Source organism: Scyliorhinus torazame, chromosome 20, assembly GCF_047496885.1.
Source record: "Scyliorhinus torazame isolate Kashiwa2021f chromosome 20, sScyTor2.1, whole genome shotgun sequence".
NCBI lineage: Eukaryota > Metazoa > Chordata > Chondrichthyes > Carcharhiniformes > Scyliorhinidae > Scyliorhinus > Scyliorhinus torazame.
Genome location: NC_092726.1, coordinates 56273660 through 57427092, shown reverse-complemented (window position 1 = coordinate 57427092; position 1153433 = coordinate 56273660). Strand labels below are relative to the sequence as shown.

The 1153433-nt window shown below is 50.1% G+C and overlaps 1 protein-coding gene across 1 annotated transcript; it reads right to left on the bottom strand.

The window, feature by feature from the left end:
• Window positions 1-383864: 383864 nt before the first annotated feature.
• Window positions 383865-389222, bottom strand: LOC140397093 (probable G-protein coupled receptor 139). The gene is made up of 3 exons (XM_072486128.1): window positions 389156-389222; window positions 384286-384742; window positions 383865-384081 (listed from the first exon to the last, which is right to left on the bottom strand). The coding sequence occupies exons 1-3, from the start codon at window positions 389220-389222 to the stop codon at window positions 383865-383867; spliced, it is 741 nt and encodes a 246-aa protein (XP_072342229.1).
• Between the last annotated feature and the right edge of the window lie 764211 nt (window positions 389223-1153433).

The window sequence follows — 1153433 nt, the reverse complement described above, 5'->3', positions numbered from 1 at the left end:
GAAAAAGAACGTGATGCTTTCTAACAATGTTGTGCAAACATGATGTCATCCTGCCTTCAACATTGGATTTCATAGATCATAGATCATAGAATTTATAGTGCAGAAGGCGGCCATTCGGCCCATCGAGTCTGCACCGGCTCTTGCAAAGAGCACCCTACCCAAGCCCACACCTCCACCCTATCCCCATAACCCAGTAACCCCATCTATCCTGAGAGCAATTTAGTGTGGCCATTCCACCTAACCTGCACATCTTTGGACTGTGGGAGACAATTAGATCACCCGGAGGAAACCCACGCAGACACGGGGAGAACGTGCAGACTCTGCACACACAGTGACCCAAGCGGGAATCGAACCTGGGACCCTGGCGCTGTGACGTCATAGTGGCACCACTATGCTACCGTGCTGCCCGATTTGCTCAGTTTTCTTTGGTAGAAACAGGCAGAGAGAATTCTCACACTATTCAGTCATGGCACAACTATGATTAATGAAATTAAATCCTGAGATATAATTGCTGGTATCATAGACATGGGAAATATTTCCCAATACATATTATTGTGGGAAGTTAAAAGATTTATTCATACCGTTAGTGATGAATGGATTACTCAGTATCTTGCCATGATAATTCTCTTGGAAAATGACCATCGGTTTAATGTCCTGTACCCGGTTCTCCGTCCCACCAGCCCCGTTATCCGGCGCTCTGCACCCCCCGCCACAACGGGAGTCTCCGTTCCCGCAGCCGGGCAATGAGGTTTCCCATTGTGACCACCCCACGCCATCGAGAAACCCGCCGACACGGGTGCGCTGCCGGCGGAATTGGAGGATGCTGCCGAGGGAGAATCCCATTGATTGGGATTGTGAGCTGAACAAATGCATTTTTAATTGATGCTACTACTGTTGTGTGGTCAGGAATTACAGATTCTATTCCACTGAATAACAATCTCAATTTGATTATGGTCTGAACAATAATTAGAAACCGCCTGTGATTATTGCAATGAACAATCCTTTGACAATCACAGTGAAAGATGCAATGAAATGTTTTCAGTTATTTGCTGTGTTTAATGGACTGGAAACGAATTTGGTATTTTCTATCAATGTTGCACAAATAACAATTAGTTGTGTAATGCTTGTTGGACTTTAACATGAGCTGTTCACTGATTTAATTCAACCTCGCAATGAATGAATAAGATAATTGTTTATTGGACCAAACAATCAATTCAAGTTCTCTCTGATTATTGGGATGAACGATGTTAACAGGTGATTAATCTTCCATAAAAAAATTATTAAATAATTCAATTAAAAAGCACCAGATCCGTCAGAACTTTACCAGTTTAAAGACATTTAATGTTGGGAAACTGGCAATCATTGATTAAAATATCTGAGCCATTTTAACAGCTAGTTCTTCCATATTCGCTTTGATTATTGGGTGTAATGATTAAAAGTTAGTTACTCTAACTCTTGGACTGAATCCAAGCAGTATAAAATGTGTTGGCCCTCAGGACAATCTCAACAAAAGGACATTTGTTGCAGTGACTGATGTCGTCTCCAAATCCCGCAGCCCACTCATCCCTCTCTGGGGTGGGGTGATATCTGGGCTTGGGTGATCTCTGGGGTTGGGTGATATCTGGGCTTGGGTGATCTCTGGGGTTGGTTGATCTCTGGGGTTGGTTGATCTCTGGGCTAGGGTGATCTCTGGGCTAGGGTGATCTCTGGGCTAGGGTGAGATCTGGGCTAGGGTGATCTCTGGGGTTGGGTGATCTCTGGGGTTGGGTGATCTCTGGCGTTGGGTGATATCTGGCGTTGGGTGATATCTGGCGTTGGGTGATATCAGGGGTTTGGTGATATCTGGGGTTGGATGATCTCTGGCGTTGGGTGATATCTGTGGTTGGGTGATATCTGGTGTTGGGTGATCTCTGGGGTTGGGTGAACATAGAACATAGAACAATACAGCGCAGTACAGGCCCTTCGGCCCACGATGTTGCACCGAAACAAAAGCCATCTAACCTACACTATGCCATTATCATCCATATGTTTATCCAATAAATTTTTAAATGCCCTCAATGTTGGCGAGTTCACTACTGTAGCAGGTAGGGCATTCCACGGCCTCACTACTCTTTGCGTAAAGAACCTACCTCTGACCTCTGTCCTATATCTATTACCCCTCAGTTTAAAGTTATGTCCCCTCGTGCCAGCCATATCCATCCGCGGGAGAAGGCTCTCACTGTCCATCCTATCCAACCCCCTGATCATTTTGTATGCCTCTATTAAGTCTCCTCTTAACCTTCTTCTCTCCAACGAAAACAACCTCAAGTCAATCAGCCTTTTCTCATAAGATTTTCCCTCCATACCAGGTAACATCCTGGTAAATCTCCTCTGCACCCGCTCCAAAGCCTCCACGTCCTTCCTATAATGCGGTGAACAGAACTGTACGCAATACTCCAAATGCGGCCGTACCAGGGTTCTGTACAGCTGCAACATGACCTCCCGACTCCGGAACTCAATCCCTCTACCAATAAAGGCCAACACTCCATAGGCCTTCTTCACAACCCTAGCAACCTGGGTGGCAACTTTCAGGGATCTATATATCCCTCTGTAACCTGCTACATCCTTCCACACTATCGACAACACCACCGACTTTAGTATCGTCTGCAAATTTACTCACCCACCCTTCTGCACATTCCTCTCGGTCATTGATAAGAATGACAAACAGCAACGGCCCCAGAACAGATCCTTGTGGTACTCAACTTGTGACTGTACTCTATTCTGAACATTTCCCATCAACCACCACCCTCTGTCTTCTTTCAGCTAACCAATTTCTGATCCAGATCTCTAAATCACCCTCGATCCCCAGCCTCCGTATTTTTTGCAATAGCCTACCGTGGGGAATCTTATCAAACGATTTGCTGAAATCCATATACACCACATCAATTGCTCTACCCTCGTCTACCTGTTCAGTCACCTTCTCAAAGAACTCAATAAGGTTTGTGAGGCATGACCTACCCTTCACAAAGCCATGCTGACTATCCCTGATCATATTATTCCTATCTAGATGATTATAAATCTTGTCTCTTATAATCCCCTCCAAGACTTTACCCACTACAGACGTGAGGCTCACCGGTCTATAGTTGCCGGGGTTGTCTCTGCTCCCCTTTTTGAACAAAGGGACCACATATGCTGTCCTCCAGTCCTCTGGCACTATTCCTGTAGCCAATGATGACATAAAAATCAAAGCCAAAGGTCAAGCAATCTCTTCCCTGGCCTCCCAGAGAATCCTAGGATAAATCCCATCAGGTCCCGGGGACTTATCTATTTTCAGCCTGTCCAGAATTGCCAACACCTATTCCCTACGTACCTCAATGCCATCTATTCTATTAGCCTGGGGCTCAGCATTCTCCTCCACAACATTATCTTTTTCCTGAGTGAATACTGACGAAAAATATTCATTTAGTATCTCGCCTATCTTTTCAGACTCCACACACAATTTCCCATCCCTGTCCTTGACTGGTCCTACTCTTTCCCTAGTCATTCGCTTATTCCTGACATACCTATAGAAAGCTTTGGGGTTTTCCTTGATCCTTCCTGCCAAATACTTCTCATGTCCCCTCCTTGCTCGTCTTAGCTCTCTCTTTAGATCCTTCCTCGCTGCCTTGTAACTATCCATCGCCCCAACCGAAACTTCACACTTCATCTACACATAGGCCTCCTTCTTCCTCTTAACAAGAGATTCCACTTCCTTGGTAAACCACGGTTCCCTCGCTCGACGCCTTCCTCCCTGTCTGACCTGTACATACTTATCAAGAACACGCAGTGGCTGATCCTTGAACAAGCCCCACTTATCCAGTGTGCCCAACACTTGCAGCCTACTTCTCTTCCTTATCCCCCCCCCCCCCAAGTCACGTCTAATGGCATCATAATTGCCCTTCCCCCAGCTATAACTCTTGCCCTGCGGTGTATACTTATCCCTTTCCATCATTAACGTAAACGTCACCGAATTGTGGTCACTATCCCCAAAGTGCTCTCCTACCTCCAAATCCAACACCTGGCCTGGTTCATTACCCAAAACCAAATCCAACGTGGCCTCGCCTCTTGTTGGCCTGTCAACGTATTGTTTCAGGAAACCCTCCTGCACACACTGTACAAAAAACGACCCATCTATTGTACTCAAACTATATCTTTTCCAGTCAATATTTGGAAAGTTAAAGTCTCCCATAATAACTACCCTGTTACTTTCACACATATCCAGATTCATCTTCGCCATCCTTTCCTCTACATCCCTAGAACTATTAGGAGGCCTATAAAAAACTCCCAACAGGGTGACCTCTCCTTTCCTGTTTCTAACTTCAGCCCATACTACCTCGGAAGAAGAGTCCCCATCTAGCATCCTCTCCGCCACCGTAATACTGCTCTTGACTAGCAGCGCCACACCTCCCCCTCTTTTGCCTCCTTCTCTGAGCTTACTAAAACACCTAAACCCCGGAACCTGCAACATGATTCCTGTCCCTGCTCTATCCATGTCTCCGAAATGGCCACAACATCGAAGTCCCAGGTACCAACCCATGCCGCCAGTTCCCCTACCTTGTTTCGTATACTCCTGGCATTGAAGTAGACACACTTCAAACCACCTACCTGAACACTGGCCCCCTCCTGCGACGTCAAATCTGTGCTCCTGACCTCTATACTCTCATTCTCCCTTAACCTAAAACTACAATCCAGGTTCCCATGCCCCTGCTGCATTAGTTTAACCCCCCCCCCCCCCCCAAAGAGCACTAACAAATCTCCCCCCTCAGGATATTTGTGCCCCTCAGGTTCAGATGTAGACCATCCTGTCTGTAGAGGTCCCACCTTCCCCAGAAAGAGCCCCAGTTATCCAGAAATCTGAATCCCTCCCGCCTGCACCATCCCTGTACCCACGTGTTTAAATGCTCTCTCTCCCTATTCCTCATCTCACTATCACGTGGCACGGGCAACAACCCAGAGATAACAACTCTGTTTGTTCTAGTTCTGAGCTTCCATCCTAGCTCCCTGAAAGCCTGCCTGACATCCTCGTCCCCTTTCCTACCTATGTCGTTAGTGCCAATGTGGACCACGACTTGGGGCTGCTCCCCCTCCCACTACGGACCCGGAAAACACGATCCGAGACATCACGTACCCTTGCACCTGGGAGGCAACATACCAAACGTGAGTCTCTCTCGCTCCCACAAAATCTCCTATCTGTGCCTCTGACTATCGAGTCCCCAATTACTAATGCTCTGCTCCTCTCCCCCTTCCCTTCTGAGCAACAGGGACAGACTCCGTGCCAGAGGCCCGTACCCCATGGCTTACCCCTGGTAAGTCACCCCCCCCCTCACAATTATCCAAAGCGGTATACTTGTTTCTCAGGGGAACGACCGCAGGGGATCCCTGCACTGACTGCTTTTTCCCATTCCCTCTTACAGTTACCCACCTATCTCCAATCTTTGGTGTAACTAATTCCCTGAAGCTACTATCTATGACCCCTTCTGCCTCCCGAATGATCCGAAGTTCTTCCAACTCCAGCTCCAGTTCCCTAACTCGGTCTTGGAGGAGCTGGAGATGGCAGCACTTCCTGCAGGTAAAATCAGCAGGGACACTAACTGCATCCCTCACCTCAAACATCCTGCAGGAGGAACATTGCACTCCCTTCCCTGCCATTCCTCTAACTTACTACCAAGATCTGGCTAACAACTAAATTAAATTTTTATAAAAAATAATAATAATATAATAAAATAGGTACTTACATCAGACCAATGGGTTTTATGATTAGGTTAGAGGAGGAGGGCGGGTGGGACACACTACACGTGTAGTGTCTCGGGTTTCCTCTCCACCAGAATTTATTGGTGATGGTCTTCCCAGACGTCCGCGGGTCGACTTCCTGTTCCCGCCTAAAAAACTAATTAAAAAAAAAGAAAAATTCTCAGCTCCTGCTGAAATTGACTAACCAGCTCCACTCCCGCCGAAATCGACTGGCCTGCCCCTGCAAAGACAAGTGCTTTTAAAGGACAGACTTACCTCCCAGCACCCACTTCCGCAATGCTCCCGCTGAAACTGACTCACCTGCTGTTCTCCCGCCGAAATCGACTGGCCTGCCCCTGCAAAGACAAGTGCTTTTAAAGGTTGACTTACCTCCCAGCAGCCACTTCCGCAATGCTCCCGCTGAAACTGACTCACCAGCTGTTCTCCCGCCGAAAACGACTGGCCTGCCCCTGCAAAGACAAGTGCTTTTAAAGGTTGACTTACCTCCCAGCAGCCACTTCCGCAATGCTCCCGCTGAAACTGACTCACCAGCTGTTCTCCCGCCGAAATCGACTGGCCTGCCCCTGCAAAGACAAGTGCTTTTAAAGGTTGACTTACCTCCCAGCAGCCACTTCCGCAATGCTCCCGCTGAAACTGACTCACCAGCTCCACTCCCGCCGAAATCGACTGACCTCTGGGATTGGGTGATCTCTGGGGTTGGGTGATATCTGGGGTTGGGTGATATCTGGGATTGGGTGATCTCTGGGGTTGGGTGCTATCTGGGGTTGGGTGAGCTCTGGGGTTTGGTGATATCTGTGGTTGGGTGATCTCTGGCGTTGGGTGATATCTGGGGTTGGGTGATATCTGGTGTTGGGTGATCTCTGGGGTTGGGTGACCTTTGGAATTGGGTGATATCTGGGGTTGGGTGATCTCTGGTGTTGGGTGATCTCTGGGGTTGGGTGACCTTTGGAATTGGGTGATATCTGGTGTTGGGTGATCTCTGGTGTTGTAAGATATCTGGGGTTGGGTGATACCTGGGATTGGGTGATCTCTGGGTTTGGTGATATTTGGGGTTGGGTGATATCAGGGTTTGGGTGATACTTGGGTTTGAGTGATATCTGGGGTTGGGTGACATCAGGGTTTGGGTGATATCAGGGTTTGCGTGATATCCGGGGTTGTGTGGTCTCTGAGGTTGGGTGATCTCTGGGGTCGGATGATATCTGGGGTTGGGTGATATCTGGGGTTGGGTGAGCTCTGGGGTTGGGTGGTATCTGGGGTTGTGTGATCTCTGGGTTGGGTGATCTCTGGGGTTGGGTGATATCTGGGGTTGGGTGATATCTGGCGTTGGGAGATATCTGCTGTTGGGTGATATCTGGTGTTGGGTGATATTTGGGGTTGGGTGATATCGCGGTTGGGTGATCTCTGGGGTTGGGTGATATCTGGCGTTGGGTGATATCTGGTGTTGGGTGATATCTGGTGTTGGGTGATATCTGGGGTTGGGTGATATCGCAGTTGTAGGTAGATATCCGTTCTGCGGTGATGTTTGGGGGGCATGAATTACAGGCTGGGTTCATATCGGAGGGGTGGAATGATATATTAAAATTAATAATCGATTAATGTCACAAGTATACTTCACTGAAGTCACTGTGAAAAGCCCCTAGTTGCCATATTACGGCGCTTGTTTGTGGAGACCGGCACTGGACGTGAACCCGCGCTGCTGGCATTGTTCTGCTTTGCAAGGCGGCTATTTAGCCCACTGTGCTAATCCGGCCCCTGTTGGGCTAGTTCGGGGGTTTGGGGTTGTCATCGGGCGGGATGATACCTGCCTGGGGACATCCGGGTGTTGTGGGTAATATCCGGAGGCTAATATCGAGGGTCGTTATAGCTAGGACTGATATACAGGGGGGGGGGGGCGGTGATATTTAGGGGTTGTGACATTTGGATGGGTGGGGTAACAATCGGCGGGCGGGGGTGATGTCCGGTTGGGACGGGTGACATTTGGCCGGCGGGGGTGATATCCGAGGGAGGGGCGGAGATGATATCCCAGACAAGTGACATCTGCCGGGGAGGGTTGGGGATTTGATGATATCGAGGGGCTGACCTGGGCGGGGGCGATACCTGGAGGGGGGTGGTTTGGGGGTGGGGCTGGATTTGTTGGGATCATAAAGTAGAATTATAGCATCAGCAGTGCAGAATGAGGCCATTCGGTCCATCACGTCTGCACCAGCCCTTGGAAAGAGTGTCTCACCGAAACCCACACCTCTGCCCCATCCCAGTAACCCAGTGACCTGCTAACTCCGAGGTAACAATATCAGAGAGGCGAATATCCGACGGGGGATGATGTTTGTGGGAGGATGATATGAAGGGGGTGATATCGGGGTGGGGGTGATATCAGGGAGGGGATATCGGGAGGGGGTGATGTCGTGAGGGTGTGATATCAGTTTGAGGGTGATATCCGGGAGGTGGCGATATCCGGGAGGTGGTGATATCGGGGAGGGGGTGATATTGCGGAGGGGGTGATATTGCGGAGGTGGTGATATCGGGGAGGGGGTGATATCGGGGTGGGGGTGATATCGGGGAGGGGGTGATATCAGGGTGATATCCGGGAGGTGGCGATATCGGGGAGGGGGTGATATCGGGGTGGGGCAGATTTCGGGGAGGGGGTGATATCGGGGAGGGGGTGATAACGGGGAGGGGGTGATATCGGGGAGGGGGTGATATCGGGGAGGGGGTGATATCGGGGCGGGGGTGATATCGGGAAAGGGTGACATCGGGGGAGGGGTGATATCGAGGAGGGGGTGATATCGGGAAGGGGTGATATCGGGGAGGGGGTGCTATCGGGGTGGGGGTGATATCGGGAAGGGGTAATATCGGGTGAGGGGGTGATATCGAGGAGGGGGTGATATCGGGGCGGGGGCATATCGGGGAGGGGGTGCTATCGGGGAGGTGGTGATATCTGGGAAGGGGAGATACCGCGGAGGGGGTGATATCGGGGTGGGAGTGGGATCGAAGTAGGGGTGATATTGGGGTGGGGTGATAGCGGGGTGAGGGTGATATCCGGGAGGTGGCGATATCCGGGAGGTGGCAATATCGGGGAGGGGTTGATATTGCGGAGGGGGTGATATCGGGGAGGGGGTAATATCGGGGTGGGGGTGATATCGAGGAGGGGGTGATATCAGGGTGAGGGTGATATCCGGGAGGTGGCGATATCGTGGAGGGGGTGATATCGGGGTGGGGGTGATTTCGGGGAGGGGGTGATATCGGGGAGGGGGTGATAAATTGAAGGGGTGATATCGGGGAGGGGGTGCTATTGGGTCGGGGTGATATCGGGAAGGGGTGATATCGGGGGAGGGGGTGATATCGAGGAAGGGGTGATATCGGGGAAGGGGGATATCGGGGAGGGGTGCTATCGGGATGGGAGTGAGATTGGAGTAGGGGTGATATTGGGGTGGGGTGATATCGAGGTGGGGGTGATATCGGGGAGGGGGTGATATCGGTGTGGGAGTGATATCGTGGAGGGGGTGATATCGCAGAGGGGGTGATATCGGGGAGGGGCTGATATCGGGGAGGGGGTGATATTGGGGAAGGGGTAATATCGGGGAGGGGGTGATATCGGGGAGGGGGTGATATCGGGGAGGGGGTGATATCGGGGAGGGAGTGATATCGGGGAGGGGTTGATATTGGGGAGGGGGTGATATTGGGGAGGGGGTGATATCGGGGAGGGGGTGATTTGGGGAAGGGGTGATTTCGGGGAGGGGGTGATATCGGGGAGGGAGTGATATCAGGGAGGCGGTGATATTGGGGAGGGGGTGATATTGGGGAGGGTGTGATATCGGGGTGGGGGTGATATCAGGGTGAGGGTGATATCCGGGAGGGGGCGATATCGGGGAGGGGGTGATATCGCGGAGGGGGTGATATCGGGGAGGGGTTGATATCGGGGAGGGGGTGATATCGGGGAGGGGGTAATATCGGGGAGGGGGTGATATCGGGGATGGGGTGATATCGGGGAGGGGGTGATATCGGGGAGGGAGTGAAATCGGGGAGGGGGTGATATTGGGGAGGGGGTGATATTGGGGAGGGTGTGATATCGGGGAGGTGGTGATATTGGGGAGGGGGTGATATCGGGGAGGGGGTGATATCTGGGAGGGAGTGATATCGGGGAAGGGGTGATATCGGGGAGGGGGTAATATCGGGCAGGGGGTGCTATCGGGGAGGGGGTGATATCGGGGAGGGGGTGATATCGGGGAGGGAGTGAAATCGGGGAGGGGGTGATATTGGGGAGGGGGTGATATTGGGGAGGGGGTGATATCGGGGAGGTGGTGATATTGGGGAGGGGGTGATGTTGGGGAGGGGGTGATATCGGGGAGTGGATGATATTGGGGAGGGGATATCCGGGGTGGGGGAGGGGCAATGCTGCGGTGTCTATTGAGACACAATAATCCTGACGACCCCCAATGGGGACAATGGGCATCAGAAGCCGCCACCTCGCCTGTGCCGCACCCATCCCAGCATGCCCTGCGTGCCGGCGGCGGTCATCTGTTGCCAGTAGGTCCTCCGGCAGCCAAATTGTTTTTCCTGGGGAGACTCCATGTGGTCATCTTGTGTTGCCAGGGGAGACTCCAGGTGACCATCTTGTGTTGCCAGGCGAGACTCCAGGTGGCCATATTGTGTTGCCAGGGGAGACGATGCCAGTCAGTGGGTGGCCCGCGCACTGCCTGCTGGGATAGTGACCCTTCCGCACATGCGCACGGACAGCTCTGTGTGAAGCCTCCATTGTCTGAAGCATTATTACTGGCATAAGCCCCAGAGTCCTCAACCGTTCCTCAAATGACAAGCCCGCCTCTGCCTCCAGACTCCGGCTTCACTCTCGGTGCTGAAACACCCATTCCCCTTTCCTTGGAGGGACAGCAGCTGGCGAGCAGTGAGGGCGGGTTGGGCTGAGTTTGTCGGTGTCTGTGTCTCTCTCTGTGTCTCTGTCTGTGTCTTAGGCTGTGTCTGGGCCTGTGTCTTTGTGTCTGTCCGTGTCTCTGTCTGTGTCTCTGTTTCTCTCTGTGTCTCTTACAGTGTCTCTGTCTGCATCGCTGTCTATATCTTTGTCTGTGCCTCTGTCTGTGCCGTTGCCTGTGCCCGTGTCTGTGCCCGTGTCTGTGCCGTTGCCTGTGCCCGTGTCTGCGCCCGTGTCTGTGCCGTTGCCTGTGCCCGTGTCTGTCCCCGTGTCTGTGCCCGTGTCTATGTCTGTGTCGCTGACTGTGTCACTGACTGTCTCTCAATTTGTGTCTTTGTCTCTGTCTGTGTCTCTGTCTCCGTCTGTGTCTCTGCCTGTACCTGTGTGTCTTTCTCTGTCTGTCTCTCTGTCTGTGATTCTATCTGTGTCTCTGTGTGTGCCTGTATATCTGTCTGTGTCTGTTACTCTGTCTGTGGCTCTGACTGTGCCTCAGTCTGTGTCTCTGCCTGTACCTGTGTCTCTGTCTATGCCTGTGCCTCTGTCTGTGTTTCTGCCTGTGTAATGTATCTAACTGTGTCTCGGTATCGGTCTATGTCTGTGTCCCTGTCTGTGTCTGTGTCTTCGTATCTGTCTCTACCTGTGCCCCGTGTCTCTGTCTGTGTCCCTGTCTCTTCTGTGTTTGTGTCTTTGTCTCTATCCGTGTCTCTGTCTTTGTCTGTGTTTCTGTCTGTGTCTGTGTTTGTGCCTCTGTCTGTAATTCTGACTCTTTCTCGCTCTGTGTCTCTGTCTATGTAAATGTCTCTGCATGTGTCTCGGTCTGTGTCTATGTCGGTGTCGCTGACTGTCTCTCTGTCTGTGTCTGCGTCTCTGTCTATATCTGTGTCTGTGTCTCTGTCTGTGTCTCTGCCTGTGCCTGTGTCTGTGCCTGTGTCTCTGTCTGTGTCTCTGACTGTGTCGCTCACTGTCTCTCAATCTGTGTCTGTCTCTGTGTGTGTCTCTGTCATGTCTCTGGCTGTGTCTCTGTCAGTGGCTCTGTCTTTGTTTCTGTCCGTGTCTTTGTCTGTGTCTGTTTTTATGTCCCTGTCTGTGATTCCGTCTCTTTCTCTGTCTGTGTCTCTGTCTGTGTCATTGTATCTGCCTGTGTCTCTGCCTGTAGCTGTGTCTCTCTCCCTGTCTGCCTCTTTGTTTGTGATTATGTCTGTGTTTATATCAGATTCTCTGTCTGTCTCTGTCTGTGTCTCTGTCTGCGTCTGTGCCTCCGTCTATGTCTCTGTCTGGGTCGGTGTCTGTATCTGTGTCTCTGTCTGTGTATGTGTCTGAGTCTGGGTCTCTGTATGAGACTGTGTCTCTGTCTGTGTCTCTGAATCGGTCAGCGGTTCTGTCTGTGTCTCTGCCTGTGTTTGTGTCTCTGTTTGTGTCTCAGTCTGTGTCTCCATCTGTGTCTGTGTTTGTCTGTGCCTGTGTCTGTGCCTGTGCCTTTGTATCTGTCTGTGTTGTGTCTGTTACTCTGTTTGTGTCTCTGTCTGTGTTTCTCACTGTGTCTGTGTCTCTGTCCCAACTCTATCTGTGCCTGTGTCTGTGCCTGTGTCTCTGTTTCTGTCTCTGCCTGTGTCACTGTATCTGTCTGTATCTCTGCCTGTATCTGTGTGACTCTCTCTCTGTCTGTCTCCCTGTCTGTGATTCAGTCTGTGTTTCTGTCAGATTCTCTGTCTCGGTCTGTGTCTCTGTCTGTGCCTGTGCCTGTCTGTACCTGTGTCTCTGTCTGTGCCTTTGTATCTGCCTGTGTCTCTGTCTCCGTCTGTTACTCTGTCTGTGTCTCTGTCTGTGTTTCTGTCTGTGTCTGTGTCTCTGTCACAACTCTATCTGTGCCTGTGTCTGTGCCTGTGTCTCTGTTTCTGTCTTTGCCTGTGTCACTGTATCTGTCTGTGTCTCTGCCTGTGTCTCTGTGTCTCTCTCTGTCTGTCTCCCTGTCTGTGATTCTGTCTGTGTTTCTGTCAGATTCTCTGCCTCTGTCTCTGCCTCTGCCTCTGCCTGCGTCTCTGCCACCGCCTGCGCCACTGCCTGTGCCTGTGCCTCTGCCAGCGTCTCTGCAACCGCCTGCGCCACTGCCTCTGCCTCTGCCTCTGCCTCTGCCAGCGTCTCTGCCACCGCCTGCGCCACTGCCTCTGCCTCTGCCAGCGACTCTGCCACCGCCTGCGCCACTGCCTCTGCCCCTGCCACCGCCTCCGCCTGCGCCACTGCCTCTGCCTCTGCCAGCATCTCTGCCACCGCCTGCGCCACTGCCTCTGCCTCTGCCTCTGCCACCGCCTGCGCCACTGCCTCTGCCTCTGCCAGCGTCTCTGCCACCGCCTGCGCCACTGCCTCTGCCTCTGCCTGCGTCTCTGCCACCGCCTGCGCCTCTGCCTCTGCCTCTGCCACCGCCACTGCCTCTGCCTCTGCCTGCGTCTCTGTCTCTGTCTCTGTCTCTGCCTCTGCCTCTGCCTCTGCCTGCGTCTCTGTCTCTGTCTCTGCCTCTGCCTCTGCCTGCGTCTCTGCCTCTGCCTGCGACGCTGCCTCTGCCTCTGCCTCTGCCTGCGTCTCTGTCTCTTCTCTCTGTCTCTGCCTCTACCTCTGCCTGTGTCTCTGCCTCTGCCTCTGCCTGCGTCTCTGCCTCTACCTCTGCCTCTGCCTCTACCTCTGCCTCTGCCTCTGCCTCTGCCTCTACCTCTGCCTCTGCCTGCGTCTCTGCCTCTGCCTCTGCCTCTGCCTCTGCATGCGTCTCTGCCTCTGCCTCTGCCTGCATCTCTGCCTCTGCCTCTGCCTGCGTCTCTGTCTCTGTCTTTGCCTCTGCCTCTGCCTGCGCCGCTGCCTCTGCCTCTGCCTCTGTCTCTGCCTCTATCTCTGCCTGTGTCTCTGCCTCTGCCTCTGCCTGCGTCTCTGCCTCTACCTCTGCCTCTGCCTCTACCTCTGCCTCTGCCTGCGTCTCTGCCTCTGCCTCTGCCTCTGCCAGCGTCTCGGTCTCTGCCTCCGCCTGCGTCTCTGCCTCTGCCTCTGCCTCTGCCTGCGCCTCTGCCTCTGCCTCTGCCTGCGTCTCTGCCACCGGATGTGCCACTGCCTCTGCCTCTGCCTCTGCCTCTGCCTCTGCCTGCGTCTCTGCCTCTACCTCTGCCTCTGCCTCTGCCTCTGCCTGCGTCTCTGCCTCCGCCTGCGCCACTGCCTCTGCCTCTGCCAGCGTCTCTGCCACCGCCTGCGCCACTGCCTCTGCCTCTGCCACCGCCTGCGCCACTGCATCTGCCTCTGCCAGCGTCTCTGCCACCGCCTGCGCCACTGCCTCTGCCTCTGCCTGCGCCCCTGCCACCGCCTCCGCCTGCGCCACTGCCTCTGCCTCTGCCTCTGCCACCGCCTGCGCCACTGCCTCTGCCTCTGTCTCTGCCTCTGCCACCGCCTGCGTCTCTGCCACCACCTGCGCCACTGCCTCTGCCTCTGCCTGCGTCTCTGCCACCGCCTCTGCCTCTACCTCTGCCTCTGCCTCTGCCTGCGTCTCTGCCTCTGCCTGCGTCTCTGCCTCTGCCTGCGTCTCTGCCTCTGCCTGCGTCTCTGCCTCTGCCTCTCCTGCGTCTCTGCCTCTGCCTCTGCCTGCGTCTCTGCCTCTGCCTCTCCTGCGTCTCTGCCTCTGCCTCTGCCTCTGCCTCTGCCTGCGTCTCTGCCTCTGCCTCTACCTCTGCCTCTGCCTATGCATGCGTCTCTGCCACCGCCTGCGCCACTGTCTCTGCCACCGCCTGCGTCTCTGCCACCGCCTGTGCCACTGCCTCTGCCTCTGCCTGCGTCTCTGCCACCGCCTGCGTCTCTGCCTCTGCCTCTGCCTCTGCCTCTGCCACCGCCTGCGCCACTGCCTCTGCCAACGCCACCGCCTGCGCCACTGCCTCTGCCTCTGCCTCTGCCTCTGCCTCTGCCTGCGCCACCGCCTCTGCCTCTGCCTCTGCCTATGCATGCGTCTCTGCCTCTGCCAGCGTCTCTGCCACCGCCTCTGCCAGCGTCTCTGCCACCGCCTGCGCCTCTGCCTCTGCATCTGCCTCTGCCTGCGTCTCTGCCTCTTCCTGCGTCTCTGCCACCGCCTGCGCCACTGCCTCTGCCTCTGCCACTGCCTGCGCCACTGCCTCTGCCTCTGCCTGCGCCTCTGCCATCGCCTCTGCCTCTACCTCTGCCTCTGCCTCTGCCTCTGCCTGCGTCTCTGCCTCTGCCTGCGTCTCTGCCTCTGCCTGCGTCTCTGCCTCTGCCTCTCCTGCGTCTCTGCCTCTGCCTCTGCCTCTGCCTCTGCCTCTGCTTGCGCCTCTGCCTCTGCCTCTCCTGCGTCTCTGCCTCTGCCTCTGCCTCTACCTCTGCCTCTGCCTATGCATGCGTCTCTGCCACCGCCTGCACCACTGTCTCTGCCACCGCCTGCGTCTCTGCCACCGCCTGCGCCACTGCCTCTGCCTCTGCCAGCATCTCTGCCACCGCCTGCGCCACTGCCTCTGCCTCTGCCACCGCCTGCGCCACTGCCTCTGCCACCGCCACCACCTGCGCCACTGCCTCTGCCTCTGCCTCTGCCTCTGCCTCTGCCTCTGCCTGCGTCTCTGCCACCGCCTGCGACACTGACTCTGCCTCTGCCTCTGCCAGCGTCTCTGCCACCGCCTGCGCCACTGCCTCTGCCACTGCCTCTGCCTCTGCCTCTGCCTGCGTCTCTGCCTCTGCCTCTGCCTCTGCCTGTGCCTGTGCCTCTGCCTCCGCCTGCGTCTCTGCCTCTGCCTCTGCCTCTGCCTGCGTCTCTGCCTCTGCCTCTGTCTCTGCCAGCGTCTCTGCCACCGCCTGCGACACTGACTCTACCTCTGCCTGCGTCTCTACCTCTGCCTCTGCCTCTGCCAGCCTCTCTGCCACCGCCTGCGCCACTGCCTCTGCCTCTGCCTCTGCCAGAGTCTCTGCCACCGCCTCCGCCACTGCCTCTGCCTCTGCCAGCGTCTCTGCCACCGCCTGCGCCTCTGCCTCTGCCACCGCCAGCGTCTCTGCCACCGCCTGCGCCACTGCCTCTGCCTCTGCCTCTGCCTCCGCCTGCGTCTCTGCCTCTGCCTGCGTCTCTGCCTCTGCCTCTGCCTCTGCCTGCGTCTCTGCCTCTGCCTCTGCCTCTGCCTGCGTCTCTGCCTCTGCCTCTGCCTCTAACTCTGCCTCTGCCTCTGCCTGCGTCTCTGCCTCTGCCTCTGCCTTTCCTGCGTCTCTGTCTCTGCCTCCGCCTGCGTCTCTGCCTCTGCCTCTGCCTGCGCCTCTGCCTCTGCCTGCGTCTCTGCCTCTGCCTCTGCCTGCGTCTCTGTCTCTGCCTCTGCCTCTGCCTCTGCCTGCGTCTCTGCCTCTGCCTCTGCCTCTGCCTGCGTCTCTGTCTCTGCCTGCGTCTCTGTCTCTGCCACCGCCTGCGAAACTGACTCTGCCTCTGCCTCTGCCTCTGCCTGCGCCACTGCCTGCGTCGCTGCCTGCGTCTCTGCCTCTGCCTCTGCCTCTGCCTGCGTCTCTGTCTCTGCCTGCGTCTCTGTCTCTGCCTCCGCCTGCGTCTCTGCCTCTGCCTCTGCCTCTGCCTCTGCCTGCGTCTCTGCCTCTGCCTCTGCCTCTGCCTGAGTCTCTTCCACCGCCTGCGCCACTGCCTCTGTCTCTGCCTCTGCCTCTGCCTGCGTCTCTGCCTCTGCCTCTGCCTGAGTCTCTGCCTCTGCCTCTCCTGCGTCTCTGCCTCTGCCTCTGACTCTGCCTGAGTCTCTTCCAACGCCTGCGCCACTGCCTCTGTCTCTGCCTCTGCCTCTGCCTGCGTCTTTGCCTATGCCTCTGCCTGCGTCTCTGCCTCTGCCTCTGCCTGCGTCTCTGCCTCTGCCTCTGCCACTGCCTCTGCCTCTGCCTCTGCCTCTGCCTCTGCCTCCGCCTGCGTCTCTGCCACCGCCTGCGCCACTGCCTCTGCCTCTGCCTGCGCCCCTGCCACCGCCTAGGCCTGCGCCACTGCCTCTGCCTCTGCCTCTGCCACCGCCTGCGCCACTGCCTCTGCCTCTGTCTCTGCCTCTGCCACCGCCTGCGTCTCTGCCACCACCTGCGCCACTGCCTCTGCCTCTGCCTGCGTCTCTGCCACCGCCTCTGCCTCTACCTCTGCCTCTGCCTCTGCCTCTGCCTGCGTCTCTGCCTCTGCCTGCGTCTCTGCCTCTGCCTGCGTCTCTGCCTCTGCCTGCGTCTCTGCCTCTGCCTCTCCTGCGTCTCTGCCTCTGCCTCTGCCTCTGCCTGCGTCTCTGCCTCTGCCTCTCCTGCGTCTCTGCCTCTGCCTCTGCCTCTGCCTCTGCCTGCGTCTCTGCCTCTGCCTCTGCCTCTACCTCTGCCTCTGCCTATGCATGCGTCTCTGCCACCGCCTGCGCCACTGTCTCTGCCACCGCCTGCGTCTCTGCCACCGCCTGCGCCACTGCCTCTGCCTCTGCCTGCGTCTCTGCCACCGCCTGCGTCTCTGCCTCTGCCTCTGCCTCTGCCACCGCCTGCGCCACTGCCTCTGCCACCGCCACCGCCTGCGCCACTGCCTCTGCCTCTGCCTCTGCCTCTGCCTGCGCCACCGCCTCTGCCTCTGCCTCTGCCTATGCATGCGTCTCTGCCTCTGCCAGCGTCTCTGCCACCGCCTCTGCCAGCGTCTCTGCCACCGCCTGCGCCTCTGCCTCTGCCTCTGCCTCTGCCTCTGCCTCTGCCTGCGTCTCTGCCTCTGCCTGCGTCTCTGCCACCGCCTGCGCCACTGCCTCTGCCTCTGCCACTGCCTGCGCCACTGCCTCTGCCTCTGCCTGCGTCTCTGCCACCGCCTCTGCCTCTACCTCTGCCTCTGCCTCTGCCTGCGTCTCTGCCTCTGCCTGCGTCTCTGCCTCTGCCTGCGTCTCTGCCTCTGCCTCTCCTGCGTCTCTGCCTCTGCCTCTGCCTCTGCTTGCGTCTCTGCCTCTGCCTCTCCTGCGTCTCTGCCTCTGCCTCTGCCTCTACCTCTGCCTCTGCGTATGCATGCGTCTCTGCCACCGCCTGCGCCACTGTCTCTGCCACCGCCTGCGTCTCTGCCACCGCCTGCGCCACTGCCTCTGCCTCTGCCAGCGTCTCTGCCACCGCCTGCGCCACTGCCTCTGCCTCTGCCACCGCCTGCGCCACTGTCTCTGCCACCGCCACCTCCTGCGCCACTGCCTCTGCCTCTGCCTCTGCCTCTGCCTCTGCCTGCGTCTCTGCCACCGCCTGCGACACTGACTCTGCCTCTGCCTCTGCCAGCGTCTCTGCCACCGCCTGCGCCACTGCCTCTGCCACTGCCTCTGCCTCTGCCTCTGCCTCTGCCTGCGTCTCTGCCTCTGCCTCTGCCTCTGCCTGTGCCTGTGCCTCTGCCTCCGCCTGCGTCTCTGCCTCTGCCTCTGCCTCTGCCTGCGTCTCTGCCTCTGCCTCTGTCTCTGCCAGCGTCTCTGCCACCGCCTGCGACACTGACTCTGCCTCTGCCTGCGTCTCTACCTCTGCCTCTGCCTCTGCCAGCGTCTCTGCCACCGCCTGCGCCACTGCCTCTGCCTCTGCCTCTGCCAGCGTCTCTGCCACCGCCTCCGCCACTGCCTCTGCCTCTGCCAGCGTCTCTGCCACCGCCTGCGCCTCTGCCTCTGCCACCGCCAGCGTCTCTGCCACCGCCTGCGCCACTGCCTCTGCCTCTGCCTCCGCCTGCGTCTCTGCCTCTGCCTGCGTCTCTGCCTCTGCCTCTGCCTCTGCCTGCGTATCTGCCTCTGCCTCTGCCTGCGTCTCTGCCTCTGCCTCTGCCTCTGCCTCTAACTCTGCCTCTGCCTCTGCCTGCGTCTCTGCCTCTGCCTCTGCCTTTCCTGCGTCTCTGACTCTGCCTCCGCCTGCGTCTCTGCCTCTGCCTCTGCCTGCGTCTCTGCCTCTGCCTGCGTCTCTGCCTCTGCCTCTGCCTGCGTCTCTGTCTCTGCCTCTGCCTCTGCCTGCGTCTCTGCCTCTGCCTCTGCCTGCGTTTCTGTCTCTGCCTGCGTCTCTGTCTCTGCCACCGCCTGCGAAACTGACTCTGCCTCTGCCTCTGCCTCTGCCTCTGCCTGCGCCACTGCCTGCGTCGCTGCCTGCGTCTCTGCCTCTGCCTCTGCCTCTGCCTGCGTCTCTGTCTCTGCCTGCGTCTCTGTCTCTGCCTCCGCCTGCGTCTCTGCCTCTGCCTCTGCCTCTGCCTCTGCCTGCGTCTCTGCCTCTGCCTCTGCCTCTGCCTGAGTCTCTTCCACCGCCTGCGCCACTGCCTCTGTCTCTGCCTCTGCCTCTGCCTGCGTCTCTGCCTCTGCCTCTGCCTGCGTCTCTGCCTCTGCCTCTCCTGCGTCTCTGCCTCTGCCTCTGACTCTGCCTCTGACTCTGCCTGAGTCTCTTCCAACGCCTGCGCCACTGCCTCTGTCTCTGCCTCTGCCTCTGCCTGCGTCTCTGCCTCTGCCTCTGCCTGCGTCTCTGCCTCTGCCTCTGCCTGCGTCTCTGCCTCTGCCTCTGCCTCTGCCTGCGCCTCTGCCTCTGCCTCCGCCTGCGTCTCTGCCACCCCCTGCGCCACTGCCTCTGCCTCTGCCTGCGTCTCTGCCAGCGCCTGCACCACTGCCTCTGCCTCTGCCTCTGCCTCTGCCACCGCCTGCGCCACTGCCTCTGCCAGCGTCTCTGCCACCGCCTGCGCCACTGCCTCGGCCTCTTCCTCTGCCACCGCCTGCGCCACTGCCTCTGCCTCTGCAAGCGTCTCTGCCACCGCCTGCGCCACTGCCTCTGCCTCTGCCTCTGCCTCTGCCACCGCCTGCGCCACTGCCTCTGCCTCTGCCAGCGTCTCTGCCACCGCCTGCGCCACTGCCTCTGCCACCGCCTGCGCCACTGGCACTGCCTCTGCCTCTGCCACCGCCTGCGCCACTGCCTCTGCCTCTGCCTCTGCCACCGCCTGCGCCACTGCCTCTGCCTCTGCCTCTGCCACCGCCTGCGTCTCTGCCACCGCCTGCGCCACTGCCTCTGCCTCTGCCTCTGCCTCTGCCAGCGTCTCTGCCACCGCCTGCGCCACTGCCTCTGCCTCTGCCTCTGCCTGCGTCTCTGCCACCGCCTCTGCCTCTACCTCTGCCTCTGCCTCTGCCTCTGCCTGCGTCTCTGCCTCTGACTCTCCTGCGTCTCTGCCTCTGCCTCTGCCTCTGCCTGCGTCTCTGCCTCTGCCTCTGCCTCTGCCTCTACCTCTGCCTCTGCCTATGCATGCGTCTCTGCCTCCGCCTGTGCCACTGCCTCTGCGTCTGCCAGCGTCTCTGCCACCGCCTGCACCACTGCCTCTGCGTCTGCCAGCGTCTCTGCCACCGCCTGCGTCTCTGCCACCGCCTGCGTCTCTGCCTCCGCCTGCGCCACTGCCTCTGCGTCTGCCAGCGTCTCTGCCACCGCCTGCGCCACTGCCTCTGCGTCTGGCAGCGTCTCTGCCACCGCCTGCGTCTCTGCCACCGCCTGCGTCTCTGCCACCGCCTCTGACTCTGCCTCTGCCACCGCCTGCGCCACTGCCTCTGCCACCGCCTGCGCCTCTGCCTCTGCCAACGTCTCTGCCACCGCCTGCGTCTCTGCCTCTGCTTGTGCCTGTGCCTCTGCCACTGCCTCTGCCTCTGCCAGCGTCTCTGCCACCGCCTGCGTCTCTGCCACCGCCTGCGCCACTGCCTCTGCCTGTGCCTCTGCCTCTGAATCTGCCTCTGCCAGCGTCTCTGCCACCGCCTGCGCCACTGCCTCTGCCTCTGCCTCTGCCTCCGCCTGCGTCGCTGCCACCGCCTGCGCCACTGCCTCTGCCTCTGCCTCTGCCTCCGCCTGCGTCTCTGCCACCGCCTGCGCCACTGCCTCTGCCTCTGCCAGCGTCTCTGCCACCGCCTGCGCCACTGCCTCTGCCTGTGCCTGTGCCTGTGCCTCTGCCTCTGCCTCTGCCTGCGCCACTGCCTCTGCTTCTTCCTCTGCCTCTGCCAGCGTCTCTGCCACCGCCTGCGCCACTGCCTCTGCCTCTGCCTGTGCCTCTGCCTCCGCCTGCGTCTCTGCTTCTGCCTGCGCCACTGCCTCTGCCTCTGCCTGCGCCACTGCCTCTGCCTCTGCCAGCGTCTCTGCCACCGCCTGCGCCACTGCCTCTGCCTCTGCCTGTGCCTCTGCCTCCGCCTGCGTCTCTGCTTCTGCCTGCGGCACTGCCTCTGCCTCTGCCTGCGCCACTGCCTCTACCTCTGCCAGCGTCTCTGCAACCGCCTGCGCCACTGCCTCTGCCTGTGCCTCTGCCTCTGCCTCTGCCAGCGTCTCTGCCACCGCCTGCGCCACTGCCTCTGCCTCCGCCTGCGTCTCTGCCTCTGCCTGCGCCACTGCCTCTGCCACTGCCTGCGCCACTGCCTCTGCCTCTGCCAGCGTCTCTGCCACCGCCTGCGCCACTGCCTCTGCCTGTGCCTCTGCCTCTGCCTCTGCCTCTGTCTCTGCCTGCGTCTCTGCCACCGCCTGCGCCACTGCCTCTGCCTCTGCCAGCGTCTCTGCCACCGCCTGCGCCACTGCCTCTGCCTCTGCGTCTGCCTCTGGCTCTGCCTGCGCCTCTGCCTCTGCCTCTGCCAGCGTCTCTGCCACCGCCTGCGCCACTGCCTCTGCCTCTGCCTCTGGCTCTGCCTGCGCCTCTGCCTCTGCCAGCGACTCTGCCACCGCCTGCGCCACTGCCTCTGCCTCTGCCTTTGCCTCTGCCAGCGTCTCTGCCACCGCCTGCGCCACTGCCTCTGCCTCTGCCTCTGCCTGCGTCTCTGCCACCGCCTGCGCCACTGCCTCTGCCTCTGCCTGCGTCTCTGCCACCGCCTGCACCTCTGCCTCTGCCTCTGCCTGCGTCTCTGCCACCGCCTGCGCCACTGCCTCTGCCTCTGCCAGCGTCTCTGCCACCGCCTGCGCCACTGCATCTGCCTTTGCTCTCTGCCAGCGTCTCTGCCACCGCCTGCGCCACTGCCTCTGCCTCTGCCTCTGCCACCGTCTGCCCCACTGCCTCTGCCAGCGTCTCTGCCACCGCCTGCGCCACTGGCTCTGCCTCTGCCTCTGCCACCGCCTGCGCTACTGCCTCTGCCTCTGCCAGCGTCTCTGCCACCGCCTGCGCCACTGCCTCTGCCTCTGCCTCTGCCACCGCCTGCGCTACTGCCTCTGCCTCTGCCAGCGTCTCTGCCACCGCCTGCGCTACTGCCTCTGCCTCCGCCTGCGTCTCTGCCTCTGCCTGCGCCACTGCCTGCGTCGCTGCCTGCGTCTCTGCCTCTGCCTCTGCCTCTGCCTCTGCCTCTGCCTGCGTCTCTGTATCTGCCTGCGTCTCTGTCTCTGCCTCCGCCTGCGTCTCTGCCTGCGTCTCTGCCTCTGCCTCTGCCTCTGCCTGCGTCTCTGCCACCGCCTGCGACACTGACTCTGCCTCTGCCTCTGCCAGCGTCTCTGCCACCGCCTGCGCCACTGCCTCTGCCACTGCCTCTGCCTCTGCCTCTGCCTGCGTCTCTGCCTCTGCCTCTGCCTCTGCCTGTGCCTCTACCTCTGCCTCCGCCTGCGTCTCTGCCTCTGCCTCTGCCTCTGCCTGCGTCTCTGCCTCTGCCTGTGCCTCTGCCTGTGCCTCTGCCTCTGCCTCCGCCTGCGTCTCTGCCTCTGCCTCTGCCTCTGTCTCTGCCAGCGTCTCTGCCACCGCCTGCGACACTGACTCTGCCTCTGCCTGCGTCTCTACCTCTGCCTCTGCCAGCGTTTCTGCCACCGCCTGCGCCACTGCCTCTGCCTCTGCCTCTGCCAGCGTCTCTGCCACCGCCTGCGCCATTGCCTCTGCCTCTGCCAGCGTCTCTGCCACCGCCTGCGCCACTGCCTCTGCCACCGCCTGCGCCTCTGCCTCTGCCTCTGCCTGCGTCTCTGCCACCGCCTGCGACACTGACTCTGCCTCTGCCTCTGCCAGCGTCTCTACCACCGCCAGCGCCACTGCCTCTGCCACTCCCTCTGCCTCTGCCTCTGCCTGCGTCTCTGCCTCTGCCTCTGCCTGTGCCTCTGCCTCCGCCTGCGTCTCTGCCTCTGCCTCTGCCTCTGCCTCTGCCTGCGTCTCTGCCTCTGCCTCTGCCTCTGCCTGTGCCTCTGCCTCTGCCTCCGCCTGCGTCTCTGCCTCTGCCTCTGCCTCTGTCTCTGACAGCGTCTCTGCCACCGCCTGCGACACTGACTCTGCCTCTGCCTGCGTCTCTACCTCTGCCTCTGCCAGCGTTTCTGCCACCGCCTGCGCCACTGCCTCTGCCTCTGCCAGCGTCTCTGCCACCGCCTGCGCCACTGCCTCTGCCTCTGCCAGCGTCTCTGCCACCGCCTGCGCCACTGCCTCTGCCACCGCCTGCGCCTCTGCCTCTACCTCTGCCTCTGCCTGCGTCTCTGCCTCTGCCTGCGTCTCTGCCTCTGCCTCTGCCTCCGCCTCTGCCTCTGCCACCGCCTGCGTCTCTGCCTCTGCCTCCGCCACTGCCTCTGCCTCTGCCTCTGCCTGCGTCTCTGTCTCTGTCTCTGTCTCTGCCTCTGCCTCTTCCTCTGCCTGCGCCTCTGCCTCTGCCTCTGCCTCTGCCAGCGTCTCTGCCACCGCCTGCGTCTCTGCCTCTGCCTCTGCCTCTGCCACTGCCTTTGCCTCTGCCAGCGTCTCTGCCACCGCCTGCGCCACTGCCTCTGCCTGTGCCTCTGCCTCTGCCTCTGCCTCTGCCTGCGTCTCTGCCACCGCCTGCGTCTCTGACACCGCCTGCGCCACTGCCTCTGCCTGTGCCTCTGCCTCTGCCTCTGCCAGCGTCTCTGCCACCGCCTGCGCCACTGCCTCTGCCTCTGCCTCTGCCTCCGCCTGCGTCTCTGCCACCCCCTGCGCCACTGCCTTTGCCTCTGCCTGCGTCTCTGCCAGCGCCTGCACCACTGCCTCTGCCTCTGCCTCTGCCTCTGCCACCGCCTGCGCCACTGCCTCTGCCTCTGCCAGCGTCTCTGCCACCGCCTGCGCCACTGCCTCTGCCTCTGCCTCTGCCACCGCCTGCGCCACTGCCTCTGCCTCTGCAAGCGTCTCTGCCACCGCCTGCGCCACTGCCTCTGCCTCTGCCTCTGCCTCTGCCACCGCCTGCGCCACTGCCTCTGCCTCTGCCAGCGTCTCTGCCACCGCCTGCGCCACTGCCTCTGCCACCGCCTGCGCCACTGCCACTGCCTCTGCCTCTGCCACCGCCTGCGCCACTGCCTCTGCCTCTGCCTCTGCCACCGCCTGCGCCACTGCCTCTGCCTCTGCCTCTGCCACCGCCTGCGTCTCTGCCACCGCCTGCGCCACTGCCTCTGCCTCTGCCTCTGCCTCTGCCAGCGTCTCTGCCACCGCCTGCGCCACTGCCTCTGCCTCTGCCTCTGCCTGTGTCTCTGCCACCGCCTCTGCCTCTACCTCTGCCTCTGCCTCTGCCTCTGCCTGCGTCTCTGCCTCTGCCTCTCCTGCGTCTCTGCCTCTGCCTCTGCCTCTGCCTGCGTCTCTGCCTCTGCCTCTGCCTCTGCCTCTACCTCTGCCTCTGCCTATGCATGCGTCTCTGCCTCCGCCTGCGCCACTGCCTCTGCGTCTGCCAGCGTCTCTGCCACCGCCTGCACCACTGCCTCTGCGTCTGCCAGCGTCTCTGCCAACGCCTGCGTCTCTGCCACCGCCTGCGTCTCTGCCTCCGCCTGCGCCACTGCCTCTGCGTCTGCCAGCGTCTCTGCCACCGCCTGCGCCACTGCCTCTGCGTCTGGCAGCGTCTCTGCCACCGCCTGCGTCTCTGCCACCGCCTGCGTCTCTGCCACCGCCTCTGACTCTGCCTCTGCCACCGCCTGCGCCTCTGCCTCTGCCAGCGTCTCTGCCACCGCCTGCGTCTCTGCCTGTGCCTGTGCCTGTGCCTCTGCCACTGCCTCTGCCTCTGCCAGCGTCTCTGCCACCGCCTGCGTCTCTGCCACCGCCTGCGCCACTGCCTCTGCCTCTGCCTCTGCCTCTGAATCTGCCTCTGCCAGCGTCTCTGCCACCGCCTGCGCCACTGCCTCTGCCTCTGCCTCTGCCTCCGCCTGCGTCTCTGCCACCGCCTGCGCCACTGCCTCTGCCTCTGCCTCTGCCTCCGCCTGCGTCTCTGCCACCGCCTGCGCCACTGCCTCTGCCTCTGCCTCTGCCAGCGTCTCTGCCACCGCCTGCGCCACTGCCTCTGCCTCTGCCAGCGTCTCTGCCACCGCCTGCGCCACTGCCTCTGCCTGTGCCTGTGCCTCTGCCTCTGCCTCTGCCTCTGCCTGCGCCACTGCCTCTGCTTCTTCCTCTGCCTCTGCCAGCGTCTCTGCCACCGCCTGCGCCACTGCCTCTGCCTCTGCCTGTGCCTCTGCCTCCGCCTGCGTCTCTGCTTCTGCCTGCGCCACTGCCTCTGCCTCTGCCTGCGCCACTGCCTCTGCCTCTGCCAGCGTCTCTGCCACCGCCTGCGCCACTGCCTCTGCCTCTGCCTGTGCCTCTGCCTCCGCCTGCGTCTCTGCTTCTGCCTGCGGCACTGCCTCTGCCTCTGCCTGCGCCACTGCCTCTGCCTCTGCCAGCGTCTCTGCCACCGCCTGCGCCACTGCCTCTGCCTGTGCCTCTGCCTCTGCCAGCGTCTCTGCCACCGCCTGCGCCACTGCCTCTGCCTCCGCCTGCGTCTCTGCCTCTGCCTGCGCCACTGCCTCTGCCTCTGCCTGCGCCACTGCCTCTGCCTCTGCCAGCGTCTCTGCCACCGCCTGCGCCACTGCCTCTGCCTGTGCCTCTGCCTCTGCCTCTGCCTCTGTCTCTGCCTGCGTCTCTGCCACCGCCTGCGCCACTGCCTCTGCCTCTGCCAGCGTCTCTGCCACCGCCTGCGCCACTGCCTCTGCCTCTGCCTCTGCCTCTGGCTCTGCCTGCGCCTCTGCCTCTGCCTCTGCCAGCGTCTCTGCCACCGCCTGCGCCACTGCCTCTGCCTCTGCCTCTGGCTCTGCCTGCGCCTCTGCCTCTGCCTCTGCCAGCGTCTCTGCCACCACCTGCGCCACTGCCTCTGCCTCTGCCTCTGCCTCTGCCAGCGTCTCTGCCACCGCCTGCGCCACTGCCTCTGCCTCTGCCTCTGCCTCTGCCTGCGTCACTGCCACCGCCTGCGCCACTGCCTCTGCCTCTGCCTGCGTCTCTGCCACCGCCTGCACCTCTGCCTCTGCCTCTGCCTGCGTCTCTGCCACCGCCTGCGCCACTGCCTCTGCCTCTGCCAGCGTCTCTGCCACCGCCTGCGCCACTGCATCTGCCTTTGCCTCTGCCAGCGTCTCTGCCACCGCCTGCGCCACTGCCTCTGCCTCTGCCTCTGCCACCGTCTGCATCACTGCCTCTGCCAGCGTCTCTGCCACCGCCTGCGCCACTGGCTCTGCCTCTGCCTCTGCCACCGCCTGCGCTACTGCCTCTGCCTCTGCCAGCGTCTCTGCCACCGCCTGCGCCACTGCCTCTGCCTCTGCCACCGCCTGCGCTACTGCCTCTGCCTCTGCCAGCGTCTCTGCCACCGCCTGCGCTACTGCCTCTGCCTCCGCCTGCGTCTCTGCCTCTGCCTGCGCCACTGCCTGCGTCGCTGCCTGCGTCTCTGCCTCTGCCTCTGCCTCTGCCTCTGCCTGCGTCTCTGTATCTGCCTGCGTCTCTGTCTCTGCCTCCGCCTGCGTCTCTGCCTGCGTCTCTGCCTCTGCCTCTGCCTCTGCCTGCGTCTCTGCCACCGCCTGCGACACTGACTCTGCCTCTGCCTCTGCCAGCGTCTCTCCCACCGCCTGCGCCACTGCCTCTGCCACTGCCTCTGCCTCTGCCTCTGCCTGCGTCTCTGCCTCTGCCTCTGCCTCTGCCTGTGCCTCTGCCTCTGCCTCCGCCTGCGTCTCTGCCTCTGCCTCTGCCTCTGCCTGCGTCTCTGCCTCTGCCTCTGCCTCTGCCTGTGCCTCTGCCTCTGCCTCCGCCTGCGTCTCTGCCTCTGCCTCTGCCTCTGTCTCTGCCAGCGTCTCTGCCACCGCCTGCGACACTGACTCTGCCTCTGCCTGCGTCTCTACCTCTGCCTCTGCCAGCGTTTCTGCTTCGCCTGCGCCACTGCCTCTGCCTCTGCCTCTGCCAGCGTCTCTGCCACCGCCTGCGCCACTGCCTCTGCCTCTGCCAGCGTCTCTGCCACCGCCTGCGCCACTGCCTCTGCCACCGACTGCGCCTCTGCCTCTGCCTCTGCCTCTGCCTGCGTCTCTGTCTCTGTCTGCGTCTCTGCCTCTGCCTCTGCCTCTGCCTCTGCCTGCGTCTCTGCCACCGCCTGCGACACTGACTCTGCCTCTGCCTCTGCCAGCGTCTCTACCACCGCCAGCGCCACTGCCTCTGCCACTCCCTCTGCCTCTGCCTCTGCCTGCGTCTCTGCCTCTGCCTCTGCCTGTGCCTCTGCCTCTGCCTCCGCCTGCGTCTCTGCCTCTGCCTCTGCCTCTGCCTGCGTCTCTGCCTCTGCCTCTGCCTCTGCCTGTGCCTCTGCCTCTGCCTCCGCCTGCGTCTCTGCCTCTGCCTCTGCCTCTGTCTCTGCCAGCGTCTCTGCCACCGCCTGCGACACTGACTCTGCCTCTGCCTGCGTCTCTACCTCTGCCTCTGCCAGCGTTTCTGCCACCGCCTGCGCCACTGCCTCTGCCTCTGCCAGCGTCTCTGCCACCGCCTGCGCCACTGCCTCTGCCTCTGCCAGCGTCTCTGCCATCGCCTGCGCCACTGCCTCTGCCACCGCCTGCGCCTCTGCCTCTACCTCTGCCTCTGCCTGCGTCTCTGCCTCTGCCTGCGTCTCTGCCTCTGCCACTGCCTCCGCCTCTGCCTCTGCCTCTGCCACCGCCTGCGTCTCTGCCTCTGCCTCCGCCACTGCCTCTGCCTCTGCCTCTGCCTGCGTCTCTGTCTCTGTCTCTGTCTCTGCCTCTGCCTCTGCCTCTGCCTGCGCCTCTGCCTCTGCCTCTGCCAGCGTCTCTGCCACCGCCTACGTCTCTGCCTCTGCCTGTGCCTGTGCCTCTGCCTGTGCCTCTGCCAGCGTCTCTGCCACCGCCTGCGTCTCTGCCTCTGCCTCTGCCTCTGCCACTGCCTCTGCCTCTGCCAGCGTCTCTGCCACCGCCTGCGCCACTGCCTCTGCCTGTGCCTCTGCCTCTGCCTCTGCCTCTGCATGCGTCTCTGCCACCGCCTGCGTCTCTGACACCGCCTGCGCCACTGCCTCTGCCTGTGCCTCTGCCTCTGCCTCTGCCAGCGTCTCTGCCACCGCCTGCGCCACTGCCTCTGCCTCTGCCTCTGCCTCCGCCTGCGTCTCTGCCACCGCCTGCGCCACTGACTCTGCCTCTGCCTGCGCCACTGCCTCTGCCTCTTCCTCTGCCTCTGCCAGCGTCTCTGCCACCGCCTGCGCCACTGCCTCTGCCTCTGCCTGTGCCACTGCCTCCGCCTGCGTCTCTGCTTCTGCCTGCGCCACTGCCTCTGCCTCTGCCTGCGCCACTGCCTCTGCCTCTGCCAGCGTCTCTGCCACCGCCTGCGCCACTGCCTCTGCCTCTGCCTGTGCCTCTGCCTCCGCCTGCGTCTCTGCTTCTGCCTGCGCCACTGCCTCTGCCTCTGCCTGCGCCACTGCCTCTGCCTCTGCCAGCGTCTCTGCCACCGCCTGCGCCACTGCCTCTGCCTGTGCCTGTGCCTCTGCCTCTGCCAGCGTCTCTGCCACCGCCTGCGCCACTGCCTCTGCCTCCGCCTGCGTCTCTGCCTCTGCCTGCGCCACTGCCTCTGCCTCTGCCTGCGCCACTGCCTCTGCCTCTGCCAGCGTCTCTGCCAGCGCCTGCGCCACTGCCTCTGCCTGTGCCTCTGCCTCTGCATCTGTCTCTGCCTGCGTCTCTGCCACCGCCTGCGCCACTGCCTCTGCCTCTGCCAGCGTCTCTGCCACCGCCTGCGCCACTGCCTCTGCCTCTGCCTCTGGCTCTGCCTGCGCCTCTGCCTCTGCCTCTGCCAGCGTCTCTGCCACCGCCTGCGCCACTGCATCTGACTCTGCCTCTGCCTCTGGCTCTGCCTGCGCCTCTGCCTCTGCCTCTGCCAGCGTCTCTGCCACCGCCTGCGCCACTGCCTCTGCCTCTGCCTCTGCCAGCGTCTCTGCCACCGCCTGCGCCACTGCCTCTGCCTCTGCCTCTGCCTCTGCCTGCGTCTCTGCCACCGCCTGCGCCACTGCCTCTGCCTCTGCCTGCGTCTCTGCCACCGCCTGCACCTCTGCCTCTGCCTCTGCCAGCGTCTCTGCCACCGCCTGCGCCACTGCCTCTGCCTGTGCCTGTGCCTCTGCCTCTGCCTCTGCCTCTGCCTGCGCCACTGCCTCTGCTTCTTCCTCTGCCTCTGCCAGCGTCTCTGCCACCGCCTGCGCCACTGCCTCTGCCTCTGCCTGTGCCTCTGCCTCCGCCTGCGTCTCTGCTTCTGCCTGCGCCACTGCCTCTACCTCTGCCTGCGCCACTGCCTCTGCCTCTGCCAGCGTCTCTGCCACCGCCTGCGCCACTGCCTCTGCCTCTGCCTGTGCCTCTGCCTCTGCCTGCGTCTCTGCTTCTGCCTGCGGCACTGCCTCTGCCTCTGCCTGCGCCACTGCCTCTGCCTCTGCCAGCGTCTCTGCCACCGCCTGTGCCACTGCCTCTGCCTGTGCCTCTGCCTCTGCCAGCGTCTCTGCCACCGCCTGCGCCACTGCCTCTGCCTCCGCCTACGTCTCTGCCTCTGCCTGCGCCACTGCCTCTGCCTCTGCCTGCGCCACTGCCTCTGCCTCTGCCAGCGTCTCTGCCACCGCCTGCGCCACTGCCTCTGCCTGTGCCTGTGCCTCTGCCTCTGCCTCTGTCTCTGCCTGCGTCTCTGCCACCGCCTGCGCCACTGCCTCTGCCTCTGCCAGCGTCTCTGCCACCGCCTGCGCCACTGCCTCTGCCTCTGCCTCTGCCTCTGGCTCTGCCTGCGCCTCTGCCTCTGCCTCTGCCAGCGTCTCTGCCACCGCCTGCGCCACTGCCTCTGCCTCTGCCTCTGGCTCTGCCTGCGCCTCTGCCTCTGCCTCTGCCAGCGTCTCTGCCACCGCCTGCGCCACTGCCTCTGCCTCTGCCTCTGCCTCTGCCAGCGTCTCTGCCACCGCCTGCGCCACTGCCTCTGCCTCTGCCTCTGCCTCTGCCTGCGTCTCTGCCACCGCCTGCGCCACTGCCTCTGCCTCTGCCTGCGTCTCTGCCACCGCCTGCACCTCTGCCTCTGCCTCTGCCTGCGTCTCTGCCACCGCCTGCGCCACTGCCTCTGCCTCTGCCAGCGTCTCTGCCACCGCCTGCGCCACTGCATCTGCCTTTGCCTCTGCCAGCGTCCCTGCCACCGCCTGCGCCACTGCCTCTGCCTCTGCCTCTGCCACCGTCTGCATCACTGCCTCTGCCAGCGTCTCTGCCACCGCCTGCGCCACTGGCTCTGCCTCTGCCTCTGCCTCTGCCACCGCCTGCGCTACTGCCTCTGCCTCTGCCAGCGTCTCTGCCACCGCCTGCGCCACTGCCTCTGCCTCTGCCTCTGCCACCGCCTGCGCTACTGCCTCTGCCTCTGCCAGCGTCTCTGCCACCGCCTGCGCTACTGCCTCTGCCTCCGCCTGCGTCTCTGCCTCTGCCTGCGCCACTGCCTGCGTCGCTGCCTGCGTCTCTGCCTCTGCCTCTGCCTCTGCCTCTGCCTGCGTCTCTGTATCTGCCTGCGTCTCTGTCTCTGCCTCCGCCTGCGTCTCTGCCTGCGTCTCTGCCTCTGCCTCTGCCTCTGCCTGCGTCTCTGCCACCGCCTGCGACACTGACTCTGCCTCTGCCTCTGCCAGCGTCTCTCCCACCGCCTGCGCCACTGCCTCTGCCACTGCCTCTGCCTCTGCCTCTGCCTGCGTCTCTGCCTCTGCCTCTGCCTCTGCCTGTGCCTCTGCCTCTGCCTCCGCCTGCGTCTCTGCCTCTGCCTCTGCCTGCGTCTCTGCCTCTGCCTCTGCCTCTGCCTGTGCCTCTGCCTCTGCCTCCGCCTGCGTCTCTGCCTCTGCCTCTGCCTCTGCCTCTGTCTCTGCCAGCGTCTCTGCCACCGCCTGCGACACTGACTCTGCCTCTGCCTGCGTCTCTACCTCTGCCTCTGCCAGCGTTTCTGCCACCGCCTGCGCCACTGCCTCTGCCTCTGCCTCTGCCAGCGTCTCTGCCACCGCCTGCGCCACTGCCTCTGCCTCTGCCAGCGTCTCTGCCACCGCCTGCGCCACTGCCTCTGCCACCGCCTGCGCCTCTGCCTCTGCCTCTGCCTCTGCCTGCGTCTCTGTCTCTGCCTGCGTCTCTGCCTCTGCCTCTGCCTCTGCCTGCGTCTCTGCCACCGCCTGCGACACTGACTCTGCCTCTGCCTTTGCCAGCGTCTCTACCACCGCCAGCGCCACTGCCTCTGCCACTCCCTCTGCCTCTGCCTCTGCCTGCGTCTCTGCCTCTGCCTCTGCCTCTGCCTGTGCCTCTGCCTCTGCCTCCGCCTGCGTCTCTGCCTCTGCCTCTGCCTCTGCCTGCGTCTCTGCCTCTGCCTCTGCCTCTGCCTGTGCCTCTGCCTCTGCCTCCGCCTGCGTCTCTGCCTCTGCCTCTGTCTCTGCCAGCGTCTCTGCCACCGCCTGCGACACTGACTCTGCCTCTGCCTGCGTCTCTACCTCTGCCTCTGCCAGCGTTTCTGCCACCGCCTGCGCCACTGCCTCTGCCTCTGCCAGCGTCTCTGCCACCGCCTGCGCCACTGCCTCTGCCTCTGCCAGCGTCTCTGCCACCGCCTGCGCCACTGCCTCTGCCACCGCCTGCGCCTCTGCCTCTGCCTCTGCCTTCGTCTCTGCCTCTGCCTGCGTCTCTGCCTCTGCCTCTGCCTCCGCCTCTGCCTCTGCCTCTGCCACCGCCTGCGTCTCTGCCTCTGCCTCCGCCACTGCCTCTGCCTCTGCCTCTGCCTGCGTCTCTGTCTCTGTCTCTGTCTCTGCCTCTGCCTCTGCCTCTGCCTGCGCCTCTGCCTCTGCCTCTGCCTCTGCCAGCGTCTCTGCCACCGCCTGCGTCTCTGCCTCTGCCTGTGCCTGTGCCTCTGCCTGTGCCTCTGCCAGCGTCTCTGCCACCGCCTGCGTCTCTGCCTCTGCCTCTGCCACTGCCTCTGCCTCTGCCAGCGTCTCTGCCACCGCCTGCGCCACTGCCTCTGCCTGTGCCTGTGCCTCTGCCTCTGCCTCTGCCTGCGTCTCTGCCACCGCCTGCGTCTCTGACACCGCCTGCGCCACTGCCTCTGCCTGTGCCTCTGCCTCTGCCTCTGCCAGCGTCTCTGCCACCGCCTGCGCCACTGCCTCTGCCTCTGCCTCTGCCTCCGCCTGCGTCTCTGCCACCGCCTGCGCCACTGCCTCTGCCTCTGCCTGCGCCACTGCCTCTGCCTCTTCCTCTGCCTCTGCCAGCGTCTCTGCCACCGCCTGCGCCACTGCCTCTGCCTCTGCCTGTGCCACTGCCTCCGCCTGCGTCTCTGCTTCTGCCTGCGCCACTGCCTCTGCCTCTGCCTGCGCCACTGCCTCTGCCTCTGCCAGCGTCTCTGCCACCGCCTGCGCCACTGCCTCTGCCTGTGCCTGTGCCTCTGCCTCTGCCTCTGCCTGCGTCTCTGCCACCGCCTGCGTCTCTGACACCGCCTGCGCCACTGCCTCTGCCTGTGCCTCTGCCTCTGCCTCTGCCAGCGTCTCTGCCACCGCCTGCGCCACTGCCTCTGCCTCTGCCTCTGCCTCCGCCTGCGTCTCTGCCACCGCCTGCGCCACTGCCTCTGCCTCTGCCTGCGCCACTGCCTCTGCCTCTTCCTCTGCCTCTGCCAGCGTCTCTGCCACCGCCTGCGCCACTGCCTCTGCCTCTGCCTGTGCCACTGCCTCCGCCTGCGTCTCTGCTTCTGCCTGCGCAACTGCCTCTGCCTCTGCCTGCGCCACTGCCTCTGCCTCTGCCAGCGCCTCTGCCTCCGCCTGCGTCTCTGCTTCTGCCTGCGCCACTGCCTCTGCCTCTGCCTGCGCCACTGCCTCTGCCTCTGCCAGCGTCTCTGCCACCGCCTGCGCCACTGCCTCTGCCTGTGCCTGTGCCTCTGCCTCTGCCAGCGTCTCTGACACCGCCTGCGCCACTGCCTCTGCCTCCGCCTGCGTCTCTGCCTCTGCCTGCGCCACTGCCTCTGCCTGCGCCACTGCCTCTGCCTCTGCCAGCGTCTCTGCCAGCGCCTGCGCCACTGCCTCTGCCTGTGCCTCTGCCTCTGCATCTGTCTCTGCCTGCGTCTCTGCCACCGCCTGCGCCACTGCCTCTGCCTCTGCCAGCGTCTCTGCCACCGCCTGCGCCACTGCCTCTGCCTCTGCCTCTGGCTCTGCCTGCGCCTCTGCCTCTGCCTCTGCCAGCGTCTCTGCCACCGCCTGCGCCACTGCCTCTGCCTCTGCCTCTGCCTCTGGCTCTGCCTGCGCCTCTGCCTCTGCCTCTGCCAGCGTCTCTGCCACCGCCTGCGCCACTGCCTCTGCCTCTGCCTCTGCCAGCGTCTCTGCCACCGCCTGCGCCACTGCCTCTGCCTCTGCCTCTGCCTCTGCCTGCGTCTCTGCCACCGCCTGCGCCACTGCCTCTGCCTCTGCCTGCGTCTCTGCCACCGCCTGCACCTCTGCCTCTGCCTCTGCCTGCGTCTCTGCCACCGCCTGCGCCACTGCCTCTGCCTCTGCCAGCGTCTCTGCAACCGCCTGCGCCACTGCCTCTGCCTCTGCCTCTGCCAGCGTCTCTGCCACCGCCTGCGCCACTGCCTCTGCCTCTGCCTCTGCCACCGCCTGCGCCACTGCCTCTGCCTCTGCCAGCGTCTCTGCCACCGCCTGCGCCACTGCCTCTGCCTCTGCCTCTGCCACCGCCTGCGCTACTGCCTCTGCCTCTGCCAGCGTCTCTGCCACCGCCTGCGCCACTGCCTCTGCCTCTGCCTCTGCCACCGCCTGCGCTACTGCCTCTGCCTCTGCCAGCGTCTCTGCCACCGCCTGCGCTACTGCCTCTGCCTCCGCCTGCGTCTCTGCCTCTGCCTGCGCCACTGCCTGCGTCGCTGCCTGCGTCTCTGCCTCTGCCTCTGCCTCTGCCTGCGTCTCTGTCTCTGCCTGCGTCTCTGTCTCTGCCTCCGCCTGCGTCTCTGCCTCTGCCTCTGCCTCTGCCTCTGCCTCTGCCTGCGTCTCTGCCACCGCCTGCGACACTGACTCTGCCTCTGCCTCTGCCAGCGTCTCTGCCACCGCCTGCGCCACTGCCTCTGCCTCTGCCTCTGCCTGCGTCTCTGCATCTGCCTCTGCCTCTGCCTGTGCCTCTGCCTCTGCCTCCGCCTGCGTCTCTGCCTCTGCCTCTGCCTCTGCCTGCGTCTCTGCCTCTGCCTCTGCCTGTGCCTCTGCCTCCGCCTGCGTCTCTGCCTCTGCCTCTGCCTCTGTCTCTGCCTCCGCCTGCGACACTGACTCTGCCTCTGCCTGCGTCTCTACGTCTGCCTCTGCCTCTGCCAGCGTTTCTGCCACCGCCTGCGCCACTGCCTCTGCCTCTGCCAGCGTCTCTGCCACCGCCTGCGCCACTGCCTCTGCCACCGCCTGCGTCTCTGCCTCTGCCTCTGCCTCCGCCTCTGCCTCTGCCTCTGCCACCGCCTGCGTCTCTGCCTCTGCCTCTGCCTCTGCCTCTGCCAGCGTCTCTGCCTCTGCCTCCGCCACTGCCTCTGCCTCTGCCTCTGCCTGCGTCTCTGTCTCTGTCTCTGCCTCTGCCTCTGCCTGCGTCTCTGCCTCTGCCTGCGCCGCTGCCTCTGCCTCTGCCTGCGTCTCTGTCTCTGTCTCTGTCTCTGCCTCTACCTCTGCCTGTGTCTCTGCCTCTGCCTCTGCCTGCGTCTCTGCCTCTGCCTCTGCCTGCGTCTCTGTCTCTGCCTCTGCCTCTGCCTGCGTCTCTGTCTCTGTCTCTGTCTCTGCCTCTGCCTCTGCCTGCGCCGCTGCCTCTGCCTCTGTCTTTGCCTCTACCTCTGCCTGTGTCTCTGCCTCTGCCTCTGCCTGCGTCTCTGCCTCTACCTCTGCCTCTGCCTCTACCTCTGCCTCTGCCTCTGCCTGCGTCTCTGCCTCGGCCTCTGCCTCTGCCAGCGTCTCTGTCTCTGCCTCCGCCTGCGTCTCTGCCTCTGCCTCTGCCTCTGCCTGCGTCTCTGCCACCGGATGTGCCACTGCCTCTTCCTCTGCCACGTCTCTGCCACCGCCTGCGCCACTGCCTCTGCCACCACCTCCGCCTGCGCCACTGCCTCTGCCTCTGCCACCGCCTGCGCCACTGCCTCTGCCAGCGTCTCTGCCACCGCCTGCGCCACTGCCTCTGCCTCTGCCAGCGTCTCTGTCTCTGCCTCCGCCTCTGCCTCTGCCTCTGCCTCTGCATGCGTCTCTGCCTACGCCTGCGCCACTGCCTCTGCGTCTGCCACCGCCTGCGCCACTGCCTCTGCCAGCGTCTCTGCCACCGCCTGCGCCACTGCCTCTGCCTCTGCCAGCGTCACTGTCTCTGCCTCCGCCTCTGCCTCTGCCTCTGCCTCTGCATGCGTCTCTGCCTCCGCCTGCGCCACTGTCTCTGCCTCTGCCACCGCCTGCGCCACTGCCTCTGCCTCTGCCAGCGTCTCTGCCACCGCCTGCGCCACTGCCTCTGCCTCTGCCTGCGCCCCTGCCACCGCCTCCGCCTGCGCCACTGCCTCTGCCTCTGCCACCGCCTAAGCCACTGCCTCTGCCTCTGTCTCTGCCCCTGCCACCGCCTGCGTCTCTGCCACCGCCTCTGCCTCAACCTCTGCCTCTGCCTCTGCCTCTGCCTGCGTCTCTGCCTCTGCCTGCGTCTCTGCCTCTGCCTCTCCTGCGTCTCTGCCTCTGCCTCTGCCTCTGCCTGCGTCTCTCCCTCTGCCTCTCCTGCGTCTCTGCCTCTGCCTCTGCCTCTGCCTCTGCCTGCGTCTCTGCCTCTGCCTCTGCCTCTACATCTGCCTCTGCCTATGCATGCGTCTCTGCCACCGCCTGCGCCACTGTCTCTGCCACCGCCTGCGTCTCTGCCACCGCCTGCGCCACTGCCTCTGCCTCTGCCAGCGTCTCTGCCACCGCCTGCGTCTCTGCCTCTGCCTCTGCCTCTGCCTCTGCCACCGCCTGCGCCACTGCCTCTGCCACCGCCACCGCCTGCGCCACTGCCTCTGCCTCTGCCTCTGCCTCTGCCTCTGCCTGCGCCACCGCCTCTGCCTCTGCCTCTGCCTCTGCCTCTGCCTGCGTCTCTGCCTCTACCTCTGCCTCTGCCTCTGTCTCTGCCTCTACCTCTGCCTCTGCCTGCGTCTCTGCCTCTGCCTCTGCCTCTGCCTCTGCCTGCGTCTCTGCCTCTGCCTCTGCCTGCGTCTCAGCCTCTGCCTCTGCCTCTGCCTGCGTCTCTGTCTCTGTCTCTGTCTCTGCCTCTGCCTCTGCCTGCGCCGCTGCCTCTGCCTCTGCCTCTGTCTCTGCCTCTACCTCTGCCTGTGTCTCTGCCTCTGCCTCTGCCTGCGTCTCTGCCTCTACCTCTGCCTCTGCCTCTACCTCTGCCTCTGCCTCTGCCTGCGTCTCTGCCTCTTTCTCTGCCTCTGCCAGCGTCTCTGTCTCTGCCTCCGCCTGCGTCTCTGCCTCTGCCTCTGCCTGCGTCTCTGCCACCGGATGTGCCACTGCCTCTGCCTCTGCCACGTCTCTGCCACCGCCTGCGCCACTGCCTCTGCCACCGCCTCCGCCTGCGCCACTGCCTCTGCCTCTGCCACCGCCTGCGCCACTGCCTCTGCCAGCGTCTCTGCCACCGCCTGCGCCACTGCCTCTGCCTCTGCCAGCGTCTCTGTCTCTGCCTCCGCCTCTGCCTCTGCCTCTGCCTCTGCCTATGCATGCGTCTCTCCCTCTGCCAGCGTCTCTGCCACTGCCTCTGCCAGCGTCTCTGCCACCGCCTGCGCCTCTGCCTCTGTCTCTGCCTCTGCATCTGCCTCTGCCTCTGCCTGCGTCTCTGCCTCTCCCTGCGTCTCTGCCACCGCCTGCGCCACTGCCTCTGCCTCTGCTTCTGCCTCTGCCTCTGCCTCTGCCTGCGTCTCTGCCTCTGCCTGCGTCTCTGCCACCGCCGGCGTCTCTGCCACCGCCTCTGCCTCTACCTCTGCCTCTGCCTCTGCCTCTGCCTGCGTCTCTGTCTCTGCCTGCGTCTCTGCCTCTGCCTCTCCTGCGTCTCTGCCTCTGCCTCTGCCTCTGCCTGCGTCTCTGCCTCTGCCTCTGCCTCTACCTCTGACTCTGCCGATGCATGCGTCTCTGCCAGCGCCTGCGCCACTGTCTCTGCCACCGCCTGCGTCTCTGCAACCGCCTGCGACACTGCCTCTGCCTCTGCCAGCGTCTCTGCCACCGCCTGCGCCACTGCCTCTGCCTCTGCCAGCGTCTCTGCCACCGCCTGCGCCACTGCCTCTGCATCTGCCACTGCCTGCGCCACTGCCTCTGCCACCGCCACCGCCTGCGCCACTGCCTCTGCCTCTGCGTCTGCCTCTGCCTCTGCCTCTGCCTCTGCCACCGCCTGCGCCTCTGCCTCTACCTCTGCCTCTGCCTGCGTCTCTGCCTCTGCCTGCGTCTCTGCCTCTGCCTCTGCCTCCGCCTCTGCCTCTGCCACCGCCTGCGTCTCTGCCTCTGCCTCTGCCTCTGCCTGCGTCTCTGCCTCTGCCTCCGCCACTGCCTCTGCCTCTGCCTCTGCCTCTGCCTGCGTCTCTGCCTCTGCCTGCGCCGCTGCCTCTGCCTCTGCCTCTGCCTGCGTCTCTGTCTCTGTCTCTGTCTCTGCCTCTACCTCTGCCTGTGTCTCTGCCTCTACCTCTGCCTCTGCCTCTGCCTCTGCCTCTGCCTCTGCCTGCGTCTCTGTCTCTGTCTCTGTCTCTGCCTCTGCCTCTGCCTGCGCCGCTGCCTCTGCCTCTGCCTCTGTCTCTGCCTCTACCTCTGCCTGTGTCTCTGCCTCTGCCTCTGCCTGCGTCTCTGCCTCTACCTCTGCCTCTGCCTCTACCTCTGCCTCTGCCTCTGCCTGCGCCTCTGCCTCTGCCTCTGCCTCTGCCAGCGTCTCTGCCTCTGCCTCTGCCTCTGCCTGCGTCTCTGCCACCGGATGAGCCACTGCCTCTGCCTCTGCCACGTCTCTGCCACCGCCTGCGCCACTGCATCTGCCACCGCCTCCGCCTGCGCCACTGCCTCTGCCTCTGCCACCGCCTGCGCCACTGCCTCTGCCAGCGTCTCTGCCACCGCCTGCGCCACTGCCTCTGCCTCTGCCAGCGTCTCTGTCTCTGCCTCCGCCTCTGCCTCTGCCTCTGCCTCTGCCTGCGTCTCTGCCTCTACCTCTGCCTCTGCCTCTGCATGCGTCTCTGCCTCCGCCTGCGCCACTGCCTCTGCCTCTGCCAGCGTCTCTGCCACCGCCTGCGCCACTGCCTCTGCCTCTGCCTCTGCCTCTGCCACCGCCTGCGCCACTGCCTCTGCCTCTGCCAGCGTCTCTGCCACCGCCTGCGCCACTGCCTCTGCCTGCGCCCCTGCCACCGCCTCCGCCTGCGCCACTGCCTCTGCCTCTGCCTCTGCCTCTGCCACCGCCTGCGCCACTGCCTCTGCCTCTGCCTGCGCCCCTGCCACCGCCTCCGCCTGCGCCACTGCCTCTGCCTCTGCCTCTGCCTCTGCCTGCGTCTCTGCCTCTGCCTCTGCCTCTGCCTCTGCCTCTGCCTGCGTCTCTGTCTCTGCCTCCGCCTGCGTCTCTGCCTGTGTCTCTGCCTCTGCCTCTGCCTGCGTCTCTGCCTCTACCTCTGCCTCTGCCTCTACCTCTGCCTCTGCCTCTGCCAGCGTCTCTGCCTCTGCCTCTGCCTCTGCCACCGCCTGCGCCACTGCCTCTGCCTCTGCCAGCGTCTCTGCCACCGCCTGCGCCACTGCCTCTGCCTCTGCCAGCGTCTCTGCCACCGCCTGCGCCACTGCCTCTGCCTCTGCCTGCGCCCCTGCCACCGCCTCCGCCTGCGCCACTGCCTCTGCCTCTGCATCTGCCTCTGCCACCGCCTGCGCCACTGCCTCTGCCTCTGTCTCTGCCTGCGTCTCTGCCTCTTCCTCTGCCTGTGTCTCTGCCTCTGCCTCTGCCTGTGTCTCTGCCTCTACCTCTGCCTCTGCCTCTACCTCTGCCTCTGCCTGCGTCTCTGCCTCTACCTCTGCCTCTGCCTCTGCATGCGTCTCTGCCTCCGCCTGCGCCACTGCCTCTGCCTCTGCCAGCGTCTCTGCCACCGCCTGCGCCACTGCCTATGCCTCTGCCTCTGCCTCTGCCACCGCCTGCGCCACTGCCTCTGCCTCTGCCAGCGTCTCTTCCACCGCCTGCGCCACTGCCTCTGCCTCTGCCTGCGCCCCTGCCACCGCCTCCGCCTGCGCCACTGCCTCTGCCTCTGCCTCTGCCTCTGCCACCGCCTGCGCCACTGCCTCTGCCTCTGCCTGCGCCCCTGCCACCGCCTCCGCCTGCGCCACTGCCTCTGCCTCTGCCTCTGCCTGCGTCTCTGCCTCTGCCTCTGCCTCTGCCTCTGCCACTGCCTCTGCCTCTGCCTGCGTCTCTGTCTCTGCCTCCGCCTGCGTCTCTGCCTCTACCTCTGCCTCTGCCTCTACCTCTGCCTCTGCCTCTGCCAGCGTCTCTGCCTCTGCCTCTGCCTCTGCCACCGCCTGCGCCACTGCCTCTGCCTCTGCCAGCGTCTCAGCCACCGCCTGCGCCACTGCCTCTGCCTCTGCCTGCGCCCCTGCCACCGCCTCCGCCTGCGCCACTGCCTCTGCCTCTGCATCTGCCTCTGCCACCGCCTGCGCCACTGCCTCTGCCTCTGCCTCTGTCTCTGCCTCTGCCTCTGCCGATGCATGCGTCTCTGCCAGCGCCTGCGCCACTGTCTCTGCCACCGCCTGCGTCTCTGCAACCGCCTGCGCCACTGCCTCTGCCTCTGCCAGCGTCTCTGCCACCGCCTGCGCCACTGCCTCTGCCTCTGCCAGCGTCTCTGCCACCGCCTGCGCCACTGCCTCTGCCTCTGCCACCGCCTGCGCCACTGCCTCTGCCACCGCCACCGCCTGCGCCACTGCCTCTGCCTCTGCCTCTGCCTCTGCCTCTGCCTCTGCCACCGCCTGCGCCTCTGCCTCTACCTCTGCCTCTGCCTGCGTCTCTGCCTCTGCCTGCGTCTCTGCCTCTGCCTCTGCCTCCGCCTCTGCCTCTGGCTCTGCCACCGCCTGCGTCTCTGCCTCTGCCTCTGCCTCTGCCTGCGTCTCTGCCTCTGCCTCCGCCACTGCCTCTGCCTCTGCCTCTGCCTCTGCCTGCGTCTCTGCCTCTGCCTGCGCCGCTGCCTCTGCCTCTGCCTCTGCCTGCGTCTCTGTCTCTGTCTCTGTCTCTGCCTCTACCTCTGCCTGTGTCTCTGCCTCTACCTCTGCCTCTGCCTCTGCCTCTGCCTCTGCCTCTGCCTCTGCCTGCGTCTCTGTCTCTGTCTCTGTCTCTGCCTCTGCCTCTGCCTGCGCCGCTGCCTCTGCCTCTGCCTCTGTCTCTGTCTCTACCTCTGCCTGTGTCTCTGCCTCTGCCTCTGCCTGCGTCTCTGCCTCTACCTCTGCCTCTGCCTCTACCTCTGCCTCTGCCTCTGCCTGCGTCTCTGCCTCTGCCTCTGCCTCTGCCAGCGTCTCTGCCTCTGCCTCTGCCTGCGTCTCTGCCACCGGATGCGCCACTGCCTCTGCCTCTGCCACCGCCTGCACCACTGCCTCTGCCAGCGTCTCTGCCACCGCCTGCGCCACTGCCTCTGCCTCTGCCAGCGTCTCTGTCTCTGCCTCCGCCTCTGCCTCTGCCTCTGCCTCTGCCTGCGTCTCTGCCTCTACCTCTGCCTCTGCCTCTGCATGCGTCTCTGCCTCCGCCTGCGCCACTGCCTCTGCCTCTGACAGCGTCTCTGCCACCGCCTGCGCCACTGCCTCTGCCTCTGCCTCTGCCTCTGCCACCGCCTGCGCCACTGCCTCTGCCTCTGCCAGCGTCTCTGCCACCGCCTGCGCCACTGCCTCTGCCTGCGCCCCTGCCACCGCCTCCGCCTGCGCCACTGCCTCTGCCTCTGCCTCTGCCTCTGCCACCGCCTGCGCCACTGCCTCTGCCTCTGTCTGCGCCCCTGCCACCGCCTCCGCCTGCGCCACTGCCTCTGCCTCTGCCTCTGCCTCTGCCTCTGCCTGCGTCTCTGCCTCTGCCTCTGCCTCTGCCTGCGTCTCTGTCTCTGCCTCCGCCTGCGTCTCTGCCTGTGTCTCTGCCTCTGCCTCTGCCTGCGTCTCTGCCTCTACCTCTGCCTCTGCCTCTACCTCTGCCTCTGCCTCTGCCAGCGTCTCTGCCTCTGCCTCTGCCTCTGCCACCGCCTGCGCCACTGCCTCTGCCTCTGCCAGCGTCTCTGCCACCGCCTGCGCCACTGCCTCTGCCTCTGCCTGCGCCCCTGCCACCGCCTCCGCCTGCGCCACTGCCTCTGCCTCTGCCTCTGCCTCTGCCACCGCCTGCGCCACTGCCTCTGCCTCTGCCTGCGCCCCTGCCACCGCCTCCGCCTGCGCCACTGCCTCTGCCTCTGCCTCTGCCTGCGTCTCTGCCTCTGCCTCTGCCTCTGCCTCTGCCTCTGCCTGCGTCTCTGTCTCTGCCTCCGCCAGCGTCTCTGCCTCTACCTCTGCCTCTGCCTCTACCTCTGCCTCTGCCTCTGCCAGCGTCTCTGCCTCTGCCTCTGCCACCGCCTGCGCCACTGCCTCTGCCTCTGCCAGCGTCTCTGCCACCGCCTGCGCCACTGCCTCTGCCTCTGCCTGCGCCCCTGCCACCGCCTCCGCCTGCGCCACTGCCTCTGCCTCTGCATCTGCCTCTGCCACCGCCTGCGCCACTGCCTCTGCCTCTGCCTCTGTCTCTGCCTCTGCCACCGCCTGCGTCTCTGCCACCACCTGCGCCACTGCCTCTGCCTCTGCCTGCGTCTCTGCCACCGCCTCTGCCTCTACCTCTGCCTCTGCCTCTGCCTCTGCCTGCGTCTCTGCCTCTGCCTGCGTCTCTGCCTCTGCCTCTCCTGCGTCTCTGCCTCTGCCTCTGCCTCTGCCTCTGCCTGCGTCTCTGCCTCTGCCTCTCCTGCGTCTCTGCCTCTGCCTCTGCCTCTACCTCTGCCTCTGCCTCTGCCTCTGCCTATGCATGCGTCTCTGCCACCGCCTGCGCCACTGTCTCTGCCACCGCCTGCGTCTCTGCCACCGCCTGCCCCACTGCCTCTGCCTCTGCCAGCGTCTCTGCCACCGCCTGCGTCTCTGCCTCTGCCTCTGCCTCTGCCACCGCGTGCGCCACTGCCTCTGCCACCGCCACCGCCTGCGCCACTGCCTCTGCCTCTGCCTCTGCCTCTGCCTCTGCCTATGCATGCGTCTCTGCCTCTGCCAGCGTCTCTGCCACCGCCTCTGCCAGCGTCTCTGCCACCGCCTGCGCCTCTGCCTCTGCCTCTGCCTCTGCCTCTGCCTCTGCCTGCGTCTCTGCCTCTGCCTGCGTCTCTGCCACCGCCTGCGCCACTGCCTCTGCCTCTGCCACCGCCTGCGCCACTGCCTCTGCCTCTGCCTGCGTCTCTGCCACCGCCTCTGCCTCTACCTCTGCCTCTGCCTCTGCCTCTGCCTGCGTCTCTGCCTCTGCCTGCGTCTCTGCCTCTGCCTGCGTCTCTGCCTCTGCCTCTGCCTGCGTCTCTGCCTCTGCCTCTGCCTCTACCTCTGCCTCTGCCTATGCATGCGTCTCTGCCACCGCCTACGCCACTGTCTCTGCCACCGTCTGCGTCTCTGCCCCCGCCTGCGCCACTGCCTCTGCCTCTGCCAGCGTCTCTGCCACCGCCTGCGCCACTGCCTCTGCCTCTGCCAGCGTCTCTGCCACCGCCTGCGCCACTGCCTCTGCCTCTGCCTCTGCCACCGCCTGCGCCACTGCCTCTGCCACCGCCACCGCTTGCGCTACTGCCTCTGCCTCTGCCTCTGCCTCTGCCTCTGCCTGCGCCACTGCCTCTGCCTCTGCCTCTGCCACCGCCTGCGTCTCTGCCACCGCCTGCGCCACTGCCTCTGCCTCTGCCTCTGCCTCTGCCTCTGCCTGCGCCACCGCCTCTGCCTCTGCCTCTGCCTCTGCCTGCGCCACCGCCTCTGCCTCTGCCTCTGCCTCTGCCTGCGCCACCGCCTCTGCCTCTGCCTCTGCCTATGCATGCGTCTCTGCCTCTGCCAGCATCTCTGCCACCGCCTGCGCCTCTGCCTCTGCCTCTGCCTCTGCCTATGCATGCGTCTCTGCCTATGCATGCGTCTCTGCCTCTGCCAGCGTCTCTGCCTCTGCCTCTGCCTATGCATGCGTCTCTGCCTATGCATGCGTCTCTGCCTCTGCCTATGCATGCGTCTCTGCCAGCGTCTCTGCCACCGCCTGCGCCTCTGCCTCTGCCTCTGCCTCTGCCTTTGCCTTTGCCTCTGCCTCTGCCTCTGCCTCTGCCTCTGCCTCTGCCTCTGCCTCCGCCTCCGCCTCTGCCTCTGCCTCCGCCTCCGCCTCTGCCTCCGCCTCCGCCTCCGCCTCCGCCTCTGCCACCGCCTGCGCCTCTGCCTCTGCCACCGCCTGCGCCACTGCCTCTGCCTCGGCCTCTGCCAGCGTCTCTGCCACCGCCTGCGCCTCTGCCTCTGCCACCGCCTGCGCCACTGCCTCTGCCTCTGCCAGCGTCTCTGCCACCGCCTGCGCCACTGCCTCTGGCTCTGCCACCGCCTGCGCCACTGCCTGCGCCACTGCCTCTGCCTCTGCCTCTGCCAGCGTCTCTGCCACCGCCTGCGCCACTGACTCTGCCTCTGCCAGCGTCTCTGCCACCGCCTGCGCCTCTGCCTCTGCCAGCGTCTCTGCCACCGCCTGCGCCACTGCCTCTGCCTCTGCCTCTGCCACCGCCTGCGCCACTGCCTCTGCCTCTGCCACCGCCTGCGTCTCTGCCACCGCCTGCGCCACTGCCTCTGCCTCTGCCTCTGCCAGCGTCTCGGCCACCGCCTGCGCCACTGCCTCTGCCTCTGCCTCTGCCACCGCCTGCGCCACTGCCTCTGCCTCTGCCTCTGCCACCGCCTGCGTCTCTGCCACCGCCTGCGCCACTGCCTCTGCCTGTGCCTCTGCCTCTGCCTCTGCCAGCGTCTCGGCCACCGCCTCTGCCTCTGCCTCTGCCTCTGCCTCTGCCACTGCCTGCGTCTCTGCCACCGCCTGCGCCACTGCCTCTGCCTCTGCCTCTGCCTCTGCCTCTTCCACCGACTGCGTCTCTGCCACCGCCTCTGCCACCGCCTGCGCCACTGCCTCTGCCTCTGCCTCTGCCTGCGTCTCTGCCTCTACCTCTGCCTCTACCTCTGCCTCTGCCTCTGCCTGCGTCTCTGCCTCTGCCTCAGCCTCTACCTCTGCCTCAGCCTCTACCTCTGCCTCAGCCTCTACCTCTGCCTCAGCCTCTACCTCTGCCTCAGCCTCAGCCTCTACCTCTGCCTCAGCCTCTACCTCTGCCTCAGCCTCTACCTCTGCCTCAGCCTCTACCTCTGCCTCAGCCTCAGCCTCTACCTCTGCCTCAGCCTCTACCTCTGCCTCAGCCTCTACCTCTGCCTCAGCCTCAGCCTCTACCTCTGGCTCAGCCTCTACCTCTGCCTCAGCCTCTACCTCTGCCTCAGCCTCTGCCTCTGCCTCTACCTCTGTCTCTGTCTCTGCCTCTGCCTCTGCCTCCGCCTCTGCCTCTGCCTCTGCCTCTGCCACCGCCTGCGCCTCTGCCTCTGCCTCTGCCTCTGCCTGCGCCGCTGCCTCTGCCTCTGCCTCTGCCTCCGCCTGCGTCTCTGCCTGCGTCTCTGCCTGCGCCTGCGTCTCTCTCTCTCTGCCTCTGCCTCTGCCTGTGCCTCCGTCTCTCTCTCTCTCTCTGCCTCTCTCTCTCTCTGCCTCTGCCTGCGCCTCCCTCTCTCACTGCCTTCCTCTCTCTCTTCCTCTCTCTCTCTCTGCCTCTCTCTGCCTGTCTCTCTCTCTGCCTCTCTCTCTCTCTCTCTGCCTCTCTCTCTCTCTGCCTCTTCCTCTCTCTGCCTCTCTCTCTCTGCTTGTCTCTCTCTTAGCCTCTCTCTCTCTCTCTGCCTCTCTCTCTCTCTGCCTCTTACTCTCTCTCTGCCTCTCTCTCTCTCTGCCTCTCTCTCTCTCTGCCTCTCTCTCTCTCTGCCTGTCTCTCTCTCTGCCTCTCTCTCTCTCTGCCTCTCTCTCTCTCTGCCTCTCTCTCTCTCTGCCTCTCTCTCTCTCTGCCTGTCTCTCTCTCTCTGCCTCTCTCTCTCTGCCTCTCCCTCTCTCTGCCTCTCTCTTTCTCTGCCTGTCTCTCTCTCTGCCTCTCTCTCTCTCTCTGCCTCTCTCTCTCTCTGCCTCTCTCTCTCTCTGCCTCTCTCTCTCTCTGCCTCTCTCTCTCTCTGCCTGTCTCTCTCTCTGCCTCTCTCTCTCTCTGCCTCTCTCTCTCTCTGCCTCTCTCTCTCTCTGCCTCTCTCTCTCTCTGCCTGTCTCTCTCTCTCTGCCTCTCTCTCTCTGCCTCTCTCTCTCTGCCTCTCTCTCTCTCTGCCTCTTTCTCTGCCTCTCTCTCTCTCTGCCTCTCTCTCTCTGCCTCTCTCTCTCTGCCTCTCTCTCTGCCTCGCTCTCTCTCTGCCTCTCTCTCTCTGCCTCTCTCTCTGCCTCTCTCTCTCTGCCTCTCTCTCTCTGCCTCTCTCTCTCTGCCTCTCTCTCTCTGCCTCTCTCTCTCTGCGCCTCTGTGTCTCTGTGTCTCTTTCTCTGTGTCTCTGTCTGTGTCTCTCTGTGTCTCTTTCTCTGTGTCTTAGTCTCTGTCTCTGTCTGGGACACATTCTGCTGCACAGACTGTGTTTAAGTGTGAGGCACACACCCAGCTGAACGGCAATGGTGGGAAGCCGCACACCCAGCTGATCGGCAATGGGGGAAGCACACACCCTGCTGAACGGCAATGCGGAAACCCGCACACCCAGCTGATCAGCCATGCAAGGGGAGCACACACTCAGCTGATTGGCCATGGGGGGTGTCACACCCACCCACCGATAGTCCCTCCTGGTAATACAGAATGGTAAATCAGGGTGAGGCTGGCTGGGGGTGGTCAGTTTTACCGGCAGTGTGAGGAGAGAGATGCCGTGTGGGTGGGGTTTCCTCTCAGGACTTAATGAATTGAAGAATTGAACTAAAGGGAACTTTCAGAACATTCTTCAACTGCTGCCTGAACTGAGTCTGTGTCACGGCGTAAATCGCAGTGTTTGTGCAGCAACTCAGGAGCTGCAGCATGAAGCCCAATTCCTGAACATAACCATCTAACGATACAGAGTCATACCCCAGAATGTACATCCGCCACCATATAGAATAAACCATTAACGTTGACCATAACAGGATGAAATTGGCGGAGATAATAAAGAGTAAAATGATGGATTTCCTCCGACTCTCCATCTCTGGGTCTTTGGGACTGTGCCCACTGCTGTGAGCCCGGAGTCTCCTGCGGGCCCTGCTGCTCAGGACAATGTGTCTGACGGTGAGAACATTGAGCAGCAGAATCAGGGCGAATGGAACACCCGGGGTTAGAATGTGGTGGAGGAACTCGATTGTTGTCCAGGCCGGAGAGTACTGAACATCATCTGTGACATAACAAAACCAGGGGAAGTTGTTCAGCCAATAAAAACCGCCCAACATAACCCCTCAGGAAATGTCCTTCAAACAGCTCAGCACAGCCACTGTTCCCAGAACCACAGCCGCCGTTTTCTCGCTGCAATATTTACTTTTCAGCTTCGGGCAACAAATGGCCACAAATCGATCAAAGGTGAAAGTGACGGTGAACCAGACAGAACAGTCAGTGGCTGCAAAAAGCAGGGCGGCGTGGATATTACACACGGGAATGTCCCACAGGAACAAAAAGTGTTCATCAAAAACAATGGGAATGTGTCTCAATATCAGGTCGAGAATAACGACCAGTAGATCCCCCACTGCCATGGCCAACAGGTAACAAGTCACACATTTGGACAGCCCACAGTTTCTTCTCTTCAGGATCACAATTGTGATGAGGTTCACTGTGAGGAAGGGAAATACACAATGAAATTATACATCAGCCTGGGAAAAACATCACAAGTATAGTCGACGTGGTGTTGAGGAAGTCAAATACAGATATACAAATAAACTCACACTCACACATACAGAGACAGTAAAACACACACACACACAGACACTAACACACTTACAGACACAAACAGAGACAGTAATACACACAGACAGTAACACACACTCACACAGACACTAACACACACACAGACACTAACACACTCACACACACAGACAATACACACTCACTCACATACAGACAGTAACACACACACACAGACAGTTCTACACTCACACTCGCACATACATTAACACACACACATAGACAGACAGTAATACACTCACACAGACACTAACACACACACAGACAGTAATACACTCACACTCGCACATACATTAACACACACTCACACCAACATACACAGACAGTAATACACACACACAGGCAGAGACAGTAATACACTCACACTCACACAGACAACACACACACTTATACACCGACAATAATACACTCACACGTACATTAACACACACACACAGACAGTAATACACTCACACATACACTAACACACACACACACATGCAGTAATACACTCACACAGACACTAACACACTTACACACACATACACAGACAGTAATACACTCATACACACACAGACACTGACACACACACACATACAGAAACAGTAATGTACTCACACTCACAAGCCACTGACACACACACACATACAGTAATACACACACACAGAGACAGTAATACACTCACACAGACACTAACACACTCACACAGACACATACAGAGACAGTAATGGACACACACAGACACTGACACACACACACACACACACACACACACATACAGATACAGTAATACACTCACACAGACACATAGAGAGACAGTAATACACACACACAGACACTAACACCCACTCACACACAGAGACAGTAATACACTCACACACACACGGACACTGATCCACACTCACAAACAGACATACAGAGTCAGTAATACACACACATACAGAGACAGTAATACCCTCATACTCACACAGACACTAGCACATACACACACACACTAATACACTCACACAAGCACAGACAGAGACAGTAATGCACTCCCACTCACACATACACTAACACACTCACACACATTTACAGAGACAATAATACACTCACACACACACTGATACACACTCACACACGTACAGCGACAGCAATGCACTCACACTCACATAGGCACTAACACACTCACACACACACATACAGAGACAGTAATGCACTCACACTCACATAGACACGAACACACTCACACACACACATACAGAGACAGTAATACACTCACACAGACACTAACACTCGCACACACACAGAGACAGTCATACACTCACGCACAAAGGCGCTAATACACACTCACAAAGGCACTAATGCACATACTCACACAACCCCCCCCCACACACACACACTACCCTCCCACACACACACACTAACCCCCCCACACACACAGACACTAACCCCCCCCCCACACACAGACACTAACCCCCCCACACACACACTAACGCCCGCCCACACACACACTAACCCCCCCCCCCACACACACACACTAACCGCCACCACACATACAAAATATACTCCCCAACACACACTAAAAACCCATCCCACTCACACACTAACCCCCCTCACACACAATAACACCCCCACACACACTAAACGCCCCAGACACACACTAAACCATCGCACACAAACTCCCCCCCCACACACACTAGCCCCTCCTACACACACAGACAAACTCACCACACACACACACACACACACAAACCCCTCCCCCCCACACACACACACTGCCCCTCCCATACACACACTGACACTAACACACTGACACACACACAGAGACAGTAACACACACACACAGACACTAACACGCTTACAGACACAGACTGAGACAGTAATACACACACGCTCACACACTGACACACACACACACACAGACAGTAACACACACTCACACAGTCACTAACACACACACACAGACACTAACACTCACACACAGACACTACACACTCACTCACACATTGACAGTAACACACACACAGACAGTAATACACTCACACTCGCACATACATTAACACAAACTCACACACACAGACACAGACAGTAATACACTCACATACAGACACTAACACACACACTCACTTAGACACACAGTAATACACACACACACACACACACAGACAGAGACAGTAATACACTCACACAGACACTAACCACTAACACACTCACACAGACACTAACACAAGCAACATACAGATACAGTAATACACTCACACATACACACACTGACACACTCTCACAAACACACATACAGAGACAGTAATACACTCATACTCACATAGACACTAACACACTCACACACACATACAGTAATATACTCTCACACACACAGACAGATACAGTAATACACTCACTCTCACACACAGACACTAGCACACACACACACAGTAATACACTCACACACACACAGACAGAGACAGTAATGTACTCACACTCACAGAGACACTAACACACTCACACACATATAGAGAAAGTAATACACACACACACTGATACACACTCACAGACATACAGAGACAGTAGTACACTCACACTCACGTAGACACTAACATACTCACACACACACATACAGAGACAGTAATACACTCACACAGACACTGACACTCGCACACACACACAGACAGTAATATATTCATGCACAAAGGCACTAATACACACTCACAAAGACACTAATGCACATACTCACACAACCCCCCCCCCACACACACACTAGCCCCCCACACACACACTAACCCCCACACACTAACCCCCCACGCACACACACTAACCCCCGCCCACACACACACACTATCTCCCCTCACACACACACTAACCGCCACCACACATACAAAATATACTCCCCCCCCCACACACACACTAACCCCTCCTACACACACTAACTCACCACACGCACACACACAATCACACTAACCTCTCCCACACAGACACACACACTGCCCCTCCCATACACACACTGACACCCCCAAACACATTGAACCCCCCCCCACACACACTAATCACACCAAACACACACTAAGACACCCCACACACGCACAAACCCACACACACACACTCACACTACCTCCGCCCCACACACATTAAACCCCGCCACATACACACATTAACCTCCCCACACACACACTAGCCTCCCCGCACTCACGTACCCCCCACACATATTAACACCCCCACACAAAGAAAAAAGAACAAAGAAATGTACAGCACAGGAACAGGCCCTTCGGCCCTCCAAGCCCGTGCCGACCATACTGCCCGACTAAACTACAATCTTCTGCACTTTCTGGGTCCGTATCTCTCTATTCCCATCATATTCATGTATTTGTCAAGACGCCCCTTAAATGTCACTGTCGTCCCTACTTCCACTACCTCCTCCGGTAGCGAGTTCCAGGCACCCACTACCCTCTGCGTAAAAAACTTGCCTCGTACATCTACTCTAAACCTTGCCCCTCTCACCTTAAACCTATGCCCCTAGTAATTAACCCCTCTACCCTGGGGAAAAGCCTCTGACTATCCACTCTGTCTCTGCCCCTCATAATTTTGTATACCTCTATCAGGTCGTCCCTCAACCTCCTTTGTTCCAGTGAGAAGAAACCGAGTTTATTCAACCGCTCCTCATAGCTAATGCCCTCCATACCAGGCAACATTCTGGTAAATCTCTTCTGCACCCTCTCTGAAGCCTCCACATCCTTCTGGTAGTGTGGCGGCTAGAATTGAACACTATACTCCAAGTGTGGCCTAACTAAGGTTCTATACAGCTGCAACATGACTTGCCAATTCTTATACTCAATGCCCCGGCCAATGAAGGCAACCATGCCGTATGCCTTCTTGACTACCTTCTCCACCTTTGTTGCCGCATTCAGTGACATTGGACCTGAACACCTAGATCTCTCTGTCTTTCAATACTCTTGAGGGTTCTACCATTCGCTGTATATTCCCTACCTGCATTATACCTTCCAAAATGCATTACGTCACATTTGTCCGGATTAAACTCCATCTGCCATCTCTCCCCCCAAGTCTCCAAACAATCTAAATCCTGCTGTATCCTCTGACAATCCTCATCGCTATTCGCAATTCCACTAACCTCTGTGTCGTCTGCAAACTTACTAATCGACCAGTTACATTTTCCTCCAAATTATTTATGTATACTACAAACAGCAAAGGTCCCAGCACTGATTCCTGCGGAACACCACTGGTCACAGCCCTCCAATTAGAAAGGCGTCCTTCCATTGCTACTCTCTGCCTTCTATGACTAGCCAGATCTGTATCCACCTTGCCAGCTCACCCCTGATCCCGTGTGACTTCACCTTGTGTACTAGTCTACCATGAGGGATCTTGTCAAAGGCCTTACTGATGTCCATATAGACAACATCCACTGCCCTACCTGCATCAATCATCTTTGTGACCTCCTCGAAAAACTCTATCGACTTTGTGAGACACGACCTCCGCTTCACAAAACCATGCTGCCTCTCACTAATACGTCCAATTGCTTCCAAATGGGAGTAGATCCTGTCTCTAAGAATTCTCTCCAGTAATTTCCCTACCACTGAAGTAAGGCTCACCGGCCTGTAGTTCCCTGGATTATCCTTGCTACCCTTCTTAAACAGAGGAACAACATTGTCTGTTCTGCAGCTCTCCGGGACATCCCCTGAAGACAGTCAGGATCCAAAGTTTTCTGTCAAGGCCTCAGCAATTTCCTCTCCAGCCTCCTTCAGTATTCTGGGGTAGATCCCATCAGGCCCTGGGGACTTAACTACCTTAATATTTTTTAAGAAGCCCAACACCTCGTCTTTTTGGATCTCAATGTGACCCAGGCTATCTGCACCCCCTTTCTCCAGACTCAACATCTACCAATTCCTTCTCTTTGGTGAATACGGATGCAAAGTATTCATTTATGATCTCTACCTATATAGCCCCAGTGCCTTCTGAGGTGTCCTCCCGTAGTACAGCTGTCATATTCTCCCGAACAAGTAGCGCAACTCCGCCTCCCCTTTTACATCCCCCTCTATCCCGCCTGAAACATCTAAATCCTGGAACGTTTAGCTGTCAATCCTGCCCTTCCCTCAACCAGGTATCTGTAATGGCAACAACATCATAGTTCCAAGTACTAATCCAAGCTCTAAGTTCATCTGCCTAACCCGTAATACTTCTTGCATTAAATCATATGCACTTCAGGTCACGAGACCCGCTGTGTTCAGCAACTTCTCCCTGTCTGCTTTGCCTCAGAGCCACACTGTTCCTAGTCCCTAGTTCTCCCTCAACGCTTTCACCTTCTGACCTATTGCTCCCGTGCCCACCACTAGTGCCATACTAGTTTAAAGCCTCCCGTGTGACACTAGCAAATATCGCGGCCAGGATATTTGTGCAACCCGTCCTTCTTATATAGGTCACACCTGCCCCGGAAGAGCTCCCAATGGTCCAGATAACGGAAACCCTCCATCCTACACCAGCTGTTCAGCCACGTGTTTAGCTGCTCTATCTTCCTATTTCTAGCCTCACTGGCACGTGGCACAGGGAGTAATCCCGAGATTACAAGCCTAGAGGTCCTGTCTTTTACCTTTCTGCCTAGCTCCCTGAACTCCTGCTGCAGGACCTCATGCCCCTTCCTGCCTATGTCGTTAGTACCAATATGTACAACGACCTCTGCCTGTTTGCCCTCCCCCTTCAGGAAGCCCTCTACCCGTTCAGTGACATCGTGAACCCTGGCACCAGGGAGGCAATATACCATCCTGGAGTCTCTTTCACGTCCACACAAGCGCCTATCTGTGCCCCTGACTATAGAGTCCCCTATTACTATTGCTCTTCTGCGCTTTGACCCTCCCTTCTGAACATCAGAGCCAGCCGTTGTGCCACTGCTCTGGCTGCTGCTGTTTTCCCCTGATAGGCTATTCCTCCCCCCCCCCCTCCGACAGTATCCAAAGGGGTATACCTGTTCGAGAGGTTGACAACCACAGGGGATTCCTGCACTGACTGCCTGCCCTTTCTGGTGGTCACCCATTTCTCTGCCTGCACCATGGATGTGACCACATCTATATAACGGTGATCTATGACGCTTTCCGCCACCTGCATGCTCCTAGGTGCATCCAATTGCTTCTCCAACCGAACCATGCGGTCTGTGAGGATCTCCAGGTGGGTGCACTTTCTGCAGATGAAGCCATCCGGGACGCTGGAAGCCTCCCGGACCTGCCACATCTCACAGTCAGAGCACAGTACCCCTCTAACTGACATTGCGTCAATTAATTAGCAAATTAAAGTTCTAAGTTAAAATTAAAAATTAAAAAAAGAACTGTTAACTATCTGTTTCCTAGCACTAGATTTCTACTATAAATGTGAAAGCTAAATATAGTACTCTCCGATCTCTGGCTTAGATACCCCTCGAAATTATAATTAAACAATTATGTTTAATTAGTAACCAATGCTTAATTTTTTAAATATAGTGTAGATTCCCAACCAGCCACTCAGGTCACAGCTTTTCACACACACGCACACTAACCTACGCCGCCCACACACACACTAACCCCCCTCCCACACACGCACACACTAACCCCCACACACACACTAACCCCCTCACACACACACACACACTAATCCCCCACACACACACTAAAACCCAACACATATATACACTAACCCCCTTACACACACACTAACACCCCCCGCACACACACTAACCCCCCACACACACACTAACACCCCCCACACACACTAACCCCCCCACACACACTAATCCCCCCCACACACACTAACCCCCCACACACACACTAACCCCCCACACACACTAATCCCCTGACACACACACTAACACCCCCCCACACACACACACTAATCCCCCACACACACACTAACACCCCCACACACACACACTAACCCCCCCCCCAAACACACACTAACCCCCCCACACATACACTAACCAACCCACATACACACTAACCCCCACACACACACTAACAACCCCCACACACACACAAACCCCCTTACACACACACTAACCCCCACACACACACTAACACCCCCCCACACACACTAACCCCCCTCACTCACACTAACCCACCTCACACTCACTAACCCCCCCACACACACTAGCACACACACACAGTAACTCCCCCCCACACTTTGTAACCCCACCCACACATACAATAACACACCCACCGCAGGCACTAATCCCTACAACACACACACTAACCGCCCTCACACACACAGACCCCGCCACACACACACTAATCCCCCATAGACACAGACTAAACCCCCACACAGACAAACTAACTCACCACACACATACTAACCCCCCCACACATACTAATCACCCCCCACACACACACTAACCCCCCCCACACACACTAACCCCCCTCCCACACACAAACTACCGCCCTCACACACTCACTAACTCACACACACACAGTAACTCCCCCACACACACTAACTCCCTCACACACACTAATCCCAGAAACAAACTAAACCCCCACCACAATCAAACCCCCCACACACACACTAACACCCCCCACACACACTAACCCCCCCACACACACTAATCCCCCACACACACACTAACCCCCCACACACACACTAACCCCCCACACACACTAATCCCCTGACACACACACTAACACCCCCCCCCCACACACACACACACTAATCCCCCACACACACACTAACACCCCCACACACACACACTAACCCCCCCCCAAACACACACTTAGCCCCCCACACATACACTAACCAACCCACATACACACTAACCCCCACACACACACTAACAACCCACACACACACACAAACCCCCTTACACACACACTAACCCCCACGCACACACTAACACCCCCCCACACACACTAACCCCCCTCACTCACACTAACCCACCTCACACTCACTAACCCCCCCACACACACTAGCACACACACACAGTAACTCCCCCCCACACTTTGTAACCCCACCCACACATACAATAACACACCCACCGCAGGCACTAATCCCTACAACACACACACTAACCGCCCTCACACACACAGACCCCGCCACACACACACTAATCCCCCATAGACACAGACTAAACCCCCACACAGACAAACTAACTCACCACACACATACTAACCCCCCCACACATACTAATCACCCCCCACACACACACTAACCCCCCCACACACACACTAACCCCCCTCCCACACACAAACTACCGCCCTCACACACTCACTAACTCACACACACACAGTAACTCCCCCACACACACTAACTCCCTCACACACACTAATCCCAGAAACAAACTAAACCCCCACCACAATCAACCCCCCCACGCACACACTAACCCCCCCCACACACACACATTATCCCCCCACACATACCAATCCCCCCACGCGCACTAACCCCTCCCACACACAATAACCTCCCCACACACGCTAAACACCCCCACACACGCTTAACGCATCCCACACAAACACTAACTCTCAGCAAACACACTAAACCCCCACACACACTAACCCCCCACACACACTAACCCCCCTCACACACTAACCCCCCTCAAACACACATTAACCCCCCCACACACACACTAACCCCCCACACACACATTATACCCCCCACACACACCAATCCCCCCACGCACACTAACCCCTCCCACACACAATAACCTCCCCACACACGCTAAACGCCCCCACACACGCTTAACGCCCCCACACAAACACTAACCCTCAACAAACACACTAAACCCCCACACACACTAACCCCCCACACACACTAACCCCCCTCACACACTAACCCCGCTCACACACACATTAACCACCCACACACACTAACACCCCACACACACTAACACCCCCCCACACACACACTAACCCCCCCCCACACTAACCTCCCCACACACACTTACCCCTCACACACACAATAACCCTCCACACACACACACTAACCGCCCCACACACACTAAACCCCCACACACACTAACCCCCCAAAGCACACTAACCCCCCAAACACACTAACCCCCCATCACACACGACCCCCTCACACACCGCCCCCCACACACACGAACCCCCCCACACACAGTAAACCCTCCACACAAACCAACCCCCCCCCACACACACTAAACCCCCACACACATTAAACCCCCACCACACACACTAACCCCCCAAACACACTAAACCCCCCTCACACACACACACCCCCACGCACACACTAACCCCCACACACACAATATCCCCCCCACATACAACAATCCCCCACCCCACACACTAAACCCCCCTCACACACAGCCCCACATTCACACACACTAACCGCCCTCACACCCACACTAACCCCCACCTCCCCACACAAACACTCACACTACACCCCCCCCACACACACAAACGCCGCCACACACACACTAACCCTCCATAGTCACAGGCTAGCCCCCCACACAGACACACTAACTCACCACACACACACTAACCCCCCACACACACTAACCCACCTCCCACACACAAACGAACCGCCCTGACACACTCACTAACTCACACACACACAGTAACTCCCCCACACACACTATCTCACTCACACACACTAACCCCAGAAACATACTAAACCCCCATCACACTCAACCCCCCCACGCACACACTAACCCCCCCACACACACTACCCCCCCCACACACACCAATCCCCCCACGCACACTAACCCCCCCCCCACACACACTAATCCCCCCACACACACTAACCTCCCCACACACGCTAAACGCCCCCACACACGCTAAACGCCCCCCCACACACACTAAGCCTCAGCAAACACACTAAACCCTCACACACACTAACCCCCAACACACACTAACCCCCCCTCACACACAACACCCCCACACACACATTACCCCCCCACACACACACTAACCCCCCACACACACCAACCCCTCCACACAAACTACACCCCCCCACACACTAACCCCCTCACACAAACCTCCCTACTCACACTTACCCCTCACACACACAATAACCCTCCACACACACACACTAACCGCCCCACACACACTAAACCCCCACACACACTAACCCCCCAAAGCACACTAACCCCCCCAAACACACTAACCCCCCATCACACACGACCCCCTCACACACCGCCCCCCACACACACGAACCCCCCCACACACAGTAAACCCTCCACACAAACCAACCCCCCCACACACACACTAAACCCCCACACACATTAAACCCCCACCACACACACTAACCCCCCAAACACACTAAACCCCCCTCACAGACACACACCCCCACGCACACACTAACCCCCACACACACAATATCCCCCCCACATACAACAATCCCCCACCCCACACACTAAACCCCCCTCACACACAACCCCACATTCACACACACTAACCGCCCTCACACCCACACTAACCCCCACCTCCCCACACAAACACTCACACTAGACCCCCCCCACACACACAAACGCCGCCACACACACACTAACCCTCCATAGTCACAGGCTAGCCCCCCTACACAGACACACTAACTCACCACACACACACTAACCCCCCACACACACTAACCCACCTCCCACACACAAACGAACCGCCCTGACACACTCACTAACTCACACACACACAGTAACTCCCCCACACACACTATCTCACTCACTCACACTAACCCCAGAAACATACTAAACCCCCATCACACTCAACCCCCCCACGCACACACTAACCCCCCCACACACACTATCCCCCCCACACACACCAATCCCCCCACGCACACTAACCCCCCCACACACACTAATCCCCCCACACACACTAACCTCCCCACACACGCTAAACGCCCCCACACACGCTAAACGCCCCCCCACACACACTAAGCCTCAGCAAACACACTAAACCCTCACACACACTAACCCCCAACACACACTAACCCCCATCACACACAACACCCCCACACACACATTACCCCCCCCACCCACACACTAACCCCCCACACACACCAACCCCTCCACACAAACTACACCCACCACACACTAACCCCCTCACACAAACCTCCCTACTCACACTTACCCCTCACACACACAATAACCCTCCACATACACAGACTAACCGCCCCACACACACTAAATCCCCACACACACACTAACCCCTCCAAAGCAGACTAACCCCCCCCAAACACACTAACTCCCATCACACACAACCCCCGTCACACACAACCCCAACACACACACGAACCCCCCCACACACACTAAACCCTCCACACACACCAAACCCCCCCCCACACACACTAAACCCCCCCCACACACTAAACATCCCCACACACACTAACCCCCCAAACACACTAGGCCTCACCTCACACAGAACCCCACCCCCACGCACACACTAACCCCCCACACACACTATCCCCCCCCACACACACCAAACCCTCACCCCACACACTAAACCCCCCTCACACACAACCCCCCCCCCCACGCACACAATATCCCCCCCACACACAATCCCCCACAAACACACTAATCCCCCCACACACACTAATCCCCCCACACACATTAACCTCCCCACGCACGCTGACCGCCCTCCCACACACACTAACCCCCCACACACACTAACCCTCAGCAAACACACTAAACCCCCACACAAACGAACCCCCCACACACACTAACCCCCCCTCACACACAACCCCCCCTCACACACATTAATCCCCACACACACACTAACCACCCACACACACCAACACCCCCCACACACACATTAACCCCCCACACACACTAACCCCCCCACACTAACCTCCCCACACACACTTACCCCTCATTCACACACTAACCCTCCTACACACACTAACCACCCCACGCACACTAACCCCCCCACACACATTAATCCCCATACACACAAACTCCCCCACACACACACTACCCCCCCACACACACACTAACCCATCCCCACACACACAAACACCCCACACATACACAAACACCCCACACACACACAAACACCCCACACACACAAACACACAACCCAAACACACACTAACCCATCCCCACACACACAGTAACCCCCCACACACACTAACCCCCCCCCCACACACTAACCCACCACACACACAGTAAATCCTCCACAAACACACTAACCCTGCCAGACACACTAACCACCCCCAAACACACACTAACACCCCCACAAACACACTAACCCCCCACACACACACTAACCCCCCCCACACACACTAACCCACCAACACACACACACTAACCCCCCCCCACAGACACTAACCCCCAACACACACACTAATCCCCCCCAAACACACTAACCCCCCACACACACTAACCCCCCACACACGTTAAAAGCCCCCACACACACACTAACCGCCCCCACACACACATTAACCCCCCACATACACTAAACCTCCCCACACACACTAAACGCCCACACACACTAAACCCCCAAACACACACTAACCGCCCCAAACACACACAACCCGCCGCTCACACAACCCCCCCACACACACTAACCCCACCACACACTTACCCCACACACACACTAACCTCACACACACACCAACACCCCCACGCACACTAACCCACACACACACTAACCTCCCCACACACACACTAACACCCCCCTCACACACACACTAACACCCCCCACACGCAAACCCTCCACACACTCAGTAACCCCCCTCACACACACACTAACCTCCGCCACACACACACTACCCCCCACACACACTAACCCTCCCCAAAAACAATAAACCCCCCACGCACTAACCCACCCCACACACACTAACCCACCCCTCAAACAAACACAACCCCTTCACACACAACCCCCCCACACACAACCCCCCACACACACAACCCTCCCCACACACACACTAACACCGCCACACACACTTTCCCCCTCACACACTAACCCCCCCACACACATTGACCCCCCCACACCAAACCTCCCCCTCACAATAACCCCGCCACACACACTATCCCCCCACACACACTAACCCCCCACACACACTTACCCCCTCCACACACGCTAACCCGCCCCACACACACACTAACCCCCAAACACTCGAACCCCAACACACACTAACCCCCCCCACACACATTAACCCCCCCACACACTAACCCCCCCCCCACACACACACACACTAACCCCCCCACACACACTAACCCATCCCCACACACACAAACACCCCACACATACGCAAACCCCCCACACACACAAACACACACCCCACACACACAAACACCCCCCCACACACACTAACCCCACCACATACACACTAACCCCCCACACACACACACTAACCCATCCCCACACAAACAGAAACCCCCCCACACACACTAACCACCCCCCCCCACACGCACTAACCCACCACACAAACAGTAAATCCTCCACAAACACATTAAGCCCTCCAGACACACTAACAACCCACACCCACACACACACTAACACCCCCACAAACACAGTAACCCCCCCACACACACACACTAACCCCCCCACACGCACTAACCTCCCTCACACACACTAACACTCCACACACACACTAACCCCCCCCACACATACACTCACCCCCCACACACACTAAACCACACACACACAGTAACCCCCCCACACACACACTAACCGCCCTCGCACACACTATCCCCCCACATACACTAACCCTCCCCACACACACTAAACCCCCACACACACTAACCCCCCCAAACACACATTAACAGCCCCAAACACACACAAGCCCCCTCTCACACAACCCCCCCCCACACACACTAACCCCCCCAGACACACACTAACCCCCCCCCCCCCACACACAGACTAACGCCCCCCACACACACTAAGGGATAGGGTTAGGGTTAGGCGATAGGGTTAGGGATAGGGATAGGGTTAGGGTTAGGGATAGGGTTAGGGTTAGGGTTAGGCGATAGGGTTAGGGTTAGGATTAGGGGTAGGGTTATTGGTAGGGTTAGGGAGTATCTGGGACGGGCAGAGCCTCCGCCGGCGGTCCCTCCCGGTCCCACACACCAACCCTCCACACACACACTAACCACCCCCACACAAACACTAACCCCCCTCACACACACTAACCCCCCCCCCACACACACACAAACCCCCACCCACACACACACTAACCCCCCCACACACACACACTAACCCCCCACACACACTAACCTCCCCCACACACACTATCCCTTCACACACACACATACTAAACCCCCCACACATACACTAACCCCCCCACACACACTAACCCCCCACACACACAACAACCCTCCACACACTCACTAACCCCCGACACACACACACTAACCCCCCCACACACACTAACCCCCCCCCACACACACTATCCCACCCACACACGCTAACCGCCCCCTCACACACACTATCCCCCACACACACTAACCCTCCCCAAAAACAATAACTCCTCCACGCACTAACACCCCCCACACACACTAACCCACCCCCTCAAACACACACAACTGCCTCACACACAACCCCCCCACACACACTAACCCTTCACACACACACACACACTAACCCCCCCACACATACACTAACCCCCCCACACACACACTAACCCCCACACACAAATCAACCCTCCACACACTCACTAACCCCCGACACACACACTAGCCCCCCTCACACACACTAACCCCCCCACACACACTAACCCCCCACACACACTATCCCACCCACACACACACACTAACACCCCCACACACACACTAACCCCCCACACACACTAACCTCCCCCACACACACTAACCCTTCACACACACACACACTAACCCCCCCACACATACACTAACCCCCCCCACACACACTAACCCCCCACGCACACACCAACCCTCCACACACTCACTAGCCCCCGACACACACAAACACTAACCCCCCTCCCACACACTAACACCCCCACACACACTAACCCCCCCCACACACACTATCCCACCCACACACGCTAACCGCCCCCTCACACACACTATCCCCCACACACACTAACCCTCCCCAAAAACAATAAACCCCCCACGCACTAACACCCCCCCCACACACACTAACCCACCCCCTCCAATACACACAACCCCCTCACACACAACCCCCCCCACACACAACCCCCCCACACACACATTAACAGCCCCAAACACACACAAGCCCCCTCTCACACAACCCCCCCCACACACACTAACCCCCCCAGACACACACTAACCCCCCCCCCCACACACACACTAACGCCCCCTACACACACTAAGGGATAGGGTTAGGGTTAGGCGATAGGGTTAGGGATAGGGTTAGGGTTAGGGATAGGGATAGGGTTAGGGTTAGGCGATAGGGTTAGGGTTAGGATTAGGGGTAGGGTTATTGGTAGGGTTAGGGTTAGGGTTAGGGTTAGGGTTAGGGTTAGGGTTAGGGTTAGGGTTAGGTTTAGGGTTAGGGTTAGGGTTAGGGTTAGGGTTAGGGTTAGGGTTAGGATTAGGGATAGGGTTATTGGTAGGGTTAGGGAGTATCTGGGACGGGCAGAGCCTCCGCCGGCGGTCCCTCCCGGTCCCACACACCAACCCTCCACACACACACTAACCCCCCCCCACACAAACACTAACCCCCCTCACACACACTAGCCCCCCCCCCACACACACACAAACCCCCACCCACACACACACTAACCCCCCCCCCCACACACACACACTAACCCCCTCACACACACTAACCCCCCCCACACACACCAACCCTCCACACACTCACTAACCCCCGACACACACACACTAACCCCCCTCACACACACTAACCCCCCCACACACACTATCCCACCCACACACGCTAACCACCCCCTCACACACAACCCCCCCACACACAACCCCCCCCCCCCACACACCACCCTCCCGACACACACACATTAACACCGCCATACACACTTTCCCCCCACACGCCATCCCCCCACACGCAACCTCCCCCACACAATAACCCCGCCACACACACTGTCCCCCCACACTAACCCCCAACACACACCAAACCCCGCCCCCACACACACTAATCACCCCAAACACACACTAACCCCCACACATGCACTAACACCCCAAACACACTAAACCACCCTCACACACAACCCACACCACACTCACACTAACCCCCACACACTCACACTAACCCCCACACACACACACTATCCCCCACAAACACAAAGACTAAGCCACCCTACACACACTAACCAACCACACACACACTATCCCCCCACACACACATACCATCCCCCCACACACACTAACCCCCCCACACACACTAACCCCCCCACGCACGCTAACCCTCTCCACACACACACTAACCCCAACACACACTAACCCACCCCCACACACATTAACCCCCATTCACACTAACCCAACCACACACACACAAACACCCCACACATACACAAACCCCCCACACACACAAACACACAACCCACACACGCAAACACCCCCAAACACACTAACCCCACCACACACACAGTAACCCCCCCCCCACACACTAACCCCCCCCCACGCACTAACCCACCACACACACAGTAAATCCTCCACAAACACACAAACCCCTCTAGACACACTCACCACCCACACACACACACTAACACCCCCACAAAAACACTAACCCTCCCACACACACTAACCCCCCCCACGCACACACTAACCCCCCCCCACACACACACTAACCCCCCCCCACACACTAACCCCCCCACACAGACTAACCCCTCCAGACACACTAACCCCCCACACACACTAACCCCCGCACACACGCTAACCGCCCCCACACACACAATAAACCCCCAGACGCACTAACTACCCCACACACACCAACCCCCCCAAACACACACAACCCCCCTCGCAAACAACCCCCCCCCACACACAACACCCCCACACCACACAATCCCCCCCACACACTAACTCCCCCCACACACAACACCCCCACAGTCACACTAACCCCCCCAAACACACTAAACCCCCTCACACACAACCCCTCCACACACACACTAACCCCCCACATACACTATCCCCCCACACACTAACCCCCCACACACTAACCCCCTCACACATTAACCCCCTCACACACACTATCCCCCCCACACACTAACCCCCCCACACACACTATCACCCCACACACACCAACCACCTCCACACACACTAACACGCCCACACACACTAATCCCCCCCACACTAACCTCCCACGCATGCTAACCGACCCCACACACACACTAACCCCCCTCCCACACACTAAGCCTCCCCAAACACACTAAACCCCCCTCACACACACAATAATACTCCATACACACACTATCTCCCCCCACACACACACTAACCCCCCCACACACACACTACCCCCCCACACACAAACACTAACCTCCCCACACACTAACCCTCCACACACACTAACCCCCCCACACATACACTAACCCCACACACACACACTAACCCCCCACACACACAGTAACACCCCCACACACACTAAACCCCCACACACACTAACCCCCCCCCAAAACACACACTAACCGCCCCAAACACACACAACCCCCCTCTCACACAACCCCCACACACACACTAACCCCACCACACACACCAACCCCCCCACACACACACGAACCCCCCCCACACACACACTAACCTCCCCCACACACATTAACCCTCCCACACACACTAAGCCCGCCACACACACAATCCCCCCACACTAACCCCCTCACACACACTAACCCCCCACACACACTAACCTCCCCCACACACACACTAACTCCCACACACACAACACCCCCCACACACACTAACCCCCTCAAACACACTAAACCCCCATCACACACAACCCCCCCACACACACACTACCCCCCCACACACACACTATCCCCCTCATACACTAACCCCCCCACACACACTAACCCCCCACACACACTAACCCATGCCCACAAACAAACCCATCACCACGCGCACTAACCCCCACACACACTAACCCTCCACACACACACTAACCCCCCACACACACGCACTAAACCCCCCACATACACGCACTAATCCCCCCACACGCACTAACCCCCCCCCCCCACACACTAACCCCCCACACACACTAACCCCCCCACGCACACACACTAACCCCGCTAAACACACAAACCCCAACACACAGTAATCCCCACACACAATAACCCCCACACACACTAACCCCCACACATACTAACCCCCACACACACTAACCCCTACACAGACTAACCCCCACACAAACTAACCCCCCCCCCACACATACACTAACCTCCCCACATACACTAACCCACCCCCCCCCCACACAAACACCCCACACACACACAGACCCATTACACACACACACACACACCACACACACACACACCCCCACAATCACTAACCCCCCCACACACACTAACCCATCCCCACACACACACTAACCCCCACACACACTAACCCCCCCATACTCACTACCCCCCACGTACTAACCCACCACACACAAACTAACCCATCCCCACACACACACTAACTCCTCCACAAACACACTAACACCTCCACACACATTAACCCCCCCACACACACACTAACCCATCCCCACACTATCCCACACACACACTAACACCCCCCTCACACTAACCCCCTACACACACTAACCCCTCCCACACACACTAAGCCCCTCACACACTAACACCCCCACACACACTAATCCCCCACACACACTAACCCCCCACACACACGAACACCCCACACACACGAACACCCCACACACACGAACACCCCACACACTAACCCCCCCACACACACTAAACCCCCCACACACACAGTAACACCCCCACACACACTAAACCCCCACACACACTAACCCCCCCAAACACACACTAACCGCCCCAAACACACACAACCCCCCTCTCACACAACCCCCACACACACACTAACCCCACCACACACACTATCCCCCCACACACTAAACCCACACACATACTAAACCCCCACACACACCAACACCCCCACACACACTAACCCCCACACACACTAACCCCCCCAAACACACACTAACCGCCCCAAACACACACAATCCCCCTCTCACACAACCCCCACACACACACTAACCCCACCACACCCACTATCCCCCCACACACTAAACCCACACACACACTAACCCACCACACACACCAACACCCCCACACACACTAACCCACACACACTATCCCCCCAAACACACACATTAATCCCCCCACACACACTAACCAACCACACACACACGAACCCATCCCCACACAACACAATAACCCCTCCACAAACACACTACCTCCTCCACATACACTAACCACCCCCACGCACACACACACTAATACCCCCCACACACACTAATCCCCCACACACACACGAACCCCCCCCACACACACTAACCTCCCCCACACACATTAACCCTCCCACACACACTAACCCTCCAAACACACACAACCCCCCACATGCACAACTCCCACACTCACACACTAAGCCCGCCACACACACAATCCCCCCACACTAACCCCCTCACACACACTAACCCCCCACACACACTAACCTCCCCCACACACACACTAACTCCCACACACACAACACCCCCCCCACACACACTAACCCCCTCAATCACACTAAACCCCCATCACACACAACCCCCCCCCCCCACACACACACTACCCCCCCACACACACACTATCCCCCTCATACACTAACCCCCCCACACACACTAACCCCCCACACACACTAACCCATGCCCACAAACAAACCCATCACCACGCGCACTAACCCCCACACACACTAACCCTCCACACACACACTAACCCCCCACACACACGCACTAAACCCCCCACATACACGCACTAATCCCCCCACACGCACTAACCCCCCCACACACACTAACCCCCCACACACACTAACCCCCCCACGCACACACACTAACCCCGCTAAACACACAAACCCCAACACACATTAATCCCCACACACAATAACCCCCACACACACTAACCCCCACACATACTAACTCCCACACACACTAACCCCTACACAGACAAACCCCCACTCAAACTAACCCCCCCACACACACACTAACCCCCCACACACACCAACACCCCCACACACACTAACCCACACACACACTATCCCCCCCAAACACACACATTAATCCCCCCACACACACTAACCAACCACACACACACGAACCCATCCCCACACAACACAATAACCCCTCCACAAACACACTACCTCCTCCACATACACTAACCACCCCCACGCACACACACACTAATACCCCCACACACACTAACCCCCCCCCCACACACACGAACCCCCCCCCACAGACACTAACCTCCCCCACACACATTAACCCTCCCACACACATTAACCCTCCAAACACACACAATCCCCCACATGCACAACTCCCACACTCACACACTAAGACCGCCACACACACAATCCCCCCACACTAACCCCCTCACACACACTAACCCCCCACAAACACTAACCTCCCCACACACACACTAACTCCCCCCCCCACACACACGAACCCCCCCCCACACACACTAACCTCCCCCACACACATTAACCCTCCCACACACACTAACCCTCCAAACACACACAACCCCCCACATGCACAACTCCCACACTCACACACTAAGCCCGCCACACACACAATCCCCCCACACTAACCCCCTCACACAACACCCCCCCACACACACTAACCCCCTCAAACACACTAAACCCCCATCACACACAACCCCCCACACACACACACTACCCCCTCACACACACACTATCCCCCTCATACACTAACCCCCCCACACACACTAACCCCCCACACACACTAACCCATGCCCACAAACAAACCCATCACCACGCGCACTAACCCCCACACACACTAACCCTCCACACACACACTAACCCCCCACACACACGCACTAAACCCCCCACATACACGCACTAATCCCCCACACGCACTAACCCCCCCACACACACTAACCCCCCACACACACTAACCCCCCACGCACACACACTAACCCCGCTAAACACACAAACCCCAACACACATTAATCCCCACACACAATAACCCCCACACACACTAACCCCCACACATACTAACCCCCACACACACTAACCCCTACACAGACAAACCCCCACTCAAACTAACCCCCCCCCACACATACACTAACCTCCCCACATACACTAACCCATCCCCCCACACACAAACACCCCACACACACACAGACCCATTACACACACACACACACCACACCCCCCCCACAATCACTAACCCCCCCACACACACACTAACCCATCCCCACACACACACTAACCCCCACACACACTAACCCCCCCATACTCACTACCCCCCCCCACGTACTAACCCACCACACACACACTAACCCATCCCCACACTATCCCACACACACACTAACACCCCCCTCACACTAACCCCTTACACACACTAACCCCCCCACACACACTAAGCCCCCCACACACTAACACCCCCACACACACTAACCCCCCCACACACTAACCCCTCACACACACTAACCCCCCACACACACTAACCCCCCACACACACTAACCCCCCACACACACGAACACCCCACACACTAACCCCCCCACATACACTAAACCCCCCACACACACTTACACCCCCACACACACTAACACCCATACACACACTAACCCCCCATACACACTAACACCCCACCACACACACACTAACCCCCCCACACACACTAACCCCCCACACACACAGTAACACCCCCACACACACTAAACCCCCACACACTAACCCCCCACACACACTAACCCCCCCAAACACACACTAACCGCCCCAAACACACACAACCTCCCTCTCACACAACCCCCACACACACACTAACCCCACCACACACACTATCCCCCCACACACTAAACCCACACACACACTAACCCCCCACACACACCAACACCCCCACACACACTAACCCCCACACACACTAACCCCCCCAAACACACACTAACCGCCCCAAACACACACAACCCCCCTCTCACACAACCCCCACACACACACTAACCCCACCACACCCACTATCCCCCCACACACTAAACCCACACACACACTAACCCCCCACACACACCAACACCCCCACACACACTAACCCACACACACACTATCCCCCCCAAACACACACATTAATCCCCCCACACACACTAACCAACCACACACACACGAACCCATCCCCACACAACACAATAACCCCTCCACAAACACACTACCTCCTCCACATACACTAACCACCCCCACGCACACACACACTAATACCCCCACACACACTAACCCCCCCCCACACACACGAACCCCCCCACAGACACTAACATCCCCCACACACATTAACCCTCCCACACACACTAACCCCCCACATACACTAACCTCCCACACACACTAAACCCCCCCACACACCAAACCCCCCAAACACAACCCCCCTCACACACGAACCCCCACACACACACGAACCCCCACACACACACACGAAACCCCCAACACAGACTAATCCCCCCACACAGACTACCCACCCCAGACACTATCCCCCCCACACACACTAAACCCCCCACACACTAACCCCCCCACACACTAACCCCCCCACACACACTAACCTTCCCACACACGATAACCCGTCCCACACACACGGTAACCCACCCACGCACAGTAACCCGCCCCACACACACTAACCCGCCCCACACAAACTAAGCCGCCCCACACACACTAACCCCCCACACACACTAACCCCCCACACACACTAACCCCCCCTCACACACACTCACCCCCCCCCCACATAAACTAACCGCCCCCACACACAGACTAACCCACCACACACACTAACCCTCCCCACACACACTAAACCCCCACACACACAACCACACTCACACAACTCCCACACACACACTAACACCACCACACACACTATCCCCTCCCCACACTAACCCCCCCAAACACTAACCCGCCACACACACCACCACCCCCACACACACTAACCCACACACACTAATACCCCCACACACACACTAACCCCCCACACACACACTAACCACCCCCAACACACACTACACCCCCTTCACACACAACCCAACCCACACTAACCCCCACACACACACTATCCCCCCCACACACACACACTATGCCCCCCCCAAACACACTAACCCCCCACACACACTAACCCCCCACACTCACTTACCCCCCACACTCACTTACCCCCCCCACACACACTACCTCCCCACACACACATACTAATCCCGCCAAACACACTAACCCCAACACACCCTAACCCCCACACACATTAACCCCCACACACACTAAACCCCACACACACTAAACACCGCACACACTAACCGCCCCACACACACACTAATCCCCCCACACACACTAACCCATCCCCCACACAAATCACCCCACACACACACAAACCCCACACACACAACCCCCCCACGCACACACACTAACCCCCACACACATTAACCCCCCCCACACACACTAACCCCCCACACACACACTAACCCATCCCCCACAGACAAATACCCCCCCACACACACACCCCGCACACACAACACCCCCAGACACACTAACATATCCCCACACACACGCTAACCCCACCCACACACACGAACCCACCCACACACACTAACCCCCCACGTACTAACCCACCACACACACACTAACCCATCCCCACATACACACACTAACCCCTCCACAAACACACGAACCCCTCCACACACACTGACCCACCACACATACACATTAACCGCCCACACACGCACTAACCCCTCCCCCACACACTAACCCGACCACAAACACTAACCCCCCACACACACTAACGCCCCACCACACACTTCCCCCCCCCACGCACTAACCCCCCCCCCCCACACACTAACCCACCCACACTCACTAACCCACCCACACACGCTAACCGGCCCCACACACAGACGATCCCCACCCACACTTTAACCCTCCCCAAACACAATAAACCCCCACACGCATTAACCCCCCCCCCACATACACTTACCCACCAAACAGACAATCCCGCTCACACACAACACCACCCACACACACAAACCCCCCACACACACAAACCCCCCCCCCCACACACACACTAACCGCGCCCACACACTTACCCCCCCCCACATACAACCCCCCCACACACACGCACTAAACCCCCCACACACACACTAACCCCCCAAACACACTAAACCCCACTCACACACAAACCCCCACACACACACTAACCCCCCACACACTCTATCACCCCCACACACTAACCACACCACACATACAACCCCTCTCACACACAACCCCCCCCCCAGACACAACCCCCCCACACACATCCCCCTCACACACACATACTATCCCGCCCCCACACACTAATCCGCCCCGCACACTAACCCCCCACACACTCTAGCCCCCCCCCACACACTAACCCACCCACACACACTAATCCCCCACACACACCAACCCCCCACAGACGCACTAACACACCACACACACTAACCCCCCAACACACACTAACCCTCCCCAAACACACTAAACCCCCTCACACACTAACCCCACACATACACTATCCCCCCCACACACACTAACCCCCCACACACACCAAACCCCCCACACACAAACGAACCACCCACACACACACAAACCCCCCTCACACACAAACACCCTCACACACAACCCGCCACACATACACGAACCCCCACACACACATGAACCCCCCACACAGACTAACACCCCCACACACTATCTCCCCACGCAGACTAACCCCCCCACACACTAACCCCCCTCCCCCACATACTAACCCCCGCACACACACTAACCCCCCACACACACACGAACACCCCCACACACATTAACCCCCCCACACACACTAACCCCCCACACACACTCACACCCCACACACTAACCCCCCACACACTCTAACACCCCCACACACACTTACATCCCCACACACACTAACACCCACACACACACTAACCCCACCACACACTAACCCCCTCTGCACACACCACCACCCCCACACACTAACCCCCAGACACACTAACACCCCCACACACACTAACCGCCCCAAAAAACACACAACCCCCCACACACACAACTCCCACACTCACCTACTACGCCCGCCACACACATTATCCCCCAACACACACTAACCCCACCCACACACACACACTAACCCCCCGCCACACACACATGCCAATCGCCCCCTCACACACACTGTACCCCCACACACCCAACCCTCTCCAAACACAATGAACCCCCACAAGCACTAACCCACCCCACACACACTAACCCCCACTCAAACACACACAACCCCCCTCACACACAACCCCCCACACACACAAAACCCCCCACCCACAACCCTCCCCCAAACACCCCCCCCACACACACTAACCCCGCCACACACACTACCCCCCCCCCCCACACAAACCCCCCCCACTCCAAACCCCGCCCCCACTCACACTAATCCCCCCACACACACATTAACCCCCAACACACACACTAACCACCCAAACACACTAAACCCCCCCTCACACACAACCCACCCACACACACACTAGCCCCCACACACACTAATCCCCCCCCACACACACACTAACCTGCCAAACACACACACTGACCTCCCAAACACACACTAACTCTCCACACACATACTAAACCCCCCACACACACTATCCCCCCCCACATACTAAACACACACTCACACTAACCCCACCACACACACTAACCCATCCCCACACACTAACCCATCCCCACACACTAACCCATCACCACACGCAATAACCCCCCACACACTAACCCTCCACACACACACTAACGCCCCCCCACACACTAAACCCCCCCACACACACAGTAACCCCCCACACACACTAACCCCCCAACACACACTTAACCCCCAAACACTAACCCTCCACACACACACTAACCCCCCCACACACAACCCCCCACACACACACTAACCCCCACACACAAACTAACCTCCAAACACACTAAACCCACCTCACACACAACCCCCCCACACACACACTAACCCCCCCCCACACACACTATCCCCCCACAAACTACCCCCCTCACACACTAACCCCTCACATACTCTATCCCCCCCACACACTAACCCCCCCCCCACAGACACTAACCCCCCATACACACTAAACCCCCCCACACACACTAGCACCCCCCGACACACACTAACCCCCCAACACGCACAAACCCCACCACACACACTAATCCATCCCCACACACACTAACCCCCCACACAACCCCCCACACACACACTAACCCCCACACACACACTATCCCGCCACAAACTACCCCCTCACACACTAACCCCTCACACACTCTTTCCCCCCGCACACTAACCCCCCCACAGACACTAAACCCCCACACACACCAACCCCACCACCACACACACTAACCCCCCGCACACACTATCACCGCCACACGCACTAACCTCCCACACACACCAAACGCCCCCACACACAAACGAACCACCCACACACACACTAACCCCCCCTCACACACCATCCCCCCACACATACGAACCCCCCCACACACGCGAACCGCCACACACACACGAACCGCCACACACACACACGAAACACCCCACACAGACTAATCCCCCCCCCACAAAGACTAAACACCCCACACACTTTCCCCACACACACACTAACCCATCCCCACACACTAACCCATCCCCACACACTAACCCATCACCACACGCAATAACCCCCCACACACTAACCCTCCACACACACACTAACGCCCCCCCACACACTAAACCCCCCCACACACACAGTAACCCCCCACACACACTAACCCCCCACACTAACCCACATTAATCCCCTCCACACACTAACCCCCCGCACACACACTAAGCCCCCCACACACTAACACCCCCACACACACTAACCCCCTCCCACACATACTAATCCCCCACACACACACTAACCCCCCCACACACACTAACCCCCCACACACACTCACACCCCACACACACTCACACTCCACACACTTACCCCCCCCACACTCACTAACCCCCCCACACACACTTACACCCCCACACAGACTAACGCCCACACACACACTAACACCACACACACGAAATCCCCTACACACACTAAACCACCCACACACACTAAATCCCCTACACACACGAAACCGCCCACACACACTAACCCCCCCCCACACACACTAACCCATCCCCACACACACTAACCCCATACAAACACACACTAATCCCCCACACACACTAACCCCCCCCACACTAACCCTCCACACACACACTAAACCCCCACACACAACCCCCCCCCACACACACTAAGCCCCACACACACACTAACCCCCCCCAAACACACTAAACCCACCTCACACACAACCCCCCACACACACACTATCCCCCCACAAACTAACCCCCTCACACACTAGCCCCTCACACACTTCATCCCCCCCACACTAACGCCCCCACAGACACTAAACCCCATACACACTAACCCCCCCCACACACACTAGCCCCCCCATACACACTAACCCCCCAACACGCACTAACCCCACCACACACACAAACCCATCCTCACACACAAACTAGCCTCCCCACCCACGCACTAAGCCTCCCACACACACTAACCCCACAACCACACTAACACCCCCCCCCCACACACACACACTAAACCCCCCCACACACTCCCCCCTCCCCCACACACTCACTAATACCCCCACATACACACTAAACCCCTCTCACTCACACTAACCACCCCCACACACTAAACGCCCCACACACACACTAACCCTCACACACACAGTACCCGCCTCACACACCCACAAACGCACCCACACACACAAACTAACCCCACCCCCACACACACTAACACCTACACACGCAAACCACCACCACACACTCACTAAACCCATTCCCACATGCTAACGACCCCACACAGTCACTAACCACCCGCACACACAAACCCCCCCCCACACACACACTAATCACCCCCACACACACTAACACTCCCGTGCTCACTAACACCCACAGGCACACACTAACACTCCCACCCACACACTAACACCCCCACACAGACAGTAACCCCATACAGAATCTAGCACTCACACACAGACTAACCCTCCCATACACACCCAACCCCCCACACACACTCTAACCCTCCCACACACACACTAACACCCCAAATACACACACAACACCCCCTAACACACACACTAACCCGAGACACACGCACTAAACCCCTCACACACACTAAGCGCCCCACAAAAACTAACACCCCTCACACACACGTTAACCCCACCACACACACTAACCCTTCCACACACACTCACACACACTAACCCCAACCCCACACACACTTATCCCCCCCAGACATACTAAATCCCCCCCACACACGAACCAACCACACACACACTGACGCCCCACATACGCTAACCTACCCCCCCACACACAGTAATCCCATACAGACACCAACACCCACACACACACTAACCCTCCCATAGGCACACGAACCCCCCCACACACATACTAACCCTCCCACGCACACACATTAACACCCCACCAACACACACAAAACCACCTCACACACACTAACCCCCGCACACACACTAACCCCCCTCACTCAGACAACCCCCCCCACACACACACTAACCACGCCAGGCACACACACACTAACCCCCCTCACACACACTAACTCCCCCACACACACTAACACCCCTCACACACACACTAGCCCCCCACACATACAACCCCACCCGCACACACTCACACACACTAACCCCACCCCCACACTCACTTACCCCTCTAGATATGCTAACCCCCGACACACTAACCAGCCCCACACACACTGAAGCCCACAGACACTAATCTACCCCCGCACACACTCATCCCCCTCAAACACACTAACCACTCTCACACACACACTAACTCCCCTGACACACACATTAACCGCCCACACACACACACTAACTCCCCTCACACTCACTGACCCCCCTCACACACACTAACCCCACACACACTAATACCCACCGACACACATTAACCTCCGCCCCATACACGCAATAACCCCCCTCCCGCACACACTAACCCCCTCACACACACTAACCCCCATCACACATTAATCCCCATGCACACACACGAAACCCCCCCACACACACTAACCCCCCCACACACATACTAACCCCCCACACGCGCACTAAACCCCCATACACCCACTGACCCCTCCCCGCACACACTCTGACCCCCAGCCACACACACACTAACAACCCACACACACACTAACTCCCCACCAACACACACACACACTAACCCCCGCCCCACACACTCACACACACTAACCCCACCACTGCACACACTGACCCCCCCAGAGACACTAACAACCCTCACACACACTACCCCCCCCCCCCCACACACGCACACTAACCCCGTCACATACACAATGACGCCCCTCAGACACTAACCTCCCCAAATTACACACACTAACCCCCCACACACACTAACCCCCTCACACATACTAACCCCCCTCACCAACCCAAAGAGCCCACACACACACTAACCCCCCAGACACACTAACCCCCGAACACACGTTGACTCCCCCACACACAATCACAGCCCCCACACACACTAACACCCCACATACGCTAACCACCACAACATACACACTAAACACTCCCCCACACACGTTAACCACTCCCACACACACACTAACCCCCCTCACACAGTAAACCCCATACGCACTCACTAACCCCCCCCCCCACACACACACACTAACCCCCCACACACAGTAATCCTCGACACACTCACTAACCCCCCACCCACACAAACCCACACACACAATAACATCCGACCCGCACACTAACCCCCCACACACACTCACTAACCCCACCCTCACACAAACACTAAGTCCCCCACACACGTTAACCACTCCCACACACACACTAACCCCCCTCACACAGTAAACCCCATACGCACTCACTAACCCCCCCCCCACACACACACACTAACCCCCCACACACAGTAATCCTCGACACACTCACTAACCCCCCACCCACACAAACCCACACACACAATAACATCCGACACGCACACTAACCCCCCACACACACTCACTAACCCCACCCTCACACAAACACTAAGTCCCCCACACACGTTAACCACTCCCACACACACACTAACCCCCCTCACACAGTAAACCCCACACACACTCACTAACCCCCCCCCCACACACACACTAACCCCCCACACACAGTAATCCTCGACACACTCACTAACCCCCCACCCACACAAACCCACACACACAATAACATCCGACACGCACACTAATCCCACACACACACACAATAACCCTCCACAGTTGAACACCCCCTACAAACACTAACCCCACACACGACTAACCCCCAAACATACGCACTAGCACCCCCCACACACTAACCCCCTACACACACTAACACACCCACACACAACTAACCCCCCCCACACACACGCACAAACCGCTCCACACACTCTAACCCCCGTCACACACACACTAAACACCCCCAATAACACTAACCCCCCACACACACTAAACCCCCTCCCACACACTAATCCACCCGCACACACACTAAACCCCCCACACACAAACTAGCCTCCCCACCCACGCACTAAGCCTCCCACACACACTAACCCCACAACCACACTAACACCCCCCCACACACACAATAATCCCCCCCACACACTCCCCCCTCCCCCACACACTCACTAATACCCCCACATACACACTAAACCCCTCTCACACACACTAACCACCCCCACACACTCAACGCCCCACACACACACTAACCCTCACACACACAGTACCCGCCTCACACACCCACAAACGCACCCACACACACAAACTAACCCCACCCCCACACACACTAACACCTACACACGCAAACCACCACCACACACTCACTAAACCCACTCCCACATGCTAACGACCCCACACAGTCACTAACCACCCGCACACACAAACCCCCCCCCCACACACACACTCACCGCCCTCACACACACACACACTAACACCCCCACTCACAGTAATCCCCACACACACACTAACCCCCCACACACACACTACCCCCACACACACAGTAAGCCCCCTCACACACTAACCCCCCCCCACATACACGCTAACCCCTCCACAAACACTAACCTCCCTCACACAAAAATAAACCCCCCCTCACACACCATAACCCCCCCACACCCACAAATGCACGCGCACACACTTTCGAACCCCACCCCCACCCACACATTAACCCCCCACACACGCTAACCACCAGCAAACACACACTAAACACACCGCACACACGCTAACCCCCACCACCCACACACTAACCTCCCACACACACACTAAGCCCTCCCCACACACACTAACCACCGCACAAACACACTAACCCCCCCATGCACACACTAACCACCCCACACACACTAAGACCCACCCACACACACTAAACGCCCCACACACACACTAACCCCCACACACACAGTACCCGCCTCACACACCCACAAACGCACCCACACACACTAACTAACCCCACCTCCACACGCACTAAGTCCTACACACGTTAACCACCACCACACACTCACCGCCCTCACACACACAAACACACACACACAGTAAGCCCCCACACACACTAACCCCCCCACACACACACTAACCGCTCCCCACACACACTAACCCCCGCACAAAACAGCCCCCCCCATGCACACACTAACCACCCCACACACTAACACCCCCCACACACACAAACCCCCCCACAAACACTAATCCCCCAACACATACACACTCATCCCCCCCACATACACTAACCCCCACCCCAACACTAACCACCCCCACACACATTAACCCCAACCCCATACAGACTCTAACCGATCCCCACACACACACAATAACACACCCCATACACACACTAACACCCACACACACACTAACCTCCCACACACACTAACACCGCCACACACACTAACCCCCATCCACTCACTAACCTTCCAAACACACACTAAGCCCTCCCCACACAGTAACCCCCCCCACAAACACACTAACCCCCCCACGCACACACTAACAACCCACACATACTGACCCACCCACACACACACACTAACCCCCCATAAACACTAAACCACCAACACATATACACTAATCCCCCCCCACGCACACTAACCCCACACACACTAACCACCCCCACACTCATTACCCCTACCCCGTACACACTCAAACCGCTCCCCCCACACACAATAACCCCCCACGCACACTAGCCCCCCACACACACTAAACCCCCATCACACACACTAACCACCCCCACACACAGTAACCCCACACACAACCACAAACGCACCCACACACAGTCACTGACCCCACCCCTACAAAAACACTAACTCCCCCACACACTAGACCCCCCACACAAAATAACCCCCCCCCACACTTTAACAACGCCTACACACACTAAGCCCACAAACAACTACCCCCCCACATACACACACGCATTAACACCCCCACACACTAACCCCCTACACACAATAAACCCCCGACACAGGCACTCAACCCCCACCCACACACATTAACCCCCACACACACTAACCCCCGACACACGCACTAAACCACACACACACACACACACACACACTAACCACCCCTCACACACACTAACCATCCAGACGCACACGCTAACCCCCCACACAACTACCCCCCGAACACGCACGAACCCACCCCACACACACTAACCCCCCTCACGCACACAGTAAACCCCCAACACACACTAACCACCCCCACGCACACTAACCCCCCACACACTGACCCCCTACACACACTAAACCCCCCACACACAACTAACCCCCTATACACAACTAACCAACCAACACACGCACTAACCCCCCCCCCCCACCACACGCACGCACTAACCCCTCTTCCCACACACAGAATAACCCCCCAACACAGACTACTCCCCCCACACACATTACCCCCCACACACATATACTTGCCCCCCACTCACACTAACACCCCCCCCCCACACACCCATAAACCACCCACACACACTAACCACCCCCCACACACACTACCCCCGCACACACATAGTAACCCCCTCACACACCCACAAACGCACCCACACACAGGAACTATCCCCCCACACACACACTAATCACCCCCGCACACACACTAACAACCCACACACGCTAACTACCCCCCCACACACACTAACCCCCCAAACACGCAGTAACCCCCCCTCACACACACACACACACTAATCACCCCACACTCACTAACCCCACCCAACACACACTAACCGCCCCACACACACACTAACCCTCCCACGCACACTAACTCCCCCCCCACACTAACCCCCCACACACACACTAGCCCCCACACACACAGTAAACCCCCACACACACACTAGCCCCCACACACACAGTAAACCCCCACACATACACTAACCCACAACCACACATACACTAACCCCCCTCACACACCATAACCCCCCCACACACACCCACACCCACAAACACACGCACACATACTCACTAACCCCACCCCCACAGACACACTAACTCCCCCACACACACTAAACCCCCCACATACACGCTAACCTCCCACACATACACTAACCCACAACCACACATACACTAACCCCCCCCCCACACACTAACCTCCCTCACACATATACTAAACCCCCCTCACACACCATAACCCCCCACACACACACCCACAAACACATACACACATACTCACTAACCCCACCCCCACAGACACGCTAACTCCCCCACACACTAGACCCACCCCACAAACACATTAACTCCCCACAAACACTTCCCTCCCCACACACACACGAACCACCGACCCCACACACTATCTCCCCACACACAACTAGCCCCCCATAGATACGAACTAACACCCCCCACACATCAACACCCACAAACACGCACTAAACCCTCACACACACTAAACACCTCCAATAACACTAACCCCCCACAGATAAACTACCCCCCCACCCACACACTAACCTCCCCCACACACTAAACCCCCCACACACACTAACCCCCCAAAAAACACACTAAGCCCCCCCACACACACTAACTCCCCACACACACTAACCCCCCACACACACTAACTCTCCCCCACACACACTAACCCCCCACACACACTAACCCCCCAAACACGCAGTAACCCCCCCCCACACACACACTAATCACCCCACACTCACTAACCCACACACACACTAACCGCCCCTCACACACACACAATAACCCCCCCCCACACACTAACCACCCAAACACGCAGTAACCCCTACCCCACACACACACACTAATCACCCCACACTCACTAACCCCCCACACACACTAACCGCCCCTCACACACACACAATAACCCCCACACACACACTAACCCCCCAAACACGCAGTAACCCCCCCCCCACACACACACACACTAATCACCCCACAATCACTAACCCCCCCAGACAGACTACCGCCCCTCACACACACACAATCACCTCCCACACACACTAACCCCCAAACACGCAGTAACCCCCCCCTTTCACACACACACACACACACACTAATCACCCCACACTCACTAACCCCCACACACACACTAACCGCCCTCACACACATATTAAACCAACCTCACACACCATAATCCCCCAAACACACACACGCAAACGCACCCACACACACTTTCTAACCCCACGCCCACCCACACATTAACCCCCCACACACGCTAACCACCACCACACACACACTGAACACACCACACACACTACCCCCCATCCACACACTAACCTCCCACACACACTAATCCCCCCCATCCAAACACTAATCTCCCACACACTAAGCCCTCCCCACACACACTAACCCCCGCACAAACATACTAACCCCCCATGCACACACTAACTACCCCACACACACTAAGACACCCCACACACACACTAAACGCCCCACACACACTAACTCCCACACACACACTAACCCCCACACACACAGCACCCGCCTCACACACCCACAAACGCACCTACAGACACTAACTAACCCCACCTCCACACACACTAACCCCTACACACGCTAACCAACACCACACACACACTAAACCCCCTCCCACATGCTAACGACCCCACACAGACACTAACACCCCCCACACACACACTAACACCCCCACACACACACATACCACCCACATACACTAACCCCCCCCCCCACATACACACTAACTCCCACCCCCACACACACACACTCACCGCCCTCACACACACACACTAACGTCCCCACACACAGTAATCCCCCCCACGCACACTAACCCCCACACACACAGTAAACCCCCACACACACTAACCCCCCCACATACACGCTAACCCCTCACAAACATACTAACCCACAACCACACACACACTAACCCCCCACACACACTAACCTCCCTCACACACATACTAAACCCCCCTCACACACCATAACCCCCCTCACACACACACACCCATAAACGTCCGCACACTTACTCACTAACCCCACCCCCACAGACACGCTAACTCCCCCACACACTAGACCTACCCCGCACACACATTAACTCCCCACAAACACTTACCCCCCTACACACACACGAACCACCGACCCCACACACTATCTCCCCACACACAACTACCCCCCCCACGTATACAAACTAACACCCCCCACACATCAACACCCACAAACACGCACTAACCTGTCACACACACACTAAACACCCCCAATAACACTAACCCCCCACAGATAAACTGCCCCCCCACCCACACACTAACCTCCCCCACACACTAACCCCCACACACACTAACCCCCCCACAAACACACTAACCCACCCACACACACACACATATTAACTCCCCCCCACATACACACTAAACCTCCCATACACACTAACTCTCCCCCACACACACTAACCCCCCACACACACTCACCCCCCAAACACGCAGTAACCCCACACACACACACTAATCACCCCACACTCACTAACCCCAGCAGACACACTAACCGCCCCTCACACACACACACAATAGCCCCCCACACACACTAACCCCCAAACACGCAGTAACCCCCCCCCCAAATACACACACACACTAATCACCCCACACTCACTAACCCCAGCACACACACTAACCGCCCCTCACACACACACACTAACCCTCCCACACACACTAATCCCCCCCACACACACTAACCCCCACCCCCACACTAACCACCCCCACACACATTAACCCCTACCCCATACAAACTCTAACCGATCCCCCCCACACACACTAACCCCCCCACACATTAAACCCCCATCACACACACTAACCGCCCCCACACACACACTCACCTCCCACACACACTAACACCGCCACACACACTACCCCCCATCCACTCACTAACCTCCCACACACACACTAAGCCCTCGCCACACACTAACCCCCCCCCCCACAAACACACTAACCCCCCCACGCACACACTAACAACCCACACATACTAACCCCCCCACAAACACTAAACCCCCAACACATATACACTAATCCCCCCACGCACACTAACCCCACACACACACTAACCACCCCCACACACATTAACCCCTACCCCGTATACACTCTAACCGCTCTCCCCACACACACAATAACCCCCCACACACACTAACCCCCCCCACACACACTAAACCCACATCACGCACACTAACCACCCCCACACACAGTAACCACCCCACACACCCACAAACGCACCTACACACACTCACTAACACCATCCCCACCCACACACCGTAACCCCCGACACACACACTGATCACCCACATTCACACTAACACCCCCCCGCACACACAAACCCACACCCACACACACACACTAACCCCCCCACAGACACTCACCCCCCTCACACACACACTCATCCCCCCACACACAGTAACCCCACACACAACCACAAACGCACCCACACACACTCACTAACCACACCCCCATAAAAACACTAACTCCCCCACACACTAGACACCCCCACACACAATAACCCCCCACACACTCTAACACCCCCTACACACACTAACCCCACACACAACTACCCCCCCACATACACACACGCACTAACACCCCCACACACTAACCTCCTACACACAATAAACCCCCTACACAGACACTAACCCCCCACCCACACACACATTAACCCCCACACACACTAACCCCCCGACACACGCACTAAACCACACACACTAACCACCCCTCACACACACTAACCATCCAGACGCACACACTAACCCCCACACAACTACCCCCCTAACACACACGAACCCACCCCACACACGCTAACCCCCCTCACGCACACAGTAAACCCCCAACACACACTAACCACCCCCAGGCGCACTAACCTCCCACACACTGACCCCCCTACACACACTAAACCCCCCACACACAACTATCCCCCTATACACAACTAACCAACCAACACACGCACTAAATCCCCCCCACCACACGCATGCACTAACCCCTCCTCCCACGCACACTACTCCCCCCACACACATTAACCCCCCCCACACACATATACTTACCCCCCACTCACGCTAACACCCCCCACACACCCACTAAACCACCCACACACACTAACCACCCCCACCACACTAACCCCCCCACACACACACTAAACCACCCACACACACTAACCACCCCCCACCACACTAACCCCCCCACACACATAGTAACCCCCTCACACACCCACAAACACACCCACACACACGAACTAACCCCCCTCACACACACTAACACCCCACACACGCTAAACACCACCACATACACACTAAACACCCCCCGCACACACGCTAACCACCGTCGACACACTCACTAACTCCCCCCACACACACACTAACCCCCGAACATAGTAACCCCCGACACACACACTAACCCCCCACACACACAAATCCATCCCATATACACACACTAACCCCCCCACACACACACATTAACTCCCCCACACACTCGACCCCCCCCCACACACAATAACCCCCACACTCTAACACCCCCAACACACACTAACCACCCCCACACACACTATCCCCCCCACACACTGACCCCTACACACAACTAATCCCTAACACACACACTAACCCCCAAACACGCTAACCACAACCACACACACACTAACCCCACAACACACACACAAACTCCCCCAGACACAAACTAACCCCCCCCACACACACAAACCCACCACACACACTACCCCCCACACACACACTAACCCCCACACATTGACCCCCGACACACACTAAATCCCCCACACACAACTAACCGCCCGACACACAACTAACCAACCAACACACGCACTAAACTCCCACACACACATTAACCCCCAACACACATATGCTAACCCCCCACACACACTAACCTCCCCACACACCCAGTAAACAACCCCCCACACACACACAAACCACCCCCACACACACAAACTCCCGCACACGCACACACTAACCCTCCCCACACACACTAACCACCCCACACATACTAACCCCCTTCACACACACTAACCCCCCCACACACACGCTAACACCCCCACACACAGTCTAAACCCCACACACACAGACAATCCCCCAAACACACACTAACCAAACCCCAGACACACTAACCCCACCCCACACACACACTAAGCCACCACACACACTCACCCCCCCCCCACACACACTCACAACACCGCCCACATAAACACTAAACCCCCCTCACACACACTAAACGCCCACCACACACACTAACCCCCCCACACACACACTAACTGCCCAACACACTAGACCCCCCCCCCACACCCACACGCAACGACCCCCCCACACACACACACGCACTATCACCCCCCACAGATTAACCCCACACACAACTAAACCCCCCCACACACACGCACTAACACCCCCACACACTAACCCCCTACACACATTAACTCCCCGCACACATATACTAACCCGCCACACACACTACCCCCCCCACACACCCACTGAACCACCCACACACACACACTAACCACCCCACACACACCAAACCCCCAGACGCACACACTAACCTCCCACACAACTACCCCCCAAGACACACTAACCACACCCCACACTCACACTAAACCCCCTCAGGCACACAGTAACCCCCAACACACACTAACCACCCCCCACACACACAGTAACCCCCCCACCCACACACACACGCTCACCGACCGCAGACCCTCACTAACCCCCCACACACACACTAACCACCCCCCACACACACAGTAACCCCCCCCCACCCACACACACACGCTCACCGCCCGCAGACCCTCACTAACCCCCCACACACACACACTAACCCCCCCCCACACACACACAGTAAGCCCCCAAACACACACTGCCCCCCACATACACACTAAGCCCCCCACACACTAACCCACAACCAGACACACACTAACCCTCCCATACACACAATAACCCCCCTCACACACACACTAACCCCCCACACACCCACAAACGCACCCACACTCACTCACTAACCCCACCCCCACAGACACACTTACTCCCCCACACACTAGACCAACCCCACACACACAGTAAACCCCCACACACTCACTAACCTCCCCCCCCACCACACTAACCCCATACTAACCCCTTCTCACACACTAATCTACTGCCATACACACACTAACCCCTTCCCTCCCCCACCCCCTTCCCACACACACACACACTAACCTCCACATGGACTGACTGATGCCCAATAACCACCCTGGAAATCTCTCTCTAACAGCACAGTGGGTCTACCTACACTACATGGACTGACGGATGTCCAATAACAATCCGGAACTCTCTCTAACTGCACTGTGCGTGTACCTACACCACATGGACTGACGGATGTCCAATAGCAATCCTGGCAATTTCTCTCTAACAGCACTGTGGGTGTACCTACATCACATGAACTGACTGTTGACCAATAAGAGTCCAGGTACTCCCTTCTTGGCGACACTGTGCATCTACCTACACAACATGGAGCAACTGATGTTCAAACGCAATCCTGGAACTCCCTCCCTAACAGCACTGCGTGTGTATCTACATAGAAACAGAGAAACAGAGAAAACCGGAGCAGGAGGGGCCCAGTCGTCCCTTCATACTGGCTATACCATTCAGGATGATCATGGATGACGATCCAACTCAATACTGAGTGCCTCCCCCCCTTTTCATTAGATCCACTTTGTCCCAAATGAAACATCTAACTGCTGCGAATAAAGGTGGTGTGGATGAGTAGTGAGATCTCGGTGTCCATGTACATAGATCCCTGAAAGGTGCCACCAAGGTTGAGAGGGTTGTTAAGAAGGCGTACAGTGTGTTAGCTTTTATTGGTCGAGGGGTTGAGTTTCAGAGCCATGAGGTCATGTTGCAGCTGTACAAAACTCTGTTGCGGCCGCATTTGGAGTATTGGGTGCAATTCTTGTCACCGCATTATAGGAAGGATGTGGAAGCATTGGAAAGGGTGCAGAGGAGATTTACCAGAATGTTGCCTGCTATGGAGGGAAGATCTTATGAGGAAAGGCTGAGGGACTTGAGGCTGTTTTCCTTAGAGAGAAGAAGGTTCAGAGGTGACTTAATTGAGGCATACAAGATGATCAGAGGATTGGGTAGGGAGCCTTTTTCCTCGGATGGTGATATCTAGCACGAGGGGACATAGCTTTAACTTGAGGGGTGATAGATATAAGACAGATTTCAGAGGTAGGTTCTTTACTCAGAGAGTAGTAAGGGTGTGGAATGCCCTGCCTGCAACAGTAGTGGACTCGCCAACACTAAGGGTATTCAAATGGTCATTGGATAGACATATGGACGATAAGGGAATAGTGTAGATGGGCTTTAGAGTGGTTGCACAGGTCGGCGCAACATCGAGGGCCGAAGGGCCTGTACTGTGCTGTAATGTTCTATGTTCTATGTTCTTTCCTCAACTACCTGCTGTGGAAACTAATTGCACAGGTTTTCCGCTCTCTGGGTGAAAACATCTCTCCTCATCTCTGTCGTAAATCGTCTCCCCCGCATCCTCAGCTTGTGACATCTGATTCTACAGACAGACCATCGGAGAGATCCTTCCTGTATCTACCCCGTGTCTTCCTGTTAGAATTCCCCGGGTTTCGTTGAAATTCCTCCTCATTCTTCTGAACTCCAGCGAATAGAACTCTAATCGATTCAACCTCTCCTCCTACGTCAGTCCTGCCATCCCAGGATTCAATCTGGTAAACATTGGCTGCACTCTGTCTGCAGCAAGAACATCCTTCCTCTGATGAGGAGTCCAGAACTGCACACAATCGTCCAGATGTGGCCTCACCAAGGCCCTGTATAATAGCCACAAGGCATGGCTGCTCCTGTATTCCAATCATCTCGTGCTGAAGGCAGAGAATTTGCCTCCTGTCCTGCCTGCTGCACCGGCCTGCTTACACCTTGCAGCGAATGGTGGACGGGGACACCCAGGTCTCGGTGCACATTCCCCTCTCCAAACATATGGCCATTCAGATCATCGTCTGCCTTCTCATCTTTCCCCCAAAGTGGATAATGTCGCATTGATACAAATGATAACGCATCTACCATTCATTTCCCCAGAAACTCAACTTCTCCAAAAGGCATTGCAGGATCAGTGCATCCTCCTCTCAGTTCAACCTCCCACCCACATTTCTATGATCTGCATATTTGGAGATATTACATTTTCATCCCTCATCTGAAGTCGGGTAAAACCTGCCCTCCTGACCTGACCTCCAAGTGAATTCAGACCCACAGCAATGTGGGTTACTGACAACTACCCTCTCAAATGGGCGAGCCGGCCATCCGATTCTGGGCAATGAGGGATGGAAAGAACATGCTTTTCTGATCAGTAACCACCAAATGCCGTGAATGAATCAGTAAAAGGCTGCTGTCTACCACTGGAGGTGATTGCAGATGGCCCTGGAGGAGCTCAGGCAGATGTGGACTTCACACTGTATCACATCAGCATGGGGGCGGGCAGTCTGGGCCGGCTGGATAACTGAGAGACAACAGCAAGGACAGTGACAGAGTGACAGTGGGAGCAGTCTGGGCCGGCTGGGTAACAGAGAGACAACAGCAAGGACAGTGACAGAGTGACAGTGGGAGCAGTCTGGGCCGGCTGGTTAAATTAGAGACAACAGCAAGGACACTGACAGAGTGACAGTCGTGGGAGCAGTTTGGCTGGCTGGTTAAATTAGAGACAACTGCAAGGACGCTGACAGAGTGACAGTGGGAGCAGTCTGGGCCGGCTGGGTAACTGAGAGACAACAGCAAGGACAGTGACAGAGTGACAGTGGGAGCAGTCTGGGCCGGCTGGGTAACAGAGAGACACCAGCAAGGACAGTGACAGAGTGACAGTGGGAGCAGTCTGGGCCGGCTGGTTAAATTAGAGACAACAGCAAGGACACTGACAGAGTGACAGTCGTGGGAGCAGTTTGGCTGGCTGGTTAAATTAGAGACAACTGCAAGGACACTGACAGAGTGACAGTGGACAGACCAGTCTGGGCAGACTTGTTAACAGAGAGACAAGAACTAGGACACTGACAGAGTGACAGTGGTGGCAGCAGTCTCGGTCGGCTGGCAAACTGAGTGACAACAGCAAGGACACTGACACAGTTACAGTGGGAGCAGTCTGGGCCGGCTGGGTAACTGAGATACAACAGCAAGGACAGTGGCAGAGTGACAGTGGGAGCAGTCTTGGGCGGCTGGTAACTGAGAGACAACAGCAAGGACACTGACAGAGTGACAGTGGGAGCAGTCTGGGGCGGCTGGGTAACTGAGAGACAACAGCAAGGACACTGACAGAGTGACAGTGGGAGCAGCCTGGGCCGGCTGGGTAACTGAGAGACAACAGCAAGGACACTGACAGAGTGACAGTGGGAGCAGTCGGGGCCGGCTGGGTAACGGAGAGACAACAGGAAGGACACTGACAGAGTGACAGTGGGAGCAGTCTGGGCCGGCTGGGTAACTGAGATACAACAGCAAGGACAGTGGCAGAGTGACAGTGGGAGCAGTCTGGGCCGGCTGGTAACTGAGAGACAACAGCAAGGACACTGACAGAGAGACAGTGGGAGCAGTCTGGGCCGGCTGGGTAACTGAGAGACAACAGCAAGGACACAGACAGAGTGACAGTGGGAGCAGTCTGGGTCGGATGGGTCACTGAGAAACAACAGCAAGGACACTGACAGAGTGACAGAGGCAACAGGCTGGGCCGGCTGTTTAACTGAGGGGCAACAGAAAAGTTGCGACAGGGTGATAGTGGGAGCAGTCTGTATCTACTAGGTAACTGAGGGACAACAGCAGGGACACTGACAGAATGAAAGTGAGAGCAGTCAGGGCTGTCTGGGTAACTGAAAGACAACAGCAAGGACACTGACAGAGGGACAGTGCTGGGAGCAGTCTGGGCCGGCTGGGTAACTGAGAGGCAACAGCAAGGACAGTGACAGAGTGACAGTGCGAGCAGTCTGAGCCGGATGGGTAACTGAGAGACAACAGCAAGGACACTGACAGAGTGACAGTGGGAGCAGTCTGGGCCGGCTGGGTAACTGAGAGACAACAGCAAGGGCAGTGGCAGAGTGACCGTGGGAGAAGTCTGGACCGGCTGGGTAACAGAGACAACAGCAAGGACACTGACAGAGTGACAGTGGGAGCAGTCTGGGCCGGCTGGATAACTGTAAGACAACAGCACGGTCGCTGACAGAGTGACAGTGGGAGCAGTCTGGGCCGGCTGGGTAACTGAGAGACAACAGCAAGGACAGTGACAGAGTGACAGTGGGTGTAGTCTGGGCTGGCTGGGTAACTGAGAGACAACAGCAAGGACACTGACAGAGTGACAGTGGGAGCAGTCTGGGCCGGCTGGGTAACTGAGAGACAACAGCAAAGACACTGACAGAGTGACAGTGGGAGCAGTCTGGGCCGGCTGGGTAACTGAGAGACAACAGCAAGGACACTGACAGAGTGACAGTGGGTGTAGTCTGTGCCGGCTGGGTAACTGAGAGACAACAGCAAGGACACTGACAGAGTGACAGTGGGAGCAGTCTGGGCCGGCTGGGTAACTGAGACACAACAGCAAGGACAGTGACAGAGTGACAGTGGGAGCAGTCTGGGCCGGCTGGGTAACTGAGATACAACAGGGAGGAGACTGACAGACTGACAGTGGGAGCAGTCTGGGCCGGCTGGGTAACTGAGAGACAACAGCAAGGACACTGACAGAGTGACAGTGGGAGCAGTCAGGGCCGGCTGGGTAACTGAGAGACAACAGCGAGGACAGTGACAGAGTGACAGTGGGAGCAGTCTGGGCCGGCTGGGTAACTGAGAGACAACAGCAAGGACACTGACAGAGTGACATTGGGAGCAGTCTGGGCATCTGGGTAACGGAGAGACAACAGCAAGGACACTGACAGAGTGACAGTGGGAGCAGTCTGGGCCGGCTGGGTAACGGAGAGACAACAGCAAGGACACTGACAGAGTGACAGTGGGAGCAGTCTGGGCCGGATGGGTAACTGAGATACAACAGCAAGGACACTGACAGAGTGACAGTGGGAGCAGTCTGGGCCGGCTGGGTAACTGAGAGACAACAGCAGGGACACTGACAGAGTGACAGTGGGAGCAGTCTGGGCCGGCTGGGTAACTGAGAGACAACAGCAAGGACACTGACAGATTCGATAGAGTCGATTTCAGCGTGAGCAGTGCGCAAGTGATTTCTGGATGGTAAGTTTCTCCTTTAAAAAGAAACACTTATTTTCTGCTTTATTTTTTTTCGACCCGCGGACTTCTGGCAAGAGCCCCCCCCCCCCCCCCCCACCCACCCCACCCCCCCCCCCCCCCCCCGCCTGCCAATAAATTCTGGTGGAGAGGAAACCCGAGACACTACACGTGTAGTGTCTCCCACCCACCCTCCTCCTCTAAATAAATAATAAGACCCATTGGTGTAAGGTAAGTGCCATATTATATTATTATTATTAGCATTATTATATTATATTATTCGCATTGCGCAGGTCAAGGAGACACAGCCGGAGTGAGAGAGATACAGACAGTGAGAATTTGCTAGTTTGGTGCAGTAAGGTAACCAGGAAAGGTAAGTGGTTAATCTAATTGTGTCGTTTTTCAGTTAAAAGTGCAGGGTAGTGTCTGATTGGCTGAAGCTGCCCCCACCATAAAATTAAATTAAATTAATTAATTAGTGATGGCTGGTCAGGTGATGTGCTTGAGCTGCTTGATGTGGGAGCTGGCAGATCCCATTGCGAGCTGCAGCGACCACATCTGCAGTAAGTGTTGGCTGCTCGAAGAACTCTGGCTCAGAGTTGATGAGCTGGAGTCTGAGATTCAAACACTGAGGCACATCCGGGAGGGGGAGACTTACCTGGACACTGTGTTTCAGGAGGCAGTCACACCTGTCAGAGTAAGTAGTTTAAATCCTGCCAGTGGCCAGGGACAGCAGGGTGTGACTGCAAGTCAGGCAGGTAAAGGGAACCAGCAGTCAGGAACTCAGGAGCCTCAGCCCTTGACTCTGTCCAACAGGTATGAGGCACTTGCTCCCTGTGTGAATGGCGAACAGGGCTGCAGGAAGTATGAGTCAGCTAACCAAGGCACCATGGTTCAGCAGGCCATTCAAGGGGAGGGAGTAAATAGGCAAGATGTAGTTGTAGGGGATTCTATTATCAGGATGATAGATAGTATCCATTGTGAGCAGGATAAAGAGTCCCGCATGCTATGTTGCATGCCCGGTGCTAGGGTGCGGGACATCTCTGACCGGCTTGAAAGGATACTGAAGAGGGAGGGGGAGGATCCAGTTGTTGTGGTCCATGTCGGTATCAACAACATAGGCAAGTCTAGGAAAGAGGACCTGTTTAGAGATTATAAAGAGCTAGGATTCAAATTAAAAAACAGGTCCTCAAGGGTCATAATCTCCGGATTACTGCCCGAGCCACGTGCAAATTGGCATAGGGAGGCAAGAATAAGGGAAGTTAACACGTGGCTGAAAGAGTGGTGTGGGAAAGAGGGGTTCCTTTTCATGGGACACTGGCATCAGTTTTGGGACAGGGAGGACCTATACCGTTGGCATGGTCTCCACCTGAACCGAGCTGGGACCAGTGTTCTGGCGAAAAGAGTAAATAGGGTGGTCAATAGGACTTTAAACTAAAGATTGGGCGGGGCGGGGGAGGAAAAGTCAGGGAACAAAGAGATGAAGTAATCAGTGGGAAGCGTAGCTGCTCAGGAATACAAAAAAGCACGAAAAGACAGAACTCAGGAGAGGTTACAATAGTCCCCATCCCACAAAATATGACACAGTGGATGGAAAGACTCAGTAAACCAAGGTCCACCCCACTAAGAAAACAAAAAGGGACGGTCAATAGAGAATTAAAGGTGCTACATTTAAATGCAAAGTGACAGTGGGAGCAGTCTGGGTCGGCAGGGTAACTGAGAGACAACAGCAAGGACACTGACAGAGTGACAGTGGGAGCAGTCTGGGCCGGCTGGGTAACTGAGAGACAACAGCAAGGACAGTGACAGAGTGACAGTGGGAGCAGTCTGGGCCGGCTGGGTAACTGACAGACAACAGCAAGGACACTGACAGAGTGACAGTGGAAGCAGTCTGGGCCGGCTCTGTAACTGAGAGACAACAGCAAGGACAGTGACAGAGTGACAGTGGGAGCAGTCTGGGCCGGCTGGGCAACTGAGATACAACAGTAAGGACACTGACAGAGTAACAGTGGGAGCAGTCTGGGCCGGCTGGGTAACTGAGAGACAACAGCAAGGACAGTGACAGAGTGACAGTGGGAGCAGTCTGGACCGGCTGGGTTACTGAGAGACAACAGCAAGGACACTGACAGAGTGACAGTGGGAACAGTCTGGGCCGGCTGGGTAACTGAGAGACAACAGCAAGGACACTGACAGAGGGACAGTGGGAGCAGGCTGGGCCGGCTGGGTAACTGAGAGACAACAGCAAGGACACTGACAGAGTGACAGTGGGAGCAGTCTGGGCCGGCTGGTAACTGAGAGACAACAGCAAGGGCACTGACAGAGTGACAGTAGGAGCAGTCTGGGCCGGCTGGGTAATTGAGAGACAACAGCAAGGACACTGACAGAGTGACAGTGGGAGCAGTCTGGGCCGTCTGGGCAAATGAGAGACAACAGCAAGGACAGTGACAGAGTGACAGTGGGAGCAGTCTGGGTCGGCAGGGTAACTGAGAAACAACAGCAAGGACACTGACAGAGTGACAGTGGGAGCAGTCTGGGTCGGCAGGGTAACTGAGAGACAACAGCAAGGACACTGACAGAGTGACAGTGGGAGCAGTCTGGGTCGGCAGGGTAACTGAGAGACAACAGCAAGGACACTGACAGAGTGACAGTGGGAGCAGTCTGGGCCGGCTGGGTAACCGAGTGACAACAGCAAGGTCACTGACAGAGTGACAGTGGGAGCAGTCTGGGCCGGCTGGGTAACTGAGAGACAACAGCAAGGACACTGACAGAGTGACAGCGGGAGCAGTAGGGGCCGGCTGGGTAACTGAGGGACAACAGCAAGGACAGTGACAGAGTGACAGTGGGAGCAGTCTGGGCCGGCTGGGTAACTGAGAGACAACAGCAAGGACACTGACAGAGTGACAGTGGGAGCAGTAGGGGCCGGCTGGGTAACTGAGAGACAACAGCAAGGACACTGACAGAGTGACAGCGGGAGCAGTAGGGGCCGGCTGGGTAACTGAGGGACAACAGCAAGGACACTGACAGACTGACATTGGGAGCAGTGAGGGCCGGCTGGGTAACTGAGGGACAACAGCAAGGACACTGACAGAGTGACAGTGGGAGCAGTCTGGGCTGGCTGGGTAACTGAGAGACTACAGCAAGGATACTGACAGAGTGACAGTGCGAGCAGTCTGGGCCTGCTGTGTAACTGAGAGACAACAGCAAGGACACTGACCGAGTGACAGTCGGAGCAGTCTGGGTCGGCAGGGTAACTGAGAGACAACAGCAAGGACACTGACAGAGTGACAGAGGGAGCAGTCTGGGTCGGCTGGGTAACTGAGAGACAACAGCAAGGACACTGACAGAGTGACAGTCGGAGCAGTATGGGTCGGCAGGGTAACTGAGAGACAACAGCAAGGACACTGACAGAGTGACAGAGGGAACAGTCTGGGCCGGCTGGGCAACTCAGAGACAACAGCAAGGACACAGACAGAGTGGCAGTGGGAGCAGTCTGGGCCGGCTGGGCAACTGAGAGACAACAGCAAGGACACTGACAGAGTGGCAGTGGGAGCAGTCTGGGCCGTCTGGCCAACTGAGAGACAACAGCAAGGACAGTGACAGAGTGACAGTGGGAGCAGTATGGGCCGGCTGGGTAACTGAGAGACAACAGCAAGGACACTGACAGAGTGACAGTGGGAGCAGTAGGGGCCGGCTGGTTAACTGAGAGACAACAGCAAGGACACTGACAGAGTGACAGCGGGAGCAGTAGGGGCCGGCTGGGTAACTGAGGGACAACAGCAAGGACTCTGACAGAGTGACAGTGAGAGCAGTCTGGGCCGGCCGGGTAACTGAGGGACAACAGCAAGGGCAGTGTCAGAGTGACAGTGGGAGCAGTCTGGGCCGGCTGGGTAACTGAGAGACAACAGCAAGGACACTGACAGAGTGACAGTGGGAGCAATCAGGGCCGGCTGGGTAACTGAGAGACAACAGCAAGGACACTGACAGAGTGACAGTGGGAGCAGTCTGGGCCGGCTGGATACCTGAGAGACAACAGCAAGGACACTGACAGAGTGACTGTGGGAGTAGTCTGGGCCGGCTGGTATCTGAGAGACAACAGCAAGGACAGTGACAGAGTGACAGTGGGAGCAGTCTGGGCCGGCTGGGTAACTGAGAGACTACAGCAAGGACAGTGACAGAGTGACAGTGGGAGCAGTCTGGGCCGGCTGGGTAACTGAGAGACAACAGCAAGGACACTGACAGAGTGACAGTGGGAGCAGTCTGGGTGGATGGGTAACTGAGAAACAACAGCAAGGACACTGACAGAGTGACAGTGGGAGCAGTCAGGGCCGGCTGGGTAACTGAGAGACAACAGCAAGGACACTGACAGAGTGACAGTGGGAGCAGTCTGGGCCGGCTGGATACCTGAGAGACAACAGCAAGGACACTGACAGAGTGACAGTGGGAGTAGTCTGGGCCGGCTGGTAACTGAGAGACAACAGCAAGGACAGTGACAGAGTGACAGTGGGAGCAGTCAGGGCCGGCTGGGTAACTGAGAGACTACAGCAAGGACAGTGACAGAGTGACAGTGGGAGCAGTCTGGGCCGGCTGGGTAACTGAGAGACAACAGCAAGGACACTGACAGAGTGACAGTGGGAGCAGTCTGGGTGGATGGGTAACTGAGAAACAACAGCAAGGACACTGACAGAGTGACAGTGGGAGCATTCTGGGCCGGCTGGATAACTGAGAGACAACAGCAAGGACACTGACAGAGTGACAGTGGGAACAGTCTGGGCCGGCTGGGTAACAGAGAGACAGCAGCAAAGACACTGACAGAGTGGCAGTGGGAGCAGTCTGGGCCGGCTGGGTAACTGAGAGACTACAGCAAGGACAGTGAAAGAGTGACAGTGGGAGCAGTCTGGGACGGCTGGGTAACTGAGGGACAACAGCAAGGTCACTGACAGAGTGAAAGTGGGAGCAGTCTGGGCCGGCTGGGTATCTGAGAGACTACAGCAAGGACAGTGACAGAGTGACAGTGGGAGCAGTCTGGTCCGGCTGGGTAACTGAGAGACAACAGCAAGGACAGTGACAGAGTGAAAGTGGGAGCAGTCTGGGCCGGCTGGGTAACTGAGAGACAACAGCAAGGACACTGACAGAGTGACAGTGGGAGCAGTCTGGGTGGATGGGTAACTGAGAAACAACAGCAAGGACACTGACAGAGTGACAGTGGGAGCAGTCTGGGCCGGATGGGCAACTGAGAGACAACAGCAAGGACACTGACAGAGTGACAGTGAGAGCAGTCTGGGCCGGCTGGGTAACTGAGAGACAACAGCAAGGGCACTGACAGAGTGACAGTGCGAGCAGTCTGGGCCGGCTGGGTTACTGAGAGACAACAGCGAGGACAGTGACAGAGTGACAGTGGGAGCAGTCTGGGCCTGCTGTGTAACTGAGAGACAACAGCAAGGACACTGACCGAGTGACAGTCGGAGCAGTCTGGGTCGGCAGGGTAACTGAGAGACAACAGCAAGGACACTGACAGAGTGACAGAGGGAGCAGTCTGGGTCGGCTGGGTAACTGAGAGACAACAGCAAGGACACTGACAGAGTGACAGTCGGAGCAGTATGGGTCGGCAGGGTAACTGAGAGACAACAGCAAGGACACTGACAGAGTGACAGAGGGAACAGTCTGGGCCGGCTGGGCAACTCAGAGACAACAGCAAGGACACAGACAGAGTGGCTGTGGGAGCAGTCTGGGCCGGCTGGGCAACTGAGAGACAACAGCAAGGACACTGACAGAGTGGCAGTGGGAGCAGTCTGGGCCGTCTGGGCAACTGAGAGACAACAGCAAGGACAGTGACAGAGTGACAGTGGGAGCAGTCTGGGCCGGCTGGGTAACTGAGAGACAACAGCAAGGACACTGACAGAGTGACAGTGGGAGCAGTGTGGGCCGGCTTGGTAACTGAGAGACAACAGCAAGGACACTGACAGAGTGACAGTGGGAGCAGTAGGGGCCGGCTGGGTAACTGAGAGACAACAGCAAGGACAGTGACAGAGTGACAGCGGGAGAAGTAGGGGCCGGCTGGGTAACTGAGGGACAACAGCAAGGACTCTGACAGAGTGACAGTGAGAGCAGTCTGGGCCGGCCGGGTAACTGAGGGACAACAGCAAGGGCAGTGACAGAGTGACAGTGGGAGCAGTCTGGGCCGGCTGGGTAACTGAGAGACAACAGCAAGGACACTGACAGAGTGACAGTGGGAGCAATCAGGGCCGGCTGGGTAACTGAGAGACAACAGCAAGGACACTGACAGAGTGACAGTGGGAGCAGTCTGGGCCGGCTGAATACCTGAGAGACAACAGCAAGGACACTGACAGAGTGACAGTGGGAGTAGTCTGGGCCGGCTGGTAACTGAGAGACAACAGCAAGGACAGTGACAGAGTGACAGTGGGAGCAGTCTGGGCCGGCTGGGTAACTGAGAGACTACAGCAAGGACAGTGACAGAGTGACAGTGGGAGCAGTCTGGGCCGGCTGGGTAACTGAGAGACAACAGCAAGGACACTGACAGAGTGACAGTGGGAGCAGTCTGGGTGGATGGGTAACTGAGAAACAACAGCAAGGACACTGACAGAGTGACAGTGGGAGCAGTCAGGGCCGGCTGGGTAACTGAGAGACAACAGCAAGGACACTGACAGAGTGACAGTGGGAGCAGTCTGGGCCGGCTGGATACCTGAGAGACAACAGCAAGGACACTGACAGAGTGACAGTGGGAGTAGTCTGGGCCGGCTGGTAACTGAGAGACAACAGCAAGGACAGTGACAGAGTGACAGTGGGAGCAGTCAGGGCCGGCTGGGTAACTGAGAGACTACAGCAAGGACAGTGACAGAGTGACAGTGGGAGCAGTCTGGACCGGCTGGGTAACTGAGAGACAACAGCAAGGACACTGACAGAGTGACAGTGGGAGCAGTCTGGGTGGATGGGTAACTGAGAAACAACAGCAAGGACACTGACAGAGTGACAGTGGGAGCAGTCTGGGCCGGCTGGATAACTGAGAGACAACAGCAAGGACACTGACAGAGTGACAGTGGGAACAGTCTGGGCCGGCTGGGTAACAGAGAGACAGCAGCAAGGACACTGACAGAGTGGCAGTGGGAGCAGTCTGGGCCGGCTGGGTAACTGAGAGACTACAGCAAGGACAGTGAAAGAGTGACAGTGGGAGCAGTCTGGGCCGGCTGGGTAACTGAGGGACAACAGCAAGGTCACTGACAGAGTGAAAGTGGGAGCAGTCTGGGCCGGCTGGGTATCTGAGAGACTACAGCAAGGACAGTGACAGAGTGACAGTGGGAGCAGTCTGGTCCGGCTGGGTAACTGAGAGACAACAGCAAGGACAGTGACAGAGTGAAAGTGGGAGCAGTCTGGGCCGGCTGGGTAACTGAGAGACAACAGCAAGGACACTGACAGAGTGACAGTGGGAGCAGTCTGGGTGGATGGGTAACTGAGAAACAACAGCATGGACACTGACAGAGTGACAGTGGGAGCAGTCTGGGCCGGATGGGCAACTGAGAGACAACAGCAAGGACACTGACAGAGTGACAGTGAGAGCAGTCTGGGCCGGCTGGGTAACTGAGAGACAACAGCAAGGGCACTGACAGAGTGACAGTGGGAGCAGTCTGGACCGGCTGGGTAACAGAGAGACACCAGCAAGGACATTGACTGAGTGACAGTGGGAGCAGTCTGGGCTGGCTGGGTAACTCAGCGAAAACCGCAAGGACACTGACAGCGTGACAGTGGGAGCAGTCTGGGCCGGCTGGGTAACTGAGAGACAACAGCAAGGACAGTGACAGAGTGACAGTGAGAGCAGTCTGGGCCGGCTGGGTAACTGAGAGACAACATGCAAGAACACTGACAGAGTGACAGTGGGAGCAGTCTGGGCCGGCTGGGTAACTGAGAGACAACAGCAAGGACAGTGACAGAGTGACAGTGGGAGCAGTCTGGGCCGGCTGGGTAACTGAGAGACAACATGCAAGAACACTGACAGAGTGACAGTGGGAGCAGTCTGGGCCGGCTGGGTAACTGAGAGACAACAGCAAGGACACTGACAGACTGACAGTGGGAGCAGTCTGAGCCGGATGGGTAACTGAGAGACAACAGCAAGGACAGTGACAGAGTGACAGTGGGAGCAGTCTGGACCGGCTGGGTAACTGAGAGACAACAGCAAGGACACTGACAGAGTGACAGTGGGAGCAGTCTGGGGCGGCTGGGTAACTGAGAGACAACAGCAAGGACACTGACAGAGTGACAATGGTGGGAGCAGTCTGGGCCGGCTGGGGAACTGAGAGACAACAGCAAGGACACTGACAGAGTGACAGTGGGAGTAGTCTGGACCGGCTGGGTAACTGAGAGACAACAGCAAGGACACTGACAGAGTGACAATGGTGGGAGCAGTCTGGGCCGGCTGGGGAACTGAGAGACAACAGCAAGGACACTGACAGAGTGACATTGGGAGTAGTCTGGGGCGGCTGGGTAACTGAGAGACAACAGCAAGGACACTGACAGGGTGACAGTGAGAGCAGTCTGGGCCGGCTGGGTAACTGAGAGACAACAGCAAGGACACTGACAGAGTGACAGCGGGAGCAGTCTGGGCCGGCTGGGTAACTGATAGACAACAGCAAGGACACTGACAGAGTGACAGTGGGAGCAGCATGGTCCGTCTGGATAACTGAGAGACAACAGCAAGGACACTGACAGAGTGACAGTGGGAGCAGTCTGGGACGGCTGGTTAACTGAGAGACAACAGCAAGGACGCTGACAGAGTGACAGTGGGAGCAGTCTTGGCCGGCTGGGTAACTTTGAGACAACAGTAACGACAGTGACAGAGTGACAGTGGGAGCAGTCTGGGCCGGCTGGGAAACTGAGAGACAACAGCAAGGACAGTGACAGAGTGACAGTGGGATCCTTCTGGCCCGGCTGGGTAACTGAGAGACAACAGCAAGGACACTGACAGAGTGACAGTGGGAGCAGTCTGGGCCGGCTGGGTGACTGAGAGACAACAGCAAGGACAGTGACAGAATGACAGTGGGAGCAGTCTGGGCCGGCTGGTTAACTGAGAGACAACAGCAAGGACGCTGACAGAGTGACAGTGGGAGCAATCCGGGCCGGCTGGGTAACTTTGAGACAACAGCAACGACAGTGACAGAGTGACAGTGGGAGCAGTCTGGGCCGGCTGGGAAACTGAGAGACAACAGCAAGGACACTGACAGAGTGACAGTGGGAGCAGACTGGGCCGGCTGGGTAACTGAGAGACAACAGCAAGGACACTGATAGAGTGACAGTGGGAGCAGTAGGGGCCGGCTGGGTAACTGAGAGACAACAGCAAGGACACTGACAGAGTGACAGTGGGAGCAGTCTGGGCCGGCTGGGCAACTGAAAGACAACAGCAAAGACAGTGACAGAGTGACAGCGGGAGCAGTAGGGGCCGGCTGGGTAACTGAGGGGCAACAGCAAGGACTCTGACAGAGTGACAGTGAGAGCAGTCTGGGCCGGCCGGGTAACTGAGAGACAACAGCAAGGGCAGTGACAGAGTGACAGTGGGAGCAACCTGGGCCGGCTGGGTAACTGAGAGACAACAGCAAGGACACTGACAGGGTGACAGTGGGAGCAGTCAGGGCCGGCTGGGTAACTGAGAGACAACAGCAAGGACACTGACAGAGTGACAGTGGGAGCAGTCTGGGCCGGCTGGGTATCTGAGAGACTACAGCAAGGACAGTGACAGAGTGACAGTGGGAGCAGTCTGGTCCGGCTGGGTAACTGAGAGACAACAGCAAGGACAGTGACAGAGTGAAAGTGGGAGCAGTCTGGGCCGGCTGGGTAACTGAGAGACAACAGCAAGGACACTGACAGAGTGACAGTGGGAGCAGTCTGGGTGGATGGGTAACTGAGAAACAACAGCAAGGACACTGACAGAGTGACAGTGGGAGCAGTCTGGGCCGGATGGGCAACTGAGAGACAACAGCAAGGACACTGACAGAGTGACAGTGAGAGCAGTCTGGGCCGGCTGGGTAACTGAGAGACAACAGCAAGGGCACTGACAGAGTGACAGTGCGAGCAGTCTGGGCCGGCTGGGTTACTGAGAGACAACAGCGAGGACAGTGACAGAGTGACAGTGGGAGCAGTCTGGGCCTGCTGTGTAACTGAGAGACAACAGCAAGGACACTGACCGAGTGACAGTCGGAGCAGTCTGGGTCGGCAGGGTAACTGAGAGACAACAGCAAGGACACTAACAGAGTGACAGAGGGAGCAGTCTGGGTCGGCTGGGTAACTGAGAGACAACAGCAAGGACACTGACAGAGTGACAGTCGGAGCAGTATGGGTCGGCAGGGTAACTGAGAGACAACAGCAAGGACACTGACAGAGTGACAGAGGGAACAGTCTGGGCCGGCTGGGCAACTCAGAGACAACAGCAAGGACACAGACAGAGTGGCTGTGGGAGCAGTCTGGGCCGGCTGGGCAACTGAGAGACAACAGCAAGGACACTGACAGAGTGGCAGTGGGAGCAGTCTGGGCCGTCTGGGCAACTGAGAGACAACAGCAAGGACAGTGACAGAGTGAGAGTGGGAGCAGTCTGGGCCGGCTGGGTAACTGAGAGACAACAGCAAGGACACTGACAGAGTGACAGTGGGAGCAGTGTGGGCCGGCTTGGTAACTGAGAGACAACAGCAAGGACACTGACAGAGTGACAGTGGGAGCAGTAGGGGCCGGCTGGGTAACTGAGAGACAACAGCAAGGACAGTGACAGAGTGACAGCGGGAGAAGTAGGGGCCGGCTGGGTAACTGAGGGACAACAGCAAGGACTCTGACAGAGTGACAGTGAGAGCAGTCTGGGCCGGCCGGGTAACTGAGGGACAACAGCAAGGGCAGTGACAGAGTGACAGTGGGAGCAGTCTGGGCCGGCTGGGTAACTGAGAGACAACAGCAAGGACACTGACAGAGTGACAGTGGGAGCAGTCTGGGCCGGCTGAATACCTGAGAGACAACAGCAAGGACACTGACAGAGTGACAGTGGGAGTCGTCTGGGCCGGCTGGTAACTGAGAGACAACAGCAAGGACAGTGACAGAGTGACAGTGGGAGCAGTCTGGGCCGGCTGGGTAACTGAGAGACTACAGCAAGGACAGTGACAGAGTGACAGTGGGAGCAGTCTGGGCCGGCTGGGTAACTGAGAGACAACAGCAAGGACACTAACAGAGTGACAGTGGGAGCAGTCTGGGTGGATGGGTAACTGAGAAACAACAGCAAGGACACTGACAGAGTGACAGTGGGAGCAGTCAGGGCCGGCTGGGTAACTGAGAGACAACAGCAAGGACACTGACAGAGTGACAGTGGGAGCAGTCTGGGCCGGCTGGATACCTGAGAGACAACAGCAAGGACACTGACAGAGTGACAGTGGGAGTAGTCTGGGCCGGCTGGTAACTGAGAGACAACAGCAAGGACAGTGACAGAGTGACAGTGGGAGCAGTCAGGGCCGGCTGGGTAACTGAGAGACTACAGCAAGGACAGTGACAGAGTGACAGTGGGAGCAGTCTGGACCGGCTGGGTAACTGAGAGACAACAGCAAGGACACTGACAGAGTGACAGTGGGAGCAGTCTGGGTGGATGGGTAACTGAGAAACAACAGCAAGGACACTGACAGAGTGACAGTGGGAGCAGTCTGGGCCGGCTGGATAACTGAGAGACAACAGCAAGGACACTGACAGAGTGACAGTGGGAACAGTCTGGGCCGGCTGGGTAACAGAGAGACAGCAGCAAGGACACTGACAGAGTGGCAGTGGGAGCAGTCTGGGCCGGCTGGGTAAATGAGAGACTACAGCAAGGACAGTGAAAGAGTGACAGTGGGAGCAATCAGGGCCGGCTGGGTAACTGAGAGACAACAGCAAGGACACTGACAGAGTGACAGTGGGAGCAGTCTGGGCCGGCTGAATACCTGAGAGACAACAGCAAGGACACTGACAGAGTGACAGTGGGAGTAGTCTGGGCCGGCTGGTAACTGAGAGACAACAGCAAGGACAGTGACAGAGTGACAGTGGGAGCAGTCTGGGCCGGCTGGGTAACTGAGAGACTACAGCAAGGACAGTGACAGAGTGACAGTGGGAGCAGTCTGGGCCGGCTGGGTAACTGAGAGACAACAGCAAGGACACTGACAGAGTGACAGTGGGAGCAGTCTGGGTGGATGGGTAACTGAGAAACAACAGCAAGGACACTGACAGAGTGACAGTGGGAGCAGTCAGGGCCGGCTGGGTAACTGAGAGACAACAGCAAGGACACTGACAGAGTGACAGTGGGAGCAGTCTGGGCCGGCTGGATACCTGAGAGACAACAGCAAGGACACTGACAGAGTGACAGTGGGAGTAGTCTGGGCCGGCTGGTAACTGAGAGACAACAGCAAGGACAGTGACAGAGTGACAGTGGGAGCAGTCAGGGCCGGCTGGGTAACTGAGAGACTACAGCAAGGACAGTGACAGAGTGACAGTGGGAGCAGTCTGGACCGGCTGGGTAACTGAGAGACAACAGCAAGGACACTGACAGAGTGACAGTGGGAGCAGTCTGGGTGGATGGGTAACTGAGAAACAACAGCAAGGACACTGACAGAGTGACAGTGGGAGCAGTCTGGGCCGGCTGGATAACTGAGAGACAACAGCAAGGACACTGACAGAGTGACAGTGGGAACAGTCTGGGCCGGCTGGGTAACAGAGAGACAGCAGCAAGGACACTGACAGAGTGGCAGTGGGAGCAGTCTGGGCCGGCTGGGTAACTGAGAGACTACAGCAAGGACAGTGAAAGAGTGACAGTGGGAGCAGTCTGGGCCGGCTGGGTAACTGAGGGACAACAGCAAGGTCACTGACAGAGTGAAAGTGGGAGCAGTCTGGGCCGGCTGGGTATCTGAGAGACTACAGCAAGGACAGTGACAGAGTGACAGTGGGAGCAGTCTGGTCCGGCTGGGTAACTGAGAGACAACAGCAAGGACAGTGACAGAGTGAAAGTGGGAGCAGTCTGGGCCGGCTGGGTAACTGAGAGACAACAGCAAGGACACTGACAGAGTGACAGTGGGAGCAGTCTGGGTGGATGGGTAACTGAGAAACAACAGCATGGACACTGACAGAGTGACAGTGGGAGCAGTCTGGGCCGGATGGGCAACTGAGAGACAACAGCAAGGACACTGACAGAGTGACAGTGAGAGCAGTCTGGGCCGGCTGGGTAACTGAGAGACAACAGCAAGGGCACTGACAGAGTGACAGTGGGAGCAGTCTGGACCGGCTGGGTAACAGAGAGACACCAGCAAGGACATTGACTGAGTGACAGTGGGAGCAGTCTGGGCTGGCTGGGTAACTCAGCGAAAACCGCAAGGACACTGACAGCGTGACAGTGGGAGCAGTCTGGGCCGGCTGGGTAACTGAGAGACAACAGCAAGGACAGTGACAGAGTGACAGTGAGAGCAGTCTGGGCCGGCTGGGTAACTGAGAGACAACATGCAAGAACACTGACAGAGTGACAGTGGGAGCAGTCTGGGCCGGCTGGGTAACTGAGAGACAACAGCAAGGACAGTGACAGAGTGACAGTGGGAGCAGTCTGGGCCGGCTGGGTAACTGAGAGACAACATGCAAGAACACTGACAGAGTGACAGTGGGAGCAGTCTGGGCCGGCTGGGTAACTGAGAGACAACAGCAAGGACACTGACAGACTGACAGTGGGAGCAGTCTGAGCCGGATGGGTAACTGAGAGACAACAGCAAGGACAGTGACAGAGTGACAGTGGGAGCAGTCTGGACCGGCTGGGTAACTGAGAGACAACAGCAAGGACACTGACAGAGTGACAGTGGGAGCAGTCTGGGGCGGCTGGGTAACTGAGAGACAACAGCAAGGACACTGACAGAGTGACAATGGTGGGAGCAGTCTGGGCCGGCTGGGGAACTGAGAGACAACAGCAAGGACACTGACAGAGTGACAGTGGGAGTAGTCTGGACCGGCTGGGTAACTGAGAGACAACAGCAAGGACACTGACAGAGTGACAATGGTGGGAGCAGTCTGGGCCGGCTGGGGAACTGAGAGACAACAGCAAGGACACTGACAGAGTGACATTGGGAGTAGTCTGGGGCGGCTGGGTAACTGAGAGACAACAGCAAGGACACTGACAGGGTGACAGTGAGAGCAGTCTGGGCCGGCTGGGTAACTGAGAGACAACAGCAAGGACACTGACAGAGTGACAGCGGGAGCAGTCTGGGCCGGCTGGGTAACTGATAGACAACAGCAAGGACACTGACAGAGTGACAGTGGGAGCAGCATGGTCCGTCTGGATAACTGAGAGACAACAGCAAGGACACTGACAGAGTGACAGTGGGAGCAGTCTGGGACGGCTGGTTAACTGAGAGACAACAGCAAGGACGCTGACAGAGTGACAGTGGGAGCAGTCTTGGCCGGCTGGGTAACTTTGAGACAACAGTAACGACAGTGACAGAGTGACAGTGGGAGCAGTCTGGGCCGGCTGGGAAACTGAGAGACAACAGCAAGGACAGTGACAGAGTGACAGTGGGATCCTTCTGGCCCGGCTGGGTAACTGAGAGACAACAGCAAGGACACTGACAGAGTGACAGTGGGAGCAGTCTGGGCCGGCTGGGTGACTGAGAGACAACAGCAAGGACAGTGACAGAATGACAGTGGGAGCAGTCTGGGCCGGCTGGTTAACTGAGAGACAACAGCAAGGACGCTGACAGAGTGACAGTGGGAGCAATCCGGGCCGGCTGGGTAACTTTGAGACAACAGCAACGACAGTGACAGAGTGACAGTGGGAGCAGTCTGGGCCGGCTGGGAAACTGAGAGACAACAGCAAGGACACTGACAGAGTGACAGTGGGAGCAGACTGGGCCGGCTGGGTGACTGAGAGACAACAGCAAGGACACTGACAGAATGACAGTGGGAGCAGTCTGGGCCGGCTGGTTAACTGAGAGACAACAGCAAGGACGCTGACAGAGTGACAGTGGGAGCAATCCGGGCCGGCTGGGTAACTTTGAGACAACAGCAACGACAGTGACAGAGTGACAGTGGGAGCAGTCTGGGCCGGCTGGGAAACTGAGAGACAACAGCAAGGACACTGACAGAGTGACAGCGGGAGCAGTCTGGGCCGGCTGGGTAACTGAGAGACAACAGCAAGGACACTGATAGAGTGACAGTGGGAGCAGTAGGGGCCGGCTGGGTAACTGAGAGACAACAGCAAGGACACTGACAGAGTGACAGTGGGAGCAGTCTGGGCCGGCTGGGCAACTGAAAGACAACAGCAAAGACAGTGACAGAGTGACAGCGGGAGCAGTAGGGGCCGGCTGGGTAACTGAGGGGCAACAGCAAGGACTCTGACAGAGTGACAGTGAGAGCAGTCTGGGCCGGCCGGGTAACTGAGAGACAACAGCAAGGGCAGTGACAGAGTGACAGTGGGAGCAACCTGGGCCGGCTGGGTAACTGAGAGACAACAGCAAGGACACTGACAGGGTGACAGTGGGAGCAGTCAGGGCCGGCTGGGTAACTGAGAGACAACAGCAAGGACACTGACAGAGTGACAGTGGGAGCAGTCTGGGCCGGCTGGGTATCTGAGAGACTACAGCAAGGACAGTGACAGAGTGACAGTGGGAGCAGTCTGGTCCGGCTGGGTAACTGAGAGACAACAGCAAGGACAGTGACAGAGTGAAAGTGGGAGCAGTCTGGGCCGGCTGGGTAACTGAGAGACAACAGCAAGGACACTGACAGAGTGACAGTGGGAGCAGTCTGGGTGGATGGGTAACTGAGAAACAACAGCAAGGACACTGACAGAGTGACAGTGGGAGCAGTCTGGGCCGGATGGGCAACTGAGAGACAACAGCAAGGACACTGACAGAGTGACAGTGAGAGCAGTCTGGGCCGGCTGGGTAACTGAGAGACAACAGCAAGGGCACTGACAGAGTGACAGTGCGAGCAGTCTGGGCCGGCTGGGTTACTGAGAGACAACAGCGAGGACAGTGACAGAGTGACAGTGGGAGCAGTCTGGGCCTGCTGTGTAACTGAGAGACAACAGCAAGGACACTGACCGAGTGACAGTCGGAGCAGTCTGGGTCGGCAGGGTAACTGAGAGACAACAGCAAGGACACTAACAGAGTGACAGAGGGAGCAGTCTGGGTCGGCTGGGTAACTGAGAGACAACAGCAAGGACACTGACAGAGTGACAGTCGGAGCAGTATGGGTCGGCAGGGTAACTGAGAGACAACAGCAAGGACACTGACAGAGTGACAGAGGGAACAGTCTGGGCCGGCTGGGCAACTCAGAGACAACAGCAAGGACACAGACAGAGTGGCTGTGGGAGCAGTCTGGGCCGGCTGGGCAACTGAGAGACAACAGCAAGGACACTGACAGAGTGGCAGTGGGAGCAGTCTGGGCCGTCTGGGCAACTGAGAGACAACAGCAAGGACAGTGACAGAGTGACAGTGGGAGCAGTCTGGGCCGGCTGGGTAACTGAGAGACAACAGCAAGGACACTGACAGAGTGACAGTGGGAGCAGTGTGGGGCGGCTTGGTAACTGAGAGACAACAGCAAGGACACTGACAGAGTGACAGTGGGAGCAGTAGGGGCCGGCTGGGTAACTGAGAGACAACAGCAAGGACAGTGACAGAGTGACAGCGGGAGAAGTAGGGGCCGGCTGGGTAACTGAGGGACAACAGCAAGGACTCTGACAGAGTGACAGTGAGAGCAGTCTGGGCCGGCCGGGTAACTGAGGGACAACAGCAAGGGCAGTGACAGAGTGACAGTGGGAGCAGTCTGGGCCGGCTGGGTAACTGAGAGACAACAGCAAGGACACTGACAGAGTGACAGTGGGAGCAGTCTGGGCCGGCTGAATACCTGAGAGACAACAGCAAGGACACTGACAGAGTGACAGTGGGAGTCGTCTGGGCCGGCTGGTAACTGAGAGACAACAGCAAGGACAGTGACAGAGTGACAGTGGGAGCAGTCTGGGCCGGCTGGGTAACTGAGAGACTACAGCAAGGACAGTGACAGAGTGACAGTGGGAGCAGTCTGGGCCGGCTGGGTAACTGAGAGACAACAGCAAGGACACTGACAGAGTGACAGTGGGAGCAGTCTGGGTGGATGGGTAACTGAGAAACAACAGCAAGGACACTGACAGAGTGACAGTGGGAGCAGTCAGGGCCGGCTGGGTAACTGAGAGACAACAGCAAGGACACTGACAGAGTGACAGTGGGAGCAGTCTGGGCCGGCTGGATACCTGAGAGACAACAGCAAGGACACTGACAGAGTGACAGTGGGAGTAGTCTGGGCCGGCTGGTAACTGAGAGACAACAGCAAGGACAGTGACAGAGTGACAGTGGGAGCAGTCAGGGCCGGCTGGGTAACTGAGAGACTACAGCAAGGACAGTGACAGAGTGACAGTGGGAGCAGTCTGGACCGGCTGGGTAACTGAGAGACAACAGCAAGGACACTGACAGAGTGACAGTGGGAGCAGTCTGGGTGGATGGGTAACTGAGAAACAACAGCAAGGACACTGACAGAGTGACAGTGGGAGCAGTCTGGGCCGGCTGGATAACTGAGAGACAACAGCAAGGACACTGACAGAGTGACAGTGGGAACAGTCTGGGCCGGCTGGGTAACAGAGAGACAGCAGCAAGGACACTGACAGAGTGGCAGTGGGAGCAGTCTGGGCCGGCTGGGTAACTGAGAGACTACAGCAAGGACAGTGAAAGAGTGACAGTGGGAGCAGTCTGGGCCGGCTGGGTAACTGAGGGACAACAGCAAGGTCACTGACAGAGTGAAAGTGGGAGCAGTCTGGGCCGGCTGGGTATCTGAGAGACTACAGCAAGGACAGTGACAGAGTGACAGTGGGAGCAGTCTGGTCCGGCTGGGTAACTGAGAGACAACAGCAAGGACAGTGACAGAGTGAAAGTGGGAGCAGTCTGGGCCGGCTGGGTAACTGAGAGACAACAGCAAGGACACTGACAGAGTGACAGTGGGAGCAGTCTGGGTGGATGGGTAACTGAGAAACAACAGCATGGACACTGACAGAGTGACAGTGGGAGCAGTCTGGGCCGGATGGGCAACTGAGAGACAACAGCAAGGACACTGACAGAGTGACAGTGAGAGCAGTCTGGGCCGGCTGGGTAACTGAGAGACAACAGCAAGGGCACTGACAGAGTGACAGTGGGAGCAGTCTGGACCGGCTGGGTAACAGAGAGACACCAGCAAGGACATTGACTGAGTGACAGTGGGAGCAGTCTGGGCTGGCTGGGTAACTCAGCGAAAACCGCAAGGACACTGACAGCGTGACAGTGGGAGCAGTCTGGGCCGGCTGGGTAACTGAGAGACAACAGCAAGGACAGTGACAGAGTGACAGTGAGAGCAGTCTGGGCCGGCTGGGTAACTGAGAGACAACATGCAAGAACACTGACAGAGTGACAGTGGGAGCAGTCTGGGCCGGCTGGGTAACTGAGAGACAACAGCAAGGACAGTGACAGAGTGACAGTGGGAGCAGTCTGGGCCGGCTGGGTAACTGAGAGACAACATGCAAGAACACTGACAGAGTGACAGTGGGAGCAGTCTGGGCCGGCTGGGTAACTGAGAGACAACAGCAAGGACACTGACAGACTGACAGTGGGAGCAGTCTGAGCCGGATGGGTAACTGAGAGACAACAGCAAGGACAGTGACAGAGTGACAGTGGGAGCAGTCTGGACCGGCTGGGTAACTGAGAGACAACAGCAAGGACACTGACAGAGTGACAGTGGGAGCAGTCTGGGGCGGCTGGGTAACTGAGAGACAACAGCAAGGACACTGACAGAGTGACAATGGTGGGAGCAGTCTGGGCCGGCTGGGGAACTGAGAGACAACAGCAAGGACACTGACAGAGTGACAGTGGGAGTAGTCTGGACCGGCTGGGTAACTGAGAGACAACAGCAAGGACACTGACAGAGTGACAATGGTGGGAGCAGTCTGGGCCGGCTGGGGAACTGAGAGACAACAGCAAGGACACTGACAGAGTGACATTGGGAGTAGTCTGGGGCGGCTGGGTAACTGAGAGACAACAGCAAGGACACTGACAGGGTGACAGTGAGAGCAGTCTGGGCCGGCTGGGTAACTGAGAGACAACAGCAAGGACACTGACAGAGTGACAGCGGGAGCAGTCTGGGCCGGCTGGGTAACTGATAGACAACAGCAAGGACACTGACAGAGTGACAGTGGGAGCAGCATGGTCCGTCTGGATAACTGAGAGACAACAGCAAGGACACTGACAGAGTGACAGTGGGAGCAGTCTGGGACGGCTGGGAAACTGAGAGACAACAGCAAGGACAGTGACAGAGTGACAGTGGGATCCTTCTGGCCCGGCTGGGTAACTGAGAGACAACAGCAAGGACACTGACAGAGTGACAGTGGGAGCAGTCTGGGCCGGCTGGGTGACTGAGAGACAACAGCAAGGACAGTGACAGAATGACAGTGGGAGCAGTCTGGGCCGGCTGATTAACTGAGAGACAACAGCAAGGACGCTGACAGAGTGACAGTGGGAGCAATCTGGGCCGGCTGGGTAACTTTGAGACAACAGCAACGACAGTGACAGAGTGACAGTGGGAGCAGTCTGGGCCGGCTGGGAAACTGAGAGACAACAGCAAGGACAGTGACAGAGTGAAAGTGGGATCCGCCTGGCCCGGCTGGGTAACTGAGAGACAACAGCAAGGACACTGACAGAGTGACAGTGGGAGCAGACTGGGCCGGCTGGGTAACTGAGAGACAACAGCAAGGACACTGATAGAGTGACAGTGGGAGCAGTAGGGGCCGGCTGGGTAACTGAAAGACAACAGCAAGGACACTGACAGAGTGACAGTGGGAGCAGTCTGGGCCGGCTGGGCAACTGAAAGACAACAGCAAAGACAGTGACAGAGTGACAGCGGGAGCAGTAGGGGCCGGCTGGGTAACTGAGGGGCAACAGCAAGGACTCTGACAGAGTGACAGTGAGAGCAGTCTGGGCCGGCCGGGTAACTGAGAGACAACAGCAAGGGCAGTGACAGAGTGACAGTGGGAGCAACCTGGGCCGGCTGGGTAACTGAGAGACAACAGCAAGGACACTGACAGGGTGACAGTGGGAGCAGTCAGGGCCGGCTGGGTAACTGAGAGACAACAGCAAGGACACTGACAGAGTGACAGTGGGAGCAGTCTGGGCCGGCTGGGTAACTGAGAGACAACAGCAAGGACACTGACAGAGTGACAGTGGGAGCAGTCTGGGCCGGCTGGATAACTGAGAGACAACAGCAAGGACACTGACAGAGTGACAGTGGGAGCAGTTTGGGCCGGCTGGGTAACAGAGAGACAGCAGCAAAGACACTGACAGAGTGACAGTGGGAGCAGTCTGGGCCGGCTGGGTAACTGAGAGACTACAGCAAGGACAGTGACAGAGTGACAGTGGGAACAGTCTGGGCCGTCTGGGCAACTGAGAGACAACAGCAAGGACAGTGACACAGTGACAGTGGGAGCAGTCTGGGCCGGCTGGGTAACTGAGAGACAACAGCAAGGACACTGACAGAGTGACAGTGGGAGCAGTCTGGGTGGATGGGTAACTGAGAAACAACAGCAAGGACACTGAAAGAGTGACAGTGGGAGCAGTCTGGGCCGGCTGGGTAACTGAGAGACAACAGCAAGGTCACTGACAGAGTGACAGTGGGAGCAGTCTGGGCCAGCTGGGTAACTGAGAGACAACAAGCAAGGACACTGACAGAGTGACAGTGGGAGCAGTGTGGGCCGGCTGGGTAACTGAGAGACAACAGCAAGGACACTGACAGAGTGACAGCGGGAGCAGTAGGGGCCGGCTGGGTAACTGAGAGACAACAGCAAGGACACTGACAGAGTGACAGCGGGAGCAGTAGGGGCCGGCTGGGTAACTGAGGGACAACAGCAAGGACACTGACAGACTGACATTGGGAGCAGTGAGGGCCGGCTGGGTAACTGAGGGACAACAGCAAGGACACTGACAGAGTGACAGTGGGAGCAGTCTGGGCTGGCTGGGTAACTGAGAGACTACAGCAAGGACACTGACAGAGTGACAGTGCGAGCAGTCTGGGCCGGCTGGGTTACTGAGAGACAACAGCGAGGACAGTGACAGTGGGAGCAGTCTGGGCCTGCTGTGTAACTGAGAGACAACAGCAAGGACACTGACCGAGTGACAGTCGGAGCAGTCTGGGACGGCAGGGTAACTGAGAGACAACAGCAAGGACACTGACAGAGTGACAGAGGGAGCAGTCTGGGTCGGCTGGGTAACTGAGAGACAACAGCAAGGACACTGACAGAGTGACAGTCGGAGCAGTCTGGGTCGGCAGGGTAACTGAGAGACAACAGCAAGGACACTGACAGAGTGACAGAGGGAACAGTCTGGGCCGGCTGGGCAACTCAGAGACAACAGCAAGGACACAGACAGAGTGACAGTGGGAGCAGTCTGGGTCGGCAGGGTAACTGAGAGACAACAGCAAGGACACTGACAGAGTGACAGTGGGAGCAGTCTGGGCCGGCTGGGCAACTGAGAGACAACAGCAAGGACACTGACAGAGTGACAGTGGGAGCAGTCTGGGCCGTCTGGGCAACTGAGAGACAACAGCAAGGACAGTGACAGAGTGACAGTGGGATCAGTCTGGGCCGTCTGGGCAACTGAGAGACAACAGCAAGGACAGTGACAGAGTGACAGTGGGAGCAGTCTGGGCCGGCTGGGAAACTGAGAGACAACAGCAAGGACAGTGACAGAGTGACAGTGGGAGCAGTCTGGGCCGGCTGGGTAACTGAGAGACAACAGCAAGGACACTGACAGAGTGACAGTGGGAGCAGTGTGGGCCGGCTGGGTAACTGAGAGACAACAGCAAGGACACTGACAGAGTGACAGTGGGAGCAGTAGGGGCCGGCTGGGTAACTGAGAGACAACAGCAAGGACAGTGACAGAGTGACAGCGGGAGCAGTAGGGGCCGGCTGGGTAACTGAGGGACAACAGCAAGGACTCTGACAGAGTGACAGTGAGAGCAGTCTGGGCCGGCCGGGTAACTGAGGGACAACAGCAAGGGCAGTGACTGAGTGACAGTGGGAGCAGTCTGGGCCGGCTGCGTAACTGAGAGACAACAGCAAGGACACTGACAGAGTGACAGTGGGAGCAGTCAGGGCCGGCTGGGTAACTGAGAGACAACAGCAAGGACACTGACAGAGTGACAGTGGGAGCAGTCTGGGCCGGCTGGATACCTGAGAGACAACAGCAAGGACACTGACAAAGTGACAGTGGGAGTAGTCTGGGCCGGCTGGTAACTGAGAGACAACAGCAAGGACAGTGACAGAGTGACAGTGGGAGCAGTCTGGGCCGGCTGGTTAACTGAGAGACTACAGCAAGGACAGTGACAGAGTGACAGTGGGAGCAGTCTGGGCCGGCTGGGTAACTGAGAGACAACAGCAAAGACACTGACAGAGTGACAGTGGGAGCAGTCTGGGTGGATGGGTAACTGAGAGACAACAGCAAGGACACTGACAGAGTGACAGTGGGAGCAGTCTGGGCCGGCTGGATAACTGAGAGACAACAGCAAGGACACTGACAGAGTGACAGTGGGAGCAGTCTGGGCCGGCTGGGTAACGTTGAGACAACAGCAACGACAGTGACAGAGTGACAGTGGGAGCAGTCTGGGCCGGCTGGGAAACTGAGAGACAACAGCAAGGACAGTGACAGAGTGACAGTGGGATCCTTCTGGCCCGGATTGGTAACTGAGAGACAACAGCAAGGACACTGACAGAGTGACAGTGGGAGCAGTCTGGGCCGGCTGGGTAACTGAGAGACAACAGCAAGGACAGTGACAGAGTGACAGTGGGAGCAGTCTGGGCCGGCTGGTTAACTGAGAGACAACAGCAAGGACGCTGACAGATTGACAGTGGGAGCAGTCTGGGCCGGCTGGGTAACTTTGAGACAACAGCAAAGACAGTGACAGAGTGACAGTGGGAGCAGTCTGGGCCGGCTGGGAAACTGAGAGACAACAGCAAGGACAGTGACAGAGTGAAAGTGGGATCCGTCTGGCCCGGCTGGGTAACTGAGAGACAACAGCAAGGACACTGACAGAGTGACAGTGGGAGCAGACTGGGCCGGCTGGGTAACTGAGAGACAACAGCAAGGACACTGATAGAGTGACAGTGGGAGCAGTAGGGGCCGGCTGGGTAACTGAGAGACAACAGCAAGGACACTGACAGAGTGACAGGGGGAGCAGTCTGGGCCGGCTGGGTAACTGAGAGACAACAGCAAAGACAGTGACAGAGTGACAGCGGGAGCAGTAGGGGCCGGCTGGGTAACTGAGGGGCAACAGCAAGGACTCTGACAGAGTGACAGTGAGAGCAGTCTGGGCCGGCCGGGTAACTGAGAGACAACAGCAAGGGCAGTGACAGAGTGACAGTGGGAGCAGCCTGGGCCGGCTGGGTAACTGAGAGACAACAGCAAGGACACTGACAGAGTGACAGTGGGAGCAGTCAGGGCCGGCTGGGTAACTGAGAGACAACAGCAAGGACACTGACAGAGTGACAGTGGGAGCAGTCTGGGCCGGCTGGGTAACTGAGAGACAACAGCAAGGACACTGACAGGGTGACAGTGGGAGCAGTCTGGGCCGGCTGGATAACTGAGAGACAACAGCAAGGACACTGACAGAGTGACAGTGGGAGCAGTCTGGGCCGGCTGGGTAACAGAGAGACAGCAGCAAAGACACTGACAGAGTGACAGTGGGAGCAGTCTGGGCCGGCTGGGTAACTGAGAGACTACAGCAAGGACAGTGACAGAGTGACAGTGGGAACAGTCTGGGCCGTCTGGGCAACTGAGAGACAACAGCAAGGACAGTGACAGAGTGACAGTGGGAGCAGTCTGGGCCGGCTGGGTAACTGAGAGACAACAGCAAGGACACTGACAGAGTGACAGTGGGAGCAGTCTGGGTGGATGGGTAACTGAGAAACAACAGCAAGGACACTGACAGAGTGACAGTGGGAGCAGCCTGGGCCGGCTGGGTAACTGAGAGACAACAGCAAGGTCACTGACAGAGTGACAGTGGGAGCAGTCTGGGCCGGCTGGGTAACTGAGAGACAACAGCAAGGACACTGACAGAGTGACAGCGGGAGCAGTAGGGGCCGGCTGGGTAACTGAGGGACAACAGCAAGGACAGTGACAGAGTGACAGTGGGAGCAGTCTGGGCCGGCTGGGTAACTGAGAGACAACAGCAAGGACACTGACAGAGTGACAGTGGGAGCAGTCTGGGCCGGCTGGGTAACTGAGAGACAACAGCAAGGACACTGACAGAGTGACAGCGGGAGCAGTAGGGGCCGGCTGGGTAACTGAGGGACAACAGCAAGGACACTGACAGACTGACATTGGGAGCAGTGAGGGCCGGCTGGGTAACTGAGGGACAACAGCAAGGACACTGACAGAGTGACAGTGGGAGCAGTCTGGGCTGGCTGGGTAACTGAGAGACTACAGCAAGGACACTGACAGAGTGACAGTGCGAGCAGTCTGGGCCGGCTGGGTTACTGAGAGACAACAGCGAGGACAGTGACAGAGTGACAGTGGGAGCAGTCTGGGCCTGCTGTGTAACTGAGAGACAACAGCAAGGACACTGACCGAGTGACAGTCGGAGCAGTCTGGGTCGGCAGGGTAACTAAGAGACAACAGCAAGGACTCTGACAGAGTGACAGAGGGAGCAGTCTGGGTCGGCTGGGTAACTGAGAGACAACAGCAAGGACACTGACAGAGTGACAGTCGGAGCAGTCTGGGTCGGCAGGGTAACTGAGAGACAACAGCAAGGACACTGACAGAGTGACAGAGGGAACAGTCTGGGCCGGCTGGGCAACTCAGAGACAACAGCAAGGACACAGACAGAGTGACAGTGGGAGCAGTCTGGGTCGGCAGGGTAACTGAGAGACAACAGCAAGGACACTGACAGAGTGACAGTGGGAGCAGTCTGGGCCGGTTGGGCAACTGAGAGACAACAGCAAGGACACTGACAGAGTGACAGTGGGAGCAGTCTGGGCCGTCTGGGCAACTGAGAGACAACAGCAAGGACAGTGACAGAGTGACAGTGGGAGCAGTCTGGGCCGTCTGGGCAACTGAGAGACAACAGCAAGGACAGTGACAGAGTGACAGTGGGAGCAGTCTGGGCCGGCTGGGAAACTGAGAGACAACAGCTAGGACAGTGACAGAGTGACAGTGGGAGCAGTGTGGGCCGGCTGGGTAACTGAGAGACAACAGCAAGGACACTGACAGAGTGACAGTGGGAGCAGTGTGGGGCGGCTGGGTAACTGAGAGACAACAGCAAGGACACTGACAGAGTGACAGTGGGAGCAGTAGGGGCCGGCTGGGTAACTGAGAGACAACAGCAAGGACAGTGACAGAGTGACAGCGGGAGCAGTAGGGGCCGGCTGGGTAACTGAGGGACAACAGCAAGGACTCTGACAGAGTGACAGTGAGAGCAGTCTGGGCCGGCCGGGTAACTGAGGGCCAACAGCAAGGGCAGAGACAGAGTGACAGTGGGAGCAGTCTGGGCCGGCTGGGTAACTGAGAGACAACAGCAAGGACACTGACAGAGTGACAGTGGGAGCAGTCAGGGCCGGCTGGGTAACTGAGAGACAACAGCAAGGACACTGACAGAGTGACAGTGGGAGCAGTCTGGGCCGGCTGGATACCTGAGAGACAACAGCAAGGACACTGACAGAGTGACAGTGGGAGTAGTCTGGGCCGGCTGGTAACTGAGAGACAACAGCAAGGACAGTGACAGTGGGAGCAGTCTGGGCCGGCTGGGTAACTGAGAGACAACAGCAAGGACGCTGACAGAGTGACAGTGGGAGCAGTCTGGGCCGGCTGGGTAACGTTGAGACAACAGCAACGACAGTGACAGAGTGACAGTGGGAGCAGTCTGGGCCGGCTGGGAAACTGAGAGACAACAGCAAGGACAGTGACAGAGTGACAGTGGGATCCTTCTGGCCCGGCTGGGTAACTGAGAGACAACAGCAAGGACACTGACAGAGTGACAGTGGGAGCAGTCTGGGCCGGCTGGGTAACTGAGAGACAACAGCAAGGACAGTGACAGAGTGACAGTGGGAGCAGTCTGGGCCGGCTGGTTAACTGAGAGACAACAGCAAGGACGCTGACAGATTGACAGTGGGAGCAGTCTGGGCCGGCTGGGTAACTTTGAGACAACAGCAACGACAGTGACAGAGTGACAGTGGGAGCAGTCTGGGCCGGCTGGGAAACTGAGAGACAACAGCAAGGACAGTGACAGAGTGAAAGTGGGATCCGTCTGGCCCGGCTGGGTAACTGAGAGACAACAGCAAGGACACTGACAGAGTGACAGTGGGAGCAGACTGGGCCGGCTGGGTAACTGAGAGACAACAGCAAGGACACTGATAGAGTGACAGTGGGAGCAGTAGGGGCCGGCTGGGTAACTGAGAGACAACAGCAAGGACACTGACAGAGTGACAGGGGGAGCAGTCTTGGCCGGCTGGGTAACTGAGAGACAACAGCAAAGACAGTGACAGAGTGACAGCGGGAGCAATAGGGGCCGGCTGGGTAACTGAGGGGCAACAGCAAGGACTCTGACAGAGTGACAGTGAGAGCAGTCTGGGCCGGCCGGGTAACTGAGAGACAACAGCAAGGGCAGTGACAGAGTGACAGTGGGAGCAGCCTGGGCCGGCTGGGTAACTGAGAGACAACAGCAAGGACAATGACAGAGTGACAGTGGGAGCAGTCAGGGCCGGCTGGGTAACTGAGAGACAACAGCAAGGACACTGACAGAGTGACATTGGGAGCAGTCTGGGCCGGCTGGGTAACTGAGAGACAACAGCAAGGACACTGACAGGGTGACAGTGGGAGCAGTCTGGGCCGGCTGGATAACTGAGAGACAACAGCAAGGACACTGACAGAGTGACAGTGGGAGCAGTCTGGGCCGGCTGGGTAACAGAGAGACAGCAGCAAAGACACTGACAGAGTGACAGTGGGAGCAGTCTGGGACGGCTGGGTAACTGAGAGACTACAGCAAGGACAGTGACAGAGTGACAGTGGGAACAGTCTGGGCCGTCTGGGCAACTGAGAGACAACAGCAAGGACAGTGACAGAGTGACAGTGGGAGCAGTCTGGGCCGGCTGGGTAACTGAGAGACAACAGCAAGGACACTGACAGAGTGACAGTGGGAGCAGTCTGGGTGGATGGGTAACTGAGAAACAACAGCAAGGACACTGACAGAGTGACAGTGGGAGCAGTCTGGGCCGGCTGGGTAACTGAGAGACAACAGCAAGGTCACTGACAGAGTGACAGTGGGAGCAGTCTGGGCCGGCTGGGTAACTGAGAGACAACAGCAAGGACACTGACAGAGTGACAGCGGGAGCAGTAGGGGCCGGCTGGGTAACTGAGGGACAACAGCAAGGACAGTGACAGAGTGACAGTGGGAGCAGTCTGGGCCGGCTGGGTAACTGAGAGACAACAGCAAGGACACTGACAGAGTGACAGTGGGAGCAGTCTGGGCCGGCTGGGTAACTGAGAGACAACAGCAAGGACACTGACAGAGTGACAGCGGGAGCAGTAGGGGCCGGCTGGGTAACTGAGGGACAACAGCAAGGACACTGACAGACTGACATTGGGAGCAGTGAGGGCCGGCTGGGTAACTGAGGGACAACAGCAAGGACACTGACAGAGTGACAGTGGGAGCAGTCTGGGCTGGCTGGGTAACTGAGAGACTACAGCAAGGACACTGACAGAGTGACAGTGCGAGCAGTCTGGGCCGGCTGGGTTACTGAGAGACAACAGCGAGGACAGTGACAGAGTGACAGTGGGAGCAGTCTGGGCCTGCTGTGTAACTGAGAGACAACAGCAAGGACACTGACCGAGTGACAGTCGGAGCAGTCTGGGTCGGCAGGGTAACTAAGAGACAACAGCAAGGACTCTGACAGAGTGACAGAGGGAGCAGTCTGGGTCGGCTGGGTAACTGAGAGACAACAGCAAGGACACTGACAGAGTGACAGTCGGAGCAGTCTGGGTCGGCAGGGTAACTGAGAGACAACAGCAAGGACACTGACAGAGTGACAGAGGGAACAGTCTGGGCCGGCTGGGCAACTCAGAGACAACAGCAAGGACACAGACAGAGTGACAGTGGGAGCAGTCTGGGTCGGCAGGGTAACTGAGAGACAACAGCAAGGACACTGACAGAGTGACAGTGGGAGCAGTCTGGGCCGGTTGGGCAACTGAGAGACAACAGCAAGGACACTGACAGAGTGACAGTGGGAGCAGTCTGGGCCGTCTGGGCAACTGAGAGACAACAGCAAGGACAGTGACAGAGTGACAGTGGGAGCAGTCTGGGCCGTCTGGGCAACTGAGAGACAACAGCAAGGACAGTGACAGAGTGACAGTGGGAGCAGTCTGGGCCGGCTGGGAAACTGAGAGACAACAGCAAGGACAGTGACAGAGTGACAGTGGGAGCAGTGTGGGCCGGCTGGGTAACTGAGAGACAACAGCAAGGACACTGACAGGGTGACAGTGGGAGCAGTCTGGGCCGGCTGGATAACTGAGAGACAACAGCAAGGACACTGACAGAGTGACAGTGGGAGCAGTCTGGGCCGGCTGGGTAACAGAGAGACAGCAGCAAAGACACTGACAGAGTGACAGTGGGAGCAGTCTGGGACGGCTGGGTAACTGAGAGACTACAGCAAGGACAGTGACAGAGTGACAGTGGGAACAGTCTGGGCCGTCTGGGCAACTGAGAGACAACAGCAAGGACAGTGACAGAGTGACAGTGGGAGCAGTCTGGGCCGGCTGGGTAACTGAGAGACAACAGCAAGGACACTGACAGAGTGACAGTGGGAGCAGTCTGGGTGGATGGGTAACTGAGAAACAACAGCAAGGACACTGACAGAGTGACAGTGGGAGCAGTCTGGGCCGGCTGGGTAACTGAGAGACAACAGCAAGGTCACTGACAGAGTGACAGTGGGAGCAGTCTGGGCCGGCTGGGTAACTGAGAGACAACAGCAAGGACACTGACAGAGTGACAGCGGGAGCAGTAGGGGCCGGCTGGGTAACTGAGGGACAACAGCAAGGACAGTGACAGAGTGACAGTGGGAGCAGTCTGGGCCGGCTGGGTAACTGAGAGACAACAGCAAGGACACTGACAGAGTGACAGTGGGAGCAGTCTGGGCCGGCTGGGTAACTGAGAGACAACAGCAAGGACACTGTCAGAGTGACAGCGGGAGCAGTAGGGGCCGGCTGGGTAACTGAGGGACAACAGCAAGGACACTGACAGACTGACATTGGGAGCAGTGAGGGCCGGCTGGGTAACTGAGGGACAACAGCAAGGACACTGACAGAGTGACAGTGGGAGCAGTCTGGGCTGGCTGGGTAACTGAGAGACTACAGCAAGGACACTGACAGAGTGACAGTGCGAGCAGTCTGGGCCGGCTGGGTTACTGAGAGACAACAGCGAGGACAGTGACAGAGTGACAGTGGGAGCAGTCTGGGCCTGCTGTGTAACTGAGAGACAACAGCAAGGACACTGACCGAGTGACAGTCGGAGCAGTCTGGGTCGGCAGGGTAACTAAGAGACAACAGCAAGGACTCTGACAGAGTGACAGAGGGAGCAGTCTGGGTCGGCTGGGTAACTGAGAGACAACAGCAAGGACACTGACAGAGTGACAGTCGGAGCAGTCTGGGTCGGCAGGGTAACTGAGAGACAACAGCAAGGACACTGACAGAGTGACAGAGGGAACAGTCTGGGCCGGCTGGGCAACTCAGAGACAACAGCAAGGACACAGACAGAGTGACAGTGGGAGCAGTCTGGGTCGGCAGGGTAACTGAGAGACAACAGCAAGGACACTGACAGAGTGACAGTGGGAGCAGTCTGGGCCGGTTGGGCAACTGAGAGACAACAGCAAGGACACTGACAGAGTGACAGTGGGAGCAGTCTGGGCCGTCTGGGCAACTGAGAGACAACAGCAAGGACAGTGACAGAGTGACAGTGGGAGCAGTCTGGGCCGTCTGGGCAACTGAGAGACAACAGCAAGGACAGTGACAGAGTGACAGTGGGAGCAGTCTGGGCCGGCTGGGAAACTGAGAGACAACAGCAAGGACAGTGACAGAGTGACAGTGGGAGCAGTGTGGGCCGGCTGGGTAACTGAGAGACAACAGCAAGGACACTGACAGAGTGACAGTGGGAGCAGTGTGGGGCGGCTGGGTAACTGAGAGACAACAGCAAGGACACTGACAGAGTGACAGTGGGAGCAGTAGGGGCCGGCTGGGTAACTGAGAGACAACAGCAAGGACAGTGACAGAGTGACAGCGGGAGCAGTAGGGGCCGGCTGGGTAACTGAGGGACAACAGCAAGGACTCTGACAGAGTGACAGTGAGAGCAGTCTGGGCCGGCCGGGTAACTGAGGGCCAACAGCAAGGGCAGAGACAGAGTGACAGTGGGAGCAGTCTGGGCCGGCTGGGTAACTGAGAGACAACAGCAAGGACACTGACAGAGTGACAGTGGGAGCAGTCAGGGCCGGCTGGGTAACTGAGAGACAACAGCAAGGACACTGACAGAGTGACAGTGGGAGCAGTCTGGGCCGGCTGGATACCTGAGAGACAACAGCAAGGACACTGACAGAGTGACAGTGGGATTAGTCTGGGCCGGCTGGTAACTGAGAGACAACAGCAAGGACAGTGACAGAGTGACAGTGGGAGCAGTCTGGGCCGGCTGGGTAACTGAGAGACTACAGCAAGGACAGTGACAGAGTGACAGTGGGAGCAGTCTGGGCCGGCTGGGTAACTGAGAGACAACAGCAAGGACACTGCCAGAGTGACAGTGGGAGCAATCTGGGTGGATGGGTAACTGAGAAACAACAGCAAGGACACTGACAGAGTGACAGTGGGAGCAGTCTGGGCCGGCTGGATAACTGAGAGACAACAGCAAGGACACTGACAGAGTGACAGTGGGAGCAGTCTGGGCCGGCTGTAACAGAGAGACAGCAGCAAAGACACTGACAGAGTGACAGTGGGAGCAGTCTGGGCCGGCTGGGTAACTGAGAGACTACAGCAAGGACAGTGAAAGAGTGACAGTGGGAGCAGTCTGGGCCGGCTGGGTAACTGAGAGACAACAGCAAGGACACTGACAGAGTGACAGTGGGAGCAGTAGGGGCCGGCTGGGTAACTGAGAGACAACAGCAAGGACACTGACAGACTGACAGTGGGAGCAGTCTGAGCCGGATGGGTAACTGAGAGACAACAGCAAGGACAGTGACAGAGTGACAGTGAGAGCAGTCTGGGCCGGCTGGGTAACTGAGAGACAACATGCAAGAACACTGACAGAGTGACAGTGGGAGCAGTCTGGGCCGGCTGGGTAACTGAGAGACAACAGCAAGGACAGTGACAGAGTGACAGTGGGAGCAGTCTGGGCCGGCTGGGTAACTGAGAGACAACATGCAAGAACACTGACAGAGTGACAGTGGGAGCAGTCTGGGCCGGCTGGGTAACTGAGAGACAACAGCAAGGACACTGACAGACTGACAGTGGGAGCAGTCTGAGCCGGATGGGTAACTGAGAGACAACAGCAAGGACAGTGACAGAGTGACAGTGGGAGCAGTCTGGACCGGCTGGGTAACTGAGAGACAACAGCAAGGACACTGACAGAGTGACAGTGGGAGCAGTCTGGGGCGGCTGGGTAACTGAGAGACAACAGCAAGGACACTGACAGAGTGACAATGGTGGGAGCAGTCTGGGCCGGCTGGGGAACTGAGAGACAACAGCAAGGACACTGACAGAGTGACAGTGGGAGTAGTCTGGACCGGCTGGGTAACTGAGAGACAACAGCAAGGACACTGACAGAGTGACAATGGTGGGAGCAGTCTGGGCCGGCTGGGGAACTGAGAGACAACAGCAAGGACACTGACAGAGTGACATTGGGAGTAGTCTGGGGCGGCTGGGTAACTGAGAGACAACAGCAAGGACACTGACAGGGTGACAGTGAGAGCAGTCTGGGCCGGCTGGGTAACTGAGAGACAACAGCAAGGACACTGACAGAGTGACAGCGGGAGCAGTCTGGGCCGGCTGGGTAACTGATAGACAACAGCAAGGACACTGACAGAGTGACAGTGGGAGCAGCATGGTCCGTCTGGATAACTGAGAGACAACAGCAAGGACACTGACAGAGTGACAGTGGGAGCAGTCTGGGACGGCTGGTTAACTGAGAGACAACAGCAAGGACGCTGACAGAGTGACAGTGGGAGCAGTCTTGGCCGGCTGGGTAACTTTGAGACAACAGTAACGACAGTGACAGAGTGACAGTGGGAGCAGTCTGGGCCGGCTGGGAAACTGAGAGACAACAGCAAGGACAGTGACAGAGTGACAGTGGGATCCTTCTGGCCCGGCTGGGTAACTGAGAGACAACAGCAAGGACAGTGACAGAATGACAGTGGGAGCAGTCTGGGCCGGCTGGTTAACTGAGAGACAACAGCAAGGACGCTGACAGAGTGACAGTGGGAGCAATCTGGGCCGGCTGGGTAACTTTGAGACAACAGCAACGACAGTGACAGAGTGACAGTGGGAGCAGTCTGGGCCGGCTGGGAAACTGAGAGACAACAGCAAGGACAGTGACAGAGTGAAAGTGGGATCCGCCTGGCCCGGCTGGGTAACTGAGAGACAACAGCAAGGACACTGACAGAGTGACAGTGGGAGCAGACTGGGCCGGCTGGGTAACTGAGAGACAACAGCAAGGACACTGATAGAGTGACAGTGGGAGCAGTAGGGGCCGGCTGGGTAACTGAAAGACAACAGCAAGGACACTGACAGAGTGACAGTGGGAGCAGTCTGGGCCGGCTGGGCAACTGAAAGACAACAGCAAAGACAGTGACAGAGTGACAGCGGGAGCAGTAGGGGCCGGCTGGGTAACTGAGGGGCAACAGCAAGGACTCTGACAGAGTGACAGTGAGAGCAGTCTGGGCCGGCCGGGTAACTGAGAGACAACAGCAAGGGCAGTGACAGAGTGACAGTGGGAGCAACCTGGGCCGGCTGGGTAACTGAGAGACAACAGCAAGGACACTGACAGGGTGACAGTGGGAGCAGTCAGGGCCGGCTGGGTAACTGAGAGACAACAGCAAGGACACTGACAGAGTGACAGTGGGAGCAGTCTGGGCCGGCTGGGTAACTGAGAGACTACAGCAAGGACACTGACAGAGTGACAGTGGGAGCAGTCTGGGCCGGCTGGATAACTGAGAGACAACAGCAAGGACACTGACAGAGTGACAGTGGGAGCAGTTTGGGCCGGCTGGGTAACAGAGAGACAGCAGCAAAGACACTGACAGAGTGACAGTGGGAGCAGTCTGGGCCGGCTGGGTAACTGAGAGACTACAGCAAGGACAGTGACAGAGTGACAGTGGGAACAGTCTGGGCCGTCTGGGCAACTGAGAGACAACAGCAAGGACAGTGACACAGTGACAGTGGGAGCAGTCTGGGCCGGCTGGGTAACTGAGAGACAACAGCAAGGACACTGACAGAGTGACAGTGGGAGCAGTCTGGGTGGATGGGTAACTGAGAAACAACAGCAAGGACACTGAAAGAGTGACAGTGGGAGCAGTCTGGGCCGGCTGGGTAACTGAGAGACAACAGCAAGGTCACTGACAGAGTGACAGTGGGAGCAGTCTGGGCCAGCTGGGTAACTGAGAGACAACAGCAAGGTCACTGACAGAGTGACAGTGGGAGCAGTCTGGGCCAGCTGGGTAACTGAGAGACAACAAGCAAGGACACTGACAGAGTGACAGTGGGAGCAGTGTGGGCCGGCTGGGTAACTGAGAGACAACAGCAAGGACACTGACAGAGTGACAGCGGGAGCAGTAGGGGCCGGCTGGGTAACTGAGAGACAACAGCAAGGACACTGACAGAGTGACAGCGGGAGCAGTAGGGGCCGGCTGGGTAACTGAGGGACAACAGCAAGGACACTGACAGACTGACATTGGGAGCAGTGAGGGCCGGCTGGGTAACTGAGGGACAACAGCAAGGACACTGACAGAGTGACAGTGGGAGCAGTCTGGGCTGGCTGGGTAACTGAGAGACTACAGCAAGGACACTGACAGAGTGACAGTGCGAGCAGTCTGGGCCGGCTGGGTTACTGAGAGACAACAGCGAGGACAGTGACAGAGTGACAGTGGGAGCAGTCTGGGCCTGCTGTGTAACTGAGAGACAACAGCAAGGACACTGACCGAGTGACAGTCGGAGCAGTCTGGGACGGCAGGGTAACTGAGAGACAACAGCAAGGACACTGACAGAGTGACAGAGGGAGCAGTCTGGGTCGGCTGGGTAACTGAGAGACAACAGCAAGGACACTGACAGAGTGACAGTCGGAGCAGTCTGGGTCGGCAGGGTAACTGAGAGACAACAGCAAGGACACTGACAGAGTGACAGAGGGAACAGTCTGGGCCGGCTGGGCAACTCAGAGACAACAGCAAGGACACAGACAGAGTGACAGTGGGAGCAGTATGGGTCGGCAGGGTAACTGAGAGACAACAGCAAGGACACTGACAGAGTGACAGTGGGAGCAGTCTGGGCCGGCTGGGCAACTGAGAGACAACAGCAAGGACACTGACAGAGTGACAGTGGGAGCAGTCTGGGCCGTCTGGGCAACTGAGAGACAACAGCAAGGACAGTGACAGAGTGACAGTGGGATCAGTCTGGGCCGTCTGGGCAACTGAGAGACAACAGCAAGGACAGTGACAGAGTGACAGTGGGAGCAGTCTGGGCCGGCTGGGAAACTGAGAGACAACAGCAAGGACAGTGACAGAGTGACAGTGGGAGCAGTCTGGGCCGGCTGGGTAACTGAGAGACAACAGCAAGGACACTGACAGACTGACAGTGGGAGCAGTCTGAGCCGGATGGTAACTGAGAGACAACAGCAAGGACAGTGACAGAGTGACAGTGGGAGCAGTCTGGACCGGCTGGGTAACTGAGAGACAACAGCAAGGACACTGACAGAGTGACAGTGGGAGCAGTAGGGGCCGGCTGGGTAACTGAGAGACAACAGCAAGGACACTGACAGACTGACAGTGGGAGCAGTCTGAGCCGGATGGGTAACTGAGAGACAACAGCAAGGACAGTGACAGAGTGACAGTGAGAGCAGTCTGGGCCGGCTGGGTAACTGAGAGACAACATGCAAGAACACTGACAGAGTGACAGTGGGAGCAGTCTGGGCCGGCTGGGTAACTGAGAGACAACAGCAAGGACAGTGACAGAGTGACAGTGGGAGCAGTCTGGGCCGGCTGGGTAACTGAGAGACAACATGCAAGAACACTGACAGAGTGACAGTGGGAGCAGTCTGGGCCGGCTGGGTAACTGAGAGACAACAGCAAGGACACTGACAGACTGACAGTGGGAGCAGTCTGAGCCGGATGGGTAACTGAGAGACAACAGCAAGGACAGTGACAGAGTGACAGTGGGAGCAGTCTGGACCGGCTGGGTAACTGAGAGACAACAGCAAGGACACTGACAGAGTGACAGTGGGAGCAGTCTGGGGCGGCTGGGTAACTGAGAGACAACAGCAAGGACACTGACAGAGTGACAATGGTGGGAGCAGTCTGGGCCGGCTGGGGAACTGAGAGACAACAGCAAGGACACTGACAGAGTGACAGTGGGAGTAGTCTGGACCGGCTGGGTAACTGAGAGACAACAGCAAGGACACTGACAGAGTGACAATGGTGGGAGCAGTCTGGGCCGGCTGGGGAACTGAGAGACAACAGCAAGGACACTGACAGAGTGACATTGGGAGTAGTCTGGGGCGGCTGGGTAACTGAGAGACAACAGCAAGGACACTGACAGGGTGACAGTGAGAGCAGTCTGGGCCGGCTGGGTAACTGAGAGACAACAGCAAGGACACTGACAGAGTGACAGCGGGAGCAGTCTGGGCCGGCTGGGTAACTGATAGACAACAGCAAGGACACTGACAGAGTGACAGTGGGAGCAGCATGGTCCGTCTGGATAACTGAGAGACAACAGCAAGGACACTGACAGAGTGACAGTGGGAGCAGTCTGGGACGGCTGGTTAACTGAGAGACAACAGCAAGGACGCTGACAGAGTGACAGTGGGAGCAGTCTTGGCCGGCTGGGTAACTTTGAGACAACAGTAACGACAGTGACAGAGTGACAGTGGGAGCAGTCTGGGCCGGCTGGGAAACTGAGAGACAACTGCAAGGACAGTGACAGAGTGACAGTGGGATCCTTCTGGCCCGGCTGGGTAACTGAGAGACAACAGCAAGGACACTGACAGAGTGACAGTGGGAGCAGTCTGGGCCGGCTGGGTGACTGAGAGACAACAGCAAGGACAGTGACAGAATGACAGTGGGAGCAGTCTGGGCCGGCTGGTTAACTGAGAGACAACAGCAAGGACGCTGACAGAGTGACAGTGGGAGCAATCTGGGCCGGCTGGGTAACTTTGAGACAACAGCAACGACAGTGACAGAGTGACAGTGGGAGCAGTCTGGGCCGGCTGGGAAACTGAGAGACAACAGCAAGGACAGTGACAGAGTGAAAGTGGGATCCGCCTGGCCCGGCTGGGTAACTGAGAGACAACAGCAAGGACACTGACAGAGTGACAGTGGGAGCAGACTGGGCCGGCTGGGTAACTGAGAGACAACAGCAAGGACACTGATAGAGTGACAGTGGGAGCAGTAGGGGCCGGCTGGGTAACTGAAAGACAACAGCAAGGACACTGACAGAGTGACAGTGGGAGCAGTCTGGGCCGGCTGGGCAACTGAAAGACAACAGCAAAGACAGTGACAGAGTGACAGCGGGAGCAGTAGGGGCCGGCTGGGTAACTGAGGGGCAACAGCAAGGACTCTGACAGAGTGACAGTGAGAGCAGTCTGGGCCGGCCGGGTAACTGAGAGACAACAGCAAGGGCAGTGACAGAGTGACAGTGGGAGCAACCTGGGCCGGCTGGGTAACTGAGAGACAACAGCAAGGACACTGACAGGGTGACAGTGGGAGCAGTCAGGGCCGGCTGGGTAACTGAGAGACAACAGCAAAGACACTGACAGAGTGACAGTGGGAGCAGTCTGGGCCGGCTGGGTAACTGAGAGACAACAGCAAGGACACTGACAGAGTGACAGTGGGAGCAGTCTGGGCCGGCTGGATAACTGAGAGACAACAGCAAGGACACTGACAGAGTGACAGTGGGAGCAGTTTGGGCCGGCTGGGTAACAGAGAGACAGCAGCAAAGACACTGACAGAGTGACAGTGGGAGCAGTCTGGGCCGGCTGGGTAACTGAGAGACTACAGCAAGGACAGTGACAGAGTGACAGTGGGAACAGTCTGGGCCGTCTGGGCAACTGAGAGACAACAGCAAGGACAGTGACACAGTGACAGTGGGAGCAGTCTGGGCCGGCTGGTAACTGAGAGACAACAGCAAGGACACTGACAGAGTGACAGTGGGAGCAGTCTGGGTGGATGGGTAACTGAGAAACAACAGCAAGGACACTGAAAGAGTGACAGTGGGAGCAGTCTGGGCCGGCTGGGTAACTGAGAGACAACAGCAAGGTCACTGACAGAGTGACAGTGGGAGCAGTCTGGGCCAGCTGGGTAACTGAGAGACAACAAGCAAGGACACTGACAGAGTGACAGTGGGAGCAGTGTGGGCCGGCTGGGTAACTGAGAGACAACAGCAAGGACACTGACAGAGTGACAGCGGGAGCAGTAGGGGCCGGCTGGGTAACTGAGAGACAACAGCAAGGACACTGACAGAGTGACAGCGGGAGCAGTAGGGGCCGGCTGGGTAACTGAGGGACAACAGCAAGGACACTGACAGACTGACATTGGGAGCAGTGAGGGCCGGCTGGGTAACTGAGGGACAACAGCAAGGACACTGACAGAGTGACAGTGGGAGCAGTCTGGGCTGGCTGGGTAACTGAGAGACTACAGCAAGGACACTGACAGAGTGACAGTGCGAGCAGTCTGGGCCGGCTGGGTTACTGAGAGACAACAGCGAGGACAGTGACAGAGTGACAGTGGGAGCAGTCTGGGCCTGCTGTGTAACTGAGAGACAACAGCAAGGACACTGACCGAGTGACAGTCGGAGCAGTCTGGGACGGCAGGGTAACTGAGAGACAACAGCAAGGACACTGACAGAGTGACAGAGGGAGCAGTCTGGGTCGGCTGGGTAACTGAGAGACAACAGCAAGGACACTGACAGAGTGACAGTCGGAGCAGTCTGGGTCGGCAGGGTAACTGAGAGACAACAGCAAGGACACTGACAGAGTGACAGAGGGAACAGTCTGGGCCGGCTGGGCAACTCAGAGACAACAGCAAGGACACAGACAGAGTGACAGTGGGAGCAGTCTGGGTCGGCAGGGTAACTGAGAGACAACAGCAAGGACACTGACAGAGTGACAGTGGGAGCAGTCTGGGCCGGCTGGGCAACTGAGAGACAACAGCAAGGACACTGACAGAGTGACAGTGGGAGCAGTCTGGGCCGTCTGGGCAACTGAGAGACAACAGCAAGGACAGTGACAGAGTGACATTGGGATCAGTCTGGGCCGTCTGGGCAACTGAGAGACAACAGCAAGGACAGTGACAGAGTGACAGTGGGAGCAGTCTGGGCCGGCTGGGAAACTGAGAGACAACAGCAAGGACAGTGACAGAGTGACATTGGGAGCAGTCTGGGCCGGCTGGGTAACTGAGAGACAACAGCAAGGACACTGACAGAGTGACAGTGGGAGCAGTGTGGGCCGGCTGGGTAACTGAGAGACAACAGCAAGGACACTGACAGAGTGACAGTGGGAGCAGTAGGGGCCGGCTGGGTAACTGAGAGACAACAGCAAGGACAGTGACAGAGTGACAGCGGGAGCAGTAGGGGCCGGCTGGGTAACTGAGGGACAACAGCAAGGACTCTGACAGAGTGACAGTGAGAGCAGTCTGGGCCGGCCGGGTAACTGAGGGACAACAGCAAGGGCAGTGACTGAGTGACAGTGGGAGCAGTCTGGGCCGGCTGCGTAACTGAGAGACAACAGCAAGGACACTGACAGAGTGACAGTGGGAGCAGTCAGGGCCGGCTGGGTAACTGAGAGACAACAGCAAGGACACTGACAGAGTGACAGTGGGAGCAGTCTGGGCCGGCTGGATACCTGAGAGACAACAGCAAGGACACTGACAAAGTGACAGTGGGAGCAGTCTGGGCCGGCTGGTAACTGAGAGACAACAGCAAGGACAGTGACAGAGTGACAGTGGGAGCAGTCTGGGCCGGCTGGTTAACTGAGAGACTACAGCAAGGACAGTGACACAGTGACAGTGGGAGCAGTCTGGGCCGGCTGGGTAACTGAGAGACAACAGCAAAGACACTGACAGAGTGACAGTGGGAGCAGTCTGGGTGGATGGGTAACTGAGAGACAACAGCAAGGACACTGACAGAGTGACAGTGGGAGCAGTCTGGGCCGGCTGGATAACTGAGAGACAACAGCAAGGACACTGACAGAGTGACAGTGGGAGCAGTCTGGGCCGGCTGGGTAACGTTGAGACAACAGCAACGACAGTGACAGAGTGACAGTGGGAGCAGTCTGGGCCGGCTGGGAAACTGAGAGACAACAGCAAGGACAGTGACAGAGTGACAGTGGGATCCTTCTGGCCCGGATTGGTAACTGAGAGACAACAGCAAGGACACTGACAGAGTGACAGTGGGAGCAGTCTGGGCCGGCTGGGTAACTGAGAGACAACAGCAAGGACAGTGACAGAGTGACAGTGGGAGCAGTCTGGGCCGGCTGGTTAACTGAGAGACAACAGCAAGGACGCTGACAGATTGACAGTGGGAGCAGTCTGGGCCGGCTGGGTAACTTTGAGACAACAGCAAAGACAGTGACAGAGTGACAGTGGGAGCAGTCTGGGCCGGCTGGGAAACTGAGAGACAACAGCAAGGACAGTGACAGAGTGAAAGTGGGATCCGTCTGGCCCGGCTGGGTAACTGAGAGACAACAGCAAGGACACTGACAGAGTGACAGTGGGAGCAGACTGGGCCGGCTGGGTAACTGAGAGACAACAGCAAGGACACTGATAGAGTGACAGTGGGAGCAGTAGGGGCCGGCTGGGTAACTGAGAGACAACAGCAAGGACACTGACAGAGTGACAGGGGGAGCAGTCTGGGCCGGCTGGGTAACTGAGAGACAACAGCAAAGACAGTGACAGAGTGACAGCGGGAGCAGTAGGGGCCGGCTGGGTAACTGAGGGGCAACAGCAAGGACTCTGACAGAGTGACAGTGAGAGCAGTCTGGGCCGGCCGGGTAACTGAGAGACAACAGCAAGGGCAGTGACAGAGTGACAGTGGGAGCAGCCTGGGCCGGCTGGGTAACTGAGAGACAACAGCAAGGACACTGACAGAGTGACAGTGGGAGCAGTCAGGGCCGGCTGGGTAACTGAGAGACAACAGCAAGGACACTGACAGAGTGACAGTGGGAGCAGTCTGGGCCGGCTGGGTAACTGAGAGACAACAGCAAGGACACTGACAGGGTGACAGTGGGAGCAGTCTGGGCCGGCTGGATAACTGAGAGACAACAGCAAGGACACTGACAGAGTGACAGTGGGAGCAGTCTGGGCCGGCTGGGTAACAGAGAGACAGCAGCAAAGACACTGACAGAGTGACAGTGGGAGCAGTCTGGGCCGGCTGGGTAACTGAGAGACTACAGCAAGGACAGTGACAGAGTGACAGTGGGAACAGTCTGGGCCGTCTGGGCAACTGAGAGACAACAGCAAGGACAGTGACAGAGTGACAGTGGGAGCAGTCTGGGCCGGCTGGGTAACTGAGAGACAACAGCAAGGACACTGACAGAGTGACAGTGGGAGCAGTCTGGGTGGATGGGTAACTGAGAAACAACAGCAAGGACACTGACAGAGTGACAGTGGGAGCAGTCTGGGCCGGCTGGGTAACTGAGAGACAACAGCAAGGTCACTGACAGAGTGACAGTGGGAGCAGTCTGGGCCGGCTGGGTAACTGAGAGACAACAGCAAGGACACTGACAGAGTGACAGCGGGAGCAGTAGGGGCCGGCTGGGTAACTGAGGGACAACAGCAAGGACAGTGACAGAGTGACAGTGGGAGCAGTCTGGGCCGGCTGGGTAACTGAGAGACAACAGCAAGGACACTGACAGAGTGACAGTGGGAGCAGTCTGGGCCGGCTGGGTAACTGAGAGACAACAGCAAGGACACTGACAGAGTGACAGCGGGAGCAGTAGGGGCCGGCTGGGTAACTGAGGGACAACAGCAAGGACACTGACAGACTGACATTGGGAGCAGTGAGGGCCGGCTGGGTAACTGAGGGACAACAGCAAGGACACTGACAGAGTGACAGTGGGAGCAGTCTGGGCTGGCTGGGTAACTGAGAGACTACAGCAAGGACACTGACAGAGTGACAGTGCGAGCAGTCTGGGCCGGCTGGGTTACTGAGAGACAACAGCGAGGACAGTGACAGAGTGACAGTGGGAGCAGTCTGGGCCTGCTGTGTAACTGAGAGACAACAGCAAGGACACTGACCGAGTGACAGTCGGAGCAGTCTGGGTCGGCAGGGTAACTAAGAGACAACAGCAAGGACTCTGACAGAGTGACAGAGGGAGCAGTCTGGGTCGGCTGGGTAACTGAGAGACAACAGCAAGGACACTGACAGAGTGACAGTCGGAGCAGTCTGGGTCGGCAGGGTAACTGAGAGACAACAGCAAGGACACTGACAGAGTGACAGAGGGAACAGTCTGGGCCGGCTGGGCAACTCAGAGACAACAGCAAGGACACAGACAGAGTGACAGTGGGAGCAGTCTGGGTCGGCAGGGTAACTGAGAGACAACAGCAAGGACACTGACAGAGTGACAGTGGGAGCAGTCTGGGCCGGTTGGGCAACTGAGAGACAACAGCAAGGACACTGACAGAGTGACAGTGGGAGCAGTCTGGGCCGTCTGGGCAACTGAGAGACAACAGCAAGGACAGTGACAGAGTGACAGTGGGAGCAGTCTGGGCCGTCTGGGCAACTGAGAGACAACAGCAAGGACAGTGACAGAGTGACAGTGGGAGCAGTCTGGGCCGGCTGGGAAACTGAGAGACAACAGCTAGGACAGTGACAGAGTGACAGTGGGAGCAGTGTGGGCCGGCTGGGTAACTGAGAGACAACAGCAAGGACACTGACAGAGTGACAGTGGGAGCAGTGTGGGGCGGCTGGGTAACTGAGAGACAACAGCAAGGACACTGACAGAGTGACAGTGGGAGCAGTAGGGGCCGGCTGGGTAACTGAGAGACAACAGCAAGGACAGTGACAGAGTGACAGCGGGAGCAGTAGGGGCCGGCTGGGTAACTGAGGGACAACAGCAAGGACTCTGACAGAGTGACAGTGAGAGCAGTCTGGGCCGGCCGGGTAACTGAGGGCCAACAGCAAGGGCAGAGACAGAGTGACAGTGGGAGCAGTCTGGGCCGGCTGGGTAACTGAGAGACAACAGCAAGGACACTGACAGAGTGACAGTGGGAGCAGTCAGGGCCGGCTGGGTAACTGAGAGACAACAGCAAGGACACTGACAGAGTGACAGTGGGAGCAGTCTGGGCCGGCTGGATACCTGAGAGACAACAGCAAGGACACTGACAGAGTGACAGTGGGAGTAGTCTGGGCCGGCTGGTAACTGAGAGACAACAGCAAGGACAGTGACAGAGTGACAGTGGGAGCAGTCTGGGCCGGCTGGGTAACTGAGAGACAACAGCAAGGACGCTGACAGAGTGACAGTGGGAGCAGTCTGGGCCGGCTGGGTAACGTTGAGACAACAGCAACGACAGTGACAGAGTGACAGTGGGAGCAGTCTGGGCCGGCTGGGAAACTGAGAGACAACAGCAAGGACAGTGACAGAGTGACAGTGGGATCCTTCTGGCCCGGCTGGGTAACTGAGAGACAACAGCAAGGACACTGACAGAGTGACAGTGGGAGCAGTCTGGGCCGGCTGGGTAACTGAGAGACAACAGCAAGGACAGTGACAGAGTGACAGTGGGAGCAGTCTGGGCCGGCTGGTTAACTGAGAGACAACAGCAAGGACGCTGACAGATTGACAGTGGGAGCAGTCTGGGCCGGCTGGGTAACTTTGAGACAACAGCAACGACAGTGACAGAGTGACAGTGGGAGCAGTCTGGGCCGGCTGGGAAACTGAGAGACAACAGCAAGGACAGTGACAGAGTGAAAGTGGGATCCGTCTGGCCCGGCTGGGTAACTGAGAGACAACAGCAAGGACACTGACAGAGTGACAGTGGGAGCAGACTGGGCCGGCTGGGTAACTGAGAGACAACAGCAAGGACACTGATAGAGTGACAGTGGGAGCAGTAGGGGCCGGCTGGGTAACTGAGAGACAACAGCAAGGACACTGACAGAGTGACAGGGGGAGCAGTCTGGGCCGGCTGGGTAACTGAGAGACAACAGCAAAGACAGTGACAGAGTGACAGCGGGAGCAGTAGGGGCCGGCTGGGTAACTGAGGGGCAACAGCAAGGACTCTGACAGAGTGACAGTGAGAGCAGTCTGGGCCGGCCGGGTAACTGAGAGACAACAGCAAGGGCAGTGACAGAGTGACAGTGGGAGCAGCCTGGGCCGGCTGGGTAACTGAGAGACAACAGCAAGGACACTGACAGAGTGACAGTGGGAGCAGTCAGGGCCGGCTGGGTAACTGAGAGACAACAGCAAGGACACTGACAGAGTGACAGTGGGAGCAGTCTGGGCCGGCTGGGTAACTGAGAGACAACAGCAAGGACACTGACAGGGTGACAGTGGGAGCAGTCTGGGCCGGCTGGATAACTGAGAGACAACAGCAAGGACACTGACAGAGTGACAGTGGGAGCAGTCTGGGCCGGCTGGGTAACAGAGAGACAGCAGCAAAGACACTGACAGAGTGACAGTGGGAGCAGTCTGGGCCGGCTGGGTAACTGAGAGACTACAGCAAGGACAGTGACAGAGTGACAGTGGGAACAGTCTGGGCCGTCTGGGCAACTGAGAGACAACAGCAAGGACAGTGACAGAGTGACAGTGGGAGCAGTCTGGGCCGGCTGGGTAACTGAGAGACAACAGCAAGGACACTGACAGAGTGACAGTGGGAGCAGTCTGGGTGGATGGGTAACTGAGAAACAACAGCAAGGACACTGACAGAGTGACAGTGGGAGCAGTCTGGGCCGGCTGGGTAACTGAGAGACAACAGCAAGGTCACTGACAGAGTGACAGTGGGAGCAGTCTGGGCCGGCTGGGTAACTGAGAGACAACAGCAAGGACACTGACAGAGTGACAGCGGGAGCAGTAGGGGCCGGCTGGGTAACTGAGGGACAACAGCAAGGACAGTGACAGAGTGACAGTGGGAGCAGTCTGGGCCGGCTGGGTAACTGAGAGACAACAGCAAGGACACTGACAGAGTGACAGTGGGAGCAGTCTGGGCCGGCTGGGTAACTGAGAGACAACAGCAAGGACACTGACAGAGTGACAGCGGGAGCAGTAGGGGCCGGCTGGGTAACTGAGGGACAACAGCAAGGACACTGACAGACTGACATTGGGAGCAGTGAGGGCCGGCTGGGTAACTGAGGGACAACAGCAAGGACACTGACAGAGTGACAGTGGGAGCAGTCTGGGCTGGCTGGGTAACTGAGAGACTACAGCAAGGACACTGACAGAGTGACAGTGCGAGCAGTCTGGGCCGGCTGGGTTACTGAGAGACAACAGCGAGGACAGTGACAGAGTGACAGTGGGAGCAGTCTGGGCCTGCTGTGTAACTGAGAGACAACAGCAAGGACACTGACCGAGTGACAGTCGGAGCAGTCTGGGTCGGCAGGGTAACTAAGAGACAACAGCAAGGACTCTGACAGAGTGACAGAGGGAGCAGTCTGGGTCGGCTGGGTAACTGAGAGACAACAGCAAGGACACTGACAGAGTGACAGTCGGAGCAGTCTGGGTCGGCAGGGTAACTGAGAGACAACAGCAAGGACACTGACAGAGTGACAGAGGGAACAGTCTGGGCCGGCTGGGCAACTCAGAGACAACAGCAAGGACACAGACAGAGTGACAGTGGGAGCAGTCTGGGTCGGCAGGGTAACTGAGAGACAACAGCAAGGACACTGACAGAGTGACAGTGGGAGCAGTCTGGGCCGGTTGGGCAACTGAGAGACAACAGCAAGGACACTGACAGAGTGACAGTGGGAGCAGTCTGGGCCGTCTGGGCAACTGAGAGACAACAGCAAGGACAGTGACAGAGTGACAGTGGGAGCAGTCTGGGCCGTCTGGGCAACTGAGAGACAACAGCAAGGACAGTGACAGAGTGACAGTGGGAGCAGTCTGGGCCGGCTGGGAAACTGAGAGACAACAGCTAGGACAGTGACAGAGTGACAGTGGGAGCAGTGTGGGCCGGCTGGGTAACTGAGAGACAACAGCAAGGACACTGACAGAGTGACAGTGGGAGCAGTGTGGGGCGGCTGGGTAACTGAGAGACAACAGCAAGGACACTGACAGAGTGACAGTGGGAGCAGTAGGGGCCGGCTGGGTAACTGAGAGACAACAGCAAGGACAGTGACAGAGTGACAGCGGGAGCAGTAGGGGCCGGCTGGGTAACTGAGGGACAACAGCAAGGACTCTGACAGAGTGACAGTGAGAGCAGTCTGGGCCGGCCGGGTAACTGAGGGCCAACAGCAAGGGCAGAGACAGAGTGACAGTGGGAGCAGTCTGGGCCGGCTGGGTAACTGAGAGACAACAGCAAGGACACTGACAGAGTGACAGTGGGAGCAGTCAGGGCCGGCTGGGTAACTGAGAGACAACAGCAAGGACACTGACAGAGTGACAGTGGGAGCAGTCTGGGCCGGCTGGATACCTGAGAGACAACAGCAAGGACACTGACAGAGTGACAGTGGGAGTAGTCTGGGCCGGCTGGTAACTGAGAGACAACAGCAAGGACAGTGACAGAGTGACAGTGGGAGCAGTCTGGGCCGGCTGGGTAACTGAGAGACAACAGCAAGGACGCTGACAGAGTGACAGTGGGAGCAGTCTGGGCCGGCTGGGTAACGTTGAGACAACAGCAACGACAGTGACAGAGTGACAGTGGGAGCAGTCTGGGCCGGCTGGGAAACTGAGAGACAACAGCAAGGACAGTGACAGAGTGACAGTGGGATCCTTCTGGCCCGGCTGGGTAACTGAGAGACAACAGCAAGGACACTGACAGAGTGACAGTGGGAGCAGTCTGGGCCGGCTGGGTAACTGAGAGACAACAGCAAGGACAGTGACAGAGTGACAGTGGGAGCAGTCTGGGCCGGCTGGTTAACTGAGAGACAACAGCAAGGACGCTGACAGATTGACAGTGGGAGCAGTCTGGGCCGGCTGGGTAACTTTGAGACAACAGCAACGACAGTGACAGAGTGACAGTGGGAGCAGTCTGGGCCGGCTGGGAAACTGAGAGACAACAGCAAGGACAGTGACAGAGTGAAAGTGGGATCCGTCTGGCCCGGCTGGGTAACTGAGAGACAACAGCAAGGACACTGACAGAGTGACAGTGGGAGCAGACTGGGCCGGCTGGGTAACTGAGAGACAACAGCAAGGACACTGATAGAGTGACAGTGGGAGCAGTAGGGGCCGGCTGGGTAACTGAGAGACAACAGCAAGGACACTGACAGAGTGACAGGGGGAGCAGTCTTGGCCGGCTGGGTAACTGAGAGACAACAGCAAAGACAGTGACAGAGTGACAGCGGGAGCAATAGGGGCCGGCTGGGTAACTGAGGGGCAACAGCAAGGACTCTGACAGAGTGACAGTGAGAGCAGTCTGGGCCGGCCGGGTAACTGAGAGACAACAGCAAGGGCAGTGACAGAGTGACAGTGGGAGCAGCCTGGGCCGGCTGGGTAACTGAGAGACAACAGCAAGGACAATGACAGAGTGACAGTGGGAGCAGTCAGGGCCGGCTGGGTAACTGAGAGACAACAGCAAGGACACTGACAGAGTGACATTGGGAGCAGTCTGGGCCGGCTGGGTAACTGAGAGACAACAGCAAGGACACTGACAGGGTGACAGTGGGAGCAGTCTGGGCCGGCTGGATAACTGAGAGACAACAGCAAGGACACTGACAGAGTGACAGTGGGAGCAGTCTGGGCCGGCTGGGTAACAGAGAGACAGCAGCAAAGACACTGACAGAGTGACAGTGGGAGCAGTCTGGGACGGCTGGGTAACTGAGAGACTACAGCAAGGACAGTGACAGAGTGACAGTGGGAACAGTCTGGGCCGTCTGGGCAACTGAGAGACAACAGCAAGGACAGTGACAGAGTGACAGTGGGAGCAGTCTGGGCCGGCTGGGTAACTGAGAGACAACAGCAAGGACACTGACAGAGTGACAGTGGGAGCAGTCTGGGTGGATGGGTAACTGAGAAACAACAGCAAGGACACTGACAGAGTGACAGTGGGAGCAGTCTGGGCCGGCTGGGTAACTGAGAGACAACAGCAAGGTCACTGACAGAGTGACAGTGGGAGCAGTCTGGGCCGGCTGGGTAACTGAGAGACAACAGCAAGGACACTGACAGAGTGACAGCGGGAGCAGTAGGGGCCGGCTGGGTAACTGAGGGACAACAGCAAGGACAGTGACAGAGTGACAGTGGGAGCAGTCTGGGCCGGCTGGGTAACTGAGAGACAACAGCAAGGACACTGACAGAGTGACAGTGGGAGCAGTCTGGGCCGGCTGGGTAACTGAGAGACAACAGCAAGGACACTGACAGAGTGACAGCGGGAGCAGTAGGGGCCGGCTGGGTAACTGAGGGACAACAGCAAGGACACTGACAGACTGACATTGGGAGCAGTGAGGGCCGGCTGGGTAACTGAGGGACAACAGCAAGGACACTGACAGAGTGACAGTGGGAGCAGTCTGGGCTGGCTGGGTAACTGAGAGACTACAGCAAGGACACTGACAGAGTGACAGTGCGAGCAGTCTGGGCCGGCTGGGTTACTGAGAGACAACAGCGAGGACAGTGACAGAGTGACAGTGGGAGCAGTCTGGGCCTGCTGTGTAACTGAGAGACAACAGCAAGGACACTGACCGAGTGACAGTCGGAGCAGTCTGGGTCGGCAGGGTAACTAAGAGACAACAGCAAGGACTCTGACAGAGTGACAGAGGGAGCAGTCTGGGTCGGCTGGGTAACTGAGAGACAACAGCAAGGACACTGACAGAGTGACAGTCGGAGCAGTCTGGGTCGGCAGGGTAACTGAGAGACAACAGCAAGGACACTGACAGAGTGACAGAGGGAACAGTCTGGGCCGGCTGGGCAACTCAGAGACAACAGCAAGGACACAGACAGAGTGACAGTGGGAGCAGTCTGGGTCGGCAGGGTAACTGAGAGACAACAGCAAGGACACTGACAGAGTGACAGTGGGAGCAGTCTGGGCCGGTTGGGCAACTGAGAGACAACAGCAAGGACACTGACAGAGTGACAGTGGGAGCAGTCTGGGCCGTCTGGGCAACTGAGAGACAACAGCAAGGACAGTGACAGAGTGACAGTGGGAGCAGTCTGGGCCGTCTGGGCAACTGAGAGACAACAGCAAGGACAGTGACAGAGTGACAGTGGGAGCAGTCTGGGCCGGCTGGGAAACTGAGAGACAACAGCTAGGACAGTGACAGAGTGACAGTGGGAGCAGTGTGGGCCGGCTGGGTAACTGAGAGACAACAGCAAGGACACTGACAGAGTGACAGTGGGAGCAGTGTGGGGCGGCTGGGTAACTGAGAGACAACAGCAAGGACACTGACAGAGTGACAGTGGGAGCAGTAGGGGCCGGCTGGGTAACTGAGAGACAACAGCAAGGACAGTGACAGAGTGACAGCGGGAGCAGTAGGGGCCGGCTGGGTAACTGAGGGACAACAGCAAGGACTCTGACAGAGTGACAGTGAGAGCAGTCTGGGCCGGCCGGGTAACTGAGGGCCAACAGCAAGGGCAGAGACAGAGTGACAGTGGGAGCAGTCTGGGCCGGCTGGGTAACTGAGAGACAACAGCAAGGACACTGACAGAGTGACAGTGGGAGCAGTCAGGGCCGGCTGGGTAACTGAGAGACAACAGCAAGGACACTGACAGAGTGACAGTGGGAGCAGTCTGGGCCGGCTGGATACCTGAGAGACAACAGCAAGGACACTGACAGAGTGACAGTGGGAGTAGTCTGGGCCGGCTGGTAACTGAGAGACAACAGCAAGGACAGTGACAGAGTGACAGTGGGAGCAGTCTGGGCCGGCTGGGTAACTGAGAGACAACAGCAAGGACGCTGACAGAGTGACAGTGGGAGCAGTCTGGGCCGGCTGGGTAACGTTGAGACAACAGCAACGACAGTGACAGAGTGACAGTGGGAGCAGTCTGGGCCGGCTGGGAAACTGAGAGACAACAGCAAGGACAGTGACAGAGTGACAGTGGGATCCTTCTGGCCCGGCTGGGTAACTGAGAGACAACAGCAAGGACACTGACAGAGTGACAGTGGGAGCAGTCTGGGCCGGCTGGGTAACTGAGAGACAACAGCAAGGACAGTGACAGAGTGACAGTGGGAGCAGTCTGGGCCGGCTGGTTAACTGAGAGACAACAGCAAGGACGCTGACAGATTGACAGTGGGAGCAGTCTGGGCCGGCTGGGTAACTTTGAGACAACAGCAACGACAGTGACAGAGTGACAGTGGGAGCAGTCTGGGCCGGCTGGGAAACTGAGAGACAACAGCAAGGACAGTGACAGAGTGAAAGTGGGATCCGTCTGGCCCGGCTGGGTAACTGAGAGACAACAGCAAGGACACTGACAGAGTGACAGTGGGAGCAGACTGGGCCGGCTGGGTAACTGAGAGACAACAGCAAGGACACTGATAGAGTGACAGTGGGAGCAGTAGGGGCCGGCTGGGTAACTGAGAGACAACAGCAAGGACACTGACAGAGTGACAGGGGGAGCAGTCTTGGCCGGCTGGGTAACTGAGAGACAACAGCAAAGACAGTGACAGAGTGACAGCGGGAGCAATAGGGGCCGGCTGGGTAACTGAGGGGCAACAGCAAGGACTCTGACAGAGTGACAGTGGGAGCAGCCTGGGCCGGCTGGGTAACTGAGAGACAACAGCAAGGACAATGACAGAGTGACAGTGGGAGCAGTCAGGGCCGGCTGGGTAACTGAGAGACAACAGCAAGGACACTGACAGAGTGACATTGGGAGCAGTCTGGGCCGGCTGGGTAACTGAGAGACAACAGCAAGGACACTGACAGGGTGACAGTGGGAGCAGTCTGGGCCGGCTGGATAACTGAGAGACAACAGCAAGGACACTGACAGAGTGACAGTGGGAGCAGTCTGGGCCGGCTGGGTAACAGAGAGACAGCAGCAAAGACACTGACAGAGTGACAGTGGGAGCAGTCTGGGACGGCTGGGCAACTGAGAGACTACAGCAAGGACAGTGACAGAGTGACAGTGGGAACAGTCTGGACCGTCTGGGCAACTGAGAGACAACAGCAAGGACAGTGACAGAGTGACAGTGGGAGCAGTCTGGGCCGGCTGGGTAACTGAGAGACAACAGCAAGGACACTGACAGAGTGACAGTGGGAGCAGTCTGGGTGGATGGGTAACTGAGAAACAACAGCAAGGACACTGACAGAGTGACAGTGGGAGCAGTCTGGGCCGGCTGGGTAACTGAGAGACAACAGCAAGGTCACTGACAGAGTGACAGTGGGAGCAGTCTGGGCCGGCTGGGTAACTGAGAGACAACAGCAAGGACACTGACAGAGTGACAGCGGGAGCAGTAGGGGCCGGCTGGGTAACTGAGGGACAACAGCACGGACAGTGACAGAGTGACAGTGGGAGCAGTCTGGGCCGGCTGGGTAACTGAGAGACAACAGCAAGGACACTGACAGAGTGACAGTGGGAGCAGTCTGGGCCGGCTGGGTAACTGAGAGACAACAGCAAGGACACTGACAGAGTGACAGCGGGAGCAGTAGGGGCCGGCTGGGTAACTGAGGGACAACAGCAAGGACACTGACAGACTGACATTGGGAGCAGTGAGGGCCGGCTGGGTAACTGAGGGACAACAGCAAGGACACTGACAGAGTGACAGTGGGAGCAGTCTGGGCTGGCTGGGTAACTGAGAGACTACAGCAAGGACACTGACAGAGTGACAGTGCGAGCAGTCTGGGCCGGCTGGGTTACTGAGAGACAACAGCGAGGACAGTGACAGAGTGACAGTGGGAGCAGTCTGGGCCTGCTGTGTAACTGAGAGACAACAGCAAGGACACTGACCGAGTGACAGTCGGAGCAGTCTGGGTCGGCAGGGTAACTAAGAGACAACAGCAAGAACTCTGACAGAGTGACAGAGGGAGCAGTCTGGGTCGGCTGGGTAACTGAGAGACAACAGCAAGGACACTGACAGAGTGACAGTCGGAGCAGTCTGGGTCGGCAGGGTAACTGAGAGACAACAGCAAGGACACTGACAGAGTGACAGAGGGAACAGTCTGGGCCGGCTGGGCAACTCAGAGACAACAGCAAGGACACAGACAGAGTGACAGTGGGAGCAGTCTGGGTCGGCAGGGTAACTGAGAGACAACAGCAAGGACACTGACAGAGTGACAGTGGGAGCAGTCTGGGCCGGTTGGGCAACTGAGAGACAACAGCAAGGACACTGACAGAGTGACAGTGGGAGCAGTCTGGGCCGTCTGGGCAACTGAGAGACAACAGCAAGGACAGTGACAGAGTGACAGTGGGAGCAGTCTGGGCCGTCTGGGCAACTGAGAGACAACAGCAAGGACAGTGACAGAGTGACAGTGGGAGCAGTCTGGGCCGGCTGGGAAACTGAGAGACAACAGCAAGGACAGTGACAGAGTGACAGTGGGAGCAGTGTGGGCCGGCTGCGTAACTGAGAGACAACAGCAAGGACACTGACAGAGTGACAGTGGGAGCAGTGTGGGGCGGCTGGGTAACTGAGAGACAACAGCAAGGACACTGACAGAGTGACAGTGGGAGCAGTAGGGGCCGGCTGGGTAACTGAGAGACAACAGCAAGGACAGTGACAGAGTGACAGCGGGAGCAGTAGGGGCCGGCTGGGTAACTGAGGGACAACAGCAAGGACTCTGACAGAGTGACAGTGAGAGCAGTCTGGGCTGGCCGGGTAACTGAGGGCCAACAGCAAGGGCAGAGACAGAGTGACAGTGGGAGCAGTCTGGGCCGGCTGGGTAACTGAGAGACAACAGCAAGGACACTGACAGAGTGACAGTGGGAGCAGTCAGGGCCGGCTGGGTAACTGAGAGACAACAGCAAGGACACTGACAGAGTGACAGTGGGAGCAGTCTGGGCCGGCTGGATACCTGAGAGACAACAGCAAGGACACTGACAGAGTGACAGTGGGAGTAGTCTGGGCCGGCTGGTAACTGAGAGACAACAGCAAGGACAGTGACAGAGTGACAGTGGGAGCAGTCTGGGCCGGCTGGGTAACTGAGAGACTACAGCAAGGACAGTGACAGAGTGACAGTGGGAGCAGTCTGGGCCGGCTGGGTAACTGAGAGACAACAGCAAGGACACTGCCAGAGTGACAGTGGGAGCAATCTGGGTGGATGGGTAACTGAGAAACAACAGCAAGGACACTGACAGAGTGACAGTGGGAGCAGTCTGGGCCGGCTGGATAACTGAGAGACAACAGCAAGGACACTGACAGAGTGACAGTGGGAGCAGTCTGGGCCGGCTGTAACAGAGAGACAGCAGCAAAGACACTGACAGAGTGACAGTGGGAGCAGTCTGGGCCGGCTGGGTAACTGAGAGACTACAGCAAGGACAGTGAAAGAGTGACAGTGGGAGCAGTCTGGGCCGGCTGGGTAACTGAGGGACAACAGCAAGGTCACTGACAGAGTGAAAGTGGGAGCAGTCTGGGCCGGCTGGGTAACTGAGAGACTACAGCAAGGACAGTGACAGAGTGACAGTGGGAGCAGTCTGGTCCGGCTGGGTAACTGAGAGACATCAGCAAGGACAGTGACAGAGTGAAAGTGGGAGCAGTCTGGGCCGGCTGGGTAACTGAGAGACAACAGCAAGGACACTGACAGAGTGACAGTGGGAGCAGTCTGGGTGGATGGGTAACTGAGAAACAACAGCAAGGACACTGACAGAGTGACAGTGGGAGCAGTCTGGGCCGGATGGGCAACTGAGAGACAACAGCAAGGACACTGACAGAGTGACAGTGGGAGCAGTATGGGCCGGCTGGGTAACTGAGAGACAACAGCAAGGACACTGACAGACTGACAGTGGGAGCAGTCTGGACCGGCTGGGTAACTGAGAGACAACAGCAAGGACACTGACAGACTGACAGTGGGAGCAGTCTGAGCCGGATGGGTAACTGAGAGACAACAGCAAGGACAGTGACAGAGTGACAGTGGGAGCAGTCTGGACCGGCTGGGTAACTGAGAGACAACAGCAAGGACACTGACAGAGTGAAAGTGGGAGCAGTCTGGGGCGGCTGGGTAACTGAGAGACAACAGCAAGGACACTGACAGAGTGACAATGGTGGGAGCAGTCTGGGACGGCTGGGGAACTGAGAGACAACAGCAAGGACACTGACAGAGTGACAGTGGGAGTAGTCTGGACCGGCTGGGTAACTGAGAGACAACAGCAAGGACACTGACAGAGTGACAATGGTGGGAGCAGTCTGGGCCGGCTGGGTAACTGATAGACAACAGCAAGGACACTGACAGAGTGACAGTGGGAGCAGCATGGTCCGTCTGGATAACTGAGAGACAACAGCAAGGACACTGACAGAGTGACAGTGGGAGCAGTCTGGGACGGCTGGTTAACTGAGAGACAACAGCAAGGACGCTGACAGAGTGACAGTGGGAGCAGTCTGGGCCGGCTGGGTAACTTTGAGACAACAGTAACGACAGTGACAGAGTGACAGTGGGAGCAGTCTGGGCCGGCTGGGAAACTGAGAGACAACAGCAAGGACAGTGACAGAGTGACAGTGGGATCCTTCTGGCCCGGCTGGGTAACTGGGAGACAACAGCAAGGACACTGACAGAGTGACAGTGGGAGCAGTCTGGGCCGGCTGGGTAACTGAGAGACAACAGCAAGGACAGTGACAGAATGACAGTGGGAGCAGTCTGGGCCGGCTGGTTAACTGAGAGACAACAGCAAGGACGCTGACAGAGTGACAGTGGGAGCAGTCTGGGCCGGCTGGGTAACTTTGAGACAACAGCAACGACAGTGACAGAGTGACAGTGGGAGCAGTCTGGGCCGGCTGGGAAACTGAGAGACAACAGCAAGGACAGTGACAGAGTGAAAGTGGGATCCGTCTGGCCCGGCTGGGTAACTGAGAGACAACAGCAAGGACACTGATAGAGTGACAGTGGGAGCTGTAGGGGCCGGCTGGGTAACTGAGAGACAACAGCAAGGACACTGACAGAGTGACAGTGGGAGCAGTCTGGGCCGGCTGGGTAACTGAGAGACAACAGCAAAGACAGTGACAGAGTGACAGCGGGAGCAGTAGGGGCCGGCTGGGTAACTGAGGGGCAACAGCAAGGACTCTGACAGAGTGACAGTGAGAGCAGTCTGGGCCGGCCGGGTAACTGAGAGACAACAGCAAGGGCAGTGACAGAGTGACAGTGGGAGCAGCCTGGGCCGGCTGGGGAACTGAGAGACAACAGCAAGGACACTGACAGAGTGACAGTGGGAGCAGTCAGGGCCGGCTGGGTAACTGAGAGACAACAGCAAGGACACTGACAGAGTGACAGTGGGAGCAGTCTGGGCCGGCTGGGTAACTGAGAGACAACAGCAAGGACACTGACAGAGTGACAGTGGGAGCAGTCTGGGCCGGCTGGATAACTGAGAGACAACAGCAAGGACACTGACAGAGTGACAGTGGGAGCAGTTTGGGCCGGCTGGGTAACAGAGAGACAGCAGCAAAGACACTGACAGAGTGACAGTGGGAGCAGTCTGGGCCGGCTGGGTAACTGAGAGACTACAGCAAGGACAGTGACAGAGTGACAGTGGGAACAGTCTGGGCCGTCTGGGCAACTGAGAGACAACAGCAAGGACAGTGACAGAGTGACAGTGGGAGCAGTCTGGGCCGGCTGGGTAACTGAGAGACAACAGCAAGGACACTGACAGAGTGACAGTGGGAGCAGTCTGGGTGGATGGGTAACTGAGAAACAACAGCAAGGACACTGACAGAGTGACAGTGGGAGCAGTCTGGGCCGGCTGGATAACTTGAGAGACAACAGCAAGGACACTGACAGAGTGACAGTGGGAGCAGTCTGGGCCGGCTGGGTAACTTTGAGACAACAGCAACGACAGTGACAGAGTGACAGTGGGAGCAGTCTGGGCCGGCTGGGAAACTGAGAGACAACAGCAAGGACAGTGACAGAGTGACAGTGGGATCCTTCTGGCCCGGCTGGGTAACTGAGAGACAACAGCAAGGACACTGACAGAGTGACAGTGGGAGCAGTCTGGGCCGGCTGGGTAACTGAGAGACAACAGCAAGGACACTGACAGACTGACAGTGGGAGCAGTCTGGACCGGCTGGGTAACTGAGAGACAACAGCAAGGACACTGACAGACTGACAGTGGGAGCAGTCTGAGCCGGATGGGTAACTGAGAGACAACAGCAAGGACAGTGACAGAGTGACAGTGGGAGCAGTCTGGACCGGCTGGGTAACTGAGAGACAACAGCAAGGACACTGACAGAGTGAAAGTGGGAGCAGTCTGGGGCGGCTGGGTAACTGAGAGACAACAGCAAGGACACTGACAGAGTGACAGTGGGAGCAGTCTGGGCCGGCTGGGTAACTGAGAGACTACAGCAAGGACAGTGAAAGAGTGACAGTGGGAGCAGTCTGGGCCGGCTGGGTAACTGAGGGACAACAGCAAGGTCACTGACAGAGTGAAAGTGGGAGCAGTCTGGGCCGGCTGGGTAACTGAGAGACTACAGCAAGGACAGTGACAGAGTGACAGTGGGAGCAGTCTGGTCCGGCTGGGTAACTGAGAGACATCAGCAAGGACAGTGACAGAGTGAAAGTGGGAGCAGTCTGGGCCGGCTGGGTAACTGAGAGACAACAGCAAGGACACTGACAGAGTGACAGTGGGAGCAGTCTGGGTGGATGGGTAACTGAGAAACAACAGCAAGGACACTGACAGAGTGACAGTGGGAGCAGTCTGGGCCGGATGGGCAACTGAGAGACAACAGCAAGGACACTGACAGAGTGACAGTGGGAGCAGTATGGGCCGGCTGGGTAACTGAGAGACAACAGCAAGGACACTGACAGACTGACAGTGGGAGCAGTCTGGACCGGCTGGGTAACTGAGAGACAACAGCAAGGACACTGACAGACTGACAGTGGGAGCAGTCTGAGCCGGATGGGTAACTGAGAGACAACAGCAAGGACAGTGACAGAGTGACAGTGGGAGCAGTCTGGACCGGCTGGGTAACTGAGAGACAACAGCAAGGACACTGACAGAGTGAAAGTGGGAGCAGTCTGGGGCGGCTGGGTAACTGAGAGACAACAGCAAGGACACTGACAGAGTGACAATGGTGGGAGCAGTCTGGGACGGCTGGGGAACTGAGAGACAACAGCAAGGACACTGACAGAGTGACAGTGGGAGTAGTCTGGACCGGCTGGGTAACTGAGAGACAACAGCAAGGACACTGACAGAGTGACAATGGTGGGAGCAGTCTGGGCCGGCTGGGTAACTGATAGACAACAGCAAGGACACTGACAGAGTGACAGTGGGAGCAGCATGGTCCGTCTGGATAACTGAGAGACAACAGCAAGGACACTGACAGAGTGACAGTGGGAGCAGTCTGGGACGGCTGGTTAACTGAGAGACAACAGCAAGGACGCTGACAGAGTGACAGTGGGAGCAGTCTGGGCCGGCTGGGTAACTTTGAGACAACAGTAACGACAGTGACAGAGTGACAGTGGGAGCAGTCTGGGCCGGCTGGGAAACTGAGAGACAACAGCAAGGACAGTGACAGAGTGACAGTGGGATCCTTCTGGCCCGGCTGGGTAACTGGGAGACAACAGCAAGGACACTGACAGAGTGACAGTGGGAGCAGTCTGGGCCGGCTGGGTAACTGAGAGACAACAGCAAGGACAGTGACAGAATGACAGTGGGAGCAGTCTGGGCCGGCTGGTTAACTGAGAGACAACAGCAAGGACGCTGACAGAGTGACAGTGGGAGCAGTCTGGGCCGGCTGGGTAACTTTGAGACAACAGCAACGACAGTGACAGAGTGACAGTGGGAGCAGTCTGGGCCGGCTGGGAAACTGAGAGACAACAGCAAGGACAGTGACAGAGTGAAAGTGGGATCCGTCTGGCCCGGCTGGGTAACTGAGAGACAACAGCAAGGACACTGATAGAGTGACAGTGGGAGCTGTAGGGGCCGGCTGGGTAACTGAGAGACAACAGCAAGGACACTGACAGAGTGACAGTGGGAGCAGTCTGGGCCGGCTGGGTAACTGAGAGACAACAGCAAAGACAGTGACAGAGTGACAGCGGGAGCAGTAGGGGCCGGCTGGGTAACTGAGGGGCAACAGCAAGGACTCTGACAGAGTGACAGTGAGAGCAGTCTGGGCCGGCCGGGTAACTGAGAGACAACAGCAAGGGCAGTGACAGAGTGACAGTGGGAGCAGCCTGGGCCGGCTGGGGAACTGAGAGACAACAGCAAGGACACTGACAGAGTGACAGTGGGAGCAGTCAGGGCCGGCTGGGTAACTGAGAGACAACAGCAAGGACACTGACAGAGTGACAGTGGGAGCAGTCTGGGCCGGCTGGGTAACTGAGAGACAACAGCAAGGACACTGACAGAGTGACAGTGGGAGCAGTCTGGGCCGGCTGGATAACTGAGAGACAACAGCAAGGACACTGACAGAGTGACAGTGGGAGCAGTTTGGGCCGGCTGGGTAACAGAGAGACAGCAGCAAAGACACTGACAGAGTGACAGTGGGAGCAGTCTGGGCCGGCTGGGTAACTGAGAGACTACAGCAAGGACAGTGACAGAGTGACAGTGGGAACAGTCTGGGCCGTCTGGGCAACTGAGAGACAACAGCAAGGACAGTGACAGAGTGACAGTGGGAGCAGTCTGGGCCGGCTGGGTAACTGAGAGACAACAGCAAGGACACTGACAGAGTGACAGTGGGAGCAGTCTGGGTGGATGGGTAACTGAGAAACAACAGCAAGGACACTGACAGAGTGACAGTGGGAGCAGTCTGGGCCGGCTGGATAACTTGAGAGACAACAGCAAGGACACTGACAGAGTGACAGTGGGAGCAGTCTGGGCCGGCTGGGTAACTTTGAGACAACAGCAACGACAGTGACAGAGTGACAGTGGGAGCAGTCTGGGCCGGCTGGGAAACTGAGAGACAACAGCAAGGACAGTGACAGAGTGACAGTGGGATCCTTCTGGCCCGGCTGGGTAACTGAGAGACAACAGCAAGGACACTGACAGAGTGACAGTGGGAGCAGTCTGGGCCGGCTGGGTAACTGAGAGACAACAGCAAGGACGCTGACAGATTGACAGTGGGAGCAGTCTGGGCCGGCTGGGTAACTGAGAGACAACAGCAAGGACACTGACAGAGTGACAGTGGGAGCAGTCTGGGCCGGCTGGGTAACTGAGAGACAACAGCAAGGACACTGACAGAGTGACAGCGGGAGCAGTAGGGGCCGGCTGGGTAACTGAGGGACAACAGCAAGGACACTGACAGACTGACATTGGGAGCAGTGAGGGCCGGCTGGGTAACTGAGGGACAACAGCAAGGACACTGACAGAGTGACAGTGGGAGCAGTCTGGGCTGGCTGGGTAACTGAGAGACTACAGCAAGGACACTGACAGAGTGACAGTGCGAGCAGTCTGGGCCGGCTGGGTTACTGAGAGACAACAGCGAGGACAGTGACAGAGTGACAGTGGGAGCAGTCTGGGCCTGCTGTGTAACTGAGAGACAACAGCAAGGACACTGACCGAGTGACAGTCGGAGCAGTCTGGGTCGGCAGGGTAACTAAGAGACAACAGCAAGGACTCTGACAGAGTGACAGAGGGAGCAGTCTGGGTCGGCTGGGTAACTGAGAGACAACAGCAAGGACACTGACAGAGTGACAGTCGGAGCAGTCTGGGTCGGCAGGGTAACTGAGAGACAACAGCAAGGACACTGACAGAGTGACAGAGGGAACAGTCTGGGCCGGCTGGGCAACTCAGAGACAACAGCAAGGACACAGACAGAGTGACAGTGGGAGCAGTCTGGGTCGGCAGGGTAACTGAGAGACAACAGCAAGGACACTGACAGAGTGACAGTGGGAGCAGTCTGGGCCGGATGGGCAACTGAGAGACAACAGCAAGGACACTGACAGAGTGACAGTGGGAGCAGTCTGGGCCGTCTGGGCAACTGAGAGACAACAGCAAGGACAGTGACAGAGTGACAGTGGGAGCAGTCTGGGCCGTCTGGGCAACTGAGAGACAACAGCAAGGACAGTGACAGAGTGACAGTGGGAGCAGTCTGGGCCGGCTGGGAAACTGAGAGACAACAGCAAGGACAGTGACAGAGTGACAGTGGGAGCAGTGTGGGCCGGCTGGGTAACTGAGAGACAACAGCAAGGACACTGACAGAGTGACAGTGGGAGCAGTGTGGGGCGGCTGGGTAACTGAGAGACAACAGCAAGGACACTGACAGAGTGACAGTGGGAGCAGTAGGGGCCGGCTGGGTAACTGAGAGACAACAGCAAAGACAGTGACAGAGTGACAGCGGGAGCAGTAGGGGCCGGCTGGGTAACTGAGGGGCAACAGCAAGGACTCTGACAGAGTGACAGTGAGAGCAGTCTGGGCCGGCCGGGTAACTGAGAGACAACAGCAAGGGCAGTGACAGAGTGACAGTGGGAGCAGCCTGGGCCGGCTGGGGAACTGAGAGACAACAGCAAGGACACTGACAGAGTGACAGTGGGAGCAGTCAGGGCCGGCTGGGTAACTGAGAGACAACAGCAAGGACACTGACAGAGTGACAGTGGGAGCAGTCTGGGCCGGCTGGGTAACTGAGAGACAACAGCAAGGACACTGACAGAGTGACAGTGGGAGCAGTCTGGGCCGGCTGGATAACTGAGAGACAACAGCAAGGACACTGACAGAGTGACAGTGGGAGCAGTTTGGGCCGGCTGGGTAACAGAGAGACAGCAGCAAAGACACTGACAGAGTGACAGTGGGAGCAGTCTGGGCCGGCTGGGTAACTGAGAGACTACAGCAAGGACAGTGACAGAGTGACAGTGGGAACAGTCTGGGCCGTCTGGGCAACTGAGAGACAACAGCAAGGACAGTGACAGAGTGACAGTGGGAGCAGTCTGGGCCGGCTGGGTAACTGAGAGACAACAGCAAGGACACTGACAGAGTGACAGTGGGAGCAGTCTGGGTGGATGGGTAACTGAGAAACAACAGCAAGGACACTGACAGAGTGACAGTGGGAGCAGTCTGGGCCGGCTGGATAACTTGAGAGACAACAGCAAGGACACTGACAGAGTGACAGTGGGAGCAGTCTGGGCCGGCTGGGTAACTTTGAGACAACAGCAACGACAGTGACAGAGTGACAGTGGGAGCAGTCTGGGCCGGCTGGGAAACTGAGAGACAACAGCAAGGACAGTGACAGAGTGACAGTGGGATCCTTCTGGCCCGGCTGGGTAACTGAGAGACAACAGCAAGGACACTGACAGAGTGACAGTGGGAGCAGTCTGGGCCGGCTGGGTAACTGAGAGACAACAGCAAGGACGCTGACAGATTGACAGTGGGAGCAGTCTGGGCCGGCTGGGTAACTGAGAGACAACAGCAAGGACACTGACAGAGTGACAGTGGGAGCAGTCTGGGCCGGCTGGGTAACTGAGAGACAACAGCAAGGACACTGACAGAGTGACAGCGGGAGCAGTAGGGGCCGGCTGGGTAACTGAGGGACAACAGCAAGGACACTGACAGACTGACATTGGGAGCAGTGAGGGCCGGCTGGGTAACTGAGGGACAACAGCAAGGACACTGACAGAGTGACAGTGGGAGCAGTCTGGGCTGGCTGGGTAACTGAGAGACTACAGCAAGGACACTGACAGAGTGACAGTGGGAGCAGTCTGGGCCTGCTGTGTAACTGAGAGACAACAGCAAGGACACTGACCGAGTGACAGTCGGAGCAGTCTGGGTCGGCAGGGTAACTAAGAGACAACAGCAAGGACTCTGACAGAGTGACAGAGGGAGCAGTCTGGGTCGGCTGGGTAACTGAGAGACAACAGCAAGGACACTGACAGAGTGACAGTCGGAGCAGTCTGGGTCGGCAGGGTAACTGAGAGACAACAGCAAGGACACTGACAGAGTGACAGAGGGAACAGTCTGGGCCGGCTGGGCAACTCAGAGACAACAGCAAGGACACAGACAGAGTGACAGTGGGAGCAGTCTGGGTCGGCAGGGTAACTGAGAGACAACAGCAAGGACACTGACAGAGTGACAGTGGGAGCAGTCTGGGCCGGATGGGCAACTGAGAGACAACAGCAAGGACACTGACAGAGTGACAGTGGGAGCAGTCTGGGCCGTCTGGGCAACTGAGAGACAACAGCAAGGACAGTGACAGAGTGACAGTGGGAGCAGTCTGGGCCGTCTGGGCAACTGAGAGACAACAGCAAGGACAGTGACAGAGTGACAGTGGGAGCAGTCTGGGCCGGCTGGGAAACTGAGAGACAACAGCAAGGACAGTGACAGAGTGACAGTGGGAGCAGTGTGGGCCGGCTGGGTAACTGAGAGACAACAGCAAGGACACTGACAGAGTGACAGTGGGAGCAGTGTGGGGCGGCTGGGTAACTGAGAGACAACAGCAAGGACACTGACAGAGTGACAGTGGGAGCAGTAGGGGCCGGCTGGGTAACTGAGAGACAACAGCAAGGACAGTGACAGAGTGACAGCGGGAGCAGTAGGGGCCGGCTGGGTAACTGAGGGACAACAGCAAGGACTCTGACAGAGTGACAGTGAGAGCAGTCTGGGCCGGCCGGGTAACTGAGGGCCAACAGCAAGGGCAGAGACAGAGTGACAGTGGGAGCAGTCTGGGCCGGCTGGGTAACTGAGAGACAACAGCAAGGACACTGACAGAGTGACAGTGGGAGCAGTCAGGGCCGGCTGGGTAACTGAGAGACAACAGCAAGGACACTGACAGAGTGACAGTGGGAGCAGTCTGGGCCGGCTGGATACCTGAGAGACAACAGCAAGGACACTGACAGAGTGACAGTGGGAGTAGTCTGGGCCGGCTGGTAACTGAGAGACAACAGCAAGGACAGTGACAGAGTGACAGTGGGAGCAGTCTGGGCCGGCTGGGTAACTGAGAGACTACAGCAAGGACAGTGACAGAGTGACAGTGGGAGCAGTCTGGGCCGGCTGGGTAACTGAGAGACAACAGCAAGGACACTGCCAGAGTGACAGTGGGAGCAGTCTGGGTGGATGGGTAACTGAGAAACAACAGCAAGGACACTGACAGAGTGACAGTGGGAGCAGTCTGGGCCGGCTGGGTAACTGAGAGACAACAGCAAGGACACTGACAGAGTGACAGTGGGAGCAGTCTGGGCCGGCTGTAACAGAGAGACAGCAGCAAAGACACTGACAGAGTGACAGTGGGAGCAGTCTGGGCCGGCTGGGTAACTGAGAGACTACAGCAAGGACAGTGAAAGAGTGACAGTGGGAGCAGTCTGGGCCGGCTGGGTAACTGAGGGACTACAGCAAGGACAGTGACAGAGTGACAGTGGGAACAGTCTGGGCCGTCTGGGCAACTGAGAGACAACAGCAAGGACAGTGACACAGTGACAGTGGGAGCAGTCTGGGCCGGCTGGGTAACTGAGAGACAACAGCAAGGACACTGACAGAGTGACAGTGGGAGCAGTCTGGGTGGATGGGTAACTGAGAAACAACAGCAAGGACACTGAAAGAGTGACAGTGGGAGCAGTCTGGGCCGGCTGGGTAACTGAGAGTCAACAGCAAGGTCACTGACAGAGTGACAGTGGGAGCAGTCTGGGCCGGCTGGGTAACTGAGAGACAACAAGCAAGGACACTGACAGAGTGACAGTGGGAGCAGTGTGGGCCGGCTGAGTAACTGAGAGACTACAGCAAGGACAGTGACAGAGTGACAGTGGGAACAGTCTGGGCCGTCTGGGCAACTGAGAGACAACAGCAAGGACAGTGACAGAGTGACAGTGGGAGCAGTCTGGGCCGGCTGGGTAACTGAGAGACAACAGCAAGGACACTGACAGAGTGACAGTGGGAGCAGTCTGGGTGGATGGGTAACTGAGAAACAACAGCAAGGACACTGAAAGAGTGACAGTGGGAGCAGTCTGGGCCGGCTGGGTAACTGAGAGACAACAGCAAGGTCACTGACAGAGTGACAGTGGGAGCAGTCTGGGCCAGCTGGGTAACTGAGAGACAACAAGCAAGGACACTGACAGAGTGACAGTGGGAGCAGTGTGGGCCGGCTGGGTAACTGAGAGACAACAGCAAGGACACTGACAGAGTGACAGCGGGAGCAGTAGGGGCCGGCTGGGTAACTGAGAGACAACAGCAAGGACACTGACAGAGTGACAGCGGGAGCAGTAGGGGCCGGCTGGGTAACTGAGGGACAACAGCAAGGACACTGACAGACTGACATTGGGAGCAGTGAGGGCCGGCTGGGTAACTGAGGGACAACAGCAAGGACACTGACAGAGTGACAGTGGGAGCAGTCTGGGCTGGCTGGGTAACTGAGAGACTACAGCAAGGACACTGACAGAGTGACAGTGCGAGCAGTCTGGGCCGGCTGGGTTACTGAGAGACAACAACGAGGACAGTGACAGAGTGACAGTGGGAGCAGTCTGGGCCTGCTGTGTAACTGAGAGACAACAGCAAGGACACTGACCGAGTGACAGTCGGAGCAGTCTGGGACGGCAGGGTAACTGAGAGACAACAGCAAGGACACTGACAGAGTGACAGAGGGAGCAGTCTGGGTCGGCTGGGTAACTGAGAGACAACAGCAAGGACACTGACAGAGTGACAGTCGGAGCAGTCTGGGTCGGCAGGGTAACTGAGAGACAACAGCAAGGACACTGACAGAGTGACAGAGGGAACAGTCTGGGCCGGCTGGGCAACTCAGAGACAACAGCAAGGACACAGACAGAGTGACAGTGGGAGCAGTCTGGGTCGGCAGTGTAACTGAGAGACAACAGCAAGGACACTGACAGAGTGACAGTGGGAGCAGTCTGGGCCGGCTGGGCAACTGAGAGACAACAGCAAGGACACTGACAGAGTGACAGTGGGAGCAGTCTGGGCCGTCTGGGCAACTGAGAGACAACAGCAAGGACAGTGACAGAGTGACAGTGGGATCAGTCTGGGCCGTCTGGGCAACTGAGAGACAACAGCAAGGACAGTGACAGAGTGACAGTGGGAGCAGTCTGGGCCGGCTGGGAAACTGAGAGACAACAGCAAGGACAGTGACAGAGTGACAGTGGGAGCAGTCTGGGCCGGCTGGGTAACTGAGAGACAACAGCAAGGACACTGACAGAGTGACAGTGGGAGCAGTGTGGGCCGGCTGGGTAACTGAGAGACAACAGCAAGGACACTGACAGAGTGACAGTGGGAGCAGTAGGGGCCGGCTGGGTAACTGAGAGACAACAGCAAGGACAGTGACAGAGTGACAGCGCGAGCAGTAGGGGCCGGCTGGGTAACTGAGGGACAACAGCAAGGACTCTGACAGAGTGACAGTGAGAGCAGTCTGGGCCGGCCGGGTAACTGAGGGACAACAGCAAGGGCAGTGACTGAGTGACAGTGGGAGCAGTCTGGGCCGGCTGGGTAACTGAGAGACAACAGCAAGGACACTGACAGAGTGACAGTGGGAGCAGTCAGGGCCGGCTGGGTAACTGAGAGACAACAGCAAGGACACTGACAGAGTGACAGTGGGAGCAGTCTGGGCCGGCTGGATACCTGAGAGACAACAGCAAGGACACTGACAGAGTGACAGTGGGAGTAGTCTGGGCCGGCTGGTAACTGAGAGACAACAGCAAGGACAGTGACAGAGTGACAGTGGGAGCAGTCTGGGCCGGCTGGTTAACTGAGAGACTACAGCAAGGACAGTGACAGAGTGACAGTGGGAGCAGTCTGGGCCGGCTGGGTAACTGAGAGACAACAGCAAAGACACTGACAGAGTGACAGTGGGAGCAGTCTGGGTGGATGGGTAACTGAGAGACAACAGCAAGGACACTGACAGAGTGACAGTGGGAGCAGTCTGGGCCGGCTGGATAACTGAGAGACAACAGCAAGGACACTGACAGAGTGACAGTGGGAGCAGTCTGGGCCGGCTGGGTAACGTTGAGACAACAGCAACGACAGTGACAGAGTGACAGTGGGAGCAGTCTGGGCCGGCTGGGAAACTGAGAGACAACAGCAAGGACAGTGACAGAGTGACAGTGGGATCCTTCTGGCCCGGCTGGGTAACTGAGAGACAACAGCAAGGACACTGACAGAGTGACAGTGGGAGCAGTCTGGGCCGGCTGGGTAACTGAGAGACAACAGCAAGGACAGTGACAGAGTGACAGTGGGAGCAGTCTGGGCCGGCTGGTTAACTGAGAGACAACAGCAAGGACGCTGACAGATTGACAGTGGGAGCAGTCTGGGCCGGCTGGGTAACTTTGAGACAACAGCAACGACAGTGACAGAGTGACAGTGGGAGCAGTCTGGGCCGGCTGGGAAACTGAGAGACAACAGCAAGGACAGTGACAGAGTGAAAGTGGGATCCGTCTGGCCCGGCTGGGTAACTGAGAGACAACAGCAAGGACACTGACAGAGTGACAGTGGGAGCAGACTGGGCCGGCTGGGTAACTGAGAGACAACAGCAAGGACACTGATAGAGTGACAGTGGGAGCAGTAGGGGCCGGCTGGGTAACTGAGAGACAACAGCAAGGACACTGACAGAGTGACAGGGGGAGCAGTCTGGGCCGGCTGGGTAACTGAGAGACAACAGCAAAGACAGTGACAGAGTGACAGCGGGAGCAGTAGGGGCCGGCTGGGTAACTGAGGGGCAACAGCAAGGACTCTGACAGAGTGACAGTGAGAGCAGTCTGGGCCGGCCGGGTAACTGAGAGACAACAGCAAGGGCAGTGACAGAGTGACAGTGGGAGCAGCCTGGGCCGGCTGGGTAACTGAGAGACAACAGCAAGGACACTGACAGAGTGACAGTGGGAGCAGTCAGGGCCGGCTGGGTAACTGAGAGACAACAGCAAGGACACTGACAGAGTGACAGTGGGAGCAGTCTGGGCCGGCTGGGTAACTGAGAGACAACAGCAAGGACACTGACAGGGTGACAGTGGGAGCAGTCTGGGCCGGCTGGATAACTGAGAGACAACAGCAAGGACACTGACAGAGTGACAGTGGGAGCAGTCTGGGCCGGCTGGGTAACAGAGAGGCAGCAGCAAAGACACTGACAGAGTGACAGTGGGAGCAGTCTGGGCCGGCTGGGTAACTGAGAGACTACAGCAAGGACAGTGACAGAGTGACAGTGGGAACAGTCTGGGCCGTCTGGGCAACTGAGAGACAACAGCAAGGACAGTGACAGAGTGACAGTGGGAGCAGTCTGGGCCGGCTGGGTAACTGAGAGACAACAGCAAGGACACTGACAGAGTGACAGTGGGAGCAGTCTGGGTGGATGGGTAACTGAGAAACAACAGCAAGGACACTGACAGAGTGACAGTGGGAGCAGTCTGGGCCGGCTGGGTAACTGAGAGACAACAGCAAGGTCACTGACAGAGTGACAGTGGGAGCAGTCTGGGCCGGCTGGGTAACTGAGAGACAACAGCAAGGACACTGACAGAGTGACAGCGGGAGCAGTAGGGGCCGGCTGGGTAACTGAGGGACAACAGCAAGGACAGTGACAGAGTGACAGTGGGAGCAGTCTGGGCCGGCTGGGTAACTGAGAGACAACAGCAAGGACACTGACAGAGTGACAGTGGGAGCAGTATGGGCCGGCTGGGTAACTGAGAGGCAACAGCAAGGACACTGACAGAGTGACAGCGGGAGCAGTAGGGGCCGGCTGGGTAACTGAGGGACAACAGCAAGGACACTGACAGACTGACATTGGGAGCAGTGAGGGCCGGCTGGGTAACTGAGGGACAACAGCAAGGACACTGACAGAGTGACAGTGGGAGCAGTCTGGGCTGGCTGGGTAACTGAGAGACTACAGCAAGGACACTGACAGAGTGACAGTGCGAGCAGTCTGGGCCGGCTGGGTTACTGAGAGACAACAGCGAGGACAGTGACAGAGTGACAGTGGGAGCAGTCTGGGCCTGCTGTGTAACTGAGAGACAACAGCAAGGACACTGACCGAGTGACAGTCGGAGCAGTCTGGGTCGGCAGGGTAACTAAGAGACAACAGCAAGGACTCTGACAGAGTGACAGAGGGAGCAGTCTGGGTCGGCTGGGTAACTGAGAGACAACAGCAAGGACACTGACAGAGTGACAGTCGGAGCAGTCTGGGTCGGCAGGGTAACTGAGAGACAACAGCAAGGACACTGACAGAGTGACAGAGGGAACAGTCTGGGCCGGCTGGGCAACTCAGAGACAACAGCAAGGACACAGACAGAGTGACAGTGGGAGCAGTCTGGGTCGGCAGGGTAACTGAGAGACAACAGCAAGGACACTGACAGAGTGACAGTGGGAGCAGTCTGGGCCGGTTGGGCAACTGAGAGACAACAGCAAGGACACTGACAGAGTGACAGTGGGAGCAGTCTGGGCCGTCTGGGCAACTGAGAGACAACAGCAAGGACAGTGACAGAGTGACAGTGGGAGCAGTCTGGGCCGTCTGGGCAACTGAGAGACAACAGCAAGGACAGTGACAGAGTGACAGTGGGAGCAGTCTGGGCCGGCTGGGAAACTGAGAGACAACAGCAAGGACAGTGACAGAGTGACAGTGGGAGCAGTGTGGGCCGGCTGGGTAACTGAGAGACAACAGCAAGGACACTGACAGAGTGACAGTGGGAGCAGTGTGGGGCGGCTGGGTAACTGAGAGACAACAGCAAGGTCACTGACAGAGTGACAGTGGGAGCAGTAGGGGCCGGCTGGGTAACTGAGAGACAACAGCAAGGACAGTGACAGAGTGACAGCGGGAGCAGTAGGGGCCGGCTGGGTAACTGAGGGACAACAGCAAGGACTCTGACAGAGTGACAGTGAGAGCAGTCTGGGCCGGCCGGGTAACTGAGGGCCAACAGCAAGGGCAGAGACAGAGTGACAGTGGGAGCAGTCTGGGCCGGCTGGGTAACTGAGAGACAACAGCAAGGACACTGACAGAGTGACAGTGGGAGCAGTCAGGGCCGGCTGGGTAACTGAGAGACAACAGCAAGGACACTGACAGAGTGACAGTGGGAGCAGTCTGGGCCGGCTGGATACCTGAGAGACAACAGCAAGGACACTGACAGAGTGACAGTGGGAGTAGTCTGGGCCGGCTGGTAACTGAGAGACAACAGCAAGGACAGTGACAGAGTGACAGTGGGAGCAGTCTGGGCCGGCTGGGTAACTGAGAGACAACAGCAAGGACGCTGACAGAGTGACAGTGGGAGCAGTCTGGGCCGGCTGGGTAACGTTGAGACAACAGCAACGACAGTGACAGAGTGACAGTGGGAGCAGTCTGGGCCGGCTGGGAAACTGAGAGACAACAGCAAGGACAGTGACAGAGTGACAGTGGGATCCTTCTGGCCCGGCTGGGTAACTGAGAGACAACAGCAAGGACACTGACAGAGTGACAGTGGGAGCAGTCTGGGCCGGCTGGGTAACTGAGAGACAACAGCAAGGACAGTGACAGAGTGACAGTGGGAGCAGTCTGGGCCGGCTGGTTAACTGAGAGACAACAGCAAGGACGCTGACAGATTGACAGTGGGAGCAGTCTGGGCCGGCTGGGTAACTTTGAGACAACAGCAACGACAGTGACAGAGTGACAGTGGGAGCAGTCTGGGCCGGCTGGGAAACTGAGAGACAACAGCAAGGACAGTGACAGAGTGAAAGTGGGATCCGTCTGGCCCGGCTGGGTAACTGAGAGACAACAGCAAGGACACTGACAGAGTGACAGTGGGAGCAGACTGGGCCGGCTGGGTAACTGAGAGACAACAGCAAGGACACTGATAGAGTGACAGTGGGAGCAGTAGGGGCCGGCTGGGTAACTGAGAGACAACAGCAAGGACACTGACAGAGTGACAGGGGGAGCAGTCTGGGCCGGCTGGGTAACTGAGAGACAACAGCAAAGACAGTGACAGAGTGACAGCGGGAGCAGTAGGGGCCGGCTGGGTAACTGAGGGGCAACAGCAAGGACTCTGACAGAGTGACAGTGAGAGCAGTCTGGGCCGGCCGGGTAACTGAGAGACAACAGCAAGGGCAGTGACAGAGTGACAGTGGGAGCAGCCTGGGCCGGCTGGGTAACTGAGAGACAACAGCAAGGACAATGACAGAGTGACAGTGGGAGCAGTCAGGGCCGGCTGGGTAACTGAGAGACAACAGCAAGGACACTGACAGAGTGACAGTGGGAGCAGTCTGGGCCGGCTGGGTAACTGAGAGACAACAGCAAGGACACTGACAGGGTGACAGTGGGAGCAGTCTGGGCCGGCTGGATAACTGAGAGACAACAGCAAGGACACTGACAGAGTGACAGTGGGAGCAGTCTGGGCCGGCTGGGTAACAGAGAGACAGCAGCAAAGACACTGACAGAGTGACAGTGGGAGCAGTCTGTGCCGGCTGGGTAACTGAGAGACTACAGCAAGGACAGTGACAGAGTGACAGTGGGAACAGTCTGGGCCGTCTGGGCAACTGAGAGACAACAGCAAGGACAGTGACAGAGTGACAGTGGGAGCAGTCTGGGCCGGCTGGGTAACTGAGAGACAACAGCAAGGACACTGACAGAGTGACAGTGGGAGCAGTCTGGGTGGATGGGTAACTGAGAAACAACAGCAAGGACACTGACAGAGTGACAGTGGGAGCAGTCTGGGCCGGCTGGGTAACTGAGAGACAACAGCAAGGTCACTGACAGAGTGACAGTGGGAGCAGTCTGGGCCGGCTGGGTAACTGAGAGACAACAGCAAGGACACTGACAGAGTGACAGCGGGAGCAGTAGGGGCCGGCTGGGTAACTGAGGGACAACAGCAAGGACAGTGACAGAGTGACAGTGGGAGCAGTCTGGGCCGGCTGGGTAACTGAGAGACAACAGCAAGGACACTGACAGAGTGACAGTGGGAGCAGTCTGGGCCGGCTGGGTAACTGAGAGACAACAGCAAGGACACTGACAGAGTGACAGCGGGAGCAGTAGGGGCCGGCTGGGTAACTGAGGGACAACAGCAAGGACACTGACAGACTGACATTGGGAGCAGTGAGGGCCGGCTGGGTAACTGAGGGACAACAGCAAGGACACTGACAGAGTAACAGTGGGAGCAGTCTGGGCTGGCTGGGTAACTGAGAGACTACAGCAAGGACACTGACAGAGTGACAGTGCGAGCAGTCTGGGCCGGCTGGGTTACTGAGAGACAACAGCGAGGACAGTGACAGAGTGACAGTGGGAGCAGTCTGGGCCTGCTGTGTAACTGAGAGACAACAGCAAGGACACTGACCGAGTGACAGTCGGAGCAGTCTGGGTCGGCAGGGTAACTAAGAGACAACAGCAAGGACTCTGACAGAGTGACAGAGGGAGCAGTCTGGGTCGGCTGGGTAACTGAGAGACAACAGCAAGGACACTGACAGAGTGACAGTCGGAGCAGTCTGGGTCGGCAGGGTAACTGAGAGACAACAGCAAGGACACTGACAGAGTGACAGAGGGAACAGTCTGGGCCGGCTGGGCAACTCAGAGACAACAGCAAGGACACAGACAGAGTGACAGTGGGAGCAGTCTGGGTCGGCAGGGTAACTGAGAGACAACAGCAAGGACACTGACAGAGTGACAGTGGGAGCAGTCTGGGCCGGTTGGGCAACTGAGAGACAACAGCAAGGACACTGACAGAGTGACAGTGGGAGCAGTCTGGGCCGTCTGGGCAACTGAGAGACAACAGCAAGGACAGTGACAGAGTGACAGTGGGAGCAGTCTGGGCCGTCTGGGCAACTGAGAGACAACAGCAAGGACAGTGACAGAGTGACAGTGGGAGCAGTCTGGGCCGGCTGGGAAACTGAGAGACAACAGCAAGGACAGTGACAGAGTGACAGTGGGAGCAGTGTGGGCCGGCTGGGTAACTGAGAGACAACAGCAAGGACACTGACAGAGTGACAGTGGGAGCAGTGTGGGGCGGCTGGGTAACTGAGAGACAACAGCAAGGACACTGACAGAGTGACAGTGGGAGCAGTAGGGGCCGGCTGGGTAACTGAGAGACAACAGCAAGGACAGTGACAGAGTGACAGCGGGAGCAGTAGGGGCCGGCTGGGTAACTGAGGGACAACAGCAAGGACTCTGACAGAGTGACAGTGAGAGCAGTCTGGGCCGGCCGGGTAACTGAGGGCCAACAGCAAGGGCAGAGACAGAGTGACAGTGGGAGCAGTCTGGGCCGGCTGGATAACTGAGAGACAACAGCAAGGACACTGACAGAGTGACAGTGGGAGCAGTCTGGGCCGGCTGTAACAGAGAGAAAGCAGCAAAGACACTGACAGAGTGACAGTGGGAGCAGTCTGGGCCGGCTGGGTAACTGAGAGACTACAGCAAGGACAGTGAAAGAGTGACAGTGGGAGCAGTCTGGGCCGGCTGGGTAACTGAGGGACAACAGCAAGGTCACTGACAGAGTGAAAGTGGGAGCAGTCTGGTCCGGCTGGGCAACTGAGAGACAACAGCAAGGACAGTGACAGAGTGAAAGTGGGAGCAGTCTGGGCCGGCTGGGTAACTGAGAGACAACAGCAAGGACACTGACAGAGTGACAGTGGGAGCAGTCTGGGTGGATGGGTAACTGAGAAACAACAGCAAGGACACTGACAGAGTGACAGTGGGAGCAGTCTGGGCCGGATGGGCAACTGAGAGACAACAGCAAGGACACTGACAGAGTGACAGTGGGAGCAGTCTGGGCCGGCTGGGTAACTGAGAGACAACAGCAAGGACACTGACAGACTGACAGTGGGAGCAGTCTGAGCCGGATGGGTAACTGAGAGACAACAGCAAGGACAGTGACAGAGTGACAGTGGGAGCAGTCTGGACCGGCTGGGTAACTGAGAGACAACAGCAAGGACACTGACAGACTGACAGTGGGAGCAGTCTGAGCCGGATGGGTAACTGAGAGACAAGAGCAAGGACAGTGACAGAGTGACAGTGGGAGCAGTCTGGACCGGCTGGGTAACTGAGAGACAACAGCAAGGACACTGACAGAGTGAAAGTGGGAGCAGTCTGGGGCGGCTGGGTAACTGAGAGACAACAGCAAGGACACTGACAGAGTGACAATGGTGGGAGCATTCTGGGACGGCTGGGGAACTGAGAGACAACAGCAAGGACACTGACAGAGTGACAGTGGGAGTAGTCTGGACCGGCTGGGTAACTGAGAGACAACAGCAAGGACACTGACAGAGTGACAATGGCGGGAGCAGTCTGGGCCGGCTGGGTAACTGATAGACAACAGCAAGGACACTGACAGAGTGACAGTGGGAGCAGCATGGTCCGTCTGGATAACTGAGAGACAACAGCAAGGACACTGACAGAGTGACAGTGGGAGCAGTCTGGGACGGCTGGTTAACTGAGAGACAACAGCAAGGACGCTGACAGAGTGACAGTGGGAGCAGTCTGGGCCGGCTGGGTAACTTTGAGACAACAGTAACGACAGTGACAGAGTGACAGTGGGAGCAGTCTGGGCCGGCTGGGAAACTGAGAGACAACAGCAAGGACAGTGACAGAGTGACAGTGGGATCCTTCTGGCCCGGCTGGGTAACTGGGAGACAACAGCAAGGACACTGACAGAGTGACAGTGGGAGCAGTCTGGGCCGGCTGGGTAACTGAGAGACAACAGCAAGGACAGTGACAGAATGACAGTGGGAGCAGTCTGGGCCGGCTGGGTAACTGAGAGACAACAGCAAGGACGCTGACAGAGTGACAGTGGGAGCAGTCTGGGCCGGCTGGGTAACTTTGAGACAACAGCAACGACAGTGACAGAGTGACAGTGGGAGCAGTCTGGGCCGGCTGGGAAACTGAGAGACAACAGCAAGGACAGTGACAGAGTGAAAGTGGGATCCGTCTGGCCCGGCTGGGTAACTGAGAGACAACAGCAAGGACACTGATAGAGTGACAGTGGGAGCAGTAGGGGCCGGCTGGGTAACTGAGAGACAACAGCAAGGACACTGACAGAGTGACAGTGGGAGCAGTCTGGGCCGGCTGGGTAACTGAGAGACAACAGCAAAGACAGTGACAGAGTGACAGCGGGAGCAGTAGGGGCCGGCTGGGTAACTGAGGGGCAACAGCAAGGACTCTGACAGAGTGACAGTGAGAGCAGTCTGGGCTGGCTGGGTAACTGAGAGACTACAGCAAGGACACTGACAGAGTGACAGTGCGAGCAGTCTGGGCCGGCTGGGTTACTGAGAGACAACAACGAGGACAGTGACAGAGTGACAGTGGGAGCAGTCTGGGCCTGCTGTGTAACTGAGAGACAACAGCAAGGACACTGACCGAGTGACAGTCGGAGCAGTCTGGGACGGCAGGGTAACTGAGAGACAACAGCAAGGACACTGACAGAGTGACAGAGGGAGCAGTCTGGGTCGGCTGGGTAACTGAGAGACAACAGCAAGGACACTGACAGAGTGACAGTCGGAGCAGTCTGGGTCGGCAGGGTAACTGAGAGACAACAGCAAGGACACTGACAGAGTGACAGAGGGAACAGTCTGGGCCGGCTGGGCAACTCAGAGACAACAGCAAGGACACAGACAGAGTGACAGTGGGAGCAGTCTGGGTCGGCAGTGTAACTGAGAGACAACAGCAAGGACACTGACAGAGTGACAGTGGGAGCAGTCTGGGCCGGCTGGGCAACTGAGAGACAACAGCAAGGACACTGACAGAGTGACAGTGGGAGCAGTCTGGGCCGTCTGGGCAACTGAGAGACAACAGCAAGGACAGTGACAGAGTGACAGTGGGATCAGTCTGGGCCGTCTGGGCAACTGAGAGACAACAGCAAGGACAGTGACAGAGTGACAGTGGGAGCAGTCTGGGCCGGCTGGGAAACTGAGAGACAACAGCAAGGACAGTGACAGAGTGACAGTGGGAGCAGTCTGGGCCGGCTGGGTAACTGAGAGACAACAGCAAGGACACTGACAGAGTGACAGTGGGAGCAGTGTGGGCCGGCTGGGTAACTGAGAGACAACAGCAAGGACACTGACAGAGTGACAGTGGGAGCAGTAGGGGCCGGCTGGGTAACTGAGAGACAACAGCAAGGACAGTGACAGAGTGACAGCGCGAGCAGTAGGGGCCGGCTGGGTAACTGAGGGACAACAGCAAGGACTCTGACAGAGTGACAGTGAGAGCAGTCTGGGCCGGCCGGGTAACTGAGGGACAACAGCAAGGGCAGTGACTGAGTGACAGTGGGAGCAGTCTGGGCCGGCTGGGTAACTGAGAGACAACAGCAAGGACACTGACAGAGTGACAGTGGGAGCAGTCAGGGCCGGCTGGGTAACTGAGAGACAACAGCAAGGACACTGACAGAGTGACAGTGGGAGCAGTCTGGGCCGGCTGGATACCTGAGAGACAACAGCAAGGACACTGACAGAGTGACAGTGGGAGTAGTCTGGGCCGGCTGGTAACTGAGAGACAACAGCAAGGACAGTGACAGAGTGACAGTGGGAGCAGTCTGGGCCGGCTGGTTAACTGAGAGACTACAGCAAGGACAGTGACAGAGTGACAGTGGGAGCAGTCTGGGCCGGCTGGGTAACTGAGAGACAACAGCAAAGACACTGACAGAGTGACAGTGGGAGCAGTCTGGGTGGATGGGTAACTGAGAGACAACAGCAAGGACACTGACAGAGTGACAGTGGGAGCAGTCTGGGCCGGCTGGATAACTGAGAGACAACAGCAAGGACACTGACAGAGTGACAGTGGGAGCAGTCTGGGCCGGCTGGGTAACGTTGAGACAACAGCAACGACAGTGACAGAGTGACAGTGGGAGCAGTCTGGGCCGGCTGGGAAACTGAGAGACAACAGCAAGGACAGTGACAGAGTGACAGTGGGATCCTTCTGGCCCGGCTGGGTAACTGAGAGACAACAGCAAGGACACTGACAGAGTGACAGTGGGAGCAGTCTGGGCCGGCTGGGTAACTGAGAGACAACAGCAAGGACAGTGACAGAGTGACAGTGGGAGCAGTCTGGGCCGGCTGGTTAACTGAGAGACAACAGCAAGGACGCTGACAGATTGACAGTGGGAGCAGTCTGGGCCGGCTGGGTAACTTTGAGACAACAGCAACGACAGTGACAGAGTGACAGTGGGAGCAGTCTGGGCCGGCTGGGAAACTGAGAGACAACAGCAAGGACAGTGACAGAGTGAAAGTGGGATCCGTCTGGCCCGGCTGGGTAACTGAGAGACAACAGCAAGGACACTGACAGAGTGACAGTGGGAGCAGACTGGGCCGGCTGGGTAACTGAGAGACAACAGCAAGGACACTGATAGAGTGACAGTGGGAGCAGTAGGGGCCGGCTGGGTAACTGAGAGACAACAGCAAGGACACTGACAGAGTGACAGGGGGAGCAGTCTGGGCCGGCTGGGTAACTGAGAGACAACAGCAAAGACAGTGACAGAGTGACAGCGGGAGCAGTAGGGGCCGGCTGGGTAACTGAGGGGCAACAGCAAGGACTCTGACAGAGTGACAGTGAGAGCAGTCTGGGCCGGCCGGGTAACTGAGAGACAACAGCAAGGGCAGTGACAGAGTGACAGTGGGAGCAGCCTGGGCCGGCTGGGTAACTGAGAGACAACAGCAAGGACACTGACAGAGTGACAGTGGGAGCAGTCAGGGCCGGCTGGGTAACTGAGAGACAACAGCAAGGACACTGACAGAGTGACAGTGGGAGCAGTCTGGGCCGGCTGGGTAACTGAGAGACAACAGCAAGGACACTGACAGGGTGACAGTGGGAGCAGTCTGGGCCGGCTGGATAACTGAGAGACAACAGCAAGGACACTGACAGAGTGACAGTGGGAGCAGTCTGGGCCGGCTGGGTAACAGAGAGGCAGCAGCAAAGACACTGACAGAGTGACAGTGGGAGCAGTCTGGGCCGGCTGGGTAACTGAGAGACTACAGCAAGGACAGTGACAGAGTGACAGTGGGAACAGTCTGGGCCGTCTGGGCAACTGAGAGACAACAGCAAGGACAGTGACAGAGTGACAGTGGGAGCAGTCTGGGCCGGCTGGGTAACTGAGAGACAACAGCAAGGACACTGACAGAGTGACAGTGGGAGCAGTCTGGGTGGATGGGTAACTGAGAAACAACAGCAAGGACACTGACAGAGTGACAGTGGGAGCAGTCTGGGCCGGCTGGGTAACTGAGAGACAACAGCAAGGTCACTGACAGAGTGACAGTGGGAGCAGTCTGGGCCGGCTGGGTAACTGAGAGACAACAGCAAGGACACTGACAGAGTGACAGCGGGAGCAGTAGGGGCCGGCTGGGTAACTGAGGGACAACAGCAAGGACAGTGACAGAGTGACAGTGGGAGCAGTCTGGGCCGGCTGGGTAACTGAGAGACAACAGCAAGGACACTGACAGAGTGACAGTGGGAGCAGTATGGGCCGGCTGGGTAACTGAGAGGCAACAGCAAGGACACTGACAGAGTGACAGCGGGAGCAGTAGGGGCCGGCTGGGTAACTGAGGGACAACAGCAAGGACACTGACAGACTGACATTGGGAGCAGTGAGGGCCGGCTGGGTAACTGAGGGACAACAGCAAGGACACTGACAGAGTGACAGTGGGAGCAGTCTGGGCTGGCTGGGTAACTGAGAGACTACAGCAAGGACACTGACAGAGTGACAGTGCGAGCAGTCTGGGCCGGCTGGGTTACTGAGAGACAACAGCGAGGACAGTGACAGAGTGACAGTGGGAGCAGTCTGGGCCTGCTGTGTAACTGAGAGACAACAGCAAGGACACTGACCGAGTGACAGTCGGAGCAGTCTGGGTCGGCAGGGTAACTAAGAGACAACAGCAAGGACTCTGACAGAGTGACAGAGGGAGCAGTCTGGGTCGGCTGGGTAACTGAGAGACAACAGCAAGGACACTGACAGAGTGACAGTCGGAGCAGTCTGGGTCGGCAGGGTAACTGAGAGACAACAGCAAGGACACTGACAGAGTGACAGAGGGAACAGTCTGGGCCGGCTGGGCAACTCAGAGACAACAGCAAGGACACAGACAGAGTGACAGTGGGAGCAGTCTGGGTCGGCAGGGTAACTGAGAGACAACAGCAAGGACACTGACAGAGTGACAGTGGGAGCAGTCTGGGCCGGTTGGGCAACTGAGAGACAACAGCAAGGACACTGACAGAGTGACAGTGGGAGCAGTCTGGGCCGTCTGGGCAACTGAGAGACAACAGCAAGGACAGTGACAGAGTGACAGTGGGAGCAGTCTGGGCCGTCTGGGCAACTGAGAGACAACAGCAAGGACAGTGACAGAGTGACAGTGGGAGCAGTCTGGGCCGGCTGGGAAACTGAGAGACAACAGCAAGGACAGTGACAGAGTGACAGTGGGAGCAGTGTGGGCCGGCTGGGTAACTGAGAGACAACAGCAAGGACACTGACAGAGTGACAGTGGGAGCAGTGTGGGGCGGCTGGGTAACTGAGAGACAACAGCAAGGTCACTGACAGAGTGACAGTGGGAGCAGTAGGGGCCGGCTGGGTAACTGAGAGACAACAGCAAGGACAGTGACAGAGTGACAGCGGGAGCAGTAGGGGCCGGCTGGGTAACTGAGGGACAACAGCAAGGACTCTGACAGAGTGACAGTGAGAGCAGTCTGGGCCGGCCGGGTAACTGAGGGCCAACAGCAAGGGCAGAGACAGAGTGACAGTGGGAGCAGTCTGGGCCGGCTGGGTAACTGAGAGACAACAGCAAGGACACTGACAGAGTGACAGTGGGAGCAGTCAGGGCCGGCTGGGTAACTGAGAGACAACAGCAAGGACACTGACAGAGTGACAGTGGGAGCAGTCTGGGCCGGCTGGATACCTGAGAGACAACAGCAAGGACACTGACAGAGTGACAGTGGGAGTAGTCTGGGCCGGCTGGTAACTGAGAGACAACAGCAAGGACAGTGACAGAGTGACAGTGGGAGCAGTCTGGGCCGGCTGGGTAACTGAGAGACAACAGCAAGGACGCTGACAGAGTGACAGTGGGAGCAGTCTGGGCCGGCTGGGTAACGTTGAGACAACAGCAACGACAGTGACAGAGTGACAGTGGGAGCAGTCTGGGCCGGCTGGGAAACTGAGAGACAACAGCAAGGACAGTGACAGAGTGACAGTGGGATCCTTCTGGCCCGGCTGGGTAACTGAGAGACAACAGCAAGGACACTGACAGAGTGACAGTGGGAGCAGTCTGGGCCGGCTGGGTAACTGAGAGACAACAGCAAGGACAGTGACAGAGTGACAGTGGGAGCAGTCTGGGCCGGCTGGTTAACTGAGAGACAACAGCAAGGACGCTGACAGATTGACAGTGGGAGCAGTCTGGGCCGGCTGGGTAACTTTGAGACAACAGCAACGACAGTGACAGAGTGACAGTGGGAGCAGTCTGGGCCGGCTGGGAAACTGAGAGACAACAGCAAGGACAGTGACAGAGTGAAAGTGGGATCCGTCTGGCCCGGCTGGGTAACTGAGAGACAACAGCAAGGACACTGACAGAGTGACAGTGGGAGCAGACTGGGCCGGCTGGGTAACTGAGAGACAACAGCAAGGACACTGATAGAGTGACAGTGGGAGCAGTAGGGGCCGGCTGGGTAACTGAGAGACAACAGCAAGGACACTGACAGAGTGACAGGGGGAGCAGTCTGGGCCGGCTGGGTAACTGAGAGACAACAGCAAAGACAGTGACAGAGTGACAGCGGGAGCAGTAGGGGCCGGCTGGGTAACTGAGGGGCAACAGCAAGGACTCTGACAGAGTGACAGTGAGAGCAGTCTGGGCCGGCCGGGTAACTGAGAGACAACAGCAAGGGCAGTGACAGAGTGACAGTGGGAGCAGCCTGGGCCGGCTGGGTAACTGAGAGACAACAGCAAGGACAATGACAGAGTGACAGTGGGAGCAGTCAGGGCCGGCTGGGTAACTGAGAGACAACAGCAAGGACACTGACAGAGTGACAGTGGGAGCAGTCTGGGCCGGCTGGGTAACTGAGAGACAACAGCAAGGACACTGACAGGGTGACAGTGGGAGCAGTCTGGGCCGGCTGGATAACTGAGAGACAACAGCAAGGACACTGACAGAGTGACAGTGGGAGCAGTCTGGGCCGGCTGGGTAACAGAGAGACAGCAGCAAAGACACTGACAGAGTGACAGTGGGAGCAGTCTGTGCCGGCTGGGTAACTGAGAGACTACAGCAAGGACAGTGACAGAGTGACAGTGGGAACAGTCTGGGCCGTCTGGGCAACTGAGAGACAACAGCAAGGACAGTGACAGAGTGACAGTGGGAGCAGTCTGGGCCGGCTGGGTAACTGAGAGACAACAGCAAGGACACTGACAGAGTGACAGTGGGAGCAGTCTGGGTGGATGGGTAACTGAGAAACAACAGCAAGGACACTGACAGAGTGACAGTGGGAGCAGTCTGGGCCGGCTGGGTAACTGAGAGACAACAGCAAGGTCACTGACAGAGTGACAGTGGGAGCAGTCTGGGCCGGCTGGGTAACTGAGAGACAACAGCAAGGACACTGACAGAGTGACAGCGGGAGCAGTAGGGGCCGGCTGGGTAACTGAGGGACAACAGCAAGGACAGTGACAGAGTGACAGTGGGAGCAGTCTGGGCCGGCTGGGTAACTGAGAGACAACAGCAAGGACACTGACAGAGTGACAGTGGGAGCAGTCTGGGCCGGCTGGGTAACTGAGAGACAACAGCAAGGACACTGACAGAGTGACAGCGGGAGCAGTAGGGGCCGGCTGGGTAACTGAGGGACAACAGCAAGGACACTGACAGACTGACATTGGGAGCAGTGAGGGCCGGCTGGCTAACTGAGGGACAACAGCAAGGACACTGACAGAGTAACAGTGGGAGCAGTCTGGGCTGGCTGGGTAACTGAGAGACTACAGCAAGGACACTGACAGAGTGACAGTGCGAGCAGTCTGGGCCGGCTGGGTTACTGAGAGACAACAGCGAGGACAGTGACAGAGTGACAGTGGGAGCAGTCTGGGCCTGCTGTGTAACTGAGAGACAACAGCAAGGACACTGACCGAGTGACAGTCGGAGCAGTCTGGGTCGGCAGGGTAACTAAGAGACAACAGCAAGGACTCTGACAGAGTGACAGAGGGAGCAGTCTGGGTCGGCTGGGTAACTGAGAGACAACAGCAAGGACACTGACAGAGTGACAGTCGGAGCAGTCTGGGTCGGCAGGGTAACTGAGAGACAACAGCAAGGACACTGACAGAGTGACAGAGGGAACAGTCTGGGCCGGCTGGGCAACTCAGAGACAACAGCAAGGACACAGACAGAGTGACAGTGGGAGCAGTCTGGGTCGGCAGGGTAACTGAGAGACAACAGCAAGGACACTGACAGAGTGACAGTGGGAGCAGTCTGGGCCGGTTGGGCAACTGAGAGACAACAGCAAGGACACTGACAGAGTGACAGTGGGAGCAGTCTGGGCCGTCTGGGCAACTGAGAGACAACAGCAAGGACAGTGACAGAGTGACAGTGGGAGCAGTCTGGGCCGTCTGGGCAACTGAGAGACAACAGCAAGGAGAGTGACAGAGTGACAGTGGGAGCAGTCTGGGCCGGCTGGGAAACTGAGAGACAACAGCAAGGACAGTGACAGAGTGACAGTGGGAGCAGTGTGGGCCGGCTGGGTAACTGAGAGACAACAGCAAGGACACTGACAGAGTGACAGTGGGAGCAGTGTGGGGCGGCTGGGTAACTGAGAGACAACAGCAAGGACACTGACAGAGTGACAGTGGGAGCAGTAGGGGCCGGCTGGGTAACTGAGAGACAACAGCAAGGACAGTGACAGAGTGACAGCGGGAGCAGTAGGGGCCGGCTGGGTAACTGAGGGACAACAGCAAGGACTCTGACAGAGTGACAGTGAGAGCAGTCTGGGCCGGCCGGGTAACTGAGGGCCAACAGCAAGGGCAGAGACAGAGTGACAGTGGGAGCAGTCTGGGCCGGCTGGATAACTGAGAGACAACAGCAAGGACACTGACAGAGTGACAGTGGGAGCAGTCTGGGCCGGCTGTAACAGAGAGAAAGCAGCAAAGACACTGACAGAGTGACAGTGGGAGCAGTCTGGGCCGGCTGGGTAACTGAGAGACTACAGCAAGGACAGTGAAAGAGTGACAGTGGGAGCAGTCTGGGCCGGCTGGGTAACTGAGGGACAACAGCAAGGTCACTGACAGAGTGAAAGTGGGAGCAGTCTGGTCCGGCTGGGCAACTGAGAGACAACAGCAAGGACAGTGACAGAGTGAAAGTGGGAGCAGTCTGGGCCGGCTGGGTAACTGAGAGACAACAGCAAGGACACTGACAGAGTGACAGTGGGAGCAGTCTGGGTGGATGGGTAACTGAGAAACAACAGCAAGGACACTGACAGAGTGACAGTGGGAGCAGTCTGGGCCGGATGGGCAACTGAGAGACAACAGCAAGGACACTGACAGAGTGACAGTGGGAGCAGTCTGGGCCGGCTGGGTAACTGAGAGACAACAGCAAGGACACTGACAGACTGACAGTGGGAGCAGTCTGAGCCGGATGGGTAACTGAGAGACAACAGCAAGGACAGTGACAGAGTGACAGTGGGAGCAGTCTGGACCGGCTGGGTAACTGAGAGACAACAGCAAGGACACTGACAGACTGACAGTGGGAGCAGTCTGAGCCGGATGGGTAACTGAGAGACAAGAGCAAGGACAGTGACAGAGTGACAGTGGGAGCAGTCTGGACCGGCTGGGTAACTGAGAGACAACAGCAAGGACACTGACAGAGTGAAAGTGGGAGCAGTCTGGGGCGGCTGGGTAACTGAGAGACAACAGCAAGGACACTGACAGAGTGACAATGGTGGGAGCATTCTGGGACGGCTGGGGAACTGAGAGACAACAGCAAGGACACTGACAGAGTGACAGTGGGAGTAGTCTGGACCGGCTGGGTAACTGAGAGACAACAGCAAGGACACTGACAGAGTGACAATGGCGGGAGCAGTCTGGGCCGGCTGGGTAACTGATAGACAACAGCAAGGACACTGACAGAGTGACAGTGGGAGCAGCATGGTCCGTCTGGATAACTGAGAGACAACAGCAAGGACACTGACAGAGTGACAGTGGGAGCAGTCTGGGACGGCTGGTTAACTGAGAGACAACAGCAAGGACGCTGACAGAGTGACAGTGGGAGCAGTCTGGGCCGGCTGGGTAACTTTGAGACAACAGTAACGACAGTGACAGAGTGACAGTGGGAGCAGTCTGGGCCGGCTGGGAAACTGAGAGACAACAGCAAGGACAGTGACAGAGTGACAGTGGGATCCTTCTGGCCCGGCTGGGTAACTGGGAGACAACAGCAAGGACACTGACAGAGTGACAGTGGGAGCAGTCTGGGCCGGCTGGGTAACTGAGAGACAACAGCAAGGACAGTGACAGAATGACAGTGGGAGCAGTCTGGGCCGGCTGGGTAACTGAGAGACAACAGCAAGGACGCTGACAGAGTGACAGTGGGAGCAGTCTGGGCCGGCTGGGTAACTTTGAGACAACAGCAACGACAGTGACAGAGTGACAGTGGGAGCAGTCTGGGCCGGCTGGGAAACTGAGAGACAACAGCAAGGACAGTGACAGAGTGAAAGTGGGATCCGTCTGGCCCGGCTGGGTAACTGAGAGACAACAGCAAGGACACTGATAGAGTGACAGTGGGAGCAGTAGGGGCCGGCTGGGTAACTGAGAGACAACAGCAAGGACACTGACAGAGTGACAGTGGGAGCAGTCTGGGCCGGCTGGGTAACTGAGAGACAACAGCAAAGACAGTGACAGAGTGACAGCGGGAGCAGTAGGGGCCGGCTGGGTAACTGAGGGGCAACAGCAAGGACTCTGACAGAGTGACAGTGAGAGCAGTCTGGGCCGGCCGGGTAACTGAGAGACAACAGCAAGGGCAGTGACAGAGTGACAGTGGGAGCAGCCTGGGCCGGCTGGGTAACTGAGAGACAACAGCAAGGACACTGACAGAGTGACAGTGGGAGCAGTCAGGGCCGGCTGGGTAACTGAGAGACAACAGCAAGGACACTGACAGAGTGACAGTGGGAGCAGTCTGGGCCGGCTGGGTAACTGAGAGACAACAGCAAGGACACTGACAGAGTGACAGTGGGAGCAGTCTGGGCCGGCTGGATAACTGAGAGACAACAGCAAGGACACTGACAGAGTGACAGTGGGAGCAGTTTGGGCCGGCTGGGTAACAGAGAGACAGCAGCAAAGACACTGACAGAGTGACAGTGGGAGCAGTCTGGGCCGGCTGGGTAACTGAGAGACTACAGCAAGGACAGTGACAGAGTGACAGTGGGAACAGTCTGGGCCGTCTGGGCAACTGAGAGACAACAGCAAGGGCAGTGACAGAGTGACAGTGGGAGCAGTCTGGGCCGGCTGGGTAACTGAGAGACAACAGCAAGGACACTGACAGAGTGACAGTGGGAGCAGTCTGGGTGGATGGGTAACTGAGAAACAACAGCAAGGACACTGACAGAGTGACAGTGGGAGCAGTCTGGGCCGGCTGGATAACTTGAGAGACAACAGCAAGGACACTGACAGAGTGACAGTGGGAGCAGTCTGGGCCGGCTGGGTAACTTTGAGACAACAGCAACGACAGTGACAGAGTGACAGTGGGAGCAGTCTGGGCCGGCTGGGAAACTGAGAGACAACAGCAAGGACAGTGACAGAGTGACAGTGGGATCCTTCTGGCCCGGCTGGGTAACTGAGAGACAACAGCAAGGACACTGACAGAGTGACAGTGGGAGCAGTCTGGGCCGGCTGGGTAACTGAGAGACAACAGCAAGGACGCTGACAGATTGACAGTGGGAGCAGTCTGGGCCGGCTGGGTAACTGAGAGACAACAGCAAGGACACTGACAGAGTGACAGTGGGAGCAGTCTGGGCCGGCTGGGTAACTGAGAGACAACAGCAAGGACACTGACAGAGTGACAGCGGGAGCAGTAGGGGCCGGCTGGGTAACTGAGGGACAACAGCAAGGACACTGACAGACTGACATTGGGAGCAGTGAGGGCCGGCTGGGTAACTGAGGGACAACAGCAAGGACACTGACAGAGTGACAGTGGGAGCAGTCTGGGCTGGCTGGGTAACTGAGAGACTACAGCAAGGACACTGACAGAGTGACAGTGCGAGCAGTCTGGGCCGGCTGGGTTACTGAGAGACAACAGCGAGGACAGTGACAGAGTGACAGTGGGAGCAGTCTGGGCCTGCTGTGTAACTGAGAGACAACAGCAAGGACACTGACCGAGTGACAGTCGGAGCAGTCTGGGTCGGCAGGGTAACTAAGAGACAACAGCAAGGACTCTGACAGAGTGACAGAGGGAGCAGTCTGGGTCGGCTGGGTAACTGAGAGACAACAGCAAGGACACTGACAGAGTGACAGTCGGAGCAGTCTGGGTCGGCAGGGTAACTGAGAGACAACAGCAAGGACACTGACAGAGTGACAGAGGGAACAGTCTGGGCCGGCTGGGCAACTCAGAGACAACAGCAAGGACACAGACAGAGTGACAGTGGGAGCAGTCTGGGTCGGCAGGGTAACTGAGAGACAACAGCAAGGACACTGACAGAGTGACAGTGGGAGCAGTCTGGGCCGGTTGGGCAACTGAGAGACAACAGCAAGGACACTGACAGAGTGACAGTGGGAGCAGTCTGGGCCGTCTGGGCAACTGAGAGACAACAGCAAGGACAGTGACAGAGTGACAGTGGGAGCAGTCTGGGCCGGCTGGGAAACTGAGAGACAACAGCAAGGACAGTGACAGAGTGACAGTGGGAGCAGTGTGGGCCGGCTGGGTAACTGAGAGACAACAGCAAGGACACTGACAGAGGGACAGTGGGAGCAGTGTGGGGCGGCTGGGTAACTGAGAGACAACAGCAAGGACACTGACAGAGTGACAGTGGGAGCAGTAGGGGCCGGCTGGGTAACTGAGAGACAACAGCAAGGACAGTGACAGAGTGACAGCGGGAGCAGTAGGGGCCGGCTGGGTAACTGAGGGACAACAGCAAGGACTCTGACAGAGTGACAGTGAGAGCAGTCTGGGCCGGCCGGGTAACTGAGGGCCAACAGCAAGGGCAGAGACAGAGTGACAGTGGGAGCAGTCTGGGCCGGCTGGGTAACTGAGAGACAACAGCAAGGACACTGACAGAGTGACAGTGGGAGCAGTCAGGGCCGGCTGGGTAACTGAGAGACAACAGCAAGGACACTGACAGAGTGACAGTGGGAGCAGTCTGGGCCGGCTGGATACCTGAGAGACAACAGCAAGGACACTGACAGAGTGACAGTGGGAGTAGTCTGGGCCGGCTGGTAACTGAGAGACAACAGCAAGGACAGTGACAGAGTGACAGTGGGAGCAGTCTGGGCCGGCTGGGTAACTGAGAGACTACAGCAAGGACAGTGACAGAGTGACAGTGGGAGCAGTCTGGGCCGGCTGGGTAACTGAGAGACAACAGCAAGGACACTGCCAGAGTGACAGTGGGAGCATCTGGGTGGATGGGTAACTGAGAAACAACAGCAAGGACACTGACAGAGTGACAGTGGGAGCAGTCTGGGCCGGCTGGATAACTGAGAGACAACAGCAAGGACACTGACAGAGTGACAGTGGGAGCAGTCTGGGCCGGCTGTAACAGAGAGACAGCAGCAAAGACACTGACAGAGTGACAGTGGGAGCAGTCTGGGCCGGCTGGGTAACTGAGAGACTACAGCAAGGACAGTGAAAGAGTGACAGTGGGAGCAGTCTGGGCCGGCTGGGTAACTGAGGGACAACAGCAAGGTCACTGACAGAGTGAAAGTGGGAGCAGTCTGGGCCGGCTGGGTAACTGAGAGACTACAGCAAGGACAGTGACAGAGTGACAGTGGGAGCAGTCTGGTCCGGCTGGGTAACTGAGAGACAACAGCAAGGACAGTGACAGAGTGAAAGTGGGAGCAGTCTGGGCCGGCTGGGTAACTGAGAGACAACAGCAAGGACACTGACAGAGTGACAGTGGGAGCAGTCTGGGTGGATGGGTAACTGAGAAACAACAGCAAGGACACTGACAGAGTGACAGTGGGAGCAGTCTGGGCCGGATGGGCAACTGAGAGACAACAGCAAGGACACTGACAGGGTGACAGTGGGAGCAGTCTGGGCCGGCTGGGTAACTGAGAGACAACAGCAAGGACACTGACAGACTGACAGTGGGAGCAGTCTGAGCCGGATGGGTAACTGAGAGACAACAGCAAGGACAGTGACAGAGTGACAGTGGGAGCAGTCTGGACCGGCTGCGTAACTGAGAGACAACAGCAAGGACACTGACAGACTGACAGTGGGAGCAGTCTGAGCCGGATGGGTAACTGAGAGACAACAGCAAGGACAGTGACAGAGTGACAGTGGGAGCAGTCTGGACCGGCTGGGTAACTGAGAGACAACAGCAAGGACACTGACAGAGTGAAAGTGGGAGCAGTCTGGGGCGGCTGGGTAACTGAGAGACAACAGCAAGGACACTGACAGAGTGACAATGGTGGGAGCAGTCTGGGACGGCTGGGGAACTGAGAGACAACAGCAAGGACACTGACAGAGTGACAGTGGGAGTAGTCTGGACCGGCTGGGTAACTGAGAGACAACAGCAAGGACACTGACAGAGTGACAATGGCGGGAGCAGTCTGGGCCGGCTGGGTAACTGATAGACAACAGCAAGGACACTGACAGAGTGACAGTGGGAGCAGCATGGTCCGTCTGGATAACTGAGAGACAACAGCAAGGACACTGACAGAGTGACAGTGGGAGCAGTCTGGGACGGCTGGTTAACTGAGAGACAACAGCAAGGACGCTGACAGAGTGACAGTGGGAGCAGTCTGGGCCGGCTGGGTAACTTTGAGACAACAGTAACGACAGTGACAGAGTGACAGTGGGAGCAGTCTGGGCCGGCTGGGAAACTGAGAGACAACAGCAAGGACAGTGACAGAGTGACAGTGGGATCCTTCTGGCCCGGCTGGGTAACTGGGAGACAACAGCAAGGACACTGACAGAGTGACAGTGGGAGTAGTCTGGGCCGGCTGGGTAACTGAGAGACAACAGCAAGGACAGTGACAGAATGACAGTGGGAGCAGTCTGGGCCGGCTGGTTAACTGAGAGACAACAGCAAGGACGCTGACAGAGTGACAGTGGGAGCAGTCTGGGCCGGCTGGGTAACTTTGAGACAACAGCAACGACAGTGACAGAGTGACAGTGGGAGCAGTCTGGGCCGGCTGGGAAACTGAGAGACAACAGCAAGGACAGTGACAGAGTGAAAGTGGGATCCGTCTGGCCCGGCTGGGTAACTGAGAGACAACAGCAAGGACACTGATAGAGTGACAGTGGGAGCAGTAGGGGCCGGCTGGGTAACTGAGAGACAACAGCAAGGACACTGACAGAGTGACAGTGGGAGCAGTCTGGGCCGGCTGGGTAACTGAGAGACAACAGCAAAGACAGTGACAGAGTGACAGCGGGAGCAGTAGGGGCCGGCTGGGTAACTGAGGGGCAACAGCAAGGACTCTGACAGAGTGACAGTGAGAGCAGTCTGGGCCGGCCGGGTAACTGAGAGACAACAGCAAGGGCAGTGACAGAGTGACAGTGGGAGCAGCCTGGGCCGGCTGGGTAACTGAGAGACAACAGCAAGGACACTGACAGAGTGACAGTGGGAGCAGTCAGGGCCGGCTGGGTAACTGAGAGACAACAGCAAGGACACTGACAGAGTGACAGTGGGAGCAGTCTGGGCCGGCTGGGTAACTGAGAGACAACAGCAAGGACACTGACAGAGTGACAGTGGGAGCAGTCTGGGCCGGCTGGATAACTGAGAGACAACAGCAAGGACACTGACAGAGTGACAGTGGGAGCAGTTTGGGCCGGCTGGGTAACAGAGAGACAGCAGCAAAGACACTGACAGAGTGACAGTGGGAGCAGTCTGGGCCGGCTGGGTAACTGAGAGACTACAGCAAGGACAGTGACAGAGTGACAGTGGGAACAGTCTGGGCCGTCTGGGCAACTGAGAGACAACAGCAAGGACAGTGACAGAGTGACAGTGGGAGCAGTCTGGGCCGGCTGGGTAACTGAGAGACAACAGCAAGGACACTGACAGAGTGACAGTGGGAGCAGTCTGGGTGGATGGGTAACTGAGAAACAACAGCAAGGACACTGACAGAGTAACAGTGGGAGCAGTCTGGGCCGGCTGGATAACTTGAGAGACAACAGCAAGGACACTGACAGAGTGACAGTGGGAGCAGTCTGGGCCGGCTGGGTAACTTTGAGACAACAGCAACGACAGTGACAGAGTGACAGTGGGAGCAGTCTGGGCCGGCTGGGAAACTGAGAGACAACAGCAAGGACAGTGACAGAGTGACAGTGGGATCCTTCTGGCCCGGCTGGGTAACTGAGAGACAACAGCAAGGACACTGACAGAGTGACAGTGGGAGCAGTCTGGGCCGGCTGGGTAACTGAGAGACAACAGCAAGGACGCTGACAGAGTGACAGTGGGAGCAGTCTGGGCCGGCTGGGAAACTGAGAGACAACAGCAAGGACAGTGACAGAGTGAAAGTGGGATCCGTCTGGCCCGGCTGGGTAACTGAGAGACAACAGCAAGGACACTGACAGAGTGACAGTGGGAGCAGACTGGGCCGGCTGGGTAACTGAGAGACAACAGCAAGGACACTGATAGAGTGACAGTGGGAGCAGTAGGGGCCGGCTGGGTAACTGAGAGACAACAGCAAGGACACTGACAGAGTGACAGGGGGAGCAGTCTGGGCCGGCTGGGTAACTGAGAGACAACAGCAAAGACAGTGACAGAGTGACAGCGGGAGCAGTAGGGGCCGGCTGGGTAACTGAGGGGCAACAGCAAGGACTCTGACAGAGTGACAGTGAGAGCAGTCTGGGCCGGCCGGGTAACTGAGAGACAACAGCAAGGGCAGTGACAGAGTGACAGTGGGAGCAGCCTGGGCCGGCTGGGTAACTGAGAGACAACAGCAAGGACACTGACAGAGTGACAGTGGCAGCAGTCAGGGCCGGCTGGGTAACTGAGAGACAACAGCAAGGACACTGACAGAGTGACAGTGGGAGCAGTCTGGGCCGGCTGGGTAACTGAGAGACAACAGCAAGGACACTGACAGGGTGACAGTGGGAGCAGTCTTGGCCGGCTGGATAACTGAGAGACAACAGCAAGGACACTGACAGAGTGACAGTGGGAGCAGTCTGGGCCGGCTGGGTAACAGAGAGACAGCAGCAAAGACACTGACAGAGTGACAGTGCGAGCAGTCTGGGCCGGCTGGGTAACTGAGAGACTACAGCAAGGACAGTGACAGAGTGACAGTGGGAACAGTCTGGGCCGTCTGGGCAACTGAGAGACAACAGCAAGGACAGTGACAGAGTGACAGTGGGAGCAGTCTGGGCCGGCTGGGTAACTGAGAGACAACAGCAAGGACACTGACAGAGTGACAGTGGGAGCAGTCTGGGTGGATGGGTAACTGAGAAACAACAGCAAGGACACTGACAGAGTGACAGTGGGAGCAGTCTGGGCCGGCTGGGTAACTGAGAGGCAACAGCAAGGTCACTGACAGAGTGACAGTGGGAGCAGTCTGGGCCGGCTGGGTAACTGAGAGACAACAGCAAGGACACTGACAGAGTGACAGCGGGAGCAGTAGGGGCCGGCTGGGTAACTGAGGGACAACAGCAAGGACAGTGACAGAGTGACAGTGGGAGCAGTCTGGGCCGGCTGGGTAACTGAGCGACAACAGCAAGGACACTGACAGAGTGACAGTGGGAGCAGTCTGGGCCGGCTGGGTAACTGAGAGACAACAGCAAGGACACTGACAGAGTGACAGCGGGAGCAGTAGGGGCCGGCTGGGTAACTGAGGGACAACAGCAAGGACACTGACAGGCTGACATTGGGAGCAGTGAGGGCCGGCTGGGTAACTGAGGGACAACAGCAAGGACACTGACAGAGTGACAGTGGGAGCAGTCTGGGCTGGCTGGGTAACTGAGAGACTACAGCAAGGACACTGACAGAGTGACAGTGCGAGCAGTCTGGGCCGGCTGGGTTACTGAGAGACAACAGCGAGGACAGTGACAGAGTGACAGTGGGAGCAGTCTGGGCCTGCTGTGTAACTGAGAGACAACAGCAAGGACACTGACCGAGTGACTGTCGGAGCAGTCTGGGTCGGCAGGGTAACTGAGAGACAACAGCAAGGACTCTGACAGAGTGACAGAGGGAGCAGTCTGGGTCGGCTGGGTAACTGAGAGACAACAGCAAGGACACTGATAGAGTGACAGTGGGAGCAGTAGGGGCCGGCTGGGTAACTGAGAGACAACAGCAAGGACACTGACAGAGTGACAGGGGGAGCAGTCTGGGCCGGCTGGGTAACTGAGAGACAACAGCAAAGACAGTGACAGAGTGACAGCGGGAGCAGTAGGGGCCGGCTGGGTAACTGAGGGGCAACAGCAAGGACTCTGACAGAGTGACAGTGAGAGCAGTCTGGGCCGGCCGGGTAACTGAGAGACAACAGCAAGGGTAGTGACAGAGTGACAGTGGGAGCAGCCTGGGCCGGCTGGGTAACTGAGAGACAACAGCAAGGACACTGACAGAGTGACAGTGGCAGCAGTCAGGGCCGGCTGGGTAACTGAGAGACAACAGCAAGGACACTGACAGAGTGACAGTGGGAGCAGTCTGGGCCGGCTGGGTAACTGAGAGACAACAGCAAGGACACTGACAGGGTGACAGTGGGAGCAGTCTGGGCCGGCTGGAGAACTGAGAGACAACAGCAAGGACACTGACAGAGTGACAGTGGGAGCAGTCTGGGCCGGCTGGGTAACAGAGAGACAGCAGCAAAGACACTGACAGAGTGACAGTGCGAGCAGTCTGGGCCGGCTGGGTAACTGAGAGACTACAGCAAGGACAGTGACAGAGTGACAGTGGGAACAGTCTGGGCCGTCTGGGCAACTGAGAGACAACAGCAAGGACAGTGACAGAGTGACAGTGGGAGCAGTCTGGGCCGGCTGGGTAACTGAGAGACAACAGCAATGACACTGACAGAGTGACAGTGGGAGCAGTCTGGGTGGATGGGTAACTGAGAAACAACAGCAAGGACACTGACAGAGTGACAGTGGGAGCAGTCTGGGCCGGCTGGGTAACTGAGAGACAACAGCAAGGTCACTGACAGAGTGACAGTGGGAGCAGTCTGGGCCGGCTGGGTAACTGAGAGACAACAGCAAGGACACTGACAGAGTGACAGCGGGAGCAGTAGGGGCCGGCTGGGTAACTGAGGGACAACAGCAAGGACAGTGACAGAGTGACAGTGGGAGCAGTCTGGGCCGGCTGGGTAACTGAGCGACAACAGCAAGGACACTGACAGAGTGTCAGTGGGAGCAGTCTGGGCCGGCTGGGTAACTGAGAGACAACAGCAAGGACACTGACAGAGTGACAGCGGGAGCAGTAGGGGCCGGCTGGGTAACTGAGGGACAACAGCAAGGACACTGACAGACTGACATTGGGAGCAGTGAGGGCCGGCTGGGTAACTGAGGGACAACAGCAAGGACACTGACAGAGTGACAGTGGGAGCAGTCTGGGCTGGCTGGGTAACTGAGAGACTACAGCAAGGACACTGACAGAGTGACAGTGCGAGCAGTCTGGGCCGGCTGGGTTACTGAGAGACAACAGCGAGGACAGTGACAGAGTGACAGTGGGAGCAGTCTGGGCCTGCTGTGTAACTGAGAGACAACAGCAAGGACACTGACCGAGTGACAGTCGGAGCAGTCTGGGTCGGCAGGGTAACTGAGAGACAACAGCAAGGACTCTGACAGAGTGACAGAGGGAGCAGTCTGGGTCGGCTGGGTAACTGAGAGACAACAGCAAGGACACTGACAGAGTGACAGTCGGAGCAGTCTGGGTCGGCAGGGTAACTGAGAGACAACAGCAAGGACACTGACAGAGTGACAGAGGGAACAGTCTGGGCCGGCTGGGCAACTCAGAGACAACAGCAGGGACACAGACAGAGTGACAGTGGGAGCAGTCTGGGTCGGCAGGGTAACTGAGAGACAACAGCAAGGACACTGACAGAGTGACAGTGGGAGCAGTCTGGGCCGGCTGGGCAACTGAGAGACAACAGCAAGGACACTGCCAGAGTGACAGTGGGAGCAGTCTGGGCCGTCTGGGCAACTGAGAAACAACAGCAAGGACAGTGACAGAGTGACAGTGGGAGCAGTCTGGGCAGTCTGGGCAACTGAGAGACAACAGCAAGGACAGTGACAGAGTAACAGTGGGAGCAGTCTGGGCCGGCTGGGAAACTGAGAGACAACAGCAAGGACAGTGACAGAGTGACAGTGGGAGCAGTGTGGGCCGGCTGGGTAACTGAGAGACAACAGCAAGGACACTGACAGAGTGACAGTGGGAGCAGTGTGGGCCGGCTGGGTAACTGAGAGACAACAGCAAGGACACTGACAGAGTGACAGTGGGAGCAGTAGGGGCCGGCTGGGTAACTGAGAGACAACAGCAAGGACTCTGACAGAGTGACAGTGAGAGCAGTCTGGGCCGGCCGGGTAACTGAGGGACAACAGCAAGGGCAGTGACAGAGTGACAGTGGGAGCAGTCTGGGCCGGCTGGGTAACTGAGAGACAACAGCAAGGACACTGACAGAGTGACAGTGGGAGCAGTAAGGGCCGGCTGGGTAACTGAGAGACAACAGCAAGGATACTGACAGAGTGACAGTGGGAGCAGTCTGGGCCGGCTGGATACCTGAGAGACAACAGCAAGGACACTGACAGAGTGACAGTGGGAGTAGTCTGGGCCGGCTGGTAACTAAGAGACAACAGCAAGGACAGTGACAGAGTGACAGTGGGAGCAGTCTGGGCCGGCTGGGTAACTGAGAGACTACAGCAAGGACAGTGACAGAGTGACAGTGGGAGCAGTCTGGGCCGGCTGGGTAACTGAGAGACAACAGCAAGGACACTGACAGAGTGACAGTGGGAGCAGTCTGGGTGGATGGGTAACTGAGAAACAACAGCAAGGACACTGACAGAGTGACAGTGGGAGCAGTCTGGGCCGGCTGGATAACTGAGAGACAACAGCAAGGACACTGACAGAGTGACAGTGGGAACAGTCTGGGCCGGCTGGGTAACAGAGAGACAGCAGCAAAGACACTGACAGAGTGACAGTGGGAGCAGTCTGGGCCGGCTGGGTAACTGAGAGACTACAGCAAGGACAGTGAAAGAGTGACAGTGGGAGCAGTCTGGGCCGGCTGGGTAACTGAGGGACAACAGCAAGGTCACTGACAGAGTGAAAGTGGGAGCAGTCTGGGCCGGCTGGGTAACTGAGAGACTACAGCAAGGACAGTGACAGAGTGACAGTGGGAGCAGTCTGGTCCAGCTGGGTAACTGAGAGACAACAGCAAGGACAGTGACAGAGTGAAAGTGGGAGCAGTCTGGGCCGGCTGGGTAACTGAGAGACAACAGCAAGGACACTGACAGAGTGACAGTGGGAGCAGTCTGGGTGGATGGGTAACTGAGAAACAACAGCAAGGACACTGACAGAGTGACAGTGGGAGCAGTCTGGGCCGGATGGGCAACTGAGAGACAACAGCAAGGACACTGACAGAGTGACAGTGAGAGCAGTCTGGGCCGGCTGGGTAACTGAGAGACAACAGCAAGGGCACTGACAGAGTTACAGTGGGAGCAGTCTGGACCGGCTGGGTAACAGAGAGACAACAGCAAGGACATTGACTGAGTGACAGTGGGAGCAGTCTGGGCTGGCTGGGTAACTCAGCGAAAACCGCAAGGACACTGACAGAGTGACAGTGGGAGCAGTCTGGGCCGGCTGGGTAACTGAGAGACAACAGCAAGGACAGTGACAGAGTGACAGTGAGAGCAGTCTGGGCCGGCTGGGTAACTGAGAGACAACATGCAAGAACACTGACAGAGTGACAGTGGGAGCAGTCTGGGCCGGCTGGGTAACTGAGAGACAACAGCAAGGACAGTGACAGAGTGACAGTGGGAGCAGTCTGGGCCGGCTGGGTAACTGAGAGAAAACATGCAAGAACACTGACAGAGTGACAGTGGGAGCAGTCTGGGCCGGCTGGGTAACTGAGAGACAACAGCAAGGACACTGACAGACTGACAGTGGGAGCAGTCTGAGCCGGATGGGTAACTGAGAGACAACAGCAAGGACAGTGACAGAGTGACAGTGGGAGCAGTCTGGACCGGCTGGGTAACTGAGAGACAACAGCAAGGACACTGACAGAGTGACAGTGGGAGCAGTCTGGGGCGGCTGGGTAACTGAGAGACAACAGCAAGGACACTGACAGAGTGACAATGGTGGGAGCAGTCTGGGCCGGCTGGGGAACTGAGAGACAACAGCAAGGACACTGACAGAGTGACAGTGGGAGTAGTCTGGACCGGCTGGGTAACTGAGAGACAACAGCAAGGACACTGACAGAGTGACAATGGTGGGAGCAGTCTGGGCCGGCTGGGGAACTGAGAGACAACAGCAAGGACACTGACAGAGTGACAGTGGGAGTAGTCTGGGGCGGCTGGGTAACTGAGAGACAACAGCAAGGACACTGACAGGGTGACAGTGAGAGCAGTCTGGGCCGGCTGGGTAACTGAGAGACAACAGCAAGGACACTGACAGAGTGACAGTGGGAGCAGTCTGGGCCGGCTGGGTAACTGATAGACAACAGCAAGGACACTGACAGAGTGACAGTGGGAGCAGCATGGTCCGTCTGGATAACTGAGAGACAACAGCAAGGACACTGACAGAGTGACAGTGGGAGCAGTCTGGGACGGCTGGTTAACTGAGAGACAACTGCAAGGACGCTGACAGAGTGACAGTGGGAGCAGTCTGGGCCGGCTGGGTAACTGAGAGACAACAGCAAGGACACTGACAGACTGACAGTGGGAGCAGTCTGAGCCGGATGGGTAACTGAGAGACAACAGCAAGGACAGTGACAGAGTGACAGTGGGAGCAGTCTGGACCGGCTGGGTAACTGAGAGACAACAGCAAGGACACTGACAGAGTGACAGTGGGAGCAGTCTGGGGCGGCTGGGTAACTGAGAGACAACAGCAAGGACACTGACAGAGTGACAATGGTGGGAGCAGTCTGGGCCGGCTGGGGAACTGAGAGACAACAGCAAGGACACTGACAGAGTGACAGTGGGAGTAGTCTGGACCGGCTGGGTAACTGAGAGACAACAGCAAGGACACTGACAGAGTGACAATGGTGGGAGCAGTCTGGGCCGGCTGGGGAACTGAGAGACAACAGCAAGGACACTGACAGAGTGACAGTGGGAGTAGTCTGGGGCGTCTGGGTAACTGAGAGACAACAGCAAGGACACTGACAGGGTGACAGTGAGAGCAGTCTGGGCCGGCTGGGTAACTGAGAGACAACAGCAAGGACACTGACAGAGTGACAGTGGGAGCAGTCTGGGCCGGCTGGGTAACTGATAGACAACAGCAAGGACACTGACAGAGTGACAGTGGGAGCAGCATGGTCCGTCTGGATAACTGAGAGACAACAGCAAGGACACTGACAGAGTGACAGTGGGAGCAGTCTGGGACGGCTGGTTAACTGAGAGACAACTGCAAGGACGCTGACAGAGTGACAGTGGGAGCAGTCTGGGCCGGCTGGGTAACTTTGAGACAACAGCAACGACAGTGACAGAGTGACAGTGGGAGCAGTCTGGGCCGGCTGGGAAACTGAGAGAAAACAGCAAGGACAGTGACAGAGTGACAGTGGGATCCTTCTGGCCCGGCTGGGTAACTGAGAGACAACAGCAAGGACACTGACAGAGTGACAGTGGGAGCAGTCTGGGCCGGCTGGGTAACTGAGAGACAACAGCAAGGACAGTGACAGAGTGACAGTGGGAGCAGTCTGGGCCGGCTGGTTAACTGAGAGACAACAGCAAGGATGCTGACAGAGTGACAGTGGGAGCAGTCTGGGCCGGCTGGGTAACTTTGAGACAACAGCAACGACAGTGACAGAGTGACAGTGGGAGCAGTCTGGGCCGGCTGGGAAACTGAGAGACAACAGCAAGGACAGTGACAGAGTGACAGTGGGAGCAGTCTGGGCCGGCTGGGTAACTGAGAGACAACAGCAAGGACACTGACAGAGTGACAGTGGGAGCAGACTGGGCCGGCTGGGTAACTGAGAGACAACAGCAAGGACACTGATAGAGTGACAGTGGGAGCAGTAGGGGCCGGCTGGGTAACTGAGAGACAACAGCAAGGACACTGACAGAGTGACAGTGGGAGCAGTCTGGGCCGGCTGGGTAACTGAGAGACAACAGCAAAGACAGTGACAGAGTGACAGCGGGAGCAGTAGGGGCCGGCTGGGTAACTGAGGGGCAACAGCAAGGACTCTGACAGAGTGACAGTGAGAGCAGTCTGGGCCGGCCGGGTAACTGAGAGACAGCAGCAAGGGCAGTGACAGAGTGACAGTGGGAGCAGCCTGGGCCGGCTGGGTAACTGAGAGACAACAGCAAGGACACTGACAGAGTGACAGTGGGAGCAGTCAGGGCCGGCTGGGTAACTGAGAGACAACAGCAAGGACACTGACAGAGTGACAGTGGGAGCAGTCTGGGCCGGCTGGGTAACTGAGAGACAACAGCAAGGACACTGACAGAGTGACAGTGGGAGCAGTCTGGGCCGGCTGGATAACTGAGAGACAACAGCAAGGACACTGACAGAGTGACAGTGGGAGCAGTCTGGGCCGGCTGGGTAACAGAGAGACAGCAGCAAAGACACTGACAGAGTGACAGTGGGAGCAGTCTGGGCCGGCTGGGTAACTGAGAGACTACAGCAAGGACAGTGACAGAGTGACAGTGGGAACAGTCTGGGCCGTCTGGGCAACTGAGAGACAACAGCAAGGACAGTGACAGAGTGACAGTGGGAGCAGTCTGGGCCGGCTGGGTAACTGAGAGACAACAGCAAGGACACTGACAGAGTGACAGTGGGAGCAGTCTGGGTGGATGGGTAACTGAGAAACAACAGCAAGGACACTGACAGAGTGACAGTGGGAGCAGTCTGGGCCGGCTGGATAACTGAGGCACAACAGCAAGGACACTGACAGAGTGACAGTGGGAGCAGTCTGGGCCGGCTGGGTAACAGAGAGACAGCAGCAAAGACACTGACAGAGTGACAGTGGGAGCAGTCTGGGCCGGCTGGGTAACTGAGAGACTACAGCAAGGACAGTGACAGAGTGACAGTGGGAGCAGTCTGGGCCGGCTGGGTAACTGAGGGACAACAGCAAGGCCACTGACAGAGTGAAAGTGGGAGCAGTCTGGGCCGGCTGGTTAACTGAGAGACTACAGCAAGGACAGTGACAGAGTGACAGTGGGAGCAGTCTGGTCCGGCTGGGTAACTGAGAGACAACAGCAAGGACAGTGACAGAGTGACAGTGGGAGCAGTCTGGGCCGGCTGGGTAACTGAGAGACAACAGCAAGGACACTGACAGAGTGACAGTGGGAGCAGTCTGGGTGGATGGGTAACTGAGAAACAACAGCAAGGACACTGACAGAGTGACAGTGGGAGCAGTCTGGGCCGGATGGGCAACTGAGAGACAACAGCAAGGACACTGACAGAGTGACAGTGAGAGCAGTCTGGGCCGGCTGGGTAACTGAGAGACAACAGCAAGGGCACTGACAGAGTGACAGTGGGAGCAGTCTGGACCGGCTGGGTAACAGAGAGACAACAGCAAGGACATTGACTGAGTGACAGTGGGAGCAGTCTGGGCTGGCTGGGTAACTCAGAGAAAACCGCAAGGACACTGACAGAGTGACAGTGGGAGCAGTCTGGGCCGGCTGGGTAACTGAGAGACAACAGCAAGGACAGTGACAGAGTGACAGTGAGAGCAGTGTGGGCCGGCTGGGTAACCGAGAGACAACATGCAAGAACACTGACAGAGTGACAGTGGGAGCAGTCTGGGCCGGCTGGGTAACTGAGAGACAACAGCAAGGACACTGACAGACTGACAGTGGGAGCAGTCTGAGCCGGATGGGTAACTGAGAGACAACAGCAAGGACACTGACAGAGTGACAGTGGGAGCAGCATGGTCCGTCTGGATAACTGAGAGACAACAGCAAGGACACTGACAGAGTGACAGTGGGAGCAGTCTGGGCCGGCTGGGTAACTTTGAGACAACAGCAAGGACACAGACAGAGTGATAGTGGGAGCAGTCTGGGACGGCTGGTTAACTGAGAGACAACAGCAAGGACGCTGACAGAGTGACAGTGGGAGCAGTCTGGGGCTGCTGGGTAACTTTGAGACAACAGCAACGACACTGACAGAGTGACAGTGGGGTGAGCAGTCTGGACCGGCTGGGTAACTGAGAAACAACACAAGGACACTGACAGAGTGACAGTGGGAGCAGCATGGTCCGTCTGGATAACTGAGAGACAACAGCAAGGACACTGACAGAGTGACAGTGGGAGCAGTCTGGGCCGGCTGTGTAACTGAGAGACAACAGCAAGGACACTGACATGGTGACAGTGGGAGCAGTCTGGGCCGGCTGGGTAACTGAGAGACAACAGCAAGGACAGTGACAGAGTGACAGTGGGATCCGTCTGGCCCGGCTGGGTAACTGAGAGACAACAGCAAGGACACTGACAGAGTGACAGTGGGAGCAGTCTGGGCCGGCTGGGTAACTGAGAGACAACAGCAAGGACACTGACAGAGTGACAGTGGGAGCAGTCTGGGCCGGCTGGATAACTGAGAGACAACAGCAAGGACACTGACAGAGTGACAGTGGGAGCAGTCTGGGCCGGCTGGGTAACAGAGAGACAGCAGCAAAGACACTGACAGAGTGACAGTGGGAGCAGTCTGGGCCGGCTGGGTAACTGAGAGACTACAGCAAGGACAGTGACAGAGTGACAGTGGGAACAGTCTGGGCCGTCTGGGCAACTGAGAGACAACAGCAAGGACAGTGACAGAGTGACAGTGGGAGCAGTCTGGGCCGGCTGGGTAACTGAGCGACAACAGCAAGGACACTGACAGAGTGACAGTGGGAGCAGTCTGGGTGGATGGGTAACTGAGAAACAACAGCAAGGACACTGACAGAGTGACAGTGGGAGCAGTCTGGGCCGGCTGGATAACTGAGGCACAACAGCAAGGACACTGACAGAGTGACAGTGGGAGCAGTCTGGGCCGGCTGGGTAACAGAGCGACAGCAGCAAAGACACTGACAGAGTGACAGTGGGAGCAGTCTGGGCCGGCTGGGTAACTGAGAGACTACAGCAAGGACAGTGACAGAGTGACAGTGGGAGCAGTCTGGGCCGGCTGGGTAACTGAGGGACAACAGCAAGGCCACTGACAGAGTGAAAGTGGGAGCAGTCTGGGCCGGCTGGTTAACTGAGAGACTACAGCAAGGACAGTGACAGAGTGACAGTGGGAGCAGTCTGGTCCGGCTGGGTAACTGAGAGACAACAGCAAGGACAGTGACAGAGTGACAGTGGGAGCAGTCTGGGCCGGCTGGGTAACTGAGAGACAACAGCAAGGACACTGACAGAGTGACAGTGGGAGCAGTCTGGGTGGATGGGTAACTGAGAAACAACAGCAAGGACACTGACAGAGTGACAGTGGGAGCAGTCTGGGCCGGATGGGCAACTGAGAGACAACAGCAAGGACACTGACAGAGTGACAGTGAGAGCAGTCTGGGCCGGCTGGGTAACTGAGAGACAACAGCAAGGGCACTGACAGAGTGACAGTGGGAGCAGTCTGGACCGGCTGGGTAACAGAGAGACAACAGCAAGGACATTGACTGAGTGACAGTGGGAGCAGTCTGGGCTGGCTGGGTAACTCAGAGAAAACCGCAAGGACACTGACAGAGAGACAGTGGGAGCAGTCTGGGCCGGCTGGGTAACTGAGAGACAACAGCAAGGACAGTGACAGAGTGACAGTGAGAGCAGTGTGGGCCGGCTGGGTAACCGAGAGACAACATGCAAGAACACTGACAGAGTGACAGTGGGAGCAGTCTGGGCCGGCTGGGTAACTGAGAGACAACAGCAAGGATACTGACAGACTGACAGTGGGAGCAGTCTGAGCCGGATGGGTAACTGAGAGACAACAGCAAGGACACTGACAGAGTGACAGTGGGAGCAGCATGGTCCGTCTGGATAACTGAGAGACAACAGCAAGGACACTGACAGAGTGACAGTGGGAGCAGTCTGGGCCGGCTGGGTAACTTTGAGACAACAGCAAGGACACAGACAGAGTGATAGTGGGAGCAGTCTGGGACGGCTGGTTAACTGAGAGACAACAGCAAGGACGCTGACAGAGTGACAGTGGGAGCAGTCTGGGGCTGCTGGGTAACTTTGAGACAACAGCAACGACACTGACAGAGTGACAGTGGGGTGAGCAGTCTGGACCGGCTGGGTAACTGAGAAACAACAGCAAGGTCACTGACAGAGTGACAGTGGGAGCAGCATGGTCCGTCTGGATAACTGAGAGACAACAGCAAGGACACTGACAGAGTGACAGTGGGAGCAGTCTGGGCCGGCTGTGTAACTGAGAGACAACAGCAAGGACACTGACATGGTGACAGTGGGAGCAGTCTGGGCCGGCTGGGTAACTGAGAGACAACAGCAAGGACAGTGACAGAGTGACAGTGGGATCCGTCTGGCCCGGCTGGGTAACTGAGAGACAACAGCAAGGACACTGACAGAGTGACAGTGGGAGCAGTCTGGGCCGGCTGGGTAACTGAGAGACAACAGCAAGGACACTGACAGAGTGACAGTGGGAGCAGTGTGGGCCGGTGGGTAACTGAGAGACAACAGCAAAGACAGTGACAGAGTGACAGTGGGTGCAGTCTGGGCCGGCTGGGTAACTGAGGGACAACAGCAAGGACTCTGACAGAGTGACAGTGAGAGCAGTCTGGGCCGGCTGGGTAACTGAGAGACAACAGCATGGACAGTGACAGAGTGACAGTGGGAGCAGTCTGGCCCGGCTGGGTAACTGAGAGACAACAGCAAGGACAGTGACAGAGTGACAGTGGGAGCAGTCTGGGCCGGCTGGGTAACTGAGAGACAACAGCAAGGACACTGACAGAGTGACAGTGGGAGCAGTCAGGGCCGGCTGGGTAACTGAGAGACAACAGCAAGGACACTGACAGAGTGACAGTGGGAGCAGTCTGGGCCGGCTGGGTAACTGAGAGACAACAGCAAGGACACTGACAGAGTGACAGTGGGAGCAGTCTGGGCTGGCTGGATAACTGAGAGACAACAGCGAGGACACTGACAGAGTGACAGTGGGAGCAGTCTGGGCCGGCTGGGTAACAGAGAGACAGCAGCAAAGACACTGACAGAGTGACAGTGGGAGCAGTCTGTGCCGGCTGGGTAACTGAGAGACTACAGCAAGGACAGTGACAGAGTGACAGTGGGAACAGTCTGGGCCGTCTGGGCAACTGAGAGACAACAGCAAGGACAGTGACAGAGTGACAGTGGGAGCAGTCTGGGCCGGCTGGGTAACTGAGAGACAACAGCAAGGACACTGACAGAGTGACAGTGGGAGCAGTCTGGGTGGATGGGTAACTGAGAAACAACAGCAAGGACAGTGACAGAGTGACAGTGGGAGCAGTCTGGGCCGGCTGGGTAACTGAGAGACAACAGCAAGGACATTGACAGAGTGACAGTGAGAGCAGTCTGGGCCGGCTGGGTAACTGAGAGACAACAGCAAGGGTACTGACAGAGTGACAGTGGGAGCAGTCTGGACCGGCTGGGTAACAGAGAGACAACAGCAAGGACATTGACTGAGTGACAGTGGGAGCAGCCTGGGCTGGCTGGGTAACTCAGAGAAAACCGCAAGGACACTGACAGAGTGACAGTGGGAGCAGTCTGGGCCGGCTGGGTAACAGAGAGACAGCAGCAAAGACACTGACAGAGTGACAGTGGGAGCAGTCTGGGCCGGCTGGGTAACTGAGAGACTACAGCAAGGACAGTGACAGAGTGACAGTGGGAACAGTCTGGGCCGTCTGGGCAACTGAGAGACAACAGCAAGGACAGTGACAGAGTGACAGTGGGAGCAGTCTGGGCCGGCTGGGTAACTGAGAGACAACAGCAAGGACACTGACAGAGTGACAGTGGGAGCAGTCTGGGTGGATGGGTAACTGAGAAACAACAGCAAGGACACTGACAGAGTGACAGTTGGAGCAGTCTGGGCCGGCTGGATAACTGAGGCCCAACAGCAAGGACACTGACAGAGTGACAGTGGGAGCAGTCTGGGCCGGCTGGGTAACAGAGAGACAGCAGCAAAGACACTGACAGAGTGACAGTGGGAGCAGTCTGGGCCGGCTGGGTAACTGAGAGACTACAGCAAGGACAGTGACAGAGTGACAGTGGGAGCAGTCTGGGCCGGCTGGGTAACTGAGGGACAACAGCAAGGCCACTGACAGAGTGAAAGTGGGAGCAGTCTGGGCCGGCTGGTTAACTGAGAGACTACAGCAAGGACAGTGACAGAGTGACAGTGGGAGCAGTCTGGTCCGGCTGGGTAACTGAGAGACAACAGCAAGGACAGTGACAGAGTGACAGTGGGAGCAGTCTGGGCCGGCTGGGTAACTGAGAGACAACAGCAAGGACACTGACAGAGTGACAGTGGGAGCAGTCTGGGTGGATGGGTAACTGAGAAACAACAGCAAGGACACTGACAGAGTGACAGTGGGAGCAGTCTGGGCCGGATGGGCAACTGAGAGACAACAGCAAGGACACTGACAGAGTGACAGTGAGAGCAGTCTGGGCCGGCTGGGTAACTGAGAGACAACAGCAAGGGCACTGACAGAGTGACAGTGGGAGCAGTCTGGACCGGCTGGGTAACAGAGAGACAACAGCAAGGACATTGACTGAGTGACAGTGGGAGCAGTCTGGGCTGGCTGGGTAACTCAGAGAAAACCGCAAGGACACTGACAGAGTGACAGTGGGAGCAGTCTGGGCCGGCTGGGTAACTGAGAGACAACAGCAAGGACAGTGACAGAGTGACAGTGAGAGCAGTGTGGGCCGGCTGGGTAACCGAGAGACAACATGCAAGAACACTGACAGAGTGACAGTGGGAGCAGTCTGGGCCGGCTGGGTAACTGAGAGACAACAGCAAGGATACTGACAGACTGACAGTGGGAGCAGTCTGAGCCGGATGGGTAACTGAGAGACAACAGCAAGGACACTGACAGAGTGACAGTGGGAGCAGCATGGTCCGTCTGGATAACTGAGAGACAACAGCAAGGACACTGACAGAGTGACAGTGGGAGCAGTCTGGGCCGGCTGGGTAACTTTGAGACAACAGCAAGGACACAGACAGAGTGATAGTGGGAGCAGTCTGGGACGGCTGGTTAACTGAGAGACAACAGCAAGGACGCTGACAGAGTGACAGTGGGAGCAGTCTGGGGCTGCTGGGTAACTTTGAGACAACAGCAACGACACTGACAGAGTGACAGTGGGGTGAGCAGTCTGGACCGGCTGGGTAACTGAGAAACAACAGCAAGGTCACTGACAGAGTGACAGTGGGAGCAGCATGGTCCGTCTGGATAACTGAGAGACAACAGCAAGGACACTGACAGAGTGACAGTGGGAGCAGTCTGGGCCGGCTGTGTAACTGAGAGACAACAGCAAGGACACTGACATGGTGACAGTGGGAGCAGTCTGGGCCGGCTGGGTAACTGAGAGACAACAGCAAGGACAGTGACAGAGTGACAGTGGGATCCGTCTGGCCCGGCTGGGTAACTGAGAGACAACAGCAAGGACACTGACAGAGTGACAGTGGGAGCAGTCTGGGCCGGCTGGGTAACTGAGAGACAACAGCAAGGACACTGACAGAGTGACAGTGGGAGCAGTGTGGGCCGGTGGGTAACTGAGAGACAACAGCAAAGACAGTGACAGAGTGACAGTGGGTGCAGTCTGGGCCGGCTGGGTAACTGAGGGACAACAGCAAGGACTCTGACAGAGTGACAGTGAGAGCAGTCTGGGCCGGCTGGGTAACTGAGAGACAACAGCATGGACAGTGACAGAGTGACAGTGGGGGCAGTCTGGCCCGGCTGGGTAACTGAGAGACAACAGCAAGGACAGTGACAGAGTGACAGTGGGAGCAGTCTGGGCCGGCTGGGTAACTGAGAGACAACAGCAAGGACACTGACAGAGTGACAGTGGGAGCAGTCAGGGCCGGCTGGGTAACTGAGAGACAACAGCAAGGACACTGACAGAGTGACAGTGGGAGCAGTCTGGGCCGGCTGGGTAACTGAGAGACAACAGCAAGGACACTGACAGAGTGACAGTGGGAGCAGTCTGGGCTGGCTGGATAACTGAGAGACAACAGCGAGGACACTGACAGAGTGACAGTGGGAGCAGTCTGGGCCGGCTGGGTAACAGAGAGACAGCAGCAAAGACACTGACAGAGTGACAGTGGGAGCAGTCTGTGCCGGCTGGGTAACTGAGAGACTACAGCAAGGACAGTGACAGAGTGACAGTGGGAACAGTCTGGGCCGTCTGGGCAACTGAGAGACAACAGCAAGGACAGTGACAGAGTGACAGTGGGAGCAGTCTGGGCCGGCTGGGTAACTGAGAGACAACAGCAAGGACACTGACAGAGTGACAGTGGGAGCAGTCTGGGTGGATGGGTAACTGAGAAACAACAGCAAGGACAGTGACAGAGTGACAGTGGGAGCAGTCTGGGCCGGCTGGGTAACTGAGAGACAACAGCAAGGACATTGACAGAGTGACAGTGAGAGCAGTCTGGGCCGGCTGGGTAACTGAGAGACAACAGCAAGGGTACTGACAGAGTGACAGTGGGAGCAGTCTGGACCGGCTGGGTAACAGAGAGACAACAGCAAGGACATTGACTGAGTGACAGTGGGAGCAGCCTGGGCTGGCTGGGTAACTCAGAGAAAACCGCAAGGACACTGACAGAGTGACAGTGGGAGCAGTCTGGGCCGGCTGGGTAACTGAGAGACAACAGCAAGGGCAGTGACAGAGTGACAGTGAGAGCAGTCTGGGCCGGCTGGGTAACTGAGAGACAACATGCAATGAACACTGACAGAGTGACAGTGGGAGCAGTCTGGGCCGGCTGGGTAACTGAGAGACAACAGCAAGGACACTGACAGACTGACAGTGGGAGCAGACTGAGCCGGATGGGTAACTGAGAGACAACAGCAAGGCCACTGACAGAGTGACAGTGGGAGCAGTCTGGACCGGCTGGGTAACTGAGAGACAACAGCAAGGACACTGAAAGAGTGACAGTGGGAGTAGTCTGGGGCGGCTGGGTAACTGAGAGACAACAGCAAGGGCACTGACAGAGTGACAGTGGGAGCAGTCTGGACCGGCTGGTTAACTGAGAGACAACAGCAAGGATACTGACAGAGTGACAGTGGGAGCATTCTGGGCCGGCTGGGTAACTGAGAGACAACAGCAAGGGTACTGACAGAGTGACAGTGGGAGCAGTCTGGACCGGCTGGGTAACAGAGAGACAACAGCAAGGACATTGACTGAGTGACAGTGGGAGCAGCCTGGGCTGGCTGGGTAACTCAGAGAAAACCGCAAGGACACTGACAGAGTGACAGTGGGAGCAGTCTGGGCCGGCTGGGTAACTGAGAGACAACAGCAAGGGCAGTGACAGAGTGACAGTGAGAGCAGTCTGGGCCGGCTGGGTAACTGAGAGACAACATGCAATGAACACTGACAGAGTGACAGTGGGAGCAGTCTGGGCCGGCTGGGTAACTGAGAGACAACAGCAAGGACACTGACAGACTGACAGTGGGAGCAGACTGAGCCGGATGGGTAACTGAGAGACAACAGCAAGGACACTGACAGAGTGACAGTGGGAGCAGTCTGGACCGGCTGGGTAACTGAGAGACAACAGCAAGGACACTGAAAGAGTGACAGTGGGAGTAGTCTGGGGCGGCTGGGTAACTGAGAGACAACAGCAAGGGCACTGACAGAGTGACAGTGGGAGCAGTCTGGACCGGCTGGTTAACAGAGAGACAACAGCAAGCATACTGACAGAGTGACAGTGAGAGCAGTCTGGGCCGGCTGCGTAACTGAGAGACAACAGCAAGGACACTGACAGAGTGACAGTGGGAGCAGCATGGTCCGGCTGGGAAACTGAGAGACAACAGCAAGGACAGTGACAGAGTGAAAGTGGGATCCGTCTGGCCCGGCTGGGTAACTGAGAGACAACAGCAAGGACACTGACAGAGTGACAGTGGGAGCAGACTGGGCCGGCTGGGTAACTGAGAGACAACAGCAAGGACACTGATAGAGTGACAGTGGGAGCAGTAGGGGCCGGCTGGGTAACTGAGAGACAACAGCAAGGACACTGACAGAGTGAAAGGGGAGCAGTCTGGGCCGGCTGGGTAACTGAGAGACAACAGCAAAGACAGTGACAGAGTGACAGCGGGAGCAGTAGGGGCCGGCTGGGTAACTGAGGGGCAACAGCAAGGACTCTGACAGAGTGACAGTGAGAGCAGTCTGGGCCGGCCGGGTAACTGAGAGACAACAGCAAGGGCAGTGACAGAGTGACAGTGGGAGCAGCCTGGGCCGGCTGGGTAACTGAGAGACAACAGCAAGGACACTGACAGAGTGACAGTGGCAGCAGTCAGGGCCGGCTGGGTAACTGAGAGACAACAGCAAGGACACTGACAGAGTGACAGTGGGAGCAGTCTGGGCCGGCTGGGTAACTGAGAGACAACAGCAAGGACACTGACAGGGTGACAGTGGGAGCAGTCTGGGCCGGCTGGATAACTGAGAGACAACAGCAAGGACACTGACAGAGTGACAGTGGGAGCAGTCTGGGCCGGCTGGGTAACAGAGAGACAGCAGCAAAGACACTGACAGAGTGACAGTGCGAGCAGTCTGGGCCGGCTGGGTAACTGAGAGACTACAGCAAGGACAGTGACAGAGTGACAGTGGGAACAGTCTGGGCCGTCTGTGCAACTGAGAGACAACAGCAAGGACAGTGACAGAGTGACAGTGGGAGCAGTCTGGGCCGGCTGGGTAACTGAGAGACAACAGCAAGGACACTGACAGAGTGACAGTGGGAGCAGTCTGGGTGGATGGGTAACTGAGAAACAACAGCAAGGACACTGACAGAGTGACAGTGGGAGCAGTCTGGGCCGGCTGGGTAACTGAGAGGCAACAGCAAGGTCACTGACAGAGTGACAGTGGGAGCAGTCTGGGCCGGCTGGGTAACTGAGAGACAACAGCAAGGACACTGACAGAGTGACAGCGGGAGCAGTAGGGGCCGGCTGGGTAACTGAGGGACAACAGCAAGGACAGTGACAGAGTGACAGTGGGAGCAGTCTGGGCCGGCTGGGTAACTGAGCGACAACAGCAAGGACACTGACAGAGTGACAGTGGGAGCAGTCTGGGCCGGCTGGGTAACTGAGAGACAACAGCAAGGACACTGACAGAGTGACAGCGGGAGCAGTAGGGGCCGGCTGGGTAACTGAGGGACAACAGCAAGGACACTGACAGACTGACATTGGGAGCAGTGAGGGCCGGCTGGGTAACTGAGGGACAACAGCAAGGACACTGACAGAGTGACAGTGGGAGCAGTCTGGGCTGGCTGGGTAACTGAGAGACTACAGCAAGGACACTGACAGAGTGACAGTGCGAGCAGTCTGGGCCGGCTGGGTTACTGAGAGACAACAGCGAGGACAGTGACAGAGTGACAGTGGGAGCAGTCTGGGCCTGCTGTGTAACTGAGAGACAACAGCAAGGACACTGACCGAGTGACTGTCGGAGCAGTCTGGGTCGGCAGGGTAACTGAGAGACAACAGCAAGGACTCTGACAGAGTGACAGAGGGAGCAGTCTGGGTCGGCTGGGTAACTGAGAGACAACAGCAAGGACACTGATAGAGTGACAGTGGGAGCAGTAGGGGCCGGCTGGGTAACTGAGAGACAACAGCAAGGACACTGACAGAGTGACAGGGGGAGCAGTCTGGGCCGGCTGGGTAACTGAGAGACAACAGCAAAGACAGTGACAGAGTGACAGCGGGAGCAGTAGGGGCCGGCTGGGTAACTGAGGGGCAACAGCAAGGACTCTGACAGAGTGACAGTGAGAGCAGTCTGGGCCGGCCGGGTAACTGAGAGACAACAGCAAGGGTAGTGACAGAGTGACAGTGGGAGCAGCCTGGGCCGGCTGGGTAACTGAGAGACAACAGCAAGGACACTGACAGAGTGACAGTGGCAGCAGTCAGGGCCGGCTGGGTAACTGAGAGACAACAGCAAGGACACTGACAGAGTGACAGTGGGAGCAGTCTGGGCCGGCTGGGTAACTGAGAGACAACAGCAAGGACACTGACAGGGTGACAGTGGGAGCAGTCTGGGCCGGCTGGATAACTGAGAGACAACAGCAAGGACACTGACAGAGTGACAGTGGGAGCAGTCTGGGCCGGCTGGGTAACAGAGAGACAGCAGCAAAGACACTGACAGAGTGACAGTGCGAGCAGTCTGGGCCGGCTGGGTAACTGAGAGACTACAGCAAGGACAGTGACAGAGTGACAGTGGGAACAGTCTGGGCCGTCTGGGCAACTGAGAGACAACAGCAAGGACAGTGACAGAGTGACAGTGGGAGCAGTCTGGGCCGGCTGGGTAACTGAGAGACAACAGCAAGGACACTGACAGAGTGACAGTGGGAGCAGTCTGGGTGGATGGGTAACTGAGAAACAACAGCAAGGACACTGACAGAGTGACAGTGGGAGCAGTCTGGGCCGGCTGGGTAACTGAGAGACAACAGCAAGGTCACTGACAGAGTGACAGTGGGAGCAGTCTGGGCCGGCTGGGTAACTGAGAGACAACAGCAAGGACACTGACAGAGTGACAGCGGGAGCAGTAGGGGCCGGCTGGGTAACTGAGGGACAACAGCAAGGACAGTGACAGAGTGACAGTGGGAGCAGTCTGGGCCGGCTGGGTAACTGAGCGACAACAGCAAGGACACTGACAGAGTGACAGTGGGAGCAGTCTGGGCCGGCTGGGTAACTGAGAGACAACAGCAAGGACACTGACAGAGTGACAGCGGGAGCAGTAGGGGCCGGCTGGGTAACTGAGGGACAACAGCAAGGACACTGACAGACTGACATTGGGAGCAGTGAGGGCCGGCTGGGTAACTGAGGGACAACAGCAAGGACACTGACAGAGTGACAGTGGGAGCAGTCTGGGCTGGCTGGGTAACTGAGAGACTACAGCAAGGACACTGACAGAGTGACAGTGCGAGCAGTCTGGGCCGGCTGGGTTACTGAGAGACAACAGCGAGGACAGTGACAGAGTGACAGTGGGAGCAGTCTGGGCCTGCTGTGTAACTGAGAGACAACAGCAAGGACACTGACCGAGTGACAGTCGGAGCAGTCTGGGTCGGCAGGGTAACTGAGAGACAACAGCAAGGACTCTGACAGAGTGACAGAGGGAGCAGTCTGGGTCGGCTGGGTAACTGAGAGACAACAGCAAGGACACTGACAGAGTGACAGTCGGAGCAGTCTGGGTCGGCAGGGTAACTGAGAGACAACAGCAAGGACACTGACAGAGTGACAGAGGGAACAGTCTGGGCCGGCTGGGCAACTCAGAGACAACAGCAAGGACACAGACAGAGTGACAGTGGGAGCAGTCTGGGTCGGCAGGGTAACTGAGAGACAACAGCAAGGACACTGACAGAGTGACAGTGGGAGCAGTCTGGGCCGGCTGGGCAACTGAGAGACAACAGCAAGGACACTGACAGAGTGACAGTGGGAGCAGTCTGGGCCGTCTGGGCAACTGAGAAACAACAGCAAGGACAGTGACAGAGTGACAGTGGGAGCAGTCTGGGCAGTCTGGGCAACTGAGAGACAACAGCAAGGACAGTGACAGAGTAACAGTGGGAGCAGTCTGGGCCGGCTGGGAAACTGAGAGACAACAGCAAGGACAGTGACAGAGTGACAGTGGGAGCAGTGTGGGCCGGCTGGGTAACTGAGAGACAACAGCAAGGACACTGACAGAGTGACAGTGGGAGCAGTGTGGGCCGGCTGGGTAACTGAGAGACAACAGCAAGGACACTGACAGAGTGACAGTGGGAGCAGTAGGGGCCGGCTGGGTAACTGAGAGACAACAGCAAGGACAGTGACAGAGTGACAGCGGGAGCAGTAGGGGCCGGCTGGGTAACTGAGGGACAACAGCAAGGACTCTGACAGAGTGACAGTGAGAGCAGTCTGGGCCGGCCGGGTAACTGAGGGACAACAGCAAGGGCAGTGACAGAGTGACAGTGGGAGCAGTCTGGGCCGGCTGGGTAACTGAGAGACAACAGCAAGGACACTGACAGAGTGACAGTGGGAGCAGTAAGGGCCGGCTGGGTAACTGAGAGACAACAGCAAGGATACTGACAGAGTGACAGTGGGAGCAGTCTGGGCCGGCTGGATACCTGAGAGACAACAGCAAGGACACTGACAGAGTGACAGTGGGAGTAGTCTGGGCCGGCTGGTAACTAAGAGACAACAGCAAGGACAGTGACAGAGTGACAGTGGGAGCAGTCTGGGCCGGCTGGGTAACTGAGAGACTACAGCAAGGACAGTGACAGAGTGACAGTGGGAGCAGTCTGGGCCGGCTGGGTAACTGAGAGACAACAGCAAGGACACTGAGAGAGTGACAGTGGGAGCAGTCTGGGTGGATGGGTAACTGAGAAACAACAGCAAGGACACTGACAGAGTGACAGTGGGAGCAGTCTGGGCCGGCTGGATAACTGAGAGACAACAGCAAGGACACTGACAGAGTGACAGTGGGAACAGTCTGGGCCGGCTGGGTAACAGAGAGACAGCAGCAAAGACACTGACAGAGTGACAGTGGGAGCAGTCTGGGCCGGCTGGGTAACTGAGAGACTACAGCAAGGACAGTGAAAGAGTGACAGTGGGAGCAGTCTGGGCCGGCTGGGTAACTGAGGGACAACAGCAAGGTCACTGACAGAGTGAAAGTGGGAGCAGTCTGGGCCGGCTGGGTAACTGAGAGACTACAGCAAGGACAGTGACAGAGTGACAGTGGGAGCAGTCTGGTCCAGCTGGGTAACTGAGAGACAACAGCAAGGACAGTGACAGAGTGAAAGTGGGAGCAGTCTGGGCCGGCTGGGTAACTGAGAGACAACAGCAAGGACACTGACAGAGTGACAGTGGGAGCAGTCTGGGTGGATGGGTAACTGAGAAACAACAGCAAGGACACTGACAGAGTGACAGTGGGAGCAGTCTGGGCCGGATGGGCAACTGAGAGACAACAGCAAGGACACTGACAGAGTGACAGTGAGAGCAGTCTGGGCCGGCTGGGTAACTGAGAGACAACAGCAAGGGCACTGACAGAGTTACAGTGGGAGCAGTCTGGACCGGCTGGGTAACAGAGAGACAACAGCAAGGACATTGACTGAGTGACAGTGGGAGCAGTCTGGGCTGGCTGGGTAACTCAGCGAAAACCGCAAGGACACTGACAGAGTGACAGTGGGAGCAGTCTGGGCCGGCTGGGTAACTGAGAGACAACAGCAAGGACAGTGACAGAGTGACAGTGAGAGCAGTCTGGGCCGGCTGGGTAACTGAGAGACAACATGCAAGAACACTGACAGAGTGACAGTGGGAGCAGTCTGGGCCGGCTGGGTAACTGAGAGACAACAGCAAGGACAGTGACAGAGTGACAGTGGGAGCAGTCTGGGCCGGCTGGGTAACTGAGAGAAAACATGCAAGAACACTGACAGAGTGACAGTGGGAGCAGTCTGGGCCGGCTGGGTAACTGAGAGACAACAGCAAGGACACTGACAGACTGACAGTGGGAGCAGTCTGAGCCGGATGGGTAACTGAGAGACAACAGCAAGGACAGTGACAGAGTGACAGTGGGAGCAGTCTGGACCGGCTGGGTAACTGAGAGACAACAGCAAGGACACTGATAGAGTGACAGTGGGAGCAGTCTGGGGCGGCTGGGTAACTGAGAGACAACAGCAAGGACACTGACAGAGTGACAATGGTGGGAGCAGTCTGGGCCGGCTGGGGAACTGAGAGACAACAGCAAGGACACTGACAGAGTGACAGTGGGAGTAGTCTGGACCGGCTGGGTAACTGAGAGACAACAGCAAGGACACTGACAGAGTGACAATGGTGGGAGCAGTCTGGGCCGGCTGGGGAACTGAGAGACAACAGCAAGGACACTGACAGAGTGACAGTGGGAGTAGTCTGGGGCGGCTGGGTAACTGAGAGACAACTGCAAGGACGCTGACAGAGTGACAGTGGGAGCAGTCTGGGCCGGCTGGGTAACTTTGAGACAACAGCAACGACAGTGACAGAGTGACAGTGGGAGCAGTCTGGGCCGGCTGGGAAACTGAGAGACAACAGCAAGGACAGTGACAGAGTGACAGTGGGATCCTTCTGGCCCGGCTGGGTAACTGAGAGACAACAGCAAGGACACTGACAGAGTGACAGTGGGAGCAGTCTGGGCCGGCTGGGTAACTGAGAGACAACAGCAAGGACAGTGACAGAGTGACAGTGGGAGCAGTCTGGGCCGGCTGGTTAACTGAGAGACAACAGCAAGGATGCTGACAGAGTGACAGTGGGAGCAGTCTGGGCCGGCTGGGTAACTTTGAGACAACAGCAACGACAGTGACAGAGTGACAGTGGGAGCAGTCTGGGCCGGCTGGGAAACTGAGAGACAACAGCAAGGACAGTGACAGAGTGACAGTGGGAGCAGTCTGGGCCGGCTGGGTAACTGAGAGACAACAGCAAGGACACTGACAGAGTGACAGTGGGAGCAGACTGGGCCGGCTGGGTAACTGAGAGACAACAGCAAGGACACTGATAGAGTGACAGTGGGAGCAGTAGGGGCCGGCTGGGTAACTGAGAGACAACAGCAAGGACACTGACAGAGTGACAGTGGGAGCAGTCTGGGCCGGCTGGGTAACTGAGAGACAACAGCAAAGACAGTGACAGAGTGACAGCGGGAGCAGTAGGGGCCGGCTGGGTAACTGAGGGGCAACAGCAAGGACTCTGACAGAGTGACAGTGAGAGCAGTCTGGGCCGGCCGGGTAACTGAGAGACAGCAGCAAGGGCAGTGACAGAGTGACAGTGGGAGCAGCCTGGGCCGGCTGGGTAACTGAGAGACAACAGCAAGGACACTGACAGAGTGACAGTGGGAGCAGTCAGGGCCGGCTGGGTAACTGAGAGACAACAGCAAGGACACTGACAGAGTGACAGTGGGAGCAGTCTGGGCCGGCTGGGTAACTGAGAGACAACAGCAAGGACACTGACAGAGTGACAGTGGGAGCAGTCTGGGCCGGCTGGATAACTGAGAGACAACAGCAAGGACACTGACAGAGTGACAGTGGGAGCAGTCTGGGCCGGCTGGGTAACAGAGAGACAGCAGCAAAGACACTGACAGAGTGACAGTGGGAGCAGTCTGGGCCGGCTGGGTAACTGAGAGACTACAGCAAGGACAGTGACAGAGTGACAGTGGGAACAGTCTGGGCCGTCTGGGCAACTGAGAGACAACAGCAAGGACAGTGACAGAGTGACAGTGGGAGCAGTCTGGGCCGGCTGGGTAACTGAGGGACAACAGCAAGGCCACTGACAGAGTGAAAGTGGGAGCAGTCTGGGCCGGCTGGTTAACTGAGAGACTACAGCAAGGACAGTGACAGAGTGACAGTGGGAGCAGTCTGGTCCGGCTGGGTAACTGAGAGACAACAGCAAGGACAGTGACAGAGTGACAGTGGGAGCAGTCTGGGCCGGCTGGGTAACTGAGAGACAACAGCAAGGACACTGACAGAGTGACAGTGGGAGCAGTCTGGGTGGATGGGTAACTGAGAAACAACAGCAAGGACACTGACAGAGTGACAGTGGGAGCAGTCTGGGCCGGATGGGCAACTGAGAGACAACAGCAAGGACACTGACAGAGTGACAGTGAGAGCAGTCTGGGCCGGCTGGGTAACTGAGAGACAACAGCAAGGGCACTGACAGAGTGACAGTGGGAGCAGTCTGGACCGGCTGGGTAACAGAGAGACAACAGCAAGGACATTGACTGAGTGACAGTGGGAGCAGTCTGGGCTGGCTGGGTAACTCAGAGAAAACCGCAAGGACACTGACAGAGTGACAGTGGGAGCAGTCTGGGCCGGCTGGGTAACTGAGAGACAACAGCAAGGACAGTGACAGAGTGACAGTGAGAGCAGTGTGGGCCGGCTGGGTAACCGAGAGACAACATGCAAGAACACTGACAGAGTGACAGTGGGAGCAGTCTGGGCCGGCTGGGTAACTGAGAGACAACAGCAAGGACACTGACAGACTGACAGTGGGAGCAGTCTGAGCCGGATGGGTAACTGAGAGACAACAGCAAGGACACTGACAGAGTGACAGTGGGAGCAGCATGGTCCGTCTGGATAACTGAGAGACAACAGCAAGGACACTGACAGAGTGACAGTGGGAGCAGTCTGGGCCGGCTGGGTAACTTTGAGACAACAGCAAGGACACAGACAGAGTGATAGTGGGAGCAGTCTGGGACGGCTGGTTAACTGAGAGACAACAGCAAGGACGCTGACAGAGTGACAGTGGGAGCAGTCTGGGGCTGCTGGGTAACTTTGAGACAACAGCAACGACACTGACAGAGTGACAGTGGGGTGAGCAGTCTGGACCGGCTGGGTAACTGAGAAACAACAGCAAGGACACTGACAGAGTGACAGTGGGAGCAGCATGGTCCGTCTGGATAACTGAGAGACAACAGCAAGGACACTGACAGAGTGACAGTGGGAGCAGTCTGGGCCGGCTGTGTAACTGAGAGACAACAGCAAGGACACTGACATGGTGACAGTGGGAGCAGTCTGGGCCGGCTGGGTAACTGAGAGACAACAGCAAGGACAGTGACAGAGTGACAGTGGGATCCGTCTGGCCCGGCTGGGTAACTGAGAGACAACAGCAAGGACACTGACAGAGTGACAGTGGGAGCAGTCTGGGCCGGCTGGGTAACTGAGAGACAACAGCAAGGACACTGACAGAGTGACAGTGGGAGCAGTCTGGGCCGGCTGGATAACTGAGAGACAACAGCAAGGACACTGACAGAGTGACAGTGGGAGCAGTCTGGGCCGGCTGGGTAACAGAGAGACAGCAGCAAAGACACTGACAGAGTGACAGTGGGAGCAGTCTGGGCCGGCTGGGTAACTGAGAGACTACAGCAAGGACAGTGACAGAGTGACAGTGGGAACAGTCTGGGCCGTCTGGGCAACTGAGAGACAACAGCAAGGACAGTGACAGAGTGACAGTGGGAGCAGTCTGGGCCGGCTGGGTAACTGAGAGACAACAGCAAGGACACTGACAGAGTGACAGTGGGAGCAGTCTGGGTGGATGGGTAACTGAGAAACAACAGCAAGGACACTGACAGAGTGACAGTGGGAGCAGTCTGGGCCGGCTGGATAACTGAGGCACAACAGCAAGGACACTGACAGAGTGACAGTGGGAGCAGTCTGGGCCGGCTGGGTAACAGAGAGACAGCAGCAAAGACACTGACAGAGTGACAGTGGGAGCAGTCTGGGCCGGCTGGGTAACTGAGAGACTACAGCAAGGACAGTGACAGAGTGACAGTGGGAGCAGTCTGAGCCGGCTGGGTAACTGAGGGACAACAGCAAGGCCACTGACAGAGTGAAAGTGGGAGCAGTCTGGGCCGGCTGGTTAACTGAGAGACTACAGCAAGGACAGTGACAGAGTGACAGTGGGAGCAGTCTGGTCCGGCTGGGTAACTGAGAGACAACAGCAAGGACAGTGACAGAGTGACAGTGGGAGCAGTCTGGGCCGGCTGGGTAACTGAGAGACAACAGCAAGGACACTGACAGAGTGACAGTGGGAGCAGTCTGGGTGGATGGGTAACTGAGAAACAACAGCAAGGACACTGACAGAGTGACAGTGGGAGCAGTCTGGGCCGGATGGGCAACTGAGAGACAACAGCAAGGACACTGACAGAGTGACAGTGAGAGCAGTCTGGGCCGGCTGGGTAACTGAGAGACAACAGCAAGGGCACTGACAGAGTGACAGTGGGAGCAGTCTGGACCGGCTGGGTAACAGAGAGACAACAGCAAGGACATTGACTGAGTGACAGTGGGAGCAGTCTGGGCTGGCTGGGTAACTCAGAGAAAACCGCAAGGACACTGACAGAGTGACAGTGGGAGCAGTCTGGGCCGGCTGGGTAACTGAGAGACAACAGCAAGGACAGTGACAGAGTGACAGTGAGAGCAGTGTGGGCCGGCTGGGTAACCGAGAGACAACATGCAAGAACACTGACAGAGTGACAGTGGGAGCAGTCTGGGCCGGCTGGGTAACTGAGAGACAACAGCAAGGACACTGACAGACTGACAGTGGGAGCAGTCTGAGCCGGATGGGTAACTGAGAGACAACAGCAAGGACACTGACAGAGTGACAGTGGGAGCAGCATGGTCCGTCTGGATAACTGAGAGACAACAGCAAGGACACTGACAGAGTGACAGTGGGAGCAGTCTGGGCCGGCTGGGTAACTTTGAGACAACAGCAAGGACACAGACAGAGTGATAGTGGGAGCAGTCTGGGACGGCTGGTTAACTGAGAGACAACAGCAAGGACGCTGACAGAGTGACAGTGGGAGCAGTCTGGGGCTGCTGGGTAACTTTGAGACAACAGCAACGACACTGACAGAGTGACAGTGGGGTGAGCAGTCTGGACCGGCTGGGTAACTGAGAAACAACAGCAAGGACACTGACAGAGTGACAGTGGGAGCAGCATGGTCCGTCTGGATAACTGAGAGACAACAGCAAGGACAGTGACAGAGTGACAGTGGGAGCAGTCTGGGCCGGCTGTGTAACTGAGAGACAACAGCAAGGACACTGACATGGTGACAGTGGGAGCAGTCTGGGCCGGCTGGGTAACTGAGAGACAACAGCAAGGACAGTGACAGAGTGACAGTGGGATCCGTCTGGCCCGGCTGGGTAACTGAGAGACAACAGCAAGGACACTGACAGAGTGACAGTGGGAGCAGTCTGGGCCGGCTGGGTAACTGAGAGACAACAGCAAGGACACTGACAGAGTGACAGTGGGAGCAGTGTGGGCCGGTGGGTAACTGAGAGACAACAGCAAAGACAGTGACAGAGTGACAGTGGGTGCAGTCTGGGCCGGCTGGGTAACTGAGGGACAACAGCAAGGACTCTGACAGAGTGACAGTGAGAGCAGTCTGGGCCGGCTGGGTAACTGAGAGACAACAGCATGGACAGTGACAGAGTGACAGTGGGAGCAGTCTGGCCCGGCTGGGTAACTGAGAGACAACAGCAAGGACAGTGACAGAGTGACAGTGGGAGCAGTCTGGGCCGGCTGGGTAACTGAGAGACAACAGCAAGGACACTGACAGAGTGACAGTGGGAGCAGTCAGGGCCGGCTGGGTAACTGAGAGACAACAGCAAGGACACTGACAGAGTGACAGTGGGAGCAGTCTGGGCCGGCTGGGTAACTGAGAGACAACAGCAAGGACACTGACAGAGTGACAGTGGGAGCAGTCTGGGCTGGCTGGATAACTGAGAGACAACAGCGAGGACACTGACAGAGTGACAGTGGGAGCAGTCTGGGCCGGCTGGGTAACAGAGAGACAGCAGCAAAGACACTGACAGAGTGACAGTGGGAGCAGTCTGTGCCGGCTGGGTAACTGAGAGACTACAGCAAGGACAGTGACAGAGTGACAGTGGGAACAGTCTGGGCCGTCTGGGCAACTGAGAGACAACAGCAAGGACAGTGACAGAGTGACAGTGGGAGCAGTCTGGGCCGGCTGGGTAACTGAGAGACAACAGCAAGGACACTGACAGAGTGACAGTGGGAGCAGTCTGGGTGGATGGGTAACTGAGAAACAACAGCAAGGACAGTGACAGAGTGACAGTGGGAGCAGTCTGGGCCGGCTGGGTAACTGAGAGACAACAGCAAGGACATTGACAGAGTGACAGTGAGAGCAGTCTGGGCCGGCTGGGTAACTGAGAGACAACAGCAAGGGTCCTGACAGAGTGACAGTGGGAGCAGTCTGGACCGGCTGGGTAACAGAGAGACAACAGCAAGGACATTGACTGAGTGACAGTGGGAGCAGCCTGGGCTGGCTGGGTAACTCAGAGAAAACCGCAAGGACACTGACAGAGTGACAGTGGGAGCAGTCTGGGCCGGCTGGGTAACTGAGAGACAACAGCAAGGGCAGTGACAGAGTGACAGTGAGAGCAGTCTGGGCCGGCTGGGTAACTGAGAGACAACATGCAATGAACACTGACAGAGTGACAGTGGGAGCAGTCTGGGCCGGCTGGGTAACTGAGAGACAACAGCAAGGACACTGACAGACTGACAGTGGGAGCAGACTGAGCCGGATGGGTAACTGAGAGACAACAGCAAGGACACTGACAGAGTGACAGTGGGAGCAGTCTGGACCGGCTGGGTAACTGAGAGACAACAGCAAGGACACTGAAAGAGTGACAGTGGGAGTAGTCTGGGGCGGCTGGGTAACTGAGAGACAACAGCAAGGGCACTGACAGAGTGACAGTGGGAGCAGTCTGTACCGGCTGGTTAACTGAGAGACAACAGCAAGGATACTGACAGAGTGACAGTGGGAGCATTCTGGGCCGGCTGGGTAACTGAGAGACAACAGCAAGGGTACTGACAGAGTGACAGTGGGAGCAGTCTGGACCGGCTGGGTAACAGAGAGACAACAGCAAGGACATTGACTGAGTGACAGTGGGAGCAGCCTGGGCTGGCTGGGTAACTCAGAGAAAACCGCAAGGACACTGACAGAGTGACAGTGGGAGCAGTCTGGGCCGGCTGGGTAACTGAGAGACAACAGCAAGGGCAGTGGCAGAGTGACAGTGAGAGCAGTCTGGGCCGGCTGGGTAACTGAGAGACAACATGCAATGAACACTGACAGAGTGACAGTGGGAGCAGTCTGGGCCGGCTGGGTAACTGAGAGACAACAGCAAGGACACTGACAGACTGACAGTGGGAGCAGACTGAGCCGGATGGGTAACTGAGAGACAACAGCAAGGACACTGACAGAGTGACAGTGGGAGCAGTCTGGACCGGCTGGGTAACTGAGAGACAACAGCAAGGACACTGAAAGAGTGACAGTGGGAGTAGTCTGGGGCGGCTGGGTAACTGAGAGACAACAGCAAGGGCACTGACAGAGTGACAGTGGGAGCAGTCTGGACCGGCTGGTTAACTGAGAGACAACAGCAAGGATACTGACAGAGTGACAGTGAGAGCAGTCTGGGCCGGCTGCGTAACTGAGAGACAACAGCAAGGACACTGACAGAGTGACAGTGGGAGCAGCATGGTCCGTCTGGATAACTGAGAGACAACAGCAAGGACACTGACAGAGTGACAGTGGGAGCAGTCTGGTTCGGCTGGGTAACTTTGAGACAACAGCAAGGACACAGACAGAGTGATAGTGGGAGCAGTCTGGGACGGCTGGTTAACTGAGAGACAACAGCAAGGACGCTGACAGAGTGACAGTGGGAGCAGTCTGGGACTGCTGGGTAACTTTGAGACAACAGCAACGACACTGACAGAGTGACAGTGGTGTGAGCAGTCTGGACCGGCTGGGTAACTGAGAAACAACAGCAAGGACACTGACAGATTGACAGTTGGAGCAGTCTGGGCCGGCTGGGAAACTGAGAGACAACAGCAAGGACAGTGACAGAGTGACAGTGGGATCCGTCTGGCCCGGCTGGGTAACTGAGAGACAACAGCAAGGACACTGACAGAGTGACAGTGGGAGCAGTCTGGGCCGGCTGGGTAACTGAGAGACAACAGCAAGGACACTGACAGAGTGACAGTGGGAGCAGTCTGGGCCGGCTGGGTAACTGAGAGACAACAGCAAGGACAGTGACAGAGTGACAGTTGGAGCAGTCTGGGCCGGCTGGGTAACTGAGAGACAACAGCAAGGACACTGACAGTGTGACAGTGGGAGCAGTCAGGGCCGGCTGGGTAACTGAGAGACAACAGCAAGGACACTGACAGAGTGACAGTGGGAGCAGTCTGGGCCGGCTGGGTAACTGAGAGACAACAGCAAGGACACTGACAGAGTGACAGTGGGAGCAGTCTGGGCCGGCTGGGTAACAGAGAGACAGCAGCAAAGACACTGACAGAGTGACAGTGGGAGCAGTCTGGGCCGGCTGGGTAACTGAGAGACTACAGCAAGGACAGTGGCAGAGTGACAGTGGGAACAGTCTGGGCCGTCTGGGCAACTGAGAGACAATCGCAAGGACAGTGACAGAGTGACAGAGGGAGCAGTCTGGGCCGGCTGGGTAACTGAGAGACATCAGCAAGGACACTGACAGAGTGACAGTGGGAGCAGTCTGTGTGGATGTGTAACTGAGAAACAATAGCAAGGACACTGACAGAGTGACAGTGGGAGCAGTCTGGGCCGGATGGATAACTGAGAGACAACAGCAAGGACACTGACAGAGTGACAGTGGGAGCAGTCTGGGCCGGCTGGGTAACAGAGAGACAGCAGTAAAGACACTGACAGAGTGACAGTGGGAGCAGTCTGGGCGGGCTGGCTAACTGAGAGACAACAGCAAGGACAGTGACAGAGTGACAGTGGGAGCAGTCTGGGCCGGCTGGGTAACTGAGGGACAACAGCAAGGTCACTGACAGAGTGAAAGTGGGAGCAGTCTGTGCCGGCTGGGTAAATGGGAGACTACAGCAAGGACAGTGACAGAGTGACAGTGGGAGCAGTCTGGTCCGGCTGGGTAACTGAGAGACAACAGCAAGGACAGTGACAGAGTGACAGTGGGAGCAGTCTGGGCCGGCTGGGTAACTGAGAGACAACAGCAAGGGCACTGACAGAGTGACAGTGGGAGCAGTCTGGACCGGCTGGGTAACAGAGAGACAACAGCAAGGACATTGACTGAGAGACAGTGGGAGCAGCCTGGGCTGGCTGGGTAACTCAGAGAAAACCGCAAGGACACTGACAGAGTGACAGTGGGAGCAGTCTGGGCCGGCTGGGTAACTGAGAGACAACAGCAAGGACAGTGACAGAGTGACAGTGAGAGCAGTCTGGGCCGGCTGGGTAACTGAGAGACAACATGCAAGAACACTGACAGAGTGACAGTGGGAGCAGTCTGGGCCGGCTGGGTAACTGAGAGACAACAGCAAGGACACTGACAGACTGACAGTGGGAGCAGTCTGAGCCGGATGGGTAACTGAGAGACAACAGCAAGGACACTGACAGAGTGACAGTGGGAGCAGTCTGGACCGGCTGGGTAACTGAGAGACAACAGCAAGGACACTGAAAGAGTGACTGTGGGAGTAGTCTGGGGCGGCTGGGTAACTGAGAGACAACAGCAAGGGCACTGACAGAGTGACAGTGGGAGCAGTCTGGACCGGCTGGTTAACTGAGAGACAACAGCAAGGATACTGACAGAGTGACAGTGAGAGCAGCATGGTCCGTCTGGATAACTGAGAGACAACAGCAAGGACACTGACAGAGTGACAGTGGGAGCAGTCTGGTTCGGCTGGGTAACTTTGAGACAACAGCAAGGACACAGACAGAGTGATAGTGGGAGCAGTCTGGGACGGCTGGTTAACTGAGAGTCAACAGCAAGGACGCTGACAGAGTGACAGTGGGAGCAGTCTGGGACTGCTGGGTAACTTTGAGACAACAGCAACGACACTGACAGAGTGACAGTGGTGTGAGCAGTCTGGACCGGCTGGGTAACTGAGAAACAACAGCAAGGACACTGACAGATTGACAGTTGGAGCAGTCTGGGCCGGCTGGGAAACTGAGAGACAACAGCAAGGACAGTGACAGAGTGACAGTGGGATCCGTCTGGCCCGGCTGGGTAACTGAGAGACAACAGCAAGGACACTGACAGAGTGACAGTGGGAGCAGTCTGGGCCGGCTGGGTAACTGAGAGACAACAGCAAGGACACTGACAGAGTGACAGTGGGAGCAGTGTGGGCCGGCTGGGTAACTGAGAGACAACAGCAAGGACAGTGACAGAGTGACAGTTGGAGCAGTCTGGGCCGGCTGGGTAACTGAGAGACAACAGCAAGGACACTGACAGTGTGACAGTGGGAGCAGTCAGGGCCGGCTGTGTAACTGAGAGACAACAGCAAGGACACTGACAGAGTGACAGTGGGAGCAGTCTGGGCCGGCTGGGTAACAGAGAGACAGCAGCAAAGACACTGACAGAGTGACAGTGGGAGCAGACTGGGCCGGCTGGGTAACTGAGAGACTACAGCAAGGACAGTGACAGAGTGACAGTGGGAACAGTCTGGGCCGTCTGGGCAACTGAGAGACAACAGCAAGGACACTGACAGAGTGACAGTGGGAGCAGTCAGGGCCGGCTGGGTAACAGAGAGACAGCAGCAAAGACACTGACAGAGTGACAGTGGGAGCAGTCTGGGCGGGCTGGCTAACTGAGAGACAACAGCAAGGACAGTGACAGAGTGACAGTGGGAGCAGTCTGGGCCGGCTGGGTAACTGAGGGACAACAGCAAGGTCACTGACAGAGTGAAAGTGGGAGCAGTCTGGGCCGGCTGGGTAACTGAGAGACTACAGCAAGGACAGTGACAGAGTGACAGTGGGAGCAGTCTGGTCCGGCTGGGTAACTGAGAGACAACAGCAAGGACAGTGACAGAGTGACAGTGGGAGCAGTCTGGGCCGGCTGGGTAACTGAGAGACAACAGCAAGGGCACTGACAGAGTGACAGTGGGAGCAGTCTGGACCGCCTGGGTAACAGAGAGACAACAGCAAGGACATTGACTGAGTGACAGTGGGAGCAGTCTGGGCTGGCTGGGTAACCCAGAGAAAACCGCAAGGACACTGACAGAGTGACAGTGGGAACAGTCTGGGCCGGCTGGGTAACTGAGAGACAACAGCAAGGACAGTGACAGAGTGACAGTGAGAGCAGTCTGGGCCGGCTGGGTAACTGAGAGACAACATGCAAGAACACTGACAGAGTGACAGTGGCAGCAGTCTGGACCGGCTGGGTAACTGAGAGGCAACAGCAAGAACAGTGACAGAGTGACAGTGGGAGCTGTCTGGACCGGCTGGGTAACTGAGAGACAACAGCAAGGACACTGACAAAGTGACAGTGGGAGCAGTCTGGACCGGCTGGGTAACTGAGAGACAACAGCAAGGACACTGACAGAGTGACAGTGGTGTGAGCAGTCTGGACCGGCTGGGTAACTGAGAAACAAAAGCAAGGACACTGACAGATTGACAGTGGGAGCAGTCTGGGCCGGCTGGGTAACTGAGAGACAACAGCAAGGACACTGACAGACTGACAGTGGGAGCAGTCTGGCTGGCAGGGTAACTGAGAGACAACAGCAAGGACACTGACAGAGTGACAGTGGGAGCAGTCTGGGCCGGCTGGGTAACTGAGAGAATCCAGCAAGGACAGTGACAGAGTGACAGTGGGAACAGTCTGGGCCGGCTGGGTAACTGAGAGACAACAGCAAGGACAGTGACAGAGTGACAGTGGGAGCAGTCTGGGCCGGCTGGATAACTGAGAGACAACAGCAAGGACAGTGACAGAGTGACATTGGGAGCAGTCTGGGCCGGCTGGGTAACTGAGAGACAACAGCAAGGACACTGACAGAGTGACAGTGGGAGCAGTCTGGGTGGATGGGTAACTGAGAAACAACAGCAAGGACACTGACAGAGTGACAGTGGGAGCAGTCTGGGCCGGCTGGATAACTGAGAGACAACAGCAAGGACACTGACAGAGTGACAGTGGGAGCAGTCTGGGCGGGCTGGCTAACTGAGAGACAACAGCAAGGACAGTGACAGATTGACAGTGGGAGCAGTCTGGGCGGGCTGGCTAACTGAGAGACAAAAGCAAGGACAGTGACAGAGTGACAGTGGGAGCAGTCTGGGCCGGCTGGGTAACTGAGGGACAACAGCAAGGTCACTGACAGAGTGAAAGTGGGAGCAGTCTGGGCCGGCTGGGTAACTGAGAGACTACAGCAAGGACAGTGACAGAGTGACAGTGGGAGCAGTCTGGTCCGGCTGGGTAACTGAGAGACAACAGCAAGGACAGTGACAGAGTGACAGTGGGAGCAGTCTGGGCCGGCTGGGTAACTGAGAGACAACAGCAAGGACACTGACAGAGTGACAGTGGGAGCAGTCTGGGTGGATGGGTAACTGAGAAACAACAGCAAGGACACTGACAGAGTGACAGTGGGAGCAGTCTGGGCCGGATGGGCAACTGAGAGACAACAGCAAGGACACTGACAGAGTGACAGTGAGAGCAGTCTGGGCCGGATGGGTAACTGAGAGACAACAGCAAGGGCACTGACAGAGTGACAGTGGGAGCAGTCTGGACCGGCTGGGTAACTGAGAGACAACAGCAAGGACACTGACAGATTGACAGTGGGAGCAATCTGGGCCGGCTGGGTAACTGAGAGACAACAGCAAGGACACTGACAGAGTGACAGTGGGAGCAGTCTGGACCGGCTGGGTAACTGAGAGACAACAGCAAGGACACTGACAGAGTGACAGTGGTGTGAGCAGTCTGGACCGGCTGGGTAACTGAGAAACAACAGCAAGGACACTGACAGATTGACAGTGGGAGCAGTCTGGGCCGGCTGGGTAACTGAGAGACAACAGCAAGGACACTGACAGTGTGACAGTGGTGTGAGCAGTCTGGACCGGCTGGGTAACTGAGAAACAACAGCAAGGACACTGACAGATTGACAGTGGGAACAGTCTGGACCGGCTGGGTAACTGAGAGACAACAGCAACGACACAGACAGAGTGACAGTGGGCGCAGTCTGGGCCGGATGGGCAACTGAGAAACAACAGCAAGGACAGTGACAGAGTGACAGTGGGAGCAGTCTGGACCGGCTGGGTAACTGAGAGACAACAGCAAGGACACTGGCAGAGTGACAGTGGGAGCAGTAGGGGCCGGCTGGGTAACTGAGAGACAACAGCAAGGACACTGACAGAGTGACAGTGCGAGCAGTCTGGGCCGGTTGGGTAACTGAGAGACAACAGTAAGAACACTGACAGAGTGACAGTGGGAGCAGCCTGGGTCGGCAGGGGACTGAGAGACAACAGCAAGGACACTGACAGAGTGACAGTGGGAGCAGTCTGGGCCGGCTGGGCAACTGAGAGACAACAGCAAGGACACTGACAGAGTGACAGTGGGAGCAGTCTGGGCCGGCTGGGTAACTGAGAGACAACAGCAAGGACACTGACAGAGTGACAGTGGGAGCAGTCTGGGCCGGCTGGGCAACTGAGAGACAACAGCAAGGACACTGACAGAGTGACAGTGGGAGCAGTCTGGGCCGGCTGGGTAACTGAGAGACAACAGCAAGGACACTGACAGAGTGACAGTGGGAGCAGTCTGGGCCGCTGGGCAACTGAGAGACAACAGCAAGGACACTGACAGAGTGACAGTGGGAGCAGTCTGGGCCGACTGTGTAACTGAGAGACAACAGCAAGGACAGTGACAGAGTGACAGTGGGAGCAGTGTGGGCCGGCTGGGTAACTGAGAGACAACAGCAAGAACACTGACAGAGTGACAGTGGGAGCAGTCTGGGCCGGCTGGGTAACTGTGAGACAACAGCAAGGACACTGACAGAGTGACAGTGGGAGCAGTCTCGGCCAGCTGGGTAACTGATAGACAACAGCAAGGACACTGACAGAGTAACAGTGGGAGCAGCATGGTCCGTCTGGATAACTGAGAGACAACAGCAAGGACACTGACAGAGTGACAGTGGGAGCAGTCTGGGCCGGCTGGGTAACTTTGAGACAACAGCAAGGACGCAGACAGAGTGATAGTGGGAGCAGTCTGGGACGGCTGGTTAACTGAGAGACAACAGCAAGGACGCTGACAGAGTTAAAGTGGGAGCAGTCTGGGGCTGCTGGGTAACTTTGAGACAACAGCAACGACACTGACGGAGTGACAGTGGTGTGAGCAGTCTGGACCGGCTGGGTAACTGAGAGACAACAGCAAGGACACTGACAGAGTGACAGTGGGAGCAGTCAGGGCCGGCTGGGTAACTGAGAGACAACAGCAAGGACAGTGACAGAGTGACAGTGGGAGAAGTCTGGGCCGGCTGGATAACTGAGATACAACAGCAAGGACACTGACAGAGTGACAGTGGGAGTAGTCTGGGCCGGCTGGTAACTGAGAGACAACAGCAAGGACAGTGACAGAGTGACAGTGGGAGCAGTCTGGGCCGGCTGGGTAACTGAGAGACTACAGCAAGGACAGTGACAGAGTGACAGTGGGAGCAGTCTGAGCCGGCTGGGTAACTGAGAGACAACAGCAAGGACACTGACAGAGTGACAGTGGGAGTAGTCTGGGCCGGCTGGTAACTGAGAGACAACAGCAAGGACAGTGACAGAGTGACAGTGGCAGCAGTCTGGGCCGGCTGGGTAACTGAGAGACTACAGCAAGGACAGTGACAGAGTGACAGTGGGAACAGTCTGAGCCGTCTAGGCAACTGAGAGACAACAGCAAGGACAGTGACAGAGTGATAGTGGGAGCAGTCTGGGCCGGCTGGGTAACTGAGAGACAACAGCAAGGACACTGACAGAGTGACAGTGGGAGCAGTCTGGGTGGATGGGTAACTGAGAAACAACAGCAAGGACACTGACAGAGTGACAGTGGGAGCAGTCTGGGCCAGCTGGATAACTGAGAGACAACACCAAGGACACTGACAGAGTGACAGTGGGAACAGTCTGGGCCGGCTGGGTAACAGAGAGACAGCAGCAAAGACACTGACAGAGTGACAGTGGGAGCAGTCTGGTCCGGCTGGGTAACTGAGAGACAACAGCAAGGACAGTGACAGAGTGAAAGTGGGAGCAGTCTGGGCCGGCTGGGTAACTGAGAGACAACAGCAAGGACACTGACAGAGTGACAGTGTGAGCAGTCTGGGTGGATGGGTAACTGAGAAACAACAGCAAGGACACTGACAGAGTGACAGTGGGAGCAGTCTGGGCCGGATGGGCAACTGAGAGACAACAGCAAGGACACTGACAGAGTGACAGTGAGAGCAGTCTGGGCCGGTTGGGTAACTGAGAGACAACAGCAAGGGCACTGACAGAGTGACAGTGGGAGCAGTCTGGATCGGCTGGGTAACAGAGAGACAACAGCAAGGACATTGACTGAGTGACAGTGGGAGCAGTCTGGGCTGGCTGGGTAACTCAGCGAAAACCGCAAGGACACTGACAGAGTGACAGTGGGAGCAATCTGGGCCGGCTGGGTAACTGAGAGACAAAAGCAAGGGCAGTGACAGAGTGACAGTGGGAGCAGTCTGGGCTGGCTGGGTAACTGAGAGACAACAGCAAGGACAGTGACAGAGTGACAGTGGGAGCAGTCTGGGCCGGCTGGGTAACTGAGAGACAACATGCAAGAACACTGACAGAGGGACAGTGGGAGCAGTCTGGGTCGGCTGGGTAACTGAGAGACAACAGCAAGGACACTGACAGACTGACAGTGGGTGCAGTCTGAGCCGTATGGGTAACTGAGAGACAACAGCAAGGACACTGACAGAGTGACAGTGGGAGCAGTCTGGACCGGCTGGGTAACTGAGAGACAACAGCAAGGACACTGACAGAGTGACAGTGGGAGCAGTCTGGGGCGGCTGGGTAACTGAGAGACAACAGCAAGGACACTGACAGAGTGACAATGGTGGGAGCAGTCTGGGCCGGCTGGGGAACTGAGAGACAACAGCAAGGACACTGACAGAGTGACAGTGGGAGTAGTCTGGGGCGGCTGGGTAAATGAGAGACAACAGCAAGGACACTGACAGAGTGACAGTGGGAGCAGTCTGGACCGGCTGGGTAACTGAGAGACAGCAGCAAGGACACTGACAGAGTGACAGTGAGAGCAGTCTGGGCCGGCTGGGTAACTGAGAGACAACAGCAAGGACACTGACAGAGTGACAGTGGGAGCAGTCTGGGCCGGCTGGGTAACTGATAGACAACAGCAAGGACACTGACAGAGTGACAGTGGGAGCAGCATGGTCCGTCTGGATAACTGAGAGACAACAGCAAGGACACTGACAGAGTGACAGTGGGAGCAGTCTGGGACGGCTGGTTAACTGAGAGACAACAGCAAGGACGCTGACAGAGTGACAGTGGGAGCAGTCTGGGCCGGCTGGGTAACTTTGAGACAACAGCAACGACACTGACAGAGTGACAGTGGTGTGAGCAGTCTGGACAGGCTGGGTAACTGAGAGACAACAGCAAGGACACTGACAGAGTGACAGTGGGAGCAGTCTGGGCCGGCTGGGTAACTGAGAGACAACAGCAAGGACACTGACAGAGTGACAGTGGGAGCAGTGTGGGCCGGCTGGGTAACTGAGAGACAACAGCAAGGACACTGACAGAGTGACAGTGCGAGCAGTAGGGGCCGGCTGGGTAACTGAGAGGCAACAGCAAGGACACTGACAGAGTGACAGTGGGAGCAGTCTGGGCCGGCTGGGTAACTGAGAGACAACAGCAAAGACAGTGACAGAGTGACAGCGGGAGCAGTAGGGGCCGGCTGGGTAACTGAGGGGCAACAGCAAGGACTCTGACAGAGTGACAGTGAGAGCAGTCTGGGACGGCTGGTTAACTGAGAGTCAACAGCAAGGACGCTGACAGAGTGACAGTGGGAGCAGTCTGGGACTGCTGGGTAACTTTGAGACAACAGCAACGACACTGACAGAGTGACAGTGGTGTGAGCAGTCTGGACCGGCTGGGTAACTGAGAAACAACAGCAAGGACACTGACAGATTGACAGTTGGAGCAGTCTGGGCCGGCTGGGAAACTGAGAGACAACAGCAAGGACAGTGACAGAGTGACAGTGGGATCCGTCTGGCCCGGCTGGGTAACTGAGAGACAACAGCAAGGACACTGACAGAGTGACAGTGGGAGCAGTCTGGGCCGGCTGGGTAACTGAGAGACAACAGCAAGGACACTGACAGAGTGACAGTGGGAGCAGTGTGGGCCGGCTGGGTAACTGAGAGACAACAGCAAGGACAGTGACAGAGTGACAGTTGGAGCAGTCTGGGCCGGCTGGGTAACTGAGAGACAACAGCAAGGACACTGACAGTGTGACAGTGGGAGCAGTCAGGGCCGGCTGTGTAACTGAGAGACAACAGCAAGGACACTGACAGAGTGACAGTGGGAGCAGTCTGGGCCGGCTGGGTAACAGAGAGACAGCAGCAAAGACACTGACAGAGTGACAGTGGGAGCAGACTGGGCCGGCTGGGTAACTGAGAGACTACAGCAAGGACAGTGACAGAGTGACAGTGGGAACAGTCTGGGCCGTCTGGGCAACTGAGAGACAACAGCAAGGACACTGACAGAGTGACAGTGGGAGCAGTCAGGGCCGGCTGGGTAACAGAGAGACAGCAGCAAAGACACTGACAGAGTGACAGTGGGAGCAGTCTGGGCGGGCTGGCTAACTGAGAGACAACAGCAAGGACAGTGACAGAGTGACAGTGGGAGCAGTCTGGGCCGGCTGGGTAACTGAGGGACAACAGCAAGGTCACTGACAGAGTGAAAGTGGGAGCAGTCTGGGCCGGCTGGGTAACTGAGAGACTACAGCAAGGACAGTGACAGAGTGACAGTGGGAGCAGTCTGGTCCGGCTGGGTAACTGAGAGACAACAGCAAGGACAGTGACAGAGTGACAGTGGGAGCAGTCTGGGCCGGCTGGGTAACTGAGAGACAACAGCAAGGGCACTGACAGAGTGACAGTGGGAGCAGTCTGGACCGCCTGGGTAACAGAGAGACAACAGCAAGGACATTGACTGAGTGACAGTGGGAGCAGTCTGGGCTGGCTGGGTAACCCAGAGAAAACCGCAAGGACACTGACAGAGTGACAGTGGGAACAGTCTGGGCCGGCTGGGTAACTGAGAGACAACAGCAAGGACAGTGACAGAGTGACAGTGAGAGCAGTCTGGGCCGGCTGGGTAACTGAGAGACAACATGCAAGAACACTGACAGAGTGACAGTGGCAGCAGTCTGGACCGGCTGGGTAACTGAGAGGCAACAGCAAGAACAGTGACAGAGTGACAGTGGGAGCTGTCTGGACCGGCTGGGTAACTGAGAGACAACAGCAAGGACACTGACAAAGTGACAGTGGGAGCAGTCTGGACCGGCTGGGTAACTGAGAGACAACAGCAAGGACACTGACAGAGTGACAGTGGTGTGAGCAGTCTGGACCGGCTGGGTAACTGAGAAACAAAAGCAAGGACACTGACAGATTGACAGTGGGAGCAGTCTGGCTGGCAGGGTAACTGAGAGACAACAGCAAGGACACTGACAGAGTGACAGTGGGAGCAGTCTGGGCCGGCTGGGTAACTGAGAGACAACAGCAAGGACACTGACAGACTGACAGTGGGAGCAGTCTGGGCCGGCTGGGTAACTGAGAGAATCCAGCAAGGACAGTGACAGAGTGACAGTGGGAACAGTCTGGGCCGGCTGGGTAACTGAGAGACAACAGCAAGGACAGTGACAGAGTGACAGTGGGAGCAGTCTGGGCCGGCTGGATAACTGAGAGACAACAGCAAGGACAGTGACAGAGTGACATTGGGAGCAGTCTGGGCCGGCTGGGTAACTGAGAGACAACAGCAAGGACACTGACAGAGTGACAGTGGGAGCAGTCTGGGTGGATGGGTAACTGAGAAACAACAGCAAGGACACTGACAGAGTGACAGTGGGAGCAGTCTGGGCCGGCTGGATAACTGAGAGACAACAGCAAGGACACTGACAGAGTGACAGTGGGAGCAGTCTGGGCGGGCTGGCTAACTGAGAGACAACAGCAAGGACAGTGACAGATTGACAGTGGGAGCAGTCTGGGCGGGCTGGCTAACTGAGAGACAAAAGCAAGGACAGTGACAGAGTGACAGTGGGAGCAGTCTGGGCCGGCTGGGTAACTGAGGGACAACAGCAAGGTCACTGACAGAGTGAAAGTGGGAGCAGTCTGGGCCGGCTGGGTAACTGAGAGACTACAGCAAGGACAGTGACAGAGTGACAGTGGGAGCAGTCTGGTCCGGCTGGGTAACTGAGAGACAACAGCAAGGACAGTGACAGAGTGACAGTGGGAGCAGTCTGGGCCGGCTGGGTAACTGAGAGACAACAGCAAGGACACTGACAGAGTGACAGTGGGAGCAGTCTGGGTGGATGGGTAACTGAGAAACAACAGCAAGGACACTGACAGAGTGACAGTGGGAGCAGTCTGGGCCGGATGGGCAACTGAGAGACAACAGCAAGGACACTGACAGAGTGACAGTGAGAGCAGTCTGGGCCGGATGGGTAACTGAGAGACAACAGCAAGGGCACTGACAGAGTGACAGTGGGAGCAGTCTGGACCGGCTGGGTAACTGAGAGACAACAGCAAGGACACTGACAGATTGACAGTGGGAGCAATCTGGGCCGGCTGGGTAACTGAGAGACAACAGCAAGGACACTGACAGAGTGACAGTGGGAGCAGTCTGGACCGGCTGGGTAACTGAGAGACAACAGCAAGGACACTGACAGAGTGACAGTGGTGTGAGCAGTCTGGACCGGCTGGGTAACTGAGAAACAACAGCAAGGACACTGACAGATTGACAGTGGGAGCAGTCTGGGCCGGCTGGGTAACTGAGAGACAACAGCAAGGACACTGACAGTGTGACAGTGGTGTGAGCAGTCTGGACCGGCTGGGTAACTGAGAAACAACAGCAAGGACACTGACAGATTGACAGTGGGAACAGTCTGGACCGGCTGGGTAACTGAGAGACAACAGCAACGACACAGACAGAGTGACAGTGGGCGCAGTCTGGGCCGGATGGGCAACTGAGAAACAACAGCAAGGACAGTGACAGAGTGACAGTGGGAGCAGTCTGGACCGGCTGGGTAACTGAGAGACAACAGCAAGGACACTGGCAGAGTGACAGTGGGAGCAGTAGGGGCCGGCTGGGTAACTGAGAGACAACAGCAAGGACACTGACAGAGTGACAGTGCGAGCAGTCTGGGCCGGTTGGGTAACTGAGAGACAACAGTAAGAACACTGACAGAGTGACAGTGGGAGCAGCCTGGGTCGGCAGGGGACTGAGAGACAACAGCAAGGACACTGACAGAGTGACAGTGGGAGCAGTCTGGGCCGGCTGGGCAACTGAGAGACAACAGCAAGGACACTGACAGAGTGACAGTGGGAGCAGTCTGGGCCGGCTGGGTAACTGAGAGACAACAGCAAGGACACTGACAGAGTGACAGTGGGAGCAGTCTGGGCCGGCTGGGCAACTGAGAGACAACAGCAAGGACACTGACAGAGTGACAGTGGGAGCAGTCTGGGCCGGCTGGGTAACTGAGAGACAACAGCAAGGACACTGACAGAGTGACAGTGGGAGCAGTCTGGGCCGCTGGGCAACTGAGAGACAACAGCAAGGACACTGACAGAGTGACAGTGGGAGCAGTCTGGGCCGACTGTGTAACTGAGAGACAACAGCAAGGACAGTGACAGAGTGACAGTGGGAGCAGTGTGGGCCGGCTGGGTAACTGAGAGACAACAGCAAGAACACTGACAGAGTGACAGTGGGAGCAGTCTGGGCCGGCTGGGTAACTGTGAGACAACAGCAAGGACACTGACAGAGTGACAGTGGGAGCAGTCTCGGCCAGCTGGGTAACTGAGAGACAACAGCAAGGACACTGACAGAGTAACAGTGGGAGCAGCATGGTCCGTCTGGATAACTGAGAGACAACAGCAAGGACACTGACAGAGTGACAGTGGGAGCAGTCTGGGCCGGCTGGGTAACTTTGAGACAACAGCAAGGACGCAGACAGAGTGATAGTGGGAGCAGTCTGGGACGGCTGGTTAACTGAGAGACAACAGCAAGGACGCTGACAGAGTTAAAGTGGGAGCAGTCTGGGGCTGCTGGGTAACTTTGAGACAACAGCAACGACACTGACGGAGTGACAGTGGTGTGAGCAGTCTGGACCGGCTGGGTAACTGAGAGACAACAGCAAGGACACTGACAGAGTGACAGTGGGAGCAGTCAGGGCCGGCTGGGTAACTGAGAGACAACAGCAAGGACAGTGACAGAGTGACAGTGGGAGAAGTCTGGGCCGGCTGGATAACTGAGATACAACAGCAAGGACACTGACAGAGGGACAGTGGGAGTAGTCTGGGCCGGCTGGTAACTGAGAGACAACAGCAAGGACAGTGACAGAGTGACAGTGGGAGCAGTCTGGGCCGGCTGGGTAACTGAGAGACTACAGCAAGGACAGTGACAGAGTGACAGTGGGAGCAGTCTGAGCCGGCTGGGTAACTGAGAGACAACAGCAAGGACACTGACAGAGTGACAGTGGGAGTAGTCTGGGCCGGCTGGTAACTGAGAGACAACAGCAAGGACAGTGACAGAGTGACAGTGGCAGCAGTCTGGGCCGGCTGGGTAACTGAGAGACTACAGCAAGGACAGTGACAGAGTGACAGTGGGAACAGTCTGAGCCGTCTAGGCAACTGAGAGACAACAGCAAGGACAGTGACAGAGTGATAGTGGGAGCAGTCTGGGCCGGCTGGGTAACTGAGAGACAACAGCAAGGACACTGACAGAGTGACAGTGGGAGCAGTCTGGGTGGATGGGTAACTGAGAAACAACAGCAAGGACACTGACAGAGTGACAGTGGGAGCAGTCTGGGCCAGCTGGATAACTGAGAGACAACACCAAGGACACTGACAGAGTGACAGTGGGAACAGTCTGGGCCGGCTGGGTAACAGAGAGACAGCAGCAAAGACACTGACAGAGTGACAGTGGGAGCAGTCTGGTCCGGCTGGGTAACTGAGAGACAACAGCAAGGACAGTGACAGAGTGAAAGTGGGAGCAGTCTGGGCCGGCTGGGTAACTGAGAGACAACAGCAAGGACACTGACAGAGTGACAGTGTGAGCAGTCTGGGTGGATGGGTAACTGAGAAACAACAGCAAGGACACTGACAGAGTGACAGTGGGAGCAGTCTGGGCCGGATGGGCAACTGAGAGACAACAGCAAGGACACTGACAGAGTGACAGTGAGAGCAGTCTGGGCCGGTTGGGTAACTGAGAGACAACAGCAAGGGCACTGACAGAGTGACAGTGGGAGCAGTCTGGATCGGCTGGGTAACAGAGAGACAACAGCAAGGACATTGACTGAGTGACAGTGGGAGCAGTCTGGGCTGGCTGGGTAACTCAGCGAAAACCGCAAGGACACTGACAGAGTGACAGTGGGAGCAATCTGGGCCGGCTGGGTAACTGAGAGACAAAAGCAAGGGCAGTGACAGAGTGACAGTGGGAGCAGTCTGGGCCGGCTGGGTAACTGAGAGACAACAGCAAGGACAGTGACAGAGTGACAGTGGGAGCAGTCTGGGCCGGCTGGGTAACTGAGAGACAACATGCAAGAACACTGACAGAGGGACAGTGGGAGCAGTCTGGGTCGGCTGGGTAACTGAGAGACAACAGCAAGGACACTGACAGACTGACAGTGGGTGCAGTCTGAGCCGTATGGGTAACTGAGAGACAACAGCAAGGACACTGACAGAGTGACAGTGGGAGCAGTCTGGACCGGCTGGGTAACTGAGAGACAACAGCAAGGACACTGACAGAGTGACAGTGGGAGCAGTCTGGGGCGGCTGGGTAACTGAGAGACAACAGCAAGGACACTGACAGAGTGACAATGGTGGGAGCAGTCTGGGCCGGCTGGGGAACTGAGAGACAACAGCAAGGACACTGACAGAGTGACAGTGGGAGTAGTCTGGGGCGGCTGGGTAAATGAGAGACAACAGCAAGGACACTGACAGAGTGACAGTGGGAGCAGTCTGGACCGGCTGGGTAACTGAGAGACAGCAGCAAGGACACTGACAGAGTGACAGTGAGAGCAGTCTGGGCCGGCTGGGTAACTGAGAGACAACAGCAAGGACACTGACAGAGTGACAGTGGGAGCAGTCTGGGCCGGCTGGGTAACTGATAGACAACAGCAAGGACACTGACAGAGTGACAGTGGGAGCAGCATGGTCCGTCTGGATAACTGAGAGACAACAGCAAGGACACTGACAGAGTGACAGTGGGAGCAGTCTGGGACGGCTGGTTAACTGAGAGACAACAGCAAGGACGCTGACAGAGTGACAGTGGGAGCAGTCTGGGCCGGCTGGGTAACTTTGAGACAACAGCAACGACACTGACAGAGTGACAGTGGTGTGAGCAGTCTGGACAGGCTGGGTAACTGAGAGACAACAGCAAGGACACTGACAGAGTGACAGTGGGAGCAGTCTGGGCCGGCTGGGTAACTGAGAGACAACAGCAAGGACACTGACAGAGTGACAGTGGGAGCAGTGTGGGCCGGCTGGGTAACTGAGAGACAACAGCAAGGACACTGACAGAGTGACAGTGCGAGCAGTAGGGGCCGGCTGGGTAACTGAGAGGCAACAGCAAGGACACTGACAGAGTGACAGTGGGAGCAGTCTGGGCCGGCTGGGTAACTGAGAGACAACAGCAAAGACAGTGACAGAGTGACAGCGGGAGCAGTAGGGGCCGGCTGGGTAACTGAGGGGCAACAGCAAGGACTCTGACAGAGTGACAGTGAGAGCAGTCTGGGCCGGCCGGGTAACTGAGAGACAACAGCAAGGGCAGTGACAGAGTGACAGTGGGAGCAGTCTGGGCCGGCTGGGTAACTGAGAGACAACAGCAAGGACACTGACAGAGTGACAGAGGGAGCAGTCAGGGCCGGCTGGGTAACTGAGAGACAACAGCAAGGACACTGACTGAGTGACAGTGGGAGCAGTCTGGGCCGGCTGGGTAACTGAGAGACAACAGCAAGGACACTGACAGAGTGACAGTGGGAGCAGTCTGGGCCGGCTGGATAACTGAGAGACAACAGCAAGGACACTGACAGAGTGACAGTGGGAGCAGTCTGGGCCGGCTGGGTAACAGAGAGACAGCAGCAAAGACACTGACAGAGTGACAGTGGGAGCAGTCTGGGCCGGCTGGGTAACTGAGAGACTACAGCAAGGACAGTGACAGAGTGACAGTGGGAACAGTCTGGGCCGTCTGGGCAACTGAGAGACAACAGCAAGGACAGTGACAGAGTGACAGTGGGAGCAGTCTGGGCCGGCTGGGTAACTGAGAGACAACAGCAAGGACACTGACAGATTGACAGTGGGAGCAGTCTGGGTGGATGGGTAACTGAGAAACAACAGCAAGGACACTGACAGAGTGACAGTGGGAGCAGTCTGGGCCGGCTGGATAACTGAGAAACAACAGCAAGGACACTGACAGTGTGACAGTGGGAGCAGTCTGGGCCGGCTGGGTAACAGAGAGACAGCAGCAAAGACACTGACAGAGTGACAGTGGGAGCAGTCTGGGCCGGCTGGGAAACTGAGAGACTACAGCAAGGACAGTGACAGAGTGACAGTGGGAGCAGTCTGGGCCGGCTGGGTAACTGAGGGACAACAGCAAGGTCACTGACAGAGTGAAAGTGGGAGCAGTCTGGGCCGGCTGGGTAACTGAGAGACTACAGCAAGGACAGTGACAGAGTGACAGTGGGAGCAGTCTGGTCCGGCTGGGTAACTGAGAGATAACAGCAAGGACAGTGACAGAGTGACAGTGGGAGCAGTCTGGGCCGGCTGGGTAACTGAGAGACAACAGCAAGGACACTGACAGAGTGACAGTGGGAGCAGTCTGGGTGGATGGGTAACTGAGAAACAACAGCAAGGACACTGACAGAGTGACAGTGGGAGCAGTCTGGGCCGGATGGGCAACTGAGAGACAACAGCAAGGACACTGACAGAGTGACAGTGAGAGCAGTCTGGGCCGGCTGGGTAACTGAGAGACAACAGCAAGGACACTGACAGAGTGACAATGGTGGGAGCAGTCTGGGCCGGCTGGGGAACTGAGAGACAACAGCAAGGACACTGACAGAGTGACAGTGGGAGTAGTCTGGGGCGGCTGGGTAACTGAGAGACAACAGCAAGGACACTGACAGAGTGACAGTGGGAGCAGTCTGGACCGGCTGGGTAACTGAGAGACAGCAGCAAGGACACTGACAGAGTGACAGTGAGAGCAGTCTGGGCCGGCTGGGTAACTGAGAGACAACAGCAAGGACACTGACAGAGTGACAGTGGGAGCAGTCTGGGCCGGCTGGGTAACTGATAGACAACAGCAAGGACACTGACAGAGTGACAGTGGGAGCAGCATGGTCCGTCTGGATAACTGAGAGACAACAGCAAGGACACTGACAGAGTGACAGTGGGAGCAGTCTGGGACGGCTGGTTAACTGAGAGACAACAGCAAGGACGCTGACAGAGTGACAGTGGGAGCAGTCTGGGCCGGCTGGGTAACTGAGAGACAACAGCAAGGACTCTGACAGAGGGACAGTGAGAGCAGTCTGGGCCGGCCGGGTAACTGAGAGACAACAGCAAGGACACTGACAGAGTGACAGTGGGAGCAGTCTGGGTGGATGGGTAACTGAGAAACAACAGCAAGGACACTGACAGAGTGACAGTGGGAGCAGTCTGGGCCGGCTGGATAACTGAGAAACAACAGCAAGGACACTGACAGTGTGACAGTGGGAGCAGTCTGGGCCGGCTGGGTAACAGAGAGACAGCAGCAAAGACACTGACAGAGTGACAGTGGGAGCAGTCTGGGCCGGCTGGGAAACTGAGAGACTACAGCAAGGACAGTGACAGAGTGACAGTGGGAGCAGTCTGGGCCGGCTGGGTAACTGAGGGACAACAGCAAGGTCACTGACAGAGTGAAAGTGGGAGCAGTCTGGGCCGGCTGGGTAACTGAGAGACTACAGCAAGGACAGTGACAGAGTGACAGTGGGAGCAGTCTGGTCCGGCTGGGTAACTGAGAGATAACAGCAAGGACAGTGACAGAGTGACAGTGGGAGCAGTCTGGGCCGGCTGGGTAACTGAGAGACAACAGCAAGGACACTGACAGAGTGACAGTGGGAGCAGTTTGGGTGGATGGGTAACTGAGAAACAACAGCAAGGACACTGACAGAGTGACAGTGGGAGCAGTCTGGGCCGGATGGGCAACTGAGAGACAACAGCAAGGACACTGACAGAGTGACAGTGAGAGCAGTCTGGGCCGGCTGGGTAACTGAGAGACAACAGCAAGGACACTGACAGAGTGACAATGGTGGGAGCAGTCTGGGCCGGCTGGGGAACTGAGAGACAACAGCAAGGACACTGACAGAGTGACAGTGGGAGTAGTCTGGGGCGGCTGGGTAACTGAGAGACAACAGCAAGGACACTGACAGAGTGACAGTGGGAGCAGTCTGGACCGGCTGGGTAACTGAGAGACAGCAGCAAGGACACTGACAGAGTGACAGTGAGAGCAGTCTGGGCCGGCTGGGTAACTGAGAGACAACAGCAAGGACACTGACAGAGTGACAGTGGGAGCAGTCTGGGCCGGCTGGGTAACTGATAGACAACAGCAAGGACACTGACAGAGTGACAGTGGGAGCAGCATGGTCCGTCTGGATAACTGAGAGACAACAGCAAGGACACTGACAGAGTGACAGTGGGAGCAGTCTGGGACGGCTGGTTAACTGAGAGACAACAGCAAGGACGCTGACAGAGTGACAGTGGGAGCAGTCTGGGCCGGCTGGGTAACTGAGAGACAACAGCAAGGACTCTGACAGAGGGACAGTGAGAGCAGTCTGGGCCGGCCGGGTAACTGAGAGACAACAGCAAGGACACTGACAGAGTGACAGTGGGAGCAGTCTGGGCCGGCTGGGTAACTGAGAGACAACAGCATGGACAGTGACAGAGTGACAGTGGGAGCAGTCTGGCCCGGCTGGGTAACTGAGAGACAACAGCAAGGACAGTGACAGAGTGACAGTGGGAGCAGTCTGGGCCGGCTGGGTAACTGAGAGACAACAGCAAGGACACTGACAGACTGACAGTGGGAGCTGTCTGGGCCGGCTGGGTAACTGAGAGACAACAGCAAGGACAGTGACAGAGTGACAGTGGGAGCAGTCTGGGCCGGCTGGGTAACTGAGAGACAACAGCAAGTACACTGACAGAGTGACAGTTGGAGCAGTCAGGGCCGGCTGGGTAACTGAGAGACAACAGCAAGGACACTGACAGAGTGACAGTGGGAGCAGTCTGGGCCGGCTGGGTAACTGAGAGACAACAGCAAGGACACTGACAGAGTGACAGTGGGAGCAGTCTGGGCCGGCTGGATAACTGAGGGACAACAGCAAGGACACTGACAGAGTGACAGTGGGAGCAGTCTGGGCCGGCTGGGTAACAGAGAGACAGCAGCAAAGACACTGACAGAGTGACAGTGGGAGCAGTCTGGGCCGGCTGGGTAACAGAGAGACTACAGCAAGGACAGTGACAGAGTGATAGTGGGAACAGTCTGGGCCGTCTGGGCAACTGAGAGACAACAGCAAGGACAGTGACAGAGTGACAGTGGGAGCAGTCTGGGCCGGCTGGGTAACTGAGAGACAACAGCAAGGACACTGACAGAGTGACAGTGGGAGCAGTCTGGGTGGATGGGTAACTGAGAAACAACAGCAAGGACAATGACAGAGTGACAGTGGGAGCAGTCTGGGCCGGCTGGATAACTGAGAGACAACAGCAAGGACACTGACAGAGTGACAGTGGGAGCAGTCTGGGCCGGCTGGGTAACAGAAAGACAGCAGCAAAGACACTGACAGAGTGACAGTGGGAGCAGTCTGGGCCGGCTGGGTAACTGAGAGACTACAGCAAGGACAGTGACAGAGTGACAGTGGGAGCAGTCTGGGCCGGCTGGGTAACTGAGGGACAACAGCAAGGACAGTGACAGAGTGACAGTGGGAGCAGTCTGGTCCGGCTGGGTAACTGAGAGACAACAGCAAGGACAGTGACAGAGTGACAGTGGGAGCAGTCTGGGCTGGCTGGGTAACTCAGAGAAAACCGCAAGGACACTGACAGAGTGACAGTGGGAGCAGCTGGGCCGGCTGGGTAACTGAGAGACAACAGCAAGGACACTGACAGACTGACAGTGGGAGCAGTCTGAGCCGGATGGGTAACTGAGAGACAACAGCAAGGACACTGACAGAGTGACAGTGGGAGCAGTCTGGACCGGCTGGGTAACTGAGAGACAACAGCAAGGACACTAAAAGAGTGACAGTGGTAGTCTGGGGCGGCTGGGTAACTGAGAGACAACAGCAAGGGCACTGACAGAGTGACAGTGGGAGCAGTCTGGGCCGGCTGGGTAACTTTGAGACAACAGCAAGGACACAGACAGAGTGATAGTGGGAGCAGTCTGGGACGGCTGGTTAACTGAGAGACAACAGCAAGGACGCTGACAGAGTGACAGTGGGAGCAGTCTGGGGCTGCTAGGTAACTTTGAGACAACAGCAACGACACTGACAGAGTGACAGTGGTGTGTGCAGTCTGGACCGGCTGGGTAACTGAGAAACAACAGCAAGGACACTGACAGATTGACAGTGGGATCCGTCTGGCCCGGCTGGGTAACTGAGAGACAACAGCAAGGACACTGACAGAGTGACAGTGGGAGCAGTCTGGGCCGGCTGGGTAACTGAGAGACAACAGCAAGGACACTGACAGAGTTTCAGTGGGAGCAGTGTGGGCCGGCTGGGTAACTGAGAGACAACAGCAAGGACACTGACAGAGTGACAGTGGGAGCAGTAGGGGCCGGCTGGGTAACTGAGAGACAACAGCAAGGACAGTGACAGAGTGACAGCGGGAGCAGTAGGGGCCGGCTGGGTAACTGAGGGACAACAGCAAGGACGCTGACAGCGTGACAGTGGGAGAAGTCAGGGCCGGCTGGCTTACTGAGAGACAACAGCAAGGACTCTGACAGAGTGACAGTGAGAGCAGTCTGGGCCGGCCGGGTAACTGAGAGACAACAGCAAGGGCAGTGACAGAGTGACAGTTGGAGCAGTCTGGGCCGGCTGGTTAACTGAGAGACAACAGCAAGGACACTGACAGAGTGACAGTGGGAGCAGTCAGGGCCGGCTGGGTAACTGAGAGACAACAGCAAGGACACTGACAGAGTGACAGTGGGAGCAGTCTGGGCCGGCTGGGTAACTGAGAGACTACAGCAAGGACAGTGACAGAGTGACAGTGGGAGCAGTCTGGGCCGGCTGGGTAACTGAGGGACAACAGCAAGGTCACTGACAGAGTGAAAGTGGGAGCAGTCTGGGCCGGCTGGGTAACCGAGAGACTACAGCAAGGACAGTGACAGAGTGACAGTGGGAGCAGTCTGGTCCGGCTGGGTAACTGAGAGACAACAGCAAGGACAGTGACAGAGTGACAGTGGGAGCAGTCTGGGCCGGCTGGGTAACTGAGAGGCACCAGCAAAGACACTGACAGAGTGACAGTGGGAGCAGTCTGGGTGGATGGGTAACTGAGAAACAACAGCAAGGACACTGACAGAGTGACAGTGGGAGCAGTCTGGGCCGGATGGGCAACTGAGAGACAACAGCAACGACACTGACAGAGTGACAGTGAGAGCAGTCTGGGCCGGCTGGGTAACTGAGAGGCAACAGCAAGGGCACTGACAGAGTGACAGTGGGAGCAGTCTGGACCGGCTGGGTAACAGAGAGACAACAGCAAGGACATTGACTGAGTGACAGTGGGAGCAGTCTGGGCTGGCTGGGTAACTCAGAGAAAACCGCAAGGACACTGACAGAGTGACAGTGGGAGCAGTCTGGGCCGGCTGGGTAACTGAGAGACAACAGCAAGGACAGTGACAGAGTGACAGTGAGAGCAGTCTGGGCCGGCTGGGTAACTGAGAGACAATATGCAAGAACACTGACAGAGTGACAGTGGGAGCAGTCTGGGCCGGCTGGGTAACTGAGAGACAACAGCAAGGACACTGACAGAGTGACAGTGGGAGCAGTCTGAGCCGACTGGGTAACTGAGAGACAACAGCAAGGACACTGACAGAGTGACAGTGGGAGCAGTCTGGGCCGGCTGGGTAACTGAGAGACAACAGCAAGGACACTGACAGAGTGACAGTGGGAGCAGTCTGGACCGGCTGGGTAACTGAGAGACAACAGCAAGGACACTGACAGATTGACAGTGGGAGCAATCTGGGCCGGCTGGGTAACTGAGAGACAACAGCAAGGACACTGACAGAGTGACAGTGGGAGCAGTCTGGACCGGCTGGGTAACTGAGAGACAACAGCAAGGACACTGACAGAGTGACAGTGGGAGCAGTCTGGACCGGCTGGGTAACTGAGAGACAACAGCAAGGACACTGACAGATTGACAGTGGGAGCAATCTGGGCCGGCTGGGTAACTGAGAGACAACAGCAAGGACACTGACAGAGTGACAGTGGGAGCAGTCTGGACCGGCTGGGTAACTGAGAGACAACAGCAAGGACACTGACAGAGTGACATTGAGAGCAGTCTGGACCGGCTGGGTAACTGAGAGACAACAGCAAGGAAACTGACAGAGTGACAGTGGTGTGAGCAGTCTGGACCGGCTGGGTAACTGAGAAACAACAGCAAGGACACTGACAGATTGACAGTGGGAGCAGTCTGGGCCGGCCGGGTAACTGAGAGACAACAGCAAGGACACTGACAGAGTGACTGTGGGAGCAGTCTGGGCCGACTGGGTAACTGAGAGACAACAGCAAGGACACTGACAGAGTGAAAGTGGGAGCAGTCTGGGCCGGCTGGGCAACTGAGAGACAACAGCAACGACACTGATAGAGTGACAGTGGGAGCAGTCTGGGCCGGCTGGGTAACTGAGAGACAACAGCAAGGACACTGACAGAGTGACAGTGGGAGCAGTCTGGACCGGCTGGGTAACTGAGAGACAACAGCAAGGACACTGACAGATTGACAGTGGGAGCAATCTGGGCCGGCTGGGTAACTGAGAGACAACAGCAAGGACACTGACAGAGTGACAGTGGGAGCAGTCTGGACCGGCTGGGTAACTGAGAGACAACAGCAAGGACACTGACAGAGTGACATTGAGAGCAGTCTGGACCGGCTGGGTAACTGAGAGACAACAGCAAGGAAACTGACAGAGTGACAGTGGTGTGAGCAGTCTGGACCGGCTGGGTAACTGAGAAACAACAGCAAGGACACTGACAGATTGACAGTGGGAGCAGTCTGGGCCGGCCGGGTAACTGAGAGACAACAGCAAGGACACTGACAGAGTGACTGTGGGAGCAGTCTGGGCCGACTGGGTAACTGAGAGACAACAGCAAGGACACTGACAGAGTGACAGTGGGAGCAGTCTGGGCCGGCTGGGCAACTGAGAGACAACAGCAACGACACTGATAGAGTGACAGTGAGAGCAGTCTGGGCCGGCTGGGTAAATGAGAGACTACAGCAAGGACACTGACAGAGTGACAGTGAGATCAGTCTGGGCCGGCTGGGTAACAGAGAGACAACAGCAAGGACATTGACTGAGTGACAGTGGGAGCAGTCTGGGCCGGCTGGGCAACTGAGAGACAACAGCAAGGCCATGACAGAGTGACAGTGGGAGCAGTCTGGGCCGGCTGGGTAACTGAGAGACAACAGCAAGGACACTGACAGAGTGACAGTGGGAGCAGCATGGTCCGTCTGGATAACTGAGAGACAACAGCAAGGACACTGACAGAGTGACAGTGGGAGCAGTCTGGGCCGGCTGGGCAACTGAGAGACAACAGCAATGACACTGACAGAGTGACAGTGGGAGCAGTCTGGGCCGGCTGTGTAACTGAGAGACAACAGCAAGGACAGTGACAGAGTGACAGTGGGAGCAGTCAGGGTCGGCAGGGGACTGAGAGACAACAGCAAGGACACTGACAGAGTGACAGTGGGAGCAGTCTGGGCCGGCTGGGCAACTGAGAGACAACAGCAAGGACACTGACAGAGTGACAGTGGGAGCAGTGTGGGCCGGCTGGGTAACTGAGAGACAACAGCAAGGACACTGACAGAGTGACAGTGGGAGCAGCATGGTCCGTCTGGATAACTGAGAGACAACAGCAAGGACACTGACAGAGTGACAGTGGGAGCAGTCTGGGCCGGCTGGGCAACTGAGAGACAACAGCAAGGACACTGACAGAGCGACAGTGGGAGCAGTGTGGGCCGGCTGGGTAACTGAGAGACAACAGCAAGAACACTGACAGAGTGACAGTGGGAGCAGTCTGGGCCGGCTGGGTAACTGAGAGACAACAGCAAGGACACTGACAGAGTGACAGTGGGAGCAGTCTGGGTAGGCTGGGTAACTTTGAGACAACAGCAAGGACGCAGACAGAGTGATAGTGGGAGCAGTCTGGGGCTGCTGGGTAACTTTGAGACAACAGCAACGACACTGACGGAGTGACAGTGGTGTGAGCAGTCTGGACCGGCTGGGTAACTGAGAAACAACAGCAAGGACACTGACAGATTGACAGTGGGAGCAGTCTGGGCCGGCTGGTAACCTGAGAGACAACAGCAAGGACAGTGACAGAGTGACAGTGGGATCCGTCTGGGCCGTCTGGGTAAGACAGAGTGACAGTGGGAGCAGTGTGGGCCGGCTGGGTAACTGAGAGACAACAGCAAGGACACTGACAGAGTGACAGTCGGAGCAGTCTGGGTCGGCAGGGGACTGAGAGACAACAGCAAGGACACTGACAGAGTGACAGTGGGAGCAGTCTGGGCCGGCTGTGTAACTGAGAGACAACAGCAAGGTCAGTGACAGAGTGACAGTGGGAGCAGTGTGGGCCGGCTGGGTAACTGAGAGACAACAGCAAGAACACTGACAGAGTGACAGTGGGAGCAGTCTGGGCCGGTTGGGTAACTGAGAGACAACAGCAAGGACACTGACAGAGTGACAGTGGGAGCAGCATGGTCCGTCTGGATAACTGAGAGACAACAGCAAGGACACTGACAGAGTGACAGTGCGAGCAGTCTGGGCCGGCTGGGTAACTTTGAGACAACAGCAAGGACACAGACAGAGTGATAGTGGGTGCAGCCTGGGCTGGCTGGGCAACTGAGAGACAACAGCAAGGACACTGACAGAGTGACAGTGGGAGCAGTCTGGGACGGCTGGGTAACTGAGAGACAACAGCAAGGACACTGACAGAGTGACAGTGGGAGCAGTCTGGGCCGGCTGGGTAACTGAGAGACAACAGCAAGGACACTGACAGAGTGACAGTGGGAGCAGTCTGGGCCGGCTGGGTAACTGAGAGACAACAGCAAGGACACTGACAGAGTGACAGTGGGAGCAGTCTGGGCCGGCTGGGTAACAGAGAGACAGCGGCAAAGACACTGACAGAGTGACAGTGGGAGCAGTCTGGGCCGGATGGGTAACTGAGAGACAACAGCAAGGACACTGACAGAGTGACAGTGGGAGCAGTCTGGGCCGGATGGGCAACTGAGAGACAACAGCAAGGACAGTGACAGAGTGACAGTGGGAGCAGTGTGGGCCGGATGGGTAACTGAGAGACAACAGCAAGGGCAGTGACAGTGGGAGCAGTCTGGAACGGCTGGGTAACAGAGAGACAACAGCAAGGACATTGACTGAGTGACAGTGGGAGCAGTCTGGGCTGGCTGGGTAACTCAGAGAAAACCGCAAGGACACTGACAGAGTGACAGTGGGAGCAGTCTGGGCCGGCAGGGTAACTGAGAGACAACAGCAAGGACAGTGACAGAGTGACAGTGAGAGCAGTCTGGGCCGGCTGGGTAACTGAGAGACAACATGCAAGAACACTGACAGAGTGACAGTGGGAGCAGTCTGGGCCGGCTGGATAACTGAGAGACAACAGCAAGGACACTGACAGAGTGACAGTGGGAGCAGGCTGGGCTGGCTGGGTAACTGAGAGACAACAGCAAGGGCACTGACAGAGTGACAGTGGGAGCAGTCTGGACCGGCTGGGTAACTTTGAGACAACAGCAAGGACACAGACAGAGTGATAGTGGGAGCAGTCTGGGACGGCTGGTTAACTGAGAGACAACAGCAAGGACACTGACAGAGTGACAGTGGGAGCAGTCTGGGGCTGCTGGGTAACTTTGAGACAACAGAAACGACACTGACGGAGTGACAGTGGTGTGAGCAGTCTGGACCGGCTGGGTAACTGAGAAACAACAGCAAGGACACTGACAGATTGACAGTGGGAGCAGTCTGGGCCGGCTGGGAACCTGAGAGACAACAGCAAGGACAGTGAGAGTGACAGTGGGATCCGTCTGGGCCGTCTGGGTAAGACAGAGTGACAGTGGGAGGAGTGTGGGCCGGCTGGGTAACTGAGAGACAACAGCAAGGCACTGACAGAGTGACAGTCGGAGCAGTCTTGGTCGGCAGGGGACTGAGAGACAACAACAAGGACACTGACAGAGTGACAGTGGGAGCAGTCTGGGCCGGCTGGGCAACTGAGAGACAACAGCAAGGACAGTGACAGAGTGACAGTGGGAGCAGTGTGGGCCGGCTGGGTAACTGAGAGACAACAGCAAGAACACTGACAGAGTGACAGTGGGAGCAGTCTGGGCCGGCTGGGTAACTGAGAGACAACAGCAAGGACACTGACAGAGTGACAGTGGGAGCAGCATGGTCCGTCTGGATAACTGAGAGACAACAGCAAGGACACTGACAGAGTGACAGTGGGAGCAGTCTGGGCCGGCTGGGTAACTTTGAGACAACAGCAAGGACACAGACAGAGTGATAGTGGGAGCAGTCTGGGACGGCTGGATAACTGAGAGACAACAGCAAGGACGCTGACAGAGTGACAGTGGGAGCAGTCTGGGGCTGCTGGGTTACTTTGAGACAACAGCAACGACACTGACGGAGTGACAGTGGTGTGAGCAGTCTGGACCGGCTGGGTAACTGAGAAACAACAGCAAGGACACTGACAGATTGACAGTGGGAGCAGTCTGGGCCGGCTGGAAACCTGAGAGAGAACAGCAAGGACAGTGACAGAGTGACAGTGGGATCCGTCTGGGCCGTCTGGGTAACTGAGAGACAACAGCAAGGACACTGACAGAGTGACAGTGGGAGCAGTCTGGGCCGGCTGGGTAACTGAGAGACAACAGCAAGGGCACTGACAGAGTGACAGTGGGAGCAGTCTGGGCCGGCTAGGTAACTGAGAGACAACAGCAAGGACACTGACAGAGTGACAGTGGGAGCAGTCTGGGCCGGCTAGGTAACTGAGAGACAACAGCAAGGACACTGATAGAGTGACAGTGGGAGCAGTCTGGTCCGGCTGCGTAACTGAGAGACAACAGCAAGGACACTGATAGAGTGACAGTCGGAGCAGTCTGGGTCGGCAGGGGACTGAGAGACAACAGCAAGGACACTGACAGAGTGACAGAGGGAGCAGTCTGGGCCGGCTGGGTCACTGAGAGACAACAGCAAGGACACTGACAGAGTGACAGTGGGAGCAGTCTGGGCCGGCTGGGTAACAGAGAGACAGCGGCAAAGACACTGACAGAGTGACAGTGGGAGCAGTCTGGGCCGGATGGGTAACTGAGAGACAACAGCAAGGACACTGACAGAGTGACAGTGGGAGCAGTCTGGGCCGGATGGGCAACTGAGAGACAACAGCAAGGACAGTGACAGAGTGACAGTGGGAGCAGTGTGGGCCGGATGGGTAACTGAGAGACAACAGCAAGGGCAGTGACAGTGGGAGCAGTCTGGAACGGCTGGGTAACAGAGAGACAACAGCAAGGACATTGACTGAGTGACAGTGGGAGCAGTCTGGGCTGGCTGGGTAACTCAGAGAAAACCGCAAGGACACTGACAGAGTGACAGTGGGAGCAGTCTGGGCCGGCAGGGTAACTGAGAGACAACAGCAAGGACAGTGACAGAGTGACAGTGAGAGCAGTCTGGGCCGGCTGGGTAACTGAGAGACAACATGCAAGAACACTGACAGAGTGACAGTGGGAGCAGTCTGGGCCGGCTGGATAACTGAGAGACAACAGCAAGGACACTGACAGAGTGACAGTGGGAGCAGGCTGGGCTGGCTGGGTAACTGAGAGACAACAGCAAGGGCACTGACAGAGTGACAGTGGGAGCAGTCTGGACCGGCTGGGTAACTTTGAGACAACAGCAAGGACACAGACAGAGTGATAGTGGGAGCAGTCTGGGACGGCTGGTTAACTGAGAGACAACAGCAAGGACACTGACAGAGTGACAGTGGGAGCAGTCTGGGGCTGCTGGGTAACTTTGAGACAACAGAAACGACACTGACGGAGTGACAGTGGTGTGAGCAGTCTGGACCGGCTGGGTAACTGAGAAACAACAGCAAGGACACTGACAGATTGACAGTGGGAGCAGTCTGGGCCGGCTGGGAACCTGAGAGACAACAGCAAGGACAGTGAGAGTGACAGTGGGATCCGTCTGGGCCGTCTGGGTAAGACAGAGTGACAGTGGGAGGAGTGTGGGCCGGCTGGGTAACTGAGAGACAACAGCAAGGCACTGACAGAGTGACAGTCGGAGCAGTCTGGGTCGGCAGGGGACTGAGAGACAACAACAAGGACACTGACAGAGTGACAGTGGGAGCAGTCTGGGCCGGCTGGGCAACTGAGAGACAACAGCAAGGACAGTGACAGAGTGACAGTGGGAGCAGTGTGGGCCGGCTGGGTAACTGAGAGACAACAGCAAGAACACTGACAGAGTGACAGTGGGAGCAGTCTGGGCCGGCTGGGTAACTGAGAGACAACAGCAAGGACACTGACAGAGTGACAGTGGGAGCAGCATGGTCCGTCTGGATAACTGAGAGACAACAGCAAGGACACTGACAGAGTGACAGTGGGAGCAGTCTGGGCCGGCTGGGTAACTTTGAGACAACAGCAAGGACACAGACAGAGTGATAGTGGGAGCAGTCTGGGACGGCTGGATAACTGAGAGACAACAGCAAGGACGCTGACAGAGTGACAGTGGGAGCAGTCTGGGGCTGCTGGGTTACTTTGAGACAACAGCAACGACACTGACGGAGTGACAGTGGTGTGAGCAGTCTGGACCGGCTGGGTAACTGAGAAACAACAGCAAGGACACTGACAGATTGACAGTGGGAGCAGTCTGGGCCGGCTGGAAACCTGAGAGACAACAGCAAGGACAGTGACAGAGTGACAGTGGGATCCGTCTGGGCCGTCTGGGTAACTGAGAGACAACAGCAAGGACACTGACAGAGTGACAGTGGGAGCAGTCTGGGCCGGCTGGGTAACTGAGAGACAACAGCAAGGGCACTGACAGAGTGACAGTGGGAGCAGTCTGGGCCGGCTAGGTAACTGAGAGACAACAGCAAGGACACTGACAGAGTGACAGTGGGAGCAGTCTGGGCCGGCTAGGTAACTGAGAGACAACAGCAAGGACACTGATAGAGTGACAGTGGGAGCAGTCTGGTCCGGCTGCGTAACTGAGAGACAACAGCAAGGACACTGATAGAGTGACAGTCGGAGCAGTCTGGGTCGGCAGGGGACTGAGAGACAACAGCAAGGACACTGACAGAGTGACAGAGGGAGCAGTCTGGGCCGGCTGGGTCACTGAGAGACAACAGCAAGGACACAGACAGAGTGACAGTGGGAGCTGTCTGTGCCGGCTGGGCATGAGAGACAACAGCAAGGACACTGACAGAGAGACAGTGGGAGCAGTCTGGGCCGGCATGGTAACTGAGAGACAACAGCAAGGACACTGACAGAGTGACAGTGGGAGCAGTCTGGGCCGGCTGGGTAACTGAGAGACAACAGCAACGACACAGACAGAGTGACAGTGGGAGCAGTCTGGGCCGGCTGGGTAACTGAGAGACAACAGCAAGGACAGTGACAGAGTGACAGTGGGAGCAGTCTGGGCCGGCTGGGTAACTGAGAGACAACAGCAAGGACAGTGACAGAGTGACAGTGGGAGCAGTGTGGGCCGGCTGTGTAACTGAGAGACAACAGCAAGGACAGTGACAGAATGACAGTGGGAGCAGTGTGGGCCGGCTGGGTAACTGAGAGACAACAGCAAGGACACTGACAGAGTGACAGTGGGAGCAGGCTGGGCCGGCTGAGTAACTGAGAGACAACAGCAAGGACACTGACAGTGTGACAGAGGCAACAGGCTGGGCCGGATGGGTAACTGAGAGACAACAGTAAGGACACTGACAGAATGACAGTGGGAGCAGTCTGGGCCGGCTGGATAACTGAGAAACAACAGCAAGGACATTGAGAGAGTGACAGTGGGATCCGTCTGGGCCGTCTGGGTAACTGAGAGACAACAGCAAGGACACTGACAGAGTGACAGTGGGAGCAGTCTGGGCCGGCTGGGATCCTGAGAGACAACAGCAAGGACAGGGACAGAGTGACAGTGGGATCCGTCTGGGCCGTCTGGTTAACTGAGAGACAACAGCAAGGACACTGACAGAGTGACAGTGGGAGCAGTGTGGGCCGGCTGGGTAACTGAGAGACAACAGCAAGGACACTGACAGAGTGACAGTGGGAGCAGTAGGGGCCGGCTGGGTAACTGAGAGACAACAGCAAGGACAGTGACAGAGTGACAGCGGGAGCAGTAGGGGCCGGCTGGGTAACTGAGAGGCAATATAAATGACTGTGACAGAGTGACAGTGGGATCTGTCTGTGCCGGCTGGATAACTGAGGTAAAACAGCAAGGACACTGACAGAGTGACAGTGGGAGCAGTCTGGACCGGCTGGGCAACTGAGAGACAACAGGAAGGACACTGACAGAGTGACAGTGGGAGCAGTCTTGGCCGGCTGGGTAACTGAGAGACAAAAGCAAGGACACTGACAGAGTGACAGTGGGAGCAGTCTGGGCCGGCTGGGTAACTGAGAGACAACAGCAAGGACACTGACAGAGTGACAGTGGGAGCAGTCTGGGCCGGCTGGATAACTGAGAGACAACAGCAAGGACACTGACAGAGTGACATTGGGAGCAGGCTGGGCTGGCTGGGTAACTGAGAGACAACAGCAAGGGCACTGACAGAGTGACAGTGGGAGCAGTCTGGGCCGGCTGGGTAACTTTGAGACAACAGAAACGACACTGACGGAGTGACAGTGGTGTGAGCAATCTGGACCGGCTGGGTAACTGAGAAACAACAGCAAGGACACTGACAGATTGACAGTGGGAGCAGTCTGGACCGGCTGGGAACCTGAGAGACAACAGCAAGGACAGTGACAGAGTGACAGTGGGATCCGTCTGGGCCGTCTGGGTAAGACAGAGTGACAGTGGGAACAGTGTGGGCCGGCTGGGTAACTGAGAGACAACAGCAAGGCACTGACAGAGTGACAGTCGGAGCAGTCTGGGTCGGCAGGGGACTGAGAGACAACAGCAAGGACACTGACAGAGTGACAGTGGGAGCAGTCTGGGCCGGCTGGGCAACTGAGAGACAACAGCAAGGACACTGACAGAGTGACAGTGGGAGCAGTCTGGGCCGGCTGTGTAACTGAGAGACAACAGCAAGGACAGTGACAGAGTGACAGTGGGAGCAGTGTGGGCCGGCTGGGTAACTGAGAGACAACAGCAAGAACACTGACAGAGTGACAGTGGGAGCAGTCTGGGCCGGCTGGGTAACTGAGAGACAACAGCAAGGACACTGACAGAGTGACAGTGGGAGCAGCATGGTCCGTCTGGATAACTGAGAGACAACAGCAAGGACACTGACAGAGTGACTGTGGGAGCAGTCTGGGCCGGCTGGGTAACTTTGAGACAACAGCAAGGACACAGACAGAGTGATAGTGGGAGCAGTCTGGGACGGCTGGTTAACTGAGAGACAACAGCAAGGACGCTGACAGAGTGACAGTGGGAGCAGTCTGGGGCTGCTGGGTTACTTTGAGACAACAGCAACGACACTGACGGAGTGACAGTGGTGTGAGCAGTCTGGACCGGCTGGGTAACTGAGGAACAACAGCAAGGACACTGACAGATTGACAGTGGGAGCAGTCTGGGCCGGCTGGGAACCTGAGAGACATCAGCAAGGACAGTGACAGAGTGACAGTGGGATCCGTCTGGGCCGTCTGGGTAACTGAGAGACACCAGCAAGGACACTGACAGAGTGACAGTGGGAGCAGTCTGGGCTGGCTGGGTAACTGAGAGACAACAGCAAGGGCACTGACAGAGTGACAGTGGGAGCAGTCTGGGCCGGCTAGGTAACTGAGAGACAACAGCAAGGACACTGACAGAGTGACAGTGGGAGCAGTCTGGGCCGGCTGGGTAACTGAGAGACAACAGCAAGGACACTGATAGAGTGACAGTGGGAGCAGTCTGGTCCGGCTGGGTAACTGAGAGACAACAGCAAGGACACTGACAGAGTGACAGTCGGAGCAGTCTGGGTCGGCAGGGGACTGAGAGACAACAGCAAGGACACTGACAGAGTGACAGAGGGAGGAGTCTGGGCCGGCTGGGTCACTGAGAGACAACAGCAAGGACACAGACAGAGTGACAGTGGGAGCAGTCTGTGCCGGCTGGGCAACTGAGAGACAACAGCAAGGACACTGACAGAGAGACAGTGGGAGCAGTCTGGGCCGGCATGGTAACTGAGAGACAACAGCAAGGACACTGACAGAGTGACAGTGGGAGCAGTCTGGGCCGGCTGGGTAACTGAGAGACAACAGCAAGGACACAGACAGAGTGACAGTGGGAGCAGTCTGGGCCGGCTGGGTAACTGAGAGACAACAGCAAGGACAGTGACAGAGTGACAGTGGGAGCAGTCTGGGTCGGCTGGGTAACTGAGAGACAACAGCAAGGACAGTGACAGAGTGACAGTGGGAGCAATGTGGGCCGGCTGTGTAACTGAGAGACAACAGCAAGGACAGTGACAGAGTGACAGTGGGAGCAGTCTGGGCCGGCATGGTAACTGAGAGACAACAGCAAGGACACTGATAGAGTGACAGTCGGAGCAGTCTGGGTCGGCAGGGGACTGAGAGACAACAGCAAGGACACTGACAGAGTGACAGAGGGAGCAGTCTGGGCCGGCTGGGTCACTGAGAGACAACAGCAAGGACACAGACAGAGTGACAGTGGGAGCTGTCTGTGCCGGCTGGGCATGAGAGACAACAGCAAGGACACTGACAGAGAGACAGTGGGAGCAGTCTGGGCCGGCATGGTAACTGAGAGACAACAGCAAGGACACTGACAGAGTGACAGTGGGAGCAGTCTGGGCCGGCTGGGTAACTGAGAGACAACAGCAACGACGCAGACAGAGTGACAGTGGGAGCAGTCTGGGCCGGCTGGGTAACTGAGAGACAACAGCAAGGACAGTGACAGAGTGACAGTGGGAGCAGTCTGGGCCGGCTGGGTAACTGAGAGACAACAGCAAGGACAGTGACAGAGTGACAGTGGGAGCAGTGTGGGCCGGCTGTGTAACTGAGAGACAACAGCAAGGACAGTGACAGAGTGACAGTGGGAGCAGTGTGGGCCGGCTGGGTAACTGAGAGACAACAGCAAGGACACTGACAGAGTGACAGTGGGAGCAGGCTGGGCCGGCTGAGTAACTGAGAGACAACAGCAAGGACACTGACAGTGTGACAGAGGCAACAGGCTGGGCCGGATGGGTAACTGAGAGACAACAGTAAGGACACTGACAGAATGACAGTGGGAGCAGTCTGGGCCGGCTGGATAACTGAGAAACAACAGCAAGGACATTGAGAGAGTGACAGTGGGATCCGTCTGGGCCGTCTGGGTAACTGAGAGACAACAGCAAGGACACTGACAGAGTGACAGTGGGAGCAGTCTGGGCCGGCTGGGAACCTGAGAGACAACAGCAAGGACAGGGACAGAGTGACAGTGGGATCCGTCTGGGCCGTCTGGTTAACTGAGAGACAACAGCAAGGACACTGACAGAGTGACAGTGGGAGCAGTGTGGGCCGGCTGGGTAACTGAGAGACAACAGCAAGGACACTGACAGAGTGACAGTGGGAGCAGTAGGGGCCGGCTGGGTAACTGAGAGACAACAGCAAGGACAGTGACAGAGTGACAGCGGGAGCAGTAGGGGCCGGCTGGGTAACTGAGAGGCAATATAAATGACTGTGACAGAGTGACAGTGGGATCTGTCTGTGCCGGCTGGATAACTGAGGTAAAACAGCAAGGACACTGACAGAGTGACAGTGGGAGCAGTCTGGACCGGCTGGGCAACTGAGAGACAACAGGAAGGACACTGACAGAGTGACAGTGGGAGCAGTCTGGGCCGGCTGGGTAACTGAGAGACAAAAGCAAGGACACTGACAGAGTGACAGTGGGAGCAGTCTGGGCCGGCTGGGTAACTGAGAGACAACAGCAAGGACACTGACAGAGTGACAGTGGGAGCAGTCTGGGCCGGCTGGATAACTGAGAGACAACAGCAAGGACACTGACAGAGTGACATTGGGAGCAGGCTGGGCTGGCTGGGTAACTGAGAGACAACAGCAAGGGCACTGACAGAGTGACAGTGGGAGCAGTCTGGGCCGGCTGGGTAACTTTGAGACAACAGAAACGACACTGACGGAGTGACAGTGGTGTGAGCAATCTGGACCGGCTGGGTAACTGAGAAACAACAGCAAGGACACTGACAGATTGACAGTGGGAGCAGTCTGGACCGGCTGGGAACCTGAGAGACAACAGCAAGGACAGTGACAGAGTGACAGTGGGATCCGTCTGGGCCGTCTGGGTAAGACAGAGTGACAGTGGGAACAGTGTGGGCCGGCTGGGTAACTGAGAGACAACAGCAAGGCACTGACAGAGTGACAGTCGGAGCAGTCTGGGTCGGCAGGGGACTGAGAGACAACAGCAAGGACACTGACAGAGTGACAGTGGGAGCAGTCTGGGCCGGCTGGGCAACTGAGAGACAACAGCAAGGACACTGACAGAGTGACAGTGGGAGCAGTCTGGGCCGGCTGTGTAACTGAGAGACAACAGCAAGGACAGTGACAGAGTGACAGTGGGAGCAGTGTGGGCCGGCTGGGTAACTGAGAGACAACAGCAAGAACACTGACAGAGTGACAGTGGGAGCAGTCTGGGCCGGCTGGGTAACTGAGAGACAACAGCAAGGACACTGACAGAGTGACAGTGGGAGCAGCATGGTCCGTCTGGATAACTGAGAGACAACAGCAAGGACACTGACAGAGTGACTGTGGGAGCAGTCTGGGCCGGCTGGGTAACTTTGAGACAACAGCAAGGACACAGACAGAGTGATAGTGGGAGCAGTCTGGGACGGCTGGTTAACTGAGAGACAACAGCAAGGACGCTGACAGAGTGACAGTGGGAGCAGTCTGGGGCTGCTGGGTTACTTTGAGACAACAGCAACGACACTGACGGAGTGACAGTGGTGTGAGCAGTCTGGACCGGCTGGGTAACTGAGAAACAACAGCAAGGACACTGACAGATTGACAGTGGGAGCAGTCTGGGCCGGCTGGGAACCTGAGAGACATCAGCAGGGACAGTGACAGAGTGACAGTGGGATCCGTCTGGGCCGTCTGGGTAACTGAGAGACAACAGCAAGGACACTGACAGAGTGACAGTGGGAGCAGTCTGGGCTGGCTGGGTAACTGAGAGACAACAGCAAGGGCACTGACAGAGTGACAGTGGGAGCAGTCTGGGCCGGCTAGGTAACTGAGAGACAACAGCAAGGACACTGACAGAGTGACAGTGGGAGCAGTCTGGGCCGGCTGGGTAACTGAGAGACAACAGCAAGGACACTGATAGAGTGACAGTGGGAGCAGTCTGGTCCGGCTGGGTAACTGAGAGACAACAGCAAGGACACTGACAGAGTGACAGTCGGAGCAGTCTGGGTCGGCAGGGGACTGAGAGACAACAGCAAGGACACTGACAGAGTGACAGAGGGAGGAGTCTGGGCCGGCTGGGTCACTGAGAGACAACAGCAAGGACACAGACAGAGTGACAGTGGGAGCAGTCTGTGCCGGCTGGGCAACTGAGAGACAACAGCAAGGACACTGACAGAGAGACAGTGGGAGCAGTCTGGGCCGGCATGGTAACTGAGAGACAACAGCAAGGACACTGACAGAGTGACAGTGGGAGCAGTCTGGGCCGGCTGGGTAACTGAGAGACAACAGCAAGGACACAGACAGAGTGACAGTGGGAGCAGTCTGGGCCGGCTGGGTAACTGAGAGACAACAGCAAGGACAGTGACAGAGTGACAGTGGGAGCAGTCTGGGTCGGCTGGGTAACTGAGAGACAACAGCAAGGACAGTGACAGAGTGACAGTGGGAGCAATGTGGGCCGGCTGTGTAACTGAGAGACAACAGCAAGGACAGTGACAGAGTGACAGTGGGAGCAGTGTGGGCCGGCTGGGTAACTGAGAGACAACAGCAAGGACACTGACAGAGTGACAGTGGGAGCAGTCTGGGCCGGCTGAGTAACTGAGAGACAACAGCAAGGACACTGACAGTGTGACAGAGGCAACAGGCTGGGCCGTATGGGTAACTGAGAGACAACAGTAAGGACACTGACAGAATGACAGTGGGAGCAGTCTGGGCCGGCTGGATAACTGAGAGACAACAGCAAGGACACTGACAGAGTGACAGTGGGAGCAGTCTGGGCCGGATGGGTAACTGAGAAACAACAGCAAGGACACTGACAGAGTGACAGTGGGAGCAGTCTGGGCCGGCTGGGTAACTGAGAGACAACAGCAACGACACAGACAGAGTGACAGTGGGAGCAGTCTGGGCCGGCTGGGTAACTGAGAGACAACAGCAAGGACAGTGACAGAGTGACAGTGGGAGCAGTCTGGGCCGGCTGGGTAACTGAGAGACAACAGCAAGGACAGTGACAGAGTGACAGTGGGAGCAGTGTGGGCCGGCTGTGTAACTGAGAGACAACAGCAAGGACAGTGACAGAGTGACAGTGGGAGCAGTGTGGGCCGGCTGGGTAACTGAGAGACAACAGCAAGGACACTGACAGAGTGACAGTGGGAGCAGGCTGGGCCGGCTGAGTAACTGAGAGACAACAGCAAGGACACTGACAGTGTGACAGAGGCAACAGGCTGGGCCGGATGGGTAACTGAGAGACAACAGTAAGGACACTGACAGAATGACAGTGGGAGCAGTCTGGGCCAGCTGGATAACTGAGAAACAACAGCAAGGACATTGAGAGAGTGACAGTGGGATCCGTCTGGGCCGTCTGGGTAACTGAGAGACAACAGCAAGGACACTGACAGAGTGACAGTGGGAGCAGTCTGGGCCGGCTGGGAACCTGAGAGACAACAGCAAGGACAGGGACAGAGTGACAGTGGGATCCGTCTGGGCCGTCTGGTTCACTGAGAGACAACAGCAAGGACACTGACAGAGTGACAGTGGGAGCAGTGTGGGCCGGCTGGGTAACTGAGAGACAACAGCAAGGACACTGACAGTGTGACAGTGGGAGCAGTAGGGGCCGGCTGGGTAACTGAGAGACAACAGCAAGGACAGTGACAGAGTGACAGCGGGAGCAGTAGGGGCCGACTGGGTAACTGAGAGGCAATATAAATGACTGTGACAGAGTGACAGTGGGAGCTGTCTGTGCCGGCTGGATAACTGAGGTAAAACAGCAAGGACACTGACAGAGTGACAGTGGGAGCAGTCTGGACCGGCTGGGCAACTGAGAGACAACAGCAAGGACACTGACAGAGTGACAGTGGGAGCAGTCTGGGCCGGCTGGGTAACTGAGAGACAACAGCAAGGACACTGACAGAGTGACAGTGGGAGCAGTCTGGGCCGGCTGGGTAACTGAGAGACAACAGCAAGGACACTGACAGAGTGACAGTGGGAGCAGTCTGGGCCGGCTGGATAACTGAGAGACAACAGCAAGGACACTGACAGAGTGACATTGGGAGCAGGCTGGGCTGGCTGGGTAACTGAGAGACAACAGCAAGGGCACTGACAGAGTGACAGTGGGAGCAGTCTGGGCCGGCTGGGTAACTTTGAGACAACAGCAAGGACACAGACAGAGTGATAGTGGGAGCAGTCTGGGACGGCTGGCTAACTGAGAGACAACAGCAAGGACGCTGACAGAGTGACAGTGGGAGCAGTCTGGGGCTGCTGGGTAACTTTGAGACAACAGAAACGACACTGACGGAGTGACAGTGGTGTGAGCAATCTGGACCGGCTGGGTAACTGAGAAACAACAGCAAGGACACTGACAGATTGACAGTGGGAGCAGTCTGGACCGGCTGGGAACCTGAGAGACAACAGCAAGGACAGTGACAGAGTGACAGTGGGATCCGTCTGGGCCGTCTGGGTAAGACAGAGTGACAGTGGGAACAGTGTGGGCCGGCTGGGTAACTGAGAGACAACAGCAAGGCACTGACAGAGTGACAGTCGGAGCAGTCTGGGTCGGCAGGGGACTGAGAGACAACAGCAAGGACACTGACAGAGTGACAGTGGGAGCAGTCTGGGCCGGCTGGGCAACTGAGAGACAACAGCAAGGACACTGACAGAGTGACAGTGGGAGCAGTCTGGGCCGGCTGTGTAACTGAGAGACAACAGCAAGGACAGTGACAGAGTGACAGTGGGAGCAGTGTGGGCCGGCTGGGTAACTGAGAGACAACAGCAAGAACACTGACAGAGTGACAGTGGGAGCAGTCTGGGCCGGCTGGGTAACTGAGAGACAACAGCAAGGACACTGACAGAGTGACAGTGGGAGCAGCATGGTCCGTCTGGATAACTGAGAGACAACAGCAAGGACACTGACAGAGTGACTGTGGGAGCAGTCTGGGCCGGCTGGGTAACTTTGAGACAACAGCAAGGACACAGACAGAGTGATAGTGGGAGCAGTCTGGGAATGCTGGTTAACTGAGAGACAACAGCAAGGACGCTGACAGAGTGACAGTGGGAGCAGTCTGGGGCTGCTGGGTTACTTTGAGACAACAGCAACGACACTGACGGAGTGACAGTGGTGTGAGCAGTCTGGACCGGCTGGGTAACTGAGAAACAACAGCAAGGACACTGACAGATTGACAGTGGGAGCAGTCTGGGCCGGCTGGGAACCTGAGAGACATCAGCAAGGACAGTGACAGAGTGACAGTGGGATCCGTCTGGGCCGTCTGACTAACTGAGAGACAACAGCAAGGACACTGACAGAGTGACAGTGGGAGCAGTCTGGGCTGGCTGGGTAACTGAGAGACAACAGCAAGGGCACTGACAGAGTGACAGTGGGAGCAGTCTGGGCCGGCTAGGTAACTGAGAGACAACAGCAAGGACACTGACAGAGTGACAGTGGGAGCAGTCTGGGCCGGCTGGGTAACTGAGAGACAACAGCAAGGACACTGATAGAGTGACAGTGGGAGCAGTCTGGTCCGGCTGGGTAACTGAGAGACAACAGCAAGGACACTGACAGAGTGACAGTCGGAGCAGTCTGGGTCGGCAGGGGACTGAGAGACAACAGCAAGGACACTGACAGAGTGACAGAGGGAGGAGTCTGGGCCGGCTGGGTCACTGAGAGACAACAGCAAGGACACAGACAGAGTGACAGTGGGAGCAGTCTGTGCCGGCTGGGCAACTGAGAGACAACAGCAAGGACACTGACAGAGAGACAGTGGGAGCAGTCTGGGCCGGCATGGTAACTGAGAGACAACAGCAAGGACACTGACAGAGTGACAGTGGGAGCAGTCTGGGCCGGCTGGGTAACTGAGAGACAACAGCAAGGACACAGACAGAGTGACAGTGGGAGCAGTCTGGGCCGGCTGGGTAACTGAGAGACAACAGCAAGGACAGTGACAGAGTGACAGTGGGAGCAGTCTGGGTCGGCTGGGTAACTGAGAGACAACAGCAAGGACAGTGACAGAGTGACAGTGGGAGCAATGTGGGCCGGCTGTGTAACTGAGAGACAACAGCAAGGACAGTGACAGAGTGACAGTGGGAGCAGTGTGGGCCGGCTGGGTAACTGAGAGACAACAGCAAGGACACTGACAGAGTGACAGTGGGAGCAGTCTGGGCCGGCTGAGTAACTGAGAGACAACAGCAAGGACACTGACAGTGTGACAGAGGCAACAGGCTGGGCCGTATGGGTAACTGAGAGACAACAGCAAGGACAGTGACAGAGTGACAGTGGGAGCAGTCTGGGCCGGCTGGATAACTGAGAGACAACAGCAAGGACACTGACAGAGTGACAGTGGGAGCAGTCTGGGCCGGATGGGTAACTGAGAAACAACAGCAAGGACACTGACAGAGTGACAGAGGCAACAGGCTGGGCCGGCTGTTTAACTGAGGGGCAACAGCAAAGATGCGACAGGGTGATAGTGGGAGCAGTCTGTATCGACTAGGTAACTGAGGGACAACAGCAGGCACACTGACAGAATGAATGTCAGAGCAGTCAGGGCTGTCTGGGTAACTGAAAGACAACAGCCATGACACTGACAGAGGGACAGTGCTGGGAGCAGTCTGGGCCGGCTGGATATATTAGAGAAAACAGCATAGTTACAGACAGAGTGACAGTGGGAGCAGTCTGGGCCGGCTGGGTAACTGAGAGACAACAGCAAGGACACTGACAGAGTGACAGTGGGAGCAGTCTGGGCCGGCCGGGTAACTGAGAGACAACAGCAAGGACACTGACAGAGTGACAGTGGGAGCAGTCTGAGCCGGATTGGTAACTGAGAGACAACAGCAAGGACAGTGACAGAGTGACAGTGGGAGCAGTCTGAGCCGGATTGGTAACTGAGAGACAACAGCAAGGACAGTGACAGAGTGACAGTGGGAGCAGTCTGGGCCGGCTGGGTAACTGAGACACAACAGCAAGGATACTGACAGAGTGACAGTGGGAGCAGTCTGGGCCGGCTGGGTAACTGAGAGACAACAGCAAGGACAGTGACAGAGTGACAGTGGGAGCAGTCTGAGCCGGATTGGTAACTGAGAGACAACAGCAAGGACAGTGACAGAGTGACAGTGGGAGCAGTCTGAGCCGGATTGGTAACTGAGAGACAACAGCAAGGACAGTGACAGAGTGACAGTGGGAGCAGTCTGAGCCGGATTGGTAACTGAGAGACAACAGCAAGGACAGTGACAGAGTGACAGTGGGAGCAGTCTGAGCCGGCAGGGTAACTGAGAGACAACAGCAAGGACACTGACTGAGTGACAGTGGGAGTAGTCTGGGCCGGCTGGGTAACTGAGAGACAACAGCAAGGACACTGACAGAGTTACAGTGGGAGCAGTCTGGACCGGCTGGGTAACTGAGAGACAACAGCAAGGACACTGACAGAGTGACAATGGTGGGAGCAGTCTGGGCCGGCTGGGTAACTGAGAGACAACAGCAAGGACACTGAAAGAGTGACAGTGGGAGCAGTCTGGGGCGGCTGGGTAACTGAGAGACAACAGCAAGGACAATGACAGAGTGACAGTGGGAGCAGTCTGGGGCGGCTGGGTAACTGAGAGACAACAGCAAAGATACTGACAGAGTGACAGTGGGAGCAGCATGGTCCGTCTGGATAACTGAGAGACAACAGCAAGGACACTGACAGAGTGACAGTGGGAGCAGTCTGGGCCGGCTGGGTAACTTTGAGACAACAGCAAGGACACAGACAGAGTGATAGTGGGATCAGTCTGGGACGGCTGGTTAACTGAGAGACAACAGCAAGGACGCTGACAGAGTGACAGTGGGAGCAGTCTGGGGCTGCTGGGTAACTTTGAGACAACAGCAACGACACTGACGGAGTGACAGTGGTGTGAGCAGTCTGGACCGGCTGGGTAACTGAGAAACAACAGCAAGGACACTGACAGATTGACAGTGGGAGCAGTCTGGGCCGGCTGGGAACCTGAGAGACAACAGCAAGGACAGTGACAGAGTGACAGTGGGATCCGTCTGGGCCGTCTGGGTAACTGAGAGACAACAGCAAGGACACTGACAGAGTGACAGTGGGAGCAGTCTGGGCCGGCTGGGAACCTGAGAGACAACAGCAAGGACAGTGACAGAGTGACAGTGGGATCCGTCTGGGCCGTCTGGTTAACTGAGGGACAACAGCAAGGACACTTACAGAGTGACAGTGGGAGCAGTGTGGGCCGGCTGGGTAACTGAGAGACAACAGCAAGGACACTGACAGAGTGACAGTGGGAGCAGTAGTGGCCGGCTGGGTAACTGAGAGACAACAGCAAGGACAGTGACAGAGTGACAGCGGGAGCAGTAGGGGCCGGCTGGGTAACTGAGAGACAATATAAATGACTGTGACAGAGTGACAGTGGGAGCTGTCTGGGCCGGCTGGGTAACTGAGAGACAACAGCAGGCACAGTGACAGAATGAATGTCTGAGCAGTCAGGGCTGTCTGGGTAACTGAAAGACAACAGCCATGACACTGACAGAGGGACAGTGCTGGGAGCAGTCTGGGCCGGCTGGATAAATTAGAGAAAACAGCATAGTCACTGACAGAGTGACAGTGGGAGCAGTCTGGGCCGGCTGGGTAACTGAGAGACAACAGCAAGGACACTGACAGAGTGACAGTGGGAGCAGTCTGGGCCGGATGTGTAACTGAGAGACAACAGCAAGGACACTGACAGAGTGACAGTGGGAGCAGTCTGGGCCGGCTGGGTAACTGAGAGACTACAGCAAGGACACTGACAGATTGACAGTGGGAGCAGTCTGGGCCGGCTGGGTAACTGAGGGACAACAGCAAGGACGCTGACAGAGTGACAGTGGGAGCAGTCTGGGCCGGCTGGGTAACTGAGAGACTACAGCAAGGACAGTGACTGAGTGACAGTGGGAGCAGTCTGGGCCGTCTGGGCAACTGAGAGACAACAGCAAGGACACTGACAGAGTGACAGTGGGAGCAGTCTGGTCCGGCTGGGTAACTCAGAGACAACAGCAAGGACAGTGACAGAGTGACAGTGGGAGCAGTCTGGGCCGGCTGGGTAACTGAGAGACAACAGCAAGGACACTGACAGAGTGACAGTGGGAGCAGTCTGGACCGGATGGGTAACTGAGAGACAACAGCAAGGACACTGACAGAGTGACAGTGGGAGCAGTCTGGGCCGGATGGGCAACTGAGAGACAACAGCTAGGACAGTGACAGAGTGACAGTGGGAGCAGTGTGGGCCGGATGGGTAACTGAGAGACAACAGCAAGGGCAGTGACAGAGTGACAGTGGGAGCAGTCTGGACCGGCTGGGTAACAGAGAGACAACAGCAAGGACATTGACTGAGTGACAGTGGGAGCAGTCTGGGCCGTCTAGGTAACTGAGAGACAACAGCAAGGACAGTGACAGAGTGACTGTGAGAGCAGTCTGGGCCGGCTGGGTAACTGAGAGACAACATGCAAGAACACTGACAGAGTGACAGTGAGAGCAGTCTGGGCCGGCTGGGTAACTGAGAGACAACAGCAAGGACAGTGACAGAGTGACAGTGAGAGCAGTCTGGGCCGGCTGGGTAACTGAGAGACAACATGCAAGAACACTGACGGAGTGACAGTGGGAGCAGTCTGGGCCGGCTGGGTAACTGAGAGACAACAGCAAGGACGCTGACAGAGTGACAGCGGGAGCAGTCTGGACCGGCTGGGTAACTGAGAGACAACAGCAAGGACACTGACAGAGTGACAGTGGGAGCAGTCTGGGCCGGCTGGGTAACTGAGAGACAACAGCAAGGACACTGACAGAGTGACAGTGGGAGCAGTCTGGTCCGGCTGGCTAACTGAGAGACAACAGCAAGGACACTGACAGAGTGACAGTGGGAGCAGTCTGGGCCGGCTGGGTAACTGAGAGACAACAGCAAGGACACTGACAGAGTGATTGTGGGAGCAGTCTGGGCCGGCTGGGTAACTGAGAGACAACAGCAAGGTCGCTGACAGAGTGACAGTGGGAGCAGTCTGGGCCGGCTGGGTAACTGAGAGACAACAGCAAGGACAGTGACAGAGTGACAGTGGGAGCAGTCTGGGCCGGCTGGGTAACTGAGAGACAACAGCAAGGACACTGACAGAGTGACAGTGGGAGCAGTCTGGGCCGGCTGGGTAACTGAGATACAACAGCAAGGACACTGACAGAGTGACAGTGGGAGCAGTCTGGGCCGGCTGGGTAACTGAGAGACAACAGCAAGGGCACTGACAGAGTGACAGTGGGAGCAGTCTGGGCCGGCTGGGTAACTGAGAGACAACAGCAAGGACACTGACAGAGTGACAGTCGGAGCAGTCTGGGTCGGCAGGGGACTGAGAGACAACAGCAAGGACACTGACAGAGTGACAGAGGGAGCAGTCTGGGCCGGCTGGGTCACTGAGAGACAACAGCAAGGACACAGACAGAGTGACAGTGGGAGCAGTCTGGACCGGCTGGGCAACTGAGAGACAACAGCAAGGACACTGACAGAGAGACAGTGGGAGCAGTCTGGGCCGGCTGTGTAACTGAGAGACAACGGCAAGGACAGTGACAGAGTGACAGTGGGAGCAGTGTGGGCCGGCTGGGCAACTGAGAGACAACAGCAAGGACACTGACAGAGTGACAGTGGGAGCAGTCTGGGCCGTCTGGGCAACTGAGAGACAACAGCAAGGACAGTGACAGAGTGACAGTGGGAGCAGTCTGGGCCGTCTGGGCAACTGAGAGACAACAGCAAGGACACTGACAGAGTGACAGTGGGAGCAGTCTGGGCCGGCTGAGTAACTGAGAGACAACAGCAAGGACACTGACAGTGTGACAGAGGCAACAGGCTGGGCCGGATGGGTAACTGAGAGACAACAGCAAGGCCACTTACAGAGTGACAGTGGGAGCAGTCTGGGCCGGCTGAGTAACTGAGAGACAACAGCAAGGACACTGACAGTGTGACAGAGGCAACAGGCTGGGCCGGATGGGTAACTGAGAGACAACAGTAAGGCCACTTACAGAGTGAGAGAGGCAACAGGCTGGGCCGGCTGTTTAACTGAGGGGCAACAGCAAAGATGCGACAGGGTGATAGTGGGAGCAGTCTGTATCGACTAGGTAACTGAGGGACAACAGCAGGCACAGTGACAGAATGAATGTCTGAGCAGTCAGGGCTGTCTGGGTAACTGAAAGACAACAGCCATGACACTGACAGAGGGACAGTGCTGGGAGCAGTCTGGGCCGGCTGGATAAATTAGAGAAAACAGCATAGTCACTGACAGAGTGACAGTGGGAGCAGTCTGGGCCGGCTGGGTAACTGAGAGACAACAGCAAGGACACTGACAGAGTGACAGTGGGAGCAGTCTGGGCCGGATGTGTAACTGAGAGACAACAGCAAGGACACTGACAGAGTGACAGTGCGAGCAGTCTGGGCCGGCTGGGTAACTGAGAGACAACAGCAAGGACACTAACAGAGTGACAGTGGGAGCAGTTTGGACCGGCTGGGTAACTGAGAGACAACAGCAAGGACAGTGACAGAGTGACAGTGGGAGCAGTCTGGACCGGCTGGGTAACTGAGAGACAACAGCATGGACAGTGACAGAGTGACAGTGGGAGCAGTCTGGGCCGGCTGGGTAACTGAGAGACAACAGCAAGGACACTGACAGAGTGACAGTGGGAGCAGTCTGGACCGGTTGGGTAACTGAGAGACAACAGCAAGGACACTGACAGAGTGACAGTGGGAGCATTGTGGGCCGGCTGGGTAACTGAGAGACAACAGCAAGGACACTGACAGAGTGACAGCGGGAGCAGTCTGGGCCGGCTGGGTAACTGAGAGACAACAGCAAGGACACTGACGGAGTGACAGTGGGAGCAGCCTGGGCCGGCTGGGTAACTTTGAGACAACAGCAACGACACTGACGGAGTGACAGTGGGAGCAGTCTGGACCGGCTGGGTAACTGAGAAACAACAGCAAGGACACTGACAGAGTGACAGTGGGAGCAGTCTGGGCCGGCTGGGAACCTGAGAGACAACAGCAAGGACACTGACAGAGTGACAGTGGGAGCAGTGTGGGCCGGCTGGGTAACTGAGAGACAACAGCAAGGACACTGACAGAGTGACAGTGGCAGCAGTAGGGGCCGGCTGGGTAACTGAGAGACAACAGCAAGGACACTGACAGAGTGTCAGCGGGAGCAGTAGGGGCCGGCTGGGTAACTGAGAGACAATATAAATGACTGTGACAGAGTGACAGTGGGAGCTGTCTGTGCCGGCTGGATAACTGAGGGAAAACAGCAAGGACACTGACAGAATGACAGTGGGAGCAGTCTGGGCCGGCTGGGCAACTGAGAGGCAATAGCAAGGACACTGACAGAGTGACAGTGAGAGCAGTCTGGGCCGGCTGGGTAACTGAGAGACAACAGCAAGGACACTGACAGATTGACAGTGGGAGCAGTCTGGGCCGGCTGGGTAACTGAGGGACAACAGCAAGGACGCTGACAGAGTGACAGTGGGAGCAGTCTGGGCCGGCTGGGTAACTGAGAGACTACAGCAAGGACAGTGACAGAGTGACAGTGGGAGCAGTCTGGGCCGTCTGGGCAACTGAGAGACAACAGCAAGGACACTGACAGAGTGACAGTGGGAGCAGTCTGGTCCGGCTAGGTAACTCAGAGACACCAGCAAGGACAGTGAGAGAGTGACAGTGGGAGCAGTCTGGGCCGGCTGGGTAACTGAGAGACAACAGCAAGGACACTGACAGAGTGACAGTGGGAGCAGTCTGGGCCGGATGGCTAACTGAGAGACAACAGCAAGGACACTGACAGAGTGACAGTGGGAGCAGTCTGTGCCGGATGGGCAACTGAGAGACAACAGCAAGGACAGTGACAGAGTGACAGTGGGAGCAGTGTGGGCCGGATGGGTAACTGAGAGAGAACAGCAAGGGCAGTGACAGAGTGACAGTGGGAGCAGTCTGGACCGGCTGGGTAACAGAGAGACAACAGCAAGGACATTGACTGAGTGACAGTGGGAGCAGTCTGGGCTGGCTGGGTAACTGAGAGACAACAGCAAGGACAGTGACAGAGTGACAGTGAGAGCAGTCTGGGCCGGCTGGGTAACTGAGAGACAACATGCAAGAACACTGACAGAGTGACAGTGAGAGCAGTCTGGGCCGGCTGGGTAACTGAGAGACAACAGCAAGGACAGTTACAGAGTGACAGTGAGAGCAGTCTGGGCCGGCTGGGTAACTGAGAGACAACATGCAAGAACACTGACAGAGTGACAGTGGGAGCAGTCTGGGCCGGCTGGGTATTTGAGAGACAACAGCAAGGACAGTGACAGAGTGACAGCGGGAGCAGTCTGGTCCGGCTGGGTAACTGAGAGACAACAGCAAGGACACTGACAGAGTGACAGTGGGAGCAGTCTGGTCCGGCTGGGTAACTGAGAGACAACAGCAAGGACACTGACAGAGTGACAGTGGGAGCAGTCTGGGCCGGCTGGGTAACTGAGAGACAACAGCAAGGACACTGACAGAGTGACTGTGGGAGCAGTCTGGGCCGGCTGGGTAACTGAGAGACAACAGCAAGGACACTGACAGAGTGACAGTGGGAGCAGTCTGGATCGGCTGGGTAACTGAGAGACAACAGCAAGGACACTGACAGAGTGACAGTGGGAGCAGTCTGGGCCAGCTGGGTAACTGAGAAACAACAGCAAGGACATTGACAGAGTGACAGTGGGAGCAGTCTGGGCCGGATGGGTAACTGAGAAACAACAGCAAGGACATTGACAGAGTGACAGAGGCAACAGGCTGGGCCGGCTGTTTAACTGAGAGACAACAGCAAGGACACTGACAGAGTGACAGTGGGAGCAGTCTGGGCCGGATGGGTAACTGAGAAACAACAGCAAGGACATTGACAGAGTGACAGAGGCAACAGGCTGGGCCGGCTGTTTAACTGAGAGACAACAGCAAGGACGGTGACAGAGTGACAGTGAGAGCAGTCTGGGCCGGCTGGGTAACTGAGAGACAACATGCAAGAACACTGACAGAGTGACAGTGGGAGCAGTCTGGGCCGGCTGGGTAACTGAGAGACTACAGCAAGGACAGTGACAGAGTGACAGTGGGAGCAGTCTGGGCCGTCTGGGCAACTGAGAGACAACAGCAAGGACACTGACAGAGTGACAGTGGGAGCAGTCTGGTCCGGCTGGGTAACTCAGAGACAACAGCAAGGACAGTGACAGAGTGACAGTGGGAGCAGTCTGGGCCGGCTGGGTAACTGAGAGACAACAGCAAGGACACTGACGGAGTGACAGTGGGAGCAGTCTGGGCCGGATGGGTAACTGAGAGACAACAGCAAGGACACTGACAGAGTGACAGTGGGAGCAGTCTGGGCCGGATGGGCAACTGAGAGACAACAGCTAGGACAGTGACAGAGTGACAGTGGGAGCAGTGTGGGCCGGATGGGCAACTGATAGGCAACAGCAAGGACAGTGACAGAGTGACAGTGGGAGCAGTCTGGGCCGTCTGGGCAACTGAGAGACAACAGCAAGGACACTGACAGAGTGACAGTGGGAGCAGTCTGGGCCAGCTGAGTAACTGAGAGACAACAGCAAGGACACTGACAGTGTGACAGAGGCAACAGGCTGGGCTGGATGGGTAACTGAGGGACAACAGCAAGGACACTTCCAGAGTGACAGTGGGAGCAGTCTGGGCCGGCTGTGTAACTGAGAGACAACAGCAAGGACACTGACAGAATGACAGTGGGAGCAGTCTGGGCCGGCTGGGTAACTGAGAGACAACAGCAAGGACACTGACAGAGTGACAGTGGGAGCAGTCTGGGCCGTCTAGGTAACTGAGAGACAACAGCAAGGACAGTGACAGAGTGACAGTGAGAGCAGTCTGGGCCGGCTGGGTAACTGTGAGACAACAAGCAAGAACACTGACAGAGTGATAGTGGGAGCAGTCTGGGCCGGCTGGGTAACTGAGAGACAACAGCAAGGACGCTGACAGAGTGACAGTGGGAGCAGTCTGGACCGGCTGGGTAACTGAGAGACAACAGCAAGGACACTGACAGAGTGACAGTGGGAGCAGTCTGGGCCGGCTGGGTAACTGAGAGACAACAGCAAGGACACTGACAGTGACAGTGGGAGCAGTCTGGTCCGGCTGGGTAACTGAGAGACAACAGCAAGGACACTGACAAAGTGACAGTGGGAGCAGTCTGGGCCGGCTGGGTAACTGAGAGACAACAGCAAGGACACTGACAGAGTGACTGTGGGAGCAGTCTGGGCCGGCTGGGTAACTGAGAGACAACAGCAAGGTCGCTGACAGAGTGACAGTGGGAGCAGTCTGGGCCGGCTGAAAAACTGAGAGACAACAGCAAGGACAGTGACAGAGTGACAGTGGGAGCAGTCTGGGCCGGCTGGGTAACTGAGGGGCAACAGCAAAGATGCGACAGGGTGATAGTGGGAGCAGTCTGTATCGACTAGGTAACTGAGGGACAACAGCAGGCACACTGACAGAATGAATGTCAGAGCAGTCAGGGCTGTCTGGGTAACTGAAAGACAACAGCCATGACACTGGCAGAGGGACAGTGCTGGGAGCAGTCTGGGCCGGCTGGATAAATTAGAGAAAACAGCATAGTCACTGACAGTGACAGTGGGAGCAGTTTGGACCGGCTGGGTAACTGAGAGACAACAGCAAGGACAGTGACAGAGTGACAGTGGGAGCAGTCTGGATCGGCTGGGTAACTGAGAGACAACAGCATGGACAGTGACAGAGTGACAGTGGGAGCAGTCTGGGCCGGCTGGGTAACTGAGAGACAACAGCAAGGACACTGACAGAGTGACAGTGGGTGCAGTCTGGACCGGCTGGGTAACTGAGAGACAACAGCAAGGACACTGACAGAGTGACAGTGGGAGCATTGTGGGCCGGCTGGGTAACTGAGAGACAACAGCAAGGACACTGACAGAGTGACAGCGGGAGCAGTCTGGGCCGGCTGGGTAACTGAGAGACAACAGCAAGGACACTGACAGAGTGACAGTGGGAGCAGTCTGGGCCGGCTGGGTAACTGAGAGACAACAGCAAGGGCACTGACAGAGGGACAGAGGGAGCAGTCTGGGCCGGCTGGGTCACTGAGAGACAACAGCAAGGACACAGACAGAGTGACAGTGGGAGCAGTCTGGACCGGCTGGGCAACTGAGAGACAACAGCAAGGACACTGACAGAGAGACAGTGGGAGCAGTCGGGGCCGGCTGTGTAACTGAGAGACAACAGCAAGGACAGTGACAGAGTGACAGTGGGAGCAGTGTGGGCCGGCTGGGTAACTGAGAGACAACAGCAAGGACACTGACAGAGTGACAGTTGGAGCAGTCTGGGCCGTCTGGGCAACTGATAGGCAACAGCAAGGACAGTGACAGAGTGACAGTGGGAGCAGTCTGGGCCGTCTGGGCAACTGAGAGACAACAGCAAGGACACTGACAGAGTGACAGTGGGAGCAGTCTGGGCCGGCTGAGTAACTGAGAGACAACAGCAAGGACACTGACAGTGTGACAGAGGCAACAGGCTGGGCCGGATGGGTAACTGAGAGACAACAGCAAGGACACTTACAGAGTGACAGTGGGAGCAGTCTGGGCCGGCTGTGTAACTGAGAGACAACAGCAAGGACACTGACAGAATGACAGTGGGAGCAGTCTGGGCCGGCTGGGTAACTGAGAGACAACAGCAAGGACACTAACAGAGTGACAGTGGGAGCAGTCTGGGCCGGATGGGTAACTGAGAAACAACAGCAAGGACATTGACAGAGTGACAGAGGCAACAGGCTGGGCCGGCTGTTTAACTGAGGGGCAACAGCAAAGATGCGACAGGGTGATAGTGGGAGCAGTCTGTATCGACTAGGTAACTGAGGGACAACAGCAGGCACACTGACAGAATGAATGTCAGAGCAGTCAGGGCTGTCTGGGTAACTGAAAGACAACAGCCATGACACTGGCAGAGGGACAGTGCTGGGAGCAGTCTGGGCCGGCTGGATAAATTAGAGAAAACAGCATAGTCACTGACAGTGACAGTGGGAGCAGTTTGGACCGGCTGGGTAACTGAGAGACAACAGCAAGGACAGTGACAGAGTGACAGTGGGAGCAGTCTGGATCGGCTGGGTAACTGAGAGACAACAGCATGGACAGTGACAGAGTGACAGTGGGAGCAGTCTGGGCCGGCTGGGTAACTGAGAGACAACAGCAAGGACACTGACAGAGTGACAGTGGGTGCAGTCTGGACCGGCTGGGTAACTGAGAGACAACAGCAAGGACACTGACAGAGTGACAGTGGGAGCATTGTGGGCCGGCTGGGTAACTGAGAGACAACAGCAAGGACACTGACAGAGTGACAGCGGGAGCAGTCTGGGCCGGCTGGGTAACTGAGAGACAACAGCAAGGACACTGACAGAGTGACAGTGGGAGCAGTCTGGGCCGGCTGGGTAACTGAGAGACAACAGCAAGGGCACTGACAGAGGGACAGAGGGAGCAGTCTGGGCCGGCTGGGTCACTGAGAGACAACAGCAAGGACACAGACAGAGTGACAGTGGGAGCAGTCTGGACCGGCTGGGCAACTGAGAGACAACAGCAAGGACACTGACAGAGAGACAGTGGGAGCAGTCGGGGCCGGCTGTGTAACTGAGAGACAACAGCAAGGACAGTGACAGAGTGACAGTGGGAGCAGTGTGGGCCGGCTGGGTAACTGAGAGACAACAGCAAGGACACTGACAGAGTGACAGTGGGAGCAGTCTGGGCCGTCTGGGCAACTGATAGGCAACAGCAAGGACAGTGACAGAGTGACAGTGGGAGCAGTCTGGGCCGTCTGGGCAACTGAGAGACAACAGCAAGGACACTGACAGAGTGACAGTGGGAGCAGTCTGGGCCGGCTGAGTAACTGAGAGACAACAGCAAGGACACTGACAGTGTGACAGAGGCAACAGGCTGGGCCGGATGGGTAACTGAGAGACAACAGCAAGGACACTTACAGAGTGACAGTGGGAGCAGTCTGGGCCGGCTGTGTAACTGAGAGACAACAGCAAGGACACTGACAGAATGACAGTGGGAGCAGTCTGGGCCGGCTGGGTAACTGAGAGACAACAGCAAGGACACTAACAGAGTGACAGTGGGATCAGTCTGGGCCGGATGGGTAACTGAGAAACAACAGCAAGGACATTGACAGAGTGACAGAGGCAACAGGCTGGGCCGGCTGTTTAACTGAGGGGCAACAGCAAAGATGCGACAGGGTGATAGTGGGAGCAGTCTGTATCGACTAGGTAACTGAGGGACAACAGCAGGCACACTGACAGAATGAATGTCAGAGCAGTCAGGGCTGTCTGGGTAACTGAAAGACAACAGCCATGACACTGGCAGAGGGACAGTGCTGGGAGCAGTCTGGGCCGGCTGGATAAATTAGAGAAAACAGCATAGTCACTGACAGTGACAGTGGGAGCAGTTTGGACCGGCTGGGTAACTGAGAGACAACAGCAAGGACAGTGACAGAGTGACAGTGGGAGCAGTCTGGATCGGCTGGGTAACTGAGAGACAACAGCATGGACAGTGACAGAGTGACAGTGGGAGCAGTCTGGGCCGGCTGGGTAACTGAGAGACAACAGCAAGGACACTGACAGAGTGACAGTGGGTGCAGTCTGGACCGGCTGGGTAACTGAGAGACAACAGCAAGGACACTGAAAGAGTGACAGTGGGAGCATTGTGGGCCGGCTGGGTAACTGAGAGACAACAGCAAGGACACTGACAGAGTGACAGCGGGAGCAGTCTGGGCCGGCTGGGTAACTGAGAGACAACAGCAAGGACACTGACAGAGTGACAGTGGGAGCAGCCTGGGCCGGCTGGGTAACTTTGAGACAACAGCAACGACACTGACGGAGTGACAGTAGGAGCAGTCTGGACCGGCTGGGTAACTGAGAAACAACAGCAAGGACACTGACAGAGTGACAGTGGGAGCAGTCTGGGCCGGCTGGGAACCTGAGAGACAACAGCAAGAACAGTGACAGAGTGACAGTGAGATCCGTCTGGGCCGTCTGGGTAACTGAGAGACAACAGCAAGGACACTGACAGAGTGACAGTGGGAGCAGTGTGGGCCGGCTGGGTAACTGAGAGACAACAGCAAGGACACTGACAGAGTGACAGTGGGAGCAGTAGGGGCCGGCTGGGTAACTGAGAGACAACAGCAAGGACACTGACAGAGTGACAGCGGGAGCAGTAGGGGCCGGCTGGGTAACTGAGAGACAATATAAATGACTGTGACGGAGTGACAGTGGGAGCTGTCTGTGCCGGCTGGATAACTGAGGGAAAACAGCAAGGACACTGACAGAGTGACAGTGGGAGCAGTCTGGGCCGGCTGGGCAACTGAGAGACAATAGCAAGGACACTGACAGAGTGACAGTGAGAGCAGTCTGGGCCGGCTGGGTAACTGAGAGACAACAGCAAGGACACTGACAGATTGACAGTGGGAGCAGTCTGGGCCGGCTGGGTAACTGAGGGACAACAGCAAGGACGCTGACAGAGTGACAGTGGGAGCAGTCTGGGCCGGCTGGGTAACTGAGAGACTACAGCAAGGACAGTGACAGAGTGACAGTGGGAGCAGTCTGGGCCGTCTGGGCAACTGAGAGACAACAGCAAGAACACTAACAGAGTGACAGTGGGAGCAGTCTGGTCCGGCTGGGTAACTCAGAGACACCAGCAAGGACAGTGAGAGAGTGACAGTGGGAGCAGTCTGGGCCGGCTGGTTAACTGAGAGACAACAGCAAGGACACTGACAGAGTGACAGTGGGAGCAGTCTGGGCCGGATGGCTAACTGAGAGACAACAGCAAGGACACTGACAGAGTGACAGTGGGAGCAGTCTGTGCCGGATGGGCAACTGAGAGACAACAGCAAGGACAGTGACAGAGTGACAGTGGGAGCAGTGTGGGCCGGATGGGTAACTGAGAGAGAACAGCAAGGGCAGTGACAGAGTGACAGTGGGAGCAGTCTGGACCGGCTGGGTAACAGAGAGACAACAGCAAGGACATTGACTGAGTGACAGTGGGAGCAGTCTGGGCTGGCTGGGTAACTCAGAGAAAACCGCAAGGACACTGACAGAGTGACAGTGGGAGCAGTCTGGGCCGGCTAGGTAACTGAGAGACAACAGCAAGGACAGTGACACAGTGACAGTGAGAGCAGTCTGGGCCGGCTGGGTAACTGAGAGACAACATGCAAGAACACTGACAGAGTGACAGTGAGAGCAGTCTGGGCCGGCTGGGTAACTGAGAGACAACAGCAAGGACCGTGACAGAGTGACAGTGAGAGCAGTCTGGGCCGGCTGGGTAACTGAGAGACAACATGCAAGAACACTGACAGAGTGACAGTGGGAGCAGTCTGGGCCGGCTGGGTAACTGAGAGACAACAGCAAGGATACTGACAGAGTGACAGTGGGAGCAGTCTGGTCCGGCTGGGTAACTGAGAGACAACAGCAAGGACACTGACAGAGTGACAGTGGGAGCAGTCTGGGCCGGCTGGGTAACTGAGAGACAACAGCAAGGACAGTGACAGAGTGACAGTGGGAGCAGTGTGGGCCGGATGGGTAACTGAGAGAGAACAGCAAGGGCAGTGACAGAGTGACAGTGGGAGCAGTCTGGACCGGCTGGGTAACAGAGAGACAACAGCAAGGACATTGACTGAGTGACAGTGGGAGCAGTCTGGGCTGGCTGGGTAACTCAGAGAAAACCGCAAGGACACTGACAGAGTGACAGTGGGAGCAGTCTGGGCCGGCTAGGTAACTGAGAGACAACAGCAAGGACAGTGACACAGTGACAGTGAGAGCAGTCTGGGCCGGCTGGGTAACTGAGAGACAACATGCAAGAACACTGACAGAGTGACAGTGAGAGCAGTCTGGGCCGGCTGGGTAACTGAGAGACAACAGCAAGGACCGTGACAGAGTGACAGTGAGAGCAGTCTGGGCCGGCTGGGTAACTGAGAGACAACATGCAAGAACACTGACAGAGTGACAGTGGGAGCAGTCTGGGCCGGCTGGGTAACTGAGAGACAACAGCAAGGATACTGACAGAGTGACAGTGGGAGCAGTCTGGTCCGGCTGGGTAACTGAGAGACAACAGCAAGGACACTGACAGAGTGACAGTGGGAGCAGTCTGGGCCGGCTGGGTAACTGAGAGACAACAGCAAGGACACTGACAGAGTGACTGTGGGAGCAGTCTGGGCCGGCTGGGTAACTGAGAGACAACAGCAAGGTCGCTGACAGAGTGACAGTGATAGCAGTCTGGGCCGGCTGGGTAACTGAGAGACAACAGCAAGGACACTGACAGAGTGACAGTGGGAGCAGGCTGGGCCGGCTGGGTAACTGAGAGACAACAGCAAGGACACTGACAGAGTGACAGTGGGAGCAGTCTGGGCCGGCTGGGTAACTGAGATACAACAGCAAGGACACTGACAGAGTGACAGTGGGAGCAGTCTGGGCCGGCTGGGTAACTGAGAGACAACAGCAAGGACACTGACAGATTCGATAGAGTTGATTTCAGCGTGAGCAGTGCGCAAGTGATTTCTGGGAGGTAAGTTTCTCCTTTAAAAAGAAACACTTATTTTCTGCTTTATTTTTTTTCGACCCGCGGACTTCTGGCAAGAGCCCCCCCCCGCCCGCCTGCCAATAAATTCTGGTGGAGAGGAAACCTGAGACACTACACGTGTAGTGTCTCCCACCCACCCTCCTCCTCTAAACAAGTAATAAGACCTATTGGTGAAGGCAAGTGCCATATTATATTATTATTATTAGCATTATTATATTATATTATTAGCATTGCGCAGGTCAAGGGACACAGCCTGAGTGAGAGAGATACAGACAGTGAGAATTTGGTAGTTTGGTGCAGTAAGGTAACCAGGAAAGGTAAGTGGTTAATCTAATTGTGTTGTTTTTCAGTTAAAAGTGCAGGGTAGTGTCTGATTGGCTGAATCTGCCCCCACCATAAAATTAAATTAAATTAATTAATTAGTGATGTCTGGTGAGGTGATGTGCTTGAGCTGCTTGATGTGGGAGCTGGCAGATCCCATTGCGAGCTGCACCGACCACATCTGCATTAAGTGTTGGCTGCTCGAAGAACTCTGGCTCAGAGTTGATGAGCTGGAGTCTGAAATTCATACACTGAGGCACATCCGGGAGGGGGAGACTTACCTGGACACTGTGTTTCAGGAGGCAGTCACACCTGTCAGAGTAAGTAGTTTAAATCCTGCTAGTGGCCAGGGACAGCAGGGTGTGACTGCAAGTCAGGCAGGTAAAGGGAACCAGCAGTCAGGAACTCAGGAGCCTCAGCCCTTGTCTCTGTCCAACAGGTATGAGGCACTTGCTCCCTGTGTGGATGGCGAACAGGGCTGCAGGAAGTATGAGTCAGCTGACCAAGGCACCATGGTTCAGCAGGCCATTCAAGGTGAGGGAGTAAATAGACAAGTTGTAGTTGTAGGGGATTCTATTATCTGGGGGATAGATAGTATCCTTTGTGAGCAGGATAAAGAGTCCCGCATGGTATGTTGCCTGCCTGGTGCTAGGGTGCGGGACATCTCTGACCGGCCTGAAAGGATACTGGAGAGGGAGGGGGAGGATCCAGTTGTTGTGGTCCATGTTGGTACCAACAACATAGGCAAGTCTAGGAAAGAGGACCTGTTTACAGATTATAAAGAGCTAGGCTTCAAATTAAAAAACAGGTCCTCAAGGGTCATAATCTCCGGATTACTGCTCGAGCCACGTGCAAATTGGCATAGGGAGGCAAGAATAAGGGAAGTTAACACGTGGCTGAAAGAGTGGTGTGGGAAAGAGGGGTTCCTTTTCATGGGACACTGGCATCAGTTTTGGGACAGGGGGGACCTATACCGTTCGGATGGTCTCCACCTGAACCGAGCTGGAACTAGTGTTCTGGCGAAAAGAGTAAATAGGGTGATCAATAGGACTTTAAACTAATGATTGGGGGGTTGGAGGGGGAAATCAGGGAATCAAGAGGTGAAATAATCAGTGGGAAGCGTAGCTGCTTAGGAATACAAAAAAGCACGAAAAGACAAAACTCAGGAGAGGTTACGATTGTCCCCATCCCACAAAATATGACAGTGTATGGAAAGGCTCAGTAAACCAAGGTCCACCCCACTAAGAAAACAAAAAGGGACGGTCAATAGAGGATTAAAGGTGCTATATTGAAATGCGCACAGTGTACGGAACAAGGTAGATGAGCTTGTGGCCCAGATTGTGACTGGCAGGCATGATGTGGTAGGCATTACAGAGACATCGTTGCAGGGGGTTCAGGACTGGCATTTAAACATCCAGGGATTCACAACCGATCGAAAAGACAGAGAGGTGGGCAGAGGGGGCGGGGTTGCTTGTTAATTAGGAATGAAATTAAATCACTAGCACTAAACGACATAGGGTCAGATGATGTGGAGTCTGTGTGGGTAGAGTTGAGGAATCACAAAGGCAAAAAAAACATAATGGGAGTTATGTACAGACCTCCTAACAGTGGTCAGGACAGGGGGCACAAAATGCACCACGAAATAGAAAGTGCATGTCAGAAAGGCAAGGTCACAGTGATCATGGGGGACTTCAATATGCAGGTGGACTGGGTAAATAATGCTGCCAGTGGACCCAAGTAAAGGGAATTCATTGAATGTTTACAGGAGGGCTTTTTGGGACAGCTTGTGATGGAGCCCAGTAGGGAACAGGCCATTCTGCACTTAGTGTTATGTAATGAGCCAGACTTGATTAAAGATCTTAAAGTAAGGGAGCACTTAGGAGGCAGTGATCATAATATGGTAGAATTCAATCTCCAATTTGAAAGAAAGAAGGTAGAATCAGATGTAAAGATGTTACAGTTAAAAATAGGTAACTACAGGGGCATGAGGGAGGAACTGACGAAAATCGACTGGGAGCAGAGCCTAGTGGGAAAGACAGTAGAACAGCAATGGCAGGAGTTTCTGGGAATAATTGAGGACACAATACAGAGGTTCATCCCAAAGAAAAGAAGGGTTAACAGAGGGGGGGATTAGGCAGCCATGGCTGACAAAGGAAGTTAGGGAATGCATCAAAGCAAAAGAGGAAGCCTATAATGTGGCAAAGAGTAGTGGGAAGTCAGAAGATTGGGAAGGCTACAAAAACAAACAGAGGATAACAAAGAGAGAAATAAGGAAAAATAGGACCAAATATGAAGATAGGCTAGCCAGTAACATTAGGAATGATAGTAAAATTTTCTTTAAATACTTTAAAAACAAACGGGAGGCAAAAGTTGACATTGGGTCGCTCCAAAATGACACTGGTAATTTTGTGATGGGAGGCAAGGAAATAGCTGAGGAACTGAATAAGTACTTTGCGTCAGTCTTCACAGTAGAAGACATGAGTAATATCCCAACAATTACGGAAAGTCAGGGGGCAGAGTTGAGTATGGTAGCCATCACAAAGGAGAAAGTGCTAGATAAACTAAGAGGTCTAAAAATTGATAAATCTCCGGGCCCAGATGGGCTACATCCCAGAGTTCTAAAGGAGACAGCCGAAGAAATAGTGGATGCGTTATTTATGATCTTTCCAAAGTCACTGGAGTCAGGGAAAGTCCCAGAGGATTGGAAAATCGCTGTTGTAACCCCCCTGTTCAAGAAGGGAACAAGGAAAAAGATGAAAAATTATAGGCCAATTAGCCTAACCTCGGTTGTTGGCAAGATTCTAGAATCCATTGTTAAGGATGAGATTTCTAAATTCTTGGAAGTGCAGGGTCGGATTAGGACAAGTCAACATGGATTTAGTAAGGGGACGTCGTGCCTGGCAAACCTGTTAGAGTTCTTTGAAGAGATAATAAATAGGTTAGACCAAGGAGAGCTAATGGATGTTATCTATCTTGACTTCTAAAAGGCCTTTGATAAGGTGCCCCACGGGAGACTGCTGAGTAAAATAAGGGCCCATGGTATTCGAGGCAAGGTACTAACATGGATTGACGATTGGCTGTCAGGCAGAAGGCAGAGAGTTGGGATAAAAGGTTCTTTTTCGGAATGGCAACCGGTGACGAGTGGTGCCCCGCAGGGTTCAGTGTTGGGGCCACAGCTGTCCTCTTTATATATTAACGATCTAGATGACGGGACTGGGGGCATTCTGGCTAAGTTTGCCGATGATACAAAGATAGGTGGAGGGGCAGGTAGTATGGGGGAGGTGGGGAGGCTGCAGAAAGATTTAGACAGTTTAAGAGAGTGGTCCAAGAAATGGCTGATGAAATTCAACGTGGGCAAGTGCGAGGTCTTGCACTTTGGAAAAAAGAATAGTGGCATGGACTATTTTCTAAACGGTGACAAAATTCATAATGCTGAAGTGCAAAGGGACTTGGGAGTCCTAGTCCAGGATTCTCTAATGGTAAACTTGCAGGTTGAGTCCGTAATTAAGAAAGCAAATGCAATGTTGTCATTCATCTCAAGAGGCTTGGAATATAAAAGCAGGGATGTACTTCTGAAGCTTTATAAAGCATTAGTTAGGCCCCATTTAGAATACTGTGAGCAATTTTGGGCCCCACACTCAGGAAGGACATACTGGCACTGGAGCGGGTCCAGCGGACATTCACACGGATGATCCCAGGAATGGTAGGCCTCACATACGATGAACGTCTGAGGATCCTGGGATCATATTCATTGGAGTTTTGGAGGTTGAGGGGAGATCTAATAGAAACTTACAAGATAATGAATGGCTTAGATAGGGTGGATGTAGGGAAGTTGTTTCCATTAGCAGGGGAGACTAGGACCCGGGGGCACAGCCTTAGAATAAAAGGGAGTCACTTTAGAACATAGATGAGGAGATATTTCTTCAGCCAGAGAGTGGTGGGTCTCTGGAATTCTTTGCCACAGAGGGCGGTGGAGGTTGAGATTCTTTAAGACAGAATTTGATAAATTCTTGGTTTCTCGAGGAATTAAGGGCTATGGAGAGAGAGCGGGTAAATGGAGTTGAAATCAGCCATGGTTGAATATGGAGTGGACTCGATGGGCCGAATGGCCTTACTTCCACTCCTATGTCTTATGGTCTTATGGGTGTGTGGTTTGCTGGTTGACTGACTGGGCTAAGGTACATTCAGCATGTGAGGGGTGTGTGGTTTACTGGGTGACTGACTGGGCTATGGTACATTGAGTGTGTGAGGGGTGTGGGTTGATTGAGTGACTGACTAGGATATGGTGCATTTCATATTTACGTAGAATTTACAGTGCAGAAGGAGGCCATTCGGCCCATCGAATCTGCTCCGGCTCTTCGAAAGAGCACCCTACACAAGGTCAACACCTCCACCCTATCTCCATAACCCAGTAACCCCAACCAACACTAAGGGCACTTTTGGACACTAAGGGCAGTTTATCATGGCCAATCCACCTAACCTGCACATCTTTGGACTGTGATAGAAACCGGAGCACAAGGAGAAAAAAACACGCACACAAGGGGAGGATGTGCAGACTCCGTACAAACAGTGACCCAATCCGGAATCGAATCTGGGACCCTGGAGCTTTGAAGCAATTCTGCTATCCACAATGCTACCGTGCTGCCCATGTGAGGGGAGTGTGGTGTATTGTGTGGCTGACTGGGCTATGGTACATTGCATATATGAGAGGTGTTGTGGTGATCTGGGTGACTGACTGGGCTGTGGTTCATTGTGTATGTGAGGGGTGTGTGGTGTAATGGGTGACAGATTGGGCAATCGTACATTGCGCATGTGATGGGTGTGTGGTTTGTTGGGTGACTAATTGGGCTATGGTTCATTGCATATGTGAGAGGTGCTGTGGTGTACAGGGTGATTGACTGGGCGATGGTACATTGTGTATGTGAGGGGTGTTTGGTTTTCGGGGTGACTGACTGGGCTATGGTACCATGTGTATGTGAGTAGTGTGTGTTGCATTGGGTGACTGACTGGGCTACGGTACAGTGCGTTTGTGAGGGGTGTGGTTTACTTGGTGACTGACTGGTCAATGGTATATTGGGTATGTCAGTTGTGTGTGGTGTATTGTGTGGTTAACCGGGATATGGTACATTGCGTATGTGAGGGGTGTGTGGTTTGCTGGATGGCTTAATGGGCGATGGTACATTGCGTATGTGACTGGTGTGCTTACTGGGTGGCTGACTGGGCTATTGCACATTGCCTGTGTGAGGGGTGTGTGGTTTGCAGATTGACTGATGGTGCTATCGTACGTTGCGTATGTGAGTGGTGTGTGTTTTGCTGGGTGGCTGACTCGGCTATGGTACATTACATTTGTGACAGGTGTTGTGGTGTACTGGTTACTGACTGGGCTATGGTACATTGCGTATGTGAGAATTGTTTTGGTGTACTGGTGACTGACTGAGCTATGGTACATTTCGTATGTGAGGGATATGTAATGTATTTTGTGGTTAACCTTGCTATGGTACATTGCGTGTCTGGGGGGTGTGTTGTTTACTGGGTGACTGACTGGGCTATGGTACATTGCGTTCTGATAGGTGTGTGGTGTTCTGAGTGACTTATTAGGCGATCGTACATTGCGTATGTGAGGGGTGTGTGGTGTATTGTGCGGCTAACTGGGCTATGGTACATTGCGTATGTGAGGGGCGTGTGGTTTACTGGGTGACTGACTGGGCTAGGGTACATTGCGGATGTGAGAGGAGTATGGTGTATTGTGTGACTGACTGGGCCCTGGCAAATTGCGTATGTGAAGGGTGTGTGGTGTATTGTGTGACTTACTGGCCTATGGTGCATTGCGTACGTGAGGGGTGCGTGGTTTGCAGATTGACTGACGGTGCTATGGTACTTTGCGTATGTGCGGTGTGTGTCTTTTGCTGGGTGGCTGACTGGGCTCTGGTACATTGCGTACCTGAGGGGTGAGTGGTTTACTGACTGCCTGACAAGGCTATGGTACATAGCGTGTGTGAGGGATGTGTGGTTTACTACGTGAATGCCTGGGCTATGTTACATTGCATATGTGAGGGTGAGTGGTTTACTAGGTGACTGTCTGGGCTATGGTACATTCCAGATGTGAGGGGTGTGTGGTGTATTGGGTGACTGATTGTGGGATTGTATATTTCGTATGCGTAGGGTGGGTGGTGTATTGTGTCTAACCGGGTTATGGTGCATTACGTGTGTGAGGTTGTGTGGTTTGCAGGGTGACTGACTGTGCTATGGTAAATTGCGTTAGTGAGGGGTTAGAGCTTTATTGTTTGACTGCCTGGGATATGGTACATTGCCTATGTGAGGGGAGTGTGATGTACAGTGTGACTAACTGGGTTATGGTACATTGCTTATGTTAGGGGTGTGTGGTGTACAGTGTGACTAACTGGGTTATGGTACATTGCTTATGTGAGGGGTGTGTGGTGTACTGTGTGGCTAACTGGGCTATGGTTCATTGCATATGTGATGTGTGCTGGGTTTATTGTGCGGCTTACTGGGCTCCGATACATTGCGCGTGTGAGGGGTTTGTGGTTTACTGAGTGACTGACTAGGCTATGGTACATTGTGTATGTGAGAGATGACTGGTTTACTGAGAGACTGACTATGCTATGGTACATTGCGCATTGAGGGCAGTGTGGTGTATTGTATGGCTGACATGACTATGGTACATTGCATATGTAAGAGGTGCACTGGGTGACTAATTGGGCGATCGTACATTGCGCATGTGAGGTGTGTGAGGTTTGTTGGGTGATTGAGTGGGCTATGGTTCATTCCATATGTGAGGGGTATGTGTTGTATTGTGTGGTTAACCGGGCTTTGGTAGATTGGGTTTGTGGGGGTGTGTGGTTTGCTGGGTGACTGCCTGGGCTATGGCACATTGCGTATGTGAGCGGTGTGTGGTTGACTGAGTGACTGGCTGAGCTATGGAACATTGCGTATGTGAGGACTGTGTGGTTTAGTGGGTGACTGACTGGGCTATGGTGTATTGCGTATGTAAGGGTTTTGTGGTGTTAATGGGTGACTGATTGGGCGATCGCACATTGCGTATGTGAGGGATGTATGGTTTGCCTGGTGAAGAAATTGGAAATGAGCAGTCACCTTGTTAGACGTTTTCTATAGCCCCCCCCCCCCCCCCCCCCCCCGCCCACCCCCCCAATAGTTAAAGAGATGTGGAGGAACAGATTGGGAAACAGATTTTGGAACGGTGCAGAAGTCATAGTATAGTAGACATGGGCGACTTTAACTTCCCAAATATTGAGTGGAAACTCTTTAGATGAAATAGTTTGGATGGGGTGGTGTTTGTGCAGTGTGTCCAGGAAGCTTTTCTAACACAGTATGTAGATTGTCCGACCAGAGGAGGGGCAATATTGGATTTAGTACTGGGTAATGAACCAGGGCAAGTGATAGATTTGTTACTGGGGGAGCATTTTGGAGATAGTGACCACAATTCTGTGACTTTCACTTTAGTAATGGAGAGGGATACGTACGTGCAACAGGGCAAGGGTTACAATTGGTGGAAGGGTAAATACGATGTTGTCAGACAAGAATTGAAGTGCATAAGTTGGGAACGCAGGCTGGCAGGGAAGGGCATAAGTGAAATGTGGAACTTGTTCAAGGAACAGGTGCTTCGTGTCCTTGATATGTATGTCCCTGTCAGGCAGGGAAGAGATGGTCGAGTGAGGGAACCATGGTTGACAAGAGAGGTTGAATGTCTTGTTAAGAGGAAAAAGGTGACTGATGCAAGGCTGAGGAAACACGGTTCAGACAGGGCATTGGAGGGATACAAGATAGCCAGGAGGGAACTGAAGAAAGGGATTAGGAGAGCTAAGAGAGGGCATGAACAATCTTTGGCGGGTAGGATCAAGGAAAACCCCAAGGCCTTTTACACATATGTGAGAAATATGAGAATGACTAGAGCGAGGGTAGGTCCGATCAAGGACAGTAGCGGGAGATTGTGTATTGAGTCTGAAGAGATAGGAGAGGTCTTGAACGAGTACTTTTCTTCTGTATTTACAAATGAGAGGGGCAATATTGTTGGAGAGGACAGTGTGAAACAGATTGGTAAGCTCGAGGAAATACTTGTTTGGAAGGAAGATGTGTTGGACATTTTGAAAAACTTGAGGATAGACAAGTCCCCCGGGCCTGACGGGATATATCAAAGGATTCTATGGGAAGCAAGAGATGAAATTGCAGAGCCGTTGGCAATGATCTTTTCGTCCTCACTGTCAACAGGGGTGGTACCAGGGGATTGGAGAGTGGCGAATGTCGTGCCCCTGTTCAAAAAAGGAACTAGGGATAACCCTGGGAATTACAGGCCAGTTAGTCTTACTTCGGTGGTAGGCAAAGTAATGGAAAGGTTACTGAAGGATAGGATTTCTGAGCATCTGGAAAGACACAGCTTGATTAGGGATAGTCAGCACGGATTTGTGAGGGGTAGGTCTTGCCTTACAAGTCTTATTGAATTCTTTGAGGAGGTGACCAAGCATGTGGATGAAGGTAAAGCAGTGGATATAGTGTACATGGATTTTAGTAAGGCATTTAATAAAGTTCCCCATGATAGGCTTATGCAGAATGTAAGGAGGCATGGGATAGTGGGAAATTTGGCCAGTTGAATAACGAACTGGCTAACTGATAGAAGTCAGAGAGTGGTGGTGGATGGCAAATATTCAGCCTGGATCCCAGTTACCAGTGGCGTACCGCAGGGATCAGTTCTGGGTCCTCTGCTGTTAGAGATTTTCATTAATGACTTGGATGAGGGAGTTGAAGGGTGGGTCAGTAAATTTGCAGCCGATACGAATATTGGTGGAATTGTGGATAGTAAGGAGGGCTGGTGTCGGCTGCAAAGAGACATAGATAGGATGCAGAGCTGGGCTGAGAAGTGGCAGATGGAGTTTAACCCTGAAAAGTGTGAGGTTGTCCATTTTGGAAGGACAAATATGAATGCGGAATACAGGGTTAACGGTAGAGTTCTTGGCAATGTGGAGGAGCAGAGAGATCTTGGGGTCTATGTCCATACATCTTTGAAAGTTGCCACTCAAGTGGATAGAGCTGTGAAGAAGGCCTATGGTGTGCTCGCGTTCATTAAAAGAGGGATTGAATTTAAGAGCCGGGAGGTGATGATGCAGCTGTACAAAACTTTGGTAAGGCCACATTTGGAGTACTGTGTACAGTTCTGGTCGCCTCATTTTAGGAAGGACGTGGAAGCTCTGGAAAAGGTGCAAAGCAGATTTACCAGGATGTTGCCTGGAATGGAGAGTAGGTCTTACGAGGAAAGGTTGAGGGCGCTAGGCCTTTTCTCATTAGAGCGGAGAAGGATGAGGAGCGACTTGATAGAGGTTTACAAGATGATCAGGGGAATAGATAGAGTAGAGAGTCAGAGACCTTTTCCCCGGGTGGAACAAACCATTACAAGGGGACATAAATTTAAGGTGAAAGGTGGAAGGTATAGGAGGGATATCAGAGGTAGGTTCTTTACCCAGAGAGTAGTGGGGGCATGGAATGCACTGCCTGTGGAAGTAGTTGAGTCGGAAACATTAGGGACCTTCAAGCAGCTATTGGATAGGTACATGGATTAAGTAAAATGATATAGTGTAGATTTATTTGTTCTTAAGGGCAGCACGGTAGCATTGTGGATAGCACAATTGCTTCACAGCTCCATGGTCCCAGGTTCGATTCCGGCTTGGGTCATTGTCTGTGCGGAGTCTGCACGTCCTCCCCGTGTCTGCGTGGGTTTCCTCCGGGTGCTCCGGTTTCCTCCCACAGTCCAAAGATGTGCGGGTTAGGTGAATTGGCCAAGGATAAATTGCCCTTAATGTCCAAATTGCCCTTGGTGTTGGGTGGAGGTGTTGAGTTTTGGTAGGGTGCTCTTTCCAAGAGCCGGTGCCGACTCAAAGGGCCGAATGGCCTCCTTCTGCACTGTAAATTCAATGATAATCTATGATTAATCTGGGACAAAGGTTCGGCACAACATCGTGGGCCGAAGGGCCTGTTCTGTGCTGTATTGTCTATGTTCTATGTTCTATGACTCACTGGGCTATTGTACAATGCGTATATGAAGGTGTGTTATACCAGGTGACTATCTGGGGTATTGTACATTGCGCATGTCAGGGGTGTGTGGTGAATTGTGTGGCTGACTGGGCTAAGGCACATTGCGTATGTAAGGGGTGTGTGGTTTACTGGGTGACTGAATGTGATATGGTACATTGCGTATGTGAGGGGTGTGTTGCGCTCTGGGTGACTGACTGGGCTATGGTACTTTGCGTATGTGAGAGGTGTGCAGTTTACTGGGTGACTGACTGGGCTATGGTCCATTGCGTAGGTGAGAGGTGTGTGGCTTAATGGGTGACTGACTGGGCTTTGGTACATTACGTATGTGAAGGGTGTGTACTCTATTGTGTAGCTGACTGGGCAATGGTACATTGAGTATGTGGCAGGTGTCTGGTTTGTTGGGTGTCTGCAGGGCCATGGTACTTTGAGTATGTGAGGGGTATGTGGTGTAATGTGTGGACAACTAGGCTATTGTATATAGCATATTTGAGGGGTGTGTGGTGTATTGTGTGCCTAAGGGCGAGGGTACGTTGCGTATGTGAGGGGTGTTGGTGTACTGGGTGACTGATTGGGCTATGGTACATTGCCTATGTGAGGGGTGTGTCGTTTACCGGGTGACTGGCTCGGATATGGTACATTGCGATGTTAGGGGTGCGTTGTTTACTGGGTGACTGACTGCGCAATGGTCCGTTGCGTATGTGAGGGGTATGTGGTTCATTGTATGACTGGTTGGGCTGTGGTACATTCCGTATGTGAAGGGTGTGTGGTTTACTGGGTGAGTGACTGGGCTATCGTACATTGCGTATGCGAGGCGTGTGAGGTGTATTGTGTGCCTAACTGTGCTATGGTACATTGCGCATGTGAGCGGTGTGTCGTGTAATGTGTGTCTGACTGGGCTATGGTTCATTGCGTATCTGACGGGTTTGTGGCTTCCTGGATGGCTGACTGGGCTATGGCTCATTGCGTAAGTGAGGGATGAGTGGTTTGCAGTGTGACTGACTGGGCTGTGGTAAGTTGCGTCTGTGAGGTGTGTGTGTTTTGCTGGGTGGCTGACTGGGCTTTGGTACATTGCGTATGTCAGGGGTGAGTGGTTTACTGGGTGACTGACTGGGCTGTGGTACATTGCGTATGTGAGAGGTGTGTGGTTTACTGGGTGAAAGACTGGGCTATGGTACATTGCGTGTGCTAGGTGTGTGAGGTTTAAACATAGAACATAGAACATTACAGCGCAGTACAGGCCCTTCGGCCCTCAATGTTGCGCCGACCTGTGAAACCACGCTAAAGCCCATCTACACTATTCCCTTATTGTCCATATTTCTATCCAATGACCGTTTGAATGCCCTTTGGTTTGGCGAGTCCACCTGTTTGGTCACCTTCTCAAAGAACTCTATAAGTTTTGTGAGGCACGACCTACCCTTCACAAAACCGTGTTGACTATCTCTAATCAAATTATTCCTTTCCAGATGATTATACATCCTATCTCTTATAAACCTTTCCAATATTTTTCCCACAACAGAAGTAAGGCTCACTGGTCTATAGTTACCGGGGTTATCTCTGCTCCCCTTCTTGAACGAGGGGACAACATTTGCTATCCTCCAGTCTTCTGGGACTATTTTTGTAGACAAAGATTAGTTAAAGATCAAGGCCAAAGGCTCAGCAATCTCCTACCTAGCATCCCAGAGAATCCTAGGATAAATCCCAACTGGCCCAGGTGACTTATCTATTGTCACACTTTCCAGAATTGCTAACACCTCCTCCTTATGAACCTCAAGTCCTTCTAGTCTAGTAGCCTGTATCTCGGTATTCTCCTCGACATCACTGTCTGTTTCCTGTGAGAATACTGACGAAAAATATTCATTTAGCACCTCTTCTATCTCCTCGGACTCCAAGCACAACTTCCCACTCCTGTCCTTGACTGGTCCTACTCTTACCCTTGTCATTCTTTTATTTCTCACATATCTATAGAAAGCTTTAGTGTTATCCTTGTTCCTACCTGCCAAAGACTTCTCATGTCCCCTCCTGGCTCTTCTTAGCTCTCTCTTTAGGTCCTTCCTAGCTAACTTGCAACACTCGAGCGCCCAAACTGCACCTTCATGTCTCATCTTTACATAAGTCTCCTTCTTCCTCTTGACAAGTGTTTCGACTGCTTTAGTAAACCACGGTTACCTCACTCGACCACTTCCTCCCTGCCTGACAGGTACATACTTATCAAGGACACTCAGTAGCTGTTCCTTGAACAAGCTCCACATTTCCATTGTGCCCATCTCCCGCAGTTTTCCTCTCCATCCGATGCATCCTACGTCTTGCCTCATCGCATCATAATTGCCTTTCCCCCAGATATAATTCTTGCCCGGCGGTATATACCTATCCCTTTCCATCACTAAAGTAAACGTAATCGAATTGTGGTCATTATCAGCAAAGTGCTCACCTACCTCCAAATCTAACACCTGTCCTGGTTCATTACCCAGTCCCAAATCCAATATGGCCTCGCCTCTCGTTGGCCTATCTACATACTGTGTGAGGAAACCCTCCTGCACACATTGGACAAAAACGGAACCATCTAATGTACTCGAAATATAGCCTTACTGCGCTATGGTACATTGCGTATGTGAGGGGTATGTGGTGTATCGGCTGAATAATTGTGGGATCGTACAATGCGTATGTGAGGGGTGTGTGGTGTATTGTGTAGTTAACCAGCCTATGGTCAATGTACATTGGGTATTAGAGGGGTGTGTGGTTTACTGGGTGACTGACTGGACTATGGTGCATTGCGTATGTGAGGGGTGTGCGGTGTACTGGCTGACTGACAGGGTAATGGTACATTGCGTATGTGAGGGGTGTGTGGTTTGCTGGGTGACTGACTGGGCTACGGTCCATTGCGTATGTGAGTGTTGTGTGGTTTACTGGGTGACTAACTGGGCTATGGTACATTGCGTATGTGAGGGGTATGTGGTTTGCTGGGTGACTGACGGGTCTTTGGCACATTGTGTATGTGAGGAGTGTGCGATTTACTGGGTGACGAACTGGGCTATGGTACACTATGTATATGAGGGGTGCGTGGTTTGCTGGGTGACTGACGGGGCTTTGGCACATTGTGTATGTGAGGAGTGTGCGGTTTACTGGATGACTGACTGGGCTTTGGTACATTTTGTATGTGTGGGGTGTGTGGTTTACTGGGTGACTGTCTGCGTTATGGTACATTGCGTATGTGAGGGGTATGTGGTGTATTGGCTGACTAAATGTGGGATCGTACAATGCGTATGTGATAGGTGTGTGGTGTATTGTGTGGTTAACCAGCCTATGGTCAATGGTAGATTGAGTATGTGAGGGGTGTGTGGTTTACTGGGTGACTGACTGGACTATGGTACATTGCATATATGAGGGGTGTGCGGTGTACTGGCTGACTGACAGGGCAATGGCACATTGCGTATGTGAGGGGTGTGTGGTTTACTGGGTGACTAATTGGGACATGGTACATTGCGAATATGAGGGGTGTGTGGTTTACTGGGTGACTGTCTGCGCTATGGTACATTGCGTATGTGAGGTGTATGTGGTGTATCGGCTGACTAATTGTGGGATCGTACAATGCGTATGTGAGGGGTGTGTGGTGTATTGTGTGACTGACTGGTCTATGGTCCATTGTGTATGTGAGGGGTGTGTGGCGTAATGGGTGACTAATTGGACGATCTTACATTGCGCATTTGATGGGGGGGGTGTACAGGATGACTGAATGGGCGATGATACATGGCGTATGTGAGTGGTGTGTGGTTTATTGTCTCTAACTGTGCAATCGTACATTGCGTAGGTGAGGGGTATGTGGTTTACTGGATGACTGACTGGGCAATGGTTCATTGCATATGTCAGGTGTGCTAGGTTTATTGTGTGGCTCGCTGGGCTCCGGTACATTGCGTATGTGAGGGGTGTGTACTTTCCTGGGTGACTGACTGTGCTATGGTACATTCCGTACGTGAGAGGTGAGTGGTTTACTGAGTGACTGATTGGGCGATCGTACATTGCGTCTGTCAGGGGTGTATGGTTTACTGGGTAACTGACTGGGCCAAGTACAATCAGTCTATGTGACTATCGTTCGTTGCGTGTGTGAGTGATTTACTGGGTGACTTACTGGGCTATGGTTCATTGCGTGTGTGAGGGGTCTGTGGTTTACTGGGTGACTGACAGGGCAATGGTACATTGCGTATGTGAGGGATGTGTGGTGTACTGGGTGACTGTCTGGGCTATGGTTCATGGCGTGTGTGAGGGGTTTGTGTTTTTTTCTGGCTGACAGACTGGGCTACAGTACATTGCGCATGCGAGGGGTGTGTGGTGTACCGGGTGACTGACTGGTCGATGTTCCATTGCTTATGTGAGGTGTGTGTGTGTATTGTGTGGCTAACTGGGCAATGGTACATTGCGTATGTAAGGGGTGTGTGGTTTTCTGGGTGACTGACTGGACAATGTTACATTATCATAACATTTACAACGCAGAAGGAGGCCATTCGTCCCATCGAGTCTGCACTGGCTCATGGAAAGAGCACCCAACCAAACGTCAACACCTCCGCCCTATCCCCATAACCCAGTAACCCCACCCAACACTAAGGGCAATTTTGGACACTAAGGGCAATTTATCATGGCCAATCCACCTAACCTGCACATCTTTGGACTGTGGGAGGAAACCGGAGCACCCGGAGGAAAGCCACGCACACACCGGGAGGATGTGCAGACTCCGCACAGACAGTGACCCAAGCAGGAATCGAACCTGGGACCCTGGTGCTGTGAAGCAATTGTGCTATTCCCAATGCTACCGTGCTGCCCTACACATTGCGTATGTGAGGGGTGTGTGGTGTACTAGGTGACTGACTGTGCTGAGGTACATTGCGTATGTGAGGGGTTTGTGGTTTCCAGGGTGACTGACTGGGCTGTGGTACACTGTGTATGTGAGGGGTGCGTGGTTTACTGGGTGACTGACTGGCCTTTGGTACATTGTCGATGTGAGGAGTGTGCGGTTTACTGGGTGAACGACTGGGCTATGGCACATTGCGTAAGTGAGGGGTGCGTGGTTTTCTGTGTGGCTGTCTGGGCTATGGTACATTGCTTATGTGAGGGGTGTGTGGTGTATTGTCTGGCTGACTGGGCAATGGCACATTGTGTATGTGAGGGTTGTGCGGTTTCCTAGGTTACTGACTGGCTGTGGTAAATTGCGTGCGTGAGGGGTGTGTGTGGTTTACTGGGTGACTGACTGCGCTATGGTACATTGCGTATGTGAGTGGTGTGTTGTTTTCTGTGTGTCTGTCTGGACTCCGGTACATTGCTTATGTGAGGGGAGTGTGGTTTACTGAGTGACTGACTGGGCAATGGGACTTTGCGTATGTGAGGGGTGTGTGCTGTATTTTGTGGCTACTGAGCTATGCTACATTGCGTATGTGAGGGGTGAGTGGTGTATTGTGTGGCTGACTGGGCTGTGGTATATTGCTTATGTGAGGGGTGTGTGATTTACTGAGTGATTGACTGGCACATTGCGTATGTGAAGGGTGTTTGGTTTGCTGGTTGGCTTCCTGGGCTATGGGACATTGAGCCTGTGAGGGCTTTTGTGGTTTTCTGGGTGGCTGCCTGGGCAATGGTACATTGCGTATGTGAAGGTTGTGTGGTTTACTGGGTGACTGACTGGGCTATGGTACATAGCATGTTTGTGTGGTGAGTGGTGTATTGTGTGGCTAACTGAGCGATGGTCATTGCATATGTGAGGGGTGTATGGTGTACTGGGTGACTGATTGGGCTTTCGTCCATTGCGTATGTGAGGGGTATGTGGTGTACTGGGTGACTGACTGGGGTATGGCACATTGCGTCCGTGAAGAGTGTGTAGTTTAATGAGTGACGGATTGGGATATGATACCTTGCGCATGTGAGGGGTGTATGGTATTGTGTGGCTAACTGAGCGATGGTACATTGCATATGCGAGGGGTGTGAGTTTTACTGGGTGACTGACTTGGCTATGGTATATAGCATGTGTGGGTGGTGTATGGTGTATTCTGTGGCTAACTGAGCGATGGTACATTGCGTGTGTGAGGGGTGTGTGGTTTGTTGGGTGTCTGACTGTGCTGCAGTACATTGCGTATGTGAGGGGTGTGTGGTTTACAGGGTGACTGACTCGATAAGGTACATTGTGTGTGTGAGGGGTGTGTGGTCTATTGTGTGGCTGACTGGGCTTTGGTTCATTGCGTCTGTAATGGGTGTGTGGTGAATTGTGTGGCTAACTGAACGATGGTACATTGCATATGTGATGGGTGTGTGGTTTACTGGGTGACTGACTGTGCTGCAGTACATTGCGTATGTGAGGGGTGCGTGGTTTACAGGGTGACTGACTCGATAAGGTACATTGTGTGTGTGAGGGGTGTGTGGTCTATTGTGTGGCTGACTGGGCTATGGTTCATTCCGTCTGTAATGGGTGTGTGGTGATTTGTGTGGCTAACTGAACGATGGTACATTGCATATGTGATGGGTGTGTGGTGTACTGGGTGACTGACTGGGCTGTGGCACATTGCGTGTGTGAGGGGTGTGTGGTGTACTGGGTGACTGACTGGGCTATGGTACATTGCGTATGTGAGGGGTGTGTGGTTTATGGGTGACTGACTGTGCTGTGGTACATTGCGTATTTGATGTGTGTGAGGTTTCCTGAGTGACTGACTGGGCAATGGGACTTTGCGTATGTGAGGGGTGTGTGCTGTATTGTGTGGCTTACTGAGCGATGGTACATTGCATATGTGAGGGGTGTGTGTTTTACTGGGTGACTGACTTGGCTATGGTTCATAGCATGTCTGGCTGGATTGTGGTGTATTGTGTGGCTAACTGAGCGATGGTACATTGCGTTTGTGAGGGGTGCGTGGTTTACAGGGTGACTGACTCAGTAAGGCACATTGCGTGTGTTAGGGGGGTGTGGTCTATTGTTTGGCTGACTGGGCTATGGTTCATTGCATCTGTCATGGTTGCGTGGTGAATTGTGTGCCTAACTGAGCGATGGTAAATTGCATATGTGAGTGGTGTGTGGTGTACTGGGTGACTGACTGGGCTGTGGTACATTGCGTGTGTGAGGGGTGTGTGGTTTACTGGGTGACTGACTGGGCTATGGTACATTGCGTATGTGAGGTATGTGTGGTTTGCTGGATGACTGACTGGGCTATGGTACATTGCGTATGTGAGTGGTGTGGTGGTTTCTGTGTGGCTGTCTTGGCTGCGGTACATTGCTTATGTGAGGGGAGTGTGGTTTACTGAGTGACTGACTGGGCAATGGGACTTTGCGTATGTGAGGGGTGTGTGCTGTATTGTGTGGCTTACTGGGCTATGGTACATTGCGTATGTGAGGGGTGTGTGGTGTATTGTGTGGCTGACTGGGCTGTATTATATTGCTTATGTGAGGGGTGTGTGATTTACTGAGTGACTGACTGGCACATTGCGTATGTGAAGGGTGTATGGTTTGCTGGTTGGCTTCCTGGGCTATGGTACATTGCGTATGTGAAGCGTGTGTGGTTTACTGGGTGACTGACGTGGCTATGTTACATAGCATGTGTGGCTGGTGTGTGGAGTATTGTGTGGCTAACTGAGCGATGGTACATTGCGTTTGTGAGGGGTGTTTGATGTGCTGGGTGACTGACTGTTCTGCAGTACATCGCGTATGTGAGGGGTGCGTGGTTTACAGGGTGACTGACTCGGTAAGGTACATTGCGTGTGTGAGGCGTGTGTGGTCAATGGTGTGGCTGAATGGGCTATGGTTCATTGCGTGTGTAATGGGTGTGTGGTGAATTGAGTGGCTAACTGAGTGATGGTACATTGCATATGTGAGGGGTGTGTGGTGTACTGGGTGACTGACTGGGCTGTGGCACATTGCGTGTGTAAGGGGGGTGTAGTTTACTGGGTGACTGATTGGGCTATGGTACATTGCGTGTGTGAGGGGTGTGTGATATACTGGGTGACTGACTAGGCTATGGCATATTGCGTGTGTGAGGTGTGTGTTGTTTACTGGGTACTGGGCTATGGTACATTGCGTATGTAAGGGGTGTGTGGGTTACTGAGTGACTGACTGGGCTGTGGTGCATTGCGTATGTGAGGTGTGTGCGGTTTGTTGGGTGACTGATTGGACTATGGTACATTGATTATGTGAAGGGTGTGTGGTGTATTGTCTGGCTGACTGGGCAATGGCACATTGCGTATGTGAGTGGTGTGTTGTTTTCTGTGTGGCTGTCTGGGGTGCATTACATTGCTTATGTGAGGGGTGTGTGATTTACTGAGTGACTGACTGGACATTGCGTATCTGAAGGGTGTATGGTTTGCTGGTTGGCTTCCAAGGCTATGGTACATTGAGCCTGTGAAAGCTGCTGTGGTTTTCTGGGTGGCTGCCTGGGCAATGGAACATTGCGTATGTGAAGGGTGTGTGGTTTACTGGGTGAATGGCTGGGCTATGGTACATTGCGTATGTGAGGGGTGTGTGGTTTGCTGGGTGACTGACTGGGATTTGGTACATTGTGTATGTGAGTGGTGTGTTGTTTACTGAGTGTGAGATGAGATGTGTCGATGATTTCGCTCACATTGACCACCCAACTGAAGTTATTTACCGCCTTGCCACACTGCCGCCATGTTCGCGAAGCCGTGCGCTGGACATTAATATCCCGCAGAATCGGAACCACTTCCCTTTGTAACGTCAGTACAAAGACTTCCTGTGTCCTCCTACTTAAACTGACATCTAAAGTGTAACATCTGAACCATACAGGGCTGCACGGTAGCACAGTGGTTAGCACAATTGCTTCACAGCTCCAGGGTCCCAAGTTCGATTCCGGCTTGGGTCACTGTCTGTGCGGAGTCTGCACATCCTCCCCGTGTGTGCGTGTGTTTCCTCCGGGTGCTCCGGTTTCCTCCCACAGTCCAAAGATGTGCCGGTTTGGTGGATTGGCCATGATAAATTGCCCCCAGTGTCCAGAATTGCCCTTAGTGTTGGGTGGGGCTACTGGGTTATGGGGATATGGTGGATGTGTTGACCTTGGGTAGGGTGCTCTTTCCAAGAGCAGGTGCAGACTCCATGGGCCGAATGCCCTCCTTCTGCACTGTAAATTCTATGATAATCTATGATTCTAAACATTTATAATGTTTGACCCTCCATGCCATTGCACACAGTCGGTGGTGTTGACAATATTGGATGAAGAACAGCTAACCAAGTCATACATACACACTGTGAAGCACAAAAATAATGATTGTACCCTCATGATGGTGGTGGTATGAAGGGGCATTACTGTGGGTATGGAGTCACACAGAGGTCAGACTGGGTAAGGATGGCAGACTTCCTTCCCTAAAGGACTTCAGTAAATTATATTGATGATTACAACAATCAATGATAGTTTCTGAGGCAATAGGGCTCCTGGAATCAGAGCCCGCTCACCTCTTCCATCAAGCATTGCGCCTTCCAATTCAATCGCAGAAGGTGTAACACCTGCCCCTGTAGCTCTTCCATGCTTAACATCCCAGGCCCAAAACACTCATTCCAGGTTAAGCACCGTTTCACTTGCATCTCTTCCAATTTGTTCTACTGCGTGCGCTGCTCCCAATGTGGTCTTCTCTCTCGGAGAGACGAAACGCAGACTGGGTGGTCGCTTTGCTGAGCACCTTCGATCTGTGCGCATTCAGGACCCTGACGTCTCTGTTGCTTGCCATTTTACAAGACCCTGCTCCCATGCACACATGTCTGTTCTTGGCGTACTGCAATGTTCCAGTGAAGCTCAACGCAAACTGGAGGAACAACATATTATCTTCCGGTTCGGCACGCTACAGCTTTCCGGTCTCAACATTGCATTCAACAACTTCAGATGATCAGCCCCACCTCGACCCATTTGTTTTCATTTCATTTTAACTGTCTTTTACCACTTCTTTCTTTCCTAATATTCATTTAATCCACCCCCCCCCCCCACCCACCAAATCTTATCCACCTTTCCTTCACCGTGTCCTCTTTGCTTCCCCGCCCCCCTCCCCCACATCTACAGTTCACCCTCTGATGTTAGTTTCCCCGCAGTTTGACCTTTCACACCTTTTGTTCTCTCTGGGGACGGCCATTAGCGCTCTTTCCCCTTGGTTTCTGTGGCCATTAGCACTCTTTCCCCTTGGTTTCTGTGGCCATTAGCACCCGGTTTCCCTGGGTTTCTGTGGCTATGACGCATCTTTCATTGTCACTCTACAGTATAGATACTTCTCACTTTCTCTGTCTGTTAGCTTTGACAAAGAGTCATCGGACTCAAAACGCTCCATCTTTTCTCTCCCGACAGATGCTGCCAGACTTGCTGAGATTTTCTAGCATTTTCTCTTTCGGCCCCTCACGGTCCACGTGACCAATTCGGGACCTATTGTATGTGAGCACGCGAATCACAACATAAGAACATAAGAACGAGGAGCAGGAGTAGGCCATCTGGCCCCTCGAGCCTGCTCCACCATTCAATGAGATCATGGCTGATCTTTTGTGGACTCAGCTCCACTCTCCGGCCCGAACACCTCCATAACCCTTAATCCCTTTATTCTTCAAAAAACTATCTATATCTTAAAAACATTTAATGAAGGAGCCTCAACTGCTTCACTGGGCAGGGAATTCCATAGATTCACAACCCTTTGGGTGAAGAAGTTCCTCCAAAACTCAGTCCTTAATCTACTTCCCCTTATTTTGAGGTTATGCCCCCCCCCCCCCCCCAAGTTCAACTTTCACCCGCCAGTGGAAAAAACCTGCCCGCATCTATCCTATCTATTCCCGACAACCAATGGGGGAAAAGCGCGGTTCGCTGGGAGCAGGAGGCGGGCAGTGGGGACCTGGGTGTTGCAGAATGAAAACGTGTTCCGTTTTCTGAGTGGGCAGTCCCCAACGTCCCTGTGTTGAAGCCTGATCACTTTGTCAGAATCTGTGGGCACAATAAGATTCGAATTAACCAGCTGCCCAAATTACAAAGTGTCCAATTCCCCAGACAAAAGATCTTTGTGCGGTGTTGGTGGTGGCCCTCAGGTTTACATAGTTTGTCTTAAGTCACGCTTCTTTACTATTGGAACAGGACGAGGATTCCGGGAATAATGATGCAATTAATACACACAACAGCCTTTTTAATCCTTCGGATTAACATTGGGAATCTGTTCGACCTGCGCAATGTTTCAAGGCACAATGGAAACACTGTTCCAACGCGTCCCAAAGGCTGTAGTCTACCTCGATGATGTTTCAGTGAGAGGAACAACACAGAAAAACACTTGGTCAATTCAGAAGAGACAGTAAGATGATTCAAAGATGCTGGCATCGGATTGAAGTGCGCAAAGTGTAGTTTCCAGGCCAGTGAGGTCACACACTTAGGATTCAAAGTAGCCTCAAAAGGCCTGCACAGTCTGAGGACAAGGAGAGGGACCGAAAGGAAGAGCTGCCACCCAATAATGTGTCGATGGTAGCCACGATGTGGAGATGCCGGCGTTGGACTGGGGTGAGCACTGTAAGAAGACTTACAACACCGGGTTAAAGTCCAACAGGTTTGTTTCGATGAATTCACCTGAGGAAGGAGCAGCGCTCCGAAAGCTAGTGACATCGAAACAAACCAGATGGACTTTAACCTGATGTTGTAAGACTTCTTACCAAATACTGTGGCATAAATAAAATGGTTTTAGGGATTGGAAACTGCTGTGTTCAGTTCATCCGCAATCTGACCCGCACATTGGCTGCCCGACAGCTCCTGTTGAATAAACACCAGTTCAGGCATTGGAAAGAACCACAAGAACATGATTTACACCACGTCAAGCAGGCCCGACAGTCACCAAGCCTGTATGTGCACTTTGATCCCAGTAAACTGATCAGCCTGTCCTGCGGCACTTCGCCTTATTGAATAGGTGTGGTCCTGTCTCATGGGATGGAGGATGACTCAGAGAGACCGAGTGCCTTTGTCCCCCGAACTGTCAGCGACTCCGAATGGAAGTGTGCACAGATTTACAGAAGACGGCCTCGCTGTAAATAATGCTGTGAATAAATTCCACCAGTACATGCAGGGCAGTGCTTTAACCATCCAGCAGACTCTCAGTCACTGCTGGGGCTCCTGGGTGAAGACAAGCCAATTCCCACAATTGCCTCAGTCAGGGTCCGGCGGTGGATTGGTGTTGGCGGCCTCCAGCTCCATTGCCCAGCAGCAGCCGGGGATGCAAATCACAAACACCGATGTCCAGAGTGGGCTCCAGCTCCCAAATGTTTGACATCCAAATCCGCCCAGTAGGAGATTGTCCGGCTGGGAGCCTATACAGCCACCCCCTGGTCTCGTTCGTCCAGATAAAGAACTGGACTCACCGCGATCCGGTCCTTTCCAGGGACAAGCGAATGATCCTCACCGGATGGCATCCAGACAATTCAGACCAGCTAAGGCCCCACCTCATCAGAAACCATGAACTGCGCTGTGAGGACAGAGTCTTCCTCTGGCCTGCCGGGAGGGGATTCAAACCCCAGCGAGGCAGCCACTGCTGCAGGGGGTATACAGTGCACAATCTGGCCACACAGGGATGGGAATGTTCACCAGGAGCTGCAGGGGTTATACAGAGCACACTCTGGCCACACAGAGATGGGAATGTTGACCAGGAGCTGCAGGGGTTATACAGAGCACACTCTGGCCACACAGAGATAAGAATGTTGACCAGGAGCAGGGGTTATACAGAGCACACCCTGGCCACACAGAGAAGGGAATGTTGACCAGGAGCTGCAGGGGTTATACAGAGCACACCCTGGCCACACAGAGATGGGAATGTTGGCCAGGAGCTGCAGGAGTTATTCAGAGCACACCCTGGCCACACAGAGATGGGAATTTGACCAGGATCTGCAATGAATTGCCAGGCACCCTGTACAGTTTTAGACATGGTGGAATTGCCAGACAGTCGGTCCCGTATCAGACATTGTGGAATTGCCAGGCAGACGGTCCAGTGTCAGACATGATCGAATTGCTAGGCAGACGGTCCAGTCTCAGACATGGTGGAATTACAAGGCAGACGGTACAGTGTCAGACATGGTGGAATTGCTCGGCAGATGGCCCAGTGTCAGACATGGTGGAATTGCCAGGCAGACGGTCCAATGTCAGACATGGTGGAATCACAAGGCAGGTGGTCCAGTGTCAGACATGGTGGAATCACAAGGCAGGCGGTCCAGTGTCAGACATGGTGCAATTGCCAGGCAGTCGGTCCAATGTCAGACATGGTGGAATTGCCACGGAGATGGTCCTGTGTCAGACATGGTGTAATTGCCAGGCAGACGGTCCAGTATCAGACATGGTGGAATTGCCAGGCAGACGGTCCTGTGTCAGACATGGTGGAATTGCCAGGCAGACGGTCCAGTGTCAGACATGGTGGAATTGCCAGGCAGACGGTCCTGTGTCAGACATGGTGGAATTGCCAGGCAGACGGTCCAGTGTCAGACATGGTGGAATTGCCAGGCAGAGGATCCAGTGTCAGACATGGTGAAATTGACAGGCGGACGGTGCAGTGTCAGACATGGTGGAATTGCCAGGCAGACGGTCCAGTGTCAGACATGGTGGAATTGTCAGGCAGACGGTCCAGTGTCAGCCATGTTGGAATTACGAGGCTAACGGTCCAGTCTCAGATATTGGGGATTTGCCAGGCAGACGGTTCAGTGTCAGACATGGTGGAATTGCCAGGCAGACGGTCCAGAGTGAGACATGACAGAGTTGCCAGGCAGACTGACCAGTGTCAAACATGGTGGAATTACAAGGAAGACGGTCCTGTATCAGACATGCTGCAATTGCCAGGCAGACGGTCCATCCTCAGAAATGGTTGAATTGCAGTTACCGTCCAGTGACAGCCATGGTGGAATTGCCCGGCAAATGGTCCAGTGTCGGACCTGGTGGAATTGCCAGGCAGACGGTCCAGTGTAAGACATGGTGGAATTGCCAGGGAGAAAGTCCAGTGTTAGAATAGCGGTATATCCAGGCAGACAGTGCAGCGTCAGACATGTTGGAATTGCCGGGCAGACTTTCCCGTGTCAGACATCGTGGAATTACAAGGCAGACGGTCCAGTGTCAGTATTGGTGGAATTGCCAGGCAGACTGTCCAGTATCTGACATGGTGGAATTGCCAGACAGACGGTCCAGTGTCAGACATGGTGGAATTGCCAGGCTGACGGTCCAGTGTCAGACATGGTGGAATACCAGGCAGACAGTCCAGTTTCAGACATGGTGGAATTGACAGGCAGACGGTCCTGTGCCAGACATGGTGGAATTACAAGGCAGACGGTCCAGTGTCTGACATGGTGGAATTGCCAGGCAGACGTCCAGTGTCAGACATGGCACAATTGTCAGGTAGACAGTCCAGTGTCAGACATTGTACAATTGTCAGGCAGAGAGTCCAGTTTCAGACATGGTGGAATTTCGAGGCAGACGGTCCAGTGTCAGACATGGTGGAATTACGAGGCAGACGGTCCAGTGTCAGACATGTTGGAATTGCCAGTCAGACGGTCCAGTGTCAGACATGGTGGAATTGCCAGGCAAGAGCCCAGTGACAGACATGGTGGAATTGACAGGCAGGCGGTCCATTGTCAGACATGGAGGAATTGACAGGCAGACGGTCCAGTGTCAGACATGGTGGAATTGCCAGGCAGACGGTCCAGTGTCAGACATGGTGGAATTGCCAGTCAGACGGTCCAGTGTCAGACATGGTGGAATTGCCAGGCAGAAGGTCCAGTGTCAGACATGGTGTAATGATAAGGTAACTGTCCAGTGTCAGACATGGTGGAATTGTCAGGCAGACGGTCCACTGTCCAACATGGTGGAATTACAAGACAGACGGTCCACTTTCAGACATGCTGGAATTGCGAGGCAGATGGTCCATAGTCAGACATGATGGAATTACAAGGCAGGCGGTCCAGTGTCAGACATTGTGGACTTGCCAGGCATACATTACAATCACTGACATGGTGGAATTGCCAGGCAGACGGTCCAGTGTCCGACATGGTGGAATTGCAAGACAGACGGCCCAGTGTCAGACATGGTGGAATTGCAAGACAGACGGCCCAGTGTCAGACATGGTAGAATTGTCAGGCAGACGGTTCAGTGTCAGACATGATGGAATTACAAGGCAGGCGGTCCAGTGTCAGACATGGTTGAATTGCCAGGCAGATGGTCCAGTGTCAGACATGGTGGAAAATGCCTGGCAGACGGTCCAGTGTGAGACATGGTGTAATTACAAGGCAGACGGTCCAGTGTCAGACATGTTGGAATTGCCGGGCAGACGGCCCAGTGTCAGACATTTTTGAATTACAAGGCAGTTGGTCTAGTGTCAGACTTGGAGGAATTCCCAGGCAGACTGTCCAGTGTCTGACACGGTGGAATTAGAAGGCAGACTGTCCAGTGCCAGATATGGTGGAATTGCCAGGAAAGAGCCCAGCGACAGGCATGGTGGAATTGACAGGCAGGCGGTCCAGAGTCAGAAATGGTGGAATTGTCAGGCAGAAGGTCCAGTGTCAGACACGGTGGAATTACAAGGCAGGCGGTCCAGTGTCAGACATGGTGGAATTACAAGGCAGACGGTCCAGTGTCAGACATGTTGGAATTGCCGGGTATACGGTCCAGTGTCAGACATTTTTGAAATACAAGGCAGTTGGTCCAGTTTCAGACTTGCAGGAATTACCAGGCAGAATGTCCAGTGTCTGACACGGTGGAATTGCCAGGCAGACGGCGCAGTGTCAGACATGGTGGAATTACAAGGCAGATGGTCCAGTGTCAGACGTGGTGGAATTGCCAGGCAGACGGTCCAGTGTCAGACATGGTGGAATTACAAGGCAGTTGGTCCAGTTTCAGACTTGGAGGAATTACCAGGCAGAATGTCCAGTGTCTGACACGGTGGAATTAGAAGGCAGACTGTCCAGTGTCAGATAGGGTGGAATTGCCAGGCAGACGGCGCAGTGTCAGACATGGTGGAATTACAAGGCAGATGGTCCAGTGTCAGACATGGTGGAATTGCCAGTCAGATGGTCCAGTGTCAGACATAGTGCAATTGCCACGCAGACGGTCCAGTGTCAGAAATGGTGGAATTGCCAGGCAGACAGTTCTGTGTCAGACATGGTGGAATTAGAAGACAGACGGTCCAGTGTCAGACAAGTTGGAATTGCCGGGTATACGGTCCAGTGTCAGACATTTTTGAACTACAAGGCAGTTGGTCCAGTTTCAGACTTGGAGGAATTACCAGGCAGAATGTCCAGTGTCTGACACGGTGGAATTAGAAGGCAGACTGTCCAGTGTTAGATACGGTGGAATGACAAGGCAGACGTTCCAGTGTCAGACATGGTGGAATTGCCAGGCAAGAGCCCAGTGACAGACATGGTGGAATTGACAGGCAGGCGGCGCAGTGTCAGACATGGTGGAATTACAAGGCAGATGGTCCAGTGTCAGACATGGTGGAATTGCCAGGCAGACGGTCCAGTGTCAGACATGGTGGAATTGACAGGCAGACGGTCCAGTGTCAGACATGGTGGAATTGCCAGTGTCAGTATCAGACATGGTGGAATTACAATGCAGACGTTCCAGTGTCAGACATGGTGGAAATGAAAGGCTGGCGGTCCAGTGTCAGACATGGTGGAATTGTCAGGCAGACGGCCCTCTGTGCAACATGGTGGAATTACAAGGCAGACGGTCCACTGTCAGACATGCTGAATTGCGAGGCATATGGTCCATAGTCAGACATGATGGAATTACAAGTCAGGCGGTCCAGTGTCAGAAATTGTGGACTTGCCAGGCAGACAGTCCAGTCACAGACATGGTGGAATTACAAGTCAGGCGGTCCAGTGTCAGACATTGTGGAATTACAAGGCAGGCGGTCCAGTGTCAGACATGGTTGAATTGCCAGGCAGACGGTCCAGTGTCAGACATTGTGGAATTGCCAGGCAGGCGGTCCAGTGTCAGACATGGTGGAATTGCCAGGCAGGCGGTCCAGTGTCAGACATGGTGGAATTGCCAGGCAGACGGTCCAGTGTCAGACATGGTGGAATTACTAGGCAGGCGGGCCAATGTCAGACATGGTGGAATTACCAGGCGGTCCAGTGTCAGACATGGTGGAATTACAAGGCCGAGGGTCCAGTGTCAGACATGGTGGAATTGCCAGTGTCAGTATCAGACATGGTGGAATTACAATGCAGACGGTCCAGTGTCAGACATGGTGGAATTGCCAGGCAGACGGTCCAGTTTCAGACATGGTGGAATTGCCAGGCGGACGGTCCATTCTCAGACATGGTGGAATTACAAGGCAGAGGGTCCAGTGTCAGACATGGTGGAATTGCCAGTGTCAGTATCAGACATGGTGGAATTACAATGCAGACGGTCCAGTGTCAGACATGGTGGAATTGCCAGGCAGACGGTCCAGTTTCAGACATGGTGGAATTGACAGGCAGACGGTCCAGTGTCAGGCATGGTGGAATTGCCAGCAGACAGTCCATCGTAAGAAATGGTTGAGTTGCCAGGATCCGTCGAGTGTCACACATGGTGGAATTGAAAAACAGACGGCCCAGTGTTAGACACGGTGCAATTAAAAGGCAGACTGTCCAGTGTCAGACATGGTGGAATTGTCAGTCAGACGGTCCAGTGTCAGACATGGTGGAATTACAAGGCAGGCGGTCCAGTGTCAGACATGTTGGAATTACTAGGCAGACGGTCCAGTGTCAGATATGGTGGAATTACAAGGCAGACGGACCAGTGTCAGACATGGTGGAATTGCCAGACAGGTGCCCAGTGAAAGACATGGTGGAATTGCCACGCAGACAGTCCAGTCACAGACATGGTGGGATTGCCAGGCAGACTGTCCATTGTCAGACATGGTGGAATTACAAGGCAGGCGGTCCAGTGTCAGACATGGTGGAATTGACAGGCAGACGGTCCAGTGTCAGACATGGTGGAATTGCCGGGTATACAGTCCATTGTCAGACATTTTTGAAATACAAGGCAGTTGGTCCAGTTTCAGACTTGGAGGAATTGCCAGGCAGAATGTCCAGTGTCAGACACGGTGGAATTAGAAGGCAGACTGTCCAGTGTCAGATATGATGGAATGACAAGGCAGATGTTCCAGTGTCAGACATGGTGGAATTGCCAGGCAAGAGCCCAGTGACAGACATGGTGGAATTGACAGGCAGACGGTCCAATGTCAGACATGGTGGAATTGACAGGCAGACGGTCCAGTGTCAGACATGGTGTATTGATAAGGTAACTGTCCAGTGTCAGACGTGGTGGAATTGTCAGGCAGACGGTCCACTGTCCAACATGGTGGAATTACAAGGCAGACGGTCCTCTGTCAGACATGCTGGAATTGCGAGGCAGATGGTCCACAGTCAGACATGGTGGAATTGACAGGCAGACGGTCCAGTGTCAGACATGGTGGAATTGTCTTTGCAGACGGTCCAGTGTCAGAAATGTTGGAATTGCCAGTCAGACGGTCCAATGTCAGACATGGTGTAATGATAAGGTAACTGTCCAGTGTCAGACATGGTGGAATTGTCAGGCAGACGGTCCACTGTCAGACATGCTGGAATTGCGAGGCAGATGGTCCATAGTCAGACATGATGGAATTACAAGTCAGGCGGTCCAGTGTCAGACATTGTGGAATTGCCAGGCAGACGGTCCAGTTTCAGACATGCTGGAAATACAAGGCAGGCGGTCCAATGTCAGACATGGTGGAATTACAAGGCAGGCGGTCCAGTGTCAGACATGGTGGAATTGCCAGTGTCCAGTATCAGACATGGTGGAATTACAAAGCAGGCGGTCCAGTGTCAGACATGGTGGAATTGACAGGCAGACGCTCCAGTGTCAGACATGTTGGAATTGCCAGCAGACAGTCCATCGTAAGAAATGGTTGAGTTGCCAGGATCCGTCGTGTGTCAGACATGGTGGAATTGAAAGACAGACGGCCCAGTGTTAGACATAGTGCAATGAAAAGGCAGACTGTCCAGTGTCAGACATGGTGGAATTGTCAGTCAGACGGTCCAGTGTCAGACATGGTGGAATTACAAGGCAGGCGGACCTGTGTCAGGCATGGTGGAATTGCCAGTGTTCAGTGTCAGACATGGTGCAATTACAATGCAGACGGTCCAGTGTCAGACATGGTGGAATTGCCAGGCAGACGGTCCAGTGTCAGATATGGTGGAATTACAAGGCAGACGGTCCAGTGTCAGACATGGTGGAATTGCCAACAGACGGCCCAGTGTCAGACATGGTGGAATTACAAGGCAGACGGTCCAGTGTCAGACATGGTGGAATTGACAGGCAGACTGTCCAGTGTCAGACATGGTGGAATTGACAGGCAGACGGTCCAGTGTCGGACATGGTGGAATTGTCAGGCAGACGGTCCACTGTGCAACATAGTGGAATTACAAGGCAGTCGGTCCACTGTCAGACATGCTGGAATTGCGAGGCAGATGGCCCATAGTCAGACAAGGTGGAATTACAAGGCAGGCGGTCCAGTGTCAGACATGGTGGAATTACAAGGCAGAGTGTCCAGTGCCAGACATGGTGGAATTGCCAGTGTCAGTATCAGACATGGTGGAATTACAATGCAGACGTTCCAGTGTCAGACATGGTGGAAATGACAGGCTGGCGGTCCAGTGTCAGACATGGTGGAATTGTCAGGCAGACGGTTCACTGTGCAACATCGTGGAATTACAAGGCAGACGGTCCACTGTCAGACATGCTGGAATTGCGAGGCAGATGGTCCATAGTCAGACATGATGGAATTACAAGTCAGGCGGTCCAGTGTCAGACACGGTTGAATTGCCAGGCAGACGGTCCAGTGTCAGACATTGTGGAATTACAAGGCAGACGGTCCAGTGTCAGACATGGTGGAATTGCCAGGCAGACGGTCCAGTGTCAGACATGGTGGAATTACAAGGCAGGCGGTCCAATGTCAGACATGGTGGAATTACCAGGCGGTCCAGTGTCAGACATGGTGGAATTACAAGGCAGAGGGTCCAGTGTCAGACATGGTGGAATTGCCAGGCAGACGGTCCAGTTTCAGACATGGTGGAATTGCCAGGCAGACGGTCCAGTTTCAGACATGGTGGAATTGCCAGGCAGACGGTCCATTCTCAGACATGGTGGAATTACAAGGCAGAGGGTCCAGTGTCAGACATGGTGGAATTGCCAGTGTCAGTATCAGACATGGTGGAATTACAATGCAGACGGTCCAGTGTCAGACATGGTGGAATTGCCAGGCAGACGGTCCAGTTTCAGACATGGTGGAATTGCCAGGCAGACGGTCCATTCTCAGACATGGTGGAATTACAAGGCAGAGGGTCCAGTGTCAGACATGGTGGAATTGCCAGTGTCAGTATCAGACATGGTGGAATTACAATGCAGACGGTCCAGTGTCAGACATGGTGGAATTGCCAGGCAGACGGTCCAGTATTTGACACGGTGGAATTAGAAGGCAGACGGTCCAGTTTCAGACATTTTTGAAATACAAGTCTGTTGGCCCATTGTCAGACTTGTTGGAATTCCCAGGCAGACGGTCCAGTGTCAGACATGGTGGAATTACCAGGCAGACGATCTAGTGTCAGACATGGTGGAATTGCCAGTGTCAGTATCAGACATGGTGGAATTACAATGCAGACGTTCCAGTGTCAGACATGGTGGAATTGCCAGGCAAGAGCCCAGCGTCAGACATGGTGGAATTGTCAGGCAGACGTTCCACTGTGCAACATGGTGGAATTGCAAGGCAGACGGTCCACTGTCAGACATGCTGGAATTGCGAGGCAGATGGTCCATAGTCAGAAATGTTGGAATTGCCAGTCAGACGGTCCAATGTCAGACATGGTGTAATGATAAGGTAACTGTCCAGTGTCAGACATGGTGGAATTGCCAGGCAGACGGTCCAGTGTCAGACATGGTGGAATTGACAGGCAGACGGTCCAGTGTCAGACATGGTGGAATTGACAGGCAGACGGTCCAGTGTCAGACATGGTGGAATTGACAGGCAGACGGTCCAGTGTCAGACATGGTGGAATTGTTTTTGCAGACGGTCCAGTGTCAGAAATGTTGGAATTGCCAGTCAGACGGTCCAATGTCAGACATGGTGTAATGATAAGTTAACTGTCCAGTGTCAGACATGGTGGAATTGTCAGGCAGACGGTCCACTGTGCAACATGGTGGAATTACAAGGCAGTCGGTCCACTGTCAGACATGCTGGAATTGCGAGGCAGATGGTCCATAGTCAGACAAGGTGGAATTACAAGGCAGGCGGTCCAGTGTCAGACATGGTGGAATTACAAGGCAGAGGGTCCAGTGTCAGACATGGTGGAATTGCCAGTGTCAGTATCAGACATGGTGGAATTACAATGCAGACGTTCCAGTGTCAGACATGGTGGAAATGAAAGGCTGGCGGTCCAGTGTCAGACATGGTGGAATTGTCAGGCAGACGGCCCACTGTGCAACATGGTGGAATTACAAGGCAGACGGTCCACTGTCAGACATGCTGAATTGCGAGGCAGATGGTCCATAGTCAGACATGATGGAATTACAAGTCAGGCGGTCCAGTGTCAGACATTGTGGACTTGCCAGGCAGACAGTCCAGTCACAGACATGGTGGAATTACAAGTCAGGCGGTCCAGTGTCAGACATTGTGGAATTGTCAGGCAGACGGTCCAGTGTCAGACATGGTGGAATTGCCAGGCAGACGGTCCAGTGTCAGACATGGTGGAATTGCCAGTCAGACGGTCCAGTGTCAGACATGGTGGAATTGCCAGGCAGAAGGTCCAGTGTCAGACATGGTGTAATGATAAGGTAACTGTCCAGTGTCAGACATGGTGGAATTGTCAGGCAGACGGTCCACTGTCCAACATGGTGGAATTACAAGACAGACGGTCCACTTTCAGACATGCTGGAATTGCGAGGCAGATGGTCCATAGTCAGACATGATGGAATTACAAGGCAGGCGGTCCAGTGTCAGACATTGTGGACTTGCCAGGCATACATTACAATCACTGACATGGTGGAATTGCCAGGCAGACGGTCCAGTGTCCGACATGGTGGAATTGCAAGACAGACGGCCCAGTGTCAGACATGGTGGAATTGCAAGACAGACGGCCCAGTGTCAGACATGGTAGAATTGTCAGGCAGACGGTTCAGTGTCATACATGATGGAATTACAAGGCAGGCGGTCCAGTGTCAGACATGGTTGAATTGCCAGGCAGATGGTCCAGTGTCAGACATGGTGGAAAATGCCTGGCAGACGGTCCAGTGTGAGACATGGTGTAATTACAAGGCAGACGGTCCAGTGTCAGACATGTTGGAATTGCCGGGCAGACGGCCCAGTGTCAGACATTTTTGAAATACAAGGCAGTTGGTCTAGTGTCAGACTTGGAGGAATTCCCAGGCAGACTGTCCAGTGTCTGACACGGTGGAATTAGAAGGCAGACTGTCCAGTGCCAGATATGGTGGAATTGCCAGGAAAGAGCCCAGCGACAGGCATGGTGGAATTGACAGGCAGGCGGTCCAGAGTCAGACATGGTGGAATTGTCAGGCAGAAGGTCCAGTGTCAGACACGGTGGAATTACAAGGCAGGCGGTCCAGTGTCAGACATGGTGGAATTACAAGGCAGACGGTCCAGTGTCAGACATGTTGGAATTGCCGGGTATACGGTCCAGTGTCAGACATTTTTGAAATACAAGGCAGTTGGTCCAGTTTCAGACTTGCAGGAATTACCAGGCAGAATGTCCAGTGTCTGACACGGTGGAATTGCCAGGCAGACGGCGCAGTGTCAGACATGGTGGAATTACAAGGCAGATGGTCCAGTGTCAGACGTGGTGGAATTGCCAGGCAGACGGTCCAGTGTCAGACATGGTGGAATTACAAGGCAGTTGGTCCAGTTCCAGACTTGGAGGAATTACCAGGCAGAATGTCCAGTGTCTGACACGGTGGAATTAGAAGGCAGACTGTCCAGTGTCAGATAGGGTGGAATTGCCAGGCAGACGGCGCAGTGTCAGACATGGTGGAATTGCCAGGCAGATGGTCCAGTGTCAGACATAGTGCAATTGCCACGCAGACGGTCCAGTGTCAGAAATGGTGGAATTGCCAGGCAGACAGTTCTGTGTCAGACGTGGTGGAATTAGAAGACAGACGGTCCAGTGTCAGACATGTTGGAATTGCCGGGTATACGGTCCAGTGTCAGACATTTTTGAACTACAAGGCAGTTGGTCCAGTTTCAGACTTGGAGGAATTACCAGGCAGAATGTCCAGTGTCTGACACGGTGGAATTAGAAGGCAGACTGTCCAGTGTTAGATACGGTGGAATGACAAGGCAGACGTTCCAGTGTCAGACATGGTGGAATTGCCAGGCAAGAGCCCAGTGACAGACATGGTGGAATTGACAGGCAGGCGGCGCAGTGTCAGACATGGTGGAATTACAAGGCAGATGGTCCAGTGTCAGACATGGTGGAATTGCCAGGCAGACGGTCCAGTGTCAGACATGGTGGAATTGACAGGCAGACGGTCCAGTGTCAGACATGGCGGAATTGACAGGCAGACGGTCCAGTGTCAGACATGGTGGAATTGACAGGCAGACGGTCCAGTGTCAGACATGGTGGAATTGTTTTTGCAGACGGTCCAGTGTCAGAAATGTTGGAATTGCCAGTCAGACGGTCCAATGTCAGACATGGTGTAATGATAAGGTAACTGTCCAGTGTCAGACATGGTGGAATTGTCAGGCAGACGGTCCACTGTGCAACATGGTGGAATTACAAGGCAGTCGGTCCACTGTCAGACATGCTGGAATTGCGAGGCAGATGGTCCATAGTCAGACAAGGTGGAATTACAAGGCAGGCGGTCCAGTGTCAGACATGGTGGAATTAGAAGGCAGACGGTCCAGTGTCAGACATGGTGGAATTGCCAGTGTCAGTATCAGACATGGTGGAATTACAATGCAGACGTTCCAGTGTCAGACGTGGTGGAAATGAAAGGCTGGCGGTCCAGTGTCAGACATGGTGGAATTGTCAGGCAGACGGTCCACTGTGCAACATGGTGGAATTACAAGGCAGACGGTCCACTGTCAGACATGCTGAATTGCGAGGCAGATGGTCCATAGTCAGACATGATGGAATTACAAGTCAGGCGGTCCAGTGTCAGACATTGTGGACTTGCCAGGCAGACAGTCCAGTCACAGACATGGTGGAATTACAAGTCAGGCGGTCCAGTGTCAGACATTGTGGAATTACAAGGCAGGCGGTCCAGTGTCAGACATGGTTGAATTGCCAGGCAGCCGGTCCAGTGTCAGACATTGTGGAATTACAAGGCAGGCGGTCCAGTGTCAGACATGGTGGAATTGCCAGGCAGACGGTCCAGTGTCAGACATGGTGGAATTACTAGGCAGGCGGGCCAATGTCAGACATGGTGGAATTACCAGGCGGTCCAGTGTCAGACATGGTGGAATTACAAGGCAGAGGGTCCAGTGTCAGACATGGTGGAATTGCCAGTGTCAGTATCAGACATGGTGGAATTACAATGCAGACGGTCCAGTGTCAGACATGGTGGAATTGCCAGGCAGACGGTCCAGTTTCAGACGTGGTGGAATTGCCAGGCGGACGGTCCATTCTCAGACATGGTGGAATTACAAGGCAGAGGGTCCAGTGTCAGACATGGTGGAATTGCCAGTGTCAGTATCAGACATGGTGGAATTACAATGCAGACGGTCCAGTGTCAGACATGGTGGAATTGCCAGGCAGACGGTCCAGTTTCAGACATGGTGGAATTGACAGGCAGACGGTCCAGTGTCAGGCATGGTGGAATTGCCAGCAGACAGTCCATCGTAAGAAATGGTTGAGTTGCCAGGATCCGTCGAGTGTCACACATGGTGGAATTGAAAGACAGACGGCCCAGTGTTAGACACGGTGCAATTAAAAGGCAGACTGTCCAGTGTCAGACATGGTGGAATTGTCAGTCAGACGGTCCAGTGTCAGACATGGTGGAATTACAAGGCAGGCGGTCCAGTGTCAGACATGTTGGAATTACTAGGCAGACGGTCCAGTGTCAGATATGGTGGAATTACAAGGCAGACGGACCAGTGTCAGACATGGTGGAATTGCCAGACAGGTGCCCAGTGAAAGACATGGTGGAATTGCCACGCAGACAGTCCAGTCACAGACATGGTGGGATTGCCAGGCAGACGGTCCATTGTCAGACATGGTGGAATTACAAGGCAGGCGGTCCAGTGTCAGACATGGTGGAATTGACAGGCAGACGGTCCAGTGTCAGACATGGTGGAATTGCCGGGTATACAGTCCATTGTCAGACATTTTTGAAATACAAGGCAGTTGGTCCAGTTTCAGACTTGGAGGAATTGCCAGGCAGAATGTCCAGTGTCAGACACGGTGGAATTAGAAGGCAGACTGTCCAGTGTCAGATATGATGGAATGACAAGGCAGATGTTCCAGTGTCAGACATGGTGGAATTGCCAGGCAAGAGCCCAGTGACAGACATGGTGGAATTGACAGGCAGACGGTCCAATGTCAGACATGGTGGAATTGACAGGCAGACGGTCCAGTGTCAGACATGGTGTATTGATAAGGTAACTGTCCAGTGTCAGACGTGGTGGAATTGTCAGGCAGACGGTCCACTGTCCAACATGGTGGAATTACAAGGCAGACGGTCCTCTGTCAGACATGCTGGAATTGCGAGGCAGATGGTCCACAGTCAGACATGGTGGAATTGACAGGCAGACGGTCCAGTGTCAGACATGGTGGAATTGTCTTTGCAGACGGTCCAGTGTCAGAAATGTTGGAATTGCCAGTCAGACGGTCCAATGTCAGACATGGTGTAATGATAAGGTAACTGTCCAGTGTCAGACATGGTGGAATTGTCAGGCAGACGGTCCACTGTCAGACATGCTGGAATTGCGAGGCAGATGGTCCATAGTCAGACATGATGGAATTACAAGTCAGGCGGTCCAGTGTCAGACATTGTGGAATTGCCAGGCAGACGGTCCAGTTTCAGACATGCTGGAAATACAAGGCAGGCGGTCCAATGTCAGACATGGTGGAATTACAAGGCAGGCGGTCCAGTGTCAGACATGGTGGAATTGCCAGTGTCCAGTATCAGACATGGTGGAATTACAAAGCAGGCGGTCCAGTGTCAGACATGGTGGAATTGACAGGCAGACGCTCCAGTGTCAGACATGTTGGAATTGCCAGCAGACAGTCCATCGTAAGAAATGGTTGAGTTGCCAGGATCCGTCGTGTGTCAGACATGGTGGAATTGAAAGACAGACGGCCCAGTGTTAGACATAGTGCAATGAAAAGGCAGACTGTCCAGTGTCAGACATGGTGGAATTGTCAGTCAGACGGTCCAGTGTCAGACATGGTGGAATTACAAGGCAGGCGGACCTGTGTCAGGCATGGTGGAATTGCCAGTGTTCAGTGTCAGACATGGTGCAATTACAATGCAGACGGTCCAGTGTCAGACATGGTGGAATTGCCAGGCAGACGGTCCAGTGTCAGATATGGTGGAATTACAAGGCAGACGGTCCAGTGTCAGACATGGTGGAATTGCCAACAGACGGCCCAGTGTCAGACATGGTGGAATTACAAGGCAGACGGTCCAGTGTCAGACATGGTGGAATTGACAGGCAGACGGTCCAGTGTCAGACATGGTGGAATTGACAGGCAGACGGTCCAGTGTCGGACATGGTGGAATTGTCAGGCAGACGGTCCACTGTGCAACATAGTGGAATTACAAGGCAGTCGGTCCACTGTCAGACATGCTGGAATTGCGAGGCAGATGGCCCATAGTCAGACAAGGTGGAATTACAAGGCAGGCGGTCCAGTGTCAGACATGGTGGAATTACAAGGCAGAGTGTCCAGTGCCAGACATGGTGGAATTGCCAGTGTCAGTATCAGACATGGTGGAATTACAATGCAGACGTTCCAGTGTCAGACATGGTGGAAATGACAGGCTGGCGGTCCAGTGTCAGACATGGTGGAATTGTCAGGCAGACGGTTCACTGTGCAACATCGTGGAATTACAAGGCAGACGGTCCACTGTCAGACATGCTGGAATTGCGAGGCAGATGGTCCATAGTCAGACATGATGGAATTACAAGTCAGGCGGTCCAGTGTCAGATATTGTGGAATTACAAGGCAGGCGGTCCAGTGTCAGACACGGTTGAATTGCCAGGCAGACGGTCCAGTGTCAGACATTGTGGAATTACAAGGCAGACGGTCCAGTGTCAGACATGGTGGAATTGCCAGGCAGACGGTCCAGTGTCAGACATGGTGGAATTACAAGGCAGGCGGTCCAATGTCAGACATGGTGGAATTACCAGGCGGTCCAGTGTCAGACATGGTGGAATTACAAGGCAGAGGGTCCAGTGTCAGACATGGTGGAATTGCCAGTGTCATTATCAGACATGGTGGAATTACAATGCAGACGGTCCAGTGTCAGACATGGTGGAATTGCCAGGCAGACGGTCCAGTTTCAGACATGGTGGAATTGCCAGGCAGACGGTCCATTCTCAGACATGGTGGAATTACAAGGCAGAGGGTCCAGTGTCAGACATGGTGGAATTGCCAGTGTCAGTATCAGACATGGTGGAATTACAATGCAGACGGTCCAGTGTCAGACATGGTGGAATTGCCAGGCAGACGGTCCAGTATTTGACACGGTGGAATTAGAAGGCAGACGGTCCAGTTTCAGACATTTTTGAAATACAAGTCTGTTGGCCCATTGTCAGACTTGTTGGAATTCCCAGGCAGACGGTCCAGTGTCAGACATGGTGGAATTACCAGGCAGACGATCTAGTGTCAGACATGGTGGAATTGCCAGTGTCAGTATCAGACATGGTGGAATTACAATGCAGACGTTCCAGTGTCAGACATGGTGGAATTGCCAGGCAAGAGCCCAGCGTCAGACATGGTGGAATTGTCAGGCAGACGTTCCACTGTGCAACATGGTGGAATTGCAAGGCAGACGGTCCACTGTCAGACATGCTGGAATTGCGAGGCAGATGGTCCATAGTCAGAAATGTTGGAATTGCCAGTCAGACGGTCCAATGTCAGACATGGTGTAATGATAAGGTAACTGTCCAGTGTCAGACATGGTGGAATTGCCAGGCAGACGGTCCAGTGTCAGACATGGTGGAATTGACAGGCAGACGGTCCAGTGTCAGACATGGTGGAATTGACAGGCAGACGGTCCAGTGTCAGACATGGTGGAATTGACAGGCAGACGGTCCAGTGTCAGACATGGTGGAATTGTTTTTGCAGACGGTCCAGTGTCAGAAATGTTGGAATTGCCAGTCAGACGGTCCAATGTCAGACATGGTGTAATGATAAGTTAACTGTCCAGTGTCAGACATGGTGGAATTGTCAGGCAGACGGTCCACTGTGCAACATGGTGGAATTACAAGGCAGTCGGTCCACTGTCAGACATGCTGGAATTGCGAGGCAGATGGTCCATAGTCAGACAAGGTGGAATTACAAGGCAGGCGGTCCAGTGTCAGACATGGTGGAATTACAAGGCAGAGGGTCCAGTGTCAGACATGGTGGAATTGCCAGTGTCAGTATCAGACATGGTGGAATTACAATGCAGACGTTCCAGTGTCAGACATGGTGGAAATGAAAGGCTGGCGGTCCAGTGTCAGACATGGTGGAATTGTCAGGCAGACGGTCCACTGTGCAACATGGTGGAATTACAAGGCAGACGGTCCACTGTCAGACATGCTGAATTGCGAGGCAGATGGTCCATAGTCAGACATGATGGAATTACAAGTCAGGCGGTCCAGTGTCAGACATTGTGGACTTGCCAGGCAGACAGTCCAGTCACAGACATGGTGGAATTACAAGTCAGGCGGTCCAGTGTCAGACATTGTGGAATTGTCAGGCAGACGGTCCAGTGTCAGACATGGTGGAATTGCCAGGCAGACGGTCCAGTGTCAGACATGGTGGAATTGCCAGTCAGACGGTCCAGTGTCAGACATGGTGGAATTGCCAGGCAGAAGGTCCAGTGTCAGACATGGTGTAATGATAAGGTAACTGTCCAGTGTCAGACATGGTGGAATTGTCAGGCAGACGGTCCACTGTCCAACATGGTGGAATTACAAGACAGACGGTCCACTTTCAGACATGCTGGAATTGCGAGGCAGATGGTCCATAGTCAGACATGATGGAATTACAAGGCAGGCGGTCCAGTGTCAGACATTGTGGACTTGCCAGGCATACATTACAATCACTGACATGGTGGAATTGCCAGGCAGACGGTCCAGTGTCCGACAAGGTGGAATTGCAAGACAGACGGCCCAGTGTCAGACATGGTGGAATTGCAAGACAGACGGCCCAGTGTCAGACATGGTAGAATTGTCAGGCAGACGGTTCAGTGTCATACATGATGGAATTACAAGGCAGGCGGTCCAGTGTCAGACATGGTTGAATTGCCAGGCAGATGGTCCAGTGTCAGACATGGTGGAAAATGCCTGGCAGACGGTCCAGTGTGAGACATGGTGTAATTACAAGGCAGACGGTCCAGTGTCAGACATGTTGGAATTGCCGGGCAGACGGCCCAGTGTCAGACATTTTTGAAATACAAGGCAGTTGGTCTAGTGTCAGACTTGGAGGAATTCCTAGGCAGACTGTCCAGTGTCTGACACGGTGGAATTAGAAGGCAGACTGTCCAGTGCCAGATATGGTGGAATTGCCAGGAAAGAGCCCAGCGACAGGCATGGTGGAATTGACAGGCAGGCGGTCCAGAGTCAGACATGGTGGAATTGTCAGGCAGAAGGTCCAGTGTCAGACACGGTGGAATTACAAGGCAGGCGGTCCAGTGTCAGACATGGTGGAATTACAAGGCAGACGGTCCAGTGTCAGACATGTTGGAATTGCCGGGTATACGGTCCAGTGTCAGACATTTTTGAAATACAAGGCAGTTGGTCCAGTTTCAGACTTGCAGGAATTACCAGGCAGAATGTCCAGTGTCTGACACGGTGGAATTGCCAGGCAGACGGCGCAGTGTCAGACATGGTGGAATTACAAGGCAGATGGTCCAGTGTCAGACGTGGTGGAATTGCCAGGCAGACGGTCCAGTGTCAGACATGGTGGAATTACAAGGCAGTTGGTCCAGTTCCAGACTTGGAGGAATTACCAGGCAGAATGTCCAGTGTCTGACACGGTGGAATTAGAAGGCAGACTGTCCAGTGTCAGATAGGGTGGAATTGCCAGGCAGACGGCGCAGTGTCAGACATGGTGGAATTACAAGGCAGATGGTCCAGTGTCAGACATGGTGGAATTGCCAGGCAGATGGTCCAGTGTCAGACATAGTGCAATTGCCACGCAGACGGTCCAGTGTCAGAAATGGTGGAATTGCCAGGCAGACAGTTCTGTGTCAGACGTGGTGGAATTAGAAGACAGACGGTCCAGTGTCAGACATGTTGGAATTGCCGGGTATACGGTCCAGTGTCAGACATTTTTGAACTACAAGGCAGTTGGTCCAGTTTCAGACTTGGAGGAATTACCAGGCAGAATGTCCAGTGTCTGACACGGTGGAATTAGAAGGCAGACTGTCCAGTGTTAGATACGGTGGAATGACAAGGCAGACGTTCCAGTGTCAGACATGGTGGAATTGCCAGGCAAGAGCCCAGTGACAGACATGGTGGAATTGACAGGCAGGCGGCGCAGTGTCAGACATGGTGGAATTACAAGGCAGATGGTCCAGTGTCAGACATGGTGGAATTGCCAGGCAGACGGTCCAGTGTCAGACATGGTGGAATTGACAGGCAGACGGTCCAGTGTCAGACATGGTGGAATTGTTTTTGCAGACGGTCCAGTGTCAGAAATGTTGGAATTGCCAGTCAGACGGTCCAATGTCAGACATGGTGTAATGATAAGGTAACTGTCCAGTGTCAGACATGGTGGAATTGTCAGGCAGACGGTCCACTGTGCAACATGGTGGAATTACAAGGCAGTCGGTCCACTGTCAGACATGCTGGAATTGCGAGGCAGATGGTCCATAGTCAGACAAGGTGGAATTACAAGGCAGGCGGTCCAGTGTCAGACATGGTGGAATTAGAAGGCAGACGGTCCAGTGTCAGACATGGTGGAATTGCCAGTGTCAGTATCAGACATGGTGGAATTACAATGCAGACGTTCCAGTGTCAGACGTGGTGGAAATGAAAGGCTGGCGGTCCAGTGTCAGACATGGTGGAATTGTCAGGCAGACGGTCCACTGTGCAACATGGTGGAATTACAAGGCAGACGGTCCACTGTCAGACATGCTGAATTGCGAGGCAGATGGTCCATAGTCAGACATGATGGAATTACAAGTCAGGCGGTCCAGTGTCAGACATTGTGGACTTGCCAGGCAGACAGTCCAGTCACAGACATGGTGGAATTACAAGTCAGGCGGTCCAGTGTCAGACATTGTGGAATTACAAGGCAGGCGGTCCAGTGTCAGACATGGTTGAATTGCCAGGCAGCCGGTCCAGTGTCAGACATTGTGGAATTACAAGGCAGGCGGTCCAGTGTCAGACATGGTGGAATTGCCAGGCAGACGGTCCAGTGTCAGACATGGTGGAATTACTAGGCAGGCGGGCCAATGTCAGACATGGTGGAATTACCAGGCGGTCCAGTGTCAGACATGGTGGAATTACAAGGCAGAGGGTCCAGTGTCAGACATGGTGGAATTGCCAGTGTCAGTATCAGACATGGTGGAATTACAATGCAGACGGTCCAGTGTCAGACATGGTGGAATTGCCAGGCAGACGGTCCAGTTTCAGACGTGGTGGAATTGCCAGGCGGACGGTCCATTCTCAGACATGGTGGAATTACAAGGCAGAGGGTCCAGTGTCAGACATGGTGGAATTGCCAGTGTCAGTATCAGACATGGTGGAATTACAATGCAGACGGTCCAGTGTCAGACATGGTGGAATTGCCAGGCAGACGGTCCAGTTTCAGACATGGTGGAATTGACAGGCAGACGGTCCAGTGTCAGGCATGGTGGAATTGCCAGCAGACAGTCCATCGTAAGAAATGGTTGAGTTGCCAGGATCCGTCGAGTGTCACACATGGTGGAATTGAAAGACAGACGGCCCAGTGTTAGACACGGTGCAATTAAAAGGCAGACTGTCCAGTGTCAGACATGGTGGAATTGTCAGTCAGACGGTCCAGTGTCAGACATGGTGGAATTACAAGGCAGGCGGTCCAGTGTCAGACATGTTGGAATTACTAGGCAGACGGTCCAGTGTCAGATATGGTGGAATTACAAGGCAGACGGACCAGTGTCAGACATGGTGGAATTGCCAGACAGGTGCCCAGTGAAAGACATGGTGGAATTGCCACGCAGACAGTCCAGTCACAGACATGGTGGGATTGCCAGGCAGACGGTCCATTGTCAGACATGGTGGAATTACAAGGCAGGCGGTCCAGTGTCAGACATGGTGGAATTGACAGGCAGACGGTCCAGTGTCAGACATGGTGGAATTGCCGGGTATACAGTCCATTGTCAGACATTTTTGAAATACAAGGCAGTTGGTCCAGTTTCAGACTTGGAGGAATTGCCAGGCAGAATGTCCAGTGTCAGACACGGTGGAATTAGAAGGCAGACTGTCCAGTGTCAGATATGATGGAATGACAAGGCAGATGTTCCAGTGTCAGACATGGTGGAATTGCCAGGCAAGAGCCCAGTGACAGACATGGTGGAATTGACAGGCAGACGGTCCAATGTCAGACATGGTGGAATTGACAGGCAGACGGTCCAGTGTCAGACATGGTGTATTGATAAGGTAACTGTCCAGTGTCAGACGTGGTGGAATTGTCAGGCAGACGGTCCACTGTCCAACATGGTGGAATTACAAGGCAGACGGTCCTCTGTCAGACATGCTGGAATTGCGAGGCAGATGGTCCACAGTCAGACATGGTGGAATTGACAGGCAGACGGTCCAGTGTCAGACATGTTGGAATTGTCTTTGCAGACGGTCCAGTGTCAGAAATGTTGGAATTGCCAGTCAGACGGTCCAATGTCAGACATGGTGTAATGATAAGGTAACTGTCCAGTGTCAGACATGGTGGAATTGTCAGGCAGACGGTCCACTGTCAGACATGCTGGAATTGCGAGGCAGATGGTCCATAGTCAGACATGATGGAATTACAAGTCAGGCGGTCCAGTGTCAGACATTGTGGAATTGCCAGGCAGACGGTCCAGTTTCAGACATGCTGGAAATACAAGGCAGGCGGTCCAATGTCAGACATGGTGGAATTACAAGGCAGGCGGTCCAGTGTCAGACATGGTGGAATTGCCAGTGTCCAGTATCAGACATGGTGGAATTACAAAGCAGGCGGTCCAGTGTCAGACATGGTGGAATTGACAGGCAGACGCTCCAGTGTCAGACATGTTGGAATTGCCGGCAGACAGTCCATCGTAAGAAATGGTTGAGTTGCCAGGATCCGTCGTGTGTCAGACATGGTGGAATTGAAAGACAGACGGCCCAGTGTTAGACATAGTGCAATGAAAAGGCAGACTGTCCAGTGTCAGACATGGTGGAATTGTCAGTCAGACGGTCCAGTGTCAGACATGATGGAATTACAAGGCAGGCGGACCTGTGTCAGGCATGGTGGAATTGCCAGTGTTCAGTGTCAGACATGGTGCAATTACAATGCAGACGGTCCAGTGTCAGACATGGTGGAATTGCCAGGCAGACGGTCCAGTGTCAGATATGGTGGAATTACAAGGCAGACGGTCCAGTGTCAGACATGGTGGAATTGCCAACAGACGGCCCAGTGTCAGACATGGTGGAATTACAAGGCAGACGGTCCAGTGTCAGACATGGTGGAATTGACAGGCAGACGGTCCAGTGTCAGACATGGTGGAATTGACAGGCAGACGGTCCAGTGTCAGACATGGTGGAATTGACAGGCAGATGGTCCAGTGTCGGAAATGGTGGAATTGTCACGCAGACGGTCCACTGTGCAACATAGTGGAATTACAAGGCAGTCGGTCCACTGTCAGACATGCTGGAATTGCGAGGCAGATGGCCCATAGTCAGACAAGGTGGAATTACAAGGCAGGCGGTCCAGTGTCAGACATGGTGGAATTACAAGGCAGAGTGTCCAGTGCCAGACATGGTGGAATTGCCAGTGTCAGTATCAGACATGGTGGAATTACAATGCAGACGTTCCAGTGTCAGACATGGTGGAAATGACAGGCTGGCGGTCCAGTGTCAGACATGGTGGAATTGTCAGGCAGACGGTCCACTGTGCAACATGGTGGAATTACAAGGCAGACGGTCCACTGTCAGACATGCTGGAATTGCGAGGCAGATGGTCCATAGTCAGACATGATGGAATTACAAGTCAGGCGGTCCAGTGTCAGACATTGTGGAATTACAAGGCAGGCGGTCCAGTGTCAGACACGGTTGAATTGCCAGGCAGACGGTCCAGTGTCAGACATTGTGGAATTACAAGGCAGACGGTCCAGTGTCAGACATGGTGGAATTGCCAGGCAGACGGTCCAGTGTCAGACATGGTGGAATAACAAGGCAGGCGGTCCAATGTCAGACATGGTGGAATTACCAGGCGGTCCAGTGTCAGACATGGTGGAATTACAAGGCAGAGGGTCCAGTGTCATTCATGGTGGAATTGCCAGTGTCAGTATCAGACATGGTGGAATTACAATGCAGACGGTCCAGTGTCAGACATGGTGGAATTGCCAGGCAGACGGTCCAGTTTCAGACATGGTGGAATTGCCAGGCAGACGGTCCATTCTCAGACATGGTGGAATTACAAGGCAGAGGGTCCAGTGTCAGACATGGTGGAATTGCCAGTGTCAGTATCAGACATGGTGGAATTACAATGCAGACGGTCCAGTGTCAGACAGGGTGGAATTGCCAGGCAGACGGTCCAGTATTTGACACGGTGGAATTAGAAGGCAGACGGTCCAGTTTCAGACATTTTTGAAATACAAGTCTGTTGGCCCATTGTCAGACTTGTTGGAATTCCCAGGCAGACGGTCCAGTGTCAGACATGGTGGAATTACCAGGCAGACGATCTAGTGTCAGACATGGTGGAATTGCCAGTGTCAGTATCAGACATGGTGGAATTACAATGCAGACGTTCCAGTGTCAGACATGGTGGAATTGCCAGGCAAGAGCCCAGCGTCAGACATGGTGGAATTGTCAGGCAGACGGTCCACTGTGCAACATGGTGGAATTGCAAGGCAGACGGTCCACTGTCAGACATGCTGGAATTGCGAGGCAGATGGTCCATAGTCAGACATGTTGGAATTGCCAGTCAGACGGTCCAATGTCAGACATGGTGTAATGATAAGGTAACTGTCCAGTGTCAGACATGGTGGAATTGCCAGGCAGACGGTCCAGTGTCAGACATGGTGGAATTGACAGGCAGACGGTCCAGTGTCAGACATGGTGGAATTGACAGGCAGACGGTCCAGTGTCAGACATGGTGGAATTGACAGGCAGACGGTCCAGTGTCAGACATGGTGGAATTGTTTTTGCAGACGGTCCAGTGTCAGAAATGTTGGAATTGCCAGTCAGACGGTCCAATGTCAGACATGGTGTAATGATAAGGTAACTGTCCAGTGTCAGACATGGTGGAATTGTCAGGCAGACGGTCCACTGTGCAACATGGTGGAATTACAAGGCAGTCGGTCCACTGTCAGACATGCTGGAATTGCGAGGCAGATGGTCCATAGTCAGACAAGGTGGAATTACAAGGCAGGCGGTCCAGTGTCAGACATGGTGGAATTACAAGGCAGAGGGTCCAGTGTCAGACATGGTGGAATTGCCAGTGTCAGTATCAGACATGGTGGAATTACAATGCAGACGTTCCAGTGTCAGACATGGTGGAAATGAAAGGCTGGCGGTCCAGTGTCAGACATGGTGGAATTGTCAGGCAGACGGTCCACTGTGCAACATGGTGGAATTACAAGGCAGACGGTCCACTGTCAGACATGCTGAATTGCGAGGCAGATGGTCCATAGTCAGACATGGTGGAATTACAAGTCAGGCGGTCCAGTGTCAGACATTGTGGACTTGCCAGGCAGACAGTCCAGTCACAGACATGGTGGAATTACAAGTCAGGCGGTCCAGTGTCAGACATTGTGGAATTACAAGGCAGGCGGTCCAGTGTCAGACATGGTTGAATTGCCAGGCAGACGGTCCAGTGTCAGACACTGTGGAATTACAAGGCAGGCGGTCCAGTGTCAGACATGGTGGAATTGCCAGGCAGACGGTCCAGTGTCAGACATGGTGGAATTACTAGGCAGGCGGTCCAATGTCAGACATGGTGGAATTACCAGGCGGTCCAGTGTCAGACATGGTGGAATTACAAGGCAGAGCGTCCAGTGCCAGACATGGTGGAATTGCCAGTGTCAGTATCAGACATGGTGGAATTACAATGCAGACGGTCCAGTGTCAGACATGGTGGAATTGCCAGGCAGACGGTCCAGTTTCAGACATGGTGGAATTGCCAGGCGGACGGTCCATTCTCAGACATGGTGGAATTACAAGGCAGAGGGTCCAGTGTCAGACATGGTGGAATTGCCAGTGTCAGTATCAGACATGGTGGAATTACAATGCAGACGGTCCAGTGTCAGACATGGTGGAATTGCCAGGCAGACGGTCCAGTTTCAGACATGGTGGAATTGACAGGCAGACGGTCCAGTGTCAGGCATGGTGGAATTGCCAGCAGACAGTCCATCGTAAGAAATGGTTGAGTTACCAGGATCCGTCGAGTGTCACACATGGTGGAATTGAAAGACAGACGGCCCAGTGTTAGACACGGTGCAATTAAAAGGCAGACTGTCCAGTGTCAGACATGGTGGAATTGTCAGTCAGACGGTCCAGTGTCAGACATGGTGGAATTACAAGGCAGGCGGTCCAGTGTCAGACATGTTGGAATTACCAGGCAGACGGTCCAGTGTCAGATATGGTGGAATTACAAGGCAGACGGACCAGTGTCAGACATGGTGGAATTGCCAGACAGGTGCCCAGTGAAAGACATGGTGGAATTGCCACGCAGACAGTCCAGTCACAGACATGGTGGGATTGCCAGGCAGACGGTCCTTTGTCAGACATGGTGGAATTACAAGGCAGGCGGTCCAGTGTCAGACATGGTGGAATTGACAGGCAGACGGTCCAGTGTCAGACATGGTGGAATTGCCGGGTATACAGTCCATTGTCAATCATTTTTGAAATACAAGGCAGTTGGTCCAGTTTCAGACTTGGAGGAATTGCCAGGCAGAATGTCCAGTGTCAGACACGGTGGAATTAGAAGGCAGACTGTCCAGTGTCAGATATGATGGAATGACAAGGCAGATGTTCCAGTGTCAGACATGGTGGAATTGCCAGGCAAGAGCCCAGTGACAGACATGGTGGAATTGACAGTCAGACGGTCCAATGTCAGACATGGTGGAATTGACAGGCAGACGGTCCAGTGTCAGACATGGTGTATTGATAAGGTAACTGTCCAGTGTCAGACGTGGTGGAATTGTCAGGCAGACGGTCCACTGTCCAACATGGTGGAATTACAAGGCAGACGGTCCTCTGTCAGACATGCTGGAATTGCGAGGCAGATGGTCCACAGTCAGACATGGTGGAATTGACAGGCAGACGGTCCAGTGTCAGACATGGTGGAATTGCCAGTCAGACGGTCCAATGTCAGACATGGTGTAATGATAAGGTAACTGTCCAGTGTCAGACATGGTGGAATTGTCAGGCAGACGGTCCACTGTCAGACATGCTGGAATTGTGAGGCAGATGGTCCATAGTCAGACATGATGGAATTACAAGTCAGGCGGTCCAGTGTCAGACATTGTGGAATTGCCAGGCAGACGGTCCAGTTTCAGACATGCTGGAAATACAAGGCAGGCGGTCCAGTGTCAGACATGGTGGAATTGCCAGTGTCCAGTATCAGACATGGTGGAATTACAAAGCAGGCGGTCCAGTGTCAGACATGGTGGAATTGACAGGCAGACGCTCCAGTGTCAGACATGTTGGAATTGCCAGCAGACAGTCCATCGTAAGAAATGGTTGAGTTGCCAGGATCCGTCGTGTGTCAGACATGGTGGAATTGAAAGACTGACGGCCCAGTGTTAGACATAGTGCAATGAAAAGGCAGACTGTCCAGTGTCAGACATGGTGGAATTGTCAGTCAGACGGTCCAGTGTCAGACATGGTGGAATTGTCAGTCAGACGGTCCAGTGTCAGACATGGTGGAATTACAAGGCAGGCGGACCTGTGTCAGACATGGTGGAATTGCCAGTGTTCAGTGTCAGACATGGTGCAATTACAATGCAGACGGTCCAGTGTCAGACATGGTGGAATTGCCAGGCAGACGGTCCAGTGTCAGATATGGTGGAATTACAAGGCAGACGGTCCAGTGTCAGACATGGTGGAATTGCCAACAGACGGCCCAGTGTCAGACATGGTGGAATTACAAGGCAGACGGTCCAGTGTCAGACATGGTGGAATTGACAGGCAGACGGTCCAGTGTCAGACATGGTGGAATTGACAGGCAGACGGTCCAGTGTCAGACATGGTGGAATTGACAGGCAGATGGTCCAGTGTCGGACATGGTGGAATTGTCAGGCAGACGGTCCACTGTGCAACATAGTGGAATTACAAGGCAGTCGGTCCACTGTCAGACATGCTGGAATTGCGAGGCAGATGGCCCATAGTCAGACAAGGTGGAATTACAAGGCAGGCGGTCCAGTGTCAGACATGGTGGAATTACAAGGCAGAGGGTCCAGTGTCAGACATGGTGGAATTGCCAGTGTGAGTATCAGACATGGTGGAATTACAATGCAGACGTTCCAGTGTCAGACATGGTGGAAATGACAGGCTGGCGGTCCAGTGTCAGACATGGTGGAATTGTCAGGCAGACGGTCCACTGTGCAACATGGTGGAATTACAAGGCAGACGGTCCACTGTCAGACATGCTGGAATTGCGAGGCAGATGGTCCATAGTCAGACATGATGGAATTACAAGTCAGGCGGTCCAGTGTCAGACATTGTGGAATTACAAGGCAGGCGGTCCAGTGTCAGACACGGTTGAATTGCCAGGCAGACGGTCCAGTGTCAGACATTGTGGAATTACAAGGCAGACGGTCCAGTGTCAGACATGGTGGAATTGCCAGGCAGACGGTCCAGTGTCAGACATGGTGGAATTACAAGGCAGGCGGTCCAATGTCAGACATGGTGGAATTACCAGGCGGTCCAGTGTCAGACATGGTGGAATTACAAGGCAGAGGGTCCAGTGTCAGACATGGTGGAATTGCCAGTGTCAGTATCAGACATGGTGGAATTACAATGCAGACGGTCCAGTGTCAGACATGGTGGAATTACCAGGCAGACGGTCCAGTTTCAGACATGGTGGAATTGCCAGGCAGACGGTCCATTCTCAGACATGGTGGAATTACAAGGCAGAGGGTCCAGTGTCAGACATGGTGGAATTGCCAGTGTCAGTATCAGACATGGTGGAATTACAATGCAGACGGTCCAGTGTCAGACATGGTGGAATTGCCAGGCAGACGGTCCAGTTTCAGACATGGTGGAATTGACAGGCAGACGGTCCAGTGTCAGGCATGGAGGAATTGCCAGCAGACAGTCCATCGTAAGAAATGGTTGAGTTGCCAGGATCCGTCGAGTGTCACACATGGTGGAATTGAAAGACAGACGGCCCAGTGTTAGACATGGTGCAATTAAAAGGCAGACTGTCCAGTGTCAGACATGGTGGAATTGTCAGTCAGACGGTCCAGTGTCAGACATGGTGGAATTACAAGGCAGACGGTCCAGTGTCAGACATGTTGGAATTACTAGGCAGACGGTCCAGTGTCAGATATGGTGGAATTACAAGGCAGACGGTCCAGTGTCAGACATGGTGGAATTGCCAGGCAGACGATCCAGTGTCAGACATGGTGGAATTGCCGGGTATACAGTCCATTGTCAGACATTTTTGAAATACAAGGCAGTTGGTCCAGTTTCAGACTTGGAGGAATTACCAGGCAGAATGTCCAGTGTCAGACACGGTGGAATTAGAAGGCAGACTGTCCAGTGTCAGACATGGTGTAATGATAAGGTAACTGTCCAGTGTCAGACATGGTGGAATTGTCAGGCAGACGGTCCACTGTGTAACATGGTGGAATGACAAGGCAGACGGTCCACTGTCAGACATGCTGGAATTGCCAGGCAGACGGCCCAGTGTCAGAAATGGTGGAATTACAAGGCAGACGGTCCAGTGTCAGACATGGTGGAATTGCCGGGCAGACGGTCCTGTGTCAGACATGGTGGAATTGCCATGCAGACTGTCCAGTATTTGACACGGTGGAATTAGAAGGCAGACGGTCCAGTTTCAGACATTTTTGAAATACAAGTCTGTTGGCCCATTGTCAGACTTGTTGGAATTCCCAGGCAGACGGTCCAGTGTCAGACATGGTGGAATTACCAGGCAGACGATCTAGTGTCAGACATGGTGGAATTGCCAGTGTCAGTATCAGACATGGTGGAATTACAATGCAGACGTTCCAGTGTCAGACATGGTGGAATTGGCAGGCAAGAGCCCAGCGTCAGACATGGTGGAATTGTCAGGCAGACGGTCCACTGTGCAACATGGTGGAATTGCAAGGCAGACGGTCCACTGTCAGACATGCTGGAATTGCGAGGCAGATGGTCCATAGTCAGACATGATGGAATTACAAGTCAGGCGGTCCAGTGTCAGACATTGTGGAATTGCCAGGCAGACGGTCCAGTGTCAGACATGGTGGAATTACAATGCAGGCGGTCCAATGTCAGACATGGTGAAATTACAAGGCAGGCGGTCCAGTGTCAGACATGGTGTAATTACAAGGCAGAGGGTCCAGTGTCAGACATGGTGGAATTGCCAGTGTCAGTATCAGACATGGTGGAATTACAATGCAGACGGTCCAGTGTCAGACATGGTGGAATTGCCAGGCAGACGGTCCATTGTCAGACAAGGTGGAATTGACAGGCAGACGGTCCAGTGTCAGACACGGTGGAATTGCCAGGCAGACGGTCCAGTTTCAGACATGGTGGAATTGACAGGCAGACGGTCCAGTGTCAGGCATGGTGGAATTGCCAGCAGACAGTCCATCGTAAGAAATGGTTGAGTTGCCAGGATCCGTCGAGTGTCAGACATGGTGGAATTGAAAATCAGACGGCCCAGTGTTAGACGTGGTGCAATTAAAAGGCAGACTGTCCAGTGTCAGACATGGTGGAATTTTCAGTCAGACGGTCCAGTATAAAGACATGTTGGAATTACAAGGCAGGCGGTCCAGTGTCAGACATGGTGGAATTGCCAGGCACACGGTACAGTTTCAGACATGGTGGAATTGCCAGGCAGACGGTCCATTCTCAGACATGGTGGAATTACAAGGCAGAGGGTCCAGTGTCAGACATGGTGGAATTGCCAGTGTCAGTATCAGACATGGTGGAATTACAATTCAGACGGTGCAGTGTCAGACATGGTGGAATTGCCAGGCAGACGGTCCAGTTTCAGACATGGTGGAATTGACAGGCAAACGGTCCAGTGTCAGGCATGGTGGAATTGCCAGCAGACAGTCCATCGTAAGAAATGGTTGAGTTGCCAGGAACCGTCGAGTGTCACACATGGTGGAATTGAAAGACAGACGGCCCAGTGTTAGACATGGTGCAATTAAAAGGCAGACTGTCCAGTGTCAGACATGGTGGAATTGTCAGTCAGACGGTCCAGTGTCAGACATGGTGGAATTACAAGGCAGACGGTCCAGTGTCAGACATGGTGGAATTGCCAGGCAGGTGCCCAGTGTCAGACATGGTGGAATTGCCACGCAGACAGTCCAGTCACAGACATGGTGGGATTGCCAGGCAGACGGTTCAGTGTCAGACATGGTGGAATTACAAGGCAGGCGGTCCAGTGTCAGACATGGTGGAATTGACAGGCAGACGGTCCAGTGTCAGACATGGTGGAATTGCCGGGTATACAGTCCATTGTCAGACATTTTTGAAATACAAGGCAGTTGGTCCAGTTTCAGACTTGGAGGAATTACCAGGCAGAATGTCCAGTGTCAGACACGGTGGAATTAGAAGGCAGACTGTCCAGTGTCAGATATGATGGAATGACAAGGCAGATGTTCCAGTGTCAGACATGGTGGAATTGCCAGGCAAGAGCCCAGTGACAGACATGGTGGAATTGACAGGCAGACGGTCCAGTGTCAGACATGGTGGAATTGACAGGCAGACGGTCCAGTGTCAGACATGGTGTATTGATAAGGTGACTGTCCAGTGTCAGACATGGTGGAACTGCCAGGCAGACGGTCCACTCTCCAACATGGTGGAATTACAAGGCAGACGGTCCTCTGTCAGACATGCTGGAATTGCGAGGCAGATGGTCCACAGTCAGACATGGTGGAATTGACAGGCAGACGGTCCAGTGTCAGACATGGTGAAATTGTCTTTGCAGACGGTCCAGTGTCAGAAATGTTGGAATTGCCAGTCAGACGGTCCAATGTCAGACATGGTGTAATGATAAGGTAACTGTCCAGTGTCAGACATGGTGGAATTGTCAGGCAGACGGTCCACTGTCAGACATGCTGGAATTGCGAGGCAGATGGTCCATATTCAGACATGATGGAATTACAAGTCAGGCGGTCCAGTGTCAGACATTGTGGAATTGCCAGGCAGACGGTCCAGTTTCAGACATGCTGGAATTACAAGGCAGGCGGTTCAATGTCAGACATGGTGGAATTACAAGGCAGGCGGTCCAGTGTCAGACATGGTGGAATTGCCAGTGTCCAGTATCAGACATGGTGGAATTACAAAGCAGACGGTCCAGTGTCAGACATGGTGGAATTGACAGGCAGACGGTCCAGTGTCAGACATGTTGGAATTGCCAGCAGACAGTCCATCGTAAGAAATGGTTGAGTTGCCAGGATCCGTTGAGTTTCAGACATGGTGGAATTACAAGGCAGAGGGTCCAGTGTCAGACATGGTGGAATTGCCAGTGTCAGTATCAGACATGGTGGAATTACAATGCAGACGGTCCAGTGTCAGACATGGTGGAATTGCCAGGCAGACGGTCCAGTTTCAGACATGGTGGAATTGACAGGCAGACGGTCCAGTGTCAGGCATGGAGGAATTGCCAGCAGACAGTCCATCGTAAGAAATGGTTGAGTTGCCAGGATCCGTCGAGTGTCACACATGGTGGAATTGAAAGACAGACGGCCCAGTGTTAGACATGGTGCAATTAAAAGGCAGACTGTCCAGTGTCAGACATGGTGGAATTGTCAGTCAGACGGTCCAGTGTCAGACATGGTGGAATTACAAGGCAGACGGTCCAGTGTCAGACATGTTGGAATTACTAGGCAGACGGTCCAGTGTCAGATATGGTGGAATTACAAGGCAGACGGTCCAGTGTCAGACATGGTGGAATTGCCAGGCAGACGATCCAGTGTCAGACATGGTGGAATTGCCGGGTATACAGTCCATTGTCAGACATTTTTGAAATACAAGGCAGTTGGTCCAGTTTCAGACTTGGAGGAATTACCAGGCAGAATGTCCAGTGTCAGACACGGTGGAATTAGAAGGCAGACTGTCCAGTGTCAGACATGGTGTAATGATAAGGTAACTGTCCAGTGTCAGACATGGTGGAATTGTCAGGCAGACGGTCCACTGTGTAACATGGTGGAATGACAAGGCAGACGGTCCACTGTCAGACATGCTGGAATTGCCAGGCAGACGGCCCAGTGTCAGAAATGGTGGAATTACAAGGCAGACGGTCCAGTGTCAGACATGGTGGAATTGCCGGGCAGACGGTCCTGTGTCAGACATGGTGGAATTGCCATGCAGACTGTCCAGTATTTGACACGGTGGAATTAGAAGGCAGACGGTCCAGTTTCAGACATTTTTGAAATACAAGTCTGTTGGCCCATTGTCAGACTTGTTGGAATTCCCAGGCAGACGGTCCAGTGTCAGACATGGTGGAATTACCAGGCAGACGATCTAGTGTCAGACATGGTGGAATTGCCAGTGTCAGTATCAGACATGGTGGAATTACAATGCAGACGTTCCAGTGTCAGACATGGTGGAATTGGCAGGCAAGAGCCCAGCGTCAGACATGGTGGAATTGTCAGGCAGACGGTCCACTGTGCAACATGGTGGAATTGCAAGGCAGACGGTCCACTGTCAGACATGCTGGAATTGCGAGGCAGATGGTCCATAGTCAGACATGATGGAATTACAAGTCAGGCGGTCCAGTGTCAGACATTGTGGAATTGCCAGGCAGACGGTCCAGTGTCAGACATGGTGGAATTACAATGCAGGCGGTCCAATGTCAGACATGGTGAAATTACAAGGCAGGCGGTCCAGTGTCAGACATGGTGTAATTACAAGGCAGAGGGTCCAGTGTCAGACATGGTGGAATTGCCAGTGTCAGTATCAGACATGGTGGAATTACAATGCAGACGGTCCAGTGTCAGACATGGTGGAATTGCCAGGCAGACGGTCCATTGTCAGACAAGGTGGAATTGACAGGCAGACGGTCCAGTGTCAGACACGGTGGAATTGCCAGGCAGACGGTCCAGTTTCAGACATGGTGGAATTGACAGGCAGACGGTCCAGTGTCAGGCATGGTGGAATTGCCAGCAGACAGTCCATCGTAAGAAATGGTTGAGTTGCCAGGATCCGTCGAGTGTCAGACATGGTGGAATTGAAAATCAGACGGCCCAGTGTTAGACGTGGTGCAATTAAAAGGCAGACTGTCCAGTGTCAGACATGGTGGAATTTTCAGTCAGACGGTCCAGTATAAAGACATGTTGGAATTACAAGGCAGGCGGTCCAGTGTCAGACATGGTGGAATTGCCAGGCACACGGTACAGTTTCAGACATGGTGGAATTGCCAGGCAGACGGTCCATTCTCAGACATGGTGGAATTACAAGGCAGAGGGTCCAGTGTCAGACATGGTGGAATTGCCAGTGTCAGTATCAGACATGGTGGAATTACAATTCAGACGGTGCAGTGTCAGACATGGTGGAATTGCCAGGCAGACGGTCCAGTTTCAGACATGGTGGAATTGACAGGCAAACGGTCCAGTGTCAGGCATGGTGGAATTGCCAGCAGACAGTCCATCGTAAGAAATGGTTGAGTTGCCAGGAACCGTCGAGTGTCACACATGGTGGAATTGAAAGACAGACGGCCCAGTGTTAGACATGGTGCAATTAAAAGGCAGACTGTCCAGTGTCAGACATGGTGGAATTGTCAGTCAGACGGTCCAGTGTCAGACATGGTGGAATTACAAGGCAGACGGTCCAGTGTCAGACATGGTGGAATTGCCAGGCAGGTGCCCAGTGTCAGACATGGTGGAATTGCCACGCAGACAGTCCAGTCACAGACATGGTGGGATTGCCAGGCAGACGGTTCAGTGTCAGACATGGTGGAATTACAAGGCAGGCGGTCCAGTGTCAGACATGGTGGAATTGACAGGCAGACGGTCCAGTGTCAGACATGGTGGAATTGCCGGGTATACAGTCCATTGTCAGACATTTTTGAAATACAAGGCAGTTGGTCCAGTTTCAGACTTGGAGGAATTACCAGGCAGAATGTCCAGTGTCAGACACGGTGGAATTAGAAGGCAGACTGTCCAGTGTCAGATATGATGGAATGACAAGGCAGATGTTCCAGTGTCAGACATGGTGGAATTGCCAGGCAAGAGCCCAGTGACAGACATGGTGGAATTGACAGGCAGACGGTCCAGTGTCAGACATGGTGGAATTGACAGGCAGACGGTCCAGTGTCAGACATGGTGTATTGATAAGGTGACTGTCCAGTGTCAGACATGGTGGAACTGCCAGGCAGACGGTCCACTCTCCAACATGGTGGAATTACAAGGCAGACGGTCCTCTGTCAGACATGCTGGAATTGCGAGGCAGATGGTCCACAGTCAGACATGGTGGAATTGACAGGCAGACGGTCCAGTGTCAGACATGGTGAAATTGTCTTTGCAGACGGTCCAGTGTCAGAAATGTTGGAATTGCCAGTCAGACGGTCCAATGTCAGACATGGTGTAATGATAAGGTAACTGTCCAGTGTCAGACATGGTGGAATTGTCAGGCAGACGGTCCACTGTCAGACATGCTGGAATTGCGAGGCAGATGGTCCATATTCAGACATGATGGAATTACAAGTCAGGCGGTCCAGTGTCAGACATTGTGGAATTGCCAGGCAGACGGTCCAGTTTCAGACATGCTGGAATTACAAGGCAGGCGGTTCAATGTCAGACATGGTGGAATTACAAGGCAGGCGGTCCAGTGTCAGACATGGTGGAATTGCCAGTGTCCAGTATCAGACATGGTGGAATTACAAAGCAGACGGTCCAGTGTCAGACATGGTGGAATTGACAGGCAGACGGTCCAGTGTCAGACATGTTGGAATTGCCAGCAGACAGTCCATCGTAAGAAATGGTTGAGTTGCCAGGATCCGTTGAGTTTCAGACATGGTGGAATTGAAAGACAGACGGCCCAGTGTTAGACATAGTGCAATTAAAAGGCAGACTGTCCAGTGTCAGACATGGTGGAATTGTCAGTCAGACGGTCCAGTGTCAGACATGGTGGAATTACAAGGCAGGCGGTCCAGTGTCAGACATGGTGGAATTACAAGGCAGGCGGTCCAGTGTCAGACATGGTGGAATTGCCAGGCAGACGATCCAGTGTCAGACTTGGTGGAATTACAAGGCAGGCGGTCCAGTGTCAGACATGGTGGAATTGCCAGGCAGACGGTCCAGTGTCAGACATGGTGGAATTACAAGGCAGGCGGTCCAGTGTCAGACATGGTGGAATTGCCAGGCAGACGGTCCAGTGTCAGACTTGGTGGAATTACAAGGCAGGCGGTCCAGTGTCAGACTTGGTGGAATTGCCAGTGTTCAGTGTCAGACATGGTGCAATTACAATACAGATGGTCCAGTGTCAGACATGGTGGAATTGCCAGGCAGACGGTCCAGTGTCAGATATATTGGAATTACAAGGCAGACGGTCCAGTGTCAGACATGGTGGAATTGCCAGGCAAACGGCTCAGTGTCAGACACGGTGGAATTGCCAGGCAGACGGTCCGGTCACAGACATGGTGGAATTGCCAGGCAAGAGCCCAGTGACAGACATGGTGGAATTGACAGGCAGACGGTCCAGTGTCAGACATGGTGGAATTGAAAGACAGACGGCCCAGTGTCAGACATTTTGCAATTAAAAGGCAGACTGTCCAGTGTCAGACATGGTGGAATTGACAGGCAGACGGTCCAGTGTCAGACATGGTGGAATTGACAAGCAGACGGTCCTGTGTCAGACATGGTGGAATTGCCATGCAGACGATCTAGTGTCAGACATGGTGGAATTGGCAGGCAAGAGCCCAGTGTCAGACATGGTGGAATTGCCAGTGTCAGTATCAGACATGGTGGAATTACAATGCAGACGTTCCAGTGCCAGACATGGTGGAATTGCCAGGCAAGAGCCCAGCGACAGACATGGTGGAATTGACAGGCAGGCGGTCCAGTGTCAGACATGGTGGAATGGTCAGGCAGACGGTCCACTGTGCAACATGGTGGAATTACAAGGCAGACGGTCCACTGTCAGACATGCTGGAATTGCGAGGCAGATGGTCCACAGTCAGACATGATGGAATTACAAGTCAGGCGGTCCAGTGTCAGACATTGTGGAATTGCCAGGCTGACGGTCCAGTGTCAGACATGGTGGAATTACAATGCAGGCGGTCCAATGTCAGACATGGTGGAATTACAAGGCAGAGTGTCCAGTGTCAGACATGGTGGAATTGCCAGTGTCAGTATCAGACATGGTGGAATTACAATGCAGACGGTCCAGTGTCAGACATGGAGGAATTGTCAGGCAGACGGTCCAGTGTCAGACACGGTGGAATTGACAGGCAGACGGTCCAGTGTCAGACACGGTGGAATTGCCAGGCAGACGGTCCAGTTTCAGACATGGTGGAATTGACAGGCAGACGGTCCAGTGTCAGGCATGGTGGAATTGCCAGCAGACAGTCCATCGTAAGAAATGGTTGAGTTGCCAGGATCCGTCGAGTGTCAGACATGGTGGAATTGAAAATCAGATGGCCCAGTGTTAGACGTGGTGCAATTAAAAGGCAGACTGTCCAGTGTCAGACATGGTGGAATTACAAGGCAGGCGGTCCAGGTTCAGACATGGTGGAATTACAATGCAGACGGTCCAGTGTCAGACATGGTGGACTTGCGAGGCAGACAGTCCAGTCACAGACATGGTGGAATTGCCAGGCAGAAGGGCCAGTGTCAGACATGTAGGAATTGCCGGGTATACGGTCCAGTGTCAGACATTTTTGAAATACAAGGCAGTTGGTCCAGTTTCAGACTTGGAGGAATTACCAGGCAGAATGTCCAGTGTCTGACACGGTGGAATTAGAAGGCAGACTGTCCAGTGTCAAATATGATGGAATGACAAGGCAGACGTTCCAGTGTCAGACATGGTGGAATTGCCAGGCAAGAGCCCAGTGACAGACATGGTGGAATTGAAAGGCAGACGGTCCAGTGTCAGACATGGTGGAATTGACAGGCAGACGGTCCAGTGTAAGACATGGTGTATTGATAAGGTAACTGTCCAGTGTCAGACGTGGTGGAATTGTCAGGCAGACGGTCCACTGTCCAACATGGTGGAATTACAAGGCAGACGGTCCTCTGTCAGACATGCTGGAATTGCGAGGCAGATGGTCCACAGTCAGACATGGTGGAATTGACAGGCAGACGGTCCAGTGTCAGACATGGTGGAATTGTCTTTGCAGACGGTCCAGTTTCAGAAATGTTGGAATTGCCAGTCAGACGGTCCAATGTCAGACATGGTGTAATGATAAGGTAACTGTCCAGTGTCAGACATGGTGGAATTGTCAGGCAGACGGTCCACTGTGCAACATGGCGGAATTACAAGGCAGACGGTCCACTGTCAGACATGCTGGAATTACGAGGCAGATGGTCCATATTCAGACATGATGGAATTACAAGTCAGGCGGCAGTGTCAGACATTGTGGAATTGCCAGGCAGACTGTCCAGTGTCAGACATGGTGGAATTACAAGGCAGGCGGTCCAGTGTCAGACATGGTGGAATTACAAGGCAGACGGTCCAGTGTCAGACATGGTGGAATTGCCAGTGTCCAGTATCAGACATGGTGGAATTTCAAAGCAGACGGTCCAGTGTCAGACATGGTGGAATTGCAAGGCAGGCGGTCCAGTGTCAGACATGGTGGATTGACAGGCAGACGGTCCAGTGTCAGACACGTGTATACAGTCCATTGTCAGACATTTTTGAAATACAAGGCAGTTGGTCCAGTTTCAGACTTGGAGAAATTACCAGGCAGAATTTCCAGTGTCAGACACGGTGGAATTAGAAGGCAGACTGTCCAGTGTCAGATATGATGGAATGACAAGGCAGATGTTCCAGTGTCAGACATGGTGGAATTGCCAGGCAAGAGCCCAGTGACAGACATGGTGGAATTGACAGGCAGACGGTCCAGTGTCAGACATGGTGGAATTGACAGGCAGACGGTCCAGTGTCAGCCATGGTGTAATGATAAGGTAACTGTCCAGTGTCAGACGTGGTGGAATTGTCAGGCAGACGGTCCACTCTCCAACATGGTGGAATTACAAGGCAGACGGTCCTCTGTCAGACATGCTGCAATTGTGAGGCAGATGGTCCACAGTCAGACATGGTGGAATTGTCTTTGCAGACGGTCCAGTGTCAGACATGCTGGAATTACAAGGCAGGCGGTCCAATGTCAGACATGGTGGAATTACAAGGCAGGCGGTCCAATGTCAGACTTGGTGGAATTACAAGGCAGGCGGTCCAGTGTCAGACATGGTGGAATTGCCAGTGTCCAGTATCAGACATGGTGGAATTACAAAGCAGACTGTCCAGTGTCAGACATGGTGGAATTGACAGGCAGACGGTCCAGTGTCAGACATGTTGGAATTGCCAGCAGACAGTCCATCGTAAGAAATGGTTGAGTTGCCAGGATCCGTCGAGTGTCAGACATGGTGCAATTGAAAGACAGACGGCCCAGTGTTAGACATAGTGCAATTAAAATGCAGACTGTCCAGTGTCAGACATGGTGGAATTGTCAGTCAGACGGTCCAGTGTCAGACATGGTGGAATTACAAGGCAGGCGGCCCAGTGTCAGACATGGTGGAATTACAAGGCAGGCAGTCCAGTGTCAGACATGGTGGAATTACCAGTGTTCAGTGTCAGACATGGTGCAATTACAATGCAGACGGTCCAGTGTCAGACATGGTGGAATTGCCAGGCAGACGGTCCAGTGTCAGACATGGTGTAATTACAAGGCAGGCGGTCCAGTGTCAGACATGGTGGAATTGCCAGTGTTCAGTGTCAGACATGATGCAATTACAATGCAGACGGTCCAGTGTCAGATATGGTGGAATTGCCAGGCAGACGGTCCAGTTTCAGATATGGTGGAATTACAAGGCAGACGGTCCAGTGTCAGACATGGTGGAATTGCCAGGCAGACGGCCCATTGTCAGACATGGTGGAATTACAAGGCAGACGGTCCAGTGTCAGACATGGTGGAATTGCCAGGCAGACGGCGCAGTGTCAGACATGGTGGAATTGCCAGGCAGACGGTCCAGTGTCAGATATGGTGGAATTACAAGGCAGACGGTCCAGTGTCAGACATGGTGGAATTGCCAGGCAGACGGCCCAGTGTCAGACATGGTGGAATTACAAGGCAGACGGTCCAGTGTCAGACATGGTGGAATTGCCAGGCAGACGGCCCAGTGTCAGACATGGTGGAATTGAAAGGCAGACGGTCCAGTGTCAGACATGGTGCAATTACAAGCCAGACGGTCCAGTCTCAGACATGGTGGAATTGCCAGGCAGACGGCTCAGTGTCAGACACGGTGGAATTGCCAGGCAGACGGTCCGGTCACAGACATGGTGGAATTGCCAGTCAGACGGTCCAGTGTCAGACATGGTGGAATTGCCAGGCAAGAGCCCAGTGACAGACATGTTGGAATTGACAGGCAGACGGTCCAGTGTCAGACATGGTGGAATTGACAGGCAGACGGTCCAGTTTCAGACATGGGGGAATTGAAAGACAGACGGCCCAGTGTCAGACATTTTGCAATTAAAAGGCAGACTGTCCAGTGCCAGACATGGTGGAATTGACAGGCAGACGGTCCAGTGACAGACATGTTGGAATTGACAAGCAGACGGTCCAGTGTCAGACATGGTGGAAAATGCGTGGCAGACGGCCCAGTGTCAGAAATGGTGGAATTACAAGGCAGACGGTCCAGTGTCAGACATGGTGGAATTGCCGGGCAGACGGTCCTGTGTCAGACATGGTGGAATTGCCATGCAGACTGTCCAGTATTTGACACAGTGGAATTAGAAGGCAGACGGTCCAGTGTCAGACGTGTTGGAATTGCCAGTCAGACGGTTCAGTGTCAGACATGGTGGAATTGCCAAGCAGACGGTCCAGTGTCAGACATGGTGTAATGATAAGGTAACTGTCCAGTGTCAGACATGGTGGAATTGTCAGGCAGACGGTCCACTGTCCAACATGGTGGAATTACAAGCCAGACGGTCCACTGTCAGGCATGGAGGAATTAACAGGCAGATGGTCCAGTGTCAGACATGGTGGAATTGCCAGGCAGACGGTCCAGTGTCAGACATGGTGGAATTGCCAGTCAGACGGTTCAGTGTCAGACATGGTGGAATTGCCAGGCAGACGGTCCAGTGTCAGACATGGTGTAATGATAAGGTAACTGTCCAGTGTCAGACATGGTGGAATTGACAGGCAGACGGTCCACTGTCCAACATGGTGGAATTACAAGCCAGACGGTCCACTGTCAGACATGCTGGAAATGCGAGGCAAATGGTCCATAGTCAGACATGATGGAATTACAAGTCAGGCGGTCCAGTGTCTGACATGGTTTAAATTGCAAGACAGACGGACCAGTGTCAGACATGGTGGAATAGTCAGGCAGACGGTTCAGTGTCAGACATGGTGGAATTGTCAGGCAGACAGTCCACTGTCAGACATGGTGGAATTGCCAGGCAGACGGTCCAGTGTCAGACATGGTTGAATTGCCAGGCAGATGGTCCAGTGTCAGACATGGTGGAAAATGACGGGCAGACGGTCCAGTGTCAGACATTTTTGAAGTACAAGGCAGTTGGTCTAGTGTCAGACTTGGAGGAATTGCCAGGCAGACTGTCCAGTGCCTGACACGGTGGAATTAGATGGCAGACGGTCCAGTGTCAGACATGGTGGAATTGCCAGGCAGACTGTCCAGTGTCAGACATGGTGGAATTGCCAGGCAGACGGTCCAGTGTCAGACATGGTGGAATTGCCGGGCAGACGACCCAGTGTCAGACATGGTGGAATTACAAGGCAGACGGTCCAGTGTCAGACATTGTGGAATTGCCAGGCAGACGACCCAGTGTCAGACATGGTGGAATTACAAGGCAGACGGTCCAGTGTCAGACATGGTGGAATTGCCTGGCAGATGGTCCAGTGTCAGACATGGTGGAATTGCCAGGCAGACGGTCCAGTGTCAGGCATGGTGAAATTGCCACGCAGACGGTCCTGTGTCAGAAATGGTGGAATAACAAGGCAGACGGTCCAGTGTCAGACATGGTGGAATTGCCAAGCAGGCGGTCCATTGTCATACATGGCGGAATTGCCAGGCAGACGGTCCAGTGTCAGACATGGTGGAATTGCCACGCAGACGGTCCAGTGTCAGAAATGGTGGAATTACAAGACAGACGGTCCAGTGTCAGACATGGTGGAATTACAAGGCAGACATTCCAGTGTCAGACATGGTGGAATTAGAAGACAGACGGTCCCGTGTCAGACATGGTGGAATTGCCAGGCAGGCGGTCCAGTGTCAGACATGGTGGAAAATGCCTGGCAGACTATCCAGTGTCAGACATGGTGGAATTGCCGGGTATACGGTCCAGTGTCAGACATGGTGGAATTGCCAGGTATACGGTCCAGTGTCAGACATTTTTGAACTACAAGGCAGTTGGTCCAGTTTCAGACTTGGAGGAATTACCAGGCAGAATGTCCAGTGTCAGACACGGTGGAATTATAAGGCAGACGGTCCAGTGTCAGAAATTGTGGAATTGACAGGCAGACGGTCCAGTGTCAGACATGGTGGAATTGACAGGCAGACGTTCCAGTGTCAGACATGGTGGAATTGACAGGCAGACGGTCCAGTGTCAGACATGGTGGAATTACAAGGCAGACGTTCCAGTGTCAGACAGGGTGGAATTGACAAGCAGACGGTCCAGTGTCAGACATGGTGGAATTACAAGGCAGACGGTCCAGTGTCAGACATGGTGGAATTACAAGGCAGACGGTCCCGTGACAGACATGTTGGAATTGCCGGCTATACGGTCCAGTGTCAGACATGGTGGAAATAGAATGCAGGCGGTCCAGTGTCAGACATGGTGGAATTGACAGGCAGACGGTCCAATGTCAGACATGGTGTATTGATAAGGTAACTGTCCAGTGTCAGACGTGGTGGAATTGTCAGGCAGACGGTCCACTGTCCAACATGGTGGAATTACAAGGCAGACGATCCTCTGTCAGACATGCTGGAATTGCAAGGCAGATGGTCCACAGTCATACATGGTGGAATTGACAGGCAGACGGTCCAGTGTCAGACATAGTGGAATTGTCTTTGCAGACGGTCCAGTGTCAGAAATGTTGGAATTGCCGGTCAGACGGTCCAATGTCAGACATGTGCAATGATAAGGTAACTGTCCAGTGTCAGACATGGTGGAATTATCAGGCAGACGGTCCACTGTGCAACATGGTGGAATTACAAGGCAGACGGTCCACTGTCAGACATGCTGGAATTGCGAGGCAGATGGTCCATAGTCAGACATGATGGAATTACATGTCAGGCGGTCCAGTGTCAGACATTGTGGAATTGCCAGGCAGACGGTCCAGTGTCAGACATGGTGGAATTACAAGGCAGGCGGTCCAGTGTCAGACATTGTGGAATTACAAGGCAGAGGGTCCAGTGTCAGACATGCTGGAATTGCCAGTGTCCAGTATCAGACATGGTGGAATTACAAAGCAGATGGTCCAGTGTCAGACATGGTGGAATTGCCAGCAGACAGTCCATCGTAAGAAATGGTTGAGTTGCCAGGATCCGTCGAGTGTCAGACATGCTGGAATTGAAAGACAGGCGGCCCAGTGTTAGACATGGTGCCATTAAAAGGCAGACTGTCCAGTGTCAGACATGGTGGAATTGTCAGGCAGACGGTCCAGTGTCAGACATGGTGGAATTACAAGGCAGGCGGTCCAGTGTCAGACATGGTGGAATTACAAGGCAGACGTTCCAGTTTCAGACATGGTGGAATTGCCAGGCAAACAGTCCAGTCACAGACATGGTGGGATTGCCAGGCAGACGGTCCAGTGTCAGACACGGTGGAGTTGCCAAGCAGACGGTCCAGTGTCAGACATGGTGGGATTGCCAGGCAGACGGTCCAGTGTCAGACATGGTGGAATTGCCAGGCAGACGGTCCAGTGTCAGACATGGTGGAATTGCCAGGCAGACGGTCCAGTGTCAGACATGGTGGAATTGCCGGACAGACGACCCAGTGTCAGACATGGTGGAATTACAAGGCAGACGGTCCAGTGTCAGACATGGTGGAATTCCCTGGCAGATGGTCCAGTGTCAGACATGGTGGAATTGCCAGGCAGACGGTCCAGTGTCAGGCATGGTGAAATTGCCACGCAGACGGTCCTGTGTCAGAAATGGTGGAATTACAAGGCAGACGGTCCAGTGTCAGACATGGTGGAATTGCCAAGCAGGCGGTCCAGTGTCAGACATGGTGGAATTGCCAGGCAGACTGTCCAGTGTCAAACATGGTGGAATTGCCACGCAGACGGTCCAGTGTCAGAAATGGTGGAATTACAAGACAGACGGTCCAGTGTCAGACATGGTGGAATTGCCAGGCAGACGGTCCAGTGTCAGACATGGTGGAATTAGAAGACAGACGGTCCCGTGTCAGACATGGTGGAATTGCCAGGCAGACGGTCCAGTGTCAGACATGGTGGAATTGCCACGCAGACGGTCCAGTGTCAGAAATGGTGGAATTACAAGACAGACGGTCTAGTGTCAGACATGGTGGAATTGCCAGGCAGGCGGTCCAGTGTCAGACATGGTGGAAAATGCCTGGCAGACTGTCCAGTGTCAGACATGGTGGAATTGCCGGGTATACGGTCCAGTGTCAGACATGGTGGAATTGCCGGGTATACGGTCCAGTGTCAGACATTTTTGAAATACAAGGCAGTTGGTCCAGTTTCAGACTTGGAGGAATTACCAGGCAGAATGTCCAGTGTCAGACACGGTGGAATTATAAGGCAGACGGTCCAGTGTCAGATATTGTGGATTTACAAGGCAGACGTTCCAGTGTCAGACAGGGTGGAATTGCCAGGCAAGAGCCCAGTGACAGACATGGTGGAATTGACAGGCAGGCGGTCCAGTGTCAGACATGGTGGAATTGACAGGCAGACGGTCCAGTGTCAGACATGGTGGAATTGACAGGCAGACGGTCCAGTGTCAGACATGGTGGAATTGACAGGCAGACGGTCCAGTGTCAGACATGGTGGAATTACAAGGCAGACGTTCCAGTGTCAGACATGGTGGAATTACAAGGCAGACGGTCCAGTGTCAGACATGGTGGAATTACAAGGCAGACGGTCCAGTGTCAGACATGTTGGAATTGCCGTGTATACGGTCCAATGTCAGACATGGTGGAAATAGAATGCAGGCGGTCCAGTGTCAGACATGGTGGAATTGACAGGCAGACTGTCCAATGTCAGACATGGTGTATTGATAAGGTAACTGTCCAGTGTCAGACGTGGTGGAATTGTCAGGCAGACGGTCCACTGTCCAACATGGTGGAATTACAAGGCAGACGATCCTCTGTCAGACATGCTGGAATTGCCAGGCAGATGGTCCACAGTCAGACATGGTGGAATTGACAGGCAGACGGTCCAGTGTCAGACATAGTGGAATTGTCTTTGCAGACGGTCCAGTGTCAGAAATGTTGGAATTGCCAGTCAGACGGTCCAATGTCAGACATGTGCAACGATAAGGTAACTGTCCAGTGTCAGACATGGTGGAATTGTCAGGCAGACGGTCCACTGTGCAACATGGTGGAATTACAAGGCAGACGGTCCACTGTCAGACATGCTGGAATTGCGAGGCAGATGGTCCATAGTCAGACATGATGGAATTACATGTCAGGCGGTCCAGTGTCAGACATTGTGGAATTGCCAGGCAGACGGTCCAGTGTCAGACATGGTGGAATTACAAGGCAGGCGGTCCAGTGTCAGACATTGTGGAATTACAAGGCAGACGGTCCAGTGTCAGACATGGTGGAATTGCCAGTGTCCAGTATCAGACATGGTGGAATTACAAAGCAGACGGTCCAGTGTCAGACATGGTGGAATTGCCGGGGAGACGGTCCAGTTTCAGACATGGTGGAATTGACAGGCAGACGGTCCAGTGTCAGGCATGGTGGAATTGCCAGCAGACAGTCCATCGTAAGAAATGGTTGAGTTGCCAGGATCCGTCGAGTGTCAGACATGGTGGAATTGAAAGGCAGGCAGCCCAGTGTTAGACATGGTGCCATTAAAAGGCAGACTGTCCAGTGTCAGACATGGTGGAATTGTCAGGCAGACGGTCCAATGTCAGACATGGTGGAATTACAAGGCAGGCGGTCCAGTGTCAGACATGTTGGAATTACAAGGCAGACGTACCAGTGTCAGACATGGTGGAATTGCCAGGCAAACAGTCCAGTCACAGACATGGTGGGATTGCCAGGCAGACGGTCCAGTGTCAGACACGGTGGAATTGCCAAGCAGACGGTCCAGTGACAGACATGGTGGGATTGCCAGGCAGACGGTCCAGTGTCAGACATGGTGGAATTGCCAGGCAGATGGTCCAGTTTCAGACATGGTGGAATTGCCAAGCAGACGGTCCAGTGTCAGACATGGTGGAATTACAATGCAGACGGTCCAGTGTCAGACATTGTGGAATTGCCAGGCAGACGGTCCAGTGTCAGACAGGGTGGAATTGCCAGGCAGATGGTCCAGTTTCAGACATGATGGAATTGCCAGGCAGATGGTCCAGTTTCAGACATGGTGGAATTGCCAGGCAGACGGTCCAGTGTCAGACATGGTGGAATTACAAGGCAGGCGGTCCATGTGTCAGACATGGTGGAATTACAAGGCAGACAGTCCAGTGTCAGACAGGGTGGAATTGCCAGGCAGATGGTCCAGTTTCAGACATGGTGGAATTGCCAGGCAGACGGTCCACTGTCAGACATTGTGGAATTGCCAGGCAGACGGTCCAGTGTCAGACAGGGTGGAATTGCCAGGCAGATGGTCCAGTTTCAGACATGGTGGAATTGCCAGGCAGACGGTCCAGTGACAGACACGGTGGAATTACAAGGCAGGCGGTCCATGTGTCAGACATGGTGGAATTGCCAGGCTGACGGCCCAGTGTCAGACATGGTGGAATTACAAGGCAGACGGTCCAGTGTCAGACATAGTGGAATTACAAGGCTGACGGTCCAGTGTCAGACATGGTGGAATTGACAAGCAGGCGGTCCACTGTCAGACATGGTGGAAAATGCGTGGCAGACGGTCCAGTGTGAGACATGGTGGAATTGCCGGGCAGACGGTCCTGTGTCAGACATGGTGGAATTTCAAGGCAGTTGGCCCAGTGACAGACTTGGTGGAATTGCCAGGCAGACTGTCCAGTATTTGACACGGTGGAATTAGAAGGCAGACGGTCCAGTTTCAGACATTTTTGAAATACCAGTCAGTTGGCCCAGTGTCAGACTTGTTGGAATTACCAGGCAGACGATCTAGTATCAGACATGGTCGAATTGACAGGCAGACGATCTAGTGTCAGACATGGTGGAATTGGCATGCAAGAGCCCAGTGTCAGACATGGTGGAATTGCCAGGCAGACGGCCCAATGTCAGACATGGTAGAATTACGAGGCAGACGGTCCAGTGTCAGAAATGGTGGAATTGCCATGCAGACTGTCCAGTGTCAGTCATAGTGGAATTTCCAGCCAGACGGTGCAGTGTCAGACATGGTGGAATTGCCAGGCAGACATTCCACTGTCAGACATGCTGGAATTGCGAGGCAGATGGTCCATAGTCAGACATGATGGAATTACAAGGCAGGCGGTCCAGTGTCAGACACGGTGAAATTTCTAGGCAGACGGCCCAGTGTCAGACATGGTGGAATTGCCAGTGTCCAGTATCAGACATGGTGGAATTACAATGCAGACGGTCCAGTGTCAGACATGTTGGAATTGCCAGGCAGACGGTCCAGTGTCAGACATGGTGGAATTGCTAGACAAACGGTCCACTGTCAGACATCGTAGAATTGCCAGGCAGACAGTCCAGTGTTAGACAGGGTGGAATTGCGAGACTAACAGTCCCGTGTCAGACATCGTGGAATTGCCAGGCGGACGGTCCAGTGTCAGACATGGTGGAATTGCCAGGCAGACGGCCCAGTGTCAGACACGGCGGAATTACTAGGCAGACGGTCCAGTCTCAGACATGGTGGTATTGACAGGCAGACGGTCCAGTGTCAGACATGGTGGAATTGACACGCAGACGCTCCAGTGTCAGGCATAGTGGAATTGACAGGCAGACGGTCCAGTGTCAAACATGGTTGAATTGCAAGGCTGACGGTCCAGTGTCAGACATGGTGGAATTACAAGGCAGACGGTCCAGTGTCTGACATGGTGGAATTGCCAGGCAGACGTCCAGTGTCAGGCATGGTACAATTGTCAGGCAGACAGTCCAGTTTCAGACATGGTGTAATTACGAGGCAGACGGGCCAGTTTCAGGCATGGTTGAATTGCCAAGCAGACGGTCCAGTGTCAGGCATAGTGGAATTTCCAGGCAGACGGTCCAGTTTCAGACATGGTGGAATTGCCAGGCAGACGGTGCAGTGTCAGACATAGTGGAATTTCCAGGCAGACGGTCCAGTTTCAGACATGGTGGAATTGCCAGGCAGACGGTCCAATGTCAGACATGGCGGAATTACTAGGCAGACGGTCCAGTCTCAGACATGGTGGAATTACAAGTTAGACGGTCCTGTTTCAGACATGGTGGAATTGCCAGGCAGACGGTCCAATGTCAGACATGGTGGAATTACTAAGCAGACGGTCCAGTCTCAGATATGGTGGAATTGCCAGGCAGACGGTCCAGTGTCAGACATTGTGGAATTGAAAGTCAGACGCTCCAGTGTCAGACATGGTGGAACTGACAGGCAGACGGTCCAGTGTCAGACATGATGGAATTACAAGGCAGACGGTCCAGTGTCTGACATGGTGGAATTGCCAGGCAGACGTCCAGTGTCAGACATGGTACAATTGTCAGGCCTACAGTCCATTGTCAGACATGGTACAATTGTCAGGCAGACAGTCCAGTTTCAGACATGGTGTAATTACGAGGCAGACGGTCTAGTTTCAGGCATGGTGGAATTGCCAGGCAGACAGTCCAGTGTCAGACATCGTGGAATTTCCAGACAGACGGTCCAGTGTCAGACATGGTGGAATTGCCAGGCAGACGGCCCAGTGTCAGACATGGTGGAATTACCAGACAGACGGTCCAGTGTCCGACATGGTGGAATTGCCAGGCAGATGGTCCACAGTCAGTCATGATGGAATTACAAGGCAGACGGTCCAGTGTCAGACATTGTGGACTTGCCAGGCAGACGGTCCAGTCACAGACATGGTGGAATTTTCAGGCAGACGGTCCAGTGTCAGTCATTGTGGACTTGCCAGGCAGACGGTCCAGTCACAGACATGGTTGAATTGTCAGGCAGACGGTCCAGTGTCTGACATGGTACAATTGTCAGGCAGACAGTCCAGTTTCAGACATGGTGTAATTACGAGGCAGACGGTCTAGTTTCAGGCATGGTGGAATTGCCAAGCAGACGGTCCAGTGTCAGACATGGTGCAATTACTAGGCAGGCGGTCCAGTGTCAGACATGGTGGAATTAGAAGGCAGGCGGTCCAGTGTCAGACATGGTGGAATTGCCAGTGTTCAGTGTCAGACATGGTGCAATTACAATGCAGACGGTCCAGTTTCAGACATGGTGGAATTGCCAGGCAGACAGTCCAGTGTTAGACATGGTGGAATTGCCAGACAGACAGTCCCGTGTCAGGCATCGTGGAATTGCCATGCGGACTGTCCAGTGTCAGACATGGTGGAATTGCTAGGCAGATGGTCCAGTCTCAGACATGGTGGAATTGCCAGGCGGACGGTCCAGTATCAAAAATGGTTGAATTGCTAGGCAGATGTCCAGTCTCAGACATGCTGGAATTACAAGGCTGACGGTCCAGTGTCAGACCTGGTGGAATTGCCAGGCAGACGGTCCAGTGTCAGACATGTTGGAATTGCCAGGCACATAGTCCAGTGTCAGACATGGTGGGTTTGCCAGGCAGACGGTCCAATGTCAGACATGGTGGAATTACAAGGCAGACGGTCCAGTGTCAGACATGGTGGAATTGCCAGGCAGACGGTCCAGTGTCAGACATGGTGGAATTCCCACGCAGACGGTCCTGTGTCAGAAATGGTGGAATTGCCAGGCAGACGGTCCAGTGTCAGGCATGGTGGAATTGCCAGGCAGACGGTCCAGTGTCAGACATGGTGGATTATCCACGCAGACGGTCCAGTGTCAGAAATGTTGGAATTGACAGGCAGACGGTCCAGTGTCAGACATGGTGGAATTCCCACGCAGACGGTCCTGTGTCAGAAATGGTGGAATTGCCAGGCAGACGGTCCAGTGGCAGGCATGGTGGAATTGCCAGGCAGACGGTCCAGTGTCAGACATGGTGGAATATCCACGCAGACGGTCCAGTGTCAGAAATGGTGGAATTGACAGGCAGACGGTCCAGTGTCAGACATGGTGGAATTGCCAAGCAGGCGGTCCAGTGTCAGACATGGTGGAATTGCCAGTGTCCAGTGTCAGACATGGTGCAATTACAATGCAGACGGTCCAGTTTCAGACATGGTGGAATTGCCAGGCAGAGAGTCCAGTGTTTGACATGGTGGAATTGCCAGGCGGACTGTCCAGTGTCAGACATGGTGGAATTGCCAGGCACATGGTCCAGTGTCAGACATGGTGGAATTGCCAGGCAGACGGTCCAATGTCAGACATGGTGGAATTACAAGGCAGACGGTCCAGTGTCAGACATGGTGGCATTGCCAGGCAGACGGCCCAGTTTCAGACATGGTGGAATTCCCACGCAGGCGGTCCTGTGTCAGAAATGGTGGAATTACAAGACAGATGGTCCAGTGTCAGGCATGGTGGAATTGCCAGGCAGACGGTTCAGTGTCAGACATGGTGGAATTGAGAGGCAGACGGTCCAGTGTCAGACATGGTGGAATTGCCAGGCAGACGGTCCAGTGTCTGACATGGTGGAATTGCCAGGCAGACGTCCAGTCAGACATGGTACAATTGTCAGGCAGGCAGTCCAGTGTCAGACATGGTGGAATTGCCAGGCAGAGGATCCAGTGTCAGACATGGTGAAATTGACAGGCGGACGGTGCAGTGTCAGACATGGTGGAATTGCCAGGCAGACGGTCCAGTGTCAGACATGGCGGAATTACAAGGCAGGCGGTCCAGTGTCAGACATGGTGGAATTGCCAGTGTCCAGTGTCAGACATGGTGCAATTACAATGCAGACGGTCCAGCTTCAGACATGGTGAAATTGCCAGGCAGAGAGTCCAGTGTTTGACATGGTGGAATTGCCAGGCTGACTGTCCAGTGTCAGACATGGTGGAATTGCCAGTGTCCAGTGTCAGACATGGTGCAATTACAATGCAGACGGTCCAGCTTCAGACATGGTGGAATTGCCAGGCAGAGAGTCCAGTGTTTGACATGGTGGAATTGCCAGGCGGACTGTCCAGTGTCAGACATGGTGGAATTGCCAGGCACATGGTCCAGTGTCAGACATGGTGGGATTGCCAGGCAGACGGTCCAATGTCAGACATGGTGGAATTACAAGGCAGACGGGACAGTGTCAGACATGGTGGCATTGCCAGGTAGGCGGTCCAGTTTCAGACATGGTGGAATTTCCAGGCAGACGGTCCAGTGTCAGACATGGTGGAGTTCCCACGCAGACGGTCCTGTGTCAGAAATGGTGGAATTACAAGGCAGACGGTCCAGTGTCAGGCATGGTGGAATTGCCAGGCAGACGGTCCAGTGTCAGACATGGTGGATTGTCCACGCAGACGGTCCAGTGTCAGAAATGGTGGAATTGACAGGCAGACGGTCCAGTGTCAGACATGGTGGAATTGCCAGGCAGACGGTCCAGTGTCAGACATCGTGGAATTGACAGGCAGACGCTCCAGTGTCAGACATGGTGGAATTGACAGGCAGACGGTCCAGTGTCAGACATGGTGGAATTACAAGGCAGACGGTCCAGTGTCTGACATGGTGGAATTGCCAGTCAGACGTCCAGTCAGACATGGTACAATTGTCAGGCAGACAGTCCAGTGTCAGATATGGTACAATTGTCAGTCAGACAGTCCAGTTTCAGACATGGTGTAATTACGAGGCAGACGGTCCAGTTTCAGGCATGGTGGTTGCCAAACAGCCGGTCCAGTGTCAGACATGGTGGAATTGCCATGCAGACAGTCCAGTGTTTGACATGGTGGAATTGCCAGGCGGACTGTCCAGTGTCAGACATGGTGGAATTGCCAGGCACATGGTCCAGTGTCAGACATGGTGGGATTGCCAGGCAGACGGTCCAATGTCAGACATGGTGGAATTACAAGGCAGACGGTCCAGTGTCAGACATGGTGGCATTGCCAGGTAGGCGGTCCAGTTTCAGACATGGTGGAATTTCCAGGCAGACGGTCCAGTGTCAGACATGGTGGAATTCCCACGCAGACAGTCCTGTGTCAGAAATGGTGGAATTACAAGGCAGACGGTCCAGTGTCAGGCATGGTGGAATTGCCAGGCAGACGGTCCAGTGTCAGACATGGTGGATTGTCCACGCAGACGGTCCAGTGTCAGAAATGGTGGAATTGACAGGCAGACGGTCCACTGTCAGACATGGTGGAATTGCCAGGCAGACGGTACAGTGTCTAGAAATGGTGGAATTGACAGGCAGACGCTCCAGTGTCAGACATGGTGGAATTGACAGGCAGACGGTCCAGTGTCAGACATGGTGGAATTACAAGGCAGACGGTCCAGTGTCTGACATGGTGGAATTGCCAGTCAGACGTCCAGTCAGACATGGTACAATTGTCAGGCAGACAGTCCAGTGTCAGACATGGTACAATTGTCAGGCAGACAGTCCAGTTTCAGACATGGTGTAATTACGAGGCAGACGGTCCAGTTTCAGGCATGGTGGTTGCCAAACAGCCGGTCCAGTGTCAGACATGGTGGAATTGCCATGCAGACAGTCCAGTGTAAGACATGGTGGAATTACAAGGCAGATGGTCCAGTGTCAGACATGGTGGAATTGCCAGACAGACGATCCAGTGTCAGACAGGGTGGAATTTCACGGCAGAGGAGTGAGGAAGTACGTTGACCATTTAAGAAGCAGGGAGGTCACACAGCCAATGTCTGAACAGTTGAAGCCAGCTTGCATCAACACTGCCACACGGCAGAACCGGAACCGAGGGACCCAGAGAGTTCTGCAGAGAATACCAAGACGTCTTTCAACACCAGGGTAAAGTCCACCAAGTTTTTTTTCGAGTCACTAGCTTTCGGAGCGCAGTTCCTTCCTCAGATCAATCCGGTGGAACTCAGCGTTGACTCCAATGGATCTGGAGACGGAGAGTCCCCGAAGTGGTGTAGAATCCTCGCGGCAACATCTTGCTGCTGACAACAACACCATCCCATTGGTGAAGGGGCCGGATAGGGTCCAGGGTGAGCCACCATGCCTCAGAGTACCCCTGTGAAGGACTGTTCTAATCTGTCCCTTTTCAATGTCTCCATCTTTCTTGTACACAGTTCACTGTAAATGACTCAAGTTGTTTATATGTTACTGAGGGACGTAAGGGGAGGAATCTGATGCCGCTGCATATTTCAGGGGTGATCCCATGTGGTCCACGTTACGCGCTCGGGGCCCATCGTGTGTGAGTGTGTCAATCCCGACTAATGGGGAATAATGCCTGGGAGCAGGAAACAGGCAGTGTGACCTCGGGAGCTCCCATTTAAAAAGCTGTTTCAGAGACCTCTGTGCTGCATATAGTTAACCATTTACTGCTCAATAATCCCTGGAAGCAGGGGACAGGCAGTGAGGCTTCGTAAGCCCCCAATTAAAAAGCTGTGCCAGAGACCTCTGTGCTGTATATAGTTAACCATTTACTGCTCAATAATCCCTGGGAGCAGGGGACAGGCAGTGTGGCTCCGGGAGCCCCAGTTAAAAAGCTGTGCCAGAGACCTCTGTGCTGTTTATAGTTAACCATTTACTGCTCAATAATCCCTGGGAGCAGGGGACAGGCAGTGTGGCCTCGGGAGCCCCCAATTAAAAAGCTGTTTCAGTGACCTCTGTGCTTTTATATAGTTCACCATTTACTTCTCTTTTTTTTAACCAGAGAGGATACAGCCAGAGTGAGACACCAAAGAGTGAGTTTGGGAATTTGAATCTAGATGGGAATTCGAAGCTGGGTGGGGAGGAGGTGCATTTTTCCCCTGGTAAGTGACTGGTACGTAGTTTTCTTTTTCATTGTCCAATTAATTGATTTGTTCTTTGGTTTTTCGGAATTGTAGTTGTGTACATTTACCTAAGGTGTAAGACATGGCACGAGATCTCAGACCCGTGGCATGCTCCTCGTGTGCGCTGTGGGAGCTCAGGGACACGTCCACTGTCCCTGGCACCTTCACGTGCAAGGCGTGTGTCCTGTTGCAGCTCCTGTTAGACCGCTTGACGGCTCTGGAGCTGCGGATGGACTCACGTTGGAGCACCCGCGATGCTGAGGACGTCGTGGATTACACGTTTAGTGAGTTGAACACACCGCAGGTGAAAGGTACTGAGGGAGACAGAGAATGGTTGACCAAGAGACAGCGCAAGAGTAGGAAGGCAGTGCAGGTGTCCCCTGCGGTCATCTCCCTGCAAAACAGATATACCGCTTTGGATACTGTTGAGGGAGATGGCTCACCAGGGGAAGGCAGCAGCTGCTAGGTTCATGGCACCGTGGCTGGCTCTGCTGCGCAGCTGGGCAGGAAGAAGAATGGCAGGGCTATAGTGATAGGGGACTCAATCGTAAGGAGAATATACAGGCGGTTCTGCGGACGCAATCGAGACTCCAGGATGGTATGTTGCCTCCCTGGTGCAAGGTTCAAAGATGTCTCGGAGCGGCTGCAGGACACTCTGGGGGGGGGGGCGGTGAACAGCCACCTGTCGTGGTGCACATAGGCATAAAAGATAGAGGTAAAATGCGGGACGAGGTCCTACAAGCTGAATTCAGGGAGTTAGGAGTTAAACTAAAACGTAGGACCTCAAAGTTAGTAATTTCAGGAATAGCTACCACGAGCTAGTCAGAGTAGGACTGTCAAGATAGATAGGATGAATGCGTGGTTCGACAGTTGGTGCAAGATGGAGGGATTCAAATTCCTGGGGCATTGGAACCGGTTCTGGGGGAGGTGGGACCAGTACAAACCGGAAGTCTGCACCTGGGCAGGACTGGAAGCGATGTCCTAGGGGGCGGGGTGGGGGGGGGCGGGGGGGTTGCTAGAGCTGGTGGGGAGAGTTTAAACTAATGTGGCAGGGGGATGCGAACCGATGTCGGAAGTTGGAAAGTAGGAAGACAGGGACAGAAACAAAAGGCAGTAAGGGGGAAAATGTGAGGCAGAGAAGCCATAGTCAAAAATCAAAAAGGGCGACAGTACAAGGTCCAGTGACTGAGGGGAGCTCAGTGAATAGGACCAGTAATACTAAAAGGAATAAAACGGTAAGTAAAAACATTAATGGTAAGCGACGCGGCAGGTTGTTACATGAAGTTATGGGTTCAACGACAAGGAAAATTAGGTGAAAAGTTAAGAGGAAATAGAACTTAGGAGAGGTTACTGATCGAGGTGTGAAGATTCAGAAGAGAGGTAAACAAGCCAACATAAGTGTACTTTACCTGAATGCTCGTAGTATTCGGAATAAGGTAAATGTGTTGATGGCGCAAATCATCGTGAATAACTATGATTTAGTGGCCATTACTGAAACATGGTTAAAGGATGGTCAAGGCTAGGAGTTAAATATCCAAGGGAATCAAACTATTCGTAAGGACAGAGTGGATGGTATGGGGGGTGGTGTAGCTCTGTTCTTTAAGGATGACATCCGGGCAACAGTAAGGGCTGACATCGGTGCAATGCAAGATAAGGTTGAATCCATTTGGGTGGAAATCAGGAATAGTAAGGCGAAAAAGTCACATATAGGAGTAGTCTGTAGGCCACCAAGTAGTAACATTTTGGCGGGGCAGGCTATAAACAAAGAAATAACGGATGCATGTAGAAATGGTACAGCAGTTATCATGGGGGATTTTAATCTACATGACGATTGGTTTAACCAGGTCGGTCAAGGCAGCCTTGAGGAGGAGTTTATCGAAGATATCCGCGATTGTTTCCAAAACAGTATGTAATGGAACCTACGAGGGAACAAGCGGTCCTAGATCTGGTCCTGTGTAATGAGACAGGATTGATTGATGATCTCATAGTTAGGGATCCTCTCGGAAGAAGCGATGACAATATGGTGGAATTTAAAATACAGATGGAGGATGAGAAGGTAAAATCAAACACTAGTGTTTTGTGCGTAAACACAGGAGATTACAATGGGATGAGAGAAGAACTAGCTAAGGTAGACTGGGAGCAAATACGTTCTAGTGAAACAGTTGAGGAACAGTGGATAAAATTCCAAGCGATTTTTCACACTGCTGAGAAAGATAGATTATGAGAGTAAACTTGCTCAGAATATGAAAACAGATAGTAAAAGATTCTACAAATAAATAAAACAAAAAAGAGTGACTAAGGTAAATATTGGTCCTTTAGAGGATGAGAAGGGAGATTTAATAATGGGAGAGGAGGAAATGGCTGAGGAACTGAACAGGTTCTTTGGGTCGGTCTTCACAGTGGAAGACACAAATAACATGCCAGTGACTGATGGAAATGAGGCTATGACTGGTGAGGACATTAGGAGAGGATTACCATCACTAAGGAGGTCGTGATGGGCAAGCTAATGGGCTAACGGTAGACAAGTCTCCTGGCCCTGTTAGAATGCATCCCAGAGTGCTAAAAGAGATGGCTAGGGAAATTGACAATGCACTAGTGATAATTTACCAAAATTCACTAGACTCTGGGGTGGTCCCGGCGAATTGGAAATTAGCAAACGTGACACCACCGTTTAAAAAAGGAGGGAGGCAGAAAGCGGGTAATTATAGGCCAGTGAGCTTAACTTCGGTGGTAGGGAAGATGCTGGAATCTATCATCAAGGAAGAAATAGCGAGGCATCTGGATGGAAATTGTCCCACTGCGCAGACGCGGCATGGGTTCATAAAGGGCAGGTCGTGCCTAACTAATTTAGTGGAATTTTTTAAGGACATTACCAGTGCGGTAGATAAAGGGGAGCCAATGGATGTGGTATATCTCGATTTCCAGAAAGCCTTTCTCAAGGTGCCACACAAAAGGTTGCTGCATAAGATAAAGATGCATGGCATTAAGGGGAAAGTAGGAGCATGAATAGAGGATTGGTTCATTAATTGAAAGCAAAGAGTGGGGATTAATGGGTGTTTCTCTGGTTGGCAATCAGTAGCTAGTGGTCTCCCTCAGGGATCAGTGTTGGGCCCACAGTTGTTCACAATTTACACAGATGATTTGGAGTTGGGGACCAAGGGCAATGTGTCCAAGTGTGCAGACGACACTAAGATGAGTGGCAAAACAAAACGTGCAGAGGATACTGCAAATCTACAGAGGGATTTGGATAGGTTCAGTGAATGGGCTGCAGTCTGGAAGATGGAATCCAATGTTGACAAATGTGAGGTTATCCATTTTGGTAGGAATAACAGCAAAAGGGATTATTATTTAAATGATGAAATATTAAAACATGCTGCTGTGCAGAGAGACCTGGGTGTGCTAATGCATAGTGGCAGCACGGTAGCCTTGTGGATAGCACAATTGCCTCACAGCTCCAGGGTCCCAGGTTCGATTCCGGCTTGGGTCACTGTCTGTGCGGAGTCAGTCACCCTGTAAACCACACACCCCTCACATACGCAATGTACTGCAGCACAGTCAGTCACCCAGTAAATCACACACCCCTCACAAACGCAATGTACCATCGCTCAATTAGCCACACAATACACCACACACCATCCACACATGCTATGTACCATAGCCAGGTCAGTCACCCAGTAAATCACACACCCCTCACATATGCAATGTACCATCGCTCAGTTAGCCATACAATCCCACAAAACCCGTCACATGCGCAATGTACCATATCCCAATCTGTCAGGCATTAAACTACACACTCTTCACAGACGCAATGTGCCGTACCCCAGTCAGTCACCCAGTACACCACACACCCCTCACATACTCAATGGACGATAGCCCAGTCAGTCACCCAGTACACCACACACCCCTCACATACGCAATGGACGATAGCCCAGTCAGTCACCCAGCAATCCACACATCCCTCACATACGCAAAGTACCATAGCCCAGTCAGTCACCCAGTAAACCGCACACTCCTCACATAGACAATGTACCAAAGCCCAGTCAGTCACCCAGTAAACCACGCACCCCTCACATACACCGTCTACCATAGCCCAGTCAGTCACCCTGAAAACCACAAACCCCTCACATACGCAATGTACCTCAGCACAGGCAGTCACCTAGTACACCACACACCCCTCACATACGCAATGTGTAGGGCAGCACGGTAGCACTGTGTATAGCACAATTGCTTCACAGCACTAGGGTCCCAGGTTCGATCCCTGCTTGGGTCACTGTCTGTGCGGAGTCTGCACATCCTCCCCATGTGTGCGTGGGTTTCCTCCGGGTGCTCCGGTTTCCTCCCACAGTCCAAAGATGTGCAGGTTAGGTGGATTGGCCATGATAAATTGCCCTTAGTGTCCAAAATTGCCCTTAGTGTTGGGTGGGGTGACTGGGTTATGGGGATAGGGTGGCGGTGTTGATCTTGGGTAGGGTTGCTCTTTCCAAGAGCCGGTGCAGACTCGATGGGCCGAATGGCCTCCTTCTGCACTGTAAATTCTATGATAATCTATGAGTCGCAAAAAGTTGGTTTACTGATGCAACAGGTGATTAAGAAGGCAAATGGAATTTTGTCCTTCATTGCTAGAGGGATGGAGTTTAAGACTAGGGCGGTTACTCTGCAATTGTATAAGGTGTTAGTGAGGCAACGCCTGGAGTATTGTGTTCAGTTTTGGTCTCCTTAGTTGAGAAAGGACGTAGTGGCACTGGAAGGTGTGCAGAGGAGATTCGCTAGGTTAATCCCAGAGCTGAAGGGGTTGGATTACGAGGAGAGGTTGAGTAGACTGGGACTGTACTCGTTGGAATTTAGAAGGATGAGGGTGGGATCTTATAGAAACATATAAGATTATGAAGGGAATAGATAGGATAGATGCGGGCAGATTGTTTCCACTGGCGGGTGACAGCAGAACTAGGGGGCATAGCCTCAAAATAAGGGGAAGATGATTTAGGACTGAGTTGAGGAGGAACTTCTTCACCCAAAGGGTTGTGAATCTATGGAATTCCTTGCCCAGTGAAGCAGATGAGGCTCCTTCATTAAATGTTTTTAAGATCAAGATAGATAGTTTTTTGAAGAATAAAGGGATTAAGGGTGATGGTATTCGGGCGGGACCGTGGAGCCGTTTCCACAAAAGATCAGCCAAGATCTCATTGAATGGCGGAGCAGGCTCGAGGGGCCAGATGGCCTACTCCTGCTCCTAGTTCTTATGTTCTTATGTTCTCAATAATCCATGGGAGCAGGGGACAGGCAGTGTGGCCTCGGGAGCCTCCATTAAAAAGCTGTTTCAGAGATTTATGTGCTGGACATAGTTAACCATTATCTTCTCAATAATCCCTGGGAGCAGGGGACAGGCTGTGTGGTCCGGGAGCCCCCAGTTAAAGTGCTGTTTCAGAGACCTCTGTAACTGTATATAGTTAACCATTTACTTCTTCTCAATTAACCCCATTCTTGTTATACAAGAAGCCCCTGCAGTGTTGCCACAACGACCACAGGTCTGTAACCAGCTCCTTGTTATATCAGATTTGATAGGACCATCCACAGCCTGGTGTCAGGCTCCAGGCCGTGCTGAAGGAGGCGCCACCGTTCTGTAACCAGCTCCTTCTTATATCAGATTTGACAGGACCATCAACATCCTGGTGTCAGGCTCCAGGACGTGCTGAAGGAGGCGACACCGTTCTGTAACCAGCACCTTGTTATGTCAGATTTGACAGGACCATCCACAGCCTGGTGTCAGGCTCCAGGCCGTGCTGAAGGAGGCGACACCGTTCTGTAACCAGCTCCTTGCTTTATCAGATTTGACAGGACCATCCACAGCCTGGTGTCAGGCTCCAGGCCGTGCTGAAGGAGGCGACACCGTTCTGTAACCAGCACCTTGTTATATCAGATTTGACAGGACCATCCACATCCTGGTGTCTGGCTCCAGGCCGTGCTGAAGGAGGCGATACCGTTCTGTAACCAGCTCCTTGTTATATCAGATTTGACAGGACCATCCACAGCCTGGCGTCAGGCTCCAGGCCGTGCTGAAGGAGGCGACACCGTTCTGTAACCAGCACCTTGTTATATCAGATTTGACAGGACCATACACATCCTGGTGTCAGGCTCCAGGCCGTGCTTAAGGAGGCGACACCGTTTTTTAACCAGCACCTTGTCATATCAGATTTGACAGGACCATCCACATCCTGGTGTGAGGCTTCAGGCCGTGCTGAAGGAGCCGACACCGTTCTGTAACCAGCTCCTTGTTATATCAGATTTGACAGGAGCATCCACAGCCTGGTGTCAGGCTCCAGGCCGTGCTGAAGGAGGCGACACCATTCTGTAACCAGCTCCTTGTTATATCAGATTTGACAGGACCATCCTCAGCCTGGTGTCAGGCTCCAGGCCGTGCTGAAGGAGCCGACACCGTTCTGTAACCAGCACCTTGTTATATCAGGTTTGACAGGACCATCCACAGCCTGGTGTCAGGCTCCAGGCCGTGCTGAAGGAGGCGACACCGTTCTGTAACCAGCTCCTTGTTATATCAGATTTGACAGGACAATCCACAGCCTGGCGTCAGGCTCCAGGCCGTGCTGAAGGAGGTGACACCGTTCTGTAACCAGCTCCTTGTTATATCTGATTTGACAGAACCATCCACAGCCTGGTGTCAGGCTCCAGGCCGTGCTGAAGGAAGTGACACCGTTCTGTAACCAGCTCCTTGTTATTTAAGATTTGACAGGGCCATCCACAGCCTGGTGTCAGGCTCCAGGCCGTGCTGAAGGAGGCGACACCGTTCTGTAACCAGCTCCTTGTTATATCAGATTTGACAGGACAATCCACAGCCTGGCGTCAGGCTCCAGGCCGTGCTGAAGGAGGTGACACCGTTCTGTAACCAGCTCCTTGTTATATCTGATTTGACAGAACCATCCACAGCCTGGTGTCAGGCTCCAGGCCGTGCTGAAGGAAGTGACACCGTTCTGTAACCAGCTCCTTGTTATTTAAGATTTGACAGGGCCATCCACAGCCTGGTGTCAGGCTCCAGGCCGTGCTGAAGGAGGCGACACCGTTCTGTAACCAGCTCCTTGTTATATCAGATTTGACAGGACAATCCACAGCCTGGCGTCAGGCTCCAGGCCGTGCTGAAGGAGGTGACACCGTTCTGTAACCAGCTCCTTGTTATATCTGATTTGACAGGACCATCCACAGCCTGGTGTCAGGCTCCAGGCCGTGCTCAAGGAAGTGACACCGTTCTGTAACCAGCTCCTTGTTATTTAAGATTTGACAGGGCCATCCACAGCCTGGTGTCAGGCTCCAGGCCGAGCTGAAGGAGGCGACACCGTTCTGTAACCAGCTCCTTGTTATATCAGATTGCCTCACACTTTGCTCCTGGGTTTGGAGTAGGTTGGTAAAGTGTTCTTGTAATTCCCCAAGATGCTGGTACAAAGACCATTCCCCTCTATCTGTTCGGCTCTTCCCTCTCTTCAGTCTTTGTTCCATTTGTTGGTCATGTTCCAGACCCAGAATCACGGTAACTACAGTCCCCAGACCTCGTTCAGAGCTGGGTGACCAAATTATCTGTTCTCCCTTAATGTCTGCAACAGCTCACAACACAACCTGCAGAAAACCATCCTCAACATCTCCACTCACCTCCCAATAACACAAACTGCAGAAACCCATCTTCCGCATCTTCACTCACCTCCCAATAACACAACCTGCAGAAACCCATCCTCAGCATCTCCACTCACCTCCCAATAACACAACCTGCAGAAACCAATCCTCAGCATCTCCACTCACCTCCCAATAACACAACCTGCAGAAACCCATCCTCAGCATCTTCACTCATCTCCCAATAACACAACCTGCAGAAACCCATCCTCAGCATCTCCACTCTCCTTCCCATAACACAACCTGCAGAAACCTATCCTCAGCATCTCCACTCACCTCCCAATAACACAACCTGCAGAAACCCATCCTCAGCATCTCGACTCACCTCCCAATAACACAACCTGCAGGAACCCATCCTCAGCATCTCCACTCACCTCCCAATAACACAACCTGCAGAAACCAATCCTCAGCATCTCCACTCACCTCCCAATAACACAACCTGCAGAAACCCATCCTCAGCATCTTCACTCATCTCCCAATAACACAACCTGCAGAAACCCATCCTCAGCATCTCCACTCTCCTTCCCATAACACAACCTGCAGAAACCTATCCTCAGCATCTCCACTCACCTCCCAATAACACAACCTGCAGAAACCCATCCTCAGCATCTCGACTCACCTCCCAATAACACAACCTGCAGGAACCCATCCTCAGCATCTCCACTCACCTCCCAATAACACAACCTGCATAAACCCATCCTCAGCATCTCCACTCACCTCCCAATAACACAACCTGCAGAAACCCATTCTCAGCATCTCCACTCACCTCCCAATAACACAACCTGCAGAAACCCATCCTCAGCATCTTCACTCACCTCCCAATAACATAACCTGCAGAAACCCATCCTCAGCATCTTCACTCACCTTCCAATAACACAACCTGCAGAAACCCATCCTCCGCATCTCCACTCATCTCCCAATAACACAACCTGCAGAAACCCATCCTCAGCATCTTCACTCACCTCCCAATAACACAACCTGCAGAAACCCATCCTGAGCATCTCCACTCACATTCCAACAACAGAATTGTAAAAGTAATAGATATAACTCATTTCCACGTTCATTGAAAATGGACATGGGCTTGGTCTAATATGATTGAGTGAGACTGTGGAGAATTCCAATCACTGAATGAGAATTCAGATAGTGAGGTGCTGCCAGGCTGGGAACCAATCTACATCAGTGAGCACGGGGATGACAGGTGACTGGGATTGGTTGAGGGTTAGGACCCAGACTGGCAACCAATCTACAGCAGTGAGCACAGGGATGATAGGGGACTGGGATTGGGTGAGGGTTAGAATATGGCAGCAGAGTTGGAGATCAGCTGCACTTCATTAAGATTTGTATCAGAAATTGTGTGACAGAATACCATTGGATTAGTCGAGTGTGGATTTAACAAAGACACAGATGATGATTTATTCTGCAGCTGAGATGAAGCAGAGTTGGCGATGGCAAGTGAACGGGATTGGGAATGGAGAGAGCGTCTGGCAATAATAATTTTACTGTCAAAGGGAGAGCAGGGATTGTGAACAGCCTCCGATATTAACCAGAGAGCGAGTGGAGCCACTGGATAGGGAATGACCTCAGTGACTGGAATCGATGTTGATATTTATAGCTAAAGGCACAGAGCTTCAAGGTAAGGAAGTGTTATTACCACTATTACAGATGTTGGTCAGACCGCACCTGGAGCATTGCACAGTTCTGGCCCCTGATTTGAGGAAAGATGGAGTGGCTTTAGAGGCAGTTCACAGGAGGTTGACTAGATTGATCGCAGAGATGAGGGCTTTGTCTTATCAAGAGAGTTGTAAAGAAGGATTAGAGATCAAATTGTGGTTCATAAAATGTTTAAAGGTGTGGGTAAAGTGGAAATGGAGCGAATGCTTTCTCTTGTGGGGCATTCTAGAACGAGAGGTCATAATCTCAGGATAACAGGAAGCAAATGTGAATCAGAGCTGAGGAGAATCTACTTCTCCCAATGGGATGTGAACCTGTGGAATTCGCTACCCCAGAGTGCGGTACATGCTGGGACAGTGAGTAAATTTAAGGAGCAGTTAGGTAGATGTTGAATTGGCAATGGGTTGAGAATATTGGATAATGGGCAGGACGGCGGCGTTTGGCCGAGGATGAGATCAGCCAAGACCGAATGACGGAGCAGACGCGAGAGGCCAAATGGCCTCATCTGCTCCTGGACCTGAAAACTTACAAACTTCTGAACTGAAGAACGTGGATTCAATCTTTCCAAGATGTAAATGAAGAGAGTAATATTACACTTAAAGTGGTTTATACAATAAATAACTGGACAGGGAGACTTACCAAGGACACCGACAACAGCCAGGAGGGGATAGTAACCCGCCTGAATTATCATCAGTGCGCCGTAGAGCCGGTATGGTAAAGACTGGTGAGACATATAGTAAATACCCCAGGATAAACTCCTGTCCATTGCTGTAACGTTCCTGTGGATATTTCCCAGATTCTGATCCATTGCTGTAACGCTCCTGTGGATAGTTCCCAGATTCTGATCCATTGCTGTAACGTTCCTGTGGGTAGTTCCCAGATTCTGATCCATTGCTGTAACGTTCCTGTGGGTAGTTCCCAGATTCTGCTCCCTCCTCTCGGTCTCTCTGGAGCCGCTGATCTCTGGCAGTGTTGGAGTTGACGCTCCCGCTGACTGTTTGGGATAACACAATGAAAGGAATCGCTTATTAATAGCAGAGACAAACCCTCCAGTGACACGGTTAGGATCCATAGAGACTGACATTAATCACAGTTACTAAACAAACAGGCTCAGTTAACCCCTTTCAATCCAATACTCTTTCTATCACAATGAAATAGAAGATTAGCCGGGTCTGGATTGGCTGTGTGACAATGACTGAGGAATGGAGTGTGGAAATAGTGCAAACACTGACCCTGATAATCAATCCTCATTGATATCTGAGTGGTTCCAGGGGACTGGGGCATTTTCAATGTCCATTCTGTTTATAAAAAAAGAGCGAGGGATAAACCCTGGAGTGACAGAGCAGTCAGTATAATGTTAGTCACCAGGACATTTCTAAAGGTCAGAATGGACAACAGGAATATTGCTCCTTCGGGAGGAAATGGTGTTATCTGACCAGAAACACGGCGACATTCGTGGGAAATCACATCGCATGTTGTTATTGCAGTTATATTTCAAAATAACTGGAGGATTAATGAGGGAACTGATATGAATTTATGTACTGGAACATATTGTGATCAAGTATCATTTATTAGAGTTGTTATCGAGTCCCAAAGCCGTGGATTAAAGGGTCTGTGACAGTGAGAATGTGATATTGGCTAAGAAACAGGAAGCACAGAGAAGCGGTGAATGATAGTTATTCAGACAGGAGGGGGGAGGCATTGATGTTCACTCGGGGTCCACATGAGGAAAATTGCTCTTCAAGATACAATTCACTGATATAGGCTTCAATGGAAAGAATTTCAACATTCACAAATGACAGACACTCAGCAATGAAACAGTGAGCAGGGTAGCAGCAATCTTCAGCAGGATGTTCCCAGATCTGTGAAAGGGAGAGTCACGGGGAAAGTAAATTCAAATCACTGTCGTGTATGTGATGCATGAGGGAGGAGGGCTGAGGACAGGAAATATAAACTAAACGGGACAAGTTTAAAAAGTGTCCAGGAAGGGAGCGGGTACATTTCCACACTTTGCACTGGAAGGTCATGGTGATAAGATTGGAAAAACCTCAGAAGATATTTAACTTGATCAATAGAGGCGGAGACTCCTAAAAGAAGGGTTAGGATCATAGAGTCATCGACGTCCAGAGCACAGAAAGTCCATTCGGCCAATCTGGACTGGGCTGGTCAAAAACATCCACCGGAGTATTTGAACCCCACTTTCTAATACTTTGCCAATAGCCTATAGAGTTAGAACTAGGTTTATAGATAGGACCATAGCTGAGGAATTGCTTCTTGTTCTGCCGCTAAATATACAAAAGGAGGTGAGGATCTTGGCGAGAAAACAAAGGATCTCATAGAATTTACAGGCCATCCGTCCCATCGGGTCTACACAGACTCTTGGAACGAGCACCCCACCCAAGGTCAACACCTCCACCCTATCTCCATAACCTAGTAACCCCATCCAACCTGAGGGCAATTTAGCATGTCCAATCCACCTAACCTGCACATCTTTGGGCTGTGGGAGGACACCGGAGTACCCGGAGGAAACCCACGCACACACGGGGAGAACGTGCAGACTCCGTACAGTCAGTGACCCGAGCCGGGAATCGAACCACGAACCCTGGAATCCTGGGGCTGTGAAGCAACAGTGCTAACCACCATGCTACCGTGCTGGATACTTAATGGAGTGTTGTCGGGGATGGAGGATTTCAGTTCAATATGGGGATTAGTGAACTGGAATTGTAATCTGTAGATCAGTTTAAGATAAAGAGCAATTTCACAGAGGACTCCAAATGAGGAAGGAGTTTCGAGAGAGTGAGCAGAAAGTGTTCCACTGGACCCAGCACCAGTAACAAGATTTACAATAATTCATCAAAGATGGTGTGAGCATATTGATAGGACATTTAATACAGAGCTGTTAGAATCTGGAATACACTGTCTGAAGACACGATGGGAGCAGCTTCTACTGAACGTTTCACAATGGAACTAGATACACACTGACAGGGGATGCTTATAATCTGGAATACACTGTCGGAAGAAACGATGGGAGCCCATTCAACAGTAAGTTTCACAATCGAACTGGATAAATCCTGCTAGGGGATTGTTATAATCGGGAATACACTGTCTGAAGACAGGCTGGGAGCAGTTTCAACAGTAAATTTCACAATGGAACTGGATAAATACTGACAGGGGATGGTTATAATCTGGAATACACTGTCTGAAGACAGGCTGGGAGCAGTTTCATAGAACATAGAACATTACAGCGCAGTACTGTTACAACAGTAAATTTCACAATGGAACTTGATAATCATCATACCGGGCTACAAAGCGAAGCTGAACAGAATGTCCAGCAGCAGCGCCCCCTCCCTGATGAGCTGAATGCATTATATGCTCGGTTCGTGCAGGACACCATCAAAGCGCTGCCGACTGTCCCAGCAGCCCCGGTCACACCAAACACAACGTCACACCTTCCTAAATCAGATCGGCGAACTTCGAAGTGAACCCTCGGAAGGCGACGGGCCCGGACGGGGTCCCTGGTCGTGCACTCAGATCCTGCGCGGACCAGCTGGCAGATTAGTTCAAGGACATCTTCAACCTCTGCATACTCTGCTCCGATATCCCCACCTGCTTCAAGAAGACCACCATCATTCCGGTGCCAAAGAAGAGCCAGGTAACGTGCCTCAAGGACAATAGTCCACTGGCCCTGACTTCGAAAGTAATAAAGCGCTTCGAGAGGTTTGTCACGAAACACATGAACACCATACTCCCAAAATGCCTACATCCACTGCATTTCGCCCATCACAGCAGCCGGTCCACAGCAGACACCATCTCCATGGCCCGACACTCATCCCTGGAGCATCTTGACAACAGGGACTCCTACATCAGACTCCTGTTCATTGACTACAGCTCCGCATTCAACACCATAATCACAGCCAAGCTCCTATCAAAGCTCCAAAACCTAGGACTTGGCTCCTCTCTCTGCAACTGGATCCTCGACTTTCTGACCCGCAGACCGCACTCAGGAAGAATAAAGAACACCTCCTCCACAATGTTTCTCAATACCGGGGCCCACAAGGCTGTGTACTTAGCCCACTACTATACTCCCTGCTCATACACGACTGCGAGGCAAAATTTGGCCCCAACTACATCTGAAAGTTTGCTGACGACACGACCATAGTGGGCCGGATCTCGAACAACGATGAGTCAGAAAACAGGAGGGCTATAGAGAATCTAGTGGAGTGGTGTAGCGACAACAATCTGTCCCTCAATGCCAGCAAAACTAAAGAGCTGATCATTGACTTCAGGAAGCAAAGTACTGTACACACCCCTGTCAGCATCAACGGGGCCGAGGTGGAGATGGTTGACAGTTTCAAATTCGTAGCTGTGAAATCAGCAACAATCTGTCCTGGTTCACCCACGTCGACGCAATGTCCAAGAAAGAACAACAGCGCCTATACTTACTCAGGGAACTAAGGAAATTCGGAATGTTCACATTAACCCTGACCAACTTTTACAGATGCACCATAGAAAGCATCCTATCGGGCTGCATCACAGCCTGGTATGGCAACTGCTCGGCCCAGGACCGCAAAAACTTGGGAGAGTCGTGAACACCGCCCAGTCCATCACACGAACCTGCCTGCCATCCATTGACTCCATCTGCACGTCCCGTTGCCTGGGGAAAGCGGGCAGCATAATCAAAGATCCCTCCCACCCTGCTTACTCATTCCTACAGATTCTTCCATTGGGCAGGAGATACAAGTCTGAGAACACTCACGAACAGGTCCAACACCAGCTCCTTCCCCGTTGTTACCTGTCTCCTAAACGGCCCTCTTATGGACTGATGGGGTTATAGACTGATCTTATTTCTTCAGACATCTTCTCTCCTGAGCTGTACTGCACTCTGTATGCTTCAGCCGAGGCCTGTGTCTCTGTATTTGCATTGCGTACCTTGTGTTTGCCCTATTGTGTATTTTATTTTTATGTGCGGAATGATCTGCCTGAGTTACACGTCGAACAATCCTTTTCACTGCTTCTCGGTACCCGTGACAATGGCGCAAACCAACAGGCCGCTGCGGAACTGCTGACCTTGCAGACAACACAGATTGAGTTCCCCCTGTCACATTAACGAGGGAGCTCGCACTCTGCAAGGGTCTTGGGAAAGACAATCATTCCCACCGCTAAGTCCAGTGGGTGTTGGGACATTATTGACAGGGGATTGTTAGATAGAAACATGGAACATGGGAGCAGGAACAGGCCATTCGGCCCTTTCAGTCTGCTCCACATGCATTGTGTACATCGCTGATCATCCGACTCACTAACATGCTCCTGCTTTCCTCCCTATCCTTGGATCCCGTTAGCCCCAAGTCCCATAACCAACTGTTCCTTGAAAATATGCAATGTTTCAGCTCCAACTACTTTCTGTGGTGGAGAATTCCACAGGCTCGCAGCTCTCTGTGTGAGGAAATGTCTCCTTCTATCAGTTTTAAATGGCCTGTCCGTATCCTCAGACTGTGCCCCTAGTTCCGGTCCCCTGTACCATCCGGAACATCATTCCTACATTCACCTTTTTCATAGGTTTCTATGGTCCAGCCCCTCTCATTATTCTGAACTGGAGAGAATATTGTTGCGACATCCTGGGCGAGCGTGCGGCCAGTTCCGGTCCCACAGACCCCGGAGTCCCAACAGGAGTGAATCAACCAATCATTAGCGTGTTTTCCAAAGGGTTTTAACCATTGACTGCTCCACTGAGCTACTGACACAAGATTGATAGTTAAAATATTAATACACTATTTATCAGCGTCTGAAGGAAATAATCTCCCTATTTGGGGAAAACCCCGTCCCACCCTCCACGCAGACACGCATCAGGCAGCCACACGGTGAAGAGGTTGGGGAGGAATCAGAATAATTGGAATTAAAGGGGAGGGTTCGAGATGAATCTGCGCTGTTCCGGTTATGGCATTTTTAGGCACTGGTTTTCTCTGAATGGCTCTGGGGAATGGATTCACACAGGTCAGTACAATTCTCACCTTCCAACATCAGATGGAGCCTTTACACAAGAGATTCAGGTCGGCGCAATTTAAAGACAAAATGTTTATTTTGATGTTTCAAGGAACAGTTACAGAATAGAAAAGAAAAAGAGTTTCTCACATTGAATATTAAACAACGATCAAAAAGAAAGCTACATATCTCACAACCTCCTGCCCTGAGCCCCCGCTGTCACCATGGCCGTGACTGGTCTCTGATGCCGGATATTACTGACAGTTTCACATTGCTGTTTATTTGTTTACCCTGGTTTATAGGGTTCCACTGGGGCCCCTGCCGCTTGGCGATGGTGGTTGTCCCCAGTTTCCCCCTCCTGTGTCTTGGCGCTCAGCGTTCCTCCCCTTGTTTGTCTGCAGACTTCTTTCTTTAAAAATAAAATAAATGGAGAGAACCGAATTAATTTCTCCAACCCACCTAACCTGCACATCCTCGGGTTGTGGGAGCGAAACCCACGCTAACACGGTCAGAGTGTGCAAACTCCACACAGGCAGTGACCCAGAGCCGGGATTGAACCTGGAACCTCGGCGCCCTGAGGCAGCAGTGCTAACCACTGCGCCACCCTGCTGCCTTTGTCCATTTCTTTCTAATAGTGGGGGAGGGGGTGATGAGGTTCCATTCCTCTCTTGGTTCACAGGTCTTCCAGGGAGGGTGGGTCTGCTTGTTACCCCGGTTTGTCCCCGTGTAGGGACCAGGGAGGGTGGGTCTGCTTGTTACCCGGGTTTCTCCCCGTGTAGGGTCCAGGGAGGGTGGGTCTGCTCGTTAACCCGGTTTCTCCCCGTGTAGGGCCCACGGAGGGTGGGTCTGCTTGTTACCCCGGTTTCTCTCCGTGTAGGGGAGGCCTGCCCTCCCTCCAATAAATGGCCTTCCCCCAGCCCCGACCCCGGTTGGCTGCTGGCTCCAAACAGGTCTGGGGATAGGCTTGTGAATTTGCCGCCTGTGCTGTGGAATCCCGGCTCAGACCCTCTTATTTCTAATGTTATTTTCTCCAGCCTCAGGAATTCGGCGAGATCTGAGAGTCATTCTGAGCCTCCGGGGGGGGGGGGGGCGCTGCCGTCTCCCCCCCCCCCCCCCACTCCTCCGGCAGGAGTCTCCGCCTGACGAACAGTGAGGCGAAGGCCAGGGCGTCTCCCTCTCTCCCTGACCAGAGGTCCAGCTGCTCTGGCACCCCGAAGGCCAGGGCGTCTCCCTCGCTCCCTGACCAGAGCTCTCTCTGCTCTGACACCCCGAATGCCAGGGCGTCCCCCTCACTCCCTGACCAGAGCTCCGGCTGCTATGACACCCCGAAGGCCAGGGCGTCCCCCTCTTTCCCTGACCAGGGCTCCGGCTGCTCTGACACCCCGAAGGCCAGGGCGTCTCCCTCTCTCCCTGACCAGAGCTCCGGCTGCTCTGACACCCCGAAGGCCAGGGCGTCTCCCTCTCTCCCTGACCAGAGCTCTCTCTGCTCTGACACACCGAAGGCCAGGGCGCTCCCCTCTCTCCCTGACCAGAGCTCCGGCTGCTCTGACAACCCGAAGACCAGGGCGTCTCCCTCTCTCCCTGACCAGAGCTCTCTCTGCTCTGACACCCCGAAGGCCATGGCCTCTCCCTCTCTCCCTGACCAGAGCTCTCTCTGCTCTGACAACCCGAAGACCAGGGCGTCTCCCTCTCTCCCTGACCAGAGCTCTCTCTGCTCTGACACCCCGAAGGCCAGGGCGTCTCCCTCTCTCCCTGACCAGAGCTCCGGCTGCTCTGACATCCCGAAGGCCAGGGCGCCTCCCTCTCTCCCTGACCAGAGCTCCGGCTGCTCTGACACCCCGAAGGCCAGGGCGTCCCCCTCTTTCCCTTACCAGAGCTCCGGATGCTCTGACACCCCCCAAGTCCACCAGTGTCGGGTATAACTCCATCCCGACTCCCACCACCTTGGACACAGCCTCGAAGGTGGCCGTGCAGAATTCCCTGAGTCTGGGGCAGGACCAGAACATGCGGGTGTGGTTGGCCGCCCTCCTCCCCCGGGAACCTCTCGCATTGTCCACCAGCTCCGGGAAGAACCCGCTCAGACGCGGCTTTGTGAGGTCGCTCTGTGCACTACCTTGAGCTGCATCAGGCTGAGCCCGGCGGAGGAGGAGGTGGAGTTGACTCTGTGCTGCGCCTCGATCCAGAGTCCTCTCCCTCTCTCTGTCCAGTTCCCCCCCCCCCCAATTTTGTCCTGTCCCCTCCAGTGGAGTCCTGACGTTTTCTACCTGTCTCCTGTATATGTGGCCGCATTTGCCGTCCCCTAACCAATCCAGTCGTCCCACCGTGTCCAGGAATGTGTGTGTTTCTGGGGGAAGGGTTTCCTTCTCCTTGTAGGGGAGGTTACACAGCTGCAGCAATCTGAGGTTGTTTCCTCGAGAGTTGGAGTTTCTCTGTGAGATTCCCAGAATCGACAGCCTGTCGTGTGCGGACATGTACACAACCGTCAGCATTCCTCTGTCACCCCCCCCCCTCCCCCCCCCCCCACATCCAAAATGTACCGTCCATCCCTGCCGGCCCGAACCTGTACTGTGCAGAGAGAAGGGCCCGCGGGCCTCTCGCCCAGTTCAATAATAATAATCACTTATTGTCACAAGTCGGCTTCAATGAAGTTACTGTGAAAAGCCCCAAGTCGCCACATTCTGGCGCCCCGCACAGGAATTGTTTCACGTCATAATGTGGCTCCTACCACTGTGCTCCTGAGTGTGTGTGTGGGCTGGCCGGGAGTGGCCTGGAGTGTGTGTGTGGGCTGGCCGGGAGTGGCCTGGAGTGTGTGTGTGGGCTGGCCGGGAGTGTGTGTGTGGGCTGGCCGGGAGTGGCCGGGAGTGTGTGTGGGGGCTGGCCGGGAGTGGTCTGGAGTGTGTGTGCGGGCTGGCCGGGAGTGGCCTGGAATGTGTGTGTAGGCTGGCCGGGAGTGGCCTGGAATGTGTGTGTGGGCTGGCCGGGTGTGGCCTGGAGCGTGTGTGTGTGGGCTGGCCGGGAATGGCCTGGATGTGTGTGTGGGCTGGCCGGGAGTGGGCTGGAGTGTGTGTGTGGGCTGGCCGGGACTGGCCTGGTGTGTGTGTGGGCTGGCCGGGAGAGCCTTGGAGATTGTGTGTGTGGGCTGGCCGGGAGTGGCCTGGCGTGGGTGTGTGGGCTGGCCGGGAGTGGCCTGGAGTGTGTGGGCGGGCTGGCGGGGCGTGGCCTGGAGTGTGTGTGGGGGCTGGCCGTGAGTGGCCTGGAGTGTGTGCGCGGGCTGGCGGGGAGAGGCCTGGAGTGTGTGTGTGGGCTGGCCGGGAGTGGCCTGGAGTGTGTGTGGGGGCTGGCCGGGAGAGGCCTGGAGTGTGTGTGTGGGTTGGCCGGGAGTGGCCTGGAGTGTGTGTGCGGGATTGCCGGGAGTGGCCTGGAGTGTGTGTGTGGGCTGGCCGGGAGTGGCCTGGAGTGTATGTGTGGGCTGCCCGGGATTGGCCTGGAGAGTGAGTGTGGGCTGGCTGGGAGTGGCCTGGAGTGTGTGTGTGGGCTGGCCGGGAGTGGCCTGGAGTGTGTGTGTGGGCTGGCCGGGAGTGGTCGGGAGTGTGTGTGTGGGCTGGCCGGGAGTGGTCGGGAGTGTGTGTGTGGGCTGTCCGGGAGTGGCCTGGAGTGTGTGTGTGACTGGCCGGGAGTGGCCGGGCATGGAGTGTGTGTGTGTGCTGGCCGGGAGTGGCCTGGAGTGTGTGTGTGGGCTGGCCGGGCGTGGCCTGGAGTGTGTGTGTGGGCTGACCGGGCGTGGCCTGGGGAGTGTGTGTGGGCTGGCCGGGAGTGGCCTGGCCTGGAGTGTGTGTGTGTGCTGGCCGGGAGTGGCCTGGAGTGTGTGTGTGGGCTGGTCGGGACTGGCCTGGCCTGGAGAGTGTGTGTGGGCTGTCCGGGAGTGGCCTGGCCTGGAGTGTGTGTGTGGGCTGGCCGGGAGTGGCCTGCAGTGTGTCCGGGTTGGTCGGGAGTGGCCTGGCCTGGAGTGAGTGGCTGGCCGGGAGTGGACTTGCATCCAGCGCTCAGAGTGAGTTACCCGTGCAGGTGGCCTCCTCCATTCAGACCCAGTCCACCTCCAGCTCCCTTAAACATCCCTTCACCCTCTCTGCGCTCGCTGCCCAGTGATACAACAGAATACTACTGGAACCACTGTAGAAAATGATATACCACCCAGGGACCACTATATACACCATAGAAAAATACAGCAGAGAAGAGGCCCTTCGGCCCACAATGTTGTGCCAAACGTTTGTCCCAGATTAATCATAGATTATCATTGAATTCACAGAGCAGAAGGAGGCCATTCGGCCCATTGAGTCTGCATCAGCTCTTGGAAAGAGCACCCTACCCAAGGTCAACACCTCCACCCAACACCAAGGGTAATTTTAGACACTAAGGGCAATTTATCATGGCCAATCCACCTAACCTACACATCACTGGACTGCGGGAGGAAACCGGAGCACCCAGAGGAAACCCACGCACACATGGGGAGGATGTGCAGACTCCGCACAGACAGTGGCCCAAGCCGGAGTCGAACCTGGGACCCTGGAGCTGTGAAGCAATTGTGCTATCCACAATGCTACCGTGCTGACCTTAAGAACAAAGTAATCTACACTATATCATTCTACCGTAATCCATGTATCTATCCAATAGCTGCTTGAAGGTCCCTAATGTTTCCGACTCAACTACTTCCACAGGCAGTGCACTCCATGCCCCCACTACTCTCTGGGTAAATAACCTACTTCTGACATCCCCCTTATATCTTCCACCATTCACTTTAAATTTATGTCACCTTGTAATGCTTTGTTACACCTGGGGAAAAAGTCTCTGACTGTCTACTCTATCTATTCCGCTGATCTTCATATAAATCTCTATCAAGTCGCCCCTCATCCTTCTCCGTTCTAATGAGAAAAGGCCTAGCACCCTCAACCTTTCCTCGAAAGACCTACTCTCCATCACAGGCAACATCCTGGTAAATTTCCTTTGCATCTTTTCCAAAGCTTCCACATCCTTCCTAAAATGAGGCGACCTGAACTGTACACAGTACTCCAAATGTGGCCTTACCAAAGTTTTGTACAGCTGCATCATCACCTCACGGCTCTTAAATTCAATCCCTCTGTTAATGAACGCTAGCACACCATAGGCCTTCTTCACAGCTCTATCCACTTGAGTGGCAACTTTCAAAGATGTATGAACATAGACCCCAAGATCTCTCTGCTCCTCCACATTGCCAAGATATGCTACCCTGGGACAACTGTAAAAAATGATATAATACTAAGGGACCACTGTAAAAAATGAAATACTATAAAAGAACCACTGTATTCCAGGGACAGGCCTCCAATGTGACCCCTTCGTTGTAGAATGGATTTGCGTTTTCTAGACACTCTCCCTACTTATTACAGTAGTCCCAGGGAAGAATTTCATAATTTACAGTGGTCCCTGGGTAGAAGATCATTATTACAGTGGCTTCGAGTAGTATATCATTATTTACAGTAGTCCATGGGAAGTATGTCATTATTTATAGTGACCTTGGCTAGGTAACATCATTTACAGTGGTCCCTGGGCAGTATATCACCATATAAAGTGGTCCCTGTGCAGTATATCATTACTTACACTGGTCCCTGTGCAGTATATCATTACTTACAGTGGTCCCTGTGTAGTATATCATTCCTTACAGTGGTCCCTGTGTAGTATTCCGTTATTTACCCTGGTTCCTGTGTTGCATTTCATTATTTACAATAGTCCCTGGGTAGTATCTCATTATTTATAATAGTCCCTGGGCAGGATTTCATTATTTACAGTGGTTCCTGTGTAGTATTTCATTATTTACAGTGGTCCCTGGATAATATCGCATTATTTACAGTGGTTGCTGGGTAGTATATCATTATTTCCAGAGTCCCCTAGGTAGTGTATAATCATTTACAGTGGGCCCTGGATAGTCCCTCATTATTAGTGCGTCACGATTTACAACGGTCCCAGGGTGGAATTTCATTATTTACAATGATCCCTGGATAGTATATCATAATGTACAGTGGCCCTTGGGTAGTATATCATTATTTACAGTAGAGTATCATTATTTGCAGTGGTCCCTGTGTCGTATTTCATTATTTACCGTGGGCCCTGGGTAGTAGATCATTATTTACAGTGGTTCTTGTATAGTATTTCATTATTTACAGTGGTCCCTGGGAAATATATCATTAATCACAGTGGTCTCTGGGTAGCATATCATTATTTACAGTTGTCCCTGGGGAATATGTCATTATGTACAGTGTTACTTGTATAGTACATCATTGTTTACAATGGACCCAGTGTGGGATTTCATTATTTACAGTGGTCCCTGGATAGTAGATCATTATTTACAGTGGTCCCTAGATATTATATCATCACTTACGGTGGCTCCTTGATAGTATACCATTATTTACAGTGGTCTCTGGATAGTACATCATAACTTACAACGGTCCCAGGCTGGAATTTCTTTTTTACAGTGGTCCCTGTGTAATACATCATTATTTACAACAGCCGCATGTTGGAATGTTGTTATTGACAGTGGTCCCTGGATTGTTTATCATTATTTACAGTTGTCCCTGGATATAACATCTTATTTGCAGTGGTCCCTGGACAGTATGTGATTATTTGCAGTGGTCACTGTGTAGTAAATCATTGTTTACAACGGTCCCATGGAGGAATGTCATTACTTACAGTGATCCCTGGATAGTGTATCATGATTTACAGTGTTCCCTGGGTATAATATCATTATTGACAATGGTCCATGGGTAGTTCATCATTATTCACAGTCGTCCCTGGGTAGTATGTCATTATTTACATTATTTCCCTGTGTAGTACATCATCATTTACAACGGTCCCGGAGTGGAATTTCATCAATTACAGTGGTCCCTGGATAGTATCTCATCATTTACAGTGCTCCCTGAGTAGTACATACATATTTACAGTGGTCCCTGGGTAGTATATCCTTATTTACAGTGGTCCCTGTGTAGTATGTCATTATTTACAGTACAAAGTCTTACAACACCAGGTTAAAGTCCAACAGGTTTGTTTCGATGTCACTAGCTTTCGGAGCGCTGTTCCTTCCTCAGGTGAATGAAGAGGTATGTTCCAGAAACAAATATATAGACAAATTCAAAGATGCCAGACAATGCTTGGAATGCGAGCGTTAGCAGGTGGTTAAATGTTTACAGATCCAAAAATGGGGTAACCTCAGGTTAAAGAGGTGTGAATTGTATCAAGCCAGGACAGTTGGTAGGATTTCGCAGGCCAGATGGTGGGGGATGAATGTAATGTGACATGAATCCCAGGTCCCGGAACTTGGCTATAAGTTTCTGCTCGGAGATTCTGCGTTGTCGCGCGTCCTGAAGGCCGCCTTGGAAACCGCTTACCCGGAGGCCAGAGGCTCAACCGGGTACTGTGAATATGATGTTATTGGTATTACTGAGACTTGGGGGGGATATGTGCTGATGCTCTTCGGGAGGGTTTAAACTAGTTCAGCAGGGGCTTGGGAACCTGAATTGTAGCTCCAGTATACAGGAGGTTGAGAGTAGTGAGGTCATGAGTAAGGTTTCAAAGTTGCAGGAGTATACCGGCAGGCAGGAAGGTGGTTTAAAGTGTGTCTTCTTCAATGCCAGGAGCATCCGGAATAAGGTGGGTGAACGTGCGGCATGGGTTGGTATCTGGGACTTCGATGTTGTGGCCATTTCGGAGACATGGATAGAGCAGGGACTGGAATGGTTGTTGCAGGTGCCGGGGTTTAGATATTTCAGTATGCGCAGGGAAGGTGGTAAAAGAGGGGGAGGGGTGGTATTGTTAGTCAAGGGCAGTTGTACGGTGGCAGGAAGCACGTTTGATGAGGACACGTCTACTGAGATACTATGGGCTGAGGTTAGAAACAAGAAAGGAGAGGTCACCCTGTTCGGGGTCTTCTTTAGGCCTCCGAAAAGTTCCAGAGATGTAGAGGAAAGGATTGCAAAGATGATTGTGAATAGGAGCGCAATCAACAGGGTAGTTGGGTTTTAACTTCCCAAACATTGAGTGGAAACGCTGTAGTTCGAGTACTTTAGATGGGTCCATTTTTGTGAAATGTGTGCAAGAGGGTTTCCTGTAGATAGGCCAACGAGAGGTGAGACCATATTGGATTTGGTACTGGGTAATGAACCAGGACAGGTGTTAGATTTGGAGGTAGGTGAGCACTTTGGTGATAGTGAAGGGATAGGTATATAGCGCAGGGCAAGAGTTGTATCTGGGGGAAAGGCAATTATGATGCGATGAGGCAAGGCGTAGGATGCATCAGATGGAGAGGAAAACTGCAGGGGATGGGCACAATGGAAATGTGCAGCTTGTTCAAGGAACAGCTACTGCGTGTCCTTGATAAGTATGTACCTGTTAGGCAGGGAGGAAGTGGTCGAGCAAGGGAACCGTGGTTTACTACGGCAGTCGAAACACTTGTCCAGAGGAATTAGGAGGCTTATGTAAAGATGAGACATGAAGGTTCAGTTAGGGCGCTCGAGAGTTAGAAGTTAGCTAGGAAGGACCTAAAGAGAGGGTTAAGAAGAGCCAGGAGGGGACATGAGAAGTCTTTGGCAGGTAGGATCAAGGATAACCATAAAGCTTTCTATATATATGTCAGGAATAAACGAATGACTAGGGTAAGAGTAGGGCCAGTCAAGGACAGTAGTGGGGAGTTGTGTTTGGACTCCGAGGAGATAGGAGAGGTGTTAAATGAATATTTTTCGTCAGTATTCACACAGGAAAAAGACAATGTTGTCGAGGACAATACTGAGATTCAGGCTACTAGACAAGAAGTGCTTGAGGTTCATAAGGAGGAGGTGTTAGCAATTCTGGAAAGTGTGAAAACAGATAAGTCCCCTGGGCCGGATGGGGTTTATCCGAGGATTCTTTGTGAAGCTACGGAGGAGATTGCTGAGCCTTTGGCTTTGACCTTTAAGTCATCTTTGTCGACAGGAATAGTGCCAGAAGACTGGAGGATAGCAAATATTGTCCCCTTGTTCAAGATTGGGAGTAGAGACAATCCCAGTAACTATGGACCAGTGAGCCTTACTTCTGTTGTGGTCAAAATCTTGGAAAGGTTTATAAGAGATAGGATGTATAATCATCTGTAAAGGAATAATTTGATTAGAGGTAGTCAACACGGTTTTGTGAAGGGTAGGTCGTGCCTCACAAACCTTATTGCGTTCTTTCAGAAGGTGACATAACAGGTGGATGAGGGTAAAGCAGTTTATGTGGTGTATATGGATTTCAGTAAAGCGTGTGATAAGGTTCCCCATGGTAGGCTATTGCAGAAAATACAGAGGCATGGGATTCAGTGTGATTTAGCAGTTTGGACCAGAAATTGGCTCGCTGGAAGGAGACAAAGGGTGGTGGTTGATGGGAAATGTTCAGACTGGAGTCCAGTTACTAGTGGTGTATCACAAGGATCTGTTTTGGGGCCACTGCTGTTTGTCATTTTTATAAATGACCTGGAGGTGGGTGTAGAATGATGGGTGAGTAAATTTGCAGATGACACTAAAGTCGGTGGAGTTGTGGAAAGTGCGGAAGTATGTTACAAGTTACAGAGGGACATAGATAAGCTGCAGCGCTGGGCTGAGAGGTGGCAAATGGAGTTTAATGCAGAAAAGTGTGAGGTGATTCATTTTGGAAGGAATAACTGGAAGACAGAGTACTGACCTAATGGTAAGATTCTTGGCAGTGTGGATGAGCAGAGAGATCTCGGTTTCCATGTACATAGATCCCTGAAAGCTGCCACCCAGGTTGAGAGGGTTGTTAAGAAGGCGTACGGTGTGTTAGCTTTTATTGGTCGAGGGATTGAGTTTCGGAGCCATGAGGTCATGTTGCAGCTGTACAAAACTCTGGTGCGGCCGCATTTGGAGTATTGCATGCAATTCTGGTCACCGCATTATAGGAAGGATGTGGAAGCATTGGAAAGGGTGCAGAGGAGATTTACCAGAATGTTGCCTGGTATGGAGGGAAGATCTAATGAGGAAAGGCTGAGGGACTTGAGGCTGTTTTCGTTAGAGAGAAGAAGGTTAAGAGGTGACTTAATTGAGGCACACAAGATGATCAGAGGATTGGATAGGGTGGACAGTGAGAGCCTTTTTCCTTGGATGGTGATGTCTAGCATGAGGGGACATAGCTTTAAGTTGAGGGGAGATAGATATAAGACAGATGTCAGAGGTAGCTTCTTTACTCAGAGAGTAGTAAGAGCGTGTAATTCCCTGCCTGCAACAGTCGTGGACTCGCCAACACTAAGGGCGTTCAAATGGTCATGCGATAGACATATGGACGATAAGGGAATAGTGTAAATGGGCTATAGAGTGGTTTCACAGGTCGGTGCAACATTGAGGGCCGAAGGGGCTGTACTGCGCTGTAATGTTCTATGTTTATGTTCTATGTTCTATTGGTTGAGGGAAGGGCAAGACTGGCAACTAAATATCCCAGGGTACAGATGCTTCAGGAGGGATAGAGAGGGAGGTAATGCATAATTGTTATACCACACCTGGAGACGAAGCTGTGTGCTTCAAAAATAACAAAACATTAAAAGAAGACGTTGGTTGAGCTCCATGATACATTTTGAGGTTCTGAAAACGCCGGTCCCATCACACAGGCGGGAGAGAGAGGGAGGTAAAAGGGGTTGAGGAGTTGCACGACTGGTCAGAGATGATCTTACCGCTGTGATTAAGGAGGGCGCTATAGCGGATTCGAGCACTGAGGCAATATGGGTAGAGCTAAGAAATAGGGAGGGGGCAGTAACATTGTTGGGATTTTGCGACAGGCCTCCCAAAAGCGAGCGTGAAGTAGAGGTACAAATATGTAGACAGATTATAGAAAAATGTAGGAGAAATAGGATGATCGTAATGGGAGATTTTAACTTCCCCAACATTGAATGGGACTCATGTAGTGTTGGAGGCGTAGATGGAGCAGAATTTGTAAGGAGCATCCAGGAGTGTTTTTTTTAGAGCAGAATGTAAATTGTCCAACTCTGGAAGGGGCCATACTGGGCCTGGTATTGGGGAATGATCCCGGACAGGTGGTTGAAGTTTCAGTCGGTGATTACTTTGGGAATAGCGATCACAATTCCATAAGTTTTAGAATATTCAGAGACAAAGACGAGAGTGTGAGGGGAGGGGGGTGGGCGGGGGGAGAGAGAAAGAGAAAAAGAGAGAGAGCGAGAGGGACAGAGAGCTTTCTGCCTCTTTCTCTTTCTGTCTCTCTCTGCCTCATTCTTTGTCTCTCTTTCTGTGGCTATGTCGATGTGTATATGTGTGTGTGTGAGAGAGAAGGGGAGGGTGGTAGAGAGAGCGAGAGAGAGGCAGTCTGTGTCTCTATGTGTGTGCCTGAAACAGTGCAAGAGTGAAGCAGGAACAGTCTATAACAGAGGCTGAGCGAGACATACCTGTCCAGAAAGAGTATGTGGCTGTGTCTGAGAGAGAGAGAGAACGGGAAAGAGAGAGAGAGAGAGAGAGAACGAGAGAGAGGAGGGAGAGGCAGAGAGAAATAGTGGGAGAGAGAAAGTGAGAGTGTCTGTGTTTGTATGTGCGCGTCGGAAGAGTGAGTGAGGCAGAAAGAGTCTGTATGTGTGTCTGATAGAGGGTTAGAAAATGAGACAGAGATGGTATGTTTCTGCATGCGTGTGTCTCATCCAGAGCGTGTAAGAGAATAATACAGAGAAAATCTTTGTCAGATGTGTGTGTCTGATAGAAAGAGTGAATGTGAGACAGAAATAGACTGTCAGTCTGTGTGTCTGATAGAACCAGAGTGAGACAGAGTCTGTGTCTGTGTGTGTGTGTCTGATAGAGAGTGTGGGTGAATCCTAGTTAGTCTTGTGTGTCATAATATTTGTGTGTGCGTGGCTGTTAGAGAGGAGCGAGTCAGAGAGAGAAAGAGAGAGAGATTAAGGCAGAGAGAGAACCAGGCCAGAAAGAGTCTGTGTGTGTGTCTGTGTCAGAGAGACAGGCAGAGTCTGTGTGTGTCTGTGTCAGAGAGACAAGCAGAGTCTGTGTGTGTGTCTGTGTCATAGAGACAGGCAGAGTCTGTGTGTGTCTGTGTCAGAGAGACAAGCAGAGTCTGTGTGTGTGTCTGTGTCATAGAGACAGGCAGAGTCTGTGTGTGTGTCTGTGTCAGAGAGACAGGCAGAGTCTGTGTGTGTCTCTGTGTCAGAGACGCAGGCAGAGTCAACTGACTTACGGGAGTGCTTAGGGGGGAGCAACGCAGCTAGGGGGGTCGTATAGGCCAATCTCTCTCCTCAACATGGACGCGAAGCTGCTAGCGAAAGTGTTGGCTACCTGAATTGAGGACTGTGTCCCGAGGGTGATTCACGAGGACCAGACGGGTGTTGTTAAGGGAAGGCAGCTGAATCCCAATGTGCGGAGGCTCCTTAACGTAATCATGATGCCTACAGTGGAGGGGGAGGCGGAGATTGTGTCGGCGATGGACACGGAGAAGGCCTTCGATAGGGTGAAGTGGGGGTACCTCTGCAAGTGTTGAGGAGGTTTGGCTTTGGGGAGAGGTTCATTAGTTGGGTTAGGCTACTTTACAAAGCCCCAGTGGCGGGTGTGGCCACGAATCGGAGGAGGTCGGAATACTTTCGGCTGTGCCGGGGGCCGAGGAAGGGGTGCCCCCTATCCCCCTTGCTATTTGCATTGGGAATTGAGCCTTTGGCTATGGCTCTTAGGGAGTGCAGGAACTGGAGGGGCTGGTCCGGGGGTAGGGGGGACCGGGTATCGTTGTATGCCGATGACCTGTTACTGTATGTGGCGGACCCAGTGGGGGGGGGGGGGGGGATACCGGAGGTGATGCGGTTCCTCAGGGAGTTTGGGGACTTTTCCGGATATAAGCTCAACGTGGGGAAGAGTGAGCTCTTCGTGATACACCCAGGGGACCAGGGAAGGGGGATAGATGAGCTTCCACTGAAGAGGGCGGAAAGGGGTTTTCGGTACCTGGGGATCCAGGTGGCCAGGTGCTGGGGGGCCCTACACAAGCTCAACTTGACGAGGCCGGTGGAGCAGATGGAGGAGGAATTTAAAAGGTGGGATATGCTGCCACTCTCCCTGGCGGGTAGGGTGCAGTCGGTGAAGGTGACGGTGCTCCCGAGGTTCCTTTTTATATTCCAGTGCCTCCCCATCCTGAACCCTCAGGCCTTTTTTAAGCGGGTCAGTAGGAGCATCATAGGATTCGTGTGGGCGAAAACAACCCCGAGGGTGAGAAGGGAGTTTCTGGAGTGGAGTAGGGACCGAGGAGGGTTAGCATTACCTAATCTGTGTGGGTATTACTGGGCTGCCAATGTGGCGATGATACACAAGTGGGTAATCGAGGGGGAGGGGACGGCGTGGAAGAGGCTGGAGATGGCATCCAGTGTGGGCACGAGTCTGGAAGCGCTGGTGACAGCACCGCTGCCGCTCCCACTGACTAGGTACACCATGAGTCCGGTGTTGGCGGCGACTTTGAAAATTTGGGGGTAGTGGAGGCGCCACAGGCTTGAGGTTGAGGCTTTGGTTTGGTTCCCGATCCGGGAGAACCATCGGTTTATCCCGGGGAGAATGGATGGAGGGTTCCTGAACTGGCACAGAGCAGGAATTAGAAGGATCGGGGACCTGTTTTTAGATGGGACGTTTGCGAGCCTTGGGGCGCTGGAGGAAACATTCGGGCTTGCCCCCGGAAATGCCTTCAGGTGCTTGCAGGTAAGGGCGTTTATAAGACGGCAGGTGAGGGAGTTCCCGCTGCTTCCAGCACGCTCGATCCAGGATGGGGTGCTCTCGAGGTTGTGGGTTGGAGAAGCCAAGGTCTCGGCGATCTACCAGGAGATGCAGGAGGAGGAGGAGACCTTGGTGGAGGAGCTAAAGGGTAAATGGGAGGAGGAGCTTGGGGAGGAGATAGATGAGGTGTAGCGCACAATGACTTACGAGAGAGACGAGTGGTGATGAAGTCGATGAGGCTTTATTAAGCGAGACTTGTCCCCAGCAGTTCAGCAACAGAATGAAGCGGCGGGGAGAAGCTTGGGTTCTTATCCTCCGCCTTCAGGGCGGAGCCAGGAGTCAACAGCCAACCAGGACCCGGGATCTGTCAGCCAATTGCATCACGGCTTCACAGCCCCACATGACCCCTAATACATACCACCACATTCACCCCTTGCTAAAAATGAACCCGGCGGGGTGGTGGTTCGTATGGTGGTAGGGGTTTACAAGGCTGGTCCTGTGAGGAAAATTTCGGGCATGTTTTTACAGTTTTAGCCCTACACTGGGCTATGTACAAGGTTTGTGGAACTATTTACAATATTCGTAAGAGAATTTTTTTTTGTTACAGTCCAACAACATTCTTGGTTTCACGCCGATGCCACAAGTCGAGCGGGCGGTCTGGTCTTCCTCGTCGATCGCCTCAGCCCCGGTGATGGTGCAGGTGCTTGTCCCGGCGTTGTCGTCTCCGGGAGCGTTTCGGTGTTTGTTCCTGTTTTACTCCTGGGCGGGCACGGGAGGAGGACCGATCCTCCCGGGAAGGGGGCGGCCGCGGGGTGCGCCGGTGGCAGGGAGGGGACGATCGGTGTCGGGGACGTGTGTGTGTTGCCGGCGGGCGCCAGGTCCCGCAGGGAGACCGTGTCCTGTCAGCCGTCGGGGTACGCCACGTAGGCGTACTGCGGGTTCGCGTGGAGAAGGTGAACCCTCTCGACCAACGGGTCCGACTTGTGCGCCCGCACATGTTTCCACAGCAAGATGGGTCCTGGGGCCGCCAGCCAAGTCGGCAGCGACGTTCCGGAGGAGGACTTCCTGGGGAAGACAAGGAGGCGCTCGTGAGGCGTTTGGTGAGTGGTGGTACACAGCAGCGACCGGATGGAGTGGAGAGCGTCCGGGAGGACCTCCTGCCACCGGGAAACTGGGAGATCCCTGGACCGTAGGGCCAGTAGGACGGTCTTCCAGACCGTGCCGTTCTCCCTCTGTACTTGCCGCTCCCCCGGGGGTTGTAGCTGGTCGTCCTGCTCGAGGCTATGCCCTTGCTGAGCAGGAACTGGCGCAGCTCGTCACTCATGAAGGAGGACCCCCTGTCGCTATGGATATATGCGGGGCAACCGAACAGTGTGAATATGGTGCCAAGGGCTTTAATAACTGTGGCCGCTGTCATGTCGGGGCAGGCGATGGCGAAGGGGAAATGGGGGTACTCGTCCACCACGTTCAGGAAGTATGTGTTGCGGTCGGTGGAGGGGAGGGGCCCTTTGAAATCCAGACTGAGGTGTTCAAAGGGAACGTGCGGGAAGCCTTGATCAGGTGCGCTCTATCCGGCCTCAAAAAGTGCGGTTTGCACTCCGCGCAGATGTGGCAGTTCCTGGTGACTGTACGGGCCTCCTCCACAGAGTAGGGGAGGTTGCGGGACTTTATAAAATGGTAGAACCGAGTGACCCCCTGGTGGCAGAGGTCCTCGTGGAGGGCTTGGAGATGGTCTATTTGTGCGTTGGCACATGTGCCGCGGGATAGGGCATTGGACGGCTCGTTCAGCTTTCCGGGACGGTACAAGATCTCGTAGTTGAAGGTGGAGAGCTCGATCCTCCACCTTAAGATCTTGTCATTTTTAATTTTGCCCCGCTGTGCATTATCGAACATGAAGGCTACCGACCGTTGGTCGGTGAGGAGAGTGAATCTCCTGCCGGCCAAGTAATGCCTCCAATGTCGCACAACTTCCACTATGGCTTGGGCTTCCTTTTCCACTGAGGAGTGGCGGATTTCGGAGGCGTGGAGGGTTCGGGAGAAAAAGGCCACGGGTCTGCCCGCTTGGTTAAGGGTGGCCGCCAGAGCTACGTCGGAGGCGTCGCTCTCGACCTGGAAGGGGAGGGACTCATCGATGGCGCGCATCGTGGCCTTTACGATATCCGCTTTGATGTGGCTGAAGGCCTGGCGAGCCTCTGTCGACAGGGGGAAGGTAGTGGTCTGTATTAGCGGGCGGGCCTTGTCTGCATACTGGGGGACCCACTGGGCGTAATATGAAAAGTACCCCAGGCAACGTTTCAGGGCTTTGGAGCAGTGGGGGAGGGGAAATACCATAACGGGGCGCATGCGTTCGGGGTCGGGGCCTATTATCCCATTGCGCACTACGTATCCCAGGATGGCCAACCGGTTTGTGCTAAAAACGCACTTTTCCTCGTTGTATGTGAGGTTCAAGGCGTTAGCGGTCTGGAGGAATTTTTGGAGGTTGGCGTCGTGGTCCTGCTGATCGTGGCCACAGATGGTTACGTTGTCGAGATACGGGAACGTGGCCTGCAACCCGTGCTGGTCAACCATTCAGTCCATCTCCCGTTGAAAGACCGAGACCCCGTTCGTGACACCAAATGGGACCCTTAGGAAGTGGTATACATGCCCATCTGCCTCGAAGGCTGTGTACTTGCGGTCACCTGGGCGGATGGGGAGCTGGTGGTAGGCGGACATGAGGTCCACGGTGGAGAAAACCTTATACTGGGCAATCCGATTTACCATGTCGGATATGCGGGGGAGAGGGTACGCATCTAGCTGTGTGTACCTGTTGATGGTCTGGCTATAGTCTATGACCATCCTTTGCTTCTCCCCGGTCTTTACTACTACCACCTGTGCTCTCCAGGGACTATTACTGACCTGCATTATGCCTTCCTTCAGCAACCGCTGGACTTCAGACCGAATAATCCGATCCTGGGCGCTGTACCGTCTGCTCCTAGTGGCAACGAGTTTGCAGTCCGGGGTGAGGTTTGCAAACAAGGACAGCGGTTCAACCTTGAGTGTTGCTAGTCCGCAGATAGTGAGTGGGGGTATTGCGCCGCCGAATTGAAATGTTAGGCTCTGCAGGTTACACTGGAAATCTAATCCCAGTAATGTGGGCGCGCAGAGTTGGGGAAGGACGTAGAGCCTGTAGTTTTCAAACTCCCTCCCTTGCACCGTTAGCTTCGCGATGCAGAACCCTTTGATCTCTAGGGAGTGGGATCCTGCAGCTAGGGAAGTCTTTTGCGTACTTGGATGGATGGTCAGAAAACAGCGTCTTACCGTGTCTGGGTGAATGAAACTTTCGGTGCTCCCGGAGTCGATCAGGCATTATGTCTCGTGTCCGTTGATCAGCACCGTTGTTGTCGTCGTCTGGAGCGTCCGGGGCCATGATTGATCCAGTGGTCGTAGTGTCTCGGCGTCTTCTTCGGACCCCGTGGAGCCGTCGATGCTGGGGACATTTGTTGTCATCCAAGATGGCGGCGTCCATGAATCGCACGCGGCCGGGGTTGGACAAAATGGCCGCCCCCATGGATAGCACGTGGTCGGGGGTGGACAAAATGGCCGCCCCCATGAATCGCACGTGGCTGGGGGGTCACAAGATGGCGGCGCCCATCCTCCCCTCGTGGTGCCCGGGACCCAAAATGGCGGCGCCCGCGGGTCACACATGGGGCGCTGGGGGGGGGGGGTTGGGGAGCGTTTGGGATGGGCTGGGCTCGTTCTTCTCCGGGGATTGCGGCGACCCCCCCGGGACCGGCACACAGCTACGTAATGGCCCTTCTTGCCGCAGCTTTTGCATATAGCTGCGCGAGCCGGGCAGCGCTGCCGGGGGTGTTTCACTTGCCCAGAGAACTAGCAGCGGACCTCCCTGGGATAGTCTGGCGATTTAACCGCGCAAGCCTGTGAGGGAGGGGAGGGGGTTGTCGCGACGGGGGTCCATGGAGACCAAGGGGCTGCCGCGCAGTCGGGGCCGTAGGCGCGGGCGTTTTGCGACTCTCTTTCAAAAGTCTTTGGCGGAGCTGGGGAGAGTTCATACCTGCCACAAACGCATCGCGAATTAGCATGTCCATGTGTTCGATCGCGTTCACCGGCGGGCAGCTGCAGCCCCGTCCCAAAATTAGCAGCGCAGCAGAGAATTCTTCTAACGATTCTACGGGACGTTGCTGTCTCGTTGCGAGTTGGTAGCGTGCGTAGACCTGGTTCACGGGGCGAACGTAGATGCTCTTCAGTGCTGCGAGCGCCGTCGGGAAATCCTCTGCGTCTTCTATGAGAGGGTAAATTTCCGGGCTTACCCTCGAATGCAGGACCTGCATTTTCTGGTCTTCTGTGATCCGGCCGGGGGCCGTTCGGAGGTAGCCTTCAAAACAAGCTTGCCAGTGTTTAAAAACTGCTGCCGAGTTCGCTGCGTGGGGGCTGATCCGCAGGCATTCCGGGGCGATCCGGAGCTACACAGTCCTTTAAGCTCGCTTAATAAATTGTAGCGCACAATGATTTACGAGAGAGACGAGTAGTGATGAAGTCGATGAGGCTTTATTAAGCGAGACTTGTCCCCAGCAGTTCAGCAACAGAATGAAGCGGCGGGGAGAAGCTCGGGATCTTATACTCCGCCTTCAGGGCGGAGCCAGGAGTCAACAGCCAACCAGGAACCGGGATCTGTCAGCCAATAGCATCCCGGCTTCACAGTCCCACATGACCCCTAATACATACCACCACAGAGGGTACGTGGGCGGACGCCCTGGTAGGGTTAATTCTTCCTCCTCTTGTGCCAGGCTTAGACTGATACTATTTATGGTTCTTCACAGAGCGCATATCACAGGGGCGAGGCTGAGCAGGTTCTTTGGGGTGGAAGACAGGTGTGGGAGGTGCTCGGGGAGCACAGCAAATCACACACACATGTTCTGGGCGTGCCCGGCGCTGGATGGGTTCTGGAGGGGTATTGCGAGGACAATGTCTAAGGTGGTGAACACCCAGTTTAAGCCGAGCTGGGGGTTAGAACTATTTGGGGTATCGGATGAGCCGGGAGTGCAGGAGGCGAAAGAGGCCGGCATTCTGGCCTTTGCATCCCTGGTAGCTCGGCGGAGGATTCTGCTACAGGGGAAAGATGCGAGGCCCCCGAGCGTGTAAGCCTGGATCAGCGACATTGCAGGGTTCATTAAATTGGAGAGGGTAAGATTTGCCTTGACAGGGTCTGTGCAAGGGTTCTTCAGGCGGTGACAACGGTTCCTAGACTTGCTAGCGGAGTGTTAGGAGGTGGTCAGCAGCAGCAAACCGGGGGGGGGTGAGGGTGAGGGGGAGGGGGGTAGGGTGGGGTACGAGGGGTGTAGGAGGGGGTAGGAGGGGGTAGGGGAGGGGGTAGGAGGGGGAAGTAGGAGGGGGGTGGGAGGGGTTGTACTTTGAGTTTACTACTGTGTTTATTATTACTTAATGGGGGATTTGTATATTGGGGGAATTCGTGATGTAGTGGTAAGATGTTTATTTATGTGATCTTTGTTTTTCTTTTGTCTGTAAGGGGGGGTTGTTGAAAATATGTAATCATTTGAATCAAAATATTTTAATAAATTTTACGGATGGAAATAATTTCCAATCATTTTTATTCCTCCTTCCTCAACAACACATTATTACTTCTCCTTCTATCTGCATATGCAATATACTTTGAATATTGACTCACTTTGTTCCTCAATCATTAACACGCGAAGTGAACACCGGTATGGAGCAATGTTCTTTTCGAAGAGGTTTCTTCCCATCTTGCTTCAGTGTTATGTATTGAATATTATGCCGAACGAGCTTCGTTATGGAATCAACAAAGAACAAAGAACAAAGAAATGTACAGCACAGGAACAGGCCCTTCGGCCCTCCAAGCCCGTGCAGACCATACTGCCCGACTAAACTACAATCTTCTACACTTCCTGGTTCCGTATCCTTCTATTCCCATCCTATTCATATATTTGTCAAGATGCCCCTTAAATGTCCCTATCGTCCCTGCCTCCACTACCTCCTCCGGTAGTGAGTTCCAGGCACCCACTACCCTCTGCGTAAAAAACTTGCCTCGTACATCTACTCTAAACTTTGCCCCTCTCACCTTAAACCTATGCCCCCTAGTAATTGACCCCTCTACCCTGGGGAAAAGCCTCTGACTATCCACTCTGTCTATGCCCCTCATAATTTTGTATACCTCTATCAGGTCGCCCCTCAACCTCCTTCGTTCCAGTGAGAACAAACAGAGTTTATTCAATCGCTCCTCATAGCTTATGCCCTCCATACCAGGCAACATTCTGGTAAATCTCTTCTGCACCCTCTCTAAAGCCTCCACATCCTTCTGGTAGTGTGGCGACCAGAATTGAACACTATACTCCAAGTGTGGCCTATCTAAGGTTCTATACAGCTGCAACATGACTTGCCAATTCTTATACTCAATGCCCCGGCCAATGAAGGCAAGCATGCCGTATGCCTTCTTGACTACCTTCTCCACCTGTGTAGCCCCTTTCAGTGATCTGTGGACCTGTACTCCTAGATCTCTTTGACTTTCAATACTCTTGAGGGTTCTACCATTCACTGTATATTCCCTACCTGCATTAGCCCTTCCAAAATGCATTACCTCACATTTGTCCAGGTTAAACTCCATCTGCCATCTCTCCGCCCAAGTCTCCAGACAATCTAAATCCTGCTGTATCCTCAGACAGTCCTCATCGCTATCCGCAATTCCACCAACCTTTGTGTCGTCTGCAAACTTACTAATCAGACCAGTTACATTTTCCTCCAAATCATTTATATATACTACAAAGAGCAAAGGTCCCAGCACTGATCCCTGTGGAACACCACTGGTCACAGCCCTCCAATTAGAAAAGCATCCCTCCATTGCTACTCTCTGCCTTCTATGGCCTAGCCAGTTCTGTATCCACCTTGCCAGTTCACCCCTGATCCCGTGTGACTTCACCTTTTGTACTAGTCTACCATGAGGGACCTTGTCAAAGGCCTTACTGAAGTCCATATAGACAACATCTACTGCCCGACCTGCATCAATCATCTTAGTGACCTCCTCGAAAAACTCTATCAAGTTAGTGAGACACGACCTCCCCTTCACAAAACCGTGCTGCCTCTCACTAATACGTCCATTTGCTTCCAAATGGGAGTAGATCCTGTCTCGAAGAATTCTCTCCAGTAATTTCCCTACCACTGAAGTAAGGCTCACCGGCCTGTAGTTCCCGGGATTATCCCTGCCACCCTTCTTAAACAGAGGAACAACATTGGCTATTCTCCAGTCCTCCGGGACATCCCCTGAAGACAGCGAGGATCCAAAGATTTCTGTCAAGGCCTCAGCAATTTCCTCTCCAGCCTCCTTCAGTATTCTGGGGTAGATCCCATCCGGCCCTGGGGACTTATCTACCTTAATATTTTTTAAGACACCCAACACCTCGTCTTTTTGGATCACAATGTGACCCAGGCTATCTACACCCCCTTCTCCAGACTCAACATCTACCAATTCCTTCTCTTTGGTGAATACTGATGCAAAGTATTCATTTAGTACCTCGCCCATTTCCTCTGGCTCCACACATAGATTCCCTTGCCTATCCTTCAGTGGGCCAACCCTTTCCCTGGCTACCCTCTTACTTTTTATGTAAGTGTAAAAAGCCTTGGGATTTTCCTTAACCCTATTTGCCAATGCCTTTTCATGACCCCTTCTAGCCCTCCTGACTCCTTGCTTAAGTTCCTTCCTACTTTCCTTATATGCCACACAGGCTTCGTCTGTTCCCAGCCTTTTAGCCCTGACAAATGCCTCCTTTTTCTTTTTGACGAGGCCTACAATATCACTCGTCATCCAAGGTTCCCGAAAATTGCCGTATTTATCTTTCTTCCTCACAGGAACATGCCTGTCCTGTATTCCTTTCAACTGACACTTGAAAGCCTCCCACATGTCAGATGTTGATTTGCCCTCAAACATCCGCCCCCAATCTATGTTCTTCAGTTCCCGCCTAATATTGTTATAATTAGCCTTCCCCCAATTTAGCACATTCATCCTCGGACCACTCTTATCCTTGTCCACCAGTACTTTAAAACTTACTGAATTGTGGTCACTGTTACCGAAATGCTCCCCTACTGAAACATCTACCACCTGGCCGGGCTCATTCCCCAATACCAGGTCCAGTACCGCCCCTTCCCTAGTTGGACTGTTTACATATTGTTTTAAGAAGCCCTCCTGGATGCTCCTTACAAACTCTGCCCCGTCTAAGCCCCTGGCACTAAGTGAGTCCCAGTCAATATTGGGGAAGTTGAAGTCTCCCATCACCACAACCCTGTTGTTTTTACTCTTTTCCAAAATCTGTCTACCTATCTGCTCCTCTATCTCCCGCTGGCTGTTGGGAGGCCTGTAGTATACCCCCAACATTGTGACTGCACCCTTCTTATTCCTGATCTCTACCCATATAGCCTCACTGCCCTCTGAGGTGTCCTCTCGCTGTATAGCTGTGATACTCTCCTGAACAAGTAGCGCAACTCCGCCTCCCCTTTTACATCCCCCTCTATCCCGCCTGAAACATCTAAATCCTGGAACGTTTAGCTGCCAATCCTGCCCTTCCCTCAACCAGGTCTCTGTAATGGCAACAACATCATAGTTCCAAGTAGTAATCCAAGCTCTAAGTTCATCTGCCTTACCCGTAATGCTCCTTGCATTAAAACATATGCACTTCAGGCCACCAGACCCGCTGTGTTCAGCAACTTCTCCCCGTCTGCGCTGCCTCAGAGCCACACTGTCCCTATTCCCTAGTTCTCCCTCAATGCTCTCACCTTCTGACCTATTGCTCCCGTGCCCACCCCCCTGCCATACTAGGGGGGGGGCAGAATCCTCATCCTGTTAATTCAATCGTCGGGGCTGGTTTAGCACACTGGGCTAAATCGTTGGCTTTGAAAGCAGACCAAGGCAGGCCAGCAGCACGGTTCAATTCCCGTACCAGCCTCCCCGAACAGGCGCCGGAATGTGGCGACTAGGGGCTTTTCACAGTAACTTCATTTGAAGCCGACTTGTGACAATAAGCCATTTTCATTTCTAACCAAAGTGACTCACCGCCGCAACGAATTAATAACATGTGCCAAGTGCCCTGTGGTCTTCGTGGGCTTGGCAACTTCATTTCAGATAACGAATTCTCAAGTATACTGCAAAGGATTTGACCGACTGGGAGCTAATGAATGTTGTACATGAGTCTTCGGAGAAATGTTCAATGTCAAACACTAATATATCAGCTGTTAAATTTGCAATTCTCCAGAACGATTTTGAAAACAAAAGGATGCAAGCCATGAAATTATTCTATATTCTTTCAACGAACTCAGTGTGAATACACACTAAAATCCAACTGGAAGGTTCATTTTGCATCAATAATCAATTTCGAAGTTAGCAGTTTGTGTTCCATTCCCATGTCTGACACCAAGCCGGTGATGAGCATTTTAATTATTGTTCAACTAACTATGTGCGATCGTTTAATTCGTTTATGTTTTTATGCTGTGTTGCAGTTTTATAGGCGGCATTATGCGCACATAATGTAATCTAAATGTATTTGTAGGAAAAGAATTCTGAAGGTCCAACATCCATCAGATCGTTCTTCAAACTCATCACCTCAACAAACGTTTCGATGCTAAATGCTATGTTGGAGGGTGGGGGAGGCAGTGATTTATTTAGTCCTTTTGTCGTTTATATTGATCGTGGTTCTGGTTGAATATCATAATTTTCTGTGACAATCACAGCTCTATCCCATCGTGGTGCATCAGCATTGTCGCATGTTACTGAACGTCATAATATATTTTCAACGTCTGCAAAAGCTGCACCAGTTGTCCTCATTCGAAGTAATGTTATTTCACGCAAATGGAGGATTAATATTATATGGTTTTGCAATATTCTACAGTTGTATCCCATTGTTCATTCTGGGCCTATTTTTGATATCGTTTATTCGGTGAGAAATTCCGTGGCATTTCTCAAAATAAGATCGCACAGGACTAAAGATTATCATGCCCAGTGTTGACATACAATCGTGGGCCAATTTTGATTTGGGTTTTCCGAATTTGGATTAGGTCTACTTTGGGAATAGAGCATTCAGATTTTGCATCATCAGAATTGAGAAGGCATATCGCCTTTGGAGACGACATTAATCAGATTACACGTAAATATCTAAAGTCTAATGGAGGAATCTTAGCTTTTGTTCCCCTGATTATAGACGGTTGAAGCATGATTTATCAGAGTTACTTTAATTGTTCTGATCGTGCAACGTTTGGGGATTGGAAAACTCACCTTTCAGTGGGATACAGAAGAAGAAGGGCATGTCTTCAAAAGTAGAACAGGCCACGTGGGAACACATCGAAATACGGTAGCTTCTGCCCAGCCGCAGAAGATAATGACCTAACACAGACATCAATATCTTTTTTTGGAAAGGGCTTATCGGGATTTGGCAGAGGAGTGAGGAAATGGATTCGAACTGAAAATCAGCCACAAGCAAATTCAATGAATAACATGATTTCAAAGATGTAATGTCCAAAACCATCTTCATGTGCAGCAAACATCATCGACACTTCTGAACTGAGTGTTATATTAATCTCGTGCAAATTTATAATGTGGCATAATCGCATTAATAGTTGTTATCTAAAATCAGGGAAGTTCTTTGCAATTAAGTGAAAATTAGTGAAAATACAAAACCAGACTCTGGATATTCCTGGTATCCCCCTCCTTGTGCTACCCATGGCCGTGATCTGTATTACTTCCCTTGAAGTCCTCCCCAGGTCTCGTATAATAATCTTTATTATTGTCACAAGTAGGCATACCTTAACACTGTAATGAAGTTACTTTGAAAATCCTCTTGTCGCACACGACTCAAACTAACAATATCCGATCGCCAGACTAAAGTAAAATGCATGGCACAATGCAGAGACTATTTCAAGTTAATTGTGTTGGTTAACGATCCCTGCAATTTGCAGCGTCCATGGCAGCACTGTGGCACGGGGTTAGCACCGTTGGCTCACAGGAAAAGCGAACAGATTTTAGTTCCCGCCTTGGATGACTTTCCATGTGGAGTTTGCACGTTTTCTGTGTAGGTTAGGTGGATTGTCTGTGGCAAATTTCCATTTGGTGTACAGGTATGTGCAGGTTAGGTGGGGTTACGATGATGGGGCTGCGGATTGGAATAGGTAGGGTGCTCTTTCAAAAGATCGTTGCAGACTTGATTGACCGAAGGGCCTCAGTCTGCAATGTTGGGATTCAGTGGGCATCTCAACATGCAGTAAGACCTGGATAACATTCAGGCTTGGGCTGAGAAGTGGCAACTGATGTCGACGTGTTTTCACACAAGTGCAAACTGTGACCAACTCCAAGAAGAGTGGATGATAGATCGACGCACACATATACACACACACACGACCCCCACCCCCTGGGAATTGTAGTACAGCTTTGAGTTTGCCGAGTGTATCCATGTTAAATCAGGTATGTTTCTGGGAGACAACAAGGCAGATAATGCATTTAATTAAGAAACTACGTCTGCAACGAATATGAATGGTAGCTGACAACAGTCAGTAGCTTCATTCGCCTGGAGGTCTCTCGGACATTACAGATTATCTTCCCCAACCACCTCTTCCCACCATCACCACCCTCAACCACAGCCCTGGGGGAAAGTATTAAAACTGTGAATCTGTTTTGCATCCAAAGTGTTGGTTTGTTTCTGTGGTGAGGAATCTGGTTGGGTTAAAGACTGTCACCCCAATGGGCTGATGGAAAGCGGAACTCGTTTACTTGGCAGGACCATATTCGAAGGAAAGACAGGTCGACGGATAAGTGGTATTGGCGTGTTGATGAAGGTGGCTCCTGGCACAATCCTTTGTGTGTGTCAGAGGTAAAGGACAAGGGGAGAGACCAATGCGATGGGGTTGCGACACGCTGACTCAGTGGTTAGTACTGCTGCCTCTCAGCGTCAGGGAGCTGGATTCCATTCCAGCCTTGGGTGACTGTGGAGCTTGCAAGTTCTCCCCGTGACTGGGTGGGTTCCCTGTTGGGTGACCCGGCTTCCTCTAACATTCGAACGATATGTAGGTTAGGTGGATTTGTCAAGGAAAATTTACACTTTGAGTCTAAATATGTGGATGTTACGTGGATTTACCATGGCCAACGCATGGGGATACGGAGATAGGATTTGGCTATGGGCCTGGGTAGACTGCAGGCATGATAGGTCGAAGATTCCCCTTCTGCACTGTATAAATTCCATGTTCAGTTATTGCAGGGGAGTATCGCCTTTTCAAGCAGAGGGTGTATGGAACTGGCCAAGATTGGGAGTGGTATCAGGGGACGGAAAGGGATTGGTGTTTATTCTGTACGAGGTAGGGGGATGAGGGACAATCTGCACGGACTAGAGGGAGGGGAGCGCCCATGGGAGGCAGAGGTGGAAAAATAATTCGAGGCAGTTCGCCTTTATTTTGAACCGATAAGTGAGACATGGTTCGGAGGCCGCAACACGCTCAAGGACTTTGAAGGTAAAGATAGGTTGAAATTCCAGGATATGGTGACTCCAAAACGAACACAGAAAACAATAAAAACAATCTGTAATAAGAAGGAATCCACATTAAAATATTGTCATCACGGCGAGCACGTTCTTTTCAGAAGAAGTTCGTCCATAGATCTCAGAAAATGAGGATCAAACAGCTGGGGAAATAGTGTGGCAGCTGTTTGAACACCTGTCCTCGTTCTTTCTCTCCTTCCCATTTATGGGGGATGCATCGGCTTTTTGCCTCAATAGTGCCCTGCTCTTGTTATTTGCTATTTGGGAGTCTGGCATCCATGTTCCATTATGGGACTGGAACACTGCTCTCACATGTTTGGTTTATTCACAAGTTGAATAACTTACGGAACGAGGAAGCTCAAAGCGGCCTTGATTTTTCCTCTGAACTTGGACTGAGTCGCCGCATAAATAAACGTGTTCGTGCAGCAACTTAAGTTCCGCAGCATAATCCCAACTTGCTGGAATATATATTCAGCGTCGGTGTAATCATTGGGATCTATTCCTGCAAGGTTGTAATATAAGAATTCTATAACATTTACCAGCCACAGAATTATGAAGCTGCCGGATATGGAGAAGAGTAAAATCAGAGACTTCCTTCTGCTCTCCATCTCTGGGTCACGGTGATTGTCTCCCTTGCTCTGACCCTTCAGTCCCTTTCGGACCCGACTGGCCACTAAAATGTGTCTGACCGTAAGGGCGTTGATCAACACAATTAAAGCAAATGGGAGCAAAGGGGTTAGAAATCTATCAAACCAATTGTACCTCACCCATCCGGTCTCAGAATAGAAGTCTGGCTTTTTATGACAGAACCACGGCACATTGTCAGTAATGCTTCCGGCTTCATAGGTGAAGTAGATGGGGATATTGGCGAAACACAGCAAAGTGCAGCATGTTGCTAGAACCACAGCCGCTGTTTTAGCTGTGCAATATTTGGCGTTAAGCTTCTGGCAACAAATAGCCACAAATCGATCAAAGGAGAAAGCGATAGTGAACCACACCGAGCAGTCTATGGCTGCCCCTCGCAGGACAGCATTACCGCTGCATATAGGGGTGATGTCTAGGAAACAGATTGGAAAATAGTAATGATTGATCTGCATAAGTATAACCTCAGTGATAATGACGAATAGATCTGACAGTGCCATGGCCAGCAGGTAACGAGTTGTACAGCTGGAGAGACCGCACTTTCCCCGGGACAGGATTAAAATGGCCAGCAAGTCAACTGTAAGAGAGAGAAGGGAAAATGCTGATAAAACATTCTCTGTGAGTGACACAGGAACGAAAGACTGGATCTTAACATGAAACAAGGTAGGACAGCGGTGATGAGAGGCAATAATTTAAAACAAATACCAGGACACTAACCTACCCCCAATCCAGACGAGCTCCAAGTTTAGTGGGCTAAGGATTGAGAAGAAACAACAACAAAGAATAAGACAGCTCAGGAACAGGTTTTTCGCTCCTCCAAGCAAGCTCCAATCACGTGCCTTATCTAGACCAACCGCCTGTATATTTCTGTACCCCGTCTCTTCATGTGCCTATCCAGATAATTCTTATAGGTCGCTAACGTATCTGCCACAACCACCTCAATTGGCAGTGCATTCCAGGCCACCACCATACTCTGTGTAAAAGAATTCCCCCGTACATCTCCACTGAACCTTTCCCCCCTCACCTTGAACTTGTGCGCCCTTATAAATTTTAATTCCGCCCTGAGAAAAAGCCTCCAATTGTTCACCCTATCTATACCGTTAATAATTTCCAAGTCGTTCTGGTAGTGCGGTGACCAGAATTCGACACAGCATGCCAGAAATGGCCTTAGAAAGGTTCCATGTAACTGCAACATAATCTTCGACCTTTTATAGTTGATACCCCGTCCTATGAAGGCAAGCATGCCATATGCTTTCTTTACTACCATTTCCACCTGTGTTGTCAATTTTAAGGCTGTGTGGTACTGCACGCTCAGATCTACCTGTGTCTCTATGCTTCTGATGGTTCTGCTAATTATTTTATAGATCCCACCTGAATTGGATCTACCAAAATGCATCACTTCGCATTCGTCCGGGATAAATTCCATCTACCATTTCTCCTCCCAATTTTGCAGTCTACCCCTCTCCTGTTGTATTCTCTGACAAGCTTCATCACTATCCGAAATGCCTGCAATCTATGTATCATCCGCACGCTTGCTAATCATACCCGCTAAGTTTTCTTCCAATCTATTTATATATATTGCAAAGCGCAGAGGTCGAAGTACTGACCCCTGTGGAACACCAGTAGTTACAGACCTCAACTCGTAAAAATACCGACAATTACTCTGACGGGATTTCTTGGCATTGTATACCTGTCCTCAGACTGAAGCTATCTGATTTAAGCCGTTCCACACGTTTATTACTGGTAACCCCTAATTTCCATGAGACCACACACCCATACAGAGACAGGATGGGCAAGCGAATCCGTCTGTCATAAAACACGTCATTTGCTTCTTCTTCACGATGTGATGCTTCTCAAGATCGGAACGTGCTCTGTCTCTATGCTTCTGATGGTTCTGCTAAATTCTGCAACCGACTTGTTCACCCTCCCGGACGTCAGTCCCAGCTCCTTGCACTTTTTTCAAACTCAAGCTCCATGAAAATGAAAAAACGTTCTTGTGTTCGCGCCGCCTGCTACCAGCAGCTTTATCCAAGCTGTGCGCATGGAGGAAATGCAGCTATTTATGATTTAAATATTCCCAGTTACTCTGCACAATGAAATCAACAAAGAGTGAGCACTCCCGCTCTTTACATCGGTCCCGGTTGTATCGAATCTATTGACAGAATTTCAGTCCATGTGCTCGACCCCGTAATGCCATACCTGCCATTGCCATGGGGGTACGCAAAGGATTTGATCACGGATGCGATGTCACAGAGAATGACGCGACCTCTCTGACATCTGACCTCCTTCCCAAAAACACTTTACAGCAGGAACACATCCCAGAGGTCCGAAATATTATAAAATCAAAATAAAATATTGGTGCAGCGTAGACGTACAGGATAGAGTTACGAATAGAGGAAAGAAAATCATACTTGAATATATGTTTTGAAGTATTTTAATAATTACATTGAATTGTAGAACAGTTTTGTAGGACAGGTACAACATCATTTTACTACACAAAAGCCTTGGTTAAGGTGCCGCTTAGCAAACTCGGCACTAACTTTGGAGCAAGTAGAAGTTATGGGGAAAAGTTGCAGAATGGAATGCAACAGAAAATCACCCAGAGAGTGGTCGACCTGATCAACTCGCAGCCCCAGAAATCAGTTGAAACCAAACACTATGTTTTCAAGGAGCAGTTAGATTTCGCACTTGGGGCGAAGAGGATGAAAGGCAACATCAGGCTATTGAGTTGCATGATCAGCCGTGATCATAAGATCATAATACCGGCGTTGGACTGGGGTGAGCACAGTAAGACGTCCTACAACACCAGGTTAAAGTCCAACAGGTAAGTTTCGAATCACTAGCTTTCGGAGCACTGCACCTTCCTCAGGTGAATGAAGAGGTGGGTTCCAGAAACATACATATCGACAAAGTCAATGATGGAAGACGATACGGGTATCGTCCTGCTCATACTCTCTATGTTTCTATAACACAAGGTGGAGACGTTGAAGCGATTTCTTCAGTTTATTGGAGCGTGGGAAGTGACATTCCACAAGAATGAGCGCCGGCATTTCAGCCCTTCATCAACAATGTGGAGTTGGGAAGCAGAATCACAAAGTCCAATTTTAATGGCAAATCCAACTTGAGAACATATTAATCACACAGGAAACAGGACCAGAACACGTGAGTATATTAATAATAATCACAGAACGTGCACAAGTGACATTCCAATGACAATTAATTCATTTCAACGTAGCTAAATGCCAGCTGATGTATTTTTGTTGAAGCAATACCTTTCCAAAACATTCCTCGTTTCACAAAATATTTGCAGCAGCATCAATCCTGAAGAAGAGTATATATATCAAAGGTGAATGGATTTTTTTAAAAATGGAGCTGGCACTAAACAGCTCACAGTTTGGTTTCGACTAGACTAAATTAGCTCTTTCTGTGCGTTCCCCCTCTTACATGAAATGCTGCACTGTATAGGGTGAAAATGATTATGATCAGAATGCTGATAGAACTGAGAGTTCTGAAATAAGATTTTCATCATCCAAAGCTCAACACATCCCTCCGACTAATCCCTGTGTTCGGAAAAAAATGTGGCGTATCTTCAGTTTCAGGTCCCCCTTCTCACTGGGGCACACGTCACAGATCTTGTACAGGTGACATATTTAAACTCTTTGAAACATTGATCAGAATTGATGATAAAAATAATAATCATTCCGAATTGAACGGTGAAATGCTCCCATTTGAATGGTGATCCCGAGTAATAGTCAGAAATTGGAATTGAGTACTCAAGGCCCACAGGTTCTCAGGAACCTTTGCCTGGGGAGGAGGGTATTTGAAATGAAAACAAATGGAATGTTTACAGAAACAATAGTCAGAGTTAGAATACGTTATTATCAAATGAATGTGGTTATGGTAACAGTGCCGCCGAACTGTTTAACTGCCGGTAACTAGAATATCCTTTATTATGGCTCGGAAAACAGAAAATAATGAAAGATCAGTGCAGAACGAGGAGATAATGCCATCGAGTGGCACGGTCCCTTCCAAGAAGTATGCGATCTAGACCAATTCCTCCACCCTATCCCCGTACCCGCACCGAACCTGCACAGTTTCTGACACCAAGGGGCAATTTAGCCAATGTACTCCACCTAAACTGCACATCTTTGGACTGTGGGAGCAAGCTGAAGCACCCGGAGGAAACCCACGCTGACCAAGCGAGGGTGTGCTAACTCTAAACAGTAACCCAAGGCGAGGATTGAACTCGAGTCCCTAGCACTGTGGGGCAACATTGCCAACCACTGTGCCACCGAATCGAAATAGACCATTGTACAGAACCATTCCAAAACGCCTTCAACCATTAGCGACATATATTCTATTGCCAATCTATTGGAAGTATGCCACACAAGGGCAGATTCAAACAACGGATCTTATTTCAATTAAATTCGTGATTCAGATTATACAGGCACAGATATGTGGCCACAGGAATAACATGCAACAAGCTGATTGGTAAGCGCCGGTCCATGAATTTTACACTGAAACATATTCCCAGTAATGGTTAGTCAGATAGTTTACTCTGGTCACTCACACACGTTCAATATAATTCACGTTGGGTAATTTTTCCAGGAGCATATTCTCACTCGAGTCATCTCACGCACGGCGTTGAGCGATTCCCACTTGATTTAATTTAAGTATGTCTCCCACTCATACCTTACTGAAAGAGTTGTCCTTCACTGTGCTGTCATACAACAGAGCGTGATATGCCACGGAATGCAAGGACATATTAACTTCGAGAAGCTGCGAGTTACAAACAATGATCTCCATGAGTGAGGTAATAAAACATTACCACAGCAATAAATCAAAACATTTGCATGTATCAATGGACATCACTATTCTGGTGCCTGTGGAGTGGTGACAAATATCCTGCTGGTGAAATTATAATTAGCAGAGTAAAATAAGTCTGATCACAATGACTATTGCCAGGAACATAATTGCTATAATCACGTACCTGGAATACCAATGGCAGGCTGGAATGTGTAGAAGATTTTATCTACACTGCTAAATGCGACAAGCATTTTCGGTGCTCAGCTCTCTGCCCCTTCGTGTGGCGGTTCGTCACTTTGGTGATACACTTTCAATCATTCAATATATATCTTGTGTGATCTCCATGGGGATATTGAACTTGCGACATCTTTCAAGATCTTTTCTTTTCAAACAACTGAACAACGGATTCCGACATCGAGTTGCGAAATAAATGTGGTCTTCGCCAATTGACTTGGAAAGTCCAATGATCTGCAGGATGTCTGGATTGGCCATGTCAAATTACCCTTCGTGTGCAAAGAAAAGGATAGGTGGGGTTACCTTGTTGCAGGGATGGGGTGAATGTGTGGGCTTGGGTAGTGCTCTTTCCAAGGGCCTGGGCAGTAACGAGGGGCCGAATGGCCTCCTTCTGCACTGTAAATTCTATGATCTACGATAGATGAAAGCAGTGGACATTTCTGATCACAATTATTAACCCCGAAAATCCCTCGTCGTCTTTTTTTCTCCTTTTCATTTTTCCTGAATGTCGGCTTCGCTGGCGAGTCTGGCATATGTTTCCCATCCCTAATTTCCCTTGAGATGCTGGTGGTGAGCTGCCTGCTTGAACTACTTCAGTCCCTGTGGTGTCAGAACATCCGCTATGCTTTTAGAAAGCGAGGTTCAAATTTACCACAGACACAGAGAAGAAACGACAATATATTTAGAAGGCAGGATGGTCGGCGAAACCTCCAGATGGTGGCGATTCCAGTTATCTACTGTCATAAGAACATAAGAACATAAGAACTAGGAGCAGGAGTAGGCCATCTGGCCTCTCGAGCCTGCTCCACCATTCAATGAGATTATGGCTGATCTTTTGTGGACTCAGCTCTACTTTCCGGCCCGAACACAATAACCCTTAATCCCTTTATTCGTCAAAAAACTATCTATCTTTATCTTAAAAACATTTAATGAAGGAGCCTCTACTGCTTCACTGGGTAAGGAATTCCATAGATTCACAACCCTTTGGGTGAAGAAGTTCCTCCTAAACTCAGTCCTAAATCTACTTCCCCTTATTTTGAGGTTATGCCCCCTAGTTCTGCTTTCATCCGCCAGTGGAAACAACCTGCCCGCATCTATCCTATCTATTCCCTTCATAATCTTATACGTTTCCATAAGATCCCCCCTCATCCTTCTAAATTCCAACGAGTACAGTCCCAGTCTACTCAACCTCTCCTCGTAATCCAACCCCTTCAGCTCTGGGATTAGCCTAATGAATCTCCTCTGCACACCCTCCAGTGCCAGTACGTCCTTTCTCAAGTAAGGAGACCAAAACTGAACACAATACTCCAGGTGTGGCCTCACTAAGACCTTATACAATTGCAGCAGAACCTCCCTAGTCTTAAACTCCATCCCTCTAGCAATGAATGACAAAATTCCATTTGCCTTCTTTATCACCTGTTGCACCTGAAAACCAACTTTTTGCGACTCATGCACTAGCACACCCAGGTCTCTCTGCACAGCAGCAAGTTTTAATATTTTATCATTTAAATAATAATCCCTTTTGCTGTTATTCCTACCAAAATGGATCACCTCACATTTGTCAACATTGTATTCCATCTGCCAGACCCTAGCCCATTCACTTAGCCTATCCAAATCCCTCTGCAGACTTCCAGTATCCTCTGCACTTTTTGCTTTACCACTTATCTTAGTGTCGTCTGCAAACTTGGACACATTGCCCTTGGTCCCCAACTCCAAATCATCTATGAAAATTGTGAACAGTTGTGGGCCCAACACTGATCCCTGAGGGACACCACTAGCTACTGATTGCCAACCAGAGAAACACCCATTAAACCAATGAAACACCTTGTCCTTCTAGATTCTACTGGTCGTGGGTTTGGGCGGTGCTGTTGAAGGGGTTTTGGTGCGTTTCTGCAGTGCATCTTGTAGATGGTACAGACGCCGCCCCTGTGTGTCGGTGGTGGTGGTGCTGCTTGTTTGTGGAAGGAGTGACAATCAGACAACCTGCTTTGTCGTGGATGGTGTCGAGATTCTTGAGTGCTGTTGGAGCTGTTCCAATTTAGGCCAGTCAGGGCTATGTCATCACACTGCTTAACTGTGCCTTATGGACATGCTTGCGGCCGGGTTGTGTATGTGGGTTGGGGGTGGGGCAGCAGTTGAGTTACTCTCCGCAGGATTCCCAGCCTCTGACCATCTCTTGTAGCTACATAATTTACATGGCTAGTCCACTTAAGTTTTTGGTCAAATCCGGAGTGCTAACTTGAAACATAAAAGATATCTCAACCAAATTCAGGGCTGCAAGTGAGTCGTCATTCCAATCCAAACGGTACCTCCAATTAATATACAACGTTTGGCTGCCGGTGGGTGAGTATTTAAGTTTAAATTCACTTACCTTGCAGGAGCAGCACTTGGAGTTTCGGCGAGAGCAGCGTGCGGGGGCTGCCAGTGGGTGAGTATTTAAGTTTGAAACAGTTACCTGGTCCCGTTTCTGTTCTTCTTTGCTGTTATATTTTTTATTTTTATTTTTTTATTTTTTTAAGACGGGAACCGGAAGTTCGACCCGAGGACTTCTGGGAAAGTCCCCCCACCCCCACCAATAAATTCTGGTGGAGAGGAAACCCTGGACACTACACGTGTAGTGTCTCCCACCCGTCCTCCTCCTCTAACCTAATAATAAAACCCATTGGTGTGAGGTAAGTGCCATATTATATTATTATTTTTTCTTTTTAAAAAAAATTATTTATTAGCCAGATCTTGGTTGAAAGTTAGAGGGATGGCAGGGAAGGGAGTGCAATGTTCCTCCTTAATGACCCTGTTAGTGTCCCTGCTGATTTTACCTGCAGAATGTGCAGCCATCTCCAGCTCCTCCAAGACCGATTTAGGGAACTGGAGCTGGAGTTGGATGAACTTCGGATCATTCGGGAGGCAGAGGGGGGTCATAGATAGCAGCTTCAGGGAATTAGTTACACCAAAGATTAGAGATAGAATGATAAGTGTAAGAGGGACTGGGAAGAAACAGTCAGTGCAGGGATCCCCTGCGGTCGTTCCCCTGAGTAACAAGTATACTGCTTTGGATACTTGTGTGGGGGGGGGGACTTACCAGGGGTAAGCCATGGGGTACGAGCCTCTGGCACGGAGTCTGTCCCTGTTGCTCAGAAGGGAAGGGGGGAGAGGAGCAGATCATTAGTAATTGGGGACACGATAGTCAGGGTCACAGATAGGAGATTTTGTGGGAGCGAGAGAGACTCACGGTTGGTATGTTGCCTCCCAGGTGCAAGGGTACGTGATGTCTCGGATCGTGTTTTTCGGGTCCTTAGGGGGGAGGGGGAGCAGCCCCAAGTCGTGGTCCACATTGGCACTGACGACATAGGTAGGAAAGGGGACAAGGATATCAGGCAGGCTTTCAGGGAGCTAGGATGGAAACTCAGAAAGAGAACAAACAGAGTTATTATCTCTGGGTTGTTGCCCGTGCCACGTGATAATGCGATGAGGAATAGGGAGAGAGAGCAATTAAACACGTGGCTACAGGGATGGTGCAGGCGGGGAAGGATTCAGATTTCTGGATAACTGGGGCTCTTTCTGGGGAAGGTGGGACCTCTACAGACAGGATGGTGTACATCTGAACCTGAGGGGCACAAATATCCTGGGGGGGGGGGAGGGAGATTTCTTAGTGCACTTTGGGGGGAGGGGTTAAACTAATGCAGCAGGGGCACGGGAACCGGGATTGTGGCTTTAGGGTACGGGAGAATGAGAGTATAGAGGTGAGGAGCACAGATTTGACGTCGCAGGAGGGGGCCAGTGTTCAGGTAGGTGGTTTGAAGTGTGTCTACTTCAATGCCAGGAGTATACGAAATAAGGTAGGGGAATTGGCAGCATGGGTTGGTGTCTGGGACTTCGATGTTGTGGCCATTTCGGAGACATGGATAGAGCAGGGACAGGAATGGATGTTGCAGGTTCCGGGGTTTAGGTGTTTTAGTAAGCTCAGAGAAGGAGGCAAAAGAGGGGGAGGTGTGGCGCTCCTAATCAAGAGCAGTATTACGGTGGCGGAGAGGATGCTAGATGGGTAATCTTCTTCCGAGGTAGTATTGGCTGAGGTTAGAAACAGGAAAGTAGAGGTCACCCTGTTGGGAGTTTTCTATAGGCCTCCAAATAGTTCTAGGGATGTAGAGGAAAGGATGGCGAAGATGATTCTGGATAAGAGCGAAAGTAGCAGGGTAGCTATTATGGGAGACTTTAACTTTCCAAGTATTGACTGGAAAATATATGGTTCGAGTACATTAGACGGGTCGTTTTTTGTACAATGTGTGCAGGAGGGTTTCCTGACACAATATGTTGACAGGCCAACAAGAGGCGAGGCCACTTTGGATTTGGTTTTGGGTAATGAAACAGGCCAGGTGTTGGATTTGGAGGTAGGAGAGCACTTTGGGGACAGTGACCACAATTCGGTGACGTTTACGTTAGTGATGGAAAGGAATAAGTATACACCGGAGTGCAAGAGTTATAGCTGGGGGAAGGGCAATTATGATGCCATTAGACGTGACTTGGGAGGAAATAAGGTGGAGAAGTAGGCTGCAAGTGTTGGGCACACTGGATAAGTGGAGCTTTTTCAAGGAACAGCTACTGCGTGTTCTTGATAAGTATGTACCGGTCAGGCAGGGAGGCGTCGAGCGAGGGAACCGTGGATTACCAAAGAAGTGGAATCTCTTGTTAAGAGGAAGAAGGAGGCCTATGTGAAGATGAGGTGTGAATGTTCAGTTGGGGCGATGGATAGTTACAAGGTAGCGAGGAAGGATCTAAAGAGAGAGCTAAGACGAGCAAGGAGGGGACATGAGAAGTATTTGGCAGGAAGGATCAAGGAAAACCCAAAAGCTTTCTATAGGTATGTCAGGAATAAAAGTATGACGAGGGTAAGAGTAGGGCCAGTCAAGGACAGGGATGGGAAGTTGTATGTGGAGTCTGAAGAGATAGGCGAGATACGAAATGAATATTTTTCGTCAGTATTCACTCAGGAAAAAGATAATGTTGTGGAGGAGAATGCTGAGACCCAGGCTATTAGAATAGATGGCATTGAGGTACTTAGGGAAGAGGTGTTGGCAATTCTGGAGAGGCGGAAAACAGATAAGGCCCCGGGGCCTGATGGGATTTATCCTAGGATTCTCTGGGAAGCCAGGGAAGAGATTGCTGGGCCATTGGCTTTGATTTTTATGTCATCATTGGCGACAGGAATAGTGCCAGAGGACTGGAGGATAGCAAATGTGGTCCCTTTGTTCAAAAAGGGGAGTAGAGACAACCCCGGCAACTATAGACGAGTGAGCCTCACGTCTGTTGTGGGTAAAGTCTTGGAGAGGATTGTAAGAGACAAGATTTATAATCATCTAGATAGGAATAATATGATCAGGGATAGTCAGCATGGCTTTGTGAAGGGTAGGTCATGCCTCACAAACCTTATCGAGTTCTTTGAGAAGGTGACTGAACAGGTAGACGAGGGTAGAGCAGTTGATGTGGTGTATATGCATTTCAGAAAAGCGTTTGATAAGGTTCCCCACGGTAGGCTATTGCAGAAAATACGGAGGCTGAGGATTGAGGGTGATTTAGAGATGTGGATCAGAAATTGGCTAGCTGAAAGAAAACAGAGGGTGGTGGTTGATGGGAAATGTTCTGAATGGTGTTCAGTTGCAAGTGGCGTACCACAAGGCTCTGTTCTGGGGCCGTTGCTGTTTGTCATTTTTATCAATGACCTAGGGGAGGGCGCAGAAGGGTGGGTGAGTAAATTTGCAGACAACACTAAAGTCGGTGGTGTTGTCGACAGTGCGGAAGGATGTAGCAGATTACAGAGGGACATAGATAAGCTGCAGAGCTGGGCTGAGAGGTGGCAAATGGAGTTTAATGTAGAGAAGTGTGAGGTGATTCACTTTGGAAGGAATAACAGGAATGCGGAATATTTGGCTAATGGTAAAGTTCTTGGAAGTGTGGATGAGCAGAGGGATCTAGGTGTCCATGTACATAGATCCCTGAAAGTTGCCAACCAGGTTGATAGGGTTGTAAAGAAGGCCTATGGAGTGTTGGCTATATTGGTAGAGGGATTGAGCTCCGGAGTCATGAGGTCATGTTGCAGCTGTACAAAACTCTGGTACGGCTGCATTTGGAGTATTGCGTACAGTTCTGGTCACCGCATTATAGGAAGGACGTGGAAGCTTTGGAGCGGGTGCAGAGGAGATTTACCAGGATGTTGCCTGGTATGGAGGGAAAATCTTGTGAGGAAAGGCTGATGTACTTGTGGTTGTTTTCGTGAGAGAGAATAAGGTTAAGAGGAGACTTAATAGAGGCATACAAAATGATCAGGGGGTTAGATAGGGTGGACAGTGAGAGCCTTCTCCCGCGGATGGAAATGGCTAGCACGAGGGGACATAGCTTTAAACTGAGGTGTAATAGATATAGGACAGAGGTCAGAGGTAGGTTCTTTACACAAAGAGTGGTGAGGCCGTGGAATGCCCTACCTGCTACAGTAGTGAACTCGCCAACATTGAGGGCATTTAACAGTTTATTGGCTAAGCATATGGATGATAATGGCATAGTGTAGGTTAGATGGCTTTTGTTTCGGTGCAACATCGTGGGCCGAAGGGCCTGTACTGCGCTGTATTGTTCTATGTTCTATGTTCCATGTTTCAGTATTTTGAACCTCCGATCGATAAGGACCCGTTAACTGATACAGAACACTCAATGGATACAATCGGCGGGATTATCCGTCGGCTGACGCCAGAATCGCGAAAAGATGCGTCAGGCTCCGAGTTCACGCCAAATCGCAATTCTCCGTCACTTCGACAGCGGCACCAATGCGGTCTGGAACGCACGTACAGTATGCACCGTTTGCATGTTATCAGTTGGCCTGACCGGACATCATCCATGGCCTTCGCTATTTGTTGCCTATGAGCCGAGGTTACAAAGATGATTGATGCAGGTAGGGCAGTGGATGTTGTCTATATGGACTTCAGTAAGACCTTTAACAAGGGCCCTTATGGCAGACTGGTACAAAAGGTGAAGTCACACGGGATCAGGTGGGAGCTTGCAAGGTGGATACAGAACTGGTTAGATCATAGAAGGCAGAGAGTAGCAATGGAAGGGTGCTTTTCTGATTGGAGGGCTGTGACTTGTGGTGTTCCGCAGGGATCAGTGCTGGGACCTTTGCTGTTCGTAGTATATATACATGATTTGGAGGAAAATGTAACTGGTCTGATTAGTAAGTTTGTGGACGAAACAAAGGTTGGTGGAATTGTGGCTAGCGATGAGAACTGTCAGACGATACAGCATGATTTAGATCGTTTCGAGAGTTGGTCGAAGATATGGCAGATGGAGTTCAATCCGGAAAAATGTAAAGGAACTGCATTTTGGAAGGTCTTATACAGGTAGAACCCTGAAGATTATTGAAAGTCAGAGAGATCTAGATGTGACAAATATAAATTTCTTTACCCGTCACTCTGGCCTCAATAAAAGTCGAGATGGATTTGCAGGTACAGCATTAGTTGTTTTATTTGACTTGCAAGCCTGATTCATTTCACAGAGGCACAGGACACAGGACTTGTCTCCTACACCCCGGGAAACGAATGAACAAGGAGACAAAGGGATTTCTGCAAATACATTCAAAAGGTATCAAGTTTCACATACACGATTCCCATAGGTCAGCCTATACCCCTCGTGACCTGGCCATGCATCCTTATTGGCTCACTTCTCATCCCTTCCTCTGGCCCCCTTATTACCCAGCATCCTTTTCTCCTCCTTTGCTGGACACACCTCCTTCTTGCTTTGCCATGCGGTCTGAAATCCTTTGTCTGTGAACTCACCAGAATGAGACTGGCCTATCTCTACATTACAGTAACTAATATCTCTAAAGTAACTATTTTATATCACATTCGTCATTCCCTCCTTTTATCATTCCATGATAACCGAACTATCCAATCCATAGCTACGGTCCCTCATCTAAAAAGATCCGTCGCTGCATTTCCAATTCCTGTAGTAGCCCCCCCCCCCCACCTCATCCGCTGCACCCTCATGGATTTTGACAGCAAATATTTTAGGGGCGTTGATCTGTTCCAGTGCACCCCGCATTCTACCCATCACATATTTAAGGATAGCTGGGCCCACAAAGATGCAGCCAATAGCCACTGCTAAATACATGGCCATATTTATCAACCAGTCCTTCCAACCTCCAAATTCCCAGTTACCCCAAGAGCCAAGATCCTGCATTCCGTCCAGGTGATCCCGTATGCGATCCATAAATTTAGTGATGTTAGCGGTTAAGTCTTGAACTCCCATGATACACTTGCCCTGTACTATGGCGCATGCCCCACCCTCACGGGCCAGAAGATAGTCAAGAGCATACCGGTTCTGAAGTGCAAACAACCACAGCTACAAGACGCTAAGGATTCCCCACCCAGCTGAGTGGCCCCGGTTGGGTGCGAGAACCTGAGGTTTTTTCCAGTTCTCGCAAAATTCAGCTGAGACTGCCCGGCGTGCTAACTGATTATGCAGCATCCACGCCGAGGGGCAGGGGACTGTGGTAGGGACTAGAGTCCCAATAGCAATTTGGCGGGGAAATGGGGGTGACAAAACAGTAGTTGCTGTACCAATTTTTTAAAAAAGTAGTATCCTTGTTCCGTGTTCCGTGTGCAGGCTAGCATCACAATCAGTATATCGGTTGCGTAAGGATCCCCCAGTAGCCCAGTTTATCCAGCTTTGGAACGCCCATTCGGGCCGCCCAGCAATGCGGAAAGCCCTAGTCCCAACAGTGATATGAGAGACATTCGCCCAGCCACAAAGGAACTGGAGGCCGGCGTTCAATGGAACGCAAGTGGTGTTGTAACAAACGCATTGGCCAGACGCCTGGGTGATATGACACCTCCTGTCCGTACAGGTGGGGAACAGACATGTTATATTCGTTTCCACCTCTACCAGCAAACAGCCGTATCCTTCACTGCTGAAATAATTCTCGTACGACCGGGAATCCCTATTGGGAGCCAAGTGGCTAGGTATGTACGCCCTCCACCGTTGCAGCCTATCATACTGTGAGTGGGAATTATCCCGAGGAAGGGGAAGGCAAATAGCCGGTGGTGCTGAACCCGGAGCGTAAGGAAGAGTGACGTGCTCGGGCAATGGCTCGGAACGCTGACAATGAACCACCGTTTGGGGAGTTCCCCAAAGCGGTGAAACAGAAAATAACCGAGACACCGCTGCGGGGTTTGGGTAGTAGACAACCCGTCCCTGGCCATACAAGCGGTGGTAAATCTGGTAGAAGTGATTCAGACTACCCGGGTTTTCCTCAGTTTTGCCTTTAACTAAATTAAGTGTATCTCCTGATAACCCACGTTCGAGTTGTACTTCCCTTCTCACACGCCCCGTCCTCTCTCTAGTCCCCCTCTCTCTCTCACAACCTCTTCCTACCCTCTCCTGACGGTCTGATGTTACCTTTATCGCACCAATCTTAACACATCCAACATCAAATTTCCATGTACTCCAAAAACAAGGCATTGTTCATGTAATGTTCGCTTCTCAGCGTCGGGACCGGTGCAATTGCTTCATGACTCCTGCATTTTCCGTTATCCTTATGACCTTCCATGAGTCGATACCATGTCCTCGTATATGGGGGCAGCAAAGAACATCACCTCTGCATAAACGAAATGTAGTTTGATTGGGGTTACAAATGTAGATAATATGTCCCTTTTCCATGTCCGTCCCCGATGTCACTCCAAGCGAGGTGAGGCCGTAGATCACACAGGCGGTGCGTAGCCACCCCATCATATTCCACACCTGTAAAATAGAACTGGGGAAGGGAGGCAGGTTAATAGAACATAGAACATACAGCACAGAACAGGCCCTTCGGCCCACGATCTTGTGCCGAACCTTTGTCCCAGATTAATCATAGATTATCATTGAATTTACAGTGCAGAAGGAGGCCATTCGGCCCCCTGAGTCTGCACCGGCTCTTGGAAAGAGCACCCCACCCAAACTCAACACCTCCACCCAACACCAAGGGCAATTTTGGACACTAAGGGCAATTTATCATGGCCAATCCACCTACCCTGCACATCTTTGGACTGTGGGAGGAAACCGGAGCACCCGGAGGAAACCCACGTAGACACGGGGAGAACGTGCAGACTCCGCACAGACAGTGACCCAAGCCGGAATCGAACCTGGGACCCTGGAGCTGTGAAGCAATTGTTCTATCCACAATGCTACCGTGCTGCCCTTAAGAACAAATAAATCTACACTATATAATTTTACCGTAATCCATGTACCTATCCAATAGCTGCTTGAAGGTCCCTAATGTTTCCGACTCAACTGCTTCTACAGGCAGTGCATTCCATGCCCCCACTACTCTCTGGGTAAAGAACCTACCTCTGATATCCCTCCTATATCTTCCACCTTTCACCTTAAATTTATGTCCCCTTGTAATGGTTTGTTCCACCCGGGGGAAAAGTCTCTGACTGTCTACTCTATCTATTCCCCTGATCATCTTATAAACCTCTATCAAGTCGCCCCTCATCCTTCTCCGTTCTAATGAGAAAAGGCCTAGCACCCTCAACCTTTCCTCGTAAGACCTACTCTCCATTCCAGGCAACATCCTGGTAAATCTTCTTTGCACCTTTTCCAAAGCTTCCACATCCTTCCTAAAATGAGGTGACCAGAACTGTACACAGTACTCCAAATGTGGCCTTACCAAAGTTTTGGTAACACCATATGTCACTCGATGTCACTCCAAGACATCGGGGACTTCTTCACAGCTCTATCCACTTGAGTGGCAACTTTCAAAGATCTATGAACGTAGACCCCAAGATCTCTCTGCTCCTCCACATTGCCAAGAACTCTACTGTTAACCGTGTATTCCGCATTCATATTTGTCCTTCCAAAATGGACAACCTCACACTTTTCAGGGTTAAACTCCATCTGCCACTTCTCAGCCCGGCTCTGCATCCTATCTATGTCTCTTTGCAGCCGACAACAGCCCTCCTTACTATCCACAAATCCACCAATCTTCGTATCGTCTGCAAATTTACTGACCCAACCTTGAACTCCCTCATCCAAGTCATTAATGAAAATCACAAACAGCAGAGGACCCAGAAATGATCCCTGCGGTACGCCACTGGTAACTGGGATCCAGGCTGAATATTTGCCATCCACCACCACTCTCTGACTTCTATCGGTTAGCCAGTTCGTTATCCAACTGGCCAAATTTCCCACTATACCATGCCTCCTTACTTTCTGCAGAAGCCTACCATGCGGAACCTTATCAAATGCATTACTAAAATCCATGTACACTACATCCACTGCTTTACCATCATCCACATGCTTGGTCACCTCCTCAAAGAATTCAATAAGATTTGTAAGGCAAGACCGACCCCTCACAAATCCGTGCTGACTATCCCTAATCAAGCAGTGTCTTTCCGAATGCTCAGAAATCCTATCCTTCAGTACCCTTTCCATTACTTTGCCGACCACTGAAGTAAGACAAACTGGCCTGTAATTCCCAGGGTTATCCCTAGTCCCTTTTTTGAACAGGGGCACGACATTAGCCACTCTCCAATCCCCTGGTACCACCCCTGTTGACAGTGAGGACGAAAAGATCATTGCCAACGGCTCTGCAATTTCATCTCTTGCTTCCCATAGAATCCTTGGATATATTCCGTCAGGCCCGGGGGACTTGTCTATCCTCAAGTTTTTCTAAATGCCCAACACATCTTCCTTCCTAACAAGTATTTCCTCGAGCTTACTCATCTGTTTCACACTGTCCTCTCCAACAATATCGCCCCTCTCATTTGTAAATACAGAAGAAAAGTGCTCGTTCAAGACCTCTCCTATCTCTTCAGACTCAATACACAATCTCCCGCTACTGTCCTTGATCGGACCTACCCTCGCTCTCGTCATTCTTATAATGCTCACATATGTGTAAAAGGCATTGGGGTTTTCCTTGATCCTACCTGCCAAAGATTGTTCATGCCCTCTCTTAGCTCTCCTAATCCCTTTCTTCAGTTCCCTCCTGGCTATCTTGTATCCCTTCAATGCCCTGTCTGAACCCTGTTTCCTCAGCCTTATATAAGTCTCCTTTTTCATCTTAACAAGACATTCAACCTCTCTTGTCAACCATGGTTCCCTCACTCGACCATCTCTTCCCTGCCTGACAGGGACATACATATCAAGGACACGTAGCACCTGTTCCTTGAACAAGTTCCACATTTCACTTGTGTCCTTCCCTGCTAGCCTATGTTCCCAACTTATGTACTTCAATTCTTGTCTGACAACATCGTGTTTACCCTTCCCCCCAATTGTAAACCTTGCCCTGTTGCACGTACCTATCCCTCTCCATTACTAAAGTGAAAGTCACAGAATTGTGGTCACTATCTCCAAAATGCTCCCCCACTAACAAAGCTATCACTTGCCCTGGTTCATTAACAAGTACTAAATCCAATATTGCCCCTCCTCTGGTCGGACAATCTACATACTGTGTTAAAAAAGCTTCCTGGCCACACGGCACAAACACCACCCCATCCAAACTATTTGATCTAAAGAGTTTCCACTCAATATTTGGGAAGTTAAAGTCGCCCATGACTACTACCCTATGACTTCTGCACCTTTCCAAAATCTGTTTCCCAATCTGTTCCTCCACATCTCTGCTACTATTGGGGGGCCTATAGAAAACTCCTAACAAGGTGACTGCTCCTTTCCTATTTCTGACTTCCACCCATACTACCTCAATAGGGTGATATTCCTCGAACTGCCTTTCTGCAGCTGTTATACTATCTCTAATTAATAATGCCACCCCCCCACCTCTTTTACCACCCTCCCTAATCTTAATGAAACATCTATAACCAGGGACCTCCAACAACCATTTCTGCCCCTCTTCTATCCAAGTTTCCGTGATGGCCACCACATCGTAGTCCCAAGTACCGATCCATGCCTTAAGTTCACCCACCTTATTCCTGATGCTTCTTGATGTACACACTTCAACCCATCTCCGTGCCTGCAAGTACTCTCCTTTGTCAGTGTTCCCTTCCCCACTGCCTCACTACACGCTTTGGCGTCCTGAATATCGGCTACCTTAGTTGCTGGACTACAAATCCGGTTCCCATTCCCCTGCCAAATTAGTTTAAACCCTCCCGAAGAGTACTAGAAAACCTCCCTCCAAGGATACTGGTGCCCCTCTGGTTCAGATGCAACCCGTCCTGTTTGTACAGGTCCCACCTTCCACAGAATGCGCTCCAATTATCCAAATACCTGAAGCCCTCCCTCCTACACCATTCCTGCAGCCACGTGTTCAACTGCACTCTCTCCCTATTCCTAGCCTCGCTATCACGTGGCACCGGCAACAAACCAGAGATGACAACTCTGTCTGTCCTGGCTTTTATCTTCCAACCTAACTCCCTAAACTTGTTTATTACCTCCACACCCCTTTTCCTACTTATGTCGTTGGTACCAATGTGCACCACGACTTCTGGCTGCTCCACCTCCCCCTTAAGGATCCTGAAGACACGATCCGAGACATCCCTGGCCCTGGCACCCGGGAGGCAACATACCTTCCGGGAGTCTCGCTCGCGACCACAGAATCTCCTATCTATTCCCCTAGCCATTGAATCTGCTACAACTATTGCTTTTCTATTCTCCCCCTTCCCTTCTGAGCCGCAGAGCCAGACTCAGTGCCAGAGACCTGGCCGCTAGGGCCTTCCCCCGGTAGTTCATCCCCCCCAACAGCATCCAAAACGGTACACTTTTTTTGAAGGGGTACGGCCACGAGGGATCCCTGCACTGTCTGCCTGTTTGTTTTTTTCCCCCTGACTGTTATCCAGCTATTCTTGTCCTGTACCTTGGGTGTGGTTACCTCCCTGTAACTCTTCTCAATCACCCCCTCTGCCTCCCGGATGATCCGAAGTTCATCCAGCTTCAGCTCCAGTTCCCTAACACGGTCTTTGAGGAGCTGAAGTTGGGTGCACTTCCCGCAGGTATAGTCAGTGGGGACACCAGTGGTATCCATCACCACCCACATCCTACAGGAGGAGCATGCAACTGGCTTAGCCTCCATCCCCTCTTACCTTACAGAATATAGCTGCCCTGTGGACTAACTAGATCTCCGCCCTCCGACTCTGCTCCCAGTCAGCTACACTTTCTGTAAATTCCTGGCTCTCTTCGCACTCTTTGCGGAAATGTCGGAAACAAAACGAAAGGAGCACCTTACTCCCTCCTCACCTAACTCCCTCGGTCACCAAACTCTTACTATCGCACTCAAAAAGCACCAAATTCAGCACTCAGTGCAAACAAAGTCTGCACTGTAGGGGATCACTTTTATACTGTGAATCTAGCCTCTGAAAACTGGCCTAAACCAATTAACTAATTAACAAGCTCCAGCTGCAAGTGCCTACAAGTAGAAGCCTGTTTAAAGCTGATTGAAAATTCACCTTCTTCTAAACCAAACAGCAACTTTTAAGTTAATTAACTAAATAAAAGAAAGACTAAACTTTAGATAAAAATGAAGCCTTATACTCCCTCGGTCACCAAACTCTTACCAAAGCACTCAAAAAGCACCAAATTCAGCAATCAGTGCTGAATACAGAGATACAGAGGTAGATACAGAGTGAGATACAGAGAGAGATAGAGAGAGAGAGATACAGAGAGCGATACAGAGAGAGATACAGAGGGAGATACAGAGAGAGATACAGAGGGAGATACAGAGAGAGATATAGAGGGAGATACAGAGGGTGATACAGGGAGAGTTACAGAGTGACAGATCGAGATACAGAGATAGTTACAGGGAGAGGTGTGGAGAGAGATACAGTGAGAGATAGAGAGAGAGATAGAAAGAGAGATACAGAGACAGAGGCAGAGAGATACAGAGAGAGAGACAGATAGAGATACAGTGAGAGAAATGCAGAGAGAGATACAGAGAGAGAGATACAGTGAGAGAGATACAAAGAGAGATACAGAGAGAGATGCAGAGAGAGAGATACAGAGAGCGAGGCAGCGAGAGATACAGAGTGAGATACAGAGAGAGAGAGATACAGAGAGAGATATACAGGGAGATACAGAGGGAGACACAGAGAGATACAGAATGAGATACAGAGAGAGATTCAGAGTGATAAACTGAGAGTCCTACAGAGGGAGATACAGAGAGAGAGAGATACAAAGGGAGATATAGAGGGAGATACAGAGAGAGATGCAGAGAGAGAAAGCGAGAGGGAGATACAGAGGGAGATCCAGAGAGAGATACAGAGAGAGAGACAGAGAGCGAGATACAGAGAGAGATACAGAGAGAGATACAGAGGGAGACAGAGGGAGACAGAGAGAGATACAGAGACAGATACAGAGATAGATACAGAGAGATACAGAGAACGAAACAGAATAAGATACAGAGACGTATAGACACAGCGACAGTGGGAAATATAGAGAGAGAGACAGAGAGAGCTACAGAGAGCGATACAGAGAGAGATATAGAGAGAGAGATCGAGAGAGATACAGAGAGAGAGACAGAGGGAGATACAGGGAGAGATACAGAGAGAGAGATACAGAGAGTGTACAGGCAGAGAGAAACAGAGAGAGATACAGGGAGAGAACAGAGAGAGTGATACAGAGGGAGAATAAGAGAGAGATACAGAGAGAGATAGAGAGCGAGAGAGACAGATGGAGATACAGAGCGAGATACAGAGTGAGATACAGAGAGAGATACAGAGGGAGATACATAGAGAGATGCAGAGAGTGATACAGTGATAGAGGTACAGAGGGAGATACAGAGGGAGATACAGAGGGCGACACAGAGAGCAATACAAAGTGAGATGCAGAGAGAGATACAGAGTGAGATACAGAGAGATAGAGAGAACAATACAGAGTAAGATACAGAGACAGAGAGACACAGCGACAGTGAGAAATACAGAGAGAGCTACAGAGAGAGCTACAGAGAGCGATACAGAGAGAGATACAGAGAGAGACAGCGAGAGAGACAGAGAGAGGTACAGAGAGAGATACAGAGAGAGAGAGACAGAGGGAGATACAGGGAGAGATACAGAGAGAGAGACAGAGAGACATACCGAGAGAGAGACAGAGAGAGTGCAGACAGAGAGAAACAGAGAGACATACAGAGAGAGTTACAGAGAGAGATACAGAGAGAGATACAGAGACAGAGGCAGAGAGATACAGAGAGGGAGAGAGAGAGAGAGAGATACAGAGAGAGATACACAGAGAGATGCACTGAGAGATACAGAGAGAGTTACAGAGAAAGATACAGAGAGAGATCCATAGAGATATACCAGAGAGAGATACAGAGAGAGATAGAGAACGAGAGAGATTCAACAGGAGAGGTATACAGGGTGGAATACAGAAATGAATACACAGAGGAACACAATGAGATCCAACGCGAGAGAGATACAGAGTGAGATACAGAGAGAGAACGAGAGAGAGATTCAGTGAGAGATACAGAGTGAAATACAGAGAGAGATACAGACTCAGATACAGAGAGGGATACAGAGAGAGATTCAGATAGAGATACACAGAGAGATACACAGCGAGATACACAGGGAGATAAACAGAGAGATACAGACTTAGATACAGAGAGAGATACAGACTCAGATACAGGGAGTGATACAGAGAGAGATTCAGATAGAGATACACAGAGAGATACACAGAGAGATCGACAGAGAGAGAGATACAGAGAGAGAGATACAGAGGGAGATACAGAGAGAGATACACAGAGAGATACAGGGAGAGATACAGAGAGAGATACAGAGAGAGAGATACAAAGGGAGATACAGAGAGAGAGAAACAGAGAGAGATAGAGAGAGACAGATACAGAGAGAGATACCGAGAGATAGATACAGAGGAACGTACAGGGAGCGTTACAGAGTGACAGAGCGAGATACAGAGATAGTTACAGGGAGAGGTGTGGAGAGAGATGCAGTGAGAGATAGAGAGAGAGATACCGAGAGAGATACAGAGACAAAGGCAGAGAGATAAAGAGAGAGAGACAGATAGTGATACAGAGAGAGAAATACAGATAGCGATGCAGCGAGACATACAGAGTGAGATAAAGAGAGAGAGAGATACAGAGAGAGATATACAGAGGGAGATACAGAGGGAGACACAGAGAGAGATACAGAGAGAGAGAGAACGATACAGAGTAAGATACAGAGAGACACAGCGACATTGGGAAATACAGAGGGAGATACAGAGGGAGATACAGAGAGAGATACACAGAGACAGAGAGAGAGATACAGAGAGAGATACAGAGACAGATACTGAGAGAGATACAGAGAGAGAGAGAGAGATACAAAGAGCGATACAGCGAGAGATACAGATCGAGAGAAACAGACGGAGATACAAAGCGATACAGTGCGAGATACAGAGAGAGATACAGAGTGAGATTCAGAGAGAGAGACACAGAGGAAGACACAGAGAGAGATACAGAGTGAGATACAGAGAGCGATACAGAGAGAGAGACAGAGGGAAATACAGGGAGAGGTACAGAGAGAGAGACAGAGAGAGGTACAGAGAGAGAGACAGAGAGAGTGCAGAGGGAGAGATACAAAGAGAGAGACAGAGTGAGTTACAATGAGAGGGATGGAGAGAGATACAGAGAGAGAGATTCAGAGAGATACAGAGAGAGAGAGATACAGAGGGAGATACAGAGAGAGATACAGAGTGAGATACAGAGAGAGATACAGAGGAAGACACAGAGGGAGATACAGAGTGAGATACAGAGAGCGATATAGAGAGAGAGACAGTGGGAAATACAGGGAGAGGTACAGAGAGAGAGACAGAGAGAGGTACAGAGAGAGAGACAGATAGAGTGCAGAGAGAGAGATACAAAGAGAGAGACAGAGTGAGTTACAGTGAGAGGGATGGAGAGAGATACAGAGAGAGAGATACAGAGGGAGATACAGAGAGAGATGCAGAGGGAGATACAGAGGGAGATAGAAAGTGAGATAAAGAGAGAAATACGGAGGGAGATACAGAGAGAGAGAGATACAGAGAGAGATACATAGAGAGAGATACAGAGTGAGATACAGAGAGAGATACAGAGAGATATACAGAGAGAGAGATACAGAGAGAGATACAGAGGGAGACTGAGAGAGATACAGAGAGAGATACCGAGAGACAGATACAGAGAGATATAGAGAGATATACAGAGAGATAGAGAGAACGATTCAGAGTAAGATGCAGAGACAGAGAAACACAGCGACTGTGAGAAATACAGAGAGAGATAGAGAGAGTGCTACAGAGAGCGATACAGAGAGAGATACAGATGGAGATACAGAGAGATACAGAGAGAGAGATACAGAGAGAGTTACAGAGAGAGAGATACAGAGAGAGATACAAAGAGAGATAAAGAGAGCGAGACAGAGAGAGATACAAAGACAGCGGCAGAGAGATACAGAGAGAGAAACAGAGAGAGATACAGAGAGAGATACAGAGAGAGATAAAGAGAGCGAGACAGAGAGGGATACAGAGAGAGAGATTCAGAGAGATACAGAGAGAGAATCACAGAGCGAGATACAGGGAGAGATACAGAGAGAGATACAGAGAGAGAGATACAGAGAGATATACAGAGAGAGATACAGCGAGAGATACAGAGCGAGAGAGACAGAGGGAGATATAGAGAGAGATACAGAGTGAGTTTCATAGAGAGATAAAGAGGGTGATACAGAGAGAGAGATTCGGAGAGATATACGGAGAGAGAGATACAGAGAGAGATACCGTGAGAGAGATACAGAAGGAGATACAGAGAGAGATACAGAGAGAGAGATACAGAGAGATATACAGAGAGAGATACAGCGAGAGATACAGAGCGAGAGAGACAGAGGGAGATACAGAGAGAGATACAGAGTGAGATACATAGAGAGATCAAGAGGGAGATACAGAGAGAGAGATTCGGAGAGAGATACGGAGAGAGAGATACAGAGAGAGATACCGTGAGAGAAATACAGAAGGAGATACAGAGAGAGATACAGAGAGAGAGAGATACAGAGAGATATACAGAGAGAGATACAGCGAGAGATACAGAGCGAGAGAGACAGAGGGAGATATAGAGAGAGATACAGTGTGAGTTTTAAAGAGAGATAAAGAGGGAGATACAGAGAGAGAGATTCGGAGAGAGATACGGAGAGAGAGATACAGAGATAGATACCGTAAGACAAATACAGAAGGAGATACAGAGAGAGATACAGATATAGATACATAGAGAGATACAGAGAGAGATGCACTGAGAGATACAGAGACAGAGGCAGAGAGATACAGAGAGAGATACAGAGAGAGATGCAAAGACAGGGGCAGAGAGATACAGAGAGAGATGCAGAGAGAGATACGGAGAGAGATACAGAGAGAGATAAAAAGATCGAGACAGAGAGAGATACAGAGAGAGAGATACGCACAGAGAGAAAAACAGAGAGAGATACAGGGAGTGATACAGAGAGAGATATAGAGAGAGAGATACAGAGAGATACAGAGAGATCTACAGAGATAGTGATACAGAGAGAGATACAGGGAGAGATAAAGAGGGAGATACAGAGAGAGAGATACGGAGAGAGATACGGAGAGAGAGATACAGAGGGATATACAGATGGAGATACAGAGAGAGAAAGAGAGAGAGATACAGAGAGAGTTACAGAGAGAGAGATACAGAGAGAGATACAAAGAGAGATAAAGAGAGCGAGACAGAGAGAGATACAAAGACAGGGGCAGAGAGATACAGAGAGAGAAACAGAGAGAGATACAGAGAGAGATACAGAGAGAGATAAAGAGAGCGAGACAGAGAGGGATACAGAGAGAGAGATTCAGAGAGATACAGAGAGAGAATCACAGAGCGAGATACAGGGAGAGATACAGAGAGAGATACAGAGAGAGAGATACAGAGAGATATACAGAGAGAGATACAGTGAGAGATACAGAGCGAGAGAGACAGAGGGAGATATAGAGAGAGATACAGAGTGAGTTTCATAGAGAGATAAAGAGGGAGATACAGAGAGAGATTCGGAGAGATATACGGAGAGAGAGATACAGAGAGAGATACCGTGAGAGAGATACAGAAGGAGATACAGAGAGAGATACAGAGAGAGAGATACAGAGAGATATACAGAGAGAGATACAGCGAGAGATACAGAGCGAGAGAGACAGAGGGAGATACAGAGAGAGATACAGAGTGAGATACATAGAGAGATCAAGAGGGAGATACAGAGAGAGAGATTCGGAGAGAGATACGGAGAGAGAGATACAGAGAGAGATACCGTGAGAGAAATACAGAAGGAGATACAGAGAGAGATACAGAGAGAGAGAGATACAGAGAGATATACAGAGAGAGATACAGCGAGAGATACAGAGCGAGAGAGACAGAGGGAGATATAGAGAGAGATACAGAGTGAGTTTTATAGAGAGATAAAGAGGGAGATACAGAGAGAGAGATTCGGAGAGAGATACGGAGAGAGAGATACAGAGAGAGATACCGTGAGACAAATACAGAAGGAGATACAGAGAGAGATACAGATATAGATACATAGAGAGATACAGAGAGAGATGCACTGAGAGAAACAGAGACAGAGGCAGAGAGATACAGAGAGAGATACAGAGAGAGATACAAAGACAGGGGCAGAGAGATACAGAGAGAGATGCAGAGAGAGATACGGAGAGAGATACAGAGAGAGATAAAAAGATCGAGACAGAGAGAGATACAGAGAGAGAGATACGCACAGAGAGAAAAACAGAGAGAGATACAGGGAGTGATACAGAGAGAGAAAGAGAGAGAGAGATACAGAGAGATCTACAGAGATAGTGATACAGGGAGAGATACAGGGAGAGATACAGTTCGAGAGAGACAGAGCGAGATACAGAGAGAGATACAGAGTGAGATATAGAGAGAAATAAAGAGGGAGATACAGAGAGAGAGATACGGAGAGAGATACGGAGAGAGAGATACAGAGGGATATACAGATGGAGATACAGAGAGAGAAAGAGAGAGAGATACAGAGAGAGATACAGCTGGAGATACAGAGAGAGACACAGAGTGAGATACAGAGGGAGATTCATATGGAGATACAGAGAGAGATAAAGAGAGACATACAGATGGAGATACAGATGGAGATACAGAGAGAGATACAGAGTGAGATACAGAGAGAGATAAAGAGTGAGATACAGTGAGAGATACAGAGGGAGATACAGAGAGAGAAATACTCAGGGAGATACAGAGTGAGAGACAGAGAGAGATACAGAAAGAGATACCGAGAGAGAGATACAGAAGGAGACACAGAGAGAGATACAGAGAGAAATTCAGAGAGCGGTACCGAGACAGAGAGATACAGAGAGAGATACAGAGATAGATAGAGAGACAGAGGCAGAGAGACACAGAGGGAGATACAGAGAGAGATACACAGAGAGATACAGAGATAGATACAGATATAGATACAGAGAGAGATACAGAGAGAGATACAGAGAGAGATACAGAGATAGATACAGATATAGATACAGAGAGAGAGACAGAGAGAGATAGAGAGACAGAGAGACACAGAGAGAGATACAGATAGAGATACACAGAGAGATACTGAGATAGATACAGATATAGATACAGAGAGAGATACAGAGACAGAGGCAGAGAGATACAGAGAGAGATACAGAGAGAGATGCACAGAGAGATACAGATATAGATACAGAGAGAGATACAGAGACAGAGGCAGAGAGATACAGAGAGAGATACAAAGACAGGGGCAGAGAGATACAGAGAGAGATACAGAGAGAGATGCATAGAGAGATACAGAGAGAGAGATACAGAGAGAGGTACAGAGAGAGAGATAGAGAGGGAGATACAAAGAGAGATACAGAGAGAGATACAGAGAGAGATGCATAGAGAGATACAGAGAGAGAGATACAGAGAGAGGTACAGAGAGAGAGATAGAGAGGGAGATACAAAGAGAGATACAGAGAGAGATACAGAGAGAGATACAGAGATAGATACAGAGGGAGATACAGGGAGATACAGAGAGAGATACAGTGTGAGATACAGAGAGAGATACAGAGTAAGATAGATAGAGAGAGATACAGAGAGAGTTTCAGAGAGAGAGATACAGAGGGAGATATAGAGGGAGACACAGAGAGAGATACAGAGTGAGATACCGAGAGCGACAAAGACTGAGAGACAGACAGTGATACAGAGGGAGATACAGATGGAGATACAAAGAGAGATACAGAGAGAGAAACAGATGGAGATACAGAGCGATATACAGAGAGAGAGAGACAGAGGGAGATACAGATGGAGATACAGAGAGAGATACAGAGTGAGGTACAGAGAGAGATACAGAGTGAGATACAGTGATAGATACAGAGGGAGATACATAGAGAGAAATACAGAGGGAGATACAGAGGGAGAGACAGAGAGAGATACAGAGAGAGATACCGAGAGAGAGATACAGAAAGAGACACAGAGAGAGATGGTGAGAGAAATTCAGAGAGCGGTACCGAGACAGAGAGATACAGAGCGAGATACAGATATAGATACAGAGGCAGAGGCAGAGAGACACAGAGGGAGAAACAGAGAGTGATACACAGAGAGATACACAGATAGATACTGATATAGATAAAGAGAGAGATACAGAGACAGAGGCAGAGAGATACAGAGAGAGATACAGAGTGAGATACAAAGACAGGGGCAGAGAGATACAGAGAGCGATACAGAGAGAGAGAGATGCATAGAGAGGTGCAGGTAGAGATACAGAGAGGTAGAGAGACAGGCGGAGATCCCGAGAAAGAGAGATACAGAGAGAGAGACAGAGAAAGGTACAGAGAGAGAGATAGAGAGGGAGATACAGAGATAGATACAGGGAGAGATAGAGAGAGAGATACAGTGAGAGATACAGGGAGAGATACAGAGATGGATACAGCGAGAGATACATAGCGAGACAGACAGAGGGAGATACAGAGAGAGATACAGTGTGAGATACAGAGAGAGATACAGAGTGAGATAGAGAGAGAGCGATACAGAGTGAGATACAGAGAGAGAGATACAGAGGGAGATACAGGGGAGACACAGAGAGAGATACGGAATGATATACAGAGAGAGATACAGAGAGAGAGATCGAGAGAGATACAGAGAGAGATACAGAGAGAGAGACAGAGGGAGATACAGGGAGAGATAGAGAGAGAGATACAGAGAGTGTACAGGCAGAGAGAAACAGAGAGAGATACAGGGAGAGGACAGAGAGAGTGATACAGAGGGAGAATAAGAGAGATATACAGCGAGAGATAGAGAGCGAGAGAGACAGATGGAGATACAGAGCGAGATACATAGTGAGATACAGACAGAGACACAGAGGGAGATACATAGAGAGATACAGAGAGTGATACAGTGAGAGAGATACAGAGGGAGATACAGAGGGAGACACAGAGAGCGATACAGAGTGAGATACAGAGAGAGATACAGACTGAGATACAGAGAGATAGAGAGATCAATACAGAGTAAGATACAGAGACAGAGAGACACAGCGACAGTGAGAAATACAGAGAGAGATACAGAGAGAGCTACAGAGAATCATACAGAGAGAGATACAGAGAGAGAGGGAGAGAGATACAGAGAGAGATACAGAGAGAGATAAAAAGACAGGGGCAGAGAGATACAGAGAGAGATACAGAGAGAGATGCATAGAGAGGTACAGATAGAGATACAGAGAGGGAGAGAGACAGGCGGAGATACCGAGAAAGAGAGATACAGAGAGAGAGACAGAGAAAGGTACAGAGAGAGAGATAGAGAGGGAGATACAGAGAGAGATGCAGGGAGAGAGATCGAGAGAGAAACAGAGAGAGATATAGAGATAGATACAGAGGGAGATACAGAGAGAGATACAGAGAGAGATACAGGGAGAGATACAGCGAGAGATACATAGCGAGACAGACAGAGGGAGATACAGAGAGACATACAGTGTGAGATACAGAGACAGATACAGAGTGAGATAGAGAGAGAGAGATACAGAGAGAGATACAGAGAGAGAGAGATACAGAGGGAGATACAGAGGGAGACACAGAGAGAGATACAGAGTGAGATACAGAGAGAGATACAGAGAGAGAGATCGAGAGAGATACAGAGAGAGAGATAGAGAGGGAGATACAGAGAGAGATACAGGGAGAGAGATCGAGAGAGATACAGAGAGAGATATAGAGATAGATACAGAGGGAGATACAGAGAGAGATACAGAGAGAGATACAGGGAGAGATACAGAGATAGATACAGCGAGAGATACATAGCGAGACAGATAGAGGGAGATACAGCGCGAGATACAGAGTGAGATACAGAGAGAGATACAGAGTGAGATCCAGAGAGATAGAGAGAACAATACAGAGTAAGATACAGAGACAGAGAGACACAGCGACAGCGAGAAATACAGAGAGAGATACAGAGAGAGCTACAGAAAATCATACAGAGAGAGACAGCGAGAGAGACAGAGTGAGTTACAGCGAGAGATACAGAGAGAGAGACAGAGGGAGATACAGGGAGAGAAACAGAGAGACATACAGAGAGAGTTACAGAGAGAGATACAGTGACAGAGGCAGAGAGATACAGAGAGGGAGAGAGAGAGAGATGCACAGAGAGATACAGAGAGAGTTACAGAGAGAGATGCAGAGAGAGATACACAGAGAGATGCACAGAGAGATACAGAGAGAGTTACAGAGAGAGATACAGAGAGAGATAGAGAGCGAGAGAGATTCAACGCGAGAGGTATACAGAGAGGAATACAGAGAGGAATACAGAGAGATACAACGCGAGAGAGATGCAGAGAGAGATACAGAGAGAGAGATCCAGAGAGAGAAACAGAGAGAGAAACAGAGAGAGATACAGAGACAGAGGCAGAGAGATACAGAGAGCGATACAGAGAGAGCTACAGAGAATCATACAGAGAGAGATACAGAGACAGACAGCGAGAGAGACAGATAGAGGTACAGTGATAGATACAGAGAGAGAGACAGAGGGAGATACAGGGAGAGATACAGAGAGAGAGACAGATAGAATGCAGACAGAGAGAAACAGAGAGACATACAGAGAGAGTTACTGAGAGAGATACAGAGAGAGATACAGTGACAGAGGCAGAGAGATACAGAGAGGGAGAGAGGGAGAGATACAGAGAGAGATACACAGAGAGATGCACAGAGAGATACAGAGAGAGTTACAGAGATAGATGCAGAGAGAGATACACAGAGAGATGCACAGAGAGATACAGAGAGAGTTACAGAGAGAGATACAGAGAGAGATAGAGAGCGAGAGAGATTCAACAGGAGAGGTCTACAGGGTGGAATACAGAAATGAATACACAGAGGAACACAATGAGATACAAGCGAGAGAGATACAGAGTGAGATACAGAGAGAGAACGAGAGAGAGATTCAGTGAGAGATACAGAGTGAGATAGAGAGCGAGAGAGATTCAACAGGAGAGGTATACAGGGTGGAATACAGAAATGAATACACAGAGGAACACAATGAGATACAACGCGAGAGAGATACAGAGAGAGAACGAGAGAGAGATTCAGTGAGAGATACAGAGTGAGATACAGAGAGAGATACAGACTCAGATACAGAGAGAGATTCAAATGGAGATACACAGAGAGATACACAGAGAGATACACAGGGAGATACACAGAGAGATACAGACTCAGACACAGAGAGATATACACAGAGAGATACAGAGGGAGATAGAGAGCGAGAGTGCTTCAACGCGAGAGGTATACAGAGAGGAATACAGAGAGATACAACGCGAGAGAGATGCAGAGAGAGATACAGAGAGAGAGATACAGAGAGAGAAACAGAGAGAGATACAGAGACAGAGGCAGAGAGATACAGAGAGCGATACAGGGGGTATACAGAGGGAGATTCAGAGAGAGATACAGAGGGAGATACAGAGAGAGATACAGAGAGAGATTTACAAAGAGAGGTACAGAGAGAGATACAAAGACAGGGGCAGAGAGATACAGAGAGAGATACAGAGAGAGATGCATAGAGAGGTACAGATAGAGATACAGAGAGGGAGAGAGACAGGCGGAGATACCGAGAAAGAGAGATACAGAGAGAGAGACAGAGAAAGGTACAGCGAGAGAGATAGAGAGGGAGATACAGAGAGAGATACAGGGAGAGATAGAGAGAGAGATACAGAGAGAGATACAGAGATAGATACAGAGGGAGATACAGAGAGAGATACAGAGAGAGATACAGGGAGAGATACAGAGATAGATACAGCGAGAGATACATAGCGAGACAGACAGAGGGAGATACAGAGAGAGATACAGTGTGAGATACAGAGAGAGATAGAGAGCGAGAGAGACAGATGGAGATACAGAGCGAGATACAGAGTGAGATACAGAGAGAGACACAGAGGGAGATACATAGAGAGATACAGAGAGTGAAACAGTGAGAGAGATACAGAGGGAGATACAGAGGGAGACACAGAGAGCGATACAGAGTGAGATACAGAGAGAGATACAGAGTGAGATACAGAGAGATAGAGAGAACAATACAGAGTAAGATACAGAGACAGAGAGACACAGCGACAGTGAAAAATACAGAGAGAGAAACAGAGAGAGCTACAGAGAATCATACAGAGAGAGATACAGAGAGAGACAGCGAGAGAGACAGCGTGAGGTACAGAGAGAGATACAGAGACAGAGGCAGAGAGATACAGAGAGAGATACAGAGAGAGATATAAAGACAGGGGCAGAGAGATACAGAGAGAGATACAGAGAGAGATGCATAGGGAGGTACAGATAGAGATACAGAGAGGGAGAGAGACAGGCGGAGATACCGAGAAAGAGAGATACAGAGAGAGAGACAGAGAAAGGTACAGAGAGAGAGATAGAGAGGGAGAGAACAGAGAGCGATACAGGGAGAGATAGAGAGAGAGATACAGAGAGAGATACAGCGATTGATACAGAGGGAGATACAGAGAGAGATACAGGGAGAAAACAGAGATAGATACAGCGAGAGATCCATAGCGAGACAGACAGAGGGAGATACAGAGAGAGATACAGTGTGAGATACAGAGAGATATACAGAGAGAGATACAGAGAGAGAGAGATACAGAGAGAGATACAGAGAGAGAGAGATACAGAGGGAGATACAGAGGGAGACACAGAGAGATACAGAGTGAGATACAGAGAGAGATAAAGAGAGAGAGATCGAGAGAGATACAGAGAGAGATACAGAGAGATAGACAGAGGGAGATACAGGGAGAGATAGAGAGAGAGAGATACAGAGAGTGTACAGGCAGAGAGAAACAGAGAGAGATACAGGGAGAGGACAGAGAGAGTGATACAGAGGGAGAATAAGAGAGATATACAGAGAGAGATAGAGAGCGAGAGAGACAGATGGAGATACAGAGCGAGATACAGAGTGAGATACAGAGAGAGATACAGAGGGAGATACATAGAGAGATACAGAGAGTGATACAGTGAGAGAGATACAGAGGGAGATACAGAGGGAGACACAGAGAGCGATACAGAGTGAGATACAGAGAGTGATACAGAGTGAGATACAGAGAGAAAGAGAGAACAATACAGAGTAAGATACAGAGACAGAGAGACACAGCGACAGTGAAAAATACAGAGAGAGAAACAGAGAGAGCTACAGAGAATCATACAGAGAGAGATACAGAGAGAGACAGCGAGAGAGACAGCGTGAGGTACAGAGAGAGATACAGAGACAGAGGCAGAGAGATACAGAGAGAGATACAGAGAGAGATATAAAGACAGGGGCAGAGAGATACAGAGAGAGATACAGAGAGAGATGCATAGGGAGGTACAGATAGAGATACAGAGAGGGAGAGAGACAGGCGGAGATACCGAGAAAGAGAGATACAGAGAGAGAGACAGAGAAAGGTACAGAGAGAGAGATAGAGAGGGAGAGAACAGAGAGAGATACAGGGAGAGATAGAGAGAGAGATACAGAGAGAGATACAGCGATTGATACAGAGGGAGATACAGAGAGAGATACAGGGAGAAAACAGAGATAGATACAGCGAGAGATCCATAGCGAGACAGACAGAGGGAGATACAGAGAGAGATACAGTGTGAGATACAGAGAGATATACAGAGAGAGATACAGAGAGAGAGAGATACAGAGAGAGATACAGAGAGAGAGAGATACAGAGGGAGATACAGAGGGAGACACAGAGAGATACAGAGTGAGATACAGAGAGAGATAAAGAGAGAGAGATCGAGAGAGATACAGAGAGAGATACAGAGAGATAGACAGAGGGAGATACAGGGAGAGATAGAGAGAGAGAGATACAGAGAGTGTACAGGCAGAGAGAAACAGAGAGAGATACAGGGAGAGGACAGAGAGAGTGATACAGAGGGAGAATAAGAGAGATATACAGAGAGAGATAGAGAGCGAGAGAGACAGATGGAGATACAGAGCGAGATACAGAGTGAGATACAGAGAGAGATACAGAGGGAGATACATAGAGAGATACAGAGAGTGATACAGTGAGAGAGATACAGAGGGAGATACAGAGGGAGACACAGAGAGCGATACAGAGTGAGATACAGAGAGTGATACAGAGTGAGATACAGAGAGAAAGAGAGAACAATACAGAGTAAGATACAGAGACAGAGAGACACAGCGACAGTGAGAAATACAGAGAGAGATACAGAGAGAGCTACAGAGAATCATACAGAGAGAGATACAGAGAGAGACAGCGAGAGAGACAGAGAGAGGTACAGCGAGAGATACAGAGAGAGAGACAGAGGGAGATACAGGGAGAGATACAGAGAGAGAGACAGAGAGAGATACAGAGAGAGAGACAGAGAGAATGCAGACAGAGAGCAACAGAGAGACATACAGAGAGAGTTACAGAGAGAGATACAGTGACAGAGGCAGAGAGATACAGAGATGGAGAGAGAGAGATACAGAGAGAGATACACAGAGAGATGCACAGAGAGATACAGAGAGAGTTACAGAGAGAGATGCAGAGAGAGATACACAGAGAGATGCACAGAGAGATACAGAGAGAGTTACAGAGAGAGATACAGAGAGAGATAGAGAGCGAGAGAGATTCAACAGGAGAGGTCTACAGGGTGGAATACAGAAATGAATACTCAGAGGAACACAATGAGATACAACGCGAGAGAGATACAGAGTGAGATACAGAGAGAGAACGAGAGAGAGATTCAGTGAGAGATACAGAGTGAAATACAGATAGAGATACAGACTCAGATACAGCGGGAGATACAGAGAGAGATTCAGATAGAGATACACAGAGAGATACACAGCGAGATACACAGCGAGATACACAGAGAGATACAGACTCAGATACAGCGAGAGATACAGAGAGAGATTCAGATAGAGATACACAGAGAGATACACAGAGAGATCGACAGAGAGAGAGATACACAGAGAGAGATACAGAGAGAGATACACAGAGAGATACACAGAGAGATACAGGGAGAGATACAGAGAGAGATACAGAGAGAGAGATACAAAGGGAGATACAGAGAGAGAGACAGAGAGAGATAGAGAGAGATAGATACAGAGAGAGATACCGAGAGATAGATACAGAGGGAGGTACAGGGAGAGTTACAGAGTGACAGAGCGAGATACAGAGATAGTTACAGGGAGAGGTGTGGAGAGAGATACAGTGAGAGATAGAGAGAGAGATACAGAGAGAGATACAGAGACAAAGGCAGAGAGATACAGAGAGAGAGACAGATAGAGATGCAGAGAGAGAAATACAGATAGCGATGCAGCGAGAGATACAGAGTGAGATAAAGAGAGAGAGAGATAGAGTGAGATATACAGAGGGAGATACAGAGAGAGACACAGAGAGAGATACAGAGTGAGATCCAGGGAGAGATACAGAGTGAGAAACTGAGAGTCCTACAGAGGGAGATACAGAGAGAGAGAGATACAAAAGGAGATACAGAGGGCGATACAGAGAGAGATGCAGAGAGAGATACCGAGAGGGAGATACAGAGGGAGATACAGAGAGAGATACAGAGAGAGAGACTGAGAGAGAGATACAGAGAGAGATACAGAGAGAGATACAGAGGGAGACAGAGGGAGACAGAGAGAGATACAGAGACAAATACAGAGAGAGATACAGAGAGAGATACAGAGAACGATACAGAATAAGATACAGAGACATATAGTCACAGCGACAGTGGGAAATATAGAGAGAGAGATACAGAGAGAGCTACAGAGAGCGATACAAAGATAGATACAGAGAGAGATACAGAGAGAGTGACCGAGAGCGATACAGAGAGAGATACAGAGAGAGAGACAGAGGGAGATACAGGGAGAGATACAGAGAGAGAGAGAGAGACAGAGAGAGATACAGTAGAGAGATACAGAGAGAGTACAGGCAGAGAGAAACAGAGAGATATACAGGGAGAGGACAGAGAGAGTGATACAGAGGGAGAATAAGAGAGAGATAAAGAGAGAGATAGAGAGCGAGAGAGACAGATGGAGATACAGAGCGAGATACAGAGTGAGATACAGAGAGAGATACAGAGGGGGATACACAGAGAGATACAGAGTGAGATACCGAGAGCGATACAGACTGAGATACAGACAGTGATACAGAGGGAGATACAGAGGGAGATACAAAGAGATAGACAGAGAGAGATACAGATGGAGATACAGAGCGAGGTACAGAGAGAGAGACAGAGGGAGATACAGATGGAGATACAGAGAGAGATACAGAGTGAGGTACAGAGAGAGATACAGAGTGAGATACAGTGAGAGATACAGAGGGAGATACATAGGGAGAAATACAGAGGGAGATACCGAGGGAGAGACAGAGAGAGATACAGAAAGAGATACCGAGAGAGAGATACAGAAGGAGACACAGAGAGAGATGGTGAGAGAAATCCAGAGAGCGGTACCGAGACAGAGTGATACACAGAGAGATACAGAGAGAGATACAGAGAGAGATGCAAAGACAGGGGCAGAGAGATACAGAGAGAGATGCAGAGAGAGATACAGAGAGAGATACAGAGAGAGATAAAAAGATCGAGAAAGAGAGAGATACAGAGAGAGAGATACGCACAGAGAGAAAAACAGAGAGAGATACAGGGAGTGATACAGAGAGAGATATAGAGAGAGAGATACAGAGAGATACAGAGAGATCTACAGAGATAGTGATACAGAGAGAGATACAGGGAGAGATAAAGAGGGAGATACAGAGAGAGAGATACGGAGAGAGATACGGAGAGAGAGATACAGAGGGATATACAGATGGAGATACAGAGAGAGAAAGAGAGAGAGATACAGAGAGAGATACAGATGGAGATACAGAGAGAGACACAGAGTGAGATACAGAGAGAGATAAAGAGAGACATACAGATGGAGATACAGGGGGATATTCAGAGAGAGAGACAGAGGGAGTTACAGATGGAGATACAGAGAGAGTTACAGAGAGAGAGATACAGAGAGAGTTACAGAGAGAGAGATACAGAGAGAGATACAAAGAGAGATAAAGAGAGCGAGACAGAGAGAGATACAAAGACAGGGGCAGAGAGATACAGAGAGAGAAACAGAGAGAGATACAGAGAGAGATACAGAGAGAGATAAATAGAGCGAGACAGAGAGGGATACAGAGAGAGAGATTCAGAGAGATACAGAGAGAGAATCACAGAGCGAGATACAGGGAGAGATACAGAGAGAGATACAGAGAGAGAGATACAGAGAGATATACAGAGAGAGATACAGCGAGAGATACAGAGCGAGAGAGACAGAGGGAGATATAGAGAGAGATACAGAGTGAGTTTCATAGAGAGATAAAGAGGGAGATACAGGGAGAGATTCGGAGAGATATACGGAGAGATTGATACAGAGAGAGATACCGTGAGAGAGATACAGAAGGAGATACAGAGAGAGATACAGAGAGATATACAGAGAGAGATACAGCGAGAGATACAGAGCGAGAGAGACAGAGGGAGATACAGAGAGAGATACAGAGTGAGATACATAGAGAGATCAAGAGGGAGATACAGAGAGAGAGATTCGGAGAGAGATACGGAGAGAGAGATACAGAGAGAGATACCGTGAGAGAAATACAGAAGGAGATACAGAGAGAGATACAGAGAGAGCGAGATACAGAGAGATATACAGAGAGAGATACAGCGAGAGATACAGAGCGAGAGAGACAGAGGGAGATATAGAGAGAGATACAGAGTGAGTTTTATAGAGAGATAAAGAGGGAGATACAGAGAGAGAGATTCGGAGAGAGATACGGAGAGAGAGATACAGAGAGAGATACCGTGAGACAAATACAGAAGGAGATACAGAGAGAGATACAGATATAGATACATAGAGAGATACAGAGAGAGATGCACTGAGAGATACAGAGACAGAGGCAGAGAGATACAGAGAGAGATACAGAGAGAGATACAAAGACAGGGGCAGAGAGATACAGAGAGAGATGCAGAGAGAGATACGGAGAGAGATACAGAGAGAGATACAGAGAGAGAGATACGCACAGAGAGAAAAACAGAGAGAGATACAGGGAGTGATACAGAGAGAGAAAGAGAGAGAGAGATACAGAGAGATCTACAGAGATAGTGATACAGAGAGAGATACAGGGAGAGATACAGTGCGAGAGAGACAGAGCGAGATACAGAGAGAGATACAGAGTGAGATATAGAGAGAGATAAAGAGGGAGATACAGAGAGAGAGATACGGAGAGAGATACGGAGAGAGAGATACAGAGGGATATACAGATGGAGATACAGAGAGAGAAAGAGAGAGAGATACAGAGAGAGATACAGCTGGAGATACAGAGAGAGACACAGAGTGAGATACAGAGGGAGATTCATATGGAGATACAGAGAGAGATAAAGAGAGACATACAGATGGAGATACAGATGGAGATACAGAGCGAGATACAGAGTGAGATACAGAGAGAGATAAAGAGTGAGATACAGTGAGAGATACAGAGGGAGATACAGAGTGAGAAATACTCAGGGAGATACAGAGTGAGAGACAGAGAGAGAAAGAGAGAGAGATACCGAGAGAGAGATACAGAAGGAGACACAGAGAGAGATACAGAGAGAAATTCAGAGAGCGGTACCGAGACAGAGAGATACAGAGAGAGATACAGAGATAGACAGAGAGACAGAGGCAGAGAGACACAGAGGGAGATACAGAGAGAGATACACAGAGAGATACAGAGATAGATACAGATATAGATACAGAGAGAGATACAGAGAGAGATACAGAGAGAGATACAGAGATAGATACAGATATAGATACAGAGAGAGAGACAGAGAGAGATAGAGAGACAGAGAGACACAGAGAGAGATACAGATAGAGATACACAGAGAGATACTGAGATAGATACAGATATAGATACAGAGAGAGATACAGAGACAGAGGCAGAGAGATACAGAGAGAGATACAGTGAGAGAGATACAGAGAGATACAGAGAGAGTGATACAGAGATGGATACAGCGAGAGATACAGAGCTAGAGAGACAGAGGGATATACAGAGAGAGATACATTGTGAGAAACAAGAGAGATAAAGAGGGATATACAGAGAGAGTTATGGAGAGAGATACGGTGAGATACAGAGAGAGATACAGAGAGATAAGCAGAGAGAGATACAGAGGGAAATACTGAGGGAGATAAAGATGGAGATACAGAGAGAGATACAGAGTGAGATACAGAGAGAGATACAGAGAGAGAAACAGAGAGAGATACAGAGATAGATTCAGAGACAGAGGCAGAGAGACACAGAGGGAGATACAGCGAGTGATACACAGAGAGATACAGAGATAGATACAGATATAGATACAGAGAGAGATACAGAGACAGAGGCAGAGAGATACAGAGAGATACAGAGAGAGATACAGAGACAGAGGCAGAGAGATACAGAGAGAGATACAAAGAGAGATGCCCAGTGAGATACATATATAGATACAGAGAGAGATACAGAGACAGAGGCAGAGAGATACAGAGAGAGATACAAAGACAGGGGCAGAGAGATACAGAGAGAGATACAGAGAGAGATGCATAGAGAGATACAGAGAGAGAGATACAGAGAGAAGTACAGAGAGAGAGATAGAGAGGGAGATACAAAGAGAGATACAGAGAGAGATACAGAGAGAGATACAGAGATAGATACAGAGGGAGATACAGAGAGATACAGAGAGAGATACAGAGTGAGATACCGAGAGCGACACAGACTGAGATACAGACAGTGATACAGAGGGAGATACAGATGGAGATACAAAGAGAGATACAGAGAGAGATACAGATGGAGATACAGAGCGATATACAGAGAGAGAGAGACAGAGGGAGATACAGATGGAGATACAGAGAGAGATACAGAGTGAGGTACAGAGAGAGATACAGAGTGAGAAACAGTGATAGATACAGAGGGAGATACATAGAGAGAAATACAGAGGGAGATACAGAGGGAGAGACAGAGAGAGATACAGAGAGAGATACCGAGAGAGAGATACAGAAGGAGACAGAGAGAGAGATGGTGAGAGAAATTCAGAGAGCGGTACCGAGACAGAGAGATACAGAGCGAGATACAGAGATAGATACAGAGGCAGAGGCAGAGAGACACAGAGGGAGATACAGAGAGTGATACACAGAGAGATACACAGAAAGATACTGATATAGATACAGAGAGAGATACAGAGACAGAGGCAGAGAGATACAGAGAGAGATACAGAGTGAGATACAAAGACAGGGGCAGAGAGATACCTAGAGCGATACAGAGAGAGAGATGCATAGAGAGGTGCAGGTAGAGATACAGAGAGGTAGAGAGACAGGCGGAGATACCGAGAAAGAGAGATACAGAGAGAGAGACAGAGAAAGGTACAGAGAGAGAGATAGAGAGGGAGATACAGAGATAGATACAGGGAGAGATAGAGAGAGAGATACTGTGAGAGATACAGGGAGAGATACAGAGATGGATACAGCGAGAGATACATAGCGAGAGAGACAGAGGGAGATACAGAGAGAGATACAGTGTGAGATACAGAGAGAGATACAGAGTGAGATAGAGAGAGAGAGATACAGAGAGAGATACAGAGAGAGAGATACAGAGGGAGATACAGAGGGAGACACAGAGAGAGATACGGAATGATATACAGAGAGAGATACAGAGAGAGAGATCGAGAGAGATACAGAGAGAGATACAGAGAGAGAGACAGAGGGAGATACAGGGAGAGATAGAGAGAGAGAGATACAGAGAGTGTACAGGCAGAGAGAAACAGAGAGAGATACAGGGAGAGGACAGAGAGAGTGATACAGAGGGAGAATAAGAGAGATATACAGCGAGAGATAGAGAGCGAGAGAGACAGATGGAGATACAGAGCGAGATACAGAGTGAGATACAGAGAGAGACACAGAGGGTGATACATAGAGAGATACAGAGAGTGATACAGTGAGAGAGATACAGAGGGAGATACAGAGGGAGACACAGAGAGCGATACAGAGTGAGATACAGAGAGAGATACAGACTGAGATACAGAGAGATAGAGAGATCAATACAGAGTAAGATACAGAGACAGAGAGACACAGCGACAGTGAGAAATACAGAGAGAGATACAGAGAGAGCTACAGAGAATCATACAGAGAGAGATACAGAGAGAGAGGGAGAGAGATACAGAGAGAGATACAGAGAGAGATAAAAAGACAGGGGCAGAGAGATACAGAGAGAGATACAGAGAGAGATGCATAGAGAGGTACAGATAGAGATACAGAGAGGGAGAGAGACAGGCGGAGATACCGAGAAAGAGAGATACAGAGAGAGAGACAGAGAAAGGTACAGAGAGAGAGATAGAGAGGGAGATACAGAGAGAGATGCAGGGAGAGAGATCGAGAGAGAAACAGAGAGAGATATAGAGATAGATACAGAGGGAGATACAGAGAGAGATACAGAGAGAGATACAGGGAGAGATACAGCGAGAGATACATAGCGAGACAGACAGAGGGAGATACAGAGAGACATACAGTGTGAGATACAGAGACAGATACAGAGTGAGATAGAGAGAGAGAGATACAGAGAGAGATACAGAGAGAGAGAGATACAGAGGGAGATACAGAGGGAGACACAGAGAGAGATACAGAGTGAGATACAGAGAGAGATACAGAGAGAGAGATCGAGAGAGATACAGAGAGAGAGATAGAGAGGGAGATACAGAGAGAGATACAGGGAGAGAGATCGAGAGAGATACAGAGAGAGATATAGAGATAGATACAGAGGGAGATACAGAGAGAGATACAGAGAGAGATACAGGGAGAGATACAGAGATAGATACAGCGAGAGATACATAGCGAGACAGATAGAGGGAGATACAGAGCGAGATACAGAGTGAGATACAGAGAGAGATACAGAGTGAGATCCAGAGAGATAGAGAGAACAATACAGAGTAAGATACAGAGACAGAGAGACACAGCGACAGCGAGAAATACAGAGAGAGATACAGAGAGAGCTAGAGAGAATCATACAGAGAGAGACAGCGAGAGAGACAGAGTGAGTTACAGCGAGAGATACAGAGAGAGAGACAGAGGGAGATACAGGGAGAGAAACAGAGAGACATACAGAGAGAGTTACAGAGAGAGATACAGTGACAGAGGCAGAGAGATACAGAGAGGGAGAGAGAGAGAGATGCACAGAGAGATACAGAGAGAGTTACAGAGAGAGATGCAGAGAGAGATACACAGAGAGATGCACAGAGAGATACGGAGAGAGTTACAGAGAGAGATACAGAGAGAGATAGAGAGCGAGAGAGATTCAACGCGAGAGGTATACAGAGAGGAATACAGAGAGGAATACAGAGAGATACAACGCGAGAGAGATGCAGAGAGAGATACAGAGAGAGAGATACAGAGAGAGAGATACAGAGAGAGAAACAGAGAGAGAAACAGAGAGAGATACAGAGACAGAGGCAGAGAGATACAGAGAACGATACAGAGAGAGCTACAGAGAATCATACAGAGAGAGATACAGAGACAGACAGCGAGAGAGACAGATAGAGGTACAGCGATAGATACAGAGAGAGAGACAGAGGGAGATACAGGGAGAGATACAGAGAGAGAGACAGATAGAATGCAGACAGAGAGAAACAGAGAGACATACAGAGAGAGTTACTGAGAGAGATACAGAGAGAGATACAGTGACAGAGGCAGAGAGATACAGAGAGGGAGAGAGGGAGAGATACAGAGAGAGATACACAGAGAGATGCACAGAGAGATACAGAGAGAGTTACAGAGATAGATGCAGAGAGAGATACACAGAGAGATGCACAGAGAGATACAGAGAGAGTTACAGAGAGAGATACAGAGAGAGATAGAGATCGAGAGAGATTCAACAGGAGAGGTCTACAGGGTGGAATACAGAAATGAATACACAGAGGAAGACAATGCGATACAACGCGAGAGAGATACAGAGTGAGATACAGAGAGAGAACGAGAGAGAGATTCAGTGAGAGATACAGAGTGAGATAGAGAGCGAGAGAGATTCAACAGGAGAGGTATACAGGGTGGAATACAGAAATGAATACACAGAGGAACACAATGAGATACAACGCGAGAGAGATACAGAGAGAGAACGAGAGAGAGATTCAGTGAGAGATACAGAGTGAGATACAGAGAGAGATACAGACTCAGATACAGAGAGAGATTCAAATGGAGATACACAGAGAGATACACAGAGAGATACACAGGGAGATACACAGAGAGATACAGACTCAGACACAGAGAGATATACACAGAGAGATACAGAGGGAGATAGAGAGCGAGAGTGCTTCAACGCGAGAGGTATAAAGAGAGGAATACAGAGAGATACAACGCGAGAGAGATGCAGCGAGAAATACAGAGAGAGAGATACAGAGAGAGAGATACAGAGAGAGAAACAGAGAGAGATACAGAGACAGAGGCAGAGAGATACAGAGAGCGATACAGGGGGTATACAGAGGGAGATTCAGAGAGAGATACAGAGGGAGATACAGAGAGAGATACAGAGAGAGATTTACAAAGAGAGGTACAGAGAGAGATACAAAGACAGGGGCAGAGAGATACAGAGAGAGATACAGAGAGAGATGCATAGAGAGGTACAGATAGAGATACAGAGAGGGAGAGAGACAGGCGGAGATACCGAGAAAGAGAGATACAGAGAGAGAGACAGAGAAAGGTACAGAGAGAGAGATAGAGAGGGAGATACAGAGAGAGATATAGGGAGAGATAGAGAGAGAGATACAGAGAGCGATACAGAGATAGATACAGAGGGAGATACAGAGAGAGATACAGAGAGAGATACAGGGAGAGATACAGAGTGAGATACAGAGAGAGATACATAGCGAGACAGACAGAGGGAGATACAGAGAGAGATACAGTGTGAGATACAGAGAGAGATAGAGAGCGAGAGAGACAGATGGAGATACAGAGCGAGATACAGAGTAAGATACAGAGAGAGACACAGAGGGAGATACATAGAGAGATACAGAGAGTGATACAGTGAGAGAGATACAGAGGGAGATACAGAGGGAGACACAGAGAGCGATACAGAGTGAGATACAGAGAGAGATAGAGTGAGATACAGAGAGATAGAGAGAACAATACAGAGTAAGATACAGAGACAGAGAGACACAGCGACAGTGAAAAATACAGAGAGATATACAGAGAGAGCTACAGAGAATCATACAGAGAGAGATACAGAGAGAGACAGCGAGAGAGACAGAGAGAGGTACAGAGAGAGACACAGAGACAGAGGCAGAGAGATTCAGAGAGAGAGATACAGAGAGAGATATAAAGACGGGGCAGAGAGATACAGAGAGAGATACAGAGAGAGATGCATAGGGAGGTACAGATAGAGATACAGAGAGGGAGAGAGACAGGCGGAGATACCGAGAAAGAGAGATACAGAGAGAGAGACAGAGAAAGGTACAGAGAGAGAGATAGAGAGGGAGATACAGAGAGAGATACAGGGAGAGATAGAGAGAGAGATACAGAGAGAGATACAGAGATAGGTACAGAGGGAGATACAGAGAGAGATACAGAGAGAGATACAGGGAGAGAACAGAGATAGATACAGGGAGAGATAGCGAGAGAGATACAGAGAGAGATACAGAGAGAGATACAGCGGGAGATACAGAGAGAGATACAGGGAGAGAACAGAGATAGATACAGCGAGAGATCCATAGCGAGACAGACAGAGGGAGATACAGAGAGAGATACAGTGTGAGATACAGAGAGATATACAGAGTGAGATAGAGAGAGAGAGATACAGAGAGAGATACAGAGAGAGGGAGATACAGAGGGAGATACAGAGTGAGACACAGAGAGAGATACAGAGTGAGATACAGAGAGAGATACAGATAGAGAGATCGAGAGAGATACAGAGAGAGATACAGAGAGAGAGACAGAGGGAGATACAGGGAGAGATAGAGAGAGAGATACAGAGAGTGTACAGGCAGAGAGAAACAGAGAGAGATACAGGGAGAGGACAGAGAGAGTGATACAGAGGGAGAATAAGAGAGATATACAGAGAGAGATAGAGAGCGAGAGAGACAGATGGAGATACAGAGCGAGATACAGAGTGAGATACAGAGAGAGATACAGAGGGAGATACATAGAGAGATACAGAGAGTGATACAGTGAGAGAGATACAGAGGGAGATACAGAGGGAGACACAGAGAGCGATACAGAGTGAGATACAGAGAGAGATACAGAGTGAGATACAGAGAGATAGAGAGAACAATACAGAGTAAGATACAGAGACAGAGAGACACAGCGACAGTGAGAAATACAGAGAGAGATACAGAGAGAGCTACAGAGAATCATACAGAGAGAGATACAGAGAGAGACAGCGAGAGAGACAGAGAGAGGTACAGCGAGAGATACAGAGAGAGAGACAGAGGGAGATACAGGGAGAGATACAGAGAGAGAGACAGAGAGAGATACAGAGAGAGAGACAGAGAGAATGCAGACAGAGAGAAACAGAGAGACATACAGAGAGAGTTACAGAGAGAGATACAGTGACAGAGGCAGAGAGTTACAGAGAGGGAGAGAGAGAGAGAGATACAGAGAGAGATACACAGAGAGATGCACAGAGAGATACAGAGAGAGTTACAGAGAGAGATGCAGAGAGAGATACACAGAGAGATGCACAGTGAGATACAGAGAGAGTTACAGAGAGAGATACAGAGAGAGATAGAGAGCGAGAGAGATTCAACAGGAGAGGTCTACAGGGTGGAATACAGAAATGAATACACAGAGGAACACATTGAGATACAACGCGAGAGAGATACAGAGTGAGATACAGAGAGAGAACGAGAGAGAGATTCAGTGAGAGATACAGAGTGAAATACAGAGAGAGATACAGACTCAGATACAGAGAGAGATACAGAGAGAGATTCAGATAGAGATACACAGAGAGATAAACAGCGAGATACACAGCGAGATACACAGAGAGATACAGACTCAGATACAGGGAGTGATACAGAGAGAGATTCAGATAGAGATACACAGAGAGATACACAGAGGGATCGACACAGAGAGAGATACACAGAGAGAGATACAGAGAGAGATACACAGAGAGATACACAGAGAGATACAGGGAGAGATACAGAGAGAGATACAGAGAGAGATACAAAGGGAGATACAGAGAGAGAGACAGAGAGAGACAGAGAGAGACAGATACAGAGAGAGATACCGAGAGATAGATACAGAGGGACGTACAGGGAGAGTTACAGAGTGACAGAGCGAGATACAGAGATAGTTACAGGGAGAGGTGTGGAGAGAGATACAGTGAGAGATAGAGAGAGAGATACAGAGAGAGTTACAGAGACAAAGGCAGAGAGATACAGAGAGAGAGACAGATAGAGATGCAGAGAGCGAAATACAGATAGCGATGCAGCGAGAGATACAGAGTGAGATACAGAGAGAGAGATACAGAGTGAGATATACAGAGGGAGATACAGAGGGAGACACAGAGAGAGATACAGAGTGAGATCCAGTGAGAGATACAGAGTGAGAAACTGAGAGTCCTACAGAGGGAGATACAGAGAGAGAGAGATACAAAGGGAGATACAGGGGGCGATACAGAGTGAGATGCAGAGAGAGATACCGAGAGGGAGATACAGAGGGAGATACAGAGAGAGATACAGAGAGAGAGACTGAGAGTGAGATACAGAGAGAGATACAGAGAGAGATACAGAGGGAGACAGAGTGAGACAGAGAGAGATACAGAGACAAATACAGAGAGAGATACAGAGAGAGATACAGAGAACGATACAGAATAAGATACAGAGACATATAGTCACAGCGACAGTGGGAAATATAGAGAGAGATACAGAGAGAGCTACAGAGAGCGATACAAAGATAGATACAGAGAGAGATACAGAGAGAGTGACCGAGAGCGATACAGAGAGAGATACAGAGAGAGAGACAGAGGGAGATACAGGGAGAGATGCAGAGAGAGGGAGACAGAGAGAGATACAGTAGAGAGATACAGAGAGAGTACAGGCAGAAAGAAACAGAGAGAGATACAGGGAGAGGACAGAGAGAGTGATACAGAGGGAGAATAAGAGAGAGATACAGAGAGAGATAGAGAGCGAGAGAGACAGATGGAGATACAGAGCGAGATACAGAGTGAGATACAGAGAGAGATACAGAGGGGGAAACACAGAGAGATACAGAGTGAGATACCGAGAGCGATACAGACTGAGATACAGACAGTGATACAGAGGGAGATACAGAGGGAGATACAAAGAGAGAGACAGAGAGAGATACAGATGGAGATACAGAGCGAGATAGAGAGAGAGAGACAGAGGGAGATACAGATGGAGATACAGAGAGAGATACAGAGTGAGGTACAGAGAGAGATACAGAGTGAGATACATTGAGAGATACAGAGGGAGATACATAGAGAGAAATACAGAGGGAGATACAGAGGGAGAGACAGAGAGAGATACAGAAAGAGATACCGAGAGAGAGATACAGAAGGAGACACAGAGAGAGATGGTGAGAGAAATCCAGAGAGCGGTACCGAGACAGAGAGATACAGACATAGATACAGAGGCAGAGGCAGAGAGACACAGAGGGAGATACAGAGAGTGATACACAGAGAGATACAGAGAGAGATACAGAGAGTGATACACAGAGAGACACAGAGGGAGATACAGAGAGTGATACACAGAGAGATACAGAGAGAGATACAGATATAGAGACACAGAGAGATACAGAGAGAGATACAGTATTAGATACAGAGAGAGATACAGAGACAGAGGCAGAGAGATACAGAGAGAGATACAAAGACAGGGGCAGAGAGATACAGAGGGAGATAAAGAGAGAGAGATGCATAGAGAGGTACAGGTAGAGATACAGAGAGGGAGAGAGACAGGCGGAGATACCGAGAAAGAGAGATACAGAGAGAGAGACAGAGAAAGGTACAGAGAGAGAGATAGTGAGGGAGATACAGAGATAGATACAGGGAGTGATACACAGAGAGATACAGAGATAGATACAGATATAGATACAGAGAGAGATACAGAGACAGAGGCAGAGAGATACAGAGAGAGATACAGAGAGAGATACAAAGACAGGGGCAGAGTGATACAGAGAGAGATACAGAGAGAGAGATGCATAGAGAGGTACAGGTAGAGATACAGAGAGGGAGAGAGACAGGCGGAGTTACCGAGAAAGAGAGATACGGAGAGAGAGACAGAGAAAGGTACAGAGAGAGAGATAGAGAGGGAGATACAGAGATAGATACAGGGAGTGATAGAGAGAGAGATACAGAGAGAGATACAGGGAGAGATACAGAGATAGATACAGCGAGAGATACATAGCGAGACAGAAAGAGGGAGATACAGAGAGAGATACAGTGTGAGATACAGAGAGAGATACAGAGTGAGATAGAGAGAGAGAGATACAGAGAGAGACACAGAGAGAGAGATACAGAGGGAGATACAGATGGAGACACAGAGAGAGATACAGAGTGATATACAGAGAGAGATACAGAGAGAGAGATCGAGAGAGATACAGAGAGAGATACAGAGAGAGAGACAGAGGGAGATACAGGGAGAGAGAGAGAGAGAGAGATACAGAGAGTGTACAGGCAGAGAGAAACAGAGAGAGATACAGGGAGAGGACAGAGAGAGTGATACAGAGGGAGAATAAGAGAGATATACAGAGAGAGATAGAGAGGGAGAGAGACAGATGGAGATACAGAGCGAGATACAGAGTGAGATACAGAGAGAGACACAGAGGGAGATACATAGAGAGATACAGAGAGTGATACAGTGAGAGAGATACAGAGGGAGATACAGAGGGAGACACAGAGAGCGATACAGAGTGAGATACAGAGAGAGATACAGAGTGAGATACAGAGAGATAGAGAGATCAATACAGAGTAAGATACAGAGACAGAGAGACACAGCGACAGTGAGAAATACAGAAAGAGATACAGAGAGAGCTACAGAGAATCATACAGAGAGAGATACAGAGAGAGACAGCGAGAGAGACAGAGAGAGGTACAGAGAGAGATACAGAGACAGAGGCAGAGAGATACAGAGAGAGATACAGAGAGAGATACAAAGACAGGGGCAGAGAGATACAGAGAGAGATACAGAGAGAGATGCATAGAGAGGTACAGATAGAGATACAGAGAGGGAGAGAGACAGGCGGAGATACGAGAAAGAGAGATACAGAGAGAGAGACAGAGAAAGGTACAGAGAGAGAGATAGAGAGGGAGATACAGAGAGAGATCGAGAGAGATACACAGAGAGATATAGAGATAGATACAGAGGGAGATACAGAGAGAGATACAGAGAGAGATACAGGGAGAAATACAGAGATGGATACAGCGAGAGATAGATAGCGAGACAGACAGAGGGAGATACAGAGAGAGATACAGTGTGAGATACAGAGAGAGATACAGAGAGAGATAGAGAGAGAGAGATACAGAGAGAGATACAGAGAGAGAGATACAGAGGGAGATACAGAGGGAGATACAGAGAGAGATACAGAGTGAGATACAGAGAGAGATACAGAGAGAGAGATCGAGAGAGATACAGAGAGAGATACAGAGAGAGAGACAGAGGGAGATACAGGGAGATATAGAGAGAGAGAGATACAGAGAGTGTACAGGCAGAGAGAAACAGAGAGAGATACAGGGAGAGGACTGAGAGAGTGATACAGAGGGAGAATAGGAGAGATATACAGAGAGAGATAGAGAGCGAGAGAGACAGATGGAGATACAGAGCGAGATACAGAGTGAGATACAGAGAGAGATACAGAGTGAGATACAGAGAGATAGAGAGAACAATACAGAGTAAGATACAGAGACAGAGAGACACAGCGACAGTGGGAAATACAGAGAGAGATACAGAGAGAGCTACAGAGAATCATACAGAGAGAGATACAGAGAGAGACAGCGAGAGAGACAGAGAGAGGTACAGCGAGAGATACAGAGAGAGAGACAGAGGGAGATACAGAGAAAGACAGCGAGAGAGACAGAGAGAGGTACAGCGAGAGATACAGAGAGAGAGACAGAGGGAGATACAGGGAGAGATACAGAGAGAGTTACAGAGAGAGATACAGGAAGAGATACAGTGACAGAGGCAGAGAGATACAGAGAGGGAGAGAGAGAGAGATACAGAGAGAGATACACAGAGAGATGCACAGAGAGATACAGAGAGAGTTACAGAGAGAGATGCAGAGAGAGATACACAGAGAGATGCACAGAGAGATACAGAGAGAGTTACAGAGAGATACAGAGAGAGATAGAGAGCGAGAGAGATTCAACGCGAGAGGTATACAGAGAGGAATACAGAGAGGAATACAGAGAGATACAACGCGAGAGAGATGCAGAGAGAGATACAGAGAGAGAGATACAGAGAGAGAGATACAGAGAGAGAAACAGAGAGAGAAACAGAGAGAGATACAGAGACAGAGGCAGAGAGATACAGAGAGCGATACAGAGAGAGCTACAGAGAATCATACAGAGAGAGATACAGAGAGAGACAGCGAGAGAGACAGAGAGAGGTAAACGAGAGATACAGAGAGAGAGACAGAGGGAGATACAGAGAGAGACAGCGAGAGAGACAGAGAGAGGTACAGCGAGAGATACAGAGAGAGAGACAGAGAAAGGTACAGAGAGAGAGATAGAGAGGGAGATACAGAGAGAGATCGAGAGAGATACACAGAGAGATATAGAGATAGATACAGAGGGAGATACAGAGAGAGATACAGAGAGAGATACAGGGAGAAATACAGAGATAGATACAGCGAGAGATAGATAGCGAGACAGACAGAGGGAGATACAGAGAGAGAGATACAGTGTGAGATACAGAGAGAGATACAGAGTGAGATAGAGAGAGAGAGATACAGAGAGAGATACAGAGAGAGAGATACAGAGGGAGATACAGAGGGAGATACAGAGAGAGATACAGAGTGAGATACAGAGAGAGATACAGAGAGAGAGATCGAGAGAGATACAGAGAGAGATACAGAGAGAGATACAGAGGGAGAGACAGAGGGAGATACAGGGAGATATAGAGAGAGAGAGATACAGAGAGTGTACAGGCAGTGAGAAACAGAGAGAGATACAGGGAGAGGACTGAGAGAGTGATACAGAGGGAGAATAGGAGAGATATACAGAGAGAGATAGAGAGCGAGAGAGACAGATGGAGATACAGAGCGAGATACAGAGTGAGATACAGAGAGAGATACAGAGTGAGATACAGAGAGATAGAGAGAACAATACAGAGTAAGATACAGAGACAGAGAGACACAGCGACAGTGGGAAATACAGAGAGAGATACAGAGAGAGCTACAGAGAATCATACAGAGAGAGATACAGAGAGAGACAGCGAGAGAGACAGAGAGAGGTACAGCGAGAGATACAGAGAGAGAGACAGAGGGAGATACAGAGAAAGACAGCGAGAGAGACAGAGAGAGGTACAGCGAGAGATACAGAGAGAGAGACAGAGGGAGATACAGGGAGAGATACAGAGAGAGTTACAGAGAGAGATACAGGAAGAGATACAGTGACAGAGGCAGAGAGATACAGAGAGGGAGAGAGAGAGAGATACAGAGAGAGATACACAGAGAGATGCACAGAGAGATACAGAGAGAGTTACAGAGAGAGATGCAGAGAGAGATACACAGAGAGATGCACAGAGAGATACAGAGAGAGTTACAGAGAGATACAGAGAGAGATAGAGAGCGAGAGAGATTCAACGCGAGAGGTATACAGAGAGGAATACAGAGAGGAATACAGAGAGATACAACGCGAGAGAGATGCAGAGAGAGATACAGAGAGAGAGATACAGAGAGAGAGATACAGAGAGAGAAACAGAGAGAGAAACAGAGAGAGATACAGAGACAGAGGCAGAGAGATACAGAGAGCGATACAGAGAGAGCTACAGAGAATCATACAGAGAGAGATACAGAGAGAGACAGCGAGAGAGACAGAGAGAGGTAAACGAGAGATACAGAGAGAGAGACAGAGGGAGATACAGAGAGAGACAGCGAGAGAGACAGAGAGAGGTACAGCGAGAGATACAGAGAGAGAGACAGAGGGAGATACAGGGAGAGATACAGAGAGAGTTACAGAGAGAGATACAGAGAGAGATACAGCGACAGAGGCAGAGAGATACAGAGAGGGAGAGAGAGAGAGATACAGAGAGAGATACACAGAGAGATGCACAGAGAGATACAGAGAGAGTTACAGAGAGAGATGCAGAGAGAGATACACAGAGAGAGTTACAGAGAGATACAGAGAGAGATAGAGAGCGAGAGAGATTCAACGCGAGAGGTATACAGAGAGGAATACAGAGAGGAATACAGAGAGATACAACGCGAGAGAGATGCAGAGAGAGATACAGAGAGAGAGATACAGAGAGAGAGATACAGAGAGAGAACAGAGAGAGAAACAGAGAGAGATACAGAGACAGAGGCAGAGAGATACAGAGAGCGATACAGAGAGAGCTACAGAGAATCATACAGAGAGAGATACAGAGAGAGACAGCGAGAGAGACAGATAGATGTACAGCGAGAGATACAGAGAGAGAGACAGAGGGAGATACAGGGAGAGATACAGAGAGAGAGACAGAGAGAGATACAGAGAGAGAGGCAGATAGAATGCAGACAGAGAGAAACAGAGAGACATACAGAGAGAGTTACTGAGAGAGATACAGTGACAGAGGCAGAGAGATACAGAGAGGGAGAGAGAGAGAGATACAGAGAGAGATACACAGAGAGATGCACAGAGAGATACAGAGAGAGTTACAGAGAGAGATGCAGAGAGAGATACACAGAGAGATGCACAGAGAGATACAGAGAGAGTTACAGAGAGATACAGAGAGAGATAGAGAGCGAGAGAGATTCAACGCGAGAGGTATACAGAGAGGAATACAGAGAGGAATACAGAGAGATACAACGCGAGAGAGATGCAGAGAGAGATACAGAGAGAGAGATACAGAGAGAGAGATACAGAGAGAGAAACAGAGAGAGAAACAGAGAGAGATACAGAGACAGAGGCAGAGAGATACAGAGAGCGATACAGAGAGAGCTACAGAGAATCATACAGAGAGAGATACAGAGAGAGACAGCGAGAGAGACAGATAGATGTACAGCGAGAGATACAGAGAGAGAGACAGAGGGAGATACAGGGAGAGATACAGAGAGAGAGACAGAGAGAGATACAGAGAGAGAGACAGATAGAATGCAGACAGAGAGAAACAGAGAGACATACAGAGAGAGTTACTGAGAGAGATACAGAGAGAGATACAGTGACAGAGGCAGAGAGATACAGAGAGGGAGAGAGAGAGAGATACAGAGAGAGATACACAGAGAGATGCACAGAGAGATACAGAGAGAGTTACAGAGAGAGATGCAGAGAGAGATACACAGAAAGATGCACAGAGAGATACAGAGAGAGTTACAGAGAAGGATACAGAGAGCGATAGAGAGCGAGAGAGATTCAACAGGAGAGGTCTACAGGGTGGAATACAGAAATGAATACACAGAGGAACACAATGAGATACAACGCGAGAGAGATACAGCGTGAGATACAGAGAGAGAACGAGAGAGAGATTCAGTGAGAGATACAGAGTGAGATAGAGAGCGAGAGAGATTCAACAGGAGATTTATACAGGGTGGAATACAGAAATGAATACACAGAGGAACTCAATGAGATACAACGCGAGAGAGATACAGAGAGAGAACGAGAGAGAGATTCAGTGAGAGATACAGAGAGAGATACAGAGAGAGATTCAAATGGAGATACACAGAGAGATACACAGAGAGATACACAGGGAGATACACAGAGAGATACAGACTCAGACACAGAGAGATATACACAGAGAGATACAGAGGGAGATAGAGGGCGAGAGTGCTTCAACGCGAGAGGTATACAGAGAGGAATACAGAGAGGAATACAGAGAGATACAACGCGAGAGAGATGCAGAGAGAGATACAGAGAGAGAGATACAGAGAGAGAAATACAGAGAGAGAAACAGAGAGAGATAAAGAGACAGAGGCAGAGAGATACAGAGTGCAATACAGGGGGTATACAGAGGGAGATTCAGAGAGAGATACAGAGGGAGATACAGAGAGAGCTACATAGAGAGATTTACAGAGAGAGGTACAGAGAGAGATACAAAGACAGGGGCAGAGAGATACAGAGAGAGATACAGAGAGAGATGCATAGAGAGGTACAGATAGAGATAAAGAGAGGGAGAGAGACAGGCGGAGATACCGAGATAGAGAGATACAGAGAGAGAGACAGAGAAAGGTACAGAGAGAGAGATAGAGAGGGAGATACAGAAAGAGATACAGGGAGAGATACAGAGATAGATACAGCGAGAGATACATAGCGAGACAGACAGAGGGAGATACAGAGAGAGATACAGTGTGAGATACAGAGAGAGATAGAGAGCGAGAGAGACAGATGGAGATACAGAGCGAGATACAGAGTGAGATACAGAGAGAGACACAGAGGGAGATACATAGAGAGATACAGAGAGTGATACAGTGAGAGAGATACAGAGGGAGATACAGAGGGAGACACAGAGAGCGATACAGAGTGAGATACAGAGAGAGATACAGAGTGAGATACAGAGAGATAGAGAGATCAATACAGAGTAAGATACAGAGACAGAGAGACACAGCGACAGTGAAAAATACAGAGAGAGATACAGCTAGAGCTACAGAGAATCATACAGAGAGAGATACAGAGAGAGACAGCGAGAGAGACAGAGAGAGGTACAGAGAGAGATACAGAGACAGAGGCAGAGAGATACAGAGAGAGATACAGAGAGAGATACAAAGACAGGGGCAGAGGGATACAGAGAGAGACACAGAGAGAGATGCATAGGGAGGTACAGATAGAGATACAGAGAGGGAGAGAGACAGGCGGCGATACCGAGAAAGAGAGATACAGAGAGAGAGACAGAGAAAGGTACAGACAGAGAGATAGAGTGGGAGATACAGAGAGAGATACAGGGAGAGATAGAGAGAGAGATACAGAGAGAGATACAGAGATAGATTCAGAGGGAGATACAGAGAGAGATACAGAGAGAGATACAGGGAGAGAACAGAGATAGATACAGCTAGAGATACATAGCGAGACAGACAGAGGGAGATACAGAGAGAAATACAGTGTGAGATACAGAGAGAGATACAGAGTGAGATAGAGAGAGAGAGAGATACAGAGAGAGAGAGATACAGAGGGAGATACAGAGGGAGACACAGAGAGAGATACAGAGTGTGATACAGAGAGAGATACAGAGAGAGAGATCGAGAGAGATACAGAGAGAGATACAGAGAGAGAGACAGAGGGAGATACAGGGAGAGATAGAGAGAGAGAGATACAGAGAGTGTACAGGCAGAGAGAAACAGAGAGAGTGATACAGAGGGAGAATAAGAGAGATATACAGAGAGAGATAGAGAGCGAGAGAGACAGATGCAGATACAGAGCGAGATACAGAGTGAGATACAGAGAGAGATACAGAGGGAGATACATAGAGAGATACAGAGAGTGATACAGTGAGAGAGATACAGAGTGAGATACAGAGGGAGACACAGAGAGCGATACAGAGTGAGATACAGAGAGAGATACAGAGTGAGATACAGAGAGATAGAGAGAACAATAAAGAGTAAGATACAGAGACAGAGAGACACAGCGACAGTGAGAAATACAGAGAGAGATACAGAGAGAGCTACAGAGAATCATACAGAGAGAGATACGGAGAGAGACAGCGAGGGAGACAGAGAGAGGTACAGCAAGAGATACAGAGAGAGAGACAGAGGGAGATACAGGGAGAGATACAGAGAGAGAGACAGAGAGAGATACAGAGAGAGAGACAGAGAGAATGCAGACAGAGAGAAACAGAGACACATACAGAGAGAGTTACAGAGAGAGATACAGAGAGAGATACAGTGACAGAGGCAGAGAGATACAGAGAGGGAGAGAGAGAGAGATACAGAGAGAGATACACAGAGAGATGCACAGAGAGATACAGAGAGAGTTACAGAGAGAGATGCAGAGAGAGATACACAGATAGATGCACAGAGAGATACAGAGAGAGTTACAGAGAGAGATACAGAGAGAGATAGAGAGCGAGAGAGATTCAACAGGAGAGGTCTACAGGGTGGAATACAGAAATGAATACACAGAGGAACACAATGAGATACAACGCGAGAGAGATACAGAGTGAGATACAGAGAGAGAACGAGATAGAGATTCAGTGAGAGATACAGAGTGAAATACAGAGAGAGATACAGACTCAGATACAGAGAGAGATACAGAGAGAGATTCAGATAGAGATACACAGAGAGATACACAGCGAGATACACAGGGAGATACACAGAGAGATACAGACTCAGATACAGCGAGAGATACAGACTCAGATACAGGGAGTGATACAGAGAGAGATTCAGATAGAGATACACAGAGAGATACACAGAGAGATCGACAGAGAGAGAGATACACAGAGAGAGATACAGAGAGAGATACAGAGGGAGACACAGAGAGAGATACAGAGTGAGATCCAGAGAGAGATACATAGTGAGAAACTGAGAGTCCTACAGAGGGAGATAAAGAGAGAGAGAGATACAAAGTGAGATACAGAGGGAGGTACAGAGAGAGATACAGAGAGAGAGATACAGAGAGAGAGATACAAAGGGAGATACAGATAGAGAGACAGAGAGAGATAGAGAGAGACAGATACAGAGAGAGATACCGAGAGATAGATACAGAGGGAGGTACAGGGAGAGTTACAGAGTGACAGAGCGAGATACAGAGATAGTTACAGGGAGAGGTGTGGAGAGAGATACAGTGAGAGATAGAGAGAGATATACAGAGAGAGATACAGAGACAAAGGCAGAGAGATACAGAGAGAGAGACAGATAGAGATGCAGAGAGAGAAATACAGATAGCGATGCAGCGAGAGATACAGAGTGAGATACAGAGAGAGAGAGATACAGAGTGGGATCCAGAGAGAGATACAGAGTGAGAAACTGAGGATCCTACAGAGGGAGATAAAGAGAGAGAGAGATACAAAGGGAGATACAGAGGGAGGTACAGAGAGAGATACAGAGAGAGAGATACAGATAGCGATGCAGCGAGAGATAAAGAGTGAGATACAGAGAGAGAGAGATACAGAGAGAGATATACAGAGGGAGATACAGAGGGAGACACAGAGAGAGATATAGAGTGAGATACAGAGAGAGATACAGAGTGAGAAACTGAGAGTCCCACAGAGGGAGATACAGAGAGAGAGAGATACAAAGGGAGATACAGAGGGCGATACAGAGAGAGATGCAGAGAGAGAAATACAGATAGCGATGCAGCGAGAGATACAGAGTGAGATACAGAGAGAGAGAGATACAGAGTGAGATATACAGAGGGAGATACAGAGGGAGACACAGAGAGAGATACAGAGTGAGATCCAGAGAGAGATACAGAGTGAGAAACTGAGAGTCCTACAGAGGGAGATAAAGAGAGAGAGAGATACAAAGGGAGATACAGAGGGAGGTACAGAGAGAGATACAGAGAGAGAGATACAGATAGCGATGCAGCGAGAGATAAAGAGTGAGATACAGAGAGAGAGAGATACAGAGAGAGATATACAGAGGGAGATACAGAGGGAGACACAGAGAGAGATATAGAGTGAGATACAGAGAGAGATACAGAGTGAGAAACTGAGAGTCCTACAGAGGGAGATACAGAGAGAGATACAAAGGGAGATACAGAGGGCGATACAGAGAGAGATGCAGAGAGAGATACCGAGAGGGAGATACAGTGGGTGATACAGAGAGAGATACAGAGAGATAGACTTAGAGTGAGATACAGAGAGAGATACAGAGATAGATACAGAGGGAGACAGAGGGAGACAGAGAGAGATACAGAGACAAATACAGAGAGAGATACAGAGAGAGATACAGAGAACGATACAGAATAAGATACCGAGACATATAGTCACAGCGACAGTGGGAAATATAGAGAGAGATACAGAGAGAGCTACAGAGAGCGATACAAAGATAGATACAGAGAGAGATACAGAGAGAGAGACCGAGAGCGATTCAGAGAGAGATACAGAGAGAGAGACAGTGGGAGATACAGGGAGAGATAGAGAGAGAGAGATACAGAGAGTGTACAGGCAGAGAGAAACAGAGAGAGATACAGGGAGAGGACAGAGAGAGTGATACAGAGGGAGATTAGGAGAGATATACAGAGAGAGATAGAGAGCGAGAGAGACATATGGAGATACAGAGCGAGATACAGAGTGAGATACAGAGAGAGATACAGAGTGAGATACAGAGAGATAGAGAGAACAATACAGAGTAAGATACAGAGACAGAGAGACACAGCGACAGTGAGAAATACAGAGAGAGATAAAGAGAGAGCTACAGAGAATCATACAGAGAGAGATACAGAGAGAGACAGCGAGAGAGACAGAGAGAGGTACAGCGAGAGATACAGAGAGAGAGACAGAGGGAGATACAGGGAGAGATACAGAGAGAGAGACAGAGAGAGATACAGAGAGAGAGACAGAGAGAATGCAGACAGAGAGAAACAGAGAGACATACAGAGAGAGTTACAGACAGAGATACAGAGAGAGATACAGTGACAGAGGCAGAGAGATACAGAGAGGGAGAGAGAGAGAGATACAGAGAGAGATACACAGAGAGATGCACAGAGAGATACAGAGAGAGTTACAGAGAGAGATGCAGAGAGAGATACACAGAGAGATGCACAGAGAGATACAGAGAGAGTTACAGAGAGAGATACAGAGAGAGATAGAGAGCGAGAGAGATTCAACGCGAGAGGTATACAGAGAGGAATACAGAGAGGAATACAGAGAGATACAACGCGAGAGAGATGCAGAGAGAGAGATACAGAGGGAGAGATACAGAGAGAGATACAGAGACAGAGGCAGAGAGATACAGAGAGCGATACAGAGAGAGCTACAGAGAATCATACAGAGAGAGATACAGAGAGAGACAGCGAGAGAGACAGATAGAGGTACAGCGAGAGATACAGAGAGAGAGACAGAGGGAGATACAGTGAGAGATACAGAGAGAGAGACAGAGAGAGATACAGAGAGAGAGACAGATAGAATGCAGACAGAAAGAAACAGAGAGACATACAGAGAGAGTTACTGAGAGAGATACAGAGAGAGATACAGTGACAGAGGCAGAGAGACACAGAGAGGGAGAGATACAGAGAGAGATACACAGAGAGATGCACAGAGAGATACAGAGAGAGTTACAGAGAGAGATGCAGAGAGAGATACACAGAGAGATGCACAGAGAGATACAGAGAGAGTTACAGAGAGAGATACAGAGAGAGATAGAGAGCGAGAGAGATTCAACAGGAGAGGTCTACAGGGTGGAATACAGAAATGAATACACAGAGGAACACAATGAGATACAACGCGAGAGAGATACAGAGTGAGGCACAGAGAGAGAACGAGAGAGAGATTCAGTGAGAGATACAGAGTGAGATAGAGAGCGAGAGAGATTCAACAGGAGAGGTATACAGGGTGGAATACAGAAATGAATACACAGAGGAACACAATGAGATACAACGCGAGAGAGATACAGAGAGAGAACGAGAGAGAGATTCAGTGAGAGATACAGAGTGAGATACAGAGAGAGATACAGACTCAGATACAGAGAGAGATACAGAGAGAGATTCAAATGGAGATACACAGAGAGATACACAGAGAGATACACAGGGAGATACACAGAGAGATACAGACTCAGACACAGAGAGATATACACAGAGAGATACAGAGGGAGATAGAGAGCGAGAGTGCTTCAACGCGAGAGGTATACAGAGAGGAATACAGAGAGATACAACGCAAGAGAGATGCAGAGAGAGATACAGAGAGAGAGATACAGAGAGAGAGATACAGAGAGAGAAACAGAGAGAGATACAGAGACAGAGGCAGAGAGATACAGAGAGCAATACAGGGGGTATACAGAGGGAGATTCAGAGAGAGATACAGAGGGAGATACAGAGAGAGCTGCAGAGAGAGATTTACAGAGAGAGGTACAGAGAGAGATACAAAGACAGGGGCAGAGAGATACAGAGAGAGATACAGAGAGAGATACATAGAGAGGTACAGATAGAGATAAAGAGAGGGAGAGAGACAGGCGGAGATACCGAGAAAGAGAGATACAGAGAGAGAGACAGAGAAAGGTACAGAGAGAGAGATAGAGAGGGAGATACAGAGAGAGGTACAGGGAGAGATAGAGAGAGAGATACAGAGAGAGATACAGAGATAGATACAGAGGGAGATACAGAGAGAGATACAGAGAGAGATACAGGGAGAGATACAGAGATAGATACAGCGAGAGATACATAGCGAGACAGACAGCGGAGATACAGAGAGAGATACAGTGTGAGATACAGAGAGAGATAGAGAGCGAGAGAGACAGATGGAGATACAGAGCGAGATACAGAGTGAGATACAGAGAGAGACACAGAGGGAGATACATAGAGAGATACAGAGAGTGACACAGTGAGAGAGATACAGAGGGAGATACAGAGGGAGACACAGAGAGCGATACAGAGTGAGATACAGAGAGAGATACAGAGTGAGACACAGAGAGATAGAGAGATCAGTACAGAGTAAGATACAGAGACAGAGAGACACAGCGACAGTGAAAAATACAGAGAGAGATACAGAGAGAGCTACAGAGAATCATACAGAGAGAGATACAGAGAGAGACAGCGAGAGAGACAGAGAGAGGTACAGAGAGAGATACAGAGACAGAGGCAGAGAGATACAGAGAGAGATACAGAGAGAGATACAAAGACAGGGGCAGAGGGATACAGAGAGAGATACAGAGAGAGATGCATAGGGAGGTACAGATAGAGATACAGAGAGGGAGAGAGACAGGCGGCGATACCGAGAAAGAGAGATACAGAGAGAGAGACAGAGTAAGGTACAGAGAGAGAGATAGAGAGGGAGAGAACAGAGAGAGATACAGAGATAGATACAGAGGGAGATACAGAGAGAGATACAGAGAGAGATACAGAGAGAGATACAGGGAGAGAACAGAGATAGATACAGCGAGAGATACATAGCGAGACAGACAGAGGGAGATACAGAGAGAGATACAGTGTGAGATACAGAGAGAGATACAGCGTGAGATAGAGAGGGAGAGAGATACAGAGAGAGAGAGATACAGAGGGAGATACAGAGGGAGACACAGAGAGAGAGATACAGAGTGAGATACAGAGAGAGATACAGAGAGAGAGATCGAGAGAGATACAGAGAGTGATACAGAGAGAGAGACAGAGGGAGATACAGGGAGAGATAGAAAGAGAGATACAGAGAGTGTACAGGCAGAGAGAAACAGAGCGAGATACAGGGAGAGGACAGAGAGAGTGATACAGAGGGAGAATAAGAGAGATATACAGAGAGAGATAGAGAGCGAGAGAGACAGATGGAGATACAGAGCGAGATACAGAGCGAGATACAGAGAGAGATACAGAGGGAGATACATAGAGAGATACAGAGAGTGATACAGTGAGAGAGATACAGAGGGAGATACAGAGGGAGACACAGAGAGCGATACAGAGTGAGATACAGAGAGAGATACAGAGTGAGATACAGAGAGATAGAGAGAACAATACAGAGTAAGATACAGAGACAGAGAGACACAGCGACAGTGAGAAATGCAGAGAGAGATACAGAGAGAGCTACAGAGAATCATACAGAGAGAGATACGGAGAGAGACAGCGAGAGAGACAGAGAGAGGTACAGCGAGAGATACAGAGAAAGAGACAGAGGGAGATACAGGGAGAGATACAGAGAGAGAGACAGAAGAGATACAGAGAGAGAGACAGAGAGAATGCAGACAGAGAGAAACAGAGAGACATACAGAGAGAGTTACAGAGAGAGATACAGAGAGAGATACAGTGACAGAGGCAGAGAGATACAGAGAGGGAGAGAGAGAGAGATACAGAGAGAGATACACAGAGAGATGCACAGAGAGATACAGAGAGAGTTACAGAGAGAGATGCAGAGAGAGCTACACAGAGAGATGCACAGAGAGATACAGAGAGAGTTACAGAGAGAGATACAGAGAGAGATAGAGAGCGAGAGAGATTCAACAGGTGAGGTCTACAGGGTGGAATACAGAAATTAATACACAGAGGAACACAATGAGATACAACGCGAGAGAGATACAGAGTGAGATAAAGAGAGAGAACGAGATAGAGATTCAGTGAGAGATACAGAGTGAAATACAGAGAGAGATGCAGACTCAGATACAGAGAGAGATACAGAGAGAGATTCAGATAGAGATACACAGAGAGATACACAGCGAGATACACAGGGAGATACACAGAGAGATACAGACTCAGATACAGCGAGAGATACAGACTCAGATACAGGGAGTGATACAGAGAGAGATTCAGATAGAGATACACAGAGAGATACACAGAGAGATCGACACAGAGAGAGATACACAGAGAGAGATACAGAGAGAGATACAGAGAGAGATACACAGAGAGATACAGGGAGAGATACAGAGAGAGATACAGAGAGAGAGATACAAAGGGATATACAGAGAGAGAGACAGAGAGAGATAGAGAGAGACAGATACAGAGAGAGATACCGAGAGATAAATACAGAGGGAGGTACAGGGAGAGTTACAGAGTGACAGAGCGAGATACAGAGATAGTTACAGGGAGAGGTGTGGAGAGAGATACAGTGAGAGATAGAGAGAGAGATACAGAGAGAGATACAGAGACAAAGGCAGAGAGATACAGAGAGAGAGAGAGATAGAGATGCAGAGAGAGAAATACAGATAGCGATGCAGCGAGAGATACAGAGTGAGATACAGAGAGAGAGAGATACAGAGGGAGATATACAGAGGGAGATACAGAGGGAGACACAGAGAGAGATACAGAGTGAGATCCAGAGAGAGATACAGAGTGAGAAACTGAGAGTCCCACAGAGGGAGATGAAGAGAGAGAGAGATACAAAGGGAGATACAGAGGGAGGTACAGAGAGAGATACAGAGAGAGAGATACAGATAGCGATGCAGCGAGAGATAAAGAGTGAGATACAGAGAGAGCGAGAGATACAGAGAGAGATATACAGAGGGAGATACAGAGGGAGACACAGAGAGAGATATAGAGTGAGATACAGAGAGAGATACAGAGTGAGAAACTGAGAGTCCTACAGAGGGAGATACAGAGAGAGAGAGATACAAAGGGAGATACAGAGGGCGATACAGAGAGAGATGCAGAGAGAGATACCGAGAGGGAGATACAGAGGGAGATACAGAGAGAGATACAGAGAGAGAGACTGAGAGTGAGATACAGAGAGAGATACAGAGGTAGATACAGAGGGAGACAGAGGGAGACAGAGGGAGACAGAGAGAGATACAGAGACAAATACAGAGAGAGATACAGAGAGAGATACAGAGAACGATACAGAATAAGATACCGAGACATATAGTCACAGCGACAGTGGGAAATATAGAGAGAGATACAGAGAGAGCTACAGAGAGCGATACAAAGATAGATACAGAGAGAGATACAGAGAGAGAGACCGAGAGCGATACAGAGAGAGATACAGAGAGAGAGACAGTGGGAGATACAGGGAGAGATACAGAGAGGGAGAGAGACAGAGAGAGATACAGAGAGAGTACAGGCAGAGAGAAACAGAGAGAGATACAGGGAGAGGACAGATAGAGTGATACAGAGGGAGAATAAGAGAGAGATACAGAGAGAGTTAGAGAGCGAGAGAGACAGATGGAGATACAGAGCGAGATACAGAGTGAGATACAGAGAGAGATACAGAGGGGGATACACAGAGAGATACAGAGAGTGATACAGAGTGAGATACAGAGAGAGATACAGAGGGAGATACAGAGAGAAATTCAACTCGAGATACAGAGAGAGATACAGAGAGAAAGAGAGAACGATACAGAGTAAGATACAGAGACAGAGAGAGACACAGCGACAGTGAGAAATACAGAGAGAGATACAGAGAGTGCTACAGAGAGCGATACAGAGAGAGATACAGAGAGAGAGACAGGGGGAGATACAGGGAGAAATACAGAGAGAGAGAGACAGAGAGAGATACAGAGAGAGATAAAGAGAGAGTACAGGCAGAGAGAAACAGAGAGAGATACAGAGAGAGGACAGAGAGAGTGATACAGAGGGAGATACAGAGAGAGATACAGAGAGAGATAGAGAGCGAGAGAGACAGATGGAGATACAGAGCGAGATACAGAGTAATATACAGAGAGAGAATCAGAGGGAGATACATAGAGAGATACAGAGAGAGATACAGAGAGAGAGATACAGTGAGAGATACAGGGGAGACACAGATAGCGATACAGAGAGAGATACAGAGAGAGGTACAGAGAGTTGGAGAGAACGATACAGAGTAAGATACAGAGACAGAGACACAGCAACAGTGAGAAATACAGAGAGAGATACAGAGAGAGCTACAGAGAGCGAAACAGAGAGATACAGAGAGAGAGACAGCGAGAGAGACAGTGAGAGGTACAGAGAGATATACAGAGAGAGAGACAGAGGGAGATACAGGGAGAGATACAGAGAGAGGCAGAGAGAGATACAGAGAGTGAGACAGAGAGGGTGCAGACAGAGAGAAACAGAGAGAGATACAGAGAGAGTTACAGAGATAGATACAGAGAGAGATACAGAGACAGAGGCAGAGAGATACAGAGAGGGAGAGAGAGAGAGATACAGAGAGAGTTAGAAAGAGAGACAGTGAGAGATACAGAGTGAGATAGAGAGCGAGAGAGATTCAACAGGAGAGGTATACAGGGTGGAATACAGAAATGAATACACAGAGGAACACAATGAGATACAACGCGAGAGAGATACAGAGAGAGAACGAGAGAGAGATTCAGTGAGAGATACAGAGTGAGATACAGAGAGAGATACAGAGTCAGATACAGAGAGAGATACAGAGAGAGATTCAAATGGAGATACACAGAGAGATACACGGAGAGATACACAGGGAGATACACAGAGAGATACAGACTCAGACACAGAGAGATATACACAGAGAGATACAGAGGGAGATAGAGAGCGAGAGTGCTTCAACGCGAGAGGTAGACAGAGAGGAATACAGAGAGGAGTACAGAGAGATACAACGCGAGAGAGATGCAGAGAGAGATACAGAGAGAGAGATACAGAGAGAGAGATACAGAGAGAGAAACAGAGAGAGATACAGAGACAGAGGCAGCGAGATACAGATAGCGATACAGGGGGTATACAGAGGGAGATTCAGAGAGAGATACAGAGGGGGATACAGAGAGAGATACAGAGTGAGATTTACAGAGAGAGGTACAGAGAGAGATACAGGGAGAGATACAGAGGGAGAGGCAGAGGCAGAGAGAGAGAGACATAGAGAGAGACAGAGAGAGATACAGAGACAAAGGCAGAGAGATACAGAGAGAGATACAGAGAGCGATACAGAGTGAGATACAGAGAGAGACAGAGACAGAGAGATACAGGGAGAGATACAGAGATAGATACAGCGACAGACGCAGAGAGATACAGAGAGAGATACAGAGAGTGATACACAGAGAGATATAGAGAGAGATACAGAGAGAGATACAAAGACAGCGGCTGAGAGATACATAGAGAGATACAGAGAGAGATACTGGTAAATATACAGAGAGAGAGAGAGACTGGCGGAGATACCGAGAGAGAGAGATACAGAGAGAAATACAGAGAGAGAGATACAGAGGGAGATACAGAGAGAGATATAGGGGGAGATAGAGAGGGAGATACAGAGGGAGATTCAGAGAGAGATGCAGAGAGAGATACAGGGAGAGATACAGAGAGAGAGATACAGAGGGAGACAGAGATAGATACAGAGAGAGATACAAGAGGGAGATACATAGAGAGGTACAGAGGGACATACAGAGGGAGATACAGGGAGAGATACGGAGACACAGAGAGAGATACAGAGCTAGTTACAGGGAGAGGTATGGAGAGAGATACAGTGAGAGATAGAGAGAGAGATACAGAGACAGAGACAGAGAGATACAGAGAGAGATAGATAGAGATACAGAGAGAGAAATAAGAGAGAGATACAAAGAGAGATGCAGAGAGATACAGAGAGAGATACAGAGAGAGAGATACAGAGAGAGGTACAGAGAGAGATACATAGAGAGATACAGAGGAAGATACAGAGAGAGAGACAGGGGGAGATACCGAGAGAGAGAGATACAGAAAGAGATACAGAGAGAGATACAGGTAGCGATACAGAGAGAGAGACAGGGGGAGATACCGAGAGAGAGAGATACAAAGAGAGATACAGAGAGATATACAGAGAGAGAGATACAGAGGGAGATACAGAGAGAGATACAGAGAGAGATACAGGGAGAGATACAGAGAGAGATACAGAAGGCGACACAGAGAGAGAGATGCACCGAGAGATACAGAGAGAGTTAAAGAGAGAGATACAGAGAGAGATACAGAGACAGAGGCAGAGTGATACAGAGAGAGAGAGAGAGAGAGAGAGATAGAGATACAAAGAGCGATACAGCGAGAGATACAGATCGAGAGAGACAGAGGGAGATACAGAGAGATACAGTATGAGATACAGAGAGAGATACAGAGTGAGATACAGAGAGAGAGATACAGAGGAAGACACAGAGAGAGATACAGAGTGAGATACAGAGAGCGATACAGAGAGAGAGACAGAGGGAAATACAGGGAGAGGTACAGAGAGAGAGACAGAGAGAGGTACAGAGAGAGATACAGAGTGAGATACAGAGAGAGGTACAGAGAGAGATACAGAGTGAGATACAGAGAGAGAGATACAGAGGAAGACACAGAGAGAGATACAGAGTGAGATACAGAGAGCGATACAGAGAGAGAGACAGAGGGAAATACAGGGAGAGGTACAGAGAGAGAGACAGAGAGAGGTACAGAGAGAGATACAGAGTGAGATACAGAGAGAGGTACAGAGAGAGAGATCGAGAGAGATACAGAGAGATATACAGAGAGAGAGACAGAGGGAGATACAGGGAGAGATAGAGAGAGAGAGATACAGAGAGTGTACAGGCAGAGAGAAACAGAGAGAGATACAGGGAGAGGACAGAGAGAGTTATACAGAGGGAGAATAAGAGAGATATACAGAGAGAGATAGAGAGCGAGAGAGACAGATGGAGATACATAGCGAGATACAGAGTGCGATACAGAGAGAGATACAGAGGGAGATACAGAGGGAGACACAGAGAGCGATACAGAGAGAGATACAGAGAGAGGTACAGAGAGTTGGAGAGAACGATACAGAGTAAGATACAGAGACAGAGACACAGCAACAGTGAGAAATACAGAGAGAGATACAGAGAGAGCTACAGAGAGCGAAACAGAGAGATACAGAGAGAGAGACAGCGAGAGAGACAGTGAGAGGTACAGAGAGATATACAGAGAGAGAGACAGAGGGAGATACAGGGAGAGATACAGAGAGAGGCAGAGAGAGATACAGAGAGAGAGACAGAGAGGGTGCAGACAGAGAGAAACAGAGAGAGATACAGAGAGAGTTACAGAGATAGATACAGAGAGAGATACAGAGACAGAGGCAGAGAGATACAGAGAGGGAGAGAGAGAGAGATACAGAGAGAGTTAGAAAGAGAGACAGAGAGAGATACAGAGAGAGGTAGAGAGCGAGATTCAACAGGAGAGGTCTACAGGGTGGAATACAGAAATGAGATACAACGCGAGAGAGATACAGAGTGAGATACAGAGAGAGAACGAGAGAGAGATTCAGTGAGAGATACAGAGTGAGATAGAGAGCGAGAGAGATTCAACAGGAGAGGTATACAGGGTGGAATACAGAAATGAATACACAGAGGAACACAATGAGATACAACGCGAGAGAGATACAGAGAGAGAACGAGAGAGAGATTCAGTGAGAGATACAGAGTGAGATACAGAGAGAGATACAGAGTCAGATACAGAGAGAGATACAGAGAGAGATTCAAATGGAGATACACAGAGAGATACACGGAGAGATACACAGGGAGATACACAGAGAGATACAGACTCAGACACAGAGAGATATACACAGAGAGATACAGAGGGAGATAGAGAGCGAGAGTGCTTCAACGCGAGAGGTAGACAGAGAGGAATACAGAGAGGAGTACAGAGAGATACAGCGCGAGAGAGATGCAGAGAGAGATACAGAGAGAGAGATACAGAGAGAGAGATACAGAGAGAGAAACAGAGAGAGATACAGAGACAGAGGCAGCGAGATACAGATAGCGATACAGGGGGTATACAGAGGGAGATTCAGAGAGAGATACAGAGGGGGATACAGAGAGAGATACAGAGTGAGATTTACAGAGAGAGGTACAGAGAGAGATACAGGGAGAGATACAGAGGGAGAGGCAGAGGCAGAGAGAGAGAGACATAGAGAGAGACAGAGAGAGATACAGAGACAAAGGCAGAGAGATACAGAGAGAGATACAGAGAGCGATACAGAGTGAGATACAGAGAGAGACAGAGACAGAGAGATACAGGGAGAGATACAGAGATAGATACAGCGACAGACGCAGAGAGATACAGAGAGAGATACACAGAGAGATACACAGAGAGATATAGAGAGAGATACAGAGAGAGATACAAAGACAGCGGCTGAGAGATACATAGAGAGATACAGAGAGAGATACTGGTAAATATACAGAGAGAGAGAGAGACTGGCGGAGATACCGAGAGAGAGAGCTACAGAGAGAAATACAGAGAGAGAGATACAGAGGGAGATACAGAGAGAGATATAGGGGGAGATAGAGAGGGAGATACAGAGGGAGATTCAGAGAGAGATGCAGAGAGAGATACAGGGAGAGATACAGAGAGAGAGATACAGAGGGAGACAGAGATAGATACAGAGAGAGATACAAGAGGGAGATACATAGAGAGGTACAGAGGGACATACAGAGGGAGATACAGGGAGAGAGACGGAGACACAGAGAGAGATACAGAGATAGTTACAGGGAGAGGTATGGAGAGAGATACAGTGAGAGATAGAGAGAGAGATACAGAGACAGAGAGATACAGAGAGAGATAGATAGAGATACAGAGAGAGAAATAAGAGAGAGATACAAAGAGAGATACAGAGAGATACAGAGAGAGATACAGAGAGAGAGATACAGAGAGAGGTACAGAGAGAGATACATAGAGAGATACAGAGGAAGATACAGAGAGAGAGACAGGGGGAGATACCGAGAGAGAGAGATACAGAAAGAGATACAGAGAGAGATACAGGTAGCGATACAGAGAGAGAGACAGGGGGAGATACCGAGAGAGAGAGATACAAAGAGAGATACAGAGAGATATACAGAGAGAGAGATACAGAGGGAGATACAGAGAGAGATACAGAGAGAGATACAGGGAGAGATACAGAGAGAGATACAGAAGGCGACACAGAGAGAGAGATGCACCGAGAGATACAGAGAGAGTTAAAGAGAGAGATACAGAGAGAGATACAGAGACAGAGGCAGAGTGATACAGAGAGAGAGAGAGAGAGAGAGAGAGAGAGAGATAGAGATACAAAGAGCGATACAGCGAGAGATACAGATCGAGAGAGACAGAGGGAGATACAGAGAGATACAGTATGAGATACAGAGAGAGATACAGAGTGAGATACAGAGAGAGAGATACAGAGGAAGACACAGAGAGAGATACAGAGTGAGATACAGAGAGCGATACAGAGAGAGAGACAGAGGGAAATACAGGGAGAGGTACAGAGAGAGAGAGACAGAGAGAGGTACAGAGAGAGATACAGAGTGAGATACAGAGAGAGGTACAGAGAGAGAGAGATCGAGAGAGATACAGAGAGATATACAGAGAGAGAGACAGAGGGAGATACAGGGAGAGATAGAGAGAGAGAGATACAGAGAGTGTACAGGCAGAGAGAAACAGAGAGAGATACAGGGAGAGGACAGAGAGAGTGATACAGAGGGAGAATAAGAGAGATATACAGAGAGAGATAGAGAGCGAGAGAGACAGATGGAGATACATAGCGAGATACAGAGTGAGATACAGAGAGAGATACAGAGGGAGATACAGAGGGAGACACAGAGAGCGATACAGAGTGAGATACTGAGAGAGATACAGAGTGAGATACAGAGAGATAGAGAGAACAATAAAGAGTAAGATACAGAGACAGAGAGACACAGCGACAGTGAGAAATACAGAGAGAGATACAGAGAGAGCTACAGAGAATCATACAGAGAGAGATACGGAGAGAGACAGCGAGAGAGACAGAGAGAGGTACAGCGAGAGATACAGAGAGAGAGACAGAGGGAGATACAGGGAGAGATACAGAGAGAGAGACAGAGAGAGATACAGAGAGAGAGACAGAGAGAATGCAGACAGAGAGAAACAGAGAGACATACAGAGAGAGTTACAGAGAGAGATACAGAGAGAGAAACAGTGACAGCGGCAGAGAGATACAGAGAGGGAGAGAGAGAGAGATACAGAGAGAGATACACAGAGAGATGCACAGAGAGATACAGAGAGAGTTACAGAGAGAGATGCAGAGAGAGATACACAGATAGATGCACAGAGAGATACAGAGAGAGTTACAGAGAGAGATACAGAGAGAGATAGAGAGCGAGAGAGATTCCACAGGAGAGGTCGACAGGGTCGAATACAGAAATGAATACACAGAGGAACACAATGAGATACAACGCGAGAGAGATACGGAGTGAGATACAGAGAGAGAACGAGATAGAGATTCAGTGAGAGATACAGAGTGAAATACAGAGAGAGATACAGACTCAGATACAGAGAGAGATACAGAGAGAGATTCAGATAGAGATACACAGAGAGATACACAGCGAGATACACAGGGAGATACACAGAGAGATACAGACTCAGATACAGCGAGACATACAGACTCAGATACAGGGAGTGATAAAGAGAGAGATTCAGATAGAGATACACAGAGAGATACACAGAAAGATCGACACAGAGAGAGATACACAGAGAGAGATACAGAGAGAGATACAGAGGGAGACACAGAGAGAGATACAGAGTGAGATCCAGAGAGAGATACAGAGTGAGAAACTGAGAGTCCTACAGAGGGAGATAAAGAGAGAGAGATACAAAGGGAGATACAGAGGGAGGTACAGAGAGAGATACAGAGAGAGAGATACAGAGAGAGATAGAGAGCGAGAGAGATTCAACGCGAGAGGTATACAGAGAGGAATACAGAGAGGAATACAGAGAGATACAACGCGAGAGAGATGCAGAGAGAGATACAGAGAGAGAGATACAGAGAGAGAGATACAGAGAGAGAAACAGAGAGAGAAACAGAGAGAGATACAGAGACAGAGGCAGAGAGATACAGAGAGCGATACAGAGAGAGCTACAGAGAATCATACAGAGAGAGATACAGAGAGAGACAGCGAGAGAGACAGATAGAGGTACAGCGAGAGATACAGAGAGAGAGACAGAGGGAGATACAGGGAGAGATACAGAGAGAGAGACAGAGAGAGATACAGAGAGAGAGACAGATAGAATGCAGACAGAGAGAAACAGAGAGACATACAGAGAGAGTTACTGAGAGAGATACAGAGAGAGATACAGTGACAGAGGCAGAGAGATACAGAGAGGGAGAGAGGGAGAGATACAGAGAGAGATACACAGAGAGATGCACAGAGAGATACAGAGAGAGTTACAGAGAGAGATGCAGAGAGAGATACACAGAGAGATGCACAGAGAGATACAGAGAGAGTTACAGAGAGAGATACAGAGAGAGATAGAGAGCGAGAGAGATTCAACAGGAGAGGTCTACAGGGTGGAATACAGAAATGAATACACAGAGGAACACAATGAGATACAACGCGAGAGAGATACAGAGTGAGATACAGAGAGAGAACGAGAGAGAGATTCAGTGAGAGATACAGAGTGAGATAGAGAGCGATAGAGATTCAACAGGAGAGGTATACAGGGTGGAATACAGAAATGAATACACAGAGGAACACAATGAGATACAACGCGAGAGAGATACAGAGAGAGAACGAGAGAGAGATTCAGTGAGAGATACAGAGTGAGATACAGAGAGAGATACAGACTCAGATACAGAGAGAGATACAGAGAGAGATTCAAATGGAGATACACAGAGAGATACACAGAGAGATACACAGGGAGATACACAGAGAGATACAGACTCAGACACAGAGAGGTATACACAGAGAGATACAGAGGGAGATAGAGAGCGAGAGCGCTTCAACGCGAGAGGTATACAGAGAGGAATACAGAGAGATACAACGCAAGAGAGATGCAGAGAGAGATACAGAGAGACAGATACGGAGAGAGAGATACAGAGAGAGAAACAGAGAGAGATACAGAGACAGAGGCAGAGAGATACAGAGAGCAATACAGGGGGTATACAGAGGGAGATTCAGAGAGAGATACAGAGGGAGATACAGAGAGAGCTGCAGAGAGAGATTTACAGAGAGAGGTACAGAGAGAGATACAAAGACAGGGGCAGGGAGATACAGAGAGAGATACAGAGAGAGATGCATAGAGAGGTACAGATAGAGATAAAGAGAGGGAGAGAGACAGGCGGAGATACCGAGAAAGAGAGATACAGAGAGAGAGACAGAGAAAGGTACAGAGAGAGAAATAGAGAGGGAGATACAGAGAGAGATACAGGGAGAGATAGAGAGAGAGATACAGAGAGAGATACAGAGATAGATACAGAGGGAGATACAGAGAGAGATACAGAGGGAGATACAGGGAGAGATACAGAGATAGATACAGCGAGAGATACATAGCGAGACAGACAGAGGGAGATACAGAGAGAGATACAGTGTGAGATACAGAGATAGATAGAGAGCGAGAGAGACAGATGGAGATACAGAGCGAGATACAGAGTGAGATACAGAGAGAGACACAGAGGGAGATACATAGAGAGATACAGAGAGTGATACAGTGAGAGAGATACAGAGGGAGATACAGAGGGAGACACAGAGCGCGATACAGAGTGAGATACAGAGAGAGATACAGAGTGAGACACAGAGAGATAGAGAGATCAATACAGAGAAAGATACAGAGACAGAGAGACACAGCGACAGTGAAAAATACAGAGAGAGATACAGTGAGAGCTACAGAGAATCATACAGAGTGAGATACAGAGAGAGACAGCGAGAGAGACAGAGAGAGGTACAGAGAGAGATACAGAGACAGAGGCAGAGAGATACAGAGAGAGATACATAGAGAGATACATAGACAGGGGCAGAGGGATACAGAGAGAGATACAGAGAGAGATGCATAGGGAGGTACAGATAGAGATACAGAGAGGGAGAAAGACAGGCGGCGATACCGAGAAAGAGAGATACAGAGAGAGAGACAGAGAAAGGAACAGAGAGAGAGATAGAGAGGGAGAGAACAGAGAGAGATACAGAGATAGATACAGAGGGAGATACAGAGAGAGATACAGAGAGAGATACAGAGAGAGATACAGGGAGAGAACAGAGATAGATACAGCGAGAGATACATAGCGAGACAGACAGAGGGAGATACAGAGAGAGATACAGTATGAGATACAGAGAGAGATACAGAGTGAGATAGAGAGAGAGAGAGATACAGAGAGAGAGAGATACAGAGGGAGATACAGAGGGAGACACTGAGAGAGAGATACAGAGTGAGATACAGAGAGAGATACAGAGAGAGAGATCGAGAGAGATACAGAGAGTGATACAGAGAGAGAGACAGAGGGAGATACAGGGAGAGATAGAGAGAGAGAGATACAGAGAGTGTACAGGCTGAGAGAAACAGAGAGAGATACAGGGAGAGGACAGAGAGAGTGATACAGAGGGAGAATAAGAGAGATATACAGAGAGAGATAGAGAGCGAGAGAGACAGATGGAGATACAGAGCGAGATACAGAGTGAGATACAGAGATAGATACAGAGGGAGATACATAGAGAGATAAAGAGAGTGATACAGTGAGAGAGATACAGAGGGAGATACAGAGGGAGACACAGAGAGCGATACAGAGTGAGATACAGAGAGAGATACAGAGTGAGATACAGAGAGATAGAGAGAACAATACAGAGTAAGATACAGAGACAGAGAGACACAGCGACAGTGAGAAATACAGAGAGAGATACAGAGAGAGCTACAGAGAATCATACAGAGAGAGATACGGAGAGAGACAGAGAGAGAGACAGAGAGAGGTACAGCGAGAGATACAGAGAGAGAGACAGAGGGAGATACAGGGAGAGATACAGAGAGAGAGACAGAGAGAGATACAGAGAGAGAGACAGAGAGAATGCAGACAGAGAGAAACAGAGAGACAAACAGAGAGAGTTACAGAGAGAGATACAGAGAGAGATACAATGACAGAGGCAGAGAGATACAGAGAGGGAAAGAGAGAGAGATACAGAGAGAGATACACAGAGAGATGCACAGAGAGATACAGAGAGAGTTACAGAGAGAGATGCAGAGAGAGATACACAGAAAGATGCACAGAGAGATACTGAGAGAGTTACAGAGAGAGATACAGAGAGAGATAGAGAGCGATAGAGATTCAACAGGTGAGGTCTACAGGGTGGAATACAGAAATGAATACACAGAGGAACACAATGAGATACAACGCGAGAGAGATACAGAGTGAGATACAGAGAGAGAACGAGATAGAGATTCAGTGAGAGATACAGAGTGAAATACAGAGAGAGATACAGACTCAGATACAGAGAGAGATACAGAGAGAGATTCAGATAGAGATACACAGAGAGATACACAGCGAGATACACAGGGAGATACACAGAGAGATACAGACTCAGATACAGCGAGAGATACAGACTCAGATACAGGGAGTGATACAGAGAGAGATTCAGATAGAGATACACAGAGAGATACACAGAGAGATCGACACAGAGAGAGATACACAGAGAGAGATACAGAGAGAGATACAGAGAGAGATACACAGAGAGATACAGGGACAGATACAGAGAGAGATACAGAGAGAGAGATACAAAGGGAGATACAGAGAGAGAGAGACAGAGAGAGATAGAGAGAGACAGATACAGAGAGAGATACCGAGAGATAGATACAGAGGGAGGTACAGGGAGAGTTACAGAGTGACAGAGCGAGATACAGAGATAGTTACAGGGAGAGGTGTGGAGAGAGATACAGTGAGAGATAGAGAGAGAGATACAGAGAGAGATACAGAGACAAAGGCAGAGAGATACAGAGAGAGAGACAGATAGAGATGCAGAGAGAGAAATACAGATAGCGATGCAGCGAGAGATACAGAGTGAGATACAGAGAGAGAGAGATACAGAGTGAGATATACAGAGGGAGATACAGAGGGAGACACAGAGAGAGATACAGAGTGAGATCCAGAGAGAGATACAGAGTGAGAAACTGAGAGTCCCACAGAGGGAGATAAAGAGAGAGAGAGATACAAAGGGAGATACAGAGGGAGGTACAGAGAGTGATACAGAGAGAGAGATACAGATAGCGATGCAGCGAGAGATAAAGAGTGAGATACAGAGAGAGAGAGATGTACAGAGAGAGATATACAGAGGGAGATACAGAGGGAGACACAGAGAGAGATACAGAGTGAGATACAGAGAGAGATACAGAGTGAGAAACTGAGAGTCCTACAGAGGGAGATACAGAGAGAGAGAGATACAAAGGGAGATACAGAGGGCGATACAGAGAGAGATGCAGAGAGAGATACCGAGAGGGAGATACAGAGGGAGATACAGAGAGAGATACAGAGAGAGAGACTGAGTGTGAGATTAAGAGAGAGATACAGAGATAGATACAAAGGGAGACAGAGGGAGACAGAGGGAGACAGAGAGAGATACAGAGACAAATACAGAGAGAGATACGGAGAGAGATACAGAGAACGATACAGAATAAGATACCGAGACATATAGTCACAGTGACAGTGGGAAATATAGAGAGAGATACAGAGAGAGCTACAGAGAGCGATACAAAGATAGATACAGAGAGAGATACAGAGAGAGATACAGAGAGAGACAGCGAGAGAGACAGATAGAGGTACAGCGAGAGATACAGAGAGAGAGACAGAGGGAGATACAGGGAGAGATACAGAGAGAGAGACAGAGAGAGATACAGAGAGAGAGACAGATAGAATGCAGACAGAGAGAAACAGAGAGACATACAGAGAGAGTTACTGAGAGAGATACAGAGAGAGATACAGTGACAGAGGCATAGAGATACAGAGAGGGAGAGAGGGAGAGATACAGAGAGAGATACACAGAGAGATGCACAGAGAGATACAGAGAGAGTTACAGAGAGAGATGCAGAGAGAGATACACAGAGAGATGCACAGAGAGATACAGAGAGAGTTACAGAGAGAGATACAGAGAGAGATAGAGAGCGAGAGAGATTCAACAGGAGAGGTCTACAGGGTGGAATACAGAAATGAATACACAGAGGAACACAATGAGATACAACGCGAGAGAGATACAGAGTGAGGCACAGAGAGAGAACGAGAGAGAGATTCAGTGAGAGATACAGAGTGAGATAGAGAGCGAGAGAGATTCAACAGGAGAGGTATACAGGGTGGAATACAGAAATGAATACACAGAGGAACACAATGAGATACAACGCGAGAGAGATACAGAGAGAGAACGAGAGAGAGATTCAGTGAGAGATACAGAGTGAGATACAGAGAGAGATACAGACTCAGATACAGAGAGAGATACAGAGAGAGATTCAAATGGAGATACACAGAGAGATACACAGAGAGATACACAGGGAGATACACAGAGAGATACAGACTCAGACACAGAGAGGTATACACAGAGAGATACAGAGGGAGATAGAGAGCGAGAGCGCTTCAACGCGAGAGGTATACAGAGAGGAATACAGAGAGATACAACGCAAGAGAGATGCAGAGAGAGATACAGAGAGACAGATACGGAGAGAGAGATACAGAGAGAGAAACAGAGAGAGATACAGAGACAGAGGCAGAGAGATACAGAGAGCAATACAGGGGGTATACAGAGGGAGATTCAGAGAGAGATACAGAGGGAGATACAGAGAGAGCTGCAGAGAGAGATTTACAGAGAGAGGTACAGAGAGAGATACAAAGACAGGGGCAGGGAGATACAGAGAGAGATACAGAGAGAGATGCATAGAGAGGTACAGATAGAGATAAAGAGAGGGAGAGAGACAGGCGGAGATACCGAGAAAGAGAGATACAGAGAGAGAGACAGAGAAAGGTACAGAGAGAGAAATAGAGAGGGAGATACAGAGAGAGATACAGGGAGAGATAGAGAGAGAGATACAGAGAGAGATACAGAGATAGATACAGAGGGAGATACAGAGAGAGATACAGAGAGAGATACAGGGAGAGATACAGAGATAGATACAGCGAGAGATACATAGCGAGACAGACAGAGGGAGATACAGAGAGAGATACAGTGTGAGATACAGAGATAGATAGAGAGCGAGAGAGACAGATGGAGATACAGAGCGAGATACAGAGTGAGATACAGAGAGAGACACAGAGGGAGATACATAGAGAGATACAGAGAGTGATACAGTGAGAGAGATACAGAGGGAGATACAGAGGGAGACACAGAGCGCGATACAGAGTGAGATACAGAGAGAGATACAGAGTGAGACACAGAGAGATAGAGAGATCAATACAGAGAAAGATACAGAGACAGAGAGACACAGCGACAGTGAAAAATACAGAGAGAGATACAGTGAGAGCTACAGAGAATCATACAGAGAGAGATACAGAGAGAGACAGCGAGAGAGACAGAGAGAGGTACAGAGAGAGATACAGAGACAGAGGCAGAGAGATACAGAGAGAGATACAGAGAGAGATACATAGACAGGGGCAGAGGGATACAGAGAGAGATACAGAGAGAGATGCATAGGGAGGTACAGATAGAGATACAGAGAGGGAGAGAGACAGGCGGCGATACCGAGAAAGAGAGATACAGAGAGAGAGACAGAGAAAGGAACAGAGAGAGAGATAGAGAGGGAGAGAACAGAGAGAGATACAGAGATAGATACAGAGGGAGATACAGAGAGAGATACAGAGAGAGATACAGAGAGAGATACAGGGAGAGAACAGAGATAGATACAGCGAGAGATACATAGCGAGACAGACAGAGGGAGATACAGAGAGAGATACAGTGTGAGATACAGAGAGAGATACAGAGTGAGATAGAGAGAGAGAGAGATACAGAGAGAGAGAGATACAGAGGGAGATACAGAGGGAGACACTGAGAGAGAGATACAGAGTGAGATACAGAGAGAGATACAGAGAGAGAGATCGAGAGAGATACAGAGAGTGATACAGAGAGAGAGACAGAGGGAGATACAGGGAGAGATAGAGAGAGAGAGATACAGAGAGTGTACAGGCTGAGAGAAACAGAGAGAGATACAGGGAGAGGACAGAGAGAGTGATACAGAGGGAGAATAAGAGAGATATACAGAGAGAGATAGAGAGCGAGAGAGACAGATGGAGATACAGAGCGAGATACAGAGTGAGATACAGAGATAGATACAGAGGGAGATACATAGAGAGAAACAGAGAGTGATACAGTGAGAGAGATACAGAGGGAGATACAGAGGGAGACACAGAGAGCGATACAGAGAGAGATACAGAGAGAGATACAGAGTGAGATACAGAGAGATAGAGAGAACAATACAGAGTAAGATACAGAGACAGAGAGACACAGCGACAGTGAGAAATACAGAGAGAGATACAGAGAGAGCTACAGAGAATCATACAGAGAGAGATACGGAGAGAGACAGAGAGAGAGACAGAGAGAGGTACAGCGAGAGATACAGAGAGAGAGACAGAGGGAGATACAGGGAGAGATACAGAGAGAGAGACAGAGAGAGATACAGAGAGAGAGACAGAGAGAATGCAGACAGAGAGAAACAGAGAGACAAACAGAGAGAGTTACAGAGAGAGATACAGAGAGAGATACAATGACAGAGGCAGAGAGATACAGAGAGGGAAAGAGAGAGAGATACAGAGAGAGATACACAGAGAGATGCACAGAGAGATACAGAGAGAGTTACAGAGAGAGATGCAGAGAGAGATACACAGAAAGATGCACAGAGAGATACTGAGAGAGTTACAGAGAGAGATACAGAGAGAGATAGAGAGCGATAGAGATTCAACAGGTGAGGTCTACAGGGTGGAATACAGAAATGAATACACAGAGGAACACAATGAGATACAACGCGAGAGAGATACAGAGTGAGATACAGAGAGAACGAGATAGAGATTCAGTGAGAGATACAGAGTGAAATACAGAGAGAGATACAGACTCAGATACAGAGAGAGATACAGAGAGAGATTCAGATAGAGATACACAGAGAGATACACAGCGAGATACACAGGGAGATACACAGAGAGATACAGACTCAGATACAGCGAGAGATACAGACTCAGATACAGGGAGTGATACAGAGAGAGATTCAGATAGAGATACACAGAGAGATACACAGAGAGATCGACACAGAGAGAGATACACAGAGAGAGATACAGAGAGAGATACAGAGAGAGATACACAGAGAGATACAGGGACAGATACAGAGAGAGATACAGAGAGAGAGATACAAAGGGAGATACAGAGAGAGAGAGACAGAGAGAGATAGAGAGAGACAGATACAGAGAGAGATACCGAGAGATAGATACAGAGGGAGGTACAGGGAGAGTTACAGAGTGACAGAGCGAGATACAGAGATAGTTACAGGGAGAGGTGTGGAGAGAGATACAGTGAGAGATAGAGAGAGAGATACAGAGAGAGATACAGAGACAAAGGCAGAGAGATACAGAGAGAGAGACAGATAGAGATGCAGAGAGAGAAATACAGATAGCGATGCAGCGAGAGATACAGAGTGAGATACAGAGAGAGAGAGATACAGAGTGAGATATACAGAGGGAGATACAGAGGGAGACACAGAGAGAGATACAGAGTGAGATCCAGAGAGAGATACAGAGTGAGAAACTGAGAGTCCCACAGAGGGAGATAAAGAGAGAGAGAGATACAAAGGGAGATACAGAGGGAGGTACAGAGAGTGATACAGAGAGAGAGATACAGATAGCGATGCAGCGAGAGATAAAGAGTGAGATACAGAGAGAGAGAGAGATACAGAGAGAGATATACAGAGGGAGATACAGAGGGAGACACAGAGAGAGATACAGAGTGAGATACAGAGAGAGATACAGAGTGAGAAACTGAGAGTCCTACAGAGGGAGATACAGAGAGAGAGAGATACAAAGGGAGATACAGAGGGCGATACAGAGAGAGATGCAGAGAGAGATACCGAGAGGGAGATACAGAGGGAGATACAGAGAGAGATACAGAGAGAGAGACTGAGTGTGAGATACAGAGAGAGATACAGAGATAGATACAAAGGGAGACAGAGGGAGACAGAGGGAGACAGAGAGAGATACAGAGACAAATACAGAGAGAGATACGGAGAGAGATACAGAGAACGATACAGAATAAGATACCGAGACATATAGTCACAGCGACAGTGGGAAATATAGAGAGAGATACAGAGAGAGCTACAGAGAGCGATACAAAGATAGATACAGAGAGAGATACAGAGAGAGAGACCGAGAGCGATACAGAGAGAGAGACAGTGGGAGATACAGGGAGAGATACAGAGAGGGAGAGAGACAGAGAGAGATACAGAGAGAGTACAGGCAGAGAGAAACAGAGAGAGATACAGGGAGAGGACAGATAGAGTGATACAGAGGGAGAATAAGAGAGAGATACAGAGAGAGTTAGAGAGCGAGAGAGACAGATGGAGATACAGAGCGAGATACAGAGTGAGATACAGAGAGAGATACAGAGGAGGATACACAGAGAGATACAGAGAGTGATACAGAGTGAGATACAGAGAGAGATACAGAGGGAGATACAGAGAGAAATTCAACTCGAGATACAGAGAGAGATACAGAGAGAAAGAGAGAACGATACAGAGTAAGATACAGAGACAGAGAGAGACACAGCGACAGTGAGAAATACAGAGATAGATACAGAGAGTGCTACAGAGAGCGATACAGAGAGAGATACAGAGAGAGAGACAGAGGGAGATACAGGGAGAAATACAGAGAGAGAGAGACAGAGAGAGATACAGAGAGAGATAAAGAGAGAGTACAGGCAGAGAGAAACAGAGAGAGGACAGAGAGAGTGATACAGAGGGAGATACAGAGAGAGATACAGAGAGAGATAGAGAGCGAGAGAGACAGATGGAGATACAGAGCGAGATACAGAGTAATATACAGAGAGAGAATCAGAGGGAGATACATAGAGAGATACAGAGAGAGATACAGAGAGAGAGATACAGTGGGAGATACAGGGGGAGACACAGATAGCGATACAGAGAGAGATACAGAGAAAGGTACAGAGAGTTGGAGAGAACGATACAGAGTAAGATACAGAGACAGAGACACAGCAACAGTGAGAAATGCAGAGAGAGATACAGAGAGAGCTACAGAGAGCGATACAGAGAGATACAGAGAGAGAGACAGCGAGAGAGACAGTGAGAGGTACAGAGAGAGATACAGAGAGAGAGACAGAGGGAGATACAGGGAGAGATACAGAGAGAGGCAGAGAGAGATACAGAGAGAGAGACAGAGAGGGTGCAGACAGAGAGAAACAGAGAGAGACACAGAGAGAGTTACAGAGATAGATACAGAGAGAGATACAGAGACAGAGGCAGAGAGATACAGAGAGGGAGAGAGAGAGAGAGATACAGAGAGAGTTAGAAAGAGAGACAGAGAGAGATCCAGAGAGAGATACAGAGAGAGGTAGAGAGCGAGAGAGATTCAACAGGAGAGGTCTACAGGGTGGAATACAGAAATGAGATACAACGCGAGAGAGATACAGAGTGAGATACAGAGAGAGAACGAGAGAGAGATTCAGTGAGAGATACAGAGTGAGATAGAGAGCGAGAGAGATTCAACAGGAGAGGTATACAGGGTGGAATACAGAAATGAATACACAGAGGAACACAATGAGATACAACGCGAGAGAGATTCAGTGAGAGATACAGAGTGAGATACAGAGAGAGATACAGAGTCAGATACAGAGAGAGATACAGAGAGAGATTCAAATGGAGATACACAGAGAGATACACAGAGAGATACACAGGGAGATACACAGAGAGATACAGACTCAGACACAGAGAGATATACACAGAGAGATACAAAGGGAGATAGAGAGCGAGAGTGCTTCAACGCGAGAGGTATACAGAGAGGAATACAGAGAGGAGTACAGAGAGATACAACGCGAGAGAGATGCAGACAGAGATACAGAGAGAGAGATACAGAGAGAGAGATGCAGAGATAGAAACTGAGAGAGATACAGAGACAGAGGCAGCGAGATACAGAGAGCGATACAGGGGGTATACAGAGTGAGATTCAGAGAGAGATACAGAGGGGGATACAGAGAGAGATACAGAGTGAGATTTACAGAGAGAGGTACAGAGAGAGATACAGGGAGAGATACAGAGGGAGAGGCAGAGGCAGAGAGAGAGAGACATAGAGAGAGACAGAGAGAGATACAGAGACAAAGGCAGAGAGATACAGAGAGAGATACAGAGAGCGATACAGAGTGAGATACAGAGAGAGACAGAGACAGAGAGATACAGGGAGAGATACAGAGATAGATACAGCGACAGACGCAGAGAGATACAGAGAGAGATACAGAGAGAGATACACAGAGAGATAAAGAGAGAGATACAGAGAGAGATACAAAGACAGCGGCTGAGAGATACATAGAGAGATACAGAGAGAGATACTGGTAAATATACAGAGAGAGAGAGAGACTGGCGGAGATACCGAGAGAGAGAGATACAGAGAGAAATACAGAGAGAGAGATACAGAGGGAGATACAGAGAGAGATATAGGGGGAGATAGAGAGGGAGATACAGAGGGAGATTCAGAGAGAGATGCAGAGAGAGATACAGGGAGAGATACAGAGAGAGAGATACAGAGGGAGACAGAGATAGATACAGAGAGAGATACAGAGGGAGATACATAGAGAGGTACAGAGGGACATACAGAGGGAGATACAGGGAGAGATACGGAGACACAGAGAGAGATACAGAGATAGTTACAGGGAGAGGTATGGAGAGAGATACAGTGAGAGATAGAGAGAGAGATACAGAGACAGAGACAGAGAGATACAGAGAGAGACAGATAGAGATACAGAGAGAGAAATAAGAGAGAGATACAAAGAGAGATACAGAGAGATACAGAGAGAGATACAGAGAGAGAGATACAGAGAGAGGTACAGAGAGAGATACATAGAGAGATACAGAGGAATATACAGAGAGAGAGACAGGGGGAGATACCGAGAGAGAGAGATACAGAAAGAGATACAGAGAGAGATACAGGTAGCGATACAGAGAGAGAGACAGGGGGAGATACCGAGAGAGAGAGATACAAAGAGAGATACAGAGAGATATACAGAGAGAGAGATACAGAGGGAGATACAGAGAGAGATACAGGGAGAGATACAGAGAGAGATACAGAAGGCGACACAGAGAGAGATGCACAGAGAGATACAGAGAGAGTTAAAGAGAGAGATACAGAGAGAGATACAGAGACAGAGGCAGAGTGATACAGAGAGAGAGAGAGAGAGAGCGAGATACAGAGAGAGATACAGAGACAGATACCTAGAGAGATACAGAGAGAGAGAGAGATAGAGATACAAAGAGCGATACAGCGAGAGATACAGATCGAGAGAGACAGAGGGAGATACAGAGAGATACAGTATGAGATACAGAGAGAGATACAGAGTGAGATACAGAGAGAGAGATACAGAGGAAGACACAGAGAGAGATACAGAGTGAGATACAGAGAGCGATACAGAGAGAGAGAGACAGAGGGAAATACAGGGAGAGGTACAGAGAGAGAGACAGAGAGAGGTACAGAGAGAGAGACAGAGAGAGTGCAGAGAGAGAGATACAGAGAGAGAGAGACAGAGTGAGTTACAGTGAGAGGGATGGAGAGAGATACAGAGAGAGAGATTCAGAGAGATACAGAGAGAGAGATACAGAGGCAGATACAGAGAGAGATACAGAGGGAGATACAGAGGGAGATAGAGAGTGAGATACAGAGAGAGATACAGAGGGAGATACAGAGAGAGAGATACAGAGAGAGATACATAGAGAGAGATACAGAGTGAGATACAGAGAGAGATACAGAGAGATATACAGAGAGAGAGATACAGAGAGAGAGATACAGAGGGAGATACCGAGAGACAGATACAGAGAGATATAGAGCGAGATACAGAGAGATAGAGAGAACGATACAGAGTAAGATGCAGAGACACAGCGACTGTGAGAAATACAGAGAGAGATGCAGAGAGAGTGATACAGAGAGAGATACAGGGAGAGATACAGTGCGAGAGAGACAGAGCGAGATACAGAGAGAGGTACAGAGTGAGATATAGAGAGAGATAAAGAGGGATATACAGAGAGAGAGATACGGAGAGAGATACGGAGAGAGAGATACAGAGGGAGATACAGATGGAGATACAGAGAGAGATACAGAGAGAGACACAGAGAGAGATACAGATGGAGATACAGAGAGAGACACAGAGTGAGATACAGAGGGAGATACATATGGAGATACAGAGATAGATAAAGAGAGAGATACAGATGGAGATGCAGAGGGAGATACAGAGAGCGAGACAGAGGGAGATACAGATGGAGATACAGAGAGATACAGAGTGAGATACAGAGAGAGATACAGAGTGAGATACAGTGAGAGATACAGAGGGAGATACATAGAGATAAATACTCAGGGAGATACAGAGGGAGAGACAGAGAGAGAAAGAGAGAGAGATACCGAGAGAGAGATACAGAAGGAGACACAGAGAGAGATACAGGGAGAGATACAGAGAGAGAGATACAGAGGGAGACAGAGATAGATACAGAGAGAGATACAGAGGGAGATACATAGAGAGGTACAGAGGGACATACAGAGGGAGATACAGGGAGAGATACGGAGACACAGAGAGAGATACAGAGATAGTTACAGGGAGAGGTATGGAGAGAGATACAGTGAGAGATAGAGAGAGATACAGAGACAGAGACAGAGAGATACAGAGAGAGAAATAAGAGAGAGATACAAAGAGAGATACAGAGAGATACAGAGAGAGATACAGAGAGAGAGATACAGAAAGAGGTACAGAGAGAGATACATAGAGAGATACAGAGGAATATACAGAGAGAGAGACAGGGGGAGATACCGAGAGAGAGAGATACAGAAAGAGATACAGAGAGAGATACAGGTAGCGATACAGAGAGAGAGACAGGGGGAGATACCGAGAGAGAGAGATACAAAGAGAGATACAGAGAGATATACAGAGAGAGAGATACAGAGGGAGATACAGAGAGAGATACAGAGAGAGATACAGGGAGAGATACAGAGAGAGATACAGAAGGCGACACAGAGAGAGATGCACAGAGAGATACAGAGAGAGTTAAAGAGAGAGATACAGGGAGAGATACAGAGACAGAGGCAGAGTGATACAGAGAGAGAGAGAGAGAGAGCGAGATACAGAGAGAGATACAGAGACAGATACCTAGAGAGATACAGAGAGAGAGAGATAGAGATACAAAGAGCGATACAGCGAGAGATACAGATCGAGAGAGACAGAGGGAGATACAGAGAGATACAGTATGAGATACAGAGAGAGATACAGAGTGAGATACAGAGAGAGAGATACAGAGGAAGACACAGAGAGAGATACAGAGTGAGATACAGAGAGCGATACAGAGAGAGAGACAGAGGGAAATACAGGGAGAGGTACAGAGAGAGAGACAGAGAGAGGTACAGAGAGAGAGACAGAGAGAGTGCAGAGAGAGAGATACAGAGAGAGAGAGACAGAGTGAGTTACAGTGAGAGGGATGGAGAGAGATACAGAGAGAGAGATTCAGAGAGATACAGAGAGAGAGATACAGAGGCAGATACAGAGAGAGATACAGATGGAGATACAGAGAGAGAGATACAGAGGCAGATACAGAGAGAGATACAGAGGGAGATACAGAGGGAGATAGAGAGTGAGATACAGAGAGAGATACAGAGGGAGATACAGAGAGAGAGATACAGAGAGAGATACATAGAGAGAGATACAGAGTGAGATACAGAGAGAGATACAGAGAGATATACAGAGAGAGAGATACAGAGAGAGAGATACAGAGGGAGATACCGAGAGACAGATACAGAGAGATATAGAGCGAGATACAGAGAGATAGAGAGAACGATACAGAGTAAGATGCAGAGACACAGCGACTGTGAGAAATACAGAGAGAGATACAGAGAGAGTGATACAGAGAGAGATACAGGGAGAGATACAGTGCGAGAGAGACAGAGCGAGATACAGAGAGAGGTACAGAGTGAGATATAGAGAGAGATAAAGAGGGATATACAGAGAGAGAGATACGGAGAGAGATACGGAGAGAGAGATACAGAGGGAGATACAGATGGAGATACAGAGAGAGATACAGAGAGAGACACAGAGAGAGATACAGATGGAGATACAGAGAGAGACACAGAGTGAGATACAGAGGGAGATACATATGGAGATACAGAGATAGATAAAGAGAGAGATACAGATGGAGATGCAGAGGGAGATACAGAGAGAGAGACAGAGGGAGATACAGATGGAGATACAGAGAGATACAGAGTGAGATACAGAGAGAGATACAGAGTGAGATACAGTGAGAGATACAGAGGGAGATACATAGAGAGAAATACTCAGGGAGATACAGAGGGAGAGACAGAGAGAGAAAGAGAGAGAGATACCGAGAGAGAGATACAGAAGGAGACACAGAGAGAGATACAGATAGAAATTCAGAGAGCGGTACCGAGGCAGAGAGATACAGAGAGAGATACAGAGATAGATAGAGAGACAGAGGCAGAGAGACACAGAGGGATACAGAGAGAGATACACAGAGAGATACAGAGAATAATACAGATATAGATACAGAGACAGAGGCAGAGAGATACAGAGAGAGATACAGAGATAGATACACAGAGAGATGCAGAGATAGATAAAGATATCGATACAGAGAGAGATACAGAGACAGAGGCAGAGAGATACAGAGAGAGATGCATAGAGAGATTCAGATATAGATACAGAGAGAGATACAGAGACAGAGGCAGAGAGATACAGAGAGAGATACAGAGAGAGATACAAAGACAGGGGCAGAGAGATATAGAGAGAGATACAGAGAGAGATGCATAGAGAGATACAGAGAGAGATACAAAGAGAGGTACAGAGAGAGAGATAGAGAGAGAGATACAGAGATTCATACAGAGGGAGATACAGACAGAGATACAGAGAGAGATACAGGTAGAGATACAGAGATAGATTCAGCGAGAGATGCATAGCGAGACAGACAGAGGGAGATACAGAGAGAGATACAGTGTGAGATACAGAGGGAGATACAGAGTGAGATAGAGAGAGATACAGAGAGAGATACAGAGAGAGAGATACAGAGGGAGATAGAGAGGGAGACACAGAGAGAGATACAGAGTGAGATACCGAGAGAGATACAGACTGAGATACAGACAGTGATACAGAGGGAGATACAGGGGGAGATACAGAGAGAGAGACAGAGAGAGAGACAGAGAGAGAGATACAGAGCGAGATACAGAGAGATACAGAGACAGATACAGAGAGATAGAGATACTGAGAGAGATACAGAGAGAGATACAGAGTGAGATACCAGAGAGAGCTACAGAGAGCGATACAGAGAGAAATACAGAGAGAGATAGAGATGGAGCTACAGAGAGCGATACAGAGAGAGATACAGAGCGAGAGAGAGAGGGAGATACAGGGAGAGATACAGAGAGAGAGACAGAGAGAGATACAGAGAGAGAGAGATACCGAGGGAGAGACAGTGAGAGATACAGAGAGATATACATAGAGAGACGCACAGTGAGATCCTGAGAGAGATACAGAGAGAGATGCTGAGAGTGATACAGAGGTAGATACAGAGAGAGATACCAGAGAGAGATACAGGGAGAGATAGAGAGCGATAAAGATTCAACGCGAGAGGTATACAGAGAGGAATACAGAGAGATACAACGAGAGAGAGATGCAGAGAGAGATAGAGAGAGAGATTCAGAGAGAGATGCAGAGAGAGAGATTCGGTAAGAGATACAGAGTGAGATACAGACTCAGATACAGAGAGAGATACTCAGACAGATACAGAGAGAGATAGAGAGCGAAAGGGAGTCAACGCGAGACGTTTACAGAGATGAATACAGAGAGATACAACGCGAGAGAGATGCAGAGAGAGATGGAGAGAGCGATTCAGAGAGAGATAGAGAGAGAGATAGTGAGAGATATTCAGAGAGATACAGAGTGAGATACAGAGAGAGATACGGAGAGCGATACGGAGAGAGATGCAGAGAGAGATAGAGAGAAATACAGAGAGAGATATAGAGAGAGATACAGAGACAGATGCAGAGAGAGAGGCAGAGAGAGAGATACAGAGAGAGAGACAGAGAGAGGTACAGAGAGAGTTACAGAGAGAGGTACAGACAGAGGTACAGAGAGAGAAACAGAGAGATACAGGGAGAGATACAGAGAGTGAGAGATACACAGAGAGATACAGAGGAAGGTACGGAGAGAGATACAGAGACAGATACAGGGAGAGAGATACAGAGAGAGAGATAGAGAGAGATACAGCTTGAGTTACAGAGACATCGACAGAGTGAGGTGGACAGAGAGAGTTACAGAGAGAGATACAGAGAGAGATACAGGGAGAGCGATACAGAGAGAGATACAGGGAGAGAGATACAGAGAGAGTTACAGAGGGTGATACAGAGAGAGATACAAAGAGAGATACAGAGGGAGCTACAGAGAGAGATACAGAGAGAGGTCTACAGAGAGAGATACAGAGAGAGATACTGGGAGAGATACAGAGAGAGATACAGAGGGAGACACAGAGAGAGATACAGTGAGAGAGATACATAGGGAGTTACAGAGAGAGATACAGAGGGAGATAAAGAGGGAGATACAGGGTGAGACACAGAGAGACAGAGAGAGATACAGAGAGAGTTACAGGGAAAGGTATGGAGAGAGGTACAGTGAGAGAAAGAGATAGAGATAAAGAGAGAGATACAGAGAGAGATACAGAGAGCGAGACAGAGAGAGATACAGTGAGAGAGATACACAGAGATACAGAGAGATACAGAGAGAGTGATACAGAGATGGATACAGAGAGAGATACAGAGCTAGAGAGACAGAGGGATATACAGAGAGAGATACATTGTGAGAAACAAGAGAGATAAAGAGGGAGATACAGAGAGAGATACGGAGAGCGATACGGAGAGAGATGCAGAGAGAGATAGAGAGAAATACAGAGAGAGATATAGAGAGAGATACAGAGACAGATGCAGAGAGAGAGGCAGAGAGAGAGATACAGAGAGAGAGACAGAGAGAGGTACAGAGAGAGTTACAGAGAGAGGTACAGACAGAGGTACAGAGAGAGAAACAGAGAGATACAGGGAGAGATACAGAGAGTGAGAGATACACAGAGAGATACAGAGGAAGGTACGGAGAGAGATACAGAGACAGATACAGGGAGAGAGATACAGAGAGAGAGATAGAGAGAGATACAGCTTGAGTTACAGAGACATCGACAGAGTGAGGTGGACAGAGAGAGTTACAGAGAGAGATACAGAGAGAGATACAGGGAGAGCGATACAGAGAGAGATACAGGGAGAGAGATACAGAGAGAGTTACAGAGGGTGATACAGAGAGAGATACAAAGAGAGATACAGAGGGAGCTACAGAGAGAGATACAGAGAGAGGTCTACAGAGAGAGATACAGAGAGAGATACTGGGAGAGATACAGAGAGAGATACAGAGGGAGACACAGAGAGAGATACAGTGAGGGAGATACATAGGGAGTTACAGAGAGAGATACAGAGGGAGATAAAGAGGGAGATACAGGGTGAGACACAGAGAGACAGAGAGAGATACAGAGAGAGTTACAGGGAAAGGTATGGAGAGAGGTACAGTGAGAGAAAGAGATAGAGATAAAGAGAGAGATACAGAGAGAGATACAGAGAGCGAGACAGAGAGAGATACAGTGAGAGAGATACACAGAGATACAGAGAGATACAGAGAGAGTGATACAGAGATGGATACAGCGAGAGATACAGAGCTAGAGAGACAGAGGGATATACAGAGAGAGATACATTGTGAGAAACAAGAGAGATAAAGAGGGAGATACAGAGAGAGATATGGAGAGAGATACGGTGAGATACAGAGAGAGATACAGAGAGATAAGCAGAGAGAGATACAGAGGGAATTACTGAGGGAGATAAAGATGGAGATACAGTGAGAGATACAGAGTGAGATACAGAGAGAGATACAGAGAGAGAAACAGAGAGAGATACAGAGATAGATTCAGAGACAGAGGCAGAGAGACACAGAGGGAGATACAGCGAGTGATACACAGAGAGATACAGAGATAGATACAGATATAGATACAGAGAGAGATACAGAGACAGAGGCAGAGAGATACAGAGAGATACAGAGAGAGATACAAAGACAGGGGCAGAGAGATACAGAGAGAGATACAGAGAGAGATGCATAGAGAGATACAGATAGAGATACAGAGAGGGAGAGAGACAGGCGGAGATACCGAGCAAGAGAGATACAGAGAGAGAGACAGAGAGAGATACAGAGAGAGAGATAGAGAGGGAGATACAGAGAGAGATACAGGGATAGATAGAGAGAGAGATACAGAGAGAGATACAGAGATAGATACAGAGGGAGATACAGAGAGATACAGAGAGAGATACAGGGAGAGATACCGAGATAGATACAGCGAGAGATACATAGCGAGACAGACTGTGGGAGATACAGAGAGATACAGTGTGAGATACAGAGAGAGATACAGAGTGAGATAGAGAGAGAGAGAGAGATACAGAGAGAGATGCAGAGAGATGGATACAGAGGGAGATACAGAGGGAGACACAGAGAGAGATACAGAGTGAGATACCGAGAGAGATACAGACTGAGATACAGACAGTGATACAGAGGGAGATAAAGAGGGAGATACAGAGAGAGAGAGACAGAGAGAGGGACAGAGAGAGAGATACAGAGCGAGATACAGAGAGATACAGAGACAGATACAGCGTGAGATACCAGAGTGAGCTACAGACAGCGATACAGAGAGAAATACAGAGAGAGATATAGAGGGAGCTACGGAGAGCGATACAGTGAGAGATACTGAGAGAGAGAGAGGGAGATAGAGGGAGAGATACAGAGAGAGAGACAGAGAGAGATACAGAGAGAGAGATACAGAGGGATAGACAGTGAGAGATACAGAGAGATGTACACAGGGAGACGCACAGAGAGATACAGAGAGAGATACTGAGAGAGATACCAGAGAGAGATCCAGAAAGAGATAGAGAGCGAGAGAGATTCAACGCGAGAGGTATACAGAGAGGAATACAGAGTGGAATACAGAGAGATAGAACGAGAGAGAGATGCAGAGAAAGATAGAGAGAGAGATTCAGAGAGAGATTCAGAGAGAGATAGAGAGAGAGATACAGAGGGAGACAGAGAGAGAGATAGAGAAGGAGACGCAGAGAGAGATACAGAGAGAAATTCAGAGAGCGGTACCGAGACAGAGAGATACAGAGAGAGATACAGAGATAGATACAGAGACAGAGGCAGAGAGACACAGAGGGAGATACAGAGCGAGATACACAGAGAGATACAGATATAGATACAGAGAGAGATACAGAGACAGAGGCAGAGAGATACAGAGAGAGATCCAGAGAGAGATGCATAGAGATATACAGATAGAGATACAGAGAGGGAGAGAGACAGGAGGAGAGACCGAGAAAGAGAAAGACAGAGTGAGAGACAGAGAGAGGTACAGAGAGAGAGATAGAGAGGGAGATACAGAGAGATATACAGGGAGAGATAGAGAGAGAGATACAGAGAGAGATACAAAGATAGACACAGAGGGAGATACAGAGAGAGATACAGTGTGAGATACAGAGAGAGATACAGAGTGAGATAGAGAGAGAGATACAGAGAGAGATACAGTGAGAGAGGTACAGAGGGAGATAGAGAGGGAGACACAGAGAGAGATACAGAGTGAGATACCGAGAGAGATACAGACTGAGATCCAGCCAGTGATACAGAGGGAGATACAGAGGGAGATACAGAGAGAGGGACAGAGATAGAGACAGAGAGAGAGAGATACAAAGCGAGACAGACAGAGGGAGATACAGAGAGAGATACAGTGTGAGATACAGAGAGAGATAGAGAGCGAGAGAGACAGATGGAGATACAGAGCGAGATACAGAGTGAGATACAGAGAGAGACACAGAGGGAGATACATAGAGAGATACAGAGAGTGATACAGTGAGAGAGATACAGAGGGAGATACAGAGGGAGACACAGAGCGCGATACAGAGTGAGATACAGAGAGAGATACAGAGTGAGACACAGAGAGATAGAGAGATCAATACAGAGAAAGATACAGAGACAGAGAGACACAGCGACAGTGAAAAATACAGAGAGAGATACAGTGAGAGCTACAGAGAATCATACAGAGAGAGATACAGAGAGAGACAGCGAGAGATACAGAGAGAGATACAGAGAGAGATACAAAGACAGGGGCAGAGCGATACAGAGAGAGATACAGAGAGAGATGCATAGGGAGGTACAGATAGAGATACAGAGAGGGAGAGAGACAGGCGGCGATACCGAGAAAGAGAGATACAGAGAGAGAGACAGAGAAAGGAACAGAGAGAGAGATAGAGAGGGAGAGAACAGAGAGAGATACAGAGATAGATACAGAGGGAGATACAGAGAGAGATACAGAGAGAGATACAGAGAGAGATACAGGGAGAGAACAGAGATAGATACAGCGAGAGATACATAGCGAGACAGACAGAGGGAGATACAGAGAGAGATACAGTGTGAGATACAGAGAGAGATACAGAGTGAGATAGAGAGAGAGAGAGATACAGAGAGAGAGAGATACAGAGGGAGATACAGAGGGAGACACAGAGAGAGAGATACAGAGTGAGATACAGAGAGAGATACAGAGAGAGAGATCGAGAGAGATACAGAGAGTGATACAGAGAGAGAGACAGAGGGAGATACAGGGAGAGATAGAGAGAGAGAGATACAGAGAGTGTACAGGCTGAGAGAAACAGAGAGAGATACAGGGAGAGGACAGAGAGAGTGATACAGAGGGAGAATAAGAGAGATATACAGAGAGAGATAGGGAGCGAGAGAGACAGATGGAGATACAGAGCGAGATACAGAGTGAGATACAGATTTAGATACAGAGGGAGATACATAGAGAGATACAGAGAGTGATACAGTGAGAGAGATACAGAGGGAGATACAGAGGGAGACACAGAGAGCGATACAGAGTGAGATACAGAGAGAGATACAGAGTGAGATACAGAGAGATAGAGAGAACAATACAGAGTAAGATACAGAGACAGAGAGACACAGCGACAGTGAGAAATACAGAGAGAGATACAGAGAGAGCTACAGAGAATCATACAGAGAGAGATACGGAGAGAGACAGAGAGAGAGACAGAGAGAGGTACAGCGAGAGATACAGAGAGAGAGACAGAGGGAGATACAGGGAGAGATACAGAGAGAGAGACAGAGAGAGATACAGAGAGAGAGACAGAGAGAATGCAGACAGAGAGAAACAGAGAGACAAACAGAGAGAGTTACAGAGAGAGATACAGAGAGAGATACAATGACAGAGGCAGAGAGATACAGAGAGGGAGAGAGAGAGAGATACAGAGAGAGATACACAGAGAGATGCACAGAGAGATACAGAGAGAGTTACAGAGAGAGATGCAGAGAGAGATACACAGAAAGATGCACAGAGAGATACTGAGAGAGTTACAGAGAGAGATACAGAGAGAGATAGAGAGCGAGAGAGATTCAACAGGTGAGGTCTACAGGGTGGAATACAGAAATGAATACACAGAGGAACACAATGAGATACAACGCGAGAGAGATACAGAGTGAGATACAGAGAGAGAACGAGATAGAGATTCAGTGAGAGATACAGAGTGAAATACAGAGAGAGATACAGACTCAGATACAGAGAGAGATACAGAGAGAGATTCAGATAGAGATACACAGAGAGATACACAGCGAGATACACAGGGAGATACACAGAGAGATACAGACTCAGATACAGCGAGAGATACAGACTCAGATACAGGGAGTGATACAGAGAGAGATTCAGATAGAGATACAGAGAGAGATACAGAGAGAGATACACAGAGAGATCGACACAGAGAGAGATACACAGAGAGAGATACAGAGAGAGATACAGAGAGAGATACACAGAGAGATACAGGGACAGATACAGAGAGAGATACAGAGAGAGAGATACAAAGGGAGATACAGAGAGAGAGAGACAGAGAGAGATAGAGAGAGACAGATACAGAGAGAGATACCGAGAGATAGATACAGAGGGAGGTACAGGGAGAGTTACAGAGTGACAGAGCGAGATACAGAGATAGTTACAGGGAGAGGTGTGGAGAGAGATACAGTGAGAGATAGAGAGAGAGATACAGAGAGAGATACAGAGACAAAGGCAGAGAGATACAGAGAGAGAGACAGATAGAGATGCAGAGAGAGAAATACAGATAGCGATGCAGCGAGAGATACAGAGTGAGGTACAGAGAGAGAGAGATACAGAGTGAGATATACAGAGGGAGATACAGAGGGAGACACAGAGAGAGATACAGAGTGAGATCCAGAGAGAGATACAGAGTGAGAAACTGAGAGTCCCACAGAGGGAGATAAAGAGAGAGAGGGATACAAAGGGAGATACAGAGGGAGGTACAGAGAGAGATACAGAGAGAGAGATACAGATAGCGATGCAGCGAGAGATAAAGAGTGAGATACAGAGAGAGAGAGAGATACAGAGAGAGATATACAGAGGGAGATACAGAGGGAGACACAGAGAGAGATACAGAGTGAGATACAGAGAGAGATACAGAGTGAGAAACTGAGAGTCCTACAGAGGGAGATACAGAGAGAGAGAGATACAAAGGGAGATACAGAGGGCGATACAGAGAGAGATGCAGAGAGAGATACCGAGAGGGAGATACAGAGGGAGATACAGAGAGAGATACAGAGAGAGAGACTGAGTGTGAGATACAGAGAGAGATACAGAGATAGATACAGAGGGAGACAGAGGGAGACAGAGGGAGACAGAGAGAGATACAGAGACAAATACAGAGAGAGATACGGAGAGAGATACAGAGAACGATACAGAATAAGATACCGAGACATATAGTCACAGCGACAGTGGGAAATATAGAGAGAGATACAGAGAGAGCTACAGAGAGCGATACAAAGATAGATACAGAGAGAGATACAGAGAGAGAGACCGAGAGCGATACAGAGAGAGAGACAGTGGGAGATACAGGGAGAGATACAGAGAGGGAGAGAGACAGAGAGAGATACAGAGAGAGTACAGGCAGAGAGAAACAGAGAGAGATACAGGGAGAGGACAGATAGAGTGATACAGAGGGAGAATAAGAGAGAGATACAGAGAGAGTTAGAGAGCGAGAGAGACAGATGGAGATACAGAGCGAGATACAGAGTGAGATACAGAGAGAGATACAGAGGAGGATACACAGAGAGATACAGAGAGTGATACAGAGTGAGATACAGAGAGAGATACAGAGGGAGATACAGAGAGAAATTCAACTCGAGATACAGAGAGAGATACAGAGAGAAAGAGAGAACGATACAGAGTAAGATACAGAGACAGAGAGAGACACAGCGACAGTGAGAAATACAGAGAGAGATACAGAGAGTGCTACAGAGAGCGATACAGAGAGAGATACAGAGAGAGAGACAGAGGGAGATACAGGGAGAAATACAGAGAGAGAGAGACAGAGAGAGATACAGAGAGAGATAAAGAGAGAGTACAGGCAGAGAGAAACAGAGAGAGGACAGAGAGAGTGATACAGAGGGAGATACAGAGAGAGATACAGAGAGAGATAGAGAGCGAGAGAGACAGATGGAGATACAGAGCGAGATACAGAGTAATATACAGAGAGAGAATCAGAGGGAGATACATAGAGAGATACAGAGAGAGATACAGAGAGAGAGATACAGTGGGAGATACAGGGGGAGACACAGATAGCGATACAGAGAGAGATACAGAGAAAGGTACAGAGAGTTGGAGAGAACGATACAGAGTAAGATACAGAGACAGAGACACAGCAACAGTGAGAAATGCAGAGAGAGATACAGAGAGAGCTACAGAGAGCGATACAGAGAGATACAGAGAGAGAGACAGCGAGAGAGACAGTGAGAGGTACAGAGAGAGATACAGAGAGAGAGACAGAGGGAGATACAGGGAGAGATACAGAGAGAGGCAGAGAGAGATACAGAGAGAGAGACAGAGAGGGTGCAGACAGAGAGAAACAGAGAGAGATACAGAGAGAGTTACAGAGATAGATACAGAGAGAGATACAGAGACAGAGGCAGAGAGATACAGAGAGGGAGAGAGAGAGAGAGATACAGAGAGAGTTAGAAAGAGAGACAGAGAGAGATCCAGAGAGAGATACAGAGAGAGGTAGAGAGCGAGAGAGATTCAACAGGAGAGGTCTACAGGGTGGAATACAGAAATGAGATACAACGCGAGAGAGATACAGAGTGAGATACAGAGAGAGAACGAGAGAGAGATTCAGTGAGAGATACAGAGTGAGATAGAGAGCGAGAGAGATTCAACAGGAGAGGTATACAGGGTGGAATACAGAAATGAATACACAAAGGAACACAATGAGATACAACGCGAGAGAGATACAGAGAGAGAACGAGAGAGAGATTCAGTGAGATACAGAGAGAGATACAGAGTCAGATACAGAGAGAGATACAGAGAGAGATTCAAATGGAGATACACAGAGAGATACACAGAGAGATACACAGGGAGATACACAGAGAGATACAGACTCAGACACAGAGAGATATACACAGAGAGATACAGAGGGAGATAGAGAGCGAGAGTGCTTCAACGCGAGAGGTATACAGAGAGGATTACAGAGAGGAGTACAGAGAGATACAACGCGAGAGAGATGCAGACAGAGATACAGAGAGAGAGATACAGAGAGAGAGATACAGAGATAGAAACAGAGAGAGATACAGAGACAGAGGCAGCGAGATACAGAGAGCGATACAGGGGGTATACAGAGTGAGATTCAGAGTGAGATTTACAGAGAGAGGTACAGAGAGAGATACAGGGAGAGATACAGAGGGAGAGGCAGAGGCAGAGAGAGAGAGACATAGAGAGAGACAGAGAGAGATACAGAGACAAAGGCAGAGAGATACAGAGAGAGATACAGAGAGCGATACAGAGTGAGATACAGAGAGAGACAGAGACAGAGAGATACAGGGAGAGATACAGAGATAGATACAGCGACAGACGCAGAGAGATACAGAGAGAGATACAGAGAGAGATACACAGAGAGATATAGAGAGAGATACAGAGAGAGATACAAAGACAGCGGCTGAGAGATACATAGAGAGATACAGAGAGAGATACTGGTAAATATACAGAGAGAGAGAGAGACTGGCGGAGATACCGAGAGAGAGAGATACAGAGAGAAATACAGAGAGAGAGATACAGAGGGAGATACAGAGAGAGATATAGGGGGAGATAGAGAGGGAGATACAGAGGGAGATTCAGAGAGAGATGCAGAGAGAGATACAGGGAGAGATACAGAGAGAGAGATACAGAGGGAGACAGAGATAGATACAGAGAGAGATACAGAGGGAGATACATAGAGAGGTACAGAGGGACATACAGAGGGAGATACAGGGAGAGATACGGAGACACAGAGAGAGATACAGAGATAGTTACAGGGAGAGGTATGGAGAGAGATACAGTGAGAGATAGAGAGAGAGATACAGAGACAGAGACAGAGAGATACAGAGAGAGACAGATAGAGATACAGAGAGAGAAATAAGAGAGAGATACAAAGAGAGATACAGAGAGATACAGAGAGAGATACAGAGAGAGAGATACAGAGAGAGGTACAGAGAGAGATACATAGAGAGATACAGAGGAATATACAGAGAGAGAGACAGGGGGAGATACCGAGAGAGAGAGATACAGAAAGAGATACAGAGAGAGATACAGGTAGCGATACAGAGAGAGAGACAGGGGGAGATACCGAGAGAGAGAGATACAAAGAGAGATACAGAGAGATATACAGAGAGAGATACAGAGGGAGATACAGAGAGAGATACAGAGAGAGATACAGGGAGAGATACAGAGAGAGATACAGAAGGCGACACAGAGAGAGATGCACAGAGAGATACAGAGAGAGTTAAAGAGAGAGATACAGAGAGAGATACAGAGACAGAGGCAGAGTGATACAGAGAGAGAGAGAGAGAGAGCGAGATACAGAGAGAGATACAGAGACAGATACCTAGAGAGATACAGAGAGAGAGAGATAGAGATACAAAGAGCGATACAGCGAGAGATACAGATCGAGAGAGACAGAGGGAGATACAGAGAGATACAGTATGAGATACAGAGAGAGATACAGAGTGAGATACAGAGAGAGAGATACAGAGGAAGACACAGAGAGAGATACAGAGTGAGATACAGAGAGCGATACAGAGAGAGAGACAGAGGGAAATACAGGGAGAGGTACAGAGAGAGAGACAGAGAGAGGTACAGAGAGAGAGACAGAGAGAGTGCAGAGAGAGAGATACAGAGAGAGAGAGACAGAGTGAGTTACAGTGAGAGGGATGGAGAGAGATACAGAGAGAGAGATTCAGAGAGATACAGAGAGAGAGATACAGAGGCAGATACAGAGAGAGATACAGAGGGAGATACAGAGGGAGATAGAGAGTGAGATACAGAGAGAGATACAGAGGGAGATACAGAGAGAGAGATACAGAGAGAGATACATAGAGAGAGATACAGAGTGAGATACAGAGAGAGATACAGAGAGATATACAGAGAGAGAGATACAGAGAGAGAGATACAGAGGGAAATACCGAGAGACAGATACAGAGAGATATAGAGCGAGATACAGAGAGATAGAGAGAACGATACAGAGTAAGATGCAGAGACACAGCGACTGTGAGAAATACAGAGAGAGATGCAGAGAGAGTGATACAGAGAGAGATACAGGGAGAGATACAGTGCGAGAGAGACAGAGCGAGATACAGAGAGAGGTACAGAGTGAGATATAGAGAGAGATAAAGAGGGATATACAGAGAGAGAGATACGGAGAGAGATACGGAGAGAGAGATACAGAGGGAGATACAGATGGAGATACAGAGAGAGATACAGAGAGAGACACAGAGAGAGATACAGATGGAGATACAGAGAGAGACACAGAGTGAGATACAGAGGGAGATACATATGGAGATACAGAGATAGATAAAGAGAGAGATACAGATGGAGATGCAGAGGGAGATACAGAGAGAGAGACAGAGGGAGATACAGATGGAGATACAGAGAGATACAGAGTGAGATACAGAGAGAGATACAGAGTGAGATACAGTGAGAGATACAGAGGGAGATACATAGAGATAAATACTCAGGGAGCTACAGAGGGAGAGACAGAGTGAGAAAGAGAGAGAGATACCGAGAGAGAGATACAGAAGGAGACACAGAGAGAGATACAGGGAGAGATACAGAGAGAGAGATACAGAGGGAGACAGAGATAGATACAGAGAGAGATACAGAGGGAGATACATAGAGAGGTACAGAGGGACATACAGAGGGAGATACAGGGAGAGATACGGAGACACAGAGAGAGATACAGAGATAGTTACAGGGAGAGGTATGGAGAGAGATACAGTGAGAGATAGAGAGAGATACAGAGACAGAGACAGAGAGATACAGAGAGAGACAGATAGAGATACAGAGAGAGAAATAAGAGAGAGATACAAAGAGAGATACAGAGAGATACAGAGAGGGATACAGAGAGAGAGACACAGAGAGAGGTACAGAGAGAGATACATAGAGAGATACAGAGGAATATACAGAGAGAGAGACAGGGGGAGATACCGAGAGAGAGAGATACAGAAAGAGATACAGAGAGAGATACAGGTAGCGATACAGAGAGAGAGACAGGGGGAGATACCGAGAGAGAGAGATACAAAGAGAGATACAGAGAGATATACAGAGAGAGAGATACAGAGGGAGATACAGAGAGAGATACAGAGAGAGATACAGGGAGAGATACAGAGAGAGATACAGAAGGCGACACAGAGAGAGATGCACAGAGAGATACAGAGAGAGTTAAAGAGAGAGATACAGGGAGAGATACAGAGACAGAGGCAGAGTGATACAGAGAGAGAGAGAGAGAGAGCGAGATACAGAGAGAGATACAGAGACAGATACCTAGAGAGATACAGAGAGAGAGAGATAGAGATACAAAGAGCGATACAGCGAGAGATACAGATCGAGAGAGACAGAGGGAGATACAGAGAGATACAGTATGAGATACAGAGAGAGATACAGAGTGAGATACAGAGAGAGAGATACAGAGGAAGACACAGAGAGCGATACAGAGAGAGAGACAGAGGGAAATACAGGGAGAGGTACAGAGAGAGAGACAGAGAGAGGTACAGAGAGAGAGACAGAGAGAGTGCAGAGAGAGAGATACAGAGAGAGAGAGACAGAGTGAGTTACAGCGAGAGGGATGGAGAGAGATACAGAGAGAGAGATTCAGAGAGATACAGAGAGAGAGATACAGAGGCAGATACAGAGAGAGATACAGATGGAGATACAGAGAGAGAGATACAGAGGCAGATACAGAGAGAGATACAGAGGGAGATACAGAGGGAGATAGAGAGTGAGATACAGAGAGAGATACAGAGGGAGATACAGAGAGAGAGATACAGAGAGAGATACATAGAGAGAGATACAGAGTGAGATACAGAGAGAGATACAGAGAGATATACAGAGAGAGAGATACAGAGAGAGAGATACAGAGGGAGATACCGAGAGACAGATACAGAGAGATATAGAGCGGGATACAGAGAGATAGAGAGAACGATACAGAGTAAGATGCAGAGACACAGCGACTGTGAGAAATACAGAGAGAGATACAGAGAGAGTGATACAGAGAGAGATACAGGGAGAGATACAGTGCGAGAGAGACAGAGCGAGATACAGAGAGAGGTACAGAGTGAGATATAGAGAGAGATAAAGAGGGATATACAGAGAGAGAGATACGGAGAGAGATACGGAGAGAGAGATACAGAGGGAGATACAGAAGGAGATACAGAGAGAGATACAGAGAGAGACACAGAGAGAGATACAGATGGAGATACAGAGAGAGACACAGAGTGAGATACAGATGGAGATACATATGGAGATACAGAGATAGATAAAGAGAGAGATACAGATGGAGATGCAGAGGGAGATACAGAGAGAGAGACAGAGGGAGATACAGATGGAGATACAGAGAGATACAGAGTGAGATACAGAGAGAGATACAGAGTGAGATACAGTGAGAGATACAGAGGGAGATACATAGAGAGAAATACTCAGGGAGATACAGAGGGAGAGACAGAGAGAGAAAGAGAGAGAGATACCGAGAGAGAGATACAGAAGGAGACACAGAGAGAGATACAGAGAGAAATTCAGAGAGCGGTACCGAGGCAGAGAGATACAGAGAGAGATACAGAGATAGATAGAGAGACAGAGGCAGAGAGACACAGAGGGATACAGAGAGAGATACACAGAGAGATACAGAGAATAATACAGATATAGATACAGAGACAGAGGCAGAGAGATACAGAGAGAGATACAGAGATAGATACACAGAGAGATGCAGAGATAGATAAAGATATCGATACAGAGAGAGATACAGAGACAGAGGCAGAGAGATACAGAGAGAGATGCATAGAGAGATTCAGATATAGATACAGAGAGATATACAGAGAGAGAGATACAGAGAGAGAGATACAGAGGGAGATACCGAGAGAGAGATACAGAGAGATATAGAGCGAGATACAGAGAGATAGAGAGAACGATACTGAGTAAGATGCAGAGACACAGCGACTGTGAGAAATACAGAGAGAGATGCAGAGAGAGTGATACAGAGAGAGATACAGGGAGAGATACAGTGCGAGAGAGACAGAGAGAGATACATAGAGAGAGATACAGAGTGAGATACAGAGAGAGATACAGAGAGATATACAGAGAGAGAGATACAGAGAGAGAGATACAGAGGGAGATACCGAGAGACAGATACAGAGAGATATAGAGCGAGATACAGAGAGATAGAGAGAACGATACAGAGTAAGATGCAGAGACACAGCGACTGTGAGAAATACAGAGAGAGATGCAGAGAGAGTGATACAGAGAGAGATACAGAGAGAGATACAGTGCGAGAGAGACAGAGCGAGATAGAGAGAGAGGTACAGAGTGAGATATAGAGAGAGATAAAGAGGGATATACAGAGAGAGAGATACGGAGAGAGATACGGAGAGAGAGATACAGAGGGAGATACAGATGGAGATACAGAGAGAGATACAGAGAGAGACACAGAGAGAGATACAGATGGAGATACAGAGAGAGACACAGAGTGAGATACAGAGGGAGATACATATGGAGATACAGAGATAGATAAAGAGAGAGATACAGATGGAGATGCAGAGGGAGATACAGAGAGAGAGACAGAGGGAGATACAGATGGAGATACAGAGAGATACAGAGTGAGATACAGAGAGAGATACAGAGTGAGATACAGTGAGAGATACAGAGGGAGATACATAGAGATAAATACTCAGGGAGATACAGAGGGAGAGACAGAGATAGAAAGAGAGAGAGATACCGAGAGAGAGATACAGAAGGAGACACAGAGAGAGATACAGGGAGAGATACAGAGAGAGAGATACAGAGGGAGACAGAGATAGATACAGAGAGAGATACAGAGGGAGATACATAGAGAGGTACAGAGGGACATACAGAGGGAGATACAGGGAGAGATACGGAGACACAGAGAGAGATACAGAGATAGTTACAGGGAGAGGTATGGAGAGAGATACAGTGAGAGATAGAGAGAGAGATACAGAGACAGAGACAGAGAGATACAGAGAGAGACAGATAGAGATACAGAGAGAGAAATAAGAGAGAGATACAAAGAGAGATACAGAGAGATACAGAGAGAGATACAGAGAGAGAGATACAGAGAGAGGTACAGAGAGAGATTCATAGAGAGATACAGAGGAATATACAGAGAGAGAGACAGGGGGAGATACCGAGAGAGAGAGATACAGAAAGAGATACAGAGAGAGATACAGGTAGCGATACAGAGAGAGAGACAGGGGGAGATACCGAGAGAGAGAGATACAAAGAGAGATACAGAGAGATATACAGAGAGAGAGATACAGAGGGAGATACAGAGAGAGATACAGAGAGAGATACAGGGAGAGATACAGAGAGAGATACAGAAGGCGACACAGAGAGAGATGCACAGAGAGATACAGAGAGAGTTAAAGAGAGAGATACAGGGAGAGATACAGAGACAGAGGCAGAGTGATACAGAGAGAGAGAGAGAGAGAGAGAGCGAGATACAGAGAGAGATACAGAGACAGATACCTAGAGAGATACAGAGAGAGAGAGATAGAGATACAAAGAGCGATACAGCGAGAGATACAGATCGAGAGAGACAGAGGGAGATACAGAGAGATACAGTATGAGATACAGAGAGAGATACAGAGTGAGATACAGAGAGAGAGATACAGAGGAAGACACAGAGAGAGATACAGAGTGAGATACAGAGAGCGATACAGAGAGAGAGACAGAGGGAAATACAGGGAGAGGTACAGAGAGAGAGACAGAGAGAGGTACAGAGAGAGAGACAGAGAGAGTGCAGAGAGAGAGATACAGAGAGAGAGAGACAGAGTGAGTTACAGTGAGAGGGATGGAGAGAGATACAGAGAGAGAGATTCAGAGAGATACAGAGAGAGAGATACAGAGGCAGATACAGAGAGAGATACAGATGGAGATACAGAGAGAGAGATACAGAGGCAGATACAGAGAGAGATACAGAGGGAGATACAGAGGGAGATAGAGAGTGAGATACAGAGAGAGATACAGAGGGAGATACAGAGAGAGAGATACAGAGAGAGATACATAGAGAGAGATACAGAGTGAGATACAGAGAGAGATACAGAGAGATATACAGAGAGAGAGATACAGAGAGAGAGATACAGAGGGAGATACCGAGAGACAGATACAGAGAGATATAGAGCGGGATACAGAGAGATAGAGAGAACGATACAGAGTAAGATGCAGAGACACAGCGACTGTGAGAAATACAGAGAGAGATACAGAGAGAGTGATACAGAGAGAGATACAGGGAGAGATACAGTGCGAGAGAGACAGAGCGAGATACAGAGAGAGGTACAGAGTGAGATATAGAGAGAGATAAAGAGGGATATACAGAGAGAGAGATACGGAGAGAGATACGGAGAGAGAGATACAGAGGGAGATACAGAAGGAGGTACAGAGAGAGATACAGAGAGAGACACAGAGAGAGATACAGATGGAGATACAGAGAGAGACACAGAGTGAGATACAGAGGGAGATACAGAGGGAGATACAGAGAGAGAGATACAGAGAGAGATACATAGAGAGAGATACAGAGTGAGATACAGAGAGAGATACAGAGAGATATACAGAGAGAGAGATACAGAGAGAGAGATACAGAGGGAAATACCGAGAGACAGATACAGAGAGATATAGAGCGAGATACAGAGAGATAGAGAGAACGATACAGAGTAAGATGCAGAGACACAGCGACTGTGAGAAATACAGAGAGAGATGCAGAGAGAGTGATACAGAGAGAGATACAGGGAGAGATACAGTGCGAGAGAGACAGAGCGAGATACAGAGAGAGGTACAGAGTGAGATATAGAGAGAGATAAAGAGGGATATACAGAGAGAGAGATACGGAGAGAGATACGGAGAGAGAGATACAGAGGGAGATACAGAAGGAGATACAGAGAGAGATACAGAGAGAGACACAGAGAGAGATACAGATGGAGATACAGAGAGAGACACAGAGTGAGATACAGAGGGAGATACATATGGAGATACAGAGATAGATAAAGAGAGAGATACAGATGGAGATGCAGAGGGAGATACAGAGAGAGAGACAGAGGGAGATACAGATGGAGATACAGAGAGATACAGAGTGAGATACAGAGAGAGATACAGAGTGAGATACAGTGAGAGATACAGAGGGAGATACATAGAGAGAAATACTCAGGGAGATACAGAGGGAGAGAAAGAGAGAGAGATACCGAGAGAGAGATACAGAAGGAGACACAGAGAGAGATACAGAGAGAAATTCAGAGAGCGGTACCGAGGCAGAGAGATACAGAGAGAGATACAGAGATAGATAGAGAGACAGAGGCAGAGAGACACAGAGGGATACAGAGAGAGATACACAGAGAGATACAGAGAATAATACAGGTATAGATACAGAGACAGAGGCAGAGAGATACAGAGAGAGATACAGAGATAGATACACAGAGAGATGCAGAGATAGATAAAGATATCGATACAGAGAGAGATACAGAGACAGAGGCAGAGAGATACAGAGAGAGATGCATAGAGAGATTCAGATATAGATACAGAGAGAGATACAGAGACAGAGGCAGAGAGATACAGAGAGAGATACAGAGAGAGATACAAAGACAGGGGCAGAGAGATATAGAGAGAGATACAGAGAGAGATGCATAGAGAGATACAGAGAGAGATACAAAGAGAGGTACAGAGAGAGAGATAGAGAGAGAGATACAGAGATTGATACAGAGGGAGATACAGACAGAGATACAGAGAGAGATACAGGTAGAGATACAGAGATAGATTCAGCGAGAGATGCATAGCGAGACAGACAGAGGGAGATACAGAGAGAGATACAGTGTGAGATAAAGAGGGAGATACAGAGTGAGATAGAGAGAGATACAGAGAGAGATACAGAGAGAGAGATACAGAGGGAGATAGAGAGGGAGACACAGAGAGAGATACAGAGTGAGATACCGAGAGAGATACAGACTGAGATACAGACAGTGATACAGAGGGAGATACAGGGGGAGATACAGAGAGAGAGACAGAGAGAGAGACAGAGAGAGAGATACAGAGCGAGATACAGAGAGATACAGAGACAGATACAGAGAGATAGAGATACTGAGAGAGATACAGAGAGAGATACAGAGTGAGATACCAGAGAGAGCTACAGAGAGCGATACAGAGAGAAATACAGAGAGAGATAGAGATGGAGCTACAGAGAGCGATACAGAGAGAGATACAGAGCGAGAGAGAGAGGGAGATACAGGGAGAGATACAGAGAGAGAGACAGAGAGAGATACAGAGAGAGAGAGATACCGAGGGAGAGACAGTGAGAGATACAGAGAGATATACATAGAGAGACGCACAGTGAGATCCTGAGAGAGATACAGAGAGAGATGCTGAGAGTGATACAGAGGTAGATACAGAGAGAGATACCAGAGAGAGATACAGAGAGAGATAGAGAGCGAGAAAGATTCAACGCGAGAGGTATACAGAGAGGAATACAGAGAGATACAACGAGAGAGAGATGCAGAGAGAGATAGAGAGAGAGATTCAGAGAGAGATGCAGAGAGAGATAGAGAGAGAGATTCGGTAAGAGATACAGAGTGAGATACAGACTCAGATACAGAGAGAGATACTCAGACAGATACAGAGAGAGATAGAGAGCGAAAGGGAGTCAACGCGAGACGTTTACAGAGATGAATACAGAGAGATACAACGCGAGAGAGATGCAGAGAGAGATGGAGAGAGCGATTCAGAGAGAGATAGAGAGAGAGATAGTGAGAGATATTCAGAGAGATACAGAGTGAGATACAGAGAGAGATACGGAGAGCGATACGGAGAGAGATGCAGAGAGAGATAGAGAGAAATACAGAGAGAGATATAGAGAGAGATACAGAGACAGATGCAGAGAGAGAGGCAGAGAGAGAGATACAGAGAGAGAGACAGAGAGAGGTACAGAGAGAGTTACAGAGAGAGGTACAGACAGAGGTACAGAGAGAGAAACAGAGAGATACAGGGAGAGATACAGAGAGTGAGAGATACACAGAGAGATACAGAGGAAGGTACGGAGAGAGATACAGAGACAGATACAGGGAGAGAGATACAGAGAGAGAGATAGAGAGAGATACAGCTTGAGTTACAGAGACATCGACAGAGTGAGGTGGACAGAGAGAGTTACAGAGAGAGATACAGAGAGAGATACAGGGAGAGCGATACAGAGAGAGATACAGGGAGAGAGATACAGAGAGAGTTACAGAGGGTGATACAGAGAGAGATACAAAGAGAGATACAGAGGGAGCTACAGAGAGAGATACAGAGAGAGGTCTACAGAGAGAGATACAGAGAGAGATACTGGGAGAGATACAGAGAGAGATAAAGAGGGAGACACAGAGAGAGATACAGTGAGAGAGATACATAGGGAGTTACAGAGAGAGATACAGAGGGAGATAAAGAGGGAGATACAGGGTGAGACACAGAGAGACAGAGAGAGATACAGAGAGAGTTACAGGGAAAGGTATGGAGAGAGGTACAGTGAGAGAAAGAGATAGAGATAAAGAGAGAGATACAGAGAGAGATACAGAGAGCGAGACAGAGAGAGATACAGTGAGAGAGATACACAGAGATACAGAGAGATACAGAGAGAGTGATACAGAGATGGATACAGCGAGAGATACAGAGCTAGAGAGACAGAGGGATATACAGAGAGAGATACATTGTGAGAAACAAGAGAGATAAAGAGGGAGATACAGAGAGAGATATGGAGAGAGATACGGTGAGATACAGAGAGAGATACAGAGAGATAAGCAGAGAGAGATACAGAGGGAATTACTGAGGGAGATAAAGATGGAGATACAGAGAGAGATACAGAGTGAGATACAGAGAGAGATACAGAGAGAGAAACAGAGAGAGATACAGAGATAGATTCAGAGACAGAGGCAGAGAGACACAGAGGGAGATACAGCGAGTGATACACAGAGAGATACAGAGATAGATACAGATATAGATACAGAGAGAGATACAGAGACAGAGGCAGAGAGATACAGAGAGATACAGAGAGAGATACAAAGACAGGGGCAGAGAGATACAGAGAGAGATACAGAGAGAGATGCATAGAGAGATACAGATAGAGATACAGAGAGGGAGAGAGACAGGCGGAGATACCGAGCAAGAGAGATACAGAGAGAGAGACAGAGAGAGATACAGAGAGAGAGATAGAGAGGGAGATACAGAGAGAGATACAGGGATAGATAGAGAGAGAGATACAGAGAGAGATACAGAGATAGATACAGAGGGAGATACAGAGAGAGATACAGAGAGAGATACAGGGAGAGATACCGAGATAGATACAGCGAGAGATACATAGCGAGACAGACTGTGGGAGATACAGAGAGATACAGTGTGAGATACAGAGAGAGATACAGAGTGAGATAGAGAGAGAGAGAGAGATACAGAGAGAGATGCAGAGAGATGGATACAGAGGGAGATACAGAGGGAGACACAGAGAGAGATACAGAGTGAGATACCGAGAGAGATACAGACTGAGATACAGACAGTGATACAGAGGGAGATACAGAGGGAGATACAGAGAGAGAGAGACAGAGAGAGGGACAGAGAGAGAGATACAGAGCGAGATACAGAGAGATACAGAGACAGATACAGCGTGAGATACCAGAGTGAGCTACAGACAGCGATACAGAGAGAAATACAGAGAGAGATATAGAGGGAGCTACGGAGAGCGATACAGTGAGAGATACTGAGTGAGAGAGAGGGAGATAGAGGGAGAGATACAGAGAGAGAGACAGAGAGAGATACAGAGAGAGAGATACAGAGGGATAGACAGTGAGAGATACAGAGAGATGTACACAGAGAGACGCACAGAGAGATACAGAGAGAGATACTGAGAGAGATACCAGAGAGAGATCCAGAAAGAGATAGAGAGCGAGAGAGATTCAACGCGAGAGGTATACAGAGAGGAATACAGAGTGGAATACAGAGAGATAGAACGAGAGAGAGATGCAGAGAAAGATAGAGAGAGAGATTCAGAGAGAGATTCAGAGAGAGATAGAGAGAGAGATACAGAGGGAGACAGAGAGAGAGATAGAGAAGGAGACGCAGAGAGAGATACAGAGAGAAATTCAGAGAGCGGTACCGAGACAGAGAGATACAGAGAGAGATACAGAGATAGATACAGAGACAGAGGCAGAGAGACACAGAGGGAGATACAGAGCGAGATACACAGAGAGATACAGATATAGATACAGAGAGAGATACAGAGACAGAGGCAGAGAGATACAGAGAGAGATCCAGAGAGAGATGCATAGAGATATAAAGATAGAGATACAGAGAGGGAGAGAGACAGGAGGAGAGACCGAGAAAGAGAAAGACAGAGTGAGAGACAGAGAGAGGTACAGAGAGAGAGATAGAGAGGGAGATACAGAGAGATATACAGGGAGAGATAGAGAGAGAGATACAGAGAGAGATACAGAGATAGACACAGAGGGAGATACAGAGAGAGATACAGTGTGAGATACAGAGAGAGATACAGAGTGAGATAGAGAGAGAGATACAGAGAGAGATACAGTGAGAGAGGTACAGAGGGAGATAGAGAGGGAGACACAGAGAGAGATACAGAGTGAGATACCGAGAGAGATACAGACTGAGATCCAGCCAGTGATACAGAGGGAGATACAGAGGGAGATACAGAGAGAGGGACAGAGAGAGAGACAGAGAGAGAGAGATACAGAGCGAGATACAGAGAGATACAGAGACAGATACAGAGCGAGATACAGAGAGATAGAGATACTGAGAGAGATACAGAGAGAGATAGAGAGGGAGCTACGGTGAGCGATACAGAGAGAGATACAGAGAGAGAGAGAGAGGGAGATACAGGGAGAGATACAGAGAGAGACAGAGAGCGATACAGAGAGAGAGAGATACAGAGGGAGAGACAGTGAGAGATACAGAGAGATATACACTGAGGGAGACGCACAGAGATGATGCAGAGAGAGATACAGAGAGAGATACTGAGAGAGATACAGAGAGAGATACAGAGAGAGACAGCGAGAGAGACAGATAGAGGTACAGCGAGAGATACAGAGAGAGAGACAGAGGGAGATACAGGGAGAGATACAGAGAGAGAGACAGAGAGAGATACAGAGAGAGAGACAGATATAATGCAGACAGAGAGAAACAGAGAGACATACAGAGAGAGTTACTGAGAGAGATACAGAGAGAGATACAGTGACAGAGGCAGAGAGATACAGAGAGGGAGAGAGGGAGAGATACAGAGAGAGATACACAGAGAGATGCACAGAGAGATACAGAGAGAGTTACAGAGAGAGATGCCGAGAGAGATACACAGAGAGATGCACAGAGAGATACAGAGAGAGTTACAGAGAGAGATACAGAGAGAGATAGAGAGCGAGAGAGATTCAACAGGAGAGGTCTACAGGGTGGAATACAGAAATGAATACACAGAGGAACACAATGAGATACAACGCGAGAGAGATACAGAGTGAGATACAGAGAGAGAACGAGAGAGAGATTCAGTGAGAGATACAGAGTGAGATAGAGAGCGAGAGAGATTCAACAGGAGAGGTATACAGGGTGGAATACAGAAATGAATACACAGAGGAACACAATGAGATACAACGCGAGAGAGATACAGAGAGAGAACGAGAGAGAGATTCAGTGAGAGATGCAGAGTGAGATACAGAGAGAGATACAGAGTCAGATACAGAGAGAGATACAGAGAGAGATTCAAATGGAGATACACAGAGAGATACACAGAGAGATACACAGGGAGATACACAGAGAGATACAGACTCAGACACAGAGAGATATACACAGAGAGATACAGAGGGAGATAGAGAGCGAGAGTGCTTCAACGCGAGAGGTATACAGAGAGGAATACAGAGAGGAATACAGAGAGATACAACGCGAGAGAGATGCAGAGAGAGATACAGAGAGAGAGATACAGAGAGAGAGATACAGAGAGAGAAACAGAGAGAGATACAGAGACAGAGGCAGAGAGATACAGAGAGATACATAGAGAGATACAAAGACAGGGGCAGAGAGATACAGAGAGAGATACAGAGAGAGATGCATAGAGAGATACAGATAGAGATACAGAGAGGGAGAGAGACAGGCGGAGATACCGAGCAAGAGAGATACAGAGAGAGAGACAGAGAGAGATACAGAGAGAGAGATAGAGAGGGAGATACAGAGAGAGATACAGGGATAGATAGAGAGAGAGATACAGAGAGAGATACAGAGATAGATACAGAGGGAGATACAGAGAGAGAGATGCAGAGAGAGATACAGGGAGAGATACCGAGATAGATACAGCGAGAGATACATAGCGAGACAGACAGTGGGAGATACAGAGAGATACAGTGTGAGATACAGAGAGAGATACAGAGTGAGATAGAGAGAGAGAGAGAGATACAGAGAGAGATGCAGAGAGATGGATACAGAGGGAGATACAGAGGGAGACACAGAGAGAGATACAGAGTGAGATACCGAGAGAGATACAGACTGATATACAGACAGTGATACAGAGGGAGATACAGAGGGAGATACAGAGAGAGAGAGACAGAGAGAGGGACAGAGAGAGAGATACAGAGCGAGATACAGAGAGATACAGAGACAGGTACAGCGTGAGATACCAGAGTGAGCTACAGACAGCGATACAGAGAGAAATACAGAGAGAGATATAGAGGGAGCTACGGAGAGCGATACAGTGAGAGATACTGAGAGAGAGAGGGAGATAGAGGGAGAGATACAGAGAGAGAGACAGAGAGAGATACAGAGAGAGAGATACAGAGGGATAGACAGTGAGAGATACAGAGAGATGTACACAGAGAGACGCACAGAGAGATACAGAGAGAGATACTGAGAGAGATACCAGAGAGAGATCCAGAAAGAGATAGAGAGCGAGAGAGATTCAACGCGAGAGGTATACAGAGAGGAATACAGAGTGGAATACAGAGAGATAGAACGAGAGAGAGATGCAGAGAAAGATAGAGAGAGAGATTCAGAGAGAGATTCAGAGAGAGATAGAGAGAGAGATACAGAGGGAGACAGAGAGAGAGATAGAGAATGAGACGCAGAGAGAGATACAGAGAGAAATTCAGAGAGCGGTACCGAGACAGAGAGATACAGAGAGAGATACAGAGATAGATACAGAGACAGAGGCAGAGAGACACAGAGGGAGATACAGAGCGAGATACACTGAGAGATACAGATATAGATACAGAGAGAGATACAGAGACAGAGGCAGAGAGATACAGAGAGAGATGAAGAGAGAGATGCATAGAGATATACAGATAGAGATACAGAGAGGGAGAGAGACAGGAGGAGAGACCGAGAAAGAGAAAGACAGAGTGAGAGACAGAGAGAGGTACAGAGAGAGAGATAGAGAGGGAGATACAGAGAGATATACAGGGAGAGATAGAGAGAGAGATACAGAGAGAGATACAAAGATAGACACAGAGGGAGATACAGAGAGAGATACAGTGTGAGATACAGAGAGAGATACAGAGTGAGATAGAGAGAGAGATACAGAGAGAGATACAGTGAGAGAGGTACAGAGGGAGATAGAGAGGGAGACACAGAGAGAGATACAGAGTGAGATACCGAGAGAGATACAGACTGAGATCCAGCCAGTGATACAGAGGGAGATACAGAGGGAGATACAGAGAGAGGGACAGAGAGAGAGACAGAGAGAGAGAGATACAGAGCGAGATACAGAGAGATACAGAGACAGATACAGAGCGAGATACAGAGAGATAGAGATACTGAGAGAGATACAGAGAGAGATAGAGAGGGAGCTACGGTGAGCGATACAGAGAGAGATACAGAGAGAGAGAGAGAGGGAGATACAGGGAGAGATACAGAGAGAGACAGAGAGCGATACAGAGAGAGAGAGATACAGAGGGAGAGACAGTGAGAGATACAGAGAGATATACACTGAGAGACGCACAGAGATGATGCAGAGAGAGATACAGAGAGAGATACTGAGAGAGATACAGAGAGAGGTACAGAGAGAGACAGCGAGAGAGACAGATAGAGGTACAGCGAGAGATACAGAGAGAGAGACAGAGGGAGATACAGGGAGAGATACAGAGAGAGAGACAGAGAGAGATACAGAGAGAGAGACAGAAATAATGCAGACAGAGAGAAACAGAGAGACATACAGAGAGAGTTACTGAGAGAGATACAGAGAGAGATACAGTGACAGAGGCAGAGAGATACAGAGAGGGAGAGAGGGAGAGATACAGAGAGAGATACACAGAGAGATGCACAGAGAGATACAGAGAGAGTTACAGAGAGAGATGCCGAGAGAGATACACAGAGAGATGCACAGAGAGATACAGAGAGAGTTACAGAGAGAGATACAGAGAGAGATAGAGAGCGAGAGAGATTCAACAGGAGAGGTCTACAGGGTGGAATACAGAAATGAATACACAGAGGAACACAATGAGATACAACGCGAGAGAGATACAGAGTGAGATACAGAGAGAGAACGAGAGAGAGATTCAGTGAGAGATACAGAGTGAGATAGAGAGCGAGAGAGATTCAACAGGAGAGGTATACAGGGTGGAATACAGAAATGAATACACAGAGGAACACAATGAGATACAACGCGAGAGAGATACAGAGAGAGAACGAGAGAGAGATTCAGTGAGAGATGCAGAGTGAGATACAGAGAGAGATACAGAGTCAGATACAGAGAGAGATACAGAGAGAGATTCAAATGGAGATACACAGAGAGATACACAGAGAGATACACAGGGAGATACACAGAGAGATACAGACTCAGGCACAGAGAGATATACACAGAGAGATACAGAGGGAGATAGAGAGCGAGCGTGCTTCAACGCGAGAGGAATACAGAGAGGAATACAGAGAGGAATACAGAGAGATACAACGCGAGAGAGATGCAGAGAGAGATACAGAGAGAGAGATACAGAGAGAGAGATACAGAGAGAGAAACAGAGAGAGATACAGAGACAGAGGCAGAGAGATACAGAGAGATACATAGAGAGATACAAAGACAGGGGCAGAGAGATACAGAGAGAGATACAGAGAGAGATGCATAGAGAGATACAGATAGAGATACAGAGAGGGAGAGAGACAGGCGGAGATACCGAGCAAGAGAGATACAGAGAGAGAGACAGAGAGAGATACAGAGAGAGAGATAGAGAGGGAGATACAGAGAGAGATACAGGGATAGATAGAGAGAGAGATACAGAGAGAGATACAGAGATAGATACAGAGGGAGATACAGAGAGAGAGATACAGAGAGAGATACAGGGAGAGATACGGAGATAGATACAGCGAGAGATACATAGCGAGACAGACAGTGGGAGATACAGAGAGATACAGTGTGAGATACAGAGAGAGATACAGAGTGAGATAGAGAGAGAGAGAGAGATACAGAGAGAGATGCAGAGAGATGGATACAGAGGGAGATACAGAGGGAGACACAGAGAGAGATACAGAGTGAGATACCGAGAGAGATACAGACTGATATACAGACAGTGATACAGAGGGAGATACAGAGGGAGATACAGAGAGAGAGAGACAGAGAGAGGGACAGAGAGAGAGATACAGAGCGAGATACAGAGAGATACAGAGACAGGTACAGCGTGAGATACCAGAGTGAGCTACAGACAGCGATACAGAGAGAAATACAGAGAGAGATATAGAGGGAGCTACGGAGAGCGATACAGTGAGAGATACTGAGAGAGAGAGGGAGATAGAGGGAGAGATACAGAGAGAGAGACAGAGAGAGATACAGAGAGAGAGATACAGAGGGATAGACAGTGAGAGATACAGAGAGATGTACACAGAGAGACGCACAGAGTGGTACAGAGAGAGATACTGAGAGAGATACCAGAGAGAGATCCAGAAAGAGATAGAGAGCGAGAGAGATTCAACGCGAGAGGTATACAGAGAGGAATACAGAGTGGAATACAGAGAGATAGAACGAGAGAGAGATGCAGAGAAAGATAGAGAGAGAGATTCAGAGAGAGATTCAGAGAGAGATAGAGAGAGAGATACAGAGGGAGACAGAGAGAGAGATAGAGAATGCGACGCAGAGAGAGATACAGAGAGAAATTCAGAGAGCGGTACCGAGACAGAGAGATACAGAGAGAGATACAGAGATAGATACAGAGACAGAGGCAGATAGACACAGAGGGAGATACAGAGCGAGATACACAGAGAGATACAGATATAGATACAGAGAGAGATACAGAGACAGAGAGATACAGAGAGAGATCCAGAGAGAGATGCATAGAGATATACAGATAGAGATACAGAGAGGGAGAGAGACGGGAGGAGAGACCGAGAAAGAGAAAGACAGAGTGAGAGACAGAGAGAGGTACAGAGAGAGAGATAGAGAGGGAGATACAGAGAGATATACAGGGAGAGATAGAGAGAGAGATACAGAGAGAGATACAAAGATAGACACGGAGGGAGATACAGAGAGAGATACAGTGTGAGATACAGAGAGAGATACAGAGTGAGATAGAGAGAGAGATACAGAGAGAGATACAGTGAGAGAGGTACAGAGGGAGATAGAGAGGGAGACACAGAGAGAGATACAGAGGGAGTTACCGAGAGAGATACAGACTGAGATCCAGCCAGTGATACAGAGGGAGATACAGAGGGAGATACAGAGAGAGGGACAGAGAGAGAGACAGAGAGAGAGAGATACAGAGCGAGATACAGAGAGATACAGAGCGAGATACAGAGAGATAGAGATACTGAGAGAGATACAGAGAGAGATAGAGAGGGAGCTACGGTGAGCGATACAGAGAGAGATACAGAGAGAGAGAGAGAGGGAGATACAGGGAGAGATACAGAGAGAGACAGAGAGCGATACAGAGAGAGAGAGATACAGAGGGAGAGACAGTGAGAGATACAGAGAGATATACACTGAGAGACGCACAGAGATGATGCAGAGAGAGATACAGAGAGAGATACTGAGAGAGATACAGAGAGAGATACAGAGAGAGACAGCTAGAGAGACAGATAGAGGTACAGCGAGAGATACAGAGAGAGAGACAGAGGGAGATACAGGGAGAGATACAGAGAGAGAGACAGAGAGAGATACAGAGAGAGAGACAGATATAATGCAGACAGAGAGAAACAGAGAGACATACAGAGAGAGTTACTGAGAGAGATACAGAGAGAGATACAGTGACAGAGGCAGAGAGATACAGAGAGGGAGAGAGGGAGAGATACAGAGAGAGATACACAGAGAGATGCACAGAGAGATACAGAGAGAGTTACAGAGAGAGATGCCGAGAGAGATACACAGAGAGATGCACAGAGAGATACAGAGAGAGTTACAGAGAGAGATACAGAGAGAGATAGAGAGCGAGAGAGATTCAACAGGAGAGGTCTACAGGGTGGAATACAGAAATGAATACACAGAGGAACACAATGAGATACAACGCGAGAGAGATACAGAGTGAGATACAGAGAGAGAACGAGAGAGAGATTCAGTGAGAGATACAGAGTGAGATAGAGAGCGAGAGAGATTCAACAGGAGAGGTATACAGGGTGGAATACAGAAATGAATACACAGAGGAACACAATGAGATACAACGCGAGAGAGATACAGAGAGAGAACGAGAGAGAGATTCAGTGAGAGATGCAGAGTGAGATACAGAGAGAGATACAGAGTCTGATACAGAGAGAGATACAGAGAGAGATTCAAATGGAGATACACAGAGAGATACACAGAGAGATACACAGGGAGATACACAGAGAGATACAGACTCAGACACAGAGAGATATACACAGAGAGATACAGAGGGAGATAGAGAGCGAGAGTGCTTCAACGCGAGAGGTATACCGAGAGGAATACAGAGAGGAATACAGAGAGATACAACGCGAGAGAGATGCAGAGAGAGATACAGAGAGAGAGATACAGAGAGAGAGATACAGAGAGAGAAACAGAGAGAGATACAGAGACAGAGGCAGAGAGATACAGAGAGATACATAGAGAGATACAAAGACAGGGGCAGAGAGATACAGAGAGAGATACAGAGAGAGATGCATAGAGAGATACAGATAGAGATACAGAGAGGGAGAGAGACAGGCGGAGATACCGAGCAAGAGAGATACAGAGAGAGAGACAGAGAGAGATACAGAGAGAGAGATAGAGAGGGAGATACAGAGAGAGATACAGGGATAGATAGAGAGAGAGATACAGAGAGAGATACAGAGATAGATACAGAGGGAGATACAGAGAGAGATACAGAGAGAGGTACAGGGAGAGATACCGAGATAGATACAGCGAGAGATACATAGCGAGACAGACAGTGGGAGATACAGAGAGATACAGTGTGAGATACAGAGAGAGATACAGAGTGAGATAGAGAGAGAGAGAGAGATACAGAGAGAGATGCAGAGAGATGGATACAGAGGGAGATACAGAGGGAGACACAGAGAGAGATACAGAGTGAGATACCGAGAGAGATACAGACTGATATACAGACAGTGATACAGAGGGAGATACAGAGGGAGATACAGAGAGAGAGAGACAGAGAGAGGGACAGAGAGAGAGATACAGAGCGAGATACAGAGAGATACAGAGACAGGTACAGCGTGAGATACCAGAGTGAGCTACAGACAGCGATACAGAGAGAAATACAGAGAGAGATATAGAGGGAGCTACCGAGAGCGCTACAGTGAGAGATACTGAGAGAGAGAGAGGGAGATAGAGGGAGAGATACAGAGAGAGAGACAGAGAGAGATACAGAGAGAGAGATACAGAGGGATAGACAGTGAGAGATACAGAGAGATGTACACAGAGAGACGCACAGAGAGATACAGAGAGAGATACTGAGAGAGATACCAGAGAGAGATCCAGAAAGAGATAGAGAGCGAGAGAGATTCAACGCGAGAGGTATACAGAGAGGAATACAGAGTGGAATACAGAGAGATAGAACGAGAGAGAGATGCAGAGAAAGATAGAGAGAGAGATTCAGAGAGAGATGCAGAGAGAGATAGAGAGAGAGATACAGAGGGAGACAGAGAGAGAGATAGAGAAGGAGACGCAGAGAGAGATACAGAGAGAAATTCAGAGAGCGGTACCGAGACAGAGAGATACAGAGAGAGATACAGAGATAGATACAGAGACAGAGGCAGAGAGACACAGAGGGAGATACAGAGCGAGATACACAGAGAGATACAGATATAGATACAGAGAGAGATACAGAGACAGAGGCAGAGAGATACAGAGAGAGATACAGAGAGAGATGCATAGAGATATACAGATAGAGATACAGAGAGGGAGAGAGACAGGAGGAGAGACCGAGAAAGAGAAAGACAGAGTGAGAGACAGAGAGAGGTACAGAGAGAGAGATAGAGAGGGAGATACAGAGAGATATACAGGGAGAGATAGAGAGAGAGATACAGAGAGAGATACAAAGATAGACACAGAGGGAGATACAGAGAGAGATACAGTGTGAGATACAGAGAGAGATACAGAGTGAGATAGAGAGAGAGATACAGAGAGAGATACAGTGAGAGAGGTACAGAGGGAGATAGAGAGGGAGACACAGAGAGAGATACAGAGTGAGATACCGAGAGAGATACAGACTGAGATCCAGCCAGTGATACAGAGGGAGATACAGAGGGAGATACAGAGAGAGGGACAGAGAGAGAGACAGAGAGAGAGAGATACAGAGCGAGATACAGAGAGATACAGAGACAGATACAGAGCGAGATACAGAGAGATAGAGATACTGAGAGAGATACAGAGAGAGATAGAGAGGGAGCTACGGTGAGCGATACAGAGAGAGATACAGAGAGAGAGAGAGGGAGATACAGGGAGAGATACAGAGAGAGACAGAGAGCGATACAGAGAGAGAGAGATACAGAGGGAGAGACAGTGAGAGATACAGAGAGATATACACTGAGAGACGCACAGAGATGATGCAGAGAGAGATACAGAGAGAGATACTGAGAGAGATACAGAGAGAGATACAGAGAGAGACAGCGAGAGAGACAGATAGAGGTACAGCGAGAGATACAGAGAGAGAGACAGAGGGAGATACAGGGAGAGATACAGAGAGAGAGACAGAGAGAGATACAGAGAGAGAGACAGATAGAATGCAGACAGAGAGAAACAGAGAGACATACAGAGAGAGTTACTGAGAGAGATACAGAGAGAGATACAGTGACAGAGGCAGAGAGATACAGAGAGGGGGAGAGGGAGAGATACAGAGAGAGATACACAGAGAGATGCACAGAGAGATACAGAGAGAGTTACAGAGAGAGATGCAGAGAGAGATACACAGAGAGATGCACAGAGAGATACAGAGAGAGTTACAGAGAGAGATACAGAGAGAGATAGAGAGCGAGAGAGATTCAACAGGAGAGGTCTACAGGGTGGAATACAGAAATGAATACACAGAGGAACACAATGAGATACAACGCGAGAGAGATACAGAGTGAGATACAGAGAGAGAACGAGAGAGAGATTCAGTGAGAGATACAGAGTGAGATAGAGAGCGAGAGAGATTCAACAGGAGAGGTATACAGGGTGGAATACAGAAATGAATACACAGAGGAACACAATGAGATACAACGCGAGAGAGATACAGAGAGAGAACGAGAGAGAGATTCAGTGAGAGATACAGAGTGAGATACAGAGAGAGATACAGAGTCAGATACAGAGAGAGATACAGAGAGAGATTCAAATGGAGATACACAGAGAGATACACAGAGAGATACACAGGGAGATACACAGAGAGATACAGACTCAGACACAGAGAGATATACACAGAGAGATACAGAGGGAGATAGAGAGCGAGAGTGCTTCAACGCGAGAGGTATACAGAGAGGAATACAGAGAGGAATACAGAGAGATACAACGCGAGAGAGATGCAGAGAGAGATACAGAGAGAGAGATACAGAGAGAGAGATACAGAGAGAGAAACAGAGAGAGATACAGAGACAGAGGCAGAGAGATACAGAGAGCGATACAGGGGGTATACAGAGGGAGATACAGAGTGAGATTTACAGAGAGAGGTACAGAGAGAGATACAGGGAGAGATACAGAGGGAGAGGCAGAGGCAGAGAGAGAGAGACATAGAGAGAGACAGAGAGAGATACAGAGACAAAGGCAGAGAGATACAGAGAGAGATACAGAGAGCGATACAGAGGGAGATACAGAGAGAGACAGAGACAGAGAGATACAGGGAGAGATACAGATATAGATACAGCGACAGACGCAGAGAGATACAGAGAGAGAAACAGAGAGAGATACACAGAGAGATATATAGAGAGATACAGAGAGAGATACAAAGACAGCGGCTGAGAGATACATAGAGAGATACAGAGAGAGATACTGGTAAATATACAGAGAGAGAGAGAGACTGGCGGAGATACCGAGAGAGAGAGATACAGAGAGAGATACAGAGAGAGAGATACAGAGGGAGATACAGAGAGAGATATAGGGGGAGATAGAGAGGGAGATACAGAGGGAGATTCAGAGAGAGATGCAGAGAGAGATACAGGGAGAGATACAGAGAGAGAGATACAGAGGGAGACAGAGATAGATACAGAGAGAGATACAGAGGGAGATACATAGAGAGGTACAGAGGGACATACAGAGGGAGATACAGGGAGAGATACGGAGAAACAGAGAGAGATACAGAGATAGTTACAGGGAGAGGTATGGAGAGAGATACAGTGAGAGATAGAGAGAGAGATACAGAGACAGAGACAGAGAGATACAGAGAGAGACAGATAGAGATACAGAGAGAGAAATAAGAGAGAGATACAAAGAGAGATACAGAGAGATACAGAGAGAGATACAGAGAGAGAGATACAGAGAGAGGTACAGAGAGAGATACATAGAGAGATACAGAGGAATATACAGAGAGAGAGACAGGGGGAGATACCGAGAGAGAGAGATACAGAAAGAGATACAGAGAGAGATACAGGTAGCGATACAGAGAGAGAGACAGGGGGAGATACCGAGAGAGAGAGATACAAAGAGAGATACAGAGAGATATACAGAGAGAGAGATACAGAGGGAGATACAGAGAGAGATACAGAGAGAGATACAGGGAGAGATACAGAGAGAGATACAGAAGGCGACACAGAGAGAGATGCACAGAGAGATACAGAGAGAGTTAAAGAGAGAGATACAGAGAGAGATACAGCGACAGAGGCAGAGTGATACAGAGAGAGAGAGAGAGAGAGAGATACAGAGAGAGATAAAGAGACAGATACAGAGAGAGATACAGAGAGAGAGAGATAGAGATACAAAGAGCGATACAGCGAGAGATACAGATCGAGAGAGACAGAGGGAGATACAGAGAGATACAGTATGGGATACAGAGAGAGATACAGAGTGAGATACAGAGAGAGAGATACAGAGGAAGACACAGAGAGAGATACAGAGTGAGATACAGAGAGCGATACAGAGAGAGAGACAGAGGGAAATACAGGGAGAGGTACAGGGAGAGAGACAGAGAGAGGTACAGAGAGAGAGACAGAGAGAGTGCAGAGAGAGAGATACAGAGAGAGAGAGACAGAGTGAGTTACAGTGAGAGGGATGGAGAGAGATACAGAGAGAGAGATTCAGAGAGATACAGAGAGAGAGATACAGAGGCAGATACAGAGAGAGATACAGAGGGAGATACAGAGGGAGATAGAGAGTGAGATACAGAGAGAGATACAGAGGGAGATACAGAGAGAGAGATACAGAGAGAGATACATAGAGAGAGATACAGAGTGAGATACAGAGAGAGATACAGAGAGATATACAGAGAGAGATACAGAGAGAGAGATACAGAGGGAGATACCGAGAGACAGATACAGAGAGATATAGAGCGAGATACAGAGAGATAGAGAGAACGATACAGAGTAAGATGCAGAGACACAGCGACTGTGAGAAATACAGAGAGAGATACAGAGAGAGTGATACAGAGAGAGATACAGGGAGAGATACAGTGCGAGAGAGACAGAGCGAGATACAGAGAGAGGTACAGAGTGAGATATAGAGAGAGATAAAGAGGGAGATACAGAGAGAGAGATACGGAGAGAGAGATACAGAGGGAGATACAGATGGAGATACAGAGAGAGATACAGAGAGAGACACAGAGAGAGATACAGATGGAGATACAGAGAGAGACACAGAGTGAGATACAGAGGGAGATACATATGGAGATACAGAGATAGATAAAGAGAGAGATACAGATGGAGATGCAGAGGGAGATACAGAGAGAGAGACAGAGGGAGATACAGATGGAGATACAGAGAGATACAGAGTGAGATACAGAGAGAGATACAGAGTGAGATACAGTGAGAGATACAGAGGGAGATACATAGAGATAAATACTCAGGGAGATACAGAGGGAGACACAGAGAGAGAAAGAGAGAGAGATACCGAGAGAGAGATACAGAAGGAGACACAGAGAGAGATACAGAGAGAAATTCAGAGAGCGGTACCGAGGCAGAGAGATACAGAGAGAGATACAGAGGTAGATAGAGAGACAGAGGCAGAGAGACACAGAGGGATACAGAGAGAGATACACAGAGAGATACAGAGAATAATACAGATATAGATACAGAGACAGAGGCAGAGAGATACAGAGAGAGATACAGAGATAGATACACAGAGAGATGCAGAGATAGATAAAGATATAGATACAGAGAGAGATACAGAGACAGAGGCAGAGAGATACAGAGAGAGATGCATAGAGAGATTCAGATATAGATACAGAGAGAGATACAGAGACAGAGGCAGAGAGATACAGAGAGAGATACAGAGAGAGATACAAAGACAGGGGCAGAGAGATATAGAGAGAGATACAGAGAGAGATGCATAGAGAGGTACAGAGAGAGAGATACAAAGAGAGGTACAGAGAGAGAGATCGAGAGAGAGATACAGAGAGATACAGAGATAGATACAGAGGGAGATACAGACAGAGATACAGAGAGAGATACAGGTAGAGATACAGAGATAGATTCAGCGAGAGATGCATAGCGAGACAGACAGAGGGAGATACAGAGAGAGATACAGTGTGAGATACAGAGGGAGATACAGAGTGAGATAGAGAGAGATACAGAGAGAGATACAGAGAGAGAGATACAGAGGGAGATAGAGAGGGAGACACAGAGAGAGATACAGAGTGAGATACCGAGAGAGATACAGACTGAGATACAGACAGTGATACAGAGGGAGATACAGGGGGAGATACAGAGAGATAGACAGAGAGAGAGACAGAGAGAGAGATACAGAGCGAGATACAGAGAGATACAGAGACAGATACAGAGAGATAGAGATACTGAGAGAGATACAGAGAGAGATACAGAGTGAGATACCAGAGAGAGCTACAGAGAGCGATACAGAGAGAAATACAGAGCGAGATAGAGATGGAGCTACGGAAGCGATACAGAGAGAGATACAGAGCGAGAGAGAGAGGGAGATACAGGGAGAGATACAGAGAGAGAGACAGAGAGAGATACAGGGAGAGAGAGATACCGAGGGAGAGACAGTGAGAGATACAGAGAGATATACATAGAGAGACGCACAGTGAGATCCTGAGAGAGATACAGAGAGAGATACTGAGAGTGATACAGAGGTAGATACAGAGAGAGATACCAGAGAGAGATACAGAGAGAGATAGAGAGCGAGAAAGATTCAACGCGAGAGGTATACAGAGAGGAATACAGAGAGATACAACGAGAGAGAGATGCAGAGAGAGATAGAGAGAGAGATTCAGAGAGAGATGCAGAGAGAGATAGAGAGAGAGATTCGGTAAGAGATACAGAGTGAGATACAGACTCAGATACAGAGAGAGATACTCAGACAGATACAGAGAGAGATAGAGAGCGAAAGGGAGTCAACGCGAGACGTTTACAGAGATGAATACAGAGAGATACAACGCGAGAGAGATGCAGAGAGAGATGGAGAGAGCGATTCAGAGAGAGATAGAGAGAGAGATAGTGAGAGATATTCAGAGAGATACAGAGTGAGATACAGAGAGAGATACGGAGAGCGATACGGAGAGAGATGCAGAGAGAGATAGAGAGAAATACAGAGAGAGATATAGAGAGAGATACAGAGACAGATGCAGAGAGAGAGGCAGAGAGAGAGATACAGAGAGAGAGACAGAGAGAGGTACAGAGAGAGTTACAGAGAGAGGTACAGACAGAGGTACAGAGAGAGAAACAGAGAGATACAGGGAGAGATACAGAGAGTGAGAGATACACAGAGAGATACAGAGGAAGGTACGGAGAGAGATACAGAGAGAGATACAGGGAGAGCGATACAGAGAGAGATACAGGGAGAGAGATACAGAGAGAGTTACAGAGGGTGATACAGAGAGAGATACAAAGAGAGATACAGAGGGAGCTACAGAGAGAGATACAGAGAGAGGTATACAGAGAGAGATACAGAGAGAGATACTGGGAGAGATACAGAGAGAGATACAGAGGGAGACACAGAGAGAGATACAGTGAGGGAGATACATAGGGAGTTACAGAGAGAGATACAGAGGGAGATAAAGAGGGAGATACAGGGTGAGAAACAGAGAGACAGAGAGAGATACAGAGAGAGTTACAGGGAAAGGTATGGAGAGAGGTACAGTGAGAGAAAGAGATAGAGATAAAGAGAGAGATACAGAGAGAGATACAGAGAGCGAGACAGAGAGAGATACAGTGAGAGAGATACAGAGAGATACAGAGAGATACAGAGAGAGTGATACAGAGATGGATACAGCGGGAGATACAGAGCTAGAGAGACAGAGGGATATACAGAGAGAGATACATTGTGAGAAACAAGAGAGATAAAGAGGGAGATACAGAGAGAGATATGGAGAGAGATACGGTGAGATACAGAGAGAGATACAGAGAGATAAGCAGAGAGAGATACAGAGGGAAATACTGAGGGAGATAATGATGGAGATACAGAGAGAGATACAGAGTGAGATACAGAGAGAGATACAGAGAGAGAAACAGAGAGAGATACAGAGATAGATTCAGAGGCAGAGGCAGAGAGACACAGAGGGAGATACAGCGAGTGATACACAGAGAGATACAGAGACAGAGGCAGAGAGATACAGAGAGATACAGAGAGAGATACAAAGACAGGGGCAGAGAGATACAGAGAGAGATACAGAGAGAGATGCATAGAGAGATACAGATAGAGATACAGAGAGGGAGAGAGACAGGCGGAGATACCGAGCAAGAGAGATACAGAGAGAGAGACAGAGAGAGATACAGAGAGAGAGATAGAGAGGGAGATACAGAGAGAGATACAGGGATAGATAGAGAGAGAGATACAGAGAGAGATACAGAGATAGATACAGAGGGAGATACAGAGAGAGATACAGAGAGAGATACAGGGAGAGATACCGAGATAGATACAGCGAGAGATACATAGCGAGACAGACAGTGGGAGATACAGAGAGATACAGTGTGAGATACAGAGAGAGATACAGAGTGAGATAGAGAGAGAGAGATACAGAGAGAGATGCAGAGAGATGGATACAGAGGGAGATACAGAGGGAGACACAGAGAGAGATACAGAGTGAGATACCGAGAGAGATACAGACTGAGATATAGACAGTGATACAGAGGGAGATACAGAGGGAGATACAGAGAGAGAGAGACAGAGAGAGGGACAGAGAGAGAGATACAGAGCGAGATACAGAGAGATACAGAGACAGATACAGCGTGAGATACCAGAGTGAGCTACAGACAGCGATACAGAGAGAAATACAGAGAGAGATATAGAGGGAGCTACGGAGAGCGATACAGTGAGAGATACTGAGAGAGAGAGAGGGAGATAGAGGGAGAGATACAGAGAGAGAGACAGAGAGAGATACAGAGAGAGAGATACAGAGGGATAGACAGTGAGAGATACAGAGAGATGTACACAGAGAGACGCACAGAGAGATACAGAGAGAGATACTGAGAGAGATACCAGAGAGAGATCCAGAAAGAGATAGAGAGCGAGAGAGATTCAACGCGAGAGGTATACAGAGAGGAATACAGAGTGGAATACAGAGAGATAGAACGAGAGAGAGATGCAGAGAAAGATAGAGAGAGAGATTCAGAGAGAGATGCAGAGAGAGATAGAGAGAGAGATACAGAGGGAGACAGAGAGAGAGATAGAGAAGGAGACGCAGAGAGAGATACAGAGAGAAATTCAGAGAGCGGTACCGAGACAGAGAGATACAGAGAGAGATACAGAGATAGATACAGAGACAGAGGCAGAGAGACACAGAGGGAGATACAGAGCGAGATACACAGAGAGATACAGATATAGATACAGAGAGAGATACAGAGACAGAGGCAGAGAGATACAGAGAGAGATCCAGAGAGAGATGCATAGAGATATACAGATAGAGATACAGAGAGGGAGAGAGACAGGAGGAGAGACCGAGAAAGAGAAAGACAGAGTGAGAGACGGAGAGAGGTACAGAGAGAGAGATAGAGAGGGAGATACAGAGAGATTTACAGGGAGAGATAGAGAGAGAGATACAGAGAGAGATACAGAGATAGACACAGAGGGAGATACAGAGAGAGATACAGTGTGAGATACAGAGAGAGATACAGAGTGAGATAGAGAGAGAGATACAGAGAGAGATACAGTGAGAGAGGTACAGAGGGAGATAGAGAGGGAGACACAGAGAAAGATACAGAGTGAGATACCGAGAGAGATACAGACTGAGATCCAGCCAGTGATACAGAGGGAGATACAGAGGGAGATACAGAGAGAGGGACAGAGAGAGAGACAGAGAGAGAGAGATACAGAGCGAGATACAGAGAGATACAGAGACAGATACAGAGCGAGATACAGAGAGATAGAGATACTGAGAGAGATACAGAGAGAGATAGAGAGGGAGCTACGGTGAGCGATACAGAGAGAGATACAGAGAGAGAGAGAGAGGGAGATACAGAGAGAGATACAGAGAGAGACAGAGAGCGATACAGAGAGAGAGAGATACAGAGGGAGAGACAGTGAGAGATACAGAGAGATATACACTGAGAGACGCACAGAGATGATGCAGAGAGAGATACAGAGAGAGATACTGAGAGAGATACAGAGAGAGATACAGAGAGAGATACCAGAGAGAGATACAGAGAGAGATAGAGAGCGAGAAAGATTCAACGCGAGAGGTATACCGAGAAGAATATAGAGAGGAATACAGAGAGATACAACGAGAGAGAGATTCAGAGAGAGATAAAGAGAGAGATTCAGAGAGAGATGCAGAGAGAGATAGAGAGAGAGATTCGGTGAGAGATACAGAGTGAGATACAGACTCAGATACAGAGAGAGATACACAGAGAGATACAGAGAGAGATAGAGAGTGAAAGGGAGTCAACGCGAGACGTCTACAGAGATGAATACAGAGAGATACAACGCGAGAGAGATGCAGAGAGAGATAGAGAGAGCGATTCAGAGAGAGATAGAGAGAGAGATAGTGAGATATATTCAGAGAGATACAGAGTGAGATACAGAGAGAGATACGAAGAGCGATACGGAGAGAGATGCAGAGAGAGATAGAGATAAATACAGAGAGAGATACAGAGAGAGATAAAGAGACAGATGCAGAGAGAGAGGCAGAGAGAGAGATACAGAGAGAGAGACAGAGAGAGGTACAGAGAGAGTTACAGAGAGAGGTACAGATAGAGGGACAGAGAGAGAAACAGAGAGATACAGGGAGAGATACAGAGAGTGAGAGATACACAGAGAGATACAAAGGAAGGTACGGAGAGAGATACAGAGACAGATACAGGGAGAGAGATACAGAGAGAGAGATAGAGAGAGATACACCTTGAGTTACAGAGACATCGACAGAGTGAGGTGGACAGAGAGAGCTACAGAGAGAGATACAGAGCGAGATACAGGGAGAGCGATACAGAGAGAGATACAGGGAGAGAGATACATCGAGAGATACAGAGGGTGATACAGAGAGGGATACAAAGAGAGATACAGAGGGAGATACAGAGAGAGATACAGAGAGAGATATACAGAGAGAGATACTGGGAGAGATACAGAGAGAGATACAGAGGGAGACACAGAGTGAGATACAGTGAGAGAGATACATAGGGAGTTACAGAGAGAGATACAGAGGGAGATAAAGAGGGAGATACAGGGTGAGACACAGAGATACAGAGAGAGATACAGAGAGAGTTACAGGGAAAGGTATGGAGAGAGATACAGTGAGAGATAGAGATAGAGATAAAGAGAGAGATACAGAGAGAGATACAGAGAGCGAGACAGAGAGAGATACAGTGAGAGATACAGAGAGATACCGAGAGAGATACAGAGAGAGTGATACAGAGAGAAATACAGCGAGACATACAGAGCTAGAGAGACAGAGGGATATACAGAGAGAGATACAGTGTGAGAAACAAGAGAGATAAAGAGGGAGATACAGAGAGAGATACGGAGAGAGATACGGTGAGATACAGAGAGAGATATAGAGAGATAAGCAGAGAGAGATACAGAGGGAAATACTGATGGAGATACAGATGGAAATACAGAGAGAGATACAGAGTGAGATACAGAGATAGATACAGAGATAGAAACAGAGAGAGATACAGAGAGAGATACCGAGAGAGAGACACAGAAGGAGATATAGAGAGCGAGACAGAGGGAGATACAGAGAGAGAGAGAGAGAGAGAGATATACAGAGAGAGATACCTAGAGAGATACAGAGAGAGAGACAGAGGGAGACACAGAGAGAGATACAGAGGGAGATACAGGGAGAGATGCAGAGAGTGATCCAGAGGGAGATACAGAGAGTGATACAGAGGGAGATACAGAGGGAAATACAGGAAGAGAGACAGAGAGAGATACAGAGAGAGAGATACAGAGAGAGATACAGGGAGAGATACAGGGAGAGATACAGAGAGAGATACAGAGGGAGATACAGAGAGAGAGACAACGAAAGATACAGAGAGCGAGACATTGAGAGATACAGAGAGAGAGACACAGAGAGATACAGAGGGAGATACAGAGAGAGATACAGAAAGGTACCGATAGAGAGATACAAAGAGAGATACAGAAAGAGATACAGAGGGAGATACAGAGAGAGAGATACAGAGAGAGATACAGAGAGAGAGATACAGAGAGAGATACAGGGAGAGATACATAGAGAGATACAGAGAGAGATACTGGTAAATATACAGAGAGAGAGAGAGACTGGCGGAGATACCGAGAGAGAGAGATACAGAGAGAGATACAGAGAGAGAGATACAGAGGGAGATACAGAGAGAGATATAGGGGGAGATAGAGAGGGAGATACAGAGGGAGATTCAGAGAGAGATGCAGAGAGAGATACAGGGAGAGATACAGAGAGAGAGATACAGAGGGAGACAGAGATAGATACAGAGAGAGATACAGAGGGAGATACATAGAGAGGTACAGAGGGACATACAGAGGGAGATACAGGGAGAGATACGGAGAAACAGAGAGAGATACAGAGATAGTTACAGGGAGAGGTATGGAGAGAGATACAGTGAGAGATAGAGAGAGAGATACAGAGACAGAGACAGAGAGATACAGAGAGAGACAGATAGAGATACAGAGAGAGAAATAAGAGAGAGATACAAAGAGAGATACAGAGAGATACAGAGAGAGATACAGAGAGAGAGCTACAGAGAGAGGTACAGAGAGAGATACATAGAGAGATACAGAGGAATATACAGAGAGAGAGACAGGGGGAGATACCGAGAGAGAGAGATACAGAAAGAGATACAGAGAGAGATACAGGTAGCGATACAGAGAGAGAGACAGGGGGAGATACCGAGAGAGAGAGATACAAAGAGAGATACAGAGAGATATACAGAGAGAGATACAGAGGGAGATACAGAGAGAGATACAGTGAGAGCTACAGAGAGAGATACAGAAGGCGACACAGAGAGAGATGCACAGAGAGATACAGAGAGAGTTAAAGAGAGAGATACAGAGAGAGATACAGAGACAGAGGCAGAGTGATACAGAGAGAGAGAGAGAGAGATACAGAGAGAGATAAAGAGACAGATACAGAGAGAGATACAGAGAGAGAGAGATAGAGATACAAAGAGCGATACAGCGAGAGATACAGATCGAGAGAGACAGAGGGAGATACAGAGAGATACAGTATGGGATACAGAGAGAGATACAGAGTGAGATACAGAGAGAGAGATACAGAGGAAGACACAGAGAGAGATACAGAGTGAGATACAGGGAGAGGTACAGAGAGAGAGACAGAGAGAGGTACAGAGAGAGAGACAGAGAGAGTGCAGAGAGAGAGATACAGAGAGAGAGAGACAGAGTGAGTTACAGTGAGAGGGATGGAGAGAGATACAGAGAGAGAGATTCAGAGAGATACAGAGAGAGAGATACAGAGGCAGATACAGAGAGAGATACAGAGGGAGATACAGAGGGAGATAGAGAGTGAGATACAGAGAGAGATACAGAGGGAGATACAGAGAGAGAGATACAGAGAGAGATACATAGAGAGAGATACAGAGTGAGATACAGAGAGAGATACAGAGAGATATACAGAGAGAGAGATACAGAGAGAGAGATACAGAGGGAGATACCGAGAGACAGATACAGAGAGATATAGAGCGAGATACAGAGAGATAGAGAGAACGATACAGAGTAAGATGCAGAGACACAGCGACTGTGAGAAATACAGAGAGAGATACAGAGAGAGTGATACAGAGAGAGATACAGGGAGAGATACAGTGCGAGAGAGACAGAGCGAGATACAGAGAGAGGTACAGAATGAGATATAGAGAGAGATAAAGAGGGAGATACAGAGAGAGAGATACGGAGAGAGAGATACAGAGGGAGATACAGATGGAGATACAGAGAGAGATACAGAGAGAGACACAGAGAGAGATACAGATGGAGATACAGAGAGAGACACAGAGTGAGATACAGAGGGAGATACATATGGAGATACAGAGATAGATAAAGAGAGAGATACAGATGGAGATGCAGAGGGAGATACAGAGAGAGAGACAGAGGGAGATACAGATGGAGATACAGAGAGATACAGAGTGAGATACAGAGAGAGATACAGAGTGAGATACAGTGAGAGATACAGAGGGAGATACATAGAGATAAATACTCAGGGAGATACAGAGGGAGACACAGAGAGAGAAAGAGAGAGAGATACCGAGAGAGAGATACAGAAGGAGACACAGAGAGAGATACAGAGAGAAATTCAGAGAGCGGTACCGAGGCAGAGAGATACAGAGAGAGATACAGAGGTAGATAGAGAGACAGAGGCAGAGAGACACAGAGGGATACAGAGAGAGATACACAGAGAGATACAGAGAATAATACAGATATAGATACAGAGACAGAGGCAGAGAGATACAGAGAGAGATACAGAGATAGATACACAGAGAGATGCAGAGATAGATAAAGATATAGATACAGAGAGAGATACAGAGACAGAGGCAGAGAGATACAGAGAGAGATGCATAGAGAGATTCAGATATAGATACAGAGAGAGATACAGAGACAGAGGCAGAGAGATACAGAGAGAGATACAAAGACAGGGGCAGAGAGATATAGAGAGAGATACAGAGAGAGATGCATAGAGAGATACAGAGAGAGATACAAAGAGAGGTACAGAGAGAGAGATAGAGAGAGAGATACAGAGAGATACAGAGATAGATACAGAGGGAGATACAGACAGAGATACAGAGAGAGATACAGGTAGAGATACAGAGATAGATTCAGCGAGAGATGCATAGCGAGACAGACAGAGGGAGATACAGAGAGAGATACAGTGTGAGATACAGAGGGAGATACAGAGTGAGATAGAGAGAGATACAGAGAGAGATACAGAGAGAGAGATACAGAGGGAGATAGAGAGGGAGACACAGAGAGAGATACAGAGTGAGATACCGAGAGAGATACAGACTGAGATACAGACAGTGATACAGAGGGAGATACAGGGGGAGATACAGAGAGAGAGACAGAGAGAGAGACAGAGAGAGAGATACAGAGCGAGATACAGAGAGATACAGAGACAGATACAGAGAGATAGAGATACTGAGAGAGATACAGAGAGAGATACAGAGTGAGATACCAGAGAGAGCTACAGAGAGCGATACAGAGAGAAATACAGAGAGAGATAGAGATGGAGCTACGGAGAGCGATACAGAGAGAGATACAGAGCGAGAGAGAGAGGGAGATACAGGGAGAGATACAGAGAGAGAGACAGAGAGAGATACAGAGAGAGAGAGATACCGAGGGAGAGACAGTGAGAGATACAGAGAGATATACATAGAGAGACGCACAGTGAGATCCTGAGAGAGATACAGAGAGAGATACTGAGAGTGATACAGAGGTAGATACAGAGAGAGATACCAGAGAGAGATACAGAGAGAGATAGAGAGCGAGAAAGATTCAACGCGAGAGGTATACAGAGAGGAATACAGAGAGATACAACGAGAGAGAGATGCAGAGAGAGATAGAGAGAGAGATTCAGAGAGAGATGCAGAGAGAGATAGAGAGAGAGATTCGGTAAGAGATACAGAGTGAGATACAGACTCAGATACAGAGAGAGATACTCAGACAGATACAGAGAGAGATAGAGAGCGAAAGGGAGTCAACGCGATACGTTTACAGAGATGAATACAGAGAGATACAACGCGAGAGAGATGCACAGAGAGATGGAGAGAGCGATTCAGAGAGAGATAGAGAGAGAGATAGTGAGAGATATTCAGAGAGATACAGAGTGAGATACAGAGAGAGATACGGAGAGCGATACGGAGAGAGATGCAGAGAGAGATAGAGAGAAATACAGAGAGAGATATAGAGAGAGATACAGAGACAGATGCAGAGAGAGAGGCAGAGAGAGAGATACAGAGAGAGAGACAGAGAGAGGTACAGAGAGAGTTACAGAGAGAGGTACAGACAGAGGTACAGAGAGAGAAACAGAGAGATACAGGGAGAGATACAGAGAGTGAGAGATACACAGAGAGATACAGAGGAAGGTACGGAGAGAGATACAGAGAGAGATACAGGGAGAGCGATACAGAGAGAGATACAGGGAGAGAGATACAGAGAGAGTTACAGAGGGTGATACAGAGAGAGATACAAAGAGAGATACAGAGGGAGCTACAGAGAGAGATACAGAGAGAGGTATACAGAGAGAGATACAGAGAGAGATACTGGGAGAGATACAGAGAGAGATACAGAGGGAGACACAGAGAGAGATACAGTGAGCGAGATACATAGGGAGTTACAGAGAGAGATACAGAGGGAGATAAAGAGGGAGATACAGGGTGAGAAACAGAGAGACAGAGAGAGATACAGAGAGAGTTACAGGGAAAGGTATGGAGAGAGGTACAGTGAGAGAAAGAGATAGAGATAAAGAGAGAGATACAGAGAGAGATACAGAGAGCGAGACAGAGAGAGATACAGTGAGAGAGATACAGAGAGATACAGAGAGATACAGAGAGAGTGATACAGAGATGGATACAGCGGGAGATACAGAGCTAGAGAGACAGAGGGATATACAGAGAGAGATACATTGTGAGAAACAAGAGAGATAAAGAGGGAGATACAGAGAGAGATATGGAGAGAGATACGGTGAGATGCAGAGAGAGATACAGAGAGATAAGCAGAGAGAGATACAGAGGGAAATACTGAGGGAGATAATGATGGAGATACAGAGAGAGATACAGAGTGAGATATAGAGAGAGATACAGAGAGAGAAACAGAGAGAGATACAGAGATAGATTCAGAGGCAGAGGCAGAGAGACACAGAGGGAGATACAGCGAGTGATACACAGAGAGATACAGAGATAGATACAGATATAGATACAGAGAGAGATACAGAGACAGAGGCAGAGAGATACAGAGAGATACAGAGAGAGATACAAAGACAGGGGCAGAGAGATACAGAGAGAGATACAGAGAGAGATGCATAGAGAGATACAGATAGAGATACAGAGAGGGAGAGAGACAGGCGGAGATACCGAGCAAGAGAGATACAGAGAGAGAGACAGAGAGAGATACAGAGAGAGAGATAGAGAGGGAGATACAGAGAGAGATACAGGGATAGATAGAGAGAGAGATACAGAGAGAGATACAGAGATAGATACAGAGGGAGATACAGAGAGAGATACAGAGAGAGATACAGGGAGAGATACCGAGATAGATACAGCGAGAGATACATAGCGAGACAGACAGTGGGAGATACAGAGAGATACAGTGTGAGATACAGAGAGAGATACAGAGTGAGATAGAGAGAGAGAGAGATACAGAGAGAGATGCAGAGAGATGGATACAGAGGGAGATACAGAGGGAGACACAGAGAGAGATACAGAGTGAGATACCGAGAGAGATACAGACTGAGATATAGACAGTGATACAGAGGGAGATACAGAGGGAGATACAGAGAGAGAGAGACAGAGAGAGGGACAGAGAGAGAGATACAGAGCGAGATACAGAGAGATACAGAGACAGATACAGCGTGAGATACCAGAGTGAGCTACAGACAGCGATACAGAGAGAAATACAGAGAGAGATATAGAGGGAGCTACGGAGAGCGATACAGTGAGAGATACTGAGAGAGAGAGAGGGAGATAGAGGGAGAGATACAGAGAGAGAGACAGAGAGAGATACAGAGAGAGAGATACAGAGGGATAGACAGTGAGAGATACAGAGAGATGTACACAGAGAGACGCACAGAGAGATACAGAGAGAGATACTGAGAGAGATACCAGAGAGAGATCCAGAAAGAGATAGAGAGCGAGAGAGATTCAACGCGAGAGGTATACAGAGAGGAATACAGAGTGGAATACAGAGAGATAGAACGAGAGAGAGATGCAGGGAAAGATAGAGAGAGAGATTCAGAGAGAGATGCAGAGAGAGATAGAGAGAGAGATACAGAGGGAGACAGAGAGAGAGATAGAGAAGGAGACGCAGAGAGAGATACAGAGAGAAATTCAGAGAGCGGTACCGAGACAGAGAGATACAGAGAGAGATACAGAGATAGATACAGAGACAGAGGCAGAGAGACACAGAGGGAGATACAGAGCGAGATACACAGAGAGATACAGATATAGATACAGAGAGAGATACAGAGACAGAGGCAGAGAGATACAGAGAGAGATCCAGAGAGAGATGCATAGAGATATACAGATAGAGATACAGAGAGGGAGAGAGACAGGAGGAGAGACCGAGAAAGAGAAAGACAGAGTGAGAGACAGAGAGAGGTACAGAGAGAGAGATAGAGAGGGAGATACAGAGAGATATACAGGGAGAGATAGAGAGAGAGATACAGAGAGAGATACAGAGATAGACACAGAGGGAGATACAGAGAGAGATACAGTGTGAGATACAGAGAGAGATACAGGGTGAGATAGAGAGAGAGATACAGAGAGAGATACAGTGAGAGAGGTACAGAGGGAGATAGAGAGGGAGACACAGAGAGAGATACAGAGTGAGATACCGAGAGAGATACAGACTGAGATCCAGCCAGTAATACAGAGGGAGATACAGAGGGAGATACAGAGAGAGGAACAGAGAGAGAGACAGAGAGAGAGAGATACAGAGCGAGATACAGAGAGATACAGAGACAGATACAGAGCGAGATACAGAGAGATAGAGATACTGAGAGAGATACAGAGAGAGATAGAGAGGGAGCTACGGTGAGCGATACAGAGAGAGATACAGAGAGAGAGAGAGAGGGAGATACAGGGAGAGATACAGAGAGAGACAGAGAGCGATACAGAGAGAGAGAGATACAGAGGGAGAGACAGTGAGAGATACAGAGAGATATACACTGAGAGACGCACAGAGATGATGCAGAGAGAGATACAGAGAGAGATACTGAGAGAGATACAGAGAGAGATACAGAGAGAGATACCAGAGAGAGATACAGAGAGAGATAGAGAGCGAGAAAGATTCAACGCGAGAGGTATACCGAGAAGAATACAGAGAGGAATACAGAGAGATACAACGAGAGAGAGATTCAGAGAGAGATAAAGAGAGAGATTCAGAGAGAGATGCAGAGAGAGATAGAGAGAGAGATTCGGTGAGAGATACAGAGTGAGATACAGACTCAGATACAGAGAGAGATACACAGAGAGATACAGAGAGAGATAGAGAGTGAAAGGGAGTCAACGCGAAATGTCTACAGAGATGAATACAGAGAGATACAACGCGAGAGAGATGCAGAGAGAGATAGAGAGAGCGATTCAGAGAGATAGAGAGAGAGATAGTGAGATATATTCAGAGAGATACAGAGTGAGATACAGAGAGAGATACGAAGAGCGATACGGAGAGAGATGCAGAGAGAGATAGAGATAAATACAGAGAGAGATACAGAGAGAGATAAAGAGACAGATGCAGAGAGAGAGGCAGAGAGAGAGATACAGAGAGAGAGACAGAGAGAGGTACAGAGAGAGTTACAGAGAGAGGTACAGACAGAGGTACAGAGAGAGAAACAGAGAGATACAGGGAGAGATACAGAGAGTGAGAGATACACAGAGAGATACAAAGGAAGGTACGGAGAGAGATACAGAGACAGATACAGGGAGAGAGATACAGAGAGAGAGATAGAGAGAGATACACCTTGAGTTACAGAGACATCGACAGAGTGAGGTGGACAGAGAGAGCTACAGAGAGAGATACAGAGCGAGATACAGGGAGAGCGATACACAGAGAGATACAGGGAGAGAGATACATCGAGAGATACAGAGGGTGATACAGAGAGGGATACAAAGAGAGATACAGAGGGAGATACAGAGAGAGATACAGAGAGAGATATACAGAGAGAGATACTGGGAGAGATACAGAGAGAGATACAGAGCGAGACACAGAGTGAGATACAGTGAGAGAGATACATAGGGAGTTACAGAGAGAGATACAGAGGGAGATAAAGAGGGAGATACAGGGTGAGACACAGAGATACAGAGAGAGATACAGAGAGAGTTACAGGGAAAGGTATGGAGAGAGATACAGTGAGAGATAGAGATAGAGATAAAGAGAGAGATACAGAGAGAGATACAGAGAGCGAGACAGAGAGAGATACAGTGAGAGATACAGAGAGATACCGAGAGAGATACAGAGAGAGTGATACAGAGAGAAATACAGCGAGACATACAGAGCTAGAGGGACAGAGGGATATACAGAGAGACATACAGTGTGAGAAACAAGAGAGATAAAGAGGGAGATACAGAGAGAGATACGGAGAGAGATACGGTGAGATACAGAGAGAGATATAGAGAGATAAGCAGAGAGAGATACAGAGGGAAATACTGATGGAGATACAGATGGAAATACAGAGAGAGATACAGAGTGAGATACAGAGATAGATACAGAGATAGAAACAGAGAGAGATACAGAGAGAGATACCGTGAGAGAGACACAGAAGGAGATATAGAGAGCGAGACAGAGGGAGATACAGAGAGAGAGAGAGAGAGATATACAGAGAGAGATAACTAGAGAGATACAGAGAGAGAGACAGAGGGAGACACAGAGAGAGATACAGAGGGAGATACAGGGAGAGATGCAGAGAGTGATCCAGAGGGAGATACAGAGAGTGATACAGAGGGAGATACAGAGGGAAATACAGGAAGAGAGACAGAGAGAGATACAGAGAGAGAGATACAGAGAGAGATACAGGGAGAGATACAGGGAGAGATACAGAGAGAGATACAGAGGGAGATACAGAGAGAGAGACAACGAAAGATACAGAGAGCGAGACATTGAGAGATACAGAGAGAGAGACACAGAGATACAGAGGGAGATACAGAGAGAGATACAGAAAGGTACCGATAGAGAGATACAAAGAGAGATACAGAAAGAGATACAGAGGGAGATACAGAGAGAGAGATACAGAGAGAGATACAGAGAGAGAGATACAGAGAGAGATACAGGGAGAGATACATAGAGAGATACAGAGAGAGATACTGGTAAATATACAGAGAGAGAGAGAGACTGGCGTAGATACCGAGAGAGAGAGATACAGAGAGAGATACAGAGAGAGAGATACAGAGGGAGATACAGAGAGAGATATAGGGGGAGATAGAGAGGGAGATACAGAGGGAGATTCAGAGAGAGATGCAGAGAGAGATACAGGGAGAGATACAGAGAGAGAGATACAGAGGGAGACAGAGATAGATACAGAGAGAGATACAGAGGGAGATACATAGAGAGGTACAGAGGGAGATACAGGGAGAGATACGGAGAAACAGAGAGAGATACAGAGATAGTTACAGGGAGAGGTATGGAGAGAGATACAGTGAGAGATAGAGAGAGAGATACAGAGACAGAGACAGAGAGATACAGAGAGAGACAGATAGAGATACAGAGAGAGAAATAAGAGAGAGATACAAAGAGAGATACAGAGAGATACAGAGAGAGATACAGAGAGAGAGATACAGAGAGAGGTACAGAGAGAGATACATAGAGAGATACAGAGGAATATACAGAGAGAGAGACAGGGGGAGATACCGAGAGAGAGAGATACAGAAAGAGATACAGAGAGAGATACAGGTAGCGATACAGAGAGAGAGACAGGGGGAGATACCGAGAGAGAGAGATACAAAGAGAGATACAGAGAGATATACAGAGAGAGAGATACAGAGGGAGATACAGAGAGAGATACAGAGAGAGATACAGGGAGAGATACAGAGAGAGATACAGAAGGCGACACAGAGAGAGATGCACAGAGAGATACAGAGAGAGTTAAAGAGAGAGATACAGAGAGAGATACAGAGACAGAGGCAGAGTGATACAGAGAGAGAGAGAGAGAGAGATACAGAGAGAGATAAAGAGACAGATACAGAGAGAGATACAGAGAGAGAGAGATAGAGATACAAAGAGCGATACAGCGAGAGATACAGATCGAGAGAGACAGAGGGAGATACAGAGAGATACAGTATGGGATACAGAGAGAGATACAGAGTGAGATACAGAGAGAGAGATACAGAGGAAGACACAGAGAGAGATACAGAGTGAGATACAGAGAGCGATACAGAGAGAGAGACAGAGGGAAATACAGGGAGAGGTACAGAGAGAGAGACAGAGAGAGGTACAGAGAGAGAGACAGAGAGAGTGCAGAGAGAGAGATACAGAGAGAGAGAGACAGAGTGAGTTACAGTGAGAGGGATGGAGAGAGATACAGAGAGAGAGATTCAGAGAGATACAGAGAGAGAGATACAGAGGCAGATACAGAGAGAGATACAGAGGGAGATACAGAGGGAGATAGAGAGTGAGATACAGAGAGAGATACAGAGGGAGATACAGAGAGAGAGATACAGAGAGAGATACATAGAGAGAGATACAGAGTGAGATACAGAGAGAGATACAGAGAGATATACAGAGAGAGAGATACAGAGAGAGAGATACAGAGGGAGATACCGAGAGACAGATACAGAGAGATATAGAGCGAGATACAGAGAGATAGAGAGAACGATACAGAGTAAGATGCAGAGACACAGCGACTGTGAGAAATACAGAGAGAGATACAGAGAGAGTGATACAGAGAGAGATACAGGGAGAGATACAGTGCGAGAGAGACAGAGCGAGATACAGAGAGAGGTACAGAATGAGATATAGAGAGAGATAAAGAGGGAGATACAGAGAGAGAGATACGGAGAGAGAGATACAGAGGGAGATACAGATGGAGATACAGAGAGAGATACAGAGAGAGACACAGAGAGAGATACAGATGGAGATACAGAGAGAGACACAGAGTGAGATACAGAGGGAGATACATATGGAGATACAGAGATAGATAAAGAGAGAGATACAGATGGAGATGCAGAGGGAGATACAGAGAGAGAGACAGAGGGAGATACAGATGGAGATACAGAGAGATACAGAGTGAGATACAGAGAGAGATACAGAGTGAGATACAGTGAGAGATACAGAGGGAGATACATAGAGATAAATACTCAGGGAGATACAGAGGGAGACACAGAGAGAGAAAGAGAGAGAGACACCGAGAGAGAGATACAGAAGGAGACACAGAGAGAGATACAGAGAGAAATTCAGAGAGCGGTACCGAGGCAGAGAGATACAGAGAGAGATACAGAGGTAGATAGAGAGACAGAGGCAGAGAGACACAGAGGGATACAGAGAGAGATACACAGAGAGATACAGAGAATAATACAGATATAGAAACAGAGACAGAGGCAGAGAGATACAGAGAGAGATACAGAGATAGATACACAGAGAGATGCAGAGATAGATAAAGATATAGATACAGAGAGAGATACAGAGACAGAGGCAGAGAGATACAGAGAGAGATGCATAGAGAGATTCAGATATAGATACAGAGAGAGATACAGAGACAGAGGCAGAGAGATACAGAGAGAGATACAGAGAGAGATACAAAGACAGGGGCAGAGAGATATAGAGAGAGATACAGAGAGAGATGCATAGAGAGATACAGAGAGAGATACAAAGAGAGGTACAGAGAGATAGATAGAGAGAGAGATACAGAGAGATACAGAGATAGATACAGAGGGAGATACAGACAGAGATACAGAGAGAGATACAGGTAGAGATACAGAGATAGATTCAGCGAGAGATGCATAGCGAGACAGACAGAGGGAGATACAGAGAGAGATACAGTGTGAGATACAGAGGGAGATACAGAGTGAGATAGAGAGAGATACAGAGAGGGATACAGAGAGAGAGATACAGAGGGAGATAGAGAGGGAGACACAGAGAGAGATACAGAGTGAGATACCGAGAGAGATACAGACTGAGATACAGACAGTGATACAGAGGGAGATACAGGGGGAGATACAGAGAGAGAGACAGAGAGAGAGACAGAGAGAGAGATACAGAGCGAGATACAGAGAGATACAGAGACAGATACAGAGAGATAGAGATACTGAGAGAGATACAGAGAGAGATACAGAGTGAGATACCAGAGAGAGCTACAGAGAGCGATACAGAGAGAAATACAGAGAGAGATAGAGATGGAGCTACGGAGAGCGATACAGAGAGAGATACAGAGCGAGAGAGAGAGGGAGATACAGGGAGAGATACAGAGAGAGAGACAGAGAGAGATACAGAGAGAGAGAGATACCGAGGGAGAGACAGTGAGAGATACAGAGAGATATACATAGAGAGACGCACAGTGAGATCCTGAGAGAGATACAGAGAGAGATACTGAGAGTGATACAGAGGTAGATACAGAGAGAGATACCAGAGAGAGATACAGAGAGAGATAGAGAGCGAGAAAGATTCAACGCGAGAGGTATACAGAGAGGAATACAGAGAGATACAACGAGAGAGAGATGCAGAGAGAGATAGAGAGAGAGATTCAGAGAGAGATGCAGAGAGAGATAGAGAGAGAGATTCGGTAAGAGATACAGAGTGAGATACAGACTCAGATACAGAGAGAGATACTCAGACAGATACAGAGAGAGATAGAGAGCGAAAGGGAGTCAACGCGAGACGTTTACAGAGATGAATACAGAGAGATACAACGCGAGAGAGATGCAGAGAGAGATGGAGAGAGCGATTCAGAGAGAGATAGAGAGAGAGATAGTGAGAGATATTCAGAGAGATACAGAGTGAGATACAGAGAGAGATACGGAGAGCGATACGGAGAGAGATGCAGAGAGAGATATAGAGAGAGATACAGAGACAGATGCAGAGAGAGAGGCAGAGAGAGAGATACAGAGAGAGAGACAGAGAGAGGTACAGAGAGAGTTACAGAGAGAGGTACAGACAGAGGTACAGAGAGAGAAACAGAGAGATACAGGGAGAGATACAGAGAGTGAGAGATACACAGAGAGATACAGAGGAAGGTACGGAGAGAGATACAGAGAGAGATACAGGGAGAGCGATACAGAGAGAGATACAGGGAGAGAGATACAGAGAGAGTTACAGAGGGTGATACAGAGAGAGATACAAAGAGAGATACAGAGGGAGCTACAGAGAGAGATACAGAGAGAGGTATACAGAGAGAGATACAGAGAGAGATACTGGGAGAGATACAGAGAGAGATACAGAGGGAGACACAGAGAGAGATACAGTGAGGGAGATACATAGGGAGTTACAGAGAGAGATACAGAGGGAGATAAAGAGGGAGATACAGGGTGAGAAACAGAGAGACAGAGAGAGATACAGAGAGAGTTACAGGGAAAGGTATGGAGAGAGGTACAGTGAGAGAAAGAGATAGAGATAAAGAGAGAGATACAGAGAGAGATACAGAGAGCGAGACAGAGAGAGATACAGTGAGAGAGATACAGAGAGATACAGAGAGATACAGAGAGAGTGATACAGAGATGGATACAGCGGGAGATACAGAGCTAGAGAGACAGAGGGATATACAGAGAGAGATACATTGTGAGAAACAAGAGAGATAAAGAGGGAGATACAGAGAGAGATATGGAGAGAGATACGGTGAGATACAGAGAGAGATACAGAGAGATAAGCAGAGAGAGATGCAGAGGGAAATACTGAGGGAGATAAAGATGGAGATACAGAGAGAGTTACAGAGTGAGATACAGAGAGAGATACAGAGAGAGAAACAGAGAGAGATACAGAGATAGATTCAGAGGCAGAGGCAGAGAGACACAGAGGGAGATACAGCGAGTGATACACAGAGAGATACAGAGATAGATACAGATATAGATACAGAGAGAGATACAGAGACAGAGGCAGAGAGATACAGAGAGATACAGAGAGAGATACAAAGACAGGGGCAGAGAGATACAGAGAGAGATACAGAGAGAGATGCATAGAGAGATACAGATAGAGATACAGAGAGGGAGAGAGACAGGCGGAGATACCGAGCAAGAGAGATACAGAGAGAGAGACAGAGAGAGATACAGAGAGAGAGATAGAGAGGGAGATACAGAGAGAGATACAGGGATAGATAGAGAGAGAGATACAGAGAGAGATACAGAGATAGATACAGAGGGAGATACAGAGAGAGATACAGAGAGAGATACAGGGAGAGATACCGAGATAGATACAGCGAGAGATACATAGCGAGACAGACAGTGGGAGATACAGAGAGATACAGTGTGAGATACAGAGAGAGATACAGAGTGAGATAGAGAGAGAGAGAGATACAGAGAGAGATGCAGAGAGATGGATACAGAGGGAGATACAGAGGGAGACACAGAGAGAGATACAGAGTGAGATACCGAGAGAGATACAGACTGAGATATAGACAGTGATACAGAGGGAGATACAGAGGGAGATACAGAGAGAGAGAGACAGAGAGAGGGACAGAGAGAGAGATACAGAGCGAGATACAGAGAGATACAGAGACAGATACAGCGTGAGATACCAGAGTGAGCTACAGACAGCGATACAGAGAGAAATACAGAGAGAGATATAGAGGGAGCTACGGAGAGCGATACAGTGAGAGATACTGAGAGAGAGAGAGGGAGATAGAGGGAGAGATACAGAGAGAGAGACAGAGAGAGATACAGAGAGAGAGATACAGAGGGATAGACAGTGAGAGATACAGAGAGATGTACACAGAGAGACGCACAGAGAGATACAGAGAGAGATACTGAGAGAGATACCAGAGAGAGATCCAGAAAGAGATAGAGAGCGAGAGAGATTCAACGCGAGAGGTATACAGAGAGGAATACAGAGTGGAATACAGAGAGATAGAACGAGAGAGAGATGCAGAGAAAGATAGAGAGAGAGATTCAGAGAGAGATGCAGAGAGAGATAGAGAGAGAGATACAGAGGGAGACAGAGAGAGAGATAGAGAAGGAGACGCAGAGAGAGATACAGAGAGAAATTCAGAGAGCGGTACCGAGACAGAGAGATACAGAGAGAGATACAGAGATAGATACAGAGACAGAGGCAGAGAGACACAGAGGGAGATACAGAGCGAGATACACAGAGAGATACAGATATAGATACAGAGAGAGATACAGAGACAGAGGCAGAGAGATACAGAGAGAGATCCAGAGAGAGATGCATAGAGATATACAGATAGAGATACAGAGAGGGAGAGAGACAGGAGGAGAGACCGAGAAAGAGAAAGACAGAGTGAGAGACAGAGAGAGGTACAGAGAGAGAGATAGAGAGGGAGATACAGAGAGATATACAGGGAGAGATAGAGAGAGAGATACAGAGAGAGATACAGAGATAGACACAGAGGGAGATACAGAGAGAGATACAGTGTGAGATACAGAGAGAGATACAGAGTGAGATAGAGAGAGAGATACAGAGAGAGATACAGTGAGAGAGGTACAGAGGGAGATAGAGAGGGAGACACAGAGAGAGATACAGAGTGAGATACCGAGAGAGATACAGACTGAGATCCAGCCAGTGATACAGAGGGAGATACAGAGGGAGATACAGAGAGAGGGACAGAGAGAGAGACAGAGAGAGAGAGATACAGAGCGAGATACAGAGAGATACAGAGACAGATACAGAGCGAGATACAGAGAGATAGAGATACTGAGAGAGATACAGAGAGAGATAGAGAGGGAGCTACGGTGAGCGATACAGAGAGAGATACAGAGAGAGAGAGAGAGGGAGATACAGGGAGAGATACAGAGAGAGACAGAGAGCGATACAGAGAGAGAGAGATACAGAGGGAGAGACAGTGAGAGATACAGAGAGATATACACTGAGAGACGCACAGAGATGATGCAGAGAGAGATACAGAGAGAGATACTGAGAGAGATACAGAGAGAGATACAGAGAGAGATACCAGAGAGAGATACAGAGAGAGATAGAGAGCGAGAAAGATTCAACGCGAGAGGTATACCGAGAAGAATACAGAGAGGAATACAGAGAGATACAACGAGAGAGAGATTCAGAGAGAGATAAAGAGAGAGATTCAGAGAGAGATGCAGAGAGAGATAGAGAGAGAGATTCGGTGAGAGATACAGAGTGAGATACAGACTCAGATACCGAGAGAGATACACAGAGAGATACAGAGAGAGATAGAGAGTGAAAGGGAGTCAACGCGAGACGTCTACAGAGATGAATACAGAGAGATACAACGCGAGAGAGATGCAGAGAGAGATAGAGAGAGCGATTCAGAGAGAGATAGAGAGAGAGATAGTGAGATATATTCAGAGAGATACAGAGTGAGATACAGAGAGAGATACGAAGAGCGATACGGAGAGAGATGCAGAGAGAGATAGAGATAAATACAGAGAGAGATACAGAGAGAGATAAAGAGACAGATGCAGAGAGAGAGGCAGAGAGAGAGATACAGAGAGAGAGACAGAGAGAGGTACAGAGAGAGTTACAGAGAGAGGTACAGACAGAGGTACAGAGAGAGAAACAGAGAGATACAGGGAGAGATACAGAGAGTGAGAGATACACAGAGAGATACAAAGGAAGGTACGGAGAGAGATACAGAGACAGATACAGGGAGAGAGATACAGAGAGAGAGATAGAGAGAGATACACCTTGAGTTACAGAGACATCGACAGAGTGAGGTGGACAGAGAGAGCTACAGAGAGAGATACAGAGCGAGATACAGGGAGAGCGATACAGAGAGAGATACAGGGAGAGAGATACATCGAGAGATACAGAGGGTGATACAGAGAGGGATACAAAGAGAGATACAGAGGGAGATACAGAGAGAGATACAGAGAGAGATATACAGAGAGAGATACTGGGAGAGATACAGAGAGAGATACAGAGGAAGACACAGAGTGAGATACAGTGAGAGAGATACATAGGGAGTTACAGAGAGAGATACAGAGGGAGATAAAGAGGGAGATACAGGGTGAGACACAGAGATACAGAGAGAGATACAGAGAGAGTTACAGGGAAAGGTATGGAGAGAGATACAGTGAGAGATAGAGATAGAGATAAAGAGAGAGATACAGAGAGAGATACAGAGAGCGAGACAGAGAGAGATACAGTGAGAGATACAGAGAGATACCGAGAGATATACAGAGAGAGTGATACAGAGAGAAATACAGCGAGACATACAGAGCTAGAGAGACAGAGGGATATACAGAGAGAGATACAGTGTGAGAAACAAGAGAGATAAAGAGGAAGATACAGAGAGAGATACGGAGAGAGATACGGTGAGATACAGAGAGAGATATAGAGAGATAAGCAGAGAGAGATACAGAGGGAAATACTGATGGAGATACAGATGGAAATACAGAGAGAGATACAGAGTGAGATACAGAGATAGATACAGAGATAGAAACAGAGAGAGATACAGAGAGAGATACCGAGAGAGAGACACAGAAGGAGATATAGAGAGCGAGACAGAGGGAGATACAGAGAGAGAGAGAGAGAGAGAGAGATACAGAGAGAGATACCTAGAGAGATACAGAGAGAGAGACAGAGGGAGACACAAAGAGAGATACAGAGGGAGATACAGGGAGAGATGCAGAGAGTGATCCAGAGGGAGATACAGAGAGTGATACAGAGGGAGATACAGAGGGAAATACAGGAAGAGAGACAGAGAGAGATACAGAGAGAGAGATACAGAGAGAGATACAGGGAGAGATACAGGGAGAGATACAGAGAGAGATACAGAGGGAGATACAGAGAGAGAGACAACGAAAGATACAGAGAGCGAGACATTGAGAGATACAGAGAGAGAGACACAGAGAGATACAGAGGGAGATACAGAGAGAGATACAGAAAGGTACCGATAGAGAGATACAAAGAGAGATACAGAAAGAGATACAGAGGGAGATACAGAGAGAGAGATACAGAGAGAGATACATAGAGAGAGATACAGAGAGAGATACAGGGAGAGATACAGGGAGAGATACAGAGAGAGATACAGAGAGAGATACAGAGAGATATACAGCGAGATACAGAGAGAAAGATATAGAGGCAGATACAGATAGAGATACAGAAAGATACTGAGAGAGAAAGATACAGAGAGAGATACAGAGAGAGATACAGAGAGAGAGATACATAGTGAGTTACAGAGGGAGACAGAGAGATACAGAGAGAGTTACCGAGAGAGAGATACAGAGGGAGACAGAGGGAGACAGAGAGCGATACAGAGGGAGATACAGCGAGAGATTCAGAAATATACCGAGAGAGAGATACAGATGGAGATACAGTGAGAGATGCAGAGGGCAATACAGAGAGAGATACAGAGTGAGATACAGAGGGAGATACTTAGAGAAATTCAGAGAGAGATACAGAGAGAGCGATACAGATGAGATACAGAGAGAGATACAGGGAGAGATAGAGAGAGACACAGAGAGAGATACAGAGAGAGATACAGAGAGAGATACAGAGACATACCGAGAGAGAGATTCAGAGAGAGATACAAAGGGAGATATCGAGAGAGATCCAGGGAGAGATACAGAGAGAAATACACAGAGAGAGATACAGAGAGAGAAACAGAGAGAGAGACAGAGAGAAATACAGAGAGAGTTACAGAGAGAGAGACATTGTGAGATAAAGGGAGAGATACAGAGAGAGAGAGACAGAGAGATATACAGAGAGAGATCCAGAATGATACCGAGAGAGATATACAGAGAGAGATAAAGAGAGAGATACAGAGGGAGATACAGCGAGATATACAGAGTGAGATACAGAGAGAGATACAGAGGGAGATACAGAGAGAGAGATACAGAGAGATAGATACAAATAGAGAGATACAGAGTGAGATACAGAGAGAGATACAGGGATAGATGCAGACAGAGATACAGAGAGAGAGTTACAGAGAGTGATAGAGAGAGATACACAGAGAGAGAGATACAGAGGGAGATACAGAGAGAGATACAGAATGATACCGAGAGAGAGATACAGAGGGGGATTCAGAGAGAGATACAGAGGGAGATACAGAGAGAGATACAGAGTGAGATACAGAGAGAGATACAGAGGCATATACAGAGAGAGATGCAGAGAGAGATACTGAGAGAGATACAAAGCGATATACAGTGAGAGATACAGAGGGAGACAGAGGAAGACAGAGAGAGATACAGTGGGAGATACAGCGAGAGATACAGAAAGATACCGAGAGAGAGATACAGATAGAGATACAGAGAGACATACAGAGGGAGATACAGAGAGAGATACAGAGTGAGATACAGAGTGAGATACAGAGGGTGATTCAGAGAGAGAGATACATAGAGCGATACAGAGCGAGAGATACAGAGTGAGATACAGAGAGAGATACAGGGAGAGATAGAGAGAGAAATACAGAGAGAGAGATACAGAGAGAGATACAGAGGGAGATATAAAGAGTGAGATAGAGAGAGATGCATTAAGATACCGAGAGAGAGATACAGGGAGCGAAACAGAGAGAGATACAGAGGGAGATACAGAGAGAGATACAGGGAGAGATACAGAGAGAGTTACAGAGAGATACAGATATAGATACCGAGAGAGCGATACAGAGAGAGATACAGAGGGAGATACAGAGAGAGATACAGAGTGAGATACAGAGAGAGATACAGAGAGAGACAGAGGGAGACAGAGAAAGATACACAGGGAGATACAGAGAGAGATACAGAAAGACACCGAGAGAGAGATACAGTGAGAGATACAGCGTGAGATACAGAGGGAGATAAAGAGAGAGATACAGAGTGATATGGAGAAAGAGATACAGAGAGAGCGATACAGAGAGAGATACAGAGAGAGAGATACAGAGAGAGATACAGAGAGAGAGATACAGGGAGAGAGATACAGAGAAAGATACAGAGAGAAACAGAGAGGGAGATGCAGAGGGAGATACAGAGAGAGATACAGAGAGATACCGAGAGAGATACAGAGGGAGACAGAGGGAGACAGAGAGCGATACAGAGGGTAATACAGCGAGAGATACAGAAAGATACCGATAGAGATACAGCGAGAGGTACAGAGAGAGATACAGAGGGCAATACAGTGAGAGATACAGAGGGAGATACAGAGAGAGAGACAACGAAAGATACAGAGAGAGATACAGAGAGCGAGACATTGAGAGATACAGAGAGAGAGACAGAGAGAGATAGAGTGAGATACAGAGAGAGATACAGAGGCATATACAGAGAGAGAGATACAGAGAGAGATGCAGAGAGAGTTACAGCGAGAGATACGGAGAGAGAGATACAGAGAGATACAGAGAGAGAGATACAGAGAGAGATCCAGAAAGACACAGAGAGATACATAGAGAGACAGAGAGAGGTACAGAGAGAGATACAGAGAGAGATCCAGAAAGATACAGAGAGAGTGATACAGAGAGAGATAGACAGAGATACAGAGAGAGAAATACAGAGTGAGATATAGAGAGAGATACAGGGAGAGATACAGAGAGAGATACAGAGAGAGATACAGAGAGCGATACAAACAGAGATACAGAGAGAGATACAGAGAGAGATACTGAGAGAGAGAAACAGAGAGAGATACAGAGAGAGATACAGGGAGAGATCAAGAGAGAGATACAGAGAGAGATACAGAGAGCGATACAGACAGAGACATAGAGATAGATACAGAGAGAGATACAGAGAGCGATACAGACAGAAACACAGAGATAGATGCAGAGAGAGATACAGAGAGAGAGATACAGAGTCAAATACAGCGAGAGATACAAGAATAGATACAGAGAGAGGTACAGAGAGATACAGAGAGATACAGAGGGAGATACAGAGAGAGATACAGAAAGATACCGAGAGAGAGATACAGAGAGAGAGACAGAGGGAGATACAGAGAGAGATACAGAGTGGGTTACAGAGAGGGATACAGATTGAAATACAGCGGGGGAGATACAGAGAGAGATACAGAGAGAGAGATACAGAGTGAGATACAGAGAGAGATACAGAGAGAGATACAGAGATAGGGACACAGAGAGGGATACAGAGGGAGACAGAGAGAGATACTGAGAGAGAGATTCCGAGTGAGAGATACAGAGAGAGATACATTGGCAGATACAGAGAGAGATGCAGAGTGAGAGACAGAGGGAGACAGAGGGAGAAAGAGCGAGATACAGAGACAGATACAGAGAGATATAGAGAGAGATACAGAGAGATAGAGAGAACGATGCAGAGTAAGATGCAGAGACAGAGAGACACAGCGACAGTGAGAAATGCAGAGAGAGATAGAGCGAGAGCTACAGAGAGTGATACAGACAGAGATACAGAGAGAGATAAGGATAGAGACAGAGACAGAGAGAGATACAGAGAGCGAGACAGAGAAAAATACAGAGATAGATACAGAGAGCGATCCAGAAAGATACCGAGAGAGAGGTACAGAGAGAGTTACAGAGGGAGATACAGAGAGATATACTGAGTGAGATACAGGGAGAGATACAGAGGGAGATACAGAGAGAGAGAGATACAGAGAGAGATACAGAGAGAGATACGGAGAGAGAGATAAAGAGAGATACAGAGAGAGAGATACAGAGAGAGATCCAGAGGGAGAGATACCGAGAGAGAGATACAGACATAGATACAGTGGGAGATACAGAGAGAGATACAGAGTGAGAGACAGAAAGCGAGTTACAGAGAGAAATACAGAGCGAGATACAGAGAGAGATACAGAGGGAGACAGAGGGAGACAGAGAGATACAGAGACAGATTCAGTGAGATATAGAGAGAGATACAGAGAGATAGAGAGACGATGCAGAGACAGAGAGACACAGCGACAGTGAGAAATACAGAGATAGAGAAAGAGCTACAGAGATACAGAGAGAGAGACAAAGAGAGATACAGAGAGAGAGACAGAGAGAGATAGAGTGAGATACAGAGAGAGATACAGAAGCATATACAGAGAGAGAGATACAGAGAGAGATGCAGAGAGAGTTACAGCGAGAGATACGGAGAGAGAGATACAGAGAGATACAGAGAGAGAGATACAGAGAGAGATACAGAGGGAGGGGTACCGAGAGAGAGGTACAGGCAGAGATACAGAGGGAGATACAGAGAGAGATACAGAGTGAGAGAGAGAGAGCGAGTTACAGAGAGAAATACAGAGCGATATACAGAGAGAGATACAGAGGGAGACAGAGAGAGAGATACAGAGATAGATACAGAGACAGAAACAGAGACAGATACAGTTAGATATAGAGAGAGATACAGAGAGATAGAAAGAAGATGCAGAGACAGAGAGACACAGCGACAGTGAGAAATACAGAGATAGATAGAGAGCTACAGAGAGCGATACAGATAGAGACACGGAGAGCGATTCAGAGAGACACAGAGAGATACATAGAGAGAGACAGAGAGAGGTACAGAGAGAGATACAGAGAGAGATCCAGAAAGATGCAGAGAGAGAGATACAGAGAGAGATAGAGAGAGATACAGAGAGAGAAATACAGAGTGAGATATAGAGAGAGATACAGGGAGAGATACAGTGAGAGACACAGAGAGAGATACATAGAGCGATGCAGACAGAGATACAGAGAGAGATACAGAGAGAGAGAAACAGAGAGAGATACAGAGATAGATACAGAGAGAGATACAGAGAGAGAGATACAGAGTGAAATACAGCGAGAGATACAGGAAGAGATACAGAGAGAGATACAGAGAGATACAGAGAGATACAGAGAGAGAGATACAGAGGGAGATACAGAGAGAGATATAGAAAGATACCGAGAGAGAGATACAGAGAGAGAGACAGAGGGAGATACAGAGAGAGATACAGAGTGGGTTACAGAGAGGGATACAGAGTGAAATACAGAGAGGGAGATACAGAGAGAGATACAGAGAGAGAGATACAGAGTGAGATACAGAGAGAGATACAGAGAGAGATACAGAGATAGGGACACAGAGAGAGATACAGAGGGAGACAGAGAGAGATACTGAGAGAGAGATTCCGAGTGAGAGATACAGAGAGAGATACAGAGGCAGATACAGAGAGAGATGCAGAGTGAGAGACAGAGGGAGACAGAGGGAGAAAGAGCGAGATACAGAGACAGATACAGAGAGATATAGAGAGAGATACAGAGAGATCGAGAGAACGATACAGAGTAAGATGCAGAGACAGAGAGACACAGCGACAGTGAGAAATGCAGAGAGAGATAGAGCGAGAGCTACAGAGAGTGATACAGACAGAGATACAGAGAGAGATAAGGAGAGAGACAGAGACAGAGAGAGATACAGAGAGCGAGACAGAGAAAAATACAGAGATAGATACAGAGAGCGATCCAGAAAGATACCGAGAGAGAGATACAGAGAGAGGTACAGAGAGAGTTACAGAGGGAGATACAGAGAGATATACTGAGTGAGATACAGGAAGAGATACGGAGAGAGACACAGAGAGATACAGAGAGAGATATACAGAGGGAGATACAGAGAGAGATACAGAAAGATACCGAGAGAGAGATAAAGAGAGAGAGACAGAGGGAGATACAGAGAGAGATGCAGAGTGGGTTACAGAGAGAGATACAGAGTGAAATACAGAGAGAGAGATATAGAGAGAGATACAGAGAGAGAGATACAGAGTGAGATACAGAGAGAGATACAGAGAGAGATACAGAGATAGAGACACAGAGATAGATACAGAGGGAGACAGAGAGATACTGAGAGAGAGATTCCGAGTGAGAGATACAGAGAGAGATACCGAGGGAGATACAGAGAGAGATGCAGAGTGAGAGACAGAGGGAGACAGCGGGAGAAAGAGAGAGATACAGAGACAGATACAGAGAGATATAGAGAGAGATACAGAGAGATAGAGAGAAAGATACAGAGTAAGATGCAGAGACAGAGAGACACAGCGACAGTGAGAAATGCAGAGAGAGATAGAGCGAGAGCTACAGAGAGTGATACAGACAGATACAGAGAGAGATAAAGAGAGAGAGAGATACAGAGAGCGAGACAGAGAGAGATACAGAGAGAGATACAGAGAGTGATCCAGAAAGATACCGAGAGAGAGATACAGAGAGAGGTACAGAGAGAGTTACAGAGGGAGATACAGAGAGATATACTGAGTGAGATACAGGGAGAGATACAGAGGGAGATACACAGAGAGAGAGATACAGAGAGAGATACAGAGAGAGATACGGAGAGAGAGATAAAGAGAGATACAGAGAGAGAGAGATACAGAGAGAGATCCAGAGGGAGAGATACCGAGAGAGAGATACAGACATAGATACAGGGGGAGATACAGAGAGAGATACAGAGTGAGAGACAGAAAGCGAGTTACAGAGTGAAATACAGAGCGAGATACAGAGAGAGATACAGAGGGAGACAGAGGGAGACAGAGAGATACAGAGACAGATACAGTGAGATATAGAGAGAGATACAGAGAGATAGAGAGACGATGCAGAGACAGAGAGACACAGCGACAGTGAGAAATACAGAGATAGAGAAAGAGCTACAGAGAGCGATAGAGATAGAGATACACAGAGAGAGACAAAGAGAGATACAGAGAGACAAAGAGAGATACAGAGAGACAGAGAGCGATACAGAGAGAGATACAGAGAGAAATCCAGAAAGATACCGAGAAAGAGATACAGAGAGAGATAGAGAGAGACACAGAGAGAGAGATACAGAGAGAGATACTGAGAGCGATACAGACAGAGATACAGAGAGCGATACAGAGAGAGATACTGAGAGAGAGATGCAGAGTGAGATACAGAGAGAGATACAGAGAGAGAGTGATACAGAGAGAGATACAGAGAGAGATACGGAGAGAGAGATACAGAGAGATACAGAGAGAGAGATACAGAGAGAGATACAGAGGGAGAGATACCGAGAGAGATATACAGACATAGATACAGAGGGAGATACAGAGAGAGATACAGAGTGAGAGACAGAGAGCGAGTTACAGAGAGAAATACAGAGCGAGATACATAGACAGATACAGAGCGAGACAGAGAGAGACAGAGAGATACAGAGACAGATACAGTGAGATACAGAGAGAGATACAGAGAGATTGAGAGAAGATGCAGAGACAGACACAGCGACAGTGAGAAAGACAGAGATAGAGAAAGAGCTATAGAGAGCGATAGAGATAGAGATACAGAGAGAGACACAAAGAGAGAGACAAAGAGAGATACAGAGAGAGAGACAGAGAGAGATACAGAGAGAGATACATAGAGAAATCCAGAAAGATACCGAGAAAGAGATAGAGAGAGAGATAGAGAGAAATACAGAGAGAGTGATACAGAGAGCGATACAGACAGAGACACAGAGAGAGATACAGAGAGAGAGATACAGAGTGAAATTCAGAGAGAGATACAGGAAGAGATACAGAGAGAGATACAGAGAGATACAGAGAGAGAGATACAGAGTGAAATTCAGAGAGAGATACAGGAAGAGATACAGTGAGAGATACAGAGAGATACAGAGAGATACAGAGAGAGATATACAGAGGGAGATACAGAGAGAGATACAGAAAGATACCGAGAGAGAGATACAGAGAGAGAGACAGAGGGAGATACAGGGAGAGATACAGAGTGGGTTACAGAGAGAGATACAGAGTGAAATACAGAGAGAGAGATACAGAGAGAGATACAGAGAGAGAGATACAGAGTGAGATACAGAGAGAGATACAGAGAGAGATACAGAGATAGAGACACAGAGATAGATACAGAGGGAGACAGAGAGAGATACTGAGAGAGAGATTCCGAGTGAGAGATACAGAGAGAGATACAGAGGGAGATACAGAGAGAGATGCAGAGTGAGAGACAGAGGGAGACAGAGGGAGAAAGAGAGAGATACAGAGACAGATACAGAGAGATATAGAGAGAGATACAGAGAGATAGAGAGAACGATACAGAGTAGAGATGCAGAGACAGAGAGACACAGCGACAGTGAGAAATGCAGAGAGAGATAGAGCGAGAGCTACAGAGAGTGATACAGACAGAGATACAGAGAGAGATAAGGAGAGAGACAGAGACAGAGAGAGATTCAGAGAGCGAGACAGAGAAAAATACAGAGATAGATACAGAGAGCGATCCAGAAAGATACCGAGAGAGAGATACAGAGAGAGGTACAGAGAGAGTTACAGAGGGAGATACAGAGAGATATACTGAGTGAGATACAGGAAGAGATACGGAGAGAGACACAGAGAGATACAGAGAGAGATTTACAGAGGGAGATACAGAGAGAGATACAGAAAGATACAGAGAGAGAGATAAAGAGAGAGAGACAGAGGGAGATACAGAGAGAGATGCAGAGTGGGTTACAGAGAGAGATACAGAGTGAAATACAGAGAGAGAGATATAGAGAGAGATACAGAGAGAGAGATACAGAGTGAGATACAGAGAGAGATACAGAGAGAGATACAGAGATAGAGACACAGAGATAGATACAGAGGGAGACAGAGAGATACTGAGAGAGAGATTCCGAGTGAGAGATACAGAGAGAGATACCGAGGGAGATACAGAGAGAGATGCAGAGTGAGAGACAGAGGGAGACAGAGGGAGAAAGAGAGAGATACAGAGACAGATTCAGAGAGATATAGAGAGAGATACAGAGAGATAGAGAGAAAGATACAGAGTAAGATGCAGAGACAGAGAGACACAGCGACAGTGAGAAATGCAGAGAGAGATAGAGCGAGAGCTACAGAGAGTGATACAGACAGATACAGAGAGAGATAAAGAGAGAGAGAGATACAGAGAGCGAGACAGAGAGAGATACAGAGAGAGATACAGACAGTGATCCAGAAAGATACCGAGAGAGAGATACAGAGAGAGGTACAGAGAGAGTTACAGAGGGAGATATAGAGAGATATACTGAGTGAGATACAGGGAGAGATACAGAGGGAGATACAGAGAGAGAGAGATACAGAGAGAGATACGGAGAGAGAGATAAAGAGAGATACAGAGAGAGAGATACAGAGAGAGATCCAAAGGGAGAGATACCGAGAGAGAGATACAGACATAGATACAGAGGGAGATACAGAGAGAGATACAGAGTGAGAGACAGAAAGCGAGTTACAGAGTGAAATACAGAGCGAGATACAGAGAGAGATACAGAGGGAGACAGAGGGAGACAGAGAGATACAGAGACAGATACAGTGAGATATAGAGAGAGATACAGAGAGATAGAGAGACGATGCAGAGACAGAGAGACACAGCGACAGTGAGAAATACAGAGATAGAGAAAGAGCTACAGAGAGCGAAAGAGATAGAGATACAGAGAGAGAGACAAAGAGAGATACAGAGAGACAAAGAGAGATACAGAGAGACAGAGAGCGATACAGAGAGAGATACAGAGAGAAATCCAGAAAGATACCGAGAAAGAGATACAGAGAGAGATAGAGAGAGACACAGAGAGAGAGATACAGAGAGAGATACAGAGAGCGATACAGACAGAGATACAGAGAGCGATACAGAGAGAGATACTGAGAGAGAGATACAGAGTGAGATACAGAGAGAGATACAGAGAGAGAGTGATACAGAGAGAGATACAGAGAGTGATACGGAGAGAGAGATACAGAGAGATACAGAGAGAGAGATACAGAGAGGGATACAGAGGGAGAGATACCGAGAGAGATATACAGACATAGATACAGAGGGAGATACAGAGAGAGATACAGAGTGAGAGACAGAGAGCGAGTTACAGAGAGAAATACAGAGCGAGATACATAGACAGATACAGAGGGAGACAGAGAGAGACAGAGAGATACAGAGACAGATACAGTGAGATACAGAGAGAGATACAGAGAGATTGAGAGAAGATGCAGAGACAGACACAGCGACAGTGAGAAAGACAGAGATAGAGAAAGAGCTATAGAGAGCGATAGAGATAGAGATACAGAGAGAGACACAAAGAGAGAGACAAAGAGAGATACAGAGAGAGAGACAGAGAGAGATACAGAGAGAGAGATACATAGAGAAATCCAGAAGGATACCGAGAAAGAGATAGAGAGAGAGATAGAGAGAAATACAGAGAGAGTGATACAGAGAGAGATACAGAGAGCGATACAGAGAGAGATACATAGAGAGATACTGAGAGAGAGATACAGAGTAAGATACAGAGAGAGATACAGGGAGAGATCAAGAGAGAGATACAGAGAGCGATACAGAGAGCGATACAGACAGAGACACAGAGATAGATACAGAGAGAGATACAGAGAGAGAGATACAGAGTGAAATTCAGAGAGAGATACAGGAAGAGATACAGAGAGAGATACAGAGAGATACAGAGAGAGAGATACAGAGTGAAATTCAGAGAGAGATACAGGAAGAGATACAGTGAGAGATACAGAGAGAGATATACAGAGGGAGATACAGAGAGAGATACAGAAAGATACCGAGAGAGAGATACAGAGAGAGAGACAGAGGGAGATACAGAGAGAGATACAGAGTGGGTTACAGAGAGAGATACAGAGTGAAATACAGAGAGAGAGATACAGAGAGAGATACAGAGAGAGAGATACAGAGTGAGATACAGAGAGAGATACAGAGAGAGATACAGAGATAGAGACACAGAGATAGATACAGAGGGAGACAGAGAGAGATACTGAGAGAGAGATTCCGAGTGAGAGATACAGAGAGAGATACAGAGGGAGATACAGAGAGAGATGCAGAGTGAGAGACAGAGGGAGACAGAGGGAGAAAGAGAGAGATACAGAGACAGATACAGAGAGATATAGAGAGAGATACAGAGAGATAGAGAGAACGATACAGAGTAGAGATGCAGAGACAGAGAGACACAGCGACAGTGAGAAATGCAGAGAGAGATAGAGCGAGAGCTACAGAGAGTGATACAGACAGAGATACAGAGAGAGATAAAGAGAGAGAGAGAGACAGAGAGAGATACAGAGAGCGAGACAGAGAGAGATACAGAGAGAGATACAGAGAGCGATCCAGAAAGATACCGAGAGAGAGATACAGAGAGAGGTACAGAGAGAGTTACAGAGGGAGATACAGAGAGATATACTGATTCAGATACAGGGAGAGATACAGAGGGAGATACAGAGAGAGAGAGATACAGAGAGAGATACAGAGAGAGATACGGAGAGAGAGATACAGAGAGATACAGAGAGAGAGATACAGAGTGAGATCCAGAGGGAGAGATACCGAGAGAGAGATACAGACATAGATACAGAGGGAGATACAGAGTGAGAGACAGAAAGCGAGTTACAGAGAGAAATACAGAGCGAGATACAGAGAGAGATACAGAGGGAGACAGAGGGAGACAGAGAGATACAGAGACAGATACAGTGAGATATAGAGAGAGATACAGAGAGATAGAGAGAAGATGCAGAGACAGAGAGACACAGCGACAGTGAGAAATACAGAGATAGAGAAAGAGCTACAGAGAGCGATAGAGATAGAGATACAGAGTGAGTGACAAAGAGAGATACAGAGAGACAGAGAGAGATACAGAGAGAGATACAGAGAGAAATCCAGAAAGATACCGAGAAAGAGATACAGAGAGAGATAGAGAGAGATACAGAGAGAGAGATACAGAGAGAGATACAGAGAGCGATACAGAGAGAGATACTGAGAGAGAGATACAGAGTGAGATACAGAGAGAGATACAGGGAGAGATCAAGAGAGAGATACAGGGAGAGATACAGAGAGAGATACAGGGAGAGATACAGAGAGCGATACAGACAGAGACACAGAGATTGATACAGAGAGAGATACAGAGAGAGAGATACAGAGTGAAATTCAGAGAGAGATACAGGAAGAGATACAGAGAGAGAAACAGAGAGATACAGAGAGATACAGAGAGAGAGATACAGAGGGAGATACAGAGAGAGATACAGAAAGATACCGAGAGAGATACAGAGAGAGAGACAGAGGGAGATACAGAGAGAGATACTGAGTGAGATACAGGGAGAGATACAGAGTGAAATACAGAGAGAGAGATACAGAGAGAGATACAGAGAGAGAGATACAGAGTGAGATACAGAGAGAGATACAGAGAGAGATACAGAGATAGAGACACAGAGAGAGATACAGAGGGAGACAGAGAGAGATACTGAGAGAGAGATACCGAGTGAGAGATACAGAGGGACATACAGAGGGAGATACAGAGTGAGAGACAGAGGAAGACAGAGGGAGAACGAGAGAGATACAGAGACAGATACAGAGAGAGAAACAGAGAGATAGAGAGAACGATACAGATTAAGATGCAGAGACAGAGAGACACAGCGACAGTGAGAAATGCAGAGAGAGATAGAGCGAGAGCTACAGAGAGTGATACAGACAGAGATACAGAGAGAGGTACAGAGAGAGAGAGAGACAGAGATAGATACAGAGAGCGAGACAGAGAGAGATACAGAGAGCGATACAGAGAGAGATCCAGAAAGATACCGAGAGAGAGGCACAGAGAGAGTTACAGAGGGCGATACAGAGATATATACTGAGTGAGATACAGGGAGAGATACAGAGGGAGATACAGAGAGAGAGATACAGAGAGAGATACAGAGAGAGAGATACAGAGTGAGATACAGAGAGAGATACAGGGAGAGATACAGAGAGAGGTATTGAGATAGATACAGAGAGAGATACAGTGAGAGATACAGAGAGATACAGAGAGAGAGATACAGAGGGAGATACAGAAAGAGATATAGAGAGAGATACAGAGGTAGATACAGAGGGAGATACAGAGAGAGCTACAGAGGGAAATACAGAGAGAGAGATAGAGAGTGAGATACAGAGAGAGATACGGAGAGAGATACTGAGACCGAGATATACAGAGGGAGACAGAGAGAGATACAGAGAGAGAGATACCGAGAGAGAGATACAGACAGAGATACAGAGGGAGATACAGAGAGTGATACAGAGTGAGAGACAGAGAGCGAGATACAAAGAGAGATGCAGAGCGAGATACAGAGTGAGATTCAGAGGGAGACAGAGAGACATACAGAGACAGATATTGAGAGACATAGAGAGAGATACAGAGAGATAGAGAGAACGATACAGAGTAAGATGGCGAGACAGAGAGACACAGCGACAGTGAGAAATGCAGAGAGAGATAGAGCGAGAGCTACAGAGAGCGATACAGACAGAGATACAGAGAGAGGTACAGAGAGAGAGACAGAGAGAGATACAGAGAGCGAGATACAGAGAGAGAGACAGAGAGAGATACAGAGAGAGAGACAGAGAGAGTACAGACAGAGAGAAACAGAGAGAGATACAGTGAGAGTACAGTGAGAGAGATACAGAGAGAGAGACAGAGAGAGAACTGACAGAGAGAAACAGAGACAGAGGCAAATACACACAGACAGAGACACACAGACATGCAGTCCCTGGTTCTCCTGCTCTCGGATGGCTCCATTTCCTCCTTGCGAATATTTCCTCACGGCCTCCGTTCTGACTCTAGAAATGTCCTGGTGACTAACATTATACTGACTGTTCTGTCACTCCATGGTTTATCTCTCTCTCTCCTTTTATAAGCAGGATTGACAATGAAAATGCCCCAGTCCCCTGGAACCACTCAGATATCAATGAGGATTGAATATCAGGGTCAGTGTGTCCACTATTTCCACACTCCAACCCTCAGTCACTGTCACACAGCAATCCAGACCCGGCTAATCTTCTATTTCATTGTGATATAAAAAGTGTTGGATTGAAAGGGATGAACTGAGCCTGTTTGTTTAGTGACTGTGATTAATGTCAATCTCAATGGATCCTAACCGTGTCACTGGAGGGTTTGTCTCTGCTATTAATAAGCGATTCCTTTCATTGTGTTATCCCAATCTGTCAGCGGGAGCGTCAATTCCAACACTGCCAGAGATCAGCGGCTCCAGAGAGTGCGGGAGGAGGGAGCAGAATCTGGGAACTACCCACAGGAACGTCACAGCAATGGATCAGAATCTGGGAACTACTCACAGGAACATTACAACAATGGATCAGAATCTGGGAACTATCCACGGGGAAGTTCCAGCAATGAATCAGAATCTGGGAACTAGCCACAGGAACGTTACAGCAATGGATCAGAATCTGGGAACTAGCCACAGGAACGTTACAGCAATGGACAGGAGTTTATCCGAAGGTCTTTATTGGATTGCTCGAGATACGTTCCTTTCAGCATTTTGGATCGAAGATGTACTTATGATAATTCAGGCGGGTTATTATCCACTCCTGGCTGTTGTCGGTGTCCCTGGTAAGTCTCACTATCCAGTTTTTTATTGTGTAAACTACTTTAAGTATATTATTGCTCAGGACATTTCCATCTTGGAAAGATTGAATGCATGTTGGTTTACAGGTGCAACAGGTGATTAAGAAGGCAAATGGAATTTTGTCCTTCGTTGCTAGAGGGATGGAGTTTAAGACTAGCGAGGTTCTGCTGCAATTGTATAAGGTGTTAGTGTTCCGTTTTGGTCTCCTTACTTGAGAAAGGACGTACTGGCACTGGAGGGTGTGCAGAGGAGATTCACTAGGTTAATCCCAGAGCTGAAGGGGTTGGATTACGAAGAGAGGTTCAGTAGACTGGGACTGTCTTCGTTGGAATTTAGAAGGATGAGGGGGGATCTTATAGATACATATAAGATGATGAAGGGAATAGATGGGATAGATGTGGGCAGGTTGTTTCCACTGGTCGGGGAAAGCAGAACTAGGGGGCTTAGCCTCAAAATAAGGGGAAGTAGATTTACTACTGACTTTAGGAGGAACTTCTTCACCCAAAGGGTTTTGAATCGATGGAATTCCTTGCCCAGTGAAGCAGTAGAGGCTCCTTCATGAAATGTTTTAAGATAAAGATATATAGTTTTTTGAAGAATAGAGGGACTAAAGGTTATGGTGTTCGGGCCGGAAAGTGGAGCTGAGTCCACAAAAGATCAGCCATGATCTCATTGAATGGTGGAGCAGTCTCGAGGGGCCAGATGGCCTACTCCTGCTCCTAGTTCTTATGTTCTTCAGACCCAGTCACGAATCTCAGTCCCTATCCAGTATCCACACACCGCTCTCTGGCTGAAATCGGAGACTGGGGTCACAATCTCCGAACTCCCTTTGACACTGAAATTATTTATATCCAGATGTTCTTTCTATTCCCAATCCTGCCCACTTGCCATCGCCTCATCACAGCCACAGAATAATCCATTACCTTTGTCTCTGTTAAATCCAGACTCGACTATTGCGTTTGAATTCTAGTCACACAATTGGTGTTATAAATCTTCATGAAGCACTGTTCCCCCCGCCCCCAATCCTGCTGTCCATATCCTAACCCACACCCGATGCCAGTCTCGTACCATCCCTATGCTCACTGATCTACATTGGTTGCCAATGAGGCAGCTCTCAATATCAATGTTCTCATTCTGTGATTGAAATTCTCCACAGTCTCACACAATAATTTAATCCATTTCCAACGAAAGTGAAAACAGTTAATTTTTATTGCATGTCCAGTTCTGCAATTGGAAAGTTAGTGAAGGTGATGTGGATGTGTTTCTGGAGGTTGTGATATTGGGAATATAGTGGAGGTGATGTGGATGTGTTTCTAGAGGTTGTGTTATTGGGAAGTTTGTGGAGGTGATGAGGGTGAATTTCAAGAGGTTGTGTTACTGGGAAGTTAGTGGAGGGGATGTGGATGAGTTTCTGGAGGTTATGTTATTGGGAGGTTAGTGGAGGAGATGTGGATGGGTCTCTGTAGGATGTTTTATTGGGAAGTTAGTGCAGCTGATGTGTTTCTGCAGGTTGTGCTATCGAGCAGTTAGTGGAGGTGATGAGGATGTGTATCTGGAGGGTGTGTTATTGGGGAGTTAGTGGAGGTCATGAGAATTAGTTACAGGAGGTTGTGTTATTGTCAAGATAGTGGAGGTTCTGGGGATGGGTTTCTGGAGGTTCTGTTATTGGGAAGTTAATGGAGGTGATGAGGATGTGTTTCTATAGGTTGAGTTATTGGAACGTTCGTGGAGGTGATGTGGATGGGTTTCTGGAGGTTGTGTTATTGGGACGTTAGTGGAGGCGATGTGGATATGTTTCTGGAGGTTCTGTTATTGGGACGTTAGTGGACGTGATGTGGATGTGTTTCTGAAGGTTGTGTTATTTGGACGTTAGTGGAGGTGATGTGGATGTTTTTCTGAAGGTTGTATTATTGGGAAGTTACCGGGGATGATGTGGATGTGTTTCTGGTTGTTGTGTTAGTGGGAAGGTAATGGAGATGCTGTGGATGGCTTCTGGAGGTTGTGTTATTGGGAAGTGAGTGGAGGTGATGAGGATGTATTCCTGGAGGTTGTGTTATTGAGAAGTTAGTGGAGGTGATAAACATGTGTTGTCGCGAAGTAAGTGGAGGTGATGAGGATGTGTTTCTGGAGTTGGTGTTATTGGGAAGTTAGTGGAGGTGATCAGGATGAGTTTTTGGAGTTTGGGTCATACGGAAGTTAGTGGAGGTGATGAGAATGCATTTCTACAGGTTGTGTTATTGGGAAGTTAATGGAGGTGATGTCGATGTGTTTCTGGAGTTTGTTATTGTGAAGTTAGTGGAGGTGATGTGGATGTGTTTCCGGAGGTTGTGTTATTGGGACGTTAGTGGAGGTGATGAGGATGTGTTTCTGGAGGTTTGTCATTGGGAAGTTAGTAGAGGTGATCAGGATACGTGTCTGGAGGTTGTGTTATTGGGAAGTTAGTGGAGGTGATGTCAATGTGTTTCTGGAGGTTATTAATTGGGAAGTTAATGGAGGTGATGTGGATGTGTTTCTGGAGGTTGTATTATTGGGGAGTTAGTGGAGGTCATGAGAATTAGTTACAGGAGGTTGTGTTATTGACAAGATAGTGGAGGTTCTGGGGATGGGTTTCTGGAGGTTCTGTTATTGGGAAGTTAATGGAGGTGGTGAGGATGTGTTTCTATAGGTTGAGTTATTGGGAAGTTAGTGGAGGTGATGTGGATGGGTTTCTGGAGGTTCTGTTATTGGGACGTTAGTGGAGGCGATGTGGATGTGTTTCTGGTGGTTGTGTTATTGGGACGTTAGTGGAGGTGATGTGGATGTTTTTCTGAAGGTTGTATTATTGGGAAGTTGCCGGGGATGATGTGGATGTGTTTCTGGTTGTTGTCTTATTGGGGAGTGAGTGAAGGTGATGAGGATGTATTCCTGGAGGTGGTGTTATTGAGAATTTAGTGGAGGTGGTAATGATGTGTTGTCTGGAAGTAAGTGGAAGTGATGAGGATGTGTTTCTGGAGTTGGTGTTAATGGGAAGTTAGTGGAGGTGATCAGGATGAGTTTCTGGAGTTTGGGTCATGAGGAAGTTAGTGGAGGTGATGAGAATGCATTTCTGGAGGTTGTGTTATTGGGAAGTTAATGGAGGTGATGTCGATGTGTTTCTGGATTTTGTTATTGTGAAGTTAGTGGAGCTGATGTGGATGTGTTTCTGGAGGTTGTATTATTGGGAAGTTAGTGGAGGTGATATGGATGGGTTCTGGTGGTTGTGTTCGTCTGAAGTTAGTGGAGGTGATGAGGATGGGTTTCTGGAGATTGTGTTATTGGGAAGTTAGTGGAGGTGATGTGGAAGTGTTTCTGTAGGTTCTATTATTGGGAAATTAGTAGAGGTGATGAGGATGTGTTTCTGGTGGGTGTGTTATTGGAAAGTTAGTGGAGGTGATGTTGATGTGTTTCTGTATGTTCTGTTATTGGGAAGGTAGTGGAGGTGATGAGGATGTGTTTCTGGAGGTTGTGTTATTGGGAAGTAAGTGGAGGTGATGAGGATGTGTTTCTGGAAGTTAAATTATTGAGGAATTAGTGGAGGTGATGAGGAAGTGTTTCTGGAGGTTGTGTTATTGGGAGGGTAGTGGAGGTGCTGTGGATGTGTTTCTGGTGGGTGTGTTATTGGAAAGTTAGTGGAGTTGATGTGGATGTGTATCTGGATGTTCTGTTATTGGGAATGTAGTGGAGGTGCTGTGGATGTGTTTCTGGAGGTTGTGTTATTGTCAAGATAGTGGAGGTTCTGGGGATGGGTTTCTGGAGGTTCTGTTCTTGGGAAGTTAATGGAGGTGATGAGGATGTGTTTCTATAGGTTGAGTTATTGGAACGTTCGTGGAGGTGATGTGGATGGGTTTCTGGAGGTTGTGTTATTGGGACGTTAGTGGACGTGATGTGGATGTGTTTCTGAAGGTTGTGTTATTGGGACGTTAGTGGAGGTGATGTGGATGTTTTTATGAAGGTTGTATTATTGGGAAGTTACCGGGGATGATGTGGATGTGTTTCTGGTTGTTGTGTTAGTGGGAAGGTAATGGAGATGCTGTGGATGGCTTCTGGAGGTTGTGTTATTGGGAAGTGAGTGGAGGTGATGAGGATGTATTCCTGGAGGTTGTGTTATTGAGAAGTTAGTGGAGGTGATAAACATGTGTTGTCGCGAAGTAAGTGGAGGTGATGAGGATGTGTTTCTGGAGTTGGTGTTATTGGGAAGTTAGTGGAGGTGATCAGGATGAGTTTTTGGAGTTTGGGTCATTCGGAAGTTAGTGGAGGTGATGAGAATGCATTTCTACAGGTTGTGTTATTGGGAAGTTAATGGAGGTGATGTCGATGTGTTTCTGGAGTTTGTTATTGTGAAGTTAGTGGAGGTGATGTGGATGTGTTTCGGAGGTTTGTCATTGGGAAGTTAGTAGAGGTGATCAGGATACGTGTCTGGAGGTTGTGTTATTGGGAAGTTAGTGGAGGTGATGTCAATGTGTTTCTGGAGGTTATTAATTGGGAAGTTAATGGAGGTGATGTGGATGTGTTTCTGGAGGTTGTATTATTGGGGAGTTAGTGGAGGTCATGAGAATTAGTTACAGGAGGTTGTGTTATTGACAAGATAGTGGAGGTTCTGGGGATGGGTTTCTGGAGGTTCTGTTATTGGGAAGTTAATGGAGGTGGTGAGGATGTGTTTCTATAGGTTGAGTTATTGGAATGTTCGTGGAGGTGATGTGGATGGGTTTCTGGAGGTTCTGTTATTGGGACGTTAGTGGAGGCAATGTGGATATGTTTCTGGAGGTTCTGTTAGTGGGACGTTAGTGGAGGTGATGTGGATGTTTTTCTGAAGGTTGTATTATTGGGAAGTTGCCGGGGATGATGTGGATGTGTTTCTGGTTGTTGTCTTATTGGGGAGTGAGTGGAGGTGATGAGGATGTATTCCTGGAGGTGGTGTTATTGAGAATTTAGTGGAGGTGGTAATGATGTGTTGTCTGGAAGTAAGTGGAAATGATGAGGATGTGTTTCTGGAGTTGGTGTTAATGGGAAGTTAGTGGAGGTGATCAGGATGAGTTTGTGGAGTTTGGGTCATGAGGAAGTTAGTGGAGGTGATGAGAATGCATTTCTGGAGGTTGTGTTATTGGGAAGTTAATGGAGGTGATGTCGATGTGTTTCTGGATTTTGTTATTGTGAAGTTAGTGGAGCTGATGTGGATGTGTTTCTGGAGGTTGTATTATTGGGAAGTTAGTGGAGGTGATATGGATGGGTTCTGGAGGTTGTGTTAGTCTGAAGTTAGTTGAGGTGATGAGGATGGGTTTCTGGAGATTGTGTTATTGGGAAGTTAGTGGAGGTGATGTGGAAGTGTTTCTGTAGGTTCTATTATTGGGAAATTAGTAGAGGTGATGAGGATGTGTTTCTGGTGGGTGTGTTATTGGAAAGTTAGTGGAGGTGATGTTGATGTGTTTCTGTATGTTCTGTTATTGGGAAGGTAGTGGAGGTGATGAGGATGTGTTTCTGGAGGTTGTGTTATTGGGAAGTAAGTGGAGGTGATGAGGATGTGTTTCTGGAAGTTAAATTATTGAGGAATTAGTGGAGGTGATGAGGAAGTGTTTCTGGAGGTTGTGTTATTGGGAAGTTAGTGGAGGTGCTGTGGATGTGTTTCTGGTGGGTGTGTTATTGGAAAGTTAGTGGAGTTGATGTGGATGTGTATCTGGATGTTCTGTTATTGGGAATGTAGTGGAAGTGCTGTGGATGTGTCTCTGGAGGTTGTGTTATTGGGAAGTTAGCGCAGGTGATGTGGATGCATTTCCGGAGGTTGTGTTATTGGGAAGTTAGTGGAGGTGCTGAGGATGTGTTTCTGGAGGTTGTGTTATTGGGGCATTAGTGGAGGTGATGAGGATGTGTTTCTGGAGGTTGTTTTAGTGGGAGGTTATTGGAGGTGATGAGGATGTGTTTCTGGAGGTTGTATTATTGGGAAGTTAGTGGAGGTGATGAGGATGTGTTTTGTGTGGTTGTGTTATTGTGTTTCTGGAGGTTTAGTTATTGGGAGGCTACTGGAGGTGCAGTGGATCGATTTCTGGTGGTTCAGTAATTGAGGAATCAGTGGAGGTGATGAGAATGTCTTTCTGGAGGTTTGTTATTGTGAAGTTAGTTGAGGTGATGTGGATGTCTTTCTGGAGGTTTGTTATTGTGAAGTTAGTGGAGGTGATGTGGACGTGTTTCTGGAGATTGTGTTAATGGGACGTTACTGGAGGTGATGAGGATGTGTTTCTGGAGGTTGTATTATTGGGAAGTTAGTGGAGGTGATGAGGATGTGTTTTGTGCGCTTGTGTTATTGGGAAGATAGTGGAGGTGATGAGGATGTGTTTCTGGAGGTTGTTTTTTTGGGAGGTTATTGGAGGGGATGAGGATGGGGAAGTAGGCTGCAAGTGTTGGGCACACTGCATAAGTGGAGCTTGTTCAAGGATCAGCTACTGCGTGTTCTTGATAAGTACGTACCGGTCAGGCAGGGAGGAAGGCGTAGACCGAGGGAACAGTGGTTTACCAAAGAAGTGGAATCTCTTGTTAAGAGGAAGAAGGAGGCCTATGTGAAGATGAGGTGTGAAGTTTCAGTTGGCGCGATGGATAGTTACAAGGTAGCGAGGGAGGATCTAAAGAGTGAGCTAAGACGAGCAAGGAGGGGACATGAGAAGTATTTGGCAGGTAGGATCAAGGAAAACCCAAAATCTTTCTATAGGTATGTCAGGAATAAGCTAATGACGAGGGTAAGAGTAAGAACAGTCAAGGACAGGGATGGGAAGTTGTGTGTGGAGTCTGAAGAGATAGGCGAGATACTAAATTAATATTTTTCGTCAGTATTCACTCAGGAAAAAGATAATGTTGTGGAGGAGAATGCTGAGACCCAGGCTATTACAACAGATGGCATTGAGGTACGTAGGGAAGACGTGTTGGAAATTCTGGAAAGGCTGAAAATAGATAAGTCCCCGGGGCCTGATGGGATTTATCCTAGGATTCTCTGGGAGGCCAGGGAAGAGATTGCTGGACCTATGGCTTTGATTTTTATGTCATCATTTGCTACTGGAATAGTGCCAGAGGACTGGTGGATAGAAAATGTGGTCCCTTTGTTCAAAAAGGGGAGCAGAGACAACCCCGGCAACTATAGACCGATGCACCTCACGTCTGTAGTGGGTAAAGTCTTGGAGGGGATTATAAGAGACAAGATTTATAATCATCTAGATAGGAATAATATGATCAGGGCTAGTCAGCATGGCTTTGTGAAGGGTAGGTCATGCCTCACAAACCTTTTCGAGTTCATTGAGAAAGTGACTGAACGGGTAGACGAGGATAGAGCAGTTGATGTTGTGTATATGGATTTCAGTAAAGCGTTTGATAAGGTTCCCCACGGTAGGTTATTGCAGAAAATATGGAGGCTGTGGATTGAGGGTGATTTAGAGATGTGGATCAGAAATTGGCTAGCTGAAAGAAGACACAGGGTGGTGGTTGATGGGAAATGTTCAGAATGGAGTTCAGTTACAAGTGGCGTACCACAAGGATGTGTTCTGGGGCCGTTGCTGTTTGTCAATTTTATCAATGACCTAGAGGAAGGCGCAGATGGGTGGGTGAGTAAATTTGCAGACGACACTAAAGTCGGTGGTGTTGTCGACAGTGTGGAAGGATGCAGCAGGTTACAGAGGGACATAGATAAGCTGCAGAGCTGGGCAGAGAGGTGGCAAATGGAGTTTAATGTAGAGAAGTGTGAGGTGATTCACTTTGGCAGGAATAACAGGAATGCGGAATATTTGGCTAATGGTAAAGTTCTTGGAAGTGTGGATGAGCAGAGGTATCTAGGTGTCCATGTACATAGATCCCTGAAAGTTGCCACCGAGGTTGATAGGGTTGTGAAGAAGTCCTATTGCGTGTTGGCCTTTATTGGTAGAGGGATTGAGTTCCGGAGTCAGGAGGTCATGTTGCATCTGTACAAAACTCTGGTACGGCCGCATTTGGAGTATTGCGTCCAGTTCTGGTCACCGCATTATAGGAAGGACGTGGAGGCTTTGGAGCGGGTGCAGAGGAAATTTACCAGGATGTTGTCTGGTATGGAGGGAAAATCTTATGAGGAAAGGCTGATGGACTTGAGATTGTTTTCGTTGAGAGAAGAAGGTTAAGAGGAGACTTAATAGAGGCATACAAAAAGATCAGGGGGTTAGATAGGGTGGACAGTGAGAGCCTTCTCCCGCGGATGGAAACGGCTGGCAAGAGGGGACATGGCTTTAAACTGAGGGGTAATAGATATCGGACAGAGGTCAGAGGTATGTTCCTTACGCAAAGAATGGCGAGGCCGTGGAATGCCCTACCTGCAACAGTAGTGAACTCGCCAAAATTGAGGGCATTTAAAAGTTTATTGGATTAGCATATGGATGATAATTGCATAGGGTAGGTTTGATGGCTTTTGTTTCCGTGCAACATCGTGGGCCGAAGGGCCTGTACTGCGCTGTATCGTTCAATGTTCTGTGATGTGATTGGATTTCTGGTCGTTCTGTTATTGAGGAGCTCGTGAGGTGATCAGGATGTCTTCCTGGAGGTGTGTTATTAGGAAGTTAGTGGAGGTGATGTGGATGGGTTTCTGGAGGTTGTGTTATTGGGACGTTAGTGGAGGGGATGTGGAGGTGTTTCTGTTGGATGTTTTTGGGGAATTATTGGAACTGATGTGGACGGGTTTCTGAAGGTTATGTTATTGTGAAGTTAGTGGAGGTGACGAGGATGTGCTTCTGGCGTTTGTGTAATTTGTGAGCTAGTGGAGGTGCTGTGGATGTGTTTCTAGAGGTTGTGTTATTTGGAAGTTTATGGAGGTGACGTGGATGTGTTTCTGGGGTTTCTGCTATTGGAAAGTTTGTGGAGGTGATGAGGATGTGTTTCTGTAGTTTGTATTATTAGGGGGTTAGAGGAGCTGATCTGGATGTATTTCTGGAGGTTGTGTTATTGGGAAGTTAGTGGAAGTGATGTGGATGTGTTTCTGGAGGTTGTGTTACGGGGAAGGAAGTGGAGGTGCTGTGGATGGTTTCTGCAGGTTGTGTTATTGAAAAGTGAGGGAAGGTGATGAGGATGGATTTCTGGTGGTTCTGTTATTGATGACTTAGTGGAGTTGATGAGGATGTGTTTCTGGAGGTTGTGTTATTGAGAAGAGATTGGATATGATGTGAATAGATTTCTGGTCGTTCTGTTATTGAGGAGCTAGTGAGGTGATCAGGATGGGTTTCTGGACATGTGTTATTGGGAGGTTAGTGAAGGTGATGTGGATGTTTTTCTGGAGGTTGTGTTATTGGGAAGTTAGTTGAGGTGATGAGGATGAGTTTCTGGAGGTTGTGTTATTGGGAAGTTAGTGGAGGTGATGAGGAAGTGTTTCTGGTGGTTGTGTTATTGGGAAGTTAGTGGACGTGATGTGAATGGATTTCTGGAGGTTGTGTTATTGGGAAGGTAGTGGAGGTGATGAGGATGTGTTTCTGGAGATGTGTTATTGGGAAGGTAGGGGAGGTGATGAGGATGAGTTTCTGGAGGTTGTGTTATTGGGAAGGTAGTGGAGGTTATGAGGATGTGTTTCTGCACGTTGTATTCTTGGGAAGTTAGTGGCGGTAATGAGGATGTGTTTCTGGAGGTTGTGTTATTGGGAAGTTACTGAAGGTGATGAGGATGTGTTTCTGAAGATGTGTTATTGGGAAGTTAGTGGAGGTGATGTGGATGTGTTTCTGGAGGTTGTGTTATTGGGAAGTTAGTGGAGGTGATGTGATGTCTTTCTGGAGATGTGTAATTGGGAAGTTAGTGGAGGTGATGTGGATGTGTTTCTGGATGTTGTGTTATTGGAAAATTAGTGGAGGTGATGTGGAGGTGTTTCTGTTGGATGGTTTTGTGGAGTTATTGGAGCTGATGTGGATGGGTTTATGAAGGTTATGTTATTGGGAAGTTAGTGTAGGTGATGAGGATGTGCTTCTGGCGTTTGTGTTATATGTGAGGTAGTGGATGTGCTGTGGATGTGTTTCTGGAGGATGTGTTATTTGGAAGTTTATGGAGGTGACGTGGATGTGTTTCTGGAGGTTGTGTTATTGGGAAGTTAGTGGAGATAATGAGGATGTGTTTCTGTAGTTTGTATTATTGGGGAGTTAGAGGAGCTGATGTGGATGTGTTTCTGGAGGTTGTGTTATTTGGACGTTTGTGGATGCGACGTGGATGTGTTTCTGGAGTTTGTGCTATTGGAAAGTTTGTGGAGGTGATGAGGATGTGTTTCTGTAGTTTGTATTATTGGGGAGTTAGAGGAGCTGATGTGGATGTATTTCTGGAGGTTGTGTTATTGGGAAGTTAGTGGAAGTGATGCGGATGTGTTTCTGGAGGTTGTGTTACGGGGAAGGAAGTGGAGGTGCTGTGGATGGTTTCTGCAGGTTGTGTTATTGGGGAGTGAGGGAAGGTGATGAGGATGGATTTCTGGTGGTTCTGTTATTGATGACTTAGTGGAGTTGATGAGGATGTGTTTCTGGAGGTTGTGTTATTGAGAAGAGATTGGATATGATGTGAATAGATTTCTGGTCGTTCTGTTATTGAGGAGCTAGTGAGGTGATCAGGATGGGTTTCTGGACATGTGTTATTGGGAGGTTAGTGAAGGTGATGTGGATGTTTTTCTGGAGGTTGTGTTATTGGGAAGTTAGTGGAGGTGATGAGGATGAGTTTCTGGAGGTTGTGTTATTGGGAAGTTAGTGGAGGTGATGAGGAAGTGTTTCTGGTGGTTGTGTTATTGGGAAGTTAGTGGACGTGATGTGAATGGATTTCTGGAGGTTGTGTTATTGGAAAGGTAGTGGAGGTGATGAGGATGTGTTTCTGGAGCTGTGTTATTGGGAAGGTAGGGGAGGTGATGAGGATGAGTTTCTGGAGGTTGTGTTATTGGGAAGGTAGTGGAGGTTATGAGTATGTGTTTCTGCACGTTGTATTCTTGGGAAGTTAGTGGCGGTAATGAGGATGTGTTTCTGGAGGTTGTGTTATTGGGAAGTTACTGAAGGTGATGAGGATGTGTTTCTGAAGATGTGTTATTGGGAAGTTAGTGGAGGTGATGTGGATGTGTTTCTGGAGGTTGTGTTATTGGGAAGTTAGTGGAGGTGATGTGATGTTTTTCTGGAGATGTGTTATTGGGAAGTTAGTGGAGGTGATGTGGATGTGTTTCTGGATGTTGTGTTATTGGAAAATTAGTGGAGGTGATGTGGAGGTGTTTCTGTTGGATGGTTTTGTGGAGTTATTGGAGCTGATGTGGATGGGTTTATGAAGGTTATGTTATTGGGAAGTTAGTGTAGGTGATGAGGATGTGCTTCTGGCGTTTGTGTTATTTGTGAGGTAGTGGAGGTGCTGTGGAAGTGTTTCTGGAGGATGTGTTATTTGGAAGTTTATGGAGGTGACGTGGATGTGTTTCTGGGGTTTGTGCTATTGGAAAGTTTGTGGAGGTGATGAGGATGTGTTTCTGTAGTTTGTATTATTGGGGAGTTAGAGGAGCTGATGTGGATGTATTTCTGGAGGTTGTGTTATTGGGAAGTTAGTGGAAGTGATGTGGATGTGTTTCTGGAGGTTGTGTTATTGAGAAGAGATTGGATATGATGTGAATAGATTTCTGGTCGTTCTGTTATTGAGGAGCGAGTGAGGTGATCAGGATGGGTTTCTAGAGATGTGTTATTGGGAGGTTAGTGAAGGTGATGTGGATGTTTTTCTGGAGGTTGTGTTATTGGGAAGTTAGTGCAGGTGATGAGGATGTGTTTCTGTAGTTTGTATTATTGGGGAGTTAGAGGAGCTGATGTGGATGTGTTTCTGGAGGTTGTGTTATTTGGACGTTTGTGGATGCGACGTGGATGTGTTTCTGGAGTTTGTGCTATTGGAAAGTTTGTGGAGGTGATGAGGATGTGTTTCTGTAGTTTGTATTATTGGGGAGTTAGAGGAGCTGATGTGGATGTATTTCTGGAGGTTGTGTTATTGGGAAGTTAGTGGAAGTGATGTGGATGTGTTTCTGGAGGTTGTGTTACGGGGAAGGAAGTGGAGGTGCTGTGGATGGTTTCTGCAGGTTGTGTTATTGGGGAGTGAGGGAAGGTGATGAGGATGGATTTCTGGTGGTTCTGTTATTGATGACTTAGTGGAGTTGATGAGGATGTGTTTCTGGAGGTTGTGTTATTGAGAAGAGATTGGATATGATGTGAATAGATTTCTGGTCGTTCTGTTATTGAGGAGCTAGTGAGGTGATCAGGATGGGTTTCTGGACATGTGTTATTGGGAGGTTAGTGAAGGTGATGTGGATGTTTTTCTGGAGGTTGTGTTATTGGGAAGTTAGTGGAGGTGATGAGGATGAGTTTCTGGAGGTTGTGTTATTGGGAAGTTAGTGGAGGTGATGAGGAAGTGTTTCTGGTGGTTGTGTTATTGGGAAGTTAGTGGACGTGATGTGAATGGATTTCTGGAGGTTGTGTTATTGGGAAGGTAGTGGAGGTGATGAGGATGTGTTTCTGGAGCTGTGTTATTGGGAAGGTAGGGGAGGTGATGAGGATGAGTTTCTGGAGGTTGTGTTATTGGGAACGTAGTGGAGGTTATGAGTATGTGTTTCTGCACGTTGTATTCTTGGGAAGTTAGTGGCGGTAATGAGGATGTGTTTCTGGAGGTTGTGTTATTGGGAAGTTACTGAAGGTGATGAGGATGTGTTTCTGAAGATGTGTTATTGGGAAGTTAGTGGAGGTGATGTGGATGTGTTTCTGGAGGTTGTGTTATTGGGAAGTTAGTGGAGGTGATGTGGATGTGTTTCTGGATGTTGTGTTATTGGAAAATTAGTGGAGGTGATGTGGAGGTGTTTCTGTTGGATGGTTTTGTGGAGTTATTGGAGCTGATGTGGATGGGTTTATGAAGGTTATGTTATTGGGAAGTTAGTGTAGGTGATGAGGATGTGCTTCTGGCGTTTGTGTTATTTGTGAGGTAGTGGAGGTGCTGTGGAAGTGTTTCTGGAGGATGTGTTATTTGGAAGTTTATGGAGGTGACGTGGATGTGTTTCTGGGGTTTGTGCTATTGGAAAGTTTGTGGAGGTGATGAGGATGTGTTTCTGTAGTTTGTATTATTGGGGAGTTAGAGGAGCTGATGTGGATGTATTTCTGGAGGTTGTGTTATTGGGAAGTTAGTGGAAGTGATGTGGATGTGTTTCTGGAGGTTGTGTTATTGAGAAGAGATTGGATATGATGTGAATAGATTTCTGGTCGTTCTGTTATTGAGGAGCGAGTGAGGTGATCAGGATGGGTTTCTGGAGATGTGTTATTGGGAGGTTAGTGAAGGTGATGTGGATGTTTTTCTGGAGGTTGTGTTATTGGGAAGTTAGTGCAGGTGATGAGGATGTGTTTCTGTAGTTTGTATTATTGGGGAGTTAGAGGAGCTGATGTGGATGTGTTTCTGGAGGTTGTGTTATTTGGACGTTTGTGGATGCGACGTGGATGTGTTTCTGGAGTTTGTGCTATTGGAAAGTTTGTGGAGGTGATGAGGATGTGTTTCTGTAGTTTGTATTATTGGGGAGTTAGAGGAGCTGATGTGGATGTATTTCTGGAGGTTGTGTTATTGGGAAGTTAGTGGAAGTGATGTGGATGTGTTTCTGGAGGTTGTGTTACGGGGAAGGAAGTGGAGGTGCTGTGGATGGTTTCTGCAGGTTGTGTTATTGGGGAGTGAGGGAAGGTGATGAGGATGGATTTCTGGTGGTTCTGTTATTGATGACTTAGTGGAGTTGATGAGGATGTGTTTCTGGAGGTTGTGTTATTGAGAAGAGATTGGATATGATGTGAATAGATTTCTGGTCGTTCTGTTATTGAGGAGCTAGTGAGGTGATCAGGATGGGTTTCTGGACATGTGTTATTGGGAGGTTAGTGAAGGTGATGTGGATGTTTTTCTGGAGGTTGTGTTATTGGGAAGTTAGTGGAGGTGATGAGGATGAGTTTCTGGAGGTTGTGTTATTGGGAAGTTAGTGGAGGTGATGAGGAAGTGTTTCTGGTGGTTGTGTTATTGGGAAGTTAGTGGACGTGATGTGAATGGATTTCTGGAGGTTGTGTTATTGGGAAGGTAGTGGAGGTGATGAGGATGTGTTTCTGGAGCTGTGTTATTGGGAAGGTAGGGGAGGTGATGAGGATGAGTTTCTGGAGGTTGTGTTATTGGGAAGGTAGTGGAGGTTATGAGTATGTGTTTCTGCACGTTGTATTCTTGGGAAGTTAGTGGCGGTAATGAGGATGTGTTTCTGGAGGTTGTGTTATTGGGAAGTTACTGAAGGTGATGAGGATGTGTTTCTGAAGATGTGTTATTGGGAAGTTAGTGGAGGTGATGTGGATGTGTTTCTGGAGGTTGTGTTATTGGGAAGTTAGTGGAGGTGATGTGGATGTGTTTCTGGATGTTGTGTTATTGGAAAATTAGTGGAGGTGATGTGGAGGTGTTTCTGTTGGATGGTTTTGTGGAGTTATTGGAGCTGATGTGGATGGGTTTATGAAGGTTATGTTATTGGGAAGTTAGTGTAGGTGATGAGGATGTGCTTCTGGCGTTTGTGTTATTTGTGAGGTAGTGGAGGTGCTGTGGAAGTGTTTCTGGAGGATGTGTTATTTGGAAGTTTATGGAGGTGACGTGGATGTGTTTCTGGGGTTTGTGCTATTGGAAAGTTTGTGGAGGTGATGAGGATGTGTTTCTGTAGTTTGTATTATTAGGGAGTTAGAGGAGCTGATGTGGATGTATTTCTGGAGGTTGTGTTATTGGGAAGTTAGTGGAAGTGATGTGGATGTGTTTCTGGAGGTTGTGTTATTGAGAAGAGATAGGATATGATGTGAATAGATTTCTGGTCGTTCTGTTATTGAGGAGCGAGTGAGGTGATCAGGATGGGTTTCTGGAGATGTGTTATTGGGAGGTTAGTGAAGGTGATGTGGATGTTTTTCTGGAGGTTGTGTTATTGGGAAGTTAGTGCAGGTGATGAGGATGTGTTTCTGTAGTTTGTATTATTGGGGAGTTAGAGGAGCTGATGTGGATGTATTTCTGGAGGTTGTGTTATTGGGAAGTTAGTGGAAGTGATGTGGATGTGTTTCTGGAGGTTGTGTTATTGAGAAGAGATAGGATATGATGTGAATAGATTTCTGGTCGTTCTGTTATTGAGGAGCGAGTGAGGTGATCAGGATGGGTTTCTGGAGATGTGTTATTGGGAGGTTAGTGAAGGTGATGTGGATGTTTTTCTGGAGGTTGTGTTATTGGGAAGTTAGTGCAGGTGATGAGGATGAGTTTCTGGAGGTTGTGTTATTGGGAAGTTAGTGGAGGTGATGAGGAAGTGTTTCTGGTGGTTGTGTTATTGGGAAGTTAGTGGAGGTGATGAGGATGTGTTTCTGGATGTTGTGTTATTTGAAAATTAGTGGAGGTGATGTGGAGGTGTTTCTGTTGGATGGTTTTGTGGAGTTATTGGAGCTGATGTGGATGGGTTTATGAAGGTTATGTTATTGGGAAGTTAGTGTAGGTGATGAGGATGTGCTTTTGGCGTTTGTGTTATTTGTGAGGTAGTGGAGGTTTTGTGGATGGGTTTCTGGAAGTTGTGTTATTGGAAAGTTAGTGGAGGTGCTGTGGATGTGTTTCTCGAGGTTGTGTTATTTGGAAGTTCGTGGAGGTGAAGTGGATGTGTTTCTGGGGTTTGTGCTATTGGAAAGTTTGTGGAGATAATGAGGATATGTTTCTGTAGTTTGTATTATTGGGGAGTTAGAGGAGCTGATGTGGATGTGTTTCTGGAAGTTGTGTTATTGGGCAGTTAGTGCAGGTGAAGTGGATGTCTTACTGGAGGTTGTGTTATTGGGAAGTTAGTGGAAGTTATGTGGATGTGTTTCTGGAGGTTGTGTTACGGGGAAGGTCGTGGAGGTGCTGTGGGTGGTTTCATTAGGTTGTGTTATTGGGGAGTGAGGAAAGCTGATGAGGATGGATTTCTGGTTGTTGTGTTATTGGGAAGCTAGTGGAGGTGAAGTGGATATGTTTCTAGAGGTTGCGTTATTGGGAAGTTAGTGGAGGTGAAGTGGATGGGTTTCTGGAGATGGTGTTAATGACAAGATATTGGAGATGATGTGAATGGATTTCTGGTGGTTCTGTTATTCAGGAGTTAGTGGAGGTGATGAGGATGTGTTTCTGGAGGTCGTGTTATTGGGAAGTTAGTGGAAGTGATGTGGATGTGTTTCTGGAGGTTGTGTTACGGGGAAGGAAGTGGAGGTGCTGTGGATGGTTTCTGCAGGTTGTGCTATTGAAAAGTGAGGGAAGGTGATGAGGATGGATTTCTGGTGGTTCTGTTATTGATGACTTAGTGGAGTTGATGAGGATGTGTTTCTGGAGGTTGTGTTATTGAGAAGAGATTGGATATGATGTGAATAGATTTCTGGTCGTTCTGTTATTGAGGAGCTAGTGAGGTGATCAGGATGGGTTTCTGGACATGTGTTATTGGGAGGTTAGTGAAGGTGATGTGGATGTTTTTCTGGAGGTTGTGTTATTGGGAAGTTAGTGGAGGTGATGAGGATGTGTTTCTGGAGGTTGTGTTATTGGGAAGTTAGTGGAGGTGATGTGGATGTGTTTCTGGTGGTTGTGTTTTTGGGAAGTTAGTGAACGTGATGTGAATGGATTTCGGGATCTTGTGTTATTGGGAAGGTAGTGGAGGTGATGAGGATGTGTTTCTGGAGGTTGTGTTATTGGGAAGGTAGTGGAGGTTATGAGGATGTGTTTCTGCACGTTGTATTCTTGGGAAGTTAGTGGCGGTAATGAGGATGTGTTTCTGGAGGTTGTGTTATTGGGAAGTTACTGAAGGTGATGAGGATGTGTTTCTGAAGATGTGTTATTGGGAAGTTAGTGGAGGTGATGTGGATGTGTTTCTGGAGGTTGTGTTATTGGGAAGTTAGTGGAGGTGATGTGATGTCTTTCTGGAGATGTGTTATTGGGAAGTTAGTGGAGGTGATGTGGATGTGTTTCTGGATGTTGTGTTATTGGAAAATTAGTGGAGGTGATGTGGAGGTGTTTCTGTTGGATGGTTTTGTGGAGTTATTGGAGCTGATGTGGATGGGTTTATGAAGGTTATGTTATTGGGAAGTTAGTGTAGGTGATGAGGATGTGCTTCTGGCGTTTGTGTTATTTGTGAGGTAGTGGAGGTGCTGTGGATGTGTTTCTGGAGGATGTGTTATTTGGAAGTTTATGGAGGTGACGTGGATGTGTTTCTGGGGTTTGTGCTATTGGAAAGTTTGTGGAGGTGATGAGGATGTGTTTCTGTAGTTTGTATTATTGGGGAGTTAGAGGAGCTGATGTGGATGTGTTTCTGGAGGTTGTGTTATTTGGACTTTTGTGGATGCGACGTGGATGTGTTTCTGGAGTTTGTGCTATTGGAAAGTTTGTGGAGGTGATGAGGATGTGTTTCTGTAGTTTGTATTATTGGGGAGTTAGAGGAGCTGATGTGGATGTATTTCTGGAGGTTGTGTTATTGGGAAGTTAGTGGAAGTGATGTGGATGTGTTTCTGGAGGTTGTGTTACGGGGAAGGAAGTGGAGGTGATGTGGATGTGTTTCTGGATGTTGTGTTATTGGGGAGTGAGGGAAGGTGATGAGGATGGATTTCTGGTGGTTCTGTTATTGATGACTTTGTGGAGTTGATGTGGATGTGTTTCTGGAGGTTGTGTTATTGGGAAGTTAGTGGAGGTGATGTGATGTCTTTCTGGAGATGTGTTATTGGGAAGTTAGTGGAGGTGATGTGGATGTGTTTCTGTTGGATAGTTTTGTGGAGTTATTGGAGCTGATGTGGATGGGTTTATGAAGGTTATGTTATTGGGAAGTTAGTGTAGGTGATGAGGATGTGCTTCTGGCGTTTGTGTTATTTGTGAGGTAGTGGAGGTTTTATGGATGGGTTTCTGGAAGTTGTGTTATTGGAAAGTTAGTGGAGGTGCTGTGGATGTGTTTCTCGAGGTTGTGTTATTTGGAAGTTCGTGGAGGTGAAGTGGATGTGATTCTGGGGTTTGTGCTATTGGAAAGTGTGTGGAGATAATGAGGATGTGTTTCTGTAGTTTGTATTATTGGGGAGTTAGAGGAGCTGATGTGGATGTGTTTCTGGAGGTTGTGTTATTGGGCAGTTAGTGCAGGTGAAGTGGATGTCTTACTGGAGGTTGTGTTATTGGGAAGTTAGTGGAAGTTATGTGGATGTGTTTCTGGAGGTTGTGTTACGGGGAAGGTCGTGGAGGTGCTGTGGGTGGTTTCATCAGGTTGTGTTATTGGGGAGTGAGGAAAGCTGATGAGGATGGATTTCTGGTTGTTGTGTTATTGGGAAGCTAGTGGAGGTGAAGTGGATATGTTTCTAGAGGTTGCGTTATTGGGAAGTTAGTGGAGGTGAAGTGGATGGGTTTCTGGAGATGGTGTTAATGACAAGATATTGGAGATGATGTGAATGGATTTCTGGTGGTTCTGTTATTCAGGAGTTAGTGGAGGTGATGAGGATGTGTTTCTGGAGGTCGTGTTAATGGGAGATTAGTGGAGGTGATGAGGATGTGTTTCTGGAGGTTGTGTTATTGGGAGGTTAGTGGAGGTGATGAGGATGTGTTTCTGGAGATTGTGTTATTGGGAGGTTAGTGGAGGTGATGAGGATGTGTTTCTGGAGGTTGTGTTATTGGGAAGGTAGTGGAGGTGATGAGGATGTGTTTCTGGAGGTTGTGTTATTGGGAAGGTAGTGGAGGTGATGAGGCTGTGTTTCTGGAGGTTGTGTTATTGGGAAGGTAGTGGAGGTGCTGAGGATGTTTTTCTGCACGTTGTGTTCTTGGGAAGTTAGTGGCGGTGATGAGGATGAGTTTCTGGAGGTTGTGTTATTGTGAAGTTAGTGGAGGTGATGAGGATGTTTTTCTGGATGTGTTATTGGGACGTTCGTGAAGGTGATGAGGATGTGTTTCTGGAGGTTCTGTTATTGGGAATTTAGGGAAGGTGATGTGATGTCTTTCTGGAGATGTGTTATTGGGAAGTTAGTGGAGGTGATGTGGAGGTGTTTCTGTTGGATGGTTTTGTGGAGTTATTGGAGCTGATGTGGATGGGTTTATGAAGGTTATGTTATTGGGAAGTTAGTGTCGGTGATGAGGATGTGCTTCTGGCGTTTGTGTTATTTGTGAGGTAGTGGAGGTGATGTGGATGTGTTTCTGGTGTTTGTGATATTGTAATGTTTGTGTAGGTAATGAGGATGTGTTTCTGTAATTTGTATTATTGGGGAGTTAGAGGAGCTGATGTGGATGTGTTTCTGGAGGTTGTGTTATTGGGCAGTTAGTGGAAGTGATGTGGATGTGTTTCTGGAGGTTGTGTTATTGAGAAGTTAGTGGAGGTGATGAGGATGTGTTTCTGGAGGTTGTGTTACGGGGAAGGTCGTGGAGCAGCTGTGGATGGATTTCTGGTGGTTGTGTTATTGGGAAGCTAGTGGAGGTGATGTGGATGGATTTCTAGTGTTTCTGTTATTGATTACTTAGGGGAGGTGATGCGGATGTGTTTCTGGAGGTTGTGTTATTGAGAAGATATTGGAGCTGATGTGAATGGATTTCTGGTCGTTCTGTTATTGAGGAGCTAGTGAGGTGATCAGGATGTGTTTCTGGTGGTTGTGTTATTGGAATGTTAGTGGAGGTGAAGTGTATATGTTTCTGGAGCTTGTGTTATTGGGAAGTTCGTGGAGGTGATGTGGATGTGTTTCTGGAGGTTGTGTTATTGAGGAGTTAGTGGAGGTGATCAGGATGGGTTTCTGGTGGTTGTGTTATTACGAAGGTAGTGGAGGTGATGAGGATGTGTTTCAGGAGATGTGTTATTGGGAAGTTAGTGTAGCTTATGTGGATGTGTTTCTGGAGGTTGTGTTATTGGGAAGGTAGTGGAGGTAATGGGGATGTGTTTCAAGAGATGTGTTATTGGGAAGGTGGAGAAGGTGATGAAACTGTGTTTCTGGAGATATGACCTTGGGAAGTTAGTGGAGGTGATGTGGATGTGTTTCTGGAGGTTGTCTTATTGGGAATGTAGTGGGGGTGATGAGCATGTGTTTCTGGAGATATGTTTTGGGAGGTAAGTGGAGGTGATGTGGATGTGTTTCTGGAGATGTGTTATTGGGAAGTTAGTGGAGCTGTTGAGGATGTGTTTCTGGAGGTTGTGTTATTGGGAAGTTCGTGGAGGTGATGTGGATGAGTTTCTGGAGATTGTGTGATTGGGAAGTTAGTGGAGGTGATGAGGATGCGTTTCTGGAGATGTGTTATTGGGAAGATAGTGGAGGTGATGTGGATGTGTTTCTGGAGATGGTGTTTTTGAGATGATATTGGAGATGATGTGAATGGATTTCTGTGGTTATGTTATTGAGGAGTTAGTAGAGGAGATCAGGATGGGTTTCTGGTGCTTGAATTATTGGGAAGGTAGTGGAGGTACTGAGGGTGTGTTTCAGGAGATGTGTTATTGGGAAGTTAGTGGAGCTGATGTGGATATGTTTCTGGAGGTTGTGTTATTGGGAAGGTAGTAGAGGTGATGAGGATGTGTTTCTGGAGATGTGTTATTGGGAAGGTAGAGGAGGTGATGCGAGTGTGTTTCTTGAGATGTGTTCTTGGGAAGTTAGTGGAGCCGATGTGGATGTGTTTCTGGAGGTTGTGTTGTTGGGAAGGTAGTGGAGGTGATGCGATTGTGTTTTTGGAGATGTGTTATTGGGAAGTAAGTGGAGGTGATGTGGATGTGTTTCTGGAGGTTGTGTTATTGGGCAGTTAGTGCAGGTGAATTGGATGTCTTACTGGAGGTTGTGTGATTGGGAAGGTAGTGGAAGTGATGTGGATGTGTTTCTGGAGGTTGTGTTACGGGGAAGGTAGTGAAGGTGCTGTGGTTGGTTTCTGCAGGTTGTGTTATGGGGAGTGAGGGAAGGTGATGAGGATGGATGTCTGGTGGTTGTGTTATTGGGTAGCTAGTGGAGGTGATGTGGATGGATTTCGGGTGTTTCTGTTATTGTTGACTTAGTGGACTTGATGATGATGTGTTTCGGGAGTTTGTGTTATTGAGAAGATATTGGAGATGATGTGAATGGATTTCTGGTCGTTCTGTTATTGAGGAGCTAGTGAGGATATCAGAATGTGTTTCTGGTGGTTGTGTTCTTGGAATGATAGTGGAGGTGAAGTGATTATGTTTCTGGAGATTGTGTTATTGGGAATTTAGTGGAGCTAATGTGGATGTGTTTCTGGAAGTTGTGTTATTGGGAAGTTAGTGGAGGTGATGAGGATGTGTTTCAGGAGCTGTGTTATTGGGAAGGTAGAGGAGGTGATGAGAGTGTGTTTCTGGAGGTTTGTTCTTGGGAAGTCATTGGAGCCGATGTGGATGTGTTTCTGGAGGTTGTGTTATTGGGAAGGTAGTGGAGGTGATGAAGATGTGTTTCTGGAGATGTGTTATTGGGAAGTAAGTGGAGGTGATGTGGATGTGTTTCCGGATATGTGTTATTGGGAAGTTAGTGGAGGTGATGAGGATGTGTTTCTGGAGGTTGTGTCATTGGGAAGTTAATGGAGGTGATGAGGATGTGTTTCTGGAGGTTGTGTTATTGGGAAGTTAGTGGAAGTGCTGTGGATGTGTTTCTGGAGATTGTGTGATTGGAAAGTTAGTGGAAGTGATGTGGATGTGTTTTCGGAGGTTGTGTTATTGGGAATGTCGTGGAGGCGATGAGGATGTGATTCTGGAGGTTTTGTTATTGGAAAGTAAGTGGAGTTGATGTGGATATGTTTCTGGAGGTTGTGTTATTGGGAAGTTAGTGGAGGTGATGTGGATGTGTTTCTGGAGGTTGTGTTATTGGGACGTTAGTGGAGGTGATGTGGATGATTTCTGCAGGTTTTGTTATTGGTGAGTGTGTGAAGGTGATGAGGATGGATTTCTGGTGATTGTGTTATTGGGAAGCTAGTGGAGGTGATATGGATGGATTTATGGAGGTTGTGTTATTGGGAAGTTAGTGGAGGGGATGTGGAGGTGTTTCTGTAGGTTTTATTATTGGTGTGTTAGAGGAGCTGATGTGGATATGTTTCTGGAGGTTGTGTTATTGGGAAGTTAGTTCAGGTGAAGTGGATGTCTTACTGGAGGTTGTGTTATTGGGAAGGTAGTGGATGTGATGGGGATTTGTTTCTGGAGATTGTGTTCTTGGGAATTTAGTGGCGCTGATGTGGATATGTTTCTGGTGGTTGTGTTATTGGGAAGGTAGTGGAGGTGATGAGGATGTGTTTCTGGAGATGTGTTATTTGGAAGGTAGAGGAGGTGATGAGAGTGTGTTTCTGGAGATGTGTTCTTGGTAAGGTAGTGGAGGTGATGAGGATGTGTTTCTGTAGGTTGTGTTATTGGAAAGTTAGTGGAGGTGCTGTGGATGTGTTTCTGGAGGTTGCGTCATTTGGAACATAGTGGAGGTGAAGTGGAAGTGTGTCTGGAGTTTGTGCTATTGGAAAGTTTGTGGAGGTGATGAGGATGTGTTTCTGTAGGTTTTATTATTGGGGTGTTAGAGGAGCTGATGTGGATGTATTTCTGGAGGTTGCGTTATTGGGCAGTTAGTGGATGTGATGGGGCTTTGTTCCTGGAGATTGTGTTCTTGGGAAGTTAGTGGAAGTGATGTGGATGTGTTTCTGGAGGTTGTGTAACGGGGAAGGTAGTGGAGGTGCTGTGGATGGTTTCTGCAGGTTGTGTTATTGAAGAGTGAGGGAAGGTGATGAGGATGGATTTCTGGTGGTTGTGTTATTGGGAAGCTAGTGGAGGTGATGTGGATGGATTTCTGCTTGTTCTGTTATTGATGACGTAGTGGAGTTGATGAGGATGTGTTTCTGGAGGTTGTGTTATTGAGAAGATATTGGAGATGATGCGAAAGGATTTCTGATCGTTCTGTTATTGAGGATCTAGTGAGGTGTTCAGGATGGGTTTCTGGTGGTTGTGTTATTGGAATGTTAGTGGAGGTGAAGTGTATATGTTTCTGGAGATTGTGTTATTCGGAAGTTAGTGAAGGTGCTGTGAATGGGATTCTGGAGGTTGTGTTATTGGGAACTTAGTGCAGGAGATTAGGATGTGTTTCTGGAGTTTGTGTTATTGGGAGTTAGTGGAGGTGATGTGGGTGAGTTTATGGAGGTTGTGTTCCTGGGCAGTTCGTGGAGGTGATGTGGATGTGTTTCTGGAGATTGTGTTATGGGAATTTAGTGGAGGGTCTGAGGATGGGTTTCTGGAGGTTGTGTTATTGGAAGGTTAGTGGAGGTGATGAGGATGTGATTCTGTATGTTATGTTATTGGGAAGTTAGTGGCGGTGATGAGGATGGGTTTCTGCAGATTGTGTTATTGGACAGTTCTTTGAGGTGTTGAGGATGTGTTTCTGTAGGTTATGTTATTGGGAAGCTAGTGGATGTTCTGAGGATGGATTTCTGGAGGTTGTGTTATTGGAAAGTTAGTCGCGTTGATGAGGATGCACACTGGATAAGTGGGGCTTGTTCAAGGATCAGCTACTGCTCGTTCTTGATAAGTATGTACCGGTCAGACAGGGAGGAAGGCGTCGAGCGAGGGAACCGTGGTTTACCAAGGAAGTGGAATCTCTTGTTAAGAGGAAGAAGGAGGCCTATGTGAAGATGAGGTGTGAAGTTTCAGTTGGGGCGATGGATAGTTACAAGGTAGCGAGGAAGGATCTAAAGAGAGAGCTAAGACGAGCAAGGAGGGGACATGAGAAGTATTTGGCAGGAAGGATCAAGGAAAACCCAAAAGCTTTCTATAGGTATGTCAGGAATAAGCGAATGACTAGGGAAAGAGTAGGACCAGTCAAGGACAGGGATGGGAAATTGTGTGTGGAGTCTGAAGAGATAGGCGAGATACTAAATGAATATTTTTTGTCAGCATTCACTCAGGAAAAAGATAATGTTGTGGAGGAGAATGCTGAGCCCCAGGCTAATAGAATAGATGGCATTGAGGTACGTAGGGAAGAGGTGTTGGCAATTCTGGACAGGCTGAAAATAGATTAGTCCCCGGGACCTGATGGGATTTATCCTAGGATTCTCTGGGAGGCCAGGGAAGAGATTGCTGGACCTTTGGCTTTGATTTTTATGTCATCATTGGCTACAGGAATAGTGCCGGAGGACTGGAGGACAGCAAATGTGGTCCCTTTGTTCAAAATGGGGAGCAGAGACAACCCCGGCAATTATAGACCGGTGAGCCTCACGTCTGTAGTGGGTAAAGTCTTGGAGGGGATTATAAGAGACAAGATTTGTAATCATCTAGATAGGAATAATATGATCAGGGATAGTCAGCATGGCTTTCTGAAGGTTAGGTCATGCCTCACAAACCTTATCGAGTTCATTGAGAAAGTGACTGAACAGGTAGACGAGGATAGAGCAGTTGATGTTGTGTATATGGATTTCAGCAAAGCGTTTGATAAGGTTCCCCACGGTAGGCTATTGCAAAAAATACGGAGGCTGGGGATTGAGGGTGATTTAGAGATGTGGATCAGAAATTCGCTAGCTGAAAGAAGACAGAGGGTGGTGGTTGATGGGATATGTTCAGAATGGAGTTCAGTCACAAGTGGAGTACCACAAGGATCTGTTCTGGGGCCGTTGCTGTTTGTCATTTTTATCAATGACCTAGAGGAAGGCGCAGAAGGGTGGGTGAGTAAATTTGCAGACGATACTAAAGTCGGTGGTGTTGTCGATAGTGTGGAAGGATGTAGCAGGTTACAGAGAGATATAGATAAGCTGCAGAGCTGGGCTGAGAGGTGGCAAATGGAGTGTAATGTAGAGAAGTGTGAGGTGATTCACTTTGGAAGGAATAACAGGAATGCGGAATATTTGGCTAATGGTAAAGTTCTTGAAAGTGTGGATGAGCAGAGGGATCGAGGTGTCCTTGTACATAGATACCTGAAAATTGCGACCCAGGTTGATAGGGTTGTGAAGAAGGCCTATGGAGTGTTGGCCTTTATTGGTAGAGGGATTGAGTTCCGGAGTCGGGAGGTCATGTTGCAGCTGTACAGAACTCTGGTACGGCCGCATTTGGTGTATTGCCTATAGTTCTGGTCACCGCATCATAGGAATGACGTGGAGGCTTTGGAGCGGGTGCAGAGGAGATTTACCAGGATGTTGCCTGGTATGGAGGGAAAAGCTTATGAGGAAAGGCTGATGGACTTGAGGTTGTTTTCGTTAGAGAGAAGAAGGTTAAGAAGAGACTTAATAGAGGCATACAAAATGATCAGGGTGTTGGATAGGGTGGACAGTGAGAGCCTTCTCCCGCGGATGGATATGGCTGGCACGAGGGGACATAACTTTAAACTGAGGGGTAATAGATATAGGACAGAGGTCAGAGGTAGGTTCTTTACGCAAAGAGTAGTGAGGCCGTGGAATGCCCTACCTGCTACAGTAGTGAACTCGCCAACATTGAGGGCATTTAAAAGCTTATTGGATAAACATATGGATGATAATGGCATAGTGTAGGTTAGATGGCTTTTGTTTCGGTGCAACATCGTGGGCCGAAGCGCCTGTTCTGCGCTGTATTGTTCTATGTTCTATGTTCTATGTGTTTCTGGAGTTTGTGTTATTGAGAAGATATTGGAGATGATGCGAAAGGATTTCTGATCGTTCTGTTATTGAGGATCGAGTGAGGTGTTCAGGATGGGTTTCTGGTGGTTGTGTTATTGGAATGTTAGTGGAGGTGAAGTGTATATGTTTCTGGAGATTGTGTTATTCGGAATTTAGTGAAGGTGCTGTGAAGGGAATTCTGGAGGTTGTGTTATTGGGAAGTTAGTGCAGGAGATTAGGATGTGTTTCTGGAGTTTGTGTTATTGGGAGTTAGTGGAGGTGGTGTGGGTGAGTTTATGGAGGTTGTGTTATTGGGCAGTTAGTGGAGGTGATGTGGATGTGTCTCTGGAGATTGTGTTATGGGAATTTAGTGGAGGATCTGAGGATGGTTTTCTGGAGGTTGTGTTATTGGAAGGTTAGTGGAGGTGATGAGGATGTGATTCTGTATGTTATGTAATTGGGAAGTTAGTGGCGGTGATGAGGATGGGTTTCTGCAGGTTGTGTTATTGGAAAGTTAGTGGAGGTGATGAGGATGTGTTTCTGTAGGTTATGTTATTGGGAAGCTAGTGGAGGTTCTGAGGATGGATTTCTGGAGGTTGTGTTATTGGAAAGTTAGTGGCGTTGATGAGGATGTTTTTTCTGGAGGTTGTGTTATTGGCAGGTTAGTGAAAGTGCTGTGGATGGGTTTCTGGAGATTGTGTTCTTTGGAAGTTAGTGGAGGTGATGTGGAAGTGTTTATGTAGATTGTGTTATTGGGAGGTTAGTGGAGGTGATGAGGATGTGTTTCTGGAGTTTGTGTTATTGGAACGTTTTTGGAGGTGATGTGGTGGGTTACTGGAGGTTGAATTATTGGGAAGCTATTGGTGGTGATGTGAATGTTTTCTCAGAGGTTGTGGTATTGGGAAGTTAGTGGAGGTGATGTGATGTGTTTCTGAAGATGTGTTATTGGGAAGTTAGTGGGGGTGGTGTGGATGTGTTTCTGTAGGTTGTGTTATTGGGAAGTTAGTGGAGGTGATGTGGATGTGTTTCTGGTGGTTGTGTTATTGGGAAGTTGGTGGAGGTGATGTGGATAGGTTTCTGGAGGTTGTGTTATTGGGAAGTTAGTGGGGGTGATGTGGATCTGTTTCTGGAGGTTGTGTTATTGGGAAGATAGTGGAGGTGATGTGGATAGGTTTCTGGAGGTTGTGTTACTGGGAAGGTAGTGGAGGTGATGTGGATGGGTATCTGGAGGTTATGTTATTTGGAAGTTATTGGAGGTGATGAGGATGTGTTTCTGGAGTTTGTGTTATTGGTAATTTAGTGGGAGTGATGTAGATGTGTTTCTGGAGGTTGTGTTATTGGAATGTTAGTGGAGATGAATTGGATGTGTTTCTGGAGTTTGTGTTATTGGAAAGTTTGTGGAGGTGATGAGGATGTGTTTCTGGAGATTGTGTTATTGGGAATTCGTGGAGGTGATGTGGATGTGTTGCTTGAGGTTGTATTGAGGGGAAAGTAGTGGAGTTGCTGTGGATGGTTTCTACAAGTTGCGTTATTGGGGAGTGAGTTGAGGTGCTGTGGATGGGTTTCTGCAGGTTGCGTTATTGAGGAGTGAGTGGAGGTGATGAGGATAGATTTCTGGTGGTTGTGTTATTGGGAAGCTAGTGGAGGTGATGTAGATTTGTTTCTGGTGGTTCTGTTATTGAGGACTTGGTGGAGTTGATGAGGATGTGCTTCTGGAGGTTATGTTATTGAGAAGATATTGGAGATGATGTGAAATGATTTCTGGTGGTTCTGTTATTGAGGAGTTAGTGGAGGTGATGATGATGTGATTCTGGTGGTTGTGTTATTGGCAAGTTAGTCCTTAACTGGCCCTACTCTTACCCTCGTCATTCTTTTATTCCTGTCATATCAAAAGAAAGCTTTAGCATTATCGTTGATCATACCTGCCAAAGACTTCACATGTCCCCTCCTGGCTCTTCTTAGCTCTCTCTTTATGTCCTTCCTAGCTAACTTGTAACACTCGAGCAATGTAACACACAATGTACCACAGTTCCATCCCCTTATCAGTATTCAATGCACCACAGTCCCACTCCCCTCACAGTACTCAATGTACCACTGTCCCATTCCCCTCACAGTACTCAATGTACCACAGTCCCATTCCCCTCACAGTGCTCAATGTACCACAGTCCCATCCCCCTTACAGTACTCAATGTAACGCAGTCCCATTCAACTCACAGTACTCAATGTACCACAGTCCCATTCCCCTCACAGTGCTCAATGTACCGCAGTCCCATTCCCCTCACAGTACTCAATGTACCACCTTCATTGGCCGGGGCATTGAGTATAAGAATTGACAAGTCATGTTGCTGCTGTATAGAACCTCTGTTAGGCCACACTTGGAGTAGAGTGTTCAATTCAGGTCGCCACACTACCAGAAGGATGTGGAGGCTTTAGAGAGGGTGCAGAAGAGATTTTCCAGGATGTTGCCTGGTATGGAGGGCATAAGCTATGAGGAGCGGTTGAATAAACTCGGTTTGTTCTTCCTGGAACGACAGAGGTTGAGGGGCGACCCGATAGAGGTCTACAGAATTATGAGGGGCATAGACAGAGTGGATAGTGAGTTGCTTTTCCCCAGGGTAGAGGGGTCAATTACTAGGGGGCATAGGGTTAAGGTGAGAGGGGCAAGGTTTAGAGCAGATGTACGAGGCAAGTTTTTTTCGCAGAGGGTAGTGGGTGCCTGGAACACGCTACCGGAGGAGGTGGTGGAAGCAGGGACGATAGAGACATTTAAGGGGCATCTTGGCAAATACATGAATAGGATGGGAATAGAGGGATACGGACCAAGGAAGTGTAGAAGATTGTAGTTTAGTCGGGCAGCATGGTCGGCGCGGGCTTCGAGGGCCGAAGTTCCTGTTCCTGTGCTGTACATTTCTTTGTTCTTTGTGTGTATGTGTGTGTTAGTTTCTGTGTGAGTGTGAGTGTATTAATGTTTCTGTCTGTGTGTGTGTGAGTGTATTGCTGTGTGTGTGTGTTAGTGTCTGTGTGAGTGTGTGTATTACTGTTTCTGTATGTGTGTTTGTGAGTGTGTGTCAGTGTATGTGTGTGTGAGTGTACTACTGTCTATGTATGTGTGTGTGTGAGTGTGTTACTGTGTGTGTGTTTGTGACAGTGTGTGTGTGTGTGCGAGTGTATTACTGTCTCTGTATGTGTGTGTGAGTGTGTTAGTGTCTGTCTGAGTGTGAGGGTATTACTGTTTCTGTCTGTGTGTGCGTCAGTGTGTGTCAGTGTCATTGTATGTGTGAGTGTATTACTGTCTCTGTCTGTGTGTGTACGTGAGTGTATTACTGTATGTGTGTGTGTGAGTGTGTTAGTGTCTGTGTGAGTGTGAGGGTATTACTCTCTCTGTATGTGCGAGTGTGTGTCAGTGTATCTGTGTTTGTGTGAGTGTGTTACTGTCTCTGTCTCTGTGTGTGTGAGTGTGTGTCAGTGTATGTGTGAGTGTGTTGGTGGCTGTGTAAGTGTGAGTGTATTACTGTCTCTGTATGTGTGTTTGTGAGTGTGTGTCAGTGTATGTGTGAGTGTATTAATGTCTCTGTGTCTGTGTGTGTGTGTGTGTGTAAGTGTTACTGGCTCTGTGTGTGAGTGTGAGTGTGTTAGTGTCTGCGTGTGTGAGTGTGTTAGTGTATGTGTGTGCGTGTGTGTTACTGTCGGTGTGTGCGTGTTAGTGCATGTGTTGCGTGAGTGTGTTAGTGTCTCTGTCTGTGTGTGTGAGTGTGTTACTGTCTGTGTGCGTGTGTGTTACTGTCTGTGTGTGTGTATTAGTGTGTGTGTGTGTGTGTGTGTCTGTGAGTGTGTTAGTGCCTGCGTGTGTGAGTGTGTTAGTGTCTGTGTGTGTGTTAGTGTGGTACTGTCTGTGTGTGTGTTACTGTCTGTGTGTGTGTTAGTGTCTGTGTGTGTGTGTTAGTGCCTGGGTTGTGTGAGTGTGTTAGTGTCTCTGTGTGTGTGTGTGAGTCTGTTACTGTCTGTGTGTGTGTGTTACTGTCTGTGTGTGTGTTAATGACTGTGTGTGTGTGTTAGTGCCTGTGTGTGTGTGATTGTGTTAGTGTCTCGGTCTGTGTGTGAGTGTGTGAGTGTGTTACTGTCTGTGTGTGTGTTACTGTCTCTGTGTGAATGATTGTATTTCTGTCTCTGTGTGTGTCAGTGTGAGTGTGAGTGTATTACTGTGTGTGTGTGTGTGTGTGTGTGTGTGTTACTGTCTCTGTGTGAATGATTGCATTACTGTCTCAGTGTGTGTGTCAGTGTGAATGTGAGTGTGTTACTGTCTCTGTGTGTGTGTTACTGTCTCTGTGTGAATGATTGTATTTCTGTCTCTGTGTGTGTCAGTGTGAGTGTGAGTGTATTACTGTGTGTGTGTGTGTGTTACTGTCTCTGTGTGAATGATTGCATTACTGTCTCAGTGTGTGTGTCAGTGTGAATGTGAGTGTGTTACTGTCTCTGTGTGTGTGTCAGTTTGAGTGTGAGTGTGTTATGTCTCAGTGTGTCTGTGTGTGTGTGTTACTGTCTCTGTGTGATTGATTGTATTACTGTCTCTGTGTGTGTGTCAGTGTGAATGTGAGGGTGTTACTGTCTGTGTGTGTGTCAGTGTGAGTGTGAGTTTGTTATGTCTCTGTGTGTGTGTGGGTGTGCGTGTTAGTGTCTGTTTGAGTGTGAGGTATTACTGTCTCTGTGTGTGCGATTGTGTGTCAGTGTATCTGTGTTTGTGTGTGTGTGTTACTTTCTCTGCCTCTGTGTGTGTGAGTGTATTACTGTATGTGTGAGTGTGTTAGTGGCTGTGTGAGTGTGAGTGTTTTGCTGTATGTGTGTATGTGTGTAAGTGTGTTAGTGTCTGTGTGAATGTGAGTGTATTACTGTCTCTGTACGTGTGTTTGTGAGTGTGTGTCAGTGTATGTGTGAGTGTATTACTGTCTCTGTTTCTGTGTGTGTGTGTGTTAGTGTGTGTGTATGTGTGTGTGAGTGTTACTGTCTGTGTGTGTGAGTGTGTTAGTGTCGGTGAGTGTGTTAGAATCTGTGTGTGTGTATTAGTGCATTTGTTGAGTGAGTGTATTAGTGTCTCTGTCTGCGTGTGTGAGTGTGTTACTGTCTGTGTGTGTGTTACTGCCTGTGTGTGTGTTAGTGTGTGTGTGTTAGCGCCTGTGTGTGTGTGTGTGAGTGTGTTGGTGTCCCTGTCTGTGTGTGAGTGTGTGAGTGTGTTACTATCTCTGTGTGTGTGTTTCTGAGTGTGTGTCAGTGTACGTGTATGTTTGAGTGTATTACTGTCTCTGTATATGTGTGTGTGTTAGTGTGTGTGTGTGTTTGTGTGTGAGAGTGTTACTGTCTCTGTGTGTGAGTGTGTTAGTGTCTGTGTGTGTGACTGTGTTACTGTCTGTGTGTGCGTGTGTGTTAGTGCCTGTGTGTTTGTGTTAGTGCCTCTGTGTGTGCGAGTGTGTTGGTGTCTGTGTGTGTGAGTGTGTAACTGTCTGTGTGTGTGTGAGTTACTGTCTGTGTGTGTGTTAGTGTCTGTGAGTGTGTGCTAGTGCCTGTGTTGTGTGAGTGTGTTATTGTCTCTGTCTGTGTGTGTGAGTGTGTTACAGTCTGTGAGTGCGTGTGTTACTGCCTGTGTGTGTGTTAGTGTCTGTGCGTGTGTTAGTGCATGTGTTGTGTGAGTGTGTTAGTGTCTCTGTCTGTATGTGTGAGTGTGTTACTGTCTGTGTGTGTGTGTTACTGCCTGTGTGTTATTAGTGTGTGTGTTAGTGCTTGTGTGTGTGAGTGTGTTAGTGTCCCTGTCTGTGTGTGTGAGTGTGTTACTGTCTCTGTATGTGTGTTTGTGAGTGTGTGTCAGTGTATGTGTGTGTGTGAATGTAGTACTGTCTCTGTATATGTGTGTGTGTGCGTTAGTGTGTGTGTGTGTGTGTGTGAGAGTGTTACTGTCTCTGTGTGTGTATGTTAGTGTATGTGTGTGTGTTAGTGTCTGTGTGTGTTAGTGTCTGTGTGTGTGTTAGTTCCTGTGTTGTGTGAGTGTGTTAGTGTCTCTGTGTGTGTGAGAGAGTGTGTTACTGTCTGTGTGTGTGTTACTGTCTGTGTGTGTGTGTGTTAATGACTGTGTGTGTGCGTTAGTGCCTGTGTTGTGTGAGTGTGTTAGTGTCTCTGTGTGTGTGAGAGAGTGTGTTACTGTCTGTGTGTGTGTTACTGTCTGTGTGTGTGTGTGTTAATGACTGTGTGTGTGCGTTAGTGCCTGTGTGTGTGTGAGTGTGTTAGTGTCTCTGTCTGTGTGTGTGAGTGTGTTACTGTCTGTGTGTGTTACTGTCTCTGTGTGAATGATTGTATTTCTGCCTGTGTGTGTGTCAGTGTGAGTGTGTTATTGTCTGTGCGTGTGTGTGTGTTACTGTCTCTGTGTGAATGATTACATTAATGTCTCTGTGTGTGTGTCAGTGTGAATGTGAATGTGTTACTGTCTCTGTGTGTGTCAGTTTGAGTGTGAGTGTGTTATGTCTCAGTGTGTCTGTGTGTGTTACTGTCTCTGTGTGAATGACTGTTTTACTGTCTCTGTGTGTGTGTCAGTCTGAATGTGAGTGTGTTACTGTCTGTGTGTGTGTGTGTGAGTGTGAGTGTGTTATGTCTCTGTGTGTCTGTGTGTGTGTGTGTTACTGTCTCTGTGAGAATGATTGTATTACTATCTCTGTGTGTGTGTCAGTGTGAATGTGAGTGTGTTACTGTATCTGTGTGTGTGTGGGTGAGTGTGTTAATGTCTGTGTGAGTGTAAGGGTATTACTGGCTCTATGTGTGCGAGTGTGTGTCAGTGTATCTGTGTTTGTGTGTGTGTGTCACTGTCTCTGCCTCTGTGTGTGTGAGTGTATTACTGTATGTGTGAGTGTGTTAGTGGCTGTGTGAGTGTGAGTGTTTTACTGTATGTGTGTATGTGTGTGAGTGTGTTAGTGTCTGTGTGAGTGTGAGTGTATTACGGTCTCTGTACGTGTGTTTGTGAGTGTGTGTCAGTGTATGTGTGAGTGTATTACTGTCTCTGTTTCTGTGTGTGTGTGTGTGTTAGTGTGTGTGTATGTGTGTGTGAGTGTTAATGTCTCTGTGTGTGATTGTGTTAGTGTCTGTGAGTGTGGTAGTGCCTGCGTGTGTGAGTGTGTTCGTGTCTGTGTGTGCGTGTGTGTTATTGTCTGTGTGTGTGTGTTACTTCCTGTGTATGTGTGAGTGTGTTAGTATGTGTGTTACTGTCTGTGTGTGTGTTACTGTCTGTGTGTGTGTTAGTGCCTGTGTGTGTGTGTTAGTGCATGTGTTGAGTGAGTGTGTTAGTGTCTCTGTCTGCATGTGTGAGTGTGTTACTGTCTGTGTGTGTGTTACTGTCTGTGTGTGTGTGTGTTAGCGCCTGTGTGCGTGTGTGAGTGTGTTAGTGTCCCTGTCTGTGTGTGTGAGTGTGTGAGTGTGATACTGTCTCTGTATGTGTGTTTCTGAGTGTGTGTCAGTGTACGTGTGTGTGTGAGTGTATTACTGTCTCTGTATATGTGTGTGTGTGTTAGTGTGTGTGTGTGTGAGTGTGTGTGAGAGTGTTACTGTCTCTGTTTGTGAGTGTGTTAGTGTCTGTGAGTGTGTTAGTGTCTGCGTGTGTGACTGTGTTAGCGTCTGTGTGTGCGTGTGTGTTAGTGTATGTGTGCTTGTGTTAGTGCCTCTGTGTGTGCGAGTGTGTAACTGTCTGTGTGTGTGTGAGTTACTGTCTGTGTGTGTGTTAGTGTCTGTGAGTGTGTGTTAGTGCCTGTGTTGTGTGAGTGTGTTAGCGTCTCTGTCTGTGTGTGAGAGTGTGTTACAGTCTGTGAGTTTGTGTGTGTTGCTGTCTGTGTGTGTGTATTAGTGTGTGTGTCTGTGTTAGTGCCTGTGTGTGAGTGTGTTAGTGTGCCTGTTGTGTGTGTGAGTGTGTTACTGTCTCTGTAAGTGTGTTTGTGAGTGTGTGTCAGTGTATGTGTGTGTGAGTGTATTACTGTCTCTGTATATGTGTGTGTGTGCGTTAGTGTGTGTGTGTGAGAGAGTGTTACTGTCTGTGTGTGTGTGTATGTTAGTGTCTGTGAGTGTGTTAGTGTCTGCGTGTGTGAGTGTGTTAGTGTCTGTGTGTGCTTGTGTGTTAGTGCCTGTGTGTGTGTGTTACTGTCTGTTTGTGTGTGTTAGTGTCTGGGTGTGCATGTTAGTGCCTATGTTGTGTGAGTGTGTTAGTGTCTCTGTCTGTGTGTGTGAGTGTGTTACTGTCTGTGTGTGTTACTGTGTGTGTGTGTGTGCTAATGTGTGTGTGTGTGTGTGTGTTAGCGCCTGTGTGTGTGTGAATGTGTTAGTGTCTCTGTCTGTGTGTGTGAGTGTGTGAGTGTGTTACTATCTGTGTGTGTGTTACTGTCTCTGTGTGAATGATTGTATTTCTGTCTGTGTGTGTGTCAGTGTGAGTATGAGTGTGTTACTGTCTGTGTGTGTGTGTGTTACTGTCTCTGTGTGAATGATTGCATTGCTGTCTCTGAGTGTGTGTGAGTGTGAGTGTGAGCGTGTTATGTCTCTGTGTGTCTGTGTGTTACTGTCTCTGTGTGAATGATTGCATTAATGTCTCTGTGTGTGTGTCAGTGTGAATGTGACTGTGTTACTGTCTCTGTGTGTGTGTGGTGAGTGTGTTAGTGTCTGTGTGAGTGTGAGTGTATTACTGTCTCTGTGTGTGCGAGTGTGTGTCAGTGTATCTGTGTTTGTGTGAGTGTGTTGCTGTATGTGTGAGTGTGTTAGTGGCGTGTGAGTGTTTTACTGTATGTGTGTGTGTGAGTGTGTTAGTGTTTGTGTGAGTGTATTACTGTCTCTGTCTGTGTGTGTGAGTTTATTGTGTGTGTTAGTGTGTGTGTGTGTGTTAATGCCTTTGTGTTTGTGAGTGTGTTAGTGTCCCTGTCTGTGTGTGTGACTGTGTTACTGTCTCTGTATGTGTGTTTGTGAGTGTGTGTCAGTGTATGTGTGTTTGTCAGTGTATTACTGTCTCTGTATATGTGGGTGTGTGTGTTAGTGTGTGTGTGTGTGTGTTAGTGTCTGTGTGTGTGTGTTAGTGCATGTGTTGTGTGAGTGCGTTAGTGTCTCTGTCTGTGTGTGTGAGTGTGTTACTGTCTAGTATGTATGTGTTACTGTCTGTGTATGTGTTAGTGTGTGTGTTAATGCCTTTGTGTTTGTGAGTGTGTTAGTGTCCCTGTCTGTGTGTGTGAGTGTGTTACTGTCTCTGTATGTGTGTTTGTGAGTGTGTGTCAGTGTATGCGTGTGTGTGAGTGTATTACAGTCTCTGTATATGTGTGTGTGTGTGTTAGTGTGTTAGTGTCTGTGAGTGTGTTAGTGTCTGCGTGTGTGAGTGTGTTAGTGTCTGTGGGTGCGTGTGTGTTAATGTCTGTGTGTGTGTTAGTGCCTGTGTGTGTGAGTGTGTTAGTGTCTGTGTTTGTGAGTTTGTTACTGTCTGTGTGTGTGTGAGTTACTGTCTGTGTGTGTGTTAGTGTCTGTGTGTGTGTGTGTTAGTGCCTGTGTTGTGTGAGTGTGTTAGTGTCTCTGTCTGTGTGTGTCAGTGTGTTACTGTGTTACTGTCTGTGTGTGTGTGTTAGTGTGTTTGTTAGTGCCTGTGTGTGTGTGAGTGTGTTGGTGTCTCTGTGTGTGAGTGTGTGAGTGTGTTACTGTCTCTGTATGTGTGTTTGTGAGTGTGTGTCAGTGTATGTGTGTGTGAGTGTATTACTGTCTCTGTCTATGTGTGTGTGTGTGTGTGTGAGTGTTACTGTCTCTGTGTGTGAGTGTGTTAGTGTCTATGAGTGTGTTAGTGTCTGCGTGTGTGAGCATGTTAGTGTCTGTGTGTGCGTGTCTGTTAGTGCCTGTGTGTGTGTTAGTGCCTGTGTGTGTGAGTGTGTTAGTGTCTGTGTGTGTGTGAGTGTGTTACTGTCTCTGTGTGTGTGTTACTGTCTATGTGTGTGTGTTAGTGTCTGTGTGTGTGTGTTAGTGCCCGCGTTGTGTGAGTGTGTTAGTGTCTCTGTCTGTGTGTGAGTGTGTTACTGTCTGTGTGTGTGTGTGTGTGTGTGTGTGTGTGTTACTGCCTGTGTTTGTTAGTGTGTGTGTGTGTTAGTGTCTGTGTGTGTGAGTGTGTTAGTGTCTCTGTCTGTGTGTCTGAGTGTGTTACTGTCTGTGTGTGTGTGAGTGTGTTACTGTCTCTGTGTGAATGATAGTATTTCTGTCTGTGTGTGTGTGAGTCAGTGTGAGTGTGTTACTGTCTCTGTGTGAATGATTGTATTACTGTCTGTGTGTGTGTGTCAGTGTGAATGTGAGTGTGTTACTGTCTGTGTGTGAGTGTGAGTGTGTTATGTCTCTGTCTGTCTGTGTTACTGTCTGTGTGTGTGTGTCAGTGTGAATGTGAGTGTGTTACTGTCTGTGTGTCAGTGTGAGTGTGTTATGTCTCTGTCTGTCTGTGCTACTGTCTCTGTGTGAAATAATGTATTACTGTCTCTGTATGTGTGTGAGTGTGAGTGTGAGTGTATTACTGTCTCTGTGTGCCTGTGCCTGTGTGTTACTGTCTCTGTTGGAATGATTGTATTACTGTCTGTGTGTGTGTGTGTCAGTGTGAATGTGAGTGTGTTACTGTCTGTGTGTGTGTGTCAGTGTGTTACTGTCAACATCACACCGACCATACTTGTGATGTCTTTCCCAGGGTGATGTATAATTTCATTGTTTATTTCCCTTCCTCACAGTGAACCTCATCACAATTGTGATCCTGAAGAGAAGAAACTGTGGGCTGTCCAAATGTGTGACTTGTTACCTGTTGGCCATGGCAGTGGGGGATCTACTGGTCGTTATTCTCGACCTGATATTGAGACACATTCCCATTGTTTTTGATGAACAGTTTAATTTCCTGTGGTCCATCCCCGTGTGTAATATCCACGCCGCCCTGCTTTTTGCAGCCACTGACTGTTCTGTCTGGTTCACCGTCACTTTCACCTTTGATCGATTTGTGGCCATTTGTTGCCGGAAGCTGAAAAGTAAATATTGCAGCGAGAAAACGGCGGCTGTGGTTCTGGGAACAGTGGCTGTGCTGAGCTGTTTGAAGGACATTTCCTGGGGGTTTATGATGACCGGTGGGTATCAGCTGGAGAACCTCCCCTGGTTTTGTGATGTCACAGATGGTGTTCAGTTCTCTCCGGTCTGGGGACCAATCGAGTTCCTCCACCACATTCTAACCCCGGGTGTTCCATTCGCCCTGATTCTGCTGCTCAATGTTCTCACCGTCAGACACATTGTCCTGAGCAGCAGGGCCCGCAGGAGACTCCGGGCTCACAGCAGTGGGGAGAGTCCCAGAGACCCAGAGATGGAGAGTCGGAGGAAATCCATCATTTTACTCTTTATTATCTCGGCCAATTTCATCCTGTTATGGTCAACGTTAATGGTTTATTCTATATGGAGCCGGATGTGGTGGCTGGGGTATGACTCTGTATGGTTTGATTATTATGTTCGGGAATTGGGCTTCATGCTGCAGCTCCTGAGTTGCTGCACAAACACTGCCATTTACGCAGTGACACAGACTCAGTTCAGGCAGCAGTTGAAGAATGTGCTGAAAGTTCCCTTCAGTTCAATTCTGCAATTCATTAAATCCTGACAGGAAAACCCACCCACACGACATCTCTCTCCTCGCACTGCCGGTAAAACTGACCATCCCCAGCCAGCCTCACCCTGATTTACCATTCTGCATTACCAGGAGGGACTGTCGGTGGGTGGGTGTGAATCCCCCCATGGCCCATCAGCTGGGTCTGTCCTTCCCCGCATTGCCGATCAGCTGGGTGTGTGATTCCCCGCATTGCCGATCAGCTGGGAGTGTGCTTCCCCCCATTGCCGATTAGCTGCGTGCGTGCTTCCCCCAATCGCCGATCAGCTGGATCTGTCCTTCCCCCGATTGCCGATCAGCTGGGTGTGTGCTTCCCCGCATTCCCGATCAGCTGGGTGTGTGCTTCCCCGTATTGCCGATCAGCTGGGTGTGTGCACGGGAGCAATAGGTCAGAAGGTGAGAGCATTGAGGGAGAACTAGGGAATAGGGACAGTGTGGCTCTGAGGCAGAGCAGACAGGGAGAAGTTGCTGAACACAGCGGGTCTGGTGGCCTGAAGCGCATATGTTTTAATGCAAGGAGCATTACGGGTAAGGCAGATGAACTTAGAGCTTGGATTAATACTTGGAACTATGATGTCGTTGCCAATACAGAGACCTGGTTGAGGGAAGGGCAGGATTGGCAGCTAAACGTTCCAGGATTTATATGTTTCAGGCGGGATAGAGGGGGATGTAAAAGGGGAGGCGGAGTTGCGCTACTTGTTCGGGAGACTATCACAGCTGCACTGCGAGAGGACACCTCAGAGGGCAGTGAGGCTATATGGGTAGAGATCAGGAATAAGAAGGGTGCAGTCACAATGTTGGGGGTATACTACAGGCCTCCCAACAGCCAGCGGGAGATAGAGGAGCAGATAGGTCGACAGATTTTGGAAAAGAGTAAAAACAACAGGGTTGTGGTGATGGGTGACTTCAACTTCCCCAATATTGACTGGGACTCACTTAGTGCCAGGGGCTTAAACGGGGCGGAGTTTGTAAGGAGCATCCAGGAGGGCTTCTTAAAACAATATGCAGACAGTCCAACTAGGGAAGGGGCGGTAGTGGACCTGGTATTGGGGAATGAGTCCGGCCAGGTGGTAGATGTTTCAGTAGGGGAGCATTTCGGTAACAGTGACCACAATTCAGTAAGTTTTAAAGTACTGGTGAACAAGGATAAGAGTGGTCCGAGGATGAATGTGCTAAATTGGGGGAAGGCTAATTATAACAATATTAGGCGGGAACTGAAGAACATAGATTGGGGGCGGATGTTTGAGGGCAAATCAACATCTGACATGTGGGAGGCTTTCAAGTGGCAGTTGAAAGGAATACAGGACCGGCATGTTCCTGTGAGGAAGAAAGATAAATACGGCAATTTTCGGGAACCTTGGATGACGAGTGATATTGTAGGCCTCGTCAAAAAGAAAAAGGAGGCATTTGTCAGGGCTAAAAGTCTGGGAACAGACGAAGCCTGCGTGGAATATAAGGAAAGTAGGAAGGAACTTAAGCAAGGAGTCAGGAGGGCTAGAAGGGGTCACGAAAAGTCATTGGCAAATAGGGTTAAGGAAAGTCCCAAGGCTTTTTACACGTACATAAAAAGCAAGAGGGTAGCCAGGGAAAGGGTTGGCCCACTGAAGGATAGACAAGGGAATCTATGTGTGGAGCCAGAGGAAATGGGCGAGGTACTAAATGAATACTTTGCATCAGTATTCACCAAAGAGAAGAAATTGGTAGATGTTGAGTCTGGAGAAGGGGGTGTAGATAGCCTGGGTCACATTGTGATCCAAAAAGACGAGGTGTTGGGTGTCTTAAAAAATATTAAGGTAGATAAGTCCCCAGGGCCTGATGGGATCTACCCCAGAATACTGAAGGAGGCTGGAGAGGAAATTGCTGAGGCCTTGACAGAAATCTTTGGATCCTAGCTGTCTTCAGGGGATGTCGCGGAGGACTGGAGAATAGCCAATGTTGTTCCTCTGTTTAAGAAGGGTAGCAAGGATAATCCCGGGAACTACAGGCCGGTGAGCCTTACTTCAGTGGTAGGGAAATTACTGGAGAGAATTCTTCGAGACAGGATCTACTCCCATTTGGAAGCAAATGGACGTATTAGTGAGAGGCAGCATGGTTTAGTGAAGGTCGTGTCTCACTAACTTGATAGAGTTTTTCGAGGAGGTCACTAAGATGATTGATGCAGGTAGGGCAGTAGATGTTGTCTATATGGACTTCAGTAAGGCCTTTGACAAGGTCCCTCATGGTAGACTATTACAAAAGGTGAAGTCACACGGGATCAGGGGTGAGCTGGCAAGGTGGATACAGAACTGGCTAGGCCATAGAAGGCAGAGAGTAGCAATGGAGGGATGCTTTTCTAATTGGAGGGCTGTGACCAGTGGTGTTCCACAGGGATCAGTGCTGGGACCTTTGCTCTCTGTAGTATATATAAATGATTTGGAGGAAAATGTAACTGGTCTGATTAGTAAGTTTGCAGACGACACAAAGGTTGATGGAATTGCGGATAGCGATGAACTCTGTCGGAGGATACAGCAGGATTTAGATTGTCTGGAGACTTGGGCGGAGAGATGGCAGATGGAGTTTAATTCGGACAAATGTGAGGTAATGCATTTTGGAATGTCTAATGCAGGTAGGGAATATACAGTGAATGGTAGACCCCTCAAGAGTATTGAAAGTCAAAGAGATCTAGGAGTACAGGTCCACAGGTCATAGAAAGGGGCAACACAGGTGGAGAAGGTAGTCAAGAAGGCATACGGCATGCTTGCCTTCATTGGCCGGGGCATTGAGTATAAGAATTGGCAAGTCATGTTGCAGCTGTATAGAACCTTAGTTAGGCCGCACTTGGAGTATAGTGTTCAATTCTGGTCGCCACACTACCAGGAGGATGTGGAGGCTTTAGAGAGGGTGCAGAAGAGATTTACCAGAATGTTGCCTGGTATGGAGGGCATTAGCTATGAGGAGCGGTTGAATAAACTCGGTTTGTTCTCACTGGAACGAAGGAGATTGAGGGGAGACCTGATAGAGGTCTACAAAATTATGAGGGGCATAGACAGAGTGGATAGTCAGAGGCTTTTCCCCAGGGTAGAGGGGTCAATTACTAGGGGGCATAGGTTTAAGGTGAGAGGGGCAAGGTTTAGAGTAGATGTAGGAGGCAAGTTTATTACGCAGAGGGTAGTGGGTGCCTGGAACTCGCTACCGGAGGAGGTAGTGGAAGCAGGGACGATAGGCACATTTAAGGGGCATCTTGACAAATATATGAATAGGATGGGAATAGAAGGATAGGGACCCAGGAAGTGTAGAAGATTGTAGTTTAGTCGGGCAGCATGGTCGGCACGGGCTTGGAGGGCCGAAGGGCCTGTTCCTGTGCTGTACATTTCTTTTTTCTTTGTTCTTTGTTCTTTGTTCTTGCTTCCCCCAATTACCGATCAGCAGGGTGCGTACTTCCCCCCATTGCCGATCAGCTGCGTATGTGCCTCCACCATGGCCGATCAGCTGGATGTGTTTGACTCCCCCAATGCTGATCAGCTGGATGTGTGCCTCTCCCCATGGCCGATCAGCTGGATGTGTGCCTCTCCCCATTGCCGATAAGCTGGGTCTGTGCCTCACACTTGAACCCGGTCTGTGCAGCAGAATGTGCCCCAGACAGAGACAGAGACTGAGACACTGACAGACATAGAGACACAGACAGTGGTACAGAGAGACACAGACAGAGACACAGGCAGAAACACTGACTCAGACAGAGACAGAGACACAGACAGAGACACAGACAGAGACACAGACAGAGACACAGATAGAGACACAGATAGAGACACAGATAGAGACACAGACACAGCCACAACAGGGACACACACACACAGAGAGAGATACACACAGAGGCACAGACAGAGATACAGAGACACAGACAGAGAAAGAGACACAGACAGAGACACAGAGAGACAGAGACACAGATACAGACATAGACACAGACGGAGACAGAGACAGCCACAACAGGGACACAGACACAGAGAGAGAGATACAGACAGAGACACAGACAGAGATACAGAGACACAGACAGAGAAAGAGGCACAGATAGAGACACAGACGGAGACACAGAGACACACAGAGACACAGACACAGACTGAGACAGAGAGACAGACACAGAGACATAGACACAGATAGAGACACAGACGGAAACACAGACAGAGACAGACACAGAGACAGACACAGAGAAACAGATAAAGACAAAGACAGCAACACAGACAGAGTCAGACACAGGCACAGACAGAGACAGAGACACAGACAGAAACACAGACAGAGACAGACACAGAGACACAGATAGAGACACAGACGGAGACACAGAGACACACAGAGACACAGACACAGACTGAGACAGAGAGACAGACACAGAGACACAGACAGAGACATAGACACAGATAGAGACACAGACGGAAACACAGACAGAGACAGACACAGAGAAACAGATAGAGACAAAGACAGCAACACAGACAGAGTCAGACACAGGCACAGACAGAGACAGAGACACAGACAGAAACACAGACAGAGACAGACACAGACACAGTGACAGAGACACAGACAGAGCAGAGACACAGACAGAGACGTAGACACAGGCACAGACAGACACAGAGACACAGACACAGACACAAACATAGTGACACAGACTGAGGCACAGACTGAGACATCGACACAGACAGAGACACATACAGAAACACAGACACAGACTGAGACACAGACACAGACAGAGACATAGACACAGATAGAGACACAGACTGAGACAGAGACGCAGACAGAGACACAGACTGAGACACAGAGACAGACCGACACACAGACACAGACACAGACAGAGACTGAGACACCGACACAGATAGAGACATAGACACAGATAGAGACACAGACTGAGACACAGAGACAGACAGAGACACAGACACAGACTGAAACACAGAGACAGACAGAGACAGACACAGAGACAGAGACATAGACACAGATAGAGACACAGACGGAAACACAGACAGAGACAGACACAGAGAACCAGACACAGATCATAGATTATCATAGATTATCATAGAATTTACAGTGCAGAAGGAGGCCATTCGGCCCATCGAGTCTGCACCGGCTCTTGGAAAGAGCACCCTACTCAAGGTCAACACCGCCACCCTATCACCATAACCCAGTAACCCCACCCAACACTAAGGGCAATTTTGAACACTAAGGGCAATTTATCATGGCCAATCCACCTAACCTGCACATCTTTGGACTGTGGGAGGAAACCGGAGCACCCGGAGGAAACCCACGCACACACGGGGAGGATGTGCAGACTCCGCACAGACAGTGACCCAAGCTGGAATCGAACCTGGGACCCTGGAGCTGTGAAGCAATTGTGCTATCCACAAGGCTACCGTGCTGCCCATAGAGACACAGACAGCAACACAGACAGAGTCAGACACAGACAGAGACAGAGACACAGACAGAAACACAGACAGAGACAGACACAGAGACACAGACACATACAGAGACACAGACAGAGAGAGAGACACAGACAGAGACACAGACAGAGAGACAGATACAGAGACACAGACAGAGACACAGGGACACAGACAGAGACACAGACCCAGACAGAGATACAGACAGAGACAGAGACAGAGACAGAGTCAGAGTCACAGACAGAGGCAGAGGCAGAGGCAGAGACACAGACACAGACACAGACACAGACACAGACAGAGACAGAGGCACAGAAACACAGACAGAGACAGGGACAGAGACAGAGACACAGACAGAGACACAGACACAGACACAGACACAGACAGAGACAGAGTCAGAGACACAGACAGAGACGCAGACACAGGCAGTCACAGACACAGACAGAGAAACAGACTGAGACACAGAACAGACATAGACACAGACACAGACAGAGACAGAGACACATGGACAGACTGAGACACAGAGACAGACAGAGACAGACACAGAGATACAGACAGAGACATAGACTGAGACACAGACACAGACAGAGACATAGACAAAGATAGACCCACAGACAGAAACACAGACAGATACTGACACAGAGACACAGACACAGACAGAGTCAGAGACACAGACACAGACACAGAGAGAGACACAGGCAGAGACACAGACAGAGACACAGACAGAGACAAAGACACAGACAGAGACACAGCCAGAGACACAGACAGAGACAGAGATACAGTCACAGATACAGACAGAGACACAGACAGAGACACAGACACAGACAGAGACACAGACAGGGATACAGACACAGACAGAGACACAGACAGGGATACAGACAGAGACAGAGACACAGACACATACAGAGACACAGACACAGAGAGAGACACAGAGAGAGACACTGTCAGAAACACAGGCAGAGAGACAGAGACAGAGACATGGGACAGCTGCTGTCCCCCTTCCCTGCCGCCAGAGGCCGCTGTCCCCCCGCCGCCAGAGGCCGCTGTCCCCCCGCCGCCAGAGGCCGCTGCCCCCCCGCCTCCAGAGGCTGCTGTCCCCCCGCCGCCAGAGGCCGCTGTCCCCCCGCCGCCAGAGACCGCTGTCCCCCCGCCGCCAGAGGCCGCTGTCCCCCCGCCGCCAGAGGCCGCTGTCCCCCCGCCGCCAGAGACCGCTGTCCCCCCGCCGCCAGAGGCCGCTGTCCCCCTCCCACCGCCAGAGGCCGCTGTCCCCCTCCCGCCGCCAAAGGCCGCTGTCCCCCTCCCACCGCCAGAGGCCGCTGTCCCCCCGCCGCCAGAGGCCGCTGTCCCCCCGCCGCCAGAGACCGCTGTCCCCCCGCCGCCAGAGGCCGCTGTCCCCCTCCCACCGCCAGAGGCCGCTGTCCCCATCCCGCCGCCAAAGGCCGCTGTCCCGCTCCCACCGCCAGAGGCCGCTGTCCCCCCGCCGCCACAGGCCGCTGTCCCCCCGCCGCCAGAGACCGCTGTCCCCCCGCCGCCAGAGGCCGCTGTCCCCCCGCCGCCAGAGGCCGCTGTCCCCCCGCCGCCAGCGGCCGCTGTCCCCCCGCCGCCAGAGACCGCTGTCCCCCCGCCGCCAGAGGCCGCTGTCCCCCTCCCACCGCCAGAGGCCGCTGTCCCCCTCCCGCCGCCAAAGGCCGCTGTCCCCCTCCCGCCGCCAGAGGCCGCTGTCCCCCTCCCGACGCCAGTGACCGCTGATCACCCGCCGCCAGAGGCCGCTGTCCCCGCGACGCCAGAGGGCGCTGTCCCCCCGCCGCCAGAGGCCACTGTTCCCCCGCCACCAGAGGCCGGTCTCCCCCCGCCGCCAGAGGCCGCTGTCCACCCCGCCGCCGGAGGCCGCTGCCCTCCCCGCCGCCAGGGGCCGCTGTCCCACCTCCCTGCCGCCAGAGGCCGCTGTCCCCCCCGCCGCCAGGGGCCGCTGTCCCCCCCGCCGCCAGGGGCCGCTGTCCCACCTCCCTGCCGCCGGAGGCCGCTGTCCCCCCTCCGCTAGAGGCCGCTGTCCCCCCCCCCCCGACAGAGGCCGCTGTCCCTCCAAGGAAAGGGGAATGGGTGTTTGAGGAATCCGTGTTCACCGAGAGTGAAGCCGGAGTCTGGAGGCAGAGGAGGGCTTGTTGTATGAGGAACGGTTGAGGACTCTGGGTCTTATGGCAGTAATAATGCTTCAGACAATGGAGGCTTCACACAGAGCTGTCCGTGCGCATGTGCGGGAGGGTCACTATCCCAGCAGGCAGTGCGCGGGCCACCCACTGACTGGCATCGTCTCCTCTGGCAACACAAGATGGCTCGCGGGAGACTCCCCTGGCAACACAAGATGGCCGCCGCCGGCACGCAGGGGATGCTGGGATGAGTGTGGCACAGGCGCAGTGGCGGCTTCTGCTGCCCATTGGCCCCATTGCGGGTCGTCGGGATTGTTGTGTCTCAATAGACACCACAGCACTGCCCCTCCCCCACCCCGGATATCACACACTCCCCCGGTATCAGCCCCTCCCCGATATCACCCCGCCCCGATATCAGACCCGCCACAATATCACCCACACTCCGACATCACCCGCTCCCCGATATCACCCCCGCCCTGATATCACACCCCCTCCCCGATATCACACCCCCTCCCCGATATCACACCCCCTCCCCGATATCACACCCCCTCCCCGATATCACACCCCCTCCCGGATATCACCCCCTCCCCGATATCACCCCCTCCCCGATATCAACCCCACCCCGATATCACCCCCTCCCCGATATCATCCCCTCCCCGATATCACCCGCTCCCCGATATCACCCGCTCCCCGATATCATCCACTCCCAGATAGCACTCCCACACCTGATATCATCCCCTCCCCGATATCAGCCAACCCCAGAGATCACCCAATCCCAGACTTCACCCAACCCCAGAGAGGGGTGGAGACATCAGTCACTGCAACAGATCCCTTTTCAAATGTCCTTTTCTTGAGATTGTCCTGAGGGACAACACTTTTTCTGCTGCTTGGATTCCGTATAAAAGTGAAGAGCAAATTCTCCATCAGTCCAAGAGTTAAAGTAACTAACTTTTAATCATTACACCCAATAATCAAAGCGAATATGGAAGAACTAGCTGTTAAAATGGCTCAGATATTTTAATCAATGATTGCCAGAGTCACAACATTAAATGTCTTTAAACCGGTGAAATTCTGACGGGTCTACTGCTTTTTACTTGAATCATTCAATTATTTTCTGTGGAAGATTAATCACCTGTTAACATAGTTCATCCCAATAATCAGAGTGAACTTGAATTGATTGTTTGGTCCAATAAACAATTATCTCATTCATTCATTGCGAGGTTGAATTAAATCAGTGAACAGCTCATTATGTTAAAGTCCAACAAGCATTACACAACTAATTGTTATTTGTGCAACATTGACAGAAAATACCAAATTAGTTTTCAGTCCAGTAAACACAGCAAATAACTAAAAACATTTCATTGCATCTTTCACTGTGATTGTCAAAGGATTGTTCATTGCAATAATCACAGGCGGTTTCTAATTACTGTTCAGACCATAATCAAATTGAGATTGCTATTCAGTGGAATAGAATCTGTAATTCCTGACTACACAACAATAATAGCATCAATTAAAAATGCATTTGTTCAGCTCACAATCCCAATCAATGGGATTCTCCCTCGGCAGGATCCTCCAATTCCGCCGGCAGCGCACCCATGGACAGCAGTAAAGCAAAATAAAAAACATACAATGTGGCGCGAAATAGTGGGATGCCAGAAGATTGGGAAGCCTTTAACAGCGAGCAGAGGACAATGAAAAAGCAATAAAGGAGGAGGAGATGAAATTTGAGCGCAAGCTAGTTAGTAATGGAAAAGAAGATAGAAAGATGTTTTTTTTCAATATATAAAAGGTAAGAGAGAGACAAGAAAATACATTGGGCTCCTGTAAAATGTGATTGGGGAAGTAGTAATAGGCAACAAAGAAATGGCAGGCGAACTGTACAGTTACTTTGCATCAGTCTTCACGGTGGAAGACACCAGTGGGATGCCAGAGCTCCAGGAGAGCCAGGGGGCAGAGGTGACTGCCGTGGCCATCGCTAAGGAGAAGGTTCTGCGGAAACTGAAAGATCTGAAGGTGGATGAATGACCTGGACCGGATGGACTACATCCCAGGGTTCTAAAAGAGATAGCTGAGGAGATTGTGGAGGCAGTGGCGGGAATCTTTCAGGAATCACTGAAGGCAGAAAGGGTCCCAGAGGACTGGAAAGTGGCTAATGTAGCACCGCTGTTTAAGACGGGAGGGAGGCAGAAGACGGGAAATTATCGGCCTGTTAGCCTGACTTCGGTCATTGTTAAGATTTTATATCCATTATTAAGGATGAGATCGCGGAGTACTTGGAAGTGCATGGTAAAATAGGACTGAGTCAGCTCGGCTTCGTCAAGGGGAGGTTATGTCTGACAAATCTGTTAGAGTTCGTTGAGGAAGTAACAAGGAAGTTAGACAAGGGAGAATCAGTGGACGTGATTTATTTAGATTTCCAGAGGGCCTTTGACATAGTGCCGCATTACAGTCTGTAAAGTTGGTTCAGAGGCCATGGTGTTCAGGGTAAGATCTTGGGATGGAAAAATAATTGGCTGACTGGCAGAAGGCAGAGAGTGGGGATAAAGGGGTATTTTTCAGGATGGCAGCCGATGTCTAGTCGTGTGCCTCAGGGGTCTGTGCTGGGACCACAACTTTCCACAATATACATTAATGATCTGGAAGAAGGAACTGAAGGCACTGTTGCAGAGTTTGCAGATGATGCAAAGATCTGTAGAGGGACAGGTAGTATTGAGGATGCGGGGTGTGTGGGGGAGGGGGGGGTGTGGAGGCTGCAGAAGGACTCAGAGGCTGGGAGATTGTGCAAAGAAGTGACAGATGGAATACAATGTGGAAAAGTGTGAGGTTATGCACTTTAGAAGGAGGAATGGAGGCAGCGACTATTCTCTAAATGGGGAAATGCTTCGGAAATCAGAAGCACAAAGGGACTTGGGAGGCCTTGTTCACGATTCTCTTACGGTTAACGTTCAGGTTCAGTCGGCAGTTCGGCAGGCAATTGCAATGTTAGCATTCATGTCGAGAGGGCTAGAATACAAGACCAGGAATGCACTTCTGAGGATGTATAAGGCTCTGGTTAGACCCCATTTGGAGTATTGCGAGTAGTTTTGGGCCCCGTATCTGAAGAAGAATATGCTTCCCTTGGAAAGGGTCCATAGGAGGTTCACAAGAACTGTCCCTGGAATGAAGAGCTTGTCGTATGCGGAATGGTTGAGGACACTGGGCCTGTACTCGTTGGTGTTTAGAAGGATGAGGGGGAATCTTATTGAAACTTACAGGATTCCTGGATAGAGTAGATGTGGAGAGGGTGTTTCCACTTACAGGAAAAACTAGAACCAGAGGACACCATCTCAGACTAACGGGACGATGCTTTAAAACAGAGATGTGGAGGAATTCATTCAGCCAGGAGGCAGTGAATCTGTGGAACTCCTTGCTGCCGAAGGCTGTGGAGGCCAAATCACAGAGTGTCTTTAAGACAGAGACAGATAGGATCTTGGTTAATAAGGAGATATGGGGTTATGGGGAGAAGGAGAGAAGGTAGGAGAATGAGGATGAGAAACATATCAGCCATGATTGAATGGCGGAGCAGGCTCGCTCGGCCCAGTGACCAAGTTCAGCTCCTGTGTCTTATGGTCTTATGGCCGTAAATGTCCAACTCGGTTTGAAATGTGGCTTTGGGTGTCTGCCTCCATTACTCTTACAGAAAATGAGGCAATGAAAGGACCTGATGATCAAGTGGGAAATGACATGGAGGCAGAAGCTGAGCAGTGATTAAATTGAATGGTGGAGGAGGTGTGAGTGACCGTGTAGTCTCCCCATGTTGCCATTTGTTATCAGTTCCGGCTCTGCATTACTCACTGATGAATGTAGCTGCATGATTATATATTTCAGTTACATCTTTCCAACAGATATTTATATTGTTCATGGAAACAGTTCATTTACATCCAGATTATCCAAAAATTTTTCATCTTCAATGTGTGGAACGAATCTCACATCATCGTCTTTTATTCCCAATAACCCAGCCCCAGCCTATCCAATCATCCCGAAGGGAAAACTGCTTCTAAACGATTCACACAGCGAGTGGTTCTGATCTGGTCTGCACGGCCTGGGACATTGGTGCCGGCAGATACAACAGTGGTTTCACAGGGAATGGTAGGAGTGACAGAAATCAAATGTATGTCTCCAGGGAAAGGGCGCTCCAGTCGGATTGAATGATCTGCTCATCTATAGAGCCGCTGAGGTCAAACGGAATGAAATGAAATGAAAATCGCTTATTGTCACAAGTAGGCTTCAAATGAAGTTATTGTGTAAAGCCCCTAGTCGCCACATTCCGGCGCCTGTAAGGGGAGGCTGGTACGGGAATTGAACTGTGCTGCTGGCCTGCCTTGGTCTGCTTTCAAAGACATCGATTTATCCCAGTGTGCTAAACCAGCCCCAGGAATGAATGTCCTCCTTCCGGACTTCACGCACTTTAAAGGCTTTGGATCTGGTCTGGCTGTGAGATGATGTGGACCAACACCTGCAGGTTCCCTCCAAGTTCCCCATCACCGCGAGTATTCTCACTGTAATCCTTTCTATTCTCTGTGTCCATGTGTGAACTCAGCATCCGCTTTAGCTCACTGCTTACTTCACAGCATCAACTTCATTGTAAGTTCCAATCTGTCTGACCCTGGGCGCTGTCTGTGCTGTTAATATTGAAAACATCTGTGTTGCTCCCAATAAAAGCAGACGCACATTTAATAATTAGAGGGAGGTCTATCTTTTTTCAGGTTGCTTTACAATTATTTTTAAAAGCGGCTGTGCCACGTGTTTGCTTTCTGGCCTCTCACTTTGGAAAGACAAGTTATATTCCAGCTCTGCACAATAACTGACCTATCACACTCTGTCAGTTATTCACAACTGAAATGGTGCAATACTGCATGAAGGACATTTACTTCATCCAGGATCTGATTTTATAATTTAGGAACAAGTTTGTTTACTCAGCAAATGTATTAATCGGGATTGTGTTTCCCACATGATACCCAGTTCCCCATATCTCCAAGAATTCATTCACACTCTATCTCTCCCTTGCATTCTCTCCCTCTCTCACACTCTCTCCCTCTCTCACACTCTCTCACACTATCCCTCTCTCAAATTCCTTCCAACCCATACACTCTCTCACACTCTCTCCCTCTCTCTCCCTCTCCCTCTCTCACACTTCCTCCCTCTCTCACACTCCCTCCCTCTCTCGCTCATACCTCACTTAGACACTTTCTCTCACATTCCGTCTCTCTCTCACACTCGCTCAATCCCTATGTCACTCTCCCCCATGTCTCCCTCCCTCTCACACAACTCCCTCACTGACACGTTCTCTCACACTCTTTAACCCTCTCACACTTTCTCTCACACTCTCTCCCTCTCTCACACTTTCTCTCACACCATTTCCCGCTCTCACACTTTATCCCACACTCTTTCCCTCTCTCACACTTTCTCTCACAATCTTTCCCTCTTCCACTCCTTCAGTCACTCAGTCGCTCTCTCCTGTACTGATGTCTAAGGTTATGTTAGTATTTTTTCAGAATCCTTCTCACACAATCTGCCTCCCTCATCCACTCACCTGCTCGGTCTCCACTCTCTGCTTCACTTGCTCTCAGACAATCCTCCTCCTTCTCTCGTTTTATCCTTTATTTCTCCACCCACTTTCTGTCCCATTCTATCTCCTCCCCCCCCTATTTCTCTCTCAGCCTGTCTTCCATCAGCACATCTCACAGACCAGTTCTCTCTTCCTCCACATCTCACCCCACCTCTCTCCCAGTTGAAGTGTGTGTATCAGATGTACGGCCGGTGTCAGTTAGAGACGGGGTATTAGTTTTCACAGCTGAATATGTTTTCATGCTGCTCTCTGAGGTGATGAGTTTGTATCTGCTGCAGCCTCTGAGTTTTCTGAGGTTCCAATGATTCTAAATGTTTTCGTAGTTTGAAGGGCTGAATCAGATTTAGATATGGGATCACATACTTTGCGCTTAAATAGTTCCACATTTTGGAGACATTGAAATTTGCGACATATGCTCAAATAGAACCTACTTTAATTAAAGGACGGAATGGTCACAGTTACAGAGGCAGTTGCACCCCAGAGGGCACTGGAACCACACAGAGAAACACACTGACAATTGGAACTGAGTCACTGAATGGTCACAGTTACAGAGGCAGCAACATCCAAGAGTGCAGTGGAACCACCCAGAGAAACACACTGATAATGGGAACTGAATCACTGAATGGTCACAATTACAGAGGCAGCTACATCCTAGGGTGCAGTGGAACCACAAAGAGAAACACACTGACAATTGGAACTGAATCACTGAATGGTCACAGTTACAGAGGCAGCCACACACCAGAGTGCAGTGGACCCACCCAGAGAAACACACTGATAATTGGAACTGAATCACTGAGTGGTCACAGTTAAAGAGGCAGCTACATCCCAGGGTGCAGTGGAACCACAGAGAGAAACACACTGACAATTGGAACTGAATCACTGAATGGTCACAGTTACTGAGGCAGCTACATCCCAGAGTGCAGTAGAATCACCGAGAGAAACACACTGACAATTGGAACTGAATCACTGAATGGTCATAGTGACAGTGGCAGCTACACCCCACAGTGCAGTATAACCACCGAGAGAAACACACTGACAATTGGAACTGAGTCACTGAATGGTCAGAGTGAAAGAGGCAGCTACACCCCAGAGTGCAGTGGAACCACCGAGAGAAACACACTGACAATTGGAACTGAATCACTGAATGGTCACAGTTACAGTGGCAGCTACATCACAGAGTGCAGTGGACCCACCCAGAGAAACACGCTGACAATTGAAACTGAATCACTGAATGGAGACAGTTTCAGAGGCAGTGACGCCTCAGAGTGCAGTGGAACCTCCTAGAGAAACACATTGACAACTGGAACTGAATCACTGAATGGTCACAGTTACAGAGGCACCTACACCCCCGAGTGCAGTGGAACCACCCAGAGAAACACATTGACAATTGGAACTGAATCAGTGAAAGGCCACAGTTACAGAGGCAGCTACATCCCAGAGTGCAGTGGAACCACCCACCGAAACACACTGACAATTGGAACTGAATAACTGAATGGTCACAGTTACAGAGAGAGCTTCACCCCATAGTGCAGTGGAACCACCCAGAGAAACACATTGACAATTGGAACTGAATCACTGAATGGTCACAGTTACAGAGACAGCTACACTCCAGAGTGCAGTGGAACCACCCAGAGAAAGACACGGACAATTGGAAGTGAATCACTAAATGGTTACAGTTACAGAGGCAGCTACAATCCAGATTGCAGTGGACCCACCCAGAGAAACACACTTACAATTGTGAATGAATCACTGAATGGTCACAGTTATAGAGACAGCTACATCCCAGAGTGCAGTGGACCCACCCAGAGAAACACACTGACAATTGGAACTGTATCACTGAATGGTCACAGTTACAGAGGCACCTACACCGCCGAGTGCGGTGGAACCACCTAGAAAAACACACTGGCAATTGGAACTGAATCACTGAAAGGTCAGAGTAACAGAGGCAGCTGCACCCCAAAGTCCAGTTTAACCACACAGAGAAACACACTGACAATTGGAACTGTATCACTGAATGGTCGCAGTTACAGAGGCAGCTACATACCAGCGAGCAGTGGAACCACCCAGAGAAACACACTGACAATTGGAACTGAATCTCTGAATGGTCACAGTTACAGAGTCAGCTACATCCAGAGTGCAGTGGAACAACCCAGAGAAACACACTGACAATTGGAACTGAATCACTGAATGGTCACATTACAGAGGTAGCTACATCCCAGAGTGCAGTGAAAACACCCAGAGAAACACACTGTCAATTGGAACTGAATCACTGAATGGAGACAGTTACAGAGGCAGCTAAACCCAGAGTGAAGTAGAATGACGGAGAGAAACACACTTACAAGTGGAACTGAATCATTGAATGGTCACAGTTACAGTGGCAGCTGCACCCCAGAGTGCAGTAGATCCACCGAGAGAAACACACTGACAATTGGAAGTGAATCACTGAATGGTCACAGTTACAGAGGCAGCTACACCCCAGAGTACAGTGCATCCTCCGAGAGAAACACACTGACAATTGGAACTGAATCACTGAATGGTCACAGTTACAGAGGAACTTACACCCCATAGTGCAGTGGAACCAGCCAGAGAAACACATTGACAATTGGAACTGAATCACTGAATGGTCACAGTTACAGAGACAGCTACACCCCAGAGTGCAGTGGAACCACCCAGAGAAACACACGGACAATTGGAAGTGAATCACTGAATGGTTACAGTTACAGAGGCAGCAACATCCCAGAGTACAGTGGGCCCACCCAGAGAAACACACTGACAATTGGAACTGAATCACTGAATGGTCACAGTTACAGAGGCAGCGACATACCAGAGTGCATTGGATCCACCCAGAGAAACACACTGACGATTGGAACTGAAACACTGAAAGGTCACAGTTACTGAGTCAGCTACACCCCAGAGTACAGTGGGCCCACCCAGAGAAACACACTGACAATTGGAACTGAATCACTGAATGGTCACAGTTACAGTGGCAGCTACACCCCAGAGTGCAGTATAACCACCGAGAGAAACACACTGACATTCGGAACTGAATCACTGAATGGTCAGAGTTAAAGAGGCAGCTACACCCCAGAGTGCAGTGGAACCACCCAGAGAAACACACTGACAATTGGAACTGAATCAATGAATTGTCACAGTTACAGTAGCAGCTACATGCCAGAGTGCAGTGGACCCACCCAGAGAAACACACTGACAATTGGAACTGAATCACTGAATGGTCACAGTTACAGAGCCAGCTACATCCCAGAGTGCAGTGGAACCATCTAGAGAAACACACTGGCAACTGGAACTGGATCACTGACTGGACACAGTTACAGAGGCACCTACACCTCAGAGTGTAGTAGAATCACCGAGAGAAACACACTGACAATTGGAACTGAATCACTGAATGGTCACAGTTACAGTGGCAGCTACACCCCAGAGTGCAGTATAACCACCGAGAGAAACACACTGACAATTGGAACTGAATCACTGAATGGAGACAGTTACAGAGGCAGCGACGCCCCTGAGTGCAGTGGAACCACCTAGAGAAACACACTGACAACTGGAACTGAATCACTGAATGGTCACAGTTACAGAGGCACCTACACCCCCGAGTGCAGTGTAACCACCCAGAGAAACACACTGACAATTGGAACTGAATCACTGAGTGGTCACAGTTAAAGAGGCAGCTACACCCCAGGGTGCAGTGGACACACCCAGAGAAAAACACTGACAATTGGAACTGAATCACTGAATGGTCACAGTTACAGAGGTAGCTACATCCCAGAGTGCAGTGGAAACACCCAGAAAACACACTGACAATTGGAAGTGAATCACTGAATGGAGACAGTTACAGAGGCAGCTGAACCCCAGAGTGAAGTAGAATGACGGAGAGAAACACACTTACAATTGGAAGTGAATCATTGAATGGTCACAGTTCCAGTGGCAGCTACACCCCAGAGTTCAGTAGAACCTCCGAGAAAAACACACTGACAATTGGAACTGAATCACTGAATGGTCACAGTTACAGAGTTAGGTCCACTCCAAAGTGCAGTGGAACAACTCAGAGAAATACACTGACAATTGGAAGTGACCACTGAATGGTCACAGTTACAGAGGCAGCTACACCACAGAGTACAGTGCACCCACCCAGAGAAACACACTGACAATTGGAACTGAATCACTGAATGGTCACTGTTACAGAGGCAGCTACATCCCAGAGTGCAGTGGACCCACCCAGAGAAACACACTGACAATTGGAACTGAATCACTGAATGGTCACAGTTACAGAGGCAGCTCCACCCCAGAGTTCTGTGAACCCAGCTAGAGAAACACACTGAGAATTGGAACTGTATCACTGAATGGTCACAGTTACAGAGGCAGCTATAGCGCAGAGTGTAGTGGAACCACCCAGAGAAATACACTGACAATAGCAACTGAATCACTGAATGGAGACAGTTACAGAGGCAGCTACACCCCAGAGTGCAGTGGACCAACCCAGAGAAACACACTGACAATTGGAACTGAATCACTGAATGGTCACAGTTACAGTGGCAGCGACATCCCAGAGTGCAGTGGACCCACCCAGAGAAACACTGACAATTGGAACTGAATCACTGAACAGTCACAGTTACAGAGACAACTACACCCCAGAGTGCAGTGGAACCACCAAGAGAAACACTCGGACAATTGAAAGTGAATCACTGAATGGTTACAGTTACAGAGGCAGCTACATCCCAGAGTGCAGTGGACGCACCCAGAGAAACACACTGACAATTGGAACTGAATCACTGAATGGTCACAGTTACAAAGGCACCTATATCGCACAGTGCAGTGGAACCACCCAGAGAAACACACTGACAATAGCAACTGAATCACTGAATGGAGACAGTTACAGAGGCAGCTAAACCGCAGAGTGCAGTAGATTCACCGAGAGAAACACACTGACAATTGGAACTGAATCACTGAATGGTCACAGTTACAGTGCCAGCTACACCCCAGAGTGCAGTTTAACCACACAGAGAAACACACTGACAATTGGAACTGAAACACTGAATGGTCACAGTTACAGAGGCAGCTACATACCAGAGAGCAGTGGAACCACAGAGACAAACACACTGACAATTGGAACTGAATCACTGAATGGTCACAGTTATAGAGGCAGCGACACACCAGAGTGCATTGGATCCACCCAGAGAAAAACACTGACAATTGGAACTGAATCACTGAATGGTCACAGTTACAGAGGCAGCGACACACCAGAGTGCATTGGATCCACCCAGAGAAAAACACTGACAATTGGAACTAAATCACTGAATGGTCACAGTTACAGAGGCAGCGACGCCCCTGAGTGCAGTGGAACCACCTAGAGAAACACACTGACAATTGGAACTGAATCACTGAATGGTCACAGTTACAGAGGCAACTACAACCCCGAGTGCAGTGGAACCACCCAGAGAAACACACTGATAATCGGAACTGAATCACTGAATGGTCACAGTTACAGAGGCAGCGACATACCAGAGTGCATCGGATCCACCCAGAGAAACACACTGACAATTGGAACTGAAACACTGAATGGTCACAGTAACTGAGTCAGCTACACCCCAGATTGCAGTGGAACCACCCAGAGAAACACATTGACAATTGGAACTGAATCAGTGAATGGTCAGAGTTACAGAGGCAGCTACACCTCAGAGTGCAGTAGAATCACCGAGAGAAAATCACTGACAATTGGAAGTGAATCACTGAATGGTCACAGTTACAGTGGCAGCTACACCCCAGAGTGCAGTATAAACACCGAGAGAAACACACTGACAATTGGAATTGAATCACTGAATGGTCAAAGTTAAAGAGGCAGCTACACCCCAGAGTGCAGTGGAACCACACAGGGAAACACACTGACAATTGGAACTGAATCACTGAATGGTCACAGTTACAGTGGCAGCTACATCCCAGAGTGCAGTGGACCCACCCAGAGAATCACACTGACATTTGGAACTGAATCACTTAATGGAGACAGTTACAGAGGCAGCCACGCCCCAGAGTGCAGTGGAACCACCAAGAGATACACACTGACAACTGGAACTGGATCACTGAATGGACACAGTTACAGAGGTACCTACACCTCAGAGTGCAGTCGAATCACCGAGAGAAAGACACTGACAATTGGAACTGAATCACTGAATGGTCACAGTTACAGTGGCAGCTACACCCCAGAGTGCAGTATAACCACCGAGAGAAACACACTGACAATTGGAACTGACTAACTGAATGGAGACAGTTACAGAGGCAGCGACGCCCCAGAGTGCAGTGGAACCACATAGAGAAACACACTGACAACTGGAACTGAATCACTGAATTGTCACAGTTACAGAGGCAGGTACATTCCAGAGTGCAGTGGACCCAGCCAGAGAAACACACTGACAATTGGAACTGGGTAACTGAATGGAGACAGTTACAGAGGCAGCGACGCCCCAGAGTGCAGTGGAACCACCTAGAGAAACACACTGACAACTGGAACTGAATCACTGAATTGTCACAGTTACAGAGGCACCTACACCCCCGAGTGCAGTGGAACCACCCAGAGAAACACACTGACAATTGTAACTGAATCACTGAATGGTCACAGTTATAGAGGTAGCTACATCCCAGAGTGCAGTGGAAATACCCAGAGAAACACACTGACAATTGGAAGTGAATCACTGAATGGTCACAGTTACAGAGGCAGCTACACCCCAGAGTGCAGTGGACACACTCTGAGAAAAACACCGAGAATTGGAACTAAATCACTAAATGGTCACAGTTACAAAGGCAGCTATACCGCAGAGTGCAGTGGAACCACCCAGAGAAACACACTGACAATAGCAACAGAATCACTGAAAGGAGACAGTTACAGAAGCAGCTAAACCCAAGAGTGCAGTTGATTCACCGAGAGAAACACACTGACAATTGGAACTGAATCACTGAATGCTCTCAGTTACAGTGGCAGCTACATGCCAGAGTGCAGTGCACCCACCCAGAGAAACACATTGACAATTGGAACTGAATCACGGAATGGTCACAGATACAGAGACAGCTACACCCCAGAGTGCAGTAGAACCACCCAGAGAAACACACGGAGAATTGGAAGTGAATCACTGAATGATTACAGTTGCAGAGTCATGTACATCCCATAGTGCAGTGGACCCATCCAGAGAAACACACTGATAATTGGAACTGAATCACTGAATGGTCACAGTTACAGAGGCAGCGACTCACCAGAGTGCATTGGATCCACCCAGAGAAAAACACTGACAATAGGAACTGAATCACTGAATGGTCACAGTTACAAAGGCAGCTATATCGCACAGTGCAGTGGAATCACCCAGAGAAACACACTGACAATAGCAACTGAATCACTGAATGGAGACAGTTACAGAGGCAGCTACACCACAGAGTGCAGTAGATTCACCGAGAGAAACACACTGACAATTGGAACTGAATTACTGAATGGTCACAGTTACAGTGCCAGCTACATCCCAGAGTGCAGTGGAACCACACAGAGAAACACCCTGACAATTGGAACTGAATCACTGAATGGTCACAGTTACAGTGGCAGCTACATCCCAGAGTGCAGTGGACCCACCCAGAGAAACTCACAGACAATTGGAACTGAATCACTGAATGGAGACAGTTACAGAGGCAGCGACGCCCCAGAGTGCAGTGGAACCACCTAGGGAAACACACTGATAACTGGAACCGAATCACTGAATGGACACAGTTACAGAGGCAGCTACACCACAGAGTGCAGTAGATTCACCGAGAGAAACACACTGACAATTGGAACTGAATTACTGAATGGTCACAGTTACAGTGCCAGCTACATCCCAGAGTGCAGTGGAACCACACAGAGAAACACCCTGACAATTGGAACTGAATCACTGAATGGAGACAGTTACAGAGGCAGCGACGCCCCAGAGTGCAGTGGAACCACCTAGGGAAACACACTGACAACTGGAACCGAATCACTGAATGGACACAGTTACAGAGGCACCTACACCTCAGAGTGCAGTAGAATCACCGAGAGAAAATCACTGACAATTGGAACTGAATCACTGAATGGTCACAGTTACAGTGGCAGCTACACCCCAGAGTGCAGTGGAACCACGCAGAGAAACACACTGACAATTGGAACTTAATCACTGAATGGTCACAGTTACAGAGGTAGGTCCATTCCAAAGTGCAGTTGAACAACTCAGAGAAACACACTGACAATTGGAAGTGAATCACTGAATGGTCACAGTTACAGAGGCAGCTACACCCCAGAGTGCAGTGGACACACCCAGAGAAAAACACTGAGAAGTGGAACTGAATCACTGAATGGTCACAGTTACAGAGACAGCTACACCCCAGAGTGCAGTGGAACCACCCAGAGAAACACACTGACAATAGCAACTGAATCACTGAATGGAGACAGTTACAGAGGCAGCTAAACCCAAGAGTGCAGTTGATTCACCGAGACAAACACACTGACAATTGGAACTGAATCACTGAATGGTCTCAGTTACAGTGGCAGCTACATGCCAGAGTGCAGTGCACCCACCCAGAGAAACACATTGACAATTGGAACTGAATCACTGAATGGTCACAGTTACAAAGGCAGCTATATCGCACAGTGCAGTGGAACCACCCAGAGAAACACACTGACAATAGCAACTGAATCACTGAAAGGAGACAGTTACAGAGGCAGCTAAACCCCAGAGTGCAGTAGATTCACCGAGAGAAACACACTGACAATTGGAACTGAATCACTGAATGGTCACAGTTACAGTGCCAGCTACACCCCAGAGTGCAGTAGAACCACCGAGATAAACACAATGTCAATTGGAACTGAATCACTGAATGGTCAGAGTAACAGAGGCAGCTACACCCCAGAGTGCAGTTTAACCACACAGAGAAACACACTGACAATTGGAAATGAAACACTGAATGGTCACAGTTACAGAGACAACTACACCCCAGAGTGCAGTGGAACCACCAAGAGAAACACTCGGACAATTGAAAGTGAATCACTGAATGGTTACAGTTACAGAGGCAGCTACATCCCAGAGTGCAGTGGACGCACCCAGAGAAACACACTGACAATTGGAACTGAATCACTGAATGGTCACAGTTACAAAGGCACCTATATCGCACAGTGCAGTGGAACCACCCAGAGAAACACACTGACAATAGCAACTGAATCACTGAATGGAGACAGTTACAGAGGCAGCTAAACCGCAGAGTGCAGTAGATTCACCGAGAGAAACACACTGACAATTGGAACTGAATCACTGAATGGTCACAGTTACAGTGCCAGCTACACCCCAGAGTGCAGTTTAACCACACAGAGAAACACACTGACAATTGGAACTGAAACACTGAATGGTCACAGTTACAGAGGCAGCTACATACCAGAGAGCAGTGGAACCACAGAGACAAACACACTGACAATTGGAACTGAATCACTGAATGGTCACAGTTATAGAGGCAGCGACACACCAGAGTGCATTGGATCCACCCAGAGAAAAACACTGACAATTGGAACTGAATCACTGAATGGTCACAGTTACAGAGGCAGCGACACACCAGAGTGCATTGGATCCACCCAGAGAAAAACACTGACAATTGGAACTAAATCACTGAATGGTCACAGTTACAGAGGCAGCGACGCCCCTGAGTGCAGTGGAACCACCTAGAGAAACACACTGACAATTGGAACTGAATCACTGAATGGTCACAGTTACAGAGGCAACTACAACCCCGAGTGCAGTGGAACCACCCAGAGAAACACACTGATAATCGGAACTGAATCACTGAATGGTCACAGTTACAGAGGCAGCGACATACCAGAGTGCATCGGATCCACCCAGAGAAACACACTGACAATTGGAACTGAAACACTGAATGGTCACAGTTACTGAGTCAGCTACACCCCCGATTGCAGTGGAACCACCCAGAGAAACACATTGACAATTGGAACTGAATCAGTGAATGGTCAGAGTTACAGAGGCAGCTACACCTCAGAGTGCAGTAGAATCACCGAGAGAAAATCACTGACAATTGGAAGTGAATCACTGAATGGTCACAGTTACAGTGGCAGCTACACCCCAGAGTGCAGTATAAACACCGAGAGAAACACACTGACAATTGGAATTGAATCACTGAATGGTCAAAGTTAAAGAGGCAGCTACACCCCAGAGTGCAGTGGAACCACACAGAGAAACACACTGACAATTGGAACTGAATCACTGAATGGTCACAGTTACAGTGGCAGCTACATCCCAGAGTGCAGTGGACCCACCCAGAGAATCACACTGACAATTGGAACTGAATCACTTAATGGAGACAGTTACAGAGGCAGCCACGCCCCAGAGTGCAGTGGAACCACCAAGAGATACACACTGACAACTGGAACTGGATCACTGAATGGACACAGTTACAGAGGTACCTACACCTCAGAGTGCAGTCGAATCACCGAGAGAAAGACACTGACAATTGGAACTGAATCACTGAATGGTCACAGTTACAGTGGCAGCTACACCCCAGAGTGCAGTATAACCACCGAGAGAAACACACTGACAATTGGAACTGAGTAACTGAATGGAGACAGTTACAGAGGCAGCGACGCCCCAGAGTGCAGTGGAACCACATAGAGAAACACACTGACAACTGGAACTGAATCACTGAATTGTCACAGTTACAGAGGCAGGTACATTCCAGAGTGCAGTGGACCCACCCAGAGAAACACACTGACAATTGGAACTGGGTAACTGAATGGAGACAGTTACAGAGGCAGCGACGCCCCAGAGTGCAGTGGAACCACCTAGAGAAACACACTGACAACTGGAACTGAATCACTGAATTGTCACAGTTACAGAGGCACCTACACCCCCGAGTGCAGTGGAACCACCCAGAGAAACACACTGACAATTGTAACTGAATCACTGAATGGTCACAGTTATAGAGGTAGCTACATCCCAGAGTGCAGTGGAAATACCCAGAGAAACACACTGACAATTGGAAGTGAATCACTGAATGGTCACAGTTACAGAGGCAGCTACACCCCAGAGTGCAGTGGACACACTCTGAGAAAAACACCGAGAATTGGAACTAAATCACTAAATGGTCACAGTTACAAAGGCAGCTATACCGCAGAGTGCAGTGGAACCACCCAGAGAAACACACTGACAATAGCAACAGAATCACTGAAAGGAGACAGTTACAGAAGCAGCTAAACCCAAGAGTGCAGTTGATTCACCGAGAGAAACACACTGACAATTGGAACTGAATCACTGAATGCTCTCAGTTACAGTGGCAGCTACATGCCAGAGTGCAGTGCACCCACCCAGAGAAACACATTGACAATTGGAACTGAATCACGGAATGGTCACAGATACAGAGACAGCTACACCCCAGAGTGCAGTAGAACCACCCAGAGAAACACACGGAGAATTGGAAGTGAATCACTGAATGATTACAGTTGCAGAGTCATGTACATCCCATAGTGCAGTGGACCCATCCAGAGAAACACACTGATAATTGGAACTGAATCACTGAATGGTCACAGTTACAGAGGCAGCGACTCACCAGAGTGCATTGGATCCACCCAGAGAAAAACACTGACAATAGGAACTGAATCACTGAATGGTCACAGTTACAAAGGCAGCTATATCGCACAGTGCAGTGGAATCACCCAGAGAAACACACTGACAATAGCAACTGAATCACTGAATGGAGACAGTTACAGAGGCAGCTACACCACAGAGTGCAGTAGATTCACCGAGAGAAACACACTGACAATTGGAACTGAATTACTGAATGGTCACAGTTACAGTGCCAGCTACATCCCAGAGTGCAGTGGAACCACACAGAGAAACACCCTGACAATTGGAACTGAATCACTGAATGGTCACAGTTACAGTGGCAGCTACATCCCAGAGTGCAGTGGACCCACCCAGAGAAACTCACAGACATTTGGAACTGAATCACTGAATGGAGACAGTTACAGAGGCAGCGACGCCCCAGAGTGCAGTGGAACCACCTAGGGAAACACACTGACAACTGGAACCGAATCACTGAATGGACACAGTTACAGAGGCAGCTACACCACAGAGTGCAGTAGATTCACCGAGAGAAACACACTGACAATTGGAACTGAATTACTGAATGGTCACAGTTACAGTGCCAGCTACATCCCAGAGTGCAGTGGAACCACACAGAGAAACACCCTGACAATTGGAACTGAATCACTGAATGGAGACAGTTACAGAGGCAGCGACGCCCCAGAGTGCAGTGGAACCACCTAGGGAAACACACTGACAACTGGAACCGAATCACTGAATGGACACAGTTACAGAGGCACCTACACCTCAGAGTGCAGTAGAATCACCGAGAGAAAATCACTGACAATTGGAACTGAATCACTGAATGGTCACAGTTACAGTGGCAGCTACACCCCAGAGTGCAGTGGAACCACGCAGAGAAACACACTGACAATTGGAACTTAATCACTGAATGGTCACAGTTACAGAGGTAGGTCCATTCCAAAGTGCAGTTGAACAACTCAGAGAAACACACTGACAATTGGAAGTGAATCACTGAATGGTCACAGTTACAGAGGCAGCTACACCCCAGAGTGCAGTGGACACACCCAGAGAAAAACACTGAGAAGTGGAACTGAATCACTGAATGGTCACAGTTACAGAGACAGCTACACCCCAGAGTGCAGTGGAACCGCCCAGAGAAACACACTGACAATAGCAACTGAATCACTGAATGGAGACAGTTACAGAGGCAGCTAAACCCAAGAGTGCAGTTGATTCACCGAGAGAAACACACTGACAATTGGAACTGAATCACTGAATGGTCTCAGTTACAGTGGCAGCTACATGCCAGAGTGCAGTGCACCCACCCAGAGAAACACATTGACAATTGGAACTGAATCACTGAATGGTCACAGTTACAAAGGCAGCTATATCGCACAGTGCAGTGGAACCACCCAGAGAAACACACTGACAATAGCAACTGAATCACTGAATGGAGACAGTTACAGAGGCAGCTAAACCCCAGAGTGCAGTAGATTCACCGAGAGAAACACACTGACAATTGGAACTGAATCACTGAATGGTCACAGTTACAGTGCCAGCTACACCCCAGAGTGCAGTAGAACCACCGAGATAAACACACTGACAATTGGAACTGAATCACTGAATGGTCAGAGTAACAGAGGCAGCTACACCCCAGAGTGCAGTTTAACCACACAGAGAAACACACTGACAATTGGAAATGAAACACTGAATGGTCACAGTTACAGAGGCAGCTACAGACCAGAGAGCAGTGGAACCACAGAGACAAACACACTGACAATTGGAACTGAATCACTGAATGGTCACAGTTAAAGTGGCAGCTACACCCCTGAGTGCAGTATAACCACCGAGAGAAACACGCTGACAATTGGAACTGAATCACTGAATGGTCAGAGTTAAAGAGGCAGCTACACCCCAGAGTGCAGTGGAACCACACAGAGAAACACACTGACAACTGGAACTGAATCACTGAATTGTCACAGTTACAGAGGCACCTACACCCCCGAGTGCAGTGGAACCACCCAGAGAAACACACTGACAATTGTAACTGAATCACTGAATGGTCACAGTTATAGAGGTAGCTACATCCCAGAGTGCAGTGGAAATACCCAGAGAAACACACTGACAATTGGAAGTGAATCACTGAATGGAGACAGTTACAGAGGCAGCGACGCCCCAGAGTGCAGTGGAACCACCTAGGGAAACACACTGACAACTGGAACTGGATCACTGAATGGACACAGTTACAGAGGCACCTACACCTCAGAGTGCAGTCGAATCACCGAGAGAAAATCACTGACAATTGGAACTGAATCACTGAATGGTCACAGTTACAGTGGCAGCTACACCCTCGAGTGCAGTGCAACCACGCAGAGAAACACACTGACAATTGGAACTGAATCACTGAATGGTCACAGTTACAGAGGTAGGTCCATTCCAAAGTGCAGTTGAACAACTCAGAGAAACACACTGACAATTGGAAGTGAATCACTGAATGGTCACAGTTAGAGGCAGCTACACCCCAGAGTGCAGTTGAACCACCCAGAGAAACACACTGACAATAGCAACTGAATCACTGAATGGAGACAGTTACAGAGGCAGCTAAACCCAAGAGTGCAGTTGATTCACCGAGAGAAACACACTGACAATTGGAACTGAATCACTGAATGGTCTCAGTTACAGTGGCAGCTACACCCCAGAGTGCAGTGGACACACCCAGAGAAAAACACTGACAATAGCAACTGAATCACTGAATGGAGACAGTTACAGAGGCAGCTAAACCCAAGAGTGCAGTTGATTCACCGAGACAAACACACTGACAATTGGAACTGAATCACTGAATGGTCTCAGTTACAGTGGCAGCTACATGCCAGAGTGCAGTGCACCCACCCAGAGAAACACATTGACAATTGGAACTGAATCACTGAATGGTCACAGTTACAAAGGCAGCTATATCGCACAGTGCAGTGGAACCACCCAGAGAAACACACTGACAATAGCAACTGAATCACTGAATGGAGACAGTTACAGAGGCAGCTAAACCCCAGAGTGCAGTAGATTCACCGAGAGAAACACACTGACAATTGGAACTGAATCACTGAATGGTCACAGTTACAGTGCCAGCTACACCCCAGAGTGCAGTAGAACCACCGAGATAAACACACTGACAATTGGAACTGAATCACTGAATGGTCAGAGTAACAGAGGCAGCTACACCCCAGAGTGCAGTTTAACCACACAGAGAAACACACTGACAATTGGAACTGAAACACTGAATGGTCACAGTTACAGAGGCAGCTACATACCAGAGAGCAGTGCAACCACAGAGACAAACACACTGACAATTGGAACTGAATCACTGAATGGTCACAGTTACAGTGGCAGCTACACCCCTGAGTGCAGTATAACCACCGAGAGAAACACGCTGACAATTGGAACTGAATCACTGAATGGTCAGAGTTAAAGAGGCAGCTACACCCCAGAGTGCAGTGGAACCACACAGAGAAACACACTGACAATTGGAACTGAATCACTGAATGGTCACAGTTACAGTGGCAGCTACATCCCAGAGTGCAGTGGAACCACCCAGAGAAACACACTTACAATTGGAACTGAATCACTGAATGGTCACAGTTACAGTGGCAGCTACATCCCAGAGTGCAGTGGAACCACCCAAAGAAACACAGTGACAATTGGAAATGAATCACTGAATGGTCACAGTTACAGAGGCAGCTACACCCAGAGTGCAGTGTAACCAACCAGAGAAACACACTGACAACTGGAACTGAATCACTGAATGGTCACAGTTACAGAGGCACCTACAACCCCGTGTGCAGTGGAACCACCCAGAGAAACACACTGATAATCGGAACTGAATTACGGAATGGTCACAGTTACAGAGGCAGCGACATACCAGAGTGCATTGGATCCACCCAGAGAAACACACTGACAATTGGAACTGAAACACTGAATGGTCACAGTTACTGAGTCAGCTACACCCCTGATTGCAGTGTAACCACCCAGAGAAACACATTGACAATTTGAACTGAATCACTGAATGGTCAGGGTTACAGAGGCAGCTACACCTCAGAGTGCAGTAGAATCACCTGAGAGAAAATCACTGACAATTGGAACTGAATCACTGAATGGTCACAGTTACAGTGGCAGCTACACCCCAGAGTGCAGTATAACCACCGAGAGAAACACACTGACAATTGGAATTGAATCACTGAATGTTCAAAGTTAAAGAGGCAGCTACACCCCAGAGTGCAGTGGAACCACACAGAGAAACACACTGACAATTGGAACTGAATCACTGAATGGTCACAGTTACAGTGGCAGCTACATCCCAGAGTGCAGTGAACCCACCCAGAGAAACACACTGACAATTGGAACTGAATCACTTGATGGAGACAGTTACAGAGGCAGCCACGCCCCAGAGTGCAGTGGAACCAACTAGAGATACACACTGACAACTGGAACTGGATCACTGAATGGACACAGTTCCAGAGGCACCTACACCTCAGAGTGCAGTAGAATCACCAAGAGAAACACACTGACAATTGGAACTGAATCACTGAATGGTCACAGTTACAGTGGCAGCTACACCCCAGAGTGCAGTATAACCACCGAGAGAAACACACTGACAATTGGAACTGAATCACTGAATGGTCAGAGTTAAAGAGGCAGCTACACCCCAGAGTGCAGTGGAACCACACAGAGAAACACACTGACAATTGGAACTGAATCACTGAATGGTCACAGTTACAGTGGCAGCTACATCTAAGAGTGCAGTGGACCCACCCAGAGAAACACACTGACAATTGGAACTGAGCAACTGAATGGAGACAGTTACAGAGGCAGCGACGCCCCAGAGTGCAGTGGAACCACCTAGAGAAACACACTGAAAACTGGAACTGAATCACTGAATTGTCACAGTTACAGAGACACCTACACCCCCGAGTGCAGTGGAACCACCCAGAGAAACACACTGACAATTGTAACTGAATCACTGAATGGTCACAGTTATAGAGGCAGCGACACCCCAGAGAGCAGTGGTACCACACAGAGAAAAACACTGACAATTGGAACTGAATCACTGAATGGACACAGTTACAGAGGTAGCTACATCCCAGAGTGCAGTGGAAATACCCAGAGAAACACACTGACATTTGGAACTGAATCACTGAATGGAGACAGTTACAGAGGCAGCTAAACCCCAGAGTGAAGTAGAATGATGGAGAGAAACACACTTACAATTGGAACTGAATCATTGAATGGTCACAGTTCCAGTGGCAGATACACCCCAGAGTGCAGTAGAACCTCCGAGAGAAACACACTGACAATTGCAACTGAATCACTGAATGGTCACAGTTACAGAGGTAGGTTCATTCCAAAGTGCAGTGGTACCACTCAGAGAAACACACTGACAATTGGAAGTGAATCACTGAATGGTCACCGTTACAGAGGCAGCTACACCCCAGAGTGCAGTGGACACAGTCAGAGAAAAACACCGAGAATTGGAACTAAATCACTGAATGGTCACAGTTACAAAGGCAGCTATACCGCAGAGTGCAGTGGAACCACCCAGAGAAACACACTGACAATAGCAACAGAATCACTGAAAGGAGACAGTTACAGAGGCAGCTAAACCCAAGAGTGCAGTTGATTCACCGAGAGAAACACACTGACAATTGGAACTGAATCACTGAATGGTCTCAGTTACAGTGGCAGCTACATGCCAGAGTGCAGTGCACCCACCCAGAGAAACACATTGACAATTGGAACTGAATAACTGAATGGTCACAGATACAGAGACAGCTACACCCCAGAGTGCAGTAGAACCACCCAGAGAAACACACTGACAACTGGAACCGAATCACTGAATGGACACAGTTACAGAGGCACCTACACCTCAGAGTGCAGTAGAATCACCGAGAGAAAATCACTGACAATTGGAACTGAATCACTGAATGGTCACAGTTACAGTGGCAGCTACACCCCAGAGTGCAGTGGAACCACGCAGAGAAACACACTGACAATTGGAACTTAATCACTGAATGGTCACAGTTACAGAGGTAGGTCCATTCCAAAGTGCAGTTGAACAACTCAGAGAAACACACTGACAATTGGAAGTGAATCACTGAATGGTCACAGTTACAGAGGCAGCTACACCCCAGAGTGCAGTGGACACACCCAGAGAAAAACACTGAGAAGTGGAACTGAATCACTGAATGGTCACAGTTACAGAGACAGCTACACCCCAGAGTGCAGTGGAACCACCCAGAGAAACACACTGACAATAGCAACTGAATCACTGAATGGAGACAGTTACAGAGGCAGCTAAACCCAAGAGTGCAGTTGATTCACCGAGAGAAACACACTGACAATTGGAACTGAATCACTGAATGGTCTCAGTTACAGTGGCAGCTACATGCCAGAGTGCAGTGCACCCACCCAGAGAAACACATTGACAATTGGAACTGAATCACTGAATGGTCACAGTTACAAAGGCAGCTATATCGCACAGTGCAGTGGAACCACCCAGAGAAACACACTGACAATAGCAACTGAATCACTGAATGGAGACAGTTACAGAGGCAGCTAAACCCCAGAGTGCAGTAGATTCACCGAGAGAAACACACTGACAATTGGAACTGAATCACTGAATGGTCACAGTTACAGTGCCAGCTACACCCCAGAGTGCAGTAGAACCACCGAGATAAACACACTGACAATTGGAACTGAATCACTGAATGGTCAGAGTAACAGAGGCAGCTACACCCCAGAGTGCAGTTTAACCACACAGAGAAACACACTGACAATTGGAAATGAAACACTGAATGGTCACAGTTACAGAGGCAGCTACAGACCAGAGAGCAGTGGAACCACAGAGACAAACACACTGACAATTGGAACTGAATCACTGAATGGTCACAGTTAAAGTGGCAGCTACACCCCTGAGTGCAGTATAACCACCGAGAGAAACACGCTGACAATTGGAACTGAATCACTGAATGGTCAGAGTTAAAGAGGCAGCTACACCCCAGAGTGCAGTGGAACCACACAGAGAAACACACTGACAACTGGAACTGAATCACTGAATTGTCACAGTTACAGAGGCACCTACACCCCCGAGTGCAGTGGAACCACCCAGAGAAACACACTGACAATTGTAACTGAATCACTGAATGGTCACAGTTATAGAGGTAGCTACATCCCAGAGTGCAGTGGAAATACCCAGAGAAACACACTGACAATTGGAAGTGAATCACTGAATGGAGACAGTTACAGAGGCAGCGACGCCCCAGAGTGCAGTGGAACCACCTAGGGAAACACACTGACAACTGGAACTGGATCACTGAATGGACACAGTTACAGAGGCACCTACACCTCAGAGTGCAGTCGAATCACCGAGAGAAAATCACTGACAATTGGAACTGAATCACTGAATGGTCACAGTTACAGTGGCAGCTACACCCTCGAGTGCAGTGCAACCACGCAGAGAAACACACTGACAATTGGAACTGAATCACTGAATGGTCACAGTTACAGAGGTAGGTCCATTCCAAAGTGCAGTTGAACAACTCAGAGAAACACACTGACAATTGGAAGTGAATCACTGAATGGTCACAGTTAGAGGCAGCTACACCCCAGAGTGCAGTTGAACCACCCAGAGAAACACACTGACAATAGCAACTGAATCACTGAATGGAGACAGTTACAGAGGCAGCTAAACCCAAGAGTGCAGTTGATTCACCGAGAGAAACACACTGACAATTGGAACTGAATCACTGAATGGTCTCAGTTACAGTGGCAGCTACACCCCAGAGTGCAGTGGACACACCCAGAGAAAAACACTGACAATAGCAACTGAATCACTGAATGGAGACAGTTACAGAGGCAGCTAAACCCAAGAGTGCAGTTGATTCACCGAGACAAACACACTGACAATTGGAACTGAATCACTGAATGGTCTCAGTTACAGTGGCAGCTACATGCCAGAGTGCAGTGCACCCACCCAGAGAAACACATTGACAATTGGAACTGAATCACTGAATGGTCACAGTTACAAAGGCAGCTATATCGCACAGTGCAGTGGAACCACCCAGAGAAACACACTGACAATAGCAACTGAATCACTGAATGGAGACAGTTACAGAGGCAGCTAAACCCCAGAGTGCAGTAGATTCACCGAGAGAAACACACTGACAATTGGAACTGAATCACTGAATGGTCACAGTTACAGTGCCAGCTACACCCCAGAGTGCAGTAGAACCACCGAGATAAACACACTGACAATTGGAACTGAATCACTGAATGGTCAGAGTAACAGAGGCAGCTACACCCCAGAGTGCAGTTTAACCACACAGAGAAACACACTGACAATTGGAACTGAAACACTGAATGGTCACAGTTACAGAGGCAGCTACATACCAGAGAGCAGTGCAACCACAGAGACAAACACACTGACAATTGGAACTGAATCACTGAATGGTCACAGTTACAGTGGCAGCTACACCCCTGAGTGCAGTATAACCACCGAGAGAAACACGCTGACAATTGGAACTGAATCACTGAATGGTCAGAGTTAAAGAGGCAGCTACACCCCAGAGTGCAGTGGAACCACACAGAGAAACACACTGACAATTGGAACTGAATCACTGAATGGTCACAGTTACAGTGGCAGCTACATCCCAGAGTGCAGTGGAACCACCCAGAGAAACACACTTACAATTGGAACTGAATCACTGAATGGTCACAGTTACAGTGGCAGCTACATCCCAGAGTGCAGTGGAACCACCCAAAGAAACACAGTGACAATTGGAAATGAATCACTGAATGGTCACAGTTACAGAGGCAGCTACACCCAGAGTGCAGTGTAACCAACCAGAGAAACACACTGACAACTGGAACTGAATCACTGAATGGTCACAGTTACAGAGGCACCTACAACCCCGTGTGCAGTGGAACCACCCAGAGAAACACACTGATAATCGGAACTGAATTACGGAATGGTCACAGTTACAGAGGCAGCGACATACCAGAGTGCATTGGATCCACCCAGAGAAACACACTGACAATTGGAACTGAAACACTGAATGGTCACAGTTACTGAGTCAGCTACACCCCTGATTGCAGTGTAACCACCCAGAGAAACACATTGACAATTTGAACTGAATCACTGAATGGTCAGGGTTACAGAGGCAGCTACACCTCAGAGTGCAGTAGAATCACCTGAGAGAAAATCACTGACAATTGGAACTGAATCACTGAATGGTCACAGTTACAGTGGCAGCTACACCCCAGAGTGCAGTATAACCACCGAGAGAAACACACTGACAATTGGAATTGAATCACTGAATGTTCAAAGTTAAAGAGGCAGCTACACCCCAGAGTGCAGTGGAACCACACAGAGAAACACACTGACAATTGGAACTGAATCACTGAATGGTCACAGTTACAGTGGCAGCTACATCCCAGAGTGCAGTGAACCCACCCAGAGAAACACACTGACAATTGGAACTGAATCACTTGATGGAGACAGTTACAGAGGCAGCCACGCCCCAGAGTGCAGTGGAACCAACTAGAGATACACACTGACAACTGGAACTGGATCACTGAATGGACACAGTTCCAGAGGCACCTACACCTCAGAGTGCAGTAGAATCACCAAGAGAAACACACTGACAATTGGAACTGAATCACTGAATGGTCACAGTTACAGTGGCAGCTACACCCCAGAGTGCAGTATAACCACCGAGAGAAACACACTGACAATTGGAACTGAATCACTGAATGGTCAGAGTTAAAGAGGCAGCTACACCCCAGAGTGCAGTGGAACCACACAGAGAAACACACTGACAATTGGAACTGAATCACTGAATGGTCACAGTTACAGTGGCAGCTACATCTAAGAGTGCAGTGGACCCACCCAGAGAAACACACTGACAATTGGAACTGAGCAACTGAATGGAGACAGTTACAGAGGCAGCGACGCCCCAGAGTGCAGTGGAACCACCTAGAGAAACACACTGAAAACTGGAACTGAATCACTGAATTGTCACAGTTACAGAGACACCTACACCCCCGAGTGCAGTGGAACCACACAGAGAAACACACTGACAATTGTAACTGAATCACTGAATGGTCACAGTTATAGAGGCAGCGACACCCCAGAGAGCAGTGGTACCACACAGAGAAAAACACTGACAATTGGAACTGAATCACTGAATGGACACAGTTACAGAGGTAGCTACATCCCAGAGTGCAGTGGAAATACCCAGAGAAACACACTGACATTTGGAACTGAATCACTGAATGGAGACAGTTACAGAGGCAGCTAAACCCCAGAGTGAAGTAGAATGATGGAGAGAAACACACTTACAATTGGAACTGAATCATTGAATGGTCACAGTTCCAGTGGCAGATACACCCCAGAGTGCAGTAGAACCTCCGAGAGAAACACACTGACAATTGCAACTGAATCACTGAATGGTCACAGTTACAGAGGTAGGTTCATTCCAAAGTGCAGTGGTACCACTCAGAGAAACACACTGACAATTGGAAGTGAATCACTGAATGGTCACCGTTACAGAGGCAGCTACACCCCAGAGTGCAGTGGACACAGTCAGAGAAAAACACCGAGAATTGGAACTAAATCACTGAATGGTCACAGTTACAAAGGCAGCTATACCGCAGAGTGCAGTGGAACCACCCAGAGAAACACACTGACAATAGCAACAGAATCACTGAAAGGAGACAGTTACAGAGGCAGCTAAACCCAAGAGTGCAGTTGATTCACCGAGAGAAACACACTGACAATTGGAACTGAATCACTGAATGGTCTCAGTTACAGTGGCAGCTACATGCCAGAGTGCAGTGCACCCACCCAGAGAAACACATTGACAATTGGAACTGAATAACTGAATGGTCACAGATACAGAGACAGCTACACCCCAGAGTGCAGTAGAACCACCCAGAGAAACACACGGTTAATTGGAACTGAATCACTGAATGGTCACAGTTACAGAGGCAGCGACACACCAGAGTGCATTGGATCCACCCAGAGAAAAACACTGACAATTGGAACTGAATCACTGAATGGTCACAGTTACAAAGGCAGCTATATTGCACAGTGCAGTGGAATCACCCAGAGAAACACACTGACAATAGCAACTGAATCACTGAATGGAGACAGTTACAGAGGCAGCTAAACCCCAGAGTGCAGTAGATTCACCGAGAGAAACACACTGACAATTGGAACTGAATCACTGAATGGTCACAGTTACAGTGCCAGCTACACCCCAGAGTGCAGTGGAACCACACAGAGAAACACACTGACAATTGGAACTGAATCACTGAATGGTCACAGTTATAGTGGCAGCTACATCCCAGAGTGCAGTGGACCCACCCAGATAAACTCACTGACAATTGGAACTGAATCACTGAATGGAGACAGTTACAGAGGCAGCGACGCCCCAGAGTGCAGTGGAACCACCTAGGGAAACACACTGACAACTGGAACTGGATCACTGAATGAACATAGTTACAGAGGCACCTACACCTCAGAGTGCAGTAGAATCACCGAGAGAAAATCACTGACAATTGGAACTGAATCACTGAATGGTCACAGTTACAGTGGCAGCTACACCGCCGAGGGCAGTGCAACCACGCAGAGAAACACACTGACAATTGGAACTGAATCACTGAATGGTCACAGTTACAGAGGTAGGTCCATTCCAAAGTGCAGTTGAACAACTCAGAGAAACACACTGACAATTGGAAGTGAATCACTGAATGGTCACAGTTACAGAGGCAGCTGCACACCAGAGTGCTGTGGACACACTCAGAGAAAAACACTGAGAAGTGGAACTGAATCACTGAATGGTCACAGTTACAAAGGCAGCTATACCACAGAGTGCAGTGGAACCACCCAGAGAAACACACTGACAATAGCAACTGAATCACTGAATGGAGACAGTTACAGAGGCAGCTAAACCCAAGAGTGCAGTTATACCACAGAGTGCAGTGCACCCACGCAGAGATACACATTGACAATTGGAACTGAATCACTGAATGGTCACAGTTACAGAGACAGCTATACACCAGAGTGCAGTGGACCCACCCAGAGAAACACACTGACAATTGGAACTGAATCACTGAATGGTCACAGTTACAGAGGCAGCGACACACCAGAGTGCATTGGATCCACCCAGAGAAAAACACTGACAATTGGAACTGAATCACTGAATGGTCACAGTTACAAAGGCAGCTATATCGCACAGTGCAGTGGAACCACCCAGAGAAACACACTGACAATAGCAACTGAATCACTGAATGGAGACAGTTACAGAGGCAGCTAAACCCCAGAGTGCAGTAGATTCACCGAGAGAAACACACTGACAATTGGAACTGAATCACTGAATGGTCACAGTTACAGTGCCAGCTACACCCCAGAGTGCAGTAGAACCACGGAGAGAAACACACTGACAATTGGAACTGAATCACTGAATGGTCAGAGTAACAGAGGCAGCAACACCCGAGAGTGCAGTTTAACCACACAGAGAAACACACTGACAATTGGAACTGAATCACTGAATGGTCACAGTTACAGAGGCAGCTACATACCAGAGGGCAGTGGAACAACAGAGAGAAACACACTGACAATTGGAACTGAATCACTGAACGGTCACAGTTACAGAGACAGCTACACCCCAGAGTGCAGTGGAACCACCAAGAGAAACACACTGACAATTGGAACTGAATCACTAAATGGTCACAGTTACAGTGGCAGCTACAGCCCAGAGTGCAATAGAACCACCGAGAGAAACACACTGACAATTGGAATTGAATCACTGAATGGACAGAGTAACAGAGGCAGCTACACCCCAGAGTGCAGTTTAACCACACAGAGAAACACACTGACAATTGGAACTGAATCACTGAATGGTCACAGTTACAGAGGCAGCTACATACCAGAGGGCAGTGGAACCACAGAGAGAAACAAACTGACAATTGGAACTGAATCACTGAATGGTCACAGTTACTGAGGCAGCTACATCCCAGAGTGCAGTGGAACCACCCAGAGAAACACACTGACAATTGGAACTGAATCACTGAATGGTCACAGTTACAGAGGCAGCGGCATACCAGAGTGCATTGGATCCACCCAGAGAAACACACTGACAATTGGAACGGAAACACTGAATGGTCACAGTTACAGAGACAGCTACACCACAGATTGCAGTGGAACCACCCAGAGAAACACATTGACAATTGGAACTGAATCACTGAATGGTCAGAGTTACAGAGGCAGCTACACCTCAGAGTGCAGTAGAATCACAGAGAGAAACACACTGAAATTGGAATTGAATCACTGAATGGTCACAGCTACAGTGGCAGCTACACCCCAGAGTGCAGTGGAACCACACAGAGAAACACACTGACAATTGGAACTGAATCACTGAATGGTCACATTTACAGTGGCAGCTACATCACAGAGTGCAGTGGAGCCACCCAGAGAAACACACTGGCAATTGGAACTGAATCACTGAATGGAGACAGTTACAGAGGCATCGACGCCCCAGAGTGCAGTGGAACCACCGAGAGAAACACACTGACAATTGGAACTGAATCACTGAATGGAGACAGTTACAGAGGCAGCTACATCCCAGAGTGCTGTAGAATCATCGAGAGAAACACACAGACAATTGGAACTGAATCACTGAATGGACACAGTTACAGAGGCACCTACACCTCAGAGTGCAGTAGAATCACCGAGAGAAACACACTGACAATTGGAACTGAATCACTGAGTGGTCAGAGTTAAAGAGGCAGTTACACCCCAGAGTGCAGTGGAACCACACAGAGAAACACACTGACAATTGGAACTGAATCACTGAATGGTCACAGTTACAGTGGCAGCTACATCCCAGAGTGCAGTGGAACCACCCAGAGAAACACACCGACAATTGGAACTGAATCACTGAATTGACACAGTTACAGAGGTAGGTCCATTCCAAAGTGCAGTGGACCAACCCAGATAAACACACTGACAATTGGAACTGAATCACTGAATTGTCACTGGTACAGAGGCAGCTACATCCCAGAGTGCAGTGGACCCACCCAGAGAAACTCACTGAGAATTGGAACTGAATAATTGAATGTTCACAGTTACAGAGGAAGCTACATCCCAGAGAGCAGTGGAATCACCCAGAGAAACACACTGATAATTGGAACTGAATCACTGAATGGTCACAGTTACAGAGGTAGGTCCATTCCAAAGTGCAGTGGAACCACTCAGAGGAACACACTGACAATTGGAAGTGAATCACTGAATGGTCACAGTTACAGAGGCAGCTCCACCCCAGAGTGCAGTGAACACTCCCAGTTAAACACACTGAGAATTGGAACTGTATCACTGAATGGTCAGAGTTAAAGAGGCAGCTACACCCCAGAGTGCAGTGGAACCACACAGAGAAACACACTGACAATTGGAACTGAATCACTGAATGGTCACAGTTACATTGGCAGCTACATCCCAGAGTGCAGTGGACCCACCCAGAGAAAAACACTGACAATTGGAACTGAATCACTGAATGGAGACAGTTACAGAGGCAGCGACGCCCCAGAGTGCAGTGGAACCACCAAGAGAAACACACTGACAACTGGAACTGAATCACTGAATGGTCACAATTACAGAGGCACCTACACCCCCGAGTGCAGTGGAACCACCCAGAGAAACACACTGACAATTGGAACTGAATCACTGAATGGTCACAGTTATAGAGGCAGCGACATACCAGCGTGTATTGGATCCACCCAGAGAAACACACTGACAATTTGAACTGAAACACTGAATGTTCACAGTTACTGAGTCAGCTACACCCCAGATTGCAGTGGAACCACCCAGAGAAACACATTGACAATTGGAACTGAATCACTGAATGGTCTGAGTTACAGAGCAGCTACACCTCAGAATGCAGTAGAATCACTGAGAGAAACACACAGACAATTGGAACTGAATCACTGAATGGTCACAGTTACAGTGGCAGCTACACCCCAGAGTGCAGTATAACCACCGAGAGAAACACACTGACAATTGGAACTGAATCACTGAATGGTCAGAGTTAAAGAGGCAGCTAAACCCCAGAGTCCAGTGGAACCACACAGAGAAACACACTGACAATTGGAACTGAATCACTGAATGGTCACAGTTACAGTGGCAGCTACATCACAGAGTGCAGTGGACCCATCCAGAGAAACACACTGACAATTGGAACTGAATTACTGAATGGAGACAGTTACAGAGGCATCGACGCCCCCAGAGTGCAGAGGAACCACCTCGAGAAACACACTGACAACTGGAACTGGATCACTGAATGGTCACAGTTACAGAGGTAGCTACATCCCAGAGTGCAGTGGAAACACCCAGAGAAACACACTGACAATTGGAACTGAATCACTGAATGGAGACTGTTACAGAGGCAGCTAAACCCCAGAGTGAAGTAGAATGACGGAGAGAAACACACTTACAATTGGAACTGAATCATTGAATGGTCACAGTTCCAGAGGCAGCAACACCCCAGAGTGCAGTGGACGCACCCAGAGAAAGACACTGACAATTGGAACAGAATCACTGAATGGAGACAGTTACAGAGGCAGCGACGCCCCAGAGCGCAGTATAACCACCGAGAGAAACACACTGACACTTGGAACTGAATCACTGAATGGTCAGAGTTAAAGAAGCAGCTACACCCCAGAGTGCAGTGGAACCACACAGAGAAACACACTGACAATTGGAACTGAATCACTGAATGGTCACAGTTACAGTGGCAGCTACATCCTAGAGTGCAGTGGACCCACCCAGAGAAACACACTGACAATTGGAACTGAATCACTGAATGGAGACAGTTACAGAGGCAGCGACGCCCCAGAGGGCAGTGGAACCACCTAGAGAAACACACTGACAACTGGAACTGAATCACTGAATGGTCACAGTTACAGAGGCACCTACACCCCCGAGTGCAGTGGAACCACCCAGAGAAACACACTGACAATTGGAACTGAATCACTGAATGGTCACAGTTCCAGAGGCAGCGACATACCAGCGTGCATTGGATCCACCCAGAGAAACACACTGACAATTGGAACAGAATCACTGCATGGTTACAGTTACAGAGGCAGCTACATCCCAGAGTGCAGTGGACCCAACCAGAGAAACACACTGACAATTGGAACTGAATCACTGAATGGTCACAGTTACTGAGGCAGCTACATCACAGAGTGCAGTAGAACCTCCCAGAGAAACACACGGACAATTGGAAGTGAATCACTGCATGGTTACAGTTACAGAGGCAGCTACATCCCAGAGTGCATTGGACCAAACCAGAGAAACACACTGACAATTGGAGCTGAATCACTGAATGGTCACAGTTACAGAGGCAGCGACACCCAAGAGTGCAGTGAACCCACCCAGAGTAACACACAGACAATATGAGCTGATTCACTGAATGGTCACAGTTGCAGAGGCAGCTACACCCCAGAGTGCAGTGGAACCAACCCGAGAAACACACAGATAATTGGAACTGAATCACTGAATGGTCACAATTACAGAGGCAGCTACGCACCAGAGAGCAGTGTGCCCACCCAGAGAAACACACTGACATTTGGAACTCAATCACTGAATGGCCACATTTAAAGAGGCAGCTACATCCCAGAGTGCAGTGGAACCACCCAGAGAAACACACTGACAATTGGTACTGAATCACTGAATGGTCACAGTTACAGAGTCAGCTACACCCAAGAGTGCAGTGGAACCACCCAGAGAAACACATTGACAATAGCAACTGAATCACTGAATGGTCACAGTTACAGAGGCAGCTACATACAAGAGAGCAGTGTAAACACCCAAAGAAACACACTGACAATTGGAACTGAATCAGTGAATGGTCACAGTAACAGAGGCAGCTACATACAAGAGAGTAGTGGAACCACCGAGAGATACCCACTGACAATTGAAACTGAATCACTGAATCGTCACAGTTACAGAGGCAGCTACACCCCAGAGAGCAGTGGACCCACGAGAGAAACAAACTGACAATTGGAACTGAATCACTGAATGGTCATAGTTACAGAAACAGCTACACGCCAGAGTGCAGTGGAACCACCCAGAGAAACACACTGACAATTTGAACTGAATCACAGAATGTTCACAGTTACAGAGGCAGCTGCACACCAGCGAGCAGTGGAACCACCCAGAGAAACACACTGACAATTGGAACTGAATCGCTGAATGGTCACAGTTACAGAGGCAGCTACAGCCCAGAGAGCAGTGGAAACATCCATAGAAACACACATAGAAACACACTGAAAGTTTGAACTGAATCACTGAATGATCACAGTTACAGAGGCAGCTAAACGCCAGTGTGCAGTAAAATCACCCAAAGAAATGCACTGACAATTGGAACTGAATCACTGAATGGTCACAGTTACAGAGACAGCTACATCCCCGAGTGCAGAGGAACCACCCAGAGAAACACACTGACAATTGGAACTGAATCACTGAATGGTCACAGTTCCAGTGGCAACTACATACCAGGGTGCAATGGAAACACTCAGGGAAACACACAGACAATATGAGCTGATTCACTGAATGGTCAGAGTAACAGAGGCAGCTACACCCCAGAGTGCAGTTTAACCACACAGAGAAACACACTGACAATTGGAACTGAATCACTGAATGGTCACAGTTACAGAGGCAGCTACATACCAGAGAGCAGTGGAACCACAGAGAGAAACACACTGACAATTGGAACTGAATCACTGAATGGTCACAGTTACTGAGGCAGCTACATCACAGAGTGCAGTGGAACCACGCCGAGAAAACACACTGACAATTGGAAATGAATCACTGAATGGTCACAGCTACAGAGGCAGCTACACCCCAGAGTTCAGTGGACCCACCCAGAGATACACACTGAGAATGGGAACTGAATCACTGAATGGTCACAGTTACAGAGGCAGCTATACCGCAGAATGTAGTGGAACCACCCAGAGAAACACACTGACAATAGCAACTGAATCACTGAATGGAGACAGTTACAGAGGCAGCTACACCCAGAGTGCAGTGTAACCACCGAGAGAAACACACTGACAATTGGAACTGAATCACTGAATTGAGGCAGTTACAGAGGCAGCGACGCCCCAGAGTGCAGTGGAACCACCTCGAGAAACACACTGACAACTGGAACTGAATCACTGAATGGTCACAGTTATAGAGGCACCTATATCCCCGAGTGAAATGAAACCACCCAGAGAAACACACTGGCAATTGTAACTGAATCACTGAATGGTCACAGTTACAGTGCCAGCTACACCCCAGAGTGCAATAGAACCACCGAGAGAAACACACTGACAATTGTAACTGAATCACTGAATGGTCACAGTTACAGAGGCAGCTACACCCAAGAGAGCGGTGGAACCACCCAGAGAAACACACTGACAATTGGAACTGAATCACTGAATGGTCACAGTTACAGAGGCACCTACATCCCTGAGTGCAGTGGAAACACCCAGAGAAACACACTGACAATTGGAACTGAATCACTGAATGGCCACAGTTACAGAGGCAGCAACATCCCAGAGTGCAGTGGAACCACCCAGAGAAACACACTGACAATTGGAACTAAATCACTGGATGGTCACAGTTACAGTGGCAGCTAGACCCCAGAGTGCAGTAGATCCACCGAGAGAAACACACTGACAATTGGAACTGAATCACTGAATTGAGACAGTTGCAGAGGCAGCGAAGCCCCAGAGTGCAGTGGAACCACCGAGAGAAACACACTGACAACTGGAACTGAATCACTGAATGGTCACAGTTATGGAGGCACCTTTACCCACGAGTGAAGTGGAACCACTCAGAGAAATACACTGACAATTGGAACTGAATCACTGAATGGCCACAGTTACAGAGGCAGCTACATCCCAGAGTGCAGTGGAACCACCCTGAGAAACACATTGACAATTGGAACTGAATCACTGAATGGTCAGTTACATAGACAGCTACACCCCAGAATGCAGTGAAACTACCCAGAGAAACACACGGACAATTGGAACTGAATCACTGAATGGCCACAGTTACAGAGGCAGCTACATCCCAGAGTGCAGTGGACCCACCCAGGGAAACACACTGACAATTGGAACTGAATCACTGAATGGTCACATTTACAAAGGCAGCGACACACCAGAGGGCATTGGATCCACCCAGAGAAACACACTGACAATTGGAACTGAATCACTGAATGCTCACAGTTACTAAGGCAGCTATACCGCTGAGTGCAGTGGAACCACACAGAGAAACACACTGACAATTGGAACTGAATCACTGAATGGTCACAGTTACAGAGGCAGCTACATACCAGAGGGCAGTGGAACCACAGAGAGAAACAAACTGACAATTGGAACTGAATCACTGAATGGTCACAGTTACTGAGGCAGCTACATCCCAGAGTGCAGTGGAACCACCCAGAGAAACACACTGACAATTGGAACTGAATCACTGAATGGTCACAGTTACAGAGGCAGCGACATACCAGAGTGCATTGGATCCACCCAGAGAAACACACTGACAATTGGAACTGAAACACTGAATGGTCACAGTTACAGAGACAGCTACACCACAGATTGCAGTGGAACCACCCAGAGAAACACATTGACAATTGGAACTGAATCACTGAATGGTTAGAGTTACAGAGGCAGCTACACCTCAGAGTGCAGTAGAATCACAGAGAGAAACACACTGAAATTGGAATTGAATCACTGAATGGTCACAGCTACAGTGGCAGCTACACCCCAGAGTGCAGTATAACCACCGAGATAAACACACTGACAATTGGAACTGAATCACTGAATGGTCAGAGTTAAAGAGGCAGCTACACCCCAGAGTGCAGTGGAACCACACAGAGAAACACACTGACAATTGGAACTGAATCACTGAATGGTCACAGTTACAGTGGCAGCTACATCACAGAGTGCAGTGGAGCCACCCAGAGAAACACACTGGCAATTGGAACTGAATCACTGAATGGAGAAAGTTACAGAGGCATCGACGCCCCAGAGTGCAGTGGAACCACCGAGAGAAACACACTGACAATTGGAACTGAATCACTGAATGGAGACAGTTACAGAGGCAGCTACATCCCAGAGTGCTGTAGAATCATCGAGAGAAACACACAGACAATTGGAACTGAATCACTGAATGGTCATAGTTACATAGGCAGCAAAACCCCAGAGTGCAGTGGACGCACCCAGAGAAACACACTGACAATTGGAACTGAATCACTGAATGGAGACAGTGACAGAGGCAGCGACGCCCCAGAGTGCAGTGGAACCACCTCGAGAAACACACTGACAACTCGAACTGGATCACTGAATGGACACAGTTCCAGAGGCACCTACACCTCAGAGTGCAGTAGAATCACCGAGAGAAACACACTGACAATTGGAACTGAATCACTGAATGGTCACAGTTACAGTGGCAGCTACACCCCAGAGTGCAGTATAACCACCGAGAGAAACACACTGACAATTGGAACTGAATCACTGAGTGGTCAGAGTTACAGTGGCAGCTACATCCCAGAGTACAGTGGAACCACCCAGAGAAACACACTGACAATTGGAACTGAATCACTGAATTGACACAGTTACAGAGGTAGGTCCATTCCAAAGTGCAGTGGACCAACCCAGAGAAACACACTGACAATTGGAACTGAATCACTGAATGGTCACTGTTACAGAGGCAGCTACATCCCAGAGTGCAGTGGACCCACCCAGAGAAACTCACTGAGAATTGGAACTGAATAATTGAATGTTCACAGTTACAGAGGAAGCTACATCCCAGAGAGCAGTGGAATCACCCAGAGAAACACACTGATAATTGGAACTGAATGGTCACAGTTACAGAGGTAGGTCCATTCCAAAGTGCAGTGGAACCACTCAGAGGAACACACTGACAATTGGAAGTGAATCACTGAATGGTCACAGTTACAGAGGCAGCTCCACCCCAGAGTGCAGTGAACACTCCCAGAGAAACACACTGAGAATTGGAACTGTATCACTGAATGGTCAGAGTTAAAGAGGCAGCTACACCCCAGAGTGCAGTGGAACCACACAGAGAAACACACTGACAATTGGAACTGAATCACTGAATGGTCACAGTTACAGTGGCAGCTACATCCCAGAGTGCAGTGGACCCACACAGAGAAAAACACTGACAATTGGAACTGAATCACTGAATGGAGACAGTTACAGAGGCAGCGACGCCCCAGAGTGCAGTGGAACCACCTAGAGAAACACACTGACAACTGGAACTGAATCACTGAATGGTCACAATTACAGAGGCACCTACACCCCCGAGTGCAGTGGAAGAACCCAGAGAAACACACTGACAATTGGAACTGAATCACTGAATGGTCACAGTTATAGAGGCAGCGACATACCAGCGTGCATTGGATCCACCCAGAGAAACACACTGACAATTGGAACTGAAACACTGAATGTTCACAGTTACTGAGTCAGCTACACCCCAGATTGCAGTGGAACCACCCAGAGAAACACATTGACAATTGGAACTGAATCACTGAATGGTCAGAGTTACAGAGCAGCTACACCTCAGAATGCAGTAGAATCACCGAGAGAAACACACAGACAATTGGAACTGAATCACTGAATGGTCACAGTTACAGTGGCAGCTACACCCCAGAGTGCAGTATAACCACCGAGAGAAACACACTGACAATTGGAACTGAATCACTGAATGGTCAGAGTTAAAGAGGCAGCTAAACCCCAGAGTCCAGTGGAACCACACAGAGAAACACACTGACAATTGGAACTGAATCACTGAATGGTCACAGTTACAGTGGCAGCTACATCCCAGAGTGCAGTGGACCCATCCAGAGAAACACACTGACAATTGGAACTGATTCACTGAATGGAGACAGTTACAGAGGCATCGACGCCCCCAGAGTGCAGTGGAAACACCCAGAGAAACACACTGACAATTGGAACTGAATCACTGAATGGAGACTGTTACAGAGGCAGCTAAACCCCAGAGTGAAGTAGAATGACGGAGAGAAACACACTTACAATTGGAACTGAATCATTGAATGGTCACAGTTCCAGAGGCAGCAACACCCAAGAGTGCAGTGGACGCACCCAGAGAAACACACTGACAATTGGAACAGAATCACTGAATGGAGACAGTTACAGAGGCAGCGACGCCCCAGAGCGCAGTGCAACCACATAGAAAAACACACTGACAACTGGAACTGGATCACTGAATGCACACAGTTACAGAGGCACCTACACCTCAGAGTGCAGTAGAATCACCGAGAGAAACACACTGACAATTGGAACTGAATCACTGATTGGTCACAGTTACAGTGGCAGCTACACCCCAGAGTGCAGTATAACCACCGAGAGAAACACACTGACACTTGGAACTGAATCACTGAATGGTCAGAGTTAAAGAGGCAGCTACACCCCAGAGTGCAGTGGAACCACACAGAGAAACACACTGACAATTGGAACTGAATCACTGAATGGTCACAGTTACAGTGGCAGCTACATCCTAGAGTGCAGTGGACCCACCCAGAGAAACACACTGACAATTGGAACTGAATCACTGAATGGAGACAGTTACAGAGGCAGCGACGCCCCAGAGGGCAGTGGAACCACCTAGAGAAACACACTGACAACTGGAACTGAATCACTGAATGGTCACAGTTACAGAGGCACCTACACCCCCGAGTGCAGTGGAACCACCCAGAGAAACACACTGACAATTGGAACTGAATCACTGAATGGTCACAGTTCCAGAGGCAGCGACATACCAGCGTGCATTGGATCCACCCAGAGAAACACACTGACAATTGGAACAGAATCACTGCATGGTTACAGTTACAGAGGCAGCTACATCCCAGAGTGCAGTGGACCCAACCAGAGAAACACACTGACAATTGGAACTGAATCACTGAATGGTCACAGTTACAGAGGCAGCGACACCCAAGAGTGCAGTGAACCCACCCAGAGTAACACACTGACAATTGGAACTGAATCACTGAATGGTCACAGTTACAAAGGCAGCTATATTGCACAGTGCAGTGGAACCACCCAGAGAAACACACTGACAATAGCAACTGAATCACTGAATGGAGACAGTTACAGAGGCAGCTAAACCCCAGAGTGCAGTAGATTCACCGAGAGAAACACACAGACAATTAGAACTGAATCACTGAATGGTCACAGTTACAGTGCCAGCTACACGCCAGATTGCAGTAGAACCACCGAGAGACCCACACTGACAATTGGAACTGAATCACTGAATGGTCACAGTTACAGAGGCAGCTGCATACCAGAGAGCAGTGGAACCACAGAGAGAAACACACTGACAATTGGAACTGAATCACTGAATGGTCACAGTTACAGAGGCAGCAACACGCCAGGGTGCAGTAGAATCACCCAGAGAAATGCACTGACAATTGGAACTGAATCACTGAATGGTCACAGATACAGAGGCAACTACACCCCAGAGTTCAGTGGACCCACCCAGAGATACACACTGAGAATGGGAACTGAATCACTGAATGGTCACAGTTACAGAGGCAGCTATACCGCAGAATGTAGTGGAACCACCCAGAGAAACACACTGACAATAGCAACTGAATCACTGAATGGAGACAGTTACAGAGGCAGCTACACCCAGAGTGCAGTGGAACCACCGAGAGAAACACACTGACAATTGGAACTGAATCACTGAATTGAGGCAGTTACAGAGGCAGCGACGCCCCAGAGTGCAGTGGAACCACCTCGAGAAACACACTGACAACTGGAACTGAATCACTGAATGGTCACAGTTATAGAGGCACCTATATCCCCGAGTGAAGTGAAACCACCCAGAGTAACACACTGGCAATTCGAACTGAATCACTGAATGGCCACAGTTACAGAGGCAGCTACATAACAGAGTGCAGTGGAACCACCCAGAGAACACACTGACAATTGGAACTGAATCACTGAATGGCCACTGTTACAGTGCCAGCTACACCCCAGAGTGCAGTAGAACCACCGAGAGAAACACACTGACAATTGTAACTGAATCACTGAATGGTCACAGTTACAGAGGCAGCTACACCCAAGAGAGCGGTGGAACCACCCAGAGAAACACATTGACAATTGGAACTGAATCACTGAATGGTCACAGTTACAGAGGCACCTACATCCCCGAGTGCAGTGGAAACACCCAGAGAAACACACTGACAATTGGAACTGAATCACTGAATGGCCACAGTTACAGAGGCAGCAACTCCCCAGAGTGCAGTAGATCCACCGAGAGAAACACACTGACAATTGGAACTGAATCACTGAATTGAGACAGTTGCAGAGGCAGCGAAGCCCCAGAGTGCAGTGGAACCACCGAGAGAAACACACTGACAACTGGAACTGAATCACTGAATGGTCACAGTTATGGAGGCACCTTTACCCCCGAGTGAAGTGGAACCACTCAGAGAAATACACTGACAATTGGAACTGAATCACTGAATGGCCACAGTTACAGAGGCAGCTACATCCCAGAGGGCAGTGGAACCACCCTGAGAAACACATTGACAATTGGAACTGAATCACTGAATGGTCAGTTACATAGACAGCTACACCCCAGAATGCAGTGAAACTACCCAGAGAAACACACGGACAATTGGAAGTGAATCACTGAATGCTTACAGTTACAGAGGCAGCTACATCCCAGAGTGCAGTGGACCCACCCAGGGAAACACACTGACAATTGGAACTGAATCACTGAATGGTCACATTTACAAAGGCAGCGACACACCAGAGGGCATTGGATCCACCCAGAGAAACACACTGACAATTGGAACTGAATCACTGAATGCTCACAGTTACTAAGGCAGCTATACCGCTGAGTGCAGTGGAACCACCCAGAGAAACACACTGACAATAGCAACTGAATCAATGAATGGAGACAGTTACAGAGGCAGCTAAACCTCAGAGTGCAGTAAATTCACAGAGAGAAACACACTGACAATTGGAACTGAATCACTGAATGGTCACAGTTACAGGGCAGCTAAACCCCAGAGTGCAGTAGAACCACCGAGAGTAACACACTGACAATTGGAACTGAATCACTGAATGGTCAGAGTAACAGAGGCAGCTACACCACAGAGAGAAGTGGAACCACCCAGTGAAACACACTGACAATTGGAACTGAATCACTGAATGGTCACAGTTAAAGAGGCAGCTACATCCCAGTGTGCATTGGAAACAACCAGAGAGACACACTGACAATCGGAATTTAATCACTGAATTGTCACAGTTACAGTGGCAACTACTCCCCAGAGAGCAGTGGACCAAACCAGAGAAACAAATTGACAATTGGATCGGAATCACTGAATGGTCACAGTTACAGAGGAATCCACACCCCATAGTGCAGTGGTACCACCAAGAGAAACACACTGACAATTGGAACTGAATCATTGAATGGTCACAGTTACAGATGCAGCTACATCCCAGAGTGCAGTGGAACCACCCAGAAAATCATACTGGCAATTGGAACTGAATCATTGAATGGTCACAGTTACAGAGGCAGCTACATCCCAGAGTGCAGTAGAACCACCGAGAGTAACACACTGACAATTGGAACTGAATCATTGAATGGTCACAGTTACAGAGGCAGCTACATCCCAGAGTGCAGTGGAACCACCCAGTGAAACACACTGACAATTGGAACAGAATCACTGAATGGTCACAGTTACAGAGGCAGCTAAACCCCAGAGTGCAGTAGAATGACCGAGAGAAACACACTGACAATTGGAACTGAATCACTGAATAGTCACAGTTACTGTGGCAGCTACACCCTAGAGTGCCGTAGAACCACCGAGAGAAACACACTGACAATTGGAACTGAATCACTGAACGGTCACAGTTACAGAGTCAGCTACACCCCAGAGAGCAGTGGAACCACCCAGAGAAACACACTGACAATAGGAACTGAATCACTGAATGGTCACAGTTACAGATGAAGCTACATCCCAGAGAGCAGTGGAACAGCCCAGAGAAACACACTGACAATTGGAACTGAATCACTGAATGGCCACATTTGCAGAGGCAGCTACACCCCAGAGTCCAGTGGTACCACCCAGAGAAACACATTGACAATTGGAACTGAAACACTGAATGGTCACAGTTACAGAGGTAGGTCCATCCCAAAGTGCAGTGCACCCAACAAGAGAAACACCCTGACAATTGGAACTGAATCACTGAATGGCCCCAGTTACAGAGGCAGCTACACCCCAGAGTGCAGTGGTACCACCCAGAGAAACACATTGACAATTGGAACTGAAACACTGAATGGTCACAGTTACAGAGGTAGGTCCATCCCAAAGTGCAGTGCACCCAACAAGAGAAACACCCTGACAATTGGAACTGAATCACTGAATGGTCACAGTTACAGAGGCAGCCACACCCCAGAGTGAATTGGAAACAACCAGAGAGACACACTGACAATTGGGATTGAATCACTGAATTGTCAAAGTAACAGTGGCAGCTACTCCCCAGAGAGCAGTTGACCCAACCAGAGAAACAAATTGACAATTGGATCGGAAGCACTGAATGGTCACAGTTACAGAGGAATCCACACCCCAGAGTCCAGTGGAACCACCAAGAGAAACACACTGGCAATTGGAACTGAATCATTGAATGGTCACAGTTACAGAGGCAGCTACATCCCAGAGTGCAGTTGAACCACCCAGAAAATCATACTGGCAATTGGAACTGAATCATTGAATGGTCACAGTTACAGAGGCAGCTACATCCCAGAGTGCAGTAGAATCACCCAGAGAAACACACTGACAATTGGAACTGTATCACTGAATGGTCACATTTAAAGAGGCAGCTACACGCCAGACTGCAGTGGACCCACCCAGAGAAACACACTGACAATTGGAACTGAATCACTGAATGGTCACAGTTACAGTGGCAGCTACATCCCAGAGTGCAGTGGACCCACCCAGAGAAACACATTGACAATTGGAACTGAATCACTGAACGGTCACAGTTACAGAGACAGCTACACCGCAGAGTGCAGTGGAACCACCAAGAGAAACACATTGACAATTGGAACTGAATCACTGATTGGAGACAGTTACAGTGCCAGCTACAGACCAGAGTGCTATAGAATCACCGAGAGAAACACACTGACAATTGGAACTGAATCACTGAATGGTCACAGTGACAGACGCAGCTACATACCAGAGAGCAGTGGAACTACAGAGAGAATAAAACTGACAATTGGAACTGAATCACTGAATGGCCACATTTACTGAGGCAGCTACATCCCAGAGTGCAGTGGAGCAACCCAGAGAAAACACACTGACAATTGGAAATGAATCACTGAATGGTCATAGTTACAGGGGCAGCGACATACCAGAGTGCATTGGATCCACCCAGAGAAACACACTGACAATTGGAACTGAAACACTGAATGGTCACAGTTCCTGAGGAAGCTACACCCCAGATTGCAGTGGAACCACCCAGAGAAACACATTGACAATTGGAACTGAATCACTGAATCGTCACAGTTACAGAGGCAGCTACACCTCAGAGTGCAGTAGAATCACCGAGAGAAACACACTGACAATTGGAACTGAATCACTGAATGGTCACAGTTACAGTGGCAGCTACACCCCAGAGTGCAGTATAACTACCGAGAGAAACACACTGACAATTGGAACTGAATCACTGAATGGTCACAGTTACAGTGACAGCTACATCCCAGAGTGCAGTGGACCCACCCAGAGAAAGACACTGACAATTGGAACTGAATCACTGAATGGAGACAGTTACAGAGGCAGCGACGCCCCAGAGTGCAGTGGAACCACCGAGAGAAACACACTGACAAATGGAACTGGATCACTGAATGGACACAGTTACAGAGGCACCTGCACCTCAGAGTGCAGTAGAATCACCGAGAGAAACACACTGACAATTGGAACTGAATCCCTGAATGGCCACAGTTACAGAGGCAGCAACATCCCAGAGTGCAGTGGAACCACCCAGAGAAACACACTGACAATTGGAACTGCATCACTGAATGGTCACAGCTACAGTGGCACCTACACCCCAGAGTGCAGTGGAACCACCGAGAGAAACACACTGACAATTGGAACTGAATCACTGAATGGTCAGAGTTGCAGAGACAGCTACGCCCCAGAGTGCAGTGGAACCACACAGAGAAACACGCTGACAATTGGACCTAAATCACTGAATGGTCACAGTTACAGTGGCAGCTACATCCCAGAGTGCAGTGGACCCACCCAGAGAAACACACTGACAATTGGAACTGAATCACTGAATGGAGACAGTTACAGAGGCAGCGACGCCCCAGAGAGCAGTGGAACCACCTAGAGAAACACACTGACAACTGGAACAGAATCACTGAATGGTCACAGTTACAGAAGCACCTTCACCCCCGAGTGCAGTGAAACCACCCAGAGAAACACACTGGCAATTAGAACTGAATCACTGAATGGCCACAGTTACAGAAGCAGCTACATACCAGCGTGCAGTGGAAATTCCCAGAGAAACACACGGACAATTGGAACTGAATCATTGAATGGTCACAGTTACAGAGACAGCTTCACCCCATAGTGTTGTGGAACCACCCAGAGAACACACTGACAATTGGAACTGAATCACTGAATTGTCACAGTTACAGTGGCAGCTACTACCCAGAGAGCAGTGGACCCACCAAGAGAAACAGACTGACAATTGGAACTGAATGACTGAATGCTCACCATTTCAGAGGCAGCTACACCCCAGAGAGCAGTGGAACCATCCAGAGAAATACACTGACAATTGGAACTGAATCACTGAATGGTCACAGTTACAGAGGCAGCTACATGCCAGAGTGCAGTGCACCCACCAGAGAAACACATTGACAATTGGAACTGAATCACTGAATGGTCACAGTTACAGAGGCAGCTGCATACCAGAGAGCAGTGGAACCACAGAGAGAAACGCACTGACAATTGAAACTGAATCACTGAATGGTCACAGTTACTGAGGCAGCTACATCACAGAGTGCAGTAGAACCTCCCAGAGAAACACACGGACAATTGGAAGTGAATCACTGCATGGTTACAGTTACAGAGGCAGCTACATCCCAGAGTGCAGTGGACCCAATCAGAGAAACACACTGACAATTGGAACTGAATCACTGAATGGTCACAGTTACAGAGGCAGCGACACCCAAGAGTGCAGTGAACCCACCCAGAGTAACACACTGACAATTGGAACTGAATCACTGAATGGTCACAGTTACAAAGGCAGCTATATTGCACAGTGCAGTGGAACCACCCAGAGAAACACACTGACAATAGCAACTGAATCACTGAATGGAGACAGTTACAGAGGCAGCTAAACCCCAGAGTGCAGTAGATTCACCGAGAGAAACACACAGACAATTGGAACTGAATCACTGAATGGTCACAGTTACAGTGCCAGCTACACGCCAGAGTGCAGTAGAACCACCGAGAGACCCACACTGACAATTGGAACTGAATCACTGAATGGTCACAGTTACAGAGGCAGCCACACCCAAGAGTGAATTGGAATCAACCAGAGAGACACACTGACAATTGGGATTGAATCACTGAATTGTCACAGTAACAGCGGCAGCTACTCCCCAGAGAGCAGTTGACCCAACCAGAGAAACAAATTGACAATTGGATCGGAATCACTGAATGGTCACAGTTACAGAGGAATCCACACCCCAGAGTCCAGTGGAACCACCAAGAGAAACACACTGGCAATTGGAACTGAATCATTGAATGGTCACAGTTACAGAGACAGCTACATCCCAGAGTGCAGTTGAACCACCCAGAAAATCATACTGGCAATTGGAACTGAATCATTGAATGGTCACAGTTACAGAGGCAGCTACATCCCAGAGTGCAGTAGAATCACCCAGAGAAACACACTGACAATTGGAACTGTATCACTGAATGGTCACAGTTACAGAGGCAGCTACATGCCAGAGTGCAGCGGACCCACCCAGAGAAACACACTGACAATTGGAACTGAATCACTGAATGGTCACAGTTACAGTGGCAGCTACATCCCAGAGTGCAGTGGACCCACCCAGAGAAACACATTGACAATTGGAACTGAATCACTGAACGGTCACAGTTACAGAGACAGCTATACCCCAGAGTGCAGTGGAACCACCAAGAGAAACACACTGACCATTGGAACTGAATCACTGAATGGTCACAGTTACAGTGCCAGCTACACGCCAGAGTGCAGTAGAACCACCGAGAGACCCACACTGACAATTGGAACTGAATCACTGAATGGTCACAGTTACAGAGGCAGCCACACCCAAGAGTGAATTGGAATCAACCAGAGAGACACACTGACAATTGGGATTGAATCACTGAATTGTCACAGTAACAGTGGCAGCTACTCCCCAGAGAGCAGTTGACCCAACCAGAGAAACAAATTGACAATTGGATCGGAATCACTGAATGGTCACAGTTACAGAGGAATCCACACCCCAGAGTCCAGTGGAACCACCAAGAGAAACACACTGGCAATTGGAACTGAATCATTGAATTGTCACAGTTACAGAGACAGCTACATCCCAGAGTGCAGTTGAACCACCCAGAAAATCATACTGGCAATTGGAACTGAATCATTGAATGGTCACAGTTACAGAGGCAGCTACATCCCAGAGTGCAGTAGAATCACCCAGAGAAACACACTGACAATTGGAACTGTATCACTGAATGGTCACAGTTACAGAGGCAGCTACATGCCAGAGTGCAGTGGACCCACCCAGAGAAACACACTGACAATTGGAACTGAATCACTGAATGGTCACAGTTACAGTGGCAGCTACATCCCAGAGTGCAGTGGACCCACCCAGAGAAACACATTGACAATTGGAACTGAATCACTGAACGGTCACAGTTACAGAGACAGCTATACCCCAGAGTGCAGTGGAACCACCAAGAGAAACACACTGACCATTGGAACTGAATCACTGAATGGTCACAGTTACAGTGCCAGCTACAGACCAGAGTGCTATAGAATCACCGAGAGAAACACACTGACAATTGGAACTGAATCACTGAATGGTCAGAGTAACATAGGCAGCTACACCCCAGAGTGCAGTTTAACCACACAGAGAAACACACTGACAATTGGAACTGAATCACTGAATGGTCACAGTTACAGACGCAGCTACATACCAGAGAGCAGTGGAACTACAGAGAGAAAAACACTGACAATTGGAACTGAATCACTGAATGGCCACAGTTACTGAGGCAGCTACATCCCAGAGTGCAGTGGAGCCACCCAGAGAAAACACACTGACAATTGGAAATGAATCACTGAATGGTCATAGTTACAGGGGCAGCGACACATCAGAGTGCATTGGATCCATCCAGAGAAACACACTGACAATTGGAACTGAATCACTGAATGGTCACAGTTACAGAGGCAGCGACATACCAGAGTGCATTGGATCCACCCAGAGAAACACACTGACAATTGGAACTGAAACACTGAATGGTCACAGTTCCTGAGGAAGCTACACCCCAGATTGCAGTGGAACCACCCAGAGAAACACATTGACAATTGGAACTGAATCACTGAATGGTCACAGTTACAGAGGCAGCTACACCTCAGAGTGCAGTAGAATCACCGAGAGAAACACACTGACAATTGGAACTGAATCTCTGAATGGTCACAGTTACAGTGGCAGCTACACCCCAGAGTGCAGTATAACTACCGAGAGAAACACACTGACAATTGGAACTGAATCACTGAATGGTCACAGTTACAGTGACAGCTACATCCCAGAGTGCAGTGGACCCACCCAGAGAAACACACTGACAATTGGAACTGAATCACTGAATGGAGACAGTTACAGAGGCAGCGACGCCCCAGAGTGCAGTGGAACCACCGAGAGAAACACACTGACAAATGGAACTGAATCACTGAATGGCCACAGTTACAGAGGCAGCAACATCCCAGAGTGCAGTGGAACCACCCAGAGAAACACACTGACAATTGGAACTGAATCACTGAACGGTCACAGTGACAGAGGCAGCTACCCCCAGAGAGAAGACGAACAATCCAGAGAAACACACTGACAATTGGAACTGAATCACTGAATGGTCACAGTTACAGAGGCAGCTACATGCCAGAGTGCAGTGCACCCACCAGAGAAACACATTGACAATTGGAACTGAATCACTGAATGGTCACAGTTACAGAGGCAGCTACATACCAGAGAGCAGTGGAACCACAGAGAGAAACACACTGACAATTGAAACTGAATCACTGAATGGTCACAGTTACAGAGGCAGCGACACCCAAGAGTGCAGTGAACCCACCCAGAGTAACACACTGACAATTGGAACTGAATCACTGAATGGTCACAGTTACAAAGGCAGCTATATTGCACAGTGCAGTGGAACCACCCAGAGAAACACACTGACAATAGCAACTGAATCACTGAATGGAGACAGTTACAGAGGCAGCTAAACCCGAGAGTGCAGTAGATTCACCGAGAGAAACACACAGACAATTGGAACTGAATCACTGAATGGTCACAGTTACAGTGCCAGCTACACGCCAGAGTGCAGTAGAACCACCGAGAGACCCACACTGACAATTGGAACTGAATCACTGAATGGTCAGAGTAACAGAGGCAGCGACACCCCAGAGTGCAGTTTAACCACACAGAGAAACACACTGACAATTGGAACTGAATCACTGAATGGTCACAGTTACAGAGGCAGCTACATACCAGAGGGCAGTGGAACAACAGAGAGAAACACACTGACAATTGGAACTGAATCACTGAACGGTCACAGTTACAGAGACAGCTACACCCCAGAGTTCAGTGGACCCACCCAGAGAAACACACTGAGAATGGGAACTGAATTACTGAATGGTCACAGTTACAGAGGCAGCTTTTCCGCAGAATGTAGTGGAACCACCCAGAGAAACACACTGACAATAGCAACTGAATCACTGAATGGAGACAGTTACAGAGGCAGCTACACCCAGAGTGCAGTGGAACCACCGAGAGAAACACACTGACAATTGGAACTGAATCACTGAATGGTCAGAGTTCCAGAGGCAGCTACGACCCAGAGTGCAGTGGAACCACACAGAGAAACACGCTGACAATTGGACCTGAATCACTGAATGGTCACAGTTACAGTGGCAGCTACATCCCAGAGTGCAGTGGACCCACCCAGAGAAACACACTGACAATTGGAACTGAATCACTGAATGGAGACAGTTACAGAGGCAGCGACGCCCCAGAGTGCAGTGGAACCTCCTAGAGAAACACACTGACAACTGGAACAGAATCACTGAATGGTCACAGTTACAGAAGCACCTACACCCGCAAGTGCAGTGAAACCACCCAGAGAAACACACTGGCAATTAGAACTGAATCACTGAATGGCCACAGTTACAGAGGCAGCTACATTCCAGCGTGCAGTGGAAATTCCCAGAGAAACACACTGACAATTGGAACTGAATCATTGAAAGGTCACAGTTACAGAGACAGCTTCAGCCCATAGTGTTGTGGAACCTCCCAGAGAACACACTGACAATTGGAACTGAATCACTGAATGGCCACAGTTACAGAGGCAGCTACAATCTTGGGTGCAGTGGAACCACCCAGAGAACACACGGACAATTGTAACTGAATCACTGAATGGTCACAGTTACAGTGCCAGCTACACCCCAGAGTGCAGTAGAACCACCGAGAGAAACACACTGACAATTGTAACTGAATCACTGAATGGTCAGAGTAACAGAGGCAGCTACACCCCAGAGTGCAGTGGAACCACACAGAGAATTACACTCACAATTGGAACTGAATCACTGAATGGTCACAGTTACAGTGGCAGCTACATCCCAGAGTGCAGTGGACCCACCAAGAGAAACACACTGACAAAGGAAACTGAATAACTGAATGGTCAGAGTTACAGAGGCAGCTACACCCCAGAGTGCAGTGGAACCACACAGAGAAACACACTGACAATTGGAACTGAATCACTGAATGGTCACAGTTACAGTGGCAGCTACATCCCAGAGTGCAGTGGACCCACCCAGAGAAACACACTGACAACTGGGACTGAATCACTGAATGGAGACGGTTACAGAGGCATCGACGCCCCGGTGTGCAGTGGAACAACGTAGAGAAACACACTGACTATTGGAACTGAATCACTGAATGGTCACAGTTACAGTGGCAGCTAGACCCCAGAGTGCAGTAGAACCACCGAGAGAAACACACTGACAATTGGAACTGAATCACTGAATTGAGGCAGTTACAGAGGCAGCGACGCCCCAGAGTGCAGTGGAACCACCTCGAGAAACACACTGACAACTGGAACTGAATCACTGAATGGTCACAGTTATAGAGGCACCTATACCCCCGAGTGAAGTGAAACCACCCAGAGAAACACACTGGCAATTCGAACTGAATCACTGAATGGCCACAGTTACAGAGGCAGCTACATAACAGAGTGCAGTGGAACCACCCAGAGAACACACTGACAATTGGAACTGAATCACTGAATGGCCACAGTTACAGAGGCAGCTACACCCCAGGGTGCAGTGGAACCACCCAGAGAACACACTGACAATTGTAACTGAATCACTGAATGGTCACAGTTACAGTGCCAGCTACACCCCAGAGTGCAGTAGAACCACCGAGAGAAACACACTGACAACTGTAACTGAATCACTGAATGGTCACAGTTACAGAGGCAGCTACACCTAAGAGAGCGGTGGAACCACCCAGAGAAACACACTGACAACTGGAACTGAATCACTGAATGGAGACAGTTACAGAGGCAGCAACGCCCCGGAGTGCAGTGGAACAACCTAGAGAAACACACTTACTATTGGAACTGAATCACTGAATGGTCACAGTTACAGAGGCACCTACATCCCCGAGTGCAGTGAAAACACCCAGAGAAACACACTGACAATTGGAACTGAATCACTGAATGGCCACAGTTACAGAGGCAGCAACATCCCAGAGTGCAGTGGAACCACCCAGAGAAACACACTGACAATTGGAACTAAATCACTGGATGGTCACAGTTACAGTGGCAGCTAGAACCCAGAGTGCAGTAGATCCACCGAGAGAAACACACTGACAATTGGAACTGAATCACTGAATTGAGACAGTTGCAGAGGCAGCGAAGCCCCAGAGTGCAGTGGAACCACCGAGAGAAACACACTGACAACTGGAACTGAATCACTGAATGGTCACAGTTATGGAGGCACCTTTACCCCCGAGTGAAGTGGAACCACTCAGAGAAATACACTGACAATTGGAACTGAATCACTGAATGGCCACAGTTACAGAGGCAGCCGCATCCCAGAGTGCAGTGGAACCACCCAGAGAAACACATTGACAATTGGAACTGAATCACTGAATGGTCAGTTACATAGACAGCTACACCCCAGAATGCAGTGAAACTACCCAGAGAAACACACGGACAATTGGAAGTGAATCACTGAATGGTTACAGTTACAGAGGCAGCTACATCCCAGTGTGCAGTGGACCCACCCAGGGAAACACACTGACAATTGGAACTGAATCACTGAATGGTCACATTTACAAAGGCAGCGACACACCAGAGGGCATTGGATCCACCCAGAGAAACACACTGACAATTGGAACTGAATCACTGAATGCTCACAGTTACGAAGGCAGCTATACCGCTGAGTGCAGTGGAACCACCCAGAGAAACACACTGACAATAGCAACTGAATCAATGAATGGAGACAGTTACAGAGGCAGCTAAACCTCAGAGTGCAGTAAATTCACAGAGAGAAACACACTGACAATTGGAACTGAATCACTGAATGGTCACAGATACAGAGGCAGCTACGGCCCAGAGTGCAGTGGAACCACACAGGGAAACACGCTGACAATTGGACCTGAATCACTGAATGGTCACAGTTACAGTGGCAGCTACATCCCAGAGTGCAGTGGACCCACCCAGAGAAACACACTAACAATTGGAACTGAATCACTGAATGTAGACAGTTACAGAGGCAGCGACGCCCCAGAGTGCAGTGGAACCACCGAGAGAAACACACTGACTATTGGAACTGAATCACTGAATGGTCACAGTTACAGAGGCACCTACACCCCCGAGTGCAGTGGAACCACCCAGAGAAACACACTGACAATTGGAACTGAATCACTGAATGGCCACAGTTACAGAGGCAGCAACATCCCAGAGTGCAGTGGAACCACCCAGAGAACACACTGACAATTGGAACTGAATCACTGAATGGCCACAGTTACAGAGGCAGCTACACCCCAGGGTGCAGTGGAACCACCCAGAGAACACACTGACAATTGTAACTGAATCACTGAATGGTCACAGTTACAGTGCCAGCTACACCCCAGAGTGCAGTAGAACCACCGAGAGAAACACACTGACAACTGTAACTGAATCACTGAATGGTCACAGTTACAGAGGCAGCTACACCTAAGAGAGCGGTGGAACCACCCAGAGAAACACACTGACAACTGGAACTGAATCACTGAATGGAGACAGTTACAGAGGCAGCAACGCCCCGGAGTGCAGTGGAACAACCTAGAGAAACACACTTACTATTGGAACTGAATCACTGAATGGTCACAGTTACAGAGGCACCTACATCCCCGAGTGCAGTGAAAACACCCAGAGAAACACACTGACAATTGGAACTGAATCACTGAATGGCCACAGTTACAGAGGCAGCAACATCCCAGAGTGCAGTGGAACCACCCAGAGAAACACACTGACAATTGGAACTAAATCACTGGATGGTCACAGTTACAGTGGCAGCTAGAACCCAGAGTGCAGTAGATCCACCGAGAGAAACACACTGACAATTGGAACTGAATCACTGAATTGAGACAGTTGCAGAGGCAGCGAAGCCCCAGAGTGCAGTGGAACCACCGAGAGAAACACACTGACAACTGGAACTGAATCACTGAATGGTCACAGTTATGGAGGCACCTTTACCCCCGAGTGAAGTGGAACCACTCAGAGAAATACACTGACAATTGGAACTGAATCACTGAATGGCCACAGTTACAGAGGCAGCCGCATCCCAGAGTGCAGTGGAACCACCCAGAGAAACACATTGACAATTGGAACTGAATCACTGAATGGTCAGTTACATAGACAGCTACACCCCAGAATGCAGTGAAACTACCCAGAGAAACACACGGACAATTGGAAGTGAATCACTGAATGGTTACAGTTACAGAGGCAGCTACATCCCAGTGTGCAGTGGACCCACCCAGGGAAACACACTGACAATTGGAACTGAATCACTGAATGGTCACATTTACAAAGGCAGCGACACACCAGAGGGCATTGGATCCACCCAGAGAAACACACTGACAATTGGAACTGAATCACTGAATGCTCACAGTTACTAAGGCAGCTATACCGCTGAGTGCAGTGGAACCACCCAGAGAAACACACTGACAATAGCAACTGAATCAATGAATGGAGACAGTTACAGAGGCAGCTAAACCTCAGAGTGCAGTAAATTCACAGAGAGAAACACACTGACAATTGGAACTGAATCACTGAATGGTCACAGATACAGAGGCAGCTACGGCCCAGAGTGCAGTGGAACCACACAGGGAAACACGCTGACAATTGGACCTGAATCACTGAATGGTCACAGTTACAGTGGCAGCTACATCCCAGAGTGCAGTGGACCCACCCAGAGAAACACACTAACAATTGGAACTGAATCACTGAATGTAGACAGTTACAGAGGCAGCGACGCCCCAGAGTGCAGTGGAACCACCGAGAGAAACACACTGACTATTGGAACTGAATCACTGAATGGTCACAGTTACAGAGGCACCTACACCCCCGAGTGCAGTGGAACCACCCAGAGAAACACACTGACAATTGGAACTGAATCACTGAATGGCCACAGTTACAGAGGCAGCAACATCCCAGAGTGCAGTGGAACTACCCAGAGAAACACACTGACAATTGGAACTGAATCACTGGATGGTCACAGTTACAGTGGCAGCTCGACCCCAGAGTGCAGTAGAACCACCGAGAGAAACACACTGACAATTGGAACTGAATCACTGAATTGAGGCAGTTACAGAGGCAGCGACGCCCCAGAGTGCAGTGGAACTACCTCGAGAAACACACTGACAACTGGAACTGAATCACTGAATGGTCACATTTATAGAGGCACCTATACCCCCGAGTGAAGTGAAACCATCCAGAGAAACACACTGGCGATTCGAACTGAATCACTAAATTGCCACAGTTACAGAGGTAGCTACATACCAGAGTGCAGTGGAACCACCCAGAGAACACACTGACAATTGGAACTGAATCACTGAATGGCCACAGTTACAGAGGCAGCTACACCCCAGGGTGCAGTGGAACCACCCAGAGAACACACTGACAATTGTAACTGAATCACTGAATGGTCACAGTTACAGTGCCAGCTACACCCCAGAGTGCAGTAGAACCACCCAGAGAAACACACTGACAGTTGGAACTGAATCACCGAATGGTCACATTTACAGAGGCAGCTACACCCCAGAGAGCAGTGGACCCACCCAGAGAAACAAACTGACAATTGGAACTGAATCTCTGAATGGTCACAGTTACAGAGGCAGCTACACCCCAGAGAGCAGTGAACCCACCGAGAGAAACACACTGACAATTGGAACTGAATCACTGAATGGTCACAGTTACACAGGCAACGGCACCCCAGAGAGCAGTGTATCCATCCAGAGAAACACACTGACAATTGGAACTGAATCACTGAACGGTCACAGTGACAGAGGCAGCTACCCCCAGAGAGAAGACGAACAATCCAGAGAAAAACACTGACAATTGGAACTGAATCACTGAACGGTCACAGTTACAGAGGCAGCTACACCCAAGAGAGAAGTGGAACAATCCAGAGAAACACACTGACAATTGGAACTGAATCACTGAATGGTCACAGTTACAGAGGCAGCTACACACTAGACAGCAGTGGAACCACCCAGAGAAACACACTGACAATTGAAACGGAATCGCTGAATGGTCACAGTTACAGAGGCAGCTACACCACAGAGATCAGTGGAACCACCCAGAGAAACACACTGACAATTGGAACAGAATCACTAAATGCTCACAGTTACAGAGGCAGCTACACCACAGAGAGCAGTGGAACCACACAGAGAAACACACTGACAATTGGAACTGAATCACTGAATGGTCACAGTTGCAGAGGCAGCTACATCCCAAAGAGCAGTGGAACAGCCCTGAGAAACACACTGACAATTGGAACTGAATCACTGAATGGTCACAGTTACAGAGGCAGCTACACCCCAGAGTTCAGTGGACCCACCCAGAGAAACACACTGAGAATTGGAACTGAATCACTGAATTGTCACAGTTACATAGGCAGCTATACCGCAGAATGTAGTGGACCCACCCAGAGAAACACACTGACAATAGCAACTGAATCACTGAATGGAGACAGTTACAGAGGCAGCTACACCCAGAGTGCAGTAGAACCACCGAGAGAAACACACTGACAATTGGAACTGAATCACTGAATGGTCAGAGTTACAGAGGCAGCTACGGCCCAGAGTGCAGTGGAACCACACAGAGAAACACGCTGACAATTGGACCTGAATCACTGAATGGTTACAGTTACAGAGGCAGCTACATCCCAGTGTGCAGTGGACCCACCCAGGGAAACACACTGACAATTGGAACTGAATCACTGAATGGTCACATTTACAAAGGCAGCGACACACCAGAGGGCATTGGATCCACCCAGAGAAACACACTGACAATTGGAACTGAATCACTGAATGCTCACAGTTACTAAGGCAGCTATACCGCTGAGTGCAGTGGAACCACCCAGAGAAACACACTGACAATAGCAACTGAATCAATGAATGGAGACAGTTACAGAGGCAGCTAAACCTCAGAGTGCAGTAAATTCACAGAGAGAAACACACTGACAATTGGAACTGAATCACTGAATGGTCACAGATACAGAGGCAGCTACGGCCCAGAGTGCAGTGGAACCACACAGGGAAACACGCTGACAATTGGACCTGAATCACTGAATGGTCACAGTTACAGTGGCAGCTACATCCCAGAGTGCAGTGGACCCACCCAGAGAAACACACTAACAATTGGAACTGAATCACTGAATGTAGACAGTTACAGAGGCAGCGACGCCCCAGAGTGCAGTGGAACCACCGAGAGAAACACACTGACTATTGGAACTGAATCACTGAATGGTCACAGTTACAGAGGCACCTACACCCCCGAGTGCAGTGGAACCACCCAGAGAAACACACTGACAATTGGAACTGAATCACTGAATGGCCACAGTTACAGAGGCAGCAACATCCCAGAGTGCAGTGGAACTACCCAGAGAAACACACTGACAATTGGAACTGAATCACTGGATGGTCACAGTTACAGTGGCAGCTCGACCCCAGAGTGCAGTAGAACCACCGAGAGAAACACACTGACAATTGGAACTGAATCACTGAATTGAGGCAGTTACAGAGGCAGCGACGCCCCAGAGTGCAGTGGAACTACCTCGAGAAACACACTGACAACTGGAACTGAATCACTGAATGGTCACATTTATAGAGGCACCTATACCCCCGAGTGAAGTGAAACCATCCAGAGAAACACACTGGCGATTCGAACTGAATCACTAAATTGCCACAGTTACAGAGGTAGCTACATACCAGAGTGCAGTGGAACCACCCAGAGAACACACTGACAATTGGAACTGAATCACTGAATGGCCACAGTTACAGAGGCAGCTACACCCCAGGGTGCAGTGGAACCACCCAGAGAACACACTGACAATTGTAACTGAATCACTGAATGGTCACAGTTACAGTGCCAGCTACACCCCAGAGTGCAGTAGAACCACCCAGAGAAACACACTGACAGTTGGAACTGAATCACCGAATGGTCACATTTACAGAGGCAGCTACACCCCAGAGAGCAGTGGACCCACCCAGAGAAACAAACTGACAATTGGAACTGAATCTCTGAATGGTCACAGTTACAGAGGCAGCTACACCCCAGAGAGCAGTGAACCCACCGAGAGAAACACACTGACAATTGGAACTGAATCACTGAATGGTCACAGTTACACAGGCAACGGCACCCCAGAGAGCAGTGTATCCATCCAGAGAAACACACTGACAATTGGAACTGAATCACTGAACGGTCACAGTGACAGAGGCAGCTACCCCCAGAGAGAAGACGAACAATCCAGAGAAAAACACTGACAATTGGAACTGAATCACTGAACGGTCACAGTTACAGAGGCAGCTACACCCAAGAGAGAAGTGGAACAATCCAGAGAAACACACTGACAATTGGAACTGAATCACTGAATGGTCACAGTTACAGAGGCAGCTACACACTAGACAGCAGTGGAACCACCCAGAGAAACACACTGACAATTGAAACGGAATCGCTGAATGGTCACAGTTACAGAGGCAGCTACACCACAGAGATCAGTGGAACCACCCAGAGAAACACACTGACAATTGGAACAGAATCACTAAATGCTCACAGTTACAGAGGCAGCTACACCACAGAGAGCAGTGGAACCACACAGAGAAACACACTGACAATTGGAACTGAATCACTGAATGGTCACAGTTGCAGAGGCAGCTACATCCCAAAGAGCAGTGGAACAGCCCTGAGAAACACACTGACAATTGGAACTGAATCACTGAATGGTCACAGTTACAGAGGCAGCTACACCCCAGAGTTCAGTGGACCCACCCAGAGAAACACACTGAGAATTGGAACTGAGTCACTGAATTGTCACAGTTACATAGGCAGCTATACCGCAGAATGTAGTGGACCCACCCAGAGAAACACACTGACAATAGCAACTGAATCACTGAATGGAGACAGTTACAGAGGCAGCTACACCCAGAGTGCAGTAGAACCACCGAGAGAAACACACTGACAATTGGAACTGAATCACTGAATGGTCAGAGTTACAGAGGCAGCTACGGCCCAGAGTGCAGTGGAACCACACAGAGAAACACGCTGACAATTGGACCTGAATCACTGAATGGTCACAGTTACAGTGGCAGCTACATCCCAGAGTGCAGTGGACCCACCCAGAGAAACACACTGACAATTGGAACTGAATCACTGAATGGAGACAGTTACAGAGGCAGCGACGCCCCAGAGTGCAGTGGAACCACCGAGAGAAACACACTGACAACTGGAACAGAATCACTGAATGGTCACTGTTACAGAAGCACCTGCACCCCCGAGTGCAGTGAAACCACCCAGAGAAACACACTGGCAATTAGAACTGAATCACTGAATGGTCACAGTTACAGAAGCAGCTACATAGCAGCGTGCAGTGAAAATTCCCAGAGAAACACACGGACAATTGGAACTGAATCATTGAATGGTCACAGTTACAGAGACCGCTTCACCCCATAGTGTTGTGGAACCACCCAGAGAACACACTGACAATTGGAACTGAATCACTGAATGGCCACAGTTACAGAGGCAGCTACACCCCAGGGTGCAGTGGAACCACCCAGAGAACACACTGACAATTGTAACTGAATCACTGAATGGTCACAGTTACAGTGCCAGCTACACACCAGAGAGCAGTAGAACCACCGAGAGAAACACACTGACAATTGTAACTGAATCACTGAATGGTCAGAGTAACAGAGGCAGCTACACCCCAGAGTGCAGTGGAACCACACAGAGAATTACACTGACAATTGGAACTGAATCACTGAATGGTCACAGTTACAGTGGCAGCTACATCCCAGAGTGCAGTGGACCCACCAAGAGAAACACACTGACAATTGAAACTGAATCACTGAATGGTCAGTTACAGTGCCAGCTACACACCAGAGTGCAGTAGAACCACCGAGAGAAACACACTGACAATTGTAACTGAATCACTGAATGATCAGAGTAACAGAGGCAGCTACACCCCAGAGTGCAGTGGAACCACACAGAGAATTACACTGACAATTGGAACTGAATCTCTGAATGGTCACAGTTACAGAGGCAGCTACACCCCAGAGAGCAGTGAACCCACCGAGAGAAACACACTGACAATTGGAACTGAATCACTGAATGGTCACAGTTACACAGGCAACGGCACCCCAGAGAGCAGTGTATCCATCCAGAGAAACACACTGACAATTGGAACTGAATCACTGAACGGTCACAGTGACAGAGGCAGCTACCCCCAGAGAGAAGTCGAACAATCCAGAGAAACACACTGACAATTGGAACTGAATCACTGAACGGTCACAGTTACAGAGGCAGCTACACCCAAGAGAGAAGTGGAACAATCCAGAGAAACACACTGACAATTGGAACTGAATCACTGAATGGTCACAGTTACAGAGGCAGCTACACACTAGACAGCAGTGGAACCACCCAGAGAAACACACTGACAATTGAAACGGAATCGCTGAATGGTCACAGTTACAGAGGCAGCTACACCACAGAGATCAGTGGAACCACCCAGAGAAACACACTGACAATTGGAACAGAATCACTAAATGCTCACAGTTACAGAGGCAGCTACACCACAGAGAGCAGTGGAACCACCCAGAGAAACACACTGACAATTGGAACTGAATCACTGAATGGTCACAGTTGCAGAGGCAGCTACATCCCAGAGAGCAGTGGAACAGCCCTGAGAAACACACTGACAATTGGAACTGAATCACTGAATGGTCACAGATACAGAGGCAGCTACACCCCAGAGTTCAGTGGACCCACCCAGAGAAACACACTGAGAATTGGAACTGAATCACTGAATTGTCACAGTTACAGAGGCAGCTATACCGCAGAATGTAGTGGACCCACCCAGAGAAACACACTGACAATAGCAACTGAATCACTGAATGGAGACAGTTACAGAGGCAGCTACACCCAGAGTGCAGTAGAACCACCGAGAGAAACACACTGACAATTGGAACTGAATCACTGAATGGTCAGAGTTACAGAGGCAGCTACGGCCCAGAGTGCAGTGGAACCACACAGAGAAACACGCTGACAATTGGACCTGAATCACTGAATGGTCACAGTTACAGTGGCAGCTACATCCCAGAGTGCAGTGGAACCACCGAGAGAAACACACTGACAACTGGAACAGAATCACTGAATGGTCACTGTTACAGAAGCACCTGCACCCCCGAGTGCAGTGAAACCACCCAGAGAAACACACTGGCAATTAGAACTGAATCACTGAATGGTCACAGTTACAGAAGCAGCTACATAGCAGAGTGCAGTGAAAATTTCCAGAGAAACACACGGACAATTGGAACTGAATCATTGAATGGTCACAGTTACAGAGACCGCTTCACCCCATAGTGTTGTGGAACCACCCAGAGTACACACTGACAATTGGAACTGAATCACTGAATGGCCACAGTTACAGAGGCAGCTACACCCCAGGGTGCAGTGGAACCACCCAGAGAACACACTGACAATTGTAACTGAATCACTGAATGGTCACAGTTACAGTGCCAGCTACACACCAGAGAGCAGTAGAACCACCGAGAGAAACACACTGACAATTGTAACTGAATCACTGAATGGTCAGAGTAACAGAGGCAGCTACACCCCAGAGTGCAGTGGAACCACACAGAGAATTACACTGACAATTGGAACTGAATCACTGAATGGTCACAGTTACAGTGGCAGCTACATCCCAGAGTGCAGTGGACCCACCAAGAGAAACACACTGACAATTGAAACTGAATCACTGAATGGTCAGTTACAGTGCCAGCTACACACCAGAGTGCAGTAGAACCACCGAGAGAAACACACTGACAATTGTAACTGAATCACTGAATGGTCAGAGTAACAGAGGCAGCTACACCCCAGAGTGCAGTGGAACCACACAGAGAATTACACTGACAATTGGAACTGAATCACTGAATGGTCACAGTTACAGTGGCAGCTACATCCCAGAGTGCAGTGGACCCACCAAGAGAAACACACTGACAATTGGAACTGAATCACTGAATGGTCAGTTACAGTGCCAGCTACACACCAGAGTGTAGTGGAACCACCGAGAGAAACACACTGACAATTGTAACTGAATCACTGAATGGTCAGAGTAACAGAGGCAGCTACACCCCAGAGTGCGGTGGAACCACACAGAGAATTACACTGACAATTGGAACTGAATCACTGAATGGTCACAGTTACAGAGACAGCTACACCCCAGAGTGCAGTGGAAACACCCAGAGAAACACACTGACAATTGGAACTGAATCACTGAATGGTCAGAGTAACAGAGGCAGCTACACCCCAGAGTGCGGTGGAACCACACAGAGAATTACACTGACAATTGGAACTGAATCACTGAATGGTCACAGTTACAGAGACAGCTACACCCCAGAGTGCAGTGGAACCACCCAGAGAAACACACTGACAATTGGAACTGAATCACTGAATGGTCGCAGTTACAGTGGCAGCTACACCCCAGAGTGCAGTGGACCCACACAGAGAAACACACTGACAACTGGAACTGAACCACTGAATGGAGACGGTTACAGAGGCAGCGACGCCCCGGTGTGCAGTGGAACAACCCAGAGAAACACACTGACAATTGGAACTGAATCACTGAATGGTCACAGTTACAGTGGCAGCTCGACCCCAGAGTGCAGTAGAACCACCGAGAGAAACACACTGACAATTGGAACTGAATCACTGAATTGAGGCAGTTACAGAGGCAGCGACGCCCCAGAGTGCAGTGGAACTACCTCGAGAAACACACTGACAACTGGAACTGAATCACTGAATGGTCACATTTATAGAGGCACCTATACCCCCGAGTGAAGTGAAACCACCCAGAGAAACACACTGGCAATTCGAACTGAATCACTAAATTGCCACAGTTACAGAGGCAGCTACATACCAGAGTGCAGTGGAACCACCCAGAGAACACACTGACAATTGGAACTGAATCACTGAATGGCCACAGTTACAGAGGCAGCTCCACCCCAGGGTGCAGTGGAACCATCCAGAGAACACACTGACAATTGTAACTGAATCACTGAATGGTCACAGTTACAGTGCCAGCTACACCCCAGAGAGCAGTGAACCCACCGAGAGAAACACACTGACAATTGGAACTGAATCACTGAATGGTCACAGTTACACAGGCAACGGCACCCCAGAGAGCAGTGTATCCATCCAGAGAAACACACTGACAATTGGAACTGAATCACTGAACGGTCACAGTTACAGAGGCAGCTACACCCAAGAGAGAAGTGGAACAATCCAGAGAAACACACTGACAATTGGAACTGAATCACTGAATGGTCACAGTTACAGAGGCAGCTACACACTAGAGAGCAGTGGAACCACCCAGAGAAACACACTGACAATTGAAACGGAATCGCTGAATGGTCACAGTTACAGAGGCAGCTACACCACAGAGATCAGTGGAACCACCCAGAGAAACACACTGACAATTGGAACAGAATCACTAAATGCTCACAGTTACAGAGGCAGCTACACCACAGAGAGCAGTGGAACCACCCAGAGAAACACACTGACAATTGGAACTGAATCACTGACTGGTCACAGTTGCAGAGGCAGCTACATCCCAGAGAGCAGTGGAACAGCCCTGAGAAACACACTGACAATTGGAACTGAATCACTGAATGGTCACAGTTACAGAGGCAGCTACAGCCCAGATTACAGTGGACCCACCCAGAGAAACAAACTGACATTTGGAACTGAATCACTGAATGGTCACAGTTACAGAGGACGCTACACCCCAGAGTGCAGTGGACCCACCCAGAGAAACAAACTGACAATTGGAACTGAATCACTGAATGGTCACTCTTACAGAGGCAGCTACAGCCCAGAGTGCAGTGGACCCACCCAGAGAAACAAACTGACAATTGGAACTAAATCACTGAATGGTCACAGTTACAGAGGAAGCTACACCCCAGAGTGCAGTGGACCCACCCAGAGAAACAAACTGACAATTGGAACTGAATCACTGAATGGTCACATTTACAGAGGCAGCTACATCCCAGAGTGCAGTGGAACCACCCAGAGAAACACACTGACAATAGGAACTGAATCACTGAATGGTCTCAGTTACAGAGGCAGCTACACCCCCGAGAGCAGTGGAACCACCCAGAGAAACACACTGAGAATTGGAACTGAATCATTGAATGGTCACAGTTACAGAGGCAGCTACATCCCAGAGAGCAGCGGAACCACCCAGAGAAACACACAGAGAATTGGAACTGAATCATTGAATGGTCACAGTTACAGAGGCAGCTACATCCCAGAGTGCATTTGAACCACCCAGAGAAGTGCTCTGACAATTGAAACTGAAGCACTGAATGGTCACAGTTACAGAGGCAGCTGCTGCCCAGAGTGCAGTGGTACCACTCAGAGAAACAAACTGACAATTGGAACTGAATCACTTAATGCTCACAGTTACAGAGGCTGCTACATCCCAGTTAGCAGTGGAACCACCCAGAGAAAAACACTGACAGTTGGAACTGAATCACCGAATGGTCACAGTTACAGAGGCAGCTACACCCCAGAGTGCAGTAGAACCACCGAGAGAAACACACTGACAATTGGAACTGAATCACTGAATGGACACAGTTACAGAGGCAGCTACACCCCAGAGTGCAGTGGAACCACCGAGAGAAACACACGGACAATTCGAAGTGAATCACTAAATGGTTACAGTTACAGAGGCAGCTCAAGCACAGAGTGCTGTGGAACCACCCAGAGAAACACAATGACAATTGGAACTGAATCACTGAATGGTCAGAGTAACAGAGGCAGCTACACCCCAGAGTGCAGTGGAACCACCGAGAGAAACACACGGACAATTCGAAGTGAATCACTAAATGGTTACAGTTACAGAGGCAGCTACATCCCAGAGTGCAGTGGACCCACCCAGAGAAACACACTGACAATTGGAAGTGAATCACTGAATGGTTACAGTTACAGAGGCAGCTACATCCCAGAGTGCAGTGGTACCACCCAGAGAAACACACTGACAATTGGAACTGAATCTCTTAATGGTCACATTTACAGTGGCAGCTACATCCCAGAGTGCAGTGGAACCACCCAGAAAAACACACTGGCAATTGGAACTGAATCACTGAATGGTCACAGTTAGAGTTAGCTACTCCCCAGAGAGCAGTGAACCCACCGAGAGAAACACACTGACAATTGGAACTGAATCACTGAATGGTCACAGTTACAGAGGCAACTGCGCCCCAGAGAGCAGTGGAACCATCCAGAGAAACACACTGACAATTGGAACTGAATCACTGAACGATCACAGTTACAGAGGCAGCTACATCCCAGAGAGAAGTGGAACAATCCAGAGAAATATACTGACAATTGGAACTGAATCACTGAATGGTCACATTTACAGAGGCAGCTACACGCGGAGTGTGCAGTTCAACCACCCAGAGAAATGCTCTGACAATTGGAACTTAAGCACTGAATGGACACAGTTTCAGAGGCAGCCACAGCCCAGGGTGCAGTGGAACTACCCGGAGAAACACACTGACAATTGGAACTGAATCACTTAATGGTCACAGTTACAGAGGCTGCTACATCCGACAGTGCAGTGGAACCACCCAGAGAAAAACACTGACAATTGGAACTGAATCACTTAATGCTCACAGTTACAGAGGCAGCTACATCCCCGAGTGCAGTGGAACCACCCAGAAAAACACACTGACGATAGGAACTGAATCACTGAAGTGTCAAAGTTACAGTGGCAGCTACACCCCAGAGAGCAGTGGATCCACCGAGAGAAACAGACTGACAATTGGAACTGAATCACTGAATGGGCACAGTTACAGAGGCAGCTACACGCCAGGGCAATAGAAACGCCTGGAGAAATGCACTGACGATTGGAACTGAATCACTGAATGGTCACAGTTACAGAGGCAGCTGCAGCCCAGCGTGCAGTAGAACATCCGAGAGAATCAACACACTGACAATTGGAACTGAATCACTGAATGGTCACAGTTACAGAGTCAGCTACACCTCAGAAAGCAGTGGACCCTGCGAGAGAAACACACTGACATTTGAAACTGAATCATTGAATGGTCACAGTTACAGAGGCAACTGCACCCCAGAGAGCAGTGGAACCACCCAGAGAAACACACTGACAATTGGAACTGAATCGCTGGATGGTCACAGTTACAGAGGCAACTGCACCCCAAAGAGCAGTGGAACCTTCCAGACAAACACACTGACAATTGGAACTGAATCACTGAACGGTCACAGTTACAGAGGCAGCTACAAACCAGAGAGCAGTGGAACCACCCAGAGAAACACACTGACAATTGGAACTGAATCGCAGGATGGTCACAGTAACAGAGGCAGCTACACCCCAGAGAGCAGTGAACCCACCGAGAGAAACATACTGACAATTGGAACTGAATCACTGAATGGTCACAGTTACAGAGGCAACTGCACCCCAGAGAGCAGTGGAACCATCCAGACAAACACACTGACAATTGGAACTGAATCACTGAACGGTCACAGTTACAGAGGCAGCTACAAACCAGAGAGCAGTGGAACCTACCAGAGAAACACACTGACAATTGGAACTGAATCACTGAATGGTTACAGTTACAGAGGCAGCTACACGCGGAGTGTGCAGTTGAACCATCCAGAGAAATGTTCTGACAATTGGAACTGAAGCACTGAATGGTCACAGTTACAGAGGCAGCTGCAGCCCAGAGTGCAGTGGAACCACCCAGAGAAACACACTGACAATTGGAACTGAATCACTTAATGGTCACAGTTACAGAGGCAGCTACATCAGACAGTGCAGTGGAACCACCCAGAGAAACACAATTACAATTGGAACTGAATCACAGAATGGTCACAGTTACAGAGGCAGCTACATGCCAGTATGCAGTAGAACCACCTAGAGAAATGCACTGACAATTGGAACTGAATCACAGAATGGTTACACTTACAGAGGCAGCTACGCACCAGAGAGCAGTGGAATCATCCAGAGAAACACACTGACAATTGGAACTGAATCACTGAATGGTCACAGTTACAGAGGAAGCTACACCCCAGAGTGCAGTGGAACCACCCAGAGAAACACACTGAAGATTGGAACTGAATCACTGAATGGTCACAGTTACAAAGGCAGCTGCAGCCCAGAGTGCAGTAGAACATCCGAGAGAATCAACACACTGACAATTGGAACTGAATCATTGAATTGTCACAGTTAAAGAGGCAGCTACATCCCAGAGAGCAGTGGAATCACCCAGAGAAACACACTGACAATTGGAACTGAATCACTGAATGGACACAGTTACAGAGGCAGCTACACCCCAGAGAGCAGTGAACCCACGGAGAGAAACACACTGACAATTGGAACTGAATCACTGAATGGTCACAGTTACAGAGGCAACTGCACCACAGAGAGCAGTGGAACCTTCCAGAGAAACACACTGACAATTGGAACTGAATCACTGAATGGTCACAGTTACAGAGGCAGCTACACACCAGAGAGCTATGGAACGACCCAGAGAAACACACTGACAATTGGAACTGAATCTCTGAATGGTCACAGTTACAGAGGCAGCTACAGCACAGAGAGCAGTGGACCCACCGAGAGAAACACACTGACAATTGGAACTGAATCGCTGAATGGTCACAGTTACAGAGGCAGCTAAACCCCAGAGAGCAGTGGAACCATCCAGAGAAACACACTGACAATTGGAACTGAATCACTGAATGGTCACAGTTACAGAGGCAGCTACACGCCAGTGTAGTAGAACCACCTGGAGAAATGCACTGAAGATTGGAACTGAATCACTGAATGGTCACAGTTACAGAGGCAGCTGGAGCCCAGAGTGCAGTAGAACATCCGAGAGAATCAACACACTGACAATTGGAACTGAATCATTGATTGGTCACAGTTACAGAGGCAGCTACATCCGAGAGAGCAGTGGAACCACCCAGAGAAACTCACTGACAACTGGAACTGAATCACTGAATGGTCACAGTTGCAGGGGCAGCTGGAGCCCAGAGTGCAGTAGAACATCCGAGAGAATCAACACACTGACAATTGGAACTGAATCATTGATTGGTCACAGTTACAGAGGCAGCTGCACCCCAGAGTGCAGTGGACCCACCCAGAGAAACACACTGACAATTGGAACGGAATCACTGAATGGTCACAGTTACAGAGGCAGCTGCAGCCCAGAGTGCAGTCGAACCACCCAGAGAAACACACTGACAATTGGAACTGAATCACTGAATGGTCACAGTTACAGAGGTAGCTACACCCCAGAGTGCAGTGGAACCACCCAGAGAAACAGACAGGCAATTGGAACTGAATCATTGAATGCTCACAGTTACAGAGGCGGCTACATCCCAGAGTGCATTGGAACCACCCAGAAAAACACACTGGCAATTGGAACTGAATCACTGAATGGTCACAGTTACAGAGGCAGCTACACGCCAGAGTGCAGTAGAACCACCTAGAGAAATGCACTGACAATTGGAACTGAATCACAGAATGGTCACAGTTACATAGGCAGCTACACCCCAGAGTGCAGTGGAACCACCCAGAGAAACACACAGAAAATTGGAACTGAATCACTGAATGGTCACAGTTACAGAGGCAGCTACGCACCAGAGAGCAGTGGAACCACCCAGAGAAACACACTAATAATTGGAACTGAATCGCTGAAATGTCACAGTTACAGAGGCAGCTACACCCCAGAGAGCAGTGGAACCATCCAGTGAAACACACTGACAATTGGAACTGAATCACTGAATGGAGAAAGTTACAGAGGCAGCTACATACCAGAGAGAAGTGGAACCACACAGTGATACAATTGGAACTGAATCACTGAATCGTCACAGTTACAGAGGCAGCAACACCCCAGAGTGCTGTGGACGCACCCAGAGAAACACACTGACAATTGGAACTGAATCACTGAATGGTCACAGTCACAGAGGCAGCTGCAAACCAGAGTGCAGTAGAACATCCCAGAGAATCAACACACTGACAATTGGAACTGAATCACTGAATGGTGAAATTTGCAGAGGCAGCTACACCCCAGAGAGCAGTAGAACCACCGAGAAAAATGCATTGACGATTGGAACTGAATCACTGAATGGTCACAGTTACAGAGGCAGCGACACCCCAGAGATAATTGGAACAATCCAGAGAAACACACTGACAATTGGAACTGAATCACTGAATGGTCACAGTTAGAGAGGCAGCTACACCCCAGAGAGCAGTTGACCCACCGAGAGAAACACGTTGAAAATTGGAACTGAATCACTGAATGGTCGCAGTTACAGAGGCAGCTACACCACTGAGAGCAGTGGAACCACCCAGAGAAACACACTGACAATTGGAACTGAAGCTCTGAATGGTCTCAGTTACAGAGGCAGCTGCAGCCCAGAGTGCAGTGGAACCGCGCAGAGAAACACACTGACGATAGGAACTGGATCACTGAATGGTCACAGTTACAGAGACTGCTATACCCCAGAGTGCAATGGACCCACCCAGAGAAACACACTGAGAATTGGAACTGAATCACTGAATGGTCACAGTTACAGAGGCAGCTACGCACCAGAGAGCAGTGGAAGCACCCAGAGAAACACACTGATAATTGGAACTGAATCGCTGAAATGTCACAGTTACAGAGGCAGCTACACCCCAGAGAGCAGTGGAACCATCCAGAGAAACACACTGACAATTGGAACTGAATCTCTAAATGGTCACATTTACAGTGGCAGCTACATCCCAGAGTGCATTGGAACCACCCAGAAAAACACACTGGCAATTGGATCTGAATCACTGAATGGTCACAGTTACAGAGGCAGCTTCACGCCAGAGTGCAGTAGAACCACCTAGAGAAATGCACTGACAATTGGAACTGAATCACAGAATGGTCACAGTTACAGAGGCAGCTACACCCCAGAGTGCAGTGGAACCACCCAGAGAAACACACAGAAAATTGGAACTGAATCACTGAATGGTCACAGTTACAGAGGCAGCTACGCACCAGAGAGCAGTGGAACCACCCAGAGAAACACATTAATAATTGGAACTGAATCGCTGAAATGTCACAGTTACAGAGGCAGCTACACCCCAGAGAGCAGTGGAACCATCCAGTGAAACACACTGACAATTGGAACTGAATCACTGAATGGTCACAGTTACAGAGGAAGCTACTCGCCAGTGTGCAGTAGAACCACCTAGAGAAATGCACTGACGACTGGAACTGAATCACTGAATGGTGAAAGTTACAGAGGCAGCTACTCCCCAGAGTGCAGTGGACCCACCCAGAGAAACACACTGACAATTGGAACTGAATCACTGAATGGTCACAGTTCCAGAGGCAGCTGCAGACCAGAGTGCAGTAGAACCACCGAGAGAAACAACACACTGACAATTGGAACTGAATCACTGAATGGTGAAAGTTACAGAGGCAGTTACACCCCAGAGTGCAGTGGAAACACACAGAGAAACACACTGACAATTGGAACTGAATCACTGAATGGTCACAGTTCCAGAGACAGCGACACCCCAGAGTGTAGTGGAACCACCCACAGAAACATACTGACAATTGGAACTGAATCACTGAATGGTGAAAGTTACAGAGGCAGTTGCACCCCAGAGTGCAGTGTAACCACCCAGAGAAACACACTGACAATTGGAACTGAATCACTGAATGGTCACAGTTACAGAGGCAGCTGCACCCCAGAGTGCAGTAGAACCACAGAGAGAAATGCACTGACAATTGGAACTGAATCATTGAATGGAGACTGTAACAGAGGCAGCTACATACCAGAGAGAAGTGGAACCACACAGGGATACAAATGGAACTGAATCACTGAATGGTCACAGTTACAGAGGGAGCTACACCCCAGAGAGCGGTGGAACCACCCAGAGAAACACACTGTCAATTGGAACTGAATCACTGAATGGTCACAGTTACAGAGGCAGCTACACCCCAGAGATAATTGGAACAATCCAGAGAAACACACTGACAATTGGAACTGAATCACTGAATGGTCACAGTTAGAGAGGCAGCTACACCCCAGAGAGCAGTGGACCCACCGAGAGAAACACACTGAAAATTGGAACTGAATCACTGAATGGTCACAGTTACAGAGGCGGCAACACCCCAGAGTGCAGTGGACCCGCCCAGAGAAACACACTGAGAATTGGAACTGAATCACTGAATGGTCACAGTTACAGAGGCAGCTATACCGCAGAGTGCAGTGGAACCATCCAGAGAAACACACTGACAATTAGAACTGAATCACTGAATGGTCACAGTTACAGAGGCAGCTACATACAAGAGAGAAGTGGAACCACACAGGGATACAATTGGAACTGAATCACTGAATGGTCACAGTTACAGAGGCAGCAACACCCCAGAGTGCTGTGGACGCACCCAGAGAAACACACTGACAATTGGAACTGAATCATTGAATGGTCACAATTACAGAGGCAGCAACTTCCCAGAGTGCAGTAGAACCACCGAGAGAAATGCACTGACGATTGGAACTGAATCACTGAATGGTCACAGTTACAGAGGCAGCTGCAGCCCAGAGTGCAGTAGATAATTCCCAGAGAATCAACACACTGACAATTGGAACTGAATCACTGAATGGTGAAAGTTACAGAGGCAGCTACACCCCAGAGAGCGGTGGAACCACCCAGAGAAACACACTGTCAATTGGAACTGAATCACTGAATGGTCACAGTTACAGAGGCAGCTACACCCCAGAGATAATTGGAACAATCCAGAGAAACACACTGACAATTGGAACTGAATCACTGAATGGTCACAGTTAGAGAGGCAGCTACACCCCAGGGAGCAGTGGACCCACCGAGAGAAACACACTGAAAATTGGAACTGAATCACTGAATGGTCACAGTTACAGAGGCAGCTACACCACAGAGAGCAGTGGAACCACCTTGAGAAACACACTGAGAATTGGAACTGAATCACTGAATGGTCACAGTTACAGAGGCAGCTACACCACAGAGAGCAGTGGAACCACCCAGAGAAACACACTGACGATAGGAACTGAATCACTGAATGGTCACAGTTACAGAGACTGCTATACCCCAGAGTGCAGTGGACCCACCCAGAGAAACACACTGAGAATTGGAACTGAATCACTGAATGGTCACAGTTACAGAGGCAGCTACGCACCAGAGAGCAGTGGAAGCACCCAGAGAAACACACTGATAATTGGAACTGAATAGCTGAAATGTCACAGTTACAGAGGCAGCTACACCCCAGAGTGCAGTGGACCCACCCAGAGAAACACATTGACAATTGGAACTGAATCACTGAATGGTCACAGTTACAGAGGCAGCTACACCCCAGAGTGCAGTGGAACCACACAGAGAAACACACTGACAATTGGAACTGAATCACTGAATGGTTACAGTTACAGAGTCAGCTACATCCCAGAGTGCAGTGGACCCACCCAGAGAAACACACTGAGAATTGGAACTGAATCACTGAATGGTCACAGTTACAGAGGCAGCTATACCGCAGAGTGCAGTGGAACCACCCAGAGAAACACACTGACAATTGGAACTGAATCACTGAATGGTCACAGTGACAGTTTCAGCTAAACCCCAGAGCGCAGTAGAATGACCGAGAGAAAAACACTGACAATTGGAACTGAATCACTGAATGGTCACAGTTACAGTGGCAGCTACGCCCCAGAGTGCAGTAGAACCACCGAGAGAAACACGCTGACAATTAGAACTGAATCATTGAATGGTCACAGTTACAGTGGCAGCTACACCCCAGAGATAATTAGAACAATCCAGAGAAACACACTGACAATTCGAACTGAATCACTGAATGGTCACAGTCACAGAGGCAGCTACACCCCAGAGTGCAGTGGAACCACCCAGAGAAACACACTGACAATTGGAACTGAATCATTGAATGGTCAAATTTACAGAAGCGACTACACCCCAGAGTGCAGTGGACCCACCCAGAGAAACACACTGACAACAGCAACTGAATCACTGAATGGAGACAGTTACAGAGGCAGCTAAAAATCAGAGAGAAGTGGAACCACACAGAGATACAATTGGAACTGAATCACTGAATGGTCACAGTTACAGAGGCAGCAACCCCCCAGAGTGCAGTCGACGCACCCAGAGAAACATACTGACAATTGGAACTGAATCATTGAATGGTCACAGTTACAGAGGCAGCTATACCGCAGAGTGCAGTGGACCCACCCAGAGAAACACACTGACGATTGGAACTGAATCACTGAATGGTCACAGTTACAGAGGCAGCTACACCCCAGAGTGCAGTGGAACCATCCAGAGAAACACACTGACAATTGGAACTGAATCACTGAATGGTCACAGTTACAGAGGCTGCTACACGCCAGTGTGCAGTAGAACCACCCAGAGAAACACACTGACAGTTGGAACTGAATCACTGAATGGTCACAGTTTCAGAGGCAGCTACATCCCAGAGTGCAGTGGACCCACTCAGAGAAACACACTGGCAATTGGAACTGAATCACTAAATGGTCACAGTTACAGAGACAGCTACATCTCAGAGTGCAGTGGAACCACCCAGAGAAACAAACTGACAATTGGAACTGAATCACTGAATGGTCACAGGGACATTGGCAGCTACACCCCAGAGTGCAGTGGAACCACCCAGAGAAACACACTGACAATTGGAACTGAATCACTGAATGGTCACAGTTACAGAGGCAGGTGCACCCCACAGAGCAGTGGAACCACCCAGAGAAACACACTGACAATTGGAACTGAATCACTGAATGGTCACAGTTTCAGAGTCAGCTACACCCCAGAGAGCAGTGGAACCACCCAGAGAAACACACTGACAATTGGAACTGAATCACTGAATTGTCACAGTTACAGAGGCAGCTACACCCCAGAGTGCATTGGAACCACCCAGAGAAACACACTGACAATTGGAACTGAATCATTGAATGGTCACAGTTACAGAGGCAGCTACACCACAGAGAGCAGTGGAACCATTCAGAGAAACACACTGACAATTGGAACTGAATCAGTGAATGGTCACAGTTATAGAGGCAGCTGCAGCCCAGAGTGCAGTAGAACATCCGAGAGAATCAACACACTGACAATTGGAACTAAATCACAGTATGGTCACAGTTACAGAGGCAGCTGCATCCCAGAGTGCAGTTGAACCACCGAGAGAATCACACTGACAGTTGGAACTGAATCACTGAAATGTCACAGTTACAGAGGCAGCTACACCACAGAGAGCAGTGGAACCATTCAGAGAAACACACTGACAATTGGAACTGAATCACTGAAATTTCACAGTTACAGAGGCAGCTACATCCCAGAGTGCATTGGAACCACCCATAAAAACACACTGGCAATTGGAACTGAATAATTGAATGGTCACAGTTACAGTGGCAGCTACATCCCAGAGTGCGGGAGAACGACCCAGAGAAACACACTGACAATTGGAACTGAATCACTGAATGGTCAAATTTACAGTGGCAGCTAGACACCAGGATGCAGTGCAACCGCGCAGAGAAACACACTGACGATCGGAACTGAATCACTGAATGGTCACAGTTACAGAGACATCTACACCCCAGAGTGCAGTGGAACTATACAGAGAAACACAATGACAATTGGAACTGAATCACTGAATGGACACAGTTACAGAGGCAGCTGCAGCCCAGAGAGCAGTAGAACCACCGAGAGAAACAACAGACTGACAATTGGAACTGAATCACTGAATGTTCACAGTTACAGAGGCAGCTACACCCCAGAGAGAATTGGAACAATCCAGAGAAACACACTGACAATTGGAACTGAATCACTGAATGGTCACAGTTACAGAGGCAGCTGCACCCCAGAGTGCCGTGGAACCACCCAGAGAAACACACTGACAATTGGAACTGAATCACTGAATGGTCACAGTTACAGAGGCAGCTACACCCCAGAGTGCATTGGAACCACCCAGAGAAACACACTGACAATTGGAACTGAATAATTAAATGGTCACATTTACAGAGGCAGCTACACGCCAGTGTGCAGTAGAACCACCCAGAGAAATGTACTGACGATTGGAACTGAATCAATGAATGGTCACAGTTACAGACGCAGCTACACGAGGAGTGCAGTAGAACCACCCAGAGAAACACACTGACACTTGTAACTGAATCACTGAATGATCACATTTACTGTGGCAGCTAGACACCAGGGTGCAGTGTAACCACCCAGAGAAACACACTGACAATAGGAACTGAATCACTGAATGGTCACAGTTACAGAGAAAGCTTCACCCCAGAGTGCAGTGGGACCACCCAGAGAAACAGACTGATAATTGGAACTGAATCACTGAATGGTCACAGTTACAGAGGCAGCTGCAGTCCAGAGTGCAGTAGAGCCACCGACAGAAACACACTGAGAATTGGAACTGAATCACTGAATGGTCACAGTTACAGAGGCAGCTAAACCCCAGAGAGCAGTGGAACCACCCAGAGAAACACACTGAGAATTGGAACTGAATCACTGAATGGTCACAGTTACAGAGGCAGCTAAACCCCAGAGTGCAGTGCACCCACCCAGAGAAACACAATGACAATTGGAACTAAAGCACAGAATGGTCACAGTTACAGAGGCAGCTGCAGCCCGAGTGCAGTGGAACCACCCAGAGAAACACACTGACATTTGGAACTGAATCACTTAATGGAGACAGTTACAGTGGCAGCTAAACCCCAGAGCGCAGTAGAATGACCTAGAGAAAAACACTGACAATTGGAACTGAATCACTGAATGGTCACAGTTACAGAGGCAGGTGCACCCCACAGAGCAGTGGAACCACCCAGAGAAACACACTGACAATTGGCACTGAATCACTGAATGGTCACAGTTTCAGAGTCAGCTACACCCCAGAGAGCAGTGGAACCACCCAGAGAAACACACTGACAATTGGAACTGAATCACTGAATGGTCACAGTTACAGAGGCAGCTACACCCCAGAGTGCAGTGGAACCACCCAGAGAAACACACTGACAATTGGAACTGAATCATTGAATGGTCACAGTTACAGAGGCAGCTACACGCCAGTGTGCAATAGAACCACCCAGAGAAATGCACTGACGATTGGAACTAAATCAGTGAATGGTCACAGTTATAGAGGCAGCTGCAGCCCAGAGTGCAGTAGAACATCCGAGAGAATCAAAACACTGACAATTGGAACTAAATCACAGAATGGTCACAGTTACAGAGGCAGCTGCATCCCAGAGTGCAGTTGAACCACCGAGAGAATCACACTGACAGTTGGAACTGAATCACTGAAACGTCACAGTTACAGAGGCAGCTACACCACAGAGAGCAGTGGAACCATTCAGAGAAACACACTGACAATTGGAACTGAATCACTGAAATTTCACAGTTACAGAGGCAGCTACACCACAGAGAGCAGTGGAACAACCCAGAGAAACACACTGACAATTCGAACTGAAGCACTGAATGGTCACAGTTACAGAGGCAGCTGCAGCCCAGAGTGCAGTGGAACCACCCAGAGAAACACACTGACAATTGGAACTGAATCACTTAATGGTCACAGTTACAGAGGCAGCTACACCCCAGAGAGCAGTGGAACCACCCAGAGAAACACACTGACAATTGGAACTTAATCACTGAATGGTCACAGTTACAGAGGCAGCAACATCCCAGAGTGCATTGGAACCACCCAGAAAAACACACTGGCAATTGGAACTGAATAATTGAATGGTCACAGTTACAGAGGCAGCTACATCCCAGAGTGCAGGAGAACGACCCAGAGAAACACACTGACAATTGGAACTGAATCACTGAATGGTCAAATTTACAGTGGCAGCTAGACACCAGGGTGCAGTGCAACCGCGCAGAGAAACACACTGACGATCGGAACTGAATCACTGAATGGTCACAGTTACAGAGACTTCTACACCCCAGAGTGCAGTGGAACTATACAGAGAAACACACTGACAATTGGAACTGAATCACTGAATGGACACAGTTACAGAGGCAGCTGCAGCCCAGAGTGCAGTAGAACCACCGAGAGAAACAACAGACTGACAATTGGAACTGAATCACTGAATGTTCACAGTTACAGAGGCAGCTACACCCCAGAGAGAATTGGAACAATCCAAAGAAACACACTGACAATTGGAACTGAATCACTGAATGGTCACAGTTACAGAGGCAGCTACACCCCAGAGTGCAGTGGAACCACCCAGAGAAACACACTGACAATTGGAACTGAATCACTGAATGGTCACAGTTACAGAGGCAGCTACACCCCAGAGTGCATTGGAACCACCCAGAGAAACACACTGACAATTGGAACTGAATAATTGAATGGTCACATTTACAGAGGCAGCTACACGCCAGTGTGCAGTAGAGCCACCCAGAGAAATGTACTGACGATTGGAACTGAATCAATGAATGGTCACAGTTACAGACGCAGCTACACGCGGAGTGCAGTAGAACCACCCAGAGAAACACACTGACACTTGGAACTGAATCACTGAATGGTCACATTTACTGTGGCAGCTAGACACCAGGGTGCAGTGTAACCACCCAGAGAAACACACTGACAATAGGAACTGAATCACTGAATGGTCACAGTTACAGAGGCAGCTGCAGCCCAGAGTGCAGTAGAACCACCGACAGAAACACACTGAGAATTGGAACTGAATCACTGAATGGTCACAGTTACAGAGGCAGCTACACCCCAGAGAGCAGTGGAACCACCTAGTGAAATGCACTGACGATTGGAACTGAATCACTGAATGGTCACAGTTACAGAGGCAGCTGCAGCCCAGAGTGCAGTAGAACCACCGAGAGAAACAACACACTGACAATTGGAACTGAATCACTTAATGGTCACAGTTACAGAGGCAGCTACATCAGACAGTGCAGTGGAACCACCCAGAGAAACACACTGACAATTGGGACTGAATCATTGAATGGTCACAGTTACAGAGGCAGCTACATCCCAGAGTGCATTGGAACCACCCAGAAAAACACACTGGCAATTGGAACTGAATAATTGAATGGTCACAGTTACAGAGGCAGCTACATCCCAGAGTGCAGGAGAACCACCCAGAGAAACACACTGACAATTGGAACTGAATCACTGAATGGTCAAATTTACAGTGGCAGCTAGACACCAGGGTGCAGTGGAACCACCCAGAGAAACACACTGACAATTGGAACTGAATCACTGAATGGTCACAGTTACAGAGACATCTACACCCCAGAGTGCAGTGGAACCACCCAGAGAAACACACTGACAATTGGAACTGAATCACTGAATGGACACAGTTACAGAGGCAGCTAAACGCCAGTGTGCAGTAGAACCACCTAGTGAAATGCACTGACGATTGGAACTGAATCACTGAATGGCCACAGTTACAGAGGCAGCTGCAGCCCAGAGTGCAGTAGAACCACCGAGAGAAACAACACACTGACAATTGGAACTAAATCAGTGAATGTTCACATTTACAGAGGCAGCTACATCCCAGAGTGCAGTGGAACCACCCAGAGAAACACACTGACAATTGGAACTGAATCACTGAATGGTCACAGTTACAGAGGCAGCTACATCCCAGAGTGCAGTGGAACCACCCAGAGAAACACACTGACAATTGGAACTGAATCACTGAATGGTCAAAGTTACAGAGGCAGCTACACCCCAGAGTGCAGTGGAACCACCCAGAGAAACACACTGACAATTGGAACTGAATGAATGAATGGTCACAGTTACAGAGGCAGCTAGACGCCAGTGTGCAGTAGAACCACCCAGAGGAATGCACTGACGATTGGAACTGAATCAATGAATGGTCACAGTAACAGAGGCAGCTACACGCGGAGTGCAGTAGAACCACCCAGAGAAACACATGACACTTGGAACGGAATCACTGAATGGTCACATTTACAGTGGCAGCTAGACACCAGGGTGCAGTGTACCCACCCAGAGAAACACATTGACAATAGGAACTGAATCACTGAATGGTCACAGTTACAGAGAAAGCTACACCCAAGAGTGCAGTGGAACCACCCAGAGAAACAGACTGATAATTGGAACTGAATCGCTGAATGGTCACAGTTACAGAGGCAGCTACACCCCAGAGAGCAGTGGAACCATCCAGAGAAACATACTGACAATTGGAACTGAATCACTGAATGGTCACGTTTACAGAGGCAGCTACACGCCAGTGTGCAGTAGAACAACCTAGAGTTATTCACTGACGATTGGAACTGAATCACTGAATGATCACAGTTACAGAGGCAGCTGCAGCCCAGAGTGCAGTAGAACCACCGACAGAAACACGCTGAGAATTGGAACTGAATCACTGAATGGTCACAGTTACAGAGGCAGCTACACCCCAGAGAGCAGTGGAACCACCCAGCGAAACACACTGACAATTGGAACTGAATCGCTGAATAGTCACAGTTACAGAGGCAGCTGCACCCCAGAGAGCAGTGGAACAATCCAGAGAAACAAACTGACATTTGGAACTGAATCAGTGAATGGTCACAGTTACAGAGGCAGCTGCAGCCCAGAGTGCAGTAGAACCACCGACAGAAACACACTGAGAATTGGAACTGAATCACTGAATGGTCACAGTTACAGAGGCAGCTACACCCCAGAGAGCAGTGGAACCACCCAGCGAAACACACTGACAATTGGAACTGAATCGCTGAATAGTCACAGTTACAGAGGCAGCTACACCCCAGAGTGCAGTGGAACCACTCAGAGAAACACACTGACAGTTGGAACTGAATCACTGAAATGTCACAGTTACAGAGGCAGCTAAACCACAGAGAGCAGTGGAACCACCAAGAGAAACACACTGACAATTGGAACTGAATCACTGAATGGTCACAGTTACAGAGGCAGCTACATCCCAGAGTGCAGTGGAAGCACCCAGAGAAACGCACTGACAATTGGAACTGAATCATTGAATGGTCACAGTTACAGAGGCGGCTACACTCCACAGTGCAGTGGACCCACACAGAGAAACACACTGTGAATTGGAACTGAATCACTGAATGGTCACAGTTACATTGGCAGCTATACCGCAGAGTGCAGTGGAACCACCCAGAGAAACACGCTGACAATAGCAACTGAATCACTGAATGTAGACAGTTACAGATGCAGCTACATACCAGAGAAAAGTGGAACCACACAGAGATACAATTGGAACTGAATCACTGAATGGTCACAGTTACAGAGGCAGCAACACCCCAGAGTGCAGTGGCCGCACCCAGAGAAACACACTGACAATTGGAACTGAATAATTGAATGGTCACAGTTACAGAGGCAGCTACACCCCAGAGTGCAGTGGACCCACCCAATGAAACACACTGAGATTTGGAACTGAATCACTGAATGGTCACAGTTACAGAGGCAGCTATACAGCAGAGTGCAGTGGAACAACCCAGAGAAACACACTGACAATAGCAACTGAATCACTGAATGGACACAGTTACAGAGGCAGCTAAACACCAGAGTGCAGTAGATTCACCGAGAGAAACACAGTGACAATTGGAACTGAATCACTGAATGGTCACAGTGACAGTGGCAGCTACATCCCAGAGTGCAGTGGAACCACACAGAGAAACACACTGACAATTGGAAATGAATCACTGAATGGTCACAGTTACAGAGGCAGCTACATCTCAGAGTGCAGTGGAACCACACAGAGAAACACACTGACAATTGGATCTGAATCACTGAATGGTCACAATTACAGAGGCAGCTACATCCCAGAGTGCAGTGGAACCACCCAGAGAACCACACTGACAATTGGAACTGAATCACTGAATGGAGACAGTTACAGTGGCAGTTAAACCCCAGAGCGCAGTAGAATGACCGAGAGAAAAACACTGACAATTGGAACTGAATCACTGAATGGACACAGTTACAGAGTCAGCTGCAGACCAGAGTGCAGTAGAACCACCGAGAGAAACAACACACTGACAATTGGTACTGAATCACTGAATGGGGAAAGTTACAGAGGGAGCTACACCCCAGAGTTCAGTGGTACCACCCAGAGAAACACACTGACAATTGGAACTGAATCACTGAATGGTCACAGTTACAGAGGCAGCTACGCAACAGAGAGCAGTGGAACCAGACAGAGAAACACACTGATAATTGGAACTGAATCGCAGAAATGTCACAGTTACAGAGACAGCTACACCCCAGAGAGCAGTGGAACCACCCAGAGAAACACACTGACAATTGGAACTGAATCACTGAATGGTCACAGTTGCAGAGGCAGCTACACCCCAGAGAGAATTGGAACAATCCAGAGAAACACACTGACAATTGGAACTGAATCACTGAATGGTCACAGTTACAGAGGCAGCTACACCCCAGAGTGCAGTGGAACCACCCAGAGAAACACACTGACAGTTGGAACTGAATCACTGAAATGTCACAGTTACAGAGGCAGCTAAACCACAGAGAGCAGTGGAACCACCCAGAGAAACACACTGACAATTGGAACTGAATCACTGAATGGTCACACTTACAGAGGCAACTACACCCCAGAGTGCAGTGGAACCACCCAGAGAAACACAGTGACAATTGGAACTGAATCATTGAATGGTCACAGTTACAGAAGCGGCTACACCCCAGAGTGCAGCGGACCCACCCAGAGAAACAGACTGAAATTGGGACTGAATCAATGAATGGTCACAGTTACAGAGGCAGCTAAACCACAGAGAGCAGTGAACCCACCAAGAGAAACACACTGACAATTGGAACTGAATCACTGAATTGTCACAGTTACAGAGGCAACTGCACCGCAGAGAGCAGTGGAGCCATCCAGAGAAACACAATGACAATTGGAGCTGAATCACTTAACGGGCACAGTTACAGAGGCAGCTACACACCAGAGAGCAGTTGAACTACCCAGAGAAACACACTGACAATTGGAACTGAATCACTGAATGGTCACAGTTACAGAGGCAACTGCACCCCAGAGAGCAGTGGAACCATCTAGAGAAACACACTGACAATTGGAACTGAATCACAGAATGGTCACAGTTACAGAGGCAGCTACATCAGACAGTGCAGTGGAACCACCCAGAGAAACACACTGACAATTGGAACTGAAACACTGAATGGTCAAATTTACAGTGGCAGCTAGACACCAGGGTGCAGTGGAACCGCGCAGAGAAACACACTGCCGATAGGAACTGAATCACTGAATGGTCACAGTTACAGAGACATCTACACCCCAGAGTGCAGTGGAACCATCCAGAGAAACACACTGACAATTGGAACTGAATCACTGAATGGACACAGTTACAGAGGCAGCTACACGCCAGTGTGCAGTAGAACCACCTCGTGAAATGCACTGACGATTGGAACTGAAGCACTGAATGGTCACAGTTACAGAGGCCGCTGCAGCCCAGAGTGCAGTAAAACCACCGAGAGAAACAACACACTGACAATTGGAAATGAATCACTGAATGTTCACAGTTACAGAGGCAGCTACACCCCAGATTGCAGTGGAACCACCCTGAGAAACACACTGACAATTGGAACTGAATCACTGAATGGTCACAGTAACAGAGGCAGCTACACCCCAGAGTGCAGTGGAACCACCCAGAGAAACACACTGACAATTGGAACTGAATCATTGAATGGTCACAGTTACAGAGGCAGCTACACGCCAGTGTGCAGTAGAACCACCCAGAGAAATGCACTGACGATTGGAACTGAATCACTGAATGGTCACAGTTACAGAGGCAGCTGCAGCCCAGAGTGCAGTAGAACATCCGAGAGAATCAACACACTGACAATTGGAACTGAATCACTGAATGGTGAAAGTTACAGAGGCAGCTACACCCAGAGTGCAGTGGAACCACCCAGAGAAACACATTGACAATTGGAACTGAATCCCTGAATGGTCACAGTTACAGAGGCAGCTACATCCCAGAGTGCAGTGGAGCCACCCTGAGAAACACACTGACAATTGGAACTGAATCACTGAATGGTCACAGTTACAGAGGCAGCGACGCCCCAGAGCGCAGTGGAACCACCGAGAGAAACACACTGAGAATTGGAACAGAATCACTGAATGGTCACAGTTACAGAGACAGCTACACCCCAAAGCAGTGAACCACCCAGAGGAACACACTGACAATAGGAATTGAATCACTGTATGGTCACAGTTACAGAGACAGCTACACCCCAGAGAGCAGTGGAACCAACCAGAGAAACACACTGACAATAGGAATTGAATCACTGTATGGTCACAGTTACAGAGACAGCTACACCCCAGAGTGCAGTGGAACCAGCCGGAGAGACAAACTGACATTTGGAACTGAATCACTGAATGGTGAAAGTTACAGTGGCAGCTACACCCCAGAGAGCAGTGGACCCACCGAGAGAAATACATTGACAATTGGATCTGAATCACTGAATGGTCACAGTTACAGAGGCAGCAGCAGCCCAGAGTGCAGGTGAACCACCGAGAGGAACAGCACACTGACAATTGGTACTGAATCACAGAATGGTGAAAGTTACAGAGGCAGCTACACCCAGAGTGCAGTGGAACCACCCAGACAAACACACTGACAATTGGAAAAGAATCACTGAATGGTCACAGTTACAGAGGCAGCTATGCACCAGAGAGCAGTGGAACCACCCAGAGAAACACACTGACAATTGGAACTGAATCACTGAATGGTCACAGTTGCAGAGGCAGCTATACCCCAGAGAGAATTGGAACAATCCAGAGAAACACACTGGCAATTGGAACTGAATCATTGAATGGTCACAGTTACAGAGGCAGCTACACCCCAAAGTGCAGTGGAACCACTCAGAGAAACACACTGACAGTTGGAACTGAATTACTGTAATGTCACAGTTACAGAGGCACCTAAACCACAGATAGCAGTGGAACCACCCAGAGAAACACACTGACAATTGGAACTGAATCACTGAATGGTCACAGTTACAGAGGCAGCTACATCCCAGAGTGCAGTGGAAGCACCCAGAGAAACACACTGACAGTTGGAACTGAATCACTGAAATGTCACAGTTACAGAGGCAGCTAAACCACAGAGAGCAGTGGAACCACCCAGAGAAACACACTGAGATTTGGAACTGAATCACTGAATGGTCAGTTACAGAGGCACATATATCGCTGTGTGCAATGGAACCACCCAGAGAAACACACTGACAATAGCAACTGAGTCACTGAATGGAGACAGTTACAGAGGCAGCTAAACCCCAGAGTGCAGTAGATTAACCGAGAGAAACACAGTGACAATTGGAACTGAATCACTGAATGGTCAGTTACAGAGGCACATATATCGCTGTGTGCAATGGAACCACCCAGAGAAACACACTGACAATAGCAACTGAGTCACTGAATGGAGACAGTTACAGAGGCAGCTAAACCCCAGAGTGCAGTAGATTAACCGAGAGAAACACAGTGACAATTGGAACTGAATCACTGAATGGTCACAGTGACAGTGGCAGCTACACCCCAGATTGCAGTGGAACCACACAGAGAAACACACTGACAATTTGAAATGAATCACAGAATGGTCACAGTTACAGAGGCAGCTACATCTCAGAGTGCAGTGGAACCACCCAGAGAAACTCACTGACAATTGGAACTGAATCATTGAATGGAGACGGTTACAGTGGCAGCTAAACCCCAGAGCGCAGTAGAATGACCGAGGGATAAACACTGACAATTAGAACTGAATCACTGAATGGTAACAGTTACAGTGGCAGCTACACCCCTGAGTGCAGTAGAACCACCGAGAGAAACACACTGAGAATTGTAACCGAATCACTGAATGGTCACAGTTACAGAGGCAGCTAGACCCCAGAGAGCAGTGGAACCACCCAGAGAAACACACTGACAATTGGAACTGAATCACTGAATGGTCACAGTTACAGGGGCAGCGACACCCCAGAGATAATTGGAACAATCCAGAGAAACACACTGACAATTGAAACTGAATCACTGAATGGTCACAGTTACAGAGGCAGCTACACCCCAGAGTGCAGAAGTCCCACCCAGAGAAAGACAATGACAATTGGAACTGAATCACTGAATGGTCACAGTAACAGAGGCAGCTACACCCCAGAGTGCAGTGGAACCACCCAGAGAAACACACTGACAATTGGAACTGAATCATTGAATGGTCACAGTTACAGAGGCAGCTACACGCCAGTGTGCAGTAGAACCACCCAGAGAAATGCACTGACGATTGGAACTGAATCACTGAATGGTCACAGTTACAGAGGCAGCTGCAGCCCAGAGTGCAGTAGAACATCCGAGAGAATGAACACACTGACAATTGGAACTGAATCACTGAATGGTGAAAGTTACAGAGGCAGCTACACCCAGAGTGCAGTGGAACCACCCAGAGAAACACATTGACAATTGGAACTGAATCCCTGAATGGTCACAGTTACAGAGGCAGCTACATCCCAGAGTGCAGTGGAGCCACCCTGAGAAACACACTGACAATTGGAACTGAATCACTGAATGGTCACAGTTACAGAGGCAGCGACGCCCCAGAGCGCAGTGGAACCACCCAGAGAAACACACTGAGAATTGGAACTGAATCACTGAATGGTCACAGTTACAGAGACAGCTACACCCCAAAGCAGTGAACCACCCAGAGGAACACACTGACAATAGGAATTGAATCACTGTATGGTCACAGTTACAGAGACAGCTACACCCCAGAGTGCAGTGGAACCAGCCGGAGAGACAAACTGACATTTGGAACTGAATCACTGAATGGTGAAAGTTACAGTGGCAGCTACACCCCAGAGAGCAGTGGACCCACCGAGAGAAATACATTGACAATTGGATCTGAATCACTGAATGGTCACAGTTACAGAGGCAGCAGCAGCCCAGAGTGCAGGTGAACCACCGAGAGGAACAGCACACTGACAATTGGTACTGAATCACAGAATGGTGAAAGTTACAGAGGCAGCTACACCCAGAGTGCAGTGGAACCACCCAGACAAACACACTGACAATTGGAAAAGAATCACTGAATGGTCACAGTTACAGAGGCAGCTATGCACCAGAGAGCAGTGGAACCACCCAGAGAAACACACTGACAATTGGAACTGAATCACTGAATGGTCACAGTTGCAGAGGCAGCAACACCCCAGAGAGAATTGGAACAATCCAGAGAAACACACTGGCAATTGGAACTGAATCATTGAATGGTCACAGTTACAGAGGCAGCTACACCCCAGAGTGCAGTGGAACCACTCAGAGAAACACACTGACAGTTGGAACTGAATTACTGTAATGTCACAGTTACAGAGGCACCTAAACCACAGATAGCAGTGGAACCACCCAGAGAAACACACTGACAATTGGAACTGAATCACTGAATGGTCACAGTTACAGAGGCAGCTACATCCCAGAGTGCAGTGGAAGCACCCAGAGAAACACACTGACAGTTGGAACTGAATCACTGAAATGTCACAGTTACAGAGGCAGCTAAACCACAGAGAGCAGTGGAACCACCCAGAGAAACACACTGAGATTTGGAACTGAATCACTGAATGGTCAGTTACAGAGGCACCTATATCGCTGTGTGCAATGGAACCACCCAGAGAAACACACTGACAATAGCAACTGAGTCACTGAATGGAGACAGTTACAGAGGCAGCTAAACCCCAGAGTGCAGTAGATTAACCGAGAGAAACACAGTGACAATTGGAACTGAATCACTGAATGGTCACAGTGACAGTGGCAGCTACACCCCAGATTGCAGTGGAACCACACAGAGAAACACACTGACAATTTGAAATGAATCACAGAATGGTCACAGTTACAGAGGCAGCTACATCTCAGAGTGCAGTGGAACCACCCAGAGAAACTCACTGACAATTGGAACTGAATCACTGAATGGTCACAATTACAGAGGCAGCTACATCCCAGTGTGCAGTGGAACCACCCAGAGAACCACACTGACAATTGGAACTGAATCATTGAATGGAGACGGTTACAGTGGCAGCTAAACCCCAGAGCGCAGTAGAATGACCGAGGGATAAACACTGACAATTAGAACTGAATCACTGAATGGTAACAGTTACAGTGGCAGCTACACCCCTGAGTGCAGTAGAACCACCGAGAGAAACACACTGAGAATTGTAACCGAATCACTGAATGGTCACAGTTACAGAGGCAGCTAGACCCCAGAGAGCAGTGGAACCACCCAGAGAAACACACTGACAATTGGAACTGAATCACTGAATGGTCACAGTTACAGGGGCAGCTACACCCCAGAGATAATTGGAACAATCCAGAGAAACACACTGACAATTGAAACTGAATCACTGAATGGTCACAGTTACAGAGGCAGCTACACCCCAGAGTGCAGAGGACCCACCCAGAGAAACACAATGACAATTGGAACTGAATCACTGAATGGTCACAGTTACAGAGGCAGCTACACCCCAGAGTGTCGTGGAACAACCCAGAGAAACACACTGACAATTGGAACTGAATCACTGAATGGTCACATTTACAGTGGCAGCTAGACACCAGGGTGCAGTGGAAACACCTAGAGAAACACGCTGACAATAGGAACTGAATCACTGAATGGTCACAGTTACAGCGGCAGCTACACGCCAGTGTGCAGTAGAACCACCGAGAGAAATGCACTGACGATTGGAACTGAATCACTGAATGGTCAGAGTTAAAGAGGCAGCTACACCCCAGAGAGCAGTGGAACCATCCAGAGAAACACACTGACAATTGGAACTGAATCATTGAATGGTCACAGTTACCGAGGCGGCTACACCCCAGAGTGCAGTGGACCCACCCAGAGAAACACACTGAGAATTGGAACTGAATCACTGAATGGTCACAGTTACAGAGGCAGCTATACCGCATAGTGCAGTGGAACCACCCAGGGAAACACACTGACAATAGCAACTGAAACACTGAATGGAGACAGTTACAGAGGCAGCTACATACAAGAGAGAAGTGGAACCACCCAGAGAAACACACTAACAATAGGAACTGAATCACTGAATGGTCACAGTTAAAGAGCAGCTACATCCCAGAGTGCAGTGGAACCACCCAGAGAAACACACTGACAATAGGAACTGAATCACTGAATGGTCACAGTTAAAGAGTCAGCTACATCCCAGAGTGCAGTGGAACCACACAGAGATACACTGATAATTGGAACTTAGTCCCTGAATGGTCACTGTTACAGAGGCAGCAACACCACAGAGTGCAGTGGACGCACCCAGAGAAACACACTGACAATTGGAACTGAATCACTGAATGGTCACAGTTACAGAGGCAGCAACACCACAGAGTGCAGTGGACGCACCCAGAGAAACGCATTGACAATTGGTCCTGAATCACTGAATGGAGACAGTTACAGAGGCAGCTGAACCCCAGAGTGTAGTAGAATGACCGAGAGAAACACACTGACAATTGGAATGTAATCACTGAATGGTCACAGTTACAGTGGCAGCCACACCCCTGACTGCAGTAGAACCACCAAGAGAAACACACTGACAATTGGAACTGAATCACTGAATGGTCACAGTTACAGAGGCAGCTACATCCCAGAGTGCAGTGGAACCACCCAGAGAAACACACTGACAATTGGAACTGAATCACTGAATGGTCACAGTTACAGATGCAGCTACATCCCTGAGAGCAGTGGAACCACCCAGAGAAACACACTGACAATTGGAACTGAATCGCTGAATGGTCACAGTTACAGAGGCAGTTACATCCCAGAGAGCAGTGGAACCATCAAGAGAAACACACTGACAAATGGAATTGAATCACTAAATGGTCACAGTTACAGAGGCAGCTATGCCGCAGAGTGCAGTGGAACCAACCAGAGAAACACACTTACAATAGCAACTGAATCTCTGAATGTAGACAGTTACAGAGGCAGCTAAACCCCAGAGTGCAGCAGATTAACCGAGAGAAACACACTGACAATTGGAATTGAATCACTGAATAGTCACAGTTACAGAGACAGCAACATACCAGAGAGCAGTGGGACTACACAGAGAAACACATTGACAATTGGAACTGAATCACTGAATGTCCACATTTACAGAGGCAGCTACACCCCAGAGTGCAGTGGAACCACCCAGAGAAACACACTGTCAATTCGAACTGAATCACTGAATGGTCACAGTTGCAGAGGTAGGTCCATCCCAAAGTGAAGTGGAACCACCCAGAGAAACACGCTGACAATTGGAAGTGAAACATTGAATGGTCACAGTTACAGAAGCAGCTACATCCCAGAGAGCAGTGGAATCACCCAGAGAAACACACTGACAATTGGATCTGAATCACTGAATGGTCACAGTTCCAGAGGCAGCTGCACCCCAGAGTGCAGTGGAACCATCCAGAGAAACACACTGACAATTGGAACTGAATCACTGAATAGTCACAGGTACAGAGGCAGCTACGCCCCAGAGCGAAGTGGTACATTCCCGAGAGCCACACTGACAATTGGAACTGAATCACTGAATGGTCACAGTTGCAGAGGCAGCTACACCCCAGAGTGCAGTGGAACCACCCTGAGAAACACACTGACAATTGGAACTGAATCACTGAATGGTCACAGTTACAGAGGCAGCTACATTCCAGAGTGCAGTAGAACCACCCAGAGAAATACACTGATAATTGGAACAGAATCACTAAATGGTCACACTTACAGTGGCAGCTACACACCAGGGTGCAGTGGAACAACCCAGAGGAATGCACTGACAATTGGAACTGAATCACTGAATGGTCACAGTTACAGAGACAGCTACACCCCAGAGTGCAGTGGAACCAACTAGAGAGACACACTGACAATTGGAACTGAATCACTGAATTGTCACAGTTACAGAGGCAGCTACACCCCAGAGAGCAGTGGAACCATCCAGAGAAACACACTGACAATTGGAACTGAATCACTGAATGGTCACAGTTACAGAGGCAGCTACACGCCAGTGTTCAGTAGAACCACCTAGAGAAATGCACTGACAATTGGAACTGAATCACTGAATGGTCACAGTTACAGAGGCAGCGACACACCAGAGTGCATTGGATCCACCCAGAGAAACACACTGAGAATTGGAACTGAATCACTGAATGGTCACAGTTACAGAGGTAGCTACATACCAGAGAGAAGTGACCACACAGAGATACACTGACAATTGTAACTGAATCACTGAATGGTCACAGTTACAGAGGCAGCTACACCCCAGAGTGCAGTGGACCCACACAGAGAAACACACTGAGAATTGGAACTGAATCACGTTATGGTCACAGTTACAGAGGCACCTACATCCCAGGGTGCAGTGGAACCATCTATAGAAACACACTGACAACTGGAACTGAATCACTAAATGGTCACAGTTACAGAGGCACCTACACCCCCGAGTGCAGTTGAACCAACCAGAGAAACACATTGACAATTGGAACTGAATCACTGAATGGCCACAGTTACAGAGGCACCTCCATCCCAGGGTGCAGTGGAACCATCTATAGAAACACACTGACAATTGGAACTGAATCACTGAATGGTCACAGTTACAGAGTCAGCTACATACCAGAGAGAAGTGGAACCACACATAGATACACTGACAATTGGAACTGAATTACTGAATGGTCACTGTTACAGAGGCAGCAACACCCCAGAGTGCAGTGGACGCACCCAGAGAAACACACTGACAATTGGAACTGAATCACTGAATGGTCACAGTAACAGAGGCAGCTACACCCCACAGTTCAGTGGACCCTCCCAGAGAAACACACTGAGAATTGGAACTGAATCACTGACTGGTCACAGTTACAGTGGCAGCTACACCCCAGAGTGCAGTGGACCCACCCAGAGAAACACACTGACAATTGGAACTGAATCACTGAATGGTCACAGTTACAGAGTCAGCTACATACCAGAGAGAAGTGAATCCACACACAGATACACTGACAATTGGAACTGAATCACTGAATGGTCACTGTTCCAGAGGCAGCAACACTCCAGAGTGCAGTGGACGCACCCAGAGAAACACACTGACAATTGGAACTGAATCAATGAATGGTCACAGTTACAGAGGCAGCTACACCCCAGAGTGCAGTTGGCCCACCCAGAGAACCACTCAGACAATTGGAACTGAATCACTGAATGGAGACAGTTACAGAGGCAGCGACGCCCCAGAGTGCAGTGGAACCACCTAGAGAAACACACTGACAACTGGAACTGAATCACTGAATGGTCACAGTTACAGAGGCACCTACACCCCCGAGTGCATTGGAACTACCCAGAGAAACGCACTGACAATTGGAAACGAATCACTGAATGGTCACAGTTACAGAGGCAGCTACATCCTAGGGTGCAGTGGAACAACACAGAGAAACACACTGACAATTGGAACTGAAGCACTGAATGGTCACAGTTACAGAGGCAGCCACACACCAGAGTGCAGTGGACCCCCCCCCCCCAGAGAAACACACAGATAAGTGGAACTGAATCACTGAGTGGTCACAGTTAAAGAGGCAGTTACATCCTAGGGTGCAGTGGAACCACACAGAGAAACACACTGACAATTGGAACTGAATCACTGAATGGTCACAGTTACAGTGGCAGCTACAACCCAGAGTGCAGTATAACCACCGAGAGAAACACACTGACAATTGGAACTGAATCACTGAATGGTCTGAGTTAAAGAGGCAGCTACACACAAGTGTCCAGTGGAACCACACAGAGAAAGACACTGACAATTGGAACTGTATCACTGAATGGTGACAGTTACAGAGGCAGCGACGCCCCCGAGTGCAGTAGAATCACCGAGCGAAACACACTGACAATTGGAACTGAATCACTGAATGGTCACAGTTACAGTGGCAGCTACACCCCAGAGTGCAGTATAACCACCGAGAGAAACACACTGACAATTGGAACTGAATCACTGAATGGTCAGAGTTAAAAGAGGCAGCTACACCCTAGAGTGCAGTGGAACCACACAGAGAAACACACTGAGAATTGGAACTGAATCACTGAATGTTCACAGTTACAGAGGCAGCTATACCGCAGGGTGTAGTGGAACCACACCGAGAAACACACTGACAATAGCAACTGAATCACTGAATGGTCACATTTACAGAGTTAGCTACATACCAGAGAGAAGTGGCCACACAGAGATACACTGACAATTGGAACTGAATGGTCACAGTTACAGAGGCAGCTACACCCCAGAGTGCAGTGGACCCACCCAGAGAAACACACTGAGAATTGGAACTGAATGGTTACTGTTACAGAGGCAGCTAAACCCAGAGTGCAGTAGAAATCCAAGTGAAACACACTGACAATTGGAACTGATTCACTGAATGGTCACAGTTGCAGTGGCAGCTACACTCCAGAGGGCAGTAGAAATGCCGAGAGAAACACACTGACAATTGGAACTGAATCACTGAATGGTCAGAGTTACAGAGGCAGCTACACCCCAGAGTGCATTGGAACCACCCAGAGAAACACAGTGACAATTGGAACTGAATCACTGAATAGTCACAGTTACAGTGGCAGCTACATCACAGAGTGCAGTGGAACCACCCAGAGAAACACACAGACAATTGGAACTGAATCACTGAATGGAGACAGTTACAGAGGCAGCGACGCCCCAGAGTGCAGTGGAACCACCTAGAGAAACACACTGACAACTGGAACTGAATCACTGAATGGTCACAGTTACAGAGGTAGCTACACCCCAGAGTGCAGTGGACCCACCCAGAGAAACACACTGAGAATTGGAACTGAATCACTGAATGGTCACAGTTACAGAGTCAGCTACATACCAGAGAGAAGTGGAACCACACATAGATACACTGACAATTGGAACTGAATCACTGAATGGTCACTGTTCCAGAGGCAGCAACACTCCAGAGTGCAGTTGACGCACCCAGAGAAACATACTGACAATTGGAACTGAATCACTGAATGGTCACAGTTACAGAGGCAGCGACACACCAGAGTGCATTGGATCCATCCAGAGAAACACACTGACAATTGGAACGGAATCACTGAATGGTCACAATTACAGAGGCAGCTGCACCCCAGAGTGCAGTGGAACCACCCAGAGAAACACGCTGACAATAGTAACTGAATCACTGAATGGTCACATTTACAGAGTCAGCTACATACCAGAGTGCAGTGGAACCACACCGAGAAACACACTGACAATAGCAACTGAATCACTGAACGGAGACAGTTACAGACGCAGCTGAACCCAGAGTTCAGTAGATATCCGAGAGAAACACACAGACAATTGGAACTGAATCACTGAATGGAGACAGTTGCAGAGGCAGCGACGCACCGGAGTGCAGTGGACCCACCCAGAGAAACACACTGAGAATTGGAACTGAATCACTGAATGGTCACAGTTAAAGAGTCAGCTACATACCAGAGAGAAGTGGATCCACACATAGATACAATGACAATTGGAACTGAATCACTGAATGGTCACTGTTCCAGAGACAGCAACACTCCACAGTGCAGTGGACGCACCCAGAGAAACACACTGACAATTGGAACTGAATCACTGAATGGTCACAGTTACAGAGGCAGCTACACCCCAGAGTGCAGTGGACCCAACCAGAGAAACACACAGACAATTGGAACTGAATCACTGAATGGAGACAGTTACAGAGGCAGCGACGCCCCAGAGTGCAGTGGAACCACCTAGAGAAACACACTGACAACTGGAACTGAATCACTGAATCGTCACAGTTACAGAGGCACCTACATCCCAGGGTGCAGTGGAACCAACCAGAGAAACACACTGACAAAAGCAACTGAATCTCTGAATGGAGACAGTTACAGAGGCATCTAAACCCCAGAGTGTCGTAGAATGACCGAGAGAAACACACTGACAATTGGAACTGAATCACTGAGTGGTCACAGTTACAGAGGCAGCTATGCCGCAGAGTGCAGTGGAAAAATCCAGAGAAACACACTGACAATAGCAACTGAATCTCTGAATGGAGACAGTTACAGAGGCAGCTAAACCCCAGAGTGCAGTTGAACCACCGAGAGAAACACATTGACAATTGGAACTGAATCACTGAATGGAGACAGTTACAGAGGCAGTTACATACCAGAGAGCAGTGGAACCACACAGAGAAACACACTGACAATTGGAACTGAATCACTGAATGGTCACAGTTATAGAGGCAGCTACATCCCAGAGTACAGTGGAACCACGCAGAGAAACACATTGACAATTGGAACTGAATCACTGAATGGAGACAGTTACAGAGGCAGCTAAACCCCAGAGTGTAGTAGAATGACCGAGAGAAACACACTGACAATTGGAACTGATTCACTGAATGTTCACAGTTACAGTGTCAGCTACACCCCAGAAGCAGTGGAACCACCCAGAGAAACACACTGACAATTGGAACTGAATCACTGAATGGTCACAGTTACAGATGCAGCTACATCCCAGTGAGCAGTGGAACAGCCCAGTGAAAGAAATTGACATTTGGAACTGAATCACTGAATGGCCACATTTACAGAGGCAGCTACACCCCAGAGTGCAGTGGAACCACCCAGAGATACACACTGACAATTGGAACTGAATCACTGAATGGCCACAGTTACAGAGGTAGGTCCATCCCAAAGTGCAGTGGAACCACCCAGAGAAAAACACTGACAATTGGAAGTGAATCACTGAATGGTCACAGTTACAGAGGCAGCTACACCCCAGCGTGCAGTGCACCCACCCAGAGAAACACACTGACAATTGGAACTGAATCACTGAATGGAGACAGTTACAGAGGCAGCTAAACCCCAGAGTGTAGTAGAATGACCGAGATAAACACACTGACAATAGCAACTGAATCTCTGAATGTTCACAGTTACAGTGGCAGCCACGCCCCAGAATGCAGTAGAACCACCCAGAGAAACACACTGACAATTGGAACTGAATCACTGAATGGTTACAGTAATAGAGTCAGCTACACCCCAGAGAGCAGTGGAACCACCCAGAGAAACACACTGACAATTGGAACTGAATCACTGAATGGTCACTGTTACAGACGCAGCTACATCCCAGTGAGCAGTGGAACAGCCCAGTGAAAGAAATTGACATTTGGAACTGAATCACTGAATGGCCACATTTACAGAGGCAGCTACACCCCAGAGTGCAGTGGAACCACCCAGAGATACACACTGACAATTGGAACTGAATCACTGAATGGTCACAGTTACAGATGCAGCTACATCCCAGTGAGCAGTGGAACAGCCCAGTGAAAGAAATTGACATTTGGAACTGAATCACTGAATGGCCACATTTACAGAGGCAGCTACACCCCAGAGTGCAGTGGAACCACCCAGAGATACACACTGACAATTGGAACTGAATCACTGAATGGTCACAGTTACAGAGGTAGGTCCATCCCAAAGTGCAGTGGAACCACCCAGAGAAACACACTGACAATAGCAACTGAAACTCTGAATGGAGACAGTTACTGAGGCAGCTAAACCCCAGAGTGCAGCAGATTAACCGAGAGAAACACACTGACAATTGGAACACAATCTCTGAATGGTCACAGTTACAGTGGCAGCTACACCCCAGAGTGCAGTAGAACCACCGAGAGAAACACACTGACAATTGGAACTGAATCACTGAATGGACATAGTTACAGAGGCAGTTGCATACCAGAGAGCAGTGGAACCACACAGAGAAACACACTGACAATTGGAACTGAATCACTGAATAGTCACAGTTATAGAGGCAGCTACATCCCAGAGTGCAGTGGAAACACCCAGAGAAACACATTGACAATTGGAACTGAATCACTGATTGGAGACAGTTACAGAGGCAGCTAAACACCAGAGTGTAGCAGAATGACCGAGACAAACACACTGGCAATTGGAACTGAATCACTGAATGGTCACAGTTATAGAGGCAGCTACATCCCAGTGTGCAGTGGAACCACCCAGAGAAACACATTGACAATTGGAACTGAATCACTGAATGTCCACATTTACAGAGGCAGCTACACCCCAGAGTGCAGTGGAACCACCCAGAGAAACACACTGTCAATTCGAACTGAATCACTGAATGGTCACAGTTGCAGAGGTAGGTCCATCCCAAAGTGCAGTGGAACCACCCAGAGAAACACGCTGACAAATTGAAGTGAAACATTGAATGGTCACAGTTACAGAGGCAGCTACATCCCAGAGAGCAGTGGAATCACCCAGAGAAACACACTGACAATTGGATCTGAATCACTGAATGGTCACAGTTCCAGAGACAGCTGCACCCGAGAGAGCTGTGGAACCATCCAGAGAAACACACTGACAATTGGAACTGAATCACTGAATAGAACATAGAACATAGAACATAGAAAATACAGCACAGAACAGGCCCTTCGGCCCACGATGTTGTGCCGAACCTTTGTCCTAGATTAATCATAGATTATCATTGAATTTACAGTGCAGAAGGAGGCCATTCGGCCCTTTGAGTCTGCACCGGCTCTTGGAAAGAGCACCCTACCCAAACTCAACACCTTCACCCAACACCAAGGGCAATTTGGACATTAAGGGCAATTTATCATTGGCCAATTCACCTAACCTGCACATCTTTGGATTGTGGGAGGAAACCGGAGCACCCGGAGGAAACCCACGCAGACACGGGGAGGACGTGCAGACTCCGCACAGTCAGTGACACAAGCCGGAATCGAACCTGGGACCCTGGAGCTGTGAAGCAATTGTGCTAACCACAATGCTACCGTGCTGCCCTTGAGAACAAATAAATCTACACTATATCATTTAACCGTAATCCATGTACCTATCCAATAGCTGCTTGAAGGTCCCTAATGTTTCCGACTCAACTACTTCCACAGGCAGTGCATTCCATGCCCCCACTACTCTCTGGGTAAAGAACCTACCTCTGATATCCCTCCTATATCTTCCACCTTTCACCTTAAATTTATGTCCCCTTGTAATGGTTTGTTCCACCCGGGGAAAAAGTCTCTGACTGTCTACTCTATCTATTCCCCTGATCATCTTATAAACCTCTATCAAGTCGCCCCTCATCCTTCTCCGTTCTAATGAGAAAAGGCCTAGCACCCTCAACCTTTCCTCGTAAGACCTACTCTCCATTCCATGCAACATCCTGGTAAATCTTCTTTGCACCTTTTCCAAAGCTTCCACATCCTTCCTAAAATGAGGCGACCAGAACTGTACACAGTACTCCAAATGTGGCCTTACCAAAGTTTTGTACAGCTGCATCATCACCTCACGGCTCTTAAATTCAATCCCTCTGTTAATGAACGCGAGCACACCATAGGCCTTCTTCACAGCTCTATCCACTTGAGTGGCAACTTTCAAAGATGTATGAACATAGACCCCAAGATCTCTCTGCTCCTCCACATTGCCAAGAACTCTACCGTTAACCCTGTATTCCGCATTCATATTTGTCCTTCCAAAATGGACAACCTCACACTTTTCAGGGTTAAACTCCATCTGCCACTTCTCAGCCCAGCTCTGCATCCTATCTATGTCTCTTTGCAGCCGACAACAGCCCTCCTTACTATCCACAACTCCACCAATCTTCGTATCATCTGCAAATTTACTGACCCACCCTTCAACTCCCTCATCGAAGTCATTAATGAAAATCACAAACAGCAGAGGACCCAGAACTGATCCCTGCGGTACGCCACTGGTAACTGGGATCCAGGCTGAATATTTGCCATCCACCACCACTCTCTGACTTCTATCGGTTAGCCAGTTCGTTATCCAACTGGCCAAATTTCCCACTATCGCATGCCTCCTTACTTTCTGCATAAGCCTACCATGGGGAACTTTATCAAATGCCTTACTAAAATCCATGTACACTACATCCACTGCTTTACCTTCATCCACATGCTTGGTCACCTCCTCAAAGAATTCAATAAGATTTGTAAGGCAAGACCTACCCCTCACAAATCCGTGCTGACTATCCCTAATCAAGCAGTGTCTTTCCAGATGCTCAGAAATCCTATCCTTCAGTACCCTTTCCATTACTTTGCCTACCACCGAAGTAAGACTAACTGGCCTGTAATTCCCAGGGTTATCCCTAGTCCCTTTTTTGAACAGGGGCACGACATTCGCCACTCTGAATGGAGACAGTTACAGAGGCAGCTACACCCCAGAGTGCAGTGGACTCACCCAGAGAAACACACAGACAATTGGAACTGAATCACTGAATGGAGACAGTTACAGAGGCAGCGACGCCCCAGAGTGCAGTGGAACCACCTAGAGAAACACACTGACAACTGGAACTGAATCACTGAATGGTCACAATTACAGAGGCACCTACACCCCCGAGTGCATTGGAACTACCCTGAGAAACGCACTGACAATTGGAAACGAATCACTGAATGGTCACAGTTACAGAGGCAGCTACACCCCAGATTGCAGTGGACCCACCCAGAGAAACACACAGATAAATGGAACTGGATCACTGAGTGGTCACAGTTAAAGAGGCAGCTACATCCCAGGTTGCAGTGGAACCACCAAGAGAAACACACTGACAATTGGAACTGAATCACTGAATGGTCAGAGTTACAGAGGCAGCTACACCCCAGAGTGCAATATAACCACCGAGGGAAACACACTGACAATTGGTACTGAATCACTGAATGGTCACAGTTACAGTGGCAGCTACACCCCAGAGTGCAGTATAACCACCGAGAGAAACACACTGACAATTGGAACTGAATCACTGAATGGAGACAGTTACAGAGGCAGCGACGCCCCAGAGTGCAGTGGAACCACCTAGAAAAACACACTGACAACTGGAACTGAATCACTGAATGGACACAGTTACAGAGGCACCTACACCTCAGAGTGCTGTAGAATCACCGGGAGAAACACACTGACAATTAGAACTGAATCACTGAATGGTAACAGTTTCAGAGGCAGCTACACCCCAGAGTGCAGTATAACCACCGAGAGAAACACACTGACAATTGGAACTGAATCACTGAATGGTCAGAGTTAAAGAGGCAGCTACACCCCAGAGTGCAGTGGAACCACACAGAGAAACACACTGACAATTGGAACTGAATCACTGAATGGTCACAGTTACAGTGGCAGCTACATCACAGAGTGCAGTGGACCCACCCAGAGAAACACGCAGACAATTGGAACTGAATCACTGAATGGAGACAGTTTCAGAGGCAGCGACGCCCCAGAGTGCAGTGGAACCTCCAAGAGAAACACACTGACAACTGGAACTGAATCACTGAATGGTCACAGTTACAGAGGAACCTACACCCCCGAGTGCAGTGGAACCACCCAGAGAAACACACTGACAATTGGAACTGAATCACTGATTGGCCACAGTTACAGAGGCAGCTACATCCCAGAGTGCAGTGGAACCACCCAGAGAAATACACTGACAATTGGAACTGAATAACTGAATGGGCACAGTTACAGAGACAGCTTCGCCCCATAGTGCAGAGGAACCACCCAGAGAAACACATTGACAATTGGAACTGAATCACTGAATGGTCACAGTTACAGAGACAGCTACACCCCCAGAGTGCAGTGGAACCACCCAGAGAAACAGACGGACAATTGGAAGTGAATCACTAAATGGTAACAGTTACAGAGGCAGCTACATCCCAGATTGCAGTGGACCCACCCAGAGAAACACACAGACAATTGTGAATGAATCACTGAATGGTCACAGTTATAGAGACAGCTACATCCCACAGTGCAGTGGACCCACCCAGAGAAACACACTGACAATTGGAACTGAATCACTGAATGGTCACAGTTACAGAGGCACCTACACCGCCGAGTGCAGTGGAACCACCTAGAAAAACACACTGGCAATTGGAACTGAATCACTGAATGGTCAGAGTAACAGAGGCAGCTACACCCCAGATTGCAGTTTAACCACACAGAGAATCACACTGACAATTTGAACTGTATCACTGAATGGTCACAGTTACAGAGGCAGCTACATACCAGCGAGCAGTGGAACCACCCAGAGAAACACACTGACAATTGGAACTGAATCACTGAATGGTCACAGTTACAGAGGCAGCTACATCCAGAGTGCAGTGGAACAACCCAGAGAAACACACTGACAATTGGAACTGAATCTCTGAATGGAGACAGTTACAGAGGCAGCTAAACCCCAGAGTGAAGTAGAATGACGGAGAGAAACACACTTACAATTGGAACTGAATCATTGACTGGTCACAGTTACAGTGGCAGCTACACCCCAGAGTGCAGTAGAACCACCGAGAGAAACACACTGACAATTGGACCTGAATCACTGAATGGTCACGTTTACAGAGGTAGATCCATTCCAAAGTGCAGTGGAACTACACAGAGAAATACACTGACAATTGGAACTGTATCACTGAATGGTCACAGTTGCAGAGGCAGCTACACCCCAGGGTGCAGTGGAACCACACAGAGAAACACACAGAGAATTGGAACTGAAACACTGAATGGTCACAGTTACAGAGGCAGCCACACACCAGAGTGCAGTGGACCCACCCAGAGAAACACACTGACAATTGGAACTGAATCACTGAGTGGTCACAGTTACAGAGGAACCTACACCCCATAGTGCAGTGGAACCACCCAGAGAAACACATTGACAATTGGAACTGAATCACTGAATGGTCAGAGTTACAGAGGCAGCTACACCCCAGAGTGCAGTGGAACCACACAGAGAAACACACTGACAATTGGAACTGAATCACTGAATGGTCACAGTTGCAGAGGCAGCTACACCCCAGGGTGCAGTGGAACCACACAGAGAAACACACAGAGAATTGGAACTGAAACACTGAATGGTCACAGTTACAGAGGCAGCCACACACCAGAGTGCAGTTGACCCACCCAGAGAAACACACTGACAATTGGAACTGAATCACTGAGTGGTCACAGTTACAGAGGAACCTACACCCCATAGTGCAGTGGAACCACCCAGAGAAACACATTGACAAATGGAACTGAATCACTGAATGGTCAGAGTTACAGTGGCAGCTACATCCCAGAGGGCAGTGGAACCACCCAGAGAAAGACACAGACAATTGGAACTGAATCACTGAATGGAGACAGTTACAGAGGCAGCGACGCCCCAGAGTGCAGTGGCACCACCTAGAGAAACACACTGACAACTGGAACTGAATCACTGAATGGTCACAGTTACAGAGTCAGCTACATACCAGAGAGATGTGGAACCACACATAGATACACTGACAATTGGAACTGAATCACTGAATGGTCACTGTTACAGAGGCAGCAACACCCCAGAGTGCAGTGGACGCACCCAGAGAAACACACTGACAATTGGAACTGAATCACTGAATGGTTACAGTTACCGAGGCAGCGACACACCAGAGTGCAGTGGCACCACCTAGAGAAACACACTGACAACTGGAACTGAATCACTGAATGGTCACAGTTACAGAGGCAGCTGCAGCCCAGAGTGCAGTGGAACCACCCAGAGAAACACACTGACAATAGTAACTGAATCACTGAATGGGCACAGTTACAGAGTCAGCTACAAGCCAGAGAGAAGTGACCACAAAGAGATACACTGACAATTGGAACTGAATCACTGAATGGTCACAGTTACAGAGGCAGCTACACCCCAGAGTGCAGTGGACCCACCCAGAGAAACACACTGAGAATTGGAACTGAATCACTGAATGGTCACAGTTACACAGGCAGCTACACCCCAGAGTGCAGTTGGCCCACCCAGAGAAACACACTGAGAATTGGAACTGAATAACTGAATGGTCACAGTTACAGAGGCAGGTATACCGCAGAGTGTAGTGGAACCACACCGAGAAACACACTGACAATAGCAACTGAATCACTGAACGGAGACAGTTACAGAGGCAGCTACATCCCAGAGTGCAGTGGAACAACCCAGAGAAACACACAGACAATTGGAACTGAATCTCTGAATGGAGACAGTTACAGAGGCAGGGACGCCCCAGAGTGCAGTGGCACCACCTAGAGAAACACACTGACAACTGGAACAGAATCACTGAATGGTCACAGTTACAGTGGCACCTACACCCCCGAGTGCAGTGGAACCATCTATAGAAACACACTGACAATTGGAACTGAATCACTGAATGGTTACAGTTAGAGAGGCAGCGACACACCAGAGTGCATTGGATCCACCCAGAGAAACACACTGACAATTGGAACTGAATCACTGAATGGTCACAGTTACAGAGGCAGCTGCACCCCAGAGTGCAGTGGAACCACCCAGTGAAATACACTGACAATTGTAACTGAATCGCTGAATGGTCACAGTTACAGAGTCAGCTACATACCAGAGTGCAGTGGAACCACCCAGAGAAACACACTGACAATAGTAACTGAATCGCTGAATGGTCACTGTTACTGAGAAAGCTACATACCAGAGAGAAGTGACCACACAGAGATACACTGACAATTGGAACTGAATCACTGAATGGTCACAGTTACAGAGGCAACTACATCCCAGAGTGCAGTGGACCCACCCAGAGAAAAACACTGAGAATTGTAACTGAATCACTGAATGGTCACTGTTACAGAGGCAGCTATATCGCAGAGTGTAGCGGAACCACACAGAAAAACACACTGACAATAGCAACTGAATCACTGAACGGAGACAGTTACAGAGGCAGCTAAACCCAGAGTGCAGTAGAAATCCGAGAGAAACACACTGACAATTGGAACTTAATCACTGAATGGTCACAGTTACAGTGGCAGCTACACACCTGAGTGCAGTAGAACCACCGAGAGAAACACACTGGCAATTGGAACTGAATCACTGAATGGTCAGAGTTACAGAGGCAGCTACAGCCCAGAGTGCAGTGGAGCCACACAGAGAAACACACTGACAATTGGAACTAAATCACTGAATGGTCACAGTTACAGTGGCAGCTACATCCCAGAGTGCAGTGGAACCACCCAGAGAAACACACAGATAATTGGAACGGAATCACTTAATGGAGACATTTACAGAGGCAGCGACGCCCCAGAGTGCAGTGGAACCACCTGGAGAAACACACTGACAACTGGAACTGAATCACTGAATGGTAACTGTTACAGAGAGAACTTCACCCCATAGTGCAGTGGAACCACACAGAGAAACACACTGACAATTGGAACTGAATCACTGAATGGTCACTGTTACAGAGGCAGCAACACCCCAGAGTGCAGTGGAACCACTCAGAGAAACACACTGACAATTGGAACTGAATCACTGAATGGTCACAGTTACAGTGGCAGCTACATCCCAGATTTCAGTAGAACCACCCAGGGAAACACACGGAAAATTGGAAGTGAATTACTGAATGGTTACAGTTACAGAGGCAGCTACATTCCAGAGTGCAGTGGACCCACTCAGAGAAACACACTGACAATTGGAACTGAATCACTGAATGGTCATAGTTACAGTGGCATCTACATCCCAGAGGGCAGTGGAACAACCCAGAGAAACACACAGACAATTTGAACTGAATCACTGAATGGAGACAGTTACAGAGGCAGTGACGCCCCAGAGTGCAGAGGAAGCACCTAGAGAAACACTGGAACTGAATCACTGAATGGTCACAGTTACAGAGGCACCTACACCCCAGAGTGCCGTGGAACCACCCACAGAAACACATTTACAATTGGAACTGAATCACTGAATGGCCACAGTTACAGAGGCAGCTGCATCCCAGGGTGCAGTGGAACCACCCAGAGAAACACACAGACAATTGGAACTGAATCACTGAATGGGCACAGTTACAGAGTCAGCTACAAGCCAGAGAGAAGTGACCACAAAGAGATACACTGACAATTGGAACTGAATCACTGAATGGTCACAGTTACAGAGGCAGCTACACCCCAGAGTGCAGTGGACCCACCCAGAGAAACACACTGAGAATTGGAACTGAATCACTGAATGGTCACAGTTACACAGGCAGCTACACCCCAGAGTGCAGTTGGCCCACCCAGAGAAACACACTGAGAATTGGAACTGAATAACTGAATGGTCACAGTTACAGAGGCAGGTATACTGCAGAGTGTAGTGGAACCACACCGAGAAACACACTGACAATAGCAACTGAATCACTGAACGGAGACAGTTACAGAGGCAGCTACATCCCAGAGTGCAGTGGAACAACCCAGAGAAACACACAGACAATTGGAACTGAATCTCTGAATGGAGACAGTTACAGAGGCAGGGACGCCCCAGAGTGCAGTGGCACCACCTAGAGAAACACACTGACAACTGGAACAGAATCACTGAATGGTCACAGTTACAGTGGCACCTACACCCCCGAGTGCAGTGGAACCATCTATAGAAACACACTGACAATTGGAACTGAATCACTGAATGGTTACAGTTAGAGAGGCAGCGACACACCAGAGTGCATTGGATCCACCCAGAGAAACACACTGACAATTGGAACTGAATCACTGAATGGTCACAGTTACAGAGGCAGCTGCACCCCAGAGTGCAGAGGAACCACCCAGTGAAATACACTGACAATTGTAACTGAATCGCTGAATGGTCACAGTTACAGAGTCAGCTACATACCAGAGTGCAGTGGAACCACCCAGAGAAACACACTGACAATAGTAACTGAATCGCTGAATGGTCACTGTTACTGAGAAAGCTACATACCAGAGAGAAGTGACCACACAGAGATACACTGACAATTGGAACTGAATCACTGAATGGTCACAGTTACAGAGGCAACTACATCCCAGAGTGCAGTGGACCCACCCAGAGAAAAACACTGAGAATTGTAACTGAATCACTGAATGGTCACTGTTACAGAGGCAGCTATATCGCAGAGTGTAGCGGAACCACACAGAAAAACACACTGACAATAGCAACTGAATCACTGAACGGAGACAGTTACAGAGGCAGCTAAACCCAGAGTGCAGTAGAAATCCGAGAGAAACACACTGACAATTGGAACTTAATCACTGAATGGTCACAGTTACAGTGGCAGCTACACACCTGAGTGCAGTAGAACCACCGAGAGAAACACACTGGCAATTGGAACTGAAGCACTGAATGGTCAGAGTTACAGAGGCAGCTACAGCCCAGAGTGCAGTGGAGCCACACAGAGAAACACACTGACAATTGGAACTAAATCACTGAATGGTCACAGTTACAGTGGCAGCTACATCCCAGAGTGCAGTGGAACCACCCAGAGAAACACACAGATAATTGGAACGGAATCACTTAATGGAGACATTTACAGAGGCAGCGACGCCCCAGAGTGCAGTGGAACCACCTGGAGAAACACACTGACAACTGGAACTGAATCACTGAATGGTAACTGTTACAGAGAGAACTTCACCCCATAGTGCAGTGGAACCACACAGAGAAACACACTGACAATTGGAACTGAATCACTGAATGGTCACTGTTACAGAGGCAGCAACACCCCAGAGTGCAGTGGAACCACTCAGAGAAACACACTGACAATTGGAACTGAATCACTGAATGGTCACAGTTACAGTGGCAGCTACATCCCAGATTTCAGTAGAACCACCCAGGGAAACACACGGAAAATTGGAAGTGAATTACTGAATGGTTACAGTTACAGAGGCAGCTACATTCCAGAGTGCAGTGGACCCACTCAGAGAAACACACTGACAATTGGAACTGAATCACTGAATGGTCATAGTTACAGTGGCATCTACATCCCAGAGGGCAGTGGAACAACCCAGAGAAACACACAGACAATTTGAACTGAATCACTGAATGGAGACAGTTACAGAGGCAGTGACGCCCCAGAGTGCAGAGGAAGCACCTAGAGAAACACTGGAACTGAATCACTGAATGGTCACAGTTACAGAGGCACCTACACCCCAGAGTGCCGTGGAACCACCCACAGAAACACATTTACAATTGGAACTGAATCACTGAATGGCCACAGTTACAGAGGCAGCTGCATCCCAGGGTGCAGTGGAACCACCCAGAGAAACACACAGACAATTGGAACTGAATCACTGAATGGAGACATTTACGGAGGCAGCGACGCCCCAGAGTGCAGTAGCACCACCCAGAGAAACACACGGAAAATTGGAAGTGAATCACTGAATGGTCACAGTTACAGAGTCAGATACATAACAGAGAGAAGTGGAACCACGCATAGATACAGTGACAATTGAAACTGAAACACTGAATGGTCACTGTTACAGAGGCAGCAAGACCCCAGAGTGCAGTGGACGCACCCAGAAAGACACACTGACAATTGGAACTGAGTCACTGAATGGTCACATTTATAGATGCAGCTACATCCCAGAATGCAGTGGAACCACCCAGAGAAATACACTGACAATTGGAACTGAATCACTGAATGGAGACAGATACAGAGACAGCTAAAACCAAGAGTGCAGTAGAATGACCGGGAGAAACACATTGACAATTAGAACTGAATCAGTGAATGGTCACAGTTACAGTGGCAGCTATTCCCCAGAGTGCAGTAGAACGACGAAGAGAAACACACTGACAATTGGAAGTGAATCACTGAATGGTCACAGTTACAGAGGCAGCTGCATCCCAGAGTGCAGTGGAACCACCCAGAGAAACACACTGACAATTGGAACTGGTTCACTGAATGTTCACAGTTACAGAGACAGCTACACCCCAGAGTGCAGTGGAACTACCCAGAGAAACACACTGCCAATTGGAACTGATTCACTGAATGGTCACAGTTACAGAGGCAGCTACAGCCCAGAGCAGTGAACCACCCAGAGAAACACACTGACAATAGGAATTGAATCACTGAATGGCCACAGTTACAGAGACAGCTACACCCCAGAGTGCAGTGAAACCACCCAGAGATACACACGGACAATTGGAACTGAATCACTGAATGGTGACAGTTACAGAGACAGCTACATACCAGAGAGAAGTGACCACACAGAGATACACTGACAATTGGAACTGAATCACTGAATGGTCACAGTAACAGAGGCAGGTACACCCCAGAGTGCAGTGGACACACCCAGAGAAACACACTGAGAATTGGAACCGAATCACTGAATGGTGACAGTTACAGAGGCAGCGACACACCAGAGTGCAGTGGACCCACACAGAGAAACACACTGAAAATTGTACTGAATCACTGAATGGTCACTGTTACAGAGGCAGCTATATCGCAGAGTGTAGTGGAACGACACAGAGAAACACACTGACAATAGCAACTGAATCACTGAACGGGGACAGTTAAAGAGGCAGCAAAACCCAGAGTGCTGTAGAACCACCGAGAGAAACACACTGACAATTGGAACTGAATCACTGAATGGTCAGAGTTACAGAGGCAGCTACACCCCAGAGTGCAGTGGAACCACAGAGAGAAACACACTGACAATTGGAACTGAATCACTGAATGGTCACTGTTACAGAGGCCGCTATACCGCAGAGTGTCGTGGAACCACACAGAGAAACACACTGACAATTGGAACTGAATCACTGAATGGTCACTGTTACAGAGCCAGCTATACCGCAGAGTGCAGTGGAACCACACAGAGAAACACACAGACAATAGCAACTGAATCACTGAACGGAGACAGTTACAGAGGCAGCTAAACCCAGAGTGCAGTAGAAATCCGAGAAGAACACACTGACAATTGGAACTGAATCACTGAATGGTCACAGTTACAGTGGCAGCTGCACTCCAGAGTGCAGTAGAACCACCGAGAGAAACACACTGACAATTGGAACTGAATCACTGAATTGTCAGAGTTACAGGGGCAGCTACACCCCAGAGTGCAGTGGAACCATACGGAGAAACACACTGACAATTGGAACTGAATCACTGAATGGTCACAATTACAGTGGCCGCTACATCCCAGAGTGCAGTGGAACCACTAAGAGAAACACACAGACAATTTGAACTGAATCACTGAATGGTCACAGTTACAGAGGCACGTACACCCCCAAGTGCAGTGGAACCACCCAGAGAAACACATTTACAATTGGAACTGAATCACTGAATGGCCACAGTTACAGAGGCAGCTGCATCCCAGGGTGCAGTGGAACCATCCATAGAAACACACTGACAATTGGAACTGAATCACTGAACGGAGACAGTAACAGAGGCAGCTACACCCAGATTGCAGTAGAATCACCGAGAGAAACACACTGACAATTGGAACTGAATCACTGAATGGAGACATTTACAGAGGCAGCGACGCCCCAGAGAGCAGTGAAGCCACACAGAGAAACACATTGACAATTGGAACTGAATCACTGAATGGTCACTGTTACAGAGGCAGCAACACTCCAGAGTGCAGTGGAGGCACCCAGAGAAACACACTGACAATTGGAACTGAATCACTGAATGGTCACAGTTAATGAGGCAGCGACAAACCAGAGTGCATTGGATCCACCCAGAGAAACACACTGTCAATTGGAACTGAATCACTGAATGGTCACAGTTACAGAGGCAGCTACACCCCAGAGTGCAGTGGAACCACACAGAGAAACACCATGACAATTGGAACTGAATCACTGAATGGTCACAGTTACGGTGGCAGCTACATCCCAGAGTGCAGTAGAACAGACCAGAGAAACACACTAACAATTGGAACTGAATCACTGAATGGCCACATTTACAGAGGCAGTTACAACCCAGAATGCAGTGGAACCACCCAGAGAAATACACTGACAATTGGAACTGAATCACTGAATGGTCACAGTTACAGAGGCAGATACATCCCAGAGTGCAGTGGAACCACCCAGAGAAACACACTGACAATTGGAACTGAATCACTGAATGGTCACAGTTACAGAGGCAGCTACATCCCAGAGTGCAGTGGAACCACCCAGAGAAACACACTGACGATTGGAACTGAATCACAGAATGGAGACAGTTACAGAGGCAGCTAAAACCCAGAGTGCAGTTGACTGACCGGGAGAAACACATTGACAATTGGAACTGAATCAGTGAATGGTCACAGTTACAGTGGCAGCTACGCCCCAGAGTGCAGTAGAACCACGGAGAGAAACACACTGACAATCGGAAGTGAATCACTGAATGGTCACAGATACAGAGGCAGCTACACCCCAGAGTGCAGTGCACTCACCCAGAGAAACACACTGACAATTGGAAGTGAATCACTGTATGGTCACAGTTACAGAGGCAGCTATACCCCAGAGCAGTGAACCACCCAGAGAAACACACTGACAATAGTAACTGAATCACTGAATGGTCACATTTACAGAGTCAGCTACATACCAGAGTGCAGTGGAACCACCCAGAGAAACACACTGACAATTGGAATTGAATCACTGAATGGTCACAGTTAATGAGGCAGCGACACACCAGAGTGCATTGGATCCACCCAGAGAAACACACTGACAATTGGAACTGAATCACTGAATGGTCACAGTTACAGAGGCAGCTGGACCCCAGAGTGCAGTGGAACCACCCAGAGAAACACACTGACAATAGTAACTGAATCACTGAATGGTCACATTTACAGAGTCAGCTACATACCAGAGTGCAGTGGAACCACCCAGAGAAACACACTGACAATAGTAACTGAATCACTGAATGGTCACATTTACAGAGTCAGCTACATACCAGAGAGAAGTGACCACACAGAGATATACTGACAATTGGAACTGAATCACTGAATGGTCACAGTTACAGAGGCAGCTACATCCCAGAGTGCAGTGGACACACCCTGAGAAACACACTGACAATTGGAACTGAATCACTGAATGGCCACAGTTACAGAGGCAGCTACACCCCAGAGTGCAGTGGACCCACCCAGAAAAACACACTGAGAATTGGAACTGAATCACTGAATGGTCACTGTTACAGAGGCAGCTATATCGCAGAGTGCAGTGGAACCATACGGAGAAACACACTGACAATTGGAACTGAATCACTGAATGGTCACAATTACAGTGGCCGCTACATCCCAGAGTGCAGTGGAACCACTAAGAGAAACACACAGACAATTTGAACTGAATCACTGAATGGTCACAGTTACAGAGGCACGTACACCCCCAAGTGCAGTGGAACCACCCAGAGAAACACATTTACAATTGGAACTGAATCACTGAATGGCCACAGTTACAGAGGCAGCTGCATCCCAGGGTGCAGTGGAACCATCCATAGAAACACACTGACAATTGGAACTGAATCACTGAACGGAGACAGTAACAGAGGCAGCTACACCCAGATTGCAGTAGAATCACCGAGAGAAACACACTGACAATTGGAACTGAATCACTGAATGGAGACATTTACAGAGGCAGCGACGCCCCAGAGAGCAGTGAAGCCACACAGAGAAACACATTGACAATTGGAACTGAATCACTGAATGGTCACTGTTACAGAGGCAGCAACACTCCAGAGTGCAGTGGAGGCACCCAGAGAAACACACTGACAATTGGAACTGAATCACTGAATGGTCACAGTTAATGAGGCAGCGACAAACCAGAGTGCATTGGATCCACCCAGAGAAACACACTGTCAATTGGAACTGAATCACTGAATGGTCACAGTTACAGAGGCAGCTACACCCCAGAGTGCAGTGGAACCACACAGAGAAACACCATGACAATTGGAACTGAATCACTGAATGGTCACAGTTACGGTGGCAGCTACATCCCAGAGTGCAGTAGAACAGACCAGAGAAACACACTAACAATTGGAACTGAATCACTGAATGGCCACATTTACAGAGGCAGTTACAACCCAGAATGCAGTGGAACCACCCAGAGAAATACACTGACAATTGGAACTGAATCATTGAATGGTCACAGTTACAGAGGCAGATACATCCCAGAGTGCAGTGGAACCACCCAGAGAAACACACTGACAATTGGAACTGAATCACTGAATGGTCACAGTTACAGAGGCAGCTACATCCCAGAGTGCAGTGGAACCACCCAGAGAAACACACTGACGATTGGAACTGAATCACAGAATGGAGACAGTTACAGAGGCAGCTAAAACCCAGAGTGCAGTTGACTGACCGGGAGAAACACATTGACAATTGGAACTGAATCAGTGAATGGTCACAGTTACAGTGGCAGCTACGCCCCAGAGTGCAGTAGAACCACGGAGAGAAACACACTGACAATCGGAAGTGAATCACTGAATGGTCACAGATACAGAGGCAGCTACACCCCAGAGTGCAGTGCACTCACCCAGAGAAACACACTGACAATTGGAAGTGAATCACTGTATGGTCACAGTTACAGAGGCAGCTATACCCCAGAGCAGTGAACCACCCAGAGAAACACACTGACAATAGTAACTGAATCACTGAATGGTCACATTTACAGAGTCAGCTACATACCAGAGTGCAGTGGAACCACCCAGAGAAACACACTGACAATTGGAATTGAATCACTGAATGGTCACAGTTAATGAGGCAGCGACACACCAGAGTGCATTGGATCCACCCAGAGAAACACACTGACAATTGGAACTGAATCACTGAATGGTCACAGTTACAGAGGCAGCTGGACCCCAGAGTGCAGTGGAACCACCCAGAGAAACACACTGACAATAGTAACTGAATCACTGAATGGTCACATTTACAGAGTCAGCTACATACCAGAGTGCAGTGGAACCACCCAGAGAAACACACTGACAATAGTAACTGAATCACTGAATGGTCACATTTACAGAGTCAGCTACATACCAGAGAGAAGTGACCACACAGAGATACACTGACAATTGGAACTGAATCACTGAATGGTCACAGTTACAGAGGCAGCTACATCCCAGAGTGCAGTGGACACACCCTGAGAAACACACTGACAATTGGAACTGAATCACTGAATGGCCACAGTTACAGAGGCAGCTACACCCCAGAGTGCAGTGGACCCACCCAGAAAAACACACTGAGAATTGGAACTGAATCACTGAATGGTCACTGTTACAGAGGCAGCTATATCGCAGAGTGCAGTGGAACCACACAGAGAAACACACTGACAATTGGAACTGAATCACTGAATGGTCACAGTTACAGTGGCAGCTACATCCCAGTGTGCAGTGGAACCACCCAGAGAAACACACAGACAATTGGATCTGAATCACTGAATGGAGACATTTACAGAGGCAGCGACGCCCCAGAGTGCACAGGAACTGACGAATGTGATATAAAATAGTTACTTTAGAGTTACTAGTTAATGTAATGTAGAAATAAGCCACTTTGATTTTTGCAGTTAGGGACAAAGGAATTTGAGACCGCATGGAAAAAGCAGGAAGAGGTGTGTCTATGAGGGTGATGCTTCATTGATAGGGGCCAGAGAAAGGGATTGGAAGTGAGCCAATCAGAATAGATCGAACAGGTCAGGAGGGACATAGGCTGACCTATGTCCGTCGAGTATGTGAAACTTGATACCATTTGAACTGATTTTGCAGAGATCCCTTTGTCTGTTAGTTCAGTCGTTTTCTGGAATGAAAGAGGCTGGATGTCTCTTACATTTCTGTAAGATGATTAAGCTTGCAAGCTAAATAAATAACTTCTGTTTACGTGCGAATCCGTCTCAACTTTTATTGAGGCCAGACTGACAGAGAAAGAAGTTTGGAGATTAACAGAGATACACACTGACAATTGAAACTGAATCACTGAATCGTCACAGTTACAGAGGCAGGTACACCCCAGAGAGCAGTGGACCCACGAGAGAAACAAACTGACAATTGGAACTGAATCACTGAATGGTCATAGTTACAGAGACAGCTACACGCCAGAGTGCAGTGGAACCACCCAGAGAAACACACTGACAATTTGAACTGAATCACAGAATGGTCACAGTTACAGAGGCAGCTACACACCAGAGAGAAGTGGAACCACCCAGTGAAACACACTGACAATAGGAACTGAATCGCTGAATGGTCACATTTATAGAGGCAGCTATACCCCAGAGAGCAGTGGAACCAAGCAGACAAAGACACTGACAATTGGAACTGAATCACTGTATGGTCACAGTTACAGAGGCAGCTACACGCCAGTGTACAGTAGAACCACACAGAGAAATGCACTGACAATTAGATCTAAATCACTGAATGGTCACAATTACGGTGGCAACGATATCCCAGAGTGCAGGGGACCCACCCAGAGAAACTCACTGACAATTGGAACTGAATCACTGAATGGTCATAGTTTCAGAGGCAGCTACATCCCAGAGTGCAGTGGACCCACCCAGAGAAACACACTGCCAATTGGAACTGAATCACGGAATGGTCACAGTTACAGAGGCAGCTGCATCCCAGAGTGCAGTGCAACCACCCAGAGAAAAACAGTGACAATTGGATCTTAATCACTGAATGGTCACAGTTACAGTGGCAACTACACACCAGTGTGCAGTGGAACCACCCAGAGATACACACAGACAATATGAACTGATTCACGGAATGGTCACAGTTACAGAGGCACCTCCACCCCAGAGTGCAGTGGAACCAACCAGAGGAACACACAGATAATTGGAACTGAATCACTGAATGGTCACAATTACAGAGGCAGCTACGCACCAGAGAGCAGTGGGCCCACACAGAGAAACACACTGACAATTGGAACTGAATCACTGAATGGTCACTATTACAGAGGCAGCCACACACCCGAGAGCAGTGGGCCCACCCAGAGAAACACACTGACAATTGGAACTGAATCACTGAATGGTCACAATTACAGAGGCAGCTACACACCAGAGAGCAGTGGAACCACCCAGAGAAACCCACTGACAATTGGAACTGAATCGCTGAATGGTCACAGTTACAGAGGCAGCTACAGCCCAGAGAGCAGTGGAACCATCCATAGAAACACACTGAAAGTTGGAACTGAATCATTGAATGGTCACAGTTACAGAGGCAGCTAAGCGTCAGTGTGCAGTAAAAGCACGCAGAGAAATGCTCTGACAATTCGAACTGAATCACTGAATGGTCACAGTTACAGAGCCAGCTACATCCCAGAGTGCAGTGGAACCACACAGAGAAACACACAGACAATTGGAACTGAATCACTGAATGGTCACAGTTACAGAGGCAGCTAAACGCCAGTGTGCAGTAAAAGCACCCAGAGAAATGCACTGAAAATTGGAACTGAATCACTGAATGTTCACAGTTACAGAGATTGCTACATCCCAGAGTGCAGTGGAACCACCCAGAGAAACACACTGACAACTGGAACTGAATCACTGAATGGTCACAGTTACAGAGGCAGCTACACGCCAGAGAGCAGTGGAACCACCCAGAGGTACACACTGACAATTGGAACTGAATCACTGAATGCTCACCATTACAGAGGCAGCTACACACCAGAGAGCAGTGGAACCACCCAGAGAAACACACTGACAATTAGAACTGAATCACTGAATGGTCACAGTTACAGAGGCAGCTGCAGCCCAGAGTTCAGTGGATTCACCCAGAGAAACACACTGACAATTGGAACTGAATCACAGAATGCTCATAGTTACAGAGACAGCTACACCCCAGAGTGAAGTGGAGCCACCCGGAGAAACACACTGACAATGGGAACTGAATCACTGAATGTTCACAGTTACAGAGTCAGCTGCAGCCCAGAGTGCAGTGGAACCACCCAGAGAAACACACTGACAATTTGAAGTGAATCACTGAATGGTCACAGTTACAGAGGCAGCTGCACCCCAGAGAGCAGTGGAAACATCCAGAGAAACACACTGACAATTGGAAGTGAATTACTGAATGGTCGCAGCTACATACCAGAGTGCAGTGGAAACACCCAGAGGAACACACTGACAATTGGAATTGAATCACTGAATGGTCACAGTTCCACAGGCAGCTACACGCCAGAGTGCAGTAGAGCCACCCAGAGAAACACAGTGACAATGGTAACTGAATCACTGAATGGTCTCAGTTACAGAGTCAGCTGCAGCCCAGAGTGCAGTGGAACCACCCAGAGAAACACACTGACAATTGGAAGTGAGTTGCTGAAATGTCACAGTTCCAGGGGCAGCTACATCCCAGAGTGCAGTGGAACCACCCAGAGAAACACACTGACAATTGCAACTGAATCAGTGAATGGTCACAGTTCCAGAGACAGCTACACCCCAGAGTGCAGTGGACCCATCCAGAGAAAATCATTGACAATTGGAACTGAATCACATTAATGGTCACAGTTACAGAGACAGCTACACCCCAGAGTGGAGTGGACCCATCCAGAGAAAATCATTGACAATTGGAACTGAATCACTGAATTGTCACAGTTACAGAGACAGCTACACCCCAGAGTGCAGTGGAACCACGCAGAGAAATACACCGACAATAGGAACTGAATCACTGAATGGTCACAGTTAAAGACCCAGCTACATACCAGAGAGCCGTGGAACTACCCAGAGAAACACAATGACAATTGGAACTGAATCACTGAATTCTCACAGTTACAGAGGCAGCTACATCCCACAGTACATTGGAACCACCCAGAGAAACACACTGACAATTGGAACTGAATCACTGAATGGAGACAGTTACAGAGGCAGCTACACCCCAAAGTGCAGTGGAACCAACCAGAGAGACACACTGACAATTTGAACTGAATCACTGAATGGTCACAGTTACAGTGGCAGCTACAACCCAGAGATCAGTGTACCCACCGCGAGAAACATACTGACACTTGGAACTGAATCACTGTCTGGTCACAGTTACAGAGGCAGATGGACCCCAGATAGCAGTGGAAACATCCAGAGAAACACACTGACAATTGGAACTGAATCACTGAATGTTCACAGTTACAGAGGCATCTACACCACAGAGTGCAGTGGAACCACACAGAGAAACACATTGACAATTGGAACTGAATCACTGAATGTTCACAGTTACAGAGGCAGCTACACCCCAGAGTGCAGTGGAGCCACCCAGAGAAACACACTGACAATTGGAACTGAATCACTGAATGGTCACATTTACAGAGACAGCTGCAGCCCAGAGTTCAGTGGAATTACCCAGAGAAACACACAGATAATTGGAACTGAATCACTGAATCGTCACATTTACAGAGGCAGCTACATCCCTGAGAGCAGTGGAACCACCGAGAGAAACACATTGACAATTGGAACTGAATCACTGAATGGTCATAGTTACAGAGACAGCTACACCCCAGAGTGCAGTGGAACCACCCAGAGAAACACACTGACAATTGGAATTGAATTACTGAATGGTCACAGTTCCAGAGGCAGCTACACCCCAGAGTGCAGTGGAACCACCCAGAGAAACACACTGACAATGGGAACTGAATCACTGAATGGTCACAGTTACAGAGTCAGCTGCAGCCCAGAGTGCAGTGGAACCACCCAGAGAAACACACTGACAATTGGAACTGAATCATTAAATGGTTATAGTGGAGTGAGTGATATCACTGAAACAATCTCAGATGTCGAGATGGGACTGATGGTGTCTGAGTGGACAGCATCCTTTCTGTTAATGTTAGCTGAACAATGTGATCAACACAGTCCAGTGTTTGGAAATAGGTCACTCACTCACAAAAATAATATTTTCTTTCACTGTACCAAATATCGGAATCTGTTTGTTCACATCTTTGAAAAATAAGTGAAACGATGTCACAACCTCAATATCCCTGAGGTGGTTCCTCAGGGCATTAATTAAAAGCTTGGAGAATATATAACCTCAGAGTTTCAGACAGAGAGATTGCCAATCGCAGGAAGGGACATATCACTTCACACTGAAAATGCTTTATCCAATTGAAATTGCTGAGAAAATATTCTACCCAATCCTTGCTATTGTTGGTGTTCCTGGTAAGTGACTATCACCTTTGAAGGTGTGTAAATCTGTGTGTGATCGGCTCTCTCATTTTAAACAGCGACTGAAAATGTTTAACGCTGATCTCGTGCTCACTGTTACACAGACACCTGGTCAACGATATAATTCACTGAATTCAAATCTCGTTCATAATGTCTATGTTTTGAATCCATTTCATCATCTAACAATACACCTGTTTGTAACTCACGGATCTCTGATCAATAAAGTTGTTATATTGAATGGAATTTTGTATAATGTTAGATTTGATCTCAGTGAAGGCAATCTCTCTGAAGGAAGGTGTAGTGGGAGTAAGAATAAAATCACACTGAGGGTGGGTCCCTCACCAGAGTGGAATATCTGATCCAATTATCTATCTATTACTGGGACTATCTGTCCGTGTGCAATTGTACTGTGTGTGGGTCAGTAACTGGACTGAAATTAGTTGGTTCTGTTTAGAAATGCTGTATGTTATTGGTGAGGGGTCGCTCCATTCTGTGGAGCTCTCTCTCTGTGTTTTAACTTTGGAATAGGTTGAAAACAGGAAAAGTTTTGAAGATGTTTGATATTTATCGTACAAAGTGAAATGTCTCTATCTCTGTTTTCTATTGATCTTCTCCAACAGGAACAGATATCGCCCACACTCTAATATTTCATAAACCCCACAGCAGTGCAGCATTCCAAAAGGTTTTGTGATATTTTCTCATTTCTATTCATCCTGAAATGAACACACATGATTGATCAATTTTTATGGGTGTTTTAAGCTGTGTTCCTGCTTCACACGATTTGTGAATCAATTCACCTGAACCCAGAAACCCCTCCAGTCCATTCACACACTAGTTTTCCAAGGAGTGATTGGGGGATTTATTGTTCTGATCAGAATGCAGCAGCGGACACTGATCAGTCGAAACATTAATCTCCCATTGAAATACCCGCTTTGCAAATTCAGAATTAATGATGATGTGTGTCTGTAATTAGTTGTATTCTTCCTCTGTATTCACTATCACTCCCAATTTGATTCTGTCTGTAAATTGTGTCATTATCATTCTGCTTCCCGATCCCATACTGTTGATGGGAATGGTGAAGGAGAGTGATCCCAGTGCTGATCCTTGTGGAACACCACTTCCCACCTTCTACCAATCAGCCTAAATCCCTTTAACTCCTCTCCCTGTTTTCTGTGTGTGTCGCCAGTATGTGTCCATTCTGCTGCTGTGTCCCCGAACTCCACTGGCTCTGAGATTACTCATCAGTCTGTTATGTCGGATCTTACTGACGGCCTTTAGAAAATCAAATTGTTTAACATCCATCATGCTACTCAGATCTATTATTTCTTTTTTTTAAATATTTTTATTCTCCTCCTTTTTCACATTGTCACCCGAATTTACACCCACCAACAATAAACGATAAACAGCAACATAAATTTCAATCCCCATGACAGTAACAACGATCCCATCCTCCCACCAACCCCCAAACATCAGCCCGCATGTTTACATAATCAAATGACAAAAAGGAATCACGGATTACCCATCCTTAACATACACAGCCCCCCCCCCCCCCAACCCTCCCCCTCCCAACTAATGTTCGATGTTATCCAGTTCTTGAAAGTGCATGATGAATAATGCCCATGAATTGTAGAATCCCTCCATCCATCCCCTCAGTTCAAACTTAACCTTCTCAAGAGTTAAGTATTCCAACAGGTCCCCCCGCCACGCCATGGCAAAGGGCGGAGAGGCTGCTCTCCATCCCAACAGGATCCGCCTCCGGGCGATCACGAGGCGAAGGCTACAACATCTGCCTCTGCGTCCGTTTCCAGCCCTGGCTGATCCGACACCCCGAATATGGCCTCCCGGGGGCCTGGGTTCAGTTTCACGCGCACCGCCTTGGAAATTACCTAAAAACTGCCTTCCAGTAACCCTCAAGCTTTGGACAGGACTAAAACAACTCCTTCAAAGAATTGGCTCATCCTCGCCCTCGTGAGGTGTGCTCTTCACCTTCAGCTGTATCAGCCCCACCCTCGCACATGAGGTGGAGGCATTCACTCTCCGGAGCACCTCACACCAGACCCCCTCATCTATAACCTCTCCCAGCTCTTCCTCCCACTTTGCTTTGATCCCTTCCAGTGGTGCCTTATCGTCTTCCAAAATAGCTCCGTCCACTGCTGATACTGCCCCTTCTCCAGTCCGCTTGTCATCAGCACCTCCTCCAGCAATGTGGGGGCCGGTTCCTCTGGGAAGCTCTGTATCTCCTTCCTGGCAAAATCCCAAACCTGCATGTATCTCAACATCTCTCCCTGTTCCAGCCCATACTTCGCTTCCAGCTCCCTCAATCCTGCAAACCGACCCCGAAGAAACAAATATTTTAGCGTCTTAATCCCCTTCTCTTCCCATTTCCGGAAATTTCCATTCCACCTTCCCGGCTCAAATCTGTGGTTCCCCGAATCGACATTCTCCTTGACCCTGCCCCCAACTCGAGTGTTGGCGAAACTGCCTCCAAATTCTCAATGAAGCTATTGTTACCGGATTCCTTGAGTACTTCCCCGGAGCTATCGGGAGTGGCGCTGTTGCTAGTGCTTTCAGTCCCGACTCCCTGCACAACCTCTCCTCCATCCTGACCCACTGGGAATCAACCCCTCTGACCCAGCTCAGCACCTTCTCCACATTCGCCGCCCAGTAGTACTACGTCAGGTTCGGGAGACCCAAACCCCCTGCCTGCCTTCCCCTCTGTAGCAGCACCTTTCTCACTCTGGCCACCTTCCCTCCCCATATGAACGAGGTAATCCTTACCTCAATCTGTCTGAAAAAAGCCTTTGGCAGAAAATCGGTAGGCATTTAAAAATAAACAGAAATCGCGGCAACACGTTCATTTTAACCGCCTGTACCCAACCTGCCAGTGACAGAGGGAGACCATCCCACCTTGCCAGATCCGCTTTCACTCTCCCCACCAAACTAGTGATGTTGTACCTGCGAAGCTTCCCCCACTCCCGGGCAACCTGCACCCCCAGATACCTAATGTGAGTCCCTATCCTACGGAATGGCAGCCCCCCCCCCCCCACTCATGCCCCCGCCCCTGTCCCCACCCTCGGCCGAGACACCACAAAATACTCACTCTTGTCCAGGTTCAGCTTGTACTCCGAGGAAGACCCAAATACTCGCAGTAGCTCCAATATTCCTCCTGTCGACGCACTCGGTTCCGACACATACAGAAGCAAGCCGTCGGCATATCAGGACACCCTATGCTCTACCCCCCCCCCCCTCCCCCACCGCACTAGTCCTTTCCATGCTCCCGAACATCTGAATGCGATGGCCAACGGACCACTCGCAAGTGCAAACAGCAGGGGGGACATAGGACATCCCTGCCTCGTCCCACGGCGGAGAGACAAGTATCTGGAGCACATGTTGTTTGTGCAGCTCCTTATATAATAGCTTAACCCAGTTCACAAACCTTGGTCCAATCCCAAACTGCCATCAGGTACCCCCATTCTACCCGGTCAAACGCCTTCTCGGCGTCCAATGCCACAACCACCTCTGTTTCCTTCCCCTCTGCCGGTGCCATAACGACGTTCAATATCCCCCTAATGTTCGAAAACAGCTGCCTCCCGAACCCCGTCTGATCCTCCCCTATCACCTTCGGGAGGCACTCCTCCAGCCTACCCGCCAGTACCTTCGCCAACTCTTTTGCGTCCTCATTCAGAAGTGATATGGGCCGATACGACCCACACTCCGTCGGATCCTTATCTTTTTTTAGCAACAGTGAAATCGACGCCTGCCCCAAGGTTTGCGGCAGCACCCCCTTCCCTATCGCCTCCTCAAACATCCCCACCATCAAGGGTGCCAACATATCCTTGAATTTTTTATCATGTTTCACCGGAAACCCAACCGGCCATCCCCGACTGCATCCTCCCAAATGCATCCTTTATCTGCTGCTCCACTATTGCTTCCTCTAATGTAGCCCTACCCCCCTCTGCTAGCCTCGGGTACTCCAAACCATCTAGAAATTCCTGCATCTCAGGGTCTCCCCCGGGTGGCTCTGACTTGTCCAATCTCTCATAAAACTCCTCAAAAACATTGTTAATCCGCTCCGGAGCCACCACCAACTTCCCTGCCCACTGCCTCACCTGAATAATTTCCCTTGCCACTGCCTCCCTCCGGAGCTGACCTGCTAACATACCTCCATGTTTATAAACTTCACCCCTTGATCGTCTCAGCCTTCCTGGGGACAGTCGGTCGAAGCTCGCCTGTAGTTCCTTCCTCTTTTCCAGCTTCGCTGGGTCCCCATCTTCTGCATAACTCCTATCTACCTCCAACATCTCATCGATTACCCTCTGCCGCTCCTACCTCTCCTCTTTGTTCACCCTGGTCTTAAACGAAATTAGCTCACCCCTCACCACCGCCTTTAGAGCCTCCCAGCAACTGCTTTCGACACCTCATCCGTACAGTTCAAATCTACATATTCCTTAATTACCTTATCAATTTTCTCACAGAACACTTGGTTCCCCAAAAGCCCCACATCCAGTTTCCACCCCGGCCTCTGCGCTGCCCCCTTCTCTAGCACCATATCCACCCAATGTGGAGCGTGATCTGACACTGTAATTACAGAGTATTCCGACCCCTTTACTCCAGCCAGCAAAACCTTTCCCAACAAACAAAAGTCGATCCGCGAGTGTACCTTATGGACTGCTGCGAAAAACGAGTACTCCCGTTCCCTTTGATGCAGGAACCTCCAAGGGTCCACCCCTCCCAGTTCCACCATTAGATGAATTGGATGAACTTCGGAACATTCGGGAGGCAGAGGTGGTCATAGATAGTAGCTTCAGGGATGTAGTTACTCCGAAGAATCAAGATAGATGGGTCACGGTGAGAGGGGCTGGGAGGAAGCAGTCAGTGCAGGGATCCCCTGTGGTCGTTCCCCTCAGTAACAAGTGTACCGCTTTGGATACTGTTGAGGGGGACGACCTACCAGGGTTAAGCCACAGTGAACGGATCTCCAGCAATGAGTCCAGCCCTGTACTCAGAAGGGAAGGATGGAGAGCAGGAGAGCAATAGTTATTGGGGACTCGGTAGTTAGAGGGACAGAGAGACGGTTCTGTGGCAGCGAAAGAGACTCGCGGATGGTATGTTGCCTTTCGGGTGCCAGGGTCCGTCTCGGACCGTGTTTTCAGAATCCTTAAGAGGGAGGGGGAACATTCACAAGTCGTGGTACACATCGGTACCAACGACATAGGTAAGAGAAGGGACGGGAATTTAAAACAGGAATTTAGGGAGCGAGGGTGGAAGCTGAGAGCCAGGGCAAACCATGTCGTCATCTCTGGTTTGTTGCCGGTGCCACGTGCGAGTGAGGTGAGGAACAGGGAGAGAGTTCAGATAAACACGGGGCTGCAGGGATGGTGTAGGAGGGAGGGTTTCAGATACGTGGATAATTGGAGCACATTCTGAGGTATGTGGGACCTGTACAGACAGGACGGATTGCACCTGAACCAGAGGGGCACCAATATCCTGGGAGGGAAATTTGCTACGGCTCTTCTGGGGTTTGAAACTAATTTGTCAGTGGGATGGGAAAACGAGCTGTAGTCCAGAAGCCAGTGTCGAGAGTAGTGAGGTACTGAGGAGGGTATCAAGGTCGCAGGAGTGTACTGGCAGACAGAAAGGTGGGTTGAAGTGTGTCTACTTCAATGCAAGGAGCGTCCGGAATAAGGTAGGTGAACTTGGAGCGTGGATTGGTACTCGGGACTACGATGTTGTGGCCATTACAGAGACATGGTGAGAACAGGGATAGGAATGGTTGTTGGAACTTCCGGGATATAGATGTTTCAGTAAGAGTAGGGAAGGTGGTAAAAAATGTTAATCAAGATAGTTTCACGGCCTCAGAAAGGCAGTTTGAAGGGGATCTGCCGACTGAGGTAATATGTGCCGAAGTTAGAAATAGGAAAGGAGCGGTCACATTGCTAGGAGTTTTCTATAGGCCCCCAAATAATAATAGAGACGTGGAAGAAGAAATTGCAAAACAGATTATGGATAGGTGTGGAGGTCTCAGGGTAGTTGTCATGGGTGACTTTAACTTTACAAATATTGATTGGAACCTCTATAGGTCGAACAGTTCGGATGGGGCGGTTTTTGTACAGTGTGTGCAGGGGGGTGTCCTGGCACAATATGTGGATTGGTCTACACGAGCGGGGGGCACATTGGAGTTGGTACTGGGTAATGATCCGGGCCAGGAGTTAGATTTGTTTGTGGGAGAGCACTTTGGAGATAGTGAACACAATTCGGTGTCTTTCGCTATTGCAATGACGAGTGATAGGGCCATACGGCAGGGCAAGATTTATAATTGGGGGAGGGGTAATTATGATGCGATTAGGCAAGAATTAGGGAGCATAAGGTGGGAACAGAAATGTCAGGGAAAGGCACAAATGAAAAGTGGAGCTTGTTCAAGGAACAAACACTGCGTGTCCTTGATAGGTATGTCCCTGTCAGGCAGGGAGGAAATGGCCCTGTGAGGGAACCATGGTTCACAAAAGAGGTTGAATGTCTTGTCAAGAGGAAAAAGGAAGTGTATGCAAGTATGTGAAAACAAGGTTCATTTGGGTCGCTTGAGGGTTTCAACGTCGCAAGGAATCAGCTTAAAAAAAGGGCTCAGAAGAACTTGGCGGGTCGGATCAAGGAAAACCCAAAGGCCTATCTTATGTGCGAAATGAAAGAATGACCAGGGTGAGGTTAGGGCCGGTCAAGGATAGTAGTGGGAACTTGTGCCTGGAGTCAGAAGAAATAGGAGAGATGTTGAATGAATACTTTTCTTCAGTGTTCACCAAGGAGAGGGGCCATGTATTTGAGGATGAGTGTGATACAGGCGGGTAGGCTGGAGGAGGTAGATGTTCTGAGGAAGGATGTATTAGCAATTTTGAAAAACCTGAGGGTCGACAAGTCCCCTGGGCTAGATGGGATATATCCAAGGATTCGTTGGGAGGCAAGAAATGCGATTGCAGAGACTTTGGCTTTGACCTTTGGGTCCTCATCGTACACGGGGATAGTGCCAGAGGATGAAACGAAATGAATGAAATGAAAATCGCTTAGTGTCACAAGTAGGCTTCAAATGAAGTTACTGTGAAAAGCCCCTAGTCGCCACATTTCGGCGCCTGTTCGGGGAGGCTGTTACAGGATTGGAGAGTGGCGAATATTGTTCCTCTGTTCAAGCAAGGGAATAGGAATTACCCTGGTAATTATAGGTCTGCAAGCTTTATTTCGGTGGTCGATAAGTTAATGGAAAAGGTCCTGAAGGATATGATATATGACCATTTTGAAAGATGCAGCTTAATCCGCGATAGTTAACACGGATTTGTGAAGAGTAAGTCTTGCCTCACCAATTTGTTTGAATTATTTGAGGAGGTAACTGTGTGTGTCGATGAAGGTAAAGCAGTTGATGTTGTACACATGGATATCAGTAAGGCGTTTGATAAGGTTCCCCATGGTCGGCTTATGAAGAAAGTAAGGAGGCGTGGGTTCGAGGGAAATTTGGCCAATTGGATAAGTAACTGGCTATCACAGAGAAGACAGAGAGTGGTGGTGGATGGAAAAATTTCAGACTGCAGACCAGGTACCAGCGGTGTACCACAGGGATCAGTGCTGGGTCCTCTGCTATTTGTGATTTTTATCAATGACTTGAGTAGGGGGCTGAATTTGTCATGACACCAAGATTGGTGGAGCAGTGGATGAGGTGGATGCCTGTTGTAGGCTGCAAAGAGACATTGATAGGATGCAGAGCTGGGACGAAAAATATCACTTGGAGTTTAACCCTGATAAGTGCGAGTTGATTCATTTTGGTAGAAAAAATGTGATTGCGGATTAATGGGTCAACTACAGGGTTATGAGGAATGTGGAGGAACCGAGAGATCTTGGGGTTCATGTCCACAGATCTCTGAAGGTTGCCACTCAAGTGGATGGAGCCGTGGCGAAGGCTTATAGTGTGTTAGCGTTTATTAACAGGGGGCTTGAGTTTAAGAGCCGCAGGGTTATGCTGCAACTATGCTGCAACCTGATGAGACCACATTTGGAGTATTGTGGGCAGTTCTAGTCCCCTCATTATAGGAAGGATGTGGAAGCATTGGAAAGGGTGCAAAGGAGATTTAACAGGATGTTGCCTGGTTTTCAGGATAGGTCTTATGAGGAAAGGTTGAGGGAGCTAGGGCTTTTCTCTTTAGAGCGGAGGATGATGAGAGGCGACTTAATAGAGGTTTATAAGATGATGAGGGGGATAGATAGAGTGGATGTTCAGAGATTATTTCCTCGGGCGGATGTAGCTGTTATAAGGGGGCATAACTATAAGATTCAGGGTGGGAGATGTAGGAGAGATATCCGAGGTAGATTCTATACTCAGAAAGTGGCTAGGGTGTGAAATGGACTGACTGCTGTGATAGTGGAGTCGGACACTTCATAGCGGTTATTGGGTAGGCACATGGAGCACACCAGAATGACAGGGAGTGGGATAGCTTGATCTTGGTTTCGGACAATGCTCGGCAGAACATCGCGGGCCGAAGGGCCTGTTCGGTGCTGTACTGTTCTATGTTCTATATTCTGTGTTCTAGCCTAGCCAGCGCCTTCGCCCCCCCCCCCTCCCCCTGATGGGACCAGCGAGCGCGGCCGTGATCTGTCCAACCTTGGCCCCTGCACCAAGTTCCAGTCCCCACAATCAGCTCATGTGTGTCTAAATCGGGAATAGCCTCAAACACCTTCTTCGCGAATCCCACATCGTCCTGATTGGGACCGTATACACTTAACAGCGCCACTAACCTCCCCTCCAGCGCCCCTGTCACAATTACATATCGTCCCCCCTGATCTGCCGCCACCTTCTCCATCTGGAAGCGTACTCTTTTTGCTGACCAGCACCGCTACCCCTCGAGCCCTTCCATCAAATCCAGAGTGAAACACTTCGCTAACCCAGGCATTTTTAAGTCTCACCAGGCCCTTCACCCTCAAGTGAGTCTCCTGCAGCATTGCCACATCGGCTTTCAAACTTTTAAGATGGGCAAGCACCCTTGACCTGTTGACCGGACCTCCGAGCCCTCTCTCAGTCCATGTGACTATACTTACTGGGTGTTTCTCACCCCCACCCCCCACCTTTCTTATCCACCATCACCATACCACCGGGCCCTGCCCCATAAGCCTGACCCGTCCTTGTCCATTGTTAACATCTAACCCCTTCCCCCCCTCCCATGAATCCCCCTACATTTCCCCTTGAAACAACATCTCCGAACATCCATCCCTTCCGCCCCTCGCGCTCACCTCGTTGGCCCATTGAAACCTGCTATCCAGGCTCCAGCGTCCGCAGCCCTCCTCTCTACTAGCTGACTTTAGTTAGCTAGCGTGGGCGGCTCCCCCCGCCAAGGTATACCGGCCGCACCCACCCAGTCCCAGAGAAAGAAAAAACAAAAACAACAATCCAACCCCAACAAATCACTAACATAACATTTAACCATCGCAACACAGAACGCCAATCAACCCACTATGAACTTGAACTCTGGAACAATGCAAAGAGAAGTAAATTACAATACACATCAGTACAGATAAAGTTGTAGCATTTATACGTTTTCTAGCTGCTCAAACACAGTCCAAAGTCTCTCTTCCAGTTCCGCTCCGCACGTCTGTCCCAAGCCTTCTGCTCTGACGAACGCCTCAGCCGCCTCCTGTCGCAAAATAAAAGTATTTGATGTTACCCTCAGCTTCGCCGGGTACACCATACCAAATCGCACCCCTTCTTGTACAGTGCCGCCTTCACTCGGCCAAACGCCGCTCGTCTTTTTGCCAACTCCACTGTCAGGTCCTGGTAGATCCGAACCGCAGCACCATCCCGCTGCACCTCGCGCGTCTGCTTCTCCCAGATTAACACCGTCTCTTTCATGCAGAACTTATGGAAGCAGATAATTACTGCCCCTGGCGGCTCGTTTACTTTGGGCTTCGGCCTGAATGGCCGATGAGCTCGGTCTAGTTCAAACCGGGAGAGGTTCTCACCCTCCCCATCAGCGCCGCCAACTTCTTAACGAAGGACTCTGTTGGACTTGGGCTCTCTGTCCCTTCGGGCAAGCCCACAATTCTCAGATTGTGCCGCCTCGAGCGGTTCTCCAAGTCCTCGAGTTTTGCTCGGAGTCCTCTGTACCCCCGACCACCCTCCGCAGCTCGTCCCCCATCGAGGTGAGCTGGTCGCTGTGCTGCGACACGGCCTCCTCCACTTCCTTCATCTTCTCGCCCAGCTCTCTCACCTCGGCCGATGTTTTTGCCACAGTTACCCTCACCGGGCCGATTGCCTCCTCCACCAATTACTTCAGTGCCACCGCCATCTCCTTCCTCAAAGCCTCCATGTGCCTCGCAAACTGCTTTTCCACCTCCACCGCCACCACCTCGCTCATCCTCTCCACCGCAAGTAGCGCGGCCCCGCCTTGCGGTTCGGCTTCCGCCATCTTGTCAGCACTTTTGCTCATTCTCTCATTCAGCGGCGAACCCGCGTTTCCTCCCTTCTTCGCGCTGCTCTTCGCATCCTTTAGCGGCTGACTGGTTTTTGTTTCTTTTCTCGTCTCCCCCCCTTTCACCCTCCTGTCCTTCATTAATCTGAATTATTCTTTTTTTTTAAAGGGGAGAAAACAAAAACTTTCACCCAACTCCTTTAAATCTTATTTCTTTCTCCTCTACATTCCCCCTGAGCGTCCCTGGGCCCTGGCTTCAGCCTTCTTTCTTTCTCCTCTACATCCCCCCCGAGCGTCCCTGGGCCCGGGCTTCAGCCTTCTTTCTTTCTCCTCTACATCCCCCTGAGCGTCCCTGGGCCCGGGCTTCAGCCTTCTTTCTTTCTCCTCTACATCCCCCCCGAGCGTCCCTGGGCCCGGGCTTCAGCCTTCTTTCTTTCTCCTCTACATCCCCCCGACCTCCCCTGGGCCCGGACTACAGCCTTCTTTCTTTCTCCTCTACATCCCCCCGAGCGTTCCTGGGCCCGGGCTCCAGCCTTCTTTCTTTCTCCTCTACATTCCCCCGAGCGTCCCTGGGCCCGGTCTTCAGCCTTCTTTCTTTCTCCTCTACATCCCCCCGAGCGTCCCTGGGCCCGGACTTCAGCCTTCATTCTTTCTCCTCTACATCCCCCCGACCTCCCCAGGGCCCGGACTTCAGCCTTCTTTCTTTCTCCTCTACATCCCCCCGACCTCCCCTGGGCCCGGACTTCAGCCTTCTTTCTTTCTCCTCTACATCCCCCCGACCTCCCCTGGGCCCGGGCTTCAGCCTTCTTTCTTTCTCCTCTACATCCCCCCGAGCGTCCCTGGGCCCGGACTTCAGCCTTCTTTCATTCTCCTCTACATCCCCCCGAGCGTCCCTGGGCCCGGGCTTCAGCCTTCTTTCTTTCTCCTCTACATCCCCCCGAGCGTCCCTGGGCCCAGGCTTCAGCCTTCTTTCTTTCTCCTCTACATCCCCCCCGACCTCCCCTGGGCCCGGACTTCAGCCTTCTTCCTTTCTCCTCTACATCCCCCCGACCTCCCCTGGGCCCGGACTTCAGACTTCTTTCTTTCTCCTCTACATCCCCCCGAGCGTCCCTGGGCCCGGGCTTCAGCCTTCTTTCTTTCTCCTCTACATTCCCCCCGACCTCCCCTGGGCCCGGACTTCAGCCTTCTTTCTTTCTCCTCTACATCCCCCCGAGCGTCCCTGGGCCCGGGCTTCAGCCTTCTTTCTTTCTCCTCTACATCACCCCGAGCGTCCCTGGGCCCGGGCTTCAGCCTTCTTTCTTTCTCCTCTACATCCCCCCGAGCGTCCCTGGGCCCGGGCTTCAGCCTTCTTTCTTTCTCCTCTACATCCCCCCGAGCGTCCCTGGGCCCGGGCTTCAGCCTTCTTTCTTTCTCCACTACATCCCCCCGAGCGTCCCTGGGCCCGGGCTTCAGCCTTCTTTCTTTCTCCTCTACATTCCCCCCGACCTCCCCTGGGCCCGGGCTTCAGCCTTCTTTCTTTCTCCTCTACATTCCCCCCGACCTCCCCTGGGCCCGGGCTTCAGCCTTCTTTCTTTCTCCACTACATCCCCCCGAGCGTCCCTGGGCCCGGGCTTCAGCCTTCTTTCTTTCTCCTCTACATTCCCCCCGACCTCCCCTGAGCCCGGGATCCAGCCTTCTTTCTTTCTCCTCTACATCCCCCCCCGAGCGTCCCTGGGCCCGGGCTTCAGCCTTCTTTCTTTCTCCTCTACATCCCCTCGAGCGTCCCTGGGCCCGAACTTCAGCCTTCTTTCTTTCTCCTCTACATCCCCCCGACCTCCCCTGGGCCCGGACTTCAGCCTTCTTTCTTTCTCCTCTACATTCCCCCCGACATCCCCTGGGCTCGGACTTCAGCCTTCTTTCTTTCTCCTCTACATTCCCCCGAGTGCCCCTGGGCCCGGGCTTCAGCCTTCTTTCTTTCTCCTCTACATCCCCCCCCCGAGCGTCACTGGGCCCGGGCTTCAGCCTTCTTTCTTTTACCGCTACATCCCCCCGAGCGTCCCTGGACTCGGACTTCAGCCTTCTTTCTTTCTCCTCTACATCCCCCCGAGCGTCCCTGGGCCCGGACTTCAGCCTTCTTTCTTTCTCCTCTATATCCCTCCGAGCATCCCTGGGCCCGGGCTTCAGCCTTCTTTCTTTCTCCTCTACATCCTCCCGACCTCCACTGGGCCCGGACTTCAGCCTTCCTTCTTTCTCCTCAACATTCCCCCCGACCTCCCCTGGGCCCGGGCTTCAGCCTTCTTTCTTTCTCCTCTACATCCCCCCGAGCGTCCCTGGGGGTCGGGCTTCAGCCTTCTTTCTTTCTCCTCTACATCCCCCCGAGCGTCCCTGGGCCCGGGCTTCAGCCTTCTTTCATTCTCCTCTACATCCCCCCGAGCGTCCCTGTGCCCGGGCTTCAGCCTTCTTTCTTTCTCCTCTACATCACCCCGAGCGTCCCTGGGCCCGGGCTTCAGCCTTCTTTCTTTCTCCTCTACATCCCCCCGATCGTCCCTGGGCCCGGGCTTCAGCCTTCTTTCTTTCTCCTCTACATCCCCCCGAGCGTCCCTGGGCCCGGGCTTCAGCCTTCTTTCTTTCTCCACTACATCCCCCCGAGCGTCCCTGGGCCCGGGCTTCAGCCTTCTTTCTTTCTCCTCTACATTCCCCCCGACCTCCCCTGGGCCCGGGCTTCAGCCTTCTTTCTTTCTCCTCTACATTCCCCCCGACCTCCCCTGGGCCCGGGCTTCAGCCTTCTTTCTTTCTCCACTACATCCCCCCGAGCGTCCCTGGGCCCGGGCTTCAGCCTTCTTTCTTTCTCCTCTACATTCCCCCCGACCTCCCCTGAGCCCGGGATCCAGCCTTCTTTCTTTCTCCTCTACATCCCCCCCCGAGCGTCCCTGGGCCCGGGCTTCAGCCTTCTTTCTTTCTCCTCTACATCCCCCCGAGCGTCCCTGGGCCCGAACTTCAGCCTTCTTTCTTTCTCCTCTACATCCCCCCGACCTCCCCTGGGCCCGGACTTCAGCCTTCTTTCTTTCTCCTCTACATTCCCCCCGACCTCCCCTGGGCTCGGACTTCAGCCTTCTTTCTTTCTCCTCTACATTCCCCCGAGTGCCCCTGGGCCCGGGCTTCAGCCTTCTTTCTTTCTCCTCTACATCCCCCCCCGAGCGTCACTGGGCCCGGGCTTCAGCCTTCTTTCTTTTACCGCTACATCCCCCCCGAGCGTCCCTGGACTCGGACTTCAGCCTTCTTTCTTTCTCCTCTACATCCCCCCGAGCGTCCCTGGGCCCGGACTTCAGCCTTCTTTCTTTCTCCTCTATATCCCTCCGAGCATCCCTGGGCCCGGGCTTCAGCCTTCTTTCTTTCTCCTCTACATCCTCCCGACCTCCCCTGGGCCCGGACTTCAGCCTTCCTTCTTTCTCCTCAACATTCCCCCCGACCTCCCCTGGGCCCGGGCTTCAGCCTTCTTTCTTTCTCCTCTACATCCCCCCGAGCGTCCCTGGGGGTCGGGCTTCAGCCTTCTTTCTTTCTCCTCTACATCCCCCCGAGCGTCCCTGGGCCCGGGCTTCAGCCTTCTTTCATTCTCCTCTACATCCCCCCGAGCGTCCCTGGGCCCGGGCTTCAGCCTTCTTTCTTTCTCCTCTACATCCCCCCGAGCGTCCCTGGGCCCAGGCTTCAGCCTTCTTTCTTTCTCCTCTACATCCCCCCGACCTCGCCTGGGCCCGGACTTCAGCCTTCTTTCTTTCTCCTCTACATCCCCCCGACCTCCCCTGGGCCCGGGCTTCAGCCTTCTTTCTTTCTCCTCTACATTCCCCCCGAGCGTCCCTGGGGTCGGGCTTCAGCCTTCTTTCTTTCTCCTCTACATCACCCCGAGCGTCCCTGTTCTCGGACTTCAGCCTTCTTTCTTTCTCCTCTACATTCCCCCCCCCCCGACCTCCCCTGGGCCCGGGCTTCAGCCTTCTTTCTTTCTCCTCTACATCCCCCCGAGCGTCCCTGGGCCCGGGCTTCAGCCTTCTTTCTTTCTCCTCTACACCCCCCCGAGCGTCCCTGGGCCCGGACTTCAGCCTTCTTTATTTCTCCTCTACAACCCCCCGAGCGTCCCTGGGCCCGAACTTCAGCCTTCTTTCTTTCTCCTCTACATCCCCCCGAGCGTCCCTGGGCCCGGGCTTCAGACTTATTTCTTTCTCCTCTACATTCCCCCCGACCTACCCTGGGCCCGAGCTTCAGCCTTCTTTCTGTCTCCTCTACATTCCCCCGAGCGTCCCTGGGCCCGGGCTTCAGCCTTCTTTCTTTCTCCTCTACATCCCCCCGAGCGTCCCTGGGCTCGGACTTCAGCCTTCTTTCTTTCTCCTCTACATCCTCCCGAGCGTCCCTGGGCCCGGACTTCAGCCTTCTTTCTTTCTCCTCTACATTCCCCCCGACCTCCCCTGGGCCCGGGCTTCAGCCTTCTTTCTTTCTCCACTACATTCCCCCAAGCGTCCCTGGGCCCGGACTTCAGCCTTCTTTCTTTCTCCTCTACATTCCCCCCGACCTCCCATGGGCTCGGACTTCAGCCTTCTTTCTTTCTCCTCTACAACCCCCCGAGCGTCCCTGGGCCCAGGCTTCAGCCTTCTTTCTTTCTCCTCTACATTCCCCCCGACCTCCCCTGGGCCCGGACTTCTGCCTTCTTTCTTTATCCTCTACATCCCCCTGAGAGTCCCTGGGCCCGGGCTTCAGCCTTCTTTCTTTCTCCTCTACATCCCCCCGAGCGTCCCTGGGCCCGGGGTTCAGCCTTCTTTCTTTCTCCTCTACATCCCCCCGAGAGTCCCTGGGCCCGGGCTCCAGCCTTCTTTCTTTCTCCTCTACATCCCCCCGAGCGTCCCTGGGCCCCGGCTCCAGCCTTCTTTCTTTCTCCTCTACATTCCCCCCGAGCGTCCCTGGGCCCGGGCTTCAGCCTTCTTTCTTTCTCCTCTACATCCCCCCCGAGCGTCCCTGGGCCCGGGCTTCAGCCTTCTTTCTTTCTCCTCTACATCCCCCCGACCTCCCCTGGGCCCGGACTTCAGCCTTCTTTCTTTCTCCTCTACATTCCCCCCGACACCCCCTGGGCCCGGACTTCAGCCTTCTTTCTTTATCCTCTACATTCCCCCCGACCTCCCCTGGGCCCGAACTTCAGTCTTCTTTCTTTCTCCTCTACAACCCCCCGACCTCCCCTGGGCTCGGACTTCAGCCTTCTTTCTTTCTCCTCTACATCCCCCCGACCTCCCCTGCGCCCGGACTTCAGCCTTCTTTCTTTCTCCTCTACATCACCCCGAGCGTCCCTGGGCCCGGACTTCAGCCTTCTTTCTTTCTCCTCTACATCCCCCCGACCTCCCCAGGGCCCGGACTTCAGCCTTCTTTCTTTCTCCTCTACATCCCCCCGACCTCTCCTGGGCCCGGACTTCAGCCTTCTTTCTTTCTCCTCTACATCCCCCCGAGCGTCCCTGGGCCCGGGCTTCAGCCTTCTTTCTTTCTCCTCTACATCCCCCCCGAGCGTCCCTGGGCCCGGACTTCAGCCTTCTTTCTTTCTCCTCTACATCCCCCCGACCTCCCCTGGGCCCGGACTTCAGCCTTCTTTCTTTCTCCTCTACATCCCCCCGAGCGTCCCTGGGCCCGGGTTTCAGCCTTCTTTCTTTCTCTTCTACATACGCCCGAGCGTCCCTGGGCGCGGGCTTCAGCCTTCTTTCTTTCTCCTCTACATTCCCCCCGACCTCCCCTGGGCCCGGACTTCAGCCTTCTTTCTTTCTCCTCTACATTCCCCCCGACCTCCCCTGGGCCCGGACATCAGCCTTCTTTCTTTCTCCTCTACATCCCCCCCTCCCCCCGACCTCCCCTGGGCCCGGACATCAGCCTTCTTTCTTTCTCCTCTACATCCCCCCCGAGCGTCCCTGGGCCCGGGCTTCAGCCTTCTTTCTTTCTCCTCTACATCCCCCCGAGAGTCCCTGGGCCGGGACTTCAGCCTTCTTTCTTTCTCCTCTACAACCCCCCGAGCGTCCCTGGGCCCAGGCTTCAGCCTTCTTTCTTTCTCCTCTACATTCCCCCCGACCTCCCCTGGGCCCGGACTTCAGCCTTCTTTCTTTCTCCTCTACATCCCCCTGAGAGTCCCTGGGTCCGGGCTTCAGCCTTCTTTCTTTCTCCTCTACATCCCCCCGAGCGTCCCTGGGCCCGGGGTTCAGCCTTCTTTCTTTCTCCTCTACATCCCCCCGAGCGTCCCTGGGCCCAGGCTTCAGCCTTCTTTCTTTCTCCTCTACATCCCCCCGAGCGTCCCTGGGCCCGGGCTTCAGCCTTCTTTCATTCTCCTCTACATTCCCCCGAGCGTCCCTGGGCCCCGGCTGCAGCCTTCTTTCTTTCTCCTCTACATTCCCCCCCGAGCGTCCCTGGGCCCGGGCTTCAGCCTTCTTTCTTTCTCCTCTACATCCCCCCCGAGCGTCCCTGGGCCAGGGCTTCAGCCTTCTTTCTTTCTCCTCTACATCCCCCCGAGCATCCCTGGGGTCGGGCTTCAGCCTTCTTTCTTTCTCCTCTACATCCCCCCGACCTCCCCTGGGCCCGGACTTCAGCCTTCTTTCTTTCTCCTCTACATTCCCCCCGACCTCCCCTGGGCCCGGACTTCAGCCTTCTTTCTTTCTCCTCTACATCCCCCCGAGCGTCCCTGTGCCCGGACTTCAGCCTTCTTTCTTTCTCCTCTACATCCCCCCCGAGCGTCCCTGGGCCCGGGCTTTAGCCTTCTTTCTTTCTCCTCTACATTCCCCCGAGCGTCCCTGGGCCCGGACTTCAGCCTTCTTTCATTCTCCTCTACATACCCCCGAGCGTCCCTGGGCACGGGATTCAGCCTTCTTTCTTTCTCCTCTACATCCCCCCGAGCGTCCCTGGGCCCAGGCTTCAGCCTTCTTTCTTTCTCCTCTACATCCCCCCCGACCTCCCCTGGGCTCGGACTTCAGCCTTCTTTCTTTCTCCTCTACATCCCCCCGACCTCCCCTGGGCCCGGACTTCAGCCTTCTTTCTTTCTCCTCTACATCCCCCCGAGCGTCCCTGGGCCCGGACTTCAGCCTTCTTTCTTTCTCCTCTACATCCCCCGACCTCCCCAGGGCCCGGACTTCAGCCTTCTTTCTTTCTCCTCTACATCCCCCCGACCTCCCCTGGGCCCGGACTTCAGCCTTCTTTCTTTCTCCTCTACATCCCCCCGAGCGTCCCTGGGCCCGGGCTTCAGCCTTCTTTCTTTCTCCTCTACATCCCCCCGAGCGTCCCTGGCCCCGGACTTCAGCCTTCTTTCATTCTCCTCTACATACCCCCGAGCGTCCCTGGGCACGTGCTTCAGCCTTCTTTCTTTCTCCTCTACATCCCCCCGAGCGTCCCTGGGCCCAGGCTTCAGCCTTCTTTCTTTCTCCTCTACATCCCCCCGACCTCCCCTGGGCCCGGACTTCAGCCTTCTTTCATTCTCCTCTACATACCCCCGAGCGTCCCTGGGCCCGGGCTTCAGCCTTCTTTCTTTCTCCTCTACATTCCCCCCGACCTCCCCTGGGCCCGGACTTCAGCCTTCTTTCTTTCTCCTCTACATCCCCCCGAGCGTCCCTGGGCCCGGGCTTCAGCCTTCTTTCTTTCTCCTCTACATCACCCCGAGCGTCCCTGGGCCCGGGCTTCAGCCTTCTTTCTTTCTCCTCTACATTCCCCCCGACCTCCCCTGGGCCCGGACTTCTGCCTTCTTTCTTTCTCCTCTACATCCCCCTGAGAGTCCCTGGGCCCGGGCTTCAGCCTTCTTTCTTTCTCCTCTACATCCCCCCGAGCGTCCCTGGGCCCGGGGTTCAGCCTTCTTTCTTTCTCCTCTACATCCCCCCGAGAGTCCCTGGGCCCGGGCTCCAGCCTTCTTTCTTTCTCCTCTACATCCCCCCGAGCGTCCCTGGGCCCCGGCTCCAGCCTTCTTTCTTTCTCCTCTACATTCCCCCCGAGCGTCCCTGGGCCCGGGCTTCAGCCTTCTTTCTTTCTCCTCTACATCCCCCCCGAGCGTCCCTGGGCCCGGGCTTCAGCCTTCTTTCTTTCTCCTCTACATCCCCCCGACCTCCCCTGGGCCCGGACTTCAGCCTTCTTTCTTTCTCCTCTACATTCCCCCCGACACCCCCTGGGCCCGGACTTCAGCCTTCTTTCTTTATCCTCTACATTCCCCCCGACCTCCCCTGGGCCCGAACTTCAGTCTTCTTTCTTTCTCCTCTACAACCCCCCGACCTCCCCTGGGCTCGGACTTCAGCCTTCTTTCTTTCTCCTCTACATCCCCCCGACCTCCCCTGCGCCCGGACTTCAGCCTTCTTTCTTTCTCTTCTACATCACCCCGAGCGTCCCTGGGCCCGGACTTCAGCCTTCTTTCTTTCTCCTCTACATCCCCCCGACCTCCCCAGGGCCCGGACTTCAGCCTTCTTTCTTTCTCCTCTACATCCCCCCGACCTCTCCTGGGCCCGGACTTCAGCCTTCTTTCTTTCTCCTCTACATCCCCCCGAGCGTCCCTGGGCCCGGGCTTCAGCCTTCTTTCTTTCTCCTCTACATCCCCCCGAGCGTCCCTGGGCCCGGACTTCAGCCTTCTTTCTTTCTCCTCTACATCCCCCCGACCTCCCCAGGGCCCGGACTTCAGCCTTCTTTCTTTCTCCTCTACATCCCCCCGACCTCCCCTGGGCCCGGACTTCAGCCTTCTTTCTTTCTCCTCTACATCCCCCCGAGCGTCCCTGGGCCCGGGTTTCAGCCTTCTTTCTTTCTCTTCTACATACGCCCGAGCGTCCCTGGGCGCGGGCTTCAGCCTTCTTTCTTTCTCCTCTACATTCCCCCCGACCTCCCCTGGGCCCGGACTTCAGCCTTCTTTCTTTCTCCTCTACATTCCCCACGACCTCCCCTGGGCCCGGACATCAGCCTTCTTTCTTTCTCCTCTACATCCCCCCCCCCCCCCGACCTCCCCTGGGCCCGGACATCAGCCTTCTTTCTTTCTCCTCTACATCCCCCCCGAGCGTCCCTGGGCCCGGGCTTCAGCCTTCTTTCTTTCTCCTCTACATCCCCCCGAGAGTCCCTGGGCCGGGACTTCAGCCTTCTTTCTTTCTCCTCTACAACCCCCCGAGCGTCCCTGGGCCCAGGCTTCAGCCTTCTTTCTTTCTCCTCTACATTCCCCCCGACCTCCCCTGGGCCCGGACTTCAGCCTTCTTTCTTTCTCCTCTACATCCCCCTGAGAGTCCCTGGGTCCGGGCTTCAGCCTTCTTTCTTTCTCCTCTACATCCCCCCGAGCGTCCCTGGGCCCGGGGTTCAGCCTTCTTTCTTTCTCCTCTACATCCCCCCGAGCGTCCCTGGGCCCAGGCTTCAGCCTTCTTTCTTTCTCCTCTACATCCCCCCGAGCGTCCCTGGGCCCGGGCTTCAGCCTTCTTTCATTCTCCTCTACATTCCCCCGAGCGTCCCTGGGCCCCGGCTGCAGCCTTCTTTCTTTCTCCTCTACATTCCCCCCCGAGCGTCCCTGGGCCCGGGATTCAGCCTTCTTTCTTTCTCCTCTACATCCCCCCCGAGCGTCCCTGGGCCAGGGCTTCAGCCTTCTTTCTTTCTCCTCTACATCCCCCCGAGCATCCCTGGGGTCGGGCTTCAGCCTTCTTTCTTTCTCCTCTACATCCCCCCGACCTCCCCTGGGCCCGGACTTCAGCCTTCTTTCTTTCTCCTCTACATTCCCCCCGACCTCCCCTGGGCCCGGACTTCAGCCTTCTTTCTTTCTCCTCTACATCCCCCCGAGCGTCCCTGTGCCCGGACTTCAGCCTTCTTTCTTTCTCCTCTACATCCCCCCCGAGCGTCCCTGGGCCCGGGCTTTAGCCTTCTTTCTTTCTCCTCTACATTCCCCCGAGCGTCCCTGGGCCCGGACTTCAGCCTTCTTTCATTCTCCTCTACATACCCCCGAGCGTCCCTGGGCACGGGATTCAGCCTTCTTTCTTTCTCCTCTACATCCCCCCGAGCGTCCCTGGGCCCAGGCTTCAGCCTTCTTTCTTTCTCCTCTACATCCCCCCCGACCTCCCCTGGGCTCGGACTTCAGCCTTCTTTCTTTCTCCTCTACATCCCCCCGACCTCCCCTGGGCCCGGACTTCAGCCTTCTTTCTTTCTCCTCTACATCCCCCCGAGCGTCCCTGGGCCCGGACTTCAGCCTTCTTTCTTTCTCCTCTACATCCCCCGACCTCCCCAGGGCCCGGACTTCAGCCTTCTTTCTTTCTCCTCTACATCCCCCCGACCTCCCCTGGGCCCGGACTTCAGCCTTCTTTCTTTCTCCTCTACATCCCCCCGAGCGTCCCTGGGCCCGGGCTTCAGCCTTCTTTCTTTCTCCTCTACATCCCCCCGAGCGTCCCTGGGCCCGGACTTCAGCCTTCTTTCATTCTCCTCTACATACCCCCGAGCGTCCCTGGGCACGTGCTTCAGCCTTCTTTCTTTCTCCTCTACATCCCCCCGAGCGTCCCTGGGCCCAGGCTTCAGCCTTCTTTCTTTCTCCTCTACATCCCCCCGACCTCCCCTGGGCCCGGACTTCAGCCTTCTTTCATTCTCCTCTACATACCCCCGAGCGTCCCTGGGCGCGGGCTTCAGCCTTCTTTCTTTCTCCTCGACATTCCCCCCGACCTCCCCTGGGCCCGGGCTTCAGCCTTCTTTCTTTCTCCTCTACATCCCCCCGAGCGTCCCTGGGCGCGGGCTTCGGCCTTCTTTCTTTCTCCTCTCCATACCCCCGAGCGTTCCTGGGCGCGAGCTTCAGCCTTATTTCTTTCTCCTCTACATCCCCCCGAGCGTCCCTGGGCCCAGGCTTCAGCCTTCTTTCTTTCTCCTCTACATCCCCCCGACCTCCCCTGGGCTCGGACTTCAGCCTTCTTTCTTTCTCCTCTACATCCCCCCGACCTCCCCTGGGCCCGGACTTCAGCCTTCTTTCTTTCTCCTCTACATCCCCCCGAGCGTCCCTGGGCCCGGACTTCAGCCTTCTTTCTTTCTCCTCTACATCCCCCCGACCTCCCCAGGGCCCGGACTTCAGCCTTCTTTCTTTCTCCTCTACATCCCCCCGACCTCCCCTGGGCCCGGACTTCAGCCTTCTTTCTTTCTCCTCTACATTCCCCCCGACCTCCCCTGGGCCCGGACTTCAGCCTTCTTTCTTTCTCCTCTACATCCCCCCGAGCGTCCCTGGGCCCGGGCTTCAGCCTTCTTTCTTTCTCCTCTACATCCCCCCGAGCGTCCCTGGGCCCAGGCTTCAGCCTTCTTTCTTTCTCCTCTACATCCCCCCGAGCGTCCCTGGGCCAAGGCTCCAGCCTTCTTTCTTTCTCCTCTACATTCCCCCCGAGCGTCCCTGGGCCCGGGCTTTAGCCTTCTTTCTTTCTCCTCTACATCCCCCCGAGCGTCCCTGGGCCCGGGCTTCAGCCTTCTTTCTTTCTCCTCTACATACCCCCGAGCGTCCCTGGGCCCGGGCTTCAGCCTTCTTTCTTTCTCCTCTACATCCCCCCGAGCGTCCCTGGGCCCGGGCTTCAGCCTTCTTTCATTCTCCTCTACATACCCCCGAGCGTCCCTTGGCGCGGGCTTCAGCCTTCTTTCTTTCTCCTCGACATTCCCCACGACCTCCCCTGGGCCCGGGCTTCAGCCTTCTTTCTTTCTCCTCTACATCCCTCCGAGCATCCCTGGGCGCGGGCTTCGGCCTTCTTTCTTTCTCCTCTACATACCCCCGAGCGTTCCTTGGCGCGGGCTTCAGCCTTCTTTCTTTCTCCTCTACATTCCCCCCGACCTCCCCTGGGCCCGGACTTCAGCCTTCTTTCTTTCTCCTCTACATTCCCCCCGACCTCCCCTGGGCCCGGACATCAGCCTTCTTTCTTTCTCCTCTACATCCCCCCGGGCGTCCCTGGGCCCGGGCTTCAGCCTTCTTTCTTTCTCCTCTACATCCCCCCGAGAGTCCCTGGGCCGGGACTTCAGCCTTCTTTCTTTCTCCTCTACATCCCCCCGACCTCCCCTGCGCCCGGACTTCAGCCTTCTTTCTTTCTCCTCTACATCACCCCGAGCGTCCCTGGGCCCGGACTTCAGCCTTCTTTCTTTCTCCTCTACATCCCCCCGAGCGTCCCTGGGCCCGGGCTTCAGCCTTCTTTCTTTCTCCTCTACATCCCCCCGAGCGTCCCTGGGCCCGGACTTCAGCCTTCTTTCTTTCTCCTCTACATCCCCCCGACCTCCCCAGGGCCCGGACTTCAGCCTTCTTTCTTTCTCCTCTACATCCCCCCGACCTCCCCTGGGCCCGGACTTCAGCCTTCTTTCTTTCTCCTCTACATCCCCCCGAGCGTCCCTGGGCCCGGGTTTCAGCCTTCTTTCTTTCTCTTCTACATACGCCCGAGCGTCCCTGGGCGCGGGCTTCAGCCTTCTTTCTTTCTCCTCTACATTCCCCCCGACCTCCCCTGGGCCCGGACTTCAGCCTTCTTTCTTTCTCCTCTACATTCCCCCCGACCTCCCCTGGGCCCGGACATCAGCCTTCTTTCTTTCTCCTCTACATCCCCCCCCCCCCGACCTCCCCTGGGCCCGGACATCAGCCTTCTTTCTTTCTCCTCTACATTCCCCCCGACCTCCCCTGGGCCCGGACTTCAGCCTTCTTTCTTTCTCCTCTACATCCCCCTGAGAGTCCCTGGGTCCGGGCTTCAGCCTTCTTTCTTTCTCCTCTACATCCCCCCGAGAGTCCCTGGGCCGGGACTTCAGCCTTCTTTCTTTCTCCTCTACAACCCCCCGAGCGTCCCTGGGCCCAGGCTTCAGCCTTCTTTCTTTCTCCTCTACATTCCCCCCGACCTCCCCTGGGCCCGGACTTCAGCCTTCTTTCTTTCTCCTCTACATCCCCCTGAGAGTCCCTGGGTCCGGGCTTCAGCCTTCTTTCTTTCTCCTCTACATCCCCCCGAGCGTCCCTGGGCCCGGGGTTCAGCCTTCTTTCTTTCTCCTCTACATCCCCCCGAGCGTCCCTGGGCCCAGGCTTCAGCCTTCTTTCTTTCTCCTCTACATCCCCCCGAGCGTCCCTGGGCCCGGGCTTCAGCCTTCTTTCATTCTCCTCTACATTCCCCCGAGCGTCCCTGGGCCCCGGCTGCAGCCTTCTTTCTTTCTCCTCTACATTCCCCCCCGAGCGTCCCTGGGCCCGGGCTTCAGCCTTCTTTCTTTCTCCTCTACATCCCCCCCGAGCGTCCCTGGGCCAGGGCTTCAGCCTTCTTTCTTTCTCCTCTACATCCCCCCGAGCATCCCTGGGGTCGGGCTTCAGCCTTCTTTCTTTCTCCTCTACATCCCCCCGACCTCCCCTGGGCCCGGACTTCAGCCTTCTTTCTTTCTCCTCTACATTCCCCCCGACCTCCCCTGGGCCCGGACTTCAGCCTTCTTTCTTTCTCCTCTACATCCCCCCGAGCGTCCCTGTGCCCGGACTTCAGCCTTCTTTCTTTCTCCTCTACATCCCCCCCGAGCGTCCCTGGGCCCGGGCTTTAGCCTTCTTTCTTTCTCCTCTACATTCCCCCGAGCGTCCCTGGGCCCGGACTTCAGCCTTCTTTCATTCTCCTCTACATACCCCCGAGCGTCCCTGGGCACGGGATTCAGCCTTCTTTCTTTCTCCTCTACATCCCCCCGAGCGTCCCTGGGCCCAGGCTTCAGCCTTCTTTCTTTCTCCTCTACATCCCCCCCGACCTCCCCTGGGCTCGGACTTCAGCCTTCTTTCTTTCTCCTCTACATCCCCCCGACCTCCCCTGGGCCCGGACTTCAGCCTTCTTTCTTTCTCCTCTACATCCCCCCGAGCGTCCCTGGGCCCGGACTTCAGCCTTCTTTCTTTCTCCTCTACATCCCCCGACCTCCCCAGGGCCCGGACTTCAGCCTTCTTTCTTTCTCCTCTGCATCCCCCCGACCTCCCCTGGGCCCGGACTTCAGCCTTCTTTCTTTCTCCTCTACATCCCCCCGAGCGTCCCTGGGCCCGGGCTTCAGCCTTCTTTCTTTCTCCTCTACATCCCCCCGAGCGTCCCTGGGCCCGGACTTCAGCCTTCTTTCATTCTCCTCTACATACCCCCGAGCGTCCCTGGGCACGTGCTTCAGCCTTCTTTCTTTCTCCTCTACATCCCCCCGAGCGTCCCTGGGCCCAGGCTTCAGCCTTCTTTCTTTCTCCTCTACATCCCCCCGACCTCCCCTGGGCCCGGACTTCAGCCTTCTTTCATTCTCCTCTACATACCCCCGAGCGTCCCTGGGCGCGGGCTTCAGCCTTCTTTCTTTCTCCTCGACATTCCCCCCGACCTCCCCTGGGCCCGGGCTTCAGCCTTCTTTCTTTCTCCTCTACATCCCCCCGAGCGTCCCTGGGCGCGGGCTTCGGCCTTCTTTCTTTCTCCTCTCCATACCCCCGAGCGTTCCTGGGCGCGAGCTTCAGCCTTATTTCTTTCTCCTCTACATCCCCCCGAGCGTCCCTGGGCCCAGGCTTCAGCCTTCTTTCTTTCTCCTCTACATCCCCCCGACCTCCCCTGGGCTCGGACTTCAGCCTTCTTTCTTTCTCCTCTACATCCCCCCGACCTCCCCTGGGCCCGGACTTCAGCCTTCTTTCTTTCTCCTCTACATCCCCCCGAGCGTCCCTGGGCCCGGACTTCAGCCTTCTTTCTTTCTCCTCTACATCCCCCCGACCTCCCCAGGGCCCGGACTTCAGCCTTCTTTCTTTCTCCTCTACATCCCCCCGACCTCCCCTGGGCCCGGACTTCAGCCTTCTTTCTTTCTCCTCTACATTCCCCCCGACCTCCCCTGGGCCCGGACTTCAGCCTTCTTTCTTTCTCCTCTACATCCCCCCGAGCGTCCCTGGGCCCGGGCTTCAGCCTTCTTTCTTTCTCCTCTACATCCCCCCGAGCGTCCCTGGGCCCAGGCTTCAGCCTTCTTTCTTTCTCCTCTACATCCCCCCGAGCGTCCCTGGGCCAAGGCTCCAGCCTTCTTTCTTTCTCCTCTACATTCCCCCCGAGCGTCCCTGGGCCCGGGCTTTAGCCTTCTTTCTTTCTCCTCTACATCCCCCCGAGCGTCCCTGGGCCCGGGCTTCAGCCTTCTTTCTTTCTCCTCTACATACCCCCGAGCGTCCCTGGGCCCGGGCTTCAGCCTTCTTTCTTTCTCCTCTACATCCCCCCGAGCGTCCCTGGGCCCGGGCTTCAGCCTTCTTTCATTCTCCTCTACATACCCCCGAGCGTCCCTTGGCGCGGGCTTCAGCCTTCTTTCTTTCTCCTCGACATTCCCGACGACCTCCCCTGGGCCCGGGCTTCAGCCTTCTTTCTTTCTCCTCTACATCCCTCCGAGCATCCCTGGGCGCGGGCTTCGGCCTTCTTTCTTTCTCCTCTACATACCCCCGAGCGTTCCTTGGCGCGGGCTTCAGCCTTCTTTCTTTCTCCTCTACATTCCCCCCGACCTCCCCTGGGCCCGGACTTCAGCCTTCTTTCTTTCTCCTCTACATTCCCCCCGACCTCCCCTGGGCCCGGACATCAGCCTTCTTTCTTTCTCCTCTACATCCCCCCGGGCGTCCCTGGGCCCGGGCTTCAGCCTTCTTTCTTTCTCCTCTACATCCCCCCGAGAGTCCCTGGGCCGGGACTTCAGCCTTCTTTCTTTCTCCTCTACATCCCCCCGAGCGTCCCTGGGCCCGGGCTTCAGCCTTCTTTCTTTCTCCTCTACATCCCCCCGAGCGTCCCTGGGCCCGGACTTCAGCCTTCTTTCTTTCTCCTCTACATCCCCCGGAGCGTCCCTGGGCCCGGGCTTCAGCCTTCTTTCTTTCTCCTCTACATCCCCCCGAGCGTCCCTGGGCCGGGACTTCAGCCTTCTTTCTTTCTCCTCTACATCCCCCCGAGCGTCCCTGGGCCGGGACTTCAGCCTTCTTTCTTTCTCCTCTACATCCCCCCGAGCGTCCCTGGGCCCGGACTTCAGCCTTCTATCTTTCTCCTCTACATCCCCCCGAGCGTCCCTGGGCCACGACTTCAGCCTTCTTTCTTTCTCCTCTACATCCCCCCGACCTCCCCTGGGCCCGGACTTCAGCCTTCTTTCTTTCTCCTCTACATTCCCCCCGACCTCCCCTGGGCCCGGACTTCAGTCTTCTTTCTTTCTCCTCTACATCCCCCCGAGCGTCCCTGGGCCCGGGCTTCAGCCTTCTTTCTTTCTCCTCTACATCACCCCGAGCGTCCCTGGGCCCGGGCTTCAGCCTTCTTTCTTTCTCCTCTACATCCCCCCGAGCGGCCCTGGGCCCGGGCTTCAGCCTTCTTTCTTTCTCCTCTACATTCCCCCCCGACCTCCCCTGGGCCCGGGCTTCAGCCTCCTTTCTTTCTCCTCTACATTCCCCCGAGCGTCCCTGGGCCCGGGCTTCAGCCTTCTTTCTTTCTCCTCTACATCCCCCCGACCTCCCCTGGGCCCGGACTTCAGCCTTCTTTCTTTCTCCTCTACATTCCCCCCGACACACCCTGGGCCCGGACTTCAGCCTTCTTTCTTTATCCTCTACATTCCCCCCGACCTCCCCTGGGCCCGAACTTCAGTCTTCTTTCTTTCTCCTCTACATCCCCCCGACCTCCCCTGGGCTCGGACTTCAGCCTTCTTTCTTTCTCCTCTACATCCCCCCGACCTCCCCTGCGCCCGGACTTCAGCCTTCTTTCTTTCTCCTCTACATCACCCCGAGCGTCCCTGGGCCCGGACTTCAGCCTTCTTTCTTTCTCCTCTACATCCCCCCGACCTCCCCAGGGCCCGGACTTCAGCCTTCTTTCTTTCTCCTCTACATCCCCCCGACCTCCCCTGGGCCCGGACTTCAGCCTTCTTTCTTTCTCCTCTACATCCCCCCGAGCGTCCCTGGGCCCGGGCTTCAGCCTTCTTTCTTTCTCCTCTACATCCCCCCGAGCGTCCCTGGGCCCGGACTTCAGCCTTCTTTCTTTCTCCTCTACATCCCCCCGACCTCCCCAGGGCCCGGACTTCAGCCTTCTTTCTTTCTCCTCTACATCCCCCCGACCTCCCCTGGGCCCGGACTTCAGCCTTCTTTCTTTCTCATCTACATCCCCCCGAGCGTCCCTGGGCCCGGGTTTCAGCCTTCTTTCTTTCTCCTCTACATACGCCCGAGCGTCCCTGGGCGCGGGCTTCAGCCTTCTTTCTTTCTCCTCTACATTCCCCCCGACCTCCCCTGGGCCCGGACTTCAGCCTTCTTTCTTTCTCCTCTACATTCCCTCCGACCTCCCCTGGGCCCGGACATCAGCCTTCTTTCTTTCTCCTCTACATCCCCCCCCCCCCCCCCGACCACCCCTGGGCCCGTACATCAGCCTTCTTTCTTTCTCCTCCAAATCCCCCCCGAGCGTCCCTGGGCCCGGGCTTCAGCCTTCTTTCTTTCTCCTCTACATCCCCCCGAGAGTCCCTGGGCCGGGACTTCAGCCTTCTTTCTTTCTCCTCTACAACCCCCCGAGCGTCCCTGGGCCCAGGCTTCAGCCTTCTTTCTTTCTCCTCTACATTCCCCCCGACCTCCCCTGGGCCCGGACTACAGCCTTCTTTCTTTCTCCTCTACATCCCCCTGAGAGTCCCTGGGTCCGGGCTTCAGCCTTCTTTCTTTCTCCTCTACATCCCCCCGAGCGTCCCTGGGCCCGGGGTTCAGCCTTCTTTCTTTCTCCTCTACATCCCCCCGAGAGTCCGTGGGCCCGGGCTCCAGCCTTCTTTCTTTCTCCTCTACATCCCCCCGAGCGTCCCTGGGCCCCGGCTGCAGCCTTCTTTCTTTCTCCTCTACATTCCCCCCCGAGCGTCCCTGGGCCCGGGCTTCAGCCTTCTTTCTTTCTCCTCTACATCCCCCCCGAGCGTCCCTGGGCCCGGGCTTCAGCCTTCTTTCTTTCTCCTCTACATCCTCCCGACCTCCCCTGGGCTCGGACTTCAGCCTTCTTTCTTTCTCCTCTACATCCCCCCGACCTCCTCTGGGCCCGGACTTCAGCCTTCTTTCTTTCTCCTCTACATCCCCCCGAGCGTCCCTGGGCCCGGACTTCAGCCTTCTTTCTTTCTCCTCTACATCCCCCGACCTCCCCAGGGCCCGGACTTCAGCCTTCTTTCTTTCTCCTCTACATCCCCCCGACCTCCCCTGGGCCCGGACTTCAGCCTTCTTTCTTTCTCCTCTACATCCCCCCGAGCGTCCCTGGGCCCGGGCTTCAGCCTTCTTTCTTTCTCCTCTACATCCCCCCGAGCGTCCCTGGGCCCGGACTTCAGCCTTCTTTCATTCTCCTCTACATCCCCCCCGAGCGTCCCTGGGCCCGGGCTTCAGCCTTCTTTCTTTCTCCTCTACATCCCCCCCGACCTCCCCTGGGCCCGGACTTCAGCCTTCTTTCATTCTCCTCTACATCCCCCCGAGCGTCCCTGGGCGCGGGCTTCGGCCTTCTTTCTTTCTCCTCTCCATACCCCCGAGCGTTCCTGGGCGCGGGCTTCAGCCTTATTTCTTTCTCCTCTACATCCCCCCGAGAGTCCCTGGGCCGGGACTTCAGCCTTCTTTCTTTCTCCTCTACATCCCCCGAGCGTCCCTGGGCCCGGACTTCAGCCTTCTATCTTTCTCCTCTACATCCCTCCGAGCGTCCCTGGGCCCGGATTTCAGCCTTCTTTCTTTCTCCTCTACATCCCCCCGACCTTCCCTGGGCCCGGACTTCAGCCTTCTTTCTTTCTCCTCTACATCCCCCCGAGAGTCCCTGGGCCGGGACTTCAGCCTTCTTTCTTTCTCCTCTACATCCCCCGAGCGTCCCTGGGCCCGGACTTCAGCCTTCTATCTTTCTCCTCTACATCCCCCCGAGCGTCCCTGGGCTCGGACTTCAGCCTTCTTTCTTTCTCCTCTACATCCCCCCGAGCGTCCCTGGGCCCGGGCTTCAGCCTTCTTTCTTTCTCCTCTACATCCCCCCGAGCGTCCCTGGGCCCGGACTTCAGCCTTCTTTCATTCTCCTCTACATACCCCCGAGCGTCCCTGGGCACGGGCTTCAGCCTTCTTTCTTTCTCCTCTACATCCCCCCGAGCGTCCCTGGGCCCGAACTTCAGCCTTCTTTCTTTCTCCTCTACATCCCCCCGACCTCCCCTGGGCCCGGACTTCAGCCTTCTTTCTTTCTCCTCTACATCCCCCCGAGCGTCCCTTGGCCCGGACTTCAGCCTTCTTTCTTTCTCCTCTACATCCCCCCGAACTCCCCAGGGCCCGGACTTCAGCCTTCTTTCTTTCTCCTCTACATCCCCCCGACCTCCCCTGGGCCCGGACTTCAGCCTTCTTTCTTTCTCCTCTACATTCCCCCCGACCTCCCCTGGGCCCGGACTTCAGCCTTCTTTCTTTCTCCTCTACATCCCCCCGAGCGTCCCTGGGCCCGGGCTTCAGCCTTCTTTCTTTCTCCTCTACATCCCCCCGAGCGTCCCTGGGCCCAGGCTTCAGCCTTCTTTCATTCTCCTCTACATCCCCCCGAGCGTCCCTGGGCGCGGGCTTCGGCCTTCTTTCTTTCTCCTCTCCATACCCCCGAGCGTTCCTGGGCGCGGGCTTCAGCCTTATTTCTTTCTCCTCTACATCCCCCCGAGAGTCCCTGGGCCCGGACTTCAGCCTTCTATCTTTCTCCTCTACATCCCTCCGAGCGTCCCTGGGCCCGGATTTCAGCCTTCTTTCTTTCTCCTCTACATCCCCCCGACCTCCCCTGGGCCCGGACTTCAGCCTTCTTTCTTTCTCCTCTACATTCCCCCCGACCTCCCCTGGGCCCGGACTTCAATCTTCTTTCTTTCTCCTCTACATCCCCCCGACCTCCCCTGGGCCCGGACTTCAGCCTTCTTTCTTTCTCCTCTACATTCCCCCCGACCTCCCCTGGGCCCGGACTTCAGCCTTCTTTCTTTCTCCTCTACATCCCCCCGAGCGTCCCTGGGCCCGGGCTTCAGCCTTCTTTCTTTCTCCTCTACATCCCCCCAGAGCGTCCCTGGGCCCAGGCTTCAGCCTTCTTTCATTCTCCTCTACATCCCCCCGAGCGTCCCTGGGCGCGGGCTTCGGCCTTCTTTCTTTCTCCTCTCCATACCCCCGAGCGTTCCTGGGCGCGGGCTTCAGCCTTATTTCTTTCTCCTCTACATCCCCCCGAGAGTCCCTGGGCCGGGACTTCAGCCTTCTTTCTTTCTCCTCTACATCCCCCGAGCGTCCCTGGGCCCGGACTTCAGCCTTCTATCTTTCTCCTCTACATCCCTCCGAGCGTCCCTGGGCCCGGATTTCAGCCTTCTTTCTTTCTCCTCTACATCCCCCCGACCTCCCCTGGGCCCGGACTTCAGCCTTCTTTCTTTCTCCTCTACATTCCCCCCGACCTCCCCTGGGCCCGGACTTCAGTCTTCTTTCTTTCTCCTCTACATCCCCCCGAGCGTCCCTGGGCCCGGGCTTCAGCCTTCTTTCTTTCTCCTCTACATCACCCCGAGTGTCCCTGGGCCCGGGCTTCAGCCTTCTTTCTTTCTCCTCTACATCCCCCCGAGCGTCCCTGGGCCCGGACTTCAGCCTTCTTTCTTTCTCCTCTACATCCCCCCGAGCGTCCCTGGGCTCGGACGTCAGCCTTCTTTCTTTCTCCTCTACATCCCCCCGAGCGTCCCTGAGCCCGGACTTCAGCCTTCTTTCTTTCTCCTCTACATCCCCCCGAGCGTCCCTGGGCCCGGGCTTCAGCCTTCTTTCTTTCTCCTCTACATCCCCCCGAGCGTCCCTGGGCCCGGACTTCAGCCTTCTTTCATTCTCCTCTACATACCCCCGAGCGTCCCTGGGCACGGGCTTCAGCCTTCTTTCTTTCTCCTCTACATCCCCCCGAGCGTCCCTGGGCCCGGACTTCAGCCTTCTTTCTTTCTCCTCTACATCCCCCCGACCTCCCCTGTGCCCGGACTTCAGCCTTCTTTCTTTCTCCTCTACATCCCCCCGAGCGTCCCTGGGCCCGGACTTCAGCCTTCTTTCTTTCTCCTCTACATCCCCCCGAACTCCCCAGGGCCCGGACTTCAGCCTTCTTTCTTTCTCCTCTACATCCCCCCTACCTCCCCTGGGCCCGGACTTCAGCCTTCTTTCTTTCTCCTCTACATTCCCCCCGACCTCCCCTGGGCCCGGACTTCAGCCTTCTTTCTTTCTCCTCTACATCCCCCCGAGCGTCCCTGGGCCCGGGCTTCAGCCTTCTTTCTTTCTCCTCTACATCCCCCCGAGCGTCCCTGGGCCCAGGCTTCAGCCTTCTTTCTTTCTCCTCTACATCCCCCCGAGCGTCCCTGGGCCAAGGCTCCAGCCTTCTTTCTTTCTCCTCTACATTCCCCCCGAGCGTCCCTGGGCCCGGGCTTCAGCCTTCTTTCTTTCTCCTCTACATCCCCCCGAGCGTCCCTGGGCGCGGGCTTCGGCCTTCTTTCTTTCTCCTCTACATCCCCCCAAGCGTCCCTGGGCCCGGGCTTCAGCCTTCTTTCTTTCTCCTCTACATCCCCCCGAGAGTCCCTGGGCCGGGACTTCAGCCTTCTTTCTTTCTCCTCTACATCCCCCCGAGCGTCCCTGGGCCCGGACTTCAGCCTTCTATCTTTCTCCTCTACATCCCCCCGAGCGTCCCTGGGCCCAGGCTTCAGCCTTCTTTCTTTCTCCTCTACATCCCCCCGAGAGTCCGTGGGCCCGGGCTCCAGCCTTCTTTCTTTCTCCTCTACATCCCCCCGAGCGTCCCTGGGCCCCGGCTGCAGCCTTCTTTCTTTCTCCTCTACATTCCCCCCCGAGCGTCCCTGGGCCCGGGCTTCAGCCTTCTTTCTTTCTCCTCTACATCCCCCCCCGAGCGTCCCTGGGCCCGGGCTTCAGCCTTCTTTCTTTCTCCTCTACATCCCCCCGAGCATCCCTGGGGTCGGGCTTCAGCCTTCTTTCTTTCTCCTCTACATCCCCCCGACCTCCCCTGGGCCCGGACTTCAGCCTTCTTTCTTTCTCCTCTACATTCCCCCCGACCTCCCCTGGGCCCGGACTTCAGCCTTCTTTCTTTCTCCTCTACATCCCCCCGAGCGTCCCTGGGCCCGGACTTCAGCCTTCTTTCTTTCTCCTCTACATCCCCCCCCGAGCGTCCCTGGGCCCGGGCTTTAGCCTTCTTTCTTTCTCCTCTACATCCCCCCGAGCGTCCCTGGGCCCGGACTTCAGCCTTCTTTCATTCTCCTCTACATACCCCCGAGCGTCCCTGGGCACGGGATTCAGCCTTCTTTCTTTCTCCTCTACATCCCCCCGAGCGTCCCTGGGCCCAGGCTTCAGCCTTCTTTCTTTCTCCTCTACATCCCCCCGACCTCCCCTGGGCTCGGACTTCAGCCTTCTTTCTTTCTCCTCTACATCCCCCCGACCTCCCCTGGGCCCGGACTTCAGCCTTCTTTCTTTCTCCTCTACATCCCCCCGAGCGTCCCTGGCCCCGGACTTCAGCCTTCTTTCTTTCTCCTCTACATCCCCCCGAGCGTCCCTGGGCCCGGACTTCAGCCTTCTTTCATTCTCCTCTACATCCCCCCCGAGCGTCCCTGGGCACGTGCTTCAGCCTTCTTTCTTTCTCCTCTACATCCCCCCCGACCTCCCCTGGGCCCGGACTTCAGCCTTCTTTCATTCTCCGCTACATCCCCCCGAGCGTCCCTGGGCGCGGGCTTCGGCCTTCTTTCTTTCTCCTCTCCATACCCCCGAGCGTTCCTGGGCGAGGGCTTCAGCCTTATTTCTTTCTCCTCTACATCCCCCCGAGAGTCCCTGGGCCGGGACTTCAGCCTTCTTTCTTTCTCCTCTACATCCCTCCGAGCGTCCCTGGGCTCGGGCTTCAGCCTTCTTTCTTTCTCCTCTACATCCCCCCGAGCGTCCCTGGGCCCGGGCTTCAGCCTTCTTTCTTTCTCCTCTACATCCCCCCGAGCGTCCCTGGGCCCGGACTTCAGCCTTCTTTCTTTCTCCTCTCCATACCCCCGAGCGTTCCTGGGCGCGGGCTTCAGCCTTATTTCTTTCTCCTCTACATCCCCCGAGCGTCCCTGGGCCCGGACTTCAGCCTTCTATCTTTCTCCTCTACATCCCTCCGAGCGTCCCTGGGCCCGGATTTCAGCCTTCATTCTTTCTCCTCTACATCCCCCCGACCTCCCCTGGGCCCGGACTTCAGCCTTCTTTCTTTCTCCTCTACATTCCCCCCGACCTCCCCTGGGCCCGGACTTCAGTCTTCATTCTTTCTCCTCTACATCCCCCCGAGCGTCCCTGGGCCCGGGATTCAGCCTTCTTTCTTTCTCCTCTACATCACCCCGAGCGTCCCTGGGCCCGGGCTTCAGCCTTCTTTCTTTCTCCTCTACATCCCCCCGAGCGTCCCTGGGCCCGGACTTCAGCCTTCTTTCTTTCTCCTCTACATCCCCCCGAGCGTCCCTGGGCTCGGACTTCAGCCTTCTTTCTTTCTCCTCTACATCCCCCCGAGCGTCCCTGAGCCCGGACTTCAGCCTTCTTTCTTTCTCCTCTACATCCCCCCGAGCGTCCCTGGGCCCGGGCTTCAGCCTTCTTTCTTTCTCCTCTACATCCCACCGAGCGTCCCTGGGCCCGGACTTCAGCCTTCTTTCATTCTCCTCTACATACCCCCGAGCGTCCCTGGGCACGGGCTTCAGCCTTCTTTCTTTCTCCTCTACATCCCCCCGAGCGTCCCTGGGCCCAGGCTTCAGCCTTCTTTCTTTCTCCTCTACATCCCCCCGACCTCCCCTGGGCTCGGACTTCAGCCTTCTTTCTTTCTCCTCTACATCCCCCCGACCTCCCCTGGGCCCGGACTTCAGCCTTCTTTCTTTCTCCTCTACATCCCCCCGAGCGTCCCTGGGCCCTGACTTCAGCCTTCTTTCTTTCTCCTCTACATCCCCTCGACCTCCCCAGGGCCCGGACTTCAGCCGTCTTTCTTTCTCCTCTACATCCCCCCGACCTCCCCTGGGCCCGGATTTCAGCCTTCTTTCTTTCTCCTCTACATTCCCCCCGACCTCCCCTGGGCCCGGACTTCAGCCTTCTTTCTTTCTCCTCTACATCCCCCCGAGCGTCCCTGGGCCCGGGCTTCAGCCTTCTTTCTTTCTCCTCTACATCCCCCCGAGCGTCCCTGGGCCCAGGCTTCAGCCTTCTTTCTTTCTCCTCTACATCCCCCCGAGCGTCCCTGGGCCAAGGCTCCAGCCTTCTTTCTTTCTCCTCTACATTCCCCCCGAGCGTCCCTGGGCCCGGGCTTCAGCCTTCTTTCTTTATCCTCTACATACCCCCGAGCGTCCCTGGGCGCGGGCTTCAGCCTTCTTTCTTTCTCCTCGACATTCCCCCCGACCTCCCCTGGGCCCGGGCTTCAGCCTTCTTTCTTTCTCCTCTACATCCCCCCGAGCGTCCCTGGGCACGGGCTTCGGCCTTCTTTCTTTCTCCTCTACATCCCCCCGAGCGTCCCTGGGCCCGGGCTTCAGCCTTCTTTCTTTCTCCTCTACATCCCCCCGAGAGTCCCTGGGCCGGGACTTCAGCCTTCTTTCTTTCTCCTCTACATCCCCCCGAGCGTCCCTGGGCCCGGACTTCAGCCTTCTATCTTTCTCCTCTACATCCCCCCGAGCGTCCCTGGGCCCGGGCTTCAGCCTTCTTTCTTTCTCCTCTACATCACCCCGACCTCCCCTGGGCCCGGACTTCAGCCTTCTTTCTTTCTCCTCTACATTCCCCCCGACCTCCCCTGGGCCCGGACTTCAGTCTTCTTTCTTTCTCCTCTACATCCCCCCGAGCGTCCCTGGGCCCGGGCTTCAGCCTTCTTTCTTTCTCCTCTACATCACCCCGAGCGTCCCTGGGCCCGGGCTTCAGCCTTCTTTCTTTCTCCTCTACATCCCCCCGAGCGGCCCTGGGCCCGGGCTTCAGCCTTCTTTCTTTCTCCTCTACATCCCCCCGAGCGTCCCTGGGCTCGGACTTCAGCCTTCTTTCTTTCTCCTCTACATCCCCCCGAGCGTCCCTGAGCCCGGACTTCAGCCTTCTTTCTTTCTCCTCTACATTCCCCCCCGACCTCCCCTGGGCAAGGGCTTCAGCCTCCTTTCTTTCTCCTCTACATTCCCCCGAGCGTCCCTGGGCCCGGGCTTCAGCCTTCTTTCTTTCTCCTCTACATCCCCCCGACCTCCCCTGGGCCCGGACTTCAGCCTTCTTTCTTTCTCCTCTACATTCCCCCCGACCTCCCCTGGGCCCGGACTTCAGTCTTCTTTCTTTCTCCTCTACATCCCCCCGAGCGTCCCTGGGCCCGGGCTTCAGCCTTCTTTCTTTCTCCTCTACATCACCCCGAGCGTCCCTGGGCCCGGGCTTCAGCCTTCTTTCTTTCTCCTCTACATCCCCCCGAGCGGCCCTGGGCCCGGTCTTCAGCCTTCTTTCTTTCTCCTCTACATCCCCCCGAGCGTCCCTGGGCTCGGACTTCAGCCTTCTTTCTTTCTCCTCTACATCCCCCCGAGCGTCCCTGAGCCCGGACTTCAGCCTTCTTTCTTTCTCCTCTACATTCCCCCCCGACGTCCCCTGGGCCCGGGCTTCAGCCTCCTTTCTTTCTCCTCTACATTCCCCCGAGCGTCCCTGGGCCCGGGCTTCAGCCTTCTTTCTTTCTCCTCTACATCCCCCCGAGCGTCCCTGAGCCCGGACTTCAGCCTTCTTTCTTTCTCCTCTACATTCCCCCCCGACGTCCCCTGGGCCCGGGCTTCAGCCTCCTTTCTTTCTCCTCTACATTCCCCCGAGCGTCCCTGGGCCCGGGCTTCAGCCTTCTTTCTTTCTCCTCTACATCCCCCCGAGCGTCCCTGGGCTCGGACTTCAGCCTTCTTTCTTTCTCCTCTACATCCCCCCGAGCGTCCCTGAGCCCGGACTTCAGCCTTCTTTCTTTCTCCTCTACATTCCCCCCCGACGTCCCCTGGGCCCGGGCTTCAGCCTCCTTTCTTTCTCCTCTACATTCCCCCGAGCGTCCCTGGGCCCGGGCTTCAGCCTTCTTTCTTTCTCCTCTACATCCACCCGAGCGTCCCTGGGCTCGGACTTCAGCCTTCTTTCATTCTCCTCTACATCCCTCCGAGCGTCCCTGTGCCCGGGCTTCAGCCTTCTTTCTTTCTCCTCTACACCACCCCCCCCCCCCCCCGAGCGTCCCTGGGCCCAGGCTTCAGCCTTCTTTCTTTCTCCTCTACATCCCCCCGACCTCCCCTGGGCCCGGACTTCAGCCTTCTTTCTTTCTCTTCTACATCCCCCCGACCTCCCCTGGGCCCGGACTTCAGCCTTCTTTCTTTCTCCTCTACATCCCCCCGAGCGTCCCTGGGCCCGGACTTCAGCCTTCTTTCTTTCTCCTCTACATCCCCCCGACCTCCCCAGGGCCCGGACTTCAGCCTTCTTTCTTTCTCCTCTACATCCCCCCGAGCGTCCCTGGGCCCGGACATCAGCCTTCTTTCTTTCTCCTCTACATCCCCCGCGAGCGTCCCGGGGCCGGGCTTCAGCCTTCTTTCTTTCTCCTCTACATCCCCCCGAGCGTCCCTGGGCCCGGGCTTCAGCCTTCTTTCTTTCTCCTCTACATCCCCCCGAGCGTCCCTGGTCTCGGACTTCAGCCTTCTTTCTTTCTCCTCTACATTCCCCCCGACCTCCCCTGGGCCCGGGCTTCAGCCTTCTTTCTTTCTCCTCTACATTCCCCCGAGCGTCCCTGGGCCCGAGCTTCAGCATTCTTTCTTTCTCCTCTACATCCCCCCGAGCGTCCCTGGGCTCGGACTTCAGCCTTCTTTCTTTCTCCTCTACATCCCCCCGAGCGTCCCTGGGCCCGGACTTCAGCCTTCTTTCATTCTCCTCTACATCCCCCCGAGCGTCCCTGGGCCCGGGCTTCAGCCTTCTTTCTTTCTCCTCTACACCGCCCCCCCCGAGCGTCCCTGGGCCCAGGCTTCAGCCTTCTTTCTTTCTCCTCTACATCCCCCCGACCTCCCCTGGGCCCGGACTTCAGCCTTCTTTCTTTCTCTTCTACATCCCCCCGACCTCCCCTGGGCCCGGACTTCAGCCTTCTTTCTTTCTCCTCTACGTCCCCCCGAGCGTCCCTGGGCCCGGACTTCATCCTTCTTTCTTTCTCCTCTACATCCCCCCGACCTCCCCAGGGCCCGGACTTCAGCCTTCTTTCTTTCTCCTCTGCATCCCCCCGACCTCCCCTGGGCCCGGACTTCAGCCTTCTTTCTTTCTCCTCTACATCCCCCCGAGCGTCCCTGGGCCCAGGCTTCAGCCTTCTTTCTTTCTCCTCTACATCCCCCCGAGCGTCCCTGGGCCCCGGCTCCAGCCTTCTTTCTTTCTCCTCTACATTCCCCCGAGCGTCCCTGAGCCCGGGCTTCAGCCTTCTTTCTTTCTCCTCTACATCCCCCCCGAGCATCCCTGGGCCCGGGCTTCAGCCTTCTATGTTTCTCCTCTACATACCCCCGAGCGTCCCTGGGCGCGGGCTTCAGCCTTCTTTCTTTCTCCTCGACATTCCCCCCGACCTCCCCTGGGCCCGGGCTTCAGCCTTCTTTCTTTCTCCTCTACATCCCCCCGACCTCCCCTGGGCCCGGACTTCAGCCTTCTTTCTTTCTCCTCTACATCCCCCCGAGCGTCCCTGGGCCCGGACTTCAGCCTTCTTTCTTTCTCCTCTACATCCCCCCGACCTCCCCAGGGCCCGGACTTCAGCCTTCTTTCTTTCTCCTCTACATCCCCCCGACCTCCCCTGGGCCCGGACTTCAGCCTTCTTTCTTTCTCCTCTACATCCCCCCGACCTCCCCTGGGCCCGGACTTCAGCCTTCTTTCTTTCTCCTCTACATCCCCCCGAGCGTCCCTGGGCCCGGACTTCAGCCTTCTTTCTTTCTCCTCTACATCCCCCCGACCTCCCCAGGGCCCGGACTTCAGCCTTCTTTCTTTCTCCTCTACATCCCCCCGAGCGTCCCTGGGCCCGGACATCAGCCTTCTTTCTTTCTCCTCTACATCCCCCGCGAGCGTCCCGGGGCCGGGCTTCAGCCTTCTTTCTTTCTCCTCTACATCCCCCCGAGCGTCCCTGGGCCCGGGCTTCAGCCTTCTTTCTTTCTCCTCTACATCCCCCCGAGCGTCCCTGGGCCCGGGCTTCAGCCTTCTTTCTTTCTCCTCTACATCCCCCCGAGCGTCCCTGGGCCCAGGCTTCAGCCTTCTTTCTTTCTCCTCTACATCCCCCCGAGCGTCCCTGGGCCCCGGCTCCAGCCTTCTTTCTTTCTCCTCTACATTCCCGCCGAGCGTCCCTGGGCCCGGGCTTCAGCCTTCTATGTTTCTCCTCTACATCCCCCTGAGCGTCCCTGGGCCCGGGCTCCAGCCTTCTTTCTTTCTCCTCGACATTCCCCCCGACCTCCCCTGGGCCCGGGCTGCAGCCTTCTTTCTTTCTCCTCTACATCCCCCCCCGAGCGTCCCTGGGCCCGGGCTTCAGCCTTCTATGTTTCTCCTCTACATACCCCCGAGCGTCCCTGGGCGCGGGCTTCAGCCTTCTTTCTTTCTCCTCGACATTCCCCCCGACCTCCCCTGGGCCCGGGCTGCAGCCTTCTTTCTTTCTCCTCTACATCCTCCCGAGCGTCCCTGGGCGCGGGATTCAGCCTTCTTTCTTTCTCCTCTACATCCCCCCGACCTCCCCTGGGCCCGGACTTCAGCCTTCTTTCTTTCTCCTCTACATTCCCCCCGACCTCCCCTGGGCCCGGACTTCAGCCTTCTTTCTTTCTCCTCTACATCCCCCCGAGTGTCCCTGAGCCCGGGCTTCAGCCTTCTTTCTTTCTCCTCTACATCCCCCCCCCCCCCCCCGAGCGTCACTGGGCCCGGGCTTCAGCCTTCTTTCTTTCTCCTCTACATCCCCCCGAGCGTCCCTGGACTCGGACTTCAGCCTTCTTTCTTTCTCCTCTACATTCCCCCCGACCTCCCCTGGGCCCGGACTTCAGCCTTCTTTCTTTCTCCTCTACATCCCCCCGACCTCCCCTGCGCCCGGACTTCAGCATTCTTTCTTTCTCTTCTACATCCCCCCGACCTCCCCTGGGCCCGGACTTCAGCCTTCTTTCTTTCTCCTCTACATCCCCCCGAGCGTCCCTGGGCCCGGACTTCAGCCTTCTTTCTTTCTCCTCTACCCCCCCCCCCCCCCCCCCGAGCGTCCCTGGGCCCGGACTTCAGCCTTCTTTCATTCTCCACTACATACCCCCGAGCGTCCCTGGGCACGGGCTTCAGCCTTCTTTCTTTCTCCTCTACATCCCCCCGAGCGTCCCTGGGCCCAGGCTTCAGCCTTCTTTCTTTCTCCTCTACATCCCCCCGAGCGTCCCTGGGCCCGGACTTCAGCCTTCTTTCATTCTCCTCTACATCCCTCCGAGCGTCCCTGGGCCCGGGCTTCAGCCTTCTTTCTTTCTCCTCTACACCCCCCCGAGCGTCCCTGGGCCCAGGCTTCAGCCTTCTTTCTTTCTCCTCTACATCCCCCCGAGCGTCCCTGGGCCCGGACTTCAGCCTTCTTTCTTTCTCCTCTACATCCCCCCGACCTCCCCTGGGCCCGGACTTCAGCCTTCTTTCTTTCTCTTCTACATCCCCCCGACCTCCCCTGGGCCCGGACTTCAGCCTTCTTTCTTTCTCCTCTACATCCCCCCGAGCGTCCCTGGGCCCGGACTTCAGCCTTCTTTCTTTCTCCTCTACATCCCCCCGACCTCCCCAGGGCCCGGACTTCAGCCTTCTTTCTTTCTCCTCTACATCCCCCCGAGCGTCCCTGGGCCCGGACATCAGCCTTCTTTCTTTCTCCTCTACATCCCCCCCGAGCGTCCCTGGGCCCGGGCTTCAGCCTTCTTTCTTTCTCCTCTCCATCCCCCCGAGCGTCCCTGGGTCCGGGCTTCAGCCTTCTTTCTTTCTCCTCTACATCCCCCCGAGCGTCCCTGGTCTCGGACTTCAGCCTTCTTTCTTTCTCCTCTACATTCCCCCCGACCTCCCCTGGGCCCGGGCTTCAGCCTTCTTTCTTTCTCCTCTACATTCCCCCGAGCGTACCTGGGCCCGGGCTTCAGCATTCTTTCTTTCTCCTCTACATCCCCCCGAGCGTCCCTGGGCTCGGACTTCAGCCTTCTTTCTTTCTCCTCTACATCCCCCCGAGCGTCCCTGGGCACGGACTTCAGCCTTCTTTCATTCTCCTCTACATCCCCCCGAGCGTCCCTGGGCCCGGGCTTCAGCCTTCTTTCTTTCTCCTCTACACCGCCCCCCCCGAGCGTCCCTGGGCCCAGGCTTCAGCCTTCTTTCTTTCTCCTCTACATCCCCCCGACCTCCCCTGGGCCCGGACTTCAGCCTTCTTTCTTTCTCTTCTACATCCCCCCGACCTCCCCTGGGCCCGGACTTCAGCCTTCTTTCTTTCTCCTCTACATCCCCCCGAGCGTCCCTGGGCCCGGACTTCAGCCTTCTTTCTTTCTCCTCTACATCCCCCCGACCTCCCCAGGGCCCGGACTTCAGCCTTCTTTCTTTCTCCTCTACATCCCCCCCACCTCCCCTGTTCCCGGACTTCAGCCTTCTTTCTTTCTCCTCTACATCCCCCCGAGCGTCCCTGGGCCCGGACATCAGCCTTCTTTCTTTCTCCTCTACATCCCCCCCGAGCGTCCCTGGGCCCGGGCTTCAGCCTTCTTTCTTTCTCCTCTCCATCCCCCCGAGCGTCCCTGGGTCCGGGCTTCAGCCTTCTTTCTTTCTCCTCTACATCCCCCCGAGCGTCCCTGGTCTCGGACTTCAGCCTTCTTTCTTTCTCCTCTACATTCCCCCCGACCTCCCCTGGGCCCGGGCTTCAGCCTTCTTTCTTTCTCCTCTACATTCCCCCGAGCGTACCTGGGCCCGGGCTTCAGCATTCTTTCTTTCTCCTCTACATCCCCCCGAGCGTCCCTGGGCTCGGACTTCAGCCTTCTTTCTTTCTCCTCTACATCCCCCCGAGCGTCCCTGGGCACGGACTTCAGCCTTCTTTCATTCTCCTCTACATCCCCCCGAGCGTCCCTGGGCCCGGGCTTCAGCCTTCTTTCTTTCTCCTCTACACCGCCCCCCCCGAGCGTCCCTGGGCCCAGGCTTCAGCCTTCTTTCTTTCTCCTCTACATCCCCCCGACCTCCCCTGGGCCCGGACTTCAGCCTTCTTTCTTTCTCTTCTACATCCCCCCGACCTCCCCTGGGCCCGGACTTCAGCCTTCTTTCTTTCTCCTCTACATCCCCCCGAGCGTCCCTGGGCCCGGACTTCAGCCTTCTTTCTTTCTCCTCTACATCCCCCCGACCTCCCCAGGGCCCGGACTTCAGCCTTCTTTCTTTCTCCTCTACATCCCCCCCACCTCCCCTGTTCCCGGACTTCAGCCTTCTTTCTTTCTCCTCTACATTCCCCCCCGACCTCCACTGGGCCCGGACTTCAGCCTTCTTTCTTTCTCCTCTACATCCCCCCCGAGCGTCCCTGGGCCCGGGCTTCAGCCTTCTTTCTTTCTCCTCTACATCCCCCCGAGCGTCCCTGGGCCCAGGCTTCAGCCTTCTTTCTTTCTCCTCCACATCCCACCGAGCGTCCCTGGGCCCCGGCTCCAGCCTTCTTTCTTTCTCCTCTACATTCCCCCCGAGCGTCCCTGGGCCCGGGCTTCAGCCTTCTTTCTTTCTCCTCTACATCCCCCCCGAGCGTCCCTGGGCCCGGGCTTCAGCCTTCTATGTTTCTCCTCTACATACCCCCGAGCGTCCCTGGGCGCGGACTTCAGCCTTCTTTCTTTCTCCTCGACATTCCCCCCGACCTCCCCTGGGCCCGGGCTTCAGCCTTCTTTCTTTCTCCTCTACATACCCCCGAGCGTTCCTGGGCGCGGGCTTCAGCCTTCTTTCTTTCTCCTCTACATTCCCCCCACCTCCCCTGTTCCCGGACTTCAGCCTTCTTTCTTTCTCCTCTACATTCCCCCCCGACCTCCCCTGGGCCCGGACTTCAGCCTTCTTTCTTTCTCCTCTACATCCCCCCCGAGCGTCCCTGGGCCCGGGCTTCAGCCTTCTTTCTTTCTCCTCTACATCCCCCCGAGCGTCCCTGGGCCCAGGCTTCAGCCTTCTTTCTTTCTCCTCCACATCCCACCGAGCGTCCCTGGGCCCCGGCTCCAGCCTTCTTTCTTTCTCCTCTACATTCCCCCCGAGCGTCCCTGGGCCCGGGCTTCAGCCTTCTTTCTTTCTCCTCTACATCCCCCCCGAGCGTCCCTGGGCCCGGGCTTCAGCCTTCTATGTTTCTCCTCTACATACCCCCGAGCGTCCCTGGGCGCGGGCTTCAGCCTTCTTTCTTTCTCCTCGACATTCCCCCCGACCTCCCCTGGGCCCGGGCTTCAGCCTTCTTTCTTTCTCCTCTACATACCCCCGAGCGTTCCTGGGCGCGGGCTTCAGCCTTCTTTCTTTCTCCTCGACATTCCCCCCGACCTCCCCAGGGCCCGGACTTCAGCCTTCTTTCTTTCTCCTCTACATTCCCCCCGACCTCCCCTGGGCCCGGACATCAGCCTTCTTTCTTTCTCCTCTACATCACCCCCCGAGTGTCCCTGAGCCCGGGCTTCAGCCTTCTTTCTTTCTCCTCTACATCCCCCCCCCCCCCCCCCCCCCGAGCGTCACTGGGCCCGGGCTTCAGCCTTCTTTCTTTCTCCTCTACATCCCCCCGAGCGTCCCTGGACTCGGACTTCAGCCTTCTTTCTTTCTCCTCTACATTCCCCCCGACCTCCCCTGGGCCCGGACTTCAGCCTTCTTTCTTTCTCCTCTACATCCCGCCGACCTCCCCTGGGCCCGGACTTCAGCATTCTTTCTTTCTCTTCTACATCCCCCCGACCTCCCCTGGGCCCGGACTTCAGCCTTCTTTCTTTCTCCTCTACATCCCCCCGAGCTTCCCTGGGCCCGGACTTCAGCCTTCTTTCTTTCTCCTCTACATCCCCCCGACCTCCCCAGGGCCCGGACTTCAGCCTTCTTTCTTTCTCCTCTACATCCCCACGACCTCCCCTGGGCCCGGACTTCAGCCTTCTTTCTTTCTCCTCTACATTCCCCCCGACCTCCCCTGGGCCCGGACTTCAGCCTTCTTTCTTTCTCCTCTACATCCCCCCGAGCGTCCCTGGGCCCGGGCTTCAGCCTTCTTTCTTTCTCCTCTACATCCCCCCGAGCGTCCCTGAGCCCAGGCTTCAGCCTTCTTTCTTTCTCCTCTACATCCCCCCCGAGCGTCCCTGGGCCCGGGCTTCAGCCTTCTTTCTTTCTCCTCTACATTCCCCCCGAGCGTCCCTGGGCCCGGGCTTCAGCCTTCTTTCTTTCTCCTCTACATCCCCCCCGAGCGTCCCTGGGCCCGGGCTTCAGCCTTCTTTCTTTCTCCTCTACATACCCCTGAGCGTCCCTGGGCCCGGGCTTCAGCCTTCTTTCTTTCTCCTCTACATCCCCCCGACCTCCCCTGGGCCCGGACTGCAGCCTTCTTTCTTTCTCCTCTACATACCCCCCGAGCGTCCCTGGGCGCGGGCTTCAGCCTTCTTTCTTTCTCCTCGACATTCCCCCCGACCTCCCCTGGGCCCGGGCTGCAGCCTTCTTTCTTTCTCCTCTACATCCCACCGAGCGTCCCTGGGCGCGGGCTTCAGCCTTCTTTCTTTCTCCTCTACATCCCCCCGACCTCCCCTGGGCGCGGGCTTCAGCCTTCTTTCTTTCTCCTCTGCATCCCCCCGACCTCCCCTGGGCCCGGACTTCAGCCTTCTTTCTTTCTCCTCTACATTCCCCCCGACCTCCCCTGGGCCCGGACATCAGCCTTCTTTCTTTCTCCTCTACATCCCCCCGAGCGTCCCTGGGCCCGGACTTCAGCCTTCTTTCTTTCTCCTCTACATCCCCCCGACCTCCCCTGGGCCCGGACTTCAGCCTTCTTTCTTTCTCCTCTACATTCCCCCCGACCTCCCCTGGGCCCGGACTTCAGCCTTCTTTCTTTCTCCTCTACATTCCCCCGAGCGTCCCTGGGCCCGGGCTTCAGCCTTCTTTCTTTCTCCTCTACATCCCCCCGAGCGTCCCTGGGCCCGGGCTTCAGCCTTCTTTCTTTCTCCTCTACATCCCCCCGAGCGTCCCTAGGCCCGGTCTTCAGCCTTCTTTCTTTCTCCCCTACATCCCCCCGAGCGTCCCTGGGCCCGGGCTTCAGCCTTCTTTCTTTCTCCTCTACATCCCCCCGAGCGTCCCTGAGCCCGGACTTCAGCCTTCTTTCTTTCTCCTCTACATCCCCCCGAGCGTCCCTGGGCTCGGACTTCAGCCTTCTTTCTTTCTCCTCTATATCCCCCCGAGCGTCCCTGGGCCCGGACGTCAGCCTTCTTTCATTCTCCTCTACATCCCCCCGAGCGTCCCTGGGCCCGGGCTTCAGCCTTCTTTCTTTCTCCTCTACAGCCCCCCCCCCCCCCCCCCGAGCGTCCCTGGGCCCAGGCTTCAGCCTTCTTTCTTTCTCCTCTACATCCCCCCGACCTCCCCTGGGCCCGGGCTTCAGCCTTCTTTCTTTCTCCTCTACATCCCCCCGAGCGTCCCTGGGCCCGGACTTCAGCATTCTTTCTTTCTCCTCTACATCCCCCCGACCTCCCCAGGGCCCTGACTTCAGCCTTCTTTCATTCTCCTCTACATCCCCCCCGACCTCCCCTGGGCCCGGACTTCAGCCTTCTTTCTTTCTCCTCTACATTCCCCCCGACCTCCCCTGGGCCCGGACATCAGCCTTCTTTCTTTCTCCTCTACATCACCCCCCGAGCGTCCCTGGGCCCGGGCTTCAGCCTTCTTCCTTTCTCCTCTACATCCCCCCGAGAGTCCCTGGGCCGGGACTTCAGCCTTCTTTCTTTCTCCTCTACATCCCCCCGAGCGTCCCTGGGCCCGGACTTCAGCCTTCTTTCTTTCTCCTCTACATTCCCCCCGACCTTCCCTGGGCCCGGACTTCAGCCTTCTTTCTTTCTCCTCTACATCCCCCCGACCTCCCCTGGGCCCAGACTTCAGCCTTCTTTCTTTCTCCTCTACATTCCCCCCGACCTCCCCTGGGCACGGACTTCAGCCTTCTTTCTTTCTCCTCTACATTCCCCCCGACCTCACCTGGGCCCGGACTTCAGCCATCTTTCTTTCTCCTCTACATCCCCCCGAGTGTCCCTGAGCCCGGGCTTCAGCCTTCTTTCTTTCTCCTCTACATCCCCCCCCCCCCCGAGCGTCACTGGGCCCGGGCTTCAGCCTTCTTTCTTTCTCCTCTACATCCCCCCGAGCGTCCCTGGACTCGGACTTCAGCCTTCTTTCTTTCTCCTCTACATTCCCCCCGACCTCCCCTGGGCCCGGACTTCAGCCTTCTTTCTTTCTCCTCTACATCCCCCCGACCTCCCCTGGGCCCGGACTTCAGCATTCTTTCTTTCTCTTCTACATCCCCCCGACCTCCCCTGGGCCCGGACTTCAGCCTTCTTTCTTTCTCCTCTACATCCCCCCGAGCTTCCCTGGGCCCGGACTTCAGCCTTCTTTCTTTCTCCTCTACATCCCCCCGACCTCCCCAGGGCCCGGACTTCAGCCTTCTTTCTTTCTCCTCTACATCCCCCCGACCTCCCCTGGGCCCGGACTTCAGCCTTCTTTCTTTCTCCTCTACATTCCCCCCGACCTCCCCTGGGCCCGGACTTCAGCCTTCTTTCTTTCTCCTCTACATCCCCCCGAGCGTCCCTTGGCCCGGGCTTCAGCCTTCTTTCTCTCTCCTCTACATCCCCCCGAGCGTCCCTGGGCCCAGGCTTCAGCCTTCTTTCTTTCTCCTCTACATCCCCCCGAGCGTTCCTGGGCCCCGGCTCCATCCTTCTTTCTTTCTCCTCTACATTCCCCCCGAGCGTCCCTGGGCCCGGGCTTCAGCCTTCTTTCTTTCTCCTCTACATCCCCCCCGAGCGTCCCTGGGCCCGGGCTTCAGCCTTCTTTCTTTCTCCTCTACATACCCCTGAGCGTCCCTGGGCCCGGGCTTCAGCCTTCTTTCTTTCTCCTCTACATCCCCCCGACCTCCCCTGGGCCCGGACTGCAGCCTTCTTTCTTTCTCCTCTACATTCCCCCCGAGCGTCCCTGGGCCCGGGCTTCAGCCTTCTTTCATTCTCCTCTACATCCCCCCGAGAGTCCCTGGGCCCGGACTTCAGCCTTCTTTCTTTCTCCTCTACATACCCCCCGAGCGTCCCTGGGCGCGGGCTTCAGCCTTCTTTCTTTCTCCTCGACATTCCCCCCGACCTCCCCTGGGCCCGGGCTGCAGCCTTCTTTCTTTCTCCTCTACATCCCCCCGAGCGTCCCTGGGCGCGGGCTTCAGCCTTCTTTCTTTCTCCTCTACATCCCCCCGACCTCCCCTGGGCCCGGACTTCAGCCTTCTTTCTTTCTCCTCTACATTCCCCCCGACCTCCCCTGGGCCCGGACATCAGCCTTCTTTCTTTCTCCTCTACATCCCCCCGAGCGTCCCTGGGCCCCGGCTCCAGCCTTCTTTCTTTCTCCTCTACATTCCCCCCGAGCGTCCCGGGGCCCGGGCTTCAGCCATCTTTCTTTCTCCTCTACATCCCCCCGAGCGTCCCTGGGCCCGGGCTTCAGCCTTCTTTCTTTCTCCTCTACATCCCCCCGAGCGTCCCTGGGCGCGGGCTTCAGCCTTCTTTCTTTCTCCTCTACATCCCCCCGACCTCCCCTGTGCCCGGACTTCAGCCTTCTTTCTTTCTCCTCTACATTCCCCCCGACCTCCCCTGGGCCCGGACATCAGCCTTCTTTCTTTCTCCTCTACATCCCGCCGAGAGTCCCTGGGCCGGGACTTCAGCCTTCTTTCTTTCTCCTCTACATCCCCCCGAGCGTCCCTGGGCCCGGACTTCAGCCTTCTTTCTTTCTCCTCTACATCCCCCCGACCTCCCCTGGGCCCGGACTTCAGCCTTCTTTCTTTCTCCTCTACATTCCCCCCCGACCTCCCCTGGGCCCGGACTTCAGCCTTCTTTCTTTCTCCTCTACATTCCCCCGAGCGTCCCTGGGCCCGGGCTTCAGCCTTCTTTCTTTCTCCTCTACATCCCCCCGAGCGTCCCTGGGCCCGGGCTTCAGCCTTCTTTCTTTCTCCTCTACATCACCCCGAGCGTCCCTGGGCCCGGGCTTCAGCCTTCTTTCTTTCTCCTCTACATCCCCCCGAGCGTCCCTAGGCCCGGTCTTCAGCCTTCTTTCTTTCTCCCCTACATCCCCCCGAGCGTCCCTGGGCCCGGGCTTCAGCCTTCTTTCTTTCTCCTCTACATCCCCTCGAGCGTCCCTGAGCCCGGACTTCAGCCTTCTTTCTTTCTCCTCTACATCCCCCCGAGCGTCCCTGGGCTCGGACTTCAGCCTTCTTTCTTTCTCCTCTATATCCCCCCGAGCGTCCCTGGGCCCGGACGTCAGCCTTCTTTCATTCTCCTCTACATCCCCCCGAGCGTCCCTGGGCCCGGGCTTCAGCCTTCTTTCTTTCTCCTCTACACCCCCCCGAGTGTCCCTGGGCTCAGGCTTCAGCCTTCTTTCTTTCTCCTCTACATCCCCCCGACCTCCCCTGGGCCCGGGCTTCAGCCTTCATTCTTTCTCCTCTACATCCCCCCGAGCGTCCCTGGGCCCGGACTTCAGCCTTCTTTCTTTCTCCTCTACATCCCCCCGACCTCCCCAGGGCCCTGACTTCAGCCTTCTTTCTTTCTCCTCTACATCCCCCCGACCTCCCCTGGGCCCGGACTTCAGCCTTCTTTCTTTCTCCTCTACATTCCCCCCGACCTCCCCTGAGCCCGGACTTCAGCCTTCTTTCTTTCTCCTCTACATCCCCCCGAGCGTCCGTGGGCCCGGGCTTCAGCCTTCTTTCTTTCTCCTCTACATCCCCCCGAGCGTCCCTGGGCCCAGTCTTCAGCCTTCTTTCTTTCTCCTCTACATCCCCCCGAGCATCCCTGGGCCCCGGCTCCAGCCTTCTTTCTTTCTCCTCTACATTCCCCCCGAGCGTCCCTGGGCCCGGGCTTCAGCCTTCTTTCTTTCTCCTCTACATCACCCCGAGCATCCCTGGGCCCCGGCTCCAGCCTTCTTTCTTTCTCCTCTACATTCCCCCCGAGCGTCCCTGGGCCCGGGCTTCAGCCTTCTTTCTTTCTCCTCTACATCCCCCCGAGCGTCCCTGGGCCCGGGCTTCAGCCTTCTTTCTTTCTCCTCTACATACCCCCGACCGTCCCTGGGCGCGGGCTTCAGCCTTCTTTCTTTCTCCTCGACATTCCCCCCGACCTCCCCTGGGCCCGGGCTTCAGCCTTCTTTCTTTCTCCTCTACATCCCCCCGAGCATCCCTGAGCCCGGACTTCAGCCTTCTTTCTTTCACCTCCACATTCCCCGACCTCCCCTGGGCCCGGACTTCAGCCTTCTTTCTTTCTCCTCTACATTCCCCCCGACCTCCCCTGGGCCCGGACATCAGCCTTCTTTCTTTCTCCTCTACATCCCCCCCGAGCGTCCCTGGGCCCGGGCTTCAGCCTTCTTTCTTTCTCCTCTACATCCCCCCGAGCGTCCCTGGGCCCGGACTTCAGCCTTCTTTCTTTCACCTCCACATTCCCCCTGAGCGTCCCTGGGCCCGAGCTTCAGCCTTCTTTCTTTCTCCTCTACATCCCCCCGAGAGTCCCTGGGCCGGGAATTCAGCCTTCTTTCTTTCTCCTCTACATCCCCCCGAGTGTCCCTGAGCCCGGGCTTCAGCCTTCTTTCTTTCGCCTCTACATCCCCCCCCCCCCCCCGCCCCCCCGAGCGTCACTGGGCCCGGGCTTCAGCCTTCTTTCTTTCTCCTCTACATCCCCCCGAGCGTCCCTGGACTCGGACTTCAGCCTTCTTTCTTTCTCCTCTACATCCCCCGAGCGTCCCTGGGCCCGGACTTCAGCCTTCTTTCTTTCTCCTCTACATCCCTCCGAGCATCCCTGGGCCCGGGCTTCAGCCTTCTTTCTTTCTCCTCTACATACCCCCGAGCGTCCCTGGGCGCGGGCTTCAGCCTTCTTTCTTTCTCCTCTACATCCCCCCGACCTCCCCTGGGCCCGGACTTCAGCCTTTTTTCTTTCTCCTCTACATTCCCCCCGACATCCCCTGGGCCCGGGCTTCAGACTTCTTTCTTTCTCCTCTACATCCCCCCGAGCGTCCATGGGCCCGGGCTTCAGCCTTCTTTCTTTCTCCTCTACATCACCCCGAGCGTCCCTGGGCCCGGGCTTCAGCCTTCTTTCTTTCTCCTCTACATCCCCCGAGCGTCCATGGGCCCGGACTTCAGCCTTCTTTCTTTCTCCTCTACATCCCTCCGAGCATCCCTGGGCCCGGGCTTCAGCCTTCTTTCTTTCTCCTCTACATACCCCCGAGCGTCCCTGGGCGCGGGCTTCAGCCTTCTTTCTTTCTCCTCTACATCCCCCCGAGCGTCCCTGGACTCGGACTTCAGCCTTCTTTCTTTCTCCTCTACATCCCCCGAGCGTCCCTGGGCCCGGACTTCAGCCTTCTTTCTTTCTCCTCTACATCCCTCCGAGCATCCCTGGGCCCGGGCTTCAGCCTTCTTTCTTTCTCCTCTACATACCCCCGAGCGTCCCTGGGCGCGGGCTTCAGCCTTCTTTCTTTCTCCTCTACATCCCCCCGACCTCCCCTGGGCCCGGACTTCAGCCTTTTTTCTTTCTCCTCTACATTCCCCCCGACATCCCCTGGGCCCGGGCTTCAGACTTCTTTCTTTCTCCTCTACATCCCCCCGAGCGTCCATGGGCCCGGGCTTCAGCCTTCTTTCTTTCTCCTCTACATCACCCCGAGCGTCCCTGGGCCCGGGCTTCAGCCTTCTTTCTTTCTCCTCTACATCCCCCCGAGCGTCCCTGGGCGCGGGCTTCAGCCTTCTTTCTTTCTCCTCTACATACCCCCCGAGCGTCCCTGGGCCCGAACTTCAGCCTTCTTTCTTTCTCCTCTACATCCCCCCGAGCGTCCCTGAGCCCGGACTTCAGCCTTCTTTCTTTCTCCTCTACATCCCCCCGAGCGTCCCTGGGCTCGGACTTCAGCCTTCTTTCTTTCTCCTCTACATCCCCCCGAGCGTCCCTGAGCCCGGACTTCAGCCTTCTTTCTTTCTCCTCTACATCCCCCCGAGCGTCCCTGGGCTCGGACTTCAGCCTTCTTTCTTTCTCCTCTACATCCCCCCGAGAGTCCCTGGGCCCGGACTTCAGCCTTCTTTCATTCTCCTCTACATCCCCCCGAGCGTCCCTGGGCCCAGGCTTCAGCCTTCTTTCTTTCTCCTCTACACCCCCCCGAGCGTCCCTGGGCCCAGGCTTCAGCCTTCTTTCTTTCTCCTCTACATCCCCCCGACCTCCCCTGGGCCCGGACTTCAGCCTTCTTTCTTTCTCTTCTACATCCCCCCGACCTCCCCTGGGCCCGGACTTCAGCCTTCTTTCTTTCTCCTCTACATCCCCCCGAGCGTCCCTGGGCCCGGACTTCAGCCTTCTTTCTTTCTCCTCTACATCCCCCCGACCTCCCCAGGGCCCGGACTTCAGCCTTCTTTCTTTCTCCTCTACATCCCGCCGACCTCCCCTGGGCCCGGACTTCAGCCTTCTTTCTTTCTCCTCTACATTCCCCCCGACCTCCCCTGGGCCCGGACTTCAGCCTTCTTTCTTTCTCCTCTACATCCCCCCGAGCGTCCCTGGGCCCGGGCTTCAGCCTTCTTTCTTTCTCCTCTACATCCCCCCCGAGCGTCCCTGGGCCCAGGCTTCAGCCTTCTTTCTTTCTCCTCTACATCCCCCCGAGCGTCCCTGGGTCCGGGCTTCAGACTTCTTTCTTTCTCCTCTACATTACCCCCGAGCGTCCCTGGGCCCGGGCTTCAGCCTTCTTTCTTTCTCCTCTACATCCCCCCGAGCGTCCCTGGGACTGGGCTTCAGCCTTCTATCTTTCTCCTCTACATACCCCCGAGCGTCCCTGGGCGCGGGCTTCAGCCTTCTTTCTTTCTCCTCTACACCCCCCCGAGCGTCCCTGGGCCCAGGCTTCAGCCTTCTTTCTTTCTCCTCTACATCCCCCCGACCTCCCCTGGGCCCGGACTTCAGCCTTCTTTCTTTCTCTTCTACATCCCCCCGACCTCCCCTGGGCCCGGACTTCAGCCTTCTTTCTTTCTCCTCTACATCCCCCCGAGCGTCCCTGGGCCCGGACTTCAGCCTTCTTTCTTTCTCCTCTACATCCCCCCGACCTCCCCAGGGCCCGGACTTCAGCCTTCTTTCTTTCTCCTCTACATCCCGCCGACCTCCCCTGGGCCCGGACTTCAGCCTTCTTTCTTTCTCCTCTACATTCCCCCCGACCTCCCCTGGGCCCGGACTTCAGCCTTCTTTCTTTCTCCTCTACATCCCGCCGACCTCCCCTGGGCCCGGACTTCAGCCTTCTTTCTTTCTCCTCTACATTCCCCCCGACCTCCCCTGGGCCCGGACTTCAGCCTTCTTTCTTTCTCCTCTACATCCCCCCGAGCGTCCCTGGGCCCGGGCTTCAGCCTTCTTTCTTTCTTCTCTACATCCCCCCGAGCGTCCCTGGGACTGGGCTTCAGCCTTCTCTCTTTCTCCTCTACATCCCCCCGAGCGTCCCTGGGCCCGGGCTTCAGCCTTCTTTCTTTCTCCTCGACATTCCCCCCGACCTCCCCTGGGCCCGGGCTTCAGCCTTCTTTCTTTCTCCTCTACATCCCCCCGAGCGTCCCTGGGCGCGGGTTTCAGCCTTCTTTCTTTCTCCTCTACATACCCCCGAGCGTTCCTGGGCGCGGACTTCAGCCTTCTTTCTTTCTCCTCTACATTCCCCCCGACCTCCCCTGGGCCCGGACATCAGCCTTCTTTCTTTCTCCTCTACATTCCCCCCGACCTCCCCTGGGCCCGGACTTCAGTCTTCTTTCTTTCTCCTCTACATCCCCCCGAGCGTCCCTGGGCCCGGGCTTCAGCCTTCTTTCTTTCTCCTCTACATCACCCCGAGCGTCCCTGGGCCCGGGCTTCAGCCTTCTTTCTTTCTCCTCTACATCCCCCCGAGCGTCCCTGGGCCCGGGCTTCAGCCTTCTTTCTTTCTCCTCTACATCCCCCCGAGAGTCCCTGGGCCGGGACTTCAGCCTTCTTTCTTTCTCCTCTACATCCCCCCGAACTCCCCTGGGCCCGGGCTTCAGCCTTCTTTCTTTCTCCTCTACATCCCCCCGAGCGTCCCTGGGACTGGGCTTCAGCCTTCTATCTTTCTCCTCTACATTCCCCCGAGCGTCCCTGGGCCCGGGCTTCAGCCTTCTTTCTTTCTCCTCGACATTCCCCCCGACCTCCCCTGGGCCCGGGCTTCAGCCTTCTTTCTTTCTCCTCTACATCCCTCCGAGCATCCCTGGGCCCGGACTTCAGCCTTCTTTCTTTCTCCTCTACATCCCCCCGACCTCCCCTGGGCACGGACTTCAGCCTTCTTTCTTTCTCCTCTACATTCCCCCCGACCTCCCCTGGGCCCGGACATCAGCCTTCTTTCTTTCTCCTCTACATCCCCCCCCCCCCCCCCCCGAGCGTCCCTGGGCCCGGGCTTTAGCCTTCTTTTTTTCTCCTCTACATCCCCCCGAGAGTCCCTGGGCCCGGGTTTCAGCCTTCTTTCTTTCTCCTCTACATCCCCCAGACCTCCCCTGGGCCCGGACTTCAGCCTTTTTTCTTTCTCCTCTACATTCCCCGCGACCTCCCCTGGGCCCGGACTTCAGCCTTCTTTCTTTCTCCTCTACATTCCCCCCGACCTCCCCTGGGCACGGACTTCAGCCTTCTTTCTTTCTCCTCTACATCCACCTGAGCGTCCCTGGGCCCGAACTTCAGCCTTCTTTCTTTCACCTCTACATCCCCCCGAGCGTCCCTGGGCCCGGGCTTCAGACTTCTTTCTTTCTCCTCTACATTCCCCCCGACCTCCCCTGGGCCTGGGCTTCAGCCTTCTTTCTTTCTCCTCTACATTCCCCCGAGCGTCCCTGGGCCCGGGCTTCAGCCTTCTTTCTTTCTCCTCTACATCCCGCCGAGCGTCCCTGGGCTCGGACTTCAGCCTTCTTTCTTTCTCCTCTACATCCCCCCCGAGCGTCCCTGGGCCCGGACTTCAACCTTCTTTCTTTCTCCTCTACATTCCCCCGAACGTCCCTGGGCCCGGGCTTCAGCATTCTTTCTTTCTCCTCTACACCCCCCCGAGCGTCACTGGGCCCGGGTTTCAGCCTTCTTTCTTTCTCCTCTACATTCCCCCGAGCGTCCCTGGGCCCGGGCTTCAGCCTTCTTTCTTTCTCCTCTACATCCGCCCGGCCTCCCCTGGGCCCGGACTTCAGGCTTCTTTCTTTCTCCTCTACATTCCCCCCGACTTCCCCTGGGCCCGGACTTCAGCCTTCTTTCTTTCTCCTCTACATTCCCCCGAGCGTCCCTGGGCCCGGGCTTCAGCCTTCTTTCTTTCTCCTCTACATCCCCCCGAGCGTCCCTGGGCCCGGGCTTCAGCCTTCTTTCTTTCTCCTCCGCATCCCCCCGAGCGTCCCTGGGCCCAGGCTTCAGCCTTCTTTCTTTCTCCTCTACATACCCCCGACCTCCCCTGGGCCCGGACTTCAGCCTTCTTTCTTTCTCCTCTACATTCCCCCCGACCTCCCCTGGGCCCGGACTTCAGCCTTCTTTCTTCCTCCTCTACATCCCCCCGAGCGTCCCTGGACCTGGCTTCAGCCTTCTTTCTTTCTCCTCTACATCCCCCCGAGCGTCCCTGGGCCCGGGCTTCAGCCTTCTTTCTTTCTCCTCTACATCCCCCCGAGCGTCCCTGGGCCCGGGCTTCAGCCTTCTTTCTTTCTCCTCTACATCCCCCCCCGACCTCCCCTGGGCCCGGGCTTCAGCCTTCTTTCTTTCTCCTCTACATTCCCCCCCGAGCGTCCCTGGGCCCGGGCTTCAGCCTTCTTTCTTTCTCCTCTACATCTCCCCGAGCGTCCCGGGGCCCGAACTTCAGCCTTCTTTCTTTCTCCTCTACATCCCCCCGACCTCCCCTGGGCCCGGACTTCAGCCTTCTTTCTTTCTCCTCTACATTCCCCCCGACCTCCCCTGGGATCGGACTTCAGCCTTCTTTCTTTCTCCTCTACATTCCCCCGACCTCCCCTGGGCCCGGACTTCAGCCTTCTTTCTTTCTCCTCTACATTCCCCCCGACCTCCCCTGGGCTCGGACTTCAGCCTTCTTTCTTTCTCCTCTACATCCCCCCGAGCGTCCCTGGGCCCGGGCTTCAGCCTTCTTTCTTTCTCCTCTACATCCCTCCGAGCATCCCTGGGCCCGGGCTTCAGCCTTCTTTCTTTCTCCTCTGCATCCTTCCCACCTCCCCTGGGCCCGGACTTCAGCCTTCCTTCTTTCTCCTCTACATTCCCCCCGACCTCCCCTGGGCCCGAGCTTCAGCCTTCTTTCTTTCTCCTCTACATCCCCCCGAGCGTCCCTGGGCTCGGGCTTCAGCCTTCTTTCTTTCTCCTCTACATACCCCCGACCTCCCCTGGGCCCGGACTTCAGCCTTCTTTATTTCTCCTCTACATCCCCCCCGAGCGTCCCTGGGCCCGGGCTTCAGCCTTCTTTCTTTCTCCTCTACATTCCCCCCGACCTCCCCTGGGCCCGGACTTCAGCCTTCTTTCTTTCTCCTCTACATCCCCCCGAGGGTCCCTGGACCTGGCTTCAGCCTTCTTTCTTTCTCCTCTACATCCCCCCGAGCGTCCCTGGGCCCGGGCTTCAGCCTTCTTTCTTTCTCCTCTACATCCCCCCGAGCGTCCCTGGGCCCGGGCTTCAGCCTTCTTTCTTTCTCCTCTACATCCCCCCCGACCTCCCCTGGGCCCGGGCTTCAGCCTTCTTTCTTTCTCCTATACATTCCCCCCCGAGCGTCCCTGGGCCCGGGCTTCAGCCTTCTTTCTTTCTCCTCTACATCTCCCCGAGCGTCCCGGGGCCCGAACTTCAGCCTTCTTTCTTTCTCCTCTACATCCCCCCGACCTCCCCTGGGCCCGGACTTCAGCCTTCTTTCTTTCTCCTCTACATTCCCCACGACCTCCCCTGGGCTCGGACTTCAGCCTTCTTTCTTTCTCCTCTACATTCCCCCGACCTCCCCTGGGCCCGGACTTCAGCCTTCTTTCTTTCTCCTCTACATTCCCCCCGACCTCCCCTGGGCTCGGACTTCAGCCTTCTTTCTTTCTCCTCTACATCCCCCCGAGCGTCCCTGGGCCCGGGCTTCAGCCTTCTTTCTTTCTCCTCTACATCCCTCCGAGCATCCCTGGGCCCGGGCTTCAGCCTTCTTTCTTTCTCCTCTACATCCTCCCGACCTCCCCTGGGCCCGGACTTCAGCCTTCCTTCTTTCTCCTCCACATTCCCCCCGACCTCCCCTGGGCCCGAGCTTCAGCCTTCTTTCTTTCTCCTCTACATCCCCCCGAGCGTCCCTGGGCTCGGGCTTCAGCCTTCTTTCTTTCTCCTCTACATCCCCCCGAGCGTCCCTGGGCCCGGGCTTCAGCCTTCTTTCTTTCTCCTCCACATTCCCCCCGAGCGTCCCTGGGCCCGGGCTCCAGCCTTCTTTCTTTCTCCTCTACATCCCCCCGAGCGTCCCTGGGCCCGGGCTTCAGCCTTCTTTCTTTCTCCTCTACATCCCCCCCGAGAGTATCTGGGCCCGGGCTCCAGCTTTCTTTCTTTCTCCTCTACATCCCCCCGAGCGTCCCTGGGCCCGGGCTCCAGAGTTCTTTCTTTCTCCTCTACATTCACCCAGAGTCCCTGGGCCCGGACTTCAGCCTTCTTTCTTTCTCCTCTACATCCCCCCGAGCGTCCCTGGGCCCGGACTTCAGCCTTCTTTCTTTCTCCTCTACATCCCCCCGACCTCCCCTGGGCCCGGACTTCAGCCTACTTTCTTTCTCCTCTACATCCCCCCGAGCGTCCCTGGGCCCGGGCTTCAGCCTTCTTTCTTTCTCCTCTACATTCCCCCCGACCTCCGATGGGCCCGGACTTCAGCCTTCTTTCTTTCTCCTCTACATCCCCCTGAGCGTCCCTGGGCCCGGACTTCAGCCTTCTTTCTTTCTCCTCTACATCCCCCCGAGCGTCCCTGGGCCCGGGCTTCAGACTTCTTTCTTTCTCCTCTACATTCCCCCGGCCTCCCCTGGGCCCGGGCTTCAGCCTTCTTTCTTTCTCCTCTACATCCCCCCGACCTCCCCTGGGCCCGGACTTCAGCCTTCTTTCTTTCTCCTCTACATTCCCCCGACCTCCCCTGTGCCAGGAATTCAGCCTTCTTTCTTTCTCCTCTACATTCCCCAGAGCGTCCCTGGGCCCGGGCTTCAGCCTTCTTTCTTTCTCCTCTACATCCCCCCGAGCGTCCCTGGGCCCGGGCTTCAGCCTTCTTTCTTTCTCCTCTACATCCCTCCGAGCGTCCCCGGGCTCGGACTTCAGCCTTCTTTCTTTCTCCTCTACATCCCCCCGAGCGTCCCTGGGCCCGGACTTCAGACTTCTTTCTTTCTCCTCTACATCCCTCCGAGCATCCCTGGGCCCGGGCTTCAGCCATCTTGCTTTCTCCTCTACATCCTCCCGACCTCCCCTGGGCCCGGACTTCAGCCTTCCTTCTTTCTCCTCTACATTGCCCCCGACCTCCCCTGGGCCCGGGATTCAGCCTTCTTTCTTTCTCCTCTACATCCCTCCGAGCATCCCTGGGCCCGGGCTTCAGCCTTCTTTCTTTCTCCTCTACATCCTCCCGACCTCCCCTGGGCCCGGACTTCAGCCTTCCTTCTTTCTCCTCTACATTCCCCCCGACCTCCCCTGGGCCCGAGCTTCAGCCTTCTTTCTTTCTCCTCTACATCCCCCCGAGCGTCCCTGGGCTCGGGCTTCAGCCTTCTTTCTTTCTCCTCTACATCCCCCCGAGCGTCCCTGGGCCCGGGCTTCAGCCTTCTTTCTTTCTCCTCCACATTCCCCCCGAGCGTCCCTGGGCCCGGGCTCCAGCCTTCTTTCTTTCTCCTCTACATCCCCCCGAGCGTCCCTGGGCCCGGGCTTCAGCCTTCTTTCTTTCTCCTCTACATCCCCCCCCCCCCGAGAGTATCTGGGCCCGGGCTCCAGCTTTCTTTCTTTCTCCTCTACATCCCCCCGAGCGTCCCTGGGCCTGGGCTCCAGAGTTCTTTCTTTCTCCTCTACATTCACCCAGCGTCACTGGGCCCGGGCTTCAGCCTTCTTTCTTTCTCCTCTACATTCCCCCCGAGCGTCCCTGGGCCCGGGCTTCAGCCTTCTTTCTTTCTCCTCTACATCCCCCCGAGCGTCCCTGGGCCCGGGCTTCAACCTTCTTTCTTTCTCCTCTACATACCACCGAGCGTCCCTGGGCGCGGGCTTCAGCCTTCTTTCTTTCTCCTCTACATCCCCCCGACCTCCCCTGGGCCCGGGCTTCAGCCTTCTTTCTTTCTCCTCTACATCCCCCCCGAGCGTCCCTGAGCCCGGGCTCCAGCCTTCTTTCTTTCTCCTCTACATCCCCCCGAGCGTCCCTGGGCCCGGGCTTCAGCCTTCTTTCTTTCTTCTCTACATTCCCTCCGACCTCCCCTGGGACCGGGCTTCAGCCTTCTTTCTTTCTCCTCTACATCCCCCTGAGCGTCCCTGGGCCCGGACTTCAGCCTTCTTTCTTTCTCCTCTACATACCCCCGAGCGTCCCTGGGCGCGGGCTTCAGCCTTCTTTCTTTCTCCTCTACATCCCCCCGACCTCCCCTGGGTCCGGACATCAGCCTTCTTTCTTTCTCCTCTACATCCCCCCGAGCGTCCCTGGGCCCGGGCTTCAGCCTTCTTTCTTTCTCCTCTACATCCCCCCGAGAGTCCCTGGGCCCGGTTTCAGCCTTCTTTCTTTCTCCTCTACATCCCCCCGAGCGTCCCTGGGCCCGGACTTCAGCCTTCTTTCTTTCTCCTCTGCATCCCCCCGACCTCCCCTGGGCCCGGACTTCAGCCTTCTTTCTTTCTCCTCTACATCCCCCCGAGCGTCCCTGGGCCCGGGCTTCAGCCTTCTTTCTTTCTCCTCTACATTCCCCCCGACCTCCGATGGGCCCGGACTTCAGCCTTCTTTCTTTCTCCTCTACATCCCCCTGAGCGTCCCTGGGCCCGGACGTCAGCCTTCTTTCTTTCTCCTCTACATCCCCCCGAGCGTCCCTGGGCCCGGGCTTCAGACTTCTTTCTTTCTCCATCACATTCCCCCGACCTCCCCTGGGCTCGGACTTCAGCCTTCTTTCTTTCTCCTCTACATCCCCCCGAGCGTCCCTGGGCCCGGGCTTCAGCCTTCTTTCTTTCTCCTCTACATCCCCCCGAGCGTCCCTGGGCCCGGGCTTCAGACTTCTTTCTTTCTCCTCTACATTGCCCCCGACCTCCCCTGGGCCCGGGCTTCAGCCTTCTTTCTTTCTCCTCTACATCCCCCCGAGCGTCCCTGGGCCCGGACTTCAGCCTTCCTTCTTTCTCCTCTACATTGCCCCCGACCTCCCCTGGGCCCGGGATTCAGCCTTCTTTCTTTCTCCTCTACATCCCTCCGAGCATCCCTGGGCCCGGGCTTCAGCCTTCTTTCTTTCTCCTCTACATCCTCCCGACCTCCCCTGGGCCCGGACTTCAGCCTTCCTTCTTTCTCCTCTACATTCCCCCCGACCTCCCCTGGGCCCGAGCTTCAGCCTTCTTTCTTTCTCCTCTACATCCCCCCGAGCGTCCCTGGGCTCGGGCTTCAGCCTTCTTTCTTTCTCCTCTACATCCCCCCGAGCGTCCCTGGGCCGGGGCTTCAGCCTTCTTTCTTTCTCCTCCACATTCCCCCCGAGCGTCCCTGGGCCCGGGCTCCAGCCTTCTTTCTTTCTCCTCTACATCCCCCCGAGCGTCCCTGGGCCCGGGCTTCAGCCTTCTTTCTTTCTCCTCTACATCCCCCCCGAGAGTATCTGGGCCCGGGCTCCAGCTTTCTTTCTTTCTCCTCTACATCCCCCCGAGCGTCCCTGGGCCTGGGCTCCAGAGTTCTTTCTTTCTCCTCTACATTCACCCAGCGTCACTGGGCCCGGGCTTCAGCCTTCTTTCTTTCTCCTCTACATTCCCGCCGAGCGTCCCTGGGCCCGGGCTTCAGCCTTCTTTCTTTCTCCTCTACATCCCCCCGAGCGTCCCTGGGCCCGGGCTTCAACCTTCTTTCTTTCTCCTCTACATACCACCGAGCGTCCCTGGGCGCGGGCTTCAGCCTTCTTTCTTTCTCCTCTACATCCCCCCGACCTCCCCTGGGCCCGGGCTTCAGCCTTCTTTCTTTCTCCTCTACATCCCCCCCGAGCGTCCCTGAGCCCGGGCTCCAGCCTTCTTTCTTTCTCCTCTACATCCCCCCGAGCGTCCCTGGGCCCGGGCTTCAGCCTTCTTTCTTTCTTCTCTACATTCCCTCCGACCTCCCCTGGGACCGGGCTTCAGCCTTCTTTCTTTCTCCTCTACATCCCCCTGAGCGTCCCTGGGCCCGGACTTCAGCCTTCTTTCTTTCTCCTCTACATACCCCCGAGCGTCCCTGGGCGCGGGCTTCAGCCTTCTTTCTTTCTCCTCTACATCCCCCCGACCTCCCCTGGGTCCGGACATCAGCCTTCTTTCTTTCTCCTCTACATCCCCCCGAGCGTCCCTGGGCCCGGGCTTCAGCCTTCTTTCTTTCTCCTCTACATCCCCCCGAGAGTCCCTGGGCCCGGTTTCAGCCTTCTTTCTTTCTCCTCTACATCCCCCCGAGCGTCCCTGGGCCCGGACTTCAGCCTTCTTTCTTTCTCCTCTGCATCCCCCCCGACCTCCCCTGGGCCCGGACTTCAGCCTTCTTTCTTTCTCCTCTACATCCCCCCGAGCGTCCCTGGGCCCGGGCTTCAGCCTTCTTTCTTTCTCCTCTACATTCCCCCCGACCTCCGATGGGCCCGGACTTCAGCCTTCTTTCTTTCTCCTCTACATCCCCCTGAGCGTCCCTGGGCCCGGACGTCAGCCTTCTTTCTTTCTCCTCTACATCCCCCCGAGCGTCCCTGGGCCCGGGCTTCAGACTTCTTTCTTTCTCCTCCACATTCCCCCGACCTCCCCTGGGCCCGGGCTTCAGCCTTCTTTCTTTCTCCTCTACATCCCCCCGACCTCCCCTGGGCCCGGACTTCAGCCTTCTTTCTTTCTCCTCTACATTCCCCCGAATCCCCTGGGCCAGGAATTCAGCCTTCTTTCTTTCTCCTCTACATTCCCCAGAGCGTCCCTGGGCCCGGGCTTCAGCCTTCTTTCTTTCTCCTCTACATCCCCCCGAGCGTCCCTGGGCCCGGGCTTCAGCCTTCTTTCTTTCTCCTCTACATTCCCCCGACCTCCCCTGTGCCAGGAATTCAGCCTTCTTTCTTTCTCCTCTACATTCCCCAGAGCGTCCCTGGGCCCGGGCTTCAGCCTTCTTTCTTTCTCCTCTACATCCCCCCGAGCGTCCCTGGGCCCGGGCTTCAGCCTTCTTTCTTTCTCCTCTACATCCCTCCGAGCGTCCCCGGGCTCGGACTTCAGCCTTCTTTCTTTCTCCTCTACATCCCCCCGAGCGTCCCTGGGCCCGGACTTCAGACTTCTTTCTTTCTCCTCTACATCCCTCCGAGCATCCCGGGGCCCGGGCTTCAGCCATCTTGCTTTCTCCTCTACATCCTCCCGACCTCCCCTGGGCCCGGACTTCAGCCTTCCTTCTTTCTCCTCTACATTGCCCCCGACCTCCCCTGGGCCCGGGATTCAGCCTTCTTTCTTTCTCCTCTACATCCCTCCGAGCATCCCTGGGCCCGGGCTTCAGCCTTCTTTCTTTCTCCTCTACATCCTCCCGACCTCCCCTGGGCCCGGACTTCAGCCTTCCTTCTTTCTCCTCTACATTCCCCCCGACCTCCCCTGGGCCCGAGCTTCAGCCTTCTTTCTTTCTCCTCTACATCCCCCCGAGCGTCCCTGGGCTCGGGCTTCAGCCTTCTTTCTTTCTCCTCTACATCCCCCCGAGCGTCCCTGGGCCCGGGCTTCAGCCTTCTTTCTTTCTCCTCCACATTCCCCCCGAGCGTCCCTGGGCCCGGGCTCCAGCCTTCTTTCTTTCTCCTCTACATCCCCCCGAGCGTCCCTGGGCCCGGGCTTCAGCCTTCTTTCTTTCTCCTCTACATCCCCCCCGAGAGTATCTGGGCCCGGGCTCCAGCTTTCTTTCTTTCTCCTCTACATCCCCCCGAGCGTCCCTGGGCCTGGGCTCCAGAGTTCTTTCTTTCTCCTCTACATTCACCCAGCGTCACTGGGCCCGGGCTTCAGCCTTCTTTCTTTCTCCTCTACATTCCCCCCGAGCGTCCCTGGGCCCGGGCTTCAGCCTTCTTTCTTTCTCCTCTACATCCCCCCGAGCGTCCCTGGGCCCGGGCTTCAACCTTCTTTCTTTCTCCTCTACATACCACCGAGCGTCCCTGGGCGCGGGCTTCAGCCTTCTTTCTTTCTCCTCTACATCCCCCCGACCTCCCCTGGGCCCGGGCTTCAGCCTTCTTTCTTTCTCCTCTACATCCCCCCCGAGCGTCCCTGAGCACATGCTCCAGCCTTCTTTCTTTATCCTCTACATCCCCCCGAGCGTCCCTGGGCCCGGGCTTCAGCCTTCTTTCTTTCTTCTCTACATTCCCTCCGACCTCCCCTGGGACCGGGCTTCAGCCTTCTTTCTTTCTCCTCTACATCCCCCTGAGCGTCCCTGGGCCCGGACTTCAGCCTTCTTTCTTTCTCCTCTACATACCCCCGAGCGTCCCTGGGCGCGGGCTTCAGCCTTCTTTCTTTCTCCTCTACATCCCCCCGACCTCCCCTGGGTCCGGACATCAGCCTTCTTTCTTTCTCCTCTACATCCCCCCGAGCGTCCCTGGGCCCGGGCTTCAGCCTTCTTTCTTTCTCCTCTACATCCCCCCGAGCGTCCCCGGGCTCGGACTTCAGCCTTCTTTCTTTCTCCTCTACATCCCCCCGAGCGTCCCTGGGCCCGGACTTCAGACTTCTTTCTTTCTCCTCTACATCGCTCCGAGCATCCCTGGGCCCGGGCTTCAGCCATCTTTCTTTCTCCTCTACATCCTCCCGACGTCCCCTGGGCCCGGACTTCAGCCTTCCTTCTTTCTCCTCTACATTCCCCCCGACCTCCCCTGGGCCCGGGATTCAGCCTTCTTTCTTTCTCCTCTACATCCCCCCGAGCGTCCCTGGGCTCGGGCTTCAGCCTTCTTTCTTTCTCCTCTACATCCCCCCGAGCGTCCCTGGGCCCGGGCTTCAGCCTTCTTTCTTTCTCCTCTACATCCCCCCTAGCGTCCCTGGGCCCGGGCTTCAGCCTTCTTTCTTTTTCCTCTACATTCCCCCCGAGCGTCCCTGGGCCCGGACTTCAGACTTCTTTCTTTCTCCTCTACATCCCTTCGAGCATCCCTGGGCCCGGGCTTCAGCCATCTTTCTTTCTCCTCTACATCCTCCCGACCTCCCCTGGGCCCGGACTTCAGCCTTCCTTCTTTCTCCTCTACATTCCCCCCGACCTCCCCTGGGCCCGGGATTCAGCCTTCTTTCTTTCTCCTCTACATCCCCCCGAGCGTCCCTGGGCCCGGGCTCCAGACTTCTTTCTTTCTCCTCTACATTCACCCAGCGTCACTGGGCCCGGGCTTCAGCCTTCTTACTTTCTCCTCTACATTCCCCCCGAGCGTTCTTGGGCCCGGGCTTCAGCCTTCTTTCTTTCTCCTCTACATCCCCCCGAGCGTCCCTGGGCCCGGGCTTCAGCCTTCTTTCTTTCTCCTCTACATCCCCCCGAGAGTCCCTGGGCCCGGGCTCCAGCCTTCTTTCTTTCTCCTCTACATCCCCCCGAGCGTCCCTGGGCCCGGGATCCAGCCTTCTTTCTTTCTCCTCGACATTCCCCCGAGCGTCCCTGGGCCCGGGCTTCAGCCTTCTTTCTTTCTCCTCTACATTCCGCACGAGCGTCCCAGGGCCCGGGCTTCAGCCTTCTTTATTTCTCCTCTACATACCCCCGAGCGTCCCTGGGCGCGGGCTTCAGCCTTCTTTCTTTCTCCTCTACATTCCCCCCGACCTCCCCTGGGCCCGGACTTCAGCCTTCTTTCTTTCTCCTCTACATTCCCCCCGACCTCCCCTGGGCACGGACTTCAGCCTTCTTTCTTTCTCCTCTACATCCCCCTGAGCGTCCCTGGGCCCGGACTTCAGCCTTCTTTCTTTCTCCTCTACATCCCCCCGAGCGTCCCTGGGCCCGGGCTTCAGACTTCTTTCTTTCTCCTCTACATTCCCCCGACCTCCCCTGGGCCCGGGCTTCAGCCTTCTTTCTTTCTCCTCTACATCCCCCCGACCTCCCCTGGGCCCGGACTTCAGCCTTCTTTCTTTCTCCTCTACATTCCCCCGCCCTCCCCTGGGCCAGGAATTCAGCCTTCTTTCTTTCTCCTCTACATTCCCCAGAGCGTCCCTGGGCCCGGGCTTCAGCCTTCTTTCTTTCTCCTCTACATCCCCCCGAGCGTCCCTGGGCCCGGGCTTCAGCCTTCTTTCTTTCTCCTCTACATCCCCCCGAGCGTCCCCGGGCTCGGACTTCAGCCTTCTTTCTTTCTCCTCTACATCCCCCCGAGCGTCCCTGGGCCCGGACTTCAGACTTCTTTCTTTCTCCTCTACATCCCTCCGAGCATCCCTGGGCCCGGGCTTCAGCCATCTTTCTTTCTCCTCTACATCCTCCCGACCTCCCCTGGGCCCGGACTTCAGCCTTCCTTCTTTCTCCTCTACATTCCCCCCGACCTCCCCTGGGCCCGGGATTCAGCCTTCTTTCTTTCTCCTCTACATCCCCCCGAGCGTCCCTGGGCCCGGGCTCCAGACTTCTTTCTTTCTCCTCTACATTCACCCAGCGTCACTGGGCCCGGGCTTCAGCCTTCTTTCTTTCTCCTCTACATTCCCCCCGAGCGTTCTTGGGCCCGGGCTTCAGCCTTCTTTCTTTCTCCTCTACATCCCCCCGAGCGTCCCTGGGCCCGGGCTTCAGCCTTCTTTCTTTCTCCTCTACATCCCCCCGAGAGTCCCTGGGCCCGGGCTCCAGCCTTCTTTCTTTCTCCTCTACATCCCCCCGAGCGTCCCTGGGCCCGGGATCGAGCCTTCTTTCTTTCTCCTCGACATTCCCCCGAGCGTCCCTGGGCCCGGGCTTCAGCCTTCTTTCTTTCTCCTCTACATTCCGCACGAGCGTCCCTGGGCCCGGGCTTCAGCCTTCTTTCTTTCTCCTCTACATACCCCCGAGCGTCCCTGGGCGCGGGCTTCAGCCTTCTTTCTTTCTCCTCTACATTCCCCCCGACCTCCCCTGGGCCCGGACTTCAGCCTACTTTCTTTCTCCTCTACATTCCCCCCGACCTCCCCTGGGCACGGACTTCAGCCTTCTTTCTTTCTCCTCTACATCCCCCCGAGCGTCCCTGGGCCCGGGCTTCAGACTTCTTTCTTTCTCCTCTACATTCCCCCGACCTCCCCTGGGCCCGGGCTTCAGCCTTCTTTCTTTCTCCTCTACATCCCCCCGACCTCCCCTGGGCCCGTACTTCAGCCTTCTTTCTTTCTCCTCTACATTCCCCCGCCCTCCCCTGGGCCAGGAATTCAGCCTTCTTTCTTTCTCCTCTACATTCCCCAGAGCGTCACTGGGCCCGGGCTTCAGCCTTCTTTCTTTCTCCTCTACATCCCCCCGAGCGTCCCTGGGCCCGGGCTTCAGCCTTCTTTCTTTCTCCTCTACATCCCCCCGAGCGTCCCCGGGCTCGGACTTCAGCCTTCTTTCTTTCTCCTCTACATCCCCCCGAGCGTCCCTGGGCCCGGACTTCAGACTTCTTTCTTTCTCCTCTACATCCCTCCGAGCATCCCTGGGCCCGGGCTTCAGCCATCTTTCTTTCTCCTCTACATCCTCCCGACCTCCCCTGGGCCCGGACTTCAGCCTTCCTTCTTTCTCCTCTACATTCCCCCCGACCTCCCCTGGGCCCGGGATTCAGCCTTCTTTCTTTTTCCTCTACATTCCCCCGGAGCGTCCCTGGGCACGGACTTCAGACTTCTTTCTTCCTCCTCTACATCCCTCCGAGCATCCCTGGGCCCGGGCTTCAGCCATCTTTCTTTCTCCTCTACATCCTCCCGATCTCCCCTGGGCCCGGACTTCAGCCTTCCTTCTTTCTCCTCTACATTCCCCCCGACCTCCCCTGGGCCCGGGATTCAGCCTTCTTTCTTTCTCCTCTACATCCCCCCGAGCGTCCCTGGGCCCGGGCTCCAGACTTCTTTCTTTCTCCTCTACATTCACCCAGCGTCACTGGGCCCGGGCTTCAGCCTTCTTTCTTTCTCCTCTACATTCCCCCCGAGCGTTCTTGGGCCCGCGCTTCAGCCTTCTTTCTTTCTCCTCTACATCCCCCCGAGCGTCCCTGGGCCCGGGCTTCAGCCTTCTTTCTTTCTCCTCTACATCCCCCCGAGAGTCCCTGGGCCCGGGCTCCAGCCTTCTTTCTTTCTCCTCTACATCCCCTCGAGCGTCCCTGGGCCCGGGATCCAGCCTTCTTTCTTTCTCCTCGACATTCCCCCGAGCGTCCCTGGGCCCGGGCTTCAGCCTTCTTTCTTTCTCCTCTACATTCCCCCCGAGCGTCCCTGGGCCCGGGCTTCAGCCTTCTTTCTTTCTCCTCTACATACCCCCGAGCGTCCCTGGGCCCGGGCTTCAGCCTTCTTTCTTTCTCCTCTACATTCCCCCCGACCTCCCCTGGGCCCGGACTTCAGCCTTCTTTCTTTCTCCTCTACATTCCCCCCGACCTCCCCTGGGCACGGACTTCAGCCTTCTTTCTTTCTCCTCTACATCCACCTGAGCGTCCCTGGGCCCGAACTTCAGCCTTCTTTCTTTCACCTCTACATCCCCCCGAGCGCCCCTGGGCCCGGGCTTCAGACTTCTTTCTTTCTCCTCTACATTCCCCCCGACCTCCCCTGGGCCTGGGCTTCAGCCTTCTTTCTTTCTCCTCTACATTCCCCCGAGCGACCCTGGGCCCGGGCTTCAGCCTTCTTTCTTTCTCCTCTACATCCCGCCGAGCGTCCCTGGGCTCGGACTTCAGCCTTCTTTCTTTCTCCTCTACATCCCCCCGAGCGTCCCTGGGCCCGGACTTCAGCCTTCTTTCTTTCTCCTCTACATTCCCCCGAGCGTCCCTGGGCCCGGGCTTCAGCCTTCTTTCTTTCTCCTCTACACCCCCCCCCCCCCCGAGCGTCACTGGGCCCGGGTTTCAGCCTTCTTTCTTTCTCCTCTACATCCCCCCGAGCGTACCTGGGCCCGGGCTTCAGCCTTCTTTCTTTCTCCTCTACATCCGCCCGGCCTCCCCTGGGCCCGGACTTCAGGCTTCTTTCTTTCTCCTCTACATCCCCCCCCCCCCCCCCGACTTCCCCTGGGCCCGGACTTCAGCCTTCTTTCTTTCTCCTCTACATTCCCCCGAGCGTCCCTGGGCCCGGGCTTCAGCCTTCTTTCTTTCTCCTCTACATCCCCCCCCCCCCCCCCGAGCGTCCCTGGGCCCGGGCTTCAGCCTTCTTTCTTTCTCCTCTACATCCCCCCGAGCGTCCCTGGGCCCAGGCTTCAGCCTTCTTTCTTTCTCCTCTACATCCCCCCGACCTCCCCTGGGCCCGGGCTTCAGCCTTCTTTCTTTCTCCTCTACATACCCCCGACGTCCCCTGGGCCCGGACTTCAGCCTTCTTTATTTCTCCTCTACATCCCCCCCCGAGCGTCCCTGGGCCCGGGCTTCAGCCTTCTTTCTTTTTCCTCTACATTCCCCCCGACCTCCCCTGGGCCCGGACTTCAGCCTTCTTTCTTTCTCCTCTACATCCACCTGAGCGTCCCTGGGCCCGAACTTCAGCCTTCTTTCTTTCACCTCTACATCCCCCCGAGCGTCCCTGGGCCCGGGCTTCAGACTTCTTTCTTTCTCCTCTACATTCCCCCCGACCTCCCCTGGGCCTGGGCTTCAGCCTTCTTTCTTTCTCCTCTACATTCCCCCGAGCGTCCCTGGGCCCGGGCTTCAGCCTTCTTTCTTTCTCCTCTACATCCCGCCGAGCGTCCCTGGGCTCGGACTTCAGCCTTCTTTCTTTCTCCTCTACATCCCCCCGAGCGTCCCTGGGCCCGGACTTCAGCCTTCTTTCTTTCTCCTCTACATTCCCCCGAGCGTCCCTGGGCCCGGGCTTCAGCCTTCTTTCTTTCTCCTCTACACCCCCCCCCCCCCGAGCGTCACTGGGCCCGGGTTTCAGCCTTCTTTCTTTCTCCTCTACATCCCCCCGAGCGTCCCTGGGCCCGGGCTTCAGCCTTCTTTCTTTCTCCTCTACATCCGCCCGGCCTCCCCTGGGCCCGGACTTCAGGCTTCTTTCTTTCTCCTCTACATTCCCCCCGACTTCCCCTGGGCCCGGACTTCAGCCTTCTTTCTTTCTCCTCTACATCCCCCCGAGCGTCCCTGGGCCCAGGCTTCAGCCTTCTTTCTTTCTCCTCTACATCCCCCCGACCTCCCCTGGGCCCGGGCTTCAGCCTTCTTTCTTTCTCCTCTACATACCCCCGACGTCCCCTGGGCCCGGACTTCAGCCTTCTTTATTTCTCCTCTACATCCCCCCCCGAGCGTCCCTGGGCCCGGGCTTCAGCCTTCTTTCTTTTTCCTCTACATTCCCCCCGACCTCCCCTGGGCCCGGACTTCAGCCTTCTTTCTTTCTCCTCTACATCCACCTGAGCGTCCCTGGGCCCGAACTTCAGCCTTCTTTCTTTCACCTCTACATCCCCCCGAGCGTCCCTGGGCCCGGGCTTCAGACTTCTTTCTTTCTCCTCTACATTCCCCCCGACCTCCCCTGGGCCTGGGCTTCAGCCTTCTTTCTTTCTCCTCTACATTCCCCCGAGCGTCCCTGGGCCCGGGCTTCAGCCTTCTTTCTTTCTCCTCTACATCCCGCCGAGCGTCCCTGGGCTCGGACTTCAGCCTTCTTTCTTTCTCCTCTACATCCCCCCGAGCGTCCCTGGGCCCGGACTTCAGCCTTCTTTCTTTCTCCTCTACATTCCCCCGAGCGTCCCTGGGCCCGGGCTTCAGCCTTCTTTCTTTCTCCTCTACACCCCCCCCCCCGAGCGTCACTGGGCCCGGGTTTCAGCCTTCTTTCTTTCTCCTCTACATCCCCCCGAGCGTCCCTGGGCCCGGGCTTCAGCCTTCTTTCTTTCTCCTCTACATCCGCCCGGCCTCCCCTGGGCCCGGACTTCAGGCTTCTTTCTTTCTCCTCTACATTCCCCCCGACTTCCCCTGGGCCCGGACTTCAGCCTTCTTTCTTTCTCCTCTACATTCCCCCGAGCGTCCCTGGGCCCGGGCTTCAGCCTTCTTTCTTTCTCCTCTACATCCCCCCCGAGCGTCCCTGGGCCCGGGCTTCAGCCTTCTTTCTTTCTCCTCTACATCCCCCCGAGCGTCCCTGGGCCCAGGCTTCAGCCTTCTTTCTTTCTCCTCTACATCCCCCCGACCTCCCCTGGGCCCGGGCTTCAGCCTTCTTTCTTTCTCCTCTACATTCCCCCCGAGCGTCCCTGGGCCCGTGCTTCAGCCTTCTTTCTTTCTCCTCTACATACCCGCGACCTCCCCTGGGCCCGGACTTCAGCCTTCTTTATTTCTCCTCTACATCCCCCCCGAGCGTCCCTGGGCCCGGGCTTCAGCCTTCTTTCTTTCTCCTCTACATTCCCCCGACCTCCCCTGGGCCCGGACTTCAGCCTTCTTTCTTTCTCCTCTACATCCCCCCGAGCGTCCCTGGGCCTGGCTTCAGCCTTCTTTCTTTCTCCTCTACATTCACCCGAGCGTCCCTGGGCCTGGCTTCAGCCTTCTTTCTTTCTCCTCTACATCCTCCCGAGCGTCCCTGGGCCCGGGCTTCAGCCTTCTTTCGTTCTCCTCTACATCCCCCCCGAGCGTCCCTGGGCCCGGGCTTCAGCCTTCTTTCTTTCTCCTCTACATCCCCCCCGACCTCCCCTGGGCCCGGGCTTCAGCCTTCTTTCTTTCTCCTCTACATCCCCTCCCCCGAGCGTCCCTGGGCCCGGGCTTCAGCCTTCTTTCTTTCTCCTCTACATCCCCCCGAGCGTCCCGGGGCCCGAACTTCAGCCTTCTTTCTTTCTCCTCTACATCCCCCCGACCTCCCCTGGGCCCGGACTTCAGCCTTCTTTCTTTCTCCTCTACATTCCCCCCGACCTCCACTGGGCTCGGACTTCAGCCTTCTTTCTTTCTCCTCTACATTCCCCCGAGTGACCCTGGGCCCGGGCTTCAGCCTTCCTTCTTTCTCCTCTACATTCCCCCGAGCGTCCCTGGGCCCGGGCTTCAGCCTTCTTTCTTTCTCCTCTACATCCCCCCGAGCGTCCCTGGGCCCGGACTTCAGCCTTCTTTCTTTCTCCTCTACATTCCCCCGAGCATCCCTGGGCCCGGGCTTCAGCCTTCTTTCTTTCTCCTCTACACCCCCCCCCCCCCCGAGCGTCACTGGGCCCGGGTTTCAGCCTTCTTTCTTTCTCCTCTACATCCCCCCGAGCGTCCCTGGGCCCGGGCTTCAGCCTTCTTTCTTTCTCCTCTACATCCGCCCGGCCTCCCCTGGGCCCGGACTTCAGGCTTCTTTCTTTCTCCTCTACATTCCTCCCGACTTCCCCTGGGCCCGGACTTCAGCCTTCTTTCTTTCTCCTCTACATTCCCCCGAGCGTCCCTGGGCCCGGGCTTCAGCCTTCTTTCTTTCTCCTCTACATCCCCCCCGAGCGTCCCTGGGCCCGGGCTTCAGCCTTCTTTCTTTCTCCTCTACATCCCCCCGAGCGTCCCTGGGCCCAGGCTTCAGCCTTCTTTCTTTCTCCTCTACATCCCCCCGACCTCCCCTGGGCCCGGGCTTCAGCCTTCTTTCTTTCTCCTCTACATACCCCCGACCTCCCCTGGGCCCGGACTTCAGCCTTCTTTATTTCTCCTCTACATCCCCCCCGAGCGTCCCTGGGCCCGGGCTTCAGCCTTCTTTCTTTCTCCTCTACATTCCCCCCGACCTCCCCTGGGCCCGGACTTCAGCCTTCTTTCTTTCTCCTCTACATCCCCCCGAGCGTCCCTGGGCCTGGCTTCAGCCTTCATTCTTTCTCCTCTACATCCCCCCCGAGCGTCCCTGGGCCCGGGCTTCAGCCTTCTTTCTTTCTCCTCTACATACCCCCGAGCGTCCCTGGGCCCGGGCTTCAGCCTTCTTTCTTTCTCCTCTACATTCCCCCCGACCTCCCCTGGGCCCGGACTTCAGCCTTCTTTCTTTCTCCTCTACATTCCCCCCGACCTCCCCTGGACACGGACTTCAGCCTTCTTTCTTTCTCCTCTACATCCACCTGAGCGTCCCTGGGCCCGAACTTCAGCCTTCTTTCTTTCACCTCTACATCCACCCGAGCGTCCCTGGGCCCGGGCTTCAGACTTCTTTCTTTCTCCTCTACATTCCCCCCGACCTCCCCTGGGCCTGGGCTTCAGCCTTCTTTCTTTCTCCTCTACATTCCCCCGAGCGTCCCTGGGCCCGGGCTTCAGCCTTCTTTCTTTCTCCTCTACATCCCGCCGAGCGTCCCTGGGCTCGGACTTCAGCCTTCTTTCTTTCTCCTCTACATCCCCCCGAGCGTCCCTGGGCCCGGGCTTCAGCCTTCTTTCATTCTCCTCTACATCCCCCCGAGAGTCCCTGGGCCCGGACTTCAGCCTTCTTTCTTTCTCCTCTACATACCCCCCGAGCGTCCCTGGGCGCGGGCTTCAGCCTTCTTTCTTTCTCCTCGACATTCCCCCCGAGCGTTCTTGAGCCCGGGCTTCAGCCTTCTTTCTTTCTCCTCTACATCCCCCCGAGCGTCCCTGGGCCCGGGCTTCAGCCTTCTTTCTTTCTCCTCTACATCCCCCCGAGAGTCCCTGGGCCCGGGCTCCAGCCTTCTTTCTTTCTCCTCTACATCCCCCCGAGCGTCCCTGGGCCCGGGATCCAGCCTTCTTTCTTTCTCCTCGACATTCCCCCGAGCGTCCCTGGGCCCGGGCTTCAGCCTTCTTTCTTTCTCCTCTACATTCCCCCCGAGCGTCCCTGGGCCCGGGCTTCAGCCTTCTTTCTTTCTCCTCTACATACCCCCGAGCGTCCCTGGGCCCGGGCTTCAGCCTTCTTTCTTTCTCCTCTACATTCCCCCCGACCTCCCCTGGGCCCGGACTTCAGCCTTCTTTCTTTCTCCTCTACATTCCCCCCGACCTCCCCTGGGCACGGACTTCAGCCTTCTTTCTTTCTCCTCTACATCCACCTGAGCGTCCCTGGGCCCGAACTTCAGCCTTCTTTCTTTCACCTCTACATCCCCCCGAGCGCCCCTGGGCCCGGGCTTCAGACTTCTTTCTTTCTCCTCTACATTCCCCCCGACCTCCCCTGGGCCTGGGCTTCAGCCTTCTTTCTTTCTCCTCTACATTCCCCCGAGCGACCCTGGGCCCGGGCTTCAGCCTTCTTTCTTTCTCCTCTACATCCCGCCGAGCGTCCCTGGGCTCGGACTTCAGCCTTCTTTCTTTCTCCTCTACATCCCCCCGAGCGTCCCTGGGCCCGGGCTCCAGCCTTCTTTCTTTCTCCTCTACATCCCCCCGAGCGTCCCTGGGCCCGGGATCCAGCCTTCTTTCTTTCTCCTCGACATTCCCCCGAGCGTCCCTGGGCCCGGGCTTCAGCCTTCTTTCTTTCTCCTCTACATTCCCCCCGAGCGTCCCTGGGCCCGGGCTTCAGCCTTCTTTCTTTCTCCTCTACATACCCCCGAGCGTCCCTGGGCCCGGGCTTCAGCCTTCTTTCTTTCTCCTCTACATTCCCCCCGACCTCCCCTGGGCCCGGACTTCAGCCTTCTTTCTTTCTCCTCTACATTCCCCCCGACCTCCCCTGGGCACGGACTTCAGCCTTCTTTCTTTCTCCTCTACATCCACCTGAGCGTCCCTGGGCCCGAACTTCAGCCTTCTTTCTTTCACCTCTACATCCCCCCGAGCGCCCCTGGGCCCGGGCTTCAGACTTCTTTCTTTCTCCTCTACATTCCCCCCGACCTCCCCTGGGCCCGGGCTTCAGCCTTCTTTCTTTCTCCTCTACATACCCCCGACCTCCCCTGGGCCCGGACTTCAGCCTTCTTTATTTCTCCTCTACATCCCCCCCCGAGCGTCCCTGGGCCCGGGCTTCAGCCTTCTTTCTTTTTCCTCTACATTCCCCCCGACCTCCCCTGGGCCCGGACTTCAGCCTTCTTTCTTTCTCCTCTACATCCCCCCGAGCGTCCCTGGGCCTGGCTTCAGCCTTCTTTCTTTCTCCTCTACATCCCCCCCGAGCGTCCCTGGGCCCGGGCTTCAGCCTACTTTCTTTCTCCTCTACATACCCCCGAGCGTCCCTGGGCCTGGCTTCAGCCTTCTTTCTTTCTCCTCTACATTCCCCCCGACCTCCCCTGGGCACGGACTTCAGCCTTCTTTCTTTCTCCTCTACATCCACCTGAGCGTCCCTGGGCCCGAACTTCAGCCTTCTTTCTTTCACCTCTACATCCCCCCGAGCGTCCCTGGGCCCGGGCTTCAGACTTCTTTCTTTCTCCTCTACATTCCCCCCGACCTCCCCTGGGCCTGGGCTTCAGCCTTCTTTCTTTCTCCTCTACATTCCCCCGAGCGTCCCTGGGCCCGGGCTTCAGCCTTCTTTCTTTCTCCTCTACATCCCGCCGAGCGTCCCTGGGCTCGGACTTCAGCCTTCTTTCTTTCTCCTCTACATCCCCCCGAGCGTCCCTGGGCCCGGACTTCAGCCTTCTTTCTTTCTCCTCTACATTCCCCCGAGCGTCCCTGGGCCCGGGCTTCAGCCTTCTTTCTTTCTCCTCTACACCCCCCCCCCCCGAGCGTCACTGGGCCCGGGTTTCAGCCTTCTTTCTTTCTCCTCTACATCCCCCCGAGCGTCCCTGGGCCCGGGCTTCAGCCTTCTTTCTTTCTCCTCTACATCCGCCCGGCCTCCCCTGGGCCCGGACTTCAGGCTTCTTTCTTTCTCCTCTACATTCCCCCCGACTTCCCCTGGGCCCGGACTTCAGCCTTCTTTCTTTCTCCTCTACATTCCCCCGAGCGTCCCTGGGCCCGGGCTTCAGCCTTCTTTCTTTCTCCTCTACATCCCCCCCGAGCGTCCCTGGGCCCGGGCTTCAGCCTTCTTTCTTTCTCCTCTACATCCCCCCGAGCGTCCCTGGGCCCAGGCTTCAGCCTTCTTTCTTTCTCCTCTACATCCCCCCGACCTCCCCTGGGCCCGGGCTTCAGCCTTCTTTCTTTCTCCTCTACATTCCCCCCGAGCGTCCCTGGGCCCGTGCTTCAGCCTTCTTTCTTTCTCCTCTACATACCCGCGACCTCCCCTGGGCCCGGACTTCAGCCTTCTTTATTTCTCCTCTACATCCCCCCCGAGCGTCCCTGGGCCCGGGCTTCAGCCTTCTTTCTTTCTCCTCTACATTCCCCCGACCTCCCCTGGGCCCGGACTTCAGCCTTCTTTCTTTCTCCTCTACATCCCCCCGAGCGTCCCTGGGCCTGGCTTCAGCCTTCTTTCTTTCTCCTCTACATCCCCCCCGAGCGTCCCTGGGCCCGGGCTTCAGCCTTCTTTCTTTCTCCTCTACATACCCCCGAGCGTCCCTTGGCCCGGGCTTCAGCCTTCTTTCTTTCTCCTCTACATTCCCCCCGACCTCCCCTGGGCCCGGACTTCAGACTTCTTTCTTTCTCCTCTACATTCCCCCCGACCTCCCCTGGGCACGGACTTCAGCCTTCTTTATTTCTCCTTTACATCCCCCCCGAGCGTCCCTGGGCCCGGGCTTCAGCCTTCTTTCTTTCTCCTCTACATTCCCCCCGACCTCCCCTGGGCCCGGACTTCAGCCTTCTTTCTTTCTCCTCTACATTCACCCGAGCGTCCCTGGGCCTGGCTTCAGCCTTCTTTCTTTCTCCTCTACATCCTCCCGAGCGTCCCTGGGCCCGGGCTTCAGCCTTCTTTCGTTCTCCTCTACATCCCCCCCGAGCGTCCCTGGGCCCGGGCTTCAGCCTTCTTTCTTTCTCCTCTACATCCCCCCCGACCTCCCCTGGGCCCGGGCTTCAGCCTTCTTTCTTTCTCCTCTACATCCCCTCCCCCGAGCGTCCCTGGGCCCGGGCTTCAGCCTTCTTTCTTTCTCCTCTACATCCCCCCGAGCGTCCCGGGGCCCGAACTTCAGCCTTCTTTCTTTCTCCTCTACATCCCCCCGACCTCCCCTGGGCCCGGACTTCAGCCTTCTTTCTTTCTCCTCTACATTCCCCCCGACCTCCCCTGGGCTCGGACTTCAGCCTTCTTTCTTTCTCCTCTACATTCCCCCGAGTGACCCTGGGCCCGGGCTTCAGCCTTCCTTCTTTCTCCTCTACATTCCCCCGAGCGTCCCTGGGCCCGGGCTTCAGCCTTCTTTCTTTCTCCTCTACATCCCCCCGAGCGTCCCTGGGCCCGGACTTCAGCCTTCTTTCTTTCTCCTCTACATTCCCCCGAGCGTCCCTGGGCCCGGGCTTCAGCCTTCTTTCTTTCTCCTCTACACCCCCCCCCCCCCCGAGCGTCACTGGGCCCGGGTTTCAGCCTTCTTTCTTTCTCCTCTACATCCCCCCGAGCGTCCCTGGGCCCGGGCTTCAGCCTTCTTTCTTTCTCCTCTACATCCGCCCGGCCTCCCCTGGGCCCGGACTTCAGGCTTCTTTCTTTCTCCTCTACATTCCCCCCGACTTCCCCTGGGCCCGGACTTCAGCCTTCTTTCTTTCTCCTCTACATTCCCCCGAGCGTCCCTGGGCCCGGGCTTCAGCCTTCTTTCTTTCTCCTCTACATCCCCCCCGAGCGTCCCTGGGCCCGGGCTTCAGCCTTCTTTCTTTCTCCTCTACATCCCCCCGAGCGTCCCTGGGCCCAGGCTTCAGCCTTCTTTCTTTCTCCTCTACATCCCCCCGACCTCCCCTGGGCCCGGGCTTCAGCCTTCTTTCTTTCTCCTCTACATACCCCCGACCTCCCCTGGGCCCGGACTTCAGCCTTCTTTATTTCTCCTCTACATCCCCCCCGAGCGTCCCTGGGCCCGGGCTTCAGCCTTCTTTCTTTCTCCTCTACATTCCCCCCGACCTCCCCTGGGCCCGGACTTCAGCCTTCTTTCTTTCTCCTCTACATCCCCCCGAGCGTCCCTGGGCCTGGCTTCAGCCTTCTTTCTTTCTCCTCTACATCCCCCCCGAGCGTCCCTGGGCCCGGGCTTCAGCCTTCTTTCTTTCTCCTCTACATACCCCCGAGCGTCCCTGGGCCCGGGCTTCAGCCTTCTTTCTTTCTCCTCTACATTCCCCCCGACCTCCCCTGGGCCCGGACTTCAGCCTTCTTTCTTTCTCCTCTACATTCCCCCCGACCTCCCCTGGGCCCGGACTTCAGCCTTCTTTCTTTCTCCTCTACATTCCCCCCGACCTCCCCTGGGCACGGACTTCAGCCTTCTTTCTTTCTCCTCTACATCCCCCCGAGCGTCCCTGGGCCCGGGCTTCAGCCTTCTTTCATTCTCCTCTACATCCCCCCGAGAGTCCCTGGGCCCGGACTTCAGCCTTCTTTCTTTCTCCTCTACATACCCCCCGAGCGTCCCTGGGCGCGGGCTTCAGCCTTCTTTCTTTCTCCTCGACATTCCCCCCGAGCGTTCTTGAGCCCGGGCTTCAGCCTTCTTTCTTTCTCCTCTACATCCCCCCGAGCGTCCCTGGGCCCGGGCTTCAGCCTTCTTTCTTTCTCCTCTACATCCCCCCGAGAGTCCCTGGGCCCGGGCTCCAGCCTTCTTTCTTTCTCCTCTACATCCCCCCGAGCGTCCCTGGGCCCGGGATCCAGCCTTCTTTCTTTCTCCTCGACATTCCCCCGAGCGTCCCTGGGCCCGGGCTTCAGCCTTCTTTCTTTCTCCTCTACATTCCCCCCGAGCGTCCCTGGGCCCGGGCTTCAGCCTTCTTTCTTTCTCCTCTACATACCCCCGAGCGTCCCTGGGCCCGGGCTTCAGCCTTCTTTCTTTCTCCTCTACATTCCCCCCGACCTCCCCTGGGCCCGGACTTCAGCCTTCTTTCTTTCTCCTCTACATTCCCCCCGACCTCCCCTGGGCACGGACTTCAGCCTTCTTTCTTTCTCCTCTACATCCACCTGAGCGTCCCTGGGCCCGAACTTCAGCCTTCTTTCTTTCACCTCTACATCCCCCCGAGCGCCCCTGGGCCCGGGCTTCAGACTTCTTTCTTTCTCCTCTACATTCCCCCCGACCTCCCCTGGGCCTGGGCTTCAGCCTTCTTTCTTTCTCCTCTACATTCCCCCGAGCGACCCTGGGCCCGGGCTTCAGCCTTCTTTCTTTCTCCTCTACATCCCGCCGAGCGTCCCTGGGCTCGGACTTCAGCCTTCTTTCTTTCTCCTCTACATCCCCCCGAGCGTCCCTGGGCCCGGGCTCCAGCCTTCTTTCTTTCTCCTCTACATCCCCCCGAGCGTCCCTGGGCCCGGGATCCAGCCTTCTTTCTTTCTCCTCGACATTCCCCCGAGCGTCCCTGGGCCCGGGCTTCAGCCTTCTTTCTTTCTCCTCTACATTCCCCCCGAGCGTCCCTGGGCCCGGGCTTCAGCCTTCTTTCTTTCTCCTCTACATACCCCCGAGCGTCCCTGGGCCCGGGCTTCAGCCTTCTTTCTTTCTCCTCTACATTCCCCCCGACCTCCCCTGGGCCCGGACTTCAGCCTTCTTTCTTTCTCCTCTACATTCCCCCCGACCTCCCCTGGGCACGGACTTCAGCCTTCTTTCTTTCTCCTCTACATCCACCTGAGCGTCCCTGGGCCCGAACTTCAGCCTTCTTTCTTTCACCTCTACATCCCCCCGAGCGCCCCTGGGCCCGGGCTTCAGACTTCTTTCTTTCTCCTCTACATTCCCCCCGACCTCCCCTGGACCTGGGCTTCAGCCTTCTTTCTTTCTCCTCTACATTCCCCCGAGCGACCCTGGGCCCGGGCTTCAGCCTTCTTTCTTTCTCCTCTACATCCCGCCGAGCGTCCCTGGGCTCGGACTTCAGCCTTCTTTCTTTCTCCTCTACATCCCCCCGAGCGTCCCTGGGCCCGGACTTCAGCCTTCTTTCTTTCTCCTCTACATTCCCCCGAGCGTCCCTGGGCCCGGGCTTCAGCCTTCTTTCTTTCTCCTCTACACCCCCCCCCCCCCGAGCGTCACTGGGCCCGGGTTTCAGCCTTCTTTCTTTCTCCTCTACATCCCCCCGAGCGTCCCTGGGCCCGGGCTTCAGCCTTCTTTCTTTCTCCTCTACATCCGCCCGGCCTCCCCTGGGCCCGGACTTCAGGCTTCTTTCTTTCTCCTCTACATCCCCCCCCCCCCCCCGACTTCCCCTGGGCCCGGACTTCAGCCTTCTTTCTTTCTCCTCTACATTCCCCCGAGCGTCCCTGGGCCCGGGCTTCAGCCTTCTTTCTTTCTCCTCTACATCCCCCCCCCCCCGAGCGTCCCTGGGCCCGGGCTTCAGCCTTCTTTCTTTCTCCTCTACATCCCCCCGAGCGTCCCTGGGCCCAGGCTTCAGCCTTCTTTCTTTCTCCTCTACATCCCCCCGACCTCCCCTGGGCCCGGGCTTCAGCCTTCTTTCTTTCTCCTCTACATACCCCCGACCTCCCCTGGGCCCGGACTTCAGCCTTCTTTATTTCTCCTCTACATCCCCCCCCGAGCGTCCCTGGGCCCGGGCTTCAGCCTTCTTTCTTTCTCCTCTACATTCCCCCCGACCTCCCCTGGGCCCGGACTTCAGCCTTCTTTCTTTCTCCTCCACATCCCCCCGAGCGTCCCTGGGCCTGGCTTCAGCCTTCTTTCTTTCTCCTCTACATCGCCCCCGAGCGTCCCTGGGCCCGGGCTTCAGCCTTCTTTCTTTCGCCTCTACATACCCCCGAGCGTCCCTGGGCCTGGCTTCAGCCTTCTTTCTTTCTCCTCTACATTCCCCCCGACCTCCCCTGGGCACGGACTTCAGCCTTCTTTCTTTCTCCTCTACATCCACCTGAGCGTCCCTGGGCCCGAACTTCAGCCTTCTTTCTTTCACCTCTACATCCCCCCGAGCGTCCCTGGGCCCGGGCTTCAGACTTCTTTCTTTCTCCTCTACATTCCCCCCGACCTCCCCTGGGCCTGGGCTTCAGCCTTCTTTCTTTCTCCTCTACATTCCCCCGAGCGTCCCTGGGCCCGGGCTTCAGCCTTCTTTCTTTCTCCTCTACATCCCGCCGAGCGTCCCTGGGATCGGACTTCAGCCTTCTTTCTTTCTCCTCTACATCCCCCCGAGCGTCCCTGGGCCCGGACTTCAGCCTTCTTTCTTTCTCCTCTACATTCCCCCGAGCGTCCCTGGGCCCGGGCTTCAGCCTTCTTTCTTTCTCCTCTACACCCCCCCCCCCCCCGAGCGTCACTGGGCCCGGGTTTCAGCCTTCTTTCTTTCTCCTCTACATCCCCCCGAGCGTCCCTGGGCCCGGGCTTCAGCCTTCTTTCTTTCTCCTCTACATCCGCCCGGCCTCCCCTGGGCCCGGACTTCAGGCTTCTTTCTTTCTCCTCTACATTCCCCCCGACTTCCCCTGGGCCCGGACTTCAGCCTTCTTTCTTTCTCCTCTACATTCCCCCGAGCGTCCCTGGGCCCGGGCTTCAGCCTTCTTTCTTTCTCCTCTACATCCCCCCCGAGCGTCCCTGGGCCCGGGCTTCAGCCTTCTTTCTTTCTCCTCTACATCCCCCCGAGCGTCCCTGGGCCCAGGCTTCAGCCTTCTTTCTTTCTCCTCTACATCCCCCCGACCTCCCCTGGGCCCGGGCTTCAGCCTTCTTTCTTTCTCCTCTACATTCCCCCCGAGCGTCCCTGGGCCCGGGCTTCAGCCTTCTTTCTTTCTCCTCTACATACCCGCGACCTCCCCTGGGCCCGGACTTCAGCCTTCTTTATTTCTCCTCTACATCCCCCCCGAGCGTCCCTGGGCCCGGGCTTCAGCCTTCTTTCTTTCTCCTCTACATTCCCCCGACCTCCCCTGGGCCCGGACTTCAGCCTTCTTTCTTTCTCCTCTACATCCCCCCGAGCGTCCCTGGGCCTGGCTTCAGCCTTCTTTCTTTCTCCTCTACATCCCCCCCGAGCGTCCCTGGGCCCGGGCTTCAGCCTTCTTTCTTTCTCCTCTACATACCCCCGAGCGTCCCTTGGCCCGGGCTTCAGCCTTCTTTCTTTCTCCTCTACATTCCCCCCGACCTCCCCTGGGCCCGGACTTCAGCCTTCTTTCTTTCTTCTCTACATTCCCCCCGACCTCCCCTGGGCACGGACTTCAGCCTTCTTTCTTTCTCCTCTACATCCACCTGAGCGTCCCTGGGCCCGAACTTCATCCTTCTTTCTTTCACCTCTACATCCCCCCGAGCGTCCCTGGGCCCGGGCTTCAGACTTCTTTCTTTCTCCTCTACATTCCCCCCGACCTCCACTGGGCCTGGGCTTCAGCCTTCTTTCTTTCTCCTCTACATTCCCCCGAGCGTCCCTGGGCCCGGGCTTCAGCCTTCTTTCTTTCTCCTCTACATCCCGCCGAGCGTCCCTGGGCTCGGACTTCAGCCTTCTTTCTTTCTCCTCTACATCCCCCCGAGCGTCCCTGGGCCCGGACTTCAGCCTTCTTTCTTTCTCCTCTACATTCCCCCGAGCGTCCCTGGGCCCGGGCTTCAGCCTTCTTTCTTTCTCCTCTACACCCCCCCCCCCCCGAGCGTCACTGGGCCCGGGTTTCAGCCTTCTTTCTTTCTCCTCTACATCCCCCCGAGCGTCCCTGGGCCCGGGCTTCAGCCTTCTTTCTTTCTCCTCTACATCCGCCCGGCCTCCCCTGGGCCCGGACTTCAGGCTTCTTTCTTTCTCCTCTACATTCCCCCCGACTTCCCTTGGGCCCGGACTTCAGCCTTCTTTCTTTCTCCTCTACATTCCCCCGAGCGTCCCTGGGCCCGGGCTTCAGCCTTCTTTCTTTCTCCTCTACATCCCCCCGAGCGTCCCTGGGCCCGGGCTTCAGCCTTCTTTCTTTCTCCTCTACATCCCCCCCGAGCGTCCCTGGGCCCAGGCTTCAGCCTTCTTTCTTTCTCCTCTACATCCCCCCGACCTCCCCTGGGCCCGGGCTTCAGCCTTCTTTCTTTCTCCTCTACATACCCCCGACCTCCCCTGGGCCCGGACTTCAGCCTTCTTTATTTCTCCTCTACATCCCCCCCGAGCGTCCCTGGGCCCGGGCTTCAGCCTTCTTTCTTTCTCCTCTACATTCCCCCCGACCTCCCCTGGGCCCGGACTTCAGCCTTCTTTCTTTCTCCTCTACATCCCCCCGAGCGTCCCTGGGCCTGGCTTCAGCCTTCTTTCTTTCTCCTCTACATCCCCCCGAGCGTCCCTGGGCCCGGGCTTCAGCCTTCTTTCGTTCTCCTCTACATCCCCCCGAGCGTCCCTGGGCCCGGGCTTCAGCCTTCTTTCTTTCTCCTCTACATCCCCCCCGACCTCCCCTGGGCCCGGGCTTCAGCCTTCTTTCTTTCTCCTCTACATCCCCCCCCCCCCCCCCCCGAGCGTCCCTGGGCCCGGGCTTCAGCCTTCTTTCTTTCTCCTCTACATCCCCCCGAGCGTCCCGGGGCCCGAACTTCAGCCTTCTTTCTTTCTCCTCTACATCCCCCCGACCTCCCCTGGGCCCGGACTTCAGCCTTCTTTCTTTCTCCTCTACATTCCCCCCGACCTCCCCTGGGCTCGGACTTCAGCCTTCTTTCTTTCTCCTCTACATTCCCCCGAGTGACCCTGGGCCCGGGCTTCAGCCTTCTTTCTTTCTCCTCTACATCCCCCCCGAGCGTCCCTGGGCCCGGGCTTCAGCCTTCTTTCTTTCTCCTCTACATCCCCCCGAGCGTCCCTGGGCTCGGACTTCAGCCTTCTTTCTTTCTCCTCTACATCCCCCCGAGCGTCCCTGGGCCCGGGCTTCAGCCTTCTTTCTTTCTCCTCTACATCCCTCCGAGTATCCCTGGGCCCGGGCTTCAGCCTTCTTTCTTTCTCCTCTACATCCTCCCGACCTCCCCTGGGCCCGGACTTCAGCCTTCCTTCTTTCTCCTCTACATTCCCCCGAGCGTCCCTGGGCCCGGGCTTCAGCCTTCTTTCTTTCTCCTCTACATCCCGCCGAGCGTCCCTGGGCTCGGGCTTCAGCCTTCTTTCTTTCTCCTCTACATCCCCCCGAGCGTCCCTGGGCCCGGACTTCAGCCTTCTTTCTTTCTCCTCTACATTCCCCCGAGCGTCCCTGGGCCCGGGCTTCAGCCTTCTTTCTTTCTCCTCTACACCCCACCCCCCCCGAGCGTCACTGAGCCCGGGTTTCAGCCTTCTTTCTTTCTCCTCTACATCCCCCCGAGCGTCCCTGGGCCCGGGCTTCAGCCTTCTTTCTTTCTCCTCTACATCCGCCCGGCCTCCCCTGGGCCCGGACTTCAGGCTTCTTTCTTTCTCCTTTACATTCCCCCCGACTTCCCCTGGGCCCGGACTTCAGCCTTCTTTCTTTCTCCTCTACATTCCCCCGAGCGTCCCTGGGCCCGGGCTTCAGCCTTCTTTCTTTATCCTCTACATCCCCCCCGAGCGTCCCTGGGCCCGGGCTTCAGCCTTCTTTCTTTCTCCTCTACATCCCCCCGAGCGTCCCTGGGCCCAGGCTTCAGCCTTCTTTCTTTCTCCTCTACATCCCCCCGACCTCCCCTGGGCCCGGGCTTCAGCCTTCTTTCTTTCTCCTCTACATACCCCCGACCTCCCCTGGGCCCGGACTTCAGCCTTCTTTATTTCTCCTCTACATCCCCCCCGAGCGTCCCTGGGCCCGGGCTTCAGCCTTCTTTCTTTCTCCTCTACATTCCCCCCGACCTCCCCTGGGCCCGGACTTCAGCCTTCTTTCTTTCTCCTCTACATCCCCCCGAGCGTCCCTGGGCCTGGCTTCAGCCTTCTTTCTTTCTCCTCTACATCCCCCCCGAGCGTCCCTGGGCCCGGGCTTCAGCCTTCTTTCTTTCTCCTCTACATACCCCCGAGCGTCCCTGGGCCCGGGCTTCAGCCTTCTTTCTTTCTCCTCTACATTCCCCCCGACCTCCCCTGGGCCCGGACTTCAGCCTTCTTTCTTTCTCCTCTACATTCCCCCCGACCTCCCCTGGGCACGGACTTCAGCCTTCTTTCTTTCTCCTCTACATCCACCTGAGCGTCCCTGGGCCCGAACTTCAGCCTTCTTTCTTTCACCTCTACATCCACCCGAGCGTCCCTGGGCCCGGGCTTCAGACTTCTTTCTTTCTCCTCTACATTCCCCCCGACCTCCCCTGGGCCTGGGCTTCAGCCTTCTTTCTTTCTCCTCTACATTCCCCCGAGCGTCCCTGGGCCCGGGCTTCAGCCTTCTTTCTTTCTCCTCTACATCCCGCCGAGCGTCCCTGGGCTCGGACTTCAGCCTTCTTTCTTTCTCCTCTACATCCCCCCGAGCGTCCCTGGGCCCGGACTTCAGCCTTCTTTCTTTCTCCTCTACATTCCCCCGAGCGTCCCTGGGCCCGGGCTTCAGCCTTCTTTCTTTCTCCTCTACACCCCTCCCCCCCCGAGCGTCACTGGGCCCGGGTTTCAGCCTTCTTTCTTTCTCCTCTACATCCCCCCGAGCGTCCCTGGGCCCGGGCTTCAGCCTTCTTTCTTTCTCCTCTACATCCGCCCGGCCTCCCCTGGGCCCGGACTTCAGGCTTCTTTCTTTCTCCTCTACATTCCACCCGACTTCCCCTGGGCCCGGACTTCAGCCTTCTTTCTTTCTCCTCTACATTCCCCCGAGCGTCCCTGGGCCCGGGCTTCAGCCTTCTTTCTTTCTCCTCTACATCCCCCCGAGCGTCCCTGGGCCCGGGCTTCAGCCTTCTTTCTTTCTCCAATACATCCCCCCCGAGCGTCCCTGGGCCCAGGCTTCAGCCTTCTTTCTTTCTCCTCTACATCCCCCCGACCTCCCCTGGGCCCGGGCTTCAGCCTTCTTTCTTTCTCCTCTACATACCCCCGACCTCCCCTGGGCCCGGACTTCAGACTTCTTTATTTCTCCTCTCCATCCCCCCCGAGCGTCCCTGGGCCCGGGCTTCAGCCTTCTTTCTTTCTCCTCTACATTCCCCCCGACATCCCCTGGGCCCGGACTTCAGCCTTCTTTCTTTCTCCTCTACATCCCCCCGAGCGTCCCTGGGCCTGGCTTCAGCCTTCTTTCTTTCTCCTCTACATCCCCCCGAGCGTCCCTGGGCCCGGGCTTCAGCCTTCGTTCGTTCTCCTCTACATCCCCCCGAGCGTCCCTGGGCCCGGGCTTCAGCCTTCTTTCTTTCTCCTCTACATCCCCCCCGACCTCCCCTGGGCCCGGGCTTCAGCCTTCTTTCTTTCTCCTCTACATTCCCCCCCGAGCGTCCCTGGGCCCGGGCTTCAGCCTTCTTTCTTTCTCCTCTACATCCCCCCGAGCGTCCCGGGGCCCGAACTTCAGCCTTCTTTCTTTCTCCTCTACATCCCCCCGACCTCCCCTGGGCCCGGACTTCAGCCTTCTTTCTTTCTCCTCTACATTCCCCCCGACCTCCCCTGGGCTCGGACTTCAGCCTTCTTTCTTTCTCCTCTACATTCCCCCGAGTGACCCTGGGCCCGGGCTTCAGCCTTCTTTCTTTCTCCTCTGCATCCCCCCCGAGCGTCCCTGGGCCCGGGCTTCAGCCTTCTTTCTTTCTCCTCTACATCCCCCCGAGCGTCCCTGGGCTCGGACTTCAGCCTTCTTTCTTTCTCCTCTACATCCCCCCGAGCGTCCCTGGGCCCGGGCTTCAGCCTTCTTTCTTTCTCCTCTACATCCCTCCGAGTATCCCTGGGCCCGGGCTTCAGCCTTCTTTCTTTCTCCTCTACATCCTCCCGACCTCCCCTGGGCCCGGACTTCAGCCTTCCTTCTTTCTCCTCTACATTCCCCCCGATCTCCCCTGGGCCCGAGCTTCAGCCTTCTTTCTTTCTCCTCTACATCCCCCCGAGCGTCCCTGGGCCCGGGTTCTAGCCTTCTTTCTTTCCCCTCTACATCACCCCGAGCGTCCCTGGGCCCGGGCTTCAGCCTTCTTTCTTTCTCCTCTACATCCCCCCGAGAGTCCCTGGGCCCGGGCTCCAGCTTTCTTTCTTTCTCCTCTACATCCCCCCGAGCGTCGCTGGGCCCGGGCTCCAGACTTCTTTCTTTCTCCTCTACATTCACCCAGCGTCACTGCGCCCGGGCTTCAGCCTTCTTTCTTTCTCCTCTACATTCCCCCCGAGCGTCCCTGGGCCCGGGCTTCAGCCTTCTTTCTTTCTCCTCTACATCCCCCCGAGCGTCCCTGGGCCCGGGCTTCAACCTTCTTTCTTTCTCCTCTACATACCCCCGAGCGTCCCTGGGCGCGGGCTTCAGCCTTCTTTCTTTCTCCTCTCCATTCCCCCCGACCTCCCCTGGGCCCGGGCTTCAGCCTTCTTTCTTTCCCCTCTACATCCCCCCCCCCCCCCCGAGCGTCCCTGAGCCCGGGCTCCAGCCTTCTTTCTTTCTCCTCTACATCCCCCCGAGCGTCCCTGGGCCCGGGCTTCAGCCTTCTTTCTTTCTTCTCTACATTCCCTCCGACCTCCCCTGGGACCGGGCTTCAGCCTTCTTTCTTTCTCCTCTACATCCCCCTGAGCGTCCCTGGGCCCGGACTTCAGCCTTCTTTCTATCTCCTCTACATACCCCCGAGCGTCCCTGGGCGCGGGCTTCAGCCTTCTTTCTTTCTCCTCTACATCCCCCCGACCTCCCCTGGGTCCGGACATCAGCCTTCTTTCTTTCTCCTCTACATCCCCCCGAGCGTCCCTGGGCCCGGACTTCAGCCTTCTTTCTTTCTCCTCTACATCCCCCCGACCTCCCCTGGGCCCGGACTTCAGCCTTCTTTCTTTCTCCTCTACATCCCCCCGAGCGTCCCTGGACCCGGGCTTCAGCATTCTTTCTTTCTCCTCTACATTCCCCCCGACCTCCGCTGGGCCCGGACTTCAGCCTTCTTTCTTTCTCCTCTACATCCCCCTGAGCGTCCCTGGGCCCGGGCTTCAGCCTTCTTTCTTTCTCCTCCACATTCCCCCCGAGCGTCCCTGGGCCCGGGCTCCAGCCTTCTTTCTTTCTCCTCTACATCCCCCCGAGCGTCCCTGGGCCCGGGCTTCAGCCTTCTTTCTTTCTCCTCTACATCCCCCCGAGAGTCCCTGGGCCCGGGCTCCAGCTTTCTTTCTTTCTCCTCTACATCCCCCCGAGCGTCCCTGGGCCCGGGCTCCAGACTTCTTTCTTTCTCCTCTACATTCACCCAGCGTCACTGGGCCCGGGCTTCAGCCTTCTTTCTTTCTCCTCTACATTCCCCCCGAGCGTCCCTGGGCTTGGGCTTCAGCCTTCTTTCTTTCTCCTCTACATCCCCCCGAGCGTCCCTGGGCCCGGGCTTCAACCTTCTTTCTTTCTCCTCTACATACCCCCGAGCGTCCCTGGGCGCGGGCTCCAGCCTTCTTTCTTTCTCCTCTCCATTCCCCCCGACCTCCCCTGGGCCCGGGCTTCAGCCTTCTTTCTTTCTCCTCTACATCCCCCCCGAGCGTCCATGAGCCCGGGCTCCAGCCTTCTTTCTTTCTCCTCTACATCCCCCCGAGCGTCCCTGGGCCCGGGCTTCAGCCTTCTTTCTTTCTCCTCTACATTCCCCCGACCTCCCCTGGGCCCGGGCTTCAGCCTTCTTTCTTTCTCCTCTACATCCCCCCGACCTCCCCTGGGCCCGGACTTCAGCCTTCTTTCTTTCTCCTCTACATCCCCCCGAGCGTCCCTGGGCCCGGACTTCAGCCTTCTTTCTTTCTCCTCGACATCCCCCTGAGCGTCCCTGGGCCCGGACTTCAGCCTTCTTTCTTTCTCCTCTACATCCCCCCGAGCGTCCCTGGGCCCGGGCTTCAGACTTCTTTCTTTCTCCTCTACATTCCCCCGACCTCCCCTGGGCCCGGGCTTCAGCCTTCTTTCTTTCTCCTCTACATCCCCCCGACCTCCCCTGGGCCCGGGCTTCAGCCTTCTTTCTTTCTCCTCTACATCCCCCCGACCTCCCCTGGGCCCGGACTTCAGCCTTCTTTCTTTCTCCTCTACATTCCCCCGACCTCCCCTGGGCCAGGAATTCAGCCTTCTTTCTTTCTCCTCTACATTCCCCAGAGCGTCCCTGGGCCCGGGCTTCAGCCTTCTTTATTTCTCCTCTCCATCCCCCCGAGCGTCCCTGGTCCCGGGCTTCAGCATTCTTTCATTCTCCTCTACATCCCCCCGAGCGTCCCCGGGCTCGGACTTCAGCCTTCTTTCTTTCTCCTCTACATCCCCCCGAGCGTCCCTGGGCCCGGACTTCAGACTTCTTTCTTTCTCCTCTACATCCCTCCTAGCATCCCTGGGCCCGGGCTTCAGCCATCTTTCTTTCTCCTCTACATCCTCCCGACCTCCCCTGGGCCCGGACTTCAGCCTTCCTTCTTTCTCCTCTACATTCCCCCCGACCTCCCCTGGGCCCGGGATTCAGCCTTCTTTCTTTTTCCTCTACATCCCCCCGAGCGTCCCTGGGCTCGGGCTTCAGCCTTCTTTCTTTCTCCTCTACATCCCCCCGAGCGTCCCTGGGCCCGGGCTTCAGCCTTCTTTCTTTCTCCTCTACATCCCCCCGAGCGTCCCTGGGCCCGGGCTTCAGCCTTCTTTCTTTTTCCTCTACATTCCCCCCGAGCGTCCCTGGGCCCGGGCTCCAGCCTTCTTTCTTTCTCCTCTACATCCCCCCGAGCGTCCCTGGGCCCGGGCTTCAGCCTTCTTTCTTTCTCCTCTACATCCCCCCGAGAGTCCCTGGGCCCGGGCTCCAGCCTTCTTTCTTTCTCCTCTACATCCCCCCGAGCGTCCCTGTGCCCGGGATCCAGCCTTCTTTCTTTCTCCTCGACATTCCCCCGAGCGTCCCTGGGCCCGGGCTTCAGCCTTCTTTCTTTCTCCTCTACATTCCCCCGAGCGTCCCTGGGCCCGGGCTTCAGCCTTCTTTCTTTCTCCTCTACATTCCCCCCGACCTCCCCTGGGCCCGGGCTTCAGCCTTCTTTCTTTCTCCTCTACATCCCCCCGAGCGTCCCTGGGCCCGGGCTTCAGCCTTCTTTCTTTCTCCTCTACATCCCCCCGAGCGTCCCTGCGCACGGGTTTCAGCCTTCTTTCTTTCTCCTCTACATACCCCCGAGCGTCCCTGGGCGCGGGCTTCAGCCTTCTTTCTTTCTCCTCTACATTCCCCCCGACCTCCCCTGGGCCCGGGCTTCAGCCTTCTTTCTTTCTCCTCTACATCCCCCTGAGCATCCCTGGGCCCGGGCTTCAGCCTTCTTTCTTTCTCCTCTACATACCCCCGAGCGTCCCTGGGCTCGGGCTTCAGCCTTCTTTCTTTCTCCTCTACATCGCCCCGAGCATCCCTGGGCCCGGGCTTCAGCCTTCTTTCTTTCTCCTCTACATTCCCGCGAGCGTCCCTGGGCTCGGACTTCAGCCTTCTTTCTTTCTCCTCTACATTCACCCGAGCGTCCCTGGGCCCGGGCTTCAGCCTTCTTTCTTTCTCCTCTACATCCCCCCGAGAGTCCCTGGGCTCGGACTTCAGCCTTCATTCTTTCTCCTCTACATCACCCCGAGCGTACCTGGGCTCGGACTTCAGCCTTCTTTCTTTCTCCTCTACATCCCCCCCGAGCGTCCCTGGGCCCGGGCTCCAGCCTTCTTTCTTTCTCCTCTACATTCCCCCGAGCGTCCCTGGGCCCGGGCTTCAGCCTTCTTTCTTTCTCCTCTACATCCCCCCGAGCGTCCCTGGGCGCGGGCTTCAGCCTTCTTTCTTTCTCCTCTACATTCCCCCGAGCGTCCCTGGGCCCGGGCTTCAGCCTTCTTTCTTTCTCCTCTACAATCCCCCCGAGCGTCCCTGGGCCCGGGCTTCAGCCTTCTTTCTTTCTCCTCTACATTCCTCCCGAGCGTCCCTGGGCCCGGGCTTCAGCCTTCTTTCTTTCTCCTCTACATTCCGCCGAGCGTCCCTGAGCCCGGGCTTCAGCCTTCTTTCTTTCTCCTCTACAATCCCCCCGAGCGTCCATGGGCCCGGGCTTCAGCCTTCTTTCTTTCTCCTCTACATCCCCCCGAGCGTCCCTGGGCCCGTGCTTCAGCTTTCTTTCTTTCTCCTCAACATTCCCCGCCCCCCCGAGCGTAACTGGGCCCGGGCTTCAGCCTTCTTTCTTTCTCCTCTACATTCCCCCCCGACCTCCCCTGGACCCGGGCTTCAGCCTTCTTTCTCCTCTACATCCCCCCGAGCGTCCCTGGGCCCGGGCTTCAGCCTTCTTTCTTTCTCCTCTACATCCCACCGAGCGTCCCTGGGACGGGCTCCAGCCTTCTTTCTTTCTCCTCTCCATTCCCCCGACCGTCCCTGGGCCCGGGCTTCAGCCTTCTTTCTTTCTCCTCTACATCCCCCCGAGCCTCCCTGGGCCCGGGCTTCAGCCTTCTTTCTTTCTCCTCTACTTCCCACCGAGCGTCCCTGGGACGGGCTCCAGCCTTCTTTCTTTCTCCTCTCCATTCCCCCGACCGTCCCTGGGCCCGGGCTTCAGCCTTCTTTCTTTCTCCTCTACATCCCACCGAGCGTCCCTGGGCCCGGGCTCCAGCCTTCTTTCTTTCTCCTCTACATCCCCCCGAGCCTCCCTGGGCCCGGGCTCCAGCCTTCTTTCTCCTCTACATCCCCCCGAGCGTCCCTGGGCCCTGGCTTCAGCCTTCTTTCTTTCTCCTACGTGGGAGCCATCCGATGTGGGACATCCCACCGACATCGAGCCCTGGCCTCGGGCCTGCCGCCTCGGCCTCCTTGTAGCTCTGCCCCCGCTGCACCCACCTCCACCCGCGGAGTGGACCCAGCCCCTCAGCCCCCGCCGCCCGACACCCGCGCGGGGTTCTCGTCCGGTTTACAAACTCGCCCCGCTCGCTGCCCGTGACGGCCCCAATGGCTGTCCAGAGTCTGGGGGTGGGTGAAGACTCTTCTTGCTGCGGCCGCCCTGCTCGCCCACCGGACACATCTATTATTCCTGACAGTTATTGAAGTAATTGGATGAAATGTGTCAGGAATAATGTTGACTTTGGAATATGTGCCGAATATTTAGTATACTCTGTGTTACTGGATTTCTTTAATTCATGCTTCTAATTCCATTTTTCCAACTGTTGACATTGTAAATGGAAGATTTGATTATATTCTGTTCTAAATTCAAGAATAACAGAGACCGACTTCGTCGTTACAATTCTTTGGTAATTCTCGGGGGCAGCACGGTAGCATTGTGGATAGCACAATTGCGTCACAGCTCCAGGGTCCCAGGTTCGATTCCGGCTTGGGTCACTGTCTGTGCGGAGTTTGCATATCCTCCCCGTGTGTGCGTGGGTTTCCTTCGGGTGCTCCGGTTTCCTCCCACAGTCCAAAGATGTGCAGGTTATGTGGATTGGCCACGATAAATTGCCCTCAGTGTCCACAATTGCCCTTAGTGTTGGGTGGGGTTACTGGTTTATAGGGATAGTGTGGAGGTGTTGACCTTGGGTAGGGTGCTCTTTCCAAGAGCCGGTGCAGACACGATTGGCCGAATGGCCTCCTTCTGCACTGTAAATTCGATGATATGGTTCTATGTAATTATTCTGATGATGATCAGTGAATAGATAATATTGTCTCTGCTGTTTCTCACTGTCTATTTTATGAAAATCTGTTGTTGAAATCCATCCTCCTCCAATTATCTCCCTCTACCTGGACCCCACCCTCTGGCCTCCCAACAGCTCTTGATCTTCTCATTGAGATCTGTCAGTGCGACATCGACCATCTCAATTTCTCTGTGCCTCTCACCAACTCTCTCCTGACTCACTCTAAACTTGCTCCAATCCTCTCACGAATATCCAACCCTGACCTGATGATCTAAGCTGCTCACAAGGGTTGCGCCATTATTGTCTGGTGTACTGACCTCTTCCTCACAGAGACTGACCGTCAACTCTCAGACCCATCCTGCTACCTCCCCCTGGACCAGCAGCACACCACCAAAAATCATGATATTATTTCCAGGACTTTCACTGACCTCGTTGACTCTGGATAACTTCTGTCCACAGCCTCGGACATCATAGTCCCACAACCCCACACATCCTGCATCAACCTCCCGCTTTTACCTCCTTCCCTAAATATTCTTTCAGAGGTTCGGCACAGACTTAATGGGCCGAATGACCTCTTTCTGCACTGTGGGGATTCTATGATTCCTGATTCCTCTGGTGCCGTAAACCAGCTCCATTTCCCTGGCCCTCATCGCCTAATCTTCACAATGGACGTCCAATCCCTCTGCACCTCCGTTTTCCAACACAAGGGTTGTGTACAGATCCTCATACCCTGCTTCCTGTAAAGACTGCATCTGATTAAAGTCGACACTAAAGTCGGTGGAGTTGTGGACAGTGCGGAAGGGTGTTACAAGTTACAGAGGGACATAGATAAGCTGCAGCGCTGGGCTGAGAGGTGGCAAATGGAGGTTAATGCAGAAAAGTGTGAGATGATTCATTCTGGAAGGAATAACAGGAAGACAGAGTCTTGGGCTAATGGTAAGATTCTTGGCAGCCTCGATGAGCAGAGAGATCTCGGTGACCATGTACAGAGATCCCTGAAAGTTGTCACCCACGTTGAGAGGATTGTTAAGAAGGTGTACGGTGTGTTAGCTATCTTTGGTAGAGGGATTGCGTTTCGGAGCCATGAGGTCATGTTGCAGCTGTACAAAGCTCTGGTGCGGCCGCATTTGGAGTATTGCGTGCAATTCTGGTCGCCGCATTATAGGAAGGATGTGGAAGCATTGGAAAGGGTACAGAGGAGATTTACCAGAATGTTGCCTGGTATGGGAGGAAGATCTTATGAGGAAAGGCTGAGGGACTTGAGACTCTTTTCGTTAGAGAGAAGAAGGTTAAGAGGTGACTTAATTGAGGCAAACTAGATGATCAGAGGATTGGATAGAGTGGACAGTGAGTGCCTTTTTCCTCGGATGGTGATGTCTAGCACGAGGGGACATAGCTTTAAATTGATGGGAGATAGATATAGGATAGATGTCAGATGTAGTATCTTTACTCAGAGAGTAGTAAGGGCGTGGAATGCTCTGCCTGAAACAGTAGTGGACTCGCCAACACTAAGGGCATTCAAATGATCATTGGGTAGACATATGGACGATAAGGGAATAGTGGAGATGGGCTTTAGAGTGGTTTCACAGGTCGGCGCAACATCGAGGGCCGAAGGGCCTGTACTGGGCTGTAATGGTCCATGTTCTATGCTCTATGTTCATTCTGCCACTTTCTCCGCCTCCATCGCCTCTGTTCTGTAGATAGCGTCTTCGAAAATAGCCCGTCTGGCGTGTCTGTCTTTTCCTTAACGGGGGCTGTCCCCACTACCTTCCTTGTGGTAACAGGGCTCTCAATCGTGTTCAATTCATTTCTCACACCTCTGCCCTCACACATCCCCCTCCCTCCCAGAAACATGATCGTGTCTCCCTCTCCTCACTTTCCACACCATCAGCCTCCCCATTGAAAGGAAAATCCTTCTCTATTTCTGCCAACTCCAGCATGATGTCACCACCAAACACATCTTCAGCTCTCTCCAAACACCCCCCTCAATTTCTGTATTCCTCAGGTACCGCTCCCTCCTCTTGTCCACTTCCCCCTCACACCCCACACCCCTTTCCCTTCCCCCAGCACCTTCCCCTGCAATCCCAGACGGTGCTACAACTGTCCCTTTACCTCCTCCCGTCTCATGGTTCTCAGCAGCAATCCCTCCTTTCTGGGGAAGCAGCGTTTCACTTCTGTGCCTTCAATTTGTTCTCCTGTATTCGCTGCTGCCAATACCGTCTCCTCTACATTGGGGAGACTAAACGCAGACTGGGAGACAGCTTTGTGGAACACCTTCACTCAGCCCACAGTGTGGCCCCAGCCTTCCTGTTGTGGCCATGTTAACTCAGCATCTTGCTCTCAGGCCCACATGTCTGTCCTTGGCCTGCTGCAAGAATGCAGTGAAGCCCAACGCAAGCTGGAGGAGCAACATCCCATCGTCTAATTCGGATGTTACATCCCGTAGGACGTAACATTTATTTAAACAACTTTAGTCTGGGAACGTTCTCCTCCATCTTAACGCTCTTGTTTAGGAATTTTCCTACTTTTTTGTCGAATGCAATGAGTCCGAATCTAGAGAGAGTCTATTCCGGCCAAGTGAACCCTGGGGAATGTACAATGCCGGAGCGGGAATATTCCTGAGGAAAGCTTGGCAGGGATTGTTTTCAAACAGGGAGAGGATGGATTCCTGGGAACAGTGATGTTGGGATGTTTGAGACATGGCAATGGGGGATTCCTGGGAGAGGGTGCTTTACGAATGACTAAACCTGGGAGGGGTGTGTCCTCGGAATGTTCTGGAGACTGGGCAGACTCTATTCTGGACAGGTTGGGCTGCACGGTAGCACAGTGGTTGGCATAGTTGATTCACAGCTCCAGGGTCTCAGGTTCGATATCCGGCTTGGGTCACTGTCTGTGTTGAGTCAGCACTTTCTCAACCGTGTCTGCGTGGGTTTCCTCCAGGTGCTCCGGTTTCCTCCTACAGTCCAAAGATGTGCAGGTTAGGTGGATTGGCCAAGATAAAGAGTGTTTAGTTTCCAAAGCATTTTGATGGGGTCACTTGGTTATGGGGATGGGGTGGGCTGAACTGGTTTTCTCTTTCCAAGGGCCGGTGCAGACTCGATGGGCCGAATGGCCTCCTTTTGCACTGTACATTCTATATTTCTATTCCTCCCATGGTTATGAAGTGGGAAGGTCCTGTGTTTGTTTTATTTTTTCCATTGATCGTGGAGTATTCAAATAAACCAGGAATGGGGTCCAACCCCATCAGAAATGCAGTCCAGGGAACGGTCCAATCTGGGGAGTGCCCCAATAATTGAGCTGGGATGACAATCTCTGGTATGTTTGTATCCGGTTTGGGAAACCTGGCCGGCCTGAGTGAATCCTGTAAATCAGACTAAATGAGAAATGTAACCACTCCCAAAGGTCTCTGAATTATAAACATTTTCCTACCACTGCCATCAAACTGACAGGGCTGTAATTCACACTCCCCACCCCCATTCCCCATCTTTAACACTGGAGTTACATTTCCTACTTCCCTCTCTGCAATGTTTATCTCTGTGCCCACTCCTCTCCCAACACCCCCACACACCCACCGCCCATTATATTCATGCTGAAATTATGTCCTGGTTCAGACAGGGAGATTCATTATCCAGTAATTTCCCGCGTCTCTCCATTCTCTCTCTGACAGTTAATTTACTGGCAATTGCGATTCTTTGTCGGGGGAAGTGTGGCCTCTCTACCTGCACCACTCGCTACCTGGTGGCCATGACAACGGCGGATCTGCTGTTTATTATCACTGAACCCATACTGACCTTGATCAATGGTTATTATTTCCCCCGAGTTTCCTGTACCTCACCTCTGTGTGTTGTGTTAACTCTCTCCTGCTCTTTGCAGCCAGGGACTGTTCTGTCTGGTTCACCCTCACTTTTTCCTTTGATCGATTTGTGGCCATTCGCTGCCAGAACCTGAAAACTAAATATTGTACCGGGAAAACTGCGGCTGTGGTTCTGTCCACAAGCGGCCTCCTGCTCTGTGTGAAAAACATCCCCCGGTACTTTACGGTGGAACCTTGGAGGATAATCGACAATGTCCAGTGGGGCTGCGTCACAAAGAGCAGCTATTACACTGACCCGGGATGGGGTGGATATAACTGGTTTTCTCAGATTTTAACCCCGTTGATGCCGTTCTTCTCAATCCTGTTGACCAACGCTCTGACAGTCAGACACATTTTACTCAGCAGTCGGGTCCGGAAGACACTGAGGGCTCAGAGTCAGGGAGACAATCGCACCGACCCAGAGATGGAGAGCAGAAGGAAGTCAATGATTTTACTCTTCAGCATCTCCGGGACTTTCATCCTCCTCTGGACTGTGTCCGTTATTAAATTTTTCTATATCGATTTGTCAAAATTTTATTACCTCACCCGCCCACAATATAATTTACAAATAGTCGGATTTATGCTGCGGGATTTAAATTGCTGCACAAACACATTTATTTATGTGGCGACTCAGTCCAGGTTCAGGGAGCAGATCAAGGTCGCTGTGAAATATCCGATTACATCATTTATTAAATTAATGAGTAAATAAAACTGACAGACAGCCTCTCAGCCAATCAGACCGCCACCCGATGACTGACAGCCTCTCAGTCAATCAGGAGCTCCACCCGCTGACTGACAGTCTCTCAGCCAATCAGCATCTCCAGCCGCTGCTGACAGTTTTAGGGGGTGGGGGGAGCACTGGCAGTGCTGGCTGTGGAGTGGCGGCATCACTGGCAGCGCTGGCTAAGGGTGGAGCACTGGCAGTGGTGGATCTGGGGGAAAGCTGGCAATGGGTAGAGCACTGGCAGTGCTAGCTGGATGAGGGGAGCACAGGTAATGCTGTCTGTGGGGAGCACTGTCTGGGCTGGCTGTGGGGGAGCACTGGCAGTGCTGAATGTGGGTGGACGGGAGCACTGGCAGCGCTGGCTGTTGGGGATGGAGGGCTGGCTGTTGAGAGCACTGGCAGTGCTGGCTGGATTGAGGGGAGCACAGGCAGCGCTGTCTGTGGGTGGAGCACTGGCAATTGGGAACCATTGGCAGTGCTGGCTGGATGGGGGAGCACAGGCAATGCTGGCTGTGGGTGGGGGCGCACTGGCAGGGCTGGCTGTGGGGGACTACTGGCAGTGCTAGATGTGGGTGGACGGGGGCACTGGTAGTGCTGGCTGTGTTGGGGGGGCACTGGAAGTTCTGGCCCTGTGGGGTAACCACTGGCACTGCTTGCTGTGGGGGAGGGAGGGCTGGCTGTGGTAGAGAACTGGAAGTGCTGGCTGGATGTGGAGCACTGGCAGTACTGGCTATGTAGGGGAGCACTGAAAGTGCTGGCTGTGGGTAGAGTACTGTATGAGCTGGTTGTGGGCGGGAGCACTGGCAGTGTTGGCTCTGGGAGAACGCTGGCAATAGAGAGAGCACTGGCAGTGCTGGCTGTGGGGGTAGCACTGGCAATGGGGACCACTGGCAGTGCTGGCTGTATGGCGGGAGCACAGGCAATGCTGGCTGTGGGTGGGGAGCACTGGCAGGTCTGGCTGTGCTGGGAGCACTGGCAGTGCAAGCTTTGGAGGGGAGCACTGGCTGCGGAGGGGAGCATTGCCAGTGCTGTCTGTGTGAGGAGCACTGGCAGTGCAGGGTGTGTGTGTGTGGAGCACTGGCAGTGCTGGCTGTGGGGAGCACTGGCAGTGATGGCTGTGGGTAGCACTGGCAGTGCTGATTGTGGGAGGCTTGGCAGTGCAGACTGTGGGGTGCACTTGCAGCGCTGGCTGTTGGGTTGGGGCACTGGCAGTGCACGCTGTGGGGGACCACTGGATGTGCTGGCTGTGAGGGGAGCACTGGCAGTGCTGGCTGTGTGGGGTGCAGCACTGGAAGTGCTGGATAAGTGAGGGAGCACTGGCAGTGCTGGCTGTGGGGGAAAACAGGCAATGGGTAGAGCACTGGCAGTGCTGGCTGGATGAGGGAGCACAGGCAATGCTGACTGTGGGGGTAGCACTGGCAATGGGGACCACTGGCAGTGCTGACTATATGAGGGGAGCACAGGCAATGCTGGCTGTCAGTGGGGAGCACTGGCAGGGCTGGCTGTGGGGGTGCCCTGTCAGTGCTTGATGTGGGTGGACGGGAGAACTTGCAGAGCTGGCTGTGTTGAGGGCACTGGCAGTGCTGGCCGTGTGGGGGAAGCACCGGCAGTGCTGGCTGTATGGAGGGGAGCACTGGCAGTGCTGACTGTGGGTGGAAAGCTGGCAGTGTTGCAGAGGAGGGGACCACTGCCAGTGCCGGCATTGGGGGGGGCACAGGCAGTGTGACTTTTTGATGAGCACTGACAGTGCTGGCTGTGCAGGGCGCACTAGCAGTGTTGTATGTGGGAGCACTGGCAGTGCTGGATGTTGGGGAGCACTGGCTTTGCTGGTTGTGGGCGGGAGCACTGGCAGTTCTGGCTGGATGGGGAGCACTGGCAGTGATGGCTGTGGGTAGCACTGGTAGTGCTGGATGTGAGGAGAGCACTGGCAGTGCTGGCTGTAAGGGAGCACTGGCAATGCTGGGTGTGTGTCGGATCACTGGCAGTGCTGGCTGTATGGAGGGGAGCACCGGCAGTGCTGTCTGTGGGTGGAGCACTGGCAGTGCTGGATATGGGTGGACGGGAGAACTTGCAGAGCTGGCTGTGTTGAGGGCACTGGCAGTGCTGACTGTGGGTGGAAAACTGGCAGTGTTGCTGAGGAGGGGACCACTGCCAGTGCCGGCATTGGGGGGGGGGCACAGGCAGTGCTGACTGTGTGATGAGCACTGTCAGTGCTGGCTGTGCAGGGCGCACTAGCAGTGCTGTATGTTGGAGCACTGGCAGAGCTGGATGTTGGGGATCACTGGCTTTGCTGGTTGTGGGCGGGAGCACTGGCAGTTCTGGCTGGATGGGGAGCACTGGCAGTGATGGGTGCGTGGGAGCACTGGCACTGCTGGCAGATGGGAGCACTGGCAGTGCTGGTTGTGGGCGGAACACTGGCCATTCTGTCTGGATGTGGATGCACTGGCAGTGATTGCTGCGGGGAGCACTGGCACTGCTAGCAGTGGGGAGCACTGGCGATGTGGAGAGCACCGGTTGTGTTGGCTGTGGCCGGTATACTGGCTGTGCCGTCGGTGGGGGAGCATTGGCAGTGCTGGTTGGATGGGGAGCACTGGCACAGCTGGATGTATGTGGACGGGTACACTGACAGTGTTGGTTGTGTGGGGGAGTACTGGCACTGCTGGAGTGAGCGCTGGTTGTGGAGGAGCACTGCCAATGCTGGGCTTTCGGGAGGACTGGCAGTTCTCGCTGCGGGTGTAGCACTGGAAGTGTTGTATAAGTGGGGAGCACTGGCAGTGTTGTCTGTGGGGGAGCACTGGCAGTGCTGGTGGTCGGGTGTGCACCGGCAGTGCTGGCTGGATGAGGAAGCACGAGCACTGCTGGCTGTGAGGTGCACTGGCATTGTTGGCTGTGGGGGAGCACTGGAAGTGCTGGTTGTGGACCGGAGCACTGGCAGTGGTGGATCTGGGGGAACACAGGCAATGGGTAGAGCACTGGCAGAGCTGGCTGGATGAGGGGAGCACAGGCAATGCTGGCTTTCGGTGGGGAGCACTGGCAGGTATGTCTGTGTGGAGCACTGGCAGTGCTGGGTGGACGGGAGCACTGCCAGTGCTGGCTGTGTTGAGGGCACTGGCAGTGCTGGCCGTGTGGGGGAAGCACTGGCAGTGCTGGCTGTGGGGAGGGAGGGCTGGCTGTGTGGAGCATTGGCAGTGCTAGCTGTATGGAGGTGAGCACTGGCAGTGCTGGCTGTCGGTGGGGAGCGCTGGCAGCGCTGTCTGTGGTGGGCACTGGCAGTACTGGATGTGGGTGGACGGGAGCACTGCCAGTGCTGGCCGTGTGGGGGAAGCACTAACAATGCTGGCTGTGGGGGAGGGATGGATGGCTGTGGGAGCACTGGCAGTGCTGGCTGTATGGAGGGGAGCACTGGCAGTGCTGGCTGTGTGTTGAAAACTGGCAGTGGAGGGGACCACTGCCATTGCTGGCATTGGGGGGCACAGGCAGTGCTAACTGTGTGATGAGCACTGGCAGTGCTGGCTGTGGAGGGCGCACTAGAAGTGCTGGCTGAGGGGGGAACAGCGGCAGTGCTGATTATGGGAGGCTTGGCAGTGCAGATATTGGGGTTGCACTTGCAGCGCTGGCTGTGGGGGGAGGCACTGGAAGTGCTGGCTGTGGGGAGGGAGGGCTGACTGTGGGAGAACTGGCAGTGCTGGCTGTCGGTGGGGAGCGCTGGCAGGGCTGGCTGTGGGGGGCACTGGCAGTGCTGGATGTGGGGGACCACTGGATGTGCTGGCTGCGAGGGGAGCACTTGCAGTGCTGGCTGTGTGGGGTGTAGCACTGGAAGTGCTGGATAAGTAGGGTGGATTGGAAGTGCGGGCAGTTGGGAGCACTGGTAGTGCTGGCGGTGGGGTGTGCACCGGCAGTGCTGGCTGGATGAGGGAGCACGAGCACTGCTGGCTGTGGGGGAGCACTGGCATTGCTGGCTGTGGGGGAGAACTGGAACCGCTGGATGTGGGTGGAATGGGAGCACTGCCAGTGCTGGTTGTGGTGAGAGCACTGGCAGTGCTGGCCGTGTGGGGGAGGCACTGGCAGTGCTGGCTGTGGGTAGGGAGGGCTGACTGTGGGAGCACTGGATGTGCTGGCTGTCGGTGGGGAGCGCTGGCAGGGCTGGCTGTGGGGGGCACAGGCAGTGCTGGATGGGGGTGGACGGGAGCACTGCCAGTGCTGGCTGTGTTCAGGGCACTGGCCGTGTGGGGGAAGCACTGGCAATGCTTGCTGTGGAGGAGGGAGGGCTGGCTGTGGGGAGCACTGGCATTGCTGGCTGTGGGGGAGCACTGGAAGTGCTGGCTGTGTGGTGGAGGCACTGGCAGTGCTGGATGTGGGGGACCACTGGATATGCTGGCTGTGAGGGGAGCACTGGAAGTGCTGGCTGTGTTGGGTGTAGCACTGGGTGCAGGATAAGTAGGGTGCACTATAAGTGCGGGCTGTGGGGAGCACTGGCAATGCTGGCGGTGGGGTGTGCACCGGCAGTGCTGGCTGGATGAGGGAGCACGAGCACTGCTGACTGTGGCGGAGCACTGACATTGCTGGCTGTGGGGAGCACTGGCAGTGGTGGATCTGGGGGAACGCAGGCAATGGGTAGAGCACTGCAGAGCTGGCTGGATGAGGGGAGCACGGGCAAGGTTGGCTGTGGCGGTAGCACTGGCAATGGGGACCATTGGCAGTGGTGGCTGGATGATGGAAGCATAGGCAATGCTGGCGTTCGGTGGGGAGCACTGGCAGGTCTGTCTGAGGGTGAGCACTGGAAGTTCTGTATGTGGGTGGACTGGAGCACTGCCAGTGCTGGCTGTGTTGAGGGCACTGGCAGTGCTGGCTGTGTTGATGGCACTGGCAGTGCTGGCTGTGTGGGGGAAGCACTGGCAATGCTGGCTGTGGGGAGGGAGGGCTGGCTGTGGGAGCACTGGCAGTGCTGGCTGTATGGAGGGGAGCACTGGCATTGCTGGTTGTCGGTGGGGAGCGCTGGCAGGGCTGGCTGTGGGGGGCACTGGCAGTACTGGATGTGGGTGGACGGGAGCACTGTCAGTGCTAACTGTGTTGATGGCACTGTCAGTGCTGGCTGTGTTGATGGCCGTGTGGGGGGAAGCACTGGCAATGCTGGCTGTGGGGGAGGGAGGGATGGCTGTGGGAGCACTGGCAGTGCTGGCTGTATGGAAGGGAGCACTGGCAGTGATGTCTGTGGGTGGAAAATTGGCAGTGTTGCTGTGGAGGGGACCAATGCCAGTGCTGGATTTGGGGGGGGGGCACAGGCAGTGCTGACTGTGTGATGAGCACTGGCAGTGCTGGCTGTGGGGAGGACTGGCGGTGCTGCATGTGTGTAGGGAGCACTGACAGTGCTGGCTGTGGACGGCACTGGCAGTGCTGTCTGTGTGGGGAACACTGGCAGTGCTGGTTGTGGGTGGAACACTGGCAGTGCTGGCTGTGGGAGCACTGGCTTTCTGGTTGTGGGCAGGAGCACTGACAGTTCTGGCTCAATGGGGAGCACTGGCAGTGATGGATGCGTGGGAGCACTGGCACAGCCGGCTGTGGGGGAGCACTGACAGTGCTGATTGTGGGGGGTGCACTGGCCGTTCTGGCTGGGTGTGGGTGCACTGGCAGTGATGGCTGCGGGGAGCACTGGCACGGCTGGCAGTGGGGAGCACTGGCGATGTGGAGAGCACCGGCAGTGTTGGCTGTGGGGGTATACTGGCAGTGCTGTCGGTGGGAGCATTGGCAGTGCTGGCTGCGGGTGGAGCACTGGCAGTGCTGTCTGTGGGGAGCACTGGCAGTGCTGGTTGTGTGTGGAGCACTCGCAATGGGGGAACCACTGGCAGTGCTGGCTGGATGGGGAGCACAGGCAATGCTTGCTTTGGGTGGGGAGCACTGGCAGGGCTGGCTGTGGAGGACCTCTGGCAGTGCTGGATGTGGGTGGACGGGAGCACTGGCAGTGCTGGCTGTGTTGGGGGGCACTGGCAGTTCTGGCCCTGTGGGTAAAGCACTGGCACTGATGGCTGTGTGGAAGGGAGGGCTGGCTGTGGGAGAGCACTGGCAGTGCTGGCTGGATGGGGAGAACGGGCTCTACTGGCTGTGGGGAGCACTGGCAGTACTGGCTGTGTAGGGGAGCACTGAAAGTGCTGGATGTGTGGTGGGAGCACTGGCAGTACTGGCTCTGTGGGGGAGCACTGAAAGTGCTGTCTGTGGGTGGAGTACTGGCAGTGCTGCCTGTGGGGGGAGAACTGTAAACGCTGGTTGTGGGCGGGAGCACTGGCAATGGGGACCACTGGCAGTTCTGGCTGGATGGGGGAGCTAAGAAAATGCTGGCTCTGGGTGGGGAGCACTGGCAGGTCTGGCTGTGGGGAGAACTGGCAGTGCTGGATGTGGGAGGACGGGAGCACTGACAGTGCTGGCTGTGCTGGGAGCACAGGCAGTGCAAGCTTTGGAGGGGAGCACTGGCTGCGGAGGGGAGCATTGCCAGTGCTGTCTGTGTGGGGAGAACTGGCAGTGTAGGGTGTGTGTGTGTGGGCACTGGCAATGCTGGCTGTGGGGAGCACTGGCAGCGATGGCTGTGGGGAGCACTGGCAGTGCTGGATGAGAGGGGGGCACTAATAGTGGTGGTTCTGGGGAGCACTGGCATTTCTGGCTGTGAGGTGTGCACTGGCAGTGCTGGCTGTAGGGGAGCACTGGCAATGCTGGTTGTGTGTCGGAGCACTGGCAATGCTGGTTATGGGGGGTGCACTGGCATTTCTGGCTGTGGGGGGAACACTGGCAGTGCTGGCTGTGGGTGGAAAACTGGCAGTGCTGGTTGTGGGTGGAGCACTGACAGTGATAGCTGTGGAGGGGAGCACTGCCAGTGCTGGCCTTGGCTGTGAGCAGTGGCTGTGGAGGAACACTGGAAGTGCTAGCTGTGGGGAGCACTGACAGTGCTGGGTGTGGCGTGGATCATTTGCAGTGCCGGCTGCAGGTGGAAAACTGGCAGTGTTGCTGTGGAGGGGAATACTGCCAGTGCTGGACTTGAGGGGGGGGGGCACAAGCAGTGCTGGCTGTGGAGGGCACTGGCAGTGCTGGATGCCGTGGGCACTGGCAGTGCAGGCTGTGGGGGGAACACTGCCAGTGCTGGCTGTGGGGGATGGAGGGCTGGCTATGGGGAGCAATGACAGTGCTGGCTGCATGGAGGGGAGCACTGGCAGTGCTGGCTGCGGGGGAGCACTGGCACTGCTGGTTGTGGGAGGGAGCACTGGCCGTTCTGGCTGGATGTGGGAGCACTGTGGGTGATGGCTGCGGTTAGCACTGGCACTGCTGGCAGTTGGGAGCACTGGAAGTGCTAGCTGTGGGAGAGCACAGACAGGGCTGGCTGTGAGGTGGAGCATTTGCAGTGCTTGCGGTAGGGGGAAGACTGGCAGTGATGGCCTTGCGGGCGGGGGAGGGCGCCCAGGCAGTGTTGACTGTGTGATGAGCACTGGCAGTGCTGGCTGTAGGAGGACATTGGCAGTGCTGGCTGTTGGTGGAACACTGGCAGTGCTGGTTTGTGGGGAGACTTGTTAGGGCAGACTGTGGGGGTGCCCTTGCAGCGCTGGCTGTGAGCAGAGCACTGGCAGTGCTGGAGGTGTGGGGTGTAGCACTGGAAGTGCTGTATGAGTGGGGAGCACTGGCAGGGCTGGCTGTGGGGAGCACTGGCAGGGCTGGCTGTGGGGAGCGCTGGCAGTGCTGTCGCGTGGGAGGGGAGCACTGGCAGTTCTGGCTATGTGGAGGGGAGCGCTGGCAGTGCTGGCTGTGGAGTGGAGCACTACCAGCGCTTGCTGTGGGTGGATCAATGGCAGTGTTGGCGGTGGAAGCACTGGCAGTGCTGGCGGTGGTGAGCACTGGCAGTGCTGGCTGTGGGGGAACACTGGCTGTGCTGTCAGGGGAGCACTGGCATTGCTGGCTGTGTGGACGGCAGCACTGGCAGTGCTGGCTGTGGGAAGCACTGGAAGTGCTGGTTGTGGGCGTGAACACTGGCAGTGCTGTCTCTGGGGGAGCGCTGGCGATGGGGAGAGCACCGGCAGCGCTGGCTGTGGGAGCACTGGCAATTGGGAGAGCACTGGCAGTTCATCCTGTGGGGGAGTACTGGCGGTGCTGGCGTTGAGTGGTGCACTGGCAGTGATGGCTATGTGGAGAGCACTGGCAGATCTGGCTGTGTGGTACGAGCACTTGCAGTGCTGGCTGTGTGGGGGGAACATTGACTGTGCTGGCTGTGTTGGGGAGCACTGACACTGCTGGCTGAGGAGTGGAGCACTGGCAGTGCTGGCTAAGGGGGTGGGAGCATTGGCAGTGCTGGATTTGGGGTTGGAGCACTGGCAGTGCTGGATGTGTAGGGGACCATTGGCACTGCTGGCTGTGGGGGTGGGCACTGGCAGTGCTGGCTGTGGGGAGCACTGGCAGCGCTCGTTGTGGGGGAGTGCGGAGCACATGCCAGTGGTGGCTGTGGGGGGTGGGAGCACAGGCAGTGCTGGCTTTGGGGTTCACTGGCAGTGATGGCTCTAGGGGGCACTGGTTGTTCTGGCTGTGGGGGGAGCACAGGCAGTGCTGGCTGTGGGGAGCACTGGCAGCGCTCGTAGTGGGGGAGTGGGGAACACTGGCAGTGGTGGCTGTGGGGTGCATTGGCAGTGATGGCTGTGTGTTGTGGGAGCACTGGCAGTGCTGGCTTTGGAGGTGGAGCACTGGCAGTGCTAGCTGTGGAGGCCTGGGGGTCACAGGCAGTGTAGGCTGTGTAGGGAGCACTGGAACTGATGGCTCAGTGGAGGGGAGCACTGGCAGTGCTGGCTCAGTGGTGGTGGAGCGCTGGCAGTGCAGGATGTGAGCGGGAACACTGACAGTGCTGGCTGAGGAGGTGCACTGGCAATGCTGGATGTCGGGGAGCACTGACGGTGCTGGTTGTGGTCGAGCAGTGGCAGTGCTGGCTGTAGGGGGAGCACTGGCAATGCTTGCCTTGGTGAGCTCTGGCAGTGATTTCGCTGTAGATGGACCACTGGCAATGCTGGCTGTGTGGCGATGCACAGGCAGTGCTGGCCCTGTGTGGGAGTACTGGCAGTGCTGGTTATGGGACGGTGAGCGCACTGGCAGTGCTGGCTGTGGGGAACACTGGCAGTGCTGTCTGTGAGGGGGCATTGACAGTGCTGTCTGTGAGGGGGCATTGACAGTGCTAGCTGTGGGAGCACTGACAGTGCTGGCTGTGTGTGAGAGCAGTGGCAGGAATGGCTATGGGTGAGCACTGGCCGTGCTGGCTGTTGGGGAGCACTGGCAGTGCTGGCTGCGGTGCGCTGGGTAGCACTGGCAGTGCTGGCTGTGGAAGAGAGCTGGCCTTGGGGGGTAACATTGCCAGTTATGTATGTGAGTGTGAGCACTGGCAGTGCTGGCTATGCGTGCGCAATGGGATTGCTGGCTGTGGGGTGAGCACTGGCAGTGCTGGCTGTGGGGAGCACTGACTGTGCTGGTTCTGGGAGTAGCACTGGCAGTTCTGGCTGTGGGAGCACTGGCAGTGCTGGCTGTGGGGAGCACAGGCAGCGCTCGTTGTGGTTGGTGCACTGGCAGCGCTCGTTGTGGGGGAGTTGGGGAGCACTGGCAGTGCTGGATGTGGTGGGGGCGCACTGGCTGCGTTGGCTGTGGGTGAAGCACTGGCAGTGCTGGCTCTGGGGACAGAGCACTGGACGTGCTGGATGTGGGAGCACTGGCAGTGCAGGATGTGAGCGGCAGCACTGTAAGTGCTGGCAGTGCGGTGGAGTACTGGCAGTGCTGGCTATGGGGAGCACTGGCAGTGCTGGCTGTGGGTGGAGCAGTGGCAGTGCTGGATACTAGGGGATCACTGGCAGTGCTGGCTTTACGGTAGAGCACTGGCGGTGCTGGCTGTGCGGTAGAGCACTGGCGGTGCTGGCTGTGCGGTGGAGCACAGACAGTGCTGGAGCTGGGGTGCACAGGCAGTGCTGGATACTAGGGGAGCACTGGCAGTGCTGTCTGTGGGGAGCACTAGGAGTGTTGATGTGATGGGGAGCACTAACAGTGCTGTCTATGGGGAGCACTTGCAGTGCTGGCTGTGGGGGGAGCACTAGGAGTGTTGATGTGATGGGGAGCAGTGGAAGTGCTGGCTGTAGGGAGCACTGTCAATGCTGGCTATGTGGGGGGTGCACAGGCTGTGCTGGCATGGGGGGTGCACTGGCAATGCTGGCTGTGTCTGGGAGCACTGGCAGTGCTGGTTATGCGGGGGCGCACTGGCAGTGCTGTCTGTGTGGGGGGAACACTGGCAGTGCTGTCTGTGTGGGGGAACACTGGCAGTGCTGGATGTGTGGGGGGTGCACAGGCAGTTCTGGCTGTGGGGATCACTGGCAATGCTGGCTGGGTGTTGGAGCGCTGGCAGTGATGGTTATTGGAAGGGGAGAAATTGCAGTGCTGGTTGTGGATAGCACTGGCAGTGATGATTGAAAGGGGAGCACTGGCAGGGCTGGCTAAGATGGTGAGCACTGGCAGTGCTGGCAGTAGGGAGCATTGGCAGCGCTGGCTGTGAGGGGGAGCACTGGAAGAGCTTCATGTGGTGGTCGTGCACTGGCAGTGCTCGCTGTGGGGATGCACTGACAGTGCTGGCTGTGGGTGGAGCACTGGCAGTGCTGGCGTTGCGGGGAGCACTGGCAGTGCTGGCGTTGCGGGGAGCACAGGCTGTGCTGGCTGTGTGTGGGAGTACTGACAGTGCTGGCTGTGTGGGGGGTGCACTGACAGTGCTGTCTGTGTGGTGGGAGCACTGACAGTGCTGGCTGTGTGGGGGGAGCACTGACAGTGCTGGTTGTGTGGGGTGAGCACTGGCAGTGCTCGCTGTGGGGATGCACTGACAGTGCTGGCTGTGGGGGAACACTGGCAGTAATTGATGTGGGGAGAGCACTAGCAGCGCTGGCGTTGCGGAGAGCACTGGCAGTGCTGGCTATGGGGAGCATCGGCAGCGTTGTCTGGGGGGAGCATTAGCAACGCTGGCTGTGAGGGGAAGCACTGGAAGTGCTGGCTGTGGGGAGCACTGTTAATGCTGGCTATGTGGGGGGTGCACAGGCTGTGCTGGCCTTGGGGGTGCACTGGCAATGCTGGCTGTGTGTGGGAGCACTGGCAGTGCTGGTTATGCAGGGGCGCACTGGCAGTGCTGTCTGTGTGGGGGAACACTGGCAGTGCTGGCTGTGTGGGGGTTGCACAGGCAGTTCTGGCTGTGGGGAGAACTGGCAGTGCTGGCTGTGGGGGGGGGGTCACTGACAGTGCTTGCTGTGGGAGAATTGGCAGCGCTGGCTGTGATGGGGAGCACTGGAGGTGCTGGCTGTGGGGGGACCAATGGGAGTGCTGGCTGTGGGAGGAGCACTTGGAATGTTGATGGGAGTGATGGGTGTGGGGAAGCAATGGCAGCCCTGGCTGTGAGGGGAGCACTGGCAGTGCTGGCTGTGGGGGAGCACTGACAGTGATGGCTGTGGTCGTGCACTGGCAGTGCTAGATGTGGGGAGAGCACTGACAGTTATGGCTGTGTGTGGGAGCACTGACAGTTCTGGATGTGTGGTGGACGCACTGCCAATGCTGCCTGTGTGGGGGAGCACTGGCAGTGCTGGCCGTGTGGTGGGAGCACTGACAGTGCTGGCTGTGTGGTGGGAGCACTAACGGTGCTGGTTGTGTGGGGTGAGCACTGGCAGTGCACGCTGTGTTGGGGCACTGACAGTGCTGGTTGTGTGGGATGAGCACTGGCAGTGATCATTGTGGGGCTGTACTGACAGTGCTGGCTGTGGGGAGCACTGGCAGTGCTAGATGTGGGGAGAGCGCTGGCAGTGCTGGCTTTGTGGGGAGCACTGCCAATGCTGCCTGTGTGGGGGAGCACTGGCAGTGCTGGCCGTGTGGTGGGAGCACTGACAGTGCTGGCTGTGTGGTGGGAGCACTAACGGTGCTGGTTGTGTGGGGTGAGCACTGGCAGTGCACGCTGTGTTGGGGCACTGACAGTGCTGGTTGTGTGGGATGAGCACTGGCAGTGATCATTGTGGGGCTGTACTGACAGTGCTGGCTGTGGGGAGCACTGGCAGTGCTAGATGTGGGGAGAGCGCTGGCAGTGCTGGCTTTGTGGGGAGCACTGCCAATGCTGCCTGTGTGGGGGAGCACTGGCAGTGCTGGCCGTGTGGTGTGAGCAATGAAAGTGCTGGCCGTGCGGTGGGAGCACTGACAGTGCTGGCTGTGTGGTGGGAGCACTGACAGTGCTGGTTGTGTGGGGTGAGCACTGACAGTGCTGGCTGTGGGGGTGTACAGACAGTGCTGGCTGTGGGAGCGCTGGCAGTGCTAGATGTGGGGAGAGCACTGGCTGTGTGTGGGGAGCAGTGGCAGTGCTGACCGTGTGAAAATAGAAAATAGTAAATAGAAAAATACAGCACAGAACAGGCCCTTCGGCCCACGATGTTGTGCCGAACCTTTGTCCTAGATTAATCATAGATTATCATTGAATTTACAGTGCAGAAGGAGGCCATTCGGCCCTTTGAGTCTGCACCGGCTCTTGGAAAGAGCACCATACCCAAACTCAACACCTCCACCCAACACCAAGGGCAATTTGGACATTAAGGGCAATTTAAAATGGGCCAATTCACCTAACCCGCACATCTTTGGACTGTGGGAGGAAACCGGAGCACCCGGAGGAAACCCACGCAGACACGGGGAGGACGTGCAGACTCCGCACAGACAATGACCCAAGCCGGAATCGAACTTGGGACCATGGAGCTGTGAAGCAATTGCGCTATCCACAATGCTACCGTGCTGCCCTTAAGAACAAATAAATCTACACTATATCATTTTACCGTCATCCATGTGCCTATCGAATAGCTGCTTGAAGGTCCCTAATGTTTCCGACTCAACTACTTCCACAGGCAGTGCATTCCATGCCCCCACTACTCTCTGGGTGAAGAACCTACCTCTGATATCGCTCCTATATCTTCCACCTTTAACCTTAAATTTATGTCCCCTTGTAATGGTGTGTTCCACCCGGGGAAAAAGTCTCTGACTGTCTACTCTATCTATTCCCCTGATCATCTTATAAACCTCTATCAAGTCGCCCCTCATCCTTCTCCGCTCTAAAGAGAAAAGGCCTAGCACCCTCAACCTTTCCTCGTAAGACCTACTCTCCATTCCAGGCAACATCCTGGTAAATCTTCTTTGCACCTTTTCCAGAGCTTCCACATCCTTCCTAAAATGAGGCGACCAGAACTGTACACAGTACTCCAAATGTGGCCTTACCAAAGTTTTGTACAGCTGCATCATCACCTCACGGCTCTTAAATTCAATCCCTCTGTTAATGAACGCGAGCATACCATAGGCCTTCTTCACAGCTCTATCCACTTGAGTGGCAACTTTCAAAGATGTATGAACATAGACCCCAAGGTCTCTCTGCTCCTCCACATTGCCAAGAACTCTACCATTAACCCTATATTCCGCATTCATATTTGTCCTTCCAAAATGGACAACCTCACACTTTTCAGGGTTAAACTCCATCTGCCACTTCTCAGCCCAGCTCTGCATCCTATCTATGTCTCTTTGCAGCCGACAACAGCCCTCCTTACTATCCACAACTCCACCAATCTTCGTATTGTCTGCAAATTTACTGACCCACCCTTCAACTCCCTCATCCAAGTCATTAATTAAAATCACAAACAGCAGTGGACCCAGAACTGATCCCTGCGGTACGCCACTGGTAACTGGGATCCAGGCTGAATATTTGCCATCCACCACCACTCTCTGACTTCTATCGGTTAGCCAGTTCGTTATCCAACTGGCCAAATTTCCCACTATCCCATGCCTCCTTACTTTCTGCATAAGCCTACCATGGGGAACTTTATCAAATGCCTTACTAAAATCCATGTACACTACATCCACTGCTTTACCTTCATCCACATGCTTGGTCACCTCCTCAAAGAATTCAATAAGATTTGTAAGGCAAGACCTACCCCTCACAAATCCGTGCTGACTATCCCTAATAAAGCAGTGTCTTTCCAGATGCTCATGAATCCTATCCTTCAGTACCCTTTCCATTACTTTGCCTACCACCGAAGTAAGACTAACTGGCCTGTAATTCCCAGGGTTATCCCTAGTTCCTTTTTTGAACAGGGGCACGACATTCGGCACTCTCCAATCCCCTGGTACCACCCCTGTTGACAGTGAGGACGAAAAGATCATTGCCAACGGCTCTGCAATTTCATCTCTTGCTTCCCATAGAATCCTTGGATATATCCCGTCAGGCCCGGGGGACTTGTCTATCCTCAAGTTTTTCAAAATGCCCAACACATCTTCCTTCCTGACAAGTATTTCCTCGAGCTTACCAATCTGTTTCACACTGTCCTCTCCAACAATATCGCCCCTCTCATTTGTAAATACAGAAGAAAAATACTCATTCAAGGCCTCTCCTATCTCTTCAGACTCAATACACAATCTCCCGCTACTGTCCTTGATCGGACCTACCCTCGCTCTAGTCATTCTCATATTTCTCACATATGTGTAAAAGGCCTTGGGGTTTTCCTTGATCCTACCCGCCAAAGATTGTTCATGCCCTCTCTTAGCTCTCCTAATCCCTTTCTTCAGTTCCCTCCTGGCTATCTTGTATCCCTCCAATGCCCTGTCTGAACCTTGTTTCCTCAGCCTTACATAAGTCACCTTTTTCCTCTTAACAAGACATTCAACCTCTCTTGTCAACCATGGTTCCCTCACTCGACCATCTCTTCCCTGCCTGACAGGGACATACATATCAAGGACACGTAGCACCTGTTCCTTGAACAAGTTCCACATTTCACTTGTGTCCTTCCCTGCCAGCCTATGTTCCCAACTTATGCACTTCAATTCTTGTCTGACAACATCGTATTTACCCTTCCCCCAATTGTAAACCTTGCCCTGTTGCACGTACCTATCCCTCTCCATTACTAAAGTGAAAGTCACAGAATTGTGGTCACTATCTCCAAAATGCACCCCCACTAACAAATCTATCACTTGCCCTGGTTCATTACCCAGTACTAAATCCAATATTGCCCCTCCTCTGGTCGGACAATCTACATACTGTGTTAGAAAAGCTTCCTGGACACACTGCACAAATACCACCCCATCCAAACTATTTGATCTAAAGAGTTTCCACTCAATATTTGGGAAGTTAAAGTCGCCCATGACTACTACTCTATGACTTCTGCACCTTTCCAAAATCTGTTTCCCAATCTGTTCCTCCACATCTCTGTTACTATTGGGGGGCCTATAGAAAACTCCTAACAAGGTGACTGCTCCTTTCCTATTTCTGACTTCAACCCATACTACCTCAATAGGGTGATACTCCTCGAACTGCCTTTCTGCAGCTGTTATACTATCTCTAATTAATAATGCCACCCCCCACCTCTTTTCCAACCCTCCCTAATCTTATTGAAACATCTAAAACCAGGGACCTCCAACAACCATTTCTGCCCCTCTTCTATCCAAGTTTACGTGATGGCCACCACATCGTAGTCCCAAGTACCGAACCATGCCTTAAGTTCACCCACCTTATTCCTGATGCTTCTTGCGTTGAAGCATACACACTTCAACCCATCTCCGTGCCTGCAAATACTCTCCTTTGTCAGTGTTCCCTTCCCCACTGCCTCATTACATGCTTTGGCGTCCTGAATATCGGCTACCTTAGTTGCTGGACTACAAATCCGGTTCCCATTCCCCTGCCAAATTAGTTAAACCCTCCCGAAGAGTACTGGCAAACCTCCCTCCCAGGATATTGGTGCCCCTCTGGTTCAGATGCAACCCGTACAGGTCCCACCTTCCCCAGAATGTGCTCCAATTATCCAAATACCTGAAGCCCTCCCTCCTACACCATTCCTGCAGCCACGTGTTCAACTGCACTCTCTCCCTATTCCTAGCCTCGCTATCACGTGGCACCGGCAACAAACCAGAGATGACAACTCTGTCTGTCCTGGCTTTCAACTTCCAGCCTAACTCCCTAAACTTGTTTATTACCTCCACACCCCTTTTCCTACCTATGTCGTTGGTACCAATGTGCACCACGACTTCTGGCTGCTCACCCTCCCCCTTTTGGATCCTGAAGACACGATCCGAGACATCCCTGGCCCAGGAACCCGGGAGGCAACATACCTTCCGGGAGTCTCGCTTGCGACACAGAATCTCCTATCTATTCCCCTAACCATTGAATCTCCTACAACTATTGCTTTTCTATTCTCCACCCTTCCCTTCTGAGCCCCAGAGCCAGACTCCGTGCCAGAGACCTGACCGCTAGGGCCTTCCCCCGGTAGGTCATCCCCCCCAACAGCATCCAAAACGGTATACTTGTTTTGAAGGGGAACGGCCACGAGGGATCCCTGCACTGTCTGCCTGTTTGTTTTTTTCCCCCTGACTGTAACCCAGCTATTCTTGTCCTGTACCTTGGGTGTGGTTACCTCCCTGTAACTCTTCTCAATCACCCCCTCTGCCTCCCGGATGATCCGAAGTTCATCCAGCTTCAGCTCCAGTTCCCTAACACGGTCTTTGAGGAGCTGAAGTTGGGTGCACTTCCCGCAGGTATAGTCAGCGGGGACACCGGTGGTATCCCTCACCACCCACATCCTACAGGAGGAGCATGTAACTGGCCTAGCCTCCATCCCCTCTTGCCTTAAAGAATATAGCTGCTGTGTGGACTAACTAGATCTCCGCCCTCCGACCCTGCTACACTTCCTGTAAACTCCTGGATCTCTTCGCACTCTTTGCGGAAATGTCGGAAACAAAATGAAAGGAGCACCTTACTCCCTCCTCACCTAACTCCCTCGGTCACCAAACTCTCACTATCGCACTCAAAAAGCACCAAATTCAGCACTCAGTGCAAACTGTGGTGTGAGCACAGACAGTGCTGTCTGTTGGGGGTAGTACTGACAGTGCTGGCTGTGTGGGGGAGCACTGACAGTGCTGGCTGTGTTGGGGGAGCACTGACAGGGCTAGCTGTGTGGTGGGAGCACTGACAGTGCTGGCTGTGTTGGGGGAGCACTGACAGGGCTAGCTGTGTGGTGGGAGCACTGACAGTGCTGGCTGTGGGGAGCACTGGAAGTGCTGGCAGTGCGGTGGAGCACTGGCTGTGCTGGCTGTGTGGGGGAGCACTGACAGTGCTGGCTGTGAGGGGAGCACTGGCAGTGCTGACTGTGGGGGAGCACTGACAGTGCTGGCTTTGGTGGTGCACTGGCAGTGCTAGATGTGGGGAGAGCACTGACAGTGCTGGCTGTGTGGGGGGACGCACTCACAGTGCTGGCTGTGTGGGGAGCACTGACAGTTCTGGATGTGTGGTGGGAGCACTGCCAATGTTGCCTGTGTGGGGGAGCACTGGCAGTGCTGGCCGTGTGGTGGGTGCACTGACAGTGCTGGCTGTGTGGTGGGAGCACTAACAGTGATGGCTGTGTGGTGGGAGCACTGACAGTGCTGGCTGTGTGGTGGGAGCACTAACAGTGCTGGTTGTGTGGGGTGAGCACTGGCAGTGCACGCTGTGTTGGGGCACTGACAGTGCTGGTTGTGTGGGATGAGCACTGGCAGTGATCATTGTGGGGCTGTACAGACAGTGCTGGCTGTGGGGAGCACTGGCAGTGCTAGATGTGGGGAGAGCGCTGGCAGTGCTGGCTTTGTGGGGAGCACTGCCAATGCTGCCTGTGTGGGGAGCACTGGCAGTGCTGGCCGTGTGGCGTGAGCAATGAAAGTGCTGGCCGTGCGGTGGGAGCACTGATAGTGCTGGCTGTGTGGTGGGAGCACTGACAGTGCTGGTTGTGTGGGGTGAGCACTGGCAGTGCTCGCTGTGGGGGGTGTACAGACAGTGCTGGCTGTGGGGAGCGCTGTCAGTGCTAGATGTGGGGAGAGCACTGGCAGTGCTGGCTGTGTATAGGATGCACTGGCAGTGCTGGCTGTGTGGTGGGAGCACTGACAGTGCTGGCTGTGGGGAGCACTAGCAGTGCATGCTGTGCGGGAGCACTGGAAGTGCTGGCAGTGCGGTGGAGCACTGGCAGTGCTGGCTGTGTGGGAGGAGCACTGACAGTTCTGAATGTGTGGTGGGAGCACTGCGATTTCTGCCTGTCTGGGAGCACTGGCAGTGCTGGCCGTGTGGTGGGAGCACTGACAGTGCTGGTTGTGTTGAATGAGCACTGGCAATAATCATTGTGGGGGTGTACTGACAGTGCTGGCTGTGGGAGCACTGGCATTGCTGGCTGTGTGGTGGGAGCACTGACAGTGCTGTCTGTTGGGGGTAGTGCTGACAGTGATGGCTGTGTGGGAGGAGCACTGACAGTTCTGGATGTGTGGTGGGAGCACTGCCAATGATGCCTGTGTGGGGAGCACTGGCAGTGCTGGCCGTGTGGTGGGAGCAATGACAGTGCTGGCCGTGCGGTGGGAGCACTGGCAGTGCTCGCTGTGGGGGTGCACTGACAGTGCTGGTTGTGTGGGTTGAGCACTGGCAGTGATCGTTGTGGGGGTGTACAGACAGTGCTGGCTGTGAGGAGCGCTGGCAGTGCTAGATGTGGGGAGAGCACTGGCAGTGCTGGCTGTGTGTGGGGAGCACTGGCAGTTCTGACCGTGTGGTGGGAGCACTGGCAGTGCTGTCTGTTGGGGGTAGTACTGACAGTGCTGGCTGTGTGGTGGGAGCACTGACAGTGCTGGCTGTGTGTAGGGTGCACTGACAGTGCTGGCTGTGTGGTGAGAGCACTGACAGTGCTGGCTGTGGGGGTGGGGGGGCACTGACAGTGCTAGTTGTGTGGGGTGAGCACTGGCAGTGCTCGCTGTGGGGGTGCACTGACATTCCTGGCTGTGGGGAACACTGGCAGTGCTAAATGTGGGGAGAGCACTGGAAGTGCTGGCTGTGGGGGTGTACTGGCGGTGCTGGCTGTGGGTGGAGCACTGGCAGTGCTGGCGGTGCGGGGAGCACTGGCAGTGCTGGCTGTGGGAGCACTGGCAGTGCTGGATACTAGGGGAGCACTGGCAGTGCTGCCTGTGGGGAGCACAGGCTGTGGCGGCTGTCGGGGAGCATTAGCAGCGCTGGCTGTGAGGGGAGCACTGACAGTGCTGGCTGTGTGGGGGAGCACTGACGGTGCTGGCCGTGTGGTGGGAGCACTGCCAATGCTGCCTGTGTGGGGGATCACTGGCAGTGCTAGCTGTGTGGTGGGAGCACTGACAGTGCTGTCTGTTGGGGGGAGCACAGACAGTGCTGGCTGTGCGGGGGAGCACTGACATTGCTCGCTGTGTGGTGGGAGCACTGACAGTTCTGGCTGTGTGGTGGGCACTGCCAGTGCTGGTTGTGTAGGGAGAGCACTGGCAGTGCTGGCTGTGGGGATGAGGACTGACAGTGCTGGCAGTAGGGACCACAGGCAGTGCTGGCTGTGTAGGGGGGAACTGGCAGTGCTGGCTGTAGGGGGAGCAATGGCAGTGCTGACTGTGTGGGGGGGTTGCACAGGCAGTTCTGGCTGTGGGGAGCACTGGCAATGCTGGCTGGGTGTTGGAGCGCTGGCAGTGATGGTTATTGGGAGGGGAGAACTAGTAGTGCTGGCTGTCAGGGAAGCAGTGGCAGTGATGGCTGTGGGGAGCAATGGCAGTGCTGGCTGTGTGGTGGGTGCACTGACAGTGCTGGCTGTGGGAGCACTGGCATTGCTGGCTGTGTGGGGAGCACTGACATTGTTGGCTGTGAGGAGCACTGGCAGTGCTGGCGGTGCGGAAGCACAGGCTGTGCTGGCTGGATGGGGAGCACTGGCAATGCTGGCTCTGGGGAGCACTGGAAGTGCTGGCTGTGGTAGGTGTGTGGCTCTGGGGGAGCGCTGGCAAAGGGGGGTATTGTCAGTGCTGGTTGTGTGTTGGGAGCACTGACAGTGCTGGTTTTGTGGTGGAGCACTGACAGTGCTGGCTCTGTGGAGGAGCACTGACAGTGCTGGCTCTGTGGAGGAGCACTGACAGTGCTGGCAGTGTGGTGGGAGCACTGACAGTACTGGCTGTGTGGGAGGAGTACTGGCAGTGCTGGCTGTGGGGGGGGGCATTGACAGTGCCGGTTGTGTGGGGTGAGCACTGGCAGTGCTGGCTGTGTGGGGTGAGCACTGGCAGTGCTCGCTGTGAGGGGCGGGAGCACTGACAGTGCTGGCTCCTGGGGGGCACAGGCCGTGGGAGCACTAGCAGTGCATGCTGTGGGGAGCACTGGAAGTGCTGGCAGTGTGGTGGAGCTCTGACAGTGCTGGCTGTGGGGGAGTACTGGCAGTGCTTGATGTGGGGAGAGCACTGGCAGTGCTGGCGTTGCGTAGAGCACTGGTAGTACTGGCTGTGAGGAGCACTGGCATTACTGGCTGTGTCGGGATCACTGGCAGTGCTGGCTGTGTGGTGGGAGCCCTCACAGGGCCGGCTGTGTGGGGGAGCACTGACAGTGCTGGCTATGTGGGGGAGCACTGACAGTTCTGGATGTGTGGTCGGAGCACTGCCAATGCTGCCTATGTGGGGCGAGCACTGGCAGTGCTGGCTGAGTGGTGGGAGCACTGACAGTGCTGTCTGTTGGGGCGGTGCACTGACAGTGCTGGTTGCGTGTGGTGAGCACTGGCAGTGCTCGCTGTGGTGGTGCACTGATATTGCTGGCTGTGGGAGCACTGAAAGTGCTAGATGTGTGGAGAGCACTGACAGTGCTAGCTGTGTGGGGGCAGCACATGCAATGCTGTCTGTGTAGGGGAGCACAGTCAGTGCTGGCTGTGCGGTGGGAGCACTGACAGGGCTGGCTGTGTGGTGGGTGCACTCACAGAGCTTGCTGTGTGGGGAGCACGGACAGTGCTGACTGTGTGGGGGAGCACTGACAGTGCTGGCTGTGTGGGGGCGCACTGACAGTGCTGGCTGTGTGCGTAAGCACTGACAGTTCTGGCTGTGTGGTGGGAACACTGGGAGTGCTGGCTATGTGGGGGAGCACTGGCAGTGCTGGCTGTGTGGTGGGAGCATTGACAGTGCTGGCTGTCTGTTGGGGAGCACTGACAGTGCTGGCTGTGTGGGGAGCATTGACAGTGCTGGCTGTGTGGGGGAGCACTGACAGTGCTGGCTGTGTGGTGGGAACACTGTCAGTGCTGGCTGTGTGGGGGAGCACTGACAGTACTGGCTGTGTGCGGAGCACTGACAGTGCTGGCTGTGTGGGGGGCACTGAAAGTGCTGGCTGTAGGGGGAGCACTGGCATTACTGGCTGTGTGGGGAGCACTGACAGTGTTGGCTGTGGGGAGCACTGGCAATGCTGACTCTGTGGGAGCTGGATGTGTACGGGAGCACAGGCAGTGCTTGCTGTGGGGAGTACTGGCAATGCTGGCTGTGGATGGAGCACTGGTTGTGCTGGCTGTGGCAAGTAGTGGCAGAGCTGGTTGTGGGGAGAACTGGCAGTGCTGGATGTGAAGGAGAGCACTGACAGTGCTGGCTGTAGGGGAGCACTGGCAATTCTGGCTGTGTGGGGGGTGCACAGGCAGTGCTGGCCTTGGAGGTGCACTGGCAATGCTGGCTGTGTGTGGGAGCACTGGCAGTGCTGCTTATGGGGGGCGCACTAGCAGTGCTGCATGTTGGGAGCACTGGCAGTGCTGGCTGTGTGGAATGGAGCACTGGCATTGCTGGGTGTGGAGGGGAACGCTGCCAATACTGGTCTTGGGTGGGAGCACTGGCAGTGCTGGATGTGAGGAGAGCACTGGCAGTGTTGGCTGTGTGTCGGAGCACTGGTAGTGCTGGTTATGGGTGGCGCACTGGCAGTGCTGGCTGTGGGGTATCACTGGCAGTGCTGGCCTTAGGTGGGAGCAGTGGTATGGCTGGTTATGGGGGGTCACACTGGCAGTGCTGTCTGTGGGGGAAACACTGGCAGTGCTGTCTGTGTGGGGGGTGCACAGGCAGTGCTGGCTTTGGGGGAGCACTGGCAAGGCTGGTTGTAGGCGGGAGCATTGTCTGTGGGTTGGAGCATTGCCAGTGCTGTCTGGGTGGGGAACACTGGCAGTGCAGGATGTGTATGTGGGAGCACTGGCAGTGTTGGCTTTGTGGATGGAGCGCTGGCTGTGTGGGAGCACTGACGGTCCTGGCATTGCGGGGGAGCACAGACAATGCTGGCTGTGTGCAGGGGAGCTCTGGCAGTGCTTGCTGAGGGGGGACCACTGACAGTACTGGCTGTGTAGAAGGGTGCACTGGCTGTGCTGGCTTTGGAGGGGATCACTGCCAGTGCTGGCCTTGGGTGGGAGCACTGGCAGAGCTGGTTATGGGGGCACACTGGCAGTGCTGGCTGTGGGAGGAACATGGCAGTGCTGGCTGTGTGGGGGGTGCGCAGGCAGTGCTGGCTGTAGGGGAAGGAGCACTGGCAGTGCTAGCAGTGGGGGGCACTGGAAGTGCAGGCTGTGGGTGGGGTCACTAGGAGTGCTAATGTGAGTGGGAGCACTGCCAGTGCTGGCTGCTGTGGGAGCACTGGAAGTGCTATCTGAGATGTGGAGCATTGGAAGTGCTGGTTGTGGGAGCACTGGCAGTGCTGGTACTGCAGGGGAGCACTGGCAGTGCTGGTTGTGTGGGGGAGCACTGACAGGGCTGGCTGTGTGGGGAGCACTGACAGGGCTGGCTGTTTGGAGGAGTACTGGCAGTGCTGGCTGTGTAGATTAGCACTGGTAGTGCTTGTTGTGGGGACGACTGGCAGTGCTGGCTGTGGGGAGCAGTAGCACTGCTGGCTGTTAGTGCTGGCTGTGTGTGGAGCAAATCCAGTGCTAGACGTGGGGAGCACTGGCAGTGCTCGCTGTGTGGGGGAGCATTTTCAATGCTGGCTGTGGGGAGCTCTTGCAGTCCTGGCTGTGGTGTGGGGGCACTGACAGTGATGGCAGTGTGAGGGGAGCACTAGCACTGCTGGCTGCGGGGGAAGCACTGGCTGTGATGGCTGTGGAGGGGAGCACTAGCTGTGGAGGTAACCATTGCCAGTGCTGTCTGTGTGTGTGGGGGGGGGGCACTGGCAGAGCAGGATGTGTGTGGGGAGCACTGGCAGTGCTGGCTGTGGGGGAAGCACTGGTAGTGCTGGCTATGGGGCAGCACTGGCAGTGCTGGCTGTGGGGGGAGCACTTGCAGTGCTGGCTGTGTGGTGGAGCACTGGCAGTGCTGGCTGTGGTGGAGAGACCGCTGGTTGTGTGGGGAGCACTGGCTGTGGAGGTGAGCATTGCCAGTGCTGTCTGTGTGTGTGTGGGGTGGGGGGGCACAGGCAGTGCAGGATGTGTGTGGGGAGCACTGGCAGTACTGGCTGTGGGGCAAGCACTGGCAGTGCTGGCTGTGTTGAGGGGAGCCCTGGCAGTGCTGGTTGTGGTGGAGGAGCTCTGGCAGTGCTGGCTGTGAGGGAGTACTGGCAGTGCTGGTGGTTGGAGGGTGCACTGACAGTGCTGGCTGTGGGGGGAGCACTTGCAGTGCTGGCTGTGGTGGAGGGACCGCTGGCTCTGTGGGAGCACTGGCAGTGCTGGCTGTGTGGTGGGAGCACTGACAGTGCTGGCTGTGTGGGGGAGCACTGACAGTGCTGGCTGTGTGGGGAGCACTGACAGTGCTGGCTTTGTTTGGGGTGCACTGGCAGTGCTGGCTGTGTGGTGGGAGCACTGACAGTGCTGGCTGTGTGTGGGGAGCACTGGCAGTGCTGGCTGTGTGGGGGAGCACTGGCAGTGCTGGCTGAGTGGTGGGAGCACAGACAGTGCTGGCTGTGTGGGGGAGCACTGAAAGGGCTGGTTGTGTGGAGGGGAGCACTGACAGAGCTGGCTGTTGGGAGGAGCAATGGCAGTGCTGGCTGTGTAGATTAGCACTGGAAGTGCTTGTTGTGGGGACGACTGGCAGTGCTGGCTGTGGGGAGCAGTTGCAGCGCTGGCTGTGAGTGCTGGCTGTGTGTGGAGCAAATCCGGTCCTAGACGTGGGAAGCACTGGCAGTGCTGGCTGTGGGGTGCACTGACAGTGCTGGCTGTGTGGGGAGCACTGACAGTGCTGGCTGTGTGGGGAAGCACTGACAGTGCTGGCTGTGTGGCGGGAGCACTGACAGTGCTGGCTGTGTGGGGGAGCACTGGCAGTGCTGGCTGTGTGGTGGGAGCACTGACAGTGCTGGCTGTGTGGTGGGAGCACTGACAGTGCTGGCTGTGTGGGGGGAGCACTGACAGTGCTGGCTGTGTGGGGGAGCACTGACAGTGCTGGCTGTGTGCGGGAGCACTGACAGTGCTGGCTGTGTTGAGGGGAGCCCTGGCAATGCTGGCTGGGGGGGATCAATGGAAGTGCTGGCTGTGGGGCAGCACTGGGAGTGTTGATGTGAAGGGGCGCACAGGCAGTGCTGGGTGTGGGGTAACAATGGCAGCCCTGGATGTGAGGTGGAGCACTGGCAGTGCTGGCTGTGTGGTGGGAGCACTGACAGTGCTGGCTGTGTGGGGGAGCACTGACAGTGCTGGCTGTGTGGGGGAGCACTGGCAGTGCTGGCTGTGTTGAGGGGAGCACTGGCAGTGCTGGCTGTGTTGAGGGGAGCCCTGGCAGTGCTGCTTGTGGTGGAGGAGCTCTGGCAGTGCTGGCTGTGGGGGGGTGCACTGGCAGTGCTGGCTGTGTGGGGGGGGGTGCACTGGCGGTGCTGGCTGTGTGGGGGAGCACTGACAGTGCTAGCTGTGTGCGGGGAGCACTGACAGTGCTGGCTGTGTGGTGGCAGCACTGACAGTGCTGGCTGTGTGGGGGAGCACTGACAGTGCTGGCTGTGTGAGGGAGCACTGGCAGTGCTTGCTGTGTGGGAGCACTGACAGTGTTGGCTGTGTGGGGGAGCACGGACAGTGCTGGCTGTGTGGGGGGAGAACTAACAGTGCTGGCTGCGTGAGGGAGCACTGACAGTGCTGGCTGTATGGGGAGCACTGACAGTGTTGGCTGTGTGGGGGAGCACTGACACTGCGGGCTGTGGGGTGGGGGGTGCACTGGCAGTGCTGGCTGTATGGGGGAGCACTGGCAGTGCTGGCTGTGGGGGGAGCACTGACAGTGCTGGCTGTGTGGGGGGGGGGCACCGTTTTCTTGCAGGACAGTCCGGCAATCTCACTATCAGCCGATTGACCCTCCACTGCACTCCCTCTCTGGCAACTATATCCTTACTTAGTTAAGGAGACAGAAACTGTGCACAGTACTCCAGTTGTGGTCTCACCAAGGCCCAGAATAACTGCAGTCAGACATCTCCACTTCTGAACTCGAATCCCTCTTGAAATGAAGGCCAACATATCATTGGCCTCTTAACTGCTTGCTGCTCCCCCTCCCCACTTTCACTGACTGGCGTACAAGGTCACCCAGATCCGTCAGTCCCTCCACATATCCCAACAAATCACTGTTTTAATATGACTCTTTCCTTCAATGTATTTTACACCAACGTGTTCAACTGTCAGAAATGTCTGAATGTGGGTGGCACGTGGCACAGTGGTTAGCACTGCTGCCTCAGGCGCTGAGGACACAGAGTCGATTCGTGCTGTGCTCACATAAAATGGCCGACGTGAATCGTCATAAAATGGCCGACTGCTGATCGTGGATTTTGTTTTGACAGATTCCCAGAGAGAGACGGAGAGACGCAGAGACCGAGAGAGATGGAGAGGGGGAGCCCCCCCCCCCCACCGAGAGAGATGAAGAGGGGGTAACCCTTTCACCGAGAGAGATGAAGAGGAGGGAACGCCCCCCCCCACCGAGATAGATGGAGAGAGGGTAACCCTTCCACCGAGAGAGATGGAGAGGGGGTAACCCTTCCACCGAGAGAGATGGACAGGGTGTAACCCTTCCACCGAGAGAGATGGAGAGGGGGGAACGCCCCCCCCCCCCCACCGAGAGGGATGGAGAGGGGGAACCCTCCCCCATCCGCAGAAAGAACACGGCTGAAACCGATGGAGGGAGAAACGAAAGGGGGGGGGTAAGGGGGTAAACAAGGAGATGGGTGTGTCACACACCAGGTCGGCCAGGAAGGGCATCACGGAGGGTCTGCGGGGGAGAGAGGGCAAGGGTTAGGGAAAGGGGGGTTGGGGGGGGGGGTGAGCTGGGGGGGAGCGGGGGTCAGACACGCCGAACTGAACGGCAACAGTTTGTAACTATAGAAACGTAAGAGAAAGCCTTTTCACTCTCCGAGAAATGTAAACAAACCGCAATGCACAGAATTGTGAAAATGCCAATAAAAAGATTTGTTTCAATAAATTCAGAGTGCCCAGTTCCGTTTTTCCAATTAAGGAGCAATTTAGCGAGGCCAATCCACCTGCCCTGCACATCTTTGGGTTGTGGGGGTGAAACCCAGGCAAACACGGGGAGAATGTGCAAACTCCACACGGACAGTGACCCAGACCCGGGATTGTACAGTGGTTAGCACTGCTGCCTCACAGCTACAGGGTCCCAGGTTCGATTCCCGGCTCAGATCACTGTCTGTGCGGAGTCTGGACGTTTTCCCGTGTTTGCGTGGGCTTCCTCCGGGGGCTCCGGTTTCCTCCCACCGTCCAAAGACGTGCAGGTTAGGTGGGTTGGCCAAGATAAATCAAAATTGCCCTCAATATCTAAAGATGTTCAGGTTAGGTGGGGTGACAGGGACGGGGTCGGGGAGTGGGCCTAGGTATGGCGCTCTCTTCAGGGTTTACACTGTGTCTGTCATTATTGTTTACACCTACAATGCTGCCAAACATTTTGTGTCAAACTTTCTATCTCATTATCTTCAATCAGTACTAAACAAAGTCAAACTGAGATACACCTGGACACACGCACACGCACTGCAATGAAGTTACTGAGAATAGTCCCCAGTCGCCAAACTCTGGCGCCTGTTCGGGTACGCTGAGGGAGAATACATAATGTCCAATTCACCAAACAGCACGTCCTTTGGGACGTCAGGGAGGAAACCGGAGCACCCGGGAGAAACCCCCGCGGACACGCAGAGAACGTGCAGACTCCGCACAGACTGTGACCCAAGGCGGGATTCGAACCTGGGATCCTGGAGCTGTGAAGCCGCAGTGCTACCCACTGTGCTACCGTGTAATTTACAGTGCCGCGTAAAGAATGCCACACATAAACGCCCCCGCCCCCACCCCCAACACACACACACACACACACACGTGTACAGAAAAACAGATACTCAAACTCAGACAGGCTGGTTCAATACATCTTTCAAATGGAGCGATATCCATTCTCCACCTTTAACTATGAGAGGTGTATCTGGCCTGTGTGTGATCCAAGACACACACTGACTCTGAACATCCTCTCAGCAGCTTGGGGACAGGCATTTCTAAAGCACTTTTCATAACCTTTGGGTATCACAAACTGTTTCAAAGGCAATGGAGCCTTTTGAAAAGCGGTAATTTAGGAAATGGACCAGCTAATTTCAGAGAGAGACACATAAACAGGATGAGAGTCTGCTGTACATGTCTCAGAGCTGTCACTGAGGCACACACGAGATGTACAATATCAATTATTATTCTGAAGCATTTGATTAAATCACCCCTGACACTGAATTCCAGTGTTTCAGAGTAAAGCTTCATCTACACTGTCCATCAAACACTCACAACCCAAATACTGTCTGGCGTTAAATACAGAGTCAAAATCCCTCTGGCTTGTCCAAGGAATTTTCCATTGTAGAGAGTTATTTTTATTTTTTGGAAAAACCGGAACTTAAATTGCACAGAATCCCAGGGTGGACTCTTGTTTATTGCAATCATGAGTTCAGCACTTCACATTTAAACATGAAGTTTAAGCTCCGATTACAGGTGACTGCTTGTCTCTGTCTGTGTATTCAATGTTCCTGTAGCTTTTTCACTTGTCTGAAGTATTTGAATAATAGGCCTTGGTTAATCAATCCTTTCTCACAGCACATAGAAGTTGTGAATCTTCAAGGCTCTCAGTCCAATGTAGTTAACAAACAACTGCATCCTTTGATCATCAATCCATTTCCCAACGCTAAATAGATCTCACACATTTCCATCATGCAGGAATATCTCCATCAAAACTTCTAATCAGTTCACAATACACTTGTTAACACTTGCCTGTATGAAGTAAATTCCACTGACAGATTCCGAAAGCTGCACAGAAAAATGACTGCTTATTTTAAACTTTGAAACGGAACTATTTTAACTTGTGCATCAGTCCTATTGAACAGAAATGTTGTCCCTGTGGGCAGACAGTTTCTCAATAATATTGAAACATTGAGGGACTTCACGTACTACATTTGACAACATTTGTGGCACTTCCAAAATCTACGATACATTGCTGTCTGTATTGTGTGAATCCAGCTGTGAAATATCTGTACAGTTCAAACGTCCACAGATTCTGCCTTCTCATCATTTACAAAGAACACCGTTCTGATCTTTTTCAGTCGAAAATACATCATCTTACATTTCCCTGCACTGAAATGCGTCCACCAGTTCAGTCTTCTGACAAAATATAAATAATCTCAATTTGATCAGCAATGTTGCTTACAATGCTGCCAAATGTTTGGTGTCATTGGCAAAATAGGATGTGTAGCATTCTATCAAATTGCCATAAATGCTAATGTACACAGCAAAACTGTGTGTGTGCGCACGCACACATGTGTCCATGAAGGAGTGTGTATGTGTGTATGCATGTATCTGTACACGTGTATGTATCTGTCACTGTGTGCGCGCGCATGTGTTTGTGTTTGATGAACTAATCCCACTGCCCCACTCTCTCCGCATAGCCTTGTATCAATCTAAACATATCCTACTGCCCCAATATGTCCCCAGAGCAATGTGTCAATCCAGACTGATCCCACTGCCCACTCCCTCCACATAACCCTGGATTAATACAAACCAATCCCACTGCGCCACCCTCTCCCCATAGCTATGTATCATTCCAACCTAATCCCACTGTCCCGCTCTATCCTCATAGCGCTGTATCAATCCCAAACTAATCCCACAGCCCCGCTCTCTCCCCATAGCCCTGTATCAATCCCAAAGTAATCCCACTGCCCCGTCCTCTCCCCATAGTCCTGTACCAATCCCAAGCTAATCCCACAGACCTACAGTCTCCACACAGCCCTGTATCAACCCCCAAATAATCCCACTGCAACGTCCTCTCCCCATTGCCCTGTATCAAACCCAAACGAATTCCACTGCCCCACTCTCTAATCATAGACCTGAATGAATCTCAAACTAATCCCACAGCCCACTCCCTCCCCATAGCTCTGTATCAATCCCAAACTAATCCCACTGCCCCACTATCACACCATTGCCCTGTATCAATCCCCAAAGTAATCCCACTGCCCCACTCTCTGCCCATAGCCCTGTATCAATCCCTAACAAATCCCACTGCCCTGCTCTCTCCCCAGAGCCCTGTATCAATCCCCAAACTAATCCCACTGCCCCACTCTCTCCCCATAGCCCTGTATCAATCCACAATCTAATCTCACTGCCCCACTATCTCCCCATAGCCCTGTATCAATCCTCAAACTAATCATAACAGCCCGCTCTCTGCCAATTGCCCTGTATCAATCCCCATACTGATCCCACTGCCTCACTCTCTCCCCAGAGCTCTGTCTCAATCCCCAAACGAATCCCACTGCCCCGCCCTCTCCCCATTACCCTAGAAAATTACCAAACTAGTCAGAGAGTGGTGGTGGATGGCAAATATTCAGCCTGGATCCCAGTTACCAGTGGCGTACCGCAGGGATCAGTTCTGGGTCCTCTGCTGTTTGTGATTTTCATTAATGACTTGGATGAGGGAGTTGAAGGGTGGGTCAGTAAATTTGCAGATGATACGAAGATTGGTGGAGTTGTGGATAGTAAGGAGGGCTGTTGTCGGCTGCAAAGAGACATAGATAGGATGCAGAGCTGGGCTGAGAAGTGGCGGATGGAGTTTAACCCTGAAAAGTGTGAGGTTGTCCATTTTGGAAGGACAAATATGAATGCGGAATACAGGGTTAACGGTAGAGTTCTTGGCAATGTGGAGGAGCAGAGAGATCTTGGGGTCTATGTTCATACATCTTTGAAAGTTGCCACTCAAGTGGATAGAGCTGTGAAGAAGGCCTATGGTGTGCTCGCGTTCATTAACAGAGGGATTGAATTTAAGAGCCGTGAGGTGATGATGCAGCTGTACAAAACTTTGGTAAGGCCACATTTGGAGTACTGTGTACAGTTCTGGTCGCCTCATTTTAGGAAGGATGTGGAAGCTTTGGAAAAGGTGCAAAGAAGATTTACCAGGATGTTGCCTGGAATGGAGAGTAGGTCTTACGAGGAAAGGTTGAGGGTGCTAGGCCTTTTCTCATTAGAACGGAGAAGGATGAGGGGCGACTTGATAGAGGTTTATAAGATGATCAGGGGAATAGATAGAGTAGACAGTCAGAGACTTTTTCCCCGGGTGGAACAAACCATTACAAGGGGACATAAATTTAAGGTGAAAGGTGGAAGATATAGGAGGGATATCAGAGGTAGGTTCTTTACCCAGAGAGTAGTGGGGGCATGGAATGCACTGCCTGTGGAAGTAGTTGAGTCGGAAACATTAGGGACCTTCAAGCAGCTATTGGATAGGTACATGGATTACGGTGAAATGATATAGTGTAGATTTATTTGTTCTCAAGGGCAGCACGGTAGCATTGTGGATAGCACAATTGCTTCACAGCTCCAGGGTCCCAGGTTCGATTCCGGCTTGGGTCACTGACTGTGCGGAGTCTGCACGTCCTCCCCGTGTCTGCGTGGGTTTCCTCCGGGTGCTCCGGTTTCCTCCCACAATCCAAAGATGTGCAGGTTAGGTGAATTGGCCAATGATAAATTGCCCTTAATGTCCAAATTGCCCTTGGTGTTGGGTGAAGGTGTTGAGTTTGAGTAGGGTGCTCTTTCCAAGAGCCGGTGCAGACTCAAAGGGCCGAATGGCCTCCTTCTGCACTGTAAATTCAATGATAATCTATGATTAATCTAGGACAAAGGTTCGGCACAACATCGTGGGCCGAAGGACCTGTTCTGTGCTGTATTTTCTATGTTCTATGTTCTATGTAATCCCACTGCCCCGCTCTCTCCCCACAGCCCTGTATCAATCCGAAAATATTCCCACGGCCCACTCACTCCGCATAGTCCTGTATCAATCCAAAACTATTTCCACTGCCCTACTCTCTCCCCATAGACCTGTATCAATCCCCAAACTATTCCCACTGCCCCGCCCTCTCCCCATTGCCCTGTATCGATCCCAAACTAATCCCACTGCCCCACTCTCTCCTCTCTCCCGATAGCCCTGTATCAATCCCAAACTAATCCCACTGCCCCGCTCTCTCCCCATCGCCCTGTGTCAATCCCCAAACTAATCCCACTGTCCCACTCTCTCCCCATAGCCCTGTGTCAATCCCCAAACTAATCCCACTGCCCCACTCTCTCCTCTCTCCCGATAGCCCTGTGTCAATCCCCAAACTAATCCCACTGCCCCGCTCTTTCCCCATAGCCCTGTATCAATCCCAAACTATTCCCACTGCTCTACTCTGTCACCATAGTCCTGTATCAATCCCCAAACTATTCCCACTGCCCCAACGTCTCCCCATTGTCCTGCATCAACCCCAATCTAATCCCACTGCCCCTCTCTCTCCTCTCTCCCGATAGCCCTGTATCAATACCCAAACTAATCCCACTGCCCCCCCCCCTTTTCCCATTACTCTGTATCAATCCCCAAACTAATCACACTGCCACTCTCTCCCCACAGCCCTGTATCAATCCCAAACTAATCCCACTGCCCCGCCCTCTCCCCATTGCCCTGTATCAATCCCAAACTAATCCCACTGCCCCACTCTCCCCATAGCCCTGTTTCAATCCCAAACTATTCGCATTGCCCCACTCTCGCTCCAAACATAGAACATAGAACGATACAGCGCAGTACAGGCCCTTCGGCCCACGATGTTGCACCGACATGGGAAGTCAGAAAATAAAAGCCATCTAACCTACACTATGCCATTATCATCCATTTGCTTATCCAATAAACTTTTAAATGCCCTCAATGTAGGCGAGTTCACTACTGTTGCAGGTATGGCATTCCACGGCCTCACCACTCTTTGCGTAAAGAATCTACCTCTGACCTCTGTCCTATATCTATTACCCCTCAGTTTAAGGCTATGTCCCCTCATGCTAGCCATTTCCATCCGCGGGAGAAGGCTCTCACTGTCCACCCTATCCAACCCCCTGATCATTTTGTATGCCTCTATTAAGTCTCCTCTTAACCTTCTTCTCGCTAACGAAAACAACCTCAAGTTCTTCAGCCTTTCCTCATAAGATTTTCCCTCCATACCAGGCAACATCCTGGTAAATCTCCTCTCCACCCGTTCCAAAGCTTCCACGTCCTTCCTATAATGAGGTGACCAGAACTGTACGCAATATTCCAAATGCGGCCATACCAGAGTTTTGTACAGCTGCAACATGACCTCATGACTCCGGAACTCAATCCCTCTGCCAATAAAGGCCAACACTCCATAGGCCTTCTTCACAACCCTATCAACCTGGGTGGCAACTTTCAGGGATCTATATACATGGACACCGAGATCCCTCTGCTCATCCACACTTCCAAGAATTTTACCATTAGCCAAATATTCCGCATTCCTGTTATTCCTTCCAAAGTGAATCACCTCACACTTCTCTACATTAAACTCCATTTGCCACCTCTCAGCCCAGCTCTGCAGCTTATCTATGTCCCTCTGTAACCTGCAACACCCTTCTGCACTGTCCACAATACCACCGACTTTAGTGCCGTCTGCAAATTTACCCACCCTTCTGCGCTCTCCTCTAGGTCATTTATAAATATGACAAACAGCAACGGCCCCAGAACAGATCCTTGTAGTAGGGCACTTGTAACTGAACTCCATTCTGAACATTTCCCATTAACCACCACGCCTTCTTTCAGCTAGCCAATTTCTGATCCACATCTCGAAATCACCCTCAATCCCCAGCCTCCGTATTTTCTGCAATACCCTACTGTGGGGAACCTTATCAAACGATTTACTGAAATCAATATACACCACATCAACTGCTCTACCCTCGTCTACCTGTTCAGTCACCTTCTCAAAGAACTCGATAAGTTTTGTGAGGCATGATCTACCCTTCACAAAGCCATGCTGACTATTCCTAATCATATTATTCCTATCTAGATGATTATAAATCGTGTCTCTTATAATCCCCTCCAAGACTTTACCCACAACAGACGTGAGGCTCACCGGTATATAATTGCCGGGGTTGTCTCTACTCCCCTTCTTGAACAAAGGGACCACATTTGCTATCCTCCAGTCCTCTGGCACTATTCCTGTAGCCAATGGTGACATTAAAATCAAAGCCAAAGGCTCAGCAATCTCTTCCCTGGCTTCCCATAGAATGCTAGGATAAATCCCATCAGGCCCCGGGGACATATCTATTTTCAGCCTATCCAGAATTGCCAACGCCTCTTCCCTACGTACCTCAATGCTATCTATTCTAATAGCCTGGGTCTCAGCATTCTCCTCCACAACATTGTCTTTTTCCTGAATGAACACTGACGAAAAATATTCATTTAGTATCTCATCTATCTCTTCAGACTCCACACACAACTTCCCATCCCTGTCCTTGACTCGCCCTACTCTGACCCTAGTCATTCTTTTATTCCTGACATACAAAGAGAAAGCTTTTGGGTTTTCCTTGATCCTACCTGCCACATACTTCTCATGTCCCCTCCTTGCTCGTCTAAGCTCTCTTTAGATCCTTTCTCGCTACCTTGTAACGTTCAAGTGCCCCAACTGAAACTTCACACCTCATCTTCACATAGGCCTCATTCTTCCTCTTAACAAGAGGTTCCACGTCTTTGGTAAACCACGGTTCCCTCGCTCGACGCCATCCTCCCTGCCTGACCGGTACGTACTCATCAATAACACGCAGTAGCTGTTCCTTAAACAAGCTCCACATATCCAGTGTGCCCAACACGTGCAGCCTACTTCTCCAACCTACCCCTCCCAAGTCATGTCTAATGGCATCATAATTGCCCTTCCCCTGCTACAACTCTTGCCCTGCGAGGTATACTTATCCCTTTCCATCACTCACGGAAACGTCACTGAATTGTGGTCACTGTCCCCTAAGTGCACCCCTACCTCCAAATCTAACACCTGGCCTGGTTCATTACCCAAAACCAAATCCAATGTGGCCTCGCCTCTTGTTGGCCTGTCAACAAACTGTGTTAGGAAACCCTCCTGCACACATTGTACAAAAAACGACCCATCTAATGTACTCAAACTATATCTTTTCCAGTCAATATTTGGAAAGTTAAAGTCTCCCAGAATAACTACCCTGTGACTTTCGCTCTAATCCAGGATCATCCTCGCGATCCTTTCCTCGACATCCCTCGAACTATTAGGAGGCCTATAGAAAACTCCCAACAGGGTGACCTCTCCTTTCCTGTTTCTAATCTCAGCCCATACTACCTCGGAAGAAGAGTCCCCATCTAGCATCCTCTCCGCCGCCGTAATACTGTTTTTGACTAGCAGAGCCACACCTCCCCCTCTTTTGCCTCCTTCTCTGAGCTTACTAAAACACCTAAACACCGGAACCGGCAACAACCATTCCTGTCCCTGCTCTATCCATGTCTCCGAAATGGCCACAACATCGAAGTCCCAGGTACCAACCCATTCTGCCAGTTCCCCTACCTTATTTCGTATACTCCTGGGATTGAAGTAGACACACTTCAAACCACCTACCTGAACACTGGCCCCCTCCTGCGAAGTCAAATCTGTGCTCCTGACCTCTATACTCTCAATCTCCCGCACCCTAAAACTACAATCCCGGTTCCCATGCCCCTGCTGCATTAGTGTAACCTCCCCCCACCCCCCAAATAGCATTAAGAAATCTCCCCTCCCCCCAGGATATTTGTGCCCCTCAGGTTCAGATGTAGACCATCCTGTCTGTAGAGGTCCCATCTTCCCCAGAAAGAGCCCCATTTATCCAGAAATCTGAATCTCTCCCGCCTGCACCATCCCTGTAGCCACGTGTTTAATTGCGCTCTCATCCTATTGCTCATTTCATTATCACGTGGCACGGGCAACAACCCAGAGATAACAACTCTGTTTGTTCTCGTTCTGAGCTTCCATCCTAGCTCCCTGAAAGCCTGCCTGACATCCTTGTCCCCTTTCCTACCTATGTTGTTAGTGCCAATGTGGACCACGACTTGGGGCTGCTCCCCCTCCCCCTTAAGGACCCGGAAAACACGATCCGAGACATCACGTACCCTTGCACCTGGGAGGCAACATACCAAACGTGAGTCTCTCTCGCTCCCACAAAATCTCCTATCTGTGCCCCTGACTATCGAGTCCCCAATTACTAATGCTCTGCTCCTATCCCGCCTTCCCTTCTGAGCAACAGGGACAGACTCCGTGCCAGAGGCCTGTACCCCATGGCTGGTAAGTCGTCGTCCCCACAAATATCCAAAGCGGTATACTTTTTACTCAGGGGAACGACCGCAGGGGATCCCTGCACTGACTGCTTCTTCCCAGTCCCTCTTACAGTTACCCATCTATCTCCAATCTTTGGTGTAACTAATTCCCTGAAGCTGCTATCTATGACCCCCTCTGCCTCCCGAATGATCTGAAGTTCATCCAACTCCAGCTCCAGTTCCCTAACTCGGTCTTGGAGGAGCTGGAGATGGCTGCACTTCCTGCAGGTAAAATCAGCAGGGACACTAACGGAATCCCTCACCTCATACATCCTGCAGGAGGAACATTGCAATACCTTCCCTGCCATCTCTTTAACTTCCAACCAAAATAATAATATAATATGGCACTTACCTCACACCAATGAGTCTTATTCTTAGGTTAGAGGAGGAGGGCGGGTGGGAGACACTACACGTGTAGTGTCTCGGGTTTCCTCTCCACCTGGATCAATATCCAATCTAACAACACTCCCCACTCTCTCCCCATAGCACTGTATCAATCCCAAACTAATCCCTTTGCACCACTCACTCCCCAAAGCCCTGTATCAATCCCAAACTAATCCCATTGCCCCACTCTTTCCCCCAAGCCATATTTCAATCCCCAATCTAATCCCACTGCCTTAATCACTCCGCATAGCTCTGTATCAATCCCAAACTAATCCCATTACCCCAGTCACTCCTCATAGCCCTGTATCAATCCCAAAATATTCACATTGCCCCACTCTCCGCATAGCGCTGTATCAATCCTAAACTATTCGCATTGCCCCAGCTCCCCATAGCCCTGTATCATTTCCCAAAACTAATCCCACTGCCCCGCTCTCTCCCCATAGCCCTGTATCAATCCCCAAACTAATCCCACTGCCCCCAATCTCTCCCCATAGCCCTGTATCAATCCCCAAACGAATCCCTCTGCCGCACTCTCTCCCCATAGCCCTGTATCAATCCCCAAATTAATCCCACTGCCCCACTCTCTCCCCATAGCCCTGTATTGATCCCAAATTAATCCCACTGCCCCACTCTCTCCACATAGCCCTGCATTAATCCCAAATTAATCCCACTGCCCCACTCTCTCCCCATAGCCCTGTATTAATCCCAAATTAATCCCACTGCCCCACTCTCTCCCCATAGCCCTGTATTAATCCCAAATTAATCCCACTGCCCCACTCGCTCCCCAAAGCTCTGTATTAATCCCCAAACTGTTTGCATTGCCCCATTGTCCCTGCAGCCAGGCATACATCCTCATACTAATCCCACTGTCCACTCCATCCATTGCCCTCATCCGATCCCCTCAATAATTCCACTGCTCCACACTATCAATTTCCAAACTACAACACTCTCTGCCGCACTCTCTCCCCATAGCCCTGTATCAATCCCCAAATTAATCCCACTGCCCCACTCTCTCCCCATAGCCCTGTATCAATCCCCAAACGAATCCCTCTGCCGCAGTCTCTCCCCATAGCCCTGTATCAATCCCCAAATTAATCCCACTGCCCCACTCTCTCCCCATAGCCCTGCATTAATCCCAAATTAATCCCACTGCCCCACTCTCTCCCCAAAGCCCTGTATTAATCCCCAAACGAATCCCAATGCCCCACTGTCCCCATAGCCCTGTATCAATCCCCAAACTAATCCCACTGTCCTCTGTCTCCATAGCCGTCGATCGATCCCGAAACTATTCCCACTGTCCGCTCTCCACGCCCCCGCCCCCAAGTCCCTCTATCATTTCCCCCGATTGTATTTGTTTAAATTTAGAGTGCCCAATTATCATTATTTTTCCAATAAGGAGCAATTTTGTGTGGCCAATCCACCTACCCTGCATTTCTTTGGGTTGCGAGGGTGAAACCCTGGCAGACACCGGGGGAATGTGCTAACTCCACACGGACAGTGGCCCAGGGCCGGGATTCGAATCAGGCTGCTCAGCGCCGTAGGCTGCAGTGCTAACCACTGTGCCACATCCCGCCCTTATCAATTCCCAACTTAATCTGACTGTCCCACTCTCCCCATTGGCCGGTGACAAACCCCAAATGAAATCCATCTCCCCATAGCAGTGTCAATCCACAAATTAATCCCATCTCCCCATACCCCTGTGTCAATCCCAAAACTAATCCCACTGCCTCACTCTCTCCCCATAGCCATGTATCAATCACTGAACTAATCCAACTGCCCCACTCTCTCCCATAGTCCTGTATCAACCCCAAACTAATCCCACTGCCCCACTCTCTCCCATAGCCCTGCATCAATCCCAAACTAATCTCACTGCCCTCTATCTCCCCATAGCCATGTATCAATCACTGAACTAATCCCACTGTCCCACTCTCTCCCATAGCCATGTATCCATCCCAAACTAATCCCAATGCCCCACTCCCTCCCCATAGCCATGTATCAATCACTGAAATAATCCCACTGCCCCGCTCTCTCCCTATAACCCTGTATCAATCCACAAACTAATCCCACTGCCCCGCTCTCTCCCTCTAACCCTGTATCAATCCCCAAACTAATCCCACTGCCCCACTCTCTCCCGAGAGCCCTGTATCAATCTCCAAATTAATGCCACTGCACCACGCTCTCCACATAGCACTGTAACAATCCCCAAACTATTCCCACTCTCCCCACAGCCCTGTCAATCCCCAAACTAATCCCACTCTCCCCACAGCCCTGTGTCAATCCCCAAACTAATCCCACTCTCCCCACAGCCCTGTGTCAATCCCCAAACTATTCCCACTCTCCCCACAGCCCTGTGTCAATCCCCAAACTAATCCCACTCTCCCCACAGCCCTGGGTCAATCCCCAACACTAATCCCACTATCCCCACAGCCGTGTGTCAATCCCCAAACTAATCCCACTCTTCCCACAGCCCTGTGTCAATCCCCAAACTAATCCCAGTCTCCCCACAGACCTGTGTCAATCCCCAAACTAATCCCACTCTCCCCATAGCCTTGTGGGGAATTTATAACCATGATCACATTCTGATTGTGGAATCTTACTGTGCAATCAATCTGCCTGCTGTCAGTTTGTACACCTTCGAGTAGAAAGAGAGCAAGAAATCCATCTTCTGAGAGTCTTAATTTAATTCTGAAAGTGCCCCATTTTTAGGCTCTTCGTGTGCACAAGCTGCCTGCAGAATTCCTCAGATTAAAAACAAGGTGAGAGAGGAGCGTCGGGTTGAGTTAACAGAAAGCAGTTGGGGTTATCAAACTGACAGTTTTCATTGAATCTAAATTGTTTGGTTTTAAATTCTCAACTCACAAATTGGCATCATAGGATTTGAGTGAAATACCCCATTGATCCTCACTGTCTAATACAATGATGTTGTTGCCGATGACCCTGTATTTATTCAGGAATAAACTTTACATCTCCCAGTGGGAAAAAACAAATGGAATCCAAATTTATAGAGCAGCTACTGAAGAAATCTGTCTGTGAGGAACAGAATAAGATTGTCCCCATCAAATAGTCCCGAGACAGGAACGTCCTGGGGTTCCTTGCTGGTCGTTAAACATTGTACAGAAAGCTCTCCTTGGGAGACAGGCGAATAGACATCCCAAACTAGTCAGAAATTCAGGGGGATATAAATATTAGCATGAAGACTGAAGTATGGACGGGACATCGCAAGATCTGTTGCGTTCCCATGAATTAACATAACCATAGACAGGACAAATGACTCTGGCCTCTCCTGTGAAGACATCTTTAGTAAATAATCACAGCGGACAGACTGAAAACATTCATGACAGAAACTCAGGGGGTAGTTCTGCACACAGATCTCTGAAGAGATCTCAACCAATACTGTTTCTAATCATTTCCCAAAAGTGTTTTAAATTATGCTTCAATTCTGTTATACAGAAATGTGGTCCCTGTGGGATGATTGTCTTAAGGCAGCAGCTTGCTGGATCCATTGCTGTGTCATTTATCAATAGTAAGGAGATTGGTATCTCTTGTCAGTCATTTACATGTCAATAGTGAGCTGTCCTCAGAGGCAGACTTTCCACACGTGTCAGAGACTAAGGCTGGAGTTTGCTCACAGCTCACTGAGGATAAATCGGAGTCTGAGGGACTTCAGTTCTCAAACCAATCCTCCCACTTCACTGAAAACATTGCCCCGCTTGTTCATTGTGTGTCTGTGTGTGTTGCTGAGTGGAGCTTCAGTTTGAAGTGAGAGAGCTTGAAATGAGAGCTGTTGGTGGTGTGCGGAAGTGGAGTTCGCCGGTCCTACCTGCCCCAACTTGTGTTGTGCCTGGTGGGAGTGGGACCATTCAGGGCTGCAGGCCTAGCCTCCTGTCCTCCCACCCCTCTGCTTGAGGTGGGTGTCGGACCATCCAGGGCTGCAGGTCCAGCCTCCTGTCCCACCCCCCTGCCTGAGGAGGGAGTGGGACCACCCAGGGCTGCAGGCCCAGCCTCCTGTCCTCCCATCCCTCTGCCTGAGGTGGGAGTGGGGCCATCCAGGGCTGCAGGTCCAGCCTCCTGTCCTCCCAACCCTCTGCCTGAGGAGGGAGTGGGACCATCCAGGGTTGCAGGCCCAGCCTCCTGTCCTCCCATCCCTCTGCCTGAGGTGGGAGTGGGGCCATCCAGGGCTGCAGGTCCAGCCTCCTGTCCTCCCACCCCTCTGCCTGAGGTGGGGGTGGGACCATCCAGAGCTGCAGGCCCAGCCTTCTGTCGTCCCAGCCCTCTGCCTGAGGTGGGAGTGGGACCATCCAGAGCTGCAGGCCCAGCCTCCTGTCCTCCCACCCCTCTGCCTGAGGTGGGAAGGGGCCAAACAGGGACCTTCGAGGGACAATCCAGGGCTGCAGGCCCGGCCTCCTGTCCTCCCACCTTTATGCCTGAGAGCCCGAGTTGCAGTGTTGCGCTGCGTGGAGGAATGAGGATAGCCGGACTAGGGATGCTGCTGGGAATGGCGGACCGGGGTCGGATTTGGGCCAAGGATGGAAGGCCTCCCAGGCGCTGTTTTGTTAAAGATGGTGCTCTGTCGCCTGCAGCTCGTGGTAACTTGCTGGTGGCCTGCTGCTTCTCCTGGAGGCTTCGGGGCTCGGCCTCTTGAAACGTTTCAATTGAGTTTGGGATTCAGGCACATCTTTTACTGACCTTTGTTTGTTTTGGAGCGACAATCATATCAGCGGGCGGCTATTTTCTGGATTATCGGTGGACATTTAAAGCTGTACTGGTGTGTCATGGAGTTTTGGTCTTTTCAGGCTGCACTGGTGTGAGTGTGTTATGGTCTTTTCAAGCTGTACTGGTGTGTCAGCGAGTTTTGGTCTTTTCAAGCTGTACTGGTGTGTCAGCGAGTTTTGGTCTTTTCAAGCTGTACTGGTGTGTCAGCGAGTTTTGGTCTTTTCAAGCTGTACTGGTGTGTCAGCGAGTTTTGGTCTTTTCAAGCTGTACTGGTGTGTGAGCGAGTTTTGGTCTTTTCAAGCTGTACTGGTGTGTTAGCGAGTTTTGGTCTTTTCAAGCTGTACTGGTGTGTCAGCGAGTTTTGGTCTTTTCAAGCTGTACTGGTGTGTGAGCGAGTTTTGGTCTTTTCAAGCTGTACTGGTGCGTGAGCGAGTTTTGGTCGTTTCAATCTGTACTGGTGTATCAGCGAGTTTTGGTCTTTTCAAGCTGTACTGGTGTGTGAGCGAGTTTTGGTCGTTTCAATCTGTACTGGTGTATCAGCGAGTTTTGGTCTTTTCAAGCTGTACTGGAGTGTCAGCGTGTTTTGGTGTTTTCAAGCTGTACTGGTGTGTCAGCGAGTTTTGGTCTCTTCAAGCTGTACTGGTCAGTTAGCGAGTTTTGGTCTTTTCAAGCTGTACCGGTGTGTGAGCGAGTTTTGGTGTTTTCAAGCTGTACTGGTGTGTGAGCGAGTTTTGGTCTTTTCAAGCTGTACTGGTGTGTGAGCGAGTTTTGGTCATTTCAAGCTGTACTGGTGAATTAGCGAGTTTTGGTCTTTTCAAGCTGTACTGGTGTGTGAGCGAATTTTGGTCTTTTCAAGCTGTACTGGTGTGTCAGTGAGTTTTGGTCTTTTCAAGCTTTACTGTGTGTCAGTGAGTTTTGGTCTTTTCAATCTGTACTGGTGTGTCAGCGAGTTTAGGTCTTTTAAAGCTGTACTGGTGTGTTAGCGAGTTTAGGTCTTTTCAAGCTGTACTGGTGTGTCAGCGAGTTCTGGTCTTTTCATGCTGTACTGGTGTGTCAGCGAGTTTTGGTATTTTCAAGCTGTACTGGTGTGTCAGCGAGTTTTGGTCTTTTCAAGCTGTACTGGTGAGTCAGCGAGTTTTGGTATTTTCAAGCTGTACTGGTGTGTTAGCGAGTTTTGGTCTTTTCAAGCTGTACTGGTGTGTGAGCGAGTTTTGGTCTTTTCAAGCTGTACTGGTGTGTCAGCGAGTTTTGGTCTTTTCAAGCTGTACTGGTGTGTCAGTGAGTTATGGTCTTTTCAATCTGTACTGCTGTGTCATGGAGTTTTGGTCTTTTCAAGCTGCACTGGTGTGTGAGCGAGTTTTGGTCTTTTCAAGCTGTACTGGTGTGTCAGCGAGGTTTGATCTTTTCAGGCTGTACTGGAGTGTCAGCGTGTTTTGGTGTTTTCAAGCTGTACTGGTGTGTCAGCGAGTTTTGGTGTTTTCAAGCTGTACTGGTGTGTCAGCGAGTTTTGGTCTCTTCAAGCTGTACTGGTCAGTTCGCGAGTTTTGGTCTGTTCAAGCTGTACCGGTGTGTGAGCGAGTTTTGGTGTGTTCAAGCTGTACTGGTGTGTGAGCGAGTTTTGGTCTTTTCAAGCTGTACTGGTGTGTCAGCGAGTTTTTGTCTTTTCAAGCTGTATTGGTGAATTAGCGAGTTTTGGTCTTTTCAAGCTGTACTGGTGTGTGAGCGAATTTTGGTCTTTTCAAGCTGTACTGGTGTGTCAGTGAGTTTTGGTCTTTTCAAGCTGTACTGTGTGTCAGTGAGTTTTGGTCTTTTCAAGCTGTACTGCTGTGTCAGCGAGTTTTGGTCTTTTCAAGCTGTACTGGTGTGTCAGCGAGTTTTGGTGTTTTCAAGCTGTACTGGTGTGTCAGCGAGTTTTGATCATTTCAGGCTGTACTGGTGTGTCAGTGAGTTTTGGTCTTTTAAAGCTGTACTGGTGAGTGAGCGAGTTTTGGTCTTTTCAAGCTGTACTGGTGTGTCAGTGAGTTATGGTCTTTTTAAGCTGTACTGGTGTGTCATCGAGTGTTGGTCTTTTCAATCTGTACTGGTGTGTCAGCGAGTTTTGGTCTTTTCAAGCTGTACTGGTGTGTTAGCGAGTTTCGTTCATTTCAAGCTGTACTGGTGTGTCTGAGTTTTGGTCTTTTCAAGCTGTACTGGTGTGTCATCGAGTGTTGGTCTTTTCAAGCTGTACTGGTGTGTGAGTGTGTTATGGTCTTTTCAAGCTGTACTGGTGTGTCATCGAGTGTTGGTCTTTTCAAGCTGTACTGGTGAGTGAGCGAGTTTTGGTCTTTTGAAGCTGTACTGGTGAGTCAGCGAGTTTTGGTGTTTTCAAGCTGTACTGGTGAGTGAGCGAGTTTAGGTCTTTTCAAGCTGTACTGGTGTGTCATCGAGTGTTGGTCTTTTCAATCTGTACTGGTGTGTCAGCGAGTTTTGGTCTTTTCAAGCTGTACTGGTGTGTTAGCGAGTTTTGGTCTTTTCAAGCTGTACTGGTGTGTCTGAGTTTTGGTCTTTTCAAGCTGTACTGGTGTGTCATCGAGTGTTGGTCTTTTCAAGCTGTACTGGTGTGTCAGCGAGTTTTGGTCTTTTCAAGCTGTACTGGTGAATTAGCGAGTTTTGGTCTTTTCAAGCTGTACCGGTGTGTCAGCGAGTTTTGGTGTTTTCAAGCTGTACTGGTGTGTCAGCGAGTTTTGGTCTTTTCAAGCTGTACCGGTGAATTAGCGAGTTTTGGTCTTTTCAAGCTGTACTGGTGTGTCACCGAGTTTTGGTGTTTTCAAGCTGTACTGGTGTGTCAGCGAGTTTTGGTCTTTTCAAGCTGTACTGGTGTGTCAGCGAGTTTTGGTCTTTTCAAGCTGTACTGGTGAATTAGCGAGTTTTGGTCTTTTCAAGCTGTACTGGTCAGTGAGCGAGTTTTGGTCTTTTCAAGCTGTACTGGAGAGTCAGCGAGTTTTGGTGTTTTCAAGCTGTACTGGTGAGTGAGCGAGTTTTGGTCTTTTCAAGCTGTACTGGTGTGGCATCGAGTGTTGGTCTTTTCACTCTGTACTGGTGTGTCAGCGAGTTTTGGTCTTTTCAAGCTGTACTAGTGTGTTAGCGAGTTTTGGTCTTTTCAAGCTGTACTGGTGTGTCTGAGTTTTGGTCTTTTCAAGCTGTACTGGTGTGTCATCGAGTGTTGGTCTTTTCAAGCTGTACTGGTGTGTCAGCGAGTTTTGGTCTTTTCAAGCTGTACTGGTGAATTAGCGAGTTTTGGTCTTTTCAAGCTGTACCGGTGTGTCACCGAGTTTTGGTGTTTTCAAGCTGTACTGGTGTGTCATCGAGTGTTGGTCTTTTCAAGCTGTACTGGTGTGTCAGCGACTTTTGGTCTTTTCAAGCTGTACTGGTGAATTAGCGAGTTTTGGTCTTTTCAAGCTGTACTGGTGTGTCACCGAGTTTTGGTGTTTTCAAGCTGTACTGGTGTGTCAGCGAGTTTTGGTCTTTTCAAGCTGTACTGGTGTGTCAGCGAGTTTTGGTCTTTTCAAGCTGTACTGGTGAATTAGCGAGTTTTGGTCTTTTCAAGCTTTACTGGTGTGTCAAGCGAGTTTGGTGTTTTCAAGCTGTACTGGTGAGTGAGCGAGTTTTGGTCTTTTCAAGCTGTACTGGTGTGTCATCGAGTGTTGGTCTTTTCAATCTGTACTGGTGTGTCAGCGAGTTTTGGTCTTTTCAACCTGTACTGGTGTGTTAGCGAGTTTTTGTCTTTCCAAGCTGTACTGGTGTGTCTGAGTTTTGGTCTTTTCAAACTGTACTGGTGTGTCAGCGAGTTTTGGTCTTTTCAAGCTGTACTGGTGAATTAGCGAGTTTTGGTCTTTTCAAGCTGTACCGGTGTGTCACCGAGTTTTGGTGCTTTCAAGCTGTACTGGTGTGTCAGCGAGTTTTGGTCTTTTCAAGCTGTACTGGTGTGAGTGTGTTATGGTCTTTTCAAGCTGTACTGGTGTGTCAGCGAGTTTTGGTCTTTTCAAGCTGTACTGGTGTGTCAGCGAGTTTTGGTCTTTTCAAGCTGTACTGGTGTGTCAGCGAGTTTTGGTCTTTTCAAGCTGTACTGGTGTGTGAGCGAGTTTTGGTATTTTCAAGCTGTACTGGTGTGTCAGCGAGTTTTGGTCTTTTCAAGCTGTACTGGTGTGTCAGCGAGTTTTGGTCTTTTCAAGCTGTACTGGTGTGTGAGCGAGTTTTGGTCTTTTCAAGCTGTACTGGTGCGTGAGCGAGTTTTGGTCGTTTCAATCTGTACTGGTGTATCAGCGAGTTTTGGTCTTTTCAAGCTGTACTGGTGTGTGAGCGAGTTTTGGTCGTTTCAATCTGTACTGGTGTATCAGCGAGTTTTGGTCTTTTCAAGCTGTACTGGAGTGTCAGCGTGTTTTGGTGTTTTCAAGCTGTACTGGTGTGTCAGCGAGTTTTGGTCTCTTCAAGCTGTACTGGTCAGTTAGCGAGTGTTGGTCTTTTCAAGCTGTACCGGTGTGTGAGCGAGTTTTGGTGTTTTCAAGCTGTACTGGTGTGTGAGCGAGTTTTGGTCTTTTCAAGCTGTACTGGTGTGTGAGCGAGTTTTGGTCATTTCAAGCTGCACTGGTGAATTAGCGAGTTTTGGTCTTTTCAAGCTGTACTGGTGTGTGAGCGAATTTTGGTCTTTTCAAGCTGTACTGGTGTGTCAGTGAGTTTTGGTCTTTTCAAGCTGTACTGTGTGTCAGTGAGTTTTGGTCTTTTCAATCTGTACTGGTGTGTCAGCGAGTTTTGGTCTTTTCAAGCTGTACTGGTGTGTTAGCGAGTTTTGGTCTTTTCAAGCTGTACTGGTGTGTCAGCGAGCTCTGGTCTTTTCATGCTGTACTGGTGTGTCAGCGAGTTTTGGTTTTTTCAAGCTGTACTGGTGTGTCAGCGAGTTTTGGTCTTTTCAAGCTGTACTGGTGTGTCAGCGAGTTTTGGTATTTTCAAGCTGTACTGGTGTGTTAGCGAGTTTTGGTCTTTTCAAGCTGTACTGGTGTGTGAGCGAGTTTTGGTCTTTTCAAGCTGTACTGGTGTGTCAGCGAGTTTTGGTCTATTCAAGCTGTACTGGTGTGTCAGCGAGTTTTGGTCTTTTCAAGCTGGACTGGTGTGTGAGCGAGTTTTGGTCGTTTCAATCTGTACTGGTGTGTCAGCGAGTTTTGGTGTTTTCAAGCTGTACTGGTGTGTCAGTGAGTTATGGTCTTTTCAATCTGTACTGCTGTGTCATGGAGTTTTGGTCTTTTCAAGCTGCACTGGTGTGTGAGCGAGTTTTGGTCTTTTCAAGCTGTACTGGTGTGTCAGCGAGTTTTGGTCTTTTCAAGCTGTACTGGTGAATTAGCGAGTTTTGGTCTTTTCAAGCTTTACTGGTGTGTCAAGCGAGTTTTGGTGTTTTCAAGCTGTACTGGTGAGTGAGCGAGTTTTGGTCTTTTCAAGCTGTACTGGTGTGTCATCGAGTGTTGGTCTTTTCAATCTGTACTGGTGTGTCAGCGAGTTTTGGTCTTTTCAACCTGTACTGGTGTGTTAGCGAGTTTTTGTCTTTCCAAGCTGTACTGGTGTGTCTGAGTTTTGGTCTTTTCAAACTGTACTGGTGTGTCAGCGAGTTTTGGTCTTTTCAAGCTGTACTGGTGAATTAGCGAGTTTTGGTCTTTTCAAGCTGTACCGGTGTGTCACCGAGTTTTGGTGCTTTCAAGCTGTACTGGTGTGTCAGCGAGTTTTGGTCTTTTCAAGCTGTACTGGTGTGAGTGTGTTATGGTCATTTCAAGCTGTACTGGTGTGTCAGCGAGTTTTGGTCTTTTCAAGCTGTACTGGTGTGTCAGCGAGTTTTGGTCTTTTCAAGCTGTACTGGTGTGTCAGCGAGTTTTGGTCTTTTCAAGCTGTACTGGTGTGTGAGCGAGTTTTGGTATTTTCAAGCTGTACTGGTGTGTCAGCGAGTTTTGGTCTTTTCAAGCTGTACTGGTGTGTGAGCGAGTTTTGGTCTTTTCAAGCTGTACTGGTGTGTTAGCGAGTTTTGGTCTTTTCAAACTTTACTGGTGTGTCAGCGAGTTTTGGTCTTTTCAAGCTGTACTGGTGTGTGAGCGAGTTTTGGTCTTTTCAAGCTGTACTGGTGCGTGAGCGAGTTTTGGTCGTTTCAATCTGTACTGGTGTATCAGCGAGTTTTGGTCTTTTCAAGCTGTACTGGTGTGTGAGCGAGTTTTGGTCGTTTCAATCTGTACTGGTGTATCAGCGAGTTTTGGTCTTTTCAAGCTGTACTGGAGTGTCAGCGTGTTTTGGTGTTTTCAAGCTGTACTGGTGTGTCAGCGAGTTTTGGTCTCTTCAAGCTGTACTGGTCAGTTAGCGAGTGTTGGTCTTTTCAAGCTGTACCGGTGTGTGAGCGAGTTTTGGTGTTTTCAAGCTGTACTGGTGTGTGAGCGAGTTTTGGTCTTTTCAAGCTGTACTGGTGTGTGAGCGAGTTTTGGTCATTTCAAGCTGCACTGGTGAATTAGCGAGTTTTGGTCTTTTCAAGCTGTACTGGTGTGTGAGCGAATTTTGGTCTTTTCAAGCTGTACTGGTGTGTCAGTGAGTTTTGGTCTTTTCAAGCTGTACTGTGTGTCAGTGAGTTTTGGTCTTTTCAATCTGTACTGGTGTGTCAGCGAGTTTTGGTCTTTTCAAGCTGTACTGGTGTGTTAGCGAGTTTTGGTCTTTTCAAGCTGTACTGGTGTGTCAGCGAGCTCTGGTCTTTTCATGCTGTACTGGTGTGTCAGCGAGTTTTGGTATTTTCAAGCTGTACTGGTGTGTCAGCGAGTTTTGGTCTTTTCAAGCTGTACTGGTGTGTCAGCGAGTTTTGGTATTTTCAAGCTGTACTGGTGTGTTAGCGAGTTTTGGTCTTTTCAAGCTGTACTGGTGTGTGAGCGAGTTTTGGTCTTTTCAAGCTGTACTGGTGTGTCAGCGAGTTTTGGTCTATTCAAGCTGTACTGGTGTGTCAGCGAGTTTTGGTCTTTTCAAGCTGGACTGGTGTGTGAGCGAGTTTTGGTCGTTTCAATCTGTACTGGTGTGTCAGCGAGTTTTGGTGTTTTCAAGCTGTACTGGTGTGTCAGTGAGTTATGGTCTTTTCAATCTGTACTGCTGTGTCATGGAGTTTTGGTCTTTTCAAGCTGCACTGGTGTGTGAGCGAGTTTTGGTCTTTTCAAGCTGTACTGGTGTGTCAGCGAGGTTTGATCTTTTCAGGCTGTACTGGAGTGTCAGCGTGTTTTGGTGTTTTCAAGCTGTACTGGTGTGTCAGCGAGTTTTGGTCTTTTCAAGCTGTACTGGTGTGTCAGCGAGTTTTGGTCTCTTCAAGCTGTACTGGTCAGTTCGCGAGTTTTGGTCTTTTCAAGCTGTACCGGTGTGTGAGCGAGTTTTGGTGTGTTCAAGCTGTACTGGTGTGTGAGCGAGTTTTGGTGTTTTCAAGCTGTACTGGTGTGTCAGCGAGTTTTGATCTTTTCAGGCTGTACTGGTGTGTCAGTGAGTTTTGGTCTTTTAAAGCTGTACTGGTGAGTGAGCGAGTTTTGGTCTTTTCAAGCTGTACTGGTGTGTCAGTGAGTTATGGTCTTTTTAAGCTGTACTGGTGTGTCATCGAGTGTTGGTCTTTTCAATCTGTACTGGTGTGTCAGCAAGTTTTGGTCTTTTCAAGCTGTACTGGTGTGTTAGCGAGTTTCGTTCATTTCAAGCTGTACTGGTGTGTCTGAGTTTTGGTCTTTTCAAGCTGTACTGGTGTGTCATCGAGTGTTGGTCTTTTCAAGCTGTACTGGTGTGTGAGTGTGTTATGGTCTTTTCAAGCTGTACTGGTGTGTCATCGAGTGTTGGTCTTTTCAAGCTGTACTGGTGAGTTAGCGAGTTTTGGTCTTTTCAAGCTGTACTGGTGAGTCAGCGAGTTTTGGTGTTTTCAAGCTGTACTGGTGAGTGAGCGAGTTTAGGTCTTTTCAAGCTGTACTGGTGTGTCATCGAGTGTTGGTCTTTTCAATCTGTACTGGTGTGTCAGCGAGTTTTGGTGTTTTCAAGCTGTACTGGTGTGTTAGCGAGTTTTGGTCTTTTCAAGCTGTACTGCTGTGTCATGGAGTTTTGGTCTTTTCAAGCTGCACTGGTGTGTGAGCGAGTTTTGGTCTTTTCAAGCTGTACTGGTGTGTCAGCGAGGTTTGATCTTTTCAGGCTGTACTGGAGTGTTAGCGTGTTTTGGTGTTTTCAAGCTGTACTGGTGTGTCAGCGAGTTTTGGTCTTTTCAAGCTGTACTGGTGTGTCAGCGAGTTTTGGTCTCTTCAAGCTGTACTGGTCAGTTCGCGAGTTTTGGTCTTTTCAAGCTGTACCGGTGTGTGAGCGAGTTTTGGTGTGTTCAAGCTGTACTGGTGTGTGAGCGAGTTTTTGTCTTTTCAAGCTGTACTGGTGTGTCAGCGAGTTTTTGTCTTTTCAAGCTGTATTGGTGAATTAGCGAGTTTTGGTCTTTTCAAGCTGTACTGGTGTGTGAGCGAATTTTGGTCTTTTCAAGCTGTACTGGTGAGTGAGCGAGTTTTGGTCTTTTCAAGCTGTACTGTGTGTCAGTGAGTTTTGGTCTTTTCAAGCTATACTGCTGTGTCAGCGAGTTTTGGTCTTTTCAAGCTGTACTGGTGTGTCAGCGAGTTTTGGTGTTTTCAAGCTGTACTGGTGTGTCAGCGAGTTTTGATCTTTTCAGGCTGTACTGGTGTGTCAGTGAGTTTTGGTCTTTTAAAGCTGTACTGGTGAGTGAGCGAGTTTTGGTCTTTTCAAGCTGTACTGGTGTGTCAGTGAGTTATGGTCTTTTTAAGCTGTACTGGTGTGTCATCGAGTGTTGGTCTTTTCAATCTGTACTGGTGTGTCAGCGAGCTTTGGTCTTTTCAAGCTGTACTGGTGTGTTAGCGAGTTTCGTTCATTTCAAGCTGTACTGGTGTGTCTGAGTTTTGGTCTTTTCAAGCTGTACTGCAGTGTCATCGAGTGTTGGTCTTTTCAAGCTGTACTGGTGTGTGAGTGTGTTATGGTCTTTTCAAGCTGTACTGGTGTGTCATCGAGTGTTGGTCTTTTCAAGCTGTACTGGTGAGTGAGCGAGTTTTGGTCTTTTCAAGCTGTACTGGTGAGTCAGCGAGTTTTGGTGTTTTCAAGCTGTACTGGTGAGTGAGCGAGTTTAGGTCTTTTCAAGCTGTACTGGTGTGTCATCGAGTGTTGGTCTTTTCAATCTGTACTGGTGTGTCAGCGAGTTTTGGTCTTTTCAAGCTGTACTGGTGTGTTAGCGAGTTTTGGTCTTTTCAAGCTGTACTGGTGTGTCTGAGTTTTGGTCTTTTCAAGCTGTACTGGTGTGTCATCGAGTGTTGGTCTTTTCAAGCTGTACTGGTGTGTCAGCGAGTTTTGGTCTTTTCAAGCTGTACTGGTGAATTAGCGAGTTTTGGTCTTTTCAAGCTGTACCGGTGTGTCAGCGAGTTTTGGTGTTTTCAAGCTGTACTGGTGTGTCAGCGAGTTTTGGTCTTTTCAAGCTGTACTGGTGAATTAGCGAGTTTTGGTCTTTTCAAGCTGTACTGGTGTGTCACCGAGTTTTGGTGTTTTCAAGCTGTACTGGTGTGTCAGCGAGTTTTGGTCTTTTCAAGCTGTACTGGTGTGTCAGCGAGTTTTGGTCTTTCCAAGCTGTACTGGTGAATTAGCGAGTTTTGGTCTTTTCAAGCTGTACTGGTCAGTGAGCGAGTTTTGGTCTTTTCAAGCTGTACTGGAGAGTCAGCGAGTTTTGGTGTTTTCAAGCTGTACTGGTGAGTGAGCGAGTTTTGGTCTTTTCAAGCTGTACTGGTGTGGCATCGAGTGTTGGTCTTTTCACTCTGTACTGGTGTGTCAGCGAGTTTTGGTCTTTTCAAGCTGTACTGGTGTGTCTGAGTTTTGGTCTTTTCAAGCTGTACTGGTGTGTCATCGAGTGTTGGTCTTTTCAAGCTGTACTGGTGTGTCAGCGAGTTTTGGTCTTTTCAAGCTGTACTGGTGAATTAGCGAGTTTTGGTCTTTTCAAGCTGTACCGGTGTGTCACCGAGTTTTGGTGTTTTCAAGCTGTACTGGTGTGTCATCGAGTGTTGGTCTTTTCAAGCTGTACTGGTGTGTCAGCGAGTTTTGGTCTTTTCAAGCTGTACTGGTGAATTAGCGAGTTTTGGTCTTTTCAAGCTGTACTGGTGTGTCACCGAGTTTTGGTGTTTTCAAGCTGTACTGGTGTGTCAGCGAGTTTTGGTCTTTTCAAGCTGTACTGGTGTGTCAGCGAGTTTTGGTCTTTTCAAGCTGTACTGGTGAATTAGCGAGTTTTGGTCTTTTCAAGCTTTACTGGTGTGTCAGCGAGTTTTGGTGTTTTCAAGCTGTACTGGTGAGTGAGCGAGTTTTGGTCTTTTCAAGCTATACTGGTGTGTCATCGAGTGTTGGTCTTTTCAATCTGTACTGGTGTGTCAGCGAGTTTTGGTCTTTTCAACCTGTACTGGTGTGTTAGCGAGTTTTGGTCTTTTCAAGCTGTACTGGTGTGTCTGAGTTTTGGTCTTTTCAAACTGTACTGGTGTGTCATCGGCTGTTGGTCTTTTCAAGCTGTACTGGTGTGTCAGCGAGTTTTGGTCTTTTCAAGCTGTACTGGTGAATTAGCGAGTTTTGGTCTTTTCAAGCTGTACCGGTGTGTCACCGAGTTTTGGTGCTTTCAAGCTGTACTGGTGTGTCAGCGAGTTTTGGTCTTTTCAAGCTGTACTGGTGTGTCAGCGAGTTTTGGTCTTTTCAAGCTGTACTGGTGTGTTAGCGAGTTTTGGTCTTTTCAAGCTGTACCGGTGTGTCAGCGAGTTTTGGTGTTTTCAAGCTGTACTGGTGTGAGTGTGTTATGGTCTTTGCAAGCTGTACTGGTATGTCAGCGAGTTTTGGTCTTTTCAAGCTGTACTGGTGTGTCAGCGAGTTTTGGTCTTTTCAAGCTGTACTGGTGTGTCAGCGAGTTTTGGTCTTTTCAAGCTGTACTGGTGTGTTAGCGAGTTTTGGTCTTTTCAAGCTATACTGGTGTGTCAGTGAGTTATCGTCTTTTCAAGCTGTACTGGTGTGTCAGCGAGTTTTGGTCTTTTCAAGCTGCACTGGTGTGTGAGTGTGTTTTGGTCTTTTCAAGCTGTACTGGTGTGTCAGCGAGTTTTGGTGTTTTCAAGCTGTACTGGTGTGTCAGCGAGTTTTGATCTTTTCAGGCTGTACTGGTGTGTCAGCGAGTTTTGGTCTTTTCAAGCTGCACTGGTGTGTGAGTGTGTTTTGGTCTTTTCAAGCTGTACTGGAGTGTCAGCGTGTTTTGGTGTTTTCAAGCTGTACTGGTCAGTTAGCGATTTTTGGTCTTTTCAAGCTGTACCGGTGTGTCAGCGAGTTTTGGTGTTTTCAAGCTGCACTGGTGTGTCAGCGAGTGTTGGTCTTTTCAAGCTGTAGTGGTGTGTCAGCGAGTGTTGGTCTTTTCAAGCTGTACTGGTGTGTGAGCGAGTTTTGGTCATTTCAAGCTGTACTGGTGAATTAGCGAGTTTTGGTCTTTTCATGCTGTACTGGTGTGTGAGCTAATTTTGGTCTTTTCAAGCTGTACTGGTGTGTCAGTGAGTTTTGGTGTTTTCAAGCTGTACTGGTGTGTCAGCGAGTTTTGGTCTTTTCAAGCTGTACTGGTGTGTCAGCGAGTTTTGGTCTTTTCAAGCTGTACTGGTGAATTAGCGAGTTTTGGTCTTTTCAAGCTTTACTGGTGTGTCAGCGAGTTTTGGTGTTTTCAAGCTGTACTGGTGAGTGAGCGAGTTTTGGTCTTTTCAAGCTATACTGGTGTGTCATCGAGTGTTGGTCTTTTCAATCTGTACTGGTGTGTCAGCGAGTTTTGGTCTTTTCAACCTGTACTGGTGTGTTAGCGAGTTTTAGTCTTTTCAAGCTGTACTGGTGTGTCTGAGTTTTGGTCTTTTCAAACTGTACTGGTGTGTCATCGGCTGTTGGTCTTTTCAAGCTGTACTGGTGTGTCAGCGAGTTTTGGTCTTTTCAAGCTGTACTGGTGAATTAGCGAGTTTTGGTCTTTTCAAGCTGTACCGGTGTGTCACCGAGTTTTGGTGCTTTCAAGCTGAACTGGTGTGTCAGCGAGTTTTGGTCTTTTCAAGCTGTACTGGTGTGTCAGCGAGTTTTGGTCTTTTCAAGCTGTACTGGTGTGTTAGCGAGTTTTGGTCTTTTCAAGCTGTACCGGTGTGTCAGCGAGTTTTGGTGTTTTCAAGCTGTACTGGTGTGAGTGTGTTATGGTCTTTGCAAGCTGTACTGGTATGTCAGCGAGTTTTGGTCTTTTCAAGCTGTACTGGTGTGTCAGCGAGTTTTGGTCTTTTCAAGCTGTACTGGTGTGTCAGCGAGTTTTGGTCTTTTCAAGCTGTACTGGTGTGTTAGCGAGTTTTGGTCTTTTCAAGCTATACTGGTGTGTCAGTGAGTTATCGTCTTTTCAAGCTGTACTGGTGTGTCAGCGAGTTTTGGTCTTTTCAAGCTGCACTGGTGTGTGAGTGTGTTTTGGTCTTTTCAAGCTGTACTGGTGTGTCAGCGAGTTTTGGTGTTTTCAAGCTGTACTGGTGTGTCAGCGAGTTTTGATCTTTTCAGGCTGTACTGGTGTGTCAGCGAGTTTTGGTCTTTTCAAGCTGCACTGGTGTGTGAGTGTGTTTTGGTCTTTTCAAGCTGTACTGGAGTGTCAGCGTGTTTTGGTGTTTTCAAGCTGTACTGGTCAGTTAGCGAGTTTTGGTCTTTTCAAGCTGTACCGGTGTGTCAGCGAGTTTTGGTGTTTTCAAGCTGCACTGGTGTGTCAGCGAGTGTTGGTCTTTTCAAGCTGTAGTGGTGTGTCAGCGAGTGTTGGTCTTTTCAAGCTGTACTGGTGTGTGAGCGAGTTTTGGTCATTTCAAGCTGTACTGGTGAATTAGCGAGTTTTGGTCTTTTCATGCTGTACTGGTGTGTGAGCGAATTTTGGTCTTTTCAAGCTGTACTGGTGTGTCAGTGAGTTTTGGTCTTTTCGAGCTGTACTGTGTGTCAGTGAGTTTTGGTCTTTTCAAGCTGTACTGGTGTGTCAGCGAGTTTTGGTCTTTTCAAGCTGTACTGGTGTGTTAGCGAGTTTTGGACTTTTCAAGCTGTACTGGTGTGTCAGCGAGTTCTGGTCTTTTCATGCTGTACTGGTGTGTCAGCGAGTTTTGGTATTTTCAAGCTGTACTGGTGTGTCAGCGAGTTTTGGTCTTTTCAAGCTGTACTGGTGTGTCAGCGAGTTTTGGTATTTTCAAGCTGTACTGGTGTGTTAGCGAGTTTTGGTCTTTTCAAGCTGTACTGGTGTGTGAGCGAGTTTTGGTCTTTTCAAGCTGTACTGGTGTGTCAGCGAGTTTTGGTCTTTTCAAGCTGTACTGGTGTGTGAGCGACTTTTGGTCTTTTCAAGCTGTACTGGCGTGTGAGCGAGTTTTGGTCGTTTCAATCTGTACTGGTGTGTCAGCGAGTTTTGGTGTTTTCAAGCTGTACTGGTGTGTCAGTGAGTTTTGGTCTTTTCAATCTGTACTGCTGTGTCATGGAGTTTTGGTCTTTTCAAGCTGCACTGGTGTGTGAGCGAGTTTTGATCTTTTCAAGCTGTACTGGTGTGTCAGCGAGTTTTGATCTTTTCAGGCTGTACTGGAGTGTCAGCGTGTTTTGGTGTTTTCAAGCTGTACTGGTGTGTCAGCGAGTTTTGGTCTTTTCAAGCTGTACTGGTGTGTCAGCGAGTTTTGGTCTCTTCAAGCTGTACTGGTCAGTTCGCGAGTTTTGGTCTTTTCAAGCTGTACCGGTGTGTGAGCGAGTTTTGGTGTGTTCAAGCTGTACCGGTGTGTGAGCGAGTTTTGGTGTGTTCAAGCTGTACTGGTGTGTGAGCGAGTTTTGGTCTTTTCAAGCTGTACTGGTGTGTCAGCGAGTTTTTGTCTTTTGAAGCTGTATTGGTGAATTAGCGAGTTTTGGTCTTTTCAAGCTGTACTGGTGTGTGAGCGAATTTTGGTCTTTTCAAGCTGTACTGGTGTGTCAGTGAGTTTTGGTCTTTTCAAGCTGTACTGTGTGTCAGTGAGTTTTGGCCTTTTCAAGCTGTACTGGTGTGTCAGCGAGTTTTGGTCTTTTCAAGCTGTACTGGTGTGTCAGCGAGTTTTGGTGTTTTCAAGCTGTACTGGTGTGTCAGCGAGTTTTGATCTTTTCAGGCTGTACTGGTGTGTCAGTGAGTTTTGGTCTTTTCAAGCTGTACTGGTGAGTGAGCGAGTTTTGGTCTTTTCAAGCTGTACTGGTGTGAGTGTGTTATGGTCTTTGCAAGCTGTACTGGTATGTCATCGAGTTTTGGTCTTTTCAAGCTGTACTGGTGTGTCAGCGAGTTTTGGTCTTTTCAAGCTGTACTGGTGTGTTAGCGAGTTTTGGTCTTTTCAAGCTATACTGGTGTGTCAGTGAGTTATCGTCTTTTCAAGCTGTACTGGTGTGTCAGCGAGTTTTGGTATTTTCAAGCTGTACTGGTGTGTCAGCGAGTTTTGGTCTTTTCAAGCTGTACTGGTGTGTCAGCGAGTTTTGGTCTTTTCAAGCTGTACTGGTGTGTCAGCGAGTTTTGGTGTTTTCAAGCTGTACTGGTGTGTCAGTGAGTTTTGGTCTTTTCAATCTGTACTGGTGTGTCATGGAGTTTTGGTCTTTTCAAGCTGCACTGGTGTGTGAGTGTGTTTTGGTCTTTTCAAGCTATACTGGTGTGTCAGCGAGTTTTGGTGTTTTCAAGCTGTACTGGTGTGTCAGCGAGTTTTGATCTTTTCAGGCTGTACTGGTGTGTCAGCGAGTTTTGGTCTTTTCAAGCTGCACTAGTGTGTGAGTGTGTTTTGGTCTTTTCAAGCTGTACTGGAGTGTCAGCGTGTTTTGGTGTTTTCAAGCTGTACTGGTCAGTTAGCGAGTTTTGGTCTTTTCAAGCTGTACCGATGTGTCAGCGAGTTTTGGTGTTTTCAAGCTGCACTGGTGTGTCAGCGAGTGTTGGTCTTTTCAAGCTGTAGTGGTGTGTCAGCGAGTGTTGGTCTTTTCAAGCTGTACTGGTGTGTGAGCGAGTTTTGGTCATTTCAAGCTGTACTGGTGAATTAGCGAGTTTTGGTCTTTTCAAGCTGTACTGGTGTGTGAGCGAATTTTGGTCTTTTCAAGCTGTACTGGTGTGTCAGTGAGTTTTGGTCTTTTCAAGCTGTACTGTGTGTCAGTGAGTTTTGGTCTTTTCAAGCTGTACTGGTGTGTCAGCGAGTTTTGGTCTTTTCAAGCTTTACTGGTGTGTTAGCGAGTTTTGGTCTTTTCAAGCTGTACTGGTGTGTCAGCGAGTTCTGGTCTTTTCATGCTGTACTGGTGTGTCAGCGAGTTTTGGTATTTTCAAGCTGTACTGGTGTGTCAGCGAGTTTTGGTCTTTTCAAGCTCTACTGGTGTGTCAGCGAGTTTTGGTATTTTCAAGCTGTACTGGTGTGTTAGCGAGTTTTGGTCTTTTCAAGCTGTACTGGTGTGTGAGCGAGTTTTGGTCTTTTCAAGCTGTACTGGTGTGTCAGCGACTTTTGGTCTTTTCAAGCTGTACTGGTGTGTGAGCGAGTTTTGGTCTTTTCAAGCTGCACTGGCGTGTGAGCGAGTTTTGGTCGTTTCAATCTGTACTGGTGTGTCAGCGAGTTTTGGTGTTTTCAAGCTGTACTGGTGTGTCAGTGAGTTTTGGTCTTTTCAATCTGTACTGCTGTGTCATGGAGTTTTGGTCTTTTCAAGCTGCACTGGTGTGTGAGCGAGTTTTGGTCTTTTCAAGCTGTACTGGTGTGTCAGCGAGTTTTGATCTTTTCAGGCTGTACTGGAGTGTCAGCGTGTTTTGGTGTTTTCAAGCTGTACTGGTGTGTCAGCGAGTTTTGGTCTTTTCAAGCTGTACTGGTGTGTCAGCGAGTTTTGGTCTCTTCAAGCTGTACTGGTCAGTTCGCGAGTTTTGGTCTTTTCAAGCTGTACCGGTGTGTGAGCGAGTTTTGGTGTGTTCAAGCTGTACTGGTGTGTGAGCGAGTTTTGGTCTTTTCAAGCTGTACTGGTGTGTCAGCGAGTTTTTGTCTTTTCAAGCTGTATTGGTGAATCAGCGAGTTTTGGTCTTTTCAAGCTGTACTGGTGTGTGAGCGAATTTTGGTCTTTTCAAGCTGTACTGGTGTGTCAGTGAGTTTTGGTCTTTTCAAGCTGTACTGTGTGTCAGGGAGTTTTGGTCTTTTCAAGCTGTACTGGTGTGTCAGCGAGTTTTGGTCTTTTCAAGCTGTACTGGTGTGTCAGCGAGTTTTGTTGTTTTCAAGCTGTACTGGTGTGTCAGCGAGTTTTGATTTTTCAGGCTGTACTGGTGTGTCAGTGAGTTTTGGTCTTTTCAAGCTGTACTGGTGAGTGAGCGAGTTTTGGTCTTTTCAAGCTGTACTGGTGTGTCAGTGAGTTTTGGTCTTTTCAAGCTGCACTGGTGCGTGAGTGTGTTATGGTCTTTTCAAGCTGTACTGGTGTGTCATCGAGTGTTGGTCTTTTCAATCTGTACAGGTGTGTCAGCGAGTTTTGGTCTTTTCAAGCTGTACTGGTGTGTTAGCGAGTTTCGTTCATTTCAAGCTGTACTGGTGTGTCTGAGTTTTGGTCTTTTCAAGCTGTACTGGTGTGTCATCGAGTGTTGGTCTTTTCAAGCTGTACTGGTGTGTCAGCGAGTTTTGGTCTTTTCAAGCTGTACTGGTGAATTAGCGAGTTTTGGTCTTTTCAAGCTGTACTGGTGAGTGAGCGAGTTTTGGTCTTTTCAAGCTGTACTGGTGAGTCAGCGAGTTTTGGTGTTTTCAAGCTGTACTGGTGAGTGAGCGAGTTTTGCTCTTTTCAAGCTGTACTGGTGTGTCATCGAGTGTTGGTCTTTTCAATCTGTACTGGTGTGTCAGCGAGTTTTGGTCTTTTCAAGCTGTTCTGGTGTGTTAGCGAGCTTTGGTCTTTTCAAGCTGTACTGGTGTGTCTGAGTTTTGATCTTTTCAAGCTGTACTTGTGTGTCATCGAGTGTTGGTCTTTTCAAGCTGTACTGGTGTGTCAGCGAGTTTTGGTCTTTTCAAGCTGTACTGGTGAATTAGCGAGTTTTTGTCTTTTCAAGCTGTACCGGTGTGTCACCGAGTTTTGGTGTTTTCAAGCTGTACTGGTGTGTCAGCGAGTTTTGGTCTTTTCAAGCTGTACTGGTGAATTAGCGAGTTTTGGTCTTTTCAAGCTGTACTGGTGTGTCACCGAGTTTTGGTGTTTTCAAGCTGTACTGGTGTGTCAGCGAGTTTTTGTCTTTTCAAGCTGTACTGGTGTGTCAGCGAGTTTTGGTCTTTTCAAGCTGTACTGGTGAATTAGCGAGTTTTGGTCTTTTCAAGCTGTACTGGTCAGTGAGCGAGTTTTGGTCTTTTCAAGCTGTACTGGAGAGTCAGCGTGTTTTGGTGTTTTCAAGCTGTACTGGTGAGTGAGCGAGTTTTGGTCTTTTCAAGCTGTACTGGTGTGGCATCGAGTGTTGGTCTTTTCACTCTGTACTGGTGTGTCAGCGAGTTTTGGTCTTTTCAAGCTGTACTAGTGTGTTAGCGAGTTTTGGTCTTTTCAAGCTGTACTGGTGTGTCTGAGTTTTGGTCTTTTCAAGCTGTACTGGTGTGTCATCGAGTGTTGGTCTTTTCAAGCTGTACTGGTGTGTCAGCGAGTTTTGGTATTTTCAAGCTGTACTGGTGAATTAGCGAGTTTTGGTCTTTTCAAGCTGTACCGGTGTGTCACCGAGTTTTGGTGTTTTCAAGCTGTACTGGTGTGTCAGCGAGTTTTGGTCTTTTCAAGCTGTACTGGTGTGTCAGCGAGTTTTGGTCTTTTCAAGCTGTACTGGTGTGTTAGCGAGTTTTGGTCTTTTCAAGCTGTACCGGTGTGTCAGCGAGTTTTGGTGTTTTCAAGCTGTACTGGTGTGTGAGCGAGTTTTGTTCTTTTCAAGCTGCACTGGTGCGTGAGTGTGTTATGGTCTTTTCAAGCTGTACTGGTGAGTGAGCGAGTTTTGGTCTTTTCAAGCTGTACTGGTGTGTCATCGAGTGTTGGTCTTTTCAATCTGTACTGGTGTGTCAGCGAGTTTTGGTCTTTTCAAGCTGTACTGGTCTGTGAGCGAGTTTTGGTCTTTTCAAGCTGTACTGGTGTGTCTGAGTTTTTCTCTTTTCAAGCTGTACTGGTGTGTCATCGAGTGTTGGTCTTTTCAAGCTGTACTGGTGTGTCAGCGAGTTTTGGTCTTTTCAAGCTGTACTGGTGAATTAGCGAGTTTTGGTCTTTTCAAGCTGTACTGGTGTGTCACCGAGTTTTGGTGTTTTCAAGCTGTACTGGTGTGTCAGCGAGTTTTGGTCTTTTCAGGCTGTACTGGTGTGTCAGCGAGTTTTGGTCTTTTCAAGCTGTACTGGTGAATTAGCGAGTTTTGGTCTTTTCAAGCTTTACTGGTGTGTCAGCGAGTTTTGGTGTTTTCAAGCTTTACTGGTGAGTGAGCGAGTTTTGGTCTTTTCAAGCTGTACTGGTGTGTCATCGAGTGTTGGTCTTTTCAATCTGTACTGGTGTGTCAGCGAGTTTTGGTCTTTTCAACCTGTACTGGTGTGTTAGCGAGTTTTGGTCTTTTCAAGCTGTACTGGTGTGTCTGAGTTTTGGTCTTTTCAAGCTGTACTGGTGTGTCAGCGAGTTTTGGTCTTTTCAAGCTGTACCGGTGTGTCACCGAGTTTTGGGGCTTTCAAGCTGTACTGGTGTGTCAGCGAGATTTGGTCTTTTCAAGCTGTACTGGTGTGTCAGCGAGTTTTGGTCTTTTCAAGCTGTACTGGTGTGTTAGCGAGTTTTGGTCTTTTCAAGCTGTACCGGTGTGTCAGCGAGTTTTGGTGTTTTCAAGCTGTACTGGTGTGAGTGTGTTATGGTCTTTGCAAGCTGTACTGGTGTGTCAGCGAGTTTTGGTCTTTTCAAGCTGTACTGGTGTGTCAGCGAGTTTTGGTCTTTTCAAGCTGTACTGGTGTGTCAGCGAGTTTTGGTCTTTTCAAGCTGTACTGGTGTGTTAGCGAGTTTTGGTATTTTCAAGCTGTACTGGTGTGTCAGTGAGTTATGGTCTTTTCAAGCTGTACTGGTGTGTCATCGAGTTTTGGTATTTTCAAGCTGTACTGGTGTGTCAGCGAGTTTTGGTCTTTTCAAGCTGTACTGGTGTGTCAGCGAGTTTTGGTCTTTTCAAGCTGTACTGGTGTGTCAGCGAGTTTTGGTGTTTTCAAGCTGTACTGGTTTGTCAGTGAGTTTTGGTCTTTTCAATCTGTACTGGTGTGTCATGGAGTTTTGGTCTTTTCAAGCTGCACTGGTGTGTGAGTGTGTTTTGGTCTTTTCAAGCTGTACTGGTGTGTCAGCGAGTTTTGGTGTTTTCAAGCTGTACTGGTGTGTCAGCGAGTTTTGATCTTTTCAGGCTGTACTGGTGTGTCAGCGAGTTTTGGTCTTTTCAAGCTGCACTGGTGTGTGAGTGTGTTTTGGTCTTTTCAAGCTGTACTGGTGTGTCAGCGAGTTTTGGTCTTTTCAAACTGTACTGGTGAATTAGCGAGTTTTGGTCTTTTCAAGCTGTACTGGTGTGTTAGCGAGTTTTGATGTTTTCAAGCTGTACTGGTGTGTCATCGAGTGTTGGTCTTTTCAATCTGTACTGGTGTGTCAGCGAGTTTTGGTCTTTTCAACCTGTACTGGTGTGTTAGCGAGTTTTGGTCTTTTCAAGCTGTACTGGTGTGTCATCGAGTTTTGGTCTTTTCAAGCTGTACTGGTGTGTCAGCGAGTTTTGGTCTTTTCAAGCTGTACTGGTGTGTCAGCGAGTTTTGATCTTTTCAGGCTGTACTGGTGTGTCTGAGTTTTTGTCTTTTCAAGCTGTACTGGTGTGTCATCGAGTGTTGGTCTTTTCAAGCTGTACTGGTGTGTCAGCGAGTTTTGGTCTTTTCAAGCTGTACTGGTGAATTAGCGAGTTTTGGTCTTTTCAAGCTGTACTGGTGTGTCACCGAGTTTTGGTGTTTTCAAGCTGTACTGGTGTGTCAGCGAGTTTTGGTCTTTTCAGGCTGTACTGGTGTGTCAGCGAGTTTTGGTCTTTTCAAGCTGTACTGGTGAATTAGCGAGTTTTGGTCTTTTCAAGCTTTACTGGTGTGTCAGCGAGTTTTGGTGTTTTCAAGCTGTACTGGTGAGTGAGCGAGTTTTGGTCTTTTCAAGCTGTACTGGTGTGTCATCGAGTGTTGGTCTTTTCAATCTGTACTGGTGTGTCAGCGAGTTTTGGTCTTTTCAACCTGTACTGGTGTGTTAGCGAGTTTTGGTCTTTTCAAGCTGTACTGGTGTGTCTGAGTTTTGGTCTTTTCAAGCTGTACTGGTGTGTCAGCGAGTTTTGGTCTTTTCAAGCTGTACCGGTGTGTCACCGAGTTTTGGGGCTTTCAAGCTGTACTGGTGTGTCAGCGAGATTTGGTCTTTTCAAGCTGTACTGGTGTGTCAGCGAGTTTTGGTCTTTTCAAGCTGTACTGGTGTGTGAGCGAGTTTTGGTCTTTTCAAGCTGTACTGGTGTGTCAGCGAGTTTTGGTCTTTTCAAGCTGTACTGGTGTGTGAGCGAGTTTTGGTCTTTTCAAGCTGCACTGGCGTGTGAGCGAGTTTTGGTCGTTTCAATCTGTACTGGTGTGTCAGCGAGTTTTGGTGTTTTCAAGCTGTACTGGTGTGTCAGTGAGTTTTGGTCTTTTCAATCTGTACTGCTGTGTCATGGAGTTTTGGTCTTTTCAAGCTGCACTGGTGTGTGAGCGAGTTTTGGTCTTTTCAAGCTGTACTGGTGTGTCAGCGAGTTTTGATCTTTTCAGGCTGTACTGGAGTGTCAGCGTGTTTTGGTGTTTTGAAGCTGTACTGGTGTGTCAGCGAGTTTTGGTCTTTTCAAGCTGTACTGGTGTGTCAGCGAGTTTTGGTCTCTTCAAGCTGTACTGGTCAGTTCGCGAGTTTTGGTCTTTTCAAGCTGTACCGGTGTGTGAGCGAGTTTTGGTGTGTTCAAGCTGTACTGGTGTGTGAGCGAGTTTTGGTCTTTTCAAGCTGTACTGGTGTGTCAGCGAGTTTTTGTCTTTTCAAGCTGTATTGGTGAATCAGCGAGTTTTGGTCTTTTCAAGCTGTACTGGTGTGTGAGCGAATTTTGGTCTTTTCAAGCTGTACTGGTGTGTCAGTGAGTTTTGGTCTTTTCAAGCTGTACTGTGTGTCAGGGAGTTTTGGTCTTTTCAAGCTGTACTGGTGTGTCAGCGAGTTTTGGTCTTTTCAAGCTGTACTGGTGTGTCAGCGAGTTTTGTTGTTTTCAAGCTGTACTGGTGTGTCAGCGAGTTTTGATTTTTCAGGCTGTACTGGTGTGTCAGTGAGTTTTGGTCTTTTCAAGCTGTACTGGTGAGTGAGCGAGTTTTGGTCTTTTCAAGCTGTACTGGTGTGTCAGTGAGTTTTGGTCTTTTCAAGCTGCACTGGTGCGTGAGTGTGTTATGGTCTTTTCAAGCTGTACTGGTGTGTCATCGAGTGTTGGTCTTTTCAATCTGTACAGGTGTGTCAGCGAGTTTTGGTCTTTTCAAGCTGTACTGGTGTGTTAGCGAGTTTCGTTCATTTCAAGCTGTACTGGTGTGTCTGAGTTTTGGTCTTTTCAAGCTGTACTGGTGTGTCATCGAGTGTTGGTCTTTTCAAGCTGTACTGGTGTGTCAGCGAGTTTTGGTCTTTTCAAGCTGTACTGGTGAATTAGCGAGTTTTGGTCTTTTCAAGCTGTACTGGTGAGTGAGCGAGTTTTGGTCTTTTCAAGCTGTACTGGTGAGTCAGCGAGTTTTGGTGTTTTCAAGCTGTACTGGTGAGTGAGCGAGTTTTGCTCTTTTCAAGCTGTACTGGTGTGTCATCGAGTGTTGGTCTTTTCAATCTGTACTGGTGTGTCAGCGAGTTTTGGTCTTTTCAAGCTGTTCTGGTGTGTTAGCGAGCTTTGGTCTTTTCAAGCTGTACTGGTGTGTCTGAGTTTTGATCTTTTCAAGCTGTACTTGTGTGTCATCGAGTGTTGGTCTTTTCAAGCTGTACTGGTGTGTCAGCGAGTTTTGGTCTTTTCAAGCTGTACTGGTGAATTAGCGAGTTTTTGTCTTTTCAAGCTGTACCGGTGTGTCACCGAGTTTTGGTGTTTTCAAGCTGTACTGGTGTGTCAGCGAGTTTTGGTCTTTTCAAGCTGTACTGGTGAATTAGCGAGTTTTGGTCTTTTCAAGCTGTACTGGTGTGTCACCGAGTTTTGGTGTTTTCAAGCTGTACTGGTGTGTCAGCGAGTTTTTGTCTTTTCAAGCTGTACTGGTGTGTCAGCGAGTTTTGGTCTTTTCAAGCTGTACTGGTGAATTAGCGAGTTTTGGTCTTTTCAAGCTGTACTGGTCAGTGAGCGAGTTTTGGTCTTTTCAAGCTGTACTGGAGAGTCAGCGTGTTTTGGTGTTTTCAAGCTGTACTGGTGAGTGAGCGAGTTTTGGTCTTTTCAAGCTATACTGGTGTGGCATCGAGTGTTGGTCTTTTCACTCTGTACTGGTGTGTCAGCGAGTTTTGGTCTTTTCAAGCTGTACTAGTGTGTTAGCGAGTTTTGGTCTTTTCAAGCTGTACTGGTGTGTCTGAGTTTTGGTCTTTTCAAGCTGTACTGGTGTGTCATCGAGTGTTGGTCTTTTCAAGCTGTACTGGTGTGTCAGCGAGTTTTGGTATTTTCAAGCTGTACTGGTGAATTAGCGAGTTTTGGTCTTTTCAAGCTGTACCGGTGTGTCACCGAGTTTTGGTGTTTTCAAGCTGTACTGGTGTGTCAGCGAGTTTTGGTCTTTTCAAGCTGTACTGGTGTGTCAGCGAGTTTTGGTCTTTTCAAGCTGTACTGGTGTGTTAGCGAGTTTTGGTCTTTTCAAGCTGTACCGGTGTGTCAGCGAGTTTTGGTGTTTTCAAGCTGTACTGGTGTGTGAGCGAGTTTTGTTCTTTTCAAGCTGCACTGGTGCGTGAGTGTGTTATGGTCTTTTCAAGCTGTACTGGTGAGTGAGCGAGTTTTGGTCTTTTCAAGCTGTACTGGTGTGTCATCGAGTGTTGGTCTTTTCAATCTGTACTGGTGTGTCAGCGAGTTTTGGTCTTTTCAAGCTGTACTGGTCTGTGAGCGAGTTTTGGTCTTTTCAAGCTGTACTGGTGTGTCTGAGTTTTTGTCTTTTCAAGCTGTACTGGTGTGTCATCGAGTGTTGGTCTTTTCAAGCTGTACTGGTGTGTCGGCGAGTTTTGGTCTTTTCAAGCTGTACTGGTGAATTAGCGAGTTTTGGTCTTTTCAAGCTGTACTGGTGTGTCACCGAGTTTTGATGTTTTCAAGCTGTACTGGTGTGTCAGCGAGTTTTGGTCTTTTCAGGCTGTACTGGTGTGTCAGCGAGTTTTGGTCTTTTCAAGCTGTACTGGTGAATTAGCGAGTTTTGGTTGTTTCAAGCTTTACTGGTGTGTCAGCGAGTTTTGGTGTTTTCAAGCTGTACTGGTGAGTGAGCGAGTTTTGGTCTTTTCAAGCTGTACTGGTGTGTCATCGAGTGTTGGTCTTTTCAATCTGTACTGGTGTGTCAGCGAGTTTTGGTCTTTTCAACCTGTACTGGTGTGTTAGCGAGTTTTGGTCTTTTCAAGCTGTACTGGTGTGTCTGAGTTTTGGTCTTTTCAAGCTGTACTGGTGTGTCAGCGAGTTTTGGTCTTTTCAAGCTGTACCGGTGTGTCACCGAGTTTTGGGGCTTTCAAGCTGTACTGGTGTGTCAGCGAGATTTGGTCTTTTCAAGCTGTACTGGTGTGTCAGCGAGTTTTGGTCTTTTCAAGCTGTACTGGTGTGTTAGCGAGTTTTGGTCTTTTCAAGCTGTACCGGTGTGTCAGCGAGTTTTGGTGTTTTCAAGCTGTACTGGTGTGAGTGTGTTATGGTCTTTGCAAGCTGTACTGGTGTGTCAGCGAGTTTTGGTCTTTTCAAGCTGTACTGGTGTGTCAGCGAGTTTTGGTCTTTTCAAGCTGTACTGGTGTGTCAGCGAGTTTTGGTCTTTTCAAGCTGTACTGGTGTGTTAGCGAGTTTTGGTATTTTCAAGCTGTACTGGTGTGTCAGTGAGTTATGGTCTTTTCAAGCTGTACTGGTGTGTCATCGAGTTTTGGTATTTTCAAGCTGTACTGGTGTGTCAGCGAGTTTTGGTCTTTTCAAGCTGTACTGGTGTGTCAGCGAGTTTTGGTCTTTTCAAGCTGTACTGGTGTGTCAGCGAGTTTTGGTGTTTTCAAGCTGTACTGGTGTGTCAGTGAGTTTTGGTCTTTTCAATCTGTACTGGTGTGTCATGGAGTTTTGGTCTTTTCAAGCTGCACTGGTGTGTGAGTGTGTTTTGGTCTTTTCAATCTGTACTGGTGTGTCAGCGAGTTTTGGTGTTTTCAAGCTGTACTGGTGTGTCAGCGAGTTTTGATCTTTTCAGGCTGTACTGGTGTGTCAGCGAGTTTTGGTCTTTTCAAGCTGCACTGGTGTGTGAGTGTGTTTTGGTCTTTTCAAGCTGTACTGGTGTGTCAGCGAGTTTTTGTCTTTTCAAACTGTACTGGTGAATTAGCGAGTTTTGGTCTTTTCAAGCTGTACTGGTGTGTTAGCGAGTTTTGATGTTTTCAAGCTGTACTGGTGTGTCATCGAGTGTTGGTCTTTTCAATCTGTACTGGTGTGTCAGCGAGTTTTGGTCTTTTCAACCTGTACTGGTGTGTTAGCGAGTTTTGGTCTTTTCAAGCTGTACTGGTGTGTCTGAGTTTTGGTCTTTTCAAACTGTACTGGTGTGTCATCGACTGTTGGTCTTTTCAAGCTGTACTGGTGTGTCAGCGAGTTTTGGTCTTTTCAAGCTGTACTGGTGAATTAGCGAGTTTTGGTCTTTTCAAGCTGTACCAGTGTGTCACCGAGTTTTGGTGCTTTCAAGCTGTACTGGTGAGTCAGCGAGTTTTGGTCTTTTCAAGCTGCACTGGTGTGTGAGTGTGTTTTGGTCTTTTCAAGCTGTACTGGTGTGTCAGCGAGTTTTGGTGTTTTCAAGCTGTACTGGTGTGTCAGCGAGTTTTGATCTTTTCAGGCTGTACTGGTGTGTCTGAGTTTTTGTCTTTTCAAGCTGTACTGGTGTGTCATCGAGTGTTGGTCTTTTCAAGCTGTACTGGTGTGTCAGCGAGTTTTGGTCTTTTCAAGCTGTACTGGTGAATTAGCGAGTTTTGGTCTTTTCAAGCTGTACTGGTGTGTCACCGAGTTTTGGTGTTTTCAAGCTGTACTGGTGTGTCAGCGAGTTTTGGTCTTTTCAGGCTGTACTGGTGTGTCAGCGAGTTTTGGTCTTTTCAAGCTGTACTGGTGAATTAGCGAGTTTTGGTCTTTTCAAGCTTTACTGGTGTGTCAGCGAGTTTTGGTGTTTTCAAGCTGTACTGGTGAGTGAGCGAGTTTTGGTCTTTTCAAGCTGTACTGGTGTGTCATCGAGTGTTGGTCTTTTCAATCTGTACTGGTGTGTCAGCGAGTTTTGGTCTTTTCAACCTGTACTGGTGTGTTAGCGAGTTTTGGTCTTTTCAAGCTGTACTGGTGTGTCTGAGTTTTGGTCTTTTCAAGCTGTACTGGTGTGTCAGCGAGTTTTGGTCTTTTCAAGCTGTACCGGTGTGTCACCGAGTTTTGGGGCTTTCAAGCTGTACTGGTGTGTCAGCGAGATTTGGTCTTTTCAAGCTGTACTGGTGTGTCAGCGAGTTTTGGTCTTTTCAAGCTGTACTGGTGTGTTAGCGAGTTTTGGTCTTTTCAAGCTGTACCGGTGTGTCAGCGAGTTTTGGTGTTTTCAAGCTGTACTGGTGTGAGTGTGTTATGGTCTTTGCAAGCTGTACTGGTGTGTCAGCGAGTTTTGGTCTTTTCAAGCTGTACTGGTGTGTCAGCGAGTTTTGGTCTTTTCAAGCTGTACTGGTGTGTCAGCGAGTTTTGGTCTTTTCAAGCTGTACTGGTGTGTTAGCGAGTTTTGGTATTTTCAAACTGTACTGGTGTGTCAGTGAGTTATGGTCTTTTCAAGCTGTACTGGTGTGTCAGCGAGTTTTGGTATTTTCAAGCTGTACTGGTGTGTCAGCGAGTTTTGGTCTTTTCAAGCTGTACTGGTGTGTCAGCGAGTTTTGGTCTTTTCAAGCTGTACTGGTGTGTCAGCGAGTTTTGGTGTTTTCAAGCTGTACTGGTGTGTCAGTGAGTTTTGGTCTTTTCAATCTGTACTGGTGTGTCATGGAGTTTTGGTCTTTTCAAGCTGCACTGGTGTGTGAGTGTGTTTTGGTCTTTTCAAGCTGTACTGGTGTGTCAGCGAGTTTTGGTGTTTTCAAGCTGTACTGGTGTGTCAGCGAGTTTTGATCTTTTCAGGCTGTACTGGTGTGTCAGCGAGTTTTGGTCTTTTCAAGCTGCACTGGTGTGTGAGTGTGTTTTGGTCTTTTCAAGCTGTACTGGTGTGTCAGCGAGTTTTGGTCTTTTCAAACTGTACTGGTGAATTAGCGAGTTTTGGTCTTTTCAAGCTGTACTGGTGTGTTAGCGAGTTTTGATGTTTTCAAGCTGTACTGGTGTGTCATCGAGTGTTGGTCTTTTCAATCTGTACTGGTGTGTCAGCGAGTTTTGGTCTTTTCAACCTGTACTGGTGTGTTAGCGAGTTTTGGTCTTTTCAAGCTGTACTGGTGTGTCTGAGTTTTGGTCTTTTCAAACTGTACTGGTGTGTCATCGACTGTTGGTCTTTTCAAGCTGTACTGGTGTGTCAGCGAGTTTTGGTCTTTTCAAGCTGTACTGGTGAATTAGCGAGTTTTGGTCTTTTCAAGCTGTACCAGTGTGTCACCGAGTTTTGGTGCTTTCAAGCTGTACTGGTGTGTCAGCGAGTTTTGGTCTTTTCAAGCTGCACTGGTGTGTGAGTGTGTTTTGGTCTTTTCAAGCTGTACTGGTGTGTCAGCGAGTTTTGGTGTTTTCAAGCTGTACTGGTGTGTCAGCGAGTTTTGATCTTTTCAGGCTGTACTGGTGTGTCTGAGTTTTTGTCTTTTCAAGCTGTACTGGTGTGTCATCGAGTGTTGGTCTTTTCAAGCTGTACTGGTGTGTCAGCGAGTTTTGGTCTTTTCAAGCTGTACTGGTGAATTAGCGAGTTTTGGTCTTTTCAAGCTGTACTGGTGTGTCACCGAGTTTTGGTGTTTTCAAGCTGTACTGGTGTGTCAGCGAGTTTTGGTCTTTTCAGGCTGTACTGGTGTGTCAGCGAGTTTTGGTCTTTTCAAGCTGTACTGGTGAATTAGCGAGTTTTGGTCTTTTCAAGCTTTACTGGTGTGTCAGCGAGTTTTGGTGTTTTCAAGCTGTTCTGGTGAGTGAGCGAGTTTTGGTCTTTTCAAGCTGTACTGGTGTGTCATCGAGTGTTGGTCTTTTCAATCTGTACTGGTGTGTCAGCGAGTTTTGGTCTTTTCAACCTGTACTGGTGTGTCAGCGAGTTTTGGTCTTTTCAAGCTGTACCGGTGTGTCACCGAGTTTTGGGGCTTTCAAGCTGTACTGGTGTGTCAGCGAGATTTGGTCTTTTCAAGCTGTACTGGTGTGTCAGCGAGTTTTGGTCTTTTCAAGCTGTACTGGTGTGTTAGCGAGTTTTGGTCTTTTCAAGCTGTACCGGTGTGTCAGCGAGTTTTGGTGTTTTCAAGCTGTACTGGTGTGAGTGTGTTATGGTCTTTGCAAGCTGTACTGGTGTGTCAGCGAGTTTTGGTCTTTTCAAGCTGTACTGGTGTGTCAGCGAGTTTTGGTCTTTTCAAGCTGTACTGGTGTGTCAGCGAGTTTTGGTCTTTTCAAGCTGTACTGGTGTGTTAGCGAGTTTTGGTATTTTCAAACTGTACTGGTGTGTCAGTGAGTTATGGTCTTTTCAAGCTGTACTGGTGTGTCAGCGAGTTTTGGTATTTTCAAGCTGTACTGGTGTGTCAGCGAGTTTTGGTCTTTTCAAGCTGTACTGGTGTGTCAGCGAGTTTTGGTCTTTTCAAGCTGTACTGGTGTGTCAGCGAGTTTTGGTGTTTTCAAGCTGTACTGGTGTGTCAGTGAGTTTTGGTCTTTTCAATCTGTACTGGTGTGTCATGGAGTTTTGGTCTTTTCAAGCTGCACTGGTGTGTGAGTGTGTTTTGGTCTTTTCAAGCTGTACTGGTGTGTCAGCGAGTTTTGGTGTTTTCAAGCTGTACTGGTGTGTCAGCGAGTTTTGATCTTTTCAGGCTGTACTGGTGTGTCAGCGAGTTTTGGTCTTTTCAAGCTGCACTGGTGTGTGAGTGTGTTTTGGTCTTTTCAAGCTGTACTGGTGTGTCAGCGAGTTTTGGTCTTTTCAAACTGTACTGGTGAATGAGCGAGTTTTGGTCTTTTCAAGCTGTACTGGTGTGTTAGCGAGTTTTGATGTTTTCAAGCTGTACTGGTGTGTCATCGAGTGTTGGTCTTTTCAATCTGTACTGGTGTGTCAGCGAGTTTTGGTCTTTTCAACCTGTACTGGTGTGTTAGCGAGTTTTGGTCTTTTCAAGCTGTACTGGTGTGTCTGAGTTTTGGTCTTTTCAAACTGTACTGGTGTGTCATCGACTGTTGGTCTTTTCAAGCTGTACTGGTGTGTCAGCGAGTTTTGGTCTTTTCAAGCTGTACTGGTGAATTAGCGAGTTTTGGTCTTTTCAAGCTGTACCAGTGTGTCACCGAGTTTTGGTGCTTTCAAGCTGTACTGGTGTGTCAGCGAGTTTTGGTCTTTTCAAGCTGCACTGGTGTGTGAGTGTGTTTTGGTCTTTTCAAGCTGTACTGGTGTGTCAGCGAGTTTTGGTGTTTTCAAGCTGTACTGGTGTGTCAGCGAGTTTTGATCTTTTCAGGCTGTACTGGTGTGTCAGCGAGTTTTGGTCTTTTCAATCTGCACTGGTGTGTGAGTGTGTTTTGGTCTTTTCAAGCTGTACTGGAGTGTCAGCGTGTTTTGGTGTTTTCAAGCTGCACTGGTGTGTCAGCGAGTGTTGGTCTTTTCAAGCTGTAGTGGTGTGTCAGCGAGTGTTGGTCTTTTCAAGCTGCACTGGTGTGTGAGCGAGTTTTAGACTTTTCAAGCTGTACTGGTATGTCAGTGAGTTTAGGTCTTTTCAGGCTGTACTGGTGTGTCATCGAGTTTTGTTCTTTTCAAGCTGTACTGGTGTGTCAGCGAGTGCTGGTCTCTTCAAGCTGTACTGGTGTGTCAGCGAGTGTTGGTCTTTTGAAGCTGTACTGGTGTGTCATCGAGTGTTGGTGTTTTCAAGCTGTACTGGTGTGTCAGCGAGTGCTGGTCTTTTCAAGCTGTATCGGTGTGTCAGCGAGTGTTGGTCTTTTCAAACTGTACTGGTGTGTCAGTGAGTTTTGGTCTTTTCAAGTAGTACTGGTGTGTCAGTGAGTTTTGGTCTTTTCAAGCTGGACCGGTGTGTCAGTGAGTTTTGGCCCTTCCAAGCTGTACTGGTGTGTCAGTGAGTTTTGGTCTTTTCAAGCTGTACTGGTGTGTCTGAGTTTTGGTCTTTTCAAGCTGTACCGGTTTGTCACCGAGTTTTGGTGTTTTCAAGCTGTACTGGTGTGTCAGCGAGTTTTGGTGTTTTCAAGCTGTACTGTTGTGAGTGTGTTATGGTCTTTGCAAGCTGTACTGGTGTGTCAGCGAGTTTTGGTCTATTCAAGCTGAACTGGTGTATCAGCGAGTTTTGGTCTTTTCAAGCTGTACAGGTGTGTCAGCGAGTTTTGGTCTTTTCAAGCTGTACTGGTGTGTTAGCGAGTTTTGGTCTTTTCAAGCTGTACTGGTGTGTCAGTGAGTTATGGTCTTTTCAAGCTGTACTGGTGTGTCAGCGAGTTTTGGTATTTTCAAGCTGTACTGGTGTGTCAGCGAGTTTTGGTCTTTTCAAGCTGTACTGGTGTGTCAGCGAGTTTTGGTCTTTTCAAGCTGTACTGGTGAATTAGCGAGTTTTGGTCTTTTCAAGCTGTACCGGTGTGTCACCGAGTTTTGGTGTTTTCAAGCTGTACTGGTGTGTCAGCGAGTTTTGGTCTTTTCAAGCTGTACTGGTGTGTCAGCGAGTTTTGGTCTTTTCAAGCTGTACTGGTGAATTAGCGAGTTTTGGTCTTTTCAAGCTGTACTGGTGTGTTAGCGAGTTTTGATGTTTTCAAGCTGTACTGGTGTGTCAGCGAGTTTTGGTGTTTTCAAGCTGTACTGGTGTATAAGCGAGTTTTGGTCTTTTCAAGCTGTACTGGTGTCTCAGTGAGTATTGGTTTTTCAAGCTGTACTGGTGTGTTAGCGAGTTTTGATCTTTTCAAGCTGCACCGGTGTGTCAGCGAGTGTTGGTCTTTTCAAGCAGCACTGGTGTTTGAGCGAGTTTTGGTCTTTTCAAGCTGTACTGGTGTGTCAGTGAGTTTTGGTCTTTTCAAGCTGTACTGATGTGTCATCGAGATTTGATATTTTCAAGCTGTACTGGTGTGTCAGCGAGTTTTGGTCTTTTCAATCTGTACAGTTGTGTCAGTGAGTTTTGGCCTTTTCAAGCTGTACTGGTGTGTCAGCGAGTGTTAGTCTTTTCAAGCTGTACTGGTGTTTGAGCGAGTGTTGGTCTTTTCAAGCTGTACTGGTGTGTGAGCGAGTTTTGGTCTTTTCAAGCTGTACTGGTGTGTCAGCGAGTTTTGTTATTTTCAAGCTGTACTGGTGTGTCAGCGAGTTTTTTCATTTCAAGCTGTAGTTGTGTGTCAGCGAGTGTTGGTCTTTTCAAGCTGCACTGGTGTGTGAGCGAGTTTTGGACTTTTCAAGCTGTACTGGTGTGTCAGTGAGTTTTGGTCTTTTCAATCTGTACTGGTGTGTCATGGAGTTTTGGTCTTTTCAAGCTGCACTGGTGTGTGAGTGTGTTTTGTCTTTTCAAGCTGTACTGGTGTGTCAGCGAGTTTTGGTGTTTTCAAGCTGTACTGGTGTGTCAGCGAGTTTTGATCTTTTCAGGCTGTACTGGTGTGTCAGCGTGTTTTGGTCTTTTCAAGCTGCACTGGTGTGTGAGTGTGTTATGGTCTTTTCAAGCTGTACTGGTGTGTCAGCGAGTTTTGGTCTTTTCAAGCTGCACTGGTGTGTGAGTGTGTTATGGTCTTTTCAAGCTGTACTGGTGTGTCAGCGAGTTTTGGTGTTTTCAAGCTGTACTGGTGTGTCAGCGAGTATTGGTCTTTTCAAGCTGTACTGGTGTGTCAGCGAGTTTTGGTCTTTTCAAGCTGTGCTGGTGTGTCAGCGAGTTTTGGTCTTTTCAAGCTGTACTGGTGTGTTAGCGAGTTTTGGTCTTTTCAAGCTGTACCGGTGTGTCAGCGAGTTTTGGTGTTTTCAAGCTGTACTCGTGTGTCACCGAGTGTTGGTCTTTTCAAGCTGTAGTGGTGTGTCAGCGAGTGTTGGTCTTTTCAAGCTGCACTGGTGTGTGAGCGAGTTTTGGACTTTTCAAGCTGTACTGGTATGTCAGTGAGTTTTGGTCTTTTCAGGCTGTACTGCTGTGTCATCGAGATTTGATATTTTCAAGCTGTACTGGTGTGTCATCGAGTTTTGTTCTTTTCAAGCTGTACTGGTGTGTCAGCGAGTGCTGGTCTCTTCAAGCTGTACTGGTGTGTCAGCGAGTGTTGGTCTTTTCAAGCTGTACTGGTGTGTCATCGAGTTTTGGTGTTTTCAAGCTGTACTGGTGTGTCAGCGAGTGCTGGTCTTTTCAAGCTGTATCGGTGTGTCAGCGAGTGTTGGTCTTTTCAAACTGTACTGGTGTGTCAGTGAGTTTTGGTCTTTTCATGTAGTACTGGTGTGTCTGTGAGTTTTGGTCTTTTCAAGCTGGACCGGTGTGTCAGTGAGTTTTGGCCCTTCCAAGCTGTACTGGTGTGTCTAAGTTTTGGTCTTTTCAAGCTGTACCGGTGTGTCACCGAGTTTTGGTGTTTTCAAGCTGTACTGGTGTGTCAGCGAGTTTTGGTCTTTTCAAGCTGTACTGGTGTGTCAGCGAGTTTTGGTCTTTTCAAGCTGTACTGGTGTGTTAGCGAGTTTTGGTCTTTTCAAGCTGTACCGGTGTGTCAGCGAGTTTTGGTGTTTTCAAGCTGTACTGTTGTGAGTGTGTTATGGTCTTTGCAAGCTGTACTGGTGTGTCAGCGTGTTTTGGTCTTTTCATCTGTACTGGTGTGTCAGCGAGTTTTGGTCTTTTCAAACTGTACAGGTGTGTCAGCGAGTTTTGGTCTTTTCAAGCTGTACTGGTGTGTTAGCGAGTTTTGGTCTTTTCAAGCTGTACTGGTGTGTCAGTGAGTTATGGTCTTTTCAAGCTGTACTGGTGTGTCAGCGAGTTTTGGTATTTTCAAGCTGTACTGGTGTGTCAGCGAGTTTTGGTCTTTTCAAGCTGTACTGGTGAATTAGCGAGTTTTGGTCTTTTCAAGCTGTACCGGTGTGTCACCGAGTTTTGGTGTTTTCAAGCTGTACTGGTGTGTCAGCGAGTTTTGGTCTTTTCAAGCTGTACTGGTGTGTCAGCGAGTTTTGGTCTTTTCAAGCTGTACTGGTGAATTAGCGAGTTTTGGTCTTTTCAAGCTGTACTGGTGTGTTAGCGAGTTTTGATATTTTCAAGCTGTACTGGTGTGTCAGCGAGTTTTGGTATTTTCAAGCTGTAATGGTGTATAAGCGAGTTTTGGTCTTTTCAAGCTGTACTGGTGTGTCAGTGAGTATTGGTTTTTCAAGCTGTACTGGTGTGTTAGCGAGTTTTGATCTTTTCTAGCTGTACCGGTGTGTCAGCGAGTGTTGGTCTTTTCAAGCAGCACTGGTGTTTGAGCGAGTTTTGGTCTTTTCAAGCTGTACTGGTGTGTCAGTGAGTTTTGGTCTTTTCAAGCTGTACTGATGTGTCATCGAGATTTGATATTTTCAAGCTGTACTGGTGTGTCAGCGAGTTTTGGTCTTTTCAATCTGTACAGTTGTGTCAGTGAGTTTTGGCCTTTTCAAGCTGTCCCGGTGTGTCACCGAGTTTTGGTGTTTTCAAGCTGTACTGGTGTGTCAGCGAGTTTTGGTCTTTTCAAGCTGTACTGGTGTGTCAGCGAGTTTTGGTCTTTTCAAGCTGTACTGGTGAATTAGCGAGTTTTGGTCTTTTCAAGCTGTACTGGTGTGTTAGCGAGTTTTGATCTTTTCAAGCTGTACTGGTGTCAGCGAGTTTTGGTGTTTTCAAGCTGTACTGGTGTATAAGCGAGTTTTGGTCTTTTCAAGCTGTACTGGTGTGTCAGTGAGTATTGGTGTTTCAAGCTGTACTGGTGTGTTAGCGAGTTTTGATCTTTTCAAGCTGTACCGGTGTGTCAGCGAGTGTTGGTCTTTTCAAGCAGCACTGGTGTTTGAGCGAGTTTTGGTGTTTTCAAGCTGTACTGGTGTGTCATTGAGTTTTGGTCTTTTCAAGCTGTACTGATGTGTCATCGAGATTTGATATTTTCAAGCTGTACTGGTGTGTCAGCGAGTTTTGGTCTTTTCAATCTGTACAGTTGTGTCAGTGAGTTTTGGCCTTTTCAAGCTGTACTGGTGTGTCAGCGAGTGTTGGTCTTTTCAAGCTGTACTGGTGTTTGAGCGAGTGTTGGTCTTTTCAAGCTGTACTGGTGTGTGAGCGAGTTTTGGTCTTTTCAAGCTGTACTGGTGTTTGAGCGAGTTTTGATCTTTTCAAGCTGTACTGGTGTGTCAGTGAGTTTTGGTCTTTTCAAGCTGTACTGATGTGTCATCGAGATTTAATATTTTCAAGCTGTACTGGAGTGTCAGCGAGTTTTGGTCTTTTCAATCTGTACAGTTGTGTCAGTGAGTTTTGGCCTTTTCGAGCTGTACTGGTGTGTCATCGAGTTTTGGTCTTTTCAAGCTGTACCGGTGAGTCAGTGAGTTTTGGCCTTTTCATGCTCTACAGGTGTGTCAGCGAGTTTTGGTCTTTTCAAGCTGTACTGGTGTGTCAGCGAGTTTTTGTCTTTTCAAGCTGTACTGGTGAGTCAGTGAGTTTTGGTCATTTCAACCTGTACTGGTGTGTCATCGAGTTTTGGTCTTTTCAAGCTGTACTCGTGTGTTATTTAGATTTGGTCTTTTCAAGCTGTACTGGTGTGTAAGGAAGTTTTGGTCTTTTAAGCTGTACTGGTGTGTGAGTGAGTTTTGGTCTTTTCAAGCTGTACTGGTGTGTGAGCGAGTTTTGGTCTTTTCAAACTGTACTGGTGTGTCATCGACTTTTGGTCTTTTCAAGCTGTACTGGTGTGTCAGCGAGTGCTAGTCTTTTCAAGCTGTACTGGTGTGTCAGCGTGTGGTGATCTTTTCAAGCTGTACTGGTGTGTCAGCGAGTTTTGGTCTTTTCAAGCTGTACTGGTGTGTCAGCGAGTTTTGGTCTTTTCAAGCTGTACTGGTGTGTCAGCGAGTTTTGGTCTTTTCGAGCTGTACTGGTGTGTTAGCGAGTTTTGGTATTTTCAAGCTGTACTGGTGTGTCAGTGAGTTATGGTCTTTTCAAGCTGTACTGGTGTGTCAGCGAGTTTTGGTATTTTCAAGCTGTACTGGTGTGTCAGCGAGTTTTGGTCTTTTCAAGCTGTACTGGTGTGTCAGCGATTTTTGTTATTTTCAAGCTGTCCTGGTGTGTCAGCGAGTTTTGGTGTTTTCAAGCTGTACTGGTGTGTCAGTGAGTTTTGGTCTTTTCAATCTGTACTGGTGTGTCATGGAGTTTTGGTCTTTTCAAGTTGCACTGGTGTGTGAGTGTGTTTTGGTCTTTTCAAGCTGTACTGGTGTGTCAGCGAGTTTTGGTGTTTTCACGCTGTACTGGTGTGTCAGCGAGTTTTGATCTTTTCAGGCTGTACTGGTGTGTCAGCGTGTTTTGGTCTTTTCAAGCTGCACTGGTGTGTGAGTGTTTTATGGTCTTTTCAAGTTGTACTGGTGTGTCAGCGAGTTTTGGTCTTTTCAAGCTGCACTGGTGTGTGAGTGTGTTTTGGTCTTTTCAAGCTGTACTGGAGTGTCAGCGTGTTTTGGTGTTTTCAAGCTGTACTGGTGTGTCAGCGAGTTTTGGTCTTTTCAAGCTGTACTGGTCAGTTAGCGAGTTTTGGTCTTTTCAAGCTGTACCGGTGTGTCAGCGAGTTTTGGTGTTTTCAAGCTGTACTGGTGTGTCAGCGAGTTTTGATCTTTTCAAGCTGTACTGGTGTGTCAGCGAGTTTTGGTATTTTCAAGCTGTACTGGTGAATTAGCGAGTTTTGGTCTTTTCAAGCTGTACTGGTGTGTGAGCGAATTTTGGTCTTTTCAAGCTGTACTGGTGTGTCAGCGAGATTTGGTCTTTTCAAGCTGTACTGTGTGTCAGTGAGTTTTGGTCTTTTCAAGCTGTACTGGTGTGTCAGCGAGTTTTGGTCTTTTCAAGCTGTACTGGTGTGTCAGCGAGTTTTGGTGTTTTCAAGCTGTACTGGTGTGTCAGCGAGTTTTGATCTTTTCAGGCTGTACTGGTGTGTCAGTGAGTTTTGGTCGTTTCAATCTGTACTGGTGTGTCAGCGTGTTTTGGTCTTTTCAAGCTGTACTGGTGAGTGAGCGAGTTTTGGTCTTTTCAAGCTGTACTGGTGTGTCATCGAGTGTTGGTCTTTTCAAGCTGTACTGGTGTGTTAGCGGGTTTTGATCTTTTCTAGCTGTACCGGTGTGTCAGCGAGTGTTGGTCTTTTCAAGCAGCACTGGTGTTTGAGCGAGTTTTGGTCTTTTCAAGCTGTACTGGTGTGTCAGTGAGTTTTGGTCTTTTCAAGCTGTACTGATGTGTCATCGAGATTTGATATTTTCAAGCTGTACTGGTGTGTAAGCGAGTTTTGGTCTTTTCAATCTGTACAGTTGTGTCAGTGAGTTTTGGCCTTTTCAAGCTGTCCCGGTGTGTCACCGAGTTTTGGTGTTTTCAAGCTGTACTGGTGTGTCAGCGAGTTTTGGTCTTTTCAAGCTGTACTGGTGTGTCAGCGAGTTTTGGTCTTTTCAAGCTGTACTGGTGAATTAGCGAGTTTTGGTCTTTTCAAGCTGTACTGGTGTGTTAGCGAGTTTTGATCTTTTCAAGCTGTACTGGTGTGTCAGCGAGTTTTGGTGTTTTCAAGCTGTACTGGTGTATAAGCGAGTTTTGGTCTTTTCAAGCTGTACTGGTGTGTCAGTGAGTATTGGTGTTTCAAGCTGTACTGGTGTGTTAGCGAGTTTTGATCTTTTCAAGCTGTACCGGTGTGTCAGCGAGTGTTGGCCTTTTCAAGCAGCACTGGTGTTTGAGCGAGTTTTGGTGTTTTCAAGCTGTACTGGTGTGTCATTGAGTTTTGGTCTTTTCAAGCTGTACTGATGTGTCATCGAGATTTGATATTTTCAAGCTGTACTGGTGTGTCAGCGAGTTTTGGTCTTTTCAATCTGTACAGTTGTGTCAGTGAGTTTTGGCCTTTTCAAGCTGTACTGGTGTGTCAGCGAGTGTTGGTCTTTTCAAGCTGTACTGGTGTTTGAGCGAGTGTTGGTCTTTTCAAGCTGTACTGGTGTGTGAGCGAGTTTTGGTCTTTTCAAGCTGTACTGGTGTTTGAGCGAGTTTTGATCTTTTCAAGCTGTACTGGTGTGTCAGTGAGTTTTGGTCTTTTCAAGCTGTAATGATGTGTCATCGAGATTTAATATTTTCAAGCTGTACTGGAGTGTCAGCGAGTTTTGGTCTTTTCAATCTGTACAGTTGTGTCAGTGAGTTTTGGCCTTTTCGAGCTGTACTGGTGTGTCATCGAGTTTTGGTCTTTTCAAGCTGTACCGGTGAGTCAGTGAGTTTTGGCCTTTTCATGCTCTACAGGTGTGTCAGCGAGTTTTGGTCTTTTCAAGCTGTACTGGTGTGTCAGCGAGTTTTTGTCTTTTCAAGCTGTACTGGTGTGTCAGTGAGTTTTGGTCATTTCAACCTGTACTGGTGTGTCATCGAGTTTTGGTCTTTTCAAGCTGTACTCGTGTGTTATTTAGATTTGGTCTTTTCAAGCTGTACTGGTGTGTAAGGAAGTTTTGGTCTATTAAGCTGTACTGGTGTGTGAGTGAGTTTTGGTCTTTTCAAGCTGTACTGGTGTGTGAGCGAGTTTTGGTCTTTTCAAACTGTACTGGTGTGTCATCGACTTTTGGTCTTTTCAAGCTGTACTGGTGTGTCAGCGAGTGCTAGTCTTTTCAAGCTGTACTGGTGTGTCAGCGTGTGGTGGTCTTTTCAAGCTGTACTGGTGTGTCAGCGAGTTTTGGTCTTTTCAAGCTGTACTGGTATGTCAGCGAGTTTTGGTCTTTTCAAGCTGTACTGGTGTGTCAGCGAGTTTTGGTCTTTTCGAGCTGTACTGGTGTGTCAGTGAGTTATGGTCTTTTCAAGCTGTACTGGTGTGTCAGCGAGTTTTGGTATTTTCAAGCTGTACTGGTGTGTCAGCGAGTTTTGGTCTTTTCAAGCTGTACTGGTGTGTCAGCGAGTTTTGTTATTTTCAAGCTGTCCTGGTGTGTCAGCGAGTTTTGGTGTTTTCAAGCTGTACTGGTGTGTCAGTGAGTTTTGGTCTTTTCAATCTGTACTGGTGTGTCATGGAGTTTTGGTCTTTTCAAGTTGCACTGGTGTGTGAGTGTGTTTTGGTCTTTTCAAGCTGTACTGGTGTGTCAGCGAGTTTTGGTGTTTTCACGCTGTACTGGTGTGTCAGCGAGTTTTGATCTTTTCAGGCTGTACTGGTGTGTCAGCGTGTTTTGGTCTTTTCAAGCTGCACTGGTGTGTGAGTGTTTTATGGTCTTTTCAAGTTGTACTGGTGTGTCAGCGAGTTTTGGTCTTTTCAAGCTGCACTGGTGTGTGAGTGTGTTTTGGTCTTTTCAAGCTGTACTGGAGTGTCAGCGTGTTTTGGTGTTTTCAAGCTGTACTGGTGTGTCAGCGAGTTTTGGTCTTTTCAAGCTGTACTGGTCAGTTAGCGAGTTTTGGTCTTTTCAAGCTGTACCGGTGTGTCAGCGAGTTTTGGTGTTTTCAAGCTGTACTGGTGTGTCAGCGAGTTTTGATCTTTTCAAGCTGTACTGGTGTGTCAGCGAGTTTTGGTATTTTCAAGCTGTACTGGTGAATTAGCGAGTTTTGGTCTTTTCAAGCTGTACTGGTGTGTGAGCGAATTTTGGTCTTTTCAAGCTGTACTGGTGAGTGAGCGAGATTTGGTCTTTTCAAGCTGTACTGTGTGTCAGTGAGTTTTGGTCTTTTCAAGCTGTACTGGTGTGTCAGCGAGTTTTGGTCTTTTCAAGCTGTACTGGTGTGTCAGCGAGTTTTGGTGTTTTCAAGCTGTACTGGTGTGTCAGCGAGTTTTGATCTTTTCAGGCTGTACTGGTGTGTCAGTGAGTTTTGGTCGTTTCAATCTGTACTGGTGTGTCAGCGTGTTTTGGTCTTTTCAAGCTGTACTGGTGAGTGAGCGAGTTTTGGTCTTTTCAAGCTGTACTGGTGTGTCATCGAGTGTTGGTCTTTTCAAGCTGTACTGGTGTGTTAGCGGGTTTTGATCTTTTCTAGCTGTACCGGTGTGTCAGCGAGTGTTGGTCTTTTCAAGCAGCACTGGTGTTTGAGCGAGTTTTGGTCTTTTCAAGCTGTACTGGTGTGTCAGTGAGTTTTGGTCTTTTCAAGCTGTACTGATGTGTCATCGAGATTTGATATTTTCAAGCTGTACTGGTGTGTAAGCGAGTTTTGGTCTTTTCAATCTGTACAGTTGTGTCAGTGAGTTTTGGCCTTTTCAAGCTGTCCCGGTGTGTCACCGAGTTTTGGTGTTTTCAAGCTGTACTGGTGTGTCAGCGAGTTTTGGTCTTTTCAAGCTGTACTGGTGTGTCAGCGAGTTTTGGTCTTTTCAAGCTGTACTGGTGAATTAGCGAGTTTTGGTCTTTTCAAGCTGTACTGGTGTGTTAGCGAGTTTTGATCTTTTCAAGCTGTACTGGTGTGTCAGCGAGTTTTGGTGTTTTCAAGCTGTACTGGTGTATAAGCGAGTTTTGGTCTTTTCAAGCTGTACTGGTGTGTCAGTGAGTATTGGTGTTTCAAGCTGTACTGGTGTGTTAGCGAGTTTTGATCTTTTCAAGCTGTACCGGTGTGTCAGCGAGTGTTGGTCTTTTCAAGCAGCACTGGTGTTTGAGCGAGTTTTGGTGTTTTCAAGCTGTACTGGTGTGTCATTGAGTTTTGGTCTTTTCAAGCTGTACTGATGTGTCATCGAGATTTGATATTTTCAAGCTGTACTGGTGTGTCAGCGAGTTTTGGTCTTTTCAATCTGTACAGTTGTGTCAGTGAGTTTTGGCCTTTTCAAGCTGTACTGGTGTGTCAGCGAGTGTTGGTCTTTTCAAGCTGTACTGGTGTTTGAGCGAGTGTTGGTCTTTTCAAGCTGTACTGGTGTGTGAGCGAGTTTTGGTCTTTTCAAGCTGTACTGGTGTTTGAGCGAGTTTTGATCTTTTCAAGCTGTACTGGTGTTTCAGTGAGTTTTGGTCTTTTCAAGCTGTAATGATGTGTCATCGAGATTTAATATTTTCAAGCTGTACTGGAGTGTCAGCGAGTTTTGGTCTTTTCAATCTGTACAGTTGTGTCAGTGAGTTTTGGCCTTTTCGAGCTGTACTGGTGTGTCATCGAGTTTTGGTCTTTTCAAGCTGTACCGGTGAGTCAGTGAGTTTTGGCCTTTTCATGCGCTACAGGTGTGTCAGCGAGTTTTGGTCTTTTCAAGCTGTACTGGTGTGTCAGCGAGTTTTTGTCTTTTCAAGCTGTACTGGTGTGTCAGTGAGTTTTGGTCATTTCAACCTGTACTGGTGTGTCATCGAGTTTTGGTCTTTTCAAGCTGTACTCGTGTGTTATTTAGATTTGGTCTTTTCAAGCTGTACTGGTGTGTAAGGAAGTTTTGGTCTATTAAGCTGTACTGGTGTGTGAGTGAGTTTTGGTCTTTTCAAGCTGTACTGGTGTGTGAGCGAGTTTTGGTCTTTTCAAACTGTACTGGTGTGTCATCGACTTTTGGTCTTTTCAAGCTGTACTGGTGTGTCAGCGAGTGCTAGTCTTTTCAAGCTGTACTGGTGTGTCAGCGTGTGGTGGTCTTTTCAAGCTGTACTGGTGTGTCAGCGAGTTTTGGTCTTTTCAAGCTGTACTGGTGTGTCAGCGAGTTTTGGTCTTTTCAAGCTGTACTGGTGTGTCAGCGAGTTTTGGTCTTTTCGAGCTGTACTGGTGTGTTAGCGAGTTTTGGTATTTTCAAGCTGTACTGGTGTGTCAGTGAGTTATGGTCTTTTCAAGCTGTACTGGTGTGTCAGCGAGTTTTGGTATTTTCAAGCTGTACTGGTGTGTCAGCGAGTTTTGGTCTTTTCAAGCTGTACTGGTGTGTCAGCGAGTTTTGTTATTTTCAAGCTGTCCTGGTGTGTCAGCGAGTTTTGGTGTTTTCAAGCTGTACTGGTGTGTCAGTGAGTTTTGGTCTTTTCAATCTGTACTGGTGTGTCATGGAGTTTTGGTCTTTTCAAGTTGCACTGGTGTGTGAGTGTGTTTTGGTCTTTTCAAGCTGTACTGGTGTGTCAGCGAGTTTTGGTGTTTTCACGCTGTACTGGTGTGTCAGCGAGTTTTGATCTTTTCAGGCTGTACTGGTGTGTCAGCGTGTTTTGGTCTTTTCAAGCTGCACTGGTGTGTGAGTGTTTTATGGTCTTTTCAAGTTGTACTGGTGTGTCAGCGAGTTTTGGTCTTTTCAAGCTGCACTGGTGTGTGAGTGTGTTTTGGTCTTTTCAAGCTGTACTGGAGTGTCAGCGTGTTTTGGTGTTTTCAAGCTGTACTGGTGTGTCAGCGAGTTTTGGTCTTTTCAAGCTGTACTGGTCAGTTAGCGAGTTTTGGTCTTTTCAAGCTGTACCGGTGTGTCAGCGAGTTTTGGTGTTTTCAAGCTGTACTGGTGTGTCAGCGAGTTTTGATCTTTTCAAGCTGTACTGGTGTGTCAGCGAGTTTTGGTATTTTCAAGCTGTACTGGTGAATTAGCGAGTTTTGGTCTTTTCAAGCTGTACTGGTGTGTGAGCGAATTTTGGTCTTTTCAAGCTGTACTGGTGTGTCAGCGAGATTTGGTCTTTTCAAGCTGTACTGTGTGTCAGTGAGTTTTGGTCTTTTCAAGCTGTACTGGTGTGTCAGCGAGTTTTGGTCTTTTCAAGCTGTACTGGTGTGTCAGCGAGTTTTGGTGTTTTCAAGCTGTACTGGTGTGTCAGCGAGTTTTGATCTTTTCAGGCTGTACTGGTGTGTCAGTGAGTTTTGGTCTTTTCAATCTGTACTGGTGTGTCAGCGTGTTTTGGTCTTTTCAAGCTGTACTGGTGAGTGAGCGAGTTTTGGTCTTTTCAAGCTGTACTGGTGTGTCATCGAGTGTTGGTCTTTTCAAACTGTACTGGTGTGTCCGCGAGTTTTGGTCTTTTCAAGCTGTACTGGTGTGTGAGCGAGTTTTGGTCTTTTCAAGCTGTGTCTGGTTTTCAAGCTGTACTGGTGTGTCTGAGTTTTGGTCTTTTCAAGCTGTACTGGTGTGTCAGCGAGTTTTGGTCTTTTCAAGCTATACTGGTGTGTTAGCGAGTTTTGGTCTTTTCAAGCTGTACTGGTGTGTCAGTGAGTTTTGGTCTTTTCAATCGGTACTGGTGTGTCATGGAGTTTTGGTCTTTTCAAGCTGCACTGGTGTGTGAGCGAGTTTTGGTCTTTTCAAGCTGTACTGGTGTGTCAGCGAGTTTTGGTGTTTTCAAGCTGTACTGGTGTGTCAGCGAGTTTTGATCTTTTCAGGCTGTACTGGTGTGTCAGCGTGTTTTGGTCATTTCAAGCTGCACTGGTGTGTGAGTGTGTTATGGTCTTTTCAAGCTGTACTGGTGTGTCAGCGAGTTTTGGTCTTTTCAAGCTGCACTGGTGTGTGAGTGTGTTTTGGTCTTTTCAAGCTGTACTGGAGTGTCAGCGTGTTTTGGTGTTTTCAAGCTGTACTGGTGTGTCAGCGAGTTTTGGTCTTTTCAAGCTGTACTGGTGTGTCAGCGAATTTTGGTCTTTTCAAGCTGTACTGGTCAGTTAGCGAGTTTTGGTCTTTTCAAGCTGTACCGGTGTGTCAGCGAGTTTTTGTGTTTTCAAGCTGTACTGGTGTGTCAGCGAGTTTTGGTCTTTTCAAGCTGTACTGGTGTGTGAGCGAATTTTGCTCTTTTCAAGCTGTACTGGTGTGTCAGCGAGTTTCGGTCTTTTCAAGCTGTACTGTGTGTCAGTGAGTTTTGGTCTTTTCAAGCTGTACTGGTGTGTCAGCGAGTTTTGGTCTTTTCAAGCTGTACTGGTGTGTCAGCGAGTATTGGTGTTTTCAAGCTGTACTGGTGTGTCATCGAGATTTGATATTTTCAAGCTGTACTGGTGTGTCAGCGAGTTTTGGTCTTTTCAATCTGTACAGTTGTGTCAGTGAGTTTTGGCCTTTTCAAGCTGTACTGGTGTGTCAGCGAGTGTTGGTCTTTTCAATCTGTACTGGTGTGTCAGTGAGTTTTGGTCTTTTCAAGCTGTACCGGTGAGTCAGTGAGTGTTGGCCTTTTCATGCTCTACAGGTGTGTCAGCGAGTTTTGGTCTTTTCAAGCTGTACTGGTGTGTCAGCGTGTTTTGGTCATTTCAAGCTGCACTGGTGTGTGAGTGTGTTATGGTCTTTTCAAGCTGTACTGGTGTGTCAGCGAGTTTTGGTCTTTTCAAGCTGCACTGGTGTGTGAGTGTGTTTTGGTCTTTTCAAGCTGTACTGGAGTGTCAGCGTGTTTTGGTGTTTTCAAGCTGTACTGGTGTGTCAGCGAGTTTTGGACTTTTCAAGCTGTACTGGTGTGTCAGCGAATTTTGGTCTTTTCAAGCTGTACTGGTCAGTTAGCGAGTTTTGGTCTTTTCAAGCTGTACCGGTGTGTCAGCGAGTTTTTGTGTTTTCAAGCTGTACTGGTGTGTCAGCGAGTTTTGGTCTTTTCAAGCTGTACTGGTGTGTGAGCGAATTTTGCTCTTTTCAAGCTGTACTGGTGTGTCAGCGAGTTTCGGTCTTTTCAAGCTGTACTGTGTGTCAGTGAGTTTTGGTCTTTTCAAGCTGTACTGGTGTGTCAGCGAGTTTTGGTCTTTTCAAGCTGTACTGGTGTGTCAGCGAGTATTGGTGTTTTCAAGCTGTACTGGTGTGTCATCGAGATTTGATATTTTCAAGCTGTACTGGTGTGTCAGCGAGTTTTGGTCTTTTCAATCTGTACAGTTGTGTCAGTGAGTTTTGGCCTTTTCAAGCTGTACTGGTGTGTCAGCGAGTGTTGGTCTTTTCAATCTGTACTGGTGTGTCAGTGAGTTTTGGTCTTTTCAAGCTGTACCGGTGAGTCAGTGAGTGTTGGCCTTTTCATGCTCTACAGGTGTGTCAGCGAGTTTTGGTCTTTTCAAGCTGTACTGGTGTGTCAGCGAGTTTTGGTCTTTTAAGCTGTACTGGTGTGTGAGTGAGTTTTGGTCTTTTCAAGCTGTACTGGTGTGTGAGCGAGTTTTGGTCTTTTCAAGCTGTACTGGTTTGTTCGCGAGATTTGGTCTTTTCAAGCTGTACTGGTGTGTCATCGACTTTTGGTCTTTTCAAGCTGTACTGGTGTGTCAGCGAGTGCTAGTCTTTTCAAGCTATACTGGTGTGTCAGTGAGTTTTGGTCTTTTCAATCTGTACTGGTGTGTCATGGAGTTTTGGTCTTTTCAAGCTGCACTGGTGTGTGAGCGAGTTTTGGTCTTTTCAAGCTGTACTGGTGTGTCAGCGAGTTTTTGTGTTTTCAAGCTGTACTGGTGTGTCAGCGAGTTTTGATCTTTTCAGGCTGTACTGCTGTGTCAGCGTGTTTTGGTCATTTCAAGCTGCACTGGTGTGTGAGTGTGTTATGGTCTTTTCAAGCTGTACTGGTGTGTCAGCGAGTTTTGGTCTTTTCAAGCTGCACTGGTGTGTGAGTGTGTTTTGATCTTTTCAAGCTGTACTGGAGTGTCCGCGTGTTTTGGTGTTTTCAAGCTGTACTGGTGTGTCAGCGAGTTTTGGTCTTTTCAAGCTGTACTGGTGTGTCAGCGAGTTTTGGTCTTTTCAAGCTGTACTGGTCAGTTAGCGAATTTTGGTCTTTTCAAGCTGTACCGGTGTGTCAGCGAGTTTTGGTGTTTTCAAGCTGTACTGGTGTGTCAGCGAGTTTTGGTCTTTTCAAGCTCTACTGGTGTGTGAGCGAATTTTGGTCTTTTCAAGCTGTACTGGTGTGTCAGCGAGTTTTGGTCTTTTCAAGCTGTACTGTGTGTCAGTGAGTTTTGGTCTTTTCAAGCTGTACTGGTGTGTCAGCGAGTTTTGGTCTTTTCAAGCTGTACTGGTGTGTCAGCGAGTATTGGTGTTTTCAAGCTATACTGGTGTGTCATCGAGATTTGATATTTTCAAGCTGTACTGGTGTGTCAGCGAGTTTTGGTCTTTTCAATCTGTACAGTTGTGTCAGTGAGTTTTGGCCTTTTCAAGCTGTACTGGTGTGTCAGCGAGTGTTGGTCTTTTCAATCTGTACTGGTGTGTCAGTGAGTTTTGGTCTTTTCAAGCTGTACCGGTGAGTCAGTGAGTGTTGGCCTTTTCATGCTCTACAGGTGTGTCAGCGAGTTTTGGTCTTTTCAAGCTGTACTGGTGTGTCAGCGAGTTTTGGTCTTTTCAAGCTGTACTGGTGTGTCAGTGAGTTTTGGTCATTTCAACCTGTACTGGTGTGTCATCGAGTTTTGGTCTTTTCAAGCTGTACTCGTGTGTTATTTAGATTTGGTCTTTTCAAGCTGTACTGGTGTGTAAGGAAGTTTTGGTCTTTTAAGCTGTACTGGTGTGTGAGTGAGTTTTGGTCTTTTCAAGCTGTACTGGTGTGTGAGCGAGTTTTGGTCTTTTCAAGCTGTACTGGTTTGTTCGCGAGATTTGGTCTTTTCAACCTGTACTGGTGTGTCATCGACTTTTGGTCTTTTCAAGCTGTACTGGTGTGTCAGCGAGTGCTAGTCATTTCAAGCTGTACTGGTGTGTCAGCGTGTGTTGGTCTTTTCAAGCTGTACTGGTGTGTCAGCGAGTTTTGGTCTTTTCAAGCTGTACTGGTGTGTCAGCGAGTTTTGGTCTTTTCAAGCTGTGTCCGGTGTGTCAGCGAGTTTTGGTCTTTTCAAGCTGTACTGGTGTGTCAGTGAGTTATGGTCTTTTCAAGCTGTACTGGTGTGTCAGCGAGTTTTGTTATTTTCAAGCTGTACTGGTGTGTCAGCGAGTTTTGGTGTTTTCAAGCTGTACTGGTGTGTCTGTGAGTTTTGGTCTTTTCAATCTGTACTGGTATGTCATGGAGTTTTGGTCTTTTCAAGCTGCACTGGTGTGTGAGTGTGTTTTGGTCTTTTCAAGCTGTACTGGTGTGTCAGCGAGTTTTGGTGTTTTCAAGCTGTACTGGTGTGTCAGCGAGTTTTGATCTTTCCAGGCTTTACTGGTGTGTCAGCGTGTTTTGGTCTTTTCAAGCTGCACTTGTGTGTGAGTGTGTTATGGTCTGTTCAAGCTGTACTGGTGTGTCAGCGAGTTTTGGTCTTTTCAAGCTGCACTGGTGTGTGAGTGTGTTTTGGTCTTTTCAAGCTGTACTGGAGTGTCAGCGTGTTTTGGTGTTTTCAAGCTGTACTGGTGTGTCAGCGAGTTTTGGTCTTTTCAAGCTGTACTGCTGTGTCAGCGAGTTTTGGTATTTTCAAGCTGTACTGGTCAGTTAGCGAGTTTTGGTCTTTTCAAGCTGTACCGGTGTGTCAGCGAGTTTTGGTGTTTTCAAGCTGTACTGGTGTGTCAGCGAGTTTTGGTCTTTTCAAGCTGTACTGGTGTGTCAGCGAGTTTTGGTCTTTTCAAGCTGTACTGGTGAATTAGCGAGTTTTGGTCTTTTCAAGCTGTACTGGTGTGTGATCGAATTTTGGTCTTTTCAAGCTGTACTGGTGTGTCAGCGAGTTTTGGTATTTTCAAGCTGTACTGGTGTGTCAGCGAGTTTTGGTCTTTTCAAGCCGTACTGTGTGTCAGTGAGTTTTGGTCTTTTCAAGCTGTACTGGTGTGTCAGCGAGTTTTCGTCTTTTCAAGCTGTACTGGTGTGTCAGCGAGTTTTGGTGTTTTCAAGCTGTACTGGTGTGTCAGCGAGTTTTGATCTTTTCAGGCTGTACTGGTGTGTCAGTGAGTTGTGGTCTTTTCAATCTGTACTGGTGTGTCAGCGTGTTTTGGTCTTTTCAAGCTGTACTGGTGAGTGAGCGAGTTTTGGTCTTTTCAAGCTGTACTGGTGTGTCATCGAGTGTTGGTCTTTTCAAACTGTACTGGTGTGTCCGCGAGTTTTGGTCTTTTCAAGCTGTACTGGTGTGTTAGCGAGTTTTGGTCTTTTCAAGCTGTACTGGTGTGTCTGAGTTTTGGTCTTTTCAAGCTGTACTGGTGTGTCAGCGAGTTTTGGTCTTTTCAAGCTGTACTGGTGTGTCAGCGAGTTTTGGTCTTTTCAAGCTGTACTGGTGTGTCAGCGAGTTTTGGTCTTTTCAAGCTGTACTGGTGTGTTAGCGAGTTTTGGTCTTTTCAAGCTGTACTGGTGTGTCAGTGAGTTATGGTCTTTTCAAGCTGTACTGGTGTGTCAGCGAGTTTTGTTATTTTCAAGCTGTACTGGTGTGTCAGCGAGTTTTGGTGTTTTCAAGCTGTACTGGTGTGTCAGTGAGTTTCGGTCTTTTCAAGCTGTACTGTGTGTCAGTGAGTTTTGGTCTTTTCAAGCTGTACTGGTGTTTGAGCGGGTTTTGGTCTTTTCAAGCTGTACTGGTGTATCAGCGAGTTTTGGTCTTTTCAAGCTGTACTGGTGTGTGATCGAGTTTTGGTATTTTCAAGCTGTACCGGTATGTGAGCGAATTTTGGTCTTTTCAAGCTGTACTGGTGTGTCAGCGAGTTTTGGTCTTTTCAAGCTGTACTGGTGTGTCAGCGTGTTTTGGTCATTTCAAGCTGCACTGGTGTGTGAGTGTGTTATGGTCTTTTCAAGCTGTACTGGTGTGTCAGCGAGTTTTGGTCTTTTCAAGCTGTACTGGTCAGTTAGCGAGTTTTGGTCTTTTCAAGCTGTACCGGTGTGTCAGCGAGTTTTTGTGTTTTCAAGCTGTACTGGTGTGTCAGCGAGTTTTGGTCTTTTCAAGCTGTACTGGTGTGTCTGAGTTTTGGTCTTTTCAAGCTGTACTGGTGTGTCAGCGAGTTTTGGTCTTTTCAAGCTGTACTGGTGTGTCAGCGAGTTTTGGTCTTTTCAAGCTGTACTGGTGTGTCAGCGAGTTTTGGTCTTTTCAAGCTGTACTGGTGTGTTAGCGAGTTTTGGTCTTTTCAAGCTGTACTGGTGTGTCAGTGAGTTATGGTCTTTTCAAGCTGTACTGGTGTGTCAGCGAGTTTTGTTATTTTCAAGCTGTACTGGTGTGTCAGCGAGTTTTGGTGTTTTCAAGCTGTACTGGTGTGTCAGTGAGTTTCGGTCTTTTCAAGCTGTACTGTGTGTCAGTGAGTTTTGGTCTTTTCAAGCTGTACTGGTGTTTGAGCGGGTTTTGGTCTTTTCAAGCTGTACTGGTGTATCAGCGAGTTTTGGTCTTTTCAAGCTGTACTGGTGTGTGATCGAGTTTTGGTATTTTCAAGCTGTACTGGTGTGTCAGCGAGTTTTGGTCTTTTCAAGCTGTACTGGTGTGTCAGCGTGTTTTGGTCATTTCAAGCTGCACTGGTGTGTGAGTGTGTTATGGTCTTTTCAAGCTGTACTGGTGTGTCAGCGAGTTTTGGTCTTTTCAAGCTGTACTGGTCAGTTAGCGAGTTTTGGTCTTTTCAAGCTGTACCGGTGTGTCAGCGAGTTTTTGTGTTTTCAAGCTGTACTGGTGTGTCAGCGAGTTTTGGTCTTTTCAAGCTGTACTGGTGTGTGAGCGAATTTTGCTCTTTTCAAGCTGTACTGGTGTGTCGGCGAGTTTCGGTCTTTTCAAGCTGTACTGTGTGTCAGTGAGTTTTGGTCTTTTCAAGCTGTACTGGTGTGTCAGCGAGTTTTGGTCTTTTCAAGCTGTACTGGTGTGTCAGCGAGTATTGGTGTTTTCAAGCTGTACTGGTGTGTCATCGAGATTTGATATTTTCAAGCTGTACTGGTGTGTCAGCGAGTTTTGGTCTTTTCAATCTGTACAGTTGTGTCAGTGAGTTTTGGCCTTTTCAAGCTGTACTGGTGTGTCAGCGAGTGTTGGTCTTTTCAATCTGTACTGGTGTGTCAGTGAGTTTTGGTCTTTTCAAGCTGTACCGGTGAGTCAGTGAGTGTTGGCCTTTTCATGCTCTACAGGTGTGTCAGCGAGTTTTGGTCTTTTCAAGCTGTACTGGTGTGTCAGCGAGTTTTGGTCTTTTAAGCTGTACTGGTGTGTGAGTGAGTTTTGGTCTTTTCAAGCTGTACTGGTGTGTGAGCGAGTTTTGGTCTTTTCAAGCTGTACTGGTTTGTTCGCGAGATTTGGTCTTTTCAAGCTGTACTGGTGTGTCATCGACTTTTGGTCTTTTCAAGCTGTACTGGTGTGTCAGCGAGTGCTAGTCTTTTCAAGCTGTACTGGTGTGTCAGTGAGTTTTGGTCTTTTCAATCTGTACTGGTGTGTCATGGAGTTTTGGTCTTTTCAAGCTGCACTGGTGTGTGAGCGAGTTTTGGTCTTTTCAAGCTGTACTGGTGTGTCAGCGAGTTTTTGTGTTTTCAAGCTGTACTGGTGTGTCAGCGAGTTTTGATCTTTTCAGGCTGTACTGCTGTGTCAGCGTGTTTTTGTCATTTCAAGCTGCACTGGTGTGTGAGTGTGTTATGGTCTTTTCAAGCTGTACTGGTGTGTCAGCGAGTTTTGGTCTTTTCAAGCTGCACTGGTGTGTGAGTGTGTTTTGGTCTTTTCAAGCTGTACTGGAGTGTCCGCGTGTTTTGGTGTTTTCAAGCTGTACTGGTGTGTCAGCGAGTTTTGGTCTTTTCAAGCTGTACTGGTGTGTCAGCGAGTTTTGGTCTTTTCAAGCTGTACTGGTCAGTTAGCGAATTTTGGTCTTTTCAAGCTGTACCGGTGTGTCAGCGAGTTTTGGTGTTTTCAAGCTGTACTGGTGTGTCAGCGAGTTTTGGTCTTTTCAAGCTCTACTGGTGTGTGAGCGAATTTTGGTCTTTTCAAGCTGTACTGGTGTGTCAGCGAGTTTTGGTCTTTTCAAGCTGTACTGTGTGTCAGTGAGTTTTGGTCTTTTCAAGCTGTACTGGTGTGTCAGCGAGTTTTGGTCTTTTCAAGCTGTACTGGTGTGTCAGCGAGTATTGGTGTTTTCAAGCTATACTGGTGTGTCATCGAGATTTGATATTTTCAAGCTGTACTGGTGTGTCAGCGAGTTTTGGCCTTTTCAATCTGTACAGTTGTGTCAGTGAGTTTTGGCCTTTTCAAGCTGTACTGGTGTGTCAGCGAGTGTTGGTCTTTTCAATCTGTACTGGTGAGTCAGTGAGTTTTGGTCTTTTCAAGCTGTACCGGTGAGTCAGTGAGTGTTGGCCTTTTCATGCTCTACAGGTGTGTCAGCGAGTTTTGGTCTTTTCAAGCTGTACTGGTGTGTCAGCGAGTTTTGGTCTTTTCAAGCTGTACTGGTGTGTCAGTGAGTTTTGGTCATTTCAACCTGTACTGGTGTGTCATCGAGTTTTGGTCTATTCAAGCTGTACTCGTGTGTTATTTAGATTTGGTCTTTTCAAGCTGTACTGGTGTGTAAGGAAGTTTTGGTCTTTTAAGCTGTACTGGTGTGTGAGTGAGTTTTGGTCTTTTCAAGCTGTACTGGTGTGTGAGCGAGTTTTGGTCTTTTCAAGCTGTACTGGTTTGTTCGCGAGATTTGGTCTTTTCAACCTGTACTGGTGTGTCATCGACTTTTGGTCTTTTCAAGCTGTACTGGTCTGTCAGCGAGTGCTAGTCATTTCAAGCTGTACTGGTGTGTCAGCGTGTGTTGGTCTTTTCAAGCTGTACTGGTGTGTCAGCGAGTTTTGGTCTTTTCAAGCTGTACTGGTGTGTCAGCGAGTTTTGGTCTTTTCAAGCTGTGTCCGGTGTGTCAGCGAGTTTTGGTCTTTCAATTTGTACTGGTGTGTCAGTGAGTTATGGTCTTTTCAAGCTGTACTGGTGTGTCAGCGAGTTTTGTTATTTTCAAGCTGTACTGGTGTGTCAGCGAGTTTTGGTGTTTTCAAGCTGTACTGGTGTGTCAGTGAGTTTTGGTCTTTTCAATCTGTACTGGTATGTCATGGAGTTTTGGTCTTTTCAAGCTGCACTGGTGTGTGAGTGTGTTTTGGTCTTTTCAAGCTGTACTGGTGTGTCAGCGAGTTTTGGTGTTTTCAAGCTGTACTGGTGTGTCAGCGAGTTTTGATCTTTCCAGGCTTTACTGGTGTGTCAGCGTGTTTTGGTCTTTTCAAGCTGCACTTGTGTGTGAGTGTGTTATGGTCTTTTCAAGCTGTACTGGTGTGTCAGCGAGTTTTGGTCTTTTCAAGCTGCACTGGTGTGTGAGTGTGTTTTGGTCTTTTCAAGCTGTACTGGAGTGTCAGCGTGTTTTGGTGTTTTCAAGCTGTACTGGTGTGTCAGCGAGTTTTGGTCTTTTCAAGCTGTACTGCTGTGTCAGCGAGTTTTGGTATTTTCAAGCTGTACTGGTCAGTTAGCGAGTTTTGGTCTTTTCAAGCTTTACCGGTGTGTCAGCGAGTTTTGGTGTTTTCAAGCTGTACTGGTGTGTCAGCGAGTTTTGGTCTTTTCAAGCTGTACTGGGGTGTCAGCGAGTTTTGGTCTTTTCAAGCTGTACTGGTGAATTAGCGAGTTTTGGTCTTTTCAAGCTGTACTGGTGTGTGATCGAATTTTGGTCTTTTCAAGCTGTACTGGTGTGTCAGCGAGTTTTGGTATTTTCAAGCTGTACTGGTGTGTCAGCGAGTTTTGGTCTTTTCAAGCCGTACTGTGTGTCAGTGAGTTTTGGTCTTTTCAAGCTGTACTGGTGTGTCAGCGAGTTTTCGTCTTTTCAAGCTGTACTGGTGTGTCAGCGAGTTTTGGTGTTTTCAAGCTGTACTGGTGTGTCAGCGAGTTTTGATCTTTTCAGGCTGTACTGGTGTGTCAGTGAGTTGTGGTCTTTTCAATCTGTACTGGTGTGTCAGCGTGTTTTGGTCTTTTCAAGCTGTACTGGTGAGTGAGCGAGTTTTGGTCTTTTCAAGCTGTACTGGTGTGTCATCGAGTGTTGGTCTTTTCAAACTGTACTGGTGTGTCCGCGAGTTTTGGTCTTTTCAAGCTGTACTGGTGTGTTAGCGAGTTTTGGTCTTTTCAAGCTGTACTGGTGTGTCTGAGTTTTGGTCTTTTCAAGCTGTACTGGTGTGTCAGCGAGTTTTGGTCTTTTCAAGCTGTACTGGTGTGTCAGCGAGTTTTGGTCTTTTCAAGCTGTACTGGTGTGTCAGCGAGTTTTGGTCTTTTCAAGCTGTACTGGTGTGTTAGCGAGTTTTGGTCTTTTCAAGCTGTACTGGTGAGTCAGTGAGTTATGGTCTTTTCAAGCTGTACTGGTGTGTCAGCGAGTTTTGTTATTTTCAAGCTGTACTGGTGTGTCAGCGAGTTTTGGTGTTTTCAAGCTGTACTGGTGTGTCAGTGAGTTTTGGTCTTTTCAATCTGTACTGGTATGTCATGGAGTTTTGGTCTTTTCAAGCTGCACTGGTGTGTGAGTGTGTTTTGGTCTTTTCAAGCTGTACTGGTGTGTCAGCGAGTTTTGGTGTTTTCAAGCTGTACTGGTGTGTCAGCGAGTTTTGATCTATTCAGGCTTTACTGGTGTGTCAGCGTGTTTTGGTCTTTTCAAGCTGCACTTGTGTGTGAGTGTGTTATGGTCTTTTCAAGCTGTACTGGTGTGTCAGCGAGTTTTGGTCTTTTCAAGCTGCACTGGTGTGTGAGTGTGTTTTGGTCTTTTCAAGCTGTACTGGAGTGTCAGCGTGTTTTGGTGTTTTCAAGCTGTACTGGTTTGTCAGCGAGTTTTGGTCTTTTCAAGCTGTACTGGTGTCAGCGAGTTTTGGTCTTTTCAAGCTGTACTGGTCAGTTCCGAGTTTTGGTCTTTTCAAGCTGTACCGGTGTGTCAGCGAGTTTTGGTGTTTTCAAGCTGTACTGGTGTGTCAGCGAGTTTTGGTCTTTTCAAGCTGTACTGGTGTGTCAGCGAGTTTTGGTCTTTTCAAGCTGTACTGGTGAATTAGCGAGTTTTGGTCTTTTCAAGCTGTACTGGTGTGTGAGCGAATTTTGGTCTTTTCAAGCTGTACTGGTGTGTCAGCGAGTTTTGGTATTTTCAAGCTGTACTGGTGTGTCAGCGAGTTTTGGTCTTTTCAAGCTGTACTGTGTGTCAGTCAGTTTTGGTCTTTTCAAGCTGTACTGGTGTGTCAGCGAGTTTTGGTCTTTTCAAGCTGTACTGGTGTGTCAGCGAGTTTTGGTGTTTTCAAGCTGTACTGGTGTGTCAGCGAGTTTTGATCTTTTCAGGCTGTACTGGTGTGTCAGTGAGTTGTGGTCTTTTCAATCTGTACTGGTGTGTCAGCGTGTTTTGGTCTTTTCAAGCAGTACTGGTGAGTGAGCGAGTTTTGGTCTTTTCAAGCTGTACTGGTGTGTCATCGAGTGTTGGTCTTTTCAAACTGTACTGGTGTGTCCGCGAGTTTTGGTCTTTTCAAGCTGTACTGGTGTGTTAGCGACTTTTGGTCTTTTCAAGCTGTACTGGTGTGTCTGAGTTTTGGTCTTTTCAAGCTGTACTGGTGTGTCAGCGAGTTTTGGTCTTTTCAAGCTGTACTGGTGTGTTAGCGAGTTTTGGTCTTTTCAAGCTCTACTGGTGTGTCAGTGAGTTTTTGTCTTTTCAATCTGTACTGGTGTGTCATGGAGTTTTGGTCTTTTCAAGCTGCACTGGTGTGTGAGTGTGTTTTGGTCTTTTCAAGCTGTACTGGTGTGTCAGCGAGTTTTGGTGTTTTCAAGCTGTACTGGTGTGTCAGCGAGTTTTGATCTTTTCAGGCTGTACTGGTGTGTCAGCGTGTTTTGGTCATTTCAAGCTGCACTGGTGTGTGAGTGTGTTATGGTCTTTTCAAGCTGTACTGGTGTGTCAGCGAGTTTTGGTCTTTTCAAGCTGCACTGGTGTGTGAGTGTGTTTTGGTCTTTTCAAGCTGTACTGGAGTGTCAGCGTGTTTTGGTGTTTTCAAGCTGTACTGGTGTGTCAGCGAGTTTTGGTCTTTTCAAGCTGTACTGGTGTGTCAGCGAGTTTTGGTCTTTTCAAGCTGTACTGGTCAGTTAGCGAGTTTTGGTCTTTTCAAGCTGTACCGGTGTGTCAGCGAGTTTTGGTGTTTTCAAGCTGTACTGGTGTGTCAGCGAGTTTTGGTCTTTTCAAGCTGTACTGGTGTGTCAGCGAGTTTTGGTCTTTTCAAGCTGTACTGGTGAGTGAGCGAGTTTTGGTCTTTTCAAGCTGTACTGGTGTGTCATCGAGTGTTGGTCTTTTCAAACTGTACTGGTGTGTCCGCGAGTTTTGGTCTTTTCAAGCTGTACTGGTGTGTTAGCGAGTTTTGGTCTTTTCAAGCTGTACTGGTGTGTCTGAGTTTTGGTCTTTTCAAGCTGTACTGGTGTGTCAGCGAGTTTTGGTCTTTTCAAGCTGTACTGGTGTGTCAGCGAGTTTTGGTCTTTTCAAGCTGTACTGGTGTGTCAGCGAGTTTTGGTCTTTTCAAGCTGTACTGGTGTGTTAGCGAGTTTTGGTCTTTTCAAGCTGTACTGGTGTGTCAGTGAGTTATGGTCTTTTCAAGCTGTACTGGTGTGTCAGCGAGTTTTGTTATTTTCAAGCTGTACTGGTGTGTCAGCGAGTTTTGGTGTTTTCAAGCTGTACTGGTGTGTCAGTGAGTTTTGGTCTTTTCAATCTGTACTGGTATGTCATGGAGTTTTGGTCTTTTCAAGCTGCACTGGTGTGTGAGTGTGTTTTGGTCTTTTCAAGCTGTACTGGTGTGTCAGCGAGTTTTGGTGTTTTCAAGCTGTACTGGTGTGTCAGCGAGTTTTGATCTATTCAGGCTTTACTGGTGTGTCAGCGTGTTTTGGTCTTTTCAAGCTGCACTTGTGTGTGAGTGTGTTATGGTCTTTTCAAGCTGTACTGGTGTGTCAGCGAGTTTTGGTCTTTTCAAGCTGCACTGGTGTGTGAGTGTGTTTTGGTCTTTTCAAGCTGTACTGGAGTGTCAGCGTGTTTTGGTGTTTTCAAGCTGTACTGGTTTGTCAGCGAGTTTTGGTCTTTTCAAGCTGTACTGGTGTCAGCGAGTTTTGGTCTTTTCAAGCTGTACTGGTCAGTTCCGAGTTTTGGTCTTTTCAAGCTGTACCGGTGTGTCAGCGAGTTTTGGTGTTTTCAAGCTGTACTGGTGTGTCAGCGAGTTTTGGTCTTTTCAAGCTGTACTGGTGTGTCAGCGAGTTTTGGTCTTTTCAAGCTGTACTGGTGAATTAGCGAGTTTTGGTCTTTTCAAGCTGCACTGGTGTGTGAGTGTGTTTTGGTCTTTTCAAGCTGTACTGGAGTGTCAGCGTGTTTTGGTGTTTTCAAGCTGTACTGGTGTGTCAGCGAGTTTTGGTCTTTTCAAGCTGTACTGCTGTGTCAGCGAGTTTTGGTATTTTCAAGCTGTACTGGTCAGTTAGCGAGTTTTGGTCTTTTCAAGCTTTACCGGTGTGTCAGCGAGTTTTGGTGTTTTCAAGCTGTACTGGTGTGTCAGCGAGTTTTGGTCTTTTCAAGCTGTACTGGGGTGTCAGCGAGTTTTGGTCTTTTCAAGCTGTACTGGTGAATTAGCGAGTTTTGGTCTTTTCAAGCTGTACTGGTGTGTGATCGAATTTTGGTCTTTTCAAGCTGTACTGGTGTGTCAGCGAGTTTTGGTATTTTCAAGCTGTACTGGTGTGTCAGCGAGTTTTGGTCTTTTCAAGCCGTACTGTGTGTCAGTGAGTTTTGGTCTTTTCAAGCTGTACTGGTGTGTCAGCGAGTTTTCGTCTTTTCAAGCTGTACTGGTGTGTCAGCGAGTTTTGGTGTTTTCAAGCTGTACTGGTGTGTCAGCGAGTTTTGATCTTTTCAGGCTGTACTGGTGTGTCAGTGAGTTGTGGTCTTTTCAATCTGTACTGGTGTGTCAGCGTGTTTTGGTCTTTTCAAGCTGTACTGGTGAGTGAGCGAGTTTTGGTCTTTTCAAGCTGTACTGGTGTGTCATCGAGTGTTGGTCTTTTCAAACTGTACTGGTGTGTCCGCGAGTTTTGGTCTTTTCAAGCTGTACTGGTGTGTTAGCGAGTTTTGGTCTTTTCAAGCTGTACTGGTGTGTCTGAGTTTTGGTCTTTTCAAGCTGTACTGGTGTGTCAGCGAGTTTTGGTCTTTTCAAGCTGTACTGGTGTGTCAGCGAGTTTTGGTCTTTTCAAGCTGTACTGGTGTGTCAGCGAGTTTTGGTCTTTTCAAGCTGTACTGGTGTGTTAGCGAGTTTTGGTCTTTTCAAGCTGTACTGGTGTGTCAGTGAGTTATGGTCTTTTCAAGCTGTACTGGTGTGTCAGCGAGTTTTGTTATTTTCAAGCTGTACTGGTGTGTCAGCGAGTTTTGGTGTTTTCAAGCTGTACTGGTGTGTCAGTGAGTTTTGGTCTTTTCAATCTGTACTGGTATGTCATGGAGTTTTGGTCTTTTCAAGCTGCACTGGTGTGTGAGTGTGTTTTGGTCTTTTCAAGCTGTACTGGTGTGTCAGCGAGTTTTGGTGTTTTCAAGCTGTACTGGTGTGTCAGCGAGTTTTGATCTATTCAGGCTTTACTGGTGTGTCAGCGTGTTTTGGTCTTTTCAAGCTGCACTTGTGTGTGAGTGTGTTATGGTCTTTTCAAGCTGTACTGGTGTGTCAGCGAGTTTTGGTCTTTTCAAGCTGCACTGGTGTGTGAGTGTGTTTTGGTCTTTTCAAGCTGTACTGGAGTGTCAGCGTGTTTTGGTGTTTTCAAGCTGTACTGGTTTGTCAGCGAGTTTTGGTCTTTTCAAGCTGTACTGGTGTCAGCGAGTTTTGGTCTTTTCAAGCTGTACTGGTCAGTTCCGAGTTTTGGTCTTTTCAAGCTGTACCGGTGTGTCAGCGAGTTTTGGTGTTTTCAAGCTGTACTGGTGTGTCAGCGAGTTTTGGTCTTTTCAAGCTGTACTGGTGTGTCAGCGAGTTTTGGTCTTTTCAAGCTGTACTGGTGAATTAGCGAGTTTTGGTCTTTTCAAGCTGTACTGGTGTGTGAGCGAATTTTGGTCTTTTCAAGCTGTACTGGTGTGTCAGCGAGTTTTGGTATTTTCAAGCTGTACTGGTGTGTCAGCGAGTTTTGGTCTTTTCAAGCTGTACTGTGTGTCAGTCAGTTTTGGTCTTTTCAAGCTGTACTGGTGTGTCAGCGAGTTTTGGTCTTTTCAAGCTGTACTGGTGTGTCAGCGAGTTTTGGTGTTTTCAAGCTGTACTGGTGTGTCAGCGAGTTTTGATCTTTTCAGGCTGTACTGGTGTGTCAGTGAGTTGTGGTCTTTTCAATCTGTACTGGTGTGTCAGCGTGTTTTGGTCTTTTCAAGCAGTACTGGTGAGTGAGCGAGTTTTGGTCTTTTCAAGCTGTACTGGTGTGTCATCGAGTGTTGGTCTTTTCAAACTGTACTGGTGTGTCCGCGAGTTTTGGTCTTTTCAAGCTGTACTGGTGTGTTAGCGACTTTTGGTCTTTTCAAGCTGTACTGGTGTGTCTGAGTTTTGGTCTTTTCAAGCTGTACTGGTGTGTCAGCGAGTTTTGGTCTTTTCAAGCTGTACTGGTGTGTTAGCGAGTTTTGGTCTTTTCAAGCTCTACTGGTGTGTCAGTGAGTTTTTGTCTTTTCAATCTGTACTGGTGTGTCATGGAGTTTTGGTCTTTTCAAGCTGCACTGGTGTGTGAGTGTGTTTTGGTCTTTTCAAGCTGTACTGGTGTGTCAGCGAGTTTTGGTGTTTTCAAGCTGTACTGGTGTGTCAGCGAGTTTTGATCTTTTCAGGCTGTACTGGTGTGTCAGCGTGTTTTGGTCATTTCAAGCTGCACTGGTGTGTGAGTGTGTTATGGTCTTTTCAAGCTGTACTGGTGTGTCAGCGAGTTTTGGTCTTTTCAAGCTGCACTGGTGTGTGAGTGTGTTTTGGTCTTTTCAAGCTGTACTGGAGTGTCAGCGTGTTTTGGTGTTTTCAAGCTGTACTGGTGTGTCAGCGAGTTTTGGTCTTTTCAAGCTGTACTGGTGTGTCAGCGAGTTTTGGTCTTTTCAAGCTGTACTGGTCAGTTAGCGAGTTTTGGTCTTTTCAAGCTGTACCGGTGTGTCAGCGAGTTTTGGTGTTTTCAAGCTGTACTGGTGTGTCAGCGAGTTTTGGTCTTTTCAAGCTGTACTGGTGTGTCAGCGAGTTTTCGTCTTTTCAAGCTGTACTGGTGAATTAGCGAGTTTTGGTCTTTTCAAGCTTTACTGGTGTGTGAGCGAATTTTGGTCTTTTCAAGCTGTACTGGTGTGTCAGCGAGTTTTGGTCTTTTCAAGCTGTACTGTGTGTCAGTGAGTTTTGGTCTTTTCAAGCTGTACTGGTGTGTCAGCGAGTTTTGGTCTTTTCAAGCTGTACTGGTGTGTCAGCGAGTTTTGGTCTTTTCAAGCTGTACTGGTGAATTAGCGAGTTTTGGTCTTTTCAAGCTGTACTGGTTTGTTCGCGAGATTTGGTCTTTTCAAGCTGTACTGGTGTGTCATCGACTTTTTGTCTTTTCAAGCTGTACTGGTGTGTCAGCGAGTGCTAGTCTTTTCAAGCTGTACTGGTGTGTCAGCGTGTGTTGGTCTTTTCAAGCTGTACTGGTGTGCCAGCGAGTTTTGGTCTTTTCAAGCTGTACTGGTGTGTCAGCGAGTTTTGGTCTTTTCAAGCTGTACTGGTGTGTCAGCGAGTTTTGGTCTTTTCAAGCTGTACTGGTGTGTTAGCGAGTTTTGGTCTTTTCAAGCTGTACTGGTGTGTCAGTGAGTTATGGTCTTTTCAAGCTGTACTGGTGTGTCAGCGAGTTTTGTTATTTTCAAGCTGTACTGGTGTGTCAGCGAGTTTTGGTGTTTTCAAGCTGTACTGGTGTGTCAGTGAGTTTTGGTCTTTTCAATCTGTACTGGTATGTCATGGAGTTTTGGTCTTTTCAAGCTGCACTGGTGTGTGAGTGTGTTTTGGTATTTTCAAGCTGTACTGGTGTGTCAGCGAGTTTTGGTGTTTTCAAGCTGTACTGGTGTGTCAGCGAGTTTTGATCTTTTCAGGCTTTACTGGTGTGTCAGCGTGTTTTGGCCTTTTCAAGCTGCACTTGTGTGTGAGTATGTTATGGTCTTTTCAAGCTGTACTGGTGTGTCAGCGAGTTTTGGTCTTTTCAAGCTGCACTGGTGTGTGAGTGTGTTTTGGTCTTTTCAAGCTGTACTGGAGTGTCAGCGTGTTTTGGTGTTTTCAAGCTGTACTGGTGTGTCAGCGAGTTTTGGTCTTTTCAAGCTGTACTGGTGTGTCAGCGAGTTTTGGTCTTTTCAAGCTGTACTGGTCAGTTAGCGAGTTTTGGTCTTTTCAAACTGTACCGGTGTGTCAGCGAGTTTTGGTGTTTTCAAGCTGTACTGGTGTGTCAGCGAGTTTTGGTCTTTTCAAGCTGTACTGGTGTGTCAGCGAGTTTTGGTCTTTTCAAGCTGTACTGGTGAATTTGCGAGTTTTGGTCTTTTCAAGCTGGACTGGTGTGTGAGCGAATTTTGGTCTTTTCAAGCTGTACTGGTGTGTCAGCGAGTTTTGGTATTTTCAAGCTGTACTGGTGTGTCAGCGAGTTTTGGTCTTTTCAAACTGTACTGTGTGTCAGTGAGTTTTGGTCTTTTCAAGCTGTACTGGTGTGTCAGCGAGTTTTGGTCTTTTCAAGCTGTACTGGTGTGTCAGCGAGTTTTGGTGTTTTCAAGCTGTACTGGTGTGTCAGCGAGTTTTGATCTTTTCAGGCTGTACTGGTGTGTCAGTGAGTTGTGGTCTTTTCAATCTGTACTGGTGTGTCAGCGTGTTTTGGTCTTTTCAAGCTGTACTGGTGAGTGAGCGAGTTTTGGTCATTTCAAGCTGTACTGGTGTGTCATCGAGTGTCGGTCTTTTCAAACTGTACTGGTGTGTCCGCGAGTTTTGGTCTTTTCAAGCTGTACTGGTGTGTTAGCGAGTTTTGGTCTTTTCAAGCTGTACTGGTGTGTCTGAGTTTTGGTCTTTTCAAGCTGTACTGGTGTGTCAGCGAGTTTTGGTCTTTTCAAGCTGTACTGGTGTGTTAGCGAGTTTTGGTCTTTTCAAGCTGTACTGGTGTGTCAGTGAGTTTTTGTCTTTTCAATCTGTACTGGTGTGTCATGGAGTTTTGGTCTTTTCAAGCTGCACTGGTGTGTGAGTGTGTTTTGGTCTTTTCAAGCTGTACTGGAGTGTCAGCGTGTTTTGGTGTTTTCAAGCTGTACTGGTGTGTCAGCGAGTTTTGGTCTTTTCAAGCTGTACTGGTGTGTCAGCGAGTTTTGGTCTTTTCAAGCTGTACTGGTGAATTAGCGAGTTTTGGTCTTTTCAAGCTGTACTGGTTTGTTCGCGAGATTTGGTCTTTTCAAGCTGTACTGGTGTGTCATCGACTTTTTGTCTTTTCAAGCTGTACTGGTGTGTCAGCGAGTGCTAGTCTTTTCAAGCTGTACTGGTGTGTCAGCGTGTGTTGGTCTTTTCAAGCTGTACTGGTGTGTCAGCGAGTTTTGGTCTTTTCAAGCTGTACTGGTGTGTCAGCGAGTTTTGGTCTTTTCAAGCTGTACTGGTGTGTCAGCGAGTTTTGGTCTTTTCAAGCTGTACTGGTGTGTTAGCGAGTTTTGGTCTTTTCAAGCTGTACTGGTGTGTCAGTGAGTTATGGTCTTTTCAAGCTGTACTGGTGTGTCAGCGAGTTTTGTTATTTTCAAGCTGTACTGGTGTGTCAGCGAGTTTTGGTGTTTTCAAGCTGTACTGGTGTGTCAGTGAGTTTTGGTCTTTTCAATCTGTACTGGTATGTCATGGAGTTTTGGTCTTTTCAAGCTGCACTGGTGTGTGAGTGTGTTTTGGTATTTTCAAGCTGTCCTGGTGTGTCAGCGAGTTTTGGTGTTTTCAAGCTGTACTGGTGTGTCAGCGAGTTTTGATCTTTTCAGGCTTTACTGGTGTGTCAGCGTGTTTTGGCCTTTTCAAGCTGCACTTGTGTGTGAGTATGTTATGGTCTTTTCAAGCTGTACTGGTGTGTCAGCGAGTTTTGGTCTTTTCAAGCTGCACTGGTGTGTGAGTGTGTTTTGGTCTTTTCAAGCTGTACTGGAGTGTCAGCGTGTTTTGGTGTTTTCAAGCTGTACTGGTGTGTCAGCGAGTTTTGGTCTTTTCAAGCTGTACTGGTGTGTCAGCGAGTTTTGGTCTTTTCAAGCTGTACTGGTCAGTTAGCGAGTTTTGGTCTTTTCAAACTGTACCGGTGTGTCAGCGAGTTTTGGTGTTTTCAAGCTGTACTGGTGTGTCAGCGAGTTTTGGTCTTTTCAAGCTGTACTGGTGTGTCAGCGAGTTTTGGTCTTTTCAAGCTGTACTGGTGAATTTGCGAGTTTTGGTCTTTTCAAGCTGTACTGGTGTGTGAGCGAATTTTGGTCTTTTCAAGCTGTACTGGTGTGTCAGCGAGTTTTGGTATTTTCAAGCTGTACTGGTGTGTCAGCGAGTTTTGGTCTTTTCAAACTGTACTGTGTGTCAGTGAGTTTTGGTCTTTTCAAGCTGTACTGGTGTGTCAGCGAGTTTTGGTCTTTTCAAGCTGTACTGGTGTGTCAGCGAGTTTTGGTGTTTTCAAGCTGTACTGGTGTGTCAGCGAGTTTTGATCTTTTCAGGCTGTACTGGTGTGTCAGTGAGTTGTGGTCTTTTCAATCTGTACTGGTGTGTCAGCGTGTTTTGGTCTTTTCAAGCTGTACTGGTGAGTGAGCGAGTTTTGGTCTTTTCAAGCTGTACTGGTGTGTCATCGAGTGTTGGTCTTTTCAAACTGTACTGGTGTGTCCGCGAGTTTTGGTCTTTTCAAGCTGTACTGGTGTGTTAGCGAGTTTTGGTCTTTTCAAGCTGTACTGGTGTGTCTGAGTTTTGGTCTTTTCAAGCTGTACTGGTGTGTCAGCGAGTTTTGGTCTTTTCAAGCTGTACTGGTGTGTTAGCGAGTTTTGGTCTTTTCAAGCTGTACTGGTGTGTCAGTGAGTTTTTGTCTTTTCAATCTGTACTGGTGTGTCATGGAGTTTTGGTCTTTTCAAGCTGCACTGGTGTGTGAGTGTGTTTTGGTCTTTTCAAGCTGTACTGGTGTGTCAGTGAGTTTTGGTGTTTTCAAGCTGTACTGGTGTGTCAGCGAGTTTTGATCTTTTCAGGCTGTACTGGTGTGTCAGCGTGTTTTGGTCATTTCAAGCTGCACTGGTGTGTGAGTGTGTTATGGTCTTTTCAAGCTGTACTGGTGTGTCAGCGAGTTTTGGTCTTTTCAAGCTGCACTGGTGTGTGAGTGTGTTTTGGTCTTTTCAAGCTGTACTGGAGTGTCAGCGTGTTTTGGTGTTTTCAAGCTGTACTGGTGTGTCAGCGAGTTTTGGTCTTTTCAAGCTGTACTGGTGAATTAGCGAGTTTTGGTCTTTTCAAGCTTTACTGGTGTGTGAGCGAATTTTGGTCTTTTCAAGCTGTACTGGTGTGTCAGCGAGTTTTGGTCTTTTCAAGCTGTACTGTGTGTCAGTGAGTTTTGGTCTTTTCAAGCTGTACTGGTGTGTCAGCGAGTTTTGGTCTTTTCAAGCTGTACTGGTGTGTCAGCGAGTTTTGGTCTTTTCAAGCTGTACTGGTGAATTAGCGAGTTTTGGTCTTTTCAAGCTGTACTGGTGTGTGAGCGAATTTTGGTCTTTTCAAGCTGTACTGGTGTGTCAGCGAGTTTTGGTATTTTCAAGCTGTACTGGTGTGTCAGCGAGTTTTGGACTTTTCAAGCTGTACCTTTTGTCAGTGAGTTTTGGTCTTTTCAAGCTGTACTGGTGTGTCAGCGAGTTTTGGTCTTTTCAAGCTGTACTGGTGTGTCAGCGAGTTTTGGTGTTTTCAAGCTGTACTGGTGTGTCAGCGAGTTTTGATCTTTTCAGGCTGTACTGGTGTGTCAGTGAGTTGTGGTCTTTTCAATCTGTACTGGTGTGTCAGCGTGTTTTGGTCTTTTCAAGCTGTACTGGTGAGTGAGCGAGTTTTGGTCTTTTCAAGCTGTACTGGTGTGTCATCGAGTGTTGGTCTTTTCAAACTGTACTGGTGTGTCCGCGAGTTTTGGTCTTTTCAAGCTGTACTGGTGTGTTAGCGAGTTTTGGTCTTTTCATGCTGTACTGGTGTGTCTGAGTTTTGGTCTTTTCAAGCTGTACTGGTGTGTCAGCGAGTTTTGGTCTTTTCAAGCTGTACTGGTGTGTTAGCGAGTTTTGTTCTTTTCAAGCTGTACTGGTGTGTCAGTGAGTTTTGGTCTTTTCAATCTGTACTGGTGTGTCATGGAGTTTTGGTCATTTCAAGCTGCACTGGTGTGTGAGTGTGTTATGGTCTTTTCAAGCTGTACTGGTGTGTCAGCGAGTTTTGGTCTTTTCAAGCTGCACTGGTGTGTGAGTGTGTTTTGGTCTTTTCAAGCTGTACTGGAGTGTCAGCGTGTTTTGGTGTTTTCAAGCTGTACTGGTGTGTCAGCGAGTTTTGGTCTTTTCAAGCTGTACTGGTGTGTCAGCGAGTTTTGGTCTTTTCAAGCTGTACTGGTCAGTTAGCGAGTTTTGGTCTTTTCAAGCTTTACCGGTGTGTCAGCGAGTTTTGGTGTTTTCAAGCTGTACTGGTGTGTCAGCGAGTTTTGGTCTTTTCAAGCTGTACTGGTGTGTCAGCGAGTTTTGGTCTTTTCAAGCTGTACTGGCGAATTAGCGAGTTTTGGTCTTTTCAAGCTTTACTGGTGTGTGAGCGAATTTTGGTCTTTTCAAGCTGTACTGGTGTGTCAGCGAGTTTTGGTCTTTTCAAGCTGTACTGTGTGTCAGTGAGTTTTGGTCTTTTCCAGCTGTACTGGTGTGTCAGCGAGTTTTGGTCTTTTCAAGCTGTACTGGTGTGTCAGCGAGTTTTGGTGTTTTCAAGCTGTACTGGTGTGTCATCGAGATTTGATATTTTCAAGCTGTACTGGTGTGTCAGCGAGTTTTGGTCTTTTCAATCTGTACAGTTGTGTCAGTGAGTTTTGGCCTTTTCAAGCTGTACTGGTGTGTCAGCGAGTGTTGGTCTTTTCAATCTGTACTGGTGTGTCAGCGAGTTTTGGTCTTTTCAAGCTGTACTGGTGTGTCAGCGAGTTTTGGTCTTTTCAAGCTGTACTGGTGTGTCAGTGAGTTTTGGTCATTTCAACCTGTACTGGTGTGTCATCGAGTTTTGGTCTTTTCACGCTGTACTCGTGTGTTATTTAGATTTGGTCTTTTCAAGCTGTACTGGTGTGTAAGGAAGTTTTGGTCTTTTAAGCTGTACTGGTGTGCGAGTGAGTTTTGGTCTTTTCAAGCTGTACTGGTGTGTGAGCGAGATTTGGTCTTTTCAAGCTGTACTGGTTTGTTCGCGAGATTTGGTCTTTTCAAGCTGGACTGGTGTGTCATCGACTTTTGGTCTTTTCAAGCTGTACTGGTGTGTCAGCGAGTGCTAGTCTTTTCAAGCTGTACTGATGTGTCAGCGTGTGTTGGTCTTTTCAAGCTGTACTGGTGTGTCAGCGAGTTTTGGTATTTTCAAGCTGTACTGGTGTGTCAGCGAGTTTTGGTCTTTTCAAGCTGTACTGGTGTGTCAACGAGTTTTGGTCTTTTCAAGCTGTACTGGTGTGTTAGCGAGTTTTGGTCTTTTCAAGCTGTACTGGTGTGTCAGTGAGTTATGGTCTTTTCAAGCTGTACTGGTGTGTCAGCGAGTTTTGGTATTTTCAAGCTGTACTGGTGTGTCAGCGAGTTTTGGTCTTTTCAAGCTGTACTGGTGTGTCAGCGAGTTTTGTTATTTTCAAGCTGTACTGGTGTGTCAGCGAGTTTTGGTGTTTTCAAGCTGTACTGGTGTGTCAGCGAGTTTTGATCTTTTCAGGCTGTACTGGTGTGTCAGCGTGTTTTGGTCATTTCAAGCTGCACTGGTGTGTGAGTGTGTTATGGTCTTTTCAAGCTGTACTGGTGTGTCAGCGAGTTTTGGTCTTTTCAAGCTGCACTGGTGTGTGAGTGTGTTTTGGTCTTTTCAAGCTGTACTGGAGTGTCAGCGTGTTTTGGTGTTTTCAAGCTGTACTGGTGTGTCAGCGAGTTTTGGTCTTTTCAAGCTGTACTGGTGAATTAGCGAGTTTTGGTCTTTTCAAGCTTTACTGGTGTGTGAGCGAATTTTGGTCTTTTCAAGCTGTACTGGTGTGTCAGCGAGTTTTGGTCTTTTCAAGCTGTACTGTGTGTCAGTGAGTTTTGGTCTTTTCAAGCTGTACTGGTGAATTAGCGAGTTTTGGTCTTTTCAAGCTGTACTGGTGTGTGAGCGAATTTTGGTCTTTTCAAGCTGTACTGGTGTGTCAGCGAGTTTTGGTATTTTCAAGCTGTACTGGTGTGTCAGCGAGTTTTGGACTTTTCAAGCTGTACCTTGTGTCAGTGAGTTTTGGTCTTTTCAAGCTGTACTGGTGTGTCAGCGAGTTTTGGTCTTTTCAAGCTGTACTGGTGTGTCAGCGAGTTTTGGTGTTTTCAAGCTGTACTGGTGTGTCAGCGAGTTTTGATCTTTTCAGGCTGTACTGGTGTGTCAGTGAGTTGTGGTCTTTTCAATCTGTACTGGTGTGTCAGCGTGTTTTGGTCTTTTCAAGCTGTACTGGTGAGTGAGCGAGTTTTGGTCTTTTCAAGCTGTACTGGTGTGTCATCGAGTGTTGGTCTTTTCAAACTGTACTGGTGTGTCCGCGAGTTTTGGTCTTTTCAAGCTGTACTGGTGTGTTAGCGAGTTTTGGGCTTTTCATGCTGTACTGGTGTGTCTGAGTTTTGGTCTTTTCAAGCTGTACTGGTGTGTCAGCGAGTTTTGGTCTTTTCAAGCTGTACTGGTGTGTTAGCGAGTTTTGTTCTTTTCAAGCTGTACTGGTGTGTCAGTGAGTTTTGGTCTTTTCAATCTGTACTGGTGTGTCATGGAGTTTTGGTCTTTTCAAGCTGCACTGGTGTGTGAGTGTGTTTTGGTCTTTTCAAGCTGTACTGGTGTGTCAGCGAGATTTGGTGTTTTCAAGCTGTACTGGTGTGTCAGCGAGTTTTGATCTTTTCAGGCTGTACTGGTGTGTCAGCGTGTTTTGGTCATTTCAAGCTGCACTGGTGTGTGAGTGTGTTATGGTCTTTTCAAGCTGTACTGGTGTGTCAGCGAGTTTTGGTCTTTTCAAGCTGCACTGGTGTGTGAGTGTGTTTTGGTCTTTTCAAGCTGTACTGGAGTGTCAGCGTGTTTTGGTGTTTTCAAGCTGTACTGGTGTGTCTGCGAGTTTTGGTCTTTTCAAGCTGTACTGGTGTGTCAGCGAGTTTTGGTCTTTTCAATCTGTACTGGTCAGTTAGCGAGTTTTGGTCTTTTCAAGCTGTACCGGTGTGTCAGCGAGTTTTGGTGTTTTCAAGCTGTACTGGTGTGTCAGCGAGTTTTGGTCTTTTCAAGCTGTACTGGTGTGTCAGCGAGTTTTGGTCTTTTCAAGCTGTACTGGTGAATTAGCGAGTTTTGGTCTTTTCAAGCTTTACTGGTGTGTGAGCGAATTTTGGTCTTTTCAAGCTGTACTGGTGTGTCAGCGAGTTTTGGTGTTTTCAAGCTGTACTGGTGTGTCATCGAGATTTGATATTTTCAAGCTGTACTGGTGTGTCAGCGAGTTTTGGTCTTTTCAATCTGTACAGTTGTGTCAGTGAGTTTTGGCCTTTGCAAGCTGTACTGGTGTGTCAGCGAGTGTTGGTCTTTTCAATCTGTACTGGTGTGTCAGTGAGTTTTGGTCTTTTCAAGCTGTACCGGTGAGTCAGTGAGTTTTGGCCTTTTCATGCTCTACAGGTGTGTCAGCGAGTTTTGGTCTTTTCAAGCTGTACTGGTGTGTCAGCGAGTTTTGGTCTTTTCAAGCTGTACTGGTGTGTCAGTGAGTTTTGGTCATTTCAACCTGTACTGGTGTGTCATCGAGTTTTGGTCTTTTCACGCTGTACTCGTGTGTTATTTAGATTTGGTCTTTTCAAGCTGTACTGGTGTGTAAGGAAGTTTTGGTCTTTTAAGCTGTACTGGTGTGTGAGTGAGTTTTGGTCTTTTCAAGCTGTACTGGTGTGTGAGCGAGTTTTGGTCTTTTCAAGCTGTACTGGTTTGTTCGCGAGATTTGGTCTTTTCAAGCTGGACTGGTGTGTCATCGACTTTTGGTCTTTTCAAGCTGTACTGGTGTGTCAGCGAGTGCTAGTCTTTTCAAGCTGTACTGATGTGTCAGCGTGTGTTGGTCTTTTCAAGCTGTACTGGTGTGTCAGCGAGTTTTGGTCTTTTCAAGCTGTACTGGTGTGTCAGCGAGTTTTGGTCTTTTCAAGCTGTGCTGGTGTGTCAGCGAGTTTTGGTCTTTTCAAGCTGTACTGGTGTGTTAGCGAGTTTTGGTCTTTTCAAGCTATACTGGTGTGTCAGTGAGTTATGGTCTTTTCAAGCTGTACTGGTGTGTCAGCGAGTTTTGGTATTTTCCAGCTGTACTGGTGTGTCAGCGAGTTTTGGTCTTTTCAAGCTGTACTGGTGTGTCAGCGAGTTTTGTTATTTTCAAGCTGTACTGGTGTGTCAGCGAGTTTTGGTGTTTTCAAGCTGTACTGGTGTGTCAGCGAGTTTTGATCTTTTCAGGCTGTACTGGTGTGTCAGCGTGTTTTGGTCATTTCAAGCTGCACTGGTGTGTGAGTGTGTTATGGTCTTTTCAAGCTGTACTGGTGTGTCAGCGAATTTTGGTCTTTTCAAGCTGCACTGGTGTGTGAGTGTGTTTTGGTCTTTTCAAGCTGTACTGGAGTGTCAGCGTGTTTTGGTGTTTTCAAGCTGTACTGGTGTGTCAGCGAGTTTTGGTCTTTTCAAGCTGTACTGGTGTGTCAGCGAGTTTTGGTCTTTTCAAGCTGTACTGGTCAGTTAGCGAGTTTTGGTCTTTTCAAGCTGTACCGGTGTGTCAGCGAGTTTTGGTGTTTTCAAGCTGTACTGGTGTGTCAGCGACTTTTGGTCTTTTCAAGCTGTACTGGTGAATTAGCGAGATTTGGTCTTTTCAAGCTTTACTGGTGTGTGAGCGAATTTTGGTCTTTTCAAGCTGTACTGGTGTGTCAGCGAGTTTTGGTCTTTTCAAGCTGTACTGTGTGTCAGTGAGTTTTGGTCTTTTCAAGCTGTACTGGTGTGTCAGCGAGTTTTGGTGTTTTCAAGCTGTACTGGTGTGCCATCGAGATTTGATATTTTCAAGCTGTACTGGTGTGTCAGCGAGTTTTGGTCTTTTCAATCTGTACAGTTGTGTCAGTGAGTTTTGGCCTTTTCAAGCTGTACTGGTGTGTCAGCGAGTGTTGGTCTTTTCAATCTGTACTGGTGTGTCAGTGAGTTTTTGTCTTTTCAAGCTGTACCGGTGAGTCAGTGAGTTTTGGCCTTTTCATGCTCTACAGGTGTGTCAGCGAGTTTTGGTCTTTTCAAGCTGTACTGGTGTGTCAGCGAGTTTTGGTCTATTCAAGCTGTACTGGTGTGTCAGTGAGTTTTGGTCATTTCAACCTGTACTGGTGTGTCATCGAGTTTTGGTCTTTTCAAGCTGTACTCGTGTGTTATTTAGATTTGGTCTTTTCAAGCTGTACTGGTGTGTAAGGAAGTTTTGGTCTTTTAAGCTGTACTGGTGTGTGAGTGAGTTTTGGTCTTTTCAAGCTGTACTGGTGTGTGAGCGAGTTTTGGTCTTTTCAAGCTGTACTGGTTTGTTCGCGAGATTTGGTCTTTTCAAGCTGTACTGGTGTGTCATCGACTTTTGGTCTTTTCAAGCTGTACTGGTGTGTCAGCGAGTGCTAGTCTTTTCAAGCTGTACTGGTGTGTCAGCGTATGTTGGTCTTTTCAAGCTTTACTGGTGTGTCAGCGAGTTTTGGTCTTTTCAAGCTGTACTGGTGTGTCAGCGAGTTTTGGTCTTTTCAAGCTGTACTGGTGTGTCAGCGAGTTTTGGTCTTTTCAAGCTGTACTGGTGTGTTAGCGAGTTTTGGTCTTTTCAAGCTGTACTGGTGTGTCAGTGAGTTATGGTCTTTTCAAGCTGTACTGGTGTGTCAGCGAGTTTTGGTATTTTCAAGCTGTACTGGTGTGTAAGGAAGTTTTGGTCTTTTAAGCTGTACTGGTGTGTGTGTGAGTTTTGGTCTTTTCAAGCTGTACTGGTGTGTGAGCGAGTTTTGGTCTTTTCAAGCTGTACTGGTTTGTTCGCGAGATTTGGTCTTTTCAAGCTGTACTGGTGTGTCATCGACTTTTGGTCTTTTCAGGCTGTACTGGTGTGTCAGCGAGTGCTAGTCTTTTCAAGCTGTACTGGTGTGTCAGCGTATGTTGGTCTTTTCAAGCTTTACTGGTGTGTCAGCGAGTTTTGGTCTTTTCAAGCTGTACTGGTGTGTCAGCGAGTTTTGGTCTTTTCAAGCTGTACTGGTGTGTCAGCGAGTTTTGGTCTTTTCAAGCTGTACTGGTGTGTTAGCGAGTTTTGGTCTTTTCAAGCTGTACTGGTGTGTCAGTGAGTTATGGTCTTTTCAAGCTGTACTGGTGTGTCAGCGAGTTTTGGTATTTTCAAGCTGTACTGGTGTGTCAGCGAGTTTTGGTCTTTTCAAGCTGTACTGGTGTGTCAGCGAGTTTTGTTATTTTCAAGCTGTACTGGTGTGTCAGCGAGTTTTGGTGTTTTCAAGCTGTACTGGTGTGTCAGTGAGTTTTGGTCTTTTCAATCTGTACTGGTGTGTCATGGAGTTTTGGTCTTTTCAAGCTGCACTGGTGTGTCAGCGAGTTTTGGTGTTTTCAAGCTGTACTGGTGTGTCAGCGTGTTTTGGTCTTTTCAAGCTGCACTGGTGTGTGTGTGTGTTATGGTCTTTTCAAGCTGTACTGGTGTGTCAGCGAGTTTTGGTCTTTTCAAGCTGCACTGGTGTGTGAGTGTGTTTTGGTCTTTTCAAGCTGTACTGGAGTGTCAGCGTGTTTTGGTATTTTCAAGCTGTACTGGTGTGTCAGCGAGTTTTGGTCTTTTCAAGCTGTACTGGTGTGTCAGCGAGTTTTGGTCTTTTCAAGCTGTATTGGTCAGTTAGCGAGTTTTGGTCTTTTCAAGCTGTACCGGTGTGTCTGAGTTTTGGGCTTTTCAAGCTGTACTGGTGTGTCATCGAGTGTTGGTCTTTTCAAGCTGTACTGGTGTGTCAGCGAGTTTTGGTCTTTTCAAGCTGTACTGGTGAATTAGCGAGTTTTGGTCTTTTCAAGTTGTACCGGTGTGTCACCGAGTTTTGCTGTTTTCAAGCTGTACTGGTGTGTCAGCGAGTTTTGGTCTTTTCAAGCTGTACTGGTGTGTCAGCGAGTTTTGGTCTTTTCAAGCTGTATTGGTGAATTAGCGAGTTTTGGTCTTTTCAAGCTGTACTGGTGAGTTAGCGAGTTTTGGTCTTTTCAAGCTGTACTGGTGAGTCAGCGAGTTTTGGTGTTTTCAAGCTGTACTGGTGTGTGAGCGAGTTTTGGTCTTTTCAAGCTGTACTGGTTTGTTCGCGAGATTTGGTCTTTTCAAGCTGTACTGGTGTGTCATCGACTTTTGGTCTTTTCAAGCTGTACTGGTGTGTCAGCGAGTGCTAGTCTTTTCAAGCTGTACTGGTGTGTCAGCGTGTGTTGGTCATTTCAAGCTGTACTGGTGTGTCAGCGAGTTTTGGTCTTTTCAAGCTGTACTGGTGTGTCAGCGAGTTTTGGTCTTTTCAAGCTGTACTGGTCAGTTAGCGAGTTTTGGTCTTTTCAAGCTGTACCGGTGTGTCTGAGTTTTGGGCTTTTCAAGCTGTACTGGTGTGTCATCGAATGTTGGTCTTTTCAAGCTGTACTGGTGTGTCAGCGAGTTTTGGTCTTTTCAAGCTGTACTGGTGAATTAGCGAGTTTTGGTCTTTTCAAGTTGTACCGGTGTGTCACCGAGTTTTGCTGTTTTCAAGCTGTACTGGTGTGTCAGCGAGTTTTGGTCTTTTCAAGCTGTACTGGTGTGTCAGCGAGTTTTGGTCTTTTCAAGCTGTATTGGTGAATTAGCGAGTTTTGGTCTTTTCAAGCTGTACTGGTGAGTTAGCGAGTTTTGGTCTTTTCAAGCTGTACTGGTGAGTCAGCGAGTTTTGGTGTTTTCAAGCTGTACTGGTGTGTGAGCGAGTTTTGGTCTTTTCAAGCTGTACTGGTTTGTTCGCGAGATTTGGTCTTTTCAAGCTGTACTGGTGTGTCATCGACTTTTGGTCTTTTCAAGCTGTACTGGTGTGTCAGCGAGTGCTAGTCTTTTCAAGCTGTACTGGTGTGTCAGCGTGTGTTGGTCTTTTCAAGCTGTACTGGTGTGTCAGCGAGTTTTGGTCTTTTCAAGCTGTACTGGTGTGTCAGCGAGTTTTGGTCTTTTCAAGCTGTACTGGTGTGTCAGCGAGTTTTGGTCTTTTCAAGCTGTACTGGTGTGTTAGCGAGTTTTGGTCTTTTCAAGCTGTACTGGTGTGTCAGTGAGTTATGGTCTTTTCAAGCTGTACTGGTGTGTCAGCGAGTTTTGGTATTTTCAAGCTGTACTGGTGTGTCAGCGAGTTTTGGTCTTTTCAAGCTGTACTGGTGTGTCAGCGAGTTTTGTTATTTTCAAGCTGTACTGGTGTGTCAGCGAGTTTTGGTGTTTTCAAGCTGTACTGGTGTGTCAGTGAGTTTTGGTCTTTTCAATCTGTACTGGTGTGTCATGGAGTTTTGGTCTTTTCAAGCTGCACTGGTGTGTCAGCGAGTTTTGGTGTTTTCAAGCTGTACTGGTGTGTCAGCGTGTTTTGGTCTTTTCAAGCTGCACTGGTGTGTGTGTGTGTTATGGTCTTTTCAAGCTGTACTGGTGTGTCAGCGAGTTTTGGTCTTTTCAAGCTGTACTGGTGTGTCAGCGAGTTTTGGTCTTTTCAAGCTGTACTGGTGTGTCAGCGAGTTTTGGTCTTTTCAAGCTGTACTGGTCAGTTAGCGAGTTTTGGTCTTTTCAAGCTGTACCGGTGTGTCTGAGTTTTGGGCTTTTCAAGCTGTACTGGTGTGTCAGCGAGTTTTGGTCTTTTCAAGCTGTACTGGTCAGTTAGCGAGTTTTGGTCTTTTCAAGCTGTACCGGTGTGTCTGAGTTTTGGGCTTTTCAAGCTGTACTGGTGTGTCATCGAGTGTTGGTCTTTTCAAGCTGTACTGGTGTGTCAGCGAGTTTTGGTCTTTTCAAGCTGTACTGGTGAATTAGCGAGTTTTGGTCTTTTCAAGTTGTACCGGTGTGTCACCGAGTTTTGGTGTTTTCAAGCTGTACTGGTGTGTCAGCGAGTTTTGGTCTTTTCAAGCTGTACTGGTGTGTCAGCGAGTTTTGGTCTTTTCAAGCTGTATCGGTGAATTAGCGAGTTTTGGTCTTTTCAAGCTTTACTGGTGAGTTAGCGAGTTTTGATCTTTTCAAGCTGTACTGGTGAGTCAGCGAGTTTTGGTGTTTTCAAGCTGTACTGGTGAGTGAGCGAGTTTTGGTCTTTTCAAGCTGTACTGGTGTGTCATCGAGTGTTGGTCTTTTCAATCTGTACTGGTGTGTCAGCGAGTTTTGGTCTTTTCAAGCTGTACTGGTGTGTTAGCGAGTTTTGGTCTTTTCAAGCTGTACTGGTGTGTCTGAGTTTTGGTCTTTTCAAGCTGTACTGGTGTGTCATCGAGTGTTGGTCTTTTCAAGCTGTACTGGTGTGTCAGCGAGTTTTGGTCTTTTCAAGCTGTACTGGTGAATTAGCGAGTTTTGGTATTTTCAAGCTGTACCGGTGTGTCACCGAGTTTTGGTGTTTTCAAGCTGTACTGGTGTGTCAGCGAGTTTTGGTCTTTTCAATCTGTACTGGTGTGTCAGCGAGTTTTGGTCTTTTCAAGCTGTACTGGTGTGTTAGCGAGTTTTGGTCTTTTCAAGCTGTACCGGTGTGTCAGCGAGTTTTGGTGTTTTCAAGCTGTACTGGTGTGTCACCGAGTGTTGGTCTTTTCAAGCTGTACTGGTGTGTCAGCGAGTGTTGGTCTTTTCAAGCTGCACTGGTGTGTGAGCGAGTTTTGGTCTTTTCAAGCTGTACTGGTATGTCAGTGAGTTTTGGTCTTTTCAAGCTGTACTGGTGTGTCATCGAGATTTGATATTTTAAAGCTGTACTGGAGGGTCATCGAGTTTTTGTCTTTTCAAGCTGTACTGGTGTGTCAGCGAGTGCTGGTCTCTTCAAGCTGTACTGGTGTGTCAGCGAGTGATGGTCTTTTCAAGCTGTACTGGTGTGTCATCGAGTTTTGGTCTTTTCAAGCTGTACTGGTGTGTCAGCGAGTGCTGGTCTTTTCAAGCTGTATCAGTGTGTCAGCGAGTGTTGGTCTTTTCAAACTGTACTAGTGTGTCAGTGAGTTTTGGTCCTTTCAAGCTGGACCGGTGTGTCAGTGAGTTTTGGCCCTTCCAAGCTGTACTGGTGTGTCAGTGAGTTTTGGTCTTTTCAAGCTGTACTGGTGTGTCTGAGTTTTGGTCTTTTCAAGCTGTAACGGTGTGTCATCGAGTGTTGGTCTTTTCAAGCTGTACTGGTGTGTCAGCGAGTTTTGGTCTTTTCAAACTGTACTGGTGAATTAGCGAGTTTTGGTCTTTTCAGACTGTACTGGTGTGTCTGAGTTTTGGTCTTTTCAAGCTGTACTGGTGTGTCAGCAATTTTTGGTCTTTTCAAGCTGTACTGGTGTGTTAGCGAGTTTTGGTCTTTTCAAGCTGTACTGGTGTGTCAGTGAGTTTTGGTCTTTTCAATCTGTACTGGTGTGTCATGGAGTTTTGGTCTTTTCAAGCTGCACTGGTGAGTGAGTGTGTTTTGGTCTTTTCAAGCTGTACTGGTGTGTCAGCGAGTTTTGGTGTTTTCAAGCTGTACTGGTGTGTCAGCGTGTTTTGGTCATTTCAAGCTGCACTGGTGTGTGAGTGTGTTATGGTCTTTTCAAGCTGTACTGGTGTGTCAGCGAGTTTTGGTCTTTTCAAGCTGCACTGGTGTGTGAGTGTGTTTTGGTCTTTTCAAGCTGTACTGGAGTGTCAGCGTGTTTTGGTGTTTTCAAGCTGTACTGGTGTGTCAGCGAGTTTTGGTCTTTTCAAGCTGTACTGGTGTGTCAGCGAGTTTTGGTCTTTTCAAGCTGTACTGGTCAGTTAGCGAGCTTTGGTCTTTTCAAGCAGTACCGGTAAGTCAGCGAGTTTTGGTGTTTTCAAGCTGTACTGGTGTGTCAGCGAGTTTTGGTCTTTTCAAGCTGTACTGGTGTGTCAGCGAGTTTTGGTCTTTTCAAGCTGTACTGGTGAATTAGCGAGTTTTGGTCTTTTCAAGCTTTATTGGTGTGTGAGCGAATTTTGGTCTTTTCAAGCTGTACTGGTGTGTCAGCGAGTTTTGGTCTTTTCAAGCTGTACTGTGTGTCAGTGAGTTTTGGTCTTTTCAAGCTGTACTGGTGTGTCAGCGAGTTTTGGTCTTTTCAAGCTGTACTGGTGTGTCAGCGAGTTTTGGTGTTTTCAAGCTGTACTGGGGTGTTATCGAGATTTGATATTTTCAAGCTGTACTGGTGTGTCAGCGAGTTTTGGTCTTTTCAATCTGCACAGTTGTGTCAGTGAGTTTTGGCCTTTTCAAGCTGTACTGGTGTGTCAGCGAGTGTTGGTCTTTTCAATCTGTACTGGTGTGTCAGTGAGTTTTGGTCTTTTCAAGCTGTACCGGTGAGTCAGTGAGTTTTGGCCTTTTCATGCTCTACAGGTGTGTCAGCGAGTTTTGGTCTTTTCAAGCTGTACTGGTGTGTCAGCGAGTTTTGGTCTTTTCAAGCTGTACTGGTGTGTCAGTGAGTTTTGGTCATTTCAACCTGTACTGGTGTGTCATCGAGTTTTGGTCTTTTCACGCTGTACTCGTGTGTTATTTAGATTTGGTCTTTTCAAGCTGTACTGGTGTGTAAGGAAGTTTTGGTCTTTTAAGCTGTACTGGTGTGTGAGTGAGTTTTGGTCTTTTCAAGCTGTACTGGTGTGTGAGCGAGTTTTGGTCTTTTCAAGCTGTACTGGTTTGTTCGCGAGATTTGGTCTTTTCAAGCTGTACTGGTGTGTCATCGACTTTTGGTCTTTTCAAGCTGTACTGGTGTGTCAGCGAGTGCTAGTCTTTTCAAGCTGTACTGGTGTGTCAGCGTGTGTTGGTCTTTTCAAGCTGTACTGGTGTGTCAGCGAGTTTTGGTCATTTCAAGCTGTACTGGTGTGTCAGCGAGTTTTGGTCTTTTCAAGCTGTACTGGTGTGTTAGCGAGTTTTGGTCTTTTCAAGCTGTACTGGTGTGTCAGTGAGTTATGGTCTTTTCAAGCTGTACTGGTGTGTCAGCGAGTTTTGGTATTTTCAAGCTGTACTGGTGTGTCAGCGAGTTTTGGTCTTTTCAAGCTGTACTGGTGTGTCAGCGAGTTTTGTTATTTTCAAGCTGTACTGGTGTGTCAGCGAGTTTTGGTGTTTTCAAGCTGTACTGGTGTGTCAGCGAGTTTTGATCTTTTCAGGCTGTACTGGTGTGTCAGCGTGTTTTGGTCATTTCAAGCTGCACTGGTGTGTGAGTGTGTTATGGTCTTTTCAAGCTGTACGTGTGTGTCAGCGAGTTTTGGTCTTTTCAAGCTGCACTGGTGTGTGAGTGTGTTTTGGTCTTTTCAAGCTGTACTGGAGTGTCAGCGTGTTTTGGTGTTTTCAAGCTGTACTGGTGTGTCAGCGAGTTTTGGTCTTTTCAAGCTGTACTGGTGTGTCAGCGAGTTTTGGTCTTTTCAAGCTGTACTGGTCAGTTAGCGAGTTTTGGTCTTTTCAAGCTGTACCGGTGTGTCAGCGAGTTTTGGTGTTTTCAAGCTGTACTGGTTTGTCAGCGAGTTTTGGTCTTTTCAAGCTGTACTGGTGTGTCAGCGAGTTTTGGTCTTTTCAAGCTGTACTGGTGAATTAGCGAGTTTTGGTCTTTTCAAGCTTTACTGGTGTGTGAACGAATTTTGGTCTTTTCAAGCTGTACTGGTGTGTCAGCGAGTTTTGGTCTTTTCAAGCTGTACTGTGTGTCAGTGAGTTTTGGTCTTTTCAAGCTGTACTCGTGTGTCAGCGAGTTTTGGTCTTTTCAAGCTGTACTGGTGTGTCAGCGAGTTTTGGTCTTTTCAAGCTGTACTGGTGTGTCAGCGAGTTTTGGTCTTTTCAAGCTGTACTGGTGTGTCAGCGAGTTTTGGTCTTTTCAAGCTGTACTGGTGTGTCAGCGAGTTTTGGTCTTTTCAAGCTGTACTGGTGAATTAGCGAGTTTTGGTCTTTTCAAGCTTTACTGGTGTGTGAGCGAATTTTGGTCTTTTCAAGCTGTACTGGTGTGTCAGCGAGTTTTGGTCTTTTCAAGCTGTACTGTGTGTCAGTGAGTTTTGGTCTTTTCAAGCTGTACTCGTGTGTCAGCGAGTTTTGGTCTTTTCAAACTGTACTGGTGTGTCAGCGAGTTTTGGTCTTTTCAAGCTGTACTGGTGTGTCAGCGAGTTTTGGTCTTTTCAAGCTGTACTGGTGTGTTAGCGAGTTTTGGTCTTTTCAAGCTGTACTGGTGTGTCAGTGAGTTATGGTCTTTTCAAGCTGTACTGGTGTATCAGCGAGTTTTGGTATTTTCAAGCTGTACTGGTGTGTCAGCGAGTTTTGGTCTTTTCAAACTGTACTGGTGTGTCAGCGAGTTTTGTTATTTTCAAGATGTACTGGTGTGTCAGCGAGTTTTGGTGTTTTCAAGCTGTACTGGTGTGTCAGTGAGTTTTGGTCTTTTCAATCTGCACTGGTGTGTCATGGAGTTTTGGTCTTTTCAAGCTGCACTGGTGTGTCAGCGAGTTTTGGTGTTTTCAAGCTGTACTGGTGTGTCAGCGAGTTTTGATCTTTTCAGGCTGTACTGGTGTGTCAGCGTGTTTTGGTCTTTTCAAGCTGCCATGGTGTGTGTGTGTGTTATGGTCTTTTCAAGCTGTACTGGTGTGTCAGCGAGTTTTGGTCTTTTCAAGCTGCACTGGTGTGTGAGTGTGTTTTGGTCTTTTCAAGCTGTACTGGAGTGTCAGCGTGTTTTGGTGTTTTCAAGCTGTACTGGTGTGTCAGCGAGTTTTGGTCTTTTCAAGCTGTACTGGTGTGTCAGCGAGTTTTGGTCTTTTCAAGCTGTACTGGTCAGTTAGCGAGTTTTGGTCTTTTCAAGCTGTACCGGTGTGTCTGAGTTTTGGTCTTTTCAAGCTGTACTGGTGAATTAGCGAGTTTTGGTCTTTTCAAGCTGTACCGGTGTGTCACCGAGTTTTGGTGTTTTCAAGCTGTACTGGTGTGTCAGCGAGTTTTGGTCTTTTCAAGCTGTAATGGTGAATTAGCGAGTTTTGGTCTTTTCAAGCTGTACTGGTGAATTAGCGAGTTTTGGTCTTTTCAAGCTGTACTGGTGAGTTAGCGAGTTTTGGTCTTTTCAAGCTGTACTGGTCAGTCAGCGAGTTTTGGTGTTTTCAGGCTGTACTGGTGAGTGAGTGAGTTTTGGTCTTTTCATGCTGTACTGGTGTGTCAGCGAGTTTTGTTATTTTCAAGCTGTACTGGTGTGTCAGCGAGTTTTGGTGTTTTCAAGCTGTACTGGTGTGTCAGTGAGTTTTGGTCTTTTCAATCTGCACTGGTGTGTCATGGAGTTTTGGTCTTTTCAAGCTGCACTGGTGTGTCAGCGAGTTTTGGTGTTTTCAAGCTGTACTGGTGTGTCAGCGAGTTTTGATCTTTTCAGGCTGTACTGGTGTGTCAGCGTGTTTTGGTCTTTTCAAGCTGCACTGGTGTGTGTGTGTGTGTTATGGTCTTTTCAAGCTGTACTGGTGTGTCAGCGAGTTTTGGTCTTTTCAAGCTGCACTGGTGTGTGAGTGTGTTTTGGTCTTTTCAAGCTGTACTGGAGTGTCAGCGTGTTTTGGTGTTTTCAAGCTGTACTGGTGTGTCAGCGAGTTTTGGTCTTTTCAAGCTGTACTGGTGTGTCAGCGAGTTTTGGTCTTTTCAAGCTGTACTGGTCAGTTAGCGAGTTTTGGTCTTTTCAAGCTGTACCGGTGTGTCTGAGTTTTGGTCTTTTCAAGCTGTACTGGTGAATTAGCGAGTTTTGGTCTTTTCAAGCTGTACCGGTGTGTCACCGAGTTTTGGTGTTTTCAAGCTGTACTGGTGTGTCAGCGAGTTTTGGTCTTTTCAAGCTGTAATGGTGAATTAGCGAGTTTTGGTCTTTTCAAGCTGTACTGGTGAATTAGCGAGTTTTGGTCTTTTCAAGCTGTACTGGTGAGTTAGCGAGTTTTGGTCTTTTCAAGCTGTACTGGTCAGTCAGCGAGTTTTGGTGTTTTCAGGCTGTACTGGTGAGTGAGTGAGTTTTGGTCTTTTCATGCTGTACTGGTGTGTCATCGAGTGTTGGTCTTTTCAATCTGTACTGGTGTGTCAGCGAGTTTTGGTCTTTTCAAGCTGTACTGGTGTGTTAGCGAGTTTTGGTCTTTTCAAGCTGTACTGGTGTGTCTGAGTTTTGGTCTTTTCAGGCTGTACTGGTGTGTCATCGAGTGTTGGTCTTTTCAAGCTGTACTGGTGTGTCAGCGAGTTTTGGTCTTTTCAAGCTGTACTGGTGAATTAGCGAGTTTTGGTATTTTCAAGCTGTACCGGTGTGTCACCGAGTTTTGGTGTTTTCAAGCTGTAATGGTGTGTCAGCGAGTTTTGGTCTTTTCAATCTGTACTGGTGTGTCAGCGAGTTTTGGTCTTTTCAAGCTGTACTGGTGTGTTCGCGAGTTTTGGTCTTTTCAAGCTGTACCGGTGTGTCAGCGAGTTTTGGTGTTTTCAAGCTGTACTGGTGTGTCACCGAGTGTTGGTCTTTTCAAGCTGTACTGGTGTGTCAGAGAGTGTTGGTCTTTTCAAGCTGCACTGGTGTGTGAGCGAGTTTTGGTCTTTTCAAGCTGTACTGGTATGTCAGTGAGTTTTGGTCTTTTCAAGCTGTACTGGTGTGTCATCGAGTTTTGGTCTTTTCAAGCTGTACTGGTGTGTCAGCGAGTGCTGGTCTTTTCAAGCTGTATCAGTTTGTCAGCGAGTGTTGGTCTTTTCAAACTGCACTGGTGTGTCAGTGAGTTTTGGTCTTTTCAAGCTGGACCGGTGTGTCAGTGCGTTTTGGCCCTTCCAAGCTGTACTGGTGTGTCAGTGAGTTTTGGTGTTTTCAAGCTGTAACGGTGTGTCATCGAGTGTTGGTCTTTTCAAGCTGTACTGGTGTGTCAGCGAGTTTTGGTCTTTTCAAACTGTACTGGTGAATTAGCGAGTTTTGGTCTTTTCAGACTGTACTGGTGTGTCTGAGTTTTGGTCTTTTCAAGCTGTACTGGTGTGTCAGCGAGTTTTGGTCTTTTCAAGCTGTACTGGTGTGTTAGCGAGTTTTGGTCTTTTCAAGCTGTACTGGTGTGTCAGTGAGTTTTGGTCTTTTCAATCTGTACTGGTGTGTCATGGAGTTTTGGTCTTTTCAAGCTGCACTGGTGTGTGAGTGTGTTTTGGTCTTTTCAAGCTGTACTGGTGTGTCAGCGAGTTTTGGTGTTTTCAAGCTGTACTGGTGTGTCAGCGAGTTTTGGTCTTTTCAAGCTGTACTGGTGTGTCAGCGAGTTTTGGTCTTTTCAAGCTGTACTGGTCAGTTAGCGAGTTTTGGTCTTTTCAAGCTGTACCGGTGTGTCAGCGAGTTTTGGTGTTTTCAAGCTGTACTGGTGTGTCAGCGAGTTTTGGTCTTTTCAAGCTGTACTGGTGAATTAGCGAGTTTTGGTCTTTTCAAGCTTTACTGGTGTGTGAACGAATTTTGGTCTTTTCAAGCTGTACTGGTGCGTCAGCGAGTTTTGGTCTTTTCAAGCGGTACTGTGTGTCAGTGAGTTTTGGTCTTTTCAAGCTGTACTCGTGTGTCAGCGAGTTTTGGTCTTTTCAAGCTGTACTGGTGTGTCAGCGAGTTTTGGTCTTTTCAAGCTGTACTGGTGTGTCAGCGAGTTTTGGTCTTTTCAAGCTGTACTGGTGTGTCAGCGAGTTTTGGTCTTTTCAAGCTGTACTGGTGTGTCAGCGAGTTTTGGTCTTTTCAAGCTGTACTGGTGAATTAGCGAGTTTTGGTCTTTTCAAGCTTTACTGGTGTGTGAGCGAATTTTGGTCTTTTCAAGCTGTACTGGTGTGTCAGCGAGTTTTGGTCTTTTCAAGCTGTACTGTGTGTCAGTGAGTTTTGGTCTTTTCAAGCTGTACTCGTGTGTCAGCGAGTTTTGGTCTTTTCAAGCTGTACTGGTGTGTCAGCGAGTTTTGGTCTTTTCAAGCTGTACTGGTGTGTCAGCGAGTTTTGGTCTTTTCAAGCTGTACTGGTGTGTTAGCGAGTTTTGGTCTTTTCAAGCTGTACTGGTGTGTCAGTGAGTTATGGTCTTTTCAAGCTGTACTGGTGTATCAGCGAGTTTTGGTATTTTCAAGCTGTACTGGTGTGTCAGCGAGTTTTGGTCTTTTCAAACTGTACTGGTGTGTCAGCGAGTTTTGTTATTTTCAAGCTGTACTGGTGTGTCAGCGAGTTTTGGTGTTTTCAAGCTGTACTGGTGTGTCAGTGAGTTTTGGTCTTTTCAATCTGCACTGGTGTGTCATGGAGTTTTGGTCTTTTCAAGCTGCACTGGTGTTTCAGCGAGTTTTGGTGTTTTCAAGCTGTACTGGTGTGTCAGCGAGTTTTGATCTTTTCAGGCTGTACTGGTGTGTCAGCGTGTTTTGGTCTTTTCAAGCTGCACTGGTGTGTGTGTGTGTTATGGTCTTTTCAAGCTGTACTGGTGTGTCAGCGAGTTTTGGTCTTTTCAAGCTGCACTGGTGTGTGAGTGTGTTTTGGTCTTTTCAAGCTGTACTGGAGTGTCAGCGTGTTTTGGTGTTTTCAAGCTGTACTGGTCTGTCAGCGAGTTTTGGTCTTTTCAAGCTGTACTGGTGTGTCAGCGAGTTTTGGTCTTTTCAAGCTGTACTGGTCAGTTAGCGAGTTTTGGTCTTTTCAAGCTGTACCGGTGTGTCTGAGTTTTGGTCTTTTCAAGCTGTACTGGTGAATTAGCGAGTTTTGGTCTTTTCAAGCTGTACCGGTGTGTCACCGAGTTTTGGTGTATTCAAGCTGTACTGGTGTGTCAGCGAGTTTTGGTCTTTTCAAGCTGTAATGGTGAATTAGCGAGTTTTGGTCTTTTCAAGCTGTACTGGTGAATTAGCGAGTTTTGGTCTTTTCAAGCTGTACTGGTGAGTTAGCGAGTTTTGGTCTTTTCAAGCTGTACTGGTCAGTCAGCGAGTTTTGGTGTTTTCAGGCTGTACTGGTGAGTGAGTGAGTTTTGGTCTGTTCATGCTGTACTGGTGTGTCATCGAGTGTTGGTCTTTTCAATCTGTACTGGTGTGTCAGCGAGTTTTGGTCTTTTCAAGCTGTACTGGTGTGTTAGCGAGTTTTGGTCTTTTCAAGCTGTACTGGTGTGTCTGAGTTTTGGTCTTTTCAGGCTGTACTGGTGTGTCATCGAGTGTTGGTCTTTTCAAGCTGTACTGGTGTGTCAGCGAGTTTTGGTCTTTTCAAGCTGTACTGGTGAATTAGCGAGTTTTGGTATTTTCAAGCTGTACCGGTGTGTCACCGAGTTTTGGTGTTTTCAAGCTGTAATGGTGTGTCAGCGAGTTTTGGTCTTTTCAATCTGTACTGGTGTGTCAGCGAGTTTTGGTCTTTTCAAGCTGTACTGGTGTGTTAGCGAGTTTTGGTCTTTTCAAGGTGTACTGGTGTGTCACCGAGTGTTGGTCTTTTCAAGCTGTACTGGTGTGTCAGAGAGTGTTGGTCTTTTCAAGCTGCACTGGTGTGTGAGCGAGTTTTGGTCTTTTCAAGCTGTACTGGTATGTCAGTGAGTTTTGGTCTTTTCAAGCTGTACTGGTGTGTCATCGAGTTTTGGTCTTTTCAAGCTGTACTGGTGTGTCAGCGAGTGCTGGTCTTTTCAAGCTGTATCAGTGTGTCAGCGAGTGTTGGTCTTTTCAAACTGCACTGGTGTGTCAGTGAGTTTTGGTCTTTTCAAGCTGGACCGGTGTGTCAGTGCGTTTTGGTCCTTCCAAGCTGTACTGGTGTGTCAGTGAGTTTTGGTCTTTTCAAGCTGTACTGGTGTGTCTGAGTTTTGGTGTTTTCAAGCTGTAACGGTGTGTCATCGAGTGTTGGTCTTTTCAAGCTGTACTGGTGTGTCAGCGAGTTTTGGTCTTTTCAAACTGTACTGGTGAATTAGCGAGTTTTGGTCTTTTCAGACTGTACTGGTGTGTCTGAGTTTTGGTCTTTTCAAGCTGTACTGGTGTGTCAGCGAGTTTTGGTCTTTTCAAGCTGTACTGGTGTGTTAGCGAGTTTTGGTCTTTTCAAGCTGTACTGGTGTGTCAGTGAGTTTTGGTCTTTTCAATCTGTACTGGTGTGTCATGGAGTTTTGGTCTTTTCAAGCTGCACTGGTGTGTGAGTGTGTTTTGGTCTTTTCAAGCTGTACTGGTGTGTCAGCGAGTTTTGGTGTTTTCAAGCTGTACTGGTGTGTCAGCGAGTTTTGGTCTTTTCAAGCTGTACTGGTGTGTCAGCGAGTTTTGGTCTTTTCAAGCTGTACTGGTCAGTTAGCGAGTTTTGGTCTTTTCAAGCTGTACCGGTGTGTCAGCGAGTTTTGGTGTTTTCAAGCTGTACTGGTGTGTCAGCGAGTTTTGGTCTTTTCAAGCTGTACTGGTGAATTAGCGAGTTTTGGTCTTTTCAAGCTTTACTGGTGTGTGAACGAATTTTGGTCTTTTCAAGCTGTACTGGTGTGTCAGCGAGTTTTGGTCTTTTCAAGCTGTACTGTGTGTCAGTGAGTTTTGGTCTTTTCAAGCTGTACTCGTGTGTCAGCGAGTTTTGGTCTTTTCAAGCTGTACTGGTGTGTCAGCGAGTTTTGGTCTTTTCAAGCTGTACTGGTGTGTCAGCGAGTTTTGGTCTTTTCAAGCTGTACTGGTGTGTCAGCGAGTTTTGGTCTTTTCAAGCTGTACTGGTGTGTCAGCGAGTTTTGGTCTTTTCAAGCTGTACTGGTGAATTAGCGAGTTTTGGTCTTTTCAAGCTTTACTGGTGTGTGAGCGAATTTTGGTCTTTTCAAGATGTACTGGTGTGTCAGCGAGTTTTGGTCTTTTGAAGCTGAACTGTGTGTCAGTGAGTTTTGGTATTTTCAAGCTGTACTCGTGTGTCAGCGAGTTTTGGTCTTTTCAAGCTGTACTGGTGTGTCAGCGAGTTTTGGTCTTTTCAAGCTGTACTGGTGTGTCAGCGAGTTTTGGTCTTTTCAAGCTGTACTGGTGTGTTAGCGAGTTTTGGTCTTTTCAAGCTGTACTGGTGTGTCAGTGAGTTATCGTCTTTTCAAGCTGTACTGGTGTATCAGCGAGTTTTGGTATTTTCAAGCTGTACTGGTGTGTCAGCGAGTTTTGGTCTTTTCAAACTGTACTGGTGTGTCAGCGAGTTTTGTTATTTTCAAGCTGTACTGGTGTGTCAGCGAGTTTTGGTCTTTTCAAGCTGTACTGGTGTGTCAGCGAGTGCTGGTCTTTTCAAGCTGTATCAGTGTGTCAGCGAGTGTTGGTCTTTTCAAACTGCACTGGTGTGTCAGTGAGTTTTGGTCTTTTCAAGCTGGACCGGTGTGTCAGTGCGTTTTGGCCCTTCCAAGCTGTACTGGTGTGTCAGTGAGTTTTGGTCTTTTCAAGCTGTACTGGTGTGTCTGAGTTTTGGTGTTTTCAAGCTGTAACGGTGTGTCATCGAGTGTTGGTCTTTTCAAGCTGTACTGGTGTGTCAGCGAGTTTTGGTCTTTTCAAACTGTACTGGTGAATTAGCGAGTTTTGGTCTTTTCAGACTGTACTGGTGTGTCTGAGTTTTGGTCTTTTCAAGCTGTACTGGTGTGTCAGCGAGTTTTGGTCTTTTCAAGCTGTACTGGTGTGTTAGCGAGTTTTGGTCTTTTCAAGCTGTACTGGTGTGTCAGTGAGTTTTGGTCTTTTCAATCTGTACTGGTGTGTCATGGAGTTTTGGTCTTTTCAAGCTGCACTGGTGTGTGAGTGTGTTTTGGTCTTTTCAAGCTGTACTGGTGTGTCAGCGAGTTTTGGTGTTTTCAAGCTGTACTGGTGTGTCAGCGAGTTTTGGTCTTTTCAAGCTGTACTGGTGTGTCAGCGAGTTTTGGTCTTTTCAAGCTGTACTGGTCAGTTAGCGAGTTTTGGTCTTTTCAAGCTGTACCGGTGTGTCAGCGAGTTTTGGTGTTTTCAAGCTGTACTGGTGTGTCAGCGAGTTTTGGTCTTTTCAAGCTGTACTGGTGAATTAGCGAGTTTTGGTCTTTTCAAGCTTTACTGGTGTGTGAACGAATTTTGGTCTTTTCAAGCTGTACTGGTGTGTCAGCGAGTTTTGGTCTTTTCAAGCTGTACTGTGTGTCAGTGAGTTTTGGTCTTTTCAAGCTGTACTCGTGTGTCAGCGAGTTTTGGTCTTTTCAAGCTGTACTGGTGTGTCAGCGAGTTTTGGTCTTTTCAAGCTGTACTGGTGTGTCAGCGAGTTTTGGTCTTTTCAAGCTGTACTGGTGTGTCAGCGAGTTTTGGTCTTTTCAAGCTGTACTGGTGTGTCAGCGAGTTTTGGTCTTTTCAAGCTGTACTGGTGAATTAGCGAGTTTTGGTCTTTTCAAGCTTTACTGGTGTGTGAGCGAATTTTGGTCTTTTCAAGCTGTACTGGTGTGTCAGCGAGTTTTGGTCTTTTGAAGCTGAACTGTGTGTCAGTGAGTTTTGGTCTTTTCAAGCTGTACTCGTGTGTCAGCGAGTTTTGGTCTTTTCAAGCTGTACTGGTGTGTCAGCGTGTTTTGGTCTTTTCAAGCTGTACTGGTGTGTCAGCGAGTTTTGGTCTTTTCAAGCTGTACTGGTGTGTTAGCGAGTTTTGGTCTTTTCAAGCTGTACTGGTGTGTCAGTGAGTTATCGTCTTTTCAAGCTGTACTGGTGTATCAGCGAGTTTTGGTATTTTCAAGCTGTACTGGTGTGTCAGCGAGTTTTGGTCTTTTCAAACTGTACTGGTGTGTCAGCGAGTTTTGTTATTTTCAAGCTGTACTGGTGTGTCAGCGAGTTTTGGTGTTTTCAAGCTGTACTGGTGTGTCAGTGAGTTTTGGTCTTTTCAATCTGCACTGGTGTGTCATGGAGTTTTGGTCTTTTCAAGCTGCACTGGTGTGTCAGCGAGTTTTGGTGTTTTCAAGCTGTACTGGTGTGTCAGCGAGTTTTGATCTTTTCAGGCTGTACTGGTGTGTCAGCGTGTTTTGGTCTTTTCAAGCTGCACTGGTGTGTGTGTGTGTTATGGTCTTTTCAAGCTGTACTGGTGTGTCAGCGAGTTTTGGTCTTTTCAAGCTGCACTGGTGTGTGAGTGTGTTTTGGTCTTTTCAAGCTGTACTGGAGTGTCAGCGTGTTTTGGTGTTTTCAAGCTGTACTGGTGTGTCAGCGAGTTTTGGTCTTTTCAAGCTGTACTGGTGTGTCAGCGAGTTTTGGTCTTTTCAAGCTGTACTGGTCAGTTAGCGAGTTTTGGTCTTTTCAAGCTGTACCGGTGTGTCTGAGTTTTGGTCTTTTCAAGCTGTACTGGTGAATTAGCGAGTTTTGGTCTTATCAAGCTGTACCGGTGTGTCACCGAGTTTTGGTGTTTTCAAGCTGTACTGGTGTGTCAGCGAGTTTTGGTCTTTTCAAGCTGTAATGGTGAATTAGCGAGTTTTGGTCTTTTCAAGCTGTACTGGTGAATTAGCGAGTTTTGGTCTTTTCAAGCTGTACTGGTGAGTTAGCGAGTTTTGGTCTTTTCAAGCTGTACTGGTCAGTCAGCGAGTTTTGGTGTTTTCAGGCTGTACTGGTGAGTGAGTGAGTTTTGGTCTTTTCATGCTGTACTGGTGTGTCATCGAGTGTTGGTCTTTTCAAGCTGTACTGGTATGTCAGTGAGTTTTGGTCTTTTCAAGCTGTACTGGTGTGTCATCGAGTTTTGGTCTTTTCAAGCTGTACTGGTGTGTCAGCGAGTGCTGGTCTTTTCAAGCTGTATCAGTGTGTCAGCGAGTGTTGGTCTTTTCAAACTGCACTGGTGTGTCAGTGAGTTTTGGTCTTTTCAAGCTGGACCGGTGTGTCAGTGCGTTTTGGCCCTTCCAAGCTGTACTGGTGTGTCAGTGAGTTTTGGTCTTTTCAAGCTGTACTGGTGTGTCTGAGTTTTGGTGTTTTCAAGCTGTAACGGTGTGTCATCGAGTGTTGGTCTTTTCAAGCTGTACTGGTGTGTCAGCGAGTTTTGGTCTTTTCAAACTGTACTGGTGAATTAGCGAGTTTTGGTCTTTTCAGACTGTACTGGTGTGTCTGAGTTTTGGTCTTTTCAAGCTGTACTGGTGTGTCAGCGAGTTTTGGTCTTTTCAAGCTGTACTGGTGTGTTAGCGAGTTTTGGTCTTTTCAAGCTGTACTGGTGTGTCAGTGAGTTTTGGTCTTTTCAATCTGTACTGGTGTGTCATGGAGTTTTGGTCTTTTCAAGCTGCACTGGTGTGTGAGTGTGTTTTGGTCTTTTGAAGCTGTACTGGTGTGTCAGCGAGTTTTGGTGTTTTCAAGCTGTACTGGTGTGTCAGCGAGTTTTGGTCTTTTCAAGCTGTACTGGTGTGTCAGCGAGTTTTGGTCTTTTCAAGCTGTACTGGTGAATTAGCGAGTTTTGGTCTTTTCAAGCTTTATTGGTGTGTGAGCGAATTTTGGTCTTTTCAAGCTGTCCTGGTGTGTCAGCGAGTTTTGGTCTTTTCAAGCTGTACTGTGTGTCAGTGAGTTTTGGTCTTTTCAAGCTGTACTGGTGTGTCAGCGAGTTTTGGTCTTTTCAAGCTGTACTGGTGTGTCAGCGAGTTTTGGTGTTTTCAAGCTGTACTGGGGTGTCATCGAGATTTGATATTTTCAAGCTGTACTGGTGTGTCAGCGAGTTTTGGTCTTTTCAAGCTGTACTGGTGTGTCAGTGAGTTATGGTCTTTTCAAGCTGTACTGGTGTGTCAGCGAGTTTTGGTCTTTTCAAGCTGTACTGGTGTGTCAGCGAGTTTTGTTATTTTCAAGCTGTACTGGTGTGTCAGCGAGTTTTGGTGTTTTCAAGCTGTACTGGTGTGTCAGTGAGTTTTGGTCTTTTCAATCTGCACTGGTGTGTCATGGAGTTTTGGTCTTTTCAAGCTGCACTGGTGTGTCAGCGAGTTTTGGTGTTTTCAAGCTGTACTGGTGTGTCAGCGAGTTTTGATCTTTTCAGGCTGTACTGGTGTGTCAGCGTGTTTTGGTCTTTTCAAGCTGCACTGGTGTGTGTGTGTGTGTTATGGTCTTTTCAAGCTGTACTGGTGTGTCAGCGAGTTTTGGTCTTTTCAAGCTGCACTGGTGTGTGAGTGTGTTTTGGTCTTTTCAAGCTGTACTGGAGTGTCAGCGTGTTTTGGTGTTTTCAAGCTGTACTGGTGTGTCAGCGAGTTTTGGTCTTTAAAAGCTGTACTGGTGTGTCAGCGAGTTTTGGTCTTTTCAAGCTGTACTGGTCAGTTAGCGAGTTTTGGTCTTTTCAAGCTGTACCGGTGTGTCTGAGTTTTGGTCTTTTCAAGCTGTACTGGTGAATTAGCGAGTTTTGGTCTTTTCAAGCTGTACCGGTGTGTCACCGAGTTTTGGTGTTTTCAAGCTGTACTGGTGTGTCAGCGAGTTTTGGTCTTTTCAAGCTGTAATGGTGAATTAGCGAGTTTTGGTCTTTTCAAGCTGTACTGGTGAATTAGCGAGTTTTGGTCTTTTCAAGCTGTACTGGTGAGTTAGCGAGTTTTGGTCTTTTCAAGCTGTACTGGTCAGTCAGCGAGTTTTGGTGTTTTCAGGCTTTACTGGTGAGTGAGCGAGTTTTGGTCTTTTCATGCTGTACTGGTGTGTCATCGAGTGTTGGTCTTTTCAATCTGTACTGGTGTGTCAGCGAGTTTTGGTCTTTTCAAGCTGTACTGGTGTGTTAGCGAGTTTTGGTCTTTTGAAGCTGTACTGGTGTGTCTGAGTTTTGGTCTTTTCAGGCTGTACTGGTGTGTCATCGAGTGTTGGTCTTTTCAAGCTGTACTGGTGTGTCAGCGAGTTTTGGTCTTTTCAAGCTGTACTGGTGAATTAGCGAGTTTTGGTATTTTCAAGCTGTACCGGTGTGTCACCGAGTTTTGGTGTTTTCAAGCTGTAATGGTGTGTCAGCGAGTTTTGGTCTTTTCAATCTGTACTGGTGTGTCAGCGAGTTTTGGTCTTTTCAAGCTGTACTGGTGTGTTAGCGAGTTTTGGTCTTTTCAAGCTGTACCGGTGTGTCAGCGAGTTTTGGTGTTTTCAAGCTGTACTGGTGTGTCACCGAGTGTTGGTCTTTTCAAGCTGTACTGGTGTGTGAGCGAGTTTTGGTCTTTTCAAGCTGTACTGGTATGTCAGTGAGTTTTGGTCTTTTAAAGCTGTATCAGTGTGTCAGCGAGTGTTGGTCTTTTCAAACTGCACTGGTGTGTCAGTGAGTTTTGGTCTTTTCAAGCTGGACCGGTGTGTCAGTGAGTTTTGGCCCTTCCAAGCTGTACTGGTGTGTCAGTGAGTTTTGGTCTTTTCAAGCTGTACTGGTGTGTCTGAGTTTTGGTGTTTTCAAGCTGTAACGGTGTGTCATCGAGTGTTGGTCTTTTCAAGCTGTACTGGTGTGTCAGCGAGTTTTGGTCTTTTCAAACTGTACTGGTGAATTAGCGAGTTTTGGTCTTTTCAGACTGTACTGGTGTGTCTGAGTTTTGGTCTTTTCAAGCTGTACTGGTGTGTCAGCGAGTTTTGGTCTTTTCAAGCTGTACTGGTGTGTTAGCGAGTTTTGGTCTTTTCAAGCTGTACTGGTGTGTCAGTGAGTTTTGGTCTTTTCAATCTGTACTGGTGTGTCATGGAGTTTTGGTCTTTTCAAGCTGCACTGGTGTGTGAGTGTGTTTTGGTCTTTTCAAGCTGTACTGGTGTGTCAGCGAGTTTTGGTGTTTTCAAGCTGTACTGGTGTGTCAGCGTGTTTTGGTCATTTCATGCTGCACTGGTGTGTGAGTGTGTTATGGTCTTTTCAAGCTGTACTGGTGTGTCAGCGAGTTTTGGTCTTTTCAAGCTGCACTGGTGTGTGAGTGTGTTTTGGTCTTTTCAAGCTGTACTGGAGTGCCAGCGTGTTTTGGTGTTTTCAAGCTGTACTGGTTTGTCAGCGAGTTTTGGTCTTTTCAAGCTGTACTGGTGTGTCAGCGAGTTTTGGTCTTTTCAAGCTGTACTGGTCAGTTAGCGAGTTTTGGTCTTTTCAAGCTGTACCGGTGTGTCAGCGAGTTTTGGTGTTTTCAAGCTGTACTGGTGTGTCAGCGAGTTTTGGTCTTTTCAAGCTGTACTGGTGTGTCAGCGAGTTTTGGTATTTTCAAGCTGTACTGGTGAATTAGCGAGTTTTGGTCTTTTCAAGCTTTATTGGTGTGTGAGCGAATTTTGGTCTTTTCAAGCTGTCCTGGTGTGTCAGCGAGTTTTGGTCTTTTCAAGCTGTACTGTGTGTCAGTGAGTTTTGGTCTTTTCAAGCTGTACTGGTGTGTCAGCGAGTTTTGGTCTTTTCAAGCTGTACTGGTGTGTCAGCGAGTTTTGGTCTTTTCAAGCTGTACTGGTGTGTCAGCGAGTTTTGGTCTTTTCAAGCTGTACTGGTGTGTCCGCGAGTTTTGGTCTTTTCAAGCTGTACTGGTGTGTCAGCGAGTTTTGTTATTTTCAAGCTGTACTGGTGTGTCAGCGTGTTTTGGTGTTTTCAAGCTGTACTGGTGTGTCAGCGAGTTTTGATCTTTTCAGGCTGTACTGGTGTGTCAGCGTGTTTTGGTCATTTCAAGCTGCACTGGTGTGTGAGTGTGTTATGGTCTTTTCAAGCTGTACTGGTGTGTCAGCGAGTTTTGGTCTTTTCAAGCTGCACTGGTGTGTGAGTGTGTTTTGGTCTTTTCAAGCTGTACTGGAGTGTCAGCGTGTTTTGGTGTTTTCAAGCTGTACTGGTGTGTCATCGAGTTTTGGTCTTTTCAAGCTGTACTGGTGTGTCAGCGAGTTTTGGTCTTTTCAAGCTGTACTGGTCAGTTAGCGAGTTTTGGTCTTTTCAAGCTGTACCGGTGTGTCAGCGAGTTTTGGTGTTTTCAAGCTGTACTGGTGTGTCAGCGAGTTTTGGTCTTTTCAAGCTGTACTGGTGTGTCAGCGAGTTTTGGTCTTTTCAAGCTGTACTGGTGTGTCAGCGAGTTTTGGTCTTTTCAAGCTGTAGTGGTGTGTCAGCGAGTTTTGGTCTTTTCAAGCTGTACTGGTGAATTAGCGAGTTTTGGTCTTTTCAAGCTTTACTGGTGTGTGAGCGAATTTTGGTCTTTTCAAGCTGCACTGGTGTGTCAGCGAGTTTTGGCCTTTTCAAGCTGTACTGTGTGTCAGTGAGTTTTGGTCTTTTCAAGCTGTACTGGTTTGTCAGCGAGTTTTGGTCTTTTCAAGCTGTACTGGTGTGTCAGCGAGTTTTGGTGTTTTCAAGCTGTACTGGTGTGTCATCGAGATTTGATATTTTCAAGCTGTACTGGTGTGTCAGCGAGTTTTGGTCTTTTCAATCTGTACAGTTGTGTCAGTGAGTTTTGGCCTTTTCAAGCTGTACTGGTGTGTCAGCGAGTGTTGGTCTTTTCAATCTGTACTGGTGTGTCAGTGAGTTTTGGTCTTTTCAAGCTGTACCGGTGAGTCAGTGAGTTTTGGCCTTTTCATGCTCTACAGGTGTGTCAGCGAGTTTTGGTCTTTTCAAGCTGTACTGGTGTGTCAGCGAGTTTTGGTCTTTTAAGCTGTACTGGTGTGTCAGTCAGTTTTGGCCTTTTCATGCTCTACAGGTGTGTCAGCGAGTTTTGGTCTTTTCAAGCTGTACTGGTGTGTCAGCGAGTTTTGGTCTTTTCAAGCTGTACTGGTGTGTCAGTGAGTTTTGGTCATTTCAACCTGTACTGGTGTGTCATCGAGTTTTGGTCTTTTCACGCTGTACTCGTGTGTTATTTAGATTTGGTCTTTTCAAGCTGTACTGGTGTGTAAGGAAGTTTTGGTCTTTTAAGCTGTACTGGTGTGTCAGCGAGTGCTAGTCTTTTCAAGCTGTACTGGTGTGTCAGCGAGTGCTAGTCTTTTCAATCTGTACTGGTGTGTCAGCGTGTGTTGGTCTTTTCAAGCTGTACTGGTGTGTCAGCGAGTTTTGGTCTTTTCAAGCTGTACTGGTGTGTCAGCGAGTTTTGGTCTTTTCAAGCTGTACTGGTGTGTCAGCGAGTTTTGGTCTTTTCAAGCTGTACTGGTGTGTTAGCGAGTTTTGGTCTTTTCAAGCTGTACTGGTGTGTCAGTGAGTTATGGTCTTTTCAAGCTGTACTGGTGTGTCAGCGAGTTTTGGTATTTTCAAGCTGTACTGGTGTGTCAGCGAGTTTTGGTCTTTTCAAGTTGTACTGGTGTGGCAGCGAGTTTTGTTATTTTCAAGCTGTACTGGTGTGTCAGCGAGTTTTGGTGTTTTCAAGCTGTACTGGTGTGTCAGGGAGTTTTGATCTTTTCAGTCTGTACTGGTGTGTCAGCGTGTTTTGGTCATTTCAAGCTGCACTGGTGTGTGAGTGTGTTATGGTTTTTTCAAGCTGTACTGGTGTGTCAGCGAGTTTTGGTCTTTTCAAGCTGCACTGGTGTGTGAGTGTGTTTTGGTCTTTTCAAGCTGTACTGGAGTGTTAGCGTTTTTTGGTGTTTTCAAGCTGTACTGGTGTGTGAGCGAGTTTTGGTCTTTTCAAGCTGTACTGGTGTGTCAGCGAGTTTTGGTCTTTTCAAGCTGTACTGGTCAGTTAGCGAGTTTTGGTCTTTTCAAGCTGTACCGGTGTGTCAGCGAGTTTTGGTGTTTTCAAGCTGTACTGGTGTGTCAGCGAGTTTTGGTCTTTTCAAGCTGTACTGGTGTGTTAGCGAGTTTTGGTCTTTTCAAGCTGTACCGGTGTGTCAGCGAGTTTTGGTGTTTTCAAGCTGTACTGGTGAATTAGCGAGTTTTGGTCTTTTCAAGCTTTACTGGTGTGTGAGCGAATTTTGGTCTTTTCAAGCTGTACTGGTGTGTCAGCGAGTTTTGGTCTTTTCAAGCTGTACTGTGTGTCAGTGAGTTTTGGTCTTTTCAAGCTGTACTGTTGTGTCAGCGACTTTTGGTCTTTTCAATCTGTACTGGTGTGTCAGTGAGTTTTGGTCTTTTCAAGCTGTACTGGTGTGTCAGCGAGTGTTGGTCTTTTCAATCTGTACTGGTGTGTCAGTGAGTTTTGGTCTTTTCAAGCTGTACCGGTGAGTCAGTGAGTTTTGGCCTTTTCATGCTCTACAGGTGTGTCAGCGAGTTTTGGTCTTTTCAAGCTGTACTGGTGTGTCAGCGAGTTTTGGTCTTTTCAAGCTGTACTGGTGTGTCAGTGAGTTTTGGTCATTTCAACCTGTACTGGTATGTCATCGAGTTTTGGTCTTTTCAAGCTGTACTCGTGTGTTATTTAGATTTGGTCTTTTCAAGCTGTACTGGTGTGTAAGGAAGTTTTGGTCTTTTAAGCTGTACTGGTGTGTGAGTGAGTTTTGGTCTTTTCAAGCTGTACTGGTGTGTGAGCGAGTTTTGGTCTTTTCAAGCTGTACTGGTTTGTTCGCGAGATTTGGTCTTTTCAAGCTGTACTGGTGTGTCATCGACTTTTGGTCTTTTCAAGCTGTACTGGTGTGTCAGCGAGTGCTAGTCTTTTCAAGCTGTACTGGTGTGTCAGCGTGTGTTGGTCTTTTCAAGCTGTACTGGTGTGTCAGCGAGTTTTGGTCTTTTCAAGCTGTACTGGTGTGTCAGCGAGTTTTGGTCTTTTCAAGCTGTACTGGTGTGTCAGCGAGTTTTGGTCTTTTCAAGCTGTACTGGTGTGTTAGCGAGTTTTGGTCTTTTCAAGCTGTACTGGTGTGTCAGTGAGTTATGGTCTTTTCAAGCTGTACTGGTGTGTCAGCGAGTTTTGGTATTTTCAAGCTGTACTGGTGTGTCAGCGAGTTTTGGTCTTTTCAAGCTGTACTGGTGTGTCAGCGAGTTTTGTTATTTTCAAGCTGTACTGGTGTGTCAGCGAGTTTTGGTCTTTTCAAGCTGTACTGGTGTGTCAGTGAGTTATGGTCTTTTCAAGTTGTACTGGTGTGTCAGCGAGTTTTGGTATTTTCAAGCTGTACTGGTGTGTCAGCGAGTTTTGGTCTTTTCAAGCTGTACTGGTGTGTCAGCGAGTTTTGTTATTTTCAAGCTGTACTGGTGTGTCAACGAGTTTTGGTGTTTTCAAGCTGTACTGGTGTGTCAGTGAGTTTTGGTCTTTTCAATCTGTACTGGTGTGTCATGGAGTTTTGGTCTTTTCAAGCTGCACTGGTGTGTCAGCGAGTTTTGGTGTTTTCAAGCTGTACTGGTGTGTCAGCGAGTTTTGATCTTTTCAGGCTGTACTGGTGTGTCAGCGTGTTTTGGTCTTTTCAAGCTGCACTGGTGTGTGAGTGTGTTATGGTCTTTTCAAGCTGTACTGGTGTGTCAGCGAGTTTTGGTCTTTTCAAGCTGCACTGGTGTGTGAGTGTGTTTTGGTCTTTTCAAGCTGTACTGGAGTGTCAGCGTGTTTTGGTGTTTTCAAGCTGTACTGGTGTGTCAGCGAGTTTTGGTCTTTTCAAGCTGTACTGGTGTGTCAGCGAGTTTTGGTCTTTTCAAGCTGTACTGGTCAGTTAGCGAGTTTTGGTCTTTTCAAGCTGTACCGGTGTGTCTGAGTTTTGGGCTTTTCAAGCTGTACTGGTGTGTCATCGAGTGTTGGTCTTTTCAAGCTGTACTGGTGTGTCAGCGAGTTTTGGTCTTTTCAAGCTGTACTGGTGAATTAGCGAGTTTTGGTCTTTTCAAGCTGTACCGGTGTGTCACCGAGTTTTGGTGTTTTCAAGCTGTACTGGTGTGTCAGCGAGTTTTGGTCTTTTCAAGCTGTACTGGTGTGTCAGCGAGTTTTGGTCTTTTCAAGCTGTACTGGTGAATTAGCGAGCTTTGGTCTTTTCAATCTGTACTGGTGAGTTAGCGAGTTTTGGTCTTTTCATGCTGTACTGGTGAGTCAGCGAGTTTTGGTGTTTTCAAGCTGTACTGGTGAGTGAGCGAGTTTTGGTCTTTTCAAGCTGTACTGGTGTGTCATCGAGTGTTGGTCTTTTCAATCTGTACTGGTGTGTCAGCGAGTTTTGGTCTTTTCAAGCTGTACTGGTGTGTTAGCGAGTTTTGGTCTTTTCAAGCTGTACTGGTGTATCAGAGTTTTGGTCTTTTCAAGCTGTACTGGTGTGTCATCGAGTGTTGGTCTTTTCAAGCTGTACTGGTGTGTCAGCGAGTTTTGGTCTTTTCAAGCTGTACTGGTGAATTAGCGAGTTTTGGTATTTTCAAGCTGTACCGGTGTGTCACCGAGTTTTGGTGTTTTCAAGCTGTACTGGTGTGTCAGCGAGTTTTGGTCTTTTCAATCTGAACTGGTGTGTCAGCGAGTTTTGGTCTTTTCAAGCTGTACTGGTGTGTTAGCGAGTTTCGGTCTTTTCAAGCTGTACCGGTGTGTCAACGAGTTTTGGTGTTTTCAAGCTGTACTGGTGTGTCACCGAGTGTTGGTCTTTTCAAGCTGTACTGGTGTGTCAGCGAGTGTTGGTCTTTTCAAGCTGCACTGGTGTGTGAGCGAGTTTTGGTCTTTCCAAGCTGTACTGGTATGTCAGTGAGTTTTGGTCTTTTCAAGCTGTACTGGTGTGTCATCGAGATTTGATATTTTCAAGCTGTACTGGTGTGTCATCGAGTTTTTGTCTTTTCAAGCTGTACTGGTGTGTCAGCGAGTGCTGGTTTCTTCAAGCTGTACTGGTGTGTCAGCGAGTGTTGGTCTTTTCAAGCTGTACTGGTGTGTCATCGAGTTTTGGTCTTTTCAAGCTGTACTGGTGTGTCAGCGAGTGCTGGTCTTTTCAAGCTGTATCAGTGTGTCAGCGAGTGTTGGTCTTTTCAAGCTGTACTGGTGTGTCAGCGAGTTTTGGTCTTTTCAAGCTGTACTGGTGTGTCAGCGAGTTTTGTTATTTTCAAGCTGTACTGGTGTGTCAGCGAGTTTTGGTCTTTTCAAGCTGTACTGGTGTGTCAGTGAGTTATGGTCTTTTCAAGCTGTACTGGTGTGTCAGCGAGTTTTGGTATTTTCAAGCTGTACTGGTGTGTCAGCGAGTTTTGGTCTTTTCAAGCTGTACTGGTGTGTCAGCGAGTTTTGTTATTTTCAAGCTGTACTGGTGTGTCAACGAGTTTTGGTGTTTTCAAGCTGTACTGGTGTGTCAGTGAGTTTTGGTCTTTTCAATCTGTACTGGTGTGTAATGGAGTTTTGGTCTTTTCAAGCTGCACTGGTGTGTCAGCGAGTTTTGGTGTTTTCAAGCTGTACTGGTGTGTCAGCGAGTTTTGATCTTTTCAGGCTGTACTGGTGTGTCAGCGTGTTTTGGTCTTTTCAAGCTGCACTGGTGTGTGAGTGTGTTATGGTCTTTTCAAGCTGTACTGGTGTGTCAGCGAGTTTTGGTCTTTTCAAGCTGCACTGGTGTGTGAGTGTGTTTTGGTCTTTTCAAGCTGTACTGGAGTGTCAGCGTGTTTTGGTGTTTTCAAGCTGTACTGGTGTGTCAGCGAGTTTTGGTCTTTTCAAGCTGTACTGGTGTGTCAGCGAGTTTTGGTCTTTTCAAGCTGTACTGGTCAGTTAGCGAGTTTTGGTCTTTTCAAGCTGTACCGGTGTGTCTGAGTTTTGGGCTTTTCAAGCTGTACTGGTGTGTCATCGAGTGTTGGTCTTTTCAAGCTGTACTGGTGTGTCAGCGAGTTTTGGTCTTTTCAAGCTGTACTGGTGAATTAGCGAGTTTTGGTCTTTTCAAGCTGTACCGGTGTGTCACCGAGTTTTGGTGTTTTCAAGCTGTACTGGTGTGTCAGCGAGTTTTGGTCTTTTCAAGCTGTACTGGTGTGTCAGCGAGTTTTGGTCTTTTCAAGCTGTACTGGTGAATTAGCGAGCTTTGGTCTTTTCAATCTGTACTGGTGAGTTAGCGAGTTTTGGTCTTTTCAAGCTGTACTGGTGAGTCAGCGAGTTTTGGTGTTTTCAAGCTGCACTGGTGAGTGAGCGAGTTTTGGTCTTTTCAAGCTGTACTGGTGTGTCATCGAGTGTTGGTCTTTTCAATCTGTACTGGTGTGTCAGCGAGTTTTGGTCTTTTCAAGCTGTACTGGTGTGTTAGCGAGTTTTGGTCTTTTCAAGCTGTACTGGTGTGTCAGAGTTTTGGTCTTTTCAAGCTGTACTGGTGTGTCATCGAGTGTTGGTCTTTTCAAGCTGTACTGGTGTGTCAGCGAGTTTTGGTCTTTTCAAGCTGTACTGGTGAATTAGCGAGTTTTGGTATTTTCAAGCTGTACCGGTGTGTCACCGAGTTTTGGTGTTTTCAAGCTGTACTGGTGTGTCAGCGAGTTTTGGTCTTTTCAATCTGAACTGGTGTGTCAGCGAGTTTTGGTCTTTTCAAGCTGTACTGGTGTGTTAGCGAGTTTTGGTCTTTTCAAGCTGTACCGGTGTGTCAGCGAGTTTTGGTGTTTTCAAGCTGTACTGGTGTGTCACCGAGTGTTGGTCTTTTCAAGCTGTACTGGTGTGTCAGCGAGTGTTGGTCTTTTCAAGCTGCACTGGTGTGTGAGCGAGTTTTGGTCTTTCCAAGCTGTACTGGTATGTCAGTGAGTTTTGGTCTTTTCAAGCTGTACTGGTGTGTCATCGAGATTTGATATTTTCAAGCTGTACTGGTGTGTCATCGAGTTTTTGTCTTTTCAAGCTGTACTGGTGTGTCAGCGAGTGCTGGTCTCTTCAAGCTGTACTGGTGTGTCAGCGAGTGTTGGTCTTTTCAAATGTACTGGTGTGTCATCGAGTTTTGGTCTTTTCAAGCTGTACTGGTGTGTCAGCGAGTGCTGGTCTTTTCAAGCTGTATCAGTGTGTCAGCGAGTGTTGGTCTTTTCAAACTGTACTGGTGTGTCAGTGAGTTTTGGTCTTTTCAAGCTGTACTGGTGTGTCTGAGTTTTGGTCTTTTCAAGCTGTAACGGTGTGTCATCGAGTGTTGGTCTTTTCAAGCTGTACTGGTGTGTCAGCGAGTTTTGGTCTTTTCAAACTGTACTGGTGAATTAGCGAGTTTTGGTCTTTTCAGACTGTACTGGTGTGTCAGCGAGTTTTGGTGTTTTCAAGCTGTACTGGTGTATAAGCGAGTTTTGGTCTTTTCAAGCTGTACTGGTGTGTCAGTGAGTATTGGACTTTTCAAGCTGTACTGGTGTGTTAGCGCGTTTTGATATTTACAAGCTGTACCGGTGTGTCAGCGAGTGTTGGTCTTTTCAAGCAGCACTGGTGTGTGAGCGAGTTTTGGTCTTTTCAAGCTGTACTGGTGTTTGAGCGAGTTTTGGTCTTTTCAAGCTGTACTGGTGTGTCAGTGAGTTTTGGTCTTTTCAAGCTGTACTGATGTGTCATCGAGATTTGATATTTTCAAGCTGTACTGGTGTGTCAGCGAGTTTTGGTCTTTTCAATCTGTACAGTTGTGTCAGTGAGTTTTGGCCTTTTCAAGCTGTACTGGTGTGTCAGCGAGTGTTGGTCTTTTCAATCTGTACTGGTGTGTCAGTGAGTTTTGGTCTTTTCAAGCTGTACCGGTGAGTCAGTGAGTTTTGGCCTTTACATGCTCTACAGGTGTGTCAGCGAGTGTTGGTCTTTTCAAGCTGTACTGGTGTGTCAGCGAGTTTTGGTCTTTTCAAGCTGTACTGGTGTGTCAGTGAGTTTTGGTCATTTCAACCTGTACTGGTGAGTCATCGAGTTTTGGTCTTTTCAAGCTGTACTCGTGTGTTATTTAGATTTGGTCTTTTCAAGCTGTACTGGTGTGTAAGGAAGTTTTGGTCTTTTAAGCTGTACTGGTGTGTGAGTGATTTTTGGTCTTTTCAAGCTGTACTGGTATGTGAGCGAGTTTTGGACTTTTCAAGCTGTACTGGTTTGTTCGCGAGATTTGGTCTTTTCAAGCTGTACTGGTGTGTCATCGACTTTTGGTCTTTTCAAGCTGTACTGGTGTGTCAGCGAGTGCTAGTCTTTTCAAGCTGTACTGGTGTGTCAGCGAGTGTTGGTCTTTTCAAGCTGTGCTGGTGTGTCAGCGTGTTTTGGTGTTTTCAAGCTGTACTGGTGTGTCAGCGAGTGCTGGTCTTTTCAAGCTGTACCGGTGTGTCAGCGAGTGTTGGTCTTTTCAAGCAGCACTGGTGTGTGAGCGAGTTTTGGTCTTTTCAAGCTGTACTGGTGTTTGAGCGAGTTTTGGTCTTTTCAAGCTGTACTGGTGTGTCAGTGAGTTTTGGTCTTTTCAAGCTGTACTGATGTGTCATCGAGATTTGATATTTTCAAGCTCTACTGGTGTGTCAGCGAGTTTTGGTCTTTTCAATCTGTACAGTTGTGTCAGTGAGTTTTTGCCTTTTCAAGCTGTACTGGTGTGTCAGCGAGTGTTGGTCTTTTCAATCTGTACTGGTGTGTCAGTGAGTTTTGGTCTTTTCAAGCTGTACCGGTGAGTCAGTGAGTTTTGGCCTTTTCATGCTCTACAGGTGTGTCAGCGAGTTTTGGTCTTTTCAAGCTGTACTGGTGAGTTAGCGAGTTTTGGTCTTTTCAAGCTGTACTGGTGAGTCAGCGAGTTTTGGTGTTTTCAAGCTGTACTGGTGAGTGAGCGAGTTTTGGTCTTTTCAAGCTGTACTGGTGTGTCATCGAGTGCTAGTCTTTTCAAGCTGTACTGGTGTGTCAGCGAGTGTTGGTCTTTTCAAGCTGTGCTGGTGTGTCAGCGTGTTTTGGTGTTTTCAAGCTGTACTGGTGTGTCAGCGAGTGCTGGTCTTTTCAAGCTGTACCGGTGTGTCTGCGAGTTTTGGTCTTTTCAAACTGTACTGGTGAATTAGCGAGTTTTGGTCTTTTCAGACTGTACTGGTGTGTCAGCGAGTTTTGGTGTTTTCAAGCTGTACTGGTGTATAAGCGAGTTTTGGTCTTTTCAAGCTGTACTGGTGTGTCAGTGAGTATTGGTCTTTTCAAGCTGTACTGGTGTGTTAGCGCGTTTTGATATTTACAAGCTGTACCGGTGTGTCAGCGAGTGTTGGTCTTTTCAAGCAGCACTGGTGTGTGAGCGAGTTTTGGTCTTTTCAAGCTGTACTGGTGTTTGAGCGAGTTTTGGTCTTTTCAAGCTGTACTGGTGTGTCAGTGAGTTTTGGTCTTTTCAAGCTGTACTGATGTGTCATCGAGATTTGATATTTTCAAGCTGTACTGGTGTGTCAGCGAGTTTTGGTCTTTTCAATCTGTACAGTTGTGTCAGTGAGTTTTGGCCTTTTCAAGCTGTACTGGTGTGTCAGCGAGTGTTGGTCTTTTCAATCTGTACTGGTGTGTCAGTGAGTTTTGGTCTTTTCAAGCTGTACCGGTGAGTCAGTGAGTTTTGGCCTTTTCATGCTCTACAGGTGTGTCAGCGAGTTTTGGTCTTTTCAAGCTGTACTGGTGTGTCAGCGAGTTTTGGTCTTTTCAAGCTGTACTGGTGTGTCAGTGAGTTTTGGTCATTTCAACCTGTACTGGTGAGTCATCGAGTTTTGGTCTTTTCAAGCTGTACTCGTGTGTTATTTAGATTTGGTCTTTTCAAGCTGTACTGGTGTGTAAGGAAGTTTTGGTCTTTTAAGCTGTACTGGTGTGTGAGTGATTTTTGGTCTTTTCAAGCTGTACTGGTGTGTGAGCGAGTTTTGGACTTTTCAAGCTGTACTGGTTTGTTCGCGAGATTTGGTCTTTTCAAGCTGTACTGGTGTGTCATCGACTTTTGGTCTTTTCAAGCTGTACTGGTGTGTCAGCGAGTGCTAGTCTTTTCAAGCTGTACTGGTGTGTCAGCGAGTGTTGGTCTTTTCAAGCTGTGCTGGTGTGTCAGCGAGTGCTGGTCTTTTCAAGCTGTACCGGTGTGTCAGCGAGTGTTGGTCTTTTCAAGCAGCACTGGTGTGTGAGCGTGTTTTGGTCTTTTCAAGCTGTACTGGTGTTTGAGCGAGTTTTGGTCTTTTCAAGCTGTACTGGTGTGTCAGTGAGTTTTGGTCTTTTCAAGCTGTACTGATGTGTCATCGAGATTTGATATTTTCAAGCTCTACTGGTGTGTCAGCGAGTTTTGGTCTTTTCAATCTGTACAGTTGTGTCAGTGAGTTTTTGCCTTTTCAAGCTGTACTGGTGTGTCAGCGAGTGTTGGTCTTTTCAATCTGTACTGGTGTGTCAGTGAGTTTTGGTCTTTTCAAGCTGTACCGGTGAGTCAGTGAGTTTTGGCCTTTTCATGCTCTACAGGTGTGTCAGCGAGTTTTGGTCTTTTCAAGCTGTACTGGTGAGTTAGCGAGTTTTGGTCTTTTCAAGCTGTACTGGTGAGTCAGCGAGTTTTGGTGTTTTCAAGCTGTACTGGTGAGTGAGCGAGTTTTGGTCTTTTCAAGCTGTACTGGTGTGTCATCGAGTGCTAGTCTTTTCAAGCTGTACTGGTGTGTCAGCGAGTGTTGGTCTTTTCAAGCTGTGCTGGTGTGTCAGCGTGTTTTGGTGTTTTCAAGCTGTACTGGTGTGTCAGCGAGTGCTGGTCTTTTCAAGCTGTACCGGTGTGTCAGCGAGTGTTGGTCTTTTCAAGCAGCACTGGTGTGTGAGCGAGTTTTGGTCTTTTCAAGCTGTACTGGTGTTTGAGCGAGTTTTGGTCTTTTCAAGCTGTACTGGTGTGTCAGTGAGTTTTGGTCTTTTCAAGCTGTACTGATGTGTCATCGAGATTTGATATTTTCAAGCTCTACTGGTGTGTCAGCGAGTTTTGGTCTTTTCAAGCTGTACTGGTGAGTTAGCGAGTTTTGGTCTTTTCAAGCTGTACTGGTGAGTCAGCGAGTTTTGGTCTTTTCAATCTGTACAGTTGTGTCAGTGAGTTTTGGCCTTTTCAAGCTGTACTGGTGTGTCAGCGAGTGTTGGTCTTTTCAATCTGTACTGGTGTGTCAGTGAGTTTTGGTCTTTTCAAGCTGTACCGGTGAGTCAGTGAGTTTTGGCCTTTTCATGCTCTACAGGTGTGTCAGCGAGTTTTGGTCTTTTCAAGCTGTACTGGTGTGTCAGCGAGTTTTGGTCTTTTCAAGCTGTACTGGTGAGTTAGCGAGTTTTGGTCTTTTCAAGCTGTACTGGTGAGTCAGCGAGTTTTGGTGTTTTCAAGCTGTACTGGTGAGTGAGCGAGTTTTGGTCTTTTCAAGCTGTACTGGTGTGTCATCGAGTGTTGGTCTTTTCAATCTGTACTGGTGTGTCAGCGAGTTTTGGTCTTTTCAAGCTGTACTGGTGTGTTAGCGAGTTTTGGACTTTTCAAGCTGTACTGGTGTGTCAGAGTTTTGGTCTTTTCAAGCTGTACTGGTGTGTCATCGAGTGTTGGTCTTTTCAAGCTGTACTGGTGTGTCAGCGAGTTTTGGTATTTTCAAGCTGTACTGGTGAATTAGCGAGTTTTGGTATTTTCAAGCTGTACCGGTGTGTCACCGAGTTTTGGTGTTTTCAAGCTGTACTGGTGTGTCAGCGAGTTTTGGTCTTTTCAATCTGAACTGGTGTGTCAGCGAGTTTTGGTCTTTTCAAGCTGTACTGGTGTGTTAGCGAGTTTTGGTCTTTTCAAGCTGTACCGGTGTGTCAGCGAGTTTTGGTGTTTTCAAGCTGTACTGGTGTGTCACCGAGTGTTGGTCTTTTCAAGCTGCACTGGTGTGTCAGCGAGTGCTGGTCTCTTCAAGCTGTACTGGTGTGTCAGCGAGTGTTGGTCTTTTCAAGCTGTACTGGTGTGTCATCGAGTTTTAGTCTTTTCAAGCTGTACTGGTGTGTCAGCGAGTGCTGGTCTTTTCAAGCTGTATCAGTGTGTCAGCGAGTGTTGGTCTTTTCAAACTGTACTGGTGTGTCAGTGAGTTTTGGTCTTTTCAAGCTGTACTGGTGTGTCTGAGTTTTGGTCTTTTCAAGCTGTAACGGTGTGTCATCGAGTGTTGGTCTTTTCAAGCTGTACTGGTGTGTCAGCGAGTGTTGGTCTTTTCAAGCTGTGCTGGTGTGTCAGCGTGTTTTGGTGTTTTCAAGCTGTACTGGTGTGTCAGCGAGTGCTGGTCTTTTCAAGCTGTACCGGTGTGTCAGCGAGTTTTGGTCTTTTCAAACTGTACTGGTGAATTAGCGAGTTTTGGTCTTTTCAGACTGTACTGGTGTGTCAGCGAGTTTTGGTGTTTTCAAGCTGTACTGGTGTATAAGCGAGTTTTGGTCTTTTCAAGCTGTACTGGTGTGTCAGTGAGTATTGGTCTTTTCAAGCTGTACTGGTGTGTTAGCGCGTTTTGATATTTACAAGCTGTACCGGTGTGTCAGCGAGTGTTGGTCTTTTCAAGCAGCACTGGTGTGTGAGCGAGTTTTGGTCTTTTCAAGCTGTACTGGTGTTTGAGCGAGTTTTGGTCTTTTCAAGCTGTACTGGTGTGTCAGTGAGTTTTGGTCTTTTCAAGCTGTACTGATGTGTCATCGAGATTTGATATTTTCAAGCTGTACTGGTGTGTCAGCGAGTTTTGGTCTTTTCAATCTGTACAGTTGTGTCAGTGAGTTTTGGCCTTTTCAAGCTGTACTGGTGTGTCAGCGAGTGTTGGTCTTTTCAATCTGTACTGGTGTGTCAGTGAGTTTTGGTCTTTTCAAGCTGTACCGGTGAGTCAGTGAGTTTTGGCCTTTTCATGCTCTACAGGTGTGTCAGCGAGTTTTGGTCTTTTCAAGCTGTACTGGTGTGTCAGCGAGTTTTGGTCTTTTCAAGCTGTACTGGTGTGTCAGTGAGTTTTGGTCATTTCAACCTGTACTGGTGAGTCATCGAGTTTTGGTCTTTTCAAGCTGTACTCGTGTGTTATTTAGATTTGGTCTTTTCAAGCTGTACTGGTGTGTAAGGAAGTTTTGGTCTTTTAAGCTGTACTGGTGTGTGAGTGATTTTTGGTCTTTTCAAGCTGTACTGGTGTGTGAGCGAGTTTTGGACTTTTCAAGCTGTACTGGTTTGTTCGCGAGATTTGGTCTTTTCAAGCTGTACTGGTGTGTCATCGACTTTTGGTCTTTTCAAGCTGTACTGGTGTGTCAGCGAGTGCTAGTCTTTTCAAGCTGTACTGGTGTGTCAGCGAGTGTTGGTCTTTTCAAGCTGTGCTGGTGTGTCAGCGAGTGCTGGTCTTTTCAAGCTGTACCGGTGTGTCAGCGAGTGTTGGTCTTTTCAAGCAGCACTGGTGTGTGAGCGAGTTTTGGTCTTTTCAAGCTGTACTGGTGTTTGAGCGAGTTTTGGTCTTTTCAAGCTGTACTGGTGTGTCAGTGAGTTTTGGTCTTTTCAAGCTGTACTGATGTGTCATCGAGATTTGATATTTTCAAGCTCTACTGGTGTGTCAGCGAGTTTTGGTCTTTTCAATCTGTACAGTTGTGTCAGTGAGTTTTTGCCTTTTCAAGCTGTACTGGTGTGTCAGCGAGTGTTGGTCTTTTCAATCTGTACTGGTGTGTCAGTGAGTTTTGGTCTTTTCAAGCTGTACCGGTGAGTCAGTGAGTTTTGGCCTTTTCATGCTCTACAGGTGTGTCAGCGAGTTTTGGTCTTTTCAAGCTGTACTGGTGAGTTAGCGAGTTTTGGTCTTTTCAAGCTGTACTGGTGAGTCAGCGAGTTTTGGTGTTTTCAAGCTGTACTGGTGAGTGAGCGAGTTTTGGTCTTTTCAAGCTGTACTGGTGTGTCATCGAGTGCTAGTCTTTTCAAGCTGTACTGGTGTGTCAGCGAGTGTTGGTCTTTTCAAGCTGTGCTGGTGTGTCAGCGTGTTTTGGTGTTTTCAAGCTGTACTGGTGTGTCAGCGAGTGCTGGTCTTTTCAAGCTGTACCGGTGTGTCAGCGAGTGTTGGTCTTTTCAAGCAGCACTGGTGTGTGAGCGAGTTTTGGTCTTTTCAAGCTGTACTGGTGTTTGAGCGAGTTTTGGTCTTTTCAAGCTGTACTGGTGTGTCAGTGAGTTTTGGTCTTTTCAAGCTGTACTGATGTGTCATCGAGATTTGATATTTTCAAGCTCTACTGGTGTGTCAGCGAGTTTTGGTCTTTTCAAGCTGTACTGGTGAGTTAGCGAGTTTTGGTCTTTTCAAGCTGTACTGGTGAGTCAGCGAGTTTTGGTCTTTTCAATCTGTACAGTTGTGTCAGTGAGTTTTGGCCTTTTCAAGCTGTACTGGTGTGTCAGCGAGTGTTGGTCTTTTCAATCTGTACTGGTGTGTCAGTGAGTTTTGGTCTTTTCAAGCTGTACCGGTGAGTCAGTGAGTTTTGGCCTTTTCATGCTCTACAGGTGTGTCAGCGAGTTTTGGTCTTTTCAAGCTGTACTGGTGTGTCAGCGAGTTTTGGTCTTTTCAAGCTGTACTGGTGAGTTAGCGAGTTTTGGTCTTTTCAAGCTGTACTGGTGAGTCAGCGAGTTTTGGTGTTTTCAAGCTGTACTGGTGAGTGAGCGAGTTTTGGTCTTTTCAAGCTGTACTGGTGTGTCATCGAGTGTTTGTCTTTTCAATCTGTACTGGTGTGTCAGCGAGTTTTGGTCTTTTCAAGCTGTACTGGTGTGTTAGCGAGTTTTGGACTTTTCAAGCTGTACTGGTGTGTCAGAGTTTTGGTCTTTTCAAGCTGTACTGGTGTGTCATCGAGTGTTGGTCTTTTCAAGCTGTACTGGTGTGTCAGCGAGTTTTGGTATTTTCAAGCTGTACTGGTGAATTAGCGAGTTTTGGTATTTTCAAGCTGTACCGGTGTGTCACCGAGTTTTGGTGTTTTGAAGCTGTACTGCTGTGTCAGCGAGTTTTGGTCTTTTCAATCTGAACTGGTGTGTCAGCGAGTTTTGGTCTTTTCAAGCTGTACTGGTGTGTTAGCGAGTTTTGGTCTTTTCAAGCTGTACCGGTGTGTCAGCGAGTTTTGGTGTTTTCAAGCTGTACTGGTGTGTCACCGAGTGTTGGTCTTTTCAAGCTGTACTGGTGTGTCAGCGAGTGCTGGTCTCTTCAAGCTGTACTGGTGTGTCAGCGAGTGTTGGTCTTTTCAAGCTGTACTGGTGTGTCATCGAGTTTTAGTCTTTTCAAGCTGTACTGGTGTGTCAGCGAGTGCTGGTCTTTTCAAGCTGTATCAGTGTGTCAGCGAGTGTTGGTCTTTTCAAACTGTACTGGTGTGTCAGTGAGTTTTGGTCTTTTCAAGCTGTACTGGTGTGTCTGAGTTTTGGTCTTTTCAAGCTGTAACGGTGTGTCATCGAGTGTTGGTCTTTTCAAGCTGTACTGGTGTGTCAGCGAGTTTTGGTCTTTTCAGACTGTACTGGTGTGTCAGCGAGTTTTGGTGTTTTCAAGCTGCACTGGTGAATAAGCGAGTTTTGGTCTTTTGAAGCTGTACTGGTGTGTCAGTGAGTATTGGTCTTTTCAAGCTGTACTGGTGTGTTAGCGCGTTTTGATCTTTTCAAGCTGTACCGGTGTGTCAGCGAGTGTTGGTCTTTTCAAGCAGCACTGGTGTGTGAGCGAGTTTTGGTCTTTTCAAGCTGTACTGGTGTTTGAGCGAGTTTTGGTCTTTTCAAGCTGTACTGGTGTGTCAGTGAGTTTTGGTCTTTTCAAGCTGTACTGATGTGTCATCGAGATTTGATCTTTTCAAGCTGTACTGGTGTGTCAGCGAGTTTTGGTCTTTTCAATCTGTACAGTTGTGTCAGTGAGTTTTGACCTTTTCAAGCTGTACTGGTGTGTCAGCGAGTGTTGGTCTTTTCAATCTGTACTGGTGTGTCAGTGAGTTTTGGTCTTTTCAAGCTGTACCGGTGAGTCAGTGAGTTTTGGCCTTTTCATGCTCTACAGGTGTGTCAGCGAGTTTTGGTCTTTTCAAGCTGTACTGGTGTGTCAGCGAGTTTTGGTCTTTTCAAGCTGTACTGGTGTGTCAGTGAGTTTTGGTCATTTCAACCTGTACTGGTGAGTCATCGAGTTTTGGTCTTTTCAAGCTGTACTCGTGTGTTATTTAGATTTGGTCTTTTTAAGCTGTACTGGTGTGTAAGGAAGTTTTGGTCTTTTAAGCTGTACTGGTGTGTGAGTGAGTTTTGGTCTTTTCAAGCTGTACTGGTGTGTGAGCGAGTTTTGGACTTTTCAAGCTGTACTGGTTTGTTCGCGAGATTTGGTCTTTTCAAGCTGTACTGGTGTGTCATCGACTTTTGGTCTTTTCAAGCTGTACTGGTGTGTCAGCGAGTGCTAGTCTTTTCAAGCTGTACTGGTGTGTCAGCGAGTGTTGGTCTTTTCAAGCTGTACTGGTGTGTCATCGAGTTTTTGTCTTTTCAAGCTGTGCTGGTGTGTCAGCGAGTTTTGGTGTTTTCAAGCTGTACTGGTGTGTCAGCGAGTGCTGGTCTTTTCAAGCTGTACCGGTGTGTCAGCGAGTGTTGTTCTTTTCAAGCAGCACTGGTGTGTGAGCGAGTTTTGGTTATTTCAAGCTGTACTGGTTTTTGAGCGAGTTTTGGTCTTTTCAAGCTGTACTGGTGTGTCAGTGAGTTTTGGTCTTTTCAAGCTGTACTGATGTGTCATCGAGATTTGGTATTTTCAAGCTTACTGGTGTGTCAGCGAGTTTTGGTCTTTTCAATCTGTACAGTTGTGTCAGTGAGTTTTTGCCTTTTCAAGCTGTACTGGTGTGTCAGCGAGTGTTGGTCTTTTCAATCTGTACTGGTGTGTCAGTGAGTTTTGGTCTTTTCAAGCTGTACCGGTGAGTCAGTGAGTTTTGGCCTTTTCATGCTCTACAGGTGTGTCAGCGAGTTTTGGTCTTTTCAAGCTGTACTGGTGTGTCAGCGAGTTTTGGTCTTTTCAAGCTGTACTGGTGTGTCAGTGAGTTTTGGTCATTTCAACCTGTACTGGTGTGTCATCGAGTTTTGGTCTTTTCAAGCTGTACTCGTGTGTTATTTAGATTTGGTCTTTTCAAGCTGTACTGGTGTGTAAGGAAGTTTTGGTCTTTTAAGCTGTACTGGTGTGTGAGTGAGTTTTGGTCTTTTCAAGCTGTACTGGTGTGTGAGCGAGTTTTGGTCTTTTCAAGCTGTACTGGTTTGTTCGCGAGATTTGGTCTTTTCAAGCTGTACTGGTGTGTCATCGACTTTTGGTCTTTTGAAGCTGTACTGGTGTGTCAGCGAGTGCTAGTCTTTTCAAGCTGTACTGGTGTGTCAGCGAGTGTTGGTCTTTTCAAGCTGTACTGGTGTGTCATCGAGTTTTGGTCTTTTCAAGCTGTACTGGTGTGTCAGCGAGTTTTGGTGTTTTCAAGCTGTACTGGTGTGTCAGCGAGTGCTGGTCTTTTCAAGCTGTATCGGTGTGTCAGCGACTGTTGGTCTTTTCAACCTGTACTGGTGTGCCAGTGAGTTTTGGTCTTTTCAAGCTTTACCGGTGTGTCAGTGAGTTTTGGCCTTTTCAAGCTGTACTGGTGTGTCAGTGAAATTTGGTCTTTTCAAGCTGTACTGGTGTGTCTGAGTTTTGGTCTTTTCAAGCTGTACCGGTGTGTCATCGAGTGTTGGTCTTTTCAGGCTGTACTGGTGTGTCAGCGAGTTTTGGTCTTTTCAAGCTGTACTGGTGTGTCAGTGATTTTTGATCTTTTCAAGCTGTACTGGGGTGTCAGCGGGTTTTGGTCTTTTCAAGATGTACTGGTGAATTAGCGAGTTTTGGTCTTTTCAAGCTGTACTGGTGTGTCAGTGAGTATTGTTCTTTCCAATCTGTACTGGTGTGTTAGCGAGTTTTGGTCTTTTCAAGCTGTACTGATGTGTCATCGAGATTAGATATTTTCAAGCTGTACTGGTGTGTCAGCGAGTTTTGGTCTTTTCAATCTGTACAGTTGTGTCAGTGAGTTTTGGCCTTTTCAAGCTGTACTGGTGTGTCAGCGAGTGTTGGTCTTTTCAATCTGTACTGGTGTGTCAGTGAGTTTTGGTCTTTTCAAGCTGTACCGGTGAGTCAATGAGTTTTGGCTTTTTCATGCTCTACAGGTGTGTCCGCGAGTTTTCGTCTTTTCAAGCTGTACTGGTGTGTCAGCGAGTTTTGGTCTTTTCAAGCAGTACTTGTGTGTCAGTGAGTTTTGGTCATTTCAACCTGTACTGGTGTGTCATCGAGTTTTGGTCTTTTCAAGCTGTACTCGTGTGTTATTTAGATTTGGTCTTTTCAAGCTGTACTCGTGTGTAAGGAAGTTTTGGTCTTTTAAGCTGTACTGGTGTGTGAGTGAGTTTTGGTCTTTTCAAGCTGTACTGGTGTGAGAGCGAGTTTTGGTCTTTTCAAGCTGTACTGGTGTGCCAGTGAGTTTTGGTCTTTTCAAGCTGTACTGGTGTGTCATCGAGTTTTGGTCTTTTCAAGCTGAACTGGTGTGTCAGCGAGTTTTGGTCTTTTCAAGCTGTACTGGTGTGTTAGCGAGTTTTAGTCTTTTCAAGCTGAACTGGTGTGTCAGTGAGTTATGGTCTTTTCAAGCTGTACTGGTGTGTCAGCGAGTTTTGGTATTTTCAAGCTGTACTGGTGTGTCAGCGAGTTTTGGTCTTTTCAAGCTGTACTGGTGTGTCAGCGAGTTTTGGTATTTTCAACCTGTACTGGTGTGTCAGCGAGTTTTGGCCTTTTCAAGCTGTACCGGTGTGTGAGCGAATTTTGGTCTTTTCAAGCTGTACTGGTGTGTCAGCGAGTTTTGGTCATTTCAAGCTGTACTGTGTGTCAGTGAGTTTTGGTCTTTTCAAGCTGTACTGGTGTGTCAGCGAGTTTTGGTCTTTTCAAGCTGTACTGGTGTGTCAGCGAGTTTTGGTCTTTTCAAGCTGTACTGGTGTGTCAGCGAGTTTTGATCTTTTCAGGCTGTACTGGTGTGTCAGTGAGTTTTGGTCTTTTCAATCTGTACTGGTGTGTCAGAGTGTTTTGGTCTTTTCAAGCTGCACTGGTGCGTGAGTGTGTTATGGTCTTTTCAAGCTGTACTGGTGAGTGAGCGAGTTTTGGTCTTTTCAAGCTGTACTGGTGTGTCATCGAGTGTTGGTCTTTTCAATCTGTACTGGTGTGTCAGCGAGTTTTGGTCTTTTCAAGTTGTACTGATGTGTCATCGAGATTAGATATTTTCAAGCTGTACTGGTGTGTCTGCGAGTTTTGGTCTTTTCAATCTGTACAGTTGTGTCAGTGAGTTTTGGCCTTTTCAAGCTGTACTGGTGTGTCAGCGAGTGTTGGTCTTTTCAATCTGTACTGGTGTGTCAGTGAGTTTTGGTCTTTTCAAGCTGTACCGGTGAGTCAGTGAGTTTTGGCCTTTTCATGCTCTACAGGTGTGTCCCCGAGTTTTCGTCTTTTCAAGCTGTACTGGTGTGTCAGCGAGTTTTGGTCTTTTCAAGCAGTACTTGTGTGTCAGTGAGTTTTGATCATTTCAACCTGTACTGGTGTGTCATCGAGTTTTGGTCTTTTCAAGCTGTACTCGTGTGTTATTTAGATTTGGTCTTTTCAAGCTGTACTCGTGTGTAAGGAAGTTTTGGTCTTTTAAGCTGTACTGGTGTGTGAGTGAGTTTTGGTCTTTTCAAGCTGTACTGGTGTGTGAGCGAGTTTTGGTCTTTTCAAGCTGTACTGGTGTGCCAGTGAGTTTTGGTCTTTTCAAGCTGTACTGGTGTGTCATCGAGTTTTGGTCTTTTCAAGCTGTACTGGTGTGTCAGCGAGTTTTGGTCTTTTCAAGCTGTACTGGTGTGTTAGCGAGTTTTGGTCTTTTCAAGCTGAACTGGTGTGTCAGTGAGTTATGGTCTTTTCAAGCTGTACTGGTGTGTCAGCGAGTTTTGGTATTTTCAAGCTGTACTGGTGTGTCAGCGAGTTTTGGTCTTTTCAAGCTGTACTGGTGTGTCAGCGAGTTTTGGTATTTTCAAGCAGTACTGGTGTGTCAGCGAGTTTTGGCCTTTTCAAGCTGTACCGGTGTGTGAGCGAATTTTGGTCTTTTCAAGCTGTACTGGTGTGTCAGCGTGTTTTGGTCATTTCAAGCTGTACTGTGTGTCAGTGAGTTTTGGTCTTTTCAAGCTGTACTGGTGTGTCAGCGAGTTTTGGTCTTTTCAAGCTGTACTGGTGTGTCAGCGAGTTTTGGTCTTTTCAAGCTGTACTGGTGTGTCAGCGAGTTTTGATCTTTTCAGGCTGTACTGGTGTGTCAGTGAGTTTTGGTCTTTTCAAGCTGCACTGGTGCGTGAGTGTGTTATGGTCTTTTCAAGCTGTACTGGTGAGTGAGCGAGTTTTGGTCTTTTCAAGCTGTACTGGTGTGTCATCGAGTGTTGGTCTTTTCAATCTGTACTGGTGTGTCAGCGAGTTTTGGTCTTTTCAAGCTGTACTGGTGTGTTAGCGAGTTTTGTTCTTTTCAAGCTGTACTGGTGTGTCTGATTTTTGGTCTTTTCAAGCTGTACTGGTGTGTCATCGAGTATTGGTCTTTTCAAGCTGTACTGGTGTGTCAGCGAGTTTTGGTCTTTTCAAGCTGTACTGGTGAATTAGCGAGTTTTGGTGTTTTCAAGCTGTACCGGTGTGTCACCGAGTTTTGGTGTTTTCAAGCTGTACTGGTGTGTCAGCGAGTTTTGGTCTTTTCAAGCTGTACTGGTGTGTCAGCGAGTTTTGGTCTTTTCAAGCTTTACTGGTGAATTAGCGAGTTTTGGTCTTTTCAAGCTGTACTGGTGAGTGAGCGAGTTTTGGTCTTTTCAAGCTGTACTGGTGAGTCAGCGAGTTTTGGTGTTTTCAAGCTGTACTGGTGAGTGAGCGAGTTTTGGTCTTTTCAAGCTGTACTGGTGTGTCATCGAGTGTTGGTCTTTTCAATCTGTACTGGTGTGTCAGCGAGTTTTGGTCTTTTCAAGCTGTACTGGTGTGTTAGCGAGTTTTGGTCTTTTCAAGCTGTACTGGTGTGTCTGAGTTTTAGTCTTTTCAAGCTGTACTGGTGTGTCATCGAGTGTTGGTCTTTTCAAGCTGTACTGGTGTGTCAGCGAGTTTTGGTCTTTTCAAGCTGTACTGGTGAATTAGCGAGTTTAGGTCTTTTCAAGCTGTACCGGTGTGTCACCGAGTTTTGGTGTTTTCAAGCTGTACTCGTGTGTCAGCGAGTTTTGGTCTTTTCAAGCTGTACTGGTGTGTCAGCGAGTTTTGGTCTTTTCAAGCTGTACTGGTGTGTTAGCGAGTTTTGGTCTTTTCAAGCTGTACTGGTGTGTCATCGAGTGTTGGTCTTTTCAATCTGTACTGGTGTGTCAGCGAGATTTGGTCTTTTCAAGCTGTACTGGTGTGTTAGCGAGTTTTGGTCTTTTCAAGCTGTACTGGTGTGTCTGAGTTTTGGTCTTTTCAAGCTGTACTGGTGTGTCATCGAGTGTTGGTCTTTTCAAGCTGTACTGGTGTGTCAGCGAGTTTTGGTCTTTTCAAGCTGTACTGGTGAATTAGCGAGTTTTGGTGTTTTCAAGCTGTACCGGTGTGTCACCGAGTTTTGGTGTTTTCAAGCTGTACTGGTGTGTCAGCGAGTTTTGGTCTTTTCAAGCTGTACTGGTGTGTCAGCGAGTTTTGGTCTTTTCTAGCTTTACTGGTGAATTAGCGAGTTTTGGCCTTTTCAAGCTGTACTGGTGAGTGAGCGAGTTTTGGTCTTTTCAAGCTGTACTGGTGTGTCAGCGAGTTTTGGTCTTTTCTAGCTTTACTGGTGAATTAGCGAGTTTTGGTCTTTTCAAGCTGTACTGGTGAGTGAGCGAGTTTTGGTCTTTTCAAGCGGTACTGGTGAGTCAGCGAGTTTTGGTGTTTTCAAGCTGTACTGGTGAGTGAGCGAGTTTTTGTCTTTTCAAGCTGTACTGGTGTGTCATCGAGTGTTGGTCTTTTCAATCTGTACTGGTGTGTCACCGAGTTTTGGTGTTTTCAAGCTGTACTCGTGTGTCAGCGAGTTTTGGTCTTTTCAAGCTGTACTGGTGTGTTAGCGAGTTTTGGTCTTTTCAAGCTGTACTGGTGTGTCTGAGTTTTAGTCTTTTCAAGCTGCACTGGTGTGTCATCGAGTGTTGGTCTTTTCAAGCTGTACTGGTGTGTCAGCGAGTTTTGGTCTTTTCAAGCTGTACTGGTGAATTACCGAGTTTTGGTCTTTTCAAGCTGTACCGGTGTGTCACCGAGTTTTGGTGTTTTCAAGCTGTACTCGTGTGTCAGCGAGTTTTGGTCTTTTCAAGCTGTACTGGTGTGTCAGCGAGTTTTGGTCTTTTCAAGCTGTACTGGTGTGTTAGCGAGTTTTGGTCTTTTCAAGCTGTACCGGTGTGTCAGCGAGTTTTGGTGTTTTCAAGCTGTACTGGTGTGTCACCGAGTGTTGGTCTTTTCAATCTGTACTGGTGTGTCAGCGAGTGTTGGTCTTTTCAAGCTGCACTGGTGTGTGAGCGAGTTTTGGTCTTTTCAAGCTGTACTGGTGTTTGAGCGAGTTTTGGTCTTTTCAAGCTGTACTGGTGTGTCAGCGAGTTTTGGTCTTTTCAAGCTGTACTGGTGTGTCATCGATATTTGGTCTTTTCAAGCTGTACTGGTGGGTCAGCGAGTGCTGGTCTTTTCAAGCTGTACTGGTGAATTAGCGAGTTTTGGTGTTTTCAAGCTGTACCGGTGTGTCACCGAGTTTTGGTGTTTTCAAGCTGTACTGGTGTGTCAGCGAGTTTTGGTCTTTTCAAGCTTTACTGGTGTGTCAGCGAGTTTTGGTCTTTTCAAGCTGTACTGGTGAATTAGCGAGTTTTGGTCTTTTCAAGCTGTACTGATGTGTCATCGAGATTAGATATTTTCAAGCTGTACTGGTGTGTCAGCGAGTGTTGGTCTTTTCAATCTGTACTGGTGTGTCAGTGAGTTTTGGTCTTTTCAAGCTGTACCGGTGAGTCAGTGAGTTTTGGCCTTTTCATGCTCTACAGGTGTGTCCGCGAGTTTTGGTCTTTTCAAGCTGTACTGGTGTGTCAGCGAGTTTTGGTCTTTTCAAGCAGTACTTGTGTGTCAGTGAGTTTTGGTCATTTCAACCTGTACTGGTGTGTCATCGAGTTTTGGTCTTTTCAAGCTGTACTCGTGTGTTATTTAGATATGGTCTTTTCAAGCTGTACTCGTGTGTAAGGAAGTTTTGGTCTTTTAAGCTGTACTGGTGTGTGAGTGAGTTTTGGTCTTTTCAAGCTGTACTGGTGTGTGAGCGAGTTTTGGTCTTTTCAAGCTGTACTGGTGTGCCAGTGAGTTTTGGTCTTTTCAAGCTGTACTGGTGTGTCATCGAGTTTTGGTCTTTTCAAGCTGTACTGGTGTGTCAGCGAGTTTTGGTCTTTTCAAGCTGTACTGGTGTGTTAGCGAGTTTTGGTCTTTTCAAGCTGTACTGGTGTGTCAGTGAGTTATGGTCTTTTCAAGCTGTACTGGTGTGTCAGCGAGTTTTGGTATTTTCAAGCTGTACTGGTGTGTCAGCGAGTTTTGGTCTTTTCAAGCTGTACTGGTGTGTCAGCGAGTTTTGGTATTTTCAAGCTGTACTGGTGTGTCAGCGAGTTTTGGTATTTTCAAGCTGTACCGGTGTGTGAGCGAATTTTGGTCTTTTCAAGCTGTACTGGTGTGTCAGCGAGTTTTGGTCATTTCAAGCTGTACTGTGTGTCAGTGAGTTTTGGTCTTTTCAAGCTGTACTGGTGTGTCAGCGAGTTTTGGTCTTTTCAAGCTGTACTGGTGTGTCAGCGAGTTTTGGTGTTTTCAAGCTGTACTGGTGTGTCAGCGAGTTTTGATCTTTTCAGGCTGTACTGGTGTGTCAGTGAGTTTTGGTCTTTTCAATCTGTACTGGTGTGTCAGCGTGTTTTGGTCTTTTCAAGCTGTACTGGTGTATCAGCGAGTTTTGGTCTTTTCAATCTGTACAGTTGTGTCAGTGAGTTTTGGCATTTTCAAGCTGTACTGGTGTGTCAGCGAGTGTTGGTCTTTTCAATCTGTACTGGTGTGTCAGTGAGTTTTGGTCTTTTCAAGCTGTACCGGTGAGTCAGTGAGTTTTGGCCTTTTCATGCTCTACAGGTGTGTCCGCGAGTTTTGGTCTTTTCAAGCTGTACTGGTGTGTCAGCGAGTTTTGGTCTTTTCAAGCAGTACTTGTGTGTCAGTGAGTTTTGGTCATTTCAACCTGTACTGGTGTGTCATCGAGTTTTGGTCTTTTCAAGCTGTACTCGTGTGTTATTTAGATTTGGTCTTTTCAAGCTGTACTCGTGTGTAAGGAAGTTTTGGTCTTTTAAGCTGTACTGGTGTGTGAGTGAGTTTTGGTCTTTTCAAGCTGTACTGGTGTGTGAGCGAGTTTTGGTCTTTTCAAGCTGTACTGGTGTGCCAGTGAGTTTTGGTCTTTTCAAGCTGTACTGGTGTGTCATCGAGTTTTGGTCTTTTCAAGCTGTACTGGTGTGTCAGCGAGTTTTGGTCTTTTCAAGCTGTACTGGTGTGTTAGCGAATTTTGGTCTTTTCAAGCTGTACTGGTGTGTCAGTGAGTTATGGTCTTTTCAAGCTGTACTGGTGTGTCAGCGAGTTTTGGTATTTTCAAGCTGTACTGGTGTGTCAGCGAGTTTTGGTCTTTTCAAGCTGTACTGGTGTGTCAGCGAGTTTTGGTATTTTCAAGCTGTACTGGTGTGTCAGCGAGTTTTGGTCTTTTCAAGCTGTACCGGTGTGTGAGCGAATTTTGGTCTTTTCAAGCTGTACTGGTGTGTCAGCGAGTTTTGGTCATTTCAAGCTGTACTGTGTGTCAGTGAGTTTTGGTCTTTTCAAGCTGTACTGGTGTGTCAGCGAGTTTTGGTCTTTTCAAGCTGTACTGGTGTGTCAGCGAGTTTTGGTGTTTTCAAGCTGTACTGGTGTGTCAGCGAGTTTTGATCTTTTCAGGCTGTACTGGTGTGTCAGTGAGTTTTGGTCTTTTCAATCTGTACTGGTGTGTCAGCGTGTTTTGGTCTTTTCAAGCTGCACTGGTGCGTGAGTGTGTTATGGTCTTTTCAAGCTGTACTGGTGAGTGAGCGAGTTTTGGTCTTTTCAAGCTGTACTGGTGTGTCATCGAGTGTTGGTCTTTTCAATCTGTACTGGTGTGTCAGCGAGTTTTGGTCTTTTCAAGCTGTACTGGTGTGTTAGCGAGTTTTGGTCTTTTCAAGCTGTACTGGTGTGTCTGAGTTTTGGTCTTTTCAAGCTGTACTGGTGTGTCATCGAGTGTTGGTCTTTTCAAGCTGTACTGGTGTGTCAGCGAGTTTTGGTCTTTTCAAGCTGTACTGGTGAATTAGCGAGTTTTGGTCTTTTCAAGCTGTACTGGTGAGTGAGCGAGTTTTGGTCTTTTCAAGCTGTACTGGTGAGTCAGCGAGTTTTGGTGTTTTCAAGCTGTACTGGTGAGTGAGCGAGTTTTTGTCTTTTCAAGCTGTACTGGTGTGTCATCGAGTGTTGGTCTTTTCAAGCTGTACTGGTGTGTCAGCGTGTTTTGGTCTTTTCAAGCTGTACTGGTGTGTCAGCGAGTTTTGGTCTTTTCAAGCTTTACTGGTGAATTAGCGAGTTTTGGTCTTTTCAAGCTGTACTGGTGAGTGAGCGAGTTTTGGTCTTTTCAAGCTGTACTGGTGAGTCAGCGAGTTTTGGTGTTTTCAAGCTGTACTGGTGAGTGAGCGAGTTTTGGTCTTTTCAAGCTGTACTGGTGTGTCATCGAGTGTTGGTCTTTTCAATCTGTACTGGTGTGTCAGCGAGTTTTGGTCTTTTCAAGCTGTACTGGTGTGTTAGCGAGTTTTGGTCTTTTCAAGCTGTACTGGTGTGTCTGAGTTTTAGTCTTTTCAAGCTGTACTGGTGTGTCATCGAGTGTTGGTCTTTTCAAGCTGTACTGGTGTGTCAGCGAGTTTTGGTCTTTTCAAGCTGTACTGGTGAATTAGCGAGTTTTGGTCTTTTCAAGCTGTACCGGTGTGTCACCGAGTTTTGGTGTTTTCAAGCTGTACTCGTGTGTCAGCGAGTTTTGGTCTTTTCAAGCTGTACTGGTGTGTCAGCGAGTTTTGGTCTTTTCAAGCTGTACTGGTGTGTTAGCGAGTTTTGGTCTTTTCAAGCTGTACTGGTGTGTCATCGAGTGTTGGTCTTTTCAATCTGTACTGGTGTGTCAGCGAGATTTGGTCTTTTCAAGCTGTACTGGTGTGTTAGCGAGTTTTGGTCTTTTCAAGCTGTACTGGTGTGTCTGAGTTTTGGTCTTTTCAAGCTGTACTGGTGTGTCATCGAGTGTTGGTCTTTTCAAGCTGTACTGGTGTGTCAGCGAGTTTTGGTCTTTTCAAGCTGTACTGGTATGTTAGCGAGTTTTGGTCTTTTCAAGCTGTACTGGTGTGTCATCGAGTGTTGGTCTTTTCAATCTGTACTGGTGTGTCAGCGAGATTTGGTCTTTTCAAGCTGTACTGGTGTGTTAGCGAGTTTTGGTCTTTTCAAGCTGTACTGGTGTGTCTGAATTTTGGTCTTTTCAAGCTATACTGGTGTGTCATCGAGTGTTGGTCTTTTCAAGCTGTACTGGTGTGTCAGCGAGTTTTGGACTTTTCAAGCTGTACTGGTGAATTAGCGAGTTTTGGTGTTTTCAAGCTGTACCGGTGTGTCACCGAGTTTTGGTGTTTTCAAGCTGTACTGGTGTGTCAGCGAGTTTTGGTCTTTTCAAGCTGTACTGGTGTGTCAGCGAGTTTTGGTCTTTTCTAGCTTTACTGGTGAATTAGCGAGTTTTGGTCTTTTCAAGCTGTACTGGTGAGTGAGCGAGTTTTGGTCTTTTCAAGCTGTACTGGTGTGTCAGCGAGTTTTGGTCTTTTCTAGCTTTACTGGTGAATTAGCGAGTTTTGGTCTTTTCAAGCTGTACTGGTGAGTGAGCGAGTTTTGGTCTTTTCAAGCTGTACTGGTGAGTCAGCGAGTTTTGGTGTTTTCAAGCTGTACTGGTGAGTGAGCGAGTTTTGGTCTTTTCAAGCTGTACTGGTGTGTCATCGAGTGTTGGTCTTTTCAAGCTGTACTGGTGTGTCTGAGTTTTAGTCTTTTCAAGCTGTACTGGTGTGTCATCGAGTGTTGGTCTTTTCAAGCTGTACTGGTGTGTCAGCGAGTTTTGGTCTTTTCAAGCTGTACTGGTGAATTACCGAGTTTTGGTCTTTTCAAGCTGTACCGGTGTGTCACCGAGTTTTGGTCTTTTCAAGCTGTACTCGTGTGTCAGCGAGTTTTGGTCTTTTCAAGCTGTACTGGTGTGTCAGCGAGTTTTGGTCTTTTCAAGCTGTACTGGTGTGTTAGCGAGTTTTGGTCTTTTCAAGCTGTACCGGTGTGTCAGCGAGTTTTGGTGTTTTCAAGCTGTACTGGTGTGTCACCGAGTGTTGGTCTTTTCAATCTGTACTGGTGTGTCAGCGAGTGTTGGTCTTTTCAAGCTGCACTGGTTTGTGAGCGAGTTTTGGTCTTTTCAAGCTGTACTGGTGTTTGAGCGAGTTTTGGTCTTTTCAAGCTGTACTGGTGTGTCAGCGAGTTTTGGTCTTTTCAAGCTGTACTGGTGTGTCATCGATATTTGGTCTTTTCAAGCTGTACTGGTGGGTCAGCGAGTGCTGGTCTTTTCAAGCTGTACTGGTGAATTAGCGAGTTTTGGTGTTTTCAAGCTGTACCGGTGTGTCACCGAGTTTTGGTGTTTTCAAGCTGTACTGGTGTGTCAGCGAGTTTTGGTCTTTTCAAGCTTTACTGGTGTGTCAGCGAGTTTTGGTCTTTTCAAGCTGTACTGGTGAATTAGCGAGTTTTGGTCTTTTCAAGCTGTACTGATGTGTCATCGAGATTAGATATTTTCAAGCTGTACTGGTGTATCAGCGAGTTTTGGTCTTTTCAATCTGTACAGTTGTGTCAGTGAGTTTTGGCATTTTCAAGCTGTACTGGTGTGTCAGCGAGTGTTGGTCTTTTCAATCTGTACTGGTGTGTCAGTGAGTTTTGGTCTTTTCAAGCTGTACCGGTGAGTCAGTGAGTTTTGGCCTTTTCATGCTCTACAGGTGTGTCCGCGAGTTTTGGTCTTTTCAAGCTGTACTGGTGTGTCAGCGAGTTTTGGTCTTTTCAAGCAGTACTTGTGTGTCAGTGAGTTTTGGTCATTTCAACCTGTACTGGTGTGTCATCGAGTTTTGGTCTTTTCAAGCTGTACTCGTGTGTTATTTAGATTTGGTCTTTTCAAGCTGTACTCGTGTGTAAGGAAGTTTTGGTCTTTTAAGCTGTACTGGTGTGTGAGTGAGTTTTGGTCTTTTCAAGCTGTACTGGTGTGTGAGCGAGTTTTGGTCTTTTCAAGCTGTACTGGTGTGCCAGTGAGTTTTGGTCTTTTCAAGCTGTACTGGTGTGTCATCGAGTTTTGGTCTTTTCAAGCTGTACTGGTGTGTCAGCGAGTTTTGGTCTTTTCAAGCTGTACTGGTGTGTTAGCGAGTTTTGGTCTTTTCAAGCTGTACTGGTGTGTCAGTGAGTTATGGTCTTTTCAAGCTGTACTGGTGTGTCAGCGTGTTTTGGTATTTTCAAGCTGTACTGGTGTGTCAGCGAGTTTTGGTCTTTTCAAGCTGTACTGGTGTGTCAGCGAGTTTTGGTATTTTCAAGCTGTACTGGTGTGTCAGCGAGTTTTGGTCTTTTCAAGCTGTACCGGTGTGTGAGCGAATTTTGGTCTTTTCAAGCTGTACTGGTGTGTCAGCGAGTTTTGGTCATTTCAAGCTGTACTGTGTGTCAGTGAGTTTTGGTCTTTTCAAGCTGTACTGGTGTGTCAGCGAGTTTTGGTCTTTTCAAGCTGTACTGGTGTGTCAGCGAGTTTTGGTGTTTTCAAGCTGTACTGGTGTGTCAGCGAGTTTTGATCTTTTCAGGCTGTACTGGTCTGTCAGTGAGTTTTGGTCTTTTCAATCTGTACTGGTGTGTCAGCGTGTTTTGGTCTTTTCAAGCTGCACTGGTGTGTGAGCGAGTTTTGGTCTTTTCAAGCTGTACTGGTGTTTGAGCGAGTTTTGGTCTTTTCAAGCTGTACTGGTGTGTCAGCGAGTTTTGGTCTTTTCAAGCTGTACTGGTGTGTCATCGATATTTGGTCTTTTCAAGCTGTACTGGTGGGTCAGCGAGTGCTGGTCTTTTCAAGCTGTACTGGTGAATTAGCGAGTTTTGGTGTTTTCAAGCTGTACCGGTGTGTCACCGAGTTTTGGTGTTTTCAAGCTGTACTGGTGTGTCAGCGAGTTTTGGTCTTTTCAAGCTTTACTGGTGTGTCAGCGAGTTTTGGTCTTTTCAAGCTGTACTGGTGAATTAGCGAGTTTTGGCCTTTTCAAGCTGTACTGATGTGTCATCTAGATTAGATATTTTCAAGCTGTACTGGTGTATCAGCGAGTTTTGGTCTTTTCAATCTGTACAGTTGTGTCAGTGAGTTTTGGCATTTTCAAGCTGTACTGGTGTGTCAGCGAGTGTTGGTCTTTTCAATCTGTACTGGTGTGTCAGTGAGTTTTGGTCTTTTCAAGCTGTACCGGTGAGTCAGTGAGTTTTGGCCTTTTCATGCTCTACAGGTGTGTCCGCGAGTTTTGGTCTTTTCAAGCTGTACTGGTGTGTCAGCGAGTTTTGGTCTTTTCAAGCAGTACTTGTGTGTCAGTGAGTTTTGGTCATTTCAACCTGTACTGGTGTGTGATCGAGTTTTGGTCTTTTCAAGCTGTACTGGTGTTTGAGCGAGTTTTGGTCTTTTCAAGCTGTACTGGTGTGTCAGCGAGTTTTGGTCTTTTCAAGCTGTACTGGTGTGTCATCGATATTTGGTCTTTTCAAGCTGTACTGGTGGGTCAGCGAGTGCTGGTCTTTTCAAGCTGTACTGGTGAATTAGCGAGTTTTGGTGTTTTCAAGCTGTACCGGTGTGTCACCGAGTTTTGGTGTTTTCAAGCTGTACTGGTGTGTCAGCGAGTTTTGGTCTTTTCAAGCTTTACTGGTGTGTCAGCGAGTTTTGGTCTTTTCAAGCTGTACTGGTGAATTAGCGAGTTTTGGCCTTTTCAAGCTGTACTGATGTGTCATCGAGATTAGATATTTTCAAGCTGTACTGGTGTATCAGCGAGTTTTTGTCTTTTCAATCTGTACAGTTGTGTCAGTGAGTTTTGGCATTTTCAAGCTGTACTGGTGTGTCAGCGAGTGTTGGTCTTTTCAATCTGTACTGGTGTGTCAGTGAGTTTTTGTCTTTTCAAGCTGTACCGGTGAGTCAGTGAGTTTTGGCCTTTTCATGCTCTACAGGTGTGTCCGCGAGTTTTGGTCTTTTCAAGCTGTACTGGTGTGCCAGCGAGTTTTGGTCTTTTCAAGCAGTACTTGTGTGTCAGTGAGTTTTGGTCATTTCAACCTGTACTGGTGTGTCATCGAGTTTTGGTCTTTTCAAGCTGTACTCTTGTGTTATTTAGATTTGGTCTTTTCAAGCTGTACTCGTGTGTAAGGAAGTTTTGGTCTTTTAAGCTGTACTGGTGTGTGAGTGAGTTTTGGTCTTTTCAAGCTGTACTGGTGTGTGAGCGAGTTTTGGTCTTTTCAAGCTGTACTGGTGTGCCAGTGAGTTTTGGTCTTTTCAAGCTGTACTGGTGTGTCATCGAGTTTTGGTCTTTTCAAGCTGTACTGGTGTGTCAGCGAGTTTTGGTCTTTTCAAGCTGTACTGGTGTGTTAGCGAGTTTTGGTCTTTTCAAGCTGTACTGGTGTGTCAGTGAGTTATGGTCTTTTCAAGCTGTACTAGTGTGTCAGCGTGTTTTGGTATTTTCAAGCTGTACTGGTGTGTCAGCGAGTTTTGGTCTTTTCAAGCTGTACTGGTGTGTCAGCGAGTTTTGGTATTTTCAAGCTGTACTGGTGTGTCAGCGAGTTTTGGTCTTTTCAAGCTGTACCGGTGTGTGAGCGAATTTTGGTCTTTTCAAGCTGTACTGGTGTGTCAGCGAGTTTTGGTCATTTCAAGCTGTACTGTGTGTCAGTGAGTTTTGGTCTTTTCAAGCTGTACTGGTGTGTCAGCGAGTTTTGGTTTTTTCAAGCTGTACTGGTGTGTCAGCGAGTTTTGGTGTTTTCAAGCTGTACTGGTGTGTCAGCGAGTTTTGATCTTTTCAGGCTGTACTGGTGTGTCAGTGAGTTTTGGTCTTTTCAATCTGTACTGGTGTGTCAGCGTGTTTTGGTCTTTTCAAGCTGCACTGGTGCGTGAGTGTGTTATGGTCTTTTCAAGCTGTACTGGTGAGTGAGCGAGTTTTGGTCTTTTCAAGCTGTACTGGTGTGTCATCGAGTGTTGGTCTTTTCAATCTGTACTGGTGTGTCAGCGAGTTTTGGTCTTTTCAAGCTGTACTGGTGTGTTAGCGAGTTTTGGTCTTTTCAAGCTGTACTGGTGTGTCTGAGTTTTGGTCTTTTCAAGCTGTACTGGTGTGTCATCGAGTGTTGGTCTTTTCAAGCTGTACTGGTGTGTCAGCGAGTTTTGGTCTTTTCAAGCTGTACTGGTGAATTAGCGAGTTTTGGTCTTTTCAAGCTGTACTGGTGAGTTAGCGAGTTTTGGTCTTTTCAAGCTGTACTGGTGAGTCAGCGGGTTTTGGTCTTTTCAAGCTGTACTGGTGTGTTAGCGAGTTTTGGTCTTTTCAAGCTGTACTGGTGTGTCTGAGTTTTAGTCTTTTCAAGCTGTACTGGTGTGTCATCGAGTGTTGGTCTTTTCAAGCTGCACTGGTGTGTGAGCGAGTTTTGGTCTTTTCAAGCTGTACTGGTGTTTGAGCGAGTTTTGGTCTTTTCAAGCTGTACTGGTGTGTCAGCGAGTTTTGGTCTTTTCAAGCTGTACTGGTGTGTCATCGATATTTGGTCTTTTCAAGCTGTACTGGTGGGTCAGCGAGTGCTGGTCTTTTCAAGCTGTACTGGTGAACTAGCGAGTTTTGGTGTTTTCAAGCTGTACCGGTGTGTCACCGAGTTTTGGTGTTTTCAAGCTGTACTGGTGTGTCAGCGAGTTTTGGTCTTTTCAAGCTTTACTGGTGTGTCAGCGAGTTTTGGTCTTTTCAAGCTGTACTGGTGAATTAGCGAGTTTTGGTCTTTTCAAGCTGTACTGATGTGTCATCGAGATTAGATATTTTCAAGCTGTACTGGTGTATCAGCGAGTTTTGGTCTTTTCAATCTGTACAGTTGTGTCAGTGAGTTTTGGCATTTTCAAGCTGTACTGGTGTGTGAGCGAGTGTTGGTCTTTTCAATCTGTACTGGTGTGTCAGTGAGTTTTGGTCTTTTCAAGCTGTACCGGTGAGTCAGTGAGTTTTGGCCTTTTCATGCTCTACAGGTGTGTCCGCGAGTTTTGGTCTTTTCAAGCTGTACTGGTGTGTCAGCGAGTTTTGGTCTTTTCAAGCAGTACTTGTGTGTCAGTGAGTTTTGGTCATTTCAACCTGTACTGGTGTGTCATCGAGTTTTGGTCTTTTCAAGCTGTACTCGTGTGTTATTTAGATTTGGTCTTTTCAAGCTGTACTCGTGTGTAAGGAAGTTTTGGTCTTTTAAGCTGTACTGGTGTGTGAGTGAGTTTTGTTCTTTTCAAGCTGTACTGGTGTGTGAGCGAGTTTTGGTCTTTTCAAGCTGTACTGGTGTGCCAGTGAGTTTTGGTCTTTTCTGGCTGTACTGGTGTGTCATCGAGTTTTGGTCTTTTCAAGCTGTACTGGTGTGTCATCGAGTTTTGGTCTTTTCAAGCTGTACTGGTGTGTTAGCGAGTTTTGGTCTTTTCAAGCTGTACTGGTGTGTCAGTGAGTTATGGTCTTTTCAAGCTGTACTGGTGTGTCAGCGAGTTTTGGTATTTTCAAGCTGTACTGGTGTGTCAGCGAGTTTTGGTCTTTTCAAGCTGTACTGGTGTGTCAGCGAGTTTTGGTATTTTCAAGCTGTACTGGTGTGTCAGCGAGTTTTGGTCTTTTCAAGCTGTACCGGTGTGTGAGCGAATTTTGGTCTTTTCAAGCTGTACTGGTGTGTCAGCGAGTTTTGATCTTTTCAGGCTGTACTGGTGTGTCAGTGAGTTTTGGTCTTTTCAATCTGTACTGGTGTGTCAGCGTGTTTTGGTCTTTTCAAGCTGCACTGGTGCGTGAGTGTGTTATGGTCTTTTCAAGCTGTACTGGTGAGTGAGCGAGTTTTGGTCTTTTCAAGCTGTACTGGTGTGTCAGCGAGTTTTGGTCTTTTCAAGCTGTACTGGTGTGTCAGCGAGTTTTGGTATTTTCAAGCTGTACTGGTGTGTCAGCGAGTTTTGGTCTTTTCAAGCTGTACCGGTGTGTGAGCGAATTTTGGTCTTTTCAAGCTGTACTGGTGTGTCAGCGAGTTTTGGTCATTTCAAGCTGTACTGTGTGTCAGTGAGTTTTGGTCTTTTCAAGCTGTACTGGTGTGTCAGCGAGTTTTGGTCTTTTCAAGCTGTACTGGTGTGTCAGCGAGTTTTGGTGTTTTCAAGCTGTACTGGTGTGTCAGCGAGTTTTGATCTTTTCAGGCTGTACTGGTGTGTCAGTGAGTTTTGGTCTTTTCAATCTGTACTGGTGTGTCAGCGTGTTTTGGTCTTTTCAAGCTGCACTGGTGCGTGAGTGTGTTATGGTCTTTTCAAGCTGTACTGGTGAGTGAGCGAGTTTTGGTCTTTTCAAGCTGTACTGGTGTGTCATCGAGTGTTGGTCTTTTCAATCTGTACTGGTGTGTCAGCGAGTTTTGGTCTTTTCAAGCTGTACTGGTGTGTTAGCGAGTTTTGGTCTTTTCAAGTTGTACTGGTGTGTCTGAGTTTTGGTCTTTTCAAGCTGTACTGGTGTGTCATCGAGTGTTGGTCTTTTCAAGCTGTACTGGTGTGTCAGCGAGTTTTGGTCTTTTCAAGCTGTACTGGTGAATTAGCGAGTTTTGGTCTTTTCAAGCTGTACTGGTGTGTCTGAGTTTTGGTCTTTTCAAGCTGTACTGGTGAATTAGCGAGTTTTGGCCTTTTCAAGCTGTACTGGTGTTTGAGCGAGTTTTGGTCTTTTCAAGCTGTACTGGTGTGTCAGCGAGTTTTGGTCTTTTCAAGCTGTACTGGTGTGTCATCGATATTTGGTCTTTTCATGCTGTGCTGGTGTGTCAGCGAGTGCTGGTCTCTTCAAGCTGTACTGGTGTGTCAGCGAGTGTTGCTCTTTTCAAGCTGTACTGGTGTGTCATCGAGTTTTGGTCTTTTCAAGCTGTACTGGTGTGTCAGCGAGTGCTGGTCTTTTCAAGCTGTATCGGTGTGTCAGCGAGTGTTGGTCTTTTCAAACTGTACTGGTGTGTCAGTGAGTTTTGGTCTTTTCAAGCTGGACCGGTGTGTCAGTGAGTTTTGGCCCTTCCAAGCTGTACTGGTGTGTCAGTGAGTTTTGGTCTTTTCAAGCTGTACTGGTGTGTCTGAGTTTTGGTCTTTTCAAACTGTACCGGTGTGTCATCGAGTGTTGGTCTTTTCAAGCTGCACTGGTGTGTCAGTGAATTTTGGTCTTTTCAAGCTGTACTGGTGTGTCTGAGTTTTGGTCTTTTCAAGCTGTACCGGTGTGTCATCGAGTGTTGGTCTTTTCAAGCTGTACTGGTGTGTCAGCGAGTTTTGGTCTTTTCAAACTGTACTGGTGAATTAGCGAGTTTTGGTAATTTCAAGCTGTACCGGTGTGTCAGCGAGTTTTGGTGTTTTCAAGCTTTACTGGTGTGTCAGCGAGTTTTGGTCTTTTCAAGCTGTACTGGTATGTCAGTGAGTTTTGGTCATTTCAACCTTTACTGGTGTGTCATTGAGTTTTGGTCTTTTCAAGCTGTATTCGTGTGTTATGTAGATTTGGTGTTTTCAAGCTGTACTGGTGTGTAAGGAAGTTTTGGTCTTTTAAGCTGTACTGGTGTGTGAGTGAGTTTTGGTCTTTTCAAGCTGTACTGGTTTGTGAGCGAGTTTTGGTCTTTTCAAGCTGTACTGGTGTGCCAGTGAGTTTTGGTCTTTTCAAGCTGTACTGGTGTGTCAGCGAGTGTTGCTCTTTTCAAGCTGTACTGGTGTGTCATCGAGTTTTGGTCTTTTCAAGCTGTACTGGTGTGTCAGCGAGTGCTGGTATTTTCAAGCTGTATCGGTGTGTCAGCGAGTGTTCGTCTTTTCAAACTGTACTGGTGTGTCAGTGAGTTTTGGTCTTTTCAAGCTGGACCGGTGTGTCAGTGAGTTTTGGCCCTTCCAAGCTGTACTGGTGTGTCAGTGAGTTTTGGTCTTTTCAAGCTGTACTGGTGTGTCTGAGTTTTGGTATTTTCAAGCTGTACCGGTGTGTCATCGAGTGTTGGTCTTTTCAAGCTGTACTGGTGTGTCAGCGAGTTTTGGTCTTTTCAAACTGTACTGGTGAATTAGCGAGTTTTGATCTTTTCAGGCTGTACTGGTGTGTCAGTGAGTTTTGGTCTTTTCAATCTGTACTGGTGTGTCAGCGTGTTTTGGTCTTTTCAAGCTGCACTGGTGCGTGAGTGTGTTATGGTCTTTTCAAGCTGTACTGGTGAGTGAGCGAGTTTTGGTCTTTTCAAGCTGTACTGGTGTGTCATCGAGTGTTGGTCTTTTCAATCTGTACTGGTGTGTCAGCGAGTTTTGGTCTTTTCAAGCTGTACTGGTGTGTTAGCGAGTTTTGGTCTTTTCAAGCTGTACTGGTGTGTCTGAGTTTTGGTCTTTTCAAGCTGTACTGGTGTGTCATCGAGTGTTGGTCTTTTCAAGCTGTACTGGTGTGTCAGCGAGTTTTGGTCTTTTCAAGCTGTACTGGTGAATTAGCGAGTTTTGGTCTTTTCAAGCTGTACTGGTGAGTGAGCGAGTTTTGGTCTTTTCAAGCTGTACTGGTGAGTCAGCGGGTTTTGGTCTTTTCAAGCTGTACTGGTGTGTTAGCGAGTTTTGGTCTTTTCAAGCTGTACTGGTGTGTCTGAGTTTTAGTCTTTTCAAGCTGTACTGGTGTGTCATCGAGTGTTGGTCTTTTCAAGCTGCACTGGTGTGTGAGCGAGTTTTGGTCTTTTCAAGCTGTACTGGTGTTTGAGCGAGTTTTGGTCTTTTCAAGCTGTACTGGTGTGTCAGCGAGTTTTGGTCTTTTCAAGCTGTACTGGTGTGTCATCGATATTTGGTCTTTTCAAGCTGTACTGGTGGGTCAGCGGGTGCTGGTCTTTTCAAGCTGTACTGGTGAATTAGCGAGTTTTGGTGTTTTCAAGCTGTACCGGTGTGTCACCGAGTTTTGGTGTTTTCAAGCTGTACTGGTGTGTCAGCGAGTTTTGGTCTTTTCAAGCTTTACTGGTGTGTCAGCGAGTTTTGGTCTTTTCAAGCTGTACTGGTGAATTAGCGAGTTTTGGTCTTTTCAAGCTGTACTGATGTGTCATCGAGATTAGATATTTTCAAGCTGTACTGGTGTATCAGCGAGTTTTGGTCTTTTCAATCTGTACAGTTGTGTCAGTGAGTTTTCGCATTTTCAAGCTGTACTGGTGTGTCAGCGAGTGTTGGTCTTTTCAATCTGTACTGGTGTGTCAGTGAGTTTTGGTCTTTTCAAGCTGTACCGGTGAGTCAGTGAGTTTTGGCCTTTTCATGCTCTACAGGTGTGTCCGCGAGTTTTGGTCTTTTCAAGCTGTACTGGTGTGTCAGCGAGTTTTGGTCTTTTCAAGCAGTACTTGTGTGTCAGTGAGTTTTGGTCATTTCAACCTGTACTGGTGTGTCATCGAGTTTTGGTCTTTTCAAGCTGTACTCGTGTGTTATTTAGATTTGGTCTTTTCAAGCTGTACTCGTGTGTAAGGAAGTTTTGGTCTTTTAAGCTGTACTGGTGTGTGAGTGAGTTTTGTTCTTTTCAAGCTGTACTGGTGTGTGAGCGAGTTTTGGTCTTTTCAAGCTGTACTGGTGTGCCAGTGAGTTTTGGTCTTTTCAAGCTGTACTGGTATGTCATCGAGTTTTGGTCTTTTCAAGCTGTACTGGTGTGTCATCGAGTTTTGGTCTTTTCAAGCTGTACTGGTGTGTTAGCGAGTTTTGGTCTTTTCAAGCTGTACTGGTGTGTCAGTGAGTTATGGTCTTTTCAAGCTGTACTGGTGTGTCAGCGAGTTTTGGTATTTTCAAGCTGTACTGGTGTGTCAGCGAGTTTTGGTCTTTTCAAGCTGTACTTGTGTGTCAGCGAGTTTTGGTATTTTCAAGCTGTACTGGTGTGTCAGCGAGTTTTGGTCTTTTCAAGCTGTACCGGTGTGTGAGCGAATTTTGGTCTTTTCAAGATGTACTGGTGTGTCAGCGAGTTTTGGTCATTTCAAGCTGTACTGTGTGTCAGTGAGTTTTGGTATTTTCAAGCTGTACTGCTGTGTCAGCGAGTTTTGGTCTTTTCAAGCTGTACTGGTGTGTCAGCGAGTTTTGATGTTTTCAAGCTGTACTGGTGTGTCAGCGAGTTTTGATCTTTTCAGGCTGTACTGGTGTGTCAGTGAGTTTTGGTCTTTTCAATCTGTACTGGTGTGTCAGTGTGTTATTGTCTTTTCAAGCTGTACTGGTGAGTGAGCGAGTTTTGGTCTTTTCAAGCTGTACTGGTGTGTCATCGAGTGTTGGTCTTTTCAATCTGTACTGGTGTGTCAGCGAGTTTTGGTCTTTTCAAGCTGTACTGGTGTGTTAGCGAGTTTTGGTCTTTTCAAGCTGTACTGGTGTGTCTGAGTTTTGGTCTTTTCAAGCTGTACTGGTGTGTCATCGAGTGTTGGTCTTTTCAAGCTGTACTGGTGTGTCAGCGAGTTTTGGTCTTTTCAAGCTGTACTGGTGAATTAGCGAGTTTTGGTCTTTTCAAGCTGTACTGGTGAGTGAGCGAGTTTTGGTCTTTTCAAGCTGTACTGGTGAGTCAGCGAGTTTTGGTGTTTTCAAACTGTACTGGTGAGTGAGCGAGTTTTTGTCTTTTCAAGCTGTACTGGTGTGTCATCGAGTGTTGGTCTTTTCAATCTGTACTGGTGTGTCAGCGAGTTTTGGTCTTTTCAAGCTGTACTGGTGTGTTAGCGAGTTTTGGTCTTTTCAAGCTGTACTGGTGTGTCTGAGTTTTAGTCTTTTCAAGCTGTACTGGTGTGTCATCGAGTGTTGGTCTTTTCAAGCTGTACTGGTGTGTCAGCGAGTTTTGGTCTTTTCAAGCTGTACTGGTGAATTAGCGAGTTTTGGTCTTTTCAAGCTGTACCGGTGTGTCACCGAGTTTTGGTGTTTTCAAGCTGTACTCGCGTGTCAGCGAGTTTTGGTCTTTTCAAGCTGTACTGGTGTGTCAGCGAGTTTTGGTCTTTTCAAGCTGTACTGGTGTGTTAGCGAGTTTTGGTCTTTTCAAGCTGTACCGGTGTGTCAGCGAGTTTTGGTGTTTTCAAGCTGTACTGGTGTGTCACCGAGTGTTGGCCTTTTCAAGCTGTACTGGTGTGTCAGCGAGTGTTGGTCTTTTCAAGCGGCACTGGTGTGTGAACGAGTTTTGGCCTTTTCAAGCTGTACTAGTGTTTGAGCGAGTTTTGGTCTTTTCAAGCTGTACTGGTGTGTCAGCGAGTTTTGGTCTTTTCAAGCTGTACTGGTGTGTCATCGATATTTGGTCTTTTCAAGCTGTATTGGTGTGTCAGCGAGTGCTGGTCTCTTCAAGCTGTACTGGTGTGTCAGCGAGTGTTGGTCTATTCAAACTGTACTGGTGTGTCAGTGAGTTTTGGTCTTTTCAAGCTGGACCGGTGTGTCAGTGAGTTTTGGCCCTTCCAAGCTGTACTGGTGTGTCAGTGAGTTTTGGTCTTTTCAAGCTGTACTGGTGTGTCTGAGTTTTGGTCTTTTCAAACTGTACCGGTGTGTCATCGAGTGTTGGTCTTTTCAAGCTGCACTGGTGTGTCAGTGAATTTTGGTCTTTTCAAGCTGTACTGGTGTGTCTGAGTTTTGGTCTTTTCAAGCTGTACCGGTGTGTCATCGAGTGTTGGTCTTTTCAAGCTGTACTGGTGTGTCAGCGAGTTTTGGTCTTTTCAAACTGTACTGGTGAATTAGCGAGTTTTGGTAATTTCAAGCTGTACCGGTGTGTCTGCGAGTTTTGGTGTTTTCAAGCTTTACTGGTGTGTCAGCGAGTTTTGGTCTTTTCAAGCTGTACTGGTGTGTCAGTGAGTTTTGGTCATTTCAACCTTTACTGGTGTGTCATTGAGTTTTGGTCTTTTCAAGCTGTATTCGTGTGTTATGTAGATTTGGTGTTTTCAAGCTGTACTGGTGTGTAAGGAAGTTTTGGTCTTTTAAGCTGTACTGGTGTGTGAGTGAGTTTTGGTCTTTTCAAGCTGTACTGGTTTGTGAGCGAGTTTTGGTCTTTTCAAGCTGTACTGGTGTGCCAGTGAGTTTTGGTCTTTTCAAGCTGTACTGGTGTGTCAGCGAGTGTTGCTCTTTTCAAGCTGTACTGGTGTGTCATCGAGTTTTGATCTTTTCAAGCTGTACTGGTGTGTCAGCGAGTGCTGGTCTTTTCAAGCTGTATCGGTGTGTCAGCGAGTGTTCGTCTTTTCAAACTGTACTGGTGTGTCAGTGAATTTTGGTCTTTTCAAGCTGGACCGGTGTGTCAGTGAGTTTTGGCCCTTCCAAGCTGTACTGGTGTGTCAGTGAGTTTTGGTCTTTTCAAGCTGTACTGGTGTGACTGAGTTTTGGTATTTTCAAGCTGTACCGGTGTGTCATCGAGTGTTGGTCTTTTCAAGCTGTACTGGTGTGTCAGCGAGTTTTGGTCTTTTCAAACTGTACTGGTGAATTAGCGAGTTTTGGTCATTTCAAGCTGTACCGGTGTGTCAGCGAGTTTTGGTGTTTTCAAGCTGTACTGGTGTGTCAGCGAGTTTTGGTCTTTTCAAGCTGTACTGGTGTGTCAGTGAGTTTTGGTCATTTCAACCTGTACTGGTGTGTCATTGAGTTTTGGTCTTTTCAAGCTGTACAAAGAACAAAGAACAAAGAACAAAGAAATGTACAGCACAGGAACAGGCCCTTCGGCCCTCCAAGCCCGTGCCGACCATACTGCCCGACTAAACTACAATCTTCTACACTTCCTGGGTCCGTATCCTTCTATTCCCATCCTATTCATATATTTGTCAAGATGCCCCTTAAATGTCCCTATCGTCCCTGCCTCCACTACCTCCTCCGGTAGTGAGTTCCAGGCACCCACTACCCTCTGCGTAAAAAACTTGCCTCGTACATCTACTCTAAACTTTGCCCCTCTCACCTTAAACCTATGCCCCCTAGTAATTGACCCCTCTACCCTGGGGAAAAGCCTCTGACTATCCACTCTGTCTATGCCCCTCATAATTTTGTATACCTCTATCAGGTCGCCCCTCAACCTCCTTCGTTCCAGTGAGAACAAACCGAGTTTATTCAATCGCTCCTCATAGCTTATGCCCTCCATACCAGGCAACATTCTGGTAAATCTCTTCTGCACCCTCTCTAAAGCCTCCACATCCTTCTGGTAGTGTGGCGACCAGAATTGAACACTATACTCCAAGTGTGGCCTAACTAAGGTTCTATACAGCTGCAACATGACTTGCCAATTCTTATACTCAATGCCCCGGCCAATGAAGGCAAGCATGCCGTATGCCTTCTTGACTACCTTCTCCACCTGTGTAGCCCCTTTCAGTGATCTGTGGACCTGTACTCCTAGATCTCTTTGACTTTCAATACTCTTGAGGGTTCTACCATTCACTGTATATTCCCTACCTGCATTAGCCCTTCCAAAATGCATTACCTCACATTTGTCCAGGTTAAACTCCATCTGCCATCTCTCCGCCCAAGTCTCCAGACAATCTAAATCCTGCTGTATCCTCAAACAGTCCTCATCGCTATCCGCAATTCCACCAACCTTTGTGTCGTCTGCAAACTTACTAATCAGACCAGTTACATTTTCCTCCAAATCATTTATATATACTACAAAGAGCAAAGGTCCCAGCACTGATCCCTGTGGAACACCACTGGTCACAGCCCTCCAATTAGAAAAGCATCCCTCCATTGCTACCCTCTGCCTTCTATGGCCTAGCCAGTTCTGTATCCACCTTGCCAGTTCACCCCTGATCCCGTGTGACTTCACCTTTTGTACTAGTCTACCATGAGGGACCTTGTCAAAGGCCTTACTGAAGTCCATATAGACAACATCTACTGCCCTACCTGCATCAATCATCTTAGTGACCTCCTCGAAAAACTCTATCAAGTTAGTGAGACACGACCTCCCCTTCACAAAACCGTGCTGCCTCTCACTAATACGTCCATTTGCTTCCAAATGGGAGTAGATCCTGTCTCGAAGAATTCTCTCCAGTAATTTCCCTACCACTGAAGTAAGGCTCACCGGCCTGTAGTTCCCGGGATTATCCCTGCCACCCTTCTTAAACAGAGGAACAACATTGGCTATTCTCCAGTCCTCCGGGACATCCCCTGAAGACAGCGAGGATCCAAAGATTTCTGTCAAGGCCTCAGCAATTTCCTCTCCAGCCTCCTTCAGTATTCTGGGGTAGATCCCATCCGGCCCTGGGGACTTATCTACCTTAATATTTTTTAAGACACCCAACACCTCGTCTTTTTGGATCACAATGTGACCCAGGCTATCTACACCCCCTTCTCCAGACTCAACATCTACCAATTCCTTCTCTTTGGTGAATACTGATGCAAAGTATTCATTTAGTACCTCGCCCATTTCCTCTGGCTCCACACATAGATTCCCTTGCCTATCCTTCAGTGGGCCAACCCTTTCCCTGGCTACCCTCTTGCTTTTTATGTAAGTGTAAAAAGCCTTGGGATTTTCCTTAACCCTATTTACCAATGACTTTTCATGACCCCTTCTAGCCCTCCTGACTCCCTGCTTAAGTTCCTTCCTACTTTCCTTATATGCCACACAGGCTTCGTCTGTTCCCAGCCTTTTAGCCCTGACAAATGCCTCCTTTTTCTTTTTGACGAGGCCTACAATATCATTCGTCATCCAAGGTTCCCGAAAATTGCCGTATTTGTCTTTCTTCCTCACAGGAACATGCCTGTCCTGTATTCCTATCAACTGACACTTGAAAGCCTCCCACATGTCAGATGTTGATTTGCCCTCAAACATCCGCCCCCAATCTATGCTCTTCAGTTCCCGCCTAATATTGTTATAATTAGCCTTCCCCCAATTTAGCACATTCATCCTCGGACCACTCTTATCCTTGTCCACCAGTACTTTAAAACTTACTGAATTGTGGTCACTGTTACAGAAATGCTCCCCTACTGAAACATCTACCACCTGGCCGGGCTCATTCCCCAATACCAGGTCCAGTACCGCCTCTTCCCTCGTTGGACTGTTTACATATTGTTTTAAGAAGCCCTCCTGGATGCTCCTTACAAACTCTGCCCCGTCTAAGCCCCTGGCACTAAGTGAGTCCCAGTCAATATTGGGGAAGTTGAAGTCTCCCATCACCACAACCCTGTTGTTTTTACTCTTTTCCAAAATCTGTCTACCTATCTGCTCCTCTATCTCCCGCTGGCTGTTGGGAGGCCTGTAGTATACCCCCATCATTGTGACTGCACCCTTCTTATTCCTGATCTCTACCCATATAGCCTCACTGCCCTCTGAGGTGTCCTCTGTATATTCCCTACCTGGAATATACAGAGGACTCGTGTGTTATTTAGATTTGGTCTTTTCAAGCTGTACTGGTGTGTAAGGAAGTTTTGGTCTTTTAAGCTGTACTGGTGTGTGAGTGAGTTTTGGTCTTTTTAAGCTGTACTGGTTTGTGAGCGAGTTTTGGTCTTTTCAAGCTGTACTGGTGTGCCAGTGAGTTTTGGTCTTTTCAAGCTGTACTGGTTTGTTCGCGAGATTTGGTCTTTTCAAGCTGTACTGGTGTGTCATCGACTTTTGGTCTTTTCAAGCTGTACTGGTGTGTCAGCGAGTGCTAGTCTTTTCAAGCTGTACTGGTGTGTCAGCGAGTGTTTGTCTTTTCAAGCTGTACTGGTGTGTCATCGAGTTTTGGTCTTTTCAACCTGTACTGGTGTGTCAGTGAGTTTTGGTCTTTTCAAGCTTTTCCGGTGTGTCAGTGAGTTTTGGCCCTTTCAAGCTGTACTGGTGTGTCAGTGAATTTTGGTCTTTTCAAGCTGTACTGGTGTGTCTGAGTTTTGGTCTTTTCAAGCTGTACCGGTGTGTCATCAAGTGTTGGTCTTTTCAGGCTGTACTGGTGTGTCAGCGAGTTTTGGTCTTTTCAAGCTGTACTGGTGTGTCAGTGATTTTTGGTCTTTTCAAGCTGTACTGGTGTGTCAGCGGGTTTTGGTCTTTTCAAGATGTACTGGTGAATTAGCGAGTTTTGGTCTTTTCAAGCTGTACTGGTGTGTCAGTGAGTATTGTTCTTTTCAAGCTGTACTGCTGTGTTAGCGAGTTTTGGTCTTTTCAAGCTGTACCGGTGTGTCAGCGAGTTTTGGTCTTTTCAAGCTGTACTGATGTGTCATCGTGATTTGATATTTTCAAGCTGTACTGGGGTGTCAGCGAGTTTTCGTCTTTTCAATCTGTACAGTTGTGTCAGTGAGTTTTGGTCTTTTCAAGCTGTACTGGTGTGTCATCGAGTTTTGGTCTTTTCAAGCTGTACTGGTGTGTCTGTGAGTTTTCGTCTTTTCAAGCTGTACTGGTGTGTTAGCGAGTTTTGGTCTTTTCAAGCTGTACTGGTGTGTCAGTGAGTTATGGTCTTTTCAAGCTGTACTGGTGTGTCAGCGAGTTTTGGTATTTTCAAGCTGTACTGGTGTGTCAGCGAGTTTTGGTCTTTTCAAGCTGTACTGGTGTGTCAGCGAGTTTTGGTATTTTCAAGCTGTACTGGTGTGTCAGCGAGTTTTGGTCTTTTCAAGCTGTACCGGTGTGTGAGCGAATTTTGGTCTTTTCAAGCTGTACTGGTGTGTCAGCGAGTTTTGGTCATTTCAAGCTGTACTGTGTGTCAGTGAGTTTTGGTCTTTTCAAGCTGTACTGGTGTGTCAGCGAGTTTTGGTCTTTTCAAGCTGTACTGGCGTGTCAGCGAGTTTTGGTGTTTTCAAGCTGTACTGGTGTGTCAGCGAGTTTTGATCGTTTCAGGCTGTACTGGTGTGTCAGTGAGTTTTGCTCTTTTCAAGCTGTACTGGTGTGTCAGTGATTTTTGGTCTTTTCAAGCTGTACTGGTGTGTCATCGAGTGTTGGTCTTTTCAAGCTGTACTGGTATGTCAGCGAGTTTTGGTCTTTTCAAGCTGTACTGGTGAATTAGCGAGTTTTGGTGTTTTCAAGCTGTACCGGTGTGTCACCGAGTTTTGGTGTTTTCAAGCTGTACTGGTGTGTCAGCGAGTTTTGGTCTTTTCAAGCTGTACTGGTGTGTCAGCGAGTTTTGGTCTTTTCAAGCTGTACTGGTGAATTAGCGAGTTTTGGCCTTTTCAAGCTGTACTGGTGAGTGTGCGAGTTTTGGTCTTTTCAAGCTGTACTGGTGAGTCAGCGAGTTTTGGTGTTTTCAAGCTGTACTGGTGAGTGAGCGAGTTTTGGTCTTTTCAAGCTGTACTGGTGTGTCATCGAGTGTTGGTCTTTTCAATCTGTACTGGTGTGTCAGCGAGTTTTGGTCTTTTCAAGCTGTACTGGTATGTTAGCGAGTTTTGGTCTTTTAAAGCTGTACTGGTGTGTCTGAATTTTAGTCTTTTCAAGCTGTACTGGTGTGTCATCGAGTGTTGGTCTTTTCAAGCTGTACTGGTGTGTCAGCGAGTTTTGGTCTTTTCAAGCTGTACTGGTGAATTAGCGAGTTTTGGTCTTTTCAAGCTGTACCGGTGTGTCACCGAGTTTTGGTGTTTTCAAGCTGTACTGGTGTGTCACCGAGTGTTGGTCTTTTCAAGCTGTACTGGTGTGTCAGCGAGTGTTGGTCTTTTCAAGCTGCACTGGTGTGTGAGCGAGTTTTGGTCTTTTCAAGCTGTACTGGTGTTTGAGCGAGTTTTGGTATTTTCAAGCTGTACTGGTGTGTCAGCGAGTTTTGGTCTTTTCAAGCTGTACTGGTGTGTCATCGATATTTGGTCTTTTCAAGCTGTACTGGTGTGTCAGCGAGTGCTGGTCTCTTCAAGCTGTACTGGTGTGTCAGCGAGTGTTGCTCTTTTCAAGCTGTACTGGTGTGTCATCGAGTTTTGGTCTTTTCAAGCTGTACTGGTGTGTCAGCGAGTGCTGGTCTTTTCAAGCTGTATCGGTGTGTCAGCGAGTTTTCGTCTTTTCAAACTGTACTGGTGTGTCAGTGAGTTTTGGTCTTTTCAAGCTGGACCGGTGTGTCAGTGAGTTTTGGCCCTTCCAAGCTGTACTGGTGTGTCAGTGAGTTTTGGTCTTTTCAAGCTGTACTGGTGTGTCTGAGTTTTGGTATTTTCAAACTGTACCGGTGTGTCATCGAGTGTTGGTCTTTTCAAGCTGTACTGGTGTGTCAGTGAATTTTGGTCTTTTCAAGCTGTACTGGTGTGTGTGAGTTTTGGTCTTTTCAAGCTGTACCGGTGTGTCATCGAGTGTTGGTCTTTTCAAGCTGTACTGGTGTGTCAGCGAGTTTTGGTCTTTTCAAACTGTACTGGTGAATTAGCGAGTTTTGGTCATTTCAAGCTGTACCGGTGTGTCAGCGAGTTTTGGTGTTTTCAAGCTGTACTGGTGTGTCAGCGAGTTTTGGTCTTTTCAAGCTGTACTGGTTTGTCAGTGAGTTTTGGTCATTTCAACCTGTACTGGTGTGTCATTGAGTTTTGGTCTTTTCAAGCTGTATTCGTGTGTTATTTAGATTTGGTGTTTTCAGGCTGTACTGGTGTGTAAGGAAGTTTTGGTCTTTTAAGCTGCACTGGTGTGTGAGTGAATTTTGGTCTTTTCAAGCTGTACTGGTTTGTGAGCGACTTTTGGAATTTTCAAGCTGTACTGGTGTGCCAGTGAGTTTTGGTCTTTTCAAGCTGTACTGGTGTGTCAGCGACTGTGTTGCTCTTTTCAAGCTGTACTGGTGTGTCATCGAGTTTTGGTCTTTTCAAGCTGTACTGGTGTGTCAGCGAGTGCTGGTCTTTTCAAGCTGTATCGGTGTGTCAGCGAGTGTTCGTCTTTTCAAACTGTACTGGTGTGTCAGTGAGTTTTGGTCTTTTCAAGCTGGACCGGTGTGTCAGTGAGTTTTGGCCCTTCCAAGCTGTACTGGTGTGTGAGTGAGTTTTGGTCTTTTCAAGCTGTACTGGTCTGTGAGCGAGTTTTGGTCTTTTCAAGCTGTACTGGTGTGCCAGTGAGTTTTGGTCTTTTCAAGCTGTACTGGTGTGTCAGCGAGTGTTGCTCTTTTCAAGCTGTACTGTTGTGTCATCGAGTTTTGGTCTTTTCAAGCTGTACTGGTGTGTCAGCGAGTGCTGGTCTTTTCAAGCTGTATCGGTGTGTCAGCGAGTGTTCGTCTTTTCAAACTGTACTGGTGTGTCAGTGAGTTTTGGTCTTTTCAAGCTGGACCGGTGTGTCAGTGAGTTTTGGCCCTTCCAAGATGTACTGGTGTGTCAGTGAGTTTTGGTCTTTTCAAGCTGTACTGGTGTGTCTGAGTTTTGGTCTTTTCAAGCTGTACCGGTGTGTCATCGAGTGTTGGTCTTTTCAAGCTGTACTGGTGTGTCAGCGAGTTTTGGTCTTTTCAAACTGTACTGGTGAATTAGCGAGTTTTGGTCATTTCAAGCTGTACCGGTGTGTCAGCGAGTTTTGGTCTTTCCAAGCTGTACTGGTGTGTCAGCGAGTTTTGGTCTTTTCAAGCTGTACTGGTGTGTCAGTGAGTTTTGGTCATTTCAACCTGTACTGGTGTGTCATTGAGTTTTGGTCTTTTCAAGCTGTACTCGTGTGTTATTTAGATTTGGTCTTTTCAAGCTGTACTGGTGTGTTGGGACGTTTTGGTCTTTTAAGCTGTACTGGTGTGTGAGTGAGTTTTGGTCTTTTCAAGCTGTACTGGTTTGTGAGCGAGTTTTGGTCTTTTCAAGCTGTACTGGTGTGCCAGTGAGTTTTGGTCTTTTCAAGCTGTACTGGTTTGTTCGCGAGATTTGGTCTTTTCTAGCTGTACTGGTGTGTCATCGACTTTTGGTCTTTTCAAGCTGTACTGGTGTGTCAGCGAGTGCTAGTCTTTTCAAGCTGTACTGGTGTGTCAGCGAGTGTTGGTCTTTTCAAGCTGTGCTGGTGTGTCATCGAGTTTTGGTCTTTTCAAGCTGTACTGGTGTGTCAGCGAGTGCTGGTCTTTTCAAGCTGTATCGGTGTGTCAGCGACTGTTGGTCTTTTCAACCTGTACTGGTGTGTCAGTGAGTTTTGGTCTTTTCAAGCTTTTCCGGTGTGTCAGTGAGATTTGGCCCTTTCAAGCTGTACTGGTGTGTCAGTGAATTTTGGTCCTTTCAAGCTGTACTGGTGTGTCTGAGTTTTGGTCTTTTCAAGCTGTACCGGTGTGTCATCGAGTGTTGGTCTTTTCAGGCTGTACTGGTGTGTCAGCGAGTTTTGGTCTTTTCAAGCTGTACTGGTGTGTCAGTGATTTTTGGTCTTTTCATGCTGTACTGGTGTGTCAGCGGGTTTTGGTCTTTTCAAGATGTACTGGTGAATTAGCGAGTTTTGGTCTTTTCAAGCTGTACTGGTGTGTCAGTGAGTATTGTTCTTTTCAAGCTGTACTGCTGTGTTAGCGAGTTTTGGTCTTTTCAAGCTGTACCGGTGTGTCAGCGAGTTTTGGTCTTTTCAAGCTGTACTGATGTGTCATCGTGATTTGATATTTTCAAGCTGTACTGGTGTGTCAGCGAGTTTTGGTCTTTTCAATCTGTACAGTTGTGTCAGTGAGTTTTGGCCTTTTCAAGCTGTACTGGTGTGTCAGCGAGTGTTGGTCTTTTCAATCTGCACTGGTGTGTCAGTGAGTTTTGGCCTTTTCAAGCTGTACTGGTGTGTCAGCGAGTGTTGGTCTTTTCAATCTGTACTGGTGTGTCAGTGAGTTTTGGTCTTTTCAATCTGTACCGGTGAGTCAGTGAGTTTTGGCCTTTTCATGCTCTACAGGTGTGTCAGCGAGTTTTGGTCTTTTCAAGCTGTACTAGTGTGTCAGCGAGTTTTGGTCTTTTCAAGCTGTACTGGTGTGTCAGTGAGTTTTGGTCATTTCAATCTGTACTGGTGTGTCATCGAGTTTTGGTCTTTTCAAGCTGTACTCGTGTGTTATTTAGATTACGTCTTTTCAAGCTGTACTGGTGTGTAAGGACGTTTTGGTCTTTTAAGCTGTACTGTTGTGTGAGTGAGTTTTGGTCTTTTCAAGCTGTACTGGTGTGTGAGCGAGTTTTGGTCTTTTCAAGCTGTACTGGTGTGTCAGTGACTTTTGGTCTTTTCAAGCTGTACTGGTTTGTTCGCGAGATTTGGTCTTTTCAAGCTGTACTGGTGTGACATCGAATTTTGGTCTTTTCAAGCTGTACTGGTGTGTCAGCGAGTTTTGGTCTTTTCAAGCTGTACTGGTGTGTTAGCGAGTTTTGGTCTTTTCAAGCTGTACTGGTGTGTCAGTGAGTTTTGGTCTTTTCAAGCTGTACTGGTGTGTCAGTGAGTTTTGGTCTTTTCAAGCTGTACTGGTGTGTCAGCGAGTTTTGGAATTTTCAAGCTGTACTGGTGTGTCAGCGAGTTTTGGTGTTTTCAAGCTGTACTGGTGTGTCAGTGAGTTTTGGTCTTTTCAATCTGTACTGGTGTGTCATGGAGTTTTGTTCTTTTCAAGCTGCACTGGTGTGTGAGTGTGTTTTGGTCTTTTCAAGCTGTCCTGGTGTGTCAGCGAGTTTTGGTGTTTTCAAGCTGTACTGGTGTGTCAGCGAGTTTTGATCTTTTCAGGCTGTACAGGTGTGTCAGCGTGTTTTGGTCTTTTCAAGCTGCACTGGTGTGTGAGTGTGTTATGGTCCTTTCAAGCTGTACTGGTGTGTCAGCGAGTTTTGGTCTTTTCAAGCTGCACTGGTGTGTGAGTGTGTTTTGGTCTTTTCAAGCTGTACTGGAGTGTCAGCGTGTTTTGGTGTTTTCAAGCTGTACTGGTGTGTCAGCGAGTTTTGGTCTTTTCAAGCTGTACTGGTGTGTCAGCAAGTTTTGGTCTTTTCAAGCTGTACTGGTCAGTTAGCGAGTTTTGGTCTTTTCAAGCTGTACCGGTGTGTCAGCGAGTTTTGGTGTTTTCAAGCTGTACTGGTGTGTCAGCGAGTTTTGGTCTTTTCAAGCTGTACTGGTGTGTCAGCGAGTTTTGGTCTTTTCAAGCTGTACCGGTGTGTGAGCGAATTTTTTTCTTTTCAAGCTGTACTGGTGTGTCAGCGAGTTTTGGTCTTTTCAAGCTGTACTGGTGTGTCTGAGCTTTGGTGTTTTCAAGCTGTACTGGTGTGTCATCGAGTGTTGGTCTTTTCAAGCTGTACTGGTGTGTCAGCGAGTTTTGGTCTTTTCAAGCTGTACTGGTGAATTAGCGAGTTTTGGTCTTTTCAAGCTGTACCGGTGTGTCACCGAGTTTTGGTCTTTTCAAGCTGTACTGGTGTGTCAGCGAGTTTTGGTCTTTTCAAGCTGTACTGGTGTATCAGCGAGTTTTGGTCTTTTCAAGCTGTACTGGTGAATTAGCGAGTTTTGGTCTTTTCAAGCTGTACTGGTGAGTGAGCGAGTTTTGGTCTTTTCAAGCTGCACTGTTGTGTCATCGAGTGTTGGTCTTTTCAATCTGTACTGGTGTGTCAGCGAGTTTTGGTCTTTTCAAGCTGTACTGGTGTGTTAGCGAGTTTTGATCTTTTCAAGCTGTACTGGTGTATCATCGAGTGTTGGTCTTTTCAAGCTTTACTGATGTGTCAGCGAGTTTTGGTCTTTTCAAGCTGTACTGGTGAATTAGCGAGTTTTGGTCTTTTCAAGCTGTACCGGTGTGTCACCGAGTTTTGGTGTTTTCAAGCTGTACTGGTGTGTCAGCGAGTTTTGGTCTTTTCAAGCTGTACTGGTGTGTTAGTGAGTTTTGGTCTTTTCAAGCTGCACTGGTGTGTGAGCGAGTTTAGGTCTTTTCAAGCTGTACTGGTATGTCAGTGAGTTTTGGTCTTTTCAAGCTGTACTGGTGTGTCATCGAGATTTGATATTTTCAAGCTGTACTGGTGTGTCATCGAGTGCTGGTCTTTTCAAGCTGTATCGGTGTGTCAGCGAGTGTTCGTCTTTTCAAACTGTACTGGTGTGTCAGTGAGTTTTGGTCTTTTCAAGCTGGACCGGTGTGTCAGTGAGTTTTGGCCCTTCCAAGCTGTACTAGTGTGTCAGTGAGTTTTGGTCTTTTCAAGCTGTACTGGTTTGTGAGCGAGTTTTGGTCTTTTCAATCTGTACTGGTGTGCCAGTGAGTTTTGGTCTTTTCAAGCTGTACTGGTGTGTCAGCGAGTGTTGCTCTTTTCAAGCTGTACTGGTGTGTCATCGAGTTTTGGACTTTTCAAGCTGTACTGGTGTGTCAGCGAGTGCTGGTCTTTTCAAGCTGTATCGGTGTGTCAGCGAGTGTTCGTCTTTTCAAACTGTACTGGTGTGTCAGTGAGTTTTGGTCTTTTCAAGCTGGACCGGTGTGTCAGTGAGTTTTGGCCCTTCCAAGCTGTACTGGTGTGTCAGTGAGTTTTGGTCTTTTCAAGCTGTACTGGTGTGTCTGAGTTTTGGTCTTTTCAAGCTGTACCGGTGTGTCATCGAGTGTTGGTCTTTTCAAGCTGTACTGGTGTGTCAGCGAGTTTTGGTCTTTTCAAACTGTACTGGTGAATTAGCGAGTTTTGGTCATTTCAAGCTGTACCGGTGTGTCAGCGAGTTTTGGTGTTTTCAAGCTGTACTGGTGTGTCAGCGAGTTTTGGTCTTTTCAAGCTGTACTGGTGTGTCAGTGAGTTTTGGTCATTTCAACCTGTACTGGTGTGTCATTGAGTTTTGGTCTTTTCAAGCTGTACTCGTGTGTTATTTAGATTTGGTCTTTTCAATCTGTACTGGTGTGTAAGGAAGTTTTGGTCTTTTAAGCTGTACTGGTGTGTGAGTGAGTTTTGGTCTTTTCAAGCTGTACTGGTTTGTGAGCGAGTTTTGGTCTTTTCAAGCTGTACTGGTGTGCCAGTGAGTTTTGGTCTTTTCAAGCTGTACTGGTTTGTTCGCGAGATTTGGTCTTTTCAAGCTGTACTGGTGTGTCATCGACTTTTGGTCTTTTCAAGCTGTACTGGTGTGTCAGCGAGTGCTAGTCTTTTCAAGTCATACTGGTGTGTCAGCGAGTGTTGGTCTTTTCAAGCTGTGCTGGTGTGTCATCGAGTTTTGGTCTTTTCAAGCTGTACTGGTGTGTCAGCGAGTGCTGGTCTTTTCAAGCTGTATCGGTGTGTCAGCGACTGTTGGTCTTTTCAACCTGTACTGGTGTGTCAGTGAGTTTTGGTCTTTTCAAGCTTTTCCGGTGTGTCAGTGAGTTTTGGCCCTTTCAAGCTGTACTGGTGCGTCAGTGAATTTTGGTCTTTTGAAGCTGTACTGGTGTGTCTGAGTTTTGGTCTTTTCAAGCTGCACCGGTGTGTCATCGAGTGTTGGTCTTTTCAGGCTGTACTGGTGTGTCACGAGTTTTGGTCTTTTCAAGCTGTACTGGTGTGTCAGTGATTTTTGGTCTTTTCAAGCTGTACTGGTGTGTCAGCGGGTTTTGGTCTTTTCAAGATGTACTGGTGAATTAGCGAGTTTTGGTCTTTTCAAGCTGTACTGGTGTGTCAGTGAGTATTGTTCTTTTCAAGCTGTACTGCTGTGTTAGCGAGTTTTGGTCTTTTCAAGCTGTACCGGTGTGTCAGCGAGTTTTGGTCTTTTCAATCTGTACAGTTGTGTCAGTGAGTTTTGGCCTTTTCAAGCTGTACTGGTGTGTCAGCGAGTGTTGGTCTTTTCAATCTGCACTGGTGTGTCAGTGAGTTTTGGCCTTTTCAAGCTGTACTGGTGTGTCAGCGAGTGTTGGTCTTTTCAATCTGTACTGGTGTGTCAGTGAGTTTTGGTCTTTTCAATCTGTACCGGTGAGTCAGTGAGTTTTGGCCTTTTCATGCTCTACAGGTGTGTCAGCGAGTTTTGGTCTTTTCAAGCTGTACTAGTGTGTCAGCGAGTTTTGGTCTTTTCAAGCTGTACTGGTGTGTCAGTGAGTTTTGGTCATTTCAATCTGTACTGGTGTGTCATCGAGTTTTGGTCTTTTCAAGCTGTACTCGTGTGTTATTTAGATTATGTCTTTTCAAGCTGTACTGGTGTGTAAGGACGTTTTGGTCTTTTAAGCTGTACTGGTGTGTGAGTGAGTTTTGGTCTTTTCAAGCTGTACTGGTGTGTTAGCGAGTTTTGGTCTTTTCAAGCTGTACTGGTGTGTCAGTGAGTTTTGTTCTTTTCAAGCTGTACTGGTGTGTCAGTGAGTTTTGGTCTTTTCAAGCTGTACTGGTGTGTCAGCGAGTTTTGGAATTTTCAAGCTGTACTGGTGAGTGAGCGAGTTTTGGTCTTTTCAAGCTGTACTGGTGTGTCATCGAGTGTTGGTCTTTTCAATCTGTACTGGTGTGTCAGCGAGTTTTGGTCTTTTCAAGCTGTACTGGTGTGTTAGCGAGTTTTGGTCTTTTCAAGCTGTACTGGTGTATCATCGAGTGTTGGTCTTTTCAAGCTTTACTGATGTGTCAGCGAGTTTTGGTCTTTTCAAGCTGTACTGGTGAATTAGCGAGTTTTGGTCTTTTCAAGCTTTACCGGTGTGTCACCGAGTTTTGGTGTTTTCAAGCTGTACTGGTGTGTCAGCGAGTTTTGGTCTTTTCAAGCTGTACTGGTGTGTTAGCGAGTTTTGGTCTTTTCAAGCTGCACTGGTGTGTGAGCGAGTTTTGGTCTTTTCAAGCTGTACTGGTGTTTGAGCGAGTTTTGGTCTTTTCAAGCTGTACTGGTATGTCAGTGAGGTTTGGTCTTTTCAAGCTGTACTGGTGTGTCATCGAGACTTGATATTTTCAAGCTGTACTGGTGTGTCATCGAGTGCTGGTCTTTTCAAGCTGTATCGGTGTGTCAGCGAGTGTTCGTCTTTTCAAACTGTACTGGTGTGTCAGTGAGTTTTGGTCTTTTCAAGCTGGACCGGTGTGTCAGTGAGTTTTGACCCTTCCAAGCTGGACTGGTGTGTGAGTGAGTTTTGGTCTTTTCAAGCTGTACTGGTTTGTGAGCGAGTTTTGGTCTTTTCAAGCTGTACTGGTGTGCCAGTGAGTTTTGGTCTTTTCAAGCTGTACTGGTGTGTCAGCTAGTGTTGCTCTTTTCAAGCTGTACTGGTGTGTCATCGAGTTTTAGTCTTTTCAAGCTGTACTGGTGTGTCAGCGAGTGCTGGTCTTTTCAAGCTGTATCGGTGTGTCAGCGAGTGTTCGTCTTTTCAAACTGTACTGGTGTGTCAGTGAGTTTTGGTCTTTTCAAGCTGGACCGGTGTGTCAGTGAGTTTTGGCCCTTCCAAGCTGTACTGGTGTGTCAGTGAGTTTTGGTCTTTTCAAGCTGTACTGGTGTGTCTGAGTTTTGGTCTTTTCAAGCTGTACCGGTGTGTCATCGAGTGTTGGTCTTTTCAAGCTGTACTGGTGTGTCAGCGAGTTTTGGTCTTTTCAAACTGTACTGGTGAATTAGCGAGTTTTGGTCATTTCAAGCTGTACCGGTGTGTCAGCGAGTTTTGGTGTTTTCAAGCTGTACTGGTGTGTCAGTGAGTTTTGGTCATTTCAACCTGTACTGGTGTGTCATTGAGTTTTGTTCTTTTCAAGCTGTACTCGTGTGTTATTTAGATTTGGTCTTTTCAAGCTGTACTGGTGTGTAAGGAAGTTTTGGTCTTTTAAGCTGTACTGGTGTGTGAGTGAGTTTTGGTCTTTTCAAGCTGTACTGGTTTGTGAGCGAGTTTTGGTCTTTTCAAGCTGTACTGGTGTGCTAGTGAGTTTTGGTCTTTTCAAGCTGTACTGGTTTGTTCGCGAGATTTGGTCTTTTCAAGCTGTACTGGTGTGTCATCGACTTTTGGTCTTTTCAAGCTGTACTGGTGTGTCAGCGAGTGTTAGTCTTTTCAAGTCATACTGGTGTGTCAGCGAGTGTTGGTCTTTTCAAGCTGTGCTGGTGTGTCATCGAGTTTTGGTCTTTTCAAGCTGTACTGGTGTGTCAGCGAGTGCTGGTCTTTTCAAGCTGTATCGGTGTGTCAGCGACTGTTGGTCTTTTCAACCTGTACTGGTGTGTCAGTGAGTTTTGGTCTTTTCAAGCTTTTCCGGTGTGTCAGTGAGTTTTGGCCCTTTCAAGCTGTACTGGTGCGTCAGTGAATTTTGGTCTTTTCAAGCTGTACTGGTGTGTCTGAGTTTTGGTCTTTTCAAGCTGTACCGGTGTGTCATCGAGTGTTGGTCTTTTCAGGCTGTACTGGTGTGTCAGCGAGTTTTGGTCTTTTCAAGCTGTACTGGTGTGTCAGTGATTTTTGGTCTTTTCAAGCTGTACTGGTGTGTCAGCGGGTTTTGGTCTTTTCAAGATGTACTGGTGAATTAGCGAGTTTTGGTCTTTTCAAGCTGTACTGGTGTGTCAGTGATTTTTGGTCTTTTCAAGCTGTACTGGTGTGTCAGCGGGTTTTGGTCTTTTCAAGATGTACTGGTGAATTAGCGAGTTTTGGTCTTTTCAAGCTGTACTGGTGTGTCAGTGAGTATTGTTCTTTTCAAGCTGTACTGCTGTGTTAGCGAGTTTTGGTCTTTTCAAGCTGTACCGGTGTGTCAGCGAGTTTTGGTCTTTTCAAGCTGTACTGATGTGTCATCGTGATTTTATATTTTCAAGCTGCACTGGTGTGTCAGCGAGTTTTGGTCTTTTCAATCTGTACAGTTGTGTCAGTGAGTTTTGGCCTTTTCAAGCTGTACTGGTGTGTCAGCGAGTGTTGGTCTTTTCAATCTGCACTGGTGTGTCAGTGAGTTTTGGCCTTTTCAAGCTGTACTGGTGTGTCAGCGAGTGTTGGTCTTTTCAATCTGTACTGGTGTGTCAGTGAGTTTTGGTCTTTTCAATCTGTACCGGTGAGTCAGTGAGTTTTGGCCTTTTCATGCTCTACAGGTGTGTCAGCGAGTTTTGGTCTTTTCAAGCTGTACTAGTGTGTCAGCGAGTTTTGGTCTTTTCAAGCTGTACTGGTGTGTCAGTGAGTTTTGGTCATTTCAATCTGTACTGGTGTGTGAGTGAGTTTTGGTCTTTTCAAGCTGTACTGGTGTGTTAGCGAGTTTTGGTCTTTTCAAGCTGTACTGGTGTGTCAGTGAGTTTTGTTCTTTTCAAGCTGTACTGGTGTGTCAGTGAGTTTTGGTCTTTTCAAGCTGTACTGGTGTGTCAGCGAGTTTTGGAATTTTCAAGCTGTACTGGTGAGTGAGCGAGTTTTGGTCTTTTCAAGCTGTACTGGTGTGTCATCGAGTGTTGGTCTTTTCAATCTGTACTGGTGTGTCAGCGAGTTTTGGTCTTTTCAAGCTGTACTGGTGTGTTAGCGAGTTTTGGTCTTTTCAAGCTGTACTGGTGTATCATCGAGTGTTGGTCTTTTCAAGCTTTACTGATGTGTCAGCGAGTTTTGGTCTTTTCAAGCTGTACTGGTGAATTAGCGAGTTTTGGTCTTTTCAAGCTGTACCGGTGTGTCACCGAGTTTTGGTGTTTTCAAGCTGTACTGGTGTGTCAGCGAGTTTTGGTCTTTTCAAGCTGTACTGGTGTGTTAGCGAGTTTTGGTCTTTTCAAGCTGCACTGGTGTGTGAGCGAGTTTTGGTCTTTTCAAGCTGTACTGGTGTTTGAGCGAGTTTTGGTCTTTTCAAGCTGTACTGGTATGTCAGTGAGGTTTGGTCTTTTCAAGCTGTACTGGTGTGTCATCGAGATTTGATATTTTCAAGCTGTACTGGTGTGTCATCGAGTGCTGGTCTTTTCAAGCTGTATCGGTGTGTCAGCGAGTGTTCGTCTTTTCAAACTGTACTGGTGTGTCAGTGAGTTTTGGTCTTTTCAAGCTGGACCGGTGTGTCAGTGAGTTTTGGCCCTTCCAAGCTGTACTGGTGTGTGAGTGAGTTTTGGTCTTTTCAAGCTGTACTGGTTTGTGAGCGAGTTTTGGTCTTTTCAAGCTGTACTGGTGTGCCAGTGAGTTTTGGTCTTTTCAAGCTGTACTGGTGTGTCAGCTAGTGTTGCTCTTTTCAAGCTGTACTGGTGTGTCATCGAGTTTTAGTCTTTTCAAGCTGTACTGGTGTGTCAGCGAGTGCTGGTCTTTTCAAGCTGTATCGGTGTGTCAGCGAGTGTTCGTCTTTTCAAACTGTACTGGTGTGTCAGTGAGTTTTGGTCTTTTCAAGCTGGACCGGTGTGTCAGTGAGTTTTGGCCCTTCCAAGCTGTACTGGTGTGTCAGTGAGTTTTGGTCTTTTCAAGCTGTACTGGTGTGTCTGAGTTTTGGTCTTTTCAAGCTGTACCGGTGTGTCATCGAGTGTTGGTCTTTTCAAGCTGTACTGGTGTGTCAGCGAGTTTTGGTCTTTTCAAACTGTACTGGTGAATTAGCGAGTTTTGGTCATTTCAAGCTGTACCGGTGTGTCAGCGAGTTTTGGTGTTTTCAAGCTGTACTGGTGTGTCAGTGAGTTTTGGTCATTTCAACCTGTACTGGTGTGTCATTGAGTTTTGGTCTTTTCAAGCTGTACTCGTGTGTTATTTAGATTTGGTCTTTTCAAGCTGTACTGGTGTGTAAGGAAGTTTTGGTCTTTTAAGCTGTACTGGTGTGTGAGTGAGTTTTGGTCTTTTCAAGCTGTACTGGTTTGTGAGCGAGTTTTGGTCTTTTCAAGCTGTACTGGTGTGCTCGTGAGTTTTGGTCTTTTCAAGCTGTACTGGTTTGTTCGCGAGATTTGGTCTTTTCAAGCTGTACTGGTGTGTCATCGACTTTTGGTCTTTTCAAGCTGTACTGGTGTGTCAGCGAGTGTTAGTCTTTTCAAGTCATACTGGTGTGTCAGCGAGTGTTGGTCTTTTCAAGCTGTGCTGGTGTGTCATCGAGTTTTGGTCTTTTCAAGCTGTACTGGTGTGTCAGCGAGTGCTGGTCTTTTCAAGCTGTATCGGTGTGTCAGCGACTGTTGGTCTTTTCAACCTGTACTGGTGTGTCAGTGAGTTTTGGTCTTTTCAAGCTTTTCCGGTGTGTCAGTGAGTTTTGGCCCTTTCAAGCTGTACTGGTGCGTCAGTGAATTTTGGTCTTTTCAAGCTGTACTGGTGTGTCTGAGTTTTGGTCTTTTCAAGCTGTACCGGTGTGTCATCGAGTGTTGGTCTTTTCAGGCTGTACTGGTGTGTCAGCGAGTTTTGGTCTTTTCAAGCTGTACTGGTGTGTCAGTGATTTTTGGTCTTTTCAAGCTGTACTGGTGTGTCAGCGGGTTTTGGTCTTTTCAAGATGTACTGGTGAATTAGCGAGTTTTGGTCTTTTCAAGCTGTACTGGTGTGTCAGTGATTATTGTTCTTTTCAAGCTGTACTGCTGTGTTAGCGAGTTTTGGTCTTTTCAAGCTGTACCGGTGTGTCAGCGAGTTTTGGTCTTTTCAAGCTGTACTGATGTGTCATCGTGATTTGATATTTTCAAGCTGTACTGGTGTGTCAGCGAGTTTTGGTCTTTTCAATCTGTACAGTTGTGTCAGTGAGTTTTGGCCTTTTCAAGCTGTACTGGTGTGTCAGCGAGTGTTGGTCTTTTCAATCTGCACTGGTGTGTCAGTGAGTTTTGGCCTTTTCAAGCTGTACTGGTGTGTCAGCGAGTGTTGGTCTTTTCAATCTGTACTGGTGTGTCAGTGAGTTTTGGTCTTTTCAATCTGTACCGGTGAGTCAGTGAGTTTTGGCCTTTTCATGCTCTACAGGTGTGTCAGCGAGTTTTGGTCTTTTCAAGCTGTACTAGTGTGTCAGCGAGTTTTGGTCTTTTCAAGCTGTACTGGTGTGTCAGTGAGTTTTGGTCATTTCAATCTGTACTGGTGTGTCATCGAGTTTTGGTCTTTTCAAGCTGTACTCGTGTGTTATTTAGATTATGTCTTTTCAAGCTGTACTGGTGTGTAAGGACGTTTTGGTCTTTTAAGCTGTACTGGTGTGTGAGTGAGTTTTGGTCTTTTCAAGCTGTGCTGGTGTGTGAGCGAGTTTTGGTCTTTTCAAGCTGTACTGGTGTGTCAGTGACTTTTGGTCTTTTCAAGCTGTACTGGTTTGTTCGCGAGATTTGGTCTTTTCAAGCTGTACTGGTGTGACATCGAATTTTGGTTTTTTCAAGCTGTACTGGTGTGTCAGCGAGTTTTGGTCTTTTCAAGCTGTACTGGTGTGTTAGCGAGTTTTGGTCTTTTCAAGCTGTACTGGTGTGTCAGTGAGTTTTGGTCTTTTCAAGCTGTACTGGTGTGTCAGTGAGTTTTGGTCTTTTCAAGCTGTACTGGTGTGTCAGCGAGTTTTGGAATTTTCAAGCTGTACTGGTGTGTCAGCGAGTTTTGGTGTTTTAAAGCTGTACTGGTGTGTCAGTGAGTTTTGGTCTTTTCAATCTGTACTGGTGTGTCATGGAGTTTTGTTCTTTTCAAGCTGCACTGGTGTGTGAGTGTGTTTTGGTCTTTTCAAGCTGTACTGGTGTGTCAGCGAGTTTTGGTGTTTTCAAGCTGTACTGGTGTGTCAGCGAGTTTTGATCTTTTCAGGCTGTACAGGTGTGTCAGCGTGTTTTGGTCTTTTCAAGCTGCACTGGTGTGTGAGTGTGTTTTGGTCTTTTCAAGCTGTACTGGAGTGTCAGCGTGTTTTGGTGTTTTCAAGCTGTACTGGTGTGTCAGCGAGTTTTGGTCTTTTCAAGCTGTACTGGTGTGTCAGCAAGTTTTGGTATTTTCAAGCTGTACTGGTCAGTTAGCGAGTTTTGGTCTTTTCAAGCTGTACCGGTGTTTCAGCGAGTTTTGGTGTTTTCAAGCTGTACTGGTGTGTCAGCGAGTTTTGGTCTTTTCAAGCTGTACTGGTGTGTCAGCGAGTTTTGGTCTTTTCAAGCTGTACCGGTGTGTGAGCGAATTTTGGTCTTTTCAAGATGTACAGGTGTGTCTGAGCTTTGGTGTTTTCAAGCTGTACTGGTGTGTCATCGAGTGTTGGTCTTTTCAAGCTGTACTGGTGTGTCAGCGAGTTTTGGTCTTTTCAAGCTGTACTGGTGAATTAGCGAGTTTTGGTCTTTTCAAGCTGTACCGGTGTGTCACCGAGTTTTGGTCTTTTCAAGCTGTACTGGTGTGTCAGCGAGTTTTGGTCTTTTCAAGCTGTACTGGTGTGTCAGCGAGTTTTGGTCTTTTCAAGCTGTACTGGTGAATTAGCGAGTTTTGGTCTTTTCAAGCTGTACTGGTGAGTGAGCGAGTTTTGGTCTTTTCAAGCTGTACTGGTGTGTCATCGAGTGTTGGTCTTTTCAATCTGTACTGGTGTGTCAGCGAGTTTTGGTCTTTTCAAGCTGTACTGGTGTGTTAGCGAGTTTTGGTCTTTTCAAGCTGTACTGGTGTATCATCGAGTGTTGGTCTTTTCAAGCTTTACTGATGTGTCAGCGAGTTTTGGTCTTTTCAAGCTGTACTGGTGAATTAGCGAGTTTTGGTCTTTTCAAGCTGTACCGGTGTGTCACCGAGTTTTGGTGTTTTCAAGCTGTACTGGTGTGTCAGCGAGTTTTGGTCTTTTCAAGCTGTACTGGTGTGTTAGCGAGTTTTGGTCTTTTCAAGCTGCACTGGTGTGTGAGCGAGTTTTGGTCTTTTCAAGCTGTACTGGTGTTTGAGCGAGTTTTGGTCTTTTCAAGCTGTACTGGTATGTCAGTGAGTTTTGGTCTTTTCAAGCTGTACTGGTGTGTCATCGAGATTTGATATTTTCAAGCTGTACTGGTGTGTCATCGAGTTTTGGTCTTTTCAAGCTGTACCGGTCTGTCAGTGAGTTTTGGCCCTTTCAAGCTGTACTGGTGTGTCAGTGAATTTTGGTCTTTTCAAGCTGTACTGGTGTGTCTGAGTTTTGGTCTTTTCAAGCTGTACCGGTGTGTCATCGAGTGTTGGTCTTTTCAGGCTGTACTGGTGTGTCAGCGAGTTATGGTCTTTTCAAGCTGTACTGGTGTGTCAGTGATTTTTGGTATTTTCAAGCTGTACTGGTGTGTCAGCGAGTTTTGGTCTTTTCAATCTGTACAGTTGTGTCAGTGAGTTTTGGCCTTTTCAAGCTGTACTGGTGTGTCAGCGAGTGTTGGTCTTTTCAATCTGTACTGGTGTGTCAGTGAGTTTTGGCCTTTTCAAGCTGTACTGGTGTGTCAGCGAGTGTTGGTCTTTTCAATCTGTACTGGTGTGTCAGTGAGTTATGGTCTTTTCAAGCTGTACTGGTGTGCCAGCGAGTTTTGGTATTTTCAAGCTGTACTGGTGTGTCAGCGAGTTTTGGAATTTTCAAGCTGTACTGGTGTGTCAGCGAGTTTTGGTGTTTTCAAGCTGTACTGGTGTGTCAGTGAGTTTTGGTCTTTTCAATCTGTACTGGTGTGTCATGGAGTTTTGTTCTTTTCAAGCTGCACTGGTGTGTGAGTGTGTTTTGGTCTTTTCAAGCTGTACTGGTGTGTCAGCGAGTTTTGGTGTTTTCAAGCTGTACTGGTGTGTCAGCGAGTTTTGATCTTTTCAGGCTGTACAGGTGTGTCAGCGTGTTTTGGTCTTTTCAAGCTGCACTGGTGTGTGAGTGTGTTATGGTCCTTTCAAGCTGTACTGGTGTGTCAGCGAGTTTTGGTCTTTTCAAGCTGCACTCGTGTGTGAGTGTGTTTTGGTCTTTTCAAGCTGTACTGGTGTGTCAGCGAGTTTTGGTCTTTTCAAGCTGTACTGTGTGTCAGTGAGTTTTGGTCTTTTCAAGCTGTACTGGTGTGTCAGCGAGTTTTGGTCTTTTCAAGCTGTACTGGTGTGTCTGAGTTTTGGTGTTTTCAAGCTGTACTGGTGTGTCATCGAGTGTTGGTCTTTTCAAGCTGTACTGGTGTGTCAGCGAGTTTTGGTCTTTTCAAGCTGTACTGGTGAATTAGCGAGTTTTGGTCTTTTCAAGCTGTACCGGTGTGTCACCGAGTTTTGGTGTTTTCAAGCTGTACTGGTGTGTCAGCGAGTTTTGGTCTTTTCAAGCTGTACTGGCGTGTCAGCGAGTTTTGGTCTTTTCAAGCTGTACTGGTGAATTAGCGAGTTTTGGTCTTTTCAAGCTGTACTGGTGAGTGAGCGAGTTTTGGTCTTTTCAAGCTGTACTGGTGAGTCAGCGAATTCTGGTGTTTTCAAGCTGTACTGGTGAGTGAGCGAGTTTTGGTCTTTTCAAGCTGTACTGGTGTGTCATCGAGTGTTGGTCTTTTCAATCTGTACTGGTGTGTCAGCGAGTTTTGGTCTTTTCAAGCTGTACTGGTGTGTTAGCGAGTTTTGGTCTTTTCAAGCTGTACTGGTGTGTCTGAGTTTTGGTCTTTTCAAGCTGTACTGGTGTATCATCGATTGTTGGTCTTTTCAAGCTTTACTGATGTGTCAGCGAGTTTTGGTCTTTTCAAGCTGTACTGGTGAATTAGCGAGTTTTGGTCTTTTCAAGCTGTACCGGTGTGTCACCGAGTTTTGGTGTTTTCAAGCTGTACTGGTGTGTCAGCGAGTTTTGGTCTTTTCAAGCTGTACTGGTGTGTTAGCTAGTTTTGGTCTTTTCAAGCTGCACTGGTGTGTGAGCGAGTTTTGGTCTTTTCAAGCTGTACTGGTGTTTGAGCGAGTTTTGGTCTTTTCAAGCTGTACTGGTATGTCAGTGAGTTTTGGTCTTTTCAAGCTGTACTGGTGTGTCATCGAGATTTGATATTTTCAAGCTGTACTGGTGTGTCATCGAGTTTTGGTCTTTTCAAGCAGTACCGGTGTGTCAGTGAGTTTTGGCCCTTTCAAGCTGTACAGGTGTGTCAGTGAATTTTGGTCTTTTCAAGCTGTACTGGTGTGTCTGAGTTTTGGTCTTTTCAAGCTGTACCGGTGTGTCATCGAGTGTTGGTCTTTTCAGGCTGTACTGGTGTGTCAGCGAGTTATGGTCTTTTCAAGCTGTACTGGTGTGTCAGTGATTTTTGGTCTTTTCAAGCTGTACTGGTGTGTCAGCGGGTTTTGGTATTTTCAAGCTGTACCGGTGTGTCAGCGAGTTTTGGTGTTTTCAAGCTGTACTGGTTGGTCAGCGAGCGTTGGTCTTTTCAAGCTGTACCGGTATGTCAGCGAGTTTTGGTCTTTTCAAGCTGTACCGGTGTGTCAGCGAGTTTTGGTCTTTTCAAGCTGTACTGGTGTGTCAGCGAGTGTTGGCCTTTTCAAGCTGCACTGGTGTGTGAGCGAGTTTTGGTCTTTTCAAGCTGTACTGGTGTGTCAGCGAGTTTTGGTCTTTTCAAGCTGTACTTGTGTGTCAGCGAGTTTTGGTCTTTTCAAGCTGTACCGGTGTGTCAGCGAGTTTTGGTGTTTTCAAGCTATACTGGTGGGTCAGCGAGTTTTGGTCTTTTCAAGCTGCACTGCTGTGTGAGCGAGTTTTGGTCTTTTCAAGCTGTACTAGTGTGTCAGCGAGTTTTGTTGTTTTCAAGCTGTACTGGTGTGTCAGTGAGTTTTGGTCTTTTCAAGCTGTACTGGTGTGTCAGCGTGTGTTGGTCTTTTCAATCTGTACTTGTGTGTCAGCGAGTTTTGTTGTTTTCAAGCTGTACTGGTGTGTCAGTGAGTTTTGGTCTTTTCAAGCTGTACTAGTGTGTCAGTGAGTTTTGGTCTTTTCAAGCTGTACTGGTCTGTCATCGAGATTTGATATTTTCAAGCTGTGCTGGTGTGTCAGTGAGTTTTGGTCTTTTCAAGCTGTGCTGGTGTGTGAGTGAGTTTTGGTCTTTTCAAGCTGTACTGGTGTGTCATCGAGTTTTGGTCTTTTCAAGCTATACTGGTGTGTCAGCTAGTGCTGGCCTTTTCAAGCTGTACTGGTGTGTCAGCGAGTGTTAGTCTTTTCAACCTGTACTGGCGTGTCAGCGAGTTTTGATCTTTTCAAGCTGTACTGGTGTGTCTGAGTTTTGGGCTTTTCAAGCTGTACTGGTGTGTCATCCTGTGTTGGTCTTTTCAAGCTGTACTGGTGTGTAAGTGAGTTTTGGTCTTTTCAAGCTGTACTGGTGTGTTAGCGAGATTTGGTCTCTCAAGCTGTACCGGTGTGTCAGCGAGTTTTGGTCTTTTCAAGCTGTACAGGTGTGTCAGCGAGTTTTGGTCTTTTCAAGCTGTACTGGTGTGTCAGCGAGTGTTGGCCTTTCCAAGCTGCACTGGTGTGTGAGCGAGTTTTGGTCTTTTCAAGCTGTACTGGTGTGTCAGCGAGTTTTGGTCTTTTCAAGCTGTACTTGTGTGTCAGCGAGTTTTGGTCTTTTCAAGCTGTACCGGTGTGTCAGCGAGTTTTGGTGTTTTCAAGCTGTACTGGTGGGTCAGCGAGTTTTGGTCTTTTCAAGCTGTACTAGTGTGTCAGCGAGTTTTGTTGTTTTCAAGCTGTACTGGTGTGTCAGTGAGTTTTGGTCTTTTCAAGCTGTACTGGTGTGTCAGCGTGTGTTGGTCTTTTCAATCTGTACTTGTGTGTCAGCGAGTTTTGTTGTTTTCAAGCTGTACTGGTGTGTCAGTGAGTTTTGGTCTTTTCAAGCTGTACTAGTGTGTCAGTGTGTTTTGGTCTTTTCAAGCTGTACTGGTCTGTCATCGAGATTTGATATTTTCAAGCTGTGCTGGTGTGTCTGTGAGTTTTGGTCTTTTCAAGCTGTACTGGTGTGTGAGTGAGTTTTGGTCTTTTCAAGCTGTACTGGTGTGTCATCGAGTTTTGGTCTTTTCAAGCTATACTGGTGTGTCAGCTAGTGCTGGTCTTTTCAAGCTGTACTGGTGTGTCAGCGAGTGTTGGTCTTTTCAACCTGTACTGGCGTGTCAGCGAGTTTTGATCTTTTCAAGCTGTACTGGTGTGTCTGAGTTTTGGTCTTTTCAAGCTGTACTGGTGTGTCATCCTGTGTTGGTCTTTTCAAGCTGTACTGGTGTGTAAGTGAGTTTTGGTCTTTTCAAGCTGTACTGCTGTGTTAGTGAGATTTGGTCTCTCAAGCTGTACTGGTGAGTCATCGAGTTTTGGTCTTTTCAAGCAGTACTGGTGTGTGAGCGTGTTTTGGTCTTTTCAAACTGTACTGGTGTGTTAGCGAGTTTTGGTCTTTTCAAGCTGTACTGGTGTGTCAGCGTGTGTTGGTCTTTTCAATCTGTACTGGTGGGTCAGTGAGTTTTGGTCTTTTCAATCTTTACTGGTGTGTCAGCGAGTTTTGGTCTTTTCAAGCTGTACTGGTGTGTCAGCGAGTGTTGGTCTTTTCAACCTGTACTGGCGTGTCAGCGAGTTTTGACCTTTTCAAGCTGTACTGGTGTGTCTGAGTTTTGGTCTTTTCAAGCTGTACTGGTGTGTCCTCGAGTGTTGTTCTTTTCAAGCTGTACTGGTGTGTCAGCGTGTTTAGGGCTTTTCAAGCTGTACTGGTGTTTAAGTGAGTTTTGGTCATTTCAAGCTGTACTGGTGTGTCATCGAGTTTTGGTCTTTTCAAGCTGTACTGGTGTATGAGCGAGTTTTGGTCTTTTCAAGCTGTACTGGTGTGTCAGCGAGTTTTGGTCTTTTCAGGCTGTACTTGTGTGTCAGTGAGTTTTGGTCTTTTCAAGCTGTACTGGTGTGTTAGCGAGTTTTGGTCTTTTCAAGCTGTATCGGTGTGTCAGCGAGTTTTTGTGTTTTCAAGCTGTACTGGTGTGTCAGCGAGTGTTGGTCTTTTCAAGCTGCACTGGTGTGTGAGTTGTTTTGTTCTTTTCAAGTTGTACTGGTGTTTGAACGAGTTTTGGTCTTTTCAAGCTGTACTGGTGTGCCAGCGAGTTTTGGTATTTTCAAGCTGTACTGGTGTGTCAGCGAGTTTTGGAATTTTCAAGCTGTACTGGTGTGTCAGCGAGTTTTGGTGTTTTCAAGCTGTACTGGTGTGTCAGTGAGTTTTGGTCTTTTCAAGCTGTACTGGTGTGTCAGTGAGTTATGGTCTTTTCAAGCTGTACTGGTGTGCCAGCGAGTTTTGGTATTTTCAAGCTGTACTGGTGTGTCAGCGAGTTTTGGAATTTTCAAGCTGTACTGGTGTGTCAGCGAGTTTTGGTGTTTTCAAGCTGTACTGGTGTGTCAGTGAGTTTTGGTCTTTTCAATCTGTACTGGTGTGTCAGCGAGTTTTGGTCTTTTCAAGCTGTACTGGTGTGTCAGCGAGTTTTGGTCTTTTCAAGCTGCACTGGTGAATTAGCGAGTTTTGGTCTTTTCAAGCTGTACTGGTGAGTGAGCGAGTTTTGGTCTTTTCAAGCTGTACTGGTGAGTCTGCGAATTCTGGTGTTTTCAAGCTGTACTGGTGAGTGAGCGAGTTTTGGTCTTTTCAAGCTGTACTGGTGTGTCATCGAGTGTTGGTCTTTTCAATCTGTACTGGTGTGTCAGCGAGTTTTGGTCTTTTCAAGCTGTACTGGTGTGTTAGCGAGTTTTGGTCTTTTCAAGCTGTACTGGTGTGTCTGAGTTTTGGTCTTTTCAAGCTGTACTGGTGTATCATCGAGTGTTGGTCTTTTCAAGCTTTACTGATGTGTCAGCGAGTTTTGGTCTTTTCAATCTGTACTGGTGAATTAGCGAGTTTTGGTCTTTTCAAACTGTACCGGTGTGTCACCGAGTTTTGGTGTTTTCAAGCTGTACTGGTGTGTCAGCGAGTTTTGGTCTTTTCAAGCTGTACTGGTGTGTTAGCGAGTTTTGGTCTTTTCAAGCTGCACTGGTGTGTGAGCGAGTTTTGGTCTTTTCAAGCTGTACTGGTGTTTGAGCGAGTTTTGGTCTTTTCAAGCTGTACTGGTATGTCAGTGAGTTTTGGTCTTTTCAAGCTGTACTGGTGTGTCATCGAGATTTGATATTTTCAAGCTGTACTGGTCTGTCATCGAGTTTTGGTCTTTTCAAGCTGTACCGGTGTGTTAGTGAGTTTTGGTCTTTTCAAGCTGTACTGGTGTGTCTGAGTTTTGGTCTTTTCAAGCTGTACCGGTGTGTCAGTGAATTTTGGTCTTTTCAAGCTGTACTGGTGTGTCTGAGTTTTGGTCTTTTCAAGCTGTACTGGTGTGTCATCCTGTGTTGGTCTTTTCAAGCTGTACTGGTGTGTCATCCTGTGTTGGTCTTTTCAAGGTGTACTGGTGTGTAAGTGAGTTTTGGTCTTTTCAAGCTGTACTGCTGTGTTAGTGAGATTTGGTCTCTCAAGCTGTACTGGTGAGTCATCGAGTTTTGGTCTTTTCAAGCAGTACTGGTGTGTGAGCGTGTTTTGGTCTTTTCAAACTGTACTGGTGTGTTAGCGAGTGTTGGTCTTTTCAAGCTGTACTGGTGGGTCAGCGAGTTTTGGTGTTGTCAAGCTGTACTGGTGTGTCAGTGAGTTTTGGACTTTTCAAGCTGTACTGGTGTGTCAACGAGTGTTGGTCTTTTCAATCTGTACTGGTGTGTGAGCGAGTTTTGGTCTTTTCAATCTGTACCGGTGTGTCAGTGAGTTTTGGTCTTTTCAAGCTGTATAGGGGTGTCAGTGAGTTTTGGTCTTTTCAATCTTTACTGGTGTGTCAGCGAGTTTTGGTCTTTTCAAGCTGTACAGGTGTGTCAGCGAGTGTTGGTCTTTTCAACCTGTACTGGCGTGTCAGCGAGTTTTGACCTTTTCAAGCTGTACTGGTGTGTCTGAGTTTTGGTCTTTTCAAGCTGTACTGGTGTGTCCTCGAGTGTTGTTCTTTTCAAGCTGTACTGGTGTGTCAGCGTGTTTAGGGCTTTTCAAGCTGTACTGGTGTTTAAGTGAGTTTTGGTCATTTCAAGCTGTACTGGTGTGTCATCGAGTTTTGGTCTTTTCAAGCTGTACTGGTGTGTGAGCGAGTTTTGGTCTTTTCAAGCTGTACTGGTGTGTCAGCGAGTTTTGGTCTTTTCAGGCTGTACTTGTGTGTCAGTGAGTTTTGGTCTTTTCAAGCTGTACTGGTGTGTTAGCGAGTTTTGGTCTTTTCAAGCTGTATCGGTGTGTCAGCGAGTTTTTGTGTTTTCAAGCTGTACTGGTGTGTCAGCGAGTGTTGGTCTTTTCAAGCTGCACTGGTGTGTGAGTTGTTTTGTTCTTTTCAAGTTGTACTGGTGTTTGAACGAGTTTTGGTCTTTTCAAGCTGTACTGGTGTGCCAGCGAGTTTTGGTATTTTCAAGCTGTACTGGTGTGTCAGCGAGTTTTGGAATTTTCAAGCTGTACTGGTGTGTCAGCGAGTTTTGGTGTTTTCAAGCTGTACTGGTGTGTCAGTGAGTTTTGGTCTTTTCAAGCTGTACTGGTGTGTCAGTGAGTTATGGTCTTTTCAAGCTGTACTGGTGTGCCAGCGAGTTTTGGTATTTTCAAGCTGTACTGGTGTGTCAGCGAGTTTTGGAATTTTCAAGCTGTACTGGTGTGTCAGCGAGTTTTGGTGTTTTCAAGCTGTACTGGTGTGTCAGTGAGTTTTGGTCTTTTCAATCTGTACTGGTGTGTGAGCGAGTTTTGGTCTTTTCAAGCTGTACCGGTGTGTCACCGAGTTTTGGTGTTTTCAAGCTGTACTGGTGTGTCAGCGAGTTTTGGTCTTTTCAAGCTGTACTGGTGTGTCAGCGAGTTTTGGTCTTTTCAAGCTGCACTGGTGAATTAGCGAGTTTTGGTCTTTTCAAGCTGTACTGGTGAGTGAGCGAGTTTTGGTCTTTTCAAGCTGTACTGGTGAGTCTGCGAATTCTGGTGTTTTCAAGCTGTACTGGTGAGTGAGCGAGTTTTGGTCTTTTCAAGCTGTACTGGTTTGTCATCGAGTGTTGGTCTTTTCAATCTGTACTGGTGTGTCAGCGAGTTTTGGTCTTTTCAAGCTGTACTGGTGTGTTAGCGAGTTTTGGTCTTTTCAAGCTGTACTGGTGTGTCTGAGTTTTGGTCTTTTCAAGCTGTACTGGTGTATCATCGAGTGTTGGTCTTTTCAAGCTTTACTGATGTGTCAGCGAGTTTTGGTCTTTTCAATCTGTACTGGTGAATTAGCGAGTTTTGGTCTTTTCAAACTGTACCGGTGTGTCACCGAGTTTTGGTGTTTTCAAGCTGTACTGGTGTGTCAGCGAGTTTTGGTCTTTTCAAGCTGTACTGGTGTGTTAGCGAGTTTTGGTCTTTTCAAGCTGCACTGGTGTGTGAGCGAGTTTTGGTCTTTTCAAGCTGTACTGGTGTTTGAGCGAGTTTTGGTCTTTTCAAGCTGTACTGGTATGTCAGTGAGTTTTGGTCTTTTCAAGCTGTACTGGTGTGTCATCGAGATTTGATATTTTCAAGCTGTACTGGTCTGTCATCGAGTTTTGGTCTTTTCAAGCTGTACCGGTGTGTTAGTGAGTTTTGGTCTTTTCAAGCTGTACTGGTGTGTCTGAGTTTTGGTCTTTTCAAGCTGTACCGGTGTGTCAGTGAATTTTGGTCTTTTCAAGCTGTACTGGTGTGTCTGAGTTTTGGTCTTTTCAAGCTGTACCGGTGTGTCATCGAGTGTTGGTCTTTTCAGGCTGTACTGGTGTGTCAGCGAGTTATGGTCTTTTCAAGCTGTACTGGTGTGTCAGTGATTTTTGGTCTTTTCAAGCTGTACTGGTGTGTCAGCGGGTTTTGGTCTTTTCAAGCTGTACCGGTGTGTCAGCGAGTTTTGGTGTTTTCAAGCTGTACTGGTGGGTCAGCGAGCGTTGGTCTTTTCAAGCTGTACCGGTGTGTCAGCGAGTTTTGGTCTTTTCAAGCTGTACCGGTGTGTCAGCGAGTTTTGGTCTTTTCAAGCTGTACTGGTGTGTCAGCGAGTGTTGGCCTTTTCAAGCTGCACTGGTGTGTGAGCGAGTTATGGTCTTTTCAAGCTGTACTGGTGTGTCAGCGAGTTTTGGTCTTTTCAAGCTGTACTTGTGTGTCAGCGAGTTTTGGTCTTTTCAAGCTGTACCGGTGTGTCAGCGAGTTTTGGTGTTTTCAAGCTGTACTGGTGGGTCAGCGAGTTTTGGTCTTTTCAAGCTGCACTGCTGTGTGAGCGAGTTTTGGTCTTTTCAAGCTGTACTAGTGTGTCAGCGAGTTTTGTTGTTTTCAAGCTGTACTGGTGTGTCAGTGAGTTTTGGTCTTTTCAAGCTGTACTGGTGTGTCAGCGTGTGTTGGTCTTTTCAATCTGTACTTGTGTGTCAGCGAGTTTTGTTGTTTTCAAGCTGTACTGGTGTGTCAGTGAGTTTTGGTCTTTTCAAGCTGTACTATTGTGTCAGTGAGTTTTGGTCTTTTCAAGCTGTACTGGTCTGTCATCGAGATTTGATATTTTCAAGCTGTGCTGGTGTGTCAGTGAGTTTTGGTCTTTTCAAGCTGTACTGGTGTGTGAGTGAGTTTTGGTCTTTTCAAGCTGTACTCGTGTGTCATCGAGTTTTGGTCTTTTCAAGCTATACTGGTGTGTCAGCTAGTGCTGGTCTTTTCAAGCTGTATTGGTGTGTCAGCGAGTGTTGGTCTTTTCAACCTGTACTGGCGTGTCAGCGAGTTTTGATCTTTTCAAGCTGTACTGGTGTGTCTGAGTTTTGGTCTTTTCAAGCTGTACTGGTGTGTCATCCTGTGTTGGTCTTTTCAAGCTGTACTGGTGTGTAAGTGAGTTTTGGTCTTTTCAAGCTGTACTGGTGTGTTAGCGAGATTTGGTCTCTCAAGCTGTACTGGTGAGTCATCGAGTTTTGGTCTTTTCAAGCAGTACTGGTGTGTGAGCGTGTTTTGGTCTTTTCAAGCTGTACTGGTGTGTTAGCGAGTTTTGGTCTTTTCAAGCTGTACTGGTGTGTCAGCGTGTGTTGGTCTTTTCAATCTGTACTGGTGGGTCAGCGAGTTTTGGTGTTGTCAAGCTGTACTGGTGTGTCAGTGAGTTTTGGACTTTTCAAGCTGTACTGGTGTGTCAACGAGTGTTGGTCTTTTCAATCTGTACTGGTGTGTGAGCGAGTTTTGGTCTTTTCAATCTGTACCGGTGTGTCAGTGATTTTTGGTCTTTTCAAGCTGTATAGGGGTGTCAGTGAGTTTTGGTCTTTTCAATCTTTACTGGTGTGTCAGCGAGTTTTGGTCTTTTCAAGCTGTACTGGTGTGTCAGCGAGTTTTGGTCTTTTCAAGCTGTACTGGTGTGTCAGCGAGTGTTGGTCTTTTCAACCTGTACTGGCGTGTCAGCGAGTTTTGACCTTTTCAAGCTGTACTGGTGTGTCCTCGAGTGTTGGTCTTTTCAAGCTGTACTGGTGTGTCAGCGTGTTTAGGGCTTTTCAAGCTGTACTGGTGTGTAAGTGAGTTTTGGTCATTTCAAGCTGTACTGGTGTGTCATCGAGTTTTGGTCTTTTCAAGCTGTACTGGTGTGTGAGCGAGTTTTGGTCTTTTCAACTGTACTGGTGTGTCAGCGAGTTTTGGTCTTTTCAGGCTGTACTTGTGTGTCAGTGAGTTTTGGTCTTTTCAAGCTGTACTGGTGTGTTAGCGAGTTTTGGTCTTTTCAAGCTGTATCGGTGTGTCAGCGAGTTTTTGTGTTTTCAAGCTGTACTGGTGTGTCAGCGAGTGTTGGTCTTTTCAAGCTGCACTGGTGTGTGAGTTGTTTTGTTCTTTTCAAGTTGTACTGGTGTTTGAACGAGTTTTGGTCTTTTCAAGCTGTACTGGTGTGTCAGCGTGTATTGGTCTTTTCAACCTGTACTGGTTGTCAGTGAGTTTTGGTCTTTTCAATCTGTACTGGTGTGTCTGAGTTTTGTTTTTTTCAAGCTGTATTGGTGTGTGAGCGAGTTTTGGTCTTTTCAATCTGTACCGGTGTGTCAGTGAGTTTTGGTCTTTTCAAGCTGTACTGGTGTGTCAGCGAATGTTGGTCTTTTCAATCTGTAATGGTTTGTGAGCGAGTTTTGGTCTTTTCAATCTGTACTGGTGTGTCAGTGAGTTTTGGTCTTTTCAAGCTGTGCTGGTGTGTCAGCGAGTGTTGGTCTTTTCAATCTGTACTGGAACGTCAGCGATTTTTGGTCTTTTCAAGCTGTACTGGTGTGTCAGCGAGTGTTGGTCTTTTCAATCAGTACTGGGGTGTCAGTGAGTTTTTGTCTTTTCAAGCTGTACCGGTGTGTCAGTCAGTTTTGGTCTTTTCAACCTGTACTGGTGTGTCATTGAGTTTTGGTCTTTCAAGCTGTACTCGTGTGTTATTTAGATTTGGTCTTTTCAAGCTGTACTGGTGTATCAGTGATTTTTGGACTTTTCAAGCTGTACTGGTGTGTGAGTGAGTTTTGGTCTTTTAAAGCTGGACTGGTGTGTCAGCGAGTTTTGGACTTTTTCAAGATGTACTTGTGTGTCAGCGAGTTTTGGTCTTTTCAAGCTGTACTGATGTATCAGCGAGTGCTGGTCTTTTCAAGCTGCACTGGTGTGTGAGCGAGTTTTGTTCTTTTCAAGCTGTACTGGTGTTTGAACGAGTTTTGGTCTTTCAAGCTGTACTCGTGTGTTATTTAGATTTGGTCTTTTCAAGCTGTACTGGTGTTTCAGTGATTTTTGGACTTTTCAAGCTGTACTGGTGTGTGAGGGAGTTTTGGTCTTTTAAAGCTGGATTGGTGTGTCATCGAGTGTTGGTCTTTTCAAGCTGCACTGGTGTGTCAGCGAGTTTAGGGCTTTTCAAGCTGTACTGGTGTGTAAGTGAGTTTTGGTCTTTTCAAGCTGTACTGGTGTGTGAGCGAGTTTTGGCCTTTTCAAGCTGTACTGGTGTGTCAGCGAGTTTTGGTCTTTTCAGGCTGTACTTGTGTGTCAGTGAGTTTTGGTCTTTGCAAGCTGTAGTGGTGTGTCAGCGAGTGTTGGTCTTTTCAAGCTGCACTGGTGTGTGAGCGAGTTTTGTTCTTTTCAAGCTGGACTGGTGATTGAACGAGTTTTGGTCTTTTCAAGCTGTACTGGTGTGTCAGCGTGTGTTGGTCTTTTCTATCTGTACTGGTGTGTCAGCGAGTTTTGGTCTTTTCAAGCTGTACTGGTGTGTCAGCGAGTTTTGTTATTTTCAAGCTGTACTGGTGTGTCAGCGAGTTTTGGTGTTTGCTAGCTGTACTGGTGTGTCAGAGAGATTTGGTCTTTTCAATCTGTACTGGTGAGTCATGGAGTTTTGGTCTTTTCAAGCTGCACTGGTGTGTGAGTGTGTTTTGGTATTTTCAAGCTGTACTGGTGTGTCAGCGAGTTTTGGTGTTTTCAAGCTGTACTGGTGTGTCAGCGAGTTTTGATCTTTTCAGGCTGTACTGGTGTGTCAGCGTGTTTTGGTCTTTTCAAGCTGCACTGGTGTGTGAGTGTGTTATGGTCTTTTCAAGCTGTACTGGTGTGTCAGCGAGTTTTGGTCTTTTCAAGCTGCACTGGTGTGTGAGTGTGTTTTGGTCTTTTCAAGCTGTACTGGAGTGTCAGCGTGTTTTGGTGTTTTCAAGCTGTACTGGTGTGTCAGCGAGTTTTGGTCTTTTCTAGCTGTACTGGTTTGTCAGCGAGTGTTGGTCTTTTCAATCTGTACTGGGGTGTCAGTGAGTTTTTGTCTTTTCAAGCTGTACCGGTGTGTCAGTCAGTTTTGGTCTTTTCAACCTGTACTGGTGTGTCATTGAGTTTTGGTCTTTCAAGCTGTACTCGTGTGTTATTTAGATTTGGTCTTTTCAAGCTGTACTGGTGTATCAGTGATTTTTGGACTTTTCAAGCTGTACTGGTGTGTGAGTGAGTTTTGGTCTTTTAAAGCTGGACTGGTGTGTCAGCGAGATTTGGCATTTTTCAAGATGTAATTGTGTGTCAGCGAGTTTTGGTCTTTTCAAGCTGTACTGGTGTATCAGCGAGTGTTGGTCTTTTCAAGCTGCACTGGTGTGTCAGCGAGTTTAGGGCTTTTCAAGCTGTACTGGTGTGTAAGTGAGTTTTGGTCTTTTCAAGCTGTACTGGTGTGTGAGCGAGTTTTGGCCTTTTCAAGCTGTACTGGTGTGACAGCGAGTTTTGGTCTTTTCAGGCTGTACTTGTGTGTCAGTGAGTTTTGGTCTTTTCAAGCTGTAGTGGTGTGTCACGAGTGTTGGTCTTTTCAAGCTGTACTGGTGTTTGAACGAGTTTTGGTCTTTTCAGGCTGTACTTGTGTGTCAGTGAGTTTTGGTCTTTTCAAGCTGCACTGGTGTGTGAGCGAGTTTTGTTCTTTTCAAGCTGTACTGGTTTTTGAACGAGTTTTGGTCTTTTCAAGCTGTACTGGTGTGTCAGCGTGTGTTGGTCTTTTCTATCTGTACTGGTGTGTCAGCGAGTTTTGGTCTTTTCAAGCTGTAATTGTGTGTCAGCGAGTTTTGTTATGTTCAAGCTGTACTGGTGTGTCAGCGAGTTTTGGTGTTTTCAAGCTGTACTGGTGTGTCAGTGAATTTTGGTCTTTTCAATCTGTACTGGTGAGTCATGGAGTTTTGGTCTTTTCAAGCTGCACTGGTGTGTGAGTGTGTTTTGGTCTTTTCAAGCTGTACTGGTGTGTCAGCGAGTTTTGGTGTTTTCAAGCTGTACTGGTGTGTCAGCGAGTTTTGATCTTTTCAGGCTGTACTGGTGTGTCAGCGTGTTTTGGTCTTTTCAAGCTGCACTGGTGTGTGAGTGTGTTATGGTCTTTTCAAGCTGTACTGGTGTGTCAGCGAGTTTTGGTCTTTTCAAGCTGCACTGGTGTGTGAGTGTGTTTTGGTCTTTTCAAGCTGTACTTCAGTGTCAGTGTGTTTTGGTGTTTTCAAGCTGTACTGGTGTGTCATCGAGTTTTGGTCTTTTCAAGCTGTACTGGTGTGTCAGCGAGTTTTGGTCTTTTCAAGCTGTACTGGTCAGTTAGCGAGTTTTGGTCTTTTCAAGCTGTACCGGTGTGTCAGCGAGTTTTGGTGTTTTCAAGCTGTACTGGTGTGTCAGCGAGTTTTGGTCTTTTCAAGCTGTACTGGTGTGTCAGCGAGTTTTGGTCTTTTCAAGCTGTACTGGTGAATTAGCGAGTTTTGGTCTTTTCAAGCTGTACTGGTGTGTGAGCGAATTTTGGTCTTTTCAAGCTGTACTGGTGTGTCAGCGAGTTTTGGTCTTTTCAAGCTGTATTGTGTGTCAGTGAGTTTTGGTCTTTTCAAGCTGTACTGGTGTGTCAGTGAGTTTTGGTCTTTTCAAGCTGCACTGGTGCGTGAGTGTGTTATGGTCTTTTCAAGCTGTATTGGTGAGTGAGCGAGTTTTGGTCTTTTCAAGCTGTACTGGTGTGTCATCGATTGTTGGTCTTTTCAAACTGTACTGGTGTGTCAGCGAGTTTTGGTCTTTTCAAGCTGTACTGGTGTGTCATCGAGTGTTGGTCTTTTCAAGCTGTACTGGTGTGTCAGCGAGTTTTGGTCTTTTCAAGCTGTACTGGTGAATTAGCGAGTTTTGGTCTTTTCAAGCTGTACCGGTGTGTCACCGAGTTTTGGTGTTTTCAAGCTGTACTGGTGTGTCAGCGAGTTTTGGTCTTTTCAAGCTGTACTGGTGTGTCAGCGAGTTTTGGTCTTTTCAAGCTGTACTGGTGAATTAGCGAGTTTTGGTATTTTCAAGCTGTACTGGTGAGTTAGCGAGTTTTGGTCTTTTCAAGCTGTACTGGTGAGTCAGCGAGTTTTGGTGTTTTCAAGCTGTACTGGTGAGTGAGCGAGTTTTGGTCTTTTCAAGCTGTACTGGTGTGTCATCGAGTGTTGGTCTTTTCAATCTGTACTGGTGTGTCAGCGAGTTTTGGTCTTTTCAAGCTGTACTGGTCTGTTAGCGAGTTTTGGTCTTTTCAAGCTGTACTGGTGTGTCTGAGTTTTGGTCTTTTCAAGCTGTACTGGTGTGTCATCGAGTGTTGGTCTTTTCAAGCTGTACTGGTGTGTCAGCGAGTTTTGGTCTTTTCAAGCTGTACTGGTGAATTAGCGAGTTTTGGTCTTTTCAAGCTGTACCGGTGTGTCACCGAGTTTTGGTGTTTTCAAGCTGTACTGGTGTGTCAGCGAGTTTTGGTCTTTTCAAGCTGTACTGGTGTGTCAGCGAGTTTTGGTCTTTTCAAGCTGTACTGGTTTTTTAGCGAGTTTTGGTCTTTTCAAGCTGTACCGGTGTGTCAGCGAGTTTTGGTGTTTTCAAGCTGTACTGGTGTGTCACCGAGTGTAGGTCTTTTCAAGCTGTACTGGTGTGTCAGCGAGTGTTGGTCTTTTCAAGCTGCACTGGTGTGTGAGCGAGTTTTGGTCTTTTCAAGCTGCACTGGTATGTCAGCGAGTGCTGGTCTTTTCAAGCTGTATCAGTGCGTCAGCGAGTGTTGGTCTTTTCAAACTGTACTGGTGTGTCAGTGAGTTTTGGTCTTTTGAAGCTGGACCGGTGTGTCAGTGAGGTTTGGCCCTTCCAATCTGTACTGGTGTGTCAGTGAGTTTTGGTCTTTTCAAGCTGTACTGGTGTGTCTGAGTTTTGGTCTTTTCAAGCTGTACCGGTGTGTCATCGAGTGTTGGTCTTTTCAAGCTGTACTGGTGTGTCAGCGAGATTTGGTCTTTTCAAACTGTACTGGTGCATTAGCGAGTTTTGGTCTTTTCAAACTGTACTGGTGTGTCAGCGAGTTTTGGTCTTTTCAAGCTGTACTGGTGTGTCAGTGAGTATTGGTCTTTTCAAGCTGTACTGGTGTGTTAGCGCGTTTTGATCTTTTCAAGCTGTACCGGTGTGTCAGCGAGTGTTGGTCTTTTCAAGCAGCACTGGTGTGTGAGCGAGTTTTGGTATTTTCAAGCTGTACTGGTGTTTGAGCGAGTTTTGGTCTTTTCAAGCTGTACTGGTGTGTCAGCGAGTTTTGGTCTTTTCAATCTGTACAGTTGTGTCAGTGAGTGTTGGTCTTTTCAATCTGTACTGGTGTGTCAGTGAGTTTTGGTCTTTGCAAGCTGTACCGGTGAGTCAGTGAGTTTTGGCCTTTTCATGCTCTACAGGTGTGTCAGCGAGTTTTGGTCTTTTCAAGCTGTACTGGTGTGTCAGCGAGTTTTGGTCTTTTCAAGCTGTACTCGTGTGTTATTTAGATTTGGTCTTTTCAAGCTGTACTGGTGTGTAAGGAAGTTTTGGTCTTTTGAGCTGTACTGGTGTGTGAGTGAGTTTTGGTCTTTTCAAGCTGTACTGGTGTGTAAGGAAGTTTTGGTCTTTTGAGCTGTACTGGTTTGTTCGCGAGATTTGGTCTTTTCAAGCTGCACTGGTGTGTCATCGACTTTTGGTCTTTTCAAGCTGTACTGGTGTGTCAGTGAGTGCTAGTCTTTTCAAGCTGTACTGGTGTGTCAGCGAGTGTTGGTCTTTTCAAGCTGTACTGGTGTGTCATCGAGTTTTGGTCTTTTCAAGCTGTACTGGTGTGTCAGCGAGTTTTGGTGTTTTCAAGCTGTACTGGTGTGTCAGCGAGTGCTGGTCTTTTCAAGCTGTACCGGTGTGTCAGCGAGTGTTGGTCTTGTCAAGCAGCACTGGTGTGTGAGCGAGTTTTGGTCTTTTCAAGCTGTACTGGTGTTTGAGCGAGTTTTGGTCTTTTCAAGCTGTACTGGTGTGTCAGTTAGTTTTGGTCTTTTCAAGCTGCACTGATGTGTCATCGAGTTTTGGTCTTTTCAAGCTGTACCGGTGTGTCAGTGAGTTTTGGCCCTTTCAAGCTGTACTGGTGTGTCAGTGAAATTTGGTCTTTTCAAGCTGTACTGGTGTGTCTGAGTTTTGGTCTTTTCAAGCTGTACCGGTGTGTCATCGAATGTTGGTCTTTTCAGGCTGTACTGGTGTGTCAGCGAGTTTTGGTCTTTTCAAGCTGTACTGGTGTGTCAGTGAGTATTGTTCTTTTCAAGCTGTACTGGTGTGTTAGCGAGTTTTGGTCTTTTCAAGCTGTACTGATGTGTCATCGAGATTAGATATTTTCAAGCTGTACTGGTGTGTCAGCGAGTTTTGGTCTTTTCAATCTGTACAGATGTGTCAGTGAGTTTTGGCCTTTTCAAGCTGTACTGTTGTGTCAGCGAGTTTTTGTCTTTTCAATCTGTACTGGTGTGTCAGTGAGTTTTGGTCTTTTCAAGCTGTACCGGTGAGTCAGTGAGTTTTGGCCTTTTCATGCTCTACAGGTGTGTAAGCGAGTTTTCGTCTTTTCAAGCTGTACTGGTGTGTCAGCGAGTTTTGGTCTTTTCAAGCTGTACTGGTGTGTCAGTGAGATTTGGTCATTTCAACCTGTACTGGTGTGTCATCGAGTTTTGGTCTTTTCAAGCTGTACTCGTGTGTTATTTAGATTTGGTCTTTTCAAGCTGTACTGGTGTGTAAGGAAGTTTTGGTCTTTTAAGCTGTACTGGTGTGTGAGTGAGCTTTGGTCTTTTCAAGCTGTACTGGTGTGTGAGCGAGTTTTGGTCTTTTCAAGCTGTACTGGTGTGCCAGTGAGTTTTGGTCTTTTCAAGCTGTACTGGTGTGTCATCGAGTTTTGGTCTTTTCAAGCTGTACTGGTGTGTCAGCGAGTTTTGGTCTTTTCAAGCTGTACTGGTGTGTTAGCGAGTTTTGGTCTTTTCAAGCTGTACTGGTGTGTCAGTGAGTTATGGTCTTTTCAAGCTGTACTGGTGTGTCAGCGAGTTTTGGTATTTTCAAGCTGTACTGGTGTGTCAGCGAGTTTTGGTATTTTCAAGCTGTACTGGTGTGTCAGCGAGTTTTGGTATTTTCAAGCTGTACTGGTGTGTCAGCGAGTTTTGGTCTTTTCAAGCTGTACCGGTGTGTGAGCGAATTTTGGTCTTTTCAAGCTGTACTGGTGTGTCAGCGAGTTTTGGTCATTTCAAGCTGTACTGTGTGTCAGTGAGTTTTGGTCTTTTCAAGCTGTACTGGTGTGTCAGCGAGTTTTGGTCTTTTCAAGCTGTACTGGTGTGTCAGCGAGTTTTGGTGTTTTCAAGCTGTACTGGTGTGTCAGCGAGTTTTGATCTTTTCAGGCTGTACTGGTGTGTCAGTGAGTTTTGGTCTTTTCAATCTGTACTGGTGTGTCAGCGTGTTTTGGTCTTTTCAAGCTGCACTGGTGCGTGAGTGTGTTATGGTCTTTTCAAGCTGTACTGGTGAGTGAGCGAGTTTTGGTCTTTTCAAGCTGTACTGGTGTGTCATCGAGTGTTGGTCTTTTCAATCTGTATTGGTGTGTCAGCGAGTTTCGATCTTTTCAAGCTGTACTGGTGTGTTAGCGAGTTTTGGTCTTTTCAAGCTGTACTGGTGTGTCTGAGTTTTGGTCTTTTCAAGCTGTACTGGTGTGTCATCGAGTGTTGGTCTTTTCAAGCTGTACTGGTGTGTCAGCGAGTTTTGGTCTTTTCAAGCTGCGCTGGTGAATTAAGGAGTTTTGGTCTTTTCAAGCTGTACCGGTGTGTCACCGAGTTTTGGTGTTTTCAAGCTGTACTGGTGTGTCAGCGAGCTTTGGTCTTTTCAAGCTGTAATGGTGTGTCAGCGAGTTTTGGTCTTTTCAAGCTGTACTGGTGAATTAGCGAGTTTTGGTCTTTTCAAGCTGTACTGGTGAGTGAGCGAGTTTTGGTCTTTTCAAGCTGTACTAGTGAATCAGCGAGTTTTGGTCTTTTCAAGCTGGACTTGTGAGTGAGCAAGTTTTGGTCTTTTCAAGCTGTACTGGTGTGTCATCGAGTGTTGGACTTTTCAATCTGTACTTGTGTGTCAGCGCGTTTTGTTGTTTTCAAGCTGTACTGGTGTGTCAGTGAGTTTTGGTCTTTTCAAGCTGTACTAGTGTGTCAGTGAGTTTTGGTCTTTTCAAGCTGTACTGGTCTGTCATCGAGATTTGATATTTTCAAGCTGTGCTGGTGTGTCAGTGAGTTTTGGTCTTTTCAAGCTGTACTGGTGTGTGAGTGAGTTTTGGTCTTTTCAAGCTGTACTCGTGTGTCATCGAGTTTTGGTCTTTTCAAGCTATACTGGTGTGTCAGCGAGTTTTGGTCTTTTCAAGCTGTACTGGTGTATCAGCGAGTGTTGGTCTTTTCAACCTGTACTGGTGTGTCAGCGAGTTTAGGGCTTTTCAAGCTGTACTGGTGTGTAAGTGAGTTTTGGTCTTTTCAAGCTGTACTGGTGTGTGAGCGAGTTTTGGCCTTTTCAAGCTGTACTGGTGTGACAGCGAGTTTTGGTCTTTTCAGGCTGTACTTGTGTGTCAGTGAGTTTTGGTCTTTTCAAGCTGTAGTGGTGTGTCAGCGAGTGTTGGTCTTTTCAAGCTGTACTGGTGTTTGAACGAGTTTTGGTCTTTTCAGGCTGTACTTGTGTGTCAGTGAGTTTTGGTCTTTTCAAGCTGCACTGGTGTGTGAGCGAGTTTTGTTCTTTTCAAGCTGTACTGGTTTTTGAACGAGTTTTGGTCTTTTCAAGCTGTACTGGTGTGTCAGCGTGTGTTGGTCTTTTCTATCTGTACTGGTGTGTCAGCGAGTTTTGGTCTTTTCAAGCTGTAATTGTGTGTCAGCGAGTTTTGTTATGTTCAAGCTGTACTGGTGTGTCAGCGAGTTTTGGTGTTTTCAAGCTGTACTGGTGTGTCAGTGAATTTTGGTCTTTTCAATCTGTACTGGTGAGTCATGGAGTTTTGGTCTTTTCAAGCTGCACTGGTGTGTGAGTGTGTTTTGGTCTTTTCAAGCTGTACTGGTGTGTCAGCGAGTTTTGGTGTTTTCAAGCTGTACTGGTGTGTCAGCGAGTTTTGATCTTTTCAGGCTGTACTGGTGTGTCAGCGTGTTTTGGTCTTTTCAAGCTGCACTGGTGTGTGAGTGTGTTATGGTCTTTTCAAGCTGTACTGGTGTGTCAGCGAGTTTTGGTCTTTTCAAGCTGCACTGGTGTGTGAGTGTGTTTTGGTCTTTTCAAGCTGTACTTCAGTGTCAGTGTGTTTTGGTGTTTTCAAGCTGTACTGGTGTGTCATCGAGTTTTGGTCTTTTCAAGCTGTACTGGTGTGTCAGCGAGTTTTGGTCTTTTCAAGCTGTACTGGTCAGTTAGCGAGTTTTGGTCTTTTCAAGCTGTACCGGTGTGTCAGCGAGTTTTGGTGTTTTCAAGCTGTACTGGTGTGTCAGCGAGTTTTGGTCTTTTCAAGCTGTACTGGTGTGTCAGCGAGTTTTGGTCTTTTCAAGCTGTACTGGTGAATTAGCGAGTTTTGGTCTTTTCAAGCTGTACTGGTGTGTGAGCGAATTTTGGTCTTTTCAAGCTGTACTGGTGTGTCAGCGAGTTTTGGTCTTTTCAAGCTGTATTGTGTGTCAGTGAGTTTTGGTCTTTTCAAGCTGTACTGGTGTGTCAGTGAGTTTTGGTCTTTTCAAGCTGCACTGGTGCGTGAGTGTGTTATGGTCTTTTCAAGCTGCATTGGTGAGTGAGCGAGTTTTGGTCTTTTCAAGCTGTACTGGTGTGTCATCGATTGTTGGTCTTTTCAAACTGTACTGGTGTGTCAGCGAGTTTTGGTCTTTTCAAGCTGTACTGGTGTGTCATCGAGTGTTGGTCTTTTCAAGCTGTACTGGTGTGTCAGCGAGTTTTGGTCTTTTCAAGCTGTACTGGTGAATTAGCGAGTTTTGGTCTTTTCAAGCTGTACCGGTGTGTCACCGAGTTTTGGTGTTTTCAAGCTGTACTGGTGTGTCAGCGAGTTTTGGTCTTTTCAAGCTGTACTGGTGAATTAGCGAGTTTTGGTATTTTCAAGCTGTACTGGTGAGTTAGCGAGTTTTGGTCTTTTCAAGCTGTACTGGTGAGTCAGCGAGTTTTGGTGTTTTCAAGCTGTACTGGTGAGTGAGCGAGTTTTGGTCTTTTCAAGCTGTACTGGTGTGTCATCGAGTGTTGGTCTTTTCAATCTGTACTGGTGTGTCAGCGAGTTTTGGTCTTTTCAAGCTGTACTGGTCTGTTAGCGAGTTTTGGTCTTTTCAAGCTGTACTGGTGTGTCTGAGTTTTGGTCTTTTCAAGCTGTACTGGTGTGTCATCGAGTGTTGGTCTTTTCAAGCTGTACTGGTGTGTCAGCGAGTTTTGGTCTTTTCAAGCTGTACTGGTGAATTAGCGAGTTTTGGTCTTTTCAAGCTGTACCGGTGTGTCACCGAGTTTTGGTGTTTTCAAGCTGTACTGGTGTGTCAGCGAGTTTTGGTCTTTTCAAGCTGTACTGGTGTGTCAGCGAGTTTTGGTCTTTTCAAGCTGTACTGGTTTTTTAGCGAGTTTTGGTCTTTTCAAGCTGTACCGGTGTGTCAGCGAGTTTTGGTGTTTTCAAGCTGTACTGGTGTGTCACCGAGTGTAGGTCTTTTCAAGCTGTACTGGTGTGTCAGCGAGTGTTGGTCTTTTCAAGCTGCACTGGTGTGTGAGCGAGTTTTGGTCTTTTCAAGCTGCACTGGTATGTCAGCGAGTGCTGGTCTTTTCAAGCTGTATCAGTGCGTCAGCGAGTGTTGGTCTTTTCAAACTGTACTGGTGTGTCAGTGAGTTTTGGTCTTTTGAAGCTGGACCGGTGTGTCAGTGAGGTTTGGCCCTTCCAAGCTGTACTGGTGTGTCAGTGAGTTTTGGTCTTTTCAAGCTGTACTGGTGTGTCTGAGTTTTGGTCTTTTCAAGCTGTACCGGTGTGTCATCGAGTGTTGGTCTTTTCAAGCTGTACTGGTGTGTCAGCGAGATTTGGTCTTTTCAAACTGTACTGGTGCATTAGCGAGTTTTGGTCTTTTCAAACTGTACTGGTGTGTCAGCGAGTTTTGGTCTTTTCAAGCTGTACTGGTGTGTCAGTGAGTATTGGTCTTTTCAAGCTGTACTGGTGTGTTAGCGCGTTTTGATCTTTTCAAGCTGTACCGGTGTGTCAGCGAGTGTTGGTCTTTTCAAGCAGCACTGGTGTGTGAGCGAGTTTTGGTATTTTCAAGCTGTACTGGTGTTTGAGCGAGTTTTGGTCTTTTCAATCTGTACAGTTGTGTCAGTGAGTGTTGGTCTTTTCAATCTGTACTGGTGTGTCAGTGAGTTTTGGTCTTTGCAAGCTGTACCGGTGAGTCAGTGAGTTTTGGCCTTTTCATGCTCTACAGGTGTGTCAGCGAGTTTTGGTCTTTTCAAGCTGTACTGGTGTGTCAGCGAGTTTTGGTCTTTTCAAGCTGTACTCGTGTGTTATTTAGATTTGGTCTTTTCAAGCTGTACTGGTGTGTAAGGAAGTTTTGGTCTTTTGAGCTGTACTGGTGTGTGAGTGAGTTTTGGTCTTTTCAAGCTGTACTGGTGTGTAAGGAAGTTTTGGTCTTTTGAGCTGTACTGGTTTGTTCGCGAGATTTGGTCTTTTCAAGCTGTACTGGTGTGTCATCGACTTTTGGTCTTTTCAAGCTGTACTGGTGTGTCAGTGAGTGCTTTTCTTTTCAAGCTGTACTGGTGTGTCAGCGAGTGTTGGTCTTTTCAAGCTGTACTGGTGTGTCATCGAGTTTTGGTCTTTTCAAGCTGTACTGGTGTGTCAGCGAGTTTTGGTGTTTTCAAGCTGTACTGGTGTGTCAGCGAGTGCTGGTCTTTTCAAGCTGTACCGGTGTGTCAGCGAGTGTTGGTCTTGTCAAGCAGCACTGGTGTGTGAGCGAGTTTTGGTCTTTTCAAGCTGTACTGGTGTTTGAGCGAGTTTTGGTCTTTTCAAGCTGTACTGGTGTGTCAGTTAGTTTTGGTCTTTTCAAGCTGCACTGATGTGTCATCGAGTTTTGGTCTTTTCAAGCTGTACCGGTGTGTCAGTGAGTTTTGGCCCTTTCAAGCTGTACTGGTGTGTCAGTGAAATTTGGTCTTTTCAAGCTGTACTGGTGTGTCTGAGTTTTGGTCTTTTCAAGCTGTACCGGTGTGTCATCGAATGTTGGTCTTTTCAGGCTGTACTGGTGTGTCAGCGAGTTTTGGTCTTTTCAAGCTGTACTGGTGTGTCAGTGAGTATTGTTCTTTTCAAGCTGTACTGGTGTGTTAGCGAGTTTTGGTCTTTTCAAGCTGTACTGATGTGTCATCGAGATTAGATATTTTCAAGCTGTACTGGTGTGTCAGCGAGTTTTGGTCTTTTCAATCTGTACAGATGTGTCAGTGAGTTTTGGCCTTTTCAAGCTGTACTGTTGTGTCAGCGAGTTTTTGTCTTTTCAATCTGTACTGGTGTGTCAGTGAGTTTTGGTCTTTTCAAGCTGTACCGGTGAGTCAGTGAGTTTTGGCCTTTTCATGCTCTACAGGTGTGTAAGCGAGTTTTCGTCTTTTCAAGCTGTACTGGTGTGTCAGCGAGTTTTGGTCTTTTCAAGCTGTACTGGTGTGTCAGTGAGATTTGGTCATTTCAACCTGTACTGGTGTGTCATCGAGTTTTGGTCTTTTCAAGCTGTACTCGTGTGTTATTTAGATTTGGTCTTTTCAAGCTGTACTGGTGTGTAAGGAAGTTTTGGTCTTTTCAATCTGTACAGTTGTGTCAGTGAGTGTTGGTCTTTTCAATCTGTACTGGTGTGTCAGTGAGTTTTGGTCTTTGCAAGCTGTACCGGTGAGTCAGTGAGTTTTGGCCTTTTCATGCTCTACAGGTGTGTCAGCGAGTTTTGGTCTTTTCAAGCTGTACTGGTGTGTCAGCGAGTTTTGGTCTTTTCAAGCTGTACTCGTGTGTTATTTAGATTTGGTCTTTTCAAGCTGTACTGGTGTGTAAGGAAGTTTTGGTCTTTTGAGCTGTACTGGTGTGTGAGTGAGTTTTGGTCTTTTCAAGCTGTACTGGTGTGTAAGGAAGTTTTGGTCTTTTGAGCTGTACTGGTTTGTTCGCGAGATTTGGTCTTTTCAAGCTGTACTGGTGTGTCATCGACTTTTGGTCTTTTCAAGCTGTACTGGTGTGTCAGTGAGTGCTAGTCTTTTCAAGCTGTACTGGTGTGTCAGCGAGTGTTGGTCTTTTCAAGCTGTACTGGTGTGTCATCGAGTTTTGGTCTTTTCAAGCTGTACTGGTGTGTCAGCGAGTTTTGGTGTTTTCAAGCTGTACTGGTGTGTCAGCGAGTGCTGGTCTTTTCAAGCTGTACCGGTGTGTCAGCGAGTGTTGGTCTTGTCAAGCAGCACTGGTGTGTGAGCGAGTTTTGGTCTTTTCAAGCTGTACTGGTGTTTGAGCGAGTTTTGGTCTTTTCAAGCTGTACTGGTGTGTCAGTTAGTTTTGGTCTTTTCAAGCTGCACTGATGTGTCATCGAGTTTTGGTCTTTTCAAGCTGTACCGGTGTGTCAGTGAGTTTTGGCCCTTTCAAGCTGTACTGGTGTGTCAGTGAAATTTGGTCTTTTCAAGCTGTACTGGTGTGTCTGAGTTTTGGTCTTTTCAAGCTGTACCGGTGTGTCATCGAATGTTGGTCTTTTCAGGCTGTACTGGTGTGTCAGCGAGTTTTGGTCTTTTCAAGCTGTACTGGTGTGTCAGTGAGTATTGTTCTTTTCAAGCTGTACTGGTGTGTTAGCGAGTTTTGGTCTTTTCAAGCTGTACTGATGTGTCATCGAGATTAGATATTTTCAAGCTGTACTGGTGTGTCAGCGAGTTTTGGTCTTTTCAATCTGTACAGATGTGTCAGTGAGTTTTGGCCTTTTCAAGCTGTACTGTTGTGTCAGCGAGTTTTTGTCTTTTCAATCTGTACTGGTGTGTCAGTGAGTTTTGGTCTTTTCAAGCTGTACCGGTGAGTCAGTGAGTTTTGGCCTTTTCATGCTCTACAGGTGTGTAAGCGAGTTTTCGTCTTTTCAAGCTGTACTGGTGTGTCAGCGAGTTTTGGTCTTTTCAAGCTGTACTGGTGTGTCAGTGAGATTTGGTCATTTCAACCTGTACTGGTGTGTCATCGAGTTTTGGTCTTTTCAAGCTGTACTCGTGTGTTATTTAGATTTGGTCTTTTCAAGCTGTACTGGTGTGTAAGGAAGTTTTGGTCTTTTAAGCTGTACTGGTGTGTGAGTGAGCTTTGGTCTTTTCAAGCTGTACTGGTGTGTGAGCGAGTTTTGGTCTTTTCAAGCTGTACTGGTGTGCCAGTGAGTTTTGGTCTTTTCAAGCTGTACTGGTGTGTCATCGAGTTTTGGTCTTTTCAAGCTGTACTGGTGTGTCAGCGAGTTTTGGTCTTTTCAAGCTGTACTGGTGTGTTAGCGAGTTTTGGTCTTTTCAAGCTGTACTGGTGTGTCAGTGAGTTATGGTCTTTTCAAGCTGTACTGGTGTGTCAGCGAGTTTTGGTATTTTCAAGCTGTACTGGTGTGTCAGCGAGTTTTGGTATTTTCAAGCTGTACTGGTGTGTCAGCGAGTTTTGGTATTTTCAAGCTGTACTGGTGTGTCAGCGAGTTTTGGTCTTTTCAAGCTGTACCGGTGTGTGAGCGAATTTTGGTCTTTTCAAGCTGTACTGGTGTGTCAGCGAGTTTTGGTCATTTCAAGCTGTACTGTGTGTCAGTGAGTTTTGGTCTTTTCAAGCTGTACTGGTGTGTCAGCGAGTTTTGGTCTTTTCAAGCTGTACTGGTGTGTCAGCGAGTTTTGGTGTTTTCAAGCTGTACTGGTGTGTCAGCGAGTTTTGATCTTTTCAGGCTGTACTGGTGTGTCAGTGAGTTTTGGTCTTTTCAATCTGTACTGGTGTGTCAGCGTGTTTTGGTCTTTTCAAGCTGCACTGGTGCGTGAGTGTGTTATGGTCTTTTCAAGCTGTACTGGTGAGTGAGCGAGTTTTGGTCTTTTCAAGCTGTACTGGTGTGTCATCGAGTGTTGGTCTTTTCAATCTGTATTGGTGTGTCAGCGAGTTTCGATCTTTTCAAGCTGTACTGGTGTGTTAGCGAGTTTTGGTCTTTTCAAGCTGTACTGGTGTGTCTGAGTTTTGGTCTTTTCAAGCTGTACTGGTGTGTCATCGAGTGTTGGTCTTTTCAAGCTGTACTGGTGTGTCAGCGAGTTTTGGTCTTTTCAAGCTGCGCTGGTGAATTAAGGAGTTTTGGTCTTTTCAAGCTGTACCGGTGTGTCACCGAGTTTTGGTCTTTTCAAGCTGTACTGGTGAGTGAGCGAGTTTTGGTCTTTTCAAGCTGTACTAGTGAATCAGCGAGTTTTGGTCTTTTCAAGCTGGACTTGTGAGTGAGCAAGTTTTGGTCTTTTCAAGCTGTACTGGTGTGTCATCGAGTGTTGGACTTTTCAATCTGTACTTGTGTGTCAGCGCGTTTTGTTGTTTTCAAGCTGTACTGGTGTGTCAGTGAGTTTTGGTCTTTTCAAGCTGTACTAGTGTGTCAGTGAGTTTTGGTCTTTTCAAGCTGTACTGGTCTGTCATCGAGATTTGATATTTTCAAGCTGTGCTGGTGTGTCAGTGAGTTTTGGTCTTTTCAAGCTGTACTGGTGTGTGAGTGAGTTTTGGTCTTTTCAAGCTGTACTCGTGTGTCATCGAGTTTTGGTCTTTTCAAGCTATACTGGTGTGTCAGCTAGTGCTGGTCTTTTCAAGCTGTACTGGTGTGACAGCGAGTGTTGGTCTTTTCAACCTGTACTGGCGTGTCAGCGAGTTTTGATCTTTTCAAGCTGTACTGGTGTGTCTGAGTTTTGGTCTTTTCAAGCTGTACTGGTGTGTCATCCTGTGTTGGTCTTTTCAAGCAGTACTGGTGTGTGAGCGTGTTTTGGTCTTTTCAAGCTGTACTGGTGTGTTAGCGAGTTTTGGTCTTTTCAAGCTGTACTGGTGTGTCAGCGTGTGTTGGTCTTTTCAATCTGTACTGGTGGGTCAGCGAGTTTTGGTGTTGTCAAGCTGTACTGGTGTGTCAGTGAGTTTTGGACTTTTCAAGCTGTACTGGTGTGTCAACGAGTGTTGGTCTTTTCAATCTGTACTGGTGTGTGAGCGAGTTTTGGTCTTTTCAATCTGTACCGGTGTGTCAGTGATTTTTGGTCTTTTCAAGCTGTATAGGGGTGTCAGTGAGTTTTGGTCTTTTCAATCTTTACTGGTGTGTCAGCGAGTTTTGGTCTTTTCAAGCTGTACTGGTGTGTCAGCGAGTTTTGGTCTTTTCAAGCTGTACAGGTGTGTCAGCGAGTGTTGGTCTTTTCAACCTGCACTGGCGTGTCAGCGAGTTTTGACCTTTTCAAGCTGTACTGGTGTGTCCTCGAGTGTTGGTCTTTTCAAGCTGTACTGGTGTGTCAGCGTGTTTAGGGCTTTTCAAGCTGTACTGGTGTGTAAGTGAGTTTTGGTCATTTCAAGCTGTACTGGTGTGTCATCGAGTTTTGGTCTTTTCAAGCTGTACTGGTGTGTGAGCGAGTTTTGGCCTTTTCAAGCTGTACTGGTGTGTCAGCGAGTTTTGGTCTTTTCAGGCTGTACTTGTGTGTCAGTGAGTTTTGGTCTTTTCAAGCTGTACTGGTGTGTTAGCGAGTTTTGGTCTTTTCAAGCTGTATCGGTTTGTCAGCGAGTTTTTGTGTTTTCAAGCTGTACTGGTGTGTCAGCGAGTGTTGGTCTTTTCAAGCTGCACTGGTGTGTGAGTTGTTTTGTTCTTTTCAAGTTGTACTGGTGTTTGAACGAGTTTTGGTCTTTTCAAGCTGTACTGGTGTGTCAGCGTGTATTGGTCTTTTCAACCTGTACTGGTGGTCAGCGAGTTTTGGTGTTTTCAAGCTGTACTGGTGTGTCAGTGAGTTTTGGTCTTTTCAATCTGTACTGGTGTGTCTGAGTTTTGTTTTTTTCAAGCTGTATTGGTGTGTGAGCGAGTTTTGGTCTTTTCAATCTGTACCGGTGTGTCAGTGAGTTTTGGTCTTTTCAAGCTGTACTGGTGTTTCAGCGAATGTTGGTCTTTTCAATCTGTAATGGTTTGTGAGCGAGTTTTGGTCTTTTCAATCTGTACTGGTGTGTCAGTGAGTTTTGGTCTTTTCAAGCTGTGCTGGTGTGTCAGCGAGTGTTGGTCTTTTCAATCTGTACTGGTGCGTCAGCGAGTTTTGGTCTTTTCAAGCTGTACTGGTGTGTCAGCGAGTGTTGGTCTTTTCAATCAGTACTGGGGTGTCAGTGAGTTTTTGTCTTTTCAAGCTGTACCGGTGTGTCAGTCAGTTTTGGTCTTTTCAACCTGTACTGGTGTGTCATTGAGTTTTGGTCTTTCAAGCTGTACTCGTGTGTTATTTAGATTTGGTCTTTTCAAGCTGTACTGGTGTATCAGTGATTTTTGGACTTTTCAAGCTGTACTGGTGTGTGAGTGAGTTTTGGTCTTTTAAAGCTGGACTGGTGTGTCAGCGAGTTTTGGTCTTTTCAGGCTGTACTTGTGTGTCAGTGAGTTATGGTCTTTTCAAGCTGTACTGGTGTGTCAGCGAGTTTTGGTATTTTCAAGCTGTACTGGTGTGTCAGCGAGTTTTGGTATTTTCAAGCTGTACTGGTGTGTCAGCGAGTTTTGGTATTTTCAAGCTGTACTGGTGTGTCAGCGAGTTTTGGTCTTTTCAAGCTGTACCGGTGTGTGAGCGAATTTTGGTCTTTTCAAGCTGTACTGGTGTGTCAGCGAGTTTTGGTCATTTCAAGCTGTACTGTGTGTCAGTGAGTTTTGGTCTTTTCAAGCTGTACTGGTGTGTCAGCGAGTTTTGGTCTTTTCAAGCTGTACTGGTGTGTCAGCGAGTTTTGGTGTTTTCAAGCTGTACTGGTGTGTCAGCGAGTTTTGATCTTTTCAGGCTGTACTGGTGTGTCAGTGAGTTTTGGTCTTTTCAATCTGTACTGGTGTGTCAGCGTGTTTTGGTCTTTTCAAGCTGCACTGGTGCGTGAGTGTGTTATGGTCTTTTCAAGCTGTACTGGTGAGTGAGCGAGTTTTGGTCTTTTCAAGCTGTACTGGTGTGTCATCGAGTGTTGGTCTTTTCAATCTGTATTGGTGTGTCAGCGAGTTTCGATCTTTTCAAGCTGTACTGGTGTGTTAGCGAGTTTTGGTCTTTTCAAGCTGTACTGGTGTGTCTGAGTTTTGGTCTTTTCAAGCTGTACTGGTGTGTCATCGAGTGTTGGTCTTTTCAAGCTGTACTGGTGTGTCAGCGAGTTTTGGTCTTTTCAAGCTGCGCTGGTGAATTAAGGAGTTTTGGTCTTTTCAAGCTGTACCGGTGTGTCACCGAGTTTTGGTGTTTTCAAGCTGTACTGGTGTGTCAGCGAGCTTTGGTCTTTTCAAGCTGTAATGGTGTGTCAGCGAGTTTTGGTCTTTTCAAGCTGCACTGGTGAATTAGCGAGTTTTGGTCTTTTCAAGCTGTACTGGTGAGTGAGCGAGTTTTGGTCTTTTCAAGCTGTACTAGTGAATCAGCGAGTTTTGGTCTTTTCAAGCTGGACTTGTGAGTGAGCAAGTTTTGGTCTTTTCAAGCTGTACTGGTGTGTCATCGAGTGTTGGACTTTTCAATCTGTACTTGTGTGTCAGCGCGTTTTGTTGTTTTCAAGCTGTACTGGTGTGTCAGTGAGTTTTGGTCTTTTCAAGCTGTACTAGTGTGTCAGTGAGTTTTGGTCTTTTCAAGCTGTACTGGTCTGTCATCGAGATTTGATATTTTCAAGCTGTGCTGGTGTGTCAGTGAGTTTTGGTCTTTTCAAGCTGTACTGGTGTGTGAGTGAGTTTTGGTCTTTTCAAGCTGTACTCGTGTGTCATCGAGTTTTGGTCTTTTCAAGCTATACTGGTGTGTCAGCTAGTGCTGGTCTTTTCAAGCTGTACTGGTGTGACAGCGAGTGTTGGTCTTTTCAACCTGTACTGGCGTGTCAGCGAGTTTTGATCTTTTCAAGCTGTACTGGTGTGTCTGAGTTTTGGTCTTTTCAAGCTGTACTGGTGTGTCATCCTGTGTTGGTCTTTTCAAGCAGTACTGGTGTGTGAGCGTGTTTTGGTCTTTTCAAGCTGTACTGGTGTGTTAGCGAGTTTTGGTCTTTTCAAGCTGTACTGGTGTGTCAGCGTGTGTTGGTCTTTTCAATCTGTACTGGTGGGTCAGCGAGTTTTGGTGTTGTCAAGCTGTACTGGTGTGTCAGTGAGTTTTGGACTTTTCAAGCTGTACTGGTGTGTCAACGAGTGTTGGTCTTTTCAATCTGTACTGGTGTGTGAGCGAGTTTTGGTCTTTTCAATCTGTACCGGTGTGTCAGTGATTTTTGGTCTTTTCAAGCTGTATAGGGGTGTCAGTGAGTTTTGGTCTTTTCAATCTTTACTGGTGTGTCAGCGAGTTTTGGTCTTTTCAAGCTGTACTGGTGTGTCAGCGAGTTTTGGTCTTTTCAAGCTGTACAGGTGTGTCAGCGAGTGTTGGTCTTTTCAACCTGCACTGGCGTGTCAGCGAGTTTTGACCTTTTCAAGCTGTACTGGTGTGTCCTCGAGTGTTGGTCTTTTCAAGCTGTACTGGTGTGTCAGCGTGTTTAGGGCTTTTCAAGCTGTACTGGTGTGTAAGTGAGTTTTGGTCATTTCAAGCTGTACTGGTGTGTCATCGAGTTTTGGTCTTTTCAAGCTGTACTGGTGTGTGAGCGAGTTTTGGCCTTTTCAAGCTGTACTGGTGTGTCAGCGAGTTTTGGTCTTTTCAGGCTGTACTTGTGTGTCAGTGAGTTTTGGTCTTTTCAAGCTGTACTGGTGTGTTAGCGAGTTTTGGTCTTTTCAAGCTGTATCGGTTTGTCAGCGAGTTTTTGTGTTTTCAAGCTGTACTGGTGTGTCAGCGAGTGTTGGTCTTTTCAAGCTGCACTGGTGTGTGAGTTGTTTTGTTCTTTTCAAGTTGTACTGGTGTTTGAACGAGTTTTGGTCTTTTCAAGCTGTACTGGTGTGTCAGCGTGTATTGGTCTTTTCAACCTGTACTGGTGGTCAGCGAGTTTTGGTGTTTTCAAGCTGTACTGGTGTGTCAGTGAGTTTTGGTCTTTTCAATCTGTACTGGTGTGTCTGAGTTTTGTTTTTTTCAAGCTGTATTGGTGTGTGAGCGAGTTTTGGTCTTTTCAATCTGTACCGGTGTGTCAGTGAGTTTTGGTCTTTTCAAGCTGTACTGGTGTTTCAGCGAATGTTGGTCTTTTCAATCTGTAATGGTTTGTGAGCGAGTTTTGGTCTTTTCAATCTGTACTGGTGTGTCAGTGAGTTTTGGTCTTTTCAAGCTGTGCTGGTGTGTCAGCGAGTGTTGGTCTTTTCAATCTGTACTGGTGCGTCAGCGAGTTTTGGTCTTTTCAAGCTGTACTGGTGTGTCAGCGAGTGTTGGTCTTTTCAATCAGTACTGGGGTGTCAGTGAGTTTTTGTCTTTTCAAGCTGTACCGGTGTGTCAGTCAGTTTTGGTCTTTTCAACCTGTACTGGTGTGTCATTGAGTTTTGGTCTTTCAAGCTGTACTCGTGTGTTATTTAGATTTGGTCTTTTCAAGCTGTACTGGTGTATCAGTGATTTTTGGACTTTTCAAGCTGTACTGGTGTGTGAGTGAGTTTTGGTCTTTTAAAGCTGGACTGGTGTGTCAGCGAGTTTTGGACTTTTTCAAGATGTACTTGTGTGTCAGCGAGTTTTGGTCTTTTCAAGCTGTACTGGTGTATCAGCGAGTGTTGGTCTTTTCAAGCTGCACTGGTGTGTGAGCGAGTTTTGTTCTTTTCAAGCTGTACTGGTGTTTGAACGAGTTTTGGTCTTTCAAGCTGTACTCGTGTGTTATTTAGATTTGGTCTTTTCAAGCTGTACTGGTGTTTCAGTGATTTTTGGACTTTTCAAGCTGTACTGGTGTGCGAGGGAGTTTTGGTCTTTTAAAGCTGGATTGGTGTGTCATCGAGTGTTGGTCTTTTCAAGCTGTACTGGTGTGTCAGCGAGTTTAGGGCTTTTCAAGCTGTACTGGTGTGTAAGTGAGTTTTGGTCTTTTCAAGCTGTACTGGTGTGTGAGCGAGTTTTGGCCTTTTCAAGCTGTACTGGTGTGTCAGCGAGTTTTGGTCTTTTCAGGCTGTACTTGTGTGTCAGTGAGTTTTGGTCTTTTCAAGCTGTACTAGTGTGTCATCGAGTGTTGGTCTTTTCAAGCTGTACTGGTGTGTCAGCGAGTTTTGGTCTTTTCAAGCTGTACTGGTGAATTAGCGAGTTTTGGTCTTTTCAAGCTGTACCTGTGTGTCACCGAGTTTTGGTCTTTTCAAGCTGTACTGGTGTGTCAGCGTGTGTTGGTCTTTTCTATCTGTACTGGTGTGTCAGCGAGTTTTGGTCTTTTCAAGCTGTACTGGTGTGTCAGCGAGTTTTGTTATTTTCAAGCTGTACTGGTGTGTCAGCGAGTTTTGGTGTTTGCAAGCTGTACTGGTGTGTCAGTGAGTTTTGGTCTTTTCAATCTGTACTGGTGAGTCATGGAGTTTTGGTCTTTTCAAGCTGCACTGGTGTGTGAGTGTGTTTTGGTCTTTTTAAGCTGTACTGGTGTGTCAGCGAGTTTTGGTGTTTTCAAGCTGTACTGGTGTGTCAGCGAGTTTTGATCTTTTCAGGCTGTACTGGTGTGTCAGCGTGTTTTGGTCTTTTCAAGCTGCACTGGTGTGTGAGTGTGTTATGGTCTTTTCAAGCTGTACTGGTGTGTCAGCGAGTTTTGGTCTTTTCAAGCTGCACTGGTGTGTGAGTGTGTTTTGGTCTTTTCAAGCTGTACTGGAGTGTCAGCGTGTTTTGGTGTTTTCAAGCTGTACTGGTGTGTCAGCGAGTTTTGGTCTTTTCTAGCTGTACTGGTTTGTCAGCGAGTGTTGGTCTTTTCAATCTGTACTGGGGTGTCAGTGAGTTTTTGTCTTTTCAAGCTGTACCGGTGTGTCAGTCAGTTTTGGTCTTTTCAACCTGTACTGGTGTGTCATTGAGTTTTGGTCTTTCAAGCTGTACTCGTGTGTTATTTAGATTTGGTCTTTTCAAGCTGTACTGTTGTATCAGTGATTTTTGGACTTTTCAAGCTGTACTGGTGTGTGAGTGAGTTTTGGTCTTTTAAAGCTGGACTGGTGTGTCAGCGAGATTTGGCCTTTTTCAAGATGTAATTGTGTGTCAGCGAGTTTTGGTCTTTGAAGCTGTACTGGTGTATCAGCGAGTGTTGGTCTTTTCAAGCTGCACTGGTGTGTCAGCGAGTTTAGGGCTTTTCAAGCTGTACTGGTGTGTAAGTGAGTTTTGGTCTTTTCAAGCTGTACTGGTGTGTGAGCGAGTTTTGGCCTTTTCAAGCTGTACTGGTGTGACAGCGAGTTTTGGTCTTTTCAGGCTGTACTTGTGTGTCAGTGAGTTTTGGTCTTTTGAAGCTGTAGTGGTGTGTCAGCGAGTGTTGGTCTTTTCAAGCTGTACTGGTGTTTGAACGAGTTTTGGTCTTTTCAGGCTGTGCTTGTGTGTCAGTGAGTTTTGGTCTTTTCAAGCTGCACTGGTGTGTGAGCGAATTTTGTTCTTTTCAAGCTGTACTGGTGTTTGAACGAGTTTTGGTCTTTTCAAGCTGTACTCGTGTGTCAGCGTGTGTTGGTCTTTTCTATCTGTACTGGTGTGTCAGCGAGTTTTGGTCTTTTCAAGCTGTAATTGTGTGTCAGCGAGTTTTGTTATTTTCAAGCTGTACTGGTGTGTCAGCGAGTTTTGGTGTTTTCAAGCTGTACTGGTGTGTCAGTGAATTTTGGTCTTTTCAATCTGTACTGGTGAGTCATGGAGTTTTGGTCTTTTCAAGCTGCACTGGTGTGTGAGTGTGTTTTGGTCTTTTCAAGCTGTACTGGTGTGTCAGCGAGTTTTGGTGTTTTCAAGCTGTACTGGTGTGTCAGCGAGTTTTGATCTTTTCAGGCTGTACTGGTGTGTCAGCGTGTTTTGGTCTTTTCAAGCTGCACTGGTGTGTGAGTGTGTAATGGTCTTTTCAAGCTGTACTGGTGTGTCAGCGAGTTTTGGTCTTTTCAAGCTGCACTGGTGTGTGAGTGTGTTTTGGTCTTTTCAAGCTGTACTGGAGTGTCAGCGTGTTTTGGTGTTTTCAAGCTGTACTGGTGTGTCAGCGAGTTTTGGTCTTTTCAAGCTGTACTGGTGTGTCAGCGAGTTTTGGTCTTTTCAAGCTGTACTGGTCAGTTAGCGAGTTTTGGTCTTTTCAAGCTGTACCGGTGTGTCAGCGAGTTTTGGTGTTTTCAAGCTGTACTGGTGTGTCAGCGAGTTTTGGTCTTTTCAAGCTGTACTGGTGTGTCAGCGAGTTTTGGTCTTTTCAAGCTGTACTGGTGAATTTGCGAGTTTTGGTCTTTTCAAGCTGTACTGGTGTGTGAGCGAATTTTGGTCTTTTCAAGCTGTACTGGTGTGTCAGCGAGTTTTGGTCTTTTCAAGCTGTATTGTGTGTCAGTGAGTTTTGGTCTTTTCAAGCTGTACTGGTGTGTCAGTGAGTTTTGGTCTTTTCAAGCTGCACTGGTGCGGGAGTGTGTTATGGTCTTTTCAAGCTGTATTGGTGAGTGAGCGAGTTTTGGTCTTTTCAAGCTGTACTGGTGTGTCATCGATTGTTGGTCTTTTCAAACTGTACTGGTGTGTCAGCGAGTTTTGGTCTTTTCAAGCTGTACTGGTGTGTCATCGAGTGTTGGTCTTTTCAAGCTGTACTGGTGTGTCAGCGAGTTTTGGTCTTTTCAAGCTGTACTGGTGAATTAGCGAGTTTTGGTCTTTTCAAGCTGTACCGGTGTGTCACCGAGTTTTGGTGTTTTCAAGCTGTACTGGTGTGTCAGCGAGTTTTGGTCTTTTCAAGCTGTACTGGTGTGTCAGCGAGTTTTGGTCTTTTCAAGCTGTACTGGTGAATTAGCGAGTTTTGGTATTTTCAAGCTGTACTGGTGAGTTAGCGAGTTTTGGTCTTTTCAAGCTGTACTGGTGAGTCAGCGAGTTTTGGTGTTTTCAAGCTGTACTGGTGAGTGAGCGAGTTTTGGTCTTTTCAAGCTGTACTGGTGTGTCATCGAGTGTTGGTCTTTTCAATCTGTACTGGTGTGTCAGCGAGTTTTGGTCTTTTCAAGCTGTACTGGTCTGTTAGCGAGTTTTGGTCTTTTCAAGCTGTACTGGTGTGTCTGAGTTTTGGTCTTTTCAAGCTGTACTGGTGTGTCATCGAGTGTTGGTCTTTTCAAGCTGTACTGGTGTGTCAGCGAGTTTTGGTCTTTTCAAGCTGTACTGGTGAATTAGCGAGTTTTGGTCTTTTCAAGCTGTACCGGTGTGTCACCGAGTTTTGGTGTTTTCAAGCTGTACTGGTGTGTCAGCGAGTTTTGGTCTTTTCAAGCTGTACTGGTGTGTCAGCGAGTTTTGGTCTTTTCAAGCTGTACTGGTTTTTTAGCGAGTTTTGGTCTTTTCAAGCTGTACCGGTGTGTCAGCGAGTTTTGATGTTTTCAAGCTGTACTGGTTTGTCACCGAGTGTTGGTCTTTTCAAGCTGTACTGGTGTGTCAGCGAGTGTTGGTCTTTTCAAGCTGCACTGGTGTGTGAGCGAGTTTTGGTCTTTTCAAGCTGCACTGGTATGTCAGCGAGTGCTGGTCTTTTCAAGCTGTATCAGTGTGTCAGCGAGTGTTGGTCTTTTCAAACTGTACTGGTGTGTCAGTGAGTTTTGGTCTTTTGAAGCTGGACCGGTGTGTCAGTGAGGTTTGGCCCTTCCAAGCTGTACTGGTGTGTCAGTGAGTTTTGGTCTTTTCAAGCTGTACTGGTGTGTCTGAATTTTGGTCTTTTCAAGCTGTAACGGTGTGTCATCGAGTGTTGGTCTTTTCAAGCTGTACTGGTGTGTCAGCGAGATTTGGTCTTTTCAAACTGTACTGGTGAATTAGCGAGTTTTGGTCTTTTCAAACTGTACTGGTGTGTCAGCGAGTTTTGGTCTTTTCAAGCTGTACTGGTGTGTCAGTGAGTATTGGTCTTTTCAAGCTGTACTGGTGTGTTAGCGCGTTTTGATCTTTTCAAGCTGTACCGGTGTGTCAGCGAGTGTTGGTCTTTTCAAGCAGCACTGGTGTGTGAGCGAGTTTTGGTATTTTCAAGCTGTACTGGTTTTTGAGCGAGTTTTGGTCTTTTCAAGCTGTACTGGTGTGTCAGCGAGTTTTGGTCTTTTCAATCTGTACAGTTGTGTCAGTGAGTGTTGGTCTTTTCAATCTGTACTGGTGTGTCAGTGAGTTTTGGTCTTTGCAAGCTGTACCGGTGAGTCAGTGAGTTTTGGCCTTTTCATGCTCTACAGGTGTGTCAGCGAGTTTTGGTCTTTTCAAGCTGTACTGGTGTGTCAGCGAGTTTTGGTCTTTTCAAGCTGTACTCGTGTGTTATTTAGATTTGGTCTTTTCAAGCTGTACTGGTGTGTAAGGAAGTTTTGGTCTTTTGAGCTGTACTGGTGTGTGAGTGAGTTTTGGTCTTTTCAAGCTGTACTGGTGTGTGAGCGAGTTTTGGTCTTTTCAAGCTGTACTGGTTTGTTCGCGAGATTTGGTCTTTTCAAGCTGTACTGGTGTGTCATCGACTTTTGGTCTTTTCAAGCTGTACTGGTGTGTCAGCGAGTGCTAGTCTTTTCAAGCTGTACTGGTGTGTCAGCGAGTGTTGGTCTTTTCAAGCTGTACTGGTGTGTCATCGAGTTTTGGTCTTTTCAAGCTGTACTGGTGTGTCAGCGAGTTTTGGTGTTTTCAAGCTGTACTGGTGTGTCAGCGAGTGCTGGTCTTTTCAAGCTGTACCGGTGTGTCAGCGAGTGTTGGTCTTTTCAAGCAGCACTGGTGTGTGAGCGAGTTTTGGTCTTTTCAAGCTGTACTGGTGTTTGAGCGAGTTTTGATCTTTTCAAGCTGTACTGGTGTGTCAGTTAGTTTTGGTCTTTTCAAGCTGCACTGATGTGTCATCGAGTTTTGGTCTTTTCAAGCTGTACCGGTGTGTCAGTGAGTTTTGGCCCTTTCAAGCTGTACTGGTGTGTCAGTGAAATTTGGTCTTTTCAAGCTGTCCTGGTGTGTCTGAGTTTTGGTCTTTTCAAGCTGTACCGGTGTGTCATCGAATGTTGGTCTTTTCAGGCTGTACTGGTGTGTCAGCGAGTTTTGGTCTTTTCAAGCTGTACTGGTGTGTCAGTGAGTATTGTTCTTTTCAAGCTGTACTGCTGTGTTAGCGAGTTTTAGTCTTTTCAAGCTGTACTGATGTGTCATCGAGATTAGATATTTTCAAGCTGTACTGGTGTGTCAGCGAGTTTTGGTCTTTTCAATCTGTACAGTTGTGTCAGTGAGTTTTGGCCTTTTCAAGCTGTACTGTTGTGTCAGCGAGTGTTGGTCTTTTCAATCTGTACTGGTGTGTCAGTGAGTTTTGGTCTTTTCAAGCTGTACCGGTGAGTCAGTGAGTTTTGGCCTTTTCATGCTCTACAGGTGTGTAAGCGAGTTTTCGTCTTTTCAAGCTGTACTGGTGTGTCAGCGAGTTTTGGTCTTTTCAAGCTGTACTGGTGTGTCAGTGAGTTTTGGTCATGTCAACCTGTACTGGTGTGTCATCGAGTTTTGGTCTTTTCAAGCTGTACTCGTGTGTTATTTAGATTTGGTCTTTTCAAGCTGTACTGGTGTGTAAGGAAGTTTTGGTCTTTTAAGCTGTACTGGTGTGTGAGTGAGCTTTGGTCTTTTCAAGCTGTACTGGTGTGTAAGCGAGTTTTGGTCTTTTCAAGCTGTACTGGTGTGCCAGCGAGTTTTGGTCTTTTCAAGCTGTACTGGTGTGTCATCGAGTTTTGGTCTTTTCAAGCTGTACTGGTGTGTCAGCGAGTTTTGGTCTTTTCAAGCTGTACTGGTGTGTTAGCGAGTTTTGATCTTTTCAAGCTGTACTGGTGTGTCAGTGAGTTATGGTCTTTTCAAGCTGTACTGGTGTGTCAGCGAGTTTTGGTATTTTCAAGCTGTACTGGTGTGTCAGCGAGTTTTGGTATTTTCAAGCTGTACTGGTGTGTCAGCGAGTCTTGGTATTTTCAAGCTGTACTGGTGTGTCAGCGAGTTTTGGTCTTTTCAAGCTGTACCGGTGTGTGAGCGAATTTTGGTCTTTTCAAGCTGTACTGGTGTGTCAGCGAGTTTTGGTCATTTCAAGCTGTACTGTGTGTCAGTGAGTTTTGGTCTTTTCAAGCTGTACTGGTGTGTCAGCGAGTTTTGGTCTTTTCAAGCTGTACTGGTGTGTCAGCGAGTTTTGGTGTTTTCAAGCTGTACTGGTGTGTCAGCGAGTTTTGATCTTTTCAGGCTGTGCTGGTGTGTCAGTGAGTTTTGGTCTTTTCAATCTGTACTGGTGTGTCAGCGTGTTTTGGTCTTTTCAAGCTGCACTGGTGCGTGAGTGTGTTATGGTCTTTTCAAGCTGTACTGGTGAGTGAGCGAGTTTTGGTCTTTTCAAGCTGTACTGGTGTGTCATCGAGTGTTGGTCTTTTCAATCTGTATTGGTGTGTCAGCGAGTTTCGATCTTTTCAAGCTGTACTGGTGTGTTAGCGAGTTTTGGTCTTTTCAAGCTGTACTGGTGTGTCTGAGTTTTGGTCTTTTCAAGCTGTACTGGTGTGTCATCGAGTGTTGGTCTTTTCAAGCTGTACTGGTGTGTCAGCGAGTTTTGGTCTTTTCAAGCTGCACTGGTGAATTAGCGAGTTTTGGTCTTTTCAAGCTGTACCGGTGTGTCTGAGTTTTGGTCTTTTCAAGCTGTACTGGTGTGTCATCGAGTGTTGGTCTTTTCAAGCTGTACTGGTGTGTCAGCGAGTTTTGGTCTTTTCAAGCTGCACTGGTGAATTAGCGAGTTTTGGTCTTTTCAAGCTGTACTGGTGTGTCAGTGAGTATTGGTCTTTTCAAGCTGTACTGGTGTGTTAGCGCGTTTTGATCTTTTCAAGCTGTACCGGTGTGTCAGCGAGTGTTGGTCTTTTCAAGCAGCACTGGTGTGTGAGCGAGTTTTGGTATTTTCAAGCTGTACTGGTGTTTGAGCGAGTTTTGGTCTTTTCAAGCTGTACTGGGGTGTCAGCGAGTTTTGGTCTTTTCAATCTGTTCAGTTGTGTCAGTGAGTGTTGGTCTTTTCAATCTGTACTGGTGTGTCAGTGAGTTTTGGTCTTTGCAAGCTGTACCGGTGAGTCAGTGAGTTTTGGCCTTTTCATGCTCTACAGGTGTGTCAGCGAGTTTTGGTCTTTTCAAGCTGTACTGGTGTGTCAGCGAGTTTTGGTCTTTTCAAGCTGTAGTCGTGTGTTATTTAAATTTGGTCTTTTCAAGCTGTACTGGTGTGTAAGGAAGTTTTGGTCTTTTGAGCTGTACTGGTGTGTGAGTGAGTTTTGGTCTTTTCAAGCTGTACTGGTGTGTGAGCGAGTTTTGGTCTTTTCAAGCTGTACTGGTTTGTTCGCGAGATTTGGTCTTTTCAAGCTGTACTGGTGTGTCATCGACTTTTGGTCTTTTCAAGCTGTACTGGTGTGTCAGCGAGTGCTAGTCTTTTCAAGCTGTACTGGTGTGTCAGCGAGTGTTGGTCTTTTCAAGCTGTACTGGTGTGTCATCGAGTTTTGGTCTTTTCAAGCTGTACTGGTGTGTCAGCGAGTTTTGGTGTTTTCAAGCTGTACTGGTGTGTCAGCGAGTGCTGGTCTTTTCAAGCTGTACCGGTGTGTCAGCGAGTGTTGGTCTTTTCAAGCAGCACTGGTGTGTGAGCGAGTTTTGGTCTTTTCAAGCTGTACTGGTGTTTGAGCGAGTTTTGGTCTTTTCAAGCTGTACTGGTGTGTCAGTTAGTTTTGGTCTTTTCAAGCTGCACTGATGTGTCATCGAGTTTTGGTCTTTTCAAGCTGTACCGGTGTGTCAGTGAGTTTTGGCTCTTTCAAGCTGTACTGGTCTGTCAGTGAAATTTGGTCTTTTCAAGCTGTACTGGTGTGTCTGAGTTTTGGTCTTTTCAAGCTGTACCGGTGTGTCATCGAATGTTGGTCTTTTCAGGCTGTACTGGTGTGTCAGCGAGTTTTGGTCTTTTCAAGCTGTACTGGTGTGTCAGTGAGTATTGTTCTTTTCAAGCTGTGCTGGTGTGTTAGCGAGTTTTAGTCTTTTCAAGCTGTACTGATGTGTCATCGAGATTAGATATTTTCAAGCTGTACTGGTGTGTCAGCGAGTTTTGGTCTTTTCAATCTGTACAGTTGTGTCAGTGAGTTTTGGCCTTTTCAAGCTGTACTGTTGTGTCAGCGAGTGTTGGTCTTTTCAATCTGTACTGGTGTGTCAGTGAGTTTTGGTCTTTTCAAGCTGTACTGGTGTGTCAGTGAGTATTGGTCTTTTCAAGCTGTACTGGTGTGTTAGCGCGTTTTGATCTTTTCAAGCTGTACCGGTGTGTCAGCGAGTGTTGGTCTTTTCAAGCAGCACTGGTGTGTGAGCGAGTTTTGGTATTTTCAAGCTGTACTGGTTTTTGAGCGAGTTTTGGTCTTTTCAAGCTGTACTGGTGTGTCAGCGAGTTTTGGTCTTTTCAATCTGTACAGTTGTGTCAGTGAGTGTTGGTCTTTTCAATCTGTACTGGTGTGTCAGTGAGTTTTGGTCTTTGCAAGCTGTACCGGTGAGTCAGTGAGTTTTGGCCTTTTCATGCTCTACAGGTGTGTCAGCGAGTTTTGGTCTTTTCAAGCTGTACTGGTGTGTCAGCGAGTTTTGGTCTTTTCAAGCTGTACTCGTGTGTTATTTAGATTTGGTCTTTTCAAGCTGTACTGGTGTGTAAGGAAGTTTTGGTCTTTTGAGCTGTACTGGTGTGTGAGTGAGTTTTGGTCTTTTCAAGCTGTACTGGTGTGTGAGCGAGTTTTGGTCTTTTCAAGCTGTACTGGTTTGTTCGCGAGATTTGGTCTTTTCAAGCTGTACTGGTGTGTCATCGACTTTTGGTCTTTTCAAGCTGTACTGGTGTGTCAGCGAGTGCTAGTCTTTTCAAGCTGTACTGGTGTGTCAGCGAGTGTTGGTCTTTTCAAGCTGTACTGGTGTGTCATCGAGTTTTGGTCTTTTCAAGCTGTACTGGTGTGTCAGCGAGTTTTGGTGTTTTCAAGCTGTACTGGTGTGTCAGCGAGTGCTGGTCTTTTCAAGCTGTACCGGTGTGTCAGCGAGTGTTGGTCTTTTCAAGCAGCACTGGTGTGTGAGCGAGTTTTGGTCTTTTCAAGCTGTACTGGTGTTTGAGCGAGTTTTGATCTTTTCAAGCTGTACTGGTGTGTCAGTTAGTTTTGGTCTTTTCAAGCTGCACTGATGTGTCATCGAGTTTTGGTCTTTTCAAGCTGTACCGGTGTGTCAGTGAGTTTTGGCCCTTTCAAGCTGTACTGGTGTGTCAGTGAAATTTGGTCTTTTCAAGCTGTCCTGGTGTGTCTGAGTTTTGGTCTTTTCAAGCTGTACCGGTGTGTCATCGAATGTTGGTCTTTTCAGGCTGTACTGGTGTGTCAGCGAGTTTTGGTCTTTTCAAGCTGTACTGGTGTGTCAGTGAGTATTGTTCTTTTCAAGCTGTACTGCTGTGTTAGCGAGTTTTAGTCTTTTCAAGCTGTACTGATGTGTCATCGAGATTAGATATTTTCAAGCTGTACTGGTGTGTCAGCGAGTTTTGGTCTTTTCAATCTGTACAGTTGTGTCAGTGAGTTTTGGCCTTTTCAAGCTGTACTGTTGTGTCAGCGAGTGTTGGTCTTTTCAATCTGTACTGGTGTGTCAGTGAGTTTTGGTCTTTTCAAGCTGTACCGGTGAGTCAGTGAGTTTTGGCCTTTTCATGCTCTACAGGTGTGTAAGCGAGTTTTCGTCTTTTCAAGCTGTACTGGTGTGTCAGCGAGTTTTGGTCTTTTCAAGCTGTACTGGTGTGTCAGTGAGTTTTGGTCATGTCAACCTGTACTGGTGTGTCATCGAGTTTTGGTCTTTTCAAGCTGTACTCGTGTGTTATTTAGATTTGGTCTTTTCAAGCTGTACTGGTGTGTAAGGAAGTTTTGGTCTTTTAAGCTGTACTGGTGTGTGAGTGAGCTTTGGTCTTTTCAAGCTGTACTGGTGTGTGAGCGAGTTTTGGTCTTTTCAAGCTGTACTGGTGTGCCAGCGAGTTTTGGTCTTTTCAAGCTGTACTGGTGTGTCATCGAGTTTTGGTCTTTTCAAGCTGTACTGGTGTGTCAGCGAGTTTTGGTCTTTTCAAGCTGTACTGGTGTGTTAGCGAGTTTTGATCTTTTCAAGCTGTACTGGTGTGTCAGTGAGTTATGGTCTTTTCAAGCTGTACTGGTGTGTCAGCGAGTTTTGGTATTTTCAAGCTGTACTGGTGTGTCAGCGAGTTTTGGTATTTTCAAGCTGTACTGGTGTGTCAGCGAGTCTTGGTATTTTCAAGCTGTACTGGTGTGTCAGCGAGTTTTGGTCTTTTCAAGCTGTACCGGTGTGTGAGCGAATTTTGGTCTTTTCAAGCTGTACTGGTGTGTCAGCGAGTTTTGGTCATTTCAAGCTGTACTGTGTGTCAGTGAGTTTTGGTCTTTTCAAGCTGTACTGGTGTGTCAGCGAGTTTTGGTCTTTTCAAGCTGTACTGGTGTGTCAGCGAGTTTTGGTGTTTTCAAGCTGTACTGGTGTGTCAGCGAGTTTTGATCTTTTCAGGCTGTGCTGGTGTGTCAGTGAGTTTTGGTCTTTTCAATCTGTACTGGTGTGTCAGCGTGTTTTGGTCTTTTCAAGCTGCACTGGTGCGTGAGTGTGTTATGGTCTTTTCAAGCTGTACTGGTGAGTGAGCGAGTTTTGGTCTTTTCAAGCTGTACTGGTGTGTCATCGAGTGTTGGTCTTTTCAATCTGTATTGGTGTGTCAGCGAGTTTCGATCTTTTCAAGCTGTACTGGTGTGTTAGCGAGTTTTGGTCTTTTCAAGCTGTACTGGTGTGTCTGAGTTTTGGTCTTTTCAAGCTGTACTGGTGTGTCATCGAGTGTTGGTCTTTTCAAGCTGTACTGGTGTGTCAGCGAGTTTTGGTCTTTTCAAGCTGCACTGGTGAATTAGCGAGTTTTGGTCTTTTCAAGCTGTACCGGTGTGTCTGAGTTTTGGTCTTTTCAAGCTGTACTGGTGTGTCATCGAGTGTTGGTCTTTTCAAGCTGTACTGGTGTGTCAGCGAGTTTTGGTCTTTTCAAGCTGCACTGGTGAATTAGCGAGTTTTGGTCTTTTCAAGCTGTACTGGTGTGTCAGTGAGTATTGGTCTTTTCAAGCTGTACTGGTGTGTTAGCGCGTTTTGATCTTTTCAAGCTGTACCGGTGTGTCAGCGAGTGTTGGTCTTTTCAAGCAGCACTGGTGTGTGAGCGAGTTTTGGTATTTTCAAGCTGTACTGGTGTTTGAGCGAGTTTTGGTCTTTTCAAGCTGTACTGGGGTGTCAGCGAGTTTTGGTCTTTTCAATCTGTTCAGTTGTGTCAGTGAGTGTTGGTCTTTTCAATCTGTACTGGTGTGTCAGTGAGTTTTGGTCTTTGCAAGCTGTACCGGTGAGTCAGTGAGTTTTGGCCTTTTCATGCTCTACAGGTGTGTCAGCGAGTTTTGGTCTTTTCAAGCTGTACTGGTGTGTCAGCGAGTTTTGGTCTTTTCAAGCTGTAGTCGTGTGTTATTTAAATTTGGTCTTTTCAAGCTGTACTGGTGTGTAAGGAAGTTTTGGTCTTTTGAGCTGTACTGGTGTGTGAGTGAGTTTTGGTCTTTTCAAGCTGTACTGGTGTGTGAGCGAGTTTTGGTCTTTTCAAGCTGTACTGGTTTGTTCGCGAGATTTGGTCTTTTCAAGCTGTACTGGTGTGTCATCGACTTTTGGTCTTTTCAAGCTGTACTGGTGTGTCAGCGAGTGCTAGTCTTTTCAAGCTGTACTGGTGTGTCAGCGAGTGTTGGTCTTTTCAAGCTGTACTGGTGTGTCATCGAGTTTTGGTCTTTTCAAGCTGTACTGGTGTGTCAGCGAGTTTTGGTGTTTTCAAGCTGTACTGGTGTGTCAGCGAGTGCTGGTCTTTTCAAGCTGTACCGGTGTGTCAGCGAGTGTTGGTCTTTTCAAGCAGCACTGGTGTGTGAGCGAGTTTTGGTCTTTTCAAGCTGTACTGGTGTTTGAGCGAGTTTTGGTCTTTTCAAGCTGTACTGGTGTGTCAGTTAGTTTTGGTCTTTTCAAGCTGCACTGATGTGTCATCGAGTTTTGGTCTTTTCAAGCTGTACCGGTGTGTCAGTGAGTTTTGGCTCTTTCAAGCTGTACTGGTCTGTCAGTGAAATTTGGTCTTTTCAAGCTGTACTGGTGTGTCTGAGTTTTGGTCTTTTCAAGCTGTACCGGTGTGTCATCGAATGTTGGTCTTTTCAGGCTGTACTGGTGTGTCAGCGAGTTTTGGTCTTTTCAAGCTGTACTGGTGTGTCAGTGAGTATTGTTCTTTTCAAGCTGTGCTGGTGTGTTAGCGAGTTTTAGTCTTTTCAAGCTGTACTGATGTGTCATCGAGATTAGATATTTTCAAGCTGTACTGGTGTGTCAGCGAGTTTTGGTCTTTTCAATCTGTACAGTTGTGTCAGTGAGTTTTGGCCTTTTCAAGCTGTACTGTTGTGTCAGCGAGTGTTGGTCTTTTCAATCTGTACTGGTGTGTCAGTGAGTTTTGGTCTTTTCAAGCTGTACCGGTGAGTCAGTGAGTTTTGGCCTTTTCATGCTCTACAGGTGTGTAAGCGAGTTTTCGTCTTTTCAAGCTGTACTGGTGTGTCAGCGAGTTTTGGTCTTTTCAAGCTGTACTGGTGTGTCAGTGAGTTTTGGTCATTTCAACCTGTACTGGTGTGTCATCGAGTTTTGGTCTTTTCAAGCTGTACTCGTGTGTTATTTAGATTTGGTCTTTTCAAGCTGTACTGGTGTGTAAGGAAGTTTTGGTCTTTTAAGCTGTACTGGTGTGTGAGTGAGCTTTGGTCTTTTCAAGCTGTACTGGTGTGTGAGCGAGTTTTGGTCTTTTCAAGCTGTACTGGTGTGCCAGTGAGTTTTGGTCTTTTCAAGCTGTACTGGTGTGTCATCGAGTTTTGGTCTTTTCAAGCTGTACTGGTGTGTCAGCGAGTTTTGGTCTTTTCAAGCTGTACTGGTGTGTTAGCGAGTTTTGGTCTTTTCAAGCTGTACTGGTGTGTCAGTAAGTTATGGTCTTTTCAAGCTGTACTGGTGTGTCAGCGAGTTTTGGTATTTTCAAGCTGTACTGGTGTGTCAGCGAGTTTTGTTATTTTCAAGCTGTACTGGTGTGTCAGCGAGTTTTGGTCTTTTCAAGCTGTACCGGTGTGTGAGCGAATTTTGGTCTTTTCAAGCTGTACTGGTGTGTCAGCGAGTTTTGGTCATTTCAAGCTGTACTGTGTGTCAGTGAGTTTTGGTCTTTTCAAGCTGTACTGGTGTGTCAGCGAGTTTTGGTCTTTTCAAGCTGTACTGGTGTGTCAGCGAGTTTTGGTGTTTTCAAGCTGTACTGGTGTGTCAGCGAGTTTTGATCTTTTCAGGCTGTACTGGTGTGTCAGTGAGTTTTGGTCTTTTCAATCTGTACTGGTGTGTCAGCGTGTTTTGGTCTTTTCAAGCTGCACTGGTGCGTGAGTGTGTTATGGTATTTTCAAGCTGTACTGGTGAGTGAGCGAGTTTTGGTCTTTTCAAGCTGTACTGGTGTGTCATCGAGTGTTGGTCTTTTCAATCTGTATTGGTGTGTCAGCGAGTTTCGATCTTTTCAAGCTGTACTGGTGTGTTAGCGAGTTTTGGTCTTTTCAAGCTGTACTGGTGTGTCTGAGTTTTGGTCTTTTCAAGCTGTACTGGTGTGTCATCGAGTGTTGGTCTTTTCAAGCTGTACTGGTGTGTCAGCGAGTTTTGGTCTTTTCAAGCTGCACTGGTGAATTAGCGAGTTTTGGTCTTTTCAAGCTGTACCGGTGTGTCACCGAGTTTTGGTGTTTTCAAGCTGTACTGGTGTGTCAGCGAGTTTTGGTCTTTTCAAGCTGTAATGGTGAGTGAGCGAGTTTTGGTCTTTTCAAGCTGTACAAGTGAATCAGCGAGTTTTGGTCTTTTCAAGCTGGACTTGTGAGTGAGCGAGTTTTGGTCTTTTCAAGCTGTACTGGTGTGTCATCGAGTGTTGGACTTTTCAATCTGTACTGGTGTGTCAGCGAGTTTTGGTCTTTTCAAGCTGTACTGGTGTGTTCGCGAGTTTTGGTCTTTACAAGCTGTACTGGTGTGTCTGAGTTTTGGTCTTTTCAAGCTGTACTGGTGTGTCAGCGAGTTTTGGTCTTTTCAAGCTGTACTGGTGAATTAGCGAGTTTTGGTCTTTTCAAGCTGTACCGGTGTGTCACCGAGTTTTGGTGTTTTCAAGCTGTACTGGTGTGTCAGCGAGTTTTGGTCTTTTCAAGCTGTACTGGTGTGTCAGCGAGTTTTGGTCTTTTCAAGCTGTACTGGTGTGTTAGCGAGTTTTGGTCTTTTCACGCTGTACCGGTGTGTCAGCGAGTTTTGGTGTTTTCAAGCTGTACTGGTGTGTCACCGAGTGTTGGTCTTTTCAAGCTGTACTGGTGTGTCAGCGAGTGTTGGTCTTTTCAAGCTGCTCTGGTATGTCAGTGAGTTTTGGTCTTTTCAAGCTGTACTGGTGTGTCATCGATATTTGGTCTTTTCAAGCTGTACTGGTGTGTCAGCGAGTGCTGGTCTCTTCAAGCTGTACTGGTGTGTCAGCGAGTGTTGCTCTTTTCAAGCTGTACTGGTGTGTCATCGAGTTTTGGTCTTTTCAAGCTGTACTGGTGTGTCAGCGAGTGCTGGTCTTTTCAAGCTGTATCGGTGTGTCAGTGAGTTTTGGCCCTTCCAAGCTGTACTGGTGTGTCAGTGAGTTTTGGTCTTTTCAAGCTGTACCGGTGTGTCATCGAGTGTTGGTCTTTTCAAGCTGTACTGGTGTGTCAGCGAGTTTTGGTCTTTTCAAACTGTACTGGTGAATTAGCGAGTTTTGGTCATTTCAAGCTGTACCGGTGTGTAAGCGAGTTTTGGTGTTTTCAAGCTGTACTGGTGTGTCAGCGAGTTTTGGTCTTTTCAAGCTGTACTGGTGAGTCAGCGAGTTTTGGTGTTTTCAAGCTGTACTGGTGAGTGAGCGAGTTTTGGTCTTTTCAAGCTGTACTGGTGTGTCATCGAGTGTTGGTCTTTACAATCTGTACTGGTGTGTCAGCGAGTTTTGGTCTTTTCAAGCTGTACTGGTGTGTTAGCGAGTTTTGGTCTTTTCAAGCTGTACTGGTGTGTCTGAGTTTTGGTCTTTTCAAGCTGTACTGGTGTGTCATCGAGTGTTGGTCTTTTCAAGCTGTACTGGTGTGTCAGCGAGTTTTGGTCTTTTCAAGCTGTACTGGTGAATTAGCGAGTTTTGGTCTTTTCAAGCTGTACCGGTGTGTCACCGAGTGTTGGTGTTTTCAAGCTGTACTGGTGTGTCAGCGAGTTTTGGTCTTTTCAAGCTGTACTGGTGTGTGAGCGAGTTTTGTTCTTTTCAAGCTGTACTGGTATGTCAGTGAGTTTTGATCTTTTCAAGCTGTACTGGTGTGTCATCGAGATTAGATATTTGCAAGCTGTACTGGTGTGTCATCGAGTTTTGGTATTTTCAAGCTGTACCGGTGTGTCAGTGAGTTTTGGCCCTTTCAAGCTGTACTGGTGTGTCAGTGAATTTTGGTCTTTTCAAGCTGTACTGGTGTGTCTGAGTTTTGGTCTTTTCAAGCTGTACCGGTGTGTCATCGAGTGTTGGTCTTTTCAGGCTGTACTGGTGTGTCAGCGAGTTTTGGTCTTTTCAAGCTGTACTGGTGTGTCAGCGAGTTTTGGTCTTTTCAAGCTGTACTGGTGAATTTGCGACTTTTGGTCTTTTCTAGCTGTACTGGTGTGTCAGTGAGTATTGTTCTTTTCAAGCTATACCGGTGTGTCAGCGAGTTTTGGTGTTTTCAAGCTGTACTGGTTGGTCAGCGAGCGTTGGTCTTTTCAAGCTGTACCGGTGTGTCAGCGAGTTTTGGTGTTTTCAAGCTGTACTGGTGTGTCAGCTAGTTCTGGTCTTTTCAAGCTGTACTGGTGTGTCAGTGTGTATTGTTCTTTTCAAGCTGTACTGGTGTGTTAGCGAGTTTTGGTCTTTTCAAGCTGTACCGGTGTGTCAGCGAGTTTTGGTCTTTTCAAGCTGTACTGGTGTGTCAGCGAGTGTTGGTCTTTTCAAGCTGCACTGGTGTTTGAGCGAGTTTTGGTCTTTTCAAGCTGTACTGGTATGTCAGTGAGTTTTGGTCTTTTCAAGCTGTACTGGTGTGTCATCGAGATTTGATATTTGCGAGCTGTACTGGTGTGTCATCGAGTTTTGGTATTTTCAAGCTGTACCGGTGTGTCAGTGAGTTTTGGCCCTTTCAAGCTGTACTGGTGTGTCAGTGAATTTTGGTCTTTTCAAGCTGTACTGGTGTGTCTGAGTTTTGGTCTTTTCAAGCTGTACCGGTGTGTCATCGAGTGTTGGTCTTTTCAGGCTGTACTGGTGTGACAGCGAGTTTTGGTCTTTTCTAGCTGTACTGGTGTGTCAGCGAGTTTTGGTCTTTTCAAGCTGTACTGGTGAATTAGCGAGTTTTGGTCTTTTCTAGCTGTACTAGTGTGTCAGTGAGTATTGTTCTTTTCAAGCTGTACCGGTGTGTCAGCGAGTTTTGGTGTTTTCAAGCTGTACTGGTGGGTCAGCGAGCGTTGGTCTTTTCAAGCTGTACCGGTGTGTCAGCGAGTTTTGGTGTTTTCAAGCTGTACTGGTGTGTCAGCTAGTTTTGGTCTTTTCAAGCTGTACTGGTGTGTCAGTGTGTATTGTTCTTTTCAAGCTGTACTGGTGTGTTAGCGAGTTTTGGTCTTTTCAAGCTGTACCGGTGTGTCAGCGAGTTTTGGTCTTTTCAATCTGTACCGGTGTGTCAGCGAGTTTTGGTCTTTTCAAGCTGTACTGGTGTGTCAGCGAGATTTTGTCTTTTCAAGCTGTACTGGTGTGTCAGCGAGTTTTGGTCTTTTCAAGCTGTACTGGTGTGTCAGTGAGTATTGTTCTTTTCAAGCTGTACTGCTGTGTTAGCGAGTTTTAGTCTTTTCAAGCTGTACTGATGTGTCATCGAGATTAGATATTTTCAAGCTGTACTGGTGTGTCAGCGAGTTTTGGTCTTTTCAATCTGTACAGTTGTGTCAGTGAGTTTTGGCCTTTTCAAGCTGTACTGTTGTGTCAGCGAGTGTTGGTCTTTTCAATCTGTACTGGTGTGTCAGTGAGTTTTGGTCTTTTCAAGCTGTACCGGTGAGTCAGTGAGTTTTGGCCTTTTCATGCTCTACAGGTGTGTAAGCGAGTTTTCGTCTTTTCAAGCTGTACTGGTGTGTCAGCGAGTTTTGGTCTTTTCAAGCTGTACTGGTGTGTCAGTGAGTTTTGGTCATGTCAACCTGTACTGGTGTGTCATCGAGTTTTGGTCTTTTCAAGCTGTACTCGTGTGTTATTTAGATTTGGTCTTTTCAAGCTGTACTGGTGTAAGGAAGTTTTGGTCTTTTAAGCTGTACTGGTGTGTGAGTGAGCTTTGGTCTTTTCAAGCTGTACTGGTGTGTGAGCGAGTTTTGGTCTTTTCAAGCTGTACTGGTGTGCCAGCGAGTTTTGGTCTTTTCAAGCTGTACTGGTGTGTCATCGAGTTTTGGTCTTTTCAAGCTGTACTGGTGTGTCAGCGAGTTTTGGTCTTTTCAAGCTGTACTGGTGTGTTAGCGAGTTTTGGTCTTTTCAAGCTGTACTGGTGTGTCAGTGAGTTATGGTCTTTTCAAGCTGTACTGGTGTGTCAGCGAGTTTTGGTATTTTCAAGCTGTACTGGTGTGTCAGCGAGTTTTGGTATTTTCAAGCTGTACTGGTGTGTCAGCGAGTCTTGGTATTTTCAAGCTGTACTGGTGTGTCAGCGAGTTTTGGTCTTTTCAAGCTGTACCGGTGTGTGAGCGAATTTTGGTCTTTTCAAGCTGTACTGGTGTGTCAGCGAGTTTTGGTCATTTCAAGCTGTACTGTGTGTCAGTGAGTTTTGGTCTTTTCAAGCTGTACTGGTGTGTCAGCGAGTTTTGGTCTTTTCAAGCTGTACTGGTGTGTCAGCGAGTTTTGGTGTTTTCAAGCTGTACTGGTGTGTCAGCGAGTTTTGATCTTTTCAGGCTGTGCTGGTGTGTCAGTGAGTTTTGGTCTTTTCAATCTGTACTGGTGTGTCAGCGTGTTTTGGTCTTTTCAAGCTGCACTGGTGCGTGAGTGTGTTATGGTCTTTTCAAGCTGTACTGGTGAGTGAGCGAGTTTTGGTCTTTTCAAGCTGTACTGGTGTGTCATCGAGTGTTGGTCTTTTCAATCTGTATTGGTGTGTCAGCGAGTTTCGATCTTTTCAAGCTGTACTGGTGTGTTAGCGAGTTTTGGTCTTTTCAAGCTGTACTGGTGTGTCTGAGTTTTGGTCTTTTCAAGCTGTACTGGTGTGTCATCGAGTGTTGGTCTTTTCAAGCTGTACTGGTGTGTCAGCGAGTTTTGGTCTTTTCAAGCTGCACTGGTGAATTAGCGAGTTTTGGTCTTTTCAAGCTGTACCGGTGTGTCTGAGTTTTGGTCTTTTCAAGCTGTACTGGTGTGTCATCGAGTGTTGGTCTTTTCAAGCTGTACTGGTGTGTCAGCGAGTTTTGGTCTTTTCAAGCTGCACTGGTGAATTAGCGAGTTTTGGTCTTTTCAAGCTGTACTGGTGTGTCAGTGAGTATTGGTCTTTTCAAGCTGTACTGGTGTGTTAGCGCGTTTTGATCTTTTCAAGCTGTACCGGTGTGTCAGCGAGTGTTGGTCTTTTCAAGCAGCACTGGTGTGTGAGCGAGTTTTGGTATTTTCAAGCTGTACTGGTGTTTGAGCGAGTTTTGGTCTTTTCAAGCTGTACTGGGGTGTCAGCGAGTTTTGGTCTTTTCAATCTGTTCAGTTGTGTCAGTGAGTGTTGGTCTTTTCAATCTGTACTGGTGTGTCAGTGAGTTTTGGTCTTTGCAAGCTGTACCGGTGAGTCAGTGAGTTTTGGCCTTTTCATGCTCTACAGGTGTGTCAGCGAGTTTTGGTCTTTTCAAGCTGTACTGGTGTGTCAGCGAGTTTTGGTCTTTTCAAGCTGTAGTCGTGTGTTATTTAAATTTGGTCTTTTCAAGCTGTACTGGTGTGTAAGGAAGTTTTGGTCTTTTGAGCTGTACTGGTGTGTGAGTGAGTTTTGGTCTTTTCAAGCTGTACTGGTGTGTGAGCGAGTTTTGGTCTTTTCAAGCTGTACTGGTTTGTTCGCGAGATTTGGTCTTTTCAAGCTGTACTGGTGTGTCATCGACTTTTGGTCTTTTCAAGCTGTACTGGTGTGTCAGCGAGTGCTAGTCTTTTCAAGCTGTACTGGTGTGTCAGCGAGTGTTGGTCTTTTCAAGCTGTACTGGTGTGTCATCGAGTTTTGGTCTTTTCAAGCTGTACTGGTGTGTCAGCGAGTTTTGGTGTTTTCAAGCTGTACTGGTGTGTCAGCGAGTGCTGGTCTTTTCAAGCTGTACCGGTGTGTCAGCGAGTGTTGGTCTTTTCAAGCAGCACTGGTGTGTGAGCGAGTTTTGGTCTTTTCAAGCTGTACTGGTGTTTGAGCGAGTTTTGGTCTTTTCAAGCTGTACTGGTGTGTCAGTTAGTTTTGGTCTTTTCAAGCTGCACTGATGTGTCATCGAGTTTTGGTCTTTTCAAGCTGTACCGGTGTGTCAGTGAGTTTTGGCTCTTTCAAGCTGTACTGGTGTGTCAGTGAAATTTGGTCTTTTCAAGCTGTACTGGTGTGTCTGAGTTTTGGTCTTTTCAAGCTGTACCGGTGTGTCATCGAATGTTGGTCTTTTCAGGCTGTACTGGTGTGTCAGCGAGTTTTGGTCTTTTCAAGCTGTACTGGTGTGTCAGTGAGTATTGTTCTTTTCAAGCTGTGCTGGTGTGTTAGCGAGTTTTAGTCTTTTCAAGCTGTACTGATGTGTCATCGAGATTAGATATTTTCAAGCTGTACTGGTGTGTCAGCGAGTTTTGGTCTTTTCAATCTGTACAGTTGTGTCAGTGAGTTTTGGCCTTTTCAAGCTGTACTGTTGTGTCAGCAAGTGTTGGTCTTTTCAATCTGTACTGGTGTGTCAGTGAGTTTTGGTCTTTTCAAGCTGTACCGGTGAGTCAGTGAGTTTTGGCCTTTTCATGCTCTACAGGTGTGTAAGCGAGTTTTCGTCTTTTCAAGCTGTACTGGTGTGTCAGCGAGTTTTGGTCTTTTCAAGCTGTACTGGTGTGTCAGTGAGTTTTGGTCATTTCAACCTGTACTGGTGTGTCATCGAGTTTTGGTCTTTTCAAGCTGTACTCGTGTGTTATTTAGATTTGGTCTTTTCAAGCTGTACTGGTGTGTAAGGAAGTTTTGGTCTTTTAAGCTGTACTGGTGTGTGAGTGAGTTTTGGTCTTTTCAAGCTGTACTGGTGTGCCAGTGAGTTTTGGTCTTTTCAAGCTGTACTGGTGTGTCATCGAGTTTTGGTCTTTTCAAGCTGTACTGGTGTGTCAGCGAGTTTTGGTCTTTTCAAGCTGTACTGGTGTGTTAGCGAGTTTTGGTCTTTTCAAGCTGTACTGGTGTGTCAGTAAGTTATGGTCTTTTCAAGCTGTACTGGTGTGTCAGCGAGTTTTGGTATTTTCAAGCTGTACTGGTGTGTCAGCGAGTTTTGTTATTTTCAAGCTGTACTGGTGTGTCAGCGAGTTTTGGTCTTTTCAAGCTGTACCGGTGTGTGAGCGAATTTTGGTCTTTTCAAGCTGTACTGGTGTGTCAGCGAGTTTTGGTCATTTCAAGCTGTACTGTGTGTCAGTGAGTTTTGGTCTTTTCAAGCTGTACTGGTGTGTCAGCGAGTTTTGGTCTTTTCAAGCTGTACTGGTGTGTCAGCGAGTTTTGGTGTTTTCAAGCTGTACTGGTGTGTCAGCGAGTTTTGATCTTTTCAGGCTGTACTGGTGTGTCAGTGAGTTTTGGTCTTTTCAATCTGTACTGGTGTGTCAGCGTGTTTTGGTCTTTTCAAGCTGCACTGGTGCGTGAGTGTGTTATGGTATTTTCAAGCTGTACTGGTGAGTGAGCGAGTTTTGGTCTTTTCAAGCTGTACTGGTGTGTCATCGAGTGTTGGTCTTTTCAATCTGTATTGGTGTGTCAGCGAGTTTCGATCTTTTCAAGCTGTACTGGTGTGTTAGCGAGTTTTGGTCTTTTCAAGCTGTACTGGTGTGTCTGAGTTTTGGTCTTTTCAAGCTGTACTGGTGTGTCATCGAGTGTTGGTCTTTTCAAGCTGTACTGGTGTGTCAGCGAGTTTTGGTCTTTTCAAGCTGCACTGGTGAATTAGCGAGTTTTGGTCTTTTCAAGCTGTACCGGTGTGTCACCGAGTTTTGGTGTTTTCAAGCTGTACTGGTGTGTCAGCGAGTTTTGGTCTTTTCAAGCTGTAATGGTGAGTGAGCGAGTTTTGGTCTTTTCAAGCTGTACAAGTGAATCAGCGAGTTTTGGTCTTTTCAAGCTGGACTTGTGAGTGAGCGAGTTTTGGTCTTTTCAAGCTGTACTGGTGTGTCATCGAGTGTTGGACTTTTCAATCTGTACTGGTGTGTCAGCGAGTTTTGGTCTTTTCAAGCTGTACTGGTGTGTTCGCGAGTTTTGGTCTTTACAAGCTGTACTGGTGTGTCTGAGTTTTGGTCTTTTCAAGCTGTACTGGTGTGTCAGCGAGTTTTGGTCTTTTCAAGCTGTACTGGTGAATTAGCGAGTTTTGGTCTTTTCAAGCTGTACCGGTGTGTCACCGAGTTTTGGTGTTTTCAAGCTGTACTGGTGTGTCAGCGAGTTTTGGTCTTTTCAAGCTGTACTGGTGTGTCAGCGAGTTTTGGTCTTTTCAAGCTGTACTGGTGTGTTAGCGAGTTTTGGTCTTTTCACGCTGTACCGGTGTGTCAGCGAGTTTTGGTGTTTTCAAGCTGTACTGGTGTGTCACCGAGTGTTGGTCTTTTCAAGCTGTACTGGTGTGTCAGCGAGTGTTGGTCTTTTCAAGCTGCTCTGGTATGTCAGTGAGTTTTGGTCTTTTCAAGCTGTACTGGTGTGTCATCGATATTTGGTCTTTTCAAGCTGTACTGGTGTGTCAGCGAGTGCTGGTCTCTTCAAGCTGTACTGGTGTGTCAGCGAGTGTTGCTCTTTTCAAGCTGTACTGGTGTGTCATCGAGTTTTGGTCTTTTCAAGCTGTACTGGTGTGTCAGCGAGTGCTGGTCTTTTCAAGCTGTATCGGTGTGTCAGTGAGTTTTGGCCCTTCCAAGCTGTACTGGTGTGTCAGTGAGTTTTGGTCTTTTCAAGCTGTACCGGTGTGTCATCGAGTGTTGGTCTTTTCAAGCTGTACTGGTGTGTCAGCGAGTTTTGGTCTTTTCAAACTGTACTGGTGAATTAGCGAGTTTTGGTCATTTCAAGCTGTACCGGTGTGTAAGCGAGTTTTGGTGTTTTCAAGCTGTACTGGTGTGTCAGCGAGTTTTGGTCTTTTCAAGCTGTACTGGTGAGTCAGCGAGTTTTGGTGTTTTCAAGCTGTACTGGTGAGTGAGCGAGTTTTGGTCTTTTCAAGCTGTACTGGTGTGTCATCGAGTGTTGGTCTTTACAATCTGTACTGGTGTGTCAGCGAGTTTTGGTCTTTTCAAGCTGTACTGGTGTGTTAGCGAGTTTTGGTCTTTTCAAGCTGTACTGGTGTGTCTGAGTTTTGGTCTTTTCAAGCTGTACTGGTGTGTCATCGAGTGTTGGTCTTTTCAAGCTGTACTGGTGTGTCAGCGAGTTTTGGTCTTTTCAAGCTGTACTGGTGAATTAGCGAGTTTTGGTCTTTTCAAGCTGTACCGGTGTGTCACCGAGTGTTGGTGTTTTCAAGCTGTACTGGTGTGTCAGCGAGTTTTGGTCTTTTCAAGCTGTACTGGTGTGTCAGCGAGTTTTGGTCTTTTCAAGCTGCACTGGTGTGTGAGCGAGTTTTGTTCTTTTCAAGCTGTACTGGTATGTCAGTGAGTTTTGATCTTTTCAAGCTGTACTGGTGTGTCATCGAGATTTGATATTTGCAAGCTGTACTGGTGTGTCATCGAGTTTTGGTATTTTCAAGCTGTACCGGTGTGTCAGTGAGTTTTGGCCCTTTCAAGCTGTACTGGTGTGTCAGTGAATTTTGGTCTTTTCAAGCTGTACTGGTGTGTCTGAGTTTTGGTCTTTTCAAGCTGTACCGGTGTGTCATCGAGTGTTGGTCTTTTCAGGCTGTACTGGTGTGTCAGCGAGTTTTGGTCTTTTCAAGCTGTACTGGTGTGTCAGCGAGTTTTGGTCTTTTCAAGCTGTACTGGTGAATTTGCGACTTTTGGTCTTTTCTAGCTGTACTGGTGTGTCAGTGAGTATTGTTCTTTTCAAGCTATACCGGTGTGTCAGCGAGTTTTGGTGTTTTCAAGCTGTACTGGTTGGTCAGCGAGCGTTGGTCTTTTCAAGCTGTACCGGTGTGTCAGCGAGTTTTGGTGTTTTCAAGCTGTACTGGTGTGTCAGCTAGTTCTGGTCTTTTCAAGCTGTACTGGTGTGTCAGTGTGTATTGTTCTTTTCAAGCTGTACTGGTGTGTTAGCGAGTTTTGGTCTTTTCAAGCTGTACCGGTGTGTCAGCGAGTTTTGGTCTTTTCAAGCTGTACTGGTGTGTCAGCGAGTGTTGGTCTTTTCAAGCTGCACTGGTGTTTGAGCGAGTTTTGGTCTTTTCAAGCTGTACTGGTATGTCAGTGAGTTTTGGTCTTTTCAAGCTGTACTGGTGTGTCATCGAGATTTGATATTTGCGAGCTGTACTGGTGTGTCATCGAGTTTTGGTATTTTCAAGCTGTACCGGTGTGTCAGTGAGTTTTGGCCCTTTCAAGCTGTACTGGTGTGTCAGTGAATTTTGGTCTTTTCAAGCTGTACTGGTGTGTCTGAGTTTTGGTCTTTTCAAGCTGTACCGGTGTGTCATCGAGTGTTGGTCTTTTCAGGCTGTACTGGTGTGACAGCGAGTTTTGGTCTTTTCTAGCTGTACTGGTGTGTCAGCGAGTTTTGGTCTTTTCAAGCTGTACTGGTGAATTAGCGAGTTTTGGTCTTTTCTAGCTGTACTAGTGTGTCAGTGAGTATTGTTCTTTTCAAGCTGTACCGGTGTGTCAGCGAGTTTTGGTGTTTTCAAGCTGTACTGGTGGGTCAGCGAGCGTTGGTCTTTTCAAGCTGTACCGGTGTGTCAGCGAGTTTTGGTGTTTTCAAGCTGTACTGGTGTGTCAGCTAGTTTTGGTCTTTTCAAGCTGTACTGGTGTGTCAGTGTGTATTGTTCTTTTCAAGCTGTACTGGTGTGTTAGCGAGTTTTGGTCTTTTCAAGCTGTACCGGTGTGTCAGCGAGTTTTGGTCTTTTCAATCTGTACCGGTGTGTCAGCGAGTTTTGGTCTTTTCAAGCTGTACTGGTGTGTCAGCGAGATTTTGTCTTTTCAAGCTGTACTGGTGTGTCAGCGAGTTTTGGTCTTTTCAAGCTGTACTGGTGTGTCAGCGAGTTTTGGTCTTTTCAAGCTGTACCGGTGTGTCAGCGAGTTTTGGTCTTTTCAAGCTGTACTGGTGTGTCAGCGAGTTTTGGTCTTTTCAAGCTGCACTGGTGTGTGAGCGAGTTTTGGTCTTTTCAAGCTGTACTGGTGTGTCAGCGAGTTTTGGTCTTTTCAAGCTGCGTCCGGTGTGTCAGCGAGTTTTGGTGTTTTCAAGCTGTACTGGTGGGTCAGCGAGTTTTGGTCTTTTCAAGCTGCACTGGTGTGTGAGCGAGTTTTGGTCTTTTCAAGCTGTACTGGTGTGTCAGCGAGTTTTGTTGTTTTCAAGCTGTACTGGTGTGTCAGTGAGTTTTGGTCTTTTCAAGCTGTACTGGTGTGTCAGCGTGTGTTGGTCTTTTCAATCTGTACTTGTGTGTCAGCGAGTGTTGTTGTTTTCAAGCTGTACTGGTGTGTCAGTGAGTTTTGGTCTTTTCAAGCTGTACTAGTGTGTCAGTGAGTTTTGGTCTTTTCAAGCTGTACTGGTCTGTCATCGAGATTTGATATTTTCAAGCTGTGCTGGTGTGTCAGTGAGTTTTGGTCTTTTCAAGCTGTACTGGTGTGTGAGTGAGTTTTGTTCTTTTCAAGCTGTACTGGTGTGTCATCGAGTTTTGGTCTTTTCAAGCTATACTGGTGTGTCAGGCAGTGCTGGACTTTTCAAGCTGTACTGGTGTGTCAGCGACTGTTGGTCTTTTCAAGCTGTACTGGTGTGTGAGCGAGTTTTGGTCTCTTCAAGCTGTACTGGTGTGTCAGTGACTTTTGGTCTTTTATAGCTGTACTGGTGTGTTAGCGAGTTTTGGTCTTTCCAAGCTGTACCGGTGTGTCAGCGAGTTTTTGTGTTTTCAAGCTGTACTGGTGTGTCAGCGAGTTTTGGTCTTTTCAAGCTATACTGGTGTGTGAGCGAGTTTTGGTCTTTTCAAGCTGTACTGTTTGTCAGTGAGTTTTGGTCTTTTCAAGCTGTACTGTTGTGTTAGCGAGTTTTGGTCTTTTCAAGTAGTACTGGTGGGTTATTAAGATTTGGTCTTTTCAAGCTGTTCTGGTGTGTCAGTGAGTTTTGGTCTTTGCAAGCTGTACTGGTGTGTCAGTCAGTTTTGGCCTTTTTCAAGCTGTACTGGAGTGTCAGCGAGCTTTAGTCTTTTCAAGCTGTACTGGTGTGTGAGTGAGTTTTGGTCTTTTAAAGCTGGACTGGTGTGTCAGTGACTTTTGGCCTTTTTCAAGCTGTATAGGTGTGTCAGCGAATTTTGGTATTTTCAAGCTGTACTGGTGTGTGAGCGAGTTTTGGTCTTTTCAAGCTGTACTGGAGTGTCATTGAGTTTTGGTCTTTTCAAGCTGTACTGATGTGTCAGTGAGTTTTAGTATTTTCAATCTGTACCGGGTGTGTCAGCGAGTGTTGGTCTTTTCAAGCTGCACTGGTGTGTGAGCGAGTTTTGGTCTTTTCAAGCTGTACTGGTGTTTGAGCGAGTTTTGGTCTTTTCAAGCTGTACTGGTGTGTCAGCGTGTCTTGGTCTTTTCAATCTTTACTGGCGTGTCAGCGAGTGTTGGTCTTTTCAAGCAGTACTGGTGTGTCAGCGAGTGTTGGTCTTTTCAAGCTGTACTGGTGTGTCAGCGAGTGTTGGTCTTTTCAAGCTGTACTGGTGTGTGAGCGAGTTTTGGTCTTTTCATGCTGTACTGGTGTTTGAGCGAGTTTTGGTCTTTTCAAGCTGTACTGGTGTGTCAGTGAGTTTTGGTCTTTTCAAGCTGTACTGATGTGTCATCGAGATTTGATATTTTCAAGCTGTGCTGGTGTGTCAGCGAGTTTTGGTCTTTTCAATCTGTACAGGTGTGTCAGTGAGTTTTGGCCTTTTCAAGCTGTACTGGTGTTTCAGCGAGTATTGGTCTTTTCAATCTGAACTGGTGTGTCAGTGAGTTTTGGTATTTTCAAGCTGTACCGGTGAGTCAGTGAGTTTTGGCCTTTTCATGCACTACAGGTGTGTCAGCGAGTTTTGGTCTTTTCAAGCTGTACTGGTGTGTCAGCGAGTTTTGGTCTTTTCAAGCTGTACTGGTGTGTCAGTGAGTTTTGGTCATTTCAACCTGTACTGGTGTGTCATCGTGTTTTGGTCTTTTCAAGCTGTACTCGTGTGTTATTTAGATTTGGTCTTTTCAAGCTGTACTGGTGTGTAAGGGACTTTTGGTCTTTTAAGCTGTACATGTATGTGACCGAGTTTTGATCTTTTCATGCTGTACTGGTGTGTGAGCGAGTTTTTGTCTTTTCAAGCTCTACAGGTGTGTCAGTGAGTTTTGGTGTTTTCAAGCTGTACTGGTTTGTTAGCGAGATTTGATCTTTTCAAGCTGTACTGGTGTGTCATCGAGTTTTGGTCTTTTCAAGCTTTACTGGTGTGTCAGCGAGTGCTAGTCTTTTCAAGCTGTACTGGTGTGTCAGCGAGTGTTGGTCATTTCAAGCTGGACTGGTGTGTCATCGAGTTTTGGTCTTTTCAATCTGTACTGGTGTGTCAGCGAGTGCTGGTCCTTTCAAGCTGTATCAGTGTGACAGCGAGTGTTGGTCTTTTCAACCTGTACTGGTGTGTCAGTGAGTTTTGGTCTTTTCAAGCTGTACCGGTGTGTCAGTGAGTTATGGCCCTTTCACGCTGTACTGGTGTGTCAGTGAGTTTTGGTCTTTTCAAGCTGTACTGGTGTGTCTGAGTTTTGGTCTTTTCAATCTGTACCGGTGTGTCATCGAGTGTTGGTCTTTTCAGGCTGTACTGGTGTGTCAGCGATTTTTGGTCTTTTCAAGCTGTACTGGTGTGTCAGGGATTTTAGGTCTTTTCAAGCTGTACTGGTGTGTCAGCGGGATTTGGTCTTTTCAAGGTGTACTGGTGAATTAGCGAGTGTAGGTCTTTTCAATCTGTACTGGTGTGTCAGCGAGTTTTGTTCTTTTCAAGCTGTACTGGTGTTTGAACGAGTTTTGGTCTTTTCAAGCTGTACTGCTGTATCAGCGAGTTTTGGTCTTTTCAAGCGGTACTGGTGTGTCAGTGAGTTTTGGTCATTTCAATCTGTACTGGTGTGTCATCGAGTTTTGGTCTTTTCAAGCTGCACTCGTGTGTTATTTAGATTTGTTCTTTTCAAGCTGTACTGGTGTATCAGTGAGTTTTGGACTTTTCAAGCTGCACTGGTGTGTGAGCGAGTTTTAGTCTTTTCAAGCTGTACTAGTGTGTCAGTGAGTTTTGGTATTTTAATGCTGGACTGGTGTGTCAGCGAGTTTTGGCCTTTTTCAAGATGTACTGGTGTGCCAGTGAGTTTTGGCCTTTTTCAAGCTGTACTTGTGTGTCAGCGAGTTTTGGTCTTTTCAAGCTGTATTGGTGTGTCAGGGAGTTTTGGTCTTTTCAAGCTGTACTGGTGTGTGAGCGAGTTTTGGTCTTTTCAATCTGTACCGGTGTGTCAGTGAGTTTTGGTCTTTTCAAGCTGTACTGGTGTGTCAGCGAGTGTTGGTCTTTTCAATCTGTACTGGTTTGTGAGCGAGTTTTGGTCTTTTCAATCTGTACCGGTGTGTCAGTGAGTGTTGGTCTTTTCAAGCTGTACTGGTGTGTGAGCGAGTTTTGGTCTTTTCATGCTGTACTGGTGTTTGAGCGAGTGTTGGTCTTTTCAATCTGTACTGGTGTGTCAGTGAGTTTTTGTCTTTTCTAGCTGTACCGGTGTGTCAGTGAGTTTTGGCCTTTTCAAGCTCGACTGGTGTGTCAGCGAGTTTTGGTCTTTTAAAGCTGTACTCGTGTGTTATTTAGATTAGGTCTTTTCAAGCTGTACTGGTGTATCACTGAGTTTTGGACTTTTCAAGCTGTACTGGTGTGTGAGCGAGTTTTGGTCTTTTCAAGCTGTACTGGTGTGTCAGTCAGTTTTGGCCTTTTTCAAGCTGTACTGGTGTGTCAGCGAGTTTTGGTGTTTTCAAGCTGACCTGGTGTGTGAGTGAGTTTTGGTCTTTTAAAGCTGGACTGGTGTGTCAGTGAGTTTTGGTGTTTTCAAGCTGTACTGGTGTGTGAGTGTGTTATGGTCTTTGCAAGCTGTACTGGTGTGTCAGCGAGTTTTGATCTTTTCAGGCTGTACTGGTGTGTCAGCGAGTTTTGGTCATTTCAAGCTGTACCGGTGTGTCAGCGAGTTTCGGTTATTTCAAGCTGTACTGGTGTGTGAGTGTGTTATGGTCTTTGCAAGCTGTACTGGTGTGTCAGCGAGTTTTGATCATTTCAAGCTGTACTGGTGTGTCAGCGAGTTTTGGTCTTTTCAAGCTGTACTGGTGTGTCAGCGAGTTTTGATCTTTTCAAGCTGTACTGGTGTGTCAGCGAGTTTTGGTCTTTTCAAGCTGTACTGGTGAGTCAGTGAGTTTTGGTCTTTTCAAGCTGCACTGGTGTGTCAGCGAGTTTTGATCTTTTCAAGCTGTACTGGTGTGTCAGCGAGTTTTGGTCTTTTCAAGCTGTACTCGTGTGTTATTTAGATTTGGTCTTTTCAAGCTGTACTGGTGTATCAGTGACTTTTGGACTTTTCAAGCTGTACTGGTGTGTGAGCGAGTTTTGGTCTTTTCAAGCTGTATTGGTGTGTCAGGGAGTTTTGGTCTTTTCAAGCTGCACTGGTGTATCAGCGAGTTTTTGTCTTTTCAATCTGTACCGGGTGAGTCAGCGAGATTTGGTCTTTTCAAGCTGTACTGGTGTGTGAGGGAGTTTTGGTCTTTTAAAGCTGGACTGGTGTGTCAGCGAGTTTTGGTCTTTTCAAGCTGTACTGGTGTGTCAGCGATTTTTTGTCTTTTCAAGCTGTACTGGTGTGTGAGCGAGTTTTGGTCTCTTCAAGCTGTACTGGTGTGTCAGTGACTTTTGGTCTTTTCAAGCTGTACTGGTGTGTCAGCGAGTGTTGGTCTTTTCAATCTGTACCGGTGTGTCAGCGAGTGTTGGTCTTTTCAACCTGTACTGGCGTGTCAGTGAATTTTGAACTTTTCAAGCTGTAGTGGTGTGTCTAATTTTTGGTCTTTTCAAGCTGTACTGGTGTGTCATCGAGTGTTGGCCTTTTCAAGCTGTACTGGTGTGTCAGCGAGTTTAGGGCTTTTCAAGCTGTACTGGGGTGTGAGTGAGTTTTGGTCTTTTCAAGCTGTACTTGTGTATTAGCGAGATTTTGTCTTTTCAAGCTTTACTGGTGTGTCATCGAGTTTTGGTCTTTTCAAGCTGTACTTGTGAGTCAGTGAGTTTTGGTCTTTTCAAGCTGTACTGGTGTGTTAGCGAGTTTTGGTCTTTTCAAGCTGTACTGGTGTGTTAGCGAGTTTTGGTCTTTTCAAGCTGTACTGGTGTTTGAACGAGTTTTGGTCTTTTCAAGCTGTACTGCTGTGTCAGCGAGTTTTGGTGTTTTCAATCTGTGCTGGTGTGTGAGCGAGTTTTGGTCTTTTCAATCTGTACCGGTGTGTCAGTGAGTTTTGGTCTTTTCAAGCTGTACTGGTGTGTCAGCGAGTGTTGGTCTTTTCAATCTGTACTGGTTTGTGAGCGAGTTTTGGTCTTTTCAATCTGTACCGGTGTGTCAGTGAGTGTTGGTCTTTTCAAGCTGTACTGGTGTGTCAGCGAGTGTTGGTCTTTTCAATCTGTACTGGTGTGTCAGCGAGTTTTGGTCTTTTCACGCTGTACTGGTGTGTCAGCGAGTGTTGGTCTTTTCAATCTGTACTGGTGTGTCAGTGAGTTTTTGTCTTTTCTCGCTGTACTGGTGTGTCAGCGAGTTTTGGTCTTTTCAAGTGGTACTGGTGTGTCAGTGAGTTTTGGTCATTTCAACCTGTACTGGTGTGTCATCGAGTTTTGGTCTTTTCAAGCTGTACTGGTGTGTCATTCAGTTTTGGCCTTTTTCAAGCTGTACTGGTGTGTCAGCGAGTTTTGGTGTTTTCAAGCTGACCTGGTGTGTGAGTGAGTTTTGGTCTTTTAAAGCTGGACTGGTGTGTCAGTGAGTTTTGGTGTTTTCAAGCTGTACTGGTGTGTGAGTGTGTTATGGTCTTTGCAAGCTGTACTGGTGTTTCAGCGAGTTTTGATCTTTTCAGGCTGTACTGGTGTGTCAGCGAGTTTTGGTCATTTCAAGCTGTACCGGTGTGTCAGCGAGTTTTGGTTATTTCAAGCTGTACTGGTGTGTGAGTGTGTTATGGTCTTTGCAAGCTGTACTGGTGTGTCAGCGAGTTTTGATCTTTTCAAGCTGTACTGGTGTGTCAGCGAGTTTTGGTCTTTTCAAGCTGTACTGGTGTGTCAGCGAGTTTTGATCTTTTCAAGCTGTACTGGTGTGTCAGCGAGTTTTGGTCTTTTCAAGCTGTACTGGTGAGTCAGTGAGTTTTGGTCTTTTCAAGCTGCACTGGTGTGTCAGCGAGTTTTGATCTTTTCAAGCTGTACTGGTGTGTCAGCGAGTTTTGGTCTTTTCAAGCTGTACTCGTGTGTTATTTAGATTTGGTCTTTTCAAGCTGTACTGGTGTATCAGTGACTTTTGGACTTTTCAAGCTGTACTGGTGTGTGAGCGAGTTTTGGCCTTTTTCAAGCTGTACTTGTGTGTCAGCGAGTTTTGGTCTTTTCAAGCTGTATTGGTGTGTCAGGGAGTTTTGGTCTTTTCAAGCTGCACTGGTGTATCAGCGAGTTTTTGTCTTTTCAATCTGTACCGGGTGAGTCAGCGAGATTTGGTCTTTTCAAGCTGTACTTGTGTGTGAGGGAGTTTTGGTCTTTTAAAGCTGGACTGGTGTGTCAGCGAGATTTGGTCATTTCAAGCTGTACTGGTGTGTCAGCGAGTTTTTGTCTTTTCAAGCTGTACTGGTGTGTGAGCGAGTTTTGGTCTCTTCAAGCTGTACTGGTGTGTCAGTGACTTTTGGTCTTTTCAAGCTGTACTGGTGTGTCAGCGAGTGTTGGTCTTTTCAATCTGTACCAGTGTGTCAGCGAGTGTTGGTCTTTTCAACCTGTACTGGCGTGTCAGTGAGTTTTGACCTTTTCAAGCTGTACTTGTGTGTCTAAGTTTTGGTCTTTTCAAGCTGTACTGGTGTGTCATCGAGTGTTGGCCTTTTCAAGCTGTACTGGTGTGTCAGCGAGTTTAGGGCTTTTCAAGCTGTACTGGGGTGTTAGCGAGTTTTGGTCTTTTCAAGCTGTACTGGTGTTTGAACGAGTTTTGGTCTTTTCAAGCTGTACTGCTGTGTCAGCGAGTTTTGGTGTTTTCAATCTGTGCTGGTGTGTGAGCGAGTTTTGGTCTTTTCAATCTGTACCGGTGTGTCAGTGAGTTTTGGTCTTTTCAAGCTGTACTGGTGTGTCAGCGAGTGTTGGTCTTTTCAATCTGTACTGGTTTGTGAGCGAGTTTTGGTCTTTTCAATCTGTACCGGTGTGTCAGTGAGTGTTGGTCTTTTCAAGCTGTACTGGTGTGTCAGCGAGTGTTGGTCTTTTCAATCTGTACTGGTGTGTCAGCGAGTTTTGGTCTTTTCACGCTGTACTGGTGTGTCAGCGAGTGTTGGTCTTTTCAATCTGTACTGGTGTGTCAGTGAGTTTTTGTCTTTTCTCGCTGTACTGGTGTGTCAGCGAGTTTTGGTCTTTTCAAGTGGTACTGGTGTGTCAGTGAGTTTTGGTCATTTCAACCTGTACTGGTGTGTCATCGAGTTTTGGTCTTTTCAAGCTGTACTGGTGTGTCATTCAGTTTTGGCCTTTTTCAAGCTGTACTGGTGTGTCAGCGAGTTTTGGTGTTTTCAAGCTGACCTGGTGTGTCAGTGAGTTTTGACCTTTTCAAGCTGTACTGGTGTGTCTAAGTTTTGGTCTTTTCAAGCTGTACTGGTGTGTCATCGAGTGTTGGCCTTTTCAAGCTGTACTGGTGTGTCAGCGAGTTTAGGGCTTTTCAAGCTGTACTGGGGTGTTAGCGAGTTTTGGTCTTTTCAAGCTGTACTGGTGTGTTAGCGAGTTTTGGTCTTTTCAAGCTGTACTGGTGTTTGAACGAGTTATGGTCTTTTCAAGCTGTACTGCTGTGTCAGCGAGTGTTGGTGTTTTCAATCTGTGCTGGTGTGTCAGTGAGTTTTCGTCTTTTCAAGCTGTACTGGTGTGTCAGTGAGTTTTGGTCTTTTCAAGCTGTACTGGTGTGTGAGCGAGTTTTGGTCTTTTCAATCTGTTCTGGTGTGTCAGCGAGTTTTGTTCTTTTCAAGGTGTACTGGTGTTTGAACGAGTTTTGGTCTTTTCAAGCTGTTCTGCTGTATCAGCGAGTTTTGGTCTTTTCAAGCGGTACTGGTGTGTCAGTGAGTTTTGGTCATTTCAACCTGTACTGGTGTGTCATCGAGTTTTGGTCTTTTCAAGCTGCACTCGTGTGTTATTTAGATTTGGTCTTTTCAATCTGTACCGGTGTGTCAGTGAGTGTTGGTCTTTTCAAGCTGTACTGGTGTGTCAGCGAGTGTTGGTCTTTTCAATCTGTACTGGTGTGTCAGCGAGTTTTGGTCTTTTCACGCTGTACTGGTGTGTCAGCGAGTGTTGGTCTTTTCAATCTGTACTGGTGTGTCAGTGAGTTTTTGTCTTTTCTAGCTGTACTGGTGTGTCAGCGAGTTTTGGTCTTTTCAAGTGGTACTGGTGTGTCAGTGAGTTTTGGTCATTTCAACCTGTACTGGTGTGTCATCGAGTTTTGGTCTTTTCAAGCTGTACTGGTGTGTCATTCAGTTTTGGCCTTTTTCAAGCTGTACTGGTGTGTCAGCGAGTTTTGGTGTTTTCAAGCTGACCTGGTGTGTGAGTGAGTTTTGGTCTTTTAAAGCTGGACTGGTGTGTCAGTGAGTTTTGGTGTTTTCAAGCTGTACTGGTGTGTGAGTGTGTTATGGTCTTTGCAAGCTGTACTGGTGTGTCAGCGAGTTTTGATCTTTTCAGGCTGTACTGGTGTGTCAGCGAGTTTTGGTCATTTCAAGCTGTACCGGTGTGTCAGCGAGTTTTGGTTATTTCAAGCTGTACTGGTGTGTGAGTGTGTTATGGTCTTTGCAAGCTGTACTGGTGTGTCAGCGAGTTTTGATCTTTTCAAGCTGTACTGGTGTGTCAGCGAGTTTTGGTCTTTTCAAGCTGTACTGGTGTGTCAGCGAGTTTTGATCTTTTCAAGCTGTACTGGTGTGTCAGCGAGTTTTGGTCTTTTCAAGCTGTACTGGTGAGTCAGTGAGTTTTGGTCTTTTCAAGCTGCACTGGTGTGTCAGCGAGTTTTGATCTTTTCAAGCTGTACTGGTGTGTCAGCGAGTTTTGGTCTTTTCAAGCTGTACTCGTGTGTTATTTAGATTTGGTCTTTTCAAGCTGTACTGGTGTATCAGTGACTTTTGGACTTTTCAAGCTGTACTGGTGTGTGAGCGAGTTTTGGCCTTTTTCAAGCTGTACTTGTGTGTCAGCGAGTTTTGGTCTTTTCAAGCTGTATTGGTGTGTCAGGGAGTTTTGGTCTTTTCAAGCTGCACTGGTGTATCAGCGAGTTTTTGTCTTTTCAATCTGTACCGGGTGAGTCAGCGAGATTTGGTCTTTTCAAGCTGTACTGGTGTGTGAGGGAGTTTTGGTCTTTTAAAGCTGGACTGGTGTGTCAGCGAGATTTGGTCATTTCAAGCTGTACTGGTGTGTCAGCGAGTTTTTGTCTTTTCAAGCTGTACTGGTGTGTGAGCGAGTTTTGGTCTCTTCAAGCTGTACTGGTGTGTCAGTGACTTTTGGTCTTTTCAAGCTGTACTGGTGTGTCAGCGAGTGTTGGTCTTTTCAATCTGTACCAGTGTGTCAGCGAGTGTTGGTCTTTTCAACCTGTACTGGCGTGTCAGTGAGTTTTGACCTTTTCAAGCTGTACTGGTGTGTCTAAGTTTTGGTCTTTTGAAGCTGTACTGGTGTGTCATCGAGTGTTGGCCTTTTCAAGCTGTACTGGTGTGTCAGCGAGTTTAGGGCTTTTCAAGCTGTACTGGGGTGTTAGCGAGTTTTGGTCTTTTCAAGCTGTACTGGTGTGTTAGCGAGTTTTGGTCTTTTCAAGCTGTACTGGTGTTTGAACGAGTTATGGTCTTTTCAAGCTGTACTGCTGTGTCAGCGAGTGTTGGTGTTTTCAATCTGTGCTGGTGTGTCAGTGAGTTTTCGTCTTTTCAAGCTGTACTGGTGTGTCAGTGAGTTTTGGTCTTTTCAAGCTGTACTGGTGTGTGAGCGAGTTTTGGTCTTTTCAATCTGTTCTGGTGTGTCAGCGAGTTTTGTTCTTTTCAAGGTGTACTGGTGTTTGAACGAGTTTTGGTCTTTTCAAGCTGTTCTGCTGTATCAGCGAGTTTTGGTCTTTTCAAGCGGTACTGGTGTGTCAGTGAGTTTTGGTCATTTCAACCTGTACTGGTGTGTCATCGAGTTTTGGTCTTTTCAAGCTGCACTCGTGTGTTATTTAGATTTGGTCTTTTCAAGCTGTACTGGTGTATCAGTGAGTTTTGGACTTTTCAAGCTGCACTGGTGTGTGAGCGAGTTTTAGTCTTTTCAAGCTGTACTGGTGTGTCAGTGAGTTTTGGTCTTTTAATGCTGGACTGGTGTGTCAGCGAGTTTTGGCCTTTTTCAAGATGTACTGGTGTGCCAGTGAGTTTTGGGCATTTTCAAGCTGTACTTGTGTGTCAGCGAGTTTTGGTCTTTTCAAGCTGTATTGGTGTGTCAGGGAGTTTTGGTCTTTTCAAGCTGTACTGGTGTGTGAGCGAGTTTTGGTCTTTTCAATCTGTACCGGTTTGTCAGTGAGTTTTGGTCTTTTCAAGCTGTACTGGTGTGTCAGCGAGTTTTGGTCTTTTCAAGCTGTACTGGTGTGTCAGCGAGTTTTGGTCTTTTCAAGCTGTACTGGTGAATTAGCGAGTTTTGGTCTTTTCAAGCTGTACTGGTGAGTGAGCGAGTTTTGGTCTTTTCAAGCTGTACTGGTGAGTCAGCGAGTTTTGGTGTTTTCAAGCTGTTCTGGTGAGTGAGCGAGTTTTGGTCTTTTCAAGCTGTACTGGTGTGTCATCGAGTGTTGGTCTTTTCAATCTGTACTGGTGTGTCAGCGAGTTTTGGTCTTTTCAAGCTGTACTGGTGTGTTAGCGAGTTTTGGTCTTTTCAAGCTGTACTGGGGTGTCTGAGTTTTGGTCTTTTCAAGCTGTACTGGTGTGTCATCGAGTGTTAGTCTTTTCAAGCTGTACTGGTGTGTCAGCGAGTTTTGGTCTTTTCAAGCTGTACTGGTGAATTAGCGAGTTTTGGTCTTTTCAAGCTGTCCCGGTGTGTCACCGAGTTTTGGTGTTTTCAAGCTGTACTGGTGTGTCAGCGAGTTTTGGTCTTTTCAAGCTGTACTGGTGTGTCAGCGAGTGTTGGTCTTTTCAAGCTGCACTGGTGTGTGAGCGAGTTTTGGTCTTTTCAAGCTGTACTGGTGTTTGAGCGAGTATTGGTCTTTTCAAGCTGTACTGGTATGTCAGAGAGTTTTGGTCTTTTCAAGCTGTACTGGTGTGTCATCGAGATTTGATATTTTCAAGCTGTACTGGTGTGTCATCGAGTTTTGGTATTTTCAAGCTGTACCGGTGTGTCAGTGAGTTTTGGCCCTTTCAAGCTGTACTGGTGTGTCAGTGAATTTTGGTCTTTTCAAGCTGTACTGGTGTGTCTGAGTTTTGGTCTTTTCAAGCTGTACCGGTGTGTCATCGAGTGTTGGTCTTTTCAGGCTGAACTGGTGTGTCAGCGAGTTTTGGTCTTTTCAAGCTGTACTGGTGTGTCAGTGATTTTTGGTCTTTTCAAGCTGTACTGGTGAGTCAGCGGGTTTTGGTCTTTTCAAGATGTACTGGTGAATTAGCGAGTTTTGGTCTTTTCAAGCTGTACTGGTGTGTCAGTGAGTATTGTTCTTTTCAAGCTGTACCGGTGTGTCAGCGAGCTTTGGTGTTTTCAAGCTGTACTGGTGGGTCAGCGAGCGTTGGTCTTTTCAAGCTGTACCGGTGTGTCAGCGAGTTTTGGTGTTTTCAAGCTGTACTGGTGTGTCAGCTAGTTTTGGTCTTTTCAAGCTGTACTGGTGTGTCAGCGAGTTTTGGTCTTTTCAAGCTGTACCGGTGTGTCAGCGAGTTTTGGTCTTTTCAAGCTGTACTGGTGTGTCAGCGAGTGATGGTCTTTTCAAGCTGCACTGGTGTGTGAGCGAGTTTTGGTCTTTTCAAGCTGTACTGGTGTGTCAGCGAGTTTTGGTGTTTTCAAGCTGTACTGGTGTGTCAATGTGTTTTGGTCTTTTCAAGCTGTACTAGTGTGTCAGTGAGTTTTGGTCTTTTCAAGCTGTACTGGTCTGTCATCGAGATTTGATATTTTCAAGCTGTGCTGGTGTGTCAGTGAGTTTTGGTCTTTTCAAGCTGTACTGGTGTGTGAGTGAGTTTTGGTCTTTTCAAGCTGTACTGGTGTGTCATCGAGTTTTGGTCTTTTCAATCTATACTGGTGTGTCAGGTAGTGCTGGTCTTTTCAAGCTGTACTGGTGTGTCAGCGAGTGTTGGTCTTTTCAACCTGCACTGGCGTGTCAGCGAGTTTTGATCTTTTCAAGCTGTACTGGTGTGTCAGCGAGTGTTGGTCTTTTCAAGCTGTACTGGTGTGTAAGTGAGTTTTGGTCTTTTCAAGCTGTACTGGTGTGTTAGCGAGTTTTGGTCTTTTCAAGCTGTACCGGTTTGCCAGCGAGTTTTGGTGTGTTCAAGCTGTACTGGTGTGTCAGCGAGTTTTGGTCTTTTCAAGCTGTACTGGTGTGTCAGCGAGTGTTGGTCTTTTCAAGCTGCACTGGTGTGTGAGCTAGTTTTGGTCTTTTCAAGCTGCACTGGTGTGTGAGCGAGTTTTGTTCTTTTCAAGTTGTACTGGTGTTTGAACGAGTTTTGGTCTTTTCAAGCTGTACTGGTGTGTCAGCGTGTGTTGGTCTTTTCAACCTGTACTGGTGGTCAGCGAGTTTTGGTGTTTTCAAGCTGTACTGGTGTGTCAGTGAGTTTTGGTCTTTTCAATCTGTACTGGTGTGCCTGAGTTTTGGTTTTTTCAAGCTGTACTGGTGTGTGAGCGAGTTTTGGTCTTTTCAATCTGTACCGGTGTGTCAGTGAGTTTTGGTCTTTTCAAGCTGTACTGGTGTGTCAGCGAGTGTTGGTCTTTTCAATCTGTACTGGTTTGTGAGCGAGTTTTGGTCTTTTCAATCTGTACTGGTGTGTCAGTGAGTTTTGGTCTTTTCAAGCTGTACTGGTGTGTCAGCGAGTGTTGGTCTTTTCAATCTGTACTGGGGTGTCAGTGAGTTTTTGTCTTTTCAAGCTGTACCGGTGTGTCAGTCAGTTTTGGTCTTTTCAACCTGTACTGGTGTGTCATTGAGTTTTGGTCTTTCAAGCTGTACTCGTGTGTTATTTAGATTTGGTCTTTTCAAGCTGTACTGGTATGTCAGCGAGTGTAGGTCTTTTCAATCTGTACTGGTGTGTCAGTGAGTTTTGGTCTTTTCAAGCTGTACTGGTGTGTCAGTGAGTTTTGATCTTTTCAAGCTGTACTGGTGTGTCAGCGAGTGTTGGTCTTTTCAATCTGTACTGGTGTGTCAGCGAGTGTTGGTCTTTTCAATCTGTACTGGTGTGTCAGCTTGTTTTGGTCTTTTCAAGCTGTACTGGTGTGTCAGTGAGTTTTGGTCTTTTCAAGCTGTACTCGTGTGTTATTTATATTTGGTCTTTTCAAGCTGTACTGGTGTATCAGTGAGTTTTGGACTTTTCAAGCTGTACTGGTGTGTGAGCGAGTTTTGGTCTTTTCAAGCTGTACTGGTGTGTCAGTCAGTTTTGGCCTTTTTCAAGCTGTACTGGTGTGTCAGCGAGTTTTGGTGTTTTCAAGCTGACCTGGTGTGTGAGTGAGTTTTGGTCTTTTAAAGCTGGACTGGTGTGTCAGTGAGTTTTGGTGTTTTCAAGCTGTACTGGTGTGTGAGTGTGTTATGGTCTTTGCAAGCTGTACTGGTGTGTCAGCGAGTTTTGATCTTTTCAGGCTGTACTGGTGTGTCAGCGAGTTTTGGTCATTTCAAGCTGTACCGGAGTGTCAGCGAGTTTTGGTTATTTCAAGCTGTACTGGTGTGTGAGTGTGTTATGGTCTTTGCAAGATGTACTGGTGTGTCAGCGAGTTTTGATCTTTTCAAGCTGTACTGGTGTGTCAGCGAGTTTTGGTCTTTTCAAGCTGTACTGGTGTGTCAGCGAGTTTTGATCTTTTCAAGCTGTACTGGTGTGTCAGCGAGTTTTGGTCTTTTCAAGCTGTACTGGTGAGTCAGTGAGTTTTGGTCTTTTCAAGCTGCACTGGTGTGTCAGCGAGTTTTGATCTTTTCAAGCTGTACTGGTGTGTCAGCGAGTTTTGGTCTTTTCAAGCTGTACTGGTGTGTCAGTGAGTTTTGGTCTTTTCAATCTGTACTGGTGTGTCAGTGAGTTTTGGTCTTTTCATGCTGGACTGGTGTGTCAGCGAGTTTTGGCCTTTTTCAAGCTGTATAAGTGTGTCAGCGAATTTTGGTATTTTCAAGCTGTACTGGTGTGTCAGCGAGTTTTGGTCTTTTCAAGCTGTACTGGTATGTGAGCGAGTTTTGGTCTTTTCAAGCTGTACCGGTGTGTCAGCGAGTTTTGGTCTTTTCAGGCTGTACTTGTGTGTCAGTGGGTTTTGGTCTTTTCAAGCTGTACTGGTGTGTCAGCGAGTTTTGGTCTTTTCAAGCTGTACTGGTGTGTCAGCGAGTTTTGGTCTTTTCAAGCTGTACTGGTGTGTCAGCGAGTGTTGGTCTTTTCAACCTGTACTAGCGTGTCAGCGAGTTTTGACCTTTTCAAGCTGTACTAGTGTGTCTGAGTTTTGGTCTTTTCAAGCTGTACTGGTGTGTCCTCGAGTGTTGGTCTTTTCAAGCTGTACTGGTGTGTCAGCGAGTTTAGGGCTTTTCAAGCTGTACTGGTGTGTTAGCGAGATTTTGTCTTTTGAAGCTGTACTGGTGTGTCAGCGAGTTTTGGTCTTTTCAGGCTGTACTTGTGTGTCAGTGAGTTTTGGTCTTTTCAAGCTGTACTGGTGTGTTAGCGAGTTTTGGTCTTTTCAAGCTGTAACGGTGTGTCAGCGAGTTTTTCTGTTTTCAAGCTGTACTGGTGTGTCAGCGAGTGTTGGTCTTTTCAAGCTGCACTGGTGTGTGAGCGAGTTTTGTTCTTTTCAAGTTGTACTGGTGTTTGAACGAGTTTTGGTCTTTTCAAGCTGTACTGGTGTGTCAGCGTGTGTTGGTCTTTTCAACCTGTACTGGTGGTCAGCGAGTTTTGGTGTTTTCAAGCTGTACTGGTGTGTCAGTGAGTTTTGGTCTTTTCAATCTGTACTGGTGTGCCTGAGTTTTGGTTTTTTCAAGCTGTACTGGTGTGTGAGCGAGTTTTGGTCTTTTCAATCTGTACCGGTGTGTCAGTGAGTTTTGGTCTTTTCAAGCTGTACTGGTGTGTCAGCGAGTGTTGGTCTTTTCAATCTGTACTGGTTTGTGAGCGAGTTTTGGTCTTTTCAATCTGTACTGGTGTGTCAGTGAGTTTTGGTCTTTTCAAGCTGTACTGGTGTGTCAGCGAGTGTTGGTCTTTTCAATCTGTACTGGGGTGTCAGTGAGTTTTTGTCTTTTCAAGCTGTACCGGTGTGTCAGTCAGTTTTGGTCTTTTCAACCTGTACTGGTGTGTCATTGAGTTTTGGTCTTTCAAGCTGTACTCGTGTGTTATTTAGATTTGGTCTTTTCAAGCTGTACTGGTATGTCAGCGAGTGTAGGTCTTTTCAATCTGTACTGGTGTGTCAGTGAGTTTTGGTCTTTTCAAGCTGTACTGGTGTGTCAGTGAGTTTTGATCTTTTCAAGCTGTACTGGTGTGTCAGCGAGTGTTGGTCTTTTCAATCTGTACTGGTGTGTCAGCGAGTGTTGGTCTTTTCAATCTGTACTGGTGTGTCAGCTTGTTTTGGTCTTTTCAAGCTGTACTGGTGTGTCAGTGAGTTTTGGTCTTTTCAAGCTGTACTCGTGTGTTATTTATATTTGGTCTTTTCAAGCTGTACTGGTGTATCAGTGAGTTTTGGACTTTTCAAGCTGTACTGGTGTGTGAGCGAGTTTTGGTCTTTTCAAGCTGTACTGGTGTGTCAGTCAGTTTTGGCCTTTTTCAAGCTGTACTGGTGTGTCAGCGAGTTTTGGTGTTTTCAAGCTGACCTGGTGTGTGAGTGAGTTTTGGTCTTTTAAAGCTGGACTGGTGTGTCAGTGAGTTTTGGTGTTTTCAAGCTGTACTGGTGTGTGAGTGTGTTATGGTCTTTGCAAGCTGTACTGGTGTGTCAGCGAGTTTTGATCTTTTCAGGCTGTACTGGTGTGTCAGCGAGTTTTGGTCATTTCAAGCTGTACCGGAGTGTCAGCGAGTTTTGGTTATTTCAAGCTGTACTGGTGTGTGAGTGTGTTATGGTCTTTGCAAGATGTACTGGTGTGTCAGCGAGTTTTGATCTTTTCAAGCTGTACTGGTGTGTCAGCGAGTTTTGGTCTTTTCAAGCTGTACTGGTGTGTCAGCGAGTTTTGATCTTTTCAAGCTGTACTGGTGTGTCAGCGAGTTTTGGTCTTTTCAAGCTGTACTGGTGAGTCAGTGAGTTTTGGTCTTTTCAAGCTGCACTGGTGTGTCAGCGAGTTTTGATCTTTTCAAGCTGTACTGGTGTGTCAGCGAGTTTTGGTCTTTTCAAGCTGTACTGGTGTGTCAGTGAGTTTTGGTCTTTTCAATCTGTACTGGTGTGTCAGTGAGTTTTGGTCTTTTCATGCTGGACTGGTGTGTCAGCGAGTTTTGGCCTTTTTCAAGCTGTATAGGTGTGTCAGCGAATTTTGGTATTTTCAAGCTGTACTGGTGTGTCAGCGAGTTTTGGTCTTTTCAAGCTGTACTGGTATGTGAGCGAGTTTTGGTCTTTTCAAGCTGTACCGGTGTGTCAGTGAGTTTTGGTCTTTTCAAGCTGTACTGATGTGTCAGTGAGCTTTAGTCTTTTCAATCTGTACCGGGTGTGTCAGCGAGTGTTGGTCTTTTCAAGCTGCACTGGTGTGTGAGCGAGTTTTGGTCTTTTCAAGCTGTACTGGTGTGTCAGCGTGTCTTGGTCTTTTCAATCTGTACTGGTGTGTCAGCGAGTTTTGTTGTTTTCAAGCTGTACTGGAGTGTCAGTGAGTTTTGATCTTTTCAAGCTGTACTGGTGTGTCAGTGTGTTTTGGTCTTTTCAAGCTGTACTGGTGTGTCATCGAGATTTGATATTTTCAAGCTGTACTGGTGTGTCATCGAGTGTTGGTCTTTTAAAGCTGTACTCGTGTGTTATTTAGATTTGGTCTTTTCAAGCTGTACTGGTGTATCAGTGAGTTTTGGACTTTTCAAGCTGTACTGGTGTGTGAGCGAGTCTTGGCCTTTTTCAAGCTGTACTTGGGTGTCAGCGAGTTTTGGTCTTTTCAAGCTGTATTGGTGTGTCAGGGAGTTTTGGTCTTTTCAAGCTGCACTGGTGTATCAGCGAGTTTTTGTCTTTTCAATCTGTACCGGGTGAGTCAGCTAGATTTGGTCTTTTCAAGCTGTACTGGTGTGTGAGGGAGTTTTGGTCTTTTAAAGCTGGACTGGTGTGTCAGCGAGTTTTGGTCTTTTCAAGCTGTACTGGTGTGTCAGCGAGTTTTGGTCTTTTCAAGCTGTGTCCGGTGTGTCAGCGAGTTTTGGTGTTTTCAAGCTGTACTGGTGGGTCAGCGAGTTTTGGTCTTTTCAAGCTGCACTGGTGTATGAGCGAGTTTTGGTCTTTTCAAGCTGTACTGGTGTGTCAGCGAGTTTTGGTCTTTTCAAGCTGTACTGGTGTGTCAGCGAGTGTTGGTCTTTTCAACCTGTACTAGCGTGTCAGCGAGTTTTGACCTTTTCAAGCTGTACTAGTGTGTCTGAGTTTTGGTCTTTTCAAGCTGTACTGGTGTGTCCTCGAGTGTTGGTCTTTTCAAGCTGTACTGGTGTGTCAGCGAGTTTAGGGCTTTTCAAGCTGTACTGGTGTGTTAGCGAGATTTTGTCTTTTGAAGCTGTACTGGTGTGTCAGCGAGTTTTGGTCTTTTCAGGCTGTACTTGTGTGTCAGTGAGTTTTGGTCTTTTCAAGCTGTACTGGTGTGTTAGCGAGTTTTGGTCTTTTCAAGCTGTAACGGTGTGTCAGCGAGTTTTTCTGTTTTCAAGCTGTACTGGTGTGTCAGCGAGTGTTGGTCTTTTCAAGCTGCACTGGTGTGTGAGCGAGTTTTGTTCTTTTCAAGTTGTACTGGTGTTTGAACGAGTTTTGGTCTTTTCAAGCTGTACTGGTGTGTCAGCGTGTGTTGGTCTTTTCAACCTGTACTGGTGGTCAGCGAGTTTTGGTGTTTTCAAGCTGTACTGGTGTGTCAGTGAGTTTTGGTCTTTTCAATCTGTACTGGTGTGCCTGAGTTTTGGTTTTTTCAAGCTGTACTGGTGTGTGAGCGAGTTTTGGTCTTTTCAATCTGTACCGGTGTGTCAGTGAGTTTTGGTCTTTTCAAGCTGTACTGGTGTGTCAGCGAGTGTTGGTCTTTTCAATCTGTACTGGTTTGTGAGCGAGTTTTGGTCTTTTCAATCTGTACTGGTGTGTCAGTGAGTTTTGGTCTTTTCAAGCTGTACTGGTGTGTCAGCGAGTGTTGGTCTTTTCAATCTGTACTGGGGTGTCAGTGAGTTTTTGTCTTTTCAAGCTGTACCGGTGTGTCAGTCAGTTTTGGTCTTTTCAACCTGTACTGGTGTGTCATTGAGTTTTGGTCTTTCAAGCTGTACTCGTGTGTTATTTAGATTTGGTCTTTTCAAGCTGTACTGGTATGTCAGCGAGTGTAGGTCTTTTCAATCTGTACTGGTGTGTCAGTGAGTTTTGGTCTTTTCAAGCTGTACTGGTGTGTCAGTGAGTTTTGGTCTTTTCAAGCTGTACTGGTGTGTCAGCGAGTGTTGGTCTTTTCAATCTGTACTGGTGTGTCAGCGAGTGTTGGTCTTTTCAATCTGTACTGGTGTGTCAGCTTGTTTTGGTCTTTTCAAGCTGTACTGGTGTGTCAGTGAGTTTTGGTCTTTTCAAGCTGTACTCGTGTGTTATTTAGATTTGGTCTTTTCAAGCTGTACTGGTGTATCAGTGAGTTTTGGACTTTTCAAGCTGTACTGGTGTGTGAGCGAGTTTTGGTCTTTTCAAGCTGTACTGGTGTGTCAGTCAGTTTTGGCCTTTTTCAAGCTGTACTGGTGTGTCAGCGAGTTTTGGTGTTTTCAAGCTGACCTGGTGTGTGAGTGAGTTTTGGTCTTTTAAAGCTGGACTGGTGTGTCAGTGAGTTTTGGTGTTTTCAAGCTGTACTGGTGTGTGAGTGTGTTATGGTCTTTGCAAGCTGTACTGGTGTGTCAGCGAGTTTTGATCTTTTCAGGCTGTACTGGTGTGTCAGCGAGTTTTGGTCATTTCAAGCTGTACCGGAGTGTCAGCGAGTTTTGGTTATTTCAAGCTGTACTGGTGTGTGAGTGTGTTATGGTCTTTGCAAGATGTACTGGTGTGTCAGCGAGTTTTGATCTTTTCAAGCTGTACTGGTGTGTCAGCGAGTTTTGGTCTTTTCAAGCTGTACTGGTGTGTCAGCGAGTTTTGATCTTTTCAAGCTGTACTGGTGTGTCAGCGAGTTTTGGTCTTTTCAAGCTGTACTGGTGAGTCAGTGAGTTTTGGTCTTTTCAAGCTGCACTGGTGTGTCAGCGAGTTTTGATCTTTTCAAGCTGTACTGGTGTGTCAGCGAGTTTTGGTCTTTTCAAGCTGTACTGGTGTGTCAGTGAGTTTTGGTCTTTTCAATCTGTACTGGTGTGTCAGTGAGTTTTGGTCTTTTCATGCTGGACTGGTGTGTCAGCGAGTTTTGGCCTTTTTCAAGCTGTATAGGTGTGTCAGCGAATTTTGGTATTTTCAAGCTGTACTGGTGTGTCAGCGAGTTTTGGTCTTTTCAAGCTGTACTGGTATGTGAGCGAGTTTTGGTCTTTTCAAGCTGTACCGGTGTGTCAGTGAGTTTTGGTCTTTTCAAGCTGTACTGATGTGTCAGTGAGCTTTAGTCTTTTCAATCTGTACCGGGTGTGTCAGCGAGTGTTGGTCTTTTCAAGCTGCACTGGTGTGTGAGCGAGTTTTGGTCTTTTCAAGCTGTACTGGTGTGTCAGCGTGTCTTGGTCTTTTCAATCTGTACTGGTGTGTCAGCGAGTTTTGTTGTTTTCAAGCTGTACTGGAGTGTCAGTGAGTTTTGATCTTTTCAAGCTGTACTGGTGTGTCAGTGTGTTTTGGTCTTTTCAAGCTGTACTGGTGTGTCATCGAGATTTGATATTTTCAAGCTGTACTGGTGTGTCATCGAGTGTTGGTCTTTTAAAGCTGTACTCGTGTGTTATTTAGATTTGGTCTTTTCAAGCTGTACTGGTGTATCAGTGAGTTTTGGACTTTTCAAGCTGTACTGGTGTGTGAGCGAGTCTTGGCCTTTTTCAAGCTGTACTTGGGTGTCAGCGAGTTTTGGTCTTTTCAAGCTGTATTGGTGTGTCAGGGAGTTTTGGTCTTTTCAAGCTGCACTGGTGTATCAGCGAGTTTTTGTCTTTTCAATCTGTACCGGGTGAGTCAGCTAGATTTGGTCTTTTCAAGCTGTACTGGTGTGTGAGGGAGTTTTGGTCTTTTAAAGCTGGACTGGTGTGTCAGCGAGTTTTGGTCTTTTCAAGCTGTACTGGTGTGCCAGCGAGTTTTTGTCTTTTCAAGCTGTACTGGTGTGTGAGCGAGTTTTGGTCTCTTCAAGCTGTACTGGTGTGTCAGTGAGTTTTGGTCTTTTCAAGCTGTACTGGTGTGTCAGCGAGTGTTGGTCTTTTCAATCTGTACCGGTGTGTCAGCGAGTGTTGATCTTTTCAACCTGTACTGGCGTGTCAGTGAGTTTTGACCTTTTCAAGCTGTACTGGTGTGTCTAAGTTTTGGTCTTTTCAAGCTGTACTGGTTTGTCATCGAGTGTTGGACTTTTCAAGCTGTACTGGTGTGTGAGTGAGTTTTGGTCTTTTCAAGCTGTACTTGTGTATTAGCGAGATTTTGTCTTTTCAAGCTTTACTGGTGTGTCATCGAGTTTTGGTCTTTTCAAGCTGTACTGGTGTGTGAGCGAGTTTTGGTCTTTTCAAGCTGTACTGGTGTGTCAGCGAGTTTTGGTCTTTTCAGGCTTTACTTGTGAGTCAGTGAGTTTTGGTCTTTTCAAGCTGTACTGGTGTGTTAGCGAGTTTTGGTCTTTTCAAGCTGTACTGGTGTGTTAGCGAGTTTTGGTCTTTTCAAGCTGTACTGGTGTTTGAACGAGTTTTGGTCTTTTCAAGCTGTACTGCTGTGTCAGCGAGTTTTGGTGTTTTCAATCTGTGCTGGTGTGTCAGTGAGTTTTCGTCTTTTCAAGCTGTACTGGTGTGTCAGTGAGTTTTGGTCTTTTCAAGCTGTACTGGTGTGTGAGCGAGTTTTGGTCTTTTCAATCTGTACTGGTGTGTCAGCGAGTTTTGTTCTTTTCAAGCTGTACTGGTGTTTGAACGAGTTTTGGTCTTTTCAAGCTGTACTGCTGTATCAGCGAGTTTTGGTCTTTTCAAGCGGTACTGGTGTGTCAGTGAGTTTTGGTCATTTCAACCTGTACTGGTGTGTCATCGAGTTTTGGTCTTTTCAAGCTGCACTCGTGTGTTATTTAGATTTGGTCTTTTCAAGCTGTACTGGTGTGTCAGTGAGTTATAGTCTTTTCAAGCTGTACTGGTGTGTGAGCGAGTTTTGGTCTTTTCAATCTGTACCGGTGTGTCAGTGAGTTTTGGTCTTTTCAAGCTGTACTGGTGTGTGAGCGAGTTTTGGTCTTTTCAAGCTGTACTGGTGAATTAGCGAGTTTTGGTCTTTTCAAGCTGTACTGGTGAGTGAGCGAGTTTTGGTCTTTTCAAGCTGTACTGGTGAGTCAGCGAGTTTTGGTGTTTTCAAGCTGTACTGGTGAGTGAGCGAATTTTGGTCTTTTCAATCTGTCCTGGTGTGTCAGCGAGTTTTGGTCTTTTCAAGCTGTACTGGTGTGTTAGCGAGTTTTGGTCTTTTCAAGCTGTACTGGTGTGTCTGAGTTTTGGTCTTTTCAAGCTGTACTGGTGTGTCATCGAGTGTTGGACTTTTCAAGCTGTACTGGTGAATTAGCGAGTTTTGGTCTTTTCAAGCTGTACCTGTGTGTCACCGAGTTTTGGTCTTTTCAAGCTGTACTGGTGTGTCAGCGAGATTTGGTCTTTTCAAGCTGTACTGGTGTGTCAGCGAGTTTTGGTCTTTTCATGCTGCACTGGTGTGTGAGCGAGTTTTGGTCTTTTCAAGCTGTACTGGTGTGTCAGCGAGTTTTTGTCTTTTCAAGCTGTACTGGTGTGTGAGCGAGTTTTGGTCTCTTCAAGCTGTACTGGTGTGTCAGTGACTTTTGGTCTTTTCAAGCTGTACTGGTGTGTCAGCGAGTGTTGGTCTTTTCAATCTGTACCGGTGTGTCAGCGAGTGTTGATCTTTTCAACCTGTACTGGCTTGTCAGTGAGTTTTGACCTTTTCAAGCTGTACTGGTGTGTCTAAGTTTTGGTCTTTTCAAGCTGTACTGGTGTGTCATCGAGTGTTGGACTTTTCAAGCTGTACTGGTGTGTCAGCGAGTTTAGGGCTTTTCAAGCTGTACTGGGGTGTGAGTGAGTTTTGGTCTTTTCAAGCTGTACTTGTGTATTAGCGAGATTTTGTCTTTTCAAGCTTTACTGGTGTGTCATCGAGTTTTGGTCTTTTCAAGCTGTACTGGTGTGTGAGCGAGTTTTGGTCTTTTCAAGCTGTACTGGTGTGTCAGCGAGTTTTGGTCTTTTCAGGCTTTACTTGTGAGTCAGTGAGTTTTGGTCTTTTCAAGCTGTACTGGTGTGTTAGCGAGTTTTGGTCTTTTCAAGCTGTACTGGTGTGTTAGCGAGTTTTGGTCTTTTCAAGCTGTACTGGTGTTTGAACGAGTTTTGGTCTTTTAAAGCTGGACTGGTGTGTCAGCGAGTTTTGGTCTTTTCAAGCTGTACTGGTGTGTCAGCGAGTTTTGGTCTTTTCAAGCTGTGTCCGGTGTGTCAGCGAGTTTTGGTGTTTTCAAGCTGTACTGGTGGGTCAGCGAGTTTTGGTCTTTTCAAGCTGCACTGGTGTATGAGCGAGTTTTGGTCTTTTCAAGCTGTACTGGTGTGTCAGCGAGTTTTGGTCTTTTCAAGCTGTACTGGTGTGTCAGCGAGTGTTGGTCTTTTCAACCTGTACTAGCGTGTCAGCGAGTTTTGACCTTTTCAAGCTGTACTAGTGTGTCTGAGTTTTGGTCTTTTCAAGCTGTACTGGTGTGTCCTCGAGTGTTGGTCTTTTCAAGCTGTACTGGTGTGTCAGCGAGTTTAGGGCTTTTCAAGCTGTACTGGTGTGTTAGCGAGATTTTGTCTTTTGAAGCTGTACTGGTGTGTCAGCGAGTTTTGGTCTTTTCAGGCTGTACTTGTGTGTCAGTGAGTTTTGGTCTTTTCAAGCTGTACTGGTGTGTTAGCGAGTTTTGGTCTTTTCAAGCTGTAACGGTGTGTCAGCGAGTTTTTCTGTTTTCAAGCTGTACTGGTGTGTCAGCGAGTGTTGGTCTTTTCAAGCTGCACTGGTGTGTGAGCGAGTTTTGTTCTTTTCAAGTTGTACTGGTGTTTGAACGAGTTTTGGTCTTTTCAAGCTGTACTGGTGTGTCAGCGTGTGTTGGTCTTTTCAACCTGTACTGGTGGTCAGCGAGTTTTGGTGTTTTCAAGCTGTACTGGTGTGTCAGTGAGTTTTGGTCTTTTCAATCTGTACTGGTGTGCCTGAGTTTTGGTTTTTTCAAGCTGTACTGGTGTGTGAGCGAGTTTTGGTCTTTTCAATCTGTACCGGTGTGTCAGTGAGTTTTGGTCTTTTCAAGCTGTACTGGTGTGTCAGCGAGTGTTGGTCTTTTCAATCTGTACTGGTTTGTGAGCGAGTTTTGGTCTTTTCAATCTGTACTGGTGTGTCAGTGAGTTTTGGTCTTTTCAAGCTGTACTGGTGTGTCAGCGAGTGTTGGTCTTTTCAATCTGTACTGGGGTGTCAGTGAGTTTTTGTCTTTTCAAGCTGTACCGGTGTGTCAGTCAGTTTTGGTCTTTTCAACCTGTACTGGTGTGTCATTGAGTTTTGGTCTTTCAAGCTGTACTCGTGTGTTATTTAGATTTGGTCTTTTCAAGCTGTACTGGTATGTCAGCGAGTGTAGGTCTTTTCAATCTGTACTGGTGTGTCAGTGAGTTTTGGTCTTTTCAAGCTGTACTGGTGTGTCAGTGAGTTTTGGTCTTTTCAAGCTGTACTGGTGTGTCAGCGAGTGTTGGTCTTTTCAATCTGTACTGGTGTGTCAGCGAGTGTTGGTCTTTTCAATCTGTACTGGTGTGTCAGCTTGTTTTGGTCTTTTCAAGCTGTACTGGTGTGTCAGTGAGTTTTGGTCTTTTCAAGCTGTACTCGTGTGTTATTTAGATTTGGTCTTTTCAAGCTGTACTGGTGTATCAGTGAGTTTTGGACTTTTCAAGCTGTACTGGTGTGTGAGCGAGTTTTGGTCTTTTCAAGCTGTACTGGTGTGTCAGTCAGTTTTGGCCTTTTTCAAGCTGTACTGGTGTGTCAGCGAGTTTTGGTGTTTTCAAGCTGACCTGGTGTGTGAGTGAGTTTTGGTCTTTTAAAGCTGGACTGGTGTGTCAGTGAGTTTTGGTGTTTTCAAGCTGTACTGGTGTGTGAGTGTGTTATGGTCTTTGCAAGCTGTACTGGTGTGTCAGCGAGTTTTGATCTTTTCAGGCTGTACTGGTGTGTCAGCGAGTTTTGGTCATTTCAAGCTGTACCGGAGTGTCAGCGAGTTTTGGTTATTTCAAGCTGTACTGGTGTGTGAGTGTGTTATGGTCTTTGCAAGATGTACTGGTGTGTCAGCGAGTTTTGATCTTTTCAAGCTGTACTGGTGTGTCAGCGAGTTTTGGTCTTTTCAAGCTGTACTGGTGTGTCAGCGAGTTTTGATCTTTTCAAGCTGTACTGGTGTGTCAGCGAGTTTTGGTCTTTTCAAGCTGTACTGGTGAGTCAGTGAGTTTTGGTCTTTTCAAGCTGCACTGGTGTGTCAGCGAGTTTTGATCTTTTCAAGCTGTACTGGTGTGTCAGCGAGTTTTGGTCTTTTCAAGCTGTACTGGTGTGTCAGTGAGTTTTGGTCTTTTCAATCTGTACTGGTGTGTCAGTGAGTTTTGGTCTTTTCATGCTGGACTGGTGTGTCAGCGAGTTTTGGCCTTTTTCAAGCTGTATAGGTGTGTCAGCGAATTTTGGTATTTTCAAGCTGTACTGGTGTGTCAGCGAGTTTTGGTCTTTTCAAGCTGTACTGGTATGTGAGCGAGTTTTGGTCTTTTCAAGCTGTACCGGTGTGTCAGTGAGTTTTGGTCTTTTCAAGCTGTACTGATGTGTCAGTGAGCTTTAGTCTTTTCAATCTGTACCGGGTGTGTCAGCGAGTGTTGGTCTTTTCAAGCTGCACTGGTGTGTGAGCGAGTTTTGGTCTTTTCAAGCTGTACTGGTGTGTCAGCGTGTCTTGGTCTTTTCAATCTGTACTGGTGTGTCAGCGAGTTTTGTTGTTTTCAAGCTGTACTGGAGTGTCAGTGAGTTTTGATCTTTTCAAGCTGTACTGGTGTGTCAGTGTGTTTTGGTCTTTTCAAGCTGTACTGGTGTGTCATCGAGATTTGATATTTTCAAGCTGTACTGGTGTGTCATCGAGTGTTGGTCTTTTAAAGCTGTACTCGTGTGTTATTTAGATTTGGTCTTTTCAAGCTGTACTGGTGTATCAGTGAGTTTTGGACTTTTCAAGCTGTACTGGTGTGTGAGCGAGTCTTGGCCTTTTTCAAGCTGTACTTGGGTGTCAGCGAGTTTTGGTCTTTTCAAGCTGTATTGGTGTGTCAGGGAGTTTTGGTCTTTTCAAGCTGCACTGGTGTATCAGCGAGTTTTTGTCTTTTCAATCTGTACCGGGTGAGTCAGCTAGATTTGGTCTTTTCAAGCTGTACTGGTGTGTGAGGGAGTTTTGGTCTTTTAAAGCTGGACTGGTGTGTCAGCGAGTTTTGGTCTTTTCAAGCTGTACTGGTGTGCCAGCGAGTTTTTGTCTTTTCAAGCTGTACTGGTGTGTGAGCGAGTTTTGGTCTCTTCAAGCTGTACTGGTGTGTCAGTGAGTTTTGGTCTTTTCAAGCTGTACTGGTGTGTCAGCGAGTGTTGGTCTTTTCAATCTGTACCGGTGTGTCAGCGAGTGTTGATCTTTTCAACCTGTACTGGCGTGTCAGTGAGTTTTGACCTTTTCAAGCTGTACTGGTGTGTCTAAGTTTTGGTCTTTTCAAGCTGTACTGGTTTGTCATCGAGTGTTGGACTTTTCAAGCTGTACTGGTGTGTGAGTGAGTTTTGGTCTTTTCAAGCTGTACTTGTGTATTAGCGAGATTTTGTCTTTTCAAGCTTTACTGGTGTGTCATCGAGTTTTGGTCTTTTCAAGCTGTACTGGTGTGTGAGCGAGTTTTGGTCTTTTCAAGCTGTACTGGTGTGTCAGCGAGTTTTGGTCTTTTCAGGCTTTACTTGTGAGTCAGTGAGTTTTGGTCTTTTCAAGCTGTACTGGTGTGTTAGCGAGTTTTGGTCTTTTCAAGCTGTACTGGTGTGTTAGCGAGTTTTGGTCTTTTCAAGCTGTACTGGTGTTTGAACGAGTTTTGGTCTTTTCAAGCTGTACTGCTGTGTCAGCGAGTTTTGGTGTTTTCAATCTGTGCTGGTGTGTCAGTGAGTTTTCGTCTTTTCAAGCTGGACTGGTGTGTCAGTGAGTTTTGGTCTTTTCAAGCTGTACTGGTGTGTGAGCGAGTTTTGGTCTTTTCAATCTGTACTGGTGTGTCAGCGAGTTTTGTTCTTTTCAAGCTGTACTGGTGTTTGAACGAGTTTTGGTCTTTTCAAGCTGTACTGCTGTATCAGCGAGTTTTGGTCTTTTCAAGCGGTACTGGTGTGTCAGTGAGTTTTGGTCATTTCAACCTGTACTGGTGTGTCATCGAGTTTTGGTCTTTTCAAGCTGCACTCGTGTGTTATTTAGATTTGGTCTTTTCAAGCTGTACTGGTGTGTCAGTGAGTTATAGTCTTTTCAAGCTGTACTGGTGTGTGAGCGAGTTTTGGTCTTTTCAATCTGTACCGGTGTGTCAGTGAGTTTTGGTCTTTTCAAGCTGTACTGGTGTGTGAGCGAGTTTTGGTCTTTTCAAGCTGTACTGGTGAATTAGCGAGTTTTGGTCTTTTCAAGCTGTACTGGTGAGTGAGCGAGTTTTGGTCTTTTCAAGCTGTACTGGTGAGTCAGCGAGTTTTGGTGTTTTCAAGCTGTACTGGTGAGTGAGCGAATTTTGGTCTTTTCAATCTGTCCTGGTGTGTCAGCGAGTTTTGGTCTTTTCAAGCTGTACTGGTGTGTTAGCGAGTTTTGGTCTTTTCAAGCTGTACTGGTGTGTCTGAGTTTTGGTCTTTTCAAGCTGTACTGGTGTGTCATCGAGTGTTGGACTTTTCAAGCTGTACTGGTGAATTAGCGAGTTTTGGTCTTTTCAAGCTGTACCTGTGTGTCACCGAGTTTTGGTCTTTTCAAGCTGTACTGGTGTGTCAGCGAGATTTGGTCTTTTCAAGCTGTACTGGTGTGTCAGCGAGTTTTGGTCTTTTCATGCTGCACTGGTGTGTGAGCGAGTTTTGGTCTTTTCAAGCTGTACTGGTGTGTCAGCGAGTTTTTGTCTTTTCAAGCTGTACTGGTGTGTGAGCGAGTTTTGGTCTCTTCAAGCTGTACTGGTGTGTCAGTGACTTTTGGTCTTTTCAAGCTGTACTGGTGTGTCAGCGAGTGTTGGTCTTTTCAATCTGTACCGGTGTGTCAGCGAGTGTTGATCTTTTCAACCTGTACTGGCTTGTCAGTGAGTTTTGACCTTTTCAAGCTGTACTGGTGTGTCTAAGTTTTGGTCTTTTCAAGCTGTACTGGTGTGTCATCGAGTGTTGGACTTTTCAAGCTGTACTGGTGTGTCAGCGAGTTTAGGGCTTTTCAAGCTGTACTGGGGTGTGAGTGAGTTTTCGTCTTTTCAAGCTGTACTTGTGTATTAGCGAGATTTTGTCTTTTCAAGCTTTACTGGTGTGTCATCGAGTTTTGGTCTTTTCAAGCTGTACTGGTGTGTGAGCGAGTTTTGGTCTTTTCAAGCTGTACTGGTGTGTCAGCGAGTTTTGGTCTTTTCAGGCTTTACTTGTGAGTCAGTGAGTTTTGGTCTTTTCAAGCTGTACTGGTGTGTTAGCGAGTTTTGGTCTTTTCAAGCTGTACTGGTGTGTTAGCGAGTTTTGGTCTTTTCAAGCTGTACTGGTGTTTGAACGAGTTTTGGTCTTTTCAAGCTGTACTGCTGTGTCAGCGAGTTTTGGTGTTTTCAATCTGTGCTGGTGTGTCAGTGAGTTTTGGTCTTTTCAAGCGGTACTGGTGTGTCAGTGAGTTTTGGTCATTTCAACCTGTACTGGTGTGTCATCGAGTTTTGGTCTTTTCAAGCTGCACTCGTGTGTTATTTAGATTTGGTCTTTTCAAGCTGTACTGGTGTGTCAGTGAGTTATGGTCTTTTCAAGCTGTACTGGTGTGTGAGCGAGTTTTGGTCTTTTCAATCTGTACCGGTGTGTCAGTGAGTTTTGGTCTTTTCAAGCTGTACTGGTGTGTGAGCGAGTTTTGGTCTTTTCAAGCTGTACTGGTGAATTAGCGAGTTTTGGTCTTTTCAAGCTGTACTGGTGAGTGAGCGAGTTTTGGTCTTTTCAAGCTGTACTGGTGAGTCAGCGAGTTTTGGTGTTTTCAAGCTGTACTGGTGAGTGAGCGAATTTTGGTCTTTTCAATCTGTCCTGGTGTGTCAGCGAGTTTTGGTCTTTTCAAGCTGTACTGGTGTGTTAGCGAGTTTTGGTCTTTTCAAGCTGTACTGGTGTGTCTGAGTTTTGGTCTTTTCATGCTGTACTGGTGTGTCATCGAGTGTTGGTCTTTTCAAGCTGTACTGGTGTGTCAGCGAGTTTTGGTCTTTTCAAGCTGTACTGGTGAATTAGCGAGTTTTGGTCTTTTCAAGCTGTACCTGTGTGTCACCGAGTTTTGGTGTTTTCAAGCTGTACTGGTGTGTCAGCGAGTTTTGGTCTTTTCAAGCTGTACTGGTGTGTCAGCGAGTTTTGGTCTTTTCAAGCTGCACTGGTGTGTGAGCGAGTTTTGGTCTTTTCAAGCTGTACTGGTGTTTGAGCGAGTTTTGGTCTTTTCAAGCTGTACTGGTATGTCAGTGAGTTTTGGTCTTTTCAAGCTGTACTGGTGTGTCATCGAGATTTGATATTTTCAAGCTGTACTGGTGTGTCATCGAGTTTTGGTATTTTCAAGCTGTACCGGTGTGTCAGTGAGTTTTGGCCCTTTCAAGCTGTACTGGTGTGTCAGTGAATTTTGGTCTTTTCAAGCTGTACTGGTGTGTCTGAGTTTTGGTCTTTTCAAGCTGTACCGGTGTGTCATCGAGTGTTGGTCCTTTCAGGCTGTACTGGTGTGTCAGCGAGTTTTGGTCTTTTCAAGCTGTACTGGTGTGTCAGTGATTTTTGGTCTTTTCAAGCTGTACTGGTCTGTCAGCGGGTTTTGGTCTTTTCAAGATGTACTGGTGAATTAGCGAGTTTTGGTCTTTTCAAGCTGTACTGGTGTGTCAGTGAGTATTGTTCTTTTCAAGCTGTACCGGTGTGTCAGCGAGTTTTGGTGTTTTCAAGCTGTACTGGTGGGTCAGCGAGCGTTGGTCATTTCAAGCTGTACCGGTGTGTCAGCGAGTTTTGGTGTTTTCAAGCTGTACTGGTGTGTCAGCTAGTTTTGGTCTTTTCAAGCTGTACTGGTGTGTCAGTGTGTATTGTTCTTTTCAAGCTGTACTGGTGTGTTAGCGAGTTTTGGTCTTTTCAAGCTGCACCGGTGTGTCAGCGAGTTTTGGTCTTTTCAAGCTGTACTGGTGTGTCAGCGAGTGTTGGTCTTTTCAAGCTGCACTGGTGTGTGAGCGAGTTTTGGTCTTTTCAAGCTGTACTGGTGTGTCAGCGAGTTTTGGACTTTTCAAGCTGTACTGGTGTGTCAGCGAGTTTTGGTCTTTTCAAGCTGTGTCCGGTGTGTCACCGAGTTTTGGTGTTTTCAAGCTGTACTGGTGGGTCAGCGAGTTTTGGTCTTTTCAAGCTGCACTGGTGTGTGAGCGAGTTTTGATCTTTTCAAGCTGTACTGGTGTGTCAGCGAGTTTTGTTGTTTTCAAGCTGTACTGGTGTGTCAGTGAGTTTTGGTCTTTTCAAGCTGTACTGGTGTGTCAGCGTGTGTTGGTCTTTTCAATCTGTACTTGTGTGTCAGCGAGTTTTGTTGTTTTCAAGCTGTACTGGTGTGTGAGTGAGTTTTGGTCTGTTCAAGCTGTACTGGTGTGTCATCGAGTTTTGGTATTTTCAAGCTATACTGGTGTGTCAGGTAGTGCTGGTCTTTTCAAGCTGTACTGGTGTGTCAGCGAGTGTTGGTCTTTTCAACCTGTACTGGCGTGTCAGCGAGTTTTGATCTTTTCAAGCTGTACTGGTGTGTCAGCGAGTGTTGGTCTTTTCAACCTGTACTGGCGTGTCAGCGAGTTTTGATCTTTTCAAGCTGTACTGGTGTGTCTGAGTTTTGGTCTTTTCATGCTGTACTGGTGTGTCATCGTGTGTTGGTCTTTTTAAGCTGTACTGGAGTGTAAGTGAGTTTTGGTCTTTTCAAGCTGTACTGGTGTGTTAGCGAGATTTGGTCTCTCAAGCTGTACTGGTGAGTCATCGAGTTTTGGTCTTTTCAAGCAGTACTGATGTGTGAGCGTGTTTTGGTCTTTTCAAGCTGTACTGGTGTGTTAGCGAGTTTTGGTCTTTTCAAGCTGTACCGGTTTGCCAGCGAGTTTTGGTGTGTTCAAGCTGTACTGGTGTGTCAGCGAGTTTTGGTCTTTTCAAGCTGTACTGGTGTGTCAGCGAGTGTTGGTCTTTTCAAGCTGCACTGGTGTGTGAGCTAGTTTTGGTCTTTTCAAGCTGTACTGGTGTTTGAGCGAGTTTTGGTCTTTTCAAGCTGTACTGGTGTGTCAGCGTGTGTTGGTCTTTTCAATCTGTACTGGTGGGTCAGCGAGTTTTGGTGTTGTCAAGCTGTACTGGTGTGTCAGTGAGTTTTGGACTTTTCAAGCTGTACTGGTGTGTCAGCGAGTGTTGGTCTTTTCAATCTGTACTGGTGTGTGAGCGAGTTTTGGTCTTTTCAATCTGTACCGGTGTGTCGGTGATTTTTGGTCTTTTCAAGCTGCATAGGGGTGTCAGTGAGTTTTGGTCTTTTCAATCTGTACTGGTGTGTCAGCGAGTTTTGGTCTTTTCAAGCTGTACTGGTGTGTCAGCGAGTATTGGTCTTTTCAACCTGTACTAGCGTGTCAGCGAGTTTTGACCTTTTCAAGCTGTACTGGTGTGTCTGAGTTTTGGTCTTTTCAAGCTGTACTGGTGTGTCCTCGAGTGTTGGTCTTTTCAAGCTGTACTGTTGTGTCAGCGAGTTTAGGGCTTTTCAAGCTGTACTGGTGTGTAAGTGAGTTTTGGTCATTTCAAGCTGTACTGGTGTGTTAGCGAGATTTTGTCTTTTGAAGCTGTACTGGTGTGTCAGCGAGTTTTGGTCTTTTCAGGCTGTACTTGTGTGTCAGTGAGTTTTGGTCTTTTCAAGCTGTACTGGTGTGTTAGCGAGTTTTGGTCTTTTCAACCTGTAACGGTGTGTCAGCGAGTTTTTGTGTTTTCAAGCTGTACTGGTGTGTCAGCGAGTGTTGGTCTTTTCAAGCTGCACTGGTGTGTGAGCGAGTTTTGTTCTTTTCAAGTTGTACTGGTGTTTGATCGAGTTTTGGTCTTTTCAAGCTGTACTGGTGTGTCAGCGTGTGTTGGTCTTTTCAACCTGTACTGGTGGTCAGAGAGTTTTGGAGTTTTAAAGCTGTACTGGTGTGTCAGTGAGTTTTGGTCTTTTCAATCTGTACTGGTGTGTCTGAGTTTTGGTTTTTTCAAGCTGTACTGGTGTGTGAGCGAGTTTTGGTCTTTTCAATCTGTACCGGTGTGTCAGTGAGTTTTGGTCTTTTCAAGCTGTACTGGTGTGTCAGCGAGTGTTGGTCTTTTCAATCTGTACTGGTTTGTGAGCGAGTTTTGGTCTTTTCAATCTGTACTGGTGTGTCAGTGAGTTTTCGTCTTTTCAAGCTGTACTGGTGTGTCAGCGAGTGTTGGTCTTTTCAATCTGTACTGGGGTGTCAGTGAGTTTTTGTCTTTTCAAGCTGTACCGGTGTGTCCGTCAGTTTTGGTCTTTTCAACCTGTACTGGTGTGTCATTGAGTTTTGGTCTTTCAAGCTGTACTCGTGTGTTATTTAGATTTCGTCTTTTCAAGCTGTACTGGTGTGTCAGCGAGTGTTGGTCTTTTCAATCTGCACTGGTGTGTGAGTAAGTTTTGGTCTTTTAAAGCTGGACTGGTGTGTCAGCGAGTTTTGGCCTTTTTCAAGCTGTACTTGTGTGTCAGCGAGTTTTGGTCTTTTCAAGCTGTATTGGTGTGTCAGCGAGTGTTGGTCTTTTCAATCTGCACTGGTGTGTGAGCGAGTTTTGGTCTTTTCAATCTGTACCGGTGTGTCAGTGATTTCTGGTCTTTTCAAGCTGTACAGGGGTGTCAGTGAGTGTTGGTCTTTTCAATCTGTACTGGTGCGTCAGCGGGTTTTGGTCTTTTCAAGCTGTACTGGTGTGTCTGCGAGTTTTGGACTTTTCAATCTGTACTGGTGTGTCAGCGAGTGTTGGTCTTTTCAATCTGTACCGGTGTGTCAGCGAGTGTTGGTCTTTTCAACCTGTACTGGCGTGTCAGTGAGTTTTGACCTTTTCAAGCTGTACTGGTGTGTCTAAGTTTTGGTCTTTTCAAGGTGTACTGGTGTGTCATCGAGTGTTGGACTTTTCAAGCTGTACTGGTGTGTCAGCGAGTTTTGGTGTTTTCAAGCTGTACTGGTGTGTCTGAGTTTTGGTCTTTTCAAGGTGTACTGGTGTGTCATCGAGTGTTGGACTTTTCAAGCTGTACTGGTGTGTCAGCGAGTTTAGGGCTTTTCAAGCTGTACTGGGGTGTGAGTGAGTTTTGGTCTTTTCAAGCTGTACTTGTGTATTACCGAGATTTTGTCTTTTCAAGCTGCACTGGTGTGTGAGCGAGTTTTGGTCTTTTCAAGCTGTACTGGTGTGTCAGCGAGTTTTGGTATTTTCAGGCTGTACTTGTGAGTCAGTGAGTTTTGGTCTTTTCAAGCTGTACTGGTGGGTCAGCGAGCGTTGGTCATTTCAAGCTGTACCGGTGTGTCAGCGAGTTTTGGTGTTTTCAAGCTGTACTGGTGTGTCAGCTAGTTTTGGTCTTTTCAAGCTGTACTGGTGTGTCAGTGTGTATTGTTCTTTTCAAGCTGTACTGGTGTGTTAGCGAGTTTTGGTCTTTTCAAGCTGTACCGGTGTGTCAGCGAGTTTTGGTCTTTTCAAGCTGTACTGGTGTGTCAGCGAGTGTTGGTCTTTTCAAGCTGCACTGGTGTGTGAGCGAGTTTTGGTCTTTTCAAGCTGTACTGGTGTGTCAGCGAGTTTTGGACTTTTCAAGCTGTACTGGTGTGTCAGCGAGTTTTGGTCTTTTCAAGCTGTGTCCGGTGTGTCACCGAGTTTTGGTGTTTTCAAGCTGTACTGGTGGGTCAGCGAGTTTTGGTCTTTTCAAGCTGCACTGGTGTGTGAGCGAGTTTTGATCTTTTCAAGCTGTACTGGTGTGTCAGCGAGTTTTGTTGTTTTCAAGCTGTACTGGTGTGTCAGTGAGTTTTGGTCTTTTCAAGCTGTACTGGTGTGTCAGCGTGTGTTGGTCTTTTCAATCTGTACTTGTGTGTCAGCGAGTTTTGTTGTTTTCAAGCTGTACTGGTGTGTGAGTGAGTTTTGGTCTGTTCAAGCTGTACTGGTGTGTCATCGAGTTTTGGTATTTTCAAGCTATACTGGTGTGTCAGGTAGTGCTGGTCTTTTCAAGCTGTACTGGTGTGTCAGCGAGTGTTGGTCTTTTCAACCTGTACTGGCGTGTCAGCGAGTTTTGATCTTTTCAAGCTGTACTGGTGTGTCAGCGAGTGTTGGTCTTTTCAACCTGTACTGGCGTGTCAGCGAGTTTTGATCTTTTCAAGCTGTACTGGTGTGTCTGAGTTTTGGTCTTTTCATGCTGTACTGGTGTGTCATCGTGTGTTGGTCTTTTTAAGCTGTACTGGAGTGTAAGTGAGTTTTGGTCTTTTCAAGCTGTACTGGTGTGTTAGCGAGATTTGGTCTCTCAAGCTGTACTGGTGAGTCATCGAGTTTTGGTCTTTTCAAGCAGTACTGATGTGTGAGCGTGTTTTGGTCTTTTCAAGCTGTACTGGTGTGTTAGCGAGTTTTGGTCTCTTCAAGCTGTACCGGTTTGCCAGCGAGTTTTGGTGTGTTCAAGCTGTACTGGTGTGTCAGCGAGTTTTGGTCTTTTCAAGCTGTACTGGTGTGTCAGCGAGTGTTGGTCTTTTCAAGCTGCACTGGTGTGTGAGCTAGTTTTGGTCTTTTCAAGCTGTACTGGTGTTTGAGCGAGTTTTGGTCTTTTCAAGCTGTACTGGTGTGTCAGCGTGTGTTGGTCTTTTCAATCTGTACTGGTGGGTCAGCGAGTTTTGGTGTTGTCAAGCTGTACTGGTGTGTCAGTGAGTTTTGGACTTTTCAAGCTGTACTGGTGTGTCAGCGAGTGTTGGTCTTTTCAATCTGTACTGGTGTGTGAGCGAGTTTTGGTCTTTTCAATCTGTACCGGTGTGTCGGTGATTTTTGGTCTTTTCAAGCTGCATAGGGGTGTCAGTGAGTTTTGGTCTTTTCAATCTGTACTGGTGTGTCAGCGAGTTTTGGTCTTTTCAAGCTGTACTGGTGTGTCAGCGAGTATTGGTCTTTTCAACCTGTACTAGCGTGTCAGCGAGTTTTGACCTTTTCAAGCTGTACTGGTGTGTCTGAGTTTTGGTCTTTTCAAGCTGTACTGGTGTGTCCTCGAGTGTTGGTCTTTTCAAGCTGTACTGTTGTGTCAGCGAGTTTAGGGCTTTTCAAGCTGTACTGGTGTGTAAGTGAGTTTTGGTCATTTCAAGCTGTACTGGTGTGTTAGCGAGATTTTGTCTTTTGAAGCTGTACTGGTGTGTCAGCGAGTTTTGGTCTTTTCAGGCTGTACTTGTGTGTCAGTGAGTTTTGGTCTTTTCAAGCTGTACTGGTGTGTTAGCGAGTTTTGGTCTTTTCAACCTGTAACGGTGTGTCAGCGAGTTTTTGTGTTTTCAAGCTGTACTGGTGTGTCAGCGAGTGTTGGTCTTTTCAAGCTGCACTGGTGTGTGAGCGAGTTTTGTTCTTTTCAAGTTGTACTGGTGTTTGATCGAGTTTTGGTCTTTTCAAGCTGTACTGGTGTGTCAGCGTGTGTTGGTCTTTTCAACCTGTACTGGTGGTCAGAGAGTTTTGGAGTTTTAAAGCTGTACTGGTGTGTCAGTGAGTTTTGGTCTTTTCAATCTGTACTGGTGTGTCTGAGTTTTGGTTTTTTCAAGCTGTACTGGTGTGTGAGCGAGTTTTGGTCTTTTCAATCTGTACCGGTGTGTCAGTGAGTTTTGGTCTTTTCAAGCTGTACTGGTGTGTCAGCGAGTGTTGGTCTTTTCAATCTGTACTGGTTTGTGAGCGAGTTTTGGTCTTTTCAATCTGTACTGGTGTGTCAGTGAGTTTTCGTCTTTTCAAGCTGTACTGGTGTGTCAGCGAGTGTTGGTCTTTTCAATCTGTACTGGGGTGTCAGTGAGTTTTTGTCTTTTCAAGCTGTACCGGTGTGTCCGTCAGTTTTGGTCTTTTCAACCTGTACTGGTGTGTCATTGAGTTTTGGTCTTTCAAGCTGTACTCGTGTGTTATTTAGATTTCGTCTTTTCAAGCTGTACTGGTGTGTCAGCGAGTGTTGGTCTTTTCAATCTGCACTGGTGTGTGAGTGAGTTTTGGTCTTTTAAAGCTGGACTGGTGTGTCAGCGAGTTTTGGCCTTTTTCAAGCTGTACTTGTGTGTCAGCGAGTTTTGGTCTTTTCAAGCTGTATTGGTGTGTCAGCGAGTGTTGGTCTTTTCAATCTGCACTGGTGTGTGAGCGAGTTTTGGTCTTTTCAATCTGTACCGGTGTGTCAGTGATTTCTGGTCTTTTCAAGCTGTACAGGGGTGTCAGTGAGTGTTGGTCTTTTCAATCTGTACTGGTGCGTCAGCGGGTTTTGGTCTTTTCAAGCTGTACTGGTGTGTCTGCGAGTTTTGGACTTTTCAATCTGTACTGGTGTGTCAGCGAGTGTTGGTCTTTTCAATCTGTACCGGTGTGTCAGCGAGTGTTGGTCTTTTCAACCTGTACTGGCGTGTCAGTGAGTTTTGACCTTTTCAAGCTGTACTGGTGTGTCTAAGTTTTGGTCTTTTCAAGGTGTACTGGTGTGTCATCGAGTGTTGGACTTTTCAAGCTGTACTGGTGTGTCAGCGAGTTTTGGTGTTTTCAAGCTGTACTGGTGTGTCTGAGTTTTGGTCTTTTCAAGGTGTACTGGTGTGTCATCGAGTGTTGGACTTTTCAAGCTGTACTGGTGTGTCAGCGAGTTTAGGGCTTTTCAAGCTGTACTGGGGTGTGAGTGAGTTTTGGTCTTTTCAAGCTGTACTTGTGTATTACCGGGATTTTGTCTTTTCAAGCTGCACTGGTGTGTGAGCGAGTTTTGGTCTTTTCAAGCTGTACTGGTGTGTCAGCGAGTTTTGGTATTTTCAGGCTGTACTTGTGAGTCAGTGAGTTTTGGTCTTTTCAAGCTGTACTGGTGTGTTAGCGAGTTTTGGTCTTTTCAAGCTGTACTGGTGTGTTAGCGAGTTTTGGTCTTTTCAAGCTGTACTGGTGTTTGAACGAGTTTTGGTCTTTTCAAGCTGTACTGGTGTGTTAGCGAGTTTTGGTCTTTTCAAGCTGTACTGGTGTGTTAGCGAGTTTTGGTCTTTTCAAGCTGTACTGGTGTTTGAACGAGTTTTGGTCTTTTCAAGCTGTATTGGTGTGTCAGCGAGTTTTGGTGTTTTCAATCTGTGCTGGTGTGTCAGTGAGTTTTCGGCTTTTCAAGCTGTACTGGTGTGTCAGCGAGTTTTGGTCTTTTCAAGCTGTACTGGTGTTTGAACGAGTTTTGTTCTTTTCAAGCTGTACTGCTGTATCAGCGAGTTTTGGTCTTTTCAAGCGGTACTGGTGTGTCAGTGAGTTTTGGTCATTTCAACCTGTACTGGTGTGTCATCGAGTTTTGGTCTTTTGAAGCTGCACTCGTGTGTTATTTAGATTTGGTCTTTTCAAGCTGTACTGGTGTATCAGTGAGTTTTGGACTTTTCAAGCTGCACTGGTGTGTGAGCGAGTTTTAGTCTTTTCAAGCTGTACTGGTGTGTCAGTGAGTTTTGGTCTTTTAATGCTGGACTGGTGTGTCAGCGAGTTTTGGCCTTTTTCAAGATGTACTGGTGTGCGAGTGAGTTTTAGTCTTTTCAAGCTGTACTGGTGTGTCAGTGAGTTTTGGTCTTTTAATGCTGGACTGGTGTGTCAGTGAGTTTTGGCCTTTTTCAAGCTGTACTTGTGTGTCAGCGAGTTTTGGTCTTTTCAAGCTGTATTGGTGTGTCAGGGAGTTTTGGTCTTTTCAAGCTGTACTGGTGTGTGAGCGAGTTTTGGTCTTTTCAATCTGTACCGGTGTGTCAGTGAGTTTTGGTCTTTTCAAGCTGTACTGGTGTGTCAGCGAGTGTTGGTCTTTTCAATCTGTACTGGTTTGTGAGCGAGTTTTGGTCTTTTCAATCTGTACCGGTGTGTCAGTGAGTGTTGGTCTTTTCAAGCTGTCATGGTGTGTCAGCGAGTGTTGGTCTTTTCAATCTGTACTGGTGTGTCAGCGAGTTTTGGTCTTTTCAAGCTGTACTGGTGTGTCAGCGAGTGTTGGTCTTTTCAATCTGTACTGGTATGTCAGTGAGTTTTTGTCTTTTCTAGCTGTACCGGTGTGTCAGTGAGTTTTGGCCTTTTCAAGCTCGACCGGTGTGTCAGCGAGTTTTGGTCTTTTCAAGCGGTACTGGTGTGTCAGTGAGATTTGGTCATTTCAACCTGTACTGGTGTGTCATCGAGTTTTGGTCTTTTAAAGCTGTACTCGTGTGTTATTTAGATTTGGTCTTTTCAAGCTGTACTGGTGTATCAGTGAGTTTTGGACTTTTCAAGCTGTACTGGTGTGTGAGCGAGTTTTGGTCTTTTCAAGCTGTACTGGTGTGTCAGTCAGTTTTGGCCTTTTTCAAGCTGTACTGGTGTGTCAGGGGGTTTTGGTGTTTTCAAGCTGACCTGGTGTGTGAGTGAGTTTTGGTCTTTTAAAGCTGGACTGGTGTGTCAGTGAGTTTTGGTGTTTTCAAGCTGTACTGGTGTGTGAGTGTGTTATGGTCTTTGCAAGCTGTACTGGTGTGTCAGCGAGTTTTGATCTTTTCAAGCTGTACTGGTGTGTCAGCGAGTTTTGGTCTTTTCAAGCTGTACTGGTGTGTCAGCGAGTTTTGATCTTTTCAAGCTGTACTGGTGTGTCAGCGAGTTTTGGTCATTTCAAGCTGTACCGGTGTGTCAACGAGTTTTGGTTATTTCAAGCTGTACTGGTGTGTGAGTGTGTTCTGGTCTTTGCAAGCTGTACTGGTGTGTCAGCGAGTTTTGATCTTTTCAAGCTGTACTGGTGTGTCAGCGAGTTTTGGTCTTTTCAAGCTGTACTGGTGTGTCAGCGAGTTTTTATCTTTTCAAGCTGTACTGGTGTGTCAGCGAGTTTTGGTCTTTTCAAGCTGTACCGGTGTGTCAACGAGTTTTGGTTATTTCAAGCTGTACTGGTGTGTGAGTGTGTTATGGTCTTTGCAAGCTGTACTGGTGTGTCAGCGAGTTTTGATCTTTTCAAGCTGTACTGGTGTGTCAGCGAGTTTTGGTCTTTTCAAGCTGTACTGGTGTGTCAGCGAGTTTTGATCTTTTCAAGCTGTACTGGTGTGTCAGCGAGTTTTGGTCTTTTCAAGCTGTACTGGTGTATCAGTGAGTTTTGGACTTTTCAAGCTGTACTGGTGTGTGAGCGAGTTTTGGCCTTTTTCAAGCTGTACTTGTGTGTCAGCGAGTTTTGGTCTTTTCAAGCTGTATTGGTGTGTCAGGGAGGTTTGGTCTTTTCAAGTGCACTGGTGTATCAGCCAATTTTTGTCTTTTCAACCTGTACCGGGTGAGTCAGCGAGATTTGGTCTTTTCAAGCTGTACTGGTGTGTGAGGGAGTTTTGGTCTTTTAAAGCTGGACTGGTGTGTCAGCGAGTTTTGGTCTTTTCAAGCTGTCCTGGTGTGTGAGCGAGTTTTGGTCTCTTCAAGCTGTACTGGTGTGTCAGTGACTTTTGGTCATTTCAAGCTGTACTGGTGTGTTAGCGAGTTTTGGTCTTTTCAAGCTGTACCGGTGTGTCAGCGAGTTTTTGTGTTTTCAAGCTGTACTGGTGTGTCAGCGAGTTTTGGTCTTTTCAAGCTGTACTGGTGTGTGAGCGAGTTTTGGTCTTTTCAAGCTGTACTGTTTGTCAGTGAGTTTTGGTCTTTTCAAGCTGTACTGTTGTGTTAGCGAGTTTTGGTCTTTTCAAGCTGTATTGGTGTGTCAGCGAGTTTTGGTGTTTTCAATCTGTGCTGGTGTGTCAGTGAGTTTTCGGCATTTCAAGCTGTACTGGTGTGTCAGCGAGTTTTGTTCTTTTCAAGCTGTACTGGTGTTTGAACGAGTTTTGGTCTTTTCAAGCTGTACTGCTGTATCAGCGAGTTTTGGTCTTTTCAAGCGGTACTGGTGTGTCAGTGAGTTTTGGTCATTTCAACCTGTACTGGTGTGTCATCGCGTTTTGGTCTTTTGAAGCTGCACTCGTGTGTTATTTAGATTTGGTCTTTTCAAGCTGTACTGGTGTATCAGTGAGTTTTGGACTTTTCAAGCTGCACTGGTGTGTGAGCGAGTTTTAGTCTTTTCAAGCTGTACTGGTGTGTCAGTGAGTTTTGGTCTTTTAATGCTGGACTGGTGTGTCAGCGAGTTTTGGCCTTTTTCAAGATTACTGGTGTGCGAGTGAGTTTTGGCCTTTTTCAAGCTGTACTTGTGTGTCAGCGAGTTTTGGTCTTTTCAAGCTGCATTGGTGTGTCAGGGAGTTTTGGTCTTTTCAAGCTGTACTGGTGTGTGAGCGAGTTTTGGTCTTTTCAATCTGTACCGGTGTGTCAGTGAGTTTTGGTCTTTTCAAGCTGTACTGGTGTGTCAGCGAGTGTTGGTCTTTTCAATCTGTACTGGTTTGTGAGCGAGTTTTGGTCTTTTCAATCTGTACCGGTGTGTCAGTGAGTGTTGGTCTTTTCAAGCTGTACTGGTGTGTCAGCGAGTGTTGGTCTTTTCAATCTGTACTGGTGTGTCAGCGAGTTTTGGTCTTTTCAAGCTGTACTGGTGTGTCAGCGAGTGTTGGTCTTTTCAATCTGTACTGGTGTGTCAGTGAGTTTTTGTCTTTTCTAGCTGTACCGGTGTGTCAGTGAGTTTTGGCCTTTTCAAGCTCGACCGGTGTGTCAGCGAGTTTTGGTCTTTTCAAGCGGTACTGGTGTGTCAGTGAGATTTGGTCATTTCAACCTGTACTGGTGTGTCATCGAGTTTTGGTCTTTTAAAGCTGTACTGGTGTGTTAGCGAGTTTTGGTCTTTTCAAGCTGCACTGGTGTGTCAGTGAGTTTTGGTCTTTTCAAGCGGTACTGGTGTGTCAGTGAGTTTTGGTCTTTTCAAGCTGCACTGGTGTGTCAGCGAGTTTTGATCTTTTCAAGATGTCCTGGTGTGTCAGCGAGTTTTGGTCTTTTCAAGCTGTACTGGTGTGTCAGTGAGTTTTGGTCTTTTCAATCTGTACTGGTGTGTCAGTGAGTTTTGGTCTTTTCATGCTGGACTTGTGTGTCAGCGAGTTTTGGCCTTTTTCAAGCTGTATAGGTGTGTCAGCGAATTTTGGTATTTTCAAGCTGTACTGGTGTGTCAGCGAGTTTTGGTCTTTTCAAGCTGTACTGGTGTGTGAGCGAGTTTTGGTCTTTTCAAGCTGTACCGGTGTGTCAGTGAGTTTTAGTCTTTTCAATCTGTACCGGGTGTGTCAGCGAGTGTTGGTCTTTTCAAGCTGTACTGGTGTGTCAGCGTGTCTTGGTCTTTTCAATCTGTACTGGTGTGTCAGCGAGTTATGTTGTTTTCAAGCTGTACTGGAGTGTCAGTGAGTTTTGATCTTTTCAAGCTGTACTGGTGTGTCAGTGTGTTTTGGTCTTTTCAAGCTGTACTGGTGTGTCATCGAGATTTGATATTTTCAAGCTGTACTGGTGTGTCATCGAGTGTTGGTCTTTTAAAGCTGTACTCGTGTGTTATTTAGATTTGGTCTTTTCAAGCTGTACTGGTGTATCAGTGAGTTTTGGACTTTTCAAGCTGTACTGGTGTGTGAGCGAGTTTTGGCCTTTTTCAAACTGTACTTGTGTGTCAGCGAGTTTTGGTCTTTTCAAGCTGTATTGGTGTGTCAGAGAGTATTGGTCTTTTCAAGTGCACTGGTGTATCAGCCAATTTTTGTCTTTTCAACCTGTACCGGGTGAGTCAGCGAGATTTGGTCTTTTCAAGCTGTACTGGTGTGTGAGGGAGTTTTGGTCTTTTAAAGCTGGACTGGTGTGTCAGCGAGTTTTGGTCTTTTCAAGCTGTCCTGGTGTGTGAGCGAGTTTTGGTCTCTTCAAGCTGTACTGGTGTGTCAGTGACTTTTGGTCATTTCAAGCTGTACTGGTGTGTTAGCGAGATTTGGTCTTTTCAAGCTGTACCGGTGTGTCAGCGAGTTTTTGTGTTTTCAAGCTGTACTGGTGTGTCAGCGAGTTTTGGTCTTTTCAAGCTGTACTGGTGTGTGAGCGAGTTTTGGTCTTTTCAAGCTGTTCTGTTTGTCAGTGAGTTTTGGTCTTTTCAAGCTGTACTGTTGTGTTAGCGAGTTTTGGTCTTTTCAAGCTTTATTGGTGTGTCAGCGAGTTTTGGTGTTTTCAATCTGTGCTGGTGTGTCAGTGAGTTTTCGGCTTTTCAAGCTGTACTGGTGTGTCAGCGAGTTTTGTTCTTTTCAAGCTGTACTGGTGTTTGAACGAGTTTTGGTCTTTTCAAGCTGTACTGCTGTATCAGCGAGTTTTGGTCTTTTCAAGCGGTACTGGTGTGTCAGTGAGTTTTGGTCATTTCAACCTGTACTGGTGTGTCATCGAGTTTTGGTCTTTTGAAGCTGCACTCGTGTGTTATTTAGATTTGGTCTTTTCAAGCTGTACTGGTGTATCAGTGAGTTTTGGACTTTTCAAGCTGCACTGGTGTGTGAGCGAGTTTTAGTCTTTTCAAGCTGTACTGGTGTGTCAGTGAGTTTTGGTCTTTTAATGCTGGACTGGTGTGTCAGCGAGTTTTGGCCTTTTTCAAGATTACTGGTGTGCGAGTGAGTTTTGGCCTTTTTCAAGCTGTACTTGTGTGTCAGCGAGTTTTGGTCTTTTCAAGCTGCATTGGTGTGTCAGGGAGTTTTGGTCTTTTCAAGCTGTACTGGTGTGTGAGCGAGTTTTGGTCTTTTCAATCTGTACCGGTGTGTCAGTGAGTTTTGGTCTTTTCAAGCTGTACTGGTGTGTCAGCGAGTGTTGGTCTTTTCAAGCTGTACTGGTGTATCAGTGAGTTTTGGACTTTTCAAGCTGTACTGGTGTGTGAGCGAGTTTTGGCCTTTTTCAAGCTGTACTTGTGTGTCAGCGAGTTTTGGTCTTTTCAAGCTGTATTGGTGTGTCAGGGAGTTTTGGTCTTTTCAAGTGCACTGGTGTATCAGCCAATTTTTGTCTTTTCAACCTGTACCGGGTGAGTCAGCGAGATTTGGTCTTTTCAAGCTGTACTGGTGTGTGAGGGAGTTTTGGTCTTTTAAAGCTGGACTGGTGTGTCAGCGAGTTTTGGTCTTTTCAAGCTGTCCTGGTGTGTGAGCGAGTTTTGGTCTCTTCAAGCTGTACTGGTGTGTCAGTGACTTTTGGTCATTTCAAGCTGTACTGGTGTGTTAGCGAGTTTTGGTCTTTTCAAGCTGTACCGGTGTGTCAGCGAGTTTTTGTGTTTTCAAGCTGTACTGGTGTGTCAGCGAGTTTTGGTCTTTTCAAGCTGTACTGGTGTGTGAGCGAGTTTTGGTCTTTTCAAGCTGTACTGTTTGTCAGTGAGTTTTGGTCTTTTCAAGCTGTACTGTTGTGTTAGCGAGTTTTGGTCTTTTCAAGCTGTATTGGTGTGTCAGCGAGTTTTGGTGTTTTCAATCTGTGCTGGTGTGTCAGTGAGTTTTCGGCATTTCAAGCTGTACTGGTGTGTCAGCGAGTTTTGTTCTTTTCAAGCTGTACTGGTGTTTGAACGAGTTTTGGTCTTTTCAAGCTGTACTGCTGTATCAGCGAGTTTTGGTCTTTTCAAGCGGTACTGGTGTGTCAGTGAGTTTTGGTCATTTCAACCTGTACTGGTGTGTCATCGCGTTTTGGTCTTTTGAAGCTGCACTCGTGTGTTATTTAGATTTGGTCTTTTCAAGCTGTACTGGTGTATCAGTGAGTTTTGGACTTTTCAAGCTGCACTGGTGTGTGAGCGAGTTTTAGTCTTTTCAAGCTGTACTGGTGTGTCAGTGAGTTTTGGTCTTTTAATGCTGGACTGGTGTGTCAGTGAGTTTTGGCCTTTTTCAAGCTGTACTTGTGTGTCAGCGAGTTTTGGTCTTTTCAAGCTGCATTGGTGTGTCAGGGAGTTTTGGTCTTTTCAAGCTGTACTGGTGTGTGAGCGAGTTTTGGTCTTTTCAATCTGTACCGGTGTGTCAGTGAGTTTTGGTCTTTTCAAGCTGTACTGGTGTGTCAGCGAGTGTTGGTCTTTTCAATCTGTACTGGTTTGTGAGCGAGTTTTGGTCTTTTCAATCTGTACCGGTGTGTCAGTGAGTGTTGGTCTTTTCAAGCTGTACTGGTGTGTCAGCGAGTGTTGGTCTTTTCAATCTGTACTGGTGTGTCAGCGAGTTTTGGTCTTTTCAAGCTGTACTGGTGTGTCAGCGAGTGTTGGTCTTTTCAATCTGTACTGGTGTGTCAGTGAGTTTTTGTATTTTCTAGCTGTACCGGTGTGTCAGTGAGTTTTGGCCTTTTCAAGCTCGACCGGTGTGTCAGCGAGTTTTGGTCTTTTCAAGCGGTACTGGTGTGTCAGTGAGATTTGGTCATTTCAACCTGTACTGGTGTGTCATCGAGTTTTGGTCTTTTAAAGCTGTACTGGTGTGTTAGCGAGTTTTGGTCTTTTCAAGCTGCACTGGTGTGTCAGTGAGTTTTGGTCTTTTCAAGCGGTACTGGTGTGTCAGTGAGTTTTGGTCTTTTCAAGCTGCACTGGTGTGTCAGCGAGTTTTGATCTTTTCAAGATGTCCTGGTGTGTCAGCGAGTTTTGGTCTTTTCAAGCTGTACTGGTGTGTCAGTGAGTTTTGGTCTTTTCAATCTGTACTGGTGTGTCAGTGAGTTTTGGTCTTTTCATGCTGGACTTGTGTGTCAGCGAGTTTTGGCCTTTTTCAAGCTGTATAGGTGTGTCAGCGAATTTTGGTATTTTCAAGCTGTACTGGTGTGTCAGCGAGTTTTGGTCTTTTCAAGCTGTACTGGTGTGTGAGCGAGTTTTGGTCTTTTCAAGCTGTACCGGTGTGTCAGTGAGTTTTAGTCTTTTCAATCTGTACCGGGTGTGTCAGCGAGTGTTGGTCTTTTCAAGCTGTACTGGTGTGTCAGCGTGTCTTGGTCTTTTCAATCTGTACTGGTGTGTCAGCGAGTTATGTTGTTTTCAAGCTGTACTGGAGTGTCAGTGAGTTTTGATCTTTTCAAGCTGTACTGGTGTGTCAGTGTGTTTTGGTCTTTTCAAGCTGTACTGGTGTGTCATCGAGATTTGATATTTTCAAGCTGTACTGGTGTGTCATCGAGTGTTGGTCTTTTAAAGCTGTACTCGTGTGTTATTTAGATTTGGTCTTTTCAAGCTGTACTGGTGTATCAGTGAGTTTTGGACTTTTCAAGCTGTACTGGTGTGTGAGCGAGTTTTGGCCTTTTTCAAACTGTACTTGTGTGTCAGCGAGTTTTGGTCTTTTCAAGCTGTATTGGTGTGTCAGAGAGTATTGGTCTTTTCAAGTGCACTGGTGTATCAGCCAATTTTTGTCTTTTCAACCTGTACCGGGTGAGTCAGCGAGATTTGGTCTTTTCAAGCTGTACTGGTGTGTGAGGGAGTTTTGGTCTTTTAAAGCTGGACTGGTGTGTCAGCGAGTTTTGGTCTTTTCAAGCTGTCCTGGTGTGTGAGCGAGTTTTGGTCTCTTCAAGCTGTACTGGTGTGTCAGTGACTTTTGGTCATTTCAAGCTGTACTGGTGTGTTAGCGAGATTTGGTCTTTTCAAGCTGTACCGGTGTGTCAGCGAGTTTTTGTGTTTTCAAGCTGTACTGGTGTGTCAGCGAGTTTTGGTCTTTTCAAGCTGTACTGGTGTGTGAGCGAGTTTTGGTCTTTTCAAGCTGTTCTGTTTGTCAGTGAGTTTTGGTCTTTTCAAGCTGTACTGTTGTGTTAGCGAGTTTTGGTCTTTTCAAGCTTTATTGGTGTGTCAGCGAGTTTTGGTGTTTTCAATCTGTGCTGGTGTGTCAGTGAGTTTTCGGCTTTTCAAGCTGTACTGGTGTGTCAGCGAGTTTTGTTCTTTTCAAGCTGTACTGGTGTTTGAACGAGTTTTGGTCTTTTCAAGCTGTACTGCTGTATCAGCGAGTTTTGGTCTTTTCAAGCGGTACTGGTGTGTCAGTGAGTTTTGGTCATTTCAACCTGTACTGGTGTGTCATCGAGTTTTGGTCTTTTGAAGCTGCACTCGTGTGTTATTTAGATTTGGTCTTTTCAAGCTGTACTGGTGTATCAGTGAGTTTTGGACTTTTCAAGCTGCACTGGTGTGTGAGCGAGTTTTAGTCTTTTCAAGCTGTACTGGTGTGTCAGTGAGTTTTGGTCTTTTAATGCTGGACTGGTGTGTCAGCGAGTTTTGGCCTTTTTCAAGATTACTGGTGTGCGAGTGAGTTTTGGCCTTTTTCAAGCTGTACTTGTGTGTCAGCGAGTTTTGGTCTTTTCAAGCTGCATTGGTGTGTCAGGGAGTTTTGGTCTTTTCAAGCTGTACTGGTGTGTGAGCGAGTTTTGGTCTTTTCAATCTGTACCGGTGTGTCAGTGAGTTTTGGTCTTTTCAAGCTGTACTGGTGTGTCAGCGAGTGTTGGTCTTTTCAAGCTGTACTGGTGTATCAGTGAGTTTTGGACTTTTCAAGCTGTACTGGTGTGTGAGCGAGTTTTGGCCTTTTTCAAGCTGTACTTGTGTGTCAGCGAGTTTTGGTCTTTTCAAGCTGTATTGGTGTGTCAGGGAGTTTTGGTCTTTTCAAGTGCACTGGTGTATCAGCCAATTTTTGTCTTTTCAACCTGTACCGGGTGAGTCAGCGAGATTTGGTCTTTTCAAGCTGTACTGGTGTGTGAGGGAGTTTTGGTCTTTTAAAGCTGGACTGGTGTGTCAGCGAGTTTTGGTCTTTTCAAGCTGTCCTGGTGTGTGAGCGAGTTTTGGTCTCTTCAAGCTGTACTGGTGTGTCAGTGACTTTTGGTCATTTCAAGCTGTACTGGTGTGTTAGCGAGTTTTGGTCTTTTCAAGCTGTACCGGTGTGTCAGCGAGTTTTTGTGTTTTCAAGCTGTACTGGTGTGTCAGCGAGTTTTGGTCTTTTCAAGCTGTACTGGTGTGTGAGCGAGTTTTGGTCTTTTCAAGCTGTACTGTTTGTCAGTGAGTTTTGGTCTTTTCAAGCTGTACTGTTGTGTTAGCGAGTTTTGGTCTTTTCAAGCTGTATTGGTGTGTCAGCGAGTTTTGGTGTTTTCAATCTGTGCTGGTGTGTCAGTGAGTTTTCGGCATTTCAAGCTGTACTGGTGTGTCAGCGAGTTTTGTTCTTTTCAAGCTGTACTGGTGTTTGAACGAGTTTTGGTCTTTTCAAGCTGTACTGCTGTATCAGCGAGTTTTGGTCTTTTCAAGCGGTACTGGTGTGTCAGTGAGTTTTGGTCATTTCAACCTGTACTGGTGTGTCATCGCGTTTTGGTCTTTTGAAGCTGCACTCGTGTGTTATTTAGATTTGGTCTTTTCAAGCTGTACTGGTGTATCAGTGAGTTTTGGACTTTTCAAGCTGCACTGGTGTGTGAGCGAGTTTTAGTCTTTTCAAGCTGTACTGGTGTGTCAGTGAGTTTTGGTCTTTTAATGCTGGACTGGTGTGTCAGTGAGTTTTGGCCTTTTTCAAGCTGTACTTGTGTGTCAGCGAGTTTTGGTCTTTTCAAGCTGCATTGGTGTGTCAGGGAGTTTTGGTCTTTTCAAGCTGTACTGGTGTGTGAGCGAGTTTTGGTCTTTTCAATCTGTACCGGTGTGTCAGTGAGTTTTGGTCTTTTCAAGCTGTACTGGTGTGTCAGCGAGTGTTGGTCTTTTCAATCTGTACTGGTTTGTGAGCGAGTTTTGGTCTTTTCAATCTGTACCGGTGTGTCAGTGAGTGTTGGTCTTTTCAAGCTGTACTGGTGTGTCAGCGAGTGTTGGTCTTTTCAATCTGTACTGGTGTGTCAGCGAGTTTTGGTCTTTTCAAGCTGTACTGGTGTGTCAGCGAGTGTTGGTCTTTTCAATCTGTACTGGTGTGTCAGTGAGTTTTTGTCTTTTCTAGCTGTACCGGTGTGTCAGTGAGTTTTGGCCTTTTCAAGCTCGACCGGTGTGTCAGCGAGTTTTGGTCTTTTCAAGCGGTACTGGTGTGTCAGTGAGATTTGGTCATTTCAACCTGTACTGGTGTGTCATCGAGTTTTGGTCTTTTAAAGCTGTACTGGTGTGTTAGCGAGTTTTGGTCTTTTCAAGCTGCACTGGTGTGTCAGTGAGTTTTGGTCTTTTCAAGCGGTACTGGTGTGTCAGTGAGTTTTGGTCTTTTCAAGCTGCACTGGTGTGTCAGCGAGTTTTGATCTTTTCAAGATGTCCTGGTGTGTCAGCGAGTTTTGGTCTTTTCAAGCTGTACTGGTGTGTCAGTGAGTTTTGGTCTTTTCAATCTGTACTGGTGTGTCAGTGAGTTTTGGTCTTTTCATGCTGGACTTGTGTGTCAGCGAGTTTTGGCCTTTTTCAAGCTGTATAGGTGTGTCAGCGAATTTTGGTATTTTCAAGCTGTACTGGTGTGTCAGCGAGTTTTGGTCTTTTCAAGCTGTACTGGTGTGTGAGCGAGTTTTGGTCTTTTCAAGCTGTACCGGTGTGTCAGTGAGTTTTAGTCTTTTCAATCTGTACCGGGTGTGTCAGCGAGTGTTGGTCTTTTCAAGCTGTACTGGTGTGTCAGCGTGTCTTGGTCTTTTCAATCTGTACTGGTGTGTCAGCGAGTTATGTTGTTTTCAAGCTGTACTGGAGTGTCAGTGAGTTTTGATCTTTTCAAGCTGTACTGGTGTGTCAGTGTGTTTTGGTCTTTTCAAGCTGTACTGGTGTGTCATCGAGATTTGATATTTTCAAGCTGTACTGGTGTGTCATCGAGTGTTGGTCTTTTAAAGCTGTACTCGTGTGTTATTTAGATTTGGTCTTTTCAAGCTGTACTGGTGTATCAGTGAGTTTTGGACTTTTCAAGCTGTACTGGTGTGTGAGCGAGTTTTGGCCTTTTTCAAACTGTACTTGTGTGTCAGCGAGTTTTGGTCTTTTCAAGCTGTATTGGTGTGTCAGAGAGTGTTGGTCTTTTCAAGTGCACTGGTGTATCAGCCAATTTTTGTCTTTTCAACCTGTACCGGGTGAGTCAGCGAGATTTGGTCTTTTCAAGCTGTACTGGTGTGTGAGGGAGTTTTGGTCTTTTAAAGCTGGACTGGTGTGTCAGCGAGTTTTGGTCTTTTCAAGCTGTCCTGGTGTGTGAGCGAGTTTTGGTCTCTTCAAGCTGTACTGGTGTGTCAGTGACTTTTGGTCATTTCAAGCTGTACTGGTGTGTTAGCGAGATTTGGTCTTTTCAAGCTGTACCGGTGTGTCAGCGAGTTTTTGTGTTTTCAAGCTGTACTGGTGTGTCAGCGAGTTTTGGTCTTTTCAAGCTGTACTGGTGTGTGAGCGAGTTTTGGTCTTTTCAAGCTGTTCTGTTTGTCAGTGATTTTTGGTCTTTTCAAGCTGTACTGTTGTGTTAGCGAGTTTTGGTCTTTTCAAGCTTTATTGGTGTGTCAGCGAGTTTTGGTGTTTTCAATCTGTGCTGGTGTGTCAGTGAGTTTTCGGCTTTTCAAGCTGTACTGGTGTGTCAGCGAGTTTTGTTCTTTTCAAGCTGTACTGGTGTTTGAACGAGTTTTGGTCTTTTCAAGCTGTACTGCTGTATCAGCGAGTTTTGGTCTTTTCAAGCGGTACTGGTGTGTCAGTGAGTTTTGGTCATTTCAACCTGTACTGGTGTGTCATCGAGTTTTGGTCTTTTGAAGCTGCACTCGTGTGTTATTTAGATTTGGTCTTTTCAAGCTGTACTGGTGTATCAGTGAGTTTTGGACTTTTCAAGCTGCACTGGTGTGTGAGCGAGTTTTAGTCTTTTCAAGCTGTACTGGTGTGTCAGTGAGTTTTGGTCTTTTAATGCTGGACTGGTGTGTCAGCGAGTTTTGGCCTTTTTCAAGCTGTACTTGTGTGTCAGCGAGTTTTGGTCTTTTCAAGCTGCATTGGTGTGTCAGGGAGTTTTGGTCTTTTCAAGCTGTACTGGTGTGTGAGCGAGTTTTGGTCTTTTCAATCTGTACCGGTGTGTCAGTGAGTTTTGGTCTTTTCAAGCTGTACTGGTGTGTCAGCGAGTGTTGGTCTTTTCAATCTGTACTGGTTTGTGAGCGAGTTTTGGTCTTTTCAATCTGTACCGGTGTGTCAGTGAGTGTTGGTCTTTTCAAGCTGTACTGGTGTGTCAGCGAGTGTTGGTCTTTTCAATCTGTACTGGTGTGTCAGCGAGTTTTGGTCTTTTCAAGCTGTACTGGTGTGTCAGCGAGTGTTGGTCTTTTAATCTGTACTGGTGTGTCAGTGAGTTTTTGTCTTTTCTAGCTGTACCGGTGTGTCAGTGAGTTTTGGCCTTTTCAAGCTCGACCGGTGTGTCAGCGAGTTTTGGTCTTTTCAAGCGGTACTGGTGTGTCAGTGAGATTTGGTCATTTCAACCTGTACTGGTGTGTCATCGAGTTTTGGTCTTTTAAAGCTGTACTGGTGTGTTAGCGAGTTTTGGTCTTTTCAAGCTGCACTGGTGTGTCAGTGAGTTTTGGTCTTTTCAAGCGGTACTGGTGTGTCAGTGAGATTTGGTCATTTCAACCTGTACTGGTGTGTCATCGAGTTTTGGTCATTTCAAGCTGTACTGGTGTGTTAGCGAGTTTTGGTCTTTTCAAGCTGTACCGGTGTGTCAGCGAGTTTTTGTGTTTTCAAGCTGTACTGGTGTGTCAGCGAGTTTTGGTCTTTTCAAGCTGTACTGGTGTGTGAGCGAGTTTTGGTCTTTTCAAGCTGTACTGTTTGTCAGTGAGTTTTGGTCTTTTCAAGCTGTACTGTTGTGTTAGCGAGTTTTGGTCTTTTCAAGCTGTATTGGTGTGTCAGCGAGTTTTGGTGTTTTCAATCTGTGCTTGTGTGTCAGTGAGTTTTCGGCTTTTCAAGCTGTACTGGTGTGTCAGCGAGTTTTGTTCTTTTCAAGCTGTACTGGTGTTTGAACGAGTTTTGGTCTTTTCAAGCTGTACTGCTGTATCAGCGAGTTTTGGTCTTTTCAAGTGGTACTGGTGTGTCAGTGAGTTTTGGTCATTTCAACCTGTACTGGTGTGTCATCGAGTTTTGGTCTTTTGAAGCTGCACTCGTGTGTTATTTAGATTTGGTCTTTTCAAGCTGTACTGGTATATCAGTGAGTTTTGGACTTTTCAAGCTGCACTGGTGTGTGAGCGAGTTTTAGTCTTTTCAAGCTGTACTGGTGTGTCAGTGAGTTTTGGTCTTTTAATGCTGGACTGGTGTGTCAGCGAGTTTTGGCCTTTTTCAAGATGTACTGGTGTGTCATCGAGTTTTGGTCTTTTCAAGCTGCATTGGTGTGTCAGGGAGTTTTGGTCTTTTCAAGCTGCACTGGTGTGTCAGTGAGTTTTGGTCTTTTCAAGCTGCATTGGTGTGTGAGCGAGTTTTAGTCTTTTCAAGCTGTACTGGTGTGTCAGTGAGTTTTGGTCTTTTAATGCTGGACTGGTGTGTCAGCGAGTTTTGGCCTTTTTCAAGATTACTGGTGTGCGAGTGAGTTTTGGTGTTTTCAAGCTGTACTGGTGTGTGAGCGAGTTTTGGTCTTTTCAATCTGTACCGGTGTGTCAGTGAGTTTTGGTCTTTTCAAGCTGTACTGGTGTGTCAGCGAGTGTTGGTCTTTTCAATCTGTACTGGTTTGTGAGCGAGTTTTGGTCTTTTCAATCTGTACCGGTGTGTCAGTGAGTGTTGGTCTTTTCAAGCTGTACTGGTGTGTCAGCGAGTGTTGGTCTTTTCAATCTGTACTGGTGTGTCAGCGAGTTTTGGTCTTTTCAAGCTGTACTGGTGTGTCAGCGAGTGTTGGTCTTTTCAATCTGTACTGGTGTGTCAGTGAGTTTTTGTCTTTTCTAGCTGTACCGGTGTGTCAGTGAGTTTTGGCCTTTTCAAGCTCGACCGGTGTGTCAGCGAGTTTTGGTCTTTTCAAGCGGTACTGGTGTGTCAGTGAGATTTGGTCATTTCAACCTGTACTGGTGTGTCATCGAGTTTTGGTCTTTTAAAGCTGTACTCGTGTGTTATTTAGATTTGGTCTTTTCAAGCTGTACTGGTGTATCAGTGAGTTTTGGACTTTTCAAGCTGTACTGGTGTGTGAGCGAGTTTTGGTCTTTTCAAGCTGTACTGGTGTGTCAGTCAGTTTTGGCCTTTTTCAAGCTGTACCGGTGTGTCAGCGAGTTTTGGTGTTTTCAAGCTGACCTGGTGTGTGAGTGAGTTTTGGTCTTTTAAAGCTGGACTGGTGTGTCAGTGAGTTTTGGTGTTTTCAAGCTGTACTGGTGTGTGAGTGTGTTATGGTCTTTGCAAGCTGTACTGGTGTGTCAGCGAGTTTTGATCTTTTCAGGCTGTACTGGTGTGTCAGCGAGTTTTGGTCATTTCAAGCTGTACCGGTGTGTCAACGAGTTTTGGTTATTTCAAGCTGTACTGGTGTGTGAGTGTGTTATGGTCTTTGCAAGCTGTACTGGTGTGTCAGCGAGTTTTGATCTTTTCAAGCTGTACTGGTGTGTCAGCGAGTTTTGGTCTTTTGAAGCTGTACTGGTGTGTCAGCGAGTTTTGATCTTTTCAAGCTGTACTGGTGTGTCAGCGAGTTTTGGTCTTTTCAAGCTGTACTGGTGAGTCAGTGAGTTTTGGTCTTTTCAAGCTGCACTGGTGTGTCAGCGATTTTTGATCTTTTCAAGCTGTACTGGTGTGTCAGCGAGTTTTGGTCTTTTCAAGCTGTGCTGGTGTGTCAGTGAGTTTTGGTCTTTTCAATCTGTACTGGTGTGTCAGTGAGTTTTGGTCTTTTCATGCTGGACTGGTGTGTCAGCGAGTTTTGGCCTTTTTCAAGCTGTATAGGTGTGTCAGCGAATTTTGGTATTTTCAAGCTGTACTGGTGTGTCAGCGAGTTTTGGTCTTTTCAAGCTGTACTGGTGTGTGAGCGAGTTTTGGTCTTTTCAAGCTGTACCGGTGTGTCAGTGAGTTTTTGGTCTTTTCAAGCTGTACTGATGTGTCAGTGAGTTTTAGTCTTTTCAATCTGTACCGGGTGTGTCAGCGAGTGTTGGTATTTTCAAGCTGTACTGGTGTGTCAGCGAGTTTTGGTCTTTTCAAGCTGTACTGGTGTGTGAGCGAGTTTTGGTCTTTTCAAGCTGTACCGGTGTGTCAGTGAGTTTTGGTCTTTTCAAGCTGTACTGATGTGTCAGTGAGTTTTAGTCTTTTCAATCTGTACCGGGTGTGTCAGCGAGTGTTGGTCTTTTCAAGCTGTACTGGTGTGTCAGCGTGTCTTGGTCTTTTCAATCTGTACTGGTGTGTCAGCGAGTTTTGTTGTTTTCAAGCTGTACTGGAGTGTCAGTGAGTTTTGATCTTTTCAAGCTGTACTGGTGTGTGAGCGAGTTTTGGCCTTTTTCAAGCTGTACTTGTGTGTCAGCGAGTTTTGGTCTTTTCAAGCTGTATTGGTGTGTCAGGGAGTTTTGGTCTTTTCAAGCTGCACTGGTGTATCAGCCAATTTTTGTCTTTTCAACCTGTACAGGGTGAGTCAGCGAGATTTGGTCTTTTCAAGCTGTACTGGTGTGTGAGGGAGTTTTGGTCTTTTAAAGCTGGACTGGTGTGTCAGCGAGTTTTGGTCTTTTCAAGCTGTACTGGTGTGTCAGCGAGTTTTTGTCTTTTCAAGCTGTACTGGTGTGTGAGCGAGTTTTGGTCTCTTCAAGCTGTACTGGTGTGTCAGTGACTTTTGGTCATTTCAAGTTGTACTGGTGTGTTAGCGAGTTTTGGTCTTTTCAAGCTGTACCGGTGTGTCAGCGAGTTTTTGTGTTTTCAAGCTGTACTGGTGTGTCAGCGAGTTTTGGTCTTTTCAAGCTGTACTGGTGTGTGAGCGAGTTTTGGTCTTTTCAAGCTGTACTGTTTGTCAGTGAGTTTTGGTCTTTTCAAGCTGTACTGTTGTGTTAGCGAGTTTTGGTCTTTTCAAGTAGTACTGGTGGGTTATTGAGATTTGATCTTTTCAAGCTGTACTGGTGTGTCAGTGAGTTTTGGTCTTTGCAAGCTGTACTGGTGTGTCAGTCAGTTTTGGCCTTTTTCAAGCTGTACTGGAGTGTCAGCGAGCTTTAGTCTTTTCAAGCTGTACTGGTGTGTGAGTGAGTTTTGGTCTTTTAAAGCTGGACTGGTGTGTCAGCGAGTTTTGGCCTTTTACAAGTCGACTGGTGTGTCAGTGAGTTTTGGCCTTTTTCAAGCTGTATAGGTGTGTCAGCGAATTTTGGTATTTTCAAGCTGTACTGGTATGTGAGCGAGTTTTGGTCAATTCAAGCTGTACTGGAGTGTCAGTGAGTTTTGGTCTTTTCAAGCTGTACTGATGTGTCAGTGAGTTTAAGTATTTTTAATCTGTACCGGGTGTGTCAGCGAGTGTTGGTCTTTTCAAGCTGCACTGGTGTGTGAGCGAGTTTTGGTCTTTTCAAGCTGTACTGGTGTTAGAGCGAGTTTTGGTCTTTTCAAGCTGTACTGGTGTGTCAGCGTGTCTTGGTCTTTTCAATCTGTACTGGTGTGTCAGCGAGTTTTGTTGTTTTCAAGCTGTACTGGTGTGTCAGTGAGTTTTGGTCTTTTCAAGTTTTACTGGTGTGTCAGTGTGTTTTGGTCTTTTCAAGCTGTACTGGTGTGTCATCGAGATTTGATATTTTCAAGCTGTACTGGTGTGTAAGGGAGTTTTGGTCTTTTAAGCTGTACTGGTTTGTGACCGAGTTTTGGTCTTTTCAAGCTGTACTGGTGTGTCAGCGAGTGTTGGTCTTTTCAAGCTGCACTGGTGTGTGAGCGAGTTTTTGTCTTTTCAAGCTGTACTGGTGTTTGAGCGAGTTTTGGTCTTTTCAAGCTGTACTGGTGTGTCAGCGAGTTTTGGTCTTTTCAAACTGTACTGGTGTGTCAGCGAGTGTTGGTCTTTTCAAGCTGCACTGGTGTGTGAGCGAGTTTTGGTCTTTTCAAGCTGCACTGGTGTTTGAGCGAGTTTTGGTCTTTTCAAGCTGTACTGGTCTGTGAGCGAGTTTTGGTCTTTTCAAGCTGCACTGGTGTGTCAGCGAGTTTTGGTCTTTTCAAGCTGTACTGGTGTGTCAGTGAGTTTTGGTCTTTTCAAGCTGTGCTGGTGTGTTAGCGAGTTTTGGTCTTTTCAAGCTGTACTGGTGTGTCAGCGAGTTTTGGTCTTTTCAAGCTGTACTGGTGTGTGAGCGAGTTTTGGTGTTATCAAGCTGTACTGGTGTTTGAGCGAGTTTTGGTCTTTTCAAGCTGTACTGTGTATCAGTGAGTGTTGGTCTTTTCAAGCTGCACTGGTGTGTGAGCGAGTTTTGGTCTTTTCAAGCTGTACTGGTGTGTCAGTGAGTTTTGGTCTTTTCAAGCTGTACTGATGTGTCATCGAGTTTTGGTCTTTTCAATCTGTACAGGTGTGTCAGTGAGTTTTGGCCTTTTCAAGCTGTACTGGTGTTTCAGCGAGTATTGGTCTTTTCAATCTGAACTGGTGTGTCAGTGAGTTTTGGTCTTTGCAAGCTGTACCGGTGAGTCAGTGAGTTTTGGCCTTTTCATGCACTACAGGTGTGTCAGCGAGTTTTGGTCTTTTCAAGCTGTACTGGTGTGTCAGCGAGTTTTGGTCTTTTCAAGCTGTACTGGTGTGTCAGTGAGTTTTGGTCATTTCAACCTGTACTGGTGTATCATCGTGTTTTGGTCTTTTCAAGCTGTACTCGTGTGTTATTTAGATTTGGTCTTTTCAAGCTGTACTGGTGTGTAAGGGAGTTTTGGTCTTTTAAGCTGTACAGGTATGTGACCGAGTTTTTGGTCTTTTCATGCTGTACTGGCGTGTGAGCGAGTTTTGGTCTTTTCAAGCTATACAGGTGTGTCTGTGAGTTTTGGTCTTTTCAAGCTGTACTGGTTTGTTAGCGAGATTTGATCTTTTCAAGCTGTACTGGTGTGTCATCGAGTTTTGGTCTTTTCAAGCTTTACTGGTGTGTCAGCGAGTGTTGGTCATTTCAAGCTGGACTGGTGTGTCATCGAGTTTTGGTCTTTTCAATCTGTACTGGTGTGTCAGCGAGTGCTGGTCTTTTCAAGCTGTATCGGTGTGACAGCGAGTGTTGGTCTTTTCAACCTGTACTGGTGTGTCAGTGAGTTTTGGTCTTTTCAAGCTGTACCGGTGTGTCAGTGAGTTATGGACCTTTCACGCTGTACTGGTGTGTCAGTGAGTTTTGGTCTTTTCAAGCTGTACTGGTGTGTCTGAGTTTTGGTCTTTTCAATCTGTACCGGTGTGTCATCGAGTGTTGGTCTTTTCAGGCTGTACTGGTGTGTCAGGGATTTTAGGTCTTTTCAAGCTGTACTGGTGTGTCAGCGGGATTTGGTCTTTTCAAGGTGTACTGGTGAATTAGCGAGTGTTGGTCTTTTCAATCTGTACCGGTGTGTCAGTGAGTGTTGGTCTTTTCAAGCTGTACTGGTGTGTCAGCGAGTGTTGGTCTTTTCAATCTGTACTGGTGTGTCAGCGAGTTTTGGTCTTTTCAAGCCGTACTGGTGTGTCAGCGAGTGTTGGTCTTTTCAATCTGTACTGGTGTGTCAGTGAGTTTTTGTCTTTTCAAGCTGTACCGGTGTGTCAGCGAGTTTTGGTCTTTTCAAGCGGTACTGGTGTGTCAGTGAGTTTTGGTCATTTCAACGTGTACTGGTGTGTCATCGAGTTTTGGTCTTTTAAAGCTGTACTCGTGTGTTATTTAGATTTGGTCTTTTCAAGCTGTACTGGTGTATCAGTGAGTTTTGGACTTTTCAAGCTGTACTGGTGTGTGAGCGAGTTTTGGTCTTTTCAATCTGTACTGGTGTGTCAGTCAGTTTTGGCCTTTTTCAAGCTGTACTGGTGTGTCAGCGAGTTTTGGTGTTTTCAAGCTGACCTGGTGTGTGAGTGAGTTTTGGTCTTTTAAAGCTGGCCTGGTGTGTCAGTGAGTTTTGGTGTTTTCAAGCTGTACTGGTGTGTGAGTGTGTTATGGTCTTTGCAAGCTGTACCGGTGTGTCAGCGAGTTTTGGTTATTTCAAGCTGTACTGGTGTGTGAGTGTGTTATGGTCTTTGCAAGCTGTACTGGTGTGTCAGCGAGTTTTGGTCTTTTCAAGCTGTACTGGTGTGTCAGCGAGTTTTGATCTTTTCAAGCTGTACTGGTGTGTCAGCGAGTTTTGGTCTTTTCAAGCTGTACTGGTGAGTCAGTGAGTTTTGGTCTTTTCAAGCTGCACTGGTGTGTCAGCGAGTTTTGGCCTTTTTCAAGCTGTATAGGTGTGTCAGCGAATTTTGGTATTTTCAAGCTGTACTGGTGTGTCAGCGAGTTTTGGTCTTTTCAATCTGTACTGGTGTGTCAGTGAGTTTTGGTCTTTTCATGCTGTACTGGTGTGTGAGCGAGTTTTGGTCTTTTCAAGCTGTACCGGTGTGTCAGTGAGTTTTGGTCTTTTCAAGCTGTACTGATGTGTCAGTGAGTTTTAGACTTTTCAATCTGTACCGGGTGTGTCAGCGAGTGTTGCTCTTTTCAAGCTGCACTGGTGTGTGTGCGAGTTTTGGTCTTTTCAAGCTGTACTGGTGTGTCAGCGTGTCTTGGTCTTTTCAATCTGTACTGGTGTGTCAGCGATATTTGTTGTTTTCAAGCTGTACTGGAGTGTCAGTGAGTTTTGATCTTTTCAAGCTGTACTGGTGTGTCAGTGTGTTTTGGTCTTTTCAAGCTGTACTGGTGTGTCATCGAGATTTGATATTTTCAAGCTGTACTGGTGTGTCATCGAGTGTTGGTATTTTAAAGCTGTACTCGTGTGTTATTTAGATTTGGTCTTTTCAAGCTGTACTGGTGTATCAGTGAGTTTTGGACTTTTCAAGCTGTACTGGTGTGTGAGCGAGTTTTGGCCTTTTTCAAGCTGTACTTGTGTGTCAGCGAGTTTTGGTCTTTTCAAGCTGTATTGGTGTGTCAGGGAGTTTTGGTCTTTTCAAGCTGTACTGGTGTATCAGCGAGTTTTTGTCTTTTCAATCTGTACTGGGTGAGTCAGCGAGATTTGGTATTTTCCAGCTGTACTGGTGTGTGAGGGAGTTTTGGTATTTCAAAGCTGGACTGGTGTGTCAGCGAGTTTTGGTCTTTTCAAGCTGTACTGGTGTGTCAGCGAGTTTTTGTCTTTTCAAGCTGTACTGGTGTGTGAGCGAGTTTTGGTCTCTTCAAGCTGTACTGGTGTGTCAGTGACTTTTGGTATTTTCAAGCTGTACTGGTGTGTTAGCGAGTTTAGGTCTTTTCAAGCTGTACTGGTGTATCAGTGACTTTTGGTCTTTTCAAGCTGTACTGGTGTGTCAGCGAGTTTTGGTCTTTTCAAGCTGTACTGGTGTGTCAGTGACTTTTGGTCTTTTCAAGCTGTACTGGTGTGTTAGCGAGTTTTGGTCTTTTCAAGCTGTACCGGTGTGTCAGCGAGTTTTTGTGTTTTCAAGCTGTACTGGTGTGTGAGCGAGTTTTGGTCTTTTCAAGCTGTACTGGTGTGTGAGCGAGTTTTGGTCTTTTCAAGCTGTACTGTGTGTCAGTGAGTTTTGGTCTTTTCAAGTTGTACTGTTGTGTTAGCGAGTTTTGGTCTTTTCAAGTAGTACTGGTGGGTTATTGAGATTTGGTCTTTTCAAGCTGTACTGGTGTGTCAGTGAGTTTTGGTCTTTGCAAGCTGTACTGGTGTGTCAGTCAGTTTTGGCCTTTTTCAAGCTGTACTGGTGTCAGCGAGCTTTAGTCTTTTCAAGCTGTACTGGTGTGTGAGTGAGTTTTGGTCTTTTAAAGCTGGACTGGTGTGTCAGCGAGTTTTGGCCTTTTGCAAGCTGTACTGGTGTGTCAGTGAGTTTTGGCCTTTTTCAAGCTGTATAGGTGTGTCAGCGAATTTTGGTATTTTCAAGCTGTACTGGTGTGTGAGCGAGTTTTGGTCTTTTCAAGCTGTACTGGAGTGTCAGTGAGTTTTGGTCTTTTCAAGCTGTACTGATGTGTCAGTGAGTTTTAGTATTTTCAATCTGTACCGGGTGTGTCGGCGAGTGTTGGTCTTTTCAAGCTGCACTGGTGTGTGAGCGAGTATTGGTCTTTTCAAGCTGTACTGGTGTTAGAGCGAGTTTTGGTCTTTTCAAGCTGTACTGGTGTGTCAGCGTGTCTTGGTCTTTTCAATCTGTACTGGTGTGTCAGCGAGTTTTGTTGTTTTCATGCTGTACTGGTGTGTCAGTGAGTTTTGGTCTTTTCAAGCTGTACTGGTGTGTCAGTGTGTTTTGGTCTTTTCAAGCTGTACTGGTGTGTCATCGAGATTTGATATTTTCAAGCTGTACTGGTGTGTAAGGGAGTTTTGGTCTTTTAAGCTGTACTGGTTTGTGACCGAGTTTTGGTCTTTTCAAGCTGTACTGGTGTGTCAGCGAGTTTTGGTCTTTTCAAACTGTACTGGTGTGTCAGCGAGTGTTGGTCTTTTCAAGCTGCACTGGTGTGTGAGCGAGTTTTGGTCTTTTCAAGCTGTACTGGTGTTTGAGCGAGTTTTGGTTTTTTCAAGCTGTACTGGTGTGTCAGCGTGTCTTGGTCTTTTCAATCTGTACTGGCGTGTCAGCGAGTGTTGGTCTTTTCAAGCAGCACTGGTGTGTGAACGACTTTTGGTCTTTTCAAGCTGTACTGGTGTGTCAGCGAGTGTTGGTCTTTTCAAGCTGCACTGGTGTGTGAGCGAGTTTTGGTCTTTTCATGCTGTACTGGTGTTTGAGCGAGTTTTGGTCTTTTCAAGCTGTACTGGTGTGTCAGTGAGTTTTGGTCTTTTCAAGCTGTACTGATGAGTCATCGAGATTTGATATTTTCAAGCTGTGCTGGTGTGTCAGCGAGTTTTGGTCTTTTCAATCTGTCCAGGTGTGTCAGTGAGTTTTGGCCTTTTCAAGCTGTACTGGTGTTTCAGCGAGTATTGGTCTTTTCAATCTGAACTGGTGTGTCAGTGAGTTTTGGTCTTTTCAAGCTGTACCGGTGAGTCAGTGAGTTTTGGCCTTTTCATGCACTACAGGTGTGTCAGCGAGTTTTGGTCTTTTCAAGCTGTACTGGTGTGTCAGCGAGTTTTGATCTTTTCAAGCTGTACTGGTGTGTCAGTGAGTTTTGGTCATTTCAAGCTGTACTGGTGTGTCATCGTGTTTTGGTCTTTTCAAGCTGTACTCGTGTGTTATTTAGATTTGGTCTTTTCAAGCTGTACTGGTGTGTAAGGGAGTTTTGGTCTTTTAAGCTGTACTGGTATGTGACCGGGTTTTGGTCTTTTCATGCTGTACTGGTGGGTGAGCGAGTTTTGGTCTTTTCAAGCTCTACAGGTGTGTCAGTGAGTTTTGGTCTTTTCAAGCTGTACTGGTTTGTTAGCGAGATTTGATCTTTACAAGCTGTACTGGTGTGTCATCGAGTTTTGGTCTTTTCAAGCTTTACTGGTGTGTCAGCGAGTGCTAGTCTTTTCAAGCTGTACTGGTGTGTCAGCGAGTGTTGGTCATTTCAAGCTGGACTGGTGTGTCATCGAGTTTTGGTCTTTTCAATCTGTACTGGTGTGTCAGCGAGTGCTGGTCTTTTCAAGCTGTATCGGTGTGACAGCGAGTGTTGGTCTTTTCAACCTGTACTGGTGTGTCAGTGAGTTTTGGTCTTTTCAAGCTGTACTGGTGTGTCATCGAGATTTGATATTTTCAAGCTGTACTGGTGTGTCATCGAGTGTTGGTCTTTTAAAGCTGTACTCGTGTGTTATTTAGATTTGGTCTTTTCAAGCTGTACTGGTGTATCAGTGAGTTTTGGACTTTTCAAGCTGTACTGGTGTGTGAGCGAGTTTTGGCCTTTTTCAAGCTGTACTTGTGTGTCAGCGAGTTTTGGTCTTTTCAAGCTGTATTGGTGTGTCAGGGAGTATTGGTCTTTTCAAGTGCACTGGTGTATCAGCCAATTTTTGTCTTTTCAACCTGTACCGGGTGAGTCAGCGAGATTTGGTCTTTTCAAGCTGTACTGGTGTGTGAGGGAGTTTTGGTCTTTTAAAGCTGGACTGATGTGTCAGCGAGTTTTGGTCTTTTCAAGCTGTCCTGGTGTGTGAGCGAGTTTTGGTCTCTTCAAGCTGTACTGGTGTGTCAGTGACTTTTGGTCATTTCAAGCTGTACTGGTGTGTTAGCGAGTTTTGGTCTTTTCAAGCTGTACCGGTGTGTCAGCGAGTTTTTGTGTTTTCAAGCTGTACTGGTGTGTCAGCGAGTTTTGGTCTTTTCAAGCTGTACTGGTGCGTGAGCGAGTTTTGGTCTTTTCAAGCTGTACTGTTTGTCAGTGAGTTTTGGTCTTTTCAAGCTGTACTGTTGTGTTAGCGAGTTTTGGTCTTTTCAAGCTGTATTGGTGTGTCAGCGAGTTTTGGTGTTTTCAATCTGTGCTGGTGTGTCAGTGAGTTTTCGGCTTTTCAAGCTGTACTGGTGTGTCAGCGAGTTTTGTTCTTTTCAAGCTGTACTGGTGTTTGAACGAGTTTTGGTCTTTTCAAGCTGTACTGCTGTATCAGCGAGTTTTGGTCTTTTCAAGCGGTACTGGTGTGTCAGTGAGTTTTGGTAATTTCAACCTGTACTGGTGTGTCATCGAGTTTTGGTCTTTTGAAGCTGCACTCGTGTGTTATTTAGATTTGGTCTTTTCAAGCTGTACTGGTGTATCAGTGAGTTTTGGACTTTTCAAGCTGCACTGGTGTGTGAGCGAGTTTTAGTCTTTTCAAGCTGTACTGGTGTGTCAGTGAGTTTTGGTCTTTTAATGCTGGACTGGTGTGTCAGCGAGTTTTGGCCTTTTTCAAGATTACTGGTGTGCGAGTGAGTTTTGGTCTTTTCAAGCTGTACTGGTGTGTGAGCGAGTTTTGATCTTTTCAATCTGTACCGGTGTGTCAGTGAGTTTTGGTCTTTTCAAGCTGTACTGGTGTGTCAGCGAGTGTTGGTCTTTTCAATCTGTACTGGTTTGTGAGCGAGTTTTGGTCTTTTCAATCTGTACCGGTGTGTCAGTGAGTGTTGGTCTTTTCAAGCTGTACTGGTGTGTCAGCGAGTGTTGGTCTTTTCAATCTGTACTGGTGTGTCAGCGAGTTTTGGTCTTTTCAAGCTGTACTGGTGTGTCAGCGAGTGTTGGTCTTTTAATCTGTACTGGTGTGTCAGTGAGTTTTTGTCTTTTCTAGCTGTACCGGTGTGTCAGTGAGTTTTGGCCTTTTCAAGCTCGACCGGTGTGTCAGCGAGTTTTGGTCTTTTCAAGCGGTACTGGTGTGTCAGTGAGATTTGGTCATTTCAACCTGTACTGGTGTGTCATCGAGTTTTGGTCTTTTAAAGCTGTACTGGTGTGTTAGCGAGTTTTGGTCTTTTCAAGCTGCACTGGTGTGTCAGTGAGTTTTGGTCTTTTCAAGCGGTACTGGTGTGTCAGTGAGATTTGGTCATTTCAACCTGTACTGGTGTGTCATCGAGTTTTGGTCATTTCATGCTGTACTGGTGTGTTAGCGAGTTTTGGTCTTTTCAAGCTGTACCGGTGTGTCAGCGAGTTTTTGTGTTTTCAAGCTGTACTGGTGTGTCAGCGAGTTTTGGTCTTTTCAAGCTGTACTGGTGTGTGAGCGAGTTTTGGTCTTTTCAAGCTGTACTGTTTGTCAGTGAGTTTTGGTCTTTTCAAGCTGTACTGTTGTGTTAGCGAGTTTTGGTCTTTTCAAGCTGTATTGGTGTGTCAGCGAGTTTTGGTGTTTTCAATCTGTACCGGTGTGTCAGTGAGTTTTGGTCTTTTCAAGCTGTACTGGTGTGTCAGCGAGTGTTGGTCTTTTCAATCTGTACTGGTTTGTGAGCGAGTTTTGGTCTTTTCAATCTGTACCGGTGTGTCAGTGAGTGTTGGTCTTTTCAAGCTTTACTGGTGTGTCAGCGAGTGTTGGTCTTTTCAACCTGTACTGGTGTGTCAGTGAGTTTTGGTCTTTTCAAGCTGTACTGGTGTGTCATCGAGATTTGATATTTTCAAGCTGTACTGGTGTGTCATCGAGTGTTGGTCTTTTAAAGCTGTACTCGTGTGTTATTTAGATTTGGTCTTTTCAAGCTGTACTTGTGTGTCAGCGAGTTTTGGTCTTTTCAAGCTGTATTGGTGTGTCAGGGAGTATTGGTCTTTTCAAGTGCACTGGTGTATCAGCCAATTTTTGTCTTTTCAACCTGTACCGGGTGAGTCAGCGAGATTTGGTCTTTTCAAGCTGTACTGGTGTGTGACGGAGTTTTGGTCTTTTAAAGCTGGACTGATGTGTCAGCGAGTTTTGGTCTTTTCAAGCTGTCCTGGTGTGTGAGCGAGTTTTGGTCTCTTCAAGCTGTACTGGTGTGTCAGTGACTTTTGGTCATTTCAAGCTGTACTGGTGTGTTAGCGAGTTTTGGTCTTTTCAAGCTGTACCGGTGTGTCAGCGAGTTTTTGTGTTTTCAAGCTGTACTGGTGTGTCAGCGAGTTTTGGTCTTTTCAAGCTGTACTGGTGCGTGAGCGAGTTTTGGTCTTTTCAAGCTGTACTGTTTGTCAGTGAGTTTTGGTCTTTTCAAGCTGTACTGTTGTGTTAGCGAGTTTTGGTCTTTTCAAGCTGTATTGGTGTGTCAGCGAGTTTTGGTGTTTTCAATCCGTGCTGGTGTGTCAGTGAGTTTTCGGCTTTTCAAGCTGTACTGGTGTGTCAGCGAGTTTTGTTCTTTTCAAGCTGTACTGGTGTTTGAACGAGTTTTGGTCTTTTCAAGCTGTACTGGTGTGTCAGCGAGTTTTGGTCTTTTCAAGCGGTACTGGTGTGTCAGTGAGTTTTGGTAATTTCAACCTGTACTGGTGTGTCATCGAGTTTTGGTCTTTTGAAGCTGCACTCGTGTGTTATTTAGATTTGGTCTTTTCAAGCTGTACTGGTGTATCAGTGAGTTTTGGACTTTTCAAGCTGCACTGGTGTGTGAGCGAGTTTTAGTCTTTTCAAGCTGTACTGGTGTGTCAGTGAGTTTTGGTCTTTTAATGCTGGACTGGTGTGTCAGCGAGTTTTGGCCTTTTTCAAGATTACTGGTGTGCGAGTGAGTTTTGGCCTTTTTCAAGCTGTACTTGTGTGTCAGCGAGTTTTGGTCTTTTCAAGCTGCATTGGTGTGTCAGGGAGTTTTGGTCTTTTCAAGCTGTACTGGTGTGTGAGCGAGTTTTGATCTTTTCAATCTGTACCGGTGTGTCAGTGAGTTTTGGTCTTTTCAAGCTGTACTGGTGTGTCAGCGAGTGTTGGTCTTTTCAATCTGTACTGGTTTGTGAGCGAGTTTTGGTCTTTTCAATCTGTACCGGTGTGTCAGTGAGTGTTGGTCTTTTCAAGCTGTACTGGTGTGTCAGCGAGTGTTGGTCTTTTCAATCTGTACTGGTGTGTCAGCGAGTTTTGGTCTTTTCAAGCTGTACTGGTGTGTCAGCGAGTGTTGGTCTTTTAATCTGTACTGGTGTGTCAGTGAGTTTTTGTCTTTTCTAGCTGTACCGGTGTGTCAGTGAGTTTTGGCCTTTTCAAGCTCGACCGGTGTGTCAGCGAGTTTTGGTCTTTTCAAGCGGTACTGGTGTGTCAGTGAGATTTGGTCATTTCAACCTGTACTGGTGTGTCATCGAGTTTTGGTCTTTTAAAGCTGTACTGGTGTGTTAGCGAGTTTTGGTCTTTTCAAGCTGCACTGGTGTGTCAGTGAGTTTTGGTCTTTTCAAGCGGTACTGGTGTGTCAGTGAGATTTGGTCATTTCAACCTGTACTGGTGTGTCATCGAGTTTTGGTCATTTCAAGCTGTACTGGTGTGTTAGCGAGTTTTGGTCTTTTCAAGCTGTACCGGTGTGTCAGCGAGTTTTTGTGTTTTCAAGCTGTACTGGTGTGTCAGCGAGTTTTGGTCTTTTCAAGCTGTACTGGTGTGTGAGCGAGTTTTGGTCTTTTCAAGCTGTACTGTTTGTCAGTGAGTTTTGGTCTTTTCAAGCTGTACTGTTGTGTTAGCGAGTTTTGGTCTTTTCAAGCTGTATTGGTGTGTCAGCGAGTTTTGGTGTTTTCAATCTGTACCGGTGTGTCAGTGAGTTTTGGTCTTTTCAAGCTGTACTGGTGTGTCAGCGAGTGTTGGTCTTTTCAATCTGTACTGGTTTGTGAGCGAGTTTTGGTCTTTTCAATCTGTACCGGTGTGTCAGTGAGTGTTGGTCTTTTCAAGCTTTACTGGTGTGTCAGCGAGTGTTGGTCTTTTCAATCTGTACTGGTGTGTCAGCGAGTTTTGGTCTTTTCAAGCGGTACTGGTGTGTCAGCGAGTGTTGGTCTTTTCAATCTGTACTGGTGTGTCAGTGAGTTTTTGTCTTTTCTAGCTGTACTCGTGTGTTATTTAGATTTGATCTTTTCAAGCTGTACTGGTGTATCAGTGAGTTTTGGACTTTTCAAGCTGTACTGGTGTGTGAGCGAGTTTTGGTCTTTTCAAGCTGTACTGGTGTGTCAGTCAGTTTTGGCCTTTTTCAAGCTGTACCGGTGTGTCAGCGAGTTTTGGTGTTTTCAAGCTGACCTGGTGTGTGAGTGAGTTTTGGTCTTTTAATGCTGGACTGGTGTGTCAGTGAGTTTTGGTGTTTTCAAGCTGTACTGGTGTGTGAGTGTGTTATGGTCTTTGCAAGCTGTACTGGTGTGTCAGCGAGTTTTGATCTTTTCAGGCTGTACTGGTGTGTCAGCGAGTTTTGGTCATTTCAAGCTGTACCGGTGTGTCAACGAGTTTTGGTTATTTCAAGCTGTACTGGTGTGTGAGTGAGTTTTGGTGTTTTCAAGCTGTACTGGTGTGTGAGTGTGTTATGGTCTTTGCAAGCTGTACTGGTGTGTCAGCGAGTTTTGATCTTTTCAAGCTGTACTGGTGTGTCAGCGAGTTTTGGTCTTTTCAAGCTGTACTGGTGTGTCAGCGAGTTTTGATCTTTTCAAGCTGTACTGGTGTGTCAGCGAGTTTTGGTCTTTTCAAGCTGTACTGGTGAGTCAGTGAGTTTTGGTCTTTTCAAGCTGCACTGGTGTGTCAGCGATTTTTGATCTTTTCAAGCTGTACTGGTGTGTCAGCGAGTTTTGGTCTTTTCAAGCTGTACTGGTGTGTCAGTGAGTTTTGGTCTTTTCAATCTGTACTGGTGTGTCAGTGAGTTTTGGTCTTTTCATGCTGGACTGGTGTGTCAGCGAGTTTTGGCCTTTTTCAAGCTGTATAGGTGAGTCAGCGAATTTTGGTATTTTCAAGCTGTACTGGTGTGTCAGCGAGTTTTGGTCTTTTCAAGCTGTACTGGTGTGTGAGCGAGTTTTGGTCTTTTCAAGCTGTACCGGTGTGTCAGTGAGTTTTGGTCTTTTCAAGCTGTACTGATGTGTCAGTGAGTTTTAGTCTTTTCAATCTGTACCGGGTGTGTCAGCGAGTGTTGGTCTTTTCAAGCTGTACTGGTGTGTCAGCGTGTCTTGGTCTTTTCAATCTGTACTGGTGTGTCAGCGAGTTTTGTTGTTTTCAAGCTGTACTGGTGTGTCAGTGAGTTTTGATCTTTTCAAGCTGTACTGGTGTGTGAGCGAGTTTTGGCCTTTTTCAAGCTGTACTTGTGTGTCAGCGAGTTTTGGTCTTTTCAAGCTGTATTGGTGTGTCAGGGAGTTTTGGTCTTTTCAAGCTGCACTGGTGTGTCAGCCAATTTTTGTCTTTTCAACCTGTACAGGGTGAGTCAGCGAGTATTTGGTCTTTTCAAGCTGTACTGGTGTGTGAGGGAGTTTTGGTCTTTTAAAGCTGGACTGGTGTGTCAGCGAGTTTTGGTCTTTTCAAGCTGTACTGGTGTGTCAGCGAGTTTTTGTCTTTTCAAGCTGTACTGGTGTGTGAGCGAGTTTTGGTCTCTTCAAGCTGTACTGGTGTGTCAGTGACTTTTGGTCATTTCAAGTTGTACTGGTGTGTTAGCGAGTTTTGGTCTTTTCAAGCTGTACCGGTGTGTCAGCGAGTTTTTGTGTTTTCAAGCTGTACTGGTGTGTCAGCGAGTTTTGGTCTTTTCAAGCTGTACTGGTGTGTGAGCGAGTTTTGGTCTTTTCAAGCTGTACTGTTTGTCAGTGAGTTTTGGTCTTTTCAAGCTGTACTGTTGTGTTAGCGAGTTTTGGTTTTTCAAGTAGTACTGGTGGGTTATTGAGATTTGATCTTTTCAAGCTGTACTGGTGTGTCAGTGAGTTTTGGTCTTTGCAAGCTGTACTGGTGTGTCAGTCAGTTTTGGCCTTTTTCAAGCTGTACTGGAGTGTCAGCGAGCTTTAGTCTTTTCAAGCTGTACTGGTGTGTGAGTGAGTTTTGGTCTTTTAAAGCTGGACTGGTGTGTCAGCGAGTTTTGTCCTTTTACAAGCTGGACTGGTGTGTCAGTGAGTTTTGGCCTTTTTCAAGCTGTATAGGTGTGTCAGCGAATTTTGGTATTTTCAAGCTGTACTGGTATGTGAGCGAGTTTTGGTCAATTCAAGCTGTACTGGAGTGTCAGTGAGTTTTGGTCTTTTCAAGCTGTACTGATGTGTCAGTGATTTTAAGTATTTTCAATCTGTACCGGGTGTGTCAGCGAGTGTTGGTCTTTTCAAGCTGCACTGGTGTGTGAGCGAGTTTTGGTCTTTTCAAGCTGTACTGGTGTTAGAGCGAGTTTTGGTCTTTTCAAGCTGTACTGGTGTGTCAGCGTGTCTTGGTCTTTTCAATCTGTACTGGTGTGTCAGCGAGTTTTGTTGTTTTCAAGCTGTACTGGTGTGTCAGTGAGTTTTGGTCTTTTCAAGCTTTACTGGTGTGTCAGTGTGTTTTGGTCTTTTCAAGCTGTACTGGTGTGTCATCGAGATTTGATATTTTCAAGCTGTACTGGTGTGTAAGGGAGTTTTGGTCTTTTAAGCTGTACTGGTTTGTGACCGAGTTTTGGTCTTTTCAAGCTGTACTGGTGTGTCAGCGAGTTTTGGTCTTTTCAAACTGTACTGGTGTGTCAGCGAGTGTTGGTCTTTTCAAGCTGCACTGGTGTGTGAGCGAGTTTTTGTCTTTTCAAGCTGTACTGGTGTTTGAGCGAGTTTTGGTCTTTTCAAGCTGTACTGGTATGTCAGCGAGTTTTGGTCTTTTCAAACTGTACTGGTGTGTCAGCGAGTGTTGGTCTTTTCAGGCTGCACTGGTGTGTGAGCGAGTTTTGGTCTTTTCAAGCTGCACTGGTGTTTGAGCGAGTTTTGGTCTTTTCAAGCTGTACTGGTGTGTGAGCGAGTTTTGGTCTTTTCAAGCTGTACTGGTGTGTGAGCGAGTTTTGGTCTTTTCAAGCTGCACTGGTGTGTCAGCGAGTTTTGGTCTTTTCAAGCTGTACTGGTGTGTCAGTGAGTTTTGGTCTTTTCAAGCTGTGCTGGTGTGTTAGCGAGTTTTGGTCTTTTCAAGCTGTACTGGTGTGTCAGCGAGTTTTGGTCTTTTCAAGCTGTACTGGTGTGTGAGCGAGATTTGGTGTTATCAAGCTGTACTGGTGTTTGAGCGAGTTTTGGTCTTTTCAAGCTGTACTGTGTATCAGTGAGTGTTGGTCTTTTCAAGCTGCACTGGTGTGTGAGCGAGTTTTGGTCTTTTCAAGCTGTACTGGTGTGTCAGTGAGTTTTGGTCTTTTCAAGCTGTACTGATGTGTCATCGAGTTTTGGTCTTTTCAATCTGTACAGGTGTGTCAGTGAGTTTTGGCCTTTTCAAGCTGTACTGGTGTTTCAGCGAGTATTGGTCTTTTCAATCTGAACTGGTGTGTCAGTGAGTTTTGGTCTTTGCAAGCTGTACCGGTGAGTCAGTGAGTTTTGGCCTTTTCATGCACTACAGGTGTGTCAGCGAGTTTTGGTCTTTTCAAGCTGTACTGGTGTGTCAGCGAGTTTTGGTCTTTTCAAGCTGTACTGGTGTGTCAGCGAGTTTTGGTCTTTTCAAGCTGTACTGGTGAGTCAGTGAGTTTTGGTCTTTTCAAGCTGCACTGGTGTGTCAGCGATTTTTGATCTTTTAAAGCTGTACTGGTGTGTCAGCGAGTTTTGGTCTTTTCAAGCTGTACTGGTGTGTCAGTGAGTTTTGGTCTTTTCAATCTGTACTGGTGTGTCAGTGAGTTTTGGTCTTTTCATGCTGGACTGGTGTGTCAGCGAGTTTTGGCCTTTTTCAAGCTGTATAGGTGAGTCAGCGAATTTTGGTATTTTCAAGCTGTACTGGTGTGTCAGCGAGTTTTGGTCTTTTCAAGCTGTACTGGTGTGTGAGCGAGTTTTGGTCTTTTCAAGCTGTACCGGTGTGTCAGTGAGTTTTGGTCTTTTCAAGCTGTACTGATGTGTCAGTGAGTTTTAGTCTTTTCAATCTGTACCGGGTGTGTCAGCGAGTGTTGGTCTTTTCAAGCTGTACTGGTGTGTCAGCGTGTCTTGGTCTTTTCAATCTGTACTGGTGTGTCAGCGAGTTTTGTTGTTTTCAAGCTGTACTGGAGTGTCAGTGAGTTTTGATCTTTTCAAGCTGTACTGGTGTGTGAGCGAGTTTTGGTCTTTTCAAGCTGCACTGGTGTGTCAGCGATTTTTGATCTTTTAAAGCTGTACTGGTGTGTCAGCGAGTTTTGGTCTTTTCAAGCTGTACTGGTGTGTCAGTGAGTTTTGGTCTTTTCAATCTGTACTGGTGTGTCAGTGAGTTTTGGTCTTTTCATGCTGGACTGGTGTGTCAGCGAGTTTTGGCCTTTTTCAAGCTGTATAGGTGAGTCAGCGAATTTTGGTATTTTCAAGCTGTACTGGTGTGTCAGCGAGTTTTGGTCTTTTCAAGCTGTACTGGTGTGTGAGCGAGTTTTTGTCTTTTCAAGCTGTACCGGTGTGTCAGTGAGTTTTGGTCTTTTCAAGCTGTACTGATGTGTCAGTGAGTTTTAGTCTTTTCAATCTGTACCGGGTGTGTCAGCGAGTGTTGGTCTTTTCAAGCTGTACTGGTGTGTCAGCGTGTCTTGGTCTTTTCAATCTGTACTGGTGTGTCAGCGAGTTTTGTTGTTTTCAAGCTGTACTGGAGTGTCAGTGAGTTTTGATCTTTTCAAGCTGTACTGGTGTGTGAGCGAGTTTTGGCCTTTTTCAAGCTGTACTTGTGTGTCAGCGAGTTTTGGTCTTTCCAAGCTGTATTGGTGTGTCAGGGAGTTTTGGTCTTTTCAAGCTGCACTGGTGTATCAGCCAATTTTTGTCTTTTCAACCTGTACAGGGTGAGTCAGCGAGATTTGGTCTTTTCAAGCTGTACTGGTGTGTGAGGGAGTTTTGGTCTTTTAAAGCTGGACTGGTGTGTCAGCGAGTTTTGGTCTTTTCAAGCTGTACTGGTGTGTCAGCGAGTTTTTGTCTTTTCAAGCTGTACTGGTGTGTGAGCGAGTTTTGGTCTCTTCAAGCTGTACTGGTGTGTCAGTGACTTTTGGTCATTTCAAGTTGTACTGGTGTGTTAGCGAGTTTTGGTCTTTTCAAGCTGTACCGGTGTGTCAGCGAGTTTTTGTGTTTTCAAGCTGTACTGGTGTGTCAGCGAGTTTTGGTCTTTTCAAGCTGTACTGGTGTGTGAGCGAGTTTTGGTCTTTTCAAGCTGTACTGTTTGTCAGTGAGTTTTGGTCTTTTCAAGCTGTACTGTTGTGTTAGCGAGTTTTGGTCTTTTCAAGTAGTACTGGTGGGTTATTGAGATTTGATCTTTTCAAGCTGTACTGGTGTGTCAGTGAGTTTTGGTCTTTGCAAGCTGTACTGGTGTGTCAGTCAGTTTTGGCCTTTTTCAAGCTGTACTGGAGTGTCAGCGAGCTTTAGTCTTTTCAAGCTGTACTGGTGTGTGAGTGAGTTTTGGTCTTTTAAAGCTGGACTGGTGTGTCAGCGAGTTTTGGCCTTTTACAAGCTGGACTGGTGTGTCAGTGAGTTTTGGCCTTTTTCAAGCTGTATAGGTGTGTCAGCGAATTTTGGTATTTTCAAGCTGTACTGGTATGTGAGCGAGTTTTGGTCAATTCAAGCTGTACTGGAGTGTCAGTGAGTTTTGGTCTTTTCAAGCTGTACTGATGTGTCAGTGAGTTTAAGTATTTTCAATCTGTACCGGGTGTGTCAGCGAGTGTTGGTCTTTTCAAGCTGCACTGGTGTGTGAGCGAGTTTTGGTCTTTTCAAGCTGTACTGGTGTTAGAGCGAGTTTTGGTCTTTTCAAGCTGTACTGGTGTGTCAGCGTGTCTTGGTCTTTTCAATCTGTACTGGTGTGTCAGCGAGTTTTGTTGTTTTCAAGCTGTACTGGTGTGTCAGTGAGTTTTGGTCTTTTCAAGCTTTACTGGTGTGTCAGTGTGTTTTGGTCTTTTCAAGCTGTACTGGTGTGTCATCGAGATTTGATATTTTCAAGCTGTACTGGTGTATAAGGGAGTTTTGGTCTTTTAAGCTGTACTGGTTTGTGACCGAGTTTTGGTCTTTTCAAGCTGTACTGGTGTGTCAGCGAGTTTTGGTCTTTTCAAACTGTACTGGTGTGTCAGCGAGTGTTGGTCTTTTCAAGCTGCACTGGTGTGTGAGCGAGTTTTTGTCTTTTCAAGCTGTACTGGTGTTTGAGCGAGTTTTGGTCTTTTTAAGCTGTACTGGTATGTCAGCGAGTTTTGGTCTTTTCAAACTGTACTGGTGTGTCAGCGAGTGTTGGTCTTTTCAAGCTGCACTGGTGTGTGAGCGAGTTTTGGTCTTTTCAAGCTGCACTGGTGTTTGAGCGAGTTTTGGTCTTTTCAAGCTGTACTGGTGTGTGAGCGAGTTTTGGTCTTTTCAAGCTGTACTGGTGTGTGAGCGAGTTTTGGTCTTTTCAAGCTGCACTGGTGTGTCAGCGAGTTTTGGTCTTTTCAAGCTGTACTGGTGTGTCAGTGAGTTTTGGTCTTTTCAAGCTGTGCTGGTGTGTTAGCGAGTTTTGGTCTTTTCAAGCTGTACTGGTGTGTCAGCGAGTTTTGGTCTTTTCAAGCTGTACTGGTGTGTGAGCGAGTTTTGGTGTTATCAAGCTGTACTGGTGTTTGAGCGAGTTTTGGTCTTTTCAAGCTGTACTGTGTATCAGTGAGTGTTGGTCTTTTCAAGCTGCACTGGTGTGTGAGCGAGTTTTGGTCTTTTCAAGCTGTACTGGTGTGTCAGTGAGTTTTGGTCTTTTCAAGCTGTACAGGTGTGTCAGTGAGTTTTGGCCTTTTCAAGCTGTACTGGTGTTTCAGCGAGTATTGGTCTTTTCAATCTGAACTGGTGTGTCAGTGAGTTTTGGTCTTTGCAAGCTGTACCGGTGAGTCAGTGAGTTTTGGCCTTTTCATGCACTACAGGTGTGTCAGCGAGTTTTGGTCTTTTCAAGCTGTACTGGTGTGTCAGCGAGTTTTGGTCTTTTCAAGCTGTACTGGTGTGTCAGTGAGTTTTGGTCATTTCAACCTGTACTGGTGTATCATCGTGTTTTGGTCTTTTCAAGCTGTACTCGTGTGTTATTTAGATTTGGTCTTTTCAAGCTGTACTGGTGTGTAAGGGAGTTTTGGTCTTTTAAGCTGTACAGGTATGTGACCGAGTTTTTGGTCTTTTCATGCTGTACTGGCGTGTGAGCGAGTTTTGGTCTTTTCAAGCTATACAGGTGTGTCTGTGAGTTTTGGTCTTTTCAAGCTGTACTGGTTTGTTAGCGAGATTTGATCTTTTCAAGCTGTACTGGTGTGTCATCGAGTTTTGGTCTTTTCAAGCTTTACTGGTGTGTCAGCGAGTGTTGGTCATTTCAAGCTGGACTGGTGTGTCATCGAGTTTTGGTCTTTTCAATCTGTACTGGTGTGTCAGCGAGTGCTGGTCTTTTCAAGCTGTATCGGTGTGACAGCGAGTGTTGGTCTTTTCAACCTGTACTGGTGTGTCAGTGAGTTTTGGTCTTTTCAAGCTGTACCGGTGTGTCAGTGAGTTATGGACCTTTCACGCTGTACTGGTGTGTCAGTGAGTTTTGGTCTTTTCAAGCTGTACTGGTGTGTCTGAGTTTTGGTCTTTTCAATCTGTACCGGTGTGTCATCGAGTGTTGGTCTTTTCAGGCTGTACTGGTGTGTCAGCGATTTTTGGTCTTTTCAAGCTGTACTGGTGTGTGAGGGATTTTAGGTCTTTTCAAGCTGTACTGGTGTGTCAGCGGGATTTGGTCTTTTCAAGGTGTACTGGTGAATTAGCGAGTGTTGGTCTTTTCAATCTGTACCGGTGTGTCAGTGAGTGTTGGTCTTTTCAAGCTGTACTGGTGTGTCAGCGAGTGTTGGTCTTTTCAATCTGTACTGGTGTGTCAGCGAGTTTTGGTCTTTTCAAGCCGTACTGGTGTGTCAGCGAGTGTTGGTCTTTTCAATCTGTACTGGTGTGTCAGTGAGTTTTTGTCTTTTCAAGCTGTACCGGTGTGTCAGCGAGTTTTGGTCTTTTCAAGCGGTACTGGTGTGTCAGTGAGTTTTGGTCATTTCAACGTGTACTGGTGTGTCATCGAGTTTTGGTCTTTTAAAGCTGTACTCGTGTGTTATTTAGATTTGGTCTTTTCAAGCTGTACTGGTGTATCAGTGAGTTTTGGACTTTTCAAGCTGTACTGGTGTGTGAGCGAGTTTTGGTCTTTTCAATCTGTACTGGTGTGTCAGTCAGTTTTGGCCTTTTTCAAGCTGTACTGGTGTGTCAGCGAGTTTTGGTGTTTTCAAGCTGACCTGGTGTGTGAGTGAGTTTTGGTCTTTTAAAGCTGGCCTGGTGTGTCAGTGAGTTTTGGTGTTTTCAAGCTGTACTGGTGTGTGAGTGTGTTATGGTCTTTGCAAGCTGTACCGGTGTGTCAGCGAGTTTTGGTTATTTCAAGCTGTACTGGTGTGTGAGTGTGTTATGGTCTTTGCAAGCTGTACTGGTGTGTCAGCGAGTTTTGATCTTTTCAAGCTGCACTGGTGTGTCAGCGAGTTTTGGTCTTTTCAAGCTGTACTGGTGTGTCAGCGAGTTTTGATCTTTTCAAGCTGTACTGGTGTGTCAGCGAGTTTTGGTCTTTTCAAGCTGTACTGGTGAGTCAGTGAGTTTTGGTCTTTTCAAGCTGCACTGGTGTGTCAGCGAGTTTTGGCCTTTTTCAAGCTGTATAGGTGTGTCAGCGAATTTTGGTATTTTCAAGCTGTACTGGTGTGTCAGCGAGTTTTGGTCTTTTCAATCTGTACTGGTGTGTCAGTGAGTTTTGGTCTTTTCATGCTGTACTGGTGTGTGAGCGAGTTTTGGTCTTTTCAAGCTGTACCGGTGTGTCAGTGAGTTTTGGTCTTTTCAAGCTGTACTGATGTGTCAGTGAGTTTTAGTCTTTTCAATCTGTACCGGGTGTGTCAGCGAGTGTTGCTCTTTTCAAGCTGCACTGGTGTGTGAGCGAGTTTTGGTCTTTTCAAGCTGTACTGGTGTGTCAGCGTGTCTTGGTCTTTTCAATCTGTACTGGTGTGTCAGCGAGTTTTGTTGTTTTCAAGCTGTACTGGAGTGTCAGTGAGTTTTGATCTTTTCAAGCTGTACTGGTGTGTCAGTGTGTTTTGGTCTTTTCAAGCTGTACTGGTTTGTCATCGAGATTTGATATTTTCAAGCTGTACTGGTGTGTCATCGAGTGTTGGTATTTTAAAGCTGTACTCGTGTGTTATTTAGATTTGGTCTTTTCAAGCTGTACTGGTGTATCAGTGAGTTTTGGACTTTTCAAGCTGTACTGGTGTGTGAGCGAGTTTTGGCCTTTTTCAAGCTGTACTTGTGTGTCAGCGAGTTTTGGTCTTTTCAAGCTGTATTGGTGTGTCAGGGAGTTTTGGTCTTTTCAAGGTGTACTGGTGTATCAGCGAGTTTTTGTCTTTTCAATCTGTACTGGGTGAGTCAGCGAGATTTGGTATTTTCAAGCTGTACTGATGTGTGAGGGAGTTTTGGTATTTCAAAGCTGGACTGGTGTGTCAGCGAGTTTTGGTCTTTTCAAGCTGTACTGGTGTGTCAGCGAGTTTTTGTCTTTTCAAGCTGTACTGGTGTGTGAGCGAGTTTTGGTCTCTTCAAGCTGTACTGGTGTGTCAGTGACTTTTGGTCTTTTCAAGCTGTACTGCTGTGTTAGCGAGTTTTGGTCTTTTCAAGCTGTACTGGTGTGTCAGTGACTTTTGGTCTTTTCAAGCTGTACTGGTGTGTCAGCGAGTTTTGGTCTTTTCAAGCTGTACTGGTGTGTCAGTGACTTTTGGTCTTTTCAAGCTGTACTGGTGTGTTAGCGAGTTTTGGTCTTTTCAAGCTGTACCGGTGTGTCAGCGAGTTTTTGTGTTTTCAAGCTGTACTGGTGTGTGAGCGAGTTTTGGTCTTTTCAAGCTGTACTGGTGTGTGAGCGAGTTTTGGTCTTTTCAAGCTGTACTGTGTGTCAGTGAGTTTTTGTCTTTTCAAGCTGTACTGTTGTGTTAGCGAGTTTTGGTCTTTTCAAGTAGTACTGGTGGGTTATTGAGATTTGGTCTTTTCAAGCTGTACTGGTGTGTCAGTGAGTTTTGGTCTTTGCAAGCTGTACTGGTGTGTCAGTCAGTTTTGGCCTTTCTCAAGCTGTACTGGTGTCAGCGAGCTTTAGTCTTTTCAAGCTGTACTGGTGTGTGAGTGAGTTTTGGTCTTTTAAAGCTAGACTGGTGTGTCAGCGAGTTTTGGCCTTTTACAAGCTGTACTGGTGTGTCAGTGAGTTTTGGCCTTTTTCAAGCTGTATAGGTGTGTCAGCGAATTTTGGTATTTTCAAGCTGTACTGGTGTGTGAGCGAGTTTTGGTCTTTTCAAGCTGTACTGGAGTGTCAGTGAGTTTTGGTCTTTTCAAGCTGTACTGATGTGTCAGTGAGTTTTAGTATTTTCAATCTGTACCGGGTGTGTCAGCGAGTGTTGGTCTTTTCAAGCTGCACTGGTGTGTGAGCGAGTATTGGTCTTTTCAAGCTGTACTGGTGTTAGAGCGAGTTTTGGTCTTTTCAAGCTGTACTGGTGTGTCAGCGTGTCTTGGTCTTTTCAATCTGTACTGGTGTGTCAGCGAGTTTTGTTGTTTTCATGCTGTACTGGTGTGTCAGTGAGTTTTGGTCTTTTCAAGCTGTACTGGTGTGTCAGTGTGTTTTGGTCTTTTCAAGCTGTACTGGTGTGTCATCGAGATTTGATATTTTCAAGCTGTACTGGTGTGTAAGGGAGTTTTGGTCTTTTAAGCTGTACTGGTTTGTGACCGAGTTTTGGTCTTTTCAAGCTGTACTGGTGTGTCAGCGAGTTTTGGTCTTTTCAAACTGTACTGGTGTGTCTGCGAGTGTTGGTCTTTTCAAGCTGCACTGGTGTGTGAGCGAGTTTTGGTCTTTTCAAGCTGTACTGGTGTTTGAGCGAGTTTTGGTTTTTTCAAGCTGTACTGGTGTGTCAGCGTGTCTTGGTCTTTTCAATCTGTACTGGCGTGTCAGCGAGTGTTGGTCTTTTCAAGCAGCACTGGTGTGTGAACGACTTTTGGTCTTTTCAAGCTGTACTGGTGTGTCAGCGAGTGTTGGTCTTTTCAAGCTGCACTGGTGTGTGAGCGAGTTTTGGTCTTTTCATGCTGTACTGGTGTTTGAGCGAGTTTTGGTCTTTTCAAGCTGTACTGGTGTGTCAGTGAGTTTTGGTCTTTTCAAGCTGTACTGATGAGTCATCGAGATTTGATATTTTCAAGCTGTGCTGGTGTGTCAGCGAGTTTTGGTCTTTTCAATCTGTCCAGGTGTGTCAGTGAGTTTTGGCCTTTTCAAGCTGTACTGGTGTTTCAGCGAGTATTGGTCTTTTCAATCTGAACTGGTGTGTCAGTGAGTTTTGGTCTTTTCAAGCTGTACCGGTGAGTCAGTGAGTTTTGGCCTTTTCATGCACTACAGGTGTGTCAGCGAGTTTTGGTCTTTTCAAGCTGTACTGTTGTGTCAGCGAGTTTTGATCTTTTCAAGCTGTACTGGTGTGTCAGTGAGTTTTGGTCATTTCAAGCTGTACTGGTGTGTCATCGTGTTTTGGTCTTTTCAAGCTGTACTCGTGTGTTATTTAGATTTGGTCTTTTCAAGCTGTACTGGTGTGTAAGGGAGTTTTGGTCTTTTAAGCTGTACTGGTATGTGACCGGGTTTTGGTCTTTTCATGCTGTACTGGTGGGTGAGCGAGTTTTGGTCTTTTCAAGCTCTACAGGTGTGTCAGTGAGTTTTGGTCTTTTCAAGCTGTACTGGTTTGTTAGCGAGATTTGATCTTTTCAAGCTGTACTGGTGTGTCATCGAGTTTTGGTCTTTTCAAGCTTTACTGGTGTGTCAGCGAGTGCTAGTCTTTTCAAGCTGTACTGGTGTGTCAGCGAGTGTTGGTCATTTCAAGCTGGACTGGTGTGTCATCGAGTTTTGGTCTTTTCAATCTGTACTGGTGTGTCAGCGAGTGCTGGTCTTTTCAAGCTGTATCGGTGTGACAGCGAGTGTTGGTCTTTTCAACCTGTACTGGTGTGTCAGTGAGTTTTGGTCTTTTCAAGCTGTACCGATGTGTCAGTGAGTTATGGCCCTTTCACGCTGTACTGGTGCGTCAGTGAGTTTCGGTCTTTTCAAGCTGTACTGGTGTGGCTGAGTTTTGGTCTTTTCAATCTGTACCGGTGTGTCATCGAGTGTTGGTCTTTTCAGGCTGTACTGGTGTGTCAGCGAGTTTTGGTCTTTTCAAGCTGTACTGGTGTGTCAGGGATTTTAGGTCTTTTCACGCTGTACTGGTGTGTCAGCGTGATTTGGTCTTTTCAAGGTGTACTGGTGAATTAGCGAGTTTTGGTCTTTTCAAGCTGTACTGGTGTGTCAGTGAGTATTGTTCTTTTCAAGCTGTACTGGTGTGTTAGCGAGTTTTGGTCTTTTCAAGCTGGACTGGTGTGTCAGCGAGTTTTGGTCTTTTTAAGCTGTACTGGTGTTAGAGCGAGTTTTGGTCTTTTCAAGCTGTACTGGTGTGTCAGCGTGTCTTGGTCTTTTCAATCTGTACTGATGTGTCAGCGAGTTTTGTTGTTTTCAAGCTGTACTGGTGTGTCAGTGAGTTTTGGTCTTTTCAAGCTGTACTGGTGTGTCAGTGTGTTTTGGTCTTTTCAAGCTGTACTGGTGTGTCATCGAGATTTGCTATTTTCAAGCTGTACTGGTGTGTCATCGAGTGTTGGTCTTTTCAAGCTGTACTCGTGTGTTATTTAAATTTGGTCTTTTCAAGCTGTACTGGTGTGTAAGGGAGTTTTGGTCTTTTAAGCTGTACTGGTATGTGAGCGAGTTTTAGTCTTTTCAAGCTGTACTGGTGTGTGAGTGAGTTTTGGTCTTTTAAAGCTGGACTGGTGTGTCAGTGAGTTTTGGTCTTTTCAAGCTGTACCGGTGTGTCAGCGAGTTTTGGCCTTTTTCAAGCTGTACTTGTGTGTCAGCGAGTTTTGGTCTTTTCAAGCTGTATTGGTGTGTCAGCGAGTGTTGTTCTTTTCAATCTGCACTGGTGTGTGAGCGAGTTTTGGTCTTTTCATTCTGTACTGGTGTGTCAGTGATTTTTGGTCTTTTCAAGCTGTACAGGGGTGTCAGTGAGTGTTGGTCTTTTCAATCTGTACTGGTGTGTCAGCGGGTTTTGGTCTTTTCAAGCTGTACTGGTGTGTCTGCGAGGTTTGGACTTTTCAATCTGTACTGGTGTGTCAGCGAGTGTTGGCCTTTTCAATCTGTACCGGTGTGTCAGCGAGTGTTGGTCTTTTCAACCTGTACTGGCGTGTCAGTGAGTTTTGACCTTTTCAAGCTGTACTGGAGTTTCTAAGTTTTGGTCTTTTCAAGCTGTACTGGTGTGTCATCGAGTGTTGGACTTTTCAAGCTGTACTGGTTTGTCAGCGAGTTTAGGGCTTTTCAAGGTGTACTGGGGTGTCAGTGAAATTTGGTCTTTTCAATCTGTAATGGTGTGTCAGCGGGTTTTGGTCTTTTCAAGCTGTACTGGTGTGTCTGCGAGTTTTGGACTTTTCAATCTGTACTGGAGTGTCAGCGAGTGTTGGTCTTTTCAATCTGTACCGGTGTGTCAGCGAGTGTTGGTCTTTTCAACCTGTACTGGCGTGTCAGTGAGTTTTGACCTTTTCAAGCTGTACTGGTGTGTCTAAGTTTTGGTCTTTTCAAGCTGTACTGGTGTGTCATCGAGTGTTGGACTTTTCAAGCTGTACTGGTGTGTCAGCGAGTTTAGGGCTTTTCAAGGTGTACTGGGGTGTCAGTGAGTGTTGGTCTTTTCAATCTGTAATGGTTTGTCAGCGGGTTTTGGTCTTTTCAAGCTGTACTGGTGTGTCTGCGAGTTTTGGACTTTTCAATCTGTACTGGAGTGTCAGCGAGTGTTTGTCTTTTCAATCTGTACCGGTGTGTCAGCGAGTGTTGGTCTTTTCAACCTGTACTGGCGTGTCAGTGAGTTTTGACCTTTTCAAGCTGTACTGGTGTGTCTAAGTTTTGGTCTTTTCAAGCTGTACTGGTGTGTCATCGAGTGTTGGACTTTTCAAGCTGTACTGGTGTGTCAGCGAGTTTAGGGCTTTTCAAGGTGTACTGGGGTGTCAGTGAGTGTTGGTCTTTTCAATCTGTAATGGTTTGTCAGCGGGTTTTGGTCTTTTCAAGCTGTACTGGTGTGTCTGCGAGTTTTGGACTTTTCAATCTGTACTGGAGTGTCAGCGAGTGTTGGTCTTTTCAATCTGTACCGGTGTGTCAGCGAGTGTTGGTCTTTTCAACCTGTACTGGCGTGTCAGTGAGTTTTGACCTTTTCAAGCTGTACTGGTGTGTCTAAGTTTTGGTCTTTTCAAGCTGGACTGGTGTGTCATCGAGTGTTGGACTTTTCAAGCTGTACTGGTGTGTCAGCGAGTTTAGGGTTTTTCAAGCTGTACTGGTGTGTGAGTGAGTTTTGGTCTTTTCAAGCTGTACTTGTGTGTTAGCGAGATTTTGTCTTTTCAAGCTGTACTGGTGTGTCATCGAGTTTTGGTCTTTTCAAGCTGTACTGGTGTGTGAGCGAGTTTTGGTCTTTTCAAGCTGTACTGGTGTGTCAGCGAGTTTTGGTCTTTTCAGGCTGTACTTGTGTGTCAGTGGGTTTTGGTCTTTTCAAGCTGTACTGGTGTGTTAGCGAGTTTTGGTCTTTTCAAGCTGTACTGGTGTGTTAGCGAGTTTTGGTCTTTTCAAGCTGTACTGGTGTTTGAACGAGTTTTGGTCTTTTCAAGCTGTACTGCTGTGTCAGCGAGTTTTGGTGTTTTCAATCTGTACTGGTGTGTCAGTGAGTTTTGGTCTTTTCAAGCTGTACTGGTGTGTCAGTGAGTTTTGGTCTTTTCAAGCTGTACTGGTGTGTGAGCGAGTTTTGGTCTTTTCAATCTGTACTGGTGTGTCAGCGAGTTTTGTTCTTTTCAAGCTGTACTGGTGTTTGAACGAGTTTTGGTCTTTTCAAGCTGTACTGGTGTGTCAGTGAGTTTTGGCCTTTTCAAGCTCGACCGGTGTGTCAGCGAGTTTTGGTCTTTTCAAGCTGTACTGGTGTGTCAGTGAGTTTTGGTCATTTCAACCTCTACTGGTGTGTCATCGAGTTTTGGTCTTTTCAAGCTGTACTCGTGTGTTATTTAGATTTGGTCTTTTCAATCTGTACTGGTGTATCAGTGAGTTTTGGACATTTCAAGCTGCACTGGTGTGTTATTTAGATTTGGTCTTTTCAATCTGTACTGGTGTATCAGCGAGTTTTAGTCTTTTCAAGCTGTACTGGTGTGTCAGTGAGTTTTGGTCTTTTAATGCTGGGCTGGTGTGTCAGCGAGTTTTGGCCTTTTTCAAGATGTACTGGTGTGTCAGTGAGTTTTGGCCTTTTTCAAGCTGTACTGGTGTGTCAGTGAGTTTTGGCCTTTTTCAAGCTGTACTGGTGTGTCAGTGAGTTTTGGTCATTTCAACCTGTACTGGTGTGTCAGTGAGTTTTGGTCTTTTCAAGCTGTACTGGTGTGTCAGCGAGTGTTGGTCTTTTCAAGCTGTACTGGTGTGTGAGTGAGTTTTGGTCTTTTAAAGCTGGACTGGTGTGTCAGTGAGTTTTGGTCTTTTTCAAGCTGTACTTGTGTGTCAGCGAGTTTTGGTCTTTTCAAGCTGTATTGGTGTGTCAGCGAGTGTTGGTCTTTTCAATCTGCACTGGTGTGTGAGCGAGTTTTGGTCTTTTCAATCTGTACCGGTGTGTCAGTGATTTTTGGTCTTTTCAAGCTGTACAGGGGTGTCAGTGAGTGTTGGTCTTTTCAATCTGTACTGGTGTGTCAGCGGGTTTTGGTCTTTTCAAGCTGTACTGGTGTGTCTGCGAGTGTTGGTCTTTTCAATCTGTACCGGTGTGTCAGCGAGTGTTGGTCTTTTCAACCTGTACTGGCGTGTCAGTGAGTTTTGACCTTTTCAAGCTGTACTGGTGTGTCTAAGTTTTGGTCTTTTCAAGCTGTACTGGTGTGTCATCGAGTGTTGGACTTTTCAAGCTGTACTGGTGTGTCAGCGAGTTTAGGGCTTTTCAAGGTGTACTGGGGTGTCAGTGAGTGTTGGTCTTTTCAATCTGTAATGGTTTGTCAGCGGGTTTTGGTCTTTTCAAGCTGTACTGGTGTGTCTGCGAGTTTTGGACTTTTCAATCTGTACTGGAGTGTCAGCGAGTGTTTGTCTTTTCAATCTGTACCGGTGTGTCAGCGAGTGTTGGTCTTTTCAACCTGTACTGGCGTGTCAGTGAGTTTTGACCTTTTCAAGCTGTACTGGTGTGTCTAAGTTTTGGTCTTTTCAAGCTGTACTGGTGTGTCATCGAGTGTTGGACTTTTCAAGCTGTACTGGTGTGTCAGCGAGTTTAGGGCTTTTCAAGGTGTACTGGGGTGTCAGTGAGTGTTGGTCTTTTCAATCTGTAATGGTTTGTCAGCGGGTTTTGGTCTTTTCAAGCTGTACTGGTGTGTCTGCGAGTTTTGGACTTTTCAATCTGTACTGGAGTGTCAGCGAGTGTTGGTCTTTTCAATCTGTACCGGTGTGTCAGCGAGTGTTGGTCTTTTCAACCTGTACTGGCGTGTCAGTGAGTTTTGACCTTTTCAAGCTGTACTGGTGTGTCTAAGTTTTGGTCTTTTCAAGCTGGACTGGTGTGTCATCGAGTGTTGGACTTTTCAAGCTGTACTGGTGTGTCAGCGAGTTTAGGGCTTTTCAAGCTGTACTGGTGTGTGAGTGAGTTTTGGTCTTTTCAAGCTGTACTTGTGTGTTAGCGAGATTTTGTCTTTTCAAGCTGTACTGGTGTGTCATCGAGTTTTGGTCTTTTCAAGCTGTACTGGTGTGTGAGCGAGTTTTGGTCTTTTCAAGCTGTACTGGTGTGTCAGCGAGTTTTGGTCTTTTCAGGCTGTACTTGTGTGTCAGTGGGTTTTGGTCTTTTCAAGCTGTACTGGTGTGTTAGCGAGTTTTGGTCTTTTCAAGCTGTACTGGTGTGTTAGCGAGTTTTGGTCTTTTCAAGCTGTACTGGTGTTTGAACGAGTTTTGGTCTTTTCAAGCTGTACTGCTGTGTCAGCGAGTTTTGGTGTTTTCAATCTGTACTGGTGTGTCAGTGAGTTTTGGTCTTTTCAAGCTGTACTGGTGTGTCAGTGAGTTTTGGTCTTTTCAAGCTGTACTGGTGTGTGAGCGAGTTTTGGTCTTTTCAATCTGTACTGGTGTGTCAGCGAGTTTTGTTCTTTTCAAGCTGTACTGGTGTTTGAACGAGTTTTGGTCTTTTCAAGCTGTACTGGTGTGTCAGTGAGTTTTGGCCTTTTCAAGCTCGACCGGTGTGTCAGCGAGTTTTGGTCTTTTCAAGCTGTACTGGTGTGTCAGTGAGTTTTGGTCATTTCAACCTCTACTGGTGTGTCATCGAGTTTTGGTCTTTTCAAGCTGTACTCGTGTGTTATTTAGATTTGGTCTTTTCAATCTGTACTGGTGTATCAGTGAGTTTTGGACATTTCAAGCTGCACTGGTGTGTTATTTAGATTTGGTCTTTTCAATCTGTACTGGTGTATCAGCGAGTTTTAGTCTTTTCAAGCTGTACTGGTGTGTCAGTGAGTTTTGGTCTTTTAATGCTGGGCTGGTGTGTCAGCGAGTTTTGGCCTTTTTCAAGATGTACTGGTGTGTCAGTGAGTTTTGGCCTTTTTCAAGCTGTACTGGTGTGTCAGTGAGTTTTGGCCTTTTTCAAGCTGTACTGGTGTGTCAGTGAGTTTTGGTCATTTCAACCTGTACTGGTGTGTCAGTGAGTTTTGGTCTTTTCAAGCTGCACTGGTGTGTCAGCGAGTGTTGGTCTTTTCAAGCTGTACTGGTGTGTGAGTGAGTTTTGGTCTTTTAAAGCTGGACTGGTGTGTCAGTGAGTTTTGGTCTTTTTCAAGCTGTACTTGTGTGTCAGCGAGTTTTGGTCTTTTCAAGCTGTATTGGTGTGTCAGCGAGTGTTGGTCTTTTCAATCTGCACTGGTGTGTGAGCGAGTTTTGGTCTTTTCAATCTGTACCGGTGTGTCAGTGATTTTTGGTCTTTTCAAGCTGTACAGGGGTGTCAGTGAGTGTTGGTCTTTTCAATCTGTACTGGTGTGTCAGCGGGTTTTGGTCTTTTCAAGCTGTACTGGTGTGTCTGCGAGTTTTGGACTTTTCAATCTGTACTGGTGTGTCAGCGAGTGTTGGTCTTTTCAATCTGTACCGGTGTGTCAGCGAGTGTTGGTCTTTTCAACCTGTACTGGCGTGTCAGTGAGTTTTGACCTTTTCAAGCTGTACTGGTGTGTCTAAGTTTTGGTCTTTTCAAGCTGTACTGGTGTGTCATCGAGTGTTGGACTTTTCAAGCTGTACTGGTGTGTCAGCGAGTTTAGGGCTTTTCAAGGTGTACTGGGGTGTCAGTGAGTGTTGGTCTTTTCAATCTGTAATGGTTTGTCAGCGGGTTTTGGTCTTTTCAAGCTGTACTGGTGTGTCTGCGAGTTTTGGACTTTTCAATCTGTACTGGAGTGTCAGCGAGTGTTTGTCTTTTCAATCTGTACCGGTGTGTCAGCGAGTGTTGGTCTTTTCAACCTGTACTGGCGTGTCAGTGAGTTTTGACCTTTTCAAGCTGTACTGGTGTGTCTAAGTTTTGGTCTTTTCAAGCTGTACTGGTGTGTCATCGAGTGTTGGACTTTTCAAGCTGTACTGGTGTGTCAGCGAGTTTAGGGCTTTTCAAGGTGTACTGGGGTGTCAGTGAGTGTTGGTCTTTTCAATCTGTAATGGTTTGTCAGCGGGTTTTGGTCTTTTCAAGCTGTACTGGTGTGTCTGCGAGTTTTGGACTTTTCAATCTGTACTGGAGTGTCAGCGAGTGTTGGTCTTTTCAATCTGTACCGGTGTGTCAGCGAGTGTTGGTCTTTTCAACCTGTACTGGCGTGTCAGTGAGTTTTGACCTTTTCAAGCTGTACTGGTGTGTCTAAGTTTTGGTCTTTTCAAGCTGGACTGGTGTGTCATCGAGTGTTGGACTTTTCAAGCTGTACTGGTGTGTCAGCGAGTTTAGGGCTTTTCAAGCTGTACTGGTGTGTGAGTGAGTTTTGGTCTTTTCAAGCTGTACTTGTGTGTTAGCGAGATTTTGTCTTTTCAAGCTGTACTGGTGTGTCATCGAGTTTTGGTCTTTTCAAGCTGTACTGGTGTGTGAGCGAGTTTTGGTCTTTTCAAGCTGTACTGGTGTGTCAGCGAGTTTTGGTCTTTTCAGGCTGTACTTGTGTGTCAGTGGGTTTTGGTCTTTTCAAGCTGTACTGGTGTGTTAGCGAGTTTTGGTCTTTTCAAGCTGTACTGGTGTGTTAGCGAGTTTTGGTCTTTTCAAGCTGTACTGGTGTTTGAACGAGTTTTGGTCTTTTCAAGCTGTACTGCTGTGTCAGCGAGTTTTGGTGTTTTCAATCTGTACTGGTGTGTCAGTGAGTTTTGGTCTTTTCAAGCTGTACTGGTGTGTCAGTGAGTTTTGGTCTTTTCAAGCTGTACTGGTGTGTGAGCGAGTTTTGGTCTTTTCAATCTGTACTGGTGTGTCAGCGAGTTTTGTTCTTTTCAAGCTGTACTGGTGTTTGAACGAGTTTTGGTCTTTTCAAGCTGTACTGGTGTGTCAGTGAGTTTTGGCCTTTTCAAGCTCGACCGGTGTGTCAGCGAGTTTTGGTCTTTTCAAGCTGTACTGGTGTGTCAGTGAGTTTTGGTCATTTCAACCTCTACTGGTGTGTCATCGAGTTTTGGTCTTTTCAAGCTGTACTCGTGTGTTATTTAGATTTGGTCTTTTCAATCTGTACTGGTGTATCAGTGAGTTTTGGACATTTCAAGCTGCACTGGTGTGTTATTTAGATTTGGTCTTTTCAATCTGTACTGGTGTATCAGCGAGTTTTAGTCTTTTCAAGCTGTACTGGTGTGTCAGTGAGTTTTGGTCTTTTAATGCTGGGCTGGTGTGTCAGCGAGTTTTGGCCTTTTTCAAGATGTATTGGTGTGTCAGTGAGTTTTGGCCTTTTTCAAGCTGTACTGGTGTGTCAGTGAGTTTTGGCCTTTTTCAAGCTGTACTGGTGTGTCAGTGAGTTTTGGTCATTTCAACCTGTACTGGTGTGTCAGTGAGTTTTGGTCTTTTCAAGCTGTACTGGTGTGTCAGCGAGTGTTGGTCTTTTCAAGCTGGACTGGTGTGTCAGCGAGTTTTGGCCTTTTTCAAGATGTACTGGTGTGTCAGTGAGTTTTGGCCTTTTTCAAGCTGTACTTGTGTGTCAGCGAGTTTTCGTCTTTTCAAGCTGTATTGGTGCGTCAGTGACTTTTGGTCTTTTCAAGCTGTACTGGTGTGTCAGCGAGTGTTGGTCTTTTCAAGCTGTACTGGTTTGTGAGCGAGTTTTGGTCTTTTCAATCTGTACCGGTGTGTCAGTGAGTGTTGGTCTTTTCAAGCTGTACTGGTGTGTGAGCGAGTGTTGGTCTTTTCAATCTGTACTGGTGTGTCAGCGAGTTTTGGTCTATTCAAGCTGTACTGGTGTGTCAGCGAGTGTTGGTCTTTTAAATCTGTACTGGTGTGTCAGTGAGTTTTGGTCATTTCAACCTGTACTGGTGTGTCATCGAGTTTTGGTCTTTTAAAGCTGTACTCGTGTGTTATTTAGATTTGGTCTTTTCAAGCTGTACTGGTGTATCAGTGAGTTTTGGACTTTTCAAGCTGTACTGGTGTGTGAGCGAGTTTTGGTCTTTTCAAGCTGTACTGGTGTTTCAGTCAGTTTTGGCCTTTTTCAAGCTGTACTGGTGTGTCAGCGAGTTTTGGTGTTTTCAAGCTGACCTGGTGTGTGAGTGAGTTTTGGTCTTTTAAAGCTGGACTGGTGTGTCAGTGAGTTTCGTTGTTTTCAAGCTGTACTGGTGTGTGAGTGTGTTATGGTCTTTGCAAGCTGTACTGGTGTGTCAGCGAGTTTTGATCTTTTCAGGCTGCACTGGTGTGTCAGCGAGTTTTGGTCTTTTCAAGCTGTACCGGTGCGTCAGCGAGTTTTGGTTATTTCAAGCTGTACTGGTGTGTGAGTGTGTTATGGTCTTTGCAAGCTGTACTGGTGTGTCAGCGAGTTTTGATCTTTTCAAGCTGTACTGGTGTGTCAGCGAGTTTTGGTCTTTTCAAGCTGTACTGGTGTGTCAGCGAGTTTTGATCTTTTCAAGCTGTACTGGTGTGTCAGCGAGTTTTGGTCTTTTCAAGCTGTTGTGGTGAGTCAGTGAGTTTTGGTCTTTTCAAGCTGCACTGGTGTGTCAGCGAGTTTTAATCTTTTCAAGCTGTACTGGTGTGTCAGCGAGTTTTGGTCTTTTCAAGCTGTACTGGTGTGTAAGTGAGTTTTGGTCTTTTTAATCTGTACTGGTGTATCAGTGAGTTTTGGTCTTTTCAAGCTGGACTGGTGTGTCAGCGAATTTTGGTATTTTCAAGCTGTACTGGTGTGTGAGCGAGTTTTGGTCTTTTCAAGCTGTATTGGTGTGTCAGCGAGTTTTGGCCTTTTTCAAGCTGTATAGGTGTGTCAGCGAGTTTTGGTCTTTTCAAGCTGTACCGGTGTGTCAGTGAGTTTTGGTCTTTTCAAGCTGTACCGGGTGTGTCAGCGAGTGTTGGTCTTTTCAAGCTGCAATGGTGTGTGAGCGAGTTTTGGTCTTTTCAAGCTGTACTGGTGTGTCAGCGTGTCTTGGTCTTTTCAATCTGTACTGGTGTGTCAGCGAGTTTTGTTGTTTTCAAGCTGTACTGGTGTGTCAGCGAGTGTTGGTCTTTTCAATCTGTACTGGTGTGTCAGTGAGTTTTTGTCTTTTCTAGCTGTACCGGTGTGTCAGTGAGTTTTGGTCATTTCAACCTGTACTGGTGTGTCATCGAGCTTTGGTCTTTTAAAGCTGTACTCGTGTGTTATTTAGATTTGGTCTTTTCAAGCTGTACTGGTGTATCAGTGAGTTTTGGACTTTTCAAGCTGTACTCGTGTGTGAGCGAGTTTTGGTCTTTTCAAGCTGTACTGGTGTGTCAGTCAGTTTTGGCCTTTTTCAAGCTGTACTGGTGTGTCAGCGAGTTTTGGTGTTTTCAAGCTGACCTGGTGTGTGAGTGAGTTTTGGTCTTTTAAAGCTGGACTGGTGTGTCAGTGAGTTTTGGTGTTTTCAAGCTGTACTGGTGTGTGAGTGTGTTATGGTCTTTGCAAGCTGTACTGGTGTGTCAGCGAGTTTTGATCTTTTCAGGCTGTACTGGTGTGTCAGCGAGTTTTGGACTTTTCAAGCTGTACCGGTGTGTCAGCGAGTTTTGGTTATTTCAAGCTGTACTGGTGTGGGAGTGTGTTTTGGTCTTATCAAGCTGTACTGGTGTGTCATCGAGATTTGATATTTTCAAGCTGTACTGGTGTGTCATCGAGTGTTGGTCTTTTAAAGCTGTACTCGTGTGTTATTTAGATTTGGTCTTTTCAAGCTGTACTGGTGTGTAAGGGAGTTTTGGCCTTTTTCAAGCTGTACTTGTGTGTCAGCGAGTTTTGGTCTTTTCAAGCTCTACAGGTGTGTCAGTGAGTTTTGGTCTTTTCAAGCTGTACTGGTTTGTTAGCGAGATTTGGTCTTTTCAAGCTGTACTGGTGTGTCATCGAGTTTTGGTCTTTTCAAGCTGTACTGGTGTGTCAGCGAGTTTTAGTCTTTTCAAGCTGTACTGGTGTGTCAGCGAGTGTTGGTCATTTCAAGCTGGTCTGGTGTGTCATCGAGTTTGGTCTTTTCAATCTGTACTGGTGTGTCAGCGAGTGCTGGTCTTTTCAAGCTGTATCGGTGTGACAGCGAGTGTTGGTCTTTTCAACCTGTACTGGTGTGTCAGTGAGTTTTGGTCTTTTCATGCTGTACCGGTGTGTCAGTGAGTTATGGCCCTTTCACGCTGTACTGGTGTGTCAGTGAGTTTTGGTCTTTTCAAGCTGTACTGGTGTGTCTGAGATTTGGTCTTTTCAATCTGTATCGGTGTGTCATCGAGTGTTGGTCTTTTCAGGCTGTACTGGTGTGTCAGCGAGTTTTGGTCTTTTCAAGCTGTACTGGTGTGTCAGGGATTTTAGGTCTTTTCAAGCTGTACTGGTGTGTCAGCGGGATTTGGTCTTTTCAAGATGTACTGGTGAATTAGCGAGTTTTGGTCTTATCAAGCTGTACTGGTGTGTCAGTGAGTATTGTTCTTTTCAAGCTGTACTGGTGTGTTAGCGAGTTTTGGTCTTTTCAAGCTGGACTGGTGTGTCAGCGAGTTTTGGTCTTTTCAAGCTGTACTGGTGTTAGAGCGAGTTCTGGTCTTTTCAAGCTGTACTGGTGTGTCAGCGTGTCTTGGTCTTTTCAATCTGTACTGATGTGTCAGCGAGTTTTGGTCTTTTCAAGCTGTACCGGTGTGTCAGCGAGTTTTGGTGTTTTCATGCTTTACTGGTGTGTCAGCGAGTGTTGGTCTTTTCAAGCTGTACCGGTGTGTCAGCGAGTTTTGGTATTTTCAAGCTGTCCTGGTGTGTCAGTGAGTATTGTTCTTTTCAAGCTGTACTGGTGTGTCAGCGAGTGTTGGTCTTTTCAAGCTGTAACGGTGTGTCATCGAGTTTTGGTCTTTTCAAGCTGTACTGGTGTGTCAGCGAGTTTTGGTCTTTTCAAGCTGTCCTGGTGTGTCAGTGAGTGTTGTTCTTTTCAAGCTGTACTGGTGTGTTAGCGAGTTTTGGTCTTTTCAAGCTGTACCGGTGTGTCAGCGAGTTTTGGTCTTTTCAAGCTGTACTGGTGTGTCAGCGAGTTTTGGTCTTTTCAAGTGTCCTGGTGTGTCAGTGAGTATTGTTCTTTTCATGCAATACTGGTGTGTTAGAGAGTTTTGGTCTTTTCAAGCTGTACCGGTGTGTCAGCGAGTTTTGGTGTTTTCAAGCTGTACTGGTTTGTCAGCGAGTGTTGGTCTTTTCAAGCTGCACTGGTGTGTGAACGAGTTTTGGTCTTTTCAAGCTGTACTGGTGTGTCATCGAGTTTTGGTCTTTTCAAGCTGTACTCGTGTGTTATTTAGATTCGGTCTTTTCAAGCTGTACTGGTGTGTCAGTGAGTTATGGTCTTTTCAAGCTGTACTGGTGTGTCAGTGAGTTTTGGTCATTTCAACCTGTATGGGTGTGTTAGCGAGTTTTGGTCTTTTCAAGCTGTACTGGTGTGTTAGCGAGTTTTGGTGTTTTCAAGCTGCACTGGTGTGTGAGCGAGTTTTGGTCTTTTCAATCTGTCCTGGTTTGTCAGTGAGTTTTGGTCTTTTCAAGCTGTACTGGTGTGTCATCGAGTTTTCGTCTTTTCAAGCTGTACTCGTGTGTTATTTTGATTTGGTCTTTTCAAGCTGTACTGGTGTGTGAGCGAGTTTTGGTCTTTTCAAGCTGTACTGGTGTTTCAGTGAGTTTTGGTCTTTTCAAGCTGTACTGGTGTGTCAGTGAGTATTGTTCTTTTCAAGCTGTACTGGTGTGTCAGCGAGTGTTGGTCTTTTCAAGCTGTAACGGTGTGTCATCGAGTTTTTGTCTTTTCAAGCTGTACTGGTGTGTCAGCGAGTTTTGGTCTTTTCAAGCTGTCCTGGTGTGTCAGTGAGTATTGTTCTTTTCAAGGTGTACTGGTGTGTTAGCGAGTTTTGGTCTTTTCAAGCTGTACCGGTGTGTCAGCGAGTTTTGGTCTTTTCAAGCTGTACTGGTGTGTCAGCGAGTTTTGGTCTTTTCAAGTGTCCTGGTGTGTCAGTGAGTATTGTTCTTTTCATGCAATACTGGTGTGTTAGAGAGTTTTGGTCTTTTCAAGCTGTACCGGTGTGTCAGCGAGTTTTGGTGTTTTCAAGCTGTACTGGTTTGTCAGCGAGTGTTGGTCTTTTCAAGCTGCACTGGTGTGTGAACGAGTTTTGGTCTTTTCAAGCTGTACTGGTGTGTCATCGAGTTTTGGTCTTTTCAAGCTGTACTCGTGTGTTATTTAGATTCGGTCTTTTCAAGCTGTACTGGTGTGTCAGTGAGTTATGGTCTTTTCAAGCTGTACTGGTGTGTCAGTGAGTTTTGGTCATTTCAACCTGTATGGGTGTGTTAGCGAGTTTTGGTCTTTTCAAGCTGTACTGGTGTGTTAGCGAGTTTTGGTGTTTTCAAGCTGCACTAGTGTGTGAGCGAGTTTTGGTCTTTTCAAGCTGTCCTGGTTTGTCAGTGAGTTTTGGTCTTTTCAAGCTGTACTGGTGTGTCATCGAGTTTTCGTCTTTTCAAGCTGTACTCGTGTGTTATTTTGATTTGGTCTTTTCAAGCTGTACTGGTGTGTGAGCGAGTTTTGGTCTTTTCAAGCTGTACTGGTGTTTCAGTGAGTTTTGGTCTTTTCAAGCTGTACTGGTGTGTGAGCGAGTTTTGGTCTTTTCAAGCTGTACTGGTGTATCAGTGAGTTTTGGACTTTTCAAGCTGTACTGGTGTGTGAGCGAGTTTTAGTCTTTTGAAGCTGTACTGGTGTGTGAGCGAGTATTGGTCTTTTCAAGCTGTACTGGTGTGTGAGTGAGTTTTGGTTTTTTAAAGCTGGACTGGTGTGTCAGCGAGTTTTGGCCTTTTTCAAGATGTACTTGTGTGTCAGCGAGTTTTGGTTTTTTCAAGCTGTACTGGTGCGTCAGCGAGTTTTGGCCTTTTTCAAGATGTACTTGTGTGTCAGCGAGTTTTGGTCTTTTCAAGCTGTACTGGTGTGTCAGCAAGTTTTGGTCTTTTCATGCTGTACTGGTGTGTCAGCGAGTTTTGGTCTTTTCAAGCGGGACTGGTGTGTGAGCGAGTTTTGGTCTTTTCAAGCTGTACTGGTGTGTCATTGAGATTTGGTCTTTTCATGCTGTACTGGTGTGTCATCGAGTTTTGGTCTTTTCAAGCTGTACTCGTGTGTTATTTAGATCTTACTTTTCAAGCTGTACTGGTGTGTCAGCGAGTTTTGGTCTTTTCAAGCTGTACTGTGTATCAGTGAGTTTTGGACTTTTCAAGCTGTACTGGTGTGTGAGCGAGTTTTAGTCTTTTCAAGCTGTACTGGTGTGTGAGTGAGTTTTGGTCTTTTAAAGCTGGACTGGTGTGTCAGTGAGTTTTGGCCTTTTTCAAGATGTACTGGTGTGTCAGCGAGTTTTGGTCGTTTGAAGCTGTACTGGTGTGTCAGCGAGTTTTGGTCTTTTCAAGCTGTACTGGTGTGTCAGCGAGTTTTGGTCTCTTCAAGCTGCACTGGTGTGTCAGCGAGTTTTGGTCGTTTCAAGCTGTACTGGTGTGTCAGCGAGTTTTGGTCTATTCAAGCTGTACTGGTGTGTCAGTGACTTTTGGTCTTTTCAAGCTGGACTGGTGCGTTAGCGAGTTTTGGTCTTTTCAAGCTGTACTGGTGTGTGAGCGAGTTTTGGTCTTTTCAAGCTGTACTGGTGTGTGAGCGAGTGTTGGTCTTTTCAAGTTGTACTGCTGTGTAAGTGAGTTTTGGTCTTTTCAAGCTGGACTGGTGGTTTATTGAGATTTGGTCTTTTCAAGCTGTACTGGTGTGTCAGTGAGTTTTGGTCTTTTGAAGCTGTACTGGAGTGTCAGCGAGTTTTAGTCTTTTCAAGCTGTACTGGTGTATGAGTGAGTTTTGGTCTTTTCAAGCTGTACTGGTGTGTCAGCGAGTTTTGGCCTTTTTCAAGTGTACTGGTGTGTCAGTGAGTTTTGGCCTTTTTCAAACTGTCTCGGTGTGTCAGCGAATTTTGGTCTTTTCAAGCTGTACTGGAGTGTGAGCCAGTTTTGGTCTTTTCAAGCTGTACTGGTGTGTGAGCGAGTTTTGGTCTTTTAAAGCTGTACTGATGTGTCAGTGAGTTTTAGTCTTTTCAATCTGTACCGGGTGTGTCAGCGAGTTTTGGTCTTTTCAAGCTGTACTGGTGTGTGACCGAATTTTGGTCTTTTCAAGCTGTAATGAGTGTTCGCCAGTTTTGGTCTTTTCAAGCTGTACTGGTGTGCGAGTGAGTTTTGGTCTTTTTCAAGCTGCACTGGTGTGTCAGCAAGTTTTGGTCTTTTCAAGCGGGACTGGTGTGTTGGCGAGTTTTGTCTTTTCAAGAGTACTGGTGTGTCAGTGAGTTTTGGTCTTTTCATGCTGTACTGGAGTGTCAGCGAGTTCTGGTCTTTTCAAGCTGTACTCGTGTGTTATTTAGATCTTACTTTTCAAGCTATTACTGGTGTGTCAGTGAGTTTTGTTGTTTTCAAGCTGTACTGGTGTGTCAGTGAGTTTTGGTCTTTTCATGCTGTACTGGTGTGTCATCGAGTTTTGGTCTTTTCAAGCTGTACTCGTGTGTTATTTAGATCTTACTTTTCAAGCTGTACTGGTGTGTCAGCTAGTTTTGGTCTTTTCACGCTGTACTGTGTATCAGTGAGTTTTGGATTTTTCAAGCTGTACTGGTGTGTGAGCGAGTTTTGGTCTTTTAAAGCTGGACTGGTGTGTCAGTGAGTTTTGGCCTTTTTCAAGCTGTACTTGTGTGTCAGCAAGTTTTGGTATTTTCATGCTGTACTGGTGTGTCAGCGACTTTTGGTCTTTTCAAGCTGTACTGGTGTGTCAGCGAGTTTTGGTCTTTTCAAGCTGTACTGGTGTGTTAGCGAGTTTTTGTCTTTTCAATCTGTACCGGGTGTGTCAGCGTGTTTTAGTCTTTTCCAGCTGTACTGGTGTGTCAGCGAGTTTTGGTCTTTTCATGCTGTACTGGTGTGTGGGCGAGTTTTGGTCTATTCAAGCTGTAGTGGTGTGTCAGTGAGTTTTGGTCTTTTCAAGCTGTACTAGTGTGTTAGCGTGTTTTGGTCTTTTCAAGCTGTACTGGTGTGTCAGCGAGTTTTGCCTTTTTAAAGCTGTACTGGTGTGTGAGTGAGTTTTGGTCTTTTCAAGCTGTACTGGTGTGTGAGCGAGTTTTGGTCTTTTCTAGCTGTACTGGTGGTTTATTGAGATTTTGTCTTTTCAAGCTGTACTGGTGTGTCAGTGAGTTTTGGTCTTTTGAAGCTGTACTGGTGTGTCAGCGAGTTTTGGTCTTTTCAAGCAGTACCATGTGAGAGCGAGTTTTGGTCTTTTAAAGCTGTACTGATGTGTCAGTGAGTTTTAGTCTTTTCAATCTGTACCGGGTGTGTCAGCGAGTTTTGGTCTTTTCAAGCTGTACTGGTGTGTTAGCGAGTTTTGGTCTTTTCAAGCTGTACTGGTGTGTGAGCGAATTTTGGCCTTTTCAAGCTGTACTGGGGTGTCAGTGAGTTTTGGTTTTTTCAAGCTGTACTGGTGTGTCAGCGAGTTTTCGTATTTTCAAGCTGGACTGGATGTGTCAGCGAGTTTTGGGGATTTCAAGCTGTACTGTGTATCAGTGAGTTTTGGTCTTTTCAAGCTGTACTGGTGTGTGAGCGAGTTTTAGTCTTTTCAAGCTGTACTGGTGTGTGAGTGAGTTTTGGTCTTTTAAAGCTGGACTGGTGTGTTAGCGAGTTTTGGTCTTTTTCAAGCTGTACTGGTGTGTCAGTGAGTTTTGGCTTTTTCAAGCTGCACTTGTGTGTCAGCAAGTTTAGTCTTTTCAATCTGTACCGGGTGTGTCAGCGTGTTTTGGTCTTTTCAAGCTGTACTGGTGTGTCAGTGACTTTTGGTCTTTTCAAGCTGTAGTGGTGTGTCAGCGAGTTTTGGTGTTTTGAAGCTCTACTGGTGTGTCAGCGAGTTTTGATCTTTTCAAGCTGTAGTGGTGTGTCAGTGAGTTTTGGACTTTTCAAGCTGTACCGGTGTGTGAGCGAGTTTTGGTCTTTTCAAGCTGTACTGGTGTGTGAGCGAGTTTTGGTCTTTTCAAGCTGTACTGGTGTGTGAGCGAGTGTTGGTCTTTTCAAGCTGTACTGCTGTGTAAGTGAGTTTTGGTCTTTTCAAGCTGGACTGGTGGTTTATTGAGATTTGGTCTTTTCAAGCTGTACTGGTGTGTCAGTGAGTTTTGGTCTTTTGAAGCTGTACTGGAGTGTCAGCGAGTTTTAGTCTTTTCAAGCTGTACTGGTGTATGAGTGAGTTTTGGTCTTTTCAAGCTGTACTGGTGTGTCAGCGAGTTTTGGCCTTTTTCAAGTGTACTGGTGTGTCAGTGAGTTTTGGCCTTTTTCAAGCTGTCTCGGTGTGTCAGCGAATTTTGGTCTTTTCAAGCCGTACTGGTGTGTGAGCGAGTTTTGGTCTTTTCAAGCTGTACTGGTGTGTGGGCGAGTTTTGGTCTTTTAAAGCTGTACTGATGTGTCAGTGAGTTTTAGTCTTTTCAATCTGTACCGGGTGTGTCAGCGAGTTTTGGTCTTTTCAAGCTGTACTGGTGTGTGACCGAATTTTGGTCTTTTCAAGCTGTAATGAGTGTTCGCCAGTTTTGGTCTTTTCAAGCTGTACTGGTGTGTGAGTGAGTTTTGGTCTTTTTCAAGCTGTACTGGTGTGTCAGCAAGTTTTGGTCTTTTCAAGCGGGACTGGTGTGTTGGCGAGTTTTGTCTTTTCAAGAGTACTGGTGTGTCAGTGAGTTTTGGTCTTTTCATGCTGTACTGGAGTGTCAGCGAGTTCTGGTCTTTTCAAGCTGTACTCGTGTGTTATTTAGATCTTACTTTTCAAGCTATTACTGGTGTGTCAGTGAGTTTTGTTGTTTTCAAGCTGTACTGGTGTGTCAGTGAGTTTTGGTCTTTTCATGCTGTACTGGTGTGTCATCGAGATTTGGTCTTTTCAAGCTGTACTCGTGTGTTATTTAGATCTTACTTTTCAAGCTGTACTGGTGTGTCAGCGAGTTTTGGTCTTTTCAAGCTGTACTGTGTATCAGTGAGTTTTGGATTTTTCAAGCTGTACTGGTGTGTGAGCGAGTTTTAGTCTTTTCAAGCTGTACTGGTGAGTGAGTTTTGGTCTTTTAAATCTGGACTGGTGTGTCAGTGAGTTTTGGCCTTTTTCAAGCTGTACTTGTGTGTCAGCAAGTTTTGGTCGTTTCAAGCTGTACAGGTGTGTCAGCGAGTTTTGGTATTTTCATGCTGTACTGGTGTGTCAGCGACTTTTGGTCTTTTCAAGCTGTACTGGTGTGTCAGCGAGTTTCGGTCTTTTCAAGCTGTACTGGTGTGTTAGCGAGTTTTTGTCTTTTCAATCTGTACCGGGTGTGTCAGCGTGTTTTAGTCTTTTCCAGCTGTACTGGTGTGTCAGCGAGTTTTGGTCTTTTCATGCTGTACTGGTGTGTGGGCGAGTTTTGGTCTATTCAAGCTGTAGTGGTGTGTCAGTGAGTTTTGGTCTTTTCAAGCTGTACTAGTGTGTTAGCGTGTTTTGGTCTTTTCAAGCTGTACTGGTGTGTCAGCGAGTTTTGGCTTTTTAAAGCTGTACTGGTGTGTGAGTGAGTTTTGGTCTTTTCAAGCTGTACTGGTGTGTGAGCGAGTTTTGGTCTTTTCTAGCTGTACTGGTGGTTTATTGAGATTTTGTCTTTTCAAGCTGTACTGGTGTGTCAGTGAGTTTTGGTCTTTTGAAGCTGTACTGGTGTGTCAGCGAGTTTTGGTCTTTTCAAGCAGTACCATGTGAGAGCGAGTTTTGGTCTTTTAAAGCTGTACTGATGTGTCAGTGAGTTTTAGTCTTTTCAATCTGTACCGGGTGTGTCAGCGAGTTTTGGTCTTTTCAAGCTGTACTGGTGTGTTAGCGAGTTTTGGTCTTTTCAAGCTGTACTGGTGTGTGAGCGAATTTTTGCCTTTTCAAGCTGTACTGGGGTGTCAGTGAGTTTTGGTTTTTTCAAGCTGTAATGAGTGTTAGCCAGTTTTGGTCTTTTCAAGCTGGACTGGTGTGTTAGCGAGTTTTAGTCTTTTCAAGCTGTAATGAGTGTCAGTGAGTTTTGGCCTTTTCAAGCTGTAATGAGTGTCAGTGAGTTTTGGACTTTTCAAGCTGTACTGGTGTGTCAGCGAGTTTTCGTATTTTCAAGCTGGACTGGTGTGTGAGCGAGTTTTAGTCTTTTCAAGCTGTACTGGTGTGTGAGTGAGTTTTGGTCTTTTAAAGCTGGACTGGTGTGTCAGCGAGTTTTGGTCTTTTTCAAGCTGTACTGGTGTGTCAGTGAGTTTTGGCCTTTTTCAAGCTGCACTTGTGTGTCAGCAAGTTTAGTCTTTTCAATCTGTACCGGGTGTGTCAGCGTGTTTTGGTCTTTTCAAGCTGTACTGGTGTGTCAGTGACTTTTGGTCTTTTCAAGCTGTACCGGTGTGTGAGCGAGTTTTGGTCTTTTCAAGCTGTACTGGTGTGTGAGCGAGTTTTGGTCTTTTCTAGCTGTACTGGTGGTTTATTGAGATTTTGTCTTTTCAAGCTGTACTGGTGTGTCAGTGAGTTTTGGTCTTTTGAAGCTGTACTGGTGTGTCAGCGAGTTTTGGTCTTTTCAAGCAGTACCATGTGAGAGCGAGTTTTGGTCTTTTAAAGCTGTACTGATGTGTCAGTGAGTTTTAGTCTTTTCAATCTGTACCGGGTGTGTCAGCGAGTTTTGGTCTTTTCAAGCTGTACTGGTGTGTTAGCGAGTTTTGGTCTTTTCAAGCTGTACTGGTGTGTGAGCGAATTTTTGCCTTTTCAAGCTGTACTGGGGTGTCAGTGAGTTTTGGTTTTTTCAAGCTGTAATGAGTGTTAGCCAGTTTTGGTCTTTTCAAGCTGGACTGGTGTGTTAGCGAGTTTTAGTCTTTTCAAGCTGTAATGAGTGTCAGTGAGTTTTGGCCTTTTCAAGCTGTAATGAGTGTCAGTGAGTTTTGGACTTTTCAAGCTGTACTGGTGTGTCAGCGAGTTTTCGTATTTTCAAGCTGGACTGGTGTGTGAGCGAGTTTTAGTCTTTTCAAGCTGTACTGGTGTGTGAGTGAGTTTTGGTCTTTTAAAGCTGGACTGGTGTGTCAGCGAGTTTTGGTCTTTTTCAAGCTGTACTGGTGTGTCAGTGAGTTTTGGCCTTTTTCAAGCTGCACTTGTGTGTCAGCAAGTTTAGTCTTTTCAATCTGTACCGGGTGTGTCAGCGTGTTTTGGTCTTTTCAAGCTGTACTGGTGTGTCAGTGACTTTTGGTCTTTTCAAGCTGTACCGGTGTGTGAGCGAGTTTTGGTCTTTTCAAGCTGTACTGGTGTGTGAGCGAGTTTTGGTCTTTTCAAGCAGTACTGGTGTGTGAGCGAGTTTTAGTCTTTTCAAGCTGTACTGGTGGTTTATTGAGATTTGATCTTTTCAAGCTGTACTGGTGTGTCAGCGAGTTTTAGTCTTTTCAAGCTGTAATGAGTGTCAGTGAGTTTTGGCCTTTTCATGCTGTACTGGTGTGTCAGTGAGTTTTGGACTTTTCAAGCTGTACTGGTGTGTCAGCGAGTTTTGGGAATTTCAAGCTGTACTGTGCATCAGTGAGTTTTGGTCTTTGCAAGCTGTACTGGTGTGTGAGCGAGTTTTAGTCTTTTCAAGCTGTACTGGTGTGTGAGTGAGTTTTGGTCTTTTAAAGCTGGACTGGTGTGTCAGTGAGTTTTGGCCTTTTTCAAGCTGCACTTGTGTGTCAGCAAGTTTTGGTCTTTTCAATCTGTACAGGGTGTGTCAGCGTGTTTTGGTCTTTTCAAGCTGTACTGGTGTGTCAGTGACTTTTGGTCTTTTCAAGCTGTCGTGGTATGTCAGCGAGTTTTGGTGTTTTGAAGCTCTACTGGTGTGTCAGCGAGTTTTGATCTTTTCAAGCTGTAGTGGTGTGTCAGTGAGTTTTGGACTTTTCAAGCTGTACCGGTGTGTGAGCGAGTTTTGGTCTTTTCAAGCTGTACTGGTGTGTGAGCGAGTTTTGGTCTTTTCAAGCTGTACTGGTGGTTTATTGAGATTTGATCTTTTCAATCTGTACTGCTGTGTCAGCGAGTTTTAGTCTTTTCAAGCTGTAATGAGTGTCAGTGAGTTTTGGCCTTTTCATGCTGTACTGGTGTGTCAGTGAGTTTTGGACTTTTCAAGCTGTACTGGTGTGTGAGCGAGTTTTAGTCTTTTCAAGCTGTACTGGTGTGTGAGTGAGTTTTGGTCTTTTAAAGCTGGACTGGTGTGTGAGTGAGTTTTGGTCTTTTAAAGCTGGACTGGTGTGTCAGTGAGTTTTGGCCTTTTTCAAGCTGTACTTGTGTGTCAGCAAGTTTTGGTCGTTTCAAGCTGTACAGGTGTGTCAGCGAGTTTTGGTATTTTCATGCTGTACTGGTGTGTCAGCGACTTTTGGTCTTTTCAAGCTGTACTGGTGTGTCAGCGAGTTTCGGTCTTTTCAAGCTGTACTGGTGTGTTAGCGAGTTTTTGTCTTTTCAATCTGTACCGGGTGTGTCAGCGTGTTTTAGTCTTTTCCAGCTGTACTGGTGTGTCAGCGAGTTTTGGTCTTTTCATGCTGTACTGGTGTGTGGGCGAGTTTTGGTCTATTCAAGCTGTAGTGGTGTGTCAGTGAGTTTTGGTCTTTTCAAGCTGTACTAGTGTGTTAGCGTGTTTTGGTCTTTTCAAGCTGTACTGGTGTGTCAGCGAGTTTTGGCTTTTTAAAGCTGTACTGGTGTGTGAGTGAGTTTTGGTCTTTTCAAGCTGTACTGGTGTGTGAGCGAGTTTTGGTCTTTTCTAGCTGTACTGGTGGTTTATTGAGATTTTGTCTTTTCAAGCTGTACTGGTGTGTCAGTGAGTTTTGGTCTTTTGAAGCTGTACTGGTGTGTCAGCGAGTTTTGGTCTTTTCAAGCAGTACCATGTGAGAGCGAGTTTTGGTCTTTTAAAGCTGTACTGATGTGTCAGTGAGTTTTAGTCTTTTCAATCTGTACCGGGTGTGTCAGCGAGTTTTGGTCTTTTCAAGCTGTACTGGTGTGTTAGCGAGTTTTGGTCTTTTCAAGCTGTACTGGTGTGTGAGCGAATTTTGGCCTTTTCAAGCTGTACTGGGGTGTCAGTGAGTTTTGGTTTTTTCAAGCTGTAATGAGTGTTAGCCAGTTTTGGTCTTTTCAAGCTGGACTGGTGTGTTAGCGAGTTTTCGTCTTTTCAAGCTGTAATGAGTGTCAGTGAGTTTTGGCCTTTTCAAGCTGTACTGGTGTGTCAGTGAGTTTTGGACTTTTCAAGCTGTACTGGTGTGTCAGCGAGTTTTCGTATTTTCAAGCTGGACTGGATGTGTCAGCGAGTTTTGGGCATTTCAAGCTGTACTGTGTATCAGTGAGTTTTGGTCTTTTCAAGCTGTACTGGTGTGTGAGCGAGTTTTAGTCTTTTCAAGCTGTACTGGTGTGTGAGTGAGTTTTGGTCTTTTAAAGCTGGACTGGTGTGTCAGCGAGTTTTGGTCTTTTTCAAGCTGTACTGGTGTGTCAGTGAGTTTTGGCCTTTTTCAAGCTGCACTTGTGTGTCAGCAAGTTTAGTCTTTTCAATCTGTACCGGGTGTGTCAGCGTGTTTTGGTCTTTTCAAGCTGTACTGGTGTGTCAGTGACTTTTGGTCTTTTCAAGCTGTAGTGGTGTGTCAGCGAGTTTTGGTGTTTTGAAGCTCTACTGGTGTGTCAGCGAGTTTTGATCTTTTCAAGCTGCAGTGGTGTGTCAGTGAGTTTTGGACTTTTCAAGCTGTACTGGTGTGTGAGCGAGTTTTGGTCTTTTCAAGCAGTACTGGTGTGTGAGCGAGTTTTAGACTTTTCAAGCTGTACTGGTGGTTTATTGAGATTTGATCTTTTCAAGCTGTACTGGTGTGTCAGCGAGTTTTAGTCTTTTCAAGCTGTAATGAGTGTCAGTGAGTTTTGGCCTTTTCATGCTGTACTGGTGTGTCAGTGAGTTTTGGACTTTTCAAGCTGTACTGGTGTGTCAGCGAGTTTTGGGAATTTCAAGCTGTACTGTGCATCAGTGAGTTTTGGTCTTTGCAAGCTGTACTGGTGTGTGAGCGAGTTTTAGTCTTTTCAAGATGTACTGGTGTGTGAGTGAGTTTTGGTCTTTTAAAGCTGGACTGGTGTGTCAGTGAGTTTTGGCCTTTTTCAAGCTGCACTTGTGTGTCAGCAAGTTTTGGTCTTTTCAATCTGTGCAGGGTGTGTCAGCGTGTTTTGGTCTTTTCAAGCTGTACTGGTGTGTCAGTGACTTTTGGTCTTTTCAAGCTGTCGTGGTATGTCAGCGAGTTTTGGTGTTTTGAAGCTCTACTGGTGTGTCAGCGAGTTTTGATCTTTTCAAGCTGTAGTGGTGTGTCAGTGAGTTTTGGACTTTTCAAGCTGTACCGGTGTGTGAGCGAGTGTTGGTCTTTTCAAGCTGTACTGGTGTGTGAGCCAGTTTTGGTCCTTTCAAGCTGTACTGCTGTGTTAGCGAGTTTTGTTCTTTTCAAGCTGTATTGGTGTGTCAGTGAGTTTTGGTCTTTTAAAGCTGGACTGGTGTGTCAGCGAGTTTTGGCCTTTTTCAAGTGTACTGGTGTGTCAGTGAGTTTTGGTCTTTTCAAGCTGTACTGGTGTGTCAGCGAGTTTAGGTGTTTTCAAGTGTACTGGTGTGTCAGTGAGTTTTGGTCTTTTCAAGCTGCACTGGTGTGTCAGCGAGTTGAGGTGTTTTCAAGTGTACTGGTGGGTCAGTGAGTTTTGGCCTTTTCAAGCTGTACCGGTGTGTGAGCGAGTTTTGGTCTTTTCAAGCTGTACTGGTGTGTTAGCGAGTTTTGGTCTTTTCAAGCTCTACTGGTGTGTGAGCGAATTTTGGCCTTTTCAAGCTGTACTGGGGTGTCAGTGAGTTTTGGTCTTTTCAAGCTGTAGTGGTGTGTCAGCGAGTTTTGGTGTTTTGAAGCTCTACTGGTGTGTCAGCGAGTTTTGATCTTTTCAAGCTGTAGTGGTGTGTCAGTGAGTTTTGGACTTTTCAAGCTGTACCGGTGTGTGAGCGAGTTTTGGTCTTTTCAAGCTGTACTGGTGTGTGAGCGAGTTTTGGTCTTTTCAAGCTGTACTGGTGGTTTATTGAGATTTGATCTTTTCAAGCTGTACTGGTGTGTCAGCGAGTTTTAGTCTTTTCAAGCTGTAATGAGTGTCAGTGAGTTTTGGCCTTTTCATGCTGTACTGGTGTGTCAGTGAGTTTTGGACTTTTCAAGCTGTACTGGTGTGTGAGCGAGTTTTAGTCTTTTCAAGCTGTACTGGTGTGTGAGTGAGTTTTGGTCTTTTAAAGCTGGACTGGTGTGTGAGTGAGTTTTGGTCTTTTAAAGCTGGACTGGTGTGTCAGTGAGTTTTGGCCTTTTTCAAGCTGTACTTGTGTGTCAGCAAGTTTTGGTCGTTTCAAGCTGTACAGGTGTGTCAGCGAGTTTTGGTATTTTCATGCTGTACTGGTGTGTCAGCGACTTTTGGTCTTTTCAAGCTGTACTGGTGTGTCAGCGAGTTTCGGTCTTTTCAAGCTGTACTGGTGTGTTAGCGAGTTTTTGTCTTTTCAATCTGTACCGGGTGTGTCAGCGTGTTTTAGTCTTTTCCAGCTGTACTGGTGTGTCAGCGAGTTTTGGTCTTTTCATGCTGTACTGGTGTGTGGGCGAGTTTTGGTCTATTCAAGCTGTAGTGGTGTGTCAGTGAGTTTTGGTCTTTTCAAGCTGTACTAGTGTGTTAGCGTGTTTTGGTCTTTTCAAGCTGTACTGGTGTGTCAGCGAGTTTTGGCTTTTTAAAGCTGTACTGGTGTGTGAGTGAGTTTTGGTCTTTTCAAGCTGTACTGGTGTGTGAGCGAGTTTTGGTCTTTTCTAGCTGTACTGGTGGTTTATTGAGATTTTGTCTTTTCAAGCTGTACTGGTGTGTCAGTGAGTTTTGGTCTTTTGATGCTGTACTGGTGTGTCAGCGAGTTTTGGTCTTTTCAAGCAGTACCATGTGAGAGCGAGTTTTGGTCTTTTAAAGCTGTACTGATGTGTCAGTGAGTTTTAGTCTTTTCAATCTGTACCGGGTGTGTCAGCGAGTTTTGGTCTTTTCAAGCTGTACTGGTGTGTTAGCGAGTTTTGGTCTTTTCAAGCTGTACTGGTGTGTGTGCGAATTTTGGCCTTTTCAAGCTGTACTGGGGTGTCAGTGAGTTTTGGTTTTTTCAAGCTGTAATGAGTGTTAGCCAGTTTTGGTCTTTTCAAGCTGGACTGGTGTGTTAGCGAGTTTTAGTCTTTTCAAGCTGTAATGAGTGTCAGTGAGTTTTGGCCTTTTCAAGCTGTACTGGTGTGTCAGTGAGTTTTGGACTTTTCAAGCTGTACTGGTGTGTCAGCGAGTTTTCGTATTTTCAAGCTCCACTGGATGTGTCAGCGAGTTTTGGGCATTTCAAGCTGTACTGTGTATCAGTGAGTTTTGGTCTTTTCAAGCTGTACTGGTGTGTGAGCGAGTTTTAGTCTTTTCAAGCTGTACTGGTGTGTGAGTGAGTTTTGGTCTTTTAAAGCTGGACCGGTGTGTCAGCGAGTTTTGGTCTTTTTCAAGCTGTACTGGTGTGTCAGTGAGTTTTGGCCTTTTTCAAGCTGCACTTGTGTGTCAGCAAGTTTAGTCTTTTCAATCTGTACCGGGTGTGTCAGCGTGTTTTGGTCTTTTCAAGCTGTACTGGTGTGTCAGTGACTTTTGGTCTTTTCAAGCTGTAGTGGTGTGTCAGCGAGTTTTGGTGTTTTGAAGCTCTACTGGTGTGTCAGCGAGTTTTGATCTTTTCAAGCTGTAGTGGTGTGTCAGTGAGTTTTGGACTTTTCAAGCTGTACCGGTGTGTGAGCGAGTTTTGGTCTTTTCAAGCTGTACTGGTGTGTGAGCGAGTTTTGGTCTTTTCAAGCAGTACTGGTGTGTGAGCGAGTTTTACTCTTTTCAAGCTGTACTGGTGGTTTATTGAGATTTGATCTTTTCAAGCTGTACTGGTGTGTCAGCGAGTTTTAGTCTTTTCAAGCTGTAATGAGTGTCAGTGAGTTTTGGCCTTTTCATGCTGTACTGGTGTGTCAGTGAGTTTTGGACTTTTCAAGCTGTACTGGTGTGTCAGCGAGTTTTGGGAATTTCAAGCTGTACTGTGCATCAGTGAGTTTTGGTCTTTGCAAGCTGTACTGGTGTGTGAGCGAGTTTTAGTCTTTTCAAGCTGTACTGGTGTGTGAGTGAGTTTTGGTCTTTTAAAGCTGGACTGGTGTGTGAGCGAGTTTTAGTCTTTTCAAGCTGTACTGGTGTGTGAGCCAGTTTTGGTCTTTTAAAGCTGGACTGGTGTGTCAGTGAGTTTTGGCCTTTTTCAAGCTGCACTTGTGTGTCAGCAAGTTTTGGTCTTTTCAATCTGTACAGGGTGTGTCAGCGTGTTTTGGTCTTTTCAAGCTGTACTGGTGTGTCAGTGACTTTTGGTCTTTTCAAGCTGTCGTGGTATGTCAGCGAGTTTTGGTGTTTTGAAGCTCTACTGGTGTGTCAGCGAGTTTTGATCTTTTCAAGCTGTAGTGGTGTGTCAGTGAGTTTTGGACTTTTCAAGCTGTACCGGTGTGTGAGCGAGTGTTGGTCTTTTCAAGCTGTACTGGTGTGTGAGCCAGTTTTGGTCCTTTCAAGCTGTACTGCTGTGTTAGCGAGTTTTGGTCTTTTCAAGCTGTATTGGTGTGTCAGTGAGTTTTGGTCTTTTAAAGCTGGACTGGTGTGTCAGTGAGTTTTGGCCTTTTTCAAGCTGCACTTGTGTGTCAGCAAGTTTTGGTCTTTTCAATCTGTACAGGGTGTGTCAGCGTGTTTTGGTCTTTTCAAGCTGTACTGGTGTGTCAGTGACTTTTGGTCTTTTCAAGCTGTCGTGGTATGTCAGCGAGTTTTGGTGTTTTGAAGCTCTACTGGTGTGTCAGCGAGTTTTGATCTTTTCAAGCTGTAGTGGTGTGTCAGTGAGTTTTGGACTTTTCAAGCTGTACCGGTGTGTGAGCGAGTGTTGGTCTTTTCAAGCTGTACTGGTGTGTGAGCCAGTTTTGGTCCTTTCAAGCTGTACTGCTGTGTTAGCGAGTTTTGGTCTTTTCAAGCTGTATTGGTGTGTCAGTGAGTTTTGGTCTTTTAAAGCTGGACTGGTGTGTCAGCGAGTTTTGGCCTTTTTCAAGTGTACTGGTGTGTCAGTGAGTTTTGGTCTTTTCAAGCTGTACTGGTGTGTCAGCGAGTTTAGGTGTTTTCAAGTGTACTGGTGTGTCAGTGAGTTTTGGTCTTTTCAAGCTGCACTGGTGTGTCAGCGAGTTGAGGTGTTTTCAAGTGTACTGGTGGGTCAGTGAGTTTTGGTCTTTTCAAGCTGTACTGGTGTGTTAGCGAGTTTTGGTCTTTTCAAGCTCTACTGGTGTGTGAGCGAATTTTGGCCTTTTCAAGCTGTACTGGGGTGTCAGTGAGTTTTGGTTTTTTCAAGCTGTAATGAGTGTTAGCCAGTTTTGGTCTTTTCAAGCTGGACTGGTGTGTTAGCGAGTTTTAGTCTTTTCAAGCTGTAATGAGTGTAAGTGAGTTTTGGCCTTTTCAAGCTGTACTGGTGTGTGAGCGAGTTTTAGTCTTTTCAAGCTGTACTGGTGTGTGAGTGAGTTTTGGTCTTTTAAAGCTGGACTGGTGTGTCAGCGAGTTTTGGTCTTTTTCAAGCTGTACTGGTGTGACAGTGAGTTTTGGCCTTTTTCAAGCTGCACTTGTGTGTCAGCAAGTTTTGGTCTTTTCAAGCTGTACCGGGTGTGTCAGCGTGTTTTGGTCTTTTCAAGCTGTACTGGTGTGTCAGTGACTTTTGGTCTTTTCAAGCTGTAGTGGTGTGTCAGCGAGTTTTGGTGTTTTGAAGCTCTACTGGTGTGTCAGCGAGTTTTGATCTTTTCAAGCTGTAGTGGTGTGTCAGTGAGTTTTGGACTTTTCAAGCTGTACCGGTGTGTGAGCGAGTTTTGGTCTTTTCAAGCTGTACTGGTGTGTGAGCGAGTTTTAGTCTTTTCAAGCTGTAATGAGTGTCAGTGAGTTTTGGCCTTTTCATGCTGTACTGGTGTGTCAGTGAGTTTTGGACTTTTCAAGCTGTACTGGTGTGTCAGCGAGTTTTGGGAATTTCAAGCTGTACTGTGCATCAGTGAGTTTTGGTCTTTGCAAGCTGTACTGGTGTGTGAGCGAGTTTTGGACTTTTCAAGCTGTACTGGTGTGTCAGCGAGTTTTGGGAATTTCAAGCTGTACTGTGCATCAGTGAGTTTTGGTCTTTTCAAGCTGTACTGGTGTGTGAGTGAGTTTTGGTCTTTTAAAGCTGGACTGGTGTGTCAGTGAGTTTTGGCCTTTTTCAAGCTGCACTTGTGTGTCAGCAAGTTTTGGTCTTTTCAATCTGTACAGGGTGTGTCAGCGTGTTTTGGTCTTTTCAAGCTGTACTGGTGTGTCAGTGACTTTTGGTCTTTTCAAGCTGTCGTGGTATGTCAGCGAGTTTTGGTGTTTTGAAGCTCTACTGGTGTGTCAGCGAGTTTTGATCTTTTCAAGCTGTAGTGGTGTGTCAGTGAGTTTTGGACTTTTCAAGCTGTACCGGTGTGTGAGCGAGTGTTGGTCTTTTCAAGCTGTACTGGTGTGTGAGCCAGTTTTGGTCCTTTCAAGCTGTACTGCTGTGTTAGCGAGTTTTGGTCTTTTCAAGCTGTACTGGTGTGTCAGTGAGTTTTGGTCTTTTAAAGCTGGACTGGTGTGTCAGCGAGTTTTGGCCTTTTTCAAGTGTACTGGTGTGTCAGTGAGTTTTGGTCTTTTCAAGCTGTACTGGTGTGTCAGCGAGTTTAGGTGTTTTCAAGTGTACTGGTGTGTCAGTGAGTTTTGGCCTTTTCAAGCTGTACCGGTGTGTGAGCGAGTTTTGGTCTTTTCAAGCTTTACTGCTGTGTCAGCGAGTTTTGGCCTTTTTCAAGTGTACTGGTGTGTCAGTAAGTTTTGGTCTTTTCAAGCTGTACTGGTGTGTCAGCGAGTTTAGGTGTTTTCAAGTGTACTGGTGTGTCAGTGAGTTTTGGTCTTTTCAAGCTGCACTGGTGTGTCAGCGAGTTTAGGTGTTTTCAAGTGTACTGGTGTGTCAGTGAGTTTTGGCCTTTTCAAGCTCGAGCGGTGTGTCAGTGAGTTTTGGTCTTTTCAAGCGGTACTGGTGTGTGAGCGAGTTTTGGTCATTTCAACCTGTACTGGTGTGTCATCGAGTTTTGGTCTTTTCAAGCTGTACTCGTGTGTTATTTAGATTTGGTCTTTTCAAGCTGTACTGGTGTGTCAGTGAGTTTTGGTCATTTCAACCTGTATTGGTGTTTGAGCGAGTTTTGGTGTTTTCAAGCTGTACTGGTTTGTCAGCGAGTTTTGGTCTTTTCAAGCTGTACTGGTGTGTGAGCGAGTTTTGGTCTTTTCAAGCTGCACTGGTGTGTCAGTGAGTTTTGGTTTTTTCAAGCTGTAATGAGTGTTAGCCAGTTTTGGTCTTTTCAAGCTATACTGGTGTGTTAGCGAGTTTTAGTCTTTTCAAGCTGTAATGAGTGTCAGTGAGTTTTCGCATTTTCAAGCTGTACTGGTGTGTCAGCGAGTTTAGGTCTTTTCAATCTGTATTGGTTTGTCAGTGAGTTTTGGACTTTTCAAGCTGTACTGGTGTGTCAGCGAGTTTTGGTAATTTCAAGCTGCACTGGTGTGTCAGTGAGTTTTGGTCTTTTCAAGCTGTAGTGGTGTGTCAGTGAGTTTTGGACTTTTCAAGCTGTACCGGTGTGTGAGCGAGTTTTGGTCTTTTCAAGCTGTACTGGTGTGTGAGCGAGTTTTGGTCTTTTCAAGCTGTACTGGTGGTTTATTGAGATTTGATCTTTTCAAGCTGTACTGGTGTGTCAGCGAGTTTTAGTCTTTTCAAGCTGTAATGAGTGTCAGTGAGTTTTGGCCTTTTCATGCTGTACTGGTGTGTCAGTGAGTTTTGGACTTTTCAAGCTGTACTGGTGTGTCAGCGAGTTTTGGGAATTTCAAGCTGTACTGTGCATCAGTGAGTTTTGGTCTTTGCAAGCTGTACTGGTGTGTGAGCGAGTTTTAGTCTTTTCAAGCTGTACTGGTGTGTGAGTGAGTTTTGGTCTTTTAAAGCTGGACTGGTGTGTCAGTGAGTTTTGGCCTTTTTCAAGCTGCACTTGTGTGTCAGCAAGTTTTGGTCTTTTCAATCTGTACAGGGTGTGTCAGCGTGTTTTGGTCTTTTCAAGCTGTACTGGTGTGTCAGTGACTTTTGGTCTTTTCAAGCTGTCGTGGTATGTCAGCGAGTTTTGGTGTTTTGAAGCTCTACTGGTGTGTCAGCGAGTTTTGATCTTTTCAAGCTGTAGTGGTGTGTCAGTGAGTTTTGGACTTTTCAAGCTGTACCGGTGTGTGAGCGAGTGTTGGTCTTTTCAAGCTGTACTGGTGTGTGAGCCAGTTTTGGTCCTTTCAAGCTGTACTGCTGTGTTAGCGAGTTTTGGTCTTTTCAAGCTGTACTGGTGTGTCAGTGAGTTTTGGTCTTTTAAAGCTGGACTGGTGTGTCAGCGAGTTTTGGCCTTTTTCAAGTGTACTGGTGTGTCAGTGAGTTTTGGTCTTTTCAAGCTGTACTGGTGTGTCAGCGAGTTTAGGTGTTTTCAAGTGTACTGGTGTGTCAGTGAGTTTTGGCCTTTTCAAGCTGTACCGGTGTGTGAGCGAGTTTTGGTCTTTTCAAGCTGTACTGGTGTGTGAGCCAGTTTTGGTCCTTTCAAGCTTTACTGCTGTGTCAGCGAGTTTTGGCCTTTTTCAAGTGTACTGGTGTGTCAGTAAGTTTTGGTCTTTTCAAGCTGTACTGGTGTGTCAGCGAGTTTAGGTGTTTTCAAGTGTACTGGTGTGTCAGTGAGTTTTGGTCTTTTCAAGCTGCACTTCTGTGTCAGCGAGTTTAGGTGTTTTCAAGTGTACT

Coding starts and splice junctions, on each gene's coding strand:
- LOC140397093 (XM_072486128.1), bottom strand. CDS start 389,222: ATGCTTGTCGCATTTAGCAGTGTAGATAAAATCTTCTACACATTCCAG. Junction 384,743..389,155: donor GCCTGCCATTGGTATTCCAG/GTACGTGATTAT, acceptor TCTCTCTTACAG/TTGACTTGCTGGCCATTTTA. Junction 384,082..384,285: donor TCTGAGACCGGATGGGTGAG/GTACAATTGGTT, acceptor CATATCCGGCAG/CTTCATAATTCTGTGGCTGG.